This window comes from Schistocerca nitens, chromosome 8 (genome assembly GCF_023898315.1).
Source record: "Schistocerca nitens isolate TAMUIC-IGC-003100 chromosome 8, iqSchNite1.1, whole genome shotgun sequence".
NCBI classification, from domain to species: Eukaryota; Metazoa; Arthropoda; class Insecta; order Orthoptera; family Acrididae; genus Schistocerca; species Schistocerca nitens.
The window spans coordinates 139,548,387-140,701,819 of NC_064621.1; the positions used below are offsets into that span (position 1 = coordinate 139,548,387).

At 43.2% G+C, this 1,153,433-nt stretch overlaps 2 protein-coding genes across 3 annotated transcripts; both read right to left on the minus strand.

Annotated features, from left to right (window-relative positions):
• Positions 1-12,079: 12,079 nt before the first annotated feature.
• LOC126198720 (tumor necrosis factor alpha-induced protein 8-like protein) lies at positions 12,080-961,102 on the minus strand. Of its 2 annotated transcripts, XM_049935239.1 has the most exons (6): positions 960,981-961,102; positions 605,651-605,857; positions 517,522-517,641; positions 44,977-45,131; positions 24,058-24,228; positions 12,080-17,552 (listed from the first exon to the last, which is right to left on the minus strand). In XM_049935239.1, the coding sequence occupies exons 4-6, from the start codon at positions 45,127-45,129 to the stop codon at positions 17,310-17,312; spliced, it is 567 nt and encodes a 188-aa protein (XP_049791196.1). In that variant the 5' UTR covers positions 45,130-45,131; positions 517,522-517,641; positions 605,651-605,857; positions 960,981-961,102; the 3' UTR covers positions 12,080-17,309. The 2 variants fall into 2 exon arrangements, with proteins under 2 accessions (XP_049791196.1, XP_049791194.1); XM_049935237.1 differs by lacking the exons at positions 517,522-517,641; positions 605,651-605,857; positions 960,981-961,102 and adding an exon at positions 239,116-239,997.
• A 99,230-nt stretch (positions 961,103-1,060,332) lies between these two features.
• LOC126198722 (geranylgeranyl transferase type-1 subunit beta) lies at positions 1,060,333-1,112,026 on the minus strand. The gene is made up of 7 exons (XM_049935241.1): positions 1,111,631-1,112,026; positions 1,111,308-1,111,524; positions 1,111,090-1,111,222; positions 1,110,843-1,110,962; positions 1,088,604-1,088,714; positions 1,088,338-1,088,467; positions 1,060,333-1,062,443 (listed from the first exon to the last, which is right to left on the minus strand). The coding sequence occupies exons 1-7, from the start codon at positions 1,111,866-1,111,868 to the stop codon at positions 1,062,331-1,062,333; spliced, it is 1,062 nt and encodes a 353-aa protein (XP_049791198.1). The 5' UTR covers positions 1,111,869-1,112,026; the 3' UTR covers positions 1,060,333-1,062,330.
• Positions 1,112,027-1,153,433: the final 41,407 nt, after the last annotated feature.

Sequence of the window (1,153,433 nt, forward strand, 5' to 3'; positions counted from 1 at the left end):
TAATACAACTACTGTAATACTTATTTACAATGAACACATTACTGCACTGAAATGGTGCAGAAGTTAGATTATACTAACACACACACACACACACACACACACACACACAAATTTTCAATGAACACATTACTGCACTGAAATTGTGCAGAAGTTATGTTGTACTTATATACAAATCAGTTGGTTTTACTAAGAAATTCATCAATGGAGTAGGAGTTGGCCACCAATAAATCCTTTAGGCTTCTATTAAACTGAATTTCATTGGTTGTTAAGATTTTTATGGCTGCTGGCAAGTTATTGAAAATGTGTGTTCCTGAATAATGCACACCTTTTTGTACAAGACTAAGTGACTTTAAATCCTTGTGAAGATTATTCTTATTTCTAGTATTGATTCCATGAATTGAGCTGTTGGTTTGAAAAAGTGATATATTTTTAATGACAAATTTCATTAAGGAATAAATATATTGGGAAGCAGTAGTTAGTATCCCTAGTTCCCTAAACAGGCTTCTGCAGGATGTTCTTGAGTTCACACCACATATAACTCTCACTGCACGTTTTTGTGCCCGGAAAACTTTAGCTTGGCTTGATGAATTACCCCAAAAATAATCCCATATGACATTATGGAATGAAAGTAAGCATAGTATGCCAGCTTTTTCATTTTTATATCCCCTATGTCTGACAAAATTCGCATTGCAAACAGAGATTTGTTAAGACGCTTCAGCAGTTCTGTGGTGTGCTCCTCCCAGTTGAATTTATTATCAAGCTGTAATCCCAAGAATTTAACACTGTCCACTTCTTCTATCTTCTTGTCATCGTATGTTAGACATATACTCTTGGGACACCCCTTACAAGTTCTGAACTGCATGTAGTGTGTTTTTTCAAAGTTTAGTGACAAAGAATTGGCTAGGAACCAGTGATTAATGTCCACAAATATTTTATTGGCTGATCTTTCTAAGACTACATTTGACTTGCTATTTATTGCAATGTTTGTGTCATCGGCAAACAAAACAAACTTGGCATCTGGTAATGTTACTGATGAAAGGTCATTGATATACACAAGAAATAGTAAGGGCCCAAAATGGAACCTTGTGGGACCCCACATGTAATTAGTTCCCAGTTGGATGAGGCCTGATAGCTTGATACGTGTCTCTTTCCTAATAACACCCTTTGTTTCCTGTGTGAGAACTAGTCATGTGTTCCTCAAGTGCTGAATATGCATGTTTGGTGTGTTCCAAGTCGAGCCATGCCAGAAACATAGATGTGATGCTTAATGAGACGTATTGCATTGTCATGGGTTGTTTAAAACCTACACCCATAAATAAACTTTACTGCGCGTGGCTGCAGTCTGTGGCAGCTGAAGTCACACTGCGAGCAGCAATAGCAGTGCATGATGGGAGTGGAAATTTGGTGGGAGTAAGGGGGAGGCTGGGCTGGGGAGGGGGAGGGAGAGGGATTAGTAGGGTAGGGGTGGGGGACAGTGAAGTGCTGGTGGGGAGCAGGGATATCATATTTGGCAGTGTGCTCAGATAAAGGGTAGTTCACTTGTTGCCTGGCCACAGTTTGTCGGTGGCCATTTATGCGCATGAATGGCCACCGACAAACTGTGGCCATGAAATAAGTGGACCAACTTGTTGTTGATCACGCTGCCCAACATGACATTCTTCATTTCAGTGACTGCTTCACATCCTGTGCCATATGGATCCTCCCCACTAACACCAGCTTTTCTGAATTGCACAGGTGGGAATTGTCCCTGCAACATATCATGTGTTCCCATAACTCTCCTGGCCTCAACCTTCATTAGTCATTGTTCTCACACATTCAGCCCCTTCCCTGTTCCCATTGTAGCACTAAACAGCCCTCATTTCACCAACACATGCAGTCTTTTTACTTCTCTCCTTTTCTGCTAATCCTCCACACCTCTCACCTGCTCTCCGTCTAACCTCCTGACTGCGCCTAGCTGCCCTACCCTCTCTCCACCTCGTCCCTGCATGCTTCCCAGCAGCACTTTACTGCCCCCCTCCCCCATATCCTACTATCCCTTTCCCTCCCTGCACCAGCCTCTTATTTATCCCAAACACTGCTGCTGCTTGCAGTGTGGCTTCAGCTGCCACAGACTCGTCGTGTGTGTGTGTGTGTGTGTGTGTGTGTGTGTGTGTGTGTCATTTATTTTTGATAAAGGCGTTGTTGCCTGAAAGCTTATTTGTGACAGTCGTTTTGTTGGGCCTATCTGGGACTCAGCATCTGTGCTATATGGTTAGTAGCAACTTTCCTTCTCATAAGGCTGACATTTAAATATTTAAACGTAGCCTCAGAACTGCTGTTCCATTTATGGACAGAGGTAATCAAGATGATATGACATTTCTAGATTTCGTAGGTTTTTGACTCTTGGCTATTGGTGTAGTCTTGGCTGTTAGTTTTACATTACACCAGTGCCTATTAAGGAAAGTACATTCACATAGGACACAAGTAGGTATTTGACTGAATTGAAGACTTCCATGAGAGCAGTGCACATCATGCAAGTGCAAATAGTCCTTCCCCATACAAGTGAATTTTGTGTGCATTTCAAGGAAACATAACAGAGCCATAACTTTTCCTGTTGTGTGTAAATGAGCTAGTGGATAATATTCCTTGCAATCTGACATTTTGTGAATAATGTGGATGCCTGTCAGTGTAATTACAGTTAAATAATGTCAAGTCTGATCTAGACAAAATATCAGTGTGGTACAAGTCGGCTATTAATTGAGACAAATATAAAATTGTTGAGGTCTTGAATACTTAATTTTGAGGAAACTGTGATATCATAATCCAATGAAATATTTTTGCTCATTACTTGTAATTGTTATTGACTATGAACGGTTCTCAAAATTTTGAGAACATAAATGTCTTGGTAGTGAGTGTTGAGCAATCCTGTGAATGATACCAGTCAGCTGTAGCAGACAGAGGTGTGTGATGAATAGATAAGATTGGTTGCTGTGAGACATGAATCAGGGTGAACAGGTAAATACAGACTTTGCATTCGGGAAGAAATAAGCAGATGTGCTGGACAATTGAGCAGTGTGTGGGGGGGACTTGGATGAATAAACAATTTGAACTGATTGCTGATAGAAAGTTAGGATGTGAGAAGCTAAAGAACAACATCCAGTGCAAGTTGAAAGAGGCTGATAATCTCACCGGGGAAACTGTATTTTCTACTGGCTCTATTCAAATGACTGGTAAAAAGGTCTGTTTCTTCTGGATCTTTTGTTTTGAATACTACTACTATGTACTTAGATGTACTGAGCTTTGTCAACAGAAAGATAGCAACAGTTGAATTAGTTATTTCTTTTGTACAGGGATTTTTTAAAATGTATATCTTTCAGATGAAAACCATTGACATCATACTGTTCCTCCATGTCCACAATGCCTAAGGCAGGCTGTTCCAGAACTCCCCCATAAGGCTGGGGTTCTCAGTTTGCCCGCAGGCAGGCATATGTAATATATACAGCCCACCAGGTGACCCTATTGCACACGCTCTGTGGATATGTGAGTTACTTGGTGACTGCTGCCACTTGGCCAGGGCAGCATGATCCCCTATGCTATGGCCCACCTGCCGAACTGTATGTGCATCATCTGTTTACTCACCTGTGCCTGGCTGCCCACAAGTGGGCATTCAAGTTGGAACAGCTTAGCCTAAAGTCTGGACAAGAACTGTTGAAGTTCCTATAATTTCCATAATCATTGTAAAAAAATGTTGTTGGCAGCAGCACCAGCTGCATCTTGACATGCCATTGCCAAAAAGCTCCTATAGTTCTGAAACATCAGATTCCAAGAGCTGATTCCTCTAATTTCCTTAGTAGCTCTTAAGCAATCAAAGCATCCTTTTTCCACTGGTTACTGTTTCATGAAGTTCTGCCATTAGACAACACACAATACATTTGAGCTAACATCATTTATATTTTATACTGATGATCCAAAACATTGCAGCCATCTGATCAATAGCGTGTTTGTCCACCTTTGTAATTTAATACAACAGCAATTGTCCATGGCATGCTCCATGCATGAGTAGCAGTCTTTGCCATCAGGATCCTCCCCACCAACACAAGCTGTAGGAACTCATCCTGAAACTAATCACATTTGCGGTCTTTCCTCAACCTTCACTAGTCCCTGTCCTCCACCTGTCTCTCTTCCATCCTGTGCTCCTATTCCAGCCTCATGCATACCTGTCCTACCAACTCACCTGCAAAGTCATTTCTCCATACCTACCCCCTCCCACCCCAGCCTAGCAATCCCAATGCTTCACCTAGCAGGCCCCCATTTTTTCCCAACCACATCCCTTCATGCTTCTACAGCATCTTTCCATATCCCTACTCTGTTATCTGTCCCTATTCCTGCCTCTTCTGTACCTCTACCCTGGCCAAGGTCACTACTCACCCCAGTGGAACCTCAGCACCCAGATATATGGCCTGTGTGTGTGTGTTCTCTCTCTCTCTCTCTCTCTCTCTCTCTTTTCATCTAATGGACTTTGTGCAATAACCAAAGAATGTAATATGCCTTTCAGCTCTTCAATGGCTATGATGGGTAGCAATATCATAATTCATATTGTCATTCCATCCCAGGTTTGTCATTGTTTTACTTCACTCATGACTTGTGAATACATGCATGGTGAGCTTGCTATGCTGCAATCTCTCATCTCTGACTATCCTTCCTTCTCTTACTCTTTCTCTTGGTGTCAAGCCTTTGATGTTGACCTAGTTATTCCCCAGGTTCTGCTTTCCTTTCTTGGGATATTCATTCATTCATCACCTTAAAGCTGAAGTAATTTTTGGCCCCCCTCTGGGTTTGATCATATTATAAATTTTTACTGTAGTGTGGATTGACTGGGGAAGAACAGCTTGAACAGCACCTGCTACAGGCAATGATAGAGGTCATCTGCACACAATACCTGTGCAGATTTTTATATGCACTTCAAGGCAAACACAGTAGCCAATCCAACATGGTGGGACTGTTACGTTCCCTTTTGGTTGAGCTCTCTGATAACACAGGGATCACACTGAGAGGATAGTTCGCTGCAAACCAAGGGGTAGATGCCCGTCTTCTTGTAGCATCAGGGCTCCCGGCAATGGCCATTGTGCCAAATGGCTTTTGCTGCAATTGGATGGTGCCTGTGGGAAGAGCCCTTGACTGGAGCAGGTGGCATCATAGATGATGATTAGCAAGAGAAACGTATTAAATTACAGCAAAACAATAGTCATTCTGATCTGGCCATTTCATCACACAGGTACAGATTTCAATGTCAACAGTTACAATGCTTTGCTCTCCCTACAATGGCTAACCCCTGTGAAGAGGGACAAGCCAAATGTCTGGGAACGAAACAGTTCATCCAGTGGGGATACTTTTACTATGACAAAGCCATTATTTTTTGCAGAACATTTTGAAAATTAAATTTGGAGTGGCCGAGTCTTCGGAAAAATCCGAAATGGATCACTATTGATTAAAGCTGCCTCTGTTGCGCAATCTACAGCCCTTCTGGCTTGTAGTTGTCTGGGTGACATATCAGTGACTATTGCTCCACAAAAGTTGTGAATATAGCCCAATGAATCATTTTCCACATAGACATTATGTGGAGAAGATTCAAAAGAATGTGACCAACATTTAAAAGCCCCCAACCAGTTGATGCCTTTCAGCACTGCTACTGAGACTGGGAACAAAAATTCCACTGGTGTGTATAGCTGTTGAATGAAACTGCTTTGAAGGGGACAATATTGTTTGAAAAAATAAAAACTTTTCGTAGATAAAAAAATCAGTCTCATTACTTTCCTCACACACCTAATAGTGACCCTGTGTTGTATACCGAGGCACAACAAAATATGAACCCCTACATCGTACTGATATGACCTATTATGCAAAAGTCACCCACTATCTCTTTTTTTTCCTAACTACTTCTCCCACCACCCTCCTCTCGTTGGGAACTATTACCTGCATCCGGTCTGAGGAACAGCTCCCTATTGCAGCCTCTAATGGTGACAGGGCTCCTTCATGGGACTCCTTTCCCTGGAAACAGATCAAGAGGGCCGACACCAGCCAGTGCCTGAAGTAACTGCGGCCTGTGGGTCCTAGGAATGCCTGCTCTTCATTTGTTCCTACACTCATTGTGGATAGTCCCTTACAATAATCCCAGCCACCAAAGGACTAAAAGAAAAAGAATGGGAACAAGGCTTCTCTGGTGACTCAGGAGGTGCCAGATCCCCCATGCAATCGGATTCTGAGCCAATTCTCATTTAAGGGGTTCCATTCCCTTCGGTGTTAGGCAATGATCCTGGGGCATGACTGGTCCTTGTGGCCCCTTCATGCCTAACTTGGGCAGCAGTAACACAATCATTCAGTGGAACTGTAGCTTGTCACCTGTCAGAACTACTACAACTTACGTCCTCCTCTTCTGCAGTTTGCATTGCTCTACAAGGAATGCACTTCACTGATAACTATTCCACAACACTTTGTGGTTATTGTGCATTCTGTTGGAACCATACTGGCCCTGAGAGGGCATCTGGAGGAGCCTGTACATTGGTTGCACAGATGTCATCAGTTATTGGATTCCCATTTGTACCACATTGCAAGTAATAGTGGTGTGGGTGCAAACAACCTCAGCGGTTATCATTTGCAAAGATTATTTACCTCCAGGTAGGCTACAGGACTTCAGTGCACAGCACCCTTTGAAGGAGTATCACTTTGTCTGGTAGGGGCTTTCTGACAGACCAGCTTAACAACTGTGCTCCCCCCCCCCCCCCTTTCTCCCCATGGCACCTTTCCAGCTACCTGCCTAATGATGCGTTCTCTCAACCTTGTGTTGTGGCTGTGCTATTTCAGTCTCTACATCAAAACTTTGTAACACCTACCACTTTCGATACTGTTGCTTCCTTGTCACTGCTAGAATGACCAAGTACAATACAGAGGGTGCTTTGAAGAGCGAAGTGGCAGTTGCGAGCCTCCAGTTACTTTTGCCGCTCTCACCCATCTCCTTGTCAGATTGTACTGACAACATTGTGCAAGATGTCTCCAATGTAGTCACCCATGCCACTGGAACTGCTATTCCCCTTTCTACAGCCCCCCCCCCCAATTCTACAGGTCCCCCTACATTGCCAGCCAGTGCCTTGGTGGACCAAGGACATTGCAATAACTACTCAGAATCACCGAAGAGCCCTGCGACGTTTCGAATGACATTCTTCATAGATCAACTTTATCACTTTCAAGTGGCTTCATGCTGAGGATCACTATCTAACTAAACACAGTAAGAAGGAAAGGAAGCGCTACATCTTCTCCCTGCAACTGTATACCTCTTTCTTAACTAGAGGGAGAAGATAAGTAATTGCAAGCATCTGACTTAAGACAATGAATGAACATCATTTAGGTTGAGTATGATTGATGTAGAGGAATTATGGACAAAGTTTAAACTTTTTGTAAATCACACCCTGGGGAAGTTCATGCTGAGTAAGTGGATTAAGGACGGAAAAGAGCCACAGTTATTTGATAACAAAATTTGGAAAATGCTGAGGAAGCAGACTGTTGCACCCTCAGTTCAAAAAAGAGTGCAGAAATTACGACATGCAAAAGTTAGAAGAAACTGATGCATATGTAAAATGATTGATGCACAAAGCATACAACCTCCACTGTCACACCTTCGCAAAAGATCTTGATGAGCACCCGAGAAAATCCTGGTCCCACACGAAATCGCTAAATGGATGGAAGGCTTCTATTCAGTCACTCGTTGACCAGTCTGCTGTGGCAACAGAAGACAGCAAAAAGGAAAGCTGAAGTTTTAACTTTAAAGTTTAAGAAATCATTCATACAGGAAGGTTGTACAGCTAAATGAGAAAAAAGAAAATATGCAGACGACTCCCGAATATAAGATGGGTAAAAGGAAGGACCCACAAAATCGCAAATCAATATCCTTAATATCAGTTTACTTCAGAGTTCTTAAATATGTTCCAAGTTAGAATATAAGAAATTTTTGTGGAACAGAAAAGCTTCTGTCCACAAATCAGCATGGATTTATGAAGCACAATGCCCTTTTCTCACATGATGTGGCGACAGGCAGATTCTATATTCCTAGACTTCTGGAAAGCATTTGACAGGACCCCCCCCCCCCCCCCCTCGCTCTCTCTCTCTCTCTCTCTCTCTCTCTCTCTCTCTCTCTCTCTAGACTGTCAATGAAGGTCCAAGCATATGAATTAGGAATTAGATTCCCAGCTATGCGAGTGAGCGCCTCAAAGACTTATTAAATAATAGAACCTAGTTTAATGTTCTCGACAGCGAGTGTTCATCAGAGACAAGGATATCATCAGGACTGCCCTAGGAAAGTGTGATACAACTGCTCTTGTTCTCTGTATACTTTTAATTATCTGATGGGCAGGGTGAGTAGCAATCTGCAGCTGTTTGCTGAGGACAGTGTGGTGTATGGGAAGTTGTCATCATTGAGTGAGTGTAGAAGGATACAACTTGACTTAGACAAAATTTTTAGTTGATTTGATGGACAGCTTGCTCTGAATGCAGAAAAATGTAAGTTAATACAGATGGGTAGGAAAAACAATTCCATATTGTTCTAATATAGCATTAGTAGTGTGCTGCTTGACACAGTCATATCAATAAAATATGCATGTGCAATGTTGCAATTCAGTTATGAAATGGATTAAGCACATAAGGGAGGTAGTAGGGAAGACAAATGGTCGATTTTAGTTTCTTGGGGAAATTTAGTAAAGAGTAGCTCAATCTATAAAGGAGACTGTATACAGACACACTGTAAATATGTAGCATCATATTTTGTGATGTTACTTGATAATGCCCAAGGGGGTGACATTGGCTAATCTGAAATGACACTTTTTAATTATTATTATTTATTTATTTTTGCCCAAATGAGAAATAGCTTCATGTGGAAAAGATGCATTTAAAATGATTTTCTAAAATCAAATTTCTCTCTCGTTTCACTGACATTTGTGTAAGAAAAGGTTTCTTAAAAAACTGGCCAGGTGCAAGTAGAACTCTCACACCAAGGGTTCCCTACAAATTTAATTATGTGCATAGACAGTCAATCCTTTCCAGGAATTGAGAATTTAAATTATTTTTGAATTATCGACATTGATACTGAGAAGATCTCAGTCCCAGGGATTCCGGGACTTTTGAGAAAGCTAATTTCAAGTTTGAAGTGGGATTACAAATGACAAAAGAAACAACAGTTTGTTTGGTATAATTACAAATTAACAACTTCCCATTTTTTCCCTCATTACTTGTCCTGTGACACCTTTCTTCGTGCAAATTGTGTGATTCTAAGTCAAGGAGAAGTAGGCATAAGTTTTTAATGAGAGAGTGAAGCAACTAAAAATCACTTAATAAAAGCAAGTCTTCTGGTCCAGACTGTATACCAATTAGGTTCCTTTCGGAGTATGCTGATGCATTAGCTCCATACTTAACAATCATATACAACCGTTTGCTCGACGAAAGATCTGTACCCAAAGACTGGAAAGTTGCACAGGTCACACAAATTATTCAAGAAAGGTAGTAGGAGTAATCCACTAAATTACAGGCCCATATCGTTAACGTCAATAGGCAGTAGGATTTTAGAACATATATTGTGTTCGAACATTATGAATTACCTCGAAGAAAACGGTCTACTGACACACAGTCAACCTGGGTTTAGAAAAAATCGTTCCTGTGAAACACAACTAGTTCTTCATTCACATGAAGTGAAGTGTTGAATGCTATTAACAAGGGATTTCAGATCGATTCCGTATTTCTGGATTTCCGGAAGGCTTTTGACACTGTACCACACAAGTGGCTCGTAGTGAAATTGCGTGCTTATGGAATATCATCTCAGTTATGTGACTGGATCTGTGATTTCCTGTCAGAGGGGTCACAGTTCGTTGTAATTGACAGAAAATCACCGAGTAAAACAGAAGTGATTTTTGGCGTTCCCCTAGGTAGTGTTATAGACCCTTTGCTGTTCCTTGTCTATATAAACTATTTGGGAGACGATCTGAGCAGCCATCTTTGGTTGTTTGCAGATGACGCTGTCGTTTATCGACTAATAAAGTCATCAGAAGATCAAAACAAACTGAAAAACGATTTAGAAGAAATATCGAAATGGTGTGAAAAGGGGCAGTTGACCTTAAATAACGAAAAGTGTGAGGTCATCCACATGAGTGCTAAAAAGAACGTGTTAAACTTCGGTTACACAATAAATCAGTCTAATCTAAAATCCGTAAATTCAACTAAATACCTAGGAATTACAATTACGAACAATTTAAATTGGAAGGAAGACATGGAAAATGTTGTGGGGAAGGCTAACCAAAGACTGTGTTTTATAGGCAGGACACTTAGAAAATGTAACAGATCTACTAGGGAGACTGCCTACACTACGCTTGTCCGTCCTCTTTTTAGAATACAGCTGCGTGCTGTGGTATCCTTATCAGATAGGACTTACTGAGTACATCGAAAAAGTTCTAAGAAAGGCAGCACGTTTTGTATTATCGCGAAGTATGGGAGAGAGTGTCACAGAAATGATACAGGATTTGGGATGGACATCATTAAAAGAAAGGCGTTTTTCGTTGCGATGGAATCTTCTCACGAAATTCCAATCACCAACTTTCTCCTCCGAATGCGAAAATATTTTGTTGACACCAACTTACATAGGGTGGAATAATCACAAAGATTAAATAAGTGAAATCAGAGCTCGTATGGAAAGATATAGGTGTTCATTCTTCCCGTGCGCTATACAAGATTAGAATAAAAGAGAATTGTGAAGGTGGTTTGTGAACCCTCTGCCAGGCACTTAAATGTGATTGGCAGAGTATCCTTGTAGATGTAGATTGCGAGTATCAATGTATGTCACAAATGGTCATATCTTTTGATAGCATTGACTTAGAAGCTTTGACAGATCTAACCGTACCTGAGAAAAAGGGTTTGAGAAGTCAGTACAGAAACCTACAAATCATATAAATATTTAAAAGATTGTACAATTCGTACATAGTAAAATTATGAAGTCAACTATTATAATATAACGATTATTGATCAGTCTTTTCTTATCCCCTCCAGTAAGTCTGCCCTGATCCAAGATTTTGGCCGACTTTTCTGTAACTCTTCCCATTTCCTAAACCTTTTTCTTCATCCCCATTCCTTTCACTTGAATCTTTCTGCCAGAAAGAGCCACTGCCTCCAAAAGATCATGTGTTTCCATATGTTTTTGTGGTTTTTCATGCCACTCTTTATCACCATTTTTTTTATCTATTCTACTGAAATATTGATCTTCGTTTTGCCCCGTTTTCGGTTTTTATCCATCCTATTAAAATACTGATCTTTGTTTGGCAAAGTTTTTACTTCACAAAGCTGAGTTGGCAAATGCATGCTTTATGTTAAAAATGTCTGCACGATCTAAGGGGTAGGTGTTCAGTTTGTGCTTCATTGCGTGATCACATGATGAAGATTCGCCATAATGGCTGCTTATTCTTAAATCCAGTAACTGAACTAAAGCCCATTTTTGTATGCTCATTTCTCCTCATGAGGAGATAGTTTCTCTTTCTTATTTTCATTGCTAATTTACAGGAAATGTGGAAAAGAAAGCTGTTTTTAAGCAATGGATCTTTGCTGTCCTGGTGTTAGTGGCTGAGTGTCTGATGCTACTTTCTTCTCTCCCTTTTCCCCCCTCCCCCAATTCCTTTTCCCCCCTCCCCCAATTTTGCTGCACCTTACTATTGCCAAACAAAATAAGAAAAGAAAAGTTTAATGAGCATAGCATTACTTTGTAGTTGTTATGAGTTTTGCAAATCTGCTGTGGGAAGTGCAAGGTTTGAGTGATGTCCCACATAAAATGTACACCTCATGTACCAATTAATCATCACTAATTGAATTGCTTCACATGAAGTCAGCAATACCTGGATGCCCATGGCCACCAGTTCCAGCATCTCTTATAAACAGGGAACTACACGTTTTTGAACATTACTATTACCTATTCTTTTTTTGTTAGTTCATTGTTACTAGAAACTCAAGCATGAGGCATGTTTTATGTGAAACACCCTGTACTTTCAGGTCAGAAGTTACAACTTTTAACTGACTGGTTTAATAACAATAAAATACAAACAGTGCTTTACAAAAGTTTACAAATATCATACATTTACAAGCATCCTACCAGACTTATAAACATTCATTACAATAGTGAGATTACTGTGATACACTTTTTCATACAAAAGAGTCTTATACTAGATATGGTCTTTTTTTGGTCAAATGTATAAATATGGATCTTCACACTAGAAGCAGTGCTAAAGTGTTTTCAGTGTACACTGATATTTAGCACACTAATAAAATTCGTCCTCGAAAACTGTCAGTTAACTTGTGGAGCACGTAGCCAATAAATAATAGAAGCAAAAATGATTTGGTATTGTTGGCATTACAAAATTCCATATGTATTTCGGTATTTAGACCAGTGTTGACAACATAAGTAACAATATTGAGCAATTAATTACATTCACAACAAACAATCTTTTATGCCTCGAGGAATAACATACATATTTCCTTTACAGCATTTTCACTTCCATTCAGTTACTGAAAGAAACATAACATCCAATGTTTTTTACATAGTTTTCTTGGTAGTAGGAACTGCATAAAAAGCTAAAAAAATGACTTGCTTGCATTTATTCACAGGATGATTTTCAAACTTTTTGGCTGACTTGGTATTTTACATACAAGGGTAATCCCAAAAGTAAGGTCTCCTATTTTCTTATAGGTACATAGATCTGTTTATTTCTACAATGGTTTACATCAGTTTATAGCTTGAACATTTAGCTATTTTTCGACATAATCACCATTTCTGTTGAAGCATTATTGTAGACACTTTGGCAGTTTCTGTATGCCCATGTCATACTAGCTCGTCGCCATGCTGTTCAGAAAGTTATGATTCTCTGCTTTCACCTCATCATCGGAGCAGAATCGCTGGGATCGCAATTAACGCTGACAGCTACTGTGAGACTCTGAAAAAACTCAAACGGGCAATTCAGAACTGGAGAATAGGAATGTTGAGCAAGGGCGTACACATTCTCCGTGACAACGCTCGCCCACGAATTGCTCGGCAAACCATTGCTCTCCTCCAACGGTTTTAGTGGAATATAATCACCCACCCACCCTATAGTCCTGACTGGGCACCCAGTTCCCTAGGTTAAAAGAACCTTTGGCCAGAAAGCGATTCAGCTCTGATGACGAGGTGAAAGAAGAGGTTCATAACTTTCTGAACAGCATGGCGGTGAGCTGGTATGACATGGGCATACGAAAACTGCCACAGCATCTACAAAAATGCATTGACAGAAATAGTGATTATATTGAAAAATATCTAAATTTTCAAGCTGTAAACTGATGTAAACCACTGTAGAAATAAACAGGTCTATGTACTTATAAAAAAAAATAGGAGACCTTACTTTTGGGATTATCCTCGTATATACCCTATGACCATTGCCTTGTCAAAGACTAGGTGCTGTGATAGCTGCCAACTCCACTAAAAGACTGATGGTGTTGTATTGATTTGCTGATGCGAGGTCTACGAGGAGCAGCAAATGCTTTACGTAATGGCATCTACACCATTCATTTTTAAACTGTTTCTGTCAAAGTTGGCAACATGTTAACAGATTTAGTGGCATCCCCAAATAAACTGGGGTAGTAACTGTCAAAATGACAATGTGTGTTACTGTTTTGTACAAGAGTACCACTATGAAAATTATCCTGTGCATTACAATTCATTTGATGATCAGGGTTGCCTGAGTAATTGGCATGAGTTGTTAATTAAAAGCTTCATAAAAATGGAATCAATAAGAACTTTTCTATGAATGTTCTGTAATGGTTTTGTTTTTAAAAATACGAAGATGCCTTAGACCAATGAGAAGTAGAATAAAAAAATGTTTCAATGTAAGAACAAAACTACTAAAAAAAAAAGATAAAACTGAAATCAAAGGTATTTTGATGGGAGATATTAAGAAACATCCACAATAAAGATGCTATACTTTCAAAGGATATGAAAGTTACAGCATCACTTCTCTGTTACCTTATTTTGCCCATTTAGTATAATATTTTATTTTGGTCTTGTATCTAAGTTTCAAGCTTTTAACTTCAGCTTTCTATTTCAGTTTTTTATGTAAATATTCATCATAGACCTCAAAATTGTTCCAATGATTTTAGTTAGTAAAAACTGTAACAGGAAAATTAATGTGAATGGTCTATGGTAATATTAATTTATAAAGAAATTACTATTGTTACAAGCCTGTTTCTCAATGTGGAACAGTATCCTTCTGCGGACTCTTTATTGTCTTATTTTGAAGTGCAGTATCAAAATATAGTATCTTATTTTGTCTTTACTAGCTGAAAATGCAATTTAAAGTTACTGAAATTGCTGAAAGTGACATATTAATAAGAAGTTATCCAGTATACGGGTCCTGTATTCTTATTTTTAACAAAAATCGTAACTTTGCACTATAAAAACACTAGCATAGAATGGAAGTGGAATGTACTGCCTTCATTTTGTATATGGTCACAGGTATGGAGTAATATAATATGCACAAAGGATAACAGTTACATTACATTAATGAGTAGACATACAGGAAAAAATAACTGTGTGCATTGTGTACTACACCTGATAACAAGCAGGATCAAGTATAATAAATAGTTATAGACATAGTAATACAATTTCGTACAAGATATGCACTCCCCTCTACACTGTAGTCGCTAGGCTTAACAATAATTCATTTGACAGATGAAGAAAGCACAAAAAAAGATCCTGTATATCTTGGAGCATAAATCTAGATCTGACTATGCTTCTGCATGAGCTTTAACAGTTAATTAAAAATAGCTATTGCATTGTTGTACCAGCAACCATTTGTTCCCCTTGAGCCTCGTAAAATAGAAGCATCAAATTTTGAAGTTCATAATTTTTGTTCTTTCTTTTCCCTTTCAATCCCCCCCACAATTTATCACATGAATGGTGCATAAACAGTAAATCAAGTTATCACAGAGGACAGCTACACTCTTATTATTATGTCACAATGCATGTCATTTCATCAAGTCTCAAATACAGCAAAGTGAAATTTTCACTGTAGTTTACAAAGTAACTTTTGACAGAATAACATTTTACTGATGTTTGGTTAGCTGATCTACAGAATTCATTTATGCCTGTAGTTATGACAAGTGTAAAATCTGTCATCAGTACAAACAGCAGAAGGCCAATGGCGTGCACTATTTGGTTTCCAAAAGGTAGTCTCTTACTTGTATGCTTATGAAATAAAATGGGTTGATGTCGGCAATATTACACAATACATGTGACTATTCTATTCAAATGGATTTTAACTCGATTTTTAACAGAGTCAATGGAATTAGGAAGGTATTTAAAAATTACTGCCTTCTTTACTGGAGTGATCAGGAGTTACGACTACATGTTAGCAGAATACACACATGCTTTGAACAGGATGCATACAACTTGGAAAACAAATAACTACTTGTGTCATACTACTTGATTTCACTACCAATGAGCAAAATGAGTGGGGCAGTTCCATTACAGCAAGGATCACAATTGAGCATGCATTCCTATATTGTTGTAAGGTTTTTAAATTAACTTGTAAGATATGAAAACTATCCCAGCTAGTGTTTCTCATGGTTGGTTGTATTTTCATACATGCAAGATAAGCTCTCTTAGTCCAATGCCATTACACTAGCAGATGGAAAGTAAGCACACTCATAGAAAATATTTTCAAACAAAGGCATTACCAGATATTAAGATAGGACAGGCAGTAGAATTAGCAGAAAGAGAGAGAGAGAGAGTGTATGTGTGTGTGTGCCTTGGTTAACTGTTATAATTTTTTGTAAAACTGTGAAACTGTAAGACTTTTATTCAAAATGTCCACAGGGCTTTAGCACAATGTTGCTGATCAAACAGATTCCTATTGTTTCACTGAGATACATACCTTTTCTGAAAGTATTTTTTTGTTTCTTTTGACACTTCTACACTATTTAATGCATTTTATAATACTATATGGTTACAGTGTATAGATGCATTACAAAACTTTGGATGTCCCTTGGTCATTTGTGATATGTATGTACATAAATTAACAGATGGAAAATGTTATCTTACACATTTATTAGTTACTCATAATAAATTTATCTTATCTCATTTCTCTGTGAATTTCACTTGCTTGAACAACCATCAGCAAAACAAAGGCAGTGACTTGTATGAGGTTTTTATAAAATGACACAGTGCATAAACAGTTTGATGTGCACATTACTAGAAGATTAGTCAAATAGTTTATCAAAATATATGCAGCAAATATTTGTTTATTGACACAACTTTATAATCAAATAAATTCTCAAAATATGGCAGTGACTTCTTGCAATGAAAGGTGCTGATATTGTATAGGGATTGCATGTAGATAAGTTTATGTACAATTGTAAGTTCTTTAATGAAATGTTATATTACACAAATTTTTATCCGGGAAGTATAGCTCGAACTGTGGGGAAAACTAGGTGCAAAATTCAGAACATGACAATTATTGTAGCTGTAGGAGTGACAAATAACTTCACTTGTGACAATCATACGGTGGGTTCAAAAACTGATGAATCCATATTCAGTATATTTTTTCTTTGCCAGTTGTATCTCCATTTGTGAGTTAAGTATTCACTTACCTGTAGCCCTCCTATTCAAGTACTTTTTCTTACACAAAGCTGAAATGAGTCATTACAGACTATTTAAAAACAAGCTTTGAGCAACATTTTGAAATTTGTAGCTTTTTTTACTAAGTTATAAAACTGTAGCAAATTTTTTAAGCAAAATCAAACTGATTTTGTGAAATTTGCCAGTGAAATGTAAGAAGGATGTGAGGATGCATTAGTGAGTTATTTGAAAAAATCAAAGCACACAGCGAAAGAACTGGGACCTGCTTTCATGCTACTTAGTTCAGCAGACAACTATACCACTCTACAACAATGATATGGAATGTGGCTGCCTACAAGGCCATATCTTTGGGGAGAAAAATGAATTCTGTACTTCTACAGAGGTAGTACAGAAATTTGCAAAAACCAACCTCTTTTTCACAATTTATATACCTGGCAAGATATTTAAAAAATGCTGATACAATTTATGGCAATATTAACACCATGTGGTACTCATTCAATAAGCAATAGATTCATTTGTTCCAGCTAGTGGTAGATAATCTTCATCGCTGGTGATAAGCTGTCCCAACAGTCTAGTGTACCTTTACTTTTATTGGTGCACACACAACTACCTGAGGCTGACAGACAACCAGAAGGGAATGTCACAGTCACTACATGCCACCTTCATCCATTGCTCGGTTCATGTCTTCAACCACTCGCCCTAGTTCTGGCCGAAGTTCAGAATCTCGTCGAAATACTGTGTCGAGGAACTGGGGATCACCAAAGAAGTTGAAAATTGAGTCAATTCGTGTGATGCTCTTGTCAGTAAGGTGGCGTCCAACCAGTAAACCCAGCGCTGTACGAGCTTCAGCCAGGGCAGTTAGAAGATACATACGATCATAACTGAAATCCACCTGAAATATGAAATAAGAATAAGTGTGGAAAAAAATACGCCAACTATATCATGTGCACTTGCACAGGAAATCAATGTGCCACTTAATCTTTTTTTTACTTGGTGGCAGTTTCGTTTTAAAAATCTAATATCCTAAATTTCTAGTATTATTCTCTAAATGAACAAGTTAACTATCCTCTTTATAAAATACGTAAATGCAAACATAATAAGACACACAATAACAAATTATCATTTATTACTACACTTCGGAAACACTGTTAACTAGGGATGCCATCTTTCAAGAAAGCCTCAATCAAATGAAGTGAAGAAAATGCTAATATTTTACAATAAATATCATTAGTAATGTACTGAATTTGTTGTAGGTATAATTTTGAAACATACCAAAATGTAGTTTTAATATTGTGTTAACACAAAAATAAAAGAGAAAGTCTTCTCTTTTTCGCTCTTACTTGTAATGTACAGATTTGCCATTTAAACAAGGAATGAATTTTTTAATGAACATTTAAATGCAATATAACAAGTCCAGTTCAAAGTCTAGACAAAAAAACACAGAGAAAAAAATCTTGAAGAAAATGTCCAAAAGTAACATGACCACTGTTTTGTATTTTTGAATGCCTATTTTGTGTAGTTCTTTGCTGCTTTCGGTAGTCCTTTACTGCCCCCCTCCCCCCTTTTCCTTTTTAAGAAGATTCAGGAATTCACCAAAACATTAAGAAAAGTTCACTTTTATTGGAAGTTCTCTTTTCACCACAGCCCTGGACATCCAGTTTCTTTACTCTGATCGCTGGTTCTAGATCATATTGAAAATTCTTTCACCAAATGATTTACTGGCAGGAACTGAAATTATGTGTAACATACGCTAAGCAACTGAGAATGGGAGATGTCAATTGTGGTCTGCTGCTTAAAGAAATCTACCCAAACCTGGTCTTCTGCTTTACTTTTTGTCATGGCCAGATTATGCCTTCTGGAAATCACAGAATTCATTGCATAACTGATCTCCATTGAGGGTGAAATTCAATTTGTTGGTAACCTTTAAAACACAGTGCCATTGCAGATGAAAATCTTCCTGTTCTTTAAGCAAAAAGACTGAACACATTGTTCTCATAAAAGTCATATTTTTGTGACAAATAATTAATGCAATGCGTCAAAAAAGATTGTGACTCGTTTTCAGAGCTCAAAGTCTGTGATTTGCTATTTCTTCCTCGGCTTCATTATATTTCTTTCCTAATAGTTTATCTTGCTTCCTGCTATCTAGGTTGCTCTTAAGGTAGCTTATTACTATGTCCAACTCAACAGAAGTAACTAAGCTGTTTTCCAGTTTTCTAATGGCAGTTTCAAACTGGGGCAACATACAGTGCAGAAAACCAATAGCTGGTAGGCCAGCAGTATACAATTCTGTCAATTGCAGGATGTAGTGAGTGCCATTTTAAACATCTCCACTAACTCTAAAATTCTCTCAGTGACTGAACATGTGGAACAGAGAAACAAAATTCACTGTCGATTTTGAGAACTCGAGCATCATAATCAAATGTTTTAAGACCAAGTTTTACAGTATTATTAATTTATGATGAGGCAGTTTCAATTGGCTCTCAAAGTCAATGGATTTTTGTTTTTCAGTAAGACAAAAACAGATTTTTTTGCCATAGTTCACTAGAGCACTGTCAGCATTGTAGGACCTTACTTGGTTAAGAGTCTTCATAAAAATCTAGCAATCTCTGACGTATCCTGCAGTTTTACATTTCCTCAGTTTGAAGTCTGGAAACAAGGAATGATGCAATGATAATCCTGTGACTTGTAGCTAAGGCCAGGTTTTACAATGCGATAAAACAGATGCAACTTCAGCACGTATCATGACTTTGGACATACGTTTCTTCACAAAGAAAGTTGTGATTGTTTTTAGCGTTCCACACATGAATCAGTAAAATCGGAACTCTTATAGGGTCACTTTGTTGTCAGTCTGTCTGTCTGTCTATTAAGATCCATTTTTCTCTGGAATGGGTATATGTACGAAGATGAAATTTATGTCACATACTAAAGTATGTGGTCCTTGGCAGCATAAAAGATTTAAGCTTCCAAGTCAGTGTAGTCTAAAGATATGGCCAATTAGGTCACGTTTTTTGTACTCGTAAACTCACTCATCAAAAGTTATAGGGTGCTTCCCACTGACATAGAATTATGAAATTTGTCAAAAAGCAAAGTTTTATAGTATCAGTTAAAGAAAAAAAAACTGAAAATTGTTAATTCATAGTTATATCATACGACATTCATGGAATTCCAAGGACCAATATCTTGCCAGCATCAAAACTGTAGATATTCTCGATTCTTCGGATAGAATAACTATCTGTATACATAATTAAGTTTGTATGGAACCCTGAGAGTGTGAGTCGTACTAGCACTTAGCCAATTTTATTTTTGTGGCACTGCTGTTGTGCCAGAATGTGTTTCTGTGTCTTCTGATGAGCCACTACAACTTTTCTTCATTGAAATTTTATCACAAACATGATGGGGCAAATTTACACATTTTGCTGTGAAGTCTTTTTCTTTCATCTGTCGTGAAAAAAATCTTTGTTTTCTAACCAATTTTTGTTGAAACTTCTTGGTTCTTTGTTGTAACATTTTTCATCAGAACAAACTTGATGAACTGTTTTCATCATCAGAGGAAGCACAAAACACCTTTTCAGAACAATGATCATTTCCAATTCGTAAATGTTCAAGCTGGACATGAAATGTGCTGCTGGCAACTTCACTACCAAATAATATCCAATTTAACAGGAAATTGTGTGTTCTGAACCATGTTTAGCACCTGAGGGAGGAAAAGTCACATATCACTGTTTCACTTTGTTCTCATGAAGTGTAAATTCAGCACAAAGGTTCCTGGACATTACTCTAATATGTAGACAATCCTGTCAAAAATTGGTGAGGTGGCAATGCTACCAATAATCCTAATAAACTTCACATTCACTTTCAAGAAACGTAAACCATGGTACGTTCCATAATATTTCATTTAGAATACATTGTTGAGGCATGCTAACAAAGATAAATTAAATTGCGGTTAAAAAAATATTTTTTTAAGCATTTATACAAGTGTTTCTAAATCAGCTTATCCATTTCAGTGAGTTACCTGTTTGGAAATGATATTGTTAATCATTGATAATTGTTTAGAATTATGTAATATGAGTTTTTTTAGATCACAGTTGTTTCCTATTTGATAATTGTCTTTGCCGTGACTGTTGTGTTTGATTTAGACCCCTTTCAATAGACTCGTAACTTTTTGGCCGAACTTACCCATGTGGGAACTCCAGACGATGAATGCCGTATGATCATTTCATTTCATTTTATTTGTGTCATCAGGAAACATCGATTAAAAAATAGAGAGAGAAAACTTGAATTCCCTTAAATGAGAACTACTTCAGTCAAGACCATTTGTGGGTCAGCAACAGAATCTTGGGGGGCGCAAATCTGATTCTGAGTTGCTGTTATTCCAGCAGTGTGGGTTAATCTCTTTGTGGGTATCAATACATTTTATTGGTTAAAAATTCAACAAAACATCATTGTTTTTAAATGACATCTGCAAAGACGATATGGGATAGTAAGGAAGGTGAGCCAGAAATGGTAATGGTAATGGTACACGACGTACTCCTTGCTACAGGCCATGTAGATGTATATGTAAATGACAATTGGGCAAACTTCCCATTGCAACCAAATGAAATCAGTTAACAGCCATACACAGAAATGTTCATGTTCATGATTTTACTTAAGCGAGCTGATAAATGCAATGGAAAGAAAACACGGGAAGACGTAGGACGGGAGTGCAATGGAATATCACTTTAGGAAGAGTGGGAAAGATCTTGGGTAGAAACTCCCTTAATTCCAAGCGTGATGATACATAGCCAAAAATTCCTGCCATACGATATTGTTCAGTTTTCTAGGTGAGGGTGATGAGGGGGACAGTTCTTTGTATCTGATTCTTGGGGGAGGTGGGAGGATTAGGGGAGTGTGATGATGTGGCATGAGAAAACTGTTTGCAGACTAGGTTTGGGGGGGAGGGGGTAGTGCCTGTCTGTAGAGTCCCTAGCGAGAATTTCAGCATACTAGGCAAGAGAATTCTTGTCACTGCAGATACACCATCCATAGTTGGCTAGCCTGTATGGGAGAGAATTTTTGCTGTAGAAGAGATGTTTCCACATGGTTAACCTTGGGTGCAGGGCTGAAGGTGACACCTTTGGATAGGATTAATACTTGGGGGAGGGGGGTTGAGTTTTTTTGTGGAAAGTTAATAACAGTATTTTGGGTCTGTTTGGGTTCTGAATTTCAAGGGAGAGAGTTTAGGAGGATGTGGCAAATTTAAAATGTCAGCTAGGCAAGATCTGGGTGCTATGAGGGATTGGTGAGGGGTTTCACTATGGGTAGGATAGGTAAGTTGAGGGTAGAATGTCCATATGTTGGAAGATTAATTGAGTTGATGTCTGGAAAAAAGATGCATGTAGTCAGGATTGCACAGTAACAGTATTTTTCAGAGGGAGCAGAGATGGTTCTGGATTGCCTGTGCCATGGAGTTGGGCTTTTGCAGTACCAGGTTTGTGAGGAATAGGGACTGGTAGAATTTGAAAAGATAAAGATCACTGTGAAAGGAAGGCTCAGTTCCTGAAAAGGGATTTTTATGGTTAGGTATTTGGGACAGGGGGATTCTATGGCTTAGGCTGCGTTTAAGGAACATGTTGTGGCACTGGGCTTCAGCTAGGAAAAGGGGCACTTTTCTGAACTGATGCAGATAGATGGAGCAGGGTCCATTTAGGCTGGGATGGTGCTAGGAAAATATGAAATGACATGGGGAAATAGACAACTGAAAGCTTTAAATAGTTGTAAAGGGAACTGGATAACAAAGCATGAGTTTAGGAAATGAAAAGGGTGGAAGAAATTGTGCCGAGGGCAATAAAATAGTCCTGTAACTTAACTCATGTCACAGGACTATCTACTGCCCTCACCACAATTTCTTCCATCCTTTTCTATGTGGTTTATTGCATGTAAGTTATAGTCAGTGTGGAAACCAAAAAGGAAAGACATAAAATTCTGACGGAAGCAATGTGTGAAAAGGGCTGGGTCAACTGGAGATGAAATTTAGTGGTTTGTTACTAGAATAGTGTTGTAACTGTGATCTGGTTGATGGGTGGTTCATAGAATAGCACGCAACACTGTTGAAATGGCCCTGACTGGTGCCACAAGGTCTCACAAGTCACACATGACCACGGTGGTCAGGGCCGGAGACGTGAGAAGAAAAAGGTAGGAACAGATGAGGATGGACAATAAAGGAGAGACAATATAAATGTAAACTGCAGGACAGATGATGTGAGATGTAGGATGGAAGGGAGCCACTAGGCAGTATAAATATAGGCATGTGATGGCTATGACATTCCAGCTCCCACACACTTGCCACAGGTATCACAACTCCGTGGAAGACCCAAGTGAAGATCTGCTCAATCCATCCACTAAGCACTTCCTACTCCAGTCCTGTCACAGGCTTATCCTGTCTCATAACAGGCAGGGCCACCTATGAAGCATGTATGACACATACCAACTCTGGTGCAATTGCTGAACAGGTGTTTATGTTGGTGTGATAACCAGCTGCCCACCAGAATGAGTGGCCACTGCCAAACTATGGCTGAAAATAAAGTTACCACCCAGTGGCACAACAAGCAGCTGAGCACAACACGCTCAAGTTCAGTGGTTGCTTCAGAACCTGTGGCAACTGGATCCTTCCTTCCAGCACCAGCTTTTGTGAGCTACACAAATGGGAGTGATCCTTGCACCACATCTTTCGCTTCCATTACCCTCCTGGCCTCAGTCTCTGCTGACCCACTGTCCCCATAACCTCCACCCACCAATTTCCCTTTCCTGTCTCCCCTCCCAATCCATGTCTCCACATCACCCTCACTGTGCGCTGCACCTCACCGGCTCTGGTACCCGTATATCTTATTCCTAGCCCGTGCAGCTGCCACCCCTGTTTGGAATTCCTAGGATCTCTCTCTCTCTCTCTCTCTCTCCCTCTCTCTCTCTCTCTCTCTCCCTCCCTCCCTCTCTCTCTCTCTCTCTCTCTCTGTGTGTGTGTGTGTGGGGGGGGGGGGGGGGGTGTTTACAATATTTTGTAAAATGCAGGCTGAATAAGGACAAATAGTTTATAGCAGTTTTAACAAAAGTAAATTATTAATGCAGTTTTTAATAGTTACTTCTGTTTGTATGTGCATGATTTGACTCATAGCATGTCCCTGCATGTTCTTTTTCATGGCAAGATCTACAAAAAACAATTACTGAATGAATTAACATTAATAAATCACTGTGAACAGCATCCTTAACACTTTTTCCAAAATCTATCTCTTTTAAGGTTAGTCACATTTTTCATATATTCTTCTCCTTCTCATCTGCGATGTTATGTGATAATCATACAAATACAAAGTATCCATCAGAACACAGGTTCTGCTGTCACTGTATATCTTTAGATATATACACACCTCATAAAATGAAACAACAGCCATGGCAGTTGAATGAAACCGCTGTTTGAAGCGTTCTGCATGATGCAGCTCTTCATTGCTGAACTGCCCATTTCTGTAGAGCACTCCTAACTTCACAACCAGTTTTATGATGTTCTTCACTAACTTTTCCGCTTCTTTGCGATTTCCAGTCTGTTGAAAAGAAAAAGAATAAATGTAAATTTAGCTTATCTGTAAACCACTGTAAAGGTAAATGGATATGTGGTAGAAGCAACGTAAATCATGGCAAAAGTTAACAGCAAGACATAGGTAAATGAAATTAAATATGGTAAATAATTATAAGGCAGGAACAAATATAACAACAGCAATAATTCACTTTAAAAATAAAATAACAGTGAGAAATATATAAAATAATCATTTCCTGTTTGACTTACTGGTAATATTATGTAACGGCTGTATTGCTATTCACCATATAGAGGAGATGTTGAGTCACAGACAGGCAAAACAAAAAGACTGCTATACATTGGCAATGAGCAGAGACATTCGTCATGTGTGTGAGAGTTGAGCTTGTGTGATAGTGTGTGTGTATTTTCTGCTTTAGAAGAAAGCCTTTTGGCTGAAAGCTCAAATGTATTGCAGTCTTTTTGTTGTGCCTGTCTGTGACTCAACATCTCCTCTATATGGTGAGCACTGATCTACCCTTATCACAATATTGTAATTATTCCATCCTGTATTTTCCAAGGAAAAGGAACCATACAAATGTTTGCATAAAATGATTCGGAAAGACAGTGCATCTATGAGCAAAGTCCCATTCTATTCCATTGTCCTGACTGAACAATCTCATCAAGTTTAGTGTCCTAGCCAAGTCTACTAACATGCTACAAGTTTTTAACATGAGAAATATACACATGGTACAACAGTTTTTATAATAATTATGGAGGCTTGATGGTGGAAAGTCAGGAGACGCCAGTGCCAATAATGAGGTATCTTTTTAAATGGCGAAAAGCTTCAGATTCTGAAGTGATACTATATTAAAATCTTCTGATCATCTTTTATGACAACACACTGCACTATATGTTGATGACTTCATTACATGTTTTTGTATAGTACTGCATCCTCACTATAGGTGAGTCTTTCTCAACTGATGCTCCAAGTGATCTTTCCTTCTTTTCCTACGTGCCACAACCTATCCCTCCTTCCTTCCTGAGGAAGGTATTATAATTTCCAAAAGTTACATATTGTTATTAACACTTTTACATGTGTCTATCAGCAGTCCTACAAATTTCACTTCTTGGAAGTAAGCACTGGCCAGCTGTTCTATCTGCTTGTAATTCTTCTCGTCTATTAAAACTCTGAGTAAACTAAATATGTAAACTTGTATATGAGAATTCCAGCAAATAGAAGAATTTTAAATAAAAAAGGGAGATCATGTAGTGCCAATAATTTTCTCAGCATCACTTGGAAGTCACAAAAACCTGTTACTCCTTGAGAGTTAGACGCTAGTATCATGTTAACAATTACTTGAGAGGTGGACTGTCTATATGCACGAACAGCAGAACCAAGTTCCTAGACCAAGGTGTAATAAGCCTGTGGTCAACAGCATTTATAATGTTGTGATAAATTAAAGGACTTAACAACCCACTAACCATGCCAAATAACTGCTGTTCTTTTCATTTTCAAGTGATTCATAATGAGATGAATATTGGGCTTTTGGAAAAATGTCATGAAACAGGGATTTTCTAGTCTATAATATATCTTAACCATATAACTAATTAAGAGTTGTTGGTGGTGTATCTTTAAAGGTGGAATATCTCTTTCAACAAGGAGATTACCAATAATGTTCATGCAAACACCTCCATGATGCCTCAGTTGTGGTGTACAGGGCGTAGTAGGTCTAAAACAGAATGTGCTGCTGACCTGTAAGTGACATATCCATAGTTTAATTAGATTACAATGAATAGCTGGTAATCTGAACATTTATCCTGGTTCATGGGTCAAGGTCATATTGCAGTCTCCTAAGCTAACGGCTTCCAGAGGCAGCAAAACTTTTATTTTCAATATTTTGCACAGTTGAACAAACTTAACAATTTAGATCACTTTCATAATCTACTCATTAAGAGATATAATCTTTGTTAAAGTTTTAATGCAGTAAGACAAATATAACAGTTAGAAAGTATGTCTCGAGGCAGCTTAACTAACTGCAAGCAAATACCCAGCTAATTTTTGAAGAAAATTTACATGTACATTGAAAGTATGGGTTAATGGGAAATGCAAGTGGCTTATCTGTCACAGTAGACAAGAAACTCAAATCCTCCAAGATAGAAGCTGAAGTTGCATGTGAGTCTGTTTGGGCAGGACTCAGTATCAGGAGTGGGCATAAAATGGTAATTGGATCCTTTTGTTGCCCATCATACACACCTCCTGACCTAACCAAAAACTTTACAGAGAACCTCAGTTCATTCGTGTGTAAGTTCCCCTGTCATACCGTAATCATTGGTGGAGACTTTAATCAAACAACAATCAATTGAGAAAATTACAGTTTTGTTAGTCATGGGTGTGACAATACATCCTGTGAAACATTACTAAATGTCTTCTCTGAGAACTACTGAGAACAGATAGATTGAAGCCCCACTCACGATGGAAATATATTAGATCTAATGACAACAAATATACCTGACCTCTTTGAGGATGTCCACATGAAGACTGGTATCAGTGAGCATGGCACGATTATGGCAACAATCATTACCAAATACACAGGATAATTAAAACATGTAGAAAGATATACATACCTTCAGCAAACTATCAGTAGACTCATAGCTCAATGAGGAACTTCAAACTTTTAGCACAGGATGGGAACATGTAGAGGAACTATGGCTCAAGTTTAAAAGAATAACTGATCATGCACTGGACAGATATGTATCCAGGTGAACAATTCACAATATGAGGGACCCTCCATGGGATTCAGTCACAGCAAAGAAACTTCTAAAGAAACAAAGACTACCACACAATAGGTAAAACAAAGCATTGGGCTATAGAAAGAAAGACACTGAATGAAATGCATTTAGCTACCAAGTGAGCAATGCGTGAAGCTTTGAATGTTAACTGTAACAGAATCTTGTCAAATGATCTTTTACAAAACCCAAAGAAATTCTGGCTGTATGTAAGGGCTGTTAGTGGCATCTAGATTACTGTCAGTCACTCACAAATGAGGTGGGAACTGAAATTAAGGGTAGTAAAGCAAAAACTGAAATGCTTAACTCCATCTTAAAATGTTCCTTTGCAATGGAAAAACCAAGAATTGTCTCAATTTAATCCTCATTCCACTGAAAAGATTAGTGTAATAAGCGTTCGTGTCAGTGATGTTAAGAATCAGTTGAAATTGTTAAAACTGAACGAAGCTCCAGGGTCTATGGTATCCCTATCAGATTCTATAGTGAATTTGCGGCTGAGTTAGCCCCCCTTTTAACTACAATCTACGGGAGTTCCTTATAGGGGGGGGGGGGGGGGGGGATGCTCAGCATTCGGAAGAAAGCACAGTTCACATCAATTTGCAAGAAGGATAGTAGAAGCTGATCTGATGGAATTACATTTTCCTGGATACGTATGAATCTAAACTTTATCTTTGATAAGGATAGAAACTGAAGCAATAGATTAAAATATTAAAATTTCTGTCAAGACTGGGACTTGAACATGAGTCTTCCGCTTACTAGGCAGATGTGCTAACCACTACATTTTCACAGTATTGTGGCTACCACAGGCTACCCTAGACCAATGTTCTCTCTAACACAAACTTCAGTTCACACCTTCAACCCATTTTCCTCTTATTAAGTCAACAGTATTGCTGAGGCTCTCCAGCACTGGAATAGCACCTCAGCCTTGTATATAATGGGGAAATCTTGTCACAATACTATGGCGGTGTAGTGGTTAGCACATCTGCCTAGTAAGCAGAAGACCCATGTTCGAGTCCTGTCTGTGGCACAGATTTTAATTCATTGCTTCAGCTTTTATCCTTATTGATGATGGAGGTACACGCAGGATTTAACTCAAAATTGGACTAGGGTAGTCCATGCAGCTTTGGTAGCCGTACTGCTTCAGTGAAGTAGGGGTTAACCCATTTACCTAGTGGGCAGGAGAACTGGGTTCAAGTGCCAGCCGTGGCACAAATTTTAATTCACTGCTTCAGCTTCTAGCCTTATCGAAGATAGTGGAAATTATCCACAAAACTACCACCCAATATCCTTTACATCAGTTTGTTGTAGAATCTTATAACATATTCTGAGCTCAAACATAATGAGGTATTTCGAACAGAATGACCTCCTCCATGCCAACCAGCATGGATTTCAAAAATATTGATCATGCAGACCCCAGCTTTTCTGACATGATATACTGAAAGCTTTGGATCAAGGCAGTCAGGTAGAGGCAGCATTTCTTGAGTTCTGGAAAGCATTTGACTCAACAGCACATCCAGACTTGTTGTCAAAACTATGATCAAATGAGGTAGCAAGCAGAAAATGTCACTCGGCTGAGGATTTTTTGGTAGGGAGCAAGCAGCATGTTATCCTGGATGGACAGTCATTGACAGATGTAGATGCAACGTCGGGTGCACATTAGGAAAGTGTTTTTGGACTCTTACTGTTCATGTTTATATTAGTGACCTTGCAGATGATATTAATAGTAACCTTAGAATTTTTGTAGATGATGCAGTCTTCTATAATAAAGTATTATCTGAAAGAAGGTGCACAATTATTCAGTCAGATCTTGATAAGATTCCAATGTGGTGCAAAGATTGGCAATTTGCTTTAAATGTTCAGAAATGCAAAATTGTGTACTCCACAAAACAAAAAAGAAACGTACACTGAAGAGCCAAATAAACTGGTACACCTGCCTAATATTGTGTAGGGTCTCTGCAAGCATGCAGAAGTGCCACAACACAATGTGGCATGGACTCAACTACCTGAAATAGTGCTGGAGGCAACTGACACCATGTATCCTGCAGGGCAGTCTGTAAGAGTACGAGGTGGTGGAGATCTCTTCTGAACAGCACATTGCACGGCATCCCAGTTTGGCTCAATAATGTTCATGTCTGGGGAGTTTGGTGGTCAGCGGAAGTGTTTAAACTCAGAAGAGTGTTCCTTGAGCCACTCTATAGCAAATATGGACGTGTGGGGTGTCGCACTGTCTTGCTGGAATGCCCAAGTCCTTCAGAATTCATGATGGACATTAACTGATGCAGGTGATCAGACAGGATGGTTATATACGTGTCACCTGTCAGGATTGTATCTAGACATATCAGGGGTCCCATATCACTCCAACTTCATAAGGCCTCGCAATTACAGGGCCTTAAACAGTCCCCTGATGACATTCAGGATCCATGAATTCATGAGGTTGTCTCCATACTCGTACACGTCCATCCACTCGATACAGTTTGAAACAAGACTCATCCGACCAGGCAACATGTTTCTAGTAATCAACAGGTCAACTGTCCAATGTCGGTGTTGATGGGCCCAGGCAAGACGTAAAGCTTGTGCTGTACAGTCATGAAGGGTACACGAGTGGGCCTTTGGCTCCAAAAGTCCAAATCAATGATGTTCCATTGAATGGTTCACACACTGACACTTGTTGATGGCCCAGCATTGAAATCTGCAGCAATTTGCGGAAAGGTTGTACTTCTGTCACATTGAACAATTCTCTTCAGTCATCGTTGGTTCCGTTCTTGCAGGATCTTTTTCTGGCCGCAGCAATGTCGGAGATTTGATGTTTTACAGGATTCCTGGTATTCACGGTAGACTCGTGAAATGATCATATGATAGAACCCCACTTCATTGCTGCCTCAGAGATGCTGTGTCCCATCACTCATGTACCGACTATAACACCAAGTTCAAACTCACTTAAATCTTGATAACCTGCCACTGTAGCAGCAGTAACTGATCAAATAACTGCACCAGACACTTGTTTTTCACATAGGCATTGCCGACCGCAACACTGTATCCTGCCTGTTTTCATATCTCTGTAACTGAATATGCATGCCTATACCAGTTTCTTTGGTGCTTCGGTGTAGAATCCTACGATTGTAATATCAATGAGTCACAGCTGGAATTAGACAACTCAAATAAATGCCCGGGTGTAACACTTAGTAGGTACATGGAATGAAACAATCATGCAGGCTTAGTCACATGTAAAGTAAAAGGGCAGCACAAGTAGTCACAAGTTTGTTTCATCCATGGGAAAGTGGCACAGAAATGCTGAATAAACTGAACTGCAGACTTTGGACGATAAACATAGTGGTGAAGAAACTGCACTACAGACTTTGGAGGATAAACATAAACTATCCCAAGTAAGCCTATTTACAAAGTTTCAAGAACTGACTCTAGGAATGTACTACTACTCCCTTTGTATCACTCACACAGGGATCGTGATAGCAAGATTAGATTAATTACAGCACACACAGAGACATTAAACAATCATTCTTCCCATGCTCCATACATAAATGGAATGGGACATACCCTCTCCCATGCACTTAACAGTGGCTTGCAGAGTGTAGGTGTTGACAATGTGCAGATCATATTCATCCAGCATTTCAGAATAAGAGCACTTAGTGACTTGCATCAAACTTTACACATAATTTCAAACTTCATTAAATGTTTCCTCTACTTTAAATAAGAACATTTTACGTTAGGTTTTACTGTGACTGTTATTGACATTGAATGAAACAACAAGTTTACTGTCACCAGACACTGTTTATTTCTCTCCACGATGCATTTCAAAGGTTTAAACCTCCATCATCAGATGGATTTACATTTATTAGTATGACGTGTGTGTGTGTGTGTGTGTGTGTGTGTGTGTGTGTGTGTGTTGTGTTACAATGTTTTTGAGTAACTTGTGGCACTGTCTAGTGGAGAAACAAAACACTATTTCAGAACATGGTTTTGGGTTACTTTTGACAATAAACTACATGTTTATCTAACAGTAAAAATAAAATAAGTAAAATAGAATACCTACAGACGTCACAGGTTTTTTTCACTGTTGTAACACATCATATGTATACTGTCATATTTTATAAAAAAAAATATGGCGTTTGGAAACTATATGGTGCAGATATCATATAGCAGAAGAGAAAACATTATCACAAAGTACAAATAATATACATAGTAACAACATTATTACAGAATAAATTTTTTAAGGATTTTGGAGATGTTTGTTTTGAGGCGTCGAATGCATGTGATGGTATAAATATTTCTGGTGATATATAAATCCTATTTTGACAAGTTAATGTAGCTTAAACTTCATACTCGTTTATACAACCAGGTGGCACATTATAAACTTCCAGTACAATAAGTATGTTGGCTACAGTGGTAAAATTATACACAAATAACAATTTTAGTTGGAATTCACAGTTAGGCTGGAGGCAGAGGGAGAGGAAGAGAAAGAGAAAGTGAGATGCAGGGAGAAGGTGGAAGGAGTGATTGTATGAGAGCAAACTCTACAAAGCAGGGGGGTCTTAAGATTACATCTGTTACATGTAATAACTGCCTAAAGGTTGGGGGTTATACATTGGTTAATGCTTTAAAATATGCAGATGGATGTACAATTTTTGTCAGGAACTGATGTACATAGTTTCAAGCTGACAGGGGGTACAAGCTGTTGGTGTGATGATATATTTGCAAATGAGGTCAATCCCTTCAACATTTGGGGGCTATCGTGGTAACATAACTAAATATTTATGCTAAATATTAAGGTGTCCACCATAATGCCACCTACACTGGTCAAGGGCTAACACCATGGCCATCACCCAGCATGTCCACCTGGTTTGATAGTCGTTGCTCAGAGTCCTGGTGACATAAAAGGATAGGCATCTACCTACTCTTTCCCTTATGTAAGGAGGGATGGGGTGGGTTTAACAGCTCGGGCACCAACTGTACGGGTCATGGATTGTCAGTGAGCTATGGTCGAGAGGACATACGACGACCCCCATCACATTGGATTCATTACTGCTTGGGCTGCTTGGCAGGAGTAGTTGTCCACGTATGGGGGATGTGGTGGTGGTCATGATATGCTATGCATTTGGTGCCATCTGAAGTGTCCTTTCCTAAATGACCTGCACTACCATCAAAATTTTGAAAAAAGAGAAAAGGTGGTTCAAACCCGAAAATGGGGATTAGATTTTAATTTACCAGAATTGTGATAGAAGAAAGAAAAAGGGTGCAAGTCCAGTTCAGAACTTAAGGAACAGGTTGACATGAAGACTTAACACGGGGTTCAGAAGAATCTGATAAGATATTTGAAAGAGGGGAACAGAGAACTGCAACATGGGAAATGAAGATAAAAGTACTGCAATAGCTCTGAGCCTCACACCAGCCATATACATACCCACGTAGGAGAGAGACAACCCCTGGAGTGAATGTAATTTAGGGTCTATGTGACTGAGAAAGAAAAATTCAGTGGAATGATGATAATTGATTTTCTTCTGTCAGTTGCTAGTGGTCTGGCATTTTCATAATTACATTGAACATTACAGTTGCAAGAAGCAGGTCCGACTGCAATTTCACAATTGTCTGACGTAAAACAGAAAACACAGCTGTCAAACACAACCACTGCACCAAGCACCTGGAGATGGCACAACAGAAAAGAAAAGAAAAACACAGTTTGTGTTATACTTTGAGGGAAAAGAAGGTCATTACACTAGATTTAAGTAATCTGCCATTTAATACTGAACAGAAGATAAGAACAATAATGGGGAAATATTGTGTTTCTGTGTGTCATTTATTTTGGGTTGAGAAGATAGACATATTGCGCTAGAAAACTGAATGGTGCAGTTTATCACTGTCACTACATCATGATGGGAAATGTGCAACTACATTTACAATTATACTCTGCAAAATACCGTGATGTGCATGGCAGACGGTACGTCCCATAGTACCAGTTATTAGTGTTTCTTTCTCTTCCATTCACATATTGAGCATGGGAAGAATTATTGTCTGAATGCCTCTGTGCATGCAGTAATTATTTTAATCTTATCCTCGCAATCCCTACTGAGCGATACATAGGGGGTTGTAGTATGTCCCTAGAGTAATCATTTAAAGCCGGGTCTTGAAACTTTGTTAATAGACTTTCTTGGGATAGTTTATGCCTGTCTTCAAGAGTCTGCCAGTTCAGTTCCTTCAGTATCTCTGTGACACTCTCCCACAGATTAAACAAACTGTGACCATTCATGCTGTCCTTCTCTGTATATGTTCAATACCCACTGTTAGTCCTATCTGGTACGAGTCACCCACATGCTTGAGTAATATTCTAGGATGGGCCACAAGAGTGATTTGCAAGCATTCTCTTTTGTAGACTGATTGCATTCCCCCAGTACTCTACCAAAAAACCAAAAACTACCACCTGCTCTACCCACAACAGAAGCGATGTGAGCACCCCATTCCATATCCTTACAAAGTGTTGCACCCAGGTAGTTATATCAGTTGACCAATTCCAACAGTGACTCACTGATATTATAGTCATAGGGTACTACATTTTTTCGTTTTGTGAAGTGCAAAATTTTAGATTTCTGAACATTTAGAGCAAGTTGTCAATCTCTGCACCACGTTGATATCTTACAAGATCTGACTGAATATTTATGCAGCTTCTCTCAGATGGTACTTCATTATAAATAACTGTATCATGTGCAAAAAGCCTGAGTATTAATATTATCTGCAAGGTCATTAATATACAACATGAACAGCAAGGGTCCCAACACACATCTCTGGGGCACAGCCAAAGTTACTTCTACATCTGATGATGACTCTCCATCCAAGATAACATGCTGTGTCCTCCCTACCAAAAAGCCCTTAATTCAATCACAAATTTCGCTTGATACTCCATATGATTGTACTTTTGACAATGAGCATACATGCAGTACTGAGTCAAATGCTTTGAAAATAGAGAAACACTGCATCTACCTGGTTGCCTTCATCCAAAGCTTTCAGTATATCACGTGAGAAAAGTTCGAGTTGGGTTTCACATGATCGATGTTTTCGAGGAGGTTGTTCTGTTCAAGATTCCTCATTATGTTAGAGCTCAGAATATGTTGTAAGATACTACAACAAATCGATGACGAGGATTTTGAATGGTAGTTTTGAGGATCACTTCTACTACTCTTCTTGAAGACAGGTGTGACCTGTGCCTTTTCACAAGAAGTGGGCATAGGTTTTTTGCTCAAGGGATCTAAGATAAATTATAATTAGAAGAGGGACTAACTTAGCCGCAAATTCAATATAGAATCTGACAGGGATTCCATTGGGGCCTGGAGATTTGTTCAATTTTAACAATTTCAGCTGTTTCTTATCTCCACTGACACTAATACTTGTCATTCATCTTTTCAGTGGTACAAGGACTAAATTGGGGCAGTTCTCATGGGTTTTTCTTTGCAAAGGAACATTTGAAAACAGAGTTAAGCATTTCAACTGTTGCCGGGCTAGCGTCAGTTTCGGTTCCTGCAGTGGCTGGAACAATAGAAGCAGCAGAGAGGCTGGTTTGTTCTCTCATGAACACATCGTTCACTCATGTTTTCTCACGGTGATTTTTTTCTGTTTCAACAACAATTATTCTCCATTGTTGCTACAAACAAACATATTTGTAAAACAGGGCAAATGCGTATAATCTTAAAGTTTTGTTCTGTGACATGTAAACAAACAGTGACGTACTCTAACTGTGTGAGAATCTCAGGGTGATGCTAAGCTGCTAGCAAGGCTGCAGTGACATGGTACAGAGGTAAAAAAGGTGTTGGACTTGTATTCGAGAGGAGCGGGCATCAAATTTCTTTGTGAACACAGGCTTTGTGTTGAAGTTTACACTTACTAACAGTCTTTAGTACATATTCACTGTACACACAAGCAGTGAGCAAGAGGTACAGAATCACACTGTATATTGAAGCTAAGCTCATGGCAAAGTTGTTTTTTTTTTCCTATGACCTCCTGCTTGCCTCATATGGACAGTGGGTGGGCTGGCAGCAGTACAATACTACACTCTTTGGCCAAGAGCATTCTTAAAAATCTACCAAAGATGAGGGAAAAAACAACATGAGGACTTTTTTCATTTTAAATTAAAAAGATTAATGATGGACTGCTAAAAGGACAAAAAATAGATACCATTTTAAAAAACACAATTTCTATGTGCTGATATTCTTCTATGAAAGGGCTCTGAAGCACTGTACTTTCACTTAAAATGTGGAGGACCTGCACTGAGTGAGAAGCATTGTGACAGTACAAAATATGTTCCATAGGATTGAGGGGTGTGGGTAAAAAGATAAGGGTCTGTCAGGGAGGGAAACAATGCTCATTCCAATGGTATATCTGTACCCAGTGTCACAAGCAGCTGACAGTGCTTGCCATCTTTTTTCATTAGTTCAGGCCTTTTCTACTTTGACCGATCAAATACATGAAGACTAACGTGTCCTCCAAACAATATGTTTATACAATTTAGAAGGAAAAAAGGACGATTAAGATTTAATGTCCATGTACAAGCAGATTACCAGAAACTGAATACATATTCAGACTGAACATGGACAAGACAGGCAAACGGTCACATCGTTTTCAAAGGAACCATCCTGTCATAAGGCTTAGGTGGTTTGGGGGAATTGTGGAGAAACAAAGCATGTAACTGATTCAGACAGCGAAACGGGAGTTATCACAATATCTGAAATCAGTCCATATTTGCTGCCCACACTGCCAATAGTGCTGTGAGCTGCGAGTGGCTGCCACAAGACAAGTGCTGGGAAGAGGCCACACCCTTGAAGTGTTTGCTGCGTCGCCTGGTAGGATCCCATGACTGAACTGCTTGACATAAGTGAGCACTGTTTTTGGAATGGTAGTTTTCGTTGGTGCTCCCTGTATCTGCATATTAGACCGGTTGCTTTGTGATAACAACTGTCGCCTAAGACCTGGACTACTCTTGGACAGTACGATTCTGTACTTCTTGTTCACTGCTAGCATACTCAGTGAATACGCAATACAGATTGTTAGTAAGTGTAAACATCAACACAAAGCCTGGGTGTTCACACAGAAATCTCATGCCCGCTCCTCCTGAATGCAAGTCCAATACCTTTACCTCTGCACCACATCACTCCTTGTATAAAATTTAAAAATTCAAGCCTTACTAGCAGGAGAAATAATTAACGTATATGTTGATTATTTATCCGCCTTTCATATGCATCCAGAAAGGGGAGGGAGGGCAAGATAAGGCACTGGCTACATCCTTTAATTCAGGGGGCGGGGGGCAAGATGAGACTTGTAAGTAGCCATAAAAAAGTTCCAGTTCCGAACCTGTTAAAAAGATACGTAACACCACTATTAAATAATTTTCTTTAGAGAAAAGCAGCTGACTGCACTATATTTTTTCCTTTCACTAAGAGCTGCAGGGAGAGGGGGGATGGGGGAAGGCTTGTGTGGCTGTCACTTCATTCAGAATAAATTGTGCCGGTTCTTTGGCATGGTGGTAGCTTCACAGATGCCCGGCAGGAAGGACCAGTTCAAAGTCCACGGTAATGCTAAAACTGGCTACATTATACATACACCCCAGTCTGACGGTTGTTTTCTAGCATTTGTCTCCCCTGGTTTATTCTTTGCTCAAAAAGTTCAAAAATTTAGCTTTCAAACCACTTTTATTAATATGTAAGTCAACCTCAAAAATAGAAATTATGAAGATAATGAAATAAAACCGTTAATGTGACAAGTTTTATAAGAAAAAACTGTTTTTCAGTATCAACCCAAGATTACTTGTATACAAATAAAAATACCTTTTGTAATCATTTTCTAGCTCTATTTCCTAATTTGTTGGATGTGCTGCAGATAAGCATATGAGTGTCTAATTACAGATCATTAACTGAAAAAGTGGTTTACATATTCATATTGATTATATCAAATAACATACTTTGCATGTATGCTTCAATTTGGGAATCAAAGTAATTTACACTGAGGTGTCAAAAGTCATGGGATAGCGATATGCACATATACAGATGGCAGTGGCATACTGTACACTGTATTGATGTGATTCATATGAAAAGGTTTCAGACGTGATTATGGCCACATAATGAGAATCAACATACCTTGAACATTGAATGGTAGTTGAGGCTAAATGCATGGAGCATTCAATTTCACAAGTTGTTATGGAATACAGTATTCCAAGATCCACAGTGTCAAGAGAATGCCAAACACAAATTTCAGGCATTACCTATCACAAAGGACAATACAATGATGACCTTCACTTAACAACCAAGAGCAGCGGTGTTTGCATAGAGTTGTTAGTGCTACCAGACGAGCAACACTTCATAAAATAATGGCAGAAATCAATGTGGGACATAAAACGAATGTATCTGTTAGGACAGTGCAGTGACATGGTAGAAGATGACCACGTAAGTGCCTCTGCTAACAGCATGACATTATCTTCAGTACCTCTCCTGGGCTCATGAACCCTAGATGACTGGAAAATTGTGGCCGGGTCACATGAGTCTTGATTTCAGTTGGTAGGAGCTGGCGGTAGGGTTTGAATGTGGTGCAGATCCCTCAAAGCTATGGACTCAGACTGCCATAAAAGCAATGTGCACACTGGCATTGGCTCACATGGGATGGACTGGGTCCTCTGGTCCAACTGAACTGATCACTGATTGGAAGTGTTTATGTTCAGCTACTTGGAGACCATTTGCAGCCAGTCATGGACTTTATGCTCCCAAATAATGATGGAATTTTCACGTCATCGTGCCACAACTGTTTGCGACTGGTTTAAAGAACATTCTGGACAATTCAAATGAATGATCTGGCTACACAGATCACCCGACATGAATCCCATCAAACATTTATGGGGTTTAATCGAGAGGTCAGTTTGTGCACAAAATTCAGCACTGGAGCACTTTTGCAATTATGGACAGCTATAGAGGCACCATGACTCAATATTTCTCCAGGAGACTTCCAACAACTTGCTGAGTCCATGCCACTTCAAGGTTCTGCACTACACCAGGCAAAAGGAGATCTGACATGGTATTAGAAGGTATTCCATAACTTTTGTCACCTCTGTGTAGTTTCAAAACAATACTGAGTAGCTAATATTTGAGATATATTATGTTTTATGAGCTTTGTGTCAAATTAAGTTCTGAGGTTCTGACCCATCCACTGATTCATCGAATCAGTCTCATAAAAAGTAACAATTTCAAAATCTGTCCCCTACTATATAAATTTCTGCAGACGCCTATACCACTTTCATGGACTTTTACCATTTCTTTTGTAACAATATTCACATTATTAACTGTCATTTTTGAATGAGGGCATATTGTGGCTGTAACATTTAGGTTAGGGTATTTAATGATATTAAAATGTTCACACTAGTGAATGAAAAGTTTTAATAAGCACACCGGACAAACTTTAGGTGTGCCCCAGGGCAGCGTAATAGGTCCGCTGCTTTTTATGATTTACATAAACGATCTGATTGATGGTATTGAAGCAGCATTAGACTGTTTGCCAATGATGCTGTAGTCTACAGGAAAGTAGTATCACACAAAAGTTTTCAGTGAGGATTTGCAGACAATAAATGCATGGTGTAATGACTGGCAGTTATCTCTCAATATTAGTAAGTGTAATCTACTGCGTATAACAAGGTGAAAATACCCATTAAAGTACGAGGAAAAATAAATGCCCAGTCTTTGGGAGCGGTAACATCTGTCAAGTATCTGGGTGTGACTATTCAAAATGATCTCAAATGGAATGATCAGATTACACAAGTAATGGGCAAGGTGAACTCTAGATTGCTATTTATTGGTAGAATCCTGAAGCGATGCAGTCCTTCAACAAAGAAAATTGCTTACAACACGTTAGTTCGTCCAGTCTTACGAGTATTGTTTGTCTGTATGGGACCCTTACCAGTTGATTCAAGAGATTCAGGAGGTCCAAAGAAGAGGGACAAGATTCGTGTCCGGTGCATTTAGCCATCGGGAGAGCATTACAAATCTCATATAAAGTTTGAAGTGGCACACACTTGCAGATAGGCGACGTGCTAAACAGAAGGGGCTGCTCACTAACTTCAGAAATCCGATCTTCGCTGAGGATGTAGAGCATATATTATTATCTCCAACTTTCAGATCCTGGAATGATCACCATTCAAAGAAACGGGAAATTAGAGCTTGTACTGAGGCGCTCAAGACAGTCGTTTTTTCCCTCGCGCGATCCGCGAGTGGAACAGAGGGGGGGAAATATGACTTTGGCGCGAATTGTGCCCTCCACCACACACTGTGGAGTATATATGTAGATGTAGTCACCTCAGGAGAGATCACGCTAAAACCACCGTCTCTAGCCTGGGCAATGGTCTCAATTCGGCAAGGAAGAGGTTACACAAGTTTCTTCATGCATGCTAAATCCAGGTGAAGTCACTCAGTGATAATTAGATCCTGTACACCTACAAAACTAGGGCGATGTTCAGAATGAATTTTCACTATGGGGCAGAGAGTAAGTGATTTAAAACTTCTCAGAAGATTAAAACTGTGTGCCATACTGGGACTCAAACCTGGAACCTTTGCCTTTCGCAGGTAAGTGCTCCAAACTGAACTATCTAGAGGAGCATGAGAGCTCTTGGCCACACAATGTCAAGGTCCCACATTTGAGTCAAAGTCTGGCACACAGTAATATGATGCCAGAAAGTTTTGAATCATAAATACACTCCTGGAAATGGAAAAAAAGAACAAATTGACACCGATGTGTCAAACCCACCATACTTGCTCCGGACACTGCGAGAGGGCTGTACAAGCAATGATCACACGCACGGCACAGCGGACACACCAGGAACCGCGGTGTTGGCCGTCGAATGGCGCTAGCTGCGCAGCATTTGTGCACCGCCGCCGTCAGTGTCAGCCAGTTTGCCGTGGCATACGGAGCTCCATCGCAGTCTTTAACACTGGTAGCATGCCGCGACAGCGTGGACGTGAACCGTATGTGCAGTTGACGGACTTTGAGCGAGGGCGTATAGTGGGCATGCGGGAGGCCGGGTGGACGTACCGCCGAATTGCTCAACACGTGGGGCGTGAGGTCTCCACAGTACATCGATGTTGTCGCCAGTGGTCGGCGGAAGGTGCACGTGCCCGTCGACCTGGGACCGGACCGCAGCGACGCACTGATGCACGCCAAGACCGTAGGATGCTACGCAGTGCCGTAGGGGACCGCACCGCCACTTCCCAGCAAATTAGGGTCACTGTTGCTCCTGGGGTATCGGCGAGGACCATTCGCAACCGTCTCCATGAAGCTGGGCTACGGTCCCGCACACCGTTAGGCCGTCTTCCGCTCACGCCCCAACATCGTGCAGCCCGCCTCCAGTGGTGTCGCGACAGGCGTGAATGGAGGGACGAATGGAGACGTGTCGTCTTCAGCGATGAGAGTCGCTTCTGCCTTGGTGCCAATGATGGTCGTATGCGTGTTCGGCGCCGTGCAGGTGAGCGCCACAATCAGGACTGCATACGACCGAGGCACACAGGGCCAACACCCGGCATCATGGTGTGGGAAGCGATCTCCTACACTGGCCGTACACCACTGGTGATCGTCGAGGGGACACTGAATAGTGCACGGTACATCCAAACCGTCATCGAACCCATCGTTCTACCATTCCTAGACCGGCAAGGGAACGTGCTGTTCCAACAGGACAATGCACGTCCGCATGTATCCCGTGCCACCCAACGTGCTCTAGAAGGTGTAAGTCAACTACCCTGGCCAGCAAGATCTCCGGATCTGTCCCCCATTGAGCATGTTTGGGACTGGATGAAGCGTCGTCTCACGCGGTCTGCACGTCCAGCACGAACGCTGGTCCAACTGAGGCGCCAGGTGGAAATGGCATGGCAAGCCGTTCCACAGGACTACATCCAGCATCTCTACGATCGTCTCCATGGGAGAATAGCAGCCTGCATTGCTGCGAAAGGTGGATATACACTGTACTAGTGCCGACATTGTGCATGCTCTGTTGCCTGTGTCTATGTGCCTGTGGTTCTGTCAGTGTGATCATGTGATGTATCTGACCCCAGGAATGTGTCAATAAAGTTTCCCCTTCCTGGGACAACGAATTCACGGTGTTCTTATTTCAATTTCCAGGAGTGTATTCCGGAGGTAAAATAGTGCCCCATTCGGATCTCCAGGCGGAGACTACACAGGAGTACGTTGTTATCAGGAGAAAGAAAACTGGCGTTCTACGGATCGGAGTGTGGAATGTCAGATCCCTTAATCGAGCAAGTAGGTTAGAAAATGTAAAAAGGGAAATGGATAGGTTAAAGTTAGATATAGTGGGAATTAGTGAAGTTCGGTGGCAGGAGGAACAATACTTTTGGTCAGGTGAATACAGGGTTATAAATACAAAATCAAATAGGGATAATGCAGGAGTAGGTTTAATAATGAATAAAAAAATAGGAATGCCGGTAAGCTACTACAAACAGCACATAGTGAACACATTATTGTGGCCAAGATAAATATGAAGCCCACCCCTACCACAGTAGTACAAGTTTATATGGCAACTAGCTCCGCAGAAGACGAAGAGATTGATGAAATGTATGATGAGATAAAAGAAATTATTCAGATAGTGGAGGGAGACGAAAATTTAATAGTCATGGGAGACTGGAACTCGACAGTAGGAAAAGGAAGAGAAGGAAATGTAGTAGGTGAATATGGAATGGGAGTAAGGAATGAAAGAGGAAGCCGCCTGGTAGAATTTTGCAAGGGGCATAACTTAATCATAGCTAACACTTGGTTCAAGAGTCATGAAAGAAGGTTGTATATATGGAAGAAGCCTGGAGATACTGGAAAATATCACATAGATTATATAATGGTAAAACAGAGATTCAGGAACCAGGTTTTAAATTGTAAGAGATTTCCAGGGGCAGATGTAGACTCTGACCACAATCTATTGGTTATGAACTGTAGATTAAAACTGAAGAAACTGCAAAAAGGTGGGAATTTGAGGAGATGAGACCTGGATAAACTGAAAGAACCAGCGGTTGTAGAGAGTTTCAGGGAGAGGATTAGGGAACAACTGACAGGAATGGGGGAAAGAAATACAATACATGAAGAATAGGTAGCTTTGAGAGACGAAATAGTGAAGGTAGCAGAGGATCAAGTAGGTAAAAATACGAGGGGTAATAGAAATCCTTGGGTAATAGAAGAGATATTAAATTTAATCGATGAAAGGCGAAAATACAAAAATGCAGTAAATGAAGCAGGCAAAAAAGAATACAAACGTCTCAAGAATGAGATCGACAGGAAGTGCAAAGTGGCTAAGCAGGGATGGCTAAAGGACAAATGTAAGGATATAGAGGCGCATATCACTAGGGGTAAGATAGATACTGCCTACAGGAAAATTAAAGAGATCTTTGGAGAAAAGAGAACGACCTGCATGAATATCAAGAGCTCAGATGGCAATCCAGTAATAAGCAAAGAGGGGAAAGCAGAAAGGTGGAAGGGGTATATAGAGGATCTATACAAGGGCGATGTTCTTGAGGACAATATCATAGAAATGGAAGAGAATGTAGAAGAAGATGAAATAGGAGATATGATACTGCATGAAGAGTTTGGCAGAGCACTGAAATACCTGAGTGGCAACAAAGCTCCGGGAGTAGACAACATCCCATTAGAAATAATGACAGCCTTGGGAGAGGCAGGCCTAACAAAACTCTAGCATCTAGTGAGCAAGATGTATGAGACAGGCCAAATACCCTCAGACGTCAAGAAGAATATAATAATTTCAATCCCAAAGAAAGCAGGAGTTGACAGGTGTGAAAATTACCGAACTACCAGTTTAATAAGCCACGGCTGCAAAATACTAACACGAATTCTTTACAGACGAATGGAAAAACTGGTAGAAGCCGACCTCGGGGTAGATCAGTTTGGATTTCGTAGAAAGACTTCGAGAAAGCTTTTGACGATGTTGACTGGAATACTCTCTTTCAAATTCTGAAGGTGGCAGGGGTAAAATACAGGGAGCGAAAGGCTATTTACAATTTGTACAGAAACCAGATGGCAGTTATAAGAGCCGAGGGACATGAAAGGGAAGCAGTGGTTGGGAAGGAAGAGAGACAAGGTTGTAGCCTATCCCCGATGTTATTGAATTTGTATATTGAGCAAGCAGTAAAGGAAACAAAAGAAAAATTCGGAGTAGGGATTAAAATCCATGGAGAAGAAATAAAGACTTTGAGGTTCGCCGATGACATTGTAATTCTGTCAGAGACAGCAAAGGACCTAGAAGAGCAGCTGAACGGAATGGACAGTGTCTTGAAAGGAGGATATAAGATGAACATCAACAGAAGTAAAACAAGGATAATGGAATGTAGTCGAATTAAATCGGGTGATGCTGCGGAAATTAGATTAGGAAATAAGGGGCTTAAAGTATCAAATGAGTTTTGCTATTTGGGGAGCAAAATAACTGATGATGGTCGAAGTAGAGAGGATATAAAATGTAGACTGGCAATGGCAAGGAAAGCGTTTCTGAAGAAGAGAAATTTGTTAACATCGTTTCAAGATTTTAAACATGGCTGCAACAGCAACTGTTGAAATTCTTCACGATGAAGGATGACAGCCAAAAACAGTTGCAAGATAAAAATTTATTAAAATTCTTGACCAAGGTTTCGGTACATATAAATATACCTTCATCAGAAGTAAAAAATCTAAAATTACATCATGCAATGGAGATTAATAAAACAATTGTGCCAAAGGCGTCGTCAATAATTAAGACATCTTCTCCATTTGTACAACATGACTATGGGCACAGGGTCAAAGCGAACAGTTTAGCACCATTACTTTGCCTATGAACTATCGAGACAAGAGTGTGAAAGCACTAGGGCAGATGGTTTCGCGAAAGGCCCTGTGCCCATAGTCATGTTGTACAAATGGAGATGTCTTAATTATTGACGACGCCTTTGGCACAATTGTTTTATTAAACCTTTGGCACAATTGTTTTATTAATCTCCATTGCATGATGTAATTTTAGATTTTTTACTTCTGATGAAGGTATATTTATATGTACCGAAACCTTGGTCAAGAATTTTAATAAATTTTTATCCTGCAACTGTTTTTGGCTGTCATCCTTTATTGTTAACATCGAGTACAGATTTAAGTGTCAGGAAGTCGTTTCTGAAAGTATTTGTATGGAATGTAGCATGTATGGAAGTGAAACGTGGACGATATATAGTTTGGACAAGAAGAGAATAAAAGCTTTTGAAATGTGGTGCTACAGAAGAATGCTGAAGATTAGATGGGTAGATCACATAACTAATGAGGAGGTATTGAATAGAAGCGAAATTTGTGGCACAACTTGACTAGAAGAAGGGATCGGTTAGTAGGGCATATTCTGAGGCATCAAGGGATCACCAATTTAGTATTGGAGGGCAGCGTGGAGGGTAAAAATCGTAGAGGGAGACCAAGAAATGAATATACTAAGATTCAGAAGGATGTAGGTTGCAGTAGGTAGTGGGAGATGAAGAAGCTTGCACAGGATAGAGCAGCATGGAGAGCTGCATCAAACCAGTCTCTGGACTGAAGACCACAACAGCAACAGTGGGGCAGTTCATGTAACTAATGAGGAGGTTGAGAATGAGGAGGTGCTCAACAGAAGTGGGGAGAAGAGGAATTTGTTACACAACCTGACTAAAAGAAGTGATCGGTTGGTAGGACACGTTCTGAGGCATCAAGAAATCACCAATTTAGTACTGGAGGGAAGAGTGGAGCGTAAAAACCGTAGTGGGAGACCAAGAGATGAATATACTAAGCAGATTCTGAAAGATGTTGCAGTAGTTAAAAAGCTTGCACAGGATAGAGTAGCACGGAGAGCTGCATCAAACTAGTCTCTGGACTGGAGCACACAACAACAAGAGCGTGCCATTCAACACTATTATTCTGCTGCGTTCGTTGTATGAACGACGTGGACGACGCGAAATTGATCTGTAGTGGTACTCACGTATGCTTTGGCCAGCCGGTAGACGTTGTCGAGTAACGACCCCGTGGTTTCGTCAATGAAGACTTTCGCCACTGACTTGTTGCTGGCCATGCGGCCGAGGATCTTCTTCTGGGCGCGCAGGCCAATGTCCCGCGCGCGGAAGCCCTCCGACATGGCTGCAACAGTGGAAGGATGCACTCACTCACGGTAGCTGAAATTGACCTCTTTGCAGGCGCTACATGGAGAAACAACGACGATTAGTAAAATATGTTTACGGAACATCATCGCACAGCACACAGAAAGCACTGACAAATACACTACTGGCCATTAAAATAGCCACACCAAGAAGAAATGCAGATGATAAACGAGTATTCATTGGACAAATATATTATACTAGAACTGGCATGTCATTACACTTTCACGCAATGTGGGTGCATAGAGCCTGAGAAATCAGTACCCAGAACAACCATCTCTGGCCGTAATAACGGCCTTGGTACGCCCGAGCATTGAGTCAAACAGAGCTTGGATGGCATGTACAGGTACAGCTGCCCATGCAGCTTCAACACGATACCACAGTTCATCAAGAATATTGTGACGAGCCAGTTGCTCGGCCACCATTGACCAGACGTTTTCAATTGGTGAGAGATCTGGAGAATGTGCTGGCCAGGGCAGGACCTGCAACATGCGATCGTGCATTATCCTGCTAAAATGTAGGGTTTCGCAGGGATCGAATGAAGGGGAGAGCCACGGGTCGTAACACATCTGAAATGTAAATTCCACTGTTCAAAATGCCGTCAATGCGAACAAGAGGTGACCGAGACGTGTAACCAATGGCACCCCATACCATCACGCCGGGTGATACGCCAGTATGGCGATGACGAATACACGCTTCCAATGTGCGTTCACCGCGATGTCGCTAGACACGGATGCGACCATCATGATGCTGTAAACAGAACCTGGATTCATTGGTTTGCCATTCGTGCACTCAGGTTCGTCGTTGAGTACACCATCATAGGCGCTCCTGTATGTGATGCAGCATCAAGGGTAGACGCAGCCATGGTCTCTGAGCTGATAGTCCATGCTGCTGCAAACGTCGTCGAACTGTTCGTGCAGATGGTTGTTGTCTTGGAAACGCCCCATCTGTCGACTCAGTGATCGAGACGTGGCTGCACGATCCGTTACAGCCATGCGCATAAGATGCCTGTCATCTCGACTGCTAGTGATACGAAGCCGTTGGGATCCACAACGGCGTTCCGTACTATCCTCCTGAACCCCCCGATTCCATATTCTGCTAACAGTAATTGGATCTCGACCAACGCGAGCAGCAATGTCGCGATACGATAAACAGCAATCGCGATAGGCTACAATCCGGGCTTTATCAAAGTCGGAAACGTGATGGTACGCATTTCTCCTCCTTACACGAGGCATCACAACAACGTTTCACCAGGCAACGCCGGTCAACTGCTGTTGGTGTGTACGAGAGATCGGTTGGAAACTTTCCTCATGTCAGCACATTGTCGGTGTCGCCACCGGCGCCAACCTTGTGTGAATGCTCTGAAAAGCTAATCATTTGCATATCACAGCATCTTCTTCCTCTCGGTTAAATTTCGCGTCTGTAGCACGTCATCTTTGTGGTGTAGCAATTTTAATGGCCAGTAGAGTAAGTCTTTATTTACAGATAAGGTGCACAACAGCTGCGCGGAGTGGCCGCGCGGTTAGAGGCGTCATGTCACTGATTGTGCGGCCACTCCCGCCGGAGGTTCGAGTCCTCCCTCGGGCATGGGTGTGTTTGTTGTTCTTAGTCTAAGTTAGTTTACTCAGTGTGTAAGTCTAGGGACCGGTGACCTCAGCAGTTTGGTCCCTTAGGAATTCACACACATTTGAACATCAGCTACACAACAAAACATTATTGCTATCCCCGCGCCAAGAGATGCCCCAACTCGTGCTGACGCTATAGCCTGAACTACAGATCGCACGCTTTTACTTGGCCACTGAGCGCAGGGTGCTGGGAGAGTAAGTTTGCGATCGTCTGGCAGCGCTTTGGCTGCTGGGACAAGCCCCGCCTCCTTCTTCCAGAGCAGCCACCTTCGCACATAGATCAACACTAATTCACAACGGCTACTTATCGTTACGCTGCACAATACTGTTACGTAGTAATGTTGGCAGGGACAGAAATTCGGAGAGGCGCAAAGTCAGCCGACTTTCATCAATCACAGAGGGGCCAAGCAGAAGCGCGCGAACAACAATGAGCTACTTACTACCTAACAATGAGAAGACTTACGAGGGTCACTCCAAAAGAAATGCACACTATTTTTGTAAAAATACAGTTTTCATTCTACATGTGTGAAAGTTTTACAGTGTGTAGATACATCCTTCCCGCTTGTTTTCAATCTTAGTTCAACCTGTTCCCGTGAGTGGCGCCGTCACAGCATGCCTTCAAGATGGCTGCTACACTTGACGTTCGTCACAAGCAACGTGCTGTCATAGAATTCCTGTGCTGTGAAAACGAGACAGTGGGAAACATCCGCAACAGGTATGGAGATGCTGCTGTCGATCGCACAGTTAGTCGGTGGGCAAGTTGGTTACATGATGAAAGTGGGCACGGCAATATTGAGGATTGCCCTGCGGCGGCAGGCCTCGTACTGCACACACTCCAGACAATGTGCACAGAGTTAATGAATTGGTGACTGCTGACAGACGCATCACAGTGAAAGAACTGTCACGCTACACTGGGATAGGGGAAGGAAGTGTTTGCAGAATATTTAAAGTGTTGGCGTTAAAAAAGGTTTGTGCCAGGTGGGATCCCAAGATGTTGACAGTGGCTCACAAAGAATCAAGAAAAACGGTACGCATCGAACTTTTTGAACAGTACAAGAATGGTGGAGATGAATATCTTGGAAGAATTTTTACAGGTGATGAAACATGGCTCCATCATTTTTCACCAGAGACGAAGAGGCAATCAATGGAGTGGCATCACGCAAATTCACCCAAGAAAAAAAAATTCAAAACCACACCTTCTGCTCGAAAAGTTATGGCTACGGCGTTTTTAGATTCCGAAAGACATGCCAAGTGGGACCACCATAAATTCTGATGCATATGTGGCGACACTGAAGAAACTTCAAGCTCGACTGAGTCGTGTTCGACCACATTGGCAAAACCAGGATGTTTTGCTGTTGCACGACAATGCACGGCCACATGTCAGTCAAAAAACCATGGAAGCGATCGCAAAACTCGGATGGACAACACTGAAACACCCACCTTACAGTCCTGACCTGGCTCCATGTGACTATCATCTCTTTGGGAAACTGAGAGACTCTCTTCGTGGAACAAGTTTTGAAGATGATGACTCCCTTGTGCACGCTGCCAAACAGTGGCTCAAACAGGTTAGTCCAGAATTTTAACATGCGGGTATACAGGCGCTGGGTCCAAGATGGCATAAGGTAGTTGAGAGGGATGGAAATCATGTGGAGAAATGAAAATATTGTTCCTAAAGGATGTATCTACACACTGTAAAACTTTCAAACATGTAGAATAAATATGGATTTAAGAAGAATTGGTGTGCTTTTCTTTTGGAGTGACCCTCGTATGTTTACCGCAAGGACTTGGCTACCAGTGTTGCGCGTTTCCGTAAGATACTCTCATCTCCTCTTGCCGCTGACCGCGACCTCCCCACTGTGCAGGGGTAGCGGATGCATTATTCTAAACAAAAATTTACATATTATGTCGAAAGCAAAAGGGAAAATCTGTTCATACAGACATGTACGGAATCGAGGTTCAGTTATTGGGGATGGGCTACAATTCGTATTGACGATAATTCTGCTATACCAGTTTAAAACTCGAGTGAAATCTGGATCACACAACTGATTTTTTTCCCCTAGTGCATCACTCATTCATTCCATTGCCCTGCAGACACAACGAGATGCTGTAGAAATCGATAAATTAAACACTAATTTAGCAAAATATCGTGTAACTAGAAAAATCAAGTGTCGCACACAACGTAGTCACCTCTTGAACAAAGCTGACTTCCTTATCCAAGACATATCGCTACTGATAATAAAAATTATAAATGATCTATATGTAAGTACTCTTTAAGAAGAAACTTGCAGTTTTTTAAAGAATCAAGTTCCCATGTATAAAACAGCTTCGAGATCTGGTTACTTTACAAATGAGTTAGTGTGTTAAATATTTGATGTTAAACACGTAAAACCTTTATGGCCGAAGATGCAAAAAATCTATTTTTCACCTCAATGTTTATGCAATACTGATACTGTTGTGTGGCACATAACTATCCCTATATATAAAAGGCATTTCCTGACTGACGCATCAACGCTCAGCCGAAACCGTTAAGGTTTCTTGAAAACATTTCGCTGTTAAGGCAATGTCGAAGCTAGAACTATGAAGATTGGTATTTGGTTTCTCGCCCAGAAATAATGAAAAAAGTCCAGGTGTTTCAGCATTTTTGGAAAATTCAACCCCTAAGGGACTGAAATAGTGGATGACTACTAATGTATTCTTAAACCTGCACCTATGAAACTTGGTATGTGAGTTCTGAATAAGAAACACGTGTGTCAGCGTTTTTGAAAATTCAAGCCCTAAGAAGGTGAAACAGTAGACGAACAGATTTATGAAAATATTTCATTATGAAAGCAGAATCTTTCGGAAAAGACCATGCTCCTATACCTTAATTAGTTCAAATGGTGCAAATGGCTCTGAGCACTACGGGACTTAACTTCTGAGGTCATCAGACCCCTAGAACTTAGAACTACTTAAACTGAACTAACCTAAGGACATCATACACATGCAAGCCCGAGGCAGGATCCGAACCTGCGACCGTAGCAGTCGCGCAGTTCCAGACTGTAGCGCCTAGAACCGCTCGGCCACCACGCCGGCCCTCAATTAGTGTGAAAAGTTTAGAAGGTATTGCAATTTACGAACTAAATCAAAGAATGCTATTTAACAGTCACCACAACAATCAGCTTTTTCTGAATTGCATGGAAAAAGAAATGGATCTTTAATACATTAATTTTTCGTTAGGCCTAATATATGTTTATAAAATTATTTTTGTTGTAATTACTACGCAAACTAATAATTAGTAATGACAAAATAGAAACCACGTTTAAATGCTATTCCATGTACAGGCATATCCGTTTGAGATGTGCCGAATTCAGTACTGGGTGCAAGACGAGCTAATAACTATAGCCCCGCTTATCCGATTCGTCTCTCTCTCCTTTTTTTTTTTTTTTTTTTTTTTTACTAGCTACGTGAAATTAAATTGGAACCGTTGGAGCGCTTTTTGTTAACTTCTGAGGTCATCAGTCCCCTAGAACTTAGAACTACTTAAACCTAACTAACCTAAGGACATCACATACATCCATGCCCGAGGCAGGAATCGAACCTGCGACCGTAGCGGTCGCGCGGTGCCAGACTGTAGCGCCTAGAACCGCTAGCCCACTCCGGCCGGCTGTAAAGAGTCATTAACTTTTATAGCGTGTAGATTTACATAAGCGCTTCACACAGAAAGCAGAAACTGAACTCTTCTTCTAGTAAGAAGCTACGATAGCGAAATCTCTTACAGGACATGATATTATTTTGGTTTCGGTATCCGTTTGGCATCTTCTTTAATGCTGTTCCAGTGTAACACTTTCGACACGATTTAAAAGCACAGATGTCTCTAACACGGAACAGAGACTGGATTATATCTCTCCTTCTGTCTCTCTAATTGCACCTATCAAATGACTGCACATTCACATCCATTTATATATATATATCCAAAATTCGACAAACAGACTGACTCATACATTTAGGATATATTGGAAGCCATCAAAGAAGGAAGAAAAATGACACAGATGTCCACTTGCTGTGAATAAACAGGCATCATCGAATTTTACGTAACAAAGTAACGGAGCACGCGGCGAGGAGAAACATCACTGATCGGCAATTCTGTCTAACACCAGTCCCTCATACCGATTTGAAACCTACGATCAGGAAAGCTGTTTACCATAACTGGAGCCCCATAAAACCGGACATTTGTCCTTGACCGTGGTTTGACTATCCGAGGCTGGGACACTGACATTGCCCCTCACATTTACATCGAATAAAAATTCTAGTTTTTAGACATTGTGAAGAGGATCAAAATTGACGTGGCAGATTGAATCACGTAATACTGTCATTCACGATGCATGAAGCACAAGAAGAACTGTACAGGAATCTGGTTGCATGAGGTTTTGCCCTTCCTACAGGTGTGACCTCTTTACTCTACCGATTCGATGCAAATACACACAGCTTGAATAGCGGGATACATAAAGACGCTGGCATAAAAATTTAATGTTGGTACTTTTTAAGTTCACATTGCTCAAGTACTCTTAGGGAAACAGCTTGGATAGAATCAAACTATCTTGAATAAGGTACGCCATATGAAAATACTGTAAGGACATACTTGTAGGTAATGCAATCCTTGGTATACTGGTCATCCCCAAAGTTAAGCTTACTCTGTCACTGTACTTCAACTTAAAGTTCTATGTTAACTCTGTACTGTTTATAACTATTGCTGGCTGTAAGGTCACTGTTGCCTAAAGAGAAAATAAATAAATGAAATAAAAAGGTTCGAAGGTTGGTTGTTTTGGGGAAGGCGACCAGACAGTGAGGTCATCGGTCTCATCGGATTAGGGAAGGACGGGGAAGGAAGTCGGCCGTGCCCTTTGAAAGGAACCATCCCGGCATTTGCCTGGAGCGATTTAGGGAAATCACAGCAAACCTAAATCAGGATGGCCGGACGCGGGTTTGAACCTTCGTCCTCCCGAATGCGAGTCCTGTGTGCTAACCACTGCGCCACCTCGCTCGGTTAAGATTCGAAGCCTCCCATTCTCTAGCAAACAGACTGGCACGCCAGTAGTGCTCTCTTTCCATGCCGGTGACAGTTTCGAACCTCGACTTCTTGTTCGTTCTGTGCTTTCGACTGTAGTGAGAAATGAAAGGCAGGAGGCGGGTGACTTAGTCGTGCACTCAACCCCTATCGACGTTCTCAATTCACTCACCCAAAGAAAATATGACTCGAAATTATTTTATAGGATATGTGTCTATTTCGAAACACGGAAAATACAAACAATTTGAATGAAGCTACACGCTGCTTAGGTATATTACATACTACACTAACAACCTTAAACATCGGCCCATCTTACGTGAGTTCCATTATTACTCTTACGAAACGCGGAGCATATAATTCTTTAGCGTACGCGTGTTTCTTCTATTCAACCATTTAATGAGCAGTAGTTTTTTTTTCAGGATTTTATGTAAATCTTTGTTTATACCGAGCATGTGCAAAGATGAACGTAAAAATTTATTCTCTTACTTTTATCGTTTCTCCAATTTATTACGTTTTAACAGATTTCAAAACAGTTCGAATTCCACTATCTACGCTTTGTGCAGCCATGACAGTGTTGCTACGAGAAAAACATTGTTTGCATACAAGGTGGTCAGAAACAGTCTGAAAAGTGTTGCAGGGCAGATTGTGCTGAGAAATAATTGCTAAGACAAAAATTTCATACGTTGCGCCGTTATGAGTCAGGTTGGTACGCGCGCAAATTGAAGCGGCCCGCCAGACACAATTAGTGTTAGTTGTTCACGCTGCATAAATGATAGCGCATGAAACTGCTCAAATTTTGGGTCGGGTTCGATCCTTATTACCATCCCATGTCCAATACTCGTATCGCTCTCTTGTTCGGTTTTAGGAAACCAAATGAAGAATACATTTGGCGACACCGTCTCTGGCAGGCCGCTGGAATCTGTACGCTCGGCGTCCTGTTTGGCTAACTTCAGTGCTAATTAACTCGGAAACGGCGCAACGAGTCGAATTTTTTTCCTGAAAATTATTTCTCAGCACATCCTACTCTGCAACACCCTTACAAGCTTGAGATGATTTCATACCACTCAGCATACCGTTTGTGAAATAAGTTTGTTTTTTATTACATCTATAGCAAAACGCAAAAGGCAACTCTTTTATCATTAAATTTTTCGGTCCCTATGTGCTTTCTTTTGTGGGTCCAACTTTATTTCTTAATGTGTGTCATTAAGGTCTTAAATTAACTCTGTGACATCCCTAGGTAAACCGCGCAAATTAAGAATATAGTATGTTCTGATGTCATAACATGCTTTACGAATATGCTGATATGAAAATTTTCTGAATACTTGCCTTGCCCTTTTTTCACGTAGTTTCGTTAGCATACGATAAAAAATGGACGAAGAAACGTTGGTTAAACAGCACAGCCAGAGAGCTTCGCTGCTGTTTTTGATGTTTGTTGAATATCAGTAGCAAAGTAGGCATTTACAGATAACACATTTTAACTTGGCCCGTGAGCGGATAATGCTGGGGGAGGAAGCTTGCGCACTGGCTGCCGGTACAAGTCTCGCCTCCTCCTCGCAGAGCAGACATTTTATAGGTTGCACAGGATCCGTCACAGAAATCGCATGTTTTTATATTGGGTAGTACGTCCGAGCGATTGGCTTCAGAGAGCGGAAACTGGTCTTGATTTGTCCATTACAGCTGGAAATTCGTTGTCGCGATGTCGTCGAACGTGAAGCATCTTGCGTTCATTCGCTGGCGATTATCCGTAATACGATGGTCAATCCAAAAGAAATGCACACTATTTTTGTAAAAATAAAGTTTTCATTCTGCGTGTGTCAAAGTTTTACAGTGTGTAGATACTTCCTTCCCGCTTGTTTTCAAACTTAGTTCAACCTGTTCCCGTGAGTGGCGCCATCACAGCATGTCTTCAAGATGGCTGCTACACTTGACGTTCGTCAGAAGCAACGTGCTGTCATAGAATTCCTGTGCTGTGAAAACGAGACAGTGGGAAACATCAACAAGAGGTTGCAAAAGGTGTATGGAGATGCTGCTGTCGATAGCAGTACAGTTTGTCGGTGGGCAAGCAGGTTACGTGATGAAAGCGAGCACGGCTATATTGAGGATTGCCCTGCGGCGGCAGGCCTCGTACTGCACACACTCCAGACAATGTGCACAGAGTTAATGAATTGGTGACTGCTGACAGACGCATCACAGTGAAAGAACTGTCACGCTACATTGGGATAGGGGAAGGAAGTGTTTGCAGAATATTTAAAGTGTTGGCGTTAAAAAAGGTTTGTGCCAGGTGGGATCCCAAGATGTTGACAGTGGCTCACAAAGAATCAAGAAAAACGGTACGCATCGAACTTTTTGAACAGTACAAGAATGGTGGAGATGAATATCTTGGAAGAATTGTTACAGGTGATGAAACATGGCTCCATCATTTTTCACCAGAGACGAAGAGGCAATCAATGGAGTGGCATCATGCAAATTCACCCAAGAAAAAAATTCAAAACCACACCTTTTGCTGGAAAAGTTATGGCTACGGTTTTTTTCGATTCCGAAGGACTCTTGCTTGTGGACAGCATTCCAAGTGGAACCACCATAAATTCTGATGCATATGTGACTACACTGAAGAAACTTCAAGCTCGACTGAGTCGTGTTCGACCACATCGGCAAAAGCAGGATGTTTTGCTGTTGCACGACAATGCACAGACACATTTCAGTCAAAAAACCATGGAAGCGATCACAAAACTCGGATGGACAACGCTAAAACACCTGCCTTACAGTCCTGACCTGGCTCCATGTGACTATCATCTCTTTGGGAAACTGAAAGACTCTCTTCGTGGAACAAGGTTTGAAGATGATGACTCCCTTGTGCACGCTACCAAACAGTGGCTCCAACAGGTTGGTCCAGAACTTTACCGTGCGGGTATACAGCCGCTGGTTCCAAGATGGCGTAAGGCAGTTGAGAGGGATGGAAATTATGTGGAGAAATGAAAAAGACGGATTTTTTTTAAAAAATAGTGTGCATTTCTTTTGGAGTGACCCTCGTACAATGAATCTGGACGCATACACATCATGACTCTGCACCCATTTCAATATTCCCCTCCGCCAACCTGTTCAAGACTGCAACACCATTTTGAGATGGGTTGCAAACTTCAACAAACTCCGTAATGAAGAAGAAGCTACCTGGCCCTGTGAATACAGCACATACGCCCGAATGCATTGAGCGAGTTACGGGTGTCTGCACTTGATCCTAACGACCGGTTCGCTCGCGTGTTGTGAGTGCTACATACACGGTAGGGATCACAAGGTGTATGCATAGTAGCAATCCAGGCCAGTCAGAGTGAACCCAACCAGCACTCGGTACCTCACGAATGCCGTAACGTATTGTGTTGTAATTGGGTTTACGAGCGAAAACAATGTTGCTTACGGCAGTGTGGACTTTTATTAGTAACTGGCGACTGAGTTCACAGTTACGCCATAATTATCAGTGTATTGTGGGATTCTTAGAGTAAATTTTTAAGTGAGAAATAATGGTTTGCTGCGCGATCGCCAGTTGTACTGATCAGTGCAACTAAGTAAGTTGGAAATTAAGTTTCACATGTTTCTTAAAAACAATTAAATGAAACGAAAATGGATACATGCTTGTAAACATGGATATTTGTTTTCTGTCGAAAATGCTCATGTCCGCTCAATAATTTCACTGATTCGGATTATGAAACGGATCTGAAATGTGAACTGTTGAATATTCCTTCGAAACGCAAGTTTAATACTGGATGCTGTTCCAGCTCTGTATCTATCATCCTCTGGTGCTGGCTTAGGGCGTAGTAATGGACCTAATAATGTGAGAAGTATTCGGGCACACGTTACCGTAAAGAAGTAGAAAATATTTTAGAGGTAAATATATTACTAACTATTGAAGAAGCTACAACTAGACAATAACTTTGAAAACAAACACTGCTGCCAATGCGCCAATGTGAGGTTACGCCAAAATTCTGAAATTATGAAAACAGAAATAAAAGACCCGAAGCAAAAGAACGCAGATTTATGGGGTCGTCTCTCTCGACGTAGGACTGAGTTACATGAAATTAAATAAGTTCAAAAAGTGATTCAGGGGTCTTTTTCTCCCAGTCAACAATAAGTGGTTATGAAAGAACGGTTTACTAACTGGTCCTCTGAAGATATTGCAAAGGGTGCGACTTTACACAACCTACGTTATAAAGAGTTATCTTTCGTCAGAGATGTATAGAAATAGCCTGTACCTTGCGAAGTCACTATTAGACTCACGCAACTTAGCGTTCCATCACTTTTTACTGATTTAAGCCTTCTTAGTGTTTTGAAAACTCAAAGTTTATAACAAAATTTCAAAAAGACGTAGCTCGGAAGTATTGCATTAGCATTTCACCGAACATAGAAAAAACGGTCTAACCAATTAATACAGAGCGTACTAATAATAACAGTAATAACTAAAACCTGGAAATTCTCGATTACATTGATACCTGGGTATCAGGTAAATATTTGTGCGCGTACCTATATGCTTCAATGCAGTGCGGCGTGGCGGGAAGGTTCACGGTGACGTCACAGCTCACAGTCCGCCTGTGCGTCACTCCTACCGAGTATTCTAGTAACGGTGGGTGCCATATTACGATGCTCCATACCTCCGGATTCCTAATTTCATGGCTGTCTTACGAAATCAGTTTCCAGGCCACATTATCTCCAGATATGGCAATCTTCACTGACCTACTCGCTTCCCTAATCTAAGCTTATTTCAGTTATTTTCGTGGAGATACCTCCTGTCCAGAGTATATGTTAACTAGCCACACTGCCTTGAATATCTTAAGATGACAACCAAAGAATAAATCGTTCGTATTCCACGCCAGATGTCACTCGATGCTACTTTTCGGTTTTCAGAACCGGTTAGAATTAAGGATAAACCTAAATACCGGTAGTCAAAATCTGAGATCTTCAAATCATAAATGGCGCAATGGATTTCCCAACATAAACTTAGCCTATGCACTATCATAAATGAAAATATTTTTACGTAAAACTAACGGCATCATATTTGAAAACCATGCGATTCCCACGACGGACCCTAGTAACGAACATGTAATGGAGAAATACGTGTCAGAAGTGACACGAAAGTCGACAGCGAGTCGCTAGAAGTACCAGGTATATTCTCTCTCCTTATTTACATAAATGTTATCAGTCAGTACAAACAATGTCCAAGCCCGCATCTCGTGGTCGTGCGGTAGCGTTCTCGCTTCCCACGCCCGGGTTCCCGGGTCCGATTCCCGGCGGGGTCAGGGATTTTCTCTGCCTCGTGATGGCTGGGTGTTGTGTGCTGTCCTTAGGTTAGTTAGGTTTAAGTAGTTCTAAGTTCTAGGGGACTTATGACCACAGCAGTTGAGTCCCATAGTGCTCAGAGCCATTTTTTTGAACAATGTCCAACACAATCAAGACTACATACAGAATGACTGCTTATTGCACAATAATGTTACGCCGTTAGGGTTTGCAACGATCGTGAACATTCCGGAGCGCCACTTAGCCGACTTTCACCCATCACAGAGGGCAAGTTTAAGCGTGCAATCTGTAATGACGCCCTGTAGAATTACTGGCAAGGTAACGAGGCAGCACGATGGTTTAAGTCCATAAGTCGCAAGATGGAAACTGTGGTGTCACCGCCAGACACCACACTTGCTAGGTGGTAGCCTTTAAATCGGCCGCGGTCCGCTAGTATACGTCGGACCCGCGTGTCGCCACTGCCAGTGATTGCAGACCGAGCGCCGCCACACGGCAGGTCTAGAGAGATGTCCTAGCCCTCGCCCCAGTTGTACAGCAGACTTTGCTAGCGATGATATACTGACAAATACGCTCTCATTTGCCGAGACGATAGTTAGCATAGCCTTCAGCTACGTCATTTGCTACGACCTAGCAAGGCGCCATTACCAGTTTATATTGAGATTGTAATTATGTATCATCAAGAGCGATGTTCTCCAATTATGGATTAAAGTTAAGTATTCAAGCAACTCCGTACTTTATTTAGTAGACTCAACTCCTTTAACTGTTCCAGACCTCACGCCAGTCTGCGTGAGCTTAAACGCGTGCCTTTCGGCTTCCTCCAAACCCCGTGAATTGGCTCCTGCTAATTCACAACAGAAACCACAGTGAAAATCAGAAAGATTTTATTTGTAACACCTTCCGGCTGCTTCTCAACATAGTCGCCGCTCCGGTTACCAATTCTGTCGTATCGTGGTACCACCTTTCCAGTACCCTTGTCATAAGAAGGCAGCCAACTGTGCTGTCAGCCAATTCCCTATGCTGTTTAGCAGGTCGCTGTGCCAAAATGCTGTCCGCCCCGTTAGCAGCTGAGTCGTCAGCGCGGAGGAATGCCGTGCCAAGGGGCCCGGGTTCGATTTCCGGCTGGGTCAGGAGCTTTTCGTCGCTCAGGGACTGGGGGTTGTGTTGTCCTCATCATCATTTCATCCCCGTCTCCGACGCGCAAGTCGCCAAATGTGGCGTCGAATGCAAAAAGTACTTGCCCTCGGCGGCCGAACTTCCCCGAGTAAGGGACTCACGGCCCACAATGCCGTACGCTCATTTCCATTTTTGTCCCAAATTCTGTCCTCCTGTCCCGCGTTTCTTGTCAGCAAATAATGAAAATCAAAGGGAGACGAGTCTGGACTTTATGCTGAGTGATCAACACCTCCCATTGAAAACGCTGCAGAAACGTCTTTGCCGCAGCTGGAGCGTCCAGCCGGACATCGACATGAAGAAGAACAATGGCTCATGACAACAGTCCTCTTCGCTTGTTCTGAGTTGCCGGCCGAAGTGGCCGTGCGGTTAGAGGCGCTGCAGTCTGGAACCGCAAGACCGCTACGGTCGCAGGTTCGAATCCTGCCTAGGGAATGGATGTTTGTGATGTCCTTAGGTTAGTTAGGTTTAACTAGTTCTAAGTTCTAGGGGACTAATGACCTCAGCAGTTGAGTCCCATAGTGCTCAGAGCCATTTGAACAATTTTTTTGTTCTGAGTTACCCAACGTAGATGTTGAAGAGTCACGGTGCAGTGATGGTCGTGCCACGTTCCACTAATTCCAACAACGAAATTCCTTTTCGGTCCCGGAACACAGTAGCCAAACGTTTTCTCATCAGAATTCCAACAACGAAATTCCTTTTCGGTTCCGGAGCACAGCAGCCAAACGTTTTCTCATCACTTGCTCGTGGAATGAGGATGAATCCACAGTTAGGACTGCTCTGTTGTTTCTTCATTTTCGAAATGGACCAACGTCTCGTTACAGTGTCAATTTTGTTCAAAAAATCTTCTCGATCATGGTGGTTCTGGAGAAACGTTAAGGCGGCGCCCATTCGCTGTGTTTGCTGGTGGTCGGACGGCATCTTAACCCATCTCGCACATTTGTCTCTCACTCAAGATGGCACAAAGAGCTTTGCTTGAAATTTCGCGAAATAAATCACTCAACAAAGAAACTGTAATCTGTCGATTTTCTCGAATCGCTTGATTCACTCACTGAACAAGGTCATCGGTTGACATTCGCTTCTTTCCCAGACTTGCTGCATGATGAACGTTTCTACATCTCGCTTCAAATTTCCTGCACCATTGCTGCACTTTGTCACTCATGAAAGTTTCACTGTACACATAAGTCATGCGTCCATGAATTTAGGCAGCTTTGCGGCCCTCAACATGTTTCTGACGGAAAATTCTATTGTTTCAGTAACTATAGATGGAATTGCTCGCATATTTTCATTTAATTCTGTCCAATGACATAATTTGGAGGAGAAATGCATGTAGGGCAAAAAGAAATGTGCAGTATGGATATTATGTAACGCTGATAACTGAATTTCTTGAGGAAGCATCTTACATGACAATATATTTACTCCCTCTGCGTATTTGTAGTTAAAAACATAGGGTGGTTTTGGAGTGAAGTGTTCAATCCACAGCAATAATATTAGAAGTAAATAAAATTTCCACACAGGCTGCATCCCCATCTCAGATTCAGAGAGGAATTTTATACTCAGATACAAAAGTCCGTAACAGGTTGCTGGCAGACTAAGATAACTGAAACTGCTCCGATATTAAAAAAACAAAGTAAAAGAATACATAAGAATATTTGGGCTGTGGGAAGGAAATTCTGCTTCACTATAAAAGTATTAAACAGGTTTTGATTTTGGAAGTATGCAAAAATATGTTAGCGTTCTATGTGAAGCAGATAAATGCTTTGTTTGAAGTATTAGATACAAACCGTAGCTGAGTAGTGTAAAAGAAGTAGTGGCCTTTTCAAAGTAGCTGTTGTTCTTCTAAATTACATATCTGCACTACTATATACGGTAAGTTGCTGTTTAACGTTGTTACCAAAAATCTCGAAAAGTTCTTGACGGATTCACTTCTAATTTTTATAGAACCGTTATTGGCAAAAATCTTGAAAATTTCTTGGTCGATTTACTTTAGGTAATTACACGATGCTGTAATAAATGTTCTGACGGACGTCATCTATATATTTTAATATAATTGTGTATATAGATATCTGCATTCAATATACAGTGTATATCAAAAAGATATAGCCGATATGGCACGTCTATATTTCTGAAACTAATAAACATACAAAATGAATTTTATTTTTTGATGAACGGGAAACTCAAAAAGTTTTTTTTTCATACCTTTTCATGGGTGTTCTATATGCCTCTCTTGAGATGCACGGCATGTGTCATTGCGGTATTAAACTTTTTCCCACACTGCAGCGAGCATGTCTTGAATTACAGCTTCCACTGCTGCTGTTATACGATGTCTCAGTTAATTCATTGTTGCTGGTAATGGAGGCACATAAGCAGAGTCTTTTATAAACACCCACAACGAATAATCACATAGTCAATGACTTGCGTTCAACGTCTGCGTCAGACACTCGGGGATGGCCCAGCGATTTGCCTTTACAAACAACCTGTTTCTCGGAATTGTCCATGCCATTGTCTAATGCTCTGTGCTATGGGAGGATCCACATCACGCCTAGTACGAAAGTCACGCTGAACCGCACTGCGCAAAACGTAGAACACAAAACACTTTCTTTTGTACCGAAACCATTTCCATTTTTACAACTGAAGTGGGTGCGCATTGCTGCTACCTAGCGGGCACCATGTAAAACTCGGGAGTTTGCTCTTTTCAAGAGTACATTGTTCACACACATATCTCAAATAACATAATAGTTATGATTTTTTTAAATCGGTGGATATTTTTGATACGCCCTGTATAACAGGGAAAAGCTGGTACCAAAAATCTAGCCGGCCTGAGTGGCCGTGCGGTTCTAGGCGCTACAGTCTGGAAGCGAGCGACCGCTACGGTCGCAGGTTCGAATCCTGCCTCGGGCATGGATGTGTGTGATGTCCTTAGGTTAGTTAGGTTTAATTAGTTCTAAGTTCTAGGCGACTGTTGACCTCAGACGTTAAGTCGCATAGTGCTCTGAGCCATTTGAACCAAAAATCTCGAAAAATTCTTGGCCGTCTTACTTAAGATTTTTACACGATACACTAATAAACATTCAGAAGTATGTAGACTCTGTTAAAAACTAAAAGAAAAAAAAGCAATGTATAGGTTTTCTGTTAAAATAGACTGCGATAAAACAAATACTATAGTATACTGTACCGTGAAAGAAAATGTGCGGTTTTGTTTTCTTTCTCGCAGCCAGGTTTAGCTATGATAGCAGAGCATTTAAACCTTTGGAAAAGTTGTTTCTCCTGTTATATATTCTTCCTCTTCAGATATAATTTTAAACAAAAATTGTTTACACAAAAATGTGCTGTTTTTTCCTTCAAGTCGGTTTTAATACAGAACAGGAAAGTTATATTTCTGGCTTATCAGCTCCGATTAGCACTACGAAACTTTGTCTGCAGATTAAAACTATACGCAATACTATCATTGAAGCTGCTATCTTCACACATCCAGCAGCAGGAGAGGTCGATCATAGCCAGTATATCAATGATCCCAACCAATTTACCTGTTCATTTTAAGCGACTTCAGTTCGCAAAATCAGATGGAGATTGAGGGGAGGAAGAGGTGGAGAGAGACAGGGGAGAACGAAAAGACAGGAAGAGGGGGGAGGAGATGGTGTGGTGGACAGAGAGATGGAGGAGGAGGGGATGGACAGAGAAAGGGGAAGAAAGAGATTAGCACTTACATCCAATACTCTTACATATTCAGCAACTGCAAAGGATTAAATAAATCACTAGCAAAACTGAAGCGGATCTCTTTATATTAATTAATCTAGAAGTAATTCCCATAATCGTCAGTCCGAACAGATTAACACTGTCCATAATTTTATCTTTTAGTGAAGAGACTACGGTGGTTGTTCCTGTTTATTACTGTATAACTTTACACGTTCCACATCCCTGAGCGCTCTCCTTTTATTGTGGGATATTTGGAACACGATGTACGAACGAATGAATGCACTTTATAGACCATGTGTGCATGCGTAGGCCTCTTGCACCAAAATGCGTCTACCTGTGTAACGTGCAACACAAAAAGTCATTTGAATCCGGAATTTAATACAGTTATGATTTACTGATTTGAGCCACATATAACATAATAATACAATCTCAAATATGTGTGATATGATTATAACCGGGATCGATTTAAAATCGCACGAGGCACTTATAGGAACACCTTTTCAACAATGTGTGCGACACTAATTTTTTAAATGTTATATTTTTTATTTCCTGTAATATGTGAAAGTAAGGTATAATAAAATTTTATTTCAAAATTTTAGTCACTAACGGGATCTGCACACCTTATATGGATAACATAATATACAGTACTTAAAACACGACCAGCCTCATATAAATCTTATGAGTAGCATTCACATTGCAGAAAAAACACTTTTCCGAATAAAAGGTTTCTCCAACACAAAATTAAAAAAAAAAATGGCCCACTGCCTACTTACGCCTTATGTACATTGAATCTAACTAAGTGACAAGTGTTTTTACTCTGTAGGAAGAAAAATGTACACAATGCTCCAAATTTTTACCATCGCTCTAGTTACGGGCATGCGGAACTCAACAATTCCGTGCCGTAACAATCTGTCTGGAAATTAGTTGTAAAGAAGTTGTTAAGAGGTAATACGCGTCGTAATGCAAATTTATAAAGTTCACATCTGTGGACAGAACATAATTTGACGATATATTTCACAGAACTATGCAATACAGCACAACGTTGACGCACACCGGTTAGGAGAGCCTGATGCACATTGTTCTTAGAGCAGGAAGCTGGAAACTTAACACTGCATCTTTCGGCGGCAGAGAAAAGCCACAAGGCATATCTGGATGGGTCAGACACATAATGCACGAAAATTACGAAACATGTTACACGAAAACGTTGTAAATAAATACTGCCTGAACTCAAGTTAGTGAAAGGAACATAAACAGGCTGTAAAAGAGCACTATGGGAGCAAGATTATCACTAACGTTAACTGAAACAAATTTCATTGCGATTATTCTGGTTGTCCAACCGTTTCGCGCAGCGGCCTACTTCGACAGACGAACTGCACGCGAGACTTGTTAACAATGCATAGTAGATAATCTCTGTCGACTATACTGTGGCGCATGTCGGTAATAATTCATAGTTGACCGCATGATAGAGGCAGAGCTCGCGAATAAATCTGTTATTCCGGTGCTTAACAGGCGAAATGTGGTTTAATAACATTACGTCAAATGTATTATTCAAACTCTCGAAAATACACATATTTTATGTCACTGCCCCGCTATTTCCATTGCTTTAAAAGTACTGTACAATCATGCGCACATAATCCTAAAAGAGTTTTATTATCTTCAATGTAAAATTGCTAACAGTTAATTTACACCGTTAAAAAAAAAAAAAAAAACAGTATTGCGGCGTGGGATCACTGGGCATGGATTAACCGCTTCTGATAATTGTATTGCAAGCGGAAAGAAACATGCCTTACCTGTCATTTCATCCATGAACTGAAAGAGCTGTTGCGTTGATCACTAACATTTCAATTGGCCATCTCCGTAGGAAGGAGGACAAGCATTTCAACAATACAAATATCTCCTATTTTCTAAAGGTTTACTGCGCATGCGTAATAGAAGAAGTTTGCAGACCGCCAAAGATCTTTGCTCGAAGAAAGTCTTTGTGCCACCCTCTTGCAGGTGTTTCTACAGCCCTAGAAGCAGCGAGCGGACGTCCGAGCGCACCTGGAACTTGCGTCACGTGTCTCCAGAGCACTGCTGGCGCCACTTCTGCGCGGAAGCACTCGCCCTAATGAACAGCGACGCACTGGGACGCCGCTCGTCGTCGCCCGCAGTCACGCTGCGTAGTGCCTCCAGCGATTTACGATTCACCTCTGCTAAGGCGCGAAAGCGCTTCCCTTTCAGGTGCCTTTTCATTCTAGTGAACAGAATTAACATCACAGCGTGTGTGTGAAACAGCTGCCATTTCAGGCCAAGAACTGCTCGACAACAGACTCTGTTTCTGCGACAGTGTTGTTGTGCTAGAGGAACTACACAACTGGCCATTAAAATTGCTACACCAAGAAGAAATGCAGATGACAAACGGGTATTCATTGGACAAATATATTATACTAGAAATGACATGTGGTACATTTTCACGCAATTTGGGTGCACAGATCCTGAGATATTAGTACCCAGAACAACCACCTCCGACCATAATAACGGCCTTCACGCGTCTGGGCATTGAGTCAAACAAAGCTTGGATGGCGTGTACAGGTACAGCTGCCCATGCAGCTTCAACACGATACCACAGTTCATCCGGAGTAGTGACTTGCGTATTGTGACGAGCCAGTTGCTCGGTCACCATTGACCAGACGTTTTCAATTCGTGAGAGATCTGCAGAATGTGCTGGCCTGGGCAGCAGTCGAACATTTTCTGTATCCAGAAAGGCCCGTACAGGACCTGCAACATGCGGTCGTGCAGTATCCTGCTGAAATGTAGGGTTTCGCAGGGATCGAATGAAGGGTAGAGCCACGGGTCGTAACACATCTGAAATGTAACGTCCACTGTTCAATGTGCCGTCAATGCGAACAAGAGGTGACAGAGGCGTGTAACCAATGGCACCCCATATCATCATGCCGGGTGATACGCCAGTATGGCGATGACGAATACACACTTCCAATGTGCGTTCACCGCGATGTCGCCAAACACGGATGCGACCATCATGATGCTGTAAACAGAACCTGGATTCATCCGAAAAAATGATGTTTTGCGATTCGTGCACCCAGATTCGTCGTTGACTACAACATCGCAGGCGCTTCTGTCTGTGATGCAGCGTCAAGGGTAACCGCAGCTATGGTCTCCAAGCTGATAGTCCATGCTGCTGCAAGCGTCTTCGAACTGTTCGTGCAAATGGTTGTTGTCTTGCAAACGTCCCCATCTGTCGACTCAGGGATCGAGACGTGGCTGCACTTTTTGTGACCTAAGCAAAGTCTTTGACTGTGTAGAACATACACTACTACTTGAAAAATTGGACTTTTATGATGTTAGAGGTAATTGCCTTTAACTGTTAAGATCATTTTTACAGAACCGTAAGCAAGATGCCTGTGTTGGCAAAGAATTGTCCAGTGTAGAACTAGTTAAGGTAGGTGTCCCACAGGGATCTGTACTGGGCCCTTTCCTGTTCCTAATAATGATTAACGACATGCCGTCATGTATTAAATCAAAAACTGTACTATATGCAGATGATACAACTTTTCTGAACAGCAGTAATGACCTCAATAGCATTAAAACTTGTGTTACAGAGACAATTGCTCAAGCATCATACTTGTTTAAAGCAAATGGATTTTTGCTTGGTGAAAATAAAACTCAGCAGATAGTATTTAATCTAAAAGACAGGCTACCATCTGATGATCCTAGTTATGTTAAGTTTGTAGGGGTATATTTGGATGACAAATTATCTTGGGGTCAACATGTCAAGTATCTTAGTGGTAAGTTGTCTAGGGTAATCTATCTGTTAAGGCGACTAATGGATTTTGTACCTAAAAATTATGTTTGAATATCCTATCTCTCATTCTTCCAAAGCTTAATAACCCATGGTATCATTTTATAGGGAAACTCCAATTGTGTGCGTGACATCCTTCTACTGCAGAAGAAAGCCATTAGGGTAATTACAGGCTCATCATATGAGGTACACTGTAAACCTTTGTTTTCTGAGCAAAAAATTATGCCAGTAGTACACCTATATATATATTATGTTTTAATCTACACGAAAAAGAAGCTACCTGAAGCTAAACGCAGAGAAAATATACATTGCTACAACACTAGGACGAATAGATGTATTTATACTCCATTCCACAGACTCTCAAAATCACTGAACAGTTATGAACTAATGGGCACAAATTATTTAATAAACTTCCACTAGCTATGCAATATTTACCAGAGCAACCATTCAAACAAGCACTGTATGACTGGTTAGTTGCCCACCCATTCTACGACATAAAGGATTTTATCAATTGTAAAATTATACTGTAATAACAAACCGATTACTCTTTTGCCACAGGAATTGTATAGTAATATAAGTATGACTTTGTAGGATTTCACCAATCGTAATATAACCATGTAATAACAAACCTATTGTTCTTTTGCGACATGAATTATATTGTATAATATGTATGACCTTGTCAATTGTAATATTATACTGTAATAAAAAAATCTATTGCTCTTTTGCAACAGGACTTATATTGTGTTATAAGTATGACTTTGTAGGATTTCATCAATTGTAGTATCACACTGTAATAACAAACCTATAGCTCTATTGCAACATGAATTATATTGTATTATATGTATGACTTTGTCTATTGCCTTAAGGGCCTAACCACAATAAAATTATTCTGTTCTATTCTCTATTCTTCTCAGTAGGAGAGTAGGTCCTAGTTCCAGTCGGCAGACAGTTTTAATTCGCCAGGAAGTTCCAAAACAGAGCAACACGTATTCTGGAATCACGTTGTTATTCACCGGTAAAGAGATCCCTTACAGGTTTAACAGTCCTTTCAGGCACGTGTCGGACTGTGAGGGACTTCATTTTTATCTGTCGCCAACGGAGACGGAGCAGAAACAGCTGCCGTGCGTGCTGGACATTGAGCACTCCCGCGGGGCAGCTCGCAGCGAGTGACGCACTTCCAGCGCTCAGAATGGGAAACAGACAGCAGAGCATCAGAGGCGCACTGGAGAAACAAACCACTGGCCAGACATAACACTCGCGACTCCAAATAAGCGCCGTCCCCGCTATGAAGCAGCAGCTGCCACCGGAAACTCTCCGGCGGCCGATGACGTACGATCAGGCGGGGCGTCCATCACGGGACCTGCTTGTCTATTTAGTCTGGAGTGGTCATTAGTCTACAAGGCAAGTCCCAGCGTGAAGTTACCTGTTCACCTTATAGGTGCAGCCATAGGCATCCGAAAGATGGGGGAGGGGGGGGGGGAGTGGGGAAGGGTGGGCCGGGACAAGAGTGGGGTCGTTTGCTCCCTCTTGGAATACGGGTACAGGATTTTTTTTATTCATTATAGAATTCTCGCTAATGTCCAGCAATGATCGTGTACGATACTACTAAACTACTTACTTAGTGCTGCCGACCGCGTCTTGAAATTCTGTGAATTTAATAGTCACTATGTACACTATGCAGGAGTAGGTTTAATAATGAATAAAAAAATAGGAGTACGGGTAGGCTACTACAAACAGCATAGTGAACGCATTATTGTGTCCAAGATAGACACGAAGCCCACGCCTACTACAGTAGTACAAGTTTATATGCCAATTAGCTCTGCAGATGAAGAAATTGATGAAATGTATGATGAGATAAAAGAAATTATTCAGGTAGTGGAGGGAGACGAAAATTTAATAGTCATGGGTGACTGGAATTCAAGACTAGGAAAAGGGAGAGATGGAACCATAGTAGGAGAATATTGATTGGGGCTAAGAAATGAAAGAGGAAGCAGCCTGGTAGAATTTTGCGCAGAGCATAACTTAATCATAGCTAACACTTGGTTTAAGAATCATGAAAGAAGGTCGTATACATGGAAGAACCCTGGAGATACTAAAAGGTATCAGATAGATTATATAATGGTAAGACAGAGATTTAGGAATCAGGTTTTAAATTGTAAGACATTTCTGACCACAATCTATTGGTTATGAACTGTAGATTAAAACTGAAGAAACTGCAAAACGGTGGGAATTTAAGGAGATGGGACCTGGATAAACTGAAAGAACCAGAGGTTGTACACAGTTTCAGGGAGAGCATAAGGGAACAATAGACAGGAATGGGGGAAAGAAATACAGTAGAAGAAGAATGGGTAGCTTTGAGGGATGAAATAGTGAAGGCAGCAGAGGATCACATAGGTAAAAAGACGAGGGCTAGTAGAAACCCTTGGGTAACAGAAGAAATATTGAATTAAAATGATGAAAGGAGAAAAAATAAAAATGCAGTAAATGAAGCAGGAAAAACGAATACAAACGTCTCAAAAATGAGATCGACAGGAAGTGCAAAATGGCTAAGCAGGGATGGCTAGAGGACAAATGTAAGGATGTAGAGGCTTATCTCACTAGGAGTAAGATAGATACTGCCTACAGAAAAATTAGAGAGACCTTAGGAGAACCACTTGCATGAATATCAAGAGCTTTGATGGAAACCCAGTTCTAAGCAAAGAAGGGAAAGCAGAAAGGTGGAAGGAGTATATAGAGGGTCTATACAAGGGCGATGTACTTATGGACAATATTATGGAAATGGAAGAGGATGTAGATGAAGATGAAATGGGAGATATGATACTGCGTGAAGAGTTTGACAGAGCACTGAAAGACCTGAGTCGAAACAAGGCCCCCGGAGTAGACAACATTCCATTAGAACTACTGACAGCCTTGGAAGAGCCAGTCCCGACAAAACTCTAAAAACTGGTGAGCAAGATGTATGAGACAGGCGAAATATCCTCAGACTTCAAGAAGAATGTAATAATTCCAATCCCAAAGATAGCAGGTGTTGACAGATGTGAAAATTACCGAACTATCAGTTTAATAAGTCACAGCTGCAAAATACTAACTCGAATTCTTCACAGACGAATGGAAAAACTGATATAAGCCGACCTCGGGGAAGATCAGTTTGGATTCCGTAGAAATGTTGGAACACGTGAGGCAATACTGACCCTACGACTTACCTCAGATGAAAGATTAAGGGAAGGCAAACCTACGTTTCTAGCATTTGTAGACTCAGAGAAAGCTTTTGACAATGTTGACTGGAATACTCTCTTTCAAATTCTGAAGGTGGCAGGGGTAAAATACAGGGACCGAAAGGCTATTTACAATTTGTACTGAAAGCAGATGACAGTTATAAGAGTCGAGGGGTATGAAAGGGTAGCAATCGTTGGAAAGGGAGTGAGACAGGGTTGTAGCCTATACCCGATGTTATTCAATCTGTATATTGAGCAAGCAATAAAGGAAACAAAAGAATAGTTCGGAGTAGGGATTAAAATCCATGGAGAAGAAATAAAAACTTTGAGGTTCGCCGATGACATTGTAATTCTGTCAGAGACAGCAAAGGACTTGGAAGAGCAGTTGAGCGGAATGGACAGTCTTGAAAGGAGAGTATAAGATGAACACCAACAAAAGCTAAACGAGAATAATGGAATGTACTCGAATTAAGTCGGGTGATGCTGAGGGAATTAGATTAGGAAATGAAACACTTAAAGTAGTAAAGGAGTTTTGCTATTTGCGGAGCAAAATAACTGATGATGGTCAAAGTAGAGAGGATATAAAATGTAGACTGGTAATGGCAAGGAAAGCGTTTCTGAAGAAGAAAAATTTGTTAACATCGAGTATGGATTTAAATGTCAGGAAGTCGTTTCTGAAAGTATTTGTATGGAGTGTAGCCACGGTTGGAAGTGAAACGTGGACGATAAATAGTTTAAACAAGAAGAGAATAGAAGTTTTCGAAATGTGGTGCTACAGAAGAATGCTGAAGATTAGATGGGTAGATTACATAACTAATGAGGAGGTATTGAATAAAATTGGGGAGAAGAGGAGCTTGTGGCACAACTTGATTAGAACAAGGGATCGGTTGGTAGGACATGTTCTGAGACATCGACGGATCACCAATTTAGTATTGGAGGGCAGCGTGGAGGGTAAAAATCGTAGGGGGAGACCAAGCGATGAATACACTAAGCAGATTCAGAAGGATGTAGGCTGCAGTAGGTACTGGGAGATGGAGAAGCTTGCACAGGATAGAGTAGCATGGAGAGCTGCATCAAACCAGTGTCAGGACTGAAGACCACAACAACAACACGTACACTACTGGCGATTAAAATTGCTTCACCACGAAGATGACGTGCTACAGACGCGAAATTTAACCGACAGGAAGAAGATGCTGTGATATGCAAATGATTATCTTTTCAGAGCATTCACACAAGGTTGGCGCCGGTGGCGACACCTACAACGTGCTGACATGAGGGAAGTTTCCAACCGATTTCTCATACACAAACAGCAGTTGACCGGCGTTGCCTGGTGAAACGTTGTTGTGATGCCTCGTGTAAGGAGGAGAAATATGGACCATCACGTTTCCGACTTTGATAAAGGTCGGATTGTAGCCTATCGCGATTGCGGTTTATCGTATCGCGACATTGCTGCTCGCGTTGGTTGAGACCCGATGACTGTTAGCAGAATATGGAATCTGTGGGTTCAGGAGGGTAATACGGAACGCCGTGCTGGATCCCAACGGCCTCGTATTACTAGCAGTCGAGATGATAGGCGTCTTATCCTCATGGCTGTAACGGATCGTGCAGCCACGTCTCGATCCCTGAGTCAACAGATGGGGACAGATTTTTAATTCTGAGTTTCAACCTAACTTCGTGGCAATATGAATAAATATTTCTTGTGAATGTTTGTTAGTTTTTTTCCATAACTCGTTGCATACCGTGAGTTTAATCTTATGAGGGTGTAATTTCAGATCGTTGAATATAAAAGGTGACGTCCATATTAATATTAATCAGTTATATGAAAAATTGAACTTTTGGAATTTTGCCCCCTCTTAGATACGTTTCTACGAACGCCCAAGGGCACAGCCACAACCTCGCACCGCAGCTGACTCATTGTCGGTCCTTGTACTCATTGACCACCATGGCGTGGTAGACTGGGTTCGATTGGCAGCTCCCATTGTCTTACTCCGGCGCGTGAAAGCAACTGAGAAAACCACAGTTTAAATACTTGAGATTTATTACAGGACTCGGCGGCAGCAAACAGTACGGAACGGAGGTACTAATGGGTGCGGAGGTTACCAGAAGTTGCCAAATTCTGTCACGAATTATGTAGAGAATGGTAAAACTGATACAAGCCAACCTCAAGGAAGATCAGTTTGGGTTTTGGAGAGATGTAGGAAAACAGGAGAGAATATTGACCTTAATACTTATCTTAGGTTCACGAAAGGCAAACCAAGTTTATATATAGCATTTGTAGATTTAGAGACCTCGTTTTTTGGAAAACACACTCTGTAATTCTGAAGGAAGCAGGGGTAACTTACAGTGAGCGAGAGGTTATCTACAACTTGCATAGAAATCAGAATGCAGTTACTATAAGAGTACCAGAACATGGAAAGGGAAGCAGTAGTTGAGAAGGGAGTGAGGCTGGATGTTATTTAGTTTGATGATTGAACTGGTAATAAAGGAAAGCAAGGAGAAAATTGAAAAGGAAAGTCAAGTTCCGAGAGAAAAAATAAAAAAAAATATTTTCACTGACACTGTAATTCTACCAGAGATGGTACATGACTTAGTAGAGCAGTTGAATGGAACGGACAGTGTCATGAAAAGACGGTATTAAATGAGTATCAACTAAAGGATAAGAAGAGTAATGGAAAGTAGTCCAATTAAACAAGAGGATGCTGAGGGAATTACAATAAAAAAATGAGGCACTCAGGGTAGTGGACTAGGTTTTTTGTTTGGACAGCAAAATAACTACTGATGGCGAGAAAGCCTGCGCCCCCCTCCCCCTTCCGCCACATGGATCTTGCCGTTGGTGGGGAGGCTTGCGTGCCTCAGCGATACAGATAGCTGTACCGTAGGGGCTACCACAACGGTAGGGTATCTATTGAGAGACCAGACAAACGTTTGATTAGTGAAGAGGGGCAGCAGCCTTCTACTAGTGCAACAGTATAAATGCTTGAGTGATCTAGCCTTGTAACATCAACAAAAACGGCCTTCCTGTGCTGGTACTGGGAACGGCAGGAAACAAGGGGAAACTATCGCTGTCATTTTTCCCGAGAGCATGCAGCTCTACTGTATGGTTAAATGATGATGGCGTCCTCTTGGGTAAAATGTTGCGGAGGTAAAACAGTCCCCCATTCGGATCTCCGGGCGGGGACTACTCAAGAGGACATCGTTATTAGGAGAAAGAAAACTGGCGTTCCACAGATCGGAGCGTGGAATGGTGGATCCTTTAATCGGGCAGGTACGTTATAAAATGTAAAAAGGGAAATGGATCGATTAAAGTTAGATATACTGGGAATTAGAGAAGTTCGGTGGCGGGAGGGACAGGACCTCTGGTCAGGTGAATACAATGTTATAAATACAAAATCAAATAGGGGCAATGCAGGAGTAGATTTAATAATGAATAAGAAAATAGGAATGCGGATAAGCTACTACGAACAGCATAGTGAACGCATTATTGTAGCCAAGACAGACACGCAAATGGCTCTGAGGACTATGAGACTTAACATCTGAGGTCATCAACCCCCAGAACTTAGAACTACTTAAACGTAACTAACCTAAGGACATCACACATAGCCGTGCCAGAGGCAGGATTCGAACCTGCGACCGTAGCAGCAGCGCAGTTCCGAACTGAAGCATCTAGAGCCGCTCGCTCACAGCGGCCGGCCATTCGTATGAGTGCTAAAAGGAATCCGTTAAACTTCGGTTACATGATAAATTAGTCAAATCTCAAGGCCGTAAATTCAACATTACTAAATACCTAGGAGTCACAAATACGAACGACTTAAATTGGAACGAACATACAGAAAATGTTGTGGGGAAGGCTAACCAAAGACTGCGTTATATTGGTAGAACACTTAGAATATGTACCAGATCTACCAAGGAGACTGACTACACTACGCTTGTCCGCCCTCTTTTAGAATACTGCTGTGCGGTGTGGGATCATTCCCAGATAGGATTCACGGAGTATACCCACGTGGTCTAGGGCGCCTGGACACGGTTCGCGCGGCTCCCCCCGTCGGAGGTTCGAGTCCTCCATCGGGCATGGGTGTGTGTGTGTTGTCCTTAGCGTAAGTTAGTTAAAGTGAGATTAAGTAGTGTGTAAGCCTAGGGCCGACGACCTCAGCAGTTTGGTCCCATAGGAACTTACCAGCACCACTGATGGAGTATATCGAGAAACTTCATAGATAGACAGCACGTTCTGTATTATCGCGGAATAGGGGAGAAAGTGTTACTGAAACAATACAGGATTTGGGGTGGACATCATTAAAACAAAAGCAGTTTTCGTTGCGGCAGAATCTTCACACGAAATTTCAATCACCAATTTTCTTCTCCGAATGTGAAAATATTTTGTTGATGCCGACATACATAGGGAGAAACGATCATCATAATAAAATAAGGGAAAACAGAACTCGCACGGAGAGGTATAGGTGGTCGTTTTTTCCGCGCGCTGTACGAGACTGGAATAATAGAAAATTATTGTGAAGATGGTTCCACGATTCCTCTGCCAGGCACTTAAATGTCATTTCTTGAGTATTCGTGTAGATGTAGATGTAGACCTAGATCTACAGATATACTGAAATGTTGGGACGACACTTTTCTCATTCTTTCAGTTCACAATTTACCAAGCGATCTTTGTCACGAACCTCCACAATGAAGTTTGTTTCGGTCTCAACGGATGGTCCCTTACAACCTCAATTTCTTCGTGCAGGTTCCAAAATGCACAGCAGACAGCTTTCCCAAAATAAGTTATTTTGTCGTGGCGTGTAAACGCAAACGACCACTCGTAACAGACGAGACTCAGTACAGGTACAAAACGGCACGAGCACTGCAGGACAAGCGCTTGCCGCCAATAAGACTGAGGAAAGAAATTCGCTTGTTTGGAAGGAGCTTAAGTTATTCCTGTGTTTGGTGTGTGGCGGCCCTCACCGAAAGCGGGAGTCGTCTACGTCGGCAGCACACACTTCCCGCGCTTTATGCTAACGACCGCGAAACCGGTACAGCGCCGGCCCCGCGCCTGGATGCGAACTCGCTCTCCTCACAGGAGAAGGCCGGCCACATGAGGTCAGCATCAGGAAAAAACCCCGACGGGCGCTTCGGATAACTGAGGTGTGTGTGTGTGTGTGTGTGTGTGTGTGTGTGTGTGTGTGTGTGTGTGTGCATCGAGCTACAAAGGCGCATTTACTAACTCGCGGTGAGTTCGTTACTGGCTGCTTTCGTTACCAAACACTACAAAAGGTTCAAATGGCTCTGAGCACTATGGGACTCAACTTCTAACGTCATCAGTCCCCTAGAACTTAGAACTACTTAAACCTAACTAACCTAAGGACATCACACACACCCATGCCTGAGGCGGGATTCGAACCTGCGACCGTAGCAGGCGCGCGGTTCCAGACTGAAGCGCCTAGAACCGCTCGGCCACCCCGGCCGGCGCTGCATCACAGACAGGAGCGCCGCGATGGTGTACTCAACGACGAACCTGGGTGCACGAATGGCAAAACGTAATTTTTTCGGATGAACCCAGGTTCTGTTAACAGCATCATGATGGTCGCATCCGTGTTTGGCGACATGGCGGTGAAAGCACATTGGAATCGTGTATTCGTCATCGCCATACTGGCGTATCACCCGGCGTGATGGTATGGGATGCCATTGGTTACACCTCTCGGTCACCTCTTGTTCGCAGTGACGTCACTTTGAACAGTGGACGTTACATTTCAGATGTGTTACGACCCGTGGCTCTACCCTTCATTCGATCCCTACGGAACCCTACATTTCAGCAGGATAATGCACGACCGCATGTTGCAGGTCCTGTACGGGCCTTTTTGTACACAGAAAATGTTCGACTGCTGTCCTGGCCAGCACATTCTCCAGATCTCTAACTAATTGAAAACGTGTGCTCAATGGTGGCCGAGCAACTGGCTCGTCACAATACGCCAGTCACTACTCTTGGTGAACTGTGGTATCGTGTTGAAGCTGCATGGGCAGCTGTACCTGTACACGCCATCCAAGCTCTGACTCAATGCCGAGGCGTATCAAGGCTGTTATTGCGGCCGGAGGTGGGTGTTCTGGGTACTGACTTCTCAGGATCGAATCGATGCACCCAAATTGCGTGAAAATGTTTATCACATGTCAGTTCTAGTATAATATATTTGTCCAATGAATACCCGTTTATCATCTGCAATTCTTCTTCGTGTAGCAATTTTAATGGCCAGTAGTATATTACGAATTGTATGATGTGAGCCATTATGTGCGGTAATTTATGGAATATTAATTGCAAGGTCTTTCACGTAATCTGAAAACTGATGAAGTACGAAGCAATGTTTGTATCCTTGCTTTGAACAGGAAGAATTTTAAGCCGAATGTCTACACAAGAGTATCCTTCAAACATACCTGCAGAGACATTTCCATGATTTGAAAGTTGGGATGTATGTTGGTCCTCGGACAGGTTTGCCATATCTAGCTGGGACCTCGTCGGAACATTCTGAGGCCCCAGTGCAAAAAGTAAGTAAACAATTATTTAACGTAATTACTTTTTATTTAGAACACAATTACATGGAACTTGTTGTGGCAGAAGTAGTTGGTACACCACATGTTTCGGAAGATTTCATCTTTTTCAGCATGTCTCTTTTCCCTTTTAATAAAACCATGTAAATCAGCTTGTAGTTAAACAGGCAGCATACGACTGATTCGACAGTCCCTGGGCCAGCAGCGAAAATATGTACTCTTTCCACAGTAGCGTTGTGTGTTCGAATAAAAAGCAAATACTTTCATAACTTTAGCAGTTGGCGTTAGCCTTCACGATTTTTGGTTTCCTTAGGAAAGTAAATCCACCTTTCTTCCACGGGGTGTTAATCAAATGCTATGGTATAGAAAGCCATAGTATCAAATTTCGAAATCAAAGTAATTATTTCTTGGTTAGGGTTCTCCTTCTTTAATTTGTTCAAATTCATCTTGGTTTGCATGTCAATGAAATTGGCGGTCTTCCATTTATTCAGACATCTTTGAGTGTCGATTAATATATTTATTTTTCAATTATCGAGACTTCATTCTTATCGATGCTTTTTATATTTTTTTTTCCAACGGAGCCAAGTTTGACTGCAGAAACATGAAGCAAATTTCACTGATCGGCTGCTGAAAAAATCTGAAGTTATTTTAGGTGGCCTGTCTTCGACGTCAATAAATTTTTAATGGAATCCAAAACTACGGTCATTAACGACAGCCATCTAATTTTTGAATGAGAAGAGTCTCATGATTGACATCAATGTATAAGCAGAACTCTTTCAGCTTCTCTATCCATCCAGTGCCTATTGAAAAATAATTAAATATTTTCAGGAGCATTTCTTTCAAAGCCGACAGTTAAGCCTCCAGCAGCGCTTGATATAGTATTGTGGAGAATATGGGCAGGCCATCCAGTTCCTTCTACATTTCTTTCTAGTTCTTTTTTAATGTGGTGAAACACATTCCGCTGCCGCGTCGATGAAGCACTCCGAAGTTGCTATTTGCTATTGTCTCCACAAAAAGCGCTTAATTTATCTAATGGAATTTGTCTTAAAGTGTCTAGATAAAACTTTGCAATTGCCTCCGATGTTCCGTTATTCAGCTAATCAAACTGCAACAGCTTCTGTTGGATTCTGTCAGTTTCAGGAATGGACTGAACCACTAAAGGAATGAAACTTCTTGTAACTCTTCTATGAATTCGTAAGCGGAGTGTGGTCCATGCTGCAGACGTCTTTGCGGCAACTTTTGAGTCAGGATGCACTGCTACATTCAGTCTTACGGCACGGTCAAAAGAACTAGGGACTGATGATGCTTGACAACTTTGTAAGCTGTTGTTAGTTCTGGAGCAGCAACGAGCAATTCTGCCTGGGTGTCTTCATTAATCATGAATACAGAAATGCCTTTGATGTCAATGCTACCCTGTATGATTCTTCGTAGAAATGTGATGCCTCACATCTGCCTTACCTCCGTGAATTACTGAGCTGAAACAGCTACAAATCTCACATAACGCTTCCTGATCCCGTACGTTCTTGCTTGACAAAAGACCACTCTTCTGTGCAATCACCCGAAAAATGACACGCTCTCTTTTCACCGTTAGGCATTTTTGTAAGCTACGATAAGTTTAGTAGACGGTAAGCAATAGACAATAACACTTCAGTCATAGAAGAACACCACAGTATACACTTCACGCCCTATATACCCGCACTTAACACTTCCACTCGTTGTTCGTATTAAGTTTAGAAAGAATCGTCTTTTCAGATCGCCATTCAAATGGGAACTGCTCGATTCTTCCGCGTTGCGCTGCTTAAATTGTTCCAGCCCTGTACTACAGTAGAAAGCTGATATTTTCTCGATTGATGGCGCTACACGTAGAAGGTGCTTTGAGCGTCGATACATGATACACAAAACGCAACGCCATCTGTGAGACGACCTCGTCAACATAAACTTGATGGCATAAGTAAAACTAACTGCGGCTGTATTTACATGATGAGCTAACTGATTGCGTTACTTCAGTACTTGAGCCAAGCTCGTAACAGTATCTTGCGAAATCGGGACAAAAATGGGTCTTGTCGGGATGTCTGGACAAGTAGTTCCACAACGGTTATCGTCCCAATATATCGGGAGAGATGACAGCCCTATCGTCAAATCTTAAAAGACGATGTATAACGAAGTTTTTGAGACGACAGAATGTCAATATCTCACTACAAGAGTTTCCTCTAAAAGCATGCTTTCTAATATATTATGCTTATTATCTTGATATTGTTGCAATATCTGCACTGGATTAAGCAGAAGTCGTAAAACATAAACTCTTATATTGTTTAAGAACTGGACATCAAGGATAGAAACGATTGTCACTTCTTACAAAAGCATAATAAAACAGGTCACTTATATTGCTGAGCAATCGACAAAAAACTAAATGCTTCCTGCCAAACTGATATTTTGTTTTCTATATCCGTGGAAGCGCTGTTTAAAATGACTCAAGTTCGACAAAAACAGAAATTCTTTGAAGTACTGTAATTCTATTGTCAGTAACAAGAAAGAACTGTTTGTTATCCTTTCACTTGACTCAATGTAAAAGCTTTAACCATTGCATTAATATTGGGAATTTAGGAGAAAATAGGTTAAATCTACTACATCATGTGTAATACTAATAAAATAAATCTTTCAATTGTTAAAAATATACTTAGCTGCCGACTTCGTACAATGTGTAGTGATGGAGACGGCGTTTTTCACCTCCGCTAAATGTTGGTTTCAAACCTTAACACGAGAGACATAGTCATACGCGCGGTCGAAGCCACCAAGGGTAGCGAATTGGAGAGATTCGACAGCTATCGATTCGGCTACTAACTAATTGCGCAGGAAAAAGCATACGAGTAAAGAAACGTTTAGGCAGTAAAGAGGCGATATTTCAGTTTTTGTGGAATATTCGTTGCTCAGTAGCAAACACATTCGATATGCAACGGCCCTCGTCACAAGCAAATATTCAGCGGTCAACACAGGACAACAACAATGATGGTTGGCACGGGAGGGGACACCGCCAACGGGGCTTTTATACGGCGCTCGCGTAAATTTGGATACGCCGCGCCGACTGGAGTGCTTCCGGTTAACCGACGTTTCGACTAAACGTTCGGTACTGGAATGTCAACAGCTGACGTCTTTCTTTGGCTCGTTCCGTCCCGTGACCTTTGCTGGGGAAGACCAAGTGGTGAGTGGATTAGAGGCGAGAGGAGGTAGCCTTGAGCGGTTTCTCGCCGCAAGTGATGCCAAGGTCGGCAGCCGCAGTCGAGTCGGGTCATTGTCCAGGCCGCGCCGCGCCGTACGTATAACACGACGCAAGACAGACGGGCTACGCGTGTCCCCTACCCTCGCGTGCCCTTCTTTTTATTCCGGCGCTTCCGGTGAGAAGCTCGCAGCCACTGGCTGCCAGTGCGGGGACGCAACTCTTCACACGCATTCCGCTCGTCCTTATGTGCAAATGTAAACGTAAACTACATGGAAGCTACCCCCGCCAAACACTCGTCAACGCCAATTAGTCACATGGTTTTTGTGGAGCACTGCTATCCATAGTGGTATGACGCAGTACATTGTACCCCTCACGCATAGCTGATTCTTTGGAACTTTGGGAGCTGAGCGCGCCTTTTCCAGCTCGGACAGTCGTGCTGCTAAGTTCCCATGTACAGTGCCAACAGTGAACAAGGGAAGAGATTATGCTTACGGTTGGCGGTGTTTTACATGGTTAGGGTACAGTCCCATTACGACGCTTAAGAAAACGCTAAATGCAGAAGAATATGAACACATTTTACGGGTTTTACTGGCTACAGTAGGAGAACAGCTTGGTGACGAGGACTGTATCAACATAAGAATGCACCCTGTCATAAAAGCACCTGGAAGGAAATGATCTTCACCAATACCATTCTTGAAATGGACTGGCTTGCCCACACTCCCGTCCCGAACCCAATGGAACAACATTGGGATGGGTTAGGACGTCGACTTCGCTTCAGACCCCAACGTCGAACGTCACTTTCTCTGGTTTCGGCTCTTGAGGAAGAATGGGCTGCCATTCCTCCAAAGACATTCAGACACCGCAATGAAACGGCCCACTGCACAGTTCAAGAAGTCATACAGGCGAAGAGTGGACACATCCCACATTAATGTCCACTAATACATGTCTGGATGCTTTAGAAGAGAAACTGTATGTATGAGATAACTCTGAGCGTGGAATACAACTGACCAACGCTGTTTCGACTACATAATAAACTGCTTACGTATGTAGTTGAAGGCATAGGGTTCGCACAACCGACAAGCATGTAGCCATACATTTTTCAAGCACCATGATATTTTACACATATCAAAGGAAATTTTGCATCACCTCGCTTCCGAGAGTTCCGGAACATGTTCAGAAAATTGGAATAGAGACCAACATAAACGTCATTTCCGCCCTTTTTATTGCTCGTGAAAACCACACATTGCATGTTGTACCACCATACAGCGACACCAGAGGTGGTGGTCCACATTGCTGTACACACCGGTACCTCTAATACCCAATAGCACGTCCTCTTGCATTGATGCTTGCCTGTATTCGTCTTGGTATACTATCCACAAGTTCATCAAGGCACTGTTGGTCCAGATTGTTCCACTCCTCAACGGCGATTCGGAGTAGATCCCACAGAGTGGTTGGTGGATCACGTTGTCCATAAACAGCCCTTTCCAATCTATCAAAATAGTTCAAATGGCTCTGAGCACTATGGGACTTAACTGCTGTGGTCATCAGTCCCCTAGAACTTAGAACTACTTAAACCTAACTAACCTAAGGACATCACACACATCCATGCCCGAGGCAGGATTCGAACCTGCGACCGTAGCGGTTCCAGACTGAAGCGCCTAGAACCGCACGACCACTCCGGCCGGCTTTCCAATCTATCCCAGGAATGTTCGATAGGGTTCACGTCTGGAGAACATGCTGGTCACTCTAGTCGAACGATGCCGTTATCCTGAAGGAAGTCATTCACAAGACATGCACGTTGGGGGCGCGAATTGTCGCCCATGAAGACGAATGCCTCGCCATATGCTGCCGATATGGTTGCACTATCGGTCGGAGGATGACATTCACGTATCGTACTGCTGTTACAGCGCCTTCCATGACCACCAGCGGCGTACGTCGGCACCACACAATGCCACCCCAAAGTCTCAGGGAACATCAACTTTGCTGCACTCGCGGGACAGTGTGTCTAAGCGTTCAGTCTGACCGGTTTGCCTTCAAACACATCTCCGACGATTGTCTGGTTGAAGGCATATGCGACACTCATCGGTGAAAACATGATGCCAATCCTGAGCGGTCCATTCGGCATGTTGTTGGGACCACCTGTACCACGTTGCATGGTGTCGTGGTTGCAAAGATGGACCTTGCCATGGACGTCACCGTAGGCGCTGCACCCAATAGCAAGCGTTTTCGCATAAGTACCCCCCCCCCCCCTCCCCTGGATGAGACGACGTCAGCCAATAGCCCGCTGAGAAGGACCGCACCACGACAGGAGCGCCCTCTAGCCGAAGGAAATATAAGCGCCGCTGCTGCCAGCCTCGGTCGCACAGTATTCGCACAGCACCACACCGGGACTCGCGGACCACCACAGTTGTTGACCGGCTCTACGATGGCAGTTATTAGTGATCCATATCCATTGCTTACAGGGACATTGTCTATAACGAAGAACATTTCTCGTTTGCATGTCGCCCATCGCTTGCGACACCGTTGTAAATCCAAAGTTAATAATAAAAGCTATTAATGTGATTTGCTTGAATTGTTGTATAGCATTCCGAGAAAGCAGCATTCTTTAGGCACCCTATACGAGACGAGTGGGCAGGGCCCCACACTTATCTCTTCTGGCCATAATCAGCATTGTCCTTTACTTTTAGACTCGCATTCGGGAGGACGACGGTTCAATCCCGTCTCCGGCCATCCTGATTTAGGTTTTCCGTGATTTCCCTAAATCGCTTCAGGCAAATGCCGGGATGGTTCCTTTGAAAGGGCACGGCCGATTTCCTTCCCCATCCTTCCCTCACCCGAGCTGGCGCTCCGTCTCTAATGACCTCGTTGTCGACGGGACGTTAAACACTAATCTCCTCCTCCTTTACTTTTAGAATAGTAATGTAAGCGAACTTCGCGACTGTGTGCCAGAAATATTCGGTTGCTTATATTTTAAGGTTGTGCACTGCACCCTACGCTAATTCCGAAGAATATTTTAATTACGTGCTATTATGTTTTTATTGTAGGGTGGCCTGATGATGGTACTTGGTACCGAAACTGATAGCCATTAGGCAAAATAACAGTGTGATTACAGACAGATTGTGTTGCTCGCTGTTCCAACTGGCAGTGTGTCATGTTATCCAAGGTTTTTTTACTATCTCGTTTTCTTGCAAGCGAGCTCCAGCTTTTTTTTCTTGTCTTGCAGCAGTGGTTTCCCGAAAGGTGGGCAGGAACTAGAGCCGCTGTTTCATGGCCACCTCGTCCACCTGATCTTTTTGTAGCGCCAAGTGAAAGTTCCTGCACATACACGAGACGCTTGTGGAGGCTGCAGATGATCTCATCACGAGAATTCTCGCCTCCCCCGCCCCCACCCCCCGTCCCTGCTACGCTACAGTTCGAGCAGCACCAGGGTCGTCCGTTGTCCGAGTTGATAGGGCTGAGCTTTGTCTGACCATGTCGCGCCTGCGTAGAAGCTTCGGAACGTTATTGTCAACAATTGTTCTGAACGTAGCTTTATGTTCAACAAATGTATTCCGGAAGACGTTATCCAGCAAGAGTGCCCATTCAGCGAATATGCAAAAAATGTACTGGGTGGACACTTGCATACTTCGCAGAGGATAAGAACCAAGCATATGACGAGCGGAGCGAACGAAAGAGATGTACACGAAGCTGTTGCTAATAATTCATGTAGTATCGTTCAGAGATCGCGGTGCTACACCAAAGTCGGCAACTCAACTCGATACGCTAGACGTCAGCGAGATCTCGCTGCAATCCACAACAACGTATAGGAGGCGCCCCAGAAGAAAAGCAGTGCCCTCACACTAAGGTCACTATAGTGAGAGCTCAGCCCAGTTCGTGAACTCAGCTATAGCAGTCAACACCATCGTGTAGGACAGTTCAAAATGGTTCAAACGGCTCTGAGCACTATGCGACTTAACTTCTGAGGTCATCAGTCGCCTAGAACTTAGAACTATTTAAACCTAATTCAATGAACTGTGTACAAAGCCAGACCAACAGGCATTACATGCATTGACCAAAAAAGGATAGTGCATTGAGAATGGCTAGTTGCTAGCCGAAATCTAGATCTGCCAATAAAAATTCCAAAGGACGACTGATAGCTGAAATCTATTATTTACAAAAGGAAGAGAAAGTATTTTGTGTGCTAGAATTTTCCCTTTGTCAATCGGTGGTGTCCGAGCTTTCCGTGTCAAGTTTCACACGTCACCATTAGTTTACATAAGCACAGTGAAGTGGCACAAGAAATTCCGTGAAGATGGTTGTGTGTGCGACTGTGTAAGTCAGTCAGCAGTGGACTGCATGCGGGACAAGGTGCTGCGAAGTCCCCAAGTCTACCCTTCGAGCTAGTGCAGAACGGAACGTCCCTCATACAACGCGTGGAAAATCTTCTGTTAATTGAGTAAAAGTTGAGCCGTACAAATTGCAGCTCCTGCAAGCCAAAAGCCATGATGACAAGTAGCGCCGTCTGCAGTTCTGCATCGATATGCAGAACCACCTTGAAAATGTCTTCGCAATCAAATTAATCTTCAGTGACGAAACAGTTTTCCATCTGTCTGGAAATGTCAACCGACACAACACGCGCTTAACCAACTGCCGAACACGTCTGGGATTCCAACAAGCTAACGTGTTCTATGCTGTGTCCAACAAGTCAGTCAGTCTTCTTCTTCGCTGAGAGAGCTGTCAATGGTGTCACATATTTCGACGTGGTACAGCTGTGGCTCATATTGCAACCTGAAAATTGAAGCAGGGATTTCATCTTTGAACAAGGTAGCGGCCCTTGATACTTCCACAATTGTGTACGAGATTAACCGAATGAGACGTTGCCACGCTGCTGGATAGGCCGTCCTACGGCCGCTGGTCTGGCGCTACAATAGTGGTCACCACGATCCCCGGACTTCACGGCTTGCGATCTTTTCTTGCGAGGCTACGTCAAAGATATCGTTTAGCAAAGGTAAATTTGTAAGTTTTCTAATTTTCGCTTCTAAATTTCGACTCAGTAATTACGGACCACGACTCTGTACATCAAATTGAAAAATTTATCTTCTGTGTCATACCAGATAATAACCACATGCGACACTGCATCGTAGCAGCTGTTCACACCGTTAGTCTTGATATGCTGCGTGGGGCATAAGCACAATTGAGCTACCGATTAGATGTGTGCGTGTGACAAAGAGTGGAGAGACAGAACATTTACAAATAAAGTAAATTTGTGAATTTGTCTTTCACACACTATATAATTTGTTGCATTGTTCTTAACCATTTATCTGTAACGATTTTTTGAAGTGTTTCGTGGACGCCATAGTTACCCTGTACTCGCTATTTTATCAAATTAAGCAGAACAACGGTAAATTTGAAAATTTTATAATTTTTGCTTCTAACTTTCGACTGAGTTGTAACGGACCACGACTCTGTACTTCAAATTGAAAAATTTACCTCCTGTGTCATCCCAGACAGTTTCTATCAGTATTGCGGGAACATCCTGAATACAAGCCAGTACAAAAGAGCAAAAATATTCCAAATATTGTATTGTGCTGTGCACTGGTCGCTGAAAGATCTTACCTCTACTCTCCTGGACTAACTGTTTAAAAATTACGAAACGTGTTAACCATGTAACGAGACTTTGAAGGACCTCGACATTCAATACTTCTAATGCTACCACATATACCGCACGTGACAGACTAAAAGCCTAATGCGCTTTGGCCAACGCGAAAGAACTTATCGTGGGATACGACAAATGCTGTAATAGCTTCTGAGCTCACAGGAAGAGCTCAAGGTAAAATTTCTGAAGAGATGGAAAGAAAACTAACGCAGGCTTTGGAAACCTTGGGAAATTACTACGAGGAAAATCATCAGCGACCTATTCCAGGAAAAGCTCAAGCTTGCGCACTTCACCTGCCTAATACACTCCTGGAAATCGAAATAAGAACACCGTGAATTCATTGTCCCAGGAAGGGGAAACTTTATTGACACATTCCTGGGGTCAGATACATCACATGATCACACTGACAGAACCACAGGCACATAGACACAGGCAACAGAGCATGCACAATGTCGGCACTAGTACAGTGTATATCCACCTTTCGCAGCAATGCAGGCTGCTATTCTCCCATGGAGACGATCGTAGAGATGCTGGATGTAGTCCTGTGGAACGGCTTGCCATGCCATTTCCACCTGGCGCCTCAGTTGGACCAGCGTTCGTGCTGGACGTGCAGACCGCGTGACACGACGCTTCATCCAGTCCCAAACATGCTCAATGGGGGACAGATCCGGAGATCTTGCTGGCCAGGGTAGTTGACTTACACCTTCTAGAGCACGTTGGGTGTCACGGGATACATGCGGACGTGCATTGTCCTGTTGGAACAGCAAGTTCCCTTGCCGGTCTAGGAATGGTAGAACGATGGGTTCGATGACGGTTTGGATGTACCGTGCACTATTCAGTGTCCCCTCGACGATCACCAGTGGTGTACGGCCAGTGTAGGAGATCGCTCCCCACACCATGATGCCGGGTGTTGGCCCTGTGTGCCTCGGTCGTATGCAGTCCTGATTGTGGCGCTCACCTGCACGGCGCCAAACACGCATACGACCATCATTGGCACCAAGGCAGAAGCGACTCTCATCGCTGAAGACGACACGTCTCCATTCGTCCCTCCATTCACGCCTGTCGCGACACCACTGGAGGCGGGCTGCACGATGTTGGGGCGTGAGCGGAAGACGGCCTAACGGTGTGCGGGACCGTAGCCCAGCTTCATGGAGACGGTTGCGAATGGTCCTCGCCGATACCCCAGGAGCAACAGTGTCCCTAATTTGCTGGGAAGTGGCGGTGCGGTCCCCTACGGCACTGCGTAGGATCCTACGGTCTTGGCGTGCATCCGTGCGTCGCTGCGGTTCGGTCCCAGGTCGACGGGCACGTGCACGTTCCGCCGACCACTGGCGACAACATCGATGTACTGTGGAGACCTCACGCCCCACGTGTTGAGCAATTCGGCGGTACGTCCACCCGGCCTCCCGCATGCCCACTATACGCCCTCGCTCAAAGTCCGTCAACTGCACATACGGTTCACGTCCACGCTGTCGCGGCATGCTACCAGTGTTAAAGACTGCGATGGAGCTCCGTATGCCACGGCAAACTGGCTGACACTGACGGCAGCGGTGCACAAATGCTGCGCAGCTAGCGCCATTCGACGGCCAACACCGCGGTTCCTGGTGTGTCCGCTGTGCCGTGCGTGTGATCATTGCTTGTACAGCCCTCTCGCAGTGCCCGGAGCAAGTATGGTGGGTCTGACACACCGGTGTCAATGTGTTCTTTTTTCCATTTCCAGGAGTGTAGACAGCTGGCAGAAGAATGGAAGGGGGTTGAGACCAGATCACTGACCCCAAAATATTTTAGATTCAGTTTACGCCGCTCACCGTCATTTAAAAACAAAAAAGACTGCAGAGAGCGTACAGGAAAAATAAGTGGTAGAAACAGAAGAGTACGTAAACTGACTGGATCAACATGGGGAGCACACAGCTGTGGGACTTGTTTTGCAGCCATTGAATATGCGGCACCATTATGGGAGCCATCTTGCCATTCCGAGCAAGTACGCTACTTTCCGTCTGATATTTTATGGTGCTATGGCCGCAAGTGGGTAAATTTTGTGGACAGTTGTAAGCCTCAGTTATCTCGCGAAAATCCTGATAGTCTCATAGAAAGTCTACATCTACATATATACTCCGCTAGCCATCAAGCGGTGTAAGCCGGAGGGCACAATTCCCGCCAAAGTCCTATTCCCCCCCCCCCCCCCCCCCCTCTGTTTCAGACGTAGATCGCGCCTCATGGTTCCGGCGGAGGTTCGAGTCCTCCCTAGGGCATGGGTGTGTGTGTTTGTCCTTAGAATAATTTAGGTTAAGTAGTGTGTAAGCTTAGGGACTGATGACCTTAGCAGTTAAGTCCCATAAGATTTCACATACATTTTGTTTCAACGCCTCAGTACGAGCTCTTATTTCCCTTGTCTTTGAATGGTGATCATTGTTTGTATGGGCCCCTCACCAGTTGGGTCTGATTCAAGAAATTGAGAAGGTCCAAAGAAGAGCGGCAAGATTCGTGAATGGTACATTTAGCCATAGCGAGAGCGTTACAAATCTCATTGAAAGTTTGAAGTGGGACACACTTGCAGATAGACGACGCGTTAAACGGAAGGGGCTGCTCACTAAATTCCGAAATCCGATCTTCGCCGAGGATGTAGAGCATATATTATTACCACCAACTTTCAAATTGCGCGATGATCACCATTCCAAGATAAGGGAAATTGGAGCTCGTACTGAGGAGTTCAGTCGTTTCTCTCTCGCGCGATCTACGACTGGAACAGAGTGAGGGAAATAGGGCTTTGGCGCGAATTGTGCCCTCTGCCACACATCGTTTGGTGGCTAGCGGAGTATATATGTAGATGTAGACTTTCAATGAGACTGTCAGGATTTTCGCGAGATGCCTGAGGCTTACACCTGTCCACAAAATTTACCCACTTGCGGCCATTGCACCATAAAATATCAGACGGAAAGTAGCCGGCAAAACAGGGAGGAAAAACAGCAAACCGGCGCACGGCAATTCACGTACAACCCCTGAAAATTTCCAACTCATTTTATGTCAAGGAAGAGCTTTATCCAGCGGACATTACCGATAGGAGCGACCCGAGACCTGCCGCGTATCTTTGAAGTTAGACTCAGTACAAAATAGAAACTTGCTTCCCAAAGAAGAAATGACAAAAGCGCAGCAACTGAGTTATAGTATATGGAGAGCACTGAATAGATTAAGAACAGGAGTCTCACAATATAAAGTAAACATGGTTAAGTAGGGCTATCCTGAAGATGACCAGTGTCAATGCAGTGACAAGGCTGTTAACGGTGCATAATTTCAGAAAAAGGGAGTTTAGACGTTCTTGTCTGGACACTGAAAGTAAGTACGAACTTGAAACTTCCTGGCAGATTAAAACTGTGTGCCGGACCGAGACTCAAAGTCGGGACCTGTTGCCCTTCGCGGGCAAGTGCTCTATCATCTGCCCTACCCAAGCACAACTCACGACCCGTTCTCACAGCTTTAATTCCGCCAGTAACTCGTCTCCTACCTTCCAAACTTCACAAAAGCTCTCCTGCGAAACTTTCAGGACTAACACTCCTGGAAGAAAGGATATTGCGGAGATACGGCTTTGCCACAGCCTGGAGGATGTTTCCAGAATGAAATTTTTCACTCTGCAGCGGAGTGTGCGCTGATATGAAACTTCCTGGCAGATTAGAAGTGCGTGCCGGACCGAGACTCTGACTCGGGTCCCAAGTTCGAGTCTCAGTCCGGCATACAGTTTCAATCTGCCAGGAAGTTTCTTATCAGCGCACACTCCGCTGCAGAGTGAAAAATTTCATCCTGGTACTAAGAACTTATGAAGCACGCACTTCCGTATGTGGCAGACTGTGCCGCCTCGTCAGTCACGGTAACAACAGCCCGCCTCTCAAGGAAGAACGTGACGTGGCCGTCCTGTGTACAATGCAGTCAGCGGCACAAACTACTGCAGCCTGCGGGATTGTGTCAGACTTGCCGCTCTTTCCTCGTGGTATTTGCCGGCGCACAGGAAAACGTAAAGGCTCACTTCTCGGATTTAAAGGTCAGCGGGACTGCCATTTTTTACGTAGAATAACGATAAAAAATTTAATTCAAGGTGAGACAGCTTGTGCGAAATATGTTTTCCTCATTTACGGCACAACAGGACCCGCCCAGATACCCGAGCACTTCAGCGCGCCGCTTCCGTGATACGGAGAGGCGAGCCAGCTACAGATCAAATTCGTCTCGCGGATTACTGATGAGGACTGGTGACCCGGCAGCCTGGAGGTGGTTTATAGGAGGTTTTCCACATCCAACTAGGTAAATGCTGAGCTGGGACTCACGTCTGGACCCAGATACACGCTCCGCAAGCATTTAGAAAAACGTTCTCGCTTCCCACGCCCGGGTTCCCGGGTTCGATTCCCGGCGGGGTCAGGGATTTTCTCTGCCTCGTGATGGCTGGGTGTTGTGTGCTGTCCTTAGGTTAGTTAGGTTTAAGTAGTTCTAAGTTCTAGGGGACTGATGACCTAAGATATTAAGTCCCATAGTGCTCAGAGCCATTTGAACCAGCCATTTAGAAAAACGTTACCGCACTTGAACATAGATTTACTCTAGACAGACAGATTGGGTAGAGCGATTCCACCACGGGGACAGTGGTGGTGTCAGGCAGGGCGCACCACTTTCGTGTTGGGGCCTATACACCACCAGGCCGACCATGTGGTGCAGGCCCTTACACAGGAAATTTTGTAATAATTAAAAGTAAAAAGAGCATTTTAGAGCAATTTTTCGAATTAAAAGCCTATAACGCGGCATTTAAAGTTCATTATTTATTTAATATGCAATGAGTGATTTAATTAATAGATGAGATTAGAAATGAAAAGAACTGAAATCATTATGGTATTCAATACTACTTATTAACTACCTGTATTATTAAACGACTAAATTGGTTACCCAATAGTCTTATTTGCAGGTTGCCAATCTAACGACTCACAGCGAGAACAAAAATTTTTATGTCATTATTTCATTCTGTTGATAACCGAATTAAAAAATTTAAAATGCTATCACAATGTCTCATTAAGAAGTATATTCAAAAATGGTTGAAATGGCTCTGAGCACTATGGGACTTAACATCTGAGGTCATCAGTCCCCTAGAACTTAGAACCACTTAAACCTAACTAACCTAAGGACCTCACACACATCCATGCCCGAGGCAGGACTCGAACCCGCGACCGTAGCGGTCGCGCGGTCCCAGACTGAAGCGCCTAGAACCGCTTGGCCACCCCAAGAGGTATATTATGTACAGGTTTAAGAGACTAAGATAAATATTACAATTAGAAACTGCCTATATATCTCGAAGCAGTGTAACTCATGACGCGCAAGTTACCCACACTGCTTTCGTCCACTATTTCAGAATGACAGATCTTAGCTGCTTCCAGCGAGTTTTATACATAATTTCAAACCTTTTCGATACTTGTTCTCGCTGACACCCCCCACAAAGTAATGAAAAGAATGAATTTTATCGCTGGCCACATTTTCACTGTTCATTCAAATGTGAAACGTAATGGGTTGCAGCCGAAAACAATGTAATAGACGTCTATAGAGTTATGACAACACTGAGGCGTTGCCACAGCACACATACAAAATCGCGTTACCTGATTGATGGATGCACACGTGCGAAGCAACCGCCCCAAGCCCACTGCAACTGTCAGGGATCTTCTTTCATTGACTGTACTAGGGTTGAATGCACATCACAATAGTATAAAATGGCTGAGTCTTTGAAATAAAGGAAGGAAATCTATAATTTTCGTAATGAGTATGGCCAAAAATGTGCTGGCTGTAAGCTTTAACAGCCAGATCCAGTTTCCCCCTTTAAAATTTGGAAAACGAAAACATACGCTGTCGAATGCAGAAAATTACCCTATGCTGTTCGAGTTAAAGAGGGGGCCACGTCATCTATACAGGGAGAAATTACTACGAGAGTCGTTCAAGGCTCAATCAACGGCTTACTTAGTTATTGTTAATTATCTGCCATTTTATTTGAATCCGGAGGCATAATTAGCCCTTTTCGTAGATGATACAAGCATTGTTGTGAAGTCGACGCATCAACAGAGAAAATAATAAACGATGTCTCTGTAAAAGTTACTGACTGGTTTTGCATAATAGCTTCAGACTTTGAAAGAACACTCTGTTCTGTTATAAATATACCACCTGCTGTTAATCAAGACACGAACAAGAAGTAACATGAAACTTCCTGGCAGATTAAAACTGTGTGCCGGACCGAGACTCGAACTCGGGACCTTTGCCTTTCGCGCGCAAGTGCTCTACCATCTGAGCTACCCAAGCACGACTCAGACCCCGTCGTCACAGCCTTGCTTCTGCCAATACCTCGTCTCCTACCTTCCAAACTTTACAGAAGCTCTCCTGCGAACCTTGCAGAACTAGCACTCCTGAAATAAAGGATATTGCGGAGACATGGCTTAGCCACAGCCTGGGGGATGTTTCCAGAATGAGCGGAGTTTGCGCTGATATGAAAATTCCTGGCAGATTAAAACTGTATGCCGGACGAAGACTCGAACTCGGGACATTTGCCTTTCGCGGGCAAATGCTCTACCACATCCTTTCATTCTAGAAAGAAGTAACATATACAGTAGAAAGTTCGTAGTTCTCAGATATGAAATTGATGAAAACTTAAACTGCAAAAACCTTATAACAGAAACGCTAAACGTTGACGTTCAACAACCTCTGCCATAAAAATAATTGCCAACTATGTGATAGAGGAGTCAGTAAGGTAACGTATTTTGTATATTTTCATTCTGTGATGTATTATGGGATAATATTCTTGGGTAGCTTTTCACTTAGGCAAGAAGTACGTATTGCATAAAAGAACACAATTAGAATTATGTGTGGGGTTAAAAAATATACATCTTTCAGGAATCTCTTTAACCAGCTGGGAATATTAAGCACAGCCGCAAAATACATTTATTCACTTTTCGAATTTAGCAGCGATCAAGCAGAGGCTGAGAGTAATAGATATTCACAGGTACAATACTAGAGGGGAAGGATCTGCATTACCGTATAACGAATCCAACTTGGGAACAGACATGGGCGAAACGCACAGCTATAAAACCTCTTGACAATCTACCGATGGAAATAACCTGTTCGACAGATAGGAGAAATATTTTCAAATGTAGATTGAAGATGCTTCTCCTCAACACCTCATTCTATACCACAGAGAAATTCTTGATATGCGTATAAACATTTCTTTAGACGACGTCGCTAACGGACGCTGGAAGTACTCGACCTGGAGGTAAGCCGGTCATATCCTAATAGTGGAAAAATTTCAAATGGCTCTGAGCACTATGGGACTTAACATCTGAGGTCATCAGTCCCCTAGAACTTAGAACTACTTAAACCTAACTAACCTAAGGACGTCACACACATCCATGCGCGAGGCAGGATTCGAACCTGCGACCGTGGCGGTCGTGCGGTTCCAGACTGAGGCGCCTAGAACCGTTGGCCACCCCCGGCCGGCCTGGAAAATTTTCACTGCCAGTTTTTGGCCGGCGGGAGAGGAGAGATGGTGGCACAAAGTTCCGGATCACCCTTCACACCAGCGTCCTGGATTATCTTCCAACGCTCTCCGCATTACCCGTCAGATGGGGACGCTGAGCTTGACGGTTCCCTCGGTGCTATACGAGAGGAGCAGGCAATGCGCCGGCAGTGGGTTTCCCTTCATCCGTAACAACACAAACCCAACACTACACTGTACAAGCAGTCCACACTTCACTGTACAAGCAGTCCTCACAGTCACTCACACGATACGTGTACATACTTGACACCTCATGACAGATCGGAGGAAGACAGTGGCAAACCATCTATGCAAGGACTTTGCCACGAGCGGTGATGCAGGACTATCGTATCTGCCTCCCGAAATCCATTTTCGGAGTATAGGACTACGATCTATGAAACAAGTAACTAACTGCTTTAATAAGAAGGAGTGGCTCCAAGGTCTGGGAAGTCAACACGAGCGGGAGGGCGGTGTGTTGACCCCATGTTCCTCCACAGCGAATACCAAAAATGTTCAAATGTGTGTGAAATCTTATGGGACTTAACTGCTAAGGTCATCAGTCCCTAAGCTTACACACTACTTAACCTAAATTATCCTAACGACAAACACACACACACCCATGCCCAAGGGAGGACTCGAAGCTCCGCCGGGACCAGCCGCACAGTCCATGACTGCAGCGCCTCAGACCGATCGGCTAATCCCGCGCGGCCAGCGCATACCTCCATACCTCCCAGTGACGCCATGTGGACAGGATGACACGGAGGTCGGTCGGAAACTGCGAAGTTCTCTGGGCATTCTTTTTTTCTTTTTCACGTCGCAAGACGAATTTTGTGCATCAAGTGATGTCACTCATTGCATGCAACACAGTTTCAGTTTTTGTTGATTGGTTGGTCGGTTAGTTGGTTGAGGAGAGGGAACAAAACAGCGGTCATCGGTCCCGTCGAATCAGGGAAGGATGGCGAAGTACATCGGTCGTGCGCTTTCAAAGGAACTATCCCAGCATTTGCCTGAAGCAATTTAGGTAAATCACGGAAAACCGAAATCAGGATGGCCGGACGCGGATTTGAACCGTAGTCCTCCCGAATGCGGGACCAGCCACCTTGCTCGGTGTTTTTTTTTTTTAATAAGTTTGTTGGTGCGGTTACTTTTCGCAGCAAGTGTAAAAATATCTGTTACAATAATTTTAAAAGTATTTTTCTTTCTGTTGCCTGGTATTTATGTGAAACACTTTTTGCCTTTTATATTAAAAGAGTCTTCCATGGATATTTCCCTGAAGAATACAATTTTCTAATTACTTGTGATTCTGAAACTTACCAAGGCTGATCACCTTTGGCTAATCCCTAAACCGCATTTGTGGCTGTTTTTTTTTATTTTTCTCAACAATAGTACTGGAACAGCAATTTATTGTAGACTGTGTTACATTAATTTTCAGTACTTTAATTCAAATCAACCATTTGATATGGATATTAACTGTTACTCCTCGTAAGGCAAAATATGTTCTATGTTGAGAACTATGTGGTTGTAGTAGTGTGGAGTCCATTTTCGTTTTGGTTCTAAGTTACGTAAATTATTGTCGCTTAAAGCAACTGCACTGAAACCGTCTACGGTCATTGTATCTGGAGTGAGAGTATTAAGCAGGAGCAAGAAGATACAGACTTTTATTTGTGTGATTCACCTGGAATCCAAAATCGGTGTTGGTAAAACATATGTTATGGGTAAAACTGAAGAAGCGCTCTACCAACCGATAGCTGACATTTGCGGTAAAGATTTTTCCCTTTTACCTATAGGTAGGAATTGTAGTGAAACTGTTAGAAGTTATACGTGAAAACAAAAATGTATCATGCTGACGGTCCCTTTAATATAAAAGCCGAAACTTTTCTGGAATGTAAGAGTAAATAAATATTCTATTGCAGAAAGGAAAGGTCATTAGAAGTTCTAAAAGAAAAGTTTAAAGTGTGTTTACTACGAAGCGAAGATACCTGGGTGTTCAGTTAGCGTACTCTTCCTTTCTCCGCGTGGTTACGTAGCAGCTCCCAGGGACTGCGCCTCCCTTCCCTCGTGGACGTAACAGCTGTTTCGAAACTACTTCCCATCGTCGCGTGCTACTCATCCTACAATGCGCTACGCTAAAGGAACTCCCACGAATGTTACTCGTTCTTCAGACACTCTGCTCACTAAGATCCTAGTCTCTGCTGATCCTCAAGTATATTCACAGATGCGCCAACATAAGTCCTGGTTTGCACTGGAACGAATGGAACACTAGTGAACGGGCAACCGCTGACAATTCGCCAGTATTCACAGCCATTCGTTTGTACCTGTAAATAAGCGTTTACACCGGAAGGAACGGAAGAGAACACGGGATAACGAGTATAGCCTATGGTCGCTGCGTTATTGCTTTTTGGCGCTAACAATTGTCACGTTGGATACAACATTACAGCAATCATGCAGAATCTGATATTCAGGGAGGATTTTATTCCAATGCGAGAGTCATGTTTCTGACGAAGTAAGCCAAATGGCATAGGAAAAAAAAAAATGTTTGATCTGTGAGTTTGTACGCACACTGACCTACATTTTTAGTTAGCATTATTCCAAAACCTCGCACGTATATCAGTTGACGCGTTTTGCTGGCTTCTCATTACAAACGGGGAGGGATTTAAAAGGGGAACACTAATCATCGACGACCAGCATAAGCTGACGGCTAGCATTTACATTCTGATTAGTAGCAGATGGGAATATTTACGTTACTAATTGTTTCGCATTTCAGTAGCTGCTATGAATTAGACAGTTTCTGATGTCAGCAATGACATGCGCGGAGTACTTAAAATATTTCAGTAATGTGTTATGGAGATAACGTCAATAAAATATGGTTAATTAAATGGGAAATATACATATCAACTGTCACATAGCCTTTAATCTGCTAAATCAGGGGTTTCCAACAAAATTTGAGGACCCCCTCATCTGTGAAACCACTAGCAATAAATTAATAATGGCCGATTGTCGTCTGAAATGCGAGTTTCTGTGTAAAGTGACTGTCAGTTGTCAGCTGCAAAGAGGCAGCGTGCGCAGTCTAACGACATACCGCAGAACTATTTGCCTCTATCTAATTCTAGTTTTGCGCTAGAGTGTGATAGTGTCAGTTGGCTCTAGGAAGACGCTAGACGCAGAAGTTCGCTAAAGCTCTGCTCATGCAAATCTCTTATACGAAATATATTTAATATATTTTTTATTCTAATAGCATCTTGCCGACCCCTCTGGCATAGCTGTTAAGATCGATAGATGTAAAGTCCCATAGTGCTCAGAGCCATTTGAACCATTTGAAGCGTCTAGAACCGCTCGGCCACAGCGGCCGACCAGACAAGACATCTGACGATAGATTACCAAGCTGATATGCTTATATGTGCTTATTTCTCATCTTTGGGATCAGGTGTACTAGAAAAATGCTTATTACCGAAAACTGCGTCATTCAGTAATAATACAGAATGAGATTTTCACTCTGCGCTGATATGAAACTTCCTGGCAGATTAAAACTGTGTGCCGGACCGAGACTCGAACTCGGGACCTTTGCCTTTCGCGGGCAAGTTCGCAGGAGAGCTTCTGTAAAGTTTGGAAAGTAGGAGACGAGGTACTGGCAGAAGTAAAGCTCTGAGTACGGGGCGTGAGTCGTGCTTGGGTAGCTCAGTTGGTAGAGCACTTGCCCGCGAAAGGCAAAGGTCCCGAGTTCGAGTCTCGGTCCGGCACACGGTGTTAATCTGCCAGGAAGATTCAGTAATAATACAGTTTGAGAAAGAAGGCTAAAAAGTGTTCAGTTAATACAAAATAAATGGTTACCATTATGCATATGCGACGTATATAATGTTTTTTCTGAAAATCTCTTCATCTGCGCCATTTTCTCTCAGCTGACGTATCAAAACACACTTATTTAAAAATGTTAAAACGGAAGAAGGGTGGCTAGTTTTCATGAAGACTCAAGGAAAACACCGTATACTTAATCCTCAGTTCTATTTGCAAACTGCTTCGCATTGCCTTGGCTGCATTTGTTTGCTTCCATTCGCTTCGTCCTGTGTATCGTTCCCTGATAAAAACAATGGACTGCGAAGGTAATTGCAAGTATAGCGACGATCTTCTTCGAGAGACCACTGTCGTGATATACGCTACCGCACAAATGGCAGACTGATTGTCTAAAATACTTAAGAAACTGTCAAAAATGCTAAAGAAAGTACAATAAAAAAACACGGAATTCACCAAAGAACATGACATACCAAATATGTAAAACAGACATAAATTGGAAGCCCGCATCTCGTGGTCGTGCGGTAGCGTTCTCGCTTCCCACGCCCGGGTTCCCGGGTTCGATTCCCGGCGGGGTCAGGGATTTTCTCTGCCTCGTGATGGCTGGGTGTTGTGTGCTGTCCTTAGGTTAGTTAGATTTAAGTAGTTCTAAGTTCTAGGGGACTGATGACCATAGATGTTAAGTCCCATAGTGCTCAGAGCCATTTGAACCATTTTTTGAAAATTTCTGTATTATGCGATATCGTAAACAGAAAGTGAATTACACACATATTCAAAAGATGAATGAATCAGTGTAACGGACAAGTACATACTTTACTGGTGTATATCCACTATATGCACAAGCTTAGTTAACGAATCTACAGACATTGGAAAGAAGAAATGCACAAACATAATGGATACATACTGGACGAAAGATGGATGGAAAAGTAGAAGTACTACGGAAATTTACCAAAGAAAAGAGAAAAGTATGGGAAGCAACGGCAAAGCGAAAACTGACATTTATTATTATTATTATTTAAATTATGCAGCATGAGTTTACACAAATAAATATTCCAGTATCTTCTATATAGGCATCAACAACTGACCGGAACAAGGAGAAAAAAGATTTGAAACAACTGCCAAGAATTACTGTTTATTTATGTCCACGACGCGTTTCAAAGGTTTAAACCTCCATCATCAGGTGGATTTACCTTTGTTAATATTACATTTGTGTGTGTGTTGTGTTACGATTTTTTGGAGGAACTTGTGGCACTGTCTCCAGTGGCCACAGGTTCCTTTCACTGTCGTAACACATTACATGTATCAAGTGCGTCAATACATGTTGTAGGTGTTCGTATCAATGCCCGTCCAACTCTGAAGAGCACGTCAGGATTCTGTTGAACTTCGTAGACTCCATCAATCATTCGACCTATCAATTCATCTGTGGTGGCAATTGGAGTAACGTAAACCACAGCCTTGACACGTACCAAAGGAAGCAGTTAAGGGGCGTCAAGTCAGAACAACCAGCTGGCCATGCAAGGCGACCTCCTTGTCCTATCTAGTGTTCCCTAAAATCGACACCTGCGCTCACGGCAAGAGTAGATTTTCCTGCAGTTCCAGAACTGTGGTATGCAGGAACTCTAAGGAAGCTTCTTCAGTTAACAAACGTGGCAGTATTACAAGTCCCAGCAACTTCCACCCACATGTTTACGGAGAATCTTCGCTGGTGCGATCTAAAAGCAACCAACGGCATCCGGGCTCTCATAGTCCCAGATGTTGCTGTTCCTGCTGTTAAATTACTCCTCACGTGTAAGGAAGGCGCCATCTGCGAATAAAAAATGTACGTGAAAGGCAACCTCGTTCAATCGTCAGTGTACGAAACAAGGCAATCAGTTGGTCCTGAAACCTGCGTCCTTTGAAAATGGTACAGTTAGGCTGTACTGCAACACTCTTCAAACAGGTACCTGGCCTGTCGCCAAAGTATGGGCCGTGTCGCGCGTGCCGCCTGGACGTTCATTGCTTAATCGACGTATCACTTCACCCTCAAAATCTCGTACTCTCTTGTCACGCCTGTCCATACCAACAGACTGAGGAAGCAAAGTCCCTGTTTCTCGTAAACGTCCATCAAATGCAACAAAGGTGTTATGGTGTCGGTGTCTTCTCTTAAGGCAACGATTTTCGTAGGTACAAAGAACTGCTCTTACATTTCCCCTCGCTTCGCCGTAATAGATAATCATGTCAGTGAGCTCAGAAAATCCATACTCCGTGTTTCACTGAGTACTAACAGCAAGAAAATTTTAATTCAGGACCAGAAATATACACGACACTGAAGATACAGTATTAAAAAACAAGCTGAGAGACGGGACTGGCACGACTGCAGAGAATGACATTGTCACTGGAAGCTGCGCAACAGATCGGTAGGTACCGGTGCGTATCATGAACATACGCATAACTCTTAAACGGCGGACGGAAACATATATGTTCCTTAACAAAAAATGATCGTTTTTGTGTGATCTATCATCCCTTCGCGTTTGTTGGTGAGGTCCTGCAGCATCCTGCATAACAAGCAGGACAAACTGACTGTCAATAGAAAGTGACGTTTTAATCGAAAAAATCGAACATAAAAGAAGTATTTTATGCAAGTGGTGTTGTACTGCTTTAATGAATGTTCAGATCTGCGTTATGTAACACACAACTGTATCGCTTTATTGTATCAGAGACGAACGATTTCAGTCTAGGATCAGACCATCATCGGGTCCCAAAACCATCTCAGTTATTCACTTGCGTGTTTGGCGTAACAGTTATCAGATACACACTGTACTTCACTAATAATAGCTGTATATATGTTGCATATAAACAGCTACCATTATCGTTGTACAATGTATATCTGATAATTGTTATTACAGTTACGCAAATGCAAAGATGAGATGTTTTTTGGAATCGATGATGGTTTTATCCTGTACCGAAATCGATCGTTTCTAATAAAATATGCCGATACAGCTGTGTAAAAAATGTGTTAGGACGTCTCTTCTGAAAGTATTTGTTTGGAATAGGAGTGAAAAGTGGACGAAAAATATTACAGACAGAAAGTTGATGATTTTGAAATGTGGAGTGCTGAATATCTGACAGAATAAGTAATGGAGATGTAAATGTGAATAGCGAGGGAAGGGGGTGGGGGGCAGAATTTTGTGGCACAACTAGACCAGAAGAAAAACTAGGTTAATAGAACATGTCCTAAGGCAGCAATAAATGGGAAAAAACTAAATTTGTATGAAGTATTTGGCTGGGATGCTCCTAACGTCAGGTTGAGCTGCTTCACCATAAGAAGGTGCGTCAAACATTTTAGCTTACCTGGGTCATACAGGACGAAGACGAGCATTTTTGGGCTGCGGATAATATACTTAACACTAACTATAATAGCCGAGAAAAAAAGAGAGGAGAGAATAGCATCGTGTGACGGGAATTTCAAATTGAAAATATTCTTTTTATCACAACTTTACTTAAACGGAGTTTTATGGGTTTTTTAACGATCGTGTAATAGCTGCTTACTTGTTGGACCGCACTAACACTTGCTTTGGGGCGCATGCAGCCCGCTGGCTGCAGGTCACGTCGGAGACCCTGTTTTAAAGGTTTTGTTTGTTCGTTCACAGTAACGCCCTTTCCTATTGTTGTGTCCAGAGTCTTCCTGACTGATGAGTGTAGGTGACTGTGAGGAGTGCTTGTGTAGTTCTGGTTTATTGTTTGCTTGATGATATCCAAGAGAGAGAAGTGTCGGAACAGAACATACTCCTCTGGAACAACACGGAAGCGGCCACCGAACTTAACATCCCCCTCCGGCGGACGAATGACCATCAAGATTAACAGTTTATAAATCACTTATAGGACCAGTGCTTACATATGCCTGGGAAACTTGGTCCTTGACATCAAAAGATATTGGAACGCTAGATGCCTTTGAGAGAAAGGTGCATCGAAGAATTGTTGGTGGATGGAGGAGGGGGCAAAAATTTGAGCCGTGCACTGTATACAAAGATCTGCCTATAAGAATTTTAAAAATGCACCTATTAGAAGTAGCCAGATTGAGAGTGCAGGGGCAGATGGCACGGATGAGTTACATGGTAGTATCTGAAAGGATATCGGAAGGAAAGCCAGGAGTTCAAAGAGGCCGAGATCGATCGAGAACCACTTGGATCGATGGAGTGATGGAGGACCAGCAGAAAATGGGCTCTAGAGGATAGTAAGTCGAGGAGTGGATCGTGGTAATTGATGAAGAAATATTGGAGAGGCCAAGATTCACAGCGAACTGCAGAACCACAAAGAAGAAGAAGAAGAATACCATACACAAAACGTATGGAATCAACACAACAAGAGTACCTTGATACGGTTGAAACCACCGCTGCCAGACCCCAGCGGGACACGACTAGTCGGTGAGATGCGTGGCTGGCGACTGCGCCGCTTTAAACAGACGGGCCACACTTCAGTGAATCACCGACCACAGCAGCGTGGGCGCAAGACCCTCACCATGGCCTGTCGAAGCGTCGTCTGGAGTGATGAGTCAGGCACTCGTTAGTACACCCCTGCCGCGGAGTGTGAATGCGATGGAAAGACACTCGAGCCGACGCAAGCACATTCTTTTTCCATTTAGTTTATTGTGAAGTTTAAGACCTGTATTATTTAAAATAGGACGTAAATGTGACAGTTTTAATATTATAACAACATAGATTGTTCCTAGTTTAGGTGTGCATGTGGCCATAGCATTCTGAATGATGTAAGTAAGCCTTTGTCGCCCATAATCAACACTGCCTTGTATATCGCCAAGTTCTTGTCTTTCTACAGGGGGAATCCAACCTTCAGCAACAAAATTTTGTAGTTATAAGTTCTTAGGCTTCCACGGTCAGTGTCATTCTGAATAAAATAATTTTGGGTATTAGGTCGCATCATTATAAAACGCTATAGCAACTAAACTGCTGACGTTTCGGCCAGCATTGCAGCGGTTCTCTTCGGGACGGTTAACTGCTGGGTACTGCTGAATGTCGTCCCCTATACATGGAGTTCGAAATTCCCGTTACAAAGTTCTAGGACTTGTAGAGGGGAGTGAGTACATAATATTTTGAACAGGAACCCATGTCAGGAAACGTACAGTTTCTGTTCTACGACGGTTTTAAGTCAGATGTTTAACTCATCCATTTCTGCTTGAGGAAATGTATTATGCCTGATGCAGTACAATTATTACGTAAGAATTCGAAAGGAAACATAACGAAACACCCGTTTCGCACTTTTGCTTGCATTAACACATAAACATGACCTGTTTACATTATTCCAAAATAAAAAAAGGATCGAGCATACTGTACATATAGAATAGTACCGGTGCATTACAACAGCGGCTCGATGTGGTGACCATCGACGTTGTAACAGACATTGTGCCCACGAAGCATGTTCTGGTGCACTCTACCCCCACCTGGCGTCTCTTCTATTTCTAGTGCAGCCCACAGAACTCGTCCAGCAGATCTTCCTCTGTCTCTACAGAGGTCTCGTAAATTAAACTTTGCATACGAGCCCACAGACGTTAAATAACATCAGGTGACCGTCTGACGTAATACACGACGTCTTGTCTATCCTATTGCGTAGCAGTATAAGTAACCCTGAAACTTTTCTCTTTCCCTCAGCAGACGTCGACGCGCTACACATCCCAACTGAAACCGTCGTAGCACGGAAACGGTACCGTACGTTTCCGTAAATGTACTCACTCCCCTCTACAAGTCCTAGATGTTTGTAAACGAAGTTTAAGAACACTCCGTACAGTATTTCAGTTATATGGTGGCTACCGACGTCACATATCTGAAATGTCAGTGGACAGTTTGAAAAAGAATGCTATGCAGGGGGATGGCTGTAGGGGGGGATGGCTGCACGGTAGACGATTGCTGTGTTTCTCTGGGAGGTGACTGGTAGGTAACTCTCGTAGCTGATAGGTAGGCCAAAGCAAATCGGCAGCTTGTACGCGTGGGTAGTGTTTTCCTGCAGCGAAATTTTGAAGCGACACGGCAGTTCTCTCGTGACCGCTGTTTCTGCTGTTAAACCCGCTTCAGGCGATGCTAGTGGCTGGGCAACACATGCGGCTTGCCAGGCTGGTATCGCTGACAGCCAGGTCCTGGGTAACTCGATGCCATCCTCCGTGTTCATGCTGTTAGGGCGTTGGGTCAGTGTTGCCAACAGTTAAAGTGAGCTCCCCACCAGTTTCAAGTGCAAAAACCACCAGAAAACCACTAACCAAAATGCCCCTACTCTCATAATCTCTAAAATGTCTACTAAATTTTTTTAAATTATTATGAAATAAAACTATAAGTACGTTATTAATTAGTTTCATATTTATTATTAAGTAATAAAATATATGGTGGTTCATGGTGTGGGTTCCTGTAGTCATGTCCTAGTTCATGAACCACGGGCAACGTATGAGTGGCCAAGTAAGTGGTCCCGACAATCGGGATACCAGTTACTTTGGAATAAGCCTGGGCATCTCGGACATATTCTGAGTTGTGGTCACCTTTGTGCTCATACGGCAAAGACTACCAAATCCACCGGTTAGTCCCTCAACCGTTAGGGGTAAAACTCAATGGGACTCGGGGCAAGTAAGGCTAGCAACCTGCTTCCCTCGTACTTTAAATATGATGCTGGCAACAATCGGAGCAAAATGCCTCGGACCTTTGGAGGTGACAGAGTCCCACCTCTAACTGACAAACCAGGGACTCCTAAGATACGAGTCGGCAAACAAATGGTAATGAGATGGGGAGCTATTAATATCAATGGGGGCTACTCTGGGAAGAAGGTAGAGCTGTCAGAGGCTGCAAGTAAGATGGGGCTGGATGTTTTAGCCGTTAGTGACATTCGGGTAAGGGGTGAGAAAGAAGAGGAAGAGGGAGAATACAAGGTCTACCTGTCAGGAGTCAAAGCAGGAATAGCACAATGGGGTGTAGGGCTTTACATCAGGAAAGAAATGGAACCCAGCGTAGTTGCAATAAGGTATGTAAACGAACGACTGATGTGGATAGATTTGACAGTGTCTAGCAAGAAAATTAGGATTGTGTCAGTATATTCACATTGTGAAGGGACAGATCAAGATAAGATGGATAGTTTTTATGATGCACTCAGTGATGTAGTTGTTAGAGTACAGGACAAGGACAGTGTTCTGCTCATGGGTGATTTTAATGCCAGGATTAGAAATCGAAAAGAAGGGTATGAAAAGGTTATGGGTAAATTTGGAGAGGATATGGAGGCCAACAGGAACGGGAAACAACTCTTGGATTTCTGTGCCAGTATGGGCTTGGTAATCACAAACTCCTTTTTTAAACATAAGAACATTCGCCGGTATACTTGGGAAGGCAGGGGAACCAGATCTGTCATTGACTATATAATAACAGATCAGGAATTCAGGAAGGCTGTGAGGGACACACGTGTATTCAGGGGATTCTTTGATGACACTGATCATTATTTAATCTGCAGCGAAATTGGTAATGTGAGGCCGAAAGTGCAGGAGGTCAGGTCCATATGTAGGAGGATAAGAGTGGAGAAACTTCAGAATAAGGAAATCAGGCACAAGTACATAACAATGATCTCAGAAAGGTACCAGTTAGTTGAATGTAGTCAATTACAGTCATTGGAAAAGGAATGGACAAGGTACAGGGACACAGTACTAGAAGTGGCTAAAGAATGTCTTGGAACAGCAGTGTGTAAAGGTAGGATGAAGCAAACAGCTTGGTGGAATGACACAGTCAAGGCAGCCTGTAAAAGGAAAAAGAAGGCGTATCAAAAATGGCTACATACTAGAACTCAGGTAGACAGAGAAAGTTATGTTGAAGAAAGAAACAAAGCCAAACAGATAATTGCAGCATCCAAGAAGAAATCTTGGGAAGACTTTGGAAACAGGTTGGAGACTTTGGGTGAAGCTGCTGGAAAACCATTCTGGAGTGTAATTAGCAGTCTTCGAAAGGGAGGTAAGAAGGAAATGACAAGTATTTTGGACAGGTCAGGAAAACTGCTTGTGATTCCTGTGGATTCCTTGGGCAGATGGAGGGAATATTTTGAAGAGTTGCTCAATGTAGGTGAAAATACGATCAGTAATGTTTCAGATTTCGATGTACAATGGGATAGGAATGAGGATGGAAATAGGATCACATTTGAGGAAGTGGTGAAAATGGTCAATAGATTGCAGTGCAATAAAGCAGCTGGGGTGGATGAAATTAAGTCGGAACTCATCAAATACAGTGGAATGTCAGGTCTTAAATGGCTACACAGGATAACTGAAATGGCCTGGGAGTCGGGACAGGTTCCATCAGACTGGACAAAAGCAGTAATCACACCAATCTTTAAACATGGAAACAGAAAAGATTGTAACAACTACAGAGGTATCTCTTTAATCAGCGTTGTGGGTAAAATCTTCTCAGGTATTGTTGAAATGAAAGTGCGAGTATTAGTTGAGGACCAATTGAATGAAAATCAGTGTGGGTTTAGGCCTCTTAGAGGTTGTCAGGACCAGATCTTTAGCTTACGGCAAATAATGGAGAAGTGTTATGAATGGAACAGGGAATTGTATCTATGCTTTATAGATCTAGAAAAGGCATATGACCGGGTTCCTAGGAGGAAGTTATTGTCTGTTCTACGAGATTATGGAATAGGAGGCAAACTTTTGCAAGCAATTAAAGATCTTTACATGGATAGTCAGGCAGCAGTTAGAGTTGACGGTAAATTGAGTTCATGGTTCAGAGTAGTTTCAGGGGTAAGACAAGGCTGCAACCTGTCTCCACTGTTGTTCATATTATATATGGATCATATGTTGAAAACAATAGACTGGCTGGGTGAGATTAAGATGTGTGAACACAAAATAAGCAGTCTTGCATATGCGGATGACTTAGTTGTGATGGCAGACTCGATTGAAAGTCTGCAAAGTAATATTTCAGAGCTAGATCAGAAATTTAAGGACTATGGTATGAAGATTAGCATCTCCAAAACGAAAGTAATGTCAGTGGGAAAGAGATATAAACGGATTGAGTGCGAAATAGGAGGAACAAAGTTAGAACAGGTGGACAGTTTCAAGTACTTAGGATGCATATTCTCACAGGATGCCAACATAGTGAAAGAACTGGAAGCGAGGTGTAGCAAAGCTAATGCAGTGAGTGCTCAGCTACGATCTACTCTCTTCTGCAAGAAGGAAGTCAGTACCAAGACTAAGTTATCTGTGCACCGTTCAATCTTTCGACCAACTTTGTTGTATGGGAGCGAAAGCTGGGTGGATTCAGGTTACCTTATCAATAAGGTTGATGTTACGGATATGAAAGTAGCTAGGATGATTGCAGGCACTAGTAGATGGGTACAATGGCAGGATGGTGTCCACAATGAGGAAATCAAAGAAAAACTGGGAGTGAACTCTATAGATGTAGCAGTCAGGGCGAACAGGCTTAGATGGTGGGGTCATGTTACACACATGGGAGAAGCAAGGTTACCCAAGAGACTCATGGGTTCAGCAGTAGAAGGTAGGAGGAGTCGGGGCAGACCAAGGAGAATGTACCTGGATTCGGTTAAGAAGGATTTTGAAGTAATAGGCTTAACATCAGAAGAGGCACCAATGTTAGCACGGAATAGGGGATCATGGAGGAATTTTATAAAGGGGACTATGCTCTAGACTGAACGCTGAAAGGCATAATCAGTCTTAAATGATGATGATGATGATGATAATAAAATATTGAAAATCATTAAATCAGCATACAACAAATAAATCAGCCACTCAAGGTCAGGAACATACAAAAATTTCTATAACAGCAGCTAATTATTTAAATGTATTCGTCTTCTTCAGATGAATCATTTTTGTCTGCATCATCATCGTCGGTTTCAGACTGATGCGGTTCCATGGTACCTATTTGTTTTACAACGTTTATTGGAATGTCATATTCGTTGCAGCATTTTACTTCCAACTTCAAACCGCCCTACTCTTACAATATCAGCTAAAAGATTTAACTTCATTCTATTCCCCTGCTTGTTTTTTATTACATTGATACTGCTAAACCGTCTCCCAACATCGGCATTGGAATGAGACAGTATTAGGAGAGTAATCGCAGAAGTCGCTAATTCCTCAAATCTGGATTCCCTTTGAGCATCTTTGAAATACAATACTTAATTCCAAATTTTTTTGTATCTTTGGTCTCTTTCTCATTCAACAAATGAATTTTTCGCCACTGATCATCCATTCTTGCTATAAGTTCTACATTTTTATTGAACTGAGCCATTACATCAATTAGATTTCCTTTGTTGTGATTTAGTGCTTGTTCAACACTTATCCTGGAAATTTATTTCATCACGTCAAATTTTCTGATAACCTGTTTTTTATTTCTTCAATTTTATGCACAGATTACGCAACATTTCTTCGTCTTCCAGAAGAAATTCTTTTTCTCTCATTTCAAGCAACTGCTTTTCAAAGCGGAACCCCCGATAACATCTTCTATCGAAGAAATCACGAATAAATGGTTCAAATGGCTCTGAGCACTATGCGACTTCTGAGGTCATCAGTCGCCTAGGACTTAGAACTAATTAAACCAAACTAACCTAAGGACATCACACACATCCATGCCCGAGGCAGGATTCGAACCTGCGACCGTAGCGGTCGCTCGGTTCCAGACTGTAGCGCCCAGAACCGCACGGCCACTCCGGCCGGCAAATCACGAATATTTTGAGTAAAAATATTAACTTTATTTGCAGATAACGTAACTTTGCTGACAAGCATATCTATCAGGTTGGGCAACTGATCAAAGAGTTTGATGTTGTCTGTATCTCTTGATTCGAGCATTTCATTGACTGTTTATTTCAGTTAATATTGGACATAAAAATGAAATATATGCGTAATTAATCTCCTTCGCATACATAGCTTCCAATAACTCTGCCATGTGACACCTTTCGCGCACTTTAGCTACGGAAAAATGTGTTGTTAGCTCTGACCATTGCGGGTTCTATTGATAACCACCTTGTCTGGGTCGCTTGAACTATTTTTAACGGTTTCTGTCCATCGTTGATGTTTTTGTATAGATCCTTATAAAGAGACTGTCTGGAAGAGGATGGTGATGATGTTTCGGATTGTGGGGCGCTCAACTGCGCTGTTATCAACGCCCGTAAAAATTCTCAACATTTACTCGGTCCAATCTCGCCACTTTCATGAATGATGATGAAACGATGAGGACAACACAAACACCCAGTCATCTCGAGGCAGGTGAAAACCCCTGACTCCGCCGGGAATCGAAGCCGTGACCCCGTGGTCGCGAAGCGAGAACGCGACCGCGAGACCACAAGCTGCCGACCTGGAAGAGAGCGACTAAACCAGTGATATGTCTCTTTAATTAAAAACTTCAAATTTCTCGGTAAAAATTCTTTTGCAGCAGCTGAAACAGCCAGTTGCATGGAATGGCACAAGCATCGTACTAAAATCTGGTGTCGTACCTCTTCTTTCAGTTCCGTAAATACTCCGTTATTTACTCCAAGCATGACACAGGCATTATGTGTACCAATGCCCATTAAATTTTCAAGTCGCAAATCGAATCGTTGAAATGTCTTCTTTATAGCAGAGACAACAGCTTCAGCATTGCATTCGTGCAGTTCAGCAAGGTCAAGGTATGCAGATTCTATTTTTTTGGTGTAATTTTCTGTAATAAACTATAATCAATCCCAAGTATTTATTTACAGCAATGTCAGTAGATTCATCAATTAATAAGCTAAACTGATCTTTACAATGTTGTTTTAGAACGTCAGTAAAATGCGGTGCTAATACGTTTTTTATAACTGAGGTGCGCTTAGTTCGGTGCAGCTGAACTTTTTCGCTAGCTTTTGCATGACTGATAAATTACCTCTCCCAAATGGTCGACTACACATATGCATGGCTGTGAACAATGCAAGTCTTGCTTCTTCCTTTTTCTTATTTCCAATGGGCTCTGGCTTAAAAGCAATTTTAGGCTGCATTATTACAACCTATAACAATTTACTTATCAAAGAGTGGTCAAAGATGTAAAACCGATCAATGAATGACTAATCAATTAGAAAAAAGGTTTCTTACCTTTTTATTTTGTAGATGCTTTTTTGAAATCCCAAGAGACTTCAAATCTCCATAGTGACTCCTTAAAACAGTACCACAAAATTTGCGCTTCGCTACGTGACCCGTAGTACTTTCAATAATTTGAAGCCAATCTTTTTAAATGTGGGTCTTGAAGCCATGCATCCAGAAACTTTTGCGGATATTGTGTTTTCGGTATAGTTATACACGTATGAAGTCGTGAAATAATACCATACACTGAGAATCACAATTGTGTAGTGCACACCACGAACGACAACAGTCGAGTTACTTTTTCTGCGCATCTGACGTGACGCACCCTGTGTGAGCCAACAACAAGCGCTCAGTGGTTATTCGAAGCGACAATGAAATAAGTGAGCAACCATTGTTGAAAACTCGTTGCTGCACTCCCTCCACTTGTGCAAGCCGCCTCCGTCCGGGAAATGAACTATAACTAGGTGCCACTAAATACTGTTGATCCTACAGGGAATCGCCGCATGTAGTCTACCGAGTGTGATGGTTTGTTTGATGTTACATTGTAATGCATCAGTGTTGTCTTCGCAGTAAAAGTCAAATACTCCTGAAATCAAATAAAGTAGAAATAACATATTTAGTGGTTAAGAGATTGCATTTTCAGTAACTGAAACTGAATTCTACTAAACCACTATAAAATCCACCAGCCACTAGAAGCAATATTTCCCCACTAAAAGGAGGGTAGAAACCACCAGTTTTAGTGGAAAATCCACTAAGTTAGCAACACTAGTTTGGTTATTTCAACAGCTTCTCTTATTTTTCGCTGCTGAGTGCACGGCTGCAGAGCACACACCGCGAGGTTTTAGAATACTGATACAGAGGTCATATTACTGGTGGTATTCAGCAACCTGTTGTTCTGTCTGTTCATGCTCAGACAAATGGTTCAAATGGCTCTGAGCACTGTGGGACTCAACTGCTGTGGTCATCAGTCCCCTAGAACTTAGAACTACTTAAGCCTAACTAACCTAAGGGCAGCACACGCATCCATGCCCGAGGCAGGATTCGAACCTGCGACCGCAGCCATGCTCAGACACTCGAGCGCTAATGGGTCTCCTCGATTCACCAACATAGACTTTGCCGCATACACATTAAAGTTTGTAGACGCCTGCAGTGTAGAGAGCATCTACGGGCTTCAACAGATCTCGGATTTTACAGCCACTCTCCAATATGGATTTAATTCCTCCGCGACGCAGGACCTTTTGCCTACACGGTCGCTCACACCCTCTCACATGAGGTAAGAGAGCAACAGGAAGAGTTTATTCTGTACCGTTGTCTATTTTATATTTAGATTAAAGTTCAGTCTTGATCACGTTATGTCTGTTTTAATTAAAACAGACATAACGTGATCAAGACTGAACTTTAATCTAAATATAACAATTAATTGATCACTGTATTCCAGAAATGTTTACCAAAGTTGTCTATTTTGTCTGTGACGAACTTCAAGAAACTAAAGGTCGTTTTTACCAAAATGTTGAAGAGAAGAACAATTGCATTAAGTTGCATATCTCTGGCGGTATTTACTCCTATAGGATGTTAATGGATTCTGCTATAGGCACGTTGGTAAACAAAAGTTTTATGTCAGAGCTGTGCTTGTCATCAACATATTTCACTTAACAGGGCAAATTTTATGAGCAGGCAGACGGAATGTCAATGGGCTCATCCTTTTTGACCTCTAGCAGCTAACATTTTCATGGAAGCTTTCGAACAGACGGTGCTTAATTCCACACCAGTAAGCCACGCAGCCGGCCGGTGTGGCCGAGCGGTTCTAGGCGCTTCAGTCTGGAACCGCGCGACCGCTACGGTCGCAGGTTCGAATCCTGCCTGGGGCATGGATGTGTGTGATGTCCTTAGGTTACTTAGGTTTAAGTAGTTCTAAGTTCTAGGGGACTGATGACCACAGATGTTAAGTCCCATAGTGCTCAGAGCCATTTGAACCATTTTCTAGGGGACTGATGGCCTCAGATGTTAAGTCCCGCCGTAGTGCTCAGAGCCATTTGAACCATTTTAAGTCACGCTACTGGCTCAGGTACGTGGACGACACGTTCGCCACGTACATTAAATGAATTCGCAATTGAGAATGACAACCATAAGCTGTAGAATGGAATGACGACAAAGAAAATTTGTGCCGGATGAGGACTCGAAACCGGGCTTCCCGCTTTCTGCGTGCGGTCGCCTTACCATTTGGCTATCCATGCACGACTCAGTGCCAGAGTCAAACTTCCATATGTCGCCAACCACATGTCTACGGCCTATACTCGTACATCCATTATGTATATTCCCGTGCAGGTCAGACGTTGTACTTGAAAGTCGCTTGCCTAGTATCGACAGATAAGTACGATATTGCCGTGCCTGTGTTATTCTGATTACGATGCAAAGTTTCTTTGGTCATACATGCACGTCCAAAGAATCTTTGCATGGTAGTCAGAATACCACAGGCACGGCAATATCGTTCGTCATATGGTCGCCTGGGGAAACAGAATAACTCAGATTCCATCAGCACCTCAACAGCTTACATAATAACATACATTCCACGCTAAAAATGAATAATAACGGGGCGATTCCTTTTCTGGGTGTGGAGGTGTAGTGGAACATGTAGCGGCAAACTAGGACATAAAGTTTACAGGAAACAGACGCACAACAACAGATACGTGCATGCGGATTAGCAGTACTGTAAGTAGGCTGTTTATGTTTTCTTATTGGTAACGCCACGTAGCGCTCTATATGAAAAATCACTGGCTGTGCTGTGTGCAGTCTGTGGGTAGTTTGCATTGTTGTCTGCCATTGTAGTGTTGGGCAGCGGCAGCTGGATGTGAACAGCGCGTAGCGTTGCGCAGTTGGTGAGCCGCCAGCAGTGGTGGATGTGGGGAGAGAGATGGCGGAGTTTTGAAATTTGTCATGAACTGATATATATATATATATATATATATATATATATATATATATATATATATATTATGACTATCAAGGTAAATACATTGTTTGTTCTCTATTAAAATCTTTCATTTGGTAACTATGCCTATCAGTAGTTAGTGCCTTCCGTAGTTTGAATCTTTTATTTAGTTGGCAGTAGTGGCGCTCGCTGTATTGCAGTAGTTCGAGTAACGAAGATTTTTGTGAGGTAAGTGATTTGTGAAAGGTATAGTTTAATGTTACTCAGGGCCATTCTTTTGCAGGGATCTTTGATAGTCAGATTGCGTTGCGCTAAAAATATTGTGTGTCAGTTTAAGCACAGTCTAGTATAATTGTTCAAAAGGGGACGTTTCAGTACTATCGATTATGTCCCATAGATGTTCGATGGGATTCATGTCGGGCAATCTGGGCGGCCAAATCATTCGCTCGAATTGTCCAGAATGTTCTTCAAACCAATCAGGAACAATTATGCCCCAAAGAAACGGCGGATTCATAAAAATTCCACCGTTGTTTGGGAAAGTGAATTCTATGAATGGTTGCAAAAGCTCTCCGAGTAGCAGAACATAAACATTTCCAGTCAGTGATCGGTTCAGTTGGGCAAGAGGACTCAGTCCGTTCCATGTAAACACAGCCCACACTATTATGGAGCCGCTTCTAGCTTGTACAGTGCCTTGTTTGCAACCTGGGTCCATGTCTTCGTGGGGGCCACACTCGAACCCTACCAGTAGCTCTCACCAACAGAAATCGGGCCTCATCTAATCAGGCCAAGGCTTTCAGTCGTCTAGGGTCCAACGGATATTGTCACCACCCCAGGAGAGGCGTTGCAGGCGATGTCCTGCTGTCAGCAAAGACACTCGCATTGGTTGTCTTCACCCATAGTCCATTAACGCCAAATTTTGCCGCACTGTCCTAGCCGGGTACGTTAGTCGTACGTCCCGCATTGGTTTCTACGGTTATTTCGCGCAAAGTTGCTTGTCTGTTTGCACTGGCAACTGCGTGCAAACGCTGCTGCTCTCGGTCGTTAGGTGAGCGCCATCGGCCACTGCGTTGTCCGTGGTGAGCGGTAACGCCTGAAATGTGGTATTGTCGACTCACTCTTGACACTGTGGACCGCAGAATACTGAATTCCCTAAGTATTTCCGATGTGGAATGTCTCATCCGTCTATCTCCAACTACCATTCCGCGTTCAAAGCCTGTTAATTACCGTTACGCAGCCACAGCCATGCCGAAAACCTTTTCACATGACTCACCTGAGTACAATTGGCATCTCCGCCAATGCACTGCCCTTTCTTATCTTGCGCACGCAATACTGCCGCCATATGTAATGTGGATATAGTGCAAGCTAGCCAATGGTGGCGGCAGTTCTCCGTCTGCCAAACGACTAGCTTGCAACACAGCTTGTCACCTCACCTCAGTGTAAACACGGCTACCAATATTTGTTCGACACGATATTTCGTGTTTCAACAAAAAAAAAAAAAAAAAAAAAAAAAAATGCAAGCTTACAAAGCAACTACGGCACACTCAATATGTCATGTGCTACACATTTATCGTACAGTTCCAACTCGAATTTTACTCGTTTTTCCACTTTCTTTTCGAAAATTTATCAAAAAAATGGTTCAAATGGCTCTGAGCACTATGGGACTCAACTGCTGAGGTCATTAGTCCCCTAGAACTTAGAACTAGTTAAACCTAACTAACCTAAGGACATCACAAACATCCATGCCCGAGGCAGGATTCGAACCTGCGACCGTAGCGGTCTTGCGGTTCCAGACTGCAGCGCCGTTAACCGCACGGCCACTTCGGCCGGCGAAAATTTATCACTTTAAAATGTTTTCACTGTAGGATTCCACAGTATTCTAAGCATTCGACAGCTGTTGGACAGAAAACGTAAACACCAGTCAGGGATTAGGCCTTAGACTTGTTCCAACTGGCCGACTGCTGTCTAGAAGGCAGCATGAGGAGCGATCTATGACCATGGGACATGTGATCAGAATGTCGCAAATTCCTCCAGCCGTTATTGCCAGTAGGTGAAAACTGGTGGTGACGCCGTTTCTTTATTAAGGCAACACAATGCTGTGTGGGCCCCATTCCAGACCTCACTACCTCAGCAAAAGTCTGAGGTGATACGGAGAATCGAAGCCGGGCCCTTCTGCTCTGAACGCAGCGATGCTAACCACATTTTTGTCGTCTTCCTTTCGATCTGTTTCTTCGTCGTTATTCGTCAGTGGTACTGTGTGGATGTTGCATGAGATCTCTTAAATTCTATCGATGAAAACTTCACTCAATTTTGTTATTATTACAGAGGGTGGCCAGTCCCCTGATCGAACACCCTGAGCTACAATGCTGGCACACCATTCACCTATGGAGGTGGTTTGTCCTTTAAATACAGTGCAACCATGTCATCATGAACACAACGTTCGAAACCTGTTGTCGTGCACAAAGCAAGGGATCCATGACAAATAATGCGAAAGGCTGCCACCATACGCATAACCCGCTGTCTGGCAACTTTCATGTCAGTGTGGCAGCCTCCAGACAGTGCTTACAAAGACGGGCCTCTTCCTGCATCTGCGCCACTGCCTCCAGTGCTTCATGCACACCCGCCAAATCTGTGGTCAGCTTATAGGGAATGCTGTAGACCACGTGTGGACTACTTCGCTTCCACCATCTACTGGAACACACCGAAATCCTTCCGTCAAGAGGCAGCAAAATACACTACTGGCCATTAAAATTGCTACACCAAGAAGAAATGCAGATGATGAACGAGTATTCATTGGACGTATAATACTAGAACTGACATGTGATTACATTTTCACGCAATTTGTGTGCATAGATCCTGAGAAATTAGTACCCAGAACAACCACCACCGGCCGTAATAACGGCCTTGATACGCCTGGGCATTGAGTCAAACAGAGCTTGGATGGTGTGTACAGGTACAGCTGCCCATACAGCTTCAATACGATACCACAGTTCATCAAGAGCAGTGACTGGCGTATTGTGACAAGCCAGCTGCTCGGCCACCATTGACCAGACATTTTCAATTGGTGAGAGATCTGGAGAATGTGCTGGCCAGGGCAGCAGTCGAACATTTTCTGTATCCACAAAGGCCCGTACAGGACCTGCAACATGAGGTCGTGCATTATCCTGCTGAAATGTAGGGTTCCGCAGGAATCGAATGAAGGGTAGAACCACGGGTCGTAACACGACTGAAATGTAACGTCCACAGTTCGAAGTGCCGTCAGTGCGAACAAGAGGTGACCGAGACGTGTAACCAATGGCACCCCATACCATCACGCCGGGTGATACGCCAGTATGGTGATGACGAATACACGCTTCAATGTGCGTTCTCCGCGATGTCGCCAAACACGGATGCGACCATATTGATGCTGTAAACAGAACCTGGATTCATCTGAAAAAATGACGTGTTGCCATTCGTGCACCCAGGTTCGTCGTTGAGTACACCATCGCAGGCGCTCCTGTCTGTGGTGCAGCGTCAAGGGTAACCGCAGCCATGGTCTCCGAGCTGATAGTCCATGCTGCTGCAAACGTCGTCGAACTGTTCGTGCAGATGGTTGTTGTCTTGCAAACGTTCCCATCTGGTGACTCAGGGATCGAGACGTGGCTGCACGATCCGTTACAGCCATGCGGATAAGATGCCTGTCATCTCGACTGCTAGTGATACGAAGCCGTTGGGATCCAGCACGGCGTTCCGTATTACCCTCCTGAACCCCCCCCCGATTCCATATTCTGCTAACAGTCATTGGATCTCGACCAACGCGAGCAGCAATGTCGCGATACGATAAACCGCAATCGCGACAGGCTACAATCCGACCTTTATCAAAGTCGGAAACGTGATGGTACGCATTTCTCCTCTTTACACGAGGCATCATAACAACGTTTCACCAGGCAACGCCGGTCAACTGCTGTTTGTGTGTGAGAAAAAAAAAGTGTGTGAAATCTTATGGGAGTTAACTGCTAAGGTCATCAGTCAAAAATGATTCAAATGGCTCTGAGCACTATGGGACTCAACATCTATGGTCATCAGTCCCCTAGAACTTAGAACTACTTAAACCTAACTAACTTAAGGGCATCACACAACAGCCAGCCATCACGAGGCAGAGAAAATCTCTGACCCCGCCGAGAATGGTCATCAGTCCCTAAGCTTTTATACTACTTAACCTACATTATCCTAAGGACAAACACACACCCATGCTCGAGGGGGGACTCGAACCTCCGCCGGGACCAGCCGCACAGTCCATGACTGCAGCGCCCCAGACCGCTCGGCCAATCCCGTGCGGCTGTGTGTGAGAAATCGGTTGGAAACTTTCCTCATGTCAGCACGTTGTAGGTGTCGCCACCAGCGCCGACCTTGTATGAATGCTCTGAAAAGCTAATCATTTGCATATCACAGCATCTTCTTCCTGTCGGTTAAATTTCGCATCTGTAGCACGTCATCTTCGTGGTGTAGCAATTTTAATGGCCAGTAGTGTATGATGTGGCGCGGGCACTAAACAATTAGACAGTATTGTTCAGTGCCTGCAGTCACGTCAGCACAGTACTCTGAAGAATATCGTCCGACCTAGCAGTCAGTGTTTACACAGAACTTGAACCAGTCCAGAGTGTCTGCGAAATTACATTCAGTGATCGTGACTCGATCAACGAGTGTCAACAGTCTGCAAAGTTATATTAAATATCACTGTATTAGGTTTAGGACTTCAAGTGTGAACATCAAACTGTACCAAAGTTCCTACTGTGTTGCCACGTCTTTGTTATAGTGCCACCCTATGAAAAAATTGCTGCAAGTGTTCAAACCAACCGCAATTAATAAAAACAGGTTTTTTGGCAATGTGAATGTTTGGGCTGAAGTAATATACGATTCAATTACTACATCCACATCACCGGTAACGGCAAGAAACAATGAAATATGTTAAAATAAAATGTCATCACGTTAGTGTCTGGAAGCTTGTTAACAACGTACCGTATGTCCTCTACTTACAAAGTAAGTACCTTAACAACGTGTCATAATAGTGGCGACTGTGACAGGAAGCACAGTTTCCACCCGGGAGAAAGTTAAGTCTCAGCGCCAACGGCGGTGGCAGACGGCATAAAAAGCGACAGCGCCGTGGTGGGGGCTCGGTGTCGCCGCCTATCGACCGGCGTCGCGACCTCACCCTCTGCCTCGGCGGCCCATCTGGCCTGGTTCGATCCGAGCGGATTGGGTGCGAGCCGGCGTGGCACGGCCACAGGCCGCCCGCCCCCTGCTGCCCCTGGGGGCCGGGGGCTCTGCCGCCGTCGCACATCCTCCCCGCCTCCTCCACTGCCATTCAGGCCTCCGACCGCGGTGAGGAGTCGCCCGCCAGCCACCACCTCACCTTCAGTACAGCTGCGTTCACACGGACAGTGCTTTATGGCACTGTGCGGCCGCGGTAGTGTTGCCGGTAACGCTTCTGTAATCTGGCTACCTTACCTGGCGATAGTGCTGTATGGCCGGGTAATACACCACTGGCGATTAAAATTGCTTCACCACGAAGATGACGTGCTACAGACGCGAAATTTAACCGACAGGAAGAAGATGCTGGGATATGCAAATGATTATCTTTTCAGAGCATTCACACAAGGTTGGCGCCGGTGGCGACACCTACAACGTACTGATATGAGGAAAGTTTCCAACCGATTTCTCATACACAAAAAAATGGCTCTGAGCACTATGGGACTCAACATCTTAGGTCATAAGTCCCCTAGAACTTAGAACTACTTAAACCTAACTAACCTAAGGACATCACACACACCCATGCCCGAGGCAGGATTCGAACCTGCGACCGTAGCAGTCCCGCGGTTCCGGACTGCAGCGCCAGAACCGCTAGACCACCGCGGCCGGCTTTCTCATACACAAACAGAAGTTGACCGGCGTTGCCTGGGGAAACGTTGTTGTGATGCCTCGTGTAAAGAGGAGAAATGCGTACCATCACGTTTCCGACTTTGATAAAGCCCGGATTGTAGGCTATCGCGATTGCTGTTTATCGTATCTCGACATTGCTGCTCGCGTTGGTCGAGATCCAATGACTGTTAGCAGAATATGGAATCGGGGGGGGGGGGGGGGGGGGGGGTTCAGGAGGGTAATACGGAACGCCGTGCTGGATCCCAACGGCCTCGTATCACTAGCAGTCGAGATGACAGGCATCTTATCCGCATGACTGTAACGGATCGTGCAGCCACGTCTCGATCCCTGAGTCAACAGATGGGGAAGTTTGCAAGACAACAACCATCTGCACGAACAGTTCGACGACGTTTGCAGCAGCATGGGCTATCAGATCGGAGACCATGGCTGCGGTTACCCTTGATGCTGCATCACAGAAAGGATCACCTGCGATGGTGTACTCAACGACGAACCTATTAGTAGCTTGTGAACTTCTTTTCTCGGAAGGTGTAGGTAAAGTGACACGGCACAGAACTCATATTTCTGAACAATATCTGTTATTTCATGTCTTTAGGTAGCGTCTCGGAAGAGAGTCCTTTGCCACTTGAATATTTGAATCTGCAGCAGAGTCTGCTTTTATTTTTGAATGACACGATTTCTTTATTGCCTGACGATATTTTCTCGAGTTGTTAAACAAGTACGTCGAAATCTCATTTGGCCAGATAAGCAATCAATGCGCGAACTGCCGGGGCGACGTATTTTGAAATTGTACCGGCGATGCTCTTGTAACGTCGAAGTTTTAAGTGCTTCGCCATTCTCCAAACTTACCTTATCCTTCCTTAATTAAGAACGAAGCCAAGTCTTTAGAAAGTCCAACAAAAGAGAAGTTCACAGAAGTTAAAGTGGATATTGAGGGCGCACAGTGCACAACGAATGATTGAATCGAGGTCGTAGTGGCTTCTTGTTATTAAGAGAGGATTCTCGAGCTTAACACTGGGCAAATGAAGCAAATGAAAAAAAACTCCTTTGCTGCTGAACAAGTGCAGTAGCACAGCGTGTCCCAAAAGGTACGTTAAAACTTCAATAACTCGACTTTGTTTGCCTCATGCACCACATTATATATAAGGTAATTTACAAAAGTTTTCCCTTTCGAGATGAAAAGAGCAACGTGACGGAAAAAAAATGTTTTCTCTCTTGTTGCATGGTGTCCTGAGCACCATAAATGAATCGAAGAATGTAATCGCTACAGGAAAAGGCACAGTGTGTGGCTTGATTTATTGAAACGAAGTCAGGCACCTGAACTCAGAGAAATTTCAGAGCGCGATACGGAAACCATCTCCCTCTCGGCTTCCATAAGAAAATTGCAAAGGGACTTCATGGAAACAAAGAGTGTGGATCTGAAGCACAGTGTTGGCAGGCCAAGGAGAAGTGGCGAAGATACGGTGAGAATTCGACAGGTGTTGTAGCGTTCACCACAGAGGTCTGCTCCTAAGGCATCAAACAACTGCGAAGAACCAGAATAACGTTTTTTGAATTGGTGCATCAATTAATCAGTTAATTACAAGACGAGTGATATAACACTGAAGTTATGGGACACCGTGTATATTTTTTATTTATATTGTAGTTTGATGTACCTCTCCACACAAGCCTCTATATTTCTGCTCAGGCACTTAAATCTATTTCCGCTTTAACCTGCTCAATGTATTCGAGCCGTGGTCTCCCTCTGCAGTTTTTACCTGCCACACTTCGCTCCATTATCAAACTGACGATCCCTTGATGTCTCAGGATGTATCCTATCAACCGATCCCTTCTTTTAGTTAGGTTGTGTCATAAATTTCAGTCCTCCTTATTTCAATTCAATACCTCTTCATTAGTTACTAGATTTTCCCACATAATCTTCAGCATCCTTCTGTACCACCACATTTGCGAATTTTCGGTTCTCTACTTGAGTGTTCTGCTTATCGTCCACGTTACATTCCCACAAAAAGATAGACTGCACTTAAACAATTTAATTTACATTATATGCTAAGAAATTTTAGTTTTTCAGAACTGCTTTTCTTGCTATAGTCAGTCTGAATTTTGAATCCTCTACATTTCTTCTATCATAAGTCATTTTGCTGCCTAAATAGCAAAATTCGTCAATTAGTTTTAGTATCTCATTTGATAACCTAGTTCCCCACAGAGCATCTAACATAATTCGACTGTTTTACTCTGAACTCTTGTTTTGCTTTTGATATCCTTCCTTCCAAGACACTATCCATTCCGTTCAATAGATCTTCCAAGTCCTTTGCGATCTATGGTATAGAAAAACGTTAATGGTTTAATTCTTTCTCCTTCAGCTGTAGCCGAACAGCTCCTTGGTTTCCTTTACTGCTTTCTTCAGGTACTGATCGAATAAAATCGAGAATAGGCTGTTTCACTCCCTTCTCAACGATTACTTCTCTTCCACCCCCACCTCCTTCGTTTCTTACAACTGTAGTTTGGTTTCTGTACAATCTGAACATTTTGTCTGTGCTACCTTCAGAACTTCAGAAAGTGTATTCCACTCAACATTGTCACAAGTTTTCCCTAAATTTGGGAACGTAGGTTGGAGTCTCTTCAGTTTATATTATAAGTTGTAAATTACTATGGACTCCGGTGTTTCATACATGTCCCCAGAACCAAAACTGATCGTTCCCGGGATACATTCTACCAATTTTCAAACCCTTCGGTAAATAATTTGTTAGAGTATTTTTCAGCCGTGACGTATTAAACTGTTGGTTCGATACCATTCACTCCTATCAACACCTGCTTTCTTTGGAACTGAAATTATTAGTTTCTTCTTCAAGTCTGAGGGTATTTCTCACGACTCATACATCTTGCACAAGAGGTGAAGTAGTTTTGTCATGACTGCCTCCCCCAGTAATGTCAGCAGTTCTGAGGGAAGGTAATATACATCAGCGTTCACATACAATAAGCATAACTATGCCGTTCTGTGTATATGTGGATACATAATGGCCAACTATCTATGCACGTATCACTACAGTGTTGGTTCGTAGAAGTAGCCTAAGTCGACTGATGGTACTTACGGCGATGATAACTACAAATACAGAGTGAACATTAATTGGAACTGACAAACTGCAGGGAAAGATTGCTGACTGGAAATGGAGGAGAAAAGATCCTATGCACATGTGTCCGTAAATGGGCGGTGTGCATGCAACGTCCAGGAACACAGTACAGAGCTGCTTCGCATCCAAGTTACAACGGATGCTCAAAGTGGCCTCCATGGGGTTGCAGGTGATAGGGATAGTAGCGGTTCTCGTCACGACAGACCGTACTTTGGCTCACACTATGTTGGCGGGACACTTGAATGGAGCCTGCACGAGAGTTCGTCTAAATATTCTGTAGAACATGGTCCTCCAGATCTGATGTACGCACAGTCCGCCATCTCCCTGCATGTTCATCTGTCTCAAAGGACCCAAAATCACGCAAACGCCCAAAAAGAGCTTGAAATTTTGTGTAATGTTGTTGGTGTCTGTTAGGGTACTTGTTTTGGTATAGTCGTGCTACCCCTCGACCTTCTGCTTGGCCGTACACAATCTTGATCTCGGGTTGTTCTCAACATGAATAATGGACCATTCTGCTGCTTAAAGTACGCTGCGTCACTCACACAGCCTGCAACACACAAGGAACACACGACACGTGGTCAGAGCAACTGTCATTCGTCAGCGCCATCTACGGTGGCAACGGTGCACTTCCGGATGTTCACGCTGTATAGCTACGTCTCGCTATCACAAATACATACATCAAAAAAGGTTTTGCATCACCCCGGCTCCCAGAACGCCTGCAGATACACGTTGAACGTAGATATTGTATCACAGACACAGTCCCTTTGACTGTTCAGAGATGTCACTAAACCCGCCCAAAGATGTAAACAACCATGCAAGTGGCAGCGCCTATTAGACGAAGGGATCCGACAGCCAATCAGTTCCAGTCATTCCACCAGTAAGGAGGTACGCGGCTAGAGTTGTCTGTAGTTCAACCATGCCTAGACGATCAATACCGTGCTTCGATCGCGTCCGCATTGTTACTTTGTGCCAGGAAGGGCTCTCAACAACTGAACAGGCGTCTCGGAGTGAACCAAAGCGATGTTGTTCGGACATGGAGGGGTACAGATAGACAGGAAGTGTCGATGACATGTCTGCAGCTCGTAGTCGTGCGGTAGCGTTCTCGCTTCCCGCGCCCGGGTTCCCGGGTTCGATTCCCGGCGGGGTCGGGGATTTTCTCTGCCTCGTGATGACTGGGTGTTGCGTGCTGTCCTTAGTTAGGTTTAAGTAGTTCTAAGTTCTAGGGGACTTATGACCATAGATGTTGAGTCCCATAGTGCTCAGAGCCATTTGAACCATTTTTTTGTCGATGACATGCCTCGCTCAGGTCGCTTAAGGGCAGTGGATGATCGCTACCTACGGATTATGGCTCGGAGGAACCCTGACAGCAAAGGCAATACGTTGAATAATGCTCTTCCTGCAGCCACAGGACGTCAAGTTACGACTCAAACTGCGCGCAATAGGCTGCATGATGCGCAACTTCACTCCAGACGTCCATGGCGAGATCCATCTTTGCAACCACGACACCATGCAGTGCGGTACAGATGGGCCCAACAACATGCCGAATGGACCGCTCAGTATTGGCATCACGTTCCCTTCACCGACGAGTGTCGCATATGCCTTCAGCCAGACAATAGTCGGAGATGAGTTTGGAGGCAACCCGGTCAGGCTGAACGCCTTAGACACACTGTCCAGCGAGTGCAGCAACGTGGAGGTTCCCTGCTGTTTTGGGGTGGCATTACGTGGGGCCGACGTACGCCATTGGTGGTCATGGAAGGCGCCATAACTGCTGCACGATACGTGAATGCCATCCTCTGGCCGATAGTGCAACCATATTGGCAGCATATTGGCGAGGCATTCGTCTTCATGGATGACAATTCGCGCCCCGATCGTGTATATCTTGTGAATGACTTCCTTTAGAAAAACGACATCGCTCGACTAGAGTGCCCAGCATGTTCTGCAGACATGAACCCTATCGAACATGCCTGGGATAGATTGGAAAGGGCCGTTTATGAATGACGTGACTCACCAACCACTCTGAGGGATCTACGCCGAATTGCCGTTGAGGAGTGGGACAATCTGGACCAACAGTGCCTTGATGAACTTGTGGATAGTAGGCCACGACGAATAGAGGCAGGCATCAATCGAAGAGGACGTGCTATTGGATATTAGAGGCAGAGGTGTGTACAGCAATCTGGACCACCACCTCTGAAGGTCTCGCTGTATGGTGGTACAACATGCAATAAAAAGAGCGGAAATGATGTTTATGTTGACCTCTATTCAAATGTCAAATCTGTGTGAAATCTTATGGGACTTAACTGGCTCTGATCACTATGGGACTTAACTTTTATGAGGTCATCAGTCCCTTAGAACTTAGAACTACTTAAACCTAACTAACCTAAGGACATCCACATCCATGCCCGAGGCAGGTTTCGAACCTGCGACCGTAGCGGTCGCGCGGCTCCGGACTGTAGCGCCTAGAAACGCTCGGCCACCTCTGCCGGCTGGGACTTAACTGCTAAGGTCATGTCCCTAAGCTTACACATTGTTTAACCTAAATTATCCTAAGGACAAACACACACACCCATGCCCCAGGGAGGACTCGAACCTCCGCCGGGACCAGCTGCACAGTCCATGACTGCAGCGCCTTAGACTACTCGGCTCATCCCGCGCGGCTGACCTTTATTCCAGTTTTCTGTAATGGTTCAGGAACTCTCGGAACCGAGGTGATGCAGAACCTTTTTTTGATGTGTGTACATCCAGAACGAATAAATTCATAGAGGGCGGTTTTAGTCAATGTATAGCGGACTATGTGACCAATTTTATGATGTAAGCAAATGTTTTGTAAAGTTTGTAGCTGCCAATGTAGAGCAGAAGTTTCTGCGTCCTCTTCTTCTGAAGGCGAGATTGTGGCGCTGTTATCTCATTATATCATCACGTTTCACACAGGCTGTATCGTCGAAGTCCTCTTTCTCTTATCTCAGGAAAAAGTGTCTAGATTATAGAATTTTTAAAAGCGAATCGCTTTCACGTTGGAGGGGTAGTGCCAATCGTTACACTCAGCCCATCAAAGAAAGAGGCTGTTACTATCAGTGCACTTAAATTCCAATCGCAGATTTTAGCGGCTGATGAAATTACGAATAGAATTACCGAAATCACGGGTCGATTGCGCGCATATTCAGCAAGTCCACAAAATTAATATGTAAATCTCTGCCAGCTAATTAATTATGCGTGAAGTGCTAAAAATAGCAATGTGTTGCGGAAAGATAGACCTATCAGACAGTGATGTCGGATTAATTATGTGATTTTTGTAAAAGCCCCAGTATTGCGCTGATCATTAGGAAAAATTATTTCTGTTGAAATTTTGTTCGTGGCCCACACGATCCTGGGATGAATTGTTTCCCTACTCGCCCTCACGTTGTCACTGCGTGCGAGGAACAACCCTCGCTCCCTCCATTAATGGAGTGAACATGTTGACAGAATAACCAGCTGCAGACGCGAGAAACAGGATGCTGCTGCCGCTACATGCTGATTTACTGTAATTTATTGAGACAAGCTAAACAGCAGATGAAACATTGTAGACAAGTCCAAATTTTTCATGTAACTCACCTTTATTAAAATGAATACTCACAGAATTACTGTGATCGTGGATTATCGCATCGGCTTCTATATAAAAAGAACGCCAACAGATAATGACACAGCTCTCTTTTGTTTGGACGGGGGGGGGGGGGGGGGGGAACTGAAAAGAAGAGAGTCTAAGCACTGGGGCTAAATAAGGATGCGGAAAATAGGGTAGACATAAGGTACGAAATAAGGTGGTTCTACGCAGAATAGGCGTGGATAAAAATATGACAAGAAAAAGGACAGTGTGAGAGGACATGTGTTCGAAGTCAGCGAGTAACCTCCATAGTACTAAAGGTAAGAAAGAAGGAAGGAATATCAGTAGTGTTCCGGTGGCATACAGGTCATTAGAGACGGATCACAAGCTCGGACTGTTTCAACGATGGAAAAGGAAGTCGGCCGTGGCATCCTGGCATTTGCGTAGAGCGATTAAGGGAAATAACGGAAAACCTAGATTTGGATAGCTCGACGGGGATTTGAACCATCATTCTCCCGAATGAGCGTCCGGTGTGCTAACCGCTGCGCCACCTCGTTCCATGCTCCGAGAGGGATCTGTACAGGGTACAACGGTAGGAAAATACATAGGTTTGAATATATCCAAGAAATAAATGTGAGCGTTGGGTGTAGGTGCTACTGTGAGATAAAGAGGTTGGCACATGAGTGGAAGACATGTCGGGTCATGTCAAACCAGTCCGATAAGTGATGACCCCTCCCCTGCTCCCCAAATATATATATATATATATATATATATATATATATATATATATATATATATATATCTTCAAATTCTTATCCTTAAATGACAAATTAAACTAAGGCGGCAGCAAAGATAAGGGCGCTCAAGTGAGCTACTAATTAATCACAAAAACACGCAAAAGCAAACAAGCCTAATGCTACTGTCAATCGCGCAACTAAGAGAATTAATTTAGATCGCAGCCGAGAGAAGTGTAATATGACAAGTATTACGGTAACCAATGGACAATGTTAGGATACACGAATATTAAACTACAGAGGAATGTGGAAGGAAGGCTACGGTTTAACGTTCCGTCGACGACGAGATGATGAGAGTCGGAGCACAAGCCCGGATTGTGTAAAGATGGGGAATGCAATCGGTCGAGACCACTCGAAAGAACCATCCCGGAATTTTCTTTAGGCGGTTTGGGGAAATCAAAGAAAATATGAAGCTGGATGGTTGGACGGGAATTGATCCGATGTCCTGATGGAGTCCAGTGTGTTATCACTGCACCACCTCGCTGTGTTTAGCTATAGTAAACGATCTGCCCAGAAGTATACGGACCCCTCTATGTAATGCGGAAATGAGTACTAGAAGCCACGAGAGGAGGAGCTGCGAGAGGAAAAAAAAGTATTGTGTTGTCAGTATAGAAGCAGCAACAGTAGAACTGGTAGCTCAGTGATGTCGAACTTGGATTAGTCATCGCAGTGCAACAGCCATTAGCGACATTTCTACCCTTCTAAACCTATCCAAGTCAACTGTTGGTGACATAGTTGTGAAGGAACAACCAGAGCTAAACCAAGACCACGCAGACTTTATGTACTGTTGGCCACAGACTGTCGAGCATTGCGGGGGGTGTGTGTAAAACGATCGCAGAAGGAATCATCCATTAGTTCCAAATTGCTACAAGCAGTCCAGCTAGCACAATGACTGTGCGTAGCGAGTTAAAAAGGTTGGGGTACAACGATCGAGCAGTTCCTCATAAACCAAACGCATCTGTAGTGAGTGCTAACGATGTAAGCGACACTTGAGGTGGCGTAACGAGCTACAAGGTAACACACGTGAGACGGACGGTTTTGAACTGCGTAGTACTGAGGGCGCGGTGGTGGGAGGTGGTCGTGCTGTGGATAGTTCCAATCCACACAAGACGCCATTTCATTTACCCAGTCACTATGGAGCAGTGGGAATTTCAACGTCGAGTGTTTGTCTATGAAAAAGTGGCGAGTCCATTATCGCTATGCAGCGATTGTTTAGTGCGCGGTTTAATGTCGGTCGACATGAAGCTGTTCCTAGCTGTAACACAATCCTCAGATGGGTGGAAAACTTCAGATCAACTGGAAACATACTGGATAAGAAGCACCCTGGCCCGAGACGGAGAGTAACGACACCAGAAAATGTTGAAAGGGTAAGGCAAGCGGCAGTCAGAAGCCCAGGACGGTCAGCTAAGACATCATGCTAGAGAGTTACGAATCAATCGTAAATCGGTTGGACGAATTTTGCATGAAGAATTAAAATTCCATCCCTACAAAATGCTCATTGTTCAACAACTTAAGGTAACCGATTTTGCTGTACAGAATGCAAGTGATTTTATCGAATGAAAATGAAATTTTATTGATGAGCGATGAAGCTCATTTTCATTTAAATGGGACCGTGAATAAGCAAAGCCTACGTTACTGGGCTCCAGAGCATCCACACCTTATCCACCAGCGTCCTCTACACTCAGAAAAAGTAACAGTCTGGTGTGCTCTTTGCTCTATTGGCATTATTGGACCTTATTTTTTTGAAGAGAACGGGGCCGCAGTTACTGTTAATTCGGTTCGTTACATTCGTATGCTTAAAACATTCTTGAAACCAGAACTAAGAAGAAGACGAATCCCTTTAAAATGCATTTGGTTCCAGCAGCATGGGGCAACATCGCACACCACAAACACTTCAATGACAGTTCTTAGACACATGTTTCCTGGCAGGATTATCTCACGTTTTGGCAATGTTCCTTGGCCTGCCAGGTCTCCCGACTTGTCAGTATGTGACTTTTTTCTGTGGGGGTACCTTAAGAACTGTGTCTATAACCACAAACCACGAAATTTGGACGAGTTAAAGAATGCAATCATTCAAGAAATTGCTGCCATCAATGTAAAGATTTTAGTCCGTGTGACGGAGGATTCTGAGAAGAGACTTGAGTCCTGCATTCGAAATGATGGACATCAATTTGACAACATTATTTTTCACAAATAACTTTGTTAACTAAAATGGCAAATAATGAGCTTTGATTTTGTGTAAATAAACATGCATTAATTGTAAAGTTGGCTGAGTATTATTTCATTAAAAATCGTCCGTCTCCCCCCTGTACATCACTGGACAGTGGACGACTGAAAAGAGTGATTTTGCGTGATGGATCACACTGTGACAATCCGCTGCAACGGTTTGTGTTAGGCGAATAGCTGAAGTACGTTACCTGTCGTCATGTATCATGCCAATACTGAAGTACGCGTGGTTTGGAGTTGAGGTACGCGGTTTTTTGCGTGATTAAGGTGTGGTCCCCTTAGAGCGCTTGAGAAAACGCTAAAAGCGGAAAGATGTGAAAATATTTTACAGAACTGTGTACTGCATACAACAGAGGAGCAGTTCGGAGACGACCATTGTTTGCATCATCATGACAATGCGCCCTGTCATAAAGCATCATCTGCGAGGAAAAGACATTAGCGTTGCTGAAATGTACTGACCTACCCAGAGTCCAGACCGGAATCCAATGGAACACCACTGGGATGAGTTACAACGCCGACTTCGCTGGTGGCCCCAGTATCAAACATCACTGCCTTCTCTGCTTTCGGCTCTTGATCAAGAGTCCGAAGCCCATGGTCTAGTGGCTAGCGTTGCTGCCTTTGGATCGCGGGGTTCCGGGTTCGATTCCCGGCCGGGATGGGGATTTTCTCCGCCCGAGAACTGGGTGTTTGTGTCCTCCTCATCATTTCATCATCATTCATGAAAGTGGCGAGATTGGACTGAGTAAAGAGTGGAATTTGTACAAGCGCTGATAACTGCGCACACGCCCGGGTTCCCGGGTTCGATTCCCGGCGGGGTCAGGGATTTTCTCTGCCTCGTGATGACTGGGTGTTGTGTGATGTCCTTAGGTGAGTTAGGTTTAAGTAGTTCTAAGTTCTAGGGGACTGATGACCATAGATGTTAAGTCCCATAGTGCTCAGAGCCCCCCCCCCCCCTTTGATAACTGCGCAGTTGAGCGTCCCACAAACCACACATCATCATCATCATCTTGATCAAGAATGGGCAGCCATACCTCTTCAGACATTGATACCTCATTGAAAGTATCCCTAGCAGAGAACAATCTATCGTAAAGGCTAAAAGTGGACACGCTTCATATTAATGTACAGAAGTACAGAGACTTTTGACCAGATAGTGTACAGCTTACAGAATGAACAGTACGAAAACGCGCCAAAAAGAGAACACACTTTGTTAAAGCACACACTGATAAAATCTGTGTACTAAAAAAATATTTGCGGGGAAAAAGGCAGATTATTTGTTGTTCGCTATTACATATGAATTTGTTCTGCCAACAAGCGAATGAAGACCCTCCTAACATAATTATACAGATGATTGGTGAGAAATAAATAGCATTTTGTGTACGGTGAACCCTGTGGCGCGTTGTCGAGTGGACGAGCTGAGAGCGGCGAGAAAATGCCTGGTATCACTCGTCACTCTGTTACAGATAGCGCGCGGCTATTTGTGTGTGTGTGTGTATGTGTGTGTGTGTGTGTGTGTGTGTGTGTGTGTGGAGAGCAGCAGCGGGCAGCGGATATACTGCCGTAATCTCATCGGCCGGTAAACAAACACCGTTACTGGCCCGAGAAATGAGTACCATCTGCTTTCTGTGCAAGCGCTTCAAGATGTGCCGCTGTGCTTGCGTAAATCTCCCGGACAGCGTTTACAGAGCAAAGGAGAATTTTACCGCAACAGGAGCTACAGCGAATGAGCAGCTCAAAGCATTATAGGCGTATGATGCCACAAGAACATCGGACGCACCCTCTCCATGAGCAGTAGCCGCGACGAACAGGCAAGCTGTGTCGTGCATGGTTAGGACGCCCAATGAAACTCAACTCAAGAGTATCTTTAACACTGGTTAGTGGGGGAGGAGTGCAGGACTGATTACGCTACTGTGTGAAGTCTACAATCCGAAGTACTATCTGTATCACCTAACAGCTACGCTGCACAGTTCCAATTGTAGGTTGCCTATCTCACGGTTTCCAGTGGCAATTATTTCCATTATTTCGACACTCATTAATAAATATGACTGTAATGCAAAACATCACGCAACCACAAAGCAGTTTTTACTCGACTCTCATAGTTTTCGGTATTCTTTCATTAGAGTGCTGTGATGGATTTCAACCATAATATCTTTGTACCAACTATTCAAAAATAACGTGCTCCCCAATTAAATAACAAATATTTATAAGTTATTTTAAAGAAATTACATACTGTTATATTTACGCAAATGATTAACGTTAATTGAATAAAATTGAGAAGAAAACCAATGCGGGTTAATTAACAAATTTCTATAAAATAATTATAACCTTCCTAGTGTTACATTGGTTGAAACATGAGGCTTATATATAAGAGCTTTGCAACAACTGCTCGACAGCAACGTGCTCCTAAAATAGCGTAAAACATCTCGGATTTATTTTATGAGCATGACATGGAGTCATAGGAGCAACGACATATAGGGCATAATTTACTACTAAAAATCATCCACAAAGTAAGTTATAACGCGCCTAGTATATCTACAGATATGACTTGTTCCTACATCAAAATCACAAGTATCACTAATGTATCCAAAGTATAGCTAATTCTTCCGTTTTAGATACTTGAAAATGGCCTAAGGCTAAAACTGTATAATCGCACATGAAATAAAGAGAATGGCAGCTGAAGGCATTATGAAATATTTTTTAAAAAAAGTGAAGTATTAAAATTAGACACTGCGTACATGTGTAGAGGTCTTGTAACACACTGCACAGAAATTACCCATACTTTATTCATCCACTATTTGAGAATGACAACACTTAGCGACTTCTAATAAACGTTACACATTAATTTCAAACCTGACAGCCTCACAGACTGATGAAAGGGAAAAACTTCGTCGCTTACTACATTTTCGTAGTTCTTGGCGTAAAACTTCAGTATTATCCATGACGTTTTAATTTATTACTTCTTTACTACAAACGCTATTCGCAACACATTTTATAGACAGTGTCAATCACGGTTTTGCACATTCAGTCATAAAGATTTTACATCCTTAACGTCAAATATTTAACACATTAACTCATTTGTAAAGTAATCAGATGCTTGACGCTGTTTTAGCCATGCACGGCCGGTTCAAGACAACTTTTTCCACACAAGCGACTTATCATTCGGTGCTCCCCTCCTCCCTGCGTTTCACTGGTGAATTTTCACTGGTGTCAGTTTTCTCTGCTAATTGTGATACGGCAGTGTATACAAATCTTGCACTTGGGCGCACCTGCCAGCTGTAGTGGAGTCATGTATAGAAATCTTTCGTAATTATTTTTCGCTTTTAGTCTTGTATGAGCTCAATGGATTTTAAACATTTTAAGATTATACGACAGAGATGTGTTAAATGTCATATTTATTTCAGTGTCTTGCTCCTTATCATATCTGAAATACACTCCTGGAAACTGAAATAAGAACACCGTGAATTCATTGTCCCAGGAAGGGGAAACTTTATTGACACATTCCTGGGGTCAGATACATCACATGATCACACTGACAGAACCACAGGCACATAGACACAGGCAACAGAGCATGCACAATGTCGGCACTAGTACAGTGTATATTCACCTTTCGCAGCAATGCAGGCTGCTATTCTCCCATGGAGGCGATCGTAGAGATGCTGGATGTAGTCCTGTGGAACGGCTTGCCATGCCATTTCCACCTGGCGCCTCTATTGGACCAGCGTTCGTGCTGGACGTGCAGACCGCGTGAGACGACGCTTCATCCAGTCCCAAACATGCTCAATGGGGGACAGATCCGGAGATCTTGCTGGCCAGGGTAGTTGACTTACACCTTGTAGAGCACGTTGGGTGGCACGGGATACATGCGGACGTGCATTGTCCTGTTGGAACAGCAAGTTCCCTTGCCGGTCTAGGAATGGTAGAACGATGGGTTCGATGACGGTTTGGATGTACCGTGCACTATTCAGTGTCCCCTCGACGATCACCAGTGGTGTACGGCCAGTGTAGGAGATCGCTCCCCACACCATGATGCCGGGTGTTGGCCCTGTGTGCCTCGGTCGTATGCAGTCCTGATTGTGGCGCTCACCTGCACGGCGCCAAACACGCATACGACCATCATTGGCACCAAGGCAGAAGCGACTCTCATCGCTGAAGACGACACGTCTCCATTCGTCCCTCCATTCACGCCTGTCGCGACACCACTGGAGGCGGGCTGCACGATGTTGGGGCGTGAGCGGAAGACGGCCTAACGGTGTGCGGGACCGTAGCCCAGCTTCATGGAGACGGTTGCGAATGGTCCTCGCCGATACCCCAGGAGCAACAGTGTCCCTAATTTGCTGGGAAGTGGCGGTGCGGTCCCCTACGGCACTGCGTAGGATCGTACGGTCTTGGCGTGCATCCGTGCGTCGCTGCGGTCCGGTCCCAGGTCGACGGGCACGTGCACCTTCCGCCGACCACTGGCGACAACATCGATGTACTGTGGAGACCTCACGCCCCACGTGTTGAGCAATTCGGCGGTACGTCCACCCGGCCTCCCGCATGCCCACTATACGCCCTCGCTCAAAGTCCGTCAACTGCACATACGGTTCACGTCCACGCTGTCGCGGCATGCTACCAGTGTTAAAGACTACGATGGAGCTCCGTATGCCACGGCAAACTGGCTGACACTGACGGCGGCGGTGCACAAATGCTGCGCAGCTAGCGCCATTCGACGGCCAACACCGCGGTTCCTGGTGTGTCCGCTGTGCCGTGCGTGTGATCATTGCTTGTACAGCCCTCTCGCAGTGTCCGGAGCAAGTATGGTGGGTCTGACACACCGGTGTCAATGTGTTCTTTTTTCCATTTCCAGGAGTGTAGAATACCTATAAATAACATTTCACTTTGTTTAATTATTATTTTCCTAAAAAACAAAATAAAGAAGAAAGAAAAAATAATTTTGTATAATTTTTATTTGAAATTGCAAACTAATGTGATCGGTATCTGACAAGGATTGAGACTGACTCGAAGAACAAGGAGAGACTGGCAGATGGCCTGGGGGCCATCAGCAGTGGTTAACTGACTGAAGGGCAAGAAAAAGAGGAAAACAGAAAACAGATGGTATGGCAGGATAATGAAGCTCTAAAGAGTAATCCAAGAGCGAAACCATAACGTGTAGAGAAACCCATCCTGTATAATGAGAAGGATACAAGAGCGCAGCGAGCACACAACTAAAGGCAGAGCCTCGGTGTGGCTAGCTCTGTAGTCTACACTAATTGAAAGGCAAGTACTGTGGTGTCACGAGGAGAGTGCTGTTGAGGCGATACTAGCGCACGCAGATGTAGCAGTGCTGTCTAGCAACCATCATCGAGCTCTTCGCTTACCGCCTGGAATGCATTCCGATGCTATCCACACAACACGCTGGTCCTGCAGGGCAGGCAACTGAGAGCTACATTTAAAATTTCAAGTCTCTGGCACGTTCGGTGTTTTCACCAAACAGACGGACAGACAGACAAGAAAGTAATCTAATAAAGATGTGTTGAAAAAAGAAAAAAAGAAGAGAAACACTGTCGTGATGGGAAAGTGTTCGACACAGTGACCGATGCAGACTGGGTTAACGAAGGTACAAGGATATGAAATAGGTTCCCAGTTATGTGAATGGCTTGAAGAGTTCTTAAATAATAGAACCTAGTATGTCATCCCCGACAGTGAGTGGTCATCAGAGACAAGGGTATCGTTAGGAGTGCCCCAGAGAAGTGTGATAGAATGGCTATTATTCTCTACGTGCATAAATGATCTCGTGGGCCAGCTGAGCAGCAGTTTACGTCTGTTTGCTGGTGATGCTGTGGTGAACAGGAAGGTGTCGTCATTGAGTGACTGTAGCAGGATATAGGATGACTTAGACAGGATTTCTAATTGATGTGCACTGAGTGTAGAAGTCAATGCAGCTGAGTAGGGGAAAAAAGTCATGTGACTTTCGAATACAGCATTAGTTGTGTGCTGCTTGATACAGTTACATAATTAAATATCTAGGCATAGTACGAGGGTCACCCCAAAAGAAATGCGCACTATTTTTGTCAAAATACAGTTTTCATTCTGCGTGTGTGAAAATTTTACAGTGTGTAGATACATTCTTCACGCTTGTTTTCAAACTTAGTTCAACCTGTGCCATCACAGCATGTCTTCAAAATGGCTGCTACACTTGACGTTCGTCAGAAGCAACGTGCTGCCATAGAATCCCTGTACCGTGAAAACGAGACAGTGGGAAACATCCACAAGAGATTGAAAAAGGTGTATGGAGATGCTGCTGTCGATCGCAGTACAGTTAGTCGGTGGGCAAGCAGGTTATGTGATGGAAGAAGGCACGGCAATATTGAGGACTGTCCTCGCAGTGGCAGGCCTCGTACTGCACACACTCCAGACAATGTGCAGAGAGTAAACGAACTGGTGACTGCTGACAGATGCATCACAGTGAAGGAATTGTCACACTACGGTGGGCTAGGGGAAGGAAGTGTTTGTGCCAGGTGGGTTCCCAGGATGTTGACAGTGGCTCACAAAGAAACAAGAAAAACGGTATGCAGCGAACTTCTGGAACAGTACAAGAATGGTGGAGATGAATTTCTTGGTAGAATTGTGACAGGTGATGAAACGTGGCTCCTTCGTTTTTCATCAGAGACCAAAAGGCAATCAATGGAGTGGCATCATGCAAATTCAGCCAATAAAAAAAAATTAAAAACCACACCCTCTGCTGGAAAAGTTATGGCTATGTTGTTTTTCAATTCCGAAGGACTCTTGCTTGCGGACATAGTGCGAAGTGGAACTACCATAAATTCTGATGCATATGTGACGAAACTGAAAAAACTTCAAGCTCGACCGAGTCGTGTTCGACCACATCGGCAAAAACAGGATGTTTTGCTGTTGCACGACAATGCACGGCCACATGTCAGTCAAAAAACCATGGAAGTGATCACTAAACTGGTATGGACAACAATGAAACACCCGCCTTACAGTCCTGACCTGGCTCCATGTGACTATCATCTCTTTGGGAAACTGAAAGTCTCTTTTCGTGGAACAAGGTTTGAAGATGATGACTCCTTTGTGCACGCTGCCAAACAGTGGCTCCAACAGGTTGGTCCAGAATTTTACCGTGCGGGTATACAGGCGCTGGTTCCAAGATGGCGTAAGGCAGTTGAGAGGGATGGAAATTATGTGGAGAAATGGAAATATTGCTCCTAAACGATGTATCTACACATTGTAAAACTTTCAAACATGTAGTATAAAAGATGGATTTAAAAAAATAGTGTGCATTTCCTTTGGAGTGACCCTCGTAATATGCAATGAACGTGCACGTCAGGTTCACAGTAGGGAAGACGTACGGCCGACTACGTCTTATAGGGAGAATTTTCGGAAAGTGTCACTCATCTACCCATAGAACAATAGTGCAAGCCGTTCTAGAGTACTGCTCGAGTGCTTCGGATCCCCTCCAGGTCGGATTAAAGAAAGACAGCAGCCTGTTAGGTTTGTCATCAGTAGTAGCGATCGAAATGCAAGTATTACGGAGATGTCTCGGGAACTTAAATGGGAATCCCTGGAGGGAAGCCGACGTTCTTTTCGCGGAACAGTATTTAGAAAATTTAGCGACATCTGAAGCTGACTGCAGAACGATTCTACTGTCCCCAACGTACATTTCGCGTGAGGTTCACGAATTAAAGAGAAATTAGTGCTCTTGTGGTTGTATGTAGGCAGTTGTTTTACTCTTGCTCCATTTGCGAGTGGAACACGAAAGGAAATGACTAGTAGTGGCAAAACGCACCCTCCGTCACGCACCGTACGGTGGCTTGCGGATTATGTTCGCAGATGTAGATGTGGAATACAGTCCCAATGTCAATTTCCAGGCAATATTGCGCCACTCTATATGTTACACTGCAGCTCATGCAGTAACCACTAACGTGCAAATTTGCTATCGTTTTAGTAGCCATTTTCTTGAGCAACTTTAATGTTTGCATCTCAAACACTTAATTTTGGTTTTACTTAACAAGACAATGAGCAAATAGTAGTACTGCTACTGAGATGAACTAGCGGAGGTGAGTGAACAGTCAGTCCTTGAAACAGCATCATGGTGTCGCAACAAAACAGGCCCATAAACTGAAAGAGAATCAGCAAGCTTAGTTTAAAGTTTTTTGTTTACCGCTCAGCAAAATATTGCACTGGTCACTGTACAGCTTCGCTACGTATGATGTCCTCGGGCAGAGGATGAATCAAGAAGAAAAAATGAGTTGTAAAGAACAGTATGAAACGAAGAGATATATTGGTTGGCTGGCTCTGAGCACTATGGGACTCAACTGCTGTGGTCATTAGTCCCCTAGAACTTAGAACTACTCAAACCTAACTAACCTAAGGACATCACACACACCCATGCCCGAGGCAGGATTCGAACCTGCGACCGTAGCAGCAGCGCGGCTCCGGACTGGAGCGCCTAGAACCGCACGGCCACCGCGGCCGGCTATATTGGTTGGATACATACACTACTGGCCATTAAAATTGCTACACCACGAAGATGACGTGCTACAGACGAGAAATTTAAACGACAGGAAGAAGATGCTGTGATATGCAAATGATTAGCTTTTCAGAGCATTCACACAAAGTTGGCGGCGGTGGCGACACCTACAACGTGCTGACATGAGGAAACTTTCCAACCGATTTCTCATACACAAACAGCAGTTGACCATCGTTGCCTTGTGAAACGTTGTTGTGATGCTCGTGTAAGGAGGAGAAATGCGTACCATCACGTTTCCGACTTTGATAAAGGTCGGATTGTAGCCTATCGCGATTGCGGTTTACCGTATCCCGACATTGCTGCTCGCGTTGGTCGAGATCCAATAACTGTTAGCAGAATATGGAATCGGTCGGGTAAGGAGAGTAATACGGAACGCCGTGCTGGATCCCAACGGCCTCGTATCACTAGCAGTCGAGATGACAGGCATCTTATCCGCATGGCTGTAACGGATCGTGCAGCCACGTCTCGATCCCTGAGACAACAGATGGGGATGTTTGCAAGACAACAACCTTCGGCACGAACAGTTCGACGACGTTTGCAGCAGCATGGACTATCAGCTCGGAGACAATTACCCCTAACGCTGCATCACAGACAGGATGGTGTACTCACCGACGAACCTGGGTGCACGAATGGCAAAACGTCATTTTTTCGGATGAATCCAGGTTCCGTATGCAGCATCAAGATGTGTTTGGCGACATCGCGGTGAACGTACATTGCAAGCGTGTATTCGTCATCGCCGTACTGGCGTATCACCCGGCGTGATGGTATGGGGTGCCATTGGTTACACGTCTCGGTCACCTCTTGTTCGCATTGACGGTGCTTTGAACAGTGGACGTTACATTTCAGATGTGTTACGACCCGTGGCTCTATCCTTCAAAAATTGTTCAAATGGCTATGAGCACAATGGGACTTAACTTCTGAGGTCATCAGTCCTCTAGAACTTAGAACTATTTAAACCTAACCAACCTAAGGACATGCCCGAGGCAGGATTCGAACCTGCGACCGTAGCGGTCGCGCGGCTCCAGACTGTAGGGCCTAGAACCGCTCAGCCACCCCGACCGGCTCTACCCTTCATTCGATCCCTGCGGAACCCTACATTTCAGCAGGATAATGCACGACCGCATGTTGCAGGTCCTGTGCGGGCCTTTCTGGACATAGAAAATGTTCGACTGCTGCCCTGGCCAGCACATTCTCCAGACCTCTCACCAACTGAAACGTCTGGTCAATGGTGGCCGAGCAACTGGCTCGTCACAATACGCTAGTGACTACCCCTGATGAACTGTGGTATCGTGTTGAAGCTGGATGGGCAGCTGTACCTGTACACGCCTTCCAAGCTCTGTTTGACTCAATGCCCAGGCATATCAAGGCTGTTATTACGGCCAGAGGTGGTTGTTCTGGGTACTGATTTCTCAGGATATATGCACACAAATTACGTGAAAATGTAATCACACGGCCGGCCGAAGTGGCCGTGCGGTTAAAGGCGCTGCAGTCTGGAACCGCAAGACCGCTACGGTCGCAGGTTCGAATCCTGCCTCGGGCATGGATGTTTGTGATGTCCTTAGGTTAGTTAGGTTTAACTAGTTCTAAGTTCTAGGGGACTAATGACCTCAGCAGTTGAGTCCCATAGTGCTCAGAGCCATTTGATTTTTTTTGTAATCACACGTCAGTTCTAGTATAATATATTTGTCCAATGAATACCCGTTTATCATCTGCAATTCTTCTTGGTGTAGCAATTTTAATGACCAGTAGTGTATTACCACATGAATAGTTGGTGAAAGCTGTCGTTGAAGGGATGTTAGAGAGACAAATCAGAGGATCTGACACAGATTTGAGTACATAAGGCAGATTGATGATGGTGTGGACTGCAGCACTTGTGCTGAGACGGACAGGACATCTCGTAAGGTAGAACAGTGGACAGTTGAATCTCACGAACCTAGCAGTTGGTCATCCAGATAAACAAAGGAGAAACCTATAAAGTTTCTGTAAAAACTGAAACTGTTAGTATAGAGACTGCAGAATGGTAAGCGAACGGCGTGTTCTCCGAGCCAGTTCAGTAACACGCTATATTTCGTACATATTCTCTGGTGCAACTACGCTACATAAGTACCTGCCACGGCGTTTACTTCATTCCACTCGCACACGTAAAGCGCTGCGGAGGACGGAAAGGCCGCGTAGTCGGTAGTAAAATGGACCGTTATCTATCGGATACGACGGGCTGACGGCGACATGGACAGCGCGATAACGGCTCCGCGAGAATTTAATGGACGCTTTCGACTTCTATCGAGTCTTATCTGTTACGTAATGTTGTAGATGTGATTCTGCTGCGATACCTACCTCATATCGCTGCTTCTGTTTTGGTCAAAGCAAGATATCGTAAACACACACATTCCATCGTCATCAGGCAACAGTTTTTAAATAGTACACAATAAAATGTGGAAATTCCTGGTATTGTATTCCTTCTAGTTATTTCCTTAAGTAGACTATGGAGGGGAGAGCCTTCTGACGCAATGTGTCAGAACCGAAACGCTGTACGTAGAGCTGACAATGACTGGGTTTTTGTCGGGGAATTAGCAGCAGAAACTTCACAGACTATTGCTAAATGCCTCATTAAAGTCTCTTGTCATTACAGTCAATGACTAGTAGCGAGATGCACCACAGAACCTCAGTACGAAGTGCGGACAAATGAATAAAACAAACTTTAGTATCTACAAGTAATTACCCAGCGTAACGTAGAGGAAAGAACGCTACCAGAGCAATAATAAGAAAGATGACTTATGATTCAAATTAACGAACGATGGTAACAACAAAATCTAACTCTCCAGAAATTACAATATACACTATTACGTTCAGAATGCACCTATCAAAAATGGTTCAAATGGTTCTGAGCACTATCGGACTCAACATCTGAGCTCATAAGTCCCCGAGAACTTAGAACTACTTACACCTAACTACCCTAAGGACATCACACACATACATGCCCTATGCAGGTTTCGAACCTGCGACCGTAGCAGTCCGGACTGAAGCGCCTAGAACCGCTCGGCCACCGCGGCCGGCAATGCACGTACCGACCAGAAACACTAGTACTGGGGTCGATGAAAGTAAGTGAAGAAATCAAGAAATGAGAAAAAAAAGACAAACAACAACACATCGTCAGCACAAACATTTAAATTACGATGGACACAGCGAAAAAATTTTCCTCTTGATTTCACTTACAACATTAATATTAGAAAGGCACGTTCAATGAATAAGTTAGTGCTGGCAGACTAGACGAATTGTACAACACACTGAACCGCCTTTTAAGGCAGACCTAACTGTTTTATGAACGCACGTGAAGATGTGAAGGAAACTGGCATACAAAAGCAAGGGCAAAGCAGACCTATAACGAAAAATAAGAAGAAAGATAATAGGTCTGTTCTCCATCGACGAAGAGCAAACTTCGTTTACTAATGTACGCTCAGCGGTCACGTTATTTTGTTTTAGAGCTACGAGAAAGAGGCAAGAAAAGTCTGCCAGGATGTTTCATATAAGCGCACACTCCGCTGCAGAGTGAAAATCTCATTCAGGCAAGAAAAAGTAAAATAAATAATTTTAGAATAACGCTAACTGAATTTTCCGTCGTTGCTTGGGAGAACATGATAATAATATTAAAAAGGATGTCACTTCCTTACGTTCTGCAAAATTATATTTATTTGGTCACGAACCGACTTTCGGCTTCTCAGGCCATCTTCATGTGACAAGCCATCTTCGTGTGACAACTGACTCCTCAAACACAGATAAACAGGATGTGCGACTTAAACAGATATTATTTGTACAAAAGATACAGAAATGAACAAGTGTTTACATAGGAAAACATCACAATAATTACATTAACTAAAAAGGGGCAAACAGAATTTTTATGTAGAGATACAGATAACAAATGATGAGAAATGAAATGGACTTATAGCCAGAATCTAATATTTGTAACGAAAACTTAATTTAACTAGAGGGGAAACTGAGTTTGATCGTCTAATACGTGGCTGGCATTCTGTGTCACTAGTTTGTTGATTTTCATTATTTCCATTAGGGTCATCTTTCTGTTATTTTCCTTTTTTGGCAGAATGTAAAACTTCACAGTCTATATTATATGATATAGTCATTGTGTTGTATACGCATAGGACTGTAATTCCTTAGTCTGGCTGTTTCTAGGCTTCTACCAATGGTGCGGGATGACGGAGTGCTGCACCGAGCCCATTACTTGTTCTCGGATAGAAGGCACAGCGATTGTCCCTTGTGGCCGTTGGACGTGGTCGACGGGAACCTTGTCTTCACACTCCTGTGCAGTCCAACATCGGGCCACTGTCACATTCCAATGCGACACAGTTCCCGATAACGCACGATGCGGCCAACCGGCAAAATAGAGTCCCACAGTGAGAACCCTTTAAAATTCTGTCAGGTTCTGATAACGCTTTAACATCCTCGTGTCGTTCACAGTGATCACTGAACATCCGACGCTGTTCACATTCCTTACATACCCAACCAGGCCTGGTAACGACGCTAAATACGAACAACGGTAAGGCACTCTGATGGCTGTTTTACCCACACACAGAATTCAAATCCTGATAATTTATACAGGGTGAATTTCTCCACCGTGTACAAACTCTAGGGATTCTTCGATGATAGGATATGGAACAAAAAAGGTCTAACGAACTTACGTCCGGAAATGCATGGTTTCCATGCTAAAGACTTCATACTCTGTGGCTATCATACTTTGTTACAAAGACTGCAGTCTAATACGCGTTGTACCGCGCAGTCACAGTCACGGTACGCATGGGGAGGTGGTACTGTTCCTCATAGTCATACCCTATCGCCTTCTCCTACCATAGTAATTGGTAATGTTGTGTCACTTCTCTTGCTGACTCACTTTGTAGTGGATATGATACAGCGTTGTACACAGTGGTTCTGCATACGACTCGAGAGCTTGCCGACATGGTGTTTACATACGGAAAGGCAAACGGTAACGGGCGGCGGGCAGCAAGGTTGCATCGGGAGACCTATCCCAGGCGGCAACAACCACAGCATTCAACGCTGTTTCGCCGCTTGAGACAGGGTGTTTCTCAGGAAGCAGGAAATCATGAACGACGTGCCCGAGATGTTCGGACACTAGACTTGGAGGAAAACGTGATTAACACTGTGGAAGGCGACCGCCTTTTGAGTACCAGGCAGTTGTCCCGCCAGTGCTGGGTAAGCCACACGACTGTGTGGAACATTCCCCATGACAACTGTTACTACCCTTATCACTTACTGCGTGTCCAGTGCTTACAAGCGACAGACTTTCCACATAGGGAGCGGTTTTGTCTCTGGCTTCTTCACCGGGCGACCAAAATTCCCGGATTTGTGTCATCCATCATATTCACAGCATAGTATTTACTTTCATAACATTCATATGTGGGATACTACGCAGAACCCCCTTGGTATGGTGACAGCGAATCATCAGCATCCATGCAGTTGGATGTGTGAGCCAGGAGTATTGACGACAGTATTTTGGGGGGGGGGGGCGGTCTTCTTTCCACGTCGCCTAGCAGGCCGCACCTATACATGTTTTTTGCGGGTGACTTTGCCGCCCCTGATGGAAGAAGTGCACTTGATGATTCGAAGGTTTACGCTGATTGTGCTCCAGCCCACTTTGTCGTTAACGTCCAAACGCATCTTAATCGTGTCTTTTCTGGTCGATGGGACGAGGGGTTCCAATTGCATGGCCTGCTCGTCCACCGGATCTCAACCCGTGCGATTTCTGGTCTTGAGGTCATCTCAAAAGTATCGTGTATGCAGAGCCCATTCCAGATGTGAAATGGGAGCCCCGTATACATGCTGCCTTCGACACTGTTCGGATGCAGCCTGGCCGATGTGAATGTGGGAGACAGAACATGCTACGGCGCGTACACACATGCGCTGAGGCACATCGAAATAATTTTCAACACATACTGTAACTGTCACTGCATGGTACAGTATTATATCGCAGTCTCTGTAACAATGTATAATTGAATAAATACTCTCTAGCGTGGAACCCACGCATTTCCGGACAAAAATTCATTAGACCTTTTTCGTTCCCTATCCTCTCATCGATCAATCCCTAGAATTCGTACACGATGGAAAAAATCGCCCTGTATACTGTAACGAAACAGGCTATATTGGGTCATGTGGAGTACCCGATACAGCAGGTTTCGTAGTATGCGATACACGCTAAAACACATGAGAGTAGTGTAGAAGGACACTTACTGAATAAGGTCACTTAGTGCAACAGTGTGAAATAGTTGCAACGAAAATGTTAAACTGTGCCACAGACCAGTTAATGTATGTTGTTAACCAGGTAAAGTCGCAGGATTCGATCCTGTGGTCCAGTGACTCGCTATTTTGCACCGAGACGGCCCTGTGGGTACTTTAAGAGGTAAAGAGTGGAGGATGTAGTATTTCTGTGAAGCTCTGAGTGCGCTTCCTGCACCATGGGTTGGGCCGCGACATTCTGGTTGCCGTGGACATAAATCAGGATATTTATTTCACCATTCTACGACTGACACTCCAGAGATGACGACAGCCTTGTTCACCGGGCGGCACGTATGAGATCCCATTCACAGCACTACTAGGCCACTAAAACACACGATCCTAAACTCAAAGAAAGTGTCAGCAACTATTTGCAGCAGCAGGTGAAACGTACTATCAACATTCTCACAGTTTGGCAGTTCTGTGGTACCTAATCACCAGTTTTCTACTGCATACCTCAAAAACTTGTAGAGTGTCCTTCTCAACGAATTGAGCCCATTATCGAGGCTAGAGGCAGTACTGTACGATATTAGCGTCACATCTCCTAGAATTAACTAATTTTTGGCCAGTGCTCTTATTACTAGAAAGTACTACCTACAATTAACTCTACGATCAGGCCTGGAAGGCTCCGCAAAGCTGTCGTCATATGGGGTCACAGTATATCAACATACAGTCGCACATAGTTAGCATTCCACTATTCCGGTTTTTTAATTTTGACATATACGTTTGTCATTGCGTCAATCGTTGGGGGTGATCTGACTTATACTATTCTCGAAGAATCAAGAGTGGCAAGATCGCTGATGTTCCCTGCTACTTTTTATTACTATTTGACGCAACATCACTATGTGACTTTCAGATCCGATCATGACAACGTAGATCTGTCGAAAGCGTTAGCAAAAAAAAAAAAAAAAAAAAAAAAAAAAAAAAAAAAAAAAAAAAAAAATTGGCTCTGAGTACTATGAGACTTAACATCTGAGGTCATCAGTCCCCTAGAACTTAGAAAGCACACACGTCCATGCCCGAGGCAGGATTCGAACCTGCGACGTAGCAGCCGTGTGGTTCCGGACAAGTGTTAACAGTAATAAAAAGAATTACTAATGAATTTGGCAAACTTGGTTCCTCAAGAATAACATACCGAGCGAGAAGGTGCATTAGCACACTGGACTCGCATTTGGGAGGACGACGGTTCAAATCCGCGTCCGGCCATCCCGATTTAGGTTTTCCTAAATCGCTGCAGCCAGTCAGGGATGGTTTCTTTGAAAGGCCACGGCCGACTTCCTTCCATAATCCGACGGGACCGATAACCTCGCTGTTTGGTCCCCTTCCCCAAATCAACCAACCAACCAAGAATAATATGATTTTAATGTTGCCTTTTCCAGACTGGAGCCGATACTGCTCAATGCTGCTGTGACTCAGTTACATCGAAATTCAGTCCTCAGTCCATCATGGCCTTACAGGGAATCGAACCCAGGTACTCTGCGCGGTACGCAGACACGCGCTCGTCATTCGGTTATGGAGGTGGACTGGTAAAATACTGGTGATTACAATTTATTTCACCACCAGGATTCGAAGCAGCAACTTTCGGTGGGGACACCACTGTATAAGCGCACTTTGGCGATCTAGGATAGAAAGGCATGTACACATGGAATTGAAAAGAAAAAATGGTTCAAATGGCTCTGAGCACTATGGGACTTAACAGTCCCTTAGAACTTAGAACTACTTAAACCTAACTTACCTAAGGACATCACACACATCCATGCCCAAGGCAGGATTCGAACCTGCGACCGTAGCGGTCTACATCTACATCTATACTCCGCAAGCCACCTGACGGTTCTCCCTTCTATTCCAGTCTCGTATTGTTCGTGGAAAGAGGGATTGTCGGTATGCTTCTGTGTGGGCTCTAATCTCTCTGATTTTATCCTCATGGTCTCTTCGCGAGATATACGTAGGAGGGAGCAATATACTGCTGGACTCTTCGGTGAAGGTATGTTCTCGAAACTTTAACAAAAGCCCGTACCGAGCTACTGAGCGTCTCTCCTGCAGAGTCTTCCACTGGAGTTTATCTATCACCTCCGTAACGCTTTCGCGATTATTAAATGATCCTGTAACGAAGCGCGCTGCTCTACGTTGGATCTTCTCTATCTCCTCTATCAATCCTATCTGGTACGGATCTCACACCGTTGAGCAGTATTCAAGCAGTGGGCGAACAAGCGTACTGTAACCTACTTCCTTTGTTTTCGGATTGCATTTCCTTAGAATTCTTCCAGTGAATCTCAGTCTGGCATCTGCTTTACCGACGATCAACTTTATATGGTCATTCCATTTTAAATCACTCCTAATGCGTACTCCCAGATAATTTATGGAATTAACTGCTTCCATTTGCTGACCTGCTATTTTGTAGTTAAATGATAAGGGAACTATCTTTCTATGTATTCGCAGCACATTACACTTGTGTACATTGAGATTCAATTGCCATTCCCAGCACCCTGCGTCTATTCGCTGCAGATCCTCCTGCATTTCAGTACAATTTTCCATTGCTACAACCTCTCGATACACCACGGCATCATCTGCAAAAAGCGTGAACTTCCGATGTCATCCAAAAGGTCATTTATGTATATTGTGAGTAGCAACGGTCCTATGACACTCCCCTGCGGCACACCTGAAATCACTCTTGCTTCGGAAGACTCCTCTCCATTGAGAATGACATGCTGCGTTCTGTTATCTAGTAACTCTTCAATCCAATCACACAATTGGTCTGATAGTCCATATGCTCTTACTTTGTTCATTAAACGACTGTGGGGAACTGTATCGAACGCCTTGCGGAAGTCAAGAAACACAGCATCTACCTGTGAATCCGTGTCTATGGCCCTCTGAGTCTCGTGGACGAATAGCGCGAACTGGGTTCCACACTACCATCTTTTTCGAAACCCATGCTGATTCCTACAGAGTAGCGCCTAGAACCGCTCGGCCACCCCGACCGGCGAATTGAAAAGAAAATTCGTCATTGAGACTCATGAATGTGGCATATAAGAAGTGTCTCTCTCCCAGTGTACAAAGGACGCTAGTTAGATATAGTGCGAGTGCGACAGTAAATGCGAGCAAATTTCTAGTCTACTCATGTCGTCATTAACCACATTTGATGTCTTTTGTAAAGGCCAAACTTTTGAAGAGCTATGCGCGTAATGAGAAGGAAGTCATTAGTGGCACGTCACAAGCTCCGATTGGGGAAAGATGAGAAGAAGAGTCGGTCGTGTCCTTTTTATTTCTTTCGGTATTTACCTTAAAAAAATTTAGAGAAACCAAGGGAAACCTGCACCTGAATGAGTTGACGGAGATGTGATCTCAGTTCTTCCAAAATGCGAGACCAGTATCTTACAATGCGTCAACGTTTTCGTTGTGCACATAAGCACGCTGGCGGAAATAAGCAGGACTTGTGAGTCACTCACCGGGCATGGGAATTATGTCGACGTCAGATTCTCAGCAGAGGCGCTGTCCCTTTATCTGTTATCTGGGGAGATTTCTGCCTAGTATGACGCTCAATTCGTCACAAGCGGTCAGGCGCTTTAAGCTGGATGGGGTTTTTCGACGTTGTATCAATTTGCTTGACAACTAAACAGCTAATATTTTGGATATAACGTGCAGTTTGTCGATAGGCTTATATTCAACATTAATATAAGAAATTCAAGCAGGACGCAAGCGGTTTCACGACAGAGGATAGAAGCTTTCAAAGCATTCGTTAGACCCACATATATTATCTGAGGAAAAGTATCCGAACAGCTATTAGTGGTCAGTAATCTGGGGTGTGTCCCCCCTTCGTGTTTATGACGGCTTGGACTTTGCTGAGGATACTTTCAATTAGGTGCCCTAAAGTCTGAACGAATGGTAGCCCATTCTTCCTCAAGAGCCACAACGAGAGAAGATAGTAATGTTGGACCTGGGGGTCTGCAACAAAATCGACATTTTAGCTCAACCCAAAGGTGTTCCATTGTGCTCAGGAATGTTATTGTCCACAAACCATTGCCTCGCGCATGCTGCTTTATGACGTGATGCGTTGTCATGCTGATGCAAAACAGTCATCGTCTCCGAACTGTTCTCCAACAGTACGCTGTAAAATGTGTCTATATCCTTCCACATTTAACACCCGAAGCAGGAAGAAGCTCCCCTACAGCAACACAGCTTCCTCCGTACATCACTGCTGGTACTAGTAGGTTCTCCAGGCATTCGCCAAACCCAAACCCTTCCACAGCATTGCCGCAGGTTATAGCGTGACTCGTCACCTCACATCACTCGTTTCCAATCACCCACTGTCGAGTGATGTCGCTCTGTGTACACCACCTCAAGCGTCGCTTAGCACTACCTACAGAAATGTCTGGCCTACGAGGAGATACTGATCGACCATTCTGCTCCATAATTTTTAACTTATTGCTCACAGTTATTATGCTAACTAGACTTCTGGTAGCACTTTGAAACTCGCGGGTAATTCCATCGCTGATGTCAATAATCTTCTGACAACCACCGTCCACAATAGTCTACGTTTCCGGTCCGTCAGCACGTGACGTCTGCTTAGACTTGTTTTAGCAGTGGTTGTTCTTCCTCACTTCAAATCGCATCAATAGTCGACTTCGGCATCTTTAGAAGGTTTCAAATGTCCCTGGTGGTCTCGTTACTCAGGTGACATCCGGTGACTAGTCTACGTCCGAGGTCACTGACCTGACCGGCCGATTCTGCTGTTACTGCCGATAACACAGTATTCTGCGCCTCCTTTTATACTGGCCGGACCACCCCTCCTGACATCTAGTTTCTGGACATCTTTAACCAGATAGTGTAAATTGACAACTCTGGTCGGCCGCTGTGATCGAGCGGTTCTAGGCGCTTCAGTCCGGAACCACGCGGCTGCTATGGTCGCAGGTCCGAATCCTGCCTCGGGCATGGATGTGTGTGATGTCCTTAGGTTGGTTAGGTTTAAGTAGTTCTAAGTCTAGGGGACTGATGACCTCAGATGTTAAGTCCCACAGTGCTTAGAGCCATTTGAACTTTTTGACAACTCTCGCCCAACCAGACTGAAGCACGGAAACCATTTAAATGGCAGAGCTGGAGATTCTGTGTGATATAGTACATGTCGTCTGTTTCGCATTTTTTTCGCTGGATCACTCAGGGGACTGATTTTCCATTAACGAAAATATACGCCATTCGAAGCTGTCAATATTGTAACTCGTGCACTCGGACGCTGTTTTCAGTTTTTAAAATATCAGGTTACTACAGCTAAGTGCATTTGTACATTGCAAGTTAATTTTCCGTACCTTTTAGCAGTAATACAGTCACTGTTAAATGTGTTACAAATTGTTGGCACGCTCGCATGACGTTAGTTCATTTTTAGCAGCCTGAATTTACTCGCAATTCACTATGCCAGCAAGCTTCTTCCGTTTATCAGTCACACAGCACACGACAGAGAGGATAATTTTCATGCTTGTGACACAGAAACTTTTAATCGTCTTCCATATCATGGAGAGCACATTCGTTGGTTCTGCAGTACAGAGACTGTGCAGTTTCTGATAATACCGTCAACCACGTATGAGGAGTATTCAGAAAGCAAAGACTGTTCGGTCACAGCAGAAACATTCTGTTTTGAAAAATCTTTTACTGGCGGTTTTAGTTTCATTTCACCATTCACTTCTACACAATTTTCGTTAACATTGCACTAACTTTAATCCATCTAAATAGTCGCTGTCCGCTGGGAAGAGTAACGGTTCACAAGGGCAGTCTGGTTTTCCTCACCTTGAAATTGTTCTCTACCGATCCTTTATTTCAGATGATGTGATGATGTGTGAAATCTTATAGGACTTAACTGGTAAGGTCATCAGTCCCTAAGCTTACACACTACTTAACCGAAATTATCCTAAGGACAAACACACACCCATGCCCGAGGGAGGACTCGAACCTCCGCCGGGACCAGCCGCACAGTCCATGACTGCAGCGCTTCAGACCGCTCGGCTAATCCCGCGCGGCTTATTTCAGATGATCGTTGAGTACGTGTTAGGGAGTGTCGGGCGGTTGGTCGAAAAGTTCCCAGCGGAAATAGTGGCTATTATCTTTGGCACGCTCCGAGGCTTGTTCCGTTTTTGATAATTTCTCATTTCTCCACTAAAGGCCTGTTGGGCCTATCACAGCTTCACCAGACGCTCGATCTCTGATAGTTTCCGGGGTTCCAGCTACCGTAGCACTCACGGGCCACAGCGTCCCGTCGTACTTAGCCCCTACGGGCAGCATCCTAGTTCATGTCATTACTTGTCAACCACGACTTGGACGAGATCTTGGGCTTCAGTGTGTGAGCGGAATGATATCGAACAATGAAAGAGGGTGATGGATGAACCGTATTATCTAACAATTCTGTTGCATCCTGTAGAAATCTGCGGCACGAAGGAAAGGGGAAAAATGTGTGATCAAGTTTATCGAATCTTGTTAGAAGTAAAATACGTTGTAACAAAAATTTAACGGATGAGAAATGAGAGTTTTATGGAGATAATACATGTAGAAGTCCTGCGACAGAAGATTGAGGAGAAAAAATGAAAATGGCGTGGACATGTGAACAGAATAGATGGGATACCAAGAGTGATGTACAAGCTGAAGATGGAGATCAAGATACAAAGATTAAGACGAAGGAAAAGTGGCTAAAAGGAGCAGCAGAAGGCAGAGAGAAGAAAAACCAAAAGAGCGCCCTTTTCATCACAGTAAACGGTAGCCAAGTTTTTTCGACTCAAGTAAAGAGGACAGTACAGACAGAAAAAAGATAATTTAAAGTTGAAAAGAAACAAAATGAGTTTTTGTTCTATCGGTATTTTTTTTAAACCGAATGGTTTTCGGATTATTAGACTATGTTCAGGAAACTAGTATGTTGAAACTATTAATAGTTACGGAACTGGGTCGACAGGGATCTTTTTGGTTGCACTTGACTACGTTAAGACGGCTTTGAGGTTTTGGAATATCAAAATTCTACGCCTCATTATTATGAAAATAAAGGTTACTGCTACGCTGAATCCGAAGGTTATTAAAGAGGAAGTTTAGTAAGTGAGAATTTCAGATAAGAACTGTGATCTGTGTTGACTAAGTGCTGCAGTGTATCGAACTGTGATTTTTTCCTTCAGGGCTGTATTAAGGAGAGTGTCATTTTAAGCAATAGGCTGAAGTTTAAAACAGACAGAAGTTGAACGACAGCAGGAGACATTCATGCATTTTAAACGGTATGCGTGTGGAATGAAATAAATATACACGCTCTGATAAAATAACTATGGAACAGGCATACACTGTTGTCCGTATTACTTGTGTTTTGCACTAGTTGGACATCAAATTCCCATCCTGGCACCATTACGTGAATGTTGAGACTTTCAGCATGTCGCAAACTGCCGAACGGTGGACTCTTAGCGCAAATCCCATTACACTGAATTTTAATCTACTGTTTATGGTTGTCAAACACATTACCAAGAGCGTCCATTTTGTCTTGGAGTAGCAGCGGTCGCAGATTTTATTGCATCTTCGGCGAGGCAACGTCATTGCAAGGCATGTCCAAGGAAGTTAGGGTATGTCTTCTCTGACACATATCTCGTCTTTGACGAAACTCACTTTCAGAGGCGGCAAGAAAAGACATTACAGATTACGAGAAATTTGTACGTCAGTGTCTATTTATGAGAATGAACTTAACAGATCTGAGAGCAAAGTCAAAATTAAAACTCACTTTCGAGAGTTAATTCTTTTGTAATCAAACATAAAAAATAGCTCATCTACTGTGGGAGTTTATGTGATGTAAAAGTACAATATACAGAGAGCGATGTATTTGATTGACAGCCTGGCAACAGTATTCGACAAGTCATTCTAACTGAATAGTGTTAAGTATCATTTATTATTTCACACGGACAGCTAAAACAGAGCAGGAAACGGTTAGTGTTTACTAAGCAGTTTTGAACTGCTAGATATTGAATGTCATACAAAATTACAAGTTGCAGTCGTCTGCTGTCAAGGGCCAGTGTCGATATTACATCTTAGTTGCCTAATACCTTGCATCACTAATCTTTATTCATACGCTACTTTCAAACAGTTGCCTGTTCTTTGAATATCTTATTATGTACTATGACAGAGAGAGCGTAGTTGAGTGTGTGCTAGTTACGCGTACCTCTGACAGATAAGAAGTGAATCTAGCATTCTGTAGGAAATCCGTTTAGCGGGGGACAACAGCTTTTCTGACAGTCGCTAATATACTCTTCTGTAAGATTAATTTTATATTACAAGAACCGGCTTTATTTCAACAGAAAAAAAATCTATCCGTATAGCACGAACATAGGAACAAAATAGGAGAGTTATAGCGGAATAAAGTGCAAACCTCATCACGCAACCGTTCGTTATACCTTGCATTTTCCCGATCTTACACCGTTTCGCTCCTGCGGCGTATTCCGTTGTTGTAGCTTAAGGCGAGTTGCCGACTCGCTGGACGCCTGAGTACGGTGTGTCAGACGCGACTTTTTTTTCCCTCGACCACATCCGACTCAGATTCTTTATCTGCATCCGGGAATGGCTTTCGCTGCAGCCTTTCCATAAGCAGCACTAGAATTATCAGCTGTCCCCGACGCCATGAGTCAGCTGTAAAGCAACCGAAATATTAGCAGAATAGTAGTCCAAAAGTGACAGGAAGACGATTGTATTGGTAACAACTTGTGGTTTTTACGAGCAGACAGCACGGCAAACTGAGGGCTACTCACTCACGGCTAAACCCTCGTAGACAGAGACTGAGGTGAGCGCAGAGCTCGAGACGTTGTTCTCCCTTTTGAGAGGACAAGGGTTCAGTTCTGCATCAGGCCATCCAGATTTAAGTTTTCTGTGGTTTCCCTAAATCAGGGCAAAGTAAATCCTGGTATAGCTCTTTTGAAGATGACGTGGCTGATATGTCTCATCTTTTTTCACTATGAGCTTGTGCTCTGCCTTCGTCTTTGTAATCTTAATGTTATTTTATTTCTGAGAGTAATGCACCATAGAACTATTTCGCATCCATATTACCTCAAAATGTGTAACTGGGAACTGCAAAATAACTTTAATTTCGTCTTTGGGGCAAAAAATACCTATGACAGTTTGGAATATCAAAAGGGAAAGAATACAAATTTCAAACCTTCCCACTAGCGTGATGGTTCAGTTGTCCTGTGATAGCAGCAGCAGGAGACCGCTCCAAAGTGGCGTCTGACATCAAGATTCGTATAAAACATTGAAAAAAAAAGAAAACAATACGAACGAATATTTGAAGGAAATAATTTGGTTGGAAAAGTTGAAAATGTTGAAAGAACAAAAGTTTTCAATTTGAACGTCATTGTAATTTTTTTTAAGGAAAAGCAAATAGATACTTTGAAAATACGAAGCACGAATTGTTACCAATATTGCATTGGCCACCGCGCCATTCGGTTCAGTGAGCGGACGCATGGGTATTATATACTGTAGGACTGATAATTTCGGAGCGTTTTTCTCGTGAATGGCTGACCATCTGGCCGTATGGCTGGGGCATTGTAACTCTATGGGGTAGTGCTGCAAACACGCGCCGTCCCACTCCAGACTTCATTTCCCAACCCTGGCACTCCCCTTGTGAGTGCACCCCACTCGCCAACAGCACTCGGCAGACCCGGAGGGTCACACATCCAAGCGCTAGCCAAGCCCGACAGCGCTGAACTTCGGTGCTCTGACGGGAACCAGCTTTATCACTGCGGTAAAGCTACTAATAATAATAATAACAATAATGATAAGAAGAATAGTAATAATAAAAACGCGATCTGAGGCGGTTTTTTCTTTACACTATAAACAGCTATTCACATCTGTGCAGCGGTGCGCCAGTGAGGGCGGGGGTAGGGAGGTGCTTGACTGGTTAATATCTATACCGCTGTATCGTGCGCACACGAAACCACTGTGCTAAGCTGATTGAGTAAAGAATGTCGTCCGCACACGTTTAGCAGCTAAATCACACGCTGCTTGGCTGATTTACTGACCTACCGTGAACCACCCTTTAGGCTAAGTGAGGATGACGGGACGGAGTACAGGGTCTTGGCAGCCGAATGCCTGCAGCTCTGTTATTTTTTTTTTAGTTCCGCTGTACGTGCCGGCCCGGCAGCGAGGGCAGCGCTGACTGTCAGCAGAGCGGTCACAGGTCATCCTATTCCGGGCGCCGCCGCTCGCCGGCACGCAGCGTGCATTAATGATGGCCGCCACAGCCACGGACACGTCTCTGACACACGGAAACTCTGCCTCTGGCCCAGCGCGCCGCCTGTGTCGAGGGCATTTGTGTACTGTGTTGAAGAACCTACGAGGAACAATAATAACGCAATATGCGGCTGAGATTAAAACCGGAGGAATGAAGTCTCCTTCTTTTACTGTTCAACCCGTGTATTTAAGAAGCGATGAAGGATATTTGGTAAGTGGATTAAAATTCGGACTGAATGGATATGACCATTAAGATCTGCTGTCTCCGTCCCTATTCTCGGTGTAAGCGAAGAAGAATTACAAGGCCAATTAAATGGAATGTACAGTTTAATGAGTGCGCAATATGGCTTGAGAGTAAATCGAAGAAAGACGACATAAATTAGGAGTAGCAAAGGTGAGAGTAGCGATAAACTTAAAGTCAAAATTGGTGATTACATAGTGGAGGAAATCTGCGAATTTGGAAGCAAAAATAAAAAATGGCGGACGAAGCAAGGAGCACTTAAAAAGCAAACTAGCATAGACGAAGAGCCGGCCGAAGTGGCCGAGCGGTTCTAGACGCTTCAGTCTGGAACCGCGCCACCGCTACGGTCGCCGGTTCGAATCCTGCCTCGGGCATGGACGTGTGTGAAGTCCTTAGGTTAGTTAGGTTTAAGTAGTTCTAACCGACTGATGACCTCAGATGTTAAGTCCCATAGGGCTCAGAGCCATTTTTTCTAGGGACTGATGATCTCAGATGTTAAGTCCCATAGGGCTCAGAGCCATTTGAACCATAGACGAAGAGGGCATCTTTGACCAAAGGAAATAAACTTGTGTCAAACATCGGCCCTAAACTGGAGAAGAAATTTCTGAGAATGTACGTTACGAGCACGGTATTGTATGGTAGCGCCTCATGGGTGTGGGAGAATGGGAAGTGAAAAGAATCAGCGTCTGAGATGAGGGTCTGTAGAAGAATGTTGAAAATTACGTGGACTGGTAAAATAAGAAATAAAGACGTTCTCCGCAGAATCGACGAGGAGAGAAACATCGACAAGAGAAACGGACAGTATGATAGGACATGTATTAAAACATCACGGAATCCATGGTACAGAAGGAGCTGGAGACAGCAAAAACTGTAGGAGGAGACGGAGATACGAATATAAATGGTTTGGCAACAATATAAAGAGGCTGTATAGGGCGTGTTGTTGAGGAACATATTGATAGGCACCAATGTCCGCAAACGCCATCGAACGAGGCTACAGAGTGTATAAGTTTCAGGGGCCACCACCCGATCCCAGACAGTCTTTCCGGTTGCAAACCTGAGTTGCTGCGTTGACGTAATGCAGCCCAAATTCCTCGCAATAGACCCGACAGCGCTCAGGACGTCAGACTGCGTCCAAGCGCCCATTCTCATGTTGCTATAAGCGTGCAAGAGTTCGCGGAGTTGGGCAGATTGCCTAACTGGCTACCCTTACTCTGCTGCTGCTGCTGCTGCATGCGGCACCGAACCAAAGGCAAGTTGTGCGTGAACGAGCATACGATGATACGCGAATGTTACCGATCGAAGCCGAAGCGTTCACTCACAGTTGTGCTTACAAGCGAGGAAGACTTCTCAAGCCATGCACTTCATAGTTTCCGCTGCCCGCTGAAGAACTAATTTCGAGAAGAATGCTTCAAATGGCTCTAAGCACTATGGGACTTAGCATCTGAGGTTCAAATGGCTCTGAGCACTATGGGTCATCAGTCCCGTAGAACTTTGACCTAGTTAAACCTAACTAACCTCAGGACATCACACACATCCATGCCCGAGGCAGGATTCGAACCTGCAACTGTAGCGGTCGCGCAGTTCCAGACTGAAGCCCCTACAACCGCTCGACCACAGCGGCCGGCTCGAGAAGAATGAACATAGAATGTGATATTTGCTGTGAAGACCCCGTGACTGTTTTAAATAAACAATACGAACTGAAGCCCATGTCTCTTTGACATCAGAAGTAAACATTGCCTCAACAGCAACAAAAGTGATAAAGCATTAAATGAAATATGCTGAAAAATTTTTAAAAAAATATGTTATGTTACATTTGATTACACTTTCGGTTGCTAAACAACGATCGTCAGATCACCCATGGTAAAGAAATTATGTCTATTTGCACCGTAGGTTAGAACGTCACCGTCCGATATTATTTCTTGACGCATGCTTATTAGTGAGGCAAAATTCGGTACACTGCGGGTTATACCAATAAAGCTATAGTGTGCAATACAGAACCATGCTTCTCTGCAACTTCGCTGGCATAACCAACAGTGTATTGAATCTAGGCTCATTAATGAGAATGTATCAAGATATATTATCAGACAACGGCACTCTATCCTACAGGGTACGTAGATACAGAGTCATTACAATGCGTGATCTGAAGACGAGTTATAGCAGCCGAAACTACAATCAAATACAACGTAACATATTTTTGCGATCAAGACAATTAAAAGATTGTCTAATTTTTTTAAAATAGAACATCTAAACATACATAATTTCGCTTTCCTATATCACCTGCTAATGTCAAATGTTACTAAATGTGCTGAACGTTCAGTGTAGGCTGCAGACAATAGTGGAGGAAAGTAAAAGGAAAATAAACACTATGTGTTCACAGTAATGCTAAAAATAGACATGGCACTCAGACCTCGAAGAGAAGTGATGATAGTAAGTAGGTTTTTTTTTTTTTTGCTTACCATAAGTATAGTTTCCCAACTGATTTACCTGTGGCATAGAATGTTAGAGTACCCGATAACTTCTCAGTAGAAGTGGTCCCACAGATTACCAATTAGATTTAAATGAGGGGTGTTTAGTGGCCACGGGAGTACGGTAGCCTTATCCTGCTGCGCTTCGAACCATGCACGCACATTGCGAGCTCTGTGAGACGTTGCATTGTCCTGCTGGTAGATGCCATCAAATGGTTCAAATGGCTCTGAGCACTATGGGACTTAATATCTGAGGTCATCAGTCCCCTAGACTTAGAACTACTTAAACCTAACTAATCTAAGGACATCACACACATCGATGCCCGTGGCAGGATTAGAACCTGCGACCGTAGCAGCAGCGCGGTTCCGGACTGAAGCGCCTAGAACCGCTCGGTCACAGCGGCCGGCAGGCATTCTGCGTCCTCGTGTATTGTCTCTCATGCGATAGAATCCTGGTGCGATTTACCAAAAAGATATAGCTCGTCCTCACATGGCAAATCTCGCTATGAGCTGTCTGCCCGATGGTGAGCTATCCATGTGGCCTGCAAGATTTGTCCACATTAGAATATGGGTGAGACCAGCTCGGGCATCAACCCCGTCCCAGTGGCAGTATCCAGGATATCAGGGACCAGTTACGTCTGTTGTGGGCCGGCTTGCCTCAGGAAAGGTTACTACGGCTTTATGATACTCTTGCAAACCGAATCAGTGCATGAACCCAGGCCAGGGGCTGTGCAATGTCATACTGGTAAGTGGGCTCAAACTGCAAAGTTGTTTGTAAATTTGACTCGATTTTGTTAGCACGGAAATAACATCGCATACACTCTCAACTCGTGAAGTTTATTTCGTTTCCGTCACCCACTCCGGGTGCTTCACTTTTTTTGCTAGGTGGTGTTCGATCACGAGAATGGTAGAAATAAATAAAAAGTTCCAATGGGAACTTTCCTCCGGTACACTGCTGACGCTATTATTTTAATTGCCCAGTGCAATTGACTGCGGTTCATTTAACGTAATGACACGTTCCATGATGTTTCCGTGATCCTTGGAATAGAAATTAAGAAAAGGTCAATGGTTGAAGACGTTAGCAAAGTATATATCCTGAGTGCTCACAATGGTCCACACGCGGAATGCTGTGCCGTGCGTGTTCCAAGTGGTTCTTACGACTGATAAACGGTGGGCACATTAGTTTCAACCTGTGCTCTGTGCCCATCAGCGGGAAATTCAAGATACAAGTCTCTTCCCATTCGCAGCTCGTGGTATTTGTCGGAAATCGGAAAGAAACAAATCACCACAGGCAGATATTATGAATATATACTACGTAAATCTCACAAGTAACAGATAAAACAGCGATTTCATTCGCCCAGATACAAAATAGCTCTTTTAACGTAATGGTCTCAGCCATATACATTGATAAGCCAGAGCAATATGGGTATAAATCCGTCCGTGCGACAGCAGCGTCGCCTGGCGAGGAATGACTGCTAGTCAGACACAAGCACGATGCATATATACTGAAGAGCAAAAGAAACTGGTACACCTACCTAATATCGTGCACAGCCCCCGCGAGCACGCAGAAGTGCCACAACACGGCGTGGCATGGACTCGTGATGTAGTGCTGGAGGGAACTGACACCATGAATCCTACAGGGCTGTCCATAAATCCTTGAGAGTACGAGGGGTACAGATCTCATTTGAAGAGCACGTTGCAAGATATACCAGATATGCCTAATAACGTTCATGTCTGGAAAGTTTGGCGGCCAGCGGAAGTGTTTAAACGCAAAAGAGTGTTTCTGGAGCCATTCTGTAGCAATTCTGGGTGTGTGGGGCGTCGCATTAACCTGCTGGAATTACCCAGATTCGTCGGAATGCACAATGGACATGAATGGAAGTACGTAATCAGATAAGATGTTTAAGTACGTGCCACCTATCGGAGTCGTATTTAGACGTATCAGGGTCCAACTGTACACGGCACACACAATTACAGAGCCTCCACCAGCTTGAACAGTCCCCTGCTGACAATGGATTCACGAGGTTGTCTCCATACCCGTACACGTCCATCCGGTCGATACAATTTGAAACGAGACTCGTCCGACCAGGCAATATCTGTACAGTCATAAACAGTCCAATGTCGGTGTTTACGGGCCAAGCGAGGCGTAAAACTTTCTGTCGTACTGTCATCAAGGGGAAACAAGTGGGCCTTCGGCTCCGAAAGCCCATATCGATGACGTTTCGTAGAATGGTTTGCACGCTGACACTTGTTAATGGCCCAGCATTGAACTCTGAACCAATTTGCGGAAGCATTGCGCTTCTGTCACGCTGAACGATTCTATTCAGTCGTCGTCAGTCCCGTTGTTGCAGGATCTTTTTCCGGCCGCAGCGATGTCGGAGCCTGGATGTTTTACCGGATTCCTGATATTCACAGTACACTCGTGATGTGGTCTTACGGGAAAATCCCCACTTCTTTACTACCTCGGAGATGCTGTGTCCCATAGCTTGTGCGCCCACTATAGCACCACGTTCTGTTTCACTTAAATCTTGATAACCTGCCATTGTAGCAGCTGTAACCGATCTAACAACTGCACCAGACACTTGTTGCCTTATACAGGCGTTGCTGACCGCAGTGCCGTATTATGCCTGTTTACGTATCTCTGTATTTGAATAAACATGCATATACCAGTTTCTCTGGCGCCTCAGTGAAGTTACAGAGAGTGTGCTGTCCGTGTGTGGAATGTGGAAGGTTCAAAAAAATAGTTCAAATGGCTCTGAGCACTATGGGACTTAACATCTGTGGTCATCAGTCCCCTAGAACTTAGAACTACTTAAACCTAACTAACCTAAGGACATCACACACATCCATGCCCGAGGCAGGATTTGAACCTGCGACCGTAGCGGTCACGCGGTTCCAGACTGAAGCGCCTAGAACCGCACGGCCACACCGGCCGGCGGAATGTGGAAGGCGCGCGGGGATATCGAGGATAGATTGTGATGGCCCGGATGCTCCGCACGGATTATTGGGTGTTCGATGAGTGCTGTGGCGAGTGTTTTCAGCACGCGGCGAAACCAAGGTGAAACCACGTCGAGACGTCGTAGGTTGGGCGTCCACCCCTCATTACAGATGTCGGAGGTCGTAGGCCGGGTAGACTGCTAAAACAGGACAGGCGGGAACTCTGGCGGAATTGCTTATAACATCAAAATCGAATGCTGGACAGGGTACAAAAATGTCTGACACACTCTCCATCCAACACTCCTAAAGATGTGTCTCCACAGCCGACGACACTGACGTGTGCCAATGTTAACATCACGACATCGGCAGCTACGACTGAAATGGGCACGTGACCTTCGGCACTCGACGTTGGCGCAGTGGAAGAGCGTCGCATGGTCTGATAAATCGCAATACCTTCTTCGTAATACCGATGGGTGGGCGCGAATCCGTCGTCTTCCAGGGGAACAGCTCCTTGACACCTGGACTGCAGGACGGAAACGAGCTGGCGGCGCCTCCATTATGCTCTTGGGAACATTCACGTGGAGATCTATGGGTCAAGTGGAAAGCATACAAGGCACCATGATGGGCAAGGAGTATGGAACACTGGTTGCACACTACTTCATGACGATCGGTTTCCCGACGGCAGCAGTTGGCATTTTTCAACAAGATAATACGCCTTGTCACACGGCCAGGAGTGTGAAGGAGTGGTTCGAGGAACACAGTGGTGAGTTCCTATTGATATGCTGACCCCCCCCCCCTCCCCAACTCGTCAGATCTGAACCCGATTGAAGACATCTGGGAATGGATTGAACGAGGCGTCAGAGCTCATTGCCCTCCTCCCCGGAATTTAGGAACATTAGGTTTGTTAAGTAGGTGGTCATAATATTCTGGCTGATCATTGTATCTGTCCGTCTAATGGTCGAGGGTAATGGAAATGCACTTCGAAATACTATCTAATTCACCCTTTCTACAGATTTGGTCGAGTGGTGCCAAAGCACAGTAAAACATATTAAAACTAAAAAAGGAGACGAATTCGGAAAAAAGGAGAAAATTTCGTTTAAAAAATTACAGGCTTTGAAACGTCTCGTGCTGGATATGATGTCTACTGACGCGTTGAGTCTGTAAATATCATATGCAGGTTCCCACCCTTACGATTCGTAGCAATGTCAGTGAAAATAAAAATGGACGTAACTTGCTGCATTTTAAGTTCTTCTCAAAAATTCATCTCACTAACTCCTCATTAAAACATGTACCGCCGGCCGCGGTGGTCTAGCGGTTCTGGCGCTGCAGTCCGGAACCGCGGGACTGCTACGGTCGCAGGTTCGAATCCTGCCTCGGGCATGGGTGTGTGTGATGTCCTTAGGTTAGTTAGGTTTAAGTAGTTCTAAGTTCTAGGGGACTTATGACCTAAGATGTTGAGTCCCATAGTGCTCAGAGCCATTTGAGCCAAAACATGTACCCACTTCTTCTTTTGTCACACTCTAGAGAGTTTAATGTCAAAAAACCCACAAACAGAATGGCTTCTCCGTATGTCGTTACAGCAGTCGATTACATTTTCGTGCGTTAGCTTCATGTAAAGCGTTGACCGATCTGTTCCTCATTACTACTAAGAAGGGCGTCAAGCAAGGCTGATGGACCATATTTCTCCGTCTGCATCGTAAAGAGGATGTGAGAGAAAGTCGTGAGGAACTCAACGAATATGCTGCGAAAAACTAGGAAAACAAATTCGCTTAGAAACGTTTACAGCAACGGAGGGAACGTAATTTTTTTACAGACTGCACATTTCAACGTTCGCCAGCGTAAGTAACCTAGGGAGGACCACTTCTCGGTGCTCGTAAACGGTCCAACCATGCAGTTCCTCCTCCTCCACCGCTGCTCCACCGAGCGTGTAGCGTGTCGGAGTTTCTCCGCCATTCCACGGCCAACACTGCGATCTCACGAAGTGCCTGAAGCTACGACACCGCTAGCAACCTCAGCTCTCCCATTGCGTTCATCAAACCGCAGACAGTGTTAATACTTTCAAAAAATGTTCCTTAAGTAACTTTCTACACCCTTCTGTTATACGTTTATGGTCATTGGAATACACTACTAGCCATTAAAATTGCTACACCACGAAGATGACGTGCTACAGACGAGAAATTTAAACGACAGGAAGAAGATGCTGTGATATGCAAATGCTTAGCTTTTCAGAGCATTCACACAAGGTTGGCACCGGGGCGACATCTACAACGTACTGACATGAGGAAAGTTTCCAACCGATTTCTCATACACAAACAGCAGTTGACCGGCGTTGCCTGGTGAAACGTTGTTGTGATGCCTCGTATAAGAATGAGAAATGCGTACCATCACGTTTCTGACTTTGATAAAGGTCGGATTTTAGCCTGTCGCGATTGTGATTTATCGTATCGCGAAATTGCTGCTCGCGTTGGTCGCGATCCAAGGACAATTAGCACAATATGGAATCGGTGGGTTCAGGAGGGTAATACGGAACGCCGTGCTGGATCCCTACGGCCTCGTATCACTAGAAGCCGAGATGACAGGCATCTTATCCGCATGGATGTAACGGATCGTGCAGCCACGTCTCGATCCATGAGTCAACGGATGGGGACGTTTGCAAGACAACAACAATCTGCACGATCAGTTCGACGACATTTGCAGCAGCAAGGACTATCAGCTCGGAGACCATGGCTGCGGTTACCCTTGACGCTGCATCACAGACAGGAGCGCCTGCGATGGTGTACTCAGCAACGAACCTGGGTACACGAATGGCAAAACGTCATGAATCCAGGTTCTGTTTACAGCATCACGATGGTCGCATCCATGTTTGGTGACATCGTGGTGAACGCACATTGGAAGTGTGTATTCGTCATCGCCATACTGGCGTATCACCTGGCGCGATGGTATGGGGTGCCATTGGTTACACCTCTCGGTCACCTCTTGTTCGCACTGACGGTACTTTGAACAGTGGACGTTACATTTCAGATGTGTTACGACCCGTGGGCTTACCCTGGATTCGATCCCTGCGAAAACCTACATTTCAAGGATAATGCACGACCGCATGTTGTAGGTCCTGTACGGGCCTTTCTGGGTACAGAAAATGTTCGACTGCTGCCGTGGTCAGCACATTCTCCAGATCTCTCGCCAATTGAAAACGTCTGGTCAATGGTGGCCGAGCAACTGGCTCGTCACAATACGCCTGTCTCTACTCTTTATGAACTGTGGTATCGTGTTGAAGCTGCATGGACAGCTGTACCTGTACACGCCATCCAAGCTCTGATTGGATCATTGCCCAGGCGTATCAATGCCGTTATAACGACCAGAGGTGGTCAGTTCTGGTATAATATATTTTTCCAATGAATACCCGTTTATCATCTGCATTTCTTCTTGGTGTAGCAATTTTAATGGCCAGTAGTGTAGTAACACTAGGAACGAAATTTTGCTTATTGTGCGTGTACAGTATAGTAAGAAGAATGCGTGACTTAAGTTGTAGGTGTTTCGGGGGTATACTCGATGCACAGGCCTGCCACCTCTCGCATGAACAATTACTGTATCCCGGATGGGAATCGAGTGAACTGAGCTGGGATGACAGATGCAGATACGTCATTTTATGCTGTATGCCAGAGTCCGTCACTCTAATGGCCGGCGAATGTGGCGCACGTCTCTTGGCAAACCGATGACGAGATGTTTTCACTGGGTGAGATGTCTGGAAAACGTACTGACCAAGTCAACAGCATAACACCCTCTTCATCGAGGTAGGTCAGGATAGCACGGGGAGCATGAGTTCTTGCATTATCTTGTTGAAAGAGAACGTACACTTGTAGTGGAACTGCAAACATCTGTGTGCGCGCATAATTTGTGGACAGTCCGCAGTTCGTGGTCTTGGGGCAACGTTCTCGCTTCCTGCGCACGGGGTCCCGGGTTCGATTCCCGGCGGGGCTAGGGATTTTTTTGCCTCGTGATGACTGGGTGTTGTGTGTCCATCATCATTTCATCATCATCGTTGACTCGCAAGTCGCCGAAGTGGTGTCAACTAAAAAGAACTTGCGATACGGCGGCCGAACTTCCCCGCATGGGGTCGCCCGGCCAGCAATGCCATACGATCATTTCATTTCATTTGTGGACACATTTTCCGAAGACGCGTCCGCCTCAGCAGCCGAGTACGTCGCCACGGTAGCTCAGCAAATTCGATCACGGGACTGGCCACCCTCTCTTTTTTTTGTTTTGTTTTTTTAAAAACTGAGTGGCGTTCTCCGCACAGAACCACACACGAAAAAGGACGAAGTAATTGATCGAGAAAAAGAAGGAAAGGAGGAAAAATGGTCAGCGTAGATGGCTGTCATGCAGAGGACTGGGTGCCACTCCCGGCACTGCCAAAGATTTTTCCTTGTCAGGAGGTCTGCCTACATGAGACGTAGCGGCTCCACGGTCTGGAATGTTGGAAAAGGTCGGGAGAGCGCTGAGCTCACCACAGCCCCTACATATCACATCCGCATGACGCCACAAGGCAGCAGATGACACGGCAGCCGGTCGACATATCTTGGGCTTTGAAGACGTGGCCAGAAGCCCATATTTTTTTAAATTTTATCCCTAGGACGCGTACGTGCGCATGACGGGTGAATTTTGTTTCGTACGTCTTATGAGACTGACGTATCAAAGGATGGAAAATACAGGATGGAATGTAACAATATTATGGGAAGGAAAGTTGCCACTCGCCGAACAGCGGAGTGCTGAGTCGCAGACAGGCGCAACAAAAAGATTTTCACACTTCAATCTATCCCCCCGGTAGCTGAATGGTCAGCGTGACGGATTGTCAATCCTCTGGGCCCGGGTTAGATTCCCGGTTGTTTCGTGGAATTTTCTCCGCCCAGGGACTGGGTGTTCTGCTGTCCTCATCATCATCCTATCATCCTCATCGACTGCAGGTCGCCGAAGTGGCGTCAAATTGAAAGACTGGCACCCGGCGAACGGCCTGCCCGACGGAGGGGCCCCAGCCATACGATTAAATAAAACACTTAAAGCTTTCGGCCAATGGCCTTTGTCAACAATAGACACACATACACACACACTCACGCAAACGCAATTCACACACACGACTGCTTTCAGTTGCCCGAGACTGCAGTCGTGGGAGTGAATTGCGTTTGCGTTTACTTTCTGATTATATTGGGTGTAAGGAACACCTGGTCTTCAGTTGCCCGAGACTGCAGTCGTGTGAGTGAATTGCGTTTGCGTGAGTGTGTGTGTATGTGTGTCTATCGTTGACAAAGGCCATTGGCCGAAAGCTTTAAGTGTGAAAGTCTTTTTGTTGTGCCTATATGCAACTCAGCATCTCCGCTATATAGAGACTGACGTATCCACACACATAATGTACTTGAGAATGAGCAAGGCTCGGAACTAGGTGCAAGAGCTTAATAAAGGACTATTTTAAAACAACAGGCTGGTCGGAACGACATCATTCTCCGAAATCCAATTCCTCTATAACGTTCCACCGAAGACCAGGTGTTCCTTACACCCAAAATAATCAGAAAGTATCCCTCAGCAAAATCCGCAATGCTGTCGGTCGATTTCGGTTTCACTATGGGCATTTACAAAGATTGCTTGTAAATACCGCAGGCGTTACAGACGCTGCACACCAAGATCTATGGTTTCTAGGGCTGTCCCACCCCACAGTATTGTTTTCCAGACGGCACGTCACAGGTGTAGCAAACCTGACTGGAATCGCTCCAGCAGTTCCTGACCTATTCTGGAAGAAACGCACACGCATATATACATTTATATACACGTAGTGGGGAATGTTGTACCTGGAGAATAGCATAGCTAGGAACAACTGATGGTTCCTGCTCTGTGTGTCAGTCCAATGACAGGTTTTAAGGGCACCTGAAGGTATGCGCACTAAAGACAATCTAAGCAGTTTCCGGCATTTTCTCTCTTTTTGTTGTTGTTGAGAAACAAGAGGTTGTGTTTTGTTAACAGTTTGTAAATATATTTAGTTACATACATCTAAGTACTACATAATATAGTAAAGCTATTTCGAAAGTATTCTTAATTCTTCATTTATAGAATTTAATGATGAGTTTAATTTTAGAAATTTTTAAAACTAGTTGAATAACGTGTGGACGCTTAGGCCATACTTCGTCGGTCTTGCTCTATCTTGTATTCTGAAACGGTAGAAGGTCTTCTATGATGGAACATCTGATATTTGCATGAGTTTCTTTAACGTCTTAAAATTTATCCCTGTCTTGAATATGGAAATTTGTGTTATTTTTAGTAGCTTCTGTTTCAAAATATACTTAATTACACCTAATTTTTTATGTATTTTGTGGTAAGTTCCTATGAGTCCAAACGGCTGAGGTCAACGGTCCCTAGGTTTACACACTACTTAATCTAACTTAAAGTAACAGACGCTAAGGGCAACACACACACCCATGCCCGAGGGAGGACTGAAACTCCGACGGGCGGAACCGCGCGAACCGTGGCAAGGCGCTGCAGACCTCGCGGTTACCCCGCGCGGCTAGTTTTTGATAATAATTCTACGTAATCTAATTTCAGTTATTGATTATTAAGATGTCTTGAAGTAATAATAAAACAGATATACTATTCAGTACAATATTGGCAAGATTTTCTCCATCGGGAAATTTAAATTTCAATATTATCCCGCGCGGCTAGTTTTTGATAATAATTCTACGTAATCTAATTTCAGTTATTGATTATTAAGATATATTGAAGTTATAATGTAACAGATAGACTATTCAGTACAGTACTGGCAAGATTTTCTCCATCGGGAAATTTAAATTTCAATATATTATTTGTTCCTAGTGACATAACCCTGTTCTACCTTGGAACACATTTTCACATTCCTTTTCTAGAAAATTTTTTGTCATTTCAGAAAAAGACTGCAGAACATTAAAAGTGAATGCTATTATTTAAAAATGGAATAAGAAAATAAATCAAAATTCTATTACAGGGTTGGCTATAAACGATAATCTGCACATGTTCCAGGGTACAACATTTTGCCCTAAGTATGGAGAGGAACGGCTAAGAAAATATTATACGACTGTGGAACGACAAAAATGGTTCAAATGGCTCTGAGCACTATGGGACTTAACATCTTGGGTCATCAGTCCCCTAGAACTTAGAACTAGTTAAACCTAACTAACCTATGGACATCACACACATCCATGCCCTAGGCAGGATTCGAACCTGCGACCGTAGCAGTCGCGCGGTTCCGGACTGCGCGCCTAGAACCGCGAGACCACCGCGGCCGGCCTGTGGAACGACACATAAAGATTTTAAGAGTAAGTGTCCTTCATGAGCAGACGCATGAGATTTAGCCGGAGGTAGGCAGCCGGCTAACATGTGTCGGAAATGGACAAACAAAGGAACTGGATGCGGTTGGCGGCAGTCGAGGACGGATGCAGCCAGATCCAGAGGAGACCGGTAGTATCAACACACTGTCCAGTCACGAGGCAGGTTGTACTCGCCAGTCACGGGTAACGGGGCAACACAACTTTCGAAACGAGCTGATACAATTTTTAAGAGACTAGCCGATATGTTTCAACTGTGCAACAGAGAAATCCGCACAGCACTGGAGAAGAATGTTGTGAACAATTTCTGAAATTACTGTACAGCACACACAGGTTACAATCCCACACGCAGAAAGTCAGCACTAGACTAGGCAGTACAACGTTTACATCCTCAACTCGGATGGGCGGCAGTGTGTGACGAAGGGCACACAGAAAACATTATTTTGCCCAATATGTACCTGATTTGCAGAGAATGACCATCGGCACGATTATGTGTTAGGCAGAATCTCTAACTGGATGTTAGTAGTATATTACTCGGCACTCAGGGGATTTCAGGAGGAAACCTTGACGCGTCACGCAATGCGTTCCCTAAAGCATAGCCCACCGGACGCCCTCCATTATCTCGGGGTTCCGTAGTAACACGGGGAAAAAGCGAAAGAATCGACAATATGTATACAGGGTGGTCCATTGATCGTGACCGGGCCAAACATCTCACGAAATAAACGTCAAACGAAAAAACTACAAAGGACGAAACTTGTGTAGCTTGAAGGGGGAAACAGATAGATGATGATGATGATGTTTGGATTGTGGGGCGCTCAACTGCGCGGTTATCAGCGGCCGTCCAAATTCCCAACTTTTCTCAGTCCAATTTTGCCACTTGCGTGAATGATGATGAAAGGATGAGGACAACACAAACACCCAGTTATCTCGAGGCAGGTGAAAATCCCTGACCCCGCCGAGAATCGAACCCGGGACCCGTGCTCGGGAAGCGAGAACACGACCGCGAGAAGACGAGCTGCGGACGGGGGAAACCAGATAGCGCTATTGTTGGCCCGCTAGATGAGATGGCGCTGCCATGGGTCAAACGGATATCAGCTGCGTTTTTAAAAATAGGAACCACCATTTTTCATGTAGTACGTAAATAAATATGAATGTTTTAGTTGGACCACTTTTTTCGCTTTGTGATAGATGGCGCTGTAATAGTCACAAACATATGGCTCACGATTTTAGACGAACAGTTGGTAACAGGTAGGTTTTCGAAATTAAAATACAGAATGTAGGTAAGTTTGAACATTTTATTTCGGTTGTTCCAATGTGATTGAAACACGTATGTTGTGCGGCAGCGATGCTGAGACATTGTAGAATCTCTGACCAGAGCAGTTGCGCTCGACTCGCAGTAGCGAGCAGTCAGTCAGTCTGCAGTAGTCAGTCCTCAGTAGTGCTTGGAGCCGGTTGCTAGCAGTAGCGGAGAGCAGTCGGCGGGCGTCGGCATCGCAATGGTCGAGATTTAGGACGAGGTATAATTTATTTAAATAAATAATCATGCAGCTTTGCGCTCATCAGATAATGTAACGAACACTCATTGTAATTTAACTTTCAAAAATCGCCCCCAATAATAATTTTGATTTAAAAGCAATTTTAGAGACAATCATTCAAATTTCCTTCCATTTCCTTTTAACAAAGATTTTTAAAAGGTACTTCCAATGCTTTTCATGCAAGCGCAAGAGAACAATAAGAGCAGAATTTTGACATGCAGTTTCACTAAGGTAAGAAATTTATTCTCGTTTCGCACAGGGCAAACACCGACTTTTCGGTTGAATTGAGTTTAGGTTATCATTACAGTTTCATTATCATGGGATTAGCGTTCATTATTTAATGGGAACTTGTACTTGTGTCAGATAGCGAGCTTTCATTTAATTGTCTTTGCCATTAATATTCTTGTGGGGAGTTTATACTTAGCTGTGGCACCATTTCTAATAAATATAGTCTTTTAAATTTTCCGTGGGGAGGTTACACTTGGCGACACCCGGTCCAGGATCGTATTTCGTAGAGAATCTTTTGAAAAACAGTCAGATATCTGCTCTTATTGCTTAAATATAATTAGAATTTGGCGCAACGCTTTTACTAATCTTGTGACTTTCTTTCTACAGGTCAACGGCAATTCGTTGCTCTGTTGTATTTGTGTGTTGCTTTTGCATTGTGCTTATTTCTTTTGTGAATATTTGTGTCTATTGTGAAAATGCCGCGAAAGACAATGAATAGTGTATCGCGAGGCATTATGAATGAAGTTACCGACTTAAACAACGTGACCAATAGTACTAGTGACACGCAGTGTAATGATGACAATGCTGTGTTCACTAACAGTCAGTGCGTTCCAATCGCGAATGACGACTTTTACCTGAATGATGAACAAGAGAACTCAATTGTCTCCTCTGTTAATTTGACGACAATTGATGACGCGGGGCGTTCTGTTGGAATGAGCGCTGCCCAGCTTAACACACCCGGTTTGGAAAATTCAAATAACGTACAGACAAATTTCTCTAATGAAAATGAGCAGGATACACAAAGTATGCCGGATTTATTTAATTCCGAAATAGTGTCTGACAGTATACATCCGACTGATAAACCTTTTTGTAAATCTCAGAATAACCAATTGGTTACAGAAAACGCGACAATTGCAAATACACAGACAAACAGCACGGAGAATAGAGTAGGTAATGTTACCTTGGAACAAATTATGGCAATATTGGTACAACAGGGTAAACAACAGAGTGAAAAATTAGATAACAATTCCAGACAGTTAAGTGAACAAATTAGAGCCGTTGCCGCGCAGTGCCATGACACTAAGGTACAGTTACGCGAGGAAATCGAGGCTTGTTCAAAAAAAAGTAGCGAAGAAATTAAGTCTGTTGCTCAGGAATTAAGGGAATTGCAAACAGCTGCAACAGAAACACTTAGAGCGGAAATCAGTACAATCGCTAAACAATGCTCTGAAAAAGCTACACAATTACGTGACGAGTTTAAAGCAATGACAGTAGAACTTTCGCGCACAATGGATGAAAAGATTGACGCAAAATTCGAACAACAGAACACACAAATTAACGAACGTCTTAGTCTTCACATAGAAAACAGTAATACGCGTTTTCGTAAATTTATTGATGATCAAAATAAAGTAAAACGCCAGGTAATGGAAACAATCACTGCACAGAGACAAGAAGACAAACGTAAAATGTTTGCGAAGGCAAAAACGTATGTAGACAATAATATTGCCACAGTTTCGGACAAAATTAATACCATCGAACAGTCAAACACAGAATTACGTGACGAAATTTCTGATCTGAAATCGAAAACAGACACATACATAACAGATTTTCAAACAGTGACCGATAGACTCGAACAATTAGAACTAACACAGGATTCCGATGTCGTGAAAGCTGATGTTAAAAAACTGAACGAAACTACACGTAAATTGCAAAACCAGATTAAAGCCAATGACACTAAAACCGATGATCAGGTAAAAATACTGACTGAAAAATGTGATGAATTGGCCAGTCGTATTGACGTCATCGAAACTACTAATGACAATAAATCAGACGATACTTCACCGGTTGCATTTAATCAAACACCGGAATTTCAAAATTTACAGCAGACAATTAATGAGATTGATTCGTCTAATAACACATTGCGTCGAAAACTGTCAAGTTTACAGCAAGAAGTAACAGAGATGAAAAACACTTCAGTTAATAACACAGCACAGCAGACACCACTTTTCGAACATTTGCCAGACTCACGCAGCGCGTGTAATTTGGGTAATCTACAGAGAGTACGGGACTTAGATTCCGAACAATCACAGTTCAACAGATTCTCTTACAACCATGAACCTGTTTCATCACACAGAGACGACAATTTCGATTACAAACATTTTCTGTCAGTGAGAAAGTTTAAAGTGTTTAAAAACGACAGAACACAGATTCACCCGCTAGATTGGATACAACAGTTTAGCTTTGCTTTTCCACCGACTTGGCCTGTAACACGAAAGCTGAAATTTATTTGCAGCGCGTAATTGACCTCAGGGGATTCATTACGCTTTAATGAATATGTGCCGTAGCGAGCATAGGGCCCCGAGCTGTAGTAGTGCTGTTTCATCTTTAGTTTTCTGCACTGCTGCCTTCTCTTCTACTATCCTTTATATCTATCAAAACAGCTCTTTAACTATTGCTCTATCTAGTATTAAGAAATATGTAATGAAAACCCGATAAGACAAACTTTTTTTACCGAAAATGACAATTCTCTTTAGGCACTTCAGAACCACCAGCGTAATTTTGATAACAGATAGAATCGTAATCATCAGTATGTGTAAAATTAACAGCAAACGCATTTTTTTGGTAACAATAGACGTTTTTCACCACAACAGCATGAAAGTCAGCAGCTTAGCATACCTAACCAACAATGCAGTCTAGAAGGTCAACCAAGCTTTAATGTTTCGCCGCGTCCACGTATAGTCCCAGCTACAATAAATAGTAACGCACAGCAGAGAAATAACTACGTACAGAAAACACACTATTTCGACTCGTATCGCAATGCGCCGTATAGAAGTGACTGTCATGACAGACGTAAAAAATAATGAGCTCAATTTTCAGCGTACATTTAATAACAGTCGATCCTTTCAGCAGCAAGAACATCAGCAACAACATATTATAACGAATGAAACAGACAATAGGTGTCATCCATAGCGTAAGATGTCAGGAAGAAATAATAGTATAGTTCAAATGGTCAAAATACCACAGCATCGTCCCGTAAATAACAGCACGTATGACAGAATTTGACGAGACACAGTACAGGTAGTCTATTCCAGTAACGTAAGCAATACTTATTGACACGCAGAATTTTGTTCACGAGAATGTTATTTGAAATATGCTTTGCTGAATACACCACTTTTATCGCACCCAGATCTTACTAGAAATTTTTCTATTGCCACCGACAGTTCCAACACAGCTTTAGGCGTACACATTTTTCAGGAAATTGAAGAAGATGGCTCAATAGTAATTAAAAACATCGCATTTGCAAGCCGCATTTTGTCACCTGCTGAACGAAATTATTCCGTTACTGAACTAGAAACATTATGTGTTGTATGGGCTTTTACGAGATTTCGGCACTTTCTTTATGGCAGACATACCACCGTTTACACAGATCACAGAGCTATACAATTCTTACTTTCGGCTAAATTCACTCACGACAGGTTAAGTAGATGGAAACTTTATTTGCAGGAATTTAATTTTACGATAGTTCACATTCCCGGCACACAAAATGCTATAGCAGACGCACTTTCTCGTTCTCTCAGCAACAATCAGCAAGACGTAGCAACCAACTTCTGCAAAGCAAATTTCAGCGTCATGTACATTCAACAAGTTGCATTTGAAAATTTTATTTCATCGTCATTACAGGACATAGCACGAGAGCAAAGTAAAGACAATGTGTGGAAAGAAATTAAACACCTTTGGCAAGATAAGAATAATGTTACGATTAGAAACCACTACACTGTACGCAATGACATTCTGTTTCGCCGCTCTCATCCAGACAGTAACAATTGGTTATTATGCATTCCTGACGAACTGATTAACAAATTAATTTGGTACACTCATTTAAGTTACGCACATTACGGAGCCAGAAAATGTTTTCTTATACTGAGACAGAACTGTTATTTTGCAAATATGGAAAAACATATACGACGAGTTTTAGCGTCATGCAAAATTTGCCAGAAAGCTAAGTCCGACACCACTTCACACATTCCTCCATTATATGCCATTATACCTGTTAAATTAAGACATATGGCCGCAGTAGACATTTTTGGTCCAATTCCGAGAACTAACAGAGGTTTTTGCTACATCTTTGTCGCTGTTGAACTCACTTCAAAATTTGTTACTTTCACTCCGTTACGCAAAGCTACTGCTAAAACTGTCTCGAAAGCATTTGTAAAGCATTTCTTATTTCATGTAGGGCATGTGATGAAAGTAATTTCAGATAATGGATCACAATTTCGTTCTGCTATATGGACACGCATGTTACGAGCTAGAAACATTTCTCCGATTTATATATCCAAGTACCACGCCTCTTCGAACCCTTGTGAACGACTAATGAAAGAAATTGGCAAACTGTGTAGAATATACTGCCACAAAAGACATGTTAATTGGGACACACACATACACTCATTCCAAGATGTAATTAATTCCATTCCAAATGAATCCACTATGCTACCTCCGTCTGTTATACTGAAAAACGTTGAACCACCAAACAAAATCAAAGAATTAGTAACATTTCCTACATCTCGTCGATTACGACACCACGAAATAATTGACATTGCGCTGAACAACATCAAACGTGCCGCAGAGCGCCGGAGAAGACAGCAAAAACAGGTTTGTAGACACCGAGACTTTCACGTTGGACAGAAGATATTAGTACGTACACACTATTTATCCAGCAAATTAAAAGGTAAGTGCAGTAAATTTGAACTTCTATACGCAGGTCCATATCGGATTCGCAGCATTCCTCACCCCAATGTTGTACACGTCGAAACTCTGAGAACCAGAAAATCGAAAGGCAACCATCATGTGTCAAACATTAAACCCTTTATCGAATGAAACCACTTTACGATGTAACATGCTATGAGGCCGTTTACACATTTTATGACCACTTATGCAATTATATTCACATGACTAATTACTGATGATTATTGTATTTTTTCTTGGCAAGTGCCCGGCAAGGTAAGGTTAGCAGGTCGCTCTTCTTGTCGTTACACATCAGACCGTGCATATTTTCCAGATGAACTTACACATTTTGTGACCACTTATGCAATTACATTTATGTGACTACCTATTGATGATTATCGTATTTTTTCTTGGCAAGTGCCCGGCAAGGTAAGGTTAGCAGGTCGCTCTTCTTGTCGTTACACACTAGACCGTGCATTTTTTTCAGATGAACTTACGCATTTTATGAATAATTATGCAATTCTCTATAATGACGCATTAATTTTATCAAATTCTCTCTCCATTGAAGTCTTTAATTATCGCATCTATTAACTACACTACATATAAGCTGAACACAACGAATGTCACATTTTGTCTTTCTTATGTATGTACGATTGTTTTCATGTTTTGTTTGTATGCACTGTGAACTAGTTAAGGTATAACACACACCATTTGACTTTGACATTTTGCCTTGTGATATCTCAACATCGTGACTGTTTTACATTTTCCTTTTTTGCTGCTGCATTCCCATATTCTCTGTACACTTTTTGCCTTTAAACACTGTCTGTGCTTTGAGATATTACGTTTTCTGTCATGTTATGTTGTATGCTTAATTGAGTCACCATTAACCAGTCACTATTTAATGGGTATATGATTTAAATGCAAGACATTAATCTTTGTTCATCAATTTCAGAAATAAATGATGCGTACAGGAAATGAATTAAACAGAAGTGGGAATTTCACCTATGGAATAAACGAAAGAAGATGCAATAAGCTAATGAGGACGAGTAAATGGATCAGAATTAACAAGCATTAACCAGAATATATTATACACATCGCAGAATAGCAGTCTTAACTAATTTTTTCTTTCAGAATACAAAGCGATTGATGCAAGCTGTCAGACAGAACTACACATTTTAGTTTTAAGTGATGAAATATGCTAGGGATTAGGAATAGTTGTGTGATGAATAATGAAATGATTTTTGCAGATGATAATGAATGCTGATAATGAACAATGATGAAGAATATGGTACTATGAATAATGAAGTTTTTTGTTTACAGGTGATGATAATGATGGAGTTATGATGATATGAATAATGAAGTTTTTCTTTACAGATGAGGATAATGTTGAAGTTATGTATTTATGCTATGTAGTTATTTAAGTATTTGTTGCAGTTTACTTTGACAGCAGGTGTTATATTGCGTAGTAGGATGACTGAAGGTTTTGGAAAGGACAGCTATGGAACACATTTTTTATACACATTTCACTACCTGTTAATTCGAAGTTCACTACTTTTCAGCATAGTCTGCGTTTCTTCTTTCAGCTCAATAATCCATTTTGTATTTTTCTTTCAGGAGAAGCTTTTTATGATAGTTACTAAACTTGTTACTTATTATACCTGTTCTAGTACTTGCATTTTTCTTACCCACTTGTGTCTATCATTTATAAATGTGATAACCTTGCTACAGCTGACTCATGACGAATGACGTTACACAATCTTTTCATTTATAGGAACAACCTAGAAGCAATTTTTTCTCTTATTTCTTCTTGCTTTCCCTTATAATTACCCAAAGCAATGCATTGCTAGCAGAAAAAACAAAATGTATTAACAGTCCCAGATAATGTCACTAGTTTATGATAATTCTGAATAACACTGATCAGCTCTGAATAGTATGTCACTTGAATAATGACTTCTTAATGATACCAAAACATAATTGCCACTATCTATTGTAATGAGAGTACTTATTATGCCCATGCTTATTAATGCTACTAATGTTTTATACTATTCAGTACTTGCTGGCCACTGAGTGCCCATAATTAATGTAACTTATAATGCCCATGCTTATTAATGCTACTAATGTTTTGTACTATTCAGTACTTGCTGGCCACTGAGTGCCCATAATTAATGTAACTTATAATGCCCATGCTTATTAATGCTACTAATGTTTTGTACTATTCAGTACTTGCTGGCCACTGAGTGCCCATAATTAATGTAACTTATAATGCCCATGCTTATTAATGCTACTAATGTTTTGTACTATTCAATACTTGCTGGCCACTGAGTGCCCATAATTAATGTAACTTATAATGCCCATGCTTATTAATGCTATGACTGTAATTAACTGATTTTTCTAATAATGATTTCTTAATGATGTGAATAATACTGAATGATGAATAATGTTTTATACTATTCAATACTTGCTGGCCACTGAGTGCCCATAATTAATGTAATTACTTATTATGCCCATGATTATTAAGGCTATGACTGTAATTAACTGATTTTTAATAATGATTTCTTAATGATATGAAGAATACTGAATGATGAATAATGTTTTATACTATTCAATACTTGCTGGCCACTGAGTGCCAATAATTAATGTAACTTAACGTTTTGTTAGTGTTTTCAATGATGACTTCCCATATTAATACTGAATGATGATAAATATTTTGTACTAATCGAAAGTTGCTAGACCACTGAGTGTTAATAGTTACTTGTAAATATGTCATTTGAATGAGGAAAAATGTTTTGTAATACTCAATACTTGATGGCGATTGATTACCACTCTTGTCTTTAAATTAATTAATGAACATTTTTCTGTAATACTACATTCATGGTACAGAAATGTTCAATGACTAGAGTATGGATACCGCAAACTACTTATGTAATCACTAATCAAGACTTGTGTGTTAGTTAATGTCCTTCACCTTCTGACCTAACTACCTGAAATTATTGTAACATCCATTTGTCTTGTCCATCCTCATTATCATGGAGCACTATATTTGGTTTTTGCACTAATTCTACGTTGGTGTGCCGCCTCTTAAAAGCGTGGTGTTGACACGACATGCTGTCCACCACTGTAGGCGAAGAAACTACTTATGTAATCACTAATTAAGACTTTGTTATGGAGCACTGTGTGCCGCCTCTTAAGAGCGTGGTGTTGACACGACATGCTGTCCACCACCGTAACCGATGAAGACGTTATTCTGGTCCCACTGTTTGGTGTACCTGGTATACTGCCAAATGATAGTATGGAATACTACTACGACGTTTCACTGTCTTGATAAGCTGATAAATACTTCTGGGAACGGAACTGCAGATTGTATCACTTAGTTGTGATTCTGTGGAAAGATATGGACTTTCAGTGCAGCTATGTGCAAACTAAAGTGCTACAACCATGATGCAATCCTTCCTTTCCTATCCTAATAGTGAAAATCATTTTTTACTAACACCATTTATGTTCATGGCATATACATTTTTTCTCGATTTGTTGAACTCTAGTGCGAGTACACTTGTGTCACTTGTCGACATGATTTTTGCCATTTGTTGTCAAAATACTAAAGACATTTTCGATTTGTTTTGAAGTGCAGTATGTGTGCACTCTTGTCATCTATATTGTATATACTTTTTGTGATTTGATGATTTTTTCTACTCTTGCGTTTATTTGTTATAAAAATGTTCAAAAGTTTTCAGTGCATGTGCACTTATGTGAATATGTTTTCAACTGAACTACAGTGCCTGTGCACTCTTCTCAATTTTCGATATGATTTGTGTTCATTCTGTATACCTTTTATGATTTATGTCATTTGTTACTCTTGTATATACATTTCGTCTTTTACTGATATGTTCTCCACTGCAGTGCATGTGCACTCATGACACTTGTCAACATGATTTTTTTTTTTTTTTGCCTGTTATGAAACTGCTAAAGAATTTTTCAGTGTGTGTACACTTTGTTATCTGTCAAATAATTTGTATATACATTTTTCCTGATTTGTTTTGTACTTATATTTTGTCTTGTCTGTAATGTTTTGTAATCGGTGCATGCGCACAACATTTAATTCATGTGATACATCTAAATATTTTGTAAATGTTAATTAATTAAAAGAAAAATTTGTTACGATGGCAAGTCCAAATGACTCACCATCGCTGCCAAATTTTTGCCCCCCCAGTGGAGGGTTATGAAACACGTATGTTGTGCGGCAGCGATGCTGAGACATTGTAGAATCTCTGACCAGAGCAGTTGCGCTCGACTCGCAGTAGCGAGCAGTCAGTCAGTCTGCAGTAGTCAGTCCTCAGTAGTGCTTGGAGCCGGTTGCTAGCAGTAGCGGAGAGCAGTCGGCGGGCGTCGGCATCGCAATGGTCGAGATTTAGGACGAGGTATAATTTATTTAAATAAATAATCATGCAGCTTTGCGCTCATCAGATAATGTAACGAACACTCATTGTAATTTAACTTTCAAAAATCGCCCCCAATAATAATTTTGATTTAAAAGCAATTTTAGAGACAATCATTCAAATTTCCTTCCATTTCCTTTTAACAAAGATTTTTAAAAGGTACTTCCAATGCTTTTCATGCAAGCGCAAGAGAACAATAAGAGCAGAATTTTGACATGCAGTTTCACTAAGGTAAGAAATTTATTCTCGTTTCGCACAGGGCAAACACCGACTTTTCGGTTGAATTGAGTTTAGGTTATCATTACAGTTTCATTATCATGGGATTAGCGTTCATTATTTAATGGGAACTTGTACTTGTGTCAGATAGCGAGCTTTCATTTAATTGTCTTTGCCATTAATATTCTTGTGGGGAGTTTATACTTAGCTGTGGCACCATTTCTAATAAATATAGTCTTTTAAATTTTCCGTGGGGAGGTTACATGATACATGTACCTTTGTGAACTTATCATTTCGGAGAACGGATGCTGTTACAGCGTGATTACCTGTAAATACCACATTAATGCAATAAATGCTCAAAATGATGTCCGTCAACCTCAATGCTTTTGGCAATACGTGTAACGACATTCCTCTCAACAGCGAGTAGTTCGCCTTCTGTAATGATCGCACATGCATTAACAATGCGCTGACGCATGTTGTCAGGCGTTGTCGGTGGATCACGATAGCAAATATCCTTCAACTTTCCCCACAGAAAGAAATCCGGGGACGTCAGAACCGGTGAACGTGCGGGCCATGGTATGGTGCTTCGACGACCAATCCACCTGTCATGAAATATGGTATTCATAACCGCTTCAACCACACGCGAGCTATGTGCTGAACATCCATCATGTTGGAAGTACATCGCCATGCTGTTATGCAGTGAAACGTTTTGTACTAACATCGGTAGAACATTACGGAGGAAGTCAGCATACATTGCACCATTTAGATTACCATCGATAAAATGGGGGCCAATTACCCTTCCTCCCATAATACCGCACCATACATTTACCCGCCAAGGTGGCTGATGTTCCACTTCTCGCAACCATCGTAGATTTTCCGTTGCCCAATAGTGCATATTATGCCGGTTTACGTTACCGCTGTTGGTGAATGACGCTTCGTCGCTAAACAGAACGCGTGCAAAAAATCTGTCATCGTCCCGTAATTTCTCTTGTGCCCAGCGGCGCATAACTGTACACGACGTTCAGAGTCGTCGCCATGCAATTCCTGGTGCATAGAAATATGGTACGGGTACAGTCGATGTTGATGTAGCATTCTCAAGACAGATGTTTTTGAGATTCCCGATTCTCGCGCAGTTTGTCTGCTACTGATGTGCGGATTAGCCGCGACAGCAGCTAAAACACCTACGTGGGCATCATCATTTGTTGCAGGTCGTGGTTGACGTTTCACATCTGGCTGAACACTTCCTGTTTCCTTAAATACCGTAACTATCCGGCGAACGGTCCGGACACTTGGATGATGTCGTCCAGGATACCGAGCAGCATACATAGCACACGGCCGTTGGGCATTTTGATCACAATAGCCATACATCAACACGATATCGACCTTTTCCGCAATTGGTAAACGGTCCATTTTAACACTAAGCAAATACCGTCCGCGCTGGTGGAATGTTACGTGATACAACGTTCTTATTCGTTGTGACTATTACAGCGCCATCTATCACAAAGCGAAAAAAAGTGGTCCAACTAAAACATTCATATTTCTTTACGTACCCCATGAATATGTAATAAAAAATGGGGGTCCCTATTTTAAAAAAAACGCAGTTGATATCCGTTTGACCTTTGGCAGCGCCATCTAGCGGGCCAACCATAGCGCCATCTGGTTTCCCTCTTCAAGCTAGACGCGTTTCGTTCTTTGCAGTTTTTTCGTTTGACGCTTATTTCGTGAGATATTTGGCCCGGTCACTATCAATGGACCACCCTGTATAATTAAGGTGAGTACGAGCAACTGATCACTTCATTGCGGATGTGCATCATCCTGGAACGCTTATGGGAATCGGCGAAATGCCGCGAGTAACGAAGATAATGGGCAAAGAGCACTACACCAGTAATGTGTGGATAAGCTGATAATCTGGGTGTCCGGATGACCAGTGGTCAGCGCTTGTACTTAGTAAGCAGGAGATCCGAATTCGAATCCCATTCCGGCACAAATTTTAAACTTCCCCAATTTATTTAAATTAATGTCCACTGACAGCTGAACTGATCGATTCGTTTGTGTATAAACTTTTTATTGGGGAACTACGTTGACCATATTTCTCCACATGATTCCTTCAGTCTCTACATACTTGTCCACCTCTTAACGTGCTTCTGCCATTGTTAAGGCCCGTAATAACACTTTACACGTCTGGCCTTAGGACAGCAGGTGGTACTGCGAGGCAATATAAGCGGCTGGCAGCCAGCAGGGAGCGCGACGCTCGTGCAGCGGCGGCAGGATGCAGGCTGCGACGTAATTCGCCCCGGCACAAGTGGCGGCGGGAAAAAGCCGGAGGCCGGCGCTGGCGCAGGCGGACACTGCGGCCGCAAAAAGGCGCCGGAAGGCAGGCGGGCGGCAGACCGAGCTGTCTGACAGGCGGGCGGCACAGGAGAGGCGCCCATCGCCACAAGCAGTTTCCCTCATTTGTACAACGCAAAGAGAGGAATGGGCGTGCGAGTCAACCGTTCCGTGACACGCGGAGCAGTATCACAGCCGGAAATGGAATCGTGTGAGTAACTAGCTGTAGACCGTTTCCAGGAACCACTGTAATTCAGATACAGCGCAGAAAATGTAATTGAGGACCGTCTTTCAGTGGTTTGATCTCCGCTTCTCTCGCAATCTCATCGGATAAAATTCTGGTTGTTGTTTTTGTGGTCTTCAGTCCTGAGACTGGTTTGATGCAGCTCTCCATGTTACTCTATCCTGTGCAAGCTTCTTCATCTCCCAGCACCTACTGCAGCCTACCTCCTTCTGAATCTGCTTAGTGTATTCATCTCTTGGTCCCCCTCTACGATTTTTACCCTCCACGCTGCCCTCCAGTACTAAATTGGTGATCCCTTGATGCCTCAGAACATGTCCTACCAACCGATCCCTTCTTCTAGTCAAGTTGTGCCACAAACTCCTCCCCAATTCTATTCAATACCTCCTCATTAGTTATGTGATCTACCCATCTAATCTTCAGCATTCTTCTGTAGCACCACATTTCGAAAGCTTCTATTATCTTCTTGTCTAAACTATTTATCGTCCATGTTTCACTTCCATACATGGCTACACTCCAAACAAATACTTTCAGAAACCACTTCCTGACACTTAAATCTGTACTCGATGTTAACAAATTTCTCTTCTTCAGAAACGCTTTCCTTTCCATTGCCAGTCTACATTTTATATCCTCTGTACTTCGACCATCATCAGTTATTTTGCTCCCTAAATAACAAATCTCCTTTACTACTTTAAGTATCTCATTTCCTGATCTAATTCCCTCAGCATCACCCGACTTAATTCGACTACATTCCATAATCCTCGTTTTGCTTTTGTTGATGTTCATCTTATACCCTCCTTTCAAGACACTGTCCATTTCGTTGAACTGCTCTTCCAAGTCCTTTGCTGTCTCTGACAGAATTACAATGTCATCGGCGAACCTCAAAGTTTGTATTACTTCTCCATGGATTTTTACCTACTCCGAACTTTTCTTTTGTTTCCTTTACGGCTTACTCAATACACAGATTGAATAACATCGGGGAGAGGCTACAACCCCGTCTCACTCCCTTCCCAACCACTGCTTCCTTTTCATGTCCCTCGACTCTTATAACTGCCATCTGCTTTCTGTACAAATTGAAAATAGCCTTTCGCTCCCTGTATTTTACCCATGCCACCTTCAGAATTTGAAAGAGATTATTCCAGTCAACATTGTCAAAAGCTTTCTCTAAGTCTACAAATGCTAGAAACGTAGGTTTGCCTTCCTTAATCTTTCTTCTAAGATAAGTCGTAGGGTCAGTATTGCCTCACATGTGCAACATTTCTCCGGAATCCAAACTGATCTTCCCCGAGGTCGGATTCTACCAGTTTTTCCATTCGTCTGTAAAGAATTCGCGTTAGTATTTTGCAGCTGTGACTTATTTCCTGTAGGTAGCATCTATCTTACCCCTCGTGAGATAAGCCTATACATCCTTACATTTGTCCTCTAGCCATCCCTGCTTAGCCATTTTGCACTTCCTGTCGATCTCGTTTTTGAGACGTTTGTATTCCTTTTTGCTTGCTTCACTTGTTGCATTTTTGTATTTTCTCCTTTCATCAATTAAATTCAGTATCTCTTCCGTTACCCAAGGATTTCTACTAGCCCTCGTCCTTTTACCTACTTGGTCCTCTGCTGCCTTCACTATTTCATTCATCAAGGCTACCCATTCTTCTTCTACTGTATTTCTTTCATCCATTCCTGTCAATTGTTGCCTTATGCTCTCCCTGAAACTGTGTACAACCTCTGGTTCTCTCAGTTTATCCAGGTCCCATCTCCTTAAATTCCCACCTTTTTGTAGTTTCTTCAGTTTTAATCTGCAGTTCATAACCAACAGATTGTGGTCAGAGTCCACATCTGCCCCTGGAAATGTCTTACAATTTAAAATCGGTAAACCTCTTAAAAGAACACAAGATCGCAGTGGATTGCGAAGAGTTAGCATCAATCGCTCATGTGACGTGAGTCATGGCAGGCAATCAACGTGTCGATTACCCGCTGGACCTGATGGGATACCAGTTCGATTTTACACAGAGTACGCGAAGGAACTTGCCCCCCTTCTTGCAGCGGTGTACCGTAGGTCTCTAGAAGAGCGTAGCGTTCCAAGGGATTGGAAAAGGGCACAGGTCATCCCCGTTTTTAAGAAGGGACGTCGAACAGATGTGCAGAACTATAGACCTATATGTCCACCGTCGATCAGTTGTAGAATTTTGGAACGCGTATTATGTTCGAGTATAATGACTTTTCTGGAGACTAGAAATCTACTCTGTAGGAATCAGCATGGGTTTCGAAAAAGACGATCGTGTGAAACCCAGCTCGCGCTATCCGTCCACGAGACTCAGAGGGCCATAGACACGGGTTCACAGGTAGATACCGTGTTTCTTGACTTCCGCAAGGCCTTAGATACAGTTCCCCATAGTCGTTTAATGAACAAAGTAAGAGCGTATGGACTATCAGACCAATTGTGTGATTGTATTAAAGAGTTCCTAGATAACAGAACGCAGCACGTCATTCTCAATGGAGAGATGTCTTCGAAGTAAGAATGATTTCAGGTGTGCCGCAGGGAGGTGTCGTAGAACCTTTGCTATTCACAATATATATAAATGACCTTGTGGATAACATCGGAAGTTCACTGAGGCTTTTTGTGGATGAAGCTGTAGTATATCGAGAGGTTGTAACAATGGAAAATTGTACTGAAATGCAGGAGGATCTGCAACGAATTGACGTATGGTGCAGGGAATGGCAACTGAATCTCAATGTAGACAAGTGTAATGTGCTGCGAATACACAAAAGAAAGATCCTTTATCATTTAGCTACAATATAGCAGGTCAGCATCTGGAAGTAGTTAATTCCATAAATTATCTGGGAGTAGGCATTAGGAGTGATTTAAAATGGCCGGCCGGGGGGCCGAGCGGTTCTAGGCGCTACAGTCTGGAACCGCGCGGCCGCTACGGTCGCAGGTTCGAATCCTGCCTCGGCATGGATGTGTGTGATGTCCTTAGGTTAGTTAGGTATAAGTAGTTCTAAGTTCTATGGGACTGATGACCTTAGAAGTTAAGTCCCATAGTGCTCAGAGCCATTTGAACCATTTGATTTAAAATGGAATGACCATATAAAATTAATCGTCGGTAAAGCAGATGCCAGACTGAGATTCATTGGAAGAATCCTAAGGAAATGAAGCCCGAAAACAAAGGAAGTAGGTTACAGTACACTTGTTCGCCCACTGCTTGAATACTGCTCACTGGTGTGTGAACCGTACGATGTCGGGTTGATAGAGGAGATAGAGAAGATCCAAGGGAGTGCAGCGCGCTTCGTTTCAGGATCATTTAGTAATCGCGAAAGAGTTACGGAGATGATAGATAAACTCCAGTGGAAGACTGCAGGAGAGACGGTCAGTAGCTCGGTACGGGTTTTTTTGAAGTTTCGAGAACATACCTTCACCTAGGAGTCAAGCAATAAAATTCTCCCTCCTACGTATATCTCGCGAAGAGACATGTTAAAATCAGAGAGATTAGAGCCCACACAGAGGCATACCGACAATCTTTCTTTCCACGAACAATACGAGACTAGAATAGAAGGGAGAACCGGTAGAGGTACTCAAGGACCCTCCGCCACACACCGTCAGGTGTCTTGCAGAGTATGGATGTAGATGTAGATTGAGGAGAATCAATGCAGTAAGATGCATCCATGTCGAGGTTGGCACAAAAGCCATGGTCCCTAGCAAGTGCTTGACCACGAAAGGCAATGGTCCCAGACAACAGCTTGCCCATGAAACTCAATAGTCCCAGAGAGCTGCTTGTCTGCAAAAGGCAATAGTCCCAGACAAGTACTTTCCTGTGTAGGGAAATGGTTCCAGGGAAATGCTTGTCTATGAAAGGAATTGTACCATACAAGTACTTGGCTGTGAAAGGTAATGGTCCCAGGCGAGTGCTTGCTTGAGAAAGGCAATGGTCCCAGGCAAGAGATTGCCCATGAAAGGCAATGATCTAAGGCAAAATGTTGGCTGATTGTGAAAGGCAATGGTCCCAGGCAAAACGTTGCCTGCAAAAGGATATGGTCCCAAACAAGAGCTTGTCCATGAAAGGCAATGATCACAAGCATGACGGTGTCCCTCAAAAGACAATGGTACCAGGCAAGAGCCTGTTCACGAAAGGCAATGGTCCCATGCAACTGCCTGAAATGGAGTACCACTCGCAGCCATGTAACATGGAGTATGAACAATAGTCATAAAAAGATCCTAACCGTTGGGGCAATGTCAACCCATTCTGTGATATTTTGATATTGTTTTTCGTACCATGACTTGGGCCCACTAATTCATCTTATTGTGAACTTGGAGCAGGATAATAATTTCAGCATTTTCGTGACCGAGTGTTGAATTTTTTTCTACATATTCACCACGAGTGTGCTATGGACCCTCCTGTCTTCCGAGATGACGACAGCCACGTTCAAAGGGCTGTACGCATATGTTCTTAGTTTGGCGAACACTCGGGCACCCTATCTGAAGAAACTCGTGGACTCTCTCCTCGCTGAAATGAGGCCATCATCGAGGCAGAGACGGTATTGGTGCGGTGCCTCCTGCAGGTGTGGTTATATGCGTAGCCACTAAGACCGCTCTGAAGCTGAGTCTGTCAGGGTACGCTAGTGCGATGGCGCCCGACCAGTAGTATCCTACCCTAATGTCGCTGATGGGAGAAATTTTCATGACGAAAATTTGGTTGTTATGACGATTTCAGAGCTCCGACATTTCACACCCTGATTAATAGCTTTATTAGTCCTCCTCCTGATAACCCCTTCAAGCAATCCATCTCCAGATAACCTCTGGAATGCTTTGCGAAGGAAATGATCATGATGTGTTTTCAGAAGGCTACATGTCCTGGAGCTATACTTTACGTCTCTAGTTTCCATTGTATTGTGCATCCTGGAGTCACTGATCATTCCATTGCCGTTGATTAGTGACAGCTTTCCATCCTAAAGTTAAAGAGAACCCCTTAAACTTCCATCCGTTCCTCCGCCAACTTTGACAAGTCTACTGGAAGAATGACGGTAATTACTTATAGCGGAAGTCTTCGGCCACAATAGCTGATGGCATTATCCAGACTCTAAGCTGCGACTTGGATGCAACCCGGACTTAGAACCTATGCGTCGATCGTCAGACACTATCCCTAGTCATGGCCTGTTCATTTATTTCATCGTCATTGGCCCATTAATTACCATATGAATTTAATTCTTTTCATAAATTACATTCGTCCAGCAAGACACAGACATAGTCTCAAAATCGCTACTATAATGTGATTAATTATAGTCCATCCATTACTAACTGGCTGTTCACATGTGTCAGATATTAGTGCGTCTAAGATGAATTTGTTTGGTAACGAGAGAGAACACAGCCCTAACCACTGACAAATCATCTCGATTTACTTTCGTTACTTTTATCGAAACTTTTACGCTACCACGGACTTCCACATGCTCATTTAATCTCGTTAAACACGGTGGCCACTTGTGGCCCATATCAGTCTCAGTCCACGTCACATAGGGATTGTGATGATACATCGTGGCACTGCAAACGACAACGTTCGGCTGTTATCATTCTGCAAACCAGACATCGGCGATAAGGGCGAGCAGGGTGGAAAGGGTGCTCAAGTAGCATCGTGACAGTTGTTGCGTATTTTATAGCAGCACCAGACTACAGGAACTAATGTTCATGTTTTATTTTCCATTAGTTATGGGTATACAGCCACTGATAGCAGTCAGACGGAATCATTCCTACCACAAATTTCCTACAGTTTTCATTAGTCACCCTTGTTCAATTGGACAGAAACTGCAAAGCAAGTGGGCCGTGGCTTGTCTGAAGAATCATCCCGACACTCAGCTGCAGAGGGTGAGCAAAACCTTGCAAAACCCGTGCGCGGCTGTCTGCACGGGGATTTAGTCCGAGCACGAGTCCATCTAGGGCCCGATGTCTGACAAGAGCCACCTTGTTACGCTGCCTACCCATAAAATGCAGCAACAGTTAACTATTCCATAGAAAGACGTTCTCTACGTCATCGTAAATGAAGTACGGAAAGTGATATAACGTAGGAGTACCTTATTTGAAGTGGGCTCTCTGAAACGATGTTGCAGTGACATCCATATCATTCAGGCCTGAAGCTTATCCCAGTCTGACAGTCACGACAAACTCATAATACAGAGGGTCCAAAAAAATGTATACACTGTTTAAAAGCCCATAACTGACAAACTAATTGACTGAGTTGTCTCATCTTTGGTAGTGTAATAGTTTATAGTTCCGGCAATCGCCACACAAGCGTTGTATTGCGTTGTTTTGTTTTGTCAGATGACAATCGCCAGATAGTCAGTGTTCTGCTCTTAGTTGCACCTAGTTACTCGAGTAAGCATGGCTGGTGCACGGCTTACATCCGATGAAAGGAAGTTTTAAGTACAAAAACATTAATAAGGTTCAACGGCAATGGCGAAATGAGTATCAAACAGTGCCACCGACACGTTTAACGATTCGTCGCATTCGAGACAAATTTGAAGCCGAAGGCTGTGTTAAAGATGCACACAAACAACGATCTGGACGACCTGTAACAGTAACAAGTCCAGTTAACTCCCGCAGTGTGTTACAACAGTTCACTCACTCACCACAGAAGCCAGTGAGACAGTGTGTCCGTGAAACTGGAGTGAGTCGCTCCAAGTGTTCGGCGAATTTTGAAGACAGCAAAGTGGAAGTGCTACATCCCACGATTGGTACATGCAATGAACGAGGACGACCCAGATCGTAGAATGGAGTACTGCGAGTGGTTTACTAACATGGTGCGCAACGATGAAGAGTTTGCAGAGATGATTGTGTGGTCTGATGAGGCATAGTTCAAATTTTCCAGGAGTAAATGTGTGGTGTGGGTTGTCTTACCGGGGCTTGATTGGGCCATTCTTCTTTGACAGCACAGTTACCGGTGAGGTGTAGCTTCAGAAGCTTCAGACATTCATTTTACCTGCCATCCGACACTTCTATGGAGACGGAAGAGTTTTCTTTCAACAAGATGGTGCCCCAGCCCACTACCAAAATAGCGTTAGGGCGTATGTGGACGAAAATCTACCAGGAAGATGGATAGGCCGTAGAGGTGCTGTGGAGTATCCACCACGCTCCCCAGACCTAACTCCTCTGGACTTTTACCTGTGGGGAACACTAAGGGACGTCGTTTATCGACAAAAGCCACGCACATTGGACGAACTTCGAGAATGCATCGTACATTCATGTGCAAATATCCAGCTGAACACGTTGCAGTCAGTAGTTCGTGCTGCAGTTCGGCGGCAGCATTTGTGTGTGGACGTTAATGGTGACCATGTCGAACACCTACAGTGATATCTTTAAGTTGGGCCTTAAGCTACACTTTCACCAAAAATTAGGCAACTCTGTCAAATAGTTTGCAAGTTATGGACTTTTAAACAGTGCATACATTTTTTGAACCCCTCTGTATTCTAGGTTCAGCATTTCTGACCAGTGTTCACTAATATCATTTCATGTCAGTGAAGCAAACCTGATACCATCCACATGGATCCGTTCATTACGCTTAAATGAAATCAATTGATGTACACTGTGACACAAAAAAGTGAAGCGATCAGAAGGGGAGGAGGAAGCGAAATGAAACTTCACGGTTTGATAGGGTATGTGATACTGCTTCAGTGATTACAAAATCGAGTCAGAATTACAAAGAACTTGACAGTATGAGCCCACTTATCTGTATGACGTTGCACCCACTCTGGCATGGGTGAATGCACTGATTCGGTTGGGAAGGGTGTCTTAAAGCCACTGTACCCTCTCCTACGGCAAGCTGGCACACAGATGTTGTAACTCGTCCTTTATATCCTGTATATTGGCACTGGGACAGAGGTGATGTCCGAGCTGGTACCAGACGCGTTCTGTCGGGGCGGATCTGGGGATTTCTCTAGCCACAAGTTTTAGAAAACTGCACCTTGTACAATAACTGAGGCCCGAGACTGTGAGGCCGCGACTTGGCCACGAACGGTGGAGGCGACTGAGTACTTATCTTCGAATTAAGATGTGGACTCCGTTTGTACTTCCACCCCGTTCAGAACACCGAAATCGGAACCGAACAGCACACGCGAGCTCAGGCGAAGTCCACCGCCCGTGCGACCTCTAGTAATTTAAAAAGGGGAGGCTCTGCACTTCGGTGGCCCACTGCTTCCGATCTCTGAAACATAAATCAGAAGCGACAACAGGGAACCAAACAACCCTTCCTTCACCTTAATACTCAAACTTATATAGAAAACTACTTCGATAAAATTGGCAATAATAAAACTGATTTCATTCCTTTAAGCAGAACCACGTACACGAATGATGCAGACGGAACTGGCTCATTAAAACCCAAGCATCACATGGAACACCTTATGTGGGTCTGTAAGGTAGCACACGGCAATCTTTAGACACGGTATACAGATCGTTCGGTAAGGCTGCGCACACGTATCAATGTTTTAGAAACCTACGTAATGTGTTCCAGGGGCAGAAAGAAATTCGGTTTTCAGTATTTCATATAGTTATATACCGAATTTTAAAATTTTAAATGCTGCCATAACCTATTCATTAACAGGTGTAACCTTACGTTAAAGGTTTATCACAATAACTCAAGAATTAAACTTAGAAACTATGTACATGTCTTGACATTGTGTAACTCGCGGCGCACAAATTATCCACGCTATATTCTTCCAGTATTTGAGAATGAGAGCAGTTAGCACCTTCAAACAAATTTCGCATATAATTTCAAAGCATGTTGAAACTTTTTCGCTGAGACCGTGCACAAAACCGCGAAAGTTAGGAAGCAATTCATCGCTTACTGCAATGTGCAACAAAATTAAAGGATCACTGTGTCGAAACGCGGTAATTGTGTCACATTCCGTCACGTGAGCTTGAAGTTTGGCTCAACGGTGCCGACAACCTTCGTGCGTAATGGTGCAAAAGCGCGTGTGACGTCACCCTCGGGCTTTACGACGCTTCACATAGCAAGGTGTCGACATTTACGAAAAAAAGGACCAGAACTTAGAATTAATTTGAGGTGGGTTAATGATGTGACACCGGTACCAAATGCCACCACAATTCTGCCCAATCCCACCCTAAACGTTTCACCCGATAAGAATATCGTCACAGTCCATCTTACCCACATTTCACCCCTTCTTTTGACGCCTCTGCGACAGAGGTCAGATCCGCGATGCCCAACATTGCAATCAAGCGGTTTTCTTATGGATGGCCGAGGATAACATTTCAGACATACCGCTGTTCAGAATCGAAACAAAAAGGCCTTAGTGGGTAGTATGAAGGGCATCAATGAAACCACACCTTTCCTTGGGATGTTGACTCCCACATAGTTCGCGGTCGAAATGTGCAGTTCACAGTGTGTGAACAATAGTAAGAAGTTGTTGACAACCTTTGACATTGCTTACACCCTGCAACGTTTTAACCCTATTATATGGAGAGTGAATGAATGTGATCACACCCCTTTAAAGTGCAGTGCGACTGCAATTTTTGCTTCCTTTCGCAGGTTGGAACCACTAGGAACTGTACAAAACCTTTTGACAAAATAATGTGATCTGAAGCAGCAAAGAGTCCTTATACTTTCTCACTGCTGCTCTTTCACAGCCTCCTGTGGTGTGCTCACAGAGGGGCATGACATTGACACAGGCGAGAATAAAACTGAAAAAGTCCCTCTAAGACTCCCCAGTTTGGCAAAAGTCTCGGTGGCACCCAACCACATTTATTGAGAATTTTAAAATGTACCTTTACTGAGAAAACCTCCCAAGGGGCCTGCATGTAGGCAACCACCTGACACACGTCTGAGGCCTGTTGCCTGCCTGCAGGCGCCTAGGAGTATTTTGCTGGTTTTCTCTGTAAAGGCACACTTTTGAAATACTCAATAAATGCATGCTGGTGCCTCCTAGAATTCTGTGGACTGGTGGCGTATTAGAGGGATCCTCTGCCATTTTATTAATGCATGTGTCAATGTTGCACCTCTACACGATCACATCATAGGAGCAATGTGCAACAGAATTAAAGGATCACTGTGTCGAAACGCGGTAACTGTGTCACATTCCGTCACGTGAGCTTGAAGTTTGGCTCAACGGTGCCGACAACCTTCGTGCGTAATGGTGCAAAAGCGCGGGGTGTGCGACGTCACCCTCGGGCTTTACGACGCTTTACGACGCTTTCGACTACGAAATGTGTGTGACTCCACGTCCCAGTGAAGGTCCGATTTCACTGACGCCCTTTATGCCACACCCTGAGGCATTTTCGTTTCGATTCTGAGCGGCGGTACGTCTGAAATGTTTCCTAGCCCACTCACAAGAAAATCGCATGATTTCAGCGCTGTTCGTCGTGGTTTTGACACCCATCGCAGAAGCATCAAAAGAAGGGGTTAAATGTGGGAAAATGGCGTCGTAACAACCTTCCTATCGTGTGACACGTCCGCGGTGGCGTCGGGCAGAATTGTGATGAAATTTGGTGCCAATGTGACACTCTGTCTGAAGCACCGTCGAGTCCGTGGGCGCCACACATTTGCTTCGTTACAGAGGAATGTTACAGGCACCTTTGAGCCACATTTTAAATTTATTCGTTGGAAGGATACACAATCGTGAGGTTTCGAATAAGTGATCCTTTATGTTTGTTGGGCAGTGTACATTTTCGATGTTCGTCCAGTACAACCTTAGCATGAAGCATGATATTTTAATTCATTAATTCTTTAATACTAACATATTTTGCATACAGCATACACATAATCCACTGAATGTACCTGCAAAATTATATCAGTGAATGACACGTAGTTTAGGAGACATGACGTCATAAACGTCGAGATGCGTGAAAAACTAGCTTTTCGTAGAACGATTCTTTAAATAATCGGCGAAGGGGTTACTTTTATTGACTAGTGGGCGAATTTGGGAAGACGGTGGCTCTTATTAACCAAAAAAGGTCCAGTGAAGGGCTAAGAATGCAGGGTTGAGACTGGGATTCCTACAAGCTAGGAGTGCAGTCGGAGAAAGATGCTCTTTGGGATATATGTTGGGGAGCATATATAGAAGAAAATTAATAGCATTTGGAACTTCCAACGCACTTTGAGCAAACATTTATAGAAGAGAGCGTCAGGGACTTTCAGTATGAAGGGAGCGAGGGTTGGAATCAGCCGATGGCAATAAGATGTCCAGAGTCGAGGTTCTGCGTGTCTGAAGTTTGGAGGTACTTTTTGGTGAGTAAAAGGGCGAAACCGGTAATCAACGTTGTTCCAGCCTTTTTTATGCTTTCCAGTTCGTAGACAGAACGGGTTGTTCTGGAGCTGGGGGAGTCCAAATGGAGAATGTTTGGGAGAGGGGGTTCTAGTTTCGGCAGCTGTCTTACGACGACGAGAAACCTCCTGAAAACCTTGGTGAGTAGAGTGTCAGAATAATGAAATTAAGGGGACTGACTATTCTGGCAATAAAACAATTTCATCACTTGAGACAAAAAGCCGCTCAGATCTGCGATGAATTTTAGCACTGAATGGTAGGCACAGATGGTAGCAGGAATGTAGCAAGAGGTGCCAGGGTACTGTATACTGTTGCTGACAGATCTGATGATGGGGATACCCCAAAAAGGCGTTGTGGTGAAATGTTAATAGAAATTACATTGATGACCAAGCCTAGTGTGTTTCCATTCAAAATAATTTCATTTGTTTAAACATCAGTAGAACGTTTTTACTAGTAACTGGAATTCACGAATTACATTTCTTTTTCTTTTGCGGTGTCACTTAGGAGAGCTGAAAGTTACATTTAAATATAATCTGCAAGAGTGTAGTAAAATTCTGCTTCGCTGTATCACGAGTAATAGCGAGGTTAACTGCTCGGATGAAACACCGACGACGATGATAAGGCGGCTGGAGACGGAACCGGGGGCGCCGCTGTCGTGTATTTCTGGCCGCTCTTAATGAGTGTAGCGGGTCGAAACTAACTGGCTTCACGAACTTCAGCGACGGCTCTGAGGGGGCATCGTCGGAGCGAGAGGTTTCTCCTTGATAAGAACCAGGGCATGACGACATAAACCTCAGTTAGACTTCCGCTCGCCAGACAGTATGACTCATGAATTCGCAGTAGGCGTCTGTCACGCGCGAATAACAAACGGCCGTATTTGCTTTGGCGCAGAAATGACGGCGACGGATCAGCGAAACTACGGCAGGGTTCCAACACCAGCAATGCTGCCTATTACGCATGATGCTAAAAATGCCGTAAACAAGAACTTAGAAGTTATCCTACATGTGTCATCGGCTAAACTCGTAATTCCTGTAATATGTGACTACATTATTCATTGCAGAGGTTCAAATGGCTCTGAGCACTATGCGACTTAACTTCTGAGGTCATCAGTCGTCTAGAACTTAGAACTAATTAAACCTAAATAACCTAAGGACATCACACATATCCATGTCCGAGGCAGGATTCGAACCTGCGACCGTAGCGGTCGCTCGGTTCCAGACTGTAGCGCCTAGAACCGCACGGCCACTCCGGCCGGACATTGCAGAGGAATAAATCGATGTTTTATTTATAGATGGTGGCTTTAGTACACTGAAGTTACTTTAATCGACAACATAAAGAGAAACGCCGCAACTATCTACAATTTCGTGGAACGAACGATGTTCACTGAGGTGACCAAAGTCACGTGATACCTCCTAATATCGTATCGGATCTCCTATTGCATGGCGTAGTGCACCAAATCGACGTGGCGTGAACGAGTCTCTGCCTCTATAACCGTCCATGATTACCAAAGTGTTGTCGGTTCAGGATTTTGTGCACGGGCTGACCTCTCGATTGCGTCCAGTAAATGTTCATTGGGATTTACATCGGGCGATCTGGATAGCGAAGACAGTGAAAACTCCTGGCTTATGCAGATGATATAGTGTTGCTGAGTGAAACTGAAGAAGAACTGGAAGACATTTACAGATAGGCACGGTGCCAGCGGAATTGGGCTTTTGATTAACCAAGAGAAAACCGAATATATGGAAATAGGTGAGTCATAAACTCAAATCCTTACTTTTAAATTCACCAACATTCTAAATTCAGAAAAGTGCTCCAGTTTAAATAACTTGGATCACGTTTCAACAGTAAAAATATCATAACAATGGATATAAGTGAAAGAATAGCCTCAGTGTCAAGATGTCTGTACTCACTAAGCAAGCCACTCAAAAAGTACAGCTTTGTCAATCACCACAAAGATGAAGATATACAACACTATTATCTGACCCATAGTATTGTACGGATCAGAAAGCTGGACGCTTACAAAGAATGAAAGAGAAAAACTGAATGTTTTGGAAAGAAAAGTAAGGAGAAAAATCTGGGGACCTGTGTTGGAGAATGACGTATGGAAAATTCGAAAGAATGAAATTTATGTTAATGAAGCAACCCACAATCATCCAGAAATTAAAAAGTAGGAGACTGCAATGGGCTGGACATGTGGCCAGAATGGAAAACAACAGAATCACCAAGAAAGCATTTGAATGAGCTCGCTAGGCAACAAGACCATTGGGTCGACCTGGTACAAGGTTGAAAGATGACATAGAGAAGGACATCGCAGCATTAGCAATTTTCGCAGGGTGGAGAGAGGCTGCGAGAGATAGAAGGCGCTAGAAGCAGATCGTTGATGCAGCGCGTGGTCTACAGGGCCTGTGATCGCTGAGGAGAGAGAGGGAGAGAGAGAGAGAGAGAGAGAGAGAGAGAGAGAGAGAGACCTGGACAGCTAAATCATTCGCTCGAACTGTGCAGAATGTTCTTCACACAAACCGCGAACAGCAGTCGACCGGTGACATGGCGCATTTTCTTCCATAAAAATTTCATCGTTTTTTGGGATATAAAGTCCATGAATGGCTGCAGATAGTCTCCGAGTAGCCGAACATAACATTTCCAGTCAGACTACAGAACAGTTGATTCCATGTAAACACAGTCCACACCATTATGGAGCCACCAGCAGCTTGCACAGTGCCTTGTTTGCAATCTGGGTCCATGGATTCGAAGGGTCTGCGTCACACTCGAACCCTACAGTCAGCTCTGACCAACTGAAATCAGGACTCATCTGACTAGATCCACATCTATCTACATCTACATTTATACTCTGCAAGCCACCCAACGGTGTGTCGCGGAGGGCACTTTACGTGCCACTGTCATTACCTCCCTTTCCTGTTCCAGTCGCGTATGGTTCGCGGGAAGAACGACTGCCGGAAAGCCTCCGTGCGCGCTCGAATTTCTCTAATTTTACATTCGTGATCTCCTCGGGAGGTATAAGTAGGGGGAAGCAATATATTCGATACCTCATCCAGAAACGCACCCTCTCGAAACCTGGACAGCAAGCTACACCGCGATGCAGAACGCCTCTCTTGCAGAGTCTGTCACTTGAGTTTGCTAAACCTCTCCGTACCGCTATCACGCTTACCAAATAACCCTGTGACGAAATGCGCCGCTCTTCTTTGGATCTTCTCTATCTCCTCTGTCAACCCGACCTGGTACGGATCCCACACTGATGAGCAATACTCAAGTATAGGTCGAACGATTGTTTTGTAAACCACCTCCTTTGTTGATGGACTACATTTTCTAAGGACTCTCCCAATGAATCTCAACCTGGCACCCGCCTTACCAACAATTAATTTTATATGATCATTCCACTTCAAATCGTTCCGTACGCATACTGCCAGACATTTTACAGAAGTAACTGCTACCAGTGTTTGTTCCGCTATCATATAATCATACAATAAAGGATCCTTCTTTCTATGTATTCGCAATACATTACATTTGTCTATGTTAAGGGCCAGTTGCCACTCCCGGCACCAAGTGCCTATCCGCTGCAGATCTTCCTGCATTTCGCTGCAATTTTCTAATGCTGCATCTTCTCTGTATACTACAGCATCATCCGCGAAAAGCCGCGTGGTACTTCCGACACTACCTATTAGGTCATTTATATATATTCTGAAAAGCAATGGTCCCATAACACTCCCCTGTGGCACGCCAGAGGTTACTTTAACGTCTGTAGACGTCTCTCAATTGAGAACAACATGCTGTGTCCTGTTTGCTAAATACTCTTCAATCGAGCTACACAGCTGGTCTGATATTCCGTAGGTTCTTACTTTGTTTATCGGGCGACAGTGCGGAACTGTATCGAACGCCTTCCGGAAGTCAAGGAAAATGGCGTCTACCTGGGAGCCTGTATCTAATATTTTCTGGGTCTCATGAACAAATAAAGCGAGTTGGGTCTCACAAGATCGCTGTTTCCGGAATCCCTGTTTAGTATTTCAGCTTCACGCGTGTCATCCTCTGTTTCAATGCCATCATCATCCCAGAGTGTCTCGATCCGCTTACTGATTTAACGTAAGACCAGAACTTCCTAGGATTTTCTGTCAAGTCGGTACATAGATCGCGGTTTTCCAGGCGCCTAGGGTCCACAGGACATGGTCACGGGCTCAGGAGAGGCGCTGCAGGCGATTCGTGCTGTGAGCAAAGGGTATCGCGTCGGTCGTCTGCTGCCATAGTCCATTAACGCCAAATTTCGCCTCACTGTCCAAACTGATATGTTCATCGCACGTTTCACACTGCTTCTGCTGTTATTTCACTCCGTGTTTCTTGTCTGTTAGCGGTGAGAACTTTACGCGAACGCTGCTGCTCTCGGTCGTTAAGTGAAGGCCGTTAGCCACTAAGCTGTCTATGGTGAAAGGCAATGACTGAAATTATGTATCACCGTATCACTGTCCCATGACTTAAGTCACTTCATTGTATTTATCCGTAAACTCCCAAGTGGTGGCGTACATCTCCTATAGAACTGACATGTTTACTTTGCTGTTTTATGAATGAATAAAGTTGGTTAATAATGTACATGGACATTAAATTTATGCACCGATTTCGGGACTCACACCTGAGGAAATAGTTTTCTCTCTGAAATAATGCTGACTACCGAAGACCATAGGCTATTGTCATTATTTGGGGATTAGGTCGTGGTCCAAAGCATGTCTCTGTGTCTAAATTTTCTTCCCATAATGTTGAAGACGCCTGCAGAGAATGCAAATAATCTGAATTTTCGAACTCAGGGCTCACCTAGCCGCACTGTTTATACCCAACCACACAACGGTCGGGTCGTGAAGGAAGTCGACCGCTGTCTTTAAGATCGTGGAACCGCGCAGACGCGTGTTAGCGAGCTTGCATTGAGGAACATTTGGCACTTTCCGCTTTATTTAATAACAAAGCCCACGACTTGTCTCATTTCAATCCCTCTTCTTTTCTGTTTTGAGTTTCTATGGTATCTTTGTTCGTCCCACTGTGGTACTTATTGGACGTTGACATACCGGAGATACGAATTTGGTGGTTTTCTGTCTAGGCATACACTGCTTAGATCATGATCTAAGCTTGATGCAGTTACCACGGACGCCAATACTCCTGTGTAGGCATATAAACATTCCTTAAATCATGGCCTAAACCCTGTATAAGAAGTTTCCAAGGATGCTAATGCCGGCCGTGGAAGCCTAAAGACCACTCTACAATTTTAGAAAAAGAACACTTTCTCTAGCTTTAGATAAATAATTATTAAGTTGCAACACAGGAGAAACTCTTAACTTGCGTTAGAAATGCGTGCCCCCTTCTGAGGGTACGTTTGGGTCGAAACTTATTTCATTCTTTTTCTCGTCACTGTAAGATCTTTCATTCAAAGACTAATGGCCAGTATGCGTTGCAATCCCTCTTTCAATTGTTTTATAATTCACTGGAAGCAGATACACATCAACGAAACATACACTTATGTACAAAACGATGATTTCTTCATCATTGCTTTATATGTGAATAAGTTTATTCATGTGCTCTGGCATATAAAATTCAATCGGAGTAACAACCTTCTGATGGCAGCGGAAAGACCATCATCAATCACACTAACAAGGAACTGGATGATGACGCTATTTCGGTTCTTAAGAAAGGATTGAATTTCGCTCCGACTCCTAAAGATGTACCCATTGCTGACATCATCAGCACAGTGGAACAAACAGCTGCTCGACTTCCACCTGAAGCTGCTGAACAAGTTCGTCGCGAAACCTGCAGAGCTCTAACCAAAACAAAGCTGATGAAACCTAACATTTCCTACAGGGAGAGGACCGCCATACGGGAACTAAGAGAAGATCCAGACATAGTAATAATACCTGCAGACAAGGGCAACGCAACAGTGCTCCTATCCCGACAGGATTATGCTGAGAAGATGCGGGGCCTACTTGGTGACAGCGCATACCGCAAGATTGACACCGATCCTACCAAGAGAGTCGAGAGGAAGACTCTGGCGCTTCTCAAGGATTCCGGCTTCCCTGACGAGATTACCAAGAAGCTACGCCCGAGGGCTGCTGTTCCTCCTAGACTTTACGGACTGCCGAAGGTGCACAAGGAATCGATTCCGTTACGTCCCATTGTCAGCAACATTGGTGCCCCAACGCACCTTCTCGCCAAGAACCTCAAACAACTGCTTAGTCCTTACGTTGGGAGATGTACACACCATATCCGTAACTCCGTGGATTTCCTGGGACGCATCAACAACCTTACGCTTAAGGAATCTGACATGTGAGCTTCGATGTGGTATCTCTATTCATTAAAGTTCCGTTACAAAAATCCTTGGAACTCATCTGCCAGAAATTTGACGAAGAGACCACCAACCTTTTCAGACATGTTCTGACGTCAACGTACTTCTTATTTGACGGTGAATACTGCTAGCAGACAGAAGGAGTAGCCACGGGGAGTCCACTCTCACCCGTTGTCGCAAATTATGTACATGGAACACTTCGAGGACGAAGCTCTTGAATCAGCACATCTAAAACCCATCTGTTTCTTTCGATATGTGGATGATACCTTCGTTATTTGGCCACATGGAAGAGATAAACTGGCAGACTTCCTCACGCATCTCAGCTCCAGACACGAGAATATTCACCATGGAGATCGAAACGGATGGGATGCTCTCTTTACTAAATGTTTCGATTAGAAGACGAGCTGACGGCACTTTGGGCCACAGCGTGTATAGGAAGAAGACGCACACCGATTTGTACCTACATGCCGATAGCTGCCACCACCCGGCACAAAAGAGTGGCGTGCTCAAAACTCTTGTACAAAGAGCTCACACCATCTCCGACAGGGACAGTCTCCAACAAGAACTGGACCATCTGAAGACCGTGTTTTGGAGGAACGGTTACAAGGAAGGGCAAATTCTGAAGGCTGTACATCCCACACCTGCAGCACCGGCTGCACCTCAGGAGGAGGCGGCCTTGGCTGTTATTCCGTTTTGTGGGGCCTTATCCGGAACAATTTGACGCATTTTACGTAAACACTTCGACTTCGGGGGAGGAGGGAAGAATAACGAGAGCGGTGCCGGCAGACCCTCCTGAACGAGAAGACCTAGGACGCAGCGCCCAGACGACGGGAGAACGGACGCTGTACCTGGACCGCGCGCGGGGCGCGGAATGCAACGACTCGTAGGAAGCGCCTGAGGGAGGAGCGGGAGGGGGATTGTCCTATATATACCACCGGTCAGTACATCAGCGCACTTGATGATGGCAACGTGGTCGACTGCCGAAATATTGTGTCCTATGCACACTCATACCAGGCTGTTCACCCGAGATTTATTTCGTCACTGTATAGGCTACTCACTTTTTTTTAAACAAACTGTTATACACGACTACCGACAAGTGGAAGCTTTCAGAAAAGTCGCGAAATGCAGCATTGTCTTTCTCGCAGCCGATTTAAAGGGAAAAGCGGTATAATGTTACTGGAAAAAAAAAACTTGCTCCAGAGAGTGCCGGTCATGTTTTAAATCACCGCACGTAAATGAGGTTCTCTCTTTTTGAGATCATACGTTCCTAACAGACAGACAAACACTCGTTTTTACGTAGATAAGGATTATACAGTAAATTTTGAAAACAATATAAGCTATAATTTTTATGAAGTGTACTAGTACACCGGCTTAAGACCATACAGCTCCGTTATCAATACCCTGTATAAACTATTGATGTTGCCGTCACATATTATAAAAAAACACTGATATTTCATAAAAATTGTAGCCGGTAGGTGAATTTCCTTTCTCCACCAAATGAACTGCGTGTCTACCAATGCACTGCAATCAGCCACTACGTGGAATAGAATCAAGATTACTTCATATCTAGGAAAGTTTTCCTAATGGACTGGTATCTACTATAGATGTGTTGTCCAAGTGTTCCAACATTGACTGTGTATACCTTTTTCAGAATTTAGTGCTGAAAAGAAACTTGCAATTGGTGTCTATAGTTCGGTGCTGCATTAGTTTGTCAGTCCCTGGAAATCTGTTACATTGGAGCTTCAGTGGAACAGCGGTCGGCGGTTGTTAACAGCGGAAGCTCAGCGCAGTCCAGAACACAGCACCAGTGTCAACAAAAAGTTGTAACAGCACAGCTCTCCCCAGATGTTCGCCGTCCTACTCCGAGCAGAAGAACGGTCTGCGGCGTGAATCTGGCGCCGTGTTACGGGAGCTGCTGCGTGCAGCTTTACGCTTCAGAAGGAATTTCAATTTCGTTCGCTCCACGAGTAAATTCGGCGTGATCTGATTATTCCACATCGCGACTGCTGACGCTCGGAGACTATCATTCCCGAAGACGTTGGCGAAGTATTCCAATGTATTACGCTGAAACAACAATTTCCAGTGGAAAGGGCAGCAACATCTATGTCTACAATGATACGATGTGCGACACAAATCGCGTTATCACTGTCGTCGTGGCTGCAGATTCCTTCTGTATCTATTTACTGTATGGATGTCTTGGTCTCCCTCTACGATTTTTACCCTCTGCACTTTCCCTCCAATACTAAATTGATGATCCCTTGATGCCTTAGAACATGTCCTACCAACCGATCCCTTCTTCTAGTCAAGTTGTGCCACAAATTTCTCTTCTCCCCAATTCTATTCAATACCTTATTAGTTGTGTGATCTACCCATCTAATCTTCAGCATTCTTCTGTAGTACCACATTTCGAAAACTTCTATTCTCTTCTTGTCTACATTATTTTTTCGTCCATGTATCACTTCCATACATGGCTACACTCCGAACAAATACTTTCAGAAAAGACTTCCTGACAATTAAAGCTATATTCGATGTTAACAAATTTCTCTTCTTCAGAAACGCTTTCCTTGCCATTGCCAGGCTACATTTTACATCCTCTCTACTTCGACAATCATCAGTTATTTTGCTCCACATCTAGCAAAACTCATCTACTACTTTAAGTGCCTCATTTCCTAATCTAATTTTCTCAGCATCACCTGATTTAATTCGACTACATTCCATTACCCTCGTTTTGCTTTTGTTGATGTTCATTTTATATCCTCCTTTTAAGACACTGTCCATTCCGTTGAACTGCTCCTCCAGGTCCTTTGCTGTCTCTGACAGAATTACAACGTCGTCGGCAAATATCAGATTTTTTATTTCTTCTCCATGGATTTTAATTCCCACTCAAAATTTTTGTTTTGTTTCCTTTATTGGTTGCTCAATGTACAGATTGAATAACATCTTGGATAGGCTACAACCCTGTCTCACTCCCTTTCCAACCACTGCTTCCCTTTCATGCCTCTTGTCTCTTATAATTGCCATCTGGTTTCTGTACAAATTATAAATAGCCTTTCGCTGCCTGTATTTGACACCTGTCACCTTCAGAATTTCAAAAAGAGAGTATTCCAGTCAACATTGTCAAAAGCTTTCTCTAAGTCTACAAATACTAGAAACGTAGGTTTGCCTTTGCTTGATGTATCTTCTAAGATAAATCGTAGGGTCAGTATTGCCTCACGTGTTCCAACATGCCTACGGAATCGAAACGGGTCCTCCTCGAGGTCGGCTTCTACCAGTTTTTTCATCTGTAAAGAATTCGTCTTAGTATTTTGCTGCCGTGACTTATTAAACTGAGAGTTTGCTAATTTTCACACCTGTCAGCACTTGCTTTCTTTGGGATTGGAATTACTATAATGTTTAAAATCGCATATCAATCTGAGTGGCAGGAAATATTTTCTGAAGATGAAACTTCCTGGCAGATTAAAACTGTGTGCCGGACCGAGACTCGAACTCGGAACCTTTGCCTTTCGCGGGCAAGTGCTCTACCAACTGAGCTACCGAAGCACGACTCACGCCCCATCCTCACAGCTTTACTTCTGCCAGTATCTCGCCTCCTACCTTCCAAACTTTACAGAAGCTCTCCTGCGAACCTTGCAGAAAGAAAGGATATTGCGGAGACATGGCTTAGCTACAGCCTGGGGGATGTTTCCAGAATGAGATTTTCACTCTGCAGCGGAGTGTGCGCTGATATGAAACTTCCTGGCAGTTTAAAACTGTGTGCCGGACCGAGACTCGAACTCGGGACCTTTGCCTTTTGCTTGGTAGAGCACTTGCCCGCGAAAGGCAAAGGTCCCAAGTTCGAGTCTCGGCCCGGCACATAGTTTTAATCTGCCAGGAAGTTTGACATCAGCGCACACTCCGCTGCAGAGTGAAAATCTAATTCAGCTATTTTCTTTAGATATTTGTCTGGAGTATAGCCTTGCACAGAAGTGGACGATAAAGAGCTCACATAAGAGAAGAATGGAAGATTTTTGTATATAGTGCTACAGAAGAACGGTGAACATTATGTGGATATGTCGAATAATTAATGAGGATGTAGCGAATGGAATTTGTGAGAAGAGAAATCAGAAATTGACTAAAAGAGATCGGTGGATTGGACACACCATGAGCTGTCAAGGAATCGTCAGTTTGGAAAAAGTGGAAAGTGTGTGTGTGTGTGTGTGTGTGTGTGTGGTGAGCAGTTTGAAATGGATGTAAGTCACACCAGTTATGCAGTAGTTGTGCTTGCACAGGCTAGACTAGCGTGGAGAATTGCATACAAACCAGTCATCGTAGCGAGGGTGGTAACAACATGATGGGTAGAGCCTGCGATCGGAGATATTTTCCACACAGCGTCGGCTACAGACGGATTTTGCGACACGCAAGCACTGGCCGGAAACACGATGCGCGTGAAAAGCTCACAACAGAGAACAGTGAAACAGTCGGGGCAGTGAGACACAGTTACCTACACACCGCGTCGAGCGAAGCGTGTTGGGGGGAACTACGAGTATTAGCGAGCTATGTACAGCTGTATAACGACTTCACAGTAAGCACACGTGAACAACCATCCGCGTCGCGTGACGCTTTACAGTCGTCGTCACACGTTCTGAAATGATTAGCGTGCTGGTAAAGGGGACAAAGAAAATGACTGTACTACCACGTTATGTTCCTAGTAACTCGAATGGGTTACGATAATGGTACAACGCCGAAAACGGCCTTAGTGTAAAGGAAATGACAGGCACATCTCCACAAAGTGTGAAACATTTAACTGTTCCAGTTGTCTAGAGCAGCCTCACATGTATCATAATTAGAGTTGCAAAACTGTCGTAAGCCACCGCACACTGTCATAAGGAAGCGCAGACTACGGTAGGTTTTGGCCAGTTAAGATCGTAACCGCGTTAGCTGTACGTTTGGTGCATTGCATAGCTGTCGGGCGTTACCTCATTTCGATCGCTTTGTTTGCGTATGCGATCAGTGTCTTAATAGATACCTCTAGAAACTGGAAGCGGTGAACAGTCTAGAAACTGAGTGAGGACCGTTTATCGACTAATAAAGTCATCAGAAGGCCAAAACAAACTGCAAAACGATTTAGAAGAACTATCAGAATGGTGCGAAAAGTGGCAGTTGACCCTAAATAACGAAAAGTGTGAGGTCATCCACATGAGTGCTAAAAGGAGCTCGTTAAACTTCGGTTACACGATAAATGAGTCTAATCTAAAAGCCGTAAATTCAACTAAATACCTAAGTATTACAATTACGAACTACTTAAATTGGGAGGAACACATAGTAAATGTTGTACGGAAGGCTGACCAAAGACTGCGTTTTATTGGCAGCACACTTAGAAAATGTAACAGACATACACTAAGGAGACTGCCTACACTACGCTTGTCCGTCCTCTTTTAGAATACTGCTGCGCGGTGTGGGATCCTTACCAGATAGGGCTGACGGATTACATAGAAAAAGTTCAAAGAAAGGCAGCACGTTTTCTATTATCGCAAAATATGGGAGAGTCACAGAAAAGATACAGGATTTGGGTTGGACATCATTAAAAGAAAGGCGTTTTTCGTTGGGACGGAATCTTCTCACGAAATTCCAATCACCAACTTTCTCCTCCGAATGCGAAAATATTTTGTTGACACCGACCTACATAGGGAGGAACGACCACCAAGATAAAATAAGGGAAATCAGAGCTCGTACGGAAAGATATAAGCGTTCATTCTTTCCGCGCGCTATACGAGATTGGAATAATAGAAAATTGTGAAGGTGGTTCGATGAACCCTCTGCCAGGCACTTAAATGTGATTTGCAGAGTATCCATGTAGATGTAGACCGCGCAACATACGGAACGTTTTTGTTCTGGATGGTTTTCCTCCAGTCTGTTACTTAAAAATAAAAAGTATTTATAGCAAAATTGAAACTGTCAGTGTTCCGTTCAGGTTTTACTCGAAAATTGTTGATTTGTAACATGAAACAGACGGATGTTGTAGTAAAAATAAAAAAAAGCAATACAGATTTATCATATAGCGACGGGAAACGCTATTTGCTCAAAAAAGGTACAACAAAAAAAGCGCAGAACTAAAGCATATCAAATGTCGCTTCAGTACTTCGTCGAGCTTATACAACCATGTTTCTGTTATTCCCAAACAACTCTCGCACTTATCAATAACAAGACGAAGCAATTGCCTTCGATCATGACGAAGAACGTTGTACAGAGTACAAAGTAATAATGATAATTACATAGACTTCTGTATGAGTGCGAGAAGTTACACGAGCAACTGAATTTCATTACTTATGAAATGCAATTTATATTTTGTAAGAATATGAAATGCACAATGCAGGAACAATGAACGATGTGCGGTTCTAATTACGGGGAAAACAAACAAACAAAGTCGGCGTCTCCCGGTTTCTCTCTCATAATTCATTTATGTCTCATTCCCTACCAATGCTACGAATACTACCGGTAATCCTACCATTTACTACATTATTTATGTACTGTACTAAAACTAACGAACCGCAGCTTTCGTAGAGAGCCGCTCTGCAGTATATCAATTCGCCCTGTAGAGACGGAAAATCCTGTAGTATTCTGTACCTAGAACTGTGTTGAAGTTCACGGCTGCCACACTGTCGCCTAATAAACAAAATACGAACGAACGGGATATCCTAATAGCTTTGTTACTGGCCAGAACAGTTCCAAAGAAATAGAACACAGCATGTCGTAAAAGTAGCTTCGGCTGCACTCCTATGAACTGTTACAGTACAATTACTGTTCAAAAGAGGAAAAGTCAGATATTGTAGGGGGTGTTTCAGAACTCAGCGCTAAAACTTCAGGAATGGCTTCCTCATATAACGAGGAGAAAAAAAGGCTATGTCAGTATGAGTCCGGCGGAAATGCATAGTTACAGAGTTGTCCGATCATGTTACGCATAACGCACTGCTGGAGAAAAACGCAAGATGCCGGTTACAAGTGTTACACAAGTAATAAATTTGTGAATTAAAATGATTTGGGCCTGAGTATTCTTCAGCAAACGCAACTGAAGTGCAGTGATCGTCAGTTAAATACGCAGCTGTCGGCTTATGTGTGGTTAGTAATTGTGATGTGCAGGCTGCTCTGAAATGACACAAAAGTGCTAGGAACGTGAGCCGGCCGTTGTGGCCGAGCGGTTCTAGGTGCTACAGTCTGGAACCGCGCGACCGCTACGGTCGCAGGTTCGAATCCTGCCTCGGGCATGGATGGGTGTGATGTCCTTAGGTTAGTTAGGTTTAAGTAGTTCTAAGTTCTAGGGGACTGATGACCTCAGATGTAACGTCCCATAGTGCTCAGAGGCATTTGAACCATTTTTGAACGTTAAATGTATCCGTAGCCAATAGCAAAGAAGTATATGGGGTGGTCTGTAATTGCCTGTGCACGTGGTTTGCAGTCTGCAAATGTACACCAACCAAGGCATCTTGACCATGCATTACATGTACGCTTTGGCGGACAGCAGTACACTGAAGGCACGTCGCTTGTACCAGGAACTCAGTCCATGTGGCAGATTACCAGACCGAAAGACATTGAAGGAATTGGCTAAATGGCTCTGAGCACTATGGGACTTAACATCTATGGTCATCAGTCCCCTAGAACTTAGAACTACTTAAACCTAACCAACCTAAGGACATCACACAACACCCAGTCATCACGAGGCAGAGACAATCTCTGACCCCGCCGGGAATCGAACCCGGGAACCCTGGCGCGGGAAGCGAGAACGCTACCGCACGACCACGAGGTGCGGACATTTTGAAGGAATTCATGGCTGCCTCTGTGAATACGGGAGTTTCACATGTCCATCAAGCAGAGGGGGTCGGCCAAGACGCCAGTCAACCCCGACCACTTCAGTTGCATTCCGTCAGTGACGGCGTAAACATGTCCGTCCCGAGAAACTGGAGGAACTCCTCCAAGGAGGAACAACGAGCAGTGATTCGATTTCCTTGCACACGAAAGGGGTGAAAGGGTCTGAAATTCATCGTAGACTTTCAGCACAGTACGGGAATAGTGCCGTGTCACGTAAAAGTGTGTATTTGTGGAGCGAGATGTTTGGGAAGTCGCCGGACAAGTGTGACGTATGAGGAGGGAGAAGGACTCCCGTAAATGTCCACCACGGTCCAAAACATCCAGCAAGCGCAAGAGAAAGTTTTAGAGTACAGGCGATGCCACTTCGAAGGCAGCATTTTGTCTGTTCTTCTAAATTCTGTCTCACTTGAAACTTCCTGGCAGATTAAAATTGTGTGCTGAACGGAGACTCGAACTCGGGACCTTTACCCTTCGCGGGCAGTTGCTCTACTATCTGTTCTACCCAAGCACGACTCACGCCCCGTCCTTACAGCTTTACTTCTGCCAGTACGTCGTCTTCTACCTTCCAAACTTTACAGAAGCTCTCCTGCGAACCTTGCAGAACTAGCACTTCTGAAAGAAAGAATATTGCGGACACATGGCTTAGGCCAGTATTACACTATCAAATTTCTTTGTCAAAGATTTGATCAAATATGTGATCAAATATTCCGTCAAATATATTTAACAGATATCTTTCACGTAGCGCTAGAAGAGGTATTACACTCTCATCATATTTTTCGTCAAAGTTCAAGATGGCTGACAACAGTAACTTGTTATTAACCGCAGCAGTTGCATGTACCACAATTGCACTGTGTGCACATGCGGAAGAGAAGCTGGGGAAAAAAAGGAAACATACCTGGGTGAAACCGTGGGTTTCACGACGACGCCATTAAGGCATTCAACAAAACTTGTTACGTGAGCTTGTAGTGGAGGACGTCAAGTCGTACATCAGTTACTTACGAATGGATGAGCATACATTTCTGTATGTGCTCAGTGAAGTGTATCCTCATATCACAAAGCACAATATTCACTTAAGAACTGCTACATCTGCAGAAGACAGGCTCACTGTAACACTCCGATTCCTTGCTACAGGAGAGGGTTAGGTTAGGTTAGGTCTCCAATCTTCTTAATCTATTTTTGTATTCAGCGTGCCTCACGTTGTAAAGCGCCTCATCAGCTTCAGACTTCCCTATTAATTTCGTAGTTGTTGGCACACACCAATTGTATTTACCGACAATATAAAAACACCACAGACGACAGAGCGCTGCAGCGATTCTAGCACTCCATGTGGTAACATGTCACATTACAGTGAACAAAAGACAAGCGACTTTGATCAAATCTACAGCGAGGCCCTAGATTTGATCAAATATTGGACGACATTTGACAAAGTTCCCTATTACACCATCAAATATCTTTGACAAAGATGTTTGACAGAGATATTTGACAAAGAAATTTGATAGTGTAATACCGGCTTTAGCCACAGCCTGGGGGATGTTTCCAGAATGTGCACTTGGCCGCAAATGGTAAAGGTCCGGAGTTCGAGTCTCGGTTCAGCACACAATCTTAACCTGCCAGGAAGTTTCATATCAGTGCACACTCCGCTGCAGAGTGAAAATCTCATTCTGTCTCACTTGTTTGCAGTTTGGTTTCAAGTTTTCACAGACCTCTCCCGTTCATGCGAGCTGTACCTACTGCATTTGTTCTTTCTTCAGGCAAGTAGTGGAACAGAGATGGACTTGTATACCAGTTGTTCATAAACAGCGCGTTTTATAACGTGCATTTGCTAAGAAAACCTCAAAACGTATGTATTTGACGTTAGCACTCCTGGCATGCTCAGTTCCTGTCGCATATATACGTCATTAGCATTTAAAGGGTTAGTGTGGTAAGTGGGCCGATGCTACAGTGCGCGTCACTTACGACGCCGGCCGAGTTTAGGTTCGCTCTGCGCATCTGACGTCACGAAACACAGTCAGCCAATGAACAGAGAACGACGTTGCCAGAGCTCGACTGCAGTGCAGAGCACAGACGAGTGTCTTCAGTTTTAGAAACCTTCAGTCATAAATAAAGTAATTGAACAAAAGCAATGTCTTGATAGCAGACTTCCTTTTATAGAAAGTTTTGAAAAAACATTCTTTATACCAATTGCTTCATATTCTATTAATTAATTAAACCAAATAAGTAATAAGCCTCCTCATTCAGGCGATAGCAAGGAAAGGTGTTTGTATCATTCTCACGAACCGCTTTTTCGCAATAAAGAACAGCGGTAATTGTTTATTTCCTATTGTACTTCGACGAAACGTGAATAATTCATAGTCATACGAGCAATGTTTGTCGGTATTTTGCGTGATGTTTTAAAGCCCTCCAGGAGTTCATTTCAATGAGGAGCTGCCTTAGCATAATGGTTAAGAGGTTCGGTTGCTACGCGAAAAGTTTTGAGTTCAAACCTTGTTTGGTGTTTAATATTTTCTTTATTTAAAAACAATATCGAAGTGTCTTACTTCATGAATTTTATTCGTTTGAATGTAATTTTTTGAAATTTCTAGTGCTTTGTCTCTTCATTATAATCATAATAAGGTTTCGGTTTTTTAAATTTTGTCCTCCAATATTTCTTTTCACAGCAATTAAAAACAATGAAAAGGCACACATGCAATATTCATGTTATCTGTTTTGTTTGTATATCTTCTCTTCCGCAGTCGCTGTTATACTATTCATATTTCCGACAGTATTGAAAGTATTATTTAGAGCAGAATGTAGACTCGTACGTTGCCGAGCTACTTGACTGTCTGAAGCAATTCTTTGCTTCGCTGCTATAGCAACATCATCATATTCAATGTTTTCGTCAACTGATCTATGCTTTGGCAAGTATTTGCTGTCCGTTGTGACAAACAAAAATTGTTTGCGCACTGCGCCTCACTGACAATATATTTTAGTTTCTATGTTTTATTACGTCCACAATGCAGTTTTGTGTACTTCGCCAATTTTGTTTTAATCAGAACTTTTTAGAAAAAAGCGAAATGACTCTGGTATAAATAAAACTTTTATTACAGTCGCGAAAGACGGAATATTTCTCAATATTACGTACGACACCTATCTGGTACTTACATTAAATGAGATATTGTTATACAGTAATTTTTATATGAAATTTAGGCATCTTGTCCACATTTCATTCTCAACATTAAGGCTACTAAAATCGACCATACGGAAAGTATACGCTATGGACTTTTACCTTTGCAAACTCTTCAAAATTTCGTGCAATGGTTTACTACATTTAATGCTGCACAATAACTGCGTTGAAGCACAATAACTGCGTCGAATATCGAAACAAAATTAAGTCATTTATGAGGGGGAAGGTATCAGTAAAGAAGATGTGTAAAAATCAATTTTTTGGGCCAAATAGTTTTTATGAAATCGAATGATAAGTGTGTCAAAGCAGTCGGAACATCATGTGTCTGCACAGGCGAGCAGTGCAGTGATGACAAAATCGCGCACAGCGCGGAATGCGGGGAGCACGTCTCTGTAGCAGCGAAAGGGTTAATGCGGCCGTGGTGGCTTTATTTCATAAACTGCGCGCTCCCCCCTAAACGTAAGTTTGCGAACTATACTATACTATGGCGCTGCTTCTCTTGGCGCGTGCGTCGTTTGCAACTGGCAACGCAGCAATCTCCCGTGTCTGGGCGGGCATGCGCGAGCCGCCAACATAATAGAATTCAACTATAGTAGTTCCGGCTGCAGCGTCGGCGCCAGCTAACACGCCCACAAGCTGCTGCGACTTGGGGCCGCGGGGACAGCAGCTGCAACGAGTCCCAGAGACTATCAGGGAAGGGCCCGCCGGGTGGCGGCGCCTGCTATCTGCACGGCGCCCAGACGTCCGGCGACTGCCGCCCTGCTGTCCCGCTGGGCAGCTGCCGCGACGACACAGCAGCCGCTCCGGCGGAGGACGCTCTGATGCGGTGTCCGAATGGCAGGGTCAGTTGCAGCTAAGGGGGTCCATTTCTAGGGCTTCTGCCTCGATTGTTGATAATGTCAACACACACGTTGCTGGGTTGGTTCAGGTGTGGATGCCGAGAAACAGGTGAGTGCCGAGAGAGCAAAATACACTCAAAAGATATAAACAGCGGCGCACCCCAAGGAATTATCCAGATGTGATGTGCATGTAGAGACAAATGATTACAATTTCAGAAACCTGGGTGATTTATTCGAGAAGAAGAGCTTCACAAACTCAGCACGCCAATAGCGCATTGGTCCACCTCTGCCGTTATGCAAGCAGTTATTCCGCTTGGCATTGATTGACAGACTTGTTGGATGTACTCCTGAGGGATATCGTGCCAAATCTTGTCTCAGTTGTGAGAGATCGGGTGACTTTGCTGGTGAAGGTAGGGTTTGGCAAGCATGAGTACAAGCAGCGGAAACTTTCGCCCGTGCAGGCGAGCGTTACCTTGCTGCAACGTAAGCCCAGGATGGCTTGCCACGAAGGGCAACAAAGCGGGATGTAGAATATGCTCGACCAACCGCTATTGCCCGCATCTCGTGGTCGTGCGGTAGCGTTCTCGCTTCCCACGCCCGGGTTCCCGGGTTCGATTCCCGGCGGGGTCAGGGATTTTCTCTGCCTCGTGATGGCTGGGTGTTGTGTGCTGTCCTTAGGTTAGTTGGGTTTAAGTAGTTCTAAGTTCTAGGGGACTTATGACCACAGCAGTTGAGTCCCATAGTGCTCAGAGCCATTTGAACCATTTGAACCAACCGCTATTCTCTAAGGGTGTCGCGGATGACAACCAAAGGGCTCCTATTACGAAACGAAATGGTATCCCATATAATCATTCCCACTTGCCCAGCCGATGTTACCCCATCGCTGTCCGGGCCGTCTCCAGACACGCCTACGCTGGACATCGCGGCTCAGTTCGAAGCCGGAATCATCAGTGAAGACAATTCCACTCCACTCAATGAGATTCCAGGACGAAGACCTGTATCGAAACGCCCCGAAGGAGGGAGTCCGAGATGCGGTGAAGGCACAGCCCTCGCATTCGGCAGACACTGGGTTCGTTCCCTTCCAAGTATCAAGCTCCACTTTGCCGCAAATAGTTCCCGACGTACGTCGGACATGTCCTTCGAAAGATTGTGGTCAATTTCCCATTACGTTGTCAAACACTCCAAGCACTGTTTATACAGGGGCTGGACAAAAATGCATGCTTGAACATAAATGCAGATGCTTACCAAGCCTGCAGGTTGTTCAAATGGCTCTGAGCACTAAGGGACTTAACTTCTGAGGTACATGTAATGCATGGTCAAGATGTCTTGGTTGGTGTACATTTGCAGACTGCAAACCACGTGCACAGGCAATTACAGACCACCCCATATACTTCTTTGTTATTGGCTACGGATACATTTAACGTTCAAAAATGGTTCAAATGGCTCTGAGCACTATGGGACGTTACATCTGAGGTCATCTGTCCCCTAGAACTTAGAACTACTTAAACCTAACTAACCTAAGGACATCACACACATGCATACCCGAGGCAGGATTCGAACCCTCGACCGTAGCGGTCGCATGGTTCCAGAGTGTAGCACCTAGAACCGCTCGGCCACCCCGGCCAGCTGTGGTGTTGTATTTCACCACGAATGGCGCTTGTGCAATGTTCTCAACAGGTTGCAAAGGTCCTCGTTTTCAGAACAGTGTTCTGTGTAACTGAGTGTATTATGTCGCAGCTCGGTGAATCCGAACGTGGGCAAATGGTTGGTCCTCATATGGTAGGTGCTTCCGTAACGAAGCTAGTCGAAGTGTTTGGTATTTCAAGAGCCACTGTATCAAAGATGTATACCGCATACAGGGAATGCGGAAAATCTACATCCGTTACGTCTCAACGCGGACAAAAGTGTGTAGTAAGTGATCGTGACAGACGGTCACTGAAGTAGATTGTGGGAAAAATAAGGGAACAACAGCTGCAAAAGTCATTGCAGAACTGAATGTCGCACTCGCGAATCCTGTCAGCACAAGGAAGCAGGGAATTGCAGGGCTAACTGAAATACCGAACCCAGTCATCGGTGATGCAAATGCCTGTAAAAGGAAAACGTGGAGCTGAAGCCATACAACTTGGACTATCGAGCATTAGAAGAAAGTCAGAGGGTCGGATGAGTCTTGTTTCAGACTATTTCCAACTTCTGGCCGAGATTACGTCCTATGGCCGAAACGTGGTGGAGGTTCGGTGATGATCTGGGCATCCATTACGTAGCATTCCATGAGCCTCGTGTTTACTCTGCAAGGTAGCATTACTGCACAAGAACTACGTGACGATTTTGGCTGATCAGGACATTGTACAAGGTTTGCTCCCCCAGTGGTGATGCTGCATTCCAAGATGGCAGGGCTCCTGCTCACACAGCTCACATCGTACAGCATGAGGATCATCAATTGTATCTCCCCCGGCCATCACCAGATCTCAGTATCACTGAGCCTTTTCATTTTACGTTGGAGAAGAGGGTCCGTGATCGCTATCCACCCCTGTAATCGTTAACTGAACTTGCCACCATTGTGCAGGAAGAACAGCCCAAGACTCCCTTGAAAACCATACAGAACCACTGCTTATCCATTCTGAGACGACTGGAAACTGTTTTGAATGCCAACGGTTTTCCTACATCGTATTAGGCACTGTAATGTGTTGTGTTTGTGGTGTCTCCATATTTTTGTCTACTCCCTGTATTCGTCAAGCGTTTGTCATCGACTAGCCATCAATTTCTTGAATCCTTAGAGCTGAAGACACAAGGCAAATGTGCAAGAAATCAACTCTTTTTCGAAATACTGGAAGTTGACTTTTAACGTAACTCAAATTCAGTTAATCCCACGCGCTCAAACTGGCGAAAACACTAGATACGGGTTTCACTGCACCATCAGTGACGCAGTCAGTCAGAAGCTAGCTGTGAGTAAGCCGGTTATGTAAGAAAATCGCAAACTACAACTCATCCACGAAGGACGTCACTCGTTCAACTCATTATTGAGAATTACTCGCTGGTGCGAATTTAACCGCGTTGGATTAAAGGAAAAGACAGGATATTCAGGGATGAACGGCTCTGTTTGTCAGGTTTCTTTAATCAGCATTAGAACGTGAAGCAAAAATTCTTCAATTTCCAGTGTCTAACAACCCTACCACAACAAAGGTAAAAAATTAATTATGATTGTAGCGTTGCTCACGCTGCAAAATATTGCATTTTCGGGCAACAACAAAGTTATATTATGTGGCAGGTGTCATTAGAGCACAGTTAATAAAGTCATTTCTTGAAATGATGGATAAACTAGCCACTCAGCTTTTCGTGTTTCCCACGCTGGTCTCGTTGTGAACTCATGGCTCAATCGTCGAAAATCTAGGTAGTGATGATTCCAAGCTCGGTTGCAAAGAGGCCTAGGTGTTATTCTGCGATATTCAAAAGTTTTATAGGTGTGTTTCATAAACCATTCTTGAAGATTAAACTTTTGCAAGTTAAGACAATGGTGATGTAAAAAAGTAATCAGCACTCCGAATTCAAGTTCTTTTTTATTTTTTGTTGCAATATCACGTAACTCGTTCCAAAACATCACTTCACAATATAAAACATACTTGAAAATATCTTCCTCACTGACGACCAAAACTTGACTCTCCAATAACCGTTTACGCGCCCAAAAATCAGAGTTACAAGTACGTCAAAGATAATAGTGACAAAAGAAAGAATACACATAAGAATAATACCATTGCAATATATGCATATCGATGTATCGAAGTACCTCTACATTAGTGAAATCAAATCTGAATGTTGTCACAGAAATATGTTAACTATTTTACACAAACACAGTAGAATATTGCTGGTATTGAGAGGTTGGTGTGAGGTGCCGTAATGGTAACGTAATTCAAGTACCATTACAAGTGGCAGATGCTCCAGTTTAGATGTTGTGTATAAAGAGAGCCGCGAGCCCAAGATGAGTGAAGTGACACACTACTTTCTCCACCGTAGTATCTCGTGCAGGAGTGATGAGGGGTTCGAGCTCACACAGCTGGACAGTCGTTCTTCCGTTAACGGGAAAGGGAAAGGAAAGGCGGCAGAAACGACTGGGGCACGGCACGATCGCTCCGCCATGCTGGATTGTGAAACACAGCTATAAATTTATCGAGTATTGCAGTCGCAAAAATAATCTAGGAATGGTCGACCAACCCTGTGCGACTTCAAGCGTAAATAGTGCGGAATGTGTTCCCATCCCGAAAACTAATTAACTCCATGCTGAAATAACGGTGCAAACTGTACCGTGATGCGGTGCGCCCTACTTGAGCAAATAACAATTTTATGAGGCATTAAATCACCAAAAATGTTTTGAAGCGACCTGCTGCATCAGGAATGAGTCCAGCGGCCGGCGATCGTTTTACATAAACATGCATGTCTGATTAATAATCAGCAAATTTTTTTATTAATTATGTCTGCTGACTGTATTCGTCTCCGGTATATCGAGGTCTGCAACAACAACAAGATAAACCGGGTGAAAATTGTAAAACTCAATGCTTCATTGTAGATTAAATTTAACGAAATACTGACGCATTAAATGGGACTAAGTTAGCCACTTGAAGACAACAGTAGCAGCTGTATGCAAAAAATAACTCTTCAATGATTGCTATTTCGCATATTACGTTAGTAATTTCGCGTAACTTTATTTCACAGGTCCGTTTTGATCACACAAACTTTTACAGTTCACTATTACCGGTTTCGGCTACTGCCGTCCTCAGATCTGTTACAAACAAAAAGAGTGTGTAATCAACTAAGTTCAGTTTGCTATCGCTAAGTCCTGGTGCTACATAAGAAAGATAAAGTATTTACATGATTAACAGCCATGTATACCAGCCATACATACCATAAAATATTCTGGTGTAGTATCAACATGTAGGTACATAGTAAGTGCCGGTGATGATCAAAATGCGTCTGGTATTTATACAAGGACACTGAGCCCAGGAGAGGGCACTATAGCTAGTGTACATGGTTAACGAGTATCGCATATTTACTGGTTAAGATGCGGTATGCGTAGTCATTGTATAAAATTACTTAACATGGCAAAACGAGCGTCTTACAGTAAAATATCTACTGACATACTATACGTGGAATTGTTGATTAGACATTGTTTTTGTTTGTAACAGATCTGAAGATGGCAGCAGCCGAAACGGGTAATAGTGAAGTGTACGTTTGTGTGATCAAGACAGACTTGTAAAATAAAGTGCCAAAAATACGAACACGGACTCATTTTCAGACTTTATGTCTTCAATCGATAATTTCGCGTAAGTTTTCTTTCCCGTCTTCCTATAACGTGCGTCTGAAAAGTCCGGTGAATGACCTCAGAAAATAAAGGTGACAAGAGTTATAAACAAAATATCTTTACTGGCCTTTAAAGTAATCGCCATTAGCTACAACACACTTCTAACATCTGCTGTAAAGCTGTGGAAACTGCATCATACCCATCTTGTGGAATCGCTCGAAGCACCGTAGTCGCGCGTCGAATCACTACAGGAGACCGAGACCCGGGACTACCAATGCGATCCGGAGACCAAGCAGTAGTCAATGGCATGATGTTCATCGCCTTGTTGACCTTTCTGGGGAAGAGATTCATGGTGCGTCAAGCACTTGTGAGATCAACATCGTTTTAATCTTGAATTTCGTCAGCAGACTTTATTTGGGAGGCGGAGAAAACGATGAACGTCATGCCATTGAATGTCACTTACTCTCCAGATTGTACAGATAGCGCCAGGCTTCATATCCTAAAATTACAGAATAACGATACTCGTCGACAATATAATCCACTCCAAAGATCCACATATGTCGGCAGAATCTGATGTTTACAGCCTTTATAGGATGAACGGAACTGATTCGAGATTATGACAAGAGTCAAGAAAGCACTTGCCGCTTGTCGTCAGGCTACGAGTAGCAGAATACTCTGCAGTTTAAACACAGAACGAGAGCATACGTCGTACTAGGGACTGGAGCCCTGGAGCGGAGAAACGGTAAATAGTATTGCTGGCGCATAAGGAGAGGGGGAAATTTCGCAAGGCCCGTGTCAGAACAGGAAATATGTGGGTACCGGTATAGCACAGTGCACGTTGGCAGCAATCAAAACACCCGCGTAAATCACTGGCGTGCGATATGCCAGAGCGCGTTATGTTTGTGCGTGTGCGTGCGAGATTTCCATGGCCCTTGCTTGCCGAAGCTACGAATCCCCTCACCTTCAATATCTTAGCGTCTCTTCCATACAACCTCACAAAAGGAAAACGTTTGTAGGGCTTTCTACTTTACGATTAAAACCTCAAAGCAAAGCACCTGACGTTTGATAAGCAGTCTCTGAGTTTTACACGAGATTACGGCATACACAAGTGATTAAGGCACGGATTCGAGTCATGTTAGTTTCATACTATCGGCCCTCCATTCTTACTGTAACTTTCCACAGTCTAATAAAGGAATGATGCATTTTAAAATTCTTGGGGATTTAAGAAGCCGCTTCAGATGCATTTAGTATTTTTATAATCAGATCACAACAGGTTTAGTGACACTGAAAATCATATACGTAGCTGTCCCACGATCCGGTTGTGATCTGATAACAATAAGATTAATTATAGCTGAAGCGATTTCTCAATCCCCCAGATGATTACTCACAGCTGTGGTTGCCCTGCCTACAAGGTTTTCTGCAATCTAAGTCAGCTTCCATTTAATGAAGTTGGAATATTCAGCCATCTTGCATGTACGGCTCAAACATGAATGTTATTTTTTCAGTCTACTGTTACAGTTCTTCACAATAATCAGACGCATATGTAAGAATTTGCTTCGATCTCCCCCGCAAATCTAGAAGGCATACACAGTAATTGTATAATTAAAACTCTCATAATATCCGAAAATTCGAATCTCTAACGTCACACTACGAGACAGCCACGGTATCTTGAGGCAACGAAGATTTATTCCTGCATAGTTTTTAACCAGAGGCAATTTATCCGTCTCTAGCGATTTCAACGTCGACGGGACGTTCTCTGACCTTTTTCCATGTATAACTCTCTTTCGTTCTTCTATCCATCCTTAATAAAATGAATCAAATGGCTCTAAGCACTATGGGACTTAACATCTGAGCCGGCCGTGGTGGCCGAGCGGTTCTAGGCGCTTCAGTCAACCCGCGACCGCTACGGTCGTAGGTTCGAATCCTGCCTCGGGCATGGTTGTGTGTGATGTCCTTAGATTAGTTAGGTTTAAGTAGTTCTAAGTTCTAGGGGACTGATAACCTCAGATGTTAAGTCCCATAGTCCTCAGAGCCATTTTTGAACTGAGGTCATCAGTCCCCTGGACTTAGAACTGCTTAAACCTAACTAACCTAAGGACATCACACACATCCATGCCCGAGGCAGGATTCGAACCTGCGGCTGTAGCAGCCGCGTGGTTTCGGACTAAGTGCCTAGAACCGCTCGACCACAGCGGCCGGCCATCCTTAATAGATAGCACTCGTACACACGTATAATATGGTATCATATATGGCGCCGAACAAGAACTTGAAATAGTTCGTAAATTATCCGTGTGTCAGTACCAACCTTTTTGTAGATTGCGTTTTTTGGCCTGTAGTCTGAAAACTGGTTTTTTGCTCCTCTCCAAGCTGGTCCATCTTGTAACAGTCTGCTCGGACACTGTATCCTACGTACATTTGAACTTGCTTACTACATTCAAACCTTGCCTTCCTCCTTAGCTTTGACCACCCACTCCCTCTATTACCATATTAACGATTCCTGATGCCTGAGAACGTACCCTGTCCGCCGATCTCTTCTTTTGGTAAAGTTGGGTCATAAATTAGTTTGCTCCCAAATTCCATTCAGCACCTCTTCATTGGGAACTGGATCTACCCATCTAATCTACAGCGTTCTTCTGGAACACCACATCTCGAAAGCTTCTTTTTGCTTCATGTCTGTACTTTGGTCCACTTTCCTCGCCGGCCGGGGTGGCCGAGCGGTTCTAGGCGCTTCAGTCTGGAACCGCGCGACCGCTACGGTCGCAGGTTCGAATCCTGCCTCGGGCATGGATGTGTTTGATGTCCTTAGGTTTGTTAGGTTTAAGTAGTTCTAAGTTCTAGGGGCCATTTTGAACCACTTTCCTCTTCCATATTAGGCAACAATCCAAACAAACGCCTTCAGAATCTACAGAGGGCGGGCGAAAATAGGGAAATACCGAAGTCTCAACACGTTACCACTCCTTATACGGTCTAGGAAAATCGCTGGGTTTCAAAAAATGTGTGTGAAATCTTATGGGACTTAACTGCTAAGGTCATCAGTCCCTAAGCTTACACACTACGTAATCTAAATTATCCTAAGGACAAACACACACACCCATGCCCGAGGGAGGATTCGAACCTCCGCCAGGACCAGTCGCACAGTCCCTGACTGCAGCGCCCTAGACCGCTCGGATAATCCCGCGCGGCTTCTCGTCTTGGAACACCCATCACCAATAGGGAACAAACATTATATCATGGGATGTCTTTTATCAACCAAAATCTTTGGAAGTAACGTGACCTTGAACAATACTACTGGGGTCCATGAAATACCACGATATGGCTTTCCAAATCATCATCGATTCCCCACCATGTTTCACTGATGGACCGTAAACCCTGACAGGTCGGAAACAATGTGAAACAAGACTAATCCGACCAAATGACTTCCTTTCATTGCTCCCTAGTCCTGGCTTTATGGCTTCAGCGCCACATTTTCCTTTTAGGGGCATTTCCATGACTGATGAGCGGTTTTGGAATTCCATCTCGCCATTCAATTCCCCGCTTATGGAGTTCCCTTCGTGTTGGTTCTGTGGTGACAGGATTCTCGAGTGCGAGACGCAGTTCTGCAGTCCCTTTTGTACCTGTCGTCCTCCTACTTTTCGTCACATTCCTCTTCAATAATCGTCTGTTACGATCACTCAACAAACATGTGCGTCCACGTTGTGACTTAGCGGGTGATGTTTTCCGTTTTACCCGTATGCGATATAAATCTTTGATGTGGTGCCTCTAGAAACACCAAACACTTCTGCCACCTTGGTTACAGAAGGACCAATCATACGAGCACTAACGATTTGCTCACGTTCGAATTCACTTAGCTGCTTCATAGTGCACTCACGACAACACAGAACGTTTTTGTGACCATGACAGGCTCTTCAACGTACTGCGGACATTGCACAGGTGCCGTTCCTGGTCAAATGCAACAGCGCAACCTGCAGGTTTGACTACCATCCGCATTTATGTTCAAGCATGTATATCTTGCACTGTTTCCATATTACTGTCCATCCACTCTATTTCCTAATATCTGAACATTTTGTATACTAACATGTGTCTGTTTTCCAGGAGAGGTTTTCTTGCTATTGACAATCTATTTTCTATCTCCTGCTTACTTCTGCGAAAGTGAATTCATTTGGTGCTCACATAGCTACAGCTGTTCCTCTGCTACTTCAAGGGTCCCATTTCGTAGTCTAGCCTCCCTCAGTATTACCTGACGCAATGTTGCAACATTCCATTACCCTTACTGCTTATATTATTTGTGTCCACCTCAACTTGTTCGAAGGAATTGTCCCTTCAATTCTACCAATCTTCCAAGGCTTCTTGTATCTCTTGGCACAATTTCAATGTCGTTGGGAAATGTTAAAGTTCTTATTTGTTCTTCCTGAGCTTCAATTCCGTTTCTAACTTTTTATTTTATTTTATTCTTTTACACTGCTTGCTCCATGCACGCATCGAATAACGTCAGGAATATGTTACAGTTCCTACTCTATGCCTTCATTTCATGCTCTCCGACGCCTAGAGTTATTATAGTCTGGTTTCTATACAAGTTGTAGATAACATTTCTCTCCCAGTGTTTTATTGCTGATAATTCCAGAATTCGCGTCTTCCAGTCAGCATTGTCAAAAACTTTTTTCAAAATCAACAAATGCTATAAATGCGGCTTTGTGGTTCTTCAACTTACCTTCTACGACAAATCGTATGACCAGGGATGATGACTGTGCGCCTTCGTATGCATCTTTGATTTCTTTTATTGTGTTGTGTCCGTATGGAAGCAACAAAATCTTTTCCCGTTTGTTCCAAAATGATTTCAAAAGAAGTGCGAACGTCATAAAAGGATTTTACAAGCGTAGCTCACAAGCGAGCGCGATGGCAAAGTGGTTAGCACAATGGACTCGCATTCGGGAGGACGACAGTTCAAATCCACTTACCGCAATGCAGATTTATATTTCACGTGATTTTCCTAAATCTCTCCAGTCCATTTGAAAAGGGCATGGCAGATTTCCTTCCCCATCCTTTCGTAATCCGTGCTTGTGTTCCATCTGTAACGCCTACGCTATTTACACGCATATAGCTTCTCTTGGTGAGTCGTTTTGGTGATAGCCTCATGAACTGCCCATAGAACTTCATCCCACCAAATAAGCATCAAACGAAAAAACTACAAAGAACGAAACTCGTCTAGCTGAAAGGGGGAAAGCAGATGGCACTGTGGTTGGCCCGCTAGATGGCGCTGCCATAGGCCAAACGGTTATCAACTGCGTTTTTTTTTCAATAGGAACCCCCATTTTTATTACATATTCGTGTAGTACGTAAAAAAATATGAATGTTTTAGTCGGACCACTTTTTTCGCTTTGTGATAGATGGCGCTGTAATAGTCACAAACGAATAAGTACGTGGTATCACGTAACATTCCGCCAGTGCGGACGGTATTTGCTTTGTGATACATTACCCGTGTTAAAATGGACCGTTTACCAATTGCGGAAAAGGTCGATATCGTGTTAATGTAAGGCTATTGTGATCAAAATGCCCAACGGCCGTGTGCTATGTATGCTGCTCGGTATCCTCGACGACATCATCCAAGAGTCCGGACCGTTCGCCGGATAGTTACTGTATTTAAGGAAACAGGAAGTGTTCAACCACATGTGAAACGTCAACCACGACCTGCACCAAATGATGATGCCCAGCTAGGTGTTTCAGCTGCTGTCGCGACTAATCCGCACATCAGTAGGAGACAAATTCCGCGAGAATCGGGAATCTCAAAAACGTCGGTGTTGAGAATGCTACATCAACATCGATTGCTGCCGTACCATATTTCTATGCACCAGGAATTGCATGGCGACGACTTTGAACGTAGTGTACAGTTCTGCCACTGGGCACAAGAGAAACTACGGGACGATAACAAATTTTTTGCACGCGTTCTATTTAGCGACGAAGCGTCATTTTTTCACCAACAGCGCTAACGTAAACCGGCATAATATGCACTATTGGGCAACGGAAAATCCACGATGGTTGCGAGAAGTGGAACATCAGCCACCTTGGCGGGTAAATGTATGGTGCGGTATTATGGGAGGAAGGGTAATTGGCCCCCATTTTATCGATGGTAATCTAAATGGTGCAATGTATGCTGACTTCCTCCGTAATGTTCTACCGATGTTAGTACAAAACGTTTCACTGCATAACAGCATGGCGATGTACTTCCAACATGATGGATGTTCAGCACATAGCTCGCGTGTGGTTGAAGCGGTTATGAATAGCATATTTCATGACAGGTGGATTGGTCGTCGAAGCACCATACCATGGCCCGCACGTTCACCGGTTCTGACGTCCCCGGATTTCTTTCTGTGGGGAAAGTTAAAGGATATTTGCTATCGTGATCCACCGATAACGCCTGACAACATGTGTCGGCGCATTGTCAATGCATGTGCGAACATTACGGAAGGCGAACTACTCGCTGTTGAGAGGAATGTCGTTACACGTATTGCCAAATGCATTGAGGTTGACCGACATCATTTTGAGCATTTATTGCATTAATGTGGTATTTACAGATAATCACGCTGTAACAGCATGCGTTCTCAGAAATGATAAGTTCACAAACGTACATGTATCACATTGGAACAACCGAAATAAAATGTTCAACGTTCTGTATTTTACTTTAAAAAGCCTACCTGTTACCAACTGTTCGTCTAAAATTGTGAGCCATATGTTTGTGACTATTACAGCGCCATCTATCACAAAGCGAAAAAAGTGGTCCAACTGAAACATATTTCTTTACGTACTACACGAATAGGTAATAAAAATGGGGGTTCCTATTTAAAAAAACGCAGTTGATATCCGTTTGATCTATGGCAGCGCTATCTAGCGGGCCAACCATAACGCCATCTGGTTTCCCCCTTCAAGCTAGACAAGTTTCGTTCTTTGTAGTTTTTTCGTTTGACGCTTATTTCGTGAGATATTTGGCCCGGTCACGATCAATGGACTACCCTATGTATATAAGAGAAGATGTCAAACATAGCAGCAGATGTCTGGAAAAGAAGGAGAAGGTTGGTTGGTTGGTTGGTTGTTTTGGGGAAGGAGACCAGACAGCGAGGTCATCGGTCTCATCGGATTAGGGAAGGGCGGGGAAGGAAGTCGGCCGTGCCCTTTGAAAGGAACCATCCCGGCATTTGTCTGGAGCGATTTAGGGAAATCACGGAAAACCTAAATCAGGATGGCCGGACGTGGGATTGAAATGTCGTCCTCGAAGGAGAAGGTTGAAAATGGCTCTGAGCACTATGGGACTTAACATCTGAGGTCATCAGTTCCCTAGAACTTAGAACTACTTAAACCTAACTAACGTAAGGACATCACACACATCCATGCCCGAGGCAGGATTCGAACCTGCGACCGTAGCAGTTGCGCGGTTCCGGAGTGAAGCGCCTAGAACCGCTCGGCCACCGCGGCCGGCGAGAAGGTTGAAGTTCTATGGGCACATCATCAGGCTATCACCAAAACGCCTCACCAAGAGAATTGTAACATACATACAAGGGGTCAAATCAACAATACCGTGGATCACACAAGTCAAATTGGACCTAGAAACAGCAGCAAAAATCGATCCAATAGAAACTGAAGACAGAAATGACAAGATACAGAAGTGGAATGTGAGGTCAGAGAATGAAGTCCTAAAGAAACGAGGGAAAAAGCTCACAGAAGATAGAAAGAGACTTCATCGAGAAACAATGAGATAATCATGGTAGATTAGAAAAAGATTCAAATAAGGCAGAATGCTTTGCGTAATCCTACAGGGTCTCGACCCAAATAATAATGATAATAATAATAATAATAATAATAATAATAATAATAATAATAATAATATATAAGGAGCTAAGGATACGTAGGCAGGAGGTAGACGCCGTGAAGCCGCTAGGGGCAGCTGCTGCCAGAGCACAGACGGGCCAACAAAAGCCCAACGAGTCGCTTTAAACAGACGGTCACATAGCGAGATGCGGGTTCAGACCTTCAGCACACGAGGCCGTCGCTACAGAATCAGCTGCACTGTGCGGAAGTAGACGCGGACCAACTCTGGTTCACACAATCGAATCTGCGTCTATCAGACCAGTCACAGACAACTTTCTGACAAAATGTTTCTGATAAAGTCATTGCCATTTATTTCTTATACTTCCATTACTGTCGCTTTGATAACCAGGACGAGTATTCGCTGAGTTATAGCGGAGAATGTGGCGAATATTCTGACGTTCACAAATAATTTCGAACGTTTCCAGTTAAAACTGCTGAATTATGATGACGACTTTTTTTATGGAACGAAATATACATAACATTTTCGAAACTTGATCAAATAATAACAAAATAACAACGTCACAAACCACAGTAACGTAGTCAGAAGAAGAGCTCCCACGAATGGTAGCCCTATTACGCCAGATGTAGGCAAATACTTAACTCAGCTACGGTTAGAGAAAAACGTCAACTGGGCTCTTTATCTCGTGGAAATATAAGTGAAATACAGGGGCTGGACAAAAATACCGCACACCACGAGAAATGCATGTTTGAACATGCATGCAGATGGCAGCCAAGACTCCACAATGCGCTGTTGTACTTGACTACACACGGCACGTTTACAAAGTTCTCAAATCGTTGCAAGTGTCTGTAATGGTCCGAACAAAGTTCTGCGTGGTTGTGAGTGGATTATGTCTCAGCTAAGTGACTTCGAACGACGTCAAATTATTGGTGGTCGTTTGGTGAGTGCTTCCGTAACCAAGTTAGTCGAAGTATTTGCCGTTTCAAGAGGGGCTTTATCAAGATTCATACCGGATACAGGGAAAGTTGAAAATCATCATCTGCTACACCACAACGCGGATGCAAGTGGAATAACATTTCTCCGGAAACATACGAGTCTCAACTTTATCTTCAGCTTCTATCCTCAGCGGATGACAGTGTTTATTGAGTGATCGTCACAGCGGTCACTGAAGAGAACTGTGACGAAAAACAAGAGGGCGACAGCTGCAGAAGTCACTGCAGCGTTGAAAAAGCCAACAGTCTCATGGTGTATGGAGAGTGTAGCAAGAGCGCAGCTCGTTCTTGTACGGCAAGATACGAGGGCAGTGCAATAAGTAATGCAACACATTTTTTTTCTGAAACAGGTGTTGTTTTATTCAGCACTGAAATACACCAGGTTATTCCCCAATCTTTTAGCTACACAACACTATTTTTCAACGTAATCTCCATTCAATGCTACGGCCTTACGCCACATTGAAATGAGGGCCTGTATGCCTGCACGGTACCATTCCACTGGTCGATGTCGGAGCCAACGTCGTACTGCATCAATAACTTCTTCATCATCTGTGTAGTGCCTCCCACGGATTGCGTCCTTCATTGGGCCAAACATATGGAAATCCGACGGTGTGAGATCGGGGCTGTAGGGTGCATGAGGAAGAACAGTCCACTGAAGTTTTGTGAGCTCCTCTCGGGTGCGAAGACTTGTGTGAGGTCTTGCGTTGTCATGAAGAAGGAGAAGTTCGTTCAGATTTTTGTGCCTACGAACACGCTGAAGTCGTTTCTTCAATTTCTGAAGAGTAGCACAATACACTTCAGAGTTGATCGTTTGACCATGGGGAAGGACATCGAACAGAATAACCCCTTCAGCGTCCCAGAAGACTGTAACCGTGACTTTACCGGCTGAGGGTATGGCTTTAAACTTTTTCTTGGTAGGGGAGTGGGTGTGGCGCCACTCCATTGATTGCCGTTTTGTTTCAGGTTCGAAGTGATGAACCCATGTTTCATCGCCTGTAACAATCTTTGACAGGAAATTGTCACCCTCAGCCACATGACGAGCAAGCAATTCCGCACAGATGGTTCTCCTTTGCTCTTTATGGTGTTCGGTTAGACAACGAGGGACCCAGCGGGAACAAACCTTTGAATATCTCAACTGGTGAACAATTGTGACAGCACTGCCAACAGAGATGTCAAGTTGAGCACTGAGTTGTTTGATGGTGATCCATCGATCATCTCGAACAAGTGTGTTCGCACGCTCCGCCATTGCAGGAGTCACAGCTGTGCACGGCCGGCCCGCACGCGGGAGATCAGTCTTGCTTGACCTTGCGGCGATGATGACACACGCTTTGCCCAACGACTCACCGTGCTTTTGTCCACTGCCAGATCACCGTAGACATTCTGCAAGCGCCTATGAATATCTGAGATGCCCTGGTTTTCCGCCAAAAGAAACTCGATCACTGCCCGTTGTTTGCAACGCACATCCGTTACAGACGCCATTTTAACAGCTCCGTACAGCGCTGCCAGCTGTCGGAAGTCAATGAAACTATACGAGACGAAGCGGGAATGTTTGAAAATATTCCACAAGAAATTTCCGGTTTTTTCAACCAAAATTGGTCGAGAAAAAAAATGTGTTGCATTACTTATTGAACTGCCCTCGTATCACAAGTGATGTCAACAATCTCGACGTTTCAATAGCAGCATGGAAACGATTAGGAGAATCGTGTTAACTTCTGTACATGGGCATTAAGACACGAAACTTGATGTATCATGCATCTTGTTTAGCCATGAAGTTCGTTTACCAATAACGGCCAGGTAAACCGCCGAAACACGCGCTACTGATCCTTCGACAATCCCCGTTCGCTTTGTGAGGTGGAACGTCAGCGTCCATGGAGGGTAAGCGTGTGGTGTGAGATAGTGAGCCCCATTCTTCATAGACAGAACACAACACGCACCAGCCTCCTATTATACCATTTTCTACGGATGCTGGAAGATGTTCATCTGCAGGCTAGGGGGAACCTGTGGTACCAGCATGAAGGCTATACAGCCCATGGTGCAAAAAGTACTACAGCATATCTCCACAAACTGTTTCCAAATCGTTAGATTGGACGCAGAAGACCTGTACCTTCGCCGACCTGTTCCCTGGACTTCACGACTGTAGACTTTTTTCTGTGGGAAAAAAAAAGATTCAAATGGCTCTGAGCACTATGGGACTTCTGTGGTCATCAGTCCCCTAGAACTTAGACCTACTTAAACCTAACTAACCTAAGGACATCACACACATCCATGCCCGAGGCAGGATTCGAACCTGCGACCGTAGCGGTCGCGCGGTTCCAGACTGTAGCGCCTAGAACCGTCTGTGGGGAAACATGACATTACTATGTCTACAAGGACATACCAACTACATCCGATGGTATGTGACGATGTATTACTGTAGTCTGCTCGGACATCTCTGGTGAAATGCCAGCACGTGTGCAGCAGTTGTTACATACCAAGTGTGGCCGAGCGGTTCTAGGAGCTTCAGTCCGGAACCGCGCTGCTGCTACGGTCGCAGTTTCGAATCCTGCCTCGGGCATGGATGTGTGTCATGTCCTTAGGTTAGTTAGGTTTAAGTAGTTCTAAGTTCCAGGCGTCTGATGACCTCAGATGTTAAGTCCCATAGTGCTCAGAGCCATTTATACCATACCCTACTGGAAGCTTGTATTGCCGCTGCCTGCGGTCGTTTCGAACACCATCTGTGATGGTAAATTGTCACTTTAGTGTTCAGAATTCACATAACTAGGTATACACTTGCAGTGTTTTTTTGTTTGTGCTACCACTATCGTAGGAGTGTCGGTGTGGGAATTTTCCAAACTACGATACCTCGTAACCGACTCGCCATAGAATCTTGCAGCGAACACCACAGAAATTTTAATTTACTATACTTTCAGTTCATTAATGCCAATAGGCCTTGTTCCATTTAAAAAAAAAGTATTTTTGGAGAAGAAATACACTTTCTAAGTATTGTTAAAATCTGTTGGTTGGATAACAACACGAACCCTTGATTACCAATCCATTCTGTGAAAACCGCACTTACCATTTCCACAGTATTTGCGGTGCAAGTTTTAGGTGGTTCATCCTGTATGTACGAACTGACCGATTCCAATTGAGACTCACTGATGTTGTGGTTATAGGGTAACACACTATTTTCGTTTTGACAACTGCAGAATTCCATACTTCCGTACATTTAGAGCACGTTACCAATATTTGCACAAATAAAAAAATCTTATTAATATTTGGATATTCGTCCAAATCCTTTAAGACAGCACTTCCTTATTGAAACGGCAAATACGCAAAAAATAAATAAATAAAATAAAAAAATAAAACCTGACGTTACTACTAATACTAGCTGCCTTGTTATTAGCAAGCTACGTGAACAGTCTCACTACACAACATATATGTGGAATATCCACCCTTGAAATTGTAACAAGAGAAGTAACGCAGTTCGATCGGCTAAAACTGGATACAAATGGTCCTAAAATACGGAGATATGTCATTTCTGCTAAACGTCAAAGACACAATGAAGAGAGATACTAAGCAAGGGTCAGTGGTCATATAAATTCCAGTCCGATCTTTTAGATTTGGGTTTGTCGTAAGGAAGGAGTGAAGATTAAGAGCCGAATGTCCTTTCACTAGTGACGGAGTACAAGCTCGGATTGTGGAAGATTGGAGAGCGAAATCGGCCGTACACGTATCGTCCGCGATTTGCCTTAAGCGAGTAAGGGAAACCAAGTAAAATCTGCAGCTGGGTGATGGAAACGTTTCTTAACCACTGCCCTATCTCGGTAAATAGCTTAAGGCGAATGCTGGGATGGCCCTTCGGAAAAGGCGTGGCTGATTTCCTTCCCCGTCTTTGGCCCACCAATCGTGGGATTCCTTATCTGCTGAGGTTATCAGCAGGACGTGGAACCACAGTCTTCCTTCCTTTAGCGGAAAGATGTCTAATATCTCGCGCGAACTTAACTCGCAGACTCACGAAGATAAAATCGCAGCAATATGACCCCGCACTGAGGCATGTAAACAGTCATTCTCCATATCCTCCATCCTCCTCTGTCATGTACTTTATACAGATACAGTCTACAACGACCCAGGATTGATGCTCTGTAAACCTTACTGCATACACTGATACCCAGTTTTTTCAACTGAAATTATTGGTAGCGTTAGTGCCTATCTCGCCTTTTGCACGGGATCTTGTTATATCAATATTATTTTCAGTTATTAGCATTCCTCTGCCCTATTCGAAGTTTACCTAGGCATTTTGTAAATACTCAGAAGAAACCGAAATGTTAGTCAAGTTTGATTAAAACAGAGTTTGTTAAAATAATACACTACTGGCCATTAAAATTGCTACACCACGAAGAAATGCAGATGATAAACGGGTATTCATTGGACAAATATATTATACTAGAACTGACATGTGATTACATTTTCACGCAATTTGGTGCATAGATCCTGAGAAATCAGTACCCAGAACAACCACCTCTGGCCGTAATAACGGCCTTGATACGCCTGGGCATTGAGTCAAACAGAGCTTGGATGGCGTGTACAGGTACAGCTGCCCATGCAGCTTCAACACGATACCACAGTTCATCAAGGGTAGTGACTGGCGTATTGTGACGAGCCAGTTGCTCGGCCACCATTGACCAGACGTTGTCAATTGGTGAGAGATCTGGAGAATGTGCTGGCCAGGGCAGCAGTCGAACATTTTCTGTATCCTCCTGAATCCACCGATTCCATATTCTGCTAATAGTCATTAGATCTTGACCAACGCGAGCAGCAATGTCGCTATACGATAAACCGCAGTCGCGAAAGGCTACAATCCGATCTTTATGAAAGTTGGAAACGTGATGGTACGCATTTCTGTTCCTCACACGAGACATCACAACAACGTTTCACCAGGCAACGCCGGTCAGCTGCTGTTTGTGTATGAGAAATCGGTTGGAAACTTTCCTCATGTCAGCACGTTGTAGGTGTCGCCACCGGCGTCAACCTTATGTGAATGCTCTGAAAAGCTAATCATTTGCATATCACAGCATCTTCTTCATGTCGGTTAAATTTCGCGTCTGTAGCACGTCATCTTCGTGGTGTAGCAATTTTAATGGCCAGTAGAGTAATTATAAATATAAATACAGATCATAGTCTGCAAGATCGCATGAATTTCTACCTTTTAATGTACCAAAAATATTGTTATCACAGTTTACATTTTAATATCAATGTAACATCTTCGAAAATTATCGTTAATACAATTTTGACTTTGTCAGTAGAGGGGCAGTCAAATGAAAACTGAACTACCGCCGCAACGGGAGCCTGGAATCGTTCCATTCAAAAACAATCACGACACATCTATCGCATTGGAAGAGGAGACTATCGGTTCCTGTTTCGTATAACGCGGTCGGCCGCTGACGGATCCACAACCGCAGCTACTCTTGCATTCCTCGACCGACTGCCTTTCGTCAGGTCGCCAAAGATGTGAAAGCCACAAACTCAAAGATCCAGGTTATACCAAGGATGTAGTAGTGTAGCCCAACCATATATCGAAGCGTAGCATTCGTCTCGTTGGCAGTGTGGGGGCGGGCGTTACCGTGCAACAGGTTGATTCTGTCCGATAGCATTCCAGGCCGTTTTGACTTGCTGGCACGTCACGGTTTCAGCAAAGTGTCTTCATAGCACTGTACCCTAATTGTGGTTCCGCGCTCGAGGGGGGGGGGGGGGTGTCTCTGCGAGCAGTGGAAGTACCTTGATGTGCGATAACACCCCCCCCCCCCCAAATAGCCAATCACACGGAGGCTACGCTTCAGCATTTTTTTTTTAACAGTGGAACAATGTACAACCTCTGTGCAGCGCGAAACTTGCACCATGTCTTTTTTGCATCTTTGGCGACCAGAAGAAAGACATGCATGGACACCGGGTAAGCGTAAGAGTGGCTGCGGTCGTGGATCCGTGAGCAGCCGACCCTTTCTACGAAACAGGAACTGATAGTCTCGTCTCCGAGTGGAATAAATGTCTTAGCGCGTGTGGTGATTACCTTTGAATGGATACATTCCATAGCCCCGTTGTGCCGGGTATTCGGTTTTCGTTTGACTGCCCCTTATATTTTGACGCCATGGTTGGAAGAGAAAGTTTTTCTGAGTTCTAGGTTACGGACTGTGTTGACAGTGCAATAGACTCGTTGCGAACGACGTTTGCTGCTAATGTAACTATTTGAACATTTTGGCGGGTTTATACGAAAAGAGTTGCGGACTGGATGTATTCCAGTCTTTTTCTTCATCTACAGTTTTTACCATCTTCATCTCCCTCTAGTACCATGAAAGTTACTCCCTGGCGTCTTAACACGTCCTATCGTCCTGCCCCTTCTTGTCAATGTTTTCCACCTACTTTTATCGTCGCCGGCTCTTAGGAGAACCTAGACTAGACTAGAAATCTACTCTGTAGGAATCAGCATGGGTTTCGAAAAAGACGATCGTGTGAAACCCAGCTCGCGCTTTTCGTCCACGAGACTGCCATAGACACGGGTTCCCAGGTAGATGCCGTGTTTCTTGATTTCCACAAGACGTTCGATACAGTTCCCCACAGTCGTTTAATGAACAAAGTAAGAACGTATGGACTATCAGACCAATTGTGCGATTGCACTGAAGAGTTCCTAGATAACAGAATCCAGTATGTCATTCTCAATGGAGGGAAGTCTTCCGAAGTAAGAGTGATTTCAGGTGTGCCACAGGGGAGTGTCGTAGGACCGTTGCTATTCACAATATACATAAATGACCTTGTGGATAACATCGGAAGTTCACTGAGGGTTTTTGTGGATGATGCTGTAGTATATCGAGAGGTTGTAACAATGGAAAATTGTACTGAAATGCAGGAGGATCTGCAACGAATTGACGCATGGTGCAGGGAATGGCAATTGAATCTCAATGTAGACAAGTGAAATGTGCTGCGAATGCATAGAAAGAAAGATCCTTTATCATTTAGCTACAATATAGCAGGGCAGCAACTGGAAGCAGTTAATTCCATAAATTATCTGGGAGTAAGCATTAGGAGTGGCTCTGAGCACTATGCGACTTAACTTCTGCGGTCATGAGTCGCCTAGAACTTAGAACTAATTAAACCTAACTAACCTAAGGACATCACACACATCCATGCCCGAGGCAGGATTCGAACCTGCGACCGTAGCGGCCGCGCGGTTCCAGACTGTAGCGCCTTTAACCGCTTGGCCACCACGGCCGGCATTAGGAGTGATTTAAAATGGAACGGCCATATAAAGTTGATCGTCGGTAAAGCAGACGCCAGACTGAGATTCATTGGAAGAATCTTAAGGAAATGCAATGCGAAAACAAAGGAAGTAGGTTACAGTACACTTGTTCGCCCACTGCTTGAATACTGCTCATCGGTGTGGGATCCGTACCAGACAGGGTTGATAAAAGAGACAGAGAAGATCCAACGGAGAGCAGCGCGCTTCGTTACAGGATCATTTAGTAATCGCGAAAGCGTTACGGAGATGATAGATAAACTCCAGTGGAAGACTGAAAGAGAGACGCTCAGTAGCTCGTTACGGGCTTTTGTTAAAGTTTCGAGAACATATCTTCACCGAGGAGTCATGCAGTATATTGCTCCCTCCTACGTGTATCTCGCGAAGAGACCATGAGGATAAAATCAGAAAGATTAGAGCCCACACAGAGGCATACCGACAACATTTCTTTCCACGAACAATAGACTGGAATAGAAGGGAGAACCGATAGAGGTACTCAAGGTATCCTCCGCCACACACCGTCAGGTGGTTTGCGGAGTATGGATGTAGATGTAGAACCTCCTCAATTCCCATCAGTCCACCAAATTTTCAGCATCTTTCCATAACACTATATCTCAAAAGCTCCAGTTCTCTACTTCTCCAGTTCCCCCACAGCCCATGCAATGTTATGCTCCAGAGGTAAGTACACGTGGTAGTTAGAAACATGGAAACACCAAAACCGCAACACATTACCATGCCTAAAAGGTGTAGGAAAACCGCTGGCTTTCAAAACATCTTCCGGTCGTCTCGGAATGGATAAATACAGATTCCGTATGGCTTCCCACGGTACCTCATTCCAGTCTTGCTATAAAATAGTAGCAAGTTCAGCTAACGATAGTGAGGGTGGATAGCAATCGCGGTCTATCCAACGTAGAACATAAATGCTCAATAATATTGAGATCTGGTGACCGTGATGAAAAGGGAAGAAGGGACAATTCATCCCTGTACTCAAGAAACCAGTCTTGGGCGATGCGAACAGGGAAAAGGGGCCCTTTCGTCTTGGAACGCAGTATCATTTTTGGGGAACAAATACTGTACCGTAGGATGAACCTGATCAGCCAAAATAGTCAGATACAGCGATCTCGCAGAGTAACCATGGGGCACATGGAATACCACGATGTGGCTGGCCAAAACATCACCGCAACCCCCTCGTGTCTCACTCTTGGGGGGTAAACTCGCGCAGAAGTAGGGAACAGTGTGCAGCAAGACTCATCCGACCAAACGACTTTCCTCCACTGCTCCACAGTCCAGGTTTTATGGCTTCGGCACGACGTTTACCTGCTTGCGCATCTGCATCGATGTAGAGTGTTTTCAGCTCGCCTTGCAGTTCCTTGCTTATGGAACTCCCTTCACGTTGATTTGGTGCTGACAGAATTCGCGGCTGCAGTGACTTCCGTAACTGTCGTCTCTTATTTTTCTTCACAATCCTCTTCAATGACCGTCTGTCATTATCGCGCAGCTCACACTTTTGTCCGTGTTGTGACTTAGAGGAGATGTGTTTTCGTGCTTCCTCTCTGTGCGGTATGAATCTTCGATAAGGTGCCTCTTGAAACACCAAACACTTCGACTCCCTTGGTTACGGAAGCACCAACAATTTGCCCACGTTCGAATTCACTTGGCTGCGATGAAATGCACTCAGAACTACTCAGAACATTGTTCGGACCATGAGAGACACTTGAAAGGGACTCATGTTCCTGTAGTTTAATCCATTTAGTCTCCAAAGCAACCAACACTTGCGATGTATTGAGAATACTGCACAGGTGCGCAATCTGCACGTTTGGCCACCATCTGCATTCATGTTCAAGCATGCATCTCTCGCGATCTTCCACACTCTTGTCCTACCCCTGTAAATATGGGGATAACGTTATTCAAATATTTATCTAAATTTTCTCCGGACGTCTTCAAGCGTACAGCAGCTACATGTCCTTCCAAAGCCACAGCAACCAAGGGCCTCGTTTTAACTATGCTTTCAAATTATAATCAATTGCGTGGAGCGACGAATGACAAAAGCTCTAACAGAGGTATCCTTGACGCCTGACTGACCCCCCTCTTTAATTTACCAGTATTGTCTTTCTTGAGGCCTTCGCGCTACGATGGCGTGGGAGAGCGGCTACAACACAAGCGGACCGAGAAAGCGAAAGGCGAGCATTTGGCGGTGTTCTTGTAATATTTCTGGCTTAGTCAGCCATCATATTAGGCTCCAAGGAGCTGTTCCCAGAGCACTGGAGATGCAAGATGGCGAAATGTGATGTGAGGTACCTGTGACAGATGTTAGATTCGGTACCATTCCCGTGAGAAAGACCGCCTGCATAATGCTACTGCTCTGTGATTGGCTGCTGTGTTCGGAGCAAGGGCGCCAAAACGTCAAAGTATAGTTATTACTATTAGTTAAACTACTCATTGGAATGACTTCACTTTTTAATATAAATATCTCTCAACAGCTGAGTATCAATCAGTCATTTTAGAATTATTAAAAACAATTTAAATCAAAAACGAAAGACTGACGAAATTGCTGACGAAGCACTTCGGAAGCGTTTGGGTCACGCCTTTTCTGGTATGGCGCGTGAAGTGTTTCCGGCTGTTCGTCACTCTGGATTAGGCAGTCGAGAACAACAGACCTGTTGTCTTTCGTAGGATGTGTTTGCAATTTTTATTTAAGTTCCTGTTCGTCACTCTGGATTAGGCAGTCGAGATGTACAGTCATGTTGTCTGTGGCAGGATGTGTTTGCCAGTATTCAGTATTAAAAGACTGACTCCGGTAGTCATGAGGCACAGACACGTGCCACAGATAGTGTAAAGATACATTTTCGTAAACATTGTGTTTGATCAAGTACTTTGTTGTTTCAAAAGGTGTTGTATTAAGATCATGTAGTCTTATCGTGTGGCTATATTAAAATACGCGAGTGGTATCCCAAAGAAGTGATACATTATTTCAGAACAGAACCTCGCTAAAAGTTTCAGCCTCAAGATGCAGAACCTACGACCTGCGTGCTGTTTTCTGCGCTGGGGACATCAACTTGAAGACAGCAGGTTAGTGAACTATAACCTTCGTATTCCACACAGTGCAGTGGAAACAACTAGGCGCCTCACGTGTACTGCATGCACAGAACAAATGTGCTCAGTGACACGTCATCTGCAGTAACGCAGAGGAGGTGAAGGAGGATGTTCGTTATTAACACCAACAATCAACTCATTCTTCCTTTCTTGCCGTATTCTGCAGCCTTCGAATTCATCCGTAGATCGAGGCGTTGCAGCAGGAAAACACTGGACTCGTATTCGGGAGGAAGGCGGTTCAAATCCCCGTCCTCCATTCCAGGGTAAAGTTTTCAGTGATATCCCCAAATTACCAAAGAAGAATGTCGGTATGTTCCCTTTTATAGAGAATGACCGACTTCCTCACATCCTTCCCCAATCCGAACTCCTGTTCCAATGGCACTGCCGTCGACAGACAGTAAAACCTTAATCTTCTTTAATGTGGTTTCCTGTTTATGAGATACTGGCCTTTTCTTGCAGTACCAAGAAGCGAGTGTCGCAACTGTTACGAAGTAACAAAAAATATTAAAACTGGAGGAGGTCTGAGCAAAAAGCATTGCTTCTCCCTCTCGCTTCTGTTTCCTAGAGTCTAAATGTTTCTCGGTCTCTCCTCGCTCTATAGATCAGCAATATGCGACGATACTATCGGACCATGTACGTACGTGTCTTTCAATCGCGGTGCGCAAATTAGACAGTAAATTCTGTTGGCTACGAAGTCTTTCGCGACGTATTTCTTGAATAAGAATCTCTCGGTGTACGTGCCGCGCCATATCGCTGTGGCTATGACGTATTCCAGCCAATCAGAAGCCGTCCTTAGAATATAAAAGTGGGAGCTTCGCTAGTTTACGACAGTCAGTTTTAGCCCTGACGACGGCCATGGAGGTAGTGGTCGAAAGCTTGGAGTTTTATCCTGAATTGACGCGGCATGTACACCGAGAGATTCTTATTCAGTAAATTCTGTTGGAAAAAATCCTCCGCAATATTCCGGAAAGCGGAGCATCGGGGAAGCGGCAACAGGAGGTAGGCGACCGTCTTCCGGTATGTGGAGGTTTCTCAGAGGCTACGAATTATCTGATACATCAAATTTAAAATGCACGGGGCATTCAATAAGTAAACGAAACATATGTTGTTTTCTACGCCAATTTAGGTTGAACAATTTGGAATGTGTTGTGGGACATCGTCCAGTACTCCCGCTTCAGCCCCTACAAGCTCTGATAGGTGGCGGCGCAATCGTATCCTTCAAATTGGCGTCTGTAACGGAGGTTCGTTCCAAGCAGAGAGCTGCCATTGAGTTTCTTTTGGCGGAAAACCAGAGCATCACGGATCTTCCTAAGCGCTTGCAGAATGTCCACAGAGACCTTACAGTGAACAAAAGCACGGTGAGCAGGTGGATGATGCGTCTGTCATTACCGCAACAAGGTCGCACATACCCGTCCGATCTAGAGGGCGCCGGCAGTTCGCACACAGCTGTGACTCCGGCAATGTTGGACGTGCGGACACTCTCATTCGAGGTGATTCAACGCTTCGTAAGCAAGCAGCTAGCTGCACAATTCAGTGCTGGCACACTGGTCCACCATTTGGGGTACTGTAAGGAGTGTGCCAGCTCGGTTCCCCGCCGCCAAACACGAGACTCTGAAGACCAGCGAAAGACCATCTACGCAGGACTGCTTGCGCGTTACGAAGCTGAGCGTGACAATTTCTTGTCGAACATCGTCACAGGTGGTCAAACATGTGTGGTTTGGTTCCACCAGCTCCCATCTCTTACTCAGGCTCAAAATTTTCCTCGGTGGACGGACATTCTCTTCACATGAAGAAGTGGCAGCCGAATTTTCGTGATGGGATCAAGGCATTGAAACATAGCTGGACGAAATACGTCACTGTACAGAGAGAATACATTTGAAAATAAAAATGATCCACTGAGGTTAAGATGTATCTGTCAGCTCGTTTCCAGAATTGTTCAAACTAGCCATGTATTGTTGATTATAAACTTTATATTAAAAGCAGTTTTGAGAGATGAAATAGTGAAAACAGGACAGGATCAAATAGATAAAAAGACAAGGCGTTTGTTTCACCTCCTGCCCTTGAATAATTTAATGAGACCAGGAGGATTACAGGCTAGATGTATTGATAGTAAACTGAGGGGACATCAGCATGTGGGTAAGTAAACCAAAAAGCTAATTGATGAAAGGCAAAAATATTTAAAGATGCAGCACATAAAGCAGTCGAAAAGGAATACAACGTCTAAAAATCCAAATTGACAGGGAGTGCTAACAGGCTGAACAGGAATGGACAGACCACAAATGTAAGGATTTAGAAGCATACATCACTAGGGGAAAATAGATACCGCCTACAAGAAAATTAGAGAGACGTCTGGAAAAAAAGAAGCAGTTGTGTATCAAGAGCTCAGATGGAAAACCAGTCCTAAGCAACGAAGGGAAATCTGAAAGACGGAAAGAGTATACAGAGAGTCTATATAAGGGAGATGTACTCGACGGCGATATTACGGAAACAGAAGAGGATGTAGATGAAAATGAGATGGGAGATATGATACAGTGTGAAGAATTCGACAAAGCAATGAAAGATCTAAGTAGAAACAAGGACCGAGCGAGGTGGCGCAGTGGTTAGCACACTGGACTCGCATTCGGGAGGACGACGGTTCAATCCCGCGTTCGGCCATCCTGATTTAGGTTTTCCGTGATTTCCCTAAATCGCTCCATGCAAATGTCGGGATGGTTCCTTTGAAAGGGCACGGCCGACTTCCTTCCCCGTCCTTCCCTAATCCGATACCCTCACTGTTTGGTCTCTTCCCCAAAACAATCCAAATCCAATAGAAACAAGGCCCCGGAGTTGACGAATTCTGTCAGTTCTACTGATTGTCTTGAGAGAGCGAGCCCTGACAAAACCGTTCCATCTAGTGTGCAGGATATATGAAACAGCCGAAATATCCTCAGACTGCAAGAACAATGTAATAATTCCGAATCCAAAGAAAGCAGGCACTGACAGGTGTGTATATTACCGACCTATCAGATTAATAAGTCAATGTTGCAAAATACTAAATGGCTCTGAGCACTATGGGACTTAACATCTATGGTCATCAGTCCCCTAGAACTTAGAATTACTTAAACCTAACTAACCTAAGGACATCACACACATCCATGCCCGAGGCAGGATTCGAACCTGCGACCGTAGCAGTCGCGCGGCTCCGGACTGAGCGCCTAGAACCGCGAGACCACCGCGGCCGGCTGCAAAATACTAACATGAATTCTTTACAGAAGAATGCAAAATCTGGCAGAAGCCGACCTTGGGGAAGGACAGTTTGGATTTCAGAGAAATGTTGGAACACGCGAGACAATACAAACCCAACGACATCTCTTAGGTGATAGGTAAAGGAAAGACAAACCAACACTTGTAGCATTTGTAGACTAATTGTAAGAGAAAGGCTTTGACAACGCTGACTGGAATACTCCGTTTGAAATACAAGGAACGGAAGGCTAATTACAGCTTGAACAGGAACCAGACGGCAGTTGTAAGAGTCGAGGAGCATGAAAGGAAACAATGGGTGACATGGGAGCCAGACAGGATTATAGGCTATCGCCGATGTTATTCCAGCTCTATTTTGAGCAAGCAGAAACAGAAAATCAATAAAAATTTGGAGTAGTAAGAAGAATAACTAATGAGGAGTTAGTAAAGCGAATAGGAGTAAAAAAAGAGTAGGGAGAAAAAATAAAAACATTGAAATTTGCCGATAACATTGTAATTCTGTTAAAGACTGCAAAGGACTTGTAAAGCCGTTGAACGGAATGGACAGTGCATTGCAAGGAGGATACACTAAGAATATCAACAAAAGCAAAACGAGGAATGCAGTAGAATTAAATCAGGTGATGCTGACGGAATTAGACTAGGAAACGATACACTTAAGGTAGCAGATGAGTTTTGCTATTTGAACAGCAAAATGATGCCGAACTAGAGAGGCTATAAAATGTAGACTGGCAACAGCGAGAAACACGTTTCTGAAAAACAGGAATTTGTTAACATCTAATGTCATTTTACGTGTTCAGAAGTCATTTCTGATTTGTCTGGAGATTTGTCTTGCACGTAACTGAAAAGTGGACAATAAACAGCTCACGCGAGAACAGGAGAGAAGCGTCTGAAAGGTGGCACTACAAAAGAATGTTGAAGATTAGATGTGTGCAGTAGACTGAATAACTAATGAGGAGATAGTAAAGCGAATAGCGGTAAAAATAAGTTATGGCACAGCTGAAATAAAAAGAAAGGATCGGTTGATGGGGCACCTCCCGAGGCATAAAGGACTTGTCAGATTGTTGATGGAAGGAAGTAGAGGAGGCAAATATATGAATACAGTAAGGAAGTTCAAATTAATGTAGGTTGCATTAGTTATGCAGAGATCAAGAACAGTGTGAAGAGCTGCATCACGTCAGTAATCAAAGACCACACCGACAAACTAACGTATATTTTCACACGTGTCAGTTACTGTAACTATGATATAACCTGTATAATAAACAGCTACTTGTACAACAGAGCGGCGCCTGTGCCTTTCTCGGAGTTACAGACGCTGCAGCGATCCGGAAACGGACCCCGGATACACACAAACGTACGGACAGAAAAAACCCAGCGACAAGTGTGTGTCGGCGGGCAGCCTAGTTCCTGTGGCGTCCGCGGCGAGCGCTGCTGTCGCAGCACCACTTGCCAGTCGGCCGCTGCCGGCTGGAGCGAGCGGAGTGACCTCACGTGACGTCAGCGCCGGGCTACCGGAATCTGCGCGGCTTCCAGCCACCAGGCGAACGCGTCTGCTGATGCGCGCGAGAGCAGATTGCGTCCCACACTGTGCGCCGCTGCCCCCTTCCCTCTGACAACAGCGAGGCGGCTTCAGCGACTCTCCACCGTGACTCACGCACTCCACACTCGAGAGTGGATGCGTAGGCAGGGGTGGAACTGGCGGCAGGCCTAACACGTACGGCGACACTGCTCTTCAATGTAGTCAAATCGCCATTCTTTTTACTTACAGCGGTTCATCAACTGCTCAAAGTCGGACGGTCAGTTTTGCCCTGTTTTAGGAAACGGAGAATATGGGAAAATCGAAACATTTAATAATAGGAGAGCCACCAACAGTTGTGGACTGTGATGCAGAATACAAGAAATACTGCCAAAATCCGGATATATTGTGACGGGAAAATAACAAAAGAAGGAGATGTCTGAGCTTGGGGGTGCAATCAGAAGCCTAATTTCTCTGTCATTATTATCCACAATACGGAAGAACACAAATCGGAGTGGCTGGTACATTTGCGACATATGACGCAGAATGTTCGCACGTTGCAAATAGAACCGAGAACATAATAAAAGCCCTGGAAGTGGACCATAAGGCTGCAGTACTAAGAGCGTTTATCATGCACGCCCCAAACGTACCGTCAGATAATTGTGGTACTATGCTACAAAAATTACAGCTGAGGATTCAACTTAATCTTGATGAACTCAACGTGTCAAATCCGCTTCGTCACACCCTATGTTAGCTTAATCTTGTTATTCCTTTACTGCTTCAAATTAGTCACGGTTAGTTCCTCAGCGTAGTCGCATTTGGATCTACTATTACGTCTGTACTCTGCAACCACATTTTATTTCCTTAATTCTACTCTTGTCTGATACCTCTCCAACATTACACAGTGTCTGCTGTGATGGTCTAAAAAGGACGGGTTTCTTGGTCAATGCATACAAGAGGAAAAAAAAATGGCTCAGAGCACTATGGGACTTAACTGCTGAGGTCATCAGTCCCCTAGAACTTAGAACTACTTAAACGTAACTAACCTAAGGACATCACACACATCAATGCCCGAGGCAGGATTCGAACCTGCGACCGTAGCGGTCGCGCGGTTCCAAACTGTAGCGCCTAGAACCGCTGGTTACTGGAACGATTGGTACACACTCATTCAGTAACGAAAACACATTCTAACCGAATACTATTTTGTCCACGAAGTATTTTACTTGCACTACACGATCACCACATTTGTCACGTTTTATTTCAAACGGCCACCAGGAGGTAAAGTTGCCTCGTCCAGATAATCAGAGATTTCGCCAAGCAGAGATTTGTACCAAACGGCGTTCATGTATACAGGCCGTTTCTAGACTCCTCTTGCAAACCCCCAAGATACAAGGCGGAAGCTGTGCGAAAATAATAGAGAAGACTCTGTTACACTCGGTCCGATTCCATTGGGTAAAAGAGCGGCAAAATAACAGTTTCCCGTAACTCTGATAACTTACTTTTCTAATCATAAGACGGACGTGGTAATAATAAATAGCCAATGTCAGATACCGGCTTAATACAGCACCATCAGCTGAAGAGAAAGTGCTGCATATATGTCACACAAATGGTCTATATTTCCTGTGTACCTTGGTAATGGATATTGTTACGTTTCTCTGATCGTTATATACTTCATGATGTAATAATTGTTTCGCATGTCTTTTTCTTAGCATAGCAAAAGTATACCTCTGTGTTCCTCTTCAAACCATCATTTACGCAGAGCAGTCAAACACACCGCTCGTCCACCATGTAAAGTGAAGAGCAAAATGTGTAGGCAAAAATGTCACGCAAGGTGCCTCCACAATTCTACATCTTCAGCTACCTTCACTTCTCGGAAGTAGATGCAACACGACTTACTTCTAGAAAGGTTTATATGTTTACTGAAGGTATGGGACACTTTTTGCGTTACTGAATGATATACAAGACTCTTACAGATGTTCTTGCTTGGATATTCAGCCCATAAGAAAAGATTACAAGAGGGAATCTATCAAACCATACACGAAAACTGCTTCATCTGCCATCATCATCAATTCATTAGGCCAATAAAAACCCAAATTTGCTTCATAAAGGTCCACAAATGGCTCACACACATTTTATGGGCTAACATTTACATTCGCAAACAGTAACTAGACAGCCAAACTCCACATTTTCTACTCATGTGTAGCATAGTCAAGTCGAACGGTCATAACGCCCTGCGGAACTTCTTCTAGCTTTATATGATCAATACGCTCACTCTCAGAATAGATAGCGAGGTTTTGCATGGCACATAGCCTTTGCCAAGCAACGGTTGGCAGCATACGCACATGCGAAACAAGATGCTTCACCTGTTCGCACGTGTGTGTGTGTGGGGCCAGGCCGGTAGGTAACGACAACGTAAATGCATTCACCAGGAAAGTAAATTTCTTACCTGTCAGGCGGGAACGAATGGCGGACGAAATCTTGACTGACTTTTGGAGACTGTTGGAAAAGATACCGCCTCCTGCGAGACGGAACACCACCACAATTATTGTGCGCTGTTGTAGTTTATCGTGGCTCCTGTCACGACTAAACGCTGCAGCACAATGCCTCGGGGCGAGAGCTAACAGTAGAGAGCGAAGAACAATAACACACGCAACACAATATCAAACGGCTGGCCTCCGCTCGGCAGAGACTGCAATTACCGTCCCAGCACACTGGAAACACAGCAGCGTCATGGCTCGCGGCAGTTCTGGTTTTTGCAAAATACGCAGTCGAGCGCCGAGACGCTGCGCGGAGCTGGTCCAGCAACGGTCGCTGGACGCTATCCAAGATCCGCACACTGGAACGTCCTTGACGCGGCAATAATGACGTTACGCGCGCGCCCACGCTCCGGAACTTAGTGGAACCGTTGCAATCCTTTCACCTGGTCTTCGACTATATCTTCTTCTGGGAGAATTCCTGGAGAGTCTACACTTCACCACTTCACTGTGTTTTAGTGACGTCAAATCCGCGCGGATCAGAAGGGAAAGGACGTCGCAGAGCGCTGTCGGATACTCCGTGTGGTAACTAACGGCACTTGCGAGGAGCAGAGAAACCACTCGTGGAGGGATAGCAGGTGCGTCACTTTGACAGCTGCGTTTTCCACAGGTGGCACGGTTGAAGCGGTACGGACTGTGGCGGACGCGGATTCCAGCGGGCGGTTGGCGGGTGCTGTCAGTCAGCTGCAGACCGTTGTAGCGGGGCTGGAGGCGCCAACACGCGGGCGCACGCAGACGCAGGCACGCGCTAACGCACTGGCACACGCACTGGTACAGTGTCCCCCCCTCGTGGCGGCAGCTGCGCGCTGACTGGCTACAGCGCCAACGGGCGGCCGCTTTTGAAGGAAGGCCAGCGGCTGCGGCGCGACGGTTAGGAGGGGCAGCCCCAGCGGACTGGCCACCTGGCCGCTGGCTGCGCAGCGATGACAGCTGCCCGTGACGTCACTGTGCGCTCCCTGCACGCACCGGCAGGACCTCAAGGTCTAGGCAAAGCCTTCTAGATACAAGGCCTACGCACAGCGGCCATATTGGGACGTGACCCTACAAACTGTTGGCCATCTTATCTTCAGTCGTCAGTCTTGTTGGCGTGTATGTTGTGTTGAAAGTGTGTGACACGTGAAAGTGACATATATTTCATACAGTATTCGCCTACAGTTCTTCGAAGTATGGGATACAAGTGTTGCGTTCCCTTTTGCCAGGGAAATTATAAATCCCAAAAAGGCATGAAAGTGCACATGTTTCGATTTCCCAAATGTGTGAAGTTTGAGAAACCGCTGGATTGCAGCTATTCCAGACAGGAATTTGTGTCTACGCATCATTCAAGGGTAAGGAAACGACAAAAAATTTGTAGCGTGTTATTTGTTTCCATTGCACCACAGTTGCGAATTGTTTTTAAAAGCAATTATGTATCATGTACCAGTATCATTTGCTTCTTAATTCTGGACCATTGCTGCGAGGTTAATACAAAGCTGGCTGTGAAATGTCTCTCATATTTGCCACAATTGTAACACAGAATAGTTATATTAATTAGTGTGGCTCGAAAATGTTTAGTATTCCTTATCATTCCTACCAGATTATTGAGTTTCCAGTACTTTTATTTGGAAGAGCTACATAATGATTTTGTTCACTTTTACATATACAGCTATTCGAAAATAATTTCAATTTGAGTAGACTACCTTAGAAAATTGCTTTCATGGATTCAGTGTTCGACACATTAAGCAGTATAGAAAGCAGAATTTCGAGGTAAGTGAATTATGATTCAATTAACAGCACTCTGTGACACGAATTTGAATCAAGGATATAGGAGAAACAATCTTTTCATGTTTAAAGTTCTAAACTTCTGGAGAAACAGGGAAATAAAATATTTTTCGGGTTTTTTGATTTATTAAACATTGTCAGGAGGTGTTCCATTTCGTCGAATGATTTGAGTTTCGTGTGAGATCAGCACATTTTGAAGTGGAGAGGAAAATTTACGAAAATAACCAGGGAAACAAATTCTTAAATTCTGTTGGAGCTCCAGCTGCTTTATTTAAAACCGGAAACGTCTGCTTGTTGTTGCATACTGCCGATTTTTTACTGCAAGAAAGCGTAGCTCCTGAGGTAAAAGACAGAATTTAAAATTACAGTTTGTATTCAAGCCTAGAAACGCGTATTTAAGGCAAATCGTCAAAATAGTGTTACATCTTGAATTAACATAGGGCAGTTCTGCTCAGTTACTTTAAGCAATGATATAAATTTCCATACTTTCATTACAAGGACATGTAGAAGAGGAAAGTACGAGTATCTCTATGCGGTCTCAGCTCTAAAACTCGTAAAGTTCGCATAGCTGCAGAGTGCTTAACAGGAGCGTTCCGATACAGACCCTGCCATCAGTATGTAACGTCACAAGTGTGCGCGCAGCCTGTAGTCTAGGTGGTGTTGGTCTAGGCCTCAAGGCAGTGAGTTGCCTGCTCGACGAATCACAGAGGTGGAATTTGCGACAGGACATTCAGGGGAGAGGCGTGCTAGTAAAAGCTGTAAAAGCTGTAATTGCCGATTACAGTTACACATAAAACGCATTTTTTTTTTACATTTTACCGTTCTTGATATATACAGAGTGTCCCACTCAAACCTCGCTGATTTCAAGGACCCAGGAGAGAAAAACCACAGTAGATACGACAATGAATAATGCACCACATTGTAGAGCGTCTCAAAGAATTTATATTCCCGCGTCAGAAGTGCCAATTATCGTCGCCAGAGTGCATCAAGGTCTCATGAAGTGAAAATGGCGACTCCACAGCAGCGCACACAAGCAGTAGTGTGGTTTGCAGAAAACAAAATCGCCGATTACTGTGCAAAGAAATTATCGTCGTGTGTATCAATGTGATTCACCTGATGTGAAAACAAGGAATGATATTTGAAGTTTCTGGCAACAAGAAGCGTTCTGAAACATTCTGACGGTGCACGTTACAGAGTTTCAGAAAAGACAGTGGAGGACATCAGACAAACGTTTCACAAGCCCACGTAAGTCAATTCGTCAAGCATCTAGGCAACTTGATGTACTTCGATAAACATTACATCGTGTAGTTCACCAGCTTCTTCGTATGTGTGCTCACAAAGCGCAAATTCTGCAACATCTGACGCCGAACGACAAACCACACCGACAACAATTTACTACGGATATGCTGCAGTGTATTGATATGGATGCCAGCTCCCTGGAAAGATGTTTATTCTCAGACGAGGCGAACTTTCATCTATCAGGAAGGGTTAATAGGCATAATGTTCGGATTTGGGGTTCGCAGAATTCGCACGTTGTCATTGAACATGTTCATGATAGCCCTAAACTAATCGTCTGGACCGTTCTTCTTTGCGAGCGGTCTAAGGCGCTGCAGTCATGGATTGTGCGGCTGGTCCCGGCGGAGGTTCGAGTCCTCCCTCGGGCATGGGTGTGTGTGTTTGTCCTTAGGATAATTTAGGTTAAGTAGTATGAAAGCTTAAGGACTGATGACCTTAGCAGTTAAGTCCCATAAGATTTCACACACATTTGAACATTTTTGAACGTTCTTTTTTGAGGAACAAGCAGTGAATGGGTCAGTGTATCTGGACATGCTGGAGCAGTTTGTGTACCCTCAGATACAATAGTTGCAACCCAACACCATTTTTCAACAAGATGGAGCTGCGCCGCATTGGTCAACGGCTGTTCGCGAGTTCCTGGATAGGAAATTTCCCAATCGTTGAATCGGACGCGGAGGACCCATTGCTTGGACACCACGTTCACCCGACATTAGGCCGCTTGATTTCTTCATGTGAGGATTCGTCAAGGAGAGCGTGTATGCGATCAAAGTGGACGATATTCCTACGTTACGACATCGTATCACTAATGCGATTGCAACAATAACAGAGGAGATGTTACAAAGAAGAATTAATATGGACTCGATAGTCTTCGTGCTACAAATGGTTCAGATGTAGAGGTGTATTGATGATAAATAAAAAAATTCTTTGAGATGCTCTACAATGTGGTGCAGTTTTCATTGTCGTATCTACTGTTTTTTTTTTCCCTGGGTCTTTGAAATCAGGGAGGTTTGACTGGGACATCCTGTAGTTTTCTGAAATTTCGGTTGCGGACATACTTCACACTTGCGAAACGCACTGTTAACCATCCCTGACCAGCAACAGCGATTACCGGTGCGCTCGCATCCCAGTGCAAGGTCCATCCATCTCCCGCAGAGTGCAGAGTGAGAAATACAATAATTTCAGTTCAGATTACAAAAGTGAAGTGTAAATAACACAAATGCAGCGTGAGAAATACTGCAAACTGGCAAAAACTGCCGAGCGCATAGGTGTTTCGACGTGAACCGCTGCTAACAAGGAGGGAAGCGGCAGTGGTTTGGAGAATATGTAAACGCTGTAAGTAACTTGCACTGCAACTTTACAAACAAAACGCCGTTTTTGATTTAAAGTAACCAAAATTTGTAACATTTGTATCGAATCTGCAGAGTAACCACGGAAGATGCTTTATAAACAATGGGAAAGGCGTCTGGTGTAATTCTCTTTGATTGAATTGCAGTAAGTTCAAGATGTAAAATCAATAATAACTGGCAATAGGAGTTTGTGCAGTAGTAGGGTTTAATGCTTTTTTCTCCACTGTCTCACGAAATTGTGAAATTTATGTGCAACCCTATCTTATTGTTGTGGATAGCTCGTAGTTTCTTACTTATCCCTTGAACTCGCGCCGCGATTGTTCGAACAAGCTTGAGACTGCTCGAGCCCCTTCGAACGCGAATATCGTTTGTAGTGTGGAAACGCGTGTTGCCAAGACATTGATTCGAGTGTTATTATGAAGCGCTTACGGGGCACTACTAATGAAAGATGTCGATTCATATGACTCGTACATATGCTCGGAATTATAGAAAACGCGGGCCAAGGGAAATCTCCAGTCGAAAGGAATCCACAAAGCCTAAAAAGACAAGTGGCAAGCCAATGCGAGAGCTAGTGAAATGGAAAAACGGCGCAAAGAGACTACCTAGCTGGCTCATCGGGCATACAGCGTACAGCGACAGTGCAAACCTGTGATTTATCTGTTCTGTAACCATTAGACTACTCTGTGTAACTATTGTACTAAAGATATTGATAATTAAATTATATATTAATACGAAACCATTATTATGATTTTATGCAGAGGTTTTCACGAAAAGTACGTTGCACAGATCCGATCTGTGCACACTGAATTTTCTTTATTTGCCCGTTTCGAGCGTGGCTCATCATCAGGACATCGAAGAAGAACTCAATACAGAGTATCGTCTGTAATGGTGTTAGGATCGATATTATTTCACACGACGTTCTGTATTAGGTTCTTCTCTGACGTTCTGATGATGAACCATGGCCGAAACATGTAAGTAAACTTTTAACAAGTGCACCCTTGTTATTAGCGGCCAGATAAGGATATGCTCAAAATTCATACAATGGTCGCAGGCCTTTTGCGCGACTTTATGTAGCAGCTTAAACTATGCAGACACTAGTGAAATTTAAATTTATCTAATGTTATATGAATCTGGGTTGGGTCTACGAGTGTCTTACGAATTTTATAAACAGCATGGTTTTGGTATCTTGTCAAAAGTAGACATAGTGCGAACTGTGTCTGAATAAAACATGTTTGATTGTGCTCTTGTACTTCACAAATTTTGGTCAGCCAATGTCCCATTTTCAATGCTGGTTCCATTTAGTGTACAAATACTTTATCTGTACACAATGTCAAACACTATCACTAGATCAGACAGGACAGTTTACACATATAAACCGTCCATTGTTATTTGTTTGTGTAATTTTGGCTATTCAATAGAATGCCATATTATAATTTACTGTAAACAATTTCACTTCTATTTCAGCCTTGAAATTAAGTTTATCGCTCTGGAAAAGAAATATTTTACTGTGACGATACATGCTATACAGCTAGTTACTTAGTTTCATCACCAGCTGCGACATAGTTGCGAATACAAACAGTGATCCAGGTACGGTCAAATGATTTCTTATTCCAGTCTTTGATCAGAATATAAATTTCTTCGACGATGACCGGTTTCAGTCAGTAATGATCATCTTCAGATCTGTTCTAACCCTGTTCTAATGTGATAAAGCCGTAATGGCATCGTAATGGTGTAGAACAGATCTGAAGATGGTCGTTACTGACTGAAACCGGTCACTGTCGAAGGAATTTATATTGTGATCAAAGACTGAAAAAAACAAAACATATGACTTATTTTCATGTTTCGTGGATCATTTGTACCATTAACTGTAATGGCGTGGAATGAGTCATTTTGTATTCACATTACACATTCCTGTCTAAATATGGTTACACGCTGATTACCTATAATATTTTTAAACTGTTGTGAGTTGATAATTTCTACCCATCACTTTTCACACATTACAAAATTAGAAATTCTTCTACTGAACAGAAGTAGTTGTCAAGAACAGACTTTTTGTGTTTTCTTCAAGTTTAATTTTTCTGCCTGTCAGACATTTATATGACTGGCTATGCGATCAAAAATTTGGGTAGGAGCATTCTGCACCAATTTTCGTTAATGTGGAGTAATGAACGTCATTGTTTCTTCTGATATTGTAATTAGGCACATTAATGTTCCTTTTGATCTATAGTGGATTATTTACACCAAAATTCATGAGGGAATAAATGTACTGTGAAGCGTTAGTCAAAATGCGTAACTCCTTAAACAGATGTCTACAAGACGATGTGCGTGAGCACCACTGATTATTCATACAGAACGCTTTTGAGCAATGGAGACTTTACTTCTTAAAGATCTATCACCCCAGAGCATTATTCCATACTGAATGAAAATATGCAATTTTATCAACTTAAAAATTTGTCTCTCCCCAAGACCTGCAATGATTATTAGTTCAAATGTGCTCGAACTACTTTGTTTGAAGAGTTCTAAAATGTGCTGTTTCCAGTTTATATTATCAATGTTGTTGTTGTTGTGGTCTTCAGTCCTGAGATTGGTTTAATGCAGCTCTCCATGCTACTCTAACCTGTGCAAGCTTCTTCATCTCCCAGTACCTACTGCAACCTACATCCTTTTGAATCTGCTTGGTGTATTCATCTCTTGGTCTCCCTATACGATTTTTACCCTCCACGCTGCCCTCCAATGCTAAATTGGTGATCCCTTGATGCCTCAGAACATATCCTACCAATCGATCCCTTCTTATAGTCAAGTTGTGCCACAAACTTCTCTTCTCCCCAATCCTATTCAATACCTCCTCATTAGTTATGTGATCTACCCATCTAATCTTCAGCATTCTTCTGTAGCACCACATTTGGAAAGCTTCTATTCTCTTCTTGTCCAAACTATTTATCGTCCATGTTCCACTTCCATACATTGCTACAATCCATACAAATACTTTCAGAAACGACTTCCTAACACTTAAATCTATACTCGATGTTAACAAATTTCTCTTCTTCAGAAACGCTTTCCTTGCCATTGCCAGTCTACATTTTATATCCTCTCTACTTCGACCATCATCAGTTATTTTGATCCCCAAATAGCAAAACTCCTTTACTACTTTAAGTGTCTCATTTCCTAATCTATTTCCCTCAGCATCACCCGACTTAATTCGACTACATTCCATTATCCTCGTATTGCTGTTGTTAATGTTCATCTTATATCCTCCTTTCAAGACGCTATCCATTCCGTTCAACTGTTCTTCCAAGTCCTTTGCTGTTTGTGACAGAATTACACGGCGAACCTCAAGGTTTTTATTTCTTCTCCATGGATTTTAATACCTACTCCGAATTTTTCTTTTGTTTCATTCACTGCTTGCTCAATATACAGATTGAATAACATCGGGGATGGGCTACAACCCTGTCTCACTCCCTTGCCAACCACTGCTTCCCTTTCATGCCACCTCAACTCTTATAACTGCCATTTGGTTTCTGTACAAATTGTAAATAGCCTTTCGTTCCCTGTATTTTACCCCTGCCACCTTCAGAATCTGAAAGAGAGTATTCCAGTCAACATCGTCAAAAGCTTTCTCTAAGTCTACAAATGCTAGAAACGTAGGTTTGCCTTTCCTTAATCTAGCTTCCGAGATAAGTCGTACGGTCAGTATTGCCTCACGTGTTCCAATATTTCTGCGTTATCCAAACTGATCTTCCCCGAGGTCGGCTTCTACTAGTTTTTCCATTCGTCTGTAAAGAATTCGCGTTAGTATTTTGCAGCCGTGACTTATTAAACTGATAGTTCGGTAATTTTCACATCTGTCAACACCTGCTTTCTTTGGGATTGGAATTATTATATTCTTCTTGAAGTCTGAGGGTATTTCGCCTGTCTCATACATCTTGCTCACCAGATGGTAGAGTTTTGTTAGGACTGGCTCTCCCACGGCCGTAAGTAGTTCTTATGGAATGTTATCTACTCCCGGGGCCTTGTTTCGACTTAGGTCTTTCAGTGCTCTGTCAAACTCTTCACGCAGTATCATATCTCCTATTTCATCTTCATCTACATCCTCTTCCATTTCCATAATATTGTCCTCAAACACATCGCCCTTGTATAGACCCTCTATATACTCCTTCCACCTTTCTGCTTTCCTTTCTTTGCTTAGAACTGGGTTTCCAACTGAGCTCTTGATATTCATACAAATCGTTCTCTTTTCTCCAAAGGTCTCTTTAATTTTCCTGTAGGTAGTATCTATCTTACCCCTAGTGAGATAAGCCTCTACATCCTTACATTTGTCCTCTAGCCATCCCTGCTTAGCCGTTTTGCACTTCCTGTCAATCACATTTTTGAGACGTTTGTATTCCTTTTTGCCTGCTTCATTTACTGCATTTTTATATTTTCTCCTTTCATCAATTAAATTCAATATTTCTCCTGTTACCCAAGGATTTCTACTAGCCCTCGACTTTTTACCTACTTGATCCTCTGCTGCCTTCACTACTTCATCCCTCAAAGCTAACCATTCTTCTTCTACTGTATCTCTTTCCCCCATTCCTGTCAATTGTTCCCTTATGCTCTCCCTGAAACTCTGTACTACCTCTGGTTTAGCCAGTTTATCAAGGTCCCATCTCCTTAAATTCCCACCTTTTTGTAGTTTCTTCAGTTTTAATCTACAGTTCATAACCAATAGATTGTGGTCAGAGTACACATCTGCCCCTGGAAATGTCTTACAATTTAAAACCTGTTTCCTAAATCTCTGTCTTACCATTATATAATCTATCTGAAACCTGTTAGTATCTCCCGGCTTCTTCCATGTATACAACCTTCTTTTATGATTCTTGAACCAAGTGTTAGCTATGATTAAATTGTGCTCTGTGCAAAATTCTACCAGGCGGCTTCCTCTTTCATTTCTTACCCCCAATCCATATTCACCTACTACATTTCCTTCTCTCCCTTTTCCTACTACCGAATTCCAGTCACCCATGACTATTAAATTTTCGTCTCCCTTCACTATCTGAATAATTTCTTTTATTTCATCATACATTTCTTCAATTTCTTCGTCATCTGCAGAGCTAGTTGGCATATAAACTTGTACTACTGTAGTAGGCGTGGGCTTCGTGTCTATCTTGGCCACAATAATGCGTTCACTATGCTGTTTGTAGTAGCTTACCCGCATTCCTATTTTTTTATTCATTATTAAACCTACTCCTGCATTACCCCTATTTGACTTTGTATTTATAACCCTGTATTCGCCTGACCAAAAGTCTTGTTCCTCCTGCCAACGAACTTCACTAAGTCCCACTATATCTAACTTTAACCTATCCATTTCCCTTTTTAAATTTTCTAACCCACCTGCCCGATTAAGGGAGCTGACATTCCACGCTCCGATCCGTAGAATGCCAGTTTTCTTTCTCCTGATAACGACGTCCTCTTGAGTAGTCCCCGCCCGGATATCCGAATGGGGGACTATTTTACTTCCAGAATATTTTACCCAAGAGGATGCCATCATCATTAACCATACAGTAGAGCTGCATGCCCTCGGGAAAAATTACGGCTGTAGTTTCCCCTTGCTTTCAACGGTTCGCAGTACCAGCACAGCAAGGCCGTTTTGGTTAGTGTTACAAGGCCAGATCAGTCAATCATCCAGACTGTTGCCCCTGCAACTACTGAAAAGGCTGCTGCCCCTCTTCAGGAACCACACGTTTGTCTGGCCTCTCAACAGATACCCCTCCATTGTGGGTGCACCTACGGTACGGCTATCTGTATCGCTGAGGCACGCAAGCCTCCCCACCAACGGCAAGGTCCATGGTTCATGGGGGGAGGATTATCATCAATATGGCGACCTAAAAATTTTTGAAGTTTCCACCCTCTTTATTATTTCCTCGCCATCTGTTGCACTTATCATTGATGTAGTATCTCTAGATGTGCAGAACTGAATATGTAGCTCTTCTCGAAATTGGGAGAGAGACCAGTCGCAGAAAACAAGTCAATGATATATTGAAGAACATCTTTTACCATTTCTTCTGTTGTTATATATACGAGGGCCGTTCAGAAAGTAACCTCCGGTTGATTTAAAAAAATACACCAAGTTAAATAAAAATATTTTAATATATACATCTTACAACTACATCTTTGCACTATTTTTCTACATAGTCTCCATAGCGATTGAGGCACTTATCGTATCTCTTCACAAGCTTTGAAATTCCTTCTGCATAAAAATCACCCGCTTGTGCCTGGAGCCAGCCTGTGACCGCATCTTTGAGCTCTTCGTCGTCATCAAACCGCTGTGACCCGAGCCATTTCTTCAAATGCATGAAGAGGTGATAATCACTTGGCGCCAGGTCTGGGCTGTAAGGTGGATGGTTGATAACGTCCCACTTGAAGGACTCAAGAAGGGCCGTTGTTCTGCGAGCAGAGTGAGGACGGGCGTTATCGTGCAAAAAAACGATACCGGAAGTCAGCATACCACGGCGTTTGTTCTGTATAGCCCGTCGTAACTTTTTTATTGTTTCACAGTACACGTCTTGATTAATGGTCGTACCACGTTCCATGAATTCAACCAACAACACCCCTTTGGCATCCCAAAACACCGTTGCCATCAGTTTTCTGGCAGAAAAATCTTGCGAGGCTTTTCTTGGTTTGGTAGGCGAATTTGAATGTGCCCACATCTTTGATTGTTCTTTTGTCTCAGGGTTCACGTACTTAATCCAGGTTTCGTCACCGGTCAGGATTCTGTTTAACAATGGTTCTCCTTCGTCCTCATAACGTGACAGAAAGTCTAATGCAGAGGCCATTCTTTGAGTTTTGTGGTGGTCGGTAAGAATTTTGCGCACCCATCGTGCACAGAACTTACGATAACCCAATCTTGCTGTCACTATCTCGTACAAGAGAGTCTTAGAAATCTGTGGAAAACCAGTAGACAACTCCGACATTGAGAAACGTCAATATTCACGAACTTTTGCATCAACTGTCTGAACGAGTTCGTCAGTCACCAATGATGGTCTACCACTCCTCTCTTCATCATGAACGTTTTCTCGTCCACTTTTAAATAAACGTACCCATTCACAGACAACTCCTTCACTCATAACTCTTGGTCCGTACACGGCACAAAGCTCACGATGAATAGCTGCTGCAGAATATCCTTTGGCTGTAAAAAACCTTATGACAGCACGCACTTCACATTTGGCGGGGTTTTCTATTGCAGCACACATTTCGAACTGCCACAAAAACTAAACTAGCGCAGGTACGACGTTCACTCGACCACGGCTTGATGCGGACTGACCTGTTGAGTGCGTGAACGCACAGATGGCGTCGCTACTCCCCCCACAACCCGCACTGTGACCAATCGGAGGTTACTTTCTGAACCGCCCTCGTATGTTTGCATTAATTAGAAAACTAAAATGCATATGTAACTTGCCATATTTTCTATAACATCCTTAAAACTTGTTTTTGTTACTCATGTTAGGCTGGGCCGTATTCTGTAGATGTTGACGGTTTGTACTGCGATGCAGCGTAGAATGGGGAGTGTTAAAATAGTTTCCATAGAATTTAACAGCACTCACAAAGTGTATGTGCAAAAATATGATAACTTTAAAACACATAACAGAAACACACGGAGTACTGGCCACACAGAAGTATATGACACATAAGTTATTCCCACATTTCATGCTTTATTAACGTTAAAGTCATCCATGGATATTTCAGTGAAGGTCAAACAGAGAAAAGATCTCCTGAGTTTACCGAATCTTGAACGAAGAAACTTACTTTTTATCTTAGTGCACAAAACCAGCAACAAGTACAAAACGAGCCCCCTTCAAGGAAAAAGAGATAACCCGTAACAGCCATCTGAAGATGGGTTTGTATTGAATTAGAAACCGGTAATGGCTTAATTTAAATAAACTTTCATAAACAAAAAAAATGGCTCTGAGCACTGATGGGACTTAACATCTTAGGTCATCAGTCCCCTAGAACTTAGAACTACTTAAACCTAACTAACCTAAAGACATCACACACATCCATGCCCGAGGCAGGATTCGAACCTGCGACCGTAGCAGTCCCGCTGGACCGGACTGTAGCGCCCAGAACCGCACGGCCACCGCGGCCGGCTTTCATAAACCATAGGCCGGCCGAAGTGGCCGTGCGGTTAAAGGCGCTGCAGTCTGGAACCGCAAGACCGCTACGGTCGCAGGTTCGAATCCTGCCTCGGGCATGGATGTTTGTGATGTCCTTAGGTTAGTTAGGTTTAAGTAGTTCTAAGTTCTAGGGGACTAATGACCTCAGCAGTTGAGTCCCATAGTGCTCAGAGCCATTTTTTTTTCATAAACCATATTTGTGGCTAGTTGCTGTTGAAATCATAATCGCTAGAACATACTTTCGTATGACTACAAGGTATAGTCAAAAAGTTTTAATTATCACATCGAAAAAATAAAGTAATCATTGTTTTGTTTTCTGGTATTTGTCTGCAGTCCTGGTATACACTGAAACCGCAGGACAGCACTCTAAAAAGACTCTCAGCCTGGTAGCTGATGACAGTAGGCGTTTTCGCAACAGTCAGAAGGCGGTGTGTTGCTTCGAACCGATATTAACTTGTTTCCGATCGCCACCAACGTTGTATTTCACTACTGTAACCTAGTGCACTGATATTTTTGTAGGCATATTGTTTCCTCGTTAACGTTGTCTTGGAATGTTGTGATCTACATAGGACATGCACATCCTAGTGTGTCAAACTGATAATATATGAGGGTCACTCCAAAAGAAATGCACACTATTTTTTTAAAAATCCATCTTTTATTCTACATGTTTGAAAGTTTTACAGTGTGTAGATACATCCTTTAGGAACAGTATTTTCATTTCTCCACATAATTTCCATCCCTCTCAACTGCCTTACGCCAGCTTGGAACCAGCGCCTATATACCTGCATGTTAAAATTCTGGACCAACCTGTTGGAGCCACTGTTCGGCAGCATGCACAAGGGAGTCATCATCTTCAAACCTTGTTACACGAAGAGAGTCTCTGAGTTTCCCAAAGATATGATAGTCACATTGTTGCGTACATAGTTCCGCGTAGTCAGCGCGTACACAACTTTCCTAATAGAGCGCGCCCCACTAAGCACAACAGCGCAGGCGCAGCGCTCGTCCGTCTCCGCACTACGAGATGGCTCTGTCTTAGAGACGGACCAAATTCTGCTTCCACCGATCCGCGTATTAATATGTCACGCAGCCAGTGAGATTGCTGCTAACGTAGAACCTTTTCTCCTCACGGATCACGCTCGCGCGGTGATACCTGAACGCTCGAGGTATTATAACGAGTGTACAGACCTCCGGTCAGCCAGTCAGCATTAGTCTGTAGTCAAGTTTCAGTCTGCGCCTAATAAGATTATCATATTCCTATACATAGCCATGAAGAGAAATGACTAGACATTTTGTCAAGTAACAGAGATATGTGAGAATAAGATTAACGTACCAAGACCAAAGGAACTTCAGATTGTCAATTGTAAATAGCATCCAGAATCAAGTTAAATAATTTCTATGCTTTTTATTATTTTAATAAATGTGTGTGAAAATTAATCAAGTTCTGTTTAAAGTTGGTCACCATCAATCTGCTACTCTAAGCGTGCAACTGGCATTTCTATCGTCTGACCTAACGGAAGAAGATAAACACGCCACGATAAGACCACGAGACATATTGCTGACACTCGCCTACTTCGTTACAGCAACAAGTCGAATAATCTGATGGTGTGTGTACCGAAGGTCTTACAGTACGCACACCACACAAATAGAGCCAGGTCAGGACTGTAAGGCGGGTGTTTGAGTGTTGTCCGTCGTGATCGCTTCCATGGTTTTTTGACTGACATGTGGCCGTGCATTGTCGTGCAACAGCAAAACATCCTGCTTTTGCCGATGTGGTCGAACACGACTCAGCCGAGCTTGAAGTTTCTTCAGTGTCGTCACATATGCATCAGAATTTATGGTGGTTCCACTTGGCATGATGTCCACAAGCAAGAGTCCTTCGGAATCGAAAAACACTGTAGCCATAACTTTTCCAGCAGATGGTGTGGTTTTGAATTTTTTTTTCTTATGTGAATTTCATGATGCCTTTTCGTCGCTGGTGAAAAATGATGGAGCCATGTTTCATCACCTGTCACAATTCTTCCAAGAAATTCATCTCCACCATTCTCATACTTTTCCAAAAGTTCGCTGCATACCGTTTTTCTTGTTTCTTTGTGAGCCACTGTCAACATCCTGAGAACCCACCTGGCACAAACCTTTTTTAACGCCAACACTTTCAGTATTCTGCAAACACTTCCTTCCCCTATGCCAACGCCAGACGAGGTGGCCGAGCGGTTCTAGGTGCTACAGTTTGGAACCGCGCGACCGCTACGTCGCAGGTTCGTATCCTGCCTTGGGGATGGATGTGTGTGATGTCCTTAGGTTAGTTAGATTTAAGTAGTTCTAAGTTCTACGGGACTGATGCCCTCAGAAGTTAAGTCCCATAGAGCTCAGAGTCATTTGAATCAACCTATCCCGCCGTAGCGTGACAATTCGTTCACTGTGGTGCGTCTGTCAGCAGTCACCAATTCGTTAACTCTCTGCACATTGTCTGGAGTGTGTGCAGTACGAGGCCTGCCGCTGGGAGGACAATCCTCAATATTGCCGTGCCCGCTTTCATCACGTAACCTGCTTGCCCACCGACTAACTGGACTGCGATCGACAGCAGCATCTCCATACACCTTTTACCGAGCGAGGTGGCGCAGTGGTTAGACACTGGACTCGCATTCGGGAGGACGATGGTTCAGTCCCGCGTCCGGCCATCCTGATTTAGGTTTTCCGTGATTTCCCTAAATCAGTCCAGGCAAATGCCGGGATGGTTCCTCTGAAAGGGCACGGCCGACTTCCTTCCCCATCCTTCCCTAATCCGATGAGACCGATGACCACGCAGTCTGGTCTCCTTCCCCAAACCAACCAACCATACACCTTTTTCAACCTCTTTTGGATGTTTCACACTCTTTTTCAAGCACAGGAATTCTATGACAGCACGTTGCTTCTGATGAACGTCAATTGTAGCAGCCATCTTGAATACATGCTGCGACAGCGCTACTCATGGGAACAGGTTAAACTAAGTTTGAAAACAAGCGGGAAGGATATATCTACACACTGTAAAACTTTCACACATGCCGAATGAAAGCTGTATTTTTACAAAAATAGTGTGCATTTCTTTTGGAGTGACCCTCGTAGTTTCGTTCAGAAAGACGTAGACGCACCGAGTGCAGTGTGGGCTGTTAGTTGCGGCTGACTGTGTAGTTGGCTGCACTGAGAAATTATAGGCTGTTCCCAGCAGCCACCGACGCGACGTGAAAACTCGGTACAGTACAGTAGCACAACATTAGGTGACCCAACACAAAATGGCGCAGCCAGTCTCCACATTGTCATCGGGCTGCGCCATTATGTCATGGCTAGTTTAGCTGCGTACTTCGCTTCTGCAGCGTGAGTATGGCAATGTGCATCACGCAAATAAACAACAAATTAATTTCACATTATTTTATTACAGTGATAGTTAAAGTTTTATGAATAACCCACTACCAATGATGTGAAGCTTTTGTATATCACTGTGGTGAGGTGGCGAAGTTGCTCCAAGAAATTTACTATGAATTAGTATCGAACAATGTCTGAACCTTTATGTACCATATATTTAGTTGAATAATTCATTGATTACATGTAGTGATCAGATATATTCCAATTTGTAACATATAAAGCTCTTCATAGAAACAATAACATCATTTCCTCTTACATGGAGTTAGGTTTATATAGGAGTTATGTTTATATAGGACTGAAAGACTGTTAAGATACTGTACATGAACACAGATTTTATTTTTGTTGCATTACATTAAAAGAACCGTTAGAATAGGATCACAGGAAAATATGACATATGTTAATACAAACTTAATTTTTGTAAAGAAGAACTCAAGTATAAAAATGCTTGGATTACATCTCACAGTAAATTTCATGGCAGAACTCCCCCCAACACAATAACAATAATTACAAGTAAATCACACCCATGTCAAATGTGATCATACAGATTAATGAATAATTTATAAATGGGCACCTGATGATGGCAGCACCCTGCCGAAACACGTTGTGACCAAGGATGTGTTGTTAATGAACACAACCGAAGCAGCAAATTGTGTTATTTATAAGAATAAGAAACTTCTACTCCAGCATCCAACTGATGTACAGTAACGTGAAGGTGTTCCTCAGCGCTCAAGAAATGGAACGACTGTTTTCTAAATAATTGTTATTAATCTAGGATGGAACTGAATAATGCAGTTTATCAGTTTTGGAGAGAAGCAACTTTTTGTTTTGCAGGTAGTGAGTAGGTCGATTTTCCAGTCAAACCATTGTTCACACTGGCATTCTACTTTCCTACTATCAGGACGGTCCAGGTAGACAGTGAGCCCCTGTGACTGGTACATATTTACGAATTTTCTACAGCCAATACCACTAACACAACAACACTTGTTTACTTTCCATGTTTTCATCCCTTGAAGTTATAAGGGTTAAAATTTGGTGCAACTTATTTCCGGCAAAAAGAAAATTTTTAGCCAGAATAAATGAGCTGAATGACCATATTTCCATTGTAAGTAGCCCCAGCACGCAAAATTACGGGCCTTTTTGAACTTCAAATTTGAATATCCATTCTGTGACTTCCGCCATTGTCACTGTCATAGCCAATAGCAACTGACAGGAAGTCAATGAAAGCTGGACTACAATTTGACCCATGTAGAAGGCCGAAGTATTTTCTTTATAAACTACACTGCCTTGCTGACACAGATCCATCCGACGTCCGATGTGAGCCTGCCGCAAGTGCGGGAAGTTGATAGATAAGCACCTAACTCGATCATCCCCCCCCCCCCCCCCCCTACCTACATTATCGTCCACTATCTCGACTGAAGACCAACGTCAGTTTCCAACGCTGCGTATCACCAGTTAACGCAATTGTAACGATTACGGAGTCGTAAGCTTTTCAACTTCGCGGAAAGTGAAGAGGCTGAATGAAGACTGTCCACTGGTCATGAAGAACGATAGACTATGTATAAGTAGCTCAATAGTCTGTGAACAGGCAGCGATACGTCCATAATCTATATTAAGACGCGAAATACCCTGGAAGAGGGAGACACGTCTTGTCTCTGTTACAAATCGTCGACGACGTCACGCATGTTGGATTGTTCCCTATGACCAGACAGCTGTACGTGGCTTGACTAGACACATAGCATCACTGCAATTAATACGATTAAATTTTTGGCTGATTCTATGTAAATAAATCCGTAGATAAAAAAGCGAAATCTTATATTTTAGCTTATAGCTCACAACGACTGACATTACCTTATTTAATAAGTGCAGAGGCGCTGACGTAGTGTTAACTCTCTTTGCAAAAATTTACATATTGTTTTTCACCGGTAATTAGATGGTGATAACAAATTAAGAACACGTTTAATTCTTCGTACGCAAGTTAAAGACGGTTTTGGAAGGAGGTGACTTCAAGTTCAGTATGGAAAATCTTACCGTGTCTCAACAGGACATTTAGGAAGAAAGGATTAGGTAGAAAAAAGACTGCTAGTGTATCTCGACTCTGTTGTTACAGTGTGAGGTGTTCATGTTATCTTGGTAATTCTTTCTTTCGCATATCGATATACACGCATCTTGAGAGCAAACCATGTTGATCCGCGACCTTTGGTTGTGTTGTTACACCATCTCTGCCTGAGTGCACTCACAAGAGTGAGCATTATTATTAGTCGAGCTATGTTGAGAAGCAGACGTTGAACTGAATGGTAAGGAAATTTTTATCTCGAATTGAACTACTAAGTACTGAATACAGATTTGCTGTAAGTGATTGAATAAAATGAGGATGAGAGTATTTACGGATTTTGAAAAGATTTTTGTGATTCAACGTAAATCCGCAGCTTTGCATACTTGCGCGTTGTAAAATTAATTGTCGTACCTAAATTTTGTAGAAGCATTTCTCACGGATCGCTCACAAGTAGGGAAGTTAGTTCTCCTCCCCCTCATACATATTTTGTAAAGTAACACAGATCATTTTGGGTAGGTTAACCTTTTGCGTAAAGGAAAATTTTGTATAATCAACCTGTTATAATTGTTTCTAAAAGCAATAGTTTCTGTATAAAGTCAATATTGGCCACGGTCCTGAAAGTCAAGTTATGAAGTAATTCTTTGCTGTAATATTGTTATGTTGAAAACTATCCACTGTGATTTAAGGAAACACACCACCGTTTACCTGACTACACAATACAGGGCTTAAATAATCACAGTTTCAGTAATTTTGTGTATTACACACACACACACACACACACACACACACACACACACAAAGGGTTTCAAACAGAAAAGTTACGATAGCAGATGGCAAATGTGAAAATTACATCAGGAAGAGAGTTGCCTCAGCTTCGGGAGGAATACGAAATCTCACTTAGTCAGCCTTGGTAAGAAAGAATACAAAGATACAGGTATACTGAATAAGGCTGTAGTTGAACCATTTACAAATGTCATGGAATATTGGCTGACAAGGTGCTAATTGACCTGGACAAAAGATCACGCAACAGTTATATCACGAATGTAACGTGGAAGAAAAGAAGACTTCAGAACTAGGTTTTATGCCTAGGACACCGCAAGTTACAGAGGTGGCAATTAGCAGTTGTTTTCTTATGCCACGATGGGAGAACGCAGTACAAAAGACGGCCTAGTAAGATGTTGGATTACTGTCCAGGAAAATGCTGAAGAGGAGGTCGCCCTAAAAAAATGGCTGCAGAGACTTTCAGCAAGGCTGTTGCCAATACGGACAACTATGCCCTTCCTGGTGCGAAAAGCGGGGAATCCCGTAAATAAGTAAGTGAAATTCTGTATTCATTCACTTAATACCTTTGTATTTTGTATATTTTTTTTAGATTTCAATATGACGATTGTCTGAAACAATTACTTTAACTTCTTTCTCGTGTTACACTGTAGTAGATATGATTTGCATCCTTCTTTTTATAATGAGTTAATCCAATTACTGGCACGATTGAAGAAACAAAGATCACGTTCATTCGCAGGTAGCCAGAGTTTACTGCACCTAGAGCAGCTAGACAAGCTACCAGTTACTTGAGAAGCTGCTAGTACGCATCTTCCATGAATCTGGAGCCTTGGTGTCTCTGTTCATTAGACTTCGGTTGAAGGGTGTGTGACGGAGGATTCACGTAGCCAACACGACGTATGACGTAAGCCATTGATGTTCACTTGGGCTATGGTTCGAGAAATATGGGACCTGGAAAGTAGTTTGTTCGTGCTCTTTCAGCTATTTTTTGAAACGTAAAAACGTCTGGCAGTTCGTACTCTCTTTCTAGAACATTCCATGCTCTCTTCAACGCACAGTCATTCATACAGAGATGCGCACAGTCTTCAAGCACAGTGTTGACCACTTTTAACGTCAATGCCTTCTTGAGCTCCTCGCTTTCGGAACTAGGCCATCTACAATAGCGTTTCACCATAAAGATAGGCGAGCAGTTCCTAAACTTTGTTTTTACAGAAAGTGAACCGAAAATTGGTAAGAACGCTTTCTTAAAATGTTTTACACCTTACAGTAGTTAGAGAAATGTGTAAAAATAGTCAGTCAATTCAGTTATTTATCCGATAATCATCTTGCTGGGATTGGGAGCTCCTGTTTACTTTTCACTTGTTTGCGAATAAAATTTGGGTTTCTATCCTCCGCCTTCTGCAAAACACAATGTATTTATTTTCTCTTTACCTAAACGTGTTTCGACACCAATGTGTCATCTTCTGTGGGTCTCGATTTATATCTGTAAAATATCATACAAAGTTCATGGTTATTTTTCTATTTTAGGCCTAAAAACTGTTTTCTCAAATCTCGTTTTGTGTAAAAATCGTGTGAAAATAGGTGGGTAACATATAGAAAGGTGTAAAAAAGTTGTATTTAATTACACTAAAAAAACCACGCAAAATATTCACAGCTTAACGAAAAAATGGAAGTACAGGATATGCATAAATACTACTAGTAACAAAGTATTTTAAAAAAATAAGCAAATTCCTTACGACTTCTTTGCAGATGACACACTTCAAAAGACAAAAAGCATAAAAACTAGCCAACGTGTAGAAATCCACTTTTCAGAAGTAATGTTGTTTCAAGTTAACAATCAAGACGAAATAAATAAAATATAACTGTAATAGTTTTTATGCCTAAAATAAAAAGACAACTATGAAATTGTTAGCCGTCCGGAGTGGCCGTGCGGTTCTAAGCGCTACAGTCTGGAACCGAGCGACCGCTACAGTCGCAGGTTCGAATCCTGCCTCGGGCATGGATGTGTGTGATGTCCTTAGGTTAGTTAGGTTTAATTAGTTCTAAGTTCTAGGCGACTGATGACCTCAGAAGATAAGTCGCATAGTGCTCAGAGCCATTTGAACCATTTGATCATTGTGTTATATTTTACAGAAATAAATCGAGACCCACAGAAGATGACACATAGTTGCCGAAACATGTTTGGGAAAACAGAAAAAGAAATACGTCGAGTTTTGCAGAAACCAGTTAAACCAGAGTATAGAAACAAACTTGTTTATCTGGTTCACCAGAGCACATCTTGTGGCGTATGTCACAATCTCCATCCTCTAGGTGTGACATCCAGGATGTGTTTGTTATGATGTGAGATGACAGTCTATGGTGTGCCTTTTCTTCTACCCACATCTTCCATTATGCCGTCGGAGCCTACATCTACTTCTTACAATGGGGAACCCAGGTAAATTACTTCGTCCATCGTCCATAATTTTGCCTTCCTCAATAAACCCAACTACACTAGTCACTATTACATCTTCAAGTACTGAATTTATTTCTCTCTTACTTAATTACTAAACTTCCTATCCCATTTATCATTCTCAAGATCTTTCTTTTCATTTTATGTTGAACGACTCTCAGTTTTGGTGTTTTCACATTTACAGTTTCTGTTTTATGGTAAAAGGGGAGTAGTAGGCAAATACATTTTTATAGAGTGCGAATATACTTTGGAAGACGGTGTCCCAGTTCCGAGTTCAGATTCCCTTCATTGTCTTTAATTTCAGTGTCCAACTGTTATGTTTCTCAGCCGCCTTACGAATGGAAATTTATCGCCTAACTCAACGACATACGTGTTAAACATCACTATCTCCCCGCGTACTGATTATGCAGCAGTCAGTATTTGATAGCGATTCAGATCCTCCGCCCAGTCCGATTATCGATCTTGAAGTGTAATCAACGATTTCGCAACGCAGGCAGAGATACTCGTCCAGCCAACAGGTTGTCTCGTGGCGCTGTGGAGGGCGTAACCAATGTGTGCGCCGGGCGCGGCCGCTGGCGCGATACTGCGAATAAATACAGCGCGGCCGGGAGAGCCGTACTCGCCCTAAAACCGCATTCGATAAGGTTTGGCACATGGGGCTCCCAGATAAAGACATCCACACTGGTTGCCGTCTCCATTTAGATAAAATTTTATTCTCTTTTTGCGCAACAGACAGCTGTTCGCAACTATAAAACGTAACAATAGCCAAATACACAGCACAGCTGCAGGAGTCCCACAAGACTGAGTCACGGACCCTTTACTTTATTGTCTCTACCAGGACCGTTGATATTTTTAAAAATATCAGCCGTCCGATATATCGATAGTTGAAAGAATATCACAATGGGAACGCGATATGTCGAAAAAGTATCATTATTGACATCGTGACGGAAGAAAGATCGACGTAGTGGCCTATAAAAATATCGGCTGCAAATTTTAAACATAGTGTCAGTTTTAGAGCTTTACTTTTCGGCATTGATTTATTATTAGATATTCTGTGCGTCAACAAGCTAGCAGCCCGCTTATCCCAGTTGGAACAAGGATTGAAAGAAAAACGATGCACGTCCACGCTTGGCGATGATCACTTTGCTAACAATGGCAACTGCATGGTGTCCCAAGTATCGCCCCTGCGCCTGATATCGCCTATTTGTATTTCCAAGCTGTTAAGCGTGCCATCTATGAGTCTGTGTAGTAAACTTGAGCTTCTGCAGTTTTGCCACAGACGGCACTAGTTGCAAGCTTCCTAAGAGTAATAGCGGAAACAGTATAGCATTTCAAGTGTTTGGGGCTGTGTCAATCGATTTTACTGCCTGCAGCAAATCGAGGGAACTACCAGGTAAATGTTTACTGATAATAATTTCGTTTATACTACTAGGAAGTATGTTAAATAACGACTGCAATCGTATTATTAATAGCGAGAAAAGGTGTTTTGAAGAACTGTAACGTTTATGTTTTTGTTGATGGTACTGTGTTCCCAATACCACCCATCAACTGGATCGTAATATCGCCAGTAGGCGATATTGGGGGCAGGTATTTTGTTTAACTGATCTATCTCGTACTTATCTCAAACCTATTTTCTTCTTCAAAATGATTTATTTTATTCAGTTACTCATTTTTGTTGTTGTAGGATTCATACACAAGATGCCAAGGGAAAAGAAGGAGAGAGAAACTTGGAGTATGTCAGATCTTGAGGCTGCATGTCGGGCTGTCCACAAAAAAAGAAATGGGCACGCTGAGAGCGTCAAAGACGTTTGAAGTATCCAGATCAACGATTCGAGAACACATTAAAAGATGTGCAAAAGGGGAGAATTAACGGGACGCTGCAATTGTAAGACAGAAATTTGGAAGGAAACCTGTGTTGACACCTGAAGTTGAGAAAGAGCTGGTTGAGAACTGTTTGGAAATGGAAAAAAAATTCTTTGGTTTGACGTGAAATGATGTAAAGCAGATGGCATTCCAACTTGCCTTACGGAACAATTTGCCACATCCCTTTTCAAAAACTGGAAACATGGCAGGTGGAAAGTGGTTGAACATGTTTATGAAAAGAAATTGTTCCCAGTTAACAATACAAAAGCCACAATCACTGTCTAGAGCTAGAACCATAGGCTTTACTCAAGACAATGTGAGGTCATTTTTCTGTATTCTCAGAGCAGAACTTGATAAAATCAAGTTCAACCCCGCTAGAACATTTAATGTTGACGAAACTGGAATAATAACTGTCTAAAGCAAAAATGTGAAGGTGATTTGCACAAAAGGAAAATCGGCAGTCTACAAAATGTCATCAGCAGAGAGAGGAAAGCTGAACACCATCATCTCCCGTATGTCAGCTGCCGGCCAGTATATTCCTCTGATGATAGTGTTCCCCAGAAAGAAGCAGGACCTGAAGCTAATGAAAGGATCCCCTCCTGGAGCTGTTCCAGGATTTCACCCATCAGACTGGATTCAGTGTGATTTGTTTTGTAAGTGGATGAAGCATTTTACCTTTTTTGGAAAGTCTACTGCAGAAGACCCAGTTGTTTTAATCCTGGATGGACACTACTCACACACAAGGAACCTAGACGTTATAAACTTTGCCAGAGAAAATCGCATCATAATGGTCTGCCTTCCACCTCATAGCACGCATAGGATGCAGCCACTGAATGTTGCCTTCATGAAGCCATTTAAAACCTTCTACAATCAAGAAATTGAGAAGTGAATTTCCAATAATGAGGGTAGAACTGTGACTCAATATGACGTCGCTGAACTCATGGTCAAAGCATACATTAGAGCAGCAACCATGAGTAATGCATTGAATGGTTTTCGTGCCATGGTATCTATCCTTACGACGAATCAGTATTTACTGAAGCTGATTTTATTTATGAAGCGAGCGATAACGGACCACAGCCTATTTCTGAAGCTCAGTGTAGGCCTCAATTACTTGCAAATACTGCCACAGTTGATGTAGCACGTACGCCTATTTCACATAGTGTTGACAATGAAATTCCATCTGCTGGTAAAAATGAATCTGCTTCCATATGATTCCACCCCTTAGTCTCGCCCAAGTACATGAAAGCTGTACCAAAAGTTCAACCAGCATCTCACAAACGAAAGTGTGGGGAGAGCCATGTGTTGACTAGTTCTCCTTATAAGAATAAGTTGGAAACCTTTTATGCTTCTAAAGGCACAAACAAGTCCAATGAGGCTTCAAACACTGGAGCAACACGGAAGAGGAATCCTGCCACCAAGAGGAAAGTTAAAAGAAAGTAAAAAATCTCAAGTTCTTCTGACAGTGAGGCTGCTAGTGTACCTTCACTGGTAGACGCAGATGACGATCATGATCTGGATGTTGATGATGATTCTACAGATGCCACCTGTGCATTTTGTATTAAGAAGTTTTCCGACGATTTTAGTAGAGAACAGTGGCTTATGTGCTCTTCGTGTTCCAACTGGAATCACACATTTTGTGATGCAGGGAGTGACGAGCGGAAAAAATACATATGTTCTCTCAGTCTAAATAACTAACTCTTAAATATGTTTTACATAATTCTGATGTAAATAATCCCATCTAATTGTACAATTGCGTTATAGTTTTCCAATAAATTACAAACAATTTGATTTGGTCTTACTTTTAACTTAATTTTTTTTGCACAGAACCATGTTGAAAACCACTTACAAAAGCTAACAAATATGGGATGTGCTCTTAATTTTGGTGGGTGGGCGATAACAGGAACAGGGGTAGGCGGTATTAGGAACCCACTCTGAGACTATTTCATATCACCGCTTTCTAAATTTTCCAAAATAACTCAAAGTAGCATAGTTTTAGAAGTAATTTGGCCTATGGAAACCAAAGAAGGATAGTTTCTACTAATATTCATTTAGTTTAAAGCGTGATTTCACCAACCAAGAGGTTGATAAACAGGGAAATAATAATGGTAGGCGATATTTGGGGCCCTTACCCTAAGTGGCGGAATGAAAGATGCCCGATGGGTCCATAATTCGGTTTCGTCACATATCGCATTTGTCAGGAACACTTCATGTCGACTTCTGTGTTTTTTCATTTCTGTAACCTAGCAGCTGTAGTGTCAAAACTGTGTGGTGAAATTAAACGCATCAGTTTCTGTTGGCAGCCCCGAGAGCTGAATACGTCAGCATTCAGCCTCACATGTGTCCGCCCACCGTAAAGACCAATCTTATCATTTAGATTTTTGTTCATCATTTTCAGCAAATTGTTTTTTAACGCAACTGGTCTGCTATTTCTTCACATCGGAAATCTTGCTATTCCATTCACACCGTCACCCCCAACTGCAATCGAACTTCTCCTTTGTGCCACCTATACTTTCTTCATACAGTTGAAGAGAAAGACTGGACGTAACGATAGCTCAAAAAGTAGTAAGAGTCCTTCACGCAGTGAAAGTAAAATTATGTTCTAGTACAATTTCAAAAGAGCAGTATCTGAGAAAAAAATATAATATAAAATAAAAATATCGACACTCGATATTATCATTTCGATATCGATATATTGATAAAAGGCGGAATAAATATGACCGATACATATCGATATGCTCGGAGTTACGATACATCGATGTTTTATCAACAACCCAACTCACAACACCAACGACATTCGACAACAACCGGGAGGCCGATTGTCTTCTTCCGCTGACAACACAGCCATGTATGCAGCTACAACATAAAAAATTTTGCACAAAAATTCAGGAAGATCTAGACGATATGCACCCATGGACGCTTTTTGGAAGGTCACTCAGACTGTTGGGATAATTCATGCTAACCTTTCTACTTACAGGGTTTTAGCGGTATAAGTACGAATACTATGAACATTGATACCTTAATATCTCCGCACTTCAGTGTGTAAGTTGTTTTATCTCTGCTTCCAACTGTCTTCCTGCAAACTTATCATTTACTTTACCACTTGATGTATTTTTGCTCGGTCGTAACTACACAAGGAAGTGGACTACATCAGTCAGAACAGACTATCCTTTTGCATCCACACTTCAGTACCTGAGCTGCTGCCCAGGGAAAAACTTTAATGGCTTCCTGGTGCCATGTGTACTAATCAACGTAAAAATATACTACTCGTAATAGCTGTAATTACTAGTCTGCAAATGAAGTAAATGATGATGTAGTGTTGTCCAGTACATGGTCCACAGACAACACTAGAAATACACTACTGGCCGTTAAAATTGCTACACCACGAAGATGACGTGCTACAGACGCGAAATTTAACCGACAGGAAGAAGATGCTGTGATATGCAAATGATTAGCTTTTCAGAGCATTCACACAAGGTTGGCGCCGGTGCTGATACCTACAACGTGCTGACACGAGGAAAGTTTCCAACCGATTTCTCATACACAAACAGCAGTTGACTGGCGTTGCCTGCGTTGTTGTGATGCCTCACGTAAGGAGGAGAAATGCGTACCATCACGTTTCCGACTTGGATTAAAGTCGGACTGTAGCCTGTCTCGATTGCGGTTTATCGTATCGCGACATTGCTGCTCGCGTTGGTCGAGATCCAATGACTGTTAGCAGAATATGGACTCGGTGGGTTCAGGAGGGTAATACGGATGCCGTGCTGGATGCCAACGGCTTCCTATCACTAGCAGTCGAGATGACAGGCATCTTGTCCGCATGGCTGTAACGGATCGTACAGCCACGTCTCGATCCCTGAATCAACATATGCGGACGTTTGCAAGACAACGACCATCTGCAAGAACAGTTCGACGACGTTTGCAGCAGCATGGACTATCAGCTCGGAGACCGTGGCTGCGGTTACCCTTGACGCTGCATCACAGACAGGAGCGTCTGCGATGGTGTACTCAACGACGAATCTGGGTGCACGAATGGCAAAACGTCATTTTTTCGGATGAATCCAGGTACTGTTTACAGCATCCGTGTTTGGCGACATCGCGGTGAACGCACATTTGAAGCGTGTATTCGTCATCGCCATACTGACGTATCACCCGGCGTGATGGTATGGGGTGCCATTGGTTACTAGTCTCGGTCACTTGTTATTAGCATTGACGCCACTTTGAGCAGTGGACGTTACATTTCATATGTGTTACGACGCGTGGCTCTACCCTTCATTCGATCCCTGCGAAACCCTACATTTCTGCAGGATAATGCACGACCGCATGTTGTAGGTCCTGTACGGGCCTTTCTGGATACAGAAAATGTTCGACTGCTGCCGTGGTCAGCACATTCTCCAGATCTCTCACCAACTGAAAATGTCTAGTCAATGGTGGCCGAGCAACTGGCTCGTCACAATACGCCGGTCACTACTCTTGATGAACTGTAGTATCGCGTTGAAGCTGCATGGGCAGCTGTACCTGTACACGCCATCCAAGCTCTGTTTGACTCAATGCCCAGGCGCATCAAGGCCGTTATTACGGCCAGAGGTGGTTGTTCTGGATACTGATTTCTCAGGATCTAAGCACCCAAATTGCGTGAAAATATTATCACATGTCAGTTCTAGTATAATATATTTGTCCAATGAATACCCGTTTATCATCCGCATTTCTTCTTGGTGTAGCAATTTTAATGGCTAGTAGTGTATGTGCATTTATACCCCCAATGCACCGTATAGAAGTGTAACGCCATCGTTATGCTGTGGAAGACGAAAATCACATACTTGGATCTGATACTAGACTACGTTTGACTGCATTGTATTTTCATGTCACTCAAAGAAATATAAATAAAAAGTATATATAAATACAGAGTTCCCTAAGTGCCATTAGGACTCGCACTGTCACGATTCCACACAAATTTAATCATGTATGTAGATAGTCCATCCATCCCGGGAATAGAGATTCTCGACGATTTTTGCCGGTTATCAATATCGATACTTGCAAGATATCCATCCCGGGAATTCCAAAATTTTCGTGAATGTTTTAATTCTAAGTTTTAAGTTCACATTCCTGAGTAAATGCGGTCTTGACAGACTGATAGACAGACAATCGGACAACAAATGGCAAAGAAAATTTTTTGTCGTGTGAAATAATTACAGATTGACAATTTTCGGAGTTTTTGCCATACTTCTACCTTTAAAACTTGCAGCTTGCCAAATTTCGTGATAGTAAGTCAACGGGAAGAATCCTACAGGTTTTGGTGAGTATCGAAAATGTGACCGAAATGGCCGTATCTTTTTACTGCATTGACGTAGATGCTTAAATTTTTTACACCGCCAATGAACCATAGACCGTAGCACGTGACATAAATATCAGCTTGATACGTTTTACTGTTGATGACAAAAAGGGTTCCTAACAGTCGAAGAGACGGATAGACGGACAGACAGAAAGTCTGACAACTAAGTAATCCTATAAAGATCGTATTTGTACCAATTGAGTTTCAGAAAAACTGCTCCTTTCGAAATTTTTAATAAATGCATTTGAACTGACACCAATTGACTAAATGCTAGATCATGTACCCAGTACAGCAGGTAGCTTAAACAGAGCTGTAAGCAGTCGTCTGTGTAAACATTCTTTACACAAACGACATATAGTGAAGTAGTATGTGGTACTCATCTTTGTTCAATACTTTTTGTAGCAGGATTTATGTCCTGCGTCTATTTTATTACAATATTAATCGATACTTTGCCTCTGAAATATTATTTTTGACTTAGTGCAAAATTTGTCTGATGCTCTTCATATCTTTCAATTCCAGTATTATATTTATATTTCTTAATGAGTTGGGTCGTATTTTATTGATTACATTGTTGACAAAGTTACCGACAGCCACATTTAAAATTTCTTTAATGCATGATATTTAATGAACTGGGATCATTTCCTCCTCTAGTACAGCTATACTGTCGATTTTCATTGTTTACCACAAAAATGTTCAAATGTGTGTGAAATCTTATGGGGCTTAACAGCTAAGGTCATCAGTCCCTAAGCTTACACACTACTTAACCTAAATTATCCTAAGGACAAACACACACACACCCATGCCCGAGGGAGGACTCGAACCTCCGCCGGGACCAACCGCACAGTCCATGACTGCAGCGCCTGAGACCGCTCGGCTAATCCCGCGCGACTGTTTACCACAACGACTCAGGATTGATTCCATGAAAGTATTGTCATCATCGTTCCCTGTATCAATCAAATTTGAAGTGATCCGTTGGTTGTCAGTCCCTGATTTTTTCTCCTTCGCTTTCATTTCAATGGTTCAGTCCAGAGCACCTACGGTTTTATCTTAATTTCTTACTTCAGATTGTCCCCTTTTTGGAGTGAGACAGTTGGCTGCTGGGCCTTTTACGATGCTGGTTCTTTTACTTTTGCTGAGACAGGGATTGCTTCCGTTGTTTTTGTTTCTCTTGTCCAGACTTCCCTATCAGTGATGTCTTTTGTCTTTATGGTTCAAAAATGGTTCAAATGGCTCTGAGCACTATGGGACTTAACATCTATGGTCATCAGTCCCCTAGAACTTAGAACTACTTAAACCTAACTAACCTAAGGACATCACACAACACCCAGCCATCACGAGGCAGAGAAAACCCTTGACCCCGCCGGGAATCGAACCCGGGAACCCGGTTGTCTTTATGAAACATCGTGAGTTTGTTCTTTGTTCTTCAACTTGACTGGACATGACTTGCTTCTCTTCTTGGTAACCTCAGTTTCAGTTGCCCGTTTCCACGTTATTTATGCCATCCGGTACGGATTTCGATAGTAGAACTACACAGTTTTCGGTATTTTTGGAAGGTCTCATCTTCCGTTGATTAAAATCGGTGTGTCTGGTTCAACGTTCATTTCTGAGTTTTCAGTCCGTGCGACATTCTCGCTTTTCGTTTCCGGGACACTGTTTGACGTCACGGGGGGGTTCGCTGCTCCGCCTGCCGCAGCCGCAGCCGCAGCCGCATACGTCAGCGTGTTGACAGCGCCGGCCGTGCGTTCGACACGTCCGTCTCTGAGCAGTGGCTGGGGCTGCGCGCCGCTGAGAGAACAGAGCACGCACGTGCTTACTGGAACTACAGATTGTACACGTCTAAGGCTACGTTTCGTGGATAACTAATTCCTGTGAAGTATTTCAACAACGCTGTCTTAACATACCTGACTCAACTGAGAACAGGCAAGGCAAATCCGTTACCCCGTCTCTCTCTTCATAAACAGATACTTACTCTTTCATATTCACTTGCAACTTGACTTGCTTGGTCAGTGGGATTTCAAATGAGAACTCGAATATTCTTACGGTGCAGAACTCTAGGCCAGCATGTGCTACACAAACCTCACGAAATACAGGGCGAGTCAAAAGTCCTTCGACACCTTCATAAGTTGTAAGATTAAAGGGAAAATTGAAATGTGATTATGGGAACATAGGTTTGACGTGGGGCCGCAACTTTTGGAGTGAATGTCATTCATGGCCGCCATCTTGAAATCCGCCATTTCGGATTCAAGTCATTTTTTTTAATTGGAAGGGGGGTGTATGACACATCAAATAACACTCGCTTGAGCTCTGGAATTGAGTTGTGTAATTTGTTTTTGTCTATCTTGTACAGTTTAGAAGTTATTAATGTTCGAAGTTACCTTGATACCGACTCATGTCTCTCTTTGTTCCAGGAGATCTAAAATGGGTCTGACACGTGAATAGAAGATCGAAATCATCCTTGTATCAGGGAAACGCAGCTACCAAACAATAACAGCTGACTACATCAGACGGCACCCAGACAGAGAACCGGTATCGCACAGCACGGCGGTTCACGTGATCACCAAATTCCGGGAGATGCGCTCTGTTCACGAAAGAGCATTTAGTGGGCGACCAAGGACTACCACCAATGAGGAAACTGCAATTGCGGTTGTTGCGTCGTTTGTGAAAAATCCTAAACGAAGTACCCGTCGTGTGGCTCTAGCATGTGGAATAAGCCAAACCTCCGTTGTCCGGATATTTCACACCAATAAGTGGCACCCTTACAAGCTGCAGATGCAACATCGACTTAACGAGGATGACCCTGATCGCCGGTTTGAGTTCTGCCTGCGGGCTACTGAACAACACGAACTGGATCAAATGGTTCAAATGGCTCTGAGCACTATGGGACTTAACTCCTGAGGTTATCAGTCCCCTAGAACTTAGAACTACTTAAACCTAACTAACCTAAGGACATCACACACATCCATGCCCGTGTCAGGATTCGAACCTGCGACCGTAGCGGTCGCGCGGTTCCAGACTGAAGCGCCTAGAACCGCTCGGCAACCCCGGCCGACGAACTGGATCCTTCGTTTGCCAAGGGCATACTGTTCAGCGACGAGGCGTATTTCACTTTGAACGGGGAGGTTATAATCGACATAACTGTCGATACTGGAGTGACGCAAATCCGAACTGGGTTGCCCCAATTCGAGAACATAGTCCAGCGAAGGTGATGGTGTGGTGTGGCGTATGGGACACCAGCATCATTGGGCCATTTTTTATTTACAACACCTTAACTGCACCACAGTATTGATGCTGCTGCAGGACCTTGTGTTCCCTTCCACACTGAACGCTGATGGCATTTTCCCACGATGGAGCCCCTCCACACTATGGCATTGGTGTTCGTGAATGATTGGAGGAACAACTGCCAGGGAAGTGGATTGGTCGCCGTGGTCCGGTGGAGTGGCCGCCCAGATCCCCTGACTTAACGCCCCTTGATTTTTATCTATGGGGACATCTTAAGCGGATAGTGTGTGCTGAGAGCATCCGTGATTTGAGACACCTGGAGGAACGCATACAACACGCCTGCCACCAAATTGCAGGAGACACTCTCCTCCGTGTGCAGTCAGAGTGGTTGCGGCGACTACAGTTGTGCATTGCACGGGATGGACATCACGTAGAGCATGTGTTGCAGCAATCGGTATGAAGGTAATTTCCCAACTTTGAACATTAATAACCTCTAAAGTGTGCAAGATAGACAAAAACATATTACACCACTAAATTACAGAGCTCAAGCGAGTGTTATTTGATTTGTCATACACCGTCTTCCCATTTAAAAAATATTACTTGAATCCAAAATGACGGATTTCAAGATGGCGGCTATGAATGACATTCACTCCAAAAGTTGCGGCTTCACATCAAACCTATGTTCCTATCATCACATTAAAATTTTCCCTTTAATCTTCCAACTGACGAAGGTGTCCAAGGAGTTTTGACTCGCCCTGTATTTCTGGTTTTACAGCCATCATATTCAGCTACAAGAAGCTCTTCCTAGAGAAATTGAGAAGGCATCAGTGGGAAGATGACGTAGTGTGGTGTGAGGCACCGGTGACAGATGGTTTATTCGATACGTGTATTGTAAGAAAAGTCCGCCTAAAGTGTTGTTCTTCTCCGCGATTGGTTGCTGTGTCCGGAAGTAGAGTGCCAAAATGATATACTTCTGTTATCAATATTAGGAAAATTAAGTTGTGAATTTACTTGCATTTCATGTAAAGGCATCTCTCAATAATAGGCTATCATTCTTTCAAAAGAGTTGATTACCAGCAGATGTTTCGGCTGTCAGATCAGAGTTCGATCGGCAGTCTCGGGCGACACAAATGTTGTCTAACGTGCACGGTATCAGTAAACATTTAATTATCAATCTCTGGTTTTTGGACATGTAATTGAGAACTGGTTTGGTAGTACTTACGCAAACATGGACTTCATTATTTTGTTTATTCTCTGGAAATTATTTGCGATTCATAAAGTGGACTATAACTGTGCAGTTTCTGTATTCTGCTAAAAATACGAATGGCTTCCCTTTTATACAAACCAACTCAAAATTTAATTATTTATAAAAATAGCAGTTGCTCGCTAACAGTTTATTGCAGTCTCAAGATAACGGATTCACGACCCAGGTGCTGTATTCTGCGAAGGGGACAACTACAGAAGACTGGAGGCTGGTGAACATTATTCAGAACTCACGCATTGCACTCAGGGTGGTGTAGGTAACTAAGTGTGCAGTCCTACAGCATCGACTGCAAAGTGACCAGCGCAGCGCCGCGAGACGGTATCTAGAAGGCGCTGACTCGCGCGCCAATGGAAAGAGCCAGCAGCGCCACACCTCCAGGAAGACAAAGAGTTCAGCGCCCCCTGTCAACGCTGATTTAACCAGCCGCCCATCCCTGTTTGGCCGCAGTTCGATCGCTTACTTCGAGAGCATCGGTACTGAGATACGTAGCCTGCGTTGTGCAAGTAGTAATACACTGAATCGCCAAAGAAACTGGTATAGGCATGCGTATTCGAATACAGAGACATGCAAATAGGCAGAACACGGTCCGGCGGTCGAAAACGCCTGTACGAGGTGCATTCAAGTTCTAAGGCCTCCGATTTTTTTTCTCCGGACTGGAAAGAGATGGAAACATGCGCATTGTTTTAAAATGAGGCCGCGTTCATTGTCAACACGTCCCAGAGATGGCAGCACCATACGGCAGATGGAATTTTACCGCCAGCGGCGAGAATGAGAACTGTTTTAAATACTTAAAATGGCGACGTTTTCCTTACTTGAACAGCGTGCAATCATTCGTTTTCTGAATTTGCGTGGTGTGAAACCAACTGAAATTCATCGACAGTTGAAGGAGACATGGATGATGGAGTTATGGATGTGTCGAAAGTGCGTTCGTGCATGCGACAGTTTAATGAAGGCAGAACATTGTGTGACAACAAACCGAAACAACCTCGGGCTCGCACAAGCTTGTCTGACGACATGATCGAGAAAGTGGAGAGATTTGTTTTTGGGGATCGCCGAATGACTGTTGAACAGATCGCCTCCAGAGTTGGCATTTCTGTGGGTTCTGTGCACACAGTCCTGCATGACGACCAGAAAATGCGAAAAGTGTCATCCAGGTGGGTGCCACGAATGCTGACGGACGACCACACGGCTGCCTGTGTGGCATGTTGCCAAGCAATGTTGACGCGCAACGACAGCACGAATGGGACTGTCTTTTCGTCGGTTGTGACAATGGATGAGACGTGGATGCCATTTTTCAATCCAGAAACAAAGCGCCAGTCAGCTCAATGAAAGCACACAGATTCACCGCCACCAAAAAAATTTCGGGTAACCGCCAGTGCTGAAAAAATGATGGTGTCCATGTTCTGGGACAGCGAGGGCGTAATCCTTACCTATTGCGTTCCAAAGGGCACTACGGTAACAGGTGCATCCTACGAAAATGTTTCGAAGAACAAATTCCTTCCTGCACTGCAACACAAACGTCCAGGAATGGCTGCGCGTGTGCTGTTTCACCAAGACAACGCACCCGCACATCGAGCTAACGTTACGCAACAGTTTCTTCGTTATAACAACTTTGAAGTGATTCCTCATGCTCCCTACTCACCTGACCTGGCTCCTAGTGACTTTTGGCTTTTTCCAGCAATGAAAGACACTCCGTGGCCGCACATTCACCAGCCGTGCTGCTATTGCCTCAGCGATTTTCCAGTGGTCAAAACAGACTCCTAAAGAAGCCTTCGCCGCTGCCATGGAATCATGGCGTCAGCGTTGTGAAAAATGTGTACGTCTGCAGGGCGATTACGTCGAGAAGTAACGCCAGTTTCATCGATTTCGGGTGAGTAGTTAATTAGAAAAAAAATCGGAGGCCTTACAACTTGAATGCACCTCGTATAAGACGACAAGTGTCTGGTGTAGTCGTTAGACCCGTTACTGCTGCTACAATGGGAGGATATCAAGATTTAAGTGAGTTTGAACGTGGCGTTATAGTCGCCGCACGAGCGATGGGACAGAGCATCTTCGAGCTGGCGATGAAGTAGGGATTTTCCCATACGACCATTTCACGAGTGTACTGTGAATATCAGGAAAGGATCTTGCAAGAACGGGACCATCGACGACGGAAAAGAATCGTTCAGCATAACAAAAGTGCAAACGACGACTGAAGAGGAATCGTTCAACGTGACAGAAGTGCAACCCTTCCGAAAATTGCCGCAGATTTCACTGCTGGGCCTTTAACAAGTGTCAGCGTGCGAACCATTCAATGAAACATCATCGATATGGGCTTTCGGAGCCGAAGGCCCCCTCGTGTACCCTTTACAACTGCATGACACAAAGCTTTACGCCTCGCCTGGGCCCGTCAACACCGACATTGGATCGTTCATGACTGGAAACATGTTGCCTGGTCGGACGAGTCTCGTTGCAAATTGTATCGAGCGGATGGACGCGTACGTGTATGGAGACAACCTTATGAATCCATGGACCCTGCATGTAAGCAGGGGACTGTTCAAGCTGGTGGAGGCTCTGTAATGGCGTGGAGAGTGTGCAGTTGGAGTGATATGGGACTCCTGATACGTCTAGATGCGACACTTGACAGGTGACACGTACGTAAGCAGAACTGGTCTTATCATCTGGACCCATTCATGTCCAATGTGCAGTCCGACGGATTTGGGCAATTCGAGCAGGACAATGCGATACCCCACACGTCCAGAATTGCTACAGAGTGGTTCCCGAAACACTCTTCTGAGTTTAAACACTTTCGCTGGTCACCAAACTCCCCAGACATGAACATTATTGAGCATATCTGGAATACCTTGCAAAGTGCAGTTCAGAAGAGATGTAAGTAGGCTGTTTAGGTTTTTATATTGGTAACGCCATGTAGCGCTCTATATGAAAATCACTGGATGTGCTGTGTGCAGTCTGTGGCTGGTTGTTGTAATATTCGCCATTGTAGTGTTGGGCCGTTGGCTGTTAACAGCGCATAGCGTTGCGCAGTTGGAGGTGAGCCGCCAGCAGTGATGGATGTGGGGAGAGAAATGGCGGAGTTTTGAAATTTGTAAGACTGGATGTCATGAACTGCTATATATATTATGACTTTTGATGACTATTAAGGTAAATACATTGTTTGTTCTCTATTAAAATCTTTCATTTGCTAACTATGCCTATCAGTAGTTAGTGCCTTCCGTAGTTTGAATCTTTTATTTAGCTGGCAGTAGTGGCGCTCGCTGTATTGCAGTAGTTCGAGTAACGAAGATTTTTGGCGAGGTAAGTGATTTGTGAAAGGTATAGGTTAATGTTAGTCAGGGCCATTCTTTTGTAGGGATTTTTGAAAGTCAGATTGCGTTGCGCTAAAAATATTGTGTGTCAGTTTAAGCACAGACTTATATAATTTTTCTAAGGGGACGTTTCAGAGATCTCCACCCTCTCGTACTGGTACGGATTTATGGTCAGCCCTGCAGGATTCTTGGTGTCAGTTCCCTCCAGTACTACTTCAGAAATTAGTTGAATCCATGACACGTCGTGTTGCGACACTTCCACGTGCTCGCGGGCGCCCTACACGATATTTGCCAGGTGTACCAGTTTCTTTGGCTCTTCAGTGTACATTGTCAATGTACTTGCACGTGGGAGGCACAAGAAGTTAAGTAATGGTTCTCTTCTTTGTAGAAATAAAGTATTATATTAATCTTAAGGATTAATGTACAGATCATTTTGGGTTCCTGCCACTGGCCATCGCAACTTCTCCTGCCTTGTTTGTGTCGGTGATGACTGCTACAGTAGCCGACACAACACTAGGCACCTCGAGTATACTGTAATCATAGTACAAATGAAACGCCATATGTGGTAACACAGAGGAGGTATGAAAGAAGGAAATTTTCGAGGGAAGGTATTTGTCAGCGCATTGTTTGCACTGCAGTGTTTGGCAATCTCAATGGCCTCTCTGTACATTCGCGCATAATAATGCGACGTCTTTGCTATGACGGTCGTCTCGCTAAACTTTATTTCATGATCACTTTCCTGAAACACATGATCTGCTACAGCCGCCGGCCGGTGTGGCCGAGCGGTTCTAAGCGCTTCAGTTTGGAACCGCGCGACCGCTACGGTCGCAGGTTCGAATCCTGCCTCGGGCATGGATGTGTGTGATGTCCTTAGGTTAGTTAGGTTTAAGTAGTTCTAAGTTCTAGGGGACTGATGACCTCAGATGTTAAGTCCCATAGAGCGCAGAGCCATTTGAACCATTTTTTTGCTACAGCCGATTTATCAATACGTCCTAGGCGGCAGTTCCTTTTATGTTCACCCAGACTGGTGTTGACGCTTCTGTTTGTTGCGCCTATATAGACCTTTCCACAACTTCACGGAATTTTATAGGCAGCTGGTGTAGCTAGAGGATGTCGTTAATCTTTTGCGGATCTTAAACATTCTTTTATTTTCGTGGTGGGTCTGAAAACAGTTTCCACCTCGTACTTGCTTAAAATTTTTCCAATGCGATCAGTGACCTCACTCACGAATCGCAGAACACTTCCCCCATGGGTTGGTGTCGATCCTCGTCCGACCTGGTTGTCAGTCTAGGGCGTAGTGCACGATCTATCTCTCTGTTGGAATACCCATTATACTTGAAGGTTGCTCTGAGGTGTTCAGTCTCATCATCTAAGTCGGGTGGTGGTTAGAATCTTTCTGGAGATAACTATCAGTGTGTGTGTCTTTTCTGAAAACCTTATGACCCAATGATCCGTCCTCTCGTTTGATTACAGTCACATCTAAGAAGTTCAGGTGACCATCGATTTCCTTTTCCATAGTGAATTGAATCTTGGATTAATACTATTCAGATGTAGCAAGAAGGCATCCATTTCCTCTTCCCCATGGGTCCATATAAGAAATGTATCGTCTACATAACGATACCATCTGGCTGGTCTTTTTCTAGCTGTTTGAAGCGTCCGTTGTTCAAAGTTCTCCATGAACAAGTTAGCCACAGCTGGACTGTGGGAAGTCCTCTCCTCGATTGCGATTGCCAAACACTGCAATAATTTTAATAGAAAAGATGAAGGCATTAAGCTGGATAAGATATGGATGTGAACATTGCAGCAACAACGTGACATTCGGTTAGTTTTAATTGAGAAAGTTGGTAATATCAGAGATCATAGCACAGCCGACTTCACGTGACTGACAGCGGCGCCCCCCCCCCCCCCCCCCCCACTTCCCAATTGAGAAAGTTGGTAATATCAGAGATCATAGCACAGCCGACTTCACGTGACTGACAGCGGCGCCCCCCCCCCCCCCCCCCCCACTTCCCCCAGATGGCTTATACGCTACCGGCCATTAAAATTGCTACACCAAGAAGAAATGCAGATGATAAAAGGGTATTCATTGGACAAATATATTATACTATAACTGACATATGATTACATTTTCAAACAATTTGGGTGCATAGATCTTGAGAAATCATTACCCAGAACAATCACCTCTGGCCGTAATAACGGCCTTGATACGCCTGGGCATTGAGCCAAACAGAGCTTGGATGGCGTGTTAAGGTACAATTGCCCATGCAGCTTCAGCACGATACCTCAGTTCATCAAGAGTAGTGACTGGCGTATTGTGGTGAGCCAGTTGCTCGGCCACCATTGACCAGACGTTTTCATTTGGTGAGAGATCTGGAGAATGTGTTGGCCAGGGCAGCAGTCGAACATTTTCTGTATCCAGAAAGGCCCGTACAGGACCTGCAACATGCGGTCGTGCATTATCCTGCTGATATGTAGGGTTTCGCAGGGATCGAATGAAGGGTAGAGCCACGCGTCGTAACACATCTGAAATGTAACGTCCAGTGCTCAAAGTGCCGTCAATGCTAACAACAAGTGACCGAGACGTGTAACCAATGGCACCCCATACCATCACACCAGGTGATACGCCAGTATGGCGATGACGAATACACGCTTTCAATGTGCGTTCACAGCGATGTCGCCAAACACGGATGCGACCATCATGATGCTGTAAACAGAACCTGGATTCATCCGAAAAAATGATGTTTTGCCATTCGTGCACCCAGATTCGTCGTTGAGTACACCATCGCAGGCGCTCCTGTCTGTGATGCAGCGTCAAGGGTAACCGCAGCCATGGTCTCCGAGCTGATAGTCCATGCTGCTGCAAACGTCGTCGAACTGTTCGTGCAGATGGTTGTTGTCTTGCATACGTCCCCATCTGTTGACTCAGGGATCGACACCTCGCTGCACGATCCGTTACAGTCATGCGGATAAGATGCCTGTCATCTCGACTGCTAGTGATACGAGGCCGTTGAGATCCGGCACAGCGTTCCGTATTACCCTCCTGAACCCACCGATTCCATATTCTGCTAACAGTCATTGGATCTTTACCAACGCGAGCAGCAATGTCGCGATAAGAAAAACCGCAATCGCGATAGGCTACAATACGACCTTTATCAAACTTGGAAACGTGATAGTACGCATTTCTCCTCCTTACACGAGGCACCACAACAACGTTTCACCAGGCAACGCCGGTCAACTGGTGTTTCTGTATGAGAAATCGATGGGAAACTTTCCTCATGTCAGCACGCTGTAGGTGTCGGCACCGGCGCCAACCTTGTGTGAATGCTCTGACAAGCTAATCATTTGCATATCACAGCATCTTCTTCCTGTCGGTTAAATTTCGCGTCTGTAGCACGTCATCTTCGTGGTGTAGCAATTTTAATGGCCAGTAGTCTAAATTCTGTTCTAACAGGCCCCAGAAGGGCCAACGGTACCGACCGACAGCCGTGTCATCCACTACCGATAGGCGTCACCGGATGCGGATATGGAGGGTCATGTGGTCAGCAAACCATTCTCCCGGCTGTTGTCACTTTCCGGGACTGGAGACGCTACTTCTCAATCAAGGGGCTCCTTAACTGGCGTCACAAGGGCTGAGTGCACCCAGCTTGCCAACAGCGCTCGGCAGACCAGGACGGTCACCCGTGCAAATGTTAGCCAAGCCAAACAGAACTTAACTTGGTGATCTGACAGGAACAGATGTTGCCACTGCTGCAAGGCCGTTGGCTATAACGCCATCTACATTATGCGTATTAGGAAAGATCATGTGACAAGTTTCATGGCCAGCAGTTGCACTTGGATGTTGTTTGTTTGTCAGAAGGTCGTGTTATGGTTCGTCCAAGAAGCAGAGACGTCTACCAGCACATGTCGGTATTCGGCAGCGGTTGGATCCTGGCCTACTTTAATTATTCGTTCCGCGATGTTGTCAAGTGCCTTCGTGGCGATCCCTCGACTGTCATCCGGATACGGTATCGACGGATTCCGGAGGGCCATAATCAGCGCCACACAGGACCCCAGCGGCCCTGTGTGACTAGCACGTTGTACAACCACAGAACATACAGAACCGACACGCCTACACAACACTCGTAGTGAAATCAGGAACCTCCAGAAATGACAAACGCACACTTGTAAACACAGTGAATTCATGAAAAAGTGTCGTTTAAACAAAACAAAAATATGAGAATGACTGTCGTTAGATGGTCGATTAACGACTACTAAACATACAGCATAATCATTTACTTGATTTTTACGAAGCTTAATAACATGTTATGAAAGGAGTAGGTGTCCCTATGTAACTTCCTCGGTCATAACTGCAGCTTCAGTAAAATCTTTTGTGTATAATATTGCACCATATCGAAAAATAAAATAAAATAAGCCCACAACTTTGTACAGATTTTCTGCGGGCTTCTTTGAGGCGTAGAAGGTGTATTTGTAGCGTTTACGTGGCAGTAGTGCACATACCCAGACGTTATCATATAGTATATGAGAATGAGAGCACTTGCTTTTCCTAAATTTTTTCTCGCTCCCCCCCCCCCTCCCCGCCCCCCTCCCCCGCGTGGTACAGTTTTTATAAAATTTGTATGTATAGCGAGCTCTTGCTTAAAATAGACCTCAAATTACCCAGACTGTATTCGTCTAGTGTCTGATAATGAAAGTACTTAACGATTTCCAAAAAACATTAAAGATAATTTCACTCCTTTTCTGTACTTTTTGTCGCTTACGTACATAACTCATTTGTAAAGTGAACAGAAATTTGGAGCTATTTTATACACGGGAGTTCGATTCTTTAAAGAATAGTGGGTTCGGTGGTATTATACAGGGTGTCCGAGGAGGAATGGTCATTATTCACAGATGTGACAGGAACGATCATTCGGAGCAGAAAAGTCCAAAATGAAATTTTCACTCTGCAGCGATGCGCGCGCTGATATGAAACTTCCTGGCAGATCAAAACTGTGTGCCGGACGGAGACTCGAACTCGGAACATTTGCCTTTCGCGGGCAAGTTCTTGGAAGATAGGAGACAAGGTACTGGCAGCTGTGAGGACAGGTTGTGAGTCTTGCTTGGGTAGTTCGGGCGGTAGAGCACTTGCTCACGAAGGGCAAAGGTCCCGAGTTCGAGTCCCGATCCAGCACACAGTTTTAATCTGCCAGGAAGTTTCAGAAAAGTCCAATAAACATGGGCTCTAAAATGCATACCTTAAGGGCTATGAGCACTTGTTCAATAGAAAAGGTCTGTTTAACAGTAGAGAAGTTGAACAAGTGCTCATAGCTATGCACTTTAGAGGAACCATGTTTACTGGGGACTGTGTGTGTAATCTTATGGGACTAATGCTAAGGTCATCAGTCCCTAAACTTACACACAACCTAAATTATCCTAAGGACAAACACACACACCCATGCCCGAGGGAGGGCTCGAACCTCCGCCGGGACCAGCCGCACAGTCCATGTCTGCAGCGCCTTAGACCACTCGGCTAATCCCGCGTGGCCCATGTTTACTGGAGATATTTTCTAGTTTTGGTCCATACTACTACCTATAAAAATATGGAAAGCAAAAAGCTCGCAGTAGGACGGATTTGTTTCACAGTGTCGAAGATGAAAAAAGTGCTCATAGCTCTTAGGGTATGCATTTTAGAGCCAATGTTTAGGGGACTGTACTGCTTGGAATGATCGTTTCTGTCATATCTCTGAATACTGACCGTTCCTCCAGGGGCACCTTGCATATCTGACATATTTTATGTAGCGTAGGTGATTTTATTTATTTATTTATGGCTTTTGATTTAATGATCTTACAGCCAACTATAGTTTGTGCATATCACTAACAACTGTCACTTTTCATCACTTAACACTTCCGGGCTGATATGCCATGATACATACACTCCTGGAAATGGAAAAAAGAACACATTGACACCGGTGTGTCAGACCCACCATACTTGCTCCGGACACTGCGAGAGGGCTGTACAAGCAATGATCACACGCACGGCACAGCGGACACACCAGGAACCGCGGTGTTGGCCGTCGAATGGCGCTAGCTGCGCAGCATTTGTGCACCGCCGCCGTCAGTGTCAGCCAGTTTGCCGTGGCATACGGAGCTCCATCGCAGTCTTTAACACTGGTAGCATGCCGCGACAGCGTGGACGTGAACCGTATGTGCAGTTGACGGACTTTGAGCGAGGGCGTATAGTGGGCATGCGGGAGGCCGGGTGGACGTACCGCCGAATTGCTCAACACGTGGGGCGTGAGGTCTCCACAGTACATCGATGTTGTCGCCAGTGGTCGGCGGAAGGTGCACGTGCCCGTCGACCTGGGACCGGACCGCAGCGACGCACGGATGCACGCCAAGACCGTAGGATCCTACGCAGTGCCGTAGGGGACCGCACCGCCACTTCCCAGCAAATTAGGGACACTGTTGCTCCTGGGGTATCGGCGAGGACCATTCGCAACCGTCTCCATGAAGCTGGGCTACGGTCCCGCACACCGTTAGGCCGTCTTCCGCTCACGCCCCAACATCGTGCGCCCGCCTCCAGTGGTGTCGCGGCAGGCGTGAATGGAGGGACGAATGGAGACGTGTCGTCTTCAGCGATGAGAGTCGCTTCTGCCTTGGTGCCAATGATGGTCGTATGCGTGTTTGGCGCCGTGCAGGTGAGCGCCACAATAAGGACTGCATACGACCGAGGCACACAGGGTCAACACCCGGCATCATGGTGTGGGGAGCGATCTCCTACACTGGCCGTACACCACTGGTGATCGTCGAGGGGACACTGAATAGTGCACGGTACATCCAAACCGTCATCGAACCCATCGTTCTACCATTCCTAGACCGGCAAGGGAACTTGCTGTTCCAACAGGACAATGCACGTCCGCATGTATCCCGTGCCACCCAACGTGCTCTAGAAGGTGTAAGTCAACTACCCTGGCCAGCAAGATCTCCGGATCTGTCCCCCATTGAGCATGTTTGGGACTGGATGAAGCGACGTCTCACGCGGTCTGCACGTCCAGCACGAACGCTGGTCCAACTGAGGCGCCAGGTGGAAATGGCATGGCAAGCCGTTCCACAGGACTACATCCAGCATCTCTACGATCGGCTCCATGGGAGAATAGCAGCCTGCATTGCTGCGAAAGGTGGATATACACTGTACTAGTACCGACACTGTGCATGCTCTGTTGCCTGTGTCTATGTGCCTATGGTTCTGTCAGTGTGATCATGTGATGTATCTGACCCCAGGAATGTGTCAATAAAGTTTCCCCTTCCTGGGACAATGAATTCACGGTGTTCTTATTTCAATTTCCAGGAGTGTACATAAGACTCTCCCCTGACGTTTCGCCTTCGACTGCGGAAGGCATCCTCCGAGGACAATCGGCGAACTGCAACGAGAGCACGATTGAGCACCGTATATATAAGCCATCCAGAGGGCGCCGCTGTCAATCACGTGACGTCGGCGGTGCTATGATCTCTGATATTGCCAACTTTCTCAATTGAAATTAATCGATTGTTGCTGCAACAGCCATATACTATCCTGCTTAATGCCTTCATCTTTTCTACTAAAATTATTGCAGTGTCTGGCAATCTCAATGGACTCTCTGTGCATTCGCGCATAATAATGCGACGTCTTTGCTATGACGGTCGTCTCACTAAACTTCATTTCATGATCACCTTCCGGAAACACATGTTCCCCTACAGCCGATTTATCAATATGTCCGAGGCGGCAGGTCCTTTTATGTTCACCCAGGCGGGCGTTGACGCTTCTTTTCGTTGTGCCTATGCAGACCTTTCCGCAACTGCACGGAATTTTATAGACACCTGGTTTAGCTAGAGGATGTTGTTTATCTTTTGCGGATCTTAAACATTCTTTTATTTTCATATTGGGTCTGAAAACAGTTTCGACATCGTACTTGCTTAAAATTTTTCCAATGCGATCAGTGACCTTACTGATGAATGGTAAGACCACTTTGCCCTCGGGTTGGTGTCGATCCTCGTCCGACCTGATTGTCAGTCTAGGGCGTAGTGCACGATCTATCTCTGTGTTGGAATACCCATTCTTCTCGAAGTTCGCTCTAAGGTGTTCAGTCTCATCATCTAAGTGAGCTGGTTCACATATTTTGTGCGTCCTGTCTATTAATGTTTTAATGACCCCTCTTTTATGTCTTGGGTTGTGGTTAGAATCTTTCTGCAGATGACGATCAGTATGTGTGTCTTTCCTGAAAAGCCCCATGACCCAATGATTCGTCCTCTCGTTTGATCACAGTCACATCTAAGAAGTTCAGGTGACCATCGATTTCTTTTCCCATAGTGAATTGAATTCTTGGATTAATACTATTCAGATGTAACAGAAAGGCATCCAGTTCCTCTTCCCCATGGGTCCATATAAGAAATGTATCGTCTACATAACGATACCAACTGGCTGGTCTTTTTCTAGCTGTTTGAAGCGTCCGTTGTTCAAAGTTCTCCATGAACAAATTAGCCACAGCCGGACTGTGATAAGACCTCTCCTCCGTTGAGATTGCCAAACACTGCAATAATTTTAATAGAAAAGATGAAGGCATTAAGCTGGATAAGATATGAATGTCAACATTACAGGAACAGTGTGACAATCGATTAATTTCAATTGAGAAAGTTGGTAATATCAGAGATCATAGCACAGCCAACGTCACGTGATTGACAGCGGCGCCCTCCGGATGGCTTATATATATGGCGCTCACTCGTGCTCTCTTCCTCTATTTCCTGTACACTGCTGATATGCCCAAACCTCCTCCACCTGTTCATCTTCTCCAGTTTGCTGATGACACCGCCTTCCTAGCACTTTATCCTACCCTTCAACGGTCACAACGTACCCTCCAAACCCACCTTGACCAATTCACCACTTGGTGCAACCAGTGGTTCCTCCGTATCAACCCCTCCAAGACCCAGATGATCATCATAGGCCACACCACCCACTCCTTCCGTCTCCATGATTTCTATCTCACCATTTACGGCCGTCCTATCTAACTCACTCCTACCTTCAAATACCTTGGCCTCACCCTCGACCGCCACCTCACCTGGACTCCCCATCTCCTTACCATCCAAAACAAAGCCCACAACCGACTCCGCCTCCTGAAACTCCTGTCCAGCCGGATGTGGAGTCTGCATCCTTCCACCATCCTTCACACCTGCAAATCTTTGATCCGCCCCATTATGCCAGTGTAGCTTGGATTTCTGTCTCTCCCCAGTTCTATAAAGCCCTCCAAATCCTCAAACGCCATGCGCTCCAGCTCACCTTCCGCATCTGCCTTCTGTTCCCCACACGCATTCTCCACGACCTCATCCTCTTCCCCCACCTTCTCCTTTTCCTTGAACACATCCGCACACTATATATTGTCCGCCGTATTGATCCCTCTCACCCCCTGGTGTCTACCTTCCTCTCCACCCCCAGACCGTTGCCGCGCCTTTACCGTTGTGTCCCACCCTCTCTCCATCTCCACACACTCCACCTCCTTCCCCAAAGCAACTTCCACCATCTACCCCTCCCGGATGATGAGCTTCGCCCTGACATCTACCCACCATCCCTAACCCCATCTTCCTGCCTCCTCCTCAAGGCTCCCTCTCCTCCCCTCCCTTCTCCTAAGTGGCTTCCCTCTCCTACTCCCCCTCCCTCTCTTGTGCTCCCCTTCAGTGTCTCTGCACTCCCTCCTACCTTGTCTTCCCTCTTTATCTCCTGCTCCACATGTCTCCTGCCTCTTAGTGTACCCGCCGACGCCGCTACTCTCTTCATCCCGCCACCTCCCCTGCTGCACCTTGCTCTCCCGTCCTTTTCCATCCTCTTCCTCGGCAGGTCCTACCTGGCAGTTTTATTCTTCATCGTGTGTGCTCCAAGTGAGTTTTAATTGTGTTGTTCTGGAGTGTTTTTAATACTGTGATCGACTTTTAACCTGTGCATGTGCATTCAGTGTCTTCTTCATGTTTTAAGAATCGCCAACTGTGTTTTTAACTTTTTGGTGACTTTTTTAATTGTCCCCCAATGAAGTCTCCATGTCAGTGTATTTTTACCTCCATTTTCTCCCCTTGCTCTGTTTTATGTTCCCCTTTTTATCGCCTTATACACTCCTGGAAATTGAAATAAGAACACCGTGAATTCATTGTCCCAGGAAGGGGAAACTTTATTGACACATTCCTGGGGTCAGATACATCACATGATCACACTGACAGAACCACAGGCACATAGACACAGGCAACAGAGCATGCACAATGTCGGCACTAGTACAGTGTATATCCACCTTTCGCAGCAATGCAGGCTGCTATTCTCCCATGGAGACGATCGTAGAGATGCTAGATGTAGTCCTGTGGAACGGCTTGCCATGCCATTTCCACCTGGCGCCTCAGTTGGACCAGCGTTCGTGCTGGACGTGCAGACCGCGTGAGACGACGCTTCATCCAGTCCCAAACATGCTCAATGGGGGACAGATCCGGAGATCTTGCTGGCCAGGGTAGTTGACTTACACCTTCTAGAGCACGTTGGGTGGCACGGGATACATGCGGACGTGCATTGTCCTGTTGGAACAGCAAGTTCCCTTGCCGGTCTAGGAATGGTAGAACGATGGGTTCGATGACGGTTTGGATGTACCGTGCACTATTCAGTGTCCCCTCGACGATCACCAGTGGTGTACGGTCAGTGTAGGAGATCGCTCCCCACACCATGATGCCGGGTGTTGGCCCTGTGTGCCTCGGTCGTATGCAGTCCTGATTGTGGCGCTCACCTGCACGGCAACCAACACGCATACGACCATCATTGGCACCAAGGCAGAAGCGACTCTCATCGCTGAAGACGACACGTCTCCATTCGTCCCTCCATTCACGCCTGTCGCGACACCACTGGAGGCGGGCTGCACGATGTTGGGGCGTGAGCGGAAGACGGCCTAACGGTGTGCGGGACCGTAGCCCAGCTTCATGGAGACGGTTGCGAATGGTCCTCGCCGATACCCCAGGAGCAACAGTGTCCCTAATTTGCTGGGAAGTGGCGGTGCGGTCCCCTACGGCACTGCGTAGGATCCTACGGTCTTGGCGTGCATCCGTGCGTCGCTGCGGTCCGGTCCCAGGTCGACGGGCACGTGCACCTTCCGCCGACCACTGGCGACAACATCGATGTACTGTGGAGACCTCACGCCCCACGTGTTGAGCAATTCGGCGGTACGTCCACCCGGCCTCCCGCATGCCCACTATACGCCCTCGCTCAAAGTCCGTCAACTGCACATACGGTTCACGTCCACGCTGTCGCGGCATGCTACCAGTGTTAAAGACTGCGATGGAGCTCCGTATGCCACGGCAAACTGGCTGACACTGACGGCGGCGGTGCACAAATGCTGCGCAGCTAGCGCCATTCGACGGCCAACACCGCGGGTCCTGGTGTGTCCGCTGTGCCGTGCGTGTGATCATTGCTTGTACAGCCCTCTCGCAGTGTCCGGAGCAAGTGTGGTGGGTCTGACACACCGGTGTCAATGTGTTCTTTTTTCCATTTCCAGGAGTGTATATGTAACATTTTATTCTTGTTTTAGTTGTCATGTCACTCGGCTGAAGAGCGGCGGATTGTGCCGCTGACAGCTCTCCCCTGCCCATATGGGGCAGGGGAATGAAATCACAATAAAGAAAAAAAAATCGTGCTCTCGTTGCAGTTCGCCGATTGTCCTAGGAGGATGCCTTCCGCAGTTGAAGACGAAACGTCAGGGTGGAGTCTTATGTATGGACCAGGGCACCTCAGCCCGGAAGTGTTAAGTGATGACAACACCTGCCGAGAAAGCCTTCATTCTATGATCAACCGTTACTTTTGACTATCCAAGTACAAATTTAAATCCACTTACAGCAAATTTGTACGTATATCTATACACGAAATTTAGTTACTGGAAAGGGTAAGCTTTTTCGATATTAGCTTGATGCATCCTGTATGGCTATTGGGGCAGGTTTGTGCATACGAGCCGACTTGTAGCCAAAATCGTAGAGGGAACGTCCGGCAGTGGAGCGTTTGTCCTGGGAATGCAGGTGTTTCTGGGAAGGCCGGCTGGCTGTCGTCCGGCTGACGCGGCAGCTCCGCCGCGCTGACCTGCCGCGGCTCGGGCGCTGACGGCCCGCGCTGTTATCGCTGATAGTCGCGCCTGAATCACCGGTGGGCGGACGCGCGCGCGTCATCCTGTGGCGGCCGGCAGGCAGCAGCCAGCGGGCGCACTTCTTCCTCTTACGCGGTCTGGCCGCCCACTCGAGGACGGCCACACGTAATGACGTCCCACACGGTATGTGCTTCGCAACGCGATGCACGCCACACGCGGTTGGTGCACGCTGAGGAAGCAGCTGGAGCATCACACGGAACATACTTCTCAACGTGATTTGCGACTTGTAATGTCACAATTAATTCAAGGCGCTGACACGCGATTAAATTTTCTGTCTTTTCTTTCCAGATTTATTATGCAATTAGTTAGAACCATTTCGATATTTGCACTAATGTGTTAGAATAACCATTGTAAGGTGGCAACGGTTAAGCACTTTACATTAGTTCATTTAACGACTGACAGCGGCACAATCGCTTTGGAGATAAGTAGTTGTTGTTTGTTGGAATAATACTCTAAATTACAGTGTAGGAAATCTATGTGTACAGGCAGTATGGGAGACAGAGCTCGGCTACGTCCCCAGCTAGCCGCCGAAGGCCACAGCCTGACGGTATGAATGGTGAACTGGGGAGAGGCCACAGCGGCCGCCAACCTCTGAGGGACGCGCGGCCGTAGGTGTTCAAGTGTTTACCAAAACAGAGCAGTGGATAACTGGACGGGCTTTCCTGTGCGTGCTCTCGCCTATGTCCCACTAATTTTACGCCTTCGAGTAACTCAAGTGGGGCAGGCCAGGAGTTCAGAATAACAAAACTGTCAATGCAGGAGTCTGTGTTCGCTACGACGGGGAATCATGCCGGGAAAATGTCGAGTGGTCTCTTGGGAGAAAACTTCCAGTAAACGTGTCATTGTCCACAGCTGTGGTTATTCCCAGCCGGCGTGGGCGGAGTTTACTTGTGAAATTTTGTGGAAAGGGAAGGATTGTGGAAAAGAGTTCTATTCCCAGGCCGTACATTGGTTGGCACTGGCAAACTGGGTATTTTGAGAGCTTCTAGTGATGTGATTCGCTCGGTAAAAGCTGAGGTGGGAAAACCGACGTGAAGAGCGATCTTGACTCTCGGTAGAGGTCTTCCGTTCTGGGCTCTCGTACTGAGAGGACGTTAGCCAAGTCGTCTCCCCTCTTGGTCTTTCGTTCTGAGAGGACGTTAGCTGCACCAGCTCATTGCTGATGGAAACATTGTCGCAATTAGAGAAGTTTACGGACAGCAGTCTGTTGTTCGAATACTGTAGGATTCTACTTTCCGAGACGCCACAAGCCGACCGCTCGGCCGCGCCGTCGCCGTCGGAGACCGCCGCTGCAAAAGGAATATTACGGTGAGATCGCTCCCACTTCGGCCTGTGTTAGGAGTAACGTTAAATAGTTGGATCAATTGAAATTGTTGTTTCCACAGAGGTTTCACAATACTTTGGGGTTTAGTGGTTCTTCGTATTTACGTTTATGTCGATGTCAGTTGGTCAGCCAGTTTATAAGAGATCCCGCCTTGTACCGATTTTGTCACAGTTCACAGCCAGTGCCAGCTAGGAGGGTAATTTGTAAATTGTTCATTGTGTTTTATTCAGCATTGATCTGAAGGTTATAATAAAATTATTGTGATTCAGTAGAACCTTTATTTTCAGTAGTTGATCCTGAATTTACCCTTATGCTTATTTTTTTTATATTTGTGTATGTGTTTGATGTCATTGAACACCCTAAGTGTTCGTGATCGATCATGTTTGAAAGGAAAAATAGGTGTGATTTATCGTCAACACTACCACCGCAAATTAATTAGGCGCGACAGGGCCACATTTAAATCTAGCGGTATCCATTTTTGCGTACAGTTCCACTCCCAATTTTGTCTGTAAGTTGTTTGTCACACGCAAAATCGGACAAGCAACGGATGGGGTGTTACACCATCATGAAAAAAAGAACGACCCAGAAGACGAGGTCAGATGTCAATGTTACTTCGTACAGATACACTCCATCGGCGGTATGTAAATGAACAAAGTTGCAGTTACCTGTGGTATGTAGCTCTGCCACCAGAGTGCACCTGGTAGGCTGTATAAGGGGCGTAAACAGTATCAGATGTTGAGTAATCTCTGTGAAGGACATGCAAGTGCCACGTACTCGTCTAAGAAAGCATTGTCAGCACCTGGCAGACTTTGAAAGGGGCCTCAATGTGGGGCTTTATTTGGCCAGCTATATCCAGATTGCGGGGTCATTCAGATGTGACAGTAGTATTATGGCACAGAACAGGAGAAATTTTTTAAAAAAATTATCAAAACTCTTTCACACTGCCACACACAAATTCATGTCAGAGACAGAGGCGGGAGCAGGAAGCGAGCCAGTGTGTCGCAAGTGGGTCAGGCTGTATACATTTTACGACACTGTCTGCTGAGTGAGGATACACACTGTAATATTTCTGGCATAGTCAGCCATCATATTGGGCTCCAAGAAGCTGTTCCCAGAGCAGTGGAGATGCAAGAAGTAGATGACAAAATGTGATGTCAGGTGCCCCTGACAGATGTTAGATTCGGTACCATTCCCGTGAGAAAGACCGCCTGCATAATGCTACTGCTCTGTGATTGGCTGCTGTGTTCGGAGCAAGGGCGCCAAAACGTTAAAGTATAGTTATTATTATTAGTTAAACTACTCATTGGAATGACTTCACTTTTTAATGTAAATATCTCTCAACAGCTGACTACCAATCAGTCATTTTAGAATTATTAAAAACAATTTAAATCAAAAGCAAAAGACTGACGAAATTGCAGACGAAGCACTTCGGAAGCGTTCGGGTCACGCCTTTTCTGGTATGGCACGCGAAGTGTTTCGAGCTGTTCGTCACTCTGGATTAGGCAGTCGAGATGTACAGTCATGTTGTCTGTGGCAGGATGTGTTTGCCAGTATTCAGTATTAAAAGATTCACTCCGGTAGTCATGAGGCAGAGACACGTGCCACAAATAGTGTAAAGATACATTTTCGTAAACATGTGTTTGATCGTGCTTTGCTATATCAGAAGGTGTTGTATTAAGATTATGTAGTCTTCTCATGTGGCTAAATTAAAATACGCGAGTAGCATCCCAAAGATATGATACATTATTTCAGAACAGAACGTCGCTAAAAGTCAGTTTCAGCCTCAAGATACAGAACCTACGACCTGCGTGCTGGCCGGCCGATGTGGCCGTGCGGTTCTAGGCGCTTCAGTCTGGAACCACGTGACCGCTACGGTCGCAGGTTCAAATCCTGCCTCGGGCATGGATGTGTGTGGCGTCCTTAGGTTAGTTAGGTTTAAGTAGTTCTAAGTTCTAGGGGACTGATGACCACAGATGTTAAGACCCATAGTGCTCAGAGCCATTTGAACCATTTGAAACCTGCGTGCTGTTTTCTGCGCTGGGGACATCAACTTGAAGACAGCTGGGTAGTGAACTATAACAGAACGTTCGTATTCCACACAGTGCAGTGGAAACAACTAAGCGCCTCATGTGTACTGCATGCACAGAACAAATGTGCTCAGTGACACGTCGTCTGCAGTAATGCAGAGGAGATAAAGGAGGATGATCGTTATTATCACAAGCAATCAATTCGTTCTTCCTTTCTTGCCGTAACATTCAGCAGAAAACGAAAGGAAACGAGACAAGCATATTCGTTAGCTGGTAATACATGTTGAAAGAAACTCTATCTCTTTCTCAAGAGCACGTTGTGAGGAACTGACACAGCAGCTAACAGCCTGTTAAGTGAGTAAAGGAGAATAAGGAGGACACATGCTGAGCCTTGCATCATAGCCTCATGCCAGAACCCTTTCAGTACACCAGCTCTCGAGCTCTCGTGATGAAGTGATCATTGGGATCAATGGCATTCGTAGTAATAGCACTTGATTCCATGGTTGGTAGTGAATCTATGTCCTAGATGCTCCAGCACAGTCTATGAACGAGCCAAAGATGTACAGGGCTATTACAAATGATTGAAGCAATTTCATAAATTCACTGTAGCTCCATTCATTGACATATGGTCACGACACACAACAGATACGTAGAAAAACTCATAAAGTTTTGTTCGGCTGAAGCCGCACTTCAGGTTTCTGCCGCCAGAGCGCTCGAGAGCGCAGTGAGACAAAATGGCGACAGGAGCCGAGAAAGCGTATGTCGTGCTTGAAACGCACTCACATCAGTCAGTCATAACAGTGCAACGACACTTCAGGACAAAGTTCAACAAAGATCCACCAACTGCTAACTCCATTCGGCGATGGTATGCGCAGTTTAAAGCTTCTGGATGCCTCTGTAAGGGGAAATCAACGGGTCGGCCTGCAGTGAGCGAAGAAACGGTTGAACGCGTGCGGGCAAGTTTCACGCGTAGCCCGCGGAAGTCGACGAATAAAGCAAGCAGGGAGCTAAACGTACCACAGCCGACGGTTTGAAAAATCCTACGGAAAAGGCTAAAGCAGAAGCCTTACCGTTTACAATTGCTACAAGCCCTGACACCCGATGACAAAGTCAAACGCTTTGAATTTTCGGCGCGGTTGCAACAGCTCGTGGAAGAGGATGCGTTCAGTGCGAAATTTTTTTTCAGTGATGAAGCAACATTTTTTCTTAATGGTGAAGTGAACAGACACAATGTGCAAATCTGGGCGGTAGAGAATCCTCACGCAATTCACCAAAAGTTAACGTGTTTTGTGCAATCTCACGGTTTAAAGTTTAAGGCCCCTTTTTCTTCTGCGAAAAAAAACGTTACAGGACACGTGTATCTAGACATGCTGGAAAATTGGAGACCGACAGCGCTGACTTCATCTTTCAACAGGATGGTGCTCCACCGCACTTCCATCACGATGTTCGGCATTTCTTAAACATGAGATTGGAAAACCGATGGATCGGTCGTGGTGGAGATCATGATCAGCAATTCATGTCATGGCCTCCACGCTCTCCCGACTTAACCCCATGCGATTTCTTTCTGTGGGGCTACGTGAAAGATTCAGTGTTTAAACCTCCTCTACCAAGAAACGTGCCAGAACTGCGAGCTCGCATCAACGATGCTTTCGAACTCATTGATGGGGACATGCTGCGCCGAGTGTGGGAGGAACTTGATTATCAGCTTGATGTCTGCCGAACCACTAAAGGGGCACATATCGAACATTTGTGAATGCCTAAAAAAACTTTTTGAGTTTTTGTATGTGTGTGCAAAGCATTGTGAAAATATCTCAAACAATAAAGTTATTGTAGAGCTGTGAAATCGCTTCAATCATTTGTAATAACCCTGTACTCAGGATGATGGCCTTCACCTGATGATCTTCATGCTGCTCACCGCCTGCCTTCTATGGATGGAGGAACTCATTGTCTTCCCACAACACAGTGCTGCCAGTGCTGGATTTCAGCAGCAACAGGGGGTCTTGTAGTTCGTGTTCCTCTCCAAAATGTTCAAATGTGTGTGAAATCTTATGGGACTTAACTGCTAAGGTCATCAGTCCCTAAGCTTACACACTACTTAACCTAAATTATCCTAAGGACGAACACAAACACCCATGCCCAAGGGAGGACTCGAACCTTCGCCGGGACCAGCCGCACAGTCCATGACTGCAGCGCCCTAGACCGCTCGGCTAATCCCGCGCCGCTGTTCCTCTCCAACACGGTTTTCCGAAACTCCTTCACCAAAGAAGACGAAGTAAATATCCTTGAATTCCAATCAAGAACAACTGCTGAGAAACATAGAAGTAGATATCCTCGGTGTAGCAAAGCAGCTTAAATCACTTAATAAAGGCAAGGCGTCCGGTCCAGATTGTATACCAGTCAGGTTCCACTCAGAGTATGCTGATAAAATAGCGCCATATTTAGCAATTATATACAACCACTCGCTCACAGAAAGATACGTACTTAATGACTGGAAAACTGCTCGTCTCACTAATTAGGAGTAATACGTTGAATTACAGGTCTATTTTCACTAAGGTCGATTTGCAGTAGCGTTTTGAAACATATTCTGTATTCGAACATTATGAAGTACCTCGAAGAAAACGATTTATTGACATATAGTCAGCACGGATTCAGAAAATATCGTTCCTGTGAAACACAACTAGCTCCTTATACTCATGAAGTAGTAAGTGCTATCGACAGGGGATGTCAAATTGATTCCCTAATTTTACATTTCCAGAAGGCTTTCGACACCGTTCCTCACAAGCGTCTTCTAACCATACTGCGTGCCTATGCAATATCGCCTCAGCTGTGCGACTGGATTCGTGATTTCCTGTCAGAAAGGTCACAGTTCGTAGCAGTAGACCGAATGTCATGGAGTAAAACAGAAGTAATATCCGGCGTTCCCCGAGGAAGTGTTATAGGCCCTCTATTGTTCCTGATCTATATTAACGACATAGGACACAATCTGAGTAGCCGTCTTAGGTTGTTTGCAGATGAGGCTGTCATTTACCGTCTTGTAAAGTCATCAGATGATCAAAACGACTTGCAAAATGATTTAGATAAGATATCTGTATGGTGCGAAAAGTTGCAATTAACCCTGAATAAAGAAAAGTGCGAAGTTATTCACATGAGTACTAAAATAAATCAGCTAAATTTCGATTATGCGATAAGTCACACAAATTTGAAGGCTGTAAATTCAGCTAAATAATTAGGGTCTACAATTACAAATAACCTAAATTGGAACGATCATATAGATAATGTTGCGGGTAGAGCAAACCAAAGACTGCGATTCATTGGCAGGACACCACGCTTGTCCGCCCTGTTCTGGAGTACTGCTGTGCGGTTTTGGATCCGCATCAGGTGGGACTGACGGATGACATCGAAAGAGTACAAAGAAGGACAGCTCGTTTTGTATTATCGCGAAATAGGGGAGATAATGTCACAGACATGATACGTGAATTGGAGTGGCAATCACTAAAACAAAGGCATTTTCGTTGCGACGGAATCTTCTCATGAAATTTCAATTACCAGTTTTCTCCTCCGATTGCGAAAACATCCTGTTGGCACCTACCTACATAGGGAGGAATGATTATCACGATAAAATAAGAGAAATCAGGGCACGCACGGAAAAAATTTAAGTGCTCGTTTTTCCCGTGTTTCCTTGACTTCCGGAAAGCGTTTGACTCGGTGCCCCACTGCAGACTCCTAACTAAGGTACGACCATATGGGATTGGTTCCCAAATATGTGAGTGGCTCGAAGACTTCTTAAGTAATAGAACCCAGTACGTTACCCTCGATGGTGAGTGTTCATCGGAGGTGAGGATATCATTTGGAGTGCCCCAGGGAAGTGTGGTAGGTCCGCTGTTGTTTTCTATCTACATAAATGATCTTTTGGATAGGGTGGATAGCAATGTGCGGCTGTTTGCTGATGATGCTGCGGTGTACGGGAAGGTGTCGTCGTTGAGTGGCTGTAGGAGGATGCAAGATGACTTGGACAGGATTTGTGATTGGTGTAAAGAATGGCAGCTAACTCAAAATATAGATAAATGTAAATTAATGCAGATGAATAGGAAAAAGAATCCCATAATGTTTGAATACTCAATTAGTAGTGTAGCGCTTGACACAGTCACGTCGATTAAATGTTTGGGCGTAACATTGCAGGGCGATATGAAGTGGGACAAGCAAGAAATGGCAGTTGTGGGGAAGGCGGATAGTCGTCTTCGGTTCATTGGTAGAATTTTGGGAAGATGTGGTTCATCTGTAAAGGAGACCGCTTACAAAACAGTAATATGCCCTATTCTTGAGTACTGCTCGAGCGTTTGGGATCCCTGTCAGGTCGGATTGAGGGAGGACATAGAAGCAATTCAGAGGCGGGCTGCTAGATTTGTTACTGGTAGGTTTGATCATCACGCGAGTGTTACGGAAATGCTTCAGGAACTCGGGTGGGAGTCTCTAGAGCAAAGGAGGCGTTCTTCTCGTGAATCGCTACTGAGGAAATTTAGAGAACCAGCATTTGAGGCTGACTGCAGTATAGTTTTACTGCCGCCAACTTATATTTTCGGAAACACCACAACGATAAGAGAGATTAGGGCTCGTACAGAGGCATATAGGCAGTCATTTTTCCCTCGTTCTGTTTGGGAGTGGAACAGAGAGAGAAGATGCTAGTTGTGGTACGAGGTACCCTCCGCCACGCACCATATGGTGGATTGCGGAGTATGTATGTAGATGTAGATGTAGAGAGTGGAACGGTAGAGAGACAGCATGGAGGTGGTACATTGAATCCTCTGCCAGGCACATTATTGTGAATAGCAATCACGTAGATGTAGATGTGTAGGAAACATTATGAGCGCATTTGCTACCCCAAGTGGCATATGCCGCTGAGAAACCAAAATCGACGTCGTCTTTCCAGATGTACTAATTTTTCTTCCCAGCAGTGTATTTTAATGCAGAAAATCGTGCATACGACATCGTAAAAGAGAGACGGAGAGAACTGCTCGGTATTGGAAAGTGGCGTGTTACCTAGAGAACAGATAGGTTCCTCTGTCGCGGTTGTCTCTGGACAAGGGCAGCGATGTGATAGAGCAGGGCAGGGAAGTCAAACAGCGGCCGCTATCTGGCAGAGACGGCCGCTGGTGGCTGTGCATCCACGGTTGACGACCCGTGGCAGATAAGCGCTCCGCCAGCAGTCGCCGCCGGCTGCTCTACAGGTGCACGTACGGCGACAGCGGCGCTCTCTGCCAGCACGCCAGCTGCCTGCACGCCGGCGCCTTTTACTCTATACAGTGCACTTTACGTCTGGACATCAGTGTATGGAAACGGCAGGATCAACGTTGAAAAAAAGTAATTTTAATGAAGCTTATTAAAACATTCAGTACGAAATGTGGCCTACATTTGCACACATTACGAAAGGTGACTACTTGTTTCGTTAATTTTCTAGCTGCACTGCACACGAGTGTTTTTGCGTTTGTCCTTTAACAATCAGAAACATATCTACACTACTGGCCATTAAAATTGCTACACCAAGAAGAAATGCAGATGATAAACCAGTAGTCATTGGACAAATATATTATACTAGAACTGACATGTGATTACATTCTCACGCAATTTGGGTGCATAGATCCTGAGAAATCAGTACCCAGGACAATCACCTCTGACCGTAATAACGGTCTTGATACGCCTGGGCATTGACTCAAACAGAGCTTGGATGGCGTGTACAGGTACAGCTGCCCATGCAGCTTCAACACGATACCACAGTTCATCACGAGTAGTGACTGGCGTATTGTGACGAGCCAGTTGCTCGGCCACCATTGACCAGACGTTTTTAATTGGTGAGACATCTGGAGAATGTGCTGGCCAGGGCAGTAGTTGAACACTTCTGTATCCAGAGAGGTCCGTACAGGACCTGCAACAAGCGGTCGTGCATTATCCTGCTGAAATGTAGGGTTTCGCAGGGATCGAATGAAGGGTAGAGCCACGCGTCGTAACACATCTGAAATGTAACGTCCACTGGTCAAAGTGCCGTCAATGCGAACAACAAGTGACCGAGACGTGTAACCAATGGCAACCCATACCATCACGCCGGGTGATACGCCAGTGTGGCGATGACGAATACACGCTTCCAATGTGTGTTCACCGCGATATCGCCAAACTCGGATGTGACCGTCATGATGCTGTAAACAGAACCTGGATTCATCCGAAAAAATGACGTGTTGCCATTCGTGCACCCAGGTTCGTCTAAGAGTACACCATCGCAGGCGCTCCTGTCTGTGATGCAGCGTCAAGGGTAACTGCAGCCATGGTCTCCGAGCTGATAGTCCATGCTGCTGCAAACGTCGTCGAACTGTTCGTGCAGATGGTTGTTGTCTTGCGAACGTCCCCATCTGTTGACTCAGGGATCGAGACGTGGCTGCACGATCCGTTACAGCCATGCGGACAAGATGCCTGTCGTCTCGACTGCTAGTGATACGAGGCCGTTGGGATCCAGCACGGCGTTCCGTACTACCCTACTGAACCCACCGATTCCATATTCTGCTAACAATCATTGGATCGCGACCAACGCGAGCAGCAATGTCGCGATACGATAAACCGCAATCGCGATAGGCTACAATCCGACCTTCATCAATGTCGGAAACGCGATGGTACGTTACATGAGGCATCACAACAACGTTTCACCAGGCAACGCCGGTCAACTGCTGTTTGTGTATGAGAAATCGGAAACTTTCCTCATGTCAGTACGTTGTAAGTGTCGCCACCGGCACCAACCTTGTGTGAATGCTCTGAAAAGCTAATCATTTGCATATCACAGCATCCTCTTCCTGTCGGTTAAATTTCGCGTCTGTAGCACGTCATCTTCGTGGTGTAGCAATTTTAATGGCCAGTAGTGTATGAACTTTACGTGCCTTTTTCTCCTTTTTTGCAATTGATGTTTGCTTCTTCTTGCATCGACATTGACTGGAGTTCCTTCATAAGAAAGCATATCTGCTAACTGTTTCCGAACAATTTCGCTTGATATTTGCCGTCCGATCACATCTTGGAATACGTATAAGGTATTCACTACAGCGGTGTTAAAAAAAATATCGAAGGCGAACTTTCGATATCATTTTACTGTCTTTTCCAGTGGCCTGTTATATACACTCATTTGATCAGAAGGTCAGTAGCACTTTTTCTCTGGTTATATTCAGCGACAGGTGTTAGTTTTTGGTCGCCAGCACGCGAAACTGCCGCCTCAACAGAAGGACCACAGAAGGACAGCAGATGCTTTGAGTCACATCTGTAATGACTCAGAGTATTTTTTCAGACAGGTTAAAATATGCCATTGTCAGGCCTCTCTAAAAAAAAGGGGAAACTACAGATGTCAATAATTACCGGCCAGTATCCTTGCTTACAGCATTTTCAAAAATATTTGAGAAAGTAATGTACTCAAGAGTGGTTAGCCATCTCAACAGTAATGGGATACATAGTAAATCACAATTCGGATTTCAGAAATGCTGTTCCACTGAGACAGCAATAGACAATGTCACTGTCCACGTAATAGAGTCTTTAAATTGTAAAATGTCAACAGTAGGAATATTCTGACTTATCCAAAGCATTTGATTGTGTGAACCATGACATTATGTTAGAGAAATTACAATTCCATGGTGTAAATGGAACAGCGTATGAGTGGTTGAAGTCATATCTACAGAACAGGAAGCAAAAAGTCTCTTTATATGCTTCAAGTGATTCAAAGGATTTTGCCACTTCATCTAACTGGGGTGAAATTACATTAGGTGTTCCACAGTGTTCGATCATGGGTCCCCTGCTCTTCTTGATATATGTCAATGACCTCCCTTCTTATGTGAATCAAGACGCTGAACTGTTTGGTGATGATACAAGCATAATTATTAATCCAGTAAAAGAAAGTACTATAGAAAATGATACAAATAAGGTCTTTGGAAAAGTTATTAATTGATTTTCTGCGAATGGGTTTGCTCTGAACTTTGAAAAAACACTGTTTGCAAAAAGTATAATTCCTTCAATAAACATAACACATCAAAAGAAGTCACTAGCCAGGGTAGAACATACCAAGTTTTTGGGTGTAGATATAGAAGAGAATCTTAATTGGAAAATTCATATTTTGGATCTCCAAAGCGACTAGGTTTAGCAACTTTTGCAATCAGAATAATTGCCAATTTTGAGGATGTAGAAATTAGTAAGCTAACATACTTTGCATACTTCCACTCTCTGATGTCATACGGAATAATATTCTGCGGCAACTCAACACTTAGGCAAAAGGTACTCACTGCTCAAAAGAAAGTAGTTAGAATAATGTGTGGGGTTCATAGTCGCACATCTTGTAGGCATCTGTTTAAAAGATTAGGAATTCTTACAACTGCTTCACAGTACATTTACTCAGTAATGAAATTTTTTCTCAACAACATGGACCAGTTTAAAATCAACAGCGACATTCATGATTACAATACCAGAAAAAAGAAAGACGTACACTATCCTTTACTTAACCTATCTTTGGCACAGAAAGGGGTAAAATATGCTGCTATAAAACTTTTTGATAAATTACCAGATGAAATAAAATGTCTGACAAACAGCAGTAATAGTTTCAAAAGCAAATTGAAATCATACCTCCTTGACAACTCCGTCTATACCATAGATGAATTCTTGAATATGAGTAAATAAATCTGGAGATATAAAATAAGCATTTTGTGCCATTTAAGGGAATGGGATAGATAATGAAAATATTTAGGTATAACACTATAGTGTAAAAAAAAAACTTGTTTCCTGTGTGCATTTCTTGGCATTTGACACGTTCCACATCATAACGATTTTCCGTCCTATTGATCAATGGAACACGTAACTAACTAACTAACTAATTAAACTAAAATAGGCTCCGAACTCAGCGTGTTAAGCCTCTTAACCCCTTTTCCCCACATGAACCACGGACCTCGCCGAGGTGGTTTGGCTTCCGTGTCTTAAGATGTAAAAGCCGTACAGTAGGCGCACCCACAACGGGGGACTAACTGAACAGACTAGCCTATGATTTCTGAGAAGGGGTAGGAGCCTTTCCAGCAGATACAGGGGTAACAGTCTGGTCGATTGAATTATCTGGCCTTGTAATATTAGCCAATATGCACTTGCTGTGCTGGTGCTGACGATATTATTTTGTCGAGGGCTTCCAGCTCTTCTGTCAGACTTACTCTTGATGCTAACCTCGTGTGTAAAAATCTTCGAAGGTAAAATGCTTCCTATTCGGATCTACTGCTGTGGACTTCTCAAAAGGATGTAGTCATCAGGAGAAACAAAACTGACATTTACGGGTAGGAATGTTTTGATGTTAGATTCCTTAACTGTGGAGGTAAGTTAGTGGACGTAAAAGGGAAATGGTCGCTTTGACGTTAGATATAGTGGGGATTAGTGAAGGGCAGTGGTAGGGAGAACAAGACTTCTGGTCAGGTTAGTACAGTTTTAAATACAAAATCAAATAGGTGTAATGGAGAAGTAGGTCTAATAATAAATAAAGAAATAGGAGGCAGGTAGGCTACTATGAAAAGCATAGAGAACGCCAAGATAGACACGAGACCAACGCCCACAACATTAGTACAAGTTTATATAACAACTTGTTCTGGAGATGATGAAGAGATTGAAAGTTTGTATGAGAGTATGAAAGAAATTATTCAGACAATTAAGAGATGATGGGGTACTGGAATTCGATGGTAGGGAAAAGGAAAAATAGTAGGAGAACGCCGCGCGGTTTAGCCGTGCGGTCTGAGGCGCCTTGCCACGGGTCGCACGACTTACCCCGTCGGAGGTTCGAGTCCTCCCTTGGGCATGGGTGTGTGTGTTGTCCTTAACGTAAGTTAGTTTAAGTTAGATTAAGTAGTATGTAAGCCTAGGGACCGATGACCTCAGCAGTTTGGACCCATAGAACTTACCAAAAAAAAAAAAAAAAAAAAGGAGAACATGAACAGGAGAAAGGAATTAAAGAGTAAGCCATCTGGTAGAAATTTTGCACAGAGTGTAATTTAAACATTCCTAACACTTGGTTTAAGGATCGTGTGTGATGGTCGTGTACGTGAAAAGGACCTGGAAAGAATGGAATGTTTTATATTGATTATAGAATGGTAATATAGTGATTTCGAAAGCAGATTTTAAATTGTAAGACGTTCCCAGGGGCAGGTATGGACTTAGACTATGATTAATGATTATGAACTGCAAGGTAAAACTGCAAAAAGGTAGAAAGTTAAGGCGACGGGACCTGGATAACTTGAAGTAACCAGACGTTACTGAGAGTTTCAGGAGGAGGATTAAGCAACGACTGACAGAAACAACGGAAAGAAGTACGTTAAGAAACGAATGAGAGAAATGAGAGATGAAATAGTGAATCCAACAGAAGATCAAATACGTAAAAGGACAAGGTGTCGTAGAGGTTCTTTGATGACATGGGAGATATTGAATTTATTGACGAACGCAGCAAATGAAGTAGGCGAAACAGAATACATGCGTCTAAAACATTAGATTGGTGCAAAATGCCAAATGGTTAAGCAGATTTTGGTAGAGGAAAATGTAAGGCTGTAGAAGCATGCATGAATGTGGGAAATATAGTTGCCACGTATAGGAAAATTAAAGAGGAAAGAGAAGTAGCTGTATGGATATCAAGTGTTAAGATGGCAACTGAGAGCAAAGAAGGAAAAAATAATAGATGGTAGGAATATAATGATAGAAGGGCTTGGGCTGTACAAGGGAAACCAACTTGAAAACAATATTACATAAAGGGAAGATGAGGTACATGAGGATGAGATGGAAGATAAGACACTGATAGGAGAATTTGACAGAATGCTGAAAGATGTAAGACGAAAAATCAACAGATGTAAAAGTAATTTCCGGATTACCCCAAGGAAGTGTGATTGGACCGTTTCTGTTTACAATGTACACAATGTAGAAGAAAGTTTCTGGAGCTCTGTAAGAATGTTCACAGTTGATGCGGTTGTTTATAAGAAAGCAGCAAAGCCAGAAGACAGTTTCGATTTGTAGAATTACCTACACAGTATTTATGAATGTTACAGACTCTGGCAGGTCACCCTGAACGGAAATAAATGTAACATATTGCACACACATAGGAAAAGAATTCCACTACCGTACAACTGTACTATTGATGACAAATTGTTGGAAGCAATACCTACCGTAAAATATCTAGGAGGAAACTATCCGGAGCGACCTTAAGTGGAATGATCGCTTATACCAATAGCTGGAAAAGCAGATGCCAGACTGAGATTCCGGGAAGAATATTAAGGAAATGTAAAGAAGATGTTTACAACGAGCTTTTTCGGCCGACACTAGAGTACTGCCATCACTCTGAGATCCATACGAGGTACGATTCATAGAAGAAGGTCCAACGAAGAGCGGTGCGTTTCGTCACGGGATTGTTTAGTCGGCACGAGAGCATTAAGGAGACGCTCAGCAAACTCCATTCGCAGGCACTACAAGACAGCTCGTTGGGAATCGCGGAGAGATTTGCTACCGAAGTTTCGAGAGAGTACTTTCTGGAAAATATCAGACGTCGTATGACTTCCTCCCACGTACATCTCACAAAATGACCACGACGAGATAATTCGAGAAATTAGAGCTAATGCAGGGACTTATCGAGACTAATGTTTTCCACGCGCCGTGCGCGAGTGGAACACGGAAGGGCGAATGAGTTGGTGGTACCAGAAGTACCCTCCGCCTCACGTCTTCAGGTGTTCATGTGGTCTGCGAAGTATTGATGTGGATGTGGAAACTGGATCCCTGGAGCGGACGACTATGTGGATGCGATATGGAGGGCCATGTGCTCAGCACATCGCTCTCCCGGCTGTTTTGCCGACTTTCCAGACCGCGGAGCCGCTGGTTCTCAATCAGGTAGCTCCTCAGTCAGCATCAAGAGGTTGAGTCCGCACGGTATCTTTATTCACAACAAGGAAAAATCCTTGGTCACGAATCGAACACGGGTCCCCTGCATGCCGCATGGCAGCCATCTAAGGTGACCACTCAGCAGCAGGGGCGAAATGGAGTAGACAACATTACCACAGAATTATTGAGATCCTTGGAAGAAACAATCACGACTAAACTATTCAACTTGGTATGCAAGATATAAGAGACAGGGAAATATTTCTAGGCTTTAAGAAGAATATAATAGTTCTAGCTCCGATGAAGGCAGGTTCTAACAGCTCTATTACCGAACCATCAATTTAATAAATCAAGGCTTCAAAAATTCTGACACGAATTGTTTACAGAAGAACGGAAAAACTGGTAAACGCCGACCTACGGCAAGATAAGTCTGGGCTCCGGAAAATGTAAGAACACGCGAGGCAATACTGACCTTTTGTCCGCCCTATTAGGTGAGTAGGCAGCGCGTCTAACTGCCATGCACTGGGGTCACGTTCATATTACCGTCCGGGTCGGAGATTTTCTCCTCTCGGGGATTGGGTGTTGAGTTGTATTCATCGTCATCGACAAGCAAGTCGTGCAGTGTGGCGTTAACTGAAAGGACCTGCAACTCGACGGCCGAAATTCCCCCGGTGGAGACTCCCGGCCATCAGTGCCGTACGATCATCACCAGTGACCTTTCTGCTGATCTTAGAAGGCAGGTTAAAGAGGGACAGACATAGACATATGTTTAGAGCATCTGCAGATTTAGATGATGTTAACTGGAATAGACTTCTTGAAATTCTGAAAATAGCAGAGTTACACTATAGGGAGTAAAAGATTATTTACAACATGTACAGAAACCAGGCTGTAGTTATGTCGAAGGACATGAAAGGGAAACAGTGGCTGAGAAGGGAGTGAACCTATAGACAATGTTAAACAATTTGTACAAGAACACTGAGCAAGCAGTAAAGCAAACCAAGGAGAAATTTGGAAAGAGTATTAAAGTTCAGGGAGAAGATGTACAACCTTTGAGGTTTGCCGATTCTGTCATAGACTACAAAGTACATGGAAGCGCAACTGAATGGAATTTCTTGAAAAGAGATTATAATATGAACATCAATGAAAATAAAAACACGGGTAATTGAACGCAGTAGAATTGAATTAGCGATGCCGAGGAATTAGATTAGGAAATGAGACACTAAAATTACTAGATGATTTTTGACATTTAGACAGCAAAATAAATGATGTCGACAGAAGTAGAGAGGATGTAAAACATAAACTGGCAACATAAAGAAAAAAATTGTGAAAAAGAGGAATTCGTTAATATCTAATATAAATTTAACTGCTAGGAAGTCTTTCCTGAAGGTATTTGTCTGGAATGTAGCGTCGTACGGAATTGAAACGTGTTGATACGTATTTCGGACAACAGAATAAGCTCTTGAAATGTGGTGGTTCAGTAGAAAGCTGGGTGGTCTAGGGATCTAGCGGTAAAGAAAAGGGGGAGTAGCGTCTTTGTCTACTAATCAAAATGTCCTCGGTCCCACGTTCGAACCTCACCACTGCTCAAATTTTGAATAAAACTCACAACAATGGCGGCGGAAGACTTCGGGCATAAGAAGTCCCTATCATACTGCAAACGGCCTCGACAGAAAGGGTGGAGGAGCGGACAGAGATTCACGGCACTCTCTTGCCCTTGGGATAGGGATCTGTCCCTAAAAGGCGGAAGAATCAGCAGTGATCAATGGCGTGGAGATGTAGAGAGCAACGGGAACTACTGTATTAAAGACACATAATTTGTAACCACAGGACATGTGGCCTGTTATTGAAAAAAATGTCGTGATGATCTCTCCATTGGCAAAAGATTCTGGACTAGTCTTCCTTTCAGATCTCCGGGAGGGGACTGACATGGGAGAGGCGACCATGAGGAAAAGTTTGGATTACCATCGAAAGAGTAGCGTTCTACTGGGCGGTGAGTGGAATGTCACATGTATGAACGTTGTAGGAAAGATAGAAATCCGAAAAGGGAAATGCTAAGCCTAAACACTAGATATAATGGGGGTCAGAGAAGTGAAATGGAAAGAAGGCAGGAATTTCTGGTCAGACGAGTACAGCTTAATAGCAACAGCAGCAGAAAATGGTATAAAGGAAGTAGGATTCGTTGTGAACAGCAAAGTAGGCAGAGAATGAGTTACTGCGAGCAGTTCAGTGACCAGCCCCATCAGAACCATCACCGACAACGATAGTTCAGGTATACATGGCGACGTCACAAGTAGAAGATGAAGAGACAGAGAAAGTATATGAGTATACTGAATGGGTAATTCAGTGCGTAAAGGGAGAGGAAAATCTAATAGTCATTGCGGACTGGAATGCAGTTATTGGGAAAGGAGTAGAAGAAAGGATTACGGGAGCATATGGACTTGGTTGTGGGAAGGAGCGAGGAAAAGACTAATTGAATTCTGCAGTAGATTTCAGTTAGTAATAACAAATACTCTGCTCAAGAGTCAGAGGGGAGGAGGTATACTTGGCAAAGGCCGGGAGGTACGGGAAGATTCCAGTTAGATTACATCATGGGAAGGCAGAAATTCCGAAATCAGATACTGGATTGTAAGGCGTGCCCAGGAGCAGATACAGACTCAGATCACCACTTAGTAAAGACGAAGAGCAGGGTGAAGTTTATGAAACTAGTCAGGAAGAATCAGTTCGCAAAGAAGTGGGATACGACGGTACTAATGAACGAAGGGACACACTTGGGTTTCTCTGAGGCTATAGATAATGCGATAGGAATAGCAAGTAGGCAGTTCAGTTGCAGAGGAATGGACATTTTTAAAAAGGGCAGTTACGAAGGGTGGAAAGGAAACATAGGCATAAGGAAGGTAACTGCGAATAAACCACGGATAACACAAGAAATACGTCATTTGATCGAAGAAAGAAGGAAGTAAAAAATATCCAGGAAAATTCTGGAATATAGGAATACAAGTCAGTTAGGAATTAAATAAACAGAAAGTGCGCGGAAGCGAAGGCAAAATGGCTCCATGGAAAATGCGAAGAAATCGGAAAAGAAATGATCGAAAAAGAAATGAAAAAGAATAATCAAGACAACCTTTTGTGAAATGAAAAGCAAGGGCAATAACAATAAGAGTGCAATGGGCATTTCACTGTTAAATGCAGAGGGGAGAGCAGATAGGTAGAACGAGTACATTAAAGGCCTTTATGAGGGGAAGGAGTTGTCTGATGACGTGATAGAAGAAAGGAGTCGATAAGGAAGAGATAGGGGATCCAGTGTTAGAAAAAGACCTAAAAAAGAGCTTTCGAAGAGTTAACACGGTCCCTGACTTCAGCCGTCGCACGGACGCCAAAATGGAAAATATTGAAATAAACGATATCGGAATTGAAAAACAACTGCTATCACTTAGTAGCGGAAAAGCATCCGGACCAGACGAGATACCCTTAAGATTCTACAGTGATTATGCTAAAGAACTTGCCCCCTTTCTATCAGCAATTTATCGTAGATCTCTGGAAGAACGTAAAGTACCTAGCGACTGGAAGAAAGCACAGGTCGTTCCCATTTTCAAGAAGGGTCATAAATCAGATGCGAATAATTATAGGCCTATTTCACTTACGTCAATCTGTTGTAGAATAATGGAACATGTTTTGTGTTCTCGTATTATGACGTTCTTAGATAATACAAATCTCCTTCATCATAACCAACATGGATTCCGCAAACAGAGATCATGTGAAACCCAGCTCGCCCTATTTGCCCAAGAAATTCACAGTGCCGTAGACACTGGCGAGCAGATTGATGCCGTATTCCTGGACTTCAGGAAGGCATTTGATACGGTTCCGCACTTACGTTTAGTGAAAAAAATACGTGCTTACGGAATATCGGACCAGGTTTGTGATTGGATTCAGGATTTCCTAGAAGAAAGAACACAACATGTCATTCTTAACGGTTCAAAATCTGCAGATGTAGAGGTAATTTCGGGAGTACCGCAAGGAAGCGTGATAGGACCTTTATTGTTTACAATATACATAAATGACTTAGTTGACAACATCGGTAGCTCCGTGAGGCTATTTGCAGATGACACGGTTGTCTACAAGAAAGTAGCAACATCAGAAGACTCGTACGTACTCCAGGAAGACCTGCAGAGGATTAATGAATGGTGCGACAGCTGGCAGCTTTCCCTAAACGTAGATAAATGTAATATAATGCGCATACATAGGGGCAGAAATCCATTCCAGTACGATTATGCCATAGGTGGTAAATCATTGGAAGCGGTAACGACCGTAAAATACTTAGGAGTTACTATCCGGAGCGATCTGAAGTGGAATGATCACATAAAACAAATAGTGGGAAAAGCAGGCGCCAGGTTGAGATTCATAGGAAGAATTCTAAGAAAATGTGACTCATCGACGAAAGAAGTAGCTTACAAAACGCTTGTTCGTCCGATTCTTGAGTATTGCTCATCAGTATGGGACCCTTACCAGGTTGGATTAATAGAAGAGATAGACATGATCCAGCGAAAAGCAGCGCGATTCGTCATGGGGACATTTAGTCAGCGCGAGAGCGTTACGAAGATGCTGAACAAGCTCCAGTGGCGGACACTTCAAGAAAGGCGTTACGCAATACGGAGAGGTTTATTATCGAAATTACGAGAGAGCACATTCCGGGAAGAGATGGGCAACATATTACTACCGCCCACATATATCTCGCGTAATGATCACAACGAAAAGATCCGAGAAATTAGAGCAAATACGGAGACTTACAAGCAGTCGTTCTTCCCACGCACAATTCGTGAATGGAACAGGGAAGGGGGGATCAGATAGTGGTACAATAAGTACCCTCCGCCACACACCGTAAGGTGGCTCGCGGAGTATAGATGTAGATGTAGATGTAGAAGGCGAAGGGATAGATAACATACCATCGGAATTTCTAAAATTATTGGGGGAACTGGCAAGAAAACGACTATTCACGTTAGTGCGTAGAATGTATGATACTGGCGACATACCATCAGATTTTCGGAAAAATATCGTTCACACAGTTTCGAACATAGCAAGATCCGACAAGTGCGCGAATCATCGCATAATCAGCTTAACAGGTTATGCATCTAAGTTATTGACAAGAATAATATACAGAAGAAAGGGAAAGAAAGGTGAGGATCTGTTAGATGACGATCAGTCTGGTTATAGGAAAGGTGAAGACACCGGAGAGGCAGTTCTGACATTGCTGTTGATAACGGAAGCAAGACTAAAGAAAACTCAAGACACTGTCTAGGATTTGCCAATCTGGAAAAAACGTTCAACAACGACAAATGGTACAAGGTGTTCGAAATTCCGAGGAAAACTGGGGTAAGCTATAGGGGAGACGGGTAATATACAATATGCACTAGAACCAAGACGAAACAAGAAGATTGGAAGACCAAGAACGAAGTGCTAAGATTAAAAAGGTTGTACGACAGGGACGTAATTTTCGCCCCTACTATTGAAGCTATTAATCGAAGAAGCAATGACGGAAATATAGGAAGGATTCAAGAGAGGGATTAAAATTCAAGGTGAAAGGATATCAGCGATAATATTTGCTGATGACATTGCTATACTCAGTGAAAGTGAAAGAGAGTTAGTGCCTGTTGAATGGAATGAACGGTCTGATGAGTGTAGAATATGGACTGAGCGTAAAGCGAAGAAAGACGAAAGTAATGAGTTGCAGCAGAAATGGGAACAGCGAGAAACTTAACATCAGAATTAGAGGTCACGAAATAGAAGAAGTTAAGGAATTCCGCTAGCTTGGAAGCAAAATAACCCACGAAGAACGGAACAAGGAGGACATGAAACGCAGACTAGCACTGGAAGAAAGGGCAGTGCTGGCCAAGAGAAGTCAACTAGTATCAAACGTAGGCCTTAATTTGAGGAAGAAATATCTGAGAATGTACGTTTGGAGCACGCAATTCTTTGTTAATGAAACATGGACTGTGGAAAGAATTTGAGATGTAGCACTACAGAAGAATGTTAAAAATTAGAAGTACTCATAAGGAATGAGGAAGTTCTCCACAGAATCGGCGAGGAATGGAATACATGGGAAACACTGACAAGATTAAGGGATAGGATGATAGGAGTGCGGGTATTATTGCCGGGAGCAGTACTCGTCTGATTCGTGTAAAAGAGAGAAAGTTAAGCTGCACAAAAATGGCACAGAGACATTCAGCTAGTACTAACGAGGTGATAGACGCTCTTACGGAGCAAAATTCCAAATTGCTAGAGGATAATGAACGACAAGAGGCACTTAAATGAACAGCTAAGTCAGCAGCTAGAAGCTTCATTGGCACAACAGCAACAACAATCTTCTTTGAATGAAATTGTAAATTTTGCCCCTTCATCCATTGATCCTACCGCTATGAACTACATAACTCCCTTCTCCGGCAAACATCGGAGGAAGTTACTGTGTTTGCAGACGATGTATTAGCCACAGCCGCATTAGGTAGCTGGTCAGATGAAACATGCTTGCGGATGGGCAAGTTATGTATCAGGGGTGAGGCAACAACATGTATCTTGTACCATGAAGTGCTAAATAAGAATCCACACTCAGTGAGTTACCGCAGGTTTTGCATCAGAGGTATAGAAAACAAAAAATGGTTCAAATGGCTCTGAGCACTATGGGACTTAACTTCTGTGGTCATCAGTCCCCTAGAACTTAGAACTACTTAAACCTAACTATCCTAAGGACATCACACACATCCATGCCCGAGGCAGGATTCGAACCTGCGACCGTAGCGGTCGCGCGGCTCCAGACTGTAGCGCCTAAACCGCTCGACCACTCCGGCCGGCCATAGAAAACAAACCAGTACACGATTTTTTCAGGGAGAAACTCAATAGTTTAACATACAAGCTAAATGAAACAGTGGAATCATTTTCTGACAGATTACGCAAAATCAATGCACATACTTATAATTGATACATAAACCAGATGCGGGCAGAGCCTCGCTCAAAGAAGAAAAAAATAGAGCGTTGGACGTGTGTCTCAGAGGAATCCAACCAGATTTTTCACGATGAGTGCGAACAGAAAACCCTGAGATTTAGCCGCAGCACTTTCTGTTGATACGCGTTTACAAGTGGTCAGTGCAACTAGGGTGCGTGCTGAATGGAAGATATTCAGATCTGGTAAAGAAGTAACCGTTGTGGTCAGCAGGGGCATATAAAGGCACAGTGTTGCCAATCACAATGCTATAATTGACAACACTTTGGGCATAAGGCACGGGATTGTGAAGTTAGGAAACAGGGCAACTACAGTGCAAAAAAGTAAACGTTAAACGCCAACGGGAAAGTTCCTTTCGTCGGGAAGCACTGGCAGTAAAGTGCAGTACTGTAAAAACGTAGGCAGAGATGAATTGTTGTTTGATAGCTTCAGTTAATGAAAAGAAGTATTTCTACTAGATACTAGGACTTACGCATCGGTTGCGAGTCTGGACCTCGTGGAGAAGAGACTAAAAATGCCGATATACAGATTGTGCGCAATAGGTGATAACAAAATAAATTCAGTGGGGACAACACAGGTCAAGTTTAGAGTAGGACACAGAAGTTTTCGTGAGCGAGTGAAAATGTTGCCAACAGTGGGACAAGTATAATCTGCGATATTCGGCGTAGATTCTCCGGTTAGGCATCATGCTAAAATCGACATTTTGTAACAAACAGTTGAATTCAACAGAGACTCGTTTTCGATGAGTGTAATGTTGCAAATGTCTCTGTGTCACAACGTACACCCATTACTAAGGTAGTGCCAACTAAACTGTGTACATGTAAATTAAAAGCTGTTTCGTATGACACAGTACCAGCAGGATCAGGAAAGTTAATATGGGTTACTACAGTTGTCGATGTTTCACAAAAAGCATTATGTTTAACTAGCGAACCTGGCAATGATTTGGAATTACTAAATTTGTATGGTAAGTGGATCTGGGTCCTAGACTCCTTCCGCTCTCTCTCTCTCTCCCATGTTCTCAACCCTCTCCCTTTGTCCATCTCCTCCTCCTTCCCTCATATCTGTGTGCATCGACTCCTCTCTTCCCTCTGTCCATCTATTCCTCCCCCTCTATCTGTCCTTCTTCCCCGTTATACACTGACATGGCAAAGGTCATGGTACATCTCCTAATGTCTTGTCGTATCTCCCTTTAACCGGCATTGTGCAACAACTCGGCGTGGCAAGGACTCAACAAGTTGCTATAAACCCCTGCAGAAATACTGAGCCATGCTGCCTCCATAGCCGTCCATTTTCAGTCAACCACAGGTTCAGTTGGACCGGAGGATCCAGTTCACTCCATGTAAATACAGCCCACACAATTATGGAGGATCCAACAGCTTGTACAGTGCTTTGTGTACAACTTGGGTCCATGGCTTCGTCTAGTGTCCAACCGATATGGTTACGAACTCAGGAGAAACGCTGCAGGCGATGTCGCGCTTTTAACAAAGGCACGCTCGTCGGTCGTCTGCTGCCATAGCCAATTAACGCCAAATTTCGCCACACTCTCCTGACGGATACGTTTGCCGTACGTCCCACATTGATCTCTGTGGTTATTTCAGACAGTGTTGCGTGTCTGTTTGCACTGACAACTGCACGCAAACGCCCTTGCTCTCGGTCGTTAAGTGAAGGCCACTGGCCAGTGCGTTGTGAGACGGGGCGATAAAATAATGAAGAAGTGCGATTGCAGAGTTCACACGAATGTGCATATAGAAATGTCGGTTAAAAAATGTTATTGCAAATTTTGGCTCTCACGTAAGTCTCAGGGGATGATTTCCACACTTGGTGCATTAGTACACTTCCACACCCACGCATTTGGTATAGTTTTTTGAATTAATTATTCACTCAGACATAAGTATAGTTTATGCTAGGGAACAAGAATTAGGCGATTATTATACTAAAATCAGTTTTTCACGACACAGTTCAATCAGTATTTATTGGCGTTCTCCCTTTCTTTCACACAATGAAATAAGCACTGGTGAGACCGTTTACAGTTTTACTTTAATAATAATTTGACTCCGAGCGCCCAATAGTAGTAATGTAGGTTGCTATAAACGAATCAATTCGAACAGAACCACAAGTCCCACTGTCCTCTTTGCTCTAGCTGTTTTGGCACGAAATCACAGATCGCCACATGTTCATTTACGCCGAAGTATACCTCGTACTTCGCACACACAAATAACCGTAGCACTTCCAGTTCACCAAATATATGCTTGCACACTTGCACTATTAAACAATACTCTTTGTCGAAATAAATCGGCGCGAGAAAAAATTTTCAAATGACCACATGGGCCCCTCAAGTGGGGCTCGCTCGCCACCCATCCTCCAAAACGACTGTCCAACGACTGACCCTGGCCGAGATGGCCGCTCGCTTGTATGGGGTTGGATGTCCAACCCCCTTGTTATTTAAGTAAGAGTCTCACAAGTTAAGGTTACAAATTTTGATACATATATCGCGATAAAAAGTACATCTTATTTACTATTTCACATTAATTTCTAGGATTATTCTATCGCCCGAAATCAAGTTTTAGTTTTTGCAAAATTTCACCACTTACCGCAAATTTGTTTGTTTACATCTGTGCTGCAAAGTTTTGACATGGATCTGCATATAGTACTGTTTTTAGGGGTAATCTATAGCGATCTACACATTGCGCTACTCAAAATCTTCGTATCTATAATAATTAAGTATGGGCGATAAATGTTAATAATAATTTGCAAACAATGAAAACTATTGCGAGTTACATGTATAGTATAACTTAACGAGTTTAAAATACGTGTGATGCCACCCAAAATGTTGTATAGTGCCGTTCTTTACGTCATGAATTTTCTATTGAATTTTCCCCTCAAACTTTGATTATTGCTCTTTACGGCCTTAATTATTTATGAATCTTAACATATGACTACGGCACTCCATCCGCTATGACGAGACGTTTTTAATGAGTGCTCGCTCATCCCTGTAAGTTGTTATTTACTATTTTTATTGATCTTTCAGTATTCATGATATTAACCGATTTTGAGTTTACTATAACTTTTGCGTCTCGTGACTTGAAATAAAGGTCGATCCTTCAGAAGGTGCATATTGCTGACGACAATCCACTGCCGCGCGCTTTTCACCGTAAGTTACATAGTTTTCGCGTAATGCGCGAAAAACCAAACAATGCCCCAAGCTGCGGCCCACGTGGCCGCCCGGCGGAGGAGACATCACACCGACCGTTGCAAATATCGCGCGGGCGCGCCACGCGCTTCCGCGAATCACGCACCATGTAGCGCGCTCGCTCTCCACAAAGCAATGCTTGCATACTAGAAATATTGATCTAGTAACGGGGGTTTGTACCGTCACAGTTGTCCGAGGCAAGAGGTAATGCCTGAAATTGGTACTCCGGCACACTCTTGATACTGTGGCTCTCGGAATATTGAATTTACTAACGATTTCCAAAATGGAATATCCCATGTGTCTAGCTCCAAGTACCAATCAGCATTCAAAGTCTGTTAATTCCTGTCGTGAGGCCATAATCACGACGGAAACCTTTACACATTTATCACCTGAGTACAACTGACAGCTCCGCCAATGCGCTGCCCCTTCATACATTGTGTACGGATACTATCGCCGCCTATATATGTGCATATCGCTATCCAATAACTTTTGTCACCTCAGCGTTTGTTCATTTCCCCTCCCCTCTCTATCTCCTCTCCCTCTGTGGCCCTTAGTTTTGGTTATTGTTATTGTGGACGAAACCTTGATTAGCAATGGAAGTCGTTTAAAATGAATGGGTAAATCGACTGGGATAAGACAATGTTGATTGGAATACTCTCTTTCAAATTCTAAAGGTGGCTGGGGTAGAATACAGGGAGCGAAAAGCTATTTACAATTTGTACAGAAACCAGATGGCAGTTATAAGAGTCGAGGGACATGAAAGAGAAGCAGTGGTTGGGAAGGGAGTGAGACAGGGTTGTAGCCTCTCCCCGATGTTATTCAATCTGTATATTGAGCAAGCAATAAAGGAAACAAAAGAAAAATTCGGAGTAGGTATTAATATCCAAGGACAAGAAATAAAAACTTTGGGGTTCGCCGATGACATCGTAATTCTGTCAGAGACAGCAAAGAACTTGGAAGAGCAGTTGAACGGAATGGACAGTGTCTTGATTGGAGGATATAAGATGAACATCAACAAAAGTAAAACGAAGATAATGGAATGTAGTCGAATTAAGTCGGGTGATGCTGAGGGAATTAAATTAGGAAATGAGACACTTAAAGTAGTAAAGGAGTTTTGCTATATGGGGAGCAAAATAACTGATGATGGTCGAGGTACAGAGGATATAAAATGTAGACTGGCAACGGCATGGAAAACGGTTCTGAAGAAGAGAAATTTGTTAACATCGAGTATAGATTTAAGTGTCAGGAAGTCGTTTCTGAAAGTATTTGTATGGAGTGTAGCCATGTATGGAAGTGAAACATGGACAATAAATATTTTGGACAAGAAGAGAATAGAAGCTTTCGAAATGTGGTGCTACAGAAGAACGTTGAAGATTAGGTGGGTAGATCACGTAACTAATGAGGAGGTACTGAATAGGATTGGGGAGAAGTTTGTGGCACAACTTGACTAGAAGAAGGGATCGGTTGGTAGGACATGTTCTGAGGCATCAAGGGATCACAAATTTAGCATTGGAGGGCAGCGTGGAGGGTAAAAATCGTAGAGGGAGACCAAGAGATGAATACACTAAACAGATTCAGAAGGATGTAAGTTGCAGTAGGTACTGGGAGATGAAGGAGCTTGCACAGGATAGATTAGCATGGAGGGCTGCATCAAACCAGTCTCAGGACTGAAGACCACAACAACAACAATTGCTTTATGGGGCAGAAGAGATGTCTTCAGCTGCTGGATCTATGACGATAGTAAAATGCTTCAAATGGCTCTGAGCACTATGGGACTTAACTTCTGAGGTCATCAGTCTCCTAGAACCTACAACTACTTAAACCTAACCAACCTAAGGACATCACACACACATCCACGCCCGAGGCAGGATTCGAACCTGCTACCGTAGCGGTCACGCGGTTCCAGACTGTAGCGCCTAGAACCGCTCGGCCACCCCGACCGGCTATGAGGATAATAGCTTTAATGACATTTCGCATACTTTTAATCTATGAACCGGTAGTATTACAAAGTCTCGATGTACTTAGATTTCGTCTTAGTAATCTAATCATAACCTGATAAGCTATAAATACACACTTCCTGTTTTCTGTAAAACCGACAGCGAGGAAGAAAACAAATATAATTTCAAGCAGAAATTGCATAAACATCAATATATTATTTTAAGTAGAAAGAATATACAAGATAGAAACAATTTGTCAAAAATGGTTTACATGCCTTCCTATTATAGTTGACACTGACTGCAAGAAAAAAAAAAAAAAGAAAGTAACCACGCATTTTCACAACACAGCACAGCATTTTGTTTCTGACAGACTGTTTTAACAGAAAACTGTACATTACTGTATGAAAAAATATGTAGCGTATGTTCATCTGATTGTTTCTTAGTGTATCGTGTCAAAATTTGAAGTAAATCGGTGAAGAACTTATCGATATTTTTGGTAACAACATCTTCCCTTTATATATTACATATATATTTATACATTATATGTATTAAAAATATTAGTCTCTGCGTGATCAAATGTTCATTAGAGTATTCATAAAAATTTGAATTAATTTAGCCAAGAACGTTTAGAGATTATCGGTAGCAATACTTCCCATTTACGTACTACATATACAGGATTAGTCACTAACTGTTGCCACCAAGAATAACTCCGAAAGTATGCTAGTAGCTGAGAAGTGTGTGGGACAAATGTTACATGGGACAACGGGGGCCATAATATGACGTTGGTATTTTGTTGCTAGGGGGGGATCGCGTCAGAGATATGAAGATCAACTTTTTTTTTTTTTTTTTAAATGGGATGCTATAGTCTGACATGTAAAGACTATTCGACAGTGTCATAATACAACGCTAATAGGAACCGTAAGACTAGTATCGTCGAATCAAGCTGATATGAGTGACGCATTCCTTCGAAGAACAAGTCGATATACGTCTCATTGACGGAGAATGCCAATGAAATTCAGTGAGAGCTATAGACTTATACGCTGAAAGATATCCTCAACGTATTCACCCTACACGTCGTACATCTAAATATGTGTATGATAAATTGAGAACAACTGGATTTTTAACGCATCGGAAACGTATCTGGCAAAGGAAAGTTACTAACCAGATGGCTAGGTCAAACGGATATCAACTGCGTTTTTTTAAATAGGAACCCCCAATTTTTATTACATATTCGTGTAGTACGTAAAGAAATATGAATGTTTTAGTTGGATCACTTTTTTCGCTTTGTGATAGATTGAGTTTTAATAGTCACAAACGTATAAGTACGTGGTATCACGTAACATTCGGTCAGTGCCGACGGTATTTGCTTCGTGATACATTACCTGTGTTAAAATGGACCGTTTACCAACTGCGGAAAAGGTCGATGTCGTGTTTATGTATGGCTATTGTGATCAAAATGCCCAACGGGCGTGTGCTATGTATGCTGCTCGGTATCCTCGACGACATCATTCAAGTGTCCGGACCGTTCGCCGGATAGTTACATTATTTAAGGAAACAGGAAGTGTTCAGCCACATGTGAAACGTCAACTACGACCTGCAACCAATGATGATGCGCAGGTAGGTGTTTAAGCTGCTGTCGCGGCTAATCCACACATCAGTAGCAGACAAATTGAGCGAGAATAGAGAGTCTCAAAAACGTCGGTGTTGAGAATGCTACATCAACATCGATTGCACCCGTACCATATTTCTATGCACCAGGAATTGCATGGTGACGACTTTGAACGTCGTGTACTGTTCTACCATTGGGCACAAGAGAAATTACGGGAAGATGACAGATTTTTTGCACGCGTTCTATTTAGCGACGATGCGTATTCACCAACAGCGGTAACGTAAACCGGCATAATTGCCCATATGCACTATTGGGCAACGGAAAATCCACGATGGCTGCGACAAGTGGAACATCAGCGACCTTGGCGGTTTAATGTATGGTTGGGCATTGTGGGAGGAAGGATAATTGGCCCCCATTTTATCGATGGCAATCTAAATGGTGCAATGTATGCTGATTTCCTACGTAATGTTCTACCGATGTTACTACAAGATGTTTCACTGCATGACAGAATGGCGATGTACTTCCAACATGATGGATGTCCGGCACATAGCTCGCGTGCGGTTGAAGCGGTACTGAATAGCATATTTCATGACAGGTGGATTGGTCGTCGACGCACCATACCATGGCCCGTACGTTCACCGGATCTGACGTCCCCGGATTTCTTTCTGTGGGGAAAGTTGAAGGATATTTGCTGTCGTGATCCACCGACAACGCCTGACAACATGCGTCAGCGCATTGTCAACGCATGTGCGAACATTACGGAAGGTGAACTACTCGCTGTTGAGAGGAATGTCGTTACACGTATTGCCAAATGCATTGAGGTTCACGGACATCATTTTGAGCATTTATTGCATTAATGTGGTATTTACAGATAATCACGCTGTAACAGCATGCGTTCTCAGAAATGATAAGTTCACAAAGGTACATGTATCACATTGGAACAACCGAAGTAAAATGTTCAAACGTACCTACGGTCTGTGTTTTAATTTAAAAAACCTACCTGTTACCAACTGTTCGTCTAAAATTGTGAGCCATATGTTTGTGACTATTACAGCGCCATCTATCACAACGCGAAAAAAGTGGTCCAACTAAAACATTCATATTTCTTTACGTACTACACGAATATGTAATAAAATGGGGGTTCCTATTTAAAAAACGCAGTTGATATCCGTTTGACCTATGGCAGGGCCATCTAGCGGGCCAACCATAGCGTCATCTGGTTTCCCCCTTCAAGCCAGACGAGTTTTGTTCTTTGTAGTTTTTTCGTTTGATGCTTATTTCGTGAGATATTTGGCCCGGTCACTGTGGTATCACCGCCAGACACCACACTTGCTAGGTGGTAGCCTTTAAATCGGCCGCGGTCCGTTGGTATACGTCGGACCCGCGTGTCGTCACTATCAGTGATTGCAGACCGAGCACCGCCACACGGCAGGTCTAGAGAGACTTCCTAGCACTCGCCCAGTTGTACAACCGACTTTGCTAGCGATGGTTCACTGATAAAATACGCTCTCATTTGCCGAGACGATACTTTAGCATAGCCTTCAGCTACGTCATTTGCTACGACCTAGCAAGGCGCCATTATCAGTTACTATTGGTATTATGAATCATGTACCGTCAAGATCGACGTTCTTCATTAACGGATTAAAGTTAAGTATTCCACCAGCTACGTCCTTTTTTCTAAATTCTAATTTCCTTGTCCTGTTCCAGACCTCACGCCAGCCTGCGTGAGCTAAAACGCGTGCCTTTCGGCCTCCTCTAGTAACACGGTGTTGGCTCTCCTGCCAACCAAAACAGGTTTGATGCGAGAGGTCACGATTTAATATCTTGTACCAATCTCATCGTTTCGGAGCAGCACCTACACCCAACGTTCTCAATTGTTTGTCCTACAAAACCTAATCTCTGTATTCAACTACAGTTTTGTCACTTACTGCTCCCTCCAGTACCAGGAAGTATACCATCCTGTCTTAATACATGTCCCATTACCCTATCCCTCATTCTATTTAGTGCCTTCCATACTTTCCTCGCTGATTATGCAAAGAACCTCCTTTCTTCTTACCTTATCAGTCCACATTATTACAGACTTCCTGATTACAAAGGGTGTGGAAACGACAAGGGTTTCTGACAAATATTTTATAGAACTCTCTCTCTCTCTCCCTATCCCTGAAGGGCACCAAAATATTCAGTCTAGAAATACTTCTGAGTTATCTTAGTCAAATGGCTTAAATCATTTGTAAAAACCGTATACAGGGTGGTCAGAACAGTTTGAAAAGTTTGTAAGAGTGCTGCAGCGTGCGTTGCACTAATAAATCATTGTTAAGAAAAAAATTCGAAACTTTGCATCTTTTCCGATTAAATAGCATCGAAGTTAGCCAACCAAGCGGTTGCGCTGGAAAATTCAAGCAGCGCGCCAAAAACGGTTTCGCCAAACGTGTTCTACTTTTGCTATCCCAAAAGCGAACAAGAGAGCGTTACAAAATTTGGACATGGAACGGTAAGTAAGGATCGAACCCGAGCCAAAGGCTAAGCAGTCTCGTGGGCTGTCATCCGCTGTCATCTACGCTATGACAACAGCAGACACAACTTGTATGTGGAGATCCACTTGAATTCGCGGGCGCAACGGTCTGATGGACTAAATTCAATGCTAATTAACTAGGAAACGGCGCAACATATCGATTTATTTTGTTAACAATTATTTCTCAGCACAACCTACCCTGCAGTACATTTACAAGCTTTTCAGGCTGTTGCTGACCACCCTATATACACTATGTGATCAAAAAGTATCCGAACACCCACAAAAACATACGGTTTTCATATAAGGTGCATTGTGCTGTCACCTACTGTAAGTACTCCATATCAGCGACCTCAGTAGTCATTAGACATCGTCAGAGAGCAGAATGGGGTGCTCCGCAGAACTCACGCACTTCGAACGTGGTCAGATGACTGGGTGTCACATGTGTCATACTTCTGTACGCGAGATTTCCACACTCCTAAACATCCCTAGGTCCACTGTTTCCGATGTGCTAGTGAAGTGGAAACGTGAAGGGACACGTACAGCACAAAAACGTACAAGCCGACCTCGTCTGCTGACTGATAGACACCGCCGACAGTTGAGAACGTCGTAATGTGTAGTAGGCAGACATCTATCCAGACCATCACGCTGGAATTCCAAATTGCGTCAGGGTCAACTGCAAGTGCTACAGTTAGGCGGGAGGTGAGAAAACTTGGATTCCATGATCGAGCGGCTGCTCATAAGCCACACACCACGCCGGTAAATGCCAAACGACGCCTCGTTTGGTGTAAGGAGCGTAAACATTGGACGATTGAACAGCGGAAAAACGTTGTGTGGAGTGACGAAACACGGTACACAATGTGGCGATCCGATGGCAGGCTGTGGGCATGGCAAATGCTCGGTGAAAGTTATCTGCCAACGTGTGTAGTGCCAATAGTAAAATTCGGAGGCGGTGGTGTTATGGTGTGGTCGTCTTTTTCATGGAAGGGGCTTGCACCCCTTGTTGATTTGCGTGGCACTATCACAGCACAGGCCTACACTTTCGTTTTAAGCAACTTCTTGCTTCCCACTATTGAAGAGCAATTTGGGGATGGCAGCTAGCCATTCGGAATGCACAGCCTGTGGCGGAGTGGTTACACGACAATAACATCCCTGTAATCAACTGACCTGCACAGAGTCCTGACCTGAATCCTATAGAACACCGTTGCGATGTTTTGGAACGCCGACCGTGCCAGGCCTCACCGACCGAAATCGATACCTCTCCTCAGTGCAGCGCTCCGTGGAGAATGGGCTGCCATTCCTCAAGAAACCTTCCAGCACCTGATTGAACGTACCCCTGCGAGAGTGGAAGCTGTCATCAAGGCTAAGGCTGGGCCAACACCATACTGAATTCCAGCATTACCGATGAAGGGCGCCAAGAACTTGTCATTTTCAGCCAGGTGTCCGGATACTTTTGATCACATAGTGTACTGTCGAGGACTTATAAGAGCTAAATTATAAATTCTCTATTACCCTCCAAGTCTTTTGAGAGTAAATTCTTGTCTGACTGTCGAGATTTCTGCTCTGCATTGAATTTCTCTGAACCTAATTACCGGCCGGAGTGGCCGAGCCGTTCTAGGCTCTACAGTCTGGAACCGCGCGACCGGTACGGTCGCAAGTTCGAATCCTGCCTCAGGCATGGATGTGTGTGATGTCCTTAGGTTAGTTAGGTTTAAGTAGTTCTAAGTTCTAGGGGACTGATGACCTCAGAAGTTAAGTCCCATGTGCTCAGAGCCATTTGAGCCATTTTAATCCTAATTACATTAGTTACTTAACTACACAGTGCAGAATAAGAGCTAAATATGTCTTTGTAAATAGACCAGTCAGTTTCCTAAAGGGGGTTATGGAGACGACAACATTATATCGAAAAATTGGAGGATTTGGATGCATTATTGCTAATTTGTAATGAGTCTTTTTAAATAGTGTGACATTTAAGGGTAAGATAATCGACAACTGAGCTTTTTTAACCAAATAACCCAGAGTTGAAAAAGAATATTGGAAAAGAAAATTGAGTATCTCTTACGTGAGGTTGGGGCACAATAGAGGCAGTTCTGACATTAGAATTGATAATAGAAGTAAGACTTAAGAAAAATCGAGACACTTTCGTAGAATCAAATGATCTGGAAAAACCGTTCGACAGTGTAAAATGGTTGGAAATTCTGAGAAAAACAAGAGTTAGCTATAGGGAAAGACGGGAAATATGCGACATGTACAAGATGTACCAAGAGGTAAGAAAAAGACTGGATGACCAAGAACGAAATGCTCGGATTAAAAACGGCGTATAACAGCCATTCAGTCTTTCTCCCCTACCGTTCAGTGTATACATCGAAGAAGCAATGACGGAAATAATGGGAAGATTGGAGAACGGGATTAAAATTCAGGGTGAAAGAATATCAATAATTAGACTCACTGATGACATTGCAATCCTCAGTGAATGTGAAGAATTACAGGAGCTATTGAACATAATTAAAGAGTTTGAGTACGGAATATGGATTGAGAGTAAACCAAAGAAAGAGGAACTTAATGATGAGTATGAGAAATGAGATTAGCGAGAAACGTGGCATCAAAATTGTGGACCACGAAGTAGATGAAGCTGAGTAGTTCTGCTAGCTCGGAAGCAAAATAAACCACGACGGACGAAGCAAGGAGGACATAAAAAGGTCACAGGCAAAGAGAGCATTGCTGACCAAAAGAAGTCTGGTTGTATCAAACGTAGGCATTAACTTGAGGAAGAAATTTCTGAGAATGAACTTCTGGAGCACAGGATTGGGTGGTAGTGAATCATGGGCTGTGTGAAACCGTAACAGAAGAAAATCGAAGTGTCTCAGATGTGGTGCTGCAGAAGAATGTTGAAAATTAGGTGGAAAAGAACACTGACAAGAAGACGGGACAGGATGATAGGATATGTGTTGAGACATCAGGAGTGACAACTATGGTACTAGAGAAAGCTGTAGAGGGTAAAAACTGTAGGGGAAGACAGATATTGGAATATATGCAACAAATAATTGAGGACGCAGGGTACCCATACTACCCTGAGATGAAGAGGTTGTCACAAAACAGACATTCGTGGCGGTACACATCGAAGAAATCAGAAGACCGATGACTGGCCGAAGACCCACCACCTGGCACTCATGCTCGTAGAAGGCAGACACAGACTGTCACCGTACTGCCCTGCCGGCCGCGGTGGTCTCGCGGTTCTAGGCGCGCAGTCCGGAACCGTGCGACTGCTACGGTCGCAGGTTCGAATCCTGCCTCGGGCATGGATGTGTGTGATGTCCTTAGGTTAGGTAGGTTTAAGTAGTTCTAAGTTCTAGGGGACTGATAACCACAGCAGTTGAGTCCAATAGTGCTCAGAGCCATTTGAACCATTTCGTACTGCCCTGCCGACACACTAGTCTGCTCACCCCTTACACGTGAGCAGACATGGTGCAAAATAGCGTTAGTAACATCAGTTGCGAGGTGCCGGGATGGAGAAGAGTTTGTACCTCTTTAATTCAGACGAATTTTGCATGAGAACGAGACATGCACTCGACCCCCTCCTTATATACCAGCTAGTTAACTATGCGCGCAACGGTAACGGAATGAAATGATGGTGGACCCTGCTAGTTGGTAAAATAAGGAGTGCACACTCACAATAATGTAATAAAAATCGTAATCTACTCAAAAAAAGAGAACTTTATCATAATCAACAACAGGAAATGGGATTCTGCCTATATCTACGAAATGATATGCGGATTAAATATTACAATGAGATTTTTTGTATATCAGAACATAAATGAACATGATTGTCGACTCACACACAGTAGGTTAAAGGAGAGGATATACCGAAATATTATGAGACTAAGAGTTGGCTCGAGAACAAGGGGCTCCTACTCTCTGTGATGCAATAGATTGACGATAATGACCGGAGGTCCTAATGAATCAAATGTTAATCTCCCGATTATATAGCAGTATCGCAATTAGTAGTGTAGGCGCCGACTTCTGCCGTGCAGCAACTCTGTGTCAACTCCTGGCCACGAAGGCTGTCTGAGAATTCTAAGTTCTTCCGAAAACGAGCGACCAAGTCGCAAGACCGACTCCGAAGAAGGTCAGAGCCCGAATTCCCCTCTGTGATCCGATGCAACCAGCGAAGCCAGCATTGCTCAACTCCCTACTCTCCTCGAAAACTGCGAATCAGCATTCAGTTCTGATTCCAAAATTCCCCCACACTGTCTCGGAACTTCAATTGCGCCAATAGCGACCGTTCCCTCCAATTTCGAGCAGGGCTTTGTGACGTCAACTAGCCTCAGTTTAAGCTGACCAATCATGCCTCTGCTATTCACCTGACGGCACTAAACTTGCCGTTTGACCGGCTATGAAAACTGCCTGCCTAGACCACCGGCCATCGGGTGCCAGACAGTCGCACCCAGCAGGGCACAGTCCACAAGTATTCTCAGAATCAAGAGGACAATGCCAGGAATTTTCGTTCCGGACGCGCCGGAATGGTAAACACATAAACTGCGGCGACACTCAGAAGTCTCGCAGGGCGTTTCGCCCTGCATAGAATAGGCAAAACTCGACCGACGTCAATCGTTCCGCCTGGCGCTTAAGCCTATTGTACGAACCCCTCAGACTTCAGAGAATTGCAACCAAAATGGTTTAAATGGCTCTGAGCACTATGGGACTTAACATCTGTGGTCATCAGTCCCCTAGGACTTAGAACTAATTAAACCTAACTAACCTAAGGACATCACACACATCCATGCCCGAGGCAGGATTCGAACCTGCGACCGTAGCAGTCGCGCGGTTCCGGACTGAGCGCCTAGAACCGCTAGACCACCGCGGCCGGCCAATTGCAACCCCCAACCGGAAACTCAATGTGCCGCGTCCTCCGATGCTCACTTCGCACGGGCCATCCAGGGAAGTAAAACAACATGTTAAAAGTATTTTTTTGAGCTCTCAGTACAAATACTCTCATTACAATAACCTTATTCGGTCTGTTACTACCGTGCAATGACATAGAATATTAATAAAATTGATGAAAATGAGAGGAGACATGCAAAAGAGGGCATGGAACCTCTCAACTTATACACGGTTACCATAATCATGGGGCTGGATATAGTGAAAACGTTAATTTTTCCTTTGACATGAGATACCACAGTTGCTAAAAGAGAGTACGTCACCAGTTTCTCGAGTAACCTAAGACAACGTGCACATGAGCTATAAAAACTGCATATGGACGACAACATAGCCTCGCAAACGTGTCTGACAACATCCTTGTCTGGCCACTTCAGCCTTAGGTTTTCCGTGATTTCCCTAAATCACTCCAGGCAAATGCTGGAATGGTTCCTTTCAAAAGTGTACCGCCGATTTCCTCCCCCATCCTTTCGTAATCCTTTTGTGCTCCGTCTCTAATGACCTCGCTGTCCTTCCTTCCTTCTCCAGCGTTTTTTTCTCACAAGGAAGAAAGTTAACTCGAAAACGAGAGATTGGGCTCAGTTGGTGCGGTCTTTTTTAAGTAAGTTAGCTGCTTCCGAAACTTTAAGCTATGAACTGCACATACCATACTCAGAATGTTGAAACACGATTTTGAATATATCCCTTAAAAGCAAATTCTCGGAGATTGGTAAGATCAATAGGTATATGAAAGACAGTATACTAGTTACACACAGACGTGATTGTTGTGTCGATTCCCTAAGGTCTCGACACAATGAGTGGCTAGGTGCACGCGAAACTAACGCAGACGGGCGTAAATTCTGAAACAGGAGACTGGATGAAAACTATAAAGAAAAGAAGAGAGATTTTAATATACTTAACTTTAATGTAGTCTTGTTCTTGTTGAAATACATCTCTTGCATAGTAGTAAGCAATTAGCAATGATACATATGGCGCCTTGCTAGGTAGTAGCGATGGACTAGCTGAAGGCTATTTAATCTGTCTCTCGGCAAATGAGAGGAATACTTGGTAGGTCTAATCGCAAGCTATGTCGTCCGTACAACTGGGGCGAGGTCATGTCCGTGTCTTGTGACCTGCCATGTGGTGGCGCTAGGATTGCGAGTACACAGTGGCGACACGCGGTTCCGACATGTACTACAGGACCGCGGCCGATTTAAGTTACCACCTAGCAAGTGTGGTGTCTAGCGGTGACACCACAGTGATCACCTTAATTTTTGGTTACAGCCGATTCATATATAAGTTTGATGCATCTCTTTAAAGTGTAGACGTCCTTCTCGTCAATATGCTTTTGGTACCAGGAGTTGCGGCCCTTTGCTGAAAGGACTTAAGAAATTTATTTAATTATATTGAAATAACAGTCAAATGTTTATGTTGATTTTTATTGTGGTTCGCCAGTACAGTGACAGAACTATTAATTTCAAAACTGCTCTACAACTAGGAGAGCAGAGATATGGAACATTTAACGTATAAAAAGAGAGAGAGAGAGAGAGAGAGATGAGAGGGGGAGGGGGGGGGGCGGGGGGAGCTGTCGGACTGGCATGTTGCTCCCAGGAACATGAAGTCACAAGTGATGGGCCTTCAAAAACTTTTATAAGTCTTCAGAAACTAGATAGGAAAAAATTATGGCTTGCTACTGGCTCGTTCCATGGTTACGGACATCACATTTGTACAATGTTCATTGAAGTAGTAACATGAAAATAAAAAAAAAAAAAGAAAACAACAGACCTGCATATGAACAATATACAATCGAAGGTTTGATGATTTGCTTATGCGGGGTACGCTGACTCGGGTTGCCAAGTCCGCAACTGGTCAGTGCTGAGGAAATTGGATAATTTTTTATTTCATCCGTCTCAGTTGCACTGATACAAAATTCTGCTGCAAGCTTGCCGGTTTCGCGCTGCCAGGGCCATTCTCAAACCACATACCTTGCTAATAGTACCGGTGACCACTGCAGCAGAATTTTGTATCAGTGCGACTGAAACGGACGAAATAAAAAAAATATTCAGTTTCCTCTCTGGTAATCTGTCAACAAAAAAAGGAACAGAAAGTGTTAGACTAACAAAACCTTCACTCTTCACGGACTGGTCCCCTACTGCAGACGATCTGCTGCGACAGTGGCAGCGGGAATGACCTTCTCCAGATTTTGGTCTTTGTATTAAATTGCTTTCTCCGTGTTCCATAGCTCTGGTCGCAGATGTACGGTCCGTTCACATTTATGGAATTCATGGTTACCTTGTTTGCCCAATTCTGCGTTCCTACCAACAACAAATAAACTGAGTATATGAGGCATCATTCGAAATGAGGCGAAATACGATAACATCGTTTCAGCGCTCAAATTATCTGACGTGTTACTGCATCGCCGTAGGCGTAAGAAAGAGAAGGCAAGAGTCAGAGTGAGAGAGAAACATTTACAGACAAGGACAGAGGTAGATACGGCTTAGTAACATGAAAAGTTCCCCGCCCTTGGTGCAGCAACACCAGCAACAGGTCGACAATACGTCTGCAACAGCCTATAACACGCTGATCTATTAGTAACTAGCTGACCCGCCTTAAAGCCAATAAATAATCAGATTTTGGATGTTAAGTTCAATTTTTTATTAGGAAATACAAATAAAAAAATTAAGTATTTTAATGATTCTTTATTCTTTATGTTTCTTGGTGCATAACTTCCACTCTTCATTAAGTACCTTGTGATACACGACATTTTTTGTTTTATTGTCAGGCGCAAGAACAAACAACGCAGATGGTCTTCCGACCCGTGAACATGCCACATATAATTGATCATGTGAAAAACATGGATATTCCAGATTTAAACCACAAACTTTCAAGGATTGGCCTTGTGATTTGTTAATGGTCATGGCGAGTGCAAGACGGATCGCAAATTGAAATCTTTTAAACTCAAACGGCATATCGGTTGGGATCATCGAGATCCTCGGAATGAGAACTTCCTCACCTTCGAATTTACCTTTGAGTGTTGTCGCGTGCCGTTGCACAGTTTTGGTTGGTTTATGTTTCGAAGCATGATTACTACGGAGCCAACTCTTAGGCGTAAATTGTGCGGTGGCAAGCCAGGCACATCCAAGGAGTTTAAAAATTCAATTGGATAGTTGGTGACTTCATATTCATTTGTTAGACAGTCAATAGATTTAAATGAATGCGTTTTACCAATGATCTCATTCTGAATTATGTAGTTTAGGGCCGGCCGGTGTGGCCCTGCGGTTCTAGGCGCTTCAGTTTGGAACCGCGAGACCGCTACGGTCGCAGGTTCGAATCCTGCCTCGGGCATGGATGTGTGTGATGTCCTTAGGTTAGTTAGGTTTAAGTAGTTCTAAGTTCTAGGGGACTGATGCCCTCAGAAGTTAAGTCCCATAGTGCTCAGAGCCATTTGAACCATTTTAATCCTAATCACATTAGTTACTTAACTACACAGTGCAGAATAAGAGCTAAATATGTCTTTGTAAATAGACCAGTCAGTTTTCTAAAGGGGGTTATGGAGACGACAACATTATATCGAAAAATTGGAGGATTTGGATGCATTATTGCTAATTTGTAATGAGTCTTTTTAAATAGTGTGACATTTAAGGGTAAGATAATAGACAACTGAGCTTTTTTAACCAAATAACCCAGAGTTGAAAAAGAATATTGGAAAAGAAAATTGAGGATCTCTTACATGAGGTTGGGGCACAATAGAGGCAGTTCTGACATTAGAATTGATAATAGAAGTAAGACTTAAGAAAAATCGAGACACTTTCGTAGAATCAAATGATCTGGAAAAACCGTTCGACAGTGTAAAATGGTTGGAAATTCTGAGAAAAAGAAGAGTTAGCTATAGGGAAAGACGGGAAATATGCGACATGTACAAGATGTACCAAGAGGTAAGAAAAAGACTGGATGACCAAAAACGAAGTGCTCGGATTAAAATCGGTGTATAACAGCCATTCAGTCTTTCTCCCCTACCGTTCAGTGTATACATCGAAGAAGCAATGACGGAAATAATGGGAAGATTGGAGAGCGGGATTAAAATTCAGGGTGAAAGAATATCAATGGTTAGACTCACTGATGACATTGCAATCCTCAGTGAAAGTGAAGAATTACAGGAGCTATTGAACATAATTAAAGAGTTTGAGTACGGAATATGGATTGAGAGTAAACCAAAGAAAGAGGAACTTAATGATGAGTATGAGAAATGAGATTAGCGAGAAACTTGGCATCAAAATTGTGGACCACGAAGTAGATGAAGCTGAGTAGTTCTGCTAGCTCGGAAGCAAAATAAACCACGACGGACGAAGCAAGGAGGACATAAAAAGGTCACAGGCAAAGAGAGCATTGCTGACCAAAAGAAGTCTGGTTGTATCAAACGTAGGCATTAACTTGAGGAAGAAATTTCTGAGAATGAACTTCTGGAGCACAGGATTGGATGGTAGTGAATCATGGGCTGTGTGAAACCGTAACAGAAGAAAATCGAAGTGTCTCAGATGTGGTGCTGCAGAAGAATGTTGAAAATTAGGTGGAAAAGTACACTGACAAGAAGACGGGACAGGATGATAGGATATGTGTTGAGACATCAGGAGTGACAACTATGGTACTAGAGAAAGCTGTAGAGGGTAAAAACTGTAGGGGAAGACAGATATTGGAATATATGCAACAAATAATTGAGGACGCAGGGTACCCATACTACCCTGAGATGAAGAGGTTGTCACAAGACAGACATTCGTGGCGGTACACATCGAAGAAATCAGAAGACCGATGACTGGCCGAAGACCCACCACCTGGCACTCATGCTCGTAGAAGGCAGACACAGACTGTCATCGTACTGCCCTGCCGACACACTAGTCTGCTCACCTCTTACACGTGAGCAGACATGGTGCAAAATAGCGTTAGTAACATCAGTTGCGAGGTGCCGGGATGGAGAAGAGTTTGTACCTCTTTAATTCAGACGAAATTTGCATGAGAACGAGACATGCACTCGACCCCCTCCTTATATACCAGCTAGTTAACTATGCGCGCAACGGTAACGGAATGAAATGATGGTGGACCCTGCTAGTTGGTAAAATAAGGAGTGCACACTCACAATAATGTAATAAAAATCGTAATCTACTCAAAAAAAGAGAACTTTATCATAATCAACAACAGGAAATGGGATTCTGCCTATATCTACGAAATGATATGCGGATTAAATATTACAATGAGATTTTTTGTATATCAGAACATAAATGAACATGATTGTCGACTCACACACAGTAGGTTAAAGGAGAGGATATACCGAAATATTATGAGACTAAGAGTTGGCTCGAGAACAAGGGGCTCCTACTCTCTGTGATGCAATAGATTGACGATAATGACCGGAGGTCCTAATGAATCAAATGTTAATCTCCCGATTATATAGCAGTATCGCAATTAGTAGTGTAGGCGCCGACTTCTGCCGTGCAGCAACTCTGTGTCAACTCCTGGCCACGAAGGCTGTCTGAGAATTCTAAGTTCTTCCGAAAACGAGCGACCAAGTCGCAAGACCGACTCCGAAGAAGGTCAGAGCCCGAATTCCCCTCTGTGATCCGATGCAACCAGCGAAGCCAGCATTGCTCAACTCCCTACTCTCCTCGAAAACTGCGAATCAGCATTCAGTTCTGATTCCAAAATTCCCACACACTGTCTCGGAACTTCAATTGCGCCAATAGCGACCGCTCCCTCCAATTTCGAGCAGGGCTTTGTGACGTCAACTAGCCTCAGTTTAAGCTGACCAATCATGCCTCTGCTATTCACCTGACGGCACTAAACTTGCAGTTTGACCGGCTATGAAAACTGCCTGCCTAGACCACCGGCCATCGGGTGCCAGACAGTCGCACCCAGCAGGGCACAGTCCACAATTATTCTCAGAATCAAGAGGACAATGCCAGGAATTTTCGTTCCGGACGCGCCGGAATGGTAAACACATAAACTGCGGCGACACTCAGAAGTCTCGCAGGGCGTTTCGCCCTGCATAGAATAGGCAAAACTCGACCGACGTCAATCGTTCCGCCTGGCGCTTAAGCCTATTGTACGAACCCCTCAGACTTCAGAGAATTGCAACCAAAATGGTTTAAATGGCTCTGAGCACTATGGGACTTAACATCTGTGGTCATCAGTCCCCTAGAACTTAGAACTAATTAAACCTAACTAACCTAAGGACATCACACACATCCATGCCCGAGGCAGGATTCGAACCTGCGACCGTAGCAGTCGCGCGGTTCCGGACTGAGCGCCTAGAACCGCTAGACCACCGCGGCCGGCCAATTGCAACCCCCAACCGGAAACTCAATGTGCCGCGTCCTCCGATGCTCACTTCGCACAGGCCATCCAGGGAAGTAAAACAACATGTTAAAAGTTTTTTTGAGCTCTCAGTACAAATACTCTCATTACAATAACCTTATTCGGTCTGTTACTACCGTGCAATGACATAGAATATTAATAAAATTGATGAAAATGAGAGGAGACATGCAAAAGAGGGCATGGAACCTCTCAACTTATACACGGTTACCATAATCATGGGGCTGGATATAGTGAAAACGTTAATTTTTCCTTTGACATGAGATACCACAGTTGCTAAAAGAGAGCAAGTCACCAGTTTCTCGAGTAACCTAAGACTACGTGCACATGAGCTATAAAAACTGCATATTGACAACAACATAGCCTCGCAAACGTGTCTGACAACATCCTTGTCTGGCCACTTCAGCCTTAGGTTTTCCGTGATTTCCCTAAATCACTCCAGGCAAATGCTGGAATGGTTCCTTTCAAAAGTGCACCGCCGATTTTCTCCCCCATCCTTTCGTAATCCTTTTGTGCTCCGTCTCTAATGACCTCGCTGTCCTTCCTTCCTTCTCCAGCGTTTTTTTCTCACAAGGAAGAAAGTTAACTCGAAAACGAGAGATTGGGCTCAGTTGGTGCGGTCTTTTTTAAGTAAGTTAGCTGCTTCCGAAACTTTAAGCTATGAACTGCACATACCATACTCAGAATGTTGAAACACGATTTTGAATATATCCCTTAAAAGCAAATTCTCGGAGATTGGTAAGATCAATAGGTATATGAAAGACAGTATACTAGTTACACACAGACGTGATCACCTTAATTTTTGGTTACAGCCGATTCATATATAAGTTTGATGCATCTCTTTAAAGTGTAGACGTCCTTCTCGTCAATATGCTTTTGGTACCAGGAGTTGCGGCCCTTTGCTGAAAGGACTTAAGAAATTTATTTAATTATATTGAAATAACAGTCAAATGTTTATGTTGATTTTTATTGTGGTTCGCCAGTACAGTGACAGAACTATTAATTTCAAAACTGCTCTACAACTAGGAGAGCAGAGATATGGAACATGTAACGTATAAAAAGAGAGAGAGAGAGAGAGAGAGAGAGAGAGAGAGAGAGAGAGGAGAGGGGGAGGGGGGGCGGGGGGAGCTGTCGGACTGGCATGTTGCTCCCAGGAACATGAAGTCACAAGTGATGGGCCTTCAAAAACTTTTGTAAGTCTTCAGATTCTAGATAGGAAAAAATTATGGCTTGCTACTGGCTCGTTCCATGGTTACGGACATCACATTTGTACAATGTTCATTGAAGTAGTAACATGAAAATAAAAAAAAAGAAAACAACAGACCTGCATATGAACAATATACAATCGAAGGTTTGATGATTTGCTTATGCGGGGTACGCTGACTCGGGTTGCCAAGTCCGCAACTGGTCAGTGCTGAGGAAATTGGATATTTTTTTATTTCATCCGTCTCAGTTGCACTGATACAAAATTCTGCTGCAAGCTTGCCGGTTTCGCGCTGCCAGGGCCATTCTCAAACCACATACCTTGCTAATAGTACCGGTGACCACTGCAGCAGAATTTTGTATCAGTGCGACTGAAACGGACGAAATAAAAAAATATTCAGTTTCCTCTCTGATAATCTGTCAACAAAAAAAGGAACAGGAAGTGTTAGACTAACAAAACCTTCACTTTTCACGGACTGGTCCCCTACTACAGACGATCTGCTGCGACAGTGGCAGCGGGAATGACCTCCAGATTTCGGTCTTTGTATTAAATTGCTTTCTCCGTGTTCCATAGCTCTGGTCGCAGATGTACGGTCCGTTCACATTTATGGAATTCATGGTTACCTTGTTTGCCCAATTCTGCGTTCCTACCAACAACAAATAAACTGAGTATATGAGGCATCATTCGAAATGAGGCGAAATACGATAACATCGTTTCAGCGCTCAAATTATCTGACGTGTTACTGCATCGCCGTAGGCGTAAGAAAGAGGAGGCAAGAGTCAGAGTGAGAGAGAAACATTTACAGACAAGGACAGAGGTAGATACGGCTTAATAACATGAAAAGTTCCCCGCCCTTGGTGCAGCAACACCAGCAACAGGTCGACAATACGTCTGCAACAGCCTATAACACGCTGATCTATTAGTAACTAGCTGACCCGCCTTAAAGCCAATAAATAATCAGATTTTGGATGTTAAGTTCATTTTTTTTATTAGGAAATACAAATAAAAAAATTAAGTATTTTAATGATTCTTTATTCTTTATGTTTCTTGGTGCATAACTTCCACTCTTCATTAAGTACCTTGTGATACACGACATTTTTTGTTTTATTGTCAGGCGCAAGAACAAACAACGCAGATGGTCTTCCGACCCGTGAACATGCCACATATAATTGATCATGTGAAAAACATGGATATTCCAGATTTAAACCACAAACTTTCAAGGATTGGCCTTGTGATTTGTTAATGGTCATGGCGAGTGCAAGACGGATCGCAAATTGAAGTCTTTTAAACTCAAACGGCATATCGGTTGGGATCATCGAGATCCTCGGAATGAGAACTTCCTCACCTTCGAATTTATCTTTGAGTGTTGTCGCGTACCGTTGCACAGTTTTGGTTGGTTTATGTTTCGAAGCATGATTACTACGGAGCCAACTCTTAGGCGTAAATTGTGCGGTGGTAAGCCAGGCACATCCAAGGAGTTTAAAAATTCAATTGGATAGTTGGTGGCTTCATATTCATTTGTTAGACAGTCAATAGATTTAAATGAATGCATTTTACCAATGATCTCATTCTGAATTATGTAGTTTAGGGCCGGCCGGTGTGGCCGTGCGGTTCTAGGCGCTTCAGTTTGGAACCGCGAGACCGCTACGGTCGCAGGTTCGAATCCTGCCTCGGGCATGGATGTGTGTGATGTCCTTAGGTTAGTTAGGTTTAAATAGTTCTAAGTTCTAGGGGACTGATGACCTCAGATGTTAAGTTCCATAGTGCTCAGAGCCATTTGAACCATTGTTTTTGTAGTTTAGGTCACCTACATCTTTATTCTTAGCCTCTAAAATTGCTCGCTCACTCAACCATTCATTACTTCTGTAGTTAGTAATGATGTTTGGGAATACTTTGTTGATAAGTTCGTCTTTCGTTGAGACAAAGTTACAGAAATTATGAGGAAATGAAATCTATCCGCTCGATTCTTCGACAGGTACTGGACCATTACCGATAATCAGCAATTGCTCAGAGAAATCATCAGCAGATGTATCATTAAGCAATGCAACTTTCATGTTTGTTGTCAGCTGAAGTTTCTTCACATAGCGCCGTTGATTTGAGGCAAGCATTTATTTCGTCTGCAGCCGTTGAACTTGGAAGTACTGGAAGTGTTTGGTGGAAATAGCCAGACAGCAAAATCGTTGCTCCTCCAAAACATCTCGAGTCATTGCGTAGATCTTTCAATATTCGGTTAAGTGCCTGTAATGCACGTTTATGCGCCATTGTGCATTGATGATCTTGGATGCTCTGTTGTTCGCACGACGAGTTCGCATTGCTCTTCACGGGCAATTTGTTGTTCTTCTTCAGTCCTTTCATTCTCTTTGTATCCTTCTTGCATTACGGCTTTGTCGAGAAATATTCGATCGTCTTGGTCACGGCATTGTTAATGATGATTCAAAAAAATACAAATTATTTCTTTAAATTTTTAATTAATGATATATACTGATACTTAACCATAGACGTTTAGCTGCCATTTGCGTTCTGTTATTCCATGTCAGATGCGCTTTTGTTATACCACGTTTGATAGTGACGTTTGGCTGACATTTGCGTTTTGTTATTCCATGCCAGATGCCTTTTAGTTATACCACGTTTTATAGCGGCCAAACGGGATAAAAAGTATCCTATGTCCGTCTCCTAATTCTAAGCTACCTCTCCACCAATTTTCAGCCAAATTGGTCCAGCCGTTCTTGAGTTATAAACAGTGTAATTAACACGACTTTCTTTTATATACCGGGTGATCAAAAAGTCAGTATAAATTTGCAAACTTAATAAACCACGGAATAATGTAGGTAGAGAGATAAAAATTGACACACATACTTGGAATGACATGGGGTTTTATTAGAACAAAAAAAAGTTCACAAAATGTCCAACAGATGGCGACGGACAGCAAAACGTCAGTGACTGCGCATGACAATCGTGTATAAAAGGAGCTATAATGAGAGAGAGAATCACATGCGCCAGCAGTCGCAGCATGTTGACGTTACCTGAAAAGGCGCTTTTAGTGAAGCTGTATTATCAGACGCGTGAAAGATCTCTTGTCTTTGGGATTACCTGAAGTCGCAAGTGTATCGTGATCGACCGACATCTCTAGGGATGCTGAAAGACAACATCCGACGCCAATACCTCACCATAACTCCGGACATGCTTTAAAGTGCTGTTCATAACATTATTCCTCGACTACAGCTATTGTTGACGAATGATGGTGGACATATTGATCATTTCCTGTAAAGAACATCATCTTTGCTTTGTCTTACTTTGTTACGCTAATTATTGCTATTCTGATCAGATGAAGCGCCATCTGTCTGAGATTTTTTGAACTTTTGTAGTTTGTTGGTTCTAATAAAACCCCATGTCATTCCAAGCATGTATGTCAATTTGTACCTCTCTATCTACATTCTTCCGTGATTTATTCAGTTTTCAAATTTATACTGACTTTTTGATCACCCGGTATATGGATACTGTCATGCCATACCGTAATATGGCCGCATTGCAGCAATATCGAAGACAATATTATTGCGGCCACATATTGCTGTGAAATATGGACCGCGTAAACGTCAGTGGAGCAGTTCACCAGGGATGCGGGAACAATATTTCACAGCCAGGGACAGTGTAAGGCCGCCGCGCTGCCCGCGTCACCGGCTGCCCTGGAGATGGGCGCCGGCCACGCTCGCTAATTTCCCACGGCGCGCCAAGGAACGACACGGCTGGCTCGCTGGCCAACGCCGCAAATAACTGTCGTGGGCTGGCGGAGCGATGAGTTCTCCCCAGTCCCCGTGGCGGAACAGCACCAGGAAAGAACGCCCCTGTACACTGCACTCCACTACTGCGGTCTGCGCAATGTCTAGGCTCTACGCAGCGCCTTCCGTCTCATTTATAGTGTCACGTACACTACTGGCCATTAAAATTGCAACACCAAGAAGAAATGCGGATGATAAACCGGTATTCGTTGGATAAATATATTATATTAGAACTGACATGTGATTACATTTTCACGCACTTTGGGTGCATAGATCCTGAGAAATCAGTATCCAGAACAACCATCTCTGGCCGTAATAACGGCCTTGATACGCCTTGGCATTGAGTCAAACTGAGCTTGGATGGCGTGTACTGGTACAGCTGCCCATTCAGCTTCAGCACAATACCATACTTCATCAAGAGTAGTGACTGGCGTATTGTGACGAGCCAGTTGCTCGGCCACCATAGACCAGACGTTTTCAATTGGTGAGGGATCTGGAGAATGTGCTGGCCAGGGCAGCAGTCGAACATTTTCTGTATCCAGAAAGGCCCGTACAGGACCTGCGAACATGCGGTCGTGCATTATCCTGCTGAAATGTAGGGTTTGCAGTGAGCGAATGAGGGGTAGAGCCAAGGGTCGTAACACTTCTGAAATGTAACGTCCACTGTTCAAAGTGCAGTCAATACGAACAAGAGGTGACCGAGACGTGTAACCAATGACACCCCATGCCATGACACCGGGTGATACACCAATATCGCGATGACGAATACACGCTTCCAGTGTACATTCACCGTGATGTTGCCAAACAAGGGAACCCGGATTCACCCGAAAAAATGACGTTTTGCCATTCGTGCACCCAGGTTCGTCGTTGAGTACACCATCGCAGGCGCTCCAGTCTGTGATGCAGCGTCAAGGGTAACCGCAGCCATGGTCTCCGAGCTGATAGTCCATGCTGCTGCAAACGTAATCGAACTGTTCGTGCAGATGGTTGTTATCTTGCAAACGTCTCCATCTGTTGACTCAGGGATCGACACCTTGCTGCACGATCCGTTACAGCCATGTGGATAAGATGCCTGTCATCTCGACTGCTATTGATACAAGGCCGTTGGGATCCAGCACGGCGTTCCGTATTACCCTCTTGAAGCCATCGATTCTACTAACAGTCATTGGATCTCGACCAACGCGAGCAGCAATGTCGCGATACGATAAATCGCAATCGCGACAGGCTACAATCCGACCTTTATCAAAGTCGGAAACGTGATGGTACCCATTTCTCCTCCTTACACGAGGCATCACAACAACGTTTCACCAGACACCGCCGGTCAACTGGTGTTTGTGTATGAGAAATCGGTTGGAAACTTTCCTCATGTCAGCACGTTGTAGGTGTCGCCGCCGGCGCCAACCTTGTGTGAATGCTCTGAAAAGCTAACCATTTGCTTATGACAGCATCTCCTTCCTGTCGGTTAAATTTCGCGTCTGTAGCACGTCATCTTCGTGGTGTAGTAATTTTAATGGCCGGTGGTATAACTTTTACGCTGCTCTCATTGAAAATACTGTGGTGTGCAAAAGTTACCGACGAGAGTAACTTTTGCACGATATCGCACTGTAACATATCTCTGTGAAACTTGGACTATAGACAGGAAGAACTACTACAGTATAGTACAGAAGGTAATTGACAGAAATACGAAATGAGATGGACACAAACGACACTTTTATCCAAAGACATTAATTACACTGCAGGCAGCGCGATTCATTATGGTCCCCTGGATATTACAAAATGCCGGTCGTGATTCTCAACTGGGCGTGTGTTACAACACACAGCAGTACATGCTCTGCAACGCGGTCCCATGCTGGCCACAAGGTTGGGACGGCGTTCTTGTGGTAGGGCGCACCATTCCTCACCAGTGCGGTTGACAACTGGTTGATGGTGTATGTGGATGTGCTGGAGGACCTCATCCCAACACATCCCACAAGCGCGCGGTGGGGTTAAAGTCAGGAAAACTATCGACTAGTTCACTCGTTAAGTATCCTCTCATTCCGAGGGCTCCTCCACCTGTGCTGTTAGATGCGGTTGCTCATTCTCATACAGGGTGAGGCATAAAGGGCGGTCGTTTTGAGAACAGCTAGTATTCAGGCTCAGGCGGTCGGAGTGGGGGCAGTGATGTGGTAACGTGATCGATAGCTCCTGCCATTTTGTTTAGTCAAGGCCATGGAGCCGTGGACTGTGCAGCATCGTGTGTTTAGCTACGATAGTTTTGTGCACAATAGTGAGTCTATCATTCCAGTGCAGCGTGAGTTTCGTCACGATTTCAGTCACGCTATACGTTGGGTAGAATCGTTTCGAACACAAGGAACAGTTATGAACAAAAAACCACCAGGAGCTCCTCACTCAGTTCGGATACAAGAAAATGTGGAAAGAGCCATATTCTGTAGTCCTGCTCGATCTGCTAGAAGACACTCGGCTGAGTTGCGCCTCACTAATCGCTCGGTAATGCATATTTGGCATACTAATCTAAAATTTCATCCCTACAAAATGGCCATTGTGCAAAAATTAAACCCAGGAGATTATGAAGAGTGGATAAATTTTGCCTGAGAAATGGAGGCGATATTTGAGCAAAATGACAACATTATTTTGCTTATGAGTGATGAAGCTCATTTCCATTTGAATGAAATGGTAAATCAGCACAACCATAGTCATTGGGCCAGTGAAAGCCCAAAACTACTGCATGAGAAACCATTACATAGTCGCAAGGTGACTCTCCGGTGTGCTGTGACAGGTACAGATGTTACTGGTCCGTACTTTTTCCAAGACGGAAACGGGAACACTGTCACTGTAACCTCTGAACGATATAGAGAGATGTTTACTGAATTCTTCTTACCTGAATTAAGAAGCAAACGTATTCCTAGCCGGCGAGTGTGCTTTCAGCAGGATGGAGCTACAGCTCACACACAAGATTGACTATGGAAGCAATTGAGACTGTTTTTCGTGGTAGAGTTATTTCCCGGTTTGGGGACATTCATTGGCCTCCTCGTTCCCCTGACCTATCCATGTGTGACTACCTTTTGTAGGGTTACCTCAAATCACATGTGTGTTCGTGTGGAAACCGTCCCAATAGTCAGAGGCATGTTGCAGAGAGTTGAAGCCAACTTCCGAGAGCGCCTTGAGAAGTGCATCGCTGGAAACGGCCGTCACCTGGGAGATGTTGTTTTCAAGTATTAATTTTGTTAAATGGCAACATTATTTGAGTGTTATTATGTAATTAAAAATATTTTTCAAGCACTCCTAAAGGTGTATTGTTCATTTGAAAACCGTTCATCCTCTATGCCTCACCCTGTACATAAAAATGATGGTAGAGGTGCACCTCTGAAAACACGCACATGGGAAAGGACTAAAGAGTTACAATAACGTCCATGGGGGAACGTATCGTTTTCAAACTTTTGGAGGTCAGTACACCCACATACTCTTATTTCGTGGCCGTGTTATAGTTTTAGGTGGAGATTTCAAATTATCAGCTATAGACAAATTTAGTCACATTAGTAATTCTGGACATACCTTTACGTGCCGAGAGGAGGAAACAGGTAATGCATTCAGGAACATTGTCAAACATCATCGTTTTGGTGGGCCAGCTGTTATGGTGAGCCAACGGGGCCCTGCCGCAGTGGTAACACCAGTTCCCGTCACCGAAGTTAAGGGCTGTCCATCTGGGCTAGTACTTGGATGGGTGACCATCCCGTCTGCCGAGCGCGGTAGGCAACTGGGGTGCACTCAAACATTGTGAGGAAAGCTGAGGACCTACGTGACTGAGAAGTAGCAACTCCGGTTTTATAAACTTCAGTCAAATGAAAACCTTAAATTTTTTAAATATTATTTATTGAGCAGAAGTGGTACAAAGCTGTCTCACTTTTCAACATAATCTCCCCCACGCTCAATGCAAGTCCTCCAGCGCTTACACAGTGCATAAATTCCTTTAGAAAAAAAAATCTTTTGGTAATCTGTGCAACCACTCATGCACCGTGTGGCGTACCTCTTCATCAGAACGGAACTTCTTTCCTCCCATTGCGTCTCTGAGTGGTCCAAACATATAGGAATCACTTGGGGCAAGATCTGGTGAGTATGATGGATGAGGAAGACACTCAAAATGCAGGTTTGTGATTGTTGCAACTGTTGTACGGGCAGTGTGGGGCCTTGCATTGTCATGTTGCAAAAGGACACCTGCTAACAGCAATCCACGTCGCTTCGATTTGATTGCAGGCCGCTGATGATTTTTTAGGAGATCTGTGTATGACGCACTGGTGACAGTGGTCTCTCTAGGCATGTAATGCTCCAAAATGACGCCTTTTTGTCCCAAAAGAGAGCCAGCATAACCTTCCCTGCTGATGGTTCTGTTCGAAACTTCTTTGGTTTTGGTGCTGAGGAATGGCGCCATTCCTTGCTCGCTCTCTTCGTTTCCGGTTGGTGTAAGTGAACCCAGGTTTTGTCCCCAGTAACGATTCTTGCAAGGAAACCATCACCTTCTCGTTCAAAGCGCCGAAGAAGTTCTTCACAAGCATCAACACGTCGTTCTCTCATTTCAGGAGTCAGCTGCCGTGGCACCCATCTTGCAGACGCTTAGTGAAACTGGAGCACATCATGCACAATGTGGTGTACTGACCCATGACTAATCTGTAAACATGCTGCAGTGTCATTCAGTGTCACTCGGCGGTTTTCCTTCACTATGGCTTCAACTGCTGCAATGTTCTGTGCAGTCACAACTCGTTGTGCCCGACCTGGACGAGGAGCATCTTCCACTGAAGTCACACCATTTGCGAACTCCCTACTCCATTCGTAGACTTGCTGCTGTGACAAACATGCATCACCGTACTGAACCTTCATTCGTCGATGAATTTCAATAGGTTTCACACCCTAACTACGCAAAAGCCGAATAACAGAACGCTGTTCTTCCCTGGTGCAAGTCGCAAGTGGGGGTGGCCATCTTTATACTGATACTGCAATTCTATGTGTGCATTTGCACTATGCTGCCACCTAAAGGCCTTTCTGCACGCTGTTTGTAGCTCACTTACTAACTTACAGGATAACGGCGCGAAATTTCGATTTGTTATTACAAATTTAAGGTTTTCATTTGACTCACCCTCGTACATACGGCCGGGAGGGCGGTGTGCTGATCACATGCCTCTCCACAACCTCATCCAATGGCGCTGGTGGGCTGAGGATGACAGGCGCGTACCGTCGGGCCTTCATTGCCTGTTCGGTCGTAGTTTATTTTAGTTTCAGTTGTCATGGTATGGGGAGATTCAATGTTGCCTAAGTGTGCGGACTTCTAAATATTTGAACACAGTACACTCACCAGTTAACATTGTTGTGACGTTGTACGCCTTCGTCATGTGAGTCTTTTCACGTGAGAATGCGTCCTGACTTCATTGTTTGGATAACAATGCACGACCACATCGGACAGCTCAGGTGGTGGAGCTCTTGCAACAAGAGGATATTCGGCGAATATACTGGTCTGCCTGATCTCCCGACTTACTCGCATTGAGCCCGTGTGGGATACGTTGTGGAGACGTACCGCAGCACTTCCACATGCGCCAACGATCATGCAGCAGTTGTCAACCGCGCTGCAGGACGAGCAGAACCCCCTACCAAAAATGGTTCAAATGGCTCCAAGCACTATGGGACTTAACAGCTGAGGTCATCAGTCCCCTAGACCTAGAACTAATTAAACCTAACTAACCTAGGGACATCACACAATTCCATGCCCGAGGCTGGATTCGAACCTGCGACCGTAGCTGCAGCGCTATTCCGGACTAAATCGCCTAGAACCGCTCGGCCACAGCAGCCGGTCCCCTACCACGAGAACTCCTTTCCGACGTTGTGACCAGAATGGAAGATCGTTGCTGAACATGTATTGACGTCGGCGGCGATCACACACCCTATTAAGAACTATTTGATGCCTTTTGTAATGTCCAGTGGACCATCACGAACCTCGGTGAATTCAGTGTGATATTATTGAGTGGTCCCAAGTTTCTCGAGCTATGTTATGCTGCAGTGACACATCATGTGAAAATTACTTTCGTCCTAAGGTTTTGTGCACTGTATTATTCAGTCCCGGAGGGAAATACAAACGTTTGCTGAAACAGGTAAGTAGCAATAGTGATCAGCTTTAGCAACAGAATTCACATTGACGATGATATACTTCCTGAGAGTTAGCAAGGTGCTAATATTATGAAATATGAATCCGGTTTCGACCTAGTCACAAACACAGAACCCAAAGCTTCTATGAAATATCTGCGGACAGTGTTTCACAAAGAAGTGATTCGTGAGGAAATGCGACATGTTGTAAGCAGGTTATGTAAATATTTCTAAATTGTGAATTGCCTCCACAGAATTCTGTACCGTTCTAAAAGTATTGCAGCCATATCCCCCAAAATCTACTGCAAGGGTAGGAGTTCCGCTGCTGATTTTCTGCTCCACAACTGACCACAAACCAATGAGATAACCGCCCACCCCGAAACTGAATGTTGAATGGGGGCGGTGCGGGTACGTGACGGAAGTATTTACGCGGTGCAGAGACCTAATGGTTTGAAAAGTGCTTGAAGGACGATGAAGCAACTAGTAGGCTACAAGTAGGACGTCCATTCCTCTTCACGAAGCGTCGCTCGCCTGTTAGGTACATTATCCGGGAGTGTTCAATAAGTAATGCAACACAATTTCTTTATCAGTCAGTTTCGGTTGAAAAAAAAAAGTGGAATTTGTTGTGGCACATCCTGGAATTCTCGCTTCCCACGCCCGGGCTCCCGGGTTCGATTCCCGGCGGGGTCAGGGATTTTCTCTGCCTCGTGATGGCTGGGTGTTGTGTGCTGTCCTTAGGTTAGTTAGGTTTAAGTAGTTCTAAGTCCTAGGGGACTGATGACCATAGATGTTAAGTCCCATAGTGCTCAGAGCCATTTGAACCAACCATCCTGGAATATTCCCGCGTCAGCCCCTATAGTTACATGGAGTTCCGATAGGTGGCAGCACCCACCATACGTAACCTCGAAAATGGCGTCTGTAACGGAGGTGCGATGCAAGCAGAGAGCTGTCATTGAGTTTCTTTCGGTGAAAAACTTGAGCATCGCAGATACTCACAGGCGCTTGCAGAATGTCTACGGAGACGTGGCAGTGAACAATAGCACGGTGAATCGTTGGGCGAGGCTTCTGTCATCATCCCAACAACGTCGCCCAAACCTGTCCGATCTCCAGCATACGGGCCCGCTGCACACAACTGTGGCTCCTGCAACGTTGCTATGTGCGAACACTTTCATTCCAGGAAATCTCAATCAAACATCTCGCTCCACAACTGGATGTCTCTGTTGTTACTGCTGACATATGCGTCCACCAGATGCTGGTACTCAAAGGTGTGTGCCAGCCTAACAGATGACTGTAAAGAGCAACGAAGGACTATCTGTTCAGAATTACGTACACATTACAAGGCTGATCGTGACATTGTTTTATCGAATATCGTCACAGGCAATGAAACATGGGTTTATCACTTCGACCCGAAAACATAACGGAAATCATAGAGTGGCGTCACACCACCTCTCATCCGAAGAAAAACTTTGAAGCCACACCCTCAGAAGGTAAAGTCATGGCGAAGGTCTTCTGGGGCTCCGAAGGGATTATTCTGTTTTAGATCCTCCCTGATGGTGCGACCATGAACTCTCAAGTGTTTTGTGATACCCTTAGGAAATTGAAGAAACGATCTCATCGAGTTCGCCGTCACAAAAATGCAAAAGAACTTCTTCTCCATAACACCATGACAAAGGCCTTATACAAGTCTGCGAACCCGAGAGGAATTCACGATGCCTCCTCATCCACCCTACATCCAGGATCTGGCCCTTCCGACTTCCATCTGTTTGGCCCAACGAAGGATGAACTCCGCGGGAAGCATTACGTGGATGACAGGGAGGTTGTCGATGCAGCAAGACGTTGGCTCTGACGTCGACCAGTACAGTGGAACCATGCGGACATACAGGCACTCCCAGGAGGTGGCGTAAGGCGTCGCAATGAACGGAGATTATGTTGAAAAATGGAGTTTTGTAGCCAAGAGAGTGGAAAATAATACGGTGTTTTGCAAAGCTGAATAAAACCAATCTGTTCTCAGAAAAAAAATGTACTGCATTACTTGCTGAATGCCCCTCGTACATATTATATGTGAAAGAACTTGCTCATCTTCTAACAGCAGTCTACCATAGGTCGCTAGAGGAACGAAGCGGTCAAAGTGATTGTAAGAGTAGACAGATAATTTCCGTTTTCAAGGACGCTCATCGAAGAGATGCCTATATCGCTGACGCCAGTCTGTTATAAAATTCTGGAACGTGTTTTATGACCACATATTACTTTTCTGGAGACTGAGAATCTCCTTTTGTGAAAATCATTACGGTCTGTTAGTCAACAGAAATCAATAAACAGTAAACACTAGCGCCTAGTTTGATTCTTTGACTTGCTATAGGCATCTGATACAACTGAGCATTGTAACCCAATGAACAAAATACGAACGCGTGGAATATCAGATGTGCTTCCTGATTGGATTGAAGAGTTTCTAGCAAATAGAACACACGTCTTTCTTAACGGAGAGGAACCCTCAGACGTAAAAGTAACTTCGGGTGCACACGAAGGGGGTGTTATAGGACACTGTTCACAATATACATAAAACACCTTGTGGATAATGTCGGAAGTTACGTGACTCTGTTCCACAGCTGCATCCACATCCATGCCCTGCTAAACACTGTGACGTGCGTGGCAGAGGGCACTTCTCACTGTACCAATTATTAGGGCTTCTTCCTGTTCCATTAAAATCTGGAAGGTGGGAAAAATCATTGTTTAAATAGCTCTGTGTGCGAAGTAATTAATCTAATCTCCTCGTGATCCCTAAGGAGGCGCTTGGTATTGGGTTGTAGTATGTTCCTAGAGCCATCATTTAAAGCTGGTTCTATGAATATTGTAAGTAGGCTTTCTCTTATTAGTTTGCGACTATCTTCAAGTGTCTGTCAGTTCAAATTCTTCAGCATTACTGTGAGTGACACTCTCCATCACGCCAAACAAAAATGTGACAGTAGGTCATGCTTCCTCGTGGTATACGTTCAATATTCCCTGTTAGTCCTATACGGTTCGGGTCCCACAAACTTCAGCAATATTCTAGGATGGGACGCACGAGTATTTTATAGACAAGTGCTGATTGCATTTCATTGTTCTACAAATGAGATGATGTGACTGATTCCAGTTGTGAATCGCTGATACCGTAATCTTAGAATACTACCATCGCGGATGGTGCTGTTATATACAGAGACGCCGTAACTCTAGAAAAGTGTAGCGGAATGAAGCAAGACCTGTGGAGTACTGCTCTTAAATATATCTACATCTACATTTATACTCCTTAAGCCACCCAACGGCGTGTGGCGGAAGGCACTTTTCGTGCCACTGTCATTACCTCCCTTTCCTGTGCCAGTCGCGTAAAGGGCGACCAAAAGGTTTCCGTTCGAGATCATTTTTGTGGCGTATATGCGATGCAGATATACAAGCACTGACATGTAGGTAAGGTATTCGTGCGGCATTCGTGTCTTTCCGACTTGCACGCGGTAAATGCGGAAAGGTGAACTATATACACTCCTGGAAATTGAAATAAGAACACCGTGAATTCATTGTCCCAGGAAGGGGAAACTTTATTGACACATTCCTGGGGTCAGATACATCACATGATCACACTGACAGAACCACAGGCACATAGACACAGGCAACAGAGCATGCACAATATCGGCACTAGTACAGTGTATATCCACCTTTCGCAGCAATGCAGGCTGCTATTCTCCCATGGAGACGATCGTAGAGATGCTGGATGTAGTCCTGTGGAACGGCTTGCCATGCCATTTCCACCTGGCGCCTCAGTTGGACCAGCGTTCGTGCTGGACGTGCAGACCGCGTGAGACGACGCTTCATCCAGTCCCAAACATGCTCAATGGGGGACAGATCCGGAGATCTTGCTGGCCAGGGTAGTTGACTTACACCTTCTAGAGCACGTTGGGTGGCACGGGATACATGCGGACGTGCATTGTCCTGTTGGAACAGCAAGTTCCCTTGCCGGTCTAGGAATGGTAGAACGATGGGTTCGATGACGGTTTGGATGTACCGTGCACTATTCAGTGTCCCCTCGACGATCACCAGTGGTGTACGGCCAGTGTAGGAGATCGCTCCCCACACCATGATGCCGGGTGTTGGCCCTGTGTGCCTCGGTCGTATGCAGTCCTGATTGTGGCGCTCACCTGCACGGCGCCAAACACGCATACGACCATCATTGGCACCAAGGCAGAAGCGACTCTCATCGCTGAAGACGACACGTCTCCATTCGTCCCTCCATTCACGCCTGTCGCGACACCACTGGAGGCGGGCTGCACGATGTTGGGGCGTGAGCGGAAGACGGCCTAACGGTGTGCGGGACCGTAGCCCAGCTTCATGGAGACGGTTGCGAATGGTCCTCGCCGATACCCCAGGAGCAACAGTGTCCCTAATTTGCTGGGAAGTGGCGGTGCGGTCCCCTACGGCACTGCGTAGGATCCTACGGTCTTGGCGTGCATCCGTGCGTCGCTGCGGTCCGGTCCCAGGTCGTCGGGCACGTGCACCTTCCGCCGACCACTGGCGACAACATCGATGTACTGTGGAGACCTCACGCCCCACGTGTTGAGCAATTCGGCGGTACGTCCACCCGGCCTCCCGCATGCCCACTATACGCCCTCGCTCAAAGTCCGTCAACTGCACATACGGTTCACGTCCACGCTGTCGCGGCATGCTACCAGTGTTAAAGACTGCGATGGAGCTCCGTATGCCACGGCAAACTGGCTGACACTGACGGCGGCGGTGCACAAATGCTGCGCAGCTAGCGCCATTCGACGGCCAACACCGCGGTTCCTGGTGTGTCCGCTGTGCCGTGCGTGTGATCATTGCTTGTACAGCCCTCTCGCAGTGTCCGGAGCAAGTATGGTGGGTCTGACACACCGGTGTCAATGTGTTGTTTTTTCCATTTCCAGGAGTGTATATATATGAAGATGGTGTTTGTTCTTTCGGACAAGGGCACTACGAATATAGTGCGGGACAATAAGTTGGGTATGTGGGTCTCGCGGGAGGCGTGCCAGAGGTAAGTCCCTGCAGTCGCATTCATTCATTGTATTGATTTAATGTAAAAATTCAAGGTAAACTATGGCGACGCTATTACCACATGCCCAAACAAGACCAATGTGCTCTTATTCTTTTCTTGGCTACCGACGGACAGACACCAGTTGACATCCATCGGAGACTGAAGAAGGTGTTTGGGACAGCATATCTGTGAAAACCACTGTTGTGTAATTGTGCAAAAATTTTCGAGTTGTCGTAACGCAGGAGTTCGCTAACTCAAGTGGGCACCCGCCCTATAGCCGTGGGAGGACGACAGTTCATATCCGCTTCCCGCCATCCTGATTTAGGTTTTCTGTGATTTTCCTACATCGCGTAAGGCAAATTCCGGGATGATTCCTTCGATAGGGCACGGCCAATTTCCTTCCCTATCCGTCCCCAATCTGAGGTTGTGCTTCGTCTCTAATGACCTTGTTGTCAACGGGACGTTACACACTAATCTCCTCCTCCCATAACCCTGATAATCACCTAATCCGCCGGTCGGATTCGTGCCAGGGACCGGCACGCCTTCCCACTCGGGAGGCAGCGCGTTAGACAGCGTGGCTAACCGGGAGGGCTAAATATCTGGTAGTATGCGCATGGAGTAATAATTTAAAATTGAACGACCATGTAAAACTAAATTTTACAACACCCAGATGGCAGACTGATATTCAATGAAAGAATGTCCAGGACGTGCAATCAGTCCACGAAGGAGGCACCTAATATAAAAACCATATTCGATCTCTGATGAGTATTGCTCTTCAGTCTGGGTCACTAAACTGATAGGATTTATAGATGAAATAGAGAAGACCTAAAGACGAGCAGCGCGTTTGTTGAAAGTTTGTTTCGCAAGCGCGCAAGCGTCATGGTGGTGCGGGTCCAATTCAAGAGGCATACGCTACAAGAGAGGTGTTATGACTCACTGAATGGTTTGCTATTAAACCTCCGTGGACATGCTTTACTAGAATAGCTAATATACGAGGGGCATTCAGTATGTAATGTAACACATTTTTCCTGAAAGCTGATTGATTTTATCCAGAATTCCAATAGACCGTATTATTACAAGTATTACCAGTATTTTTCAACGTAATGTCCGTTCAATGAGACGTCCTTACGGCATCTTGCTGGGATAGGCTATAGTGCCTCAAGGTAGGACTCTTCTACTGGTAGACATCGGAGCCAGTGTCTTCCTGCATCAATAACTTCCCCTTCGTCCACATACTGCTTCCGGAGGAGTGCATTATTCATTGGGCCAAACAGATGTGAGCCGTTGCTGGCTCATGTTTTGCATTCGATTAAAACTTGATTGCTATTCTGTGTTTAGTCTCCCGCGGTTATCGCGATTATCCTGTTATACTATCTCTCCGCGAGTGGCAACAGCGGTGTGTATCGATATTCGCACCTTGCACTATCTTTGGCCTGGCGCTTATAGTTTCCGGCTGTGTTGTGTGCGGCAGTTGGTCGATTAGCGTGGAGCAGCAAGGAAATCTCCGTGGCGCGTAGTTTGGCAGAGGCTGGCTCACCGATCCTGGACACGGAAGTTGAGTTTTGACTTAATCTACCAGCAAGTCACGACTGTTCACATTGTGTCGTTTGGATTTCGTTGTCGCCTGTTGGGACATTCCCGCGACTAACAACGTATGTTTTGAAGTTGGCAAATTTTAGCCATCCTCCGGTGGAGTTTAACTGTACTTGGTTATTTTGAATTGAAGTGCACCAGCGGAATCTTCCGCCTTGTGGCAGTAAACGTTCCGGTTAGCTGCCCTGGCTATTGACGTAAATTCATGGAGTGTATTTTCCTCATCGTGGTGTCGCTCTCCAGCACGGTGTGTAGTTTGACAGCTCAATGTATAATTGGTTGTGGGCGCCAATACCTTCTACGTTGTTCCATTGAACTCCCTGTTGTGTGCTGATAGGGTGGAGCGGAAATTAACTTGTCGGTGGGTCCGTTGACTGTCTTTCGGCTGGGTTGTCGTCGGATCGAGAATGGTTGATCCGACTGCCTGTCTCACCTAAGCGAAAAAAAAAAAAATGGTTCAAATGGCTCTGAGCACTATGGGACTTAATATCTGAGGTCATCAGTCCCCTAGAACTTAGAACTACTTAAACCTAACTAACCTAAGGACATCACACACATCCACGCCCGAGGCAGGATTCGAACCTGCGACCGTAGCGGTCCCGCCGTTCCAGATTGTAGCGCCTAGAACCGCTCGACCACTCCGGCCGGCTCACCTAAGCGAGTGTTAGTGTTTGAATTCCAGGCTGAGTCTCGGAAACTTCTGAGCGCCGTTGGATGTACTGCCTTTTATTATTTGTTGTTGTTCTTTGTATTTGTGTGGCTTTTAGCCGATTTTTAAATTAAGGTTGTTTTGCCCTTAAGGCCTTCAGCCTAATTTAAACAAATGTTTTAAGATAAGGGCTTTTGCCTTTTAAAAACTTAATTTTGGTTCGAGTCTTAAGAGATGGGCCTTCAGCCGATTTTTTTTTAAAATTAAAGTTGTTTTACTCTTAAGGTGTGAGATTGTTTGGGCCTTCAGCCTAATTGAAAGAACTGATTTAACATAAAGCCTTCTGCCTTTTAAATTTCTGATTTTGGTTTGAGTCTTAAGTTATTGGCTTTCAGCCGATCTTAAATTAAAATGGTCTTGCCTTTAAGGCATGAGATTGTATGGTGCATTCAGCCAGTAATTACGTTCAAAAAATTAATGTTGTGTTTTTTTTTATTTTCTTGGCTCTTGTAATGTTTGGTCAAATAAATAATGTTGAATGTTCGAGTGTAACTGGCAGCCGCTTATTTTGGCCCCTTTCCACAATTTAAACAACCTGTCCTGTCCTGCGGGTTTAGCAGGGCGTCTCAAGATGGAAGTCGGAAGGTGACAGATCAGGCCTGTAGGGTGGATTTTGAAGAGCATTCCAATGAAGTTTTGTCAACTCCTCTCGGGTGCACAGATTTGTGTGAGGCCTTGCGTTGTCATGTAGAAGGAAAAGTTGGTTTGCATTTTTGTGGCGACGAGCACGCTGAAGTCCAGCACTGCAGGAGTCACAGCTGTGTGCGGCCGGTCAGCAGGTGGGAATCCGACAGGTCTGCGCTATCTTGTTGCGATTATGACAGATACCCGGGCCAACGACTCGCTGTGCTTTTGTTCACTCCCAGGACCCCCGCAGACATTCTGCAAACGCCTATGTATATCTACGATGCTCTGGCTTTCCGCCAAAAGAAACTGAATGACAGGTCTCTGCTTGTAACGCACCTCTGTTACGGACCCCATTTTTAAAGCTACATACAGCGCCGCAACCTATCGAAACTTCATGAAACAATAGATTTTGAAGGGGGAATGTCCCACGGTATCCCACAACAAATTCCACATTTTTCAGCAGAAACTGGTCGAGAAAAAAATTGTATTGCATTACTTAATGAACGCCATTCGTACATCGTTCATCATACGAATATCTAGCGAGAAGACGATGAGATACACTACTGGGCATTGGCCATATTCATTGGACAAATATATTATACTAGAACTGATATTTCATTAAATTTTTACGCAATTTTGGTTGGTTGGTTTGTGGGATTGAAGGGACTAGACTGCTATGTTCATCGGTCCCACAATTTGGGTGCATAGATCCTGAGATATCAGTACCCAGAACAACCACCTCTCGCCGTAACAACGGCCTTGATACGCCTGGGCATTGAGTCAAACAGAGCTTGGACGGCGTGTACAGGTACAACTGCACATGCAGCTTCAACACGATACCACAGTTAATCAAGAGTAGTGACTGGCGTATTGTGACGAGCCAGTTGCTCGGCCACCATTGACCACACGTTTTCAATTGGTATGAGATGTGGAGAATGTGCTGGCCAGGACAGCAGTCGAACATTTTCTGTATCCAGAAAGGCCCGTACAGGACCTGCAACATGCGGTCGTGCATTATACTGCTGAAATGTAGGATTTCGCAGGGATCGAATGAAGGGTAGAGCCACGGGTCGTAACACATCTAAAATGTAACGGATGCGACCATCATGATGCTGGAAACAGAACCTGGATTCATCCCAAAAAATGACGTTTTGCCATTCGTGCACCAAGGTTCGTCGTTGAGTACACCATCGCAGGCGCTCCTGTCTGTGAAGCAGCGTCAAGGGTAACCGCATCCATGGTCTCCGTGCTGATAGTCCATGCTGCTGCAAACATCGTCCAACTGTTCATGCAGATGGTTGTTGTCTTGCAAACGTCCCCATCTGTTGACTCAGGAATCGAGACGTGGCTGACCGATCCGTTACAGCCATGCGGATAAGATGCCTGTCATCTCGACTGCTAGTCATACGAGGCCGTTGGGATCCAGCACGGCGTTCCGTATTACCCACCTGAACCCACCGATTCCATATTCTGCTAACAGTCATTAGATATCGACCAACGCGAGCAGCAATGTCGCGATACGATAAACCGCAATCGCGATAGGCTACAATCCGACCTTTATCAAAGTCGGAAACGTGATGGTACGCATTTCTCCTCCTTACAAGAGGCATCACCACAACGTTTCACCAGGCAACGCCGGTCAACTGCTGTTTGTGTATGAGAAATCGGTTGGAAACTTTACTCATGTCAGCACGTTGTAGGTGTCGCCATCGGCGCCAACGTTGTGTGAATGTTCTGAAAAGCTAATCATTTGCATATCACAGCATCTTCTTCCTGTCTGGTTAAATTTCGCGTCTGTGAAACGTCACCTTCGTGGTGTGGCAATTTTAATGGTCAGTAGTGTATTTTCGGGCCTACTTCCACAAAGGCTTACCTATAAATTTCTGTACGCGCGCGCCATTTGCGATTGGAACAGGAAAATGGACAAAGGCACAGTGCTACGCAAAGTAGCCTCCGTAGATGTATCTTTATTTTGTTGTACCATGAAAGGTGGCTACACTGAGCCACAGCGCCAGAGATCGCTGGAGAGCATTGTTCCGCCGCCTCCACTGGCAGTCATTATTGAGATGTGCTAGAAGTCACTGCTTGGGGAGAGCTCGTAGTAGTCAGTTGGTGTTCAGATGTGCTAGTAGGGAGTGCTTGCTGAGATGTGATACTGAAAGGTTCTTGTTCAGATGTGGTAATAGCGAGGCGGTGTGGAGATATATTGTAATTATGAGAGTGATTTTGGTCAATATATGAAGGTAACGAAACTTGATTTATTTTTCATTATTTCCATGTTTTAAATAATGTGTCATTACAGGTTCAGTCAACAAAGCATCTGGCTTGGGTTCTTGGATTAGAGTGTAATTGTGGTTCTCTTGAGTAATTATGGTATTTGTATTTTCTTTAATTAATTCAGTATAATGTTATTTAAAAATTGTTGTGTTGTTGAAGAAGAACCGTGCCAGATGCGTACGTTGAGTCACACTCCCACACACAGAACAGTTACTCTTGTGCTTGTTGTTGCGTTGGTTTTATAGTTGCTGGGGGCTTAATTAATTAACTGTGTTAATGAAAATTTCCATTTCATTCTTTGTTATTGTTCTAAGCAGTCAGATTGCGTAACAATAACAGTCAGGGCCAACCGTTACGAGACTTCGTAATCGGACAGACAGCTACTAAAGCAAAAAAAAAAAAAAAAATTAAAATTATTTGCATTAATATTTTTATTAAGCCCCCATGCACGGTGTTGGGATGAGGAAGCCCCCATGCAACCATAACTTGTAACGAACAATGTTGTATAGCCATCGAGTTTCGTATAACCTAGATGCAGTCGCGTTATGACTGACGTTGAGTCTTCCGACAGATTTTCTCTACACGCTGCCAGCCAACGCCCCCCTGAACTGCGCCTCTGGGAACCAATATCGGCCAGCCGGCTGGTGGCTGGTGACTGGTGGCTGGCGCGCCGACATGTGCCGACTTCCTTTAAATGTGGGTCACCAGTTCCGGCCGCGGCGTGGCAGCTGGCGGTGGCACGCCGAGGAACGCGGGGTGGTGATGGGGGGGGGGGGGGGGGGCGCCGAGCCTCACAACCTCCCAATCTGGGGGCCGCGTTTCATTACTCGTCTTCAGTTGGTGGCGGTCCCTGGCGCCTAAAGCTCCTCATACACCGAAGACATTCATGTCTCCATCGCAGCGGCGTCACTGGGCTGGGTCCCCGAGGATTTGGGGCCCTTGAGCTCCGAAAGAAGGATCAAGAAGGATTAAAATGTAGAGAAAGATTGAAAAAAAATAGCTAAAATATACCAGCCAAGTGATGTCTTTCCCCAAATAAAAAATCAAAGGTGGTTTTGGGAATTATTCTGACGTAAAGAAATGCGAAACATCTAGTCAACACCGGGTAGCAAACGACCTGTGTTCAGTGTGCCTAGCCAGCCGGAGTGGCCGAGCGGTTCTAGGCGCTACAGTCTGGAACCGCGCGACGGCTACGGTTGCAGATTCGAATAGTGCCTCAGGCCTGGATGTGTGTGATGTCCTTAGGTTACTTTGGTTTTAAGTAGTTCTAAGTTCTAGAGGACTGTTGACCTCACAAGTTAAGTCCCATAGTGCTCAGAGCCATTTTTTTCAATGTGCCTATATACCTGTAAACGAAAGCAGACGTAACACGCGGAGTTAAAATTCGTAGAAAAGTCACATTTAATTCAATCTGAAGTGGTCATAAAGTACTGCACACTTTAGAAAAGAGCTGGAAAATGGACATCTTGGTGGAAATGGAAATTTTCATCCTTGGCCAAAAGTCGAAAAATCGACATCCTAAATCAAAAGAGGGAGATTAAGAACTCACATTTCTTCACCAACATCAAGGCAATACACTTAAAATAGAAAATACATAAAAATATAAATTAAGATTGTATACGGCTTGGTTCCAATGGCTCTGAGCACTATGGGACTTAACATCGGAGGTCATCAGTCCCCTAGAACTTAGAACTACTTAAACCTTACTAACCTAAGGACATCACACACATCCATGCCCGAGGCAGGATTCGAACCTGTGACTGTAGCAGTCTCGCAGTTCCAGACTGCAGTGCCTAGAACCGCTCGGCTACACCGGCCGGCTGATGGTATATGAATCTAGGTCGCTACAATACCTTTGTAATTCTTTAACATAAACTTCTGTGCTGGCATTATTAACAGAAAATTGTTAATCTCTCATTTTGTAACATATTTCGTCGAGCAATATCAATGACGTGACAGTAAGATGTGCAAAAGACACTGCGAGTGACTGATAACACTAGGACCGATTTATCGGTAGTCAAATCGAACAAGCTTTGTTTTGACCGTCATCTTGTTTCTCTGCATTGTTGAGTACTCCACGATATCGTCTTTCAAGTCATCGTTAAAAGTTTGTGGACTGTGGCTGACAAGTTTAAAACAGTCATTTTTCGTGTGAAAAAAGACCAACACCGGCCGGAGTGGTCGAGCGGTTCTAGGCGCTTCAGTCCGGAACCGCGCTGCTGCTACGGTCGCAGGCTCGAATCCTGCCTCGGGCATGGATGTGTATGATGTCCATATGTTAGGTTTAAGTAGTTCTAAGTCCAGGGGACTGATGAACTCAGATGTGAAGTCCCATAGTGCTTAGAGCCATTTGAACCAGTTGATCCCTGGCAGCTGCAGTATGTTGGGCGCGAAAGCTTCGCGCACCGACCGCGCGATTTCGTAAATGTCTCTATCGCAACGCCTCAGTGTTCTCACAGCTCTATAGGCTACTGTTCTCGCCTGCAGTCGTTTGAGCTTCAAAGTTAAAATCTGGCAACAGTGCTGCCAACAGTCAGGAAACTTCTTTCGCCATCTCGTCTGTAAGTTATCCTTCTCTTTCTCCACAGGATTTGTACAGCGCATACCAAGACCAAACAAAAACAAAGGACTTCAGTATCAACGTGCACTAGTGTTAAATGTTTTTGTGGAGCCACTGGGGCCTTACGACGAGGTCTAATTTCGAAACATGTTGCTAATTGAATACTTCAAGTAGTTGTCAATTTTGTGACTGGCAGCGGTATTTGGAAAACCTTTTCACACAATATATCTTTAAATTGGTTTAAATTTATTGATCCGTTTAGTGAAGATTCTCGTTGCACACAATATTGAAAATTAAGATTGGTAGCGATCAGAAACAAATGAACGTCTGATGGCAGTCTCACACAAATTTTTCGACTTCTATCGAAACAGCCACTTCATTCCGTTTATGAGACACCTATGATTTAAAAGGCGAAACAGTTTTTTGGCTAAAATACGGTTTGATCTTTGAGATTCCTCTACAACTGCTAGAAATTCTAATAAAAATATATTAGTACTTATGACATGTGCTTGGAAAACGTGTGTCTGAAGACACTATAGTGATACAGTACATTGGACGTGTCACACAATGTCTCTACGAGCGTATACAGAGATAACTTGGCAAGGAAAATTCGTAGGGAAAAGTACGATTTGTAGTACTGCAATATTACTGAAATTGCAAGGTACATAAAATTCATACATCTCCAGCACAAACTGCTCCGACAGACCTTGATAAGTGGTCTGGAATACTGGTTTTCAAAATCAAAGTACGTTGAATATTAATTCAGTGCCGAAGATTTTCATATTCATTAAATCTACATCCCTGTGAGATTTTATGTCATATGTCTGCAGAAAGCTGCACTCCATTTGACGCCTGTATTTTGGGTGCCAGGAATTGGGGGAACTCTGTTGTTTTGTTGGCGGCTCATCTTCTGACTGCTGCACTTTTACAACAGCTCACGGTTTTCTTAAGATTTTGCTGACTGTGACGGACACATTCGTATTGCTAGGCAGTCACCTCTTTTGAAACTGATGCAAAGCAACGGCGCGGGCCGCTGAAGAAACCCCTTTCTTGTGGAGACCTGCGTCACCTCACGATATGTCGAAAGTAATCACTACACTATTAAGGAAACTATCCAGCGTTAATAAAGGAGCGTAACTTGGCTGGATCGACTGGAGCAGTGACCCAAGGGTAGGTGTCTCGGAAAAGAGGAAAAAATAGGAAAAAATTAGGAAATTTTAAAATACAAAGGAAAAGAGAAATCAGATTGTGTTAAATCATTCTGGCATAAAGATATGGCTGTAATTTACCTCCCTTATTTAGGTTAAAGGTGATTCTGAATTAGGTACGAAAATCAGTTAATTCAATTTACGGAATGAAAGGGGAGACTAGACGTGAGCAAGTGCTTCAGCCAGGGTTGTGATGGAGCATCCGTTATGAGTGGCGTTTGCAGTAGTGTGGAAAGTAGAATCAAGACACAATTTAAATGTAATCCTTATAGACTTTATAGAGGCTAAGAGGCTACAGATCTACGTTTCGAAACATCTACAAATTTTCTGGTCACAGCATGCATCGGTGCCAGGATTTAAGTGACACTGTCAAATACATACACCACTGTGTCGCGCGGGATTAGCCGAGCGGTTTAAGGCGATGCAGTCATGGACTGTGCGGTTGGTCCCGGCGGAGGTTCGAGTCCTCCCTCGGGCATGGGTGTGTGTGTTTGTCCTTAGGATAATTTAGGTTAAGCAGTGTGTAAGCTTAGGGACTGATGACCTTAGCAGTTAAGTCCCATAATATCTCACACACATTTGAACATTTTGCACAACTGTGTTAAATGATGATTACTATTTTATTTTCTGCAGACAGTCGCTTTTATTATTAATACACTCCTGGAAATGGAAAAAAGAACACATTGACACCGGTGTGTCAGACCCACCATACTTGCTCCGGACACTGCGAGAGGGCTGTACAAGCAATGATCACACGCACGGCACAGCGGACACACCAGGAACCGCGGTGTTGGCCGTTGAATGGCGCTAGCTGCGCAGCATTTGTGCACCGCCGCCGTCAGTGTCAGCCAGTTTGCCGTGGCATACGGAGCTCCATCGCAGTCTTTAACACTGGTAGCATGCCGCGACAGCGTGGACGTGAACCGTATGTGCAGTTGACGGACTTTGAGCGAGGGCGTATAGTGGGCATGCTGGAGGCCGGGTGGACGTACCGCCGAATTGCTCAACACGTGGGGCGTGAGGTCTCCACAGTACATCGATGTTGTCGCCAGTGGTCGGCGGAAGTGCACGTGCCCGTCGACCTGGGACCGGACCGCATCGACGCACGGATGCACGCCAAGACCGTAGGATCCTACGCAGTGCCGTAGGGGACCGCACCGCCACTTCCCAGCAAATTAGGGACACTGTTGCTCCTGGGGTATCGGCGAGGACCATTCGCAACCGTCTCCATGAAGCTGGGCTACGGTCCCGCACACCGTTAGGCCGTCTTCCGCTCACGCCCCAACATCGTGCAGCCCGCCTCCAGTGGTGTCGCGACAGGCGTGAATGGAGGGACGAATGGAGACGTGTCGTCTTCAGCGATGAGAGTCGCTTCTGCCTTGGTGCCAATGATGGTCGTATGCGTGTTTGGCGCCGTGCAGGTGAGCGCCACAATCAGGACTGCATACGACCGAGGCACACAGGGCCAACACCCGGCATCATGGTGTGGGGAGCGATCTCCTACACTGGCCGTACACCACTGGTGATCGTCGAGGGGACACTGAATAGTGCACGGTACATCCAAACCGTCATCGAACCCATCGTTCTACCATTCCTAGACCGGCAAGGGAACTTGCTGTTCCAACAGGACAATGCACGTCCGCATGTATCCCGTGCCACCCAACGTGCTCTAGAAGGTGTAAGTCAACTACCCTGGCCAGCAAGATCTCCGGATCTGTCCCCCATTGAGCATGTTTGGGACTGGATGAAGCGTCGTCTCACACGATCTGCACGTCCAGCACGAACGCTGGTCCAACTGAGGCGCCAGGTGGAAATGGCATGGCAAGCCGTTCCACAGGACTACATCCAGCATCTCTACGATCGTCTCCATGGGAGAATAGCAGCCTGCATTGCTGCGAAAGGTGGATATACACTGTACTAGTGCCGACATTGTGCATGCTCTGTTGTCTGTGTCTATGTGCCTGTGGTTCTGTCAGTGTGATCATGTGATGTATCTGACCCCAGGAATGTGTCAATAAAGTTTCCCCTTCCTGGGACAATGAATTCACGGTGTTCTTATTTCAATTTCCAGGAGTGTATATTCATGGTAATTTCTCTGGTAAGTGCGAAAAACATTTTTATGTTTCGAAGTGGGGACACTTCAGATATCAGCGAGCAAGTGGGTAATGATATGAATATTTACCGATGGCCTTTGAGGCACTCGTCTTCGAAGCGGACTTTGTGCTCAGCTAGCATTTGTGACTAGTGGATCTACGTTGGTGATATCTTCTGAAATAAACGTCGGTAAGTTCAATTCAGCGTAACATCTCCTACGTTATAAAGTGTAAAATCAATGACGCGCCCACATGTTTCCAAGGTTGTTTCGAGTACGCTGAAAATGTTTTCTGCTAAGCCCTTAAGTATATTCCATACAGTCCCTATTTCTCTCCATGCGATTTCCATAGGTTTGGCGCGCTGAAGGAAAACATTCGTGGCCGTCCATTTGCTTCGAACAAAGAGGTGCACTCCTGCGTAAAGTCATGGTTCCATAGACAACCGCAAACATTTGTCCATGAAATCATTGACCGTCTTGTCTCACAGTGACATACAAGTATTAATAGTTACGCCGATTAATTATGAAATAACAGTTTACTTACTTTTTTCCATCTGTCTCATTTTCATTTGGTTGCCCCTTAAACCTGAATATACAGGGTGTTACAAAAAGGTAAGGCCAAACTTTCAGGAAACATTCCTCACACACAAAGAAAGAAAACATGTTATGTGGACATGTGTCCAGAAACGCTTACTTTCCATGTCAGAGCTCATTATATTATTTCTCTTCAAATCACATTAATCATGGAATGAAAACACACAGCAACAGAACGTACCACCGTGACTTCAAACACTTTGTTACAGGAAATGTACAAAATGTCCTCCGTTAGCGAGGATACATGCATCCACCTCCGTCGCATGGAATCCCTGATGCGCTGATGCAGCCCTGGAGAATGGCGTATTGTATCACAGCCGTCCACAATACGAGCACGAAGAGTCTCTACATTTGGTACCGGGGTTGCGTAGACTCAAATGTCCCCATAAATGAAAGTCAAGAGTGTTGAGGTCAGGAGAGCGTGGAGGCCATGGAATTGGTCCACCTCTACCAATCCATCTGTCACCGAATCTGTTGTTGAGAAGCATACGAACACTTCGACTGAAATGTGCAGGAGCTCCATCGTGCACGAACCGCATGTTGTGTCGTACTTGTAAAGGCACATGTTCTAGCAGCACAGGTAGAGTATCCCGTCTGAAATCATGATAACGTGCTCCATTGAGCGTAGGTGGAAGAACATGGGGCCCAATCAAGACATCACCAACAATGCCTGCCCAAACGTTCACAGAAAATCTGTGTTGATGACGTGGTTGCACAATTGCGTGCGGATTCTCGTCAGCCCACACATGTTGATTGTGAAAATTTACAATTTCATCACGTTGGAATGAATCCTCATCCGTAAAGAGAATATTTGCACTGAAATGAGGATTGACACATTGTTGGATGAACCATTCGCAGAAGTGCACCCGTGTAGGCCAATCAGCTGCTGATAGTGCCTGCACATGCTGTACATGGTACGGAAACAACTGGTTCTCCCGTAGCACTCTTCATACAGTGACGTGGTCAACGTTAAGGCCGGTTCCCACTAGAGCGCGGCAGCGCGTCGTGCGGCAGCGGCAGCGGCAGCGGCAGCGGCAAGCGTTTCCGCTTTGACGCGGCGGCTCGCGGAATTGGCGTTCCCATCTGGAAGCGGCAGACGCTAGCGGTAGCCAATGACGGACAGCCACTGAGGTACGGGGTGGGACCCACCGAAACGACCGGTGTGTTTGAATAACTATATCTTATACCTACATGAAGGAAAGACGAAGTTGGGTGAAGACATACAAATTTTTCATTTTCTGTACAATGTACTCTTTTACATATTTCATTATTCATGTTTTCTCATTTCAACTTAAACAGATTTCATGACTTCCGTTCATGATTGTTCACTATCTCCTAACACATTGAAACAATGTACGATAAAAGAGATTGCGAGGTGCCGGGGCTAGCAGTGTATTTATCACTAAGTTCTACTAGAATCCACATACGTAAATCATGCTCTAAGCCCCCCTATTCTAACTCCGACTTTTGCTGTTGCACAAGGATAAAAGAAATACGCGAACTGACTCTAATCAACCCTGCTAGTGGAGTAGAAGAGAGTTTGGCACCTGCCATAATTTAATTTGATAAATAAGTTAAATAAACCAAGGTTTCATTAGCATAGTGAGGAATGATAGGGTTGCTCTATCGATTAACAGAATGAAAGTTCTGTCCAAAATAACAATATGATTTATTAAGATTAAACACAGAATAGTAAAAGAGATACAGGAAATATTTATAAAACATCAAATTGGCTAAAATTGGAGATTCATACAAACACTATAAAGGTGAAGTTGTCCCTAACTTAGATCGTGAGGTTTAAGACGTAGTGGTATGTGGAGCCAATTCCTTTCCACTCAAATCTCAAGAGAGACACACAGCTAACCCACCAGTAATTGCTGCTACTCGAAACAGAACAAAGTTAGAAAAGGATGAACAGGCGCGCTCTGCTGAGCTCTGATTGTCACCTAGGAAAATCCCTATCTGCCGGTGCTGCGGACGTACATTACCAAACGGTCTTCTTATCTCCCAGAACACGATCTGGCGTACCGCAGGCGAGGGCTGGTTGCTTCGACGTCCTCGACCGAAAGGCGACTGCCGACTCTTCACAAGAGCACCCGTACAGGCCGAACACAGAACATTTCCGCCCCCACGACAGTGGCCGAGGTTAAACGTTCCAATCAGCAACTCGAAAACCGGCGGAAATTCCACTCCATTGCCGGAGCACTACCATTCCACCAATGGAGATTCTTGGCGCCAATTTCTGTGCTGATTTTGCTACGTCACGGCGCTATGCCCTGAGCAAACCAATCATCGTTACTATTTTGCAGAAAGTGCGGGAATTTTCCCGCCACAACTGCCAGGGTACACAAGTCATTCCCACGCCTCGCTGGTAGCCCGCCAGAAAGTGTTTTCGCTAAGTTTCTCCGAAGTAACGGAACCTCTAGCCCAGCCGCTACTTCACACCCCAGCGGGCGTGTCTCTTGACAATGTCGGCGTCTGCAAAGCATTCACTCGACTGCCTCACACACGTCGGCTTAACCCGCCTGTCACCGGACCACCCGGGTGACGAGAGACGCTGCGTGGGAAGTCCGCGTGTGAAGGAATAGCAGCCCTCCACCGCATGCAAATAGAGAGGAGAGTCGTAAGATAGAAATATGAGAGGGGGCTCATGCCACCTCTCATAGCCCCTACGCCATTTTAGATTGTAATTGGTGAGCGGTTGGCTCACTTAGGAGCAAGGTAGTGAGTCAATCGCCCAAGAACAATCTCGCAACTGGCTCCACATGCCGCACTCTATAAAGAAAATCACTGCAACTGAAAAATGCAGCTCATAGAGGGAGGATTATTTATGATGTAACCAACTTCACCTTCTTAATATGGAACACTAACACTCACATCACACATCCATACCCAGGGAGCCCCTTCCAAACACCGATTCACGCAGACATTCACGCTCTAAATATGGCCCGGGCATCTGAGCCAAATATGGAGCAGTTTATTCTTTACAATCAGAGTTGGAGTGCTCCGCAATTAAATGCCCAAGATGTTACAACAATTTTAATCATTAAACTAACCTGAACTCACTCACACATGATACTATTTAAGTTAACAATCTCTTTGTGAGCTTTCAGAATCTAGTTACAACCTCCGATTCATTCTGTCTCCCTGCAGCAAGAATAACCTTTACAAAATGTTCCCTGAACTGATGGTCCATTCACAATGACAGTGGTGGTATCTGCTTCAGTTTATGGGGACTTCAGGCACACTGTTTGCATACACACAACAATAAACACAAAATACAAAAAAAACATGGTGTGGAGAACAATACAGTAATCTGTAATAAGAATTACAGTGTAAAACACAAACACATACAAGGTATAACCTACATTACAAAAACAACATAAGAGAAAGAAATTTAAGAAAAAAAACAAGGTTCATGGGGCATCAAATTGTGCGTGCACATTGCACAAAGTTCACGACTGTGCTGAGAATGAGGCACAAAATAACATTGTTAGAAATATCCGTGGCACTTCACTAATTCCACAGTACTGACATCACATAAGGCTAAACGTCGGGTGTTGTTGCTACGTTGTGGCAACAGCAATAGGGAGTTCTGGAGTGTGTGCCGTACGCTGTTGAGATTGTAGTCAGACCCACGCATATGATCACGGCAGTACGGTAGGAAGACACAGTGATAGGCTCTCCTCACGTCGATTAATTGTCTCTGAGGTCTACTCGTTGGGATACATCACTAGTCTAGGTCTCTTCTCTCGCTGGACAGAACTTTACGTTTCCCAATATTGCAGTTCGACGAGGGATGATGGCACGTGGAGTGACTCCACAAGTGTGTGAGGTCATCCATACAGGATCGAACTAGGAGCGACTATTGTTAAAACTGCTCTCTAATAGAGAGGAGAAATAAGAAATGAGACCATACATTTGTTAGTGTGGCACGATACTGCTTTGTGTATGCAGATCGGCCAATGCTAGTGAGTTGTAAAAACCCAAACAGGTGAGTATATAGCGTCCCTTTCTGTCCTGAGGCACATGAGGCGCAGATTCTGACACGATATGTGATCTTCTTCGTGTACTCACGACAACGTGGTCTGCCGCAGGGAATCCCTCCAAACGGCTGCCGCGTCTGGAGAGCTAGCAGGCTGTCGCGTGTGGGTCGCGTGTCAGTGTCAACGGCCAGCCTCACTTTCGCTTGTGGCTTGGCAAGGGTCCCGCGTAATCCCTCAGGTATGCGGCCGGGTGACTGTCAGCCTGTGGACCGGATGTTCTCGCCCTTCACGTCAGGTGGGGTGCCGACGCTCTTTTCTTGCAGGTAGCCGTAGACCTCTTGTTCCCGCTCCGGCCGGCCTCCGCATTGCCACGATCCTCGTCATCTGCACAATTCTTACAAAAATCTTATGCCTAACTTTTTCCCATGACCTTCTATGTTATAATAAATTTACATAATGAAACATTGATGGTCTGTCATTTCAGACACTCTTATTTTACTTTTATAGTTATTAATCTATGGCAATCATTATAACATCTAATCTAGACATGGAAATAATTTATTTTGATATATGTGTAGAGACCGATCTCAGTATGTACATGGTGTGTGATAACTGATGCTTTGTAATGGATGAACAACTAAATGTGCGGGCCCGCACTAATATTACTATTAATTATATAGATCGACAGTAGACATGCTCAAGAATTAACTACCATATGCCAACGATCTACATTCTATGTCTTCTAAATAAATTATATTATTATGCAGGCTGAAGTTTTACTGAGCTATAAAGAACATGCAACTATTGTACGTTCGAACATGCAACTATTGTACGTTCGCTCGCCGGTCGTCCCTCCATCTCGGGTCTGTGGTTTCATGACCTGAAAAATAACATCCCAACAGGCGCGCGCCAAACACAACACTTGTGGTAGAAAACCCCCACAATATTAATCTAGTTATTGTAAAAATCCTAAAGTTTAATTTATCCTAGAATATGGTACTCTATTATTATTATTATTACTTTTTTTTTATACAATACTCTTACATAATTCCTGTTACGTTGAGATGTCTCGCTGCTCGCCGCTATTGACGACAGTGATGTGCGCGCCGTACGACATGGCCTCCGAGTTCTCACTACGCCTCACTGAAACTCCAGAGACTGGGTTAGCCATGGCTATACACGACAATAAATTTATAGTTGCAACTTCCTTCTCTATCTGATGCGGTTTTCGGGATCAAAGCACACCTTTCCAGAAGCAATGTAATATGACCAAGCCAGGACTGGTTCCTGTTGAGGATTCAGTCGCCCAACACACGCCAGCTACACAGCATGTCACGAATATCCAAGTATAAGTCCCTGGTTATTCATCTGTGACAGTCACGAGCAGCACGCTAAATCCCCAACCAGCACATTGGCATGGTAGGCTTTATGCTCGCATTTCTCTCGTCTAGGGCACCATTGGAGTCAAACGCTCACAGGATCACCCCGACTTGCAAGACAACGATGCTGGCGCAGCTCTGCAAAAAACTATACTGCCCATATTCATCCTCGAAATCACGCAATATACCACAATCTTGCCGTGCACTGACGCGTCCCTGCAAGCATTGGTATGAACGTTTCACGAACTGGTTGTGGCCGCTATTGAGCGTAACACGACTTCTCAGAACGCTTCTAAGAGCACGTTCTTGTATGCGCCCGTTTGTGCGACGTCTCGTCACTCATCTTTATCCCTTAACATGGACACCAGATAGGAAAGGACAAAAACATTGCTCATGGAAAGGTAGTCCCTCTTATCGCAACGACAGAGGAGATCCCGAACATAGACAAAAAAGAGGATAACAGCAGTAAATTCTTATGCAAGACAACGCAGCGTGTTAATTCTTTAGCAATCTTAATCTATTAATGCAACGGTTATTGTTCCCCGAAGAAAGGTTCATATCTTTGCCTATTCTACTATGTACACTTCTTACACTACTACTATTCTACGAACTCCTTTATGTGAGAGATGTGGTGGAGTCCTATGGACTTCTTTCCTTTCAGCGTCTCCAATTCATACGCATTGTGGTGAGCTGCTCTCCTTATACGGTACGGGCCGTTGTAAACAGAATAGAATTTTTGGCATTTCATTTTTTGTTTGTTCGAAAGTCGGAAAGACTTAACGAGCACCTTTTGTCCAATTTGGAAGTGTCGTAGACGAGCTCCCCTGTCGACACGTCTCTTCCTGACCTCTGCTGCAGCCCGTATCCTCTTGAGAGCCAAATCCACTATGGCTTGGTGCTGCGTTCGCGCCCTTGGTGGGAAGTTTACGACCTTGGTTATCAAGTCCTTAGGAATCCGGTTTTTCAGTACTGTAATGGGTGCCAATCTTGTTATCCCATGGGGTGCCTCATTGATCACCTCCTGGAAGTCTTTAAGGAAAACGTCCCATGTCGTGTGCTGTTTGTTACAGTACAACCGGCACAAGTTTCCGAGTTCCTTAATAACCCGTTCTGCAGCATTCGAGCTCGGATGGTGTGAAGATATAAAAATGGGATCAATTTTACATCCACGCAACGTCTCCTTCCATGTTTTTGACTTAAACTGTGGCCCGTTATCAGAAATAATTTTACTCACATGACCAACCTGTGGTAGGAAATCCCGGATTAGGGCTCGTGATACAGTTCGTCCTGTCGCCCTCTTCAGTGGCGTAAAGGTAACGTATTTGGACGTTAGTTCAACAAACACTAATACGTAAGTATATCCTCTTCTTGTTCTTGGCAAAGGTCCCATCAAATCTGTTGCTGCTAATTGTCTTAATTTGGTCGGTACGATTGGGTATAATGGTGCCTGCATGCTCACAGTGGTGTGCTTAGCCTTTTGGCAGTCTTTACACACCGACAGTACCCTCCGTATTCGACGCTCCATGTTTCGAAAGTAACACATGGTCCTTAGCTTGAGATTGCACTTGCGTGGTCCGAAGTGTCCATAGCTGAGGTGAGTATGCCATATAACCTTGTTTATTAGGTGTTCAGGGATGCATACCCCCCATTCAGTGTCATTGGCATAATTTCGGTGGAAAATTATGCCTTTCCGCAAGAGGTAGAACTGCCTGATGGTGGCGTGTCTTCTGTCTATCCATTTCTATTTCAATAACACAAGGGCAGGGTCCTTGTCTTGCTCCTTCTTGATGTCCTGCATACTACAGGTAATAAAATTTTCAAAGGCTACTTTCTGCATATAGAAAAGGCAGTAGTGATTTTTCTCCAGATCTTCTTCCATGTTGTGCTCAAATCCGATCGGTGACCGTGATAAGACGTCTGCAATAATGTTCTGACTGCCGGGGATATATTCTATCGAAAAGTTGTACTGCTGCAGATATGATGCCCACCTAATGAGCCGCCTGTGATTAAGCTTTGCAGTCATCAAGAACTCGAGTGCCTTGTGGTCTGTGTAGACCCTCGTCTTGCGACCAAACAGAAGGTATCTGAATTTTTCAAACGCCCATACAATAGCCAGCGCCTCTAACTCGGTTACTGAGTAATTCCTCTCACTCTTGGCTAGTACTCTGCTAGCAAACGCAATTGTCTTCCACACCCTGTTTCCTTCATGTACATAGTCTTGGAACACCATGACACCCAGACCTGAGTATGAACTGTCCGTTACTATGCAAAGCTCTTCTGCTAAATTAGGGTGTGATAGGATGGGTGCTTGTAATAATGCGAATTTTAATGCTTTCCATTCGGATTCGGCTGCCTCATCCCATTCCCAAGGAATCTTCTTTCCTGTAAGTTGATGCAACCTAGGACTGCTCTGAGTTTTGACATGTATAAAGCGGTTGTAAAAATTTATGATCCCCAAGAACCCCCTTAACTGCTTCTTTGTCGTAGGAATGGGAAACTTTTCAATCGCTTCGATCTTTTCGGGATTTGGCGCAATGCCCTCACCCGTGATGATATGTCCCAGAAATTTGACAGAGGACGTCCCAAAATTCGATTTTTCAATATTGATAGTCACTCCGTAATCCTTGAATGTCGCAAGGAGTTCACCGAGGACCGCATTGTGCTCTCCCCAAGATTTCTCCGCGATCAGCAAATCGTCCACATAGCTGGTGACATGACGTTTCAAATTATCGCTTAGTATGCCGTCCAGCCCCCGAATGAATGCGGCAGATGAAACGTTCAAACCAAATGGTAGACGACGAAACCGGTAACATCTTCCAAATGCTAAAAAGGCTGTGTACTGTCTGCAATTTGGATGGAGCTCGATCTGCCAGAAACTCGATTTTAGATCAACTGATGAGAAGATTGATATTCCATGGAAGTTTTGTAATAGTTCCTCTAATCGTTCCGGTCTGTCTGTTTCGGGTTCTATTATGGTATTAATTTGTCGCGAGTCCAAGACTAAACGAATACTACCATCTGCCTTCTCGACTACTCTTAACGGGTTATTATAGGCTGAAGCCGTAGGTTCAATTATTCCTTCACTCAGCATTCGCGTAATTTCAGCTGCTACTTTCTGTCGATATGCCAAGGGGATTGGATAGGGTGGCACACGAAACTGGTTGTGCGGACGAACACGAAATTCATATTGGAAGTTCTTTATTGATCCTGTCTTGGGAAGAAAGACCTCCGCATGTTCTACTAGTAATTTATGAAGTTCTTTGCGGTGGTCACTCCTTATATTCTTTATTGCTTCCACTTTTTCTCCTATTTTCTCCTTTATTTCTCCCATTATTCTGACTTCATTCTCATCCGTGTCCTCTCCCTTACCCGCAACGTCGACCTGTTCTTCCTTTCTGTCTTTCAGACACGCATAGTTTATCCGTACACAGTTAGACGGTAGTTGAGCTGGGATCAGCTGGTCGTCGAACTTAATGTGGACGGGATTCCCTTTCCTCAAAACCACTTCACCTCGTCCTAGATCAACTATCGCTTCATGTTCATTTAGGAAGTCCGTTCCTATTATCATGTCGATCGCCAGATTTGGCACGATTCAGAAGTTAGACTCTATTTTGTGTCCTTGGCAGGAGAATTCCAGTCTTGTTTGTTGGGTGACCTCCGTACATTTACCCGCTAATGCCCCTTTTATTTTGGTTTTCTTAACCGATAGAACAGGCCAGTCCATCTCCTGAGAGCACCTCTTGTATGCTGCCTCAGATATTGCTGTTATGTAGCTTCCACTATCTATTATCGCATTCATACTCTTTTCAGCTATTGTTACTGTGATAAGAGGCTGCCGATCTTGTCGAGGAGTTGCTTTATGTTCCTCGAGCAGGATTTCTGATAAATCTTCGTAATGTATCATCCGTAGTTGGCCAGGTCCGAGATTACGTGCGAAATTCCGGCGGCCTGTGTTCGCACTAGTCTGGCGTCAATCCCTTGTTAAGCTCCCCCTCCTCTGACGTGCATTAGGATTTGCGGGTCTAGTTTCAATCTCCTGGTTCCACTGTTGTCCTTGGTTTCGCTCTCTCCAATTACGGTCGCTTTGCCGTTCGTTATTCCTCCTATCCCAGATTCCTTGTCTAGATTGACCCTGCTCCCTGACGTTCTGGTTTCCGTGTCTTTGGCTTCCATAACCTTGAATAGCGTAACCTTGACTTCCGTAACCCTGGTTTCCTAACTGACCAGTGCGATTATGCGATCTGTTGTCGTCTTCCCTTCCTGGCCCGTGGTATTTGTTACTTTGCCCCTTCTTCCTGTCCTTTGCGTCTTGTTTATCAAAGACTACTTCGAGTTCGCGCAATAGACTCTTGAATGCTTCTATGTCAGATCCACACTTGCCGACAAGTGTCTGTTGGTACCTAACTGGCAATTTGGAAAAGCAAAATTTAATGATTTCTCCGTTGCTATATGGACTATCTAAAAATTGATTCTTCTTGAGTAAATCATCAAGAAATTTTGTTGCGCTCCTATGCCCGGACACTTCCAGTTCAGGACAAAATATTATTTCCTCTTTAATCCTGTCTTGCGTTTCCTTTGACCAGTAGGTCCGCAGGAATGCACCAACAAATTCCTGATAAGTCCGACACGTCACTGCCACACCCCGCATCTTTTCCGCGGCTTGGCCTTCGATGTGTCCACACATGAATTCTAATTTTGCCTGGGTTGGCCATGATGCCGGTAATGAATTTGTAAACTGCATCACCTAGCTCTTCGGATGCATCGACCCTCCATTTTCTTTGAACTTCTGGAATTTTAGTATCGACAGGAAGTGATTGTGATCAAAATCCTGTCTGATCCTCACACTGGTGTTGTCACTCGTTTCCGATACTTGCACGTCTGCTGAGTGTCCTGCTCTATCTTGCTGATAACTGTGATGTGCTACCTCTGTATCACAGTGGAAGTGGCTCTCAGAATTCACTCTCCTAGGTGGGCTATAATTATTGGAGCTATTACTCGCTGTTTCTGCGTGTGCATTGTTAGTTCCGCACTCTGTCACTGGGCTAGAGCACGGCGGGCTTTTCCTCGGAGACACAATTCTGTGTATTCCATCATTGGTATCCGAACGCGCAGTGCTCGTGTGCCCGTTTTGCTCTAGTTTTGCTATCCGACTCTCTACTTCTTCCATTCGTTTCGTGGTGTTTGCAACCGCGATATTACCTTGAGTTTTTAAGAATGCTAGGGATTTTGAGTGGGATTGTGTTGTACGTCGCAAGCGCCCTGCGAGTTTAGAAGTTGCTTCCGCGACTTTCATTGCCCCTATTGCTGCCGTTTTGGCCAGGCCTGCTACTTTTTGTGCAGCCATTGACATTTGTTTTGCTTCTCCACATTCTTTCTTTATTGTTAGTAATTCCCCACGAATTTTCCCTATATGCGAAATTATAGTCTGAGTGTCCTTCTTACGCTGTTTCTCATCTTCTTCTTTCATTGATCGTAGGAAGCTCAGTATTGGGTTTACGTCATCTTTTTGATCCACTTCAAACGTGGGAGATGTAACTCTGGACACCTGGGCACTAGAGCTCTGACGTGACCGAGCTGGCCCCTGTCTGCTCTCGCTCGTTTGATTATGAACTTCTGCTGCCGTCTCGATCTGTGTGCCTGTCTCTGTTCCATCCTCTACCTCACTATCATAATCACGGTCACGACGTTGCTCTAAGATCGCGTCAAGATCACCTTCCTCATCAATGACCCTGTCGTCCTGTCCTGCTAAAAATGTGCCCATCTCATCTCCGAACCTATTCCCGTCAGTAAACTGCCCCTTATCCATTATGCTATTCTCTTTTGTTTTAGTTTCGCTCGCTAATAGTCGTGCCTTACTTCTCGTGATCATTCATAAAAAAACAAATTTATCTAAAATTCACAATAAAAATCATCTACTCCCAATATTTTTCCACATAGACATAAAATTTCAACAACGCTGTAACTACAAACACAATTTGATGTGGTACAGAAACCGCACCCAGATCTGACAAAGTGCGATGTGGTACGGACCCCACATCAACGAAACACAAAAAACAATGAACAAAAAAATATATACACTGAAAACAAAAACTGTAATCATGCGCCGCTACTTAAAACTAAACGCGGAACTACCAGAAAAAACAAGTTGGGTATTAATCATTAAAAAAAAGTAGAGAAAAAAAATTGAATGTTCCTACTAAGAATCCTGTTTGCTTATCAGAGATTCACAGGAAAGATCCGAGGCCAAGGGTCGCCATATTATGCGAGGTGCCGGGGCTAGCAGTGTATTTATCACTAAGTTCTACTAGAATCCACATATGTAAATCATGCTCTAAGCCCCCCCTATTCTAACTCTGACTTTTGCTGTTGCACAAGGATAAAAGAAATACGTGAACTGACTCTAATCAACCCTGCTAGTGGAGTAGAAGAGAGTTTGGCACCTGCAATAATTTAATTTGATAAATAAGTTAAATAAACCAAGGTTTCATTAGCATAGTGAGGAATGATAGGGTTGCTCTATCGATTAACAGAATGAAAGTTCTGTCCAAAATAACAATATGATTTATTAAGATTAAACACAGAATAGTAAAAGAGATACAGGAAATATTTATAAAACATCAAATTGGCTAAAATTGGAGATTCATACAAACACTATAAAGGTGAAGTTGTCCCTAACTTAGATCGTGAGGTTTAAGACGTAGTGGTATGTGGAGCCAATTCCTTTCCACTCAAATCTCAAGAGAGACACACAGCTAACCCACCAGTAATTGCTGCTACTCGAAACAGAACAAAGTTAGAAAAGGATGAACAGGCGCGCTCTGCTGAGCTCTGATTGTCACCTAGGAAAATCCCTATCTGCCGGTGCTGCGGACGTACATTACCAAACGGTCTTCTTATCTCCCAGAACACGATCTGGCGTACCGCAGGCGAGGGCTGGTTGCTTCGACGTCCTCGACCGAAAGGCGACTGCCGACTCTTCACAAGAGCACCCGTACAGGCCGAACACAGAACATTTCCGCCCCACGACAGTGGCCGAGGTTAAACGTTCCAATCAGCAACTCGAAAACCGGCGGAAATTCCACTCCATTGCCGGAGCACTACCATTCCACCAATGGAGATTCTTGGCGCCAATTTCTGTGCTGATTTTGCTACGTCACGGCGCTATGCCCTGAGCAAACCAATCACCGTTACTATTTTGCAGAAAGTGCGGGAATTTTCCCGCCACAACTGCCAGGGTACACAAGTCATTCCCACGCCTCGCTGGTAGCCCGCCAGAAAGTGTTTTCGCTAAGTTTCTCCGAAGTAACGGAACCTCTAGCCCAGCCGCTACTTCACACCCCAGCGGGCGTGTCTCTTGACAATGTCGGCGTCTGCAAAGCATTCACTCGACTGCCTCACACACGTCGGCTTAACCCGCCTGTCACCGGACCACCCGGGTGACGAGAGACGCTGCGTGGGAAGTCCGCGTGTGAAGGAATAGCAGCCCTCCACCGCATGCAAATAGAGAGGAGAGTCGTAAGATAGAAATATGAGAGGGGGCTCATGCCACCTCTCAAGATTATTCAGATAGTTAAGCGAGACAAAAATTTAAAGTGTGATACGGTAGCAGGTACAGGAAAACACTAAAAACACAAAGGCTTGGGGGAAGGGATGAAAGTGGAAGCCACCTGATAGAATTTCGCACAGAGCATAATGTAATCATCGCCAGCACCTTGCTTAAGAATCATGAAAGAATAATACATACTTGGAACAAAGTTTTCGAAACCAGATTTTAAATTATAAGATATTTCCTAGTGCAGACGCACACCTACAATAATTTATTGGTTACGAGCTGCGGTTTACAACTAAAGAGACAGTAAACGGTAGCAAATTAAGGAAATGGAACTTGAATAAGTCAAGACCCACATTTTTTCGATAATCTTTAAGTTACCATAATGCAACGACTGACTGAAACAGAAAAAGGAATCCGCTAGAATACGAACGGATATCTTTGAGAGAAAAAGTGGTGAATGCAGCAGAGTATGTGAACGGGAAGAAGGTACAGTAGAAATCGTTAGATAAAACGTGATATATTAAATTTGTCACGAGGGAAATATGTAAAAATGCAGCAAATAAAGTAGGCCATGGGAAATAGAAATGTCTAAACATGACGTTGACAGAAAGTCCAAAATTGCAACGCGATTTTGCACTTGGAAAACAGGGGAATGAAATTTCAGCATATAATTCTTTAGATTGGCAACATGCACATAAACAAACCAAACAGGAAGGGACATGAGGTGAACACACTGTAGTTATGACTTCAAATCAGTGTTTTCGGTAAAATGTCTACAGATAGTGACAGAAGAAAAAAGAGCGAACACGAAAATGTGCTTATGTTCCATAATCTAAGTTTTAGTTCAACCTCCAGCATGTGACCAGGTGAGGGGAAACGCAGATGTCCGCCAAAAACTCGATTCACTGTAAGTAATCAGTTGTTGTTGCTGTGGTCTTCAGTCCTGAGACTGGTTTGATGCAGCTCTCCATGCTACTCTATCCTGTGCAAGCTTCTTCATCTCCCAGTACCTACTGCAGCCTACATCCTTCTGAATCTGCTTAGTGTATTCATCTCTTGGTCTCCCTCTACGAGTTTTACCCTCCACGCTGCCCTCCAATACTAAATTGGTGATCCCTCGATGTCTCAGAACATGTCCTACCAACCGATCCCTTCTTCTAGTCAAGTTGTCCGACAAACTTCTCTTCTCCCCAATTCTATTCAATATCTCCTCATTAGTTATGTGATCTACCCATCTAATCTTCAGCATTTTTCTGTAGCACCACATTTCGAAAGCTTCTATTCTCTTCTTGTCCAAACCATTTATCGTCCATGTTTCACTTCCATACATGGCTACACTCCACAAATACTTTCAGAAACCACTTCCTGACACTTAAATCTATACTAGATGTTAACAAATTTCTCTTCTTCAGAAACGATTTCCTTGCCATTGCCAGTCTACATTTTATATCCTCTCTACTTCGACCATCGTCAGTTATTTTGCTCCCCAAATAGCAAAACTCCTTTACTACCTTAAGTGTCTCATTTCCTAATCTAATTCCATCAGCATCACCCGACTTAATTCGACTACATTCCATTATCCTCGATTTGCTTTTGTTGATGTTCATCTTATATCCTCCTTTCAAGACACTGTCCATTCCGTTCAGAGTAATCAGTTATTCACGTAAAAAAAAGATGTGAACTGTTTTATAATCTGCAAGTATCACATATCAAAACAAAACTGAATCATTCTAGATTCCACCGAAGATGCCTTAAAGTAAAAGGCGAAACGCGTCTTGAACCAATAAAGTACACTGGATAAAGAAAGAAACGTTTGTTACTTCCAAAGGAAATAATCAATAGCTGTAGATAATTAGCAAATTACATCTTACGACATACCAGCAAATTAGTCTCGGTTTAACTTCTCATTACACATGCTATTAAATGCTGTTTAAAAAAATTCATCTATCCCTTCCGAAAAAACTGTAGTTTCTTTCAAATCTTGGTAGTGAAACACATTTTGGATATTTATCATGCGACGAAATACATGAGTTTTTACAAGTTATCGTTTGCAAAAAAAAAACACGTTTCGATTTCTTGAACCGTTTACGAAATTTGCAGTTGATACAGCCACATGGTTTACGTCGAGCAGGACGAAAGTATCGGTCGCGTAGTGAGCGACCCGCGCGCGCTCACCGCATAGCCCGTCCGCAGACATATCATTCAATATCTCGAGAACGGTGATAGCTATCGTTCTGCTCTCAGCTTTAAAAACAATTTCGATATGTTGACTAAATTTCATACGCAATAATGTATTACCTAAAATGAACTGTACGCAAAGTCCACGCAATGCGTTTTTACCTCTGCACACTCATTCAAATTTCGTGTAAAGGTTTACGTAAATGCGATACAGCAAGTAACCACGACGAATAACGAAAAGAAATTCGGTCCTTTATCGAGAGAAGATATCAGGCTGTAACATGCCCAAGAATCAAATTTTTCTACCGAATAGTTTCCTTGGAATCGGATGATAAGTATTTCATACCTGCCGCCGCGTCCGCGCCAGCGGTTCGGCGAAAGTTCGTGTGGCCCGGGGTTCGGTACCTGACGTCACGCTCAGCGCGTTCTGTGATTGGCGGCGCGCACCTGGAGCGTGGCACGCGGCAGCGGCAGCGGAAGCGGTTCGACTTGGTCAAACTGCGACGCAGAGCCCGCCGCGCCTTGCCGCTGACGCCATTTCCATGGCAACCACGCCGCTGACGCGAGGTTTTGACGCGCGGCAGTCCTAGTGGGAACCGGCCTTTACCTTGTACAGAAGCAACATCTCTGACGCTGAAATTAGGGTTATCGTCAACTGCACGAAGAATTGCCTCGTCCATTGCAGGTGTCCTCTTCGTTTTAGGTCTTCCCCAGTCGCGAGTCATAGGCTGGAATGTTCCGTGCTCCCTAAGACGCCGATCAATTACTTCGAACGTCTTCCTGTCGGGGCACCTTCGTTCTGGAAATCTGTCTCGATACAAACGTACCGCGCCACGGCTATTGCCCCGTGCTAATCCATACATCAAATGGGCATCTGCCAACTCCGCATTTGTAAACATTGCAGTGACTGCAAAACCACGTTCGTGATGAACACTAACCTGTTGATGCTACGTACTGATGTGCTTGATGCTAGTACTGTAGAGCAATGAGTCGCATGTCAACACAAGCACCGAAGTCAACATTACCTTCTTTCAATTGGGCCAACTGGCGGTGAATCGAGGAAGTACAGCACATACTGACGAAACTAAAATGAGCTCTAACATGGAAATTGAGCGTTTCCGGACACATGTCCACATAACATCTTTTCTTTATTTGTGTGTGAGGAATGTTTCCTGAAAGTTTGGCTGTACCTTTTTGTAACACCCTGTATATTCTGACCAGAGAGAGTTTGGTTTCATATTTAATTAATATGTGTCGTAGCCAGTGTGCAGTGTTTATTGTTAAACTGATACGAAGAGCGGTTAGAGTATGGGTAGCTCAAGGAAAAATTGTAAAAAATTAACTTTCGCTTCATCAAAATATTAAAAATGAAGTAGTCTTTTTTAAAAAAAGTTTTTGTTACTTAAAGGGTGTCCCATAAAGAAAAAAAATTTTAAATTGAGCGCCTCTTCCAGTTTGTTAGGTTGCCGGACCTGAAATTTAAACGACTGTCCTCTGTTACTATTGCATTAACCGATTGTAATTGTCTATTGACATTTGTGCTTATTATCATCATCTAAAATGGATCAATACACGATGGATCGACGCATCCAGATTTTGAAAGTGCACGTCAAGTACAACGAATGCTGTTCAGAGACATTTCGAAGACTTTGTAATTTTTGGTATACAAAGTGCGCCCAATGTGTCAACAGTGCAGAAAATGGTAAGAAAAATTGGAAATACAGGATCGACATGAATATCAGATCAGCTGGACGTCCTCCTCGTCACTGAGAACGTCGCTGCGAGTCCGGCGAAAACGACTTGCCGCCGTTCTCAGCTGATAGCCATTCCGACAAACAGTTTACATCGAATTTTAACAAAAGTTTTACATTTGCATCCTTTTACGATACAAGTAACACAAGAGCTGAAGCCGATGGACCATTTGAATCGCCGAACATTTGCTGATTGGGTATTTACAAAACAAGAATTCGATAGTGTCTTTCATAAGAAGATAATCTTCATAAGAAGTTAATCTTTCATAAGAAGATAATCACTTGCAGCATAATGGTCATGTGAAGAAACAAAAAATGCCGGATGTGAGGCACAGAGAATCCTCGAATGGTCAGTGAGAAGTGTCTTTATCCAGAACGAGTCATTGTTTGGTGCTGGTTATGGCCTGGAGAATAAAGTGGGCCACACTTTTTTGAAGACGAGACTGGAAAAGCTGTGAAACTGACCGATAATAATCATCTCCACATGGTAACACAGTTTGTATGGCCGCAATTGCAAGAATTGAATGTGTAACACACGTGGTTCCAACAGCTTGGGGCAACCTCACACTGCCGTTGAAACACCAAGGCTGCTGGGTTAAGGATCCCCTGCTCGTCTCATCTCTCACAGTGGCGATCAGAGCTGTCCACCGAGATCGTCTGATTTGAATCCATGTGAATTTTTTGTGGAAGTATGGCAAATCTTGTCTTTATGTGAACAACCCACGAACCATCCCTCAACTCTAGGCAGAAACTAGACATGTCGCGGGTCAAATTCAAGCGGAACTTGGCTCTAGAGTCGTCGAAAATTTTGTCCACGCAGTGGATGTGAAGCCGCAGTCGTGGAGGACATTTCCCTTATGTTTTGTTTCATGTTTAATCGCAGTCTTTGTGTTTCCTATTGACATAATAAAATTTTCAAATAAATTACGTGTTTTATTTAATCACAGTCTTTGTGTTTCCTATTGACATAATAAAATTTTCAAATAAATTACGTGTTTTATTATTAAATTAAAAATTGCCTTCTTTATGGGACACCCTACATTTCTCTTTTTGGCTCACGAAGGAGGAGAGGAGCTGCGGAATTGTCTAATGTAGTGTGTGTGTGTGTGTGTGTGTGTTGAAACGCGTCTGCCAACTTCATCTCTGGCTCGTTTTATATAGATCTATTTCGGCCACAAAATATGATTAATTGTGCCAATAATTCGATATAGGAACAAGAATATCCAGTTATGGCGGAAATAATTGCCGTCTAACAAGTAACTAGTACCTTCATTCCGCCCTTTTCTGTGTAATTTAATGTACCTGTTAATATGGCAGTGCAGGAACAATACTGATTTCCCAAATGTAACAAAAGCTGTGCGATGTAGCAACGGTAGGGACAGTGTGTCATTGCTTTATCGGTTACTTTCGAAGTCTCTTGGAGAGTGGGAGTCCTAGACTGCCGCTTCCGGGAGACAGCACGGGTTGGCGGCGGCGTATTGTATTGCCTTTGCCGGCCAGCTGTGAAAATTTCTGGACAAAAGCGACTGCGAAAATGACGTGTCTCCGTCCACGTAATTAATGGCGGCTGCGCGGCGTCTTACCTTGACGTTGCGTCTGAGGTGTGCTGCCGCACGGGGGTAGCGCAACTACTTCGTGCCGCGCATAGGCGTTGCACACTTTAGATATTTAAAACGCCCTCTTTTTGTGTTTCCGTTGGCCCGGTCGGCCAGTTCAGAGTTTCAGTAGAGAGGAGAAAATCGGGAGGGTAGACTCCGGTGCTTCATAGGGCACCCACTGGTTGCTGACGTTGATTGGCCGATGACAATTCTGGCTAGGACTGTTGACATTTCTAAAAATATCGGGTATCCGACATATCTGAAAAGGTAGGGATATATCGATATATCAACTGACAAAATATCGACGTACCGGCATATGAAAATATCGGGCTGCACATTGTAAATATACTGCCGGTTTTCAAGCTGTTTGTTTAAGTACTGAATTATTATTAGATATTCTGTACATCAACAAGCTAGCAGCCTGCCTATCCGTATTAGAGCAAGAATCCAAAGGAGAGCGATGCACGTTCACCCTTGGCAATAACCACCTTGCTAACAATGGTAGCTGCATGTAAGTAGGGAAAAAAAAAAAAAAAAAAAAAAAAGAAACTCGCGATGGGTCCGCCGTTCGGTTTCGTCACACATCGGATTTGTCCGGAACACTTCACGTCGACTTCTCTGTTTTTCCATTTCTGAAAACGCCTGCGAAATAGCAGCTGTAGCATTTCCCCTCGCGTCCCCGCTCACAGCAAAGACCAGACTTGTCATTTAGATTTTTTTTCATCATTTTCAGCAACTGTTTTTGAAGAACGCCGATGTCAAGAAATGGCACACTAGTTGCGTTAAACATTATTTTGTAACGCATCTGGTGTGCTATGTCTTCACATGGGAAATCTTGTTACTGCATTCACACCGCCACGCGCCAGTGCAATCGGACTTCTTCTTTGTGCCGTCTATACTTGCTTCACACGGACAAAGATAAAGACTGGACGTGAAGAATGTTCAAAAAGTAGTAAGACTCCTACTACAATTCCAAAAGAGCAATTTCAAATATTTAGCGAAAATTGCGAAAAAAATTTAATATAAAATAAAAGTAATTACTACTAAAAACAGTCTTGATCACGATTTATTTAACAAGGTGACCGGTTTCGACCACTACTGTGGTCATCTTCAGACCATTGAGTAGGAACCTCTTTCTGTTGGAGAAGTGATTCTCCAACAGAAAGAGGTTCCTACTCAATGGTCTGAAGATGACCACAGTAGTGATTCTCCAACAGAAAGAGGTTCCTACTCAATGGTCTGAAGATGACCACAGTAGTGGTCGAAACCGGTCACCTTGTTAAATAAATCGTGATCAAGACTGTTTTTAGTAGTAATTATTTATAAGACATTGATCACTGCTGTTCCCATAATGCATTCAAAAGTAATAAAATAAAAGGATCGGCAGTTGAAATCGCCATTTCGATATCGATATATCATATATAGCTGAAAATAGCACAGCCGATATATATCGAAGATCTTTGGAAAATGTATGGGTATATTGATATATCGATATTTTATCAAAACCCCTAGACTACTGGCGCGCTGATTTTTCGGACATGCCAGAAGAGACTGGGTATTCTAAACGGCAATTTTGTCTAGTTTGATAGTACAACAAGCAGCTACTCGGTTTGATTAGCTGACAATATATTTGGCACGCTCTCTCATTCCATGGGAACGCCACGAGTCAAAATAAAGAATTTTCCTACACTTTGTTTTGCGACCTCTCAAGGGAGACACTTGTGCCAATGTGACACTCCTCCGCAGACGCTGAGACGAAACTCTGAGTTCAGACTATGATCGGGAGAGACGCTTCGACCTCTGGATCTGACTCTGGTGCCGCACAGATTCGTCTAGTTAACATTTTTTAGGTGTAGGCGGGAAAGTGTTGCCTCAGTCTGGTGTATTTATTGGTGCAGATCAGGCATCTGCTGATTGTTGGGATCGTCTTGGTAACATTTGATTTCGCGTAGCATCGTTCTTCATGATCTTATTACTCACTTATTTAATTTCTTTCCGCGGTCCGCGAGTGGATGCTTACTACACTGCACGTCACCAGCTCCTTGCCTGTCTGGTTAGTACCCCTCCTTGTAACGTTTATAACGCGGTTACTGTATTTCTGTCAAATCGATGTACATCGATTACATATGATTCCTGGAGGTAAGATTTTTCATTCCGTCTTCCATTTTTCCTTCTATATCTATATCCATACTGTGCGAACCACTGTGAAGTGGATGGCAGAGGTGTAATGTTGTTACTTTAATTTGTTCTGATTACGGTGCTGATATTCAATAAAAGCGGGTTAAAAGCTGTGAGCTGTCTGGGGAAGTTAACCTTGCATTACTGCGCAACTGTTTCACCAGGTATCCAGTCTAGCTTACCAAATTCCCAACCAGACTAACATTAATTATAATCTTTTAATAGTAATACGACAACCGGTGATATATATATATATATATATATATATATATATATATATATATATATATATAAAAGAATTTAAATAAAAAGAAATAAATCAGTTTATATTTGGAAATTTATTTTAACATTGATCATTGAAATTTCAGCATATTAAACTTGATTCATAACTAAACTGGTGCCTTATTTAGGATTGTGAGTTTGTAATCTTACGGAACACATCAAATATGGAGCCAAGATTGTGAGACTGCATACAACACTGCATTCATAAAATAACACACAAAGAACGTTGAAACATATCCAACAGGAAATTAACCACAACCAACCGATTCAATTTTCACCCAAAGAAGTTACGTTCGTAGCGCAATCCTGTCCGTCATGTAATTACCACACACTGGTATACTAAATTCATACAAACTCTCTGTGAAATCTTCCCGAAAAGAATAACTGAGGGCTACTTTGATGATTACACCACATGCATCACGTGGTCAACTTGGTTTACACAAAGAGTGTAACTCCACAATAATTTTGATAATTAAAATAAATTAGATCGAAAAGCAATTTACAAAAGAAAAACCTCGAACTGGTTACTATCGTCTTACTATTAACCTGATGGGTCAAACAATTGTATAAGCACGTGGTACTGGTCTCACAAAGTACACTGCACGTGGGTTGAACATAAAGAAAAGTTGCTATATTGAAAAATACTATCAAGACGAGACGTTATAACATCACGCACCTTCGCAATAAGATTGATGATCTTAGTTAGCGTTACTGATCAACACGTGGTTCCACTTTACTCACAAGGTAGTGACAAAGCAACTACCGGAATATATTCTGAACTGTACACTCGAATCACACTGCGTTGCAATTTAAGATAACATTAGATATTTTAGAGCTAAACCTAAAATAAAGGTGATTAAATTTTCAGTTAGGCTGAACTTTAGAAATCCATTGTCCGACGGACTTAGCCGACACGCGCTTAGCCGGAGATCTTACCACTTCAGACGCTCGCCGCGGACAGACTGACCTGGGCTCCTACCTGAGGCGTGGCTCACAAATACAAACGGAAGTGGCCAGAGGGGCAGCTTCCTATACCAACATGACAAGGGACGGACAGGACCATACTAAGAATAGAAACCTCTCTGCTTTTAGAAAGCGTAGCTACCTGTTCCGACGTTGGTCCCACTGTTCTCTAGCAGACAGGCTTGTCTGCTACCCTCAAGCATGCAACTAGAAATACATTTGCTCATTCATCCTCTCACACAGAAGGGAAGGGGGATGACAGTATCTTATCATATCCAGTAATAAAAGAAAGCGGATGTAGGTTCCGTATGAGACTGTGTGACATGAATTACATATAAACTGTGTTTTAAAGTGTAGTAGTGCGACAGATCGTTCTTGTTTATGTGTCAAAGTAACACGTTCCACTACTCAGTCTCTTCCCAGATAGAAACGCCACAGTAAATTTAGAAGAGGAATTTATGCCGTAAATGACAACAGATTTAAGAAATTAACATGAAAGGAATCCAACAGAGACCTTTCAGAGGGTACCTCCCACTCTACTCTGCTATAGTTTTTTCCCTTTCCATTCACGTGTGGAGCGCGGGAAGAATTGTTGTTTAAATGCCTCCGTGCGTTTTGTAATTAATCTAATCTTGTTCTCACGATTACTATGGGAACGATATGTAGGCGGTTGTAGTATATTCCTAGAATCATCGTTGTTCAAAAATGGCTCTGAGCACTACGGGACTTAACATCTGAGGTCATCAGTCCCCTAGACCTGAGAACTACTTAAACCTAGCTAACCTAAGAAGATCACACACAGCCATGCCCGAGGCAGGATTCGAACCTGCGACCGGAGCAGGTACACTTGCTCGACATAGTTTCCGTCTACAATCCGTCTTCAATGGCCTTGCATCCCTCTCATACGTGAATAAAGTGTGAACGAGCTAGCTTATTGTTTTCGCCTGTTACTGTTACTCTTTTTTTTTTTTTTTAGAATATAGGCTTTCTGGATGTGCGATTTCCCTACGTGCGTACCTATGTCTGTAAAAGAAACAGTTCAGTGACTGTACTTCCCTTTGCTATTTTTTTCTGGAGGTGAGTAACCTCTGCCACTGTTGATTAGCCGGCTGTTGTGGCCGAGCGGTTCTAGGCACTTCAGTCCGGAACCGCGCTGCTTCGAATCCTGCCTCGGGCATGGCTGTGTGTGACGTCCTTAGTTTGGTTAGGTTTAAGTAGTTCTAAGTGTAGGGGACTGATGACCTCAGATGTTAAGTCCCATAGTGCTCAGAGCCATTTGAACCATTTTTTTGAACTGTTGATTAATGATTTTGCTAGGGCCGTCAGTTATTATTGAGGCCAATTACTCATATAGGGGTGCCATTTTGCTCTAATTTCGTTGCACGAACCTTGGTTCACTTTCATGAATAGTGAAGATTGCTGGAGAGTCCAGCCGCCATCGGACATTAACCGAAAGTCACGTCGAGGCTCACGACCGTCATCTTGCAGTGTGTATGTGTGTCTATGACAGTATTGACATTGTCCGTCCCGATAGCTGAGTGGTCAGCGCGACGGAATACCACGCAAAGGGGCCCGGGTTCGATTCCCGGCTGGGTTGGAGATTTTCTCCGCTCAGAGACTGGGTGTTGTGTTCTCTTCATCAATATCATCTCATCCCCCTTTATTTTGGTCATCAGTCTACTGACTGGTTTGATGATGCCCGCCACGAATTCCTTTCCTGTGCTAACCTCTTCATCTCAGAGTAGCACTTGCAACCTACGTCCTCAATTATTTGCTTGACGTATTCCAGTCTCTGTCTTCCTCTACAGTTTTTGCCCTCTACAGCTCCCTCTAGTACCATGGAAGTCATTCCCCCATCGACATGCAAGTCGCTGAAGTGGTGTCAAAACACTTGCACCAGGCGACAGGTTTACCCTACGGGAGGCCCTAGCCTCACGACATTTCATTTCATTAATGACATTAACCGAGAGTCACGGCGAGTGTGTGTGTGTGTGTGTGTGTGTGTGTGTGTGCGTGGCGTGTAGGAGAGGGAGACAGCCGCACTTGATGTTCTTGACCCGGGAGCCCCACGTATGTTATTACGCCCCTGCATCGACTACTCGGGGCGAGCATATGTACTGAAGCGCACCTGACTTATTGTTCTTGCAGTCTCCCGCCCGTCATGACTAGAGGTTTATGTTTACACGTCGGCGCCAAAATTACGAGTATTCAGAGATCTGTCTGCTGTGCAGTTCGGCGCATGAAAGTTGGAAGTGATGTTCTGAGGAACCGTCCTTCTTACAAGAAGTCGAAATATAGTAATAGGCTCAAGGAGCTATCAAAGATAACGGAGTTTAAGAAAGACCGAAGCAAAATGTATTGTGTATGCTCTTCACAAAAATTGTACGAAAAATTCTCCACACTTCTGACCATTGAAAGAGTAAAAAAAAGTGTCGTCCAAACATTTCAAATTACCAAAACTTGTTTACTCGAGGATTTAAAAGGCAATAAATAGCACCTGTTACAGCCAGAATTAGATTTTCACTCTGCAGCGGAGTGTGCGCTGATATGAAACTTCCTTGCAGATTAAAACTGTGTGCCCGACCGAGACTCGAACTTTTTTTTTTTTTTTGTAACCATATATATTTATTTAAATATATTAACAACGATACATTTTAAAAAAAGACATTTTATTCTATTAACCTATTATATTTATAGTGTTGGTTAATATTACTGTCATTTTATATGTTTTCGTTTTTATATTTTCTCTTATTGTTGTTCCTTAAACCCTTTTACATGGCCATTTGTCGTCTTTTTTTTTTTTTTTTGAGGGGTAGACATTGCAGGACAGGCATAACAGTTATATTTGGCATCGATGCATTGATTTTGAGTTTATGTTTCTGTATGTGATGCACTTGTGATGCCACAGGCACATTGTGTATTCTGGTTTGATCTCTTCCTCTAGTTACACTGTTAAGTGGGACAGTATGAGGGAAACGTCACCATGATAGGTGGAGCAGAAGTGGAAGAAACGTTTTTACATATACTACAGAATATACCTACATTGAAGAAGCGAGAAAATTTTGTCATATTACATAAGAGAAGCAGAAAGGAGAGTGTGAGTAATCAATAGATTTTTATAGGCACAAGGTAAAGGAAATCATTTAAAAGTATATAATAATAATAATGAGTAGTTGGCACTTTCCACCAAGTAATGCTTGTTTCCTAGTCAGTATAGTACAAATAATGGAAGAAAAGTTAATTAAAAAAAACTGGCAGTACTACTGTGTAGAGATGGGGGATCCGCTCTTGAACTAATTCATAGAGTTCAATCTTTCAAAGGAGTGAACAATCAGTGATTCAGAAAAAAAGAACGGTAGCTCCAAACGTTTCCCAGGCAGAGAGAGAGAGAGAGAGAGAGAGAGAGAGAGAGACGGAGCATATCAGCAGCGCCTCTGCTGGTCAGAGCACAGTGCACGCCACACAACACAGCCAGCGCCGGCCTCTGCCCTGCTTCTACCTTGGCTGCCTGCATTGTGCAGTGCCCCATTGGATTTTGTGTTTCACATATGCCGGGCCGTCTCTGTGCGTCGTCTGCCGTGTGCACTGTGCAGTGTCTGGCGCAGCTTAACTTCGCATCGCACTCTGTCGGCGATCGTTTCAGTCGCACGTCCTGCCCTCTGGGCAGTTGATGCCAGCAACAGGACAGAGAGCCACCTAGCGGGTAACATAGGAACTACTTGCAAAAACCTGCTCGCAAGGGAGCGGACGATTTGTCTCGGAGCGGGTGAGCTCCCCCCACCCTCGGAACTCGCCCGCTCAACGCTCACCCCACCGTCTCGACTCTAGCCAGAGCGTCGAGCAAAGCGACTCTGGTGTCACTCTGGTCTCTGCGGTCTCAGCTCACGCAGTAATACAGCTCGCGGCTCGACCTGCTCGACTCAGCGCCTCTGCATCGGAGTTTGTCCCCACTGGATATTATTCTTCATAGTAATACCGCTATGTATATTACATTATTATGTTATGTATACATCAATTGTTTTTATTTTATTTTTATTTGTTTAAACTGATTAGATTAGGTTCCTGATGACTACTCTTACTATAGGATTTTTATTATGGACACTCGAATTTACGCTTTAATTACGAGCGAACCGATAAACGTATCGCAAAATGTGATACACCAATATTTTCCTTGTTTTATTCTGCGTAAGGCTATATGCAGCACTTTCGTTTTACAGTCAAATTTATATTTTTTTTTCTTATTCTGGTACGGATTTTGCGATTTTAGGCGTCTTCGAAAGGAAAAATATATGGCTTGCGATTTATTTGTATGAGGTTAATGAAATTTTAATACATTATAGCCAAATATATTGTTAATGTAAATCTCAAGTTACAACATTTTCCGATCACCCAAAAAACCACGCTAGTGCAAAATAAATCAATAATCAAAAACTTTGTCATATCGTGGAAATTTCAATAAACAATACAAAATTCTTACTCATTATCTATGTTACTTCAAAATAGGATCAAATAAGATCATAATACAGGTATAGTACTGGAATAAACCAAGTTTAAAGGGCAATGTGCCTTTCATTTATTTTCTTTTGTAAATGAGTGGTGAGTCATGAAAAACAGCTAATTCATTTCAGGGAGTGAACAGTTCTGATCCAATCTCTGAAAAGAACAGTTTTGCCCATCTCTACTACTGTGCATACTTTTGACACTGTTTTGGCTGCGAGCATGACAGATGTTTGGTGAGAAGCACTTTGTATCACTGATTTCACTAAGAATAACATTTTATACTACTATACTTCACTATTTGATGCGAGAAGAGAAAGCACTTTATCTTTTGTGTTGCACTTGTTCACTATCACTGCACACGTTTTTCTTGTGGTGAGTGCGGTGAGGTGGCTGGTGGCGGTGCTGAGGGTCACAGGCTGGGAAGGACTCTGGTGATTGCTGTCTGCAGTGGAATCTGCAGGAAGTTTTTGAAGTTCTCGTGGTATCGCCTGTGCTGCTGGGCTGTCTTGTTCTCCTCCCAGAGGTCCATCAGTATGGCCAGCTGGTCGGTCTACCTCCGCGCTACGATGGCGTGTGCCGTCATGGCGAGGATCCAGAGAGTCGCCCAGTCGCTTGGGCCGTGGAAATGGGTTGCAGTCGGGGGCGGTGATTGCTTCCACTGTGATGCTTCCCGGCGCCGTTCTGTTGATGTGGGCCACCATCTGCTGGTACGCTTCCCAGATGTTGATGGCATTCCCGCACGTGAATCGGTGCTCGAGGGTGTCGGTCATGCCACATACGTCACACTTGTCACTTGCGACGAGTTTTATCTCCGCCAGTCTTTGGTTGGTTGGTACCGTTCTGTTAATTATTTTGTACCATGTCTCCTTCGCATGTTTAGGCAACACGTTTTCCGAGACGTTCTCCCATATTTGTTTCCAATTGTATTGCGGGAGTTTGTGTTCAATTTGAACTCGGGACCTTTGCCTTTCGCGGGCAAGTGCTCTACCATCTGAGCTACCGAAGCACGACTCACGCTCGGTCCTCACAGCTTTGCTTCTGCCGGTATCTCGTCTCCTACCTTCCAAACTTTACAGAAGCTCGGTCGGGCACACAGTTTTAATCTGCCAGGAAGTTTCATATCAGCGCACACTCCGCTGCAGAGTGAAAATCTCATTCTGGAAACATCCCCCTGGCTGTGGCTAAGCCATGTCTCCGCAGTATCCTTTCTTTGAGGAGTGCTTCTGCAAGTTTCGCAGGAGAACTTCTGTAAAGTTTGGAAGGTAGGAGACGAGATACTGGCAGAAGTACAGCTGTGAGGACCGGGCGTGAGTCGTGCTTTGGTAACTCAGATGGTAGAGCACTTGCCCGCGAAAGGCAAAGGTCCCGAGTTCGAGTCTCGGTCGGGCACACACTTTTAATCTGCCAGGAAGTTTCAGCACCTGTTATACTTTATAACTTGTGATGTTATCTTCCTAAGTGCCTAACAACATCTGAAACTATTTCTCTCGTTCGTCACATATGACTTTTTCTGTACTGAAATAAAGTTCATTCTCCATCTATTGCAAAACGTATATATATTTTTGCTTTAAAGCATTTGGTCTTTCTTGTCGGAGAACGCTTGTAGAAAAAAAATGTCAAGTCCTGATGGAACCTTTGCATATGTCACGAAAACTAAGTAAGAAATTAAATGAACGTTAAGAAGACGCAAAATTCATTACCGTAACACGAGTGAACGCGGCGAGAATTGAGTATAAATTCCGACGTTAGCAGCAGTCGTCACCGTCCCTTGTTCTGTGCGTCCGCAGTCTTCAGTTTATAACTCTGCAATCTGCACAGGGGCTGATCACTGACGTCACTGATCTATTACAGAAATGGTTGTCGGATGATTTACACGCAGGCACTGGAGGCGCACCCACTACGAGCCGTCCATTTCGACCACAACGTCGCCTGTGTAAAAATAGCCTTAAGTGACATGCTAACTAACAAGAAGGATGGAAGCTAAGTATTTTCCGCGCTGTCGACCATGAGGTCATTAAAGGCCAACTTCAGTTTCTAACTGAACTATTTTTGGTAATTATACCCGCGGGGCTTTTCGAAGGAACCGAGGCAGTACTGTGCTATAGTGATGGTAGCGAGACAACGGCAGATCTAAGTCAGGATTGGCCGGTCAGGGATTTCGGTATGGTAAACGTACTACCGAATGAATAGTCCATAGTTTTTGTGAAGCTGATTCCAGTCTCCTTTCAGTTAATTACGCGGGTTGTTGAATAATGCCCCAGTTCTTTCCTCACAACTGTCAGTACATACGGGAAAATGTCCTTTCTAGGAGTTCAAATATGATGTTTCTCCTATACGTGTGCGAAGTTTCGAACAATTGTGACAGATGAAAGAGCTGTAGTGAATGGGGTCTCACCGGTTAGAAGCAACGTGGTGCAACTGAATTCTTAATAGCGGAAAAAGAAATATCCACAAATGTTAGTGTGCACTGCATGGTAATGATGCAGTTGATGTCTCTGCGGTTGGGAGGTAGGTCTACAACAGAGTACGCCTATTTAAATATCCGGGTAGCTTTTTACGAAGAACTCGTTACACGAAGTAGAGATCTATGCCCGGATCCTGGCAGGAAACCGATCCTTCCAGAGTCTGACACAACTGGTTTCGTCCACATGTCTCTCGAGACGTTGAAGATTCGGCTATATAAAAACCGTGGTCCACCCCGCGCTACTATATGGCTGTGAGACATGGATTATACGAAAGCAGGACTTTCATAAACATCTCGTATTTGAGATAAGAGTGCTTAGATGCAAAAACGGGTGAGTAGAGGATGAGACACAAGCATGAGCAACATAAACTTTACCGAGATGCCAATAAAGCATGAATCGTCAGAAGCAAGCGACTGCAGTGATCTGGACATGGGGCTCGAAGGAAGACGACAGGTGGACACGGAAGCTCCTGGATATCATCCCCACTGCCAGGAGGCCCCGGAATTATCAATGAAGAGGAGGAGGGATGGATTCCATGACGACCAGCAATAGTGAGTGATAGTGGTTGTAACCTCCCAACAGAAAAAAATACAATGTATAGCATTCACATTTAGTGTAACCTCGCAACAGATAAATTCCGTAACCTGCCAATAATACAATGTGACTAACATCCTAAGAAAAAATGTGACTCATATATAACCTTTCAATAATTAACTGACTGTGAATCTAAACTGGGAAATTTTGGACGTCAGCAGTGCTGCATCATGGCCTTGAAAATTCGTTCTGAATAAATTGAAAATTCTTGCCTCAATGAAGTCACCGGATAACGCGAATGTATCTGCTCCTATAAGAAATTTTTCTGGCACAGCCCAATGCATTGCTGGCCGATAGATTTGTCATGTATAAAAAGAAACAACTGATTTTTCTTTACAATAATCGGGATGACCATGGATTGGAGAAATTAGTAAATTCTTTAAATTGAGATGAACGATTGTCAAAAGTTACTTTTTATAAGAAAGATTATTATTAAGAGATTTTTTAAAAAACATTTACATGGGACTTGATATTACAATAGTACATATGCGCGAGGCTGCTTTTACCTTATACTACAACGCTCAGGCACCGCCATCGCTCCCCACGACCGGTCCAGCTAACTCCATACACACGACTCCTAGCTACAACTTACTCTTACTACCATCCAGTTCCTACTGCAGCCAGCACTGTTGTCTGGTCTGAGATTCTCTTATAGTTTACATATCGCAGGCAGCGCGTGAGCAATCCATCGAAATTACATCTGCTCGAGTGCATTAGCAATAAATTCCTTAGTCATGGACCTCTTACATTGTGAACGGACGGTGGATGGCAGCGGTGGACAGAAGACGACAGTGAAAGAAACTTGTAGCAGCCCTCGGTCCGTTGGGTCTGTTCGCGTACAAATAAAAGTTAGGCGATGAGTAAAGAGAGTTAAAGCGTCAGAAAGTGCAGAAACTGCTCTCCATGATCGGCTACGTGCTGAACGTCCTGCCACGGTCACTGCTCCCGATATGGTGAATAGCGCGGATTTCATTATTGCTGCAGATCGATGCATCACAACTTGTCAACAGCTCAAAAAATGTTCAAATGTGTGTGAAATCTTATGGGACTTAACTGCTAAGGTCATCAGTCCCTAAGCTTACACACTACTTACCCTAAATTATCGTAAGGACAAACACACACACCCATGCCCGAGGGAGGACTCGAACCTCCGCCGGGACCAGCCACACAGTTCATGACTGCAGCGCCTCAGACCGCACGGCTAATCCCGCGGGGCATTCTACAGCTATCGGTTAGCATTCGAAGTGCGTGTGTAGTGACTGAGGCTGTTGGATATTCAAAGATGGGTTCCACGAATGCCACAACAGACCACAAGATTCAAAGAAAAGTCATTTCATTGAAACTATTGGAGTTGTCTGAGACCAACAGGGAGGCGTTTCTGCCACGTTTCATTACAGGCGACGAAATCTGCGTACAGAACTTTGAGACGGAAACAACGAGGCATTCACTGGTGGGGCGCCACTGACAGTCACCAAAAAAGAATAAGTTTAGAGCAGCTCCCTCTAATGTCAAAGACACGAAGTGTAGCGGCCGAGAGGACGCGCAGCAGAGCACGAGCAGCACTTCTCTGATAAACTGTAAATTAATTTAGTCTTTGTTTTTTATTCACGTGCTTCTGCAAAGAAGTGAAATGTACGTGTGTATTTTACTGTGTAGACTAGTGGTCAGAAAAATAATCGTAGTTTGTGTTTTTGCGTAAGTCTTGTGAATCTCCTTATGTAGGGCGGCTTTCTTGTGTAAATTTTCCTGTCGCGACAAACTGCGTCACGCCACTAAGTTTTAATTTTGTGCTAGTAAACAGCACACAGTTTAGATCAGTGCATTCTAGTCTGAATATTTATCTCGTGCAGAAACTTTTCGGCAAACAGGATGGGTCACGATCTATAGTTCTAGAGCGCTTCAGACAGAACTTGCAGAATATCATCAGTAATATTCCTGATTATGCTGTTGTAACAGGGAGTGACTTCAACTTGCCAGATATAGACTGGGAGTGTTATGCCCTCAAAACTGGTGCCAGAGACACGGAATCGTGTGGCATTGTTCTGGATGTCTTGTCCGAAAATTACCTTGAGCAGATTGTTAGAGAAACAACTTGTGAGGATAACGTTTCAGACCTTCTGGCAACAAACAGACCCGAACTTATCGAATCAGTTAACGTAGAGGAAGATATCAGTGATCATAAGGCTGTGACAGCATCTATGACGACGGGTGCTACAAGGAATGTTGAGAAAGGTAGGATATATTTGCTCAGCAAGGGTGAAAGGATACAAATTTCAGAATATCTCAGCAGTCAGTGTCAAATATTCGGTGATGAGGACGAAGATGTGGAGAACAAATGGAAAAAAATTCAAAGGTATCATTCGATACGTCCTAGGCAACTATTTCCTAGTAAGGTTTTAAGGGATGGGAAAGATCCAGCCTGATTTAATAGCCGTGTTAGAAAAGCGTTACGTAAACAAAGAGCACTTCATCTCAGATTCAAGAGCAGTAAAAACAAAAGCTGAACGAAGCGAAAATGAGCGTAAGGAGAGTAATGAGAGAAGCGTTCAATGATTTGGAAAGTAAGACGTTGTCAACCGACCTGAGTAAAAATCCCAAGAGATTTTCGTCGCATGTAAAATCAGTAAGTGGGTCAAAATCATCTATTCATTCTCTCAGCGACCACACCGGCACCGTAACGGAAGATAGCAGAGAGAAGGCCGAAATACTGAATTCAGTCTTCGGAAGTTGTTTCACCGCGGAAGATCGTGACACTGTCCCTCCTTTCATCGTCGTACGAACGTCGAAATGGCAGATATTGAGATAACCGATGGCCGAATTGAAAAGCAGCTACAATCGCTTAGTAGCGGAAAGGCTTCAGGACCAGATGATATACCTGTAAGATTCTATAAAGATTATGCGAAAGAACTTGCTCCCCTTCTAGCAGTAATTTATCGTAGCAGCGAAAGGTACCTAACGACTGGAACAAAGCGCAGGTCATTCCCATTTTTAAGAAAGTCCGTAAGACAGATCCACACAATTATAGACCTATATCGTTGACGTCAGTCTGTTGTAGAAATTCCCGGCGGAGGTTCGAGTCCTTCCTCGGGCATGGGTGCGTGTGTTTGTCCTTAGGATAATTTATGTTAAGTAGTGTGTAAGCTTAGGGACTGATGACCTTAGCATTTGAACATTTTGTTGTTGTAGAATTATGGAACATGTTTTCTGCTCAAGAATTATGACGTTTTTGGAAAATAAACAGCTCCTCTATAAAAATCAACATGGATTCCGCAAACAGAGATCTTACGAAACTCAGCTCGCTCTGTTCCCCCATGAGATCCACAGCGCAGTGGACAACGGCGCTCAGGTTGATGCCGTGTTCCTTGATTCCAGTAAGGCATCTGACACCGTCCCGCATTGCCGTTTAATGAAAAAAGTACGTGCTTACGGAGTATCGGAGCAGACCTGCAACTGGATTCAAGATCTTCTTGCAGATAGAACTCAACACGTCGCTCTTAACGGAACTAAATCGACAGATGTAAAGGTAATATCCGGAGTACCACAGGGAAGTGTGATAGGATTTTTGCTGTTTACAATATTTGTAAATGATCTAGTAGAAAGCATCGCATGCTCTTAAGGCTATTCGTAGATTATGTAGTTGTCTATACCAAAGTAGCAGCGCTACTAGGTAGTAAGAATTAGCAGAACGACCTACAGAGAATTGATGAATGGTTCAGGCTCTGGCAGTTGACCCTGAACCTAAATAAATGTAACATATTGTGCATACGTAGGAAAAGAAATCCACTACTGTACAGCTTCACTATTGATGACAAACAGCTGAGGATAGCGTCTGCCGTAAAATATCTAGGATTAACTATCCACAGCGACCTAAAGTGGAATGACCACATAAAACAGATAGTGGGAAAAGCAGACGGCAGACTCAGATTCATTGGAAGAATGTTTAGGAAATGTAACTCATCCACGAAAGAATCGGCTTGTTCACTCGATTCTTGAGTATTGTTCATCTGTTTGGGATCCCTATCAGGTAGGAATGACAGAGGAGATAGAGCAGATCCAACGAAGAGCGGCGCGTTTCGTCACGGGATCGTTTAGTTGGTGAGACAGCGTTCCGGAAATGCTAAACAAACCCCACTGGCAGACGTTACAAGCGCGGCGTTGTGCATCACGGAGAGATTTACTATTGAATTTTCGGGACAGCGTTTTTCAGGAGGACAACATATTACTTCCCCCCGCATACATCTCGCGTACTGGCCACGAGGAGAAAATTCGAGAAATTGGAGCCAATACAGAGGCTTACCGACAATTATTCTTCCCACGCACTATTCGTGGGTGGAACATACTGGAGGGATCAGATAGTGGTACCGAAAGTACCCTCCGTCACACACCACTAGGTGGCTTGCGGAGTATGTTTCGGTGTAGTTTTTACTTTGCAGATTTTCTTTTAAACTGTCACTCAACACACTATATGCTAATTCCCTTGATCAATGTAGTCATTCTCTTATGCTGCTCCATAACTGCAGACTATAGTCTGTACCACCAGTTACTCTCCCTTTTTTTGCCTTCGTTTCTCGTTTATTACGGTACGGGACAGCAGAGTTAAGAACCTACAAGCTGACTGGGAAAAGACAAGAATTTTCGTAAAGGAAAAGGCAGGGTCGTAAACTTGTTAGTCCAGGGCTGAAATTCAGCCTCAGGCAGCCGACACAGCATTGGCGTCCCCCCATCCCACACACCCTGGGCGGTTAACGGGGACAGGTATCCGCCAGAGAAAGACTCTGGCAGAAGGATAAAGAATCTAGCCGGGTGTCACTTTCCAGAGCCTGAGAACCGCCGTTGCCTCAGAGGCCACGCTACGTAACAGCGTGAGAGATATCTTATTTCTCAGCTTCAGAATCGTATTGCGGAGTGGAAGAAGTCTCCTGGTTGCTTCCTCACATCACAACACTATTGGTTAATAATGACGAAATCCGCAAGAGTAGGAGTTTGTTTAACCTTATTACTTGCATTTTACTAGACGGAACTCGTATGTCTGCGTCTATTGGCCAGCAATATTCCTGCTCTGGCAGAAACAACGAAGTTTCAGAGCGATAACACTGCTAGGAGATGGAGGAGCAAACACTTGCTGCTAGGATACAGGAGAGTTGTGACCCGGCACTGGGAGATGGGAGAGTCAAGACGTCTGTTGAGATGGGTCTTGAAGCACTGAATACAGAAAGCGAGCTACGCGAATTTGGAAAGATGGGTCAGCATTGCTACACCAACGCAATAGGAACGTGAAGTTCACTTCCTTCAGGAGTCAGTTATACACTTTAAACTTTTCGCAGCCAGCTAGTTGGTTTCATATGCACTTTTGTGAGCTTTCTGGTGTCCATACCTCCTTTTCCGTGTTCTTTCTGTAATCAACTAACCACTCTTGCAGTCAATGGTGACATCTTCGAAGTACTCTCGTAATTATTTTTTTTTTTATCGTACCCAACCCGCTGTGCCAAGGTTGGGTTTTAAAATTACGCCCGCCGGCGTGGCCGAGCGGTTCTAGGCGCTTCAGGCTGGATCCGCGCGACCGCTACGGTCGCAGGTTCGAATCCTGCCTCGGGCATGGATGTGTGTGATGTCCTTAGGTTAGTTAGGTTTAAGTAATTCTAAGTTCTAGGGGACTGATGACCTCAGATGTTAAGTCCCATAGTGCTCAGAGCCATTTGAACCATTTTGAACAATTACGGTCCTTTGTCAGGATACTAAATGTTCATTTAGTTATATCAGCGGGTAACTCGTACGTTGATGTTATGGTTAAAAGAACTACAAATTCATTATAGAATATAAGTATTCCATCAGGCCCTGAACCATTGTCCATTTTTAACAATTTCAGCTTTTTCTCTAACCTCTGACACTAATGTGTGTTTCACTCACCTATGCGGTGGCATGAGAATTAAACTGGGGCAATATTCATGGATTTGTAAAGATACATTTGAATGCAGACTTCAGTACTTTTGCTTTCCTGCCCTCACTTTCAGTTCCCGTGTCGAGGCAGCAGTGTTGTAGCTCAGTAAGGAACTATAGCTAAAATTTAAATGAATAACACCTGAGTGTTATAGTGACCACTTGTTTCTGTTATAGATAGATGGTCACCCCCTCATTAATGTGAGTGGTCTGGTACCCATATTTTCATGCTTATTGGAAGATCCCTATTAATTATCATTTCAGTTACATATTTCCGTTTGCACTCAAATTAAATTAATTTGCGTTATCATATGGGATGTGTCCCTTTTCTGGAGGTCACCAGGAATGGGACTCAGTATGTGGGGTATGCTAAACAGCACAACCGACATCCCACATACTGGTGATGTCATTCTCAACCATTAATTCAGAAGCATATGCGAAGACTCTGAATAAACTCAAGAATCGTTTCCACTGTGTTCGGTCTGACAAGAATCCAAAAGGAATTTGCTCCAACACGACATTGCAGACCCACACACAATTCTCAGAACCCGGGAACACATCTTGAAATTAGCTAGGACACGATTGCCTCATCTATTCTATAGCCCAGACCTTCCATATTGTTATGGCGTAGTAAGACAGCCACGCCACTCGGAAGTAGCCGAAAGGCACGCGTTAAACTCACGCAGGCTAGAGATAGGTCTGAAACAGGATACGTAATGAATGCTATAAAGAAAAGTACGTAGCTGCTGGAATACTTAACTTTAATCCATCATTGTTGTACATCGCTCTTGACGATACAAGTGAGACTCTGTAGATACATGCTATTTAATAATAATGGCGCCTTGCTAGGTCGCAGCCATTGACTTAGCTGAAGGCTATTCGAACTATCTGCTCTGCAAATGAGCGAGGCTTCGTCAGTGTGCATCGCTAGCGAAGTCGTCCGTACAACTGGGGCGAGTGCTAGTCCGTCTCTCGAGACCTGCCGTGTGGTGGCGCTCGGTCTGCGATCACTAACAGTGGCGACACGCGGGTCCGACATGTACTAATGGACCACGGCCGATTTAAAGCTACCACCTAGCAAGTGTGGTGTCTGGCGGTGACACCACACATATGTTTGGACCTCTTAGGGTTCACTTCACGGGGCTCTACTGAGGATGACGAGAGCGTAATTCATGCAGCGAAAACGTGGCTACGAGGACTCCTACCACCAGAAAATACATGCTCTTACACAACGCTGGCGTAAGGCCATAGAGCTTGATGGATACTACGTAGAAAAATAGTACACGTAAAATAAATAACGGTTGGTATTCTAGTCAAATTCTAAGTCAAGAAAAAATGTGCTCTGAGAAAAAATTGTGGCAAATTATTTATTGAACGATCTCAGGGCTCACGCGTGAGTTCTCGTCCACATCGTGTCGTGCCGAGCTGCCTGAATAGGCAACAACGAGGGTCAACTGGCGTTCCTCGTATCTCGTCGTCCTGTGTGCTCGTAGGTTACGTCGCGCTATCATCTGTGTGGCCTTCATTCTTTAACTGCCTGACTCACCCTTTTTAAATACTGAAAACGCTGTCTCAATTGAGGTCTGATTCTTATGCTGAGAGTGTAAAATACAATGGTGTGCAAAATTTATGGACGAAAGCAACTTTCGTATGGCGTGTCGCTGTCAAGTAACAGAGCTCGATGAAACATTGGCAACAGTTTAGCACAGAAGATAACGGCCAGAAATATGCACTGAGATGAACAGAAATGACACTTTTAGTCAAAGACAATAATTACACTGAAGTCAGACTCTTGTTAGGATCCTAACGAACAGAGGACTTGATGGAACTACACAAGAACTCATAAAAGAAATTCTGACAAAGCAAGGGTGAGATTCAGAGGAGCACTGTCAGAAGAATTTGAGATCAAGACTGGCGTTAAACAGGGAGATGGATTGTCACCATTGTTGTTCAATATAGCACTGGACGAAGTGATCAGGCAGTGGAGAGCAATAAACGAGGAAATGGGAATACCAAAGACCCATGAGGGGGACAAAGAGGACAATAGGGCGCAAGTGGACTGCCTAGCCTTTGCAGATGACATAGCAATAGTAAGTGAGACAGAAGAAGACGCAAAGACACAACTCGACAACTTAAGTAAGGTAGCCAGAAAGGTGGGACTGAGGATCGCCTATAACAAAGACATGAAATACCGCTGCAGACTAGTAAACACCGGAAGGCACTGTGCAAATGGTGGACAAATTTAAATACCTGGGAGAATTTATGACAGGAAGGAACAGGAGCAAGGAGACTGTGCAAATGGTGGACAAATTTAAATACCTGGGAGAATTTATAACAGGAAGGAACATGATCAAGGAGGGAATAACAGAGAGGATAAAGAAAATGAGGTCAGCCTTCTGCATGACGAGAGAGATATACAATAAAAGCCGGCCGGAGTGGCCGTGCCGTTCTAGGCGCTACAGTCTGGAACCGGGCAACCGCTACGGTCGCGGGTTCGAATCCTCCCTCGGGCATGGATGTGTGTGATGTCCTTAGGTTAGTTAGGTTTAATTAGTTCTAAGTTCTAGGCGACTGATGACCTCAGAAGTTGTCGCATAGTGCTCAGAGCCATTTGAACGATATACAATAAAAATAATATATCCACAGAGGCAAAGATAAGCCTCTACAAGGCAACGGTTAGTAATGCAGTATTATATGCTGCTGAGACGATGACACTAGGATGAAATGGGGCAGAACAACTAGAGAAAGAAGAGAGAAAAATACTGAGAAAAATACTAGGTTCCAAAAGAGGTGGAGAGAGGTAGATGCGAAGACCTAGAGACGAACTGTACCGGAACATTAGAACAATATCCGGGGAAATCAGACTCAAAAGGGCAAGGTTTGCTGGACATGTAGTTAGGATGAGTATGGACAGAATGACGAAGAAATGGCTCAAATGGTTCAAATGGCTCTGAGCACTATGGGACTCAACTGCTGAGGTCATTAGTCCCCTAGAACTTAGAACTAGTTAAACCTAACTAACCTAAGGACATCACAAACATCCATGCCCGAGGCAGGATTCGAACCTGCGACCGTAGCGGTCTTGCGGTTCCAGACTGCAGCGCCTTTAACCGCACGGCCACTTCGGCCGGCCAATGACGAAGAGAATGTGGGAAACAACAGGGAGGACCAGGGGAAAGACAGGAACCAAGTGGAATGTTGAAGTTTGGAAGGACTGGTTGGAATAGGGGATCAAGGTCGAAGGAAAGAAAAATTTGAGGAACAAATATACACCGACAAATATGCCGGAGATCAATGACAGAGAAGAGTACGGGAAAAGATTAGAGTGTCACCAGTGGAGCCGACAGGAGAAACTGAAGCTCTCGGAAGAAGAGCGGGAGAGAAGAAGAGAAAGAATGATAGGTTCTGGGAGAAGAAGAGGTAATTGCAGTCCACGAAGGGCTACCCGTGGTCCTACAGAGGCCGTAACGCAAGAAGAAGAAGTCACCGCGTCCTCTGGACGTTACAAATGGAAGGGCATGGTTCTTGAAAGAGCGTGTGATCACCATGGACGGCAACGCATGCTCTGCAACGTGCTCCCTTGTTGGCCACAAGGTTGGTGAGGAGTTGCTTTGGCAGGGCGTTCCATTCCTACAACAGCACAGTTGGCATGTGCTGGATGGGTTGTTGGTGCACGTCAGCGTCCTGCAACGTCTCCCCGACGCATTCCATACGTGTTCGACGGGATTAAAGCCGGAGAACGGACAGCGAAGTTCATACCCACAATATCCTCACGCTCCAGTAGCTCCTTCACCTGCGCTGTTTATGCGGTCGCTTATTGTCGCTCATAAAAATGAAGTCACAGCCCAATGCAGCACTGAAAAGATGCTCGTGGGGAATGAGTGCAGTCTCATAATAATAATGTTGATCGGTGAGTGTTCCACGTTCAAAGATTTGGAGATCAGTACGCCCATGCACCATGTATGCCACTCCACACCACAGCACCCGGACTACTAAACCGATCATTTTCGGTGTATTACTTGTTCCCTTCTCCCGCCATGTGAGGGTACGTCCAGAATCACTACTCACAATGAATGTGCTCTCTTCCGAGAAGAGCATGTAACCCCTCTCATCGCTGGCCCAATCCTTATGCTTTTGGCGCCTTCGTAAACGGTGCCATCGACGTGCGGGTAACAATGTGATGGTCATCTGGTGCCGCAGTTGAGCTTCTTTCTTTCGGAAACGAGTGCCTGTGATTCGGAACGTTCCCCACGCACGCGAAACAATACTGCGAGCGCTACGAAACTCCTGCGTTACACACGCCACACTTCGCCCCTCTTTTAGTTTCCCGATGACTCCCACCCCTGCGAAATCATCCAAATGTTGTCTCTGGGCCATTTTGTAGAAAACAGCACCACAGTGCGCCGTATCTGCTCGCTGACTGATACACAGGTGTCATTTCCCTTTGCTTTAAGGGGACCACACCGTGGTTCAGGTCGAAAAAAATCGATTTTCGGTTTTCATCATATTTAGATAGATTAAGGTTTTATTTAAGTACTCTGAAAAGGATTTTGCAGAAAAATTTTTTTCGAGCATTTAATGAGCATTTTCCTACCACGTGTGTCTATGTGTCACGCCCACTTTTCTGTCACCCACTTTTGTGCATACATTTTAGATCTTTACATCCCCTACATTGCACGTTACGGATTGTTTTTACTCCCGAATATGTTGGCTATCCTTGGAATGCAACGGTCGGTATTCTTTTGTTTCTGCTGTTTGTAAACAACACGCTTTCAAACACACGGTTAGTTTTGTTCAAGTGTGATTGCGAGTAGTTGCTATAGAAAACTTGCAGGTAAACTATGAGCAGGCAATTAGGATAAATAAAGAAAATCTGGACGCAATGAAGAGAGATGTTTGGGCCATATTCTTCCGTAAGTCCTCTACTGCTGATAAAGCCATGTCATGGATTGTGTCCATCAGGAGAAAATTCGTGGTGCATATACAATAGGGCTCAGGCAACTGGAGAATCTTATTCTCACCAGCATTCTCTTCCTGCTGCTGTTATTACAGCAATTAAACCTATTTTCAGAGACTCATGTTGACCTTCTAAGGAAATGTCGGCATGGGCAGACACAGAACCCAAATGAATGTTTCAACAGCATAATTTGGAACCGCCTTCCTAAAACTGTATTTGTAGGCATGCATAAAATGAAACTAGGAGTTGATGATGCTATTATTACATTCTATTGCGGTAATATTGGAAAGTGTTGGGTACTGAAAAAGCTGGGAATTAATCCTGGTGAAAATATGATCACTGGGCTGCAACATTGCGATAAAATGAGGAGAGCCAATGGACACAGGTCTGCATCTAATATGGCCAAGAAAGCAAGACAAACATCCAGGAAGGTGAAAAAGATGCTGGAAGACATGCTAGGGGCCAAAGAAGGGCCATCGTATGCAGCAGGACAGTTTTAATTAACTGTAATTAACAAATTTCAAAAAATGTTTCTTTAAAGTACATTTCCCGCAAACAAAAATTTTCAGTACATATACCCCATTATATCAGAAACTATCATAGATAAATGAATGAAATTTTCGGAGACTCTGCATAACATAAAAAGCCACCTCTGGTATTACATTCATTAATTTTTCCCCATTAGGAAGTTCACAAAAAAATACTTTCTGCAGAAAAAACTTAATATTTTTGTTAATAAATTAAAAAAAGTATTTCTAAAAAACTATAAAATGGATAAAGTAGAGTTTAGCACAGTTGTCTCTATTAGCATCATGTAACATACACTAAAAATATTAAGGTCCTGCATCAAAAAGTTTTTTCAGAAATGGGTCAAATAGTTGCCTAAATTAACGTAGGTTAGATAGGCAGGGTGTGGTCCCCTTAACTGTTTCGTATTGTGGGGCCACCCCATTGGAGCTGCAGCCGAGCTGACCCGACGCCATCCGGTCCGGCTTTCTGTGCACGACTGGGCGACATCTCGCGACATTCTCCGACGCTTTTATGCAGTTATACTGATTATTTAATATGTTACGTTATTTTATCTATCTCGTCCTTAAATTTTGAAGAGCAATGTTCAAGACCACTGGGTAGCTAGTGTCAAATCAAGGGACTTCAAGGAAAAAATATCACTGACGAATCCACCTCTACTAATTCACGTTACTGATGTTGCTCTTTACACGGAGGTACCCGCTTCGAATTCCAGTGGTGGGAATCGTTATCGTCATAAATATTTGGATGTCATGGGATGGAGACTTGATGGCCTGACCTTCCCTAACTACGTGCGAAAATGTTCCTGTATAAATCTTAAATCACTCTACAGTGCGATCCGATATTCGCAATAAATGATTTACGGAAACCTTGGTGAAAACCTAAATCAGAATGACGAGACAGACGGGGATTTAAGTACCTGTAGATAGCCAGCTTAAGTTGTTAGAATGACAATAGGAGTAGAAAATAAGGAAAAAGAGATTCAAGAATTTAAACCCGTTTGGCATTGAGCATTCTATCACTGGGTTTTAAGAATGTGTACGTTCAGATTAAAAATAGGAAAAGTAGTCGTAGAAACGCAACCGCCTCACAAGGAAAAGTAACTTTTTTTATATAGCGAAGGAATATTGCTAAATAATGTTCGCTAAATTGCTGATATCGTTGGCATCTTCAATGTCAGAGAAAAATATATCTGCTTACAAAAATTGGACACGAAAAATACCTGTGCTCTTGTTGCGAATGTTGGATTTCTGACAAAATTTAAATGTTGCAGAATACTTCAGTGCCCAAATTGACTATATTCAAAAGTAGGCCATTTTGCTAGTATGCGGAACTACGGACTGAATTTGGATCCATCATTATATCATCCAAAGAACATTCAAGACCACGACCAAAGAATCCTCACATTTTATGCAAGCGCGTGGGGAATGTTTTGTTTAGTGTGAAGGTGTTGGTCACTGCTTTTTGGGCTTCCCAGGGAGTAAAACTGAGGGATGTATTCGCACAAAGGCAGAAATATACACTACTGGCCATTAAAATTTCTGCACCACGAAGATGACGTGCTACAGATGCGAAATTTAACCGACAGGAAGAAGATGCTGTGATATGCAAATGATTAGCTTTTCAGAGCATTCACACCACGTTGGCGCCGGTGGCGACACCTACAACGTGCTAACACGAGGAAAGTTTCCAACCCGATTTCTCATACACAAACAGCAGTTGACCGGCGTTGCCTGGTGAAACGTTGTTGTGATGCCCCGTGTAAGGACGAGAAATGCGTACCGTCACGTTTACGACTTTGATAAAGGTCGGATTGTAGCCTATGGCGATTGCGGTTTATCGTATCGCGACACTGCTGCTCGCGTTGGTCGAGATCCAATGACTGTTTGCAGAATATGGAATTGGTGGGTTCAGGAGGGTAATACGGAACGCCGTACTGGATCCCAACGGCCTCGTATCACTAGTACTCGAGATGACAGGCATCTTATCCGTATGGCTGTAACGGATCGTGCAGCCACGTCTCGATCCCTGTCAACAGATGGGGACGTTTGCAAGACAACAACCATATGCACGAACAGTTCGACGACGTTTTTAGCAGCATGGACTATCAGCTCGGAGACCGTGGCTGCGGTTACCCTCGACGCTGCATCACAGAAAGGAGCGCCTGCGATGGTGTACTCATCGACGAACCTGGGTGCACGAATGACAAAACGTCATTTTTTCGGATGAATCCAGGTTCTGTTTACAGCATCATGATGGTCGCATCCGTGTTCGACGACATCGCGGTGAACGCACATTCGAAGCGTGTATTCGTCATCGCCATACTGGCGTATCACCCGGCGTGATGGTATGGGGTGCCATTGGTTACAAGTCTCGGTCACCTCTTGTTCGCATTGACGGCACTTTGAACAGTGAACGTTACATTCAGATGTGTTATGACCCGTGGCTCTACCCTTCATTCGATCCCTGCGAAACCGTACATTTCAGCAGGATAATGCACAACCGCATGTTGCAGGTCCTGTACGGGCCTTTCTGGATACAGAAAATATTCGACTTCTGCCCTGACCAGCACATTTTCCAGATCTCTCACCAATTGAAAACGTGTGGTCAATGGTGGCCGAGCAACTGGCTCGTCACAATACGCCAGTCACTACTCTTGATGAACTGTGGTATCGTGTTGAAGCTGCATGGGCAGCTGTACCTGTACACGCCATCCAAGCTCATTTTGACTCAATGCCCAGGCGTACCAAGGCCGTTATTACGGCCAGAGGTGGTTGTTCTGGGAACTGACTTCTCAGGATCTATGCACCCAAATTGCGTGAAAATGTAATCCCATGCCAGTTCTAGTATAATATATTTGTCCAACGAATACTCGTTTATCATCTGCATTTCTTCTTTGTGTAGCAATTTTAATGGCCAGTAGTGTAACTGAGGGCAACTGCATTTTCTTACTGAATCGTTTAATTAAGTAACTGTTTGTCGAAATGACGGCGAAAGGATTGGCAAATGAAGACTCTTTCACGTGAACAATGCGTTAATCAGCACAACAGTAGTCAAAATGGGAAAATGCATCATCATTTAAAGTTTGGTTTGGTGCCATATTGTTATAGTGATTCACGCATTCTGAGTAACTTTACAGTTTGTTTTATGGGAATACTTCTCATTGTTTCGCGAACTTCGCCTTGGGGTTTCTTCTCGGTCCATGCCTGTATGGAGCGCGGAAAGGACGAATGACTGAATGCCTCTGTGCCCGCTGCAAATAATCGACTCCTTCCTTCGCGCGCTTTAGGGAAGGGATACGTAGGCCGTGGCGTCGTAATCAAATTTTGGGTTGAGGGCAGCTCCTCTTACATAAAGCATACATTCTGCTCCCATCGGTTTCGATCTTTCTTTACGCTAGAAGCAACTCCTCTCTGTTCAATATTTTGACAAAGACGAAAATGTGCAGTCGGCTGTCGTACAGCATCTCTGATCACAGTCGGCTGTCTTCTACGACACACCGAAGGGGTTGGCGCAGTCGTTGACCCGCTTTACAAAAGACCGAGGTGTAAGTCACCGTCCGGTCATAGAGACTGACTTTTTCTAGGTTTCCCTAAACCGCTTAAGGGAAATAACAGAACGGTTCCTTTGAAAAGGAATAGGCCCTGTCTTATTTCCATCATTTCCCAGTCTGAGCTTGCGTCTCCCGTTCTATGATGTCCGGACGCTAAACCCTAATCTTTTTTCCTCTTGAACGCTGAATAAATTTTCGGCAGCCAAGCTCGCTAAAGTCGTTTATTCGTATTAATAACCGGTTTCGACAATTTTTTGTTGCCATCTTCGGATTTCCAAGAGGTGGGACCGAAAATGCTAGGCCACAGCACGTAATATAACAGCGCACGTAGATCTGCAGTACGGGGAATAGCAATATACCTATGTTTACGTCGTTACACAATCTTCTCCTTCACTGCAGTAAGTGGTATGTCCATAATGGTATCGTGAGCTATTCTAGAGGTAGGAATGTCAGTTTTCAAACAACAGCTATGTACACATATATTATCGCACCAATTACACTTGCGCACATTCATCATCACTTTACAACTATCTCAGCGTATACGATCTAAGTTATACATAAGTACATCAGATGGCGCAGTGGTAGTACAGATCGGTTCTATCATCTCCTATTAGATTAAGGCATGGATCTATTATTCCATATAATTACATATCCCTAAATTATTATCATAACACTTAATCCAAATCAGTATTCTACATTTTTAAGTAAACTGTCTGTAAAATCATGTGCAACATTTATAAAAAGTAATTTATACATAAACATCTTTACATCAATTTAGAGAATTTTTAAAAAACGTTTTATAAACATTCGTATTAATTCTTTGCCAAATTTTCCTTTATACAAAATCACAACAAATACGACAACCTTTAACCACTTCTTCCGAGACACAGAACTACGGAAGTGACCAGATAGGAAGACGCATGTTTCAGCACTATTGGTAGAAATGCTGAGAAATTACTCAATGACGGCTTTGTCTATTACAGAAATATTTCGAGGCAACTGTGTTTTCTTTCTGAGTAAAGCAATAGGAAAATTTATTTTCCGGCAACCCATACGCAGACGCTGCAACTTAAGGTGAAATAACAATACGACGGCTCCTGTACATGAACAAGTCTATATTCTCACAAATTCATGACACAAAAACTTCTCCGTCTGACAGAACATTAAGAAAAATCGATACTTACTGGAGACGAAGCGCTCGCTGGATTCTGCAGCTGCAAGATGGAAGCTGATTTAAAAACAGAAAGGGGCAGTTTCCGGAGAATCGACAAGCACGTCGGAATCGCCAGAAGTAGACAGTAGTTTCGATCCGCGAATGCTGCACTGAATCACCCGCACGCTTCAGGCTGTGTACATCACTGGACTGAAGTTGGCCACCTCTAATAACGGATCGGACGTGACGTTTATTTTACAAACTGACCGCGCATCGCGCCCGGAAGGACTGCACGCAAACTGCAAATTGTTTTGTTTCACAATCTGTCTGTATCACTGAACGACTAGCACTGTCATCTTGTCACCTAGTCTCAGTTGCATGTTGGCTATGTAACGGCTTCCAGGGATAAAAAAACTTGATTTCCAGTATTTCATACAGTTATTGACCAAATTGAAAAAATTAAAATGCTGTCGTAATCTACTCATTAGGAGGTATAATCTTACGATAAAGGTTTAACACTATAAGTCTAATATTAAAGTTAGAAATGTGTGAATATCTTGAAGCAGCACACCTCACGGCGCGCAAATTACACAGACAGTATTCATCCAGTGTTTGAGAATGAGAGCACTTAACGACTTCCGAAAACAATATACACATTGAAACCTTTTCGAAATTTTTTCTCGCTAACAGACCTCACCCCCTCACGCAAAATAATTAAACGAAAAACGTTTATCGTATAATACATTTTTCGCTTTTCATACAGTTACTCACCAGTAACAACATCAGTCTGAAAATAAGGAAACGTATCATGAAAGGTTTCGTCTGGAGTGTCGCCCTATACAAATGTGAAACTTGGACAATTGGAAGAGAAGAGAGAAGACGGCTAGAGGCTCTGGAGATGTGGTGCTATAGAAGGATGATGAAGATCAGCTGGAGAGACAAAGTAACAAATGAAGATGAGTACAGAAAACCAGATCTCTGTGGAGACACATCCAAACAAGAAGAGACAAACTTGTAGGGCACATACAACGACACAATAACATCATTGGAACAGCAGAAGGAGCTATTGAGGGAAGGAATCGGTGGAGGTGACCAAGGATATCATACATGCAACAGATCATGAATAACGTTGGATGTAACACATACGTGGAAATGAAGAGGAAGGCAGACAGAAGAGAGGACTGGCGCTCTGCTGCAAACCAACCTCAGGGTTGAACACTAAAAGAAGATACAGTAAAGCTTCATCATCAAGCATGACGTTTGCATTAATTACTTCTTTACTAATTACTCTATTCGCAACGAGTTTTGCAGACAGCACCCACATACACCACTGAATGTGCCTGCAAAATTGGGTCATCGTACCTCACATATTTCAGAAGGTAATGAGCTGATAAACATTGAGATGCATGAAAAAGTTTTGATTTTGGTTTGGTGGGTGAAGAATCGGAAACTAATAAAATAAAAATAATTAAGATTTTGCATCTTTCACCATTTTTACATACTTAACGTCAAATATTCAACACATTAACCAATATGTAAAGTAGTTACAGGTTTCAAGCTGTTTTGTACATGGGAGTTGGATTCTGTAAGGAGTCGTGAGTTAAGGGAGGAGTTGTTACTAGTAAATGTCTATAAGACCTAGTACTAATAATTGAGGTCCATCAGGCTACGTGATCCTCTAACTCATCGCGTAAAAAATTCGACAATCGTTTCACAGAACCTCTTATGTTCTGACATCAACTTCTTTTCTGGTCGACGGAACCGATGGTTTGGCGATGGGTAGTCTGTTATGGCCTGTCGTGGTGAATCTATACATGGAACACTTTGAAGCAAAAGCACTAGAATCCGCCAAGTTGAAACTCACGCGTTTCTATCGGTACGTGGACGACATATTTGATGCGTGGTCACACGGAGCGAAAAAGCTTCGAGAGTTCCTGGAACATTCAAACTCTGTCCATCATAATATAAAATTCACGATGGAACTAGAAGAAGAGGGCCAACTACACTACTGGCCATTAAAATTGCTACACTACGAAGATGACGTACTACAGACGCGAAATTTAATCGACAGGAAGAAGATGCTGTGATATGCAAACGATTAGCTTTTCAGAGCATTTACACAACGTTGGCACCGGTGGCGACACCTACAACGTGCTGACATGAGGAAAGTTTCCAACCCATTTCTCATACACAAACAGCAGTTGACCGGCGTTGCCTGGTGAAATGTTGTTGTGATGCCTCGTGTAAGGAGGAGAAATGCGTACCATCACGTTTCCGACTTTGATAAAAGTCGGATTGTAGCCTAGCGCGATTACGGTTTATCGTATCGCGACATTACTGCTCGCGTTGGTCGAGATCAGATGACTGTTAGCAGAATATGGAATCGGTGGGTTCAGGAGTGTAATACGGAACGCCGTGTTGGATCCCAACGGCCTCGTATCACTAGCAGTCGAGATCCGCATGGCTGTAACGGATCGTGCAGCCACGTCTAGGTTCCTGAGTCAACAGAAGGGTGACGTTTGCAAGACAACAACCATCTGTACGAACAGTTCGACGACGTTTGCAGCAGCATGGACTATCAGCTCGGAGACCACGGCTGCGGTTACCGTTGACGCTGCATCACCAACAGTAGCGCCTGTGTTGTTGTACTCAACGACGAATCTGGGTGCACGAATGGAAAAACGTCATTTTTTCGGATGAATCCAGGTTCTGTTTACAGCAAGATGGTGGTCGCATCCGTGTTTGGCGACATCGCGGTGAACGCACATTGGAAGCGTGTATTCGTCATCGCCATACTGGCGTATCACCCAGCGTGATGGTATGGTATGGCGTTGGTTACACGTCTAGGCCACCTCTTGTTCGCATTGACGGCACTTTGAACAGTGGACGTTACATTTCAGACGTGTTACGACCCGTGGCTCTACCCTTCATTCGATCCCTGTGAAACCCTACATTTCAGCAGGATAATGCACGACCGCATGTTGCAGGTCCTGTACGGGCCTTTCTGGATACAGAACATGTTCGACTGCTGCCCTGGTCAGCACATTCTCAAGATCTCTTACCAATTGAAAACGTCTGGCCAGTGGTGGCCGAGCAACTGACTCGTCACAATACGCCAGTCACTACTCTTGATGAACTGTGGTATCGTGTTGAAGCTGCATGGGTAGATGTACCTGTACACGCCATCCAAGCTTTGTTTGACTCAATGCCCAGGCGTATCAAGGCCGTTATTACGGCCAGAGGTGGTTGTTCTGGGAACTGATTTCTCAGGATCTATGCACCCAAATTGCGTGAAAATGTAATCACATGTCAGTTCTAGTATAATATATTTGTCCAATGAATACCCGTTTATCATCTGCATTTCTTCTTGGTGTAGCAATTTTAATGGCCAGTAGTGTACCTTTCATGTTAGTTAAGAGAAGATCGGACGGACCCCTGGGCCAGAGTGCATATTGAAAACCTACTCACGCTGGTCTTATCTCCACCCCTCGAGCCATCACCATCCATCGCAAAGAAATTCAGTGCTGAAGACTCTCATCCATAGATTTTGAACACTTTCAGTCAAGGATAGCCTCGTCGGAGACTTACATCTACGGCTGGGGTTCCAAAGGAACGGGTATTCAGGGCATCAAACTGAACGGGAGATGTAGTCAAAATCAACAACGGCTGAGGAAGAGGTTGGGACTGAGGCCGAGGAAAAGAATCTAAAACACGCTTATCGTGGTCCAAAAGCCGGAAAGATCGGTATAATCGTATGGTAACTTGTCATCCAGTGCATTTCGCACCCTTCAAGTAAGACAGAAAGTATTCCCTGTAATGCTACAGACGATCTAGGTCTCCGAAAGCCGGACGTGTGTCACATTCCATGCATATTTGGCATGTCTTGCTTTGGGCAGGCAGTCAGAACAGTCGAGGAGAGATGCAAGAAACATTAACGACACACCCGACTAAAACAGCCGCCTCGAATATAATAATGAAATGAAATACGATGAGATCAGTTTCGTGGTGCAAACGCCAAGTGTCTGGGACAGCATAGTTAAGGAGTCTATCGAAATAAATATGTCAGACAACGCAGTAAAGAGGTATGGAGATTTCAGATTAAATGACTCTCGGGTTCCGACGCTCAATTTATTAAAATCTCGCCTACCATCACATCCATCAGAGTTGGAAAACGTTGACTGAATTTGACTTTCACAGAGTATGAGTGCGTGCTCGGTAAAACAAAAAGAAAGAGCATCAAAGGACGCAGCGGACGTCGGGAATCGAACTCGGCTATAAATAGCGGAGTGAGACGAACAGTAGTTCACAGTGTAGTATAGTTGCAGTCCAGGCAGCGTGTGTGCATAACAGTAAACATCACAGCACCTAAAGAAGACGACTGAGTCGGTCGTCGAAATATTGCGCAGAAAATGGAAACAACTCAGATGAACACCCGAAAGCTAACCATTACTCCATCAGGCTGTTCGTAGATGATGCTGTTGTACACAGAAAACTTGCAACGCTAGAAAGTCGTAGCGAAATGCAGGAAGAGGAACAAAGGATCATGCTGAAGGCATTGGCATTTGACCTTCAACATAATCAAATGTAAGGCATTACTCATAAATAGGCAAGAAGATCCGTTATTGTATGACCACACGATTGTCGACAAACGCTGGAACCGCCACATCAATTAAATATCTGGACGTATGAGTACGAAGCTATTTAAGGCGGAACGAACACACAAAACTAATTGTAGGAACGGCGCATGACAGACCAGAAATCCTCAGGAAAGTCAGTCTACCCGCAAAGGAGACTTACAAAGGCCTGATTAGACCAGCGCTTGAGTATTGCTCACATTCGGTGACTCTTGACAGGTGCTACTGATGGGGAAAGTAGAGGGCCGACGCAGAGTGACGCATTACCTCAGCAGCGCCACCTGCTTGCTACCAGGCGTCTGTTGCAGCTGACCTGGAACTTCAGAGAGCACCCCTGTTTCTGGCAGCATCGATTCCTAAAAATATGACGTGAAGCAGCTACACTGTTAAAGGCGAAGAGATTTTATCTGTTGTGTTTCATTTGCCGGCGAGCTTTTACACTACCTGTATCGGAGACCTACACGGGAAAGCGCTCACCCGCTTCGATTTTTCATTACGCAGTTGGCTTGTTCGCGCCCGCTACTCATAACGCCGATTCAGACGCAGCCGGCCAGTTGGTCGTGCGGTTCTAGAACCGCGTGACCGCTACGGTCGCAGGTTCGAATCACGCCTCGGGCATGGATGTGTGTGATGTCCTTAGGTTAGTTAGGTTTAAGTACTTCTAAGTTCTAGGGGACTGATGACCACAGATGTTAAGTCCCATAGTGCTCAGAGCCATTTTCATTCCGACGAAAAGAGCGCGTTGCTCTTCCGTTTTGAGTGCTAGACTCTTGTTTTTGTTCGGTTACACATGATAATTCACAGTGGACTTCGAGAGCTATTTTAAATTTTCCATTTTGTTAGGCCATCTTCTCATCTGGTGTCCTATCACCACACTGCTGACGTGTCTTAACATTGCTTCGGCTTTCACGCCAGTATAAAAGAACTACGCCTGCGTACAGCCACTAAAGTACTTTTTACGTATTTTATTGACTACCCATGAGATTTTTGATTTCATCTTTTATACGCTGCTCATGAGAGTAGTGAAACTTGGTCCTTTCTGAAAAATTCCAGTAAGCAGCAAGCGTGACAAAAAGGTTCCAGTTTGTGAATATTCTGCAAGGTATTATTTATTCGTTTATTCATTCAGTGATCATCTCACAATGCTCAATATATACGAGGGTAGTTCAATAAGTAATGCAACACATTTTTTTTCTCGGCCAATTTTGGTTGAAAACACCGGAAATTTCTTGTGGAATATTTTCAAACATTCCCGCTTCGTCTCGTATAGTTTCATTGACTTCCGACAGGTGGCAGCGCTGTACGGAGCTGTTAAAATGGCGTCTGTAACGGATGTGCGTTGCAAACAACGGGATCGAGTTTCTTTTGGCGGAAAACCAGGGCATCTCAGATATTCATAGGCGCTTGCAGAATGTCTACGGTGATCTGGCAGTGGACAAAAGCACGGTGAGTCGTTGGGCAAAGCGTGTGTCATCATCGCCGCAAGGTCAAGCAAGACTGATCTCCCGCGTGCGGGCCGGCCGTGCACAGCTGTGACTCCTGCAATGGCGGAGCGTGCGAACACACTCGTTCGAGATGATCGACGGATCACCATCAAACAACTCAGTGCTCAACTTGACATCTCTGTTGGTAGTGCTGTCACAATTGTTCACCAGTTGGGATATTCAAAGGTTTGTTCCCGCTGGGTCCCTCGTTGTCTAACCGAACACCATAAAGAGCAAAGGAGAACCATCTGTGCGGAATTGCTTGCTCGTCATGTGGCTGAGGGTGAGAATTTCTTGTCAAAGATTGTTACAGGCGATGAAACATGGGTTCATCACTTCGAACCTGAACCAAAACGGCAATCAATGGAGTGGCGCCACACCCACTCCCCTACCAAGAAAAAGTTTAAAGCCATACCCTCAGCCGGTAAAGTCATGGTTACAGTCTTCTGGGACGCTGAAGGGGTTATTCTGTTCGATGTCCTTCCCCATGGTCAAACGATCAACTCTGAAGTGTATTGTGCTACTCTTCAGAAATTGAAGAAACGCCTTCAGCGTGTTCGTAGGCACAAAAATCTGAACGAACTTCTCCTTCTTCATGACAACGCAAGACCTCACACAAGTCTTCGCACCCGAGAGGAGCTCACAAAACTTCAGTGGACTGTTCTTCCTCATGCACCCTACAGCCCCGATCTCGCACCGTCGGATTTCCATATGTTTGGCCCAATGAAGGACGCAATCCGTGGGGTGCACTACGCGGATGATGAAGAAGTTATTGATGCAGTACGACATTGGCTCCGACATCGACCAGTGGAATGGTACAGTGCAGGCATACAGGCCCTCATTTCAAGGTGGCGTAAGGCCGTAGCATTGAATGGAGATTACGTTGAAAAATAGTGTTGTGTAGCTAAAAGATTGGGGAATAACCTGGTGTATTTCAATGCTGAATAAAACAACCCCTGTTTCAGAAAAAAATGTGTTGCATTACTTATTGAACTGCCCTCGTACATATAAGCAGAAAATACACGTATGTTTCTATGACGATAGTACAGATGGTCGGCCGTGGTCTCGATGAATGAATCATCCCACAAGTCTGAAAAGATTTAGGAAAAGCTAAATTAGTACAGCCGAACAGAATATACTCAGTCCTCCCGAATATGAGGTCAGTATCTTAAAACGGCACAGTATCGTGCGGTTGATTCTTAATGTACAATATTCTTCGATTTACACAAAGTTTCCTTCATACAACTTATAAAACATAGTTTTACACTTTATCACTACACGCACTATCAGCACTCGCTGTTCGCCCCTGGACCACGAACATACTGCTACGGCATCTGCACTAACTCCAGTCTGCTCAGAAAACGAGCCTCAGGCCCGTGAACAATAGTACTTACGTCCCAGTCACGTCTTCATGTGCTCCTCACAGTCCGCCCAAAACTGAGTCAGCAGCCCCCTCCACATGATGAATCAGTTGCTGAGCTCAGGAGAATGACAAGATATTGCTGTCTAGCACTATACATCTTACCACATTATTATGTTATAAGAACATTCCATTGTGATGTGACACGATGTTGTGGCTATCCCCCTTCATTATTTACTACTGTTCTGACTCCTTTATGCAATCTTTAATTGTGTACCATGCATTACGTATGATATATGCTTTAGCTCCCTTTTTACAAGATATATTTTAGTAATCTTTTTCAACTCCTTGAGCAATTTATTATACTGTTCCTGACAGAAAATGCTGTTTTGGGATTTTTTTTCCTTGGTAAATATAAGTCCAAACTGGGTCTTTGTGCATGACTATGAACAGAACTATTATTGAAATATTTAATAATAATTTCCCTGGTATGCCAAAGAGATTGGTAGACGTACTCACTCGGTGTAGTAAGGACATCTAGAATCCCACGCCAATGTAATGAATGTGATAAATATAGCAACGGTCGGGGAAATTCCGGCTGGCTATATACACTCCTGGAAATGGAAAAAACAACACATTGACACCGGTGTGTCAGACCCACCATACTTGCTCCGGACACTGCGAGAGGGCTGTACAAGCAATGATCACACGCACGGCACAGCGGACACACCAGGAACCGCGGTGTTGGCCGTCGAATGGCGCTAGCTGCGCAGCATTTGTGCACCGCCGCCGTCAGTGTCAGCCAGTTTGCCGTGGCATACGGAGCTCCATCGCAGTCTTTAACACTGGTAGCATGCCGCGACAGCGTGGACGTGAACCGTATGTGCAGTTGACGGACTTTGAGCGAGGGCGTATAGTGGGCATGCGGGAGGCCGGGTGGACGTACCGCCGAATTGCTCAACACGTGGGGCGTGAGGTCTCCACAGTACATCGATGTTGTCGCCAGTGGTCGGCGGAAGGTGCACGTGCCCGTCGACCTGGGACCGGACCGCAGCGACGCACAGATGCACGCCAAGACCGTAGGATCCTACGCAGTGCCGTAGGGGACCGCACCGCCACTTCCCAGCAAATTAGGGACACTGTTGCTCCTGGGGTATCGGCGAGGACCATTCGCAACCGTCTCCATGAAGCTGGGCTACGGTCCCGCACACCGTTAGGCCGTCTTCCGCTCACGCCCCAACATCGTGCAGCCCGCCTCCAGTGGTGTCGCGACAGGCGTGAATGGAGGGACGAATGGAGACGTGTCGTCTTCAGCGATGAGAGTCGCTTCTGCCTTGGTGCCAATGATGGTCGTATGCGTGTTTGACGCCGTGCAGGTGAGCGCCACAATCAGGACTGCATACGACCGAGGCACACAGGGCCAACACCCGGCATCATGGTGTGGGGAGCGATCTCCTACACTGGCCGTACACCACTGGTGATCGTCGAGGGGACACTGAATAGTGCACGGTACATCCAAACCGTCATCGAACCCATCGTTCTACCATTCCTAGACCGGCAAGGGAACTTGCTGTTCCAACAGGACAATGCACGTCCGCATGTATCCCGTGCCACCCAACGTGCTCTAGAAGGTGTAAGTCAACTACCCTGGCCAGCAAGATCTCCGGATCTGTCCCCCATTGAGCATGTTTGGGACTGGATGAAGCGTCGTCTCACGCGGTCTGCTCGTCCAGCACGAACGCTGGTCCCACTGAGGCGCCAGGTGGAAATGGCAGGGCAAGCCGTTCCACAGGACTACATCCAGCATCTCTACGATCGTCTCCATGGGAGAATAGCAGCCTGCATTGCTGCGAAAGGTGGATATACACTGTACTAGTGCCGACATTGTGCATGCTCTGTTGCCTGTGTCTATGTGCCTGTGGTTCTGTCAGTGTGATCATGTGATGTATCTGACCCCAGGAATGTGTCAATAAAGTTTCCCCTTCCTGGGACAATGAATTCACGGTGTCTTATTTCAATTTCCAGGAGTGTAATAACTTCCAGCTTTTAAGGTAATAATTGGAAGTAGGGAGCAGTGGAGGAATGAACCACAATACTGTCTGGGGCCAGAGTATACGGGTACAGCCTAGACTTGAGAGAGCAGTCTCTCTAGGCAAGCTGGTTACGGTATTCCAGGCGGAAATATTTGCTATCAGAGTATGTAAGGAGGAGCATCTGCGTAGTGCTACAAGTATCGTCACATCTACATTCATTCGCACAGCCAAACAGCTCTGAAATCTCCATCAGCCTCTGCAAAGAGATCACAGATCTTTGCAGAATGCCATGAAGCCCTTGCGAGACTAGAGGAAACCAACACGGTAAACCCGCTGTGGGTCCCTGGTCACTCAGGAATCTGTGGCTACGAACAAGCTCATAGGGAGGAACAACGACTTCGTTTGTTGGAGCGGAGGCTGTCAATCACCGAGCCGACGGTAAAATCAAAGCTACGCAGCTGTATCAGGAGGTAGCACGTAAAATACTGGTGCTAAGATCCGGAAACAAAAACGTGGCTAACTATTGATGCCGAAACCATATTTCATGAGAAGTTCTTCTCAAGATCACAGTAATAACAGGCCAGGGAACTTAAGGAAATACCTGCATACGTTGGTTATAGATAAAGAAGCCTCCAAGTGTGGACTCTGAGACGAGGGGGATGAAACCATACCAAATTCCAATACGACGCGTTGGACGCCCAAAGATTCAGAATGTTTGGGTCATTAATTTCTGAAGAAACTGTGTCTAATAAAGAACTAGTAATGGGTCTGCCACTACTCTTTAAGGATACTGACTGAATTTACTGGACTGAGTTTCGGTGCGCGCAGTAACGGGCTAAGACCATTGTTGTTTTGTCTCCCTGCGCAGATTAAATCAAATCAGATACTTAAAATGAGCCCGACTACTACTACTACTACTACTATTACTATTAGTTACTATTCCTGCGGTCCTTCACTGTAATGTGAAAACTGTTTTCTTGTTTTGCACTCTCGATCCCCAGATAAGAATTCCACAGCTAAGAATTGAGTGCAGCCGGCCGATGTGGCAGAGCGGTTGTAGGCGCTTCAGTTCGGAACCGCACTGCTACTGCGGTCGCAGGTTCGAATCCTGCCTCGGGCATGGATGTGTCTGATGTCCTTAGTTTAGTTAGGTTTTAGTTCTAAGTCTAGGGGACCGATAACCTCCCATAGTGCTTAGAGCCATTTGAACCATTTAAACTGAGTGCACGCAGGAATGACATATGTACAAGACAATGATTGTTAGAAACTAATGGTAGAATCATAAGAGCATAACGTGCTGATGACATTCTTCTTGCCAATATTTTTGTGTGTTCGACTCCATGTTACTTGATAGATGTTACTTGATAGTCAATTTTCATCCCTACAAACTTTCTGTATGTTACGTAAGCTATAGATTAGTCCTTTATGATTAATGCGAAAGAGGTTTCGTCCCCCTTCATGCCGAAATGCAAATTTTTACTTATTAGATACTGCCCCATCGCAAACATCCTTGAGAGTTTCATTTGCCTTCTCCAGTCGGAGTTCTGCAGTTTTACCAGTGACTGTGATGTTGCCGTCATTAGATAACACAACTTCTTCACCATTGTCTTAAGCTGTCTGGAAAGTCATTGACATAATTATTTTAAGAGAAGAATTGGACCCAATACGCTACCCCGAGGAACATCTGTGTTTATACAGGGTGTTTCAAAAATGACCGGTATATTTGAAACGGCAATAAAAACTAAACGAGCAGCGATATAAATACACCGTTTGTTGCAATATGCTTGGGACAACAGTACATTTGCAGGCGGACAAACTTTCGAAATTACAATAGTTACAATTTTCAACAACAGATGGCGCTGCAAGTGATGTGAAAGATATAGACGACAACGCAGTCTGTGGGTGCGCCATTCTGTACGTCGTCTTTCTGCTGTAAGCGTGTGCTGTTCACAACGTGCAAGTGTGCTGTGGACAACATGGTTTATTCCTTAGAACAGAGGATTTTTCTGGTGTTGGAATTCCACCGCCTAGAACACAGTGTTGTTGCAACAAGACGAAGTTTTCAACGGAGGTTTAATGTAACCAAAGGACCGAAAAGCGATACAATAAAGGATCTGTTTGAAAAATTTCAACGGACTGGGAACGTGACGGATGAACGTGCTGGAAAGGTAGGGCGACCGCGTACGGCAACCACAGAGGGCAACGCGCAGCTAGTGCAGCAGGTGATCCAACAGCGGCCTCGGGTTTCCGTTCGCCGTGTTACAGCTGCGGTCCAAATGACGCCAACGTCCACGTATCGTCTCATGCGCCAGAGTTTACACCTCTATCCATACACAATTCAAACGCGGCAACCCCTCAGCGCCGCTACCATTGCTGCACGAGAGACATTCGCTAACGATATACTACACAGGATTGATGACGGCGATATGCATGTGGGCAGCATTTGGTTTACTGACGAAGCTTATTTTTACCTGGACGGCTTCGTCAATAAACAGAACTGGCGCATATGGGGAACCGAAAAGCCCCATGTTGCAGTCCCATCGTTTCTGCATCCTCAAAAAGTACTGGTCTGGGCCGCCATTTCTTCCAAAGGAATCATTGGCCCATTTTTCAGATCCGAAACGATTACTGCATCACACTATCTGGACATTCTTCGTGAATTTGTGGCGGTACAAACTGCCTTAGACGACACTGCGAACACCTCGTGGTTTATGCAAGATGGTGCCCGGCCACATCGCACGGCCGACGTCTTTAATTTCCTGAATCAATATTTCGATGATCGTGTGATTGCTTTGGGCTATCCGAAACATACAGGAGGCGGCGTGGATTGGCCTCCCTATTCGCCAGACATGAACCCCTGTGACTTCTTTCTGTGGGGACACTTGAAAGACCAGGTGTACCGCCAGAGTCCAGAAACAATTGAACAGCTGAAGCAGTACATCTCATCTGCATGTGAAGCCATTCCGCCAGACACGTTGTCAAAGGTTTCGGGTAATTTCATTCAGAGACTACGCCATATTATTGCTACGCATGGTGGATATGTGGAAAATATCGTACTATAGAGTTTCCCAGACCGCAGCGCCATCTGTTGTTGACTATTGTAACTACTGTAATTTCGAAAGTTTGTCTGCCTGAAAATGTACTGTTGTCCCAAGCATATTGCAACAAACGGTGTATTTCTATCGCTGCTCGTTTAGTTTTTATTGCCGTTTCAAATATACCGGTCATTTTTGAAACACTCTGTATGTTTCTTGTTTGACAATTGTTGTTCTAAAAATTTATCATCAACAGACAATTGATAGCCTGAGAACCTCAAAAAGCCTGGTCGGAAGATTTTTCACTATCGCCATGAAGCCCATCCGGCTTGTGTACAATGTGAAGTCTGTCAGTGCGCCTTGAAGGATAATACCAAGCACACACGCGCACTGTCTCTTTAAGGCTTCTGAGCATGGGAATTTGACCGCCGAACTGTCACTCACTACAGACACATCATTCCAAGATCAAATTGCTATCGTGAGACAGAACACTGAAGATATGACTCGCAGTGGTCGCCTGACCTCATCACCCACTGATGACTGCAGGCTGCGAATTACCGCTCTTGCGTACACAGAGGAGAAGACAGCAGAACTGCGCGCTACCTTTCTGGACTGGGACGGCTATTTCGACGCAGACCGTGTAACCTCCCCCTCACTTATTGACCTTAATGACAGTAAAAATTAAACCGCGTGCACCTAATGGAAATTTGGGAAAAGCATTCGTCACCGAAGTTAATTTGTCGGTAAAGAGGGAGGAAAGGGTACATCTAAGTGAAAGGAAAAATGCAAATGAAATTGGTGGAAATTAATTTTGAGAAAAGGGTAAAATTAATAAAAAAAGTAAATGTGCGGTCGTTACGTTAAAATTAATTGGCATTAATTAGATATTTGAGATTTGGGGAAAATTACAGTCGCCAGTCCTATGGACAACTACTATCATAACTGAAAAAGAAGGGTTACTGCACATATATTTAGCACTAAAAGCATGGCAACTGAAGGTTGACACGTGGTGTGTGAAAACTGAATGTTTGTCAGAAGTAATAAATTTCGCTACACTCTGACTTAATTTAGCAAAAGAATTAATAAAACCGGAAAATTGAAAGTTAATTTAGTGACTGAAATTAAAAGTGAGCTTTGTTTCTGAAGCACTACGAAATTCAGTAAAATAAGGTTAGTCTTGGGCTACCTCAACAATCATTTCAAAAGCTACTTGAATCCATGCAATTTAGAAATAAGAGATTTAACTTTGAACTTGAATTAAATGAGTCTGAACAATTAACAATAGTAAAATTTAGTACGTACCAAGTTGAGCTGCAGTCACAGGTAAGCTAAAATATGGTAACAAAACTCGCACTCTTAATTTGTGCTTGTGTAATCTAAATATTGTAGCCAGCTACGAATACCTTAACTGAACTTTGAAATTAAAGCAGTGAAATCGAATGATATTACTTTAATGCTGGCGTTTGAATTTCAACGACACTCGAGTTCATTTCGGAAAAGGAAGGGTCCCTGCTTGGTAATGCAATTGGGACAATGAGCAACAAAGGTTCATGCTAAGTTGCTGTATTTTAGAGATGCTAATGGAAGAGTTTGAAAAGCTGAGGTCTGCCATACAGTTCTAAAACTTTACGTTCCTTGTTGGTTGATTGAAGGTTTGCAGTCGTCGATCGGGGAGGTGGCGACAGTCACTCATTGTCGGCCGTCGCTGTTGCAGAAGCTGTATGTTGGCGCGCCTTCTTCTCGACACGGTCACCAGGCGAAACGGGCTCTTGACGTGCGCCAGCTAATGCTTCCTGTCCGCGACACCGTGTCAGAAACTATCATAGCAAGTCGAGCGCAATTACATGCTGCCAAACTCCGAAAGTGCGGCAACTCGCGGGAGCGTCACACAACACACCTGCTCCACTGCCCTACTCCCGCCAGACTCTGCTCTGCCCGCGCTCCACGCGGCAGAGTTAACACTACCAAAGATCCTAAACACTTTGGTTCTCCACACGACCTATCGATGTAATCGTTCGATAGCATAGTTTTCCCTAGACAAGACCCAGCGTAAAAATACAAATAATATTTACAAAACAAACCAATTATACATCGACATAAAGGCATATATATATATATATATATATATATATATATATATATATATATATAAATAGTAAAATAATTACAATATATAAAGACACAGAAATGTCACATCTTCAGGTAACAAAATAATAAAAATTTATAGTACAATAGATGGAAATAGGAGGATATGCATTTCCGGCGTTACAACCGGAACCGCCTCGAAAAAGGAAGGAAGATGGGGTTTAACGTCCCGTCACCATCGAGATTATTAGAGACTGAGCACAAGCTCGGATTGTGTCAGGGATGGGGAAAGAAATCGGCCGCGCCTTTCAGAGGAACCGCCCCGGAATTTTATTAGATTAATTCAGGCAAATCACGGAAAACCTAAATCTGAGAGGACGGACGCGGGTTTGAACCGTCGTCCTCCCGAATGCGAGTCCACTGTGGTAACCACTGCGCCACCTCGCTCGGTACCGCCTCGATATGGTCGATTTGCCCTCGAGGCATCCATTACGAAATACACTGGAAATTCCACTGTGCTAAGATTGGCGTAGAAGGTGGACAGTGGAGCACCTGGAATGACATCGGGTGGAGGATTTGTATCACACTTGATGGTCGTCGTGGAAGAGTGTGGACTTGATCGGGTGCCTATGTATTTCAGGTGTACAGTCACGGTTTCGGCAGGGAAGTGGGTCGCTCAAGCTCTGCGCTGGTAAAAGTCGTACAGCATTAATGGCTGGGAGACCCAGAAGGGCGGCCTTAGCCGCCTGATGAGAAACGGGTTTTCCTATCTTCCACTTCCGCAAGCATCTTTTCTTCGCGATGTATGAGAGGTCTGTGGAATGAAGATGACTATCATGATGTGCGCGTGGTGTAGTGCCATCTTCGTGTTGGAGATGGTTAGAGGAGGGATAGGATGAAACCCTGCTCCGGAACATAGCCCATTCCTCTCGAAGAGCTCCAAGTGGTCCACCGGTCGTACCGTCCGCACCCGACGGACGGACCACCGTCAAGTGTTGCACGACTTCACTCCGTGGGACACTGCGGAGGGGTTTGGAATTTAATCCAGGACATTGGCGCAACGACTGGTGATCAGCAAAGGGGAAATTACCAACAGCACGCGGCCTACCTGGATAGTCACCCACCAAGGTACTGTCCACACCCGATGGTGCTTAACTTCCGTGATCTCAAGGGAACCGGTGTAATCACATTGGCACAGCCCTTGACTTAAGCCTCGCGTCAAGTAACAATATCGTATGCCTCTTGTCGCTATCGAGGTTATATTTGAGGACTGTGCACTAGCGGGAAGTGTCCTCCAAGCTATTGTTCAGATCTGCAATCAACATTCTGGCGACATCTTCCTAGACAATGTACGTAGATGTGGTACTGAAATGCAATCTTTTTGTAAGTTGTAATTCTTCTGTCACCTTCAGTAACATATTTAACGTTAATGTCGAATTTTCTTTGATATTATAAACTTAATCACATAATTTTGCGCGCCTTTCTAACCAGTAACTGACGAGTGATTGCTTCTGTCTTAGAATATAGCATCACAGAATGCACACCAGTTTTAATGGCACAGTATTCACTGCAGTGCAGCTTTGGTACATGATATCTTGGTCCACGTGAGCCTAGCTGACGAAAGATGATTGCGATAGTGGAAACCATTTATTAGAGTGGAGTCGAAAGCCGTTGCGAAGTCTGGCTATTGTTTGTGCATGTAAACTGATACGGGCGGACACCGCACGTTACGGTGGAACGGCGATGTAGCATTACCGCGAGTTGCGGTACCTGCTGAGCGTTGAGCTATTCCGTGCTTCCGCCTCCTGGCTTAGAGAAGCGTGGCACGCTATCGAGTAAAGAGCGTGCCTTGTCAATGCTGACGATGTCACCAAAAACATAAGACGAGCATTTATCTGTCAAATATGTTAGCATTCCTGGCTGTATCTCAAACTGTCAATGTGACTTCTACACTGAGGTCGAATGATGACTGCAGTGTTCGTTTTGGAGAAATGTCAATGTGAAGAGTTATTGTATTTGAGAGCAAGACTGCGTGCCACATTAACTGAAGAAGTATCGTACCTATTTTTGCAAAGGGAAATTATGCTGAATTCTTAACTTCCAGCATTTATCGCTAAACCGTAAGATGAGGTCGCAGCTTTACCACAATCAAGCGTAAAGGTGAGTCTGAGTCATAGTAATCACGGATCAATAGAAAAGCCAAATTTCTATAAAAGCTACCAATTAACATCGGGAACACTGCAGCGCTTGTATTACATTTGACGAGCTACTCTTTGTAACAAGGTTTAAATAGCAGCCGGCCGCGGTGGTCTCGCGGTTCTAGGCGCGCAGTCCGGAGCCGTGCGACTGCTACGGTCGCAGGTTCGAATCCTGCTTCGGGCATGGATGTGTGTGATGTCCTTAGGTTAGTTAGGTTTAAGTAGTTCTAAGCTCTAGGGGACTGATAACCACAGCAGTTGAGTCCCATAGTGCTCAGAGCCATTTGAATCATTTTTTTTAAATAGCATGTCCTCCGTTAATTGTTACGTACAGTGTATATTGTACTCGTATGAGGTTAGAGCAGCTTACGAACAATGCTTTTACGTGTCAATTATGGATCTAGAGATGATTGCCTGATCATTCTAAACCGGTCATCCTATGAGGGTCACTCCAAAAGAAATGCACACTATTTTTGTAAAAATACAGTTTTCATTCTGCATGTGTGAAAGTTTTACAGTGTGTAGATACATCCTTCCCGCTTGTTTTCAAACTTAGTTCAACCTGTTCCTGTGAGTGGCGCCGTCACAGCATGTGTTCAAGATGGCTGCTACACTTGACGTTCGTCAGAAGCAACGTGCTGTCATAGAATTCCTGTGCTGTGAAAACGAGACAGTGGGAAACATCGACAAAAGGTTGAAAAAGGTGTATGCTGCTGTCGATCGCAGTACAGTTAGTCGGTGGTCAAGCAGGTTACGTGATGAAAACTGGCACGGAAATATTGAGGATTGTCCTCGCAGTGGCAGGCCTCGTACTACACATACTCCAGACAATGTGCAGAGAGTTAACGAACTGGTGACTGCTGACAGACGCATCACAGTGAACGATATTGCCAAGCTACGTTGGGATAGGGGAAGGGAGTGTTTGCAGAATACTGAAAGTGTTGGCGTTAAAAAAGGTTTGGGCCAGGTGGGTTCCCAGGATGTTGACAGTGGCTCACAAAGAAACAAGAAAAACGGTATGCAGCGAACCTGCAGAACAGTACAAGAATGGTGGAGATGAATTTCTTGGAAGAACTGTGACAGGTGATGAAACATGGCTCAATCATTTTTCACCAGAGACGAAGAGGCAATCAATGGAGTGGCATCATGCAAATTCGCCCAAGAAAAAAAAAATTCAAAACCACATCTTCTGCTGCAAAGGTTATGGCTATGGTGTTTTTCGATTCCGAATGACTCTTGCTTGTGGACATCATGCCAAGTGGAACCACCATAAATTCTTATGCATATGTGACGATACTGAAGAAACTTCAAGCTCGACTGAGTCGTGTTCGACCACATCGGCAAAACCAGGATGTTTTGCTGTTGCACGACAATGCACGGCCACATGTCAGTCAAAAAACCATGGAAGCGATCACAAAACTCGGATGGACAACACTGAATCACCCGCCTTACAGTCCTGACCTGGCTCCATGTGACTATCATCTCTTTGGGAAACTGAAAGACTCGTTTCGTGGAACAAGGTTTGAAGATGATGACTCCCTTGTGCACGCTGCCAAACAGTGGCTCCAACAGGTTGGTCCAGAATAATACTGTGCGGGTATACAGGTGCTGGTTCCAAGATGGCGTAAGGCAGTTGAGAGGAATGAAAATTATGTGGAGAAATGAAAATATTGTTCCTAAAGGGTGCATATACACACTGTAAAACTTTCAAACATGTAGAATAAAAGATGGGTTAAAAAAATTATGTGCATTTCTTTTGGAGTGACCCTTGTAGTATGAAATGGCGATACAGGTAAAATAAATTTTATATTTTCGTCAGCACAGAAACAGCGAATGCAATATTTGTGGGTGGGATCATACATAACTGCAAACAAAACTCTGTTGTATGAAGACAAACAGATGACACACTGACAATATGAGTTGAAGTTCTCGTTAAAGGACGTAATAGAGGCGAGACAAAAGTGAATGCAAGGAAGTGTCGCCCTGCTGTGAACTCACAGCAGAGATGTAACGGCGTAGAAACCACCAGAAGCCATCCGAAGGCTGCGGCCCTGGCACGGAAAAGTCCATCAGCAACAGAGAGAGCGATAGCATTGTCATACTAGGCGACTATCTCACTGAAGGAGCTCAGAATTACTAGACCTCGCGCGGAAGTAAATGCCATAATTTCGGAGAATGAGCATAAATATCAGTACAGTTTCTGCTCTACTTAGTGTGTGTTTTCCGTATCTTTGGTTGTTTGCCGTGTAGAGTTACAATGAGAGTAACTGGTGTGCATAGGACGGCATGTGTACCTAATATGTTCCAAACATGCATGTAAAAACGGGATTTTCCGGTTCTATTGGTGAAGAAAAGGTAGGGGCAAGTGTTTTGGGTAGCCCTTGGAGTAGGGGCCATTTGTGTAGCCAGTAGAAGGATCGTTTTAGTGCCACTATTCAAAGTACAGGGTCAAAGTATGAATATTACACACATCCTCCTGCTTAGGCAAATGGAGAAAATCGGTTGGTTCTTTTAGCATTTGATGTGGCGTACGGTGGGCTTGATGGGACCTATGGAGACACCATTAGTTCATGGGTGATTCCTTGGAAAATTCCGAAAAAGTTTTTTTACTATATCTTCGCCGCCGCCAGCTGATCAAAATCGAGCCGAGGATTCCAAGACCGCTACACACAGAAAATGGCTGAATTTTTACGATGTATTCCTACGATCCCGATCTCGAGCAACCTTGAAAATTTTTTTGATGTCTTTCCCGTTTCCAAGATACAGAGGTTCAAAGTTTATCTACTTTTACACGTAATGTCCGGTATGAGGTGAAATATAAATAATAAATAATCGCAGAAAATTGCTCAACTCTTAACGGTATATCCTCTAGGCATTTATCTATAAGAGCCATTTCTTCGTTTTCAAAAACCTGTATCCGTCATCGAGAAACACCCCAAAATTTTATTTTTTGGGTACCAAAATCCAGCCGCGGATTCCGAGAAGATTATGCTCCACAAATGCCTTGAACATTTTCTTCATATCTTTATCTGTTCCCGAGAAACAGAGGTTCAAAGTTACCCTCTTTGTACGCGTAAATTACGCACGCGCAATCTGGTGTGAGGTGTAAACATAGTTTATAAAGTGACGTAACAGGAAGAATGTGTTGCAAAGTGTCTCCGTTATCATCTTGGAACCCCATGTTGTAATATTGAAGGCATATGCAGAATTTTTTTCATGCATAATCCGGTATGAGGTGCAAAATTATTTTTACATTATTTAAATTTCACTTGAGTAAACTACTTAAATTTTACTAACCAATATATTTCTTTTTACATGAATTACTTGCCCTGCTGCAATAGGAAAAAGAAGGAAACTAGCGAAAGAATACTCATATCGGAATACAAAAAATGCGAATAATTCCTGTATATTTAAAATAAAAGACGCTGACTGAAAAGTGGAGTACTAGCTGCTCATTCTGCGTTCTTCAGCACCTTTAAAAATGTTCCCAAAATTTTTGGCATACGAACACATTCGCGATTTTTATGTTAAGAGACAGAAGGGCATTGGCAGTGGCAAAGAGCCCGGAAACTAATAAATAATTTAAGATAGTAGACAGTGTTTTTGTTATTTTCTAGAGCGAGGAGACAGTGCCGGTGACAGAGAAAGTGAGGGACACAGTGGAACAGAGTTGATAGGATAGTGCTAGGAAAAGAGTGAAGGAGACGATGCTAGGAGGGGGGGGGGAATAAAGAGAAAAGAAGTGGAAGTGGATGAAAGCCAGTGATAATGAGAGGCGAGTGCATGAAACTCACAGTGAGGAAGAGAGACGTAGTGACAGTGGGAAGAGACAACAGCAGTAGAAATGAAAGACTGAAATATTAGCAGTAAGAGAGAACAAGAGAGAGAGAATAACAGTAAGAGGAGACTGTAGTCGTAGGACAGAACGAAGGGGACTGTGGTTGCGACAACACAAGCGTCAATGACATAGAGATACAAAGACATGATGACAATGACTTAGCTGAATAAGTGAGTGAGAAAGGGCAACTGGGACTGGATAGGTATGGGCGATTGAGGGAGATGGACTAGTGAGTGTGAGTGAATTATAGTTAGTGGAGCTTGTGGGAGTTTGATGTGAGTTGCAAGTTAAAAAAAGTGCGAATATGTTCGCATGACAAAATTTTTAGGAAAATTTTAAAGTTCCTGGGTAAAGTAGAATGAGGCAGTTGGTACCCCACTTTCAAGTTAGAGTCTTTTATTTTCAATAAAACATTAACGTATTTGCATTTTTATGCTCCGATGGGAGCATTTTTCCGCTGGTATTAATATATGTTGCTTCTTTAGAGGAAAAATATGACTGTAATAAGACAGTGTACGTTTACTAGGCCAATCACTGTTATCGTTTCACCTTTACTCTCTGAGGGGAAGGTTATTCTATTTTATTCTTTTGTATCGAGACATTGAGATGTACGTAAATATCCTGTTGTAGAAAAAAACATATTACACAACATGTAATGTATTCATTACCGAGAAAATTACACAATAAAGGTTAGCACTGTTATAATTTTTGTTTCAACAAATGATCTACCGACAATGTTCGCAACTAATTTGTTTAAATAGTTTATTTTTGTCACAGAGATTACCTTATCACTATGTCATCGCCTTTCTAAAAAATCAGTTGCTTAAAAGCACAAACAAATTAATTGTCAATAAGCTCCAAGAAAAAAATAAATAAATAAAAAAAAGAAAGAAAGAAAAAGAGACGCACGACGGAGGAATTATCCGAATGGCACAGAAATCGGTGGATGTGATGTACACCTACGGGTAAATAAATTATTATAATTTCAGAAAAATTGGATGATTTACTTAAGAGAAAGGCCTTTACAAATTGAGCAAGTCAATAACGCGTTGATCTACCACTGACCCTTATGCAAGCAGTTGTTCGACTTGGTATTCATTGATAGAGCCGTTGGATGTCCTTCTGAGAGGTATCGTGCCAGATTCTGTCCAATTGAAGTTTTAGATCGTCAAAATCCCGAGATGGTTGGAGAGCCCTGAATAAAATGCTCCAAACGTGCTCAGTTAGGGAGCCGTCCGGAAACCTGGCCAAGGTAGGGTTGTACAAGAACGAAGACATGCAGTGGAAACTGTCAGCGTGTATGGGGGGCTTATCGTTCTGAAATGTAAGCTGGTCATCGGGGATCAGTTCGAAGCGGGACTCATCACTGAAGATAATTCTACTCCACTCAATGAGATTCCAGGCTGAAGATGTGTCTGGAGACACCCCGGACAGCAGTTGTCCGCCATATGGCCAGACAACCAGGAGCTACGCTATTGATGACAAACCGCTGGAAACAGTATCTGCCGCAAAATATCTAGGAGTAACTATCCAGAACGACCTTAAGTGGAATGACCACATAAAACAGTGGAAAACAGATGTCAGGCTCAGATTCATACGAAGAAACTTAAGGAAATGTAACTCATCCAGGGAGGTAGTGGCTTATAAGGCGCTTGCTCGACCTATATTGAGTATTATTCATCTATCTGGGATCCCTACCAGATAGGACTGATAGAAGATGTAGAGAAGATCCAACGAAGAGCGGCGCGTTTCGTCACGGGACCGTTTACCCGGCGCGAGAGCGTTACGGAGATGCTCCACAAACTCCATTGGCAGACGTTACCAAGAGGTGTCACGCACCAATTTGAGAAATTATAGAATTATAACCAATACAGAGGCTTACCGACAATCATTCTTCACATGCGTTATTCACGAGTGGAGCAGGGCTCTGTTAATGGTCCAAAAGTACTCACCGCCACACACCATTAGATGGCTTGCAGAATATGACGTAGATGTACTGCTTGTCTCTATGCTTGCTAAACCATAATTTGGCCAGCAAGGTCTCCAGATCTCTCCCCAGCTGAAAATATTTTGACCATTATGAGCATGTCCCTTAAACCAGCTCGGGATTTTGGCTATCTAACGCGAGAATTGGACAGAAATTGGCACGACATCCCTCAGCACAACATTCAGCAACTCTGTCAAGCGATAGCACGCCGAATAACTGCTTGCCTAAGGGTCAGAGGTGGACCAACGCGGTATTCACTCGCTCTATTTGTGAAGCTCTTTCTCATGAATAAATCATCCAATATTTCAGAAATTGTACTCATTTATTTTTCTGTACATGTACATCTGCCGACTTCCGTCCCATTCGGATAATTTCTTGGTGGTGCGCCGTCTTTTTTGTCTCAGAGTATTATGTCAACTGGACCTATTTTGAAATACAAAATTTTTACAGGAGTGATTACCTTTATTATAAACTTTGTCACTAATCACTACATTACATGTTATCTAGTAAGCTTTTTCTCCGACAAGACACCTTGTGATTTATCGATACGAAAGGATTATAATAATCCTACTCTCCGATCTCATAGAGGGGCAGCGAGTAAAGGTGCAAAGGAACGCAATGATTTAAATTTCCATATATAACTTTAGCCTAGTAAATGTACGCGATCCTGTCTGACATTTACACTACTGGCCATAAAAATAGCAACACGAAGGAGAAATGCAGATGATAAACAGGTATTCATTGGACAAATATATTATACTAGAACTGACATGTGATTACATTTTCACGCAATTTGGGTGCATAGATCCTGAGAAATCAGTACCCAGAACCACCACCTCTGGCCGTAATAACGGCCTTGATACGCCTAGGCATTGAGTCAAACAGAGCTTGGATGGCGTGTACAGGTACAGCTGCCGATGCAGCTTCAACACGATACCACAGTTCATCAACAGTAGTGACTGGCGTACTGTGACGAGCCAGTAGCTCGGCCACCATTGACCAGACGTTTACAATTGGTGAGAGATCTGGAGAATGTGCTGGCCAGGGCAGCAGTCGAACATTTTCTGCATCCAGAAAGACCCGTACAGGACCTGCAACATACGGTCGTGCATTATCCTGCTGAAATTTAGGGTTTCGCGGGGATCGAATGAAGGGTAGAGCCACGGGTCATAACACATCTGAAATGTAATGTCCACTGTTCAAAGTGCCGTAAATGCGAACAAGAGGTGACCGAGACGTGTAACCAATGCCACACAATACCATCACGCCGGGTGATACGCCAGTATGGCGATGACGAATACGTGCTTCCAATGTGCGTTCACCGCGATGTCGCCAAACACGGATGCGACCATCATGATGCTGTTAAGAAAACCTGGATTCCTCCGAAAAAATGACGATTTGCCATTCGTGCACCCAGGTTCGTCGTTGAGTACACCATCGCAGGCGCTCCTGTCTGTGATGCAGCGTCGAGGGTAACCGCAGCCATGATCTCTGAGTTGATAGTCCATGCTGCTGCAAACGTGGTCGAACTGTTCGTGCAGATGGTTGTTGTCTTGCAAACGTCCCCATCTGTTTACTCAGGGATCGAGACGTGGCTGCACGATCCGTTACAGCCATGCGGATAAGATGCCTGTCATCTCGACTGCTAGTGATACGAGGCCGTTGGGATCCAGCACGTTCCGTATTACCCTCCTGAATCAACCGATTCCATATTCTGCTAACAGTCATTGGATCTCGACCAACGCGAGCAGCAATGTCGCGATACGATAAACCGCAATCGCGATAGGCTACAATCCGATCTTTATCAAAGTCGGAAACGTGATGGTACGCATTTCTCCTCCTTACACGAGGCATCACAAAACGTTTCACCAGGCAACGCCGGCAACTGCTGTTTGCGTATGAGAAATCGGTTGGAAACTTTCCTCATGTCAGCACGTTGTAGGTATTGCCACCGGCGCCAACCTTGTGTGATTGCCCCGAAAAGCTTATCATTTGGATATCACAGCATTTTCTTCCTGTCGGCTAAATTTCGCGTCTGTAGCACATCTTCGTGGTGTAGCAATTTTAATGGCCAGTAGCGTATTTTTACCGTAGATAGGCATCGCATACTAATATTATTCTCATAGTAATGCTACAGCCGCTGTCGTAACTAATGGAAAGGAGCTTCAAAATTGAGTGTTTAATGAAGTAAAACGTCAGAACGGACAACCTCCGTCCCACAATCATCACGGCAACCTCACATTGGTGAAGTGGCCCAGTCGCTGGAGAGGCTCGCCCCCTAATTACCCTTTCCGGCCAGAGGGAGGTGGAGGCGTCTGTGCATGAATGCGGGTACGCTGTGGGTGAGTGGGGCACACCAAGTAGACTGGAGTTTCGCTGTGTTGTTGTCGTCTTCAGCACCAAGATAGTGCCGCTGAAGGTCTCCACGCTAGCCTGTCCTCTGCAGTGCAAGCCTCTTCATCTCTAAATAACTATTTGCAGCCTACATGCGTCTGAACCAGCTTGTTGTAGTGAGGTCTCCTTCTCCCTCGACAAGTTGTACTTTCGCCCCCTCCCCCACATATCCCTCCATTGTGAGATTAACTGTCAACTAATCTCTTGTTTTACTGTTTATCATCCACGTTTTTACTGCCATATGAGGCTACACTCCAGACAAATAATCTCAGGAAAACACTTGAATTAACATAGCATACGATTGTCAGGGTGCACATTATTTGTGTACAGTTCGGCGATTTTTGAAATAAATAATAAATAAATAAAAAACGAAGCTTGAATCATTCCGTGATACTTATAACGAATATTTTGTATTTAGAACACAAATTTATGGTTGTCAACACTCAGATGACGACAACATCCGTGAGTGGTTAGTGATGCCTATGAACCGGGATCTGAGAACCTAAGTGAGGCGAATATAACGAACAAGTTGTGTTCGGGACAGGAAGAGAGTGAACAAGAGGCGATCGAGAAACTGAAATGCGTTGGCTATAATTAGTGTGTGCATGACAAAATTCGTTTGTTTCTATGGATATTCTGACTCTTCGAAATGTGAGAGCGGTCATTATGAAAGAAAATGACTGAAAAAGAGAAAGAGAACAAATTGGACGATTATTCCAGAATGAGATTTTCACTCTGCAGCGGAGTGTGCGCTGATATGAAACTTCCTGGCAGATTAAAACTGTGTGCCGGACCGAGACTAGAACTCGGGATCCTTGCCTTTCGTTTGGAAGGTAGGAGACGAGGTACTGGCGGAAGTAAAGCTGTTAGGACGGGGCGTGAGTCGTGCTTGGGGAGCTTAGATGGTAGAGCACTTGCCCGCGAAAAGCAAACGTCCCGAGTTCGAGTCTCGGTCCGGCACACAGTTTTAGTCTGCCAGGAAGTTTCATATCAGCGCACACTCCGCTCCAGAGTGAAAATCTCATTCTGGAAACATCCCCCAGGCTGTGGCTAAACCATGTCTCCGCAACATCCTTTCTTTCAGGCGTGCTAGTCTTGCAAGGTTCGCAGGAGAGATTCTACAAAGTTTGGAAGGTAGGAGACGAGGTACTGGCGAAAGTAAAGCTGTGAGGACGGGGCGTGAGTTCTGCTTGGGTAGCTTAGATGGTAGAGCACTTGCCCACGAAAGGCAAAGGTCCCGAGTCCGAGTATCGGTCCGGCACACAGTTTGAATCTGGACGATTATTTTCCGAATATGAACCGAAAGCAAGTGGTACGAAATAAAATGTGTTTTCAATGTAGAAGTTGTCATTTTCCAGCGAGTAACGTGTACGCTATAAAACTGGCGTTCAATTAATGTGACGTTGCATTTTTTGTAAATATACTAAACAGTAGTTTCCGTTAAAAGCATATGTTTTTTATATTATACATGCAGTCCCAGGCTCGCATTAACCGAAATATTCGTAGTATGCTGTTTAATTAGTGAACACATTTTTCTTTTTCGGAAACACTTTTCTTGCTATTGTCAGTGTGCAATTTATCTCCCCTCTTATTCGTCAGTTAATTTTCTGTTCAAATAGTAAAACACGTCTACTACTTTAAATGTCTCAAGTACTTATCTAATTCCCTCGGCATCACCTCATTTGCTTCGACTATAATCCATTACCCTTGTTTTACTACATTTGATATTCTTATAACGACTTATGAAGATACCACCTATACAGTTCAACTGATCTTCCATTTGTCGTCTTTTTGTCGTCTCTTCCAGAATTACAGTTTCCTGAGTAAACCTTTAAGATTTAATGTCTTCTCACTGAACTTTAATTCCCCTTTGTAACCAATTATGTGTTGCAACGATATTAGCGATAAGATTATATCTTAGAATATGAACTTTAGAAGCTAGATTAAGAAAAGGCAAACCTACATTTCTAGATTTGTAGACTTAGAGAAAGCTTTTGACAATGGAATACTCTCTTTCAAATTCTGAAGGTAGCAGGGGTAAAATACAGGGAGCGAAAGGCTGTTTACAATTTGTACAGAAACCAGATGGCAGTTATAAGAGTCGAGGGACATGAAAGGGAAGCAGTGGTTGGGAAGGGAGTGAGACAGGGTTGTAGCCTCTCCCGGTGTTGTTCAATCTGTACATTGAGCAAGCAGTAAAGGAAACAAAAGAAAAATTCGGAGTAGGTATTAAAACCCATGGAGAAGAAATAAAAACTTTAAGGTTCGCCGATGACATTGTAATTTTGTCAGAGATAGCAAAGGACTTGGAAGATCAGTTGAACGGAATGGACAGTGTCTTGAAAGGAGGATATAAGATGAACATCAACAAAAGCAAAACGAGGATAATGGAATGTAGTCGAATCAAGTCGGGTGATGCTGAGGGAATTAGCTTAGGAAATGAGACACTTAAAGTAGTAAAAGAGTTCTGCAATTTGGGGAGCAAAATAACTGATGATGGTCGAAGTAGAGAGGATATAAAATGTAGACTGGCAATGGCAAGGAAAGCGTTTCTGAAGAAGAGAAATTTGTTAACATCGGGTATAGATTTAAGTGTCAGGAAGTCGTTTCTGAAAGTATTTGTATGGAGTGTAGCCATGTATTGAAGTGAAAGAAGACAAGTAGAGAATAGAAGTTTTCGAAATGTGGTGCTACAGAAGAATGCAGAAGATTAGGTGGGTAGATCACATAACTAATGTGGAGGTATTGAATAGAATTGGGGAGAAGAGAAATTTGTGGCACAACTTGACTAGAAGAAGGGATCGGTTGATAGGACATACTCTGAGACATCAAGGAATCTCCAATTTAGTATTACAGGGCAGCGTGGAGGGTAAAAATCGTAGAGGGAGACCAAGAGATGAATACACTAAGCAGATTCAGAAGGATGTAGGTTGCAGTAGGTACTGGGAGATGAAGAAGCTTGCGCAGGATAGAGTAGCATGGAGAGCTGCATCAAACCTGTCTCTGGACTGAAGACCATCACAACAACAACAACAACAAAACACAAAACAATGAGACAACACAGCCATACAGGCTATACAGTGTGGCCGGCCGCGGTGGTCTCGCGGTTCTAGGCGCGCAGTCCGGAACCGTGGGACTGCTACGGTCGCAGGTTCGAATCCTGCCTCGGGCATGGATGTGTGTGATGTCCTTAGGTTAGTTAGGTTTAAGTAGTTCTAAGTTCTAGGGGACTGATAACCACAGCAGTTGAGTCCCATAGTGCTCAGAGCCATTTGAACCATTTGCTATACAGTGTGAGATCGATGTGGGATGTGACTTGCGAAACAACCTGCGTTGGTGGAGGGCATAGATAGGTAGTTCACACTGGGATGAAAGCGATATGTCTGTCATTCCAAAAGCGGAACGCTGGTTTCTCCAAAATACAGGGGGCTTTAAGGGGAAAACCAAATTTCAAGTCCTGATGTGCCTCCAAAAATGTTTAATGTAAATGAAGGAAAGCTACTTCTGTCTCTCTACTTTGTTTCCCAGTAAATGTTTTACTTATTGCATAAATAGTTGAAAATGCACAGTTTTTAGATTCGCATGTATCCTCCGTTATGCATTATTTCTCATCTGATTCTAAGGAAATTATTCACTAAAATTGATTTTTTTTCGTATCATAATGAACAAATTTCTTTTTGCTATTGGCCACGCTTCGACGTGAAGATAATCACTGTGCACATTTTGAAAAGTTTTCACTGAAAAATGAGTCGCTGGCCGGTTGACGTTTGGTACATTTTAGATCATACATTGTCATGTATGAAATGTAGGTAACATACAGAAATTATTGTTAACGCTTGAAGCAGATCCGTACCTTCTTTCCACTCTCAAATAAATATGTGGCCCATATGAGAACGAAGTCTTTCGCGACGTTACTATTGTATAAAACATTCTCGGACTTCTTACCGCGTCAGTTCAGGGTAAAATCTCGAAGTTTCGAAGATTACATCCTCCGTGTTCGTTAGGAGCAACTGTTTGTCAAAACTGCATTTTTTTCTTTATTGTCATTTCAGTTCCGCACAACGAGGGCGGGTTGGCAGCGGATAAAAACCGTTCTTCAGCCAAAGGTTACATGAACTGTATTTGAAGACTGTTAAAATATATAAAAGGTGACAGTGACAAATGGTTTTGCAAAAAATACATAGAAGAACGATCTTGACGATTTCTACTAAAAACTTCTGCTGTGGTGGCCTTATATGGCGCATAGACGACTTGTGATTGATCGGTAATTACGTCATGCCTTCGCAGATGGTGTCAACGTCGGCGTTGGTGGCGTCACCACTGCGGCCGAAGTCAAACATTGCGGGGAATATCTCTGGCTCTTCTTTGCCCCGAAAGCTCGCTTCCATGCACCGCTGAGATTATACCCGCTGTCACGGTTGAAGCTCTCACACGTTCTTATTTCTGCAGCCTCTTTAATTACAGAATCCCAGTATTTATAAGCCCGGGATAAAACGTTTTTTTCGTTAAATAGTATTTTATGTATATTCGCGAGGCTGTGCTCAGCAACTGCAGATTTCTCCAGTTGTCGATTTTAACAGCGGTCGGAAACGGTGAGGGCGGGCTGACCGATGTAATTCCTTCCGCTCTCACAGGAGTGTTATAACTCTCGTCATTAACAGAGCGTAGCATTTCCGTTATTTTCTTAGGAGATTGGAAAATACACATTGTACCTCGTCTTCCCAGGAGTCTGCCTATTTTTCTGGCTATAGCTCCGCAGAAAGGAAGGAATGCAAGCGATGGTTCAAAAATGGTTCAAATGGCTCTGAGCACTATGGGACTTAACTTCTGGGGTCATCAGTCCCCTAGAACTTAGAACCTAACCTAAGGACATCACACACATCCATGCCCAAGGCAGGATTCGAACCTGCGACCGTAGCGGTCGCGCGGTTCCAGACTGTAGCGCCTAGAACCGCTCTGCCACCCCAGCCGGCCTGCAAGCGGTGGCTGTTCACGTGAATGTTCAACGCCTTCACGTTTCCTTTCCTTGGAGCACGCTTACTTCATACCACGTGACCCATAGCCGCTCTTGCGGAACACATACTTCAGTGGTCCTCGTCAGACGAATGTTTTATACATGTGATACATGCCTGAGGCGAGGTTGGCGCACACGAGGCTATTGCCACACGCTATGCTAGCGCACCTGCTTTGTGTTTCTCTTTTCTGTACGCCGCTGATAAAAGCCGAAGCGTGCACTTGCAAGTGTGCTTTCAAGCTGGAAAAATGTTTGCACCTTTGCAGGATTCGGCATACGCTGCTACACCATCGGTGATGACTGATCTCACCACAGATCCAGTAACACTTCTTCCGAATACACCTCAAATTGAGTCATGTGATACCTAGTGAATTTAAACAGTGTGGAAATGCTATCCGAGGTTTATTAACTTGTAACCATTATTTACATACGAGTGGGGACCCGAAAGAAAACGGATTGTTGCCATAAAAAAATTATTGGTGAACCTTTTTACAAAATTACTTCAGTCACCTTCAAAATACTCTCCATTACTTGCGATGCACTTCTCAAGTCTCTTTTCCCACTGTTGGAAGCATGTTTGGAACTCTTCAAGTTTGATATTGTCCAGTGCCCTTTGCGAAGCTGTTTTTACCGCCTCCACATCGTCATAACGCTCCCCTTTTAGCGTTTTTTTCATTCGTGGAAATAGGAAAACGTCGCACGGGGCTAGGTCCGGCGAATACGGAGTGTGGGGAACGACAGACCTCCTCTGAGATGCCAAATAGTGGGTCACTCGTAAGGCCGTGTGTGCTGGAGCGTTGTCGTGATGCAGAAACCAGTCACCTGATCGCCAAAGTTCCGGGCGTTCCCTCCTCACATCCTCTCGCAGACGCCTTGAAACATCCAAGTAAAAGTGCTGGTTAACAGTCTGGTCAGGGGGTACGAATTCCCTATGCACAATTCCACGAACATCAAAAAAGACAATGATCATCGTCTTCACATTTGACCTCACTTGCCTTGCTTTTTTTTGGTCTGGGAAAGTTGGGAGTCCTCCACTGGCTTGACGCTTTCTTGGTTTCTGAGTCATACCCGTAACACCAACTCTCATCCCCTGTAATGACTTTGTTCGAGAAGTTTGGATCACGTGCAATCTCTATTTTCAAGTCCTGACACACATTCATGCGGATGGTTTTTTGCTCCTGTGTGAGAAGGCGCGGAACAAATTTAGCAGCTTCACGTCTCATGTGCAAATCCTCACTTAAAATCCGCTGGCACGAGCTCCAACTGATTCCTGTCTCTGCTGAAATTTGGTCGATCGTTTGGCGACGATCCTCGTTGATCTTTTGGCGGATCTTTTCAATGTTCTCCTCATTTCGCGATGTCGAAGGGCGTCCAGAACGAGCTTGGTCTTCAACACACATCTCACCACGTTTAAAGCGCCCAAACCACTCGAAAACCTGGGTGCGGCTCATAGTGTCCTCCTGGTAAGCTTCCTGAAGAATTTGGCGTGTCTCCGTTGCAGTTTTTTTAAGCAGGAAATAAAATTTCACGCACACTCTTTGTTCTTTTAAAGTTGCCATAACGACTTCGCAGAGGTAACCTGCCAACAGTCAGAGAAACACAACACCGCACTTGCACGTTCAGCTCTACACTGACGCCATCTGCACAGCTGTTTCATGAAGGTCTCTAGTAATACCATCTAGCGTAATAACCCTGCACTACGTCCACGAGTGGCAGCGCCCTGGGAGTCCGATTTCTTTTGGGTTCCCCCTCGTGTGTACCACTGCGAATTAAGTACCATACTGGGTGGTCTTCACAAAAATCAACTTTTCATAGTGGCATTTTTAATGTCACTGAAACACTTGCACCGGTTTACCTTATTATAACGAGTAGTTTCTCAGCAAGAGAAATAGCACGTCGAAAATTTTTGTCCTATTTTGTCAGAGCAACTCATGCTAGTTTCTCTAAAATGTGGAAATTGGTGGAATTTGTTTTCGCGCTGAGAGGGCTCACGAGGAACCACAGCCGAAGTATGTTCGCTGTTTACAGTAGTGTCCTGATGCACCCAGTACTTCTTGTTGTTTTTCAGTTTTCTGAGCTTTAAATGATGGTAAGACATGATAACGTCCTCTTCAGAACAGCTATTGACTATAACTGAAGCAGGAAGGTGGTTCGTGCTCTCTTGTTGTGTGTCGTATCGCTCTAGGGTCAACACGAGTGTCGCACGTATTGAGTCGCGTGTCTCGGCCTATGTTGCAACGTGTCGTGTAGCACAAAGCATCACTTAACTGCAGCAGCGTCTTAGTGCGATCAGTGCGCACAGATTAGAATCCACAGCAGCCACTGACAAATTTCTGACGTCTTGCTGATCGCCGCCAACCGCTGATGTGCCATCATACCTAGTGCCTCAATTTGTACTCTAACTTGCCGTGAAGAGATTTCTTGGGACAAAATAAATTTAAATAAATGTTGCAACGGGTTCTCCTGCGACTACTAGCGTAAGTGAGCTGTCCTATACATTACGGGTTTGTTCAGACTTACTGTCCAGGGCAATTATATTCTACAAAAATCTAGCAAAGAGATCAACATCCACCAATTCACAGAGTTACCCAGTATCCAACTAACCCCTGTAACTGAGTTACTGCACTAAATATCTAGTTGGTAGTCACTTATGCAAGTTTAGTGTAGAAATGTAATCTAACAATCTGCATTGGCGCGGGTCCTTTCTTTCGACTGGAATACACTCACTTTCGTTGGGAACTATCAAGAAACTCAGCTTTCCCTGAAGCGGCGTAATATGCGGTTCAGCATGGAAAACCTGTCTCCCATACAAGCAGCGCTACACGTGTCGGAATAATGCATACAACTTTGTTTCCTACTGCAGAGATGATTCATTCTATCAGGTCTGATTAAAGCTACTAAGTAAAACACGTTCTTGTCTAAAATGTCTGTGCTATATTCTCATTTTAACGCCACACATGTTGCTACCAAGTCCGCCCTAACCTTGACGCACGAACATATACTTGCTCATAGTTTCTACTGTAATGTTCAGTAACAAAGCACAATCTCTCACTAGCAGCCAGCATAAGTACAAAAGTCGCGACATGCTGTCCAAAGAACCACAACTTTTATCAGTCAACTGGAAAGTTCAGACGCTGTATACAAGTTTTGTATACTCGCTCAGTACTACACAGTTCACCAATACTCAGTAATTTAAAGTTTCTGAACTGCTACTGCGTAGCTTGTTACCCGGAATTTTTCGAGTCGATCGAAAGGAAGCTACAAAATTCTCCATAAATCTCAATACTTCCAGAGAAGTTGTTTGTACCCGATCTCATCACTTTCCGAGCCACTGTCTTTCTCAGCAAAAGCAAATTACAACTTTTTTGCAAAGTTACAAGACCTTGACGCTTCACGCTACTAAAGCTGCATTATGACTCATCGAGATGAGAGCGCGTCGCGAGCGAAAATCTTTCCCGCTTCCAGAAAGCGCGACCGCTCACCTCTCTAATTGGCTGCAACATACTGTAGCAAATCACGTTCATAGCTTTTCGCTGACAGCGCGATAATTTCCTTCTTGGACTAATTTCCAACTCCGAATTTTTCTTTAATCATTTTCGAAACTTCGTATTTTCCGAAAAGCAAATAAACTCAAAATAATTTCAGCATTATTCTTAGAGACAGAAGGAACGAATTTGTTTCTGGAAGCCTTAAACTGGTAGCTTTACGTTCAGCATTTCATACCATGTGTGTGAATTACTGCTCAATTACACAAATGATTCATACTCTCATTGATCATTAATTATTTCAAATTGTAACGTACATACGTCACATATATAATGCGTTCAACCCATCACTTACTCTGACAGCATAAAAAATGAAAATAATAACGTCAAACAAATGAGGCTAATAATTACTCTTTAAAAACTGAAAGCATTAGTTAACTCACGAGTATTCTGTTATAAACAAAATATTGTTTAATTAAGTTTTTAGCTACAATGTGTTTTGTTTAAGTCATCCGCTAATGTAATTATGAAATAAAATTTAAAAATTGTATAAGGTACCTCAAAATTATGCGCTGGTTTCTTGTGAATTCCTTTATTGTGTCTTGTCATCAGGTGTTTCGAGATTATCCCATCATCTGATGGCCTGACAAATAAACGTAATTCGTTTTCACGTACTGTATGTGTTACAAGAGTCTTATAATGGTCATTACAATAACACAACAGTCAAGAGTGATAAAATGTAAATGTCCCATACATACCACTGAGTACATACACTATGTGATCAAAAGTATCCGGACACCTGACTGAAAATGACTTACAAGTTCGTGGCGCCCTCCATTGGTAATGCTGGAATTCAATATGGTGTTGGCCCACCCTTAGCCTTGATGACAGCTTCCTCTCTCGCAGGCATAGATTCAATCAGGTGCTGGTTGGTTTCTTGGGGAATGGCAGCCCATTCTTCACGGAGTCCTGCACTGAGGAGGGGCATCGATGTCGGTGGGTGAGGCCTGGCACGAAGTCGGCGTTCCAAAACATTCCAAAGGTGTTCTATAGGATACAGGTCAGGACTCTGTGCAGGCCAGTCCATTACAGGGACGTTATTGTCGTGTAACCACTCCGCCACAGATAGTGCATTATAAACAGGTTTTCGATCGTGTTGAAAGATGCAATCGCCATCCACGAATTGCTCTTCAACAGTGGGAAGCAAGAAGGTGCTTAAAACATCCATGTAGTCCTGTGCTGTGATAGTGCCACGCAAAACAGCAGGGGGTGCAAGCCCCCCCCATAAAAAACACAACCACACCATAACACCACCGCCTCCGAATTTTACTGTTGGGACTACACACGCTGGCAGATGACGTTCACCGGGCATTTGCCATGCCCACAGCCTGCCATCGGATCGCCACGTTGTGTACCGTGATTCGTCACTCCATACAACGTTTATCCACTGTTCAATCGTCCAATGTTTACGCTCCTTACACCAAGCGAAGCGTCGTTTGACATTTACCGACGTGGTGTGTGGCTTATGAGCTGCCGCTCGACCATGGAATCCAAATTTTCTCACCTCCCGCCTGTCATAGCACTTGTAGTGGATCCTGAAGCAATTTGGAATTCCAATGTGATGGTCTGGATAGATGTCTGCCTATTACACATTACGACCCTCTTCAACTATCGACGGTCTCAGTCAACAGACGAGGTCGGCCTGTACGTTTTTGTGCTGTACGTGTCCCTTCACGTGTCCACTTCACTGTCACATCGGAAGCAGTGGACCTAGGGATGCTTAGGAGTGTGGAAATCTCGCGTACAGTGACACCCAATCACCTAACCATGTTCGTAGTCCGTGAGTTCTGCGGAGCACGCCATTCTGCTCTCTCAGATGTCTAATGACTACTGAGGTCGCCCATATGGAGTACCTGGCAGTAGGTGGCAGCGCAATGCACCTAATATGAAAAACGTATGTTTTTGGGGGTGTCCGGATACTTTTGATCACATACTGTATGTACAGTACAACACGATATTGACGTACCAGTCGCGTGTTGTCAACTGAAGCTTAAGGTTCATCAATTAAAAACTGAATGCCTCTTTAAGGAATTTCTACATTTACACCTATAGTGTGCAAACCACCCTGAGGTGCATGACAGAGGGCACGTCCCATTGTACCAGTTACAAGAGTTTCTTCCTGTTCCATGGGAAGAATGAGTGTCTGAATGCCTCTGTGAATCCTGTAATTATTCTAATGTTATCCACACGATCCCTATGTGAGCGATGTGTAGGGGGTTGCAGTATATTCCTAGAGTAATCATTTAAAGCCTGTTCTTTAAACTTTTTAATAGGCTTTCTCGGGATAGTTTACGTCTGTCTTCAAGAGTCTGCCAGTTCAATTCCTTCAGTGTCTCTGTCACACTCTCCCATGGGTTACACGAACCTGTGACCATTCGTGCTCCCCTTCTCTGTATACGCTCAACATCTCCTGTTAGTCCTATCTGGTACCGGTCCCACACACTTCAGCAATATTCTAGGATGGGTCGCACGAGTGATCCGTAAGCAGTCTCTTTTGTAGAGTGATTGCACATCCCCAATATTCTACCAATAAACCGAAGTCTAACACCTGTTTTACCCACGACTGAACCTATGTGATGATGCCATTTCACATCCCCACAAAGTATTACACCCAGGTACTTGTATGAATTGGCTGATTCCAACAGTGACTCATTGATATTGTAATCATAGGATACTACGTTTTTCGTTTTGTGAAGTGCAAAATTTTACATTTCTGAACATTTAGAGCAAGTTGCCAATCTCTCCACAATGTTGAAATCTTATCCAGATCTGACTGACTATTTATGCAACTTCTCTCAGACAGTATTTCATTACAGATAACTGCATCATCTACAAAAAACTTGATTTTTACTATTAATATTATCTACAAGGTCACTAATATATAACATGAACAGCAAGGATCCCAACACACTTCCCTGGGGCACACCCGAAGTTACTGCTACATCTGAAAATAACTCCATCCAAGATAACATGCTGTGTCCTTCCTGCCAAAAAGTCCTCAATCTGGTCACAAATTTCACTTGATATCCAATACGATCGTACTTTTGACAATAAGCGTAGGTGCGGTGGTGAGTCAAATGCTTTTCGGAAATCAAGAATCACTGCATCCACCTGGTTGCCTTGATCCAAAGCTTCCAGTATGTTATGTGAAAAAAGTGCGAGTTGGGTTTCACATGATCGATGTTTTCGAAAACCATGCTGGTTGACATTGAGGACGTCATTCTGTTCAAGATTACGTTTGAACACAGAATATGTTCGAAGATTCTACAACAAACCGGTGTCATTGATATTCGACGATAGTTTCGTCTTCTTTCAGACGGGTGTGACCTGTGCCTTTTTCCAAGGACTGGCCACAGTTTTTTGTTCAAGGGATCTACGATAGATTACAGTTAGAAGAGGGGCTAACTCAACCGCAAATTCAATATAGAATCTGACAAGGTTTTCATCGGGGCTTGGAGTTTTGTTCAGTTTAACGATTTTAGCTGTTTCTCGGCACCACTGACACTAATACTTATTTCATTCATCTTTTCAGTTGTACGAGGATTAAAATGGGACAATTATCCTTGGTTTTCCTTTGTAAAGAAACATTTGAAAGTCGAGTTAAGAATTTCAGCTTTTACTCTGCTACTCTGTTTCCGTTCCTGTCTCATTCAGGAACTGAAACTGAGAGTAGCAAAGCAAAAGATTTTTGACCCAATTTAGATCCACTGATGTGTTTACAGAAACATATTAATGTGTCAGGATGGTGCATTTAAAGTGCATTTAAAGAGACCTTATTAAGTTTAAGTTTTATGTAGCTTTGAATACCTCGGAAACTAAAACTCGTACAGCATTTAGCTCTCGTTATTCTGAAAGTTTACGTAACACTTTATGGCGATGTACGGGAAATGGTTATTAATACACATGTTGGTGTGTGATTTAAACGGTTTCCAGAGCGTATGTACATCTACATTAATAGTGCACAGGCTAGCTGACGGTGTGTGGAGGAGGGTACTACTGGTCTACTAACTGATCCCACCCTTCTCTGTTGCATTCGCGGATGGCTCGTGCGAAGAATGATTGTCAGCAAGCCTCTCTACTGGCTCTAATTTCTCGAATTTTCTTGTTGTGGTCATTGCGTGAGACGCATATGTGAGAACGTAATGTTTTGTCCGACTTTCCCCGGAAAGTAGTCTCTCTAAATGTCAATAATAAGTCTTCCTTCTAGCGTCTTCCGCTGGAGTTAGTTGAGCGTCTCCGTAACGCTCTCGCGCCGACTAAACCATCCCGTGACGAAACGTGCCGCTCTTCGTTGGGTCTTATCTACCTCTTATACCCGATCTATCTCTTATATCAGATAAAAATAAAGCAGACGCAAAACTGTTCTTGTTACGATTACAATAAATGTAAACAACATGTTGCAGGAAACAAATGAGATTTATCAGTATCAGAAGAATGCACTTGGCCAGTAATTGTAGCTTTTTTGCGCTCAGAAACAGCAATCAAATGTATGAGGTCAGTAAGACGAGTGTTCGCCACTATGCTTAGCTCACGGCCTGTTTCTAAATTTATTAATTTAATGGCAAAGTAACTATCATTGATCAGAAGATGTATCGTTACTGAAGCCAGGACCAGAGAGAACTTTATCAAATGTTTCCAGTTGTTTAGGTTTAACACGAAAATACCAAGACTCGTTTTCATGTTTGGATAGCTGTTGAACGTCGATGATCGTCTTCATTGTGAAATGTTTTGGATCCGCTCTTATGTGTTTGAAGATGGGTCAGAATACTCACATTTTATCTGTAACACCTTTAACGTAACTCGGTCGCCCTAAATTATCTGCTGAATGTGGAGGTCCTGCAAAGTAGTATCTCCGTAGAACCCTGTGTAGCCTCTCCCCTTTGCAGCTGTTTTTGGCGAAAGGTAAAACGATATCAACTCTACCTACGAAATGACATCAACAATTCACCACTGAATGTCCTGTATTTGTTTCAGTGGGTGTACAGATTACGATTACTTCGTAACTTCGAGCAGATACAGCATAAATTAAATGCAACATCTTCCTTGAAGGCTCGAAAAGAAGTAAGTGACACTTCACTTTTTATAGCTTCGTTTGGTCGTTGCTGTTTTAATTCTTGGAGAGGTTGTCTTCTCGTCGACAGTCAGGACACCGGTAAGCCGCCACGTCAAACATAAAAGGCTCGCTCGTCCGCAGACCGTGGTTTAGTGGCTAGCGTTGCTGCTTCTGGATCACAGGGTCCCAGGTTCGATTCCCGGCCGGGTTGGGGATTTTCTCTCCCCGGGGACTGGGTGTTTGCGTTGCCCTCATCATTTCATCATCATTCGTTAAAGTGGCTATATTGGACTATGTAAAGATTGTCAGGCGCTGATGACCGCACAGTTGAGAGCCCCACAAAGAGAACATCATCATCATCATCATACAAGGCCCCGCCCACAGCAGGTTCAGACGTTTACTCGGTGTCGCGCCTTTCTGGCCTCAAACCGCACACCTCTGCATTCAACTCTCTTTTGGATAATGTATTATTGGTTCGTTTTGGTGATCCAATAAATTGTTTTCAGACTTGTGTTTCCCGCGTTTCTATTCTGCTAGCGCAGATACTGCAATAGTACTTACAGTCTATCCTCCTGAAAAAAATGATCGTTCCACATAACACGAACAAGAAAGCATCTCAGGAACAAATTAGTTAAAATTAAACACGAAACGACACCTGGATGACTTGAAACAAATCGTATTCCAATCAATATATCTCTGACACACGTTTTGTATTTCCATTGTTAGCAATGAGAATGAGGATGAAATACAGACATTTTTCAAGGTGAAAATATTTAACTCTATGTTACAATATAGAGATTATTGTGTCTAAAGGCTCTGGAAGAACCAGTGGAGGGGAAAAGTAGTAGGGGCAGACAGCGAAAAAGATAGTGGAGGATACTGGTTGTAAGTTCAATTTACCAAAGAAGGCATGTTGAGATGAAAATAAAAATTATCGGACAAATTGTCCGACAATTGAAGCTCGTGGACAGATAGATTGCGAAATGAAGAATTATTAAAGAGAACTGATGAATAAGGACGTAAAGAATCCATCTAACGTAGTGGGACATCTCTTACGGCATCCAGGAATAATTAAGCTGGACTGGAAGGGTTAGTAGATGGAAAAATAGTAGGGGATGTCAAGATAATAAAATGACGAACAGGATATAGTTAATATTGGGTCTAATAGCTACGAAAGATGTTAATTTGAAACGTATTACGCAACAGTACCTAACGTACACTCAAATGCTCACGAGACATGCCACCACACAATGAGACATTACGCCGACTATATGCCTTCATGAAGTTGTCTAGAACTTTGTAACGGTATAGCTGAAGGTCGTTACCACCGTGGGTTAAAAAGCAGCACGTAAGGAGCAATTAACTGATCGTATTGATAGTAGGTGCTAATCCTTACTGTTAATGTAGAAATCACATATTCAGGTGGGAAGCTAACAGGCGGTTCTCTGAATATTAGGCAGACTACACTACTGTCTTGCATGCACTTCTCTGTGTTGGAAGCATACGTCAACCACAACCTGGTACAAATTTTCATACAACTGGATGTGGAACTGGGTGCACGGAACTAATCAGGTTTCCAGTGCGGCTATTTTATCAAATTAACTTCAAGTACAAGTTATTGATAAAATTAGGAAACGGCATTTGAAGCTGACGGCCGAACAATTCTACTGCCGCCAACATACACTGCTCGTAAGGACCAAGAAGATAAGATACGAGAAATCTGGGCTCATACGGAGTCATATAGACAGTAGTTTTTCCCTCGATCTACTTGCGATTGCAACAGGAAAGGAAATTACTACTTGTGGTACAGGGTATCCTCCGCCACGTGCAGTACGATGGCCTCCGGAGTATCTACGTAGGTGCAGATGTACATAGTTACAGTGTACTCGTGGTGTGAGCCGCGCATCGACCATGTACAGCTTACACTACATACTCGTATATTACTTCATAATACGTGATACGTATGCCTGTCAGCTTCTCGTTGCTCCACTCTTTGATACACCCAGTGAAGAACTACCTCGCTGCCAGATGAGGCAACAGCCAAACAAAGAAACGCATAAAAATGACAACTATACAGATAATATGTTTTTTCCCGCAGTAATTTCTCAGTTTTGTAGGGCTGCTACATTAGGATATGGACAAAAACCGGGACGTCAGTTTGCACGATACACACGGGGGTAATGTGGGCTGCCTACCTCCCAGGTAACTAACTCTCAATTTTCCAGCTAGAACAAAGTGAATTCTGCATTAAAAGGGAAAGACAGCCCTTATTACGAAGACAACCTTTTATACGGCACCTTAAGATACAGTCTAAGCTTGCTTTAAGTCGTCTAAGTTCAAATAGTACTATTAAAGATTGTTGAGCGAGGTCGCAACCAGCCACAACTATTTTTCAAAGAAAACTTCAGCTCATTGCCATGAATGGTCTACGGCAGCTACCCTCATCTTCAGATGGAAACGCTTGTTTTATTAACATTCAATCATATATTATTACTGAATTCATATGGGCAATATAAGAACAAAGCGTCGTTCACAGGAAAACACCCCAGGAGCAAACGAAATGCCACTGACGAAACTGACAGCGCAATAAACGAGCTACAGACAACTGAAAACAGGCAGAATTGTCCGAAACCGATTATGACAATGAAATATACGTTTTTTAGATGGTTATCTTTGCCTGTATACCAAAAGCTGGTGCTTTATCGCAAGCTATTTCCCACTTATACGAAGGCTTTTCGGAAAGTAAGATCCGATCGGTCGCGAAATGAAAACCACAGTGAAAATCAAAAATTTTTTATTCGCAGGAGTTAGCGACACCTTCCAGCTACTTTTCTAAATAGTCGCCGCTCCAACTTAGACATTTGTCGTTGCGTTGTACAAACTTTCCAGTACCCTCGTCTCATAAAGCAGCCGCCTGTGATTTCCGCCAGTTCTCTACGCTGGTCTGCCTTGGGTTGTTTGTGCGAAAATGTTGTCTTGGTAGCCAGCTGTTCACATGAGTAGAGATGAACAACGGAAGGAGCCAGTTAAGGGCTGTATTGTGGGTAATCAAACACTTCCCATCGAAAACGCTGCAGGAACTTCATTGCCCCTGCAGAAAGCGATTGAAATTTTTCCTGAAGAAACAAACGCATGCGATTTATGTTATGTGGGCTGCACAGTAAAAATCTCTCACCAGATCCTAATACTTGGCGGGAGACACTGTTGTTTTAGGAATTTCTACGTCATCACTTTGCGCTCTGAACTAAAAGAGAGACGTGAAGCGATCGATAGGCACACAAAAGACACCGCCCACCACATCTGTGCATAGCATCCAATTAACAGCACATCAAGTTGGTGCCAGAGGTACTTCCAGCCACTTTCTCTATAGCGAATAGCCAGTCTGACTTCCATATCAGTATTTATTTATTGCTATTTTCATACTAACTGTCTAAAATTAGATGCTGTTTATAAAATGCTTCGAACTTGTTTCTTGATATGATTAATAACTAAGTTACATTTTAGCAACAATTTATTGGTAATAATAATAATAATAATAATAATAAAATGATGATTAGATAATGATAAACATATTACCTACTAGGAATAATATTGAGAGAAAATGTAAATCAAATAGACGTTTGAAAAGAAAATATGAATAGTAAATTTAGCAGTAAGAAACGTTATAAGCGCAATTCAAAACAAGCCTGTTAGAAAGAAGATCATCACCAAATAAAGTTATGTGTGCGCCGCTTTTCATGAGTAAGAAAGGTAATTTCAAATGTACGGTGAACAATGTCATGTTGCTTGTTATCACACAGTCACGAGAAAAATCTCCGGCAATCTACCGCTGTACGGTTGTCGAATGCCGAAGTCCACGCGTTACTCTGCTGCTACGTAAATTTCGGTAAGAAGTAATTTGATCCCAGGGTCCCTGACTGCACATAGTTTTTGAAGGCAGACGTAGAGAGAAAATGTTTACAGTGAGCTTCAAACGTCAGGACTCGTTACCATTCCAGTCTTCGCTGGTCTAATATATTGTATCATAAAAGTTGATTCACACTGGCCATCTGATAACATTGGAAGTTATTTATTCTCACTACGCTCGCTCCAGTGGTCGTACTGGAATTTTTTTTTGTGCCTTCTTAATCTATATTTCATTGTTTATTTGTTTTCGTGACTTTTGCGAAGGTTATATGAGGATAATATTTTTCCTAATTCACACAGTATGTAGTATGTATATATTTCACAAGCAATAAAGGAAAAAAAGTACTTAAGATATCACAGCTATGAAGGAACATCTTTGGAGAAGGAAACAAAACTGTGCACTTGCGATATAGTGGGTCCTTGGTATTCATTATTATTTTCTGCCAGTAGGGGAACAGTGCTTAAATTCTGTTATGGACGACACTTGTCTTATTATGTCAGTTCTCTGTAGTGTGGAAAATTTACCATAAGAGCATTGTTAAAAACATCTATATGATCTTTACTTTCACCATTAATAAGCTGTAATTACTACTTTCTTAATGCTGATTCTATTTACGACATTTCGTGAGATGTACGATCCTTCGTAACTCTGCTTCCGCCGTTAAGTACTGAACTAACCGGCTTTACGTGTTGTTGGCGTTCTGCTTAGTGTGAACACACCGCCAGTTGACGGAGGCGTTCCCTCCACTTCCGTCACGAGCACGTCGCGTGAACGGGATGTGTGAATCGCCTTAGTCGTCGTGCGAAAGCCTACGGATCATTCATCTTTCCGTGTCTGTCCAACAGGGCAAGCGCTCACCCTCAATAATAAGTACGTCATTGTTCAACCATCGTAACGTTGATGGATATTGTGGGGAGACTGCGTGAAGCTGGCCTGTCGTCCCAGTGACTCCTGGAAATGCGGCGGCTGGACATTTAGCCACTGCTCGCTGGAATTAAACAGCTGTTTCAATGTCCGTGGGACGTTTCTCCCCTGCCACCCGGGTCCGTTCCATCGTGAAGCCCGTCCAGTGTTTCCATCACTGTGCAGTGAACGCGTTCGTACGATCTACCTGTTCCGCGCTGTGTTGAAAGTAGACGTTGAAGCTTTTCTCGAAGACTCCAACCACGTGCATTATGTGCAAACCATCATCAAAAAAGCATCTCCAAAAACCCTGTCACGACGGAAGCAAAAGTAAAGTGACGCTTTTCCTATGTTCCTTCGTTGTTCGATTATAAATTCTAAGACACCTTTTACTCCTCGACAGTAGGTTGCCTAGACTTATCTTGACCTGACATGTGGTGGTCTTCCTCATAATTTTGTGAATAAAGCAGTCCAGAGAGCTTACTATATTATTTTAATTATAATGTCATTTCGTCCACTGCCGTTATCAGAGCTGTAATTAAGATCAAAAGAAGATAATTACCTACTTCTTCGTTTCCTTAGTCAGAGAAGGAATTAGACTATATGTCCGGCAAAAATTCGGACATCCAGTTATGTTTTTGTAAAACATCTTTTTTGTTTAGGGTGAGGGTCGAGGAGTCTTGCGATGTCGGCAGTTTCTTACAGCTTGCAAACAGGCTGAATTGTTCCACTACACAGCACCATATTGAACACAATGGTCTTCAATCTATTTGTTGAAATTTAGGCCAGTATCTAATATTGACATATAACTGCAGTTATCCACTATTAAGACGCTAAAGTCTAGTGTAATCCAAGTTACCAACACAATTCAGCAGTGTTCACATCATTTACATACAGTTAACTACCATAACGCGTTACCATCTCAACAACATGGAGGAGGAAGTGTACGTTGTCCAACCTTCTACTTTTATTTTTCTATATGCTAGATTATACATATCACCATAAATGCCCAACCATAAATGCATTTTGAAACAGGAAATTATTCTCGTCACTCGCATACAATACAGGGTGATTGATGTATAAACTCTAGGGATTGATCGATGAGAGGAACTTCCCACGCCCGGGTTCCCGGGTTCGATTCCCGGCGGGGTCAGGGATTTTCTCTGCCTCGTGATGACTGGGTGTTGTGTGCTGTCCTTAGGTTAGTTAGGTTTAAGTAGTTCTAAGTTCTAGGGGACTGATGACCATAGATGTTAAGTCCCATAGTGCTCAGAGCCATTTGATGAGAGGAACGGAACAAAAAAGCTCTAATCATCTTATGTCCGGAAATGCATAGTTTCCATCCTAGAGACCATTTATTCAGTCATACTCTACAGAGACCGGTCTAATACGCGCTGTACCATGCAGCCACATTTAAAGTATGTGTTGGAAATGGTTTCCTTGCGCCTCAACGCATGCGTGTAAGCGCCGTAGCATGTTCTGTCTCACACGTTCACATCGACCAGGCTGCATCCGAACAGTGTCAAAGGCTGCATGAATACGCTGCCCCAGTATCTCCACATCTGTAACGGGTTCTGCAAACACGATACTTTTGAGATGGCCCCATAACCAGAAATCGCACAGATTCAGATCCGGTGAACGAGCAAACCACGCAAATGGACCCCTCGCCGGTCCATCGACCAGGGAAGACACGATTGAGCTGCGCGTCCAGACGTTAACGGCGAAGTGGGGCTGGAGCACCATCATGTAGAAGCCACATAATCCTTCCAGTCATCAATGGCATCTGTTTCAGAGTGGGAGGCAAAGTCACTCGCAAGTAACGCCGATAGTTCGGCCTGTTAGGTGGCGTGGAAGGAAGACTGATCCCAAAAACAAAATATGGTCGCCAATTATCCCGGCCAACACATTCCCACTGCACCGATGCTGATGATTCGATGTCACCATGTCATGGGGGTTTTGCATACGAATCTACAGATGACTGTTATGAAAGCTGAAAATACCACTCCTCGTAAAAGTGGCCTCATCTGTGAATAGGATGGATGACACAAATCCCGGAATTGTGATTGCCAGGTGAAGAAACCAGTGACAAAACTGCTCCCGATGTGGAAAGTCTGTCGCTAGCAAGCCCTGAACACACTTTTAAGTGATAAGGGTAGTAACAATTGTTTTGGAGAATGTTACACATGGTCGTCTGGCTGACCCTGCAGTGGCAGGCCGGTTCCCTGGCACTGACACGGCGGTCGCCTTCCACAGTGTTAATCACATTTTCCTCCGACTCTGGTGTCCGAACATTTCGGGTACGTCGTTCATCATTTCCTGCTTACTGAAACGGCCCTATCTCAGACAAAAGGCGAACCACTGTTGCAAACATTGAATGCTGTGGTTGTTGTCGGCGGGGATACGTCTCCCGATACAACCTTGCTGTCCGCCGCCCGTTGCATTTGCCATCCCAAAAGTAAACACCTTGTCGGCAAGCTCTCGATTCGAATACGGAATCACTGTGTACAACGCTGTATCGCATCCACTACGAGGTAAGTCAGCAAGAGAAGTGAATCGGATACAGCATTACCAATTACTATGGTAGGAGAGAGCGCAAGGGCATGACGTACGGAGAACAATACCAGCCTTTAGGAGGAAACCATGCATACTGTAACTGTGGCTGTATGGTACAGCGCGTATAAGACCACAGCCTCTGTAACAAAGTATGATTTAATAAATGGTCTCTAGGATGGAAACCATGCATTTCCGGACGTAAGTTCATTAGACCTTTTTTGTTCCGTATCCTCTCATCGATCAATCCCTAGAGATCGTACACGGTGGAAAAAATTACCCTGTGTAGGTAGCTGAGTTCTATATTTCAGGCCTTCACAAGTGCCAGTGTAGACGTCCATGAGTTTCAGTGGGTCCTGTTCTTTTATATAGAGCCTCCTATGTCTTTTTCAACGTATCCATAAAATATTCTGGTCTTGTAGACTGCGTGGCAAGTTGACTAACCACTCGCAGACAAGAGTCGACGACAGCACACCCTGCTGAGGGAACATAAGCGCACCGTTAAAACCGTTTAAAGCGTACACTGGTCGCTTTGGAGCAGTGATGATCGTATGAAACTGGTGACCCGCCATGATAAGCGAACTCACTAATGCGCTGCTTCTGGAACACGGGAACGCGAGTGAGCCCCGGATCAAAAACTTTGGTGGATTAACGACGAGGGCTGATGAGCCAACCAGCTTGGATGTGGTTTTTAGGTGGTTTTCACATCCACTAAGGTGATTGCCAGGCTGGTACCCATGTCGAATATTAGGTATACTTTTTGAAAATACTTTGAAAAAGGTTACCATATTTTTAGACGAGATTTACACAGACAGATGGGGTACGCAGATTCTTTACAGGAGCAGTCGTGGCGTTGAAAGGGCATCCGCCCACCAGATGGCATTAACGTCGTCAAAACCAATGTAACAATATCGACCCCGTGGAGAATCGTAAAAGAACACAAGAGGAGGGGGAAGAGAAGTATAAGATTGTGTAGAACTGGTAGTAGGTGGTCACGTAACCCTCCATGGCTGACGTATGTTATGGCAGCGCTGCGGTGTGTGTCTACCAGTCCGTAGCATGGAATCAGCGCACAGATCGGTCGACGAGGGGAAGCGAGAGAATGGCAGAAAGGAATTATTGTGTTTGAACGTAAACGTGACCATACCCTGAATGAAGATGCCCGATGAGTCTATTAACACAGTCAATGTGTCTACAAGAAAAAGGTGTACAACTCGTAGTCATGTATCACGGCGTAGGCACAGTGGACGTAAAAAAAATAAAAAATTAAAAAAAATAATTAAAAAAAATAAACGAAAAGCGAGAGCCACTTCCTCTCAAAGGTAACCTGTTTCTATTCTAGACCGTCAGGAGCTGGTGGTGTCAGTGAATGCAAGACCAAATCAACCAGTTTCTGAGTGAACTCTGTGGAGAGAACGGCATGCAATGGAGATGTGGAGTCGGACACCTAGTAAGGCAATTACCCGCAGCGGTACATAAAGTTGTACGTCTTCTATGGGCCATAGAACGTAGAAACTGGACATCAGCTGACTGGAGTCGTGTAGTGTGGCCAGACGAGTCGCGATTTGAGCTCTTTTCACGACACAAGATGCCGAGAGCAACAACCATCTAACGAGGGATTAACGATCAGTGCCTGGAGGGTGTAGTTCAGGTCGGAAGTGTTTTTGTTAAATTTTGGGGGTGTTTTTGTGTCACGGCATGGAGATTTTCATTCCGGCTATGGTGAACACAGACCAAGGTGTTTACTTCAACACCCACAGTGATCAGATGTTGTCCTTTCCTCTACATTTGCACGATGAATATGCTTTGGACACTTCCGTCTTCGAAAATTACAATGGCAGTGTTCACAGAGCTGCTTGCGTAATTTTTGGTTTGACAAACATTCAGGCTTCTTATCGCACCATGACTGGCTCGCTAAATCAGCCGATCTTAATATGGGGTCCTGCCAACTCGTCTCTTACAGGGTGCCTAAAGGGTGCTCCTTTCTCGATTAGCTGTACAACAATTCAAGCTAAACTTCGGTTTACAGTGGTGTCGCAAGCGATGGGTGAGATGCACATAATCAATGTCCTTCACTATATACAACGTCCATGCAAGTAATGGATATGGATCACAAGGCCGGGTCTACTTGTGTCCGTCTACTACTGTCCCGCCGAGGCTGGCAGGAGCGGCGCTTATATTCCCTTCTTCTAGAGGCCGCTCCTGTCGTGGTGACGTCCTGGTCAGCGAGCTGTTGGCTGACGTCGTCTCACAGCCCTCTCTGCTCCTGCGCTCATCTTCGTGCCGGCGCTTAAATGCAACAGAAAATGTCCGGGACAGAACCGGTTCTGGTACAAAGGGCCCATTGTTCTCCTTGTGTAAACAAAATCGCCACTTGGCCTAGACTTCTTATACACTCCTGGAAATTGAAATAAGAACACCGTGAATTCATTGTCCCAGGAAGGGGAAACTTTATTGACACATTCCTGGGGTCAGATACATCACATGATCACACTGACAGAACCACAGGCACATAGACACAGGCAACAGAGCATGCACAATGTCGGCACTAGTACAGTGTATATCCACCTTTCGCAGCAATGCAGGCTGCTATTCTCCCATGGAGACGATCGTAGAGATGCTGGATGTAGTCCTGTGGAACGGCTTGCCATGCCATTTCCACCTGGCGCCTCAGTTGGACCAGCGTTCGTGCTGGACGTGCAGACCGCGTGAGACGACGCTTCATCCAGTCCCAAACATGCTCAATGGGGGACAGATCCGGAGATCTTGCTGGCCAGGGTAGTTGACTTACACCTTCTAGAGCACGTTGGGTGGCACGGGATACATGCGGACGTGCATTGTCCTGTTGGAACAGCAAGTTCCCTTGCCGGTCTAGGAATGGTAGAACGATGGGTTCGATGACGGTTTGGATGTACCGTGCACTATTCAGTGTCCCCTCGACAATCACCAGTGGTGTACGGCCAGTGTAGGAGATCGCTCCCCACACCATGATGCCGGGTGTTGGCCCTTTGTGCCTCGGTCGTATGCAGTCCTGATTGTGGCGCTCACCTGCACGGCGCCAAACACGCATACGACCATCATTGGCACCAAGGCAGAAGCGACTCTCATCGCTGAAGACGACACGTCTCCATTCGTCCCTCCATTCACGCCTGTCGCGACACCTCTGGAGGCGGGCTGCACAATGTTGGGGCGTGAGCGGAAGACGGCCTAACGGTGTGCGGGACCGTAGCCCAGCTTCATGGAGACGGTTGCGAATGGTCCTCGCCGATACCCCAGGAGCAACAGTGTCCCTAATTTGCTGGGAAGTGGCGGTGCGGTCCCCTACGGCACTGCGTAGGATCCTACGGTCTTGGCGTGCATCCGTGCGTCGCTGCGGTCCGGTCCCAGGTCGACGGGCACGTGCACCTTCCGCCGACCACTGGCGACAACATCGATGTACTGTGGAGACCTCACGCCCCACGTGTTGAGCAATTCGGCGGTACGTCCACCCGGCCTCCCGCATGCCCACTATACGCCCTCGCTCAAAGTCCGTCAACTGCACATACGGTTCACGTCCACGCTGTCGCGGCATGCTACCAGTGTTAAAGACTGCGATGGAGCTCCGTATGCCACGGCAAACTGGCTGACACTGACGGCGGCGGTGCACAAATGCTGCGCAGCTAGCGCCATTCGACGGCCAACACCGCGGTTCCTGGTGTGTCCGCTGTGCCGTGCGTGTGATCATTGCTTGTACAGCCCTCTCGCAGTGTCCGGAGCAAGTATGGTGGGTCTGACACACCGGTGTCAATGTGTTCTTTTTTCCATTTCCAGGAGTGTATAAACAAACCGGTGTAATTTATGATCCTAATGTAAACAACCTGTTCACTTGTGCTCATAGTTATGTTTACACATGTCTAATTTATGACAAAATCTAGCCTTAATTACCATAATTTATGGCCCAAAATGGCCTCCTTCTCTCCCCCACTCCTGTAAGCCAATTGGGTGATGTATAAATGTCAGACTGGGCTGAATTATTATAATTAATATAATTAATAACCGGAAAATGACGCCAGACACTCTGACACTACAGCTGATGTGTGAAATTCTAGTGATATTTGCAGTTTTGATATGCTGTTTGCCGGCCGCTGGTGGCCGAGCGGTTCTAGGCGCCTCAGTCTGGGACCGCTCGACCGCTACGGTCGCAGGTTCGAATCCTGCCTCGGGCATGGATGTGTATGATGTCCTTAGGTTAGTTAGGTTTAAGTAGTTCTAAGTCTAGGGGACTGAGGTGTTAAGTCCCATAGTGCTCAGAGCCAATTAATATGCAGTTTGCCGCAGAGCGCTGTAGCCAGTGACATTTTCTGCAAGCAGTCCAATGTATGACTATCTACCACTACTGTTTACTGTTTTGAGGCTATCTGTTACAATTATTCTGATTTTTCTCTCAGTATGCCAAATACTCACATTTCAAGATTGTCATCGAAATACACATGTAACTTTGAGACTTTAAAAGTTTCTCGCTTACCACCACAAAGCGTTATTTAAAAAATTACACTGACATTCCAATAATAGACTTAAGCAAACCCTTTGAGGCTGTCGACTTCGATATTTTACTTGTCATGCTTAGGAGTCAAAATTTTTCGCCAAATGCAGTGTAATGTTTTTGCTCTTACCTGACCTTTTGCCAGCAGTGCGACACGTCTGGGACCATTAAGTCACAATGGAGGTGGGTTGTCCCAGGCGTCCCCCAGGGTTCGATATTAGGTCGTATACTCCATTCGTTGTAGGTAAATGATGTGTCATCTGTTTTGTCCCACTGCAAATACGAATACCACATGTACGCTAATGACTTCCATTTGCAACTAAGTGCAAAACCAATACACCTGAACATAGCTGTCGAGAATCTGTACCAATCGGTGTGCGTCGTCAAACTGGGCGCAGGATACAAGGTTGAAGTTCAACCCATTCAAAACCTAAGCGGAGCTGGTTGGTCATTCCAGGCTCATTGGCCAGAAGTATCGTGAATCCATCTATAAGCCCAAATGGGACAAATATCAACTTCTCTGCTTTAGCAAAGAGTCTAGGAGTGATACTAGACGAAAATATAAATGGTACTGAGCACGTAACTGCAGTGTGCAAGAAGGCATCAGCATCTCTCCATGCCTTAAAAAAATAGGAAAAGCTCTTCTCTCTTGAACTGAAAAAGAAACTTGCACAAACACTTATACTGCGATGTTATCTTCCAAGGCTTTTGTCAGGAAAGCTCACGGCGCCTGGAACTGGTCATGAATGCCTGCGTTCGTTATATCTGCGATGTTGGACTCTTCGATCGTGTTTCACCAACATATGCATAGCTATCCTGGCTGTGTGCAGCCAAGCGCACAAATGTCCATACCGTCTGCCTTGTCTGTCTGACCTACACACACTGTCCACCATATCACTCCTCGATCTTAACGCTCTGATCTGAATAACACGGCACAAACAACCGTTCCCATCAGAGCAAAATCCTTTCGTCACACTCCATAGGTCAGCCACTTTTCGACGTCCTTCTCAGTAGCAGGAACCCTACTCTGGAATAAGGTGCCACATTGTAATAGAGAACTGAAGAACCTCTCCAGCTTCAGAAGTAATGACATATGTTCTAAAGCAACAATAAGGATTACCATTGTTTCTGTACACACTCGTTACCCTTTTTACAAACTTATTTCCAAACACATATTCCTCGTGTCTCAATATTCCTAAATGGTGCAATATCCTTAAATACCCTTTCCTAAGAACTTCCTTTATCAGAAAACATCTATCCTGTACACTACTGGCCATTAAAATTGCTACACCAAGAAGAAATGCAGATGATAAACGAGTATTGATTGGACAAATATATTGTACTAGAACTGACATGTGATCACATTTTCATGCAATTTGGGTGCATAGATCCTGAGAAATCAGTACCCAGAACAACCACCTATGGCGTAATAACGGCCTTGATACGCCTGGGCATTGAGTCAAACAGAGCTTGGTTGGCATGTACACGTACAGCTGCCCAAGCAGCTTCAAGACGATACCACAGTTCATCAAGAGTAGTGACTGGCGTATTGTCACGAGCCAGTTACTCGGCCACCATTGACCTGATGTTTTCAATTGGTGAGAGATCTGGAGAATGTGCTGGCCATGGCAGCAGTCCAACATTTTCTGTACCCAGAGAGGCCCGTACAGGACCTACAAAATGCGGTCGTGCATTATCCTGCTGAAATGTAGGGTTTCGCAGGGATCGAATGAAGGGTAGAGCCACGGGTCGTAACACATCTGAAATGTAACGTCCACTGGTCAAAGTGCCGTCAATGCGAACAAGTGACCGAGACGTGTAACTAATGGCAACCCATACTATCTCGCAGGGTGATACGCCAGTGTGGCGATGACGAATACACGCTTCCAATGTGTGTTCACCGCGATATCGCCAAACTCGGATGTGACCGTCATGATGCTGTAAAGAGAACCTGGATTCATCCAAAAAAATGACGTTTTGCCATTCGTGCACCCAGGTTCGTCGTTGAGTACACCATTGCAGGCGCTCCTGTCTGTGATGCAGCGTCAAGGGTAACCGCAGTCGTGGTCTCCGAGCTGATAGTCCATGCTGCTGTAAACGTCGTCGAACTGTTCGTGCAGATGGTTGTTGCCTCAAAACGTCCCCATCTGTTGGATCGAGACGTGGCTGCACGATCCGTTACAGCCATGCGGATGAGATGTCTGTCAACTCGACTACTAGTGATACGAGGCCGTTGGGATCCAGCACGGCGTTCCGTATTACCCTCCTGAACCCACCGATTCCATATTTTGCTAATAGTCATTGGATATCGACAACGCGAGCAGCAATGTCGCGATACGATAAACCGCAATCGTGATATGCTACAATCCGACCTTTATCAAAGTCGGAATCGTGATGGTATACATTTCTCCTCCTTACACGAGGCATCAGAACAACGTTTCAGCAGGCAACGCCGGTCAACTGCTGTTTGTGTATGAGAAATCAGTTGGAAACTTTCCTCATGTCAGCCCGTTGTAGTTGTCGCCACCGGCGCCAACCTTGTGTGCATGATCTGAAAAGCTAATCATTTGCATATCTCAGCATCTTCTTCCTGTCGGTTAAATTTCACGTCTGTAGCACGTTATCTTCTTGGTGTAGCAATTTTAATGGCCAGTAGTGTACTATTATTATTATTATCGCTATTAGTGGCAACAGCTGCAGTAGCACAAGTACTGCCAGTTCCTATAATGTACTCAGACTGTCATTTCAGACACTGAAATCATTTAAATAATGTTTGTCATATTAAAATTATTATGTCTTAGGAAACTGTGATGTATAAAAACCCACTGTGTGGCTGAAACTGGTCCGATGTAAGAGAGGGCCTAATGGCCCTCATCAGATGAGTTTAAATAAATAAATAAAAACATTTCGATTTTTTACAATTAGGACCCTGAATCAAATACGCTATTGATACGTACTAAGTTTACGTTAACTTGTTAAGAAGTTGTTCCTGCATTATTTATGTGTTAAAAACAACGAGTTTACCCCACAGAAGCGTGACACTATAGGTTTATAGTGGACTTGAAAATGACGGTGGGAAATCGAGAAAAATCCAAGCAGTAGTGCACACACACGAAAAACGTCGATAAATTACGCTGTAAACAATGTGCTACCACTGCCAGTTCAAAAGCACTTGGAGAGTGTTGTGCTGTCAGTGGAGAAGCAGTAGCAACAAAATCGGTCTGAGGCAACGGTTTGTGGACAACAGCGTTCCTGAGATGGACTGGCCTGTCTAGAGTCCCGACCTGAGCCTAGTGGAACACCTTTCGAATGTGTCAGGGCGTCGACTTCGCTCCAGACCGCAGCGACCAACATGATTACATTCTCTGGTTTCGGCTCTTGAGGACGACTGTGCTGCCGTTCCTCTACAGAGATACAGACACCTCATCGCAAGTGTCCCAAGCAGATTTCAAACCGTTGTAGAGGCGATGGGTGGTCAAACCGCACATTAATGACCACTAAGAAGTGTCCGGATACTTTTCATCACGTAGTCTACGTTCGCAGATCGGCAAGGTGGTTGTGCAAAGTAGAGATGGGCAAAGTCGTTCATCCTTGGGAACTAGTTCACTGGTGATCGTTATTTTTTGGAAATCGTTCATTTTTACTTGTTCCCCGTTCACTGTGTTTGGTCTACGGTTCTAATGAAAACTTGAAAATTAGTAGCATAGGTGACTGAAGATGGAAGGCGCCAAGAGGGGGCACTTGCCTCCCCCCTGGAGTACTGAATTTTTATTCATAACAGAATTCTCACAGACTTGTAATTTTCGTGATTCTGCAAAACATCTCGTTTAGCCAACTGTAGCATTATGTGGCTGATCGCAGTGAAATAATATAAGACGGCGCACGAATAACCTGCCTGCTCGCCAATTACGTACGATTTGTTGACCGCTACGACCAGAATAGATAAACATGTAATAATTAGGCAGTGAAGAAATAACAAATAAGATAATGCAAACAACTTCGAAACAATAGATGACGACTCTAAGCGACAATGAGCAGCTAGTACTCGGGGCCGATTTTTCGTGCGCCACCCTGTACCACTGAAATAATATTGTAGGAGTTATCATATTACGCGCAACTGAGGAGGACAGGACCACAAAAGTTGAAGTTATCATATTCTCTTTACAAAATCTGACACCATACACTAGATTACGAAGAGCGAGCTTCATTCGGTTGGAAGTCGGTCTGCCTTCCATAACAATGAACATATTCTTTTACCTTGGATAAAAAAAAAGACTAGTGTGTGCTGTGCCGACGTCCTTTGCATGTGTAATAACAAAAAATCTTGCCTTTTTACAAGTATTTCTTCTGCTGTTTATCGAAATAATGAAGTAAGCTGAAACGCCGTTTTGTTACCTGAAAAGATGTATGTATTAATAACCACGTAATTTTTATGTAATTTATGTAATTGTAAAATACATTTTAACTACCGATCGTGGAAGCTGAATAGAATACGAAAAGAACCAGAAGTTCAGAGTTCAAAAAGGTTTGAAACAGATCTAGAATGGGCGTGAGAAGCGATCGGAACGAACAACAAAAGCTCGGTACTGAACTATGAGCAGTCGGCCGTGGAATTGCGACGAGTAGCCACGCGAAGAAAGACGAGTCCGGCCGAGGGAGACCGAGACCGACACAGAGACGGGAATGAGACCGGCCGACGTGCCGTTCGGGAACGAGACCGACCGTTTCCCATTCCCGGGAACTATAAGTAGAAAGACGCGATCGAGACCGAGACAGACCGGAACGAGACCGGCCGACGTGCCGTTCAGGAACGAGACCGACCGTTTCTCGTTCCCGGAAACTATAAGTAGAAAGACGCGACCGAGACCGAGACAGACCGGAACGAGACTGGCCGACGTGCCGTTCGGGAACGAGACCGACCGTTTCCCATTCCCGAGAACTATAAGTAGAAAGACGCGATCGAGACCGAGACAGACCGGAACGAGACCGGCCGACGTGCCGTTCAGGAACGAGACCGACCGTTTCTCGTTCCCGGAAACTATAAGTAGAAAGACGCGACCGAGACAGAGACGGGAACGAGACTGGCCGACGTGCCGTTCGGGAACGAGACCGACCGTTTCCCATTCCTGGGAACTATAAGTAGAAAGACGCGACCGAGACCGAGACAGACGGGAATGAGACCGGCCGACGTGCCGTTCGGGAACGAGACCGACCGTTTCCCATTCCCGGGAACTATAAGTAGAAAGACGCGATCGAGACCGAGACAGACCGGAACGAGACCGGCCGACGTGCCGTTCAGGAACGAGACCGACCGTTTCTCGTTCCCGGAAACTATAAGTAGAAAGACACGACCGAGACCGAGACAGACCGGAACGAGACTGGCCGACGTGCCGTTCGGGAACGAGACCGACCGTTTCCCATTCCCGAGAACTATAAGTAGAAAGACGCGATCGAGACCGAGACAGACCGGAACGAGACCGGCCGACGTGCCGTTCAGGAACGAGACCGACCGTTTCTCGTTCCCGGAAACTATAAGTAGAAAGACGCGACCGAGACAGAGACGGGAACGAGACTGGCCGACGTGCCGTTCGGGAACGAGACCGACCGTTTCCCATTCCTGGGAACTATAAGTAGAAAGACGCGACCGAGACCGAGACAGACGGGAACGAGACTGGCCGACGTGCCATTCAGGAACGAGACCGACCGTTTCTCGTTCCCGGGAACTATAAGTAGAAAGACGCGACAGAGACCGAGACAGACGGGAACGAAACTGGCCGACGTGCCGTTCGGGAAGGAGACCGACTGTTTCCCATTCCTGGGAACTATAAGTAGAAAGACGCGACTGAGACCGAGACAGACGGGAACGAAACCGGCCGACGTGCCGTTCGGGAAGGAGACCGACTGTTTCCCATTCCTGGGAACTATAAGTAGAAAGACGCGACTGAGACCGAGACAGACGGGAACGAAACCGGCCGACGTGCCGTTCGGGAACGAGACAGACCGTTTCCCATCCCCAGGAACTATAAGTAGAAAGACGCGACCGAGACCGAGACAGACGGGAACGAGACCGGCCAGCGTGTCGTTCGGGAACGAGACTGACCGTTTCTCGTTCCCGGGAATTATAAGTAGAAAGCCGCGACTGAAGTGAACTATGAAAGACCGTTCCTTATAATTCGTTCGCCGCTCGTTCCGTTCATGTTGGTGAATCGTTCCTTCGCGAACGACCGATCTCTAGTGCAAAGCATGTTTCGAGTATTTTATGTGATCTTTTCTGCAGTTTATAAATGTCACCCTCCTGGGTACGATGAGCGCTCAGTAGGGTCACATCTGAAACTCACACTGATTCCTCTGTGTGGGACGTGTACTGTGGCATCAGCACTTAGCAAGACAGCGACAGCACCGAGACCGCCGGGTTCCCCGGCTGGCTGCCGCCGCGACAGCTGCCAAGGCAGGAGTCACGAGGCCGTCGCCATTCCGAGTCGTTGTCATTCTGTGCGGACGGCCACGGCCGTTGCTTTGGCGCGGTCGATCGCTGAGAGCCGCCAGTTGCCAGCTGACGTGAGACATGCAGGCGCGCGGCAGTGGACCGCGACCGGTTCGCGGGATCACGGCAGCTGCAATGAAGCCACCTGTCAGAGCGCTGACCGACCGACCGGGAGCTTCCGGGCTGGCGCTGGTTATGCAGTTGGTTAAAGTTTACGAATTCACTTGACACACGAGCAGTGATGCCTGTTGTCTACCGTAATTTGTTTTGACGATATATTCAAGCTTTAAAACAGTTGCGATTAGAGTTGGAAAACTACTGTTAACAACTGCCAACATCAGTAACTTAGAGGTAGATCCTCGGAGTAGTGAACAAAATCACTAAGTCTTCCGGTCCATATTGTATACCAGTTAGGTTCCTCTCAGAGTATGCTGATACAGTAGCGCCATACTAAACAATCATACACACTACTGGCCATTAAAATTGCTACACCACGAAGATGATGTGCTACAGACGCGAAATTTAACCGACAGCAAGAAGATGCTGTATATGCAAACGATTAGCTTTTCACAGCATTCACACAAGGCTGGCGCCGGTGGCGGCACCTACAACGTGCTGACATGAGGAAAGTTTCCAACCGATTTCTCATACACAAACAGCAGTTGACCGGCGTTGCCTAGTGATACGTTGTTGTGATGCCTCGTGTAAGGAGGAGAAATGCGTACCATCACGTTCCCGACTTTGATAAAGGTCGGATTGTAGACTATCGCGATTGCGGTTTATCGTATCGCGACACTGTTTAATATTTTTTTTGTGGTATTCAAAAAATTTAAAACCTTTTTCACCCCGGCCTGATTTAGCTTCACTGATCAGGATAGTAAAAACATGCGTATGTTAAGGGAATTTTCATTCACAAAGCAGGCTTATCACATTCACACAGTTCAATACTGTTCTATCCTGATTAAATTGAGCTTAACTTAAATTCCATAAGCAATTTCGAAGTCTCGGTGCGACGAAAATTGTCAGTCGATCTCCTGAAAACATTTGTAATAATTATTAACTTTCGGCGATCACATTGGGAAGACCGGAGATCTGATGGTAAGACCGTGTTAGCCTATTTACTTGAAGTAACTGTATATCTTGAGCATACAAAACGGCACGTTCGTCCAGTGTAAATCAGACGTTCCCCACTGATCCCGTGCAACACCGCGTAGTAAGCAGACACTGTCAATAATAATCAATTAAATAATACGAGAACACGCTTACTTTAGTTTAGTTCATGTATCAAATTCATTCTCATACAGAATCTCATCAAGATGGCGACTAGCTCAACAATACATACATATACATCTTTCTTCTTTCACGGCTAATCGGCAAGCATTGCCTCATTCTTTTCATAAGAGAAAACAGATAGCAGAGAAGCTATTCCATGGAGTAAATGGACGCTGCGAGGAATAATAGGGCTTGAAACTACTTTGCATTGATTATCATCGTATTTTAAAGTTTAGGAATCGGTAAGATAAGAAGAGATATTTCGTGATATGTACTGAGTTATATAATTTATAAAATTTCTGAAAATATCGCGGAGAGATCGCTGCAAGAGACATTACATCTGCTGCTCGCGTTGGTCGAGATCCAATGGCTGTTAGCGGAATATGGAATCGGTGGGTTCAGGAGGGTAATACAGAACGCCGTGCTGGATTCCAACGGCCTCGTATCAGTAGCAGTCGAGATGACAGGCATCTTATCCAAGCATGGCTGTAACGGATCGTGCAGCCACGTCTCCATCCCTGAGTCAACAGATGGGGACGTTTGCAAGACAACAACCATCTGCACGAACAGTTCCACGACGTTTGCAGCACCATGGACTATCAGCTCGGAGACCATAACTGCAGTTACCCTTGACGCTGCATCATAGACAGGAGCGCCTGCGATGGTGTACTCAACGACGAACCTGGGTGCACGAAGGGTAAAACGTACTTTTTTTCGGATGAATCCAGGTTCTGTTTACAGCATCATGATGGTCGCATCCGTGGTTGGCGACATCGAGGTGAACGCACATTGGAAGCGTGCATTCGTCAACGCCATACTGACGTATCACCCGGCATGATGGTATGGGGTGCCATTGGTTTCACGTCTCGGTCACCTTTTGTTCGCATTGACGGCACGTTGAACAGTGGACGTTACATCTCAGATGTGTTACTACCCCGGGTCTACCCTTCATTCGATCCCTGCGAAACCCTACATTTCAGCAGGATAATGCACGACCGCATGTTGCAGGTTCTTTCTGGATACAGCTCTCTCACCAATTGAAAACGTCTGGTCAATGGTGGCCGAGCAACTGGCTCTTCACAATACGCCAGTCACTACTCTTGATGAACTGTGGTATCGTGTTGAAGCTGCATGGGCAGCTGTACCTGTACACGCCATCCAAGCTCTGTTTGACTCAATGCCCAGGCGTATCAAGGCCGTTATTACGGCCAGAGGTAGTTGTTCTGTGTACTGATTTCTCAGGATCTATGCACCCAAATTGCGTGAAAATGTAATCACATGTCATTTCTAGTATAATATATTTGTCCAACGAATACCCGTTTATCATCTGCATTTCTTCTTGGTGTAGCAATTTTAATGGCTGGTAGTATACAACCGCTCATTGAACGAAATATCCGTACCCAATGACTGGAAATTTGCACAGGTCACACCAATTTAAAGAAAGCCAATAGGAGTAATCCACTAAATTACAGGCCCAAATTATTAACGTCGATATGCAGCAGGATTTTGGAACATATATTGTGTTCGAACAGTATGAATTACGTCTAAGAGAACGGTATATTGACACACTGTCAACACGGATTTAGAAAAAATAGTTCTTGTGAAATTCAATTAGCTCTTTACTCTCACGAAATGTTGATTGTTATCGAGAAAGGATTCAAATTTATTTCGTGTTTCTGGATGTCCAGAACGCTGTTTCCACAATATCTCACAAGCTGCTGCGAGGTCTGCAATCCTTACGAGATAGGATTAACAGATTACATCGAGAAAGTTCAAAGAAGGGCAAGACATTTTGTATTATTGTGAAATAGGGGAGATAGTGACACAGAGATGATAGAGGATATGCGGTGGACATCTTTACAACAAGGGCCTTTCTCGCTGCGGCTTGATCTTCTCATGAAAGTTCAATCATCAAATTTCTCCTCCGAATGCGAAAATATTTTGTTGACGCCGACCTGCATAGGGAGAAACGATCATTACAATAAAATAAGGTAAATCAGAGCTCGCACGGAAATATATAGGTGTTCCTTTTTTCCGCGCATTGTTCGAGAGTGGAACAGAGAATTGTTGTGAAGGTGGTTCGATGAACCCTGTGCCAGGCACTTAGGTGTGATTTGCAGTGTAGCCATGTAGATGTAGATGTACTGTATGCTACCGCAGGCTATCGTAAGTACGCGTAGACTAGTTTTCTGGTAGACTTTGTCAGTTAAGATCCCAACTGCATAACCTATACGTTAGCTGTGTTGCATACAATCTCATAACGATAGTTTTCTTTACGTATGCGATCAGTGTCTTACTAGATTACCCTAAAAGCCCAAAGCGGTGAATCTCGTGGTCGTGCGGTAGCGTTCTCGCTTCCCACGCCCGGGTTCCCGGGTTCGATTCCCGGCGGGGTCAGGGATTTCCTCTGCCTCGTGATGGCTGTGTGTTGTGTGTGATGTCCTTAGGTTAGTTAGGTTTAAGTAGTTCTAAGTTCTAGGGGACTGATGACCATAGATGTTAAGTCCCATAGTGCTCAGAGTCATTTGAACCATTTTGAACCAAAGCGGTGAACCATCTAGAAGCTGAGTGAGGGTATATAAAGGGCCATTTAACCCAAAGAACGTTTTTGTCCTACATAGTCAGGCTCGTATGTGTTACTTAAAAATAAACAGTATTTATGGCAAAAATGCAATTGTCTGTCTATATTCCGACATAATTGTCGTAAAGGATTGTGACTATAATGTAAGTTAAATATTTATTTGACACTACAAAAATGAAGCCATAGTCACAATACATAAAATTTTCCTTCAAAACAATTGGTTACGTTACCGGTTTCAACGAACAACGTCGTCATTTTCAAATGTAAACCATCAGTTGGAACACAACCTACGACCAGCTTAGAGACACAAGTGATGGCACTTCCTGCAGGACCTGACCATCATTTTACAGGACAATGCTGAAGCACGTACAGTGCAAGCTGTTACTGATTTGTGTGACTGATGGGGCTGCTAAGTGCTATGCCACCTACTGCACTTCCCTGACTTAAGCCCTCGTGAGTTCAACTCGGTTTCTAAACTGAAGGAAACACTTCACGGCATTCGCTTCAGAACTGCTACAAATTCGTCGGGCAATAGAACGCGCCGCTCGAACTGACAACACAACTGGCACTGCTAAGAGTATCCTACGACTTCCACATCGCTGGCAACTGGTTACAAACAATGCTGCTGACTACTTTGAAGGTCAGTAAAACTTTGAAACACGTATGAGTTTTGTTCGAGCTGTAAATAAATAGTTGGCACTATTGAAGTTCCAACCCTCGTAGTTGCCACTATTTAAGTTCCAACCCTCGTATTTAATCCACACCCTATTTAGCCTTTTTATTCGTTTATTGACGTCACCATATCTTAACAGGGAAGTAAAACGTAGATATTTCAGTAATTCTTCTTTGTATATCACGATTCACAACACAGAACAACTCACAGTTCGAAGAAATGCGTTACTGCAACAATATCTCGATTCCTTTCTCTTTCTTTCCATTCCGATTAATGCAAAGCCGTAACAAACAAAACAAAAAGTCCAGATACATACTTTGCACTGCCGCTGTGTTTGCTCACTTGGCGTGACAAGAGCGACTACATCCAGTAACCGAAAACAAGACAAAAGCAACTCCATAGCAGGCAGAGTTAGTTCTTATGCAACTGGTGCTCGACACAGTCCAGTTCGTAGCTCCTTACTATTCACTTCCACACGTCTCCACTCTCATTTTAGTGTCTTCCTATCCATTTTCTTCTTCTCCTTCTTCGTCTTGTCTGTTCCACTTTTCTTTTGCCCTTCCTCATTTCTTTCACCTATCACAAAAACCGCTCGCCGACGGACACGGGATCCAGAGAGCGCGCCGCAGCTGCCACAATCTAGTTACACTACTCAACACACGGTATTTGTTTTCATTTGAGACAACTAAACAACTCGAAAACTACGTATCGTATGAAATAAATTTCCTACATGAAAAGTAAAAATTAGTAATGGTACAAAAATGGCTCTGAGCACTATGGGACTTAACAGCTGAGGTCATCAGCCCCTAGAACTTAGAACTACTTAAACCTAACTAAGCTAAGGACATCACACACATCCATGCCCGAGGCAGGATTCGAAGCTGCGACCGTAGCGGTCGCGCCGTTCCAGACTGAAGCGCCTAGAACCGTTCGGCCACACCGGCCGGCAAAATTTGTAATGGGAACATTTGTCTGTGCTACACCTAGCTACCTCCTAACCAACCCTCCTGCTTGGAGGCCCCAACTTTGTTTTAAATGGGAACCATCATTTTTATGGCATATTCGGCTTCTACGCCAAAAAATACATAGGGTTTACTCAAGCCATAGTTTCCCATTCGTGGTAGACGGCGCTGTAATCGACAAATAACTAGTTTGCCTGTCAGTTTTTGCAATTAAGAGCCGACGCATTTGATAATACGTTTCGGTACGATGCTATTGTAAACCATTGTTTTAATGGCTGATATTGTTGTTCAAACGTTACATGAGTCTTGCAGCCGTGATTGTGCAGTACAAATAATATGGCTAGACATTGACGCTAATGGCAAATGTGCAACTTGTTGGTAACGTAGTTTCGTGTTCCCTACGGGGTTGATTGCGGTGAGTTCCCAGACCATCAGAATACTTGATTTCGGTGTGCGCCCACGAATCCCGCCGCCAATGACTTATTTCGCTGTGTGTTTAGCCAGCCCGCCTCAACTCTCGCAATGGTCGCTGCACGGCTACCGGCAGAATACAAAGCCAAGTTGAATGTTCATTGATAGAGACAGACGCACCTGACATGGATACTCACCGAAGTCGACCAAAGATGAGAGGCAAGGGTACTCACCGAAATCAAGCAACTCAGTGGTGACAGGCAAGGAGACACACTGAAATCAAGCACCGTGATGAGAACAGAAAACTACTACATACACATCGTTGTTCCTGTATCACGCTAACCATCTCTGACTATACTGTACTGTACTGTTCAATCAAATATGCAACAATAAAGTAAGTTTCGAACAAAAATATCAACCGTTCGAACACATTTCATCATAAATGAAATGCAGGATCAAGTGCATCGATTCATTATTGCAAAAACAGGCAAATTGACATTTTTCCATTACAGTGTCATCTACCACGAATGGGACACAACGGTTTGAGTAAACTGTATGCATTTTTTGGCATAGAATCTAACCTGCAATAAAATGGAGTGTTCCGTTTTGAAAATACATAGTTGACTCCGCCCACGCAGATGCGACCATCATGATGCTGTAAACAGAACCTGGATTCATCCGAAAAAATGACGTTTTGCCATTCGTGCACCGAGGTTCGTCGAGTACACCATCGCAAGCGCTCCTGTCTGTGATGCAGCGTCAAGGGTAACCGCAGCCATGGTCTCCGAGCTGATAGTCCATGGTGCTGCAAACGTCGTGGAACTGTACGTGCAGATGGTTGTTGTCTTGCAAACGTCCCCATCTGTTGACTCAGGGACCGAGAGGTGGCTGCACGATCCGTTACAGCCATGCGAATAATATGCCTGTCATCTCGACTGCTAGTGATACGAGGCTGTTGGGATCCAGCACGGCGTTCCGTATTACCATCCTGAACCCATCGATTCCATATTCTGCTAACAGTCATTGGATTGATACGCATTTCTCCTCCTTACACGAGGCATCAGAACAACGTTTCAGCAGGCAACGCCGGTCAACTGCTGTTTGTGTATGAGAAATCGGTTGGAAACTTTCCTCATATCAGCACGATGTAGTTGTCGCCACCGGCGCCAACCTTGTGTGAATTCTCTGAAAAGCTAATCAATTACATATCACAGCATCTTCTTTCTGTCGTTTAAATTACGCGTCTGTAGAGCGTCATCTTCGTGGTGTAGCAATTTTAGTGGCCAGTTGTATAGTTGTGTTAAGTTTAATCAAACCCCCTGTAGACTCTGTGTAACAAGACAGTACAAGTTACAGAACGCGTCCTAGATATCAAATGAAGCATAGGAGCGGATTTCCGGTAAGTTCATCCAACGAAGAAACACTTGTCCAAGTGACCAGGGATACGCCAGACGGTAGAGATGCCCTTCGCGAGCCGTCAAATTGCTCGCTGACAACCGTAAGCCGAACATCTCGCAACGGGTGTAACAGATTAAGCAGCTGAGATGGCGACCGATTTGATGGCGACAGGCAGAAAATAACACATTTATTGTTTGGTTCATACTGCTGTGCCGTAGGAGGACATAGCTTGGTGCTAGCACTGATTCATGCATTTCGTTTATTTTGAAGCGAAGGAAAGATCAGGCAGAGGGTTTCCTAGTGAGATATCGCATTTAAATGTTGGTTGCGTGTCATAAAATCGTGGCATGTCTCGTATAAGAAGGGGAAAATTCTACCAGCGTGAACAGAATTCGACAGCGGAAGAACTGTGGGCTCGACACAGGGACTGCAGTTTTCATTCTGCAATATTCCTGCTCATGTTGTCAGGAACCAACGGCTGGCAAGCGAATCTGGAATCAATGTGTCCAGGACGGCCACACTCAACGTAATGCAGTGTCTCTGGCGTCCTACGTGACTACCTGACTACCGCCTCAGAGGACGGACACACTGTAGCTCGGATGTGCAGCATCGCAAGGTCACGTCACGTATCTTGAGTCGGGAAATAGGATTTTTTTAAAATTGTACTTTATTTTTTTGTTTTGACAACCGAGCAGGTTTCATACAACCTTCATCATACATATTAGGTTTAACACACCGAAGAGAAACGTATGCACTGGATTTAATACTTTACACAGTGCCATAAACAAGATTTTACAGTAGAATCACACACTGAAGAGCCAAAGAAACTGGTACACCTGTCTACTATCATGTAGGGGCGCCGCGAACACGCGGAAGTGCCACAACACCAACACGACGTGGCATGGACTCGACTAATGTCTAAAGAAGTGCTGGAGGGAACTGCCACGATGAATCCTGCAGGGCTGTCTATAAATCCGTAAGAGTACGAAGGGGGGGGGGGGCGCAGATCTCTTCTGAACAGCACGTTGCAAGGCATCCCAGATATTCCCGGTAATATTTGGTGGGCAGCGGAACTCAGAAGAGTGTTCCTGCAGGCACTCTGCAGTAATTCTGGACATCTGGGGTGTCGCATTGTCCTGCTGGAATTGCCCGTCGGAATGCACAATGAAAATGAATGGATGGAAGTGATCATACACGATGCTTACGTACGTCTCACCTGTCAGACTTGTATCTGGACGTATCAGGGGTCCCACATCACTCCAACTGCACACGCCCCACACCATTACACAGCCTCCAGCAGCTTGAACAGTCCCCTGTTGACATGCAGGGTCCATGGATTCACACGTCCATCCGCTCGATACAATTTGAAACGAGACTCGTCTGACCAGGCAACATGTTTCCAGTCATCAACAGTCCATTGTCGATATTGACGGGCCCAGGTGAGGCGTAAAGCTTTGTGTAGTGCAGGCATCAAGTGTACACGAGTGGGCCTTCGGCTCCGAGGGCCCATATCGATGATGTTTCGTTAAGTGGTTGGCATGCTGACATTTGTTGATGGTCCAGCATTGAAATCTGCAGCCATTTGCGGAAGGGTTGCACTTCTGTCACATTGAACGATTCTCTTCAGTCGTCCCGATCTTGCAGAATCTTCTTCCGGCCGCAGAGATGTCGGAGATTTGATGTTTTTCCGGATCCTGATATTCTCGGCACACAGTCGTACGGGAAAATCTCCACTTCATCGCTTCCTAGGAGATGCTGCGTGCCATCGCTTGAGCGCCGACTGTAACACCAAGTTCAAACTCATTTAAACCTCGATAACCTGCCATTATAGCAGAAGTAAACCGATCTAGCAACTGCGCCAGACACTTGTTATCTTGTATAGGTGTTGCCGACCGCAGCGCCGTATTCTTTCTGTTTACATATCTCTGTATTTGAATACGCACTCCTATATCAGTTTCTTTGGCGCTTCATTGTATTAGAAACCAATCTCCTTTTGGTTGCTGTAAGACAGGATGGCGCGATGACGGTTTGAGAACCGCACCTTTTTAACAAAGCGACCATTGTTGTCGACAGTGGTGCGCCCGAAGACAACAATGGACAAAATCACGGAGGACGCATCTGTGTGTGCAAGCTCCGAGGAGAACGACCGTTGCCAGATTGCATACATCATCGTTATACCAACCCAGCACTAGGCGTGATGGTCTGGGATGTCCTGGGGTTCACTACACAATCACTTCTGATTCACGTAGCTGGTTATCTGCACAGCCGACATAACACTGCAGATACGTAAAGGCCGTTAGTTGTGTCCTATCTTCGACGTCTCCGTGACGTCATCTTCAAAGAAGATAACGTGCGACCGGATGTTGCCCTTGCTGCCCTGATCTACTTCGATACAGGGGGTGTTCTACCGTTGCCCTGACAAGCCACTACGACTGACGACCTATGGCATAGAGCTGGAGTAGCATGGAATCTGTTTTCAAACTCGATTCGATGCTGTACCAAGACTGACTGTGCAACAGAATTAAAGAATCATTTTTGCGAAATCCTGTAACTGCCTTCCATTGCGACACATGAGTTGAAAACTGGCTCAAAGATGCCTTAAACCATCCTCTGCAATGCTATGAAAGTGTGGCGCCCGGCGATGTCACACTCGAGCTCGTCAATGCTTCAGAAAGGAAGGGCTCGATACAAGCGAAAAGAGACAACAGCTCAGAAGTTATAATGTTACTTAAAATCCGTCTTGATTGCAAATTTTTTATTATTCATATGACCGGTTTCGGTTCATTCAGAACCATCTTCAGATCTGATATTTCAGTTACAGGAGTAACCCGTCAAAATCCAGCAACATTCACATGCTACGTCAACATGACGTAGCATGTGAATGTTGCTGGATTTTGACGGGTTACTCCTGTAACTGAAATATCAGATCTGAAGATGGTTCTGAATGAACCGAAACCGGTCATATGAATAATAAAAAATTTGCAATCAAGACGGATTTTAAGTAACATTATAAAATCACTGATTGCGGCTATCCCGTAAGACATTATGTCTGTTTTTGCAAAGCTCAGAAGTTCATGTGAGCTGTAAGGTGGGTTAATGATGTCACATTCCACTCTTCTTTTTCCGTCTCTGCGATGAAGGTCAGAACTGCGACACAGGGCTTTGAAATCACGCGGTTTTCTAGCGGTTGTCCGAGGGAAACATTTCAGACATACCGCCGCTCGAAATCGCCACGAAAGGGCCTCGAGGTATGTCATAAAGGGCGTCACTGAAACCACTGCTTTCCCTGGAGAGTTGATTCCACACATTTCCAGGTTGAAAGCGCGAGACCGCATTGTGATGAGCAACAGGAAGATGTTCTTGGCAACCTTTGACACTGCAGACGCCCTTAGACGTTCCAACACTTCTTTAAGGACACTGTGAGGCAGCATCACACTGAACTTGGTCGCACTCCTGTGGAGTACAGCACGACCGCTATTTTTGTTCTCGTGTACAAGTTCGAGCCACAAGGTACCGTTCAAGATCATTCGACGAAATTTGAACATGATCCGGAACAGCAAAAGGTATTTATGCATTTTTAGCCCACTTGTGTCATAATCACGAGGGAGTGCAACATTAACATAGCCCTGAATAAAACGACAAAGGATCCTCTTAAGACACCCCCTCGCCCTCGAGGTTCAGTAACACCCACGCACCCTGATTGAGCACGTTAGAAATCTACATTCAGAAATTTTGACACCAAACAGCCTGGCGGCTGCTAGAGCGCCTGAGGGTTAGGCAATCCCTTACACACCTTTGGGTACCTTCCGGCGCTACAGCAGCTGCCAGGCTGGTGCTAAAGTATCTAACACGTATATTTTTAACGTGCTCAGCAAAGTTGCGTGGGTGGCACTGAGAGTGTTGCCGAACTGGGGGGGGGGGGGGTTCTTAGAAGCACCCTTTGCCGTTTTATTCGTGCACAGCCGGCCGAGGTGGCGGTGCGGTTCTAGGCGCTACAGTCTGGAACCGCGCGACCGGTACGGTCGCAGGTTCGCATCCTGCCTCGGGCATGGATGTGTGTGATGTCCTTAAGTTAGTTAGGTTTTAAGTAGTTCTAAGTTCTAGGGGACCGATGACCTCAGAAGTTGTCCCATAGTGCTCAGAGCCATTTGAACCATTCATGCACATGTTTATGTTGCACTCCCGCATGGTCACGGCACAAGAGGGCGGAAAACAGGAGGGCTATAGAAACATAAGTACCCTTTGCTCCCTCGGATCACTTTCAAATTTCGTTGAATCGTTTTGAATAGTCCCTGGTGGTTCCAGCCTTTACACCAGAGCAAAAACTGCGGTCGCTCTGCACTGCAAAAGGGTGCGCACACGTTCAAAGATAATGCAGTCCCACAGTGTCCAACGGAGGAGCTGAAACGACGGAGGGTGTCAGCAGAGTCAAAGTTTGTAGAAAACACTTCCTGTTGCTCACAGCACTGCGGATTGTCGTTTTCGACCGCGACGTGTGTGGCAATCAACGCACTAGTGAAACGAGTTGTTTCACTGACACCCTTTATGCCGTCTCCTGAGGCCTTTTCGTTTCGATTCTGAGCAGCGGTGCGTCTGAAATATTTTCCTCGGCGACCTATAAGAAAACCGCGTGATTTCAACGACGGGTGTTGCGGTTCTGACCTCCATCTCAGATGCGTCAAAAGAAGGGATGAAACGTAGATGAGAGGGTCTGTGACGACCTCCTCATCGTGTAACGTCTCCACGGTGGCATTGGGCAGAATTGTGGTGAAATTTGGTGCTGATGTGACATCATTAAAGCTCACATGAACTACTGAGATGTGACCTTTTCTTGGCACGTATCGGCACCTCGCTGTTTGAAGCCTCGCCGAGACCGAGGGTGAAATCGCAGTGCGCCACGCCTTTGCGTCATTACAGACGAAGGTTGTGGCCACCTCTGAGCCAAATTTCTAACTAAAGCGTCGCAATGGAAGACAAATACGGGGTTTCGAAAAAGTGATCCATTAATTTTGTTGTGCAATGTAGATCCCGTCGTTGCTGCCGGAGGTGACAGCTGTCTTTATTAAATTTCTTACCCTATACTTCCCCAAGTCACCTACAAATTAATAATTCAATCTTCTATTATACCGGTATTGTATATGTGCAATAGAAGTTTCGTTGTCTACTATCGTTCCTGCTATTGCAATTTTAGTGTCCACCTGTGTGCTTTTGTTGCTATTCATGAGCGTTTCGCTGTAACAAGGATGTTTAAAAATCATCAGTGCGATGGAGGTCTGGTGCAAAACACGCGTACGTCAGGATTTAATGACGACATGATGAAGAAGTTGAACACAGATCCATTCACAGACCCTTGCGTTACAGTACACAAACTGGAATGCAAGCACGTTTTGTGAGACTGATGCGTGAGGAAAGAAGGGACCCAGTTCCTTCTCAAAATGCACAACCGCTTAAGGCTCTAGATTTTACTTCTCGAACATAATTCTGACAGTGGATTTTGCAACGCTTACGCCCACAGCCACAATATGCCACTTATGTTTTGTCAATGGACGGGGTGTCATCGTGCTGTGTACAATGCTCACGACTGGCATTCTAAAAAGGCTGTCATAGTACACGATTTAGCTGATTTGACCTTGCATGTTTCCCCTTCGTCTCGTAGTTAGTGAATACTGGTCGTTAATACTGCCGCAAGGAAGGTGGGGTAGTAAGTATGGAAATTTTGCAGTGAACACATAGTGCGTAGTGGGACGATCACTCTGTTGCAGAAATAATTCAAAAGCCAAGCTCGCCTAAATACTGTTTACTCGATAACCGGTTACAACACACTAAAGGTGCCATCATCGGATCTGAATTTAGCTTAACATTTATAAACCATTTGGATATAACGATATCGTTTATAACGATATCGTTGGTTATAACGATATCGTTATATCAAAATAGTTTATAAATGTTAAGCTACTGGTAAGCAAGGAAACTTTACTTGTTGCGCATATCGAATAGAGTAGGAAGAGTACATGATTAAACTTGTAGATGATTTGGGGTGTACAGGGTGTGATATTTAGTACGCAGCGTTGCCACATTTCGTTGCGCCAAATGACGTGAGGCTGTTTTCGAGCTACGGTCACACTGTGCCTAATATTGTTCCCCACTAAATGTCTGTGAGAAAGCGATCCTATCGCTGTCTTCAGCTTGCCTAACGTCTCACAATAGGTCACTTACCGATGCTCTTGAACCATTTTGGCACATCGTCAAGTTTTCTGGATCAACAATCGACATTGGTCAATCTCCACGAAAGTCCACATACCAGTCTAATCCGTCTTTGATGAAGCTGACTGATTACCAACACTTGAAGAAAGTGGTTTGAGACACTGTTGTCGATTTTACGAAAAACATAAAAAAAATTCATCCAACAAAAACTTTGACGTGAAGTATCCCTTTTTTCATTACTTTGTCTCCTTAAACGCTCACAATATACTCACCCAATTTATGACCTGTCATCGTTTTAACAATAATAATAATAATGTCGTGTGGCTAGGGCCTCCCGCCGGGTAGACCGTTCGCCTGGTGCAAGTCTTTCGATTTGACGCCACTTCGTCGACTTGCGCGTCGATGGGGATGAAATGATGATGATTAGGAAAACACAAGACCCAGTGCCTGAGCGGAGAAAACCTCCGACTCAGCCGAGAATCGAACCCGGGACCTTAGGATTGACATTCCGTCACAACTTTTTGCATTTTGTTGGTCGTTGATCGTTGTGTTTGGTCGTTGCGGACGTCACATGACATCCGTTCAAGTTCATTTGTTGATCCTTCACTCAGTTCTTTTATTACAGAGGCCAACTAACGCTCTGACAGAACACGCTGAGGTACCGTGCCGGCTGTCCACTCAGCTACTGGGGGCGGACGTTTTAACAATAAAAAGGACAGACTTTAAAAGAATAGTGATGTCACCTCTCAATAGAACCATCCAGAGGTAATTTGTAAAAGTTATAAGGGTGACACTTCTGATGGATCCGACTGATGTTGTACTCAACCTGTCCAGAGAACCTGACCAACTGACTGATGGTATGACTCGGAACTTTCTTTATGGAACGCGTTAAAGTACTACGATACCACATAAAATTATACAAACCCGCACAGTTAGGAGCCGAAGGTCCAGCTACAGAACTCGCCACAGCCCACCGCCAGCAGCAGGCACCCCCCCCCCCCCCCCCTGCAGCTGGCAGTAGCAGGCAGCAGGCACGTGCCTTATCGACTGTGGCAGCTGGTCGTTCTCGTCCACAAGTCAGCTCCCGCCGCCTCCAGGGACAGCTGAAGCAGCAGAGGCCACTGAGGATGTCGCAAGACCTAATTATATCCGCGCTAACGAGAACACAGCTGATATTCCCAGTTAAGCGGTTCAGTGAATGACATCTTGACCAGTAGCCAAGCGATGTTGATCAATACGTCTCCCTGCACTTTAACTTTTTAATCTGGCCGTTCTAGATGATCAAACTATTTTGTAAAAAGACTCGTGTAACTCCAGGTGTTCGCTGAATGTTCCATTTCACTTTTTTCCCTTTTTTCAAGTTAAACTTCCTCTTTTCGTTTTGCTTGCCATTGATTCGTTTCATTCCAAAAGTGTGAGTCGTGTAGGTCCGTGAGGTGTACTCGGATGACGTAATCGTTGGAAGAGGTAACGAATGTGGAAGAAATTCTGCCGTGTCCTTCTCAAAGGAACGAACTCATCGTTAACATTAATCTGTTTAGGTAAAGGCAGAGAACATAAATCCTGGCGGATAGACAGGCATTTGAACCCCTCTCCTGTTTTGCCGGCCGCAGTGGCCGAGCGGTTCTAGGCGCTACAGTCTGGAACCACGCGACCGCTACGGTCGCATGTTCGAATCCTACCTCGGGCATAGATGTGTGTAATGTCCTTAGGTTAGTTAGGTTTAAGTAGTTCTAAGTTCTAGGGGACTGATGACCTCAGAAGTTAAGTCCCATAGTGCACAGAGCCATTTGAACCATTTCTACCCATCCAATCTTCAGCATTCTTCTGTAGCACCACATTTCGAAAGCTTCTATTCTCTTTTTGTCCAAACTATTTATCGTCCATGTTTCACTTCCATTCATGGCTACACTCCATACAAATACTTTCAGAAACGACTTCCTGACACTTAAATCTATACTCGATGTTAACAAATTTCTCTTCTTCAGAAACGCTTTCCTTGCCATTGCCAGTCTACATTTTATATCCTCTCTACTTCGACCATCACCAGTTATTTTGCTCCCCAAATAGCAAAACTCCTTTACTACTTTAGGTATCTCATTTCCTAATCTAATTCCCTCAGCGTCACCCGACTTAATTCGACTACATTCCATTATCCTCGTTTTGCTTTTGTTGATGTTGATCTTATATCCTCCCTTCAAGACACTGTCCATTCCGTTCAACTGCTCTTCCAAGTCCTTTGCTGTCTCTGTCAGAATTACAATGTCATCGGCGAACTTTAAAGTTTTTTATTTCTTCTCCATGGATTTTAATACCTATTCCGAGTTTTTCTTTTGTTTCCTTTACTGCTTACTCAATATGCAGATTGAATAGCATCGGGGAGAGGCTACAACCCTGTCTCACTCCCTTCCCAACCACTGCTTCCCTTTGATGCCCTTCGACTCTTATAACTGCCGTCTGGTTTCTGTATAAATTGTAAATAGCCTTTCGCTGCCTGTATTTTACCCCTGCCACCTTCAGAATTTGAAAGAGAGTATTCCAGTCAACATTGTCAAAAGTTTTCTCTAAGTCTACAAATGCTAGAAACGTAGGTTTGCCTTTCCTTAATCTATGTTCTAAGATAAGTCGTTGGGTCAGTGTTGCCCCACGTGTTCCAGTATTTCTAAGGAACCCATGGTCTAATCGAAAAATATTGCGTCCTTGAAAACTGGTAGTCTGTGATGGACTTACATAATCTCATTAATTTCACCGTAAGAGGCGCAGATAATTACTTAGACGCTAACATCCACCACCAATGGATGCACAATCTGAGCAAAGCAGATTGGGAACTTTTAAAGGTAGCATTCAAGAGACAACAACTGTAAGGAAGCGAATTTTATGTTGGCGTTAAAGCCCATGAATTGGTGCGACCGTTGCCGAAGTCGCAGGAAAAGCGATCCCGACATTTGTTAGGAAGTCAAACGGCTTTAAAATTCCCTGTAGTCCCGTCGTACAGTCTGTAAGACGCAGAACAAGGCAGGAGAGAAGATACTACCAGAGATGCCTAAGCGAAATAGAACGACGAAGAACTCTCAGTTTCTGTCGAACAGTTAAACAACAATTGGATGGAATCTTACACCAGAGAAATCGCATTCATCGGGAACAACATGGTAATAGATGTTTGGAGTTTTCCATACGAACTTGCAACAAACAAGGTTATATTACCCACTGTGTCATAAAGTTTGAGATGAGCCGATGGCACGGTGACGACAGACTGGGAGACATCAGTGCACTGCCTACACAGAATTCTGTTGCTGGCCTATACAACGATGGGAGACACAGAGTACCATCAGCAGCTTCACTTAAAATTACTAGAGCGACAACTGAATAACGTTGCTGTGATTCAATTCGCCCAGGAGGAAGGTAGGCTGGCAATAATGAAGTTAAAGAACATGGAAGCATCAGGAACTGACAGAATTTGGCACAAGTGTTGCACCAGCTAGTGGACCAAATTGTATCATATATGACGGTATTATTAAACGAAAGTCTTTGGACGGACGGGCGCCAAAAATCGGGAAAATCTCTAATACTATCTTACTAAAAAGAAGGGGGAAGACAAAGACCCAAGAGAACCTAAATCTTACAGGCCGATTTGTTTGGTAAATTTTCTAGCTAAAGTACAGGAAAAGCCTCTGTGTCTACCGACGATGCGATAAATTACTCAGTGAATATTACGAACACCTCAGGCGTCAAGTATGTCATAGGCATAATGTCTGATATAGCTGGGGCGTTTGATAATTTATGGTGGGCTGCACTGTCCAAAAGACCAAAACAGATGGATTGTCCCAGGTGTCCCCGTAACAGCTTACAAGATTACGCAGGGCTCTATGGTCCAGAGTTCTGGGATGTCGGAATAGAGGTGCTACTGAACCAGATTCAGAGTGTAACAACTATTAGAGGCTGCCTCCTTTGCTTAGACCATATGCTAATAATAGTGAAAGGTCTCTGTTGGATTCCTTTCATGTTTGATTTCTTAAATCTGTTGTCATTTATGGAATAAATTCCTCTTCTAAATTTACTGTGGCGTTTCTGACTATCTGGGAGGAGACTGAGTAGTGGAACGTGTTACTTTTACACGTAAACAAGAACGATCTGTCACACTACTACACTTTAAAACACAGTTTATATGTAATTCATGTCACACAGTCTCATACGGAACCTACATCCGCTTTCTGTTATATACTGTATATAACAAGATATTGTCATCCCCCTTCCCTTCTGTGTGAGAGGATGAATGATCAAATGTGTTTGTAGTTGCATGCTTTAGGGTAGCAGACAAGGCTGTCTGCTAGAGAACAGTAGGACCAACGTCGGAACAGGTAGCTACGCTTTCTTAAAGCAGAGAGGTTTCTATCCTTGTATGGTCCCGTCCGTCCGTTGTCATGTTGGTATAGGAAGCTGCCCCTCTGGCCCCTTCCGTTTGTCTTGGTGAGCCACCCTCAGGAAGCACGCTCGGTAGTAGGCAGTTGCAGTCGGGTGGTAGGCAGTTGCAGTCTGGCGGTGGCGAGCGTCTGAAATGGTAAGATCTCCGGCTAAGCGCGTGTCTGCTAAGTCCGTAGGACAATGGATTTGTTAAGTTCAGCCTAACTGAAAATTTAATCAGCTTTATTTCGGGTTTAGCTCTAAGATATCTAAGGTTATCTTAAATTGCAGCGTAGTGTAATTCTCGTGTGAAGTTCATATTATTTTCCGGGAGTTGCTTTGTTACTACTTTGTGAGTAAAGTGGAACCACGTGTTGATCAGTAACTCTAACTAAGAGCAATCTTAAATGCAAATGCTTGTGTGATTATAACGTCTCGTCTTGACAATATTTTGCAATATAGCAAGTTTTCTTTATGTTCAACACATGTGGGGTGTACTTTGCGAGACCAGTACCACGTGCTTATATAACTGTTTGACCCGTCAGGTTAACAGTAAGACGTTAACAACCAGTTCGAGGTTTTCCTTTTGTAAATTGCTTTTTGATCTAATTTATTTTAATTATCGAAATTATTGTGGAGTTATACTCTTTGTGTAAACCAAGTTGACCACGTGAAGCATGTGGTGTAATCATCAAAGTAGCCCTCAGCTATTCTTTTCGCTAAGATTTCACAAAGAGTTAATATGAATTTAGTGTACCAGTGTGTGGTAATTACATGACGGACAGGATTGTGCTACGAACGTAATTTCTTTGGGTAAAAATTTGAATCTATTTGTAGTGGTTAACTTTCTCTTGCATGCGTTTCAACGTTCTTTGTGTGTTGTTTTATGAATGCAGTGTTGTATGCAGACTCCCAATCTTGGCTCCATATTTGATGTGTTCCGTAAGATTTTCACCATCCTAAATAAGGCACCAGCTTGTTACGAATAAAATTTAATATGCTGAAATTTCATGACCAATCTTAAAAATAAATTTCCAAATATAAACTGATTTCTTTCTTTTTATTTAAATTCTCCTTTTTATATATATATTACCGGTTGTTGTATGACTATTAAAAGATTATAATTAATGTTAGTCTGGTTGGGAATTCAGTAAACCTAGACTAGATACCTGGTGAAACAGTTGCCCAGTAATCCACGGTTAACTTCCCCAGACAGCTCTCAGATTGCAACCCGGTTTCATTGGCTATCAGTACCGATTTTAGCATACCAAATTAAAGTTACAACGTTACAATAGTATCTCCCAACACATGAGTTAAATTAGAATAAAATAGTAGGGCAGTTCTTGAAAGATTAAGTAACTGGCATGTGGAAAACAATCTAACGATAGCAGCACAGAAAACAATTTATTCGTTACTAAAAATCAACATATCAACATCGAGAAGCCCTACAATCAGAATAACTGGGCAACTCGTGAAAAGAAGTATAGACGTAGGCACCTTGGTACATATATCGACGAAAAGCAAAACCTTCCTGCACGTATAGAAATCGTCTGCCGGAGAGGCATTAAAATCCTGAACAAAATAGTAACCATTGGGCAAAGAAGTTTCCAGCTGGCACTAAGTGCAATAAGAACGTACCAAAGTGCAATCTGAATCGCTATTATGGGCTACAGACAGAGCGTCATGGCTCACAGAAACAGAAAGGTAGGGACAGTGTAGGTTCTTAGGTAAGCAGATAGAAGTGTACTCCTGCGCCTGACAGGAGCGTATACAACACCGACTGAGGCGCTGATACCAGGCTTCCTACCTCTGGACGTCGGCTTCAGAAAGAGAGGTGCACAGTAACGGTTCATAAACGGTGAATATGATTAGGTAAAGGAAGTACTGGGCACAAGAGCCACAACGAAGCAGAAATTAAAAATACAACGAACGAGGCACCCCAAACTACATCACCTCGGAGTGCGCCATAGACAAGAATGTTTCAGACCAGGACAGGAACCTCTTTGGTAATACAACAGTCTGTAACATAATATGGGATGAGGAACTGTGGTATAAGCTGAACTTGCTGACAGCTAAAAAATAGTTCAAATGGCTCTGAGCACTATGGGACTTAACATCTGAGGTCATCAGCCCCTAGAACTTAGAACTACTTAAACCGAACTAACCTAAGGACATCACACACATCCATGCCCGAGGAAGGATTCGAACCTGCGACCGTACCGATCGCGCGGTTCCAAACTGAAGCGCCTAGAACCGCTCGGCCACACCGGCCGGCGCTGACAGCTAAAACATCAGCTTATGAAGTGCAAGTCTACATGTGTGAGAGACAACCAAGAAGAGGCCATACACCATGAAAACGATACGCACCACGGCAGCACGTCAACCTACAGCAACCTTCCGGAGGCAGTGAGCAGATAAGCTTCAGCGAGGACCAGGGAGGATTTATTGAGGCCCTGACAGCTAATCTCTACACCTCTACACAGCAGTACGAGCACAGCCTCTATGAAACCTGAGTTGTGCCACAGCACGTCAAATGAGGAATCTAGCTTGGTTCTGATACCAAGTACAGCAGTGCTGTGTAGTCCCGTGTAGCCTATTGCTGGATGGCAGTGTACTCCTGCATTCTAAATCACAAAACGTGTGATCCAAGCGGAGTAGTAGCATATGCCTTCTGGATTCCCGATGAACATACATTCTAGGGGAAAAAAGAAATAAAAGAACCATGACGAAGGAATTATCCGAATGGAACGGAAATAGGCAGATGTGATGTACGTGTACAGACAAATGATTAAACTTTCAGAAAAGTTGAGCTTCACAAACTGAACAAGTGTGAACCATCAATTAGGGCGGTTCAACAACTCAATTACACATGTTATTCCAAAACGTTATCGTGGAAGTAGGGGCCAGGAGGTGCTGGTGAAATAACACACATTGCTAAAGATACTTTTTATTTTAAAAGACTTTCTCAATAATATATTTTTAGGTCTGGCTTTTAAAAAAAAAACTATTTCAAAAACAATTTCCAATAGCTGACAAATTTTCTTTATGAAAAGGAGATTGCAAGGTATGACGGTAACAACTTCCCAATAATAAGATTTTAAACTTGACGTATATATATATATATAAACAAAGATGATGTAACTTACCAAACGAAAGCGTTGGTATGTTGATAGACACACAAATAAACACAAACACACACACAAAATTCAAGCTTTCGCAACCCACGGTTGCTTTAAGGGAGAGGGTAAGGAGTCATTCCAATCCCAGGAGCGGAAAAAAGGACAGTTATACACTCGCACACACACACACACACATATCCATCCGCACATATACAGACACAAGCAGACATTTGTAAAGGCAAAGAGTTTGGGCAGAGATGTCAGGCGAGGCGGAAGTACAGAGGCAAAGATGTTGAATGACAGGTGAGGTATGAGCGGCGGCAACTTGAAATTAGCGGAGGTTGAGGTCTGGTGGGTAACGGGAAGAGAGGATATACTGAAGGGCAAGTTCCCATCTCCGGAGTTCTGATAGGTTGGTGTTAGTGGGAAGTATCCAGATAACCCGGACGGTGTAACACTGTGCCAGGATGTGCTGGCCGTGCACCAAGGCATGTTTAGCCACAGGGTGATCCTCATTACCAACAAACACTGTCTGCCTGTGTCCATTCATGCGAATGGACAGTTTGTTGCCGGTCATTCCCACATAGAAAGCTTCACAGTGTAGGCAGGTCAGTTGGTAAATCACGTGGGTGCTTTCACACGTGGCTCTGCCTTTGATCGTGTACACCTTCCGGGTTACAGGTCTGGAGTAGGTGGTGGTGGGAGGGTGCATGGAACAGGTTTTACACCGGGGGCGGTTACAAGGGTAGGAGCTAGAGGGTAGGGAAGGTGGTTTGGGGATTTCATAGGGATGAACCAAGAGGTTACGAAGGTTAGGTGGATGGCGGAAAGACAGTCTTGGTGGAGTGGGGAGGATTTCATGAAGGATGAATCTCATTTCAGGGCAGGATATGAGGAAGTCGTATCCCTGCTGGAGAGCCACATTCAGAATCTGATCCAGTCCCGGAAAGTATCCTGTCACAAGTGAGGCACTTTTGGGGTTCTTCTGTGGGAGGTTCTGGGTTTGAGGGGATGAGGAAGTGGCTCTGGTTATTTGCTTCTGTACCAGTTCGGGAGGGTAGTTGCGGGATGCGAAAGCTGTTTTCAGGTTGTTGGTGTAATGGTTCAGGGATTCCGGACTGGAGCAGATTCGTTTGCCAAGAAGACCTAGGCTGTAGGGAAGGGACCGTTTGATATGGAATGGGTGGCAGCTGTCATAATGGAGGTACTGTTGCTTGTTGGTGGGTTTGATGTGGACGGATGTGTGAAGCTGGTCATTGGACAGATGGAGGACAACGTCAAGGAAAGTGGCATGGGATTTGGAGTAGGACCAGTTGAATCTGATGGAACCAAAGGCGTTGAGGTTGGAGAGGAAATTCTGGAGTTCTTCTTAACTGTGAGTCCAGATCATGAAGATGTCATCAATAAATCTGTACCAAACCTTGGGTTGGCAGGCCTGGGTAACCAAGAAGGCTTCCTCTAAGCGACCCATAAACAGGCTGGCGTACGAGGGGGCCATCCTGGTACCCATGGCTGTTCCCTTTAATTGTTGGTATGTCTGGCCTTCGAAAATGAAGAGTTGTGAGTCAGGATGAAGCTGGCTAAGGTAATGAGGAAAGAGGTTTTAGGTAGGGTGGCAGGTGATCGGCGTGAAAGGAATGCATTTCAACGAATACTTTCACCGATTCTTTGTCATGCATATCAAACTCACCTTCGCGCTATCACAAATGTAGACACAATCGAATCCACACGCTGCACCGTTTACAGCTTAGAGCGAGTCCCATTCGACGATATTTACGCCTGTAGCGGAGAATATACAGCATCTTGTCACCTAGCCTCTTTTGATGTTATTATTCTAATTGAGTCAATTATTATTGTTTGCTCATTAGTGAAACAACGTGAGAAAGAAAAGTCAGTTTTGTTGCAAGATTGGTTCACATCTAATTACATAAATTACGAATGTTAGGTAGAAATAGTTTTTCCGTTTTGTGTTTCTAAGTCGACTGCCATGTCTTAGAACAATGTACAGCACGAATAATAAATTATGTTTATTCAAGACATTTATTTCAAATTAACGAGTTACATGGAAATATGCATCTATATTGTGAGACTCAGTCCAATCAACGTATAAAAATATCTGCATAAAGTGTAATACTGTAAAACATAACAAAGTTGTAAATATCTAAAGAAAAACAATACATGCTAGATATTCAGATGGGGCACTTTTCTTTTGGTGCCTACACTGTCAAAGCGGACAGCGACAGTAGTTTGTAGTCATAGTTGAACATATTACAGGAGTAAAACGGCTGTTATCGTGCAACCAGCACGCAGTTTGTTGTATTTGAGGTGCAGAATAAAGCTGTATTTTGGAGAATAAAGTCACAAAATAATGTTCATAATTAACTGAAAAAAAGAATCTAACCAGATTCTGTGCTTGAAATATAAAGAAAACAAGGTAAGATTAATGCACTTTAAACAAGGAAAACAATGAAAAACGAACAAGATTGTTAAAAATCTGCATTGTACTCCTCATTCTCGCTTAATTGTATAACATATATGAGAAATTTGTAGATGTCAGAAATAATGCACAAAGTATGTGCAGTCTTTTGAGCTAATTGGAGAACCCAGAAGTTACGCATGGCACCTGTTTTTTGCAAACATTTCAGAGCAAAGCTTAACAAACATTATAAAACTGAAGTTCTTGCAAGAGATTTCAAATACAGTTAAAAAATTCAATCTTTCCATTAAAAAAAAAACTATAGTACCTCCAATATCTTGACAAATAAAAAAGAGGCAAACATTACCAATACTGCAAATGACTAGTCCTTGCCGTTTGCATATGGTTATTTGCCGGAAACTTTGTTTCCATACCTAGAACCGTTTACGAAATATTCAGACTGTCCAATTCAAGTGCTACAATGTGTTAATTGCGGACTGCCACGCTCTGACAACAACTCCTGTGGAATAAGTCTGCGACGGAATCCACATTCGATAGTTTCTCCACAATGTGTGTTCCTTAATATTGTACTCCTTTCTGGACCAAGGTAAGTGATTTTAGGTCTTTATGTAGATTGTTCTTATTCCTAGCATTGATACTGTGTGTTGAGCTATTAGTTGGAAATAGAAACATATTATTTGCAACAAATTTCATTAAGGAATAAATCTATTGAGAAGCAATGGTTAAAAATACTCAGTTACTTGAAACGGTTTGTACATTATGTTCTTGAATTTACACTACAAATGAGTCTTATTACACGCTTTTGCACTCTAAACATGTGTGTTCGATATGACGAGTTATTCCAAATTATGATCTCGTATGACATAATAGAATGAAAGTATTCAAGTTTTTCTTACATTACTGGCCATTGAAATTGCTACACCACGAAGACGACGTGCTGCAGACGCGAAATTTAACCGACAGGAAGAAGATGCTTTGATACGCAAATGATTAGCTTTTCAGAGCATTCACATAAGGTTGGCGCCGGTGGTGACACCTACAACGTGCTGACATGAGGAAAGTGTCCAACCGATTTCTCATACACAAACAGCAGTTGACCTGCGTTGCCTGGTGAAACGTTGTTGTGATGCCTCGTGTAAGGAGGAGAAATGTGTACCATCACGTTTCAGACTTTGATAAAGGTCGGATTGTAGCCTATTGCGATTTCGGTTTATCGTATCGCGTCATTGCTGCTCGCGTTGGTCGAGATCCAATGACTGTTAGCAGAATATGGAATCGGTGGGTTCAGGAGGGTAATACGGAACGCCGTGCTGGATCCCAACGGCCTCGTATCACTAGCTGTCGAGATGACAGGCATCTTATCCGCATGGCTGTAACGGATCGTGCAGCCGCGTCTCGATCCCTGAGTCAACAGATGGGGACGTTCGCAAGACAACAACCATCTGCACGAACAGGTCGACGACGTTTGCAGCAGCATGGACTATCAGCTCGGAGAACATGGCTGCGGTTACCCCTGACGCTGCATTACAGACAGGAGCGCCTGCGATGGTGTACTCAACGACGAACCTGGGTGCACGAATGACAAAACGTGATTTTTTCGGATGAATCCAGGTTCTGTTTACAGCATCATGATGGTCGCATCCGTGTTTGGCGACATCTTGGTGAACGCACATTGGAAGCGTGTATTCGTCATCGCCATGCTGGCGTATCACCCGGCGTGATGGTATGGGGTGCCATTGTTTACACGTCTCGGTCACCTATTGTTCGCATTGACGGCACTTTGAACAGTGGACGTTACATTTCAGTTGTGTTACGACCCGTGGCTCTACCCTTCATTCGATCCCTGCGAAACCCTACATTTCAGCAGGATAATGGACGACCGCATGTTGCAGGTCCTGTACGGGCCTTTCTGGGTACAAAAAATGTTCGACTGCTCCCTTGGCCAGCACATTCTTCAGATCTCTCACCAGCTGAAAACGTCTGCTCAATGGTGGCCGAGCAACTGGCTCGTCACAATAGGCCAGTCACTACTCTTGATGAACAGTGATATCGTCTTGAAGCTGCATGGGCAGCTATACCTGTACACGCCATCCAAGCTCTGTTTGACTCAATGCCCAGGCGTATCAAGGCCGTTATTACGGTGGTGGTTGTTCTGTGTACTGATTTCTCTGGATCTATGCACCCAAATGGCGTGAAAATGTAATCACATGTCATTTCTAGTATAATTTATTTGTCCAATGAATACTCGTTTATCATCTGCATTTCTACTTGGTGTAGCAATTATAATGGCTAGTAGTGTATATTTATATATCCTACATCTGACATCATTCGCGCTGCGAATAGAAACTTGTTCTGTGGTATGCCCTTCCCAACTGAATTTACTATCGATCTGTAATCCTAGAAATTTAACATTGTCAACCTCTTCTACCTGCACGTTTTCGTGTGTTATGTTGTAAGCGGCTAGGTACGGACCGGACCTGAACCTGAACCTGATACTTTGCCTGAAGATCACGGTAGGAAACTCATCGAAGCATTGCTACAACAGGATGCCACTACTCAGCCGATAACCGGAGAAAATTTCATTAAGGCGTAGACGCATTATTTAGAAGCTATGTACGGTCCCGAAACCTGTCAGCCCCGTTGCGAGGAATCTGGCCTATACTCCGTCAACGTAACAACTCATGCTTGTTGTTCAAAGGCTGCCTACTGACAGGCGTTCTGTTCTGGCCCGTGACTTCGATGTTTGTAAGTGATGACGCCTCCAGAAACGGAATGATATCTTAAACTTGTTCCTCAAGATACCTTCTCCTAAGAGTTGCCAGGCAGATTTTTTCTTATGTTTCGACAGTTACTTCCAATTTCGTTTCTGCAGTGTGTAAATACAGACATCAGAAATAAATACTGCTCCTCCTGTGTTTTTTGTGATGCCCAGACTCCACGTAAAACACCGTATATTTCTAGTTACGAGCAAAATGTTTTAAAGTGAAATTCTATGAACCAATTCGATAGAGCGATCCAGAATTATTGTTTGATATTGAGCTTGAAGGAGCTGTCTTAGGAAAGACAGCAGAACATGAAGAGTAAATAATACTACAACAGCGAACGACAAGCGTATATGATCCACTTTAAATAGAGTCAGTCATCACTGTTTAAGAGCACAACTAACGCAGCCGTGGTTGTCAGAGCCGTAATGAACGTATACACTCATATAAATGCACGGGGTGACCAAAAAGTACAATAATATTTGAAAATGCACTAACTCACGGAATAATGTAGGTAGCGAGGGAAAACTTGACACACATGCCTGAAATGACTTAGATTTTATTGACATAAAAAACTAGTGCGAAAACCGGTCAACAGATGGCTCTGGGCAGGACACGTCAGTGAAGCCGCATGAGAACACCCAGAACTGCAAAATATTGGCTGCCGAAAATCCCAGAACTGTCGTGGAAATTCCATTACAGGACGGGAAAGTCATGGTGTGGAGTTACCACGTCAGTCGTGATCGGACACTTTTTCTTCGTGGAAGTGCTGGGTGGTGCTTTCCACACTGTCAGCCATACCAATGTTTTACAGAATCGCATCACCCCTAGCCTGGCCGATAAACACCTGCTGGAAGGTACAACTTTTACGCAGGATGGTGCCCGCATTTCGTGGTCGTGCGGTAGCGTTCTCGCTTCCCACGCCCGGGTTCCCGGGTTCGATTCCCGGCGGGGTCAGGGATTTTCTCTGCCTCGTGATGGCTGGGTGTTGTGTGCTGTCCTTAGGTTAGTTAGGTTTAAGTAGTTCTAAGTTCTAGGGGACTTGTGACCACAGCAGTTGAGTCCCATAGTGCTCAGAGCCATTTGAACCATTTTACGCAGGATGGCATTCCACCCGATATTGCAACAAGTGTGAAATATCTCTTTCACTCATTGTGTGCTGAGTCGCCACTGCCATCACGCCTGGTCTCCCAGGTCCGCAGATCTCAAACCGTGTGATTATTAGTTGTGGGGTTACCTGAAGTCTCAAGTCTACCGCAGACGTCCGACTTCATTAGGGATGCTAAAAGGCAACGTTCCACGGCAATTTCTCACCATACCTACTGACATGCTGTCCAGTGCTGTTCGCAACATTGTCCCTCGACTACAGGCTTTGTTGATGAATGATGGCCGACATGTTGAACATTTGTTCTAAAGAACATCGTTTTTGCTAATAACCAATCGTTATGCTAATTATTGTTTTATATCATATAAAGCGGCATCTGTTGATCATTTTGTGCACTTCTTTCGTTTCAACAAAACCCCACGTCATTTAAAGCATGTGCGTCAATTTTTATCTCTCTACCCACATTATTGCGCGACCTATTGAATTTCCAAATGTTAACAGACTTTCGGGTCACCCTGTACTTCAGGCTTCCAGTCCCGTAAACATCTTGTTTGCGAGCAGTGAGACGTTTCTTGTTTGCTGTCGCTGGCTTTCTAGCTCTGAGACTTCTCCCGTTTAAATTTTCTGAACGTCGTCTGTTTCCATTAATTTCTTCGTATTACTTCTTTTCATGATTGTTTCTCACATGTCCAACTGCAAATCTTTCAAGTCTATGCATTTTATCGCTTACCGCTTTCCACCTTTCCTGCCCTCTACAGGCCCTCCCTGTAACCTCCTATCCCCTATTTAAGCTCTGCCTCGTCACGTCATGCCTCCCCTGTCTGTATCTCTGTACGTCCTCAACGTTAGACTCATAAGTTCAGACATTATTTACGTTTCCATTGTAAAATTTAAACGATAACTTGTTGCATTTGTACCCTGATTTTTTAGAACATTGTTATGTATCTTTAATAATATAACCACCTGAAAATTGTCTTGGTGGCAGAAACCGGTTGTAGAGTTAAAAAAATAAAAACTGCATCTGGTGCTGTAATTCGTTGCCAGTCAAAACAAGTGTGTCGGACTGTGGCATCGCACGGTACTTTTAAGTCTACCTTATGCCGCCAGGATACTGAATCTGATGATGCTCGTGTATGACGAACGAAAGTGGTTATAGTAGGTCGTAATGTGGGAGACTAGTGTCTGTTTTATCTGAAATTTATCAGTATCTGTTGTTGCACTTCACTAACAGAACGTCGGCAACTCACACGGGGATTCAAAGGGAACTCAATTAGGAGTAAGGCCCACTAATGTTGCTGGAGAGCAGGTCTCTGGAGATAAGAGCTGGAAGACTGTGATAACAGCCGACGAGTAAAGTAAACGTTCCCTAACGCCAGAGAATGTTTGAAATACACTCTTGGAAATGGAAAAAAGAACACATTGACACCGGTGTGTCAGACCCACCATACTTGCTCCGGACACTGCGAGAGGGCTGTACAAGCAATGATCACACGCACGGCACAGCGGACACACCAGGAACCGCGGTGTTGGCCGTCGAATGGCGCTAGCTGCGCAGCATTTGTGCACCGCCGCCGTCAGTGTCAGCCAGTTTGCCGTGGCATACGGAGCTCCATCGCAGTCTTTAACACTGGTAGCATGCCGCGACAGCGTGGACGTGAACCGTATGTGCAGTTGACGGACTTTGAGCGAGGGCGTATAGTGGGCATGCGGGAGGCCGGGTGGACGTACCGCCGAATTGCTCAACACGTGGGGCGTGAGGTCTCCACAGTACATCGATGTTGTCGCCAGTGGTCGGCGGAAGGTGCACGTGCCCGTCGACCTGGGACCGGACCGCAGCGACGCACGGATGCACGCCAAGACCGTAGGATCCTACGCAGTGCCGTAGGGGACCGCACCGCCACTTCCCAGCAAATTAGGGACACTGTTGCTCCTGGGGTATCGGCGAGGACCATTCGCAACCGTCTCCATGAAGCTGGGCTACGGTACCGCACACCGTTAGGCCGTCTTCCGCTCACGCCCCAACATCGTGCAGCCCGCCTCCAGTGGTGTCGCGACAGGCGTGAATGGAGGGACGAATGGAGACGTGTCGTCTTCCGCGATGAGAGTCGCTTCTGCCTTGGTGCCAATGATAGTCGTATGCGTGTTTGGCGCCGTGCAGGTGAGCGCCACAATCAGGACTGCATACGACCGAGGCACACAGGGCCAACACCCGGCATCATGGTGTGGGGAGCGATCTCCTACACTGGCCGTACACCACTGGTGATCGTCGAGGGGACACTGAATAGTGCACGGTACATCCAAACCGTCATCGAAACCATCGTTCTACCATTCCTAGACCGGCAAGGGAACTTGCTGTTCCAACAGGACAATGCACGTCCGCATGTACCCCGTGCCACCCAACGTGCTCTAGAAGGTATAAGTCAACTACCCTGGCCAGCAAGATCTCCGGATCTGTCCCCCATTGAGCATGTTTGGGACTGGATGAAGCGTCGTCTCACGCGGTCTGCACGTCCAGCACGAACGCTGGTCCAACTGAGGCGCCAGGTGGAAATGGCATGGCAAGCCGTTCCACAGGACTACATCCAGCGTCTCTACGATCGTCTCCATGGGAGAATAGCAGCCTGCATTGCTGCGAAAGGTGGATATACACTGTACTAGTGCCGACATTGTGCATGCTCTGTTGCCTGTGTCTATGTGCCTGTGGTTCTGTCAGTGTGATCATGTGATGTATCTGACCCCAGGAATGTGTCAATAAAGTTTCCCCTTCCTGGGACAATGAATTCACGGTGTTCTTATTTCAATTTCCAGGAGTGTAGATCCACGTCCTCCTAGTCCAGAGACGTTTTGCTACCTAACGGGACACGACCCTTAGTCCACGCACTTTATGAAACCAAACAACGTCCACTACACGAAAGAAACAACTTGTATCTTTCAAAAATGTACGTTACGATTAGAACCGCTTCTGTCTAGAAATATTTAATTGCAGTAGCAAATAAAATGTGTAAGAAACTTCACGAGAATTACTACAATAAACTAAATATTTAAGGTACAAGAGCCCCAAATGACCTGTAATACCACTGGAAACTCCGTTGGCCTCTTACCTGGACAGTGTATCAAGATGGTGAAATAAAACTAAATTGGTAATATACTCTAAATTTTGGTGACTTGAAATGTTTATTAAAACTTAATATTGCAGACAGCTGCTAGTGTTCAAGGCGACAATATATCCGAAATTATTATGTTACTATATTTCTTTCGATTGCTATTATTAAAGCAGATAATGAAAGTAGATTGCAGTAAGATCTATATAATTTATTGAACAGCTACTGCTCGAGGCAGAATAGGAATTGTATTCTATATTTCATCACAGTAAAAGTGCCTCTTGTGACAAGTACTATGCCTTAAGAATTTCACCATGCTCGTCTGAAAGATTATGAACTATTTCTTAACTGTTGATGGAAATGAACAAACATTTTATTCAATAACTGGATGCACCTACACACATCAAAAAAAGTTTTGCATCACCCCAGTTCCCAGAAATCCTTACGTTAGACGTTGACTGTGGATATTGTATCACAGACACAGTCCCTTTGATTGTTCAGAGATGTCACTAAACCCGCCCAAGGATGTAAACAACCATGCATGAGCAGCGCCTATTAGACGGAGGGGGTCAGACAGCCGATCAGTTCCAGTCATTCCATCAGGAAGGAGGTACACGGCTCGTGTCGTCTGTTGTTCAACAATACCTAGACAGCCAATACCGCGGTTCGATCGCGTCCGCATTGTTACTTTGTGCCAGGAAGGACTCTCAAGAAGGGAAGTGTTCAGGCGTCTCGGAGTGTACCAAAGTGATGGCCGGACTTGGAGGAGATACAGAGAGACAGCAACTGTCGATTACATGCCTCGCTCAGGCCGCCCAAGGGTTACTACTGCAGTGGATGACAGATACCTACGGATTATGGCTCGGAGGAATACTGACAGCAACGCCACCATGTTAAATAATACTTTTCGTGCAGCCACAGGACGTCGTGTTACGACTCAAACTGTACGCAATAAGCTGCATGATGCACAGCTTCACTCCCGACATCTATGGTGAGGTCCATCTTTGCAAAAAAAAAAAAAAAAAATGGTGCAAATGGCTCTGAGCACTATGGGACTCAACATCTTAGGTCATAAGTCCCCTAGAACTTAGAACTACTTAAACCTAACTAACCTAAGGACATCACACACACCCATGCCCGAGGCAGGATTCGAACCTGCGACCGTAGCAGTCCCGCGGTTCCGGACTGCAGCGCCAGAACCGCTAGACCACCGCGGCCGGCCCATCTTTGCAACCACGACACCATGCAGCGCGGTACAGATGGGCTGAACACCAAGCCGAATGGACCGCTCAGGATTGGCATCACTTTTTCTTGATCGATGAGTGTCGCACATGCCTTCAACCAGATAATCGTCAGAGACGTGTTTGGAGGCAATCCAGTCAGGCTGAACGCCTTAGACACACAAAAATGGTTCAAATGGCTCTGAGCACTATGGGACTTAACATCTGTGGTCATCAGTCCCCTAGAACTTAGAACTACTTAAACCTAACTAACCCAAGGACATCACACACATCCATGCCCGAGGCAGGATTCGAACCTGCGACCTTAGCAGTCGCGCGGTTCCGGACTGAGCGCCTAGAACCGCTAGACCACCGCGGCCGGCTTAGACACACGGTCCAGTGAGTGCAGCAAGGTGGAGATACCTTGCTGTTTTGGGGTGGCATTATGTGGGGCCGACGTAAGCCGCTAGTGGTCATGGAAGATGCCATAACGGCTGTGCGATACATGAATGCCATCCTCCGACCGATAGTGCAACCATATCGGCAGCATATTGGGGAGGCATTCGTCTTCATGGACGATAATTCGCATCCCCATCGTGCATATCTTGTGAATAACTTCTTTCAGGATAACGACATCACTCGACTAGGCATGAATCCTATCGAAAATGCCTGGGATAGATTGAAAAGGGCTGTTTACGGACGACGTGACCCACCAACCACTCTGAGGGATCTACGCCGAATCGCCGTTGAGGAGTGGGACAGTCTGGACCAACAGTGCCTTGATGAACTTGTGGATAGTATGCCACGACGAATACAGGCATGCATCAGTGCAAGAGGACGTGCCACTGGGTATCAGAGGTACCGGTGTTTACAGCAATATGGACCACCACCTCTGAAGGTCTCGCTTTATGGTAGTACAACATGCAATGTGTGGTTTTCATGAGGAATAAAAAGGGCAGAATTGATGTTTATGTTGATCTCTATTCAAATTTTCTGTACCGGAAACGAGGTGTTGCAAAACTTTTTTTTGATGTGTGTATTTGTAGCTGTAATTCGTGTAATATGCCGCCAATGTTTTCCAAAATATCCACAAGACATAGGCTTGATACAGTTCAATCACTTCTGTATTTGTTGCCATTAAAAGTGATCTAGAAAAACAAATCTATAAATTAATATAAATTGCCTATTTATATTCTATGACTTCCTATGGAACTGTATTAAGGGCCGGGTCGTGTTCAAGAGATAATGTTTCCACTACACGTAAGAGCGCAATACGTAAGAATGATGTTCTATGTCCTCCTACTATCGTCTTGTAGATAACTAGCAAGGCGGTAGGATTTTTGGTACAGTATCACAACGCATATTATATTCTCTCGTGAAAATGTGTTGTAAGTAATTCAGGAAATTCATCAGGAATACCGACGTCTGAAATCACAATACTAAAACGTGAAATTACTTTATTTACTCTTAATTAAGTTTATCGCAGGAAGAAGAGGACAACGCTACTGTCAAAATATTTGATCGTTTAAGCAATGTTATAAAATGCCTGACGAATAAGAAACTAAATCTGAAATCGAGATGAGCCATGGTTATTCGTCAACAGAAGCACTATTGTTTTGAAACTTGTAGCTTATGTAATGGAGATTAATTACATATTTAATTATGTTAGTTGCACATTTCTTTTCGAAAAGAAGCTCTTTGTTTTGTAAACAAAAACTACCTTTTCTTGCTGTACTGTTTTTATTTCTCCCAGATGCGTTTTCCCTTTTTCATCTTCAGTGGGATAGTTCCTCGCATTTTTATTGGCATCTGCGTTTCATCTCATCTGGTCACATGCTGGAGGTCGCACTAGCATGTTTTTATGTTCCGAACCGTTTTCTTCACAATTTTCTTATTGTTTGCTCTTGTTGTTGCGCATTATTAGTCTTCTACCACTATTTGTAGATATTTGATCGAAAACTGTGATTTAGAGACATAATTATTATGAGTTCACTATATGTCTCGTCCATTTTACATTGTTCTTTATACATCGTCTGCATGCAGAGATATTGAAACATGATTAGTTTAATATACTCTTAGTTGACTCATTCCACCGAAATTCGATAGAACGAGCAAGCGATGAATAGAAAATAACTAATTAGTTACTGGTGGGTAAAAAGCTTACAAGAACTGACCATACAGCAAAACACTCGTCCCTTTGAATACTCTCATTCACTGACAGTTTTTAGTTTGGTATTTTCAGCTGTTCAGAAAATATTTTAGGTTTACACTTAAAATGAGTCTGGTTGTAGCAGAAGAGTCGCTAAATTTTCAATCAGAAAAGCTCATGCAGTAACTGCACTGACAACATTTCACAAAAGATATATTCTGCAGCTTTGAACACTTAAGGACTCTTCTTGCATATCTTTCTTGACTACTTACCCCCATGAGTTGGCGTACTTGCTCTAGTAGCAGACTTTTGATTCCTTCAAATTAAAAGTACATGTAAAATTCAGTAACCACACTCACGAAGGAATAAATTTCGTGCCTTATTCTAAAATAGACAAAATTACCTGATTGCTCACAATATTGTAAGTCTGATGCTGTAATTAAGCCGTAACGAGCAAACACTGCACTACAACTATTGATAATAACTTTTCAAAAGCAGAAACATTACTGTATTTTATTAATCAGGAAAGCAGAAAAGGTGTTAGCATTGGATTACACAGCATACATGCACTTGGAGAGTCCCGGCTAATACATCTAAGAGAGCAGCTCAATAAATACCCGTGTGTGAAGGCACATGTTATTGTTAACGCAATTCGTATTATAATCCTGCAAGGTAATCTGCTAGACGACGCTGAAACAAAAATGACAATTATTTATAACTTAGTCTGGACTTGAAAGTCGTTTCAGTAAGCTGTGGTACGTGGTTTTCGCTCAGTGATATGGTTCTTCGCTTTTGGATGGAAAAATGCGTGGTGAAATGAGAGCGAAACTGGATGCTGTTTATGCAAACGTTAAGATATTATTCAACGAATTTAAACGTGGTCGAATATCCGCTTTTGGCGAGAATTTCTCAGCAGGCCAGGAACCGAAGAAAACATTGAAAAAGTCCACCATCTGATTCTTGTATTTGGTCGAACGAAATTATACGAAGGCCATAGCTTTGTAGACAGGAACGGCAATTAATATTTACATTTACATGATAAGATGGCGATGATAAATATGTGAGTCCGAAGGATGTCGCAATTGCTGACAGTGGACAGCAAGTCGGTGCGACTTCCACTACCAAGATCTGTTTGGAACGCTTTAAACGAGTTTGGAAGAACTTCTTGTGTCGAGTTTCATTGTCTAAAAGACCTAGATTCATTAATGAATCCTGACAGTGAAAAAAATCGGACTAGTTTCCGTTTAAAATGCTCGCAGGAGGGCGAAGACGGTCCCATCGACTGGAAAAGTTATAGCGACGATTTTTGGGATGCATAGAGTGCATAATGGAAACATGACTTAAGAAAAATCAAGACTGGTTCGTAGGAATTGTCGATCTAGAATAAGCATTCGACGACGTCAAATGGTGCAATTTGTTTGGTCTTCTCAGAAAAGTGTGTAAACGCTACAGGTAAATACAATGCGAAGAAGGGACAGATGGGGAAGAACAAGAATGAGAGACCAAGAACGAAATTTAAAAGGGATGTAAGACAAGGATACATCGAAAATGCAATGATAGAAGTAATAGAAATGCTCGAGAGTGGGACTGAAATTCACGTTGAGAGGAAATCAATGATAAGACACGCTCATGACTTCGCTATCATCAGTGAAAGTGAGGAAGAATTGCAAGACTTGCTGAATGGAATGAAGTATAGAATAAGTATAGAAAATGGATGGAGTGTAAATCGAAAAGAGAGACGAAAGTAACGGGAAACAGGAGAAATAAGACTAGCGAGAAACTTGACTTCAGAATTGGGGACCATGAAATAGACGAAGTGAAGAAATTCTGCTATCTTGGAAGTAAAATTGCGCATCACGATCGCAGCATAGATGATATAACAGGCAGGATAGCACAGGCATTCCTCGCTAAAAGAAGTCCAGTAATATCAAACACAGACCTTAATTCGAGGAAGAAATTTCTGAAAATATACGTTTGGATCGCAGTATTGTACAGAAGTGAATAATGGACTGTGAGAAAACGGGAAAAGAAAAGTCGAAACGTTTGAGATGTGGCGATATTGAAGGATACTGAAAATCAGATGGGCTGACAAGAAATGAAGAGGTTCTCGAAGAATCGGAGAGGAAAGGAATATTTTAAAACACTGATGACCATAAGAAGCATGAATGATAGGACCTGTATTAAGACATGTAAAGATGACTCTAAAAATAGTTCAAATGGCTCTAAGCACTATGGGACTTAACATCTGAGATCATCAATCCCCTAAACTTAGAGCTACTTAAACCTAACCTAAGGACATCACACACATCGATACCCGAGGCAGGATTCGAACCTGCGACCTAGCGTCCGCGTGATTCTAAAGATGACTCCCATTGCACCTGAGGGAACTGTATATGTGAAAACTGTAGAGGAATACAGAGACTTGAATGGAGTAATACTCGTATATGTAACAAATAATTGAAGTCGTTGGGTGCTACTCTGAGATAAAGAAGATGGCACGGGAGAGAAGGTTGTAGCTACTCGAAACAACGTTGATGACCAAAAAAAAAAGCGTCGTACTAATAGACGCTTTAGTAATACGACAGCGGGACACTGGGCTGCTTCGACAAGTTGTTGTGGTCTTCAGTCCTGAAACTGGTTTGATGCAGCTCTCCATGCTAACCTATCCTGTGCAAGTCTCTTCATCTCCCAGTACGTACTGCAACCAACATCCTTCTGAATCTGCTTAGTGTATTCATCTCGTGGTCTCCCTCTACGATTTTTATCCTCCACGCTGCCCTCCAATGCTAAATTTGTGATCCCTTGATGCCTCAGAAAATGTCCTAACAACCGGTCCCTTCTTCTCGTCAAGTTGTGCCACAACTCTTCTCCCTAATTCTGTTCAATACCTCCTCATTAGTTATGTGATCTACCCATCTAATCTTCAGCATTCTTCTGTAGCACCACATTTCGAAAGCTTCTATTCTCTTCCTGTCCAAACTATTTATCGTCCATGTTTCACTTCCATACATGGCTACACTCCATACAAATACTTTCAGAAAGACTTCCTGGTACTTAAATCTATACTCGATGTTAACAAATTTCTCTTCTTCAGAAACGCTTTCCTTGCCATTGCCAGTCTACATTTTATATCCTCTCTACTTCGACCATCATCAGTTATTTTGCTCCCCAAATAGCAAAACTCCTTTACTACTTTAAGTGTCTCATTACCTAATCTAATTCCCTCAGCATCACCCGACTTAATTCGACTACATTCCATTATCCTCGTTTTGCTTTTGTTGATGTTCATCTTATATCCTCCTTTCAAGACAATGTACATTCCGTTCAACAGCTCTTCCAAGTCCTTTTCTGTCTCTGACACAATTATAATGTCATCGGCGAACCTCAAAGTTTTTATTTCTTCTCCATGGATTTTAATACCTACTCCGAATTTTTCTTTTGTTTCCTTTACTGCTTGCTCAATATACAGATTGAACAACATTGGGGAGAGGCTACAACCCTGTATCACTCCCTTCCCAACCACTGCTTCCCTTTCATGCCCCTCGACTCTTATAACTGCCATCTGGTTTCTGTACAAATTGTAAATAGCCTTTCGCTGCCTGTATTTTACCCCTGCCACCTTTAGAATTTGGAAGAGAGTATTCAACATTGTCAAAAGCGTTCTCTGAGTCTACAAATGCTAGAAACGTAGGTTTGACTTTCCTTAATCTTTCTTCTAAGATAAGGCGTAAGGTCAGTATTGCCCCACGTGTTCCAATATTTCTACGGAATCCAAACTGATCTTCCCCGATGTCGGCTTCTACCAGTTTTTCCATTCGTCTGTAAAGAATTCGTGTTAGTATTTTCCAGCTGTGACTTATTAAACTGATAGTTCGGTAATTTTCACATCTGTAAACACCTGCTTTCTTTGGGATTGGAATTAGTATATTCTTCTTGAAGTCTGAGGGTACTTCGTCTGTCTCATACATATTCCTCACCAGATGGAAGAGTTTTGTCAGGACTGGCTCTCCGAAGGCAGTCAGTAGTTCTAATGGAATGTTGTCTACTCTCTGGGCCTTGTTTCGGCTCAGGTCTTTCAGTGCTCTGTCAAACTCTTCACGCAGTATCGTATCTCCCATTTCATCTTCATCTACATTCTCTGCCATTTCTATAATATTGTCCTCAAGTACATCGCCCTTGTATGGACCCTCTATATACTCCTTCCATCTTTCTGCTTTCCCTTCTTTGCTTAGAACTGGGTTTCCGTCTGAGCTCTTGATATTCATACCTGTGGCTCTCTTTTCTCCAAAGGTCTCTTTAATTTTCCTGTAGGCAGTATTTATCTTACTCCTAGTGAGATATCGCATTCGGGAGGACGACGGTTCAATCCCGTCTCCGGCCATCCTGATTTAGGTTTTCCGTGATTTCCCTAAATCGTTTAAGGCAAATGCCGGGATGGTTCCTTTGAAAGGGCAGGGCCGATTTCCTTCCCAATCCTTCCCTAACCCGAGCTTGCGCTCCGTCTCTAATGACCTCGTTGTCGACGGGACGTTAAACACTAACCACCACCACCTAGTGAGATAAGCCTCTACATCCTTACATTTGTCCTCTAGCCATCCCTGCTTAGCCATTTTGCACTTCCTGTCGATCTCATTTTTGAGACGTTTGTATTCCTTTTTGCCTGCTTCATTTACTGCATTTTTATATTTTCTCCTTTCATCAATTAAATTCAATATTTCTTCTGTTACCCAAGTATTTCTACTAGCCCTCGTCTTTTTACCTACTTGATCCTCTGCTGCCTTCACTACTTCATCCCTCAGAGCTACCCATTCTTCTTCTACTGTACTTCTTTCCCCCACTGCTGTCAATTGTTCCCTTATGCTCTCCCTGAAACTCTGTACAACCTCTGGTTCTTTCAGTTTAGCCAGGTCCCATCTCCATAAATTTCCACCGTTTTGCAGTTTCTTCAATTTTAATCTGCAGTTCATAACCAAGAGATTGTGGTCAGAGTCTACATCTGCCCCTGGAAATGTCTTACGATTCAAAAACCTGGTTCCTAAATCTCTGTCTTACCATTATATAATCTATCTGATACCTTTTAGTATCTCCGGGATTCTTCCAGGTATACAACCTTCTTTTATGATTCTTGAACCAAGTGTTAGTTATGATTAAGTTATGCTCTGTGCAAAATTCTACCAGACGGCTTCCTCTTTCATTTCTTAGCCCCAATCCATATTCACCTACTATGTTTCCTTCTCTCCCTTTTCCTACACTCGAATTCCAGTCACCCATGACTATTAAATTTTCGTCTCCATTCACTACCTGAATAATTTCTTTTATCTCATCACACATATCTTTATCTCTTCGACAAGAGATTGAAGGAAAGACAGCCCCATACGACGACGAAGAGTGTGCTGTTTCACCACGACAGCGCACCAGCGCGTATTATTGCTACCGTACCCCGTATTCGCTTGCCATAGCACCCTGCAATTTCTTACGGTTCAGAAACATAGCCGGCCGCGGTGGTCTAGCGCTTCTAGGCGCTCAGTCCGGAACCGCGCGACTGCTACGGTCGCAAGTTCGAATCCTGCCTCGGGTATGGATGTGTGTGATGTCCTTAGGTTAGTTAGGTTTAAGTAGTTCTAAGTTCTAGGGGACTGATGACCACAGATGTTTAGTCCCATAGTGCTCAGAGCCATTTTTTCAGAAACGTCAGTAAATGGCTCGAAGGTATAAAAATTCTGCGCTAATGAGAATAGTCTTTTATTATTTGCCATTTGATGTTTCTTGGAGGATTTAACAAGGGGCAGAACGTTGGGAAAAGTGTACCCGCCAGGGTAGCCGAGCGCGCTAACGCGCTGCTTCCTGGACTCGGGTAGGCGCGCCGGGCCCGGATCGAATCCGCCTGGCGGATTAACGACGAGGGCCGGTGTGCCGTCCAGCCTGGATGTGGTTTTTAGGTGGTTTTCCACAACCCGCTAGGTGAATACCAGGCTGGTCCCCACGTTCCGCCTCAGTTACACGCCTCGCAGACATTTGAAACACGTCCGCACTGTTTCACGATTTACGCTAGATGCAGACAGTTGGGGTACACTGATTATGTCCTGGGGAGGCGGGAGGGGGTGGGGGGGGGGGGGGTGGGGAACCAGGTGGCAGTAGGAAGGGCATCCGGCCATCCCTAACACTAACACTGTCAAATCTGTTGTAACCACGCCGACCCTGTGATCGCTGCGGGACTATGGCGTAAGTGAAAGAAAGAACGTTGGGAAAAGTGTATACATCTACACACGTACTCCACAAGCCATTATACAGTGCATGGAGGTGGGTACGTTATACTACTGCTTTTTGTTCCCTTTCCTCTTACATTCGCACAGTCTATACGCTATCGCAAGAGCACTGCTATCTCTTGTCTGTCTTCGCGGCCCTTCCGCGAAATCGATGTCGCTGGTAGTAGGATCGACCTGGAATCTAATTTCGGTTCTCTAAATTTTCTCTATAGTGTTTCGCGAAAGGAATACATTGTTTGGCATCTCGTGGTCGTGCGGTAGCGTTCTCGCTTCCCACGCCCGGGTTCCCGGGTTCGATTTCCGGCGGGGTCAGGGATTTTCTCTGCCTCGTGATGGCTGGGTGTTGTGTGCTGTCCTTAGGTTAGTTAGGTTTAAGTAGTTCTAAGTTCTAGGGGACTTATGACCACAGCAGTTGAGTCCCATAGTGCTCAGAGCCATTTGAACCATTTTGAACCAATACATTGTTTCCTCCATGATTCCCATCTGAGTTCACAGAACATTTCCTTAATACTCTCGTTTCGATTGAACCTACAGATAATAAATCTAGCAGTCCACCTCTGAATTCTTCGAAGTCTTCCTTTAATCGAGCCTAGTGGGGATCCGGAAAATTCGACGAGTACTCAAGAATCGGTCGCACAAGTGTTCTATAGTCGAAATCCTTTATAGATGAGCTACACTTTCCTAGAACTCTTCCAATAAACCGTTTCGCTTCTCTATACCCGACCTCAGGTGCTCGTTCTATTTCACGTCGGCTTGCAACGTTACGCCTAGGTGTTCAATCGACGTCAAACAGGACATCACTAATATTGCATTCGAACATTTCAAGATTGTTTTTCCTTCTCATCTGTATCAGATTACATTTTTCCACATGTGACGCAACCTGCCTTTCATCTCACCAAACATAATTTCTATACAAGCCATCCACTCACTCTGTGATCACATTTTCCCTTACACAACAGCGTCATGAGCAAATATGCGCAGATGGCTGCTCATCCTATCTGACAGATGGTTTATGTATGTAGAGAACAAGAGCGGTCCTGTCACACTACCCTGAGGCATTCCAGACGATGGGAACTGTGTTGAAAAATAAAAAAAAAGTTTTTGAAATAATTAAAGAATGTTATTTCCATCCCTAACACGGGTGCTTAATGAGCCGCCCACGTATGAGAGCGAAGAGGCGTGCGCGTGAGGAGAAGATTGCGTCGCGGGATACTCACCCGAGACCACTAGGCGGCGGCGACATCGGCAGCGGGCGCAGGGGGTGCGAGCGGTGCGGGGGCGGGGGAAGGGTGCACAACTGCTGCAAAACAAAAATACCATGCCAGCCAGCTACAGGTAGCGCGACGGGAGACTTGGTAGGGAAGCTGCGCTACTGGCGTGTGCTGCCGCCTCGCCACTTCGTCCTTCGGAAGTGTCAGCACTGTGTCAGGGGCGCAGCACAGCAATAAAGAGGCGCTGCATGCAACTAGCCTCTACAGTGTGCCGCAAGAAACCATGCTTTGCTAGTCTGGCGAGCAGCCGGAATCTCTCCGTTCACTTCTCGACTTGCAGCGTTTAACATTACTCAGCTTTTGGGTGACTGACATGTTTATTGCACACGTCACACTTCTGCAAGTTGAATTCACAAAAGAGACATACTGCCTTTAAAACGGTTCAAATGGCTCTAAGCACTATGGGACAAAATATGAGGTCATCAATCCCCTAGACTTAGAACTACTTAAACCTAACTAACCTAAGGACATCACACACATCCTTGCCCGAGGCAGGATTCGAACCTGCGACCGTAGCAGCAACGTGGTTGAGGACTGAAGCACCTAGGACCGCTCGGCCACATCAGCCGGCGTACTGCCTTTAAGATGACGTCTTGTAAGATTTGTAAGACGAAAATACGAAGGGTAGTAGGAAAGTACACTACTGGCCATTAAACTTGCTACACCAAGAAGAAATGCATATGATAAACGGGTATTCATTGGACAAATATATTATGCTAGAACTGACATATTACATTTTCACGCAACTTGGGTGCATAGATCCTCAGAAATCAGTACCCAGAACAACCACCTCTGGCCGTAATAACGGCCTTGATGCGCCTGGGCATTGAGTCAAACAAGGCTTGGATGGCGTGTACAGGTACAGGTGCCCATGCAGCTTCAATACCACGGTTCATCGAGATAAGTGACGGCTGTATTGTGACGAGTCATTTGATCAGCCACCATTTAGCAGACGTTTTCAATTGGTGTGAGATCTGGAGAATTTGCTGGCCAGGTCAGCAGTCGAACATTTTCTGTATCCATAAAGGCCCGTACAGGACCTGCAACATGCAATCGTGCATTATCCTGCTGAAATGTAGGGTTTCGCAGGGATCGAATGAAGGGTAGAGCCACGGGTCGTAACACATCTGAAATGTAACGTCCACAGTTCAAAGTGCCGTCAATACGAACAAGAGGTGATCGAGACGTGTAACCAATGGCACCCCATACCATCACGCCGGGTGATACGCCAGTATGGCGATGACGAATACACGCTTCCAGTGTGCGTTCACCGCGATGTCGCCAAACACGAATGCCACCATCATGACGCTGTAAACAGAACCTGGATTCATCCGAAAAAAGGACGTTTTGCCATTCGTGCATCCAGGTTCGTCGTTGAGTACACCATCGCAGGCGCTCCTGTCTGCGATGCAGCGTCAAGGGTAACCGCAGCCTTGGTCTCCAAGCTGATAGTCCATGCTGCTGCAAACGTCGTCGAACTGTTCGTGCAGTATTGTCGTCTTGCAAACGTCCCCATCTGTTGACTCAGGGATCGAGACGTGGCTGCACGATCAGTTACAGCCATGCGGATAAGATGCCTGTCATCTCGACAGCTAGTGATACGAGGCCGTTGGGATCCAGCACGGCGTTCCGTATTACCCTCCTGAACCAACCGATTCCATATTGTGCTAATTGTCCTTGGATCTCGACCAACGCGAGCAGCAATTTCGCGATACGATAAATCACATACGCGACAGGCTAAAATCCGACCTTTATCAAAGTCAGAAACGTGATGGTACCCGTTTCTCATTCTTATACGAGGCATCACAACAACGTTTCACCAGGCAACGCCGGTCAACTGCTGTTTGCGTATGAGAAATCGGTTGGAAACTTTCCTAATGTCAGCACGTTGTAGGTGTCACCACCGGCGCCAACCTTGATTGAATGCTCTGAAAAGCTAATCGCTTGCGTATCACACCATCTTTTTACTCTCGGTTAAATTTCGCGTCTGTAGCACGTCAACTCCGTGGTGTAGCAATTTTAATGGCCAGTAGTGTATTAATTGTTAGTAAATCTGCAACCATGACGCTGGAGGCAGTGTCATTCCTTCTCTACGTTTCACCCTTCAATGCAGCAAATTTTTCCGAACGATAGACGATTTGCTGGAGGCCTGGTTGTAGAAGTACTCTTTTTGGCTGTGCAGGAAACGCTGTAACTCGAAAATCGCCTCTTCGCCATTCTGGAAATGCCTGCCACGCACTGGTTTCTTCATTCGAGGAAAGAGCAAGAAATCACTGGTGCTTTGTCAGGAGAATATGGAGTGGGTCGGCGTGAGAAGAATCTAATCTCCAGAAAGATCAGTATGTGCGACGACATCCTGTACAGAATCAGCTGGGGCGCTGTCGCAGAGCAAAAACACCATGGGCAGCTTCACTCGATACTTCGCCTTGACAGCCTCATGTAATCTAGTCAGGAGATTTCAGCAGTACGCTCCTGAGACGGTTTATCATTACCGAGCGTAGTATGTGAACAAAACACCAAATGTAGTCGTACAAAACTATCAGCATTAACTTGTCCGACGATGCTTGGGTATTTGCCTTTGTCGGTGGTGGTGTATCCACATGCTTCCACTGTTTGCTTTGTTCCTTTGTGACGCGGTCATAGTGATACACACCCAGCACAAATTCATGGTAATTGGGAGGAGTAAAAAGTCACGGGGACACAGCTTGAACATTTTACCTGTTGTCTCGCCTCGGTGGGCTTTTTGAATCAGTGTGAGCAGTCGTAGAAGACAACTGCGGCGACGTACGTCATGTTCAAAATGTCGTGCAGGATGGTGAAAACCGAGGCATGACCGATTTATCACTTTTTGCACTATCGCTTCAGTCTTAGTGAGCTGGTCTTTGAACACAAGGCAAATCCGGCAATTTTATTCACTGTGTGGTCATGGGCGCGTCCAAGCAGACAGCTTCTTTCTGCCAATTTGTCATGTCTCCATATCGATCCATACGACAGCGCAGATTCCATAGAAACGACTGCCACATACACATCACTTTACTGGCGCGACTCATTTCAGCGGTCGAGGATGACATGTCTGCTAACAGTTCTACACCATCTACAGCGCTGCAAAGTTCCCAGTACGCTCTTTCAGGGGGATGAGTAAATTTTTTTGTGGCGAGCGTATTTTTCACCTCTTTCAGGGACGTGCTCAGTGGGAGAGCGGTATTGAAATATTCATCATTCCTATAGTATGGGGACCAACAGAGGAAGTAGATATGGATAAGACCTTCGACTGTGGTCCGCACCAGCAAATCTGGACGGTTCTCTGTGACGCTAACGTGATTGAGCACCTCACCGAGGGGATGAGGATGCTGTGCAGCATTACTGCCAGTGGCCTGAGCTGTCTATTTGTTCCACCGAACATCTTTACAATTGAAATTGAATATTTCGTCACCGTTTGTTTGCTAGGCGCGAAAGCGCCGGGGGGAGAGGCTCATCCACATCTAATAGCTACGAGAGAGAAGTTGAGCGATACAATGTAATCTAGTACTGAAATTCTGACGGCGATACATTTCTTTCTCCTGCCTGACGAAAGAAATGAAGCACCCAGGCGAAATGGTCCAGTGTCGACGTAACTTGGTGTACGTGCGCATGATCGGCAGGTATGTAAATGATTAGACTTCTCTGTGACAGGTAGAATGTATTACTGTCGTTCGCGTTTAATGCTATTGCCAGGCCTGGTATATTTCTGTAAGGGGCATGAACAGTGTTAGGTGTTTAGTGATCGCTGTGAAGAACACGGTGAGGCCATGAGCTCGTGCTAGACAACATAATCAGCAGCTGACAGAGTTCCAAATGGGCCGCATTGTGCGTCTCCATTAGGCCGGTTGTTCTAGTAGTGCAGTATCCAAATTTGTGGCGCATTCGAATGTGACAGTGGCACGATGCTGGACTGCAGGGGAACGCGGGGGCAAGCGTGCTCACCTTCAAAATTCTTATCGACCGTATCTGACCACCGCAGGGGACGATCGTCGTATTGTGCACCGAGCACATCGTAACCCCTCCACTCCTGCACGCACCATCTGAGAACAAGTAATGGACTTCCTGCAACATACTGTGTGTCACCCCACAACACTGGTCAGTGACTAGTAGCAGCCAGACTATGGCCGCCATTCACGTCACTAACACAAACAGCTGCGTTTGGAGTGATGCCGTGACTGGGAAGCATGGATTGCTGATCAGTGGCGTCGAATTGTGTTCAGCAATAAATCGCGGTTCTGCACTACCCCGAGTGAGGACTGTCGGCTGGTATGGCAGCTAGCTGGGAAGAGGTTCGATACTTCTAATGTTTTGGAGAAGCTCAACAATCATGTCCATTATAATTATCCGGGCTGTTATACCGTGGTTGGTTGATGAATTCTGTGTCAATGCCCAACGTTTCGTCCCCGTCTGTGGAGGACATCTTCAAGTGGGTCTGTAGCTCGATGGAAGGTTCAATACACCCACTGGCTCGCTAATGACTGCCGCTAAATTCCGTGACGTCACGTGCTTTGAAAACGTCAGTGCAATTGGCCGCTGTCCGCTGCCGACGATCGCCGTTGCCATCACCCAGTGGTGGACGGGTGGTACACATCTTCTTCAACACCGGCATCCACATACCGTTTAATTTCACGCCCTCCTCCTTTCGATTGTAATTATTGGGGAGTTTGGCGATTTAGATTGCCTCCCTGTAGAGCCTTTCGTAATATCCGCTTGTGGCCGCTAGTACTTGCGTCTCCTCGAATCGAATACGGTGGTTACCTGGCTGGAAAGCACTCTCCGCAACAGCTGATCGTTCCGTTTCTCCTCTTCTACAATTGGCCTTGTGCTCTTCCAAACGTTTTGAAACAGTTCTTTTAGTGGTACCCACATAAACATCTCCACAGCTGCATGGGATCCTATACACTCCAGCTTTTTCCAATGGTTTGCGAGCGTCCTTGGCAGGCTTAAGGCATTCCTGTATCTTCCTGGTGGGCTTGTAAATTACGGTAATATTCCGCTTCGTCAAGATCCTCCCTATTCTTTCCGTTACATTTTTAACAAACGGCAGGAAAACCTTAGATTTTGCAGTAGCCTGTACGTCACTATGGTTTCTGCGTGGCTGTCTCAACGCGCGTTTTATTTCAGCGGACGAATATCCGTTCTTCATTAGTACATTGTGGAGATGTTCCATCTCAGCGTCGAGCAACTCAGGTTCACAAATATTTCTAGCACTGTCCGCTAACGTCTTGATAGTCTTGATAACACCCCGCTTCTCAGCAATGTTACTCCTGGTGTCATAGAGTAGGGTGCTATCAGAGACGGTACGGTATATCACAGACATTCTGCGTTTTTATGTTACATCTCATGCGACAGCTTCGTCTTGGCATTTTTCAACAGGGCAATGCTCGTCCACACATGGCAGGTGTCTATATGAACTCTCAGTGTGATGCTGAGGTAGCCCTGTGGTCAACAAGATCCACAGATCTGTCCCCAGCAGAGCATTTGTTGGACCAGCTCAGAAGTCAGTACCATGCCAGTGTCATCGTTCAGGATATCGAGGGCCAGTTACAACAGTTGTGAGCCAGATTGCCTCGCGAGAGAATATAGTGGCTTTATTACGCCCTTCCCAACCGAATCAGCGGGTCAGACAGGGTGCAACACCACTCTGATCAGTGGACTCGTACCGATAGGTGTGCTCATGTTGCCAAGTTCTTTGTAAATGTGCCTCTGATTTTTTCACTGAAATAACATCACATACCCTCTCAACACGCGTAGTTTCAATTCGTAGTCTCGTCCCATTCCGTGTGCTGCATATGTTTTGTCAGGCAGCATTTATCTCGCGCAGAGCTCATGGTGGTAAAGTTAGGGAGTTTCCAACTCATACTGAGGTTCATCAGCATTCGCTACTGGAGTAGCAAAATGGAGATATGACAGTGGTTCGCCGGCCGAAGTGGCCGTGCGGTTCTAGGCGCTACAGTCCGGAACCGCGAGACTGCTACGGTCGCAGGTTCGAATCCTGCCTCGGGTATGAATGTGTGTGATGTCCTTAGGTTAGTTAACTAGTTCTAGGGGACTAATGACCTCAGAAGTTGAGTCCCATAGTGCTCAGAGCCATTTGAACCATTTGACAGTGGTTCACGAAGTTTCCTGTATCTTATATCTTAAGGTGGCATGAAGAGTAAATGTGAAAATGTAACAGAATACGCGAGAATGGAGTAGAAGTTACGTCGCGAGCAAAACATGGACCTTCAGGGTGTGAAACTGTAGCAGCTAGGTGGTCGCCCACACTCAAGGAACTCAGCTACTAAAAATAGCTGGTGAGAGGCAGCGTAATGGCGCGCTCGCTCCACAGTGCTAATGAGACGTGATTTATCGGGCTTGGCTGCAGATACTGGGCGTCGATGCAGCGTACAGGCGCGACACGTGGGCGTGTGGCGCTCCGGCAGTTAACCCGGCGACTAGCGCAGGTCACGTGCCAGCCAGTGGCGGCTGCGATCACGTGGCTGGCGAACGGGGCCACAACTGTTCCGCAGCGCACCAGAGTCTGGAACAGTCGCCGTTTGTTGACGGAGGCGTATAAGCTAACTGCACGAAATATTGGTAACCCTCACAAAGCAGCATGCTGCTCGCTTTGGAGCGCTGTAGATCTTCTAGAACTGGTACCCATCACTACTGACGTAGGTCATGGCACTAAAACGTTGTGTATGTGCCAGCTGCTTGTGTGGAATAACTGCAGTTAAATGGTTTGCGCGGATATTCGTGTCATGATACACATCTCGTGTCACTATACACACTTGGGCTCCTTGGTGCTCCCACTCCCGCGCCTCAGAGAACAACTAGAAAATGATCAAGAGTACCCAGGGGAATCACCCAGGCAAGTTTGCGAGTTATATTCAAGGTCATGATATAACTACATCGTTGATGGGAGGCTCTCAGCGAACGGGAGCACCGGCCATTAAAATTGCTACACCACGAAGATGACGATCACGTGCTACAGACGCAAAAATTTAACCGACAGGAAGAAGATGCTGTGATATGCAAATGATTAGCTTTTCAGAGCATTCACACAAGGTTGGTGGCGGTGGAGAACCCTACAACCTGCTGACATGAGAAAAGTTTCCAACCGGTTTCTCATACACAAACAGCAGTTGACCGGCGTTGCCTTGTGAAACGTTGTTGTGATGCCTCGTGTAAGGAGGAGAAATGTGTACCATCACGTTTCCGACTTTGATAAAGGTCGGATTGTAGCCTATCGCGATTGCGGTTTATCGTATCGCGACACTGCTGCTCGCGTTGGTCTAGATCCAATGACTGTTAGCAGAATATGGAATCGGTGGGTTCATGAGGGTAATACGGAACGCCGTGCTAGACCCCAACGGCCTCGTATCACTAGCAGTCGAGATGACAGGCATCTTATCCGCATGGCTGTAACGTATGGTGCAGCCACGTCTCGATCCCTGAGTCAACAGATGGGGACGTTTGCAAGACTACAACCATCTGCACGAACAGTTCGACGACGTTTGCAGCAGCATGAACTATCAGCTCGGAGACCATGGCTGCGGTTACCCTTGACGCTGCATCACAGACAGGAGCGCCTGCGATGGTGTACTCAACGACGAACCTGGGTGCACGAATGGCAGAACGTCATTTTTTCGGATGAATCCAGGTTCTGTTTACAGCATCATGATGGTCGCATGCGTGTTTGGTGACATTGCGGTCCCTGCGAAACCCTAGATTTCAGCAGGATAATGCACGACCGCATGTTGCAGGTCCTGTACGGGCCTTTCTGGATAAAGAAAATGTTCGACTGCTGCCGTGGCCAGCACATTATCCAGATCTCTCACCAACTGAAAACGTCTGGTCAATGGTGGTCGAGCAACTGGCTCGTCATAATACGCCAGTCACTACTCTTCATGAACTGTGGTATCGTGGTGAAGCTGCATGGGCAGCTGTAGCTGTACACGACATCCAAGCTCTGTTTAACTCAATGCCCAGGCGTATCAAGGCCGTTATTACGGCCAGAGGTGGTTGTTCTGGGTACTGATTTCTCAGGATCTATGCACTCAAATTGAGTGAAAATGTAATCACATGTCAGTTCTAGTATAATATATTTGTCCAATGAATATCCGTTTATCATCCGCATTTCTTCTTGGGGCAGCAATTTTAATGGCCAGTGGTGTATATATAGAGATAGATAGATAGATAGATAGATAGAGAGAGAGAGAGAGAGAGAGAGAGAGCGATGTTAAGACCTCTAATGAAGGGTTGAGCTAATTATAAAAGATGATAAGGCGAAGGAGACGAGGGTGCTTGAACTTCACTGATCCCATTGGTTGAGATGGGTTTTCCACCAATTTTAAGTCATGTGACCATTACGGAGTTACGTCAGGATCTTGAATATAGGTCGCACAGTTGCCTTGGGGTTTCACATGGGTCCTTTTGATCATTTCCCAGTGGTTCCCCGTGGGAGATGGAGTCGGGGCACCAGTGAACCCAAGTGTGTTCCGGTTTTCCCACAGTCCATGTTTCACTACCATACAATGCTGTACTCCAGACGTACATCCTCAGTAATTTCTTCCTCAAATGAAGGCCGGTATTTGATATTAGTAGACTTCTCTTGCCCAGAAACGCCTTTTTTGCCATAGCGAATCTGCTTTTGATGTCCTCCTTGCTCCGTCCGTCATTGGTTATTTTACTGCCTAGGTAGCAGAATTCCTTAACTTCATCTGCTTCGTCACCATCAATCCTGATGTTAAGTTTCTCGCTCTTCTCTTCTCGACTACTTCTCATTACCTTCGTCTTTCTTCGATTTACTCTCAATCCATACTGCGTACTCATTAGACTGTTCATTCCGTTCAGCAGATCATTTAATTCTTCTTCACTTTCACTCAGGATAGCAATGTCATCAGCGAATCGTATCATTGATATCCTCTCACCTTGTATTTTAATTCCACTCCTGAACCTTTCTTTTATTTCCGTCATTGCTTCTTCGATGTACAGATTGAAGAGTAGGGGCGAAAGGCTACAGCATTGTCTTACACCCTTCTTAATACGAGCACTTCGTTCTTGATCGTCCATTCTTATTATTCCCTCTTGGTTGTTGTACATATTGTATATGACCCGTCTCTCCCTATAGCTTACCCCTACTTTTTTTCAGAATCTCGAACAGCTTGCACAATTTTATATTGTCGAACGCTTTTTCCAGGTCGACAAATCCCATGAAAGTGTCTTGATTTTTCTTTAGCCTTGCTTCCATTATTAGCCGTAACGTCAGACTTGCCTCTCTCGTCCCTTTACTTTTCCTAAAGCCAAACTGATCGTCACCTAGCGCATTCTCAATTTTCTTTTCCATTCTTCTGTATATTATTTTTGTAAGCAGCTTCGATGCATGAGCTGTTAAGCTGATTGTACGATAATTCTCGCACTTGTCAGCTCTTGCCGTCTTCCGAATTGTGTGGATGATGCTTTTCCGAAAGTCAGATGGTATATAGCCAGACTCATATATTCTACACACCAACGTGAATAGTCGTTTTGTTGCCACTTCCCCCAATGATTTTAGAAATTCTGATGGAATGTTGTCTATCCCTTCTGCCTTATTTGACCGCAAGTCCTCCAAAGCTCTTTTAAATTCCGATTCTAATACTGGATCCCCTATCTCATCTAAATCGACTCCTGTTTCTTCTTCTATCACATCAGACAAATCTTTACGCTCATAGAGGCATTCAATGTATTCTTTCCACCTATCTGCTCTCTCCTCTGCATTTAACAGTGGAATTCCCGTTGCACTCTTAATGTTACTACCGTTGCTTTTAATGTCACCAAAGGTTGTTTTGACTTTCCTGTATGCTGAGTCTGTCCTTCCGACAATATCTTTTTCGATGTCTTCACATTTTTCTTGCAGCCATTTCGTCTTAGCTTCCCTGCACTTCCTATTTATTTCATTCCTCAGCGACTTGTATTTCTGTATTCCTGATTTTCCGGGAACATGTTTGTACTTCCTCATCAATCAACTGAAGTATTTCTTCTGTTACCCATGGTTTCTTCGCAGTTACCTTCTTTGTACCTATGTTTTCCTTCCCAACTTTTGTGACGGCCCTTTTTAGAGATGTCCATTCCTCTTCAACTGTACTGCCTACTGCGCTATTCCTTATTGCTGTATCTATAGCGTTAGAGAACTTCAAACGTATCTCGTCATTCCTTAGTACTTCCGTATCCCACTTCTTGGCATATTGATTCTTCCTGACTAATGTCTTGAACTTCAGCCTACTCTTCATCACTACTATATTGTGATTTGAGTCTATATCTGCTCCTGGGTACGCCTTACAATCCAGTATCTGATTTCGGAATCTCTGTCTGACCATGATGTAATCTAATTGAAATCTTCCCGTATCTCCCGGCCTTTTCCAAGTATACCTCCTCCTCTTGTGATTCTTGAACAGGGTATTCGCTATTACTAGCTGAAACTTGTTACAGAACTCAATTATTCTCCTCTTTCATTCCTTGTCCCAAGCCCATATTCTCCTGTAACCTTTTCTTCTACTCCTTCCCCTACAACTGCATTCCAGTCGCCCATGACTATTAGATTTTCGTCCCCCTTTACATACTGCATTACCCTTTCAATATCCTCATACACTTTCTCTATCTGTTCATCTTCAGCTTGCGACGTCGGCATGTATACCTGAACTATCGTTGTCGGTGTTGGTCTGCTGTCGATTCTGATTAGAACAACCCGGTCACTGAACTGTTCACAGTAACACACCCTCTGCCCTACCTTCCTATTCATAACGAATCCTACACCTGTTATGCCATTTTCTGCTGCTGTTGATATTACCCGATACTCATCTGCCCAGAAATCCTTGTCTTCCTTCCACTTCACTTCACTGACCCCTACTATATCTAGATTGAGCCTTTGCATTTCCCTTTTCAGATTTTCTAGTTTCCCTACCATGTTCAAGCTTCTGACATTCCACGCCCCGACTCGTAGAACGTTATCCTTTCGTTGATTATTCAATCTTTTTCTCATGGTACCCTCCCTTTTGGCAGTCCCCTCCCGGAGATCCGAATGGGGGACTATTCCGGAATCTTTTCCCAATGGAGAGATCATCATGACACGTTACGTGTCTTTAATGCAGTGGTTTCCATTGCCTTCTGCATCTTCATGTCGTTGATCATTGCTGATTCTTCCGCCTTTAGGGGCAATTTCCCACCCCTAGGAGAAGAGAGTGCCCTGAACCTCTATCCGCTCCTCCGCCCTCTTTGACAAGGCCGTTGGCAGAATGAGGCTGACTTCTTATGCCGGAAGTCTTCGGCCGCCAATGCTGATTATTTATCATAATTTAGGCAGTGGCGGGGATCGAACCCGGGACCGAAGACGTTTTGATTATGAATCAAAGACGCCACCCCTAGACCACGGGTAATTAGATACCGGATGTGATAAGATAGTTATCTGGCCTTGATCTGGCCCTCGATAACTAATACTTGCCAGTTGTGGCCGTATGTGGCTGTATGGTGTCACAAGCATGTATTGCTAACACAGCTGCAGGATATCGAAACCCTGAAACTTTTCTCAATGCCTGGCAGTGTGTTTTGGAAATGGTGCTCACCGGGCGTGACGTGAAGCGACGCTCTGGAAGTGATACATCGCCCGAAGTTTGCCTGTCTCTGAACTGGTCCCGCTGCCCTACTGATGTGCACATGATCACACGCTGAATAAAGTTGTCCGATTTGTTGCTGTATCAACCCAGAATAGTGTACTCGTAGCCATGTAATGCAGCACAGGAACAGTGCTGTAAAGATGCTGACTGACAGGGACTAGGGACAAGCGTCGCGCCTTGTCAGCGATAATCGGTTTCTAGCTCTACAGGAGATGCTGCTGTCAGTGAATGCAGTTCCATCTCAACCAGTTTACCAGTGGACTCTGGAAGGGAAGTGCATGAAATGGACACTTGGAGTCGGGAGCTACACTCGCTGTGAGCAGGCGGTGCAATTCAGGCTGCAAGTGTTTCCGTAATTTTTTTCGTACCATGACTTGGCCCCACTCATTCAAGTTACCCTGAACGTGAATCAAGATGTTTACTTCAGTATTCTCCGTGACCAGCTACTCTACTTTCTTCTACATTTTCATGATATCTTCCAAAATGACAGCAACTGGTTTCAAACTGGTCTGACGAACGCTGAAGCAGCCTATCGCAACTCTACTACTACTCCCTTAAATCACCCGGTCAGAATCCCATAGAAAATGTCTGAGGCTATTTGGAGCAGCGGTTGAAACGAAGCCAATAACATCCTCATAACATGGTAGCTGTAGTGGATCTAATCATCGAAGAGTGACTTTATCTGGTCATGGAGTAGCTGAAGAAATATGTGGACTCTCTTCCTCGCCGAATAGAAGCCATTATAAAGGCTAGACGCGGTGTGGCACTGTATTAACGTGAGATCTCCAGGGAGGTGACTAATTTTTGGTCAAATTTGTCGTCAGTTGCAGGTTCATTTGTAAATCACAATGCTTTGCTAGCCATGGCCCTATTCCAGGCGGTATGCCTCTGCCGGACGTGGAGATGACTTAGACCAGTTGAAAGGAATGGGTGACTATGGGTGACTACGGTATGTGGCTTGAGGATAAACTGAGCAGAGACCAAAGAGTGATAAAGAGTAGTGAAAGGTAAAGTCTGTGACGGAAGTCAATGACTTGCCTAATGGCCTGACTGCATGCACAGTGCGGCCTTTCTCCGCTATGCCGGACCCATCGCCCCAGAAGCCTTTTACCTTTGGGAAAGCTGCACAGTACTCAGATGATAGCAGGCTGAGTGGACCTGTGGCCCTCCTAGAGGGACTGGAGTTAGTAAAACTCCGCGCCCCTACCTGGGTTTGAAACCGGGGCCTAAAGGGCTGCAGTCTAGTGCTGTACTGAACAGACCACCACAACCACGACGGCGAGTAGTAGGAAAATAACCACTTGTTTAATATCAAAATGAGGTACGGTGCAGTAGTAGAACATGTAAAAGAATTATTTTATCTAGAAAATTACACTGGATGCCTGAAGTAAGGAAGATATCAGAAGTGTGTTGACATAGGGAAAGAGAATCTTCTTTATTTAGAGAGATCTGCTGATATTCAAATTTGATGTGGACCTGAGGAAGCTGTTCCTTAAAGCCACACTATAGTAAAGAAACGAAACTGAAGCACGTTAAAAATTAAGTGGACAGGTGAACTAAGAAATAAAACAGTGCTAGTAGGCGAGGGAGACCTATTCGAAAATGTGATGGTTCCAGGGGGGGGGGGGGGGGGGGAATCGAGCGCACACGGGACGGGGTTGGTTATGTTGTTTGAGAGCACGCACAGAACGCTTGTAAAAGGGGTTGGCTGCCGGATAGCCTATACTAGCTGCGCATGCGCACGAGTGAGCCGAATGGCTGTCGACAATGCCCGCGCCCTGCGCTTGCAACATTGTAACAGTCTAAACGATATCCATGAATAGTTGTTTTGGGATCGGAAGGAGCGATAAAATGGAAAATAATAAAGGGTGGCCAAGTCTAGAATAATGAAGGAAATTATAGAGGATTTAGGTGTAGTAGTTACACAGAGACGAGGAGAGAAGCAAAGACAACAAAAGTTGTACGATAGCATCAGGCCATTCGAAAGACTGACGACTTAACACTGCAGACGTTTTTCATTTTGTAACCTGTAGTCCCTGTTTTGTATCTGCATTCACGAAGCTAAAAGTGTGCGTGCTATGCATATAAATGCTAAATTTGCGACTACGGGTTACAGAATAAAATGCAGCTGCAACGTTGAAAATACAGTCGCCAAAAATGTAGTATTGGAAGAAATATACAAATGTATTACACCGCCTGAAGGTGGGTAAAAATCCGAAAGCGTCTGGATATAAATATAGCTATACAAGAAGCAGTTGGTTGCTGCATTTTTATATTTTCTTCCCTAACGGAGGGGGGTACCCTGTGTATCCTACCCAGAAAGTTGTTCAGTTCCTAGACTTCCAAGCAGTTAGAACTGTGTTTAATCGTTATTGGCTTCTTCTTTAGTAACAAACAGTCCTAACCACTGTGTTTTGCTAGTTATTCCTACATGTTTAATGTTTTCTTCTCGCTCTTCCTGATCTCCTGGCAAACTTTCTCTTACATCATGGAAAAACTAAGACCTTCAAGGTACGCACGAAGAGTCCAGTAACAGTACCCTGTTAACACTGAGGCCTTTCTCGACAGCAGAAGCAAAAACATTCCAGTAAACATGCATCGGTGAATGAGCCATTTGCGAGATAATTGCATGTGCACGGCTACGAGCTGCTGCTGACGTCAGGTATGAAATATTTTCCTGATCAGTAGAAATGTATATGGAATATAAACTTTTTAATTAAGTCTCAATCTAGTTGGGCTCAAATTTCACCATGGGCCATTCAGGGGAATGCGATGAATAAGTGATGGGCACCGGAAATTTTTTCTGCTGATGTCAGACGACATGTAACGCGCCAATATGCTCCAAGATGTGTGTATAGGTTAGTCAGGCCCTGTACCTTGGCCTCCAAGATCACCTAACCTCAAACCTCTTGCTTTTTCTGTATGGGGTCATGTCAAAAGTGAAGTGTACCACACTGCTATCAATAGTGTTGAACTGGAGCAGCAAACTGTGCAATTTCGTCGAGGTTTACGAGGTAATCTACGGGTGTTTGAAAGAAATGGTAACTCAGTCTGTAGCTCCGGGTCTAGTACCTAGCATTTCTCTTTCCTGATCGCGGGGTCCGGAGTTCGATTCTCAGCCAGGTCGGAGACTATATTCATTCGGGGATTGGGTGTCTGTGTTGTTGCAATCATTTCATTTCATCTTCATCCACGTGCAAGTACTTGCCCTACTTCGCCACACTCTGTTCTGCTGCCTTTCGCAATATGTACAGATTTCAGGCAATTCGTTATGATGCAGCCCGCTGATGTATACAATTCGGAGCAGCGACGCCATCAGATCAGTCTATCTACATAAGTTTCGTTATTATTTATCAGAAATAAAAAAATTCTTCCCATGGTTGGTTAGTTTCATATCGAACGTATGGCAAATACATCTGTTCTGCGTGAATTTCGTCTACAAGATGAAAGTCATTGTACGTCTCTTCATCAAAGCAATAGTATTTACAGCTAAGATTTATCAATATACTTCCCGGAAACTTTTCTACAGTGGTGAAGGCACTACAGCTGCGTTGAAATATGCCAATCAGATTGCTTTATCAGGTAATCACATCTGAATACTGGCTGAAAATCTGGGTGAAACTTCTTTCAAAATTTTAACTGAACATGTAGCTTAATTTTTCAAGGTAGGTTTTCAACTCACTATTTCGATTAGATATTTCACTATGTGTAAGCTCATTCCTATAAAGCTACAGAATTTTGGTGGCAAATAGAGGCGAGGTGCCTGGGCTGATAATACACTATAAAAGCCGTGGCAGCGGGCTGACAGGTTTCCTGTACTCACAGCAGGGGTAGTCCGCGGTGGACTGCAGCCAGTGGTAGATGAGCCACCCCTCCAGCTCCAGGAGGGTGGAGCGGCCCAGCGACACGAGTCCCCAGCCCGCCAGCCTGGTGCTTCTCTATTCTGGAAAAACAACGACAACAGCGTCATCACACCTAATACATCACAGTACGATCTACAGGGTGTTCAAAATGAAAGTGGCCCACAAAATACATCACGCACCTTAAGACAGGCAACCCACCTTACATCTCCATCCAGGGGCAGATGGCGTAAGTTGGATTGCCTACCTTAAGGGGCGTGATGTATTTACCGAGAGATTTTTATTTTGCCTAAACTGTGCAAACAAGCGGCGCTATGCCCTATTGTAAGCTCATTACCTATTTTTATAACGTGTATGACATCTAGTTTACTTATACTTTTTGACAGTGAATTGCTGCCTAAGACACACGAAACTAAATTTCGATTAGGGACACTTACCACAGTTCACGTGCAACAGTAATTAGTACCATGTGGTTCGATCGTATAGCACACATCTGCGTAGTTGGTCTCTTTCGAGATAAATATCAGGACTACTGAAACAACATAAAACCTGTTTCAAACATTAATGTTTATTTTTTTCAGAGTACAACGGCAATAATCACTGTACTGAAATCAATCAGTGAAGTTACATAATCTCCGCTTGCTTTCACCCATATAAAGTGAAAAATGCTACAAAATTAACTACTGCTGCAGATGTGCAGTAGAAGCAGCGAACTATTATTAGACAAGTATGAGTCAGCACAAAAAGGCACCACAACAACGTAAGAAGGAAAAAAGACAATACTTCGGTAACTTTTCCCAAGTTTTCACTCTAGTTTTGTATTGCGAATATTTTAGTCTTATATTTGATACTCAACAGTTATCAACTTTATGCTGTTACATTAGTAACTGTAACTTTCTGTTCCAACGATCAGAGAGTAGATATGTTTACAATGTGGTGCCTCTCCAGCCCTGTTCGCTTGAAGAATTACTATGTAGCGTATTATGTTGTGTACAGAAGTTAGTTGGGCTTATAACTTAGTTTCTAAGTGCTTTACTACTGCCTTTATCTTTCTTTTTCAAACAGATTATATGATGATGACATGGTGATACTTTGAGAGTGACAACTGAATCACTTTATTCCATACTAAATTTGTCTCGGTATTTAAAAATTGCTTTCCTAGCCGGAGTGGCCGTGCGGTTCTAGGCGCTACAGTCTGGAACCGAGCGACCGCTACGGTCGCAGGTTCGAATCCTGCCTCGGGCATGGATGTGTGTGATGTCCTTAGGTTAGTTAGGTTTAAGTAGTTCTAGGCGGCTGATGACCTCAGAAGTTAAGTCGCATAGTGCTCAGAGCCATTTGAACCATTGCTTTCCTAAAAAATTGCTGGAAGCTTAATTAAAAAAAAAAGAAGAAACAAGTAAGCTGTGGATAATCAAGGGAATTGAAATCTCATGCAAGAGGAAGAGGGAAATTTGTATAAAGGCCAAAGTAATCGAACATCAGACATTATTTGCATATTACAAAAAATACTGTAATATTTTAAGGAAAGTCATTACAGTGTCCAGAAGTATGCACATTCTGACAGAAGTAAATAATGGAGATAATAAGATTAAAACTATATGGGACATTGTCAAACAGCAGACAGGACAGTCAGTCAGTGTACAAGATACCACAAAAATTAAACTAAATGACACTGTTGTGACTGATAATTCACAGGTTGCAAGTACTTTTAACGATCAGTTTCTAAGTGTAGCAGCAAAAGCAGGATTACATGGTTCAGTGGCAGAAGCATAAGACTATATTAAAAATAGATGTAGCACCAACATCCTTCAATGACATAAATATAATTCTGAAAATTCTAAAAACCAAAAGCTCATGTGGTGTTGATGGAATTTGAAACAGAATCCTGATGGGATTTCAAAAAGAATTCTGAAAAGTTATTCCAGCTTAAAAAGTAATGTCCTCAGTAACATATGCAATGTGTCACTGACACAAGGACTTATTCCAGACAGGCTAAAATATGTAACATATCTCTTCACTAGAAAGATGACAAGACATACTTAAACAATTATGGTCTAATTTCCTTACTGACATTTTCTTCCAAAATATTCGGAAAAGTAATGTTCTCGATAGTAGTCTCACAAGTAAGTGGAAACAATTTACTTAGCATATGAAACTTCCTGGCTCATTAAAACTGTGTGCCGGGCCGAGACTCGAATTCGGGACCTGTGGCTAAGCAATGTCTCCGCAATTTCCTTTCTTCCACGAGTGCTAGTTCTGCAAGGTTCGCAGGGGAGCTTCTGTGAAGTTTGGGAGGTAGGAGACAAAATACTGGCAGAAGTAAAGCTGTGAGGACGGGGCGTGAGTCGTGCTTGGTAGCTCAGATGGTAGAGCACTTGCCCGCGAAAGGCAATGGTCCCGAGTTCGAGTCTCGGCCGGCACACAGTTTTAATCGGCCAGGAAGTTTCATATCAGCGCGCACTCCGCTGCAGAGTGAAAATCTCATTCTGGATACTTAGCATATAACAGTTTGGATTCCAGAAGGGTTGGTCAACTGCAAATGCTATTTATACATTCTCTCATTAAACAGCACAAGCATTAAATAGAAAAATATAGGCAGCTGGTGCTTTTCGTGATCTTCCCAAGGTGTCTGGATGTGTAGATCATGTTACTCTCGTAGAAAAAGGCAAGTTTTATGAAATTGGTGCCTTTACACAAATCTAGTTTGAATCATTCTTAACTAACAGAATGCAAAACGTTGTGATGAATAACTCAAAAAATTTCGGAAGGATAGACAATTTCAGTTACTGGAGAGAAATCTCAAAGGGAGTCCCACAGGGTTCAATTTTGTGTCCACTCTACTCCTTATTCACTGACAGACAAAAATTGCAACACCAAAAAATAATATAGTGTAACGAAATTTTGGGAATACATTTCTTTAGGTAATATATTTAAGTGGTTAACATAGCTGGATCACAGGTTGATGTAAGTGGGAGGTAAGCTGTTGCAAATGTGAAATACTGGTAAATTAATAATAGGTGTAACCGTCAATATGCTGAAATCAAGCATGCAAATAAGCATGAATTGTGTTGTACAAAAGCCGGACGTCAGTTTGCGGCATGGATTCCATGCATGTTGCACTTGGTCGGTCAATACAGTGACGGCGAATGCTGTTCGTGGATTACGCTGGAGTTGTCGTCGGACTATGTGCCATATGTGCTCGTTTTGAGACATATCAGGTGATCGAGCAGCCCAAGGTAACATATAGACACTCTGTAGAGCAGGTTGGGTTACAACAGCGGTATGTGGGAGAGAGCATTATCCTGTTGGAAAACACCCCATTGAATGATGGACACGAATGGCAGCACACCAGGTCGAATCAACAGACTGACGTAGAGATTTGCAGTGATGGTACGTAGGATAGCCACGAGAGTGCTCTTCCTGTTATACGGAATCGGACTTCAGATCATAACTCCACGTGTAACTCCAGTGTGTGTACTACGCAGGTTGGTTGCAGGCCGTCAACTGGCCTCCTAACCAACATACGGCCATCAGTGGCTCCGGGACAAAACCACGTTTCACCATCAAGCACGACTGACCTCAACTCTGCCTCCAAGGAGCTCTTGATTTTCACCACTGAAGTTGCAAATGACGGTGTGAAACATCCCCTTAGAACAATTTATGAATTATTGTGCTGATAAACCCCTTACGTAATTTGATTTTCAAACAGCTGAGGAAAACTGAACGTGCACAGACATTTCTCTCTTTGCTTATTCAGATCATCAATAAACTGACACACAATATTTTTAGCACAATGCAATCTGACTTTCAATAATCCCTACAAGAGACTAACAATAACCTGTAACTTTCATGAATCACTTACCTCACAAAAATCTTCGTTACTCGAACTACTGCAATACAGCGAGCGCCAATACTGCCAGCTAAATAAAAGATTCTAAGTACTGAAGGCACTAACTACTGATAGGCATAGTTAGCAAATGAAAGATTTCGATAGAGAACAAACAATGTATTTACGTTAATAGTGTTCAAAAGTAATTACATATATATCAGTTCATGATATCCAGTATTACAAATTTACTCTTTCTGGCGGACACACGTCCAGATCGTCCGCTCTTAAAATTCTGCCATCTCTCTCCCCACATCCACCACTGCTGGCGGCCCACCTGCAACTGCGCAACGCTACGCTCTGTTCACATCCAACTGCCCAACACTACAATGGTAAATATTCTATCAATGCAAACCAGCTACAGTCTACACACAGCACAGTCAGTGATTTTCATACAGAGCGCTACGTGGCGTTACCAATATAAAAACCTAAACAGCCTAGTTACATAGCCCCCATGCTCCCCACAAAAAATTTTTACAAATTGTTTTTGGCACTGGCCAATAGATATTTGTTAAAATTTTTTTATATTAACACTAACAAATATATCAAATGCACACACTTATCGATACAATGTTGGTCAAAAGCTAAAATTTTCTCACAGTCCATAAGAGCCGCCAGCAGTGGTGGATGTGGGGGGAGAGATGGCAGGATTTTAAGAGCGGACGATCTGGACGTGTGTCCGCCAGAAAGAGTAAATTTGTAATACTGGATATCATGAGTTGATATATATATATATATATATATATATATATATATATATATATATATATATAGGGTGTTACAAAAAGGTACGGCAAAACTTTCAGTAAACATTCCTCACACACAGAGAAAGAATGTATGTTATGTGGACATGTGTCCGGAAACGCTTACTTTCCATGTTAAAGCTCATTTTATTACTTCTCTTCAAATCACATTAATCATGGAATGGAAACACACAGCAACAGAACGTACCAGTGTAACTTCAAACACTTTGTTACAGGAAATTTTGTCCTCCGTTAGTGAGGATACATGCATCCACCCTCCGTCGCGTGGAATCCCTGACGCGCTGATGCAGCCCTGGAGAATGGCGTATTGTATCACAGCCGTCCACAATACGAGCACGAAGAGTCTCTACATTTGGTACCGGGATTGCGTAGACAAGAGCTTTCAAATGCCCTCATAAATGAAAGTCAAGAGGGTTGAGGTCAGGAGCGCGTGGAGGCCATGGAACTGGTCCGCCTCTACCAATCCATCGGTCACCGAATCTGTTGTTGAGAAGCGTACGAACACTTCGACTGAAATGTGCAGGAGCTCCATCGTGCATGAACCACATGTTGTGTCGTACTTGTAAAGGTACATGTTCTAGCAGCACAGGTAGAGTATCCCGTACGAAATCATGGCAGTGAATCGAGGAAGTACAGTACATACTGACGAAACTAAAATGAGCTCTAACATGGAAATTAAGCGTTTCCGGACACATGTCCACATAACATCTTTTCTTTATTTGTGTGTGATGAATGTTTCCTGAAAGTTTGGCCGTACCTATATATATATATATATATATATATATATATATATATATATATATATATATATATATAAGTTTTGAACAGTATTAAGGTAAATACATTGTTTGTTCTCTATCGAAATCTTTCATTTGCTAAATACGCCAATCAGTAGTTAGTGCCTTCAGTAATTAGAATCTTTTATTTAGCTGCAGTATTGGCGCTCGCTGTATTGAAGTAGTTCGAGTAACGAAGATTTTTGTGAGGTAAGTGATTCATGAAAGTTATAGGTTATTGTTAGTCAGGGCCACTCTTTTGTAAGGATTATTGAAAGTCAGATTGCATTGTGCTAAAAATATTGTGTGTCAGTTTACTGATGATCTGAATAAGAAAAGAGAGAAATGTCTGTGCACGTTCAGTTCTGCTCAGCTGTTTGAAAATCAAATAACATAAGGGGTTTATCAGCACAATCATTCATACATTTTTCTAAGGGGATGTTTCAGGTGGCTTGGGGTCAATGGAACGCACACTACAGGGCGTCAGTGGAATACACGCTACAGGGCGTCTGATTCGGACCTGTCGTTGGAGTAAACGACTGATAACAGTTCGTTGTGTTACTGTGGTGCCAACTGCTACTCGGATTGCTACTACAGACGCAGTCGGTGCGCCAGAGCCATACGCAGAACACGACTGTTTTACCTCTCTGTAGTACGACGTGGCCGTCTGGAGCGTGACATTCTTGCAACCGTACATTCTCGTGATCGCCACTGTCAGTAGTCACGTACAGTTGTAACATTCCTGTCAACTCATTCTGCAATATCGAAGAAGGAACATCCAGTTTCTCGTAACCCTTTTACACGACCTCGTCCAGAATCCGTGATTTGTTGATAATGACACCTATGAATGGGTTGAAAATAAATAAGTCGCCAGGTCCTGATGGGATTCCAATTCGGTTCTACAGAGAGTACTCTATTGCATTGGCTCCTTACTTAGCTTGCTATTATCGCGAATCTCCCGAGCGACTGGAAAAAAGCGCAGGTGACGCCTGTATATAAGAAGGGTAGAAAGACGGATCCTCAAAATTACAGACCAATATCCTTAACATCGGTTTGTTTCAGGGTTCTCGAACATATTCTCAGTTCGAATATAATGAATTTCCTTGAGACAGAGAAGTTTCTGTCCATGCATCAGCACGGCTTTAGAAAGCATCGCTCCTGCGAAACGCAACTCGCCCTGTTTTCACATGGTGTCTTGTGAACCATGGATGAAGAGTATCAGACGGATGCCATATTCCTTGACTTCCGGAAAGCGTTTGACTCGGTGCCCCACTGCAGACTCCTAACTAAGGTGCGAGCATATGGGATTGGTTCCCAAGTATGTGAGTGGCTCGAAGACTTGTTAAGTAATACAACCCAGTACGTTGTCCTCGATGGTGAGTGTTCATCGGAGGTGAGAGTATCATCTGGAGTGCCCCAGGGAAGTATGGTAGGTCCGCTGTTGTTTTCTATCTACATAAATGATCTTTTGGATAGGGTGGATAGCCATGTGCGGCTGTTTGCTGATGATGCTGTGGTGTACGGGAAGATGTCGTCGTCGAGTGACTGTAGGAGGATACAAGATGACTTGGACAGGATTTGTGATTGGTTTAAAAAATGGCAGCTAACTCTAAATATAGATAAATGTAAATTAATGCAGATGAATAGGAAAAAGAATCCTGTAATGTTTGAATACTCCATTAGTAGTGTAGCGCTTGACACATTCACGTCGATTAATTATTTGGGCGTAACACTGCAGAGCGATATGAATTGGGACAAGTATGTAATGGCAGTTGTGGGGAAGGTGGATAGTCGTCTTCGGTTCATTGGTAGAATTTTGGGAAGATGCGGTTCATCTGTAAAGGAGACCGCTTATAAAACACTAGTACGACCTATTCTTGAGTACTGCTCGAGCGTTTGGGATCCCTATCAGGTCGGATTGAGGGAGGACATAGAAGCAATTCAGAGGCGGGCTGCTAGATTTGTCACTGGTAGGTTTGATCATCAGCCGAGTGTTACGGAAATGCTTCAGGAACTCGGGTGGGAGTCTAGAGGAAAGGAGGCGTTCTTTTCGTGAATCGCTACTGAGGAAATTTAGAGAACCAGCATTTGAGGCTGACTGCAGTAAAATTTTATTGCCGCCAACTTAAATTTCGCGGAAAGACCACAGAGATAAGATAAGAGAGATTAGGGCTCGTACAGAGGCATATAGGCAGTCATTTTTCCCTCGTTCTGTTTGGGAGTGGAACAGGGAGTGAAGATGCTAGTTGTGGTACGAGGTACCCTCCGCCACGCACCGTATGGTGGAGTGCGGAGTATGTGTGTAGATGTAGATGTAGAAGACATTCTTGACTAACATCAACGCACTACGTCCAATCTCAAAGGCAATTAACGCTCACTATTCTTTCAGCGTGTATTTAAAGCAAACCTAATTTGCAGCCTCATAGTGGCGCTAGTAGCACCATTCTTATGCGACTGGAGCGAAATCTGAATACACGTCATGTTTCAGATGTAGAAATAAGCTTACGAACTTTCGTTTATGTCGTACATCTCCTTCTTGCTGCTGCGGCTTTCTTCCATTAGTGTATATGTGAATGACGTTTCACTTACACACAAGAAGCAGAAATGCTACTGTTTGGAGATGATGTTAGTATTATAATAAATTCTATTAGAGCGAAAACAACGAAAGGATGGTAAATGATATTTTCCAAATAATTATGAAGTAGTCCGCAGAAAATGTACTGTCCCTAAATTTTGAGAACAGCACACTACATTGAGTTCTGTAAAATAAATAGACTCGTACCGACAATAGATGTAGCAAATGACCATAATTCAGTAAATAGGGTAGACTGTTTCAAATTTTTGAGTGCATGTATTGGTGGAAACCTGAAATTGAAGAAGCATGGTAACGTACTTTTCATACAATTAAGCTCAGCTACTTTTCCTTTTCGTATAATTTCCAATCTCGGAAACAAAACAATCAACCTTCTGACAATATTTACACCAAATGACGTGTTATGGAATAACTTTCTGGGGTAACTCATCACTTAGAAAGAGAGTACAGATTGCACAAAAGCGAGCAGTAAGAATAATATGCGGCGTTCACCCATGGACGTCACGTGGGCAGCTCTCCAAGGAGCTACGCATTTTAACTCCGCTATCGTAATACATATATTCGCTAATGAAATTCGTCATGTATAATCCATCACAAACTGAGAACAGTGATGTTCACACCTACAACACTGGAGGGAAATATGTCATTTATTATCATTATTAAAGCTGTCAGTGGCAGAGAAAGGAGTTCAATATGCAGCAACAAAAATTTTTTGATCATTTGACCAGTAACAAAAAATGTCTGACAGCAAAAGAAGATTTAAATCTAACTTAAAGTCATTTCTCCTGGACAACTCCTTCTATTCCATTGACGAATTTGTACTTAAAAATTGGTAGCCAATAACAAAAGAATGCATTCATTAATGTTAACGGTAAACACGTCTAGAGGGTTACCATCTGCCCCGATACATCGGGATCGTCAGCGTTATGGATGTTCTCGTCCCGACCCAATTTTGTCACGATATTGCAAAATACTGTTACGAGTTTGGCTCAGATACTGAAGTAACACATGCAGCTTCAGTTTATTTCATGTGAAAAAGTTTATGTTGACAAGGCCGTCTCGCAGCACCTCCTAGATCTAGCACCCCCATTCGCGAAAATACCAGACTTCTCCAGTGGTACGTGGCTGGAACTATTTAAACAGCACTACGTGGAAGAATCGGGCAGTTCCCATTTGAACAGTGATCTGGAAAGACTATTCTTTCTATACATAATACGAACAACGAGTGCAAGATAGTAATGTCTGAAGTATTGACTGCGGATACACAGGACGTGAGTATATAGTGACGTGTACTTCGGTGACTGAAGTGTTACTGTCGAGTATTTACCGTCTAATAGCTTATCATAGCTTACGAAAATGGCTAAGGATGGAAAGAGAAAGTGTCACTTTTCGGATGATTACACAAAGGATTGGTCTTTTGTCAAGAAAGGACGTACGGATCAGGAAGCATTGTGTGAGATTTGTAGTTGTTTCGTCTTAGTAATTCACGGAGGTAAGGGAGATGTAAGGCATCACATTTCTACGAAGAATGAGACAAATAGATTCGCGATAGCACTGACATCAAAGCCTAGTTCTACATTCATGATCAAAGAAGATACCCGAAAAGAACTGAAGAACTGCTCGTTGTTGCTGCAGAACTAACGACAGTTCATAAAGTTGTCAAGCGTCATCAGTCCTTAGTTCTCTTGACTGTACCGTAAAACTGAATGCCGCAATGTATCCTGACTCAAAAGTCGCTGCAAAGCAGACTACAGCCAGGACCAAAGCTACAGCGGTTGTTAAAAATATTCTCGGACCACACTCCGCGTCTGAATGCAGAAAAGAGTTGCAAGAAGTTTCATTTTAAGGCATAGGCATCGAAGCATCGAACCACAAGGCTGAAAACAGGTTTCCTTTAGTTGTTCAACACTTTACTGAAACTGACGAAATCCAACAGAAGCTGTTGATGTTTGATTCTCTGAATAACGAAACATCGGAGGACATTGCAAAGTTTTGTGTAGACGCAACTGCAAATTCTGTTAGATAAATTAATCCTGTTTTGTGGAGACAGTACCAATAGCAGTTTCTGGGTGTATCGTCGATGCGGCCAGCGGAATACGTTTCACCAAATTAGAGAACAGCTAGGAAAAAGTGTAGAAGGAATTGGATGCCAAGCCCATTTTCTTCACAATACTATATCAAGCGCTTCTGGAGTCTTAACTGTCGGCATTGAAATAATCATCATGGTACTATTTAATTATTTTTCAATATACGTGGTAAGGAAATATAAGATGTAAGAGTTCTGCTTATACGTTGATGTCAATCATCAGACTCTTCTATCTCACTCAAAAACAAGATGGCTGTAGTTAATTCCCGCAGATGAGAGAATTCTTAAACTTTGAATTCCATTAAAGTAACGTTTATTGCCCGAAGACAGGCTGCCAAAAATAATTTCAGATATGCTGAAAAAGATGAAATTTTTCGAAAAATATGGTGTACTAATTACTTCTGCCGCAACAAGTTCCATGTAATTGTGTTCAAAAAGCAGTTATATTGAGGAAATTTTTTACTTCATTTCCTCCCCCCCCCCCCCCCCCCCCCCCTATCTCAGTGGGTCCCGTCGAGGTCCCAGCTAGATATGTCAACCGTACATGTAAACATATCACATAAACTCACTCGTTCCACATCATTTCGATAAAAGAATCGTTCAAATGATCTATGGAACGTGTAACTGACTAATTACAGCTACTATATTTGAGATGAGTGGCTGTAAAACGTAGGGTATTTTTTTAAATAATGGCCCGTTTTCCTTCAAAAGGTAGTGTTATCAAAAGTTCCTGTAATGATATTGCGACATGACTATGCGATTTAAATTAATTCAGTGACTGCTATTTTGCAGTCACATTTGTGGGCACTGGAAAGCTGGAGAGAAAGCTTCACGCTCTCCTAGCGCTTCTACATTTACATCTACATCTACATGGATGTTCTGCAAATCACATTTAAGTGCCTGGCGGAGGGTTCATCGAACCACCTTCACAATTGTCTATTATTCTAATGTCGTATAGCTCGCGGAAAGAACAATCTTTCCGTAAGAGCTCTGATTTCCCTTATTTTATCGTGGATGATCGTTTCTCCCTATGTAGGTCGGTGTCAACAAAATATTTTCGCATTCGGAGGAGAAAGTTGGTGATTGGAATTTCGTGAGAAGATTCCGTCGCAACGAAAAACGCCTTTCTTTTAATGATGTCCAGCCCAAATCCTGTATCATTTCTGTTACACTCTCTCACAAAACGTGCTGCCCTTCTTTGAACTTTTTCGATGTACTCCGTCAGTCCTATATGGTAAGGATCCCACACCGCGCAGCAATATACTAAAAGAAGACGGAGAAGCGTAGTGTAGGCAGTCTTCTTAGTAGATCCGTTACATTTTCTAAGTGTCCTTGCAATTTAAGTTGTTCGTAATTGTAATACCTAGGTATTTAGTTGAATTTACGGCTTTTAGATTAGACTGATTTATCGTGTAACCGAAGTTCAACGAATTCCTTTTAGTACTCATGTGGATGACCTCACACTTTTCGTTATTTACGATCAACTGCCATTCAGATATCTTTTCTAAACCGTTTTGCAATTTCTTTTGATCTTCTGATGACATTATTAGTCGATAAACGACACCTTCAGCTGCAAAAAACCTAAGGGGGCTGCTCAGTTTGTCTCCCAAATCGTTTATATAGATAAGGAACGAAGGGCCTATAACACTACCTTGGGTAACACCAGATATCACTTCTGTTTTAACTCGACGACTTTCCGTCAATTACTACGAACTGTGACCCCTCTGACAGGAAATCACAAATTCAGTCACAGAACTGAGACGATATTCCACAAGCAAGCAATTTCGCTACAAGCCGGTTGTGTGGTACAGCCTTCCGGAAATCCAGAAATACTGAATCGATCTGAAATCCGTTGTCAATAGCACTCAAAGTCCCGGACGCGTTGGTGTCACTCAGTTAGCGTCGGAGCTTCGGTTTCAATGATTTCTCGTCCATCACATTGGCAGTAGCTTGTAATCGTCCCCTCCACGTTGAATTTTTGGTAGGTTGGCATTTGGACAGGACGAAGGAACTTCTTTGGCAATCGGGGACTCAGGAGAGATTCGGGGAGGGAGCAGATGGGAGCTGATGGCCATCTGGAACTGCTTGGCACAGTTTGCTGTTCTTGAGGTGATGTAAACTTTCGCTATCTGTGGTAGCACGATCTGTAATCTGAGCAGCTCGCGTGTCTTACGTTTCTGGTGCGCAACTTTCGTTGCTGATTTAATCGAATTTGTATTTTGTTTTGATAATCTCATATTCGTGGGCTTCAAAGGGCTTCTTGAGGCGTTATTGTCTATGCTGTCTTTCTGTTTGTTACCTCCCACAATGTTAATACCACTTTTGGTCAACGTATATCATAATTCATTAATCTTCGTTCTCTGAGAACTTTTGACTAACTATTGTGGAACTTAAGAGTAGATAAAATTCTGTTAAAGGTAGACCTGACTTGTATTTCAATATCCTAAAAATGGTTCAAACGGCTCTGAGCACTATGGGACTTAATTCTGAGGTCATCAGTCTCCTAGAACTTAGAACTACTTAAGGCTAACTAACCTAAGGACATCACACACATACATGCCCGAGGCAGGATTCGAACCTGCGCCCGTAGCGGTCGCGCGGCTCCAGACTGTAGCGCCTAGAACCGCTCGGCCACCCCGGCCAGGCTCAATATCCTAAATTTGTCCTACAACTTTCCGGGTCAGGCGAGCCACTAATGAGTAAATATAACCGGGTACACTACCAAGTCGTGCGTTGCTGTGTCGTCGTTGTCTCTGCGTACAAAGGTCAAGTAGAAACATATTTATGAAGCTCCAACACAATTTAGGAACCAGGACCAGCAACTTGGATTAGTAAATTTAATTTTTTTCCTCAATTTTTGTCGCAATTGCGTTCAAAATTTTTTATTTGCGGTGACTAGTTTCGTACTACATTGTCTGTTCCCAAACCAGAGCGTACGTTGTAAATGGTAACGTACTTTTGGAGGGAGCTGATAGGTCTTGGTGAAGGTACTGGATCATGAGAAAGCATTCTGTACGTAAAAAAATACCAGTTATGGCTATTGTATGGGTGTGCGCTGGTCGAAATGTACGGTAACGTTTACAACGAAGGCAATGTAGTCCGAAAAATAGAGTCACATTTTACTACACATTTTCCTACCACAAACAAAAAAATTTTAACCCTCTTGTAACAGAAACTGAAGTCATAGTATAATAAACACAATTTATCGTTTATTTTGAGAAAGTATTGAGCACGGAACACGCCCGGCAGATGTAGCACAATAGGATTTATAAGAAAAAGAAGGCTTCAGTATATCTGGAAACCAATGCCTGTTGAGATACGGATCGTCGAATATCTGTAGGCCGATTCACAGCCTGCGTTTGATTTGCGGTTCATTCAGGATTTGCAAGCGTAGTAATTTACCACAATATGCACTCGTGGCCAGATGAAAATTATCGAGATATCATGGAGATGAGGCATCAGAATCGCTTCAGTATCAATGCACGGGCAGGAATTGTCGGTGATGGACTCAGAGGGCGACACACTTTACGAAACAGATTAACAGGTGTTGTGCAACACTGTTTTCTGTGCGATTAATTGCCAGCGCTATTGGAGACCGTCGCACTTGCAGAAAGTCGACTGTGGTTCATGCGTGACGTGCCACCACCCCATTCTCTTCGGATCGTATGGGAGTATTTCATTGCAACGTTTCACGAGCGATGGATTGGTCGAGGTGTGGCTTCATGGCCTCACCGTTCAGTCAACCTGAATCCGTTGACTATCTCGCTGTGGGGACGTTTAAAGGTACTGCTGTACGCGCAACCCACCGACAGTGTGCAGACATTAGAGGGTCGTGTGACGAATGCACGTGACGAGTGGAGCCAAGTGTACCTGAAACAGGGCCCGAATTACGGCGAAGTATCGCTGAAGAATGTGTCAGGGTACTTGGTAAGCACACACAGCACTGTCTATAGCATCAAATTCTACTGACAGAGAGAGGGAAATGAGAAGACATATTGGCCCATATCACAACAGCTATTGCCGGCCGGAGTGGCCGAGCGGTTAAAGGCGCTACAGTCTGGAACCGTACGACCGCTACGGTCGCAGGTTCGAATCCTGCCTCGGGCATGGATGTGTGTGATGTCCTTAGGTTAGTTAGGTTTAAGTAGTTCTAACTTCTAGGGGACTTATGACCACAGCAGTTGAGTCCCATAGTGCTCAGAGTCATTTGAACAACAGCTATTGGTTTCCGGATATACCATTATGGGAACTTTTTTCTGGTTTTGAACGATACTGCCTCCTGTACGAACATGTGACACACGTTTGAAAAGTTCCTGTACACTTAAAAAAAAATTCTGGATGGCCCATGTGTTTCCTTAAGGCACTATGCCTAGTCAGTGTAATAGTGCAGTTTATTTGACAGTTCACAGTATTTGTTAATTATTGTCACTGGCCTGTGTCTAGGTCTACAGCGAAAATTCGATTTTGATGTAACTCATCAGTGCAACTTACCTACACTCGCTGGTGATAAAGAGTAGAGGAAGTATCACAGAGAGTGCGACACGTGTTGAGAACGCAGGAGGCAACGTGTTGAATAAGCATGCTAGCAGCGCGTCCGAGCTACTTTTCCGCCTCGAGCGCGGAGAGGAATGTGAACAATGCGTGACTAATAATGCTGCGCCCAATCCTCCACAACAGAGAAGCGGCCTGTTGCGCTAAAAGGCAGCCATAATTATCAGCCGTAACATCTGAAGCTGACTACGAGCTGAGCTGGGTGTCGCCAGTCTGCAACGCCCAGTAGGCAGCCATCACCATCCGCGGCAACGTGCGGATTGCTACAACTCCCCATTGCCGCCAGGCAAGGTATTTGCGATTCAGCTATAAGATTATGAAGAGAGATTTTCATTGTTGTGACTGTTATAATGGCTGTACATAAATGCGCATTTTGGATAACGTCTAATCTACAACTAGTGAATTTACTAGTGATTGTATTATATGGTTATGTTATTACGACAGATAACTCGACAAACAAAGATGTTCAGTCAGTAGTTTATCACATGAGTGCAGAAAAAGAACAACAAAAGGAAACATTTCTCATCATATGCTGCTAGAAGAAAATTCCATATAACAAAACAAGACCTAAAAATGGAGCGAAGTGGACAATATCGTTTACAGCAACACTGACACTATGAAATAAAGGATGTGTCATGCGGAACCTAGGTATCACCTGTGCGGTAGCGTTCTCGCTTCCCACACCCGGGTTCGATTCCCGACGGGGTCAGGGATTTTCTCTGCCTCGTGATGACTTGGTGTTGTGTGATGTCCTTAGGTTAGTTAGGTTTAAGTAGTTCTAAGTTCTAGGGGACTGATGACCATAGATGTTAAGTCCCATAGTGCTCAGAGCCATTTGAACCTAGGTATCCCCTTGTAAGGTGTCAGGCAAATCCAACACCTTCCATGAAAACTCTGGCATGATAAGCAAATCCGGCAGTATGTCACATAGCTCCGAATAAATCCTGACATTAAATTAACCAAAGTAATACGATCAACGAGTGAGCAAATGAAATACCACAGACTAACACAAGAACGCCTAAATGGATGTCATACCTTCCCACCGTGAAACAGACGCAGTTCCGAGGGAAGAAACGAGAACAAAAGCCGAGAGCAGAACCGTGTTAAGCTAGAAGGCCCTACGATAAGGGACAGACACCCACCTCGCCAGCCAACCACCAGGACCCCCCCCCCCCCAGCCCATGTTAATAGCTAGAGCCCTTCAGAAGAACAGTATAGATCTTACGATAACACTAAAAAGGCCACACCAGCTGCAAGTTTTAGCGTGAGACTTTTTCGCGTCTCTGTTACGTTGCAAACGTTAAAAACATTGCCCCACCACGAAAAGTAACCGCCAGAACCACCCCCCCCCCCAGCCCATGTTAAAAGATAGAGCCCTCCAGAAGAACGGTATAGATCTTATGATAACACTAAAAGGGCCACACCAGCTGCAAGATTTAGCGTGACACTTTTTCGCTTCTCTGTTACGTTGCAAACGTTAAAAACATTGCCCCACCACGAAAAGTATAACGTTTCTCTTTGGATAGACAGAATTTTTGTAGGCGGAGCTTAAGGTTAACATTGAGACCCTGATTGTTCAGATGAAAACACAGCCAGATAGTTTTTTTTTAAACCAACTTCGGTAAATTGTAGTAAGGAGAAGTTAGGAGAGAGTTGCTTCCGAGACGGCGAGGTGCGTGGAGCTGTGCCGTTCGCCGCCCCCTGACGAACACCGACAAGGTAATGAACGCACGCGCTGCCGCATTTTTGAGCGCATAAGGCTTCACTCAGAACTGCGGAAGTCTCATCTGTTACATCCCCTTTTTACGTAATACTAGTGTCGATCGTCAATTGAAGCTCATGGTATTCACATTTGCTACGTAAGTTAAAATCTGAAACGTGATGATATTTCTGTTATATAATTATTGAGAAGCCACATCAGCCACTGTAATTTACGACAAGTTAGATAAGTAATTAAAGATAATTGATGGTCACTGTAGACCATTTTGATAGCTTTCTCTTTTGTGAAACTTAATTCAAACCTAGATTATAGATGTGATATGGCATAGGTCATCCTTCGATCCATTGTAGAACTTGGAAACCCACTCAGGGAATATTCGTTCACATTTTTGTTGAACGCTGTTGGTTTTTATCATCCTGTATTAAAATATTTCCTTTTATCAAAAGTGCAATTTATATACAATGTTTTGTGAGTAGAATATAATTTCCAATGGTAAACTTAACTGCTTTTTCGACGTTATTTTACCAGCTAACTAAAAATAGGAAAGCCTTGAACCCCTTCCACTAAATTTAGTTAGTATTAAGATTGTTTTACAGGGAGTGCAGTGGAGCTGACGCTGAAATCATTAAGTATTTAGTTATATCATCGCTAGTCTCACTGAACTCTTCTGAACTCTACATGTCATGTGTGGTCTGGCGTCTCCTTACCAGCAAGAGGTCCCAGGTTCAAACTAGTCAATTCCCTAAAAAACACGCTCAGAGCGTCGTTGCGCGAAAGTGGTAGGGAGACACGACTTAGAACAAACAGACACCACGCAGAATGTTAGACTCTGACAACTTGCTCGTCAATATTACGAGGAGAAAGTCTTGCAGTGTGTAGATACATCCTTTGGGAACAATATTTTCATTTCTCCACATAATTTCCATCCCTCTCAACTGTCTTACGCCATCTTGGAACCAGCGCCTGTATACCCGCACAGTAAAATTCTGGACCAACCTGTTGGAGCCACTGTTTGGCAACGTGCACAAGGGAGTCATCATCTTCAAACCTTGTTCCACGAAGAGAGTCTTTCAGTTTCCCAAAGAGGTGATAGTCACATGGAGCCAGGTCAGGACTGCAAGACGGGTGTTTCAGTGTTGTCCATCCGAGTTTTGTGATCGCTTCCATTGTTTTTTGACTGACACGTGGCCGTGCATTGTCGTGCAACAGCAAAACATCCTGCTTTTGCCGATGTGGTCGAAAACGACTCAGTCGGGCTTGAAGTTTCTTCAGTGTCGCCACATATGCATCAGAATTTATGGTGGTTCCACTTGGCATGATGTCCACAAGCAAGAGCTCTTCGGAATCGAAAAACACCATAGGCATAACTTTTCCAGCAGAAGGTGTGGTTTTGATGTTTTTTTCTTGGGTGAATTAACATGATGCTATTCCATTGATTGCCTCTTCGTCTCTGGTAAAAAATGATGGAGCCATGTTTCATCACCTGTCACAGTTCTTCCAAGAAATTTATCTCCACCATTGTCGTACTGTTCCAAAAGTTCGCTGCATACCGTTTTTCTTGTTTCTTTGTGAGCCACTGTCAACATCCTGGGAACCCACCTTGCACAACCTTTTTTAACGCCAACACTTTCAGTATTCTGCAAACACTTCCTTCCCCTATCCCAACGTAGAGTGACAATTCGTTCACTGTGGTGAGTCTGTCAGCAGTCACAAATTCGTTAACTCTCTGCACATTGTCTGGAGTGTGTGCAGTACGAGGCCTGCCGCTGCGAGGACAATCCTCAATATTGCCGTGCCCGCTTTCGTCACGTAACCTGCTTGCCCACCGACTAACTGTACTGCGATCGACAGCAGCATCTCCATACACCTTTTTCAACCTCTTGTGAATGTTTACCACTGTGTCGTTTCACAGCACAGGAATTCTATGACAGCACGTTGTTTCTGACGAACGTCAAGTGTAGCAGCCATCTTGAAGACGTGCTGTGACGGCGCCACTCACGGGAACAGGTTGAACTCAGTTTGAAAAGAAGCGGGAAGGATGTATCTACACACTGTAAAACTTTCACACATGCAAATTGAAAACTGTATTTTTACAAAAATAGTGTGCATTTCTTTTGGAGTGACCCTCGTACCTAATTTAGCTGACAAACCTTGCGTTGCTTGGGTATTCATTTTGCCAGTTTTTTTTTTTATTAGAAACGACGACAAAAAATGAACTGTGTTTGTAGTGTAGTATAAAAGAAATTTCATTTTCATGTCTTCGTGAAAACACGTTCGAAATTATGAAACAGGCTTACAAAGAAACATGGATAATGTAAAAATGTATTAGTACAGTGTGCGTACGCCTTCGTCAGTACACAGGGAAATATTGTTTATCGTAAGCCTACGCACACGGACCGTTACCTGCATGCCTCTAGCTGTCATCCATCGTTCCAGCGTACGGGGGTCCTGCGAACGTTGGCGAGAAGAGCTTATGCCATTTCAGATGGAGAAAGCTTGACACAAGAATTGGACCACCTTAAGGTTGTGTTCAAGCAGAATGGCTATACAGATAAACAGATCCGTCGTGCTTTCCAGTTTGGACCATCGCCTGAACCACCAGAAGATACCTGCAAATCGGTGGCTTTTCTGCCTTTTGCTGGGAGCATTTCCTCGAAGATAGGAAGAATTCTAAAAAGATATCACATCAAAAGTATTTTTCGTCCGCCGGTCAAGCTTAGAGCGTTTCTTGGCTCTGTTAAGGATGACTTGGGTTTGAGGAAGCCCGGTGTGTACAAGATCCCTTGCCACTGTGGGAAGGCTTATATTGGTCAGACGATCCGGACCATTCAGGACCGATGTGTTGAGCATCAGCGGCACACACGGCTGCTTCAACCCGAGAAATCCGCAGTGGCGGAGCACTGTCTCACCGAGGGACACAGAATGCAATATGATGCGACACAAATGGTTGCCCCTGCATCTCGCTATTGGGACTGTGTTTTAAAAGAATCCATAGAGATTCGTTTATCCGACAACCTTATTAATAGAGACAAGGGTTATCTTTTAAGTAAGACTTGGGACCCGGTGTTATCTGACATTAAAAAACAACGGTCTGCGTCTCAATCGTCGGAATAGAATTTTTTAAAATTTCTTTTATTTTTGACAGCGATATCTCGATTTCGCCTCTTTCCACCACCGGCGGCGCGGCATGTTTACTGCACTAGAGGGCAGCTACGGCACCTTCTCGCGCACGCGTTGTGGGTCTTCTGCGGCCTATATATGGGCTGCCGCTTGCGCTGGGAAGTCAGTTCCGGCGAGATTGTGCACCAGCGCTCTCACCTGATGATGGCGGCCAGTTGGACCGCAGAAATATTGTGTCTTGAAGACGTCATGATCCGGCTGCATACCCGAGAAGAATATTATCATAACAAAGGATTGCTAACTGGTGAAGTGTACACTCATAAGCATTGTGTGCCTCATGCAATAATGGAGGTGATAAAACCTATTTTCAGAGACTTAGCAGCACCTGAACTGTTGAAAAAGTGTATTCACGGAAAAACTCAAAACCCCAATGAAAGTGTAAATAGTGTTATATGGTCGAGAATCCCCAAGACTGTATTTGTTGGAATAGAAACACTTCACGTTGGTGTATATGATGCTGTTGCGACTTTCAATGATGGCAACATTGTAAGGTGCAAGGTATTTAGAAATATGAGAAAGAAGATAGGTTCCAACATGGTACGAGCGATGCTTGCTTTAGACAAGGAACGCCTTCGGGCTGCAGACAGGGCTGTAAAGAGTCTAGAAATACAAGCAAGAGTAAACAGGAGGAGGAACAAGAGGAAGCTGGAGGAGGAGTTTGCAGAGGATGAAGATAATCCATCCTATGGACCTGGAATGCACTAAAAAGTTAATCCAATCTTTGTCGCTCGATTCCCAAAACTTTTATTTTCTCATACTAATTACATGTTTTCTAAGGATCTTCCAAACATATTTGTTTCAAACTTTCAGTAAATGTTACATATTACCTTCTGCATAATTTAACACAGCCTTTTTTCCAAAAAACTGTATATTTTTGAATATATAAATAAAAAATTGCAAAAAAATGTTGTGAATTTTCATTACAATTGAAAAAAAATCATCTTTAATAACTGAACTAAAATTTTGTAGAATCCCTGTGTTAAGTTGTAGCCCATCTTCCAATAAATAATCTGTAAAAAGTTCAACTTCCTACCTCAAATACTTTGTGAGGAAAGATGTAATTTATAAGCGTTATTTTAACATTGCAAGTATAGGGCGTTCCGGAGCCCCTTAACTCTCCCAATGTAAATTTTATGGCATTGCGTTATGATCAGACATGCCCCTAGCTATGAACAACTTTTTCCGCATCTACGGGCCGTGAAAACCGTTGTGCCATGCTGCGTAGTAAACCACTAATCACGAGAATGCTAAGAGTGAGCAGCTCGGGATGCGACGGGCAACTGAGGCAGTCTCCCCTTCGGAACAAAGTGACGAACTCGCCCTGTATTCAGGATGAGAATACTGGCGCCAGTGCCTTGAGGGATGTACAGATCTCTGAGTAGCCTGACCAGTCCTGTGAGGTTTCACCTATGAAGCACATCTGGGATGCGACAGGAAGAATACCACATACAGGTCATACGTTTCCCACCTCCTATCTCACCTATCCTCTCCATGAACCAGGACCTTGCGGTTGGTGGGGAGGCTTGCGTGCCTCAACGATACAGATAGCCGTACCGTAGGTGCAACCACAACGGAGGGGTATCTGTTGAGAGGCCAGACAAACTTGTGGTTCCTGAAGAGGGGCAGCAGCCTTTTCAGTAGTTGCAAGGGCAACAGTCTGGATGACTGACTGATCTGGTCCTGTAACACTAACCAAAACGGCATTGCTGTTGTGGAACTGCGAACGGCTGAAAGCAAGGGGAAACAACAGCCGTAATTTTTCCCGAGGACATGCAGCATTACTGTATGATTAAATGATGATGGCGTCCTCTTGGGTAAAATATTCCGGAGGTAAGATAGTCCCCCATTCGGATCTCCGGGCGGGGACTACTCAAGAGGGCGTCGTTATCAGGAGAAAGAAAACTGGCGTTCTACGCATCGGAGCGTGGAATGTCAGATCCCTTAACCGGGCAGGTAGGTTAGAAAATTTAAAAAGAGAAATTGATAGGTTAAAATTAGATATAGTGGGAATTAGTGAAGTTCGGTGGCAGGAGAAACAAAACTTTTGGTCAGGTGAATACAGGGTTATAAATACACAATCAAACAGGGGTAATGCAGGAGTAGGTTTAATAATAAATAAAAAAAATAGGAGTGCGGGTAAGCTACTACAAACAGCACAGTGAACGAATTATTGTGGCCAAGATAGACACGAAGACCACGCCTACTACAGTAGTACAAGTTTATATGCCAACTAGCTCTGCAGATGATGAAGAAATTGATGAAATGTATGATGAGATAAAAGAAATTATTCAGATAGTGTAGGGAGACGAAAATTTAATAGTCATGGGTGACTGTAATTCGACAGTAGGAAAAGGAAGAGAAGGAAACGTACTAGGTGAATATGGATTGGGGCTAAGAAATGGAAGAGGAGGCCGCCTGGTAGAATTTTGCACAGAGCATAACTTAATCATAGCTAACACTTGGTTCAAGAATCATGAAAGAATGTTATACATGGAAGAACCCTGGAGATACTAGAAGGTTTCAGACAGATTATATAGTGGTAAGACAGAGATTTAGGAACCAGATTTTAAATTTTAAGACATTTCCAGGGGTAGATGTGGACCCTGACCACAATCTATTGGTTATGAACTGTAGATTAAAACTGGAGAAACTGGGAAAAACTGGGAATTTAAGGAGATGGGACCTGGATAAACTGAAAGAACCAGAGGTTGTACAAAGTTTCAGGGAGAGCATAAGGGAACAATTAACAGGAATGGGGGAAAGAAATGCAGTAGAAGAACAATGGGTAGCTTTGAGGAATGAAATAGTGAAGGCAGCAGAGCATCAAGTAGGTAAAAAGACGAGGGCTAGTAGAAACCCTTGGTTAACAGAAGAGATACTGAATTTAATTGACGAAAGGAGGAAATACAAAAATGCACTAAGTGAAGCAGGCTAAAAGGAATACAAACGTCTCAAAAATGAGATCGACAGGAAGTGCAAAATGCTTAAGCAGTGATGGCTAGAGGACAAATGTAAGGATGTACAGGCTTATCTCACGAGGGGTAAGATAGATACTGCCTACAGGAAAATTAAAGAGACCTTTGTAGAAAAGAGAACCACTTACATGAATATCAAGAGCCCAGATGGAAACCCAGTTCTAAGCAAAGAAGGAAAAGCAGAATGGTGAAAAGAGTATATAGAGGGTCTATACAAGGGCGATGTACTTGAGAACAATATTATGGAAATGGAAGAGGATGCAAATGAAGATGAAATGGGAGATATGATACTGCGCGAAGAGTTTGACCACTGAAAGACCTAAGTCGAAACATGGCCCCGGGAGTAGACAACATTCCATTAGAACTACTGACGGCCTTGGGAGAGCCAGTCCAGACAAAACTCTACCATCTGGTGAGCAAGATGTATGAGACAGGCGAAATTCCCTCAGACTTCAAGAAGAATATAATAATTTCAATCCCAAAGAAAGCAGGTGTTGACAGATGTGAAAATTACCGAACTATCAATTTAATAAGTCACGGCTGGAAAATACTAACGTGAATTCTTTACAGATGAATGGAAACCTAGTAGAAGCCGACATCGGGGAAGATAAGTTTGGATTCCGTAGAAATGTTGGGACACGTGCGGCAGTACTGACCCTACAACTTATCTTACAAGAAAGATTAAGGAAAGGCAAACCTACGTTTCTAGCATTTGTAGACTTAGAGAAAGCTTTTGACAATGTTGACTGGAATACTCTCTTTCAAATTCTGAAGGTTGCAGGCGTAAAATACAGGGAGCGAAAGGCTATTTACAATTTGTACAGAAACCAGATGGCAGTTATAAGAGTCGAGGGACATGAAAGGGAAGCAATGGTTGGGAAGGGAGTGAGACGGGGTTGTAGCCTCTACCCGATGCTATTCAATCTGTATATTGAGCAAGCAGTAAAGGAAAAAAAAAAGAAAAATTCGGAGGAGGTACTAAACCCCATGGAGAAGAAATAAAATCTTTGAGGTTCGCCGATGACATTGTAATTCTGTCAGAGACAGCAAAGGACTTGGAAGAGCAGTTTAACGGAATGAACAGTGTCTTGAAAGGAGGGTATAAGATGAACATCAACAAAAGCAAAACGAGGATAATGGAATGTAGTCGAATTGAGTCTGGTGTTGCTGAGGGAATTAGATTAGGAAATGAGACACTTAAAGTAGTAAAGGAGTTTTGCTATTTGCGGAGCAAAATAACTGATGATGGTCGAGGTAGAGAGGATATAAAATGTAGACTGGCAATGGCAAGGAAAGCGTTTCTGAAGAAGAGAAATTTGTTAACATCGAGTATTGATTTAAGTGTCAGGAAGTTGTTTCTGAAAGTATTTGTATGGAGTGTATGGAAGTGAAACATGGATGATAAATAGTTTAGACAAGAAGAGAATAGAAGCTTTCGAAATGTGGTGCTACAGAAGAATGCTGAAGATTAGATGGGTAGATCACATAACTAATGAGGAGGTATTGAATAGAATTGGGGAGAAGAGGAGTTTGTGGCACAACTTGACTAGAAGATGGAACCGGTTGGTAGGACATGTTCTCAGGCATCGAGGGATCACTGGAGGGCAGCGTGGAGGGTAAAAATCGTAGAGCGAGACCAAGAGATGAATACACTAAGCAGATTCAGAAGGATGTAGGCTGCAGTAGGTACTGGAAGATGAAGAAGCTTGCACAGGATAGGGTAGCATGGAGAGCTGCATCAAACCAGTCTCAGGACTGAAGACCACAACAACAACGACATCTGACCTATAGATTTGTGGTTAAAACAGGGGTTTAGTTTTGAATATTTACCATACCCGCGTTTTAATAATAAAACAAGTGTAACATACGTAAAGACTAAGCGCCTCCGTTGTGATTCGACAGGTTGTTCGACTAGTGGGGCGCTGATGAATAACCACAACACTGAGGTGTCTTATCGTAAGACGGTTCCATTGGAACAGGCCTCATTCTGCCGTCTGAGTAGCAATCAGTTAGCATTAGTTTAAATTGTGAGCATATAGGAGTGTGTTTGTATACCTGATCAGATTCATACCATATTGCCTCCAAACGGAACAGAAGCATGAGATTGGAATTGAAAAACATGCTGTAAATGTAGCATCAGTAAGGCTGTTCTAGTAAGACAATAGCAACAAAGGTTGGGGTAGCCCAATCTACAGTGGTGTATACGTTGCAGTGGTTCGAGTAAACTGGTGCCACTGTAAGAGTTTCGCTATCTGGAAGACCCCAGTTAATATATACAGAGAAGATTAGTTCATGTGTGTACAGAGTAAACGTCAGAGGACCCGTAATGCACCTGAAACTCACGATGAAGTAAATAGTATGCAGGAAGCTCCAGTCTTTGTCGTAACAGTGTAAAGCTGTCTCCGTGAACATGGTTTAAAAGGGTTACATAGCGGCCAGTAAACCTTTATTGCGCAAACAAAATAAGGGGAAATGATTGCAGTTGGCATAAAAATTGGAGCGTGCAGCAATAGTATGAAGTGTTATTCAGTTTCAAGTATTTGGAAGCCATTGTCGAATGTTTGTCCGTTGACATCGTGGAGAATTATAAAGAGTCAATGTGTGTCGTAACGGTTAAGCATGGTGGGTCGGTAATCGTGAGGGGGTGTTTTGGGGGTGCTAAAGTCTTTGATCTAGTGACAATTAATGAAACATTAAATAGAGAAGTATATCACAGGATACTGATCAACAGTGCAGTTCCATCTGTCAAGAGACTTATTGGTTCGGGCTTTGTTCTGCAGCAGGACAATGATCCCAGACATGCTTCTAAATTCTACAGAGGATACGTCAATCGAAAAGAGAAATATGGACAACTGAAGAATATGATTTGGCAAAATGAATTATCTTACTTCAAACCCAATGAACCCTTATGGCATGAACTTAACAGGGGGGTCAGAAAACATAGATCATTTGATGTTGAAGATCTATGGAATAATTTGCAGACGTGTTGGACTGCAATATCTGTAAATTCTCTACAAAATCTTATCTCCAGAAAGCGAGGAGTTTCTCCAGCCATTCTGAGGACACAAGGGACACTTTCAAGAAGCTAAAAATCTAAAACAATTTGTATCACGCTTAATGATAGAGAAGTATTTATTTTGCTTGTCTGTTTAGTTTGTATGATGTGATTGTAGATTTAAATAAAGTATGTAGCTTTTTTCATGGGGACTGAAAACTTTTTATCGGTAATGTACTTTCATACCAGAGTTCAGCCAGCAGTCTTCATGAACTGACACAGAGTGTGTTTCACCCACGGCAATAAATTCCTGAAGATGACATTTGGAAGCAGTTTCCTTCCATGCCACAACAAATACGAGGCGGTATACTTGCATATGGGAGTCACATCTCATACTGGCGTTGATGGTACAAATGAGTTCCGAATGAACTGAAAATTTGGTCATTTACTATCCATGACCAGCTCATGAAGTATTATAAATTTCAGACGGGTTTTTCAGTGTGTAACATTTTCTATTTCTCACCTTAAACGACTGTCTGACTATTCGTATCGTCCTGGGAGAGTCGTTTCCGAGGTATAGAATGAGATACAAGCTGACTTGCATATTTATTATTTTAGTATCCTGCCATTCCAAAGATGTAGAGATAGTAACAAAGGCAGCGATATTATTTGTACGCTTCATCGTTCTGCCTTCGGCAACCGCAACTTTAGTGGTTGCGGCAAACACGTCACGTGCGGATGGCCGTTACAAACGCACCGCAAATAAATACCCGACACGGCGGGTGGATGCAACCGTTCGTGTTTCGCCATTGAAGCCATAGGAAGGCCGACACTGGAACGTAGCTTTCAACTTGCTTTCTGGACGCGAGCTTTGCTTTGGGACTCGATGGATTGAGTCGAGCCGGCCGGAGTGGCCGAGCGCTTCTAGGCGCTACAGTCTGGAGCCACGCGACCGCTCCGGTCGCAGGTTCGAATCCTGCCTCGGGCATGGATGTGTGTGATGTCCTTAGGTTAGTTAGGTTTAAGTAGTTCTAAGTTCTAGGGGACTGATGACCTCAGAAGTTAAGTCCCATAGTGCTCAGAACCATTTGAACCATTTTTGATTGAGTCGATGAGGTGGGGAAAAGAGGGGCTGCAATGTGCGATTGGAGATTTTTTTTCGGTTCTGCGCATTACGTCACTGCCGAGAAGCTCCGCTCAGTTTGCACCTCTTCTCACGTGTTGAAGCATGTTGTTGCTCTTTGTTTTCCTGTTCTATCGACTTTGTTCGTTCTGTTTGACAATAATAATGTCGAACTGTGTTGCACCCCCGGAACTGAAGAATGTAACGAGAAACCTATAGGTAGTAGTATTTCCTATCATAATTTTCCGAAAAATCGAGAAACATGTGACCGGTAGGTTCAACTCTGCGGAAGAAGAGATGTTACTAACATTACAAATGCTACTATCTCTAACATACCTTTTAAAGGGGACTATTGTTCACTTGATCTCTAGGCCGAATTACTGAAACTCCTACAAAAGAAGATCTTAAAGCCGACTGCAGTGCTTACATTGCACCATATTACGTCCAAATGCACGTCTGCTGCTGTTCCACCCTCTATCCAACAGGTACCACACAGAATTGTAGAACGAATATTCGTGAAACTCGTTGACTTAAGCTTAATACACTAGTTGCACTGTTTTCAAATAAGAAACTGTTATGTTTTTCTTTGCACGCTGTGTGATTATTAAGTGGATACAGGAGCAAGGAACAGATGCTGTTCATGGACACAGAATTCAGATATTAATTTATTCTGCATCTAACATCAAATAGTAAAAACAATACGTAACTTTGTTGTTGTATTTGCGGCGTCAGCTGCAAACAGTAGATTTATAAATCTGTCTAGCTTCAATACAATATTTATTCAGCAGATTTTGAGCCCTGGCCACTATGAGAGTCTGTAAATGCTATACAACTGGCAAATACACAAAAATGGGGTCAGCCCATGGATGTTCGAACTTCAGAAGACCTGCCGCTGGTGCGGCGGAGAGGGGATGCTTACATATCATTGGCAGCCCTGTAATCGTTCGTGGCAGCGCCCTCGAGCAGTGTAACTGGCGGCGCCCTATTTGAAAGTGCGACCGACCGGATAACGGCCGTTACCGCAGAAAAAAATGGCTCAAAGCGTAGAAACAGAAAAAAGAAACTGGAGAAAGAACTAACACTACTGAAAAAAAAAACAGCGTTTAGCAACAGAAAAGAATACGTATATGAATGTGTGGTGTCTATTCTATCGGACTTATTGGAAAGGGAAGACACCACGTATTCATATAACTGATTCGTCTAGATGAGCAATCGATCCACCTTCTTCAGTACGGCTGCGTAAGTATAAGGGGCGTTCAAAAAGAAACGAGCCGGAGGCTTAATTACAGAAATCAGCACATGTATGTTATAAGTATTGACTCTGGCTGTTGAGACACTTGCCCCACTGTGACACAAGGGATGAATGGCTGTCTCATAAAATTCCCGGGACTGTGATGTTAACCAGTCCCGCACCTACAGCTGGACATCGTCGTCCGCGGTGAATCGTTTGCCCCTCAGAGCCTTTTTAAGGGGAGCAAAAATGGAGTAATCACAGGGTGAGAGGTCCGGACTGTATGGAGGGTGGCCAAGAACCTCCCATTTGGATTTCTGCAGGAGTGCCACGGCTGTGTTGCCCGTTTGAGGCTTTGCATTTTCGTGGAGCAGAATGATCCCACGGGTGAGATTGCATGGTCGTTTTGATTTGATCGCTTGGCGAAGGGTAGTCAAGGTTTGCATGTAACGCTGGGCATTCACTGTTGACCTGTGATGCTGGAAGTGAATCAGAAGGGGCCACCTTGGTCAAAGAAGAACGTGAACATAACCTTTCCTGCGCTCGCATGGATGCCCTTGGCTTTTTTTGGTGATGGTGTCCCTGGATGCTTCCACTGGAGACTTTGTCGTTTTGATTCCGTTTCGAAGTGATGACACCATGACTCATCTCCAGTCACTACTCGTGCCAGGAACACATTCGCTTACCGAGCATACCGCTGCAGATGGGCAACACAGTGGCTCATTCGACATGCTTCCTGATGTGGGTGAGCCGGCCGAAGTGGCCGTGCGGTTAAAGGCGCTGCAGTCTGGAACCGCAAGACCGCTACAGTCGCAGGTTCGAATCCTGCCTCGGGCATGGATGTTTGTGATGTCCTTAGGTTAGTTAGGTTTAACTAGTTCTAAGTTCTAGGGGACTAATGACCTCAGCAGTTGAGTCCCATAGTGCTCAGAGCCATTTGAACCATTTGAACCTGATGTGGGTGAAGACTGTGGGGCACCCATTGGGCACACACTTTGCGCATGTGCAGTCGTTCCTTCATGATGGTGTGAACACTTCCGACGCTCAATCCGGCCACGGCGGCTATGGCTTTCACTGTCACTCGGTGGTCCTGGGTAATGAGTGCATCCACCAGCTGGACGATGTCATCAGTAACGCAGTGTGGTGCTCCAGACCGTGCATCATCTGCTAACGACACCCGTTCTTCCCTGAAGTGCCACGCCTTGATCCTTGCAAGGGACATACACTGTTCGCCGTACGCTTGTGACATTCGTCGATGAATGTCCGTTCCTCCTACTCCTTCCGCTGTCAGAAAACGAACAACGCCTCTTTGCTCTTCATTTGACGCCTCCATGTCACTGTTTGCAATGCGACTGATAGCGTTGGACGATTGATGCATTCTACGGCTAGCTCTGTCTAGTCACGTGACGTGCACGCGTGCCCTCTAGCGACCGACTGTGAACTTCCACGCTCTGGTCGGAACCACACCTCGTTACACACGCCACGACACTCTCCTCCTGTCACCGGTTTGAGCATTCCAGATTCGGGCTCGTTTCTTTCTAAACGCCCCTTATACATCCGGCCTCCTGCGGGACTCTCAGAGTAGCGAGCATGGAGGAAATGGACAGCGACTGCGAATAGATGGCGGTCGGTGGGAGTGTGGGTAGGCCGGGAGGGGTGCCGAGACAGTCCGCTGATTCCGGATTCGAAACCTCGTGTGGTACACATTTATATAAAACAACAGGTTTGTGCTTTCGCAGAGGAAGCTATGCTGGACTTTTGACACAGTGCAAACCAATAACGACATAGGTATATAAAGTTCTAGAAAACATCTTAGAGGCACACAAATTAAAAGTGTCGTCAGCTGCAAGAAGAATTGCCACTGGAGTCGGGTGGATACAAGGAAAAATCCTTTTTTTACGCTGTCTAGGAAAACTTATATTTGTGCGAGAAATGTGATTAATATACAACTATCAGGATTTTATATTTTAAAAAAGAAAGATATCTAATTATTTTCGTTGTTATTCGGACATTTTGATTAATGTGTGTCGATTAATCTCAGTCTTCTCTATTACTGTCGAATGTCTAGTAACTGTGACTATGGTGTCTTCTTATTACTTCATACCTACATGAAAAATATATTAAACATTTTTGCCGCTTGTGATGCACAAAATGTGTTTACTACATGGAAAACTCTTCTGATTATTGCGTGTGCAGTGCTATTCAAAGTTAAGGATGGCAGGTCAGAAGTTTTCTAGTACAGAATACTCACACAGAGTGTCCCAGAAAGAATGGCGAGTATTCATGAATATGTCAGAAACCATCATTCGAAGTCTAGTCAATGTGGACTCTAAAATGCATACCTTAGGAGCTATGAGCACTTCTTCATTCTCGATACTATGAAACAAATCTCTTCTAATGCAGGCTCTATGCTTTCTACATTTTTAGAGGTGGAAGTATCAACTAAAGGAAAAAAATCTTTAGTAAACATGGGCTCTAAAGAGCATAAATTAAATGCTATGATCACCTGTTCAGTTCAGCTAATGTGAAACATATCTCTTCTGCTAAACAAGTTGAGTCCTTCCACCACCAGGACAACAAAATGAGAATCCCAAAAGGCTTTTATCAAAGCCAGTAGTCTCCATTAACATTGAAGGAATATCACATGAGAAAGAAACTCTGCTGCCAGACATCTGCAAACACACAAATTGTGACTTTCTTTTGATACAAGAGACCCACAGAGGCCACAATGAACCGAATCCAAAGGTAAATGGAATGAAATTGATAGTTGAAAGACTAAGCTCTCAATATGGTAGCGCAATATTTGCCAATCTGGACCTTCTAAACCTATCCACAGACATAACGGCAGAAGATGATACAGAAATTCTGACCGTTGAAGTCCAGTCATGCACAATAACATCGGTATATAAACCGTCAAAGACAGACTTCAGTTTCAAGGAACTTCTGCCGCAGATCAACAAAACTGGTTATGGGTGATTTCAGTGGTCACAGCTCATCATGGGGCTACATGGACAAGGACAAGAATGGAGAACACCTTGCAGATTGGGCCGAAAGAATGGAACTGAAGCTCATACACGATCCTAAGAAACCACCCTCTTTCAGCAGTGGAAGGTGGCGCTCCAGATATAAGTCTGATAACATCTTCGTAAGTGAACATATAGCACACCAGTGGAAGAAAGATGTTATGGAATCAATCTCACATTCTCAACTTCGACTTATAATCTGTTTTGTGGAAGTAGCTGTGGTACCAGAAAGAGACCCATTCAAGAGACGATTTAATTTTAAGAGAGCGCAGTGGAGCAATTTCGCAAAGATCTGGATAAGGAAGTGGAAAATGTGGAACCCGTGCCAGAAATGAATGACCAGTTTGTCGACCTAGTGAAGACCATATCACAAGGACATATCCCTAGGGAATTCAGAACTACATATGAAGGGCTTATTTCAATAGTGATACAAGTCCATTACTTCCACTTTTTTGTCTATAATGCTTCTGAAATTAATGGTCCAAAGAAACAAAAAATGGACTTAACTTCTGAGGTCATCGGTCCTCTAGAACTTAGACCTAGTTAAACCTAACTAACCTAAGAACATCACACACATCCATGCCCGATGCAGGATTCGAACCTGCGACCGTAGCGGTCGCTCGGTTACAGACTGTAGCGTCTAGAACCGCTCGGCCACTCCGCCCGGCTTCCAAACAAACAGAAAGAAAGGTTCATCTCTAGCAAGAAACCATATGCTTGAATGTTTCTGGTTTCTCTAATGCAGATTTTTCAGCGCTCATTTAACTTTCGGAATGAACAAAAATGGACGTGTACCACTATTGAAATAAGCCCTTCATATATTTCAGGACTTAACAAAGATTCAAATTCACTGCTGGAAAAATATGAACAATTATTCAATGAGGACCCTTTTTCTGAAGAAACAATTGAAGCAGGTGAACAGCTGATGTCTGACATATGTGCCTCCAAAGGGAAAAGTGGTCCAATCAAGTGACACAGTTAGAGATGAAGCATAGCAGTTATAAAGCTTGGAAACTCTTGAAAAACCTCAACAATGACCACACTAAAGTTCCTGCTGAAATGGCTAAAGTAACTCCTGATCAAGTAGCTAATCATCTGCTATTAAATGACAAAACGAAAAGAAGATATGTCAAGACCAAACTACAAAGATATTCTGAAGAAAATGACTTTATTGCCTGCCCTTTAACATTAGCAGAACTAGAGGACGCCAAGCGCTGCATGAAGAATAACGAAGCTCCAGGATTATATGATCTACGATTAGAACAAATAAAGAGGTTCGGACCAAGCACTAGAAGGTGGATTTTAAATCTAATTAACAACTGAATTTCTAAACTACAGGTACCCAAAATCTGGCGTAAAGCGAAAGTGGTAGTCTTACTGAAACCTGGGAAAGATTCGACAGATCCCGAGAACATTCGACCAGTCACATCTGTGCCATTTATACAAACTGTAGGAAAGAATGATCTTGAACCGCATATCAGGCTCTGTAGACCGGAGCCTAAACGAACAACAGGCAGGATTTCGGCCAGGAAAACCATCTTGTGACCAAATCCTCAAGCTAACTCAGCACATAGAGAACGGATATGAGAGAGGTCAAATTACAGGTGTGGCGTTCGTGGACCGAACAACAGCATACGATACAGTAAATCACAACCAACTCATAAGGAAGATTTATATAATCACCAAGGAGTGTCGACTAATGCACCCAATGCTTACTTCAAACAGGCAGTTCTTCGTCGTCCTGAACAACAAGAGAAGTTGACGGAGAAGACAGAAGAGTGGTCTCCCCCAAGGCAGTGTACCGACGCCGATGCTGTACAGTGTCTGCACCAATGACCAACCAGTCTGGACAGATACAAGATCTTTCATCTATACCGACGATACGGCAGTTGCAGTCCATGGACGTACATTTGAAGAGGGGGAAATGAAACTGACTGCAGTCTTCGAATACCTGACAATATTCTATGACAACAACAACCTAAAGCCTAACCCATCCAAAACACAGGTGCGTTTCACCTGAGAAATAGACAAGCTAGAAGAAAACTGGATATAACTTGGAGGGGAATGTAATTACAACACACATGCACCCCTACATATCTCGGAGTAAAGCTTGACCCAAAACTCACTTTCAAAGATCACAGCGAGAAAACAAAGCTCAAAGTCTGCAGCCAAAATAATATAATATGGGAGCTCACTAATAGCTCAAGGGGAGTTCAACCAAATGTCCTACGCGCGCACATCTGTCCTAGCTTTATGTTTCTCCACAGTCGAATATGCAGCACCAGTCTGGCAGAACTCTGCGCACACCAAGCATGTTGACACAGCTCTTAACGAGACAGGCTGCATCATAACAGATTGCCTACAAACAGCTCCAGTCGACAAAATCTACCTGCTGGCAGGCATAGCTCCCTCGGAGATAAGACAAAGAACAGCGGCAGAAGTTGAAAAGAAAGAACAGGAAAGCGATCGCAGGCACCCCATGTTTGGAAGTGAAGCACCGTGTTCAAGGCTGAAATCTAGAAAGTGTTTCCTGCAAACAACTGAAGCAATTACATCTTTACCTTCCACTCGCCGAATTAAGTTGTGGTGGGACAAAATAAATGAAAATAATAGCCAAAACCTAAAGGAAGAGCCTGCTGCTGGTTTCCAACTACCCTATCAGACGGTTCAAATGGCTCTGAGCACTCTGGGACTTAGCTTCCGAGGTCATCAGTCCCCTAGAACTTAGAACTACTTAAAAGTAACAAACCTAAGGACGTCACATACATCCACGCCCGAGGCAGGATTCGAACCTGCGACCGTAGCGCCTGTTAGACGTGGAAGACTTTGGACAGACTGCGAACTGCAGTGACGCGGAGCAAACAAAACCTGAAACGACGGGGATACATTTCTGGAGATGCAGCCTGCGAAGGCGGAGATCCTCAAGATGATGCAAACCTCTTGGTCTGTCCGAAGTTGCCTGAATCCTGCACAGTTGATGAACTGATCGCAGCAGATGTTCCAGCAATCAAGACTGCCGATTTCTGGGTCTCAACACCAACTTGAATTGTATAAAATCCTGTGTATCTATTGTAGAGACGTTTGATTTCATACATAATCTTACTGTACTGTCCTGGATACGAAAATAGTAATAATAATAATATACTATAGAAGTGCTCATAGCTCTTACGGTATAGAGCCCATGTTTACTAGACAATGTTTTCTTGTTCTGGTCCATATTACTCTCAAAATATGGAAAGCAAAGAGTCTGCATTCAAAGACATTTGTTTCACAATATCGAAGACAAATAAGTGATCATAGCTCTCAAGGCACGCTTTTTAGAGCCCATGTTTACTAGACCTCTTTGCTTCGAATGATCGTTCCTGTCATACGAGGGGGAGTTGGAAAATAAGTTTCCCCTATCGACTGTGGGCACAGTTGTATGATATGGACGAAAGACGACACGCAGGTGAACGCGCACGTGCAAGACACCGATAAACCTTTGAGAAGAGGTCAACCGCGATCAAGCAGATGGCGCTTTCGCAGTGCCTGCGCAAAGCGGAGGCCAGCCGCTCAGTCTTTTCCCGGAGCTATGGAGAGAAGGTGCGTTTTGGAGTTGTGGTCAAAGGCGGAAGTGAGAGCTGTTATCCGCTATGAATGGGCATGTGGAGTATCAGGCACAGAAATTCATAACCGCCTTGTTGAGGTGTATGGGTCAGGTGGGATGTCGAGGCGAATGGTGCGGAGATGGTACCAGCAATTCAGTGAGGGACGTCAGCAAGTGCAGGACATAACGAGACCTGGACGGACGGGCACGGCCACTACAGATGCAAATGTCAGGATGGTGGATGACATGATTAAAGCGAACTGACGTGTCACCATCGACGGAGTAGCGGCAGAACTTGGAATCAGACATGAGTGAGCTCACAAGATCATCCACGACCTTCTTCGATACAGGAAGGTGTCAGCACGATGGCTGTCCCGCCAACTGACCCCAACACACATGGAACAACGCATGGCGTTCAGCCTGGAACAGGTAGTAAGTTACCATGAATCTGGCAATGACCTTCTGTTTCGGATTGTGACGGGGGATGAAACGTGGGTCCACCATGACACGCCCGAATCGAAGGTCCGAAAGAAGTTCAAAAGCACTCCGTCTGCAGATAAAGTGCTACTCACCATTTTCTGAGACGCCAAAGGAGTTTTGCTGCTGGACTTTCTGGAGGATGCAACCATCAATGCTGCGCGGTACTGTGCCACTCTGTCGAAATTAAAAGAGGTGATTCGGAAAAAGCGGCCTGGCCTTCTCAGATCTGGCGTTCTGCTGTTGGATGACAATGCGAGACCACACACGGCGACGACAACGCAAAACCTTATTGCAACTCTTGGTTGGGAGCACTACACCATCCGCCTTACAGTCCGGATCTCGCACCAAGTGACTTCCATCTGTTTCCTGCTTTGAAGAAGACTCTCGGCGGAAGGCGCTTTGGCAGCAATGCTGACATCAAACAAGCCGTTCAACGCTTCTTCCGTATGCAACGCCCTGATTTTTTCCTGGATGGCTTTTAGAAGCTTAAAAAGCGGTATGACAAATGTCTCAATGTACTTGGAAATTATGTAGAAAAATAAAGATATGTCTTAGCTTTAACGTCTCATTCTCTTTTTTTTTTTTTTGCCTTTCACACACAACTCTAACCTCAGTCGACAGGGGAAATTTATTTTTCAACTCCCCCACGTATCTCTGACTATTGACCACTGCTTCTGGGACACATTATACGGGGTAAATCTCGTATAACTTGCATCGCAGATATTTCGGAAATGGGAAGTGCTATTGAGGTGCGATTTTCACAGAATGGATTGGTAGTCAGGGGCCGTATTACTAGGCAATCAACAGATTGTAATAACTTTAAGAAAGTGTATTTTTTTGCAAATACACACTTTTTAAGTGGAACAATGCCTATTGACATTAACAAACTATAAGTAGGATAAATTAGATTGTCAGAGGTGTTTGTTACAGGATTGTAGTAAGAGTCGTTTACGAGATATCGTACACTCCTGGAAATGGAAAAAAGAACACATTGACACCGGTGTGTCAGACCCACCATACTTGCTCCGGACACTGCGAGAGGGCTGTACAAGCAATGATCACACGCACGGCACAGCGGACACACCAGGAACCGCGGTGTTGGCCGTCGAATGGCGCTAGCTGCGCAGCATTTGTGCACCGCCGCCGTCAGTGTCAGCCAGTTTGCCGTGGCATACGGAGCTCCATCGCAGTCTTTAACACTGGTAGCATGCCGCGACAGCGTGGACGTGAACCGTATGTGCAGTTGACGGACTTTGAGCGAGGGCGTATAGTGGGCATGCGGGAGGCCGGGTGGACGTACCGCCGAATTGCTCAACACGTGGGGCGTGAGGTCTCCACAGTACATCGATGTTGTCGCCAGTGGTCGGCGGAAGGTGCACGTGCCCGTCGACCTGGGACCGGACCGCAGCGACGCACGGATGCACGCCAAGACCGTAGGATCCTACGCAGTGCCGTAGGGGACCGCACCGCCACTTCCCAGCAAATTAGGGACACTGTTGCTCCTGGGGTATCGGCGAGGACCATTCGCAACCGTCTCCATGAAGCTGGGCTACGGTCCCGCACACCGTTAGGCCGTCTTCCGCTCACGCCCCAACATCGTGCAGCCCGCCTCCAGTGGTGTCGCGACAGGCGTGAATGGAGGGACGAATGGAGACGTGTCGTCTTCAGCGATGAGAGTCGCTTCTGCCTTGGTGCCAATGATGGTCGTATGCGTGTTTGGCGCCGTGCAGGTGAGCACCACAATCAGGACTGCATACGACCGAGGCACACAGGGCCAACACCCGGCATCATGGTGTGGGGAGCGATCTCCTACACTGGCCGTACACCACTGGTGATCGTCGAGGGGACACTGAATAGTGCACGGTACATCCAAACCGTCATCGAACCCATCGTTCTACCATTCCTAGACCGGCAAGGGAACTTGCTGTTCCAACAGGACAATGCACGTTCGCATGTATCCCGTGCCACCCACCGTGCTCTAGAAGGTGTAAGTCAACTACCCTGGCCAGCAAGATCTCCGGATCTGTCCCCCATTGAGCATGTTTGGGACTGGATGAAGCGTCGTCTCACGCGGTCTGCACGTCCAGCACGAACGCTGGTCCAACTGAGGCGCCAGGTGGAAATGGCATGGCAAGCCGTTCCACAGGACTACATCCAGCATCTCTACGATCGTCCCCAATGGGAGAATAGCAGCCTGCATTGCTGCGAAAGGTGGATATACACTGTACTAGTGCCGACATTGTGCATGCTCTGTTGCCTGTGTCTATGTGCCTGTGGTTCTGTCAGTGTGATCATGTGATGTATCTGACCCCAGGAATGTGTCAATAAAGTTTCCCCTTCCTGGGACAATGAATTCACGGTGTTCTTATTTCAATTTCCAGGAGTGTATTTTGGAAAGTTCCCTCACTGACACTTGCGTTATTGCTAGGTACGATGTTGTTATGTTTGCTTACACTGTGCTTGTGTGTTTCACGAGTGCAGTGTGACTTACTAGTCCCTCATTGTGTGACAGTCCAAGCAGTAGGTCGTCACTGGACGATGGGATTTACCAGCGCATAAGAAGCCGACATGCTTACGGTGTGTGGAGAGAGTAGGAAGAATGCAGTTTCTTTTTCGTACGGTGTATGCAGCAAGATATACCAACAGATGTCAGCCATCTTGGCAATTATTTATCATCCTCTTCAACCAGTTACGTGAATGTGGTAGTGTGACCCCCAGACAACATAACGGAAGAAAACAAGTGACGACAGAAGAGGAAGAAATTAGTGTTCTTGCTGTTATTGTAGTAGATCCGGACGTTTGCTCCCGCGCGATAGCACGAGGAAGTGGCATGTGTCCGGCAAGCGTCCTACGCATTCTATATCGATATAGCTTCCATCTGTATCACATATCTCTCCATCAAGAGCTGCATGGAAACGATTACAACTGGAACTCCAGATGTATCATGTGTCTTGTTTAGCGGTGAAGACACATTGACCAGTCATGGCCAGGTTAACCATCGAAAACAGGCACTATTGGTCTATTGACTATCCCTGTTGGCTTTGTCAGGTGAAACATCAGCGTCCACGTACTGTAAATGTGTGGTTTGGGATAGTGAACCATGAGCTAATAGGCACGTTTTTCAAAGACGGACCACTGAGCGCTTACAAGTGTCGCAGGCTCCTAAGAGACCATCTTGGACGGATGCTAGAAGACGCTCCTCCGCAGACTAGGAGGAACTCGTGGCACCGACTTGATGGCTATTCAGACCATAGTGCATGAAGTACTACAGTATGTCTTTCCGAACTGTTTCCAGGTCGGTGGATTGCAGCCAGAGGACCTGTACTTCTGCCGGCCCGTTTCCTGGATTTGGCGCCTGTAGATTTTTTTCTGGGGGAAAGCTGAAAGACGCTGTCTATAAGAAGACACCAACTGCACCCAGCGATATGCAACAACATCTTACTGCAGGCTGCTCGGACATCTCCGCGGAAATGCTAGCACGTGTGCAGCAGTCGTTCCATACCAGACTGGAAGCATATACTGCCGCTACCGGTGGGGATTTTGAGCACAACATGTAATGGTCAATTGTCTCGTTACTGGTCAGAATCTACATACCTAGTGTATATACTCGTATTGTTCTTTAGTGTGTGCTACATAGGTACTGTGTGGGAACATCTCAAAATACCGTATTTCGTAAACGATTCGTACTAGAATCCTACAACAAACACCACAAACACTCTGATTTAGTCTACTTTTAGTTTGTTAATGTCAGGAGGCATTGCTCCATTTAAAATGCGTATTTTTGCACATAAATACTGTTTCTAAGTGTTAGTACAATCTGTTGACCGGCTAACAATACGAGCCCCTGAGTACCAATCCATTCTGTGAAAACCTCACATCAATAGCACTTTCGATTTCCGCAGTATTTGCTGTAAAAGTTTCACTCCGTATATACGGAGCAGTCGTAATTTATACGTTCATCCTGTCAGTAGAAGGAAAGCAAAAAATGAGTTTCAGAGGTGTAAAAAATACTAACAGTCAGTCCATGTGTTAAATATGTTTTATTGTATCCATAATTCATTGCAATGTCCTCCACTTTTCATACAGTGATGTTAGCTTGAGCGGAACAGTGCCACACCCGAACGTTAGAATACTCCTAGGGCTGCTACCGTGTCTCGACAGTGGTGTCACGCGGAAACCCGAGATCGCTGCCAAATGCATAAGCCAAACCTTCTACGTAATAATCGTAAGACTGAGTAGTGTTATGCAAGACGATTCTGGCTTTTATTCATCCGTACTCATGGGGCTCTCGTTAGTTTAGTAGTAACATTCGTTCCCTCCACGTGAGGGCTGTGGCCATTGTCTACCGCACACAATACTACATAGTTTGCGAAAGCACTGCAGCCGACATACGAGTATTGAATATTTGTCGAGAGCGGCAGTAAGCAAGTTGTCTTTGCAGCAGCAAGGCGTGTCATCCGAGGTCCGCAGGCGGCTCAAGAAAGGCGTAAAGCGAGGCGGACAGGCGCCTGCGCGGCGGCAGAGCCGCCGTAAAGCCGCGAGGTTGTTTACTGCCGCCGCTGCCGGGATATTACTGCGCCGGATGACAACACTCCGCGCCAAAGCGGTGCGGTAGAGGCGCCGCAGCCAGCAATTACGACTGCAAGGGGAGCGTGGGGCTGCTGGTATTACAGAGCGGCTGTCTGCTGCAAAGAAGAAAGGCGTAGCAGCTACTCCGGTAGCACGTGTATACTTGTTCTTGAGATCTTTTTCTGCTGTGTATGCGACTGAAATCTTTCTGTATCTGTCGCAGTCTCCATGAAAATAAATGGGAGACACTGTAAGACGCCGGTAATTTGGTTATCTTCCGTGTCATGTTAATTAAAACATCTTTTATACCAAGAGAGAACGATGGTTAGAAGAGTTGCCACTTTATTAAATGGAAGTGTTAATACTGTCTAGTTTCTCCGTAACATAATAAAATTGCATTCGCTCGAAAAATTAGATTTTTATCTGGCCGTAGAAACGAAGAGTCAGGGAGCCTTTCTAAGGGCTGTGGGCAGCCCCTATTGGCGAGAATTTCGAATTTTTTGCGGAAGTTTCAAAAAGTTTCTTTGTCCCAGAGCTGTGCTGTACTGAATGCTGCATTGTGTGACGTTGCAGAGTATCTAAGTACGAGCAGTGCGCATGTAGACAACTTCGAACAGTGGGTCAATATGGTTCCAAGGAAAGCTAATGTACTGCCAATACGTATGAGAGAAATACATGCTGAATTCTGTGCTTTCAAGTAGGCTTCATTTTCTATTTTCTGTACTGGTGTTAAGATAAAGAAAGAAACTGTTGATGTAGTGCATCGTGGGTATGATTGCTGAACAAAAATATATATATAACCATGTACGTGTTTCTATTGGCTCTGAGCACTATGGGACAACATCTGGGGTTATCAGTCCCCTAGAACTTAGAACTACTTAAACCTAACTAAGTCCATCACACACATCCATGCCCGAGGCAGGATTCGAACCTGCGACCGTAGCAGCCGAGTGGTACCAGACTGATGCGCCTAGAACCGCTCGGCCACCGCGGCCGCAGTGTTTTTATTTCTTACCTCCCTGTAAAGGATGAGCCAGACAGTAGGGGATTTTACTTTATTATATGAGCTTCCAAACGGTAACTTCATTTTTCCTTTGCGGCCAAGCCACGGCCGGCAGTGTTAGCTGCCTGCAAATTCGTCCCACGGTTTAGCAACAGAAAGTTAGCACCGAGGAAGGGCACCTTGGCCACTCGCCTCCCTCACGTGCAGACGAGGTAACGCCGCCCCAGGCGTCGCCTAGCAGGCGACGCTCTGGAAAATTCCATGCCGCCCGCACGGTTTTCTCGGTCCCGACCAGTCAGGGCGGAGGAAGCCGGGCCCTCCCTCTTGTACTCTTGCTCACCCGCGAGTCGGATGCTCGCCCTATAGCAGTGAACATCTCCCGCTTCTCGCGGTGCTGCGGCACTGTGGACTTAGTTTCGGCAGACAAGAACTTTCGTTAGCTTCGTGAACTATGTTTCGCTAAACTCTACATTCTGGCTCATCCTCACCTCCCTAGGCCCATGTGACATCTTTTTAACATGCTTTCGCCAATAAATGGCCAATGTCTAAATTTTGTCCTATTCATTTCATAACGCCCACCGCCTTCCCAATCACCCATCCTTACATCCCATTATATTGCAAGTACTAAAGCTGTTGCCACCAGTATTTCAACTGCGAACATGCAATAGCAGAAAATTATGTCACTTAACTAAATTCTCTGTTAAAGACCAACGCAAGCCAGTGCCTAACATAGTCGATCTCGTGGCAAGAGACAGTATTCATTATTTTCTATAAATACCCATCGCCAGCACCTGGCGTAGTAGGTATCATGGCAGGGTGGGTGAAGCGTCAAGACTTCGTTGTAAGCGACTGGAGATATGATGGTGCGCAAGAAGACCGGAAGAAGAATGGCGTACACCTTTCCGACGACATACATGAATTATTGTGGGTCCATCAAACTGCGGCAAGACAAATGTTCTCACATCCGGATGGAGTCCGCTTTGAATATGTATGTCTCTTTTAAAAAACACTGTTTCAGCACAAATGCCAACTATTACAGGAGATATTGCAGGGTGTAGATGGTGTGACATACACGACATTCAGTGAGGTCACTGATATCCCTCCAGTGAAAAAAGTAAAGCCAAACACAGAGTTTATATTTGACGATATTGCTGTGGAAAGCCAAGACCAAATTAGGCGATATTTCTGTTTCGGTTGCCATATGGCTGTTGATGTATTTTATCTGACTCAGACATATTCCAAAATCCCAAAACAACAGGTGAGATAATGCAAACCTCACTATAGCATTCAAACAGGACACCCTGAATTTAAAATACACTCCTGGAAATGGAAAAAAGAACACATTGACACCGGTGTGTCAGACCCACCATACTTGCTCCGGACACTGCGAGAGGGCTGTACAAGCAATGATCACACGCACGGCACAGCGGACACACCAGGAACCGCGGTGTTGGCCGTCGAATGGCGCTAGCTGCGCAGCATTTGTGCACCGCCGCCGTCAGTGTCAGCCAGTTTGCCGTGGCATACGGAGCTCCATCGCAGTCTTTAACACTGGTAGCATGCCGCGACAGCGTGGACGTGAACCGTATGTGCAGTTGACGGACTTTGAGCGAGGGCGTATAGTGGGCATGCGGGAGGCCGGGTGGACGTACCGCCGAATTGCTCAACACGTGGGGCGTGAGGTCTCCATAGTACATCGATGTTGTCGCCAGTGGTCGGCGGAAGGTGCACGTGCCCGTCGACCTGGGACCGGACCGAAGCGACGCACGGATGCACGCCAAGACCGTGGGATCCTACGCAGTGCCGTAGGGGACCGCACCGCCACTTCCCAGCAAATTAGGGACACTGTTGCTCCTGGGGTATCGGCGAGGACCATTCGCAACCGTCTCCATGAAGCTGGGCTACGGTCCCGCACACCGTTAGGCCGTCTTCCGCTCACGCCCCAACATCGTGCAGCCCGCCTCCAGTGGTGTCGCGACAGGCGTGAATGGAGGGACGAATGGAGACGTGTCGTCTTCAGCGATGAGAGTCGCTTCTGCCTCGGTGCCAATGATGGTCGTATGCGTGTTTGGCGCCGTGCAGGTGAGCGCCACAACCAGGACTGCATACGACCGAGGCACACAGGGCCAACACCCGGCATCATGGTGTGGGGAGCGATCTCCTACACTGGCCGTACACCACTGGTGATCGTCGAGGGGACACTGAATAGTGCACGGTACATCCAAACTGTCATCGAACCCATCGTTCTACCATTCCTAGACCGGCAAGGGAACTTGCTGTTCCAACAGGACAATGCACGTCCGCATGTATCCCGTGCCACCCAACGTGCTCTAGAAGGTGTAAGTCAACTACCCTGGCCAGCAAGATCTCCGGATCTGTCCCCCATTGAGCATGTTTGGGACTGGATGAAGCGTCGTCTCACGCGGTCTGCACGTCCAGCACGAACGCTGGTCCAACTGAGGCGCCAGGTGGAAATGGCATGGCAAGCCATTCCACAGGACTACATCCAGCATCTCTACGATCGTCTCCATGGGAGAATAGCAGCCTGCATTGCTGCGAAAGGTGGATATACACTGTACTAGTGCCGACATTGTGCATGCTCTGTTGCCTGTGTCTATGTGCCTGTGGTTCTGTCAGTGTGATCATGTGATGTATCTGACCCCAGGAATGTGTCAATAAAGTTTCCCCTTCCTGGGACAATGAATTCACGGTGTTCTTATTTCAATTTCCAGGAGTGTATATTTACCAGGCTCATGTAGGAACCGATGTATGTGATTTTGTAAAGATATGTTCAGATTGCTGGAGTCACTGACAGTATGGGTTTCTCGTTATTGATGAGACAAGAAAACTGAATTTGGCGGGTATAGACGAAACTTCCAGGAGTTCCTCTATAAATATCTCGGTATACGCATTACCATGGATGAATTCGTACGCATGCCGGATGCTCAGTCTGATAGGATGGGCGTGCATAGACAAAACATTCGCTTGTACATGGACGCGAAAATTCAAAATCGTCAACTTAAGTTGCAGGAAAATGTAACGAATTAGAGACGTATTGTCATACCCTTGTGAGACAGTTCAATAAACCGAATGATCGGTTCAAATGGCTCTAAGCACTATTGGGCTTAACATCTGAGGTCATCCTCAACCTAAGGACATCACACACATCCATACCCGAGGCAGGATTCGAACCTGCGACCGTAGCAGCAGCGCGGTTCCGGCCTGAAGCGCCTAGAACCGCTCGGCCACAACGGCCAGCACTGAATGATCGTGTTAGTGCACTCGAGAAGAAACGACTTAATTGAAGGAGAAATAGCCGTTATTGAGAAGGAGACAGTGTATGAACACGTTAATGCAAGTGAAAAAAAGGTAGACGAGTTATCTGAAAGGAAAATAGCTGTTACCGAGAAGGGGAAGCAGCGTAAGAAGAAGAAGAGCGGATACATAGAACCTCACAGTGCACAGAAGTCCAATTAGTATACAATGAGATTTCGACTAAGCATAAAGTCATCGAGGCACGGGAGGCCATTGGAGTGAAGGTACGGTTGCTGAGGTTAGGACATTTGAACATCGCGAGAAACCTTTAAACCAGTTACTGAATCTCTCAATGAACTGTCAGAGAAATTCCACATCGACGACGGTGACGCTATTGCCGATTTCGTGAACTGACACAGCGATGCTAGGATAGACAAAACATTCAGTGGCGAAAAGCCACACATGTTGGACATGCAGCCCATAACTTTAAATGAAAAAACAATACAGATCGGCGGTAGGCAGCTGCAAAGAACACACGGTCTACTGAACCTTATTTTCCTAAGACCCACGAAAAACACACTGGACTCGCATTCGGGAGGACGACGGTTCAATCCCGTCTCCGGCCATCCTGATTTAGGTTTTCCGTGATTTCCCTAAATCGCTTCAGGCAAATGCCGGGATGGTTCCTTTGAAAGGGCACGGCCGATTTCCTTCCCCATCCTTCCCTCACCCGAGCTTGCGCTCCGTCTCTAATGACCTCGTTGTCGACGGGACGTTAAACACTAATCTCCTCCTCCTCCTCCCACGAAAAATGTAAACTATTCTGGAAAAGTATTGCGAAATATTGCTTTTGACTGAGATGCAAAAAGAATGCAAAAATCCGAAGCAATGTGAAAGACAAATTCACTATAAAACCTATAGTGTTGATGGTATTGACATTCAGCGTAAAAGAGTGAGCAGTCGACTCCGCATTATGTATTACGGCAACCCCAATGAGCTAATAGACCGGCCCACGCTGCTCATGTCAACAGCTGCCGGCTGTTACACAGCTCATTCAAATGAAGTTGTTTCAATAATTTCTGAGCTTAGAGAGAGAGCTATCAATGAATAAGTACCTAAACACATATGTGAGATCTGCACATATGTGTTTGAAGGAGATCTGCACAAAGCAGCACGCAAAACATACCTTCGAAGAAATGTTCTGTTTAGAGATTTGCGTCCAAATCTGTAGCAGGCGCGTCTTGTCGACATCAGGGAATATTCACGTGTGAATAACGGATTCAAATATATTTTAATGGTCATCGACACTTATTCTACATTTTTCTGGGTATTACCAGTGAAAGCGAAAACAAGGAAGGATGTCACATATGTGTTTGAAGGATTGCTGCGAATCGAAGCCCAGACAGACTTCAAACAGATCACGGCAATAGATTTTGCAATAGATATTTCGTGATGGGCCGATATGGAATACACCACTACTCGACATTCACCCTCCTGAAGGCAAGTATTGTGCAACATCTGAACAGAACAGTGACAGCCCAAATGTGGATGCGAGTCAATCTCCGTGTCCCTCACAACTGGACCGTTGTGCTCCCGCAAATAATTATACAGTATAAACAAACATCGCACAACAAAAATGAGACCAATCGATGTTCGTGATAACAGACTTCTAGATACAGTATGCAATCGTATTAAAATGTAAGTTGCGCGCAAATAACAATTTACTGTATGTATGCATGTATGTACGTATTTCAAAACACAAGACAGACTTTGAGAAGTTATACATACCAAACTTGAGCCGGCAGTGGTGGCCGAGCGGTTCTAGGCGCTTCAGTCTGGAACCGCGCGACCACTACGGTCGCAGGTTCGAATTCTGCCTCGGGCATGGATGTGTGTGATGTCCTTAGGTTAGTTAGGTTTAAGTAGTTCTAAGTTCTAGGGGACTGATGACCTCAGATGTTAAGTCCCATAGTGCTCAGAGTCATTTGAACCAAACTTGTCAACCGAGATATTCAGTTTCCAAAGTGCAGAGAAAGAATCATAGAACCGACCTCTTAATGGGTAGCAGTGGTACTGACACTGCAAGTTGTTTTTACGCAGAAGAGTCGCAGAAGAGCTCGGAACCAGATGTGTGTCTTGTAGAGAGCGTCTTACGGCGTCGAGGGAATAGAGTGTTAATTAAATGGCTTTGTTTTCCCGCATCACAAAACAGCTGGATCGACGCTGACGTTTTGCTATACAACAGGATGCGCAGACCACAACCACCTCAGTAGTATAACATGCATGATACAAAATGCATTACAGGAAGAGGCGGTATTCTCGACAAACTACTAGTCGAATTACACATACCTGGATATAAGTGCTGTGAAATCGATTGGCACGCGGTAATAAGGAAATACGTGTGCTCGACGAAGCATGTGTGGAACACGACATGGCGTATGCAGCAAATAAAGAACATCACACCGCCGATCGAATTATAGCTGATAAAGCTAAGGCAAAACGTGCGAGAAGGGATATTGGTATAGGTAAATGCATTGCAGCATTTTCAGTTGAAGAAATAATGCATGGCAAAGTGAAGTTGGGCTTGGGTGTGAAGAAGTTCAGTCAAGTTATGACTGCTGCAAGTAGGGCGCTAAGGAAGAAGATGACAAACAAAGGGTGCATGAAAAGCTGTATCCTGACAGTGCTGTATGCAGCTAAAACCGCCCTGAAGCAGAAATGAGAGGGAAAAAAGGTCGATTAAACCACCCACGGTTCCACCAATATCCTAGAGGTCGAGTGGAAGCATTCCCTTCCTCATTCTTGCTCTAGCCGGCCTCTCAGCGGTGGGTTTAGTTGGCTGGGGATGCTGCGGCTATTCCTAGGACGGTCAAGAATGCAAAAGACTCTCAGCAGCAATTGCAGGAGGAACGAAGACATAACCAAATGTGGAGGCAGCAGCCATAGGAAAACATCTATATGTGAAACCTTAGAAGAAAGAACAAGATTTCTTTCATAAACAAACAGAAAACCCCTTAGTAGTCCTACCAGATAGGGCGCTTACAAATACAGATCTACTTAACTTTGTTAAGAAGAAATTCAACATTCCACGATTCCGAGGTATGTTTACCCGGGATACATTATCGAAGACTATGTGGAAATCAGGAGAATGCGGAATTATTAATCTGGATCTAGCAGGAGGACCTGGAACTCACTGGGTAGCATATTTAAAAAAAAGAAATACAAATAACGTCCAGTATTTCGACTCATTCGTCGACCTGCGACACCCAGAAGAGTTGGAACGATATTTCACAGGTAGAAGTCATAGGCTCTACAATTTTCGGTGCTATCAACACCTTAATACATTCCTGCGTGATCATCTACTATCATGTTCCTTCTGACTTTTACGAATGATATATAAGACCAGGTATTAAGTACCCATTCACCAGTCGACGTTTAGATGCAATTTCGTACACTCTGTAAAAGAAAGATCGTCTGTATTGCGTGCGAATTACTTCCCAGCAAGTGATTTAAGCATTGGAGATTGGAGTATCGCGCCGACTGGACTGGAGACATACAACATCATCCCAAATATCACAGAGGCTAACAATAAACTGCATCTGGAAATTAATGGTAAAAACGAAATTGTGGAAATGGAACCCGGTGCATACGATATTGACGATTTAAACGAAATCTAAAACAATCTGGAAAAGGGATTGAGCACCGTGCAAACATCAGCACACTTAAATCTGAAATAAAGACGGTGATCACATCGATTGACTTTGAGCAGAAAGGTTCAAGAGGCTAACTACTGGCTTTCACAAACGGAGAGGTCTGCAAGCGGATACTAGTATATTTTACAAATATGATCAGACAGTAGATATTCTCCCTGTCAGTACAATCGATGTTGAGTACAATCGATGTTGAGTGTAACATTGCAACAAACTCATAACTTAACCACAGATTCGTTCGTTCAGTTTACGGATTCTTCCCATCAGTTGGAGCAGGGTATAAGATTGTTGAGGCTCCTGCCAACCCTATGTACCTACCAGTGACAGTTCAGACAATGAATTATCTGGAGCTGCGTATTGTGGACCAGAATAGCCAACTTGTTGACTTTCATGTGAGGAAATCATTTTACGACTACATATAAGACAGGATGGGCGTAAGGTAAAAAAAACAGCACACACAGCTCACACCACAGCACTTCGCAGCGGAATCGCAAGGTGATAACACCTGCGAACTAAGAGTGTCTTAAATCAGTAGGCTTGAAATATCGCAATGACGTCATCACTCGATTATCTCACCCAGTGGAATATGATGAGCGAATCTCGCATAAACCTTATACTTCAACGACCTTTAACAAATAGCGGTGAAATTAGGATTGTCATGCAGCCTCAGGACACTATAACTCTTCCATGCAAGAGTTTCGTATATTTTGATGGATCTTTTAAGAAAAAGGATGGTAGTCATACAGTGGGATCAAAGCTTACACGTAATGCTTTGGAATTCATGTTCCAGGAAATACGTTATGAACTAAACGGGGAAGAGATTGATCATACCCATAATGCTGGCATAGCGTCAACCCTTAAAATACAAGTCTCATGTTCACCCTCGGATCTGAATGGTTTAGAAAATGCAGGATGGTTCATAGACGAGCCTGTGGGCAGAACAGCAGAAGAGTACTGCCGATTTACTGCATGCATACCTCTAAAAAAACTTACGGAGTACTTTGAGGACATCCAGCGAATTATTATGAATGTTAAACAGGAGCTTATTCCGGTAAGGATTGCAACGGATAGTAACTCATCCATTCAGGCAGTTCAAGAGGAGAATCGGATCGTCATCAATAAAATTATATGGAAAATGCTACACAACACTGTGGCAGACGAGGAGCGTTTGAATCTTTTAAAAGTTTTGGATACAGGTGCGTATCTCCCATTAACTTTCCGCTCATGAGAGGTTTTTGAGTATTCAGTGCTACCGACAGCGAGCAGACAAACACGGGCTTTTAAAACCTCCGTGCACCTGGAAACACTGAGACTCATCATACTTGTATTGCAGACGAATAGAGGGGGGGATTTAGCAAATGATTCCACCGTATTTGGCAACTGCATTTTAACTAATTCCAAGTCTATTTGAATTCAGATTTCCATCCATAAGACACTTTACTGCTGCAGTGGGATCAGAATGTATACAGTCTAGCATTTGACATGTATGCAAGGTTCTCTGCTTCGTATTACGCAGGTGTTGAAGACGAAGGATGCCTACTCAGTCCAAGGAAGTTGAAGGAGCTGCCACCAATCATCACAATAAACTGTTCTAAGCAGAATGAGGTAATTAAATGACCAATAGATGTACGAGTCGAGTGTGAGTCCTCATCAAATTTCCCAGAACACAATGCACCGTATGCTCTAGTTCTACATGACCGTGTTCCCAGTTACTGGTGTTGTGCCGCGAGCTGATTACAGGACCAAGTGCTGTGGCATACCCAGAGCATTTCACAATGACAACTCGCAGTGTGAACGTAGTGACCGACATTCTGTGATGATGAGTGTGGACAATTCGTATTTAAAGATATTGCACTCACAGCCTACACTGAAGATGCTGGTATAACAGAGACATTCCCTGCAAGATTTGCGTCACCGAGGCCTGTCAAGGATGTGAACTGTGCTAAAATACGGCCTGCAAAGTGTCCAACACGTTTCTTTCATAGACTCTACTGTGACGATCCTGGTATATCTTATAAAGAAATGATGTCGTCACTTAGAACATTTGCTCATCCTGAGACCATCATCTACGTCAAAGGCGAGGAGAAGATGGCATGGATGCAGCGAACCTTCAAGTTTGCATCTATTCAAGACCTGAAATTCTGCGGTTGCCGTGCTATCCATCAGCTCAAAAAGAAGAAGATGCATAAATACAGTGTTGTGTCTTCTAATGAAAATGTAAAATTACTTTTAAGTTAGATTAATGAAAATAAATGGAATTTCTACCTCACATTCTATGTTTTTCTTTGTTTCTTCCTAGCTCCTACTAAGATTGTATGTAGTTTTACCCAGATCCTATTTCTATGGCTTTGTTCAAGCATAGGAGGCATAATTTCAGCCATGTTTGCTGTGGTGTCACCGCCAGACACCACACTTGCTAGGTGGTAGCTTTAAATCGGCCGCGGTCCATTAGTACATGTAGGACCCGCGTGTCGCCACTGTCAGTGATCGCAGACCGAGCGCCACCACACGGCAGGTCTCGAGAGACTTACGAGCACTCGCCCCAGTTGTACGGACGACGTAGCTAGCGATGCACACTGTCGAAGCCTCGCTCATTTGCAGAGCAGATAGTTAGAATAGCCTTCAGCTAAGTCCATGGCTACGACCTAGCAAGGCGCAATTAGCATGTATCTACAGAGTCTCACTTGTATTGTCAAGAGCGATGTACAACAAGGATGGATTAAAGTTAAGTATTCCAGAAGCTACGTACTTTTCTTTATAGCATTCATTACGTATCCTGTTTCAGACCTCTCTAGCCTGCGTGAGTTTAAGCGCGTGCCTTTCGGTTACCCGTCACTGTGGACTGGCTGTCTTGTCAGTTCACAACATTTGCTACATGTCTTTTGAAGCGGACACGATCACGCGCCACATACTCCCAAAACCCTATGCATGTAGCATAATAGGCGAAATCCTATACAATCATTACACATATTTTGTTTTCCTCCATCTTAAACGCCACCTCCCTCATGCTTCAAATTAGTACTTTGTCATCTTTACACAACCTTTATAACCGTTTGTAAGGGTAGGGATTCGTCAAATATCAACAAAGACGTATGGTAACGAATAACAATATTTTATTCAGACAAATATTCACAGTAGGAAAACTGCTTTACATCCACAAATCTTGTTGTTTTTACAATGTAGGAAGTAATGCTGATTTTAAATTCACAGTTCTTGTTACTGATTGAAATGTTTTTATTCAAAGTTCTTGGTTTCACAAATAATAGTATTGCTTGAAGAATTTTGTTACCTTACACTGCAGAGGTTTAGTTTCTCTTACACTAATAATATTACTATTAATAGTGAAATTCCACCCTGACAGAAGACTTAATTTGTACGTTAACCATTTTCCACCTCAAGCAGCTGAATTAAATAATGCAATTAAGTTCGTTAAAGTTCCAAGGATGTAAGTATCAACCAACTAAAGAAGGTGGAATGTATGTAAGGCGCTTCATACCAAACTCGTGTGCAAGCGAAAAAGCCAGGTTGAAATATTCACAAAATACCTCACATCTCATTAACAGCTTCAGATACTGAAACAGGATTGTGGTAAATGACAGTAGACAAGGAGGAGAGTATCTTACTGTATGATTAATATGCGAAATGTTCCGTATCTAACGCGATATTTGAACGATTATAGATTTTTTCAAAGAAATAATGTATTATTTAACCGCCATTGATAGCTGGTGAATCGCGAATTGCTGTAGGTTTGGAAAAATACATGTGAAGAAATTACAGTTTATTTAAATACCAAGAATAGACATTTTCGTAAACTGCAGACTTTTCTTTCCATCAGTTGCTGTTTCATGATTCTGTCGCAATTTCAACTGCATTAGAATGTTAGTGAGATGAATAGTTTAGAACTCTTCTGCGTTCTGGCGAAACAGGTACATTTTAACATGGCAACAAGGGAACTTACGTATTACTCGAAACGTGTCATAGATAACGTTCCTTTGAAGAAAAATAAAGGAAACAAGAAGTGTGGTGAAAATAAATCGCTGCTTATGTCGAAATTTCAGCAGAATCCTATAACTCAGTGCGCTTTTAATAATGGATGATGTGGATTCAAACTGGCCAAAGAATTTTATTTCTGTATCTCAGTGATCTGCGATACGAAAACTTCTAAATTTGCAGAATCTTGTCAGCAACCTATCAAAGTGTAAACAGATGTCTTTGACGAACTAGATGATGTTTCTGTTGAAAAAATACAATCCTTTATTCTGTATAGGGTCAGGAAATAAAAGATGGCATACCATGTGTTGTTAATTGTTTTCATATACATATATATTTCATATATGCATTCATTTATTTCATATTTCTTAAATAATTGAGATATAGAAATAAACCCAATTGTCGGTTTCAGTCCATATCATTCGTTATTAAAAATACGCTGTGGCATAGGATTCCGCCAAGGTTTCAACAGAAGTAGCTATTTATTTTGCCGAGACCTTTATTTTTTTCAAAGAAATTCTGTCTCTAACGAGATTTGAGTAATACGTTTAAGTCCCGTTGTTGCCACATTCAAATCTGCTTCCTTCGACAAAACACAGAAGAGTTTATAAATATTCATCTCAAAACATTCTAATGCTGTTGAAATGTTGTAGAAGCATGTAACAGCATATTATTAAACTAGCAACTGAAGAAAAGACAAGTATGTAATTTCTTCACATATATTATTCCATACTCACAGCAAATCTCATTTCACCAGCTATTATGGCACTTAATACATTATTTCATTGAAAAAATATGTAGTCCCTTGAATATTGTGTTATATATTAATCATCTGGCAAAATACTCTCCTCTTTGGGTGCTATCATTTGCCAAAATCTGGTTTCCACATCTGAAACTGTTTATAATATGTGAGGAATTATACGAATATTTCATTTTGGATTTTTCCTTGGGCTCGAGGTCGGGACTAAGTACTTTACATATTATCCATTTTCTAGAGACTGGTGATAGCAATATACTTCCAGGTTTGGAGAATAATTCAGTATGTTAGCTACATTTCATAAGTAGCAATGTATGACCCAAATGCACCAAACGCAAGTTCAAGCGATCTCTTTTTTTTTCGTTTTTAATGCAAACTTTCCAGAATTCTTGCAGTAGTTAACTTAAACCTGAAATATCACAATAAATATGACCAGTAATGATAGGCAGTTCATGATGAAGCTGATGAATTAATCTATGAGTTGTGTAAGAATAATTTTTTTAACTGAATAGTTTCTTTAAAATCGTTTGCGAAAGACTGTACATAGACAGGCAGGCCCATGACATTCTCTTTGGTCTCGAGGGCTAGCTGGCACTGTCTGAGAATTCCCATGCTTTAGGCTGTGACGCCAGACACGAAACAGGACTCCTGATTAGCCAGTGCAGGTAGCATTCAGGGAACCTTACATGGCCTCACAAGGAAAACAGCACTGGAGTTATCACTGATAAAATGCGCAGCTCCCTGCAGGCCAGCGAGCTAGCAGATGACAGGGACTGCAAGTGAGCTGTCGCGTGGGCCGGCAAGCACGAGTAAGCCTGCAGCAAATCCTCCTCTGTGAGAGACAGTTTAACGGTAGACCATTGGATGGCATTGTTCTTCCAGGCACTAGGTAAGAAAGGTGTGGTCGAAATTAACTATGCAATGGTACAAAGATATTGGAATATTATGTATGTGAGTTAATAATCTGATTAATAATTTATAGTTCAGCGTTAAGATGTTTGTAAGGACTTTATTAGTCAATTTGAGCACAATTATGTGTGTACTCGAATTATCGGAACTTTAAGAGAGAAGCTTTGTCTCCAGGACAAGTTTCAACCATGTGCCCCTGGTAGGACATGGGAACCATGCCTTTCTTTAATGATTTTGGAACTAATTTTACTACCATTGCTCTGAGGAACATTAAGGAAAGTAAATGCATTTTACAAGGGGTAGAAATTCATGATATTTTCGCGAGTTAGGGAATTTAGGAAAATGTTCAAGTGTGTGTGAATGCCTAAGGGACCAAACTGCTGAAGTCATCGGTCCCTAGACTTACACGCTACTTAAACTAACTTATGCTAAGAACACACGCCCGCACATACACACACACACACACACACACACACACAGCCATGCCCGAGGGAGGACTCGAACCTCCGGTGGTAGGGGCTTCGCAATCCGTGACATGGCTCCTCAAACCGTGCGGCCACTCAGCGCGGCGGAATTTAAGAGATTGTGTTTTCGTGTAGGTCTCATGTTCACATGAACAGTGTCAGAGATCATATTGTACGGTCTTAAATCACTTATAAGTTGTCGTATTTTCTGCGTCCCTTTCTAGTTCTGATTCTTGAATGCACGAACAAAGACTGGTATTATATGTATCCACATGTCTATTCTGCAATGATTATGCACAACTAAGAGGTGCAAGCTCCAATTGTTATTGAAAAAATTAATTCCACGAGGGGACCAGTTGAATTTATGCTAATATCTATGCTTTGTCTTTGACGTTGCCCACTATTTTATTGTTTAGTAAATCCCTCGTAGAATTTCTCAGAAATCTACATCTACTGTTTTCACGATGCCAAACCCAAATCCCCCTTAAACTTACTGATTTTACCCACTATGTGTTCCTTGAAATAATTTCAGCTTGGCGGATACTGGTCAGCCAAAGTCAAAAGCAAATGATTTCGCATTACCTCATGTCTATATGAAATTACAGTGTGATCTTTAAATTCTTTAAACATTTATCTCATTAACTGAACTGAGGTATCCTATTACGATATTAGTGAACTGGCATTTAGGCCATTACAATCAACCTGTTTGAAAAAAACTTGGTCCTCCTAAGATACCTCTTATTATCAGAGTTCACAAACAGAATCAATCAGATCAATGCAGGAAAATTTTACTGTGTTTACATTTTTTCATAAATTTTGCGATGTGGTCTATACGTATACTAAAAAGAGCCAGTGATATACCGCGTCGTTGTCGTCCTTCAGTTGTCGTTTTTAATTTGATGTAATTCCTACTTTCTGTACGAAGAACTAGTATGTAATTCTGTATAGTCTTTTTGAAATTTGATTCTCTGGCATTTATGGCGTCCCGAAGTTTAGCTCTGTACAGTTGAGTAAGACCTTGTTAAGAATTTAAAAGTGCGGCATGTACTTCTAAATGTACTTTCGGAGTTTTTCCATTATTTGTTTAAGAGTAAATATGTTATCTGCAAAGGAGTGACATTTCCCGAAATGAACTTACTCTTCACCTCGTGTTATCTCTTATATCGTCTTTACTCTGGTGTTTATTATACTTGAATACATTTTCACGCGTACTTTAGTAAATTCGAGCCACGATACTTTTCACTTTTTTTTCAATCGTTATGTAGAAAAAGAGAACTGGTCTCAGCAATTTGCCACGTACGTGGAATAAGTTATCATATTTCCTCCAACATTCTTTCATCCTGGGAGGGACGTCGTTATTTAAGGACTCTGTGTTCACATCATCTGGTCCACAAATTTCTTTCTTTGTAGACTGCTTAATTGTTTTTCAAATCTGGTAGCGTTACCGGCACTCTAATATCACGGTTTGTTTCCATTGCTGTATCATCTTCAATTACACATTTATTTCAGAATAAATTCTCTTAGTACTCTCTACGGTTCTTATCTTATTTAGTATTCAGTTTGGCTATATTTCTCTCCGAAGCATCGAGAGATGCTTATATTTTATATACCATGGTTTGTTCACTACATACATCATATTTGATGTTATTTACATATTTCTCCGAAGACTGTAAATACAGTATCCTTACTAGACTTTAATGTTGCAGGAAAGTATGGTGAGAAGTATTGTGTGTTACTATTTTTGATATGTATATTCTAAAGGCGGTTAACTTACATGTGTTAGCATTTTCTTAGTAACCATGTAAAAGCTACTTTCCAAGACGCACTCATACACTACCAGAAACAATTTCTGATAATATTTTTTTATTTAGCGATTTGTTTGTTTGTCCTGGAATGATTAGGAGCATGATGCACTGTCTTACAGCTAATACAGGAGGGAACTGCCATGCGGATTTGATCATAAGAAAACACTGAATAATCGAAGTGTGGCGTATGGATGTGGTAAAGCAGCTAGAAAATCAGGAAAGGTAAATCAAAAAGTTACTGAACTGAAATGGGATACGCTGTGAATAGTGAGGTAGGGCAAACAGTGATTACCGCCAACAATTCAGTGATGGGATTATTCTCATGAGAATCGACACCAAACAAATGCCAACAATAACAGTTCCGGTGTGCATGCCGCCGTCAGAAGCAGAATGTAAAAAAAAGGATATTGAAGTATATGAAAATCGAATATTGATGGAGGACTGGAATGCTGCTGAGGGGAAGAAAAATAAGAAAGGGTCTGGTACTGGAGATGAGAGAAGAGAGAACTAATTGAGTACTACAATAAATTTCAGCTAGTAACAGCGAACACTCTGTTCAAGCATCACAAGGGGAGGTGGTACACTTGGGAAAGGCCCGGAAACACGGGAGGATTCCAGTTGGGTTACTTCATGGTGAGACAGAGATTACGAAATCAGATATCGAATTGTTAGGGATACTCAGGAACAGATCTGTGTTCTCCATTGTCAGTGAATAAAGACGTTTGTCAAATACACTGACGAAAAAAAATGGTGACACTAAGAGGGAATCGCCCGACATAAACGAAAGTTGATAGGCGTGTTTCCACATTCGAAAGATGATGTCTATTCAAAGTTCGCGTCAGTCGCATAAAATCTGCCTTATTAGTGACACTATAAGGACACCAATCAAGTTTGCTTTAAATACAATCTGTAACGGTCATGAGCGTTATTTATTTTGGAGACCAGTGTTGTGCTGGCATTCATTAACAGCATAGCATGGGGTGTTTTCCAGCAGGATAATGCTGCCCACATACCGCTGTAGTTACCCAGAAAACTCTACAGAGTGTCGACATGCTGCCTTGGGCCACTCGATCACCAGATTTGTCTCCAATCGAGCACATTTGGGACATCAGACGATAACCCCAGCACAATCCACAAACAGCTTTAGCCGTCGCTGTATTGACCAACCAAGTGCAAAAGGCAAGGAACCCATAAACTGACAGCCGGTACCTGTACAACACAATGCATGCACGTCTGCACGCTTGCAATCAACATTCTGGCGATTACAGAGGATTTTAATGTATCAGCATTTCACATTTTCAATGGCTATGTCGCGCTTACATTAAATTGTGAACTTGCAGTATCAATCAAATACGTTGCCTAGACAAATGTATTCACCAAATTTCATTAATGTATATTAATTAGTTTTTGGTGCTGCGATTTCTTTCTATCACTGTATTTATAATCTGCGGAGCATCACTTTCTCAAAAGCATACATTCATTCACCGCTAGTTCTAACAGTCTGGAGCAGTGGTTCACAAACTTGCCGATAATGCGGACCTCCTGTTTATTTGGAAAGTGACCTGCGGACTGCCTCGGAATGTTGTCTGAAATTTCGCATGGTATTAATAAATTTACTAATTAGAATTACAGCTGACAATAAAAGGTCAAGAAAAATAATGAAATAAGTTAATTTATGCTAAAGATACATGACTGTTGCAAGCGAACGAAATTTCAATTGAAAATACAGTAACTTACAGTAAGACAATAGCACTATAAAAATACAGTAACGGAGAAATTACAGTACTACAGTATAGTACAGTAACTGAAAATCAATGTTTTCTTTTTAAAGGAAATCCACTTGATAAGTAACTTTCTCAGATGTGTGATCACTGACGTGAGCAGTGATATTTTTGTGTTTTCCATAATCCACTGAAATCTGGAATAATTTTTGCCACCATCATTCTTAGGTCCGATTCTACATTAAGACGGTTTCGCTTTAAGGTTTTAATACTGCAAAGAGCAGAGAGGATCTGCTGACATAAGTAAGTAATAGGGAAAGGCATCAAATGTTGCAATGCATTTTTCGACAAGTCTTCATACTTACAGCGTACATGCAGTCAGAAGCTACAAAGTTAATTTTACCTGAATTTTTCAAGAAGAATTGCAGGACAGTCCCAATAGCTGTTCTTGTTCTGCATCAGGGAGATTCATAACTTGTATGTCATGCATAGTAGGGAGATTGGGGCACGAGCGCAAATTTGATATGAACTTTATATGCAAATTATTTAAATTGATTAATTAATTACCTCCACCCCCACCCCCTAGATGAAGTCATGTGTTTTGCTCAGCCTGCACGTGGGTCCCGCACCCTACGCCCTCCACGACCCCTTCTCCTTTTGGCGGAAATTTCGAATTTCAGCTGAAATTTCGAATTTTTGTTGTACAATTCAATTGTCAGTCAGAGGACGTGATATTAACGGAAATTGTTGATTGAAATTATTTGTTATTGTTGTTGTTGTGGTCTTTAGTCCAGAGACTGGTTTGATGCAGCTCTCCATGCTACTCTATCCTGTGCAAGCTTCTTCATCTCCCAGTACCTACTGCAGCCTACATCCTTCTGAATCTGTTTAGTGTATTCATCTCTTGGTCTCGCTCTACGATTTTTACCCTCCACGCTGCCCTCCAGTGATCCCTCGATGCCTGAGAACATGTCCTACCAACCGGTTCCATCTTCTAGTCAAGTTGTGCCACAAACTCCTCTTCTCCCCAATTCTATTCAATACCTCCTCATTAGTTATGTGATCTACCCATCTAATCTTCAGCATTCTTCTGTAGCGCCACATTTCGAAAGCTTCTATTCTCTTCTTGTCTAAACTATTTATCATCCATGTTTCACTTCCATACATGGCTACACTCCATACAAATACTTTCAGAAACGACTTCCTGACACTTAAATCTATACTCGATGTTAACAAATTTCTCTTCTTCAGAAACGCTTTCCTTGCCATTGCCAGTCTACATTTTATATCCTTTCTACTTCGACCATGATCGCGAAATGGCAAAACTCATTTCCTAATCTAATTCCCGCAGCATCACCCGATTTAATTCGACTACATTCCATTATCCTCGTTTTGCTTTTGTTGATGTTCATCTTATATCTTCCTTTCAAGACACTGTTCATTCCGTTCAGCTGCTCTTCCAGGCCCTTTGCTGTCTCTGACACAATTACAATGTCATCGGCGAACCTCAAAGTTATTATTTCTTCTCCATGGATTTTAATTCCTACTCAGAATTTTTCTTTTGTTTCCTTTACTGCTTGCTCAATATACAGATTGAATAACATCGGGGAGAGGCTACAACCCTGTCTCACTCCCTTTCCAATCACTGCTTCCCTTTCATGTCCCTCGACTCTTATAACTGCCATCTGGTTTCTGTAGAAATTGTAAATAGCCTTTCGCTCCCTGTATTTTACCCCTGCCACCTTCAGAATTTGAAAGAGAGTATTCCAGTCAACATTGTCAAAAGCTTTCTCTAAGTCTACAAATGCTAGAAACGTAGATTTGCCTTTCCTTAATCTACTTTCTAAGATAAGTCTTAGGGTCAGACGTGTTCCAACATTTCTACGGAATCCAAACTGACCTTCCCCGAGGTTGGCTTCTACCAGTTTTTCCATTCGTCTGTAAAGAATTCGCGTTAGTATTTTGCAGCCGTGGCTTATTAAACTGATAGTTCGGTAATTTTCACATCTGTTAACACCTGCTTTCTTTGGGATTGGAATTATTATATTCTTCTTGAAGTCTGAGGGTATTTCGCCTGTCTCATACATCTTGCACACCAGATGGTAGAGTTTTGTCAGGGCTGGCTCTCCCAAGGCTATCAGTAGTTGTAATGGAATGTTGTCTACTCCCGGGGCCTTGTTTCGACTTAGGTCTTTGAGTGATCTGTCAAACTCTTCGCGCAGTATCATATCTCCCATTTCATCTTCATTTGCATCCTCTTCCATTTCCATAATATTGTCCTCAAGTACATCGCCCTTGTATAGACCCCCTATATACTCCTTCCACCTTTCTGCTTTCCCTTCTTTGCTTAGAACTGGGTTTCCATTGGAGCTCCTGATGCTCTGCTGCCTTCACTATTTCATCTCTCAAAGCTACCCATTCTTCTTCTACTGTTTTTCTTTCTTCCATTCTTGTCAATCGTTTCCAAATGCTCTCCCTGAAACTCTCTACAACCTCTGGTTCTGTGTTTATCCAGGTCCCAGCTCCTTAAATTTCTATCTTTTTGCAGTTTCTTATTTTTAATCTACATAACCAACAGATTGTGGTCAGAGTCCACATCTGGCACTGGAATGTCTTACAATTTAAAACCTGGTTCCTAAATCTCTGTCTTACCATTATGTAATCTATCTGAAACCTGTCAGTATCTCCATGCTTCTTCCATGTATACAACCTTCTTTTATGATTCTTGAACCAAGTGTTAGGTATGATTAAGTTATGCTCTGTGCAAAATTCTACCAGGCGGCTTCCTCTTTCACTCCTTACACCCATTCCATATTCACCTACTACGTTTCCTGCTCTTCCTTTTCCTACTATCGAATTCCAGTCACCCGTGACTATTAAATTTTCGTCTCCCTTCACTATCGGAATAATTTCTTTTATCCCATCTTACAATTCATCAATCTCTTCGTCATCTGCGGAGCTAGTCGGCATATAAACTTGTACTACTGTAGTAGGCGTGGGCTTCGTATCTATCTTGGCCACAATAAAGCGTTCACTATGCTGTTTGTGGTAGCTTACCCGCATTCCTATTTTTTAATTCATTATTACATCTACTCCGGCATTACCCCTATTCGATTTTGTATTTATAACCCTGTATTCACGTGACCAGAAGTCTTGTTCCTCCTGCCACCGAACTTCACTAATTCCCACTATGTTTAACTTTAACCTATGCATTTCCCTTTTTAAATTTTCTAACCTACCTGTCCGATTAAGGGATCTGACATTCCACGCTCCGACCCGTAGAACGCCAGTTTTCTTTTTCCTGATAACAACGTCCTCCTGAGTAGTCCCCGCCCGGAGATCCGAATGGGGGACTATTTTACCTCCGGAATATTTTACCCAAGAGGACGCTATCATCATTTAACCATACAGTGAAGCTGCATGGCCTCGGGAAAAATTACGGCTGTAGTTTCCCCTTGCTTTCAGCCGTTCCCAGTGCCAGCACAGCAAGGCCGTTTTGGTTAGTGTTACAAGGCCAGATCAGTCAATCATCTAGACTGTTGCCCCTGCAACTACTGAAAAGGCTGCTGCCCCTCTTCAGGAACCACACGTTTGTCTGGCCTCTCAACAGATACCCCTCCGTTGTGGTTGCACCTACGGTACGGCCATCTGTATCGCTGAGGCACGCAAGCCTCCTCACCAACGGCAAGGTCCATGGTTCATGGGGGGGGGGGGGGGGCGAATTATTTACAAACCGGAAATAGGTGATAGAAAGTGAAAAAAAATTCAGAGGACGGGAAATCGGTGAATTATGCTCTGAGAAGTACATAATTTGCATTTTGTAGGACAGGGTACTGTTGTTTAACTTCTGCTTACTTCGTCGTTTCATACACTGTGATTGCAAAGTCATCTGGCATCCCAGGGTTCATCCCTTCCCATCTTTTGCACCGTGACGCCTTGTATGACTTTGGGGCAGAGGAGGACAGACTCGGTCCGAATTCACGACGGCTGCTGCAGCTCCTTCGCCGCGCGATACCCGACCAGACATGCACGTTTGTAACTCTCCGTAGGTGTTAGATGAAACGACTCGTACCACGTTAGCTGCTTGGGTCGGTGTTTGGCGATCAGCATGATGAATACACCACAGGGGGAGGGGGGGGGGTAAGACAGTTGCTGGAAATCGGGAGATGATTGTAATATACAATGCTGCTCTCAAGGTGTGCTCTGTCGAGCATCTGTCACAGACAACAGAATTGTTTTCGAAGATTAACGTCTTTCCCCACTGCTCTGTCCTAACTAATACAACATATATTTCGAGGGATGCAGCTGGCATTGAGCGTGCCAGACTATCCCATCTCTCTCAGAATGAACAAAGGGTATTTTTCTAAAGATAGCAGATGCATTCAAATTTTCCAGCCGCTTGGCAGCAAACAGAGGATGTCTCCAGAAGGGGCCTCTATATGTTGCACAGAATTATTTTGTTCCCCACATCAACCACCCGCACCAAGCCCACTTGAAGAAGAAAAAGGTGAGGTTACTGTCCTCACCCCACAACTTTACCACGACTAACAACAACATGTATTTTATGGGATACAGCTGACATCACATGTATTAAGCTATCTGTTTGCCTCAGAATAAACAAAAGTGTCTTTCTAAAGCTAGTAGCTACGTCCAGTTTTCGAGCCACTTGCCAGCAAACAAAGGATGTTTGTCTCACAATTTTTTTTTGGCTCCCCTACAGATGCGATCTCATTCTCCAACACCTGCACCAAGCCTGCTTGAAGAAAAAGCAAGGCAAGTTATAACTTGCTCATATGGCATTCTGAGTTCCTATTGGTCCTCTGCAAAATAGAGAGCGGAGTCTGAAGGTATATAAAGCCCAGTCCTCACCACAATCATCATCAGTCTTTGACAGTGCCTAGATGTGCCCATGTGATTCCTGCAATATGAAACAGTCAGCCAGCAGTGATGCCACCGGTAGCGGCGGTGGGAAACGGCAAAACTTGGGTCAATTGCCACGTAATGTGTTTATAAAAAAATTATGAATTCAAATTTCGATAGTTATAAAATTTCGTAGCGGAAGTATTCAATATTTTCGAGACTGTGATACAGTTTCGTAACAAGTGGCTATAAAAGTTCCTCCTTTTCTTGCTTTTGCAGCATTCACTCCACATGTGTTGGCAGAACTAGAACGACAGCTGGAAGCTGAAAGTCGCTAACAAGCCGAAAACGCTGTGCTACCATCATGCAGGTACATCTCCAAATTCTGTGTGATGGTTTGCATGGCCGTAAAACAGCTCTTGTGTTTTCAGAAGGTAATAAGTGTTTATGAAATTTTTGATCTCGCTGTTGCAAAATTACAGAAGCAGGTGATGGACACCGTCGGCCGGTGGAGGTCTAAACGAAGCAAGAACGAAAGTACATTTTTAATACAAAGCCGTTAGACTTTTTTTAATCGTATACAGTTGAGTGAAGTACACTACTGGTCATTAAAATAGCTACACCAAGAAGAAATGCAGATGATAAACGGGTATTCATTGGACAAATATATTATACTAGAACTGACATGTGATTACATTTACACGCAATTTGGGTGCATAGATCCTGAGAAATCAGTACCCAGAACAACCACCTCTGGCCGTACTAATGGCCTTGATACGTCTGGGCATTGAGTCAAACAGAGCTCGGATGGCGTGTACAGCTACAGCTGCCCATGCAGCTTCAACACGATACCACAGTTCATCAAGAGTAGTGACTGGCGTACTGTGACGAGCCAGTTGCTCGGCTACCATTGACCAGACGTTTTCAATTGGTGAGAGGTCTGGAGAAAGTGCTGGCCGGGGCAACGGTCGAACATTCTCTGTATCCAGAAAGGCCCGTACAGGACCTGCAACATGCAGTCGTGCATTATCCTGCTGAAATGTAGGGTTTCACAGGGATCGAATGAAGGGTAGAGCCACGGGTCGTAACACGTCTGAAATGTAACGTCCACTGTTCAAAGTGCCGTCAATGCGAACAAGAGGTGGCCTAGACGTGTAACCAACGCCATACCATACCATCACGCTGGGTGATACGCCAGTATGGCGATGACGAATTTACACTTCCAATGTGCATTGTCGCACGAAGTCGCCAAACACGGATGCGACTATCATGAAGCTGTAACCAGAACCCGGATTCATCCGAAAAAATGACGTTTTGCCATTCGTGCAGCCAGGCTGCTGCAAACGTCGTTGAACTGTTCGTGCAGATGGTTGTTGTCTTGCAAAAGTCCCCATGTGTTGACTCAGGGATCGGGACGTGGCTGCACGATCCGTTACAGCCATGCGCAAAAGATGCCTGACATCTCGACTGCTAGTGATACGAGGCCGTTGGGATCCAGCACGGCGTTCCGTATTACCCTCCTGAACCCACAGATTCCATATTCTGCTAACAGTCATTGGATCTCGACCAACGCGAGCAGCAATGTCGCGATACGATAAACCGCAATCGCGATAGGGTACAATTCGACCTTTATCAAAGTCGGTAACGTGATGGTATGCATTTCTCCTCCTTACACGAGGATTCACAACAACGTTTCACCAGGCAACGCCGGTCAACTGCTGTTTGTGTATGAGAAATCGGTTGGAAACGTTCCTCATGTCAGCACGTTGTAGGTGTCGCCACCAGCGCCAACCTTGTGTGAATGCTCTGAAAAGCTAATCATTTGCATATCATTTGCATATCACAGCATCTTCTTCCTGTCGCTTAAATTTCGCGTCTGTAGTACGTCATCATCGTCGTGCAGCAATTTTAATGGCCAGTAGTACATATATCATTCATTGTTGAAGATGTTGCTATAGATCAAGAGGAGGGTGAGATTCTAGCAAGAGAATTGATGATCAGGAGTCATCACTTCATCTGGTATGAACTTTTTATTTCTTTCTTTTTGTAGTCATGTATAATCAATATCTCTCTGTATGCAAATTCAGTAGAAATTTGTTGTTTTGTTTCTTATAATCAATATGTTGTTGTAGATGACTTCCACTAGATGGATGGGTGGCTCCAAAAAACAACAATTACGAAGAGTGTGAAATACTGGAGTGGGAGCGTGAGATGGTGGCTAATGAAAGGCAGTGTGATCTCTCCCTCCTGGAAGACGAGAAGGAGATATTTGACTGGATGGAAGAACTAGCAGAAAGATCGACTGAACTGCTTAGTCTTGGGACCCAGAGAGTAAAAGGTGATTGTAATATGACCGTCATCGTTACAGAATATAATTGCTACTCTGGGATACTGATGACTTAATTGTTGTTATTTGTTTACAGCATATGTTTACTCGTAAAAAATCTTGAGCATTGTACTGTAAGCTTATTTGTCCGTCGCTGGCATAGAAGAATGCAAACCTTCTTTCCTTCCCGTCTGGGCAAGCTGTGCAGTGACTAGAGTACATGTAAAGCTTACTGGGACAGGGTAAATGCTACAATGAAGTCGATAATTCGATTGTAATATTGGCATTTTAATTTGATATTCCCCACAAATGACAAAATTTACAAAAAAAAAAGATGTGAATCTCTTTGTCCACCCACCCACTCCTGAGAATGGCACATTAACAATTTGCAATTACGCGCCCCTATTACCGGCAGCTGCGTTGATAAATACTCGGCACCCCGCAACGATAACTACCAGATCAAGAATATTAGGTAAGTTGTTGGAAGTGGTTAAGCGTTGATGAATATCTCACTTCTGAGCACACAAAGAGCTCTGCACGGAACTTGCGTTGGTGGAGTGCTGCGATACAGAGCGTATATGTCCCCCGAAGACGATGGCCAAGACGCCGTCTCCAAGTCCGCACCGCTCGATGGCTGAAGGCGAAGTCCTCACTCTCCACAATTCTCCCGTCTCTCACGCGTACGAAAACGCGACGGAAGAATACTCTGTTTCGGCCAATGTCGAACGCTCCATCATCGCCGAAATCTCTCCAACAGTATTTCTGAGATCTACCCAATGACCGAGCAGGTCATAACGCCCCTAGGCAAACGAAATTTCTCGTTTTCGCCACGTGTTGCCCAGAACAGGTGGCTCCGGATGCCGGGCTATCCCCAAAAGCGCCGTATTGTCCCGTGTTTCCGGTGACCGCTATCTGCCGCCCACGGCGGCCCGGCGAGCTATGTCCATCTGCAGACTTTACATTCCACAATTCTCAACTTCCGACGCTTTTTACCAACGCTTTAAGTTAGTGGCTCAATCCTGCAGACATGGAGGGAGTACTGCTCTCATATTTGTCACAATTCATTAGAGTCATGATCTGATGCCCTTGCCAGTCCCTTTATTATTAACACTAATGTTGGTGAGCTAACGTGTAAGTGCCCATGTCCTGGCACCTTACAGTACTTAATTTTTTCCATTATTCGTATGTTACACAGATGCCATCAACACCGCCACGACAACAGCTTGTTGTGGCATGTGCACCTAGAGCAGTAGTTGCGGGGGTAGGTCTCAAACGCTCACCCGAGCGAGGTGCACGGTCGTGCAACGCGGTGCGCATTTCAGCGCGAGAGGCGGCTTCGGCTGCTGCAGTGCCTGCCCCCGAACCACTACGTACTCTCTGGCGTCCGTGAATGGTTCCGTCAAACCAACCATCTCCCACCCCCAGGCTGGTGACGATGAAGGCTCCGATATGCAGCAGTATCAACGAGCACCCTCTCCACAGCAGGGTGCTCCTGCAGCAGCTCGCCACTGCCACCTCCTCCTTCTCCGGCTCCGGCTGCTTGCCCTAACCGGCAACGAAAGATACGAGGTGCGGCTAGAAAAAAACCGGACTGATGCTGGAAAAAAACATTTATTTACAATTATTTACAATTTCATGTTATCTCCTTCAATGTACTCTCCTCCTCGGTCTCTACACCGCTCCATACGAATTTTCCACTGTTCATAGCAATGCTGCAGATCATTTTCGGTAAGTCCATACATTACTTCCGTCGCTTTTTCTTTTACTGAACAGTCTCAAATCTAGTTCCTTTCAAAGCTGACTTGACTTTAGGGAAAAGAAAAGAGTCACAGGGGGCCAAATCAAGTGAGTAGGGTGGATGATCTAAGATGGGAATGTTGTGTTTTGCCAAAAACGTCTTCACTGACAACGCACTGTGAGCTGGGGCATTGTCTTGGTGAAGGATCCATGACTTTTTTCTCCACAAATCGTTCCGTTTTCTCCGTACTCGCTCACGTAGGGTAGCCAGGACGCTAATGTAGTAATGCTGATTCACTGTTTGTCCCTCTGGTACCCAATCAAAGTGCACAATCCCTTTGATGTCAAAAAAAAAAAAAAAAAAAAAAAACAATCATCATTGCCTTGAATTTCGATTTTGACATTCGTGCTTTTTTTTGTCGTGGAGAACCAGGAGTTTTCCAATGCATCGATTGGCGTTTAGTTTCGGGATCGTAAGTAAAAAACCACGATTCATCGCAAGTAATAACATTTTGTAAGAAGGTGGGATCACTTTCAATGTTTTCCAGGATGTCAGAACAAATCATTCTTCGGCGTTCCTTCTGTTCAATTGTGAGACACTTTGGAACCATTTTTGAACACACTTTGTTCATGTTGAAACTTTCATGAAGAATCTGCCTAACTCTTTCCTTGTCAACTCCTGTTAACTCAGACACTGCTCTGATTGTTAAACGGCGATCTTGTCGGACAAGTTTACCGATTTTTTTCAATGTTTGCATCAGTTTTTGCTGACAATGGTCTGCCAGTGCGAGTGTCATCACTGGTGTCTTCGCGGCCATCTTTAAATCGTTTAAACCACTCAAACACTTGTGTTCGCGATAAACAATCATCGCCGTACACTTGTTGTAACATTACAAACGTCCACTTGCAGATTTTCCTAGTTTGAAACAAAATTTGATGTTAACACGCTGTTCTTTCTGTACACTCAACATTTTCCGACGCACGGACAAAACGTCAACTACTTAAAACAGACGCCGCGGGCAGACTGAGTGCAGGAGGCAGATGAAACTCAAGCAGTAGGCGGAGCGAGAGTCACGTGACAGGCCACGCGACTTTCAGCCTTATTGCATTCGTTTTATTGTTTCACCAGTACTAGTCCGGTTTTTTTCCAGCCACACCTCGTATGTGTGCCTCGGAGCACACCACTAGCCCCTGAAGGTGCCTTCTGCCCAGCGCCCTCATTCACCAGGTGGACGCAACTGTCTCCGTATTAACGGTAATGAACCTATGGCTAGCGTTAGTGCCCTATCCCGTCCTGACTGAACGACATCAGATTAGCGGCGCCGTGACCCCTACAGAATACTCAGCAGTTGCTAGGGCCTTTGAGGGGTTATCTCATTTACTAGAATTGAGAATCCAGCTGGGGGGGGGGGGGGCATCGTGACCCAGTTAGTTTTCGAGAAGCGTGTCTTCTGGTGCTGTAGGCAGAGTTCCTCAAAGCCCTAGATGATCTGAGATATAATGCCATTAAATGCAATGCAGTACTCTTCTGCGAGTTGACTCACTCTACATCTACATACACACTCCACAATCCACCATCCTGTGCGTGGCGGAGGGTACCTCGTACCACAACTAGCATCTTCACCCCTGGTCCACTCCCAAACAGAATGAGGGAAAAATGACTGTCTATATGCCTCTGTGCGAGCCCTAATCTCTCTTATCTTATCTTTCTGGTCTTTCCGCGAAATGTAAGTTGGCGGCAGTAAAATTGTACTGCAGTCAGCCTCGAATGCTGGTTCTCTAAGTTTCCTCACTAGCGATTCACGAAAAGAACCCCTCCTTTCCTCTAGAGACTCCCACCCGAGTTCCTGAAGCATTTTCGTAACACTCGCATGATAATCAAACCTACCAGTAACAAATCTAGCAGCCCGCCTCTGAATTGCTTCTATGTCCTCCCTCAATCCGACCTAACAGGGATCCAAAACGCTCGAGCAGTACTCAAGAATAGGTCGTATTAGTGTTTTATAAGCGGTCTCCTTTACAGATGAACCGCATCTTCCCAAAATTCTACCAATAAACCGAAGACGACTATCCGCCTTCCCCACAACTGCCATTACATGCTTGTCCCACTTCTTATCGCTCTGCAACGTTACGTCCAAATATTTAATCGACGTCGCCCAAATATTTAATCGACGTGACTGTGTCAAGCGCTACACTACTAATGGAGTATTCAAACATTACGGGATTCTTTTTCCTATTCATCTGCATTAATTTACATTTATCTGTATTTAGAGTTAGCTGCCATTCTTTACACCAATCACAAATCCTGTCCAAGTCATTTTGTATCCTCCTACAGTCACTCAACGACGACACCTTCCCGTACACCATAGCATCATCAGCAAACAGCCGCACATTGCTATCCACCCTATCCAAAAGATCATTTATGTAGATAGAAAACAATAGCGGACCTACCACACTTCCCTGGGGCACTCCAGATGATACCCTCACCTCCGATGAACACTCACCATCAAGGATAACGTACTGGTTCTATTACTTAAGAAGTCTTCGAACCACTCACATATTTCCTGAAAAGCAGGATGCTGCTGAGCAGAAAACCTTACACTACATCTGGGGTGATAATGGCATTATAACTAGGAGTACATCAATCGCTGAGTAGTATCGTGAATCCAACTTCGGTGCTGTATTGGCCCAGTTTTGCGAGATAGAAGTAAGAGGGTCATCTAAAGCACTCAGCCAAATACCACCCCGTGACCCCCATATTCATGTGTTTCATCCGTTAAATGGAGTGTCCAGTTAAACTCCCTGATGATATTAAGAACAATCAGCCTTATATTAACGTTCAAAATTAAAAAGATAATGCTTGTTTTTTTTATGGTCAATCTTGGCTTGTGAAAGAAATTACACAGAAGATCTGCAGCAAACATCTCGATACAGTATAGGTCTTAACATTCGTTGATGATGTAATCGAATTCCCTGTAAAGATTCAGAACATACCAAAATTTGAGGCACAAAATCTCAGATTATCGGTTCACGTTTATGGCCTGAAGAAGAGGCAGAAAAGCAAGCCAGATGAGCGGACAAGCATGCTGTAGTTGAACCACTCCATTTTTCAAAATATACAAGTGAGCATGACCTTTATGTAAACACCCTGCTATTCTGTGGAGGTGATAGCATTACGTATGGACCAAAGACGTGTCCCGCCTCTTTTACAGCCAAGTCTCGAAACATAAAGATGAGAAACTCATTTGTTTCAGGTGTCTAAACACCTTTTCAGAAGAGAAGTATTTAAAATGGCATCTGGAGGACTGTGAATACAAGGAACTGTACGTGTTGTTATGCCTGCATAAAATAACAAGTTTATTAAACTGGTGAATGCTCACCACCAGGAACGATGTCCGTTTGTTGTATATGCAGACTTCGAATGTCTCCTTGTCCCCATCACTCACTGTGAAGGGAACCCCTTAGCCTCACTTACCACCTTCAAGAAAATGCGTATCAAATTGAATGTTCACATGATTCAGGTCTGAACCACTACGGAATTTAATGTCAGGGGTAATTCTGCAGTATGGTTGCACACTGATCTTGAAAAATTCTCATGGGATGTTGATAGGCTTCACCCCATCCCCATCAACGAATCAGAGGAGGATAAAAAATTATAGAATGATGTGGTTAACTATTATATTTGTGGGCTGCCATTAGAAAAGCTGAAACTCTGCATAGAGATCATCTTACGAGGAAGCTCTGCAGTGCAACTCACAAAGCATGCAATTTGGAGTATCAGTTACCATGACACAAATCCATTTCCTTCCATAATTTAAGTGGGTAAGATGCTCACTCTCACGTTGAGCAATTGGTTAATTTCGGTTGGTAGAAAATCCAGGCCTGCCTGAGAGTGTTGAGAAGTACATTTCATTCTTCAAACGAATGACGCCAAAAATTACACTCCGCCACCTGGACATGCTACGTTTTATGCAGGCGCCACTACAGAAACTCGTTGAAACCCAACCTCGTGATGATATCCAAATCTCCCGATCTACATACACCAACGAGGAAAACTTCCAGGATGTGGCTACGAAAGGGGTTTTCCTTTATGACTGTCTGGATAGTAAGACAAAACTCGACGAAACCAGCCAATCTGCATTTACCAGTACTCTCACAGGCGATGCCACAATCAGTGCAGGTCTCGAGCATGCCTGGATGTCTGGTGGGAACTGAACATTCCCAATATGGGTGAATACACAAGACTGTACATGAGCACTGACATCACTTGTTTCTGGGTGTTTTTGAAAAATTCCAGAGTGTATGCATTGCTACATACTCTTTGGACTTGGCCTTTTATTATGTGGAACCTGAGTTGTCCTGGGATGCAATGCTCAAGAAAACGAGGCACAGCATCGAACTTTTGACGGATGCTGATATGGTTCTTTTCTTTGAGAGTGGGATCTGTGGAGGACTTTGTATATCCATAGACACACCTAGGCAAGTAATCCACGTGTGGGTGAGGAGGCTAACAAATCCCTCGTTTCAAATTATATTCTATATTTGGATGTGAATAACTTTTCCAGGCATACCATGATGAAGCCACTACCGGTTGGTGGGTATCAGTGGGTGCCCGAAAACGAATTAGAGGGATTAGGTGGAAAAATATTGGGTCTTGTGTCTGATTCTGATGTAGGGTATGTGGTGGAGGCAGCTCATATACACTGTTAGTTTGCATGAAACCATTACATCCAGAGCAACAAGTTCCGCGAGGAAGCATTATCCCTAATCTGATGACCACTGCTGGACACAAGCAGAGGTACGTAAGCAGTGTCTCAGCTTAGGGATGGAGCTAGGTAGAATCGCCCGGGCTATCTCCTCCAATCATCCCCCTGGCTGAAGTAGTACATTAAATTAAATACCGAAAAGAAGGTGGGCGCGACTAGTGATTTCGAAAAAGATTTTTATAAATTGATGAATGATTCCATTTTCGGTAAAACCGTGCAGAATGTAAGAAATTAATGCGATATTTTGTACGACCAAATGGGATGGGTCGTGGGGCGTAAGAAAATGCATCGCCAGACCAAATCTTAAGCAGGACAATATTTTCAGTGAGAACTTTTTTGCTGTGGGGATATCGAAGGTACCTGCAGAATTTACAAAACCAATCTCTTCGGGTATGTATATACTGGACATCTACAAACTCCACATGTACTTCTCCACTATGAGTTTGCTAAAACTTATTTATAATGGAACCAATGTTACTTTATATGGATACAGATAGCTCCATACATTGGATGAGGAACTGCGACCCATATGAAGCAATTAGGTGTCACAGTAATGAATTAGACATATCAGGATACACATCCGATAATAAAAAAAAAAATGGTTCAAATGGCTCTGAGCACTATGGGACTTTTAACATCTATGGTCATCAGTCCCCTAGAACTTAGAACTACTTAAACCTAACTAACCTAAGGACAGCACACAACACCCAGCCATCACGAGGCAGAGAAAATCCCTGACCCCGCCGGGAATCGAACCCGGGAACCCGGGCGTGGGAAGCGAGAACGCTACCGCACGACCACGAGATGCGGGCATCCGATAATCCTTACAGTATTGCTCCTCAGAACAAGAAGATTATCGGCTTAAAGAAAGATGAAGTGGATGGATTGTCGGTTGTGGAATTTGTGGGTCTAAGATCCAAAATGTATGCAGATCGCACAATAGACGGAGCCATTCAGAGGCGGGCTAAGGGTGTGCGACGTGTGGCATCATGTGTACTCACGGTCGAAGACCAATACGTGTATGGTGTTGTTTGTGGCGCTTCACTGCATTTGGTACAGCATACTAGTAATCGATCGCGAGGCCACGAGATGTACACTGTACTGCATTGTCTAAAGTCGGATTGTCACTTCATGACAATAAAAGAGTCACTTGTGATGACAGAATCGAAACCCTCCCATACTCACACAATTTACCTGAAGTGAGGCAGGAAGTGGGGGCCTCCGATGGTGTGAATGAGAGAGATCGAGTGACTGGCTGAGTGAGAGCTTGTGCCTAATAGTGTAGCTTTTGTATCATAGTGTCAATGTTGGATGTGTGATGTATGGTGTGCCTGCATGTGAGTGCTTATGCGTGTTTGGGTGCATGCTTGTGAGGGCATCTGAGTGTGGATGCCTGTGTAGATATATATGTCTGTGTGTAAATATATTCTGTTTATTTTTTTCTGAATAAGTAGCATAATATCTGTGCATGAACATCCAAGCAACATACGCTGAAAAAATTATTAAAATTATAAGAAAAGTTAAAAATGTGCAATATACATAAAAAAGATTAAAAATTGGACCAAAATCATCAAAAAAAGTTAAAGCTTGTAAATGGAGAAAAAAATAGTTTACTGTATTTATTTATTTTCCACATCATGTGCAAGTGTGATTGTGTGAGTGCATGTGTAAATAGATTAGTTTTTAAGTTTCAACTACTGCTAGTTGTCCAAGTCATACTAGTTCTAAGTGTAAGATCCACCCAGTTCATTTTAGTGCAGTTGTTTGGGATGAACATTTTAGGGCCATCCACTTCATTATGTTATTAAACTATTTCAGCTGCTTGAGGTGGAAAATGCTTTAGAGCCACCCAGGTCAACATATAAATTAACTCTTCTGTTTGGGTGGAATTTCACTGGTAATAGTATTAGTGTAAGAGAAACTATACCTCTGCAGTAACTTTTAATCAGTACTTCAATGTACAGTAAAAATTTTTTTCAACCAATACTATAATTTATAAAACCAAGAACTGTGAATAAAAAAATTTCAAACAGTAACAAGAACTCTGAATTTAAAATTAGTATTACTTAGTGTATTTTAGAAACAGCAAGATTTGTGGATGTAAAGCTGTATTACTGCTGTGAATATTTATCTCTGAATAAAAACTTGTTATTCGTTGCCATACATCTTTGTTGTTATTTTGCAAGTCCTTACCCTTACAAATGTATATGAAGGCTGTGCAAGATGCACAAGATACTAGTTTCAAGCAGGAGGGAGGTGGCGTTTAAGATAGAGGGAAAAAAATATGTTATGATTGCATGGGATTTTGCCTACCGTGCTGCACGTATAGGTTTTTGGGAACAGGCGGCGCGTGATCATGGTCGCTTCCAAAGACATACAGCAAAATGCCTGAAAATATATCTCCTGTGCTTGACCAAAGCCACAGATATAGGATCTGGGCAAAACTACAAACTATCTAAGTAGGAACTAGATAGAAAGAAAGAAAAACACAGAATGTGAGATAGAAAATTCATTTATTTTTGTTAATGCAACTTAAAAGTAATTTTACATTTTCATAAACAGACAACACTATTTTCACAAATTTTCGTCTTCTTGAGCTAATGGACAGCCGGGCATCCGGAGGATCACAGGTCTCGAATAGGTGCATACATGAAGATTCGTTGCAGCCATGTGATATTCTCCTTTGACGTAAACTATGGTCTCAGGATGATCAAATATTCGAAGTGACGTCCTCATTTCTTCATAAGGTATACCAGGATTGTCCCAGTGAAGTCCATGAAAGAAATGTATTAGCCAATTTGCATTCCTCCGTGCATTAGCACAATTCACATCCTTGAAAGGTCTTGGTGATGCAATTCTTGCTGAGAATGTCTATATTACACCAGTATCTTCTATGTATGCTGTGCGTGCAATATCTTTAAATATAATTTGTCTACACTCATACACTCATCACCACAGAAACGTTGAATGTCGGCAACGACGATCGACGATCACGCTGCAAGTTGTCACTGTGAAATACTGTGGGCATGCCACAGCACGGTCATTTATACAGCACGCTGTATAACACCAGTAAGGGAGCAATAGTTAATCACACGGTCAAGCAGAACTAGAGTGTACGTTGCAGTGTGTTCTGGGAAATTTGATGACGATTCAAGTTCGATTCGTACATCTATTGGCCCTGATTTAAGTATCTCATTCTGCTTAGAACAGTCTATTACAATGATTGGTGGCAGCTCCTTGAATTTCCGTGGACTGAGTAGGCATCCTTCCTCTTCAACACCTTCAAGTGAGAAGCACGGAATCTTGCATACCTGTCAAATGCTAGAATGTGTACATTCTGATCCCACTGTAGCAGTAAATTGCTATACGGATAGAATTCTGAATTAGTAAATTACAGTTCTCAAATACGGTGAAGTCATTTGCTATTTCCCCCCTCTATTGGACTGAAAAGCAAGTATGATGAAGCTCAGTGTTTTCAGTTGCATGGAGATTTTAATAGCCCACGTTTGTCTTTCGCTGTCGGTAGCATGGGGTACTCGAAAACCTCTCATGAGCGGAAGTTTAATGGCAGATATGTACCAGTATCCAGAACTTTTAAAAGCTTCAACGCTCTTCGTCGGCCGCAGTGATGAGTGGCATTTTCCATATAATTTTACTCATGATGATCTGATTCTCCTCTTGATCTCCTTGAATGTATGAATAACTAACCCTTGCACTCCGTACCAGAATATGCTCCTGTTTAGCATTCATAATAATTCGTTGTATGTCCTCAGAGTACCCCATAAGCATTTCTTACTCTTCTGTTGTTCTGCCCACAGACTCGTCTATGAAACATCCTGCATTTTCTAAACGATTCAAATCCGAGGGTGATGTTGAGACGTATATCTTAAGGGATGATGCTATGCCGACAGTACGTTTAAGATCAATCTCTACCCCATTAAGTTCATATCGTACTACGCGGAACAGGAATGCCAAAGCATTACATGTAAGCTTGGATCCCTCTGTATGACTACCATCCTTTTTCTTAAATGATCCATCCAAATATATGAAACCCTTGAATGGAAGAGTTAAATCATCTTGGTGCTAAATGACAATCCTAATTTCATCGTTCTTGTCAAATGTCGTTGAAGCATAAGGTTTATGTAAGAGGTATTCCTGGCGTATCATCATATTACACTGGGTAAGATATATTGAATGGCGACATCATTGCGGGGTTTCAAGCCTACTGATTCATAAAACTTGTAATTCACACGTGTTATCACGTTGCAGTGCTGCTGCAAAGTACTGTACTGTGCTGTGCTGTGCGCTGTGTGCGCTGGTTTTAAACCTTACGCCCATCTTGTCTTAGACGTAGTCGTACAATGATTTCCTCACCACCAAATCCAATAATTTATTCCGATCCACAATACGCAGCTCCAGATAGTACAGTGTCTAAACAGACACTGGGAGGTATACAGCGTTTCTATCGTTGAGATATGAATTCGTTGCAATGTTACACTCAACGCGGCTTATATCCGTCTTCAAAACCTATCCCTCTGTGGAACCCAGTAGTGGGCCTCTTGAACTTTTCTGCTTAAAGTCAATCGATGCATTCACCGACCTTATTTCAGATTTAAGTGTACTGATGTTTGCAAGGCGCTCAATCGATTTTCCAGACTGTTTTAAAATTTCGTTTCAATTGTTAGTATAGTATGCACCAGGTTCAATTTACACAATTTTGTTTTTACCATCTAAGGAGTGTGTCAGTACTCTCAATTACACTGAAAACAATATGTTCCACTTAACGCTGTTCTTTGCATTGTGTAAGTACTCAAATATCGACAGTAACAATCTGAGGGTGAAACTTGGGAGCGCGATTCTAAGCATTATTGTGAGACGAGGTCTGTCTGCGAGAGTGGAAGTAGTAGTGTCGGTCGAGATCTCGGAGACAGAAGACGTGTCACGCTGCCCTCACGTCGGTGATGGCAGATCTTACCACACTCAAGTCCTGATGTCAGTTATATAGCCAGGAGAGGTTCAGATGGCTTAACTACGCTTGAAGATGGAATTCAAGGTAAAATTCGCAAGCACAACGCAAAAGCAGTTGCAGGGTTAGGCTCGTGATTCTTAGCCCGAGTTTGCAATAATACACTCCAGGAAATTGAAATAAGAACACCGTGAATTCATTGTCCCAGGAAGGGGAAACTTTATTGACACATTCCTGGGGTCAGATACATCACATGATCACACTGACAGAACCACAGGCACATAGACACAGGCAACAGAGCATGCACAATGTCGGCACTAGTACAGTGTATATCCACCTTTCGCAGCAATGCAGGCTGCTATTCTCCCATGGAGACGATCGTAGAGATGCTGGATGTAGTCCTGGGGAACGGCTTGCCATGCCATTTCCACCTGGCGCCTCAGTTGGACCAGCGTTCGTGCTGGACGTGCAGACCGCGTGAGACGACGCTTCATCCAGTCCCAAACATGCTCAATGGGGGACAGATCCGGAGATCTTGCTGGCCAGGGTGGTTGACTTACACCTTCTAGAGCACGTTGGGTGGCACGGGATACATGCGGACGTGCATTGTCCTGTTGGAACAGCAAGTTCCCTTGCCGGTCTAGGAATGGTAGAACGATGGGTTCGATGACGGTTTGGATGTACCGTGCACTATTCAGTGTCCCCTCGACGATCACCAGTGGTGTACGGCCAGTGTAGGAGATCGCTCCCCACACCATGATGCCGGGTGTTGGCCCTGTGTGCCTCGGTCGTATGCAGTCCTGATTGTGGCGCTCACCTGCACGGCGCCAAACACGCATACGACCATCATTGGCACCAAGGCAGAAGCGACTCTCATCGCTGAAGACGACACGTCTCCATTCGTCCCTCCATTCACGCCTGTCGCGACACCACTGGAGGCGGGCTGCACGATGTTGGGGCGTGAGCGGAAGACGGCCTAACGGTGTGCGGGACCGTAGCCCAGCTTCATGGAGACGGTTGCGAATGGTCCTCGCCGATACCCCAGGAGCAACAGTGTCCCTAATTTGCTGGGAAGTGGCGGTGCGGTCCCCTACGGCACTGCGTAGGATCCTACGGTCTTGGCGTGCATCCGTGCGTCGCTGCGGTCCGGTCCCAGGTCGACGGGCACGTGCACCTTCCGCCGACCACTGGCGACAACATCGATGTACTGTGGAGACCTCACGCCCCACGTGTTGAGCAATTCGGCGGTACGTCCACCCGGCCTCCCGCATGCCCACTATACGCCCTCGCTCAAAGTCCGTCAACTGCACATACGGTTCACGTCCACGCTGTCGCGGCATGCTACCAGTGTTAAAGACTGCGATGGAGCTCCGTATGCCACGGCAAACTGGCTGACACTGACGGCGGCGGTGCACAAATGCTGCGCAGCTAGCGCCATTCGACGGCCAACACCGCGGGTCCTGGTGTGTCCGCTGTGCCGTGCGTGTGATCATTGCTTGTACAGCCCTCTCGCAGTGTCCGGAGCAAGTATGGTGGGTCTGACACACCGGTGTCAATGTGTTCTTTTTTCCATTTCCAGGAGTGTACCATGTTTTATTGATTGGCGACTCCATAGTGTCCTGTGCACTACGACCAGATAATGGGTATACTTGAAAGGAGAGACAGCATTGGTCGTATATTTTTGTTTATTATCGCAAAATCGATTTTCGGTCACTTAGTGACATTCTTCAGTGCTGTAATATATAACTTCGATTAGTAAGCACTGGTGTCAATAAGCTTACGGCGATCACATAGAGTCTATGTGATCGCCGTAATCACTAAGTGACCGAAAATCGATTTTGCGATAATAAACAAAAATATACGACCTATGCTGTCTCTCCTTTCAAGTATACCATGTTTTGCTTGCCAGTTAAAGAAACCTCCTTAGCCTCCAAACAATAATTATTATTCTCCACGTCTAAATAATATACTGTGCTTACTAAATGTTAATGTAACTTTGAAATTGAAATAATTCGTTAATCTAGACTCAGACATTATTGACACTACTTCCACTCTCGCAGACAGTCCTCGTGTCACGACAATGCCTAGAATCACGCTGCCATGTTTCGCCCTCAGATTGTTGCTATCGATATCTGAGTGCTTACACAATGCAAAGAATACCTTTAAGTTGACTATATTGTTTTCAGTGTAATGGAGAGTTCTGACACACTCCTTACAATCATTAAATTCCAGATGTAGCTTATAGTTCGCCTCTGTGGTATTTGGGACGGTGTTGCATGTCTCCAGTCGAATCAGCGCGATACTCCAATCTCCAATGCATAAATCAGTTGGTGAGAAGTAATTAGGACGTAATCAAGACGATGGTTCTTTTAAAGCCAGAGTGTACGACATTGCATCTAAACATTAACTTGTGAATGGATGCTTAATACCCGTCCTTATATATCATTCGTAAATGTCAGAAGGAACATGATGCATAGATCACCACAAATCTTGGTAGAGTCGAAAATTGTAGAACATATGTCTTCTGCCTGTGAAGTATCGTTGTAATTCTTCTGGGGGGTTGTAGGTCGACGAATGAATTGAAATAAGAGACATTATTTGTATTTCTTTTTTTAACATATGCTACACAGTGAGTTCCAAGTCCTCCTGCTACATCCAGATTCACAACTGCGCATTCTCCTGATTTTCGCATAGTCTTCGGTAATGTGTCCCGCGTAAACATACCTCGAAATCACGAATTTCTTCTTAAAAAACTTAAGCGGATCTTTACTTGTAAGCCCCCTGTCTGGTAGGACTGCTAAGGGCTTTATTTTTTTTTTATGAAGAGACCTAGTCCTTTCTTGTATGGTTTCAAGTATATCGCTTTAAGATGGCTCCTACCTCCATCATGCAGCAGTTATGTCTTCGTGCCTCTTGCAGTTGGCCCTGAGAGTTGTGTGCATACTTGACTGTCCTGGCAGTAGGCGCAGCACCTCCAGCCAGTGAACCCACGGCTGAGAGACCGGCTAGGACATGATATGAAGGGAATAATTTCATCCGACGTCTTGGATAGAACCCTGGGTGGTTTAATTGGTCTTTTTTTTCTCGCTCCTTGCTGCTTCAGGGCGCTTTTAGCTGCATACAATGCTGTCGGGATACAGTTTTTCATGCACCCTTTGTTTGTCATTTTCTTCCTTAGCGCCCTATGTTCTGCGCTTGTAACTTGGCTGACTTTCACATCCAAACCCAAATCCACTTTACCACGTATAGTTTCTTGAGTTGCAAATGCCGCAGTGCGTTGACCTATACCAACATCCCTCCTCACACGTGTTTCCTTAGCTTTATCAGCTAAAATTAGATCGGTGGTGTGACGATCTGTATTTGCTGTGCTTGCGGTATCGTGTACCATACACGCTTCGTTGGGTAGATTTATCCTCTGGTCACTGCGTGCCATTCGTATTGGAAGCGTCCACGTACAAGCGAATGTTTTGTCTATGCGCACCCATCCTATCAGACTGAGAACCCGGCATGCATTCGGATTTATCCATGATCATGTGTACACCGATGTACTCGCATCTTTGCATGGCAGTATACATAGAAAATCCTGGAAGTTCCGTCTATACCTGCCATCATTCAGCTTTCTTGTTTTATCAATAAAGAGAATCCCATACTGTGAGTGATTCCAGCAATCTACACATATCTTTACAAAATCACTGAACGACATATTGTTACTTACATGAGCGTGATACATATGTTTTAAATTCAGATTGTCCTGTTTGAATATTATAATTAGGTTTGCATTATCCCTCACCAGCTGTTTTGGGACCCTGGAATATGTCTGACTCAGATAAAATACATCAACAACCATATGGCGACCGAAACAGAAATATTGCCGACTTTGATCTTCGTTTTCCACGGCAACATCTTCAGCTATGAACACTGTGTTTGGTTTTCTTTTTCCCGGCGGAGGGATACTGCTGTTGTCACTAAATGTCGTGTATGTCACACCTCGTGTAATAGTTGGTATTTGGGCTGGAACAGTGTTTTTGATAACAGACATACATAGTCAAAGCGGACTCCTTCCGGATATGTTAGCAGCGAAATGAGAACATTTGTCTCGGCACAGTTGGATGGACCCACAGTTATTGCACGTGTGTTGTCGGGAAGAGTACGCCTTTCTTCTTACGGTCTTCTTGCACATCGTTACAGTCGCCTACAACAAAGTCTTGATGCTTCACCCACCCTGCCATGATACCTACTACGTCAGGTACTTGATGTGCAAAGAGCTTGTACGGAAAATTTAGTTAAATGAGATAATTTTCTGCTGTTGCATGTTTGCAGTGAAAATACTAGTGGCAATTGCTTTACTGCTTGCGATATGATGAGAGGTAAGAAATAAAAAACACATTCATGATTGTATATGTTTTTATTCAATAACCATACCCATGATGCTCTACATCAACTGATTTTTTCTTTATCTTAAATTTAGTACAAAAAATACCAAGTGAAGCCTTCTTGTAAGAACAGAATTCAGTATGTATTCTCTCAAAATTTTTGGCAGTAAATTAGTTTTCGCTGGCAGTATATTAACCCATTGTTCGAAGTTATTCATGCACACTGATCATACTTAGATACTCTGCAATGTCTTTACACACGGCTTTAACACAAGGCAACCATGTGTTCAGTCTTTCCAACACAATGGATAGACCGAAAAAGTTTTTAACGGTGAAGTGTTGTAGATAAATGGATGTCTTACCTGATTTCTCATGGAGTGCCGAGTCATTGTACACTGTTGTAATAGATAGAGTTAAGGCAGCACAATAAGTGTCTGGAGGAGGACGGCTCAGATGATACTCGACGGTCAACTGCTGCTTGATGTTGGCTTTGGAGCGACACAGTTCATCCCAATCCTCTTTGTAAACTGTACTTTAACACTTTTGGCTGCATTCTTGATCTCTGTCACGACACGCCAGTCTTTGCCTGTGGTTGCTTCTATACCAATAGGTAAGTATTACACACTATAATACGTAGATGTTATACACTGAAGTGAACAGTAATGGTGCACGGGGCTTAACTGGTATCTTCTAGTCCAGCACATCCTCACTTTGTCCATGCAATATTACTGGAATATTCTGTCATGGCTTGTATAATGGGGTCCAGTACCGGCCTGCGACATGCTGATTAGGACTCCCGGTGCACTTCACCCAGTGAGGGGCTTGCTGGGTGTCTTCAACCGACAATAACAGCTCATGGTCCTGCTCCATCAAACTGACCAGGGGCGCAACAGGAACCCAGGATGCCGCCGCTGTTGCGGGTCCCGACGGGCTGGCACACGTCGCTGTTGCAGACCACAGCAAGCTGGAAGGCGTCGCATCTACATCTACATCTACATACATACTCCGCAATCCACCATACAGTGCGTGGCGGAGTGTACCTCGTACCACAACTAGCACCTTCTCTCCCTGTTCCACTCCCAAACAGAACAAGGGAGAAATGACTGCCTATATGCCTCTGTACAAGCCTTAATCTCTCTTATCTTATATTTGTGGTCTTTCCGCGAAATGTAAGTTGGCGGCAGTAAAATTGTACTGCAGTCAGCCTTAAATGCTGGTTCTCTAAATTTCCTCAGTAGCGATTCACGAAAAGAACGCCTCCTTTCCTCTGGAGACTCCCACCCGAGTTCCTGAAGCATTTCCGTAACACTCGTGTGATGATCAAACCTACCAGTAACAAATCTAGCAGCGCGCCTCTGAATTGCTTCTATGTCCTCCCTCAATCCGACCTGATAGGGATCCCAAACGCTCGAGCAATACTCAAGAATAGGTCGTATTCGTCTTTTATAAGCAGTCTCCTTTACAGATGAACCACATCTTCCCAAAATTCTACCAATAAACCGAAGACGACTATCCGCCTTCCCCACAACTGCCATTACATGCTTGTCCCACTTCATATCGCTCTGCAATGTTACGCCAAAATATTTAATCGACGTGAATGTGTCAAGCGCTACACTGCTAATGGAGTATTAAAACATTACAGGATTCTTTTTCCTATTCATCTGCATTAATTCACATTTATCTGTATTTAGAGTTAGCTGCCATTCTTTACACCAATCACAAATCCTGTCCAAGTCATCTTGTATCCTCCTACAGTCACTCAACGACGACACCTTCCCGTACACCACAGCATCATCAGCAAACAGCTGCACATTGCTATCCACCCTATCCAAAAGATCATTTATGTAGATAGAAAACAACGGCGGACCTACCACACTTCCCTGGGGCACCCCAGATGATACCCTCACCTCCGATGAACACTCACCATCGAGGACAACGTACTGGGTTCTATTACTTAAGAAGTCTTCGAGCCACTCACATTCTTGGGAACCAATCCCATGTGCTCGTACCTTAGTTAGGAGTCTGCAGTGGGGCACGGAGTCAAACGCTTTCCGGAAGTCAAGGAATGTGGCATCCGTCTGATACCCTTCATCCATGGTTCGCAAGATATCATGTGAAAACAGGGCGAGTTGCGTTTCGCAGGAGCGATAGTTTCTAAAGCCGTGCTGATGCATGGACAGAAACTTTTCTGTCTCAAGGAAATTCATTATATTCGAACTCAGAATATGTTTGAGAATCCCGCAACAAACCGACGTTAAGGATATTGGTCTGTAATTTTGAGGATCCGTCCTTCTACCCTTCTTATATACAGGCGTCACCTGCGCTTTTTTCCAGTCGCTGGGGACTTTACGCTGGGCAAGAGATTTGCGGTTAATGCAAGCTAAGTAAGGAGCCAATGCAGTAGAGTACTCTCTGTAAAACCGAATTGGAATCCCATCAGGACTTGGCGATTTATTTATTTTCAACCCATTCAGCTGCTTCACAACCCCAGGGATGTCTATCACTATGTCCTCCATACGGGAATCTGTACGAGACTCATTGGCGGTATGTTTGTACGATATTTCTCAAATGCTAAATTTAAAATTTCAGCTTTCGTTTTGCTGTCTTCCGTTGCCAGGCCAGACTGATCAGCAAAGAAGAAAAACCGTTACACGCATTGACAAAAGCACAAAGAGTTCATCTTCCTCACACGACAATAAGGGCAGACATTAAGCAGCGGGTACTTAGTCTTCTGCGGCTTCTTCCTATTCTGTTGCTGCTGCACCCTAGCGGCGCTGGACGATCTCGACTGGCGCTTCATGCTGACTGACTGACTGCAAACTGAGGCTGCAGAGCTGCTGAACGCATCTTATATCCCCGACGTGATCAGATTCTGCGTTCCTATTGGCTTTTGCCAATTTCTTGCGCCTTTAGTGGTATAACTGTATTGGGGAGGTGCACTTCCTTCCAGGAGGACCGGTATTCAAGTCCCAGAAAGGGCACCGCCATTTTTAATTTCCCACCAGTTCCTGGGTGGGGATGGGATAGGACGTCAGCACAGCCCTGGCCAATGAAATTCCTGCCAAAATTGGAAATTCCCACCATTTTTGAAATTCTGGTCAGTAGGTTAGGTGTGGGAGGGGGTAGGGTGGGGAGGGAGGACTGGACTGGGACCCACGTGTAGGCTGACGAAAGCACATGACTTCATCCAGGGTGGGGCTGAACATGATTGGATGGGGTAAGTAATTGACCCAGTTAATTAATTTGATATCAAAATTAATTTGATATCAAAATTGCGCTCATGCCTCCATCTCCCTACTACTGCCATAGAGTTCTATAGTAGTCAAAGGATTCTCAGTCCAACAACTACCAGGTTGTGGGAGAGGGAAATATTCTGGAAAACTTGCAGTTAATGCACTCAAATGTCCTACAATCGTTTTGTGGCACTTCAGTAGACAGTTTTCACCCTGCAGAATCAATTAAGTTCTTGATCACTGGAAATGGTGAATAGATATTCTTTTGTGCTCGTACTGCCCACAGCTGCAGCTTCTTAATTGTAGCTTCAACTTTATTTTTAACCTGGAAGATATTAACATTTATTCCTTGCAGGTGTATGTTAAGGTCGTTGAGAAAGGAGAAAATATCCACCGAATAGACCGCTTTACACAACCAGTCAAAATCACACCATTTTTCACTTGAAAAAGAATGTTGCTTGTCCAGAAGAAACAAGCGCATTTGATCACGCAGCTCAGAGAAACTGTAACCTCCCCCTCACTTATCGACCTTAATGACAGTGAAAAATTTAACCACGTGTACCTAATGGAAATTTGGGAAAAGCAATCGTCACCGAAGTTAATCTGTCGGTAAAGAGGGAGGAAAGGGTTACATCTAAATGAAAGGAAAAATGCAAATGAAACTGGTGGAAATTAATTTTGAAAAGGGGTAAAGTTAATAAAGAAAGTAAATGTGCGGCCGTTACGTTAACAATTAACTAGCGGTAATTAGATATTTGAGATTTGGGGGAAATTACAGTTGCCAGTCCTAAGGACAATTACTATAGTAACTGAAAAAAAGGTTATTACACATATAATTAGCACTAGAAGCGTGGCAACTGAAGGTTGACACGTGTAGTGTGAAAACTGAAAGTTTGTCAGAAGTAATAAATTTCGCTACACTCTGACTTAATTTAGCAAAAGAATTAATAAAACCGGAAAATCGAAAGTTAATTTAGTGACTGAAGTTAATAGTGAGCTTTCTTTCTGAAGCACATCGAAATTCAGTAAAATACGGTTAGTCTTGGACTACCTCAACAATCATTTCAAAAGCTACTTGAATCTACGCAATTTAGAAATAAGAGATTTAACTTCGAACTTGAATTAAATGATTCTGAACAATTAACAATAGTAAAATTTAGTACGTACCAAGCTGAGCTGCAGTCACAGGTAAGCTAAAATACGGTAACAAAACTCGCACTCTTAATTTGTGCTTGTGCAATCTAAATATTGTAGCCAGCTATGAATACCTTAACTGAACTTTGAAATTAAAGCAGTGAAATCGAATGATGCTGGCGTTTGAATTTCAACGACACTCGGGCTCATTTCGGAAAAGGAAGGGACCCTGCTTGGCAATGCAATAGGGACAATGAGCAACAAAGGTTCATGCTAAGTTGCTGTAATTTTGTGATGCAACAATTTTAAAAGTTTGAAAAGCTGAGGTCTGCCATACAGTTCTAAAACTTTACGTGCTTCCAGTCTTCCTTGTTGGCTGATTGAAGGTTTGAAGCAGTCGATCGAGGAGGTGGCGACAGTCACTCATTGTCGGCCGTCGCTGTTGCAGAAGCTGGATGTTGGCGCGCCTTCTTCTCGACACGGTCACCAGACGAAACGGGCTCTTGATGTGCGCCAGCTAATGCTTCCCGTCCGCGACACCATGTCAGAAACTATCATCGGAAGTCGAGCGCAATTACATGCTGCCAAACCCCGAAAGCGCGGCAACTCGCGGGAGCTTCACACAACACACCTGCTCCACTTCACCACCCCAGCCAGACTCTCTCTGCTCTGCCCGCGCTCCACGCGGCAGAGTTCACACTACCAAAGATCCTTAACACTTAGGTTCTCCACACGACCTATCGATGTATTCGTCTGACAGCATAGTTTTCCCTAGGCAAGACCCAGTGTAAAATACAAATAATATTTACAAAACAAACCAATTATACATCGACATAGATGCATAAATATATATACAAATAGTAAAACAATTGCAATATATAAAGGCACAGAAATGTCATATATTCAGGTAACAAAATAAGGAAAAAAATTTATACTACAATAGGTGTAAATAGGAGGATATGCATTTCCGGCGTTACAAAACGATATAAAACTTTACTTCTTGACAAGAAAAGCTAAGTGTGTTCACTGTCAATTTCTTCACTTAAAACTGTGAAAAGACGGACATTTAGATAACATGATTTACTTCATCCAGAATGCATTTCCAACCCTCGGGCGTTTTTCTCGCTGCTAAAGCTTCTCTGTGTATGAAGCAACGAGTACACTTTACTTCTGATGGCCGTCTTCAAAAATCCAAAAGCACGTGCTTAGTCCGTACTGACAGCCGCACATTTTTTATTCCACGTAATATTCTTGTATCATGAACCGATTAAGCGCACGAAACACTTCTTCTTCGAAGAGTATCCGTTCGGAACAAAAGCTCCTCATAAGTTGTCTCTTTACACTCAGTACGGCTGAAAACGAATAGATCTGCTTTCCTGTTTATGTCTGTACTTTTATCAGGTTGTTGCGATCTATCTTCCAAGACAATTTTACATTAACCGCGCCGAATTTGAGTCAAGAGCTACTCGCAATGGCGAATCTAGGAACATTTCTTGGGAGGAGCTGCTCATCGTTCTTTTTTTAGAAATCCCAGAATTGGGGGGGGGGGGGGGGCATGATGCTTATGAGCATAAGAATGACTAAGGTTTACTTTTTTAACTGAAATTGGTGGAAGTGGTGCCAGCTTTCCTCCACTTGAAGATGAAATCCACGAAATTCCGAGGCGTTGTGCCGTTAATGTACGACCGCTTTTGGATAAGTGCCCTAACGAAGAAGGAGTTTCTCCCACTTGAAGTAGTCCTATATAACAGTTGACAGGCTTCAGGGCAGAAGTTTAGTAAAACAGGAAAACATTTAAATTTATAAACGTAGGAATAATATCTAATTGCTTTCTTTTCAGTAACTGAAAAAACACTTATCGCTTAAAATCTGTGAGTTCCATTTTACGAGGGTCACTCCAAAAGAAATGCACCCTATTTTTGTAAAAATACAGTTTTCATTCTGCATGTGTGAAAGTTTTACAGTTTGTAGATACATCCTTCGTGCTTGTTTTCAAACTTAGTTCAACCTGTTCCCGTGAGTGGCGCCGTCACAGTACGTCTTCAAGATGGCTGCTACACTTGACGTTCGTCACAAGCAACGTGCTGTCATGGACTTCCTGTGCTGTGAAAACGAGACAGTGGGAAACATCCACAAGAGGTTGAAGAAGGTGCATGGAGATGATGCTGTCGATCGCAGTACAGTTAGTCGGTGGGTAAGCAGGTTACGTGATGAAAGCGGGCACGGCAATATTGATGATTGTCCTCGCAGCGGCAGGCCTCGTGCTGCACACACTACAGACAATGCGCAGAGAGTTAACGAATTGGTGACTGCTGACAGACGCGTCACAATGAACGAATTGTCACGCTACTTTGGGATAGGGGAAGAAAGTGTTTTTGCAGAATACTGAAAATGTTGGAGTTAAAAAAGGTTTGGACCAGGTGGCTTTCCAGGATGTTGACAGTGGCTCACAAAGAAACAAGAAACACGGTATGCAGCGAACTTTTGGAACAGTACGAGAATGGTGGAGATGAATTTCTTGGAAGAATTGTGACAGGTGATGAAACATGGCTCCATCATTTTTCACCAGAGACGAAGAGGCAATCAATGGAGTGGCATCATACAAATTCACCCGAGAAAAAAAAATTTAAAACCACACCTTCTGCTGGAAAAGTTATGGCTATGTAGTTTTTCGATTCCGAAGGACTCTTGCTTGTGGACATCATGCCAAGTGGAACCACCATAAATTCTGATGCATATGTGACAACACTGAAGAAACTTCAAGCTCGACTGAGTCGTGTTCGACCACATCGGCAAAAGCAGGATGTTTTGCTATTGCACGACAATGCACGGTCACATGTCAGTCAAAAAACCATGGAAGCGATCACAAAACTCGGATGGACAACACTGAAACACCCGCCTTACAGTCCTGACCTGTCTCCATGTGACTATCATCTCTTTGGGAAACTGGAAGACTCTCTTCGTGGAACAAGGTCTGAAGATGATGACTCCCTTGAGCAGGCTGCCTAACAGTGGCTCCAACAGGTTGGTCCAGAATTTTACCCTGCGGGTACACAGGCGCTGGTTCCAAGATCGCGTAAGGCAGTTGAGAGGGATGGAAATTATGTGGAGTAATGAAATTATTGTTCCTAAAGGATGTATCTACACACTGTAAAACTTTCAAACATGGAGAATAGAAGATAGATTTAAAAAAAATAGAGTGCATATCTTTTGGAGTGACCTTCGCATTACAACACGTTTCAAATTCGTCGCTGGCTTCCTGCCTAGGTGCCGCTGACTTCCAGGGGTCGGTGCACCCCACATTGAGAAACACTGGTCTATAGTGTTCACTGCTCGTGGCTTGTTGGGCTATACTGCAATCGTGGAGAACTAACGACTGCTCGAGTTTACGTTCCACATTCTGTGGGGATACATTACTAATCTAGAGGACACAGAGGGAAGTCGAAGCTAAAATGGCATGCGTATTGTAAAAGTACAAGGATCTAGTTGCCTGCTGGCAGTTTGCCAGAGTCGGGCGGCCGTCAGTGGGAGTGGCTGGTTACCTGCGGAACGTAGCGAAAGGTGCGGGCGGCGGAGTCCCGCGCAGGCGCAGGCGCCGGCTGTGAGGTGGCGAGGGCCGCGGCTGTCTGGTCTGGCGCCCTCAACAGGTGGCCATACCACAGGGTCAAGGCCCTCGCTCTGGCGGAGGCGGCGGCTGTCGCGTGCTCGCGACTCGCTGGGCTGCGGGCGGCGGACACCTCCTGCACTGCCTGCCAATCACAAAGACACACGCTGTCAGCGCCAGATTCTTTCTGTATAACTGAAGTAGAATAGTGACACGGCTGGAAGTACACGGTAATAGAAGCAAAGGCGTTCCAGTAGGTACGGGGGTCGGAAACTAGCCGATGATGACAGGATTGCGAATGTGCGCTTACACCTTCAGTTCGAAATATTCTCAAGTTCTTACAAACCAGTAATCTCCCCCCCCCTCCCCCCCCCCCCAGGCCCCGTCGCTAATTCATTAAGAATTTCACGCGGGACCTACAAATTGTGCTTCTCGCTGTGGGGCAGAGGCCGTATTCAAACTCCGTACGCTATTACACTCCTGGCCACTAAAATTGCTACACCACGAAGATGACGTGCTACAGACGCTAAATTTAACCGACAGGAAGAAGATGCTGTGATATGCAAATGATTAGTTTTTCAGAGCATTCACACAAGGTCGGCGCCGGTGGCCGGTGGCCACACCTACTACGTGCTGACATGAGAAACGTTTCCAACCGATTTCTCGTACACAAACAGCAGTTGGCCGGCGTTGCCTGGTGAAACGTTGTTGTGATGCCTCGTGTAAGGAGGAGAAATGCATACCATCACGTTTCCGACTTTGATAAAGGTCGGATTGTAGCATATCGCGATTTCGGTTTATCGTATCGCGACATTGCTGCTCGCGTTGGTCGAAATCCAATGACTGTTAGCAGAATATGGAATCGGTGGGTTCAGGAGGGTAATATGGAACGCCGTGCTGGATCCCAACGGCCTCGTATCACTAGCAGTCGAGATGGCAGGCATCTTATCCGCATGGCTGTAACGGATCGTGCAACCACGTCTCGATCCCTGAGTCAACAGATGGGGACGTTTGCAAGACAACAACCATGTGCACGAACAGTTCGACGGCGTATGCAGCAGCATGGACTATCAGCTCCGAGACCATGGCTGCGGTTACATTTGACGCTGCATCACAGACAGGAGCGCATGCGATGGCGTACTCAACGACGAACCTGGGTGCACGAATGTTTTCGGATGAATCCAGGTTCTGTTTACAGCATCACGATGGTCGCATCCGTGTTTGGCGACATCGCGGTGAACGCACATTGGAAGCGTGTATTCGTCATCGACATACTGGCGTATCACCCGGCGTGATGGTATGGGGTGCCATTGGTTACACGTCTCGGTCATCTCTTGTTCGCATTGACGGCACTTTGAACAGTGGACGTTACATTTCAGATGCGTTACGACCCGTGGCTCTATCCTTCATTCGATCCCTGCGAAACCCTACATTTCAGCAGGATAATGCACGACCGCATGTTGCAGGTCCTGTACGATCCCTCCTGGATTCAGAAAATGTTAGACTGTTGCCCTGGACAGCACATTCTCCAGATCTCTCACCAATTGAAAACGTCTGGTCAATGGTGGCCGAGCAACTGGCTCGTCACAATACGCCAGTCACTTCTCTTGATGAACTGTGGTATCGTGTTGGAGCTGTATTGGCAGTTGTACCTGTACACGACATCCAAGCTCTGTTTGACTCAATGCCCAGGCGTATCCAGCCCGCTATTACGGCCAGAGGTGGTGGTTCTGGGTACTATTTTCTCAGGATCTATGCTCCCAAATTGCGTGAAAATGTAATCACATATCAGTTCTAGTATAATATATCTGTCCAATGAATATCCGTCTATAATTTGCATTTCTTATTGGTGTAGTAATTTGCATGGCCAGTGGCGTACTTTAATATATTGACCTTTTATTTTTAAACAACGAAACATCACAGAAAACAATTGGAAATTAAATAAATCAGAAATTATGTTATAACTTATTCGTTCAGAAATCTCCCTCGCTAAAGGCTCAGAGAAATTGTATTCGGAACTGTTCGTTGTGCCCATCTGTTACGTAATACATCACACTTTATTGTACTGGGTAGAGTCGCGTGTGAAGCACTCATGGTACAGGCCACCTTAAATATATTAAACAATCGATCATGCATGTATACAAAAGTTTCATACGCCTGGTTACTTCCTAAGTGAGTTAATGTGTTAAATATTTGACGTTAAGTACGTAAAATCCTAATGGTTGATGACGCAAATTCCAAGTTATATTGGTTTTATAAGCATTTGTAGACTTTAGAGAAAGCTTTTGACAATGTTGACTGGAAAACTCCTCAAATTCTGAGGGTGGCAGGGGTAAAATACAGGGAGAGAATGGCTATTTACAATTTGTACAGAAACCAGATGGCAGTTATAAGAGTCGAGGGACATGAAAGGGAAGCAGTGGTTGGGAAGGGAGTGAGACAGGTCTGTAGCCTCTCCCTGATGTTATTCAATCTGTATATTGAGCAAGCAGTAAAGAAAACAAAAGAAAAGTTCGGAGTACGTATCAAAATCCATGGAGAAGAAACAAAAACTTTGAGGTTCGCTGAAGACATTGTAATTATATCAGAGAGAGCAAAGCACTTGGAAGAGCAGTTGAATGGAATTCACTGTATCTTGAAAGGAGGATATAAGATGAACATCAACAAAAGCAAAACTAGGATAATGGAATGTAGTCGAATTAAGTCGGGTGATGTTGAGGGTATTAGATTAGGAAATGATACACTTAAAGTAGTAAAGGAGTTTTGCTATTTGGGGAGCAAAATAACTGATGATGGTCGAAGTAGAGAGGATATAAAATGTAGACTGGCAATGGCAAGAAAAGAGTTTCTGAAGAAGAGAAATTTGTTATAATTGAGTATAGATTTAAGTGTTAGGAAGTCGTTTCTGAAAGTATTTGTGGAGTGTAGCCATGTATGGAAGTGAAACATGGACGATAAATGGTTTGGACAAGAAGAGAATAGAAGCTTTCGAAATGTGGTGCTACAGAAGAATGCTGAAGATTAGATAGATTAGATGAGTAGATCACATAACTAATGAGGAGGAATTGAATAAAATTGGGGAGAAGAGGAGTTTGTGGCACAACGTGACTAGAAGAAGGGATCGGTTAGTAGGACATGTTCTGAGGTATCAAGGGTTCACCAATTTAGTATTGGAGGGCAGCGTAGAGGGTAAAAAACGTAGAGGGAGGCCAAGCAGATTCAGAAGGATGTATGTTGCAGTAGGTACTGGGAGATGAAGCAGCTTGCACAGGATAGAGTAGCATGGAGAGCTGCATCAAACCAGTCTCAGGACTGAAGAACAAACACAACAACAACAAGTTTCCGATTATTCACCGATAGAGTAACGGAAAAATGAAAACCAGAACTGAAGTTTTACCTTGTGAACAACGATGGTTTAGTAAGCGATAACATGTCTTCCCATGGTTTTTGTCGGGTGATAACCGAGAAAAAGCTTAGAAAAGTTTTGAAATTATGTTTAAATTTCCTGTGAATTTGCTAAGTGCTCCCATTGTTACCACTGGACGAGTGCAGTCTAGGCTATTCGCGCTCCGCGCGCCTGTTTTTCACGCATATCAAAGTTTAAGACGTCGTACACCCTGAACAACGTACTGCGCAGCGATATAGTTTTGCAGGTACACTCAGTGGTATATGTGGATATTGTGTCCAAAATACGAGTATATGGAGAATAGAATAAGCAGCAAAGAAGTAATAAATTAAAACGTCGTGCCTGATGCTGACGTCTTAGTACCGGAAGAGCGAAAATGTAGTAAACGATAAACTTTTTTCCTTTCATTAGTTTGTGGAGGATATTTGCTAAGAATTTCGGAAAGGTTTGAATTATATGTGAAGTTTGTAGTGCTCTCATCCTCAAATACTGGATGTGCTATGAGTTACGCTACTTCGTGAAGTACACGCAGTTTTTATCTTTAATTTTCGGCTTATTTTGTCAACCGTTTAAAGTGGCATTATACCTCTTAATGAGTAGATTACCAGAACAGTGTGAAGTTTTAAATTCGGTCAGTAATAGTATCAAACACAAAGTCAATATTTTTCCGCCGTGCTATACGCGTCTTGCAGCTGGTAACTGGTGACCGTTTTAACTGTTTACTGTTACACAGGGTGATTCCGTGATGATGTTACAAATTTTCAGGGATGATGGAGAAGAGTAAAAGTATCAGTTTGACGTAAAGGACCCTGCTCTGGAAAGGACCGAGTCAAAAGTTATAAGCGAAAATCCTTGTGATACCGGTGACTGTGGAATATGTGTACCGGTACTGTTGCTGCCGGTTGTATGGTAGGCAACTTATAGAGGTGGTAGTATGGACCATAACAAGAAAATATGTTTAGTGCTCCTTTGGCCACTTGTTTAGTAGAAGATAAGATGAACAAGTGCTCATAGCTCTTAAGGTACGCACTTTAGAGCCCTTATTTACTGGAACTTTTTTCTTCTTTTGGTTCATACTAACACCTACGGAAGCGTCTAGCCTACAACCTTAGCAACAACAGTACCCGTACAAAGATCCCACTGTCACAGGAATCACAAGGATTTTCGCTTATAAATTGCGGCTCAGTGCTTTTCGGATCAGGGTCCCTTACCTCAATGTGATACAGTTATCTTCTTCAATCATCCCTGAAAGTCTTAACACATTCATGAAATCACTGTGTAAATGCTTGAGATCTGAGGCTGGAAAATAAAATAAAGTATTTCACCTTCTTTATTTGTTTATCAAGTCAGGAAAAAGTATATATGTACATCTACACATATATTACGCTAGCCATCTTGTGGTCTGTAGCAGTGTGAGCCGAAACAAGCACTTATTTTATTTATTCGCATGGCTCAAACGCAGTTTAAAAATACAGTTATATAACACTAGTATGTGTATATAACAAGAATACGAAAATACAAAAATACATATAAAACTAACTAAATCTCAATATCTATGTTCCTAATCCATATAAGAGCTGTTACATCAGCTTTTATTAGGTCGCTCCAACTCCCTGATAGGAACGCAAGGGGGATCATCTCTAATCTGCTTGATTGTCTGGTTCGGAGCCTCACAGTCACAGAGACTCTTAGCACTCCATTAGTAAAGAGAGGCTGCACATTGTCCATGCCCAGTGCGAGCTCCGTTCAGTTTGATCCATAGTTTCCTGTCGAGTTCTGTGTCAGCAGTATCACAGTTACGTTTTCGGAATCACTCATGCTCTTCAAGATTATCAGAAGGTTGACAGTTCTATCCCACAAGTCTCTCACCCCGGTATAACTGGCATCTACCTGATCTGCTTGCCTCTGGAGAGAATGGATGATATACAATTTACTATAAACAACCCGATGCCGAAAAAGTGTAACTCTCGTCAACACCATGATAAAAACATAGATATATTCGTGTTTGATTGTGAGAAAATGTGAGCAAGGAGAGGAAATTAAGTGTTGGCCTACCACAGGGATCCGTCTTAGCCCCCCTATTATTCAATCTACACACATTAAAAAAAGTTTTGCATCACCCCAGTTCCCAGAACACCTGAAGATAGACGTTGACTGTGGATATTCTGTGGATATTGTATCACAGACACAGTCCCTTTGACTGTTTATGGATGTCATTAACCCGCCCAAAGATATAAACAACCACGCCATGAGCAGCACCTATTAGACGGAGGGGGTTCGACAGCCGATCATTTCCAGTCATTCCACCAGTAGGAGGTACACGGCTCGTGTTGTCTGTAGTTCAACCATGCCTAGACGGTCAATACCGCGGTTAAATCGTTTCCGCATTGTTACTTTGTGCCAGGAAGGGCTCTCAATAAGGGAAGTATCCAGGCGTCTCGGATGAACCAAAGCGATGATGGTCGGACATGGAGGAAATAGAGAGAGACAGGAACTGTCGATGACATGCCTCGCACAGACTGCCCAAGGGCTACTACTGCAGCGGATGACCGCTACCTACGGATTATGGCTCGGAGGAACCCTGGCAGCAATGTCACCATGTTGAATAATGCTTTTCGTGCATCCATAGGACGTCGTGTTACGACTCAAACTGTGCGCAATAGGCTGCATGATGTGCAACTTCACTCCCAACGTCCATGGCGAGGTCCATCTTTGCAACCACGTCACCATTCAGCGCGGTACAGATGGGCCAAACAACATGTCGAATGGACTGCTCAGGATTGCCATCACGTTCTCTTTATCGATGAGTGTCGCTTATGCCTTCAACCAGACAATCGCCGGGGACATGTCTGGAGGCAATCCGGTCAGGCTGAACGCTTTAGGCACACAGTCCAGCGAGTGAAGCAAGGTGGAGATTCAATGCTGTTTTGGGGTGGCATTATGTGGGGCTGACGAACGGCGCTGGTGGTCATGGAAGGCGCCGTAGCGGTTGTACGATACGTGAATGCCATCCTCCGACCGATAGTGCAACCATATAGGCAGCATATTGGCGAGGCATTCGTCTTCATGGACGACAATTCGCGCCTCCATCGTGCACATCTTGTGGATGACTTCCTTCAGGATAAAGACATTGCTCGACTAGAGTGGTCAGCACGTTCTCCAGACATGAATCCTATCGAATATGCCTGGGATTGATTGAAAAGTGCTGTTTATGGATGACGTGACCCACCATCAATCTGAGGGATCTATGCCGAATCGCCGTTGAGGAGCGGGACAATCTAGACCAACAATGCCTTGACGGACATGTCGATAGTATGGACGACGAATACAGGTATGCATCAAACCAAGAGGCCGTGCTACTGGGCATTAGAGGTACTGGTGTCTACAGCAATCTGGACCACCAGCTCTGAAGGTCTCGCTGTACGGTGGTACAACATGCAATGTGTGGTTTTCATGAGCAATAAAAAGGGCGAAAATGATTTGTTGATCTCTATTCCAATTTTCTGTACAGGTTCCGGAACGCTCGGAACGGAGGTGATGCAAAACTTTTTTTGATGTGTGTAAATATCTCCGACCTTCCCAATACCAGGTCAACAAAATTCTGCTACACCAACGATATCGCTCTTCCTTGTAGAAATAAGGATTTCGGACATGCGGAGACACTTCTCACTGAAGATCTAGCCGTTATGAGCTCCTATTTTAGAAAGTGGCGACTCAAACCCAGTACAAGTAAAACTGAAGTATGTACATTCCATCTGAACAACAAACAAGCTAGCGCGGAGCTCAGCGAGAAACTTAACGGAAACACTCTTTGTCATAACAAATACCCTAAGTACCTTGGTGGCACCCTTTGACCGCGCCTTTTCATACAGAAAACGTTTTGAAAACAGTGCTGCCAAGAAAAAGACTCGAAGCAATCGCTGTGTCATTGTGAGAGGCACAGAGGCGAGCGAGGATGCCTGGCTTAATCCAGCCCTCTTCTACCAGCGCACCGAGCGAGATGGCGCATTGGTTGGCACTCTGGACTCGCACTTGGGAGGGTGATGGTTCAAACCCGTGTACGACCATCCTGGTTTTCCGTGGTTTCCCTAAATCGCTTCAGGCAAATGCAGGGATAGTTCCTTTGAAATGGCGCGGCCGACTTCCTTCAGAATCCTTCACTAATTCGCTGGGACCGATGACCTCACTTTGTTCCCTTCCCCAGTAAATCAACCAACCAACTACCAGCGCCACTTCATCATAACGCGCCTTTGCTTAACAGACAAAGGATTGCTCCTTAAGGTAAGAGTGAATTTAAAACAACTTTTCCAAACATCATCAGCGTCTGCTTCAGTATATTAATGTCAACATTGTTATGGTCTCAGAAAGATCAAATGAATATTTTACACAAAATATCGAACTTAACAAAAAATAAGTGGCGCTAAATAATAAGCCTAGAAAGACAAAAATTTGTCAGAATATGCAAATGTACGTCACAATTAAAACTTAGAAGTCTCAACTTGATCAGCGCAATATTTTGATCAAAATCGGCGTTCTTACGAAAATTTGAAGGCGATAAATATTAGACCCAGAGAGATGAAAATTCGTATGTAATCTCAGTTACATGTAAAAACCCTGTATCTGTGTCACCAATAAGCTACCTCTATTAGTTTTGAAGTTATTTACTAAAAACCAATTTTGGAACCGAAACCTTTTCATTCACGGTAGATTAAGTATAAATTGTATTTGTAATAAAACTTTCTAATTACAACACTCGGTTCCATTCAGGGAATAATACATCTGTACCAAGTTTCAAGACTGTATTGCAGATAATAATAACTATACAGAATCTTAAAGACGCTGTTCAGATGTCATGTTCAACTGTCGCTTCCGTTCTAAAAATTCTATCCGGCAGTCGAGCTAAAATTTTTTCAGTCACTAAATCAAACTTAACCTAGTTTACATAAAAATTAAGAAGATTGTAAATTGTTAAACGACAGAGATGTTAATTAATACATGCCCGAGAAAAGGGGCTATTTAAATACTGCTACCTATGCCTACGGCGGCTGATAGCAGATGTCTCGTTTGGTAGTCCGCTGCGTCCATATATAAATACAGTCAGAGAGGCAACTGCAGAAGACACTTCGCACCGAGATGTCGGCGTCAGTCAAACGCCCGCATGCGCTGTGTCTCGGATGAAGTCGGAGCCGCGTAGCTACAAAAAGTGTTTTCGGTAAAAGTAGGAAGTGATCTCGCGAGGAGTGTGCACCGTTCTGGATTGCTTAGATTTCACGGAAGTAACTGTGCCGTCCGTAACGTTGACAAAACCGTGCGGCAAGTGGCGAGATTATTTTACACTTTTAAGGCGAGCAGTAAACTTTTGGTGATTAGAAGTAAGGGCGATAGGCCACTTTACTTGGAACTTCCCGCAGATGTAGCCTCTGAACTGTTAATAGTGCTGTTTCCGAGAAGGCTATTAGTTAGAATTAAGAGCTATATTTTGTGGATGTGCACTTTTACTGAATACATCAATCAGTAAAAATCTCAAAACTATTATTTATAACCATAGTTCCTGATCCAACCGCTTAAGTAGCAAGTAGGGTCGTTAGCTTCCAGTGAGCACAAAGAGTGATGTGGACTTGCAGGCTGGAAATTATTGTCAATATACACTCCTGAAAATGGAAAAATGGACACATTGACACCGGTGTGTCAGACCCACCATACTTGCTCCGGACACTGCGAGAGGGCTGAACAAGCAATGATCACACGCACGGCACACCGGACACACCAGGAACCGCGGTGTTGGCCGTCGAATGGCGCTAGCTGCGCAGCATTTGTGCACCGCCGCCGTCGGTGTCAGCCAGTTTGCCGTGGCATACGGAGCTCCATCGCAGTCTTTAACACTGGTAGCATGCCGCGACAGCGTGGACGTGAACCGTATGTGCAGTTGACGGACTTTGAGCGAGGGCGTATAGTGGGCATGCGGGAGGCCGGGTGGACGTACCGCCGAATTGCTCAACACGTGGGGCGTGAGGTCTCCACAGTACATCGATGTTGTCGCCAGTGGTCGGCGGAAGGTGCACGTGCCCGTCGACCTGGGACCGGACCGCAGCGACGCACGGACGCACGCCAAGACCGTAGGATCCTACGCAGTGCCGTAGGGGACCGCACCGCCACTTCCCAGCAAATTAGGGACACTGTTGCTCCTGGGGTATCGGCGAGGACCATTCGCAACCGTCTCCATGAAGCTGGGCTACGGTCCCGCACACCGTTAGGCCGTCTTCCGCTCACGCCCCAACATCGTGCAGCCCGCCTCCAGTGGTGTCGCGACAGGCGTGAATGGAGGGACGAATGGAGACGTGTCGTCTTCAGCGATGAGAGTCGCTTCTGCCTTGGTGCCAATGATGGTCGTATGCGTGTTTGGCGCCGTGCAGGTGAGCGCCACAATCAGGACTGCGTACGACCGAGGCACACAGGGTCAACACCCGGCATCATGGTGTGGGGAGCAATCTCCTACACTGGCCGTACACCACTGGTGATCGTCGAGGGGACACTGAATAGTGCACGGTACATCCAAACCGTCATCGAACCCATCGTTCTACCATTCCTAGACTGGCAAGGGAACTTGCTGTTCCAACAGGACAATGCACGTCCGCATGTATCCCGTGCCACCCAACGTGCTCTAGAAGGTGTAAGTCAACTACCCTGGCCAGCAAGATCTCCGGATCTGTCCCCCATTGAGCATGTTTGGGACTGGATGAAGCGTCGTCTCACGCGGTCTGCACGTCCAGCACGAACGCTTGTCCAACTGAGGCGCCAGGTGGAAATGGCATGGCAAGCCGTTCCACAGGACTACATCCAGCATCTCTACGATCGTCTCCATGGGAGAATAGCAGCCTGCATTGCTGCGAAAGGTGGATATACACTGTACTAGTGCCGACATTGTGCATGCTGTGTTGCCTGTGTCTATGTGCCTGTGGTTCTGTCAGTGTGATTATGTGATGTATCTGACCCCAGGAATGTGTCAATAAAGTTTCCCCTTCCTGGGACAATGAATTCACGGTGTTCGTATTTCAATTTCCAGGAGTGTATTCTCCATTGCTTCCTAGCTGACAGCAAAAATAATTTTCCGGTTCTTGGAAACGGCGAAGGTAAGTGTAAAGCATGTACAGACAATTTGAGTGCCTATTATAACTAAACACACTGACCACTGGATTATTACCCGCCGCCCCACAAGTGGATACAGCAGTCACTTTCGGCCTTTAATATTCCTGGGTGAAATAGTGCGAGTCTTGGCAACCTTCCATAGGAAATGCTCGAATCTACACTGAAGAGCCAACCCGCGCGCCGCGCAGAGTGGCAGCGCGGTTAAACGCGCCATGTCACGGATTGCGCGGTCCCTTCCGCCGGAGGTTCGAGTCCCTCGGGCATGGGTGTGTGTGTGTTGTTCCTAGCATAAGTTAGTTTAAGTAGTGTGTAAGTCTAGGGACAGATGACCTCAGCAGTTTGGTCCCTTAGGAATTCACACACACGTTCTAGGGCCCACGCGAGCATGCAGAAGTGCCGCAACAGGACGTGGCATAGACTCGACTAATGTCTGAAGTAGTGCTGGAGGGAACTGTCACCATGCAGGGCTGACCATAAATCCATAAGAGTACGACGGGGTGGCGATCTCTTCTGAACAACACGTTGCAAGGCATCCCAGATATGTTCAGTAATGTTCATGTCTGGAGAGTTTGGTGGCCAGCGGAGGTATTTAAACTCAGAAGAGTGTTCCTCGAGCCACTCTGTAGCAATTATGGAAGCGTAGTGTGTCGCATTGTCCTGATGAAAATTCCCAAGTCCGTCGGAATGTACAGTGGACATGGATGGGTGTAGGTGATCAGACGGAATGCATACGTGTCACCTGTCAGAGTCGTATCTAGATGTATCTGTGGTCCCACATCACTCCAAATGCACACATCTCACACCGTTACGGAGCATCCACCAGCCCGAACAGTCCCCACTGTCATGCAGGTCCATGGAGTCATGATGTCCCCATAACCGTATACGTACATCCGATCGATACAATTTGAAACGACTCGTCCAGCCAGGCAACATGTTTTCCGTCATCTACAGTCCATTGTCGGTGTTGACGGGCCCAGGAGAGGCTAAAAGCTTTGTGTCGTGTAGTTATCGAGGGTACACGTGTGGGCGTTCGGCTCCGAAAGTGCGCACTGATGATGTTTCGTTGAATAGTTCGCATGCTGACATTTGTTGATGTCCAGCTTTGAAATCATCAGCCAGATGCTACCAGTAGCTCGACACATGCGAGCAGCACGTATTCTACTTTAAAATTGTGACTAAAGCTTTTTCGCTTAGTATTTATTTTATACGTGACGTGAAAGTACTGCTTATTTTGTACTTTTAACCAATTTAAACTGTATTTCTAAGCATTTACAGAAATAAAAAAGTTACCATGTCTGCTGTTGTCAAATAAAACTTTGCCTGTGAGTTCATGTACTAAATACCGTTCATTTTAACATTCAGCCGTTTATATTTTAAATGTTAAGTAGCCTACTTATATTTACGGCTACCACACGGCACTCTTGGTGAAATGTTCACCTGCCCGCACTTGCTAACGCGGGCGGCTCAGTCGGTTGCTGCCTGTGGCTTTATAGGTATGAGCAGCCCACAGCAGCTCGCTTTTCATGTATTATTTTTAAAATTTTTGTGACTAAAGCCTTTCAGGCTTGATATTTATTTTATACGTGAGATGTAAGTACTGTCTCTTTTTTGTACTGTTAGTCGGTACTTACACTTTTATACAAAAAAAATCTCTTTTCCCGAAAATTTGTACTTATGTTATAGGCCACTTTAAATATTTAACTTCTGATGAAGGCACTCGTAGAAGTGTTGAAACCTGGTAAAAAAGAGTATTTAGTTCAACTTTAATTCTCCAGGTCACCAGGAAACATCTTGATGTGTCTGCGCAAGCAGAAGAAACTAACGATCAAAGACCGAAAACAATTTATTGGACTGTTCAATTAATCAAAACAAATTCTCCAAGTATAACACCAACACAAAATAGTGATCCGTCTTCGAATTACAACTACATACAAGAATAATATAGAAAACAACGGAAAGAAGTTTCTACTAGTCTCCGCCAGAGACTTCTCCGATATACCAAGCCTAACCCAGAGATCAGCGAGAAAAGCCAAGCCGGGCTGCCGGGGCGGCAGCTATCAACGTCTGCTGGCGGTTGATGAACTGTCGATGTGCGGCCGAGCGCCGGCCTTTATAGCTTCGGCGGATGAGTACCTCGGAACTATTTCCCATCACGTGGTTTGACGTGTGAAAATAGTTCCGGGATCTGCAGCGACCTCTTCCTTATGTTTGTGTGGGCCGGTAGTGGCCCCTGGTGGCCGCTGGTGTCTTTGCAGTGTTGTTGTTGTTGTTGTTGCTGTTTTGGCCGTTCATCAATATTGCCTGCCCGTTGTGTAGTGCTTCGGTGTGCCTGCGAGCGGGCAACCCGCGGCTGCTGGCTGTCAGTTTGGTTGCCGATACTCTAGGCGCCGTGATGTCTGGTGGAGAAGGCCACAGCTCGTCTGTTTACCACGATTCACGTCAAGCGGTACAGAATTTTGCCTCGAGTGTATCAGGACTTCGTGGTAAGTCCTTGGAGGTCGATCGCTGTGACAGCAGGGAATTCGGACCGTACACGCAGTTAGTGATATAGTTGGCGCCTTTAAAAACCAATAGCAACGGGACTTCAGAGAATATAGCATATAGCAACATGCACACAAAATTTAGGAGAAAACGTTGCTGCATGAAAGGCTGAGGGCGGTGGCCTCCAAAGGGCCGACACGTCGTTACCAAGCCGTCCCCGGTCCGTCCCGCGGCGCTCGGGTTCGCCAGCCAGCGACCCATCACTGCCACTCAGCACCGCGCCTCTCCCGTTTCCCTCTTGATCGCTAACGACCATCACAAGCTGCCTTTGAAACATTACACACTGCACAGGCGAACGTTGCTCTGGAAGTAATTCATGACTGGATGTGTGATTCGAAACACAGGAACAACTTCTGGCATCGTTACCGGTACCTCTAACTCGGACAGATATTTTTTTTTTTTTTTTTTTTTTTTTTTTTTTTTTTTGTGGTGGCAAATTTTATGCGATATTAACCGAAGTCAGCGACTGCATTCATTTAGTGGCAAAATCCTTGATAGTAATAATCTTTGAAAGCTTCAAACGTGTGTGCTATTCACATCGACTTGTTTCATTAATACATAACTTGTCACTACTCTATCTTCTCTACGGAAGAAAGTAGTTCAAATACGATACTATCTCTGGCAGCCAGTCTGCATCTCTGTATGATGCGTGTGGAACGTATCGTGCATGGGTTTGCCTCTTGGACTAGTGCCAGCCAATCAGTCGGGCTGCCGCGAATTTTCAGTTTTTTCAGAACTTGATGTGGAACGGAAGGATACTTGTGTACTGAATATAGTTCCGTTCAGAGATGTGGTCACTGGTCGCAGTTTCACACCATTTGGTCTCAAATTTTTTGAGTGAGATCATTATGTGCTCTTGGCTTAAGCGACATTATGCAAGCGTAGTTTGCTTTGTTTCTGTAAGACGTGTTCGTTTCTCGAAGTCATGGTTAGCTGTTCCACTTGAAACGCCGGCCGGTGTGGCCGTACGGTTCTAGGCGCTTCAGTCTGGAACCGCGTGACCGCTACGGCCGCAGGTTCGATTCCTGCCTCGGGCGTGGATGTGTGTGATGTCCTTAGGTTAGTTAGGTTTAAGTAGTTCTAAGTTATAGGGTACTGATGACCACAGATGTTAAGTCCCATAGTGCTCAGAGCCATTTGAACCATTTGAACCACTTGAAACGGAACTCTTGTTTTCTTTGTTATTTGTTACGGAACGTGTGTGCACGTAAAAGTAATGCACCGCTTTTTTTTCCTCGACCGAAAACAATGCTACGAATGCAAAACGCTACTTATGTATTATTTGAAGTCTTCTGAGTGAGCGAGCGAAGTATCTGTCACTTCCGACAGATAGGGTAACTATAGGGTAGTTTCAAAATGGCGTCTGTAGGTGATGTACGTTACAAGCAATGTGCCGTCATTGAATTTCTCACTGCAGAGAAAGAAACTGTAGGGAATATTCACAAACGCTTGTGCAAAGTATATGGAGCATCTGCTGTCGGCAAAAGTAGGCCTACGCTTAGTCGCTGGGCAAGGAGGGTGAGGTCATGAGAAGGCGGTTCGGCGGAGCTCCACGATTTGCAGCGGTCGGGAAGACCATCCACGGCTGTCACACCTGACAGCCCTGACCTAGCCATCTCGGACTTCCGCTTGTTTAGGCCGTTAAAGGATGCCATTCGTGGAAGAAATGTTGACGATGAGGAGGTGATTCACTGGCTCCTCCACCAGGACAAGGATTGTTCCCGACAGGGCTTACACGCCCTTGGTTCGCGCTAGAGAAGGCCATAGAACGGGACGGACATACCGTGGAAAAACAGGGTGTGTAGATAAAACACCATTCTTTCGTGTGTGGAATTCTCTTTATGTTCAATAAAGAATTATTGAAGAAAAAAAACGCGGTGCATTACTCTCTGGCCAACCCTCGTAATATCCACGCGAACTTTATACATCTGACGTCTGTCAGCACTAACGTATTCAGTCCACCTCCCTTTCATCCAGTAACACGTGATCACATACCTTTGTTAATATTATTATGTGACTGCAGTAAATAATTATAGGCCTATTGCATATCATGGTGCTCGTGTAATACCTGATGCCATTTCCGCGTATCTATACAATTATGCCTCTTCTGTATCTGAGATCGTTACAATCAGATTTAAGTAGTTCTAAGTTCTAGGGGACTGATGACCTCAGAAGTTAAGTCCCATAGCGCTCAGAGCCATTTGAACCATTTTGAACCAGAACGCGATTTCGTCTGCTTATTATGTTGGAACTTCCTTTGATTCCTCTTAGATCCACGTAGTTATGAACGGTCACAACCTGCACTGACCATACCATAATTCCTTGTCTTACGTAATGCCGCCGCTTATCCAGTAATGCCTCCAGTTCGTAGTGTCAGATGTTTTCCTCATATGTTATGTAGTCTTTCAGCTTTTCGGTAAATACTTCTGTCGCAGTTTGGTGATGGGTGCAGTTCCACCAGTAGCTCTATTTTCAGATCAGTTCTTACTAAAGTTGCTCTAAAAGTCACGAGTATTCACAGATTAAAGTGTTCCTCGCGTGAGTCCGATTTTAACGTTTTTTTCTAAATCCCACAGACTGCATAGACATATGCACACCACGAGTGTTTGTCTATAAGACAAACCTCTCTATAAGAGCAACATATTAGCTTTGCAAGTCTCATCTAATAATATTACCTAATTTTTTTCCACATGAAAATTTTACGTTGGGCCTGAGAAAATTAATCGTTGTCACTAATTGATTTTGAGCCAGGTGGTTTTGTCACAAGGGCTTTCTTGGTTTGAAAGGGTGTGAGGGGGGGGGGGGGCAGGGAATAAACTGCTTGGTCATCCGTCGGCTTTCTTGAAAAAATGGCATCAGTTACATGTTGGATAATTTTCGTTTCAATATTTAAGATACAATTTGTAGTCCACGGTTAGTTTTCAAATAAGTGCAGGATTCATTTGACACCTGATGACCGTTCTAGAAGAGTGTGGAGGCAGATAGATACTAATGCACGTCTCTGGCACGCAGTCCCATCAGCTCAGCAGGGCTCTGGTTCTGTCATAGTCTGGGCAAGTGTCATACACATTACTGAGGGTAATTCGAGTTGTGTGCAGTATCGGTACAGGACCCCCAACCTACTGTCCAGCTCCACAGTCAACATTTCGGCGATGAGTTGTCCTCCACGACGATAACGCACGGGCACATCGCACCCACCACTCCTGAAGGCACGAAGCACGCGAGTGGAATGACCTTCGGCGTCTCCTGAAAAGAAACCCAATTCACCACGCTTGGGACGGGCCGAAACTTACTGTGTGTCGTCACGGGACCCCTCCTCGCACACTGGTCTACCTCAGGAGTGCCACCGTCGAAGAACAAGAGAGACGTGAGCAGCAGAAGAATTTCAACCATTCTGCGGACAGCAAGGAGGGTCCAAGCACGTTGCAATTCACGCAGCGACGCCTCACGTATTTGGTGGTAATCAGCAGTAACTTTTTATTTTACCGATACGTACGGAGGAGCACTGTCGTACAGACTAACTATATTTTTGTTATTGTTGACTGTTTCCTTCGCAGCAGTTATTTATTTTTTTAAATTTGTAAGACTAATGTTTTCATTCCTTACTCCCAGATATGCAGATTACCCCAATTTTTTTTAAATAGTTCATGTTCCCTATCAAATTAGGACGTGGTACCTGGCTGGCTTTGGTTTAAGTACTCGTATGTATGGGGGAAATGGGCGCTATCACACAGGACAAGTCTGGCTTGGTTTGTACGCAGGGCTTCACAACTATAATCGGAGCTTGACTAGTTGTACTATCGTATTACGAAAATGTTTGGCGTGACTATTGATTTTCTCAAACTACTATAAACATTGTATAGGAAATAAGGGCCTCTTCATTTGCCGCATTCTATTTCAAACCCTTCTACGTGTCCACAGATCAAAGTGCGTGGCAAAGAGCACTTTTTATTGTATATAAAGGATTGTGATTTTTCCCATATTTGATTCACCGATTGAGCTGTCATTTGCCCACTCTTGAATCTGCAGCGCCTATCACAGCCATACGTGCAATGCGCTGCAAAACTCGAGATAGATGAACCATCTTACCAAACTGAATAATTCGTGGAAATGATTGAAAGTGCGGGATTATATTACCAGAGGTCTCCTAATCGTGCACAAAAGGCTATACGTCACATGGGGTGACGCAGGAAAGACAGGCAGCGGCGCGTACGTCACGAACGCAGGCGCTCGCTGGCTCCCTCAACTCAGCGGACAAACTACTTTTCCACACCTGTTAACTCGTAACGAGATGCGTACGTACAAACGAGAATTTCATTTTCTTCTGGAAAATCGCTATTGTGGAGTCGTACTAGTATTAGTCCATAGGCCTACTTATAATTTGTTAAGACTGTATTGGGGTACAATAAAATTAAAACCATGCCAAAATGATCATCAGTTGCTTAAGGCACCACTTCTTGTATGAAATGAGGACTGTTAAGCAGAAGAGACTAAATGCTATAAACAAGCTGTTATACCATTTATATCGAGCACTGATCTTAAATTATTGTTGTAATACTGTTAATCAGTAAGACTTCATAACAGCAGATTCCAGTAGAAGATGCAATTCCCGCTAGTAGAATTGCTGCGATTAACAGGTTTAGAAACGAATTTTGTCTGCTGAGCTGAGCGAGCGAGCGAGTTCAGGCCTACCTTCGTGACGTACGCGCTGCGGCCTGTCTTTCTCGTGGACGTCGGCGAGTGGTAAACGTGACTATAGCTCTAAATGGGGCTGGAACCGCAACACGAGGCAGTTGAAGGTGAGGGAAAAGACAGTGTGTCTCAATCGTCAGTTAGCAAGCAGTTACGGTTCACTCTGGAGGTGTTTTTCTTTACAACATAGCCCGGAGACAACATTTGGATTACTTCGCAGGGGAAGAATCATCGAGAAACTGGAAGAAGGATGAAGTGTGTGACGAGTAAACCACGAGTTTGGTGTTGCGCTCACAACATTGTTTGGCGTGCATAGGGAGCATTCCGAACCACAGGCAATGCTTCCCGAAGGACAGGAGGTGATCAACCGTGGTCATCACAGCACCAGATGACCGCAGCTTCATTGTGCAACAGGCAGGAAGGGATCCATGTAAAAGTGTGGGTGCAATTGCAGGGCATTTAACAGGACTGCAAGGCTTGCATCGCAGGCTCCACAGAGACACGGCGACTGCACATGGGTGGTCTCTACGCCCCATGTCCAGTACGTTGTCTTCTGTTGGTGCCCGGACGTCGGCGGCACCGTTCGCCATGGTGCCAAGAGCGTACAGACTGGACCAGTCTGAGTAGTGATTCTGGACGTAATCTCACATGGCGGGAGGTGCGAACACGCAATGCACCCAAGAACATTGTCGAAAATGATCGTTTTGATGGTCCAGGTGTTAATGTGTGGATTGGCGTAGATGCTGCAAGGGCGTCCTGATCTCAGATCTGTGAACGTCGAAAACTCACCGATCAACGTCATTGTGACACTGTACTCCTTCCCCATGTACGTCTGTTCAGGGGCGCGTTCGGCCGTGACTTCATTTCTATGCATGACAGTGTGCGACCGCATTGAACAGTGCAGGTGCAAGAGCTCTTGGAACGAGAGGATATTCGGCGTACGAACTGGCCTGACCGTTCTCCCGACTTTGATACCATCGATCACGTGTCTGACGCGCTTGGGAGATGCATTACCACACGCTGACCTGGACCAGCGACCATCCAGCTTACCACAAGAACTCCTTATCGACACTGCGCCAGCATGGGAGCACGTTGCAAAGCATTCGCTGCCGTCCGTAGTGATCACACATATCAGTAAGAACGATGTTTCTCGTTTCGTGATGTCCAGCGGACCATCATAAATCATGGTGACTTCAGTGGTGTAATTATTGTTTTTGACTAAGAGAGCCATATCCTTTCGTCTCACTGCGTATTTGTTTCAGTTACTTTCTGTAATATACTGCAGCACTTGTTTCTGTGTATGGTCCAAGTGTCGTCGAGCTATGTTTCTTGGCTGTGATACATCATGCGACCGTTACATTCTTCCTTCATTTTTGCACACCACTGTAAGAAGGTGCACACGTCGTCGTGCTGTTGGGCAATGTGTATTGTTGAAAACGAAGAAGACACTTCGTATTCAGCGATAGCGGTATAGAAGTTTTTATTGTTCCAAGATGACCGGTTTCAACACTCTAATGCTGCCGTCATCTCCTCTAAGAGATATGTAAACAGGCAGAATACGGCTCTGCGGTTGGCAATGCCTATATAAGACAACAAGTGTCTGCGCAATTGTTAGATCGGTTACTGCTGCTACAATGGCAGGTTATCAAGATTTAGGTGAGTTTGAACTTGGTGTTATAGTCAGCGCACGAGCGATGGGACACAGCATCTCCGAAATAGCGATGAAGTGGAGATCTTCCTATACGACCATTTCCGAGTGGACCATGTATTTCAGGAATCCGGTGAAACATCAAATTTCTGACATAGCTGCGGCCGGAAAAGGATCCTGCAAGATCGGGACCAACGACGACTGAAACAATAGTTCAACGTGACAGAAGTGCAGCCCTTCCGCAAATTGTTGCAGATTTCAATGCTGGGCCATCAAGTGCAAGCGTGCGAACCATTCAACGAACCATCACGCCTCGCCTGGGCCCGACAACACCGACATTCGACTGTTGATGATATGGAACATGTTGCCTCGTCGGACGAGTCTCGTTTCAAATTGTATCGAGCGGATGGACGTGTACGGGTATGGAGACAACCTCACGAATCCATGGACCCTGCATGTCAGCAGGGGACTCTTCAAACTGGTGGAGACCCTGTAATGGTCTGAGGCGTGTGCAGTTGGAGTGATATGGGACACCTGACACATCTAGATATGACACTGACAGGTGACACGTACGTAAGCATCCTGTCTGATCACCTGCATCCATTCACGTCCATTGTGTGTTCTGACGCACTTGGGCAGTTCCATGCGACACCCCACACGTCCAGAATTGCTACAGAGTGGCTCCAGGAATATCATTCTGAGTTTACAGATTTCACTGGCCACCAAACTCCCCAAACATGAACATTATTCAGCATATCTGGGATGGCTTGCATCGCGCTGTTCAGATGAGATCTCCACCCCCTCGTACTTTTACGTATTTACGGACAGCCCTGCAGGATTCATGGTGTCAGTTCCCTCCAACACTACTTCAAACATTAGTCGAGTCCATGCCACGTCGTGTTGCGGCGCCTCTGCATGCTCGCAGGGGCCCTGCAAGATATTAGGCAAGTGTACTGATTTCTTTGGCTCTTCAGTGTAGCAGTGCCATTTTACATTAGATGAAATCAAAGAACAAAGGCACTCCACACACACATATACATATCTTGATAAAAGACACGTAGTTGATAAAGTGCACACAGCTGATAACATACTCGGACCGTCCATGTGTGTCGCCGTCGGACATGAATCTCCCAACTTCGCCCTGCTGGACTGTGCTACAGGCGGAGTTTTATCACAGACGTGGCATTCTGCTATAGTGGTGCCTATCTAGCTGTTGGATGAGCACGTAGTACACGCTAAATGATCACATACTGTGGTAACAAGTAATGAATATCGGCGCTCCAGAAATAAAGGCGAATTTTTCAAAATGGCGGATATAACGATTGTGAACGCCAACTGACCATGCATTTAAAATAGCCATGGGCTTAGCTCCATTTATAATTTATAGTCATACATACTGCTTGCCTGTTATACAGTGAGGAAGTTACAGTAATAACCCAAGAATTAAAAAAAAACCTACATCTTTAATTAAAAAGGCAACGCGACGTAGGGAGAAAACAGCGCTGGTCCGAGAGCGAATGCTAAGCCGGCCATGCCTGGAGGCAAAGCGTTAGCGACGCGTAGTTTCCTCACTATATAATAGGCAAACAGCATGCATGACCATAGATTTTATATGGTGCGTAAGTCCATGGTAATTTTAAACGCATAGTCAGCTGGCATTCCTAATCGTTATATCGGATACTCTGAAAAATTTACCTTCACTTCTGGGGCACCGTTCTTCATTGCTTGTAACCACAGTATGTGGTCATTTAGCGTCTAATGCTTACCCATCCATTGGCTAGATAGGTAACTCTGTAGCAGATTACCACCTCTGTGTTAACACTCCGCCTGTAGCACAGTGCAGTACGGCAAGGTTGGGAGGGTCATTTCCGACGACGATATGCATGGATGGTAAGTGATATTATCAACTGTGTGCACCTTATCAACTACTTTTGTTATCAATATTTGTATATGTCTGGAGCGCCTTTTGTGCTTTGGTTTCATGTAACGTAACATGGAGCTTTTATAGCAAGTTCCATACGGTACGTGGAATTTTGTATTCTATATAACAGGTGAAATTAATTGTAATCTCTTCCCCTTCCACCTCATTAACTTCATAGCCTCCCCTTAGATCATATGGTGGCAGAATAAGAGTGTTGAAAACGGTCTTCTTGGAACAATAAAAGTTTCTATTCTGCGACCGCGGCATATAAGTTGTGTTCCTCATTTCCAGTTTTTGAATATTCCTGCAAACTTCATTAGAACTTTATATAAATTGTTTCAAGAAATATTCAACTTATTTCTTTAAGCGCCTCTTCAGATTGTTCAGTAGTTCTTTTACTCTCTCTCGGTTACACTCTCTCACATAACGAAAAGACCAGCAACTATTTATGTTGCCCTCCTTTATATACGATCGATTTTGCTTTTTATTCCCATATGATACGGTACCCATCCAACACTGATCGTCTAATTACGTTGTAAGCAATTAATTTCTGACATAGTCTAGGAGTCCCCGCACATTACCAATAACCTGAAGCCCGTCATCTCTTTCAGCGACAACACTCGTTCGATCATTACTTGAATATCGCTCAGTCCACCTGGGTGGCTGAGGTTGCAAGTGAGGCATTCTGCTTCACGGTGACGTTTACTGTTAAAATTCCGAGAGCAAACGTTCCCACAAGAGACAACCAATATATTTCCTCCGCTTACGTATATGTCTTGAAAACAACATGAACGGAAAATAATGGAGAGATTCAGACAACACGAAGGCTTACCAACAATTCTTCTTCCGGCAGACAATTCGCGACTGTAACAGGAAACGGGGGAAGTCACGCAGGTACACAATGTATCCTCCAGCAAACACCGTAAGACGGCTTTTGTAATATAAATGTAGATATTAACTGAATTCATGGGTAGCTCCATATCATATCACCAAGCAGAATTACTCCCAAACTTGCATATGACACGAACAACTGCAGATTTTGATTAAGTAATTATGTAGCCAAGTTGTACTTCCACATTTCTGTACGTTAATACTCGTACGTAGCTTCCAGTCTTTACACTAACCTGTTATTCCGCGAAGACTGTGGCGTTTATGCTTCATCTCTGCCCATGTTTATTACATTTTTGTTGATATGTTTTATTTCACAGTCTAGAAAGATTTTGTTACGTGAGGCTAGTGAGTAGGTAGTGTTTGTACACTACTCGAACTGTTCGAACAGTTTACGTCACAGTTCGGAAAATCGCGGGATCAGTTCGATCTCCTGATCGGCCTGCAATCTAGTGACTATTGGTGGTAGTATCGAAACGATCAGTCTTGACGTTCTTAATGCACTACGGATTTTAACAACAAAAACAGCTGTGAAACATGGACTGAAGTATCTTCAAGGGTATTGGTCGCACGCAACAACAGCTGCTAATAAATGAATAAAAGACTGCAATCATGATTCTGTGTAATTCTCGAGTTTTCGGTCGTTCCGCGATCTTGTGAGGTCTGATGTACCATCTGCAAGACGGGTCATTTCGGTGTAATTTATTCTCGCGGTAAAAATTACAGTCACTTTATTATGTTACATTTCGTTTGTTCAGCATTTAATTCTTGATTATTTATCTTGATTTTTTCATCTGAATGTTGCCTTGTTGTTTTCAAACTGATTAAAATCTGCTAATATTTTTACCTGTTATTCAAATGTGCGAACAGGGACTGAATTGCTCCTCTGATAATCAAATAATATATTACTCTGGGTTCAGTCAAGCAAACTTTTATGGAGGACAAAATTTTTCGTCTTTGTTATCTTTACTTAAGGGACTCCGGAATGCCCTATACTTGCAATGTTAAAATAACGCTTATAAATTACATCTTTCCTCACAAAGTATTTGAGGTAGGAAGTTGAACTTTTTACAGATTATTTATTGGAATATGGGCTACAACTTAACACAGGGATTTTACAAAATTTTAGCTCAGTTATTAAAGATGAATTTTTTTCAATTGTAATGAAAATTCACAACATTTTTTTGCAATTTTTTATTTATATATTCAAAAATATACAGTTTTTTGGAAAAAGGCTGTGTTAAATTATGCAGAAGGTACTGTGTAACATTTACTGAAAGTTTGAAACAAATATGTTTGGAAGATCCTTAGAAAACATGTAATTAGTATGAGAAAATAAAAGTTTTGGGAATCGAGCGACAAAGATTGATTAACTTTTTAGTGCATTCCAGGTCCATAGGATGGATTATCTTCATCCTCTGCAAACTCCTCCTCCAGCTTCCTCTTGTTCCTCCTCCTGTTTACTCTTGCTTGTATTTCTAGACTCTTTACAGCCCTGTCTGCAGCCCGATGGCGTTCCTTGTCTAAAGCAAGCATCGCTCGTACCATGTTAGAACCTATCTTCATTCCCATATTTCTAAATACCTTGCACCTTACAATGTTGCCATCATTGAAAGTCGCAACAGCATCATACACACCAAAGTGAAGTGTTTCTATTCCAACAAATACAGTCTTGGGGATTCTCGACCATATAACACTATTTACACTTTCATTGGGGTTTTGAGTTTTTCCGTGAATACACTTTTTCAACAGTTCAGGTGCTGCTAAGTCTCTGAAAATAGATTTTATCACCTCCATTATTGCATGAGGCAGACTATGCTTATGAGTGTACACTTCACCAGTTAATAATAACACCATATGACAGCAGTTTAACAGCGCCACAGTGGGTCACGCCCATATAGAACACATTTCAAAAAATATTTAAAAATAGTTGTAGTCTTCGGTATTGAATAAATTATATATCTATTAAAAGGTAATAGTCTGCAGATTCAGAAAACGCAAAAAAGTAAAAATTGAACTTTTCATGATTTTGAGCCTTTCCGGAGCCCCTTAAAAATCAGCATACATGTTTAATGTTTATTATCTTTATTGGTCATCAGTCTTCTGACTAGTTTGATGCGGCCCGCCACGAATTCCTCTCCTGTGCCAACCTCTTCATCTCAGAGTAGCACTTGCAACCTACGTCCTCAATTATTTGCTGGATGTATTCCAATCTCTGTCTTCCTCTACGGTTTTTGCCCTCTGCAGCTCCCTCTAGCACCATGGAAGTCATTCCCTCATGACTTAACAGATGAACATTCTCAGAAAATTTCTTCCTCAAATTAAGGCCGATATTTGATATTAATAAACTTCTCTTCGTTGGGAATGCCCTTTTCGCCATTGCTAGTCTGCTTTTGACGTCCTGCTTACTCCGTCCGTCATTGGTTATTTTACTGCCTAGGTAGCAGAATTCCTTAACTTCATCTGCTTCGTCACCATCAATCCTGATGTTAAGTTTCTCGCTCTTCTCTTCTCTACTACTTCTCATTACCTTCGTCTTTCTTCGATTTACTCTCAATCCATACTGCGTACTCATTAGACTGTTCATTCCGTTCAACAGATCATGTAATTCTTCTACTTTCACTCACGATAGCAATGTCATCAGCGAATCGTATCACTGATATCCTTTCACCTTGAATTTTAATTACACTCCTGAAGTTTTCTTTTATTTCCATCTTTGCTTCCTCGATGTACAGATTGAACAGTAGGGGCGAAAGGCTACATCCTTGTCTTATACCATTTTTAATACCAGCACTTCGTTCTTGGTCGTCCCCTCTAATTATTCCGTTTTGGCTGTTTTACATATTGTATACGACCCGTCTCTTCCTATAGCTCACCCCTACTTTTCTCATAATTCCGAACATCTTGCACCATTTTACATTATCGAACGCTTTTTCCAGGTCGACAAATCCTATGAACCTGTCTTGATTTTTCTTTAGTCTTGCTTCCGTTATTAACCGCAACGTCAGAATTACCTCTCTTGAGTCTTTACCTTTAATAAAGCCAAACTGATCGTCATCTAGCGCATCCTCAATTTTTTCCATTCTTCTGTACATTATTATTGTAAGCAACTTAGGTGCATGAGCTATTAAGCTGATTGTGCGGTAATTCTCGCACTTGTCAGCTCTTTTCGTCTACGGAATTGTGTGGATGATGCTTTTTCGAAAGTCAGATGGTATATCGCCAGACTCATACATTAGACACACCAACGTGAACAGACGTTTTTACCCACTTCCCCCAATGATTTTAGAAATTCTGAGTCTAATACTCTGTCCCCTAGCTCTTCGAAATCGACTCCTGTTTCTTCTTCTATCAGACAAATCTTCCTCCTCATAATGGCTTTCAACGTATACTTTCCACCTATCCGCTCTCTCCTCTGCATGTAACTGTGGAATTCCCGTTGCACTCTTAATGTTATCACCCTTGCTTTTAATCTCACCGAAGGTTGTTTTGACTTTCCTGTATGCGGAGTCTGTCCTTCCGACAATCATTTGTCTTTCGATGTCTTCACATCTTTCCTGCAGCCATTTCGTCTTAGCTTTCCTGGACTTTCTATTTATTTCATTCTTTCCGGAACATTGTTGTACTTCCTCCTTTCATCGACCAATTGAAGTATTTCTTCTATTTCTTCGCAGTTACCTTCTTTGTACCTACGTTTTCCTTCCCAACTTCTGTGATGGCCCTTTCTAGAGATGTCCATTCCACATCAACTGTACTGCCTACTGAGCTATTCCTGATTGCTGTATCTCTAGCCTTAGTGAACTTCAACCGTATCGCGTCATTTCTTAGTACTTCCGTATCCCACTTCTTTGCGTATTGATTCTTCCTGTCTAATGTCTTAAACTTCAGCCTACTCTTCATCACTACTATATTGTGATCTGAGTCCATATCTGCTCTTGGTAACGCCTTACAATCCAATATCTAATTTCGGGATCTCTGCCTGACCATGATGTAATCTAACTGAAATCTTCCCGTATCGCCCGGCCTTTTCCAATTATACTTCCGCCTCTTGTGATTCTTGAACAGAGTATTCGCTATTATTAGCTGAAACTTGTTACAGAACTCAATTGGTCATTCTCCTCTTTCATTCGTTGTCCCAAGCCCATATTCTCCTGTAACCTTTTCTTCTGCTCCTTCCCATACAACTGCATTCCAGTCTCCCATGACTATTAGATTTTCATATTCCTTTACGTACTGTATTACCCTTTCAGTATCCTCATACACTTTGTCTATCTCTTCGTCTTCAGCTTGCGACGTCGATATGTATACCTGAACTACCGTTATTGGTATTGGTTTGCAGTCGATTCTGATAAGAGCAACCCTATCACTGAACTGTTCACAGTAACACACTCTCTGCCCTAACTTCCTATTCATAACGAATCCTACTCCCGTTATACCATTTTCTGCTGCAGTTGATATTACTCTATACTCATCTGCCCAGAAATCCTTGTCTTCTTTCCACTTCACTGACCCCTACTATATCTAGACTGAGCCTTTCATTTCCCCTTCCAGATTTTCTACTTTCCCTACCACGTTCAAGCTTCTGACATTCCACGCACCGACTCGTACAACATTATCCTTCCGTTGATTATTCAATCTTTTTCTCATAGTAACTTCCGTATTGGCAGTACCCTACCGCAGATCCGAATTGGGGACTATTCCGGAATCTTTTGGCAATAGAGAAATCACGATCACACTTCTTCAACTACAGGCTAAAACTCCTGTGGATTCACGCACGCTACGTGTCTTTAATGCAGTGGTTTCCATTGCCTTCTGCATCCTCATGCCGTTGATCACTGCTGATTCTTCCGTCTTTGGGGGCAATTTCCCACCCCTAGGACAAGAGGGTGCCCTGAACCTCTGTCTGCTCCTCCGCCCTCTTTGACAAGGCCGTTGGCAGAATGAGGGGTGACTTCTCATGCCGAAAGTCTTCGGCCGCCAATGCTGATTATTAATCAAAATTTAAGCAGCGGAGGGAATCGAACCAGGGACCGAAGACGTTTTGATTATGAATCAAAGACGCTACCCCTTTCTTTCTTTTTTTTTAAAAAAAAGATCAAGATGACTTTATTGGATCAATTCATTTAATTAAGAGTACACACACACACACACACACACACACACATACATATATATATATATATATATATATATATATATATATATATATATATATATATATAAACCAAAAAGAAATGCAGATGATAAAAGGGTATTCATTGGACAAATATATTATACTAGAACTGACACGTGATTACATTTTCACGCAATGTGGGTGCATAGATCCTGAGAAATCAGTACCCAGAACAACCACCTCTGGCCGTAACAACGGCCTTGATACGCCTGGGCGTTGAGTCAAACAAAGCTTGGATGGTGTGCACAGGTACAGCTGCCCATGCAGCTTCAACACGATACCACAGTTCATCAAGAGTAGTGACTGGCGTATTGTGACGAGCCGGTTGCGCGGCCACCATTGACCAGACGTTTTCAATTGGTGAGAGATCTGGAGAATCTGCTGGCCGGGGCAGCAGTCGAACATTTTATGTATCCAGGAAGGCCTGTACAGGACCTGCAACATGCGGCCGTGCATTATCTTGCTGAAATGTAGGGTTTCGCATGGATCGAATGAAGGGTCATAACACATCTGAAATGTAACGTCCACTGTTAAAAGTGCCGTCAATGCGAACAAGAGGTGACCGAGACGTGTAACCCCATACTATCACGCCGGTTGATACGCCAGTATGGGGATGACGAATACACGCTTCCAATGTGCGTCCACCGCGATGTCGCCAAACACGGATGCGACTATCATGATGCTGTAAACATAACCTAGACTCATCCGAAGAAATGAAGTTTTGCCATTCGTGCACCAAGGTTCGTCGTTGAGTACACCATCGCAGGCGCTCCTGTCTGTGATACAGCGTCAAGGGTAACCGCCGTTATGGTCTCCGAGCTGATAGTCCATGCTCCTGCAAACGTCGTCGAACTGTTCGTGCAGATGGTTGTTGTCTTGGAAACGTCCCCATCTGTTGAGTCAGGGATCGAGACGTGGCTGCACGATCCGTTACAGCCATGCGGATAAGATGTCTGTCATCTCGACTGCTAGTGGTACGAGGCCGTTGGGATCCAGCACGGCGTTCCGCATTAAACTCCTGAACGCACCGATTCCATATCTTGCTAACAGTCATTGGATATCGACTAACGCGACCAGCAATGTCGCGATACGATAAACCGCAATCGCGATAGGCTACAATCCGACCTTTATCAAAGTCGGAAACGTGATGGTACGCCTTTCTCCTGCGTACCCGAGGCATCACAACAACATTTCACCAGGCAACGCCGGTCAACTGCTGTTTGTGTATAAGAAATCGGTTGGAAACTTTCCTCATGGCAGCACGTTGTAGGTGTCGCCACCTGCGTCAACCTTGTGTGAATGCTCTGAAAAGCTAATCATTTGTTCAAAAAGGTACGGCCAAACTTTCAGGAAACATTCCTCACACACAAATAAAGAAAAGATGTTATGTGCACATGTGTCCGGAAACGCTTAATTTCCATGTTAGAGCTCATTTTAGTTTCTTCCACCTACGCTCAATGGAGCACGTTATCATGATTTCATACGGATCCTAAAACTGCCACCAGCGCGTTGACGGCGTTCGTTCTAGTAGTGGGAAAGTAAACGGTATCTGGGTGTTGGAGTTCGACAGGCGTGATAGACTCTGGCTGTCGTCACAACAGGAGCGCCAGCAGCCGTTGGACAAGATCCCAGCATCTGCCTGTCACAGCACATGTCAGGCGGTGCGCTTCCGAATCGAATACTGCACCGTGCGGACACAAAGGGTCGTCTGTGAGATGTATGGAATGGAGGCGCTGGCGTGTGGCTAATTTGCCGTTCACCGCCACATACCACAAGGAACGAGCGTACGTGGGCAGGTACGGGGTTTGGACGGCTCGTCACACCCTGGTCCAGCGGATGGTTGTGTGTTGCTGTTCGACGTTGTACATGGTTGTCGTGCCTGATAGATGCGGTAGTAATCTCTCGTGCTCGGTGCCCTCGTCGTCGGTAGATCCTCGGTCATGTAGTTCAGTTCGATCAGGAAATCGCGGATGTGGACAAGAGACGGAGATATGTGGCCCACGGCGACCGGTGGACGAAGATCTCGCTGCGCGATGATTTGTAGCAGTGTCCCCGCCAAGCTGTTGTGACCACGGGTGCAAACTCCGATGTTCATACCTCCATGCATACTGTATGAGATATCGGCATTTTTAAAATTTTTCAAACACAATAAGAGTTTGTGCAGTGGTAGGATTTAAAACTGTTCCCTCCACTGCTTCACGAAATTGAGAAATCTGTGCTGAGCAATAGCTTACTGTTGCGGATGGTTCGTATTTGATTTCGCAACCTTCGCACGCACGCCACGCGAGTCAAATGTCACGTGATTGTTCAAACAAGCTCAATACTAAAGTCGGGCAAAGTCGTTCATGTGGTGTCACCGCCAGACACCACACTTGCTAGGTGGTAGCTTTAAATCGGCCGCGGTCCATTAGTACATGTCGCACCCGCGTGTCGCCACTGTCAGTGATCGCAGACCGAGCGCCACCACACGGCAGGTCTCGAGAGACGGACTAGCACTCGCCCCAGTTGTACGGACGACGTAGCTAGCGATGCACACTGACGAAGCCTCGCTCATTTGCAGAGCCGATAGTTAGAATAGCCTTCAGCTAAGTCAATGGCTACGACCTAGCAAGGCGCCATTAGTAACATTGCATGTATCTATGGAGTCTCACTTATATCGTCAATAGCGATGTACCACAAGGATGGATTAAAGTTAAGTGTTCCAGCAGCTACGTACTTTTCTTTATAGCATTCATTACGTATCCTGTTACAGACCTATCTCTTGCCTGCGTGAGCTTAGCGCGTGCCTTTCGGCTACTTCCGAGTGGCGTGGTTGTCTTGCTACGCCACAACAGTTCATCCTTGGGAACTAGTTCACTGGTGATCGCTCCTTTTTGGCAACCGTTCATTTTTGCTCGTTCATCGTTCATTGTGCATAGTATATGGTTTAATGAAAAACTGAAAATTTGTAACATAGGTGACTAGGATGGAAGGCACCAAGAGGGGGCACTTGCCTCCCCCCTGCAGTACAGAGTTTTTATTCGTAACAGAATTGTCACACACATGTAATTTTCGTGATTCTGCAAAACATCTCGTTTAGCCAACTGTAGCGTTATGTGGCTGATCGCAGTGAACTAATATAAGGTGGCGCACGAAAAACCGGCCCCGATTACAGACTGCTCGCAAATTACGCACGATTTGTTGACCGCTACGAGCAGAATAGATAAACATGTAATAATTAGGCAGTGAAGAAATAACAAATAAGCTAATGCAAACAACTTCGAAACAATAGACGACTATTGGTAAGCGACAATGAGCAGGCTAGTACTCGGGGCCGATTTTTCGTGCTCCACCCTGTACCACTGAAATAATATTGTAGGAGTTATCATATTCTCTTTACAAAATGGACACCATACACTCGATTACGAAGCGTGGGCTTCATTTGGTTGTAAGTAGGTCTGCCTTCCATAACAATAAACATGCTCTTTTATCTTGGATCAAAAAAAGACGGAAAAACTCGTGTGTGCCAGGCCGACGTCCTCTGCGTGTGTAATAACAAAAAATCTTGCCTTTTTACAAGTATTTCTTCTGTTGTTTATTGAAACAGTGAAGTAAGCTGATACACCGTTTTGTTACCTGAAAAGATGTATGTATTACATACCACGTAATTTTTATGTAGTTTACATAATTATAAAATACATTTTACTTACCGGTCGTGGACGCTGAATAGAATACGAAAAGAATCAGAAAGTTCAGAGTTGAAAAAAGGTTTGAAACAAATCCAGAATGGACGTGCGAAGTGAACGAAGTGAACAACAACTCGATACTGAACTATGAGCAGTCGGCAGTAGAACTGCGACGAATGGCCACGCGAGGAAGGACGAGTCCGGCTGTGCAAGACCGAGACCGAGACAGACGGGAAAGGGACCGAGGCTGGAAAGAGACCGGCCGACGTGCCGTTCGGGAACGAGACCGACCGTCTCCTGTTCCCGGGAATTATAAGTAGAAAACCGCGAGCGAGACCGAGACAGACGGGAACGAGACCGAGGCTGGAACGAGACCGGCCGACGTGCCGTTGCGGGAACAAGACCGACCGTTTCCCGTTCCGGGGAAGTATAAGCAGAAAGCCGCGACCGAAGTGAGCTATGAAAGACCTTCCTTAGAATTCGTTCATCTCTCGTTCCGTACATCCTGGTGAACCGTTATTTTGGACCCGTTAGTTCGCGAACGACCCATCTCTACTCGATACCGTATCGAACGCTGCGGCATATCGCCAAATCTCGAGCCCGTTCGATAGTGTTTGCCCAGCCCTAGTAGCAGGTAAGATCACAAGGCAGGCTCATCTAACGACGTGCCAGATGTTCACATATCGTGAGAACGGACGGGAGAGCAAGAGCCCTATCGTACTGGAACAGGGAGACACAGTGGGGATGCCCCTACAACTCTGGGCGTCAAGTAGCGAATCTTCTATTATTTATGTGCACTGTTTAAATGTTAAAATGCAGCTACAACCGTGCTGATCATGTTACTTGCACTGAGAACTTCTTAATAATAACTTCAGTATCACTCAATTCATCACGGAATGACAATTACTAATCGTAGTTACTGTCAGTGTTTATTGATGGAAAGGATGCACCAATCACAAGTGCGCCCTAAGGGGAAAGACACCAAGAACTAAGATAGCTCACCATTTGTCTACGATCGGTTTCCGACGAGGCAATACATATGGCCGTGTTTAAAATCTCATCTCATGTAAAGACGGAGCAGTTCGTCGAAAAACTGCCTCGGATGACGTAATTGTGCGATTCTGTGTTAATCCACGCAGTCTACGATCTATGTTCGAGGTGGAAACATGCGCACTAGGGTGTGAAGTGCAACTCAGCGTAAAGATGGAATTAATTATTAAAGCTGCCTCGGAAAACATATTTGTGCGATCTCAATTGGATTCTAAAATCGTGTGAAGCATTTTGAGACTTTTACGGTGCTCGGGAACTAATGATTAATGACCGGGAATCTCGTTATAAATATAAACGATAGACTAGCTCTAGAAATCCTTTTACCAATTTTGTGATTGGACAAATAAAACAAAATTAATTGTAACATTTTACGATCATAATTAAACGTAGCATTTCAACCTATGCACTTGCCACATTATTTTGCGCTTTTTAGTGCACTTCTATACAAAACCGAGCGTTTGTCTATAGACATTGTAGATGAACTGTCTATACACATCTAGCTCGGCAATGTATATAGCCAGTCTAGATACTTGGCCTGGTTTACACGCCTGAATGCCTTGTTCCTCGACATTTGCTAAATATGGCTCACGTTGGTGGGAACGCTCCTTGTGCAGTGCCAATAATGGATGGTGGAAGAAATCGAAAGAGCAGACGTTGATGGAAACGTCAAATGTTTGTGGAGGGGCCTCGTCTCGTCTGTAATTTACTTTCGACTTTGGAAGTAGAGGACAGTTGTTTTTTCCCGATATCACTCACTCATACCTAAAACATCCGTTACGGCAGTTCTTTGATAACCAACTTCTTGTTGTTGTGATTTTTATATTCGGAATTACTAACTAGCCACAAACACGACACCGCGTGGAAATCTTCAGTTGGGTGCAACACTTTCTCAGGTGGCCAGATCCTGATACATGATGTTTAACAATAAGAAAAACAAAAGTAATAGAAAAACCTACGAAGTGTTATCACGACGCGAAGAGAAGAACTAGAGGCTCTGTCTACCAACGCGTCCACACTACGACTTGTTGGGCAACTTTATTCAAGAATTGTTTCATGTCTCCCGTTTGGAACACGAGTCAAAAGTTCTGCGATTTTGTTGAAAAAGCGTCTCTATGGGCAAGAAATGTATCTCAGTTGTCTAGACAAAAAGTCGCTCGATTGTCTGTAGACGTTGTCTAGATACAAAAATTGCTCGACTTTGTGCATAGTGTGTACAAGGCCTAAAGCTCGCGACCGACGGACAAGAAACCGATTGGAGCAACATCTACGAGACGTGAGGTAAGCAAGTTGGCTACAATTCTTACGAGAAGTGGGGGTGGGGGGGTGGTGCACGCACTGTATTTTCATACGTAAATCCCACGTGCGTCCCCAAGTACATATTGTGGCAGACAATATTTCGGACATTCATTCCCCTGTCTGCTGTGATAGTGTTACAAGATCTAACGCCGTAAAATCACAAACTGTATCAGATAAAATTTATTATCGTATGCAAACTCCCTGAAATGGTGTGTTGAAGCCACACGTAGTAAGCATTGCATCACGCAGTGGAGAATGGCAAAACAGAGGCACGCCGGCGACTGAGGCGTTGCGAAGTAGGCAGCCACAGATAGCCTTGCTGACAGCAGCAGTCTAGCAACAGACTGATGCAAGGACGCACACAGACCGAGCGCCGAGCGAAGCCTGGAGAATGCTGAGTAAGGGGAAGTGAGGCCAGCACGCTTACACTGCAATATAATGCGGGAGTAATAACAAAAAGCTACCACCAAGGGTAAAAAACGTCCTCCTGCCGGATATAAATAGTGGAGCGCAGGCAGCAACAGACAGAAGCCATTAGGAAGCAGTTCGGACCTGAGGACGGACGTGGTCCGTGTCCGAATGTTCAATCTTCATAGGTGTCGATTCAGGAAGTCTGTTCCAGCTCGCAGGAGTCATCCTTTCGCCGCCAGATGTCAACTTCAGCTCTGGAGGTCGGCCCGAGTTCGGTCGGCACCATGGCTGACTAACTACAGCGAGAACTTCCAGCAGGACGGGCCACAGCGCGGTCTTGGTCACAAACGCCACTAGGGAATGACGCCCGGACTTCACGGCAACCCGGTCCCACGGCACGTGGTCCGCCCATGACGGCACTTTGTGGACATCGCGACTGACGGCTTCCCAGCCGCCGGTGCAGCAGGCGTCGGCTGCTGACCTCACGGCGACGCGGCTCCGTGGGCGTGCCCGTACTGGGGCGCCGAGCGGCGACGACTTCATCTCAGCCACAAGGCATCCTGGCTTCAGAGGAGCACTGGTAGCCTGAGGCTCCCGAGTGCGATCGGCGGCGCGCGTTGCGCTCGTTGTCAGAGAATCTACACAGCAGCAGCCAGGCGGAGGGATCCGCAGGGCTGGGCAGCGACAAGGAGGGAGAAATTGTAAAGAAAGTTCAATAAATAATTGTAAAACTCCACACCGTCTCAGTCTTTGGCGCAGCCACTGTGTCTGCTGCTAACAAGTGGTGCAGAAGTCGTAACAGGTGATTAATACTACTCGCTTTATCGTTAACAGTTGTAACAATAACACGAATGGGTCCTTGATATCTCTGTGCGTACATCAGACATCATTTCCGTCACTGTGGATGATAGACATCATTTCCGTCACTGTGGATGATTCTCCACTCAAGGTCACTGACGCGAAATTTTTTGTCCAAAGCTAACCATTACTAAACCATCCATATGAACGTATCTTTTTAATAGGCAACAGCCTGATGCTGAACACAAGAGTTTTCGAGAATACAGTAACAACAGATCCACCTGGTTACCTCTCAGGGCTCAGAACACTGTGTGTGAAAAACGCGAGTTGTTTGGCTTTCTTATGTTCGACGCATGTAGAATGCATGCTGATGCCATCGAGCGGATCACCTAATTTCAAGGTAAGTCTTTACGTTCAAAACCAAAATAACGGTTGAGACTTCTGTCAGTTCACATGTAAACTCTAAATGGAAGGTCCTAGGGCCTACAGTTCAAGCAGTTTTAGCTGCTTTTCAACACTTTTTCACTTCCGTATCAGCCATCTCCGTGGTGATGGATATGTCGAATAATTACAACATATCTACGTTTTCTTGTCCCAAGGAACATCTGAAGATACAATTTTCTTAGGGTTTTGGAAGAGGTCTTTCGATAGTAGTTTGCTACGGTAGTTGTCAACGTTTGCGTGTATTGATCTTCTGGCATAGTAGCATGTTTCAATTGATGGCAGCCCATCTTTTGGAGTAATGCTTCTTATCGTACCTATTTTTCAGTAAGCACTGGTTCTCAAGAGACTACCGATAATGTTTGTACACCAACAGAGACCTCTGTCGTCTTTAATTATACCGCTAAGTACACGTTTTTCTGGAGCTTGCTAGAATATTCACGTGAAGCTAAAGCACAGTTCATTTGAGTGTTCATTGTCAGACCTTTATGATTTTATTTCCTATTGGATAAGGTTTCTAAGCTGCATTACGGTAACCTATACTAGTCCCCAGAGAACAGTCTCCGAAATGTTGGATTCGTGGGTTACAATGGACGTGCGCATGGGTCTCTGAACCGACGTAATGTTGGTAGGAGGCGTAATGGCGGGCCAGGATTACACTATCAGGTAACTTAATATTTTCAGTAAATGAGTAAAATATATGATTTTGTATAGAGACTGTTGTTCCCCGGCAGCCGGCAGTGAGCACGAAATATCGCTCGTATCCGTACGCAAGCACTGACCGCGACGCAAAAAGAGCTCGGCGATAATTCCGTAATTAACGGAACACATAGGCCGTCACCAGCTAATTGCGTTGCTTTCTATTTGGGGTCGAGCGTGGAATTTTTTCCCTTTATTGTTATTTCATATCCCTAACCCCTCTTGGGCGGTGGGTGGGCTGTTAGCGGTACAATATTCCGCTCTGTAACCAAGCGCTTTTTTAAAAATACAACATAAATGAGAAGAAATATTATTAAGCAGAAACATTACACATAGTTTTAAAAACAAGAAATAATATGAAATTTTGCTGGCGTGCATATAATAAACATTAAAACTGTTTTCTTCTTTAAATTAAAACTCAAGTCCCAGCTATCTTGTCCACCCAAAATATCTCTGGAGCAATAACAGCTATTGGAAAACGACTTTCACCGGTATCAATGTAGGGCTGGGGCCCATGAATGTACATATTTGGAAACATTCTAAAACGAAAGCATATGTGTTTTTTAACACAAACTTATGTTTTTTTAAATGGACCTCCTATATTTTTTCTTCAGCAATCCATAGCATGACAAAGCACATACACAATGGCGTTGATGGCATCGCAATATTCCCATTACATCCCGAGTTATTGAGACGCGAAGTTGACGCTTGAAACACCCGACATGCGCTGCTAGCGCACGTCCTGAGGCTCAGGCGTGAACCCTATGCTGCCCGTAATCGCGATGTGATTGACATGTGTAATCACACCTCCATACTTAACAAGAGGTCCGAAACGAATAATACGGTCTGCTGCCATCAACTCTCATAAGCACATAATGGTTTCCCTCTTGCACGTTTTACGTATCTACGTACACAATACGAAACAGTACCGATCGGTGTACACCCGTCACGTTGTCTTATTTATCCTGCACACCCAAAATAAGGTTTATCTAATGCGTTATATGCCCCATTGTGCCTGTCGCGCAGGGTCTGGCTCTACCTAGTCAAGTGTCCAACGTAGTTCCCACTACTGCCACAGTTACCACTTCGCCTTGTTTATGATTTGCGACCCATGCAAACTCCTGTACTCCACCACCCTCCGAGCATCCCATTTGTTGTTGCTTTGGCGTGCAGTACACCGCTTGCCAGTGTAGTCGTGCATCAGAGTAATCTAGTGACGGCACGGAGGTAGTACACATTTTCAACAAACGTTGTGTTGTGGAACTTATACTGTACAGTATAATGTATACACATGAAGATATGATAGAAATGCTGCTGATATATGGAGAATGTACGTTGACGGGAAATACGTTATGAGATTGCTTGTTTGTTGATAGTACTGTTGGCTAACATTATGATTATTAAGTTAATATGTCTGTTTTCTACCCTACTCTACATACCTGTACTGTACCCTGTTGTAGGTGGGCGAAATGCTGTTCAGGCAGAACGACTGTACAGAAGACGATTCCCTGACAAGCCATCGCCTTCGCGCCGGATGTTTGGTCGTCTCACATCTCGTCTACGTGAAACGGTAAGCTTAAATCCAAGACCTCGACATCGTCCTAGAACACGCACAGATGAACGTGCTGAAGTTGCTGTGCTCGCAACCATAACTGTGAATCCTCAATTCAGCACACGTCAAATTGAACGTGAAGTTGGTGTGCCGAAATCAAGTGCACAGCGTATTCTTAAACGTCATAAATTTCATCCTTACCATATTCATTTACACCAGGATCTTCATAGAAATGACTTCCGCAATAGGGTCGGTGGGCTCAGCAAAAACTTCTGACTAATCCAAATTTTTTTGCAGATGATCTCTTTACCGACGAGGCATCATTCTCCAACAAAGGAATTGTCAATATGAGGAATATGCATTATTGGTCCGCAGACAATCCAAAATGGCTCCGTCAGGTAGAGCATCAACGTCCGTGGAAAGTTAATGTTTGGTGTGGGATTATTGGAGATACCATTATCGGACCTTTCTTTATAAATGGCATCCAAAATGGCAGACAATACACCAGATTTATACGACACAATCTTCCTGTTCTCTTGGACACCGTACCTCTGAACCGGAGAATGGTCATGTGGTATCAGCATGACGGATGCCCTGCACATAACGCCTTACGAGCACGACGACTTCTGAACCGTAAGTTCCATGATAGGTGTATTGGACGAGGTGGCCCAGTTAGGTGGCCTGCCCGATCTCCGGACCTTACACCGCTGGATTATTTTCTTTGGGGAGCAGTGAAGGATGCTGTTTACCAACATGAACCAACAACACCAGAGGACATGAAGCAACGCATTATTGATGCTTGTACAGACATCAAAGAGGAAACAGTAGCACGAAGTAGGGCATCCTTCATCCGCAGAGTGACCCTATGTATGCAAGCCAATGGGCATCACTTTGAGCATGAGATGTGAACGCTATGTTTAGTATGTAGTGCTGGTATCACAGTGGAAGTTTCTACAAACGGCCATTTTATCCAGTGATGTTAAGAAACATTTGTTTGCAACAATTTGTCATTTAACGCATTAGATAAACATAACATTGACAATTATGTGATAATAAAACTAACTGGTTAAACATGTTTACATTCATCTTCTATGTCCTACCTGAACTTCCCAAATCAAAACATTTTTACCTAAACAACGGTAAAACTTTTAGTCCACTTGCTCGTTTCACTAAAACCATCAACATGAATTTTACTATTACGAGTGAATGATTAACTGTCACTTGCGCTAGATCTACAGTAAACTAAAGTTTTAACGTTGAACGGCATTACCTTTTTAGTAACGGATTAACGATAAGCGAAGTTAACTTTGTGACAAACGTTGCGGTACACAGATATGTTACAGAACCGCATCACCCCTAGCCTATGGGATAAATACCTGCTGGAATGTACGACGTTAATGCAGGATGGCACCAGACCGTATTATTCGTTTCGGACCTCTTGATAAGTATCGAAGTGTGATTACGCATGTCAATCACATCGCGATTACGGGCAGCATGGGGTTCACGCTTGAGCCTCAGGACGTGCGCTAGCAACGCATGTCGGGTGTTTCAAGCGTCAACTTCGCGTCTCAATATCTCGGGATGTAATGGGAATACTGCGATGCAATCAACGCCATTGTGTATGTGCTTTGTCATGCTATGGATTGCTGAAGAAACAATATAGGAGGTCCATTTTAAAAAAAACATAAGTTTGTGTTAAAAAACACATATGCTTTCGTTTTAGAATGTTTCCAAATATGTACATTCATGGGCCCCAGCCCTGCATTGATACCGGTGAAAGTCGTTTTCCAATAGCTTTTATTGTTCCAGAGATATTTTGGGTGGACAATATAGCTGGAACACCCTGTACATACAGGGTGTTACAAAAAGGTACGGCCAAACTTTCAGGAAACATTCCTGACACACAAAGAAAGAAAATATGTTATGTGGACACGTGTCCGGAAACGCTTACTTTCCATGTTAGAGCTCATTTTATTACTTCTCTTCAAATCACATTAATCATGGAATGGAAACACACAGCAACAGAACGTACCAGCGTGACTTCAAACACTTTGTTACAGGAAATGTTCAAAATGTCCTCCGTTAGCGTGGATACATGCATCCACTCTCCGTCGCATGGAATCCCAGATGCGCTGATGCAGACCTGGAGAATGGCGTATTGTATCACAGCCGTCCACAATACGAGCACGAAGAGTCTCTACATTTGGTACCGGGGTTGCGTAGACAAGAGCTTTCAAATGCCCGCCGGCCGGAGTGGCCGAGCGGTTAAAGGCGCTACACTCTGGAACCGCACGACCGCTACGGTCGCAGGTTCGAATCCTGCCTCGGGCATGGATGTGTGTGATGTCCTTAGGTTAGTTAGGTTTAAGTAGTTCTAAGTTCTAGGGGACTTATGACCGCAGCAGTTGAGTCCCATAGTGCTCAGAGCCATTTGAACCATTTTCAGATGCCCCCATAAATGAAAGTCAAGAGGGTTGAGGTCAGGAGAGCGTGGAGGCCATGGAATTGGTCCGCCTCTACCAATCCATCGGTCACCGAATCTGTTGTTGAGAAGCGTACGAACACTTCGACTGAAATGTGCAGGAGCTCCATCGTGCATGAACCACACGTTGTGTCGTACTTGTAAAGGCACATGTTCTAGCAGCACAGGTAGAGTATCAACTTTATATGATCATTCCATTTTAAATCACTCCTAATGCTTACTCCCAGATAATTTATGAAATTAACTGCTTCCAGTTGCTGACCTGATATATTGTAGCTAAATGATAAAGGATCTTTCTTTCTATGTATTCGCAGATAATTACACTTGTCTACAGTGAGATTGCATTTAGGAGGCACGGGAAGCCACTTCATAACCAAAAGTTATGTTTCTTTCCTTTTCAGACATAAAGTGTTCTATTAATTTGAAAGTGTTATGTACGGATCATTTTGGATTCCTGCCACCGTCCATCGCAATTTCTTCCTTGTTAGTGTCGGTGCTGACTCCCACATTAGCCAATACAACAGTTGGCATCCCTGTTAAGCTTACAATGAACAGAGCGTAGTGATACGTAGCCACTTTGCCCAGCTTGCGGGTACTCAGCACGTTTGCAAGGCTGTACTGCTATTAAATACCGCACCTCTCCTCCATCCCCTCTCCTCGATTGTAGTCATTTGCCCGCTTTGTATATAAGAGACGGATAAAGGCTAGGTTCCAGCTGGATTGCCGGCCTGTGTGGCCGAGCGGTTCTAGGCGCTTCAGACTTGAGCCGCGCGACCACCACGGTCGCAGGTTCGAATCCTGCCTCGGGCGTGGATGTGTGTGATGTCCTTGGGTTAGTTAGCTTTAAGTAGTTCTAAGTTCTAGGGGACTGATGACTTCAGATGCTAAGTCCCATAGTGCTCAGAGCCATTTGAACCATTTGAACCAGCTGGATTACATCATGGTCAGATAGAGATTTCCAAATCAGCTATTGGATTGTAGAGCATACGCAGGTCAGATATGGAATCAAACCACAATTCAGCAACGATGAAGAGCAGACTAACTCAAGTGAGTTGTTGGAAAGAATCAGTATGGAAGGGAGTGGGAAACTGATGTACTGAGGAATCATGAGACGCGTTTGAATTTCGGTAAGGATGTAGACACTGCGATAAGAAACACCTTCGCAGGCAGCTCATCTAAAGGGGAGTGGTCATCTCTAAAAAGTTTGGACAGACAAATATAGGAACAAAGAAGATACCTATGAAGAAACCTTGGGTAACAGATGATATACTTCAATTGGCCCATGAAAGGAGAAATTACAAAAATGTTTAGAGAAAGACAGGAATACAGCAATATAAATCACTTAGGAATGAAATATATACACTCCTGGAAATGGAAAAAAGAACACATTGACACCGGTGTGTCAGACCCACCATATTTGCTCCGGACACTGCGAGAGGGCTGTACAAGCAATGATCACACGCACGGCACAGCGGACACACCAGGAACCGCGGTGTTGGCCGTCGAATGGCGCTAGCTGCGCAGCATTTGTGCACCACCGCCGTCAGTGTCAGCCAGTTTGCCGTGGCATACGGAGCTCCATCGCAGTCTTTAACACTGGTAGCATGCCGCGACAGCGTGGACGTGAACCGTATGTGCAGTTGACGGACTTTGAGCGAGGGCGTATAGTGGGCATGCGGGAGGCCGGGTGGACGTACCGCCGAATTGCTCAACACGTGGGGCGTGAGGTCTCCACAGTACATCGATGTTGTCGCCAGTGGTCGGCGGAAGGTGCACGTGCCCGTCGACCTGGGACCGGACCGCAGCGACGCACGGACGCACGCCAAGACCGTAGGATCCTACGCAGTGCCGTAGGGGACCGCACCGCCACTTCCCAGCAAATTAGGGACACTGTTGCTCCTGGGGTATCGGCGAGGACCATTCGCAACCGTCTCCATGAAGCTGGGCTACGGTCCCGCACACCGTTAGGCCGTCTTCCGCTCACGCCCCAACATCGTGCAGCCCGCCTCCAGTGGTGTCGCGACAGGCGTGAATGGAGGGACGAATGGAGACGTGTCGTCTTCAGCGATGAGAGTCGCTTCTGCCTTGGTGCCAATGATGGTCGTATGCGTGTTTGGCGCCGTGCAGGTGAGCGCCACAATCAGGACTGCATACGACCGAGGCACACAGGGCCAACACCCGGCATCGTGGTGTGGGGAGCGATCTCCTACACTGGCCGTACACCACTGGTGATCGTCGAGGGGACACTGAATAGTGCACGGTACATCCAAACCGTCATCGAACCCATCGTTCTACCATTCCTAGGCCGGCAAGGGAACTTGCTGTTCCAACAGGACAATGCATGTCCGCATGTATCCCGTGCCACCCAACGTGCTCTAGAAGGTGTAAGTCAACTACCCTGGCCAGCAAGATCTCCGGATCTGTCCCCCATTGAGCATGTTTGGGACTGGATGAAGCGTCGTCTCACGCGGTCTGCACGTCCAGCACGAACGCTGGTCCAACTGAGGCGCCAGGTGGAAATGGCATGGCAAGCCGTTCCACAGGACTACATCCAGCATCTCTACGATCGTCTCCATGGGAGAATAGCAGCCTGCATTGCTGCGAAAGGTGGATATACACTGTACTAGTGCCGACATTGTGCATGCTCTGTTGCCTGTGTCTATGTGCCTGCGGTTCTGTCAGTGTGATCATGTGATGTATCTGACCCCAGGAATGTGTCAATAAAGTTTCCCCTTCCTGGGACAATGAATTCACGGTGTTCTTATTTCAATTTCCAGGAGTGTAGCAAATGTAGGGCAGCCAAGACTAAATGATTGCGAAAAAGATGTGAAGAAATCGAAAAAGGAATGATTGTTGGGAGGACTGATACAGCATACAGAAAAGTCAAAACAACCTTCGGTGAAATAAAAGGCAAGGCTGATAACATTAACAGTGCAACAGGAATTCTACAGTTAAACGCAAATGAGAGAGCAGAGGAGTTTGACTTGACTTACGACGTTTTAGAAGAAGAAATTGGAAAAGAAAACTGGGATTGAGTTAGATGACCATCAGTTTGACTTTAAGAAAGGCACCAGAAAGGCTGTTCTGACGTTGCGCTTGATACTGGAAGCAAGTCTGAAAAAGAATCAAGACATATTCGTCGACCAAGGAAAAGCTTTCGACAATGTAAAGTGGTGCAAAATGTTCGAAATTCTGAGAAAAGTAGGAGTAAGCTATAGCAAAAGATGGATAATATGCACTGTCTAAAAGAACAAAGAGTGAACAATAAGACTGGAAGACAAAGAACGACGCGCTCGGATTAAAAAGCGTGTAAGACACTGATGCACTCTTTCGCCCTTACTGTTCAATCTGTATGTCGAAGAAGCAATAACGAAGATAAAAGGAAGGTTCAAGAGTGGGATAAAATTCCGGTTGAAAGGATATCAATGATAAGATTTGGCTGATGACATTGCTATTCTCAGTGATCCTTTAAAACGACTCGTTCCCTATCATTTAGATATCAAAAGCGGATGATGAATGGAACATATAGCTAACTAACGTTGGTTCTTACGTGTTTCACATTGTAGTCGAGCAACATCTTTGCTATTCTGGCCCTATCCATTCTTGACACCTGTTCCTTCCATTTTCTTCTGTATTTTATTATTTCATCATGGATGTTAAATATCTTCACATCTCGTGTAATGTCTTCTCTTATCTTCCTACCCATTAAGGTACAGACCACAACGTTTTTAGTCACACTTTTTGTTCCTCTGGTCTCTTGTTGCGTTAGTGCCCAGCATTCACTTCTACAAGGCAATGTTGGCAATGTCATTACTTCGTGAAATTTTAGAAGTGTCTCTTGTCGGCTGTTCCGAAAGTTCCATTTGATTGTTCCCCACAAAATCTGAAACTTTTGCAGCTTTGAAGTGATGTCATAAAGTAATGTACAGGTAACGTTGCAACTCAGACGTATGAACTTGCTGACCCACTCTGCTGTTTTCTTCTCGTTAACTATATTGGCTGCCCTCCGATGTGGCCGAGCGGTTCTAGGCGCTTCAGTATGGAACTGCGCGACCACTACGGTCGCAGGTTCGAATCCTGCCTCGGGCATGGATGTGTGTAATTTCCTTAGGTTAGTTAGGTTTAAGTAGTTCTAAGTTGTAGGGGACTGGTGACCTCAGATGTTAAGTCCCATACTGCTCAGAGCCATTTGAACCTTTTTGAACCAACTATATTGGCCTGGATTGATTCAATTCCTCTGAAGGCCATCACAGTGGTCTTTGTTGCAGAGATGTTCAAACTATATCCGTGTTCTACTTTGATCACTATATGTAACCTTCGTTGGAGACCGTCTTTTGAGTCCGCTAGAATCATATGGCCATCCTTAAAGAGCATTGTGTTTAGAGCGACGTCGTTACGTATAAATATGTCAATATTGTCTTCTGTCATTCATTAATGACAGAAATATTAAAACTGGATAGTATGGATGACAGTGGACACACTTGTCCAAAGCCGTGAGTTGTCTCAGCTTGTGTGATGTCATCTAAAATTCTAACATTCCTTTTCTCGTACATACTTCCTGTTATTCTTGCTATATAATGTTGGAGACCCTTGTTCACAAAAATTTAGAACAGCTTCACTCATGATCAGTCATAAGTCATCATAAAACCAGAACGGCATTATCGGAAGAAATACTGCAGGAGCTGAACAGCGAATGCTTGTATACTGTAAACGGTCGCGACGAAGGCTTCGTTATGATTCGAACATGGCAGGCAAATATGAAGACGTTCAAGCACTACATGCCTCCATGGAGAAGAAATAAAAACTTTGAGGTTAACCGATGACATTGTAATTCTGTCAGAGACAGCAAAAGACTTGGAAGAGCAGTTGAACGGAATGGACAGTGTCTTGAAAGGAGGATATAAGATGAACATCAACAAAAGCAAAACGAGGATAATGGAATGTAGTCGAATTACGTCGGGTGATGCTGAGGGAATTAGATTAGGAAATGAGACACTTAAAGTGGTAAAGGAGTTTTGCTATTTGGGGAGCAAAATAACTGATGATGGTCGAAGTAGAGAGGATATAAAATGTAGACTGGCAATGGCAAGGAAAGCGTTTCTGAAGAAGAGAAATTTGTTAACATCGAGTATAGATTTAAGTGTCAGGAAGTCGTTTCTGAAAGTATTTGTATGGAGTGTAGCCATGTATGGAAGTGAAACATGGACGATAAATAGTTGGGACAATAAGAGAATTGAAGCTTTTGAAATGTGGTGCTACAGAAGAATGCTGAAGATTAGATGGGTAGATCACATAACTGATGAGGAGGTTTTGAATAGACTTGGGGAGAAGAGGAGTTTGTGGCACAAATTGATAAGAAGAAGGGACCGGTTGGTAGGACATGTTCTGAGGCATGAAGGGATCACAAATTAAGCATTGGAGGGCAGCGTGGGGGGTAAAAATCGTAGGGAGAGACCAAGAGATGAATACACTAAGCAGATTCAAAGGATGTAGGTTGCAGGAAGTACTGGGAGATGAAGGAGCTTGCACAGGATAGAGTAGCATGGAGAGCTGCATCAAACCAGTCTCAGGACTGAAGACAACAACAACAACTTGCCAAAAAGATGATGCTGATAATTTGTGCCTCTTGCAGCATACGGTCTAAATTTGGTTGACTTGCGGGCCGCGGAAACGTTAGTTCCAATGATCACTTTCTTTGGAAAATTGTTGCAGTTTTTCAACTATTTCAGCAGCTCTACTTTGTGGTGGGAAACCTTATTCGATTGTTTAAACAATTCTGAAAAGACACTGAGATACAAGACGGTCTTCTAGCCGTTAGGCTGTGACAGCTCTTCAGAAACAGAGCGAGGGAAGGCGACAGTTCAAATCCCCGTCTGACCACCTACATTTAGATTTCCTGTGACTTCCCAAAATCACTTCTGGCAAATGCTGGGATAGTACTTTGAAAGAGTGCGACCGATTTCCTTCCCCATCCTTCCCTAATCCGAGCTTGCACTACATCTCTAATGACTTTGTTATCGACGGTACTTAAAGACTTTCTTCCTCCCTCCCTTTTACTTTTCAGAAGAACTGTGCATCTGTATACGAGGTGTTACCAGATGTGAACAACAGAAAAAAACGGACCACTGAAACAGCAACAGTTGCTGCCATCCTTCTTGGGGAACTTAATCACCGACCTGTGTGCCCTTTAGAGGTGTGCTCAAACGTATTAATAAAGTTGGACTTAACTAAGAAATCACTGCATGGAAAGAGTAGTATCCTTGATGTAGAATCGAGTTTGTTACCTCTTTCGGCGAAAAATATTAAACATCTACGGGACGAAGGTGTGCAGAAATACACAGCCAAGGCCATAGATATTTGGAGTATAAATATCCGAAGCCGTTTTGCTAAGAGTTTGGGAAAGGTGGAGAGGATGGCTGGAGGGACGGCTGAATGAGAGGCGCGCTTGATTTGCGCTGTCAAATTGTGTCAGAGTACTTAAAAGGATTTTCTAGAATAATATCTTAATAATCGCTTTAATTGAAAAGTCTGTATATCTTGAGAGGCGTGCAGCTACATTGGTGCTAAATACAAGTTAATGTTAGTTAATGAAATATCTGCTTTCAAGTTCCAGGCGAAAGAGGTAATTAAGGAAACTAACACGGCTTCCCATCTGGATATTTTACAGGTATTTTCAGACAGCTTGAGGATGTTTATGAGAACATCAGGTCAACAACATCTTATGAATGCGGGTTCAGCAAACTATAGACGGTAAAAACAATTTAAGGCCGAGGAAGGGTGTAGTGGCACATAGCAATACGTCTCACTTCCATTTTACTAGACTGATGGACGATGTGTGTGTGAAAAACATGACATTCATTATTAGTAGGATAAAAAGCATCTACTGTGTCCAGGTTTGTTGGAATTTATGTGCAGACGCGAGAAAGAAAAATGCGGCCACAGCGCACAAAACGACGACGGTTATGTACGAAGGTAACCCCAAATGTAAGGTCTCCTATTTTTTTATAAGTACATAGACCTGTTTATTTCTGCAGTGGTTTGCATCAGCTTTCAGCTTGAACATTTAGTTATTTTTCGACATAATCACCATTTCTGTCGATGAATTTTTGTAGACGCTGTGGCAGTTTTTGTATGCCCATGTCATACCAGCTCGCCGCCATGCTGTTCAGGAAGTAGTCGTTCTTTCACATCGTCGTCGGAGCTGAATCGATTTCCGGCCAAATGTTCTTCTGACCTAGGAAACAGGTGACAGTCACTGGGCGCCAAGTCAGGACTATAGGGTGGGTGGATGATTATGTTCCACTGAAACTGTTGCAGGAGAGCAACGGTTTGCCGAGCGATGTGTGGGCGAGCGTTGTCATGGAGAATGTGTACGCCCTTGCTCAATATTCCTCTTCTCCGGTTCTGAATTGCCCGTTTAAGTTTTTTGAGAGTCTCACAGTACCTTTCAGCATTAATTGTGGTCCCAACGATTCAGCTCCGATGACGAGGTGAAGGAACAAGTTCATAACTTTCTGAACAGCATGGCGACGAACTGGTATGACACGGGCATACAAAAACTGCCATAGCGTCTACAAAAATGCATCGACAGAAATGGTGGTTATGTCGAAAAATAGCTAAATGCTCAAGCTGTAAACTGATGTAAACCACTGTAGAAATAAACAGGTCTATATACTTATAAAAAGTAGGAGACCTTACTTTTGGGATTACCCTCGTAATTTGGACCGGCCAGTGACGGGTCACTTGCACTTTGCTGTCGTGCTCTAGGGGTGCTGTGGACTCCAATGGAGAAAAGGCCTGACGACAATGGTCAAGCAGAAATGAAAAACGAATGTTGTAACATAGACTCTGTGCCGTGCTATCTCGAGTTAAGTACGAACTTATAGTTCCAGTGAAGCATTGAAGCATCGTCTAAGAACATGTTGTCTGAAAAGCTTTGTTAATTATCAGTTGTTATGTGTTGAGAACTTATTTGAATATAGAAGAATTACTTAAACAGTGTTTTGTGATTTCACAGTGAGTTATCTTAAATGTAGAAGCTCCCTTATAACCTTCGCCCCTCTGCAAATGGAAACGAAGCCAGCGGTTAAACACGTGGCACTGCATAGCAGGACCACAACATCAAGAGAAAACAGGACGCCGACCGGAAAATTCGGAAAAGATGGTAACTGTTATTACTTGGGAACGAGTAAAGACTTGGCAATATATCGATCACTTGAAGTCAGCCCACAACGAGAAAAACACATCATGTGGCCTCCTAAGTGAAGGATGCGAAAAGAGACCTATAAAACAAAAATTCTGCGGAAAACGGGAAGATCTATGTCGTTGCGTAGGGCGACAGAAGTAAACAAATAATCAAGAACTGTATCGTAAGCGTATACGCTGTAACAGTACAAACGACAGCAACATTATTCAAACTAAAGGGATTGTTACTCTAAATAAACCCAAACAATATAGACTGTCACGATCTTCAACAAAACGAATACCAAATGTTTCAAATGGCTCTGAGCACTATGGGACTTAACATCTGAGGTCATCAGTCCCCTAACTAACCTAAGGACATCACACACATCCAAGCCCTGCCTCGGGCTTGGATAATTCGAACCTGCGACCGTAACAGCAGCGCGGTTCTGGACTAAAGCGCCTAGAACCGCTCAGCCTCAACGGCCGGCTCAAAACGAATACCAATTGACCATAGCAACTAGATCAACAACGGATACTCGTATTATTAACGTGTTAGAATATGTTCTCGGCGCCTAAATCACGAGACGAAAAGCTGACTACAGAGAAGATTTTAGGTGACCGGTTTGACGGGTGCTGTGACGGAGGCACTTCAGTTGACTACGGTAGCGGCTACACGGTGACTGTCCGAGACTGCGCTAAGCACAGGACGCCTTCTACAAGGCGCTACAGGGGCTGGCGAGGCAAATTAGGTGAGATTTACGGTGTACCACCTCCAGAATTTGTGTGTAGTTATTTAATCTGTAGTAACTGACTGTGAACGACGTTGACTAACATTGGGTGATGATGTAAATACAACCAAGGCTATTAGAGTGATAAACGCTTTAAGTCGTACGGTAATTTAGATTAAACGACGGTAACAATCCGAAGTGCGGATAGTACGGTTTTAGCGGAAATTCTAGATAAGCTTAAAGCATTATGAAAAGTAGATGAACTATTTCAAAACAGCAAAAGTCAAGGAGAAAAAGTATATAACCTTAGCCAAATTACCAAAGGAGTTAGAAAAGAAAATACTCGAGCATTGTGATATAGTTACACAAGAAGTGAAAACATAGTTTAAAGATGTAAATGATGACACAGTTAGAGAAATCATCTTCGAGCAGTACGAAACTATATCCAATCAAATCTCAGAGGCTCAAGACAGGGTAGAAATATTAGAACTAAATAAAAAAACTTATTTAAATTTCCGGTGATCCAAATACCTTAACTAATTTGGAGAAGCGTCTAGAATAATTAGCAGAGAAAATAGTACACGAAAAAGTGGATAGCAACAACGCTATTCGAATTCTGTGGACGATAGTATTAATAAGAAGAGGGAGTTACAGAAATTATGGAAGGAATTAGAAGACACAGGAACATAGAAGTTCAAATGGTTCAAATGGCTCTGAGCACTATGGGACTTAACATCTGTGGTCATCAGTCCCCTAGAACTTAGAACTACTTAAACCTAACTAACCTAAGGACATCACACACATCCATGCCCGAGGCGGGATTCGAACCTGCGACCGTAGCAGTCGCGCGGTTCCGGACTGAGCGCCTAGAACCGCGAGACCACCGCGACCGGCATAGAAGTAAAGTAGCTACATCTAACATTGGATTATCGCCAGAATTATTAGAAGAATTACAAATAGGAAGTGGAGTTGGTTGTGCTAAGCGGTTTCCAAAGTTAAATCCGGAAGGAAAAGTACGTTCAACGTATTTCGTAAGAGTATTTTCTGGATATGTGCTCAGAAAGGGGATGATAACAAAAAAATAAATAAATCTTGCACTAGGATATTTTTTAGCTGATGCAGTGGAATGGGGAACAGCTCATACAGAGGAATTTAAATCGTGGGAAGATTTTCAAGAAAAATTTAAGAGAAAATATTGACCCACACGTTTGCAAGAAAAACTGACACTAGTATTATAGTAGTTCATGGGGTACATATAAGAAGTATATTGAGTGGCATCTACTTAGTTCTATGTATTTAGGTAGCCCACTAGATGAAAAACTTTATAACACTGATACAATAAAAATGTTTAATTCCTCAGGATAATCTGCCCTCTTTGCATTTTAGGCAGGGTGACGACCACCAGGTTCCGAGTTAATTGCTTAATTTTTTTCCTCCTTAGCTTCCTATGATGCAGTTTCTTCCAATTTAACTGTTCTGTAGTCTTTCAACTTTCTCCTACTATCTTAGAGAGATTTTGCCAACCTGATGGGTATCTATTAAAAGGGTACACATAGATCTATATTTCGTATCTACATCTACATTTATACTCTGCAAGCCACCCAACGGTGTGTGGCGGAGGCCACTTTACGTGCCACTGTCATTACCTCCCTTTCTTCTTCCAGTCGCGTATGGTTCGCGGGAAGAACGACTGCTGGAAAGCCTCCGTGCGCGCTCGGATCTCTTTAATTTTACATTCGTGATCTCCTCGGGAGGTATAAGTAGGGGGAAGCAATATATTCGATACCTCATCCAGAAATGCACCCTCTCGAAACCTGGACAGAAAGCTACACCGCGATGCACTGCGCCTCTCTTGCAGAGTCTGCCACTTGAGTTTGCTAAACATCTACGTACCACTATCACACTTACCAAATAACCCTGTGACGAAACGCGCCGCTCTTCTTTGGATCTTCTCTATCTCCTCCGTCAACCCGACCTGGTACGGATGCCACATGGATGAGCAATACTCAAGTATAGGTCCAACGAGTGTTTTGTAAGCCACTTCCTTTGTTGATGGACTACATTTTCTAAGGACTCTCCCAATGAATCTCAACCTGGCACCCGCCTTACCAACAATTAATTTTATACGTTCATTCCACTTCAAATCGTTCCGTACGCATACTCCCAGACATTTTACAGAAGTAACTTCTACCAGTGTTTGTTCCGCTATCATATAATCATACAATAAAGGATCCTTCTTTCTATGTATTCGCAATACATTACATTTGTCGATGTTAAGGGCCAGTTGCCACTCCCGGCACCGAGTGCCTATCCGCTGCAGATCTTCCTGCATTTCGCTGCAATTTTCTAATGCTGCATCTTCTCTGTATACTACAGCATCATCCGCGAAAAGCCGTGTGGTACTTCCGACACTATCTATTAGGTCATTTATATATATTGTGAAAAGCAATGGTCCCATAACACTCCCCTGTGGCACGCCAGAGGTTACTTTAACGTCTGTAGACGTCTCTCCATTGAGAACAACATGCTGTGTTCTGTTTGCTAAAAACTCTTCAATCCAGCCACACAGCTGGTCTGATATTCCGTAGGCTCTTACTTTGTTTATAAGGCGACAGTGCGGACCTGTATCGAACGCCTTGCGGAAGTCAAGGAAAATGGAATCTACCTGGGAGCCTGTATCTAATATTTTCTTGGTCTCATGAACAAATAAAGCGAGTTGGGTCTCACACGATCGCTGTTTCCGCAATCCATGTTGATTCCTACAGAGTAGATTCTGGGTTTCCAGAAACGACATGTTCTAAAATTCTACAACAGATCGACGTCAGAGATATAGGTCTATAGTTTTGCGCATCTGCTCGACGACCCTACTTGAAGACTGGGACTACCTGTGCTCTTTTCCAATCATTTGGAACCTTCCGTTCCTCTAGAGACTTGCGGTACACGGCTGTTAGAAGTGGGGCATAAGTATAGCTCAATCGTCGTAAATCGTTGCACGAAAGTAAAGATTCGCTATAAAAATTGAAGAAAATAGTAGTGTACAATAAGATTTGGTATTTATTTCTACAATGTTTACAAAAATGATCCAAATTTTCTTGTATGTTTCGTATGTGGGATTTCGTTGTTCTTTCTTCCACATGAACAATAAGTTGGGCAGAGGGCTCAGACATCCTTTGCTGAATCACACTGCATTTTAACCTGGCCGCACCATAATCCGAAAGGCGGTGGATTGACCACCTGGAGTAATATTGTGATTATCAAAATGCTGCATGATGACTGTACCTGGAATCAGGTGGGGTTGAGCAGAATCTTTAAGCGAAGTCAGAGTGTTAAGAGTGGAAGGGTTAATTCCAGAATAGACATTTCAGCTTCACCAGTGGTGAACAGACGTTTACCACTTTGCCGCTTGCTACAAGACAGACGCAAAGTGGATTTCTAACACTTATTAAGGAAACGTTAACCGACACCTGCTCTAAAGTTAAATTCATAGGAGTAATTTTTGAACCATTTGATATAAAGACTGGTGTTAGTTAGGGAGATGGACTCTTCTCACTACTTTTTAACGATGTGCTGGAGAAGATAATTACAGAATGGCGATAGCAAAAGTCGAGTCAACATACAGATCGATCAATCAAGTTAGGTAGAAGTAATATTAGAGTAGATTGCCTCGTCTTTACAGGTGATGTGGCAATTTTAGCTAGGGGTATTACCACAGTCCAAAAATAAACTGAAATTCTGAAAGAAGATGCGGAAAAAGTAGGACTATGAATATCATTCGAAAAAACGGAATATATGACAAGCAACAAACAAACACAAAAGTTTTTGAACATTAAATACGGAAAAATTAAAAGGGTTGCTCAGTTTAGATACTGGGGGAAAATCATATAAAAAACGGTTTGGAAAAAGGTAAAACCCCAGTTCGCTGTCAAAAAATGACAACTGCATTAAGATTAGCACAAAATTTGTATAATAGGAAATGACTTTTTAAATTCTTTGGCATTACAGCACTGTAATCAAACTTGAATGTCTTTATGGAGCAGGAAGTTTCACTTTAATAGAAAGAGAGATATTGAAGAAATTGAAAAGAAAGAAAAAAAATATTAAGAAAATATTAGGCCCCAAAATTACTGATGGAGAAACTTATAGGCTGAGAAGTAGTAAGGAAATAGAAGAATACACAGACATACATGGTGACATGAGGAAACGAAGACTTAAATTTTATGGGGACATTAAAAGAATGACACCCACTGACAGACCGATCACTACCTCCGCGTACTCCTCTCCTAGGATAAAAAAAAAGGCAGATAAAACCAAACAGTGACAAAGCACTGGTTGATGAAATCTCGGATTATCAGCCCAATGGCGACGGCGTGTGTGCAAAAAGTTGCGACGAGTTCCCTACTCGTCATTTTCAGACTGCAGATAATCCAAGCAGGTTTCAGCAATGAAATTCTCCGAGAAAGCCTGCATTCCCATTAAAACACTGGTTTTACTATGAGGAGCGTTCTATAAGTGACGCAATACATTTTTTTCTCGGCCAGTTTCTGTTCAAATAATGTGAAATTTGCTGTGGGACATCGGGGGATATTATCGGTTCAGCCCCATAGTTTCATGAAGTTCCAATATGTGGCGGCGTTATACGTAGTATTCAAAATGGCGTCTGTAAGGAGGTGCCCTCCAGGCAGAGAGTTTCTTTTGGCGAAAACCAGATCATCGTAGATATTTATAGGCACTTGCAGAATGTCTACGGAGATCTGGCAGTGAACAAAATCCCGCTGAGTTATTGGGTGAGGGTTCTGTCGTCATCGCAAAAAGCTCGTTCAAACCTGTCCGATGTCCCGTGTGCCGGCCGGCCGCACACATGTGATTCCTGCAGTGTAGCAACGTGCAGACATACTAAATCGAGGTGATGGACGGGTCACAATCTACATCTACATCTACATCCATACTCAGCAAGCCTCCTGACGGTGTGTGGCGGTGGGCACCTTGAGTACCTCTATCGGTTCTCCCTTCTATTCCAGTCTCGTACTGTTCGTGGAAAGAAGGATTGTCGGTACGCCTCTTTGTGGACTCTAATCTCTCTGATTTTATCCTCATGGTCTCTTCGCGAGATATACGTAGGAGGGAGCAATATGCTGCTTGACTCCTCGGTGAAGGTATGTTCTCGAAACTTCAATAAAAGCCCGCACCGAGCTACTGAGCGTCTCTCCTGCAGAGTCTTCCACTGGAGTTTATCTATCATCTCCGTAACGCCATCGCGATTACTAAATGATCCTGTAACGAAGCGCGCTGCTCTCCGTTGGGTCTTTTCTAATGTCTTCTATCAACCCTATCTGGTACGGATCCCACACCGCTGAGCAGTATTCAAGCAGTGGGCGAACAAGCGTACTGTAACCTACTTCCTTTGTTTCACTTCGCTGGGCGTCTCTGTTTGTAGTGCTTACAAACTCGTCCACGAGTTGGGGTTCTCGAAGGTTTGTTCCCGCTGTGTTCCTCGCCGCCAATCAGAAGCCATAACGAGCAACGAAGAACCACCTGTGTGCAATTGCTTGCGCCTTACGAGGCTGATCGTGACAATTTTCTACAGAACATCGCCACAGGCGATAGAATAAGGGTTCATCACTTCGTACCGAAAACAAAATGGCAATGTATGGAGTGGCGCCACACCACCTCTCCTCCAAAGACAAAGTCAAAGCCACACACTCAACCGTAAAGTCATGGCGACCGTCTTCTAGGACTCTGAAGGGGGTTTGATGTCCTCCCTCAAGGTGCAACGATCAACGCAGAAATGTACTATGCTACCATCAGGAAAGTGAAGAAACGATTCCAGTGTGTTTGTCACCACTAAAATGGAAACGAATACTTCCTTCTCCATTACAACGGAAGACGTCACACAATTCTGCGCTCCCGTGATGAGCTCACAAAACTTAACTGGACTGTTCTTCCTCATCCTCCTTAAGCCCGGATCTCGCACCTTCCGATTTCCATATGTCTGGCCCAGCGGAGGATGCACTTCACGGGAAGCACTATGTGGATGATGGGGAAGTTTTTGTTGCAGCAAGACATCAGCTCTGACTTCGACCAGTAGAGTGGTACCATGCGGGCATACAGGCCCCTTCCAGTAAGGTGGTGTAACGCCGTCACATTAATCGGAGATTGGGTTGAAAACCAGGGTTTTGCAACCAAAAGAATGAGGAATAATATGGTGTATTTGAATCCTGAATATAGCCCACCTGCTTTCAGAAAAAAAAATGCTGTATTACCTATTGAAAGCTCCTCGTATTTACACTACTAGCCATTAAAATTGCTACACCAAGAAGAAATGCGGATGATGAACGGGTATTCATTGGGCAAATATATTGTACTAGGACTGGCATGTGATTACATTTTCACGAAATTTGGGTGCATAGAGCCTGAGAAATCAGTACCCAGAACAACCACCTCTGGCCGTAGTAACGACCTTGATACGCTTGGGCATTGAGTCAAACAGAGCTTGGATGGCGTGTACAGGTACAGCTGCCCATGCAGCTCCAACACGATACCACAGTTGATCAAGAGTAGAGACTGGCGTATTGTGAAGAGCCAGTTCAAATGGCTCTGAGCACTATGGGACTTAACATCTTAAGTCATCAGTCCCCCAGAACTTAGAACTAGTTAAACCTAACTAACCTAAGGACATCACACACATCCATGCCCGAGGCAGGATTCGAACCTGCGACCGTAGCGGTCACGCGGTTCCGGACTGCAGCGCCTAGAACCGCACGGCCACCACGGCCGGCTACGAGCCAGTTGCTCGGCCACCATTGACCACACGTTTTCAATTGGTGAGAGATCTGGAGAATGTGCTGGCCAGGGCAGCAGTCGAACATTTTCTGCATCCAGAAAGGCCCGTACAGGATCTGCAACATGCGGTCGTGTATTATCCTGCTGAAATGTAGGGTTTCGCAGGGATCGAATGAAGGGTAGAGCCATGGGTCGTAAAACATCTGAAATGTAACGTCCACTGTTCAAAGTGTCGTCAATGCGAACAAGAGGTGACCGAGACGTGTAACCAATGGCACTCCACACCACCACGCCTGGTGATACGAAGCATGGCGATGACGAATACACGCTTCCAATGTGCGTTCACCGCGATGTCGCCAAACACGGATGCGGCCATCATGATGCTGTAAACAGAACCTGGTTTCATCCGAAAAAATGACGTTTCGCCATTCGTACACCCAGGTTCGTCGTTGAGTGCACCATCGCAGGCGCTCCTGTCTGTGATGCTGCGTCGAGGGTAACCGCAGCCACGGTCTCCGAGCTGATAGTCCATGCTGCTGCAAACGTCGTCGAACTGTTCGTGCAGATGGTTGTTGTCTTGCGAACGTCCCCATCTGTTGACTCAGGGATCGAGACGTGGCTGCACGATCCGTTACAGCCATGTGGATAAGATGCCTGTTATCTCGGCTGCTAGTGATACGAGGCCGTTGGGATCCAGCACGGCGCTCCGTATTGCCCTTCTGAACCCACCGATTCCATATTCTGCTAACAGTCATTGGATCTCGACCAACGCTAGCAACAATGTCGCGATACGATAAACCGCAATCGCGATAGGCCACAATCCGACCTTTATCAAAGTCTGAAACGTGATGGTACGCATTTCTCCTCCTTACACGAGGCATCACAACAACGTTTCACCAGGCAACGCCTGTCAACTACTGTTTATGTATGAGAAATCAGAAACTTTCCTCATGTCAGCACATTGTAGGCGTCGTCACCGGTGCCAACCTTGTGTGAATGCTCTGAAAAGCTAATCATTTGCATATCACAGCATCTTCTTCCTGTCGGTTAAATTTCGCGTCTGTAGCACGTCATCTTCGTGGTGTAGCAATTTTATTTCCCAGTAGGGTACACATCGAAAGAAGACGTTGTGGCAGATACAACTGAATGGATATTAGATTAACTCTCTAGGACATTTCACTGATGTTACCGCATGAAACGAAACAGGCTACCTCGATGGACAAATTCAACTTCAGTGCAAATACACTGCCTAACAAAAAAAAGTGAAACACTCACAAGCGGAGCAGGAAACCAAATGAAGCTTCACGAGCTGAAAGATGTTTTTTCAGTGACTACAGAAAAGAATCAAACTTAAAAAGAACTTGGCATTATGAGCCCCGTTACCAGTATGCCCCTGCATCCCGCCTGGCCAGGATGAACGCACTGACTCGGCTGGGAAGCGTATTATAAAGCCGTTTTGTGCTTTCATGACGCAAGGTGGCCTTCAGCTGTTGTAAACACTCCTTGATGTCCCGGATACTGACGTCTTAGGAGGTCGCACACGTGTTCTACTGGGGACACATTTGAGGATCTTGCTGGCCGTGGGAGTTCCGCAACATCACGCAGACATTTGATTGAGCCAAGTACCTTATGCGGACGACCAATGTGCTGTTAAAAAATTTTTACCACAGTAGTCTCGCACGAGAAGTAACAAGTTTAGGAGGCACCATGTCCGTGACGTAGCGTTCAGCCATCATTGTACCCTCAATGACTACCAGCTGTCCCCTGAAGTGGTACCTGCTGGTAGCCCACACCACGACGCTGTGCCCTCCAAAACACTGATTGAATCTCAACTCACCCCAGGTCAGCGTCATAAACGCCGTCGATGGCGATCCGGTATAGCGCCGAGCCGCCATTGATCAGAATGCACTGCCATTCAGGAGCAGCCCTTGCTTCCCGGTCACGGCACCACACCAAACGCAGCCGTTTGTTTCGTGTGGAACTGCAATCTGCTAGATCAGATGCTGCTAGTCAGCGAATAGTGGCAGGCGATGACACAGAATGTTGGATTGATTCCCATACTTATTCTCCAATTGCAGGCACAGATGCGAAGGTGCATACCACAGCGATTCTCCCTTATATGGTGGGACGTGGCAGGCTGGAACCTTGAAAACGAGTATGCCTGCCCTTTTGTTCCCATGCACTCCAACATGGGGCCACTGTCACGTCCGAATACCCCCACAAATTTGGACATATGCAGATTCGATCAGCTGACCAAAAGGAGACCTACAATTAGGGTTCTTTCAAAATCCAGCAAGTGCTGATAAGGCTCTCTCATACGAATGCACGGCATCTTCATCGCCTTAAAAGTGATCACTATATATATATATATATATATATATATATATATATATATATATATATATATATATATATATTACACAACATTGACGTTGACGTTCCAAGAGCGTGGTGCAGGTGCTCGGGGTAATGGAACACATCTACGTGCTGACGTTGACAGAGGACAAATGTAAACATAACTAGAACGCACACGCGCCATTCCGTCAACCATCGTCAGTTGAAGAGTTGTGTGAGTAGAATGTACACCAAAGAAGAGAATGTAGAAATGCTACTCATCTATGGGGAATGTATGTTAGCAGAACAGTAATTGCAATACTGTTTTCTTATGTACGGGTATACTTGGTGCAGTAGTTCAGTCCTTTTAAATACTGTTGTGTAGAGTTGGCATACAGTAAAGGCTGCCCTTCCGACAAACTGCATCGACATAATGTGTCTTATTGTTGTTGTTGAAGGCAGGCGAAATACTACGCAGGCAGCGGAACTGTACAGAGAGCCATATCTTGACTAGAACCCACGTTCCCGACGGATGCTTTCTGGTCTTTTTGCGACGCTTCAGGGAACGGGAAGTTTCAGCCCACGACAACGCAATCGTCGTAGCACTCGCACAGACGAAGCTTCCGTTGATATGAATCCACATGTGAGCACACGACAGGTTGAACACGAGATTGGCATTCCTAAAACCAGAGTACATCGTATTCTTACACGTCACCGGTTCCATCCTTACCAAGCACACCTACATCAAAAATTAGATGGGAATGATTTCCAGAATCGTGTACAGTTCTGTCAGTGGGCACAGCAGCAAGTCCTCGCCAACCCGAACTTCTTCTCCATTGTTATATTTACCGGTGAATGTTTCTTCTCAGACAAAGGAGAGGTAAATACAAGGAAAATGCATTATTGGTCTAGCGACGATGGCTTAGATAGGTGCAACATCAGCGTCAATGAAAAGTTAACTTCTGGTGTGCGATGCTTGGCACCACAATTATTGGCCCTTACTTCATCAATGGTAGTCCAAACGGCACAGCGTATGCCAACTTCCTCAGACGAATTCTTCCTCTACTGGATGAAGTGCCGCTAAGAACCAGAATGCTTATGTAGTATCAAAACTATGGATGTCCAACACATAAAGCCTTGCGTGCACGTCGTGTTCTGAACCGAAGGCATCCTGCCATATGGATTGGTCCAGGAGCAAGTTACTTGGCCTGCTAGGTCTTCTGATTTAAATCCTCTGGAATTTTTTCTTTGAGGATGCATTAGAGACGTTGTCTATCGCGATATTCCAACAATTCCAGAGGATATGCAGGAACGTATCGTGCTTGCTTGTAATTCTCTTCAGCAGGCAACACTGGAAGCAGTAAATAATTCTTTCATTCAACGAGTGCACCTGTGTATCGGTGTCCAGGGTCACCGCTATGAGCGCCTTTGAATGTTCCGCTCCTGGGCAATGGTACAGGAGAGTGAATTTTTTATTATGTTTTTACTTGGTTTTCATTTGTTTTATGACAATTCCAGCAAATGGACGAGTTTGTGATCCTTGGCTCAAAGTCAATGTTGTGTTATGTAATTAATAACGTTGTGTTTCAGTGAATGGTACACTGTGATACATTTTTGGACAGTTCTTTAGGAGAAGAAATGAATTACGAAATAAAATATACAGGGCGCCATTTAAAAAAGTCATACCGCTGTTCATATCTTTGTAAAAAACAAAGCTACAACGAAGGCAATCATGCTGATTGATGTCCACCTGACAGCTAAAGAACATTTCCTTGAAACATTTTGTAATTTGCATCTGGCAACATCTGATGCCTCTTACGAGGTGTGTTTTTTAAGTAAGTACCGTTTTGCCACACCGTGGCCGCAGCGCTGCGGTCGGCGTTCTGCGCATGCGCACTGGGTACCTACATCTGTTGTCTACGCACTGACGCCATTACAGTCTGATTCGTCCTTGTTTACGTTATGTACTCAGTGTTTAAGATGCCTCCGATAATCGTGAGTCCCGCCGACTGTGAAGTACGGGCTGTTATAAGATTTCTTAGTGCTAAAGGCCTAAAAGCGATCGATATTCATCGTGAGATCTGTGCAGTTTACGGAGAAAACATTATGAGTGATGGAATGGTAAGAAAGTGGGTAAGAGCATTTAAAGATGGCCGCACAAATGTGCATGATGAACAGCGAAGTGGGCGTCCTTCGGTCGTTAATGAAAGTTTGGTGCATGAAGTGGACAATAAGGTGAGAGAAAACAGGCGCTTTACGATTTCCTCCTTGCGGGATTACTTTCCTAATGTTTCTCGTAGTGTTTTGTATGGCACTGTGACCGAACACTTGAATTACTGAAAATTGTGCACACGTTGGGTACCGAAAATGTTGATGGGTGTGCACAAAACCAAACGTTTAGAGAGTGCTTTGCTTTTCCTTGAGCGGTACCACAACGACGGTGATGATTTCTTGAGCCAAATTGTTTCGGGCGAAGAAATATGGTTGGCCTACGTTACACCACAATCGAAGCAATGGCGGCATTCAGATTCACCCAGAAAAGTGAAGTTTAAGCAAAAAATTTCTGCCTGGAAAATCATTTGCACAGTTTTTTGGGACAGAAAAGGAGTATTGCTTCTGGAATTTCTGCCTTGTAACGAGACAATCAATGCAGCAGCTTACTGTAAGACATTGCACAATCTGCGCCGTTCAATTCAGAACAAAAGACATGTCAAGTTGAGCAAGCGCATCGTTTTGCTGCAAGACAATGCCTGTCCGCATGTGGCGAATCTTATCACATCTTTTCGATGGGGAACTCCAGATCATCCTCCGTACAGTTCTGATCTTGCGCCCAGTGACTGCCATCTGTTCCTGCACTTGAAGAAACGCCTGGGCGTTCAGCGTCTTCAAGAAGATGACGAAGTCAAAACAGTGGTGATGCAGTGGTTAACAAGTCAGGCGCCAGACTTCTATGAGGAGGGCATTCAAAAACTGGTAAAACGTTATGACAAGTGCCTCAATATTGACGGAAATTATGTAGAAAAGTAGATTAAGGTAAAGGCTTTCATGCAAAAATAAAATAATTGAGATATCTTAGCAAGCCTTTTTTTAATTTCAGAACGCCTCGTATATACCGTAACAGGCCTGGTGTTAACACTAACGCACCCTGGTGGCCGTCTATCCATCACAAGGAATTACAACTCTCATCATTTACATGCCCGCTGATGGTGACCACGTATCAAAATCGTCACACACCATCAATGCAGTACGTGTCTCGTAAGAGATTACAAGAATTCTACATCAAGTAAAGAATTTGTTTACTATCTGATCGTGCCCTATTTTCCCCGCCTGTTGCAGAAAAAAATAACGGTGAAAAGAAGGTACTGAACACAATTCGAGCCGAGAGACATTACTGGGGCATCCTATTGCCGGCGTCTCTTCTTATTCCAGCAGCGAAGTGGAACGTGGTCGCATCTGGCGGAGTGGGAATACATCACACAGGCGGCGCAAATTAACGCTGCGAGACAGACAATTACCACGGGTCGCGGCTCAAGTTCTGCGAGCTATTTATTCACAACTGTGCGCTACAAATTCAGCCGGCAGCGGCAAGGCGGTCTCGTCAACAAACGCTCTTGTTTCCAGGCCATTACAAATAATCGGTAATGGCGACACTTTTGTTCACACTAGCTTAAACTACACGACGACGGCTCAGACCGTTTTTAGAAAAATAAACTAATTTCTACATACTTTTTTATATTACAGAATTCATTCCAGTTAGAATTTCAGTTTCTGAGAAAGCTCTACCATCTGGTGAGCAAGATGTATGAGACAGGCGAAATGCCCTCAGACTTCAAGAAGAATATAATAATTCCAATCCCAAAGAAAGCGGGGGTTGACAGATGTGAAAAGTACCGAACTATCAGTTTAATAAACCACGGCTGCAAATACTAACACGAATTCTTTACAAACGAATGGAAAAACTGGTAGAAGCCGACCTTGGGGAAGATCAGTTTGGATTCCGTAGAAATGTTGGAACACGTGAGGCAATACTGACCCTACGACTTATCTTAGAAAATAGATTAAGGAAAGGCAAACCTACGTCTCTATCATTTGTAGACTTAGAGAAAGCTTAGGCAATGTTGACTGGAATACTCTGTTTCAAATTCTGAAGGTGGCAGGGATAAAATACAGGGAGCGAAAGGCTATTTACAATTTGTACAGAAACCAGATGGCAGTTATAAGAGTTGAGGGGCATGAAAGGGAAGCAGTAGTTGGGAAGGGAGTGAGACAGGGTTGTAGCCTCTCCTCGATGTTATTCAATCTGTATATTGAGCAAGCAGTAAAGGAAACAAACGAAAAATTCGGAGTAGGAATTAAAATCCATGGAGAAGAAATTAAAACTTCGCCGATGACAATGTAATTCTCTCAGGGACAGCAAAGGACCTGGATGAGCAACTGCACGGAATGGACAGTGTCTTAAAAGGAGGATAATGGAATGTAGTCGAATTAAATCATGTGGTGCTGAGGGAATTAGATCAGGAAATGAGACAAAGTAGTAAATGAGTTTTGGGATCTGGGAAGTAATATAACTGATGATGGTCGAAGTAGAGAGGATATAAAATGTAGACTGGCAGTGGCAAGGAAAGCGTTTCTGAAGAAGAGAAATTTGTTAACATCGAGTATAGATTTAAGTGTCAGGAAGTCGTTTCTGAAAGTAGTTGTATGGAGTGTAGCCATGTATGGAAGTGAACCGTGGAAGATAAATAGTTTAACCAAAAAGAGAATAGAAGCTTTCGAAATGTGGTGCTACAGAAGAATGCTGAAGGTTAGATGTGTGGATCACATAACTAATGAGGAGGCATTGAATAGAAATGGGGAGAAGAGAAATTTGTGACACAGCTTGACTAGAAGAAGGGATCGGTTGGTAGGACATGTTCTGAGGCATAAAGGGATCACCAATTTAGTATTGGAGGGCAGCGTGGAGGGTAAAAATCGTAGAGGGAGGCCGAGAGATGAATACACTAAACAGATTCAGAAGGATGTAGGTTGCAGTAGGTACTGGGAGATGAAAAAGCTTGCACAGCATAGAGCAGCATGGAGAACTGCATCAAACCAGTCTCTGGACTGAAGACCACAACAACAACAACATATCAACATGAACAAAAAATTGTAGACATCTGTTAAGGGCTTTGGGACGAAAACTTCGTAGAAAATATGCTCTGCATGCTACGTCTATGTATTGTGTACAATACCTTGTATTGTGTGGCGGGGTGTACTTCGTGCACATAAAGGGCGCGGGGAGAGGACGCCTAAGACAGCAGGAACTAGCCAATCACAGGCTAGAGCAGTTCGCGTCGCGTGTTTCCTAGTCCCCTTGAACGGTGGACAAAAAACATGCTGTTTCTGCATTATGCTTTTTCTGTTTTCTGCATGCCGTTCTGTTCTGGACGACTGGTTCACAGCTTGTTCGAGCACGTTGGTATGTGAACTGAGGTGCTTTCTGACGGCCGTACTTACGCTACGAACTACGAGTATGAAGAGAATGCGGGATGAATTTTGCAGCTTAGCGTAAAGTTCGGTCTGCAATGTTTCAGGTGTTTAAATGTTCCTTCACTGAAGTTCAGACTCAACTGCAATTGTTCAGTGAGATTCGTTGTGATCCATACTCTTGGTACAGAATCTACCACTCGTTCATTCATCCTACAGGAGTATGGTTGCATCACTTTCTCGTTAATTTACGTGTGTTCAGGATTTGTTAATGTATCTAGAGTTTTCCTTTGTTCAATTTTTCATATATCGTGTATTTATATATCACATGGCCTATCACCGGACAGGTATAATCTGTTGTTTTGTATTGCTTTTGAGTTGAGTCTTAATAATCATAAGTTACTACACATACATCGGCACATTTTAAACCCTTTCATAATTTTTCTTGGGCTATCCCTCAGGTTGGCTGCTTTCCACGTAAAAACAAGCTATGTGAAATTTAGGTTCTGTAGGGTAAGAAGGAAGAAGGACCCGTGGACCTTCAGAATAGGAACATCCAAGAAAAAGAACTTTGCAGAATATTTCTACGATTTATTTTCATTCGCGGATCACTCAATGAAATACACGCTGAAATGTGATTTTAGAATTATTTTTATATTCATTTTAATACATATACTTAATTCGACCGCGAACTTTGAATTCTGCATTCATCAAGGATATTAATCAAAGCGAAGAATAACTGCAATTACTAAAGGCTTTTAGAAACCACAATCAGCGGAAACCTTTTCAATTCTTTGCATGCTCAGAAGATAGTGTTGCTCCAGCGATTCCGGGACTGTCTGCTGGTTATCAGATTACGTTCGACATGATTGTCATATAGAGCTGGCGATCAAAAAGCTTCCGCGTTGCAGCGCGACTCCGATGCGATAATGTAAGCAGCGACTTGTAGGCAAGGCATTAATAGGCATTCGTGTCTTTCCGATGTGCATGCGGTAAATTCTGAAACGCGAACTATTATGACGTTATAACCAAATGCGTCCAAACAGGACTAACGTGCTGTTACTATTTTCTTGGCTGACGAAGGACAAATATCGGTAGCCATCCGGAGAATGAAGAACGTGCTTGGGGCAGCACGTCTGTCGAAAACCACCGTTGTGGAGTGGTCCGCCAAGTCGCCTACTGCTTCATGACAACACACGTCCCCATGTCGCAAGTGTCGTAATGCAGAAGTTATGGAAACTCACATGGGAGACAATCGAGCACCCGCTCTATAATGTTGACCTCTCCACATGCTACTATCACGCCTCCAGTCCCTTAAAACGGGCCTTGAAGTGTCGACGATTCCTGTCGGACTAGGACGTGCAGCAGGCAGGAGTTCTTCACGCAGCAGGTTCAAAATGGTTCAAATGGCTCTGAGCACTTTGGGACTTAGCTTCTGAGGTCATCAGTCCCCTAGAACTTAGAACTACTTAAACCTAACTAACCTAAGGACATCACACACATCCTTGCCCGAGTTAGGATTCGAACCTGCGACCGTAGCAGTCGCGCGGTTCCGGACTGTAGCGCCTAGAACCGCTCGCCCACCCCGGCCGGCTATCGTGTTGAAGCTGCATGGGCAGCTGTACCTGTACACGCCATCCAAGCTCTGTTTGACTCAACGCCCAGGCGTATCAAGGCCGTTATTACGGCCAGAGGTGGTTGTTCTGGGTACTGATTTCTCAGGATCTATGCACTCAAATTGCGTGAAAAGTTCTAGTATAATATATTTGTCCAATGAATACCCGTTTATCATCTGCATTTCTTCTTGGTGTAGCAATTTTAATGGCCAGTAGTGTAGAAACCTATTGCGATCAGGTACCCTTTTCAGTGCATCGGCTACTTTATAATAACCACTATGCTTCTCATGGTTATTGCTGCAGAATACGATTTCAACAGCCTCCTTATTTGAATATTTTTTCGTCATGGAGGCCGTTGACATCACAAAGTGTTGCAGTAATTTCTTTAACGGGGGCTATCACTATAGCTTTAGAGATGCGAGAAAAGTCTTTAAGCGAGATATTAGTCGCTTGCTAGGTACAATTACACACTATGCACGGATTTCTTCTGCCAGGAATGACAGTCTTTCGGTGCACGCGAAGGCACATCTGTAGGCTGTCCCAGGAAAGTTGAAACAAACGTCGAGAGGCTGTAGAAGGTGTCTTGAGGAACAAACTGAGGATAGGAACCACTGTCGAGAAACTCATCCAACGAGAGCTACAGAGTGCCAAAGTTGTAGGTGCCGTTTCGCAATGTTCTTTGTTATTCGGTGATCGCGCCTGATTGCCACGATCGCCGGATGGAGTAGTGTAAAAACGCCTTGTCTCCTATGAATGCGATACTCTGTTGTCTCGGTGGATGACAGTTTCAGACACGGGTCTCTATCCGCAGTTTATTTTTCTCCTGGAACCCTATAAAATCTTCAGTGTTTTCCGGTACACAGGAGATAAATAAACTGCAGATGGAAACCCGTGTCTCAAACTGTCATCCACCAAGACAGCAGAGAATTGCATACATAGGACACAATGCCTGCCTACGCACCAGATAGCTCCACCTTCTCCACTGGCGGTCGTAATAATCACTCGCAATCACTGAGTAACAAAAAACAATCCGAAACGTTTTACCTACGGTTTGTTAGCGCACAACGACTTGCTGCCAAATGCACGGCCTAATGGTAGCGTCGTTAGACGATGTTTCTGGACGCGGCTTCCTATCCTCGGTTCGTTCCTCAAGACACCTTCTACAACACCTCGAAGTTTGTTGCAACATTTCGGGGACACGCTGTATACGCTACACTTTTCAAAGCGACGCACAAGTCTGCCCAGCACAACACAGTTTGAGCAGTGTGTCCGATTAGACGGTCCGACACGGCACACTTGTGTTACCGGGGGCGTTGAGGCTACGTGCATTACGAGAAATAGCCTGCACTAGATCCATAACTGTCTATTGTCTCATTTCTACGACGTTTCCATTGCCACAATAGTTTGCGGTGAGCTCGTAGCGTGAATACATGCACTGACGTAATATCTCATTCACAGGGTTTTCAGCTTTACAGATGTATTAACTCTGTGATCAAGGTTAAATCAGTTGTTTAAAGCGAGAGGCTTTGTTCCTCGCTTAAGGATCAATACCGGCATTTAATCTATTCGTCCGTGAATTTAGCCAATGGCATACATTGCTATCTTACTTATTCGTTATTACGATGGAAATTTAAAACTGTATGGGACTCGTTTTTGTACTAATTCAAATGCCTCGTGGAACTGTTTTCGAAATGCTTCGATAGAGAAGAAATGTGACCTTGCTGTGGAAAGTTCTCACTTGTTTGTTGAATAATAATAAGAAGTTACTCCATATTTCTCTTCCGTTACTTCGATCTCACAGTCATATCTGAAAATTAGCATGTTTTCCTGGGATGTTCCCGCGTGTTCAGGTGTTCTTAGTTAAATCGGTAACTGACGCGAGCACAATTCACTGGACAAGCTTTGTTTTCAGCACAACCGTTTTTCAGAGCAGCTGCCATCAGTAAAAGAATTTTCAAATTCTTTGCATGTCGTTTACAGCAAGTATAACGTAGGTTTGCGTTCCTGTGAACTTCGAGAACTCCTGCTGACCTTGAATAGGTGTTACACCATGCAATGTGAGTCTTTATGTACTCATTACTTGTATTCTCTGTATAAGACATGGTAGAAATATACTTTCAAATCGTATCATGAGATTATAAAGTATTGATTGTAATGTTGCATTTACTTGAATGCATGCTCAACCTTCCCTAAATTAATCGTTTCGCTAATAAGATCTTTCCTACTTCTAAATACATAGAACAAATAGCAGTCAGATCGCACAACTCTTCTTTCACAGGTCAAAATATTGGATAAAAGAGGAAATATTCTCGAGGTGTTTTCACTGAAATCATTCCTGTTATGTACTCAGCGTAGATCAAAATAAGAAGTATGGGCTTACAGAAGGAGAATGAGATTCTAACTAGAAGCTGCCGTTTTTGTGAAAGAAAGGCAAATCGGTTGGAACAAGTTCGATGAAACTGTTCTTCATATTCCGTTCTAATTTTAAGTTTCCGTCTTGTAAGACTAGCTCTGATTCTTCCTCCTACATAGTCGATTGCCCGGTCCCGGTCTCGGTAGGTTTCTACTATTCGGGAAGTGGCAGCAGTGCAAGAGAGTCGTGTGGATTGAGAGTCTGTTGTTAAACTGACAGCATCTTCCACATACTCTGCAGTAGCGATGCATTTATATTCAGTGACGGGACTAAGAATCCAATCCGATATTAGTCTATTGAGTAATAGACAAAAAATTGAGTAAGCAGTTCCTTTAGCGCTAAAAACACTTGTAAATTTCCTCCCGTCGGACATTTACCATAGCCTTTCTGGCATGGGATGGTTTATTGTGTTACCGGACGGACAGTGTTGTTAATCCTATCCAAAGAGATGCGAATTCCAAGTTACATCCGTAATCCTCTGATCTTTTCCAGCATATGTTGTGGTAGTCGAGGAATATGCATATCATCTATAAAAGACGAAGCATCGGGTGTATAAGGCGAGACGTAAAGAATGTGACATCCGTGTGCAGGTTGCCGTAGCATTGAGCATTGTTGCTACAATAGTTAGTCAATTAAAACTATTTACATTTATATTACATATAGTGTAGTTTACATAAGTTACTGGAAATAATGCAGCAACTAATGTAAACAGCAACAAATGTAATAGAAATGTGAACAGCCATCTAAAGATGAACATGTGGTTTCGAAAACGATAACGGCGCTACTTGTGTAAATAAAGCATGATTAATAGTGACTGGTTGCTGTTTTTTACTTTGCAAGAATCAGCTTGTATTTCGTATGCAGCCATGTCCTCACAATGTAAGTTTTATATAATATGGCAGACAGAAAGTTTTTATTTCAAGTGCCATTAATACTGTGGCACTACGTTTTATTTGTGACAATGCGTGTGCAACTACAAAAGTACTACGTACTAGAAAAGTAGCACAAAAAAGTCCTTTGAATAAAGAATAATGAAACTCGAGAGGGTAGCATCGCTCGGCACAAAGACTACGCACCATTTACTGGTATATGTCTGAAACACTTCTCCATGGTTTTGCACCTGGAACAAAGGTGGAGACGCGGAACAGAGTACAACTGCACTGAAAAAGCGACTTGTGAAAAACGGCACTTACAAGGGAACCTCTCCATCGCACCCCCTTCAGATTTAATTATACGTTGGCACAGTGGATAGGCCTTGAAAAACTGAACACAGATAAATCGAGAAAACAGGAAGAAGTAGTGTGGAACTATGCAAAAATAAGCAAAATATACAAACTGAGTAGTCTATGTGGAAGATAGGCAACAACAAGGAGGACGTAAGCTCAGCAGCACCGTGGTCCCGTGGTTAGCGTGAGCAGCTGCGGAATGAGAGGTCCTTGGTTCCAGTCTTCCCTCGAGTGAAAAGTTTAATTTTTTTAATTTCAGACTATTATAATCTGTCCGTCCGTCCGTCGGATGCGAGGTAACTGTGCCGTAGTATGGGGACGCTACACCTAAACAAACATCGAAACACACGATGTCAGTCGACTACCGCGCACGGAAGAGGGAGTGTTCCTGCTAACGAGGCTCCCTGTCTGGCAGTTGACTGTTCGCTACTTTGGACGAGAGTGCATTAAATACGTGAGATGTATTCCGTGGGCAATATGAATCCAGCAAATATAGCTCGCGACTTACTACAGTGAACAGAGTCGTCAATGAACGAACGGACAGACAATAACTTTGCGAAAATAAAGAAAATAACATTTTCACTCGAGGGAAGACATGAACCAAGCACCTTTTTTTTAAACTCATTTTTGTTCGTTTTTGATCGTTGTATCTGCTCGGGGCGGACGTCGCAAGACACCCGTTTCAGTTCGTCGTTGATCCATTAACTCAGCTTTTTTTTTTTTTTTTTTTATTGCAGAGGGCAGCTAACACTCTGACCGAACACGCTGAGTTACCGTGCCGGCTAGGACCTCTCGTTCCGCAGCTGCTCACGCTAGCCACGGGACCACAGCGCTCCTGAGCTCATATTATCCTTGATGTTGCCTATCTTGCTCATGGACTACTCAGTTTGTATATTTTGCTTATTTTTTTCATAGTTACACACAACTTCTTCCTGTTTCCTCGATTGATCTGTGTTCAGTTTTTCAAGGCCTATCCACTGTGCCAACTTATAACTAAATCTGAAGGGGGTGCGATGGGGAGGTTCCCTTGTTAGGACAGTTCCGTTTCCACTCTTCATTTCTTTCTAGATGATAGTTACATGTATAAAATTGAGACCTTTGCTCTTAGTCATCATGGAAACCGTCTCTGTACCACTTCAGTAGAGAAGACAAGCAGAACAAAATGTTACCTTGAGATTACGAAAGTACACTTCGTTGTAGTTATACTTTCTCAAAACTGATTCAGAGCTATGACGACTGCGTTCTGTAGTAAATTTGTTGTGAACTATTGGAAATCTGTTATGAACTATAGTAAATTTGCAACCTGACAAATAAATGTAGGATCCTTGAAAATGGTCGCCAATATTATGTTTTCGAAATACATAACAGAATAGATAAGCGTGTTCATTACACCTCATCATTTTACGCATGAAAATTGATGTCAGGCATACGATCTCGTCTACTGCACTGAAATGCAATAATTCTGTCCGTGAAACCCGCTAAGACTGCCTTACAAGACTTGAATTTCCCGCACACCACGTCGAACTTCCTCTTCTAATGCGCAGATGTTTCGACGTTTACTGACATGCACCATTAATTTGAGGTAAAGCCAAAGAAATAAAATCACCAAGAGTTAGGGCAATTGTTGGTCATCATTATACGACGTGAGGCGATCCGGAAACAGTCGTAGACCAACTCAATTGCTTCCTGGGAAATGTTACAGGTGGTACCATCCTGCTGAAACAACAAATGTTGAACGTCCATTCCACTGAAATGAGGCCTTAGAAAATCTCTTTATCATCGCATGCTGTCTGTTTCCATCAGAAAATGGTTCAAATGGCTCTGAGCACTATGGGATTTAACTTCTGAGGTCATCAGTCCCCTAGAACTTAGAACTACTTAAACCTAACTAACCTAAGGACATCACACACATCCATGCCCAAGGCAGGATTCGAACCTGAGACCGTAGCGGTCGCGCGGTTCCAGACTGTAGCGCCTAGAACCGCTCGGCCACCCCGGCCGGCTCTGTTTCCATCAGTTGTCACATCCGATCCTGCCTTATCTTCAAATATAACGACTTCTGATGGTCCCCGCCAAAAATCTACAAGAAATCTTCAACCACTGTAGATGGATCTCTCTCTCTCTCTCTCTTGCACCATTCAAGCATTTTTGACCTCCAGAAACAGCAGTTCTGTTTACTGACAAATTGTTACTAAGTGGATGTGCACCACGTCACTAAAAATGATCTTGTTCGCAAAATTGTTGTCTTTCTATATTCTTCTCAGAATCGCGCCAACAAAACGTCACCTTCCATCATTATCGGCTTCTTCCAGCTGCTGCGTTAAATGACCTCGGTAAGTATGATAACGGAGATCATACCGGATAATTCGCTATATTGAAGCATACCTTATGCCCTGTTCTCGGGAAAGGCGAAGAACCGACTTTGCTGGACTAACGGCAACACTACAGCGCAATGTTTCGTACAGATCGCCTAGGACGAGAGCGCCCCTAGATCTCTAATGTTCACTATTGAACCCGTTTCACTTAACTTACCAGTAAGTTCGCAAACTGTCGATTCATTCGGTAATTCATTGTACAATAGAATCATGCGAAGACATTTCACAGTTGCTGCATAATTTTCTCTGTTCTGATAAAATGTTTTCACCATTAGCACACGCTGCAGAATGGTAATCAGCTCCATGGTGTAATATTATTGGACTTCAGATACGTTGCATATGAGATATTTGCCATAAAAGAAAAGGACAGCCAACGAGCTGTAGTTCGTAAAGATGCTAAGCATCACAGCGCGAGAGTAAAGAGACGAAATTTTTTTTTAATTTGCGCCTATACCGAGACTTGCGTCCAGCGTTTAAATACTCTAAATAAACACTATGACCCGCTGGTCGCAGATATTTAAAATCATTGCCGCAGCGCTTAATAGCAAGAAGTTGCGAAACAGAAGAAAGAACAATCTATCTTTTGTTAAGAAATATTCTAGAGACTTCATTATCCCTTGTACTTTTGGTCGCCGACATGTTAAGACGTACTACATAGCATTGCTGCAAGTTGTATTTTTATTTTGTGTAAAAACTATGTGATACGACGAACAAACATTTCGGTAACTCGTGTGCGGATACAATGTACTTACGCGCACGCGAGGACCTTTAATTTTTAAGAAGGAATGGACTGACAAAGCAGCGTTTATTGGACTGCGCCATGTACAAAAGAAATATCAGATGTAAGTCATGCATTTATTGTGTATTTGTCAATGTCTAGAAGTTTAAAGCCAATTTGTTCAAAATATATTAATATTTTACAATGCAGTAATTTTCTTCTAATTCTTTTCTTTCACTAACCGAAAATGATGTTCAAATTGTACATGGGTTTTGTTACAGGTTCGCTCTTTATCGCGGTGTCTCGATTGTATTTGGGAGACCACTAATGTGTTCAACTTCCGATCTGTTAATCTTTCTCTTACGAAATTCCACTAATTTGCTCTCATTTCCATCTTTATATTCAGATAGGTCCCTTAGGTATTTTCATCGAAGATTCTGATTGCGTGAATGCAATGCGGGTCAAAAGATCAATTAAGTAAACCCTTTCGCGTCATCAATCCGCACGTCTCCTGAACACAATCGGGAACCGACGCATCGGTGATCAATTAATAATCTCCCTCTCTTTTTAAGTCGTACTAAAACACGGCCACACAGGATAGCCGTAATGTAGCGTTAGGTTGCATTTTGTCAGTAAATATTACCAACCAACAGTTAGAGCATCAGTATTAATATTTACTACTATTTCTTATACAGAATAAGCAAGTTCCTAACGCCAGAATGGATGGACACACAATGCAGAAATGGGAGAAATTGTGACCGAAGCGACAGTCAGAATTTTAATGGAAATCGAAACGATACACAACGATGTGGTCAACCGACAAACTATAATTCAAAACTGGCGCGCTTTTTGAAGGACATAAAAATAAATAACAAAGTGAAAGAGACACTTGTTGACAGCAAGTTATGACAAGCATTTTGGATCAGAGCATTTGATTATGTGAACTTCTGTACCTGAAACGAATCTTCTTGCGACATCCCGGAATATCGACCTTTTCTCTTACAACAACTTGATAGACTCGTTGCGGATGGGACAGGACAAACTAAGCGTGCAAAGACAAAAATATGTACATTCGGAAGAAAAAGGCATTGCGAGCTGTCAGACAGTAGCAGCAGGTGTGTTGGGGTGGTGAGGCACGGGAGAGGGGGGGGGGGGGGGGGGGCGCAGGCAGGCGGAGACATCGACCAGGCGCTGCGCCGTGTCTGGCGCTGCCGGCTCGGTTTATTGCGTCTGCTCTCTCTCTCTCTCTCTCTCTCTCTCTCTCTCTCACACACACACACACACATACACAAACCTCGCGCTCCGCTCTGTCAGGTTAGCTCCCTGCGTCTGAGGCGGTCGCTCTGCCCGACAAGCAAGCTGAACACGCTTCCGCGACTCCCAAACGAGTACGTGTCTTATATGCTCGTCTGAAAGAAAAGAGACTGTAGACGATCCACAGCTATACTAAGTACACTGATCAGCCAGAATATTATGACCACCAACCTACTATCGATATAAACCCTCCCAGGCGACAGCAGCGGCACCTGGCGAGGAATGATTGCTTAGTCAGACACGAACGGTGCATGTACACTACTGGTCATTAAAATTGCTACACCAAAAAGAAATGCAGATGACAAACGGGTATTCATTGGACAAATATATTATACTAGAACTGACATGTGATTACATTTTCACGCAATTTGGGTGCACAGATCCTGAGAAATCAGTAGCCAGAACAACCACCTCTGGCCGTAATAACGACCTTGATACGCCTAGTCATTGAGTCAAACAGAGCTTGGATGGCGTGTACAGGTACAGCTGCCCATGCAGCTTCAACCCAATACCACTGCTCATCAAGACTAGTGTCTGCCGTATTGTGACGAGCCAGTTGTGCGGCCACCATTGACCAGAAGTTTTCAATTGGCGAGAGATCTGGAGAATGTGCTGGCCAGGGCAGCAGCCGAGCATTATCTGTATCCATAAAGGCACGTACAGGACATACAACATGCGGTCGTGCATTATCCTGCTGAAATGTAGGGTTTTGCAGGGATCGAATGAAGGGTAGAGCTACGGGTCGTAACACATCTGAAATGAAACGCCCACTGTTCAAAGTGCCGTCCATGCGAACAAGAGGTGACCGAGACGTGTAACCAATGGCACCCCACACCATCACGCCGGGTGATACGCCAGTATGGCGATGACGAATACATGCTTCCAATGTGCGTTCACCGCGATGTCGCCAAACACGGATGCGACCGTCATGATGCTGTAAACAGAACCTGGATTCATCCGAAAAAATGACGTTTTGCCATTCGTGCACCCAGGTTCGTCGTTGAGTACACCATCACAGGCGCTCCTGACTGTGGCGCAGCGTCAAGGGTAACGGCAGCCATGGTCTCCGAGCTGATAGTCCATGTTGCTGCAAACGTCGTCAAACTGTTCGTGCCGATGGTTGTTGTTTTTCAAACGTCCCCACCTGTTGACTCAGGGATCGAGACGTGTCTGCACGATCCGTTACAGCCATGCGGATAAGATGCCTGTCATCTCGACTGCTAGTGATACGAGGCCGTTGGAATCCAGCACTGCGTTCCATATTACCCTCCTGAACCCACCGATTCCATATTCTGCTAACAGTCATTGGATCTCGACAACGCGAGCAGCAATGTCGCGATACGATAAAGCGCAATTGCGATAGGCTACAATCCGACCTTTATCAAAGTCGGAAACGTGATGGTACGCATTTCTCCTCCTTACACGAGGCATCACAAAAACGTTTCACCAGGCAACGCCGGTCAACTGCTGTTTGTGTATGAGAAATCGGTTGGAAACTTTCCTCATGCCAGCACGTTCTAGGTGTAGCCACCGGCGCTAACCTTGTGTGAATGCTCTGAAAAGCTAATGATTTGTATATCACAGCATCTTCTTCCAGTCGGTTAAATTTCCCGTCTGTAGCACGTCATCCTCGTGGTGTAGCAATTTTAATGGCCAGTAGTGTAGTATCAGTGAGCATGCTGTCTGCGCGTAGAATGGGGAAGGCGAGAAATTTTTCTGAGTTTGACCGAGGGCAGATTGTGAAAGCCCGGAGGCTCGGCACCAGCATTTCGGAAACTTCACGACTTGTTGGGTGCTCGAGAAGTGCTGTGATGAATGTCTTCAACACGTAGCGAAACCAGGATGAAACCACGTCCAGACTTCGTGGGGTAGGGCGGCCACCCCTCATTACAGATGTCGGGCGTCGAGGGCTGGACAGACTGGTAAAACAAGAAAGGCGGCGAAGTGTGGCGGAACTAACATCAGGCTTTAATGATGGACAGAGTACAGTTGTGTGAACACCTGTAACGGTGGGCCTCCGCAGCCGACGACCCATGCGTGTGCCAATGTTGACACCACGACGTCGGAAACAACTTAAATGGGCACGTGACCATAGGCACTGGTGCAGTGGCATAGCGTTGCATGATCTGATAAATTCCGATACCCTCTACATCATGCCGATGGGAGGGCGCGAATCTGTGGTCTTCCCGGGGAATAGCTCCTTAACACATATACTGCGGGATGGAGACAAGTTGGTGACGGCTCAATTATGCTCTGGAGAACCTTCATGTGGGCATCCATGAGTCCAGTGGAGTTCGTGTAAGGCACCATAATCACCAAGGAGGCCGTACGCTGGTTGCAGACCTCGTACTCCTCTCCGTGACGATCATGTTACCCGACAGGAGGAGCATTTTTCAATTACAGTGACTCACTAAAGTTTTCGGCCACCAGTGTTACGTTTTATTTTTACTTCATTATATACAGGCATCAGATATTACAGGAGTAGCCTCGGCACAAAATGATAAAAAACTATGTAATAAATAACAGAACAGCATGTTTCTTATTTGCAAACTTAAACATGAACAATAACACATAAAGAAACGAGCCCAGTATCACAGCCACAAAAGTTTTCGAGTGGCGAGTATAACAATCACAACCCTTTACATTTTAATATCCTGTACGCAGCCATTTTTGCTTAATCACTTGTTCCAAGCTCTTAGAAAAGCTGTGAACGAGCTTTCGCGTGTAATCAGGACTTACTTGTCGCCATTCTTCCAATATTTGTTTCGTTTAAAGCTTGTTTTGATGTCACTGGCGTTTGGCGTACGTTTCGCTTCAATTCACTCCAAAAATTTTCTGTTGGGTGCAAGTCTGGAGTCTGAAGAGGGGTATCCAAAATCCTAGGGCAATTATACAGCGTCCATAGTCTCTCACTATCCGCTTTATGCTTCGGATCATTGCCTTGATACAATTTAAACGTCCTCGAAAGCCAGAAACTTGTAACACTTTGCGGTAAGTTCTCGTTTAGGATGCTCAGATACTTATGCTTGTCCATTGTACCTTCAATGAATACTATTTCGCCTACCCCAGATGACGACATGGAACCCCAAATCATGACACCTCCACTCCGTGTTTAACTGTGGGTTTCAGATGCTTCGACTGAAATTCTTCGCGTAGTTTTCTTCACGCCATAGGTCGTCCGTTTGAGGATAACATCTGCACTTGACATTCATCGACAAAAATTACTTCGTCCCACTAACAGATACTTTTATTTACGTGCTGCTTCGTGAAGTCCAGTCGTTTCTTTCTATTCCTCTCTCTTATCACAGGTTTCTTCATTTTTACTCGACCATTATACCCCTCTCGTCTCATAATTCGTCGGACTGTCTCAGGGTGCACGTTCTTCCCATATTCCTGCTGCACTGTGGCAGCAATTTTCCTTGCCGACAACTTTGGATTTGTTTTAATTTTTCTTATTATTCCGGTTTCCTCTCTTCTACTCAGTTTCTTTGGACCCCCTGTTTTTGGATTATCTTCAATTCTATCTTCTTTGTTGAATCCTCATATAATGTCCCCTACAGTACTTTTACTCATTTGTAACAATGAGGCAATCTGTCTTTCGGAACGTCCTTTAGCGTTGCTGAAAATAACAAGTCGTCTCTTTTCAAATGACGTTTTGTTTCCTTCGCCATGATCGCTGGGAAAGTGGTTGAGATGGACAAGTATTCATTGGTTTCACCAATTCCTGTTGCGTATGAAACCGATTGCCACTGACGAGGCGTTGACACTCTTCTCCGGTCCCTGTCGGTTAGGATCTGTTCACGACCACTTTACTTATGTCGTTTTATGAGGTTGTTAGAGGTATTCCATTAGTTGTAGACACATTGGACCGTAGGCGTTGATGCACCAACAAATTCGGCAACTTCGTTCAAGCTTTGGCCACGTGCACATCAGAATCATGTCTTTCGCAGATAACTCTGTCACCTAATGAGCTAGCCAGGCAGTAGTCACGACCTGTCCTCACGGCTGCTCTTCTGTCGGGCTCTTCTACTGTCGACATTTCACACTGGCTCTCCTGCAAACCTTGCTGTACTAACACTTCCGGAAGAAAGGGTGTGCAGCAGAACTTCTGCGAAGTTTGGGAGGTAGGGCAGAGGTACTGGCAGAAACTGTGAGGACACGTCGTCAGTCGTGCTTGGATAGCTCAGTCGGTAAGGACATTGCCCACAAAAGGCAACTTTCCGTAATCGAGTTCCATTGCACCACGCACTTTTCGTTCCTTACCTCAGTTTCCAATATTTCGCTCAAAATAACGAAATTACTTTGTGATGTGTCTATCTGTCCAGTAGCATGTCACCTCAGTACGACTGCGCCAGTGTAGAGTCAGAGACAACTACACAAATAAAGAATCCAAGTACCATAATCGTATCTAGTAGAACATTCAACTGAAAACTCTAGTATAACTGAAGGCAAATAACTTCCAATAATTAAATTCACAGCTGGATAATGCAATCCTTCTCTGGCAGTTCCTCTTACAAGTCCATAAGTACCACGTTGTATTCTGAGCTGGCTTCCTGGAGGTCCACTGAACAGGCGATGGCGCGGCTCACTGATGACTGCCACAGGAGGCAGCTCGCTGGCTTCTTGGTGGGGACCCCAACCGTGGACTTCCGTGAAATCGCTGTCGGCTGAGTGTGGACTCACCGTAGAGGCCCAGTGGCTTTGGTTATATTATCACGTGGAATGGCTCTGAGCACTATGGGACTTAACTTCTGAGGTCATCAGTCCCCTAGAACTTAGAACTACTCAAACCTAACTAACCTAAGGACATCACACACATCCATGCCCGAGGCAGGATTCGAACCTGCGACAGCAGCGGTCGCGCGGTTCCAGACTGTAGCGCCTAGATCCGCTCACCACTCCGGCCGGTTATCACGTGGGAGAATACACACAGTCTGCATGTTTGGCTGCCATTGGCCGTGATGACAGGCTGCTTGCTCATTGACTCTGCGCTAACATGATGTCCTCTGGCAGCTGACTGATGTCTATGGAAGGCGTGGCAACGTAGTTCTGTCGGCTGTGGTGCCTTCTTAAGGCGGCCGTCGCCGTGACGCTTGTCACGCAGTCACACCTGCTATGCACGCAACCGGTGAAACTGCACCGTATCACGGGATGTCACCCGGCGAGCCCCGGACGACATACCAGCTACACAACAAAAGGGGACCCGTTCTCTTGCAAATAAAAAGAAAATAGTAGTAACATCTCGACAATCTGTCGACAAATATACACCGGTACAGTGTATTTTACTACTATAGCTACAAAGCAAAGATGCGTATAGACGAGAATGAAATAAGCAGATAATTCTAATAGAAATAGGTCCGAAAACCAAGGCCCACGAGGAAGACAGGCCGCGGCGCGTACGTCATAGCACGTGATACTACAGGTCTTACGAGTGCCAGCATCCTTCTCCGCTGGAGAGCGAATAACTATTCAGCCGAGTGTAATAATTCTTGACTGCGTGTTTAAATGCATATAGGTTCTCGACAGCACACGACAAAAATTAAGACCTTTAGAAGGTAACTTTCCAATTAAGCATTGATTTCCCGTGGGTCCTGCATGGAGCCGAGCGTTCGCGAAGTGTGAATGACAACATGACTAGTACCATATCTCGGTGGCCCCTGTTTTTGCGATATGATGTATTACGACTAACAACACGAGTCGCCGGCAATCCAAACTGCAGATATGCACTTGAAGACGTATTACAGTAGCTGTCCCACATGGCAACCGTTCATGTGAAGGCAGCCTGCTGCACATCTCTTCATCGATGTTCACACATGTTTAAAAATCCCAGGCATGTTCTAGACACACTGAAAACCACGTGAAAAGCGTTTCCGGAGTTCTTCAGCACAATCAACATGGGTAGACTACACCAAAACTGTTAACTGCCCTCACGCAAAAGAATTCCAACGCGCTCAAGTCAAGGAATCTGGGAGACCGTAGCTCTGAAGAGTCACGACGATACACTTGTTGCCGCAAATTCGTGACACATATTCCTGAGGAGCTACATGAAAGCGTGCCGGTGCATCGTCATGCATACACTATATAGGCTCAAATGGTTCAAATGGCTCTGAGGCCTTAAACCTAACTAACCTAAGGACATCACACACATCCATGCCCGAGGCAGGATTCGAACCTATGACCGTAGCGGTCGCGCGGTTCCAGACTGTAGCGCCTAGAACCGCTCGGCCACACTATATAGGCATCCTCTCCTCATAAGGAACAATATCCCAATATTCGATTAGCTTGTGTTGCAGAAAATGAAGCTACACAAGACCAGTAAGCCTGTCAGGTAGAAAATGTGGCCCTGTCAACCTGTCACCAGCGACGCTTTTCCGATCATTAACGGAAGATTTCCGCTGATGCGCCGCCTCAATGATATTATGTGCGTAATCATAAATACGAACTTGTGTTTTGTGGATGTTAATAATCTTGTCTCGGATAAAGCATGCTATGTCGGTGAATAACGCGTGCACGACGAATAGTGGACATTCCCACATTGTGTACGGATCCAGTGTCAGTAGACAATCGGGCTGGAAAGTAAGTTGCAGCCAGGGCTACCATACCTTGAACATTATATCAGCACAACCGTCCCTCATGTAAAGCCGCCATGTGGAGGAGGACGAAATGCGTTCTAATGCAGCAATCCTGATACTTGTTCCCAGCACTGCTTCTATTTGTTGTAATGCACGCTCCTCCATCAGTGGTGTCCAGACTGTTCTTCGCTTATCTGCGTTCTGCATGTTGATTTTAAATAAACCGGTCTCGCGGAGGCGTTGATGAGACCTAGGACCGTTCTGCTGTTTGGCTGCCTTGTCTGAGGACACGCTTCGTGATACAGTCGTGCTGCCTTCCGTACGCCACCATTAGTACACCCACACCTGAAAGTGATTTCAGCCATTTCTTCATTTGAAAATGTGGTTGGGGCCATGGAAACGGCATTAAATGATACATGTGGACGCTGCGTTTTGCTGTTCACTGCGTGAACTTTTACCTGGAGCATAGACATTAACAGCGTTTGAACATCGGCATGACTGCGCTAGTACATACCACTGGTTTCCGGACGCACATTTATTAGGATTATGTCCTACTTCGTTGTCCTCTATTCGTCTTTTTCGTTTATACACTATTGGCCATTAAAATTGCTACACCACGAAGATGACGTGCTACAGACGGGAAATTTAACCGACAGGAAGAAGATGCTGTGATATGCAAATGATTAGCTTTTCAGAGCATTCACACAAGGTTGGCGCCGGTGGCGACACCTACAACGTGCTGACGTGAGGAAAGTTCCCAACCGATTTCTCATACACAAACAGCAGTTGACCGGCGTTGCCTGGTGTAAAGTTGTTGTGATGCCTCGTGTAAGGAGGAGAAATGCGTACCATCACGTTTCCGACTTTGATAAAGGTCGGATTGTAGCCTATTACGATTTCGGTTTATCGTATCGCGACATTGCTGCTCGCGTTGGTCGAGATCCAATGACTGTTAGCAGAATGTGGAATCGGTGGGTTCAGGAAGGTAATATGAAACGCCGTGCTGGATCCCAACAGCCTCGTATCACTAGCAGTCGAGATTACAGGCATCTTATCCGCATGGCTGTAACGGATCGTGCAGCCGCGTCTCGATCCCTGAGTCAACAGGTGGGGACGTTTGCAAGACAACAACCATTGCACGAAAAATTCGACGACGTTTGCAGGAGCATAATCAGCTGGGAGACCATGGCTGCGGTTACCCTTGACGCTGCATCACAGACAGGAGCGCCTGTGATGGTGTACTCAACGACGAACCTGGGTGCTCGAATGGCAAAAGTCATCTTTTCGGATGAATCCAGGTTCTGTTTACAGCATCATGATGGCCGCATCCGTGTTTGGCGACATCACGGTGAACGCACATCGGAAGCGTGTATTCGTCATCGCCATACTGGCGTATCACCCGGCGTGATGGTATGGGGTGCCATTGGTTACACGTCTCGGTCACCTCTTGTTCGCATGGACGGCACTTTGAACAGTGGGCGTTTCATTTCAGATGTGTTACGACCCGTAGCTCTACCCTTCATTCGATCCCTGCGAAACCCTACATTTCAGCAGGATAATGCACGACCGCATGTTGCAGGTCCTGTACGGGCCTTTCTGGATACAGAAAATATTCGACTGCTGCTCTGGCCAGCACATTCTCCAGATCTCTCACCAATTGAAAACGTCTGGTAAATGGTGGTCGAGCAACTGGCTCGTCAAAATACGCCAGTCACTACTCTTGATGAACTGTGGTAGCGTGTTGAAGCTGCATGGGCAGCTTTACCTGTACACGCCATCCAAGCTCTGTTTGACTCAATGATCAGGCGTTTCAAGGCCGTTATTACGGCCAGAGGTGGTTGTCCTGGGTACTGATTTCTCAGGATCTATGCACCCAAATTGCATGAAAATGTAATCACATGTCAGTTGTAGTATAATATATTTTTCCAATGAATACCCGTTTATCATCTGCATTTCTTCTTGGAGTAGCAATTTTAATGGCCAGTGGTATGTAAGGGGCGATCAACAAGCTTCAGTCTGAGGGCGCTTTCGCAGTGTATATGCAACGTAGCGTCACTCCAATGCGGGTATGTAAGCACAGACATGTAGGCAAGGTATTAATGCGGAGTTCGTGCCTTTCCGAGGTACGTGCGGTAAATGCGGAAACGTGAACTATGGAAACGTTATTTTGTATTACCAGGGCATCCAAACACTGGTTGACATCCCTCGGATAATGAAATATGTTAGTGGGGCAGAACGTCTGCCGGAAACCGCGGTTATGGAATGAAAACAGCGCTAATAGGTGGTGCTGGTTCATGATACCGCGCGTCCCCGTACCGTACACCGCAACTGCCGTAACGTAGAAGTAACGCCAGATCAAGTGGGCGGCACTCGAGCACACGCTCTATAGTCCTGATCTGTCCGCACGCGGCTATCGCGTCTTCGGCCCCTTAAAACAGGCCTTGTGGAGTCGACGATTCCTGCCGGGCGAGGCTGTGCAGCAGGCAGAGACGGATTTGTTCACGCAGCAGGACGCGGTGTGCTACCAAACGAGTATCTTCAACGTGGTGCGCTGGTGGGATGATTGCATCAGTGCTCACGGCGATTTTGCCTGATTGGCATACCGGTTCTGAACTGTACCGCCTTCGCACGGAAACTTTTTGATCGACCCCTATACTGCGATCTGGAAAAGATTTTTCAAATTCTCCCAGTTGGGAGCTCTTACCTCCTATTTCCACCGCACTGTGATCTGGCTGAAAAGTACCAAATTTTCAATTGGTCTGCTTCTCAATCAGCCCTCCGCATGCAGAGGATTACGGAATTACATAAAAGGTTATCCCCTGCGGTTTTCCACTTCGTGCCCAAATGAGTAACACTATTTCTGGTGAAAGTTCTATAGAAATTGTGCTGTGGAGATGAAAGGTGGCAGCGAATTTATTTTATAAATTACACACTTAATTTACTCCATAATATAAAAAAAGAAGATTCCCATTTTCCACTCATAAGCTACGTACATTGGCGAGGATTTTCTGATGCATCTGTAATAGTAAACGGCTAAAAGGCTCACACGCTCGCCTAGTTCCAGTTGCTTTCAGATGCAACATGAATTTGATTTTCTGAGGATAAAAATTTGAAATGCTGTGATACTCTGGTCATTAGGAAGTATACTCTTGCGTTCACATCAAGTCAAGTATTAAATTTGGAATCTGTGTATATGTATTGAGGCAGTGTAACTCACGCCGCACAGATCTCCCAAGCTAATATTCATCCAGTATTTCTTAATGAGAGCAGTTAGAGACTTCTAGCAAACTTTATAAATAATTTCAAAACTTTTCGAACCTTGGTTTTCATGTCACTCCCCACAGATTAACGAAGGAGAAAACATTTTTTGCTTACATTTGTGTCTTCAACCATAAAGGTTTAACTTGCTTAACGTCAAATATTTAACCCATCACTTCCTTTCTAATAATCAGATCTTTGAAGTTGTTTTACAAATAGGAGTTCGATTCTCTAAAGAATTGGGTATGTAGGGTTTACTGGAATCCTCAGAAAACACGAGGTACAAATTCGTGTGATGACACTGGATTGCACTTTTCTTTCGGGTTTCCCGTGATACACTTCCGTTTGAGCAACCCCGAAAGTAGCAGTCACGTTGTTTGATGTTCAGCCGTATGACGTCTCGAAAATGTTCCACATTTCACGAATGCGAAGACTATCGTGAGGAAAATCAAGCACAAGGTGTTCAACGTATGCTTCTTCTCCATCCTGCATGATTCACAGAGGCGCACCTACTGTTATGGTTTGGGGGAAAAACGGTTTCCCAGCAAGCCTTCGTACCCCTCATGGTGTCATCGAACGAAAAAGGACCAATGTTTTCATGACTTGCCGTCACACACCACACATTCATTTGTTCCCTCTAATTTACTTGTGTGTGCTCTACTGCCGGGCGTTCTTTCCCTCAGAGGTGGACGTTCTGTTTGTTATAATAAAGTTCCCCTGGAACTGGGATTCACTAAAATACCACTTGTGAATCGCAGCCTCTTCCTCGGTGACCCACGTTGCGAACCGTAGTCATCGATCCACAAGGTTCGCCATAATCTAAAGAGCCGCTGAAGTATTGCAGTTTTATAGAAGAATATGTTGAAACGATGCTGTATAAGCCAATCTTCATTTTTACTGTTTTATACCGCTCAGTCACCACACATACGAGTAGATTCCGTAGATGGGTTTTCTCTCTGGTGTACTCCCGTGATAAGAGAATATGCACGGTGCGACTATGTTTATTTTATGTGTCAGCCAACGTCCTCTCCATATTCTCTCTGTTTCCCCGGATAATGTCTGCAAATTATGAACCTGGATTTGTGTGTAAACCTGCCAGTGAGGGAAGCAGAGACTGCTTTGGATCCTTGACAACACTGGGGTGAGGAAGACTTCAGAGGATTAAGTGATTTTATTTTTTACACCGGATGACGGCACTGTAACTGTTCCAAAACCGGTCGTGTGCCCAATAAAAGACTATGGATTAAGCAACTGTCCTGCGGTTTCCTTCATTTTTCAGATAGCCTTTCTAATGTTCTCTGGACTGTGCAGTACCAAGATCGACACCTTTCCCCCCAAATATCTGACAAAACTACTTCTTTACGAATCAGGGCGCTTCCCAATTTTTCTCGCCAACCATCAACAGGTGTCCGTCACCCACTAGCTTAAAACAAATCGACTTCCGAAGCAACCGGCTCGGCTAGCTTTTTTTAAGCGACGCTCCGGGTCCTGCCGCCACCCTTGTGAGACTTAATGTTCCTTGGAACGACATCTTGGTATAATTTTTGTTCCAATTAGTGCGGATAGGTTTTTGTCACTTATGAAGAAATCATTTAACTTATTTCATGGAATGTTCAGGAGTGTCTTTTTGTTTCGTTTCATTGAGGTTTTAACCGTTTGCAAGAATAACGGTAGTTAGGTAAATCGTTCCTGTACCCTAATCAGTTAGGTTCCCGAGTGACAAACCACATCTGAGGAGTGATATTTCGATTGCACTTGTTTATTCGAGCTATTGCCTTAAGTAATCACTTGTACTCTTGCTGTGTAAATACATGAATCGCATCGTGGAATCTAGAATATGACACTTTTTCCATTTCTAAGGTTTGAATCTTCGTGCGGCTTCACTGCCACATGTAAACGATATAATGCAATAGCAATTACTTAATTCTACGTAGATGGATCCCCAATTTGCATAACACTCTGACGAAAAAAAATCGCTACACCAAGAAGGAGTTTTGCGACATAAACGGAAGTTGGTAGCCGTTTTTCGACATCTGAAAGATGATGTATATTCTTATTTCGCACCAGTCGCATACGAGTGGCGCTAGAAGCGTCATTATGAGGCTGCAGAAAAGTTTGTTTTAAGTACACGGTGCAACGGTTATAAGCGTTAGTTACCTCTGAGACTGGACGTAGTGAGCTAATGTTAGTCAAAAATGCCTTTAAGGCGACAAAAACGCCATTACCAACACTTCACTGACTTTGAACAAGGTCGTGTAATGAGTCACGAGAAGCTGGGTGTTACTTCTGCGATATTGCAAAAGAGACAGCGGGACTGTAGCCACTGTGCATGATTGCAGGCAGCGATGGTCACAAGGAAATACAGTCGCAAGATGATCGGCATCTGGATAACCACTTGGTGTTATCGAGACGGAAGACCATCGTGTTCGCCGTGTGGTTCTGGCGCATTGCACTGCATCTGCAGCAGTAATCTGAGCACCAGCTGGCACCACAGTGACACAATGAACTGTTACACATCGGTTACTTGAAGGACAAATCCGAGCTAAACACCCTGTATCGTGTATTCCACTTACCCCAAACACACTTCAGTGGTGTGAAGCGAGAGCTCATTGGAAGGTAGGGTTGGGGTCTGTGGCGTTTTCTGATGAAAGCTCGTTCTGCCTCAGTGCCAGTGCTGGCCATGTGTTGGCTAGGAAGGGGTCAATTATGGTCTGGGATGCGATTTCGTATGACAGCAAGAGCACTGTAGTGATTATCACACGCACCCTGACTGCAAAACTGTACGTGAATCTGGTAATTCGACGTGACGTGCTGCCAGTCAGGAACAGCATTACAGGCGGTGTTTTCCAACATGATAACGCTCGCCCACATACAGCTGTTGCAACCCAACATGCTCTAGAGAGTGTCGACTTATGCCTGATTTGGAGGAGGGGCCAAATAGCGAGGACATCGGTCCCATCAGATGAGGGAATGATGGGGAAGAAAGTCGGCCATGCCCTTTCAAAGGAACTGTCGCCTGAAGCGATTTAGGGAAATCACGGAAAACATAAATCAGGATGGCCGGACCCGGGTTTGAACCGTCGTCCTCCGAATGCGAGTACAGTGTGCTAACCACAACGCCACCTCGCTCGGGCGAGTTGTTGCCATGGCCTGCCAGATCACCAGATATGTCTTCAATCGACCGCATACGGGACATCATCCCGACGATAACTCTAGCGTCATCAACAATCAACTGTCCCTGTATTGACCGACCAAGCGCAACAGACAAGGAACTCCACCCCACAAACAGACATCCGACACCTGTACAACACATTCATGCACGTTGGCATGCTTGCATTCAACATTCTGTTGGTTACACCGGTTATTAGTGTACCAGCATTTCATATTTGCAGTGGCTTATCTCGCGCTTACATTAACCTGTGATCATGCCATGTTAATCACTTAAATATGTTACCTAGACAAATGTATTCTTGGAATTTCATTACCCCACATTAATTACTTTTGGTGCTACAATTTTTTCCGTCAGTGTGTTTCTCGAATAGAATCACCATTTTGGAATCTTTTAGGGGAAAGTCTTTTATTTTTACTCTGGGACGTTTCTGTCTCACCTGGGTAGTTTAAGTGGTAGCAGATTTCATTTGCTAAGCTATGTGTATTTTATTCCAATATCACTGCAGAATTATCCAACTTTTACGTAGAGAGATGACAAGCACTCACATGGCAGAAGGGCAACAAGATGGTCTACATTCCAAAACATCATCTAGCTGAAAGCCTGGTAGAAATACTAATAAAAGAACTCGGCAAAATGTGCTGGCTTAATTGTTGTCGACAACATTGTATATGGGGCGTGTTTCTGAATGATTTTCAGAAATTTCAGCATTCTCATGAGTCAACAGGCATGGCACTCACTCTAGCCCTCACAAACCAATGGCGTGTCGACAGGATTAGAGAATTCGTAAATTTTTCTGGGTGCATTACGTGTTCTCAAATTTCACCACATGAAGATTAGCGCAGCGTTTTCGAAGATGATCGTTTTGGTGGTCCAGATGTTATGGTATGGAGAAGTACAGTGTTCATGTACTGACGTGAAAGTCTTTGAACACCAATCAACGTTATTACATCTACATCTACATACATACTCCGCAATCCACCATACGGTGCGTGGCGGAGGGTACCTCGTACCACAACTAGCATCTTCTCTCCCTGTTCCACTCCCAAACAGAACGAGGGAAAAATGACTGCGTATATGCCTCTGTACGAGCCCTAATCTCTCTTATCTTATCTTTGTGGTTTTCCGCGAAATATAAGTTAGCGGCAGGACATTGTACTGCAGTCAGCCTCAAATGATGGTTCTCTCGATTTCTTCAGTAGCGATTCACGAAAAGAACGCCTCCTTTCCTCCAGAGACTCCCACCCGAGTTCCTGAAGCATTTCAGTAACACTCGCGTGATGATCAAACATACCAGTAACAAATCTAGCAGCCCGCCTCTGAATTGCTTCTATGTCCTCCCTCAATCCGACCTGATAGGGATCCCAAACGCTCGAGCAGTACTCAAGAATAGGTGGTAATGGTGTTTTATAAGCGGTCTCCTTTACAGATGAACCACATCTTCCCAAAATTCTACCAATGAAACGAAGACGACTATCCACCTTCCCCACAACTGCCATTACATGCTTGACCCACTTCATATCGCTCTGCAATGTTACGCCCAAATATTTAATCGCCGTGACTGTGTCACGCGCTACACTACTAATGGAGTATTCAAACATTACGGGATTCTTTTTCCTATTCATCTGCATTAATTTACATTTATCTATATTTAGAGTTAGCTGCCATTCTTTACACCAATCACAAATCCTGTCCAAGTCATCTTGTATCCTCCTACAGTCACTCAAGGACACCTTCCCGTACACCACAGCATCATCAGCAAACAGCCGCACATTGCTATCCACCCTATCCAAAATATCATTTATGTAGATAGAAAACAACAGCGGACCTACCACACTTCCCTGGGGCACTCCAGATGATACCCTCGCCTCCGATGAACACTCACCATCGAGGACAACGTACTGGGTTCTATTACTTAAGAAGTCTTCAAGCCACTCACATATTTGGGAACCAATCCCATATTCTCGTACCTTAGTTAAGAGTCTGCAGTAGGGCACCGAGTCAAACGCTCTGTGCTCCTTCCACATATGCGTCTTTTCGAGGGTGCAATTGGCCTTGACTTCATTTTTATGGATGACAACGCGCGACCACAGCTAACAAAGCAGGTGGAGAAGCTCTTGGAACAAGAGGATATTTGGCGATTGGACAGGATTGCTGTTCCTCCGACTTGAATCCCATTGAGGGATGTGTTGGGGAGACGTATTGCAGCATGCCCACAAGCACCAACGACCATCCATCAGTGTCGTCAACCGCATTGGTGGAGGAACGGAACGCCCTACCACAAGAACTCCTTACCAACTTTGTGGCCAGCGTGAAACCACGTAGCAGAGCACGCACTGCAGCCCACGGTGATCACACACCCTATTGAGAACCAAGTCCCGTCTTTTCTAACGCACACGGGACCATCATGAATCGTAGTGTCTTCAGCATAATTATTTTCTTTGGATAAAAGTGTTACCTCTGATCGTCTTACTGTGCAATTCTTTCATGTACCTTCTGTACCACACTGTAGCAGTTCTTTCTATGCACGGTTCAAGTTTCATCGAACTGTTTTACTTGGAAGTGATACATCATTCGAAAATTGCTTTCGTCCTTCAGTTTTGTACACCAGTGATCCAGGATGACGTTGATCATTTTGCAGTTTTTCGTACTCCTGCTCACTAAAAAGGACAACGAAAAATTAAACAGAGAGAGAAAGAGACCTGGAGTTCTAAAAGATGACTATGTCCAGTGACATAGGCATTTTTGAACTAAAAACACTATCTGTCTGTGAGGTAACGGGCGAGTTGTGGCGCCCTGGAGTTGGGACGACGATTCTGATTGTGTAATCAGATTTCCAATATCTTCATTACTTTACAGTTTAATGTGATTCTTGAGTTTCTCCCGGCGTATTTGATAATCAAAATATCCACGGGTGTACTGCCGGTCTACAGTGTCCAACGGGCACAATATTTTGGCGATCATACATGTTGCCATCATCAGGTGAACTGACGGACTGAGCTCCTGTGAACGTGCCGGCACGGAGATCCGTACGCTATGGCTGCTCAGAGGGAACTGGGTTCGGTCGCGGACGACACGTTCGTCATCCGGCCACATGGTATGGATAAACTCCTTGACTTCCTTACACATCTAAACTCCATACACCCCAACATCAAATTCACTATAGAGACTGAAACGGAGGGTAAATTACCTTTCCTTGACGTCTTGGTCAAGAGAAGGCCTGACGGCACCCTAGGTCATGGGGTGTATCGGAAGACAACGCACACTGATCTGTATTTGCACGCAGACAGCTGCCACCACCCTTCACAGAGGAATTGGGTACTTACAACTCTAGTACATAGGGCGCGCACTATCTCTGACGCAGAGAGTCTACCCCAGGAATTGGAACATGTGAGAATTGTATTTCGAAAAAATGCGTACTCAGAGTGGCAGATTCAACGTGCGCTCCGCCCAACCACTACAGCACAACCTGTGGAGATCGATGAAATCACGAGGGAGGAGGTAGGCACTGCTTTTATTCCATATACAGGCGCACTCTCGGGGAAAATCGCCCGCATTTTGAAGAAACACCGGGTCGGAACTGTGTTTTGTCCTCCGAAAAAAACTCTTGCACTGGTGGGGAGCGCCGAAGATGATCTCGGTTTGAGGAAGGCCGGCGTGTACCAGATTCCGTGTCAATGTGGCAAGTCGTATATTGGTCAGACGATGCGTACCGTCGAGGATCGATGCCGTGAACACCAGAGGCACACTCGACTGATGTATCCGAGCAAGTCGGCGGTCGTTGAACATTGTTTGTCGGAAAATCACGCTATGGAGTATGAACGCACGAGGATTCTGGAACAGACGTCGAGGTACTGAGACAGCGTTGTTAGAGAGACCATCGAAATTCGCACCAATGACGACCTCATAAACCGTGACTGTGGATATAATCTTAGCAAGGCTTGGGAACCAGCGATTGGGTTGATCAAGAGCAAATCGAGCAAACGTATAGTTGTGACGACCACGGCGGACAGAGCCATCACTCCGACGTTGTCTCAGACGCCGTCGCAATCTGTTCCACTGCGCGATCGTGGCGCGCGGCGCGGACCGCGGAGGGAGCTCGCCGCGGGCGGAGGATATTTAAATCGGCCGCCGCCGCGACCGAACCCAGTTCCCTCTGAGCAGCCATAGCGTACGGATCTCCGTGCCGGCACGTTCACAGCTGCTCAGTCCGTCAGTTCACCTGATGATGGCGACATGTATGATCGCCGAAATACTGTACCCGTTGGATACTGTAGACCGGCAGTACACCCGTGGATATTTTGATTAACTTATATTTTATTTAATTGCTGGACCATCGACACCAATAAGTGTTTTGCAGAAATATATGGCATTCTCAAAAGTACTCCTGCTATCGTACCCATCATTTAAAGTCGTTAAAATAGTACCTGCAGATTTTATTTAATTGCAATCTTTCGTTTATAAATTTCTACCTTCGACCATTCGATTCACGTGTGTATTCATACTGCATACTGTAGACTCAGCAGTATTTGGCTTGTCATGGGGCAACTACGTATCCCAGCCCCTAGACAACGGAACCAGTCAAAACTTTTCATATTGTAACTCTGAGTCTGAGGGTGCGTAGTGGTTTTGAAAGGCCGCATGTCTAATATAGCGAGAGTTTTCAGGTTGCTCGCTTAAATGTAGCATGCCCGTCCCGGCAAGACAACCGGTGGTGCAGCGTGCGGAGCTCTAGCAGAAGCTGGAAGCGACGCAGCCATTAGCCGGAGACGCCGTTCCAGTAACGACGCGTCACATTAGCGCCCGCAGATATACAGGGCCCCGCCAGACACACTGCAGATTGCTGAGTGCACCTGCTACCTGACGAGGGGCAGATCAGAGATAAGCCCCGATAACAGCGCAGCTAAAAGTGTCGAGAAAGCAAGAACCAAAGGCGGAATTACTGGCAGATTACAGGGAGCTTTAAAGCTGAGAGCCGTCCTCTGTTTCAGTCTTTTGTGGCAGGTAGGACACGCGCCATTATCGTCCTGGTACCGCGCTGTAGTGGTGTGCAAGTGAGGAAGCGGGTGATGGAGTGGTGTGCAGTGGCAAGGAGCAGCGTACCACATGACACTGCAGCCAACAGCGTCATTCCGCCGCCTCAGTCTTTAGCCTGCGCTTCGCCTTGCCCGTAGAAAATTTAGCGTTGATTTTCATGTTAGTTTATTATGTTGTTCATTATGCGTGGTATAAAGCAAGCATGACAAGTGTTACGCTAAGAAGTGAGACCTAGAGTTTTACGAACGTTTAAATTTTTCTGGGATAGAGGTCGTCATAAACTTGTGGCAATACGCAAAGGACTGGATACAGATCAGAAAGAAATCTGCTGTTTAGAAAATTTACATTGGAATCAGACAAAATAGGTACGTTTAATAATAATGTCAAGGAATTCCTTTATATCTGTAGACGAGTGCTCTATTATTGAAATTGTATTCGGAGAGTGTCTTTCAAGAAGCAATTGTTGAGATAGGAAATGATATAAAGGTTAATAGAGCCATAATCAACAACATTTACTATGCTAATAGCACAGTACTGATTGAAACTTCATGGCAGATTAAAACTGTGTGCTGGACCGAGACTCGAACTCGGGACCTTTGCCTTTCGCGGGGAAGTGCTCTACCACCTGAGTTACCCAAGAACGACTCACGCCCCGGCCTCACAGCTTCACTTCTGCCAGTATCTCGTCTCCCACCTTCCAAACTTTACAGAAGCTCTCCTGCGAACCTTGCAGAACTAGCACTTCTGAAAGAAAGGATAGTGCGGAGACATGGCTTAGCCACAGACTGTGGGATGTTTCCAGAGTGAGATTTTCACTCTGCAGAGGATTGTGCGCTGGTACGCAACTTCCTGGCAGATTAAAACTGTTTGTCGGACAGAGACTCGAACTCGGGACCTTTGCCTTTCGCGGGCAAGTGCTCAACCAACTGAGCTACCCAAGTACGACTGAAGTCCCAGCCTCGCAGCTTCAATTCTGCCAGACAGTTTTCAAAAAAATGGTTCAAATGGCTCTGAGCACTATGGGACTTAACATCTGTGGTCATCAGTCCCCTAGAACTTGAACTACTTAAACCTAACTAACCTAAAGACATCACACAACACCCAGTCATCACGAGGCAGAGAAAATCCCTGACCCCGTCGGGAATCGAACCCGGGCGTGGGAAGCGAGAACGCTACCGCACGACCACGAGCTGCCGACCCAGACAGTTTTAATCTGCCAGGAAGTTTCATATCAGCGCACGTTCTGCTGCAGAGTGAAAATCTCATTCTGGAAACATCCCCCAGGCTTTGGCTAAGCCATGTCTCCGCAGTGTCCTTTCTTTCAGGAGGGCTAGTTCTGCAAGGTTCGCAGTTCTGTAAAGTTTGGAAGGTAGGAGACGAAGTACTGGCAGAAGTGAAGCTGTGAGGTAGGGGTGTGAGTCGTGCTTGGGTAGCTCAGTTGGTAGAGCACTTGCCCGCGAAAAGCCAAGGTCCTGAGTTCGAGTCTCGGTCCGGCACACAGGTTTAATCTACCAGGAAGTTTCATATCAGCGCACACTCCGCTGCAGAGTGAAAATCTCATTCTGGAGACAGTACTGATTGCTGATAATGTAGACGATCTTCAGCAACATGTCATGGTACGAGTTTACAGCAGTAATCTAGGTCTGAATATCAACATCAAAAAGAAACATACCATAATTGTCAAATGACACTCCGACTCCTTTGAAAATGCAAATATACGATTCAGTGGTTCCAAAATAGAGAATGGACGTATTTAAGTACCTTTGGACATGATTCTGTAAAAAGACTGGAGATCAGACATGGAATGAAAAATTTCGCGTAGTGGCCGCATGTTATGCTTTCATAAAATTCAAGACAATTCTCGTTAGTGTAGACCTAGACCTAAACCTTAGAGTACTTTGTATGGCGCTACTTCTACGTGATTCTGAAGGACTGACACTAAATATGCAAAGATGATCGAAGCTTTCGAAATGTGTGTTTACTGCACAATGTTTAAAACAGAGTGTACGGTAAGCATAACTTACACCAAAGTATTGTGATGAATACGCAAATAACAAAAAAGTTTAACAACTTTTGAAAGAAGGAAAACAGCATACCTAGAACATAGCTTATGGAACACCAGATATATACCTGTAACTAACTCCGTCCACAGGTCTTGGCAACTCCATTAGTACCGACCGGCTGCCGTGTCATCGTCTGCTAATGATGTCACTGGGATGCGGTATGGAGGACCGTTGGGTTAACAGCTCGCTTTACAACAAGTATTTCTTGTAGCCGAGCGCTATCTGTTGCGCAAATACTGTGATTAACATTACATTCTCTGCCCTGAATGTCAAGTCGTCTGAAGCTCGAAGAGTATTACATGACTATTAGCCCCTAGTCTCTATCGTGAAAAGAAAACTACACAGCAGAATTTCAGTCAGTGAACTCGAGGATGAGCGATCAGGGTTTGGACAAGGAACAAATTAAGTAGTTTTCTCTCACAGGATGCTTGTGATTAGAGATTACAAGAAGGGGTAAAAGTGTGCTGTTGTGTACGGTGGGGACAAGTTTAATGAACTCAGTAACTGCGTTATTAACTATGTGTGTGTGTATGTGCGCGTCTGTGTGTGTGTTTCTGTGTGCTTCTTAGCTTTGTGTGTTGTCTTTTATACGGTATTCCTTTTGTGTGTAAATGGTGCATCTTTGCAGATTTTAGTGCATCTATTTTCGTGTGTGTGTGTGTGTGTGTGTGTGTGTGTGTGCGTGTGTGCGTGTGTGCGTGCGTGCGTGCGTGCGTGTGCGTGTGTGTAGACTTTATCTGTCTCTGCTGTTTTTATTTGTAAAGTTCCTTTAATGTGTTAAATAGTGTGCCCTTGCAGAGTGTAGTGTATTCGTTGAAGACCTGTTTTCCTTCTGCTATTGCCTTCTGTATATGGAACTTTTCCTCGATGGTCAGTTTGCTGTATAGGCTGTGGCTGGATTTTAGTATTCTGAAGTCTGTTTCTATTGTGGTTGGGTGATGATTGTTGGCTACAAGGTGGTCAGCAAATAAGCTATGGGAGCTGTTGCTTTTTAAAGCTCTGACATGTTCTGAATATCTTGTTTTGATGTTTCTGCATGATTGTCCCATGTATACTGACTGGCAAGTGTTGCATGTGAGTTCATATATTACTGGTCTGTTAAATTTATCCATGTGTGTTTCTTGTGTTCTGATCTTTTACTGTGTTGTGTTCTCTGTCCTGTATCCTATTTGTAGTCCCTGTTTCTTTAATATGTTGCCTGTTCTGTGAACAATCTTGTTATTGTAGGTGAGTATGTGCCATTCCGTTTTGTGTGTGTGTTGTTGCTCTGTTGTGTCTTGTGTGTGGTCATTGTTTGTGTTTTGTGTTGTTCAGTGCTGGGTGAGGATTTGTGTGTGTGTGGTTTGTTCATTTTTGTGCTGTTTGCGTATTTTTTTTATTTAACTTGTCTACCATATGGGAGGTATAATCATTTTCTACTGATATTTGTTTTATTGTGTTTAGATATTGTGTGTAGTTCTGTTTCTTCATGGATGTTCTGTTTAATCTGTGGAGCATGAATCTTAAGTTTGCACGCTTATGTGTCAATGGGTGGTTTGACAGGTTGTGAATGGTGGTGTTTGTGGTTGTCGGTTTCCTGAATGTTGTGAATTTGTGTGTGTTGTTTGTTTTTTGTATGGTGAGATCTAGAAAGTGTAGTGTGTTGTTAGTTTCTTTTTATAATGTGAAGTTAATTTTTGGATGTAAGTTCTTTATTTCATTGCGTAGCTGTTCTATGTGTGTATGTGGTTCATCAATCAGGCATACTATGTCATCGATATAACGGTACCAGTATATAACTTTGTAGTTCTTTGGTTTTATTATATGTCTGAAGATCATGTTCTCCAGGTTGTTCATGAATGTTAGCTGGGAGGCCACTGATTGGTGATCCCATTGGCAGTCCTTCGTGTTGAGAATAAAATTCTTTCTTGAATACAAAATAATTTTGTGATGTTATGGTCTTGATGATGTTTGTTATTTCATTGGTTTGTGTGTCTGGTATGTTTCCTTGTTGTTTTAATCTTTGTGTCATGTTGTTGATTGTTTCATTTATTGGAATGCAAGTGTACATTAATGTGACGCCGAATGATATGACGGTTGCTGCGTCTGGTATGTGTATGTTCTTCATTCTGTCTATTAACTCCTTTGAGTGGAAAATATTTGTTTATAGTTACGTATACATCACGACATCTTAGCATGACGCGGAGAATGGAAGTGATTGCCACACGAAAACGTAAGTAAATACGAAAATAGGCGCGAAAACATCGCGAAAAACTAAATTACATTCTAGGAGATAGGTTAACTCCCAGCAAAAAATTTTCTCATCAACATCGTTTGGTTGCAGATGACAAGCTGCCTGTAGTAATTAACACAAAAGTGATGCAGATAATTCATGCACAGCAAATGTAGAGGTATTTAGAAAAAGAAACGATCTGTTGTTTGAACTAAAAATACACATAATTTTATAATTATTTAACAAAAATGTTCACATTGCAGAATAAATAAAAACGAAAATCCACTGACGATGGCACAGTGGTGCCGAAACATGTTTGGGTACTGAGAAAAACGCTGTTTTGCATAATTGGCAGACCTCACATCCAAAATAGTAATTATATGGTACTACAAGAGCAACCGATGTCGATGAGTATTAGTCAGGAAGGATTTGTGGACTAAAGGGACGCAACATGGACGTGCAAACTACTTACACAGAGATATTTGACAGCAAACTTCATCACTGTGTATTACTAAATGAATCATTAAAGCTGCTTCGTATGTGACAGTGAAAGCAGTAATCAACTGGACACACGATACATGAAGTGCACTGCGACTGCTTAAAAACACCAAATTTGGTTCCATTTGAGTTTACTTCAAACGATACTGAAATCATCTTTCATAAGAATTCCGCTCTCCTCCTGACGATGGAATTTCATTGTTATAGAGCAACTTAACTCAAAACTGACCTAACTCCCATCCAACAATCACTACTTATTTGATAACTTAGTAGCACCTGCTTTCTGCGCCTCGCCTCCTCCGCGTCGCAATAAGTTCTCTCTAAACCTTAAACTATGTACTTCGCCTCTGCATACAGAGAGCGACAGAACTCGGCGGGCGTGTACTGACCAGTCATCAAGCTAATTTTTTTCCCCTGTCCATTTCGGCCTAAAATTTTTCACGTCTTTCAACCACTGAAATTTTGAAGATGGCGTCCCGATGCTCGAATTGGAAATGGGTAACGGCGCAGCCCAGTCCTTGAGATACGCGGCCGCGTTCGGCGAGAAAGTGTCGCGACAACATATGGCCCTTGGAGCAGCCTTCGAAAATAATATTCGCCTTCCATGGCTGCAACAACAAAGCTAAGGCAAGAGATTCCGTCTGAATTTGCGAAGTTTCAACCATTTATTATTACACATATATTCATTCAAATTGAGCGGCCATCCATATTTGGGACATGTGGTTAAAGATACACAGAGGCGGTGGCAAGGGGGCGACTATGGGGGCTATAGCCCCGCCCCCCCCCCCCCCCCCCCCAATGGAGTATCATATTACACTGGATAAATGACTTCATAAATCAGCAAATACGATACTTCAACAGATTCAATCTTTTTTTTATAATTATGTAGCAATATAGGTTGCAAAGAATTTCAAACACATTTTTAAAAAAGAAAAAGAGCGGAAAATTGCTTACTATCTGAACCAATAAATATCATTTAACTTAAAATGGACGTCTTATTATTTACTAATATACACTGGATCTATATTAATGTACAAGTACCACATAAAATAATCAAGAAAGCTAAATATGCCGGGTACCAACACTTAAATTGCTGACCCCAGACAAAAACTTCGAAATCGGCGGACATTTGGATAAAAAAAATAAAAAATAAAAAAAAAAAAAAAAAAGCTCTGAGCACTATGGGACATGACTTCTAAGGTCATCAGTCCCCTAGAACTTAGAACTACTTAAACCTAACTAACCTAAGGACATCACACAACACCCAGTCATCACGAGGCAGAGAAAATCCCTGACCCCGCCGGGAATCGAACCCGAGAACCCTGGCGTGAGAAGCGAGAACACTACCACACGACCACGAGCTGCGGACATCTGGGTCAAATCGTATTATTTTCCCGGGCACACACAATCTGTAGATACGTTTTTACCCTGAACTCCAAAACGATTACCAAAAACTACTTTAAGCAAGACCAAATTTCACCAATTTGTCAGTGGAGGAACCCAAATCTCCACCCTTGCCCCCCCCCCTCCCCCACCGCTATTAGCCCACCACCCCTTGACCATCTAGAACCGCCCCTGAAGATAAACGTCGTGCTGATTGTAAATTTTAATTAACGTGAGAATAAAAACACACAAATTCAGATTTCCAGTGTAATCTTTCTCCCTGTTATGGAAAATATGAGCAAAAGCAGGCAGAGATAATATACTCTGCTGAACTTAATAAAGCAAAGCTACCAAAGTAATACTCGGTCTAGTCACGTTAATGTGGCCACCGCCTATGTTTGACGTCAACGGCAATAACTGTTAGCACTAGCAGTGGAGGGTATTTAAAGTGTGTCAGGGGGATACGGAAAACAGTGCAGTCCTTGTCGTAATGCGGAAACGGAGGGATTTATTATCTGACGTCCAAAAGTGCATGATAATTGACTGACAAGTCAAGGCTGGAAGCCCTATCTGACATCCAAAAGGGCATGACCATTGACTTACAAGTCAACGGTGGAACACTTTCGTAAACGGTTAAGTTTGTAAATTGTTGGCGTGCCGCAGTGGTTCAACTCCACCGTGCATGTCAAAATGGCGCTATCCAAAACTGCCGTCGAGACAACCATGCGGCACCACGGGCCATAGATAAGAGGGGTGGACGATGGCTGCGGAGATGTGTACAGGCGAACAGGCGTGCGACCGTTGAGCAACACACCGCCCAGATGAACCAAGGGGCTACCTACAGTGTCTCCTCGACAACCGTTCAACGAATCAATTGTTATTATACGAGACTCTGCACTCGCGTGTAGTAAAGTCACGCAACACTGTTTTCATATTTTTAATCTCTAAATACCAAGAATTTACACAATTGCTACACCAGGAAGATGACGTGAAACACACGCGACATTTAACCGACAGGAAGAAGATGCTGTGACATGCACATGATTAGCTTTTCAGAGCATTCACACAAGGTTGGTGCCGGAGGCGACACCTACAACGTGCTGACATGAGGGAAAAAAAAAGGTTCAAATGGCTCTGAGCACTATGGGACTCAACTGCTGTGGTCATAAGTCCCCTAGAACTTAGAACTACTTAAACCTAACTAACCTAAGGACAGCACACAACACCCAGCCATCACGAGGCAGAGAAAACCTCCGACCCCGCCGGGAATCGAACCCGGGAACCCGGGCGTGGGAAGCGAGAACGCTACCGCACGACCACGAGATGCGGGCGACATGAGGAAAGTTCACAACCGATTTCTCATACACAAACAGCAGTTGGCCGGCGTTGCCTGGTGAAACGTTGTTGTGATGCCTCGTGTAAGGAGAAGAAATGCATACCATCATGTTTCCGACTTTGATAAAGGTCGGATTGTAGCCTATAGCGATTGCGGTTTATCGTATCGCGACATTGCTGCTCGCGTTGGTCGAGATCCAATGACTGTTATCAGAATATGGAATCTGTGGGTTCAGGGGGTTAATACGGAACTCCGTGCTGGATTCCAACGGCCTCGTATCACTAGCAGTCCAGATGACAGGCATGCGGTCGTGCATTATTCTGCTGAAATGTAGGGTTTCGGAGGGATCGAATGAAGGGTGGAGCCATGGGTCGTAACACATCTGAAATGTAACGTCCACTGTTTAAAGTGCCGTAAATGCGAACAAGAGGTGACCGAGACGTGGTTGTAGCGGATCGCGCAGCCACGTCTCGATCCCTGAGTCAACAAATGGGGACGTTTGCAAGACAACCACCATCTGCACGAACAGTTCGACGACGTTTGCAGCAGCACGGACTATCAGCTCGGGGACCATGACTGCGGTTACCCTTGACGCTGCATCACAGACAGGAGCGCCTGCGATGGTGTACTCAACGACGAACCTGGGTGCACGAATGGCAAAAGTCATTTTTTGTATGAATCCAGATTCTGTTTACAGCATCATGATGGTCGCATCCGTGTTTGGCGACATCGCTGTGAACGCACATTGGAAGCATGTATTCGTCATCGCCATCCTGGCGTATCACCCGGCGTGATGGTATGGGGTGCCATTGGTTACACGTTTCGGTGACCTCTTGTTCGAATTTACGGCACTTTGAACAGTGGACGTTACATTTCAGATGTGTTACGACCCGTGGCTCCACCCTTCATTTGATCCCTGCGAAACCCTACATTTCAGCAGAATAATGCACGACCGCATGTTGCAGGTCCTGTACGGGCCTTTCTGGATACAGAAAATGTTCGACTGCTGCCCCGGCCAGCACATTCTCCAGATCTCTCACCAGTTGAAAACGTCCGGTCAATGGTGGCCGAGCAACTAGCTCGTCACAATACGCCAGTCACTACTCTTGATGAACTGTGGTATCGTGTTGAAGATGCATGGGCAGCTGTACCTGGACACGCCATCCAAGCTCTGTTTGACACAATGCTCAGGCGTATCAAGGGCGTTATTACAGCCAGAGGTGGTTGTTCTGGGTACTGATTTCTCAGGATCTATGTACCCAAATTGCGTGAAAATGTAATCATATGTCAGTTCTAGTATAATATATTTGTCCAATGAATACCCGTTTATCATCTGCATTTCTTCTTGGTGTAGCAATTTTAATGGCCAGTAGTGTATAATTGTAACGTTAATAATTTATTTTATGCACCGGAAACAATGACCGTAACACTGATGATATAAGATACAGTAAAATATTTTTGTAATAATTTTTTGACGTACACATTTGGAAAAATTTTACTTTTATAGATTTTTATATGTATAAAGAACATAAGAAATATAAAATTCTTTACATTCTGTTTCGAAGATACAATCGTTTGCTGTAAAAGACTGCTACCATCTGGTCGCACCTCAAAACACAATGTATTCCGTTGATTGCCCCCTAAGTTTCCTGTCAAAAAGGATTTTAAACATGTCTTACATATTTTATTTATGCCTATCGTACACTGTTCGCACAGCTATTGTATGACGAGAGACAATAATATGGAATATCGTCTCTATAAGGTATCTGTATGCATTTTATGTTGGTTTCACGTTAGAATTTTCCATAATTGTTCGCTGACGTACATTACGGTTGTGTCTAATTAATATGAACAGTCGACGAAATGGATTGGCCTGTAAAAATTTTTTTTATACTAATTATCTGAAAATGGCGATTTAAGTTCGCTGAAACTGGTAATCGTTGTGAATTTTTATGTGATTTGGGCGAATAATCTTCTGTCATAAGAAGATCAACCGTGTTTAACTACAGATATACTTTCCAGTCACATTAATGTAACCAGCTGTAAAAAGCGTTAATAACCACCCTTTGCAGAGTGAGATGTGCTGGAAGAGAGTCAGTGAGGTTCTGGAAGGCACTGACATCGACTGGGTTTTAATTCAGGGAATTTGGTGACCAGGGGAGTACAATAAAGTGATCCTGATGCCCTTCGAACCATGGACGTACAGCGCGAGCTGGGTGACACATTGCACTGTCCAGCTGGTAGATGCCATCGTGACGGGGAAAAACAAACTACATGTAGGAGTGGACATGGTCCCCGTTGATGGTGCACACTTGTTATGATCCATTGTGTCTTCCAGAATGGTGACAGCACCCAGGAAATATCACGTAATATTCCCCAGTCCACAACGCTCCCTCCTCCGCCCTAGACACCTTTGCTTTCCGACGGTTTACGCCGTAAATGCCAACGACCATCTGTCCGATGGAGCATAAAACCTCATCCATCTGAAAAGACCACCTGTCGCCACTCACTGGATGTTCAGCTGCGGTGCTGACGTGCTAATTCCAGCCTCCGTCGCTCACGAACTGCAGTCAGCATGGGTGCATGAACCAGACGCCTGCTGAGGAACCCATACGGAACAACATTCGCTGAGCGGTCGTTGAACTGACACTGGTGGTACGCCCTTGGTTCATCTGTACAATCAGCTGCTCAACAGTCGCACATCTATTTGCCCATTCACATGTCTGCAGCCGTCGTTCCCCCCTGTCATCTATGCCCCATGATACATCACAGTTGCCTCGGCTCCAGTTTTGGATAGATCCATTTTCCCATGCATGGTATACTTTAACCACTCCGTCACACCAGCAGTTTACTAACTTAACCGTTTCGGAAATGGTTCCACTCTTAGCCTGGAACCTAATGATCATGCCCTTTTGGACATAAGGTAAATTGCTCCGTTTTCGCATTACGACGACTGCACTCTTTTCCGCGTCTCCCTTCTCGCTTTTTTATCTTCACTGCTAGTACTGCCACATGACGACTGCGAGTGATTATTGCACATTGATGTCGAACAAAGGCGATGGTGAAATTAATGTGACTGGACCGTGAAAGAGCTATGTGAGAGCGTAGAATCAATGTCAAGCATGGTGCAGAAAGGGAGACTAAGTTTTAATGAAGACATGTGGACCGATGACATGTAAGATACCAAGATGATATGGACCTCAACGTGTTTCAAAGGGATGAACTGGATCGAAGAAGTCAGGGAAGATTGGACAGTACTTTGGCAACTGCAGTCTCCTTATTTTTCGTCACAATGCCCTTGAATGACCGTCTGTCACGATCACTCAGCACACACTTTCGTCCCAGTTGTGAGTTATCGCCGTGCTGGATTAGCCGAGCGGCCTAAGGCGCTGCAGTCATGGACTGTGCGACTGCTCCCGGCGGAGGTTGGAGTCCTCCCTCGGGCATGGGTGTGTGTGTGTTTGTCCTTAGGATACTTTAGGTTAAGTAGTGTGTTTGCTTAGGGACTGATGACCTTAGCAGTTAAGTACCATAAGATTTCACACACATTTGAACATTAGCTCGGACGTAGCGCACTCACAACTACGCAGAACCCTGCTGTCACCACAACTGAAGCTCGCTATGTACTGAGCACATTCTGCAGGTACTTCTTGGTCAAGTACAACCTGCAGGCTACGCTAACACCTGCATTTATGCTCAGGCACGCATTTCTCGTGGTGTTTCCATATTTTTCTCCAATCATTGTTCGGTGCAGTTAATACAGTAATTTCATGTCATTCATCACAATCGATGTTTCTGGAATGTTTGCAACAGTGTCGTTCATGATTGAAATAATGAAATACCACACCAGTTACGTGTGTTTTCTAGCTTAGCATGACGCGTTTCGAGAATTTATTGTCACTTTCAAATGCGTATGTTTGCATAAGCATTTTGTGTGACCCTTGTATGTGGGTTTTTCTGGTACTCTTGCACCGCCCTCGCCTTTTGGAAGTTATAAGGTGCTGTCTCTCCTGCACTACGCAGAATAACATACAAACACACTGAAACAATCGTCCACGCTGTTTTTGAAACAGATATTTAGAATGAAAAACAATCAGTGTGAATGATGGTTTGCCTTTGTGTGTGTTATTCTACGAAATTCAAGAGACACAGTGCCTTATAATCTCGAAAAGACGACGACAGTCCAAGAGAAGCAGAAAAGCACACATACAAACGTCACACAAAATACTTATCTAAAAAAATCACTTCACAATGAGGATAAATTATCGAAACGCGTCCCGTTAAGCAAAACAATAAAAAAAATGTAACTTGAGCAGTGCTATTTCAGTGATACATTACTGTTTGAAGAAATACGGCAACGATTTGATAGACTCAACTACACTAAAAATTAATTGCCAGCCTTATATCTTGAAGCGGGCAGCCAGATTTGAAAACATAATTATAATTCTCTGAGTTATTAATTGCTTCCTGGTACGTGACAATCTCTCGATGGAAGTTCAACAAGGCGGCGGCGGCGCGACAGGAATTCTCAGTAATAATGCTACTGCTCTGTTATTGTCTGCTGTGTTCGGAGCAAGGGCGCCAAAACGTTATAGTTATTTATATTAGTTAAACTACTCATGGGTATGACTTCACTTTTTAATATAAATATCGCTCAACAGCTGACTATCAGTCAGTCATTTTAGAAATATTAAAAACAATTTAAATCAAAAACAAAAGACTGACGAAATTGCAGACGAAGTACTTCGGAAACGTTCGGGTCACGTCTTCACTGGTAGGGCGCGAAGTGTTTCGGGCTGTTCGTCACTCTGGATTAGGCAGTCGAGAAGAACAGACATGTTGTCTGTCGTAGAATGTGTTTTCCAGAATTCAGTATTCACTCCGGCAGTCATGAGGCACAGACATGTGCGACAAATAGTGTAAAGATACATTTTCGTAAACAATGTGTTTGATAATGTACTTTGCTGTATCAGAAGGTGTTGTATTAAGATCATGTAGTCTTCTCGTGTGGCTACATTAAAATATGTGAGTGGCATCCCAAAGAAGTGATACAATATTTCAGAACAGAACCTCGCTAAAAGTCAGTTTCAGCCTCAATGTAGAGAACCTACGACGTGCGTGCTGTTTTCTGCGCTGGGGACATCAACTTGAAGACAGCAGGTTAGTGAACTAAACAGAACCTTCGTATTCCACACGTTGCAGTGGAAACAACTAGGCGCCTCACGTGTACTGCATGCACAGAACAAATGTGCTCAGTGACATGACATCTGTAGTAAGGCAGAGGAGGTAAAGGAGGACGATCATTATTAACACCAACAATCAATTCATTCTTCCTCTCTTGCCGTACAGTCTGCAAAAGCAAAACAGCTGCTCGCAGTGTCACGGCCAGGTGTGGAACTGTGTGCTGTGACCTTGAGGAGCAGTCTGGAGCACGGCATAGAATCGGCAACATCAACTATGATCTAACGCCAGGGACCGTGGGCAGCATGTGCTACTGAACCGCGTGGGGCATGCCAGCTAGTCTTGCAAATGCCTGGAGTGGCTGTTCAGGATGTTGCGTGGCCAGCAACCATGCCTTGCAGCACAGGCAGCTGCTGTCGCGCTGAGGAACGGAAGCTAAAGAAGATACGAGGTGCGGAGAGTCTGTGGAAGCAAAACAGCCGCTCATAGTGCCACGGCCAGGTGCGGAGATGTGTGCTGTGACCTTGAGGAGCAGTCTGGAGCACGGCACAGAATCGGCAACAACAACTTTGATCTAACGCCAGGGACCAGGGCAGCGTGTGCTACCGAACTGCGTGGGGCATGTCAGCTAGTCTTGCAAATGCCTGGAGTGGCTGTTCAGGATGTTGCGTGGCAAGCAGCCGTGCCTCGCAGCACAGGCAGATGCTGTCGCACTGAGGAACGGAAGCTAAAGAAGATACGAGCTGCGGAGAGTCTGCGAAAGCAAAACAGCCACTCGTAGTGCCACAGCCAGGTGCGGAGCTGTGTGCTGTGACCTTGAGGAGCAGTCTGGAGCACGGCACAGAATCGGCAACATCAACTTTGATCCAACGCCAGGGACCGTGGGCAGCGTGTGCTACCGAACCGCGTGGGGCATGCCATCTAGTCTTGCAAATGCCTGGAGTGGCTGTTCAGGATATTGCTTGGCGAGCAGCCGTGCCTCGCAGCACAGGCAGCTGCTATTGTGTTGAGGAACGGAAAGTAAAGAAGATATGAGCTGCGGCTGAGCAAAGAAAGTGACATCAACTTGGTGCCAGCACCGCGGTTGTGGACAGTGACAGTGAACTCTTGGCGTCCACCGCTGGGCCAGGCATGGCACGCTATCTGAGCTGGTTTACATCCTGGCATAGCCGGCCCAGAGAGATGGCCACGATAGCGGCGTCGTGTGGATAGAGTACAAGGTGGCCGACGTCGCCATCTGGTGGAACCTCGGTGGAGCGGAGCGAGTTTCAAGATGGCCAGATAGGAAGCAGCACAATTATCGACTTCCAGAGACAGCAGCTGGCTGGCCTTGGGAAGCACGAAGTTGAGAAGCAAAGCAGCGAGGCAATCTGGTTGACTTGTAGCAGGGGCTGGTGGTAGTTTGCCGTCAACACATTGCATTGTTCCGGCCTGGACCAGAGCACTATGTGCCCAGGAATCTAGTTGTCAGCCGCGGTGTGTTTTAAGCTATGATGATTACTGTGCTGGCTGTGATCAGTGCAGTTTTTGGTGCAGTCGAGTGTGTCTATGTTGGCCAATTAACTTGTCAAGAAGTCGTATTTTTGAACTACGGTGAGACAACTGTAGGACCAGTGTATTAAAATTGGAAAATTTTATTTTATTGTTGTTGTGGTCAGTGAAATTTTACTCTATCCTTGTTACTAGCATTCACTGCTCTGTTGTTCTTGCCCATCAGAGACTAACTTGGGCTGTTGTACTGAGTGATGCGAATCAGACATAGAGCCTACTTGGGAGTGTCTAGGACCTAGATTTAGCGCTGACTATTTGTCAAGTGAATAATTAGAAGCTGAGGAAGATAGTAGTGTTCAGGTGGAAAATTCAAGTAGATTCTTCAGGAGCATATGCAGTCCAAGGATAACATACAACTTGCTCTTCACTGTAAGTCAGGGTTCGCCTGTTCACGACAAATCACAGCTATTTTCCGTCTGCCCCCACTCCCCCCTCCCTTTCCCCACCCCCAACTCTCTCGACCCATTGTACTCATACCAGACGTTAGTTGCATGTAGATGACACTGAACAACAAATCTGAAGTGAAAGTGTGTAAATTGCATCATTTTAAGTTAGTTATGTTTATTTCTGTACAAAATGATACAAAATCATTATCTTCATAAATATTTAGCTCTAGTTCTTTTAAAAAAGTAATCTACATTTTTGTATAAATAACTCACTAACTAAATATGCATTCATGTTCCAAGATTCAGCATTACAAATTTTAAGTGAATAATTACTTGAATTATGCATTGATAAATTTAAGTGCCATTCTGGAAGTAAAAACGTAAAATATTAAGACAAAATTAAGATAATATTACCTGAAAGAAAATACTTTGTAAGTCTACTTTGTACCAGAACTATGTAAAGCTCAAAAGAAAATATATAAATTAACTGGTCACAAATGTATATAAAGGATTACAAATGTTAAATGTCCACATGTACAGTATATACAATTACATATTTCGTTCAGAGATTAATTCAGAAGATGACCGTTTTCGCTTGGCTTGACTTTTATACACATACTCGGGAACACCCCTTATAACAGTCCTGCAGTAATCTTCCAAAGTAATAGGACTCCACTTTCCGGCATATCTCTTCTCAAATGTGGCAATATGTTCATCCCTTACTGTACGGCAATCTTTGGGGAAGAAGTCAAGATGACTATGTAAAAACTGCATTTTCAGTGACATGTTGCAATCAACTTTTTCATAAGATGACAATATGGTATCTACAATTTCCTTATAATTTATTGCTATTTTGTTCCCTAAGAACTGTAAACAGACTGTCTTAAAACATTCACATGCATGCTTCTCATCAACTTTATGATTCCATCAAAAGTATGATCTCCAAAAAGCTCTTGAATCTGTGGGCCTACAAAGATGCCCTCCTTTACTTTGGCATCACTTAAGTAAGGGAATTTTTGCCTTAAGTACTTAAATGCGTCACCATCTTTGTTCATTCCCTTAACAAAGTTTTTCATGAGACCCAACTTGATGGGCAAGGGCGGGAGCAGAATCTTTTTAGGAGCTACTAGAGGTTCACTCTTAATGTTGTTTATACCTGGTTGATGAGATTTTCTAGTGGGCCATTCATGTTTAGTGTATTGAGATGCACGAGCTCGGCTATCCCATTTACAGAGAAAGCAGCAATATTTAGTATACCCTAACTGCATACCTAATAGCAGTGCAACCATTTTGAAGTCACCACATATCAGCCATTGAGAGTCATTATACTTGATGGTTTGTAGTAAAATTTTCATGTTTTCGTAAGACTCTTTTATATGCACACTATACTCTTCTGGAATAGAAGGAAGCTCTTTACCAATATGTAAAAGCACTACTTTGAAGCTCAACTTTGACGAATCAATAAAGAGTCTCCCCTCATCAGGGTTGTAATTAATTCTGAGAGCCTTCATTAGTGTCTACACATGCCACAAGACTATCTTGCATGTTAAAAAAAGGAGTGAATTGTTGCTCTCTCGTGCGGTAGAATGAAACATTTACTTTGGTGTTTCCTGAAAATTGCACTGCTGCAATTTGATGCTAAAATCTCACCCTTAACTTTAGAGAGCTCCATATCTCTAATGAGGTCACTTAACTCATTTTGAGACAAGTTTTGTGGATCATCAGTTGGTGATATATTTGGAAGAAACTCTGGATCTTGTGATGTACATGGTTCAGGACATTCAGAATCCCCATCAGAAGTAATCTCGTACACTGTCGGTGGTTCAGGTATTGGCAGTCCTTCCTCACATAGAACTGGACGTATGACAGATGGAATGTAAGGATAGATCACTGTCCGCTTCTTCTTCTTATATTATGCCCTTCTTGATAGGAGAAACCATACAAAAGTAGCAGTCACTGACATGGTTAATAGGCTCACGCCAGATCATGGGCACTGCAAAGGGCATTGAACATCCTTTCCCATTCATCCATTCCTGAGTTTTCTGGCATAAGTGTTGCAGATCATATGTAGAGCCCAGGGTTTATTCTGATCACACATAACAACTGTAAGCTGTTTTAATTAATGGAGTTACTTGGTGTTTTTGTGAAGCAAATGTCAGTTCTCCACACACATAGCAAAATGTATAAGCACTTCTAACACAAACTCGCGGCATTTTTGTTCATTTCAATAGCAGTCAATTTGAACAACTGGTAGTTAATCTGGAAACAAATGTGCAAAAATTGTTACATGCATTAATAACGCCACTGAAGTTGAAGAGGAGGGAGACAAAAAAATCACTAAAATTGGTATCAAAATATTTATATCCAAAACATTACACACAAGTAAGACGAGGGACAATAATATAATCCATTGTTACTAGTTATTATGACTCTGGTAAACCATTATAATATTCGATTTTAAACTTAACAAAAAATCCGTTTATAATTATCTCACCGTAAGAAAACAGTGCAAAATGAAAACTAGAGCTAATTTTGAATTGTCTTTGTGATATTCGCGATCATCACATTATAATTGATAGGAATTGGCTATTTTCATTCTATTTACATTTTCATTGTTGCACACTGTATCGTGACGTGCAGTTCGTGCTAGTTTACGAGCCAATTGTCGACATGTGTTCCACTGAAAGTGATGATGGTGACAAGACCACAATTAAGAAACAACTGTTCGTCAATTTGATATCTGAGCACTTGATCGTGTTGCCAAAATGTAGAATACCGAAAGTAGTGTCAGAAAAGAAGAATGCATGGAATACTATTGTAGAAGGAAATTCTCCCACAGATATGGCAAACATTACAGCGTTGCACAGCTTAATAAACTGCTCGCTAATATGAAGAGCCAAATAAAAAAGGGAACCGATCTGAAGAAACAGGAAATAATCCGATTAAACTTAAAGATTGGGAAAAGGATTTATCCATATTGCTTCCCTAGAAGATAATTCTGTTTTTAAAATGGTTTCTGGAGCTATTTCGGTTGGTGTTAGCACGAATCAAACGCTGCTAAGCACTGCTATAAAAATGAAGATCAGAGGGAAACGTCATACCGTCATTCGCAGCTATGTGCCCAGTTGTTGCTCCTTCGGCAACATGACCGACGACGTCAACATACATTCGGCCTGAAGAAAAATCCCTTGCAGCATACGAAACTGAAGAAAAAAATCTTATCTTCACCGCAACTTCAGAGACTTATATTGTTCAAACAATTGGAATTACAATACCTTCAAACAGGAAACTAAAAGAAAAAGCTAGAAAAAACTGCAGAGGATAAATTCACTCAAATAAATTACCAAAATGAAACTTAAATATTGTATTGTCAAACTTTCGCATTACCAAATCCTTTCCATCCTTTCTTTATTGTCTCAAAGAAAGAAATAAAAATACAATTCGTACATTTATTTACTCTCTTGTAGCTACGCGACTTTCAGTTATTGTTACATTGCTTATATGCTCCATATTACATTTGAAAAGTACAGAATTAAAGCAAGAAAAAACATGTAAATAAATCCGAGCATTTGCTGCCGCTCCTGCTTATCACGAACCTCGCTTCCACTGCTTTCCAGCCGTCAGTCGGTATGCTCGTGTTCATCAGGACATTCACTTTCATCGTTCCGTCTTCTGTAACTTTCCCGTCCTCCAAATGAAACGGAAAGTGATCTTTCAGGTGCACAGAGATGTTGCGCAGTACAGCACACGTTACTGTTAGTTCGGACTCTCTCTCTCTCTCTCTTTCTCTAAAGGAAGGGTTATACAGTCACCGATGACCGGAAATCGTTGCTTCAGTTAACCAAAGGCTCTCTCCATTATCGCTCTTCCTCTGCCACGGACCAAACTGAATCGTTGCTGATCAGCATTTCTTGCTGGCTTCAGTTAAGTGACTAAACATGGATATATTCTGTACCCTGAATCACAAAGTAAGCAAAATCCCCGTTCAATTATTCAAAAGCAGTCTTCATCGCATTTATTATTATTGTACCTCCAACCGGTTTCAACCCGACGTAGGGGTCATATTCTGGGTGTTTACGCCATTGGTCGACTGCTGGTGGTGTCACTCCTGTTTACATAACGACAGGAAACTATGTAAACAGGAGTGACACCACCAGCAGTCGACCAATGGCGTAAACACCCAGAATATGACCCCTACGTCGGGTTGAAACCGGTTGGCGGTATAATAATAATAAATGCGATTAAGACTGTTTTTGAATAATTGATTAATCATACTAATCGCTGCTTCATCTCCACAACCATGTTGTCCAAAAATCCCCGTTGTACCCTGAAATTATGTTTCTGATTTAACAACATCTCCATATTCTAACATCATGCACGCTACTAGGCTATCCTGCACTTATGCTACTAAATTTCTCACCAGCATCTACGGCCGCTTGCACATTAATAGCGGTATAAACCTCTGCGATTGACAAACTTATCATCATTTAATCCTGGTTTTCTATTTTCTGTTTGGGTGCAATATAAAGCCCCTACAACATTTGGCAGTCGAAATATTTTTTGCCATTCTAGACTAGCTGTATTAATCTCCTGCATTTTGGAGGGGAATCGAATCCATTCATCAGCTTTTAAAACTCTCTCATTCATAACATCGTTCACTGGTTTACATACTGTTGTCCGGTCAACTCCAAAATCCTCGGCCACACTAGTCTGGAATCTAGGATCGCCCACACAACGAAGAAGTATCTCCACCTGTTTTCGGGAAATCAAGGCTACTATATGCGTTTCATCACTTACTGGCATAAATTCCACAGTCAAAAAGTCCACATTTTGAGTTTCGAATCGTAACAGCTCTTTACATCTACTGAAATCTCTCCGAATCTGATAACGGTTCTCATGTCTGACCGGCACGGACATCGCCATGTCGCAGACTGAAGGACGGTTGTTAAGAACTAGCATGCCGTACCACCGTCTTACAAAGAACCAGACTGTATCTCAGCTTGAAAAGTGAATGAGATTCTACGCCTTATTCACAGCTTAAGTCCAGCCCGTTCGGAAGGCCAAGATACATCTTGGCATTGAATCTACAACGCTTATTCGCGCCAACTTAGATACACCTTAAAATCGGGAAAGACTTAGCTGCATGTCGATTTTACTCACATCGCTCATTCTACTGCTAATTCCTGCTGTCTTATTAATTGCTTGATTATTGTTAGTTAGGGTGTCGGCTTTAGTTGTATATATTTTATGCTTTGTTATTTTGGGATAATATTTATTGCTGTGTGTTTTCTTGTTCTCCTTTTACGTTGCGTATTTATTTTTGGTGTAATATTTTTTACGCCTCTTATGGTAAAGTTAGAGAAATTCAAGGGGGTAGATTATTGTATCCTGTATCCTGTTGTTTGATATTAAGCTTCTAGTAAAATGAGTGATGAATACCTTCATTGTGTCACCTTGTGTATGTGCTCAGAACTGCTGAACTTGATTAATAAAAAATTAAACTATCGTTAAAGGTTTATGCTCACACATGCTCTAGCTTATTGTTAAAGCTCTATGTTCACAAAACCTTCAGCCACTTTACATCCGCACAGTTTCCTACATTACTAAATAGTGGCAGCTACAGATTTTTATATTCTTGCGTATACTGTGCATGATTTGGCCTGGTTATATTTTATATATTTGAATATCTTATGCAATATGTTATTCTCTTATGCTTAGTTCATGAAAACAAATACAATGAAATGACTTAGTCTACAGTGGGAAGATGAGGGTGAATATGAAGTGATTTGTGTGTGTGGCGGGCGGAGGGGGGAGGGAGGGGGTGGGGGAGATTTTGAGGGGTGTGATGTGATCTGGGAGGCGAGAGCGAGGTAGAACTGTGGTGGAGGGTGGACATGGCGGAGAGGAGAGGGCTTATTTACGTATGTTTAAAGGACAGGGAAATTTGTCTGTCCGTTTTTGTAAGGCTGTTGTCTTGAGTACAATCATTACTGAACATGTAAAGTAGAGACCTATCGATGTGTCCCGAAAGCTTGCGAAATGATTCATCACTGGCCTGGGGTGTTTGAAAGGTTGTGACAGTTCACGATCAGACGGAGGCTTGTGTGTGTACAGCAGCGAACGGAGAAACTTTTTTTTTTCTTTTAATGAGTCTCTAACTTGAGAGCTTTGTACACTACTGGCCATTAAAATTGCTGCACCACGAAAATGACGTGCTACGAACGCGAAATTTAACCGACAGGAAAAAGATGTTGTGATATGCAAATGATTAGCTTTACAGAGCATTCACACAAGGTTAGCGCCGGTGGTGACACCTACAACGTGCTGACACGACGAAAGTTTCCAACCGATTTCTCATACACAAACAGCAGTTGACCGGCGTTGCCTGGTGAAACGTTGTGATGCCTCGTGTAAGGAGGAGAAATGCGTAACATCACGTTTTCGACTCGCGTTGGTCGAGATCCAATGACTGTTAGCAGAATATGGAATCGGTGGGTTCAGGAGGGTAATACGGAACGTCGTGCTGGATCCCAACGGCCTCGTATCACTAGCAGTCGAGATGACAGGCGTCTTATCTGCATGGCTGTAACGGATCGTGCAGCCACGTCTCGATCCTTGAGTCAACAGATGGGGACGTTTACAAGACAACAACCATCTGCACGAACAGTTCGACGACGTTTGCAGCAGCATGGACTATCAGCTCGGAGACCGTGGCTGCGGTTACCCTTCACGCTGCATCACAGACAGGAGCCCCTGCGATGGTGTACTCAAGGACGAACCTGGGTGCACGAATGGCAAATCGTTATTTTTTTCGGATGAATCTAGGTTCTGTTTACGGCATCATGATGGTCACATCCGTGTTTGGCGACATCGCGCTGAACGTACATTGGAATCGTGTATTCGTCATCGCCATACTGGCGTATCACCCGGCGTGATGGTATGAGGTGCCATTGGTTACACGTCTCGGTCACCTCTTGTTCACACTGACGGCACTTTGAACAGTGGACGTTACATTTCAGATGTGTTACGAAACGTGGCTCTACCCTTCATTCGATCCCTGCGAAACCCTACATTTCAGCAGGATAATGCACGACCGCATGTTGTAGGTCCTGTACGGGCCTTTCTGGATACAGAAAATGTGCGACTGCTGCCCTGGCCAGCACATTCTCCAGATCTCTCACCAATTGAAAACGTCCGGTCAATGGTGGCCGAGCAACTGGCTCGTCACAATACGCCAGTCACTACTATTGATGAACTGTGGTATCGTGTTGAAGCTGCATGGGCAGCTGTACCTGTACACGCCATCCAAGCCCAGGCATATCAAGGCCGTTATTACGGCCAGAGGTGGTTGGTCTGGGTACTGATGTCACAGGATCTATGCACCTAAATTGCGTGAAAATGTAATCACATGTCAGTTGTAGTATAATATATTTGTCCAATGAATACCCGTTTATCATCTGCATTTCTTCTTGGTGTATTAATTTTAATTGCCAGTTGTGTAAATATTGTTTCTTTAACAAATCTGCAACAAAGGATTTTCATAGAAATCGTTAGATGTTCTTTTTGTCTGAGAATTTCTCCTCCAGACTTGTCAAAGGTAGTCGGACACAACTCGAGCGCTGATCATTTGGCGAGTAACATTAGCTATAAATTGAGATTTTTTGGAAGCGGCGCTGTTACATATCACGATATAATCGTCCAGATGAAAGTATAATTGTACAGATATTGGGTCATACCCAAAAATGATTTTATCCTGGAGCAAAATCTTGTGACTTACTGTAAACGGAGAAAGCCATATGTAAAGTTGTACGACTCGCAGAACGAAAAACGCAGTAACTTTTGTTTGCAGAATTAATGAGTCACAAATGGAGTCAGCGAAGATTAACAGATACCTGGGACTAACAATGAGAGGGGATATTAAATAGAACGATCAGTTAGTCTCAGACGTAGGTAAAACAAGGGTCAGTCTTGGATCGATTGACTGAATACTTCAATTAATCGCCGGACAAATACGTTCGGCCACAATAGACACGAAGCGTATACGACGATGGGCGAAACGAAATATGAGGAGGTCGTTCACCTCATGGAGGAGTGCGACGGACATGAAAAATTACGTATATTCCACGAAAGCCGGCCGCGGTGGCCGTGCGGTTCTACGCACTTCAGTACAGAACCGCAGGACTGCTGCGGTTGCAGGCTCGAATCCTGCCTCGGGCAGGGATGTGTGTGATGTCCTTAGGTTAGTTAGGTTTAAGTAGTTCTAAGCTCTAGGGGACTAATGACCTCAGATGTTAAGTCCCATAGTGCTCAGAGCCATTTGAACCATTTGAACCACGAAAGATGTGCACTGTCTCTCGAAAACCGATGAATAGATGAATAGAGAGAATTAGTGAAAAGACAGTGGCGTAAACATTACAAGTGCAATGGGAATTCCACTGTTAAGCGCAGAGGAGAGAGCAAATAGGTGAAAAAGTACATCGAAGGCGTTTACGAGGGCTAAGACCTCACTGATAACGTGATTAAGAAAGAAATGGGAGTTGATATAGAACAAAAAGGTGATCCAATATTAGACTAGAGTGAAACAGAGCTTTGGAGGGCTTGGTATCAAATTAGGCAGAAGGGATGATAGTGTTCCTTAAAAAGTCTTAAATCGTTAGAGGTAATATGAATCAAGCGACTATTGAAGATCTGTTAGATGACGACCAGTTTGGCTTTCCTAAAGATGAGGGCACCGGACAGGCAGTTCTGAAGCTGCATTTGATAATGAAGGCAAGACTTAAGAAAAACTGAGATACGTTCATAGGATTTGCCGACCTGGAGAAAGCGTTCGACCGCTGTAAAATTGTGCAAGATGTTCGAAATTACGAGAAGAACAGGAGTAAGTTATAGGGAAAGACACATAATATAAAGCATGCACAAGAACCAAGAAGGTACAAGAAGTACGAAAGATCAAGAAGAAAGTGCTCGGATTAAAAAGAAGTATAAGACAGGGTCGTAGTCTTTCGTTCCTAGTGTTAAATGTATACGTGAAAGCAGCAATGATGGAAACAAAAGAAAAGTTTAAGATTAGTTTTGAAATTAAAGTTGAGTGGATATCAATAAAGTTCGCTGATGACACTGTTGTCCTCTTTGAAAGTGAAGAGGAATTACAGGAAGTGTGGAAAGGAATTAACAATACACTGGGCACAAAATATGGACAGAGTAAACCGAAGAAAGATGAAAATAATGAAGAGTAGCAGAAATGACATTAGCGATAAGCTTAAAATCAATACTGGAGATCAAGGAATTCTGTTACCTTGGAATGAAATAATACATGAAGAAAAAAGCAAAGAGGACTTAAAAAGCAGACCATACAGACAAAGAGGGCATTCCTGGCCAAGACAAGTCTGCTAGTATCGAATGTAGGCCTTAATTTGAGGAAGATGTTACTGAGAATAAACGTCTGCAGCACAGAACTGTATGGTAGCGAATGATGTTGAAAATCAGCTGGACTTGTAAGGTGAGTAATGAGGTTCTCCGCAAGGTGAAGATAGAAACATAAGTAAAACACTGACAAGGAAAGGGGACGAGATGACAGGATATGTGTTAAAGGCATCAGGGAATAACCTACATGGTATTAGAGGAAACTGTAGAGGGTAAAAACTAGAAGACACAGATTGCAATAGATCCGTCGTTTGCATTGAACCAGCAGAAGATGAATGACTTAAAAAGAAAAGTGGTAATATCTCGTGCACACGATTGTAGACAGGGGAATCTGAACGTAGCGTTTTTGGGAGGATACTGTTAGGAATAGTGGTGGTAACAGTTGGTAGCACGTTAGGGAAGTGGTGGGGGAAAGGTGACCTGCTGCAATACCGCAGAAGTTGCGGCCGGCTCTCCGCGGCCACACTGCGGCTTGCGTGGAGCCGGAGGGCTCGCGTGACGTCTGAGAATAGCCACGTAGCGGGTCGTTTGTTTATAGGGCGCAGCCATCACCTCAGCCAACGCCGTGGATGCGCGGAACGCCTGCTTCTCGAAAATTTCCCTCAAAGTATCGGTGCCACACTTTTATATCAAGTTCCATTCCCTAGACCCGATAATGGAAACGGGTCTTACAATCACTACGGAATACGCGGCAGACAATGTCTGCAACTGTCTGTAACGCTAAACGATTAAACGCTCACCCGAGCACCCGGTCCCAGTTACAGGTTTCCTGTGTAATGGCTTCCAGAGGCAACAAATTTTTGATTTTCATTATTTCATACAACTATTTATCAACTTTAAATTCCCATCATAATCTACTGATTAAGAGGTATAATCTTAAGTTTAAGGTTTAACATAATGTGTCAAGTATCCAAGTTAGAAACTGTGTACATGTTTTGATGCATCACAGCTCACGGTGTGCAAATTACCCTGACTATATCCATCCAGTATCTGAGAATAAGACAGCTTAGCGACTTACAACAAATAATTTCAAACTATTTCGAAAATTTTTGTCACTGACGCACCCATCTTCCCCTCCCCACCCCCACAAGGTAATGAGAGGAAAAAGGTTTCTCCATTACTAAATTTTTCCTGTTGATGCAATGGAACTTCAGCGTCAGTAATAATGTCTTAATTTATTACGTCTTTGCTAAAAACTCTGTTTGCTACCCATTTTGCAGATAATACCCACATATACTACTGAAGACGCCATCAAAATTATATTATTGCACGACTCATAGCTTAGGAGAAAAACCAACTTTCAGAAAAATGTAAATATTTCTCAATATCTGTTTTGACTTCTTCATTATTCTATGGGTGAATAATCCGAAACTTGTGCAATCAACATAATTATCGTTTTGTATGTTCAGCTATAAACGTTTTACATGCTATTTCACACATTAACTCATACGCAAGGTAATCATAAGTTTGAAGCCGTTAAGCATACGGGAGTTTAATTCTTTAAATAACCTTAGGCGCGTCATGCCCAGTGTTATTTCAAACAGTAAATGACCAGAAACCACTACACCTGATTCTTTAATGAGTCGAATTACCATGTATAAAACAGCTTCAAACGTCTGATTACTTCAAAAAAGAGGTAACGTGCCAAACAACTGACGTTAATCGTGCAAATCCTTTGTGGTAGAAGGGGCAAAATTTAATGGTATCCATGGATGCTTGATCACGGGTTGTGCTGCTTAGGCACCCGAAAACATAGGCATGAGCGTATATTATATTGTTCTGGGAGTGTCTGTTTAACAATAATACAAGTAATAATAAAAATAATAATAATAATGCTTTGTGTGAGGTTGATAGATCCTCCATCGGGCGCCTCCCCAGGTGGCGGATAGGGGAAAGCCTCCCAGATATGGGTGGCACCGAGGAAATCAAATACTCGGGGCGGACCAAAACTATCACATCCTCGAGGATAAGTACCCGGAGTAAAAACCGGCGAAACGAAGAAAACTAACACAAAAGCCCAGACACGTCTGTGTGGTAACCACCGGTACTCTGGCCAGCGTCTGTCACCAATGGTGCGGCTGATACGAGCTCCAGGAACTGAAAATCCCTGGTTCTACCAAACTGGCGCAAGCCAGACGAATTACAAGCATAATGGCAAGTACACCTAAAAACAACATTACCCCAGGTGGACGATCCACCCGTCGCAAGACGGCAACCAGGCACTCGGATTCTGGGGGACCTGGAGATGTACTAAAGGGCGAGTCGGAGCGCTCTGGCAAACTACCCAAGAAAACACACACATACTTTGGCACCTTCAACATACAGACACTAATACAAACGGGAAAATTACACAATCTAACAACGGAATTCACCAGTCAAAAGATCTCGATCCTAGCGCTACAAGAAACAAGATACACGGATTCAGACACAATAGACTACGGAAACTACAGATTCTTCAAGAGTGGAACCAACAGGAAAATCGGCAAAGGAGGAGCACTCCTCGGCATGGCCTTCGCAGTAAACAAAAACATCCTAGACTCAGTAAAAGAAGTCAACGCGATCAACAACAGGCTCATGACCATGCGAGTCAAACACGCCAACAAGAACTACACCCTCATCAACGTACATGCCCCCACGAACGCAGACAACAAGGACAAACCGGAAGAAACAGACAAATTCTGGGACAAACTCGAAACCACCCTGGCAAAAATACCCCAAGACAACGCGAAAATTCTACTAGGCGATTTCAACGCACAAATCGGCAGAGAAAAACGCTACAGAAAAACAGTAGGAAATTTCCCTGCACACAAATTCACCAACAAAAACGGCACCAGACTGATCGAACTCTGCCAGCAAAACAACCTCAAAATCATGTCAACCTCCCTGATGAAAAAGCCCAAGAAACAAAAGACGTGGCGATCACCAGTCCACTCACTAGGCGAATTCCAGATAGATCACGTGGCAATCTCCTATGAATACCAGAAAGAAATCCACGACGTCCAAGTGAGAAAAGGCGCCAACATAGATTCGGACCACTACCTAACAAGAATCAAAATCAAACTCACACCAAGAAGACAACACAAAAAGAAATTGACCTCACCGAAATTTGATACAAGAAAGATCAGAGAATCGAACATCACAGAACACTGGGAAAAACAAGAGGCGAAAGATTGGACCAGCTTTAAACAAAAAATTGTGAACACAGCCAAAGAACTGATCCCGCTGACTAGAAAACCAAGGCACCCTTGGTGGAACACTACCTGCGAAATCGCCCTACAAAATCGAAGAACAGCTTTCACAAACTACAACAGCAACAAAACACAAGAAACACAGGACAACTTCTATGAAATTCGAAGACAAACATCGAAAACAATAAGACAACAGAAACGCAAATACATAAACGATCAGCTAAACTCCATCGAAGAAGACTTCAGAAATTTCAACACACGGGATTTCTATAGGACGTTCGCCAACCAAGTCAAAGGATACTCATCACAGAACCTCTGCTTCAGAAAAGAAGACGGAAAACTGGCACTTACCAACAAATAAAACTGTGAAGAGCTCGCGAAGTACTTTTCAAAATTACTAAATTGCCCGGAACCTAACTCAACCTTCGAACCCCGAGAACCGGCCAACGCACCGGAAGACTCACCATCACCAACAAAAGAAGAAATCCTCCACTGCATAAAGAAAGTGAAAAACAACAAGGCAGCCGGTGAAGACGGAATAACGGCAGAACTGCTGAAGAACCTAGGACCAAACTCGCTAAACGAAATCACACAAATCATACAGAACACCTGGACAACCGAAATCATACCTGACGACTGGAAGACCGCACTCATTCACCCGCTACACAAGAAAGGTGACAGGACAGACACAAACAATTATAGAGGAATTTCCCTGCTACCGGTCATCTACAAAATTCTATCAACCTGCCTTCTCACCAGAACGCAAGGACAACTGGAACCCGCCATCTCGGAATACCAAGCGGGTTTCAGACCCAACAGAGCCTGCCCCGAACAAATCTTCAACCTGAAATCAATCATAAAATCCCACATGACAAGCCCCAAAAAAATCATCTGCACTTTCGTCGACTTCAAAAAGGCTTACGACTCGATCGACAGAAAGTCCCTCATCCAAATCCTCAGAGAAAAAGGCCTAGACCAAAAGACCCGAAGACTAATCGAACAGACACTAACCAATACAAAATCCAAAGTCAAATTCTTGGGCGAAATCTCGGACCCCTTTGAAATCCACACTGGCCTAAGACAAGGAGATGGACTATCCCCGCTATTGTTCAACATCGTCCTGGACAAAGTAATGAGCGAATGGGAAGCTGAAGTCAGGAGACAAAACACCTGGAGACCAGTCACATTAGGAAGGAAAAGACTGGAAATCCCTTACCTAGCATTCGCAGACGACCTAGCGATACTGACCTATGACCCAACATCAGCAAAAACACAGATCGAAATCCTGAAAGAATGCGCCGAGAAAGTCGGCCTATAAATCTCTTTTGAAAAAACGCAAGTCCTAACAAGAGAAGGCGACGACATCACAACCAAGTACGGCAAAATTAAAGGGGTCACACACTTCAGATACCTAGGCGAAATCATCGAACCGACCGGAACAGAGAAACTGGCTTACGAAGACAGACAACAGAAGACACGGAAATCACTAGGCATGGTACGAAACGTCTACAACAAACAATGCATTTCCAGAAACACCAAGATCAGACACTATAACACAGTGATCAAACCCGCCGTACTGTATGCCAGCGAAACACTAGCACTCAACAGGAACATCAAAATTGAAGAAATCAAAAAAGAAGAACGCAAAATCATGAGGAAAATTTTAGGAGGAAGACCCACACCAGATGGCTACAGACTACAGAAGAACTCAACAGTAGAAGCATATTCGAACATCGAGAACGATATGAGAAAAAGGCGCCTTAAATTCTACGGACATTTAGATAGACTCCCTGAAACAAGACTCACCAAGAAAATTCTAGAACACATCAAGACACTTAAAGTCTCGACACCCTGGATGGAAGGAGTCCGAAAAGACCTACAAGCAATTGGCACCACAAACACCACAGACAGAAGCACCTTCCGAAAACACATAGACAATTGGGAAGTAAAGTCAGAAGCGCTAAAACAGCGGACCAAACAAGAATGGTCTGAGGAGAGGAAAGAGGCCCTCTCCAGGAGAATGAAGGAGTACTGGAAGGACAAGAAGAACAAGCCTTCAAAGTCATAAGCTTAACGATTTCCTTTTAGGGAAAATTCGCCAACAATATATAAATAAATAATGCTTTGTAGCGCTGTAGATTTTACAAAAAAAACTTATGACTCAATGGACCGTAAGACTCTCCCAAATTCTGAAGAACAATGTGTGGATCTAAAGCCACTGGAATTATTAGTGAATCACTAAATCCAACAAAATATTAGGTAGAATTGGGGGAAGAAATATGGGAACATTTTGAGATTAAAAAAAGAGTGAGAGAAGGTATTGGACTCTCTCCATTAATTTTCAACTGTATCTTACAAAAAGTAATTAAAGCGTTAGGAAAAGTGAAGTCAGAGCTTAAAGTTGACAAACCAACAAAATTAGAAAGAAGCAAAACTAGGGTAGACTGTGAAGCATTTGAAGACAACCTGCCGATTCTATTTCAGGGCATTCGAACAGCACAAAAACAGATGTCCTTAAAAAGCAGAAAGAACACGTCTCCAAATATCATTTGAAAAATACAAAATATATATGTACGTCCTAATTTGTTCTATGTTCCAAACCGGATGTCCTTGACGACCGTCTTAGAAAGTATATTTCTATAGGTTCGATCCCCTCCGTCATAGTCCAGAACTCTGAACCATAGGTGGTAACTGGCTCAATAGTAGCTTTACATATAGTAAGTTTCATTTTAATGCGTTTTTTCTGGACCATAAAAGAGGAGATCCCTTCCTGAGATCAATCTGTTCCACAAGTCATCTTCACATGTTCCACCTTCATTAATTACAATCCCTAGATACTTAAAACTTTCACAATTATCAATAGTTACATTGTCTAACATTTCAAGATCTAGCGATTGCGGTCCAATGGTTAAGTATTCCGTTCTCTTGATATTCAACTGCCAGCCGCTGTGACCGAACGGATCTAAGCGCTTCAGTCTGGAACCGCGCGAACGCTACGATCGCAGGTTCGAATCCTGCCTCGGGCATGGATGTGTGTGATGTCCTTGGGTTAGTTAGGTTTAAGTAGTTCTAAGTTCTAGGGGACTGATGACCTCCGATGTTAAGTCCCATAGTGCTCAGAGCCATTTGAACCATTTGATGTTCAACTTCAATCCTCAAATGCTATAAACTTCAATAAATTTTCTCACTCTATAGGAGGTGTCTTTTTCATCGATCGCAACCAACACCTGGTCATCTGCGAACAAAAGGACAGTGTGGCCTTCTAAATGAATTCCCATTCTACTCCACTTACTTTTCCAATTCTGCAAGACGATTTGTAGATATGTCCTGAATAATTTTGGAGATAAACAACAGTTTCGTTTCTCAAAAATGGTTCAAATGGCTCTGAGCACTATGGGACTCAACTGCTGTGGTCATAAGTCCCCTAGAACTTAGAACTACTTAAACCTAACTAACCTAAGGACAGCACACAACACCCAGCCATCACGAGGCAGAGAAAATCCCTGACCCCGCCGGGAATCGAACCCCGGAACCCGGGCGTGAGTTTCGTTTCTATTCTCTATTATTTTCTTTTTTTTACGATTTAGATATGATACCCTACCTTTGTTCTTCCGAGAAATATCTTTGTGTATGTTATACAGGGTGAGTCAGGAATAAAGGTATATGCTTTCAGGGGTGAGAGTATTAGTTATTCCGAACAAAAAAGGTCATAGTTATGAACATATGTCCCGTTCTTAACAGTTTCCGAGGAAACTTACGAAAACAATGGGCCACAGGGCAGTTGCAGTTGATGGTACTAGGGGCGTTCGATAATTACTTATTGAAAGCAACACATTTTTTTCTGGGCCACTTTGGGTTGAAAAAATGCGGAATTTGTTCTACAATGTTGGAACGTGCTGACACTCACTCGAGGTGATCGACGAATCGCAATCAAACACCTCGCTGTGCAAACGGCCGTCTGTGTCGGTACTGCTGATACACTCGTCCACTAGTTCACTAGTTGGGGTACTCAAGATGCACGGCCAGTATCTCGCACCTTCCGACTTCCATTTGCGTGGCCCCATGAAACATGCACTCTGCTGGAGGCAGTACGTGGATGGTGGGTAGGATATTTATGCATCAAGACGTTGGCTCAGACGTCGACCATGCGGGTATACAGGCCCTTACAGTAAGACTGCGAGAGCCGTCGCACTTAACGGAAATTCAAAAATAGGGTGCAATAGCCAAAATAGTGGGGATTAATACGGTGTATTGGAATCCCGAATAAAACCAACCTGCTTTTAGGAAAGAAGTATGTTGCATTATTTATGAAACATTGTGATCTAATGTTTTGTTTATTTGTGTACATTTCCTCAAAAAGTGCACCGTGAACTGTAGTGCATTTTGCAGCTCTTGCAAAGAGAAACTGTGATGCTGATATGTGCTCATTCGTTCTGTCCTTTGCTTGAGCATACGCATGCAAAATATGAGCGAGGAGTTCCTCCTTTGTGCCCTCTCTGCGCTTGTAGACTTCACTTTTAAGCCAACTCCACAAACAATAGTATAATGGAGTAAGATTAGTGCTAGTGAAGAAGGTGTAATATCCACGACACTATGTTCTAGCCACAAGATGTTAAAATGAACTAAATGTACAGACTTCAACAAATATTATCGATACTACGTATAAAAAGACAGTATCGTGTAAAAATTACGATAATTATTTCATTACTTCTGTAATAATTAAATTTCTGTGTGAATTAAAACTATTGTCAGAGAACTACACTCATGGACGACAATTATAATCTTTTTTTTGTTATCTGTGATAATTGTGGCTCAGTTGTTCTTCCTGTGCTAACGGATGAACTGTTCGGACGTGAGACGTGTGAGGTCTGTAAAGAGAAAACCTGTAACTATATTGTTAACTATTATTTGAAAAATAGAGTCGCTATTGTCTAGACGTGGATTTGTATTTATTTCAATTGTAATCCAATCTAATTAATGTTTTAAGTGTTAATTTTCAACTCCGCAATTAGGAGCGCAGCCATTAGCACTAGTAACTTACAGCGGAGTTTACTAGTAGCTGGTATCAAAAATATGAAACATTTTCATTGAGCATAATTTTAAATGCTAAATAATAGAGAACAAGAGACTTTTACCTAAATATATTAACTTGATATAAAATAAATCGAGGATAACAATAGACAAATTGACTATCGTCTGTCTGCCGCCATCTTAGCAAAAATATCTCCGCGGCAGTTTTGAATCGAGAATTTAAAAAAAAAAACATAGATGTTGTTAGATGTAAATGAATGGAAATAAATGTGCACCGGTGGTCCCGGATCTACTTTAACAGACAGAATTCAACTCAGATTGAATCTCTCAAAATAGTGTACACAGCACGTTACGTAATATCAATTTCTTATTTGCTGATGTATGAAGCCCAATTATTTCAGACGATTTACATGAAATATTTTAATAGGAGACATACGAAAGTGTTGTGCGCGGGTAGTATTTTGTGACTAAATGTTCCTTTTGCTAGAGGAAAGTGCTTCCATCTTAAGTAACAGTTGTGTAAAATCTCATAAATAATATGCAATTTAGTGCCACTCACACGACTTTACGGACAACATTTCGACACAACGTCAAGTTGAGATTTCTTTCGCAGAATGACAAATATTAGCCGGGATAATCATTTTTGAGATGAAACGAATTGTTACGCTGACAATAGGTAACTGATTTTAAATATTTTTTGATCTAGTTGGGGTACTCAAGGTGCACGGCCAGTATCTCGCACTTTCCGACTTCCATTTGCGTGGCCCCATGAAATATGCAATTGTTACGTTGACAATAGGTAACTGGTTTTAATTATTTTTTGATCTACCTGTTGTTGTTGTTTTTGTTGTGGTCTTCAGTCCTGAGATTGGTTTGATGCAGCTCTCCATGCTACTCTATCCTGTGCAAGCTTCTTCATCTCCCAGTACCTACTGCAACCTACATCCTTCTGAATCTGCTTAGTGTATTCATCTCTTGGTCTCCCTCTACGATTTTTACCCTCCACGCTGACCTCCAATACTAAATTTGTGATCCCTTGATGCCTCAGAACATGTCCTACCAACCGATCCCTTCTTCTGGTCAAGCTGTGCCACAAACTTCTCTTCTTCCCAATCCTATTCAATACTTCCTCATTAGTTATGTGATCTACCCATCTAATCTTCAGCATTCTTCTGTAGCACCACATTTCGAAAGCTTCTATTCTCTTCTTGTCCAAACTATTTATCGTCCATGTTTCACTTCCATACATGGCTACACTCCATACAAATACTTTCAGAAATGACTTCCTGACACATATATCTATACTCGATGTTAACAAATTTCTCTTCTTCAGAAACACTTTCCTTGCCATTGCCAGTCTACATTTTATATCCTCTCTACTTCGACCATCATCAGTTATTTTGCTCCCCAAATAGCAAAACTCCTTTACTACTTTAAGTGTCTGATTCCCTAATCTAATTCCCTCGGCATCACCCGACGTAATTCGACTCCATTCCATTATCCTCGTTTTGCTTTTGTTGATGATCATCTTATATCCTCCTTTCAAGACGCTATCCATTCCATTCAACTGCACTTCCAAGTCCTTTGCTGTCTCTGACAGAATTACAATGTCATCGGCGAACCTCAAAGTTTTTATTTCTTCTCCATGGATTTTAATACCTACTCCGAATTTTTCTTTTGTGTCCTTTACTGCTTGCTCAATATTCAGATTGAATAACATCGGGGAGAGGCTGCAACCCTGTCTTACTCCCTTCCCAACAACTGCTTCCCTTTCATGCCCCTCGACTCTTACAACTGCCATCTGGTTTCTGTACAAATTGTAAATAGCCTTTCGCTCCCTGTATTTTACCCCTGCCACCTTTAGAATTTGAAAGAGAGTATTACAGTCAACATTGTCAAAAGCTTTCTCTAAGTCTACAAATGCTAGAAACGTAGGTTTGCCTTTCCTTAATCTTTCTTCTAAGATAAGTCGTAAGGTCAGTATTGCCTCACGTGTTCCAGTATATGTTGATCTACCTGAAATATCATTTATAAGTAATTAAAGTCACGAAATACTATAAACCGATTCCGCCACAAAGAACATGCTATCTGACGCCAAAGATTTTCAAACAGCTCTATATGGGATACGGTTAAGAAAAGCGCGTATGCTCATTTGAAACTTTTTGTTCAGAATCACCAATTCTGTCACTCCTGAAAGCATGTACCTTTCCTCCTGACTCATCCTGTGTGTGATATACACAAAAGACGTCTATAAAAATGCATCTCAAAATATACAAAACATTGACACTACAACACACCTGTAAAGCCAGAGTGTCTTTATGAACTGAAACACTCATTTTAAACTGCGACACCGAAAAAATCCAAAAGCGTGAGGAAAAACCCAATTTATACTGAAGAAGGAACAAACAGACTAAGAGAAAGTAAGGAAGTTGAAAAGTATTCCAAAAGTTATTCGGATATGAAAAAGATTCAACGGGCATATTCAAAGAGCGGAACCGACCAAGTTAACGAGACAAATTGTGGAACTCTATAAAGATGCAGAAAGGCTAAAACTGAAACAGTAGAATGGTCGTTTATCGTGTCTGCCGTCTGTAGAATGCATTCCTCCTCTGCGCTGCTCGCCTCACATCTCAGTGCCGGTACGACCGGGAGCGATGACATGGTTCGATGTGTCGGCGCTCTCGGCGTCGAATCAGAACAGCGAAAGGCAGCGGCCGGTGGCCGGCGGCGTGGTCGCGCGATGCGAGATATCGATTACCACCGGCGGCGGCGGGCTCTCGCCGCTGAGCCGACACGTGAGCTGGCAGCCGCTCCAGTAGTGGCGTGCGGCCCGTCATATAGCCGTGCCTGAACATTCTGCGACAATACTCTGGTCTACACAGAGTAAACGGTCCCTGCGTTCGAAATTATACTCTATTCGTGTCAGTAACACACATTACTTTAAAACCGTGATAATAACAGAATTTCTTTAACGTAGGTATGGGATGCTGCATAAATTTAACCAGAAGAGAGCAAGATTCTAATGGTGGCATTTTCCATGTAACTCATCGTGTGACTTTTAGGACGTATAATGCCACAAGAATAACATTTCAGACGACATAGACAAATTAGTCTGTATCACAATGATTTATATTATCAGCTGATAATTTTGTGGAAAGCGTATTACTTTGAGAACTAAAAGGTGAGGATATTTTGTTAGCACGTGTAAAGAAGATCTTTTTATGCTATTAACATTGAAATGTGTTCCTAATTACTTTTAATTATTACTTGTTCCGGTGAAAGGCGTACGGAAATGTGTGACGTTGCATCTCTGACAATGATAGAATTCTGATGGAGAATCAAAAGAAACAGAAACTTATTACTCTTCCCACAAGTCATAAGGAAATCACCTCTCAAGTATCTGACCGCGATTTTAACACATCCTTTAACAACCCCTAACAACTGTTCTGCAATGCTCCTGTACGCAATAGACAACTTCCCTACTAGCCATGAAAATTTCTACACCAAGAAGAAATGCAGATGATAAACGGATATTCATTGGAAAAATATATTATGCAAGAACTGACATGTGATTACGTTTTCACGCGATTTGGGTCCATACCTCATGACAAATCAGTACCCAGAACAACCACCTCAGCCAGCCGTGGTTGCCCAGCGGTTCTAGACGATACAGTCTGGAACCGCGCGACCGCTACGGTCGCAGGTTCGAATCCTGCCTCGGGCATGGATGTGTGTGATGTACTTAGGTTACTTAGGTTTAAGTAGTTATAAGATCTAGGAGACTGATGACCATCGAAGTTAAGTCCCATAGTTCTGAGAGCCATTTGAACCAACCACCTCTGGCCGTAATAACGGCCTTGATACGCCTGGGCATTGAGTCGAACAGAGCTTGGATGGCGTGTACAGCTGACCATGCAGCTTCAAAACGATACCACAGTTCATCAAGAGTAGTGACAGGCGTATTGTGACGAGCCAGTTGCTCGGCCACCATTGACCAGACGTTTTCAGTTGGTGAGAGATCTGGAGAACGTGATGGCCAGGGCAGCAGTCGAACATTTTCTGTATCCAGAAAGGCCTGCAACATGCGGTCGTGCATTATCCTGCTGAAATGTAGGGTCTCGCAGGGATCGAATGAAAGGTAGAGCCACCGGTCGTAACACATCTGAAATGTAACGTCCACTGTTCAAAGTGCTGTCAATGCGAACAAGAGGTGACCGAGACGCGTAACCAGTGGCACCCCATACCATCACGCCGGGTGATACGCCAGTATGGGGATGACGAATACACGCTTCCAATGTGCGTTCACCGCGATGTGGCCAAACACGGATACGACCATCATGATGCTGTAAAGAGAACCTGGATTCATCCGAAAAAAATGACGTTTTGGCTTTCGTGCACCCAGTTTCGTCGTTGAGTACACTATCGCAGGCGCTCCTGTCTATGATGCAGCGTCAAGGGTAACCGCAGCCACAGCCTCCGAGCTGATACTTCATGCTGTTGCAAACGTCATCGAACTGTTCGTACATGTGGTTGTTGTCTTGCAAACGTCCCCATCTGTTGACTCAGGGATCGAGACGTGGCTGCACGATCCGTTACAGCTATGCGGATAAGATGCCTGTCATCTCGACTGCTAGTGATACGAGGCCGTTGGGATCCAGCACGGCGTTCCGTATTACCCTCCTGAACCCATAGATTCCATATTCTGCGAACAGTCATTGGATCTCGACCAACGCGAGCAGCAATGTCGCGATCGATAAACCGCAATCGCGATAGGCTACAATACGACCTTTATCAAAGTCGGAAACGTGATGGTACGCATTTCTCCTCTTTACACGAAGCATCACAACAACGTTTCACCAGGCAAGGCCGGTCAACTGCTGTTTGTGTATGAGAAATCGGTTGGAAACTATCCTCTTGTCATCTTGTAGGTGTCGCTACCGGCGCCAACGTTGTGTGAATGCTCTGAAAAGCTAATCATTTGCATATCACAGCATCTTCTTTCTGTCGGTTAAATTTCGCGTCTGTAGCACGTCATCTTCGTGGTGTAGCAATTTTAATGGCTCGTAGTGTATATTATCCTATCCACGTGTGGCGTGCTGTAACGAATTGAAACACGCATTTGTGACCAAAGGTGGTTTCTGCCACGGGTATGTTTATTACACGTAACAAATGTTTGAAACCTATTACATTCATTTTTTCCTCCCTGTCGCGCAAGTCAGTCGTTAACGGCTGGGTGAGCCCACGTGATGTTCTCCACCTCGCCACGTGCATGGCACGTGCACGGCGGCAGCTGTGACGCCTAGCGGCGTGAGGAGCGCCCCCGGACTTTGCAGAGGACGCGTAAATACCGCCGACCTCCGTCCTTGGGGAGAAATAAATGCCCACTCTTACTCTCGCGCCGCTGCGCAAATTAAGCCTCGCGGTGAAATGGGAAGCCATGTTTCTTCGAGCCTCCACATTGCTCTACTGACGGCTCAACTGCGCCCCCCTCGAGTCTACAAAACGTATTGCAGTGGCAGCTGCAGTAGTGATGCAAGGACGCACTTGTCAGGCTAATCTTTTGTAGGTAACGAAACATTAAAAAGAAGATAGTAACGCCGTCGTTGGTTTCCGAAAGGGGGTGATCCTGTCGTCTAGTCTGTTCCAAAACATTCCCTGCCCGCATGCTTTTAATGACACACTCGTTCATCACTGACTATAACAAGTACGCTTACAGAGAGATGTCGCCAGAGTTGAGAATGACTTTAAAACCACATACTTCGTGGTGTAGGCTATGGTTCAAAGTATCACACCCACTAACCATTCGCTCTGAAGGGCTCCCGTTTGCAAGTAATCGACAGAACCGTACTTTAAAACCACCTACTCCGTGGTGTGGGCTAGGTTCAAAGTGTGACACCCAACAGCCATTCGCTCTGGAGGGCTCCCGTTTGCAAGTAATCGGCAGAGTCGTATTTCCTAGTTCCGTGCGATTGGCCAGAGTGCTGAAATTAATCAGTAACTTCAAAGTGATGCCATAGCGTAGCGGATAAATTACGTGGCTGGTATGTGAAAGGTTGTGAATTTCAATCCCGTCGTGTCATATCCACTTCTTTTAATCTTAATCCAAACGACTGTGATCGTTATTTTAAATCACTTAATCGGTTTACGTCTAATTCGTTTCATTTCTAATCGTCTACCCCTTCATTTTTTCACTTAATTTTTATTTACTCTAATTTTTATTTCGTTCTCCGTGTGATACTAAATATTTTTGTTTATGTGTAGTAATATTTAAATTTTTGAAAACCTCAATCTACTGAAAAAAAAGACAAAATAATCTATCAACATCAAAAATTCATTTTTCGTTACATGATGTACATTTTTTGGATGGTAATCTGCGAATATTTAAAACATAAATATTTCTTGGATCATGGACGAATTAACGCAGAGAATGATTTAAATGAAACAATGTTTATAAATGGTTCAAATGGCTCTGAGCACTATGGGACTCAACTGCTGTGGTTATCAGTCCCCTAGAACTTAGAACTACTTAAACCTAACTAACCTAAGGACATCACACACATCCATGCCCGAGGCAGGATTCGAACCTGCGACCGTAGCAGTCGCACGGTTCCGGACTGCGCGCCTAGAACCGCGAGACCACCGCGGCCGGCACAATGTTTATAGATACAAGAAAATTCAAGCGAAGTAGGTGGTTACGTAATAGAAACAATGATTGCAATAATATCGACGAAAATATAACATGATGAACAACGATATTAAAAGTCTCATGGATAAAGATTCCAAATGAAAAACGAATGAAAGGAAGTAAAAAAGAGTGCAAATAAACGAAATTGATGTATTGATTAAGATGATATTACCAAGGATTAGAAATGAAACAAATTACAGTTAAACCAATTAACTGATTTAAAAAATGATCTCAGTCATTTAGATAACGACCTAAGAAAGAAGTAGACTGTACCTCGCGCGATTCGGACTGACAGTCTTCAGAATCCATACGAATTAACTTACCCGCTATGCTTCGGTGGTGCTTTGAAATTACTGGTAATTTCAAGGCTCTACTCTTTCGAAGGGACTCTGAAATTTTGTTTTCTCGATTGGTCGCAGACAAGGGCCCACCAGGGTGAATGGCTTCAGGGTGTGATACATGGGAAACTAACTTACGCCACTCTGCGGGTGGTTTCGATTGTTTATTCAAAAAAAAAATGGTTCAAATGGCTCTGAGCACTATGGGACTCAACATCTTAGGTCATAAGTCCCCTAGAACTTAGAACTACTTAAACCTAACTAACCTAAGGACATCACACACACCCATGCCCGAGGCAGGATTCGAACCTGCGACCGTAGCAGTCCCGCGGTTCCGGACTGCAGCGCCAGAACCGCTAGACCACCGCGGCCGGCGATTGTTTATTATAGGCAAACTATGAAAGATAGAACAGGCTGCGCATGTCAGTAAATAGAGGAAGGTTCAAAATATTATGTTCGCACAGACATTATACCATATACGCAACATGAGCACCATGCGTTGCTCGAGAAACATCGGAACGGTAGTCAATTTCATTTCACACATGAATCAACATGTTCCTGTTTACTGGATCGATAGCTTCAACAGTTCGATCTCAGCTCTTGAAGAGTATCTGCCATATGTGGGACAAAACCTTGCCTTTTATATACCTCCACAGAAAAAAATTGCAAGGTGTGAGATCTGGTGACCTGGGAGGCCAAAAGTAATGAACAAAATCTTGTTGTCCACCTCCTCCAACCCAACGTTGTGGGATGGTGTTGTAAAGATAACGCCGTCCCTCAAGGTGAAAGTTAGACGGAGCGCCGTCATGCATAAGAATTAAATCATTGAAAATTTCGTGGAATTGAGGAAACAACCAATTTTGCAGTATGCGCAAATATGACATTCCTGTTGCAGTTACCTCCGCAAAAAAAGAAGATCGATAAACTTTATGGACAGAAACGGCACAAAACACATTCAGTTGGGGCCGTCTGTTTCATGTTCGACGACGACGCCACAATGTTGTGACCCCCAAATTCTTACAATATGGTGATTTACTTTATCCAATAGATGAAACGTCTTTTCCGTGTGAACGCATCTCAGATACAATCGACATTTTCATCACGCTTGGGTGGCCGACCAGTGCTCTTCTCTTTGCATGTGCAACCAGCTTCCAAGAATTTTGTACGCCACTCATAATACTGCTTGTGCAGAACCGGCTTCTTGCTGAATCGACGGCGGGATGCTGATTGCACTTGAATAGCGTATCGACTTCATGCAAATTTCACCACACTCTTCCGGTGTTGTCGCCCTGTCACTACAAACAAACAACAGCGAAACCTTGTCAAAACTTTTGGACCTTGCTCCACCCAGTCACATGCGCAGTGTGTTTCTATCTTTCATAATCTGTCTATAATAAAAATGTGAAATATGTTCTTTCCTTTTGAATCAGCAGATATAGCTTTTTTTCCCAGTAGTGCAACTTCCAGTTTACAAGGACACAACTGCGTTACAATGTACTGGAGTACTTATGATGAACTCCAGTTGATGTTCATAGCCCCAAAAACACCTGATATCCACTCTTTCTACATCTACATCTACATACATACTCCGCAAGCCACCTGACGGTGTGTGGCGGAGGGTACCTTGAGTACCTCTATCGGTTCTCCCTTCTATTCCAGTCTCGTATTGTTAGTGGAAAGAAAGATTGTCGGTATGCCTCTGTGTGGACTCTAATCTCTCTCATTTTATCCTCATGGTCTCTTCGCGAGATATACGTAGGAGTGAGCAACATACTGCTTGACTCCTCGGTGAAGGTATGTTCTCGAAACTTTAACAAAAGCCCGTACCGAGCTACTGAGAGTCTCTCTTGCAGAATCATCCACTGGAGTTTATCGTCTCCGTAACGCTTTCGCGATTACTAAATGATCCTGTAACGAAGCGCGCTGCTCTCCGTTGGATCTTCTCTATCTCTTCTATCAACCCTATCTGGTACGGATCCCACACCGGTGAGCAGTATTCAAGCAGTGGGCGAACAAGTGTACTGTAACCTACTTCCTTTGTTTTCGTACTGCATTTCCTTAGGATTCTTCCAAAGAATCTCAGTCTGGCATCTGCTTTACCGACGATTAATTTTATATGGTCATTCAATTTTAAATCATTCCTAATGCCTACTCCCAGATAATTTATGGAATTAACTGAGTCCAGTTGCTGACCTGCTATATTGTAGCTAAATGATATAGGATTTTTCTTTCTATGTATTCGCAGCACATTACACTTGTCTACACTGAGATTCAGTTGCCATTCCCTGCACCATGCGTCAGTTCGTTGCAAATCCTCCTGCATTTCAGTACAATTTTCCGTTCTTACAACCTCTCGATAATCTACAGCATCATCCACAAAAAGCCTCAGTGAACTTCCGGTATTATCCACAATATTTATATATACTGTGAATAGCAACGGCCCTACGACACTCCCCAGCGGCACACCTTAAATCACTCTTACTTGGGAAGACTTCTCGCCATTGACAATGTTACCTAGGAACTTTTCAATCCAATCACACAATTGGTCTGATAGTCCATATGCTCTTACTTTGTTCATTAAGCGACTGTGGGGAACTGTATCAAACGCCTTGCGGAAGTCAAAAAACACGGCATCTACTTGGGAACCCGTGTCTATGGCCCTCTGAGTCTCGTGGACGAATCGCGCGAGCTGGGTTTCACACGATCGTCTTTTTCGGAACTCATGCTGATTCCTACAGAGTGGATTTCTAGTCTCCAGAAAAGTCATTAGACTCGAACATAATACGTGTTCCGAAATTCTACAACTGATCGACGTTAGAGATATAGGTCTATAGTTCTGCACATCCTTTCGACGTCCTTCGGACATAAAGCAGTGCCATCGAGAGCTTGCTCAGAGTTAACACCGAGCAATGTTACGCAGTGGTAAGACCTTAGTTTAGTGACCAGCAGGACGGTGGTTCAAATCCCGGTCAAAACATTCACGTTAATGTTTCCCATGATTTCCCTAAATAGCGTGAGGAAAATACTGGGATGGATCCTTTGAAAGAGAGCAGACAATTTCCTTCCCAGTCTTCCCCCAATTCGAGTTTTTGCTGAGTCTCTAATGGTACTGTCGTGGGCGGGACGATAAACCATAACGTCCCTTCCTTTGTTTCAGATCTAACAAGTCGCTTCCTCCTCATGTATAGGACCAGCGTGGCCTGTGTGCGTAACTTTACTTACATCTACCACAGCCCACTTACGAAGGACTTCCAGACTGCAAGCTGGTTTCTGTGGCAAAAGGTAGTTAAATGTGATGTTAGGTGGCTGCTCACAATTTCGTGGCTAAGCAGTAGACTGGATGATCCCGAAATCCAACGACAAAATATCGGGAGTTGTCCAGGTTTATTCTCTAAATATTTTGGTATGAGCCACTCTTGGTTTCTGGTGAGTCGTTGAAGAGTAATAACGTATTTAAGATTTACTCGGTTTGTTACGCCAGTTACCTTCGTGTCTGTTAATGGGTTCACAACAATGAAGAGGCCTGAAACGTGTGATCACGAAAACAGAGTTATGCAACGACCCTCCCACAAAACACGTACACTTTCATCACACTGTGTTCACTCTCTTACACCAGCGCACAATACGTAACAAATGCAGAACTGTTATCTTAGAGGTGTTGTTCAAAATTTCGGCCACCATAATCACAGCACAGTGTACAGCGACGCAGCATAGTTTGGTTGGTTGGTTTGGGGTGTAACGGGATCTAACTACAGGGTCATCAGTCCGTATTTGCTGACGCAAAAAAGGCTCAAGGTAAAGCAACACCCACATTTAGTTTGGGAAAGTAAAAGGAGGCAAAAGGAATGGGGAACCAAAACGAAAGAGAAAACGAAAGAAACGAACAAAAAGGGGGAAAACGCACACGACAAGGAAAAGTAGAGGAAGGTATTAAAACCATACAGCAGATGGTCTGGGCTGGCTGATCACAAGGATAAAAGAGAATGAGCCAGCCACTCTGGAATACACTAAAATGTCCAGCCCAAAAAGACAAGGCGAGATGGACACACACAGGGAACATACGGACAAGAAGGCAAACAAAATTCAAAGAAAGGGTGACAGAGAGTGAAACAGGAGGGAGGGTGGAGGTCTCGGAGAGAAGGGCAGACGCCTACCCTTAGTTGGTACGATAAAATCCCCCCTCACGAATAAAATCTGAAACTGAATCTGCTGATTATATGCTTATAAGACCCGAGTTTTTCAGACTACTTTCGAGGCTGTGGCAACCCAGGCAACCATGTCCACGTAGTATTCATCCAAACTAAGCTCTTTTGATTCCACCAGAAGGAGAAGTCGAATAGTGTCATATCTGGTCCCCGAGACGGCCATGGAACAGAACCATTGGGATGCATGCACTGTTTCAGAAATGTAGACGAATGTGATTGCTAACAAGGAGTGTCAAGCATGTCGACGACTCATCAACCTTCTCTGCTTGGAGCAGCCAGTGCCGTCACCAAGCTTCCACTGGGTGTTTGTGTTGTCCTCATCATTTCATCATCATCACCATTTGTGAGAGTGACTAGATTGAATTGTGAAAGCCGGCCGGAGTGGCTGAGCGGTTCTAGGCGCTTCAGTCTGGAACCGCGCGACCGCTACGGTCGCAGGTTCGAATCCTGCCTCGGGCATGGATGTGTATGATGTCCTTAGGTTAATTAGGTTTAAGTAGTTCTAAGTTCTAGTGGACTGATGACCTCAGATGTTAAGTCCCATAGTGCTCAGAGCCATTTGAGTTTGAATTGTGAAAAGAAAATGGACTGTGTAAAAATTGGGATTTTGTACAGGCGCTGATGATTGCTCAGTTGAGCGCCCTGCAAACCAAGCATCATCGTCATCATCACCAGGCTCCGCCGAGACGTGGCCTCTGCACCAGGGACACGTGTGAACTTTGCTATTGGCCGTCGAGTGCTTCATGTTATTAAATTTTTCATTCCAGAGTGAACTGACAAATTAACTTTGCTATTTCTTGGGGCTGTTAGCCCACAAACAGTTAATGTGCCATTCAAATGCAACTCTGGCTTAACCACGTATTTGTGAAAGTACAGGGTGTTTCAAAAATGACCGGTATATTTGAAACGGCAATACAAACTAAACGAGCAGCGATAGAAATACACCGTTTGTTGCAATATGCTTGGGACAACAGTACATTTTCAGGCAGACAAACTTTCGAAATTACAGTAGTTACAATCGTCAACAACAGATGGCGCTGCGGTCTGGGAAACTCTATAGTACGATATTTTCCACATATCCACCATGCGTAGCAATAATATGGCGTAGTCTCTGAATGAAATTACCCGAAACCTTTGACAACGTGTCTGGCGGAATGGCTTCACATGCAGATGAGATGTACTGCTTCAGCTGTTCAATTGTTTCTGGATTCTGGCGGTACACCTGGTCTTTCAAGTGTCCCCACAGAAAGAAGTCACAGGGGTTCATGTCTGGCGAATAGGGAGGCCAATCCACGCCGCCTCCTGTATGTTTCGGATAGCCCAAAGCAATCACACGATCATCGAAATATTCATTCAGGAAATTAAAGACGTCGGCCGTGCGATGTGGCCGGGCACCATCTTGCATAAACCACTAGGTGTTCGCAGTGTCGTCTAAGGCAGTTTGTACCGCCACAAATTCACGAAGAATGTCCAGATAGCGTGATGCAGTAATCGTTTCGGATCTGAAAAATGGGCCAATGATTCCTTTGGAAGAAATGGCGGCCCAGACCAGTACTTTTTGAGGATGCAGGAACGATGGGACTGCAACATGGGGCTTTTCGGTTCCCCATATGCGCCAGTTCTGTTTATTGACGAAGCCGTCCAGGTAAAAATAAGCTTCGTCAGTAAACCAAATGCTGCCCACATGCATATCGCCGTCATCAATCCTGTGCACTATATCGTTAGCGAATGTCTCTCGTGCAGCAATGGTAGCGGCGCTGAGGGGTTGCCGCGTTTGAATTTTGTATGGATAGAGGTGTAAACTCTGGCGCATGAGACGATACGTGGACGTTGGCGTCATTTGGACCGCAGCTGCAACACGGCGAACGGAAACCCGAGGCCGCTGTTGGATCACCTGCTGCACTAGCTGCGCGTTGCCCTCTGTGGTTGCCGTACGTGGTCGCCCTACCTTTCCAGCACGTTCATCCGTCACGTTCCCAGTCCGTTGAAATTTTTCAAACAGATCCTTTATTGTATCGCTTTTCGGTCCTTTGGTTACATTAAACCTCCGTTGAAAACTTTGTCTTGTTGCAACAACACTGTGTTCTAGGCGGTGGAATTCCAACACCAGAAAAATCCTCTGTTCTAAGGAATAAACCATGTTGTCCACAGCACACTTGCACGCTGTGAACAGCACACGCTTACAGCAGAAAGACGACGTACAGAATGGCGCACCCACAGACTGCGTTGTCGTCTATATCTTTCACATCACTTGCAGCGCCATCTGTTGTTGAAAATTGTAACTACTGTAATTTCTAAAGTTTGTCCGCCTGAAAATGTACTGTTGTCCCAAGCATATTGCAACAAACGGTGTATTTCTATCGCTGCTCGTTTAGTTTTTATTGCCGTTTCAAATATACCGATCATTTTTGAAACACCCTGTAAAAGCTTACTCCAACGAAGAGACTCGAGTGCATATATTTAAAAATAAACTTGTTCTGCATTGTTTACCTGCACCCTGTTCTTACTGCACCTCCAGTGGGGTGATACATATTATTTTTCATTATATAGCGCGCACGTCACCAATATTGCATTATTAGTGAGATTTATCTTTCGTTATCATCTCAAGTGCCAAATAAGCAACATTTTCAGCGACAGTTGATTCAGTGATACGTGATGGCAATGCTTCGGAAGTAATTCCTTAACGCCGAAATCGGCGGAGAAAAGTGGATGCTCGGTTGCTGCTGTTTCTTTCTTTATTTCGCTTACGCCATAGGTTAGTTTTATGGGTGGCCAGATGCCCTTCCTGCCGCCACCCCATACCCCCAGGGATGCAATCAGTGTATCCCAGCTGTCTGCATCTTGTGTAAATCGTGAAAGAGTGCGTGTTGTGGATTGGCAAGACAGCCAACCCACTAGAAGGAAGCCGAAAGGCACGTGTTAAACTCACGCAGGCTGGCGTGAGGTCTGGAACAGGACAAGGAATTGAGACTAGCAAAAAACGTACGTATCTTTTGGAATACTTAACTTTAATCTATAATTGGTGAACATCGCTCTTGACGGTACATGTTTTACAGCATCAATGGTAACTGCTAATGGCGCCTTGCTAGGTCGTAGCAAATGACGTAGCTGAAGGCTATGCTAACTATCGTCTCGGCAAATGAGAGCGTAATTTGTCAGTGAACCATCGCTAGCAAAGTCGGCTGTACAACTGGGGTGAGTGCTAGGAAGTCTCTCTAGACCTGCCGTGTGGCGGCGCTCGGTCTGCAATCACTGATAGTGGCGACACGCGGGTCCGACGTATACTAACGGACCGCGGACGATTTAAAGGCTACCACCTAGCAAGTGTGGTGTCTGGCGGTGACACCACAGTGCGAACGTGTTTCAAATGTCTGTGACGCGTGTAACTGAGGCAGAACGTGGGGACCAGCCCAGTATTCACCTAACGGGATGTGGAAAACCGCTTAAAAAGCACATCCAGGATGGCCGGCACACCGGCCCTCGTCGTTAATCCGCTGGGCGGATTCCACCCGGGGCCGGCACGCCTACACGAGTCCAGGAAGCATCGCGTTTGCGCTCCTTTTTTTTTTGTTCGTTGTTGATCGATTAACTCAGTTTTTTTACAAAGGGCAGCTAACCCTCTGACCGAACACGCTGAGCTACCGTGCCGGCGCTCTCTCGGCTACCCTGGCGGGTCGCTCGGTTGCCGCTGTATCTCTCTTAAATAATCGTGACGGGTCTGGCACAGTGGGTTTTCCGACGCCGGGCGTCGTATCACATACACCGACTGAAAAGGAACAAAGTGAGACGCTAGAAAGAAAGTTTCGAAGCGCAGGCCGAGGAGAGAAAAAGAAGAGGGCGCGGTTTGTGTCGCCGCTGACGGCGCTCCCACGCATTCTGCCGAGGAGATTCCACCCAGGCGCGGGTGTCTGGCTTTGTTAGCGTCAGGCGCCGCCAGCCAGGGGGGTTTCCTTGCCTCATTCTCGCGACGGAGCTGCTTCTGCACATTTATCTTATTCCTATGGGTTTAGTGCTCATTTTCTTTCATTATCTAGCGATGTGGCACAGTGGCTGCAGCACTGGCAGTCCACATTTACGGCTGCTATAGTTTCGTTAGATCAGTTCAAGCGGCTGTCTTTCAATAACACACCAATTCCCTTACGCACCCTCGATCTCTCTGACACTCCATTTCGCTCCAAGTGACAAGCCGCTCACAGGAGTCTAAATTACAGACTTCCTCACCAGTCTGCTGGGGTGATCACGGTTGAGAAAGTATACAATAAAGTACAACGGCCGGCCCTGACTAGTGTAAAAGAAAAATAAAATCAGGTAGCACTTGCTCGCCCTGGGGACATATGAGGCGTGCTTTCACTTAACAGAAGTGTAACTGCATACAGAAGTAAACTATAGAACATCCATATATCAACTAGTCACTCCAGTGAAACATTACCTTTCTGTCCAAACATAAGCTTTCACTAATTACGAGATTTCATGTAGTTCTGTTAGAACAGCAGAGCGCCGACCGCAAAATTTTTTGCCCCCACAGACTTTTTTATGTTTTGTTACTTTTCGGTCACCTTTTACACATGTATTCTGAAAATCACATTACAGTGTGTGGAAGAGGGTGCTTCGTTTTCAAATGGGGATGGAAAGAAGGGCACGTTATTTACGGGACCAGAAGGATTGATAATTGTTTTGTAGGAAATGTTTTCTATCAGATTTATGAGAGGCGTCCCAAAAAGGCGTTAGTCTTCTTTCTTTGAGACATTATCTGGATTAGAAGCATTTGCCTTTTTTTTTCTTTCCGTGCACTCTATCCCTTTTGTTTGTTTAATCTGACATGGGCCTACTAGGTTAATCGATATTCCTGCACAGCGCATAAATGTGTTCAGTAAGCAACCACTTTAACAGACAAACTACAGTCTTCCAATACGCCATCGATCTTTCTATTTCATATAGGCATCCATTGTTAGTGCTAGCTAATTAAATAAAACGGAAGACACCATTTGCAACATTAAAGACTATGACATTTTTAATGTTTTATGACGAGTATAATTTTTCGTATCTTGCACTTATAACTATTTTCCAGAGCTTTCACGAGATCAGTATCTTGTGATTTATATAAATAAAAATGTAAATGCGCGTTTGTACAATATCGTAAATCCCTGAAAATTCTTCATCGATTGCTTTGAAATTTTGGCACAACGTGACGTTAGAATACTCACATGTTTTTATATACTTATTTTTTTTAACAAATCCCGTATATAAATATGCAGTCTATATAAGAGAAGCGTTATTACCGAAAAGTTTCGAAACGTTCTTGGCCGATTTACTTTAAATTTTTACATGGTACGTTCGGACGGAGTTAGACTACTTATTGTTAAGGTGTACTATATATATTTAACAACAAATATATATATCCTCTGACCTTAATGGGAATGAATGAATGATGATCAAAACGACACAACACCCAGTCATCTCGGGGCATATATATATATGGAACTGGAGACCTAGAAACGACGGAGAGGCTTCCACCTCGCCGTAGCCCGCAGTGGTACACAACCCCACAACAGGCTACAGCAGTCCACTCACCCCGCCGCCGCCCCACACCGAACCCAGGGTTATTGTGCAGTTCGGCCCCAGTGGACTCTCCCCCCCCCCCCCCCAGGAATGTCTCACACCAGACAAGTGTAACCCCAATGTGTGCGTGGTAGAGTAAATATAGTGTATGCATACATGGAGAAAGTGTTTGAGCAGCAATCGCCGACATAGTGTAACTGAGGCAGAATAAGGGGAACCAGGCCGCATTCGCCAAGGCAGATGAAAAACCGACTTAAAAACCATCCACAGACTGGCCGGCAACACGGACCTCGACACTAAACTGCCGGGCAGATTCATGCAGGAGACCGGCGCTCCTTCCTATTCAGAAAGCAGTGCGTTAGACAGCATGGCTAACCGGGCAGGCTTAATATATGTATGTATAAAAAAAACAACGAAACTTTGTTAGCAAACAGGAAAGTTGTATGTATGCCTTTTTGGATTATGGTTAGAATAGTACTACAGAATGCAAATATGCAGTAATAATAAAGAAAGCTCCAGGGGAAGCGTAAATGGAGAGAGGGCTGGGTGGAAATGGGTACAGAAAGCGGAAAGGAGAAGATGGACAGAAGTAGGTGGCAGTAGGAGATGGAGAGAGAGGGGGGATAGGAGGTGATGGACAGGGAGAGCGGGAAGAGGAGATGGAAGAGGCTGGGTGGAAATGGATACAGAAAGCGGAAAGGAGATGGGCAGAGGGAGGCGACAGTAGGAGATGGAGAGAGAGGAGTAGGTGATGGGCAGGGAGAGGGGGAAGAGCAGATGGAAGGAGGGCTGGGAGGAAAGGATACAGAAAGCGGAAAGGAGGAGATGGACAGAGGTAGGCGGCAGTAGGAGATGGAGAGCGAGGGGGGATAGGAGGTGATGGATAGGGAGAGCGGGAAGAGGAGACGGAAGAGGCTGGGTGGAAATGGATACAGAAAGCGGAAAGGAGATGGGCAGAGGGAGGCGACAGTAGGAGATGGAGAGAGAGTAGGAGGTGATGGACAGGGAGAGGGGGAAGAGCAGATGGAAGGAGGGCTGGGAGGAAAGGATACAGAAAGCGGAAAGGAGGAGATGGACAGACGCAGGCGGCAGTAGGAGATGGAGAGAGAGGGGGGATAGGAGGTGATGGACAGGGAGAGTGGGGAGATGGACAAAGAGAGGGAGAGGAGGAAAGGGGCATAACCAGTGGGGGACAAGGAGATTAGGACATATATATGCAATTCCCATACAACTTAGAAACGTATGCTTTCTGTTTTCTTTCTTTTCCATTTAACCAGACTTAACTACAGCAACATGAGGCTGGGAACAGTTAGTAATCAGGTAATATGTTACTTCAATTTTTATCGAGTATCTCTTTAAGGTTACAGAAAACAGAGAAGTCTAACATTACATGAAACACTACGATCTCAAATGAATTTTGTCCATATTGGACGCTATCTAACTCCGTGACTGTTCCTTTATAGGGCGTAGAAAAATATGCGCTACCAGTCACAATAAAAGGTTATTTATTTGTCACACGACCGGTTTCGGGCTTGCGCCCATCCTCAAGTGTTCATACATTCATGTACATGTTTATACTGCTGGAGATCACTGTATAAATACAAAAAAATTATTTGCTGATGACTAGACAGATGCAAGTGGGACAAATGCAAGTGGCAAGGCATCATTTGACGAAAATTACCACAGCGTAACTAAATTAATGGTGCTTCATCTTTATAAACGTACAGATATATTTTCGTCAAATCATGCCTTGCCACTTACAATTGTCCCACTTGTATCTGTCTCGTCATCAGCAAATAATTTTTTTGTATTTATGCAGTGATCTTCAGCAGTATAAACATGTACATGAATGTATGAACACCTGAGGATTGTAGTTTCTCAAGCGCCACCGCTACGGTCGCAGGTTCGAATCCTGTCTCGGGCTTGGATGTGTGTGATGTACTTAGGTTAGTTAGGTTTAAGTAGTTCTAAGTTCTAGGGGACTGATGACCTCAGATGTTAAGTCCCATAGTGCTGAGAGCCATTTGAACCATTTGAACACTAGACGGGAAATATTAAATATCGACAGGCTGTGGCTTTGGGACCGCTACAGTGGAACCTGATAGTGGAAATGTAAATATCCTTGGGGAACAATCATTATAGAAAAGTCTTAAATGATTAGTCTGGCGTAAAATTTTCATTGCTTCCCCCTACATATACCTCCCGAGGAGGTTACGAACGTAAAATTAGAGAGATTCGAGCGCGCACGGAGGCTTTCCGGCAGTCGTTCTTCCCGCGAGCCATACGCGACTGGAACAGAAAAGGGAGGTAATGACAATGGCACGTAAAGTGCCCTCCGCCACACACCCTTGGGTGGCTTGCGGAGTATAAATGTAGATGTATATTATAAAATAGTACGTGCGTCTGTGCATATCATAGAAATACTTTAGAATTTCACTGCCTAACGAGAAACTGAATCACCCGGAAGACATGATCAGATGTCGGTGTATGTTCGTACACACACATGTCATCGGCGGGTATGTAAACGATCAGAGTACAACGACCACCAGAGTGCATTAATTTTTTTCGGGTTTAATGTTGTTAGCAACGCACGCTTGCTCGGTAGCGTTCGCCTAGGGGGTAAACCGGTTCGAATCCTGGTAGTGGATGAAATTTTCAGTGCAAGTTATTGACCAGCAAGGGGAGAAGAGGTGGTGGCGTTAAGTTCTCGGTCATCAGTCTTTGCGCCAGTCTCCTGGCTTAAATGCCAAACCTCTCCGCAGCGTCTCATGAAGTGAGGCCATGTGACACTGTCTATGGTGATCTGGGGGCGTAAAGCTCGGCGGCTCTCCCTTGGTAGTATTCGGGAAGAATAGGCTATGTGCCGGCGCAAGATAAGAAGAGGTGAAACCCCCTCCATTTTCTCATCATCTCCAATCGAGCACGACACTACCGGCCGGCTGGGGTGGCCGAGCGGTTCTAGGCGCTATAGTCTGGAACCGCGCGACCGCTAGGGTCGCAGGTTCGAATCCTACCTCGGGCATGGATGTGTGTGATGTCCTTAGGTTAGTTAGGTTTAAGTACTTCTAAGTTCTAGGGGACTGATGACCTTAGAAGTTAAGTCGCATAGTGCTCAGAGCCACTTGAACCATCTGAACCACGACACTACGGCACACACCCACCCATTTCAGTCACCTGCACGTACCAATTACATTTACATACACAGCTCATTCACCGCAGCGGGAAGGTACCTACGGGAGCGAAGGATAGGAAAAACCTTTGCAATTAGGCGGCTGAACCTGCCCGCTGGCCGAAGTGGCCGTGCGGTTAAAGGCGCTGCAGTCTGGAACCGCAAGACCGCTACGGTCGCAGGTTCGAATCCTGCCTCGGGCATGGATGTTTGTGATGTCCTTAGGTTGGTTAGGTTTAACTAGTTCTAAGTTCTAGGGGACTAATGACCTCAGCAGTTGAGTCCCATAGTGCTCAGAGCCATTTTTTTTTTAACCTGCCCTTTGGAATCTGCCAGCCGTTGATGCTACACGACTTCGCTTTACTTTAACAGGCATGGTAGGGTATAACACGGACATGCACAGTGTCAGATGTTGAGTGAAGGACGCAGAGATGTCGTGTACTGGTATAAGGCAGTGATATTAGTACGTGATATAGTCACTTGGGTCTCCATTTGGCCGGCTAACCGAATCGTGCAATATCCTGATCGGGAAGGCAGTCGGATGTGGCAGTGGTCAGATGTTGGACAGCGTGGGAACGCGAGGGCATGCATACTCTTTGTCAATTTTCTGGTCGACCATGTCTTACCACCAAAGGGGAGGATCGCCGCACTGTGCACCGAGCACATCGTAGCCCCTTCACATCCGAGCCTGCCATCCGGGACACAAACAATAGACTGCCTGCAACACTCTGTGTCACTGTGTCATCCCGCACCATTGGTCAGACACTAGTAGCTGCCAAGCTAGGGAATTACCTTCCCATACGGAGGCTCCCGTTAACACAACACAGACAGCGTGACCTGCCGTTTAATGGCATTCCGTGTGTTCAGCAATGAATCAAGTTTCTGCACAAGCCTCGGTCACAATTGTTGGTGAGTAAGGAGGTTACTTGGGGAGAGGTCCCACTCAACTAGTGTTTTGAGCGATATAGCGGTCTTACTCCTGACGTCAGGACACTGGTAGCCATCGGGCATGACTTCAAGTCATGGCTGGAAGTGATTGAGAGATATGTGACAGTACAACGGTATGTTACAGACTTCCTGCACATTCATGTGTTATCGCTCATGCGTCAGTAATGTGGTGCCATTTTTCAACAGGACAGAGCTAGTCAACATATGGCACCATACAGTCTGCGTGTGTTGAGGTACTACTATGGCCAGTATGATCCACATATCTGTCCCCTATAGAACTTGTGCTCCGTCGCAGAGCCAGTACGCAGGATTCCATAGACCAGTTATAACAGTTGTGGTTCAGTTAGCTTCAGAAGAGAATACAATGGCTTTGTGGCGCCTTTCCTACCCCAATCAGTTCCTGTATCCTGGCCAGAAGGGGTGCAATGTATTCCTAATAAGCGAGGTTATACTGCCAAGTTCTGTGTAAATTTGCCTCGATTTTGTTATCATCGAAGTGACATCATACATCTTGTAATCTGATGAAGTTTCATTTCGTTTCCTCCTTCCTATCTAGGAGGCAGTGTATCATTAAAACGCATTATAACGTAGTCTGTAGAATCCTATGAATTCGAAACTTGCGCGCCAACTTTGGCTGAAGTGACTGTTTTCAATAATTAAATATTTTTTTTAAAGAGGGAGGGGGGGGGGGTTGTAGAGTGTAATTGCAACTGCAACTGAAATGGTGGCACCAGCACGCTGCTGCTAGCTGAGGGCAGTCTGCAACACGGACGGCATTCACCGCCTTCCAGTACAGTCATCACAGTGTAGTTTATTACGAAATAGAGAGATTATTGGGCAAGACTATCTCGTCGGGCAACCACCTGACACCCAACACCACACCCCTGCAGCTACGTGCAGGGTGGTGAACTGCAGGCGTCCCGAGCTATCACGGCCAGCCTCACTACGCAGTATAGACAAGGGTAAAAATTGCATGGGAAGATAGATATGGGAATACTTGCAACAAATAACTGAGGACATCGGGTGCAAATGCTACTCTGACATGAAGAGTTTGGCACAGAAGAGGAATTCGTATCAGGCAGCATAAAAGACAAAAAGTAAATAAAGAAAAGAGAGAGAGAGGGACAGAGAGAGAGAGAAGGAAGAGCCAATATTCCGTAGATGACGAGGTGAATAGAGGCGGAGCACAACCTCACACTGGACAACGATGTGGAGGAAAACTAAGGTAATCGTGTTGCCAGCAGGTTTACGTGCTGGGGGGCTAAACGTTAAACATGGACAGGATGACTCAGAACTGGTGGATGATTTCTGATTTCTCGGAGGCAGAACAGATGAAGAAGGAAGATGCAATAAAGACTTAGTAGGGACGACTGCACAAGCAAAAGAGCTTCTATTAAAGGAAAGAGCTATCGACAAAGAAAAATAGCTATGAGACTGGGCGAAGAGTCATTAAAGGCTATCTACGCAGCGGAGCTCTGAAAAACTGCGTAACGTGGACAATTGAACAGACAAAAATAAAACAACTATAAGCTTTTCAAATGTGGTTTTCCTGCAGACTGCAGAAAATCTTACGGACTACTCGAGTAAGAAATTAAGACATCCGGCAACAAAAGGACGAGAAACAAATTATCAATAAAGAAAAGACTGGGTAGATTGGGTACATACTCTGATTGGCCAGAATATTATGACCACCAACTTACTATCGATATAAACCAGTCCAGGCGATAGCAGCGTCACCTGGCGAGGAAAGACTGCTAGTGACACACATGCACGGTGCATGCAGTATCCGTGAGCGAGCTTTCCGTATGTAGAATGTTGAAGGAGCACGATCTATCTGAATTTGACCCATGGCAGGTTGTGATGGCCCAGAGGCTCGGCACGAGCATTTCGGAACCGGCACGACTTGTTGGGTGTTCGAGGAGTGCTGCGGTGAGCGTCTTTAACACGTGGCCAAACCAAGGTGAAACCACGTCCAGACGTCGTCGGGTTTGGCGGCCACCTCTCATAACAGATGTCGAATGTCGTAAGCTGGGCAGACTGGTAAAACAGGACAGGCGGCGAGCAGTGGCGGAACTAACATCAGACTTTAATGATGGGTGGAGTACAAGTGTGTCTGGAGACAGTACACCGAACACTCCAAACGACAACATCGTCAACTACGACTGAAGACTGTCCTCGGCACTGGACGTTGGCACAGTGGCAGAGCGTTGCGTGCTTGATGAATCCCGAAACCTTCCTCCTCATGCTGATGAGAGAGCGCGAATCTTGCGTCTTCCAGGGAACAGCTCCTTCACACCTGTACTGTGGGACGGAGACAAACTGGCGGAGGCTCCGTTATGTTCTGGAAAACATTCACGTGGGCATCCATGTGTCCAGCGGAACTCGTGCAAGGCACCATCACGGCCGAGGAGTATCGAACACTGGTTGCTGACCACGTAAACACCTTAATGACGGTCATGTTTCCTGACGGCAGTGGCATTTTCCAGCAATAATGCACCACCATATCATAAGGCCAGGTGTGTGATGGAGTAGTTCGAGTAGCACAGTGGCGAGTTCCAGTTGATATGCTGCCCCCCCCCCCCCTCAACTCGCTAGATCTGAACCCTATGGAACACATCTGGGCTATGATTGAATGTGGCATCACAGCTCATCGCCCTCCTCCCAGCAACTAAACGGGAACAAGGTGACTTGTGTGATCAGGTGTGGCACTAAGTCCTTCAAGCGACATACCATGCCCTCTCGGCTTCCATGCCACGACCGTCGCTGCTGTTATCCGTATCAAAGTTGAGCGCACCGGGTGTTAGGTAGGTGGGCATAATTTTCTGGCTGCTCAGTGTATTTTGATACGAGTCTTCGCTGAAAACTGTCGCAGAGGTGACAGAGAAATGAAAGAATCGCAGAGCCAGGCCAAAATATAAATACGTAGCACGTATACGGCACTATAAAATGCAGTAGCCGTGCTGTGAGAAAGAGAGTACCTAATAAACGGCAAGAATGGAAAACGACAACGGGGGAGGATATGACGCGAAGCAACAGATGCTGCTATGATAACTACAATCCTCTACATATTTCACAACTAATGACGGCCTTATTCGGTTTAAACCAGTCCTAGAATAATAAAAAATACGTGGTTTAGACAGTGCTGAGTTCATCAAAATTCAACGTGTTAGTGTTTTATGTTACACTAGTGACCTACCGCGACTTCGCACGGGTAACAGTAAGTATGTACGATCGGACGATATAGGTGGCGTAGCAGTGATAATTATATACCTTCCTCATGAATCAGTATATCTAATAATGGTTATCTAATCAAAATCTCTACAACAGTTCCCGACATTAGTCTTCACTTGCAGAAAGGAACGTTCAGCGGGGTACTCTTAATTTATAATGTGTAGAGATTTGCACAAATATTGTGTAAAGTTGTAACGCAATACCGCAGATATTTATTTATAATTAAATTAATTACATAAGATAATCAGTTTACATTTATGTAATTAAAGTAATTTGTCTTCTGTTTTTACCATTTACGTGACTGTAGTAGCAGTTGTACGGTTTTATTTTGCTCTGGCGGCAAACAGAGATATCACAGCAACATATAAATAAAGAAATGTTTGACATTAGGTTCATTTATATATTTTTCTCAATTGAGTTGATATTGGTGTTGGCCGAGTAAGCTTTAAAATTACTTCCAGAAATACAAACACGAGTAGTAGCAGAACAACTAGAAGTTACTCGTTTTCACCCTTAAGTATGTAGGAAGAAATGTTTCAATAGCACTGTCGCCACAGACAATAATGCGCGGCGTCTGATACGGCTACTCAGATAAATGCGGAAGCCGCCCTTGCGCGTGGACAACAGCCTGGCCATATTTTTGCAGCAAGAGCGCGCCCAGTTCAGAGCCCGTGCAAAACCGGCTCAGCAGCGAACAGGGAAGCCCACATCATCTCGTTAGACAACAGCCGACGCTGCATCGGACGGCCGGCCGTAAGCGCTCAGCAGAGGGTTACATAAAGAGGCGACCGGGTGGGAAAGGGGGAGGGGGGAGGGAGTCTGTTGTTAATGTTACTTGGCGGTCTGCTAGTGCTTGCGTAAAAACGATCCTAAGGCCTGTAAACGGAAACTTCTACCTGTATTTCAGAAGTACTGACCAGCATTGTTAAAGCACTTGTTCCACTGCGATACATGGCTGTGAATGTCCGTCTCGTAATAATCCTGGGACTACGTTGTGAACCAGTTCCGAATGTATTGCTTGACGTCCTTGTCCGAGATGAATCGTTTGCTTCTCAGAGCCTTGTTTAGCTCACCAAAAATGGCGTAATCGTAGGGAGACAGGTCCGGACTGTAAGGAGGGTGACTGAGGACCTCCATTTGAATTTCTGCAAGAACTGATCATAGAATGAAGGCTTTCACGGCAGGTGTTGTCATCACTTAATACTTCCGGGCTGAGATGCCGTGGTCCATACACAAAACTCTCCCCTGACGTTTCGCCTTCGACTGCGGATGGCATCCTCCGAGGAAAATCGGCGAACTGCAACGATAGAGCGAGTGAGCGCCGTATATTTAAGCTATCCAGAGGGCGCCGCTGTCAATCACGTGACGTCGGCTGTGCTATGATCTCTGATATTGCCAACTTTCTCAATTGAAATTAATCGATTGTCACGCTGTTGCTGCAATGTTGACATCCATATCTTATCCAGCTTAATGTCTTCATCTTTCCTACTAAAATTATTGCAGTGTTTGGCAATCTCAATGGCCTCTCTGGACATTCGCGCATAATAATGCGACGTCTTTGCTATGATGGTCGTCTCACTAAACTTTATTTCATGATCATCTTCCTGAAACACATGTTCCGCTACAGCCGATTTATCAATATGTCCGAGGCGGCAGATCCTTTTATGTTCACCCAGGCGGGTGTTGACGCTTCTTTTTGTTGTGCCTATGTAGACCTTTCCACAACTGCACGGAATTTTATAGATACCTGGTGTAGATAGAGGATGTCGTTTATCTTTTGCGGATCCTGTTACATCTGAAGCCGGCCGCAGTGGCCGAGCGGTTCTAGGCGCTTCAGTCTGGAACCGCGCGACCGCTACGGTCGCATGCTCGAATCCTGCCTCGGGAATGGATGTGTGTGATGTCCTTAGGTTAGTTAGGTTTAAGTAGTTCTAAGTCTAGGGGACTGATGACCTCAGATGTTAAGTCCCATAGTGCTCAGAGCCATTTTTTTTTTTTTACATCTGAATAGTATTAATGCAAGAATTCAATTCACTGTGGTAAAGGAAATCGATGGACACCTTAACTTCTTAGATGTGACTGTAATCAAACGAGAGGAAGGATCATTGGGTCATAAGGTTTTCAGAAAAGACACACACTGATCGTTATCTGCAGAAAGAATCTAATCACCACCCAAGACATAAAAGAGGGGTGATTAAAACATTAACAGACAGGGCGCACAAAATATGTGAACCAGCTCACCTAGATGATGAGATTGAGCACCTTAGAGCGACCTTCAAGAATAATGGGTATTCCAATAGCAAGATAGATCGTGCACTACGCTCTAGACTGACAGCGAGGACGGACGAGAATCGACACCAACCCAAGGGGAAAGTGTTCTTACTATTTATCAGTGAGGTCACTGATAGCATTGGAAAAATTTTAAGCAAGTACGACGTGGAAAATGTTTTCAGAACCACCACGAAAATAAAAGAATGTTTAAGATCCGCAAAAGATAACCGACATCCTCTATCTACACCAGGTGTCTATAAAATTCCGTGCAATTGTGGAAAGGTTTACATAGGCACAGCAAAAAGAAGGGTCAACACCCGTCCGGGTGAACGTAAAAGGATCTGCCGCCTCGGACATATTGATAAATCGGCTGTAGCGGAACATGTGTTTCAGGAAGGTGATCATGAAATAAAGTTTAGTGAGACGACCGTCATAGCAAAGACGTCGCATTATTATGCGCGAATGTACAAAGAAGCCATTGAGATTGCCAAACACTGCAATAATTATAATAGAAAAGATGAAGGCATTAAGCTGGATAAGATATGGATGTCAACATTGCAGCAACAGCGTGACAATCGATTAATTTCAATTGAGAAAGTTGGCAATATCAGAGAGCATAGCACAGCCGACGTCACGTGATTGACAGCGGCGCCCTCTGGATGCCTTATATATTCGGCGCTCACTCGCGCTATCGTTGTAGTTAACCGATTTTCCTCGGAGGATGCCTTCTGCAGTCGAAGGCGAAACGTCAGGGGAGATTTTTATGTATGGACCACGGCATCTCAGCCCGGAAGTGTTAACTGATGGTCTGCAAGAATTGCTTGACTGCGTTTGCTGCATGGAGACTTACATTGCCGTGGAGCAGAGTGACCCCGCAGGTGAGCTGCTGTTGTCGTTTCGATTGGATCGCTTTGCACATAGTAGTCAAGATTTATGAGTATCGCTGTGCAGTCACTGTTTTCCCACACTGGAGGAAGTCGATAAGAAGGGAGCTCTCTTGACCACAGAAGAACGTGAACGCAACCTTTCCTGCACGTGTGTGAACGGTTTTGGATTTTTTGGGTGTCATCGACACTGCATGCTTCCGCTGAAGACAATGTCGTTTCGACTCGGGTTCAAAGTGATGAACCATGTCTTGTCTCCAGGGACCACTCATGAAAGGAACGTCTTCCTTTGGACAGCGCCAGAGATATTAAAAGATGAGTCCCATAGCGCATGCTTCCTGTGTTGGTTGAAGACAGTGAGGCACGACTGAGGGAACACTTTGCGAAATCTCAATCTCTCCTTAACGGTGGCGAGAACACTTCCGACTCTCAATTTGACCTCTGCGGGAATCATTGCTACCCTAAAGGCGCCCATTCATATGCCGACTAGTGAGCCGACATGTTCGCCGACCCATCCGACTGTGTGTGGACACTGGCGACTGCTTGGCAGATCCCACCTGCCTGCATTGACAAAGTGTGGGGGTAGCAGGTAGCGGTCAAGGCTAGCAGATAGCGGTTCGGCGGTCCAACCGACTCACCCAGACCACAGACCCAACCACGAACCCATCGCACACACACAGGCGAAAGGTTCGGGGCAGATCTTCTTGGCAGACGAGTCGGACGATTTGTCTGCCTTTGTATGGTGCCCTTAACTCGACAGTCATGTATAATGAGGGCATCCACCTGCTCGACAATGGCATCGGTAACACACTGTGGCGTTCGAGGACGTGCACCAAAGGCCAATGTTATCGGTCCTTCCCTGAATCATCCCTGAATCATATGTGCCAAGCCTTGACTCTTGCATCAGACATGTAGTGCTCTATGTACAATTGTCTCATTCTTCAATGAATTCCCACTCACCGTACTCCTTCCGCTTTCTCGAAACGCAACCCCACTGCTCTTCTTTTCAAGCTTCCATATCACTGTTTTCATCCCTACTGAGTGCAGTGGATGGTTGACACATGCATGTGTTCGCTCTGTTGTCATCTGGGTTTGCGCTCGTGTCCTTCTAGCGGCGAGTTTGGAACATTAGTACTCGTACAGGAACCGCACCTTCTTCTGAAGGCAATGACATTACGATCCTTTCAGCTGCTTTTATCTCACAGCCTCCAGATCGTTTCTCTGCGAATGCATCCTAAACATATAGAATTCCCTGTTGGGTGTGTATAAGATGAAAAGAGCGTCTAACTTGTTCGGAAAACGGACCAAGATATACTCTACATGTTGGCTGGTTGGTTGATCTGAGGGAGGGGACCAAACAGTGATGTCATCGGTCCCATCCACTCCATTCGCCTGATATCTTCTGTTTCAAGTTAGTCATCCACGATGGCAGCTCGGTTGGGCGCGCGTTATCATCCGTCAGGAGGAAGGTGGGATCCACTGCACACCTGAAAAGGCGGACATACTGGTGCAAAATGACAACCCGATACACATGACCTGTTACAGTTCCTCTGTCAAAGACATGCTGGGATGTACGTGCACCAATCATAGTCTCACCCCACAGCATCAAACCACGACCTCCATACAGGTCCCTTTCAAGAACATTAATGGGTTAGCATCTGGTTCCTGGTTCACACCAGATGAAAACCCGGAGAGAATCACTGTTCAGACTACACCCGGATTCGTCCGTGAACATAACCTGGGACCACTGTTCCATTGACCATGTACTGTGTTCTTGACACCAGGCTTTTACGGGCTCTCCTGTGACCAGGTGTCAGTAGAATGCACCTTGCATGTCTCCGGGCGAATAAACCGTGTCTTTTCAGTCGTCTGTAGACCGTGTGTCTGGAGACAACTGTTCCAGTGGCTGCGGTAACGTCCCGAGCAAGGCTACGTACAGTACTCCATGACCGTCTGCGGGCACTGATGGTGAGATATCGGTCTTCTTGTGGTGTTGTACACTGTGGACGTCCCGTACTGTAGCGCCTGGACACCTTTCCTGTCTGCTGGAATCGTTGCTATAATCTTGAGAGCACCCTTTGTGGCACACGGAAGGCCCGTGCTACGACCTGCTGTGTTTGAACAGCCCCCAGTCGCCCTAGTATTCTACCCCTCATAACTTCATTCATCAATATGTGTTCTTTGAGCCATTTTCAACACACAGTCACCATTAGCACGTCTGAAAATGTCTGCACACTTACTCGCTGCACCGCACTCTGACATGCACCAACACACCTCTGCGTATGTGGACCTCTGCCAGCGCCACCGTGCGACGACCGCAGGTCAAATGAACCGCATGGTCATACACAGAGGTGATTTAAACCCGCAAAGCGCCCACCAGAGCGTTGTTTCACCATGTATCAGCATTATCCTTAATTTATGAGCATGAGTGTAGATATTCAGCACAGAGCCGCACAGCATCTGCTACTGGAGCCATATGCACGTAGCGGCAAACTGACAACGTCCTCCCTTTCCGTGCTCAGTTATCAATCGCTTTGTTATTCTGATACAGATATACAGAGGTGAACTATCAGTGCTTGCATTTAGTGCTTGTTTGCTGCATTCGCTTAGATGTGTATGTCATTCTGAAAAGCCTTTAACCGGTGGCCGCATCACTGTGTGGTAGCAGAGTCCTCTTGTAGAAGACCTCGAGGAGATGAACGTGCGTACTGCATACTGACGCAGCCAACAGCTAAGGGCTATTGAGAAAGACGTGAGTGTCAAAACCGGTCTAGCCTACAAATAATAAATATGAGCATTGACTGTTAACCTCTGTAGTCAAATTTATTGTGCCTATTGATGCACTATGCAACAATATGGCAGTTGCGATCTTTCGGGTTACCGTGGACATGAACAAGAATTTTTATTTCAGCTTTCTTGGTGACCAAGTATTGCCCTTTCCTCTACTTTTTCATGGTGAGTATGCTGTGGACAATCCAGCCGTGTTCACAGGGCTGCAAGAATGCGGAACAGTGCATGAAACAGACCAGTGGACAACGTTGCAGTCCGGTAGCGCCTTGCGATGAAGGAACTCGTGGACTCTGTTCCTCGCCGCAGCGAAGTCATCATCAACGCTAGAAGGAATACCCGAGTTCCTGGCTGCAATATTAGGCTGTAATGCCCACAAAGAAAAAACGCGAAGAGGATGGAGCAAATGACGCCTATTGTAGTCCTCGATGCTGACTTCAAAATAATATCGCGAAAGGTCAAAGTGAGGATGAAATCTGTTTTTGATAAAAGCCTTGGGATGTATCAGCACAGCGCCATACCTGGACGCAGCGTTATAGCTGCAGAGACGACTTCTGCACAACTGTGGAAATCAAAGGTGGCTATTTATTGACTTTGAACTAGGCTCTGACCGCTTTAGCCACTAATACCTACCACAGACGCTCCAGAAAATGGATTATAGAGATAATTTGACGGACTTCATAAGGTTCAAATGGTTCAAATGGTTCTGAGCACTATGGGACTCAACTGCTGAGGTCATAAGTCCCCTAGAACTTAGAACTACTTAAACCTAACTAACCTAAGGACAACACAAACATCCATGCCCGAGGCAGGATTCGAACCTGCGACCGTAGCGGTCGCGCGGTTCCAGACTGTAGCGCCAGAACCGCTCGGCCACCAGCGGCCGGCGGACTTCATAAGGAAATTTATCACGTACGCTAGCTGCAAGATCTTACTCAATAGACTCTTGAACAAAGACCCACGAGCCAAGGGTGTCCTCTGTCAACGGCGACGCGAGAAATGCTTGCCGGAACATAAATGCAGTTGCTGGCTAAGCCTGCAGGTTCAAAAATGGCTCTGAGCACTATGGGACTCAACTGCTGTGGTCATAAGTCTCCTAGAACTTAGAACTACTTAAGCCTAACTAACCGAAGGACAGCACACAACACCCAGCCATCACGAGGCAGAGAAAATCCCTGACCCCGCCGGGAATCGAACCCGGGAACCCTGGCGTGGGAAGCGAAAGCCTGCAGGTGGTGCTGCTTATTTGACCACGTACTCAATACATTGCAACTGTCAGTCGTGGTCAGAACAGTGTTCTGTGTAGTTGTGAGTGCATTATGTCGGAGCTGAGTGACTTTGAACGTAAGCAAGTTTCTGGTGCTCGTATGGTGGGTGCTTATGTAATTGTGAGGTAACGGGCGAGTTGTGGTGCCCTGAAAATACCAGGTCTACCGGTATGAAATGAGCGTTAAGGCACAAATGTGTCGATAGGGAACATTTGTTGTGAATGAGCCTTAATTTTTTTTTGTTTGGTTGGTATGACATCCGTCAAAGATATTTAGTATACATCAAGTCATGGAACAAACAACATCATATGTTTTCATCGTGTTAACAATGTCGAATTTTGTACCAGAAAGTGATGATTTGCGGAAGCATTAATTTTTTGTTTTCATTTGAAAAAAAGTGCTGCAGAGTCGCATCGAATGATTGTCGAGGCATATGGTGATCATAAGCAACATGCAAAAGATGGTTTCAACGGTTCAGAAATAACCATTTTGATGTAAGAAATGAAGAACATGGAAGACCACCAAAAAAGTTAGGAGACACTGAATTGCAAGCAATATTGGATGAAGATGATACTTTGAGTCAGAAGAAAATGGCAGCAATGCTAAATGTTGCACAACAAACAATTTATGACCGTTTGAAAGCTATGGGAAAGATCCAAAAGTGTGGAAAATGGGTGCCACATGAATTGAATGAAAGACAGATGGAAAACCGAGAAACCATTTGTCAAATTTTGCTTCAAAGACATAAAAGAAAATCAATTTTGCATCGAATTGTTACTGGCGATGAAAAATGGATTTATTTTAAGAATCCTAAACGGGAAAAATCATGGGTCAATCAGGGACAACCATCAACATCGACTGCAAAACCAGATCGATTCGGCACGAAGATAATGCTCTGTGTTTGATGGGATCAGAAAGGTGAGGTGTATCATGAGCTTCTAAAACCCGGTGAAACTGTGAATAATAATCGCTACAGACAACAAATGATCAATTTGAACTGTGCATTGATCGAAAAAAGACCAGAATGGCCCAGAAGATATGGCAAAGTAATTTTTTACACGACAGTGTGCCTGCACACAAAGCATTGCAGGATGCAATCAAAACACTTGGCTGGGAGCTGCTACCCCACCCGCCGTATTCACCAGACTTGGCCCCTTCCGACTACCATTTGTTTTCATCAATGGGACACGCATTGGCTGAGGAACACTTCGATTCCTACGAAGAAGTCGAAAATTAGGCGTCTGATTGGTTTGCTTCAAAAGACGAACATTTCTATTGGCGTGGTGTCCACAAATTGCCAGAAAGGTGGTCAAAATGTATAGAAAGCAATGGTCAGTACTTTGAATAAAATGTTTTTACTTTTCAAGTCAAAATTAGTGTTTCATTTTCCCAAAAAACGCTCATTTCATACCGGTACAACTGATATTCTAAGTTCGGAATTGGCGTGGCCACACGGGCCGCTCGGCAAGCCGGTTCTCATTAGCAACGGCGTGGTGCCGAACATTGGCCGGAGCAAGAGGGGTAGGCACAGCGCGTGGGCCAGGCTGACCGTGTGGCTCGGAATTCCATGTTGACACTGTGTCGAGGTCTGTGCTTTGTGTCGATGAAGGAGATTTGTATGCCGGGAATGCCAAAGGTGGCGGACGTTGTGAAACCGTAATGGCAGACATTCCAGAGTTCATGCAGAAATTAATAATAGCCAGAGGAATCATGACACCTTAAAAGAAACATGTCCATTACCATTATTTGCACGATGATTCTGGTGGTGTAATCAGATTTTCAGTATCTTTATTAGTTTCTGGTTTAGTATCTGACTGTAAATTATACAAGTAACACCGAGAAACGAATTTCCAAAATCTAAACGGTTCATCCGATTTTGTCGATCGACGCGTCTTTAGAAAGCTATTAGTGTAAGCCTAAATTGGTATGAATTACAAGCATGTAACTTGAATAGTGCTTGAGTTATTGGAGGTCAAAGTGGCCGATTACTGTTGATTGCGTCAGGCCACAACTACTCCACAATTACACGAAAAAACAGTAGCAGGATGCTTATAAATATAATTATTAGTCTGTGTCTTTATTTATATCCGATATCTGGTACCGCTTCCCACGGATTTTGAATCCGCATCAGAGAGCATGGACGTCGAAGACCCCTAGAGGTCTCTGCACCATCGCACCGTAAGCTGTGGCGGCATGTGCCTCCTGGCCCACATTTAATGTGAGGGCGCCACGGTGGAACACGTGGTCCCAGCGGCCAATAGCGGCGTCCCCGATAATGTATTTAAGTGCCTGCCTCTCGCTCAGTCAGTCTGTCTAATCTTTGCGTGCGTCTATTGACATCTCGCCTCAGACAGCATATTTACATTACTTTGTTCCCTGTACGAGTGGACGTGGTTGATTCGTGAGATTTTCTTGCGACTCCATTGTTTCTCGCTTGTTGTGGTTCGTAAGGTCTCGCTCGGTTGTCCTTCGTTGTTTGTGTCCGTCCTCTCCCGTTTGTGTTGTTCGCGGGCCGCTCCGTGGGTCCCACCGCGCTTTCCTTCACGGCAACCCCATGACTGTTCCGGTCGCTGCTACAACACGATATATACTATGTATGAATAAATTGGACAAATATTTACTGTGTTTCAGAAAGCGCAGAGACATTAGGCTACTGGCCTACTTCTGTTTCTATTCCTTTGATATATGTTTATTTAATTTTTTTATGTATTTAATAATGATGTTTAAGCGTGTTTATGGTCCAGCCATAGGAATATTCATTTAATTTCAAGTTATTTAAATGTAAATTCAGTATTTCGCATGTGTTTCAATATGTTTGTGACTGTGCATTGGCTTGGAGACATGGCGGGAGCGCTCTAGCCAATCACAGCGCTCGTAGGCGACTACCGAAGTCAATGGAGAGACTGGATGGAAGTGGGGGGGAGGAGCATCGGGTGGCACAGGACAGGGGAGTGCTGGACGGGAATGCGCGATGGACGGTCGTAGAAAATACTTGGAGAGTGTTGAGCAGTTTGAGCATGGTCGCGGGAGATAGAAATATTTCGTAGTGCCGACTTGTGCACTTGTGAGATTTCCGTGGTTTCTGCAGTGAATAAGTAGTATGCGTTTAGAAGTGAATATCTCGCGAGCTTTGTTGTTGCTCATAACTAATTACATGAAGTAGGAATCTATTGTGTCCCTGTTATTCAACTTATATTTTATTTAATTGCTGGACCATCGACACAAATAAGTGTTTTGCAGTAATAAACGGCATTCTTAAGGGTACTCCTGCTATCGTACTCATGATTTAAAGTCGTTAAAAATAGTACTTGCAGATTTTATTTAATTGCAATCTTTCATTTATAAATTCCTATGTTGCATTCAAAATTCGCAATTGCCGAGTGATAGGAACCTTCGACCATTCTATTCATCTGTATATTCATATTGTGTACTGTATACTCAGCAGTATTTGGCTTGTAATGCAGCAACTACGTTTCCCAGCCCCTATACAATGAAACCAGCCAAAACTGAGGGTACATAGCCAAAACTGAGGGTACATAGTTGAGGGCCATCATTAATTCTTTTTGAAAGCCCACAGTAACCAAGGTATCCGCAGTGTTTAGAGTTTCAAGGGGCATCCTACCGAAGATTTATACCGCGTACAGGCGGAGAAACATCATCCGCTGAGTCATAACACAGACGAAAGCGTGTGTTGAGTTATGGTGCCAGTGAAGAGGACTGTGACGAAAAATAAGATGACGACATCTGCAAAAGTCGCTGCAATGAATATCGCACCTCGCAAACCCTGTCAGCACCAAAACAATACGAAGGGAGCTCCAGAGGCAGTGAACTGCTGGGTGCGCTGGAATTCTACACCGCACACATCATTGATATAAATGCCGAAGCCATAAAACAGCGACTGTGGAACAATGGAAGAAACTCAATTGGTCGTATAAGTCTTGTTTCATACTGTTTCCATAATCCACCCGAATTTACGCATGGCGTACACCATCCCAGGCCTATGACGCAGACGGACTGTGTCGAGACTAAGACATCGTGAGGGTTCGGCGGTGATTTGGTCAACCACGCCTTATTATTCAGTGGGCTCCGTAGTTACTCTGCAAAATCATGTTACTCACAGAGATTATGTGGCCATTTTCATCGACCGAACATGGTACAATGTTTGTTCCCGAATGATCATCCTGTGTTACCGAGTGAGGTGGCGCAGTGGTTAGCACACTGGACTCGCATTCGGGAGGACGACGGTTCAATCCCGCTTCTGGCTATCCTGATTTAGGTTTTCCGTGATTTCCCTAAATCGGTTCAGACAAATGCCAGGATGGTCCCTTTGAAAGGGCACGGCCGACTGCCTTCCCCCATCCTTCCCTAATCCGATGAGACCGATGGTCTCTTCCACCAAATCAACCAATCATCCTGTGGTCCAAGAAGACAGGGCCGCTGTTTACATAGCTCGTATCGTCCTGGACTGATATTGTGAACACGAGGATGAACTGTGAGATCTCCACTGGTCACGCAGTAACCAGTCTCGGTATTATTGATATTTTGTGGCCCACTTTGGAGAGAAGGGTGCGTGATCGCTATGCACCTGCATCCTCGTTATTTGAACTCGCCACTGTTTTGCAGTAAGAATGGTAAAGATTCCCGTGAAAACCATACAGAACCTGTATTTATCCACTCAGAGACGACTGGAAGCTGTTTTGAATGCCTTCGGTTTTCCTACGTCATATTAGGCTTTGTAATGGTTGTGTTTTTCGTGTTTCCATATTTTTTTCCACCTCATGTAGAAGGTCTAACTCTCCATAATATCAAAATTTTGCATAGCGGACGCAGAGGACATCTGTGTAACAGTGTCATCGCTCCTGAAGACCTCACGAAGTCAGAGGCGGTGTTATGGGGTATCAGCGTGATGTTTCTTGGACAGAGGGGGGGGGGGGGGGGGGGGTGACGACTAATGTTTTTGCTAGAATGCTTACCTCACGAAATGATTCTCAAGTTAGAATAAGAGAAATTCGAGCTCACCGAGGTGCGGGTATCATCTGGAGTGCCCCAGGGAAGTGTGGTAGGTCCGCTGTTGTTTTGTATCTACATAAATGATCTTTGGGATAGTGTGCATAGCAATGTGCGGCTGTTTGATGATGATGCTGTGGTGTACGGGAAAGTGACGTCGTTGAGTGACTGTAGGAGGATAGAAGATGACTTGGACAGGATTTGTGATTGGTGTACAGAATGGCAGCTAACTCTAAATATAGATAAATGTAAATTAATGCAGATGAATAGGAAAAAGAATCCTGTGATGTTTGAATACTCCATTAGTAGTGTAGCGCTTGACACAGTCACGTCGATTGGGCGTAACATTGCAGAACGATATGAAGTGGGACAAGCATGTAATGGCAGTTGTGGGGAAGGCGGATAGTCGTCTTCGGTTCATTGGTAGAATTTTGGGAAGATGTGGTTCATCTGTAAAGGAGACCGCTTATAAAACACTAATACGACCTATTCTTGAGCACTGCTCGAGCGTTTGGGATCCCTATCAGGTCAGATTGAGGGAGGACATAGAAGCAATTTAGAGGCGGGCTGCTAGATTTGTTACTCGTAGGTTTGATCATCACGCGAGTGTTACGGAAATGCTTCAGGAACTCGGGTGGGAGTCTCTAGAGGAAAGGAGGCGTTCTTTTCGTGAATCGCTACTGAGGAAATTTAGAGAACCAGAATTTGAGGCTGACTGCAGTACAATTTTACTGCCGCCAACTTACATTTCGCGGAAAGACCACAAAGATAAGATAAGAGAGATTAGGGCTCGTACAGAGGCATATAGGCAGTCATTTTTCCCTCGTTCTGTTTGGGAGTGGAACACGTAGAGAAGATGCTAGTTGTGGTTCGAGGTACCCTCCGCCACGCACCGTATGGTGGATTGCGGAGTATGTATGTAGATGTAGATGTGCCAACAATCTTCCTCCCCATGCAACATTCGCGTCTGGGTCAAGAAAGTACCCTCCGCTACACACCATAAGCGCAATATCGATCTTTATTCTTTGGTGTCCAACACTTTACTGAATTTTTTAGGTTTCTGTACCTCAGTCGGTACAAACAAAACGCTTATAAGATCTCTTTATTGTCCGTTCGTCTGTCTGATTGTTAAAAACCCATTTTCTCAGGAATTAGTAGATGTGTCAAGTTGAAATTTATGCCAAACCCTACGCTCTATGGTCCTTTGACGGTGTGATAAATGCAGTCAAAAGATCGGCCATTCATGTTTCATGTTTTCATACTCGTAAACTCCCTCATCAAAATCTGTAGCGCACTTCCCTCTAGTCCAGAATACCTAAATTTGGTGGCAAGAAGCAAGGTTTCAAAGTACAACTAAATAAAAAAATTATAAAAATTATAATTTGTAATTACATCACACAAAAAATGCCTCTTTTAATTTGTTATCCGAGTCAAAAATTAAATTAAGACTTTCTCAAAAGTCTTGGTATTCCCGTGACCGATATCTTGCCAGTATCAATGTCAATAACAGGCAAAATATGTGGAGATTTTCGATTCCCGGCAGGGACGAACTGTCTATATGCATAATTAAGTACGGAACGCTCAGTGGCGAGTCCTACTCGCTTTGTCTAGAAGGCTTCGCAGAAACGCCTTTTGGCAGGTGCAGGTGGCTTGGCTGTCCTTACTGCAGTGGAAGTCAGTCCCGTGCCTGGCGCGGCGTCGCCGCTACCGAAGTCACGGCCACGGCTGGGCGCGTGCCGGCCGGCTGCCTGTCTGGCGCATCGATTATTTAGCAGCCACTCCGCACCGATTGCCGAGCTGGGTTGCCTAATGCACAGGCGCCACAGACATCGCGTGACGTTTCCGGGAAGAGGCAAAATCTCGACAACTGACGGCTACGTTCAGTCGCAGGCGCCTTTATGACAGGCGTACATTACGATTCACAAATTAAAATTTAAAATCTGTAATCATCACTCGAGTAAGTAAGTCAAGAATATATGGAAATCAAACTATTCCCCTGCTCTTCCTAAACCCCTTTAAGGGGAGTCGTACCGCCCAAAATGACAAAATTTAACCTTTTTACTTTTATGCGAATTATGAAAATATGGATGTTTATGCTTAATTTGGTGTTGGTTTTATTGAAATATTCCATTATTTAATATTTTAAGTAAATATATGAAAATAATCATGCAATGACATTTACGAGAATTTCGTTTTCCATCATTTTGCATATTGGCATTTTTCTCTGGAACTATTTAGTCTAGAAGGCTGTGGTTTCTTTTGTTTTGTAGAGAACTGTCCGTTTCATAAGTTGCCAACACTGACGGTACTTCTCAGTAAACTCTTTGAACTGTACATTTGTTTGTGTTTGACAACAACAGTTATCCACTAGCTACGTTTTATTTTCTGTGTTTCCTGTGATAGTTTTCGTCATGACTAAACCAAAAGGAGTGTTTAAAAAATGCGAAACAAAGGAAACAGATGCTACAGAACAAATATAGCAGCAGTAAAAAGTGTGGTTAGCGGCGAAGGGCGTGATAATTTGGTTGTTAATAGGGACAGTCCTTCTACTCCTCCGAGTGCTTCCAAGAAAAAAAAAACTGCTGGGTAATGATGTAAAATACAACGCAGCTTCAGACAGTGAAACAAACTGCAATATCATTACTAATCTCCATACATTTATTTCAGCTTTGTGTGAAACAGTGTGTTGTCATATATGTGGAGGGGAAATCGAAATTTCTGGAAAGCTATCTCAACGCAATGGTCTGGTGTGCACTTTACAAATAATATGTTTGAACTGTAAAAACGAAAAGACTTTCGAGACTTCAGAAGTAAGTGTAAAGAATGGACTTTTTGACACTAACCTAAGATACTTCTATGGACTTAGATGCATAGGAAAAGGCCATTACGCTGGTATGGTTCTTTGTGGCTTGCTGAACCGCCCTAGTCGCCCAACAAAGAAAGAAGTAGTGTCAAGGCGTGTGCTATGGACTCAATGACTACAGCAGCAGAGCAGGCTGTAACAGAAAATGGTAGTTCTGATATATCAATATTATTCGACGGATCCTGGCAAACAATATATTTAAAGTCAAAGAATTCATGTGCATCTATTATCAGCATCGACAATGGGAAAGTGTTGGATGTTGATGTGTTGACCATGTACTGTCAGGGTTGTAGGCAAGCGGGCAAGAGTACTGAAAAGCAAACTAAGCACGAAATGAATTGTCAGAGAAACTATGAAGGAACTTGTGGAGGGATGGAGGTTGCTTGTGCAGTGAAAATGTTCCAACGTTTCCAGCATGACCGTGCTGTTCGCTACATAAGTTTTCTTGGGGATGGAGACTCGCGATCGCATAAGGCAGTGGTGATGGCAGAACATGTGATAAAAACATCACATTTATATACTCAACAGTTCCTGAGAAAACGGGGCATTTATATAGCCAATTTAACATTGTTGAGATAGGGCGGTACGACTCCCCTTAACCTGAATGTTCCTCTTCCTAATTTTAAGAAACTCTATCTGAGAGCACCATCCCATTTATAATATACGAGTAACTCCGTTTTCATATATTGAATTTGAGCTATTTCGTGTCACGACCTCTATAAGCAAAATTACCTTTTGGAAAGGCCCGACAAATCGTTCCTTCGGTGAACTTACCAAAGTTCCTACAGTGAGACTTTATCGCGTGAGCTAAGACAACTTTAGGGTCTGCGACGATCGCCAGTCGCTGAGGTTCTCCAGGGCCGTCGACAATGCCGAACGTGCACGACTTACAGAGAAACAGACTCCGATCTCCAAGAACGAAGCCTCAGAACGAGAAACCATTCTTGATACTGGCACCAAGAGTCCGTCCTGGAGGCAGCCTTTAATTCGCGTTGTGCGATATTTGGATCATACTTGAATATTATTGTGTTGAACAGAACTGTGATTCTTGGATAGATGCTTCACGAATTTCTTGCCGCGTCAGATTTGTATGCAATCTCAAGTTTCCGACGACTTCCTCAGGCATTATCGTCATGTGTTATCGTAGGTCATGTGTCATTTTATTTACTTGGCCTAATTATGTCATGCAGGCGTTACAAAATCACACAGCTTCCGTATGTTACCACACATTACGTCAGTGTCTATGATGGAACAAGCATTGGTAGCGATTTTGCTTTTGTTAATGTCGAGTGGCTCATTATTTCTTTGTCGGCTTTCAGGTTATTGAAGTTCCGTGATTTCGTGACGTCTCCATTACATAACTGGGCCAACAACATCGCTTGACAAAAAGAAGTGGAGCACCCAGAAGGGATGGAGGAAACAAAATCATACTTTACAAGTTCAGAATGTTTGTAATGCTATTTCAGTGATTATAATAACGAGTCAGATTTACAAAGAACACATATGGACACAAGAAGACCGTCCCGTAGCGTCGAACCGTCAAGTGTTCCCTCAGTCACCGCCAGTCCTGACATGAGGTCATGCTCGATGGCTTCCCACACCAAGCTGCCAAGAGTAGAATGGCTTCGATTCTGCAAAACATTAGAAGAATAGTACTTCTCTCCAGGTCACTGATACAGTAACCGACGATGGAGGTCAGGGGCAGTGCAGAACCGTAGTTCATCGCTGAACACAATGCGACGCTGTTCAGCAGCAGTCCATGATTCCTGGACTCAGAACCACTACAATCACAGTTGTTTGTGACGAAAATCTACACGGCTGCTGGAAGCCTCCAAACAATGCTGCAGGATGGAACATAATGTTCCAAGGAGTCCTTTATTTGTTCTGGGATGGCAGGCGCAGATGAGAAAAGGTTACGCTGTGTCGGTGTAAAATGTGGCGACCTCCCTTATGGTGGTCAGAAAAGGTCGACCGGAATCTCGATGAAGACTTTGCCTGCCCTCACGTTCCCATCCAGTCCAATATCATAACCGAATGCCGCACAAATCTGGATATTGTTCGATTCGACCAGCTTGCCACAATGAGGTCCCTGTTCTAGTCTTGTCAGGTACTGATAACGCTGCCTCATCCGTCGAGCACCTCCGGGTCATTCACCATGATCACTCAACATGTGACGCTGTTGACGCCTCTTATATATCTTAGGAGGTGTGCTAACAACACTAAACACCAACAACACAATGGAGCCTGGTGACCGAGCCACCAGGCACAGAGAATTGCTACTCTAATCACTTCGATACCTGCCAATGGTGTGTACGTGTACGAGTTCACGTTGACATCCGACCCTATCTTCTGGGTGCTTTACTTACGGCCTACAGATAACCTCTGTCTATGACGACGGAGGAATTCGTCCAAAAGCATGTGACTCCACACAAATTAAATGCAGTAAGAAATCCATGTAGCATTTACTTAAGAATTTCGCCGCGAAAAATTACTTTATCAACATTACTACTCCTGCATTTTTGGTGGTCTAACACATTTGCGTAGATGTGCAGGACACGAAAACAAAAATTATTAAAACAGCAGTTGTGAACCAGCAGGGGGTCGGTGGATCCCCAATGCCCAGTTCTCCTGCCTTTATAATCGTACAGGGTGAACCCCAATACCACTGACAAAATTTCAGAGCTTGTTCTGGATCACTACCTGATCAGAAGTATCCGGACACCTGAGTGTAATGCGAAATTCACCGTTAGAAGGCTGTTGATATACTTTCCGGGATGTGAGGTCGTGGTCCAAGAACTTTTCTGCTCCTTACGTTTCGTCCAGAACTGCGCTGGACTTCCTCAGAGGCGCTGCTCCGCTGAATCTTGCCGACTGGGAGCAGCGCCTCTGAGGAAGTGCAGCGCAGTTCTGGACGAAACGTAAGGAGCAGAAAAGTTCTTGGACCACGACCTCACATCCCGGAAAGTATATCAACAGCCATGTCACCCGCTCGTGAAAGCCTTCATTCTACAATCACCGTTAGAAGTCAACTAGGCGTTGAACTGGCAGTTGGCAAGAAGGCAGGTAGGAGGAGGTATTCAGACAGTTATACTTTGCGTATATGCAATAAATTTGAACAACTGTCAGAGTTGAGTGGAGTAACTGTAGGGAACATGCAGCAGTCCTCAGCAGTTAGAAGGCCAGGTCAGTTGTAAAGTCTAACGGAAAGAATAAGGTTCTGCTGCTACGTAGTTCTCACGGTAGAGGTGTGGGCCAACAGTTGCAGGAAGTGTTGGGGAGTGAGTACCAAGTCACCAGCATTGTGAAGTCTAGTGCAGGGTTGGCTCAGGTGACTGACAGCATAGGAGAGTTATGTAGGAATTTTACGAAAGTGGATCAGGTAGTGATAGCGGGTGGAGCAGGGAATAGTCTTGATCTGATGCAGACCGTGTTTTTTCCAACTAGGGTGCAGGGGAACATTAGTACAGCCATAGACAATATTTTTATTCATTCTTCATCACTAGATGGGCATTCTGTTAGTAAAAGGGTGAATGGCCTTTCAGACCATGATGCACAAATTTTAACTCTAAAAGGCTTCTGTACTCAAACAAATGTCACATATAATTACAAACTATTTTTATAGTGCCGATAACATAAATGACAAATATAAAGCTTTCCTTAATCCATTTCTAATGCTCTTTGAGAGTTGATTTCCATTAGAACGATCTAAACGGGGTACTAGCAGTACCGGCTGGCTAGTGGGATAAAGATATCATGTAGAACAAAGTGGGAATTATATCAAAACGTTAGAAGTAGTCACAATCAAGTTACAGTAGCCCATTACAAACAGTATTGTAAGGTGCTTAAAAATGTTATTAGGAAGGCAAAGAGTATGTGGTATGCAAACAGAATAGCTAATTCACAGGATAAAATTAAAACCATATGGTCAGTTGCGAAGGAAGTGTCTGGTCAGCAGCATAAGGTCGACGGTATAAAGCCAGTTCACAGTAAAAATATTTCTGTTACTGATAAATCAGATTATATGTACAGTATTGAACAATCATTTTCTGACCATTGCTAGTGAATTAAATGAAAATTTGGTTTCTACAGGAAATCATGTAACTCTCTTGGTAAACGCCTTTCCGAGATTGATGCCTGAAATACTCCTCTGTGATACAGAAAAGGGGGAGAATGAGTCAATAATTAAATCACTGAAGACTAAGGACACAAGTGGATATGATGCAGTGCCTAGCAGAATATTAAAGTTCTGTGCTGCACATGTTAGCCCTGTATCTGGCCATATTTGTAATTTTTCCATTAGGAATGGTCAGTTTCCTGAACGATTAAAGTTCTCAGTACTAAAGACGCTTTATAAAAAAGAGAAAGGGATAATGTAGACAATTTTAGACCTATTTCTACGGCATTACTGGTTGTTAAAAGTTATTGAAAAGGCTGTGCATGTAAGGCTCATTGATCATTTTATATCACACGATTTGCTATCAAACGTACAGTAAGGCTTTAGAAGTCGTTTAACAACTGAAAATGTTATATTCTCTTTTCTCTGTGAGGTACTGGATGGGTTAAACAGAAGGTTTCGAACGCTAGGCATATTTTTTTATTTAACTAAAGCGTTTGGTTGTGTTGATAACAAAATATTGCTCCAGAAGTTGGATCATTACGGAATACGGGGAGTAGCTCACTATTGGTTTACCTCTTACTTTAGCAACACACAGCAAAAGGTCATTATTCACAGTGTTGAGAATGGCAGTGATGTGGGGTCTGAGTGGAGTACAGTCAAGTAGGGGCCACTCATGTTCCTTATGCATATAAATGATATGCCCTCTAGTATTACGGGTAACTCTAAAATATTTCTGTTTGCTCATGACACTAGCTTGGGAGTAAAGAATGTTGTGTGCAACATTGGCTCGGTTTCAAATAGTGCAGTACATGACCTAAGTTCATGGCTTGTAGAAAATAAACTAACACTAAATGACAGTAAGACTCAGTTTTTACAATCTCTAACACACAATTCACCAAAACAAAACCTTTTAATTTCACAGAATGGGCATATGATTAGTGAAACTGAACAGTTCAAGTTTCTAGGTGTTGAGATAGACAGTAAACTGTCGTGGAAAGCCCACGTTCAGGATCCTGCACAAAGACTTGATACTGCCATTTTTACTATTCGAACGGTATCTGAGGTGAGTGATCGTTCGACATGAAAATTAGTCTACTTTGCTTATTTTCATTCGCTTATGTCGTATGGTATTATATTTTGGGGTAGCTCTTTTCATTCTAAAAGAATATTTTTGGCTCAGAAACGGGTGGTTCGGACAATAAGTGGTGTAAGTTCACGAACCTCTTGTCAACCACCGTTCAGGAGTCTGGGTATTGTGACGTTCGTCTCTCAATATATACATTCCTTACTGTCATTTCTTGTTGAGCCGTGGTAAAATTGCTGTTTTGAAGAGCGCGCCGCAGCCAGTAGTGTGAAGCATTCGCCCTCCGTTTCTGGCGGTGGCGCCGCTGTGGCAATCGCAGCTTTTGTGTCTCCCTCTGGTGGGAAAGGGGAAAGGTTGCCTGTTCACGTGCATTTAAGGGGCGCTATGAGCTCGCCAGTCAGTAAATCTGGGTCAGTCTCTCGTCCCCAGCTTGCTAGTCTGTCTCTCTTCTGCATTTGTTAGACAGTAAAGAGAACTCAGCGAGTGGTCGCCCGGTCGGTGCTTAGTTCCTGCATCTGAGTCTGCGCGTTAGGCCGCCAGTCTGCTCGAGTTTGTTCAGGCAATGGTCATTGGCGGTTGGATCGATCGGTTGGTCGGTCGCGCACTGAGACACAAGATGACTTGTTCGTTTTCAGTGTCGGTGCATGTGAGGTCCCCATGTGAGTCCAGTGGGCAGCGGCGTATAGCGAGGGGTAGTGACTTCGCGGTCGACACGAGAGCAACAGGAGTCAACCCACGACATCAGTCTGGCCGGTGCGAGCTGCGACGCCGTGAGACGGGAGATCGGCGCGCCTTCCTGCGTCCGTTGAAGCGGCTGGCAGCGGACGGTTCGGAAGAGCGAATTGGGGGTGCTGCGCCAGGTCTTCTGGAAAAATCGCAGTTTATTAGAAGTTAAGTGATTGGTGATATGTTGATTTACTCTTGTTTAATTCTACTTGTTTTCTTAGTGAGGTCACCAACCGCTTTGCTTTGGGGTCCTCCCACAATTCTTCTCCGTTTGCCCACCCGCGCGAAGTGGTTGTTTATAAACTGGGTGGTCCGTTTTTTCCCTTGTGGAGTAAGGGCGGGTTAGAGCAACCTGTGGGTCGGGTTGTTCGGTAATCTCCCTATCAATCTACCGTACGTTAGTAGCTGCCTCTGTCATGTTTGTCGGATTTGGTGTGTTAACGAGTTTATTGCTTGGAGTGTAACGGCCTAATACCTGAAATATGTTTCAATCTTTGGAAACTTCTATATTATTACCTATGATCTTGAGAGGCGGTATCTGTGTACTATAGAGCATCTTAGTTATTGTTTGGCCAACCTTGTAGGATTTTATATAAGATTGCATTAGATCGGCTTTTATTTAAATGATCATGTATATAAGGTTGCCACCCTTTCACCGTAAGACTTTTCTTAGAAGTTAAAATCAAGTTGCACCTTCGGTGGCAAGATTAATATTTTAATTCAAATGGCTCTGAGCACTATGGGACTCAACTGCTGAGGTCATTAGTCCCCTAGAACTTAGAACTAGTTAAACCTAACTAACCTAAGGACATCACAAATATCCATGCCCGAGGCAGGATTCGAACCTGCGACCGTAGCGGTCTTGCGGTTCCAGACTGCAGCGCCTTTAACCGCACGGCCACTTCGGCCGGCAATATTTTAATTGTTAGTGTTTTTTACCATTTGCATCCCTCTTACGTGAGGGGTGCATAGTTTGTGTGCTTTTGTAAATTGTTAAAACTCTTAGTTTAAAGTTATCTAGTGTGTTGTAGATTTGCACCAGTGTAGTCTTTCAGAGGCTGTTGTGAGCGGTTGTAACTGCGACCGTGTCAAAAGGGAGCAGCAAGGTTCTCTGCCTGTAAGCTCATACAGTCAAAACTTGTTTTCTTCTGCCTCTCAATAAATTGTAACTTTGATATTTAGAAGGCGCTTTCTGATTATAATTTTAAGTCTGTTTCTTTTTTAAAAAATGCTTTTAGGCACTATTAAAGTGAACAAAATTCCCAATTTGTTAAAGGAATTTGGTTATGATTTCATCAGTTACTCCCTGCCAACTACTTCCATGCTTATATAGTGTGATTAAATGTGTTAATGTTCTTGATGAATCGCTAGTAAATAAAATAAATTCTTAAGAATATTCTTTGAAAATAAATCACGGTTCATTACTGGTAGCAGCGCGTGTTTAGCGTTCTTGCTACTACTCTTTGAGTAACTGATGCAATTTTAGTTGTACTTATTTTATAATGGTGTAATATTTCGCTTTGGCCAAGTGACTGTTTCGTTGTATGTTTCAGGTTGTGGCTTTTTAATGGCTCTGAGCACTATGGAATTTAACTTCTGACGTCATCAGTCACTTAGAACTACTTAAACCTAACTAACCTACGGACATCACACACATCCATGCCCGAGGCAGGATTCGAACCTGCGACCGTAGCAGTCGCGCGGTTCCAGACTGAAGCGCCTGGAACCGCTCGGCCACTTCGTCCGGCGTTTCAGGTTGTCATGGCGGCCAGAGGATGACCAGGATTAGGCCTGTTGCGCAGAAGTCAACTCTTATATGAATTGCGTATTCGTAATATAAACAAACAAGGCACTGTTCCTGAGTTGCTTGCGGACTTACAAGATGCCTTGCTGAATCCGGTCCAAATTCACCGGAAGTTATTGGTTCCTTTCTTATAGGCATGGCAGCGGCGGCAGGAGAGGTCGGTGAGTTCCAACAACATTTAGACTGGTTTTGTGTTGATCAACCGGTCGCAAGCAGTTAGCTAGACTACGCGCACATTTGGTGCGCGTGTTTAACCGGGTCTCTGATCTAGAACAAGTTGTTGTAAACGAGGCTGACCGTAAGCAGCGAAAGGTGGCTGCGTTGCAGACGAGATTAACTGGGTTAGTCTAGCTCCGAAGAATCTAGTGGGCAGGTCCAAGTAGATCCGGCACGAACAGGAAGCGAACTAAATAACCCAAACCGCGGAATTGGAGGAGGAGATTAGTGTTTAACGTCCCGTCGACAACGAGGTCATTAGAGACGGAGCGCAAGCTCGGGTGAGGGAAGGATGGGGAAGGAAATCGGCCGTGCCCTTCCAAAGGAACCATCCTGGCATTTGCCTGAAGCGATTTAGGGAAATCACGGAAAACCTAAATCAGGATGGCCGGAGACGGGATTGAACCGTCGTCCTCCCGAATGCGAGTCCAGTGTGCTAACCACTGCGCCACCTCGCTCGGTAAACCGCGGAATTGAACGTAGCTCGGAGATTTTAGCAAAGCTACCTAACCCGATTGTACTTTTGTTAAAGGATGTAGGAGAATTAAGTGTAGAATCGTTGGCGAAGATACAGGAAATTCTGTGGTTGCTGGTTTATTTTGAGCAGCTTTCTTTTGCTTTGCGAATATCGCACTCCACCCTGTTAGCTCTGCTGTACCCGTTAGCAAAGGGGAAGTGTAACGACTTAATTTTTAGAGCTCTTTCGGAGGGGTTCTCGTTACAACTTAGACAACTAATAATCACTGGTTTTTAGGAAACATCTAGAATGTCAGTACATTTGGAAGGTGGAGGCCGCTAGTGAAGATTTGTCGATGTGTGTGGAAAGGGTAAGGGTAGCTTCTCAGGCCTTGCTAAGTGATTTTTCAAAAGAACAATTAATTGCAGTTTGCAAGGGATGGCGGCTGCTGATAAAATAAATTTCATTCTCAAGTCACTCCCGAAGACATGGGAAGAACTCTCTGTTGTTACTTCTGCTTCTGTGCTAAAGTTTAGCGAGGACTCTAGGAATGTTAGCGTGTTGGGACAAGCGAAGGAAAATTTTGAAGTGGAGAGAGATCGTCCAAGTAGTAATTTTCAAGGCGTACACAGGAAATGTTTTCGATGTGGGGCTAGTACGCATTTGGTTAGTTTTCCGGTTTTACGTGGGGGCAAGAAGTACTAAGCGACGTAAGGGCAGGCGGCACGTTTCCAGGAGTAACTTATTGTTTAGTGAGGGGCGTGCCGTAGTTACTGATTGCCGGTTACGTCGACCTTATGTTTGTCTGAGATTGAATCAAGAACCCCTCTGCGCCTTATTGGATACGGGTAGCACTTATTCCTTGCTTAATGAGGCTTGGTTTCTGGAATTTGGCAATCTTACCAGGCTCAAACCTGAAAAGATCCCGCTTCGGAGATGTCGTGTGGCCAATGGTCAGGTGTTGCCTCTGGCGGGGTGGGTTAAGGGTAGTGCTCGGTTGGACGGTTCTCCTGGCCAATGACCTTTGCTATCGTTGCTAACCTGCCGGTAAATATGGTGCTGGGTTGTGATTTCATTTGCCGGCCGAAGTGGCCGTGCGGTTCTAGGCACTGCAGTCTGGATCCGCGAGACCGCTACGGTCGCAGGTTCGAAGCCTGCCTCGGGCATGGATGTGTGTGACGTCCTTACGTTAGTTAGGTTTAACTAGTTCTAAGTTCTAGGGGACTAATGACCTCAGAAGTTGAGTCCCATAGTGCTCAGAGCCATTTTTGTGATTTCATTTCTAAAACTCAACATGTTCTGAATTATTCAGGGGTAAGTTTTTTGTTTTTTTATTTGCGCCAAGTCAGAACTTTTGATTTTGTGAATGTCGAGCGGCAGTGTCATCCATGCCTTCTTCCTTGTCGGTCACTACTATCGATAATGTCAATCTTGATCATATTTACTCGACTCAGGTTTCAACAGGTCCATCAGTTACTGGAGGCTTTTCCTGACTTATTTTGCGATAAACGGAGGGACGAATAAATTAGAATATCATATTCGTTTGACTGACAATATTCCGCGGAGTGACGAATAAATTAGAATATCATATTCGTTTGACTGACAATATTCCGGTTAAGCAGTCCCAATATCGTCTCTCACCACCTAAGATGAAAGTATTGCGAGAGAAGGTACAGAAGATGTTAAATCAAGGGGTTATCCGTGCCTCGACTTCTCCGTATGCCTCTCCGATATTCTTGGTACCGAAGGATCAGGGTAGCGATTTCAGGGCGGTGGTTGATTACCGTCGTTGGAATGAGAAGGTGGTGATGCAATCAGTTCCGTTGCCTAATCTACACAATTCCTTTACTTGGTTTTCAGGCGTGTCTTGGTTCACCGTTCTTGACTTAAATCAAGCTTCTTATCCGATTCCGTTGACCGAGGAGTGTAAACATGTTACAAAGTTTTGCACCGATTGGAATATATTCGAATTTAACCGGGTTCCATTTGGGCTGACTACCGGAGCTGCTGTGTTGACTCGTTTATTAGATAGTATACTGGGTGAATTTAAATTGTGTTTTGTTTGTAACTATTTGGATGACCTTGTGATATATAGTAAATCGTTTGAAGAGCATTTGAGTCATTTATATCAAGTATTTACTAAACTTCAGCAGGCTGGTTTAACCGTTAAACTCTCGAAGGTTACACTTGCGAGGCCACAGATTTCCTTTCTAGGCCATATTCTTTCAGGCGATGAGGTTCGGATTGATCAAGAGCGCACTAAAGCCTTACGCGCACTCCCACCTCCTACTCATAAGCGGGGAGTCGCTAAGTTTATTGGTACGGCAAATTATTTCTGGAGGTTCGTTCCGAATTTTGCGGCCTTAGCTGGCCCTTTGAATCGGCTTCGTAAAAAAGGAGTTAAATTTACTTGGGGTCCCAACTAGCAGGCGGCCTACGAACAGATCAAAACCGCCATCGCTAATCCACCGGTGCTTGGGGTGCCTGATTTTGATAAGCCTTTTAGAGTTCAGACGGACGCGTCGAGTGCGGGTGTGTCAGCCGTCATATTACAAGAATGGCAAGGTCAGCGGCAACCTTTGGCCTATGCCTCGCGCCGTTTGAATGATGCTGAAGTAGAATACTCAGTTTACGAATGTGAGGCCTTGGCGGTCCTATTTGCATTTGAAAAATTCAGGTTTTACCTTGAGCACAAACCTTTTTTGCTGGAAACGGATAACCAAGCCTTAAGTTGGGTTTTGGCTAGACCACGCAAGACCGGTCGAATCGCCCGTTCGGCTGTGAGAATCTCATCCTTTAAATTTAGGGTGAAGCATATCAGAGGTTCTGAGAATGTGGTGGCTGATGCTCTCAGCCGTATGTTTGACCCACCATCTGATGGTTCGGAGGAGCAGCATCAGGGTCCACTTCAGGGTCAACTTTTGGCTTTGAGGGAGGTACCTAAGTTGTTTAGTAATCTTGAAGAAAACCAGGAACAGGATGAGGAATTGGGATTCGGAAAGGTGAGGTTATTGGAAATTACAAGTTGGGGAAAGGTATCCTATGTAAAGCAGTGGGGCGAGAGCGCCACCCTCGAATTTGCCTGCCACGAACATTAACCCAGCCAATATTTCAGTATTTTCATTACTCTTCGGTGGGAGGTCACTTAGGGACATAAACGATTCACAAAATTAAGCAGTATATGACTTGGCCTCATCTGGAGCGCGACATTAAGAAGTTAGCAACAGGTTGTCATCTGTGACGGGCCGCGAAACCTAGTAATGCCCTACAGCAAGGTCTGTTGTCTCCGGAACGTGAAAATTATACGATGGATCGTCTTTATATCGATGATGTGGGTCCGTTGCCACGTTCCAGTAGAGAAAATATGTATATTTTGGTGGTAATTGATGCCTTTTCTCGCTTTAATTGGCTTATTACCAGTAGAAGTAGTACTACCAACGTAACTATTTCTCACCTTACTAACATCTTTTCCATCTTTGGGCCTCCTAAGAGCTTGGTTAGTGATAATGCCCCTGCTTTTGTGTCAGATACGTTTAAGGTCTTTTGTTTCGGGAATGGCATCAACCACATAAACACAACACCGTATTACCCTCAGGGGTCCTTTGTTGAACGTGTGAAACGCAACTTAAAATCAGCTTTAATAATTTACCATCAAGTTAAACCTAGTAAGTGGGATACTAACTTGCCCTGGATAAATTTTGCGTTTAACACTGCGGTTCATGAGGCACTGAAGACTACTCCGGCCTCTCTCTTATTGGCCTATCCTATAAATTCGCATTTGTCTAACTTACGGCGCATCCAAGACTTACTTCCTGAGCGGGTGTCCCCGGGGTTAATTAGAAGGAACTGGAATCGGGCTCGTCGCAATATAGCGGCTGCCCATGGTCGTCAAGCCATGCGGTACAACCGCAATAGGCGACCTTATCAAGGAAAACCGGGGATGAAGTCTATATTAAGAATGTTCAGGGTAGAGTAAAGATGGGGGGCCGAGTAGGGAAGTTCACACCCCCACTTTATAGGTCCATGCACGGTGCTCCGTGTGTTGTGGCCGGATAACCTGTTGGTCAGACATGATCAAACCGGTAGGGAATATCTAGTCCATTTGAGCCAGGTGAAGTCTCTGAGTTCGGGCGCCTGTTCTAGTTTGAGGGGAGGAGGTGGAGCCGTGGTAAAAATTGCTGATTTGAAGAGCGCGCCGAAGCCAGTAGTGTGAAGCAGTCGCCCTCCGTTTCTGGCGCAGCTTTGGTGTCTCCCTCTGGTGGGAAAGGGGAAAGGTTGCCTGGTCACGTGCATTTAAGGGGCGCTATGAGCTCGCCAGTCAGTAAATCTGGGTCAGTCTCTCGTCCCCAGCTTGCTAGTCTGTCTCTCGTCCGCATTTGTTAGGCAGTAAAGAGAACTCAGCGAGTGGTCTCCCGATCGGGGCTTAGTTCCTGCATCTGAGTCTGCGTGTTAGGCCGCCAGTCTGCTCGAGGTTGTTCAGGCAATGGTCATTGGCGGTTGGATCGATCGGTTGGTCGGTCGCGCACTGAGACACAAGATGACTTGTTCGTTTTGAGTGTCGGCGCATATGAGGTCCCCACGTGAGTCCAGTGGGCAGCGGCGTATAGCGAGGGGTAGTGGCTTCGCGGTCGACACGAGAGCAACAGGAGTCAACCCACGACATCAGTCTGGCCGGTGCGAGCTGCGACGCCTTGAGACGGGAGTTCGGCGCACCTTCCTGCGTCCGTTGAAGCGGCTGGCAGCGGACGGTTCGGAAGAGCGATTTGGGGGTGCTGCGCCAGGTCTTCTGGAGAAATCGCAGTTTATTAGAAGTTAAGTGATTGGTGATATGTTGTTTGATTTACTCTTGTTAAATTCTACTTGTTTTCTTCGTGAGGTCACCAACCGTTTTGCTTTGGGGTCGTCCCACCATTCTTCTCCGTTCCGTTTGCCCACCTGTGGGAAGGTGGTTGTTTATAAATTGGGTGGTCCGTTTTTCCCTTGTGGAGTAAGGGCGGGTTAGAGCAACCTGTGGTTCGGGTTGTTCGGTAATCTCCCTATCAATCTACCGTACGTTAGTAGCTGCCTCTGTCATGTTTGTCGGATTTGGTGTGTTAACGAGTTTATTGCTTGGAGTGTAACGGCCTAATACCTGAAATATGTTTCAATCTTTGGAAACTTTTATATTATTGCCTATGATCTTGAGAGGCGGTATGTGTGTACTATAGAGCATCTTAACAAATGCTTGGCCAACCTTGTAGAATTTTATATAAGATTGCCACCCTTTCAACTTAAGACATTTCTTAGAAGTTAAAATCAAGTTGCACCTTCGGTGGAAAGGTTAATATTTTAATTGTTAGTGTTTTGTACCATTTCCATCCCTCTTACGGGGAGGGGGTGCATAGTTTGTGTGCTTGTTTAAATTGTTAAAACTCTTAGTTTAAAGTTATCTGGTGTGTTGCAGATTTGCAAAAAAATGGTTCAAATGGCTCTGAGCACTATGGGACTTAACAGCTGTGGTCAGCACTCCCCTAGAACTTAGAACTACTTAAACCTAACTAACCTAAGGACATCACACACATCCATGCCCGAGGCAGGATTCGAACCTGCGGCCGTAGCAGTCGCGCGGTTCCGGACTGCGCGCCTAGAACCGCGAGACCACAGCGGCCGGCGCAGATTTGCACCAGTGTAGTCTTTCAGAGGCTGTTGTGAGCGGTCGTAACTGCGACCGTGTCAAAAGGGAGCAGCAAGGTTCTCTGCCTGTAAGCTCATACAGTCAAAACTTGTTTTCTTCTGCCTCTCAATAAATTGTAACTTTGATATTTAGAAGGCGCTTTCTGATTATAATTTTAAGTCTGTTTCTTTTTTAAAAAATGCTTTTAGGCACTATTAAAGTGAACAAAATTCCCAATTTGTTAAAGGAATTTGGTTATGATTTCATCAGTTACTCCCTGGCAACTACTTCCATGATTACATACTGTGATTAAATGAGTTAATGCTCTTGATGAATCGCTAGTAAACAAAATAAATTCTTAAGAATATTCTTTGAAAAATAAATCACAGTTCATTTTACTAACAATATTAGATTATTCCTAAGAATAAGCAACTTTCACTCAGTTAATACTCGGCAGAAATCAAACCTGTATTTGGATCTGACTTCCTTAATTTCTTGCGCAGAAAGGTCTGCCGTATACGTCTGCATGCATTTTCAATAAGCCACCACTAGAATTCAAAAACCTTAGCAGTTATCCACCCGCTTTAGAATCGAAACTGAAGAGTTTCTTCATGGGTCACTCTTTCTATTCTGTCGAGGAGCTCCTTGAAAAAATAAGCTGATTCTTGTTGAATTGTTGATTGCGTTTACTTAAACTTACGGCTTGACTTTTTACCGGTTCTTTAATATTTTATTTTTATCTGTTAGTTTTATTTTGTAATTTCTTGTACTGACATGTTCCCTGACCTTGGAGATTAGCTCCTCAGTTTGGACATACGGAACTTGACGTGTAAGTAAGTAAGTAAATAAATAAATAAACCCTGAGGCAACCTGACAATATGAAATGAGGTGGAAGTTATTGTATTGTAAGCAGAGAATCGGTTGCAGCGGAATTAGTTGATCAGGAGAGCTCAGTAACTTCGAACTTGGATTACTCATTGTGTATCACCTGAATAACAACTGCATCAGGAACATTTCAACCCTTTTAAACCTGTCCGTTTGGATTGTTGGTTATGTGATTGTGAATTTGAAACATGAAGGAACAATGAAACTTCCTGGCAGATTAAAACTGTGTGCCGGACCGAGACTCGAACTCGGAACCTTTGCCTTTCGCGGGCAAGGGCTCTACCAATGAAGGAACAACCACAGGGAAACCAAAACCAGTAAGACCTCATGTACTGACGGACATAGACCGTCGAGCACTGAGGAGGCTGATTGTTAAAAAAAGCCCGAAATCACCGGAAAAGATAACTAATGAGCTCCAAAGTGCTACCAAACAGTCCATATAGGACAGTGACTGTGCATAGTCAGTTAAAAGCAATGTGGCACAATGATCGAAGAGGTCCTCATAACACACGTTTCTGTAGTCAATGCAAAGCGACACTTTAGGTGCAACGAGAGAATCCATTGGACAGTGGATGGCAGGAAACGAGTGATATTCAGTGAAGAATAATGCTACACCCTTTGGCATACAGATGGAAGGATTTGTGTTTCGCAAATGCCAGGAGAAGGTTGTGTACTGCGTACAGTAGAGGAACAGTTCGGAGACGATGTTTTATTGTCCAGTTTGACAATGCACCCTGTGGTAAAGTAACATCTGTAGACAACGGTTTGTGGACATTATTGAATTGCCAATGGAATACATTTGGGATGAGTTAAAATGTCGAATTCGCTCCAGATCCCAGTGCCCAACATCACTGTCTTTTCTAGTTTCCGCTCTTGAGGAAGAATGGGCTGTCATTCCTCGACAGACATTCAGACACATAATTATAAGTGTTTCAGAGTTCCAGCCGTCATAAAGGCGGATGGTGACACATGGCTAACGTGCGTCCAAACACTTTTGGTTAGACAGGAAATTTTCTGAGTATTTTGGTATAAGACTCATGTGACACGTTACAGAGGAATAATGCAATAATGATTTATTTCATGTTGGTCATCTACCTTCTTAGTCTGTGAGAATAGCTCACAACAGTGAATAGCCCAGTAACAAGCAAAGGAAGTAGTTGTTGCTGGTGATTTTAACGTGGGTTTATTGGAAAGCTGTCAGTGAACAATTATTGCAATAAGTAACACTGTCATTCAATTTAATTCCTACTGTGAACTTTGCAACTAGGGTATGTAAATGCTCTGAGACTGCTACTGAAATATCTTTGTAGACAAATCTAGGAAAAAAAGTGAAATTACAGAACCAATAGTAAATAGGCTGTCTGATCTAGTCATGAAGAATCTTGTACTAACTATCGAAACTCGTCAGCATAAAAAATCTATTAAATCTGAATACAGGAGGGTAAGAAATCAGTCAAAAACTGGAAATTGTAGGAGATTGTCCAAACACATGAACTGGAGAGATGTTTACAATACTTCAGACTCAAATATAAAATACAAAGCATTCATTAATGAAGTTATTTCCTCTTTTGGAAATTATTTTCCCCTAAAGGTAACTCAAATCAAACAGAAGTCTAAAAAATCAATATACAAGGAATAAAGATGTCATGTAGCACAAAAAGGAGACTGTATCTACAATCTAGGAACAGCTCTGATATTAGCATTGTAATGCATTACAAATAATACTGCAAAATATGGAAGCAAGTAATCCAGAAATCTAAGCAGCTTTATTACGAGAGAAAGATAAGTCCATCAGGCAACAAAATAAAATCTATATGGAATGTAGTGAAGACAGATACAGATAGGGTCAAAATTGGAGAGAAACAGATAGCTCTAAAAATAAATGATGTTTTGGTAACAATTGCATGTAGACTTGGAAACCTCTAAAACAAGTACTTCATTTGTGTTAATAACAACTTGTGGTTATAAGGTTCGGTAAACAGTGCTATGAAATACCTAAGACCACTCTTTACAGATAGCTTCAGCAAAATGGAAATGCCACTCATGTCTCCCAAAGAAGAAGCATCAATCATAAAATCCTAAAAATCTAAGTATTCTAGTGTTTATGATAACATATCAAAGACGTTAATCAAAGAGTACTCGTGCGAGTTGAGTTCTATCTTAATTTATTTGTGTAATCAGTCTCTTGTCAGTGGAACATTTTCGGACTGGCTATAATATGAAGTTATGGCTCTTTACAAGGAGGAGGATAAAGAGAGAGATACCATCAAACTATCGACCAATTTTACTTTTGCCAGCTTTAACAAAAATATTTGAAAGGTTATGGTCAAGCAACTGACTGCAAATAATATATTGTCTAAGTCACAGTCTGGGTCCCTTAAGGTTTACAATATAGAGAAAGCTATTTACAAGTACAGTGAGATTGTACTTAATTCAATAGATAACAAATTAGACTACTGGCATTTTCTGTGAGCTGTCAAAAGCCTTTGACTGTGTGAATCACAGTATTCTCTTAAGTAAATTGGAATATTATGTTGTCACCGGCAGTGCTGTGAAATGGTTCGAATCTTACCTACCTACCAGGAAGCAAAAGGTGTTTTGCGAAATAAATGTGCAGCAAGCATTCAGTCTTCATCTGACTGGGAATTAATTACATGTGGTGTTCCTCAAGGTTCCATCTTGGGTCTGTTGCTTTTTCTTCTGTACATTAATGACTTCTCGTCTGTTACATTGCAAGGTGCTAAGTTTGTTTTGTTTGCAGATGATACAACCATTGCAACAAGTAGGAAGTTAAGTACAGATTCAGAAATGGCTGCTAATCGAATTTCCACTGACATTAATAAATAATTTACAGCTAATTCATTGCCATTAAACTTTGAAAAGACCCACTATATGCAGTTCAGAACCTATAAGAGATTTCCTTCCAGCATGTGTATGACATGTGAAGACATGCAGATCGGAAAGGTTGACTGTTAAATTGCTGGGATTAAAAGTCGATAGTAAATTCAGTTGGGAAAGGCATGCACAGAGCTGCTGAAGCGCCTAAACAAGGCTATTTTTGCAGTTTGAATGATGTCAAATGTAAGAGCTATAAATATTTTAAAAAAACTTGCATACTTTGCTACTTTCATTCCATTATGTTATAGGGGATCATATTCTGCAGTAACTTGTCAAACTGAGTAACAGTTTTTAGTATGCAGACTCATATTTGGTGTAAATTCGAGAACATCACGTAGAACCCTCTTCAAGAAATTTATTCTAACCAGTATTCTCAGTACATTTATTCCTTAATGAAATTTGTTGCAAGTAATGTATCTCTATTTCCAACCAAAAGCTCAATACATAGCATCAATATTAGGAATAAGAAAAATCTACATAACGACCTAAAATCACTTACCTTGATCCAAATAGGGGTTCAACATTCAGGGACACACATTTTCAATAAAATGCTAGCAACCGTTAAAAACGTGGTTTCAGATAAAGCGCAGTTTAAACAGAGATTGAAAGACTTTTGGACTGTTAGACCAGCTTAAGTAAAAATATCTGTTAGATTTCAAACAGCACTTGGTCACAACAGTCAAGATTAGGTATTTTGTGTATGATAAATGTTTAAAAGTGCATAATTATGTTCGTTCTGACAGCATATTAATTCTGTAAGTATTAGCAGTAATGTATTCACCTATTTTAATGATCTCCTGACAAATGGACAGGGTTGTGAGTATTATATTCGAATGTTTTGTATTTTTTAACTTGTTCCAGATCCACTAAAATCATCGCATTTTTGGGTCTATGGAACGGAAACGGAATCTAATCTAACGTAATCTAATGAGCGAAGCGTAGAAAACAATATGAACAGCCCTGAGACAGGGGTATAAGTCTTGTGACGTGGTTGCCTTCGTTCTGCCGCACTTTCATCGTATTCAGTGAACACACACACGAGATAAATACCGGCCAGCTCTTCATCAGGAAACCTGTCCATACAACCGTGTATCACTGTTAACGCACAGCCAATATTGCCGGGAAAACAAGCCAGTGACGTAAACGAACAGCACTGTCCGCATCCTGGGGACGAAAATTAAACTGGGAATTATTGTTGTCAATAGTAAGTAACGTGAATAATTGGAACAAGTTTGTTTCCAAATAAGACACAGAGCACATACATCGAGATTTCCGTTGTTTTTCACATGCATTTAGTGCATGTATATCGGCTGTTTATAATTAAACTTTCCTTATTTAACACGTTATAACACGAAAACTAATAACCAAATGGGGACCAATCGTAGTATCATTAATTTCAAGGACATGAGGAAGATAAATCATGCAGAATCAATTCAGTTGAAACATTTTTAATGTGCTGCTACAGTACATCATGCCATTAAACACCGGTTCATTACTGCTACAAAACGGGCTATTCAGTGTCCAGAAGAGTCTGAAAGTGCAGGATTGCATTCTGCACAGCAGAATGGAGCATATTGGTAGGTGTGCTGGCTACCTCTCTTGATATGCTGCGCTTCAGATCGGCACATGTGTGAATGTTCCCCAGGTAAACCCTGTCCTTCAGGTAGCCCCACAACCAGAAATGACACGGAGTGAGCTCATGTGATCGTGCCAGCCAAGCATTTGAAAACGACCGGCTAATAATTTGATCGTTCCAAATGTGTTTTGGAGAAGCAGGTACATCTCGAGCCATGTGCGGTGGGGCCCCACATTACATGAAAACTGTTAAGTTCAATGCATCTCTCTCCTGCAGGGTAGGTATAACATGCTGACGAGGCATATCATAGTAACCCTGGCCAGTCACACTGCACGTCTTTGGTCCTGCAGCTCCAACCTGTTGGAAAAGGAATGGGCGAATTATGAACGTAGCCATGAAGCCACACCATACAGTGAAACGTTCGCCATGCAGAGGAACTTCATGCACAGTGACTGGAGGGGAAGATCTCCACGCTCGGAAATTCTATGTGTTCACCTCACCCGTCAAAGAAAAATGAGCTTCGTCTGTCTACAGGATGGTCCAGGGCCAGCCCTCGTCAACTTCAATCCTTGCGAGAAAGTGGAGATCGAAGTCAACATGTCGTTGTGCGTCCTGTGGTGCAAGATGCTGTGCGATATGGATCTTATGCGGATACCATGTGAGACTGGCTCCAAGTACCTTCCGTACAGTAGACCACGGGATGTTCAACTGTCGTGACACAGCAAGCGGACTGCCTGACGATAGGGAACTGCGCACAGCGTTGTCTGCCATAGTAACAGCGATTTCATCAACTACCTGTAGTGCAACCGGTTGTTGGCCTTTTCCCGGAGCGATGCCCGGTTCTCCAGTTGATTCAAACTTCTTCATCATGCTCCGCACAACAGGTGGAGAAAGAGGATCCTTCCGTAATCTTTTCAGCTGGCGACATTCTCGAAGTGCAGAAGCAGCATTACTATTGTTTTGATAATAGAGCGTCACCAATAATGCCATGCTCCTTTTGTACCAGCTTATGTAGAGACGTTAACAAATGCACTGCGACTGGTCAGGTGTGTGAGACAATGAAACACGACTGATCACGGCACGTGGTGGCCGTAGTTGGAAGTGGACGGTGGCCCTGTGACGCATGGAAGTCATGCACCCCATACTCTGGACATTAACGCTACCAAGTTTGGCAATTGTCCGGTAATTAGTTTCCGTGTTGTAACGTTTTAAATAGGGAAAGTTTAATTATAACCACGTGGTAGATACAAAGACAAATGGAAGTAAGAAATTCAATTATTGTGTAACGAGCGACTGAAGACCACAGGTTCTTGGAACCAAAATATTCTGAAATTTTGTCAGTGGAGTTCAAGAAGAGACGTCGAACAGATGTGCAGAACTATGGACCTATATCTCTAAGGTCGATCATTTGTAGAATTTTGGAATGCGTATTACGTTCGAGTATAATGACTCTTCTGGAGACTAGAAATCTACTCTGTAGGAATCAGCATGGGTTTCGAAAAAGACGACCGTGTGAAACCCAACTCGCGCTATTCGTCCACGAGACTCAGAGGGCCATAGACACGGGCTCCCAGGTAGATGCCGTGTTTCTTGACTTCCGCAAGGCGTTCGACACAGTTCCCCACAGTCGTTTAATGAACAAAATAAGGGCATATGGACTATCAGACCAATTGTGTGATTGAATTGAAGAGTTCCTAGATAACGGAACGCAGCGTGTCATTCTCAATGGAGAGAAGTCTTCCGAAGTAAGAGTGGTTTCAGGTGTGCCGCAGGGGAGTGTCGTAGGACCGTTGCTATTCACAATATAGATAAATGACCTTGTGGATAAGATCGGAAGTTCACTGAGGCTTTTTGCGGATGACTCTGTAATACATCGAGAGGTTGTAACAATGGAAAATTGCACTGAAATGCGGGAGGATCTGCAACGGATTGACGCATGGTGCAGGGAATGGCAACTGAAGACAAATGTAGACAAGTGTAATGTGCTGCGAATACATACAAAGAAAGATCCTTTATCATTTAGCTACAATATAGCAGGTCAGCAACTGGAAGCAGTTAATTCCATAAATTATGTGGGAGTAGGCATTAGGAATGATTTAAAATGGAATGATCATATAAAGTTGATCGTCGGTAAAGCAAATGCCAGACTGAGATCCATTGGAAGAATCCTAAGGAAATGCAATCCGAAAACAAAGGAAGTAGGTTACAGTACACTTGTTCGCCCACTGCTTGAATATTGCTCACCGGTGTGGGATCCGTACCAGATAGGGTTGATAGAAGAGATAGAGAAGATCCAACGGAGAACAGCGCGCTTCGTTACAGGATCATTTAGTAATCGCGAAAGCGTTACGGAGATGATATATAAACTCCAGTGGAAGACTCTGCAGGAGAGACGCTCAGTAGCTCGGTACGGGCTTTTGTTGAAGTTTCGAGAACATACCTTCACCGAGGAGTCAAGCAGTATATTGCTCCCTACTACGTACATTTCGCGAAGAGACCATAAGGATAAAATCAGAGAGATTAGAGCCCACACAGTGGCATACCGACAATCTTTCTTTCCACGAACAATACGAGACTGGAATAGAAGGGAGAACCGATAGAGGTACTCAAAGTAGTAGATGTAGAGTACATGTAGACCTTGTAGAAGCAGAAGCCTGCCCATGTCCATCAACAGTTTTGAATCAATTATTAGATCTGGAACCATTTTATTCAGTATGAGAGGATGGTATAGTTATACAGGGTAAGCAGAATAAAACTGACCCAAAATATGGGCAACCTATGTCACATAATCCGTCGTGGATCCGGAAGATGAATACCCTGTCTTAAGATGCATGAAATATTTTCTGGACCAATTTACTTACAGCTGCCTCTGTTGATTATGTGTTTAAGGAGGCTAGACGTCTAAGGTTATCGGTCTCCCATTCACCACCCAGGACGGAAATAGTATACCCATCTGTCTGTGTCTAGAGTAAATTCTATGTGGAAGTGTGAGAAAGATTCCGAAATGTTTGTATACAACGTATGCCAGGCGGGACCTGTATACCACACTTAGTAGGATGTGGGAAACCGCCTAAAAACCATATCCCGGCTGGCCTGTGGACCGGCCCTCACCGTTTATCTGCCGGGCGTATTCGAACCGGGACCGGCGCGTCTCACTGTGTCCCGAAAGCGGGCACTTTAATACTCACAGCTTGCCAGCCGTGTATCACTGTTAACGTACAACCAATACTGCCGGAAAAACAAACCAGTGACATAAACAAAATGGTTCAACTGGCTCTGAGCACTATGGGACTTAACATCTGAAGTCATCAGTCCCCTAGAACTTAGAACTACTTAAACCTAACTAACCTAAGGACATCACACACATCCATGCCCGAGGCAGGATTCGAACCTGCGACCGTAGCGGTCGCGCGGTTCCAGACTGAAGCGCCTAGAACCGCTCGGCCACACCAGTGACATAAACGAACAGGACTGAAAGCATTCTGAGGATGAAAATTAAACTGGGAATTATTGTTGTCAACAGCAAGTAACGTGAGTAAATGGAACAATTCTGTTCCCAAATAAGACACAGAGAGCATACATTGACATTTCCGCTGTTTTCCACACGATTTAAGTACAATATAGTTCAAAATGGTTCAAATGGCTCTGAGCACTATGGGACTTAACTGCAATGGTCATCAGTCCCCTAGAACTTAGAACTACTTAAACCTAACTAACCTAAGGATATCGCACACACCCATGCCCGAGGCAAGATTCGAACCTGCGACTGTAGCAGTCGCGCGGCTCCAGACTGTAGCGCCTAGAACCGCTCGGCCACTCCAGCCGGCTACAATATAGACACATAGACAGATGGAGGTAAGAAATTCAATTATTCTGTAACGAGCGACTGAAGGCCACGGTTTCTTCACACTAAAATATTCAGAAAATGACGCTGAACAACTTCTGATGGGAATGTTGTAAGTCAGGTTCCCTATCTTAAGGTGCATGGAATGTTTTCGGGACACTTCTGTTTTGTCCACCCTGTATAATGGTAACAGGTACCTCAAGGGATGAATTTGAAAGTGGTTGGTCGCAAGTGTATTTTGTCTGTGTGTGCATGTTCATACTTGGACATAAAACGTGGCCAGAGGCCGGTAGCTGCAGAGGCTTAAGTTCACGGCTGTCGCGACATGCGTGGGACAAATAGTATGGCAACCTTGATAATTCTCTAAGTCCGGCTGTTTGCACAATCTGGAAACACTGTAGATTGTGGCAGTTCCTGAAGGAATTCTTGTTTTCTTTTCGATCTGTTCTATGATGTCTACGCCTGTGGTCTAGCAGTAAACCGCGTGCCCGCTGAATGCAACGTCTGGCGGTCTCAACCATTTGACGTCGAAATCTTTCATCTCACTGCTGAAGTATGAGTATAGTAGTACTGCAGCTACAAATTATTTCACTTTCTGACACACAGGCAATAACAGTTTCGCCCAATAACCTTTTCCAGATTTCTTGGCAGACTGACTGCCTCTGAAAGACACATGCACCGAAGCTCTCTGGGACCCATTTGCTGGCCCCACTAGAGACTGCCATGGCGGTGTTACACTCCCTTGCAGATTTTGGAACCCGCATCGCTTTGGATAGCACAAAATGCTTTACTGTTGTTGAGTAATGCTCCACAAAAAAGTCTACGATTTGCATTTCACGCTTGACAACAACGGTGGCGGACCACCCATTTTAATATGAGTAGTGTATTACAATAACATGCAAGACATGAGAATGGCTTGAACTTAATTTTATAGTTTGTCATCGAAATAAAATACCTTAAGTCATTGAGTAACGCTATTGCTAATGCTTCGTATCTCGTTTCTTTTCCTTTTGCAGGCTTTTCTTCACAAATTTTTTATCAAGAATTTGCATGATTTCGTCAAGGTATAGTGAATAAATATTGTGTAACGTGTTTTATTGTCGCTGTTTGATTGCTTACCGTAAGGTCATGCGATAAACTGTGTGAATATCTTGCAGTCCATGCTCTATAGCAAAGCAGGCAGACTGCACATTTTGAGTTCTACGTATGGATTTATGGAGAACTGAATGCTGATCGAATCTCGTACTTAAGATATTCAGGTAGACTTAAAGTAACAAAAGTGAGGATTTTTTAAGCAAGCCAGTACGGAATTGCTCGCTTCATAACTATCCCCCTGACATGTGGGCCTGCGTGACAAAAAGAACAACCCAAATTCATATCGTTGACGGCCGATTCGAATCTTTTCCGAGACGATTCCATCGTGAAGCACCTTGGTATTCGCAGTGCAGACATTTATAACAATTAACACAATCTACTGAGTCGAGCTTGCGGGAGTATTTAATATGTAAAGGTTTTCTTCTTCCATTTTGCAGCTCCATTAAATAAAACGTCAAATTAGAAACCTGAATACACTGGTCTCCACTGCCGTTAGAACTGACAAATCACACTGCCCTTGAATCGCAAAACGTGTGGATCCACTGAGTTAACAAGACGCTAGCAGGAGCAGTTGTCTTATTACCATTGCAATATTCGTCGCTGAGCCTCGTAATGCAATGCTAAAAATATGAACAGTTGTTACTTATGTGAAGAACGGCTAACCTGGAGTCCAAAAATTAAATTTTCTATCTCATTGTCTTATCTTACATGTGGATCATGTAGCGTGAGACATCGAAGTGAAAAGGGAACGCCAATTGAATTTAGCGGGACGATTCAGGACCACATACGGGGGTAAATGCACCACCACAGGGTTGGCAAATATTTGAAACGATGTTGCCAATTCTTAGCTGTGTGAGAGGCAAAACTGTAAGGAAATTCTTGGCGTGCTCGTCTTATATGGGCTTCCATACTGGATGTGTGCATGGTTCAAATGGTTCAAATGGCTCTGAGCACCATGGGACTCAACTGCTGTGGTCATAAGTCCCCAAGAACTTAGAACTACTTAAACCTAACTAACCTAAGGACAGCACACAACACCCAGCCATCACGAGGCAGAGAAAGATGTGTGCATGCTTTTCGTTTCTATGCAACGTTATCTCCTGATAAATTCTAGTGTCGGCTTTCTGTATTAAGGCATTCAGCTAGAATAGGAGGAGGCTGTTAACGCCGATGTTATATAATTTCAGCGTAGAGTATCAAGGCTAGTGATACTGGCTTCGCTCATACAGCATATGAAACATTCAGGTACATGATTTTCCATAACGATTACGGTTTCCCCAAAATAGAAGCGAATAAAACAATTACATTGATAGTTTTCAAGGGAAGTTTATTTCAATGGAATAAAAAGCAATTGTGAATTAACCATGCCCCACATATCATGAAACAGTCAGATATCAAACTCTTTGCATCTCGAAATCGGATGAGTTTATATGCAGTCGTGTGCCATATAAAAATAGAGTTTCACGACTACCACGAGAATGCAGAAATACACTATGTGATCAAAAGTATCCGGACACCCCCAAAAACATAAACTTTTCACATTAGGTGCATTGTGCTACCACCTACTGCCAGGTACTACATATGAGCGACCTCAGTAATCATTAGACATCGTGAGAGAGCAGAATGGGGCGCTCCGCAGGACTCATGGTCTTCGAAAGTGGTCAGGTGATTGGGTGTCACTTGTGTCATACGTCTGTACGCGAGATTTCCACACTCCTAAACATGCCTAGGTCAGCTGTTTCCGTTGTGATAGTGAAGTCGAAACATGAAGGGAGTCGTACAGCACAAAAGCATACCGGCCGACCTTGTCTTTTGACTGACAGAGACGCCGACAGTTGGAGAGGGTCGTAATGTGTAATAGGCAGACATCTATCAAGACCATCACACAGGAATTCCAAATTGCATCAGGATCCACTGCAAGTACAATTACAGTCAGGCAGGAGGTGAGAAATCTCGGATTTTATGGTCGAGCGGCTGCTCATAATCCACACATCACGCTGGTAAGTGCCAAACGACGCCTCACTTGGTGTAAGGAGCGTAAACATTGGATGATTGAACAGTGGAAAAACGTTGTGTGTAGTGATGGATCACGATACACAATGTGGCGATCTGATGGCAGGGTGTAGGTATGGCGAACGCCCGGTGAACGTCATCTGCCAGCGTGCGTAGTGCCAACATGAAAATTTAGAGGCGGTGGTGTTATGGTGTGGTCGTGTTTTTCATGGAGGAGACTTGCACCCCTTGTTTTCGTGGCACTATAACAGCACAGGCCTACATTGATGTTTTAAGCACCTTCTTGCTTCCCACTGTTGGAGAGATATTCGGGGATGGTGATTGGATCTTTCAAATAAATGGAGCACCTGTTCATAATGTACGGCCTGTGGCGGAGTGGTTACACGACAATAACATCCCTGTAATGGCCTGGCCTGAACAGAGTGCTGACGTGAATCCAACAGAACACCTTTTGGATGTTTTGGAATGTTGAATTCTTGCCAGGCCTCACAGACCGATATCGACACCTCTCCTCAGTGCAGCACTCCGTGACGAATGGGTTGTCATTCCCCAAGAAACCTTCCAGCACCCGATTGAACGTATGCTTGCGGGAGTGGAAGCTGTCAAGGCTAATAGTGGGCGAACACCGTCTTGAATTCCAGCATTACCGATGGAGGGCTCTAATAACTTGTAAGTCATTTTCAGCCAAGTTTCCGGATACTTTTGATCACATAGCGTATATTAGTGGGGATGGGAGCGAAAAGAAACGCACTTAACTAATTACTCGATGCCACACAGTAATCAAGTAATTCGAGCATTTAGAAGAGAAGAAATTGTGAATTATGTTTATTAAAACAGTAACTAGACTGCACATAATAGGCAATGTGCAACTCTGCGCCTTCATACGTTTTTCACCCTAAGATCTACACATGTAATGTATACTACCAAGTTCATTCAATGCTTTCGTAATGTTCCTATCTTTTCTGATCCCTAAATGATGAAAAGAATCCAAATCTATGTCGCTGCGTGTCACTGATGGGCCCTTCGAATTTTTCCAGCGACTTATCTTGTGTGTTGTCGCCTGGTAGTCTTACAACGACCAGTATGCCTGCTCCCACGAGGTACTGGATCAAGGTTGCCAGAATGCTTACGAGTTGTATTTGAAATCGAATATCACCAGTGAAATTTCCATATTAGTCTACGTAGCTGTCTTTCGAAGCAAGAAGAAACCATAATTTATCCACTCGTATAACTCATTCGAACAGCAGCAGCACAGAATGATAAAACATAGTCCTCCATTTATTGTTGTAATACTATAACAAGTAGCTGAGCCAACAGTAAACCATGGTCATAGTCACAAATTTGTAGCTATTTGTAATACTGACAGAGTCCGTACTACATGTTCGATTACTGAATAATGCACTGCGACTCCAATTTATCTGTCATCAAAGAGTTCTGCCTCCTGTTGTCATTTCTCCTTATTGGGCTTTCTCCGACACAAGACGCGAAGTTAAATGGAGTGTGTTCTGTGAGGCGAAACAACCGATATTCCATTCTTGCAGATCCACTGATCACGTGCATCGATACCAAGCAGGGATAGGAAAGCTCTTGCAAATGAACGACTAACAATAATAATGGTAACAATAAGAAACTAATAATAAATGAAGTTTATTGCATTACAGAAGAAAGTTGACATGAAAAATAAAAATAGGCTGATCGTTGGGTCGGTGGAATGCAAAGGTTTTCTTAGTATTTCGTTACTGAATTGCATTCTGGCTATTTGCAGAAGAAAAGAGAAAACTGAAGCGATACACCTCGCTAGTCTAACGACATCTGAACCAGCAGTTACCCTTTCCACGAGACGAACATAGCGCCAAGGAGCAAACATGATACTGCTGCGTTCAGCTCCCTGCCATTGCTCTCCTGGAAGTGAATGCAGAAGTTCACGACAGGAAACGAAAAATCAATTTCACTTTAAGCATGCGATGACTTTCTGAGGGTCGAAAAATTAAATTTACTATCACAATGTCATACAAACGTGATGACTATTCAGGTTACTTCACCAATATGAAAAGAGAATGTTACGAGAATTTAGCAGGATCAATCAGCACTAATACCGAAAGCGAGTGAACGATAGCAGAGGTGCCAAACAGTGACAGTAATATTGCCAAGTTTCAATTGCACTCGCACTATGAAGACTTTCTTGGACAGTTCACGTCTTCCTCATCGCCATGCACAGCCAGCCCTCAGTGGGGTTGCACTACAAGACGCCGATTTAAGAACAAATTGCCTCTGAGCACTGTGGGACTTAACATTTGAGGTCATCAGTCCCCTAGAACTACTTAAACCTAACTAACCTAAGGACATCACACACATCCATGCCCGAGGCAGGATTCTGACCTGCGACCGTAGCGGTCGTGCGGTTCCAGACTGTAGCGCCTAGAACCACTCGGCCACCCCGGCCGGTGCCGATTTAAGAGAAGGCTTGAAACCAACAGCAGATTACGACACTGGAAAATAAGAATGAACTGCACACGTGTCTTGACAGGCTTTCGGTGAAAGGTAAAAATTAAAATGAAAGCAATACTTCCTTGCCCAAAGGAAGAAACAGTGTTGGCCTCGACGGACTGTATCATTGTCTTGTCTTGCGTCAAACATAACTAGAATATCAGGAACACCAACAAAATGTGGATACATTATGGATAATACACTAATACATCGATGTAAAATTGTGGATTCATAAGAAAAAGTTTCATATATGACTACTGATGCAGAATCAAAGCACAAGAAGTAGGCATATGTGCAGTTGTGCATTTTCATTCGTTTCCACCTCCAGACCTACCGCAGATAATGCGTACTAACAACCTTGTTCAATGAATCCGTAATTTTTGCGGTCTTGTTTCATACCGAGAGGTTGGACAAAATACAAACTCATGTCACTTGAAATTGTTTCGAAACTTTTCTCTTTCTTTGTTGGTGATTTAACTTAGTTTTCACGAAGCAAACAACTATGGCAACTCCTCCGAGGTTGCCAGAACACTTATAATATGGAGGGTTGACATTCGTCACTTCTTTATGACAGTCAGCAGCCCAGTTAAAGCAGTCGTGAAAGGAACTGATATTTCTTCATCAAAATTAGAACTGATGTCGGAAGCATAGACAGTGAGCACTTAAGCACTATGTGGACAAAGCATCGCTGCAGTAAACACTCTCGCATTGCCATTATCGTAGCTGAGGTAGATATCTAGCATCATGAAAGATAGAACGAGGCGTTACTTATGCATGAATTGACCTTCTTGGACTACAAGATTTTTACTTTACTAACTCTGTATAACACCTTAAGTGGGAATTAGTCAAAAGATTTCATCGAAATGACGAGAAAACTTCATGAGAATTTAGCAGGACAAATCAGTCACACACCTGCAAATTACTGTCATGACAATAGAGCTGGCAAATAATGCCTACGACGTTTCGAAGTCTTAACTACGCTAGTGGCAAGAAGAATGCGTTTTCGTAGCTGTTATTCTGTGTGATCAGATATGTCAGATATGCGCTGTAACAGAGTGTCTAAAAGAGTAAGAAACTGAATAATACTCCACTGATTATTATTACCGTTTCTGAGACTGAAATCGTGGGTACAGCCTAGCTAGGACTCACGTTTATTTGCACTAATAACACCGTACACCATTAAATAACAACAGGGAGGCTGACAAATACATTCAGAAAACTTTTCCTGACCCTCAAATTTATGTTCAGTTTTGGCATGTTTATCTTTTCAGAAAATCTATTCTTTCTATTTCCAGTCTGCATTTTGTATGTGATTTACTTCTGCTGCTAATAGGTATTTCACTGCACACATAGCAAAACTTGTCTACTGCTTTCACCCTCTCATTTTGTTCCCTCAGCATCGTCTCACTTAATTTGCATACGGTTTGTTTCCCTTCTATTTATGTATACACATCAAAAGAACTAAAAGTCGCGAGTGTAACGACACGTGAAGATGCGACAGCGGCGGCCATGGTTACCTTCGGTAAATGCAGCACACTGAGCAACTGAGCGTGTGTAAAGATCACAGAGAATATCTGGGCGCGTATGGCCCTAGTTGTTTTTGCGCCCTAAAACAGAAACAAAAAACAAAATAGATCTATATCTTTTTTGTATCTTTGCGAGAGGAAAGAGAGATAAATAATAGTAAACTAAAGGCTAGCTGTCGTTTTGAATTTGCAAGCGTATGAGCGTTTCCAGCCATGAAAGACAGACTTAACAAAAATTCAGTAAACATCTCCTCTATTTTCATTAAAAAAACTAAAGCATACCGACGCCAACGAAAATAAAAAAGTAAAATAGTACAGATTTTTGTAGAACCCAAGAACCCAAACAGACCAGCCTAACAGCAGACATACTTGACAATTTCACCATTACGAAACGTCACACTATTTTAAATTAATCTCGTCCGCTGTCTGAGAAGGATGTACCATGAACGAAAGCCTACTGGCGTGAGACACTTGACATCTTAAAGTACATCACCATTGATTCCAGACTCTGATTCCCACCCTCGAACCACACCCTCCCCTTGTGGGTGCTGTTTTTTGTCTACTGCACCCACAGAAATACCATGCAATTTGAAACCTCTTTTTCTCTTAAACGTCTAGCATAGATGATACAGCTATTGGAGGGATCGAATTTATTTCACAGTACAGAAATTAAAACTGTATTGTATTAGTTTTTTGTTTATTTATTTACAATATGCTCCATTACAAAATTTTTACTACTACATGTATATAGTGTGTGTGTGTGTTGTATGGTGAAGATGCGATGCAGAAGGGAAGGGTGAAACCCACTGCCAGCAATGGCCTACTACTCGCGAATGGCACCAACAAGGCCGTCAAGCTTAACATCCCCATACAACAGATGGATCACCATCAACAGTGTTACACGCCGTCGTTTCACTAGACACGGTGGAGAGGTTTGGTATTTAAAACACTCGGACGTTGCTACAAAGTCTGGTGACTGGGAACTTTATGCCGCCACCTCTCCTTCCCTTGCCGGCCAAATAATGGCAGTGAAAATTTTTGCCACCACCAGGATTCGAACCATCTTACCCCTGCATCCAGCGCCGCCACATAGGCGTACTTTATCGACCTCGACCTGCCTTACTCAGAAACATATCCTTTCAAAATTAATAGATGATAATTTGTTTAGAGGACCTTAGCCCGATTCATAGCAGCAGAGCCTTCTAGAATAGTTTCAACGCCAACAGAGAATAAAACTTTTCCCTTTCATGCCAAAGTAACCAGACCTCAGCCCCACTGAAAATGTGTGGGCAAAGGGTACGAGATCCCTACTGTCTGGTGCAACGAATGCAGATGATCTGTTATCAAATATAGAGAACACCTAGTGGGAAATAAACGATCATCAGAATCTGTCGACATTTAGCAATACAGTAGGGTGTCATGAGAGAACGAGATACTCATACACCCCAACAGTATTCAAGAAGGTGTAACAGTGTCATATTACAGCTGACACAATTGTGTATGTCATATTCAAGGTCTCTGTCAACATGTGTCAAGGTTCCTTCTGGTAGGGGGATGGGAATGGCATGGGTGGGGGAGGGGAGGGGGGGGATCGGCCATTCGAGGTCTGTACACAGTGGCTATTTTGCTGTCGACCAGCAGGGAGTTCTGCCTGTTTGGTGAACAGAGCACTGTAATACACTATCAGCAAAGGCCATGCATTGCCTCCAAAAAGCTGATAAAGACGGAGAGTAAGTACAAGAATATTAATAATGAGGAGTAGAGGGCGAACAATTGACAGGGACTCCCTGCTCTCAGGCAATTTCCTCAGAAGGACCTAAATTATTTATCAAATAATACCTCACACACTTCCAATCAGGGCTTAGTGTGACTATTACAATGTAGCCCAATACACATCGAAGTATCTGACCTGCATGAAAATGACATTTTTACTCGTATTAACATATTCTTGCCCACAGATTTATCCAGCTATTCTGTACCACAGCGCAGTAATATACATCCCAGACACTGAGTTCCCTCTATACGACTCGTCAGACCTCTACCATTGCTTACCTCACCTGTTAAGGTGATTTTAAATGCCTGTAGGAGTAAACATTTGCTTGTAGGATTACCCACAATGTACTGGCGACGACTGAAAATGTAATGCTTTCACACAACGAAAAATGTGATGTGTAATACATGAGATTTTCTCAGATGTATATGGCAGTCGAACACGTACACTGTGTGTGTTGGCAGCTACCTGCAAATCAGTTAAGATATGTATGAGGAGTACACTCACATTTAGAAACCTAATATGTGTTAGACAAACCATACAGAGAGAGTATGACTGTTGTGGCCATATGTGCAGTGTATTATTTTGTGGAGAGGTATGAAATGAAATGTCGTGTGGCTAGGGCCTCCCGTCGGGTAGACCGTTCGCCTGGTGCAGGTCTTTCGAGTTGACGCCATTTCGGCGACCTGCGTGTCGATGGGGATGAAATGATGATGATTAAGACAACACAACACCCAGTCCCTGAGCGGAGAAAATCTCCGACCCAGCCAGGAATCGAACCCGGGACCTTAGGATTGACAGTCTGTCACGCTGACCACTCAGCTACCAGGGCCGGACTGTGGAGAGGTAAGACCACTGCTCTGTCCTTGTTCTACTTTACACTGTATGCAGAGCAAAATTATTGACAACCTGCTTCCATGCACATCACATAAAACGATGTAGGATCAGAAGTATCCGGACATTAATGTGAGATCTGTCAAATGGGAAGCATTTCTCTATTCCCCATTAAAAAAAATTAAAGTGGAAAAATGCCTCACACTTAGTCTAGTTCGATATTCATATAATCTAGATGTATTAACACACAGTCAGTAGTCCAGAGTGCCTAGGAACAACATACCAATAATCTGCCTACGTTCACTAATTAAAATAAATTCTTGTCATTCCAACTGAATCTACCTTATACAACACTGCACCTCAATCCTTAAGTGTGCTGTGTAGGGCTCTATTGCTCTCGCACTGTTCACAAGATATGATGTGTTCAACAGAAGAAATAGCTCATGTGAGAATGAAAGCCCTGTAATTACAATTTGCATAAAGTACATATGATATGGGCATTAATGTGAGATCTGTGAACAGAAAGCATTGTTTGCGCACTCGATAAATGATCTTACATTTAGTTTAGTGTAGGAAGGTTACACACGCACGGATAACAAACGACTGTGCTCGTCCTGTATGTAGTCTCTTAATCGTCTGTGATACTTCCAGCAATAATACACTACTTTTTACGACACAGATGCAACCCAACCACCTACAATAATACAATTCATTTGCATTCGATGGGCTTTTATCTCGTTTAAATTACATGGTGCTAACGTAGTCATAGCGATCAGAGATTCGCAATTAACTAGTACATTAGGACAACCAACATCTACGTATGTTTTGGTGTTCCATTGAAGAAAGTCCAAGTAATCCTTGTGACAACTCTGCCCTCAACATCGTATGTCTTGCACAAAGACTACGCCTCTGCGACACCTAATGTGTAATACATAACACACAGTAAGGTCTATCGCACTTGATACACAACATTATCACAACCAACTTGTAGAAGAAAGTCCTACATCAAAACAAATACCCCTAAAGCCGCTGTACAGTCCATTTATAGACAACTGAGGACCTATGATTCCAATATTGAGGGTAGATACAATGCATACACATGGGTTAAGGAGCACTTTCATTCACACACACTAATAATGTGGAGTTACAACTCACTGCAAATTAAGCTCATATTACAATACTAATTTTTCATTTAATTTTACATACAAAAAGGTCATTTGTTATGGAGAATGATCCTAGGCTTGTTTCATGCAGCGAAGTACCCTTTAGGTAGGTGTTGGAAAGTGATTGGTAGACAACAGCAGCTTGGGTGTGAATGGGGAGGGAGGGGCTACATGCATAGATATAAACCCACCAGCTCATGTAGTCGTTAGTGCCATGCTACTGTTCATGAGGAAATTATATTTGACCGGTTCCCATTCATAGCGTGTCAATGTAAGTATTTCACCTGGCGTTGAGTTTGAGGTGTTAGCTGGGACAGAGAACGTGGTAACTTGTAGGAAGCTTCAGCTCACGCAAATACAATGGCACGGCTTGTGCGACAGACTGCTGTACATTGAGAACCAATTAACAACAAGTTCAGCCCATATAAATCAACGTCAATGTTTTTCCCCTGTACCAACACCAGCAACGTGTGTCTTTGCGCCTTAATAGTTTTTCTGTGGCTGTTCATTATGAAGAAGTTGATTTTGTATATTGGAACCAACAGCGAAAGCTGTAAGTGCGTCTGTACGCCGAAAAAACTTGGCTAGGTCATAACACATGCCTTGGGAAGGACAGGGGATCCACTTTACCTCTCTGTCAGGGAGTTCGATTGTAGATGAAGATTTCAATTTTTTTTATACAACTTCTGGACTAAAGAAATACTATAGCATTTTCAACTTGCTATAAATTCTAAATTAATCAGTTCATTACTGATGGCATCTTCACCGAGAGGTAGACCAGGATGCGATCCATCATGGAGCAGAAAAAACTCAGGAACCCACTTGACAGGCATTGGGGATTTTCAGCTTGTTGTGATAATCGCATTTTGCCAATCTATTCGCATCATGTAATCATTTTTATGGATGGCGTGCGCCGTGACCAATTTCTGTAAGTTTGCATAAAAGCTTCTCCCGTGGAGTAAGTTCTTGCAGAAGATGAGATCAAGACGTTTCCTTGTACCTTTTTTGTAATCTTTTGCATTGTAGATTATCTGAAGGTGGCTATCACAGGCGAAATGCGTAACTGACATGTGGAAATAAAAAGCGCTGCAAATAAGACTGTGCTTTTTCCCCGATCTTACACTGGTTGTTGTATCAAACGCAATGATGGAGTGGAAGAAAAATTTTGAAAAAATAATAAATTTAAGTTACAGTACGTGTATAATTTCCTTCCTAAAAGAAAACGTGGGTTTAGCTGTAATTTACAACTATGGAATGGATTGTCCAAGCTTGACTCTGTCTTTTATTTCAACCATCCTGTGTGTTGTGGGAGCAACATACCTTAAACCATGTAATGTCCTGCTTTATGTGAGAGCCAATGGATCGCAATGTGTTAACGTCAGTTTAGAACGTGAGACAGACATCGAAGTCATGGAAGAAAAACAAAATGTATGATTGTGTACACAGCTGTATTCATACACTGCTTCGATGTATTACAGTAAAAACCGATGTGTCAAATTGCTTATGAAACAACAACGCAAAAACTCTCTCCTTATGATTGATAGTTTGTGCAATAAGGTCTTATTTGAGTACTGGCGAGAGAAATTTACACTGGTCTGTGTCTATTTCGATTAAATAGGGAACAACCTTTCACCTGACTTCAGACGGACGAGTTCATGAACTGTCGCATTTTGGGGGAAATATAGCCCCTTAAAAAGTTTGTTGTGGCAGGCGATGGGACAATGGTCACCTCTACTGAAATTCGGTTTCACTTTCTGCTCTATGAATCTTCATAACAAAGGAGATCAGAGTTGAAAATATATTTGATATCCAGTGAATGGCAGTGGCTGACATGACGAAGTGATGGGGAGAGGGACAGGCAGTCATTGTTACAGCAGACACAGTGGTACGCTCGATTCTGACAAAAATTGGTTCAAATGTCTCTGAGCACTATGGGACTTAACTGCCGAGGTCATCAGTCCCCAAGAACTTAGAACTACTTAAACCTAACTAACCTAAGGACATCACACACATCCATGCCCGAGGCAGGATTCGAACCTGCGACCGTAGCGGTCGCGCGGTTCCAGACTGTAGCACCTACAACCGCTCGGCCACTCTTCTGACAGAAGAGTGAAAGTGGCTCCATGTAAAAATCACCGAGTAAGCTGTGTTAGTGCTCATACCGAGCGAGTAACGTTGTATGTGTAATATTCATGTAGGAAGTGGCTTCGAACATGTGCAATAAGTGTATTATGTTAGTGACAAACTGAAGGGGTTAATGTAAACAGTCAAAGAGACAAGCGAATGGTTATTATGTCATACCACGACCGAGGATCAAGGTAGATGGTTTGTGGCGTGCTGGGAGGCTGTGCATTACTCAAGTGTTGTGTAGAGAACATAACTGAGAACCGTATGGTCGCGAATAGTCGTTTACCGTAGTGGCATCCGTATGGAGAACAATCAGCAAAACATTCCGGCCAGATTTCACAAATCCCGTGTGGCAAGGCAAGGCAGGGAAAGGCAATGCAGAGAGTACTGAAGAAGGTCCCCAAAATAGATTACCGGTGGCGTGGCGTTTAAACAATTATGTGAGTGAAGGGTCGTGCAAGGCATTCTTCTGTTGATAACGCCCCAGCCTGTCGGAGTGAACTCCTTGAATTCTGATACGTGCCGTCTTGGAGGATGCGTTGTTGCAAGGAAGAGTGTACAATCACTGATTTCAAGAACATTGTGCCTCCATAAGAAAGCTCACTTCTACCAGAATTAGGAACCGTCTTATTTGGTAGTGGTGCACCTCTCCGTAAGTGTGGCTGTATGTAAATAGGTAACAGCAGAATTCACGTGTTGTGGAGCACAGCATTTCCGAGAGCTCTGCGAAAGGTAGGTCGGGTAAGTTTGACAGATGACTGACGTGCGGCGGATGTGCAAGCAAACAGCGCTGACAGGTCAGTGTACCCAGTCTGCCACGCACCCCTCTGCTCTACCCTGTACTGTGACGCTGAGTTATATTTTAAGTTGCGCTGTCGAGTAGAGTTTGTCATTACCGGCCATAAAACAGTTCACGTCGATGCAGCAGCACACGTCTTGAATAGGTTTCTTCTAGGTTGCACGGTTGGATAATGTTACACACTTCTTCTGGAAGCAAATTTTACACAGGTGAGCCTTGCTGGAAGCTCCCATGGGTCATGGCGTTCTGGTGCTGCTTTCAGAAGATTTGACGGAGCTCTATTATGACCTGCTCCCTTTGCAGCAATTTATGCATCTCGTTTCTGACAAATATTATACACAAAATCTTTACCCTTTGCAAGAATTGTGAATAAACACTTGGAAAACCACATACCATGTTGAACCCATGGATCGTCCATTTGTTCCCAATACCTCAACCGCCTGCAACAGTGGAAGCACACTGTTTGATGGCTCTGGCTCTGAGCACTATGGGACTTAACTTCTAAGTCAGCAGTCCCCTAGAACTTACAACTACTTAAACCTAACTAACCTAAGGACATCACGCACATCCATTCCCGAGGCAGGATTCGAACCTGCGACTGTAGCGGTCGCGCGGTTCCAGACTGTAGCGGCTTTAACCGCATGGCCACCCCGGCCGGCGCACACTGTTTGATCTCCATCACCAGTATAAAAGAATCCAACCTCATTTAGTTTGTCAGAATGTTGCTTAATAGCTAACGGCTAACCATCAAAAGATTCCAGCCTCACATCATATGTTCTAAATTTATAGCAAGGCAACTGAATGTTATGCACATCACACGTTGGACTACACAATAGCGCTGAGTCAGAAGATGAATGTGGGGGTATATCGATCCTGTACAGGTCACAGATATACTTTCACAGACATCCGCTACGTTACTATATACTTTCAAGAACCAAGGTGATGACACTTCCAGCCACGTAATCATGATTTCACATATTCTTGCAGACATAATCCAGTTGTATTGCGCTATATTCTAACCATTAAGATTCCAGCTTCCCACTTCGATCTACAATCCTCAAGTGTGCTGTGCGGTGTTTTGTGGTTGTGTAACAGTGTCCTGTAGAATGTTATCGGATTCCACGCATGTAACGAGACATAGGTGGTTTAGCTCCAGTCAGAATTCTGTACTGTGTTGCAGACAATAGATCATCCACTCTGACGTAGCTACTCTCATAGGTATTACAATTAAGTTCTTGTATTGTGTGTTTTATAAGGATGCCACACCCAAGCGGGTGTTGGTGGCTGTTGAGGTCTCAAATCCTTCTCAGACTGGGGTTAGTTAATGCTGTTTGGACACCATTTATATGTTTATTTCCTGGGGGAGTCCTGCCTACTTGGGTTGATAGTTTTGTCCTGGCTCATGCCATTTTGCTGTCAGATTTTGCCTAAATCTCTGTGTGTGTGTGTTCATTGATGGAGACGTCTCACTGTAGGTATCTCGAAAGACATATTTGGAATGAAGTAATATATTTTTGGACGTACAACCCCGAAAGTGCAACACCTCTCTTGCAGCATTTACCAGAAATGCTTGTCGCTGACCGTCCTGCAATATTTTCACGCCCACTAAACGATTGAAGTTCTTTAGTTCACCACATCGTTGAACTAACCCCCTGGCGACTATACTAATCTACAGAAAGTTATTCTCGGTGAGAGAGAACAGCAGTGATGAATTCCACCTGTCGGAATCAGAATGGTGAGGGGTCAAGCCACGCTCGAAGCTAGGTATTCGACAGGGAGAGTGTACTAACGACGTCACGTGCGGATACCAAAACTGTTCAGGGAATTTCAGGTTAACGATCAACGCATAATACACTACTGGCCGTTAAAATTGCTACACCAAGAAGAAATGCAGATGATAAACGGCTATTCATTGGACAAATATATTATACTAGAACTGACATGTGATTACATTGTCACGCGGTTTGGGTGCATAGATCCTGAGAAATCAGTACCCGGAACAACCACCTCTGGCCGTAATAACGCCCTTGACACGCCTGGGCATTGAGTCAAACAGAGCTTCGATGGCGTGTACAGGTACAGCTGCCAATGCAGCTTAAACACGATACCACAGCTCATCAAGAGCAGTGACTGGTGTATTGCGACGAGGCAGTTGCTCGGCCACCATTGACTAGACGTTTTCAATTCTTGAGAGATCTGTAGAATGCGCTGGCCAGGGCAGCAGTCAAACATTTTCTGTATCCAAAAAGGTCCGTACAGGACCTGCAACATACGGTCGTGCATTATCCTGCTGAAATGTAGGGTTTTGCGGGGACCGAATGAAGGATAGAGGCACTGGTCGTAACACATTTGAATTGTAACGTCCACTGTTCAAAGTGCCGTCAATGTGAACAAGAGGTGACCGATACGTGTAACCAATGGCACCCCATACCATCACACCGGGTGATACGCCAGTATGGCGATGACGAATACACGCTTCCAATGTGCGTTCATCGCGATGTCGCCAAACACGGATGCGACCATCATGATGCTGTAAACAGAACCTGCATTCATCCGAAAAAATGACGTTTTGCCATTCGTGCACCCAGGTTCGTCGTTGAGTACACCATCGCAGGCGCTCCTGTCTGTGATGCAGCGTCAAGAGTAACCGCAGCCATGGTCTCCGAGCTGATAGTCCATGGTGCTGCAAACGTCGTCGAACTGTTCGTGCATATGGTTATTGTCTTGCAAACGTCCCCATGAAACTGAGGGATCGAGTCGTGGCTGCACGATCCGTTACCGCCATGCGGATAAGATGCCGTCATCTCGACTGCTAGTGATAAGAGGCTGTTGGGATCCAGCACGACGTTCCGTATTACCCTCCTGAACCCACCGACTCCATATTGTGCTAACAGTCATTGGATCTCGACCAACGCGAGCAGCAATGTCGCGATACGATAAACCGCAATCGCGATAGGCTACACTCCCACCTTTATCAAAGTCGGAAACGTGATGGTACGCATTTCTCCTCATTACACGAGGCATCACAACGACGTGTCACCGGGCAACGCCGGTCAACTGCTGTTTGTGTATGAGAAATCGGTTGGAAACTTTCCTCATGTCAGCACGTTGTAGGTGTCGCGACCGGCGCCAACCTTGTGTAAATGCTCTGAAAAGCTAATCATTTGCATATCACAGCATCTTCTTCCTGTGGGTTAAATTTCGCGTCTGTAGCACGTCATCTTCGTGGTGTAGCAATTTCAATGGCCAGTAGTATATTAGGAGAATTGATACGGAGACGGTGGAAATATAAAGCTAATTTGACCGACTACTGCACTGCCTTCGAACTAACAACTTATGGATCTGGATCTTTCGGGACGCTGGTATCAGTGGTCACACAAAAACATTCTCACACATAGACGAGCTTCTGGATGTCCACGCTGCACAGACGTCCGCAAGGATTGTCGTATTGTAAGGGCAGTAGAGGCAGATCGTACAGACACCACAGCACAGATAAGACGGCTTGTGAGCCCAGACGTGTCAACACGTTGCGTACCGATTATTAGCAGTGGGACTACGAGCGCCCACATCTCTAGCCTGTCTTTCACTCACACCACAGCATCGAGGTGCACGGCTCGACTGATGCCGCCAGAGGATCACTTGGAAGACAGAATAGCGAGCCGCGGTCTTCAGCGATGAAAGCAGATTCTGTCTGCACACACGTGATGGTCGAATGTGCGTACGATGTAGACTTGGTGAGCGCTGCCTCGTAGGGTGTATTCGTCCAAGTTACACTGATCCCACTCCAGGTCTTCTGGTCTGGGGTACGATAAGCTACAACTCTCGTTCACCTTTGGTGTTCCTGGAGGGGACGCGAACAAGCTCTCGGCACGTGCAGAATGTTGTTAGACCCGTTCCTCTGCCGCGCTTGCAACAGGAAGGTGATGTGTTGTTCCAACAGGACAATGCTCGTCCACAGACTGCCCGTGAAACTCAAAGTGCTCTGCAAGACGTGAAGAAATTTCCCTGGCCATCATGATCTCCGGACTTGTCTCCAGTCGAGCAGGTGTGGAATATGATGGGACGAGAAATGACTGCCGCGCGGCTTAGCCGAGCGGTCTGGGGCGCCTTGTCACGGTCCCTGCGGCTTCCCTTGCCGGAGGTTCGAGTCCTTCCTCGGGCATGGCTGTGTGTGTTGTCCGTAGCGTAAGTTAGTTTAAGTTAGATTAAGTAGTGTGTAAGCTTAGGGACCGATGACCTCAGCAGTTTGGTCCGATAAGACCTTACCACAAATTTCGAAATTTCGAGAAATGAGTCGTCCGACTCGTCAACCAACAACTCTCACAGAACTACGGGAACAGGCTGAGCGGGCGTGGTATAACGGATGTCGGGACAGTATCCGTCATCTGAACGATGGAGTGAATGACAGAGTCAGCGCTTGCATTACCGCCTGTGGAGGCTACACCATATACTAAGATGAGTGTTTTAGCATGGCTCAATACCTGCTTTGCCTCAGAACTGCTTATGCTATTGATCTGTAAATGTAATCATTTCATGTAGTCCATATGCACTGTTGCAACAACAGACCTCGAGTGAATTGGGAACCTCTAGAAGGGTGTACAAATTTTTTTTTCGGCCGTGCACTTAAAAATTCCTTGCCCCAGGGATTTTTTAATTACAGTTATTAAATGTGAAATTAGAAGGAAGGTCAGCGTTGGCCGTAATATTGATGGTTTTCTGACAGCAAAATAGATTTTCAATCACATATTGATCATTTCAGTGTTGTGGTGTACAAATTAAACTCATAGGCACTGCTGTCAAGTTATTATCAGTAACCAAAGCTATGAAACGATCACAATAACTCACACTTACTGTCATAGTTTCATAGATTTGGTTGCTCATAATAACTTGACACCAGTACCTATGAGTTTAATTTGTACACCACAGCACTGAAGATGATCACTATGTGATTGAAAATCGATTTTGCTGTCAATAAACCATCAATTGGCTCTGAGCACTATGCGACTTAACTTCTGAGGTCATCAGTCGCTTAGAACTTAGAACTAATTAAACCTAACTAATCTAAGGACATCATACACATCCATGCCCGAGGCAGGATTCGAACCTGCGGCCGTAGCGGTCACGCGGTTCCAGACTGAAGCGCCTAGAACCGCACGGCCACACCGGCCGGCAATAAACCATCAATATTACGGCCAACGCTGACCTTCCTTCTAATTTCACGTATATGGTCGTTGTGCACACAGCACTGTATGGAGTCGCCAATCAATAAGTTATTAAATGTGTAAAGTTACATTGATTAAATCTGTAAAACATTCCTGATTAAAGCATTTGTCTCCACTGCGCTGTTTCAAATTACTGTGGCTTCCCTGAAAATATACATAATTTGTTATATATATTTGTGTATAGAAGTAACTTTAATATTTGTCTTTTAGAGTGATACGTATAAGCCAATTGTCAACTTTCCGTCTCAAAATTTGGTGAATATTTTTTGAGACGATTTTCATTCACTTAAAGGAAAACTACTGAATGGACTTCTATCAATTTACGTAAATACGTCTCTCAGTACGCTGTGATCATGAAAATAAAATGAAATTTATATTTTGTCGTAACACCCAAAATTAACAAAAAATGAAGCCTGCGACGTGTGCTCCCCGCCTTGGGGATTTCCGTGTTACGCTCCGACAAGTACTGATCCGTTCTTTCAGTAGCTGCATGCGCTATAGGCTCTTAAATGCAGCTTACTCACGGCCACCAACCAGTCGTGTCCCTACAGGTTGCTAACCGCTGGTCTTATTAGGTCCTATAGAAGCGCATCTATTTCAAGTTCCTCATAACAATTCCTGTCTGCAATGCATTTGATGGCGTTAGAGAGAGACCAGCAAACGCAGCAAACCCTGTCACGTCTGGACTAAATTTCCCTTTCTCCAAGGGTAGGCCACAGCACATACCAAGACAGAAAACTACTAAATTGGCTGAGTTTGCAAGTAGACGCCTTTTTGCATGCAGTGGGTGATCTAGAATATTACACGATTTTTCGTCCCGAGCAGGGTGACACAGTGAGCACACTGGACTTGCATTCGGGAGGACGCCCGTTCAAACCCGCGCCTAGTCATCCTCATTTAGGTTTTCCGTGATTTCCCTAAACAGCTTCAGGCAAATTCCGAGATGGTTCCTTCGAAAGGGCACGGGCGCTTTCTCCATCCTTCCCTAATCTGAGGTTGTGCTCCGGCTCTAATGATCTCGTTGTCGACGGGATGGTAAATACTAATCTCCCCCTCCTCCGATTTTTCGTTTTTACGTATTGCGTTTCAGATTTAAACCGGTCCTCGAAAATATTTTACAGTAAAACGAAAAGGTACTTAAAGTAGAAACGTGTAATTCAATACACGAAGATAAGTAGTTTCCATCTATATGGATAAACGGTTGAAAGTTGCATTTTTTTGTTTAGTCACTGTAATTTCGTAACGTAACACTAACTTGACTACCGTCTAATGTGTCATTTGTTTCTATAAGTAATGCCATCAGATTTTTTTTGTTCTTACTTGTTTTTTCTGTTTCTATTTTCATGTAAGTATGTGTGTGTATGTGTATACGACCGCGTGTGTATTTGTGCACATGTAAGAAAGCTTTTTTAACACATAAAATTAGGAGAGGAATGGTATTTGTGATCCTCTTTCGGGATGTTTATCTACTACGTAATTAGATAGTGCATAAAATAATGGTTCAAACGGCTCTAAGCACTATGGGACTTAACATCTGAGGTCATCAGTGGTGGTGGTGGTGGTGGTTAGTGTTTAACGTCCCGTCGACAACGAGGTGATTAGAGACGGAGCGCAAGCTCGGGTTAGGGAAGGATTGGGAACGAAGTCGGCCGTGCCCTTTCAAAGGAACCATCCCGGCATTTGCCTGAAACGATTTAGGGAAATCACGGAAAACCTAAATCAGGATGGCTGGAGACGGGATTGAACCGTCGTCCTCCCGAATGCGAGTCCAGTGTGCTAACCACTGCGCCACCTCGCTCGGTGAGGTCATCAGTCCCCTAAGCTTAGAACTACTTAAACCTAACTAACCTAAGGACATCACACACATCCATACCCGAGGCAGAATTCGAACCTGCGACCGTAGCAGCAGCGCGGTTCCGGACTGAAGCACCTAGAACCGCTCGGTCACAGAGGCCGGGGTAAAAAATGAGTTACTTATTACATTCACTTGGTCATGTAATAGTATTTCTTATTCCGCCTTTGTTTCGTTATTGTAATAGTTTCCTTGCAAAGTTAGCAGGAGTATTTCATTATTTATTCAAACAATTTCGATGCATACTACTACACTGCCTGACAAAAGAACTGAACCACCCAGAAGAGCAGGTGGAAACAATATGAAGCTTCACCGGTTCAGAGGGTATGTGATGTTACTGCAAAATCTAGTCATATTTTTAAAAAATGAGCCCACTTATCACTATGACGGTGCACCCCTACTGGCCTGCATGCAAGCACTGATTGGAATAGGAAAACAAAGTGAGAGCCTACGGAATATCAGACCAGCTGTGTGGCTGGATTGAAGAGTTTTTAGCAAACAGAGCTCAGCATGTTGTTCTCAATGGAGAGACGTCTACAGACGTTAAAGTAACCTCTGGCGTGCCACAGGGGAGTTTATGGGACCATTGCTTTTCACAATATATATAAATGACCTAGTAGATAGTGTCGGAAGTTCCATGCGGCTTTTCGCGGATGATGCTGTAGTCTACAGAGAAGTTGCAGCATTAGAAAATTGCAGCGAAATGCAGGAAGATCTGCAGCGGATAGACGCTTGGTGCAGGGAGTGGCAACTGACCCTTAACATAGACAAATGTAATGTATTGTGAATACATAGAAAGAAGGATCCTTTATTGTATGATTATATGATAGCGGAACAAACACTGGTAGCAGTTACTTCTGTAAAATATCTGGGAGTATGCCTGCGGAACGATTTGAAGTGGAATTATCATATAAAATTAATTGTTGGTAAGGTAGGTGCCAGGTTGAGCTTCATTGGCAGAGTCCTTAGAAAATGTAGTCCATCAACAAAGGAGGTGGCTTACAAAATACCCGTTCGACCTATACTTGAGTATTGCTCATCAGTGTGGGATCCGGACCAGGTCGGGTTGTCAGAGGAGATTGAGAAGATCCAAAGAAGAGCGTCGCGTTTCGTCACAGGGTTATTTAGTAAGCGTGATTAGCGTGACGGAGATGTTTATCAAACTCAAGTGGCAGACTCTGCAAGAGAGGCGCTCTGCATCGCGGTGTAGCTTGCTGTCCAGGTTTCGAGAGGGTGCGTTTCTGGATGAGGTATCGAATATATTGCTTCCCACTACTTATACCTCCAGAGGAGATCACGAATGTAAAATTAGAGACATTCGAGTGCGCACGGAGGCTTTCCGGCAGTCGTTCTTCCCGCGAACCATACGCGACTGGAACAGGAAAGGGAGGTAATGACAATGGCACGTAAAGTGCCCTCCGCCACACACCGTTGGGTGGCTTGCGGAGTATAAATGTAGATGTAGAAAGGCTTCATAAAACCGTTGCATCCTCCCCTTAGGCGAGATGCTCAACAACTGTTGTAACTATTTATTTTCAGCCATAGTGACTATGTTTGTGAACCGTGACTGTGTGGGATAATTATTTATTTCTAGTTACTGCTACCAGTCAATTGTTATTTTATGTTTAATCTAACATAATGCAACGCATTTCGAACATGTTCTGTTCATCTTCAGGCGTTTATACATACATACATACAGAGAAATGTTACTTGAAGTTAAACAGTCTTAAACTAGATTAATCTGGAACTCTTTGTCCACTGTTTGTTACTGTAGCTGACGGTGATGACGCCCTAGCTTGTCCTACAAATACCATGAGCGAACGAGCATTGTCCTGCTGAAAAATGGCACGACGATACTGTCGCATGAGAGGTAGTACATGACGACGCGGGATGTCCGTGACGTACCACTATGCCGTTAGAGTTCCCTCAGTCGCTGCCAGCCGAGCCCTTAAGTCATCCCCTATTGTTCCCCACATCTTGACGCCAGTAGTGATGCCGTTGTTCCCATCCTAAACATTGGTAGACTGGGGCCTCTTGTCAGGGGGCCGCCTTCCTCGTCGACGATGATCATCCGGGTAGTGCACAACCGCGATTTTTCACTGAACAAAATACGACGCCACTGACCAACAGTCCACCCTTTCCGCTCACTGCGCCACTCCAAACGCAGCTATTTGTGCTGTGGTGTTAACGGCAGGCTTCGCGAGTGACTGAAATTCCCTAGACCGACTGCAATGGAAGGGATGGCAAAGGGTGTCAATTACTTGTTCTCGGATGGCAGGCACAGATGTGAAGCGGTTACGATATGCTTGGCTCATAATTGGCGATCCTCCCTTGTAAGAGGACAGACGTGTTCGACTGTACCATTGACGACGAATACGCCTATGCAGTCCAGTGTCTGGCCACTGTCACGTCCGAATGGCCAGCTATTCAGGACACTGTACAATCGGATCAGCCGGCCAAATGGAGACCCACACTGCGCCTCCTTTCAAACGCTATCAGGTGCTGATAACATTGTTTCACACCAGTTCGTGAGACCTCCGTGTCCTTCACAGTGATCACACAACATCTGGCGGTGTTCACACCCTTTATATACTCTACCAGGCCTGCTCACAACACTAAACACGCCCGGGTTCCCGGGTTCGATTCCTGGCGGGGTCAGGGATTTTCTCTGCCTCGTGATGACTGGGTGTTGTGTGCTGTCCTTAGGTTAGTTATGTTTAAGCAGTTCTAAGTTCTAGGGGACTGATGACCATAGATGTTAAGTCCCATAGTGCTCAGAGCAATTTTTGAACACTAAACACGGGAAATACTAATGCTCTTCGGTAGCCGTTGTATCAGTCACAGAGAATTGTAACTCAAATCATTTACAACCCTCCTCCCCCACCTCCCCCGATGGCGTGTACGTGTAAGAAGTTTCACTGACATCCGAGGAAGTCTTCTGAGTGATTCACTCTTTTTCTCAGGAACTGTACTGTAAGATTCGTAGTAAAGTTTTTTGTGTTGCCTTTTTTGGTCCGAAGAAGCTGTTATACCTTGAAACATGCTGCAATATTTAATCATTTAAGTGTGTCAACAACGGTAGCGGTCCCTGAAAAATCTGTTTATACACCTGAAAGCTGTTAACACGGACCAAGGGTTGTTTCCTCGGCCGTAGTCGGTGTTTTGCATACTGACAGAGCGCAGACGAACCGCCAGGTTGGGCTTAGTGTAAAGGCACGAGCGTCAGACCTACCACTGTTCAAATGGTTCAAATGGCTCTGAGCACTATGGGACTCAACTGCTGAGGTCATTAGTCCCCTAGAACTTAGAACTACTTAAACCTAACTAACCTAAGGACATCACAAACATCCATGCCCGAGGCAGGATTCGAACCTACGACCGTAGCGGTCTTGCGGTTCCAGGCTGCAGCGCCTTTAACCGCACGGCCACTTCGGCCGGCACCTACCACTGTACACACGGGTAAATGGCTCTGTAAATGTCAGCACAAACTGGAAATGCAACTGTGCGCACACAGGCCTCATAGCTGCCGCTAGTTATTTACTCAAAGCACTGCGCCGCTTGGCTTGTACTACCGTGCGAGCAACTGAATGTAGAACAGATACAGGAGAAGCCTTTGACCTCGATCGCTCGGAGCCGCACGAAACTCTGCTTAGGCTAACACTCGATCGTAAGAACAACAGTGCTCTGTTTCATTTCCAAGCAACTCTACGCTTGTGTGCTAGCGTCATTAGGCGGTGGCATGTTGTATCTCCACTTAGAAGTGCTCGAGTTGTGTGAATGGTATAGCTATAGTACGAATGTCCCTCCTTGAGGGATCAATTGCGGGTTACTTTGTAACCTGTGTACAGTGTTATCATGAGCAGAATTAATCCTATGAATGTGGTCCATATATTACGGGCAAAGTTGCGACGTGCTGAATATGAAAGGGAAATCGGGGCTGAGGATAGAGAGAGCGCTAAGATATTACATAACATAATAATTCAGAAATATAATGGGGATGACACAGAAATACTTACGCTCGAGCTAAAGGAGCAGCCCACGATTCTCATATCCAGAGCAACAGAAACAGTCTAGTTACAACGAGTACCAACTATCTCGAGGCCCATTGTATTAGAGAATATGGATGGCCCAGTGTATTAGAAGATATGGAGGACAAGATATTTATAAAGACTGTTACAATCGTGGCTTCAATTCATATAGCAAACTAACGAGGCATTGCAACTTCTTTAAAAATGGTTCAAATGGCTCTGAGCACTATGGGACTTAACTTCTGAGGTCATCAGTCCCCTAGAACTTAGAACTACTTAAACCTAACTAACCTAAGGACATCACACACATCCATTCCCGAGGCAGGATCCGAACCTGCGACCGTAGCGGTCACGCGGTTCCAAACTGAAGCGCTTAGAACCGCACGGCCACACCGGCGGGCCTAAGTTCTTTAAAAGTAAATCAAATTGCAGATTAATCCTGAATTGCGTGTCTAGCAAAAGGCGAGCAGGAGCTCGTTCCAAAGGAAAATTATGTGTCTATCAAAAGATGAGCAGGAGTTCGTTTGAATGGAAACAGACTGTCACAACTGCAAAATATAAAAGGGAATATGATATCCTAAATTTACAGAGCAAGGTCGTATGATCTGCAGTTCACTATTGGCATCTGCAAATGTGGGGACTAGAAGCGTCTGAAATGGTTGGCTTGGACACTTTCGAAGCTTCGATTTCTTTTATCGACAATCTTAAGGCTGAACATGACAATTTGATGCAGGCATATTACTACATTTGTCACACGTAAGGACATATAAGACGATAATGGTATACGTCGAAGGTACAACGGTTTGTGGAAGAAGTGAACATGTTAGTGACGGGACAGAACGTGAAGAAAGGAAATATTTGGAACAGTGACCAGAGTCAATTCCAGTGTGAAATGTCGTCGTCATCAACACTGCCTCACAGAGGAGAGAAAACTACAGATAATTTGTTGCCGTCTGTACATAGCTCTACACACAGCTACACAATTAATGTGTCTGGCTGGCAGACTAGCGAACAAGTTGTACATATGTAGACACCTTCGGCCAAAATATTTCAAAGAAACTTGGAACAACCTGCCCGCGAATCATTCATGTGGGAACAGGAAAAAGTGGAAAAATGACTGAAGAACACACGAAATGTTTCCTAAGTTCAGTCCTTGACGAACATGTAACAAGCAAAAAGAGCCTATTGCTGTGCGATTCCTGGTCAGGGCATACAGATTGTACCCTTCTGAAGCAGGTTTCCCAAACAAAGATGTTATGCTATAGATGTTGCAACCGTAAACAACAAAATATTGCCAACCCATTGACGGTTACTTTTTTCAGCAGTATAAGCTCTATATCAGAAAGACTGCTGATTTTGTGCTTCTAAAATGTGCCACACCACAACTAAAGATACATGCTCGTTACTTCATCACCAAACTTCCCTCTGCGATATACAATCAGTTTTATGAACAAAAATATACAACTACGTTGCAATATGCTTGGCGAAAGGGAAGTTGTAACACTGACGTATACAGCATTTAAAAATGTAATTGGTGTGGTTGTTGGTGGTGTCTGCTAGAATGCGATAGTAATTTTGAATGTAAGGTCGTGGCTTTACTGAGATGTGCACATTGTTCTCTTCCACTTTGTTTTGACCACTTCATTGAAATCCCACATCTGCACTATGAGGGCTAATATAAGATATATCTGTTGCGTAGGATATGTGAGTTTTGCTCTCTTATAATTACTTTGAGCACGGGGCTTCCGCTACTGCTGATTGAAAATGTAATGATACACTGACGTTGGCTGGCTGGCTCTGAGCACTATGGGACTTAACATCTGTGTTCATCAGAGCCCTAGAACTTAGAACTACTTAAACCTAACGAACCTAAGGACATCACACACATCCATGCCTGAGGCAGGATTCGAACCTGCGACCGTAGCAGTCGCGCGGTTCCGGACTGAGCGCCTAGAACCGCTAGACCACCGCGGCCGGCCACACTGACGTTTCCCTCCCATGCTACTATTATCTTGTTGCTTTGTTTCTCTCTGTTAAAATGTCACTTGTGGTAGAATGCAACGTTTTACACACACCTCTATTGTTTTTGTGATCACGTGTTCCTATAAGCATGGTTTCGTGCTGTTCCGAGCGTTCGGGACCAAGGGGGTCCCTTGTCAGTGGGCTTCAGAGACGAAAGACGACTCTGCGCGCACGTGATGGGCAATAACAAGTGTGGTATAGCTCTGATCGAAGCTTCCTACAGCGTTAACATGAAATAGCGCAGACGTTCAACATCAGTTCTGAAATATAAGGTAACCTCTTCGTTAATGTGCGACGTTTTTGGAAGGGACCTGAGCAGTGCATTCTATGTGTCAAATGTTGATGTTGTTGTTGCAGTTGATCTTATTGTCGTATTGTACACGCGATAATGCGATCGTTTGTGCGCAAACGTGAAACAATAAAGATTCGTACAAAGCAGATTTTACCGACAAAATGTAATCCAAAACGTCAATCAAAAACATTAATAAAAATCCTAATATAGGAGGTTCACGCAAGTATGTAACTAAGGTCATGCGAGATCAGTCAAATACTTACAGCGACATAATAGATTTAGCATCACATAAATCAGATGGCAGGTATCCAGCCATGGAAGTAAAACCTGGATAGCAAACAGTCAAACAAGAAGAGACTAGAAGCTTTAGAAATGTGGTGCTATAGTTGAACGCTGAATGTAAATTGAGTGGTGGGGTAACTAATGAAAAGCTACTGAATACAACTGGAAAGAAAAGAGCTCTATGACACAATTTGTGTAAATGAAGAAATAATTTGACAGAGCACATGACAAGGAATCGAGGATTTGTCATTTTGGTAATGGTGAAAAAGAGAGGGCGGAAAAAACTGTAAAAGGCAAGTTCAAATGGAAGTATGGTACAGTAGTTACGCAGATAGAAGAAAAAAGATTTGCATAGCACAGATTGGAGTTGAGAGTTGCATCAAGTCAGTCTAATGGATGATTTTTGCTTCAGCGACAAGAACAACACACAGTAAAAATTGTGGATTACCTCCTCGATAGAAATTGGTGGACATTACAACAGCCGCGTGGGGTAGCCGTGCGGTTTTAGGCGCCTTGTCACGGTTCGCGCGGCTCCCCCGGTTGGAGGTTTGAGTCCTCCCTCGGGAATGGGTGTTTGTTGCGTCCTTAGCGTAAGTTAGTTTAATTAGTGTGTAAGCCTAGGGATTGATCACCTAAGCAGTTTGGTTCCATAGAACCTTACCGCAAATTTCAAATTTTTTACATTACAATAGAGTCTGGCATACTCATGTTTGACGTCAATAGCCAAAAACAATAGTTTGACGATTCCTCTCCCTAGAGAGGGAATTGGAGTGTCAACAGGCCGTGTCCAATCTGAAGGCGCTTCAATACAGGGTGGATCACGTGGAAGGCGTACATGTGGTCTGCACGTCACGATGTGTGGTTACATGCGTACAATCACGTCCAATCGTATCCTCTCGCCCGGGCCACTTTTCTTTGCTCCACCCTGTAAAACATTCTACTATGTAGGAGCTAGAACATAGTTCTCGCGAAACTCTGCATGCTAATTATATACCACGTCTATTAATCCAACCTGGTAACGGCCTCAGCAAACAAGCAAACCTCGTAACCTGATGTTTTTATGTAACACACCACGAAAATCCGAATCATTTCCAGAAACATGGTGTGTAAGTGATAAATAATCACAGATTAGATCGGTCACGCTCCGAAACACAAACCATTGTGCTCTTTTGGCAAAGATGCCACATGTCACCATTTATCCTACTTTACAGAGCAGACAAGCCTCCGAATCTCACATTCTGTGAAGAGTCGTGGACACCCGGCCATTTAGCGCCTAGTGCTAGTTTCACTGTCCTCCTGCCTCTTTCATGTAGATGCCCACAACACTAGCACGTGTACATTCGACAAACTTCGCCGTTTTCGAGATACCCGTTCACAGGCTTTGCATAATAATAATAATCTGCCCTTTGTCAGAGTCGTTTATCTCAGTGGATTTCTCCATTTGCTGACCGTATCTTCACTAGCGTGATTCGCCGTCCGTGTCGGCTCCGCTTACATACACTACAAGCCATTAAAATTGCTACACCAAGAAGAAATACAGATGATAAACGGGTATTCATTGGACAAATATATTATACTACAACTGACATGTGATTACATTTTCACGCAATTTGGGTGCATAGATCCTGAGAAATCAGTACCCAGAACAGCCAACTCTGGCCATAATAACGGCCTTGATACGCCTGGGCATTGAGTCAAACAGACCTTGGATGGCGTGTACAGGTACAGTTGCCCATACAGCTTCAACACGATACCACAGTTCATCAAGAGTAGTGACTGCGTATTGTGACGAGCCAGTTGCTCGGCCACCATTGACCATACGTTTTCAATTGGTGAGAGATCTGGAGAATGTGCTGGTCAGCGCAGCAGTCGAACATTTTCTGTATCCAGAAAGGCCCGTACAGGACCTGAAACATGCGATCGTGCATTATCCTGCTCAAATGTAAGGTTTTGCAGGGATCGAATGAAGGGTAGAGCCACGGGTCGTAACACATCTGAAATGTAACATCCACTGTTCAAAGTGCCGTTAATGCGAACAAGAGGTGACCGAGACGTGTAACCAATGGCACCCCATACCATCACGCCGGGTGATACGCCAGTATGGCGATGACGAATACACGCTTCCAATGTACGTTCACCGCGATTCTCCAAACACGGATGCGACCATCAGGATGCTGTAAATAGAACCTGGATTCATCCGAAAAAATGACGTTTTGCCATTCGTGCACCCAGATTCGTCGTTGAGTACACCATCGCAGGCTCTACTGTCTGTGATGCAGCGTCGAGGGTAACCGCAGCCATGGTCTCCGAGCTGACAGTCCATGCTACTGCAAACGTCGTCGTACTGTTCATGCAGATGGTTGTTGTCTTGCAAACGGCCCCATCTGTTAACTCAGGAATTGAGACGTAGCTGCACGATCCGTTACAGCCATGCGGATAAGATGCCTGCGTGGTGTAGCAATTTTAATGGCCAGTAGTGTACTTTTGTTTCGGCGTTATGTGTTCGCAATGCCACAAGGCGGCATGCAGCATCGCGGTTGCCAGTGGTCATAATGTTTCGGTTTATTAGTGTACGTGAAGCGACAACCTATGTTTACTGCCTGCTAAATGCTGCTTTAAACAAGACGAGGGCAATAACTGAAGACTGCTGGGTACACTGCGACAGCTGTCTAGATCATAGATAAGCGACTCGCCTTTCAGATAGCGAAGCTGCTCGTGTGTAGGAGGTGACTTATTACGCAATGCGTTTATGAAGAATGTTCATTCAAACTGCGTTTTCAAAATATGAAAATGTACTAGATTTTTTGTTACATTTAAAAGTTATAACAATAAAAAAATGACAAATTTTGTGTTTTTCGCAAAATTGTTTATAAATCGTATAATGAGACTGGAAAGTTCGTGATTATTTTGAATTGTGTGTTGGGCGCTACACTAACGCTACAATAGATAATATTATGCCTGGAAGTGTGTCACAGCTCCATCACTCTATCCTAATGAGAATACACTGCCGTAAAATACCATGCTCACCCGTCATGAACGATCTAATCTATTATTATTTATCACTTACATATAACGTTTCTGCAAATGAGTCGGATTTCCGTAATGAGTTGTCTTACATATCTGCAAATTTGAGTTTATTAGTTTCACTCTATTAAAAATTGAAGTGCATGACACTGAGAAAAAAATTAATGTTCTAAAAGGGCCAAAAATTGAAGCAAATAAATAGACATTAAAGGTCTCTTAGAAAAAAAAATGTTGGATTTCGTACTAAGTGTTAAACTGCAAAGGTTTTGGAAGGGGAAGCATACGTTGGTGAAATTGAAAATTATGTGCCAGTGACATTTCATTTTATGAAATATGTAAGACTATCATCATGTGATGTTGAAAGGTCCTTCTCCCAGTATCGTACATTGTTTCGAGGGAACCGATATAAATTTATGATGAAAAACTTGGAGAAAGATTTTGTGGTCCACAGCAACACTGAGTTGTCTCAGTCCACCACTACGTTAGAATGACTGGGAAGTAATTTTTCAACATAAGTATTAACAGATTTTTAATACCGAAACTCAATATTTTTGCATTTATTATGAATATTTTTTGTTTTCCTTGATAAAAAACAAAATATTTTAAAATTTTTAGTATGTAAAAATCCGTTCCCTAGTAAGGATTTAAGACTGTTCGACAGAGCAGTTCCTTTAAGCATCTGGAAGACAGACTTGCTCTATATCTTTGGCTGCAAGACAATCAGACCTAACTGTTGTTACAGAGAACTACAGTTCTTCTTTGCACTTACAGATTTACCGAAATGGAGACAACGACTATCATCAGATTTTTCCATACGTTTAACATTAGCAGAAACCTTTGGGGAGGTGGAGCTATTGTTAGCCATGACTGCTAGTGCGTAACTGTACATAATAAAGATGTCTGCCATTACCATCATCTTATTCAGTCTTGGTTCTAGAGCAGGCGTCTGACCCTAGTATCTTGGATGACGAATCGATTTCCACGAACACGAATAGCCATACAATTACTCTCTCGCACCATTAACAAATATTCTATTAAAAAGCATTACTGTAACGCATATTTTCAGATGTGACTTGCTTACGACGAGTAAACAGTCCTCCAGATGCACAACATCGAATGCCCACCAAGATAGAATCTACAACAGAACAATCGACATCGCTGTTTAGTAATAAGTGTAATCGATTTCCATGTAATACAAGTATAATCAAAACTATAGACATACAGACATAGTTCCATAACCCATTACAGATCCTGATTATCTGGAATGTCTGTACTTCCAAACAAGTCAACCATACTTACTTCAGTTCTCCGAAAGATGGCGGTTTAGATCACACGTCGGCCTGTCTTAGTATTTGTAGGAGTATATGTGCAGGACAAACACTGGAATGAGTTTTGTCAAAGTAATATGATCAGAATGTCTGCCTTTTGTTGAAGAAGATTATTCACAGGATTAGCAATATCTCCAGATAGAAGCCACAATGATAACACATCAGGTCACATGATCTTCCAGTCATAGCTGCCAAATTTGATTAGACTTGCAATCCAATTGCACCACATTGTGTGTGTGTGTGTGTGTGTGTGTGTGTGTGTGTGTGTGTGTGTATGCTGTGACGTAGATAAACCAGAGACTTGGGTTATGGTATCGAAGAGGATCTAGTAACGAAAAGCAACATACTCATACATGTGGTTTTGTATGCATATTGTTACTCTGCATACCAAAAACGCATACTTACTGTCGTATATTTATTAAAGTACCAACCCAGATGTGTATAAAAGATGTGAGATACCAGTACCAAACAAACAGTACAGTCCAACACCAATAACTACGTAGAATGATGTGATAATGTAACCCAACACTGAAAGTTCGTCATAATACATGGATGACGTTCATACCATTTTTTAAGCAGAACTAAGACACGTATTTTGACAACATAATACACAGTGTCTAGACTTAAGCCCTCAACCCATGCGCCTATACATCTGTGTAGTAGTAAACGTCTCAGAATACCATTATTTTATACGAGTGCGCCAATAGTGTTACTTTGAGTAATCGGTTTCGAATTTAAACAATTGAAACTATAGATACACAGATAATTAGTTTGCATTAGATCTCCACCTGCCAAAAATACTCTACTGGCCATTAAAATTACTACGCCACGAAGATGGCGTGTTACAGCCGCAAAATTTAACCAACAGGAAGAAGATGCTGTGATACGCAAATGATTAGCTTTTCAGAGCATTAACACAAGGTTGGCGCCGGTGGCGGGCGACACCTACAACGTGCTGACATGACGAAAGTTGCCAACCGATTTCTCATACACAAACAGCAGTTGATCGGCGTTGCCTGGTGAAACGTTGTTGTGATGCCTCGTGTAAGGAGGAGAAATGTGTACCATCACGTTTCCGACTTTGATAAAGGTCGGATTGTAGCCTATCGCGATTGCGGTTTATCGTATCGCGACACTGCTGCTCGCGTTGGTCGAGATCCAATGACTGTTAGCAGAATATGGAATCGGTGGGTTCAGGAGGGTAATACGGAACGCCGTGCTAGACCCAGACGGCCTCGTATCACTAGCAGTCGAGATGACAGGCATCTTATCAGCATGGCTGTAACGGATCGTGCAGCCATGTCTCGATCCCTGAGTCAACAGATGGGGACGTTTACAAGACAACAACCATCTGTACGAACAGTTCGACGACGTTTGCAGCAGCATGGTCTATCAGCTCGGAGACCATAGCTGCGGTTACCCTTGACGCTGCATCATAGACAGGAGCGCCTGAGATACTGTACTCAACGACGAACCTTGGTGCACGAATGGCTAAACGTCATTTTTTCGGATGAATCCAGCTTCTGTTTACAGCATCCTGATGGTCGCATCCGTGTTTGGCGACATCGCGGTGAACGCACATTGGAAGCGTGTATTCGTCATCGCTATACTGGCGTATTACCCGGCGTGATGGTATAGGATGCCATTGGTTACACGTCTCTGTCACCTCTTCTTCGCATTAACGGCACTTTGAACAGTGGACGTTACATTTCAGATGTGTTACGACCCGTGGCTCCACCCTTCATTCGATCCCTGCGAAACCCTACATTTCAGCAGGATAGTGCACGGCCGCATGTTGCAGGTCCTGTACGGGCCTTTCTGGATACAGAAAATATTCGACTGCTGCCCTGGCCAGCACATTCACCAGATCTCTCACCAACTGAAAACGTATGGTCAATGGTGGCCGAGCAACTGGCTCGTCACAATACGCCAGTCACTACTCTTGACGAACTGTGGTATCGTGTTGAAGCTGCATGGGCAGCTGTACTTGTACACGCCATCCAAGCTCTGTTTGACTCAATGCCCAGGCGTATCACGGCCGTTCTTACGGCCAGAGGTGGTAGTTCTGGGTATTGATTTCTCAGGATCTATGCACCCAAACCGCGTGAAAAAGTAATCACATGTCAGTTCTGGTATAATATATTTGTCCAATGAATACCCGTTTATCATCTGAATTTCTTCTTTGTGTAGCAATTTTAATGGCCAGTAGAGTAGTTAAGTCACATGCAATAATAGCTTTACAAACGATGATGTTTTACACGGAACCTAAATTGAGTCTCTAAGATTTTTAAAATTAGTATTCACATGTCGCTTCATCCACTTTATAACAGATGTGTATTTGTTTATTTTTTTAAAAAAAAGAACACATGACAGTAAAATGTTCAACATGAAAACCGTAGGATGGAGACAGGCGCTAACTGGCTGACGGATAACGATACAGGATGCCCCTGATGAACTGGAAGTGATGAGCATCACCTTCCGCTCAGCAGCAATATAATATGAATGCTATTAGCGCTGACTGTCTCTGGATTTCTCTTTCTCCAGTGTGCATGAAATCTTCTCCAAAACAGTCGCCGGCCGGAGTGGCCGAGCGGTTCTAGGCGCTACAGTCTGGAACCGCGCGACCGGTACGGTCGCAGATTCGAATCCTGCCTCGGGCATGGATGTGTGTGATACCCGTAGGTTAGTTAGGCTGAAGTAGTTCTAAGTTGTAGGGGACTGATGACCTCAGAATTTAAGTCCCATAGTGCTCAGAGCCATTTGAACCAAAACAGTCAATTGTACATGTTCCGAAAGCAGTATATTTCCCACAACTAATACTACCAGAGAGAAAAATTGAAAAAACCGTTCCAAAGTAATATTAATGGCTTAAAAAATTAGACAAACACCAAGCAGTAGATTAAGGTGCTAATCTAAAACATGTAGATAAAATGTATGCTGCCAGTGTGATGCAGACAGCTCTTTTGTCCTCAATTAGCAAACTTTTCATGATTTCATCTCCAGTAGCGTCAGTATGTGATCTGTACGTGTCGCTTTTCGCTTATGGAATCTATGATTACACAGTGCATCGAAATATTTAACGCTTCCAAATACATGTAACTTATAACACGTATGTGTGGCATTGGGAGAGAACATCACAGCATTCAGACTCCAAACAAATAACATTACCATTTCCTCACGCACACAGAACTAGTGGAAGTAGGACAACTTCGTCTTGTCACCATGTCTCTCCAAAATGCATTTCCACCATTCAAGCATATCTGGTGTTATTCCGTCTTTTATGTCTAGTCGCTACATGAAGGACATACAGCTTATTCCGATCTAGTGATAGTTATTGCCTACCTATTGGTAAATCAGAAAGTGCAAGGAATAGCTATACTTCTCTGTAACACAGGTGTGGTATGATCGTTTTGCAGGCAAAGATCTAGAGTAAATCTGGTCTTCCTGATATCTAAATGAACCTCTCTATCGAGCAGACATTACTTATTAAATCATATATACGAAATTCTGCGATATGTGTGCTGGGAAGTAATACGAGCTGTTACGTTGGTCACGTGATCATAACGCCACGTCCAGTCATGACTTAGAGTACCTATTGACTGTATGGCTAAAAAAATCGCGTAACTTTGTAATTCAGACGTGCATTCCCCTTACGCATTTAAGACAAGTATTACGCACATTTATGCGATCGGGAATGCTCATTAGCAGCAAGGCTGCATGTATATTTGACAATTAAGCGTCAGCAAGGAGCATTAGTGACGAAATCATAGGAGGCAATGTTGTGCAAACATAAAAGGGACAAGATCCGACTATTTGGGAGTAGGATCTTACAGTACGAGGCAGTGTTACGAGACAAACGTCCCTCACAATGTCCGCAAACGTGACGTCAGATCCGCCTAGCAACAGTGATCTGAACGCCCATTGGCTGAAAGTTTGGATATATATATATATATATATATATATATATATATATATATATATATATATATGTGTGTGTGTGTGTGTGTGTGTGTGTGTGTGTGTGTGTGTGTGTAGCAAACGAGCGAAGTGTCCCTATTGGCTGAGAGAGAACGGTGGGGTCTCTCTTGTCCGTCAGAAAGACAGGGGAGTTAGTCGCGAGGAGCCACTCAACGCACAGTCGAGTAACCGGGGAGGCTCTAAAAAAACGGTCGCGAGTACATATTTCAGCTGTTAAACAAGATATAAATGAAGTTATTAGTTATCAAAGCGCCACGTGTCGTGGGCAATGTCTATCATCGTGTAAAGTCTGAAAACTGTGTTAATGGGTTGTAAAGGGTCGAATATAATGGCGTAGCCCAGAGCAGCCATATTGCAAATTCTGATTCTGTGACGTGCGTGACAAAGCAATTTCTGTATTAAAACAAGTATAGTACAAACGTTGTTGACAATTAACAACTGGCATCCCTAAACACTCCACTTCAGCAGGATCACCACCTACATGGATCTTGCGACTGAGCGCTACTACTGTGCGACGAGGGACTTGCCGAAGCAGCAGGACACCAGGTTAGTGATGCCGCCCAGATAAGTACTTCCTTCTCGCTACAATGCCACTGAGGGCATTGTAACGTGATTGGTTGGTTCGCGATGGTTTCAATTTGTGTGTTAGACACTGCTCTAATGCTACAACAGATAATGTTGAACCTGGAAGTATGCCACAGTACCACCACTCTATTTTAATGGCAATATACTGTCGTAAAATACCCACGATTACCCGTCATTATCGATTTAATCCATAATTATTTATCACTTACATACCACGTTTCGGACACTGATTCAGATGTTCGTGGTGTGTTACATAAAAGCATCAGGTTACAAGGTTTGCTCATCTTCCTGAAACCATTACCAGTTGGCGTTAACAGACACAGATGAATTCTTCTCGGGTTACCAGCCGAGTGGTGGCGTCGTCTTGTCGCAACGTGTCAATGAGTTTCATACCCATCATCTTCGCACATGGGGGTTTTTTAGGCTGGGCAGTAGTGCGAGGTGTCCTGATGAACACTCACCAGTCGACGTGCAGGCAGGGAAATCAGGACGCGCTCAGTGTAAAGACACTTCAGCTATCAAGTTATTAGCAGTAAATTTTCAGTGTGTTCGGAATAAAGTTCTTGAATTTACTGCCCTCCAGGAAGCGTGTGGCGCGCAAATTATTCTCGGGACTGAGACCTGGCTGAACCCTGAGATAGGAAGTTCTGAAATATTTAGTGAGGGTTGGAACGTGTATCGGAAAGACAGATTAGACACCGTAGGAGGTGGTGTCTTCATTGCAGTTGACAAAAATATTCTGTCTACTGAGGTCGAAGTAGAGCGTCATTGTGAAGTTATCTGGACACGTTTAACAGGGTTAGGGGAAATAACGTTAATTGTGGGGTGTTATTACCGGCCACCGGGTTCCACCGTGATAGTTCTAGAATCATTCAAAGGGAGTTCACATTCTGTATCGCAGAAGTACCCCGATCATGCTATATTAGTTGGAGGCGACTTCAATCTACCTAGTATAGACTAGGATGTCTATGGATTCATTACAGGTGGTACAGACAAGCCGTCGTGTGAATTACTTTTGAACACATTATCCGAAAACTGTCTTGAGCAGCTAAATCGACAGCCAACGCGTAATGGAAATATCTTAGATCTGGTAGCCACGAACAGACCAGACCTCATCGACGGTGTCAGTGTTGAGACAGGGATTAGTGATCATGATGTTGTCATTACGACTATGGTTACGAAAGTTAGAAATTCGGTCAAGAAGGCTAGGAGAGTATTCTTACCAGAAAGAGCAGATAAGCAATTGTTAGCATCCCACTTAGTAAATTAATCAACTTCATTTACTTCCGGTACGATTGACGTGGAAGAATTATGGGCAAATTTTAAACACATTGTAAATCACGCATTGGACAAGTATGTGCCGAAAAAGTGGGTTACGGACGGAAAAGACCCACCGTGGTTTAACAGCGCAATTCGGAGAATGCTCAGGAAGCAAAGGCAATTGCACTCGCGGTACAAGGAAGATCGGGAGAATGAGGACAGGCAAAAGTTGGTAGAGATTCGTGCTGCTGTAAAAAGAGCGATGCGCGAAGCATTCAACCACAACCTCCGTCATACCTTAGCAAAATATCTTGCTGAAAACCCAAGGAAATTCTGGTCTTACGTAAAATCGGTAAGCGGGTCGAAGGCTTCCATCCAGTCACTCACTGATCAGTCTGGCCTGGCAACGGAAGACAGCAAAACGAAAGCTGAAATTTTAAATTTGGCATTTGAGAAATCTTTCAAACAGGAGGATCGTACAAACATACCGCCGTTTGAGTCTCGTACAGATTCCCGTATGGAGGACATAGTGATAGACATCCCTGGGGTTGTGAAGCAGCTGAATGGGTTGAAAATAAATAAATCGCCAGGTCCTGATGGGATTCCAATTCGGTTTTACAGAGAGTACTCTACTGCATTGGCTCCTTGCATTAATCGCGAATCTCTTGCCCAACGTAAAGTTCCGAGCGACTGGAAAAAAGCGCAGGTGACGCCTGTATATAAAAAGGGTAGAAGGACGGATCCTCAAAATTACAGACCAATATCCTTAACATCGGTTTGTTGCAGGATTCTAGAACATATTCTCAGTTCGAATATAATGAATTTCCTTGAGACAGAGAAGTTTCTGTCCATGCATCAGCACGGCTTTAGAAAGCATCGCTCCTGCGAAACGCAACTCGCCCTTTTTCCACATGATATCTTGCGACCCATGGATGAAGAGTATCAGACGGATGCCATATTCCTTGACTTCCGGAAAGCGTTTGACTCGGTGCCCCACTGCAGACTCCTAACTAAGGTAGGAGCATATGGGATTGGTTCCCAAGTATGTGAGTGGCTCGAAGACTTCTTAAGTAATAGAACCCAGTACGTTGTCCTCGATGGTGAGTGTTCATCGGAGGTGAGGGTATCATCTGGGGTGCCCCAGGGAAGTGTGGTAGGTCCGCTGTTGTTTTCTATCTACATAAATGGTCTTTTGGATAGGGTGGATAGCAATGTGCGGCTGTTTGCTGATGATGCTGTGGTGTACGGGAAGGTGTCGTCGTTGAGTGACTGTAGGAGGATACAAGATGACATGGACAGGATTTGTGATTGGTGTAAGGAGTGGCAGCTAACTCTAAATATAGATAAATGTAAATTAATGCTGATGAATAGGAAAAAGAATCCCGTAATGTTTGAATACACCATTAGTAGTGTAGCGCTTGACACAGTCACGTCGATTGGGCGTAACATTGCAGAACGATATGATGTGGGACAAGCATGTAATGGCAGTTGTGGAGAAGGCGGATAGTCGTCTTCGGTTCATTGGTAGAATTTTGGGAAGATGTGGTTCATCTGTAAAGGAGACCGCTAATAAAACACTAATACGACCTATTCTTGAGTTCTGCTCGGGCGTTTGGGATCCCTCTCAGGTCGGATTGAGGGAGGACATAGAAGCAATTCAGAGGCGGGCTGCTAGATTTGTTACTGGTCGGTTTGATCATCACGCGAGTGTTACGGAAATGCTTCAGGAACTCGGGTGGGAGTCTCTAGAGGAAAGGAGGCGTTCTTTTCGTGAATCGCTACTGAGGAAATATAGAGAACCAGCATTTGAGGCTGACAGCAGTACAATTTTACTGCAACCAACTTGCATTTCGCGGAAAGACCACAAAGATAAGATAAGAGAGATTAGGGCTCGTACAGAGGCATATAGGCAGTCATTTTTCGCTCGTTCTGTTTGGGAGTGGAACAGGGAGAGAAGATGCTAGTTGTGGTACGAGGTACCCTCCGCCACGCACCGTATGGTGGATTGCGGAGTATGTATGTAGATGTAGATGTAGAAGATGATGGGTACGAAACTCACTGAAACGTTGCGGCAAGACGACGCCACCACTCGGCTGATAAACCCTGAAGAATTCATCAGTGGAATACGCTGAGAAAGACTGAAATCACATATTAACAGACACAGTCCATAATTATCACTTAGGCTACCTTAAACACACATTCCCTAAAAAATTATCCATCAGAGTTTCGTGAGACCTATGTTGTGGCTCGTTCACAGCAGAATTTTTTTGCTAGGCGTTACGCAATACGGAGAGGTTTATTATCGAAATTACGAGAGAGCACATTCCGGGAAGAGATGGGCAACATATTACTACCGCCCACATATATCTCGCGTAATGATCACAACGAAAAGATCCGAGAAATTAGAGCAAATACGGAGACTTACAAGCAGTCGTTCTTCCCACGCACAATTCGTGAATGGAACAGGGAAGGGGGGATCAGATAGTGGTACAATAAGTACCCTCCGCCACACACCGTAAGGTGGCTCGCGGAGTATAGATGTAGATGTAGATGTAGATGTAGGTACGGGAAGCCAGTCCAGGGTTTACATACGCGTGTGCACCATCAGTTATCACACTCAAATACTTGCTAATTCTACGCATATGTTAATGGTTTCTTCGTGTTTTTTTTTTCAATTCTCGTCCGAACTATATGTCGCTGTACGCTCATAGTTGATCATGTGATCATGTCATCTCTCCCTAAATTTTTTGAACGCACATACTCCGGAAACCAGCGTTTGGTGCATGGGCCGCTCGCAAAAAAATACATCGAGAATTTTTTACTGTGAAGATGGGGAGCTAGACCAGATTATACACCGAACGGCTATCAGACTGAAACGCTTCCTAATTCTGCACACATGTCCCAGAATCTCCGTGGTTTTTACTCTCACTATTAATATACGTATTGCATATAAGTTGGCCACGCCATCATGATGGCTCTCCCTACATTTTTAAAAGTCATGTACTTCGCCTACCACCGTATGGAGCCTGATGTATGGTACTTTATGCCTTTCGCAAAAAGCCGGCCGGAGTGGCCGTGTGGTTCTAGGCGCTACAATCTGGAGCCGAGCGACCGCTACGGTCTCAGGTTCGAATCCTGCCTCGGGCATGGATGTGTGTGATGTCCTTAGGTTAGTTAGGTTTAATTAGTTCTAAGTTCTAGGCGACTGATGACCTCAGAAGTTAAGTCGCATAGTGCTCAGAGCCATTTGAACCATTTTTTTTTTCGCAAAAAAATAGATCGACAGATTAAAATCTCTGCCTAGTACAGGGTGACACACGGGAGACGGACGGTTTTTAATGAAATAATACTCAGCCAACTTTAAAATTAATGCATGTTTATTTACACAAAATCAAAGCTCATTATTTGCCATTTTAGATAACAAAGTTATTTGTGAAAAATAGCATCGTCAAGGCGATGTCCATCATTTCGAATGCAGGACTCAAGTCTCTGCTCAAAATCCTCCATCACACGGACTAAAATCTCTGCAGGGATGGCAGCAATTTCTTGAATGATTGCATTCTTCAACTAGTCCAAGTTTCGTGGTTTGTGGTTATAGACACAGTTCTTAATGTATCCCCACAGAAAAAAGTCACATACTGACAAGTCGGGAGACCTGGGAGGCCAAGGAACATTGCCAAAACGTGAGATAATCCGGCCAGGAAACATGGGTCTAAGAACTGTCATTGAAGTGTTTGTGGTGTGCGATGTTGCCCCATCCTGCTGGAACCAAATGCGTTTTAAATGGATTCGTCGTCTTCTTAGTTCTTGTTTCAAGAATGTTTCAAGCATACGAATGCAACGAACCGAATTAACAGTAACTGTGGCCCCGTTCTCTTCAAAAAATAAGTTCCAATAATGCCAACAGACCCAAGAGCACACCAGACTGTTAGTTTTCCTGAGTGTAGAGGACGCTGGTGGATAAGGTGTGGATGCTCTGGAACCCAGTAACGTAGGTTTTGCTTATTCACGGTCCCGTTTAAATGAAAATGAGCTTCATCGTTCATCAATAAAATTTCATTTTCATTCGATCCCAAAATCACTTGCATTCTGTAAGCGAAGTCTTCTCGTACAGCAAAATCAGTTTCCTTAAGTTGTTGGACAATGAGCATTTTGTAGGGATGGAATTTTAATTCTTTATGCAAAATTCGTCTAACCGATTCACGATTGATTTGTAACTCACTAGCATGACGTCTAGCTGACCGTCCTGGGCTTCTGACTGCCGCTTGCCTTACCCTTTCAACATTTTCTGGTGTCGTTACTCCGCGTCTCGGGCAAGGATGCTTCTTATCCAGTATGTTTCCAGTTGATCTGAAGTTTTCCACCCATCTCAGGATTGTGTTACGGATAGGAACAGCTCCATGTCGACCGACATTAAACCGCGCACGAAATAATCGCTGCGTAGCAATAATAGCCTCACCACTTTTCACGAAACTGTCATAGACAAACACTCGACGTTGCAAGTCCCACTGCTCCATAGTGACTGAGTAAATGAAATGGCGTCTTGTGTGGATCAGAAGTATCCTCACCACGACCACCTCCCACCACCACGCCCTCAGTACCATGCAGTTCAAAACCGACCGTCTCCCGTGTGTCACCCTGTATTTGCCTTTGTACGAGGCCTAATTTATCGTATCTTACACAAAATGTACGAGGGGCGTTCAATAAATGAGGCAACATATTTTTTTTCTGAAAGCAGGTTGATTTTATTCAGGATTCCAATACACCATGTCGTTCTCCACTCTTTTGGCTACAAGACACTATTTTTCGTTGCTGAGGAAGGGGAGGGAGGTGGCACATGCTACCTACCACTCACAGCTCAACTGGTGGACGCCGAGGCCAACATCTTGTTGCATCAGTAACCAATATCCACATACTCCTTCCTGCGGAGTGCATCCCTCGTTGGGCCAAACGGATGGAAGTCGGAAGGCGCGAGACCCGGCTGTAGTGTGAATGAGGAAGAACAGTCCAATGAATTTTTGCGAGTACCTCTTTAACGTGCAGACTTGTGTGAGGCTACGCACTGTCAAGGAGAACGAGAAGTTCGTTTCCATTTTGGTGGCGACAAAAACGACGAAGTCGTTTCTTCAGTTTACTGAGAATAGCACGATACACTTCCCTATGAAGAGGAGATCAAACAGAGTAACCCCTTCAGGGTTCCAGAAGACCGTAATCATGACTATACGGTTGAGAGTGCAGATTTGAAGATTTACTTTGAAGGATTGCCATTTTGTTTCCGTTTCGGAGTGATGAAACCATGATTCATAGCCTGTCACGATATTCCACAAAAAATTGTCACGTAACGCGCATTCAATTCTGCATATATGATCCATCGTCGCTCTTTATGGTCTTCTGTTAGGCGGCGAGCAACCCAGCGGGTATACACCTTTGAGTACCCCAACTGGATGACGAGTGTGTCAGTACTACCAACAGAGACGTGCATTTGAGCAAAGAGGTGTCCGACTGTGATCCGTCGATCATCTCGATTGAGAGTCTCTGCACGTTCCAACACCGCAGGAATCAGAGCAGTGTGTAGGCTGTTACGCAGGGGGTCGGACATGATTGCGCGACATTGTTCCGATGATGACGGACGCCTCGCCCAACGACTCATCGTGCTTTTGTTCACTACCAGGTCTCCGTACACTTCTACAAGCGCCTATGGATATCTGCGATATTCTGATCTTCTACCAAAGGAAACTCAAAGAACGCACCTACGTTACGGACGAAATTTTGAAGGCTGCGTATAGCGCCGCCACCTACCGGAACTTCATTAAACTATAGGCGCTTGTAACGGGTCATCCTCCTCTAGCATTACTTGTCCTCAACAGTAGTTGTCGATACCAGTATCATTTTTCGTATTTTGACAGGTCAATATTATTTCAATTGCTCCTCTGAAAACTTTCATACAATCTTCTACATCTACATCTACATCTACATTTATACTCCGCAAGCCACCCAACGGTGTGTGGCGGAGGGCACTTCATGTGCCACTGTCATTACCTCCCTTTTCTCTTCCAGTCGCGTATGGTTCGCGGGAAGAATGACCTCCGTGCGCGCTCGAATCTCTCTAATTTTACATTAGTGATCTCCTCGGGAGGTATAAGTAGGGAGAACCAATATATTCGATACCTCATCCAGAAACGCACCCTCTCGAAACCTGGACAGCAAGCTACACCGCGATGCAGAGCGCCTCTCTTGCAGAGTCTGCCACTTGATTTTGCTACACATCCCCGTAACGCTATCACGGTTACCAAATAACCCTGTGACGCCGTTCTTCTTTGGATCTTCTCTATCTCCTCTGTCAACCCGACTTGGTACGGATCCCACACTGATGAGCAATACTCAAGTATAGGTCGAACGAGTGTTTTGTAAGCCACCTCCCTTGTTGATGGACTACATTTTCTAAGGACTCTCCCAATGAATCTCAACCTGGCACCCGCCATACCAACAATTAATTTTATATGATGATTCCACTTCAAATCGTTCCGCAGGCATACTCCCAGATATTTTACAGAAGTAACTGCTACCAGTGTTTGTTCCGCTATCATATAATCATACAATAAAGGATCCTTCTTTCTATGTATTCGCAATACATTACATTTGTCTATGTTAAGGGTCAGTTACCACTCCCTGCACCAAGTGCTTATCCGCTACAGATCTTCCTGCATTTCACTACAATTTTCTAATGCTGCAACTTCTCTGTATACTACAGCATCATCCGCGGAAAGCCGCATGGAACTTCCGACACTATCTACTAGGTCATTTATATATATTGTGAAAAGCAATGGTCCCATAACACTACCCTGTGGCACGCCAGAGGTTACTTTAACGTCTGTAGACGTCTCTCCATTGATAACAACATGCTGTGTTCTGTTTGCCAAAAACTCTTCAATCCAGCCACACAGCTGTTCTGATATTCCGTAGGCTCTTACTTTGTTTATCAGGCGACAGTGCGGAACTGTATCGAACGCCTTCCGGAAGTAAAGGAAAATAGCATCTACCTGGGAGCCTGTATCTAATATTTTCTGGGTCTCATGAACAAATAAAGTGAGTTGGGTCTCACACGATCGCTGTTTCCGGAATCCATGTTGATTCCTACAGAGTAGATTCTGGGTTTCCAAAAACGACATGATACGCGAGCAAAAAACATGTTCTAAAATTCTACAACAGATCAACGTCAGAGATATAGGTCTATAGTTTTGCGCATCTGCTCGACCACCCTTTTTGAAGACTGGGACTACCTGTGCTCTTTTCCAATCATTTGGAACCTTCCGTTCCTCTTGAGGCTTGCGGTACACGGCTGTTAGAAGGGGGGCAAGTTCTTTCTCGTAGTATGTTATATTTCAAGCTATAATTTACGAAAATGAGTAACTTAATAAAATGTTTTAGTCTAGATGTTATAATCGATAAGTATTAATTCTGAATGTACAGTTAAAATTATTTTTTTAGAAACATTTGAAATTACGAAATATTTGCATACTTAAAATTTCTTCACTACTGGCCATTAAAATGGCTACACCAAGAGGAAATGCAGATGATAAACGGGTATTCATTGGACAAAGATATTATTCTACAACTGACATGTGTTTACATTTTCACGCAATTTGGGTGCATAGATGCCGCGCGGGATTAGCCGAGGGGTCTGAGGCACTGCAGCCATGGACTGTGTGGCTGGACCCGGCGGAGGGTCGAGTTCTCCCTTGGGCATGATTGTGTGTGTTTGTCCTTAGGAAAATTTACGTTAAGTAGTGTGTAAGCTTGGGGACTGATGACCTTAGCACTTAAGTCCCATATAAATTCACATACATTTGAAAACATTTTTGGTGCATAGATCCTGAGAAACCACATCTGGCCGTAATAACGGCCTTGATACGCCCGGGCACTGAGTCAAACAGAGCTTGGATGGCGTGTACAGGTACAGCTGCCCATGCAGATTCAACACGATACCACAGTTCATCAAGAGTAGTGACTGGCGTATTGTAACGAGCCAGTTGATCGGTCACCATTGACCAGACTTTTGCAATTGGGGAGAGATCTGGAGAATGTACTGGCAAGGGCAGCAGTAGAACATGTTCTGTATACAGAAAGGGTCGGTCATGCATTATCCTGCTGAAATGTAGGGTTTCGTAGGGATCGAATGAAGGGTAGAGCCACGCGTCGTAACACATTTGAAATGTAACGTCCAATGTTCAAAGTGCCGTTAATGCGAACAAGAAGTGATCGAGACGTGTAACCAATGGCACCCCATACCATCACGCCAGGTCATACGCCAGTGTGGCGATGACGAATACACACTTCGAATGTGCGTTCACCGCGATATCGCCAAACACGGATGCGATCATCATGATGCTGTAAACAGACTCTGGATTCATACAAAAAATGACTTTTGCCATTCGTGCACACAGGTTCGTCGTTGAGTACACCATCGCAGGTGCTCCTGTCTGTGACGCAGCGTCAAGAGTAACCGCAGCCATGCTCTCCGAGCTGATAGTCCATGGTGCTGCAAACGTCGTCGAACTGTTCATGCAGATGGTTGTTGTCTTGCAAACGTCCCCATTTGTTGACTTAGGGTTTGAGACGTGGCTGCACGATCCATTCGGATTAGATGCCTGTCATCTCGACTGCTAGTGATACGTGGCCTTTGGGGTCCACCATGGCGTTCTGTATTATCCTCCTGAACCCACCGATTCCATATTCTGCTAACAGTCATTGGATCTAGGCCAACGCGAGCAGCAATGTCGCGATACGATAAACTGCAATCGCGATAGGCTACAATCCGACCTTTATCAAAGTCGGAAACGTGATGGTATGCATTTCTCTTCCTTACACGAGGCATCACAACAACGTTTCACCAGGCAACGCCGGTCAACTGCTGTTTGTGTATGAGAAATCGGTTGGAAACTTTCCTCGTGTCAGCACGTTGTAGGTGTCGCCACCAGCGCCAACCTTGTATGAATGCTCTGAAAAGCTAATCGTTTGCATATCACAGCATCTTCTTCCTGTCGGTTAAATTTCGCAACTGTAGCACGTCATCTTTGTGGTGTAGCAATTTTAAAGGCCAGTAGTGTAAAAGTAATTTTCATAAATGTGGACCGTGTCTAGAAAACCTCTTCATGTACAGTGGTGAGCCATTTACTACTTTTTCACGATAAGGATGCTTTTAACATATGTTATTACACTCGCATTTGAGGATGAACGTTTTACAGTTCCTTCGCAAACGACATCGTAACGAAAAGGACTTACAGTGACACTGGCCCCTGGGAACAGAAGTGCAAGTTGCTCTTTGACTTGCGTCTGCTGGTCACAGAGAAATGACTAAGCGCTGACTAACGTGCAGCAGAGAGCAAAATCTTATACACTACCTCATCAAAAATATCCGGACCCCTCTATTTATGGAGAATTACCCATTCTATGTCATGAGAGACCGATGCAATAGCATAAAAGGAAGCAGGGAGTATTGTGTTGCCGGCAGAGGAGCAGTAATAGCAGAGTGGGTCGGTCAGGACAGCTCAGTGACTTGAGGCGTGGACCAGTCACTGGACAGCACCTGAGTGACAAGGTCGTCAGGGGCAGTTCAGCCCATCTAATGATTCCCGAGTCGACTGTTGGTGAAACGGTTGTGAAGTAGAAACGACAAGCAGCAACTACAGCTATACAAAGACCAGCACGCTTCATGTAGTGTCGGACAGGGACTAAATCGCATGAAATCAGCGCAAGGAATAACTCGTGACTACCAGAGTGCTACCAGTAGTTCAGCTAGCGCAATGACTGTGCGTATGGAGCTAAAAGTAAAGTGATGCATTTGGTCGAGCAGTTCCTCATAAGCCGCACGTTTGTGTAGTCACTGCTAAGCGCACACGAGACCGTGTAGTAAAGAGCGACGGCAGTGGACAGTGCATACGTGGAGACGAGTGATATGGAGTGATGAATCACGTTTTACTCTGTGGCAATCTGCTGCAGGATTGTGGGTCTGGCGAATGCTTACAGAACGTGTAGTGCCAACAGTGAAATGTGGAGTCATATGTATAAGATACATGGGTGTCAACAGATGGGGACGTTTGGAAGACAACAACCATCTGCACGAACAGTTCGACGACGTTTGCAGCAGCATGGACTATCAACTCGGCGACCATGGCTGCGGTTACCCTCGACGCTGCATCACAGACAGGAGCGCCTCCGATGGTGTACTCAACGACGAACCTGGGTGCACGAATGGCAAATCATCATTTTTTCGGATCAATCCAGGTTCTGTTTACAGCATCATGATGGTCGCATCCGTGTTTGGCGACACCGCGGTGAACGCACACTGGAAGCGTGTATTCGTCATCGTCATCCTGGCGTATCACCCGGCGTGATGGTATGGGGTGCCATTGGTTACACGTGTCGGTCACCTCTTGTTCGCATTGACGGCACTTTGAACAGTGGACGTTACATTTCAGATGTGTTACGACCCGTGGCTCTACCCTTCATTCGATCCCTGCGAAACCCTACATTTCAGCAGGATAGTGCACGGCCGCATGCTGCAGGTCCTGTACTGGCCTTTCTGCATACAGAAAATATTCGACTGCTGCCCTGCCCAGCACATTCTCCAGATCTCTCACCAATTGAAAACGTATGGTCAATGGTTGCCGAGCAACTGGCTCGTCACAATATGCCGGTCACTACTCTTGATGAACTGTGGTATCGTGTTGAAGCTGCATGGGCAGCTGTACCAGTACACGCCATCCATCTCTGTTTCACTCAAAGCCCAGGCGTATCAAGGCCGTTATTATGGCCAGAGGTTGTTGTTCTGGGTACTGATTTCTCAGGATCTATGCACCAAAATTGCGTGAAAATGTAATCACATGTCAGTTGTAGTATAATATATTTGTCCAATGAACACCCGTTTATCATCTGCATTTCTTCTTGGTGTAGCAATTTTAATGGCCAGTAGCGTATGAGTATGCTGGGACCAATGGAGAAACACTAGCCAAAGAGGTGGTTACGGTTGGTGTCATTCAAGGCGCAAAGTACTGTGCATTTTTCCCTACTGCATGTACCTGTAACACACAATCAAACGGCTTCATATCAGACCATGAACGTAGGGACTGCAGAAAGGAAGTTCTGCATGGTGTCCCACAGTAAGGCTATTGCGCAACAAGTATGGCGTGATGTCAGAAGGGAGTACATGTTCCGGGTTCCCTGCAGACACACAGTTCTGGTGCAGTACAGACAACAAGTGCATCTCAGTGTGGAAGGCAGTGGTACGGCAGCTGCAAAGGTACTCCACAGTTGAAATGCGCGGGACAGTATGACTCTTGTGGGCAACCTTCAATTTGCACACTTATTCGCCTTGAAAACTGTGACGGGATACAGACCAAAAGCTTTATCGACCAGCAGTAGTGAAATGGTGCCAACAATTTGACCAAGGTAGGACAGACGTCGGTGACGCTGATTCGCCGTACAGCCCAGATCTTCCGCCATGAGATTTCAATCTTTTCGACAAGCTGAAAGAACGTCTGGTGGCAACCCCTTTTCCAACTTCGAGGACGTTCACATAGCGGTCCGCGAAATGTTCCGTGACCGAGGAGCAGATTTCGGTCGTCGTGGAATTAAACTATAGGTAGAACGTTCCGACCCTTGTTTACTGAGGCTCGGTGACTAAATTACAAGTAGTTTCTTGTATCTGTCTCACGTTGTAGTGTCGTACTGCATTCAGTGCCTACATCTACATCTACATGGATGCTCTGCAAACCACACTTCCGTGCCTGGAAGAGGGTTCATCGTACCACCTTCACAATAATTCTCTATTACTCCAATCTCGAAGAGTGCGCGGAAAAAACTAACACCTATATCTTTCCGTGCGAGCTCTGACTTCCCTTGATTTATTATGATGATAGTTTCTCTCTATGTGGTTGGCGTCAACAAAATATTTTCGTATTCGGAGGAGATAGCTGGTGACTGAAATTTCGTGAGAAGATTCCGCCGCAACGAAAAAGTCTTTGTTTTAATGATGTCCACCATAAATCCTGTATCATGTCAGTGACACTCACTCCCCTATTTATTAGAACTTTCTCGATGTACTCTGTTAATCCTATGTGGTAATGATCCCAAACCACGCAGCGGTGCTCCAAAAAGAGAACGAACAAGCGTAGTATAGGCAGTTTCCTTAGTAGATATTTTACATTTTGTAAGTGTTCTGCTAATATAACGCCGTCCTTGGTTTGCCTTCTCCACTACATTTTCTGTGTGGCTTTCCAATTTAAGATGTTTGTAACTGTAATTCCTTGGTATTTAGTTGAATTTACGACTTTTAGATTTGACTGAATTATCGTGTGACCAAAGCTTAACGAATTCCTTTCAGCACTGATGTGGATGACATCACACTTTTCATCATTTATGGTCAACTGCCAATTTTCGCACCATTCACATAGCTTTTCTAAATCGTTTTACAATTTGTTTTGAGCTTCCGATGACTTTACTAGGCGATAAACGACAGCATCCTATGGAAACAACTTAAGATGGCTGCTCAGACTGCCTCCTAAATCGTTTATATAGACAAGGAACAGCGGAGGGCCTATAACACCACCTTCGCGAATACCAGAAATCATTTCAATTTTACTCGATGATTTTCCGTGAATTCCTACGATCTGCGATCTCTCACAACAGGAAATCAGGAATCTAGCTACCAAACTGAGACGATATTCCATAAACATGCAATTTCACTACAAGCCGCTTGCGTGGCACAGTGTCAAAAGCCTTCTGGAAATCTAGAAATATGGATTGAATTTGAAATTCCTTGCCTATAACACTCAACACTTCGTGTGTGAAAAGATCTCATTGTGTTTCACAAGAACGATGTTTACTAAATCCATCTTGACTGCGTATCAATAGACGGTTCTCTTCGAGGTAATTTTCGAACACAATACATGTTCGAAAATTCTGCTGCATATCGACGTTGGATATGGGGCTATAATTAATGGATTAGCCCTATTAGTTTTCTTGAATACTGGTGTGACCTGTGCAACTTTCCAGTCTTTGGGTACGATCCGTCAAGCGAGCGGTTGTAGTATACGATTGTTAAGTGTGGAGCTACTGCATCAGCATACTCTGAAAGGAACGTGGTTGGTTTACAGTCTGGACAGGAAGACTTGCTTTTATTAAGCGATTTAACTTGTTGCACTACTCCGAGGATATCTACTCCTAAGTTACCCATGTTGGCAGCTGTTCCTGATTCGAATTCTGGAATATTTAATTCGTCTTCTTTGGTGAAGGGATTTCGGCAGGCTATGTTTAGTAACTCTGCTTTGGATTTTCTGTCAGGTTTCGAGACAAAGTTTCGTTGTCGAGACTATTACAAGCATCTCGCATTGAAGTCTGCGATAAATTTAGAACTTATGTAAAAGATTGCCAATATGGGAGATTTTGCGTTCGTTTACATCTGGCAAACTTTTTTCGTTGTTTCTGCAACACTGTTCTGACCCGTTTTGTTTACCAAGGGGCATCAGCTCCGTCGTTTGTTAATTTGTGTGGTGGAAATCCCTCAATTGCTGTCGATACTATTTCTTTGAATTCAAGCCACATCTGGTCTAAACTTACATTGTTAATTTGGAAGGAGTGGAGATTGTCTCTCAGGAAGGCTTCAAGTAAATTTTTATCTGCTTTTTTGAATAGGTATAATTTTCCTTTATTTTTGGAGGAGTTGGATGTTACAGTTTTCAATCTGGCTGCGACAACTCTGTGTTCACTAATCCCTGTTTCGGCTTCGCTGCTCGCTAGTAGCTTAGAATTATTTGTTGCTAAGACGTCAAGCGTGTTTTCACAACCGTTTACTATTCGCGTGGGCTGATGAACTAACTACTCGAAATAATTGTCAGAGTATGCGTTTAGCACAATTTCGGATGATGTTTTATGCATACCTCCGGATTTAAACATGTATTTTCGCCAAACGTTACTTGGCCCGTCATAAGAAAGTGTAACTTACTTTGTGAAGTACCGTCGTATGCACGGAGGTTTGCGGATAAGTGCGGAAGAATTACCGATGAATCTTTCAGTTCTATTAGTCTATGAATGTTGTACTTGAAAAAGAAACATCCCTTTGGTAAAACATTTCGCACATATTTTTGATAAAAAAGGGTTGGGAGCAACGGTACACAGTAGTTCTGCGTTTACAGATCCCCGTCACATATAGCCTGCATCTCCCTACAAAACGATAGCAAGCGCGCCAGCAGGCGGGGTGAGCCACCCGGCTCCGCATAACTGTGTGTTTACAGGCCTGCTCTCCCTGCGTTTCGCGGTTGTATACACACCACTGCGCGCCATGAAAGCGAGCTCATTAGCTTGCGCAAATTTGGGGCACACATTCAGTTAAACTGATCCATATTCGTGTCTGTGTCTATTTTCCAGCCTCCTCTTTCAATATGTACTGTTGGTTGCACAGTGATAAAAGAGAATTGCTTCCGTTTCTGATGAGCTTCCATTCCTTCGCAATGCAGCAGCCAGAAGGAGGCGTTGCATGGTCACATTTTGTAGAGCGTGTATGTTATTTCAATTAATTGGTCAAACAGTGCGTGTGATGCTCCTGAATTGGGTGTATCATCTCATCCATGTCATAATTCGTAGAACACCTGCGCAACCCGCACAATAAATGAATGTAAAGGGGGGTAGGACGTCAAACGGGCCGACTTGGAGCAGGAGAGGCACCACAGGACATTTTAATTGCCACTGCCTATACTTTTATAAATAAATTCGTAAAACTTTGTCAACATGACCAGGAAGGATTCAGGACCCACACTCATAGCAGTGGAATTTCAAGAACATGACAAAATGATTTTTTTTACATGTGAAATTTCATCATATTTTCAGTTAGTATCGGCTGCATTTGTTGCTATAGGTATACTTTTCTTCATAAATAAGAGAGATTCTTCGATGAATTTTACACTGCATACAAAGCATATTTACAGGTGTATGATACTCTACAATTTTCCAGATTGTCGCGAATGGGTCTCGGATGTAAGTAGAAACGCATAAGATTGCATAAGATGAACATGTAGGAAAGCAACCTAACGTCAGCCAGGGCGCTGGGAAGCAGGAGAGGTTGCGTTTTGTGGCAAGGGACGCTGGAGCTACATGACCAGCTACGACAGAATGTTCTGGAAGCACGACAGGACACGGGAGACGCGCGCGATCGCGGGTGATTGCATCAGACGATCCTGTATAAGCAGGGCCGTTGGTGCCGCTGGAGAGTTTCCTTCGACAGTTGCCTCAGACACTCTGCCCTCGGGACGGGACTTAGTTTCTCGTGGCACTTGGCTGCACATGGTACATGCAGGATAGCACAACCAATGTGTTGGTGCCTCTTAGGGTTCGACAGTGGTCTTACCCTACCTCATGTTTCATCTCAGTTATTTCATCAGAAGTATACGTCCCTTATCCCACAGAGTTCCCTTATCTGCATAGAATTTCCAGCTTGTTTTCCAGCACCAGGACTTAGAGTTGGACGAATGACCTCATTACTGGATTTAGCGTCTAGCTCCCATCTGATACGTTCGCAGGAAACTACAGAAGCGACAAAATATTTTAAAAACTGTGGCAAAAATTGAGATAATTAATTGTGAAATTTAAGTTTTTTCTAAACATGAAGTTTAAAATGTAACAGTTCATTCCTTTTTTTCATAAATTAAATAAATTCTAGAGTTTCATACACCTGTAAGTATGGTTTGTATGCTGTGCAAAATTCATCGAAGAATCTCTCTTACTTATGAAGAAAAGTGTACCTGCAGCAACAAATGTAGCCAATAGTAAGTGAAAAAACGATGAAATTTCACGTTATGTTCTTGAACTTCCACTGTTATGAGTGGGAATACTGAATCCTTCGCCCGCATCTCGTGGTCGTGCGGTAGCGTTCTCGCTTCCCACGCCCGGGTTCCCGGGTTCGATTCCCGGCGGGGTCAGGGATTTTCTCTGCCTCGTGATGGCTGGGTGTTGTGTGCTGTCCTTAGGTTAGTTAGGTTTAAGTAGTTCTAAGTTCTAGGGGACTGATGACCATAGATGTTAAGTCCCATAGTGCTCAGAGCCATTTGAACCATTTTGAACTGAATCCTTCCTGGTCATCCAGATAAAGTTGTATGAATTTGTTTGTAAAAGTATAGACAGTGGAAATTAAAATGTCCTGTGGTGCCTCTCTTGCTCGAAGTGGTCCGTTCGACGTCCTGCCCCCCCCCCCCCCCCCTTTCGTAAAGATGTTCACTGTACAAGAAAAGTTATTTCTATTACTTACCAGCAATCATTAATTGTCTATATATTGATAAAGCACATTGTAAGTGGCGTCTGAAATATTTGTTGATGGTCAACTCTTTTTGCGCCATCGACAAATTTCTTAGTAGAATTGACGGATCGACATGCACATCTGATGCCAAGTATCCTACATCACTGTGTAATTTGGGAGTGACTACTAGATGTCACGAGAGACGAACCCGTCAGCATAAAGTTTTGTGTTGTCAGCAGAGAAGCATTGACAACAGAACAGCTCGGTCAAGAGAGCTCAGCGACTTGGAACGTGAACGCTTCATTGGATGTCGTCTGTTTAACAAATCTATCACAGACACTTGAAATTTTCTAAAGCTGTCCATTTCGGCTGTTGGTGATGTGATTGTGACGTACAAACGCCAAGTAGCAACCACATCTAAACCAAGACCCGGTAGACCTCACGTACTGACGGATACGGACGTCCAAAATTGCGGAGGATGGCTGCAGAAAAATCGCATTCCAACTAGCACAAACAGTGTGCATAGCGAATTAAAAGGAACAGGGCAGAATGACCCACACGTTTCTGTAGTCACTGCTTAACAAAGTTTGAGACGGTGTAATGAGCGACCCCACGGGAGAGTGAACGACTGAAAACGAGAGATATGGAATGATGAATCCTACGTCAGGCCGATGGATGGGTTTGGGTTCGGTGAATGCCTGGAGAATGTTAGCCGCCATCTTGTGTAGTGTCAACAGTGAAGTATCGAGGAGATGGTGTTATGATAACGGCTTTTTTCGTGACATGAGCACAATTGACAGTGTTGTGTTTTGCGTACGCCACAGGAACTGTTCGAAGACGATGGTGCCTGTCAAACAGAAACACATGTGAGTCAGTGTTTTGTGAATATTAACATTCCTGAAACGGATTGGCCTGCCAAGTGTCCCGAGATGAATCCACTTGAACACCCTCGGGATGAGTTAGAACGTCGACTTCAATCCAGAACCTAGCGTCCAACATCATAGTTTCGACTCTTGAGGAAGAGTGGGCTAACAGTCCTCCACAGACAATCAGCCGCCTCATTAGAAGTGTCCGCAGCGAAGATCAAGCCGTCATAAAGGCAAAGGGTGGACACACCTCATACAAAGTCGGCATTCATTTCAGCTGATAACCGGACGAACTGGTGGAGGAGCAGAGGAATAAATGGGAGCCGTTACCAACATTTACTGATAACCGAGGGAAACATACCAGAAACCTTGGTCGGAACCAGGGGACTGAAAATATTTTAATTTATTCCTGGGGCAAATATTGGCCATTGTTCCATCCAAAACCATAAAAACTTGTGATGTATGTTGTGTGTATGTGTTATGCATGCGCTTGTGTAACATTGTATGGTGTCAGGCTTGTGTCAGACAAAACATCATACAGATAGCAAAATGCATGCCACTTGCAACAGCCATACCAGTAACCCCCCTCCCCCCTCCCAAATTCTTTGAACAACTGAGCTTCCATGTATAAAACTTCATATCTTCTGAACTATGTGTCGTACAATAATATAATTTTGCATGTATATTGCGTTGTATATGTGGGTACCGTCTGAAAAATGTGTTGCGAATAGAGTTTATAGTAAAGACGTAATTAGTTAAAACGTCATGCCTGATGCTGAGGTTTTCCTGCATGAATATCGAAACGGTTGTGAGCGATCAACGTTTTACCTTTCATTATTCTATTGCGAATGTCAGAAAGAAAAAGTCTCGAAAAGATATGAAATTGCGAGTAAAATTAGTAGGAAGTCTTTAAGTGCTATCATCCTGAAATACTGGATGAATATAGTCTGGGTAATTTGCGCGCTATGAATTATGCTGCCTCAAGAGATGTACGCTCGAGCCGTGTGTCGTCTCTCAACATATATCGCCCTGTTAAGATTGTTCCGAGTCCTTCCATTCCATCGTTAATTGATTCTTTCATATTTATCGTTATGCTGCGTACGATTCTGTTGAGATTCCCCTCTGGCGGCGTGTCTGCTCTTATCGATCTTCGAGTCGTTGCTTCCTGTTAACCTTGTGTAAGGGAATAAGATCTTTGGGGGGATGGGCGGTAGGTTGCCTAGCGGTGACGAGTCGGTCGGTCGGTTTTTAAAATCGGGAATTAGAGAATGTCGTACGATGAGACCGCGGCGTGGCGGTGGAGAGTTGGCTGTTATTCCGAGAAGCCGCGTGGTCTATCCTGGCGGTGCGAGAGGGTGGGACGAGTTGACTGGAGAAGGCTGTAAGCTCTTGCTGTGAGCACCCAGCCGGCCGGTGTGGCCGTGCGGTTCTAGGCGCTTGTCTGGAACCGCGTGACCGCTACGGTCGCAGGTTCGAATCCCGCTTCGGGCATGGATGTGTGTGATGGCCTTAGGTTAGTTAGGTTTAATTAGTTCTAAGTTCTAGGCGACTGATGACCTCAGAAGTTAAGTCGCATAGTGCTCAGAGCCAAGCCATTTGTGAGCACCCGGGGGCCACGGCTGTGGTTCCGAGTCACTACTTGGTGGGAGCGGCAACGGAAGTCTTTAAATTGTCCGTCTGGAGGCGGGAATGATGGACTAGTAATTCGCCTAACCTGAGGAGTGGTATTTCGCCGCCGTGGGTGCAGAGAAGACGAGGGCTCCGGTGACAGAGCGCGTGGCTGCGTGACTGTGTCCAGTTGGGTACGCTGGCGACGTGGACACGGTCGGGTGTGAGGAACCTTTGCATCGGAGTTCACCTGCTGTTTCTCTGATAAACTACAAGTTGGTTAAAGGTTTAGATGTTAATTGAAGAATTTTGGCTTGTGCAACCAGCGTCTTTTCTGCCTTGTGGCCTCCTGCGTTCGGGTTTCCTGTCCCTGTCGCCGGTGTATTTATAGACAGTGATCTTTTCCGCTTCTTATTAGTACTGCCCGGTAGGGAGTGTATTTTTTTGGGCAGGGATTATTGTTTTAGATTACATTTTTCTGCCTTGTGGCCTTCTGCGTTCGTATTTCCTGTCCCTGTCGCCTGTGTAATTATAGACAGTGATCTTTTGAATTCTTATTAGTACTGCCGGGGAGGAAGTGTATTTTTGGGCAGGGATTATTGTTCTTGATTTGATTCCTCATCTTCCCCTGAGGTCGCGTGAGGTCGATGTGATTGCTGAATGTGAGGCGTTGCGGGTCTGTTAGTCCGCTTCTAGCCTGAGCATCCTTCGGGAGACAATTGTGACCGCCCTTACACCCGGTCGGTTAATTATTTCTATCCCAGGACATTGTGGTGGCAGGACATGGTATTAAAGTTGTTAGTTATTTTAAAATGTTAAATGATTGTATTTTACTCTGATTGTTTTTGGCCACTGTTTAAAAACGTTAAGTTTGCCTTTCATTGGTGGGTTTTTTTAAAACTACGTGGCTTTAAAATCACTAGTTATTGTATGACTGTATCTTTACTTTGATTGTTTTAGTCTACTTGGCATCCTTTGAAAATGCTAGTTCTGCCTCCCTGTTAGCGAGCCCTTGTAATTTAATATCTTGTTGTGCCAAAATTTAAAAGAAGTGGCTCCCTACATGTTCGGTAGCGAAATTGTATGCAAATTGATGTTTTGGTTTCATTACTTGGAAAGTTTTAATTTTGATATTAAATGCTTTATCAAAGTCTGATTTAAGTAATACGGCTTGGACGTTAACTGTAAAGTAAATTGTTTTGAAAAGGCACTCATGCCTGCTAGCTTTTTGGATCTGTTCATGGTCAAGTGGTAAAGAAATGACTTTTAATGGTTGAAGTAATCAATAAAGAAATTGTAAATTGCAACTCGACAGTAACCAACTAATTTTGGCCCCGTTTCCCAACTGGGGGTTTTCCTTGATTAATCGTAACACTCGTCTCAACACTGTTTCTAACTCTTATACTTGACTGACAGTGATAAATGTGTAACGTGAGATTATGTCTACTAATGGGTAAATTATGACAGCATTTTAAAAATTCTATCAATAATTACATAAAATATTTACAACCAATTTCTGTTGTCCCTGGAAGACAGGCAACCAGCAACTGGGATTGTTTACCGTTTCAGCCGTTCAGTAATACAGATCGCGAAACTGGTGGAGCACATTTATACTGAGGCTGCTGAAACTTTGCACTTGACGTATGCGTTTCAGGTTGGCAACAACATAACAGTTTAACAAGTGAAGAATGAGAACGCGAAGCGCCAGGCGTGTGGCGCAAACCAATCCCAGCGCAGTAATCGCTTCCGGTCGTGACGTCAAAGCTCCAGTGTTGCCGGCCTTGTTTTGTGCTCGCATAAACAAAAAGCGTTGTGGTTGCTTTCTGCCGTGTGCTTGCATTGTTCTGTGCTTTACAAAATTTTGATACGCTACAAATGCCACAGAAAAGAGTTCGTTCGCCTACTGATAATGCTTTTGCGTTGAGGTGTGCCGCTAAACAGGCAGGCCACTGGAGTTACTACGGGTAACTCGTGAGTTTTATGAGCAGGTGAAAGAATAGGAAAGTATTCATGGACAGCCATCAGTTCCTGCCTACAGCGTAGTGGAAGACTCATCAGAAACTCTAGGAATTAGTGTAAGAACAGAAGTAAGCAAGAGAGCGTTAGTGCAAAAGGTGCAAATTGTGAAGCGTAATGATTCCGAGGCGACTGGTTCAGATAATGTATTTTAACGACTCGTGGAAAGAAGAAAAACTAGCCTCACATTCTCACCGACTTAGTTTCTTTCCAGACTGATGCAATTCGAAGGCAAAGTTATGCTTACTACAACAGGAACGAGGATCCTACCGTAGCAAAGTTGCTAGTGTCGTTAAAAGAAAGTGAACTTTTCAGCGGTGGGAAACCGTCACTAAAAATTGTGCTGAAAGGTATGTGTTTCCGTTAAAAAGACATTGTGGACTATGACATTCATTCAATAATATGGCTACACGAAACGTCGGTTAATGTCGGGAAAGCTGTCAATAAATGCTGGACGGACGACATTCCAAGCAGTTGCGGTCTTCATCCGAGGAGCAAGGTTAGTTATGGTTCACGCAGGTTCCTCCAGGGGTTTTGTTCCTGATGCACTTTTAGTTTTTGGTCCAAAAATACATGTGGTTATCATGAAGAAGTGGACCACACGCGATTTGGTAGGTAGTTCAGGAACCTGTTTAATGATTTTCTGTCTTTGCAACACTTGTAATGGAAAATGCTGTTTATCATTCGGTGATACCAAACAAAGCCCCAACCACAAACGACTACAAAGAAGTTATGATCAAGTAGTTACAGGCACGAAATATTGCTGCGGATACGAGATTGTGAAGATTCTATTATATTCGCTCGTTAAAGGAAATAAGTATATGGTGCCTACATATGAAGGGCTTATTTCAATAGTGGTACAAGTCCATTTTTGATCATTCTGAGATACAGAGTCCTAAAGTTAAATGAGCGCTGAAAAATCTGCAGTTAAGATGCCAGAAATATTCAAGTACGGTATATGTACTCAACTGCAGATTTTTCAGCGCTCATTTAACTTTAGAAAAAAGGACTTCTACCACTATTGAAATCAACCCTTCATATGTAGTAGTCGCATATGTAGTAGCCGAAGTCACCGTGGAGCAGTATCATACTATAATAAGGCTGCCATCATATCACTGCATTTCAACCCCATCAAGTTAGTGTGGAGTGATGTGAAGACGTAAATAAGGAACAAGAATAAGCGCTTTGCAGTAACAGAGGTAGAAAGGCTGTTGCGTGAACCTCTTGCGACTGTGGATGCAGCCTCGTGGAGGAAAAAGGTCGAGTACATCGAAAAACGTATTCGAGCAGTACAGACAGTGGAGCGTATCATTAGTGACCATCTACATCTACATCTACATCTATACTCCGCGAGCCACCTTACGGTGTGTGGCGGAGGGTACTTATTGTACCACTATCTGATCCCCCCTTCCCTGTTCCATTCACGAATTGTGCGTGGGAAGAACGACTGCTTGTAAGTCTCCGTATTTGCTCTAATTTCTCGGATCTTTTCGTTGTGATCATTACGCGAGATATATGTGGGCGGTAGTAATATGTTGCCCATCTCTTCCCGGAATGTGCTCTCTCGTAATTTCGATAATAAACCTCTCCGTATTGCGTAACGCCTTTCTTGAAGTGTCCGCCACTGGAGCTTGTTCAGCATCTCCGTAACGCTCTCGCGCTGACTAAATGTCCCCATGACGAATCGCGCTGCTTTTCGCTGGATCATGTCTATCTCTTCTATTAATCCAACCTGGTAAGGGTCCCATACTGATGAGCAATACTCAAGAATCGGACGAACAAGCGTTTTGTAAGCTACTTCTTTCGTCGATGAGTCACATTTTCTTAGAATTCTTCCTATGAATCTCAACCTGGCGCCTGCTTTTCCCACTATTTGTTTTATGTGATCATTCCACTTCAGATCGCTCCGGATAGTAACTCCTAAGTATTTTACGGTCGTTACCGCTTCCAATGATTTACCACCTATGGCATAATCGTACTGGAATGGATTTCTGCCCCTATGTATGCGCATTATATTACATTTATCTACGTTTAGGGAAAGCTGCCAGCTGTCGCACCATTCATTAATCCTCTGCAGGTCTTCCTGGAGTACGTACGAGTCTTCTGATGTTGCTACTTTCTTGTAGACAACCGTGTCATCTGCAAATAGCCTCACGGAGCTACCGATGTTGTCAACTAAGTCATTTATGTATATTGTAAACAATAAAGGTCCTATCACGCTTCCTTGCGGTACTCCCGAAATTACCTCTACATCTGCAGATTTTGAACCGTTAAGAATGACATGTTGTGTTCTTTCTTCTAGGAAATCCTGAATCCAATCACAAACCTGGTCCGATATTCCGTAAGCTCGTATTTTTTTTCACTAAACGTAAGTGCGGAACCGTATCAAATGCCTTCCTGAAGTCCAGGAATACGGCATCAATCTGCTCGCCAGTGTCTACGGCACTGTGAATTTCTTGGACAAATAGGGCGAGCTGAGTTTCACATGATCTCTGTTTGCGGAATCCATGTTGGTTATGATGAAGGAGATTTGTATTATCTAAGAACGTCATAATACGAGAACAGTTACTGATCTGTGTTGGTAACGACGACGAAGAAAGCGGTTTTGGCACAGATTCCGACAACAGTGACGCTGGGAGCTGGTGGAATTGCGCCACTGTCGTCGTAACTTGGTGAGTGAAAAGCTTCGAATATAGGTTATTTATTGCATCACTGTCATAAACCTAGCGCGAGAAGTTACTACCTCGGTCGTCATTTATTTTGCAAACTATGAACTGCGTTGTTTTGAAGATATGGTCATAATCAAATGCCCAGACCCAGGGAGGGGTGATTGTCTGAGCTGCTACCTTCCCAAATTGCCGATTGGTCCCTCTGTCAGGTGTTCGGGAGTGTGACCTGAGGTGTCAACGATCACTTAAGGCGAGTGTGCCCCCCTTCGGAAGGGGGCCCCCAGTTGGAAGGAGCGCGCCATCGGATACGCTAGCAATCATGGAGGATTTTCTCGCAATGAGCCGATCATCTTCACAATCAACGGCTACGAAATGTAAACGGAATGAGGCTAACGATTCAAAGACCCTCCCAGCTGCACCTAGATCCCTCATGGTCTCCCGTAATGAAGACGGTCAGTCGTTGGCTGTGGTAAATCCGTTTATTATCCAGAAAGGTGTTGATGTAATTGCTGGCCCTGTGAAATCCTGCTCTCGTTTACGCAATGGCAGTTTGCTTTTGGAGACTACTTCCGATTATCAAGCACAACAACTGCTTGCATCTTCGCTCCTCCTGTTCGTGTCAAAGCCCACTGAACGCTGAATTCTCCCCTTGATGTTATTTACACTAGGCTGCTCGATGGTCTGACCGAGGCAGAAATCCAAACGTACCTTTCCGATCAGGGTGTCATTGCCGTCCATCGGGTGACGAAAAAAGTAGATGCCTCCTTACTTTCCACACGCACTCTCTTTTTCACTTTTGACAGTGTAGTTCTTCCGTCAAAGATCAGGTTATGAAGTTATCACAGTCAGACCGTATATTCCGAACTCGGTGCGCTGCTACCAGTGTCATAGTTTCAACGACACACGAGAGTCCTGTCGACATCCAGCCAAATGTGTAACATGTAGTAGGGATGCTCACAGGGGCGATTGTCTGCCTCCTTCACCACGCTGAATCAACTGCAATGGCGACAATGCCGCCTCCTCCCACGATTGCCCCACGTATCTCAATGAGCGGGCTCTCCAGAAGATCTGGGTGAACGAAGAAGTGCCTTACCCGGTCGCCCACAAGTTGCTGCGTTCTACCACCTGGCACCTACAGTACTGTTCCTGCTACATCTCGCTCCACGAAGGACATGGCCACGCAGACATGTGACCTCAAATTTAGCACCGCGGTTGTGAAATCGCCCAGCGTCATGGTAGCGTCCCCGTCTCCTCTTCCAGCTGTGCAACACGCCATCAAACTCTCGCCTCACGGGGTGAAGTCACCAGCTATACAACCGGCAGGCCGGAAAGGTCAGAAGGAATACTCCCGTGAAGACTTCTTGCATCCCTACACCCAACCAACACCTGTGTCTTCCTCTGCTAACCGGAAAGGCTCGAAGAAGTCAAACAAAGGTAAGCGGTCTTCTCCTTCGCCGACTCCAAGATCCTCTTCGACGGTGTCGCCACGTGATACCCTCGCCCGGCCGACCTCCGTGTCGCCTGTGCGCACCACAAACTTTTTTTCTGCCGTGGACTCCGCAGGCCAACAGCATAAGAATGCCGACGCTCCTGTAGACCTCATGGAGCAGGATCCTCCTGCCTCTGTGCCCTGTAGCACAGAGTCTTCGAAGGCTGGCACTCGGCAGTCGCCAAGGTGACACCCCTTCATTTTTTCCTCGTCATGACCCTCCTCCAATGGAGCGTTGATGGCCTTCGATCCAACAACGAGGATTTACGACTGCTCTTACAATCGCAGTGTCCACTATTTCTCTACCTTCAGGAAACAAAATTGCGTCTTCACGACCGATTTGAGCTCTCGCATTTGTAACGTTCCCTGGCATTTTCACAATTTATTTGTAACATATACGCCGATCTGGGCAAGTTATATATATATATATATATATATATATATATATATATATATATATATATATATCTTAATATTACTGAATGTGGTATGAAATATGTTTGTTATTTTTATTATATTTTTTTGTAACATTTCTCTGTATTTAGGATAGGAAATTTCTATATTTATTATGTGAATGTAAAAGTGTCAGTATTTGCGGTATCAGCGATATTTGCTAGAAATCGATTTACAAAGAAATGTTAATAATCGTAATAGTCGTGCCGTTGTTTATCTTTGGCATGTGGAGACTCTCTGTCGTTGTGTGGACAGAGCAGTTAGTTGTGTGGACAGAGCCGCTAGAGTGAGGAAGGGTCAGTTGTGGACAGAGCAGCTAGTGTGTGGAAGGGTCAGTTGTGGACAGAGCAGCTGAAGTGAGGAAGAAGTGAGGAAGTGTTAATCCTTGATCGCTCTAGCAGACGCGATGTGCAGCTACGCTCGCGCCCATTAGACGCGCCTGATTCATTAACCCGCATTGTGGGCACTAAAGGTTGTGTATACATCGTGGTTATCCAGCAGAGTTAAGATGTACTTCTTTTGTATCTGTCGGGACTTTGCCGCCTTTAATCAAAGCGTACGAATTAATGTGAGTTGACTTGTTGTTTGGGCTAAATATATTAGTATTCATTAAAAGTGTGAATTATTTATGTAAATGAGCATGCCCACGTCATCTATAAATCACATGGGTAATGTAGTAGGTTTGATCAGTGATAAATGTCGGCTTGGCAATAATTAAGACATTTTCTGTTAATTAAAATATTCTTGTGTTCTATGGCTAGTGCCGGGATAAAAGTCAGTAAAAATATTTCACAAAAAAGAAAAACCCACTGCATTCTGGAAAGTGTATGCCAAGGCCGAATGATTTAAGAGACTCAGTTCTTATCCAGATAGTACTATCCAATTAATATGAGTGCACGTAATAATTTCCTTTAAATGTACGTAATCCTTAAGAAAGTAAAATTTGTTTTTTTTATTACCACACGTAATGAAGAGAGTGGTTCTACAACAAAGTTCGCACTAAGGCAAATTAACTTTTAAGCAAGAAATAAAATTATTATTTCCTTTTTTTATTTTCTACGACATTTCAAATCATTCATTCCAGGAATTTCGTTAAAATGGCACCCAGCGTGAAGCTCGATTCAATTTTAAGAGAATATCATTAAAATGGCGCCCAGCGTGGGGCCCGAATATGCAGTGGCCACGAAATACCCTTGAGATACCTAGGGAATTAATATAGTCGAACTTTGTTGCAGGACATTTAATAATTTTGTCATGTACTGTATGTATTGCTTAACCAATATTGTGTGGTAATACCTGTGTATGATTTTTTGCATGAGAACACTATGTATCCGGAGCTGAAGCAGAGAGCTCATTATTTTGAAAAATTAATAACCTTCCACAATATCAGGGGGCAGCAGCACCCAAGATAGATCACCAAAAGGTAAAGCTACAGTGTAGTTGTCCTGTAGGTAGTAAAGTAGCCTCCGTGCAGTGTCCTCGGATCATTAGTGGTGTGCTTGTTGTTAGTACTTTGTTTTAAAATAACAGGACATTTAAGTAGTTAGTCATTGTAGTATATAGTACGTATGTATTGGGTAATGTCCATTTCTTGTGTGCTTATGTGAGTGAAACCTGAAGTGTTAGGATACTTAGTTCAGATTTTATTTCTTTTGTTTACTATGGTTAGATTGCGTAGTCAGAAAGATATCAACATGGATAATGAGCAACAGTTAGTTAATAGTGATACCGAGTTAGAAAATGGGACACAAAGTAATGTTAGTGACGTAGCTCAGGAAGTACAATGTGAGAATCTGGGGGCAGAAGGGCAAGAAATGTTGCCACTGCCACCCAGTGATTCAGTTGATAGCGTAAATAGTGAGCCATCCGCAAGCACTGGGCACGGACCAGAGAGTGGTGTGATGTCAGAAGTGCAATCATTAAAAGATATGTTTGAGCGCATGATCACTTTCCAAGCTGAATTTGTACAAATGCAAGCAGAGCGTGATAAAGAACGTGATGCCGAACAAGCAAAGCGTGACCAGAGATTGGTAGCTGAATTTGCATGTAAACAAGCAGAGCGTGATAAAGAACGTGATGCCAAACAAGCAGAGCGTGACCGACGCATGCATGAGAGGGACTTGCAGTTGATGCAAGCTTTAGAAGTTATGCAAAGTGACATTGTTAACTTGAAACAAAAATATGAAACCATGCCCAAAACGGTGCAAGCATTAAGCGAAGGACTAAATAGTATTCAAATGGCTAATGCCAATATCGTAGAGGAAGTCAGTGTCCTGACTAATAGGGTCGAACAACTAGAACTTAACACAACCCACGTAATTGAGAACAAAGTGATCGAACATGTGCACAAAGTAGAACGTAACTTCATAAAGGAATTAGATGAGAAAGTGCACGCCGCAATTGAGGCCAGAGAGATGGATTCTACTGCGGATGTGCAAGATCTTAAAAGGATAGTGCAAAAGGACATTCCGCTGTGGCAGCGGAGTGTGGACCGCCGTCTTGCCGAAATGGAGCTAAGTTTGCGGCAAGACGATGCGCTGGCGTATGTCACGCCAGCCAAGTCCAACAATGATAGGCATATAAATACAGCAGTACACAATTGTGACTGCAAGACAGGACAGGCAACCGATGTAAGCGGAACAAATAAATGTCATTCCAAAGTAGTGATTGAAGAAAGTCTGATTAGGAACCGACAGTTTCAGATCTTTACAACGGAGAAGAAATCTGTTCACCCTGTAGTGTTTATCAAGGGATTTAGAAACATTTTGCCTAGCGTTTGGAGTCATACCCAGAAAATACAGTTTGTTATGTCTTACATACAGGGAGATGCTGCGTTATGGGCAACCGAAGCAGCTGACAGTTGCGATACATATGAGCAATTCGAAAAGGCATTCTTGGCCAAATATTGGTCAACATGTATTCAGGAGAGATTACGGAAGGAAGTATATAATCCAGAGCCGTATTCTCCACGATTAGGCAATTTGCGAAAATATTTTGAGAAGTACATTAATAAGACCCGTTACTGGGACGAACAGATTTCATCTCGGGATTTGATCAGACTTTTGAAATCACACTTGCCGATAGATGTAAAGGAAAAGCTTATACACGTGCCCGAAAATGATATGGAACATTTCTTGTCTATTCTGGACGCAATTGACCTGATTCAGGAGGACATTAAGGCGGCCTCTGAACAGATTAGAAGTAACGGAAATAGTTATAGAAATGGTAGAAATAACACGCCTCTAACCAGTAATAGAAACGGCGGAGGTAATAATAGGAGACAAGGGTATACACAAAACGGAAATAGAGATAGAGACCGGAACGGAAATAGACCACCGGGGAATAATGATAGGAAAAGGAGGTTCGATGACCGGTATGAAACAGGCCCACCAAGCAGTCATAGATGGAAAAATGCCAGGGGGCCGTACAACACTAATACTTATAATGATGCAAACCGAACTTGGCCACAGAACCAGAGGCCCAGTCCGGACCGGCAAAACAGTGATAGATATGACAATAACCGACCGCCACCACAAAATGCGCCAATTGCGCAGCCGTGGCGGCCGACGCAACACAACGTGCACATAGTGGAGGTCAATGACACAGAGCAGCCACGCCCATCCACTAGCAATAATTCAACAAACTAGATGCGGCCGAGATACGCTCTCCATCGTCGGCTACGGTTTGGAGTGAGAGCAGCCCGACACAAAACAAAACACCGAAAACAATCTGTATCCTTAGGTATAATGACGGGGTACAGATGGGAGATGAATTAATAACCGAACCATCCACGTGCATAAAGGAACACAAGGACAATGTACAAGTGATAATAGAAGTTAAAATTAACAATATTGATGTGCAAGTGGTCATAGATACAGGTGCTACTGTTAGTGTTATGAGTATGGACTTATTCAAGGTACTGGGGAAGGAAAGGCGTATGCTGACTTTTCCCGTGAATAATTGTAGAGTCACTGGAGCCATAAGTGCACAGCGACAAATAATTAAGCTCCAAGTGCGGGTAGAGATGTATATAGGGGAAGAAGCCATAACGAGCTCATTCCTGGTAGTAAAGGGTTTAAAGGTAGCCTGCATTTTGGGGGTAGATTTTTTGAGAGAGAGGGACGCAATAATAGACCTTTCTCGGGGAAAATTAAGTTTGATGAATGCTGGTAGGAGAATAGAATTTTCCATGCTTAGATCTAAAGAGGTACCTGTACCTAATTGTAACGCCATAAATATAAAATGTAGGAATCAATCGATACTACAATTAGACAATTATTGTCCAGGGCAGAATCTCTATTATCCTGACGTACAAGGTGATCAATCAAAGGCGAATATGGATATATTAGTGAACAAAGTATCACAGTCCGAAAATTTAAATTCAATTCAACAGAAGGAAATAGTACAGTTATTATCTAATTATGCAGATGTATTTTCTGAACGACCAGGAGTTGTTAAGGGATATCAATACAAGATCGAGGTAAAGCCTCACAAAACTTACTGTCGAGCCTCATACTCCATTCCTTGGTCCAAGAAATCCGCGTAAGGATGTAAAAGCATTCCTACAGTAAAAGACTAATAGTCCTAAGCGGACACCGTTCCTTTGTAAACAATGAACATTAATAAGGTGTACTAGTGTAGGAGTGTATAGTTATAAGAATATGATTGACTTTTTTCATGTGTGTGGATATTTGTGTTATGTACTCTTTTAATTTGTGTTTAATTTGAGATATTTCTTGGCACAATCCTTTATATTATGTGTATCTATGTGTAGCTGTCAGATTGACAGATCTGAACCCGGAACAATATTAGTAATATAAGGCCCTGAGAACTTTATTATCTCACTAGTGTTATCACAAAATAATGCACCCAGTAGTGACCCGAGAGCACCACGGGAGGCAACCTTGTTGTAAATTTATGTAGCGTAAAGAAACTCACAAAGAAGCTTCAATTGAAGCATGTGCAGATTCAATCAATAAGAAAGAGCTAGCCAGATACGGTCCAAGTAAATTTTCGCCTACAGAGACTTCACTGTGGTTACGTAGGACGTTGATTGTATGTACGTAAATCTTACACTCTGGTAAAAGGTTACGAATGTGCTGTTGCAAACAAATTCAGCAGCGGACATTGTAAATAGAAATAAATAAACTTTAACAAAAGTGTAGTATTGTGCGGCAGAAACAGACAGTAACAGTCACTGATAAAGAACTAGCACAACACGAACAGTGAACCGATAACGGACGGTGGATAAACCTAGTGTCAAATTTTAACTTTTTGTATGTAAAGGGACGCTAGGAAAGAGCGTGTGACTAATGACAAGTCATGACGGTGGAAAATATTGTGTGCCCATAAAAGTGTACTGTGACAATGAAACCTTGTGCGAACCAGACTAGTGAAGGCCTACTGAGTAATAACTACCACTAATTGTGTGCGTTCTTTCCCACAGCAGGAAATACGGATAGTATACTGTTTGTGAACTTGTTGCATGTTTCCTGGAGCACCGCAAGAAGACGTCGCACGGGCGAGCTGGTATCCAACGCGTTCGGCTATAGCAGCTATGCAGCGGCCACAGCAGCCCGTAGCAGACCAGACAGCCACGCCCGTACGCGCCGTAGCTGTCAACGATGGGGCGGTGACCTACACGAAGTCAGCGCGCCGCGCCGAGCGCCGCACCCCACCGCTCATCAAATACATTATTGGCTTTTGAAATGTTTACATAAACTGAATAACATATTAATGACTTCATTTTGATAAACATTGAACATGTACTATGTACGTCCGTAATTGATATATCCTAGGACAAGTGACCTTGTAGTGTATCACAAGAAAAATAGTGATATTGTGTAATTGTGTAAACCCGTTTGTGACAAACTGCAAAAATACTTCAAATGAAAAACTGTTAATATGGACTATAAACCAACCGGGATGGCTGGGCTCCGGCACAGTTTTGCCCAGGTTTCCTGATTGCCTACGCCCAAATGGGGGAGCCATGTACTTATATAATCCTGGGGCTAATTACAAGAGCCATTCCATAAAACATACAGAGGTGTAAAGAACGTTACTGGCACCATTGTGTCAAAGTGTAAAACCTCTTTGCCAAATGCTGCCAGGGGGCAATGTAACGTTCCCTGGCATTTTCACAATTTATTTGTAACATATACGCCGATCTGGGCAAGTTATATATATATATATATATATATATATATCTTAATATTACTGAATGTGGTATGAAATATGTTTGTTATTTTTATTATATTTTTTTGTAACATTTCTCTGTATTTAGGATAGGAAATTTCTATATTTATTATGTGAATGTAAAAGTGTCAGTATTTGCGGTATCAGCGATATTTGCTAGAAATCGATTTACAAAGAAATGTTAATAATCGTAATAGTCGTGCCGTTGTTTATCTTTGGCATGTGGAGACTCTCTGTCGTTGTGTGGACAGAGCAGTTAGTTGTGTGGACAGAGCCGCTAGAGTGAGGAAGGGTCAGTTGTGGACAGAGCAGCTAGTGTGTGGAAGGGTCAGTTGTGGACAGAGCAGCTGAAGTGAGGAAGAAGTGAGGAAGTGTTAATCCTTGATCGCTCTAGCAGACGCGATGTGCAGCTACGCTCGCGCCCATTAGACGCGCCTGATTCATTAACCCGCATTGTGGGCACTAAAGGTTGTGTATACATCGTGGTTATCCAGCAGAGTTAAGATGTACTTCTTTTGTATCTGTCGGGACTTTGCCGCCTTTAATCAAAGCGTACGAATTAATGTGAGTTGACTTGTTGTTTGGGCTAAATATATTAGTATTCATTAAAAGTGTGAATTATTTATGTAAATGAGCATGCCCACGTCATCTATAAATCACATGGGTAATGTAGTAGGTTTGATCAGTGATAAATGTCGGCTTGGCAATAATTAAGACATTTTCTGTTAATTAAAATATTCTTGTGTTCTATGGCTAGTGCCGGGATAAAAGTCAGTAAAAATATTTCACAAAAAAGAAAAACCCACTGCATTCTGGAAAGTGTATGCCAAGGCCGAATGATTTAAGAGACTCAGTTCTTATCCAGATAGTACTATCCAATTAATATGAGTGCACGTAATAATTTCCTTTAAATGTACGTAATCCTTAAGAAAGTAAAATTTGTTTTTTTTATTACCACACGTAATGAAGAGAGTGGTTCTACAACAAAGTTCGCACTAAGGCAAATTAACTTTTAAGCAAGAAATAAAATTATTATTTCCTTTTTTTATTTTCTACGACATTTCAAATCATTCATTCCAGGAATTTCGTTAAAATGGCACCCAGCGTGAAGCTCGATTCAATTTTAAGAGAATATCATTAAACATTTCTTCCCGGTCCGTTTTGACCTCCCACCCACTCCCGCTCCCCCGCGGTCGGCATGTCATGGGGAGCCATGCTGCTCATACAGGATTGTGTTCGTAGCCGAGCCATCTCCCTGACTACCCGCCTTCAAGCTGTTGCAGTTCACCTTTTCCTTCCTCACTTGACCTTTTCCCTTTGTACCGTTTACATCCCTCCCTCATACGATGTCACCAGGGCAGACTTCTTCCAGTTTACTGGCCATCTACCTCACCCCTTTCTGCAGCACGGTGACTTTAATGAGCGCCATACCCTTTGGGGTTCTCCCAGAATCTGTCCGAGAGGCGCCCTCTTGGCCTTCTTAATCAACTTAACCTCTTCTGCCCTAACACAGGCGCACCCACGTTCCTTTCAGACTCCACGTACACCTGCGAGGGCAGTTCAATAAGTAATGCAACACATTTTTTTTCTGAAACAGGGGTTGTTTTATTCAGCATTAAAATACACCAGGTTATTCCCCAATCTTTTAGCTACACAACACTATTTTTCAACGTAATCTCCATTCAATGCTACGGCCTTACGCCACCTTGAAATGAGGGCCTGTATGCCTGCACGGTACCATTCCACTGGTCGATGTCGGAGCCAACGTCGTACTGCATCAATAACTTCTTCATCATCCGCGTAGTGCCTCCCACGGATTGCGTCCTTCATTGGGCCAAACATATGGAAATCCGACGGTGCGAGATCGGGGCTGTAGGGTGCATGAGGAAGAACAGTCCACTGAAGTTTTGTGAGCTCCTCTCGGGTGCGAAGACTTGTGTGAGGTCTTGCGTTGTCATGAAGAAGGAGAAGTTCGTTCTGATTTTTGTGCCTACGAACACGCTGAAGTCGTTTCTTCAATTTCTGAAGAGTAGCACAATACACTTCAGAGTTGATCGTTTGACCATGGGGAAGGACATCGAACAGAATAACCCCTTCAGCGTCCCAGAAGACTGTAACCATGACTTTACCGACTGAGGGTATGGCTTTAAACTTTTTCTTGGTAGGGGAGTGGGTGTGGCGCCACTCCATTGATTGCCGTTTTGTTTCAGGTTCGAAGTGATGAACCCATGTTTCATCGCCTGTAACAATCTTTGACAAGAAATTGTCACCCTCAGCCACATGACGAGCAAGCAATTCCGCACAGATGGTTCTCCTTTGCTCTTTATGGTGTTCGGTTAGACAACGAGGGACCCAGCGGGAACAAACCTTTGAATATCCCAACTGGTGAACAATTGTGACAGCACTACCAACAGAGATGTCAAGTTGAGCACTGAGTTGTTTGATGGTGATTCGTCGATCATCTCGAATGAGTGTGTTCGCACGCTCCGCCATTGCAGGAGTCACAGCTGTGCACGGCCGGCCCGCACGCGGGAGATCAGACAGTCTTGCTTGACTTTGCAGCGATGATGACACACGCTTTGCCCAACGACTCACCGTGCTTTTGTCCACTGCCAGATCACCATAGACATTCTGCAAGCGCCTATGAATATCTGAGATACCCTGGTTTTCCGCCAAAAGAAACTCGATCACTGCGCGTTGTTTGCAACGCACATCCGTTACAGACGCCATTTTAACAGCTCCGTACAGCGCTGCCACCTGTCGGAAGTCAATGAAACTATACGAGACGAAGCGGGAATGTTTGAAAATATTCCACAAGAAATTTCCGGTTTTTTCAACCAAAATTGGCCGAGAAAAAAAATGTGTTGCATTACTTATTGAACTGCCCTCTACATCTAGCCTTCTGCACTGCCCAGTTTGCCCATCGTCTCACCGAACGAAGTGGCGCAGTGGTCAGCGCACTCGACTCTCATTCGGAAGGACGGCGGTTCAATCCCGCGTACGGCCATCCTGATTTAGGTTTTCCGTGATTTCCCTAAATCGCTCCAGGAAAATGTCAGGATGGTTCCTTTGAAAGGGCACGGCCAACTTCCTTCCCCGTTCTTCCTTAATCCGATGAGACCGATGACCTCGCTGTTTGGTCTCTTCCCCAAAACAACCCAACCTTTCCATCGTCTCGCGTGGGCCGTTCTCTCTGACACATACTCGTGCGACCATTTCCCGTGTGCTATCCGTCTGCTTACTCTTACCCCGCCTCGGTGCACACCCACATGGCAGCTTGCTATGTCCGACTGGAGGCGACTTGGACGACCTCTTCTCGGCCCTCGCGCCGCGAGGAGATCATTGTAACAAGGTTGCATATTGGACACTGTCTCTTTAGCCATCGCCATTTGTTAAGTGGTGCTCCCCACCACTTTTTGCACATTGCGCCCAAGTTTTGACTGTCCGCCATTTCCTGACGGAATGCCCTTTTTTTAACCGCTTACGTTCCCGTTTGTGTTTGTCGTCTGTGTTATCCACCGTTTTAGCGAACGGCGCTCGGGATTTCGACCGCGTTTTACTCTTTATCCATCGTAGCAATATGGCAAAGGCCGTTCAGCTTTTAGTTCTGAATCTCCGTTACTCTATGCCGTATATTATAGGCTTTTTTCCACGTCCGTGTTTTAACTGTCTTCTCTTCTGTCGACTGGAATTGACTGTAGTCGTTTTTAACTCCCCTTTTTGTCTTCGTGTTCTATACTTTTGACATGGGCGCGTATGACCCTAGTTGTTTTTGCGCCCCAAATGAAAAAAAACACATCATAAATGCTTATTTTCTGTTTATTTGCTCCTTTATCGAAAGCGTGTGCTTTGTTATACGAGTATCGACAGTATTATGCCGTTGTTTATTTGCTCTTAGTGTGCTAGCAAATCGAAAAGGAATTGTTATTGCTCAGTAGCTTTCTTGTTTTGCAAATCAAACTGCCTTTTCCTGCTGCTAGTTATTTTATTTTACGCGTTTCGCCTTCTCCTGTTCTAAGGCATCATCAGTGGGATCTACAACGATACAGTTTTGTTAGTTATAGATTATCAACCAGTTCACTTCGCGATTTTTTGTAAAAATGTAATTACTTACGATTTGTTGATCTGCGTTTCGTCACATCTGGTCTGGAGGCCGCACTACGACCTTTATCACTGTTCTATATTCACATCTTTGTGTTTTCGCCATCCACACACTGTTCACCATGTTTCCCACTCTTTTTTTGTGGTGGACTATCGTTCTTCTGTGACTCGATACAACTATTTCGTCGTACACTTCTTTTCACAGCGTAAATATTGCGACTCCATTACGTGGTTTGACAGCTGTCACCAAAGTTTTCAGCCACTCGCTAACAGCTAGTACAACAGCCACCTCCCACCGCCACTCAAAAAAAAAAAAAAAAAAAAAAAAAAATCGACTCTATCCCCCTCTCTCTCTCACGCATAATCACACACTCGGTATAAACGTCATAAACAGAAGTTAGTAACGAACATATACTTCGTTAGGTTGCCAACAAATAGGTAAACATACCAAAGACGATGAATCACGTAATGGAGTCGCAATATTTACGCTGTGAAAAGAAGTGTACGACGAAATAGTTATATCGAGTCAAAGAAGAACGATAGTCCACCACAAAAAAAGAGTGAGAAACATGGTGAACAGTGTGTGGATGGTGAAAACACAAAGATGTGAATATAGAACAGCGATAAAAGTGGTAGGGCGACCTGCAGACCAGATGTGAGGAAACGCAGATCAGCAAATCGTAAGTAATTATATTTTTACAAAAAAATCGCCAAGTGAACTGGTTGATAATCTATAACTAACAAAACTGTATCGGTATAGATCCCACTGATGATGCCTTAGAACAGGAGAAGGCGAAACGCATAAAATAAAGTAACTAGCAGCAGGAAAAGGCAGTTTGATTTGCAAAACAAGTATTTATATGCCTGCTGTGGAGGATGGCCACACAAACTTGTTATTCAGTAGCTTACATTTACGAGGTGGAACGGAAATATGTGTACAGAGGCTGCTGTTTAACATGGCTGTTGCAGTATAACCAATGTAACTTGACATAACGCGAACTGTCAAATGCAATGTTTCACCGGCTCAGGTATAATAGAGGCAGTGAAAAAAAAATTAGAAGAAGAGATTTCTTGGATTACTCAAATGGCGGCATTTGTAACTGAAGTACACCGGCAGCGAGGTTTTCTTTCGCCGCTTCGGAAACGAAGCCGTCTGACGGGTGTAGAGGACGCAGTGTAAATCCCTGGCGGTGGCGTGCCCTGAGGGCAGCGTGCGACCCGCAGTGGCCCCCTGCGGCCGCTTCTTGTGGTGGCAGCGCCACAGAGCGGCCTCTGTCAGGCACAGCGGAGGAGATAGCGCCACGGGCGGGCGGGGGGTCGTCAATGCCGCCTTTTATACTGGACTCCACTGCGTCAGCCGGTCAGCAACAGGCGGCTGGCGCCGAGCGGCGGGCGGCCAGGGCGACGAACTGTTGCGCCCCAAGCGTGCAGCGCGCGAGGTTCCGTTTCCTGCTCTGCTCTGCACTACACACTCCCACATTCTACACTACTGGCCATTAAAATTGCTACACCAAGAAGAAATGCAGATGATAAACGGGTATTCATTGGACAAATATATTATACTAGAACTGACATGTGATTACGTTTTCACGCAATTTGGGTGAATAGATCCTGAGAAATCAGTACCCAGAACAACAACCTCTGGCCGTAATAGCGCCCTTGATACGCCTAGGCATTGCGTCAAACAGAGCTTGGATGGCGTGTACAGGTACAGCTGCCCATGCAGCTTCAGCAGGATACCACAGTTCATCAAGCGTAGTGACTGGCGTATTGTGACGAGCCAGTTGCTCGGTCACCATTGAACAGACGTTTTCAACTGGTGAGAGATCTGGGGAATGTGCTGGCCAGGGCAGCAGTCGAACATTTTCTGTATCCAGAAAGTTCCGTACAGGACCTGCAACATGCGGTCGTGCATTATCCTGCTGAAATGTAGAGTTTCGCAGGGATCGAATAAAGGATAGAGCCACGGGTCGTAACACATCTGAAATGTAACGTCCACTGTTCAAAGTGACGTCAGTGTCAACAAGAGGTGACCGAGACGTGTAACCAATGCCACCCCATACCATCACACCAGGTGATACGCCAGTATGGCGATGACGAATACACGCTTGCAATGTGCGTTCACCGCGATGTTGCCAAACACGCATGCGACCATCATGACGGAGTAAACAGAATCTGGATTCATCCGAAAAAATAACGTTTTGTCATTCGTGCACCCAGGTTCGTCGTTGAGTACACCATAGCAGGCGCTCCTGTCTGTCATGCAGCGTCAAGGGTAACCGCAGCCGTGGCATCCGAGCTGATAGTCCGTGCTGCTGCAAATGTCATCGAACTGTTCGTGCAGATGGTTGTTGTCTTGCAGACGTTCCCATCTGTTGACTCAGGGATCGAGACGTGGCTGCACGATCCGTTACAGCCATGCGGATAAGATGCCTGTCATCTCGACTGCTAGTGATACGAAGCCGTTGGGATCCAGCACGGCGTTCCGTATTACCCTCCTGAACCCACCGATTCCATATTCTGATAACAGCCATTGGATCTCGACCAACGCGAGCAGCAATGTCGCGATACGATGGACCGCAATCGCGATAGGCTACAATCCGACCTTTATTAAAGTCGGAAATGTGATGGTATGCATTTGTCCTCCTTACACGATGCATCACAATGTTTCACCAGAAATCGGTTGGAAACTTTCCTCATGTCAGCACGTTGTAGGTGTCGCCACCGGCGCCAACCTTGTGTGAATGCTCTGAAAAGTTAATCATTTGCATATCACAGCATCTTCTTCCTGTCAGTTAAATTTCGCGTCTGTAGCACGTCATCTTCGTAGTGTCCCATTTATAATGGCCAGTAATGTATCTAAACTGCCTTGACACGGAACAGCTGCTCTCCATAAATGAGCACTGATTTGTAAAGCATCGCTCGTGCGAAACTCAGCTTGCCCTTTTCTCGCACGATATCCTGCGACTCAGAAAACGAAATGTGTGCGTGTGGCATTTTTGCTATCAGTCCTCTTAGAGATCGAGCGCCTGGTGATGAGGACAACACACGCACCCCGACCGGACCGGGAATCGAATCCCGAGCCCTGTTCTCGAGAGTCAGCAACGCTAACCACAAGACCGCGGGCTGCTGACCTGCGAACTACCGATGAAGGATGAAGGATCAACAGGCACGTGTCATATTCCACATCTACAACTACATTCATAGTCCGCAAGCCACCTGACGGTGTGTGGCGGAGGGTACCTTGAGTACCTCTAAGTGTTCTCCCTTCTATTCCAGTCTCGTATTGTTCGTGGAAAGACAGATTGTCGGTATGCCTATGGGCTCTAATCTCTCTGATTTTATCCTCATGGTCTCTTCGCGAGATATACGTAGGAGGGAGCAATATACTGCTTGACTCCTCGGTCAAAGTATGTTCTCGAAACTTCAACAAAAGCCCGTACCGTGCTACTGAGTGCCTCTCTTGCAGAGTCTTCCACTGGTGTTTATCCACCATCTCCGCAACGCTTTCGCGATTACTAAATGATCATGTAATGAAGCGCACTGCTCCCCGTTGGACCTTCTCTATCTCTTCTATCAACCCTATCTGGTACGGATCCCACACCGGCGAGCAGTATTCAAGCAGTGGACGAACAAGTGTACTGTAACCTACTTCCTTTGTTTTCGGACTGCATTTCCTTAGGATTCTTCCAATGAATCTCAGTCTAGCATCTGCTTTACCGACGATTAATTTTATATGGTCATTCCATTTTAAACCACTCCTAATGCCTACTGCCAGATAATTTATGGAATTAGCTGCTTACAGTCGCTGACCTGCTATATTCTAGCTAAATGATAAAGGATCTTTCTTTCTATGTATTCGCAGCACATGACACCTGTCTACATTTTGATTCAATTGCCATTCCCTGCACCATGCGTCAATTCGTTGCAGATCCTCCTGCTTTTCAGTACAATTTTCCATTGTTAAAACCTCTCGATATACTACAACATCATCCGCAAAAAGCCTCAGTGAACTTCCGATTTTATCCACAAGGTCATTTATATATATTGTAAATAGTAACGGTCCTACGACACTCTCCTGCGGCACACCTGAAATCACTCTTACTTCGGATTGCCGGTAAGTGTTTGATACGGTGCCCGCTGCAGACCAACAACCAAAGTCCGAGCACTCGGAGTAGGTTCTCAGACATGTATATGACTCAAAAACTTGTTAAGCAACAACACCAGTAATTTGTGCTGGAAGGCAAGTGTTCATTACAGATATGGATATCGTTAAGCGTTCTCCAGGAAATCTCATAGGACAGTCTTGTTCTTTACGTACTGGATGTCTCACAATTCATGTTACACTCTTCTGGACGTTGTAGACGGAACTTGGTAGATCAAGTTTTATATAAGAACGCATGTCCGCAAACGTCATCCAGTTACGTTACAGAGCGTCAAAATTACACGCGCTGGCGCCTGTATATGTACGTATGTGCAGTGTGATTCCGTGATGATGTTACAAACTTTCAAGGTACATGGAGAAGGAGAAATGCATCAATTTGTTGTAAGGGTCCATGTACCGGAAACGAACGAATCGGAAGTTATAAGCGAAAGACGTTCTGATGACTCTTAACAGTGGAATACATATACTGGTACTGTTTCCGCTAAGATTGTAAGGTGCACGTACTGCTACTGTTTTTGATAAGATTTTAGGGTAGTCAGATTTCTCAGGTGGTACTATGTACCACAAGAAAAAAATTACAGTAAACATGGGCTTTAAAATGCATACCTCAAGAACTAAGAGCACTTTTTCAGTAGGGGAGATGTGTTTCTCCTCAGCTGTGCGTTTTAGAGCCCGTGTTTACTGGAAATTTTTCCTTGTTTTGGTCCATACTACCAATTCTGAAAGTTGCCTACCTTACAATCTTAGCAACAACAGTACCAGTAAATGTATGCCTCAGTCATAGGTATCAGAACGGTTTCTGATACATGGACCCTCATCTCAAGTTGATACATATATCCTGCTCCATCATCCTAGAAAGTCTGTAACATCATCACGGAATCACCCTGTATAAACGTACATTTACAGGCTCCGGCGTCTTTAACATTGATGCTCTGTAGCGTCGTTGGATGTTATTTCCGATTTCCGGAGATGGATTCCTATGAAAAACTTGATGTGCTAAGTCCCCTCTACAGCCACTAGAAGTGTGTAACACGAATTGTATAACAATCTGTACATAAACGATCTGACAATCTGCGAATCCAGAATGAGATTTTCCCTCTGCAGCGGAGTGTGCGACTGTTTGCTGATGAAGCAGTGGGTGGCTGCAAAGGAATACGGGATGACTTCTACAGAATTTCTATTTGATGTGATGAATGGCAGCTTACTTTAAATGTGAAATTATAAGTTAACGCAGTTGATAATGTGAAAACAGTCTTTAGTGTTTAAATACAGTATTAATGGTGTACTCGTTGAGACTGTCATGTCGATAAAATATCCGAGCATAACATTGCTAAGCAATTTGAAATGGAACAAGAACGTCAGCTCGGTAGTAAGGAAGGCGAATGCTGCACTTCGTTTTATTGGGAGAATTCTAGGGATGCGTAACTCATGTACAAAGAAGATCGCGTACAGAATACTTGTGCGACCCACTCTTGAATACAGCTCAGGTGTTCGGGATCCGCACCAGGTCGAATTAAAGGAAGACATCGAAGCAATTCACAAGCGTGATGCTAGATGTGTTACCGCTAGATTCGATAAACACGTGTTACGAAAATGCTCGCTGAACTGAAATGGAAATTCCTGAGAGCAAGACCAATTTCTTTTCTGCGAAACGCTGTTGAGAGAGTTTAGAGAACCGGCATCTGCGGCTGACCGCTGAAGATTGTACTGCTGCCTACGTACATTTCGCGTTAGTAACACGCAGACAAGATGAGACAAATTAGGGCTTGTACGTTGGCATATTCACAGTCATTTTGTCCTTCACTCCGTTTGCGACTGGAAAAGGAAAGAGTTACTAGTAATGACATAAGATGCCCACCGCCATGCACTGTATGGTGGCTTGCGAAGTACGTATGCAGAGGCAGATGTAGATTCTGCGTCTTCCTGCGCTAGAGTCGCCTTTCGCCAACACTCCCCTAGCATACACCATTAGCAGTTAAGTGCCATCACCGTGCAACAAAACAGGAGGAGCATTCCGAAGCTAATCTTCCCATTTATTTTTATGGAAACTACAACAGATACAGAACGTACCATAACACAGTTAAAGGGAGCAAGATTTCTCCTACATACTGTCTTTCTCTTCACACATTCATACCACTATATGAAGCGCACTTTGTCAATGACGAACAAGAAACTGGGCGCCCACCCTCGTGCAATCCTGAACCATCTGAGGATAACCACTGTCTTACACGGTTGACGACAGCGTCCGAGTCTGAAAAATGTTGTCACGCAGTGGGCCCAAAAAGAGACGGAAGTCTGAAGGTACGGTGGACCGTACAATACTGTACGGTGGATGTGACAGGACAATTCAGCCAAGTTCGGCAGTGAGTTCCACGACCGCACAACTGTTGTAGCGCCTCATGTTATCGAGTTCCAGGAAGAAGCTTCATCTGGAATTTGGACTTTGTCTGGTCACTCTTGTAGCGTTCTGCATTGACAGTTGCTTTAGGCTCCAAAACATCCAAAACAACCACCTCCTGCCTGTCGCAGAAGACTACGCACATCACTTTGCCTGTGTATGGATGTCTTGAACTTCTTCTTTGTTATAGAATTCACATGTGTGTTGTAACAAACAGACCTGCCTCCCAAAATCAGAGAGCAAACTGTACCCTGTACTACTACTAATGTCTGTCAGTGTTTAGATAGTTCCGTTTTTCATGTTTGAAAATAATGGAGCCACGAAACGTCTTATGCTCTTCACCCTTTTCCTTACGCTTTGCATCATGTAATCACACCTTTTTTCTATCTGTCTGTAATTTTGGTACAATAGTAATTCAGCTGAAATACATTTTATTTCTTCGAAAAGGTACCAACTTCCTTTACTAATAATATGTAAAGCCTCAGTCTGTGTTTCAGCATTTCAACAACGTTGGGAAGCGATTGGTTTGGTGACGTGTCGATTTAGGGCCTCTCGTGCGCCATTATTATATCCACATTCTTATAAGGCGAACCTAGCAATTTAATTTTCTTGGCACGAAGTCCGATTACTGCTTTTGTGTAATGCAAAATATTATGTTGCACTGCACTTACTATTGTCAGTATTCGCTGTCACGAACCTTTTCCGCTATCCACTGACAATCTGCACCTCACTCCAAGCTAAGGCCATAATAGAGGTTTCTTGGACAAGTAGTAGATTTGACATTAATGAACACTGATATTTTAATGACCATGTTTCTTTATTGTACTCCTGCTGCGGTCGCCGTGATGGACGAGACTCGTACATCGATTCCGAACAACGAGCTTTCGGAGGATTTCATTTCAATCACTTTCTTTCACAAAAACTATTCTTTTCGAGGGGTACTTTACAGTGTGTGTGTGTGTGTGTGTGTGTGTGTGTGTGTGTGTGTGTGTATGCAAAAACAGCGTTATATATCGAATGTCGACTTGTTTCACATGAACATTTCTCAGGACAAGGGTTTCCAATGATTCTACAATACATGGATTAGTAAATATCTCTTTAGCACCAGAACTCTGGTCTCTGATCGTATAATTTCCGCGTTACTGGTGACGCGTGTGCTTTCATCGTCTGCCATGTTACAGTTGACAGAAAGTTTCTGTCACTCTGTACTTCATTAAGGATTATTTGCCCATTTCAGACTTCAAACCTTATGTTATGATCTATAACAGTAATTGAAGTCGGGAATTGAGATAATTGTTCGGTTCTCATATGCAACGAATTTTACATTCTCTCACTTCACCTTGTACATGTACCTGTCTTCTCAAAACAGACAGTTTGTAGCACCCATACGTGAAGATCACTTTCCTGAGAACTCAATATTTATGCCATGTTGAAGGAAAGATTTTGCGAAGCTTGCGGTACGTGTTTCTATGAGATTGACTGGCAACATAAATGCTAGTAGGAAATATTTCATTTCAGAGACCAAGTATGTAAAAATGTTTTTCATTTTATATTGACATTTAGTTCCCATTCCACATTTTAACATCAGTTTAAAATTAATAAATCCGTACTTTTTTCACACATGTATCAGTAGTGGAATGTCGGAACAAAAGATGTCAGTGTCGTTCAAGAGGCGTCTGCATTGTTGACAACACTTGATTTTACGAATTATACACTCCTGGAAATGGAAAAAAGAACACATTGACACCGGTGTGTCAGACCCACCATACTTGCTCCGGACACTGCGAGAGGGCTGTACAAGCAATGATCACACGCACGGAACAGCGGACACACCAGGAACCGCGGTGTTGGCCGTCGAATGGCACTAGCTGCGCAGCATTTGTGCACCGCCGCCGTCAGTGTCAGCCAGTTTGCCGTGGCATACGGAGCTCCATCGCAGTCTTTAACACTGGTAGCATGCCGCGACAGCGTGGACGTGAACCGTATGTGCAGTTGACGGACTTTGAGCGAGGGCGTATAGTGGGCATGCGAGAGGCCGGGTGGACGTACCGCCGAATTGCTCAACACGTGGGGCGTGAGGTCTCCACAGTACATCGATGTTGTCGCCAGTGGTCGGCGGAAGGTGCACGTGCCCGTCGACCTGGGACCGGACCGCAGCGACGCACGGATGCACGCCAAGATCGTAGGATCCTACGGAGTGCCGTAGGGGACCGCACCGCCACTTCCCAGCAAATTAGGGACACTGTTGCTCCTGGGGTATCGGCGAGGACCATTCGCAACCGTCTCCATGAAGCTGGGCTACGGTCCCGCACACCGTTAGGCCGTCTTCCGCTCACGCCCCAACATCGTGCAGCCCGCCTCCAGTGGTGTCGCGACAGGCGTGAATGGAGGGACGAATGGAGACGTGTCGTCTTCAGCGATGAGAGTCGCTTCTGCCTTGGTGCCAATGATGGTCGTATGCGTGTTTGGCGCCGTGCAGGTGAGCGCCACAATCAGGACTGCATACGACCGAGGCACACAGGGCCAACACCCGGCATCATGGTGTGGGGAGCGATCTCCTACACTGGCCGTACACCACTGGTGATCGTCGAGGGGACACTGAATAGTGCACGGTACATCCAAACCGTCATCGAACCCATCGTTCTACCATTCCTAGACCGGCAAGGGAACATGCTGTTCCAACAGGACAATGCACGTCCGCATGTATCCCGTGCCACCCAACGTGCTCTAGAAGGTGTAAGTCAACTACCCTGGCCAGCAAGATCTCCGGATCTGTCCCCCATTGAGCATGTTTGGGACTGGATGAAGCGTCGTCTCACGCGGTCTGCACGTCCAGCACGAACGCTGGTCCAACTGAGGCGCCAGGTGGAAATGGCATGGCAAGCCGTTCCACAGGACTACATCCAGCATCTCTACGATCGTCTCCATGGGAGAATAGCAGCCTGCATTGCTGCGAAAGGTGGATATACACTGTACTAGTGCCGACATTGTGCATGCTCTGTTGCCTGTGTCTATGTGCCTGTGGTTCTGTCAGTGTGATCATGTGATGTATCTGACCCCAGGAATGTGTCAATAAAGTTTCCCCTTCCTGGGACAATGAATTCACGGTGTTCTTATTTCAATTTCCAGGAGTGTATGTATTTGAAGGTTTGGCTAACGTAATACCCAGATTTCTGATTCCCTCTGCTTCTCATGCTGTTATTTTGCACGCCAGTGGAATGCATGAGTAAAACATGAGTGAATTCAAGTAGAATGTATTTTATGATCATCCTGTCAGTATCCCGATAGCACGAAATTTTTAAATGATGCAGCAAAATTATCACCGGTTTTTATTTTGGGGGGAGGGGGGGGGGGGGTTACGTACGTCAGTCGGTAAAAGCAGAATCCTTATAGGATCACTTTCTTCTCCATCTGCTGTCTGTCCGACTTTTAAAAACCGTTTTTCTCAGGAATTTATGTCACACACTAAGGTCTATGATCCCTTGGCGATGTGAAAAATTGAAACTTCTAAGTCAATGCAGTCATATTTTGATACTCGGAAACCCATTCATCAATTTCCCAGTGAGCTAGAATCACGAAATTTGGCAAGAAGCAAGGTTTCACAGTACAACTAAAGGAAAAGAAACCGAAAATTGTTGAGTTGCAGTCATACAGAGTGGAGCAGAGGAAACGCATGTTTTTTGAACCGCTAGTACGCGGCGACGAGAGGGGGTATTGACCTTGAATGAATGTTGGCAGACTGCCCATACAATGGAGTTTCAGTCGCTATTGAGCGTTGGAGCGTAGAGCCTCATGTGTTCGTTGCCGAGCAGTACTTTAGAAACAATGATTCCGTAGTCACAGTGCAACGTCTTTTCCGTCAAAATTTTAGAGTTGGACGTCGAGGTGCAGTGCCTGATGGAAATATTGAACTCCGATGGGTTGCAGCGTTTAGAAGTACTGGATCTGTCATGAAAAAGGAACCACCTGGACTTCCCCGTTCAGTTCGTACTCCGAAAAATGTAGACAAAGTGAGAATGGTAGTTCTTCCTTGTCCGAAACGATCGGCTAGACGACAGGTTGTAGCGCTGGGTATGTCACGTCGTTCGCTTCACCGCATCTTATATGATGATCTTAAGTTTCACCCGTACAAGATAATGACCGTCCAGCAGCTTGGTGAAGGGGATTTTGTGCAGCGCATAAAGTTTTGTCGCGTAATGGACGAAATTTTTACGGAAGATGCAGATGCTACAGTCTTCATGAGTGATGAAGCACATTTTCATGTAGTCGATTACGTCAATGTTCAAAATTGTCGGTACTGGGCGCGTGCTGCATTTCAAAGCTGGGGATTGTTGGACCCTATGTTTTTGAAGAGGAAGGAACTGCAGTTACTGTGACACCAGCGCGCTACGTTAAAATGTTAAACAACTTTCTTCGTCCAGGACTTGACAGGCGTCAGGTGAACATGAGAGAAATATTGTTTCAGCAGGACGGTGCCACAGTTCACACGGCGAGAGCATCCATGGAAGTGGTTCGACAATTTTTCCCAGGACATGTTATTTCCAGATATGGTGATGTTTACTGGACCCCTCGCTCACCCGATTTATCGATATGCGACTTCTTTTTGGGGGGATATTTAAAATCCAAAGTCTACATGATCAAGCCTCGCACAATCCATGACCTGAAGAATTCCATTCGTAAGGAAATTGAAGACGTGCCGAATGAAATGGTGGTGAGAGCCACTCGTAACTGTAGGGAGAGGATCCAAATTTGTATCCAGCAAGAAGGACGTCATCTCCAAGACATTATTTTTCGAATCTAATTATTATCTATATTTCAAAACTGCATTAAAAAATCTGTCACTTAATGCTTGTTTTTATTATTTTTATCAAACCGTGTCCCAGTCATTCAATAGTGAAAAACATGCGTTTCCTCTGCTCCCGCCTGTATAACGTGAAAAAATTGTTTTGTTATTTGTTATCCGGTTACCTGCCTGTTCGTCCTCTTTCTCTCATGAACGGGTTAACGTGTCACGTTGAAATTTACGTCAGATACAAATGTCTGTAGTCTCTCGGCGGCAGTAGTGGACACCAAAAGATCCTGAGGAAGATCCCAGCAGAGGGGTCTAAACGTCGAAAATTTTAGAAGAAACATGACGCGGGCTAATAAGCCAGAAGATTTTAACTTCAGTGACAACGGCCACGAAAGCCTTCAGACTTACATGAAAGGCTTCATCGTTCATCGACATCTTGGCTTTTTGTTATCGCGCCGTGAAATGGAAATATTGACATAATTGTTGATAGTGTGATGATGGCTCCAATATATTGAACGACTTACAATACAGCATTGTTAATAAATATTGAACTGGTGGAGCCCCCTTATGTACTGGTGGTATCGGGAAAGACGGGACATGACGGCTTGAAAGCGGAGATTTACGAACACCCCCAGCTCGAGTAAGGCCTTCTGTCATCCCGAGGGATGTGTGCCCAAACTACCTGCCAAAAGGAGGTGTCCGCAAATCACCTGCAAACCCTGCTGTCGGCGTATTTCCATGTCCGCATCTCTCCGGGATTATTCTTCATTTCTTCCTCTTCATGGTATTAACGTTACCACAATGTTAAATGCTAACCATCATTACCTTTGTCCCAGCCAGAGAGGTAAAGGATTTATTTAATTCAAGGTTCAGTTGTACCATGATATGTTTATCTTGCAAATAGTAACTGAAACCATAACATGTATTTTCTAGCGAATAAAAATTATTTTGCATAAGTCGCGTGGCGTAATACAAATTTCCAAATGCCTCTATGGTTGTCTAATTACTTTTTCTGTTAAATTTATTACGGAAACTATAATGAGGCAGCCGTATGAACTGAAACGTGCAGCAAGTAGTCATTTTGTTATGGAAAAGTAACAGAATTAAAATGGAAAACGTGTCTGGAATACGGAGAGATAGATCGTTTCATATGACCTGTATTCTGCATTAGCGCAGAATACGCGCACTAGAAATGATGACACAAAATTGAATTCCGATACTGATTCCTATCTGAAATGTCAGGGGTAAATTTGCTGACTTGATAAAACAGGCTAAATGAAACAGTATTACTTTTCAAATGAGCTGTCGAATTGCCTGTAATACTGAAAACCGATTTGCTCATTACATACTAGTGCCAGTAACATTGTTGTGAAAAGAGCGTAGGAAAATAAAAAGTGAGTAGTTCTGGCAAACATATTAGTCGACTAAAATACTATTGCTCCTGTTAGTGCGGACGCTTCGGTGGGCTTATCGTGAGTTTTTATCTCGATATTTCATCAGGATATTCTGAAACATTTCTACATCTACATCTACATCTATGTGATTAATCTGCTATTCGCAATAAAATGCCTGGCAGAGGGTTCAATGGAGCACCTTCAAGCCGTCTCTCTACTGTTCCACTCTCGAACGGCGAGCGGGAAAAACGAGCACTTAAATTTTTCTGTGCGAGGCCTGATTTCTCTTATTTTATCGTGATGATCATTTCTCCCTATGAAGCTGGGTGCCAACAGTGCAATCGAAAGAGAAAAATGCTGACTGAAATTTCATGAGAAGATCCCGTCGCAACGACAAAAGCCTTTGTTTTAATGATTGCCACTCCAATTCACGTATCATGTCTGTGGCACTATCTCCCCTATTTCGCGATAATACAAAACGAGCCGCCCTTCTTCGAACTTTTTCGATGTCAACCACCAGTCCCACCTGATGCGAATCCCACACCGCGAAGCAATACTCCAAAATAGGGCGGGCAAGAGTGGTGTAAGCAGTCTCTTTAGTAGACCTGTTGCACCTTCCAAGTGTTCTGCCAATGAATCGCAGTCTTTGGTTTGCTCTACCCACAACATTATCTATGTGATCGTTCCAGTTTAGGTTATTTGTAATTGTAATCCCTAAGCATTTAGTTGAATTTGAGTCCCTTATCGGGTAATCGAAATTTAGTAGATTTCTTTTAGTACTAATGTGAATAACTTCACACTTTTCTTCATTCAGGGTCAACTGCCACTTTTCGCACCATACAGATATCTTATCTAAACCATTTTGCAATACGTTTTGGTCATCTGATGGCTTCACTCCACCGGAACAGGCCATGAAGGCCCAACGGTACCGACCGGCCGCCGTGTCATCCTCAGACCATAGGAGTCACTGGATGCGGATATGGATGGGCATGTGCTCAGCACACCGCTCTCCTGGTTGTATGTCAGTTTCCGAGACCGGAGCCGCTACTTCTCAATAAACTAGCTCCTCAGTTTGCCTCGCAAGGGCTGAGTGCACCCCGCTTGCCAACATCACACGGCAGACCGGGTGGTCCACCCATCCACGTGCTAGCCCAGCCCGACAGCGCTTAACTTCGGTGATCTAAAGGGAACTGGGGTTACACTGCGGCAAGGCCGTTGGCATCTGATGACTTTACAGGACAATGACAGCATCATCTGCAAACAATTTAATAGCGCTTCTCAGAGTGTCTCCTAAGTCGTTAACATAGATCAAGAACAATACACGGCCTGTAACACTTCCTTGGGGAATGGCGGGTAGTGCTTCTGTTTTACTCGATGGCTTTCCGTCTATTACTACGAACTGTGACCTTTCTGACAGGAAATCACGAATCCAGTCGCACAGCTGAGGCGATATTCCATAGGCACGCAGCTTGGTTAGAAGACGCTTGTGAGGAACGGTGTCGAAAGCCTTCTGGAAATCTAAAAATATGGAATCAATTTGACATCCCCTGTCGATAGGATTCGTTACTTCATGAGTATAAAGAGCTAGTTGTGTTTCAAAAGAACGATATTTTCTGAATCCGTGCTATGTGTCAATAAACCGTTTTCTTCGAGGTAATTCGTAATGTTCGAACACAGCATATGCTCCAAAACCCTGATGCAAATCGACGTTAGGGATATGGGCCTGTAATTCAGCGGATTACTCCTATTTCCCTTTTTGGGTGTTGGTGTGACTTGAGCAATTGTCCTGTCTTCAGGTATGGAACTTTCTGTGAGCGAGCGGTTGTATATGCATGCTAAATATGGAACTATTCCATCAGCATACTCTGAAAGGAACCTGACTGGTATACAATCTGGACCGAAGGCCTTGTCTTTATTACGTGATTTGAGCTGCTTTGCTACACCGAGAATATCTACTTCTATGTTTCTCATCTTGGTAGTTGTTCTTAATTGGAATTCAGGAATATTTACTTCGTCTTCTGAGGTGAAGGAGTTTCGGAAAACGGTGTTTAAGAACTGTGCTTTAGAGGCACTGTCATCAGTGACTTCACCGTTGTTATCGCGCAGTGAAGGTATTGATTGTGTCTTGCCACTGGTGTGCTTTATGTATGACCAGAATCTCTTTGGGTTTTCTGCCAGACTCCTAGACAGAGTTTCGTTGTGGAAATTATTAAAAGTATCTCGCATTGAAGTGCGCGCTGTATTTCGAACGTCTGCAAAACTCTGCCAATCTTCGGGATCTTGCGTTCATTAAAATTTGGCATTATTTTTTGGTTGCTTCTGCAACAGTGAGCTGACCCGATTTGTGTACCGTGGGGAATCAGTACCATCACTTGTTAATTTGTGTGGTATATATCTCTCAATTGCCGTCGATACTATCTCTTTGAAATCATTCCACATCTTTTCTACGCTTACGTGGTCAGTTCGGAAAGAGTGGAGACTGTCTCTTAAAAAGGCGTTAAGAGCATTTTATCAGCTTTCTTCAATGGATGTGCTTTGCGTTCCTGTTTGAGAGTTGCAGGTATTATGGTACTCAGCCTATCAGCAACTGCCTTGTGGTCGCTAATCCCTGTATTCGTCATGATACTCCCTATTTATCCTGGATTAAATGGTTCAAATGGCTCTGAGCACTATGGGACTTAACTTCTAAGGTCATCAGTCCCCTAGAACTTAGAACTACTTAAACCTAACTAACCTAAAGACATCACACACATCCACGCCCGAGGCACAATTCGAACCTGCGACCGTAGCGGTCGCGCAGTTCCAGACTGTAGCGCCTAGAACCGCTCGGGCACCCCGGCCGGCTATCCAGGATTATTTATTGCTAAGAAGTCAAGTATGCTTTCGCAACCATTTACGCTTAAAGTGGGCTCATGAACTAATTGTTCAAAATAATTTTCTGGGAAGGCGTTCAGTACAATTTCGGATGATGTTTTATGCCTGCCGCCGGCTTTAAAAGTATAATTTTTCCAGCATATCGAGGGTAGGTTGAAGTCGTCACCGACTATAATTGTATGACTTTGATACCTATTTGAAATGAGAATCAAGTTTTCTTTGAACTGTTCATCAACTACATCTTCTGAGTCGGGAGGTCGGTGAAACGATCCATCGGTAAAACGATCCATTAAAACACAAATGAACACATCTTTTCCATACTTTTCTGCATAGTCGCCAACATTGTCAATCTATTTCTCCCATCATGGTAGCAGTTTAAGTAGGAGTCCGTTTGGCTGGAGTACAGCCATCTGCTGGCTGCTGATTTCACTTCCGCATCTGTCACAAAGCGTTGGCCGACCATGAATTTCTTCATGGGACCAAACAGATGAAAGCCCAACGGTGAAAGGTTCGGTGTGTGTGGAGGATGCTGGAGCATCTCCCACCCAGATTTGGCGATTTTGTCATGAATAAGCGCAGCAACATGGGGACGAGCATTTTCATGAAGAAATAGGACACGGTAAGCACTAATGTTGTGGCGTTTGTCACGAAGGGCACGACGCAACTTAACCAAAGTTTTAATGTAGGCTGCAGCGTTCACAGTGGTCACGTGTTCAGAAAAATCAGCCAATAACACACTATGCATGTCTCAGAACACTGTCACAAGCACTTTCCTAGCAGACTGAGTCAGTTTGAATTTTTTTCGTACTGAGGAATCAGCATGTTTCCAGGCAACAGAGGCCTGCTTGGTTTCGGGCATGTGGTGGTACACCGATGACTCATCACCATGTCCTTCTGCGGCGTAACGTGCTAAGTGATCCAAGCTTTTCATCTGTCGCCGGCCCTTGTGATAGGCACCCAGTGAGCACTAACTTTCAACGTGTCATGAACAATATCGTACGCTGCACCACAGAAAATGTTGAACTGCTGTGATGAGGTTAGCAGCTGCAGACGCCAGTCGTTCAAACTTGCTGCCTCTATGGCTTCAGCACTCTGTGTGGTTGCAGCTGTTACCGGACGACTGGTGCGTGGCCAATCACTAAGTTCCACACAGCCCTCTTGGAAGAATGCACGCCACCTATAGACGTTGCTACGATATATACAGTTATCCCCATACATGCCAAGCATGCCCTTGTGAATTTCACGCGGATTGGGCCCTTTGGCTCACAAATATCGAACTACGCCTCGCTGTTCTTCACAAGTTGAGGACAGTGACATGCGCGCCACGTTTGTTTGGTGGTTCAGGCTTCTCTCGCTAAAGGTGCCCATGAAAACAAAAGACCATCTGAAGCTTCCTGGCAGATTAAAACTGTGTGCCGAATCGAGAGTCGAATACGGGACCTTTGCCCTTCGAGGGCAAGTGCTCTACCGACTGAGCTACCCAAGCACGACTCACGCCCCGTCCTCACAGCTTTAATTCCGCCAGTACCTCGTCTCCTACCTTCCAAACTTCACAGAAGCTCTCCTACGAACCTTGCAGAACTAGCACTCCTGGAAGAAAGGATATTGCGGAAACATGGCTTAGCCACAGTCTTGGGACTGTTACAAAATGAAATTTTCACTCTACAGCGGAGTGTTCGCTGATATGAAACTTCCTGGCAGATTAAAACTGTGTGCCGGACCGAGACTCGAACTCGGGATCTTTGCCTTTCGCGGGCAAGTGCTCTACCAGGAAATTTCATATCATCGCACACTCCGCTGAAGAGTGAAAATTTCATTCTAGAAACAACCCCCAGGCTGTGGCTAAGCCATGTCTCCGCAATATCCTTTCTTCCAGGAGTGTTAGTTCTGCAAGGTTCGCAGGAGAGCTTCTGTGAAGTTTAGAAGGTAGGAGACGAGGTACTGGCGGAATTAAAGCTGTGAGGACGGGGCGTAAGTCGTGCTTGGGTACCTCAGTTAGTAGAGCACTTACCCGCGAAAGACAAAGGTCCCGAGTTCGAGTCTCGGCCTGGCACACAGTTTTAATCTTCCAGGAAGTTTCATATCAGCGCACACTCCCACTGTAGAGTGAAAATTTCATTCTAAAATACCATCTGCAGTGCAAACTTAAAACTATATCGTCGTGAAATTTCAACACTCCAGCAGCAGTACCAGGGAGAAAAAAAGTTGTTCTGCGTTGCTTTCCTATCCTCCGTCGTAGTAATCAAAGTGGAGGAACTACGTTACTCTGAAAGCAGATTAACGCACGACGGATGAAGCAAAAAGCAAAGGAGAATTAAGCTAACACATGCAAAGAAAATACTACTTTCCGAAAGAAATGTACTAGTATCAAACACAGGGATTAACTCGAAAAAGATATTTCTGAGAATATCTGTCTGAAACACAATGTTGTATGGAAGTGAATCAAGGGCAACGAAAAATCCAGAAAAGAAGAGCATCGAAGCGTTTGAAATGTGGTATTACAAGGGTATGTTGAAAATTAGATGGATTGATACTACAAGAAATGAGGATGCTCTCCGCAGAATCGGCGAGGAAACAAATACGTAGAACAGACTAACTATAACAGGGATATGAAGATGGGCCAGTGTTGAGACATCAGAGAATAGTTTACATGGTACTAGAGATAGCCACAGAGCACCAGCGTGGTAGGGGAAGACATGGACTGACATAAATTCAGAAAAGTCACATGAGGACGTTGGGCGTAACAGGTAGAAGAGATTGGCGCAGCACAGGAAATCACGGAGCGCCTCATCAAACCAGCCAAAAAACTGACAAGCCCGCCACCCTCCCATCCCCACCCTCACATAAAAAAAAAAACTTTTGTAAAGTCGGTTGTGGACACTGGAATTAATAGAAAACTACGTACCGCAAAGCGGGATGCAGCACGTTTACTGGGAACTGGATGCTCTGGAGCAGCTGGAATAAAGCACTCAGTGAATGTCTTCTAGCTTGAAATATTTCTGCAGAAAATGTAATTTTTTTTCTTATTGGTATGAAGAGTGGAGCCTAGCTGTAGTGCATACGAGCGTCTTCTTTCTTTGACGTAGCAAACATAAATTTCGTTCAAATCGATATTATAAAAACGCAGATATCCTGTCAAAGACACCAGCGACTTGCATTATAAGTATTCGTTGGCAAAAAGAAAAAAGGAGACAATACTTTTGCGGTTTCTTTTTTCGAGCGGAAGCTCACTTCTGTCTAGTCTTCGATAGTGCTACGGTGTAGACATATTATGTAAGTGTCTCTTGTGTATGTAATTGCGCCGGCCGGGGTGGCCGAGCGGTTCTAGGCACTACAGTCTGCAACCGCGCGACCGCTACGGTCGCAGGTTCGAATCCTGCCTCTAGCATGGCTGTGTGTGTTGTCCTTAGGTTAGTTGGGTTTAACTAGTTCTAAGTTCTAGGGGACTGATGACCTCAGATGTTAAGTCCCATAGTGCTCAGAGCTATTTGAACCATTTTTGTGTGCAATTGTCAACTGGGTTTAATTAAGATTAAACTCTAGTATGTAATATATTCTATTGTTATCATTTGAAGAATAATTTCCTTCTCTGGAACTTTATCGTGTATCTGTATTTATTCTCTATTTTTCAGAATATTCAACGGCTGGAATAGCGAATATGGCGACGAACTCTGTCGTGCCGTCCAGGTAGGAGCTGTGATTTTTAGTCCTACGCTCCCATGCGTTCGTTTGAAACGAGTGTGATCCCCAATGACTGACCGGCTCTACTGCCAGACATTCGTCTTTTCGTAATTATTTGGTGGCACATGAAGATGAAACTTTAAGCTTCGAAATCAGTTGTGGAGTAAATTAAGAAAATTACTAGCAGCTGAAGCGAATTTTTCTTCCATAAATATGTTCCTTAGCTGCGGATGCTCCCCTGATCAAATATTTTATCGTTGTAATTGCCACAATACAGTATAATGTACGTAAAGGACAAGTACACACATCAAAAAAAGTTTTGCATCACTCCGCCTCCCAGAACTCCTGAAGATAGACGTTGACTGTGGATGTTGTATCACAGACACAGTCCCTTTGACTGTTCAGAGATGTCACTCAATCCGCCCAAAGATGTAAACAACAATGCATGAGCAGCGCCTATTAGACGGAGGGACCCGACAGCCTATCAGTTCCAGTCATTCCATCAGGAAGGAGGTACGCGGCTCGTGTTGTCTGTAGTTCAACCATGCCTAGACGGTCAATACCGCGTTTCCATGGCTTCCGCATTGTTACTTTGTGCCAGGAAGGGCTCCCAACAAGGGAAGTGTCCAGACGTCTCGGAAAGACATGGAGGAGATACAAAGAGACACGAACTGACGACGACATCTTCACTCAGGCCGCCAAAGGACTACTACTGCAGTGGATGACCGCTACCTACGGATTATGGCTCGGAGGAACCCTGACAGCAACGCCACAATTTGAATAATGCTTTCGTGCAGCCACAGGACGTCGTGTTACGACTCAAACTGTGCACAATAGGCTGCATGATGCGCAACTTCACTCCCGACGTCCATGGCGATGTCCATCTTTGCGTCCATGAAACCATGAAGCGCGGTACACAGGGCCCCAACAACATGCCGAATGGGCCGCTCAGGATTGGCATTACGCTCTCTTCACGGATGAGTGTCGCATATGCCATCAACCAGACAATCGTCGGAGACGTGTTTGGAGGCAACCCGTTCACGCTGAACGCCTTAGACACACTTTTCAGCAAGTTCAAATTCAAATGGCTCTGAGCACTATGGGACTCAACTGCTGAGGTCATTAGTCCCCTAGAACTTAGAACTAGTTAAACCTAACTAACCTAAGGACATCACAAACATCCATGCCCGAGGCAGAATTCAAACCTGCGACCGTAGCGGTCGTGCGGTTCCAGACTGCAGCGCCTTTAACCGCACGGCCACTTCGGCCGGCTTTTCAGCAAGTGCAGCAAAGCGGAGGTTCCCTGCTGTTTTGAGGTGGCATTATGTGGGACCGACGTATGCCGCTGGTGGTCATGGAAGGCGCCGTAACGGCTGTACGATACGTGAATGCCATCCTCCGACCGATAGTGCAACCATATCGTCAGCATATTGGCGAGGCATTCGCGTCCCCATCGTGCACATCTTGTGAATGACTTCCTTCAGGACAACGTCATCGCTCGACTAGAGTGACCAGCATGTTCTCCAGACATGAACCCTATCGAACATGCCTGGGATAGATTGAAAAGGGTTGTTTATGGACGACGTGAGCCACCAACCGCTCTGAGGGATCTACGCCGAATCGCCGTTGAGGAGTGGGACAATCTGGAACAACAGTGCTTTGATGAACTTGTGGATCGTATGCCACGACGAATACAGGCACGCATCAATGCAAGAGGACGTGCTACTGGGTATTAGAGGCATCGGTGTGTACAGCAATCTGGACCACCAACTCTGAAGGTCTCGCTGCATGGTGGGAAAATATGCAACATGTGGTTTCCATGAGTAATAAAAAGGGCAGAAATGATGTTTGTGTTGATCTCTGTTCCAATTTTTTGTACAGCTTCTGGAACTCTTGGAACCGAGGTGATGCAAAAGTTTTTTTTGATGTGTATACATAGACAGTATTGTGTACTAAGGACATATTCCAGTGAGTTACGTTCTCATAACACAATGAAGTGCACCTTACGCTTTTCTGAGGCTAAACTCCCGCTTTATAGTAAAGAACTGAATAACATCTCCAGCGTCGAAAGACAATTAGAGACCTATATACTAAAGCAATAATCAGAATTACCATTGTCCCTGTACGTACTCGTTACCCCCGTACATCCCTCCTTCCAACAAAATCTTCCCGGTTTTCCAGTATTCTTAGCCGATGCAGTCTCCTTAAATTTCCTTTCCACAGAATTCGCTATATCAGAAGACATCTATTTTGTACACCTATAAATTCTTCCTAATGTGCCACTATAATTATTGTTCGTATTGTCACTATTATTGTCATTATTTTTATTGTTACTATTATCACTGTCAGTGGCAGCAGCTGCAGTAGCACAAGTACTACCAGTATTAACTTTCTTAGTTCACAGTCAGTACTATTTACTCATACTATCTCTTCAGATGCTCTTATAATCTGAATACTAGTTATCGTATTAAAATTGTTATTTATTATTTAACTATGATGAACGTGTGAAATCCTGATCTCATGTAAGACAGGGCCATCAGGCTAATCAGATCAGGTTAAATAAATAAATAAACACAAATAGAATGAATTTGCCAGAAGGAAAGCCTCATCTTTGCTTATAAAATCTGTAGTTTGTGAGTAACCGTCCCAACTGTTGTGAAAGCTGACATTACCTGTAATGTTGCAAACCGTTGCACAGCTTTTCGAAAAGGGGTGAAAGAAGTGCTCGAAAAACAGTGATCCTTCCTCCGTCTTTGTTTGCTTTTGTTCTTGTTAACATACTTCGAGTTTTCAGTCACAAATATTATAAACTAGCACACGGACTGTGATATCAGCATCAGACTCTCCACCTCGTCAAAAGGAGACCTGCAAGTTTGTGAAATGACGCCGACTGTGGGTCAGATAAACTTACTCTTTGTATAAAAATATTGTTTCCGCCCGAAATGAGTTCCTGCCAGACATAAAAGTAAACACGATCCATTTTATAAACAGTGCAGAAGGTGAACATTACTCCAAAAGTAAGTGTAGATGCATTCGAGTTCTCCTGATATATCTTGAACGAGGCCATTTACGAGAGTACTTCATTTATTGCCACTCCTACAGATCTCATGAATCTGTTAATGTGCCACCCCACAAGAGGAGTGAGCGTCAGTATACTCATAACTACGCACAAGAAACCGAAACAAGAATCAAATTTTATGAAATGACGATTGTGCCAGTTCTGCATCACGGCTCAAAGACGAGGGTAGCGAGTACTAAACATCTCAGTAACGAATAAGGATCCGAAGTGAAAGTACCGCTATTCGCGAAAGACAGGAGGAGACTGGATAGATTCAAAATGACAATGCTCGGAGGGATCTGAATAATTTCCTAAGCAGAAGATGTAATCAACGAAAATTAAAAAAAGATGACTCCCACACATGAACAGAATTGAAGACGGAAGGATGCTAAGAGAAGTTCTGTCATACAAACCGAAAGATAGGAGAGACAATGAAGACCAAGGAAACATTGACAATTTTCACTGTGACCAGAACAGGTGTACAGTCTTCTCTTTGAAAGAAGAAGATGATGGTGAAGTAAAGAAACAGGCTATCCAGTAACATCAAGTTTCTGGGTTCGACTCTTGATCCAACTATATTTTTCATCTGCGGCAAATTTCCGAATTTTCAATACGTTTTATTAACAGAATGGGAAAGGAAGCTAATAACTGGAAACTTTGTTGTTAAAAATAAATTATAGCACACGTACACACATAAACGACACACACACACACACACGCACGCACATACACGCACGCACGCACAGTGACACGGACAGTGAATGTATTGCTTACTCCACCCCAGCAAGAAAGATATGACAGTGGTGGTCTACATGGAAAAGGGTAGCAGCGCGACGTCAGCTTGGAATTATCGAGCCAACGTCAGTGACGAAAGCCATCGCGTGGGGAAACTTCCAGAGCGTGCTTTTGTGGGTCTCTCCGCGGTCACGCAAGACGTCTGGGCGCCTGCTCGTGCGACCGATACTATCCGCATGGCAGCTAGGTCATGCAAGGTTGCCTAAGGCTATCCTGGTAGGAGCTAACCTCTGTGGCTCACTGAACCCATTTATTCGCCACGATACTAGTTAGCTGGTGGTTAAGTAGCTATCTTGCTTTACGCGAGTTACCTGCTTGATGTTCCCTTTTTGTTTCTGTGTCTCGAAAACAATGTTCTGTACTACTCTTAAGGGTGCAGATTGCTGTAGCCGATAGGGCACGCAATGCTAACGCAGACGGGCGTGAAGTCTGGAACATGAGACTTATAAATGAATAAGAAGAAAAGTACGTAGATGCTTGTTACTTAACTTTTAATTAGTCCTTGTAATACATCTCTCTTGAATATTAGTAAGCTATAGGCACTGATACAAATGGCGCCTTGCTAGGTGGTCGCCATTTAACTTAGCAGAGGGCTATTCTACTGTCTATCTCTCGGCAAATGAGAGCAAGGCTTAGCACGTCCAATCGCTAGCTATGTTGTCCGTACAACTGGGGACGAGGTCTCCTCAGTCTCTCGAGACCTGCCATGTGGTGGCGCTAGGTTTGCGATCACACAGTGGCGACACGCGGGTCCGACATGTACTACAGGACCGCGGCCGATTTAAGTTACCACCTAGTAAGTGTGGTGTCTAGCGGTGACACCACACAGATACTGAAAAAAACGTATGATGTGACGATATTTATAGAAAACAACGTGAAAACATTTTGGCCAAACACGGAAGATTGTCTTTTCGATAAAAAATGGATTACTTTTAGATGAAGGCTCCATTTAGTTTCATCACTTTGCCCAACGATTTCCTTCTGAGACTCTCCATCCCTGGAATGTAATTGCGTTAAATCTGCAAGACATTCATGTATGCCTGCCGTAATTTTTTAACTGGACACTAATTTTTAGTGATTATTTGGTTTAAACTGCTACTAATCACACTGCTTATTTTGTTTTAATTTAACATATTGCGACTTGTTTCGAAGGTGTTTTATCCATTACCAGGATTTTTTTTGCTCATCTGGCAACAAAAGTTATGTACTCTTAAAAAATAGCTCGAGCAGGTATCGGATGACATCTTGGCCCATATCATGAAATGAGACGAGTTTCTTTCCTTCCATTGCACATGACGGGGACTTCTCTTGGAGCAGGAAAACAGTGGAATATATCGTTCATACATCAGAAAACAAATGTCTCGAGTGAGACACGGCTTTTGCGGAAATCCATATATACGTATTATAGAAATGTATGTATGTATGTGTGTAGGTTCCACATCTCCTCCTGAACCACAGGATCAATTTAAACCAGACTTCGAATACTTATCCATCCGTTACTGTCAGTCAAAAATTCCTGTGTGGTTAAGAACCATCTACTATCATAGTGCAGGTGATATGATGTCATAAACAATGAGATGCGTAAAAAAAACTGCCGCAGTACGCATGATGTTTAATTTTATTACTTTTCAGAAGGTATGGCGTTATGAACAATGAGATGCGTGAAAACCTGCTGCATTATGCAAGAATTTATTATTTGTGTGATACTAAACCTTTTCGCAATAAATTTTGCACACAGTATCAACATATGCCGATGAATGTATCTACAAAAGTATATCATATTACCACACACAGTCAAACAGATATAACGTCATAAACACTGAGATGAGAGAGAAAATGCTGCATCATGAATGAAGTTTTGACGCCTTTATTCTTTATTACTAAGGCACTCCTAGAATGAATTTAAGGAAATCCCTGACCCCTTGCAGTGCTTTTGACAGCTTTCAACTGCGAAGCCCAAGAAAAAATAGCCGTCTATAGAGCAATGAAGAGATTGCCATAAAGACGTTTACAAAATCACGTTGTAGACCCGCGAAGCAGCTGTGCCGGGCGTACAGAAATATGGATACTGTACTTAAACATTTGTACATTTTGCACATGTCTTTGTACAACAGTTTCTTAAGTTCAAAGGTGTTTTCACGTAGACATGGAAATGAAATTTCTTCGGTACTTCACTGCGAACGTAGTTTTTTTTTTTTTTTTCGTTTCCAATAGAAAATTGACAACATGAATTCCCAAGCAATGCCGGTTTTGTCAGCTAGAAGTACCAATAAAGCACGGAAGGCTGGAATTCGCTATATCATGTCGTTGTCAGACGATTCAATTGCAAATGTAGGTCTAAAATCTTTTTTCATGTAGCCATGCACTGTTGGTTGCGGTATCTGAAATTTAGCTGCTCTTTTGGGAATGGATTTCATTGGCGACTGCTAATTTGATTGAGCGACAGCGGTCTCTTCCACCGTCGCTTTTTCTTACGTCCACAATGCGGCTTGTCTTTGATACTGCCTAAAATTAATCACGTTTTACCAACCAAGCAGGGTCGCTTTGGGTGGCTGACCCCTGCCAAAGCGAACTCTAAACGCATTCATTATCTCTGTCATTATCAACGCTCTAGTTGGACGTCCGTTCACATACATAATCTTCTGTTACGTACTACCCAATGAGTGAGTGCCACTATTTGCTCTCTGTGGGAAACAGCAAGTGGCCGAAAAGAACGTGTGCATGACGGCTAGCCCTACACAAATCCGTAAGGACAAACTAGGAGAAATTCAGCAAGACGAGGCTATTGCTATCGTGTTCTTCAGTCCAAAGTGCGGTTTGTAGTAGCACTCCATATTAGTTTATCCTGTAAAAGTTACTTCATCTCTGCATAACCACCACAACCTAAATCTATTTGAACCTGCTGTATAGACGTCTTGGCCTCCATCAACAATTTGTATCCTCCGCTCTTCCTTCCTTACCAAATCCACAGGTTCTTGATGCCTCAAGATATGTTCTATGAACCGATCCCTTCTTTTATTTAAATTGTGCCATAAATTTCTTTTTTCCCCAGCTAGATTCAGTAGGGCATTAGTTACGCGATCTTCCCGTCTAATCTCCAGCATTCTTGTATAGCGGTCGGTCTCTAACAGTTTTCGGCTCCTCTGTAAATAACTAGTGTCATTATTTGACAAACATGACTTATTAAACTGATACTTCGGTAGTATTCACATGCGGCAGCAGCCGCTTTCTTTTGAACTGGAATTATTACATACTTCCTGAAGTCTGAGGGTATTTCGCCTGTCTCATTTACCTTGTACACCAGGGAGAATAATTTTGTCATGGCTCTCTCTCTCAAGGATCTCAATAATTCTGAGGGAATCTCTTCTATTCCGGAGGCCTTGCTTCCACTGTCGTCTTCCAGTGATCTGTCAAATTTTTCTCGCCATATCATCTCTTCATATCATCATCACCTTCTGCCTCTTCTCTTCCTATAATATTGTCTCAAGTGTGTTTCTCTTACACAGACCCCCAAAACATTCATCCATATTTTGCTTCCCCTTCCTAAGTTTGTACTGATTTGCCATCTGAGCTCTTGATATAGATACAGCTGTTTCTGTTTTCTGCAAATGTCTCTTTAATTTTCCTGTAGGTAGCATGTATTTTTCGCCTAGTTATGCATCGTGCATTAACAATTACATAATTTCAATAAGAACAGAGGTATATTTGAGTCGACATTCTGTTTCTCTTGGTGCTAACGAGGGTCTGCAATCACCGGATCCTGATAATCAGATATATGTGGGAATGGCTAATGAGTAATTTTATTTTACTTTTGAAGTTTTCAAGTTTCCATATTTCTTGCTCTGTATCTGATAGGAGATTGCTGGATAGATACGCTGAAATATTCCTCACTGGGAATACTTCCACAAGATCACAAGTAGATGTAATTAAACTTTGTTTATTTGAAAAATAAAACTTCGAACAGTCCGCTGTTTATGATGCAGTACAACGAAAGAAAATAAACGTTCTCCACAAATCCTTTTTAGTGATGTGAAGGAAAAGTGCGTCACAAACAACTGTTCTTCAACGAAAGGAAAAATAGATTCTTAAGAGAGTACATTATGTTCTCTTGACACCAACGAAAAGTCTGTCTTAAAAACGAAATTACCAAGGGTCGGAGCGCACGTCTGATCAGAGGCGGTGTCCAGACGGTGATGGTACATCAGTCGCTGGCTGGCGAAGACACAACTGGCTCTAGCCTGCTCCGCGTGTACAGAAATATTCGCGCTCTGGAAGATTGCAAATTTTCGTAGTGGTTATCGAAGTTGCGGCTGATACAGCAAGAGATGCATCCCTGGAGCGACCCCTGTTGCTATCTTCTGCGCTCTCTGGCTGGTTAGCGGGTTCCTTCTCTAAAGCCTCGCACAAACGAAAAAATGGCTGACATCGAAATAAGTGTCCAAGGAATAGAAAAGCAAGTGAAATCACTCAACAGAGGAAAGTCCACTGGACCTGACGGGATACCAATTCGATTCTACACAGAGTACGCGAAAGAACTTGCCCCCCCCCCCACCCCCCCTTCTAATAGCCGTGTACCGCAAGTCTCTAGAGGAGCGGAAGGTTCCAAATGATTGGAAAAGAGCACAAGTAGTCCTAGTCTTCAAGAAGGGTCGTCGAGCAGATGCGTAAAACTACAGACCTATATCTCTGACGTCGATCTGTTGTAGAATTTTAGAACATGTTTTTTGCTCGAGTATCATGTCATTTCTGGAAACCCAGAATCTACTCTGTAGGAATCAACATCGATTCTGGAAACAGCGATCGTGTGAGACCCATCTCGCTTTATTTGTTCATGAGACCCAGAAAATATTAGATACAGTTCCCAGGTAGACGCCATTTTCTTTGACTTTCGGAAGGCGTTCGATACAGTCCCGCACTGTCGCCTGATAAACAAAGTAAGAGCCTACGGAATGTCAGACCAGCTGTGTGGCTGGATTGAAGAGTTTTTAGCAAACAGAACACAGCATGTGGTTCTCAATGGAGAGACAGACGTCTACAGACGTTAAAGTAACCTCTGGCGTGCCACAGGGGATTGTTATGGGGCCATTGCATTTCACAATATATATAAATTACCTAGTAGATAGTGTCGGAAGTTCCATGCGGCTTTTCGCGGATGATGCTGTAGTATACAGAGAAGTTGCAGCATTAGAAAATTGTAGCGAAATGCAGAAAGATCTGCAGCGGATAGGCACTTGGTGCAGGGAGTGGCAACTGACCCTTAACATAGACAAATGTAATGTATTGCGAATACGTAGAAAGAAGGATCCTTTATTGTATGATTATATGATAGCGGAACAAACACTGGTAGCAGTTACTTCTGTAAAATATCTGGGAGTATGCGTGCGGAACGATTTGAAGTGGAGTGATCATATAAAATTAACTGTTGGTAAGGCGGGTGCCAGGTTGAGATTCATTGGGAGAGTCCTTAGAAAATGTAGGCCATCAACAAAGGAGGTGGCTTACAAAACACTCGTTCGACCTATATTTGAGTATTCCTCATCAGTGTGGGATCCGTACCAAGTCAGATTGACAGAGGAGATAGAGAAGATCCAAAGAAGAGGGGCGCGTTTCGTCACAGTGTTATTTGGTAAGCGTGATAGCGTTACGGAGATGTTTAGCAAACTCAAGTGGCAGACTCTGCAAGAGAGGCGCTCTGCATAGCGATGTAGCTTGCTGTCCAGGTTTCGAGAGGGTGCGTTTCTGGATGAGGTATCGAATATATTGCTTCCCCCTACTTATACCTCCCGAGGAGATCACGAATGTAAGATTAGAGAGATTCGAGCGCGCACGGAGGTTTTCCGGCAGTCGTTCTTCCCGCGAACCATACGCAACTGGAACAGGGAAGGGAGGTAACGACAGTGGCACGTAAAGTGCCCTCCGCCACACACCGTTGAGTGGCTTCCGGAGTATAAATGTAGATGTAGATGTAGATGTAGACCTGGGAGCTGAGCCGGATACCGCAGAAGGCAGCCTCACCGCAGGAGTAGAGCTAACCCGCTAAGTATAGATGCATTGCGGGTTGGCGGTATCGAAGGCGAACCCCAGAGACAAGCAGTAAAGCACCCAACTGTGTACACTAAGACAGGGAGACAAGGTCTAAATGAAAATTACTTTCGTGCCTTTCACTGTCAGTGCGTACGTAACAATTCATCTGAAACTGAATCTAGGCAGTCATTGCAAATCCTTTATACAGTGTTCCAGAAAAGTCTCGTGACTTTGCCGTTTCAAAGAATGTGTGGCTCTTCTCTTTTGGGCTGGGTTGGGAGTTATTGGAGCAGCCCTGATTTTTGGCATTTAATAAAATGTTATGCGGTTTGGGTTTGAGAAACCAAAAAGCCAAAAAGTTGGAACAAATAGCTCTCTGTTGCTGTTTTGACGCAACTCTGCATGCTGATCTGCTCTGTACAAGCCTCTCAATCTGCGAACCATTTCCGTTTGAAGCCGCTTACTTTACACAAGCCTTAGTTTTCCTGTGTAATGTTACTCCACCATATTTCCTCCATTACAAAATTGTAGATTCGTTGATTGCTCAGATTTTGTTCAGTCAACCCACGTCTTCTTTTAACCCTTTGAGTACCTGTGGTTTCTGCCTGAAACTATGATATTTGGGAGATCACTGCCTGTGAAAGTAAGTATATCTAAAGTTATTATTACGTAAGTTGATGTTTGTACTATTACTTTCATGATTGGTTGCGAAGTGAAAGCACTGTGCGGTATTTTCTTTTGATATAAATTTGTTAAAATTTATGCCCAGTTTTGCTTGTTACTGAGGACTACAATTTATTTGAGGCATCATGAATTCATGAGAGTTTTTACATATGGGAAATTGCTTTCAAACACATCACATGAAATTATGTGTTTCTGAAAACTGTATGTGCCAGTGGTTTCAAAGTGAAACCGAGTCTTTAAATCAAGTGATTGTCTACTTTTTGCCAATTTCTTCTTCTATTCGTCGCTTATTACTATAACAAAACTTAATTTTGCGGAATATTTCAAAATTTTATTCCACAATGAAACCAGCTCCTTAAAACAACGGACTGTTTACTTTTTACAAATTTCTTCTTGTATTAGTTTCTTACTATGATAAAAGAGCTTAATTTTGTTTGTTGGGCCTCAAAGGGTTAACGAAGTTTTGCAATAATATCTTTGTTCTCAGATTCGATTCACTATTTCCTCGTTACTGATTCTATCTAACAATCTAATCTTGAGAATTCTTCTGTAGCATCACATTTCAAAAGCTTGTATTCTCTTCTTTTCTGAACTGTTTACCATCCAAGTTTCATTGCCGTGAAAAAGCCTGCACTCCAGGAAAATAGCTTCAGAAAATTCCTAACATGTAAATATACGTTCGATAATAGTAATTTTCTCTTTTCCAGAAATTGCCATCCTGCATTTTATATCCTGTATAGAGGGACCATTATCAGTTAGTTTGCTGCCCAAATGGCAGTACTCACCTAGCACTTTTAGCGTTTCCTTCCCTACTGTAATTCCCTCTGCATTGCCGGATTTAATTCGATTGCGTTCCATTATACTCGTTTTGCGTTCGTCCTATAACCTCTTTTCAAAACACTATCGATTCCGTCCAAATGCTCTTCCATGTGGTTTGCCGTCTCTGACAGGAATACGATGTCATTGCCATACCTCAAAGTTTCTATTTCTTCTCCCTGAACTTTATCTCCCTTTCTATAGTTCTCCTCGGTTCCGATTACTGCTTGCTCCATGTACAAATTGAATAACGTCGAGGACAGGCTACAACCCTGTCCCGCTCACTTTTCAAGTACTCCAGCACTTTCAGGTCCCACGACTCTTATAATTGCCGTCTGGTTTCTGCACAAGTTATAGACTGTGTATTACACTACTGGCCATTAAAATTGCTACACCACGAAGATCACGTGCTAAAGACGCGAAATTTAACGGACAGGAAGATGCTGTGATATGCAAATGATTAGCTTTTCACAGCATTCACACAAAGTTGGCGCCGGTTGCGACACCTACAACGTGCTGACATGAGGAAAGTTTCCAACCGATTTCTCATACACAAACAGCAGTTGACCGGCGTTGCCTGGTGAAACGTTGTTGTGATGCCTCGTGTAAGGAGGAGAAATGCGTACCATCACGTTTCCGACTTTGATAAAGGTCGGATTGTAGCCTATCGCGATTGCGGTTTATCGTATCGCGACATTGCTGCTCGCGTTGGTCGGGATCCAATGACTGTTAGCAGAATGTGGAATCGGTGGGTTCAGGAGGCTAATACGGAACACCGTGCTGGATCCCAACGGCCTCGTATCACTAGCAGTCGAGATGAGAGGTATCTTATCCGCATGGCTGTAACGGATCGTGCAGTCGTGTCTCGATCCCTGAGTCAATAGATGGGGACGTTTGCAAGACAACAACCATCTGCACGAACAGTTCGACGACGTTTGCAGCAGCATGGAATATCAGCTCGCAGACAATGGCTGCGGTTACCCTTGACGCTGCATCACAGACAGGAGCGCCTGCTATGGTGTACTCAGCGACGAACCTGGGTGCACGAATGGCAAAACGTCATTTTTCGGATGAATCCAGGTTCTGTTTACAGCTTCATGATGGTCGCATCCGTGTTTTGCGACATCACGGTGAACGCACGTTGGAAGCATGTATTCGTCATCACCATACTGGAGTATCACCCGGCGTCATGCTATAGGGTGCCACTGGTTACACGTCTCAGTTACCTCTTGTTCCAATTTGAACAGTGGACTTTACATTTCATGTGTGTTACGACCCGTGGCTCTACCCTTCATTCGATCCCTGCGAAACCCTACATTTCAGCAGGATAATGCACGACCGCAAATTGCAAGTCGTGTACGGGCCTTTCTGGATACAGAAAATGTTCGACTGCTGCCCTGACCAGCACATTCTCCAGATCTCTCACCAACTGAAAACGTCTGGTCAATGGTGGCCGAGCAACTGGGTCGTCACAATACGCCAGTCACTACTCTTGATGAACTGTGGTATCGTGTTGAAGGTGCATGGGCTGTACACGCCATCCTAGCTCTGTTATTACGGCCAGAGGTGGTTCTTCTGGGTACTGATTTCTCAGGATCTGTGCTCCCAAATTGGGTGAAAATGTAATCACATGTCAGTTCTAGTATATTCGTCCAATGAATACCCGTTTATCATCTGCATTCCTTCTTGGTGTAGCAATTTTAATGGCCTGTAGTGTAAATCTGCCACCTTCAGAATTTCAAAGAGTGTACTGGAGACAACATTGTCAAAATCTTCCCCTAAATCTGTAAATCTGTACACGTTGGGTTGCCTTTCCGTAGCCTATCCTCTGAGACACGTAGCAGGGTCACTACTGCCTCGTATGTTCCTACAGAGGGCTTCTTTCAGCATTTGCGTTTTTCCGTAGAGGCTTCGTATCAGAAGTTTACGTTCATAGTCTGGAATAAACGTCGGCCGCGCGGTTAGAGGCGCCATGTCACTGACTTCGCGGCCCCTCCCGCCGGAGGTTCGAGTCCTCCCGCCGGAGGTTCGAGTCCTACCTCGGGCATGGGTGTGTTGTTCTTAGAATAGGTTAGTTTAAGTTAGTTTAAGTAGTGTGTAAGTCTAGTGCGCGATGACCTCCCTTAGGAACACACACACAGATTTTATAAATGTCGCAAGAGCAACAACAATACCCATCGATGTCTACAATAATACCCGTCGACGTTTCGGCTGCGCTAGAGCGCGCTTGCTGCGACTGCCTGTGGCGCAGCGCTGTGAGCCCGGGGCAGTGTGAGCGGCGTGCTTTCCCCCTCGCCCTCTGGTCCGCACGTGTCCCAGAGCCGGCGGCGCCCCGGCTGCAGCTACGGCCGACACTGCTCGCCTGGCGCCGGTCCAGCCAGCCGTCTCCTTGCCGTCGCGACGACACCTGCCATCGATCGGCCGCCAGCCCACGTGTCCCCTCCCCCTCGCCCTCTCCCTCTCCTCCCCACCACCCCCGACTCGAGATCACAACAAGTGGAATCACCGGTCTGCAGCACTGTTCGGAATAGCTTTAGGGCTGACACTTCGGCAGCAACACGTGGAGGCGCGCAGCAGAACTTGCAATACCAAATCGCCCGTCGTCGCCTGTGACTTGAGCAGTGCGTTTAGTTCTGCGCTTTTACAAGTAGCGTTATACATATTTATTTGTATCTACATCTACATTTATACTCCGCAAGACACCCAACGGTGTGTGGCGGAGGGCACTTTACGTGCCACTGTCATTACCTCCCTTTCCTGATCCAGTCGCGCATGGTTCGCGGGAAGAACGACTGCCGGAAAGCCTCCGGGCGCGCTCGAATCACTCTAATTTTACATTCGTGATCTCCTCGAGAGGTATAAGTAGGGGGAAGCAATATATTCGATACCTCATCCAGAAACGCACCCTCTCGGAACCTGGACAGCAAGCTACACCGCGATGCAGAGCGCCTCTCTTGCAGAGTCTGCCACTTGAGTTTGCTAAACGTCTCCGTAACGCTATCACGCTTACCAAATGACCCTGTGACGAAACGCGCCGCTCTTCTTTGGATCTTCTCTATCTCCTCCGTCAACCCGACCTGGTACGGATGCCACATGGATGAGCAATACTCAAGTATAGGTCGAACGAGTGTTTTGTAAGCCACTTCCTTTGTTGATGGACTACATTTTCTAAGGACTCTCCCAATGAATCTCAACCTGGCACCCGCCTTACCAACAATTAATTTTATATGATCATTCCACTTCAAATCGTTCCGTACGCCTACTCCCAGATATTTTACGGAAGTAACTGCTACCAGTGTTTGTTCCGCTATCATATAATCATACAATAAAGGATCCTTCTTTCTATGTATTCGCAATACATTACATTTGTCTATGTTAAGGGTCAGTTGCCACTCCCTGCACCAAATGCCTAACCGCTGCAGATCTTCCTACATTTCGCTGCAATTTTCTAATGCTGCAACTTCTCTGTGTACTACTGCCTCATCCGCGAAAAGCTGCATGGAACTTCCGACACTATCTACTAGGTAATTTATATACAGTATATTGTGAAAAGCAATGGTCCCATAACACTCCCCTGTGGCACGCCAGAGGTTACTTTAACGTCCGTAGACGTCTCTCCATTGAAAACTGTGGTATCGATAGTAACGATGCCACATAGTTTCAAAGGTTGGCACTACCACGAGACACCGACGGCAGCGCCCTCTAGCTGGTGCTGTGCAGCTCTACGAGCTCCGCTACAGATTCTGCCCATTTCATCAGGTGCAGGCAGCCAAGAAACTTCGCTTCAACTTAGCTTGCTATTGAGACTTTGCATCAGTTACGATGGGGCCACAACGTCGCACCTACGTGTCATCACCTAAAGTTATCTAATATGTTTGCATATGTTTATACACTAGATCAAGAAAATGGCTCTGAGCACTATGGGACTTAACGTCTGAGGTCATCAGTCCCCTAGAACTTAGAAGTACTTAAAGCTAACTAACCTAAGGACATCACACACATCCATGCCCGAGGCAGGATTCGAATCTGCGACCATGGCAGCCGCGTGGTTCCGGACTGGAGCGCCTAGAACCGCCCGACCACCGCGGCCGGCCATAGTCTCCAAACTGTTCCTCTACTGTACACAATACACAATGCTGTAAAACGTGTTTATATCGCGTTTAGCATTTTCTCTTAACGGCAATGAGGGGACCACACCCAAATCACGAAAAACACCCCCATACCGTAACACCACCTCCTCCGCTACACACGATGGTAGGTGGCTTTTTCCAGGATTCGCCAAACACAAACACTTCCATCGGATTTCCGGAGAGCATAGCGTTACTCCCCACTCCAAATCACTTATTTCCGGTCATCCACTGCCCACTGGCATCGCTCTTTACACAACAACGAATGTCGCTTAGCACTGGCTAAAGAAACATCTACGTAATACCCTGTTCTTTTTAACTTCTCACGCACAGTCCACAATCCACGTATATATATATATATATATATATATATATATATATATATATATATATATATATATATATATTACACAAATTATATATATATATATATAATTTGTGTGGATACTTTGAATGAATTGCATGCGATACAAGTCAGATGATGAAACGCACATATTTCCGATTCACTACTACATTATCTGGTTTAAAGTATTCAGAATGCGGAATTGTCTACTAGACTTCACGAGATTCTTTGCAGACGGTAAGTGAATGGTTGAAACAACACCTGGACTTGTTTCAACCATTCACTTACCGTCTGCAAAGAATAATTGTGGGGCGCAAGATTCACCCACCTATCAACGGGTCAGGGGTGGGGTTGAAAAAGCTGTGTAGCCCACGACTCTCATCATCCAGTATTTGAGAATGAGAGCACTTAGAATCTTGCAACAAACTTAACATATAATTTCAAACCTTTAAGGAACATTTTCCCACTGATTACCCCCACAAAATGAAGAAAGGAAAAACGTTTATCGCTTATTACATTTTCGCTGCCACTCGAAACATGGCGTTTTAATTTATTACATTTTTACTACCTGTCATATCCATGACACATTTTGCCATCAGTATTCACATACACTACTGAACGCACCAGAAAAATTACATTATTGTACGGCACTTACTTCAGGAGATATGAGGTCATAAACACTGAGATGTGTCAAAAACTACCGCATTAAGCATCAATTTTTATTTTATTACTTCTTTGATGCTAAACCTACTCGCATCACACTTCGCGGACAGTATCCGTGTACGCCGCTGAATGCACCTAGAAAAGTATATCGCTGTACGACACGTAGTTCACGAGATAATGACGCCATAAACACTGAGATGCGTAAGAAACTGCCACATCATACACGACTTTTTAATTTATACCTTCTTTACTGCTCGTAGTAACTCTATGCACAACACATTTCGTAGACAGTAGGCACATATACCACTGGATAAGCTCCAAAATTATATCATTGTACAGCATATCGTTTACGGGATACGAAACATTGACTTATGTGAAAATGAGATTGTAGGCTAAAATTCTGTAAACGTACAGGTGAAATATGTGTACAAATACGCGTGAAATACGTTACATACTTGTGTAATACACTTGATATGGGCGTATGCGGGCAAAGACATAAGGAAAAAGCTCAACATAAGCCCCTGTAACTATTTCGGTCAAATTTGGTACATTGTTAGTTACAGTCTGGAAAGAGGTGAGAATCACCAGCCAACTATTAGGGTAAGTATAATAACGTGGTGAGAGAGAGGCGGACGAGGAGATGGACATACAGCGAGGGGGAGGAGATAGTCACAGATTCGAGGAGTAGATGCAAAGAAAAGGTAGAAGGAAATTGACAGAGAGAAGGGAGAGGATGAGATGGACAGACGGGGAGCGAGCAGATGGACGGAGGGGGGAGGAGGACATCAACAGAGAGCGGGGGAAGGGAAATGGACAGAGAAAGCGGCAGGAGGAGATGAACAAAGAGTGGGGTGTGGAGATGGTGGACAAAGAGAGAGAGAGAGCTGGAGGTGGACGGAGAGAAGGCGAAGGAGGAGATAGTCTAATAGTAGACTGGAATAAATACATAGTCGAGCAATGCCCGGTTCTCAGCTAGTACTCTTATAGACTACATTTGACATTTTTGTTGGCGGTGCGAAGAGGAATAATTTTTGTGGGAATCCAACACGCGAAACATGCGAGAAACGTGATTCTTTCACACTCACTTCGCAACACTGGAATGTCTTCCCTTCTGCTTTATTGATAGTCATACTGTGATGATGATTGGTTTGTGGGGCGCTCAACTGCGCAGTCATCAGCGCCCGTACACAATCGCAATTTTTACTCATTCCATTTTATTTTCACAATCCAATCTAGTCACAAACGATGATGAAATGATGAGGACAACACAAACACCCAGTCCCCGGGCAGAGAAAATCCCCAACCCGGCCGGGAATCGAACCCGGGGCCCCGTGATCCAGAGGCAGCAACACCAGCTCCTAGACCACGAGCTGCGAATAGTCATCTTGTACGCTTATCGTATTGGAGATTAGAGCCTTTTAAAGCTGAATGGTAAGTTAGTTAAAATGAATAGAATTTGTGGTATTAATACCGGCTTGTCTTTTTCTTTTATGGTTAACGTTTCCGTTTCTATGGTGTTCTTTAGAATGCGACACGCGTCTTTTCCAAGTTATGTTCTAGAACATACGAGAATCTTCTAAAAGATTCAAAAATATTGGTTAATATTCGAGAATACTGGTAAAAGCTGGAGGACCTTATAGAACAATCTAGATCTTTTCATTTGAAAAATACATTGAAGCCAAAGTTTAGGACGGATACAGACCGAAATCTCGTAAAACAGAGAAATTTTCAAACTGGCAGTTCTTCTATTTTCAACCATGTAAGACGATCACGACAGCGTTGCAAAGTGAGAATGGCTTCTTTTACTGAGAGCTGGCTTTAAAAAGCTCCACACTACTTGTGGACTGTACCTGACGATCAAGCCACGCGAGACCACATTATATTTCTCGGCTCACGGCTTCATTGTCCAGAGGCCGCCTTCACTGCAATCTCTTGGCGCTTTTTGTGCGGAGCTCTGTAGGATTTACGTGATAAGGCGAGCAGAGCGAAATCGATCGGCAGGAGCTGTGCTCACGGACCCCGTGGCTCCAGCCTTTACCGCAGGAACTGCACAGCGTCTTCTTCGTCTCCCATCTGACTTCCCATTTGGACCGACGTTAGGAAACACATATTTTACACTATTATACTGTCTTCTGTAAATTAGAGAAAATTCAAAGGAAGAGCAATAGGCTAACAAATCATAAAACCATTGACACGCGAGTTGAATGCTCTTATCGCAGACGTGCTGCACAAAATTTTCCCAAGCAAGCCAGCGGCACTCCAATCCGCTTGCATCATCTACACACGGCAGTCACCTGCATACTCGAGAATACTTGTCAAATGGCAATGATTGTCATATAAGAAAAAATGCAAATGTAACATCAACAGAACGATGTCGGCTCATTAACCGGACGATCAAGGACAGAGAATCTTTGGCAAATTCCACAACGGCAGACTCCAGTGTATGTTGTCAAGTGGTAAACCTCACACATCTGTTGTTTGTAGGCGGTCAAACTCAGACAGAGGTGAACTATGATTAAATGTTTACCTCTGTGTTGTTCTTAGACTGTGCTAACAGATACCGCACTCAAAGAGTTGACGATAAGACACCACGTGGTCTGTTGACCGTTACTTAGCATTATGCCCGCATCTCGTGGTCGTGCGGTAGCGTTCTCGCTTCCCACGCCCGGGTTCCCGGGTTCGATTCCCGGCGGGGTCAGGGATTTTCTCTGCCTCGTGATGGCTGGGTGTTGTGTGCTGTCCTTAGGTTAGTTAGGTTTAAGTAGTTCTAAGTTCTAGGGGACTTATGACCACAGCAGTTGAGTCCCATAGTGCTCAGAGCCATTTGAACCACCAACTTAGCATTATGTTGTGCACGAAGGTATAGGTGTGCGACCCCAACCCGATTAGGTTATGCACTTTCTGCAGCCACCGTAAGGATGATGATATCCACTTATTACTGTACGAGGGTTGCCCAGAAAGTAGTTCAAATGGCTCTGAGCACTATGGGACTTGACATCTGAGGTCATCAGTCCCCTAGAACTTAGAACTACTTAAACCTAACTAACCTAAGGACATCACACACATCCGTGCCCGAGGCAGGATTCGAACCTGCGACCGTAGCAGCAGCGCGGTTCCGGACTGAAGCGCCTAGAACCGCTCGGCCACACCGGCCGGCCCAGAAAGTAGTGCACAGCATTTCTTTTTTCTCTGCAGGAATTAATGCTACGAATGCGAAACGTTACGTATATATTAGCTGAAGCCTCTTGAGTAAGCGCGCCAAGTTTCCGTCACTTCCCCCAAATAGCATAGCTGCTGGACAGTTTCAAAATTGCATCTGTAGGCGATGTACGTTACGAGCAAAGTGCCGACATTGAATTTCTCACTACAGAGAGAGAGAAACTGTGGGGAATGTTGCAAAGTCTACGGAGTATCTGCTGTCGACAGAAGTACAGTTAGTCAGAGGGCGAGGTCATCAGAAGGCTGTTCGGCGGAGCTCCACGATTTGCAGAGGTCGGGGAGACAATCCGTGGCTGTCACATCTCACACACCTGACCTAGCCCCCTCGGACTCGTACTTGTTTGAGCCATTAAAGGCTGCCATTCGTGGAAGACATTTGGAGGACGAAGAGGAGGTGACTCACGCAGTGAAGCACTGGCTCCGCCACCAGGACAAGGATTGGTACCGACAGGGCATACACGCCCTTGTTTCGCGCTGGAGGAAGGACATAGAACGGGATGGAGATTACGTGGAAAAATAGGGTGTGGTGATGGAACACCATTCTTTCATTTGTGTAAATCTCATTATGTCCAATAAAGAATTGTTGAAGAAAAAGAATGCGGTGCATCACTTTCTGGGCAACCCTCGTAATAGGGGACGGGGATATGTATGTGTGTATGTGAGGCAACCATCCACACGTATATCGCTCAGCACTGGGAGAGAGGATTGATAGCAGCACGCCAGCATGAAGTTAAGTTCTAGTTGTCATACAACAAACTGTGATTGAAGGAGGAAATCGTGCTTTTCTTTCAGAATAACTCTTCCTTGTAGCAACATAACATAAAATCAATGAACAGGTTATTAGTTAAGGTATTCCATACAAAAGTATTTTTAGACTCACCATTTACTGGAGCAACTCTGTTACAAAATGAGTCCCAGCAGGGTGGAAAGGACAGTTCTGGAGGAGAATGTCCTGACATCAGCATCAGCGTATTCTTACCTGTTGTGTCATTCCACAGTTGAGGCGATTGCACGTGTCATGTTTTGCTGACGGCAGCATCAGCAATTCCGTACCTCCAAGGCCAGTCCAGGAATCATGACATCCTGCCATATTCCAAGGTACCCCTCCCCCCCCCTCTCCTCCTGCACTTCTGCAATTTGTAAGAAGCACTCTACACACTAAGTGCCCTCATGCTGCAGCCAAGGGCGTGCAAGTTTAAATTTGCATGCACATTATCATATGCTGTCCAGCATGAAACACCCCTCACCCCACGATTCCCGCCCCATGACCCACGACCACGACCCACATACCCCTGCTCCGAAGCAGTCTGCTTCTGTTAATGTAGACTGATAGTGTAGTTTCGTGAGAATGTTATGTGATACCCACGAGTGCTGTATATAAGTTAATGATGTCATAGCATAACAACGTAATGGGACAATTTAATGGTATGTTATGTGATGTGTGTAGACAGAGTACCTGAGCACGACGGACAGACTGAACCGCTGACGGGATTGTGGAAAGCAATGTCCCGCCTCCCCCTCCTGTTTTAATTACAGAAACGTTACCAACACCATACAGCGACTGTCCTATAAGCTATTCGTTAACTGACACCACATCACAGACTCTTACTGAGCACTCGCCGCTATGAAGTCGCCCGAACCATTGCGGCCCAAGGTCCTTCCGATCCAATGTTAGCAAAATCGACAGAGTAACAGCATACAAGTGTAGGAGACACATTACCAGATTGGGTACTCCAATACAATGAGTAGAATCTACCATAGTTAAGTGATAGTGACTTGTCATCTGTCGTCCAGTTCTCATGTGCTGTAAACTATTTGTCTGTATCAGGAATGTGGAGCTGCAGCGGTGCTAGTGCTCAAAAATGGGCTAATACTACTGACATAGGGCTCTCAAACCACGTAATTCTACATGAAGTTTACATACCGGATGTAACAAAACTGTACGGCACAAACTGCAGGATACATTCCTCACACGTAGAGGAAGGAATTATGTTATACAAACATGGGTCTGGAAACGCTTTGTTTCCATGTTACAATTCATTTCCTCCGTGAAAAACACACACGAACAGAATGCGCCAGCATACCACATCCAACTCTTTCTCACAGGAGATGTTCAATATGCCCTCGGTGGGCATTGATACAGGCATCAACCCGAACTCATAGTGAATCTCGGATGCTCTGATGTTGCCCTGGAGTATTGCGAATGGTTTCGCAGCCTTCCATAACACTGGCACGGAGACTCCGAAAATCTTGTACTGTGTGTCCGCAACTCGTGGTCGTGCGGTAGCGTTCTCGCTTCCCACGCCCGGGTTCCCGGGTTCGATTCCCGGCGGGGTCAGGGATTTTCTCCGCCTCGTGATGACTGGGTGTTGTGTGCTGTCCTTAGGTTAGTGAGATTTAAGTAGTTCTAAGTTCTAGGGGACTGATGACCGTAGATGTTAAGTCCCATAGTGCTCAGAGCCATTTGAACCATTTGAACCTTGTACTGTGGTTCCATACACACGAGCTTTCAATTGCCCCCACAAATACAACTCCAGTGGGTTTAGGTCCGGAGAGCGTGGAGGCCAGGCAATTGGTCCATTTCTACCTCTCCATGTGTCACCGAATCTGTTATTTAGCAGCCGAAGGGCGTTAATACTAAAATGAGGATGTTTTCTCGCACAGCTATAGGCAAATCTGCTAACAGATCGGGTCGAACATTATCTACGAAATTATGATAATTTTGTCCGTTGAGCCTGGGTGGAAGAAGGTGGGGCCTTACCAAACAGTTCCCAACAATGCTGGCCCAAAAACTGACAGTATATCTTTGTTGATGACTTGCTTCAGCACGTGCGTGAGGAGTGTCGTCTGCCCATACGTGCCGATTGTGAAAATTTACAATCTGATCTCGTTGAACGACGCCTCATCTGTGAACGGCAGCGTTGCAATAAAATCAGTGTTGACACTTTTCACATGTACCTTACATCTCCGATTCTGCGGAGCACCTGCTTATTTCTTATCATTCTACATAATTGTCAACATCCTTCTGTAGCACCACATCTCAAATGGTTAGATTCTATTCTTTTTCCACAATCCCTTGTCCATGATGCTGTGCTCCAAAGGTCCATTCTCAGAAACACCTTCCGTCAGATTAAGGCCGATATTTGATACTAGCCGACTTCTGTCGGCAAGGAATGCCTTCTTTACCTACGTTACTCTGTTTTTATGTCTTCCTTGCGGCGTTTGCGATGTATTATTTTGCTTCTGAAATTGCAGAATTCCTTCATCTTCTTGGTGGTCCCCAATTTCAATTTTAAGTCACCTTTCTGCTATTCCTCATTACTTTCGTCTGTCTTCGGTTTACTCTCAGTCCATAGTGTGTGTTCATTTGACTGTTCATCTGTTTATGCAGTTCTTCCTCACTTTCCCCTGGGACAGCAATGCCATCAGCGAATTTTATTATTGATTACTTTTCACCCTGAATTTGACCCCTATTCCATTCTTTTGTTTCTGTCACTGCTTCTTCGATGTATAGACTGAACAGCAGATGCGAAAGACACATCCCTGTCTATATTCTTTTTAACCTCAGCAGTTTATTCGAGGTCTTCCACTCTTATTTCACTCTCTTGGTTTTCGTACATATTGTATGTTATCCGTCTTCCCCTGTAGCTTACTCTTATTTTTCTGAGAATTCCGAACATTTTGCACCTCTTTAGGTTATCTAACGCTTCTTCTAGGTCGATAAATCTTGTGAACGTGTCTTTGTTTTTCTTAGCTCTCGCTTAAATTATCTTGCGCTATGTCAGAACTGCCTCTCTGGTGTCTTTAGAGTTACTGCAACAAAATTAATCCTCTTCTGATCCAGGTCCTCAGTTATCTTTTTCATTTCTCTATTATTCTTGTCAGTAACTTGGATGAATAAGACCTAAAGCAGACTGTGCTCTTGCTATCTTCGGGTTTTTGTGGGTGCTACACTACTGGCCATTAAAATTACTACAACAAGAATAAATGCAGATGATAAACGAGTATTCACTGAACAAATATATTATACTAGAAATGACATGTAATTACATTTTCACGCAATTTGGGTGCATAGATCCTGAGAAATCAGTACCCAGAACAACCACCTCTGGCCGTAATAACGCCCTTGATACGCCTGAGCATTGAGTCAAACAGAGCTTGGATGGCGTGTACAGGTACAGTTGCCCATGCAGCTTCAACACGGTACCACAGGTCATCAAGAGTAGTGACTGGCGTATCGTGACGAGCCAGTTGCTCGGCCACCATTGACCAAGACGTTTTCAATTGGTGAGAGATCTGGAGAATGTGCTGGCCAGGGCAGCAGTCGAACATTTTCTGTATCCAGAAAGGCCCGTACAGCACCTGCAACATGCGATCGTGCATTATCCTGCTGAAATGTAGGGTTTTGCAGGGATCGAATGAAGGGTAGAGCCACGTTTCGTAACACATCTGAAATGTAACGTCCACTGTTCAAAGTGCCGTCAATGCGAACAAGAGGTGACCGTGACGTGTAACCAATCGCACACTCCACCATCACGTCGGGTGATACGCCAGTATGGCGATGCCGAATACACGTTTCCAATGTGCGTTCACCGCGATGTCGCAAAACACGGATGCGACCATCATGATGCTGTAAAAAGAACCTGGATTCATCCGAAAAAATGACGTTTTCCCATTCGTGCACCCAGGTTCGTCGTTGAGTACACCATCGCAGGCGCCCCTGTCTGTGATGCAGCGTCAAGGGTAACCGCAGCCATGGTCTCCGAGCTGATAGTCCATGCTCCTGCAAACGTCGTCGAACTGTTCGTGCAGATGGTTGTTGTCTTTCAAACGTCCCCATCTGTTGACTCAGGGATCGAGACGTGGCTGCACGATCCGTTACAGCCATGCTGATAAGATGCATGTCATCTCGACTGCTAGTGATACGAGGCCGTTGGGATCCAGCACGGCGTTCCGTATTACCCTCCTGAACCCACCGATTCCACATTCTGATAACAGTCACTGTATCTCGACCAACGCGAGCAGCAATGTCGCGATAGGATAAACCGCAATCGCGATAGGCTACAATCCGACCTTCATCAAAGTCGGAAACGTGATGGTACGCATTTCTCCTCCTTACACGAGGCATCACAACAACGTTTCACCCAGGCAACGCCGATCAACAGCTGTTTGTGCATGAGAAATCGGTTGGAAACGTTCCTCACGTCAGCACGTTGTAGGTGTCGCCACCGGCGCCAACCTTGTGTGAACGCTCTGAAAAGCTAATCATTTGCATATCACAGCATCTTCTTCCTGTCGGTTAAATTTCGCGTCTGTGTGTCTGAGAAGGACTTTGAGGTCTTTATTCTATTGAGGCTATACTCTCTCAACCTAAACATGAGGAACATGGTAACTTCTTTTAAGTCAAATAAAAAAAAAAAATTTCACGAGCGGTCTGGCGCGACCAATATTGCGGACGAGTCATTGCTATACAGTGCGACAGTGGGGTGGCAATTTTAATGGCCAATAGTGTATCTATCTATTCTGGAGGACCATGTCCACTCCTTCATTCTGCTTGTTTTTTCTCGGAACAATGACATCTACCAGCAGGACAATGCAAAGTGCCACATAACTCACAGTGCACATTCGTGGTTCGAAGAGCAACAGGGCTAGTTTACCATTCTCCCTTGACCACCAGTCTCCCCTGGATTAAAACCCATTCAAGAATCTGTGGGACGACCTCGATCAGGCTGTATGCACCGTGGTTCCTCAATCGAGAAACCTAGTGCAGTTGGCCACGACACTGGGGTCAGCAAGGCTCCTCATCCCTGCCAGTATTTCCCGGGACATCACAGACTCTTTCTGCACATCACGCAGCGGTCCGCCCTGCAAAAGGTTGCTGTTCAGGCTTTTAACAGGTGGTCACCTTAATGTGACTGGCCACTGTACAATCAACTTGAATAGTCGTTTCGTTGCCGCTTCTCCCACTGATTTCTGAAATTCTGCAGGAATGTTATCTGTGCCTCCCACCTTATTTGATTGCAAGTTGCAGGATCCCCTCGCTTCTAAACTGATACTGATATTACTCAGCTTAGCCGCGAGTCCGTAGAGAGTGGTATATGTGACGTTATAACTGGTCAGCATTTCCACCCGGAATTTGCGAATATAAGTCGGACCTTCCTTGATCCTCCTTGGTGGGTCGTGTCGTCGGATTTCCTCCTACCTGTGCGCGGTGCAGCTCTCGTAAATGTCGTCCCGTGCAGATTCTTCATTGGCGCATTGGATGTCTCTGTCGGTGGAAGCTAATTATCTGAAATTGCTGTCGATCAATTATGAGGTATCTATTTACTCGAAATTAACATTGTGAATGCCGTAATATCACTTTCATTCCGATTAGATCAATAATGAAACACTCATGTCACAAACTACTCGTAACCGAGAGCATGGCTACCATCGAACAAGACAGGAAGAGCTCTTAACGCCGACTGCCGACTTTGGCGCGCAGTCCGTATCTCTTACTCACAGTTCGTGGATTTCCGATCAAGTTCGTACTTACTAAGATATGCATTTGTTAATGAGCCGGTGTGAATTTTAACGAGGTAAAATTATGTTAAATAGCTTTAAACATCCAGAGGCTCCTCCTAGTATTCATGTTGTCATAAATGACTTTAATTATTAAATATAAATAAACAAAATCGGTGACTTTGGCACCAAGATGGCGGTACTTCCCGTCATGTATATTTCCCAGGCTGACGCTTGTTGCTATGTTCCAGCGCCGAGCCCCACCCTACTACACGCGACATATGGTCCCTTCGTCAGCTAGCCAGCCAGTGTGGGAAATGCTCTCCGACTCATGGCCGGCTACGGACGACAGCACTTCCTAACTATCGTGAATACATCAATAAGAGACAATAATTTATTAAAACTGGTAAAAACGTCTTCCTCACGTAAGAGGCACCTTACAAAGTCTTCCAAGGCTCTGTTAAACTCTGACTCTAATGTAGCACTCCTTAAATCTTCCATATTGACACCGACTTCTTGTTCTGTCATGTCATCAGACAGTTCCTTCTCCCCACTCAGGCCTTAAATGTCTTCTTTCCAGCTATCCGCTGTTTCCTCTGGTTGAACAGTGGAATTCCTCTTGCACTCTTAATGGCATGCGATTCATCAGATTACACTGGAATTACGAGCGATCAGCGATCCACTGCTGCGATCTGCGAGTCGCTTATATACGAGCGGTCTGCAAGTTGCTCTAATAAGAGCGGTCTGCGGGCGGATCGCGCGACCTGGCGACCGATTACTGCTATCCGTTGCTTGCACGTGGGCTAACATCCGTTGCTTGCACGTGGGCTAACTGACGTAGCGTCAGGTTTCCCTTCTTTCAGTGCCGGCCATGGCCTATGCGTCACCGCTTTTATGGCACGCTGGATCTGCCGGCTGCTGTAAACGTTGTTACAGAAAACGGCCTATATCTGCTCAAACTGCGCTGTTTAAACACGCAGTATGTTTCTACAAGGACTTAACAAAACTGAAAATTCATACAGATTTATTCACACGAATTACAGATCTTATATCGGTGTCATATTTGTAGCGAGGTATGTCAACTACACTCCTGGAAATGGAAAAAAGAACACATTGACACCGGTGTGTCAGACCCACCATACTTGCTCCGGACACTGCGAGAGGGCTGTACAAGCAATGATCACACGCACGGCACAGCGGACACACCAGGAACCGCGGTGTTGGCCGTCGAATGGCGCTAGCTGCGCAGCATTTGTGCACCGCCGCCGTCAGTGTCAGCCAGTTTGCCGTGGCATACGGAGCTCCATCGCAGTCTTTAACACTGGTAGCATGCCGCGACAGCGTGGACGTGAACCGTATGTGCAGTTGACGGACTTTGAGCGTGGGCGTATAGTGGGCATGCGGGAGGCCGGGTGGATGTACCGCCGAATTGCTCAACACGTGGGGCGTGAGGTCTCCACAGTACATCGATGTTGTCGCCAGTGGTCGGCGGAAGGTGCACGTGCCCGTCGACCTGGGACCGGACCGCAGCGACGCACGGATGCACGCCAAGACCGTAGGATCCTACGCAGTGCCGTAGGGGACCGCACCGCCACTTCCCAGCAAATTAGGGACACTGTTGCTCCTGGGGTATCGGCGAGGACCATTCGCAACCGTCTCCATGAAGCTGGGCTACGGTCCCGCACACCCTTAGGCCGTCTTCCGCTCACGCCCCAACATCGTGCAGCCCGCCTCCAGTGGTGTCGCGACAGGCGTGAATGGAGGGACGAATGGAGACGTGTCGTCTTCAGCGATGAGAGTCGCTTCTGCCTTGGTGCCAATGATGGTCGTATGCGTGTTTGGCGCCGTGCAGGTGAGCGCCACAATCAGGACTGCATACGACCGAGGCACACAGGGCCAACACCCGGCATCATGGTGTGGGGAGCGATCTCCTACACTGGCCGTACACCACTGGTGATCGTCGATGGGACACTGAATAGTGCACGGTACATCCAAACCGTCATCGAACCCATCGTTCTACCATTCCTAGACCGGCAAGGGAACTTGCTGTTCCAACAGGACAATGCACGTCCGCATGTATCCCGTGCCACCCAACGTGCTCTAGAAGGTGTAAGTCAACTACCCTGGCCAGCAAGATCTCCGGATCTGTCCCCCATTGAGCATGTTTGGGACTGGATGAAGCGTCGTCTCACGCGGTCTGCACGTCCAGCACGAACGCTGGTCCAACTGAGGCGCCAGGTGGAAATGGCATGGCAAGCCGTTCCACAGGACTACATCCAGCATCTCTACGATCGTCTCCATGGGAGAATAGCAGCCTGCATTGCTGCGAAAGGTGGATATACACTGTACTAGTGCCGACATTGTGCATGCTCTGTTGCCTGTGTCTATGTGCCTGTGGTTCTGTCAGTGTGATCATGTGATGTATCTGACCCCAGGAATGTGTCAATAAAGTTTCCCCTTCCTGGGACAATGAATTCACGGTGTTCTTATTTCAATTTCCAGGAGTGTATTTTACCTTATACACTACTGGCCATTAAAATTGCTACACCACGAAGATGACGTGCTACAGACGCGAAATTTAACCGACAGGAAGAACATGCTGTGACATGCGATTGATTAGCTTTTCAGATCATTTGCACAACGTTGGCGCCGGTGGCGACACCTACAACGTACTGATATGAGGAAAGTTTCCAACCGATTTTTCATACAAAAACAGCAGTTGACCGACGTTGCCTGGTGAAACGTTGTTGTGATGCCTCGAGTAAGGAGGAGAAATGCGTACCATCACGTTTCCGACTTTGATAAAGGTCGGTTTGTAGCCTATCGCGATTGCGGTTTATCGTATCGCGACAATGCTGCTCGCGTTGGTCGAGATCCAATGACTGTTAGCAGAATATGGAATCGGTGGGTTCAGGAGGGTAATACGGAACGCCGTGCTGGATCCCGATGGCCTCGTATCACTAGCAGTCGCGATGACAGGCATCTTATCCGCATGGCTGTAACGGATCGTGCAGCCACGTCTCGATCCCTGAGTCAACAGATGGGGACGTTTGCAAGACAACAACCATCTGCACGAACAGTTCGACGTTTGCAGCAGCATGGACTATCAGCTCGGAGACCATGGCTGCGGTTAGCCTTGACGCTGCCTGCAATGGTGTACTCAACGACGAACCTGGGTGCACGAATGATAAAACGTTATTTTTTCGGATGAATCCAGGTTCTGTTTACAGCATTATGATGGTCGCATCCGTGTTTGGCGACATCGCGGTAAACGCACATTGGAAGCGTGTATTCGTCATCGCTTCGTCATCGCCATACTGGCGTATCACCCGGCGCGGCGTGATGGTAGGGGGTGCCATTGGTTACACGTCTCGATCACCTCTTGTTCGCATTGACGGCACTTTGAACAGTGGACGTTACATTTCAGATGTGTCATGACCCGTGGCTCTACCCTTCATTCGATCCCTGCGAAACCCTACATTTCAGCAGGATAATGCACGACCGCATGTTGCAGGTCCTGTACGGGCCTTTCTGGATATAGAAAACGTTCGACTGCTGCCCTCGCCAGCACATTCTCCAGATCTCTCACCAACTGAAAACGTCTGGTCAATGGTGGCCGAGCAACTGGCGCGTCACAGTACGCCAGTCACTTCTCTTGATGAACTGTGGTATCGTGTTGAAGCTGCATGGGCAGCTGTACCTGGACACGCCATCCAAGCTCTGTTTGACACAATGCTCAGGCGTATCAAGGGCGTTATTACAGCCAGAGGTGGTTGTTCTGGGTACTGATTTCTCAGGATCTATGAACCCAAATTGCGTGAAAATGTAATGAGATATCAGTTCTAGTATAATATATTTGTCCAATGAATACCCGTTTATCATCTGCATTTCTTCTTTGTGCAGCAATTTTAATGGCCAGTAGTGTACCTAAACAGGGTGATGTGGCTTCTATTGGTTACGATGAAATGAAATGATTGTATGGCTTTATTGGCTGGAAGACCCCATCTGGGGTTGTTCGGCTGCCTGGAGCAAGACCTTCCATTTGACGCCACTTTAGCGAACTGCGCGTCGATGAAGTCGAGACGAAATCATCAGGAAAACACAAACACTCAGTCCCCGAACGAAGAAATTCTTCGACCTCGCCAGAAATCTAAACCAGGACCACGCGTAACTTGTTCAGCTGTGGCACAGTTTCTTGCACTGAGCTCTGCTAGAGAAACCGATAAGGATGAAACGAATGAAGAGGTGTCAGGTCCGGTGAACGTAGAGCCCATGCGGCCGGCGCACTTCGATCAATCCATTTACCTGGAAGCGGACCTGAAGCGGACCCGGACACATACCATTCATCAATCACACCGAGATGACCTGAAAAATCAAGTCCTATCAGAAGAAAGCAAATTTTGTCACTCAGGATGCCCAGTCTGAGGTTTTTTACATTCCTGAGCAATATGAACAGTCCCAGTCAGTAGCGGTGAGAACTCCTGCCCAGCTGACTCCGCATGGATGCTGATCCACCTCCGGCAGAGGGCGTTCAACCGACCATGCTGTACTCTGGCATGCTCAGCATCGAACCACACAGTGGGTGGAGCTGTGTCGTCCGTTGCGGACATGCTGACAACGTGGTTACCATCCCTTACTGTGGTTGCCAGCACTGTTCGTGTACCCGCTCGATGCTCGTTGCTTTCCTCTTTATAAAGTAAGAATATCTATGGAGTGAGCGTAATCTACTGTCAAGGTCGACAATATCCAACTGAAACTGTCAAGTGATTTGAGTACAACACTGTTTGTTTACATTTCGCACTAAGAGAATTGTCTTACATAATCTATCTGAAACCTTCCCGCGTTTCCAGGTATCTTCCACGAACACAATCATCTTCCATTATTTTTAAAGTAACCTTTACCAATGATTAAACTGTGCTCAGTGCAAAATTCTACCAGTCAGTCTCCCCTTTCATTGCCACCTCCCAGCCTTCCCCAGTCCATGTTCTCCTACTATTTTTACAACTCTTGTTTTTTCTGCTATCAAATTCCAGGTCCCCATCACAATTAAATTTTCGTCTCCCTTCACTAACTGAATAACCTTTTTCGTCATCTCCGCATTCTTTCAATCTCTTCATCATATGTGGAGCCAGTAGGCATTTGAATTTATACCACTGTATTATTGTGGTTAGTCCCCCAACTTGGCTTCGCTATTGCATTCACTATACCGTTCATAATAGCTTACCCACATTTTTATTTTCTTATTGATTATTGCACCCACTCCTGCATTACTCCTATTCGCTTTTATATTTATAACCCTCTACTCACCTAGCCAGAGATGGTGTTCTTCCTCCCACCGCACTTCACTAATTCCCACTCTCTGTAACTTCAACTTACCCATTTCTCTTTTTAAACTCTCTAACCTATCTATCCAGTTAAGGGACCTAACTTTCTAAGTTGTAAATCTGTAGAATGCTTCCTTGATGGCAACGTCTTTCTGAGTTGTCACTATTCGTAGATCCGAATAAGAGGCTATTCTATGTCCAAAATACTTTATCCTACAGGGTATCACCGTCATTTAAACATACAATAGAGCTGCAAGCGCTCGGGAAAAAATAACTTCCAGCCGCTCACAGTACTAACATAACAAGGCCATGTTTGCTAATGTTACATCGCCAGATCAGTCAGTTATTCAGAAGGATGTCCTCGTAACTGCTGAAAAGGTTGCTCCTTCATTATCAGAAACCACACGCTAGTCTCGTCTCTCCTTAATTACCGAACCGTTGTGGTTCCATCTATGTCCTGCGTATCATTGGGGCACGCAGTCCAGCTCATCTCGGCATGGTCAACGTTTCAATGGTTCATCTGCAAAAAGTCTGAGGTTATTACTGAAATTATGAACCACGTCATTAATACACAACATAAACAGCAAGGGTCGCAACACACTTCGCTAAGGCACACCGGAAGTTACTTCTCTGTTTTCCTGTAACTGCCCATCCAAGGTAACATGCTGCGTCCTCCCTCGCAAGAAAATCTCAATGCAGCCACAAATTTCGTTTGAGGCCACGTATGATCGTAAGCTGATCCAATAAAAAATCTATCGTCCTCTTACAAGAGCACACTGATAGCTTCGGAGCTGTGTAGATGGTGTAGACCTAACAGGCGGTCATGTCACACTTCACTGCTGACGTGAGGTCGACGTTGAGACGTAACAGAATGGCAGAAAGAAGCTATCGTATCTCGTGTTCCCCTGACCACACTGTCAACGCAGTTATTCAGTGTGTTACACTAGGGTCACTCCAAAAGAAATGCACACTATTTTTTTAAAAAATCCATCTTTTATTCTACATGTTTGAAAGTTTTACAGTGTGTAGATACATAGTTTAGGAACAATATTTTCATTTCTCCACATAATTTCCATCCCTCTCAACTGCCTTACGCCATCTTGGAATCAGCGCCTCTATACCCGCACAGTATAATTCTGGACCAATCTGTTGGAGCCACTGTTCGGCAGCGTGCACAAGGGAGTCATCATCTTCAAACCTTGTTCCACGAAGAGAGTCTTTCAGTTTCCCAAAGAGATGATAGTCACATGGAGCCAGGTCAGGACTGTAAGGCGGGTGTTTCAGTGTTGTCCATCCGAGTTTTGTGATCGCTTCCATGGTTTTTTGACTGACATGTGGCCGTGCATTGTCGTGCAACAGCAAAACATCCTGCTTTTGCCGATGTGGTCGAACACGACTCAGTCGAACTTGAAGTTTCTTCAGTGTCATCACATATGCACCATAAGTTATGGTGGTTCCACTTGGCATGATGTCCTCAAGCAAGAGTCCTTCGGAATCGAAAAACACTGTAGCCTAACTTGTCCAGCAGAAGGTGTGGTTTTGAATTTTTTTCTTGGGTGAATTTGCATAATTGCCTCTTCGTCTCTGGTGAAAAATGATGGAGCCATGTTTCATCACCTGTCACACTTCTTCCAAGAAATTCATCTCCACCATTCTTGTACTGTTGAAAAGTTCGCTGCATATCGTTTTTCTTGTTTCTTTGTGAGCCACTGTGAACATCCTGGGAACGCACCTGGCACAAACCTTTTTTAACGCCAACACTTTCAGTATTCTGTAAACACTTCCTTCCCCTATCACAACGTAGCGTGAAAATTCGTTCACTGCGATGCGTCTGTCAGCAGTCACTAATTCGTTAACTCCCTGCGCATTGTCTGGAGTGTGTGCAGTACGAGGCCTGCTGCTGAAAGGACAATCCTCAATATTGCCGCGCCCGCTTTCATCACGTAACCTGCTTGCCCACCGAGTAACTGTACTGCGATCGACAGCAGCATCTCCATACACCTTTTTCAACTTCTTGTGGATGTTTCCCACTGTCTCGTTTTCACAACACAGGAATTCTATGACAGCAGGTTGCTTCTGACGGAATCAAGTGTAGCAGCCATCTTGAAGACATGTTGTGACGGCGCCACTCACGGGAACAGGTTGAAGTAAGTTTGAAAACAAGTGGGAAAGATGTATCTGCACACTGTAAAACTTTCACACATGCAGAATGAAAACTGTATTTTTACAAAAATAGTGTGCATTCCTTTGGAGTGACCCTCGTACATGGATCATCCAGTGCACTTAGAAGCAATGCTGAATCACTTGTAGAGATGTAACATGGCGTAAGACCAGAGGTCGTAAAAGATATACTGGTCTATCTCTCCACCTCAACTAATTTCCGAGGGGACATCGCGAGGGGAATTGCATGTGATACACAGAGACTGGACAAAAATATGGAAACACCGCGAGATATACCTGTTTCAACATACATGCAGATGCTAGCCAAGCCTGCACGTTGCGCTGTTGTATTTGAGCACGAATGGCACCTATTCAATGTGCTCAATGCGTTGCAAGCGTTCAAAATGGTTCAAATGGCTCTGAGCACTATGGGACTCAACTGCTGAGGTCATTAGTCCCCTAGAACTTAGAACTAGTTAAACCTAACTAACCTAAGGACATCACAAACATCCATGCCCGAGGCAGGATTCGAACCTGCGACCGTAGCGGTCTTGCGGTTCCAGACTGCAGCGCCTTTAACCGCACGGCCACTTCGGCCGGCGTTGCAAGCGTCAGTCGTGGTCAAAACAGTGGTCTGTGTAGTTATGAGATCATTATGTTAGAACTAAGTGAATTCGAACGTGGTCAAATTGCCGGTGCTCCTATGGTGCGTGCTACCATAACCAAGCAACCTGAAGTATTTAGTGTTCCAAGACGCAAAATAACGAAGACATACCGCTGAAAAACATCAGCCGCCAAGTAGCAGTGCAGACGAAAGTGTGTGTTGAGTGACAGCGAAAGAAGAGCATTGAAGAGAACTGTTACCAAAAAATACGGAACGACAGTTGCAAAAATCAGTACAGAACTGATCAGTCTGAGTGCCGGTATTTCCTGCTTTCTGGTTCTCTTGGACGAACAGAGCGAGCTGGATTTCACACGACTGCTGTTATTCTTGTTGATTCCCACAGAGGAGATTTTCTGTCTCCAAAAATGTAATAGTAAGCGAGAATAAAATACATTGAAGAGCCAAAGAAACTGGTAAACCTGTCTAATATCGGGTAGAGCCACCGCGAGCACGCAGAAGTGCCGCACCACGATGTCGCATCGACTCGACTAACGTCTAAAGTAGTGCTGGAGGGATCTGACAGCATGAATCCTGCACGACTGTCCATTAATCCGTAAGAGTACGAGGGCTGGAGATCTCTTCTGAACATCACGCTGCAAGGCATCCCAGATATCCTCAATAATGTTCATGACTGGGGAGTTTGGTGGCCAGCGGAAGTGACTAAACTTAGAAGAGAGTTCCTGGAGCCGCTCTGTAGCACTTCTGGACATGTGAGGTGTCGCATTGACCTGCTGGAATTGCCCAAATCTGACGGGAAGCCCAATGGACATGAATGGATGCAGGTGATCAGACAGGATGCTTACGTACGTGTCACATGTCAGAGCCGTATCTAGACGTATCAGGGGTCCCATATCACTCCAACTGCACATGCACCACACCATTACGGAGCCTCCAACTTCAACGGCCCCCCGCTGACATGCAGGGTCCATAGATACATAATGTTGTCTCCATACCCGTCCACGTCCATCCGCTCGATAGAATTTGAAACGAGACTCGTCCGCTCGGGCAACTTGTTCACAGTAATGACAGTCTAATTCCGGTATTGACGGGCCTTGGCGATACGTAAAGCTTTGTTTCGTGCAGTCAACAAGGGCACACGAGAGAGCCATCTGCTCCGAAAGCCCATATCGATTATGTTTCGTTTAATGGTATGCAAACTGACATTTGTTGATGGCGCAGCAATTAAATCTGCAGCAATTTGCGGAAGGGTTCCACTTCAGCCGGCCGCTGTGGCCGGGCGGTTCTAGGCGCTTCAATCCGGAACTGCGCTGCTGCTACGGTCGCAGGTTCGAATCTTGGCTCGGGCATGGATGTGTGATGTCCTTAGGTTAGTTAGGTTTAAGTAGTTTTAAGTCCAGGGGACTGATGACCTCAGATGTTAAGTCCCATAGTGCTTAGAGCCATTTGAACCATTTTTTGATTGCACTTCTGTCACGTTCAACGATTCCCTTCAGTCGTTGTTGCTCCCGTTCTTGTCGGCTCTCTTTCCGGCCACAGCGATGTCGCAGATTTGATGTTTTACCAGATTCCTGATATTCACGATATACTCGTGAAATGGTCATACGGGAAAATTCCCACTTCATCGCTACCTAGGAGATGCTGTGTCCCATCGCTCGTGCGCCGAGGACATCACCACGTTCAAACTCACTTAACTCTCGATAACCTGCCATTGTAGCAGGAGTAACGGATCCAACAACTGCGCCAAACATTTGTTGTCTTACGTAGGCGTTGCCGACCGCAGCGCCGTCTTCTGCCTGCTCACATATCTCTGTATTTGAATACGCATGCCTATACCAGTTTCTATGGCGCTTCGCTGTATGTTCCAAATTTCTACAACATACTGATGTGGGCTATGTAGGTCTTCAGTTGTGTGCCTCTGTTCGTTGACCCTTCTTGAAAACGCTAATGGTTCAAATGGCTCTGAGCACTATGGGACTCAACTGCTGTGGTTATCAGTCCCCTAGAACTTAGAACTACTTAAATCTAACTAACCTAAGGACATCACACACATCCATGCCCGAGGCAGGATTCGAACCTGCGACCGTAGCAGTCGCACGGCTCCGGACTGCGCGCCTAGAACCGCGAGACCACCGCGGCCGGCAAAACGCTAATGACCTGCGCTTTTAAACACTACTGGCCATTACAATTGCTACACCAGGAAGAAATGCAGATGATAAACGGGTATTCATTGGACAAATATATTATACTAGAACTGCCATGTGATTACATTCTCACGCGATTTGGGTGCATAGATCCTAAGAAATCAGTACCTAGAACAACCACCTCTGGCCGTAATAACAGTCTTGATACGCCTGAGCATTGAGTCAAACAGAGCTTGGATGGCGTGTACAGGTACAGCTGCCCATGCAGCTTCAACACGATACCACAATTCAACAAGAGTAGTGACTGGCTAATTGTGACGAGTCAATTGCTCGGCCACCATTGACCAGACGTTTTCAATAGGTGAGAGATCTGGAGAATGTGCTGGCCAGGGCAAGAGTCGAATACTTTCTGTATCCAGAAAGGCCCGTACAGGACCTGCAACATGCGGTCGTGCATTATCCTGCTGAAATGTAGGGTTTCGCAGGGATCGAATGAAGGGTAGAGCCACGGGTGGTAACACATCTGAAATGTAACGTCCACTGTTCAAAGTGCCGTCAATGAGAACAAGACGTGAGCGAGACTCAGGTATCGAGACGTGGCTGCAGGATCCGTTACAGCCATGCGGATAAGATGTCTGTCATGTCGCCTGCTAGTGATACGAGTCCGTTGGGATCCAGCACGGCGTTCCGTATTACCCTCCTCAACCCACCGATTCCATATTCTGCTAACAGTCATTGGATCTCGTACAACGCGAGCAGCAATGTCGCGATACGATAAATCGCAATCTCGACAGGATACAATCCGACCTTTATCAAAGTCGGAAACGTGATGGTACGCATTTCTCCTCCTTACACGAGGCATCACAACAACGTTTCACCAGGCAACGCCGGTCAACTGCTGTTTGTGTACGAGAAATCAGTTGGAAACTTTCCTCATGTCAGCACTTTGTAGGTGTCGCCGCCGGCACCAACCTTGTGTGAATGCTCTGAAAAGCTAATCATTTGCATATCACAGCATCTTCTTCCTGTCGATTAAATTTAGTTTCTGTAGCACGTCATCTACGCGGTGTAGCAATTTTAATGGCTAGTAGTGTATAATCGCTAGGAACGCTTCGCTCCTGCAACGACCTACAGTAAGTACAGATTTTTGTGCTCTACCACTGATGAAATGGCGGACTACATGATGTACTATGAGGAACGACGTATATTATATTTGTTAATGTTATTGATTTTTCGTAGTAAAAATTGTTTAAAGTAAAACTACAATGTTTTTGGTGTTTTCCTTTGTTGCATAAATGTTGTGGACATCGGTAGAGCGCTTACGGCTAGACTTCGCGCGGCCCGGAAAATTCATTCGACAGATTCATATTCCAGGTGTTCGACGACCGCTCAACGCAAGAAGAAGATCAAAGCTACATAAAATCTCCCACGGCGACTATTTGTACAATGCAAATAAATGAAAATAGTAAAACGGGTATTGAATGTCGATGTAGTGATAAGTGAAAACTGAATTGTATTCTTTGTTGTTGAATAAACCAAGTTGGAGCGACTATGGAGATAAAAAGTAATAATTGAATTATACATACTTTCTGAAGAAATTACGAAGAAATCTACTTTGATTTCGATCTTGATGGATGATTCAGCAGTTACATTCTCACATTGTAAGAGGTATTTAAAATGAAAACAGTGAGAAACGTAAGACGTGATAGGCTACCTATGGTTTGAAACAGACTGCCGATATCCAAAAGCATACCTGGTATTTTTCAAGGTGCGGCGATCAGTTAAAGAAATGTAAATGAAAGTTATTTATCTCATATTCACTGAAAATAGCCACAAAGTTCATTAAGTGGAAAATACTTGTTTTCATATTTGAGTGCTAGCACAGATACAGTGAATTTAGCAAACAGCAATATTAATAAGTATTATCGCTGGTTGTCTACGTATCGCGGATAATTAACTGTTAAATTTTATTGACTACTACTACTACTACTACTACTACTACGTGATCAGGCCCAGTGGACCTCAAGCATCTACATGATTCCTCCTCCACTGTATTCTGTCCATTGCTGCTATCCGCTATCCGTGCACATCTATTGACACTTGGTTTAAATCTTCATGGAGTCCATCCCTCCAACGCTTCTTGGGTCTCTTTCCAGTAGGTGTGAAATCCAGGAGCTTCCGAGGCCATCTGTGATCCTCCATCCGGGCCGCATGGTCGGCCCACTGCATTCGTTTGGCTTTGACAGTTCCAGCTATGATTAGATTAGTTTAGATTAGATTAATACTTGTTCCATAGATCATGAATACGACACTTCGTAATGATGTGGAACGTGTCGGGCTGCTGGTATAGTTCCTCAAGCTCTTGGTTGTATCTGATCCTCCATTCCCCTGTATCTGCATCCAGAACCGGACCGAAGATCTTCCGAAGCACTTTTCTCTCAAAAACGAGGAGCTTATGGAAGTCCTGTTCCCGGATACTCCATGTCTCACAGCCATACAGAACAACAGGCTGGACCAGGGTTTTGTACAGTCGAATCTTGAACGGTCTTGAGAGACATCTGGACTGAAGCAGTTGTGCTAGGCTGTGGTAAGATTGAAGTGACAAAAATCATGGATTAGCGATATACACATATCAAGATGGCGGTAGTATCACATGCACAACGTATAAAAGGAAAATTCATTTGTACTCAGGTGATTCATGTGAAAAGCTTTCCGACATGGTTGTGGCCGCATGATGCGAATTAACAGACTTTTAACGTGAAATGATAGTTGGAGCTACAAACATGGGACACTGCATTTCGGAAATCGTTAGGGAATTCAGTATTCCGAGATGCACAGTCTCAAGAGTGTGCAGAAAATATAAAATTTCAAGCATTATCTCTACCACGGGCAATGCAGTGGCCGACGTCCCTCGCTTAACGACCGAGGGCTGTTGCGTTTGCCAAAGTTGTCAGTGCTAACAGTTCGGCAACACTCCGCGACGGAGTGGTCTATGGCAGCAGACGATCGACCCTTTACTAACAGCACGACATTGCCTGCAGCGGCTCTGCTGGCACGTGACCATGTAGATTGGACCCTAGACTACTGGAAAACCGTGGGATGATCAGATGAGCTCCGGTTTCAGTTGGTAAGAGCTGATGGTAGGGTTCGAAGTGGCGCAGGCCCCGCGAAGGCATGGACGCAAGATGTCAACAAGGCAACGTGCAAAACTGGTGGTGGCTTCATAACGACATGGGCTGTGCTTACATGGAATGGGCTGGATCCTCTTGTCCAAATGAAAACTCGGAGACCATTTGCAGCTATTCGTGTTTTTTCATGTTGCCAAACAACGATGGAATATTTATGGATGACAGTGCGTCATGTCACCGGACCACAACTGTTGTTTTAGACTCCAGGGACTCTGACGTTCCGCCTGACGAAGCCGACGAGGATTGTCAACAGACAATAGTGCATATTTGGGTGATTTACCTGACATGTTTGGTAAATTCGGCTTCATCATCTGTTACATCTGCAGTATTCTGTCTTAATACCTACGTAGAGAAGTTAACACGATTCGCATAATCGTTTCCATGCAGCTGTTGATCGAGAAAGATGTCATAGGTTGGAACCTGTGTCGATGTGAAACGCATAGGACACTTGCCTGACTAAAGCCATTTCCTCGTGCGATTACGCGTGAGCTAACATGCGGATCAACTGCAACAGCAACAAGAACATTAATTTCCCCCTCTTCTGTCGTAACTTGTCGCTTGGTTTTCTCTTCGTTGATCCATTATGGATCGTGGGAGGACGGCTAGCATGAACTTCTTGATACAATAATTTACCAACAGCCGTATGATTTGTAGAAGTTTATTTTATTTTATGAACTTCTACGTGCTACCAGTTTCGGCATTACATTGATGCCATCTTCAGGCCCTACTCGTCATAGTCGTAAAATCGCTCTACACGGAAGGAGCCATATAACTGGATCCGTGAATCAATCGTCCTGCAACAGCTCTTGGTGGCCAGGCGAAATACAATACTTCTACAAATCGTACGGATGTTGGTAAATTATTGCATCAAGAAAAAAAAATGTCCCTTGGTTGGTTGATACGGGGGAGTTGACCAAACAGCGAGGTCATCGGTTCCATCGGATTAGGGGAAGGAAGTCCGCCGTGCCCTTTCAAAGGAACCATCTCGGCATTTGCCTGAAGTGATACAGGGAAATCACGGAAAACCTAAATCAGGATGGCCGACCGCGGGTTTGAATCGTCCTCCTCCTGAATGCGTGTCCAGTGTGCTAACCACAGCTCCACCTCGTTCGGTTCGTAACTTGTGTCCTTCTGTTACGTTGTCCGGGTGTTGCATTACCACTTCCACGTAACTGATTGAACAGTCTGATAAATAAGTGCGGAGATGGTTGACGTCTATTGGGATATCTCGCCGCATACAGTCTACAACAATGACCTGCGTTCTTCCTACACTCTCCATACACCACGAGCATTTCGCCCGTTTCTGCATTTGTAAATCCCACCGTCCAGTCGCGACCTACTGCTTGGACTGTCACACACTGACTACCAAGATGCAGTGTACTCAAGGAACATACGAGCACACTGTAGGCAAACACGACAGCAACATCGTACTTAGGAACTACGTGGGTGGAGGGCAAACAAGTGTCGGTGTGGAATCTTTTCGAGGTACGATACCTTGTAAACGACTCGCACTAGAATCCTGTAGTAAACGCCACTGAGATTCTAATTTACCCTACTTTAGTCTATTAATGTCAATGTTCCATTTGAAAAAGTGCATATTTGCACAAAAATATACTTTTTATGTATTATTACAATCTGTTTATTGGCTAACAATACGAGCCCGTGACTATCAATCCATTCTGCGAAAACTGCACATCAGTCGCACTTCCGACTTCTGCAATATTTGCGCTGCACGTTTTAGGTGGTTCATCCTGTATGTGGTAATCTGTACACATGGCAAATGAATATACCTGTATACATGTCTCAGAGCCAATTTTTGTTTTCTGTGCCCTGAATCTCGGAATAAGGAGGTGAGGCGAAGCTTTTGTTCGTGTGTGTAGCAACCTTTCTCGCTTTATTCCCCACCTGCAATCTACTGACTACCTAAAGGAGTGCTGGCGGTACACGGCGAAAATAAAATTTTTTTAATAAATTCATTCATGCGACGACGTAACATGCAATTTGCGCTCCACGCAATACCAGTAGAAGGCACATTGCTGCTCGAAGAGAAGCAATTCTTAGGAGTGAAGAGCGGACACGGGGAAGGGTTATCAGAAAACTGGCACTGACCTTTGTCGGCCTGAGGTGACGCCCTGCAGCAGGTGACAGGGAGAGAAAGGGGAGGCTCGGCGGCAGAGCAGGCGTCGCGCGGCGGCGCCGTGTTTACAGGGCCGGCCTCCGGCGCCCGCCTACGCATCGATCTGAGCAGACAGCAGGGAGCCAAGCCGGCCACAGTCGCTGGTGTATATACGTATATACCAGCCGCTCGCTAATCAAGGCCAAGGGGGCCCGGGGCGCCGCCGAAACGCGCGTTCCCCCCCCCCCCCTCCCCCGCCTCTAGGAGGAGGGCGACACCACTACAATAAACGAGCACCGACATCAAATGCAGTCTACATCGCAATTTACGATGGGTTAAACGATTGGTTAACGACAGTCAGTGACTTCAATACACACTGACAAAGAAAGCAAAGCACTTAAAAGACACAGTCAGATGACACGCGCACGTGCTCGCCCACGACATGTAAGTAAATGATCAGAGTTTGAGTTCTGCAACAGGGATATCAGCCACCAAAGTACATTGCCATTGTTCCTGTTTAACGTTATTACCTGGCCTTGTAGGATATACAGAGTGGTCCATTGATAGTGACCGGGCCAAATATCTCACGAAATAAGCATTAGACGAAAAAACTACAAAGAACGAAACTCGTCTAGCTTGAAGGGGGAAACCGGATGGGGCTATGGTTGGCCCGCTAGATGGCACTGCCATAGGTAAAACGGATATCAACTGCGTTTTTTTTTTTAAATAGGAACCCCCATTTCTTATTGCATATTCGTGTAGTACGTAAAGAAATATAAATCTTTTAGTTGGACCACTTTTTTCGCTTTGTGATAGAGGGCGCTGTAATAGTCACGAAGTATAAGTACGTGATATCACGTAACATTCCGTCAATGCGGACGATATTTGCTTCGTGATACATTACCCGTGTTAAAATGGACCATTTACCAATTGCGGAAAAGGTCGATATCGCGTTGATGTATGGCTAATGTGATCAAAATGCCCAACGGGTGTGTGCTATGTATGCTGCTCGGTATCCTGGACGACATCATCCACTTGTCCGGGCCGTTCGCGGGATAGTTACGTTATTTGAGGAAACAGGAAGTGTTCAGCCACATGTGAAACGTCAGCCACGACCTGCAACAAATGATGATGCACGAGTAGGTGTTTTAGCTGCTGTCGCGGCTAATCCGCACATCAGTAGCAGACAAATTGCGCGAGAGTCGGGAATCTCAAAAACGTCTGTGTTGAAAATGATACATCAACATCGATTGCACCCTTACCATATTTCTATGCACCAGGAATTGCATGGCGACGACTTTGAACGTCGTGTACAGTTCTGCCATTGGGCACAAGAGAAATTACGGGACGATGACAGATTTTTTGCACGCGTGCTATTTAGCGACGAAACGTCATTCACCAACAGCGGTAACGTAAACCGGCATAATATGCAGTATTGGGCAATGAAAAATCCACGATGGCTGCGACAAGTGGAACATCAGCGACCTTGGCGGGTTAATGGATGGTGCGGCCTTATGGGAGGAAGGATATTTGGCCCCCATGTTATCGATGGCAATGTAAATGGTACAATGTATGCAGATTTCCTACGTAATGTTTTATCCATGTTACTATAAGGTGTTTCACTGCATGACAGAATGGCGATGTACTTACAACATGATGGATGTCCGGCACGTAGCTCGCGTGCGGTTGAAGCGGTATTGAATAGCATATTTCATGACAGGTGGATTGGTCGTCGTAGCACCATACCATGGCCCGCACGTTCACCGTATCTGACGTCCCCGGATTACTTTCTGTGGGGAGAGTTGAAGGATATTTGCTATCGTGATCCACCGACAACGCCTGACAACATGCGTCAGCGCTTTGTAAATGCATGTGCGAACATTACGGAAGGCGAACTGCTTGCTGTTGAGAGGAATGTCGTTACACGTATTGCCAAAAGCATTGAGCTTGACGGACATCATTATGAGAATTTATTGCATTAATGTGGTATTTACAGGTAATCACGCTGTAACAGCATGCGTTTTCAAAAATGATAAGTTCATAAAGGTACATGTATCACATTGGAACAACCGAAATAAAATGTTCAAACGTACTTACGTTCTGTATTTTAATTTAAAAAACCTACCTGTTACCAACTGTTCGTCTACCAACTGTTCGTCTAAAATTGTGAGCCATATGTTTGTGACTATTACAGCGCCATCTATCACAAAGCGAGAAAAGAGGTCCAACTAAAACATTCATATTTCTTTACGTACTGCACGAATATGTAATAAAAAATGGGGGTTCCTATTATAAAAAACGCAGCTGATATCTGTTCGACCTTTGGCAGCGCCATCTAGCGGGCCAATCATAGCGCCATCTGGTTTCCCCCTTCAAGCTAGACAAGTTTCGTTCTTTGTAGTTTTTTCGTTTGACGCTTATTTCGTGAGATATTTAGCTCGGTCACGATCAATGACCACCCTGTATAAGGAACGTCAATGGCGTCAAATGTCGAGGGATCGCCGCGAAGGACTCGGACATCCCACTTATTCGTGTGAGACAGCGTTATCAGCATCTGACAGAGTTTGAAAAGTGCATCATTGAGGCTGGCTGGTCGAGTCGTTCTATGACAGTGGTCTGATTTTGGACTAGATGGAAACTGAGGGCAAGTGTACTCATCATCAAGGTTCTGGTCGACCATGTGTGACCACCAAAAGGGAGGATCACCGAGCTGAGCCCTAAGCACAATGTAACCCTTTCGCCTTTCGCTTCTGCTATTCGAGAACAAGTAATGGACGTCCTGCAACACTCTGTCTCACCCCACACTATTGGTCAGAGACTAGCACCAGCCAAGCTAGAGAATTACTCTCCCACTTGTTGGTTCCCGTTAACACCACATCACCAACATTTGTGTTTCTGGTAGTGCCGTGACAGGGAACGTTGATGAATGGCGTCGCACTGTGGCCAGCATTGAATCTCGGTTGTGCACTACCTTGCACGACCATTGCTGGCGACCTGAGGAGAGGTGCATTCTGCTGATGTTTTGGAGAGGTGCAGCACTGTTACTCTTGGCTTGTGATGTTGGGAGCACTTCAGGGCACGACCAGTAATGACTGAGGGAACTCTGACGGTACAATGATACGTCATAGACACCCTGCGTCCTCATGTGTCATCTTTCATACAACAGTATCATTTTTCATCAGGACAGCGTTCGTCCACACGTGGAACATGTCTCTGTGAACTGCCTGTGTGATGTTGAGGTAGGCCAACACCAGTGGCCAGTAAAATGCTATCCATAATACGAAGGGCCAGATACAACAGCTATTAGCCAACATGCCTCAGGACAGTATACAACGGCCTTGTGACGCTCTTGCGAACCATATCAGTGCATGTATCCAGCCACACGGGCTGCAACGTCATATTGATAAATGGGCTAATACTGGCAAGCTGAATGTAAATATGACTCGATCTTGTAATCACTGAAATTTCGTTTTCCTCCTCCTCTAACGAGTTTTTTTTTTTTTTTTCAGCCAGTATAAATACAGATCAAGCAAGCTGCCAGTTACAAAACACTGGTGAGCCAAACATTATGACCACCTGGGTAACATCACTTTTGGAAAGCAATACAGCAGCCATTCTGCGGGACATCCATTCGCCAAATCCTTGGCAGTTTTTCGTTGCTATGTGGCCCCAGGGCTCTATGCAGAGGTCACGCAATTCGCATTAATTACGGGTCGGTTGTTTGTGGGCGCGCAGTTGGAGCCCGATTGAGTCCCAGATGTGTTCCATCTGGTTCATATCAGGCGAATTTCTTGGCCAACACGCCAACGTGAATTCACTACCGTGCTCCTCAAACCACTGTAACACAATTTCGTCACTGTGACACCAAGACGTATTATCCGAGTGGAAGATGCCATTGCTATGCAGAGGATAGTCTTCGACAGCTCATATCACGAAAGCAACGCACCTTCTCTGAACAAGGTACTAGAGATAGGAGCTAATCTACTACCTGAGATACTAGATATTTTACTGCGATTCGCACTACATGCCACTGCTATTGTCACGAACATCACGAAGGCTTTCTTCAACTGGTCTTGAATAAAGAAGACAAAGACCTCACCAGTGTCTTCTTGTTTAGTGCTAATTGGAACATAACTGGAAGTCTTCAAACTATGGCCGACATAATAAGCAATCGCTTCACTAGGCTGCAGCCCATTTTTATCCTCAGCAATTGTAATAGAACACGCTGACATGAGTTGGACGTCATTTTCCACCGTGGCACCTCTCATAAACAAGAATACATACATGGACGAATTTGCGATCACAGTAGAAAATTTGGCGATCGCCATATACTATGAACTTATAGAGCTAATGAAATTGATCAGCCTCCCCTTATCGACATGGGCTACCAACTACGCACAGCTTAAAACTATTTGGAAGGCTGAAGGACGAGAACCACATGCACAGACTCAAGTTTTAAGTATAGATTGGAACGTCAAATATAAATGTCAGCGAAATTACCAGGAAGTCATCAGAAATCCAGCCACCAAACGACAGCTCTTGAAACGTACGGCTAGATTCTATGATCCTCTTGGACACATGATGTAGCGGAATTTGCTAGTATAAATTCATGCCTTGCGACCTTGGAGAACGATGGTGCACTTGGAATTCGAGCTTACCATCACTGTCGTAAGTACTTGTCCCCATATGGATAGATACAGCTCATGGAGGAGACAGGCAGGTGTACGTATACTCTGATACATCCAAAAAGGCATACGGAGCAGATCTGGACGTTTGTACAGCCTTCGAGAATAACGTCCTAACTTATTTAGTGTGTAGCAAGAACAGACTTTCTCCTCTTAAGAAGATGACCTTGCCACTATTCGAACTTTTAGCGGCATTAGTAGGAACCCAACTACTGTGTTACTTCTGCCATGGAACAGAATTTAAAAACGATCTGCGATCTTATGAACATTTGCAGTCATCCAAAGAGATATAATGTTCTGGCATAACCACAAGCTCTGGAAGAACACAAGATCAGAGAATGCGGTGAAGAAACGTCATCCAATAGCCCACTGACAAGGACCGCACCGCGCCAGGAGCGACATCTGCAAGAAGTGAATGTAAGCGCTGCTCCTGCCAGCCTCGGCACCTTTTCCAAAACATCCGCTCCCTCCACACCAACAAATACCTCCGTAGGCACACCCTCTCCCAACACCAGGTTGACACCTTCCTCATGAACGAAACCTTTCTCCAGCCCTACTGTACTATCTGCACCTCTCCCTATATCCCCCACCAAACTGATGCTCCTGGTCCCCAAGTGCAGGGTGAAGTCGCCATTGGCCACCTTAAGCACATCCCCATCTGGCCACAACACCTCCTCAATGCCCCACTGAACAGCTTATCCTCAGCATCTTCTTCCCCTCCCTCACCATCACCTGCGCCACCATCTATGTCCGCTCCACTGTTCCTGTTCCCTATGACTTCATCTCCCATGTTGACCGTACCTTCTCGACCTATGTGACTGCTGCCGACATCAACATCCATAGCCACTCCCCTGCCGCCCTTCGGTGGTGGTATCAGTTCCTCCTGACGATCCAAGGTGTCCTTGTTCCCCTTCCCCAGCACACCCGTCCCAAAAGTAACACCACCCCTGATGTGTGCCAACATCCTTGTGTGTATCGCCGTCGACATCCTTGACCCCACAGATAGTGACTACCTCCCCACCCTTCTCACTATAACGCCTCTGCACCACCTGCCTCTGGCTCCCTGCCCTTCACCCCCTCCCAAGGTAGTCCATGACGACCATCATGCCAACTGGGATAATTACAGGGAATCCATCGGCACTCAGGTCCAAAGCCACCCTTTTTCCTATCACCATCCTGGGAACAACATCCACACCTCGTCCTTCCTTCAGAAGGCCATTACTGACGCTGTGTAGGCCCATGTTCCTACTAAAACCATCCACCCCCACTGTACCACCGTCCCTCCACGGGGTGTCCTCATCCTCTGCAAATCCTGCCGCCTCTGTCACTCCTTCCTGCACACTCGTGACAGGGTTACACTCCAATGCCACCGGCAAATACAGTGACACATCTGGAATCTCATTACACCAAAGAAACGCTGGGACTGGGACCAGACCTGTACATGACTCAACGCCATCCTCCCTATAAACTCCTCCAAATACTAGTCAGCCTTCCACCACCTTACTGATTCCCATTCTGCACCCCATTACTCCCTTCTCCATAACGACTGCCACCTTGCCAACAACATCAGTAAGGCCAACCACTTCGCTTCCCACCTTTCTGAGGTCTTCTCTGTCCTTGATGATCCCCACATTGATTATTCACTTTCCCCCACTGTCATGGAAAGCACCGATACCTCGGTTGCTCCACTTGCTCCCAGTCCCCAGTACTTGGGGCAGTTTCCCCACTCCAACATAAACACTCAAATCACTGCACAAGACATTAAACTTATGTTCTGGTCCAAACGCAACATGGTCTCTAGTCACGACTGTGTCACCTACTGCCACCTCAGAGTCTCCTTCCTGAGTATCCTTGCCAATTTATACAACGTCATCCTCTCTACCAGCTTCTACCATGACCTATGGAAGACTTCCCACGTCTTCTTATTCTTCAGACCCAACAAACGCCCTTCTGTCACCTCCTCCTATCATCCCATCTGCCTCACTTCCATCTTCAGTAAGGTCTTCGAATCCATCCTCTCCTGTCATATCCATCACCACCTTAATCAACACCACCTCCTCCCTCTTACCCAGTGGGGCTTCTGACCCTCCTTCTCCACCAAAGACCAACTCCTTAACCTCATCCACCTTCTCTCCCTCCAATGTAACTTCTGTCACTCTGCCATTTTTGTTTCCCTCGGCCTCCAAAATGCCTACGATCGCATATGGCATCCTGGCCTCCTCTTTAAACTCCAAACCTACGCCCTGCCTATCAATTTTGTCCATCTGGTCGCTTCCTTCCTCTCACACCATCCTTCCTATGTTACCCTCCATGACACCAACTCCCGTATCTTTTATCCCACTGCTGGCATCCCCAAGGGCTCCATCCTCTTCCCTCTCCTCTATCTCCTGTACACCGCAGATATGCCCAAGCCACCCCCACCTGTCCAATATCCTGATGACACTGCCTTCCTGGCTCTCTATCCTATCCTCCAATGGTCCCAATGCACCCTCCAAACCCACCTTGACCAGTTCACCACTTGGCGCAACCAACCCCTCCAAAACCCAGGCAATCATCATAGACCACACCACCCGCTCCTTCCATCTCTATGATTTCTACCTACCCGTTCATGGTCGTCCCATTCACCTACCCCCACCCTAAGATACCTTGCCCTCACCCTCGACTGTTACCTCACCTGGATCCCTCATCTCCTGATCATCCAGCAGAAAGCCCATTCCTGCCTCCACCTCCTGAAACTCCTGTCTGGCCAGATATGGGGATTGCATCCTTCCACCATCCTCCACACCTACAAACCCCTATCCTCTGTTATACCAGCATTGCCTGGATCTCCGTCCCCTCCTGCTCTTATAAGACTCTCCAAATCCTAGAATGTCACGTGCTCCACCTTGCCTTCCATATCTGCCTTCCTTCCCCACATGACTCCTGTACAACCTCATCCCCTTCCCCCACCTCCTCCTTTTCCTCCAACATATCCACATGCTTTACATTTTCCGCAGGCTAGATCCCCCCACCAACTGGTGTCCTCCTTCCTCTCCACCCCCTGCCCATCACAGTATCCCTCCCTCTCTCCAACTCCACACCCTCCATCTCCTTCATCAGGGCAATTTCCAGCACCTCCCCCTCCAGGATGTTGAACTTTGCCATGACATCTACCCTTCCTACCAACTGTAGCCTGGCACTGTTCCCCCCCCCCTTCCCCTGCCCCCCCTTTTCCTCTCTCCTCCTTCTCCCAGAGCAGATGTTGTTCCTCCCCCCCCCCCTGAGTCTCTCTGAGTCTGTGCACCCCCTCCTCGGCGGTTTCCCTCCCCCGTCCTTCCCTCCCCAACCCCCTTCGGCGCGTCACCCACCCATCTCCCCTTTTCTCTCCCCTTTCTTCCCTTCTCCCTCGTCTCTGTACCCCTGGCAGATCGTCTCAGCCTGTTCTTCGTCGTCAGTGCGCTATGTCAGTGTTGTGTTTGGTGCTGTTCTCCCATGACGCCAAGAGCTGTGATTTTAATCGTCTGCTGAACTTGTATAAAGTGTTCCTGTCAGTGTTTGTTGTGTGCTACGCCGCCCATCGCAACTTTTATGCTCCGGCCGTACTTCGCCTTGTGTTTCTTTTAATCGTCACAGTGTGTGGTTTTTATATACAGTTTTTAGATTTTTACCACCATTTTTACAGTCATCGCCTTTTTATGCTATCTTCCATTACGTTTCCCCTTTTATATGACTGTTTCCCCGTATTTCCTCCTTTATGTTGTTTTGAATGTCTCCCTGTTATGTACTGTCTCTCGGCTGAAGAGCAGCGCCTATGCTGGTGCCAGCCCGCCCCGTATAGGGCATTCAAATACAATAAAGAAAAAATAAAACAGCCTCAGCCGCTCAGATCGGCTCAGTATACGGACATCAGTGGACGAGTGTAGACCGGCACTCGTAGAACAGACTGTAGTGATCCGTATGAAGTACTTACTTGGACTTTGTCTATACCAAATATCAATTACTGTTTGCATGAACTCTGACTTGCTTGCATGTTGCCCTTCGCTTGCGACATCTTTGTAAATACAAGTTACGTATTGTCAATTTGCTTTATAAAAATGAAACTACTAATGTTATTTGCTTCAATTGTTGTATAGCATTCGGAGAACGCAGCATCCCTTAGGCACCCTATAAGCGATGAGTGAGCGAGATCCAACGTGGAAGATATTCGTTTGTAATCATGTAATGGAGATACAAACTCATACGACTCCCACGCAATGGAGACACTGCTCAGGACACGACCACCGAGCTGATCATCTTCCACGAGTACTCCTCGGAGGCCACAAATATCGCCTGGAAATTTGGTGACATGGACTGCCTTGGCTTAACGCCCTCCTGAGTGATTGCCATCTGATACTCTGCCAGTGAACCGATTACCTCCTGAGGAGGCGAAGAATGTCCATACCGGAGTTATGTCGGTATCTACACCGACCAGCCTCATACTGAAGGCTCATTCGTGCTATAGCATGGACTCTCCGGTCTCTGCACAACATTCGTGAGAAAGAGAAATCTTAAGGAGAATTTACAGCCACTGAACTATCAGCTGCTCGACTACATTGGATACAAGAACCCAGAGAGAATCCTTCACCAGAAAACTAGACACGCTTCAAAATAACTTACCACCGCCAAGAGAGCTAAAGATCACATCGTACAAACCTTTCATGAGAGATGGAGTGATACGTTTAGCACGTTGGCTGCAGTTCACTAGCCTTGACGGTTCCCACAATCGGTTATTCGAGAGGGAAACGTCCGCCTCCATCACTTCGGCGTTCGTTCTGTACTATCCGAACTTCAAACTAAATTCTGGATCCCCAGAACTCGCCAGGCGATCAAAAAGAATCCTACACTCTTACTTCAAGATAGGTTACTGAAGAGCCCAAGAGAAGAGAAGAAACAACCTATTATCATGAAACCGCGGAATTCCAGGGGTTTTCTGCAATCTCGCTGGTTAATCTGTTGTTGAAGTGACACATGATGCGGACGGATGCAGTCTGCGCCCAAAATGCGAATAACACTGGACCGATTTATTCCAGAGGCCCTCAAAATTGCTCTACAGCTGATATGTGAGTTACGATTAACAGCTGTCAGAACTTACATTTCGTTAGCTCTGCTCATTGCAGCGGAAATGTGGCAGCACTGAAACGTGCAAGTATGTTTACTTTGCAAATTCTCACTTGACTGCTTCTGTTGTGTCATATTTCTGGAACTCTGTGAAGTGACGAAGAGTAGTTCTTACCTCAGGGAAAAAGAGGTCTGAACAGTCTGCAATGCCAGTTCGCGAACTCTGTGTACACCGTCGCGTCAGTGCCTCGATATTCTATCTCTCTTATTCTTGAGCAAGTTCTCCTTCATAGGGTTTGTGATTAACAATACAAACATATTCGAAAGTGACAGCAACATTCAGTAAAGGAATACTAGAAGGGAAAACTATTTGTATGACGGTTGTGATACGCCCGCTAAACTCGCTGAGCAGAACAGGTAATAGAATTGTGGAAAGGGCGATGGGTTGAAGTCAGTTTCTGCTTCTAATTGTCATTTATCGTAATTTAGCAACTCTTTCACGGCTGAAGGCCTCCAACAAGAAATCTTAACAAGATACAAATCCAATTAAAATAGCAATAAAATAATTCTAAAACAACATACTCAAGGTGCAACACAAATGGCTGAGGGCCACAATTAAATTACAAAATTTTAGAATATATTACCGTAATTCTTAAAGGCAGAAGGCCGCAGCTTTTAAGCTTGAAAGATAAATTTAAAAATTAATTTTGCAAAATTTTAATAAAACAGCAATAACCATAAGCCTAAAATTTAAAATAGCTGACAACAGATAATTAAATATCGGTGGCACTCAGAAGGGCTTCAGGGAGGTCGGTCTGCTCTCGTTCACTTAGGCGAGACAGTGGGTGAGCCCAACAACACTTGATCCGTCGGAACCCACCCAAGGGACAGCCACGGACCGAGCGACAAACGACTTGCTTGCCGCCAATCGGTACATGAGATTTCAAACACAAAATCTCCCCAACAGCGAACCACACAACATGAATGGACGCTGCTTGGTTACTTGAAACCACTGCTCCACTCTGACGTCCTGCGTCAGTGAACCACGAAGCTCGTAGCGATGGAACAGCTCCACACACGCTCCGACACTGCGCAGGGACCGGCAGCGGACCCAGCCGACAGCACCGCGCGGAGATCCCTGGTCCGCAGCAACCGACCGACTGCCCGCTGGTCCGTCCGCGACTGCAATGCTGGTGCGTCTCCCACTCACTTCCAGACACACGACGGCGGAAATACTGGCTCAGACCCAACCACGCAGAGAAAACACGCCCACTGGCTTAACGACATCCCTGCACCAGGAAAGGACCAACCCAAGTTCCACAACATGGTAACTGAAGGGGCCCAGAAGCACTCAGAGAATCAGTTACGCGTCGCCCCATGAGACGACCGACCTCTCAGAGCCAGTATGCCGACAACATTTAAAATAACTTGTCAAATAAATCACGCCAATTACACACACAACCTGACAAACACTTGCACGAAGACCTGAACGATACCCAACAGTAACTAAACACACACGAGGATAATTAAGGAGTCGATGCACACACACACACACAGCCGACTCATGTACGATCGGCGAGCCAAAACGCGTCGTCCGGTAGGAGGACTGGCCGACGATCCACCGTGACCGTGGCCCGGCTCAAGTGATACGTGGCGGCAATGGTCAGACGAGCCATGTCGACGCAGACCTCACTGCTGCTCCAATCCGACTGCCCTAGTGCCGTATTGCAACTCCCGACTGGCAGGTCCGGACTGCGCTCCAGACGCATTCCAACTGACTGGCAGACCCGGACTCGCGATCCGAACTGGCGATCCGAACTGCTTATCCGAACTGCCCTCCGACAGACAACGACCGGGAAGTAATAGTAGTCGACAAAGATACTACTAGAGGGGATATATCGATACGCGCTGCTAGCGCCGGTCACGGTCAGGCAAAGCAGCAACTCAGTGACAGTAGTAATTTAAATTAACGTAGTGAGATGGAAGTACGTTAAAAACGGGGTGTAAAATAGATGATGGCGGGAACACGAGCCACGCACGGCTCAGGCTGCACCGCAGAAAGTAAATGCACCGAATTTTTTTTTCTTCAACAATTCTTTATTGAACATAATGAGAATTACACACGCGAAAAATGGTGTTTTATCTACATATCCTATTTTTCCACGTAATCTCCATCTCGATCTATGGCCTTCCTCTAGCCCGAAACAAGGACGTGTGTGCCCTATCGGTGCCAATCCTTGTGCTGGTGGTTGAGCTGGTGCTTCACTGTTTGACTCAACTCCTCATCGTCCTCAAAACCTCTTCCACGAACGGAGTCTGTGCTCGCGAATGACAACACCAGCTCGCTGCAACACGTCAGGTGACAGCCGTGGATGGTCTGCCCGACCGTTGCAAATCGTGGAGCTCCGCCGAACCGCCTTCTGATGACCTCACCCTCCGTGCCCAGCGACTTACTGTACTTCTGTCGACAGCAGATGCTCCATAGACTTTTCACAAGGGTTTGTGAATATTCCCCACAGTTTCTTTCCCTGCAGTGAGAAATTCAACGACGGCACGTTGCTTGTATCGTTCATCACCTACAGACGTCATTTTGAAACTGTCCTGAAGCTACGTTATCTGTTGGAAGTGACGGAAACTTGGCGCACTCACTCAGGAGACCTCAAATAATACATACGGAACGTTTCGCTTTTGTAGCATTGTTTTCGGGTGAGAAAAAAATTGCTGTGCATTACTTTCTGGGTAACCCTCGTATTTATACAACACATCCTTAAAAACTACACAGTACTCTTCCGGATAATATTCCCAGTAGGATTCAGGCAGACCTGAAAAATGTGACTGACAGTCCACAGTCTTATTGAAAGGTTTTCTTGCGACGCTACTTTTGTTCCGTCTCCGAGTCCCTTGTGGTTACTCAGAGGCTTCTGCAGTATAATGTTATTTACTTATGTGCACTGAGCTCTAGCTACAGTTTTTAAAATGCGAGTCCCCAACAGCAAAGTCTCAAATCCGCAAGTCCTGTGGATATACACTATCTGATGAAACGTATCCCAACACCGATTACAGGACATTAATATGGAGTGTGTCCATCCTTCGCCTTTGTGGCAACTTGAACTCTGCTGGGGACGCTTTCAATGGGGTTCTGAGTGTCTGTGGAGGAACAGAGCTCTATTCTTCCTGGAGAGCCGAAACCAGAGAAGGCAGTGATGTTGGACACTGGGGCCTCTAGCGAAGTCGATGGTCTAACAGTGGTGTTCCTGGGAAGAGCAGTCCATTTCAGGAACGTTATGGCCCACAAACCAATGCCCCACAGATGCTGCTTTATAACAGAGTAGATTGCCATGCTGAATCGTAGTCTCAGAACTGTTCCTAATAATAACGATATAATGTGTTAATATCCTTCCGCATTTAGCATTTTATTAAGCGCAATAAGGAGACCACACGCTAACCATGCAAAAAACACTCCCGTACAGTAACACTACCTCCTCTGTAGTTCAATACGGACACTACACATTATGACAGGTAAACTTCTCCGTGAATTCGCCAAATCCAAACCCGAACCCTTCCATCGTATTGCCGCAGGGTACAGCGTGATTAATCACTCTAAATAACTGCTTTCCAGTCATCTCCAGTCCAGTGGTGTCGCTCTTCACACCAACTCATGCGTCGCTTAGCAATGACTTCAGAAATTTGTAGCTTATGGGGATGCGCTCGACTGTTATACCCCATTCTTTCTAGCTTCCTGAGCACGGTCAATATGCTAGTTAGACTGCTGGTAACACTTCGAACTCACGAGCGACTCCTTCCACTAATTTCAAGCAATTTTTTACAAACGCCTTCCCCAATGCTTGACAGTCCCTGTCCGACAGGTCTGCAAGGTCTTGATCTGGCCTCGGTTTTTCCTTCGCGTTACCACTTCACAAGTCACATCAGCAACAATAAACTTGAGCACCTTTAGAGGGATTGAAATGTCCCAGACAGATTTTTTTTTCCTTTTGCGACAGCCAGTGACCAGCCCATGTTCGAAGTCACTGAGCGCTCCTGACCGAGCCATTCTGCTGCTCCCGCATCTCTATTGGCAACACGATACTGCCCGCCACAATTTACATTGGCGCATCCGCCTCTCCTGGCATCTGGTGACAATGCCGCTTTACTTAGTGGTGGGCTGGCACCCGTGATCAGATGGTGTCGTTGATAGTCCAGGGTTGCCAACTCATTTTTTGATTGAAGTGTGTTAGCTTTACGAATAACAAAGAGAAATCTTCGGTAATGTTTGTTTATTATTGTTCAGAGAAAAAAGAAAAGCATCTCGCACGTATCTTAGTGTTGTCAACGTATTATTTAATAACGTCGAATAATCAGAATCACTGGTCTACGTAACTCAACGCTCTCGGTCCACACAACTGCCTACCTTCAGCTGGGGTGCTTTTTTATGCTACTGGCTTGTGACATCATTCTCATACCATCAAATAAGGCCTACCTGTGTCACATGTACGTTATGACTTATGGATCTAGAATCTAAATTTCTAGAATTTCCGATTACGCTGAAGGCCAATTTTCCACATGATTCAGTGGATCGAAATAGCATTCAGGGATCCTCACAGACTACTGGTTCTGTTTACACGCGTATCCTGTGTGTAACATATTGATCGAATCGGGCTGAAAGTGAACGCAAGGGCAAACGCATACAAAAATTATAAAAATCATTAGCAAAATGTAAAAATAAAAATCAAACAATGTTATTGTGATGTATATCAGTGATATCATTTCGTCAGAGAATTACGGCACTGAAATTAAATTTCATATAGACAGAGTATTATAATAACTCCGATATTTTAATTAATTAATAATAATTGTAACATCGTCTTTTAAGTAAAAACAGTTATCAGAATCAAGGTATTTTGATCTTTTGTTTGAGCTGAAATACCTTAATTGCTTCAAAAGACTTTTCGTTTAAAAAAAAATGGCCCGGTGCGTGTAAGACACGCGATCTGAGGGTTCCGCACAAACTCAATTATGTATCAGCCGGTTCATCCGACCTGCTAATTCAGAATCTCGACGATTTTTGCCTGTTACCGACACTGATATTAGCAAATTATCGGTTCGGGGTATTGCAAGGCTTCCGCGAGTGTTTTAATTTTAAGTTTGAAGTCGGATAACAAAAGACAAAATAAATATTTTTCCGTGTGATATAATTACAAACACTTTTCGGATTTTTCCCCCTACTTGTAATGTGAAACATCGCTTTTTACCAAATTTCATGATTCTAGGCCATCGGGAAATACCCTAATTTAATGACTGAGTTTTCGTCAAAGTATGTGACACAAGAGCCCGGACATTTTGGTTGCATTGACTTAGAAACTTAAGGTTTTTACACCACCAAGGAAGTGTAAACCTCAGTACGTGACATAAATTTCAACTTGTTACGTCAACCCGTTCCGCGGAAAAAGGGATCTTAATAGACCGACGGGCAGACAGATAGTAGCATAACAAATGACAATTTTTTTCCTGTTATATAATTACAAATCCACAATTTTCCGATTTTCCCCTTTTGCTTCATGATTGCATTGACTTAGAAGCTTCAATTTTTTACACGCCAATGGACCGTAAATCTTAGTACGCATACTAATAATAAAACTGTAAATTCGTCGTGTCTGCCTGTCTGTCTTTGAACTCGCTAATTTCCAAAACCACCAGACGGATTTTTAAGGGATTTTCACTGATTACTTCCGTGTAACTTGGTACAGGCTTTATTTCATAAAAATCGCATCACGAAAAAAGAAAAGATATTGTGATTTAAAGTTTACCTGAAATAGTCGTGTCTGTCTGTTCGAACACGCTAGTCTCCAAAACTAATGGATGAATTTTTAAAGGGTTTCCACATATAACTTGACTGGTACTTGGGGCACGATATAGGCCATCTTTCAGCAAAATCATATCAAAGGAGTGAGAGTGGAGTCGGAGTGAAAATGGAGTGTAGCTCACGACGCGAAAATAGCCAGTCTATACTCAACTGGTGTTTGATGGTTCAAATGGCTCTGAGTACTATGGGACTTAACATCGGAGGTCACCAGTCCCCTAGAACTTAGATCTACTTAAACCAAATTAACCTAAAGACATCACACACATCCATGCCCGAGGCAGGATTCGCACCTGCGGCCGTAGCAGTCGCGCGATTCCAGACAGAAGCGCCTAGAACCGCTCTGCCACAACTCGTGTTTGAGCATGTAAGCACTTAGTCATTTGCAATAAACGTTACACATAAATTCAAAGCTTTACGAAACTTTTTCTCGTTGACAACACTTTCAAAATGATGAAAAGGAAAAAGTTCATTACTTATTACATTTTCGCTGTTCGTGCATTAAAACTACTGCATCAGCCATGACGTTTTAATTTATTACTTCTTTACGACTACCTGTATTCGCGACACATTTTGTAGACAGTGTTCACATATACCACTGAATATACACACAAAATTATATCATTGTACGGCGCATAGTTCAGAAGATATGACGTTATAAACATTGAGATGCAAGAAAACAAAACTGCAGGGCGAAATTCGCTAAAGATACAGGTGAAATGTGTGTTACAGCTATCTGTTCTATACCTTCTATTCTAATAACGAAACTGTAAAATCGCGGTGCTAGTTTCGCAGTACACCAAAGAACCAATATATGGCTCAGTTTTTTAACTCAGTGACATGTATTTTCACTTGTGTTTCCGTAATTGTCAAAATTTTGTGCCGTAACCTTATCTTTACGAATACAAGGCAGTATTGAAGTTACGAGGGCAGTTCAATAAGTAATGCAACACATTTTTTTTCTCGGCCAATTTTGGTTGAAAAAACCGGAAATTTCCTGTGGAATATTTTCAAACATTCCTGCTTCGTCTCGTATAGTTTCATTGACTTCTGACAGGTGGCAGCGCTGTACGGAGCTGTTAAAATGGCGTCTGTAACGGATGTGCGTTGCAAACAACGGGATCGAGTTTCTTTTGGCGGAAAACCAGGGCATCTCAGATATTCATAGGCGCTTGCAGAATGTCTACGGTGATCTGGCAGTGGACAAAAGCACGGTGAGTCGTTGGGCAAAGCGTGTGTCATCATCGCCGCAAGGTCAAGCAAGACTGTGTGATCTCCCGCGTGCGGGCCGGCCGTGCACAGCTGTGACTCCTGCAATGGCGGAGCGTGCGAACACACTCGTTCGAGATGATCGACGGATCACCATCAAACAACTCAGTGCTCAACTTGACATCTCTGTTGGTAGTGCTGTCACAATTGTTCACCAGTTGGGATATTCAAAGGTTTGTTCCCGCTGGGTCCCTCGTTGTCTAACCGAACACCATAAAGAGCAAAGGAGAACCATCTGTGCGGAATTGCTTGCTCGTCATGTGGCTGAGGGTGACAATTTCTTGTCAAAGATTGTTACAGGCGATGAAACATGGGTTCATCACTTCGAACCTGAAACAAAACGGCAATCAATGGAGTGGCGCCACACCCACTCCCCTACCAAGAAAAAGTTTAAAGCCATACCCTCAGCCGGTAAAGTCATGGTTACAGTCTTCTGGGACGCTGAAGGGGTTATTCTGTTCGATGTCCTTCCCCATGGTCAAACGATCAACTCTGAAGTGTATTGTGCTACTCTTCAGAAATTGAAGAAACGACTTCAGCGTGTTCGTAGGCACAAAAATCTGAACGAACTTCTCCTTCTTCATGACAACGCAAGACCTCACACAAGTCTTCGCACCCGAGAGGAGCTCACAAAACTTCAGTGGACTGTTCTTCCTCATGCACCCTACAGCCCCGATCTCGCACAGTCGGATTTCCATATGTTTGGCCCAATGAAGGACGCAATCCGTGGGAGGCACTACGCGGATGATGAAGAAGTTATTGATGCAGTACGACGTTGGCTCCGACATCGACCAGTGAAATGGTACCGTGCAGGCATACAGGCCCTCATTTCAAGGTGGCGTAAGGCCGTAGCATTGAATGGAGATTACGTTGAAAAATAGTGTTGTGTAGCTAAAAGATTGGGGAATAACCTGGTGTATTTCAATGCTGAATAAAACAACCCCTGTTTCAGAAAAAAAATGTGTTGCATTACTTATTGAACTGCCCTCGTACTTGGTTAGGCTATATGGAATTACTGATTTTTGTGTGTTGAAAACTTAAAAATCTTGCCTTACGTATTTCGATAGGTTTTATGTATGAAACTTCCTGGCAGATAAAACTGTGTGCCGGACCGAGACTCGATCTCGGGAAATTAGTCTTTCGCGGGCAAGTGTTGTACCAACTGAGCTACCCTCGTACGACCCAGGTCACGTCCTGACAGCTTTAATTCCTCCAAAAATTTCATTGTGGAAACATCCCCCAGGCTGTGGCAAAGCCGTATCTCCGCAATATCCTTTCTTCCGGGAGTGCTAGTTCTGTAAGTTTCGCAGTAGAGCTTCCGTGAAGTTTACAAGGTAGTAGACGAGATACTGGCGGAAGTACAGCTGTGAGGAGGGGTCCTGTGTCGTGCGTGGGTAGCTCAGTTGGGAGAGCACGTGCACGCCAAAGGCAAAGGTCCCGAGTTAGAGTTTCGGTCCGGCAAGCAGTTGTAATCTGCCAGGAAGTTTCGTATCAGCGCACATTCCGGTGCAGAATGAAAATTTTATTCAGGTTTTGTGCATATTTGCTAGGAAAAACGAATTTATTAATTATGCTTTGTGATTGGGTGTCTACACATTACATTCTGATTTAGTTTCGTTTACGAATAAAAATTCCAAGAATATGGTCAAGTCCGTACTAATTTTACATAGTGTATTAAAAACTTAACGATCTTTCTTTGCATCTTTCGATAGATTTGATGTTTATTCTTTGCTAGGAAAAAATAATTTATTGTATTTGTTTTATGATTTGGGTGCCTCCTGATTATGATTTTGTTTTCTTTGCGAACAGTAATGACTAGAAAATGGTTGAGTGCACAATTTGAAACGTTTACACACTTTTTCTCACAGGCAACCTCCAAAAATGATGAAACGAGAAACATTTATCACTTACTTCGTTTTCGCTGTTTATGCAGTAAAAGCGGTGCATGAGGCATGACGTCATATTTAACTTTATTCCTTCTTTGCTACTAACTCTATTCGCAGCACATTTAGCAGAAAGAGTACAGTATGCCGCTCAAAGTACCTACAAAATTATGTCATTGTACGACACACAGTTCAGGAGATATGAGGGAAGGAGGAGTTTGACAGATAGGGAGGAGGAGATGAACACCAAAAGGGAAGAGGAGTAGATGGACAGAGAGAGGAGGAAGAGTAGATGAAGATAGAAAGAAAAGAGGAAGAGATGGACAGATAGCAGGGGAGAGAGGGGGAGAAGCAGATGGACAGAGAGAGGGGCAGGTGAGGATGGACAGAGAGTGGTCGGTGGGAAGGTGGACAGCGACAAGGGGAAGGAGATGGATTATATGAGGGAAGAGGAGATGAACAGCAAGAGGGGGGAGGATTAATAGAATTTGTGAGTAACTGGGGTGATAAGAAACGGGGTGGGAAAGAGATAGGAAGGAAATAATGACTTCCAGTCGTACAGGGCACTGTGGCAATGCTGGGGCGAGAGTTGAAAATTTGTGCCAGACCGGAGATCGAACCTGAATGCTCCTCTTCTCTACAATGGTTGCCTTACCCGCCGGGTTTTCTTGTCATACCTCCCGATATTTTACTTCATAGAAAGGCCAAAAGAAGTATTCCGATTCTCAGCATATTATCAGACACCCCGAAAAAAATGACACGACCGACAATGGAACACGGACCTGCTGTTTGGTAGACTAACACTTCGACTGCTCTTTTTTATTAACTTCTTCCTTTTTGTAGAATGTCTCGTATTACCTAATCATATGTTGTTTTTTTTTTCAGTAGCGTGCTAACTCGCTTTTTTCGGCACTCTGCTTCTCATGCTGATTTTTTTTTTTTTTTTTTTTTGTGGAGTATGAGGGGGATATAAACTTTATTTCCAAACAAACAATACACCAAATCAGCAGATAACGTCAGAAACTACAACTAAGAAAAATTAACAGTTCCTGGTAAGCAGACAGAAGGTAGAGATGGCGGGATATGAGTACGTGTAGGTCGCCTCTGGCTGTATGGCAGGGCGGGGGCGGAGTGGGCAGGGGTCAGCCACATGAGGCCTGGCCACGGTGTCCCCGACTCCACCAACCAACTGGAAGTCGATAAGAAGGGACATCAAGGCAGGAGGTATGTAATTGTAACCATGAAATTTCATCCTGCGACACAGCAGTGATAGGTGGCGGAGACAGGAATGGAAAACAAGGACAGTGCGGTATCAGGCACTGCGCCCGCCAAGGGCTTGAAATAACGTGAGCGGTTGTCGATTGTGCACCCTCGACAACAGTCGAGCCAACCACCCAGTCACAGCCCAGCTGAGCGGGCACGGAGGTAACTGGTGAAATAGGCGCAGTTGCGTCGACGTCGTTCAATCACTGTATGCTCATTCTGTAGGAGGGTCAAAAGACTGAGCCGCCATTTTTCCCCGTTTCCATAAAAGTCTCCTTTGACCCAGACTATCGCTTGAGTCTTGACTGCAGGGAAACACGCGTCCTCTGGGCGAATGAAAGCACACGGTTCGATCACGGATCGAGGGGCACAGAGGAAACAGGCGACCATTTGCAGCCCCAGCGTCTAGATTTTACGAACGAGGGAGGACGGGATGAACGGCAAAAGCGAAGAGAAGCAGATGGACAGAGAAGGGGGGCGTCATCGTCAGGTGATGGGCGCCATCGATAACAGAGTCAAAGGTGGAGCGTAAAGGACTTCCCATTAAACTAGTCGCATGTAAACGCTGGTTAGTGGCGAATTTTCCACAGCCGACGTCATACCATGTCGCTTAGACTGATATGGGGAAGTAGGAATGATGCAGGTTGCGCCACATTAATCGATACTTGATCTCAACCTCAACGTTGTTGCAAGGTATGATACGCAGTACTTGAATGTAGAAGTCCCTTGGACGTGGGAGGCGCAAACATGGTAGGCCAGCACTTTTATAGCTAAGGTCCACAAAAAAGACAGACATATTTATATAATGGTTCAAATTGCTCTGAGCACTATGGGACTTAACAGCTGAGGTCATCAGTCCCCTAGAACTACTTAAACCTAACTAACCTAAGGACATCACACACATCCATACCCGAGGCAATATTCGAACCTGCGACCGTAGCGGACGCTCGGTTCCAGTCTGAAGCGCCTAGAACCGCTCGGCCACTCCGGCCGGCACTTATTTATACTCGAACAGGGACGCAACCTGTCTCACCGACACTGGCGGTGACATGAGGCCCGGCGTGTAAACGTCCAAGAGTTTTAAAGCGAGTCAGGTCCCGACCCCTATTGTTCACGGTGCTCAGGTATAGGACCGCTGCAGGAAACGACAGTGAGTCCCAATCCCCCAGATCTCCAGGGGAGGGTGAGTGTATCGTATCTGACCTTAAAAATGTTACCAGCCATTGGGCAGTAGTCCAATGCGACCAGTCGCCGACCTCATCGGAAGAATCTGTGCTATGGGCACCAGCTTCGAAACTACACTAAAGAGCCAAAGAAATTAGTACACCTACTTAATATCCTGTAGGGTCCCTGCGAACAAGCAGAAGTGCCGCAACATGACGTGGCATGGACCTGACTAATGTCTGAAGTGATGTTGGAGGAAACTGACACCGTGAATCCTCCATGACTGTCCATAAATCCGTAAGAGTACGAAGTGGTGGAGATCTCTTCTGGATAGCACGTTGCAAGGCATCCCAGATATGCTCAATAATGTTTATTTCTGGGGAGTTTGGTGGCCAGCGGAAGTGTTTAAACTCAGAAGAGTGTTCCTGGAACCACTCTGTAGCAATTGGGGACGTGTGAGGCGTCGCATTGTCCTGCTGGAATTGCCCAAGTCTGTCAGAATGCACAATGGACATGAATGGATACAGGTGATCAGACAGGATGCATACGTACATGTCACCTGTCAAAGTCGTATCTAGACTCATCAGGAGTCTCACATCAGTCCGATTGCGCACGCCCCACACCATTACAGAGCTTCTACCAGCTTGAACAGTCCCCTGCTGACATGTGAGGTCCAAGGATTCGTAAGGTTGTCTCCATACCCGCACACGTCCGTCTGTTCGATACAATTTGAAACGAGACTCGTCCGACCTGGCAACATGTTTCCAGTCATCAACAGTGCAATGTCGGTGTTGGCGGGCCCAGCCGAGGCGGTGGTGGTGGTAAGTTCCTTTGGGACCAAACTGCTGAGGTCATCGATCCCTAGGTTTACACACTACTTAACCTAGCTTAAACTAACTCCCACCAAGGACAACACACACCCGTGCCCAAGGGAGGACTCGAACCTCCGACGGAGGAGGCCGCACGAACCGTGGCATGGCGCCAAAGACCGCGCGGCTACCCCGCACGGCCCAGGCGAGGCGAACGCTTTGTGTCATGCACTCATCAAGGGTACACGAGTGGGCCTTCGGCTCCGAAAGCCCATATCAATGATGTTTCGTTGAATGCTTCGTACGCTGACATTTCTTGATGGCCCAGCACTCAAATCTGCAGCAATTCGCGTAAGGGTTGCACTTCTGTCTCGCTGAACGATTCTCTTCAGTTGTCGTTGGTTCCGTTCTTGCAGAATCCGGCCGTAGCGATGTCGGAGATTTGATGTCTTACCAGATTCCTAATATTCACGGTACACTTGTGAACTGGTCGTACGGGAAAATCCCCACTTCATCACTACCTCAGAGATGCTATGTCTCATTGTGGTGTCACCGCCAGACACCACACTTGCTAGGTGGTAGCCTTTAAATCGGCCGCGGTCCGTTAGTATACGTCGGACCCGCGTGTCGCCACTATCAGTGATTGCAGACCGAGCGCCGCCACACGGCAGGCCTAGTCTAGAGAGACTCCCTAGCACTCGCCAGTTGTACAACCGACTTCGCTAGCGATGGTTCACTGTCTACATACGCTCTCATCTGCAGAGACGACAGTTTAGTATAGCCTTCAGCTACGACATTTGCTACGACCTAGCAAGGCGCCATATTCAGTTACTATATATGACAATGTATTCTGAACAGATAATATCGCGAATCATGTGCCGTCAAGAGCGACGTTCATCATTAATGGATTAAAGTTAAGTATAAAACTAATTACGTCCGCTTTCTGAATTCTCATTTCTTGTCATGTTCCAGGCCTCACGTCAGTACAGTTCTTCCCTCCTCACGCCAGCCTGCGTGAGCTAAAACGCGTGCATTTCGGCCTCCCCTCGTAACACGGTGTTGGCTCTTCTGCTAACACAAAACCCATCGCTCGTGCGCCGACTATAACATCACGTTCAGACTCACTTAAACCTTGATAACCTACTATTGTAGCAGCAGTAACCGATCTAACAACTGCGTCAGACACTTGTTGTCTTATATAGGTGTTGTCGACCGCAGTGCCGTATTCTACCTGCTTACGTACCTCTGTATTTGAATATTTGAATACGCATGTCTTTACCAGTTTCTCTGGCGCTTCAGTGTATATGTACGTTCAGATCATCCTCACGTTGTAAAGCATCAAGACGACGGAGGCGATGTGGGGTCACTTGGGAGCGCGCCGGAAGTTGACCACCGTGATATCCTGTAGAACGATGCTAAGGTGTTGGAAGCTCTGGGCACAGTCGATAATCCGGACACGCTATCCGTCAGACCAAAATTTTCAATTTCCTGCTCGCCGCACCGAAACCATTAATAAAACCGACAAACTGCAGGGACAGATTTCTGACTAGAAACGGAGAAAAAATGTCCGATGAACATGTGTCTGGAAATGGGCAGTGTGCGTGCAGGAACAACAAATCGTCCCTGAACACAGCGCAGAGCTGCATCGCATCAAAGTCACAACAGATGTTCAAAGTGGCCTCCATTGGATGCAATGCGCTTTTTCACACATATCTGTCATGCAGGTTACACATAATCGTACTTTGTCTTACAGCATGTTGGCGGACCACTTGCCTGGACCTTGTATTAGAGTTCCTCTCAATATCCTGTAGAACCTGATCCTCCATAATATGGTGTACGCACAGTCCGCCGCCGGCCGCGGTGGCCGAGCGGCTCTAGGCGCTTCAGTCTAGAACCGCGCGACCGCTACGGTCGCAGGTTCGAATCCTGCCTCGGACATGGATGTGTGTGATGTCTTTAGGTTAGTTAGGTTTAAGTAGTTCTAAGTTCTAGGGGACTGATGACCTCCGATGTTAAGTCCCATAGTGCTCAGAGCCATTTGAACCATTTGAACCACAGTCCGCCGCTTCCCTGTATGTTCCTCTATCTGAAAGGACCCATGATCTCGACCGTTTCCATCTACTTGTTTGATTGTTTGTTTTGTTTTAGGGCGCAAACAACTGGCGTCTTACGCGCCCAAGTCAAAACTATAGAACAAGATGACAGAGAGGATTTAAAAAACGACTATACGTCAATCCCAATTGACGTAAGAGAAGACGGCAAACACAAGCGGGAACGTAAACAGTTAAAAAATGGGATTCTTCACGAAGAGGCGGACAGTTAAAACTTGGGCGCAATGTGTACAAAGTGGTAGGGGAGCGCCACTTATCAAATGACGATGGCTAAAAAGGCAGTGCCCAATAAGCAACCTACTTAAAAGGACTTCCTCCCGGCTGGAGGGCCGACAGGGGGTCGTCCAAGCCGCTGGGATAGGCTTAGTAATACAGAATTTATTCCCATGAAGGGAAGACCACTGGCGATGCCAAAGGGGCACCACCTCCTGACAGCCACCTGACAGAAAGCAACATTGGAGGGAATATAGGAACTAGTGGGCTGAGATTCGAGGACTGCAACTGACCACAATCTATTGGTTATGAACTGCAGATTGAAACTGAAGAAACTGCAAAAAGGTGGGAATTTAAGGAGATGGGACCTGGATAAACTGAAAGAACCAGAGGTTGTAGAGAGTTTCAGGGAGAGCATAAGGGAACAATTGACAGGAATGGGGGAAAGAAATACAGTAGAAGAATAATGGGTAGCTCTGAGGGATGAAGTAGTGAAGGCAGTAGAGGATCAAGTAGGTAAAAAGACGAGGGCTAATAGAAATCCTTGGGTAACAGAAGAAATATTGAATTTAATTGATGAAAGGAGAAAATATAAAAATGCAGTAAATGAAGCAGGCAAAAAGGAATACAAACGTCTCAAAAATGAGATCGACAGGAAGTGCAAAATGGCTAAGCAGGGATGGCTAGAGGACAAATGTAAGGATGTAGAGGCTTGTCTCACTAGGGGTAAGACAGATACTGCCTACAGGAAAATTAAAGAGACCTTTGGAGAGAAGAGAACCACTTGTATGAATATCAAGAGCTCAGATGGCAACCCAGTTCTAAGCAAAGAAGGGAAGGCAGAAAGGTGGAAGGAATATATAGAGGGTTTATACAAGGGCGATGTACTTGAGGACAATATTATGGAAATGGAAGAGGATGTAGATGAAGATGAAATGGGAGATAAGATACTGCGTGAAGAGTTTGACAGAGCACTGAAAGACCTGAGTCGAAACAAGGCCCCGGGAGTAGACAACATTCCATTAGAACTACTGATGGCCTTGGGAGAGCCAGTCATGACAAAACTCTACCATCTGGTGAGCAAGATGTATGAGACAGGCGAAATACCCACAGACTTCAAGAAGAATATAATAATTCCAATACCAAAGAAAGCAGGTGTTGACAGATGTGAAACTTACCGAACTATCAGTTTAATAACTCACAGCTGCAAAATACTAACGCGAATTCTTTACAGGCGAATGGAAAAACTGGTAGAAGCGGACCTCGGGGAAGATCAGTTTGGATTCCGTAGAAATGTTGGAACACGTGAGGCAATACTGACCTTACGACTTATCTTAGAAGAAAGATTAAGAAAAGGCAAACCTACGTTTCTAGCATTTGTAGACTTAGAGAAAGCTTTTGACAACGTTAACTGGAATACTCTCTTTCAAATTCTGAAGGTGGCAGGGGTAAAATACAGGGAGCGAAAGGCTATTTACAATTTGTACAGAAACCAGATGGCAGTTATAAGAGTCGAGGGACATCTAATTCCATCAGGATCACCCGATTTTCTTACTGACAAAACCGTCTGTATGAATTTCCGGCGACGCAATTGGTTTTTCCCACCATTTTTACATCTTGGGCACGTTGCTCTTCCCTTCGTTGAAATTAACAAATTCCTGGGGCACATGTTCGATAGGAAATCCACACGCATATCTTCTTGGGGTGCTGATTGAACCACCCTCCTCCATTTGTACCTGTCCCTTGTCCATTCAAAATTAGACTATGGGTGCTTTGTTTATGCATCTGCACGTCCGTCCCTCTTACACCGTCTCAACACTATCCACCATCGTGGCATCCGTTTGACCAGTGGCGCCTTTTACACTATCCCGATTGAGAGTCTGTACGTTGAAGCTGCTGAACTACCACTGTCCTACCGCTGTGACTTTCTCCTCAGCACGTATGCATGCCGTTTGTCTACCATGCGTTGTGATTCCCTCATTGCGCTTAAGAAAACGGTGAATGCCACAGGATATGAACGCATTTTTACAGCATTATGTATCGTGCACAGTAGAGCACTAGTTCGGAGACGACAATTTTTCGTATCCGCATGACTATGCACCCTGCAACAAAGCAGCATCCATGAGGCAATCGTCTGTGTACAGTAACATTGCTTAAATGGACTGGCCTTCAGTGAGCCCCTACTTGAACCCAATGGAACACCTTTCGGATGAGTTAGAACGGCGACCTCGCTCCGGACCCCCACTGTCCAACATCACTACCTTGTCTGGTTTCAGTTCTCGAAGAAGAATGGACTGCGATTCCCCGACATTTCATTGAAAGTGTATCCAGCAGAGTTCAACCCTCATAAATGCGAAGGGTGGCCATACACTCCATATTAATGTTCACTAATAGGCGTCCAGGGTATTTTCGCTTGTTGTTGTGGTCTTTAGTCCTGAGACTGGTTTGATGCAGCTCTCCATGCTACCCTATCCTGTGCAAGCTTCTTCATCCACCAGTACTTACTGCAACCTACATCCTTTTGAATCTGCTTAGTGCATTCATCTCTTGGTCTCCCTCTACGATTTTTACCCTCCACGCTGCCCTCCAATGCTAAATTTGTAATCCCTTGATGCCTCAGAGCATGTCCTACCAACCGATCCCATCTTCTTGTCAAGTTGTGCCACAAACACCTCTTCTCCCCAATCCTATTCAATACCTCCTCATTAGTTATGTGATCTACCCATCTAATCTTCAGCATTCTTCTGTAGCACCACATTTCGAAAGCTTCTATTCTCTTCTTGTCCAAACCATTTATCGTCCACGTTTCACTTCCATACATGGCTACACTCCACACACACTTTCAGAAACGACTTCCTGACACTTAAATCTATACTCGATGTTAACAAATTTCTCTTCTCCAGAAACGCTTTCCTTGCCATTGCCAGTCTACATTTTATATCTTCTCTACTTCGACCATCATCAGTTATTTTGCTCCCCAGATAGCTAAACTCCTTTACTACTTTAAGTATCTCGTTTCCTAATCTAATTCCCTCGGCATCACCCGACTTAATTCGACTACATTCCATTATCCTCGCTTTGCTTTTGTTGATGTTCATCTTATATCCTCCTTTCAAGACACTGTCCATTCTGTTCAACTGCTCTTCCATTAGACATGAATATGGCGGCGGATCGCGACTTAGCAGTCTTTACACCGAAACTGCCGATTTTGGCACCACGTATCTGCATTTTAACACATTTCTCGGATACTTTTGTGAAAAGTTACAACGCCGACATTAACCGGCGTTCTATCACTGTAATCGTTTTTCAAATAGCTTTCGAATGCCGTTAAAATTGTGAATCTTTCCATTCAAAAATGCTTGTTTGCTTCAATGTTTCGATTGATACAAAACTCAAAAGTATTAACAATGTGACCTCCTGCTTACTATTATTTGACGAAAAACTCATTTCGATATCTTGAAGCACTCACAAAATAAAAAGGGTGTTACACTTTACGCTACTCACACTATACATATCCGCCGAAAACATTCCGAGACTGATTTAACTCCCGGCGTATAAGCGACGTCAGCGCAGTAACTGCTGTGGCAGCTTGAACTATCGATTTTAAAAAAAAATTAAAAAAAAACAAAAAAAACTGATGTGCTTTCCCTCTGCCAGTTGTAAGTAGGCAGTATCAGGTACTGGACGTGCGGCCGTAGTTTGTCCACGTTATTATATCACAAACTGCAGTGGAGCAGCATCTCTCAAGCAACTGATCGAAACGTTCTACAGAATGTTTTGAAGAAGAGACATAAGTGTGCAAAGTTTGTCCCGCACATTCTCGAACAAAAACGACCAAACGTGAACGTGTGCCTCGACCTAATTGAAATGCAAAACGCAGATAATTTTTTTTCTGGAAAATATCATCAGGGGTGTCAAGACTTGTTATCAATACGACCAATCACAAAACTATAACGTGCACAAATTTACAAGGAGGGTCAACGTTTTGACGACATTCAAAGTAGTGTGATCTGCGAATTGGACAACATCCCAAAGAAGGACTTTTCTGACAGTTTCACGTGGTGATAAGAACGTCCTGTCCGTTGTACCCAAGTGGAGGGACCATTAAAACCACCATCTTAACTTTCCTCTGTTTTTTATTAATCCAGTCTCAAAACTTTTTGGACTGATTGGATATGTATGCTATAATGAGAGACGCAGGTGAATAAAACATAGCTACATCCTTATTAATTGAAATCTGCACTTAGATGCACTGATTTTTGTAGATTATGTAGTATCAGCACCAAATATGGAAGGCGATTTACAAAGATTTATACTTAAAAATATTTCAGATAAATACCGTACTCTCTGGAAATATCAAATGACAAAACCAAATGAATGGCCCTGTATGGCATACAAACCCAAATCGAGGAAAATCTGTACAAATATCAAAAACGTAGACTGAAATCTCCACAGAACCACTGTTGTTCCAAGGACAGCACCAATAAAACTAATAGTGTGTAGGACGTCCTTTTTCTTGCTACACGGATGCTTCATATTCTCACCGAGCTTTGACACGTTGAGGGCAGAATTTCTTCTTGATCTTCCTCAGGCATAAATAATATTTGTCACAGACCACCGTCACGGTGGTTCATCCCAAAGATATCAGTGGAATTCATGTCGGGGCTTTCAGTTAAACCAGTGCTGCAAATTAATTTGATTTTCTTCAGAGCAAAAATATGTCGGTAGGGAAAAGATCAGAATGTAAACAACTGCGCAAGTATGGGGAATGTTCTATTGTTTAAAATATTTTCATATAACGCACAGCTGCGTTCCTTGTGCTGTCGGTCCGAGCTTATTTCATAGGACAAAAAACATTGACTAACGTACCACCGCCGCCGAATTTCAACATTGCCGGGAAAAACTCAGGAGGTTTGAACAAAAACGCCTTCAGTCATTATTATTTCGCGTTTCCTTAAATAATACGATGCATTTCTGACCCTGTGGGTCCATTTTCGGGTGCAAATAGTCTAGTACATCATTTACATATGTTCTTGAATGATGTGAAATGTATTTTACTATTATGAGAAACCTAGATGTTAGGTTTTGTATTTCGTGAGGAAATATGTGAGAAGCAGAGGAAAAACAATGAAAAACTTATTGAACAAACAAGAAAGAACATTTTTAATCTTTTAGGTGTGACATACGTTGATTTATTCATACATTTATGGTTTAGATAACTTGTGTGCAAATACACCACCTGAAAAAACAATGAAGATAATCTTTAAAAACTTAGTAAAACACAAAAAGTTATCAGTTTCAGAACCATCAGAGGTCACCAACATGTTGCAATGTAACATAATTACTTTACCTTTAATGGGAAAGTTTACCAACTGAATGCCGGCCGATGTGGCCGAGCGGTTCTAGGCGCTTCAGTCTGGAACCGCGCGGCTGCTACGGTCGTAGGTTCGAATCCTGCCTCGGGCATGGATGTGTGTGATGTCCCCAGGTTAGTTAGGTTTAAGTAGTTCTAAGTTCTAGGGGACTGATGACCTCAAAGTTAAGTCCCATAGTGCTCAGAGCCATTTGAACCTTTTTTTTTTTCCAACTGAAAGAGGATCCTGCCATGGGCTTTACTATATCAAGTTTCTTGGCAGATATATTTCTCAATCTTCTGGACAATAATTTCTTTTTTAAAAAAAAGTAGATCCTAAAGTAAAATAGTATATTAATGGAGGTATGTTGTTGATACATTGCTACTATATGATGGTGCAAAAGAGGAGATTAAGGAATACTTGCAGCATTCAGTTCTTTCCATAAAAATGTAAAATTCACAGTACCATGGTGAAAAATTTCCTGGAACTTAAAATCACTAACCTCCAGCAAAAACATAAGTGCAGCATACACAGAAAACACACATGCACAGATATTAGTTAGTTAAGTCAGTTAGCAATATGTTCCAGGATCACTTTGCGTGACAGATCATAATGATATGAAACAAATCATTATACATTCACATTGCAAATTAATTTGTACGTACAGTTACATTCTGAATATTTCTCGTTTTTTTTCTTTTTTCTTTCTCTTTTTTTTTGCAAAAAGAAGAAAGAGATATACAGGTGTGAATTGGTAATTCATACCCACCACCTTTTACACATCACAGTAATAGAGAGTCTTCTACAGACTGGAAGGAGTTGTCAAGGAACAACTTTCTGAGTTTGTTATCAAATTTTACTTTGCAGTCTGTTAGAAATTATACATTACTGGATAAAAGATCAAAAATTTTTGGTGCAGCATTGTGCACCCCTTTTTGTGCTAAAGACAACATTAATATGGAGTAACGATGTCATTTTTCCTTCTGGTATTGAAATTATGTACCACATTGATCTTCTTGAACTGCAGTGGATTATATACAACAAACTTCATGAGGGAATAAATATACTGTGAAGCAGTAGTCAGAATGCCCAACTCCTCAAATAGATGGCTACAAGATAATCGTGAGCACCATATATTATTCTCGCAGCATGTTTTTGTGCAAGGAAAACTTTCTTTCTTAAAGATGAATTACCCCAGAACATTATTCCATATGGCATTATTGAATGAAAATATACCTACAAAATATCTCAGCTTACTGATTTATCTCTACCCAAGATTTGCAATGATTCTAAGCACAAATGTGACTGAACTAAGTTGTTTTAGGAGTTCTAAATGTGTTTTTTTCCAATTTAATTTCTCATCAATACTAGAATATCTCATCAATATCGGAATTTTGAAGTTTCCACCCTATTTATTACTCCCTCACCATGTAATACCTCTAGATGTACAGAACTGAATTTGTCGAGTTATTTTAAAATTGATCGTGAGAGCATTCAAGAAAACCAACCAATGACACTTTTAGGAACTGTGGTTACCACCGAGCGAGGTGGCGCAGTGGTTAGCACACTCGACTTGCAATCGGGAGGACAACGGTTCAATCCCGTCTCCGGCCATCCTGATTTAGGTTTTCCATGATTTCCCTAAATCGCTTCAGGCAAATGCCAGGATGGTTCCTTTGAAAGGGCACGGCCGATTTCCTTCCCCGTCCTTCCCTCACCCGAGCCTGCGCTCCATCTCTAATGACCTCGTTGTCGACGGGATTTTAAACACTAATCTCCTCCTCCCTGTGGTTACCATTTCTTCTGTTTCAGTATGTATGCTTGAGTTGATTACAGTACTAGTTTCATCTGCAAAAAGAACTAACTCTGCTTGCAGTATACTAGACAGAAGATCGTTTACATGTATGAGGAGCAGTAATGGACCTAAGATTGAATCTTGTGGAACCCCATATGTGAGTTCCCAGTCTTAATTATGTCCCTGGACTGTATTGCTTTAATTACTAATCACAACTTTTTATTTTGGTTAGTTATGACATTATCCATTGGTTGGCTAAAACATGGATCCCATAAAATGTTATTGTATCTAGGAGAATGCTGTGATTCACACAGTCACATGCCTTAGGGAGGTAGCAGAGAATACCAACTAGTGCTATTTTATTATTTAATGCTTGTGAAATCTTGTGAGTAAACATTTAAATGGCATTCTCAGTAGAGCAACCCTTCTGAAACGCAAACTCTGATTTGCAAAGAAAAATATTGCTGCTAAGATGAGATACTATTCTAGAATACATCACAACAGACACTGCATCAGGCCATCCACTGCACACAAACTTGCTGCCTTTAGGTCCACGCTACACAGAGCACACCCATTTTTTAATGAGCCTTATGGCAACAAAGCCTAAATGGTCACAATAAAAAGTATTGCCATAAACAATGGCTACGTAGCCAAAACAATTCACATCAAAAAGAAATGCTAACCTTTTCATAACAAGCGATGTCACAATCGCATTCTCCGCTAATAATAAGTTAGAACACTTACTAGTCCACAACACGAAAACAGATAACCACAAATTCAACAGCAATGGAGTGTATAAAGTACCATGCTGCAGTTGCCCTGCCTTCTATATAGGGAATAGAGGTAGGAATTTCAAAATCGATTTCCAAGAACACATAAATGCTTTCAGGCTCAATCACTTTGAAAAATTGGTTATTGTACGGTATGTGCTAGAAACCAAACGTGATCAACAAGACAGAAAACAATTCGATAGTAGCACACAATAAGGCTAATGGTAAGACCCTAATTCTATCAGAATAATTGGAAATTTACCTCCACTAAATCAAAAAACCAGAGTTTATATTAAACGAACAAGTAGATTTCACTAGCATAGATATTTTAGTAATTTTAAAGACTTATTTTAAATTTATTCCTTCAACGTCTTAAAATTCAGATCTCTGACGCTATATGATGAACTTCATCTTTGATCATATCAGGTTTCAATATTATCTGCAAAGTATTTAAAACAACTGTAAACAAATGTGCGCCTTGAGTGATGTGATGCGCGACGAAAGTAAGAGTAACCAACGTATGCTGACCTCAAAAGGTTAAAAATGTTCTTCCTTGTTTGTTCGGCAAGTTTTCCTCTATTTTACCATTGTTTCTGACATATTTCCGCACTTGATTCACGAAATACGAAACTTAACATCGAACATTCTCATAACATGAAAATGCATTTCATATCACTCAAGAGCAAATATAAATGATGTATTATACGATTTGCGCCTGAAGATGGACCCTCAGGGTCAGAAATGCACCGTGTAATTTAATAAAATACGAAAGAAATTGTGACTGTAGGTGTTTTTATTCAAATTTCCTGTGTATAGAATAAGTCACGCTCACAGCTGCTAAATACAGAAAAATTATATCAGGTAAATACTGTTCGATATACATCATCTGTCTTGACTCCTTACTCCAAAAAACCTTCCACATACCACTGACGGCGTTCTTTGTACTACGGTATCCTAATCGTTCGTTCTTGTGGTCAGTGTTTTCTGGGCAGCAACGGAACCACAATACCTCGAACCCTCTCACCAGATCATTCCCTCAATGATATGTGTACCTGAGCTGCAACAGGTGTCCTCATTTGAAGATGGTAAGGGCCTCTGACAAATAGTACGGCTACACTATAGAATTAGCGGTCCGTATCAGCTGAGCGATGATTAGGTTCTGTGCTTCCCTTGTGTTTCCACAACATCAACAATGGACTTGCTCTGTGAGGCTTTTCGTGAACGACGTGCGATGTCTATAGAAGAGTGCAACGCCAAAGGACTAGCGAAATGCCGGAAGAGCCGCAGGTGCTCGTCAATTGTTGCAAGGATTAAGTTGACCCTAAGCGTAAATAAATGCAAGGCACTGCACATAAACAGGGGAAGAAAACCATTACTATCCTATCGCACTAATGGCGAAAAATCGCTGGAAACAGGAATAACTTTCTAGACTGACTTAAACTTGAATGATGACCAGGAAAAGGTACTTGTAGGAAATCAGTGATTCGTTGGAAGAAATTCGAAAGTGTAATTCATCCACGAAAGAAGTGGCTTAAATATCACTCGTTCAATTGCTTCTTGAGTACTGATCATCAGTCTGAGACCCTTACCAGATTGACTTAAAAGAAGAAATAGAGGCGATCCAACGAAGAGCGGCGCGTTTCGTCGCAGGCTCGTTTAGTAAGCGTGAGAACGTTACAGGGATGTTCGATAAACTCCAGGGGAAGCTGCTACAAGTGCAAGAGAAGCGTTGGTATCACGGGCAGTTTGCTGTTAAAATTCCGAGAGCATATGTTGCAATGCGAATCGAAACATCTGCAAGCGTCTCGCTAAATCACTACAACGAGAAAAATCAGAGAAATTAGATTTCATACAGAGGATTACTGACTGTCGTTCTTCCATCGTTCCGTTCCCGAACAGAACGGGGAAGGGAACAAATGATTATGTTACTAAAAGCACCCCGTGTTGCATACCTTAAGGTGGTTTGCGGAGTACAGACGTACGTAAATGCAGACTTCGGCAAATGCAATTCTGCAAAATCTCCTCGTGACGCCTAAAATTGGGCCTCATTTGATTTTATCCGACGTCTCATACTGACAGAAAAATGCGCAATGAATTTTATTCAGGTGATGTATGTTAGAGACGGGTTGTCGTCTTTATCATTCACGCAGATTTTAAGATAATGAGTAGCTTAGTCACATCAAAATGTAAAGTTTTGACAGTAAAATATAATTTTTTGAAAGATAATGTTTTTCTTCTCGAAGTCCGCTGATAAATTTCCGGAGAAAATCAGATTAAAGCGAACGACTGCAATAAAAATTAGCATAGAAAACTGATTTACTTAGTGTAAGTGGTAGAACCTACCCATGAAGAATGTTTGATAAAATAAAAATCCGTTTCATCCTCTAACGTATGAAGTTGGCGGTCTTCTACAGGAAACAGAAGTTTCCCTGGTAAGTAGTCAACAGAAGTTTCCCTGGTAAGTAGTCACATCATTTGTTAACCAGAACCACCGCGGAAAATGCTTTACTTATATTCTTTCTACTGTAAATCCTTGAAATCACAACATTTATAAACCATGGAGTATATAAAGGAAGATAAAAAGGAGGAGGGTAACAATGAAGTTCAGCTGGGTAACTCGTGCACTAAAGTATATTATAAAAAGCCTCAGTACAACTGAAACTATCGCATACAAGATCTATGATTAAGAATCGAAGAGTAATGTTTCAACAATACAAATCTCTGGTGCGACCATTTGTGGTGCATATGTACTCATTGAAATACGACTGATTGTCCTGCTCGTGCATTTTACGTACAACTTCGGCATTAAACAAGTCAAGCTACCGAGTAACTCACCGGACGTCCTGCCTGATGTCAGCGTACTAAATCGTCTGCGCGCGCCAAATCTAAACTCGTGTTAGATCAATCACAGAACACGCGCGGATCAACTACTACGTTACCTAGCAACCCCGTCCGATTGTTCACCTCGCGGCGCCGTCGTGTGAAAACACACTACACCTGCGACCGACCCGGCGCAGTGAGTGTTCATCGCGAGCGATGGCGCCGAGTATCGATGCTCTGCATATCGATAGTCGCTCGTCTGACGCGCGAGAAAGATATTGAACGTAAATTTCATATTCAGATGAGCGTACATAGAATTTGTTGTTTATGAATGTTGTTTGTTGGAGCTTTCTTGTAGTTACAAGTGCGTAGAGCAACTACAAGCATAAACGTCTTTTGAAGTAAGCCATTTTCCTGAGAGGAAAGTTTCCCAATCAGACCGACGGAATTTCACATTTTATTTGTCTCGTTAGATCTATTAGACATCCGTGGCTCTTTCGCTTTGTCTGTGTCTCCCAATTATTCCTCACACATTATTCTATATACGTCATTGAGAAATGATTTTATTGTGGGGTACAGCACATTGCTAGACAATGTAAGGACATGTGAAATACCATGGTCATCAGTGGTTGTTGACAACAATGCACGATTGCATTTAAGCTGCAAATTGAAAAGTGTTGACGAGGAAAACGGAATGGTTTGATTTCATTACAATTCTAAATGAAATGTTATTGGAGATAAAATTTCTATTGCTTGTTAGTAATTCAACAGTGTAGTCCGGGAAGATTTATTTTGGCTGGGGAGAAATCACATATGGGTTCCCAAAGGCCCGAACTCAGGTCCACTTTTGTTCCATATGTATGTAAAACTATTTCCCGTCCAAAATACAACAAGTAGAATTAGTTCTGTTTGTGGAAGACATTAGTATTGTAACCAGTCCAAGCACACACACACACATACAGAAACATGAGATGTGGTAAACAAAGACTCATCATATTCACTTCTGCTCATCTAGGTGTACCACGGCAGTAATAAGTGCAACCTACAGTGAGAAAATACTAACTATGGTGGAAACTTAGAAATTCTTAGGTGTTTACATTGATGTGAGTTTAAAACGGAAAGAGCGCATTTTACAACTTCTAAAACAAATCTTGGGTAGACACAAAGCAATAAGTTGACATATTTTCATTCAATAATGTTCTGGGATAATTTATCCTTAAGAAAGAAAGCCTTCGCTGCTGAAAAATGTGCTATAAGAATTATATGTGGTTCTCACACATCGTCTTGTAGACATCTTGAAGAGTTGGGCATTCTGACTGCTGCTTCAGTCTACATTTACTCCCTCACGAAGTTTGTGATAAATAATGCATTGCAGTTCAAAAGGAACAATGAGGTACATAATGATACCAGAAGAAAAAGTGACATCCATTACTCCACATTATGGTTGTCTTTAGCACAAAAAGGAATACACAATGATGCAACTAAAAGTTTTGATAACTTAACCTGTAATATAAGATGTCTGAAAGAGAGCAAAGTAAAACTTGAAAACAAACTCAAAAAGTTTCTCCTTGACAGTCCTTCTATTCTATAGAAGAATTTCTCTTACTGTAATGTGTAAAATGTGGTGGGTAGGAATTATTAATTCACTTGTGCATATTTAAAAAAATATATATAAATGTTCAGGATTTATCCATATTTAAAACTTAATTTGCAACTGTATGTAAAATGACTCATTCCACATCGTTACAATTTATCATGCAAATGATCCATGGAACATGAAACTAACTAAGACCATTCTCAGTTAAGCTGTAAAATGTAGCACCAGTGCAATACAAAAGCAACATGGTAAAATGGGCACTAAAAATAAGGTTGACAGTAGGAACTAAATAAAATAAAGTGGAGCAATGGGTATGATTAAAAAGGTTCAAATATTATTAAAAATGAATGCAAGTCCAAAATGAAAACTAATTGTTGATGAAAATGACCAAATAATAACTTACTTCATGCACTAAGTGCTAACATTTATTATTATTATTATTTTGAGCTTTTTGTCATTACAGAGGCTTATCTCCAACATAATAATTTACTTGGAAATTACAATACAAACAATAAATGTTCTTAAACTATATTCTCAAAATATTTCTCCAGGTGTTTCGATCTTGTGTGTCTTCTTCCTCTGCGCCCATTCTCCTCATTGTGTGCTGTACATTTTGGAGCCAGGTGGTCATAGGTCATCTTCTTCTTCTCCCTCCGGTTCCCACTCCAGTATCAATTTTGGTATTCTGGTTTTCTCCATTCATCGTACATGTCCATACCACTGTAATTTCTTCCTATCCATTACATCATATATTCTTTCTTTTATTTCCATTCTCCTTATTACTTCGGTGTTCCTTATCTTTTCTTTCCTGGAGATTCTTGCCGATCTTCTCCGTCCATCTCTAGAGCTTGTAATTTTTTAATGCGCTTCATGTTAATTGTCCAGGTCTCCGTTCCATACAGAACCACACTCTCTAATATGGATTTGTATATTAATTTTTTAGTTCTGCTCATTACATTCCTGCTCCATAAGACTGAGTTAAGCATCCCAATGACCCTCCGTCCGCTACTAATTCTTTTATTGATTTCTGACTCTGATTTTCCCTCGATTTCTAAAATGGATCCCAAATAACAGAAAGTGTTTATCTTTTTGATTTTCTTTCCTTCAATGTATAGCTCATCTGAATCATCAGTCAAGTATTCTGTTTTTTGGTAATTAATCTTCAAACCCCAAGTTTTGTATGCTACTGCTAGTTGATTGCACATATAGTTAGCATCCTCCCCATCTTGTGCTACGACTGCTTGATCATCAGCAAATAATAAATGATGTAGGTAAACTCCATCTCTTATTTCTAATCCCATACTGTTACATTTACGAGACCATGTTCTAAGGCTAATATCTATATAGATTTTAAATAATGATGGTGACATGGGACAGCCCTGTAAAAGGCCTGTGCTTGTTCTAAATTTCTGTGAAAGTTTATTACCAACTTTCACTTGGCAAATGTTATCTTTATACATCTGTTGTATTATTTTAATCAAGGAAGGGTTTATGTTTGCCATATGTAGTGCTCTCCAAAGTAATTTTCCTGGAACAGTATCATACGCTTTTTCTAGATCTATGGAAATTAACCCTATATTTTTTTGATTTTTCCCTATGTTTCTCCAAAATCTGTCGTAATGTGAAAATATGGTCTGCACATGATCTCCCAGCCGTGAATCCACATTGTTCTTGGGTTCTAAAATTTTTTTCCAGTTTGTTTTTAATTACTTTCGCAAAAATTCTCATTAATGTGTTTGTAACACAAATTCCTCAATAGTTTGAACAAATTTTGCGATCCCCTTTCTTAAATATTGTATTAATGTAACCTAGCTTCATCTTGTTGGGTATTGAATCTCCATGTATCATTTTGTTGAAGAGCTGTGTTATCAGTTTCACAATTTTGTCACCACCATATTTCAGACACTCCAGATTGATATTGCCTGGTCCCGGTGATTTACCATTCTTTCCTGTTCTCAACGCCTGAAGTACTTCACTTTCTAAAATCTGTGTCTCATCATCTTCATGTCCTTTACCTTCCCCTGTTCCTTCTTCTAGATATTCTTCTCTGTCCTCATTTAATAATTTTTGGAAATACTCTTCCCATTCCTTTTGTGTTATCAGTTGGAGATTAGTTTTGCTTTTTGTATCCCGTCGAAGCCCTTTCAATACTGACCATGCTTCTTTTGCTCTCCCAAATCCTAATTTGCTATTCACCTTGGCACGTGTTCTTTCCCATGCTTCATTTTTTGCCATCCTTATTTTTTTCATCACTTCATTCTTCTTTTCCTTGTATATTGATCTTGTTTCTTCTGATTTATCATTCAACCACTGAAGGAACGCATTTCGTTTTTCTCTAACGAGTACCTCTAGTTCCTCTGACCACCACTCTGCTGCACGGTTGTGGTTGCTATCTTTTTTACCCAACACCTCTGTTGCTATGATTTTCACATTAGCTTTTATATAGTCATATATTTCCTCTGTACTTCCTTCAAATGATTCAACCAGTTTCCTTTCCATCCTGGCCGCATAGAGTGTTTTGATACTTTCGTCTTGTAGGCTGTCAATATTAAAAGGTAAATTTTCATCTTTCTCAGTCTGGTTCATTTTATTTATGTTACTTGCATCACTCCTTGCATTCTTCCATGGCCAGAAAGACTTCATTTTAACTAGATAGTGGTCTGATCCACACTGGGCTCCTCTATAAGATCTGACGTCTACTGCTTTGAAACTACTTGTTTGCCTAATGATAATATAATCTATTATAGAACGAAGTTCTTTGGTGTTCTGTTGCCAAGTATATTTATGAATATCCTTATGTTTGAAAAATGTGTTGGTAATTAATAGATCAGATTGTTCACAAATTGCAATCAATCGTTCCCCATTGTCATTATATTCGTCCACTCCATGTTTTCCTACTATTCTACAAGATTCTCTAATTCCTACCCTTCCATTCAGATCTCCCATGATAATCAGTTCCTTTCTTCTTGGGATTTTTTCAATAGTCTCCCTGAGGGTGTCCCAAAATGTATCTTTGTCATTATCTTTTGTGTCGTTCGTGGGTGCATATATGCCAATAATCACAACTTCCCTAGCAAATAATGTCATTTCAACAGTTATAATACGTTGATTGATGAATGTCCAATTTGTGATTCTTTCTTTCCATGATTTCTTTATCATAATGGAGACTCCTGCTTTGGCTCTTACTGCTTTTGATACCCCACTCCAGATATGTACATAATTATCCAGTTCTTCTTCTCCTTGGCCTTTCTTCTTTGTTTCAGAGAGTACGACAACATCCATGTTGAACATGTAAAGTTCTGCAGGTAGTAAATTTATTTTAGTGGAAATACCTTGCACATTCCAGCATCCAAACATAATTTTCCGTTTCTCATCGCCAGTTCGTCGTTCAAAGTTCCAATTTTTCCGAGGCATATTATTAGGTTTTTTAGTATTTTTATGTTTTTATGCGAGTGAGGAGCTGGCCCACTGCACAACCCCCAACCCGGAGGACCAGGTAATTTTTACTCAAGGTTTTCTTCCTTTAGCTTTTGATAAGCCAATATCATACTACAAGGCAGCAGTTGCTAGTTTTGGTCCACCCCGGGTATTTTATTTCCCCGGTACCCACCATATCTGGTGAGCATTCCCCTATCCGCCACCTGGGGAGGCGCCCGATGGGAGACCAGCAAACTCCACACGGGGCTAACATTTATAATAATCCATTTTTCAATATAACAGTGACAATCTGCATAGCAAATTCAGAAGCTCTGCAGCAGACCTATAGGAGAAAAGTGGCATTACAAGCATTCAATGAAAATTTAGTTCATGCTACTTTTTTCTCAGAAAACCAATACATCTCCAGGAGATAGCACTAGTGCAATATTTTAATCTCCTCTGTAAGAATAATATTGAGACAGGAATGAATAATTATCAACCTATTTCATTGTCAGTACTTTTCAATAAAATTTTAGGAGAAACGAGATTCAAAGTCAGTCCCAGTTTATATTACAATAGCATCTGTAAAATTATGCTAACAACAATCACTGCCAGTGGCAAAATGAGATGCCAAGCTGTTTCACTTCCTATTCACATGATCTCAGCAGGTAGCTGGATGCCCTATCTGTTAGTTTGACTGCTCAGTAATAATAAACTTTCCTACTGCAGCCCTTCCTCAATAACTAATAAACTTTAAACTGCCAAGGGTCACTGGTCTCATGACTGCCGTGTACCTAGTGAAACTAGTTCAGTTTAATGCTTGTTAAATCCAGCTGTCCATCTAACAAACATTTCCTGAGGGCCTATAAAGTATTAGTAATTGAATTTTGAGATCCAGATTAATTTTCCAAAATGTATTCGTGATGAGCATTCTTGGCCATCATATCATCTTCCTCAGTTCTCTAAATACAAGAGTAATATTAGGCTGGAGAATAATGTATATCAATGATACATTAAATGTGAAAAGGATAATACAAAACTACCGGAAATAACACACTAAAATAATAACTGTTATTGTTTCAGTGAGTGTCCATCTCACTTGTTTCCATTCACATTTTGCATCACTATTGAGTAATAATATCACAGCCCCGACCTGTGCTACCACTATAGCAGAACCACATTTACTTTTGTGTTTGTACATTTCCAAACTGATATCTAATACCGGTACTGAAGAGTCTGACTCCCACATAAACTCTACTCACTGGTAAAGACCATGTGAAACTTACCTCAGTCCATCCCAATTTCTCCCTTCTAACGCAACCAGGCCATTGAATTCCGTTGTTGTTGTTGTGGTCTTCAGTCCTGAGACTGGTTTGATGCAGCTCTCCATGCTACTCTATCCTGTGCAAGCTTCTTCATCTCCCAGTACCTACTGCAACCTACATCCTTCTGAATCTGCTTAGTGTATTCATCTCTTGGTCTCCCTCTATGATTTTTACCCTCCACACTGCCCCCAATGCTAAATTTGTGATCCCTTGATGCCTCAAAACATGTCCTACCAACTGATCCCTTCTTCTAGTCAAGTTGTGCCACAAACTTCTCTTCTCCCCAATCATATTCAATACCTTCTCATTAGTTACGTGATCTACCCACCTTATCTTCAGCATTCTTCTGTAGCACCACATTTCGAAAGCTTCTATTCTCTTCTTGTCCAAACTAGTTATCGTCCATGTTTCATTTCCATACATGGCTACACTCCATACAAATATTTTCAGAAACGACTTCCTGACACTTAAATCTATACTCGATGTTAACAAATTTCTCTTCTTCAGAAACGCTTTCCTTGCCATTGCCAGTCTACATTTTATATCCTCTCTACTTCGACCATCATCAGTTATTTTACTCCCTAAATAGCAAAACTCCTTTACTACTTTAAGTGTCTCATTTTCTAATCTAATTCCATCAGGATCACCCGATTTAATTTGACTACATTCCATTATCCTCGTTTTGCTTTTTTTGATGTTCATCTTATATCCTCCTTTCAAGACACTGTCCATTCCATTCAACTGCTCTTCCAAGTCCTTTGCTGTCTCTGACAGAATTACAATGTCATCGGCGAACCTCAAAGTTTTTACTTCTTCTCCATGAATTTTAATACCTACTCCGAATTTTTCTTTTGTTTCCTTTACTGCTTGCTCAATATACAGATTGAATAACATCGGGGAGAGGCTACAACCCTGTCTCACTCCTTTCCCAACCACTGCTTCCCTTTCATGCCCCTCGACTCTTATAACTGCCATCTGGTTTCTGTACAAATTGTAAATAGCCTTTCGCTCCCTGTATTTTACCCCTGCCACCTTCAGAATTTGAAAGAGAGTATTCCAGTTAACATTGTCAAAGGTTTTCCCTAAGTCTACAAATGCTAGAAACGTAGGTTTGCCTTTTCTTAATCTTTCTTCTAAGATAAGTCGTAAGGTTAGTATTGCCTCACGTGTTCCAACATTTCTACAGAATCCAAACTGATCTTCCCCGAGGTCCGCTTCTACCAGTTTTTCCATTCGTCTGTAAAGAATTCGCGTTAGTATTTTGCAGCTGTGACTTATTAAACTGATAGTTCGGTAATTTTCACATCTATCAACACCTGCTTTCTTTGGGATTTGAATTATTATATTCTTCTTGAAGTCTGAGGGTATTTCGCCTGTCTCATACATCTTGCTCACCAGATGGTAGAGTTTTGTCGTGACTGGCTCTCCCAAGGCCGTCAGTAGTTCTAATGGAATGTTGTCTACTCCCGGGGCCTTGTTTCGACTCAGGTCTTTCAGTGCTCTGTCAAACTCTTCACGCAGTATCTTATCTCCCATTTCGTCTTCATCTACATCCTCTTCCATTTCCATAATATTGTCCTCAAGTACATCGCCATTGTATAAACCCTCTATATACTCCTTCCACTTTTCTGCCTCCCCTTCTTTGCTTAGAACTGGGTTGCCATCTGAGCTCTTGATACTCATACAAGTCGTTCTCTTTTCTCCAAAGGTCTCTTTAATTTTCCTGTAGGCAGTATCTATCTTACCCCTAGTGAGATAAGCCTCTACATCCTTACATTTGTCCTCTAGCCATCCCTGCTTAGCCATTTTGCACTTCCTGTCAATCACATTTTTGAGACATTTGTATTCCTTTTTGCCTGCTTCATTTACTGCATTTTTATATTTTCTCCTTTCATCAATTAAATTCAATATTTCTTCTGTTACCCAAGGATTTCTACTAGCCCTCGACTTTTTACCCACTTGATCGTCTGCTGCCTTCACTACTTCATCCCTCAGAGCTACCCATTCTTCTTCTACTGTATTTCTTTCCCCCATTCCTGTCAATTGTTCCCTTAAGCTCTCCCTGAAACTCTGTACAACCTCTGGTTTAGTCAGTTTATCCAGGTCCCATCTCCTTAAATTAGCACCTTTTTGTAGTTTCTTCAGTTTTAATCTACAGTTCATAACCAATAGATTGTGGTCAGAGACCGCATCTGCCCCTGGAAATATCTTACAATTTAAAACCTGGTTCCTAAATCTCTTGTCTTACCATTATATAATCTATCTGATACCGTTTAGTATCTCCAGGATTCTTTCATGTATACAACCTTCTTTTATGATTCTTGAACCAAGTGTTAGCTATGATTAAGTTATGCTCTGTGCAAAATTCTACCAGACGACTTCCTCTTTCATTTCTTAGCCCCAATCCATATTCACCCACTATGTTTCCTTCTCTCCCTTTTCCTACTGACGAATTCCAATCACCCATGACTATTAAATTTTTGCCTCCCTTCACTACCTGAATAATTTCTTTTATCTCATCATACATTTAATCAATTTCTTCACCTTCTGCAGAGCTAGTTGGCATATAAACTTGTACTACTGTAGTAGGCATGGGCTTTGTGTCTATCTTGGCCACAATAATGTGTTCACTATGCTGTTTGTAGTAGCTAACCCACACTCCTATTTTTTTACTCATTATTAAACCTACTCCTGCATTACCCCTATTTGATTTTGTATTTGTAACCCTGTATTCACTTGACCAAAAGTCTTGTTCCTCCTGCCACCGAACTTCACTAATTCCCACTATATCTAACTTTAATCTATCCATTTCCCTTTTTAAATTTTCTAACCTACCTGCCCAATTAAGGGATCTGACATTCCACACTCCGATCCGTAGAATGCCAGTTTTCTTTCTCCTGATAGCGACGTCCTCTTGAGTAGTCCCTGCCCAGAGATCCGAATGGGGGACTATTTTACCTCCGGAATATTTTACCCAAGAGGACGCCATCATCATTTAATCATACAGTAAAGCTGCATGTCCTCGGGAAAAATTACGGCTGTAGTTTCCCCTTGCTTTCAGCCGTTCGCAGTACCAGCACAGCAAGGCCGTTTTGGTTAATGTTACAAGGCCAGATCAGTCAATCATCCAGACTGTTGCCCCTGCAACTACTGAAAAGGCTGCTGCCCCTCACCAGGAACCACATGTTTGTCTGGCCTCTCAACAGATACCCCTCCGTTGTGGTTGCACCTACGGTACGGCCATCTGTATCGCTGAGGCATGCAAGCCTCCTCACCAATGGCAAGGTCCATGGTTCATGGGGGGGGGGGGGTGAATTCCGTTAAGATCATTTAATTCATCTCAATTCCTTACAGTCAACTGACCACTTTAGAGTCACTTATGTTTATCTTCTCTTGCTGCTGCATCCATAGTTCCAGATGTCACCTTATTTCTATCTTCTCCATGAACTTACTATAGATCCCCAAATTCCTGATGAAAATTATGCTAGGGATTCCCCAAAATTGCTAGTAACAACCACATATAACTGTTCCAACAGGTCTCAGCCTGAAACATTTTTGTTGGAACACCTTGGGGTTAACTCTATTTTTGTTTTTTCCTGGATCACAGTTACCTTTCGTAATGGTGAAAATACAGCACATATAACAGCTGCCTTGTTATGAGACTATGGAGCACACACCATTCAAATGTGGTATATTTCAGTATGAACTTGATAGGCACAATAAGAAAAGGCCTCAGAGTGAAAAGCTATGGATCAGACAAAATCTCGTAGAGAGAATGGATGTGTATAGAGAGTGGGGTGTGTGTCACTATATCCCATATCTGTAAACATAAAGACGAACTCAACATGTGAACATTTGGTTTTAGCATTGACCTTCACTAACATTCACTCTTCCTCTCGTCAACACATAACCTTCTAACTCAACAGCTAGGCAGTGGCTCACAGGATATATTAATTTTCCAGGATGTATTCTCAACAAGCATTCTTGGCCATCATGTCAGCTTGCTCGGTTACATGCTGGTACCGTGTTTTATGGACTATAAGAGGCTGCAGACTAAGACCCACCTTAATTTTTAAGCAATTTTTTTAAACTACATTTTTGCCATTTTTATTATTAGATTCCACAGCCAGACTAAAAAAAATTCTTAGTTTATAAAACTGAACTGACCTTCAAAATCCCTGTTACTGACAACACAAATCACTTTCAATTCAAGTTCACTGGCAGCGTAGATTGCAATGACGCATAACAGGATAGTGTTCTGGGTTTGTGATGGTGGGGAGGAGGGAGACAGTGCTAACAAGCTCTGTGAATCCCCTTAGCTCCTGTTCATCGCCTCGGTGCACTGTTGCTGCCAGTTGAATCCAACGTTGTCAGATAGAGATAGTTTTCCCGCAGCATCAAATATACGGCCATTTTTAAGAATGGTGGGAATTTTAAGTCAAACATCGGACATTTTTATATTAATTTTGAGTATAAGACACAACTGAATTTCGGAGGCAATTTTTCGAAGAAAAAAATGTGTATTATGGTCCATAAAATACGATAACCTACAGAATGTGTCTTCCTTTCTCAGTCTTTGTAGCATAAGAAGGGATTCATGAATTATCCGATCTGTTTTCTCTGCTTGATATATCCACTGAATCTCTTTGAAGGCACTGTGTTAACAGAAGCAGAATAGAAAGTTCTTTCCTCAGTCATTTCTCCTTTGCTCTAACACTTTACTGCATATAGTCTGCACAATAAATAATGAATCCCCATTTGAAAGAGGGATCCTAGAAATGTGGCCAAGGAAAAATAACTAAGCAGTTAGCTGAATACCTCCTGTATAACCTATGAGCACAAACTGCAATAAAATTGAAATAACTGGCTAGAACTTGAATGAATTCTACTGAATTAAAACACTAGGCAGTTCTCCCTTTTTTAAAAAATAGTATCAATTTTAAGTTGCACTAGGCCTCCTAGAATCAGAGGTGGTGATTTGTTCCGTTCTTGGCTTAACTTTCCTCAGATGCACCCATTTCTAAATTGTAGCTCTTTGTATTGGTCCTAAATGAAGTCAACTACCTGTAACCTGCTATTAAAATGTTGTTTTAAGGGTAAGCCAGAAACAATTTGGTGTACCTATGCTCAATGTATAGACCGCACATGCTTGTCACTCAATGCCACTTGATGTAATGTGGGAACTATGAATCTGAGGTTAAAGAAACAAGTAAAATATGTGATCAGGAAAGTAGCAAAATGGGGTGAAAACGTGAATCATAAATATAACCAAGTACCAAAGATAAATCATAAAATACGTGTTTTTGTAAATAGCCACGAAGAGAAATCACCGAAAATTTATGTACTAACACTAAGCCATGAGTGTCTGTATCTGAAGTGCTAAGAAACTGTGAAAGATCTTTACAGGCTGGAAGCAAGTGTGTTGTGCAAACAACATGTACTGCAATGAAGGTAGATGAACAGCAAGGATTTTAAAAGATAAACTTTGAAGTAACCTACATATTTATTTTTTTGTTGTGGCTGTTCCATGGAGGCGTGACTTAAAAATTTTGTATCTATATTGAAATCACAAACACTAACAGAAGTCTATAAAAAATGTAAATAATTTCCCAATGCAAAATTTGCACCACTTGACAGCTCTGTAAGAGAACACTTTACAAAACATGGCCTGCCCAAAAATAATAGGGGTAAAGAAATCGTGTGTCAAAATAATAAAAGCTGTTCTATCAATATCTAAAGTAAACATCATCCCAATTCTCCTGCCAGGAATGACAGGTATAGATGGCCCAACCACATCTGTGCAAACAATGGAAGAACAAACAGAAACACTACCACAGCAACAGTGATTTTTACCATTTCAAAAAAATAGCTATCAAACCTATAGCTGCACTCCTGTCTTCAGCAGCAGCTGTTTCAGAAACTTCAGCAGTTGTTGACCTTTCATCAATAGCCCAAAATCTTTCAACAGTATTGGTCCCTTCACAATCTCCAGCAGTGCAAGATCTATCACCATCTGATGGGGTTTCACCATCAGTAGTATTAGAGGCAAGCAGAAGAGCACAAGAACGAGGAAACACACAACTCTACAGGACTTTTGGGACCCAGCATCAGTTGCAGAACTAACCTAACTCAAATAACTGCAGATGTCCTTCATGTAAGCTCAAATTCAAATTTCAACAGAATAGTTGCCACCAAAACAAAGGATTCAGGAAATGACGAGTTTTGTATATAGTGGGCCTAAGAAACAAACTTGGCCAGCTGTCTCTCTGCATTAATGACAGCAACACAGTAAACAATATCTGTATGTCATGCTTTACTGAACATTACGTGAAGTAAAGGACTGAAATATTACAACTAGACAACTACAACTTAGCAGCTTATTACCCTAGGAATAGAATGGGGAAAGGTGGAGTGATTATGTTGTTAAAAATAACACAGTATTTAAGCCTGTAGATAAAGAATTATTGTGCTCATCAGCATTTTGAGGACTGTTGCATTGAACTCCATGTTAATTCACTGCCTACTTATGTAATTACTGCTTATAGAGCTCCCTCAGGAACGCTGAGCACATTCTTCAAGTGAGTAGAATCATTTCTAACTCACCTGTTCTCAAAAACCAAAGAAATAATCATACTCAGTGATTTTAACATAAATTTTCTTACCTGTAATGATAATAGGACAGATTTTGAAAGTGAGTTCTTTTAATCTGAGAATGGTTTGACTTTCCCATGAGAGTGACAAAAAACTGCACAAACCTGGGTAACAATATCTTTGTAGACAAAAACGGAACTGATAACATATGTGTGATCCAATCTTAAAGGGTCTTTCTGTCAATGATAAGCAGCTGTTGAAAATCCATGATGTTAGTCATGCTAACAAGAGTATTTTTATCAATAGATCCTTTAGATTAATCAACAGTGAAAATCAGTAAACCTTCAACAGGCATTTGCAGTAGCTGGAGTGGGATGCAATAGGTCAGGCTGAAAATGACAATAATAAGTTTAATGTACTCCTGGATGAATTTTTTGCTCTGTTTGAAGCCATATTTCCTAAGAGACTTTCAGAAAGTACCAAATGACTGCAAGAGACAGTGGCTTATTAAGGAAATCAAAACATGTTGTAAAACAAAGAGAATGCTTTATATGTCACTCAGAGCACTGGAAATTATACAGCAACATCCTAAATAATATAATTGAAAAATCCAAGAGCATGTCAAATTGACAACTAAAATAATAGAATAAAACAGTTTGGAAGGTGGTAAAAAGACAGGCAGGAAAAAGTTCATAGTATAACAGAAAGTATCAAAATGTGCGATAATGGGGGCATGAGTTGTGGAGGTGAAATACTTAGTTGCTGATTCTTTATAACCATTTTTTGACAGTAGCCAATCAAACTGGTTGTAAAAGGTCAATGGCTGGAACCATGAACCTTCTACAAAAATCAATGCAGAACAAAATTAGTTAGGTGCATGTACCCTATATCACAACTGATGTGGCTGAGAAGGCTATAAGCCAAATGAAAAACAAAAAGGCCACTGGTGTGGACAATATATCAGTCAAAGTACTGAAGCACTGCTGTAAATTTATTCTTAATGTTCTCTGTCATATATTTAATGAATCTCTAAATCAAGGTGCGTTCCTAACAGACTTAAATATTTTACTGTCAAACCATTGTTCAAAATAGATGACAAAGCTGAGGTTTCCTACTACCAGCCAGTTTCATTGGTAAAAATTCTTTCTATAATCCCAGAGGAATTTACTTACAAGAGGATTGTGGATCATCTTCATAAACACATTATCCTTATTAAAAATTAGTTTTAATTCCAAAAGGGTATTTCCACTGAACAGACCATTTTCTGATTCATGAACTAACTCCTTGAGTCCATTAACAATAAGTTGGAATCATTTGTGATCCGTCTAAAGCATATGACTGTGTATATCACAAAATTCTGCTTTGGAAGGCTAAGCACTAAGGCTTAAACAGTAAATTAGGGATGTGGCTGATGTCATATCTGGTTGACAGAAAGCAGAAAGTAGTTCTGTAATAGTACCTGCCTGCTCTGACTGAGACACAGGGAAATGTGGAGTACTAGGGGGCTCACTGCTGGGACTCTTACTATTATTAATCTTTATTAATGACCTGCCACAGCATGTGAGCCAGAAAAGCACACTTCACTTTATTTGCAGATGATGCAACCATTATGCAGAATGAATTTTCACTCTGCTGTGAACTGAGGGCTGATATTAAACTTCCTGGCAAATTACAGCTGTGTGTTGGACTGGGACTCGAACCTTGGACCTTAGCCTTTCACATGCAAGTGTCCTACCAACTGAACTACCCTAGCATGACTCACAGCCTGTCCTCACAGCTGTACTTCGACCAATACCTCATCTCCTACCTTTTAAACTTCATAGAAATTCTCCTGTGAAACTTTCGGGACTAACACTGCTGGAAGAAAGGACATTGTAGAGACAAAGCTTAGCCACAGCCTATGGGATTATACTGATGGAAGTAAAGCTGTGAGGCTGGGTTGTGAGTGATGCTCGGGTAGTTCAATTAGTACTGCATTTGCCCATGAAAGGCAAAGATTCCTGGTTCAAGTCCCAGCCTGGCACACATTTTTAATCTGCCAGGAAGTTTAATAGTGGTGCACACTCCACTGCAGAGTGAAAATTCATTTTAGAAACAATCCCCAGGCTGTGGCTAAGCAATTTCTCCACAATATCCATTCCTACAGGAGTGCTAGTCTCATGAGTTTTGCAAGAGAACTTTTGCTTCTTTAATTAATGAGGCATCGTTGGCCACAGGCAAATGAATCCGAGTCAACACAGATAGGGAACCAGAGTCTGCACACTTAAACTGAGCACCAACGCTCTGCCTGCACTTGCAATGGGCTGCAATTTGTGGCTGCGCTTTGCTCGCATAATACATGCAATGATTGTGACCCACTTCTCTGGCAGGGATCGCTGGATGTCACCATGCTCTATGATTTGGCTACAATGACATTATAGCCCCACCACTTGATGCCTACACTTTTCAAGCAAGCCAGCATATATATTGGCGAGCCACTGCAGCGACATGTCAGTAAGCACCTGAAGATGACAAGCATCTGTCTTGTTGAAATATTGTGCAGCTTCCACAACATTATCCAAAGCAACTCCTGAGAACCAATGAAGCAGTTGTTACATCTGAAAAGTCTCAAACAGCACAACTGTGAAGTTTGGAAGACAGGAGATGAGGTGCTGGCGGGGGTAAAGGTATGAGGGCAGGTTGTGAGTCATGCTCGGGTAGCTCAGTTGGTAGAGTGCTGGCCTACGAAAGACAAAGATATCGAGTTCAAGTCCCACTCCAGTGCACAGTTTAATCTGCCAGGAAGTTTCACAAGCATTATGATTTACAAAATGTTCAATTGCAGTATTTATGAACATCGTGTTCACTATATTCAAAGAAGTTCTACATTGATTCAGCTTAAATGGCCTGTCCCTCAATATTAACCAGATTCAATTCATTTCAGTTGTACACAGTACACAAAAACTAGGAAGATGTTGAAATAAAATGAGGTGACAAAGAAATATATACAGCTGTGTCTTTCAGATTCCTGCGAGTACATATTAATAACATCCTAAACCAGTCAGTTCACCTCTTTGATCAATATAAAAAATTAAATTTGGCCATATTTGCTATTCACTCAATTGCTTTTGTTTGTGACTTGGAAATGATCAAATCTGCATACCTTGGATACTGTATTCACTTATGACATATGATGTCATATTCTGGGAAAACCAATCATAAGCCAGTAAAAGCTTTACTGCACAGAAGAGGGTCATCAGAATTATGAGCAGACTTTAGCCTAGATGCTCTTGCGGAAATTATTCAAACAGACTGGGATTCTCACCATAAATGATCTTCAAAAAAATGTAAAAGTATCTCAGCATCATACAGAGAGAAGTACATTATTCAACCACAAAAGTATACAATAAACTTTCATTGCATGTCAAATCAACCATTATGGGTCTGACTAAATTAACAAAAACAGCTAAAACTTTATCTTTTGGATAGCTCTTTCTACCCTCTGTAGGAGTTTTTCATAGTGTGTAATACTTTGTGAACTGTGTTTAAGTATTACTAAATGAAGTCAGTAACATAGCTCTGTGTATTGCTTATTGACAGAATGCTTTATATGTAATTTAGACTGTAAGCCATATAATTTTTTGTGTGACTATCATTACAACTGTTATCTGACTTGTTATCTGAACTCTCTTATTCTACATATCTCTGTATGATTTAGACTATAAGCCTAATGACAAGAACATAATAATTAAGAAACAAGGGCCATGCTGGACCGGAAATGTGCATTGACTGAATGGGCATCACCTAGGGTTCTAGAGAATCCCTGCTAGATGCCAGTCCATGCATCTGCTCAGGCAGTTGAAATAAGATGGTATCTGCTCAAAAGAAGGCATTTTGTGTGTTACAGTTTAGCAAGAGTGAATCAGCAATTACACTTCAGCATGGGTTTCACTAGCATTTCAAGATTCATCTATCTCGGCAAAATAGCATTCTTTGTTGCAATAGTCAGCTTGATGAGCAAGGGTGTTTATGCAAATGTAAGAATCTAGGCTGAACCTGCACTTCTGATTAAACAGAGCAAATAGCTCAGCAAAAGGTCGTGCAGAGTCCAAGAAAGTCTATTCCCTCCAGAAGCAGTGAACTTGTAATTCCCCATATGATGGTGTGGTGAGCGTTAAGGTTATATTTGGTCTGCAAACCATTCAGGCTACAATTAGTGCAATGTACAGGATGGGCAGATGGGATGGCAGTGAGCGTTTTGGAAAGAGCAGGACAAAGTTTCTTTTGTAAGTCCATTTATTGGCAAAAGCTACGCTATAGGGAATACATTGTCGGGCCAAGGGAGGTGAGGGTGAAACAGAAGGTAAAGTATGGCGAAGGTTGGTGTGTGCGAAAACTAAGTCCACAGTGCCGCAGCACCAGGAGAAGTGGAAGATGTTCACTGCTACAGGGCACGCGTCTGACTCGCAGGAGAGCAAGAAAACAAGAGAGCGGGCCCGGCGGCCGGGTATATTCGATGCACCACGCAGCTTCCTCCGCCCTGATTGGTTGGGATCAAGAAACCCGCATGGGCGGCAATGGAACTTTCCAGAGCGTGACTTGGTCAGCGACACCTGTGACGGCGTTACTTCGTCAGCTCACGATGGAGGCACATCATCAAGGTGCCCTTCCTTGGTGCTGACTTCCTGTTAATAGACCATGGGACGAAAGAATTTACAGGCAGCCAACACTGCCGGCTGTGGCTTGGCCGTAATGGAAAAATGAAGTTACATCTGGGAGCTAATAAAATAAATTAAAATTTTCCTTCCGACTGGCCCACCCATTACAGCAAGCTCTTGAGGCTGGTGATGAAAGGAAACATGCTGACTTCAGCAAAACTCTACTGGAAGACATGGTTAATTTTCTGTCCTGAGGGTATATTTCATGTTAGTGGTAAAGTGAGCCATCAGAATGTCAGCCTATCAGTACTTCAAAACTTTAATGCAATTTTGATCATGAAAAAGCCTCATCTAAAGTGAACATTTTTTGTGTCATCTCTTATGAGAGTTCATGGTCTGTTCTTTTTTTTTAGGAAAACACGGTGACTGTAAAATGCTATCTTCAAATGCTGCAGATTTGGCATTTCCCACAACTTGAGAAGGTCTGTAATGTCTTCATATTCCAACAGGTTGGAACTCCATCACACTGGGGCAACATTGCATGACAATTCCTCAATGACATGCTGCCTCAACGTTGGATAGGGTACATGGGCAACAAGATACTGCCCAACATTTTTGGCATCCAAGTTCTCCAGGCTTAACCCAATGTGATTTTTTCTTGTGGAAGTAAATTAAGTAAAGTCTTTCCCTCATTTATCTCCTGACATAGATGCATTGAAGAACTGCATAAGAGCCATGGTGGCTTCTGTCACTGTATATATATTACATAGAATTTATGATGAATTTACCTGTTGTATAGATGTTGTCCATGCTGCTGTGGTGGGCACAGAGAACTTTTAATAATGTAAACAAACTCTTAAGATTTTATGAGTATTTTGCAATTTGTTTCTGTTTCATAAACTGTTTCCATGAATAAATATGAAGTTTTAAAATCAGGTCATTCTTTCTGATACACTCTAAAATAAAAACCACTCTTAAACAACAATGAAAAATAAAAATAAATTACCAGCTTCACCACATATTCTGTGGTTAGACTGTTTCTAAATGCCCCTTCATCCAGTCTTTTCCTCGTGCTGCAAGCACTACTTATTATGCCTTGTTGCTAAAGCAGTATAAAATTATAGTAGTCACACATTCAGATCCCTCAGGTGTGCTGCTGGCCATTACATGTTTCAGGAGGCACATTTTCCAGCACAATAAGTAGAACAACATAAAAATAAATAACAATAGTAGTCCTAGCTTACAGAGATACAGATTCCTTTTTCAGTTTAGAAAAGAGGGAATAGTTGAGGAAGAATGGTGCTGAGGGCAGAGCATCTATTCTGGAACACAGAACGAGACAGACCCACCTTCTAGCCATTGTGCATTTTGTATAGATGAGTAGTGACCAGCCCAACTGTCACTTTGTGAACTGAACATATTTTTGATTGGATTTTGCTAAAAGTACATAATTTTCATTTCTTTTCATAACAGATTTTCTTCACGCAAAGTATCTGAGTGTAAAAACCTTTATTTAAACTTATGCAATTCTATTTATTGTCAATGAATAATTCTCATTTACATACTATTTTGGCAAAAATAGTCACATTTAGAAATTGTGTAATCATTCCTATTTATATAAAAAAAAAAAATCTGGGGAGAGGGGTCTGTAGTATGTTGACAGAAGGCAAGGGCAAATATTTAAGTGAATTACATTGAAGTGACGTAACTATATAGAGAGATAGAATTGTCAGCCACTGCTTACCAACAGGAAATGAAATGTGTAGTACTACCAATTGACACACCTAAAAGTAAAAGTGATATTAATTCTTTCATTGTGTTCTGTATACCCTGTCAAGAAACAGAGCACTTAAGGATATGGAACAATCCTAGGTATACATTAATGTAAGACAAGGGATCATAGAAACATAATATGTATATTGCATTAATTATCTAAATTTAACTGAGTAAGGACAAAAGTTGATACTTTGAAAAAATGTTGCTGCCTCCTCAGTTTTGCTAGATAGCTGCTGTTTATCTGTTATTAGTAGCTTATTGTGTAAAACTCTGTCTACATGCTCTAACAAGCCAATTGATACCAACTGACTGCCATCTTGTCCTCTGCCAAAGGAGATACTGGATGCAGTATGGAGGGGCATGGGTGAGCACCGCACTCTCCCTGCTGTTATCAGTTTCTGCGACCTGGAGGTGCTCCTTTGTCAGCATCATGAGGCTATATGCACTCCATTCCAGTCCTATTACCATGGAAAAGTTCTGCCAGTATTAGGAATCAAATCTGGATGCTCTGCATGGCAGTCAGCTGTGCTGACTACTGTGTTATGGAGGCAGACAGCTGAATATGGTATTTTTCAAAGAAAGTATTTTCTGACTTCTGTAAATACTGCCATATTAACAGTATACTACTACTTGTAATACAATTTTATAGCATATGCTTCTATTTGCCATATAGCTAATAAAACTTTTCAATCTCTGAATCTAAATATTCCGATAATTTGTGGAAAGAGTGGCTAATGAGCTACTGTTTTCATTTAATTTTGCATTTGAAGGTATTCCCAATTTATTGCTTTGTGTTAGACAGGAGCTTGTTGAATATCTTACTACCAAAGTATGTAACTCCATTCTAAATCTTGGAAAAGGAGACAAAGTTGTCACTCCAAAACTTTAAATTGTTTCAGTGCATAATTGCTGATCCCCGTATGCGGGTAGATACTGTACAAACTCATTTTAATCAGGTAAACTGCATCATACAAATTCCCTACTAATATGTGGTAGAATCCATTTCTTTCCTAGATGTACCTAACCCACTGTATAGATCAGTCTCTTTCATGGATCTGTCTATCTGCCCTTTTATTTAAACCTTTTCCTAATGTGGGTACACCTCACTTTTTATTTTGAACCAATTGCACAACACCTCCTCAGCTTTTCTCCTGTTTTTCCCCTTACATCGGTTTGAAGAGGTTCTTTCACTTGACTGTACCCAGATGTCAATCTACACTCTTGCTTATTTCATATCTTACTCTTCCTTATACTGTAATCACCTCGTTTTATTCAAAGGAAATCCACATACTTATAATATTTTATACAATAATTCCTCATCCTACTTGTTTAATTAAAGCTCAAAACTTTGCATTATCTACTGTCGCTCATGATTTTCACTATTTAACTTTACTGATATAAGTCATTAGTACATGTGATGAAATGTTACTTTGTGTTCATAACTAGAGTGTTTTCTTGGATCCGTGTATCTGCTGTTCAAAGAAATGATGCTTCTGTCTCCATGTGTTCATCGCATCACCTCTATGCATATTCTGATTTGGGCCTGCCTAATAGCCCAAAAATATTTGGCGTGCCTAAACCTATTGGGGCTTAAATTGCTTGTTGCAATTGTCAATATCTTATGTCACATGGGAGTAGAGCATACTCGGCAATGTTATGAAAACAAGTTGCAGGTAAACAGAAATGAGAAGGGTTCCACAGTGGAGACTACTGCTTATGGAAATAGGGAAAATATGACCGGATCTCCTACAGGAGAAGAAAGAAAGGGAAACGAAGAGTGGATTTGTTGAAATTGAAGAAGAAAAGAAGACAGACCCCAAAGAAAGATTCCCATAGCACGCTGCACCCCAAAAATGGCGCCACCTGGATAATGATAGATGCTGAAGAAATGAATTTGAATTTGTGTCAGAGCTGGGATTTGAACCCAGATCTCCTTGCTTATTAGGCAGGTGTGCTAGCCATTACACTATCACAGTAGTGTAGTTAACACTGCTGCATGGACTACCATAGTCCAGTGCCCTCCTTAATGCAAACTTCAGTTTATGTTTTCAGCTTATTTTAACCTTCTTAGATTGTCACTATCGCCAAGGCTCTCCGGTATTGGAACAGCACCCCAGCATTGGGTGTAGTGGGGAAATCCTGCCTGTGCCTCAGGCGTAGGTGATCTATGGATCTGATATAATTAAATTTTCCTTGGGACATTTGAGTCCGTCTTTAGCTACAATAATGATAGAAGAATGGAAAAATAAGCTGAAGACATGAATTGAAGATTGTATTAGGGAAGGCACTGGAGAGGGGTAGTCCAAGCAGCTGTATTAGCTACACAGCTGTGGTGGTGTTATGGTTAGCACAGCTGCCTAGTAAGCAAGGAGACCTGGGTTCAAGTCCTGGCTATCACAGATTTTGATTCAGTTCTTTGGCTCCCATAATTATTGTAGATAAAGATGAGACTCAAATGTCTCAAGGAAAACTGAATTATGTCAAATCTATAGACCACCTGAATAAGTTACTCACTGAAACGCTGGAAGACAAAGAGTGTTATCATGCCGTACAGAACAGCTTGTTTTAGTTTCACCAAATTAAAACTGATTTCAACAAACCACTATTGTATGCCTGGAGAGACTGATCTAACTGTACTTTTTTTAATGTTCATAAACTGATTTCAACCATAAATTGTTCTTGTCTCAAGTCACATCTACTGTCCTTGTTTTTCTACAGTATGCATATGTTTTCTTCCAAAATACTTTGTCTTCAGTATATTTGATTCATGTGATAACTATTATATGGCCAATGGCCTTGTCACAGTGGTAACATTGGTTCCCATCAGATCATCAAAGTTAAGTGCTGTCAGGCTGGGCTAGCACTTGGATAGGTGACCATCTGGTCTGCCGAGCACTGTAGGCAAGCGGGGTGCACTCGGCCCTTGTGAGGCAAACTGAGGAGCTACTTGATTGAGAAGTAGTGGCTCTGGTCTCAGAAACTGACATACGGCTGGGTGAGCAGTGTGCTGATCACATGCCCCTCCATATATGCATCCAGTGACGCCTATGGGCTGAGGATGACATGGCGGACAGTCGGTGCCACTCAGCCTTCATGGCCTGCTCGGGATGAGTTTAGTTTTAGATATCTGTTATCTAATGATATGGAAACTAATCAGTACAGTAACTGTATCTGTACGATTTCTTAAAGTTGATGTACACTGAAGCACCAAAGAAACTGGTATAGGTATGCGTATTCACATACGAAGGTGTTAAACAGGCAGAATTGGTGCTGCAGTCAGTAACGCCTATGAAGACAAGTTGTTAGATCAGTTACTGCTGATACAATGGCAGGTTATCAAGATTTAAGTGAGTTTGAATATGGTGTTACAGTCGGAGCACGAGTGACGGAACACAGCATCTCTGAGATGGCGATGAAGTGGGGATTTTCCCATATGACCATTACATGAATGTACCTTGAATATTGGAAATCTGGCAAAACATTGAATCTCCGACACTGGTGTGACTGGAAAAAGATCCTGCAAGAACAGAACCAATGCTGACTAAAGAGAATAATTCAGTGTGACAGAAGTGCAACCCTTCCCCAAATTGCTGCCATGTGAACCTTTCAACGAAACATCATCGATATGGGTTTTCAGAGCCGAAGGTCCACTGATGTATCCTTGATGACTGCACAACACAAAGCTTTACACCTCGCCTAGGCCCATCAGCACCAACATTGGACTGTTGATGATTGGAAACGTATTGCCTGGTCAGACAAGTTTCGTTTCAAATTGTATCGAGTGGATGGACGTGGCCATATACGGGTACGGAAACGACCTCATGAATCCATGGACCCTGCATGTCAGCAGGGGACTGTTCAAGCTGGTGGAGGCTCTGTAATGGTGTGGGGCATGTGCAGGTGGAGTGATATGGGACTCCTGACATGTCTAGATATGACTCTGACAAGTGACATGTACATAAGCATCCTGTCTGATCACCTGTATCCATTCATGTCCACCGTGCATTCCAACAGACTTGAGCAATTCCAACAGGACATTGCAACTTCCTATATGTCCAGAATTGCCACAGAGTGGCTCCAGGATCAATCTTCTGAGTTTAAACACTTCCACTGGCCACCAGGCTCCACAGACATGAACATTATTGAGCATATCTGGGATGCCTTGCAACGTGCTGTTCAGAAGAGATCTTCACCTCCTCATACTTCTAAAAAGTTATGAACAGCCCTGCAGGAATTGTGGCGTCAGTTCCCTCCGGCTTTACTTCGGATATTAGTTGAGACCACACCACGTCGTGTTGTGGCACTCTGCATGCTCAAGGGGGCCCTACAGGATATTAGGCAGGTGTACCAGTTTCTTTGGCTCTTCAGTGTAGCTCAACATCAGTGTGCATTTAACAATTAACCAATAACAACTGGTAGTATTTTATGGTTAGTTTATTTCCTTACTATATCTTCTAAATTTCCTCCTGCCGTCATATTGTTGTTTGGCCATTTAAATTATTTAAGCTAGGATTCACCAGTAAATTTATGCTTCATTACTTCTGCTGGGGATAAATCTGTAGACAGATGTAGCAACTCATTTAATATTACCTGGAATTCCTGTTTCATTTGCGACCAAGTGGTATGTTTGGTAGAGCAATATGTTTACACAATCTTGAATCTCTTTAATAATACATTCACATGGGTTCAATCTTAGGTTACATTTTGATATAGTTATATGACATATGCCTCCAAAGCTAGGAATTCCTTAAAATTATGGCATGTAAATTGCGTACTGCTGTCAGTTAAGAGCTGTTTCTGTTTCCCAACTTGTGCGAAGTAATTGCGCATACAGTTAATCACTGTATATGTGTTTGCATGCTTAATACAATATAATGTGACATATTTTGACCAACTTTTTAAAAACATGTAGGCTTAAATATATGTTACACCTCCCCTACCCAGTGATAAAGGGCCGTAAAGACCCGTCAAAATTAAGTCATATAAACCCTTCAGTAAAATATGATACATTTTATAATTAATATCACTGTTACCTTCCTTAAATTTTTGACAAATTTGGCATGTCTGTATCACTCTAACGCCCTCCTTTCTTAACCTCTTAAAGTAGTAAAACTTTTTGATATGTTTTATACATTTATGAAGCCAAAGTGACTACAAGATTTATGTATGAACCATACTAACATGGTCTCCACACATTGTGGAATACATAGCTTCTAATATTGCACCTGTGCATTTTCCCTCCTAAATAACATTTTATTTACAAGTTTGCGTAGATATTGTTCTAATGATGGTAATGATTCCTGTTCACACTGTTGAAGTTTACATTTTGTTAGTGGTATAATGTTAATGTTGTTGCAAGGCAACAGCACTGTTTCTCTTCCATTTATGTTAATGCTCATTTTTCAGATGGTTTTCATTTTTTATGTCTATTCTGTGTGTGTATTATTGTTGTACACCAATGATATAAACTATCACATTGTTAAATATATCTGTACTGACAGACTTATAATAGAGCTTCATTTACTATGCCTGATTATAGGTTATGGGCCCAGGTGCAGAAGTCTGTTTTTCAGTGTAATGGTAGAGTTTTTTGGTGCTATCATGAGAAACAGCAAATTTAATGTTCCCAGCATAGTGCATGTGGATAGTGTGGCACAGTGGAACAGTCTATGCATCAGTGTTCAAAGCTGTCTGGAGGAGACAACAGGGTGGCATAGAAATTTCAAATGGAAGCAATATTAAGAGGAAAAGGTGTTTTAAATATTGTCAGTGGCATAGATATTAAGCCTCTGAAAGAGAAAGAAGCTGAGGATAAAACGTGGCTGGAAAAGGATGCAAAAGTGCAGAAACTTACTGTATGGATGGAGTTAGTGTCAATCACTCATTTACGTTTGTGTACAACATAAGCTGGCATGTGGACTAAACTGATGACTGTTTATGAGAAAGAGTCTGCAGTGAGCATTTACCTACTTCAGCAAAAGTTTTTCTTGCTCCAATTTGATGATGACTCTGTGGTTACAGTTATGCTGAAAACAGAAGAAAGCAACACTAATTTGAAAGAAGCGGGTGAACCACTTTCAGAGAAAATGATAATAACCGATGTGTTGATGTCATTGTCAGAGAAATATAAACATTTCCATTCAGCATGGGAGTCCGGCACCTTCAAGAAGCAAACACTTAGCTTCAAGACTGTTTATTGAAGAAGAGAGCAGGAAATGCTTTGGCCAGTGTAAGCAGACAGTAAAAAGTTAGCTATTACACTTGTGATGAAGAGGACCATTTTTCAGAGGTTTGCAAAAATAAAGTGAACAGAGAAATAGAAGCTGCAGTTATAATAAGAGAAGAGGTCATCTGAAGTCAGATTGCAGGTTGTTGAAGTCCAAGGAAGGCAAAGAGGTTCAAGATACAAATGCCTTTATGTGTATGAGTCAAGTAGTTGAACGTAGAAGATTAGTAGTTCATGGATAAAGGTGCAAGTGAGAATATGTACAGTAAGAGAGGATTGTTTGAGAAACTGGACTGTGTGCAAATGTCAGTGAAAGTTACTTGATGTGACTGGATGCAGTACTGTCAAACTGTGTGTGTGGAATTGGGGCTAAATTCATTAACATTGTACTTAGTGGTGCCTGAGCTGAAATTCAATCTGTTTTTATCACGAACTGTATTGGATAAAGATATGTATCTACTGTCGAACAAGGAACAATGTCAATTCTTGAACAGTAAGGCTGAAGTTCGTGCATTAGCAAAACATGTCAATAAAATGTATTGTATGTTGTTTTCCTTAAATGGAATTCAATCAGAACTGTAAGTGGTTTATCTGATAATTTTTAGGTGCACTTGAAGATCTATTTTTTTTTTATTAGCGAACAAGAATACCATAAATGTATATTTATTAAAAAAATTGAAAATCCAAGATGGAATGTGACAATATTATGAAAAGGACAGTTCCTGCTCATCACGTGGCAGAGATTCTGAGTTGCAGATAGACACAACAAAAATATTGTTGTACCTATCTGTGACTCATCATCTCCACTATATGATGAGTAGCAACTATGCTTTTCATAATATTGTCATATTTCTTAAAAGAGTTATCAAAGGCCAAACAGCTCCCCTGCTTCCTGACTGGCAGTTGTGTACAAAGTCCCAGTTTGCACCAACTAGTCTCTCAATAAACTCTGTTACGTACTCTTCCTTTTGCCCTCTTACCAGTACCACTTTAGATTCTTCGATTTTAATTGGTTACCGGTACCTCTTAGACAGTATGAGGAGTAAAGATTCATGATCTGCCAGGCACAAATGTCCTAATTCTAAAAGCTTATTTCTATTGCAATGTATGTTAATTTGTAGAAAAGTGAGTAGTTTACCTCTATCTATATTCCTGTGGGAGCTATTTGTCTCTATACTTGAATTTTAGGCTCAGTTAATGTCTTTAATTCTAGTACACTGTGACAGTATGTGATTTGATAGTCACATTCATGTTCTTCTGTTTGTTGGGTCACTTTGTTAACTGCTTTCTCTTGTGAGACAGCTTCTGATCCCACCAAAAATCCTGTGGGAAGTCCGCTGTACTGAGGAAAAAATTTGTGTTTTTCCTTCTTTACATTTTTCTCCTGCTGTCATACTGTTGCTTGGCCATTTAAATAATTTAAGCAAGGGTTCACCAATAAATTTATGCTCCATTACTTCTGCTGGGGATAAACCCATAGACAGATGTAGCAACTCCTTTAATATTACCTGAAATTCCTGTTTCATTTGTGCCCAAGTTTGGTAGAGCAATATGTTCTACACAGTCTTGCAATTGTTTCAGTTTTGGGTTATATTTTAATGTAGTTATACGATGTATGCCTTCACAAGCTAAGAATTCCTTAAAATTATGACATGTAAATTGTGTACTGTTGTCAGTTAAGAGTTGTTTCTGTTTCCCAAAATCTGCAAAGTAATTGCGCATACAGTTAATTATTGTATCTGTGTTTGCGTGCTTAATATAATATAGTGTGACATATTTTGACCAACATTTTAAAAGTATGTAGATACGTGTTACTCCTCCCCTACCCACTGATAAAGGGGCATAAAAATCTGTTCCATTAAGTCACATAAACCCTTCAATAAAATAGGGCACATTGTATAGTTAATACCACTGCTTTGAACTTTTAGGTACTGGATAAGGTTTACAAAAGAATGGTTCTTTATTTTTTATGTTAAAGCTATGTATGCAGTCATCTACAACACCGAGTTTGTCCAGAAAAAATTCTTCATAAGTACATAGAATTTGATATAAATCCTCCTTTTGCCGATCTGTTAATAGATCAGACTCGTGTGCTTTTTGGTATATATTGGCACGTGATACTTGATGTAAAGCTTTTGCACTGTCTTCATCTCTTTTTGCTCTAGCCACTAAACATAGTTTAGTTAATAATTGGTTTTTGTTGCTTACTAATGGACTGGGTTTAAAAGGCACTGCAACATTATAATTATCTACATTACATTTTAACGATGTACAAAAATCCAAAATCACTTTGAACTTAAGGAACCAGTCTACACCTAATAGTATTTCCATATTTATATTAAGCACTACAAGTAACGTCTGTATGAAAGAGAATGATCTATAATTATCTACATTATCTATAATTATCTACATTATATATAATTATCTACATTACATTTTAACGATGTACAAAAATCCAAAATCACTTTGAACTTAAGGAACCAGTCTACACCTAATAGTATTTCCATATTTATATTAAGCACTACAAGTAACGTCTGTATGAAAGAGAATGATCCTGTATATATAGTTGTTCTGGTTTCCTGTTTAATTAATTTACCTCTTGTACCAGTAATTTCTACTATATGTACACCTGCTACTGGACAAATAGAAAATAATTCTTTCTTTTTACATGTAGTTACTAGTTCTTTTGAGATCAAGGAAATTTCGCTACCTGAATCGATATGTTTCCCCACTCACTATAAGTTTTGATATTTTCTTATCTTCTTCCAACAACCATTCTCTCACTGGTATTCTGTGATTACAAGCAACAAATGTATCTATGTATTGGCCCAGTACTGACCAGTTTCATCCTGGGTTTTGGCCTTCGCTCCAGGATGCATATTTCCTTTTCTGTGATCAGTAGGAGGCAGTAGTGCCTTAAAACACAAATGGATTTGTTATGCTAATTACCTCTCTAAACTCTTGTCGATTTCAAGGTGTGCTTCCTCCAGTAATGCATGGATTTGAAATGCAAACTGTTCTTCCAAACATATGATTAAGGTGATGCATGGAACATAGCCATAAATTTCATGCCCTTATTTCACGCTGTTCACACTTCATCCATAAGTCACTATTGTTTTTCATTGTGCATTGTTTTAGGTTAGGACATGCTTGGTGGTACTGTGGACATTTTTGAAATTGTGAAATAAGATGAAGGCAAAGATAATTACCAATGTAAAATATGATGCTCTTTATCTTCTGAAGGTGGTTACGATGCAAAGTGTGATTATTTCATTAAAAAAGTTTTGGAGTCAATTCAAACAAATTCAATTATGTTCAGGTTATTCACAGCAGCTACTACCATATGATTTTAGAAAAGCATATGGGTCATTCCATATCAAATCACCCAATAAAAAATAAATTTTACACCCACCTCCTGAGATTTTCATGAAATTTTGCTCAAATGGTTCTAATACCACCCTGACAACACCTGCAATTTTTTTTTTGCTGTATCTCTTACAGTTTTTTTTTATATAAATTTTTAAAGTTTTTATGTTTTGCGTTTTCTGAACCTTCGGAAATGGTCAATTTAATTTGTATTCAAAACTTTAAATTTGCTTATCTTAAAAACTCTTTCAGATAACATCATGAATTTTTGCAGCAAGTTTATTTATTATACATATTTGAAGATAAAAATGATGCTATTAAAATATATTAATATTTTCTATGAAAAAAAAATATATATATGTATTTTTTTCTTTTTTTTTTTTTTAACGGATGTTTTGTTTTATAAGAATTGCAATATCTAGATTCTCAGACCTGATAGAATGCTCAAATTTGTTTTAATTTACTCTTAAACATATAGGCTACTTGATAAAACAAAAATAATGATGGCTTTTTAACATGTTTATTAATTATCGTAGATTACATTAGTATTATGTACAAAGATAGTTTACTTACGACACTTATGTATAACCCAACAGATTGCTTGAAACATTGAATTTTTTGAGTAATTTTGTCTTTTTAATAAACATTAATGCTGATTCAAACTGTTTTTCCACTTCATCCAAGAGCTTTCAGTTCTTTTGATACAGTCTATTTTGAAGTAATACATTCTCCCAGTGCCGCTTGATTGAGGTGCGTCTACTACACAGACTATGTGCTCCAAAGGCACTATGCAGGAATCTTCTCTTTCAGGCCAATAAAATGATGCAGCGGGTCCTGAAGGATGTAGAAATAGAATTTCTGCATCTTCTTAATCATTGAATATTGTTTTTACCAGTCCAAAGTACCAGTTACCATCATAATTTGCAGCCACATAGCTATTTATGGATGGTTCAACCACGAACCCAATCAGAAGAAGAATGGAAAGAAAAGACAAAGGAGGGTTTTACACTATCTGTAGTCCTCCTAATTTCAAGGTTGTTTGTTGGAAGTGGTTTGAAGTTATGAAAACTTCTTGTTCCAGGAATGGTTCGGGTTGCTGAAAAACGTTTTTCTAGTTTTAACCGTAGCAAATCAGCTTCTTTTTTGTCAATAAAGTGAAAATGAATGTTTTCAATATTTTTTTCACAAAACTTATACACATCGATTGCTGTCATTATTTGTTCTTTGTCTGAAAGCTGTAGACTGACTTTCCTTACAATTCTTTTAATAGTTCCTCTTAGGCCATTACAAATTGACTTCCCATGACTTGTTGCAAAAAAAGTGTTGGGCCTTCAAATTAAAGTCTCTCAAGTGTTCACTCAAATTTTTAAAACTGTTTCTATTTTTGTACTGCCCAACACAACCATCTGTAAAGTAGTGAACTGAGTCAATGTCAGTGTGATGTAATGACAGCGACTTTGTAATTTCTTTTTGTACAAAGTTAACAAAACCAGTGTCATGTTCTTCGTCATCACTAATAAAACAGTGGGTGGAAACAAAAACATTGGCCGGCCGAAGTGGCCGTGCGGTTAAAGGCGCTGCAGTCTGGAACCGCAAGACCGCTACGGTCGCTGGTTCGAATCCTGCCTCGGGCATGGATGTTTGTGATGTCATTAGGTTAGTTAGGTTTAACTAGTTCTAAGTTCTAGGGGACTAATGACCTCAGCAGTTGAGTCCCATAGTGCTCAGAGCCATTTGAACCATTTGAACAAAAACATTGTTTTCCTCATTTCTTAGAAAAACTCCAACTGGGTGTAGAGTACAACCACCTCTATTCCAGTGGTAACTTTGGATCTCATTTTGTATAACAAAGGAATAATTTTCACTGAAATCCATCACAATAATTGCTGTTTTGGGTGGTGGGTCTTCTTTCAATCTTTTAAAGGCTGCTGATTGGGATTTTGCTATAAACGAGTTCGGGGTGAGCTTTTCCAATGACCTAACCAATAAAGAAATGTAGTCTTCAACACTGATAGACTGTTTGATCATTTCTGCCCTGTCTGTGTTAACCCAGTGACTGATTACAATTTCTTCTTCTAAATCATAATATTCACTTAGTTTTTCAGTTAAGCACTCTGTTAGTGCAGTATTTGCAGGACAGCTGTTGCAATGATGTAGCATGCAGTTTTGGTTTTCTGTGTTGCACACAAGCATCTTAATTAGGTCTTTATAAGATTCTTAAATTTTCACAGCATCCAGTAATAGTTTAACATTCTGGTGGATACTGCATACACATACAGTGTGTGTGCCTGCAGCACCAGCAAGGATACACCATTTAGGTCTCAAGAAACAAAATTTTGAAAATCCTACTTCTACCTCGGGATTATCCCATTTGAAAGAATAATAGTTCTCTCAAGTTACACAAAATGAGTCTTTTTTTGAACACTTACTTTGTCTTTTGTTCCAGGTAGCACTCTGGAACTTTCATCCTTTTCATAAAAATCTGTTACAAGTCTTACTGTATTTTCAGAAAGAGTTTTACCTTTTTTTGGACCAGGAGTTTCCAAAATACCCTTTTCAGATTTTAGCTTTCTAGCTTGTCGCACCATGTACTCACTTACATTAAATTCTTTCATCACTTTATTTCAACTCCAAGAATCTGGAGCCAAGGTCAGAATCTGGATTTTTCTAGACCTCCCAACAGATGAAATCTTCTCTTTCATAAGATAAATCAGTACATCAAAATCCTTTGCTTTCTCAACCACACTTTTATCTTCTTCGTCATCATCAGAACTTGGTGCATCATATTTTAATGCTTTTGAAACCGCCTTTTTTGCAGTCTTTTCAATACTGCTAACCTTCCTTTTAAAATAAGACCCTTTACTTTGTTCTGACAAGCCATGAAGCTTTATCGGTGTTAAACCTAAATAATCAAGAGCAATGTTTGTTTGTACGAGGGATTCATTTCTGGATTCCAATGATTCTAATTCAACCATGACGTCATCATCTGTTTCACTTTCATTGACTTCTACTCTTAATTTTTCCTCACAAAAGTTACGGCATGTTGAGCAAAGCTTTTGTCCAGGTTTTATGCTGATATTTTTTGTCAGTAATTGTTTAGAAAGATCCAAGCCTACACTTCTCAACGATTTTTTGATGGGCTTTTTGTGTTTTTTTAGTGGGTCTACACATGTTGTTTGATACTTTTCAAAAACATTTAAAAAGTAGTAGCTGTGGTGTGAACATATATTCTTAAATTCACACAGATTAATTCCAGATCGTAAGTGGATCAAATCTTTTTCTTCCTCACTCAATTCTGATACCGGTTGTAACTTTTTTGAAGGTGTGTACGTTGTTTGGAAACAGTCAGATTTTTTAAATAACCCTACACTACAGGTTTGAATATCTGACATACTGATTTCACTTTTGGTCTGATTACTGTTCTGGTTACTTTTATAGGATATTGGAAAAGAATCTCTGTAAACTAAGTAACAGTACTTACTGAGAGTTCGAATAAACTTAATAAAATACTATCCAAGCACTATTTAACACTGTAATAATTTTTTACTTCAAAACATAAGAGTAACAAAACAAAATCCAAGTGTACATTGCTACTCCAAGAAGACAAAAACTTATTTTCGGTGTCTAAGTCACTTGGTATTTTTTGTTTTTAAAATATAATTAATATTATTTTAAAAATTAGATAACTATTAAACAGGTTAAAAAGCCAACATAATTTTTCTTTTATCTAATAGCCTACACAATTAAGAGTATTTTAAAACAAATTTGAGCTTTCTATCAGGTCTGAGACTCTAGATATTGCAGTTTTTGTAAAACTAAACATCCGTTAGCTAAAAAAAAAATAAAAAACTTGTAAATTTTTTTTCATTTGGAAGATTTTAATATATCTTTATGGTAATTTTTTTTAACATTTAGATATAATACACAAACTTATTCCAAAATTTCATACTGATATCTTGAGTATTCTTTAATATACAATTTTTTTTAGTTGTGAGGACACGTTAAGTTACAATTTCCGACTGCTGAAACAACGCCAAATCTAAGAACTTTAAAAATTTATAAAAAAAACTATAAGAGATAGAGCAAAAAAATTTTACAAGTGCTTTCAGGATGATAAAAGAAGTAATTGTACCAAGTTTCATCAAAATCTGACATGGTTGGTGTCAAGGCCTGGGTGACTTGACATGGAATGACCCATATAAGTGTCATCTTTCAGAACAAAATAAAGACATAAAGACAGACATGACTAGAAACTTTAATTGTAAAGCAAATACAGGAATCAAATTTTTAAACGCAACTAAGCGTACCTTAAAAAATTCACCATTAATGAGATGGGACTGAAAGTCCTAATAAAGATTAACTACAATCATTTTCATCAAGGAAATTTCACCCAGCCACTGAACCTACTGCAGTGATGTAAATACACTATAAAGCAGCCTGAATCATATTTTGATGGTGGCATGGAGCTGCAGCAGCCAGATCTTATCATGAAATGACTATCATTGAGGAATGTGAGAAAAATGATTACATTACATTGTGAAATGCACAATAAAATCCACTTGACCATCAAGTTACATATCTGTAAAAACAATGGCATCATCAAACCTAAGGGACACAAGGTATCAGTGATATTATCAACATTTTAAAGCAAAAGATGATTGAATTACCTAACATAAATGTACACATTTCAGACAAAGAAGAACCAACTGTGTGCATTATAATAACGCCTACTGGCTGATTTGCCTGATGAAATGGTGTTTATTGATACAATTTGATCCTGTGACCATACAAGTGCCTGTGTTACATTTATATTTGCTGCAATAAAAATTGGTGTTAAGTCTGTTGTTATCTTTTGTACACAAGTCAGTCTCAAAAATGTTACATACATGCCTTTCAATCTGCAAAATATTATTTAGAGGAGAGAAAGTTATGCATCAGTACTTCCAAACATTAGGTTACATTTCTGCATATTTCATATTCTTTGGCACTGCTTGTGGGAAAGTGACCATGACGTTATTAAAGATGATTGATGACTATTCATGAGGGAATCAGAATTTTCTAGTAATTGGTTGTAATGTATGCCATTACACTGAAAGAAGCTGAAGTCAGCATGTCTGATTTATTAAATGAAGAGGAAGTTAAAAAAAATAAAAATCTGGAAAAACACTTTAACACATATGCGGGGACAGCATGAGGAGCGATGTTTGGCATATTGAGCCAATATCTTAACATACGAAAATAACACAAATAATTACTGTGAATCCTCAATTTGAATTTTTCAAGACATAGTGCTGCAGCACTGTAAAGTTGTAAGTGTTAGTGAACTTTATAGTGAAGACCTTTGAAGCATACCACAAGGAAAGGTTGATTTGGTTTGCCAATAGGAGAGTGAGAAATCTTATGTTAGCATGTGAAAAATTTTGCCAAAGAACTAGCAATATTGATCACACTGTACACATAGATGACAATACTTGCTTTGTCAAAGAGAAGACTAACCTGTACATTGTTGATTATGAACATTTAGCTTTCCAATAAATTGAGGTAAAAGCAGCATAACTATCAGAAATGAAAACTTTGACAACGCTGTTCAAAATATTAAAGCCCAGTAGCATTGAATTACTGTTATTTTGGAAAGGAACCTCCCACTCCAGCTTAAATTTATGAAATTATTTAGACAAATTTAAACTGCTTCCAGTTTGTAAACCTTCTGAAATATCTTCCGATACTTCTATATTATTAATTACTTGTTTTCTTTGTAATGATTTCTGAGTTTCTCCTAATATGTCCCATATCTTTTGAAATTCCTGTTGATGGTTAGCAACATCATCCACAGAAGTTGTCTTACTATTACTTGATTCATGCGTGAAATTTCTGTCCGTACAGATTTCAAGTTTTGCTTCACATCTTTAAAATATTCCTTGAAATCATAAGAACCTATTGAATGTACTTCAGATCGTAGATTTTCTATTAATACATTAACTTTGCTTCCTGATTCTGTTAATTTGCTTTCATGTACCCTGAATTTTGACATGAATTTGATTCTAATAGTTTCCTCCAGCAATCTATTTTTCTTGTCTAACTTATTATTAATAATATCCTTGATCTTATTATTAATATCTTCAATTAATATTTTATGATGTTCTACAATTTTATTATTATCCTCCACCACACACTTATTCTCATTCATCAATTTCCTGTTGTTATCCTCTTATCATTTTCTTATTTTCTTCTACAAATTTCTGCCTCAGCTGGTTTTTTTTTTTTTTTTTTTTTTTTTTTTAAACAGGTGTTAACTCAGACATCTGCACTGTAGTTCAATAGTTGGTATGTAACAGTGCACCTAATCCTCAATAAACTATTACTATGTATACTATGTACTGTCAATAACATGAATCAATTATTTTGCAGAAATTAAAAAAAAAATTATGTATTCTTCTCATTCATTTTTGCTATATTAAAGATGTTGTAACAGCGACAGGAACGGTCGTAGGGTTGCCGCTAACAAAAATGTGGCAGGACCAAACGGGAGCGGCCGCGAACAAGCAAGACAGGTGAATGGGAATGGAAGGACAAGCATGATGACAGACAACTGAGCAAGACACCAAGATCAACAACAAAGTATTAGCAACAGGGTCACAAGAGATAACCTCACGAAATCAAAACAACGTCCACTCGTAAACAGGAAATAAGCACACTCATTGTATACACTATGTGAGATATCAACCATCTCAATGCGGATACCAGACTGCCTCGCTGAGTGAGAGGCAGCCACCTAAACATACGACAGGATATGTCGCTATTGGCCATTGGGACTACATGCTCCACAGTGGCACCCTCACGTTAGACTCGGGGCCAGGAGTGCGCACAGCCACGGCTTACGGCGCAACTGCTGCAGAAACCTCTAGTGGTCATCAGGTTCCATGTCGTCTGGCGCAGATTCGAAACCCACCGCACTCACAAGGGAACCTCCCCATCGCACCCCCCTCAGATTTAGTTATAAGTTGGCACAGTGGATAGGCCTTGAAAAACTGAACACAGATCAGTCGAGAATACAGGAAGAAGTTGTGTGGAATTATGAAAAAATAAGCAAAATATACAAACTGAGTAGTCCATGCGCAAGATAATCAACATCAAGGATAATATGAAGTTACGAGGCTGTGGTCCCGGGGTTAGCGTGAGCAGCTGCGGAATGAAAGGTCCTAGGTTCAAGTCTTCCCTCGAGTGTAAAGTTTAATTTTTTATTTTCAGTTTAGGTGACAAACTCATTTTTCATCACTTTTTTGGGAGTGATTATCACATCCACAAGAAAACCTAAATCGGGCAAGGTAGAAGAATCTTTTTACCCATTCGCCAAGTGTACAAGTTAGGTGGATCGACAACATATTCCTGTCATGTGACGCACATGCCGTCACCAGTCTCGTATAGAATATATCAGACGTGTTTTCCTGTGGAGGAATCGGTTGACCTATGACCTTGTGATCAAATGTTTTCGGTTCCCATTGGTGAGGCACGTCCTTTCGTCTACTAATCGCACAGTTTTACGGTGTGGTTGCAAAACACAGACACTAAACTTATTACAGTGAACAGTAAACTTATTACAGTGAACAGAGACGTCAATGGACGAACGGACAGATCATAACTATGCGAAAATAAAGAAAGTAAAGTTTTCACTCGAGGGAAGACTTGAACCAAGGATCTCTCGTTCCACAGCTGCTCACGCTAACCACGAGACCACGGCACTCTTATGTTGACATTATCCTTGATGTTGCCTATCTTGCACATGGACTACTCAGTTTGTATATTTTGCTTATTTTTTCATAGTTTCACACAACTTCTTCCTGTTTTCTCAATTGATACATGTTCAGTTTTTCAAGGCCTATCCACTGTGCCAACTTATAACTAAATCTGAGGGGGGTGCGATGGGGAGGTTCCCTTGTCAGTACCAGATCCCTCCCCCCTGGAACCTGCGTGTAGGGGCGAAAACACCCCAGATGGTGCCGTGGTGGTCAGCAGATGGGAGAAGACCGAGGCTCATCAACTGCCGTTGTCTACATCTACATATATACTCTGCAAACCACTAAGCGGTGTGTGGCGGAGGGCACAATTCGTGCCAAAGTCATATTTCCCCACCTCTGTTCCACTCAAGGATCGTGCAAGGGAAAAACATCTGTCTGAACGCCTCAGACGAGCTCTAATTTCCCTTATCTTTAAATGGTGATAATTCCATGATTTGAAAGTTAGTGGTAATAATATATGCTCTACATCCTCAGCGAAGATCAAGAGTTCGGAATTTAGTGAGCAGCCCCTTCCGTTTAGTGCATCGTCTATCTGCAAGTGTGTCCCACTTCAAACTTTCTATGAGATTTGTAACACTCTCGCGATGGCTAAACATACCAGTCATGAATCTTGCCGCTCTTCTTTGGACCTTCTCAATTTGTTGAATCAGACTCAACTGGTAAGGGACCCATACAGACAAAAAATACTCTAAGACTGGACGAACTAATGTATTGTAAGCTATTTCCTTTGTTGAAGGACTGCATCACTTCAGGATTCTACCAATAAACCGCAATCTAGAGTTTGCCTTACCCATTATTTGTGTAATCTGATCATTCCATTTGAGAGCATTTCGAATAGTCACACCCAGATACTTGATGGATGTTACCGCTTCCAAAGACTGGGCATTCATTTTGTACTCGTACATGAATGGAGATTTTTGCCTTGTTATACGCAGTAGGTTACACTTACTAATATTCAGAGATAACTGCATTTATTTTCTGCAAATCCTCATTGATTTGTTCACAACTTTTGTGTAGTACTATTTTCCTGTAGACTGCAGCATCATCAGCAAACAGTCTAATGCCACTGGCAATACCATCAACCAGATCATTTATGTAAGTTGTAAAAAGCAGCAGACGTATTATGCTCCCCTGGGCCACACCTGAAGTTATGCTTGTTTCTGTTGAAGTCACAGCGTTCAGGATGACACAATGCTCCCTGTCTGTTAGAAAACTTTGTATCCAATCGCATATGTCATCGGATAGACCGTAAGCGTGCACTTTTTGGAGCAAGCTACAGTGCGGAACTGAGTCAAACGCCTCTCAAAAGTCGATAAATATGGCATCAATCTGGGAGCCGGTATCTAAAGCCTGTTGTATACCATGCACAAAGAGGGCTAGCTGTGTCTCGCATGACCGCTGTTTCCTAAAACTGTGCTGGTTTCTGCAGATGAGCTCCTCAGAGTTTAGAAAGGTCATTATGTCTGTATACAAAATATGTTCTATGAATCTACAACAAATCGATGTCAGTGAAATTGGCCGGTACTTATATGCATCCGATTTTCTACCCATTTTATAGATTGCTATGACCTGTGCCTTCTTCCAGTCCTATACCGTCTGGACCAGATGCCTTCCTGGCATCTAAGGATCTAAACTGTTTTACAATCCCAGATACACTAAACACTATGTCAGCCATCCTTGCATTTGTTTGATAATTTAAAGGGGGAATGGTGTTGCAGTCCTCTATCGTAAACGAGTTTTTGAAAGCTAGGTTGAGAATTTCGACCTTCTGTTTATCATCATCTGTTACATCACCTGTACTGTCAGCAAGAGAAGGTATTGAATTATTTGTAGCGTTCATAGATTTTACGCACGACCAAAATTTTCTGGGGTTATTTTTAGAATCTGCAGGTAAAATATTGCTTTCAAATTCGTTAAAAGAATCTCTCATTGTCCTTCTGACAGCAGCTTTCATTTCGCATAATTTCTGTTTGTGAGCAGGACAGTGACAACATTTAAAACGACTGTGCAAAATTCTTAGCTTTCTCAGCAACTACCTAATATGTTTGTTGTACCAAGGTGGATTCTTTCCCTCCCCTATATTTTTGCTAGGCACATACTTCTCTACCATATGGTGGACAGTACCTTTAAATTCTGACCAAAGATGCTCAATATATTTGTGTCCCTTGGTGAATGCTTGGAGCTGACTATGAAGATATTCATTAATGACACTTTTATTTGCTTTCCCAAACAAGAAAACTGTTTTTTATGCTTTTTATGTCTGGTTTCAACCAGCTTTCAATACCTAATACAGTATTGGCATTGCTACTGTTTATTTTGGAGAATAACTCAGGGATCTTGCTACAGACACTTCGACAATTTACTAACATGAGATTAAGCATATTTAAATCCTTTGGTGTCCATGACGGCTGACCCGGAGGCCAGGGTGTTGGAGGAAGCCTCCGATCTACCCGGGGGTTGGGAGGGCCGGTGGCAGGCTCGCGGAGAGGCGGCAACCAGCAGCAGTGGCGGCAACTCGAGGACCACGTTGGAACCCAAAGGAGGTAGTGTAGGAGGAGGCGGCGGCGGAAGCCCCACGGGTGTCCTTTTGATGTCTGCACTGACATCACCCGCTGCCCATGGGGCGTGACGACCCTGGTGGGCGTCCAACCGCCTTGCTCCCGTATATGTGTGCCCACATGGCCGTACTGGGAACGTAACACTGAGAGGGCCAGGAGCGGGGGTGGGAGGGTGATGGCATCATCAAATGGAGCAGGGTCCACCCATGGAGGAGCTCCACCGGACTATGTCCGTCAGTTGGCATGGTGTGATATGTGTTCAAGAACAGGGTGAGGGCCAACGTGGTTGGAGACATTTCGACTGCCTTTGTCATTTGTTGTCTAAATGTTCGGACAAGCCTCTCCACTGTGCCATTGGAGGAAAGATGGAATGGTGGGCTACGGATATCTTTGATACCGTTTGCCTGACAGAAGTCATGGAAGGAGGATGCCATGTATTTGGGGCCATTATCAGAGACCAATGTGTGTGGCAGCCCCTCAATGGCGAGAACTTGGGCCAGGGCTGTGAGTGTGGCCTCTGTGGTGGTGGACACCATGCAGATGACATATGGGTATTTGGAGTAGGCATTAATGATAAGCAACCACATGGATCCCAAAAATGGGCCTGCAAAATCGAGATGGGTGTGATCCCAGGGCTGGCGAGGCACAGGCCAGGGTGCGAATGACTGAGGGGGGCTTGCCTGGTGACGCACACACACAGTGCTCCTGCAGACCAGGTGGTAAATATCGCCATCAATGCCAAGCCAATACACATGCTGGTGAGCCAAAACTTTCATGTGGGACATACCCCAGTGCCTGTGGTGTAACAAACTGAGCCTGTGATGTTGAAAATCTGGAGGGATGACCACCCGATGGGTAGACTCCATGGCCAACAGAAGGACATCATCAACCATGGAGAGCCTGTGGGACAGGTGGAGCCAGGGGCTGAAGTTGGTCCACATCCAATGAGTAATATAGGAGAGCCACCTGTGGACCACGTAGCGGAGAACCTGCCTCAAGATAGGGTCTTGGCGTGTAGCCGTGGCAATGTGAGCGGCCATAAGAGGCAGACAGTCCAGCGCATCCCAGCGGGCAGAATCAATGTGAAAGCAGAGGACCTACTGTTGGTCAAATCCAGTGTCCGCATTAGCATGGTGGGCGGTGGGCTTATACCGGATGGTGTAAGTGTAATTCAGTAAAAAAATAATGCCCAGCGCTGGAGACATTGAGCCGTCCTCTCTGGGAGATGAGAGTGGGGTCCAAAAAGCGTAACTAAGGGTTTATGGTCCATCAGAAGGGTGAACTTTGCCCCAAAGAGATAGAAGTGAAATTTTTGGATGACGAACCCTATCGCCAGGGGCTCCTTTTCAATCTGGGAGTAGGTCCAATATGCTAGGGTTAATGTCTTAGATGCATAAGCAATGGGCTGTTCTGAGCCAACAGTATTCCGATGTGCGAGGACTACCCGAGGCATCAGCCGCTACAACGAAGGGGTGGTCTAGAGAGAAGGGAGTAATGCAAGGGGTGGACTTCAGCATCGTCTTTAAATGGAGAAAAGCCTGGTCACAGGCAGGAGTCCAATCCAAAGTCACCCGTTTGCGACGCAAGTGATTGAGGGGCTGAGCAATGGAGGCAGCTTCGGGTAATAACTTTAAGTAATAAGTAACCTTGTCCAAAAACACATGGAGTTCAGGTAGGTCCTTAGGGGGACGAGGAAGGGCCTCAATGGCTGCGACATTGCGATCCGAAGGGTGAATGGCACCTTTGCAAAGCCAGTGGCCTAAGTATTCCACTTCCATTTGAAAACACAACACTTGTCCAGCCGACAGTGTAAACCTGCAGATTGCAGAATATGAAATAAGGTGCTGAGGTTGTGCAAATATTCCTGGCAGGAATGCCCGGTGACGAAGATGTCATCCAAATAATTCACACAGACTGGGATAGGCTACATAAGCTGCTCCAGGAACCGCTGGAAAATTGCTGGTGCTGAAGAGACCCCAAATGGAAGGCGCTTGTACTTGTATAATCCGAAAGGTGTGTTGATAACCATGAAGTTCTGGAAATTGGCATCCAAGGGTAACTGGTGGCATGCCTCAGCCTGGTCGATCTTAGAAAAGTACTCGCCCCCCACCAGCTCGGCATGAAGGTCTTCCTGTCGGGGAATGGGGTAAGTGTCTACTAAGGACTGAGAATTGACAGTAGCGCCGAAGTCCCCACACAGTCAAAGTGACCCATTGGGTTTCTGTACGACCACTAACAGCGTTGCCCAGGCACTGTATGTCACGGGCTGTAGGACGCCAGCAGCCTGGAGCTGATCAAGTTCCCTCTTGACTGCTGGCCATAAGGCCACAGGAATGGGTCTGGCCCGGAAAAAGCAAGGCTGCGTATCTAGCCAAAGTGTGATGTGTGCCTGAAAACGTGAAGCACACCTGAGATCCATTGTAAACAATGATGCAAAAGCTAAGCACAGATCGTCCAAGTCCTGAAAAGGAACAGCCGTGGCAATGACCTTAACTTCATCGGATATTGAAAAGCCAAACAGTTGAAATGCATCCTCAGTAAAAAGGTGGAGTGTGAGGAAGAGCTTTTGTGCTGGTGACTCCTCCAGTGGGACGACCGACTGCAAAGCATGTACCGTATCCTGAGGCCCAGTAGGGGCAGGATGGGAGCAAGTTGAGGAACTACGACAAACAGATCAGATGTAGCCCTCCTTTTCACACAGTGCACTCGTTTTCCAGGTGGCCATCAGTACGAGAGTGTGCGGTAAAGCACTGTGGGCAAGATGGAAGTGGGCCGCGTGACTGGCAACAAGGGGGGACTGGAGGTTCTGGTGCCATAGAGACATCAGACAAAGAGTCCCGATGGCACTGGCCTCTGTTGGCTAGGCCTTGTCTACGTTGTGAGCGCAGAACCCGCAGAGATGCATCGATCACCACTACTTGCAGCCGCGCCATGAGACACTCATTAGCCGCCTGAGCTATTTCAAATGAGTTGGCAATGCAGAGAATCTCTTCCAATGAGGGATTACTGAGTTTCAATGCCACAGTGCAGACCTCAGGATAGGGAGCCAGCTGAACCACCACATCCCAGATCAGGGAGTCCGCATATGAAGCGTTACACTGCTGACTGGTGCATGTAAAATTGCACCAATGGCTGAGACCCTGCAAGTCCGTGACCCAGGCAATATGATTGACCAGGCTGTTTATGGCACTGGTTGAACTCCAGCCGAGAGGCAACCACATGGTAGTGCTGTAAATAATACTTTGTTAGCAAAAGGCATATCTCCTGGAAAGAGAGTGCTACAGGATCGGACAAGGGGCCCAACTTGCGGGGAAGAATGAATGTGTCTGGGGAGGCCCAAGACAAAAACAACGACTGCTGCAAGTCGTCATCAGTGACTTGAAAAGCCATGAAATATTGTTTCAGCTGATGTAAGTATGTTTCCCAGTCTTCTTTAGCATCATTAAAAGGTGGGAACGATGGCGGATGTGGGAAAGCATTGGACACCCGAGGACTGGCAGCTGTTGTGATAATGCGTCCCAGGCATCGACTTTTGTAAGATGTCTAACTGGAGCTGCTGCTGTTGTTTGAGAAGACAGATCAACTTAGCCTCCTTGCTAACACTACTACCATTTACCATGTCGCCAAAATGTTGTAACCATGACAGGAACGGTCGCGAGGTTGCCGCTAATGAAAACACGATGGGACTAAACGGAAGCAGCCATGAACAAACAAGACAGATGAACAGGAATGGAAGGACAAGCACGATGACAGACAACCGAGCAAGACACCAAGATCTACAACAAAGTATTAAGCAATGGGGTCACAAGACATAACCTCACAAAATCAAAACAGCATCCACTCGTAAACAGGAAGTAATCACATGCAACATGAACATGATGCCTGTAAGTGAGATATCTACTGACTCAAAGCGAATACCAGACGGCCTTGCTGAGTGAGAGGTAGCTGCCTAAATACACGACGGGGTATGTCACTATTGGCCACTGGGACACGTGCTCCACAGTGGTGCCCTCATGTTAGACTTGAGGCCAGGAGTGCGCACAGCCACAGCTTATGGTGTGACTGCTGCAGAGACCTCTAGTGGTCATCGAGTTCCATGCTGTCTGGCACGTATTTGAAACCTGCGGCACTCTGTACCAGAGAAGGTAGATGCAAATTGCCAGTGCATTCCCGATGTGATGTCAATGTCTCTGTAGCTCCATGTGGCTGCAGTTGCAGCTACCATTGAACTCTTAACACTGCTTGTAGTCTTGTAGTTGATGACTGTGTAACAATTACTGATGCATAGTCTGCTGGCCGCAATAATATTGAGTATCATATTCACAAACTCACCCATAATGTTGTATGTGTCACAGATATTCAAATCTTGTCTTGTACTTACAATGCAAGTACCTTGTCAACACTTTTTGCTGGATGTTTTGTATGTGGAAAATGATTTTTGTACATCTAAATAACACTGATTTTGTTTGGCCTCCTTTACGAATTATTCTGTTGGTCCTGCTACTCCATTCCACCACTGTGAATGAACAATCTCTTCTTCTTAAATCCTTTGCAAGATGATGCTGAAATAAGAGATCATGATGACTTCTTCAAGCTATGAAATAAGCTTTGAACTCTTAAGTTTCACATCTCTATATTTTAAATTCTTCCTCCCTCTCACAATGACAGATTCAATTACTTAGAACTCAGAATAGTCTAAACCTTCAGTGCACTGTTATATGTGTGACCCATAGGCTGTACATCAAAGTTCCATCTTTTAACATCAAAAAGTGACTCTGTTCTTTTGGGTCCCCATTCACATTTTTAGTGGCCCCCTTACTTCAAACTGTGCATGACACTGCCAGCTTGGAGTGTTGAAGTATATCCATATCCTTGTTCAGCAAGGGAGTGACCCTCATCCCCTGACAACTAGCCGATGCCTTCATTGTTACTGCTCACATACACTCTGAACAAACACAGATCGGGGCACACAGTACCTGCTCCAGCTTTTTCACCATTTAACATATGCTCAGCTATCACAATCAGTTGAACAGTATGAATATTAATGCCCTGTTACACTACACAGCTATGGATGTCTATATGCATCCTGAGCCTCCCACCTCTCGCTGCTGCAGACAAGTTATTTCATACATCAGTGAATAAAATAGTTTCAAGTATTTATCGCACATCATATGTGCCTCAATGCATGCTATCATTTTCAGAATACCTTGTTTTGATTTCTTGAATTGTTTGTGAGAGATGACAGTTTTTATGACCACATGATTCACATTTGGCAAGGACGTGAATGGGCGTATCGTACACAACCATCCTTCAGATGTAAAACCCAATAACTTGAGAATCAAATGAGATATCATTCTGGTCTCAGTTTTAAATGAAATTTTGTGTATTTCATTCCCTGCAATGTACAAGCTGAAACTAATCATATGCAAAGTTACACAGTGTGTTTTTACCTTTGAACTCTTTAACTTAATTTGATGCAGCACAGTTAGTATGAAGAATAATGAGAAGAAAACTAATTGGCTTACTTGCAGGCGTAATTTCACTTCACTAAAGATGTTATAGCCTGACCCTTCATTGACAATTGCTGCCTATGAGAAGCAATGTTATTATTCAGCAGAGTTTAGAAAGTAATCAAATTGTCCTTTTTAGTTATACACGCACTATAACTTATCATCATACAATATCTTCAAACATGTTTGCTCATCTTGGTTACTATAAAAAAGATAGCACATTCTTTTTATAGCCATTAAAACTTCTTCGCAAAAAAACTGTCATAAATTCTGGATGCCAGAGATAATCACCACTTCATAACCATTAAATCCTACAATCTCTGACCTAAATAACCAAAATGACAATTTAGCAGAAAGTAAATTTCAAGAGTTTAAGATTAAGTCCACTTCCCAAGAAGCTGGTTAATGTTTATTGCATGTCAATGTCCCCTTTTTATCTTTAAACCTGCCACAGACTTTGTTGCATTTCTGCCAAATAACTCTTTAATATTTGGTCACTAGATTGTGGAATATTCTATCACCAAATATTGCAAATTTTCCATCACTCAAATTTAATCTGGAACTGTATTTCACTTGGTGAGAAATTCCTCCAATTTGCTATTTTCAAAATTCCTTTTAAATCACAATACTGATACTCACAGTTCTTGAAGAAACAGACGTAACTCCCATTGATACTTAAGCATTGTGGGAAAATATGTTATTTAATCTCCATAGCTCAGGTCCTTCACTCTGTGATGTATGATACAGTGTCTAACATTCAGCCTCACTAACCATCCTAAGTTTTTGCAATGGTAATATTTATTCATTGACTTGTACATTTTTTGTTGCCAAAGGGGGTGTAACCATCATACATGTAGGAGGTTAACTGGTCTGTTGTCTGCTGTGAAACACATATTTCCCAGCAATTGATTTGTACATTATCTCTCCAAAACAACATGCCCTGAACTATTAACCAATGATTGCACTTTTCTTTGGCTAGCTACCCACCTTCAGTTCTGGAAATACTTGTGACAAATATGCATCTCTTCTCTGTTATGTCACTATCTGCTAAAGTGCGTTCATCCACATTTTTAATTTGTTCCTTCATAAAATACACGTGAAACATTTTCTCTGGACTGTTATTAATCAAACCCTCTTCCACACCTGCTAGTAAAAGTGAAAGCATATCAGCAATCATATTTCATTTTTCTTCTACATACACAATTGGAGGGGAAATAGAACCCTTCTTTTTAGTTTCTCTTGTGACAATTTACTGTTAGTTAATAAATAATTACTTTTTGACCAGCAAAGAAATAACAGAAATGTTTGAAACTCCAGGCAAGAGCTAATGCTTCTTTCTTGGTTACATTGTGATTGATTTCATGTTTATTCAAAACACGGCTTATGAAAGCAGTACATCAATGGTTTTCTGAAACCACTTCAGTTCTCTTTGGATCCAGCTTTGTACCTGTCTGACTAACAAAGTATTTCACCTCCTGCACCCCAAAGGATGATTTGCTCAGTAATTCCTTTCACTAAAAAGCAATCTGACATGTGTTGTAGTAGTTCGATACATTCATCCCAAGTCTTAGTGATGATCATAACATTACCAACATATATGAAAAGTTTTTGTGCTATTTATGGTGCCAAAGCTTGGTCTAGTATCATCATGAAGACATTAACCAAACAGAAAACCATATACTGATAGGATAGGATCTATTTTCAAATAAAAAGGCAGTTACTGGTCTTGACAAGGGATGCAACACCACCTGCCAGTATCCAGCATTGAGATCAATGTAACTTACGTACTGTACTCCTTCTAAGTTTACCAAAATCTCTTCAATGGGAATAGGTCAGTCTCCCTCTTCTACTGTATATTGATTCAGAGTTCTCGCATTAAGGACTAACCAGTGATTGTTCAATTACTGCTTGTTTCACTATTTTATTAATTTCCCTGCCAGTGGGTTCCTTAAGAGCAAACGGAATAGGATAGGGTTTTGCAAACAAACAAAAAACAAGTTTTGCTTCTTTTAATTTTAACTGGCATTCATCACCCTAAATAACACAAGGTTGATCTGACAATACCTAAAAGTATTTCAAAAAGACTCCAATAATTCTTCCTTTCCCTGATGACATAGCAATGAACTGCTTTGCACCTTTTTCCTTAACTGATGTTCCACTTCATTCTCCACTAATTCATTAACTTGGTTACTTATGTTACTGTCATGCTGTGTCCACTCACATGGATTAGAAAACTCTTCCCATGGTTTCCGAATGGCCTTCTCCTGTGTTTCACTCCCTAGTAAAGGAACTGTTAGTGTTTGGTTCTGCAGAGGTATAATTATTCAGTGGTTGCAGAACTCTAACACAACCATATATTTTTCTAACCAGTCAAGGCTCAATAGAACCAATAAGCACCATTAAAAATTTTAATCACATTACCATGATATGATTACCACAGTCATACCCACCACATGCATTCCTCTTATAAGGTAGCTGGGATATTTCTTTCTCTCTCTTAAAACTCCTGGTTTATTATACTATGTCACTTGCAGAATCCAGCATTATCGGTACTTTGTATCCCTCTACATGGCCTAAAATTACAGATTTTATATTTTCCTGCACTGGACAGCCTTCTTCTTCTTCTTCTTCTTCTAATAAATCTTCTTGCAGTTGCTGTTCTTGTTGTATTGTCTGCATAGATTGTCTCATGAGCCTGTATTTTACATCTCATTACTGGATGGACTGCACCTACCACTGCTGAAGATTCTGATTCCTGTTCTGGAATCTTGTTATTTTGGTCTCACAGAAATGACTGTTAACCACTTCTAGTCCCATTGTAATTACCTTTATTATCAGGAACTACATTTCTATTTTTAAGGGTCCATTCCCCCTCTTCATTCTCGTGTAAATTTTCTGGCTGCTCTGATTAATGCAATAACTCACCAATTTTAATACATTCTTTAGAAAACAATTTTTCTTGCATGGAAATAGGTAAGTGGCTGGTCAGTATTCTTAATAATTGCTCTCCATTTACTGCTTTATCCAAGGACTTGGTTAAATGCCACTTAAAATTTTTTTGTAACCTCACCATCTCCGACTATATGGTTTATGATCAGACAACATTAAGTACAGTTTCTCCTGGTTGCCTGTATTCTAGTATTCTTCCACAAATTGTCTAAAAAATTCTTTCCAATTTACAAAATCCTTCATATTAAGAATTATGCATTCCTGCACTCATTTCTCAGAATCACGTAAAATGAACTGTATTTTCTTATGGTTGCTTCATGACTAAGGTACTTGTCCATCAAAAGATTTTAAAAATGAGAACTCCATTACCTGGTTTAAAGGCTGGTATCTTTTAGCCAACCCGTCCCGCTTTCAAACCCCCATTCCTCTAACAAATCTTTTGTTGAACATGAGGACTCTTTGTTTCACAACCATTGTTCCATTTTCACGAAACCTGCTGTGCGAAGTACTGACACTATTATATATATATATTATATATATAATACTCTCTACATTCAGTTTTTCCCTATCTCCCATTTCTAATTTATTTTCCATATAACCGTACTCTTGTGTAAGAGCTCCTCCTTTTTCTGGTGAAAAATACATATTCTTCCCTTGATTTCAGAAAGTTTCAAAATCGAGCCTATCACTTTTTCTTTGTAATTTTAAACTTCCAGCTAGTCCCTATAAATGATCAAAACCATCCCCTAATTTCTCCACACTGAATTCTTGGATCAGATATAATCAGTTTTCACATTGTCTAAAGTCCTTCCATCAGTTCTTGAGCTCTGTCATCTACTGGTTGTTGCACTTCTTTAACTTTTTCCTCTAAGTTATTCTTAAAATACATCTTAAAGCTACCAAGGTATTCTGATAATTTATCAATTTCCTGGTTCATGAGCTTCTTTTCTATTTTAGAGTCACGAATGCATATGTCTAACCAGTGTTTGTACGTATCTTCTCAGAGATTCCCCCTTTAAACTTTTCTGACTGAGCTCTAATCATTTCTTTCTCTAACCTCAGCTCAGTGATGTGAGTTTCTATCTTATCTTATTTCTTGTAATCTGTTGTCAAATTTAAAATTACTTATCGCTACATTCTGAGTTACTTATTGCAGACAACTAAGTTTGCCCTTCATCCCTAATAAACTGTTATTCATTTATTCATAATTATCATTACAGGCATAATTAGCAATACTCATTCTACCTTCTATTTCTTGTAAATGCATTTAGTGTGAACCACCATTTATTGGTGCCAATATTTTCTAAATTGTTCCATCATGAGAGTATAGCTGGAGTTGGGAGTGCCTACTTTGAAATGAGTGCTGCTTAATTGCTCACAAAGTTTTTCCTAATGCAGAGGGGTCCAAAAAAATGTATCCACTGTTTAAAAGTCCATAACTGGCAAACTAATTGACGGAGTTGTCTCATCTTTGGTAGTGTAATAGTTTGTAGTTCTGGCAATCACCACACAAGCGTTGTATTGTGTTGTTTTGTTTTGTCAGACGACAGTTGCCACATATTCAGTGTTTTGTTCTTAGTTGCACCTAGTTACTCGAGTAAACATGGCTGGTGCAAGGCTTACATTTGATGAAAGGAAGTCAGTTTTGAAGTGGAATTTTAAGTACGAAAACATTAATGAGGTTCAATGGCAATGGCAAAATGAGTATCAAACAGAGCCACCAACATGTTTAATGATTCGTTGCATTAAAGACAAATTTGAAGCGAGAGGCTGTGTTAAAGATGTACACAAACAACGATCTGGATGACCTGTAACAGTAACAAGTCCAGCTAACTCCCGCTGTGTGTTACAACAATTCACTCACTCACCACAGAAGTCTGTAAGACAGTGTGCCCGTGAAACTGGAGTGAGTCGCTCAAGTGTTCAGAAAATTTTGAAGACAGCAAAGTGGAAGTGCTACATCCCATGATTGCTACATGCAATGAACGAGGACAACCCAGATCGTAGAATGGAATACTGCGAGTGGTTTACTAACATGGTGCACAACGATGAAGAGTTTGCAGAGATGATTGTGTGGTCTGATGAGGCACAGTTCAAACTCAATGGTACAGTAAATTGCCACAACCACATCTACTGGGCCGCTGAAAATCCGAATGTCCATGTAGACAAAGCCATGAATTTTCCAGAGGTAAATGTGTGGTGTGGGTTGTCTTATCGGGGCTTGATTGGGCCATTCTTCTTTGACGGCACAGTTACTGGTAAGGTGTACCTTCAGAAGCTTCAAACATCCATTTTACCTGCCATCTGAGACTTTTATGGAGATGGAAGAGTTTACTTTCAACAAGATGGTGCCCCAGCCCACTACCAAAATCGTGTTGGGGCTTATCTTGACGAAAATCTACCAGGAAGATAGATAGGCCGTAGAGGTGCTGTGGAGTATCCACCACATTCCCCAGACCTAACTCCTCTGAACTTTTACCTGTGGGGAACACTAAAGGACGTCGTTTACCAACAAAAGCCACACACATTGGATGAACTTCAAGAATCCATCGTACATTCATGTGCAAATACCTAACTGAACACATTGCAGTTAGTAGTTTGTGCTGCAGTTCGGTGGCATCATTTGTGTGTGGGCGTTAATGATGATTATTTCAAATACCTACAGTGATATCTTTACGTTGGACTTTAAGCTACACTTTCACCAAAAATGAGACAACTCCGTCAATTAGTTTGCAAGCTATGGACTTTTAAACAGTGGATACATTTTTTTGGACCCCTCTGTATATGATGCTGCCATAACATTAATTAGGTGTCACTTCTAATAACTAATGTTTTCAGTAAAACTAACTGTGTTATTATAATCAGTAACATAACTATAAAAAATTGAGATATCAATTTATAAGAGCTTTTGTATAGAGAACAATTTGATATCTTCCTGTATGTATGATACATAACATGTGCACCTGTGTCGTATATAGCAAGAATATAAGAAAAAAGTTTTGTTTTTCTTGGAACAAAAAAATGTAACAGATGGGTCGAATCCCAACTTGCTATGTTTCACAGTCTTTAAATAACCCTCCCCACACCAAAATCGCCAGTGATGGTCACATGTCAAAAGCATCTATGGGGTCCAGTAATCATGTTAACATAACTGCGAAAATCTGGCTTTGGATACCTGTTGCTTAACATCCTTGATTCTCTCACTTGTAAAACTTTGCAACTGTCAAGTAAGTGCATAACATCTATGTACTTCTTTTCGCCTGGGGTAGTGCAGCAACTCGATGTGGCATTGATTCCACAAGTCATTGGAAGTCCCCTGCAGAAATATTGAGCTGTGCTGTCTCTTTGCCATCCATAATTGTGAAAGTGTTGCCAGTACAGGAATTTGTGCATGAACTGACTGGCATGAACTGACTGGCATTGATTCCATTGTTGTATGGGAATGTGAAGTCCATAACTGGCTGAACATAATCATTTCCATTCAGTGATAGTTTCAGTTGGACCAGAGGACCCAATACATTCAATGTAAACACAGCCCACACTATTAAGGAGCCACCACCGGCTTGCACAATGCCTTGTTGACAGATTGGTTCCATGGCTTTGTGGGGTCTGTGCCACACTTGAACACTACCATCAGGTCTTACTAAATGAAATTGGGTCTCATCTTACCTGTCCACTGTTTTCCAGTCATCTAGGGCCCAACCTACATGGTCCCAAGCCCAGGAGAAGCATTGAAGGCCATGTCATACTGTTAGCAAAGGACTCGTGTCGATTGTCTTCTGCCACAGCCCATTCAAGCCAAATTTCACCACTCTGTCCCAATAGGTATGTTTGTCATACGTCCCAAATGGACATCTGCAGTTATTTCATGCAGTCTTGCTTGTCCATTAGTACTGACAGTTCCATGCAAATGCCACTGCTTTCAGTTGTTAAGTGAAGGCTGTCAGCCACCACATTGTACATTAACTCTTGACGCTATGGATCTTGGAATATTGAATTCCATAACAGTTTCCAAAATGGAATGCTCATTGTATCTATGTCCACCTACCATTCAATGTTCAGAGCCTATTAATTCCAGTCGTGCAGCCATCAGAAATTTTTTCACATTAACCATGTGAGTACAAATGACAGCTCTGCCTGAGCACTGCCCTTTGAACAAGGTATAGAAAGAGCATTGAGTTTCTCCTTACCTGTAAAAACTGTGAACTGTACAACAGGAACTGGCCATCAAAATCTTCTAAATGCAGATAAAGTGAGAAGAAATCGCATATTTTAACTATTGTGAGGCATGAATAATTTGCCATTATTCTTCCTAAGATCTATTTTCATCATATTGCTTGGTAACTTCAAGAGAAAACAATGTAAAGTGTTCTAGCCATTGAGTGTGATCAACCATTTTTTTCAAAATGTATGATAATAAAGAGGAAAATAACACAGTATTTGATGTTAAGAGATGGGTAAAAAAAATTAAAAGTGGACCTTATGATGATAAAGGTGTAAAATTAAAAGGATCTTCTGTTTATGTTGAAGCTACTGCTAGTTAGATAATAGACAAACTGTCGAGGGCTTCACCCAAGGAATATGGTAGTGTAAAGGGGGAAGAAAATAGTTGTGCAACACGTAAGGTTAAATAAAGAGTTTTATGAAGAAAATGAAAAGGTGCAAGGACAGCATGAAGTGGAGGATTTTCAGCCACTGGTAATGAAATATGACAGCATTGCATTTAAAAACAGACAAAAGTAACAAAGAAATTGGTGCAATTAATATTAATCTTAAAAATATGAACGAAAAGATAGACTCACTGATATTTTTTTTTAAATAACCAAGAAGTGTCAAAGAGTTTTGATTTGAAATTCAAAATTGCTGGTAATGACACTTTGAACGGAAATGCAATTGAAAATCTATGCACAAAGGATATGGAAGCTGGTGGGCCTAATTCTTGTCAGGATAAGTTAAAAGTAATTGAGTCATGTTTTTGTAATGTCGATGATGAACTGATTTCTGATACAGAGAAAGTACATTTACATTCACAACTACATGATTAGGCCTACTCTCCAATTCACAAGTTAGGTGCCTGGCAGAGTGTTCATCAAACCACCTTTAACCTACTTCTCTACTGTTCAATGTTCCAACAGCGCTTGGCAAAAATGAACACTCAACTCTTTCCATGCAAGCCCTGATTTCGTTTATTTTATTATGGTAATCATTTCTCCCTGTGTGGGTGGATGCCAACAAAATATTTTCACACCCTGGGGAGAGAGTTTGTGATTGAAATTTCATGAGAAGGTCCTGCAGCAGCAAAAAATGCCTTTGTTTCCATGATTGCCCCCCGAGTTTGTGTATTATGTACATGGCACTCTCTTCCTTATATCACAATAATACAAAACCAACTGCCCTTCTTTGAACTTTTTTGATGTCCTCCATCAATTCTATCTGGTTTGGATCCCACAGTGCTCAGCAGTATTCCAGAAGAGGGTGGACAAGCCGAGTTTAAGCAATCTCTTTAGTAGATGTGTTACATTTTCTGATTGTTCTGCCAGTATACCACAGTCTTTGGTTTCCTTTCCCCACAAAATTATCTATATGATCATTCCAGTTTAAGTTATTCATAATTGTAATTCCTAGGTATTTAATTGAGTTTACAGCCTTTAGATTTGAGTGATTTCTCATGTAACTGAAATTTCATGGATTCTTCTTAGTGCTCATGTGGACGATTTCACACTTTTCATGAATTAGAGTCAGTTCCCATTTTATTGTTTTGCAATTTGTTTTGATCATCTGATGACTTCACATGACACTAAATGACAGCATCATCTGGAACAATCTAAGAGGGCTGCTCAGATTGTCTCCTAAATCATTTATATATGTCAGGAACAACAGATGGTCTATAATACGTTCTTGGGGAATGCCAGATATTACTTCTGTTTTTCTCAATGACTTTGCCTCAATTATTATGAACTATGATCTTTCTGACAAGAAACCATGAACCCAGTCACATAACTGAGATGATACTCCATAGGCACAAAATTTAATTAGAAGTCACTTGTGAGGAACTGTCAAAAGCCTTCTGGAAATATAAAAATATGGAATCAATTTGACATCCCCTCTTGATAGCACTCATTACTTAGTGAGAATAAAGAGCTAATTGTGTTCTAGTTGTGATTTTTTACAAGAACAGTATTTTCTGAATCTGTGTTGGCTATTTGTCAATAAATTATTTTCTTTGAGGTGTTTCATAGTGTTTGACCACAGCGTATGTTCCAAAATCCTACTGGAAATCGATGTTGTGATATATGTCTGTAATTCAGTGGATTACAACTACTTCCTTTCTTGGCTATTGGTGTAACTCATGCAACTTTCCAGTTTTTGGGTACAGATCTCTTGAAGAGCGAGTGGTTGTATATGCCAGTGCTAGATTAAGCAAGCGTGGGGCCCATAGCAAATTCTGACAAAGGGCCCTTGGTTTGTTTAGGTCATATGGTTTAGGATATAAAATAAAACAAAATTGTTCCAAATAAGCTTTTCTCGATTTAGTTTCGGCAAATTTAGAAATAATACAAGTTAGATCAATGTATCTGAGTAAATAATATTCAGTGTTCATTATACTGAGGTCAAATATATCTAAAAACAAAGATGATGTGACTTACCAAATGAAAGCGCTGGCATGTTGATAGACACACAAATGAACACAAACATACACACAAAATTCAAGCTTTCGCAACCAACGGTTGCTTCATCAAGAAAGAGGGAAGGAGAGGGAAAGACGAAAGGATGTGGGTTTTAAGGGAGAGGGTAAGGAGTCATTCCAATCCTGGGAGCGGAAAGACTTACCTTAGGGGGAAAAAAGGACAGGTATACACTCGCACACACACACACACACACATATCCATCCGCACATACACAGACACAAGCAGACATTTGTGAAGGCAAAGAGTTTGGGCAGAGATGTCAGTCGAGGCAGAAGTACAGAGGCAAAGATGTTGTTGAATGACAGGTGAGGTATGAGTGGCAGCAACTTGAAATTAGCGGAGGTTTAGGCCTGGTGGGTAACGAGAAGAGAGGATATACTAAAGGGCAAGTTCCCATCTCCGGAGTTCTGACAGGTTGGTGTTAGTGGGAAGTATCCAGATAACCCGGACGGTGTAACCCTGTGCCAAGATGTGCTGGCCGTGCACCAAGGCATGTTTAGCCACAGGGTGATCCTCATTACCAACAAACACTGTCTGCCTGTGTCCATTCATGCGAATGGACAGTTTGTTGCTGGTCATTCCCACATAGAAAGCTTCACAGTGTAGGCAGATCAGTCAGTAAATCACGTGGGTGCTTTCACATGTGGCTCTGCCTTTGATCGTGTACACCTTCCGGGTTACAGGACTGGAGTAGGTGGTGGTGGGAGGGTGCATGGGACAGGTTTTACACCGGGGGTGGTTACAAGTGCCCCACTTGTGACAGGATACTTTCCGGGACTGGATCAGACTCTGAATGTGGCTCTCCAGCAGGGATACGACTTCCTCAAACCCTGCCCTGAAATGAGATCCATCCTTCATGAAATCCTCCCCACTCCACCAAGAGTGTCTTTCCGCCGTCCACCTAACCTTCATAACCTCTTGGTTCATCCCTATGAAATCCCCAAACCACCTTCCCTACCCTCCGGCTCCTACCCTTGTAACTGCCCCCGGTGTAAAACCTGTCCCATGCACCCTCCCACCACCACCTACTCCAGTCCTGTAACCCGGAAGGAGTACACGATCAAAGGCAGAGCCACGTGTGAAAGCACCCACGTGATTTACCAACTGACCTGCCTACACTGTGAAGCTTTCTATGTGGGAATGACCAACAACAAACTGTCCATTCACATGAATGGACACAGGCAGACAGTGTTTGTTGGTAATGAGGATCACCCTGTGGCTAAACATGCCTTGGTGCACGGCCAGCACATCTTGGCACAAGGTTACACCGTCCGGGTTATCTGGACACTTCCCACTAACACCAACCTGTCAGAACTCCGGAGATGGGAACTTGCCCTTCAGTATATCCTCTCTTCCCGTTACCCACTAGGCCTCAACCTCCGCCAATTTGAAGTTTCCGCCACTCATACCTCACCTGTCATTCAACAACATCTTTGCCTCTGTACTTCCGCCTCGACTGACATCTCTGCCCAAACTCTTTGCCTTGACAAATGTCTGTGTCTGTGTATGTGCGGATGGATATGTGTGTGTGCAAGTGTATACCTGTTCTTTTTTCCCCCTAAGGTAAGTCTTTCCGCTCCAGGGATTGGAATGACTCCTTACCCTCTCCCTTAAAACCCACATCCTTTCGTCTTTCCCTCTCCTTCCCTCTTTCCTGATGAAGCAACCATTGGTTGTGAAAGCTTGAATTTTGTGTGTATGTTTGTGTTTGTTTGTGTGTCTATCAACATGCCAGCGCTTTCGTTTGGTAAGTCACATCATCTTTGTTTTTAGATATATTTTTCCCACGTGGAATGTTTCCCTCTATTATATTCATATCATTATACTGAAGTCATTTAGACATTCCTGTCCCATCATATTTCTTAATTCATTTTTAATACACTTTAACACTGAAAAAGAATATTCTCCATTGCAGTTGGTGATCATTAAAGATAAGTAAATGTGTAAGGCTATTTCTACATTTGGAAAGCACGTTCCTAATGGATTTTCCATTAAAAATTTGTAGTTCCAAAGCTTCATTTTTTTTCTGTCAATGGCAGCAGTGATATCCATTTTCAGCAGCTCAACAAACTGTACCAGTTCATCACCTAGTGGCTCGTCTAAATCATCTGAGTAAGTGTTCACAACATTAGGAGTTCTTTTCAAGATCTCTTCTGCTGTAATTGATTTAAAGTCTCATAATATTCCAAAACCATTAGTCAGGTGATGGTATTTTTCCATGTGTTTAGCTAATGCAGCCAATACATGGTCAATTATCACAATACACACCTGACATTCAAAATGTTCTTCAGGTGTTTGACTTTCTACAACTTCATTGAGTGTAGTTGACCCACTAAAATTGTCATGCTTTGTATTTTGCTTGTGTCGTCTAGAAGTTTGTGGCTGATATTCTTCACAGCTAGTCAGGGATTTTGCTTTTGCCCCAATTTCTGAAAATGTGAACATCATTACTTGGATATATTCATGTAAGGATTTATAAAGTGCATATCTGGTGCACAGATGACTGCAGCGCAACTCTAGTCGCTTGCAAGCATTCTAGGATTCTGTTCTATGCAACACACATTATTCCTGTTTCCAACTTAATAATTTTCAAAACCAGTCCATATGCCTGACTGCAGCTCTCTACCTTTTGATGCATTTTAGTGGATGTGTCAGTCAAAACTTGTTTGATCATATGAAAACCAAATAAAAGCGCCCTTGTAGCATCAGTTCTGGCCAACCACGTGGAGTCCAATAACATTTTCAAAATCGGGATTTTAGTAATATCATTTTTCATTGCTTTCAAAAGAGGGCCCCATAGATAGGTAGAAGTGGAAAAAAAAGTATAGAGGCTTTCAAGGAAATCAAAGAAAATGGATGCTTCTGGACAACATTCTGCAGCACACTTGGCGACCAAATTTAGCTAATGTGGAAAACAGGGAATATATTCAGTGTACTTATTTATAGCTTTAATTCGTGCTTCTATGCTGGTGTACCTGCCACTCATGTTACTGGCATTGTCATAGCTTTTCCCATGACAGCCTTTGATATTAATGCTATTCTCTGTTAAAAAAGATAGTAAGCTTTGGGAGAGTTGTTCAGCAGTATGCCCATCCATATCCAAAAACTTCACAAATCCTTCCACCGGTCTGGATGGTAGGGCTTAGTGCACTATTAGAATTAGTTGATCTATGTGAGATATATCAGGAGTAGAATCGAATGAGACTGAATAGTATTTGAATCTCTTAATTTCGCAAATGATATGATCCAGTATGGCTGATGCAATTAGATGGATAAATTTCTCACACATTATTTTTGACAAATATGATGTATGTCTCTTTCCTTTATTTGCATGAATACATATATGTTGGGCCAGAAACACATCAAATTTGGCTAGTAATCCTAATAACCCTAAATAATTTCCTCTGTGGGATGAACCAGCAGTTTCATTACTGCCTCAAAATGCTAGCCCTCGCTCAGCTAAAAAACTTATAACTGCAACAATTCGTTCTAAGAGTGTTCACCAATACTCTTGTTTGATATCAGTTTGGCTTACAAGTTGAGAATCGACACGTGCATCCTTCTTTTTTAGAACTAACAGGGAAATTATCGTTTTTCTATGCAAACTGCTTTATTCATGTCTCTTCAGCAAAACATTTGCATTCTTCCAGTCATCAAGTCCATCTTTTGTAAGCCGTGCTGAGCCATAATAATATTCCACTTTGCAGGGGAAAAAAAAAAAAAAAAAAAAAAAAAAAAAAAAAAAAAAAAAAAAAAAAAAAAAAAAGCCGCCCTTTGCTTTCTGAATAGCACAACCAATTTCTCACATAAGTTTTATTCGTTACTTTTTATGTTTATATGTGAAAAACAACTTTCTACAGACTCTTGGCTTATTTTCCTTCTCATATATTTTCACCGAGCGAGGTGGCGCAGTGGTTAGACACTGGACTCGCATCGGGAGGACGACGGTTCAATTCCGCGTCCGGCCATCCTGATTTAGGTTTTCCGTGATTTCCCTAAATCACTCCAGGCAAATGCCGGGATGGTTCCTCTGAAAGGGCACGGCCGAATTCCTTCCCCATCCTTCCCTAATCCGATGAGACCGATGACCTCGCTGTCTGGTCTCCTTCCCCGAAACCAATCAACAACAAATCATATATTTTCACTGAAGACAAAAAACTACTGTTCATATGCCAAACTTCGTTACTTCTTTTCATAATCCAATACTCTGTCAAAGTTGCTTGTCCACTCACCAATATTGTTAGAATACATTTTACTTTCACTTTGTGTTCCATTTGTACAAGATGCAGTAACATCAGAAACCTGTAACATTTTTTCGACTTCTCTTTGTCTTGAAGATGAGGTCTCTGGACCGATGGGACTTCCTATGCTTTTCAATTCAGTTTGGCCTGGAGGCGATATGGCTGAGCGGGGAAGACTTGCCGTCTGTTCAATTGCTCTATCACTTGTGGAAAACATAACTACAATAGGAAAAGTTGCATATTCTGATGAATCTTCTGTAGTATAACTAGGCTGTCATCCTTATAATCAACTACAGCATTTGTATTTTGTACTTCATTTTCTGTATATTCGGCAAAATCATTTTGAACATTAAAAAACTCAGACAGTTCAAATGTTTTAGACATAACAGCATGTGTCTTTCCTTCCTTTCCATCTCTTGCTTTACGCTTTGCACTTCCAGAAGCGTAGTGGCGTCCAGTATCTCTCTGTCTGCTGCTCAAGGTGGTTAGCTTGATCTGTGTAGAAGGAAAAATAAATTACAAAATAAAATGGAACACTACTATTTAATCAGACTGCGTAACGCATAAGTATCATAAATAATATACACCCATTTTCTAATGAAGCTAGTAGAATAGTAATTACATTTCAAATGCTAAAAATAAGTGTAAAGCAATATGGACCACTGTAAAGAATGAAATAAGTATCAAAAAGGCAGACAAAGGAAACTTGAACTGGTGGTTGAAGGTGAGACTGTTCAGGAGCCTACACAAATCTGAGAAGCGCTTAACAGCTACTTCATAAATCCATGTAAAACTGATGAACTTTCACTGCCAATTTATGTAACCCCACTAAATTTAGATTCACACATATATCCTATTCTGAAGTAGCTGATATCAGGATGTCCTTGAATTTCTGTAGGCTGGGATGAAATTCCTACAAATATAATAAAGGCAGAATGAGATTTTCACTCTGCAGCGGAGTGTGCGCTGATATGAAACTTCCTGGCAGATTAAAACTGTGTGCCCGACCGAGACTCGAACTCGGGACCTTTGCCTTTCGCAGGCAAGTGCTCTACCATCTGAGCTACCGAAGCACGACTCACGCCCGGTCCTCACAGCTTTACTTCTGCCAGTATCTCGTCTCCTACCTTCCAAACTTTACAGAAGCTCTCCTGCGAACCATGCAGAACTAGCACTCCTGAAAGAAAGGATACTGTGGAGACATGGCTTAGCCACAGCCTGGGGGATGTTTCCAGAATGAGATTTTCTCTCTGCAGCGGAGTGTGCGCTGATATGAAACTTCCTGGCAGATTAAAAGTGTGTGCCCGACCGAGACTCGAACTCGGGACCTTTGCCTTTCGCGGGCAAGTGCTCTACCATCTGAGCTACCGAAGCACGACTCACACCCGGTCCTCACAGCTTTACTTCTGCCAGTATCTCATCTCCTACCTTCCAAACTTTACAGAAGCTCTCCTGCGAACCATGCAGAACTAGCACTCCTGAAAGAAAGGATACTGTGGAGACATGGCTTAGCCACAGCCTGGGGGATGTTTCCAGAATGAGATTTTCTCTCTGCAGCGGAGTGTGCGCTGATATGAAACGTCCTGGCAGATTAAAACTGTGTGCCCGACCGAGACTCGAACTCGGGACCTTTGCCTTTCGCGGGCAAGTGCTCTACCATCTGAGCTACCGAAGCACGACTCACGCCCGGTCCTCACAGCTTTACTTCTGCCAGTATCTCGTCTCCTACCTTCCAAACTTTACAGAAGCTCTCCTGCGAACCATGCAGAGCTAGCACTCCTGAAAGAAAGGATATTGTGGAGACATGGCTTAGCCACAACCTGGGGGATGTTTCCAGAATGAGATTTTCACTCTGCAGCGGAGTGTGCGCTGATATGAAACTTGCAGAGTGAAAATCTCATTCTGGAAACATCCCCCAGGCTGTGGCTAAGCCATGTCTCCACAATATCCTTTCTTTCAGGAGTGCTAGTTCTGCATGGTTCGCAGGAGAGCTTCTGTAAAGTTTGGAAGGTAGGAGACGAGATACTGGCAGAAGTAAAGCTGTGAGGACCGGGCGTGAGTCGTGCTTCGGTAGCTCAGATGGTAGAGCACTTGCCCGCGAAAGGCAAAGGTCCCGAGTTCGAGTCTCGGTCGGGCACACAGTTTTAATCTGCCAGGAAGTTTCATAATAAAGGCAGTCTCCCGTAGTATTGCACATCCTCTATCCCTTATAGTGAATCAATCTTTCGAGGAAGGATGTTTTCCTGATAGACTGAAGTATGCTGAAATACGACCCATTTACAAAAAAGCAGACACGATGAAGTGAGTAATTACACTGGGCAACAAAAAAAGATTTTTTAAAAAAAGTCTAGGGTTTTCCCGCTGAATTAGACTAATTTTGATGCCCTGAGTCCGAAAATGACCTTGGTTTTGTTCTATCAGGTCAGGATTTTTTGCTACAGAAATGTTTAAAAATCGATTTTTCGTAAAAAAAAAAACAAATTTCTTTGTATCATCTGCTGAGAAACCCTGGAAGATTTTTTCCGTTTTCCTCAAGAAATAAAAGTCAACGTATGCAAATTCATTAAGTTTTTATTTACTCCATCAAAGTAAATAAGCATATTTATCATAATATTAGTATAACAATGAGCGTTACGTGACACAAAAGTTCAGAGTTCACGGCATGAATCGGCGTTTCTTCGATTCCCGTTTGTGAGCAGCTGCTGGGTTGTCTCTCTTCAGCATCCAGCAGTAGTCCACCATCATGACTGCGTCCCACCTCCCCTGGTACCTACCCTCCATTTGGCGCATGTCCTGATGGAACCTTTCTCCCTGCTCGTCGCTCATCGCCCCAAGGTTTTCAGGAAACTTCTCCATGTGTGAGTACAGGAAGTGCATCTTTATACTCATCAAACACCCGAGCTTTTGAAAGGCCTCTATCATGCTGCTGATGAGTCTGGCGTGGTTTGCTGCCTTCGTGTTCCCCAGGAAGTTGTTCACCACCTGCACAAATGATTTCCACGCGGCGCACTCTAACGTGTTCATGGAGTTTTCGAACTCTGTGTCCTTTATGAGCTGCCGTATCTGTGGCCCATCGAAAATGCCGGCCTTCAGCTTCTCAATGGTCAGTCGCGGAAAGGCTCGGCACAGGTAGTGGAAGCACCTCCCATCCTTGTCCAGAGCACGCATGAACTGTTTCATTAACCCAAGCTTCATGTGTAGCGGTGGGATCAATATCTTCTCCCGGTCAACAAGAGGTTCGTTTATGATGTTTCTCGCACCAGGTACTAACTGCTCTCGTGGCGGCCACACTTTCTTTACATAGTGCTGGGCTCTGTCTCGACTGTCCCACATACATATAAAGCATGGGTATTTCGTGAACCCGGACTGCTGACCAAGTAGAAAGTTCACCATCTTGAAGTCGACGCAGATGATCCATTGGTGCTGCTCATATTGGATTTTGTCGAGCATGTACTTCACTGCTTCATATTTCTCTACGAGAGTTGTGGAGTGAGCAAGAGGGATTGAGGCGAACTCGTTCCCGTTGTGGAGGAGCACACACTTCAAAGAGCGCTTGCAGCTGTCAATAAAGAGTCGCCAATCTCTCGGATCGTATGTAGGAGCCCCGAGTTTAACAAGAAGACCGGCGACATCTCGGCAGTACACTAGGTCTTCCTCCTGGCAGAAGTAGCCCATGTAGTCCTCATGCCTTCTACGAAAGAAAGTGATACGCGCGTCCTCGCCAAGTAGATTTTTCTCTTTGAGTCTGGAGGCCAACAGCTCGGATGAAGTCTTCGACAAGCTGAGATCCCGAACAAGATCATTAAGCTCACATTGTGAAAAGAGTTGCCGACCATCTTGTGCTTCATACTCCTCGTCTGCTATATATCCTCCCTCGTCTGCAGTGGTGGCCTCGTCGTCGATGTTAGGAAGCTCTGTGAATGCTGGTACAGGAATTTCTTCGCAGTGAGCAACTGGATGGTGGGCAGATGGAAGGTCGGGGTACTGGAGGCTGTGCCGATTCTTCCGGTTGATGCCAGTAGTATTGATGGTGCAGAAGTAACAATCCGATGCATGGTCAAAGGGCTCCCTCCAAACCATCGGAATCCCAAACTTCAGTGAAGTTTTCGTGCCCTTCGTCCACCGCCGGAGGTATTCCACGCACTTCTTGCAGACCGTGTGCGGTGCCCAGGGCTTATCTTGGTCACCCAGCTTGACTTGAAAGTAAGCCTGGTAGGCCTTCTTCACAAATCCAGTGATGTTCTTCGTGTCCACTGAAAGCGTGTATTCTCCGCAGATGTAGCAGAAAACGTCTGGATTATTCATGCATGAACGTCGCGCAGAAGCCATATCAATCTGAAATAGTAATAGAAATATGCAGTTGACTGTCAGACAATAAAAATTAGAATAAATTTTATACTATAGTAAGAAAAAAAGGCATCTATTGGAATGATTAACTGTTACAATCTTAAAGGCTTCTTTTGTTTTCATATGTCCTGAATAATCCCCTTAAAACCCCTAATATTAGCATATTGAAGCCTATAAAAAGGCTTACATTTCAGGGAAAAATGGTCATGTAGGCCTATGGCTGTATCTCAAAAAGTTGACCTGATAGAGCAAAATCAATGTGATATTCGGACTCAGAACACCAAAATTAGTCTAAATCAGCTGAGAAACCCATGACGTTTTTTTGGTTGTTGCCCAGTGTTATCGACCAATCTCATTGTTATCAATGGTTTCCAAAATATTTGAAAGAGCTGCATGTACCTAGATAGTTAACTATAATAATGTGCATAATATTATCCAGAAAATCTGCATGGTTTCCAAAGAGGACATTGCACTGTGAAAAGCCGAACTTTTTATGGTAGTCTAGATAAACATATGAATGTATCAGGCATCTTTTGTGACCTAAGTAAAGCCTTTGATACAGTAGATAACAAACTACTACTTCGCAAGCTACAAGCATATGGTTTAGTGAAAATTCGCTGAGCTGGATGTCATCTTACCCATTAAACAGGAAACAAAGAATAGTAATAGAAGAAACTGGTAAGAGATTCTTCTCCAGTTGGAAAAAGAAAGAACAAGGTGTGTCACAAGGAGCTATCCTTGGGCCAATATTGTTCTTGTATTATATAAATGACCTGCCGACTAACATAAATTCAGACACTATTCTTTATGCAGATGACTCTACAGCAATAGTCTGTTGCAAGAAAAGTGAAAATTTAATTAGTCATCTTCAGCAGTCTCTTGCTGAAATTGAGGTCTGGGTGTGTGATAATGGTCTGAAATTAAATCTAAAAAAGACACAAATCATTCACTTTATGACAAAACAAGCTGTACAGGTTATACTAGAAATACCATATGAGGATAATCACCTTGCCACCACAAACTGTACCAAATTTCTAGGTGTAATGCTGAACAAAAATTTATCATGGATGGACCATGTAGATGCCATGTGTCACTATCTAAATAGTCTAATATTTGCAATTAATGTTATAAGCAGTACAATAGAAACACCAGTCAAAAAAGTTGTATATCATGCATATTTTGTATCTGTGATTATATATGGTATAATTTTTTGGAGATCAGGGAAAACAAACTTACAGAGAGTCTTTAGGCGACAGAAAAAAATCATTAGACCCTGGCATGTGCAGAAAAATGACAATCGTGTAGACCTCTGTTCAAGGCCCTTGATCTTATGACCCCACAACTTTTTGAGGATGTGTTTAAGCATGATTATGAAACAAGAAACAAATATCAGTATAAGTTACTAACTCATAGGCTAAAACTGCTGGAGAAGACATCTTACTGTATGGGTATGAGGCTGGGAAATAAAGTCTATGAAAAATTCAAAAATTATGAACCAGAAGAATTTGGACATTGCTTAAAAAATACCTAACAAGTTAATATTATTACAGTGTAGAAGAATTAATGGCTGACTGTCACAAATAACTGTGCTTGATGTTATATTTTATTCTGTCGTGCTAAAAAAAGTACTTTAAGTAAATACTTATTCTTAATTTTACTTTATTTTCAACATGATTGTTTGAAATCATCTTGTGGTACTTAAAATTACAAAATACCTGTAATTATTCTGTGTACTTACAATTAGAAGTAGCTTTAACCTGACAAGTCACGTATGTCCCAATCATCTGATTGTATATGACATGTTATGTGACAATAGAGTTTCTGTTTTATTCTATTCTACAACCAGTTGACTGTGCAAATGCTTCCAAGAGTTTAGCCTACTACAGCTTCCCGCCTAGTGAGATCTATTGAATCTCTGCCCATAAAAATTATGCAAGAAGAAGAAAAAAATGAGTTGAAAGTGAGCTCTCAGCTGTTATCTACCCATCAATACAAAATCAGACATATCTTTAAATTATTCGTAATTAGCACTCTCAACAAAACATCATCCCCGTGGCTTCATGCTTTTATTTAATAAGGGAAGCATGCTGGTGAAATGTCGGCTCCCCCAAATGATCTAGCTTGAGAATGTGGGCCATATAGTGCAAGTATGCAGTTTAGACCTTACTATACTCGTGCGCACTGGTTGTTTGTCACTCCATCTGTCAAACTGCAGTCATTTTAAGCCTAAGTGCAACGTAAACACCTAACCTCGACTTCCGGCTACCCACTAGCTACAGTGCATCAGTTCCTGGATTTGAATGGAAAGACGGTCAAATTGAAACGCTTGAATGTAAAATAGCGAGAGCTAGTAAAGACATGACAGACTAAATTCATTATTTTCCGGCTATTTCACATGAAAATGCAAGTGTATGGGCTTTTCTTTGCACTCTTATTTATACGTTTCAGTTTTGTTGCAGATACCGTAGACAACTTTGTAAATGAAGTGCAAATGATGGACTGATGGTCGATGCTTCTTTAAGACCTCCAATGGTGGTAAGGGCAATGGACGCTAAAATTAAGTAAGTGATAACGAAGACTGTTCTGAAGATTTAAAATCATCAGTAATAGCTCGAGATGATAGCAAAGGAGTATACGAAATGGTCTGTCACTTTCTGGAAGACTAAAAAGAACAGAATCTTTTAGGGTTGTTAAGAAGAATTTTTAATTATTATAACAAAAACGATTTTAAATTAAGAATAAATAGAGTAGAACGCGATGTACGCCTGTGCAAACAAAAGTCAACATAATCAATCTATATAAATTTAATATCGTATGCTACAATAACATAACGGTACGCGACTTTTTGTGCAATGGGACGCTATAGCCACAATACAAGTGGGCCCAATTTTTAAAATAATCTGTTACGTCGGTGTACGTATTCAATAAGAGTTCTTTTGTGGTATGAAAGGTAACCCATCTTACTACAACAAAACAACCACGTGTCATTACGAAACAGTCATATTTACTGTGTGTGAAGAATTTTTCAGTGGCACCCTAGCTACTATGCCTATGTGAGTTTTCGATAAACAGAGTATGTATAAGCGTATTTTCATTTTAGAAATCACGTATGGCCATCCTCCTATCAAAAAGGAACAAAAGACGACACACTCGTGGAGTCTGTGCATCAGTAATACTATATAAAGCTATACAACATGCCAACAATATATGCAGATCGACACTTGCTGTTGCCTCTGCTTCTACTTTTAAAAGAAACAAGAAGATTAGCAAAGTTTGTTTATGGGGATCATATTTTAGCAGAGAGGGCATTTTATAGAGAAGGAATAGTGACGGATGTCATGAGAAGACGTGTTTCCTAAAATCATACAGGATTACAGTAGGTTAGTCTTCATTCTGTAATAGTTTTCTGGTCACAAAACCTTGCCAGTGAATGAAGAATGTGGAACTAAAGAGTCTGCTGTTTCCGGAATGACGATAAATCCAGGTGGAAGAAGATTGCCGACTTCGTTCTCTGGCTAGCATGCAAATGAATTACAAATTAACCACTCTAAAACTGTAAACATTCTATTCAGCCTATGTAACAATGACAACTGTAGTTCCTCAGTTAAGCTTCTTGGCATTCATCTGGGCCCAAAATTAACCTGGCAAACTCACACCAATTATGTATGCAAAAAGTTATCCCGAGTCACCTATCTGCTAACTAAGCTCAGGACTTGTGTGACGGACGAGCTGCTGCTAAATGCCTATTATGCCTTTTTTCATAGCCACCTCACGTATGCAGTGCTGTTACGGGGCAATGCCTCTGGGGTAAAAAGAATTTTTCTTCGGCAGAAAAAGGCCGTTAGGTGTATTGCTGGAGTGAGAAACCATGTATCATGTAGAGACTATTTCAAAGAGTTAAAAATACTGACACTTACATCACTGGTTATTCTCAGTTGCTTAGTGCACATAAAGGAAAACCAAGAAAGCTATAAACTGCGCGAGTCTGTACATAGCCATGACACACGCCAAAGGCAGATGATGGACATCCCAGTTACTAGGCTTAAAAAAACCCAAAACAGTTACACATACACAGGGATACAACTATTTAACGTGCTACCACCTACAGCACACTGTGCATCACTGAATGTCTTCAAAAATATTACAAAAAGGTGACTTGGACAAAAAGCATTCTATACAATAGAAGAATTTAAAGTATGTAATAAAAATGATCTAATCTATTAAAACTGCTGTATGACATAACCACCATATTACATGAGCACTTCTGAAAATGTTATTGTATCATGCGGTTGTTCAAATGGCTCTGAGCACTATGGTACTTAACATCTGAGGTCATCAGTCCCCTAGAACTTAGAACTACTTAAACCTAACTAACCTAAGGACATCACACACATCCATGCCCGAGACAGGATTCGAACCGGCGACCGTAGCGGTTGCGCAGTTCCAGACTGAAGCGCCTAGAACCGCTCGGCTACTCCGGCTGGCCCATGCGTTTGTGCTTTATTTACATAATGTGTTTTTACTCAACAGTTAATTGCTGTATGACATGACCATCCTATTACATAAGTTCTTCTGAAAATGTTTTTGTACCATGCTGTTGTGCTTTATTTACATAATGCATTTTCCCCAATGGTTAACATGTATTTAGCCTGTTTCATTTCTATTTGTTAAAATGTTTTTCTTAGCATGTGTATTGTGTTACACATACAGTATCTCCTTTAGCCATTCTGCACGACACATTTATGTTTAATGACTACTAAACATGTGCAGTATAAAACATATTTACTTATTCAGAATGTTAAAAATGTATGACTTATTTTGTAATTATATAATGTATGTAAAATGACATCAATTGCATGAAAAATGCTTAAAGATGGATTAATAAATCATAGATACACAGTCAGTATAGAAGTGAATTAGTGAAGTGTGAAGAACACAGCAGATGCTTTTCCGTAATTTTGATGATATTTCCTAGTGGTTGTGGACCACAACGACGTGTGTGTTAGGCTTCCCTCACAGTTCTGGCTTTCTCCAGATTTATCTTCGCATTGACCGCATCCAAGGCTGTCCATTGCGGGGAGGGACTCTCTGACATAAGCCTGGACTTGTTTCTGTTGTCGGAGAAATTAGAATGATTGAAAACAACACATTAATAAACACTCATTGCTAAAACTTTACTGAATGGTCACTGTCAAGTTGTGTGAGCAGTTTCGTTCAACGGACATTAAAAAAGTCAGTGCCATGCACACTTAACTGTTCTCCTGTTACTAGTATTTTTTTCGCTACTTCCTGCAAAATATAGTTTCAACATTCGAGGCTGTTCCCGGGCTTTGTTTGTCTGCAACTGCTGCAAGATACATTTTTGCTTTGTAAATTTTTATACTGCGGCTATCTTTTACCTGTGACTTCGTCTGCACATAAAAGACGCAGGCTCAGACAGCGGCTCACAAAGCTTTGTTGTCCTGCCGGTACATTTGATTGTTTGCAGCAAGCGATAATGTCCTATGTGGTGTAACAGCACATGCTTTTATGGCAAAACTGTAATAACTTTGATTCTCACCGGCGTGTCAAAATGAAAGCTGTATCACATTTTAAGGTAGACTTGCAAAAAGACAACTGAAAATCGCACCCAATTCCGTGCATTAGTTTTTGCGTGGTGTGCATACAGACACAGACACACAGAAATTCTAAAAATAATTTTTTTCGCTTTGATAGCCGTTATAAAAACCACTCTCAAATTCAGTTTTCTTAAATATCTTGTACATACAGACATCTTCACGTTACGATTTTATTATGTGGGTAAATTCACGATGCAGTGGAAACCATTGAGCGTATCATTCAAAATGTACCGGCTTATATGCAGCAGGAACCAACATATTTTTTTATTGTTTAAACTTCAGGATATATATGAACAAACAAGGACCTTAGTTTATGCCTCAGTGGTTCCCTCGTTTCATCCAGCAACTTTGGAATCACTATATAAAATCAATGTCACCCACTTAATAATCTTCTACTTTGTGAAAGAAGTTGACGATTGGGCTCCAAGAACCGAGTGTTATATGTCTGTACCTCTCGGGACTTGTGTCGACTGCCCTTTTTGAATCGACGTTGCCAACGTCAACTCTCCCACACTTTTACGTTTGCAATTGTTGCGCCGTGTGGCATTGGCTGCATGCAAGGGGTTTGCTGCATGAAGTAAATGTCACTAAGAAGCATTTGCTGGCCATCGAGGTTAGATCCGACACACCGATTACCCTGTTCTTCATCGCGACGCCATAAACATTATTAATCAGTTGACAGAATGTTGCGAGCTTAACCAAATGGTGAGATAATTCACCTTTTTCACTAGTCTACTTGCAAACAAATAAATGCTATACTTGGAATGACTGAAAAAAAAAAAAACACCGCTGCAGCTGCTGTATCAGCATACTTTGAAGGGGACCTGACAGGTATATAATCTGGACCGGAAGCATCATCTTTCATGTGTTTTAAGCTGCTTTGCTACACTGCGGAATCTACTTCTATGTTAGTCAAGCAGTTTTTCTTTATTTGAATCCTGGAATATTTACTTTGTCTTCTTTTGTGAAAACACACACACGCACACAAAAGCACCTCTGCCACTTACCACAGACACAGTAGAGTGCCTCATGTTTTCTTTCAACCACGACCAACAATGCTTTTCTGCTAGATAGAATAATACATAACCACCTTAGAAGGTAGAGGAATCTGCATTAATAATGTTCTACAGACAAGGTGAAACACCAAGACTCATTGAGATCAAAAATAATGTGTTCAAGAGAGTTCTTTTGTATCAGGCAAATGTCAAGCTTAGTGTCCATAACATTTGGAACTGCCGTTGAGAAGTTGCTGCTGAAAGAGACAAATTATAAAAACTGTTGAGCACTTTTATCAGAAGCTCTGCAGTCAGTCAGTAACAAGCTAATGCCTGTGTGACGAATCATAAAAATCAGTGGGATTGGTAAAACTGGAATGTATCGGTAAAAATGAAATGCACACAACTCTGAAATAAGCTAGCAGGAGAAGATCAGATTGCGAGTTATATACTTAAAACTGGAGAAAGACACTTGAAATAGCACTCCTAATTCTATTTAGTTGGTGTCTCAAGGAAGGGAAGTCATGGAAAAATGTAGAAGTCATTGCCCTCTTCAAAAAGGTGACAATTCAAAAACTGAGAAATATCGGCCTATTACTCTTTTATCTATTTCAAGCTGCAATCAAAAATCATTACATACCACCTGAGTCAGAAATTTGACTTTTACCAGCCAGTTGAACAGACAGGATTTTGAAAATGTTTCAATACAACTGATCATATCCTGACAGTATGTGTACTAATAGAGAAATGTAAGGAGTATGATATCCCACATCACATGGCCTACATAGACTACCAGAATGCATTCAACAAGATTGAAACCTAACAACAGTGGGGCTGATGAACAAAGCCCATGTTGATTACAGGTGTACAAACTTAATCTGCTACATTTACAAGTATGCCACTTTACATGTAAAAATAAAGGAAGACTGGATCACTGGAAAGTTCCCACGAGAAGAGTCATTAGACAAGGACACACAATTTCACCTAAGTTACTATGGAGGTTGTGTTCAAGTGTTTATCAAGGGGACAGAAAAGCATCAACATGGGAAACATCTCAACTATCTTCGTTTAAATGTGCTTCCCAAACTGTAGGCTTCAGAATGAACCATCAAAACACCAAACTAATCCAGATGGCACTCGGGAACCTCGGTTACATTCTCTGCATGCTGATTAGTCATACAAATTTAAAGAGAAAGTTTTATGACACATGTATCATAACAGTAACAAGATACGGGCTCAAAACAGTGACCCATTAAGCAGCACGGATTGTCTAACTAATGTTGGAATTTGACTAGAAAGTTGTCACTTTGTATGTTGATGCCTGTGTTGACACTGAAACAAATTGTATGTTAGTTTTATATGACAGGGTTGATAAAGTTGATGAGTTTGTTAATGAAGGCTGTAAAAAGCATGTGTGTAGTAATTAGATATGTGACAAGTGATTAGTAAAGATTAATGTAGGTGATAGCATGATGAAGGGTGGCACTGTTGGAAAGACAAAGATTGTTAAAGCAAAGAAGCATTTTACTAAGTTGCTAAGAGTAGCTATGGTCAAATTCTTGAAAGTTAATAATGATGATGTAAATAGCGCAATAGAGGTAGAAAGAAGTCTTAGAGTTGACAATAAACTAATCAGTTTGTGAAAAGTAATGTTCATTATAAGTAAGGAAAAGACGACTTCTAGGATAAATCTAATGTTCAGTACATTTATTGTGTACGTTTGACATTGCATCGCTTGTTGTGGGCGATCTGAAATTGTGTTATTCTTAAATAATCAAGTTTGCCATGATCACTAGCAATTCTTTTTCTTACTCAGTTATCATTGTGATGTCAAGTGATTAGTGTATGCCGGGACATCAGCACATGTTGCATGTTGTAATTGTGTGTTATTTTACTTGTGACATGCTATTGTTCCCTGCCACTTTTTATTACAATTTGTCGCAACATCACTATGTGACTTTTAGTGTTGTAACAAGAATGTACGTCTAATAATGTTACAAGATCCAATGACGGCAGTGTAGATCTGCCGAAACTGGTCATTATAAAATAAAATAAAAATATAAAAAAAATATAGTGATCTTGGCAAACTGAATAATACAATACTTTTGTGTTTACTGGATGCAACCTGGCCAGGCATTTGTTATGTTTTGCATTAGTCTATCTAATTTTTTGAAAAATAAGGGCAGAATTTCACCCAGTGTTGCAAAACTACAATATTGTAATCACAGAGTTTAATTTTAGGTGAACAATATGCAAAAGTGTGAATGTAACAATACATAAATATGACAACAGCTGGAGGGAAATTAAAGCAATTTGTTTTAAGTACAGTAAAAACTAAATTTGTTTGCTACACTAAAATACCAGCTGGTATAAATGTACTGTATTTCAGCTCCTCAGGACATGCTAAAGACTGTTAAAGTAGAAGTAAATAAAGCTGCCCACAGAAAAGTTTTTTGAGAACAAAGTTCATCAGTAAAGAGCCCTTCATACTCGGACAATGAGAAATACATTGGGTAAAGTGATTTAACACATGAATTCAGGTTGTTTTGCCTGTTACATGAAGGAACGAAAAGTTTTGCTAGTAATATTATGTTGCTGTTGAGTGTCATTCAGTAGCCATTTCTGTGGACAAAGCAAAGCACGGATTTTGATTTTTAATGAACTGTTGAAGAATGAAGTAATAATGAGAAGTATGGGGGATATAAGGCATCATCTGATGAAGCAGTGTTTAAGGAAGTTGTTGGATACTCTGTCTTGGTAGCAGTGGGTTTTTTTTATGTACTTCTTCAGTTAAAAAGTTTGTAAAGGGAAAGAATTTGAGAGCATATCAGACATTAGTAAGTTGATGAGAAAATATAATTATGTTCATATGACTATGGTTGGGATATAATGGAACATTTAAGTAAAAATAAAGGCAATACACACACACACACACAGATATATGACACTTTCAAGGTAAAACTGAATGAAAGTATACTGGTCATGTTTGTGGCTTAAATGAACTACAATGATAATGTCTCATGAAAAATATAATTTTCAGACTAACTGAATATAATCTAAATTAGTTTTATAACAGGAGTTAACAAAAATAAAAAGATAAATTGTGCAGATTTGAAATTTAATCTTGAAATTTTGCTATTTCATTATTTCAACTCCAAGAAAGTTATGTGTAATGTGATCATATTTCAGAGCATATCGTTTGAGTATCTAAACCAGCTTCTATATCTATACATTTACATGTTTGAATAAAATAGAAAGAAACATTCCACATGGGAAAAATATATTAAAAAACAAAGATGCTGTGGCTTACCAAACGAGAAAGCGCTGGTAGATAGACACAATAAAAAACACACAAACACACACACAAATTTCAAGCTTTCGCAACCCACGGTTGCTTCATCAAGAAAGAGGGAAGGAGAGGGAAAGACGAAAGGATGTGGGTTTTAAGGGAGAAGGTAAGGAGTCATTCCAATCCCGGGAGCGGAAAGACTTACCTTAGGGGGAAGAAGGGACAGGTATACATTCGCACACACACATACATGTTTCTTGTTTAGAGTCTCTTTGTTGTATATTAATGATATCGGTGGGCATTTGTGATATGTGACAAGTGTCTAATTAATGAAACAACATTTTAATGCATGACTCACAGAATAGATCTGCAGCATGCATGACAGTGGTGTTTGTGGAAATGTTGCCTTTTGTGAGTTAAAAAAAATTTCTGGTTACTGATTCAGTGTTAATAAGAATGTAAAACAGTGTTACATACAAAATAACAAGAGCTTTAAAAAAACTGATTATGTAAAAGAAAATTATAGAAATCCTAAACATATTTTTTGTATTATAAATAATACTATGTATTTGTGTCTTTTTAATTGTAATTCTATGTCACATGGTGATGAGGGAAGGTTATTAGGCTATTTATGTTTGTGAAATTTTGTGTAAAAACTTTTTTAAATTGTCACAATAATTTTTTATGTTTTTTGGATGATACTGTAACCTCTTACAACCCACAGAATGGTTTATTCTTTGTTTCTCAATAACTGTCTCTATAACTCAGTCTTTTTAACCAACTTTCTTCCTAAATTTTCATTCTAATTTTAATACAGTCGTACAAAAAAATGTGCTATAAACATGAATATTTAAAATGTTATTTTGGCAAAGTTCGGTTTATATTTATTATCCAGTTGATGACATTGAACAAAGTGATCTCCGAAACATACAGGAGGCGGCGTGGATTGGCCTCCCTATTCGCCAGACACTTGAAAGACCAGGTGTACCACCAGAATCCAGAAACAATTGAACAGCTGAAGCAGTACATCTCATCTGCATGTGAAGCCATTCCGCCAGACACGTTGTCAAAGGTTTCGAGTAATTTCATTCAGAGACTACGCCATATTATTGCTACGCATGGTGGATATGTGGAAAATATCGTACTATAGAGTTTCCCAGACCGCAGCGCCATCTGTTGTTGAAAATTGTAACTACTGTAATTTCGAAAGTTTGTCTGCCTGAAAATGTACTGTTGTCCCAAGCATATTGCAACAAACGGTGTATTTCTATCGCTGCTCGTTTAGTTTTTATTGCCGTTTCAAATATACCGGTCATTTTTGAAACACCATATATATATATATATATATATATATATATATATAGAGGGAAACATTCCACGTGGCAAAAATATATCTAAAAACAAAGATGATGTGACTTACCGAACGAAAGCGCTGGCAGGTCGATAGACACTCAAACAAACACACAAACACAAACACACACACAAAATTCAAGCTTTCGCAACAAACTGTTGCCTCATCAGGAAAGAGGGGAAGGAGAGGGAAAGACGAAAGGATGTGGGTTTTAAGGGAGAGGGTAAGGAGTCATTCCAATCCCGGAAGCGGAAAGACTTACCTTAGGGGGAAAAAAGGACAGGTATACACTCGCACACACGCACATATCCATCCACACATATGTCTGCTTGTGTCTGTATATGTGTGGATGGATATGTGCGTGTGTGCGAGTGTATACCTGTCCTTTTTTCCCCCTAAGGTAAGTCTTTCCGCTCCCGGGATTGGAATGACTCCTTACCCTCTCCCTTAAAACCCACATCCTTTCGTCTTTCCCTCTCCTTCCCCTCTTTCCTGATGAGGCAACAGTTTGTTGCGAAAGCTTGAATTTTGTGTGTGTGTTTGTGTTTGTTTGTGTGTCTATCGACCTGCCAGCGCTTTCGTTCGGTAAGTCACATCATCTATATATATATATATCTCACACACAACTGCAGTCTCAGACAACTGTAGCTACACTGTGAGCAGCAGTACCAGTGCATGATGGGAGTGACAAATGGGTGGGGGTAAGGAGGAGGCTGGGGAGGGGAGGGAGGTGGGGAAGGGATGTAGGGTGGGTGTGGCAGACAATGAAGTGCTGCATGTTAGACAAAGGGCAGGGGGGAGGGCGGGGGGTGGAAAAGGAGAAAAGTTAAAAGACTGGGTGCAATGGTGGAATGAGGGCTGTGTAGTGCAGGAAAGGGAACAGGGAAGGGGCTGGACAGGTGAGGACAATGATTAATTGAGGCCAGGAGGGATATGGGAATGAGGATGTATTGCAGGGAAAGTTCCCACTTGCACAATTCAGAAAAGCTGGTGTTGTTGGGAAGGATCCATACAGCACAGGCTGTGAAGCAGTCATTCAAATGAAGGATGTCATGCTTGGCAATGTGCTGAGCAGTAGGGTGGTCCACTTGTTTCTTGGCCACAGTTTGTTGGTGGCTATTCATGTGGACAGACAGCTTGTTGGTTGTCATGCCCACATAGAATGCAGCACAGTGGTTGCAGCTTAGCTTGTAGATCACACGACTGATTTCACAGGTAACCCTTTCTTTGATGGGATTAGGTCATTGTCCTCACCCATCCCCAGCCTCCTTCTTACCACCACCCAATCGTCACTCCCATCATGCACTGGTGATGCTGCTCGCAGTGTGGCTACAGTTGTGTGAGACTGCAGTCGTGTGTGTGTGTGTGTGTCATTTATTTTTGACAAAGACCTTACTGGCTGAAAGCTTATTTTTGACAGTCTTTTTGTTGTGCCTACCTGCGACTCAGCATCTCTGCTATATGGTGAGTAGCAACTTTCCTTTTCGTAATATTGTTAACTTTAAATTATCATGCTGTGTACAACATCTACTAGTGAAATCTTCATCCATTAATGTAAATAACAAAATTTTCTGTATTACATTCTACCACTGTAAATTAGTAATATTCAGTAACAGTGAGCCACTTTGAAGTGTTTTATGTGTAATGGTGAGTCCTGTCACACATTGTTGTATGAGCATTCACACAGATAAAACTGAAAGCTAAATATTATTACCTAGTAGACGTCTTTTCTGATTGTAATTATTCAAAATATTTGCAAAGATACTTTTTGGTTTATGTAAATGTTACAGTGAAGATAGCCAAGGAAGCAAAAATGGCTATGGGACAAAATGGTAGGGTGGAGTCTGTTCCTGAACAAAGAGAATCCAGTACTGTGGAAGTTAAGAATTTATGCAGTAAATGTTCTGATAGATGATATTTCATTAGAAACGAATGCACAAATAAGTAGTCACACAACTGATCTGATTACATTGTTATTACAAGGTCTTCACACAATGGAAGAAAACATAAAAGGTCTTAGAACAGAACAATGATCGAACTTTAATCACTTACCAACACAACAGAAAAAGATGTCAGACGAATTACAAAAACAATCTGGTGACTCAGAAAAATTGAATGCTAATTTTAACACATTGTCAGTACACTACAGTACTTCAGTGGGTGACTTCTCACAATTAAAGGAGACTTCTTGTGGTCTCCTGGAAGCTGTACAGTCATTGTCTAAACATCAAAAACAATGAAAGTGTGCTGTTAAAAAGCTAGAAAATAATGCAGATACTTTCATAGACGAACAAGGTGCAAAAGTTCTAAAGCAGTTCAATGATCAGTGCAAACATGTTGTAAAGAACCATTCGCAGAGGCTCTCCGCAAAGGATGCAGAAGTGAATAACAAACTAGGATCAGAATGAAAACATGTTGTAAATGGTTCTGTCAGGGTTGCTATGTCCAAGTGAGACAATTTCAACAAATTCATAAAATCCAAATTAACTCCAATCAGAGTCACCGTAAATAAAGATTTACCAGAATGGAGTGAAAGAGCAAAGGCACAAGTAGTAAACATGCAGTAAGAATTATCTACAGTCAATTGTTTAGATAAAGGCACACGAATGACTAATAGAGTTCTTGATAGTTACGGCAATCCTTCTGCCCATATGGCAACAAAATAAATTTCAAAAACTTATCGCTAAATTGTATACTATGTGAGTATTAAAAGGTGTGTTGCCACAGTCTTGGAGTGAACACTGAAAGATCCTTTTCACCACAGGACACATACAAGCTGATGGAGTCCCTTGGACCATGGACAGAACAGAACTCTGTAAAATTTATGAGTGGTATGAAAGAGCATTTTTATCTAAGTATTGGTCACGAGACCATCAAGAGAGATTGAGAAAGCAGGTATTCAATCTGGAGCCCTTTCATACTAAACAGGAAGCTGATACAAAAGTCATTACTGGGATGAGCCTGTTTCTCACAAAGATGTGTTAAGAATTCTGAAGGCAAAGTTACTTTTAGATATTCTTGAGAAACTTGTTCATGAACCAGAAGAGGCTCTAGAGCATTTTATCTCTATTCTAGATTCTATTGATTTTATTCATGAAGATATGAAGGTCTCCAACCATAAAAATAACGGCCACAATAGCGTGCCACAGTCAAGCCAGCCGTGTGCGCAGAATAACAACAGTGACCATCCTAACAGCTACCGCATCACTCCAGTCATGTCACCTCCTATGTCATGTATCTCCTACATCATGATGCACATAGTACAGACCAGCACCTGCAGAATTTGAATAGTAATAAGAGAAGAAGGTTTGATAATAATTAGTACCACCTTTCTTACTAGGGAGATGGGGCAGACAAAATTTTAGAAATATCAACAATGATTACTGGAAACCAAGAAATGAAACCCAGGACCAAGAAATTGTTGGCAACACTTAACAACAAAACAGTTATACACAACATGCCATGTCTGATACTAGTTGGCAAAATTGGTGAACAATGAGCCATTGCCACCTGTACCAAAGTTTTATCAGACTAATTCCTACCTCATTAAGCTCTCCAATGATGGTCATATCATGAGATGGGAGCAATCAAGCCCGTCACATCAATTTATTATGGTATAATGATGAGTTGATATCAGAGGTGATTTAACTGTGGATCAACACACGTGTACTAGTCATACACAAGCTTCAGTACAAGCCTCAATAAAAGACATAATATAAAGAAATCTTACCACAATAGCATTAGATACAGGTGCCTCTATCAATGTTTTATTACAGAACTTATTAAAAATATTAAAGAAGTAGACAAAATCCCAAACTGTTGCAAACTGTCAAGTGGCAGATGCAGTACACTTTTTCTCTGGAAATGGAGCTATGGTGTCCTGTACGTAATCTTGAAAAGTCTTGTGGTCAATTGCTTGCTAGGCATGGAGTTTTTCTGAGAAAAGGACATAAAATTAGACTTTCCTTTGGGTAAGGGCTACTTATGCATCAATGGCAAGGGTACAAAAGCTAACTTAATATAAACACCAGTGGAACATGGTAAGTACTCCCTGGGAATTAAAATAAAAGTTTTAAAGGCAAAGAGTGCATATGAAGATAGTTTCTACGCATATATACATGATAAAGCAATGGAACCTTCTTTTGCAATTCTTATACATTTTCAAGGAGAAACTACGTATAATATATAAATATGCATACCACAGGGACGTGATGCCCATGATATACTTTGCTGTAAATCCTGTGAATGAAATAAGAGGCTATTGGTTGAGAACTAAGATGAATGCTTCAGTGGAAAATTATTGAATCATCACAATCTCCATGCTGCGGTCCATTACTAACAGTGAATAAATCTAATGGCCAAGTATGGCTAATTCTGGATGCCCAAGCCATTCGTAAAATAAGTGTACCAGTCCACATGCAACCTGACACTTTAGGAGAGCAATTGCAAAAACTTCATGCTGTACACTATTTGACTAGTTAAGATCTCCACTGCCCGCATCTCGTGGTCGTGCGGTAGCGTTCTCACTTCCCACGCCCGGGTTCCCGGGTTCGATTCCCGGCGGGGTCAGGGATTTTCTCTGCCTCGTGATGGCTGGGTGTTGTGTGCTGTTCTTAGGTTAGTTAGGTTTAAGTAGTTCTAAGTTCTAGGGGACTTATGACCACAGCAGTTGAGTCCCATAGTGCTCAGAGCCATTTGAACCATTTTTTGAAGATCTCCACTGTTCCTATTGGCTGATTCTGTTGTCAGATGAATCTAGGAAATAAATAGCTTTTGTCAATGCTGGCAGAAGTTATCAGTTTTGTGTTTAGCCATTTGGACTTAATGTGAGTTATGATGTATTTATTATGGTTCCCCAGACACTGTCCTAGGACCCAGTCTGTTAGATAAAGTAACATTATATGTCAGTTATATCCTGATTGCAAGTGCTATGAGGAAAGAATACCTTGAATTGCTGCAGAGGACATTACATATTCACAGGCTGGAGTGGCAGTTAACTTGGAGAAAATGAATTTTTGGGCAAATTCATAACTTCTCAAGGAATAATACCTGTTCCTGATAAAATAAGTGCAGTGAAAAATTTTCAGACTCAGAAAACAAAACAGCAAAGCATTTCTTAGTCCCCACTCATTTTTCACCATTAATAGTCCAGCCCTCTTAAGTTACAGAAGAAATCAGTATGTTACTGGTCACACAAATGTCAAACAGATTTGTATACAGTAAGGAATGCTTTGGTAAATTCTGAGATTCTGTGCCATCCCAACATGAGTTTAGATTTTTGTATTGATGTAGAAACATTCTTTTTGTGAATTGGTGCTTATCTATTTCATATGCCTGAAAAGGATGTAAAATTGTATTAATGTACTAGTTTTGTCAGTGGAACACTTTCAAAGTGCAAATGTGGATATTCAGCTATTGAACTGGAAGCTCTAGCCATAATTTGAGCATTCAAGAAGTTCAGCTATTACACTTACGGAAAACACATTGAGATATTTTGTGGCCACCACTCTCTGAGCTTTCTGTTAACCTCTAAATTATTGTATCACAGGATTAAAAGGTGGACAGCTTTTCTTCAGGAATACAATTTCAAGATAATGCATGTAAAAGGTAAGGATAATGTTGCAGCTGACACTTTGTCATATCTACTGCAACAACTGACTGATCTTCCAGATTTAACCAAAGAGGTAACTAACTACAGGATTCTGTTGATGAAAGACACTAGCTACAGACAATACTATATAGATATGTGTAGCAACAGGGCCACATTGCAATATGCAGATCCAAAGTGGAATAAAGACTCTCCTTGCACAAAGATCATCTATGAAAACTTTACAGCATTACAAAACTCAAAACAATGTGTTATTCTACAGATGCAATGTTCATGATGATCACTGGAACGTGTGTGCGTTCCTCTTGCTTGTAAAGACATGTTTGTCTGACATACACATTATACTTTGGGTCACTATGGTGCCAAAAAATGTTAAACAGAACTAAATTTATATTGCTACTTTCCAAATATGGGAAGGTATATTGAATGGCTATTGAAAACTTGTTTACTGTGTCAGAAAGCAAAGTCTACTGATACGTGCTACTACACAAAATTATGCCTTATAGTACCAACACAGCCATTATAAATTGTGTCTCTTGATATTGGAGGGTCAATGCCCACTGCATGAGGTGGTGTCAAGTACTTAGTAGTTCTATATGATCCTTTCTCAAAGCATTTCACTTCTTAAATGTAAATTAGTAAAACATAGGACAACTACACTTAAAATATTAATTCCATCAGAAATATTTAAAATTCATTTTCAGTATTCATCTTGAAAGCTCATGTTAACATCTAGAGTCATGGTTAAATGACCACTTCCTTGCATAGTAGACCTTAAAGCCTAATATATACATGTGCTCATAATAGCTGTTCATTAACAGGAAGGTAATGACTACTTGAGCAAAGTTAAAACTACTGTTCAGACTTTTGTCAAAGGAAAATAGTCTCTTTATAAATTCAGTTTTACACTTTATTGTTTCTCATTTCATATTTTTGTTCATACCACATTTCAATATACCGTACACACAGCAAGGTGAGTTGTAAAGTAATTTCCTTTGTAGTTATGTGTTATGTAATAATTTCCAGAACCTCTAATCTCTCAGTAATCTTTTTTTTTTTTTTTTGGACAACACGGTTGTGGAGATGAAGCAGTGATAAGTATGATTAATCAGTTATTCAAAAACAGTCTTAATCACATTTATTATTATTATACCGCCAACTGGTTTCAACCCGATGTAGGGATCATCTTCTGGGCGTTTACACTGGTAAATTATAATTTGGAACAATTTTCTGTTGAAGCATTTCCTGTTAAATAGTATTTTCATATTTAATATCATGATTGCAGTTCTAATTTTCCTAAAAGTCTTTAAATCTCCGACTACCTGACTTGGTAGATTACATAGATTTTTGGACAACATGGTTGTGGAGATGAAGCAGCGATTAGTATGATTAGTCAATTATTCAAAACAGTCTTAATCGCATTTGATATTATTATACCGCCAACCGGTTTCAACCCGATGTAGGGGTCATCTTCTGGGCGTTTACACTGTGAAATTATAATTTGGAACAATTTTCTGTTGCAAGCATTGCAGAGATTTAAAGACTTTTAGGAAAATTAGAACTGCAATCATTAAATTAAATACGAAAATACTATTTAACAGGAAATGCTTGCAACAGCAAATTGTTCCAAATTATAATTTCACAGTGTAAACGTCCAGAGGATGACCCCTATGTCGGGTTGAAACTGGTTGGCGGTATAATAATAATAAATGCGATTAAGACTGTTTTTGAATAATTTATTGATGATACTACTCACTGCTTCATCTCCACAACCATGTTGTCAAAAAATCTACGTAATCTACCAAGTCAGGTAGTCAGAGATTTAAAGACTTTTAGAAAAATTAGAACTGCAATCATGAAATTAAATACGAAAATACTATTTAACAGGAAATGCTTCAACAGAAAATGTTCCAAATTATAATTTCACAGTGTAAATGCCAAGAAGATGACCCCTACGTCGGGTTGAAACCGGTTGGCGGTATAATAATAATAAATGTGAGTAAGACTGGTTTTGAATAATTGATCTCAGTAATCTGTCCAGCAAATAAGATGGTATTTGCTATAATTAATGAAACCTGGACATATTACAGCAAACTTATCTTAAATGGTGAACTCCATTTCATTGCTTTTCTTAAATTTTTCTCGATCAGTGAAAAACACAGTGTGAAATCACTGGCTTCCTTTTCCTTTTTCTCAGTTTTGAAACCTAAGATACCAGCAAAAGATTTAGTACCTCTAATACTTTTTCAGCTTGGAGAACAGAATGACTACGACTTTTTTGCAGGTCCTGGTGACAGTAAAGTTCTTTAATTCTATTATATTTAGGAAAGGCCAAAAGATAGCTACCTGGGAGCAGTATGTTGACTTTTTTTATAGAGCCCTGTGTGCAGTAATTGCCATTTGCTATTTCTTTTGTCTGAAGCAGATGATTTTAGATTTTGGATGATATTTCAGTAATACTGTTTGTCTAGCTAAATATTTTTATACATGACCTAACCTTTTGTAATAGTTGTACTTTCTGGTTGTGGCATGATTTGTGAGTATGAGGACTGTATTTCTTACCTTTTCTTTGAGTGCAGGTACTTCTTTAGACAGGTGTGATAATGGGTTTATCCAATCATTGGTTTCTATATAGTCATTCAGTAGTTCCATATAGTAAATTAGCAAGTTATTTGCGATGTGTTCAGGTGGTTCAATGAATCCCACCAAATTTGTGTGCTGTGTGCTGGTGTAAGTTCTTATAAATCTGTTAAATTCTCAGAAAGTGTGTTTAATGAGGTTACTTTGTGGATGGTACCATGATATCAAAAAGTGCTTAATGCTATTGTTTTGTAAAAAATCTTTCCATTCTTTACAAGTAAAATTAGATGCATTGTCTGTAAGCAATGTGACAGGTTCGCCAACTGTTGTTGAGAATCCTCCTTATAATGGCAGAAGCTGCCATCAATCTTGTAGCGTATAGAAGAGATGAAATTTTTGAGCCTATATGAGGCACTAATTCATTAGCTTTAAGTAAATAGGTATTTGTAAATAATGGTGATGAATGAATATTTCAATGAAGAGTTGCATGTAAGCTAAGATACGCCTTTGTTTGAGCTAGTCTTATTTTCAGTTTGCTTTACATACATTTGCAAATGTACACATGTCTTTGCTCTGCTGTATGTAGATGGTACTACTTTTATGACATAGGTAATGCCTGTTGTGCAAACTTTAAGTAGTGCTGAGCCCACATAGGAGCAAATTTTAAAGCAAAATCAGCTTAACCTGGCCTAAACGTTTGCCCATCAGTTTGAAGGTACAATGTAAATATCCACATAAAGAACAAGAAAAATTATAGAAATGAATATGAAATACCAATTTCTTTATGTAAATACAATGAAAAGGCCTTTAATTTCATGACTAATAACAAGATCCACAGGGACAAATGAGACTTTAACTGTGTAATGTAAATAACGAGGTTCTGAGCTAGAAACACTTACTTACAGTTGTGGTGAAGTTTCAGCATGTTTAAAGAACTGTTACATGTATATAACTGAGGCAAGAAATCTATGAAAGACATATCATGTGAGTGAAATCCCATGTCTGGTGTGCGCTGCTGTATGCAATTGGAACGTTTCGCTAAACACTATGTGTACCAGGATTTTATCCTGTGAGCACAGTTTATACAATTCTGTACAGTAAATGGCATAACACCATTGATAAATATAGACTATGAACAGAATCTGTTGCTAAATTTCTGGGTGCGTGCATTGATGAGAAACTGAATTGGAAGAAACACATAGATGATCTACTGAAACGGTTAGGTTCAGCTACCTATGCTATTAGGGTTATTGCAAATTTTGGTGATAAACATATCAGTAAATTAGCCTACTATGCCTATTTTCATTCACTGCTTTCATATGACATCATATTTTGGAGCAGTTCGTCATTAAGAGAGAAAGTATTCATAGCACAAAAGCGTGTAATCAGAATAATAGCTGGAGCCCACCCAAGTTTTTGGCATTCTGCAGTATTTCCTGCACTGCACTATTTACAGTTCACTTTCTTGAACGGTTTCTCATTCTGCATTGCCACAGTGTTTATGTCTGTTCGAACGTCTATGAACAGACATAAACACTGTGGCAGAGCAGAATGAGAAACAGTTCAAGAAAGTGAATTGTAAATAGTGCAGTGCAGGAAATACTGTAGAATGCCAAAAACTGTCTAGCACAAATGTGAAATGAAGCCTTTTGACACCAACTGCTGTTAGCAAGGAGGGAATGGTCAAAATATGTAAAGAAACACCGTAAGTAACTTGCAGACCAAGTTTATAAATAAAGCACTGTTTTTAACCTAAAACAATCAAAAACTGTACAAACATATGTATCCAATTTACAGAATAACCACTGAAGATGCTTTATAAATAAAAACGAAATTCATCTGGTGTAATTCTTTTTTAATTAGATAACCTATAGTAACAAATATTTTGGGTGTTTATTGATGCTTTGTCTAACATATTTTGAGTTTTCAGTAGAACATTTCCATAAATAAATTGGATTTGTATATTATGCACCTAATTTCACTTTAAGTTTCATAGATATGGCAAGTGTAAGACAACACAACTGAAAGTTCTGCATGTATATAACATGATGTACCTATGTATTTAGGAGTTATAGGTGAAATTAATGGTCGGTAGACATAACACTGAGTGTAAAGGTTTGTCTTTCTTAAGATATTTAAGAAATCACCAGTTCTTATGCCTTACCAAGTTGAAAGCCACTGTCATGATTACTAAGATCTTACACCAGATGTATTTCCACAGATTCATTGATAACAGAATCCCAGAAGGATCTTGTGTCCAAAAATTTTGGTAGAATAATCCACAGAACATCCCCTGGAGCTATAATGCTCAGCTACAGCTGGGTCACTGGGCTTCAAAAGGCAAGTGTGTCGATCGTGTACATCTACATCGACATTGATACTCCACAAGTCACCGTAAGGTGTGCGGCAGAGGTTACCCTATACCACTACTTGTCATTTTCCCTCCTGCTCCACTCGCAAATAGAGCGAGGGAAAAACGACTGTCTACATGCCTCCATATAAGCCCTAATTTCTCATATCTTCGTGGTCCTTATGCGTGATGTATGTTGGTGGCAGCAGAGTCATTTGGCAGTCAGCTTCAAATATTAATTCTCTAAATTTTCTCAATAGTTTTTCCCGAAAAGAACACCGCCTTCCCTCCAGGGATCCCCATTTGAGTTTCTGAAGCTTCACCATAACACTTTATGTTTTGTTCAACCCTATTGGTAACAATCTAGCAGCCCTCCTCTGAACTACTTCGATGTCTTCCTTCAGTCAGACCTGGTATGGATCCCAAACACTAGAGCAGTTCTCAGATTGCAACATTACGCCCAGATATTTAAATGACTTGACTGTGTCAAGTCGGACACTAGTAATACTGTATCCAAACATTACAGGTTTGTTGTTCTTGCTTGTCAGCATTAACTTAAATTTCTCCACATTTAGGGCTAGTTGCCATTCATCACATCAACTCAAAATTTTTATGTACATCTCATATCTTCCTACAGTCACTCAACTTCGACACCTTACCGTACACTGTGGTGTCATCAGCAAACAACCACAGCCTGCTGCCCACCCTGTGCACCAAATCATTTATGTATATAGAGAACAACAGCCGTCCTATCACACTTCCCTGGGTCACTCCTGATGATACCCTTGTCTCTGATGAACACTCGCCATCAAGGACAACACGCTGGGTTCTGTTATCTAAGAAGTCTCTGAGCCACTCGATATCTGTGAACTTATTCCATATGGTTGTACCTTCGTTAACAGCCTGCAATGGGGCACTGTGTCAAACACTTTCCAGAAATCTAGAAAAAGTGGGATCTGTTTGTTGCCCTTCATTCATAGTTCGCAATATATCATGTGAGAAAAGGGCAAGCTGAGTTTCGCACGAGCGATGCTTTCTAAAATGTTGCTGATTCGTGGAAATAAGCTTCTCAGTCTCAAGAAAATTTATTATATTCAAATGCAGAATATGTTCAATGATTCTGCTGTAAACCAAAGTTAGGGATATGGGTTTGTAATTTTGCGGGTCCGTTCTTTTTCTATTCTTGTATACGGAGGTTATCTGCGCTTTTTTACATTTGCTTGGGACTGATTCATGATAAATGCAAGCTATTGTAAGAAAATGAAACACCTACAACCATCCTTATGCCTGCCTGTTGCCCTTCATCCATGGTTCACTGTATATCGTGAGAAAAGAGCAAGCTAAATTTCGCACGAGGGATGCTTTCTAAAACCAAGCCAATTTGTAGACATAAGCTTCTTATTCTCAAGAAAGTTTATTATATTCAAACTGAGAATGTGTTCACAGATTCTGCAGCAAACAGAAGTTAGGGATATTGGTCTGTAATTCTGCTGGTCAGTTCTTTTACCTTTCTTGTATACAGGAGTCAACTCTGCTTTTTTCCAGTCGCTTGGGACTTGGTGCTGGGTAAGAGATTCATGATAAAGGCAAGTTAGGTAAGGGACCAATGTCATAGAGAACTGGGATTCCATCCAGACATGGTGATTTATTTGTTTTCAAATCTTTAAGTTGCTTTTCTACACCAGGTATGCTTATTTCTATGTCATCCATACAGGAGTCTGTCCCACTGTCAAATGACAGTATGTTTGTATGGTTCTCCTGTGTGAATGATTTCTTGAACATGAAATTTAAAACATTGGCTTTTGTTGTGCTATCTTTAACTACACACCAGACTGGTCAAAAGGGGCTGAACAGAAGCCTTAGGCCCGCTTAGTGATTTTACATACTACCAGAATTTTCTCGGGTTTTCTGCCAGAACTTTTATTAAGGTATGGCAGTAGTATTTGTTGTATACTCTATGCATAGATCTTTTCACAGACACATGAATCTCTATTAACCTTCGCTTGCTGTGCGTCCTCTTTTGAACCTAGCCTCTGCTTCCACAGCATCTTATGAATTTCATTATTAAACCATGGTAGGTCTTTTCCATCCTTTATCCACTTACTAGGCGCGTAACTCTCCAGACCACAACTTACAATCTGCTTAAACTTTCCCTATAATTCCTCTACATCCATCTTCCTGGTACTAAGTGATGCCAATTCACCGTCCAAGCGAGATGTTAATAACTGCTTATCTGCTCCATCTAGCAGAAATACTCTCCTAGCCTTCTTGACTGATTTATTAAATTTCGTAATCACAGTTCCTATAATGTTGTAATCTGAGGCCAGAAGAACCCCTAAAAACCTAAACATTAATGGGAAAAGCTTCAAAAGAGTGTCCTCTTTTAACTACTTGGGATGAAAACAGTATTGGAAAGGCTATAAGGGAAAGAATACAAGCAGGAAACAGAGCTTACTTTGCAAATATGCAACTTTTCAAAAATAGCCTTGTTACAAGAAAAACAAAACTGCTAATATATAATTTCCTAGTCCGCCCAGAGGTGTGGACGTTGACGAACATGATAAACATGCACTAAGAACCACTGAGTGGAAAATACTACGCAAAATCTATGGGCCAATAAGGGAGGAAGAAGGCTGGAGAATACAATGCCGAACTACAAAAGTTAATAGAAGGCAGGGACATAGTAAAATTTGTGAAATCACAGCAAATACGATGGCTAGGACACTTGGCGAGAATGGCAGAGGATAGAATTCCAAAGAAAATGATGAAAGGTGTGATCCATTCAGCTAGGTGGAAAGGGAGACCTAGAAGAAGATGGAAGGTAATAATGGATATCACCAGTATGGGAGTCCTAGGGTGGAAAAGAGCAGCAAATAACCGAGAAGTGTGGAGGAAGATTGTTTACGAAGCCAAGGCACACCAAGGGCTGTAGTGCTACTGAAGAGAAGAGAGTTCCTATAATGATATGATCGCTAACCCCTGTTTCTATACTGATGTTGTTGATAAGGTCTGGCTTATTTGTAGCTACAAGATCTAAGATATTTCAATTGTGAGTGGGCTGCCGAGCTAGCTGCTCCAGATAATTTTCAGAAAAGTCTTCAAAAGTATTTCACATAAGTGTCCGTCTGTACCCTCTGCAATGAATACATAAACATCCCAGTCTATACTCGGCAGGTTAAAGTCACCTCCAGCTAGTATTGCCTGATCTGAGTATTTACATGCTACTGACTGTAGACCTTCTTTGAATGACTCTAGAACTGCCACAGCAGAATCAGGTGGCTGACAAAAACATCCAACAATTAACTTAGTTTCACCTACATCTGTTATATGTGACCAGATGACTTCTCTGTCACACTCAACTTCGGCCTCCATGCACCTTTCCACCACTGTGCGTATGATTTGTCCAAAGTAGGTTATGCCACACTGGCATGGTATTTTGTAGACTATAGCCTTCCACAAACCTACAGCAACCTTTACTGAGTCGAGAAGGCGTAATATGATGCTTCTTAAGGATTCTACTTAATTTGGACAAAGTATTGCCCACTTATGGGAGTAACATTCTGTGCTTGAATAGCTCCTCCTTTCCTTTGTGTTGTTGTCATATTCATTCCTCATTAGAGCAGTATTAAAGTGAGGGGGAATATCCATTACTTTTGAACACAAATAGTAGGCACTAAACCTTCTTTGGAAGACTGTGTTCAGGCACAATGTGATCCCAGCACACAACTGTTCAAAGGGCATTCATAGTACATGGAGAGGGTTGGCAGGTAGTTGCCTGCAAATACAGATCCTTATGTGTGGGCTTATGGTAAATGGAATGCCCCAATTACACATCCATTTTATGACTGACTAAGACAACTAGAAATAGCAGACAGACACCTTTTCTCACATTGATCAAACATTGGCTATCCTTGTGGACTGAATTTAAATGTCATGGAAACTGTGGCAGTTCCTCTTTACTGTAGAGCCACACTACACAATTATCATTTACTTATCAAAACAAGACTTCTGGTATAAGGAACTCATGTGACGTCATCACAATACCAGCTGTCACAAGAACATCTAGCAGAAAAAAAGTTTCCACAACTGGTTCAAACAAATTTGAAGGCAAATATTTTGAGAGACAAGAAAATGATTTGCATCAGAAAAGTTTTTCTTTCATTGCTACTGTAAAAACTTAAAAGAAGGCCCACCTACTTATGACAAAATAAGAAGAAAATCAGTTAATCTAAAAGCTAGAAGTAAATTTTTGGTTATATAAGAAGAGTCACAGCAGTTGTGAGCTCCTTTTGCAACAGTAATAAAGGACCGGATTTTGTAGCCACATTAAGATCCAATCTGTCAAATATTAGAGAAACACTACAGGAAGTTAACGAAGAGGAGATGGAAGATATGATATATTTGACAGAGCACTAAAAGACCTACGAGGAAACAAGGCTCCTGGAGTAGACAAAATTCCCTCACAATTGATGAGATTCTTGGGAGAACCAGCCATGGCCCAACTATTCCATCTGGTGTGAAATATAAATGAGATAGGCAAAATACACTGAGACTTCAAGAAGACTTTAATAATTACATTTCCAAAGAAGACACACGTTGACAGGTGTGAAAACTACTGAACCACCAGTTTAATAAATCATGGTTGCAAAATACTGACACGTGATTTTTTTACAGAAGAATGTAAAGACTGGTAGAAGCCAACCTTGGGCACGATCAGTTTGGGTCGCAGAGAAATGTAGAGATGCACAAGGCAACACTGTTTGACACTATGGCATACCTCAGAAGGTAGACTGAAGAAAGGCAAACTTACAGTTATAGGACTTGTAGACTTGGAGAAAGCTTTTGACAATGTTAAGTAGGATACACTCTTGAAAATTCTGCAGACAGCAGGGGTAAAATGTAAGGAATGTACAGTTATTTACAATTTGTACAGAAACAAGATGGCAGTTATAAAACACAAAGCGCATGAAATGGAAGCAGTAGTTCAGAAAGGAGTGAGACAGGGTTGTAGTCTATCCCCAATGATTTGAGTTGTACACTGAACACACTGTGACAGAAACCAAGGAAAAATTATAAATTTGGACAAGAATTAAAGCTCAGTGAGATGAAATAAAAACATTCAACTCTGCTGATAACATTATAATTCTTTTAGAGACAGCAAAAGGACTTGGAGGAGCAGTTAAATGGAATGGATAACGTCTTGAAAAGAAGTTATAAGATGAAGATTAACAAAAGTAAAACAAGGGTAATAATAGACTGTAGTTGAATTAAATCAGGCAATGCTGAGGAATTAGATCAGAAAACAGGACACTAAAAGTAGTATATTTGTATTTAGGCAACAAAATAACTGATCATTGCCAAACTAGGGAGGGTATTAAATGCAGAGTGGAAAAGTATTTAAGAAAAAAATAACTTTGTTAACATTAAATATAACTGCACAAAAACTGTGGACTGACTGGACAGATTGATGTGTGGTCCACACGAAAAGATATACCATCACACAATGTGTGAATGTGCCTAGCTTTTTTGTAAAATAAAGAATGAATGGTAACACTTGGTTAGGACTTGACATCTGTTGTCATCAGAGCAAACTCCCTCTAACCCACTTAACTACAGTTAAACATTTCAAAATGTTCCTCTGTCTAGACTGCATAAATATGGAACAATATAATGTTCAAATCTCTCACAATTCATGGTCTGTCATCTATGTCCCACAGTGGTTCGCCCCAATGATCTGCCTGCAGCTCCTGTTGTGCTTCACTATTCTCCCATCCTATTTTATCACTCCAATTGTCTATTACTTCTTCCTTAACATTCACAAGCACTGACATTTCTGTCTTACATTTTCTGAAAAGTTTTTCATGTTAATTCCCTACTGACACTCAGTAATTATATCTACTTATTAACAATTAACAAAATATGCTGAACTATGTGACATGCTTTTCGACTAAAGATCATATCTTTGGAAGTCCGCAGTCCTAAAGCATCATCTGCATGCTGACCATAGCAGTGCTGTGAAATGGCATCAGTGTGCTGACCTGCACAAATATCAAAAAAGCAGGCCGTGCCACATCTCCAGGAAGGCAGAGTTCAGCACTACCAGTCAATACTGACTTAACCAATCACAGGTCAGCCCAAGCTCGGTCACAGACTTTGAGAGCATCAGTACTAAGTAATAGGATGACAATACTTACCAAGCATACTGCAAGGAGTAATAGAGAGTAAATCTAATTGCACATAGGAGACACAAGAGAACATCAAGTCACCTCATAAGGTATTCTATTGATCTGGAAGTGTTTTGTACACATCACTTTGTATTCCTGCCACTGGCCATTACAACATCTCTCCTTTCTTGTTTTTGTCGATGCTGACTCCCAAAGTAGTGACCAACACAGCAGGGTTGGTTGGTTGATTCAGGTGAGGGGACCAAACAGCGAGGTCATCAGACCCATCAGAATAGGGAAGAAAGTAGGGCATGCCGTTCCAAAAGAACCATCCCGAAATTTGTCTGAAGCGATTTAGGGAAATCATGGAAAACATAAATCAGGACGGCTGGACGTGGGTTTGAACGGTCGTCCTCCGGAAAGAGAGTCCAGTGTGATAACCACTGTACCACCTCGCTCGGTCAGGGAGAAGGTTACCATATATCATCATCATCATCATCATCAGTATACATCTCAGTGTAATGATTATATTTAATTCCATAATATGAATTCATCAAAAATAAGAGATACAAAGAAACAACGTTTGCTAAAATGTGATCTGTATACTTCCTTCATGGCCTCAGGGCTTTAATTTGGTCAAAATAAACAAACCAATAAATTAATTCTGCTTATGTGGTGCTGAAAATGAATGATAGGTTTGCTTAAAATTCTGTCAAATATAAGATTTATCTGAATTAAGCACCAAAATGAGATCCTCATTCCTTGATAGCAAGCACTTTTATTGTTCATGTAGGTGATAAAACAGATATGTGGAAAACTATGCCAACCCCACACCTATTCATCCAATGTTTAGCCAATACACCAGTCATGAGTGACAAGAGAAGAAACCACTGGCTATAGAAGTTACAGCTGAAAAAGTGAGTTTATGTAATGTAATGACACAGTGGAAGTACAGTATAAGGGGCAGTCAAGTAAAAACATGACAGGTGGGAAAAAAAGTAAACAGTTTATTATTTCAGAAGTAATTACTGTAACTGTTACTACATTTACCCAACTGTGTGACAAGACAGTTGCTGCTTTCACGAAAAAAATGTTTGCAATTGCTTACAGAACCTGGGCACACCTCTTTGTCAGTAACAAATAGACCGCCACAAATGTCTTTTTTATTGCACATGGACAGGTTAGGACTGTATGGAGGATATGTACGGGCTTCCAAGTAAAACTTCTGCAAACTACTCTTAAAAAAGCATGTGAACCCGCAGATTTTTTTGGAGCCCTGAAGAAAGATTTTTGTGGCCATCAATTTGCTTTGGATAAAGATGTACAAGCCTGGATACAATCATGGTTCCATAGGCAACTTCAGACATTTTTTCATGAAGCCATTGACCATCTTGTCTCACAGTGGGATCAATGTATTAATAATGTTGTGTCTAGACCATACAGCCCAGACACAATGCTGTAGCCGATAGGGCACGCAAGGCTAACGCAGACGGGCGTGAAGTCTGGAACATGAGACTTATAAATGCACTAAAGAAAAATACGTAGCCTTTTTAATACTTAACTTTATTCTCTTGTTGGAATACATCTCTCCTGCATACTCGTAAGCTATTGGCACTGATACAAATGGCGCCTTGCTAGGTGGTCGCCATTTAACTTAGCAGAGGGCTATTCTACTGTCTATCTCTCGGCAAATGAGAGCAAGGCTTAGCACGTCCAATCGCTAGCTATGTTGTCCGTACAACTGGGGACGAGGTCTCCTCAGTCTCTCGAGACCTGCCTTGTGGTGGCGCTAGGTTTGTGATCCCACAGTGGCGACACGCGGGTCCGACATGTACTACAGGACCGCGGCCGATTTAAGTTACCACCTAGCAAGTGTGGTGTCTAGCGGTGACACCACAAACACAAGGTGATTACTTTTGAAAAATAAACAGTCTGTAACCATTCAAATATATCTTACTTGAACTATGTTACAATAAATTAAGCAAGGTTTCAACAATGAACCAGAGTTGGCAGGCAGGCAAATGAATTAATTCCTTTTGCAAATGATGTTAATTGGGCTGAAATTAATGCTCAGCTAATGTCATCATTTGTGTGTTCACAGTTCCCATTTTAAGAGAAAAAAATTTGTTTTCTGGGAGGTTTTTGAAAAGCGCCACTTCTATACTTTAAACTTGTACGAATCAGTTAAAATTTTGTACTAAGATATATAATTAGATAAACTCAAATTGAAAATTAGTATCCAATAATCTAAATGCAGCACATAAAATTCATTCTTACGTGAATTAAATGCACGTGAATGGTTTCAAGTGGTTCAAATAAATAAAAAATCCATTTTTATGATAAACTTGAAAACTTGCTTTCAAAAAGGTAGCTTCATTTGTAGTTTACACACAAAAATCAGACTTGTTTGAATTGGTTCAAATTTTGTAAGAAGGTAGACAAGTACATGTAATTAATGGTCATCCTGTCGTTTTGTGAAACCTCTATACATTGCCATGATATAAGCAACACGGTTCGAAAGACAATAAAAACCCTACACCATAGCAGTCGTCAGCAGTCAATAAAAATCTACATTGATTGCCATACTATGGCAGTCTTATGTCAACATTATGATACGGTAGCAATAGGGAACTAGACTGAAAAATGCTCCCATTACAGCAAAAAACAATGCAAAAGTGTCCTGGGCAGAGTCAGGAATGTAAAAGATGGGAACTAGCTTTTTGACTTATCTGGTAGTTTCAAAGACACTGAACAAAAGTTCTGTTTATATACATATATATTCATAAGTGCTTAACATTACAGGATCAATGTTGTAAAATGCAACATTAACATGGGTATAAGATTATTGAATACAGAACCAATTAGTAACTGAATACACATTACATTTTATTCTCTGGTACAAAATCTTTCAAAAGGAAGAAAAGATCTACAGATAAGACTTACAGCTGATGGTGTTTCATTCATGTGTAAAATTGCTCTCATATAAGGCAAATTGTAAAATTTTATGGATTTCACATAACAATATTAACAATCATATTACAAGTATTATATGGAAGCATCAAATTTTGGTGTTTTGACTATAAGCTCCAGGCATATGTTATATAGGCACCCCCAGTCAGTCATTTACTGACATTAAAATTTATTTTTCTTCTCAGTATTACTGTAAATGACAAAATATCTAGATCATAATCATTATGGCTATATTGATGTTCTGTGATTCAAGGCCACAGACAATTTCTTAACCAAATCTTATTTGCATAATTTGAAATACTATTTTGGTGACACTAATAATTAGAAAAAAAAAACAAATGTACAGAAACAAACAGTTCATGTAAATGATCTTGCACTTCATCGTACCTCACATGATTTTGAATGATACGAGAACAAAATCTTTTGAACAAGAATCCTCAGTTTACTTTTCAGAAACAAAACTACAAATTGTGTAAGTTCAACTATTTAAGATATTCCCTGATCTTTGTTTCTTCCTCCTTTTCCTTTTTTGGCAGTAACACACACCATTTTTAATGTTGATTCAACAGTAAACATATAAGAGAATAATTATTGTGAAGTGACAAACTAAAATGTGATTTTGATTTGACATACATTAAACTGTGACAATGAATTTAATGACAGCACAACACAATAAGAAAGAAATGAAATTAAAATAGAAAAAATTAAGGCAAAGAAGCCAACTGTATCTGGATCCTGGTAGAGTCAATAACATTATTTGGTACATCAACCAGATAATGTGAACTATTAAATTAAACATTTAACCCATAAATACAATACTTCTCAATTTTATTAACTTTTTTGCACATTCATTTGCCATCAGTCAAAAACTTAATCAGCTGAATGGTAACTGAAAGGTTCACCACAATAAAATGGCAGACTAACATATGTGTGTGTCACAATTACAACAGGCTGGGACAGGGATACTTTGAAACATTTCTGTGGTGATTGGTTTGCAGTGTCAGAACTGTGATTCCTTTATTAATTGCCAGTTATTATGTAAAATCCTTCTGATATATCACTTTCATTATTCTTCTGAATTTCTGAAGTCAGGACACAAATAAGTTCTGGCAATTTCAATATTAAATGGGTCAAGCATATTGAAAAGCAAGACGAAATAATTAATACATACAAATTTTCATGACACACACCTGCTATTACATGGACAGGTTGTTGTGGATGTCATCTGCACTGCAGCACACTGTGAATGTGTATCTGTTACAAACAGTATGTTGAAAGAAATAGGTACTCTACTTACAATGGTTTTATGTGGCATTCCACATATGTAGATTAAAATTCAAAACCAGAGAAATTACGGACCACAAATAAACAAGAAGGGCAAACAGGCATGTGAAATAAATGAATGTGTGTTCTATACATATATCAGTACCTCACACTTTTTAACTGTTGTACCAACCAACTCAAAGTAAATGAGGGCACACAGAGTTCTTTAATTGATAACAGCATGAATAGTAGCAATTCACATTCATGCAAAATTTTATTAGGAAACTGAAAATTTGATGTAGTTGCCCTGAGTCCATAGTTTGACAATAGTTTTTGTAATCTAAGGTATTAGCCAGATAGTGTACGCACTGAAAATAATCACCAAAATTGAGTACTGTTTATATGTACATATGGAAAGATACTAATGGCAATACACCTTCAGATTAAGAGTATCTTTCTAACTGCAAAAGTGTAAATTTAAAATAGATAAAAATGAACGAAATAGCTACCACAAACATGACTCACTTTTAATGGTTATTTAATTTTATTTTCAGTTTCAATTTCACATGCAGGCATATCTTACTTAGGTTTCTGATTTACAGTAAGGGATGGGAGACAAACTGTTGCCATTATGAATAGCTTTGTTCATCTTTTGGACTGATTGGAAGAAAATACATGTTGGTGTGCAGACTGAAAGCAGAAAAAAAAGTCTGCACTTTGTTGAACAAAAGGCACTTTTTTAAATTTCAAATAAAAAGTTATTTTGTCTGTAATGTGAATACCACATACCATGACATGCTGACATTAAATACTTTTGCACACCGTTCATAAACAGAGTGGCTCCTTTTCTCGACAATCTGAATGAAATTACTGAACAATTCTTTGCATACATATTATAATGTTCTATTACAAGCATGATGCATATTTAGTTACCAGTAAACAACTCAGTTATAAGAAACAGAAGAAAGGAAAAGAATGTGATGGCAGTAAAGGTGTGTACCAGAATTTGGGTTCACTGAGAAAGCAGGCTGTCATCTGGTGTCATATACAAATGTTCAGGGATTCATATTTGTAAGTATGAAACTATATATGCATGCTTTTTAAACCTGAAATCTATGTTACAGTTACTACAGATGATGAAAGTTGTGTCTAAACTGAAATATGGAAGGAAGTGTACTTTTTTCAATCTCATTACAGGTATCGAATGAAGTCTTCCTAAGGAATCTCCCTTATGGAATTGTAACCAGAAACTGCCAATGCAGGTGTGTGTGTGTGTGTGTGTGTGTGTGTGTGTGTTTTCAGTCAGCTCTGTATGAGGACTCATCCACAAGCTTAGAAATGTTTTCCATTTTGTTTATGTGCCTCTTGAGCACTGAATGGCTCAACAATATGATGAGTAGTTAACTTACACACTCTATTATTTATACCAAGGAGATTTCATTACCATATGTAATAAGGAAAAGGACTGTTCAGGACCTAAGTAGGAAATCGAGAGGTATATAGGAGAAGAAAAGGAGTGGACAACCAGCAACTGCTTTTTCATACTCTCTGAGTTCCCCAAACTTTTCCAAATTAAAGAACTTCTAGTTCTACAATATAAGGTCCACATTTGTCACTAAATAACAAGATAAAGTCTTCACTTACATAACCACAGCATTTGAGTTTCAGTAGCCAATAATATGTCAAATTGGGTGACATCATAGAAACATTTTGCATCTGCTTTACGGCATATTTAATTCAGCAGAAGAAAGGAGAAACTGTGCAAACATGGTAGAATTATATTGCTCAGTTTTTATGGTAAGCTATTTGTGTATGTCCACTGTTGGTTTTAAATCTCATATGAGTTACAAATTTTATACAATGCTGGTTGCCACAAGAGATGACAAACAAACCAAAATAACGTAAGTAATACACAGATATGATGCTGGAGAGTCTTGGAATACAAATAATGAAAGGAATAAAGATAACTATCATTGTGTAGCTATTCTTATTATCTTAAAATAATAAAATAACATACTCCATACTGGCACAGAGCTCGGCAGACAGCAAAATGGATGAATTATCACTGTATAGGTATGGGGTTACCAAATAGCTGCACTCAATGCTTTCAATTATAAAATGTGGGCGTGTGAACAATATGCAACATGGCATCTGAACCTCTTCATAAGCCCATCTTTTGAAAACTTAGAATTATGACTGTAATCATTATTTGTTCTGCAGTGTGAGACACTCACCGAGGGGAACTATCACAGCTGCCAACAGTATGACATGTCCAAAGTACAATATCAGAAACAAATATGAAAATATGCCATATCATCTACACAAAAAGGTGTAGGTGCTTCATACACATATAGAGTAAACTCTTCAGTATCAAATCTTGGCATTACACTGACCTATCAGTTCAACTACTCAATAGAGACGTCAAATGAATTTCCTTAGAACTGAGAGTAAATGGCAAAGTTAAATTTTTAATAGAGGCAGAGAAACTAGCATGACTTAAAATGTGTATATTGGTGAAATTGCACAGTGTCCATAAGTGTATATTAGCATAAAGCATGTTTAATTTCAATGATTATAAATTTGTTGTACATTTTGCACAGTTAATGTACTGATGGTTGTAACATCTCAGATCACCCATAAGATTTTTTACTGATACTCATCATTCATTCATTGAATTTTTGTTTCTGTCCCACTGGTGCTTACAAAAACCACTTTAAAACAAACTCTTGCCAAAAATAAGTGTCCTGTAACTTCTTGTTGCACACTACTCAAGTGAGCTAAGTGCAGGTCCAATATACAACAAGAAAAGGGCTATTAAAGTTATGAGGCCAAACCTAGTGAAGGGAAAAAAGGAAGGAAGGTTAGTATTTACGTATCACCACAGATATGCACTACGTAACAGTTTATCCCACATGAAAATGTTACATATGCAACACAATACTCTTAAATCATAAAATAGACAAAAATATGCTTTTTTCTTCTTATACAAATGACCAATGCAATTTTGTAGGTCCCTATAATAAAAACTTTAAAAATAGTATGTTATTGATAACAGTAATATATTTATGTGAACCTTTCACTTTGTGCTATAGTCTCATTCATAAACACAGTAACTCTAATATTACAAGGAGATATATTCCTGTCAGCAAGTAAATGAACTTCACCTTCTGAAGGTAAACTCTGGTCAGGTATTTATTCTATCTCCTTATAATTTCAAAAGTTTTCTTGATTTAACTTCGTAATTTTACAGTTTTCTCAACTGAATTTTCCTGTTGATGCAAACATGAAGTAAAATCAGATATGTATACTCGTAAGACTCCAATTGTACACAAATAAATATAAGCTATTCATATAGCCTTAGCAATAAAACACACAATACTAAAAAAAAAAAAATTTAGAATGATTATGAAAGACAAAAATCTTTAAAGGCTATACACAAATGTAAATAATACTGTTCTGGAATAATTTCTTTCCTCTTTTTTGAAAAGATGTATTATCATCAATTACTAATGTAACATGCTCTTAAAGCAGCAGAAGAAATGAAGTTATTGTGCGTGTACTAAAAATGCTTCAACAGAAGCCAGTCAATGTGTAAATTACTTATTGTCCCTTGACATACACAGTAAACTATCCACTCACTCATCACTTTTTACCATTTTAGTATATCACTACCAAGCAAAATAATCATCAAGGCAGCTTTTAAAACTTGTTTATCAGTTAACTTCCTCACAACAAAGGTAGCAAAACAATGCTTTATACAACATGTAAAAAACCTTTAGTTACCCGTTTTCCTTCCTGAATTTATATGGGATACACTACTTTGTATTTCATGAAGAGGTACATGCAATAAATGACAACGAGCACCTGTTAAATAAAGAGGTGAGGTTTTGATTTAAAGATAGGTCTATACATAAAGGACAAGTCTATTACTAACAAATAGGAACCCTGCAGTCATAGCAGAAGTGACACATGTAAATACTTTTTCTCAGTAACTTGCAAAAGAAGGTAACATATCAAACATTTAATTTGATTGAAAGATTCACTTATAAATGTCAAAAATAATGTTATTAATGAACAATATTCTTTACTGAATAATGTCACATAATAATTTCTGAAAATGCTATGTACAATGATAACTTTGACCAGATGTAATGTTTACAGAACTTCTCACAACTACATTGTAAAGAGAATGCATAAACTTAAAACACCTACTGTCACACTGTACATAAGAAATAGCATCTGGATAGTAACTAATGAAACTTCCAAACAAAATGTTGCACATAATCACAATAACTCATTACATCTGAAGTAATGAGAACCATAAGGGGCTAAAGCACACTGTTACTGACTTTTAGATTATAGCAAGTAGGCATGTTCCTGCCATCTATTGCTCTTATGGTGAATCAGCTTTATCTCTATCAGTAGACCCACATTGTGAACATGAAGATTAATAAAAATACGCCTCACCCATTTCTCAGATATTCATCTGCATATAGGCCCAAAGCACAAAGCATTATTTTGTTACTCTGCAGTGCTCAAGTGTCATCCAGCATTTCCAACATAATTTAGTGTCTACATCATGTACATAGCAGTAGCATTTCGTAATTGGAGGAATAGTGGCAGTTTTAATTGAATGTCAAACCACAGAATGTGCTTAATGACAATGATGATATTGAGGAACATGAAGTGTTGGAACAGGTCATAATTATGTATATGGTGCATTCATTATCTGTTCTAAATGTCCTAATTCTAGTTTCACATTAATTACAAACTTTACAATTGTCAAACAACACTATTGTCACTACCCTCCACAAGGAAATTTTGAGCTTTAACATTAATAATAAAAATAATCCTAAATATTAATTAATACTTCATACCATAAAATGGGCACATTATTTTTTTCATAGGTAATAACAGAAGTTGAGACTTGGTTAAAAAAACAGTTCAGACCTAAGAGAGTGGTGGTTTGTCTATAAATACGATTTTCCTAACATCTCTTTTCTCAATACTTTGTGCCTGTGCTTTGGGCTCTCATGGTCCACAGTGTGTCATCTGATGAATGAAAATCTTTTATATCAGTTCCTCAGCACCCTCATGAGAATCATACTGACTAACTGAAGCAGACAGAATCTAATTAGTTTTCTTGTCCTCATAGCTTACGAAAAGCTTCCTTTAAAAAATCAGGAAAAAGGAAAAAATGCATAAAGCTTATAAACATTATTTCATTCCCACAAATGGACACTAATCAGATGCTAATACCAAACAGTGATCAAATTGCTGCTTAAGTAATTACCCATGTAAAAGTCATACCACAGAATAATCAAATGCCTGTTTATCAGCAAGTTTCATCATCTACATAAGTATCTACTAAAATACAATGGGAGACTGCAATAGCTCTATGTACACAGCTATGCAGTGTTCTGATGTAAATCATAGTTAGCTTAATGTTATACAAGTACTGATAATAGTCTGCATAGCTTAAAACCAATCAAAATTTCCTGTGTCTCTTAAATACCAATTACAATCCTTGTTCAATTAAATGGAATACAGAGATTTTTGTAACATGCCTACTAAATCTTTTCATTCATTATACAAACTAATATGGCTGTTAGGATTACAAAGGAATCACAGATTGTAATTCAACCATAAAATGAAACTCACAGTTGATAAATTCAATGCTTACTTTTTCTGTGGGGGAAAATAGCACCATAGGAACAACACAAAAGCAGCTCTTGGAAAAGAAGTAAACACAGTTTTTCTTTTCACAGTACAAAAATGTCTCAAAGAAATTTGTCTTTTGCTATAGAAGTCACTGATGTGACTCAGTTCAAATGGGTTCCAAGTGACTTCAGTAATAAACCGAGACACAAAAGCCTATAAATTCATGAAATTTGGTCTATATAATATCTCAGGGATAATTAGGCAATTGTGTGTTTACATATGATGCAAATGCTACTGCTTCATTTAAAACAGGCATCAGCCATGAGCACAAACTAAAAGTACTTACCATAGAATTCAAAATTCAAGCACTTTTCATGAAAAAATTACAGTATGCCAATCATCATACAAAAAGAACACCACTTGGACTTTGGTACCCTTGTGTCTAGCACAGCTAATACACATATAATGAAGCAGAATTTATGCTGCTCATTCTACCACTCTTCATGAATCTTCTTAAGTGTAGCAAACGCCCGCTGCGTGATATTAAGTCTGGGCTCAACAGGTAATAGCAGCTCTTCATCCATAAGGCTAAGGCCACAAAGACCTGTGAAAGTAACATTTTTCAATTAACTGTTGGAGGATATGAATATGATTTAGAAATTACATGCAGTACAGACAGCTGCTACTATGTTTTCAAGCACTTACTGTAAGGTCCCAAACTACAAAAAACTACAAAGTGTAAACCAAGATTTAATTATCATTATTAATTTTCTGTTTCTTTGTAAGTGTATATTTGCAGTTATGGTACACATTGAAATCCCTGTGCCACAGTACTGTGGCCTGACACAAGAAAATCCAAAATAAAATGGTGGAATGTTTCCTGAAGAGCCAAAATGCAGACTTCTACAATCAAAGTCTCCAACAAGTCATCTAATGTTGGGACAAATGTGTTACACTTACATTAAAAGATGGATATGTCAAGGTGGACTAACCCCATCACCAAGTTGATTTTTTTGGTATAATAAGTGAAGGGTATAGCAGAAGAAGTGTTAACCAACAGGAGCATATTTTGAGTTACTCCATAATAAGACAAGACCATAAGCAAAACAAGACAAAACACTTTATACACTAAACTGCCATTACTAGTGGTATCTACATGGTGTCTGTAATTAAAGCTGCAGTTTCAAAATGCTTTAGAACAAGAACCATTGACCAGAATGACATAAAATATGAACAGAATATAATTGAAGCAGGGGGAAACATCACTGGGGAAAAAAAGAAAATAGATGGCGCTGTAAGCATCAGAACATGCACACCAACAGATGCACTGACATGGCAGTTCCTCAGTTCGTGCCCAGGATGCCCAACATCACTACCTCCACAAAGGATTGTGTACTGCCAGTAGCCCTGCAGAAGTTCCAAACACTCAAGGGTTTGAAAAAAGACATTGGTCCAATGTCTGCTAAGTGTTGGAGAAAATGTTTACAGGTTCTTTTGAAGTGCTACATGGAAAAGGAGGAAACAGCTGATCTGATGTCTGTTAAAGATGTGGTCACAGTGTTGCAGGAGAGGTCGAGCGGTGGTATGCAAAGATGCAGTGCACAGAGAACTGCCCGAGCGTTGGATCTGCCTATGAGCACGGTGCACAACATCATACGAAACATCCTGCATAGTTGTTCATACAAAAATCAAGCATGTTCAGGAGTTACTCCCTGCTAAATGCCAGCAAGACAAATGTTCACTCTGGAATTGCTTGCTTGCATGGAAGTGGGCAATGAATGGCCATGGAACACTCTGTACATAGATGAAGCCCATTCCCATCTCCAAGGACATGTCAATACACAAAATTGGAGAATATGGGCAACAGGAAATGCACACACACGTCAATTGGCACCACTTAATTCTGCAAATGTAACTGTGTGGTGCGGATTGAAGGCTCTGTTTATCTTAGGGCGGTATTTTACAAGTCCTGCAGGTACTATTAAGTGTACCGTCAGTGGTAAATGTTATGAGAGTCTTTTGCACACCAATGTCATGCCAGCTCTTCAACAGTGTGGAAGAGGGGGTAAGACCATTTTTATGCAAGACAGCACTCATCCAAACAATGCACAGCCAGTGGCAGAGGCAGTTTGGAAATGCTAGAATTATCAGCTGTCATTTTACCATAGCCAGGCAGTCCTGATCACTTTGTCTTAATTGGTGTGACTTCTGGCTGTGGAGTTATCTGAAAGATCATGTGTTCTGCACTCAAATTATGAATTTAGCCAAACTGAAGTCATGCACTGTGCAATGTATTCTGAATGTGACCCCCGAGATACTACGATCTATTGTGGAATATGCTGTTTCTCAACTTCAGCTTGTGGAGTGGCGGATAATGACATAGTCACTACGTTCTATGTTAATATTGATATAGGACAATGCTTGGCAGAACTTGAGAGAACACTGTTCCATCTATGGGAAACTGTTGTCAGTGGCATCCTGTCATATGATTTTTATTTCATGAAAGATAACTGATCAAACTGCATGCAAGATCATTAAGGATCAATTCATTTGATAAAGTATTGCAAGGTACAGGAAGATTACTTTGAGTGAATGTGGCAACAGAACTATTTGTTAATGTAATACGTGTTGTGTAACTACTGGAAGAAAACGAGGAAGCATGGTGATTTGTACACAAGAGTTTTGTTTGGATTCCGTAGAATTGTTGGAACACGTGAGGCAATACTGACCTTACAACTTATCTTAGAAGAAAGATTAAGGAAAGGTAAACCTACGTTTCTAGCATTTGTAGACTTAGAGAAAGCTTTTGACAATGTTGAATGGAATACTCTCTTTCGAATTCTGAAGGGGGCAGGGGTAAAATACAGGGAGCGAAAGGCTATTTACAATTTGCACAGAAACCAGATGGCAGTTATAAGAGTCGAGGGGGCATGAAAGGGAAGCAGTGGTTCGGAAGGGAGTGAGACAGGGTTGTAGCCTCTCCCCGATGTTATTCAATCGGTATATTGAGCAAGCAGTAAAGGAAACAAAAGAAAAATTCGGAATAGGTATTAAAATCCATGGAGAAGAAATAAAAACTTTGAGGTTCGCCGATGACATTGTAATTCTGTCAGAGACAGTTGAACGGAATGGACAGTGTCTTGAAAGGAGGATATAAGATGAACATCAACAAAAGCAAAACGAGGATAATGGAATGTAGTCGAATTAAGTCGGGTGATGCTGAAGGAATTAGATTAGGAAATGAGACACTTAAAGTAGTAAAGGAGTTTTGCTATTTGGGGAGCAAAATAACTGATGATGGTCGAAGTAGAGAGGATATAAAATGTAGACTGGCAATGGCAAGGAAAGCGTTTCTGAAGAAGAGAAATTTGTTAACATCGAGTATAGATTTAACTATCAGGAAGTCATTTCTGAAAGTATTTGAATAGAGTGAAGCAATGTATGGAAGTGAAACATGGACAATAAATAGTTTGGACAAGAAGAGAATAGAAGCTTTCAAAATGTGGTGCTACAGAGGAATGTTGAAGATTAGGTGGGTAGATCACGTAACTAATGAGGAGGTATTGAATAGGATAGGGGAGAAGAGAAGTTTGTGGCACAACTTGACTAGAAGAAGGGATCGGTTGGTAGGACATGTCCTGAGGCATCAAGGGATCACAAATTTAGCATTGGAGGGCAGCGTGGAGGGTAAAAATCGTAGAGGGAGACCAAGGGATGAATACACTAAGCAGATTCAGGAGGATGTAGGCTGCAGTAGGTACTGGGAGATGAAGGAGCTTGCACAGGATAGATTAGCATGGAGAGCTGCATCAAACCAATCTCAGGACTGAAGACCACAACAACAACAACATGGAAAACAGACAATAACAGAGTAATGCCATTTGGTTTTGATAACTTTGGGAGCGAAGATGCAAGTTTATCTAAGATATTAGTGATTGCCAGTTTAGAAGAACTAGATGAAAGATGAACAATTATGGAAAGGACAGACTGCTAACCACCATGAAGATGACATGTTGAATTACAGATCAGTACAATGAAAATATTGTTACACACTCAGCTTTTGGGCAAAGCTTTCTTCAGAAATGAAAGGAAAATATTCAAACATTCATACAATCAGGCACACATTATGCACGACTGCTATCTGGCTGCTCATCAGACAGCACTGCTGGATGAAGATGATCTAGACACGAAAAGTTAAGAACCCAGTCATAAGTAAATCCACCAGCATAACTTTATTATGTACTGTGTTATATGTGGAAGCCGAGCATTTAGAAGGAGCAGAGAAAATAACAATGGAGAAGCCACTGTTGGAACCTTACAACTGTCAGTAGCAACCCTGGTGGCACAACACAGGATTCCAAATGGGAATCAATCACATGTTATCATAAGCCATACAGAGTGCCCATAAGATACAGCTGGTAATGGAGGAATCTCTTAATCAGCAATTACATGATGGTATCATCCAGGATAGCAATAAAAGGAAAAAAGAGAAAACAGACACACTCACGCAAACCATATGCAAGATTCCATTTGTGTTAGGATGCAAAGGAAGAGCAGTAAAACTTGATCAAAGCAAAAGTGCTTAATTCGGGCATCTGGCCAAACTGTACAAATATTTCAGTCCCAACACATTTAATACACTTTTATACACTGTGAGGGTGGTTTGGTAACTCGGGTAAAAAATGTTTGTTTCTAAATTCATGTTATTTCTCAACATAGTCTTCCTTGAAGGACACACACTTGGCCCAGTGATCCTCCAGCTTTTACATTCCATTTGAAAAATAAGTTCTGTCAAAGCCTGCAACTATCTCTTCCTCATGTCATGAAAATTTCTTCAAAGCAAGCCAAAGTTTCAAGTTCGGGAATGCGAAAAAGTCACTTGGGGCTAAGTCTAGTGAACAGTGTGGATGAGGATGCAATTCAAAGCATAATGTGTGCACTTTCACCACTGCCGCCGCTGATGTGTGGGATGGTGCAGTATCCTGACAAAAGATCACTTTTTGTGTGCCAACCTTGGTCTTTGTTCAGTCAACACAAGTTTCAAAAATCCAATGATGAAGCATAATAGGGTCCAGTTATGGTTCTGCCTTTTTCTGAGTAAAACGCTGTGGCCACCACCTTACCAGGTTACAAAATGGTTTTTGCCATCTGCAGTGCACTTTCACTAGCCTGTGTCCATTGTTTTGACGGTCATTATGACTCTGGAGTGTAATGATGAATCCAGGTTTCACTATCAGTCATGAATCAGAGCAAAAAGACTTGTGGTTTGTGATCACACACGTTGTGCTGGATGCATTTTTTGTGGACAGTGATCAATCATGGCACTCATTTGCACACAGCTTCTTCGCAGACAATTTTCGGGGCAGGACATTATGAACTTGCTCAGTTGAGATGCCTACAGTCTCAGCACTATAACAAATTTTTATTCAACAGTCTTTTGATACCATATCAAGGATTTTGTCAATGGTTTCCTTTGTCGTGACCTCAATTGGATGGCTGGAGTGTGTTTCTTCTTCAGTGCTTGGTGAACCATGTTTAAATACATTAATCCAAAAGTAACATTTGAGAAGAAAAGTTGCTACTCACCATATAGCGGAGATGCTTAGTTGTAGATATGAAAAAAATCCTCTCACAATTATAGCTTTCAGGCATTAAGGCCTTCGTGAACAATATACACACACACACACACACACACACACGACTGCAGTCTCAGGCAACTGAAACCGTACTGCGAGCAGGAGCACCAGTGCATGATGGGAGTGGCAACTGGGTGGGGGTAAGCAGGAGGCTGGGGTGGGGTGGGGAAGGGATAGTATGGTGGGGGTGGCGGACAGTGAAGTGCTGCATTTTATGCGGATGGCAGGGGAGAGGAGGGAAAGGGGGAGGGAAGTAGTGGAAAAGGAGAGACATAAAAAGACTGGGTGTGATGGTGGAATGACGGCTTTGTAGTGCTGGAATGGCAACATGGGGGGAGGGGGTGGGGGGGGGGGGGTGGGATGGGATGGGTGAGGACAGTGACTAACAAAGGTTGAAGCCAGCAGGGTTATGGGAACATAGGATATATTGCAGGGAAAGTTCTCACCCGAGCAGTTCAGAAAAGCTGGTGTTGGCGGGAAGGATCCATATGGTACAGGCTGTGAAGCAGTCATTGAAATGAAGGATATGATGTTTGGCAGCGTGTTCAGCAACAGGGTGGTCCACTTGTTTCTTGGCCACAGTCTGTCGGTAGCCATTCATGTGGACAGACAGTTTATTGGCTGTCATGCCTTCATAGAATGCAGCACAATGGTTGCATCTTAGCTTGTAAATCACATGATTGGTTTCACAGGTAGCCCGACCTTTGATGGGATAGGTGGTATTAGAGACTGGACTGGAGTAGGTGATGGTGGGACAGGTCTTGCATCTAGGTCTACTACGGGCTATGAGCCACGAGGTAAGAGACTGGGAGCAGGGGTTGTGTAAGGATGGACGAGTATATTGTGTAGGTTCGGTGGAGGGTGGAACACAACTGTGGGAGTGTTGGGAAGGATAGTGGGCAGCACATTTCTTATTTCTGGGCACGATGAGAGGTAATCGAAACCCTGGCGGAGAATGTAATTCAGTTGCTCCAGTCCTGGGCGGTACTGAGTTACGAGGGGAATGCCCCTCGTGGGCGGACGGTGCGACTTCGGGAGCTGGTGGGAGACTGGAAAGATAAGGCACAGGAGATTAGTCTTTGTACAAGGTTGGGAGGATAATTGCAGTCAGTGAAGGCTTCAGTGAGCCCTCAGTATATTCCGAGAGGGACTACTCATCATTGCAGATGCTATGACCATGGGTGGCTAGGCTGTATAGAACGGATTTCTTGGTATGAAATGTGTAGCATCTGTCGAAGTGGAGGTATTGCTGATGGTTAGTAGGTTTGATATGGTCAGAGGTACTGATGTAGCCATCTTTGAGGTGGAGGTCAACATATAGGAAGGTGGCTTGTTGGGTTGAATAGGACCAGGTGAGGCAAATGGGGAAGTTGTTGACATTCAGGAGGAATGTGGATAGGGTGTCCTCACATTCAATCCAGATAGCAAAGATGTCATCAATGAATCTTAACCAGGTGAGGTGTTTAAGGTTACCCTGGATTTGTTTGTAGGTAATGCCTTCAAAGGAGAAGTAATTGTGACTAGGAAGGAGGTTGGTGGTTTGGAATTCACAGGGTGTTGGGAAAGGTAGATGCTGTGAGATCAAGTAGACCAAAAAAGTGATCTCTCGTTGCCCAAAAACACATTTAACAGTGTTTAATACAATCCTGTATTTGTCCAGGTTTGTAAAGATTTCAACTAATTCCTGTTGGTATCCTCTACCATGGCTGAAAAATGGGGATGCTGTCAAGGATGTGAGCCAATATGACAAACCTTGAAGCCTGAGTCTATAAACTTCTGCCAAGCCTGTGCAGCATTTTGTAAGCTGAGCATCGCGAACCAACTCTTGAAGAGGCGAAATGGTGCAATAATATCTGTCTTCGGTTTGTCCTCATCAGACTCAGAAATTTGTGTGTAGGCTTTGGCACTGTCTAGCACACTACATATCATTGCACTACATAATGCGTAATTGTACTTTCTTAATACGGAAACAGGATAATGACCTGGCATCATCTGGCATTAAGGGTGTAGTAATCTTTGCATGGGCACCCTGCATCCCACTTTTTTTGGCACCAAGTGTAGAGGCAAAAACTGTGGACTACTGGAAAGGCATATGATACCTTCCTTCAACACTGCAATACAGTCAGCTTTGGCAATAGGATAATAATCTGGAGCTAGGCATCTTGGTCTACATGAAACTGGTTATCCCACATTGGTGTTAATGTAGTGCACAGTGCTGTGACATACTTTTTTCACAGTGCCTGGAGGTCCAGTGATACCTGGGAACTGCTCCAGTAGCTCGGCGTATCTGCTGCCTGTTGACTGGATAACTGTGGCATCATGCACTGCAGTGCATCATCGAAAACCGGTAGCAGACAGGCTGGTGATGTCACTGAACATGCAATGGCGATGTCTGGCAGCAGATGATAATGTACTAGAAAGTCAGCTCCGACTATCGGTTCTGTCACATCCAGTACTATCAAGTTCCAAGTGATGGCACGGTGTGATTCTAAATTCAGTTAGGCCTATGTGTGTTGCATGTCGTAGGCTGCTGTGGACAAGTTACTGGCTGTAGACAGATGGAACAGTGGCCAGTATTTATGCAACAGGATCCCAGGAAAACACATAAATTGGATCCCGTATCCATTAGAAACTTCTGTCCTGTCTTCTACTCAATGGCAAATGACAATCAGTTGCACCTACTTCCGACTGCTGTTGCTGTTTGGAGAAGTCCACGAAAAAGCACATTTGTGCACCTGGTCTCCGAACTTTCGATGACACCAAAAATGCCATGCAGTGTTGTCCAGCCTGCTGATGGAGAGTTTGTAGAGCAACAACTTCTGGACCTCCTAGAAAAGCACCCTCTAGTGTTTTGGTCGGAGAGTAGCTCGCTGATCTCTTTCCTTAATGCTTCAACTTTGTTTGTGAGGCAGTCAATCTGTGCAGCACCACTGGTGCACTCCTGCATTCCACCACTGTTGAACTGTGTGACAACGGCATCCTGGCTTCTATCTGCCAGGTCCGTTATGGTGTCTATTGACATCTCCAGCTGGGATGCTATAGTTATCTTTACTTGAGCTGGCAGGCGGCTGTTCCAAAGTATGGACAACAGTGTATCTCATACCATGCATGTGTCAATCTTGATGCGTGGATATCAGAGGTACTGAGATGGCTATCTGTCCCCAATGTCTTCTTGAGATAAGTAACTGCCTCATTCGCTCTTCCTCCAAAGCTGACACTATGAAGATCAACTCTGTTTTGAGCCTGTCATATAATACTGTCTCTGGAAACATGGTTATTATATCTTGCACTTCTGTGTCTTATTGATAGTCTAATTAGCTGACCATTAGCACAAATTTTTTGAAGTCTGCTTTTACTCTGGTGCAGAGAAAAGTTGCCTAGATATGAGCAAACCATAATGCTGTATTGTATGGCCAAAACAGGGGTAGCCACACTATGAGTCATGATACAGAGGGTACGTCTCCTGTTTCGAAAAATTATTGACTCTTAAAAAAATTAGTCATAATTCCACTGTATCACCATTTATTCTTATTGGCAATATCATGGCGGAATCACCACTGTCACAAAACTTGTTGATAGCCTTCCGAACTGAATATGAGGCAATCGAATTCAGCCTGGTACAGATATGAAATATTAATTATGGTTTATCATTAATAAAACATTTTATTTAGAACAAACCAGGTCACCATTTAACATGCAGAACTAGCCAAACATATAATAAAACAAGATAAGTGCAATCGTACTTCACCCACGCTTCATCGATAACTAAGTGAAGTTTTTGTCGGAATGAAACAGTTAACTGCAGTAAAGAGAAATTTAATTGCAGCACTCCAGGCAATCAGTGTGTGAACTCTGACAGCTTCGCCAAAAAGTCAGCTGACAACTTGTTATCAACGCGTGTTGATGTCTGCCACTAGGGGTCCTTCAATCTCAATAATCATTTCCACACTCAGTGATCTGTTAACACCTTAAATTTTGTCCCAAATAAATCACAGTGGAAGTGTCACACCACATAATAAGCTTAACATATCCTTTTCGGTGACAGAAAACTTCCTTCCTATTTTGTTCAATTGACACTCTGTACAAGCAATTAGATAATCCTGATTCTGAAACAACACACACCACGATTGCTAGTGTCAAATGATAAAGTGACTTCTTCTTGTAACCTGGGAAGATCAATACAGGAATAGTTAATAATTCTTTCAATTGTGGTGGTGGAGGAGTGTTCTCAGCTAGGGCACTGGTATTGAGGTTGGGGCAGTAGTTGAGTGTAAGCACAAATTGAGAGTGGCGGCGGCAATGGCGGAGGGTTGGGGGGGGGGGGGTGAGGGGATGGGAGACTGGGGGGGCGTTAGCGATGGGGGGATGGGCACAGAGAGTGGTCGTAGGAAGGGGGGGGTGGTATTTACAGACTTTCTGTGAATCTGTGTAAAACCAAGTGCAGCTAAATACTCTGTGTATTTGTGTACACAGCTTAATAATGTACATTATAGGAAGAATCTGATATGGATACCACAAGGCAACACTGCATCTAGCTACACTTGGTCCTCAACATAATGTTCTTGTAACACTTCCATCTGATGATGAGCCTGCAGTGGCTCGAAAACATGTGCATGCTTGAATAAATTGAATTAAAAGAGAGACTCGTTGCATATTTATTACCAGAGAAATCACCAATTTACATCGCAATCACAGTTCATCATCCACAATGGATTTACTGAAAAGAGAAAGGCAAGTTTGACCTAGGGTGAGCTGGGGAGAGGAAAGGGAGCAGGGCAGAGGAAGAGGGGCTTGGGAGAGGAGGGGGAAGCTGGGAAGAGAAGGGGGGAGCCAGGGTGAGGAGGTGGGAGCCGGGAGTGGAGGCAGGAGCTGAGAGTAGAGGTTGGAGCTGAGTGTAGGGGCGGGAGCTGAGAGTGGCTGCAGGAGCTGAGAGTGGCTGCAGGAGCTGAGAGTGAAGGCAGGAGAGGAGATGGAAGCTGGGAGTGGAGGCGGAAGAGGAGGAGGGAGGTGAGGGTGGTTGGAGGGGGAGTGGGGGTGGGAGAGGAGGTGGGGGCTGGGTAATGGAGGCGGGAGAGGAGGTGGGGGCTGGGTAGTGGAGGCGGGAGAGGAGGCAGGCAGGAGCTAGTGAGAGAAGGTGGGAGTTGGGGAGCAAAGGAGGAGTTGGGGAGAAAGATAGGTCATTCAGACCCCAGGATGACAGGGACCCCCCTATAGTGAGGACACTGGTAGCCATAGAAGAAGGAATTAATAGTTCTGAAAGGTTGAAAGTGTATTATTTTTATTTTTACATGTGTTTATCTGCATTTCTTCATATACATGTCCTGAAGCAGCAATTCTGTCTCAAGCTATGGAATTTATGTGAATGCAATTGACAGTTATAGAGCTGAACCAATACAAATGTGGTGACTCTTTTATCCTCATCCCACATTCAAGACAAGGCCGTGATTCCTATCTGGAATGTTTTGTTAATACTGAAGTCTTGGGACTGATCCAGCTCTGCTGATTAATGTTACTTCCCCCAACGTATGCATAATTCCATCACACAATGCGGCCACACACTAAACACACAACTGTATCGACACCAATAGCAGAACTTCGGCATATGGCCTAGGTCTATAAAATAGCAGACATTTCAACTTCACCAAAGCAAGGTGGGGAGAGGGGGGTGGGGGTGATTCCAAGGAATCATCAGTGACACAGATTTGTGTTATATAGGGATAAATCAATTAATTGCATATGCAGTCAACTTGCTTTGGTGGTGAAAGGTTAATCTGTTCCACTTCCACAGGCTATAACGAAAGAAGTCCTGTCCTCGTGTTGTGGTTGTTCATGTAATGCAGATCTTGGAATTGCTTCTGCATATAAAGTTGGAGGCAGCCAACATGATTATAGTATGTGATAGCCAATGAACAGCTGTTAACCATATATGCTTTTATGTCACTAATACGAGGGTCATTCCATACATGTGGGATCACTGCAATCACAGTAAATACATTCGAAAAATCTGCGGCAAACATTACTGAAAACAAAACAGACATGCTGCAGCTGCATGCAAGTATGGCTCCATACAAGTGCCTGAACCATTTAAACTAAGTTTGGCCATGCTACAACATGATTCCTCCCCCAAACACCTTACTCATCAGACCTCAGTCCATGAAAATTAGACTTCATTCCACAACTGAGGAAACCACTCTGTGGGAGACGCTTTGCAAACATGGCAAATGGCCTCATAGCATTTCAACAACATGTGGCACACGTTGATGGCAATGGCAATGTGAATGGCATTCAAAGCCTTCCCCATCATTGTCAACTCTTGTTAGTATGCACTGGGGAGCTATTTTGAAGCACAGTGACTGATTTTGATTTTTGTTCCATTTGTCCTTGTGCACAATAAATTCACACACATTTGTCCTTGTGAACAATAAATTTACACATAGTTCCAATGCATTTGTTTCATTTCAACCTTTAGTGGAACCTAATGTACTGGAACCCTATTTTATGTTGGCATTCCAATACACACAGTCATATCACTTTAATGTACATCATGGAATTCTCATGTCGTCGCATTCTTTCAAGATATACCATAGTTGCCATGACTTATGGAATGACCCCTTATATGTTTCCTTCACATTCTGCTTTTGTCACATACTGAAGTTTCACATGTACACCCAACCCACCCCCACCCCCAACCATCTACAACCCACACACGCATGCATGCAAGCGCACGCACACATACCCCCCCCCCCCCCCCCCCCCACACACACACACATATAGCACATGTGCTCCTTTTAAGTTGGAATGTTACAAATGATTGATGATGATTATGCATTTAAAGGGACTAAACTACTGGGTCACCAGTCCCTCCATTTCATGAGAGAAACACATTTTAAAAAAGTGGGGAGCAAGTCAAAAGAGTTTGTAAAAGGGTGTGGCAGTAGTTGTAACTCTATAGGTAAAAGAAAATAGAGATAACCCAGGTAGCATTTTGCACAAGACGGTCTAAAGGCACAGCAAACGGGCGGGGGAGTTATTTGATTTCATGCGAAATACAAATCGTGGTAGTGGTGATAAAATATATGAGGGTTGGAATTTAAATAGTGGCAACTATTTATTCACAACTGATACAAAAGAGTTACATGCTTGCACCTGTTACTGTCCTTCAAAGTAGTCACCAGAATTGTGTAGAACCTGTTGCCAGCGATGTGGAAGGCATAGTATGCCATTAGCAGAGCCTGTTCTGTTGATGGTGCGAATGGAGCACTCTACTGCCTGTCGAATCTCTGGAGCAGATCTGAAGCGAATGCCACCAAGTGGCTCCTTCATCTTCGGAATCAAATCAAAGTCACAAGGACTTAAGTCCGAGGAGTATGGTGGATGGTACAGTACTTCCAGTCCCATCGACCAAACAGAGCAGCCACAGCTTGCGCTGTTCGCGCCCATGCATTGTCGTGCAAAATGATGGGTGGATTGAGCAGAAAGTGTCACCGCTTCTTTCGCAAAGGTGGTTGCAGGTGATGCTCCAAAAACGAACAGTAATACTGTGCACTGATGGTCTGCAGTGGAGGAATGTAATGGGTTAGGATAACACCATAGCAGTCGAACATGAGAATCACCATAACTTTCACCATAATGGGGCTCTGACGCACTTTCAACTTTCACAGCGACCCATAATGACACCATTTGTTGGCTTGGCATTTCAGTTTTCGCTCATACGATGTGGCCCATGTCTCATACAGTGTTATGATACGGCTTCAGAAAGCCTTTCCTTCACATTACGTTAGACCGCTCGCTCACAAGTGACTGTGTTTCCCATGATTCTGCGCACGCCGGTGACGTGGGACAGGTGAGTTCATTTGCTCAGAGGTAAGACAGGTACATCAACAACATGTGCTATCAGCAACAATAGCAGATTGCATTGCATAGTGTCTCCACAGCAGTGTTGCCACTACTTAAGTTCCAACCTACATACAAATTACTTGCATTGTGTGGGTAGCCCTATTTTACTTTCTGCATTTGCAGCTTGCAGACATTTCTTTTATTGATGTATGCAGCACTTCTGAAATATTTGTGGTGAAATATTATTAATGATTTTTTCTCAAAGGTGGAAACTATTTTTTGGGGACAAACTGATATGTAGCACAGCCCGAAGCCTATGTTAGGTTAGAAAATGACCAATTTGTGCAATTAATGTGAATGAAAGATCTCCTTTGTGGTGAGATACTCATCTATAGTACAGTCAGATGTCTATGTTAACATGGAAGGAGATACTTTCAGTTGCCATTATTTTCTGTTTGTTTGCATTCAAACTGCCGCAGTGTATGACGTTTTAAAAATTTGGGAGCTTTTAGAGGATGAAATTTGCAATAAGAAACCTATACCTCGAAATGTGAGACGCAGTTCCTGCAGAAGTAGGGGTTTGAACTTCTATTGCCCTTCCAGCCATTGGCATTATGTTATCACTGCAGATGGAAAACTGTAACAGGGTGTATACGCGGACAAAGAAAAAAAATTCCCTGGTTTTTACCTGATTTCCCGATTAAAAAATACACTTTCTCCCAGGTGAAAATATGCTTTTTCCATGTTGAGTGGCAGTATACTTGCCCTCGGGATCATAAAACTTATCAATCCTTTGAATGGTTAAGGTTTTATACACCAGCGTTGAACCCCGGCGCCACTTTAGAAAACAAACCCCAGAAAAAATGTATTTTGGAAAGATCTTTGATTTGCAGCAATATCAGTGCTGCATATTTTCGTATTATGAAAGTATATAGTCAATTTCCACCAAATGCAGAACGTTAGTTTCCGAAGCATTGAAATCGAAATTGCCATTTGTTTTTGTAAGCCAATCATAGTTCTTGTCACGTGATCTCACCAGCTGATGATAACAGACATTCATCGCATTTACATGAGGCTCCCAAAACCTGATTTCGTAAATCGATCTCCCAATACTGCTCATGGGTGGTCACGTAACAGTTCAAAATCTATTCTGGAAATCCACTTCTGGTTGCCAGTTTTCCAATTCCACAGTCAATTTTCACTGCCATGTAAATGCAGCCGTTATTGAAACATGCTTCGGCTGTCAGGTTTCGTTTTGTTTTTAAAAATTTCGGCTAATATTGACAGAGTGGCTTTTTGTTCAATGAAGGACAAGTAGAAATATTAGACTGAAGCTGTTTACACCTCGTCTAATTGAATAGAAACAGCATCAGCACACCGACTAAATCATAAACTACATTTGCTGTTCCCAGGTGCCGTAGTTAACTGGGCTTGCAAATCCACTTCAGACCTTAACATGGGAACACGACAGCGAAAAACAGTTTCTGAAATTTGGTTTTCACCTTCCGGAAGATGTCGCATGTAAAAGTAGTGATTCAGAGCATAGGACACATGATGTAGTCAGTCTATAGCAACATACCTGTTAAGTAGTGTGAACACACAAATAGGAAAAGTTAATGGTTTAATTTAATGTACATAGTGTAGCTAAAAGAAAAGCTAAGGTTTCACATATAGTATTTGTCTTTTATGCATGTGATACACGTTGATATATCACACAAATGTGCTAGTAAAATTTTAAGTACTGACGTAAATGCCTAATCTTCTGGGCTTGAAATTCTTCTAAGTGGCTGGTCCTCAAAGTGTTAAACTTAAAATGAAAATCAAACACCTTGTGATTTAAAAAATTCAACGGCACATTCGCACACATAACATAGCTCATATTGTGTAAAGTTAAATGTACTCTGAAAGTAAGGCTTTTCAAATGACCAATTGCAATATTTTCCCGCGACCTGTTACAATTCGTTTCAGCAGATGTCAGAGAGTGCCAGAAAACGGCGTTACTGTGCCTGCAAAGTCACAATGACGTAGGTAGCCCATATGTTCTTACGTATAAGGCATTAACAGATCTTACACTGCGTCATAAACGAAACTGGGCATCAGAGGATCCTCCAAGAGCATGAGAATTTTGTAAACCATACTAAAATCCAGATTCACAAAGAAGTAGGCCACCAGGTGATATTAAACTTTTCAGTGTGGTTTTCGGAATGCAAATTTTCTTGAAGTACCAGTACTGTATTATCTCATGATTAGTTCTATGGCATAATGCCATATGTCGCAAAAGATAACCATGTGCACTTGACACTAGCCAATATTGTTTCAAATAAATTGACAGCCTCAGCAGAAAATACTAATTAATCACAATTTTTTTAGCAAACTGATAAAAATAACTTCATTGTTTTGCAGGGCAATTAATATCTGACAGTCAAAAACCTGGAAACAAAATAAAGTAAAAAAACTGAGACTAATAACATGTTTTAGCCTTCTGTAATTAAGTTAATATTATAATTCACTTTATAGTTCCCGGCCACAGAAATCTGTTTTGTTTTTGAGAGCTGTAAACCAAGAGAAAACAGCAAAATCACTAAACATAAACACAGTTCAAATGAAGATTACCGCTCATCCCACTACAACTCAGATTGCTCTGCATCTGTCAACTTGGGTGCGTCAGAAAAACGTTTCCGGGTAGCACCTGGCTGCTTGTTGCTACTTCTGATACAGCTCGTGTCTAGTTACCTTGGATACAGCTAACAGCCACACTTCAAGTAGCCAGAAGCATGAGAAGGTACTGCTCATACACAACTCAACTGCACATGCGTATAAGCCCGCTGGCAACTTCTCACATGAACCTAGCATTAACCGTTGTGATGTCATACCCATCGGAAACAGTTTGTTATGAATTACTGCAAAGTCTTCATCCTAAAGCATTAGACACAGTTTGCTATTGGCAGGCGCTTGTGTGTGTGCTGTTTTGTTGCTGCAAATGGCACATTTCCTTTGCAATTTAAATTTTACTTATTTGTTTCCTCGTTTATGTTTTATTGCTGCAGTATTATTTGCAGTAACGGGCTAAAGTAAAATTCTTTGTTAGAGTACCAGTTCTTACTGTCAAAACTACAAAAATTTAACTGAAAACTAAAACAACGAAAAATTCCCAAATTCTTAAAAATTCCCAGGTTTTTCCCGGTTGTCCCTGTGTCAATAGTCAGTTACATTAGTCAACCGGAGCCTACGTACAGGGAGTTTATTTCGTGCTTATCATTCTTCAGTTCACCCTTTCTAACACTGACAGTGTACTGTAAACACACAGTTATCAACATTAGTCAATGTACAGTTGCCTATTTACTGTTCTTTTCATACTGGTAGGTTCTGACTTCGTGGAGGGACATTGCATCTTTGGAGAACTTGCTGATTCACATTTGTTTTATGGTGAAGCTCGCTGGAATGCCACTGCTGCTACTTGTTTGTACACAGGAAGGTACCCAAATGGACAATTTCATAGTGTCCTATTATTCAGCTATGTTGATCATTGACTGAGGGATAGGGGGAAATCTTGTCAGCTGATACACATGAGGCAGGTGCAAGGACAATGACATGAATCCCTGACTTTGAAGAAGATGTTATCGAACTTGTAATTGCCAATCTATGAACATGCACACATGCAATTGTCTGTGTAATTCATACAGATCACAAGTGGCTGACGGGTTCTGTACAGTGTGCACCTATACCCATTCCACGACTAACCAGTTCAGACTATGAGACAGACTGATTTTGAACTACAACAATAATTCTCACAGTGGTTCTTCTTCAAATGTGTTGGTGTCCCCAGTTTTCCAGACCTCATGCTGTTTACTTATAAGTCAACTTTCACAAGGAAGGTTAATTTTAACTTTCACAACAGCCAATGCGCTGTTGAATATTCACGCACTAAGCAAATGAGAAGTTACTAAGTTACTAGGCGAGACTCTTGGTCAACATTTTGGCTGGAACTCTTTGGAGATAATCGTATTGGACAACACATCTTACCAGATTGTTTCAATGGTACATGGTATTTGAACTTTCAGAGAATACCTTGTCTTAACTTCTGAAGGACATTCCCCTCCAACTGCGTGCTAGTTTGTGGTTTCAGTATGACGATGGTCCAGCGCACTTTGATTCTCTGGCCAGAGCACATCTCACAAACAACTTCAGGCAAAGAGTAATTGGAAGGGACTGCCCAGTCCCTAGGCCTGCACGATTCTCGGAACTCACTGCTCTTGATTTTTTTCTTCGGTGTTATGTGAAGTCTCTTGTGTACTAACACCAGTAGGAGCAGTACCCAACTTACAAGCACGTCTACATAACATTTGATACTAAAATCAGATGAGTGTGTGGAATTTTAGAAGAGAATCAGACAAAACACGATTTGGTACTGCACATTATGTAACAAGTTCCCATTAGTGATCATCACAATTAACATTTACTCTAAAGTAGCGAAGCCACAGATTCTGTTTACAGTATTCAATTGTACTGTTTTGTAAATAAAAGTTTTACAAACTAGAGTATTCTGGGATTTCATTTAGCCTACCAACTGCATAAAATGTATACAGTGCTGCAGAAACTTTATTTCACATTTCTGGTGATAAGTTTCTTACAGTAAAAATGTTTCAAATATCATCATCTGCAATCTCACAAATTTTTAGAACGTCATTCTGTAACACCCTGTTCAATAAGAGATAATCCAAGATGCAGCAAAGGCAGAAAATGAAAATTCAGCGTTGAATTACCTATTGCATGATTGTGCGTATTAACTCTGCATATGAGGTTTTATTTGCCAAAAATTCAATTTAATATCAATCAAGCACTAAGCATACAAAGCTGATTGTTGCATTAAATATGTAAAATTTCTCCTGCAATTGAAACAAAACATCATTACTTTATTGGCTATAGAAATCAGCTGTTTGATCACCATAACTTCCCACAACCATTCGTGACATGTATTAACAACCACATCCTTAAAGGTTGGAGCGAGTGTGGCCACTTGTAACACTTTACCCTTTCACATAATCTAAAACCACCGTTTTACCACGTCTGACTTCTTAATGACATTTTTCAAGTTGTTCTCTGGTTATGTAGACTGTGATATTGTTAGTTTCCATCACTATTTGTTGTTCTGTTTTTGTTCTGTTTATGTGAGCTGTAATTTTTACGCAAGAGAGCACTGATGAACAACTCCATCAGGAGGCAAGTTGGTGTGTCCAGGAGCTATTTTGAAGTTAATACTAAGCCTTTACAATAATCTTTAAAGTTTTTGGTTGGTTTTGAGCACAATGTGCTTTTCAGGGGATGAGATAAAAATACTGTCTTGTCTTCTACAAACTGTGTTGTCTGTCTGACACTCCCAGTAGTGAGTCTATCCTACATACATGGCTGCAGAAACTGATGAAATTTAGAAATGTTCAAATTAATGCTATTCTGTCAGTTGTCAACACATTTTGACAAATGAGGTAACATTTTTTGCACCACTTTCTTCAACTTTTACATTCTGCTGAAATAACTGTGTTTCAGTCAACAGGGTTTCAAGATAAGCACATAATTCATAGTAGTTTTTGGAAATTAGAAAGAGCTGTTTACTGAAAAAGAACTCTGTTAAGTATTTTTTTAAACACTAGTATGTTTTTCTACATACACATGGTGTGTTAAAGTACAGTTTTCATACAGAATCTTACTGTTTCTTTGTGTGGTAGATCTTGAAACAAGGTTCATTACATGAAGCAAAACCACTTTGCTCACACTGGTAACACATTTTACTGCAAGAGAGTTTTGTAGTTTCTTTCTCACACATGGAAGTACATGATATAAATGGGCAATACTTTTTACTTACAGATGGTAAATGCTGCAGAAAATCCCTCTATGTCAATATACCTACAGCTCAACTTTGTTCAGTGTTATCACTAACTAGGTGCACATTATTGTTGTTGTTGTTGTTGTCATTGTGGTCTTCAGTCCTGAGACTGGTTTGATGCAGCTCTCCATGCTACTCTATCCTCTGCAAGCTACCTCATCTCCCAGTACGTAACTGCAGCCTGCATCCTTCTGAATCTGCTTAGTGTATTCATCTCTCCCTCTACGATTTTTACCCTCCACGCTGCTCTCCATCCCTTGATGCCTCAGAACATGTCCTACCAACCGATCCCTTCTTCTACTCAAGTTGTGCCACAAACTCCTCCCCAATTCTATTCAATACCTCCTCATTAGTTATGTGATCAACACATCTAATCTTCAGCATTCTTCTGTAGCACCACATTTAGAAAGCTTCTATTCTCTTCTTGTCCAAACTATTTATCGTCCATGTTTCACTTCCATACATGGCTACACTCCATACGAATACTGTCAGAAGCGACTTCCTGACACTTAAATCTATACTCAATGTTAACAAATTTCTCTTCTTCAGAAACGCATTCCTTGCCATTGCCAGTCTACATTTTATATCCTCCCTACTTCGACCATCATCAGTTATTTTGCTCCCCAAATAGCAAAACTCTGTTACCACTTTAAATGTCTCGTTTCCTAATCTAATTCCCTCAGCATCACCCGAGTTAACTCGACTACATTCCATCATCCTCGTTTTGCTTTTGTTGATGTTTATCTTATCCTCCCTTCAAGACACTGTCCATTCAGTTCAACTGTCTCTGACAGAATTACAATGTCATCGGTGAACCTCAACGTTTTTATTTCTTCTCCATGGATTTTAATACCTACTCCGAACTTCTCTTTTGTTTCCTTTACTGCTTGCTCAATATACCGATTGAATAGCATCGGGGAGAGCCTACAACCCTGTCTCACTCCCTTCCCAACCACTGCTTCCCTTTCATGTCCCTCGACTCTCATAACTGCCATATGGTTTCTGTACAAATTGTAAATAGCCTTTCGCTCCCTGTATTTTACCCCTGCCACCTTCAGAATTTGAAAGGGAGTATTCCAGTCAACAGTGTCAAAAGCTTTCTCTAAGTCTACAAATGCTAGAAATGTAGGTTTGCCTTTCCTTAATCTAGCTTCTAAGATAAGCTGTAGGGTCAGTATTGCCTCATGTATTACAACATTACTATGGAATCCAAACTGATCTTCCCCGAGATCGGCTTCTACCAGTTTTTCCATTCATCTGTAAAGAATTCGGGTTAGTATTTTCCTGCTGCGACTTATTAAACTGATAGGTAATTTTCACATCTCTCAACACCTGCTTTCTTTGGGATTGTAATTATTATATTCTTCTTGAAGTCTGAGGATATGTTGCCTGTCTCATGCATTTTGCTCACCAGTTGGTAGAGTTTTTTCAGGACTGGCTCTCCCAAGGCTGTCAGTAGTTCTAATGGAATGTTGTCTACTCCCGGGGCCTGTTTCGACTCAGGTCTTTCAGTGCTCTGTCAAACTCTTCACGCAGTATCATATCTCCCATTTCATCTTCATCCTCTTCCATTTCCATAATATTGCCCTCAAGTACATTGCCCTAGTATAGACCCTCTATATACTCCTTCCACCTTTCTGCTTTCCCTTCTTTGCTTAGAACTGGGTTTCCATCTGAGCCCTTGATATTCATGCAAGTGGTTCTCTTTTCTCCAAAGGTCTCTTTAATTTTCCTGTAGGCAGTATCTATCTTACCCCTAGTGAGATAAGCCTCTACATCCTTACATTTGTCCTCTAGCCATGCCTGATTAGCCATTTTGCACTTCCTGTCGATCTCATTTTTGAGACGTTTGTATTCCTTTTTGCCTACTTCATTTACTGCATTTTTATATTTTCTCCTTTCATCAATTAAATTCAATATTTCTTCTGTTACCCACGGATTTCTACTAGCCCTAGTCTTTTTACCTATTTGATTCTCTGCTGCTTTCACTACTTCATCCCTCAAAGCTACCCATTCTTCTTCTACTGTATTTCTCTCCCCCATTTTTGTCAATTGTTCCCTTAAGCTCTCCCTGAAACTCTGTACAACTTCTGGTTTAGTCAGTTTATCCAGGTCCCATCTCCTTAAACTCCCACCTCTTTGTAGTTTCTTCAGTTTTAATCTACAGTTCATAAACAATAGGTTGTGGCCAGAGTACATGTCTGCCACTGGAAATGTCTTACAATTTAAAACCTGGTTCCTAAATCTCTGTCTTACCATTATACAATCTATTTGAAACCTGTCAGTATCTCCAGGCTTCTTCCATGTGTACAACCTTCTTTTATGATTCTTGAACCAAGTGTTAGCTATGATTAAGTTATGCTCTGTGCAAAATTCTACCAGGCAGCTTCCTCTTTCATTTCTTACTCACAATCCATATTCACCAACTACGTTTCCTTCTCTTCCTTTTCCTACTATCAATTTCCAGTCACCCATGACTATTAAATTTTCGTCTCCCTTCACTATCTGAATAATTTCTTTTGTCTCATCATACATTTCTTCAATTTCTTCGTCATCTGCAGAGCTAGTTGGCATATAAACTTGTACTACTGTAGTAGGCATGGGCTTCATGTCTATCTTAGCCAAAATAAGACGTTCACTATGCTGTTTGTAGTAGCTTATTCATTATTAAACCTACTCCTGCATTACCCCTATCTGATTTTGTATTTATAACCCTGTATTCACCTGACCAAAAATCTTGTTGCTCCTGCCACCGAACTTCGCTAATTCCCACTATATCTAAATTTAACCTATCCATTTCCCTTTTTAAATTTTCTAACCTACCTGCCCGATTAAGGGATCTGACATTCCACGCTCTGATCCGTAGAATGCCAGTTTTCTTTCTCCTGATAACAACGTCCTCTTGAGTAGTCCCTGCCCGGAGATCTGAATGGGGGACTATTTTACCTCCGGAAAATTTTACCCAAGAGGACGACATCATCATTTAACCATACAGTAAAGCCACATGGCCTCGGAAAAAATTACGGCTGTAGTTTCCCCTTGCTTTCAGTCGTTTGCAATACCAGCACAGCAAGGCCATTTCGGTTAGTGTTACAAGGCCAGATCAGTCAATCATCCAGACTGTTGCCCCTACAACTACTGAAAAGGCTGCTGCCCCTCTTCACGAACCACATGTTTGTCTGGCCCTCAACAGATACCCCTCCGTTGTGGTTGCATGCAAGCCTCCCCACCAACGGCAAGGTCTATGGTTCATGGGGGAGAGGTGCACATTATCATCAACAAATTCAGCTGTAAATGCTATGATGAAGGCAGTCACTGTTACTCTATGAACTGTAAAACCAAAATGCAGTTGACACTCTTATTAGCAGTAGATGAATGTACAACAGCCTCCACCATTTGACCTTTTGGTGCCAAAAGACATTGCACTGCAGCATCAACACCAGCCTTGTTCATATTGCAATATAATACCTGAACTAACTTCAGTGTAACTCTGCCATTCTTTCTGATGTGTGGTTCAAATTACAGTATTTGCATTGTAGACATCAAATAGAGATCTGTCTTGTATTCAGATTTCACAGTCAACACACTGTCTCTGCATTGCTTAGAGGGAACTAATGAAAAACTGAATGCAACAAATGTTGAAAGGTCATGGGGGGGGGGGGGGGGGCAACAGAGCCAATAGGAAGAGATAGGTCCAACTCTATGGCCTGGGCATCTCCCAAGGAGGAATGACTGAGAAAACACAAGGAACACAGTCCAGGGAGAGGAAATGGGGATCTTGGCAGAGGAAACCAAGGCACATTCCAACTAGTCATCCCATTTGAGGGCAGGAATAAGGACGACGGTGACACTTCTAATATGTAAAGAGAATGGGATATGTGAGATGATGAGGGACTTGTCGAATGGAGATTGCATAGGAGACTGAGAGCTGGTACAACGGAATCTGAAGAGAGAAGATCCCAGGTTGACTTCTATGGGACTAGTCCGAAAGGCACCAGTGGCCAGATGCACACAACAATGATGGACTACGTCTACCAGTTTTAATGCTGAGCCATAAACCTGGCAACCATTCTCCAGTCGGAATGAAAACAGTGTCCAGTAAATATGGATAAGAGTAGCACGATCCACACACCAAGATAAGTGGGCAAGGAAGCAGAGTGTGTTAAGCTTCTGCCTGCAGCTAGTCTTCAGCTAATGAATATGGAGCAGCAAAGACAGCTTTCTATCAAAAAGGAGGCCCAAGAAATAGTACTGTACAACAACTTCCAGGTGCTGGTAGCTAAGTAGTTCCATGTCAGGATGGAGCTTGGTATGATGGCGGAGATGCAAGACCCTTTTTTTTTGTAGGAGGGAATCTGAAACCAAGAGAAGGAGCCCGTGCAGAGGCCTGCTGAATGGCTCCCTGGAGCTGGCATTTTTGGAGCTTGCATTCAGCAGACGCTACTAAAGCTGTACCAAATGAAAAAATCAATGACATACAATGCCGGGGTGACTAGTGGCCCAACAGAGGTCACAAGACCATTGATGGCGATGAGGAAGAGAGTGGCACTCTAACCCTGATCAATCGGTGGGACAAAAACTGATGAATAAAGATTGGTAGTGGGCCTCAAATGCCCCATTCGTGGAGGATGAGTGATGTTGAATGCCGTATACAGGTAAGAAAAGATTCCAAAACGTTTTGTGGATTGTCCCTCTAAAAACTGCACTGATAGGGAAACAAAAGGTCCAGTGATTCAAGAATTCAGCAGAACATGTGGGCAACCGTCCTCTCAAGCAGCTTACGGAGTATGTTGGCGCTATCTTCCCATTCCGAGGGGAAGGCACCTTGCAGCCAAAGTTGGCTGAAGACCCTGAGGAGATGTTGCCTTTGTGGACCATTCAGGAGTTGGATCATTTGATTGTGAATCGAATCCAGGCCTTGGGCTGTGTCGTGGGATGAGGCACTAGCCTGACGTAGTTCCTAGTCAATGAAGAGTTCATTATAGGATTGAGATTGGTGGGGAGCGATATACAAGGGGATGTCTTCAACTTGTCACTTCTGCAGTAGACAGGAGGACAACAATGCTGGCACAAAGTGGGTCACCAGGTGTTCTGCAAGAACTGATGAACTGGTCCAAAGATCACTCTTCAGGACAAGACATGTAACAGCTGTTGATCATTGGTGGCCCATGAGACTGTGGAGCTCAGCTCACACCTGAGATGAAGAGGCATACATCCCAGGGAGGAGACATAGTGCTCCCAGCATTCCTTCTTACTGCATTTAGAGACAGCCATCGCATAAAGTCATTTAAAAGTACTAAGATTAATCTGTGTAAGATGTCATTTGGATCATTTCAGAGCTCATTGGTGATCCTGAATAACTATTGCAATGGTTTGGTCTACCGCAGCACTAGTCAATGGTGGGGGGAGCTCTTTAGGAAGGGGAACAGCACTTCCCGCAGTGTGGGTGGTCACATCTGAGACATCTTGCACAACCTCATCAATGTAACAGAGAGGTGGCAAATGTAATAGCAGAGGCATACAAAGGCCATTTGGCACTGTGAAGAGCCCAACAGCGTAGTTGGTCTGTCTGGCAGTGACAAGGAAATGACAAGATTCCCAGAAAGTGGTCACTGTCAGAAATGTCACCATGTAATGATAAATGTATCGAAGTTACAAGATTAGAAGAAGAGGCTGTTAATCAATAGCTGGAAAGACGTCATGGGCAGCATTAAGTGGGTGGGAGATCCATCATTCAGGAGGCACTGAGCGTGGTCAGTGAGAAGCTGGTCAATTAGAAGGTTCCTATCAGACAAAGTGGTACTCCCCTAAAGTATTAATTCTACAGAGTTGGCATGGAGGATGTTAAGTTTTTATGCACATCTCTTAACCAAACAGGTTTAGTTACAACAGGGTAATACATTCAGATAACAGACTTTGTTCATGAATCAAGCAATAATGTTCAAGCATAAATGCAGATGCACCCACCAACTGAATTTTGTTCTTTTGGATTACAGCATGCAGTACCCAACTTTGAACCTAACCCACTTGAGGGGAAAAGTGGCACGAATGTTCAATGGTTGCATTTCATTACTTTTCCATTAACTGGTGTCACACTGATGAAGATGATAAAACAATTTAAATCATTTTCAACAGTTCCCAAATGTCTTCCTAAATTTGGAGAACAATTCACACCAAATCAATGCCCCTTGAAATGAGAAAACCATTATATTTTCATAATTTCACTGCAGGAACTCTCCTCACTCATGGCATACAGGTTTCGTGCTGTGGACATGTCTAACAAAATGCTGCAAACTTCTGTAAAATTTTCATATTTTCTGGTAAATTCTAATATTGATTGTAAATACTTTAATGTTCTACCATATGCTGCATGAGCAACTGCCACATTATGGTTGTTATTGCACTATGTTCGCTCTGTTTATTGTAGATATTTCGCATGGAAAATCATATTACAACAACAAATGATTTTATGCTTGCCAAAGTAAGAGCAACAACATGTGTGATAGATCACAGACACATCATGTGATGCGGCATGAACAGCTGGGCACTGGCCAACCGCTGTTAGCTAGCAGCTGAAGTCAGTTGAGGTGCAGCATTCTCTCCATTAATGCCAAACTTCCAAGCATAATGGTTCTGCAGAAGCACATAATAGTTCTAGGATGGAAAACTTACTTTTATTACTACAGCAAAGTAAAATAAATTCCACTGTACTTCCATCAGGCAATTTTTTTTTTTGGTATATGGACAAAACGTGGTTAGAAAATAATGGAATGTATGTTCTTGAAAGCTTCACTTTGCTTTTACAATGCACACTATTAACCACAAGATCACAAGCATTAACAGGTTGAGTGGAAGAGAACGCTTCCTCCAGCTACTGCCACACACTACAGTGTCACCAATGGAGTCAAAGCAGTTCCTTAACAGAGCAAGCAGTCTCATTTTTGTTTTGTCAGATCTCATATTTTGGAGAAGATTTTACACATAAAATAACAATTATGTTAAAAAATCTCAGTAGTTTGACACACACACACACACACACACACACACACACACACACACACACACACACACACACACACACAAAGTATGAACACAGAAGATTTCAATGGCTTTATTTAGATGCTTCTTGCATTTCTGTGACATACCTAAGTAAGTGTGCATTGGATCTGAAGTTGTGTCAATCCATTTCGAAAAACCGCCAACAATTCTGTCTTGTGTAGAAAGTATGTAGAATCGGTTAGGCTTGTATGAGATCATATTAAAAACCCCAAGTATCTGAAAATATGAAGACATGGAACAGTATTGAGATTAAGTTACGAAGAATTACTTATTTTAGTTTCAAGACAGAAAGTAAACCATCACAGACATGAAGGCTCAGACAAAAATTTAAAAAAATACTGATAAATGTTACCTTCAATGAAGCTCCAACCCAGAAAGAATAACACGTGTCATCGGGTTTATTTGGGCGTCCCTGAAATCCTGTCACCTGACGCATCAGCAGCCATTTCTTCAATCTTGAACGCTGAAATTAGAGGCCAAAAATTACTGTAAGTGAAGACAGCAATAAAGCAGCAAATTTACACAATCTCTCACAAAACAGGACAAACTAGCAATTCATTAAATACTCACTCCAAACTTTACATAGAGTTTACTTATCAGCTAACTAAAGTGTAATATTCATTGGTCATTTAGTACTAACTTCAATGACAAACTGAATACATAATTGAAAAGAGTATATTATGCAAGTAATGATATGACTATAGCATGCACACAGTTCCAAGACAAAGATAATTTCTCCTCCTATCGAAGATTTAAGGATGAGAGATCAAGAGATGAAGAGATCAAGGTAAGCCAATAACTTTTCAATTCTTTCTTCCCAACCTCTCGTGTTTCTGGGAAGATCAGCAGCAATGAACATTCACATCATCAATAAACAACACTATCTCACCTTTCAAATGCCACATATTGTCTTTAGTGCAAAGCTCACACAAAATAACTTGGGTCTTGAGTAGAAACACTGAGTGCTAAGTGAGTACATCTCTCTGTGCTGAAGGAGTGCCACTTAAGTTGTCTCTCCCTGTCATGCTGTGTTACTTTAATCAATAAAGAGCGGCCACCACAGATGTTTCTGTGATCGGTACTCTAGCCAGATACTACTGACTTTCAATATCTGTGTTTCAAATTGTTGGTGATACTTCCCCAACCTATCCTTTGCAGACTCATTAGCTTTAGCTTAGAAATTCTGCAAGGTATGCATTTGTGCGACGGCTTCAGGTGTTGAACTATGACTTCTCTATGGTGCAATAGCTGTTCCCAATGGGACACTCACCACAACTGTTGTTCCTCCTCTCCCATATTGTTCCTTGAGCCACACATAGAACCAATCTCATACAGGAACACAAGTATGTCATAAAGGCCATCTGAGATCTGACTTGTTAATTCATGGGTTAAGTGACCCAAAGGCCACCGGCAGGCCATCAACTTATGCATCTATGTGAAATGATTAACCACCAGGGTTGTGTCAGCAATATTAAATCGAGAATGAAAGATTACATTCTGTTACACAACACATTTGACAGAGCAGCTCACTACAACTCACACAGTGACAGCTTTGTAACAGATGGCCTCAAACTGCTGATCTAGATGGCTGGTTGGTTGATTGATTGGGGTTGGAGGGACCAAACAGCAAGGTTATCAGTCCCTTGTTTCACAGGTGGTCCATTTGGACGAATTTACATCTCAGAAGAGTCATAATGGTAAAAAAAAAAAAAAAAAAAGTGCTGTCGTTGTCTAGAGGGAAAACAAAAGGAAGGAAGTCAGCAAGTGGGCAACTACAGGCTATGCTAGAGGTAGGAAATATCCCACCTATGACACAGTACAGGCAAGACCACGTGCTATTCAAAAGTGTTCAACCACGAGAATGTAAAGGTGTGCATTGTAAAAAGAGACTAACCAAATTGAAAAAGTGATAAAAACAGAGTAAAAGGGAGAGAAAAGAGGATCTTGGCCAGGGAGGGGTGTCAGGCATCTCCAAACACAGCTTACATTGGGAGACACCTCAACCCTCACTGCTCTGTCCCTAACTCCAGAGGGAGATTAAAAACCTTAGAACTGAAAATAAAAACCACTTTCACGGAGGAAACTGAGAACCAGTTCAACCCACTGGGAATCTTCTGCCAATATTAAAGGTAAAGTGCGGGGAAGTCTGTACTTAATACGCAGACCCAAAATAAGGGGGCATTCCACCAAAATGTGAGCTACAGACTGGAAGGCTCCACAACCACAAATGTGAGCTACAGACTGGAAGGCTCCACAACCACAAAGTGGGGGTGGCTCATTACGCAAAAGAAAACCATGGGTCAGCCTGGTATGGCTGATGTGGAGACGACACAGGGTGGTCAAGTCCTTTCAGGAGAGGCGGAAGGAAGAACGTCATGGGACAGATGTCACCTTAAGCGCACAAAGTTTATTAGACAGGGAGGCAGCCTCCCAAGAGTTGGCCCATGATTGTGAGAAGTGGGATTTCATATGAAGCTGTAAATCCGTCGCAGTAGGGGTTACAGAGGAAGTGGGGTAAGTGACTGCTCCCCCAGCCAAACGATCAGCAGGCTCATTACCTGGGATACCCACATGGCCAGGGACCCAAAGGAAGTCAATGGAACAAGCAGCATGGTGAAGATGAGCAAGACGGTCATGGATGGCTGAGACCAAGGGATGGCAGGAAAAACACCAGTCAATAGCCTGAAGGCCACTCACTGAGTCCGTACATAACAAAACACGATTGAGTTGGGACTGTTTAATGAAGGTAAGGGTCTGAGAAATTGCCATCAATTCCACAGTAAACACCCCACATGCAGTTCGCAGGAGATGATTTTCCATGCCATCAGAGGACATGAAGGCATATCTCACACGATCAGCAGATTTAGAGCCATCAGTGCAAAAAACAACAGCATCCCAAAAATCCCATAAAATTCGGCAGAAAAAACAACAGAACACCATAGAGGGAACGGAATCTTTCGGACCTCGACAGAGATCCATCCAAATCCAGTGCCAAGGAACTAAGCAAGGGGAGGTGTTGGTGAGGGAATGTGGGAGACAGGACAAAGAAGGAAGCTGAAAATCACAGCGAAGAGACGCAAGGTGGAGCCCATCCGGTAAACGCGCCCGAGGGCGGGAATCAGGCGGGCGACAACCTTGGTCTGGGAACAGGATAGAATAGGAAGGGTGAGTGGGAGAGGAACGGACATCGATTTCATAAGAAACCAGAAGCTGGGAGCGCCAAGCAGAAAGGGGGGGGGGGGGAATGGGATCCCAGCTTCAACCAGGAGACTATCAACAGGGCTAGTAGGGAAGGCACCGGCGGCCGAACGGATACCACAATGGTGGACCAGATCCAGGAGGTGCAGTGTGGAAGGAACAGCTGAACCATAAACTTGACAACCATAGTCCAAGCGAGACAGAACTAAAGCCCGATAAAGGCAGAGAAGAGTGGAACGATCCACACCCCAAGAGGTGTGGACAAGGAAGCAAGGGACAGTGAGTGTATGGAAACATCCTATTTTCAAAAGTCCGATATGAGGCAGCCCAAGATTAGATTAGATTAGATTTACTTTCATTCCAATTGATCCGTAGTGAGGAGGTCCTCCAGGATGTGGAACATGTCAGATGAGCTTGTTGTAAAAAGAAGACCCAGGAAATGAAACTGTAGGACCACAGGTAATCGTTGTGCATCGAGGTAGAGCTCTGGATCAGGGTGGACCATAGTATGGCGACAAAAGTGGACCACCCATGATTTTAAAGGTGAGAACTAAAACCGGTGTGAGAGGGTCCATGCAGAGCCACGCCGTAAAGTACCCTGGAACTGCCGCTTTGCAGAGGCCATCAAAGAGGAACTAACCCAAATGCAGAAATCATCCATATACAGAGCAGGGGTGACTAAAGAACCAACAGAGGCCTCAAGTCCATCTACAGCAATGAGGAAAAGAAGTACAATCAATATGGATCCCTGTGGGACGCCATTCTCCTGGGTTCGTGGAGAACTAGAAACAGTACCAACCTGAACCCTGAATGACTGATGTAACAGGAACTGGTGGATAAAAATCGGGAGTGGGCTCCGAAGACCCCACTCATGAAGTGTAAGAAAGATATGATGGCGCCAAGCTATGTCATAGCCCTTGCGAAGGTCGAAAAATACTGCAACCAAATGGCGGCACTGGGATAAAGCCTGCTGAACTGCGGATTCCAAGTGAAGTAAATGATCGATCATAGACTGTCCCTCTCGGAAGCCACACTGGTAAGGGGACAATAGATCCTTAGATTTGATGACCCAACTGAGCCGACGGGCTACCAACCATTGAAGTATCTTGTAAACAACATTTGTCAGACTAATTGGCCGATAGCTTTTGACAAACAGGGAGTTCCTTAAGGACAGGAACCATGATGCTATCCCTCCATTGAGAAGGGAAGTCATCCTGGAGCCAAATACGGTTAAGCACCCAGAGAAGATGGTGTCATCATGGAGCACCGAGATGTTGAAGCAATTGGTTATGAATGGAGTCTGGGCCAGGGGCTGTATCATGAGAAGAAGAAAGTGTGGAAAGAAGTTCCCATTCAGTAAAAGGTTCGTTGTAATATTCTGACTGACAAGGGGTAAAACATAAGGCGGAAGCTTCGGCCCACTGTTTCTGGTGAAGGAAAGCAGCCGGACAACAGGCTGATCCTGATGCTGCTGCAAAATGGGATGCACGATGTTCCACGAGAATCAACGGGTCTGTGCAAAGGCCATCAGGGAGGGCAAGGCCTGGGAGGGTAGACTGCTGACGGCAACCTTGGAGAGAGCGAAGTGTAGCCCACACCTGTGACATAGGGACAGTAGAACCGAGGGAAGAAACAAAGCATTCCCAGCATACCCATTTGCTCCATTTGATTAAGTAAAAGGCTTTGGCGCGGAGGCATTTAAAGGTCACATAACTAATGAGGAGGTATTGAACAGAATTGGGGAGAAGAGGGATTTGTGGCACAACTTGACAAGAAGAAAGGACCAGTTGGTAGGACATGTTCTGACGCATCAGTGGATCACAAATTTAGCATTGGAGGGCAGTGTGGAGGGTAAAAATCATAGAGGGATACCAAGAGATGAATACAGTAAGCAGATTCAGAAGGATGTAGGTTGCAGTAAGTACTGGGAGATGAAGACGCTTGCACAGGATTGAGTAGCATGGAGAGCTGCATCAAACCAGTCTCAGGACTGAAGACCACAACAACAACAACAACAACAAGATTGGCAGCGGACGGGTGCCTCGTAAGATGTTGCAAAGCTCAACAGCAATCACGGATGGCAATGGCAATGGCCGTTCTCCACCACGGGACTTGCCAGCGGCGAAATGGTCCAGATGAGAGTGGGATAGCAAGGCTAGCAGTGCGAACAATCGCATCAGACACGTCGCCTAGGACGTCATCAATACAACCTGACAAAGAGGGAGAGAAAATGACCTGTGCAGTATATACAGGCCAATCTGCGCATTGGAAAGACCAACGAGGTAACCTGTCTGTCAGGGTGACGGAAGGAAGCGAGAGAATAAATGGGAAGTGGTATACTGTGGTGTGTGTACTGTAAGACCTTCGGTACACACACCATCAGATTATTTGACTTGTCGCTCTAACGAAGTAGGCGAGTGTCAGCAATATGTCTCGTGGTCTTATCGTGATGTGTTTATCTTCTGCCGTTAGGTCAGACGATAGAAATGCCACTTGCATGCTTAGAGTAGCAGATTGACAGTGACCAACTTTAAACAGAACTTGATTAATTTTCACACACATTTATTAAAATAATAAAAATCATAGACGTAACTTGATTCTGGATGCTATTTACAATTGATACTCTGAAGTTCCTTTGGTCTTGGTGCGTTAATCTTATTCTCACATATCTCTGATACTTGACAAAGTGTCTATACATTTCTCTTCATGGCTATGTACAGGAATATGATAATCTTATTAGGCACAGACTGAAACTTGACTACAGACTAATGCAGACTGATGCAGACAAATGCAGAATGACTAATCGGAGGTATGTGCACTCGTTATAATACCTCGCGCGTTCAGGTATCACTGCGCGAGTGTGATCCGCGAGGAGAAAAGGTTCTACGTTAGCAGCAATCTCATTGGCTGTGTTACATATTAATACGCGGATCGGTGGAAGCAGAATTTGGTCCGTCTCCAAGACAGCGCCATCTCATAGTGCGGAGATGGGCGAGCGCTGCGCCTGCGCTGTTGTGCTTAGCGGGGCGCGCTCTATTGGGAAAGTTGTGTACGCGCTGACCACGCGGAACTATGTACACAACATCTACATATACATCTACGTTTATACTCTGCAAGCCACCCAATGGTGTGTGGCGGAGGGCACTTTACATGCCACTGTCATTACCTCCCTTTCCTGTTCCAGTTGCGTATGGTTCGCGGGAAGAACGACTGCCGGAAAGACTCTGTGCACGCTCGAATCTCTCTAATTTTACATTCATGATCTCCTCGGGAGATATAAGTACGGGGAAGCAATATATTCAATAACTCATCCAGAAACGCACCCTCTCGAAACATGGACAGCAAGCTACACTGCGATGCAGAGCGCCTCTCTTGCAGAGTCTGCCACTTGAGTTTGATAAACATCTCCTTAACGCTATCATGCTTACCAAATAACCCTGTGATGAAACGCGCCGCTCGTCTTTGGATCTTCTCTATCTCCTCTGTCAACCCGACCTGGTACAGATCCCACACTGATGAGCAATACTCAAGTATAGGTCGAACAAGTGTTTCGTAAGCCACCTACTCTGTTGATGGACTACATTTTCTAAGGACTCTCCCAATGAATCTTGGCCTTACCAACAATTAATTTTATATGATCATTCCACTTCAAATCGTTCCGTACGCATACTCCCAGATATTTTACAGAAGTAACTGCTACCAGTGTTTGTTCCACTATCATATAATCATACAATAAAGGATCCTTCTTTCTATGTATTTGCAATACATTACATCTGTCTATGTTAAGGGTCAGTTGCCATTCCCTGCACCAAGTGCCTATCCGCTGCAGATCTTCCTGCATTTCGCGGGAGGGAGGAGAAAGAGAAAGATCAATGGCAGAAAAGATACCATGACCAGCACTGAAACGAGTAGGGGAGCAGTCATTAAGAAGGCACAAGTCGTAGTCTGCAAGAAACTGGTCTATGAGAAGACCCCGACTAGATGGAAATGCACTTCCCCACAAGGGATGATGAGTTTAAAATCCCCGAGAAGGAGGAAGGGAGGAGGAAGTTGCTGAAAAGGGCAGTTAAGGCAGCAGGTGTAAGAGTCCTGTCTGGAGGGAGATAAAGATTGCAAACTGTGACCCCAGAGTCCAGGTGGACCCTAACAGCAATCGCTTCCAATGTAGTCTGACGAGGAATCCATGCGCTAGCGACGTCCGTATGGACCAACGTACAAAAGCCACCAGAGGCCCACGGGGACTGACCCAATTTTGACAGAAAGCATGGAACCCATGGAGGGCCAGCGAGTGATCATCAGTAAAATGTGATTCCTGTAGAACCACACAAGCTGCAGAGTAAAACGAAATAAGGGATTTCAACTCCGGAAGTTGACGGTAATATCCTTTACAATTCCATTGGATAACCACAGAACAATGATTCAAATGGGGGGTGAACAGGCTAAAGCCAGTCATGCTTCCGGGTCACCATACATCACCGACAAGGAGGAGGTGACATCCATGGACAGCAGGTCAGAGTCAGGTTGCGAAGGTGGGGATGGGACCTCTGACAACACCACAGGCTCCTTGTCCCAAGACTTATGTTTCTTCTTTTCTGTTTGAGATCGAGGAGGGCTGTGCTGCAAAAGGGAGCCAGCTGCAGCAAGATCTGGAAAACAAAGAGAGTGGGCGACCTGGGGGCCTACAGACTGTGGCAGCAGACCTTTGGCATGGAAGGTGCCTGGAAGAGGGGTTCTGGGAGGGGCGCCCTTCACCGGCAGACGCCAAAGAAGAGGGACACTTCTCCGGCTGGGGAAGGAGAGCGGCACCCGGAGGGGAGGGTGTGGGAACTGCAGAGGAGGGGGGTAGGAGAGGAGTTCGGGACTGGGGTAAGGAAGGGGGAGGAAGGGGTGAAGTTGTAACTAAAGCACAGCTAGACGTCATTGACGCAGGATGAAGAAGTGCATACTTCTTATGAGCCACAGTGTAGGTTAGACGACCAAGGGACTTATACTCCTGTATCTTCTTTTCCTTCTTATAAGCCGATAAACCATAATCTCAGGGAGGGTCTCCCCTTCTAGGGCCAGGATAAAGGCGCCAGTATCAATGCGACTGTCCTTCGGGCCCTTCTGAACACGCTCAACAAAGTGAACACCCCGCCGTCCTAGATTGTCCCTAAGTTCTTCATCAGTTTGAAGGATGAGGTTCCTGTGAAAAATTACACCTTGAACCACATTCAAAGACTCGTGGGGGGTAATGGGACACAGGAATTGTGCCAGGATGGCCACAGGCACGAAGTGCCGCAGACTGGGCAGCTGAAGCATTTTTGATCAACAATGAACTCGACTGCATCTTGCTCAGAGAGTCCACTTCGCCAAACTTGTCTTCAAGGTGTTCCACAAAAAATAAAGGTTTGGTATTGGTGAAAATATCCCCATCAGTCCTGGTACAAACCAGATAGCGGGGGAAAGGTTTGGCCCCTAGCCGAGCCTGACCCTCCTCCCAGAGGGCAGCCAGGGAAGGAAAGGCTGAAGGGGCAGAAGAAGCAGCACTAAAAGAATCAGTTCCATTCAAAGAGACGGCCATACAAGAATGGCCAGAGTTCTGGACTCTTATGTGTTTCATGTGCATAGCATCCGCCCTGATACCACCCACTCCAATCAGGGGCTCTCCCCAAGGGCGCCACCCAGCCCCAGCAAGGGCCATCTGGCACGGCGGCCATTGCCGGAAGTTACAATGCTCCAGGAAGATGAGCAACCACTCCTAGGCTTACATGAGAAGGTCACAGCTCAGGTATCAGAAGTGTGATCCTTGTGTTTTCAGGATGCTCACCCAAAAGGGTACACCTGATTTGATCCATTATAAATGGTTTTTGAAAGCCTGTGACTGTAGAGACAATAAGTTTGTTTATAAATAAATAAATCTTCCGCTACCAGTCACGATTTTTCTTTATTTTACTTTTCGCACGACACTTTTGAAAAATAATTCTCATTTTCAAGTGTGTTCTTTTGTGTGTAAAATAATTCCGCTACCAGTCACAATTTTTCTTTATTTTACTTTTCGCACGACACGTTTTGAGAAATAATTCCCATTTTCAAGTGTGTTTTTTTGTGTGTAAAATAAAGAAAAATTGTAACTGGTAGCGGAAGATTTATTTATTTATAAACAAACCAAAAGGGTACATAGCGACCCCACCACACGGGCTGGCTACCATGCTGGCTATGTACCCTAGCTTCAGACGATGTGGAGGAAAAGATGGAAGGAACTAGTAGGAGTGCACACACTGGAGACACTAGGTAAGGTGCTCTTCCCCGAATGGCTCACACTACGGAATAGAAATTTAGTAATGGAGGTCAAACCCCAGAGGGAGGCCAGAGGATGCTGAAAGAATGAGGTAATTACTCAACAATACCAAATTGCAAAGCCAACATAGCCAGGATGATAGCGTGGCCAACATAAACAAGGACACCAAGAGAGGGAGAGGAGAGGGCGGAGGGGATGGAGAAAGGACAGGAAAGGAGGGGAAAGAAAATGCAGCCCCAGAAAGAAGGAAGGCTGAAATAGCTCGGGGCCCCATGCTCGGCACGCACATACTCATGATAGGACCGTGAGCCCCCTGGGGGGGTTGATCTAGAGTTTGCAAGCTAGCGCCCTGGGTTAAAGCAGTGACTGGCAGCATACACCACACATCCAGATGAGGACTGGGCTGTATGCACCTCACTGCCTTTGGGGTTCAGCATAAGTACAGCCTTTCTGATGATTGCTTACACTGTCAGCAATGTCTACCATCTCAAGCTGACACCGAGGAGTCCAACAAACTGTCTCATCGGCCCTGAGGTAAAAAGCTAGCATGAAGAACCATTATGGGACAGGTGGCTGTGATACAGAAAAACAATGCTGAGTGAATCTATACAGCAGATGTTGAGAAATATAGCTGCTACTATATCACCACCTCATCTGGCATCTGCTCTGTAGCTGCAGCTACTGTTAATGGTAACTAGCCTAGAAAGGACAGATGGTTTTGGACCACATCCTATGTTTTTGGCTGTTAATTCCACATTTATTTTTCAGCAGCGACTCAAGTCTAACTAAATTGGGACACATGCACCTGCTTGCCTGTGGGAGTTGTTAGCTAATCACCACTACTACCTGCACGCTCAGCTGTTTGCCTGGAGGCAATTAATTAGTAGTATGCTTTCACGAGTACGTACTGACACTTGTGATGGTTGTCTTGAGTTTGTGTCACTGCAGTTACTTTTATTTGCTACTTTCAAACAGTTGTGGGAAAATAAGACAGCAAAGATACAAAACAACTGTGCTTTAGTATCCACTTTATTTCTACTCCACTACAATGGCAACTAACACAGCACAGAGGAGGTGAATATGATATTCCTTGTCCATGAGTTGCTTTGTTACACATTCCCTGTGTAGTCTAGCCCTTACAGACTGGCGCAGTGTGTATAAGTAATAACTTCTATGATGTAAGCTCTTTGTGGGAGGTAGTGTCCCTATCAGTGGACTCAATTCGGTGTATTTCACTGAATCAGTGTTCCTACAATTTCCTAGAAACCCTCCTGGATATAAAAAGAAGAAAACCAGTGAAAACACCCTTCTGATTTCATTGTATTAAAAAATCATTGTTAAAATTAATCATATCCATTTACTTCTAATGTAATCTCTACTCATCAATGTTCAAGAGGACTGAGTTACAGCCCTGCAGACCATTTGAACCACTGGAGAGTTGGTTTCAGGATACAAGGAAGCCCTACAAATGACTAGGGAAATACAGACATCACATTATCTGGATATACACTGATGAGCCAAAACATTATAACCACTGCCCCCTGAGAGGCTGAATGCTGTTGGGCATATACAAAGTCAGGAAAGTAAATGACCAACACAGAGACAAATGGGAAATCATTAGCCGCAAATAGTGGAATCCACTGACATAACTGACTTGAATGAAGGGCACATTTATGGCCTAGCACCTGGTACATGCATCTAAGAATCAGCAAAGCTGGTTGGCAATTCGTGTGCTACTATCATGAGCATCTATGGAGAGTGGCTGAAGGACTGTGAAGCCAGGAGTAGGTGAGAAGGTGTCAGATATCCACACATCACATCATAGAATGTAGAGGTCCAAGGCTTGTACAATCTGTAAAGCAGGATGGGTGACAGTCAGTGGCAGGTATGACAACGAAATACAATGGTGGTGTAACCACAAGCATTTCAGAGTACTCTGTTCAGCACACATTGTTGCACACGACACTCCACAGCAGGTGTTCAACCAATGGCACTGACAATTATGATTACAGCGTATCAGCCCATAACTTACGGAAATTGTGTGATCTGTCTGTAGACGTCTGTACCACACACCTGGCAAGGACTTGTCAAATCCATGCCATGCAGAATTGATGCAATACATTCCAAAGGTGGACCAATTGGCAATTAAGTGAGTGGTTATAATGTTTTTGCTTGTGTGTGTGTGTGTGTGTGTGTGTGTGTGTGTGTGTGTGTGTGTGTGTGTGTGTGTGATAAACTCATCTCAGCCTGAGCTACATATTGATGAGGTGGATTATTATGGTGAGGCACAACAGTCATTAGTGGGCAACCTCGAGGGTAACTTTGTATCCCAACTGTATTACACCTGTGCAGATAATATGGTGTCTGTATTTCAATAGTCATTCAAAGGATTTTTGTGGAGACTAATAATCTCTAACCAATTCTCACAGTGGTTCAGATGAGCCTCAAGGTTATAATCACACCAAACTCTATGAGAGAACATGTGAGTTCAATATTCCTGAACACACATAATTGACAATTAGATGTAAGAAATGAAACACAATCAATTGTAGTTATGTCATAATGTTTAGGACAAAAATATTAGTCTACAATAAACTGCATTTAGTTGCATTAACTCATGATTAGCATTTATGTTAAGTATGTTTGTGTAGAAACTATCATGTTTTTGCTTTCATCTAGTAAAATCAAAAAATAAATTATGATGATACGCAACATGTAGGTGGTCACAATTGTCAAAAATCTGTTGGCTTCCCTGTTACAGTGCTCAACTTCTTATTATTTACAAACAAGGTCCCTTTACTATTTCATTTCATTGTCATTACTCAAGAATGTTACCTTCCAAGGGGGAATTGTGGTGTACTCCTGTAATCCCAGATACCGAGATGCTACTGTTTTGGAGAGATCTGTAGATTTACAAGAGATTTGATCATTTTGTGAACTCAGAAACACCTGTGGCTCATATATCATACCATGTCCTGGTGTTAGTGCGAAGGTTATTAAGCAAACAAAGCTCACAAAGTTAAAAGAAGCCAAAATTATAAAGTACCGTATTTACTCGAATCTAAGCTGCACTTTTTTCCTGGTTTTTGTAATGCAAAAAACTGCCTGCAGCTTGGAATTGAGTGCAAAGTAAGCGGAAGTTCTGAAAAATGCTGGTAGGTGCCGCCACAACTAATTTCTACTGTTGAATATATGTATCGCTACACAGACATGCTTTGCAGGCACAAAGATAAATACTGGCGCCAAAACCTCTGCGTCAGTAAATAAATTAAAAGAAAAGGTAGAAGAATGTAAACATTATGCCATGTATTCTTTCATGTTTGCTGCTATCTCATTTAAATCCTACCTGCCTAATAAACTACGAAACTAGATTGAGACAACAGCAAACGCGGAAGAATATACATATCATGTCATGTTTATATTCGTATTATTCTTATGCTGAATAATGATACAGTCAGAAATGAAGCACGGCAACTGACTAGATTTTTAAATCTAAGATGACTCTAATTTGTGTGCAGAATGTAATGTACTAAAGAGGCGCCTGCAAAGATTTTCAAACAGAGAATTTTTTTTTTTTTTAAGCGGTGGTAGCACGCACAAAAGCAAGCCATGCCGCGAGCGGCAACAGGTTGTAAACATTCATTAACAGAATGCGACAAACAATGCATGACACAGTACAGTAATGCAGTTTCAGCTTAGAGTGACGTAAACACCTATAACAAAGAGAACAGCACATATCAGGTCAAAGCAAAATAAGCAATCGATTCAAACCAGACGAAGCACGTGAAAAAGGAAGGGTACCTGTACAAATAAGGACGGAGCGCCTGACACATAGCAATGGCTACTTGGTAAAGCTTAACTGTTAATCTTACGACTCGAACCAAATTACTGTAGCTGTACCTTCATCCAGTCGACCTAAATTGTGTCTCATGTTACAATGGACCAACTTTGTTTCGATTTGGAGGTGTGGTCTAAAACTTTTCTCTCCCCTTGAATTTCGAGTCTCAAATTTCAAGTGCGGCTTAGATTCGGGAAATTTTTTTTTCCTTTATTTCGAGTCTCATTTTTCAGGTGTGGCTTAGATTCGAGTAAATACGGTATTCATTTGTACAAATGACCCAGTGATAAGGCTGTGGAATGCAATGGAAGTAAAGTAGATGTAAGACGAGCATACGAAGACTTTATTTATTATTTTTTAAAGGCGGAAATCATACAATTTATATTTTTTCTACCACTATATGTCTGATTATCATCTTACTTGACTATCATCAGGTAACAACAGGCTCCTCGTTACTTGATGATAGTCCAACAAGCCTAAACTTGGTTTGTAATAAATAAAATGTAAGTTGTTTGTTTGTCATCATTAAATGTGCAGTTATTCTACTAAAAAGATATTGATGAAAACACGAACATAGACTTTAATTCCTTGAGCAGCCTAGCAATACAATGACTGCATTTTATTACATCAACCAATTGTGAGTTCCATAATCTTTCTTCTTAAACAGAATACTATTATCACTTAATTTTAACCTTTGTCATATAGCCTCAAATTTTGTAAATGAAGGTAGACATGTATAAAAACAGCCTCCAGTCATGTATGTGTTTATCTAAGTGTGGTATTGCTGATAGTATGAAGCAGTGCTGACAGATTGATATCCTTTTTATTCATTTACAGAATTAATTACTACTACTATATCAACTATTACACATTTATACCGCATGTAAAATCAAGATGCAATTGGAAACTTTCTGCATCTGAACATGGGATACAGGCAATGAACCTCATTGTGCTTCAGAACAAATATTTCAAATATTTTGTGGTCAAAGGTTGTTCTTGTAACTGTATACCTCCTCCTTCTTCTTTGCCTTCTTTTCCTTCTTCTTGTCATGGCATTACATCCCTGTGTAATCTCAGCCTCTTCAATAACTTTCCTCCATTCTGCCCCCACCACAGCAGTTCTCCACTATCTTCTATGCCCAAGTTTTAATTTCCTCTTATATACAACAAATCCACTGCTTTCACGCTCTTCCTCTCTTTCTCTTTCCAATTGGTCTTCATATATATATATATACCGAACGAAAGCGCTGGCAGGTCGATAGACACAAAAACAAACACAAACACACACACAAAATTCAAGCTTTCGCAACAAACTGTTGCCTCATCAGGAAAGAGGGAAGGAGAGGGAAAGACAAAAGGATAGGGTTTTAGGGGAGAGGGTAAGGAGTCATTCCAATCCCGGGAGCGGAAAGACTTACCTTAGGGGGAAAAAAGGACGGGTATACACTCGCGCACACACACACATATCCATCCACACATATCCATCCACACATATACAGACACAAGCAGACATCTCACAAGCAGATGTCTGCTTGTGTCTGTATATGTGTGGATGGATATGTGTGTGTGTGCGAGTGTATACCCGTCCTTTTTCCCCCTAAGGTAAGTCTTTCCGCTCCCGGGATTGGAATGACTCCTTACCCTCTCCCCTAAAACCCTATCCTTTCGTATTTCCCTCTCCTTCCCTCTTTCCTGATGAGGCAACACTTTGTTGCGAAAGCTTGAATTTTGTGTGTGTGTTTGTGTTTGTTTGTGTGTCTATCGACCTGCCAGCGCTTTCGTTCGGTAAGTCACATCATCTTTGTTTTTAGATATATTTTTCCCATGTGGAATGTTTCCCTATATATATATATATATATATATATATATATATATATATATATATATATATATATATATATATATATATATATAAAACAGAGATGATGTGACTTACCAAACGAAAGCGCTGGCACGTCGATAGACACACAGACAAACACAAACATACACACAAAATTCAAGCTTTCGCAACAAACTGTTGCCTCATCAGGAAAGAGGGAAGGAGAGGGAAAGACGAAAGGATGTGGGTTTTAAGGGAGAGGGTAAGGAGTCATTCCAATCCCGGGAGCGGAAAGACTTACCTTAGGGGGAAAAAAGGACGGGTATACACTCGCACACTCACACATATCCATCCACACATATACAGACACAAGCAGACATATTTAAAGACAAAGAGTTTGGGCATATATTTTCATTCTTTCACATTCCATCCAAAGAATGTGGCAAAGCTAGACTACATTCCTACTTTTTATTGATTTTATCTCAGCTCCTTGTATAAGATGGTCCAACTGAGCATTTGTTCTAGATCTCCAAGTACCACTGTGACTATTACCCTGAACTGCATCGACTATTACCCTGAACTGCACCCCTTTTGCAACACCCTGTATTTAAATACTTTGAGCTGCTGTTCATCAATATTAACTAATATCCATGTTTTACATGTGTAGGTCATGACTGGCATGATCACGACCAAGTATATTTGCCATTTAATCTGTCTGTCTTTAACACCCTGGAGGCTAGTAATTCCTTAAACCTTGAAACCATTTATTACTGTTTAAGATTTGCAATTTTATTTCAGCTGACATGGAATTTTTCCTATTAATATTATATCCCAGATATTCAGAGTTCTGCGTATGCCCCGAATTGGACCCTGCTGCTGATATTTTCTTCAGATTGTCATTTAAGTTCCTGGTAAACATCATGTACTTGGACTTGATTTCATTGATAGCAAAGCCTCAGGGTTGTGTGGTTTCCTTCAGCTCTTTAATGAACTGCCTCTTGTGCTAGTCAGAGTTTCTGAGTAACTGCTTGCAGATTCAGGCTGAAAAGCATTACAAAAATGGCATCCCCTTATCTTACTCCCATACTGATGCTGAATCAAGTACTTAGTTCTCCATCCACTCACACTGGAGCCTTGGAATCAGTCAGGATTGCCTGAGCAAGCGAGGTATATTTAGGATGCCAGCTTGAAGTCTATGTATAGGTTATTAAGCTCAACGTTATCTTTATATGACTTTTATGTATTTGCAACAGGAAAAATATGTGGTATGTTGTTGGTCATTTCGAACACACAGGTATTATCCCAAAATCTCACTCACATTTTGAGTTAGCTTACTGTAGAGTGTATTGGGTTGGTGCATAAGTTTGTAGCATTTCTTCATAAGTTAAATAAACACAACAGATACACATAACTGAGACTTAAGTCATTGATAATATATTCTCCTTCACTATTTACAACAACCTGGCAATGCTGTGGTAATTTTTCGATTCCGCATCTGTAAAGGAAGTTCCTTGAAGGTTACTTTGCAGAGAGTGGAGAAAGTGAAAGTCTGAGGATGCAAGGTCAGGAGAATAAGGTGGGTGCAAAATGGCTTTCCAACCTAACCACTGTATAGTACTTTTTTTGTCAGTCTTGCATTATGCAGGTGGGCATTATCATGGAACAGCATCACTTCAGACCATCTTCCTGGTAGCTGTTCTAGGACTGAATCTGCAAGATGTCTCATTGTTGACAATAATTGTCAGCAGTGATGGTTACACCTTGGGAAAGCAATCAGTAGTACGCCACACTGTCGCCATTCCACCAGATGGATAACATTATCTCTTATGGATGCATGTAGGTTTTCGTATGGGGAGTTGCTTCTTTGTTTGGGCTGAACCCTTCCTTTTTTTCCTTATGTAAGCATTAAGACACCACTTTTCATGACCAGTAAGGGTACAGGATAGAAATGGTTGGCATTGTTCACGAGATAATTGATGATGAGCAAACAAAGCTACACACATGGCCACCCCCTGATATTTGTGATTTTGCCTTAGAGCATGCCCACACCCATTTTTTGAACCTTCTCCATTGCAAGGAAATGTTGCACAATGGTAGAAAGATCACAATTCATTGCATTCACCAGTTCTCAAGTATGATGATATGCATCATTGTGGATTAATACATTTAAATAATCTTCATCAAAACCCGAAGGTATTCCCAAATGTAAAGAGTCACTAATGTCAAAATGATCCTCCTCAAAATGAGAAAACCATTTCTTTGCCATGCTCCATCCAATGACATTATCCCCATTCATGGCGCAAATATTTCTGGCTGCCTCTGCTGCTGTGGCTCCTCTATTGAACTCAAACACACGAATATGTCAAAAATGTTTCAGTTCCTTCACTTGGCACTCCATTTTCTACAGCTCCAGTCACTATCTCAAAATGACAACACGTAAACTCACATAGCAGCAATGAATTGCAGATAAAAATTGACAATTGATACATAAACTCATCGCAACTAGAATATCAACATGCGAAACAAAAACACTACAATCTTATGCAACAACCTAATACCTGACAAACCTTTATAGGCTAAATTCGAGGGTAATTTCTCAGTATTTAGGACTGCAATCCTGGCCTATTTTCTTATGAACTGGTTGAATCACACCTAAAAGACCAGTCTTCTGGGGTTCTTCCCAGTTTCTATATCAGTTTCATGAATTTAAGGATTTCTTTATGAAGAATGCTTCCTCTTTTTCCATAACACTTCACCAATTAGTCCATCAATTCCAGGTTTCTTGTAACTCTTCAGATAGTTCACTAACTTCAATCAGATGGGTCCATATACCTTTGGGTCTGAAATATAATTGAGTAGCTGCTCAGTTTCCTTCCAAATTCTTTATCTATGCAGACCATCTTCTTTATCGGTACGCAAATTTCTCTGTCCATCCTAACACTCTGCTATTTTATGTATATATTCCTTAGTTCTTTCTTCCTGAGCATCTGCACACAACACTGGTCATGTGGGTGTGAAAAGTGCATGTAGTGGTCTGGTTCAAGAACAAGTTTCCACAGAAATGACTCATCATTTGGCACCACCCTCCCCTCTCTCCCTTTTCTCTCGTACACCTTCAACTATGTCAGTTTTCACAACTAATTGTGGTACATCCTGTGTACAAATCTTGTAGTTGTGGCACCCCTCTCAGTATGGTGCCCCAAGTGGTGAGTTGTGTGGCTTGGGCCTTAAACCAGACCCGTGCATGTTTGAGTGTTCTTTTGCACCTGAAGGAAGACACTGCCTGACAGTTTAGCCTACATTTAAATGTACCAGTCTGCTGCTCAATGCCTCTTATGCTGTAAGTAGCAATCTATCATACTTTAATTGTTGTCAACTTCTCTTCAAATTTCTTATGAACATTTCTGCTTTTCTGCTTTAGTTCCTATGGTAAAGATTCTTGATCTCTTTCTCCTCATACCTTCCCCTTTTTCCCCTTCTTAAAACTTTGTGCCTCCATTCTCTATTCCTGTATACCACCTGATTAGATCTTGTATTTTATTGCTTCCTTTTTCCATTCCACTGTCTTGTCTACATTCATCATAATAGTGGCCTTCATCTTTAAATCCACTTCAGTCCAGCACTATTTCATGTGCTGTTATCAGAATAGCATTTTTAACAGAATGTCGTTCTCTATTTATATCACCGAGCGAGGTGGCGCAGTGGTTAGCACACTGGACTCGCATTCGGGAGGACGACGGTTCAATCCCGTCTCCGGCCATCCTGATTTAGGTTTTCCGTGATTTCCCTAAATTGCTTCAGGCAAATGCCGGGATGGTTCCTTTGAAAGGGCACGGCCGATTTCCTTCCCCATCCTTCCCTCACCCGAGCTTGCGCTCTGTCTCTAATGACCTCGTTGTCGACGGGACGTTAAACACTAATCTCCTCCTCCTCCTCTCTCTATTTATATCATCGCCACCATCCTAGCCACAAAACTTGTACATTTAAATGAAGGTTCACATGCATTAAAATAGCCTTCAGCCACATATGTGTGTTTAATGCTAATAGCATGAAGCAGTCATGACTGTTTAACATCTTTCTTGTTTGCCTGCAGAATTAATTACTTTTACTGAATAAATTATTACACTTCTGTACCATCCATTTTATTTATCTGCTCAATAATTACACACTTACACTAGTAAAGATGTAAAACTAAGATGCAAGTAACAAATTTCTGATACAGACAATAGAACGTCATTGCACATAAGAAGATAAAAGCTATGTGGTGTAAGGTGGTTTCTGTAATTCTACAGTTTTCATTTGTTGGTCTGAAGATATTACCACAGTTAATTGAGTTTAAATTAAAATACAAACAATTCAATAACTACACAGTGACTAATTTTCTCTTTGCTTTGACATCTCTCTTTCTGCTTTGGCTGTTGTTCAGTATGCTGCCTGCAGTGTGTGTATTTCTAATATTTAGTGAATTATTACTATTTATCTAAATATTGCTTCTCAGCTTTTAACTAGATAATATTCATAGTAATTTATAATTATGACAGCAGGTTATGGGCATAGAGCTAGGTTTTACAGTACGACAGTAACAACAGTGGAAAACCAGCTCATCAATTCAATATATAATCCATAATAACAACAGAAAAACAGGAAGCTAAGGAGTGCCATTTTTTGATGGCTCAAATTTTAGCAACTGGATACTTAGGACTGAAACTCATATGTGAGCTGGAGAATCGACTCAGGACACGGCTGAACAACACGCACAGAAGGCTTTTCTGGGAGTACTTCACAAAAACAAAAGAAAGTGTGATTCACATACATTGAAATGAGTTACAGACTGTCACTTGGAGTATTGGCTCTGAGCACTATGGGACTTAACTTCTGAGGTCATCAGTCACTTAGAACTACTTAAACCAAACTAACCTAAGGACATCACACACATCCAGGCCCGAGGCAGGATTCGAACCTGTGACTGTAGCGGTCTCGCGGTTCCAGACTGTAGCGCCTAGAACCGCTCGGCCACTCCGGCCGGCACTTGGAGTACTCCTTGAACAAGGAAACTGCTTATAACTTGTGGAATTCATCACCTCAAACTTTTGAGCACGAGGAAGTGAAGACAATTCTTTTATTCTCTGCTGTTGCTGGAAGTCTTACATATGACACAGTGGAGCAATTTCCAGACTCAGGGACAATGGAGCATTTAGTTCATGAATCTGTTCCTTTGATGAATGTCAAGGGAATGGAAAATCTAATAAGAATTAGTGTTGTCAAGACATACATTTTTCTTTGCCAGAAAGGTTTGAGGAGTTGGTGTTAAAATTACCATTCGTGGAAAGAAATTTTAAATAAATGTAAAAGGTGTTCTTGTAGTGCCAGGGTTATTAAATAGTCTACTGTCAGTAGGTGAACTAGAAATGGAGGGTACATTGTTTTTGAATGGGCTCAATTAAATTCAAAGAACTGATAAAGTTATAAACAAAAGCAATGAAGGAAGAACTGCACACTCTGCCAACCAATGGAACTTGGATTTATGTAGCACGTCCAGCAAATAAAAGAGCTATTGACAGCAGATGCGTGTTCAAAGTAGAAAGAGATGCACATGGAAATACTGAAACAGACCAGTCTAATTCTCAGGGTGGAATTGGGGAGTGATGATTACACCCTGAAAACAGTGGGATAGAAGATTTTGTTTTTAACCCCTTTATGAGGTTGGAAAGACTGGAAAATCAAGTTTTGGCAACAAAATTTATGTTTGCTAACTTTCCTGTAGTCAAAAAATTTGGAAAATTTATTCAGTTTTTTGACAAAAAAATCTGCTTCTTGTGCTCCTAGCAATAATTCATGCTTTTGTTACTGGTCTGAGTGAAAATACGAGGGTGGAAGGGGGGGGGGGGGAGATATGAGGCATCTCGTTCTATATACTAACAACTATACAAATGCAGGAGCCACAGGTTTGCAAGTGAAATAGTTTTTGTACAATGTTTTAAGATGGTGGTAATGAAATTGGGTGATACTGATGCTTTAATGTTTGTGATTGTAATCTGTCATGTGCCATTTTTCGAAAACTTCAAGTACAGTTCTTGAGGGTATTTTTATACGGTCATTAAAACTACAAGAAAATGCATGGTTTTCTCAACAGATGCATTTTCTTTAATGAAGTAAAGCATCATCAGTGGCCTATAATTAAAGATATTTACAATTTGACTTGTTTATTAGATCAAAATACCTTTAATTGCAGACCACTGATGCACTGATGATGCTTTACTTCAATAAAGTGAAATCCATCTGGTGAGAAAATACACATTTTCTTGTAGCTGTAATGATGGAACAAAAATATCCTCATGAATTGTAAAGCAACTACTGACAATATGGTCACATAAATGAAGAAATCAAGAAGAGTTATTAACTTGATGATGGATGTCAATATATTAACAATTTAATAATTACATTGTGACTAATTTTCTCCTTTCTATGATGTATGTGTATCTCTCTGCTTAGGCTGTTGTTTAGTATTTTGTCTACAATGATGGTTGTACTGTAATTATAATATTTACTAAATTGTTATTAAATGTGTAACTGTGGCTTCATGCCTTTTAACTAGAAAACATCCATGAAAGTTTCTAGTTATAATAAGTTATTTGTTCCATGGATCAAAATTGTGATCAATTACTTATCTCTCTCTCTCTCTCTATGATTTCAGTTTGCATTTGAAGTTAATTTTAGGAATTATAAGATCCTTTACATCACTGGATGGGTAGTCAATTATTTTATGACCAAGTTCCTCACATGTTTCAGTTGCACACTAAAGCTGAGTGAAGGATAGTATAGGTCAGTTCTCCTTTTAGTATAATATTTGTTAGTGTCACTTCTGTTTTCGAACTGGGTTATTGTTGACTATGAACCTCATATAGGTGTAAACGTGTGGACAACACACATTATCTATTGCACACGTCTGTGCTAAAAACATTCTGCATCAGTATATGAAATCATAAGGCAACTGTTAAATAAAAATAATATGCATATATCAACTTTCAAACTGTCACCTTGCAATCTAACCTAGACCTCGCACAATTTTATATATCAGTACGACAACCTACTGAGATTTTGTATTCACATTCAATGGCTCTAACCACTCACTACCAAATTATCACCTTTCAAGCTAATCTGTACTTTGGACTATGCTAAGGTTCAGTCTCTCATTGCAACTGACTGTCCAAAAAATATAGACAGAAAAAATATTGGCAATGTTCTGTTATACTTCTATTTGCAAAAGTATTATGTCACATGCCACAACACTTACGTCAGTCAATGTGTAGTTTCAACTGACCACAAAATTACATGTAAGCCTATTTTGTTCTATTGTTTCATGACAGTTCATTTGCAGAGACTGAGTAGCTATGTGATACAAAGAAAACTGGGAAAAGAAAGGTATTTTCTGACAATAAAAAGACACATGAAATACCTGAATGGGACTAATTTTTCTATCAAGCTCACCCATCAGAGCCAAGGCAGCAACAGCACAAAATGTAGTTCCTCCATGGCTTTCAAGATCAGGCCCTTGGCCAATTGCACCATCATATGACTATAACAGATGTAGATACACATTTGAAATCAGTCATCTGTGTTTTCAAGTCCTTGAAACTCAAAAATTTGCCAATGACATTTCCTGCATAAAATTAGGATACTCCCAAATTAAGTATCTCACTTACCATACTATCTAAGATGTATGAGATAGTTTTTTCTACATCCATTCCAGACCAATCATTTAGCATGTAAGAGATGCAGGCAGCACAATAGACAAACCTCATGTCACTTTCACTGCCGGAAAGTGTTGCGCAAAAGCTGGTAACATGAAACACTTTTAATCATAAACTTAATCCTGAATCAACAAGGATCAGTCATCAGGGGTAACATGGGCAGTACATACCTACCATCCTCTTGTTGCAAAGCCTTTATACCAGCAATAATTGCTTTCTTATTCACTTGAGACAAATTGTCACCAAGAATAATAAGTGCTGCAAGACCTGTATATGTCATTGCTAAATGTCCACACACGTATGGCCCTGAGCAATCGCTGCTGTCGCGCGAAAAGTTTAGTGTAGACGAACCCTGAAAACCGCATCGCTTCCAGCTTTCTTTGTCGTCTGTCGAAAGAATGATTTTAATTATTTACATGATTAATTCACTCTAAAGTTTACTGGGCTTACTCTAAGGTTACATGCCCTAAAGCTTTACTTAAGACATCATTACCTGTCTCTTGCGGTACGACCTGAAGGCTGTAAATCCAGTTTATTATGTGTTTCTTTTTTTCCTCACTCAATTCATCTAGTGCGTTTAAAACGTCCAATCCGGAGAGTGCAAAAAACAAAATTGTCAGTCTAGCAGCATCATGATATGCTAACCGTGAAGGCAGAATATCGAGATGGCGAAGCAAATAGCGAATATGTTGCTTTCTTGCTAACTGGTTTTCCGATTCATCACAAATCATTTTAGATGTGTGGTAAGTTAACACCGTTCATAACATATTACCACAAACAAATCACAATTAAAATCGTCAACGAACGATATCGAAAACAACACACACACACACACAGAAAAATCGCAAGTTATTGTTCAACACGCCGCATTCCGCGCATCAAAACAAACATGACATTTTGGTCCTTTGGTGATGTTCACTGCCAACTGCCAAGCTTGATTTTCGATAAATTAATATCGACTTTGTACAATGTGCTGCGGCCATTTCACACTGTCCTCACATCGCGTTACGTAAAAACATTATACAATTAAATAAGCTTATCCATTACGGATATTTTAGAACCCGTGAATGTTAATTGAATGTGAATACATAAAGCTGCAACCACTCACTTTTCTGAATATTATTTATAATTCCATGAACCGGTTTTCAAACCTTTTCAGGTTCATCATCAGATGGTTTTCTGGATGCTACATCATTATTTATAGCATAATGCTCTGTGACAATAAGATGCAACAGTCTTTAATATATCGCCATGATTATTGTTTACCTGTCGACATGGATTTAAAATAAACAATAATCATTATTGTTTACCTGTCGATATGGATGCAAAATAAACAATAATCGTTACGATACTGTCACAGACCCAAGACCAGCATTATGCTATAAATTATGATGTAACATCCAGAAAACCATCTGAAGATGAACCTGAAAAGGTTCGAAAACCGGTTCATGGAATAATAAATAATATTCAAAAAAGTGTATGGTTCAGTTTCATGTACCGGTATTTACATTCTGCACTGCATTTAAAATGTTGGTATTCACCTAGGGCCTAGGCTGTCAACGGATCGTCACGTCACATAACGTCAATGTTTCTTAGGGGTAAAGATTTGACGCCGTTGTCGTCTGGCAACATGGGAAAGTAACCTATTTTCGCCGCACTGTTCTCATGTTGTAGTAGTGAATTTTTGGGGTCTTGTAGTATCTAATCCATATTTGTTATTTTGCTCTTTTTTCATGGCTATATTTTATGAGGAATTAGATACTTATTACCATTCTGTGTTTTTTTACAAGCGAGATCAGATGCCTGAAAGCGAAAAATTGTTTAGGTTTTACAATAAGTGAACAGGGCTGATGTACATACTGTAAGTAAATAAGAAAGTGAGTTTATGAAGTAGTCATTCTTAACTAACATTTAAATGAACATATGAGGTGTGGCTAGAAAAAAACCGGACTAGTACTGGTGAAACAATAAAACGCATGCAATAAGGGTGAAAGTCACGTGGCCTGTCACGTGACTCTCGCTCCGCCTACTGCTCGAGTTTCATCTGCCTCCTGCACTCAGTCTGCCCGTGGCGTTTGTTTTAAATAGTTGACGTTTTGTCTGTGCGTCGGAAAATGTTGAGTGTACAGAAAGAACAGTGTGTTAACATCAAATTTTGTTTCAAACTAGGAAAATCTGCAAGTGAAACGTTTGTAATGTTACAACAAGTGTACGGCGATGATTGTTTATCGCGAACACAAGTGTTTGAGTGGTTTAAGCGATTTAAAGATGGCCGCGAAGACACCAGTGATGACACTCGCACTGGCAGACCATTGTCAGCAAAAACTGATGCAAACATTGAAAAAATCGGTACACTTGTTCGACACTTTCCTTGTCAACTCCTGTTAACTCAGACACTGCTCTGATTGTTAAACGGCGATCTAGTCGAACAAGTTTACCGATTTTTTCAATGTTTGCATCAGTTTTTGCTGACAATGGTCTGCCAGTGCGAGTGTCATCACTGGTGTCTTCGCGGCCATCTTTAAATCGTTTAAACCACTCAAACACTTGTGTTCGCGATAAACAATCATCGCCGTACACTTGTTGTAACATTACAAACGTTTCACTTGCAGATTTTCCTAGTTTGAAACAAAATTTGGTGTTAACACGCTGTTCTTTCTGTACACTCAACATTTTCCGACGCACAGACAAAACGTCAACTACTTAAAACAGACGCCACGGGCAGACTGAGTGCAGGAGGCAGATGAAACTCGAGCAGTAGGCGGAGCGAGAGTCACGTGACAGGCCACGCGACTTTCAGCCTTATTGCATTCGTTTTATTGTTTCACCAGTACTAGTCCGGTTTTTTTATAGCCACACCTCGTATCAGCTCTAATGAAGGAGAAAAATATAGTTTATTAAGTTATTTGTTACATAATAAAGAAAACATAGTGGGTAATGTAAAATTGCTGTGTAATTCCCTTATAAATATTGTTTGATGTGTTTGTATTTATATATTTTCGCTAGCAAATAAATGTCAACTTCTGAAACGTTGTTTGATGTTAGAAGCCATCTCAGCACCTTACCACACAAAATCGATCAAGAACATGAGTTATTATATTTTCTTTGTATGTTATTAAATTTCGACATTGTTCGTTCCTCAGCTCCGATACTATTGTCTGACTTTTTGTATCAAGGACTGTAACTTCATAACCTCACTTTCACCGGGAGCCGGCCGGGGTGGCCGAGCGGTTCTAGGTGCTTCAGTCTGGAACCACGCGCAGGTTCGAATCCTGCCTCGGGCATGATTGTGTGTGATGTCCTTAGGTTAGTTAAGTTTAAGTAGGTCTAAGTTCTAGGGGACTGATGACCTCCGATGTAAGTCCCATAGTGTTCAGAGCCATTTTTCACCGGGAGGTACTCGAGAATGCACCTTGACGTGACGGTGTCGTGATGTGAAGTAATGGGTGCTTTCTGACATGTAAACAAACATAATTCCTGCATTCTACGTTTTACTGATATGTAGATTAATCACGTAATTTTCCATAATTGACAAAATGCGCCGATTAGAACCTAACATATAGTCCATAAATAGGCTGAATGAAAACCGATTCACAATGGACGTCAACGGAATGGAACGAAATACGACTTTACTATCAAATACCGAAGTGTTAACACAATGTCAGTTCGTTCAGCCCAGTAAAGTCTCCTTTCACGGCCGCCTCTATTAGAGGCCAGATTCCGAAATGTGGCAGTATTGCGTTGAGGGGACTGTACGTGAATAACTGTCAACAAATCGATTTTTTAAATTTTTGTCTTAAAAAATCTCTACAGTCTTTTGAACTAAAAAAAGGTTTACTAACAGGGAAATGAATCACAGAAAATACCAAAAATAGAGGAATTTAAAAGTGGCTGCATGTCCCATGGCACACTGTAAGCTCTGTTAAAAATGGAGTTTTGCTCTCATTTGTCTCGGTTTTAAAACATTTTAGTCTCTTAAATTGGCTAACCTGCGAAAGATTTAGAGTTGCTTATCTTTCGTTTCTGCAGAAAGTTTAGTCATTGTTTACTTTTTTTTTTGGGTGCGAATATTTTCTTAACAGCGAAGTACTTGCGTGCGTGAATTTCTTACTCTTGCATGAATTTCTTATTCCACTTGATAGCAATGGAAGAATTTAGAAGTTCGGTGTTAAATAACGTAAATTTTATGGAAATCGGTCCACCAAACGCATTAACTTTGCTAATACTGAAATGCAACGTGATACAACACTTGAATTGGCTTCAACTACTCCAAGTGCTCCGACGCTAAATCTGAAATATTTGGACAATGGGCTTGACAGTATTAATGCTGATAATATAGAGACGCCAACTATTGATTCATGTTGTGTTTTTGTTGAACTCTCTGTGCTGTCAGAATTAATAAATAAAGTTTTGCAGTGTAAGGAATGCGGCAATAGTGGTGTGAAGGTGGTTGAGGAGATAAGTGTTAGAAGAGATTGTGCATCAAAATGAAGAGTTGTTCGTAATTTTTGTGACTTAAGCATGTGTGGTTATAATTGTAGCATAACTAAACAGAGAGTGTACAACACAAATATTATATTTACTTATGCTATGAGGTGTATAGGCAGAGAGTACAGAAGTGCACAAATTTTCTGTGCTCTTATGGACTTACCTTCTCCACAAGGTTTGACAGGTACATAAAATTATAAGAAGTAGCAAATGATAGTATGAAAAATGCTGTTCAGGAAAGTGTAGGCATGAATGACAGCAATACACGTATGTCTGCAGCCCTGGATGCATCCTGGCAACGAAGAGGCTATAGTTCCCTAAATGGTGTAGTAACAACTACTCCATTGGACAATGGTAAAGTCATTGATAGGGAATATATTACCAAGTACTGTCATGGCTGCACTAGTGGAACTGAAAATCATATGTGTTTGATTAATTTTAGGGGTTATAGTGGAGGGATGGAATTTGAAGGTGATGTGAAGATATTTCACAGCTCACTAGAGAAATATGGCGACTCAAAAGATGGAGACTCAAAAGGATACCAAAAAAGTTTGTGAATTCAAACTTTATGCTGAGACAAAAATTGAAAAAATGGAATGAGTAGGACATGTCCAGAAAAGGTTAGGTACAAGACTGAAGAACTTGAAGAGGAATTTGAATGGAAAGAAATTAGCTGATGAAAACTGCATGAGCGGACATGGTTGGCTTGCAGAAGAAGAAATAGACAGGTTGCAGTATTATTATGGACAAACCATAAGACAAAATAAAAATGACCTTGAGGGAATGAAAAAGGCAGTATGGGCTACCTTCTTTCATAAATACTCCACAGATGACAAACCATGTCATGCACACTGGCCACCTGGCAGTGATTCATGGTGTGACTACCAGAATGCTGTTACCGAGGGTGAGACCTACAACCATAAACGTTCTTTGCCATTTCCTGTAATGGAAATGGTAATACCTATTAATGGGTATCTTAGTGACACAAGATTATTAGATAAATTCTTACATGGGAGGACTCAGAATCCAAATGAAAGTTTCAACAATTGTATATGGGAACAGATACGAAAAAGCGTTCTAGTAGGACTGGAAGTAGAGGTGCTAAATGCTGTTCTATGTTTCAGTGAGAATGCAGTGTCAAGACTTAATGTTATGGAAATGATTGGAGTGCCTGGTGGACTAAATATGCATGGAGCTTGTAAGACGTATGCTTTGCCGGCGATGGGCGAGGCATGACAGAATCTCTGACCAGAGAGTAGTATGTCGTTAGTTGTTGCTTGTCGCTAGTCTGCGCTTGTCTGCGCGAGTGGACAGTAGTAGTAGTAGTCTGGTGTAGTCTGCGTGAGTCGGCGACATCCGGCCAGGATCGTATTTCTTTGTGAATCTTCTGATAAGTAGTCATATATCTGCTCTTATTTACTTAAACGTAGTTTGCATCTGGCGCAACGCATTTACTAATTTGTCACTCTTTCTTTCACAGATCATCGGCAATTTGTTGCTCTTTGTTGTATTTGTGTTTGTTGCATTTTGCATTGTCTTTGTTTCATTTGTGCTTAATTTTGTTTTGTGTAAAAATGCCGCGAAAAAGTGTTAACAGTACATCGCGATGTGCAATGAGTGAAATAGCCGATTCTAATAATTTGACCAATAGTTTTTGCGACACTCAGTGTAATGATGACAATCCTCCATTTACAGACAATCAGTGCGTACCGACCGCTAGTAACGATTTTAATCCTAATGATGAACAAATAAATTCAATCGTGTCCTCTGTTAATTTGACGACAATTGATGACGCGGGACGTTCTGTTACAATGAACGCTGCCCAGTTCGACACGCCCGATTTGCAAAATTTACGTAGCAAACAGATAATTATTTCTAACGAAAATGAACAGGGTACTCAAAATACGGCAGATTTATTAGATTCTGATTTAGTGACTAACAGTGCACATTCGATTGCCAAACTTTTTCAAGAATTACCGAATGACCAACTGGTTACACAAAATGCGACAAAAGCAGATACACCATCACACAGCACAGAGAATACAGTAGCTAATTTTGACGTGGATCAAGTTATAGCATTATTGCTACAATTTGGTGAAAATCTTAAACAACAAATTAATGAAAGTTTCAAACAGCGGAATGAAATGCTAGATAACCATTACAAACAACTTAATGAATCGTACAAACAACGTAATGAAAAATATGACAGGTCGATCAAACTAATTAATGAAAGTTTCAAACAGTCAAATGAAAAACACGACAACCTTAATGAACAGAATAAACAACTTAGTGAACAGATTACAGCCGTTACCGTGCAACGTGATGATACTAAAGAACAATTACGTGACGAAATTGAGATTTGTGCTAGTAACAGTAGTGAAGAAATTAGATCTCTTGCACAAGAATTAAGTAATACAGATGCAGCGACAACAGAATCACTTAGAGATGAAAGTAATGCGGTCGCTGAACAATGTTCTGTGAATGCGACACAGTTACACGACGAGTTTAATTTAAAGTCACCAGAACTTTCACACACTCTGGATACGGAAGTCGATAAGAAATTTGAACAACAGAACAGCCAAATTGAGGAACGTATTAAAGTAACAGAAATGAAAAATGTTTCAGTCAATAACACGGCACAGCATACGCCACATTCCGAACATTTCTCACACTCATACAGCCAGTATAACATAAGTAATTTACAGAGACTACGCGACTTAAAATCCGAAAAGATACAGACAAACAGATTCTTATGCAATCGTGAACCTGTTCACACATTCAGTGACGATAACGTTGATTATAAGCAATTTGTATCTGTAAAAAAATCTAAGGTATTTGAAAATGACAGAGCACAGGTACACGCTTTGAACTGGATACGACAATTTATTTTTGTACTTTCACCGCCATTACCTGTAATGCAGAAAGTAGCATTGGCATGGATACAACAATTTGCTCTTGAATTTTCACCGGCATTGCCTGTAACACAAAAGCTAAAATTTATTTGTAGCGCGTAATTAACCTCAGATGATTCATTACGCTTTAATGAATATGTGCCGTAGCGTGCACAGGGCCCCGAACCGTAGTAGTGCTGTTTCATCTTTAGTTTTCTGCACTGCTGCCTTCTCTTCTACTATCCTTTATATCTACCAAAACGGCTCTTCAACTATCGCTCTATCTAGGATTAAGAAAGATTAAAGAAAATCCGATATGACAAATTTTACCGAAAGTGACAGTTCTCTTTAGACACTCCCGAAATGACAACTATCGCCGTAATTTTAATAACAGATAAAATTGTAATCATCAGTATGTGTAAAATTATCAGCAACAGCAGACGCATTTTGGTAACAATAGACGTTTTTCACCGCAACAGCGTGAAAGCCAGCCGGTTAGCATACCTAACCAACAATGTAATGCACAAGGTCAACCAAGCTTTAATGTTAATGCAAATAATAACGCACAGCAACAAGGGAATCAGTACGTACAGAAAACACACTACTTCAATTCCTATCGCAATGCGCCGTACAGAAATGACTATCATGACAGACGTAAAAATAATGAGCAAAATTTTCAGCGTACATTTAACAACAGTCTATCTTATCAGCAGCAAGAACATCAGCAACAACATATTATTATGAATGAACCAGACAGTAGGTATCATCCAGAACGGAAGACGTCAGGAAGAAATAACAGAACAGTACAAATAGTGGAAATGCCACAGCATCCTCCCGAAAATAATGACACGTCAGATAGAATTTGACTAGATACAGTACAGGTTGCATGTTCCAGTAACGCAAGCAACAATTTTGACATGCAGAATCTTGTTCACGAGAATGTTATTTGAAACATGCTTTGTTGAATGCACCACTTTTATCACACACAGATCTTACTAGAAATTTTTCTATTGCCACCGACAGTTCTAACACCGCTTTAGGCGTACATATTTTTCAGGAAATTGAAGAAGATGGTTGTATAGTAATTAAAAACATCGCTTTTGCAAGTCGCATTCTGTCACCTGCTGAACGAAATTATTCCGCTACAGAACTTGAAACATTATGTGTTGTATGGGCTTTTACCAGATTTAGGCATTTTCTTTATGGAAGACACACTACCGTTTATACAGACCATAGAGCGATACAGTTTTTACTTTCCGCTAAATTTACACACGACAGATTAAGTAGATGGAAACTTTATTTGCAGGAATTTAATTTTACAATTGTTCACATTCCCGGTACACAAAATATTGTAGGAGACGCACTATCCCGTTCTCTTAACAACAATCAGCAAAACATCGCAACCAACTTCTGCAAAGCAAATTTCAGCGTCATGTACATTCAACAAGTTGCATTTGAAAATTTCATTTCGTCGTCATTACAAGACATAGCACAAGAGCAGAGTAAAGACAACGTATGGAAAGAAATTAAACACCTTTGGCAAGATAGGAATAATGTTACCATTAGAAACAATTACACTGTACGCAATGACATTGTTTCGCCGCTCTCATCCTGACAGCAACAATTGGTTATTATGCATTCCTGACGAACTTGTTAACAAATTAATCTGGTATACTCATTTACGTTACGCGCATTACGGAGCCAGAAAATGTTTTCTTATATTGAGACAGAACTGTTATTTTACCAACATGGAGAAACGTATACGACGAGTTTTAGCGTCATGTAAAATCTGCCAGAAAGCTAAATCAGACACGACTTCACATATTCCTCCATTACATCCCATTGTACCTGTTAAATTGATACATATGGCAGCTGTAGACATTTTTGGTCCGATTCCCAGAACTAATAGAGGTTTTTGCTACATCTTTGTCGCTGTTGAACGCACTTCAAAATTTGTTACCTTCACTCCGTTACGCAAAGCTACTGCTAAAACTGTTTCGAAAGCATTTGTGAAACATTTTCTATTTCATGTAGGGCATGTATTGAAAGTAATTTCCGACAATGGATCACAGTTTCGATCTGCTGTATGGACACGTATGTTACGAGCTAAAAACATTTCTCCGATCTATATATCCAGGTACCATGCTTCTTCGAACCCTTGTGAACGATTAATGAAAGAAATTGGTAAACTGTGTAGAATATACTGCCATAAAAAACATATTGATTGGAACACACACATACTCTCATTCCAAGATGTAATTAATTCCATACCAAATGAATCTACTATGCTATCTCCGTCTCTTATACTGAAAAATGTTGAACCACCTAACAAAATTAAAGAATTGGTAACCTTTCCTACATCTCGTCGACTACGACACCATGAAATAATTGACATTGCGCTGAACAACATCAAACGTGCCGCAGAGCGCCGGAGAAGACAGCAAAAACAGGTTTGTACACGCCGTGACTTTCACATTGGACAGAAGATATTAGTATGTACACACTATTTATCCAACAGAAGAAAGAGTAGGTGCAGTACATTTGAGCTTCTATACGCAGGTCCATATTGGATTTGCAGCATTCCTCACCCCAATGTAGTACACATCGAAACTTTGAGAATCAGAAAAACCAAAGGGAACCACCACATGTCGAACATCAAACCTTTTATTGAATGAACATACTTTATGATTTATCACACTGTAATGCCATTTCCTATTTTTTTATGACCACTTATGCAATTATATCCACATGAACACTTACTGATGATGATCGTATTCTTTCTTGGCAAGTGCCCAGGAAGGTAAGGTTAGCAGGTCGCTTTTCTTGTCGTTACACATCAGACTGTGCATATTTTCCATTTTTTATGTATGTATGATTGTTTTCCAGTTTTGTTTGTATGCACTATGAAATAGTTAAGATATAACAAACACCAGTTGACTTTAACATTTTTGCCATATGATATCTCAACATCGTGACTACTTTACTTTTCTTTTTGCTGCTACATTGTGATACACTGTGTACATTTTTGCTTCTGAACACTGTCAATGTTTTTGACATATTACGTTTTCTGTCATGCTATGCTGTATGCTCAATTATGTTACTATAAACCAGTTTTTATTTAATGGGTTTATGATTTAAATGCAAGACATTAATCTTTGTTCATCATTTTCAGAAAGAAATAACGTTTAAAAGAAATAAATTAAACAGAAATGGGAATTTCACCTTCGGAATGAACGAAAGAGGATGCAATACCTCGTGACGAAGAGTAAATGGATCAGAATTAACAAGCATTAACAAGAATATACTATATACATCGTATGATAGCAGTCTTAATTAATTTTTTTCTTTCAGAATACGAGGCGATTGATGCAGGCTGTCAGACAGAACTACACATCTTAGTTTTAGTGATGAAATATGCTAGAAATATGGAATAGTTGTATAATGAATAATGAAGTGACTTTTTTGCAGATGATAATGAATGATGATGAATAATGATGAAGAATATGCTACTATGGATCATGAAGTTTTTCTTTACAGGTGATGATAATAATGGAGTTATGATAATATGGATAATGAAATTTTTTTTGCAGATGAAAATAATCATGAAGTTTATATATTTACTGTTAGTTAAGAGATGCTATGTAGTTATTTAAGTATTTGTTGCAGTTCATTTTGACAGTATGTCTTATATCGCATGGTATGATGACTGAAGGTTTTGGAAAGGACAGCTAGAGAACATATATATTTTTTATACACATTTCACTACCTGTTAATTCGAAGTTCACTGCTTTTCAGCATAATATGCGTTTCTTCTTTCAGTTTAATAATCCATTTTGTATATTTTGCAGGAGAAATTATTCATGAAATTAATGTGCTATAAGCAGTTGTTCATTAAACCTATGTCGTTTATGAATGTGATCACATATACTCTACTTGTTTCATAACCTTACTACAGCTGACTCACGACGAATGATGTTACACATCTTCATTTGCAGCAATAACTCAAAGGCAAATATTGTTATCCCCCAGTAATTAATTATCGATCCCAACGCAATGCATTGCTAGAAAAAAAAAGGAATTACCAATCCCAAATAATGCTACCAGTTTAAGAGAGTTCTGAGTAATTCTGATCAGCTCTGAATAGTATGTCACTTCAATAATGACTTCTGAATAATACTGAATGATGCTTTGTAATAATGCATAAATACTATGCGCATAATTTCTGTAAATAATATTTTTGTTATACTCTATAAATGCTATGCCAATAATTAACTCTTGTTTTGAATAATCACTTCTGAATAATGCATAAAAAATGCTTTGTAGCTGGCCAATGAATGCCACTGATTACTGTAATAAGAAGACCTATGACGTCAATGATTACTATAACTAGATTAATTATGTATAAATGCTATGCCAATAATTAACTCATTTTGAATGATGACTTCTGAATAATGCATAAAAAATGCTTTGTAACTGGCCAATGAGTGCCAATGACTACTATAACTAAGTGAATTATGTTAATACTATGCCATTCATTAGCTCCTATTTTGAATGATGACTTCTGAATAATGCATAAAACAATGCTTTGTATCTGGCCAATGAGTGCCAATAATTACTATATTCAGATAATTTATGAACATTATTCTGTAATACTACATACATGGTACAGAAATGTTCAGTAACTGGGCGATGAGTGCCACCAATTACTCAAATCAGTTGTTAGACTAGTGTAATTCTCAATGAAGACTACTATGTGACTTAATGTCCTTCACCTTCTGACCTAATTACCAGAAATTACTGCAATATCCATTTGTCCTGTCTATCCTCATGATCATGGAGCACTATATTTGGTTTTTGCATTAATTATACGATGGTGCACTTTACAAGAACATGGTGTTGACACGACATGCTGTCCACCACCTTGAGCGATGGAGATGTTATTATGGTCCCACTGTTTGGTGTACCTAGTGTACTACCAAAATGATAGCATGGAATATTATTACGACATTTCAGTGTCTTGGCTACACTGATTAATAGTTCAAGGAAAATAACTTCAGATTGTCTCACTTGGTGTTGTGCTTCTATAGAAAGATATGGACTTTCAGTGCAGCTGCGTGCAACCTAAAGTGCTACAACCATGACGCAATCCTTCCCATTCCTTTCCTAATTCTTGTAAAATGATAAAGATCAGTTGCCCTAAAAATGCTAAAGACTCCTGCGGTGCGTGTGCACTTTATTGTACTCCATGATACGTAAAAATGCTAAAGACTTCTACAGTGCGTGTGCACTTTATTTCACTCCTTGATATGTTTATTTGTTGTAAAAATGTTAGAGAGTTTTACAGTGCGTGTGCACTTTACGCCATTTGTACTCATTACGTATACATTTTGTGATTCCCAGATATGTTCTGTACTACAGTGCGTGTGCACTTTCATCATTTTGTTAACATGATTTGTATTCATTGCATATACATTTTTGTGATTTGCTGATATGTTCTGAACTACAGTGCGTGTGCACTTTTGTCATTTGTCAATATGATTTGTACTCATTATGTTTATTTGTTGTAAATGCTAAAGAGTTTTACAGTGCGTGTGCACTTTTGTCATTTGTTAATACATTTTGTACTCATTGTGTATACATTTTGTCATTGCCTGATATGTTCTGTACTCAGTGCATGTGCAAGATATTTTATTTCATGTTCTGCACTTATATATATATGTAAATATTCTGTGATTGTAAACTTAGTTAATTAAGAAAAATTTGTTGCTCATGGCAAGTCCAATTGACTCACCATCGCTGCTTAATTTTTGCCCCCCCAGTGGAGGGTTATGTAAGACGTATGCTTTGCTGGCGATGGGCCAGGCATGATAGAATCCCTGACCAGAGAGTAGTATGTCGTTGGTTGTTGCTTGTCGCTAGTCTGCGCTTGTCTGTGCGAGTGGACAGTAGTAGTAGTAGTCTGGTGTAGTCTGCGTGAGTCGGCGGGAGTCGGCATGTGTCGGCTGTGTGCTCTGCTCGCGACTCTGGTCAGGATTCTGGAGGATGAGTATTGTTGTAGAAGGTAAAGAAGCAGCCTTGCGCATATTTAATAATGTATGTTAATTGTAATTGGATTTGTTCTAAGAAATGCACCAATAATAATTTTTATAATATAAAGCAACTCTTTTAAAGAAAAGCATTCATTTCAATTTAAAGAATTTCCAATGCATTATCATTGCTTCCAAGAATAAAAAAAAATATACGCCAGCATTGCACGAAGCTGTGTCGAAAAATTCCTATTTAAGAGCAGATATAATTGCAGTTTTATTGAGGTAAGAATTTTTGCTTTTTTTAAATTCAGAATACAGGGCCGAAGGGCAGCGCTGCTGTCCTCATAAAATTCATCAGGTTACAAAACTTTTTTTTATTATTTTGGTGTTTAGGAATTTTTCTGTTTCGAACTTAACATTAAATGAGAATAGAATTTTTGTGGTAATATTAAAAGTGAATGCATTTCTGCACACAGACTATAAATGGGAGCCAATTTTGTTCAGAGGTTACAATAGTAGAAAAATTCATTTAATTATTATTATTTTGTGATGAGGCTACGCTTGGCACATTTCCATTTAACGATATTTTGCGGGGAGTTTACACTTGGCTCCATTTTCATTTCCATTATAACATTTCGTGTGGGGAGGTTACAAGCTCTAATAGCCATTGACCGAGGGAGACACTTTGAAGCAGAAAAATCAATGTTGGAAGCCATCAAAGAAGCAAAAATAAGAAGAAGAAGCGTGAAAAAGAGAAGGGAGGAAGAAAAACAAATGAAACAAAATGAATTTGGACCTGGGATGCATTAGTACCATACAAGTTTGATAGAAAAAGGAAGTTAAAAAATTTAACTTGAATTTCTTGAAAATTAAATTATTTCATTGTCTGATACACTTTGGCTAAAATCTATTAAAGACAGAGAGCTGAAATTTTGTATACTATCTTAAAACGTGCGCAACTAAAAAGTACACTGACCTTGTGATTTAACTTTGAAAATAAAATGCTTTTTTGAAGAATAACTCTGAATTCATTTTCAGAAGTTTGGATAATCACATTAAAATTTTTTTTACCGCAATTTATGACAGCACCATCTTTTCAGTAGTCTACTTTAAAGATAATAGTGTAAAGAACCTACAGGAAAAAAAATTAACCTTCTACTTTGTTTTTTGAGGAATGTGTACCTGTGATGTACATAAATAATTAACATGGTTTATTTCACCTGGAAAAAAAGGAAAAAATACAATTAAAGAAAAGTGTGAGAGCTAAAGCTGTGGTTCATACATACAAATGTTCTCAAAAGATGTCTTAAAAAGTGGTAAGCATTACATGGGGTCACAAATTTTATTCTTTGAGTTACACTGTTTGGAATACTGATAAATTACTCAAAATATCCTCTGGTATTCACAGACCTGTTCTCTTAAGCACTACCTGACTTTAAAGTGAAATTGTATCATACTGGACTCTTCGAAAATTGTAGCATATAGTCATAACTACAGTCAAAGATAAAACAATGTAAGGATGGAATTATGAACAGTGTATAGTGTTCTAACATGTATATGTGCAGCATGAATGACCTTTGCCAACTGTATTGGAACAAACGTTCTGCATAGAACTTTAAAATAATGTTTTGGATTTATAAATTTAGTACATGAATCATCCTGTAACTGATTGGTACATTTCCATACATTCACCTCAATTTGTAGACTTTGTTCCGCAATATCCAAGTAGTACAAATTGAAATTCTCAGTTATTCTTAAATAATAGTGTTTTGATTTAAGGTGTTAAAATGTTGCATTCCTGCTTGCAGAAGGAATTAGGAATCCAGCAAGGAAGAAGGTTATATCTCATTGTTTAGATTCCCTACTGAAGAGGGAAACACAAAGGCAAATAAAAAACATTCCCAGAAGTGAGTGGAATCCATCAAACTAAATTGTTATTTTTATTAAGTATTTTCACTAAACACTATGTGTGAAGAGTAGAGATTTACAAGGAGTCTGATGGGAATGAGTTCCCTCATCAGAGACCACTGCTTTTACTAGAAGCTGTCCCAAAATTATTACCTTCGTTACCATTGTATTTAAGTAAGGTTCAGCCTCCAACAAAGTGTGCTCCAGAAATCAGAAAGGAAGAGTCCACTCAAAAAAGAGGAGGAAAAGGATAAATCCAGGTTAAAGGAGGATATAATAAATTTTCAGTGTCTGTTTTTTAAGTACCAATATAGAACAAACAGTGTAGGAAAGTAGTGTTAGAGATAAAGACAATAAAGTATTCATTTTTACTACAGATTATTTATTTTATTTACTCAATTGGCATTTACAAGGCGAAGTATTAAACAAGGACGTTACAGCATTAAAATGACACATTCAGCATTACTTAATAACATAACACAAAATTTTATACAATTTCACTTATTTTTTTAAGTCATTCAGTAGTACACTCTATCTAGTGGGCCATTGATTGATTGAGTCCTCATTCGCACTGAAGGTCGTTTGCATGGCTCCATGTTGTCTTCATCTCCCTGCATCTTTCGACACCTGTCCTCACACAGTTCAATATAGTCCACATTCTTCTGAAAAACGTGAAACCCTCTATTGGTATGCTTGGGTCAGTAACCAGAGTTCTGTTCTTTACTATGCTTCTACTCCATAAACTTTTCCATTCACTTTCTGGGTCGAAGGGAAACATCTCTTCACCTCTTTGCCATATAGATTACCTAGATCTCAGGCGGTTTTTTGGTGACAAGGTACTGGTGTATGGGAAGATTTGGATTTGCCAATATTTTGTTATATTATCTTGATAGTATCTGATTTTTTCTAATTTCAGGTGGTGCTATGTTAGACAGTATGGGTAGCCTATCTGTAGGCGCAGGTCTCAGTGCTCCCAATGTCGTTCTCATTGTTACTCTCAGCTGAATATCGATTTTTGATATGTGCACAATACTCGGCCATGCTGTATACCAGTGCAAAGGCTGAAGTTCTCAAGGTATTTGCATCACATCCCCAGGTGGTTCCTTGGTAAGAATGGCATTTCTAGATTTCAGTTTTTGTTTTGTATCCTCTAGATGGGCTCTGTACCTTAGGGACCGGTTGAGCTTTACTCCGAGGAACCAAGAAATATCTTCATGTTTAATGGTCTGGTTATTCATGCAGATGTTCAGCTTTCTCTTGGCCTCTCTGTTATTTATATGCATGTTTACACTTACTGTCTTGTCTGGATTAGGTTGTAGCCCTGTACGGTCGCTTGCAGAGTATCTATGTAGATGGACATGAAGGAAATGTGAGAGCAAAATTTTTTCTAAGTCCGAACAGGCAGCCTTATTCAGTCACGTGGAAGTGTCGCCGTCCGCCAGCCAGGAAGCGTAAAAATTTCAACAACGTTACTGGTTCAGCCAGACAGCCACCTTGACACTCAGCAGAATATGGTTAGAACAATGCAGATCAAATCGAATTTGTTACTCCGGTAACGTTACATAGGGTCACTAGGCAGGATACAACAATGGCTAGCAGGCTTTTGACTGAGCAATAAACACGCCATAACAAATTCGGTAACAAAATATAGCAGAACTAAGAACCACTGGCAGTTCAGAAAGAGCAGAAGGCATTCTGTCATTATGAATGACACTGTAGAACAGAGCCTTTCCTCAGTGAGACAAATACTTCACACCCACTCCCTTTTAGCACTCAATCAGTAGGATCGATGGCGTTCAAGTTGTTTGCATTCAATTTTCTGGTTATTATATGCTAATATCTTGTATGTGAATTTGTTCTAATGTTGGTCATACACTTACTACCACAAGAGATGATCAGCAATCCGAATCCAAGGCTGACGGAGTCCAGCGTCCAGAACTGACGTCATTACAGCGACCAGCACTGATGTTTAGTCCGAGGATCTAACAACAAGCCTGTGGTCCAGGGCAGAAGTTTCTATAAACTCAAGCGTCACATGGGTTCAAATGGCTCTGAGCACTATGGGACTTAACTTCTGAGGTCATCAGTACTTTAGAACTTAGAACTACTTAAACCTACCCAACCTAGGGACATCACACACATCCATACCCAAGGCAGGATTCGAACCTGCGACCGTAGCGGTCGCGCGGTTCCAGACTGAAGTGCCTACAACCTCTCGGCCACACCGGCCGGCCTGTCACATGGGTCTGAAGGCATTCAGCACAACTACATGGCATCCACCATCATGGTCCATCTGAGGGGACAATGTGGGCAGTAATCTGGGAGGGATTGTGTACATAAAGTGTTTCACGATCCAAGGGTATCCAGTCAAATGGAAAATTATCGACAAGTGGGTACAAGTGAAAAATAATTAAGTGTTACTTGTGTCAGAACAAAGAGATGCACATAGTCTAATGTCGATTGGAGATCATAGAAATTGTGTCAAGGAGTTAGTCACCAGTTGTCCAGATTAGGTAGTTTAAACTGACAAAGAATCATATGAAATTCAGTAATCCTGGGGTTATGGAAGCGCCAGTAGGTAACTAAGTAGTATCATTGCCATAGCCATATTTCCAGAGGACTGGTAATCACTAGTTATATTCTATGTTTTCACCAGAGAAATTAATAGTAGCTTGCTACAATAATAAGATATTAATGGGTATGACAGAGTTGAAACAAAGTGGATTATTAGTAAACGGATCGATGTGTGATATAGCTGGGACAAAGTTTCACATTCCTGCTATGATTACAGGTACCATTATATGCACAGGAACTTGATCAGTGTTGTACTGGCCAAAGAAACCTTTTAGTATATTACCAATGCAAAACCTAACTTTCCTAAATAATACTTCAGATCCCACTTTATTAAGGACAATAGACGTTAGTCATTGCAGAAAACGGGCAAATTTCGGCAGATTTAGTGTTACATCATGTTCAGAGATATCAAGAGAAGCGCAAGCAAAATATCATGACAATCAGTATATCAATCAGCATTTATTATGATGATACTAGCTTTTATTTGTGTAGTCAACTTTTGCCTCGGAAAGAGGGTAAATCATGCAAGAGAAGCAACTGTTCATGAAATTCCTTTGCAGTGGATTTGTACCAGTAAGTAAGAGATTTTAGTGAAAATGGGAAAAGAAGCAAGCTAGAAAAATAATGTTGAGCTAGGATAAGATTTTTTGTGATCAAAGGAACAAAAGGTTCAAAGTAAATGTAAATGTGAAGGGTGTTCAATAAACAATGCAATACACTTTTCTGAAAGCAGGTTTGTTTTATTCGTGGTTCCAATACAGTAATTGTATTCCCCATTCTTTTGGCTACAAAATCCTATTTCTCATCATAGTCTCTGTTCAATGCGACTGTCTTACATCACCTTACTCGGAGAGCCTGTATGCCTGCATGTCAGAGCCAATGTCGTTTTGTATCAATAACCTCCCCATAATCCACATATGCTTCATGTGAACTGTATCCTTCATTGGCCCAAACAGAAGGAAGTCGGAAGACCCGAAATCTGAGCTATAGGGTGAATGGGGAAGAACAGTCTAATGAAGTTTTGTGAGCTCCACTTGGGTGAGTAGACTTGTGTGTGTGAGACCTTGTGTTGTCATGGAGAAGGATAAGTTCGATTTTATTTTTGTCGGATTAACACGCTGAAGTCGTTTCTACAATTTCCTCAGGATACACAATACATTTTAGAGTTGTTCATTGCAGCGTGAGGGAGGACAACAAACAGAATACCTATTCAGATTCCCAAAAGACCGGCGCCGTGACTTTACCATCTGAGGGTGCTACTCTGAACGTTTTCTTCAGAGGCGAAGCCACTCCATGGATTGTCACTTTGTTTCCGGTTCGAAGTGAAGAGCCTTTGTTTTGTCACCTGTGACGATGTTCGACAAAAATTGTCACGATCAGCCTTGTAACACACAAGCAGTTCTGTACAGGTGTTTCTTCGTTGTGCTTTATGGTCTTCTGTTAGGTGGTGAGGAACCCAGTGAGAACACACCTTTGAGTACCGCAAGTGGCGGACGAGTATGTAAGCTCTATGAACAGAGAAGTCCAGTTATGAAGCAAGGTGTTTGATTGTGGTCCATCGATCACCTTGAATGAGAGTATCTGCACATTCCAGCATTGCAGGAGTCACAGATGTGTGTGGCTGGCTAACACGCAGGCGATCAGTCAGGTTTAGAGAACCTTGTTGTGATGATAACAGATGCTTTGCCCAATGACTCACTAACTGCCAGGTTTCTGCAGACAACCTGCAAGTGCTTAGGAATATCGGCTGTGCTGTGGTTTTCTGCCAAAAGAAACACAGTGACAGCTCTCTGCTAGGAATGTATCTCTGTTACAGACGCCATTTTGAAGGCTACATATACAGGGTGTTACAAAAAGGTACGGTCAAACTTTCAGGAAACATTCCTCACACACAAATAAAGAAAAGATGTTATGTGGACACGTGTCCGGAAACGCTTAATTTCCATGTTAGAGCTCATTTTAGTTTCGTCAGTATGTACTGTACTTCCTCGATTCACCGCCAGTTGGCCCAATTGAAGGAAGGTAATGTTGACTTCGGTGCTTGTGTTGACATGCGACTCATTGCTCTACAGTACTAGCATCAAGCACATCAGTACGTAGCATCAACAGGTTAGTGTTCATCACGAACGTGGTTTAACAGTCAGTGCAATGTTTACAAATGCGGAGTTGGCAGATGCCCATTTGATGTATGGATTAGCAGGGGGCAATAGCCGTGGCGCGGTACGTTTGTATCGAGACAGATTTGCAGAACGAAGGTGTCCCGACAGGAAGACGTTCGAAGCAATTGATCGGCGTCTTAGGGAGCACGGAACATTCCAGCCTATGACTCGCGACTGGGGAAGACCTAGAACGACGAGGACACCTTCAATGGACGAGGCAATTCTTCGTGCAGTTGACGATAACACTAATGTCAGCGTCAGAGAAGTTGCTGCTGTACAAGGTAACGTTGACCACGTCACTGTATGGAGAGTGCTACGGGAGAACCAGTTGTTTCCGTACCATGTACAGCGTGTGCAGGCACTATCAGCAGCTGATTGGCCTCCACGGGTACACTTCTGCGAATGGTTCATCCAACAATGTGTCAATCCTCATTTCAGTGCAAATGTTCTCTTTACGGATGAGGCTTCATTCCAACGTGATCAAATTGTAAATTTTCACAATCGACATGTGTGGGCTGACGAGAATCCGCACGCAATTGTGCAATCACGTCAACAACACAGATTTTCTGTGAATGTTTGGGCAGGCATTGTTGGTGATGTCTTGATTGGGCCCCATGTTCTTCCACCTACGCTCAATGGAGCACGTTATCATGATTTCATACGGGATACTCTACCTGTGCTGCTAGAACATGTGCCTTTACAAGTACGACACAACATGTGGTTTATGCACGATGGAGCTCCTGCACATTTCAGTCGAAGTGTTCGTACGCTTCTCAACAAGAGATTCGGTGACTGGTGGATTGGTAGAGGTGGACCAATTCCATGGCCTCCACGCTCTCCTGACCTCAACCCTCTTTCGTTAATGGGGGCATTTTAAAGCTCTTGTCTACGCAACCCCGGTACCAAATGTAGAGACTCTTCGTGCTCGTATTGTGGACGGCTGTGATACAATACGCCATTCTGCAGGGCTGCATCAGCGCATCAGGGATTCCATGCAACGGAGAGTGGATGCATGTATCCTCGCTAACGGAGGACATTTTGAACATTTCCAGTAACAAAGTGTTTGAAGACACGCTGGTACGTTCTGTTGCTGTGTGTTTCCATTCCATGATTAATGTGCTTTGAAGAGAAGTAATAAAATGAGCTCTAACATGGAAAGTAAGCGTTTCCGGACACATGTCCACATAACATATTTTCTTTCTTTGTGTGTGAGGAATGTTTCCTGAAAGTTTGGCCGTACCTTTTAGTAACACCCTCTATAGCACCTTGAGTCGTTGGAACTTCATGAAATATAGAGCTGAAGTAGGAATATTCCATGTTGTCTCACATCAAATTCCGCATTTTTTCAACCGAATTGGCTGAGGAAAAAGAATTATTGGGAAAGGATAAATTCAGGACGAATTTTATTTAATTCACGGGGAATGCTACGCAACAAAATTAGTAAGAAAATGTGTCAGTTAATTTTTTTCTAAATTCAAACAGCTGTGGTTACACAGTCACGCAAAAGTGTAGCCAGCCGCCTACGAGGAAGCGTAAACATTTCATCGCCGTTACTGGGTCTGAAAGACAGGTACCTCCACACTCTTAAGAGACATAGCGGTATTAAAGACCTTTGCTGGCAGTGAACAACTTTCCAGAATTGATGTCAGCACATCATTCAGCGCTGATGTGTAGTCCGAGGGTCTACCAAAAAGACTCTGGTCAAGGTCAGAATATGCTCTAAACTCTAGCGTCAGACAGGTCTGAAGACCTACTGTACTGGTGGGCTGGTTTAAGCATTCAGCAGGACTAAACAGCATCGAACATCATGGTGCACCTAAGAGGACAGTCCAGTCAATGATTTGGGGGGGACTGAGTACTGAGCATATGAAGCAAAACACACACATTATGGTTACCACCACCTCCAAGCAGAGCTACTAACGAGGTGTACCTATCTGGCCAACTGGCAGCAAAACCACCATATCAGGGTGTCATTAACTTGCACCCAAAGCTGATGCAGTGTTTTTTTGACAACCATGACGAGTCCGCTATTGAGTCCAGCTCAGTCTTCTCCAAATTTCGCAGCTGCCTACCGACACAGAAGAAGAAGCAACGACTTGTATTTGAAGTAACACATGGAAATCTTGACTATTGTTTTATTGCATGTAATACCGCTGCACAGATCCTTGGTCTTTATCCTGACATATTAGTATGTACTTCCAGCCCAGTGGAAGGCAGCCCGTACACTTCTGTAAAAAATTCCTCCTTTCAGCTTCGTTCAACATCATAAGTTAAGAAAACTGTGGTGACACCTCTATTGAAGCTATATATTTATATACTCATCCCACACAACAGCTGGCATATATTTACCGCCCGCTATTTGAACGTGCATATGGTCATGCTCGACACATAAATCAGGTGGATTTTTTTTTTTTTGACCTCTACTGTTCCAAATTGTAGACCTTTGAAACTCGTTTAAGAAAAAAGGACGCTTTGTCCTGCTGACAAATCGTTTTCATTGCAGCAGTGGGCCGGGGCGGCCGAGCGATTCTTGGCGCTACAGTCTGGAACCGCGCGACCGCTACGGTCGCAGGTTCGAATCCTGCCTCGGGCATGGATGTGTGTGACGTCCTTAGGTTAGTTAGGTTTAAGTAGTTCTAAGTTCTAGGGGACTGATGGCCTTAGAAGTTAAGTCCCATAGTGCTCAGTGCTATTTGAACTATTTTTTGATATCTTTCGCTCTGAACCCTTTGAATTATACAAACACATAAGAACGTAAACAGAAGGAATGAATCATTAACAGATTGCCATAACACTACTAATGTAAACTGAAACCTAACAATTAGTTCAGGTTAGGTAATTATAGATCATGAGGATAGTGGGCAAAACCAATACATATAATTTACAGTCAAGCAATAATGCCCTCTTTATTGAACAAGGCATATAACAGGCAGAAATGATTTAACAGCCAGTACTCTGCCACTAGTGATTGATTTCACATGTGCGCGCTTCAACAACCAGTCGTACGGCATATCTTAACTTCCCAATCAATAGCCTAATAGGAAAGAATCGTTGAACTCTGTTTACTTGATTTGGACTAAACAAAATGCCCCAGGAGGCTCACTTAATTCTGTTAAAAGTAGCCAGTTTTCACCCCGAGAAGACATTACATTCTTACTCATTAATAATCGTGATTTATATGCATAACACATGGGGCTTACATCCATTGTCGCCCTATTGCCAGGCTGAACTCAACTGCACAAATGTAGCCATGGGCAAAAGTCCATCTTATCAAAGGGGACTTACACCACAGTTAACAATCAACTCCACAGCACTGAATGCGATACTCACGACATAATTATGTCCTCATGTTTGTACTGCTCCACCCTGCTGGGGTCATTGCAGGTAATCGACAGCATGGGCAAGGAAAATTGCCTTGCAGTTTGCCAATGTCTTTATCGGCCAAACTCCGTGACCTGCACTTGCACTCTGGATGCAGTTCTGTCGCAAAAGCGTTAGTGATTCGCGGCCGCACCTCCCCACCAAACTGCTGCTCTCCAAGGAACTGCCTTCTACTAGATATAACCATTGACTCGCTCTCAACCAACCTGAAGAGACCGTAGGCCAGCTCGGGAAGGTAGTCTTGTGTAATTCGCGAACGAACTAGTTCGGAAGAGCACTTCCACAGGCGAACTACGCGATCTAGTTCACGGATAACCTCGCTACTTAGTTCGTTCGCTCTTTTCCGAAGACCAACGGACAATAGCGAGACGGAGCGAGGTCAGAGGCACAAGACTGAGGGATTGTACCCTCTGCGGTTTGCGAAGTTCTAGCGTAACAAAGACGCTTCTCCTTCTTGCTTGAATACTGGAATGAGATGTCATGACATTTGAGTTTCTTGCTTGACTTTTCGTGCATTTTTTTTCTTTTTTTTTTTGCGAGAGAAAGATTAAAGAATAGTGTGAGGGACAGTCAGAGAATGGAAAAGGAATGGCCTAAGTGGCTGGCCGTTATTTTCAACAATGGGTTCCGCTCTTCGACAATGGGTTCCGCTCTTCAACAATGGGTTCCGCTCTTCTGCATGTTTTCTTTCATAGATTAGTTACTGCTGTTGCTGCTGGAGTAGGGCTTTTTGCTCAGCGATAAATTCTTCGATTTCGAGTTCCTCGCGGGTTTTCTTGACCCTGCCGGCACGGCACTCTGCCTTGAACCATTGTTCCGAGACATCGAGCAATATTTCCCAGTCTCGAGGCGTGAAGATCGGGTGCGAGTTGATGAGGGCCAACTCTTTCCTGGTGAGCACGCGATGGAAGATGCACCGCCAATGACTGAGGCGGAAAGGGCGGTGCGGCAGGGGAGGCTTGGGTATATCGGGCGGAGCGAAAGGGTATGGATAGTCGAAATAGGGGTAGGACCCGTCTTTGAGTGACATCACAATCTTCTTAAGGAAGGTTTGCACGTTTTGCACTCCTGGGAGTGGTAGGCACAGACCCTCCTTTACTATTGGCTCCTCGTCGTGGGAGGGGACGGTCGGTGCTGCGGCACTGTTACTTGTGGCTGCCACCACAGTGGGGGGCGGCCCTGGTGTCGCATCATCCGTTTCCATGTGCGCCACCTCCTGCATTGCTGCAAGGGGCGGAGCGGCGGCTGTCTGCGTGGCCGCGTCTACCCCCACCGGATGACTCACGGGGGGGGGGGGGGGCGGCGGCGAGAACTGGCGGCTTCTTCTTGATGGCCCGCAGCACATCGCGCAGCTGCTGGAGCTGGCGATGCACAGCTGCGAGCTCCTTCTTTAGCGCGGCCTTTTCGGCCGCGAAAGCGGCTTGGAAGCCGGCCATAGCTTCGTCGGTGGCGGCCTCAAGGCGGCGCGGCTCGCACCCCTCGCCGGAGCGGGGGAGCGGGGCGGCCGCCGAGGCGCTTGACGTCGCCGCAGGGCATGGTGCGGCGGGTGGTCGGCGTGACTCGCGGAGGTAGCCGCAGCTACGCGAGTTGGCGGCGTGTGGTCCGCCGCAGTTCGCGCAGCAGCAGGCTACCCCACGGGGCTTCGTGCAGCTGCGGGTGTCGTGAGCCGCCGCGCACTTCAAGCACGCGACGGTGTTCTTACACCCGCGCGCGGTGTGCCCCAGCTGCTGGCAGTTGTAGCACTGGAGCATCGTCCTGTTCCGCTGCGTTCTCTTATGCCTTTGCTGCCGTTGGCGGCCGCCGGTGAACCCCATCGCGTGGATGAGGGCTTCCAATGCGGCGGCAATCTCCTTCCCAGCCATGGCGTTGCGCGGCGACGATGTGAGTCGCAGCGAGTCGAGCGGCGGAAAGACGGAGCGAGAGCCCGCAGTAGACTTTAAAAAATCACGTGTTTCCCCCCTCCCCCCTCCCTCCCCACCACCACCACCCGCCACGAACGTCATATCGTGCTGAGCGTATGCCAGCTGCTGTTACATAGTTCAGTGCAGCGAATTTTCTGTTTTACGGTATCCTGCACTGCAGTGTCTGACATATAACCATAGTGTCAAGAAGTAAAATAGTACACAGCGTTCGGTAAGTACAGTACCTAAAATGTGTAATGTTCAAATGTTCATATGTGTGTAAAGTCTTATGGGACTTAACTGCTAAGGTCATCAGTCCCTAAGCTTACACACTACTTAACCTACAATGATGTGGAGTACGGTAATGCGTATCGGTTGATTATAGGGTTACTATGTTTTGTTTTAGGCTGTTTATTACGATGTCATCAAAAAGGAAATATAGTTCCTTGTGGAAACATTTCACTGAAGACACAGATAAAAGAAAAGCAAAATGTAACCACTGTTCAACATTAATAAGTATTGCAGGAGGCTCAAACGGAAATTTAACCCGGCATATGAAAATAAAAGACGCTTTAATCCCAATAACGATGGAAAGACAACCACCGATAATGTCTAGTTTAAACTCTCTGCAATCAAATCAAACTACATCCGCGTTGCAGAATGTTATTTCAGTATCAGCCTCCCAACAATCAATGAACCAATATATTCGAAGACCACCGTCAGTCCGAAAGGTTGAAGAAATAGACAGACAAGTTGTCAAGATGGCAGCTAAAGGGCATCACGCTCTACGAATTGTGGAAGAAAAAGATTTTCGAAAACTGATAGAACTAGTTTCTCATTGCCCAAACTACAAACTTCCATGAATAAAAACGTTATCGGAAAACTTAATAGCAAGGGTTCACAATGACATAATGAAAGAAGTACAAAAGAAGGTGCAAGCTGTATCTTCGTTATCTCTCAGTACTGATGGTTGGACGTCGAGGAATAATGAAAGCTATATAGCCATTGTAGCCCACTTTACAGATGAAGAGACTAAACTTCAGTCGGCATTACTTGCTTGTATTAATTATAAAGAGCGGCATACCAGCCAAAACTTGTGCAATTTCATGAAAGACGTTATGACAGACTGGCATATTTCCCACAAAGTTTCTGTTATAGTTAGCGATAATGCTGCAAGTATCTTATCTGCTGTCAGACTTAGTGAGTAGCGATCAGTCTCATGTTTCGCCCACTCTCTAAATCTTGTTGTACAAGAAGCTACTAAAGAAATATCAGACGTTTAGGCGCAAGTTAAAAATATTGTCAAGTTTTTCAATCGTAGTACACAAGGCCAAAAAAACTGATTGCTACACAACAGCAAATGAATCTGCCTGTCCTCAAGCTGAAACAGGATGTCCATACCCGCTGGAATTCTACTTTTGATATGCTTCAGCGAATAATAAAGGTAAAGGATGCGGTGATTGCTACGTTAGCACTTCTGCGCTCTGACCTAACAATAAAAGGAAGTGACTGGCAAATAATAGAAGGAGTTTTGCCCTTACTTAGTCCATTCTATGAAATTACGGTAGAAATAAGTGCCGAAAGAAATGTGACTTTGTCAAAAGATATTGTGTTTTGTAACCTGCTCAACAGTTTTCTGCAGAAGCTTGCTTCTAACAATAAAAAATTGTCGCTATGCAATCAGTGCTCAAGAAAGGCATGGAAGACCGTTTTAAAGATTTAGAGAACAACATTCTATACGCTGAGTGTACTATTCTGGACCCCCGATTTAGACAGGGAGGATTTAGAAATCAAAAAGCTTGTGAAGTTGCAATACCACGCCTCAAAAATGTAGTTGGCAGATAGCATTTACTTCACAGGGAGAATCGAGATATTTTAGTGGCTGATCCTACTGCTAGCGACCCTTCGGCGTCTTGTTGTAGTAGCAGCAGTAATGAAAATAAAAAAGACTCTATATGGGACGAGTATGACCAATAAATAAGAAAAATCACTAGACCAGATAACCAACTTGCTATTGCTATTCGCGAACTCGATAAATACCACAATGAAGAGTATTTAGATCGAAAAAAAGATCCGCTTGAGTGGTGGCACGAGCGTCGTCAGTTATATCCTCATGTATATATGCATGTGTATTAAAGAGATTTTGCATAGTAGCGACATCAGTGCCTGCGAACGGTTTTTTTCGGCGACGGGACAAATCCTTAATGAACGAAGAACAATGTTATCAACGAACGAAGTTTCCAAATTAATCTTTTTACATAATAATATGTAAATTTTTGTAATACTTCACTTGAAAATTAGAAGACTGATTATTTAAAGAATGATAATGCAAAGCACAAAAAGTATGCTTTAGAATACGATCTCACTCAAGGGTCATAGTTATTTTTTCTATGACTAATTGTTTGGTAACAAATTATAAGTGTTATACTTTCTTCTGTTAATGATAAAGGTATTATTGTTTGTGCCATATAGTACTTAACCTGTACCTAAAGCAGAGATATTTTTTGTTGGTTATTTCCAAAACTTTAAAAAAGTCGATTATTTATGAAAGTGTATTTTTATTTACAAAAAAACGCATTTAGCACATTCTGTAAGTAATATTCCTACAATGAACTAATAAATAAATAAATAAATATATTTTAAAATTAAAATACTACGAGTGCACTGTATGTAAAGTAAAATAGTTGACTACCCCATTTTACCCATTTGTGTAAATAACTGGTTTATTTGCCCTTTCGAAGTCTAATTACTCGAGATAAAACTGTGATAATACAGGCATTGGCAACACTGGTCATTATTTAAAAGACTAGCATAACGAATAAAAGAACGTGTGCAGTAGCGGTAGCCGGCCGCGGTGGTCTCGCGGTTCTAGGCGCGCAGTCAGGAACCGTGCGACTGCTACGGTCGCAGGTTCGATTCCTGCCTCGGGCATGGATGTGTGTGATGTCCTTAGGTTAGTTAGGTTTAAGTAGTTCTAAGTTCTAGGGGACTAATGACCAAAGCAGTTGAGTCCCATAGTGCTCAGAGCCATTTGAACCATTTTTTTTTAGTAGCGGTAGCAAAGCAAGCGAACCGTCTTTCTGGAAATAGAGATGGGAGCTAACGAACTAAAAGAGCGACCTAGTTCGCGACGGAACGGCGAACTAAACTGGACGTTCCCAGTCGCGAACTATTATGCACAAGACTACGGGAAGGCAGCGCGTACACACACACACACACACACCAACTCGCGCTGGAGATCGCGAGAGTGGCACCAAAGAAGTTACCTAGAACCTCGATGTATCGAGGTTGTGCACAATTCGTTGCTGTCCCCCCAAAACTCGACCCTGTGGGAAAGGACTAACCCTGTACTCATCTGTGAGGATCCTGTCTTTGCCTGACTAATATGCATCCTATGGGTTTTACCAGTTGCTACATTCCTTACCAAGAGACTTACCGTCCTCATAATCTTACAGGGATCAAGAAAACGCGGCAAGTTTTGCACCGACATTGTCTGCGCCCCAGCTTCGAGCCCAAAAATTCTTAATGTAGACTAGATAACCAACCCTTAATGAGGCAGCCCATCTACCGTCACTGTATGTGCGAGCCTCTCACCTTTGTGCAAACCTAAAGCTGCTAATTGCTTTACTCCAGTTCTTCCTAATGGTCTTAGCACCGATTTTCTCCAGCAAGAAGTCACTGATCGACCACGAATTAGAAATCGGACAATTAACTGAGAATGCCAGTATAAATTTAACTGGGGATGTTTTATGTGCTTCATGCACCACAGAATTGAATGAAAAGTCAAGCCAGCTAATGGCCCTATCCCAGGTATACTGAGAGAGACTACGATAAAAAATAAGGGCAAGTTTGAGGTTGCAATTAATACTCTCTACCATCTTTGCATTTAACATTCTGTAGTCGGCAAGGGGCCTACACCCATTGACTTTGGTCTTGGGTATTAAGACACGAGAGACACATATGGAAAGGTATATGTCTAATCACTCCTTCTGAGATCAACTTTTCAACAATCGCCTTCAGCTCTCGCATCTTGGGTGGCAATAAGCGATAAGGATCTGATTGGTGACTTGGATTCTATACCATTTTCTATCTGTTGATCCCAAATTATTGGTCAAAAAGGCCAGAAATTGATGTAACAACTCTAGTAACTGCTGTGCTCCATCCTGCCCCAAATGTCCAACATCAAATCTGAACTCTTCGAAATTCACATTATTGACTCACATCGCTGACCATGACTGCACAACTAAAATCTCTCATCTGGACAAAACTTTAGGAAGAACTTGTTCCCTGAGTAATCCAAAATACCACTGGTTCTTTATATGAAATCACAACCTAACAGTACATCAACAGACAGCTGTACAGCTACAAGAGTAGGGGTGCAAAGAGAGAGTGGGTGCATTTAGTTAGTGTGGGTTGCCTACATCAGGGGCAGATACGCGTTCAGGAGCAAATCTATTGTTCTCCTTTGTTGACAGGTCATTAACCTATTGTTCTCCTTTGATGGACAGGTACTTAACCTATTGCTCTGCTAAAACGATCCTTCCTTTTGATTGACAGCTACTTAACCTATTGTCCACCTCCCCTTCCTCCCCCTCCTCACCCTCCCCCATCACTCAGGAAACCTCCAACCAACGTCCTCCCTCTCACTGAAACAGGTACACTTTCAGGTCTGAGTTATTGGAATAGCCCCTCTCACTCTTACCAATTTGATTGACTTCTTAATTAAACTGATCGAATAATTAACCCCTCACTCTCTGGTAAATCCCTCCACCCCTCCCCTCCCACCCTCCATCCCGTAAATTGGCGGGAAAACGACTCAACTGATTGGTCATTAGGAGGGAATTCGATTTCAGTGTATGGAACATTGCTTAAACAATTTAGACAATGATAGAATACTGTTTAATTATTTATGGGAGTGTATGGGATAGTTTATTTATTTAGTTAAATGGTTTGCCTGTGTGGTGTGCATACTGTAAGACCTTCGGTACACACACCATCAGATTATTTGACTTGTCGCTCTAACGAAGTAGGCGAGTGTCAGCAATATGTCTCGTGGTCTTATCGTGGCGTGTTTATCTTCTGCTGTTAGGCCAGACGATAGAAATGCCACTTGCACGCTTAGAGCAGCAGATTGACGGTGACCAACTTTAAACAGAACTTGATTGATTATTACACACATTTATTAAAGTAATAACAAGCATAAACATTACGTAACATGATTCTGGATGCTATTTACAATTGACAATCTGAAGTTCCTTTGGTCTTGGTACGTTATCTTATTTTCTCATATCTCTGATACTTGACAAAGTGTCTATAAATTTCTCTTCATGGCTATGTACAGGAATATAATAATCTTATTAGGCGCAGGCTGAAACAGGGCTATAGACTGATACAGACTAAGGCAGACTGGTACAGACTAATGCAGACTGACTAATCAGAGGTCTGTACACTCGTTATAATACCTCGAGCGTTCAGGTATCACTGCACAAGTGTGATCTGTGAGGAGAAAAGGTTCTACGTTAGCAGCAATCTCATTGGCTGCGTTACATATTAATACGCGGATTGGCGGAAGCAGAATTTGGTCCGTCTCTAAGGCAGCGCCATCTCATAGTGCGGAGACGGACGAGCGCTGCGCCTGCGCTGTTGTGCTTAGTGGGGCGCGCTCTAGTGGGAAAGTTGTGTATGCGCTGACTACATGGAACTATGTACACAACAGTCTGGAAATCGAATGAAGTGTATGGAATATTGTTTAAGCAATTTAGACAATGTGTGGAATATTGTTTATTTAAACAATTTATGGAATTAAAGGCAATGTATAGAATATAGTTTATTTATTTATTTAAAGAATTGTTCAGGAAATCGATCCCTCCACCCCATCCCCCCTCCCCAAGCTCCCACGTCTCCTTATACCTGCAAACTTGGTGGCATGCAGTGGAGAGGAAGGATCTTAGAAGGGAAATTCAAGGGTATATTGTTTATTTACAAAAAAAAAAAATCAGGGGACGTTATTTCTCTTGCTCATCATTCTCTGCTATTTGGAAAGATGCAGGTATTGTAAGAAGTAGTTAAATCGATCGCTTTTCGTTTTATTGCAATTGTGCAAGGAATACCGTCATGAAACACATATCACACATAACTACACAGTTAAAAATCTTTCGATTGCGAAGCACGCTATGCCCACCATCCCCTGTCCACTGGTCCGCACAGAACGCCACCGCACACGCTCCCAGGAGTCGGGATGCACTGGTGCCCCCCCCCCCCCCCCTCACAAACCGATGACGCGGCCGTCAGCTGCCGAACCACGCGCAGATGTCAGTTCGGGTCCCTCGAGAATGAGGCGGCAGCATCGTTTTCATACTTGACAAATGGGAAATACCTGTCGAAAGATGTGTCTACCTAGACACCGTTGCTGGTGCGATGATGCATAGCCTTTGTACCAGCAGTCTACCAAGATGTTCGCATAGCGGATCACTCTCAGCGAGATGTTTTCATAGCGACTCACTCTCGCAGGCACAACTAAAAGTTTGTCAATGTTATGCTGATGTCACACATCTATGTAAATATGAGCCAAGTCTAACTCTCAGAAATCGTAAAGTGTTGCAGGAATAGCGGGAAGTCGTGTGACTAGGGCCTCCCGTCGGGTAGACCGTTCGCCGGGTGCAAGTCCTTCGATTTGACGCCACTTCGGCGACCTGCGCGTCGATGGAGATGAAATGATGATGATTAGGAGAACACAACACCCAGTCCCTGAGTGGAGAAAATCTCCGATCCAGCCGGGAATGGAACCCGCTCCCTTAGGATTGACGTTCTGTCGTGCTGACCACTCAGCTGCTGGGGGCGGACGCAGGTATAGTTACCGGTCGCTTTTGTTGTTGTTGAGATGTCTCACCTTGCAACATGGAAATTCTCGCCCTACCAGGACCTGTTTACAAAAATGACTGAATCGCACCGAATGCATTCTTCCTGTTGGTCCTAACGAGGTATCACATGTTCCCTTCCTGGAAATCGTGACATACTTCTTTCAACAGATATCTTGGGAATGGTAAATGTTCTCACCGCTAAAAGTCTCCATCATATCTGTGCACACTCGCGAAAGCGACTTTAATCATAAAAGCATTCTTGTTGTTAGGAAAGAGAACACTGCCTAAGCACAGACAGGGGAAAACAGAACAATTACACAAATAGAATTCGAAGCACTGTCCTAACAAAGAGAAGAATGGCGAGAATTTTCGGTGTCATACAGCTACTGATCTGGAGATGTCCTAATGCTACAGTGGCGGATGAGTGACGGAATTCCTGCCAAAGATGTATGATCTGCTTCAACTTGTATTTGAACACTTGCTTTCTCAGAACTTTCCGTAGATACCTTGCCTACATCTTGTCCAAACCAGTTTGTAGAGGCTCCTATGCCCCAGCACAAAGGACGTCTTGTAATGAATGGAGTATTTTGATTGGATCTTACTGAATTTACGAGCCAAATTACTGATGCTCCCAATGTGGGAGCAATACCTACCACTTTTTTCTGCAGACGAGACATTCAGTGAGAAAACTTTTGTACAGATGGGCATATTGCATTGACAGTTGAACTCTGCAAGTGGTCTGCAGATCGTCAAACACATCCCATGTACTCACTGTGCCGCTGTGCAGCTCCAACTGTTGTAACTGCGACCAGGACAGTCGCGGGGTAGCAATGATGGAAAGTGCGGTGGGACCCGCGGAGAGGCCCGCGAACAACAACAGAACGGGAGAGGACAGACACGACCAACGAAGGACAGAACGAATACAGCCAAACCGAAGAACGGAGTCACAAGGAAATAAACACGTCCACTCGTACACAGAACAAGGAAGTTAGCGAGGTGTAAACCGACGTACGCAAGATCAGACTGGCTGGCTGAGCTTTTTTTTTTTTTTTTTCTTTATTGTGATTTCATTCCCCTGCCCCATATGGGCAGGGGAGGGCTGTCAGCGGCACAATCCGCCGCTCTGCAGCCGAGTGACACGACAGCTAAAACAGGAATAAAATGATACATACATAAGGAGATAAAAAGGGGAACAAAAAACAGAGTAAGGGGAGAAAATGGAGGTAAAAATACACTGACATGGAGACGTTCATGGGGGACAGTTAAAAAAGTCACCAGAAAGTTAAAAAACACAGTTGCCGATTCTTAAAACACAGAGAAGACACTGAATGCGCATGCACAGGTTAAAGGTCGGACACAGTATTAAAAACACTGTAGATGTTTAGATTCGTTCCAGAACCACGGCCATCAAGAGGAGACATTTCCAGTACATTTCTGGGTGACAGTCTGGAGCAGCAATTCTAATATTTAATTGTAGCTCCCCTGATACATATGTGCCTCGTTCCCATTATTCTTATGGGTCTGGAGATGGCCGTAGAAAGCCCAGCAGCAAGCAAGCAGGTCGGGGCTGGAAACAGCATCTTAGGAGACGCCTATGTTCTGAGCTGGGGCTTGCCCAATTTTTGTACACCAGTTCTGAGAGTCCGAGAAAGCTTCCAACGAGGCCCACGAGAAAGACAGGCCGCGGCGCGTACGTCACGAAGGTAGGCCTGAACTCGCCCGTTCGCTCAGCTCGGCAGACAAAATGCATGTCTAAACCTAGTAACTCGCAGCTGGGGGTGTATGCACTAACGAGAATTGCATCTTCAACTGGAATCTGCTATTATGAAGTCTTACTGATCAACAGTACTACAAAAAAATTTAATTTAAGCTCAATACTCGATATAAATGGTATAAGGCCTTTTTTATAGCATCGGTTCCATTTTTACACAAGACATCACAAAGCTCTTCCATGCATGTCTCACCACGAGCTGTTTCACATGGAATGGCAATTTCTACAAACAGCTGGAAGGCGTTGCCATGGGTAGTCCTCTTAGTTGAGTGGTGGCCAACTTCTTCATGGAACATTTCGAAGCTCAGGCACTGGACTCGGTGACTTGTAAACCTAAGATGTGGAACCATGGTGAAGAAAAGCTCGGTGACTTCCTAAGACACTTGAACAGCCTCCACACCAACATAAAATTTACCATGTAAGTAGAAAAGTACAAAAAACTACATTATCTAGACGTGCTGGTCACAAGGAACGGCGAAAACCTGAGACATAGCGTGTACCAAAAACCGACACACACGGACCGATACCTGCACAAACTGTCAAACCACCACCTGAGCCAGAAAAGAGGCATGATTCATACGCTCGTAGCGCGAGCAGGACGAATATGTGAGCCGCAGTACCTCAAGCGCGAAATGCAACATCTGGAAAGTGTTCTAAGGATCAATGGGTACTCCACAAATTATATTAGAAGTGTAACAGAGCCAAACACTCGACGAAGTAAGAAATCAGGAAAAGAAATGTTGGGTACGGCCTTTCTGCCATACATTCCCAGAGTGACGGACAGAATCGGCCATATATTGCACAAACACGGCGTAAAGACCTTTTCAATCGGACAAGGAAGATCAAAGAAAGTCTTAGATCGGCAGAGGCTAAAAGGCACCCACTTGCAATGTCGGGAATATACCCCTTACCGTGCACATGCGGAAAAGTTTACTTCGGAATGGCTGGACGATCAGTCAACACCAGGATCAGAGGGCATAAGCGACATTCCAGGTTGGGACAGGTGGAGAAATCGTCGGTGGCAGAGCACGCGTTGAGTGAGACCGACCATAGCATAAAATTCACCGACACGGAAGTTCTGACTGTAGAGAAACACTATCACACCTGCTTGTTTAGAGAAGCTGTAGAAATACACAAACACGATAACAGCTTCAACAAGAAAGAGGAAAGCCTTAAGGTAAACAGACCCTGGCTTCCCGTACTGCAGCGAACGACTGTCACTGGTAGCAAGAGGAGAACCGAACCGGAAATGACCGCGGAGAAGCCCTCGGACGTTGGCGCGCCAGGTACGAGGTGCATTCAAGTTCTAAGGCCTCCGATTTTTTTTCTCCGGACTGGAAAGAGATAGAAACATGCGCATTGTTTTAAAATGAGGCCGCGTTCATTGTCAATACGTCCCAGAGATGGCAGCACCGTATGGCAGATGGAATTTTACCGCCAGCGGCGAGAATGAGAACTGTTTTAAATACTTAATATGGCGACGTTTTCCTTACTTGAACAGCGTGCAATCATTCGTTTTCTGAATTTGCGTGGTGTGAAACCAACTGAAATTCATCGACAGTTGAAGGAGACATGTGGTGATGGAGTTATGGATGTGTCGAAAGTGCGTTCGTGGGTGCGACAGTTTAATGAAGGCAGATCATCGTGTGACAACAAACCGAAACAACCTCCGCTCACACAAGCCAGTCTGACGACATGTTCGAGAAAGTGGAGAGAAATGTTTTGGGGGATCGCCGAATGACTGTTGAACAGATCGCCTCCGGAGTTGGCATTTCTGTGGGTTCTGTGCACACAATCCTGCATGAAGACCTGAAAATGCGAAAAGTGTCATACAGGTGGGTGCCACGAATGCTGACGGACGACCACATGGCTGCCCATGTGGCATGTTGCCAAGCAATGTTGACGCACAACGACAGCATGAATGGGACTTTCTTTTCGTCGGTTGTGACAATGGATGAGACGTGGATGCCATTTTTCAATCCAGAAACAAAGCGCCAGTCAGCTCAATGGAAGCACACAGATGCACCGCCACCAAAAAAATTTCGGGTAACCGCCAGTGCTGAAAAAATAATGGTGTCTATGTTCTGGGACAGCGAGGGCGTAATCCTTACCCATTGCGTTCCAAAGGGCACTACGGTAACAGGTGCATCCTACGAAAATGTTTTGAAGAACAAATTCCTTCCTGCACTGCAACAAAAACGTCCGGGAAGGGCTGCGCGTGTGCTGTTTCACCAAGACAACGCACCCGCACATCGAGCTATCGTTACGCAACAGTTTCTTCGTGATAACAACTTTGAAGTGATTCCTCATGCTCCCTACTCACCTGACTTGGCTCCTAGTGACTTTTGGCTTTTTCCAACAATGAAAGACACTCTCCGTGGCCGCACATTCACCAGCCGCGCTGCTATTGCCTCAGCGATTTTCCAGTGGTCCAAACAGACTCCTAAAGAAGCCTTCGCCGCTGCCATGGAATCATGGCGTCAGCATTGTGAAAAATGTGTACGTCTGCAGGGCGATTACGTCGAGAAGTAACGCCAGTTTCATCGATTTCGGGTGAGTAGTTAATTAGAAATAAAATCGGAGGCCTTAGAACTTGAATGCATCTCGTACATATAGTCTGCGGCCACGAGCGCGGCTCCAGTTCACCACCGGCAACAGAGGGTGAAGCTTTGACAATGCCAGCCACTCATGCTGGCGAAACGTCAGTAAAATCATCAGACGAACGTCGGCCGAAGAACCCGAAACAGAAGCAAATAGGCAGTTTGTCTAACATTGCCTGCAGTTCCTTTACATTTTTGGGAGCCGGCAAATTTTCGATGGCTCGCAAAAGACTCTGGGTGGGGTGAATACCTATCACATTAACGACGAGTCCCAGGTACTGTACTTCCGCTTGGAAGAAAGAGCACTAGCCTTTGCGACACTTGCGGCCTGCCGATAACAGTATTCTTGCAAACAACTTGAGGAAGAATGCACCTTGGCAGTCACTTGTTCAAAAACTGTTGAAAGATCGCCGATACTACCGGGGGGCGGGCGTTGTAATTCAAATAACCTGAGATGATTGTAAATAACTAAAAAAAATTTTTAAGTAGTCGTACAAAGGCAAACGAGATAAGCATCCATCATGGAAAAATAACCAACCTTGCTTAATTTGTTCATCAGTTCCTCTGGACGGGGCGAAGGGTACGTGTCAATCACTGTCTGAAAGTTCACAGTCGACTTAAGATCAACACACAGTCGAAGACTTTCTGTAGGTTTGCAGACGATGACTAATGGGAAGGAGCACAGAGTTGTACTGCATGGCTTGATAGCCCCAGCCATTTGCCATTGCCGTATGTTTTCAGCAACCTGTTCCCTAATGGCAATGACATTTACCTAACTCGACGAAACTTCGGTTGTGCATTGTCTTTGGGTGACACATGAGCTGACAACACATGCGTAGCTGGACTCAGTACTGGTGAACTTATTCGTTCATAAGTAAGTTTGTTCAGAAGTGCAACTGAAGCAACTGTGTCCAGTTGAAATTTGACATCTTACTTAGTTGTAGTAGTTTTATTCATCCGTAGATCTCTTTTTACAATGATATAGGACATGTCAGAGTATTTACAAGTTTAGAGCAATTTAAAATAAGCTAATTCGTATATACATACATTTACAGTCTTCTAGTTAGAGATAATCATTAGATTTACTCCTGGTATACAATATTTTTTTTACAAATAACTCATTAAATAATGTAATGCCACACTGTTCACTCATATCTCACTATCAGTCACTGCACACACTATACGCACATTGTTACTGTCAAAGCAACAAAAACCAAGTCCTGGCTACGTCCCGTCTCTAACAGAGAACTATCTCTTCCTGCCTATTGTTGTGAGCTACAACAATGGACGACAGGTGAAAGTGGGCAGAGATTTAGTAGTGGATCGGTGTTGCGTCGGCTGATTTGTTTGGCATATGAAAATCGTTAGACTGGTGTTTGCTAAGTTTTGTACTTGAGCGACTTTTCACAACATTTTTTACAGCCACTTGGCCGCACTATTCCGTGGCTGGCTGTGCCGTGACGACATAAATGATTCGAACTGGTTTAGTGGCTTGTTGCTTGGGAACTTGCTGTCCACGCACACTGCTGTCCATGCACACTGACTGAACATTACGTTTGTTGTTTCAAAAATAACAAAAAGTGTCGCGACTTGGGGACTGAGCACGCTCCTGGCGCCTTAAGCACTTTGGGCAAGACTTTTCTGTGTTTTTCTGTCTACCGGCGCTCTGCCGGCGCGGTATGGCACTCTTTGTCTCCGTACATGACGTCAGACGCTGTGTCGTACGGGTCGGGTGGACTGTTTACGTTCTGCAGGACTACGAACACTGTTACTACGCAGTTCGTTAATATTCGACAATTGCATGTCATAAGTGTTCTGAGCCTCAATTAACTGTAAAACTGTATCTAAAGAAGGATCAGGTTGTTTCAAAATAGAAGCACGAATTCTGTCGGCACAAATGTTTTGGGTTAGAGCATCACGCAGCATGGCATCACTGTGTGATTGTCCACAACGACACTAAAACTTACAATGCCTAGTTAAACCTGCTGCCCACTGAAGGCGGAAAGACTTGAACGTTGTAACCGGCACGAGTGCTTGTTCATCAAAGTGAGTGGTTAACTTGCTAACTAAAGTCTCAAACTCTATATCTCCTGGTTGTTTGTCAGGAAAATATTTCGGTATGAGCTTATAATCTTCTGTGCTCACGACGAAAAGAAAAAAATCTTTTGTTCTTCGTACCTTAAAAATGGTGTAACTCCGTACAATTCATTAATTGAGCTAAGTATTTCGACAAGTCCTCATGCTGTTTGTTGAAACTGCGGCTGAGGCTGCAGTGCTGCTTGTAGATTGTTCTGTTGTTGTTAGCTGCGTCACGACTTGCAACAGCTGCTGGATTTGCTCGATCTGTAAATGAATAACGCGGATTAGAGCACCGTCTTGTGACGCAGAAGCCATGTCTGTAAGGCATCTGGAGCACACACCACACACAAAATAGCACACTCATCTCAGTAGAAGTGTCTGTTCTGAGGCAAACTCCGCAAACTAATAACTGGACATATAAAAAGAAATAGCAAGAAATAAATAACAAGCAGCAAGGGTGGATGGGTGGGCAAAAACAAAAATTATTCCTGTAATTTGCACTGATCCTACCCGCCCTAGGCGCCAGCTGTTGTAGCTTACTTTTGATACAACCACAGAAGGAGATTTTACTCGACACCATCCTCAACTCTTTATAGTGCGCTGAGGCAAACGCTATGAGGGGAGAATAAGGAGAAGACTGAAACACTGACAATGGTTAGAGACAAGATAACACTTTTATTGACGAATACTCGAGTTTCTACATAGCCGCTCAGGTAGCACCTACTATTCCAGAAGCTAAGGCTGAACAGTAACCAGTTCTTGTCCCACTACTGTGTTCGCTGAAGACAGGCTGGTGTGGACTCGCTAGAAGCAGGTGATGTAGCGCGAAGTACACTAGCAGAAGGCGGTCCCCTCGGTAGTCGAGCTGACGCCGGCGCATATCGCTCCTCTAGAGGCACAACCGCTGCTGCGACTACTTGATGCAGCAATCACTGGGTTCCACGCCGTCCCTGGAGCGGGTTGTCGACTTACAGCAACCCCTGGGCTGCCTGGTAGTGCGTGCTCTGCTTATGACACCACCTTCCTCCTCCCAAATCTTCTGGCTGTGTTCACATATGGTTCACAAGTGGTCTTCTTCCTTGCGCACAGCCTTGGTGGGATCATTATTGTGAATGGTTAGTCTTGGTAGGGGCATGTTTGTTAATGAGGGTCAAATGTTTTTGTAAAACTGCTGAAGGAAGATGTTTTTTGTGGTGATTGTTCTGACTGTGAAATATTGTTTCGTGTAATATTTTAAAGTTCAGGAACTTTACTTCGTTGGATAAGTTTTACATGTTACCTGAAATTCACAATCCTTTCCTCAGTTTATTTTCTTCACACTAGAACAGGATCTACGAACAATATCACGCCCTTACAGAAGACAGTGAGAGCAACAACGATATAATGACCTAGAAATAACTTACAATTTTAGATGTGGGTGTATGATGCAATGCAACTTACTTCAAAATAATGATCAGTATCTGGTTTGAAGACAAATTATTGAATATTCAGCACTGAAGTGATGCATCACACTTGTGTTTGTCATCCAAGGTAATTACATAATACAAATAACAATTAATCTGACATAGTTTCTGATAAATTAAAAGTGAAAGGTAACAGAATTTTATGATGAATAGAAAACCCAACACAGTGGTGATGAAACGGAAGAACAATCAAGATAGTGAAAAACAGGACTGGAGAACAAAGCGGACATAACAGACACAAAACAACAGAAGGTACGTACATAATTTCAGTGGTGTTGGACTGTCAAGCGGGCGAGCCTTGTGCAAACTTCCTCGTGCCATTCTTTTTTTTTTTCCTACAGCGTTATCAACTGTCCATCGGGTCATTAAAATGTTTCTTCTCTTTCTGTGGTCTTGGCAGTTGTCATACTGTACATTGGTAGTAGAATATGTCATGTAGTTAAAAAGCGTTACCGTCGCAACTAAATTTGATGAATAGTAAGAGCAGGCGAGATACCACATAGACGTCTCACAGAAATGAAAACAACAAATAAATGGGTCTGAACTGTGTTACAACAAGGCAATTCGTGAGCCAAGACTTCCAAACCGGAATCGAACTTCAAAAACTTTAAAAACATTAGTTTTGACAGAGCACTTAGAAACTGTGTGATTGTGAAACTGTTGCATTCATTTGTTGCAGCTTGGGTGACAAACTATTATGTATTCATCATTTCCGTGGAAGTGATCACATTCATATCCTTATGAATACCTGTATTGGGCAACGAGGCATATCTGACTCACTTACAAGGCATACAAATTAGGTGCATCGACAAGAGATTCCTATCAAATGACGCGTGTAATGCCGTGCAAGACACACCAGACGTGTTTTCGGTGGAGGATTCGGTTGACTTGTGGCCTCGTCATCAAAAGTTTGCGGTTCCCATTCGAAAGCCACTTCCTTTCGCCTGGTAGTGAGTATTTGTGCAGATCAACTGTCATTATTGGTCCCTACCTCTGTGCTACACAAATCTGAGTAAAGCGAACAGCGAAAACAAAAAATAAAAATCATTTGGCGTGAGGGAGATTCATACATGACTTCGTGGCAGTCCAACAGCGTAATTACTTAAGCGCGACCCCATTTAACTTCTTGGTTGCTCTGTGTTACACTTGTTCTTGGACCGTTCACTGATTTTATTTATCTATTTTCACAGTCCCTAGTAAGTAACATTAATGGTCAAAGTTTGCAAGTGGCACTAAAGACACAATTGTTACAACAACCTATGACGGAAATGAGAACAGCTAGAAATGTTTTCGCCAAAAGCTGTGACGTTCAAATTTCCGATAAGAGTCAAACTCTAGGCAAACAATCTGTTGAAATAAGTAATTTAGTTTCCTGAACCTTAAACTGAGTTAAAAGTAAGTTAGTGAAATAAAATTCTGAAAGCTTTAACAACATAAAAAATGTGTTGGGGGATCAACTTTCAGATGTAAAGAAGAACTGAGTTCTTCTTTAAGGAGAAACCGAAATGTCACTTTATAATTGCAAATTTAAAACTAAGTGACAGACACCAACACAAAAATCCTATTGTCATAAATATTTTCTAAGTATCGTACCGTGTCATAATGTAGAAGACTATACTGTAGAAACCAAAGTTACGGCCATAGTTACAGTGACCTACTTCTGGGTCTAACGATGTGCTTAAGCTGTGTGGAGTCGCTTATATATTGTCGTTATTGAGCATGATATTACGTCATAATTTTTAAAGGTCATTGTTATGATTGGTCACCTTAGGCGTAACGACAGGACTTTCTTGTAACAGCTTGCTACGGGTGGGCCGGCCGTTGTGGCCGCGTGGTTCTAGGAGCTTCAGTCTGGAACCGCGCGACCGCTACGGTCGCAGGTTCGAATCCTGCCTCGGGCATGGATGTGTGTGATGTCCTTAGGTTAGTTAGATTTAAATAGTTCTAAGTTCTAGGGGACTGATGACCTCAGATGTTAAGTCCCATAGCGCTCAGAGCCATTTGAATCATTTTTTGCTACGGGTGGGAGGGAGTGGGGATCTGCTGTTGTCTGTTGCTTCTTTCATTTTTCGCTATGATTGACGAATGAGGTATGGGCTCCTATTTTACTCCTGCTAGACGTACGTTGCGCTGTACAGTTACTCGACGGTTACACTTGTGTCAAGTGTGCACACCGTAAAGACTGCAGGAAG

Excerpts from the sequence above, each read along its gene's own strand:
- LOC126198722 (XM_049935241.1), bottom strand. The coding sequence starts at position 1,111,868 with ATGATTTGTGATGAATCGGAAAACCAGTTAGCAAGAAAGCAACATATT. Across the intron at positions 1,111,223-1,111,307 it reads TTGCAACAAGAGGATGGTAG|CTTTTGCGCAACACTTTCCG; the intron begins GTATGTACTGCC and ends TCATGTTACCAG. Across the intron at positions 1,088,468-1,088,603 it reads GGGTTGGAGCTTCATTGAAG|ATACTTGGGGTTTTTAATAT; the intron begins GTAACATTTATC and ends TCATATTTTCAG.
- LOC126198720 (XM_049935239.1), bottom strand. The coding sequence starts at position 45,129 with ATGTCGGAGGGCTTCCGCGCGCGGGACATTGGCCTGCGCGCCCAGAAG. Across the intron at positions 24,229-44,976 it reads ACCGGCTGGCCAAAGCATAC|ACTGGAAATCGCAAAGAAGC; the intron begins GTGAGTACCACT and ends TCTTTTCAACAG. Across the intron at positions 17,553-24,057 it reads CTGTTGTTTCATTTTATGAG|GTGGATTTCAGTTATGATCG; the intron begins GTGTGTATATAT and ends TTCATATTTCAG.